This window comes from Ooceraea biroi, chromosome 10, assembly GCF_003672135.1.
Source record: "Ooceraea biroi isolate clonal line C1 chromosome 10, Obir_v5.4, whole genome shotgun sequence".
In the NCBI taxonomy this organism is placed as follows: Eukaryota; Metazoa; Arthropoda; class Insecta; order Hymenoptera; family Formicidae; genus Ooceraea; species Ooceraea biroi.
In genome coordinates, this window is record NC_039515.1 from 10,328,455 (window position 1) to 11,481,887 (window position 1,153,433).

General features: G+C 42.5%; 45 protein-coding genes, 7 long non-coding RNA genes and 3 pseudogenes across 128 annotated transcripts; 29 read left to right on the forward strand and 26 right to left on the reverse strand.

Moving 5' to 3' along the window:
- The first annotated feature begins 23,584 nt into the window (after positions 1-23,584).
- LOC113562715 (trafficking protein particle complex subunit 10-like) lies at positions 23,585-24,462 on the forward strand. Its single transcript, XM_026972888.1, has 3 exons — positions 23,585-23,784; positions 23,973-24,167; positions 24,275-24,462. Exons 1-3 carry the CDS (start codon positions 23,675-23,677, stop codon positions 24,282-24,284), a joined length of 315 nt encoding a protein of 104 aa, XP_026828689.1. The 5' UTR covers positions 23,585-23,674; the 3' UTR covers positions 24,285-24,462.
- Positions 24,463-31,028: 6,566 nt separating this feature from the next.
- LOC105287288 (hexosaminidase D) lies at positions 31,029-34,521 on the forward strand. The gene is made up of 2 exons (XM_011352845.3): positions 31,029-31,704; positions 31,789-34,521. The coding sequence occupies exons 1-2, from the start codon at positions 31,515-31,517 to the stop codon at positions 33,246-33,248; spliced, it is 1,650 nt and encodes a 549-aa protein (XP_011351147.1). The 5' UTR covers positions 31,029-31,514; the 3' UTR covers positions 33,249-34,521.
- A 15-nt stretch (positions 34,522-34,536) lies between these two features.
- On the reverse strand, positions 34,537-36,959 carry LOC105287289 (ras-related protein Rab-28). Its single transcript, XM_011352846.3, has 4 exons — positions 36,738-36,959; positions 35,588-35,773; positions 35,235-35,468; positions 34,537-35,130 (listed from the first exon to the last, which is right to left on the reverse strand). The coding sequence occupies exons 1-4, from the start codon at positions 36,810-36,812 to the stop codon at positions 34,906-34,908; spliced, it is 720 nt and encodes a 239-aa protein (XP_011351148.1). The 5' UTR covers positions 36,813-36,959; the 3' UTR covers positions 34,537-34,905.
- A 342-nt stretch (positions 36,960-37,301) lies between these two features.
- On the reverse strand, positions 37,302-44,307 carry LOC105287286 (uncharacterized F-box/LRR-repeat protein C02F5.7). 3 transcript variants are annotated; one of them, XM_020034294.2, is made up of 8 exons: positions 44,249-44,307; positions 43,572-43,671; positions 40,231-40,430; positions 39,611-39,885; positions 38,841-39,107; positions 38,245-38,614; positions 37,677-37,880; positions 37,302-37,613 (listed from the first exon to the last, which is right to left on the reverse strand). In XM_020034294.2, exons 1-8 carry the CDS (start codon positions 44,269-44,271, stop codon positions 37,478-37,480), a joined length of 1,575 nt encoding a protein of 524 aa, XP_019889853.1. In that variant the 5' UTR covers positions 44,272-44,307; the 3' UTR covers positions 37,302-37,477. The 3 variants fall into 3 exon arrangements, with proteins under 3 accessions (XP_019889853.1, XP_011351145.1, XP_011351144.1); XM_011352843.3 differs by lacking the exons at positions 43,572-43,671; positions 44,249-44,307 and adding an exon at positions 42,632-42,905; XM_011352842.3 differs by lacking the exons at positions 43,572-43,671; positions 44,249-44,307 and adding an exon at positions 40,844-42,242.
- Positions 44,308-49,479: 5,172 nt separating this feature from the next.
- On the forward strand, positions 49,480-64,746 carry LOC105287285 (zinc transporter ZIP13 homolog). Its single transcript, XM_011352839.3, has 5 exons — positions 49,480-50,524; positions 59,301-59,411; positions 60,436-60,683; positions 61,916-62,504; positions 62,736-64,746. The coding sequence occupies exons 1-5, from the start codon at positions 50,296-50,298 to the stop codon at positions 62,903-62,905; spliced, it is 1,347 nt and encodes a 448-aa protein (XP_011351141.1). The 5' UTR covers positions 49,480-50,295; the 3' UTR covers positions 62,906-64,746.
- On the forward strand, positions 59,418-60,174 carry LOC105287284. Its single transcript, XR_895435.2, has 2 exons — positions 59,418-59,605; positions 59,702-60,174. It is a non-coding gene; the product is annotated as an uncharacterized LOC105287284 (long non-coding RNA).
- Positions 64,747-64,838: 92 nt separating the features above from the next.
- On the reverse strand, positions 64,839-68,851 carry LOC105287282 (nucleotide exchange factor SIL1). 2 transcript variants are annotated; one of them, XM_011352834.3, is made up of 4 exons: positions 67,874-68,851; positions 66,933-67,270; positions 66,425-66,690; positions 64,839-66,341 (listed from the first exon to the last, which is right to left on the reverse strand). In XM_011352834.3, exons 1-4 carry the CDS (start codon positions 67,986-67,988, stop codon positions 65,588-65,590), a joined length of 1,473 nt encoding a protein of 490 aa, XP_011351136.1. In that variant the 5' UTR covers positions 67,989-68,851; the 3' UTR covers positions 64,839-65,587. The 2 variants fall into 2 exon arrangements, with proteins under 2 accessions (XP_011351136.1, XP_011351138.1); XM_011352836.2 differs by lacking the exon at positions 67,874-68,851 and adding an exon at positions 67,355-67,867.
- Positions 68,852-69,033: 182 nt separating this feature from the next.
- On the forward strand, positions 69,034-74,166 carry LOC105287283 (nucleoplasmin-like protein). Of its 2 annotated transcripts, none has more exons than XM_011352837.3 (5): positions 69,034-69,200; positions 69,472-69,590; positions 70,899-71,112; positions 71,778-71,857; positions 73,047-74,166. In XM_011352837.3, the coding sequence occupies exons 1-5, from the start codon at positions 69,179-69,181 to the stop codon at positions 73,146-73,148; spliced, it is 537 nt and encodes a 178-aa protein (XP_011351139.1). In that variant the 5' UTR covers positions 69,034-69,178; the 3' UTR covers positions 73,149-74,166. The 2 variants fall into 2 exon arrangements, with proteins under 2 accessions (XP_011351139.1, XP_011351140.1); XM_011352838.3 differs by lacking the exon at positions 73,047-74,166 and adding an exon at positions 72,230-72,383.
- Positions 74,167-74,299: 133 nt separating this feature from the next.
- Positions 74,300-77,342, forward strand: LOC113562850. Its single transcript, XM_026973485.1, has 4 exons — positions 74,300-74,818; positions 74,963-75,104; positions 75,323-75,998; positions 76,131-77,342. The coding sequence occupies exons 1-4, from the start codon at positions 74,708-74,710 to the stop codon at positions 76,357-76,359; spliced, it is 1,158 nt and encodes a 385-aa protein (XP_026829286.1). The 5' UTR covers positions 74,300-74,707; the 3' UTR covers positions 76,360-77,342.
- A 3,357-nt stretch (positions 77,343-80,699) lies between these two features.
- On the forward strand, positions 80,700-97,606 carry LOC105287280. Of its 2 annotated transcripts, none has more exons than XM_011352832.2 (3): positions 80,700-81,176; positions 96,197-96,349; positions 96,589-97,606. In XM_011352832.2, exons 1-3 carry the CDS (start codon positions 81,039-81,041, stop codon positions 96,670-96,672), a joined length of 375 nt encoding a protein of 124 aa, XP_011351134.1. In that variant the 5' UTR covers positions 80,700-81,038; the 3' UTR covers positions 96,673-97,606. The 2 variants fall into 2 exon arrangements, with proteins under 2 accessions (XP_011351134.1, XP_011351133.1); XM_011352831.3 differs by having other exon boundaries at positions 80,704-81,176; positions 96,586-97,606.
- Positions 97,607-97,878: 272 nt separating this feature from the next.
- LOC105287278 (tRNA (uracil-5-)-methyltransferase homolog A) lies at positions 97,879-100,589 on the reverse strand. Of its 2 annotated transcripts, XM_011352829.3 has the most exons (9): positions 100,451-100,589; positions 99,886-100,314; positions 99,647-99,805; positions 99,393-99,585; positions 99,189-99,316; positions 98,859-99,109; positions 98,556-98,793; positions 98,271-98,463; positions 97,879-98,182 (listed from the first exon to the last, which is right to left on the reverse strand). In XM_011352829.3, exons 2-9 carry the CDS (start codon positions 100,201-100,203, stop codon positions 97,902-97,904), a joined length of 1,761 nt encoding a protein of 586 aa, XP_011351131.2. In that variant the 5' UTR covers positions 100,204-100,314; positions 100,451-100,589; the 3' UTR covers positions 97,879-97,901. The 2 variants fall into 2 exon arrangements, with proteins under 2 accessions (XP_011351131.2, XP_011351132.2); XM_011352830.3 differs by lacking the exon at positions 100,451-100,589 and having other exon boundaries at positions 99,903-100,069.
- Positions 100,590-108,874: 8,285 nt separating this feature from the next.
- On the forward strand, positions 108,875-110,051 carry LOC105285005. The gene is made up of 2 exons (XR_894977.3): positions 108,875-109,674; positions 109,735-110,051. It is a non-coding gene; the product is annotated as an uncharacterized LOC105285005 (long non-coding RNA).
- Positions 110,052-110,447: 396 nt separating this feature from the next.
- Positions 110,448-112,550, reverse strand: LOC105285002. Its single transcript, XM_026972858.1, has 6 exons — positions 112,413-112,550; positions 112,198-112,327; positions 111,533-111,805; positions 111,268-111,454; positions 111,019-111,185; positions 110,448-110,948 (listed from the first exon to the last, which is right to left on the reverse strand). Exons 1-6 carry the CDS (start codon positions 112,452-112,454, stop codon positions 110,740-110,742), a joined length of 1,008 nt encoding a protein of 335 aa, XP_026828659.1. The 5' UTR covers positions 112,455-112,550; the 3' UTR covers positions 110,448-110,739.
- Positions 112,551-112,916: 366 nt separating this feature from the next.
- LOC105285003 lies at positions 112,917-119,450 on the forward strand. 5 transcript variants are annotated; one of them, XM_011348914.3, is made up of 20 exons: positions 112,917-113,402; positions 113,599-113,708; positions 113,780-113,905; positions 114,018-114,172; positions 114,241-114,560; positions 114,661-114,836; positions 114,909-115,418; positions 115,602-115,790; positions 115,870-116,081; positions 116,164-116,427; positions 116,518-116,641; positions 116,732-117,101; positions 117,169-117,333; positions 117,417-117,630; positions 117,701-117,871; positions 117,959-118,145; positions 118,218-118,416; positions 118,512-118,650; positions 118,724-118,905; positions 119,023-119,450. In XM_011348914.3, the coding sequence occupies exons 1-20, from the start codon at positions 113,305-113,307 to the stop codon at positions 119,357-119,359; spliced, it is 4,248 nt and encodes a 1,415-aa protein (XP_011347216.1). In that variant the 5' UTR covers positions 112,917-113,304; the 3' UTR covers positions 119,360-119,450. The 5 variants fall into 5 exon arrangements, with proteins under 5 accessions (XP_011347216.1, XP_011347218.1, XP_011347219.1 ...); XM_011348916.3 differs by having other exon boundaries at positions 114,915-115,418; XM_011348917.3 differs by having other exon boundaries at positions 114,927-115,418.
- On the reverse strand, positions 119,433-120,766 carry LOC105285004 (ERI1 exoribonuclease 3). 2 transcript variants are annotated; one of them, XM_011348919.3, is made up of 2 exons: positions 120,646-120,766; positions 119,433-120,193 (listed from the first exon to the last, which is right to left on the reverse strand). In XM_011348919.3, exons 1-2 carry the CDS (start codon positions 120,731-120,733, stop codon positions 119,469-119,471), a joined length of 813 nt encoding a protein of 270 aa, XP_011347221.1. In that variant the 5' UTR covers positions 120,734-120,766; the 3' UTR covers positions 119,433-119,468. The 2 variants fall into 2 exon arrangements, with proteins under 2 accessions (XP_011347221.1, XP_011347223.1); XM_011348921.2 differs by lacking the exon at positions 120,646-120,766 and adding an exon at positions 120,281-120,639.
- An 8-nt stretch (positions 120,767-120,774) lies between these two features.
- LOC105285001 lies at positions 120,775-123,165 on the forward strand. Of its 3 annotated transcripts, XM_011348909.3 has the most exons (5): positions 120,777-121,469; positions 121,596-121,784; positions 122,143-122,267; positions 122,360-122,558; positions 122,974-123,085. In XM_011348909.3, the coding sequence occupies exons 2-5, from the start codon at positions 121,614-121,616 to the stop codon at positions 123,061-123,063; spliced, it is 585 nt and encodes a 194-aa protein (XP_011347211.1). In that variant the 5' UTR covers positions 120,777-121,469; positions 121,596-121,613; the 3' UTR covers positions 123,064-123,085. The 3 variants fall into 3 exon arrangements, with proteins under 3 accessions (XP_011347210.1, XP_011347211.1, XP_011347209.1); XM_011348908.3 differs by having other exon boundaries at positions 120,775-121,784; positions 122,432-122,558; XM_011348907.3 differs by having other exon boundaries at positions 120,778-121,784; positions 122,974-123,165.
- A 5,025-nt stretch (positions 123,166-128,190) lies between these two features.
- LOC105284999 (replication factor C subunit 5) lies at positions 128,191-130,022 on the forward strand. The gene is made up of 8 exons (XM_011348906.3): positions 128,191-128,371; positions 128,454-128,518; positions 128,588-128,715; positions 128,795-128,957; positions 129,027-129,186; positions 129,257-129,468; positions 129,552-129,629; positions 129,709-130,022. The coding sequence occupies exons 1-8, from the start codon at positions 128,334-128,336 to the stop codon at positions 129,849-129,851; spliced, it is 987 nt and encodes a 328-aa protein (XP_011347208.1). The 5' UTR covers positions 128,191-128,333; the 3' UTR covers positions 129,852-130,022.
- A 112-nt stretch (positions 130,023-130,134) lies between these two features.
- On the reverse strand, positions 130,135-133,314 carry LOC105285000. The gene is made up of 2 exons (XR_894976.3): positions 130,487-133,314; positions 130,135-130,397 (listed from the first exon to the last, which is right to left on the reverse strand). It is a non-coding gene; the product is annotated as an uncharacterized LOC105285000 (long non-coding RNA).
- Positions 133,315-138,440: 5,126 nt separating this feature from the next.
- LOC105284998 lies at positions 138,441-143,989 on the forward strand. The gene is made up of 3 exons (XR_894975.3): positions 138,441-142,311; positions 142,516-142,741; positions 142,819-143,989. It is a non-coding gene; the product is annotated as an uncharacterized LOC105284998 (long non-coding RNA).
- A 3,194-nt stretch (positions 143,990-147,183) lies between these two features.
- On the forward strand, positions 147,184-203,574 carry LOC105284997. Its single transcript, XM_011348905.3, has 10 exons — positions 147,184-148,212; positions 194,398-194,748; positions 196,614-196,750; positions 197,510-197,710; positions 198,133-198,476; positions 198,774-198,993; positions 199,151-199,456; positions 199,775-200,344; positions 200,467-201,200; positions 201,317-203,574. Exons 2-10 carry the CDS (start codon positions 194,409-194,411, stop codon positions 201,690-201,692), a joined length of 3,228 nt encoding a protein of 1,075 aa, XP_011347207.1. The 5' UTR covers positions 147,184-148,212; positions 194,398-194,408; the 3' UTR covers positions 201,693-203,574.
- Positions 203,575-208,024: 4,450 nt separating this feature from the next.
- LOC105285009 lies at positions 208,025-218,961 on the forward strand. Its single transcript, XM_026972781.1, is given in 11 exon segments — positions 208,025-208,135; positions 208,208-208,356; positions 208,492-208,648; positions 208,852-208,990; positions 209,224-209,399; positions 209,611-209,752; positions 210,041-210,066; positions 217,168-217,388; positions 217,841-217,924; positions 217,991-218,253; positions 218,374-218,961. Coding segments are annotated over 11 exon segments (1,530 nt in total). The 5' UTR covers positions 208,025-208,029; the 3' UTR covers positions 218,441-218,961.
- Positions 209,782-215,098, reverse strand: LOC105284996 (protein singed wings 2). 2 transcript variants are annotated; one of them, XM_020033475.2, is made up of 10 exons: positions 214,705-215,098; positions 212,675-212,842; positions 212,229-212,391; positions 211,845-212,001; positions 211,529-211,674; positions 211,231-211,419; positions 210,898-211,056; positions 210,579-210,689; positions 210,204-210,293; positions 209,782-210,103 (listed from the first exon to the last, which is right to left on the reverse strand). In XM_020033475.2, the coding sequence occupies exons 1-10, from the start codon at positions 214,743-214,745 to the stop codon at positions 209,918-209,920; spliced, it is 1,410 nt and encodes a 469-aa protein (XP_019889034.1). In that variant the 5' UTR covers positions 214,746-215,098; the 3' UTR covers positions 209,782-209,917. The 2 variants fall into 2 exon arrangements, with proteins under 2 accessions (XP_019889034.1, XP_011347205.1); XM_011348903.3 differs by having other exon boundaries at positions 211,526-211,674; positions 214,705-215,094.
- Positions 218,962-219,130: 169 nt separating the features above from the next.
- LOC105284994 (vitamin K epoxide reductase complex subunit 1) lies at positions 219,131-223,281 on the forward strand. Its single transcript, XM_011348900.3, has 3 exons — positions 219,131-219,735; positions 222,738-222,838; positions 222,932-223,281. Exons 1-3 carry the CDS (start codon positions 219,548-219,550, stop codon positions 223,147-223,149), a joined length of 507 nt encoding a protein of 168 aa, XP_011347202.1. The 5' UTR covers positions 219,131-219,547; the 3' UTR covers positions 223,150-223,281.
- A 235-nt stretch (positions 223,282-223,516) lies between these two features.
- On the reverse strand, positions 223,517-242,278 carry LOC105284992. 4 transcript variants are annotated; one of them, XM_011348897.3, is made up of 13 exons: positions 241,497-242,277; positions 240,347-240,436; positions 235,826-235,998; positions 235,249-235,285; positions 234,469-234,638; positions 233,976-234,161; positions 231,427-231,642; positions 230,954-231,191; positions 230,410-230,748; positions 230,039-230,238; positions 226,212-226,443; positions 225,519-225,987; positions 223,517-224,897 (listed from the first exon to the last, which is right to left on the reverse strand). In XM_011348897.3, exons 3-13 carry the CDS (start codon positions 235,892-235,894, stop codon positions 224,363-224,365), a joined length of 2,691 nt encoding a protein of 896 aa, XP_011347199.1. In that variant the 5' UTR covers positions 235,895-235,998; positions 240,347-240,436; positions 241,497-242,277; the 3' UTR covers positions 223,517-224,362. The 4 variants fall into 4 exon arrangements, with proteins under 4 accessions (XP_011347199.1, XP_011347198.1, XP_011347200.1 ...); XM_020033481.2 differs by having other exon boundaries at positions 224,771-225,147; positions 241,497-242,278; XM_011348896.3 differs by lacking the exon at positions 240,347-240,436.
- Positions 242,279-246,774: 4,496 nt separating this feature from the next.
- LOC105284991 (autism susceptibility gene 2 protein-like) lies at positions 246,775-285,874 on the forward strand. 8 transcript variants are annotated; one of them, XR_003407059.1, is made up of 17 exons: positions 246,779-249,687; positions 278,611-278,796; positions 278,894-279,007; positions 279,299-279,334; positions 279,457-279,483; positions 279,564-279,624; positions 279,775-279,971; positions 280,080-280,454; positions 281,132-281,373; positions 281,483-281,596; positions 281,694-281,911; positions 281,992-282,212; positions 282,338-282,502; positions 282,595-282,883; positions 283,005-283,143; positions 283,247-284,381; positions 284,450-285,874. XR_003407059.1 is itself a non-coding variant. In XM_011348891.3 (16 exons), exons 1-16 carry the CDS (start codon positions 249,277-249,279, stop codon positions 284,247-284,249), a joined length of 3,795 nt encoding a protein of 1,264 aa, XP_011347193.1. In that variant the 5' UTR covers positions 246,777-249,276; the 3' UTR covers positions 284,250-285,874. The 8 variants fall into 8 exon arrangements, 7 of the variants coding, with proteins under 7 accessions (XP_011347197.1, XP_011347193.1, XP_011347196.1 ...); XM_011348891.3 differs by having other exon boundaries at positions 246,777-249,687; positions 281,486-281,596; positions 283,247-285,874; XM_011348894.3 differs by having other exon boundaries at positions 246,778-249,687; positions 282,013-282,212; positions 283,247-285,874.
- Positions 270,776-275,404, forward strand: LOC109611330. The gene is made up of 2 exons (XR_002193708.2): positions 270,776-275,290; positions 275,375-275,404. It is a non-coding gene; the product is annotated as an uncharacterized LOC109611330 (long non-coding RNA).
- A 429-nt stretch (positions 285,875-286,303) lies between the features above and the next one.
- On the reverse strand, positions 286,304-288,717 carry LOC105284989 (RNA-binding protein with serine-rich domain 1-B). The gene is made up of 5 exons (XM_011348887.3): positions 288,578-288,717; positions 288,346-288,474; positions 287,833-288,141; positions 286,893-287,140; positions 286,304-286,814 (listed from the first exon to the last, which is right to left on the reverse strand). Coding segments are annotated over exons 1-5 (978 nt in total). The 5' UTR covers positions 288,580-288,717; the 3' UTR covers positions 286,304-286,524.
- Positions 288,718-290,757: 2,040 nt separating this feature from the next.
- LOC105284988 (DNA primase large subunit) lies at positions 290,758-294,486 on the forward strand. 3 transcript variants are annotated; one of them, XM_011348885.2, is made up of 8 exons: positions 290,758-290,779; positions 292,173-292,313; positions 292,403-292,740; positions 292,820-293,047; positions 293,119-293,268; positions 293,400-293,778; positions 293,848-294,009; positions 294,096-294,486. In XM_011348885.2, exons 1-8 carry the CDS (start codon positions 290,773-290,775, stop codon positions 294,119-294,121), a joined length of 1,431 nt encoding a protein of 476 aa, XP_011347187.2. In that variant the 5' UTR covers positions 290,758-290,772; the 3' UTR covers positions 294,122-294,486. The 3 variants fall into 3 exon arrangements, with proteins under 3 accessions (XP_011347187.2, XP_019889032.1, XP_011347188.1); XM_011348886.3 differs by lacking the exon at positions 290,758-290,779 and adding an exon at positions 291,249-291,413; XM_020033473.2 differs by lacking the exon at positions 290,758-290,779 and having other exon boundaries at positions 291,248-292,313.
- An 848-nt stretch (positions 294,487-295,334) lies between these two features.
- Positions 295,335-301,720, reverse strand: LOC105284987 (palmitoyltransferase ZDHHC5). Of its 2 annotated transcripts, none has more exons than XM_011348883.3 (9): positions 301,252-301,720; positions 300,993-301,117; positions 300,761-300,918; positions 300,196-300,368; positions 299,867-300,079; positions 299,654-299,798; positions 298,878-299,092; positions 298,599-298,775; positions 295,335-297,505 (listed from the first exon to the last, which is right to left on the reverse strand). In XM_011348883.3, exons 1-9 carry the CDS (start codon positions 301,341-301,343, stop codon positions 296,797-296,799), a joined length of 2,007 nt encoding a protein of 668 aa, XP_011347185.1. In that variant the 5' UTR covers positions 301,344-301,720; the 3' UTR covers positions 295,335-296,796. The 2 variants fall into 2 exon arrangements, with proteins under 2 accessions (XP_011347185.1, XP_011347186.1); XM_011348884.3 differs by having other exon boundaries at positions 299,885-300,079; positions 301,252-301,717.
- A 1,998-nt stretch (positions 301,721-303,718) lies between these two features.
- Positions 303,719-308,040, forward strand: LOC105284986 (ribonucleoside-diphosphate reductase large subunit). 2 transcript variants are annotated; one of them, XM_011348881.3, is made up of 11 exons: positions 303,719-303,893; positions 303,981-304,069; positions 304,450-304,627; positions 304,725-305,088; positions 305,371-305,672; positions 306,013-306,175; positions 306,266-306,651; positions 306,775-306,962; positions 307,039-307,347; positions 307,436-307,621; positions 307,717-308,040. In XM_011348881.3, exons 1-11 carry the CDS (start codon positions 303,878-303,880, stop codon positions 307,768-307,770), a joined length of 2,235 nt encoding a protein of 744 aa, XP_011347183.1. In that variant the 5' UTR covers positions 303,719-303,877; the 3' UTR covers positions 307,771-308,040. The 2 variants fall into 2 exon arrangements, with proteins under 2 accessions (XP_011347183.1, XP_011347182.1); XM_011348880.3 differs by having other exon boundaries at positions 303,878-303,896.
- Positions 308,041-309,213: 1,173 nt separating this feature from the next.
- Positions 309,214-311,584, forward strand: LOC105284985 (putative uncharacterized protein DDB_G0271606). The gene is made up of 3 exons (XM_011348878.2): positions 309,214-309,513; positions 310,787-311,344; positions 311,436-311,584. Exons 1-3 carry the CDS (start codon positions 309,489-309,491, stop codon positions 311,537-311,539), a joined length of 687 nt encoding a protein of 228 aa, XP_011347180.1. The 5' UTR covers positions 309,214-309,488; the 3' UTR covers positions 311,540-311,584.
- Positions 311,585-315,255: 3,671 nt separating this feature from the next.
- On the forward strand, positions 315,256-316,767 carry LOC105284983 (rRNA-processing protein UTP23 homolog). The gene is made up of 4 exons (XM_011348877.3): positions 315,256-315,414; positions 315,559-315,818; positions 315,908-316,140; positions 316,252-316,767. Exons 2-4 carry the CDS (start codon positions 315,699-315,701, stop codon positions 316,676-316,678), a joined length of 780 nt encoding a protein of 259 aa, XP_011347179.1. The 5' UTR covers positions 315,256-315,414; positions 315,559-315,698; the 3' UTR covers positions 316,679-316,767.
- A 490-nt stretch (positions 316,768-317,257) lies between these two features.
- Positions 317,258-326,079, reverse strand: LOC105284982 (enhancer of mRNA-decapping protein 4). The gene is made up of 10 exons (XM_026973077.1): positions 325,854-326,079; positions 323,350-323,578; positions 323,129-323,197; positions 322,492-322,697; positions 321,991-322,370; positions 321,277-321,545; positions 319,531-321,191; positions 319,241-319,448; positions 318,868-319,158; positions 317,258-318,761 (listed from the first exon to the last, which is right to left on the reverse strand). Exons 2-10 carry the CDS (start codon positions 323,460-323,462, stop codon positions 318,572-318,574), a joined length of 3,387 nt encoding a protein of 1,128 aa, XP_026828878.1. The 5' UTR covers positions 323,463-323,578; positions 325,854-326,079; the 3' UTR covers positions 317,258-318,571.
- A 2,305-nt stretch (positions 326,080-328,384) lies between these two features.
- LOC113562767 lies at positions 328,385-329,691 on the reverse strand (annotated as a pseudogene).
- A 2,072-nt stretch (positions 329,692-331,763) lies between these two features.
- LOC105285007 lies at positions 331,764-342,995 on the reverse strand. Its single transcript, XM_026972846.1, has 6 exons — positions 342,966-342,995; positions 342,784-342,870; positions 339,081-339,201; positions 338,663-338,827; positions 336,367-336,509; positions 331,764-336,259 (listed from the first exon to the last, which is right to left on the reverse strand). The coding sequence occupies exons 1-6, from the start codon at positions 342,993-342,995 to the stop codon at positions 336,173-336,175; spliced, it is 633 nt and encodes a 210-aa protein (XP_026828647.1). The 3' UTR covers positions 331,764-336,172.
- A 4,249-nt stretch (positions 342,996-347,244) lies between these two features.
- Positions 347,245-353,061, forward strand: LOC105285006 (caspase-2). Of its 3 annotated transcripts, none has more exons than XR_003407169.1 (8): positions 347,245-347,693; positions 350,782-350,945; positions 351,160-351,222; positions 351,417-351,708; positions 351,949-352,202; positions 352,336-352,582; positions 352,652-352,850; positions 352,970-353,058. XR_003407169.1 is itself a non-coding variant. In XM_026973211.1 (8 exons), the coding sequence occupies exons 1-7, from the start codon at positions 347,556-347,558 to the stop codon at positions 352,778-352,780; spliced, it is 1,287 nt and encodes a 428-aa protein (XP_026829012.1). In that variant the 5' UTR covers positions 347,245-347,555; the 3' UTR covers positions 352,781-352,828; positions 352,970-353,061. The 3 variants fall into 3 exon arrangements, 2 of the variants coding, with proteins under 2 accessions (XP_026829012.1, XP_026829011.1); XM_026973211.1 differs by having other exon boundaries at positions 352,652-352,828; positions 352,970-353,061; XM_026973210.1 differs by having other exon boundaries at positions 352,652-352,989.
- Positions 348,669-349,685, reverse strand: LOC113562778 (annotated as a pseudogene).
- A 5,196-nt stretch (positions 353,062-358,257) lies between the features above and the next one.
- LOC113562769 lies at positions 358,258-361,248 on the forward strand. Its single transcript, XR_003407167.1, has 4 exons — positions 358,258-358,926; positions 359,512-359,712; positions 359,913-360,067; positions 360,355-361,248. It is a non-coding gene; the product is annotated as an uncharacterized LOC113562769 (long non-coding RNA).
- A 10,931-nt stretch (positions 361,249-372,179) lies between these two features.
- On the reverse strand, positions 372,180-478,628 carry LOC105278591 (diacylglycerol kinase 1). Of its 3 annotated transcripts, none has more exons than XM_011337799.3 (18): positions 478,495-478,628; positions 428,881-429,009; positions 425,449-425,537; positions 392,694-392,828; positions 392,157-392,370; positions 390,558-390,719; positions 382,135-382,257; positions 381,282-381,331; positions 378,950-379,024; positions 378,519-378,756; positions 378,128-378,333; positions 377,819-377,992; positions 377,141-377,432; positions 376,688-376,812; positions 376,223-376,510; positions 375,775-375,976; positions 375,296-375,477; positions 372,180-374,937 (listed from the first exon to the last, which is right to left on the reverse strand). In XM_011337799.3, exons 2-18 carry the CDS (start codon positions 428,942-428,944, stop codon positions 374,848-374,850), a joined length of 2,709 nt encoding a protein of 902 aa, XP_011336101.1. In that variant the 5' UTR covers positions 428,945-429,009; positions 478,495-478,628; the 3' UTR covers positions 372,180-374,847. The 3 variants fall into 3 exon arrangements, with proteins under 3 accessions (XP_011336101.1, XP_026829272.1, XP_026829273.1); XM_026973471.1 differs by having other exon boundaries at positions 377,819-378,013; XM_026973472.1 differs by lacking the exons at positions 376,688-376,812; positions 377,141-377,432 and having other exon boundaries at positions 377,819-378,013.
- Positions 478,629-481,405: 2,777 nt separating this feature from the next.
- LOC105278589 (steroidogenic acute regulatory protein-like) lies at positions 481,406-493,105 on the reverse strand. 2 transcript variants are annotated; one of them, XM_011337797.3, is made up of 12 exons: positions 492,887-493,105; positions 492,673-492,784; positions 491,847-492,132; positions 491,561-491,641; positions 491,081-491,158; positions 490,901-490,954; positions 490,685-490,817; positions 489,599-489,816; positions 485,712-485,864; positions 485,515-485,619; positions 485,230-485,405; positions 481,406-484,823 (listed from the first exon to the last, which is right to left on the reverse strand). In XM_011337797.3, exons 3-12 carry the CDS (start codon positions 492,087-492,089, stop codon positions 484,622-484,624), a joined length of 1,443 nt encoding a protein of 480 aa, XP_011336099.2. In that variant the 5' UTR covers positions 492,090-492,132; positions 492,673-492,784; positions 492,887-493,105; the 3' UTR covers positions 481,406-484,621. The 2 variants fall into 2 exon arrangements, with proteins under 2 accessions (XP_011336099.2, XP_011336100.2); XM_011337798.3 differs by lacking the exon at positions 492,673-492,784.
- Positions 493,106-494,724: 1,619 nt separating this feature from the next.
- LOC105278588 (NAD kinase 2, mitochondrial) lies at positions 494,725-499,138 on the reverse strand. The gene is made up of 6 exons (XM_011337796.3): positions 498,922-499,138; positions 496,716-497,013; positions 496,244-496,567; positions 496,001-496,085; positions 495,635-495,899; positions 494,725-495,562 (listed from the first exon to the last, which is right to left on the reverse strand). Exons 1-6 carry the CDS (start codon positions 498,953-498,955, stop codon positions 495,336-495,338), a joined length of 1,233 nt encoding a protein of 410 aa, XP_011336098.1. The 5' UTR covers positions 498,956-499,138; the 3' UTR covers positions 494,725-495,335.
- An 855-nt stretch (positions 499,139-499,993) lies between these two features.
- Positions 499,994-690,433, reverse strand: LOC105278586 (bromodomain adjacent to zinc finger domain protein 2B). 15 transcript variants are annotated; one of them, XM_026973355.1, is made up of 32 exons: positions 689,234-690,433; positions 623,231-623,322; positions 563,159-563,216; positions 552,088-552,241; positions 528,350-528,574; positions 527,439-527,615; positions 526,623-526,788; positions 526,500-526,517; positions 526,060-526,306; positions 524,659-524,950; positions 523,810-524,198; positions 523,579-523,653; positions 523,207-523,509; positions 522,673-522,947; positions 522,074-522,155; positions 519,017-519,628; positions 514,732-514,797; positions 514,546-514,590; positions 513,120-513,173; positions 511,584-511,782; positions 511,333-511,452; positions 510,683-511,256; positions 509,485-509,704; positions 508,642-509,395; positions 508,301-508,582; positions 507,655-508,153; positions 507,037-507,382; positions 505,883-506,004; positions 505,663-505,804; positions 505,437-505,567; positions 504,304-504,588; positions 499,994-504,067 (listed from the first exon to the last, which is right to left on the reverse strand). In XM_026973355.1, exons 4-32 carry the CDS (start codon positions 552,230-552,232, stop codon positions 503,887-503,889), a joined length of 7,026 nt encoding a protein of 2,341 aa, XP_026829156.1. In that variant the 5' UTR covers positions 552,233-552,241; positions 563,159-563,216; positions 623,231-623,322; positions 689,234-690,433; the 3' UTR covers positions 499,994-503,886. The 15 variants fall into 15 exon arrangements, with proteins under 15 accessions (XP_026829156.1, XP_026829158.1, XP_026829155.1 ...); XM_026973357.1 differs by having other exon boundaries at positions 508,301-508,564; positions 527,433-527,615; XM_026973354.1 differs by having other exon boundaries at positions 527,433-527,615.
- An 18,728-nt stretch (positions 690,434-709,161) lies between these two features.
- LOC105278585 lies at positions 709,162-718,299 on the reverse strand. The gene is made up of 8 exons (XM_026973151.1): positions 718,020-718,299; positions 714,819-714,945; positions 713,726-713,819; positions 712,372-712,487; positions 711,877-712,110; positions 711,495-711,700; positions 709,774-709,842; positions 709,162-709,654 (listed from the first exon to the last, which is right to left on the reverse strand). Exons 1-8 carry the CDS (start codon positions 718,060-718,062, stop codon positions 709,503-709,505), a joined length of 1,041 nt encoding a protein of 346 aa, XP_026828952.1. The 5' UTR covers positions 718,063-718,299; the 3' UTR covers positions 709,162-709,502.
- A 4,416-nt stretch (positions 718,300-722,715) lies between these two features.
- On the reverse strand, positions 722,716-725,535 carry LOC105278583. The gene is made up of 8 exons (XM_026973113.1): positions 725,362-725,535; positions 724,895-725,021; positions 724,425-724,518; positions 724,100-724,215; positions 723,644-723,877; positions 723,211-723,413; positions 722,974-723,042; positions 722,716-722,885 (listed from the first exon to the last, which is right to left on the reverse strand). The coding sequence occupies exons 1-8, from the start codon at positions 725,384-725,386 to the stop codon at positions 722,737-722,739; spliced, it is 1,017 nt and encodes a 338-aa protein (XP_026828914.1). The 5' UTR covers positions 725,387-725,535; the 3' UTR covers positions 722,716-722,736.
- A 2,996-nt stretch (positions 725,536-728,531) lies between these two features.
- Positions 728,532-734,758, reverse strand: LOC105278584. Its single transcript, XM_020031378.2, has 12 exons — positions 733,824-734,758; positions 733,545-733,689; positions 733,277-733,459; positions 732,978-733,132; positions 732,719-732,815; positions 732,580-732,646; positions 732,140-732,380; positions 731,572-731,755; positions 731,312-731,402; positions 731,066-731,221; positions 730,369-730,452; positions 728,532-729,977 (listed from the first exon to the last, which is right to left on the reverse strand). Exons 1-12 carry the CDS (start codon positions 733,993-733,995, stop codon positions 729,525-729,527), a joined length of 2,028 nt encoding a protein of 675 aa, XP_019886937.1. The 5' UTR covers positions 733,996-734,758; the 3' UTR covers positions 728,532-729,524.
- A 1,186-nt stretch (positions 734,759-735,944) lies between these two features.
- Positions 735,945-740,343, forward strand: LOC105278581 (3-hydroxyisobutyrate dehydrogenase, mitochondrial). Its single transcript, XM_026972887.1, has 7 exons — positions 735,945-736,231; positions 736,685-736,764; positions 736,940-737,118; positions 738,553-738,674; positions 739,118-739,328; positions 739,403-739,529; positions 739,988-740,343. The coding sequence occupies exons 1-7, from the start codon at positions 736,183-736,185 to the stop codon at positions 740,168-740,170; spliced, it is 951 nt and encodes a 316-aa protein (XP_026828688.1). The 5' UTR covers positions 735,945-736,182; the 3' UTR covers positions 740,171-740,343.
- Positions 740,344-741,107: 764 nt separating this feature from the next.
- On the forward strand, positions 741,108-777,373 carry LOC105278579 (LIM and SH3 domain protein Lasp). Of its 2 annotated transcripts, XM_011337777.3 has the most exons (6): positions 741,113-741,790; positions 757,351-757,445; positions 771,003-771,274; positions 772,793-772,996; positions 774,041-774,288; positions 775,051-777,373. In XM_011337777.3, the coding sequence occupies exons 1-6, from the start codon at positions 741,722-741,724 to the stop codon at positions 775,228-775,230; spliced, it is 1,068 nt and encodes a 355-aa protein (XP_011336079.1). In that variant the 5' UTR covers positions 741,113-741,721; the 3' UTR covers positions 775,231-777,373. The 2 variants fall into 2 exon arrangements, with proteins under 2 accessions (XP_011336080.1, XP_011336079.1); XM_011337778.3 differs by lacking the exon at positions 772,793-772,996 and having other exon boundaries at positions 741,108-741,790.
- On the forward strand, positions 755,065-755,671 carry LOC109610919. Its single transcript, XR_002193229.2, has 2 exons — positions 755,065-755,451; positions 755,559-755,671. It is a non-coding gene; the product is annotated as an uncharacterized LOC109610919 (long non-coding RNA).
- On the reverse strand, positions 763,197-768,462 carry LOC113562714 (annotated as a pseudogene).
- Positions 777,374-779,084: 1,711 nt separating the features above from the next.
- On the reverse strand, positions 779,085-825,319 carry LOC105278576 (tropomyosin). Of its 17 annotated transcripts, none has more exons than XM_026973381.1 (11): positions 825,178-825,319; positions 819,478-819,632; positions 819,008-819,133; positions 797,258-797,391; positions 794,484-794,601; positions 791,277-791,347; positions 789,888-789,963; positions 789,171-789,233; positions 787,178-787,247; positions 782,314-786,496; positions 781,379-782,039 (listed from the first exon to the last, which is right to left on the reverse strand). In XM_026973381.1, exons 2-10 carry the CDS (start codon positions 819,589-819,591, stop codon positions 786,414-786,416), a joined length of 855 nt encoding a protein of 284 aa, XP_026829182.1. In that variant the 5' UTR covers positions 819,592-819,632; positions 825,178-825,319; the 3' UTR covers positions 781,379-782,039; positions 782,314-786,413. The 17 variants fall into 17 exon arrangements, with proteins under 17 accessions (XP_026829183.1, XP_011336067.1, XP_011336056.1 ...); XM_011337770.3 differs by lacking the exons at positions 791,277-791,347; positions 794,484-794,601 and adding exons at positions 790,365-790,435; positions 795,048-795,165; XM_011337768.3 differs by lacking the exons at positions 789,171-789,233; positions 791,277-791,347; positions 794,484-794,601 and adding exons at positions 789,447-789,509; positions 790,365-790,435; positions 795,048-795,165.
- Positions 825,320-832,666: 7,347 nt separating this feature from the next.
- Positions 832,667-868,935, reverse strand: LOC105286595 (phosphatidylinositol 4-phosphate 5-kinase type-1 alpha). 12 transcript variants are annotated; one of them, XM_026973481.1, is made up of 19 exons: positions 868,336-868,934; positions 864,132-864,166; positions 862,984-863,115; positions 862,325-862,573; positions 862,049-862,201; positions 861,790-861,954; positions 861,495-861,707; positions 861,193-861,419; positions 860,962-861,094; positions 860,715-860,802; positions 857,343-857,405; positions 855,348-855,425; positions 852,399-852,452; positions 851,281-851,658; positions 846,353-846,560; positions 845,941-845,961; positions 845,647-845,858; positions 843,761-843,861; positions 832,667-833,082 (listed from the first exon to the last, which is right to left on the reverse strand). In XM_026973481.1, the coding sequence occupies exons 1-19, from the start codon at positions 868,451-868,453 to the stop codon at positions 833,071-833,073; spliced, it is 2,640 nt and encodes an 879-aa protein (XP_026829282.1). In that variant the 5' UTR covers positions 868,454-868,934; the 3' UTR covers positions 832,667-833,070. The 12 variants fall into 12 exon arrangements, with proteins under 12 accessions (XP_026829282.1, XP_026829281.1, XP_026829278.1 ...); XM_026973480.1 differs by lacking the exon at positions 832,667-833,082 and adding an exon at positions 841,272-841,864 and having other exon boundaries at positions 868,336-868,935; XM_026973477.1 differs by lacking the exon at positions 832,667-833,082 and adding an exon at positions 841,876-841,941 and having other exon boundaries at positions 868,336-868,935.
- Positions 868,936-877,184: 8,249 nt separating this feature from the next.
- LOC105286594 (synaptic vesicle glycoprotein 2B) lies at positions 877,185-883,711 on the forward strand. The gene is made up of 11 exons (XM_011351640.2): positions 877,185-877,389; positions 877,638-877,862; positions 877,974-878,136; positions 878,336-878,457; positions 878,572-878,816; positions 879,030-879,211; positions 880,427-880,595; positions 880,712-880,826; positions 880,929-881,088; positions 881,221-881,348; positions 882,355-883,711. Exons 1-11 carry the CDS (start codon positions 877,320-877,322, stop codon positions 882,405-882,407), a joined length of 1,632 nt encoding a protein of 543 aa, XP_011349942.1. The 5' UTR covers positions 877,185-877,319; the 3' UTR covers positions 882,408-883,711.
- Positions 883,712-922,112: 38,401 nt separating this feature from the next.
- LOC105286592 lies at positions 922,113-1,004,189 on the forward strand. Its single transcript, XM_011351637.3, has 11 exons — positions 922,113-922,729; positions 987,325-987,370; positions 987,449-987,616; positions 991,875-992,094; positions 998,088-998,171; positions 999,236-999,369; positions 999,698-999,834; positions 1,000,195-1,000,349; positions 1,002,217-1,002,458; positions 1,002,917-1,003,106; positions 1,003,509-1,004,189. The coding sequence occupies exons 1-11, from the start codon at positions 922,710-922,712 to the stop codon at positions 1,003,703-1,003,705; spliced, it is 1,593 nt and encodes a 530-aa protein (XP_011349939.2). The 5' UTR covers positions 922,113-922,709; the 3' UTR covers positions 1,003,706-1,004,189.
- Positions 1,004,190-1,012,794: 8,605 nt separating this feature from the next.
- LOC105286591 (muscle segmentation homeobox) lies at positions 1,012,795-1,103,688 on the forward strand. 2 transcript variants are annotated; one of them, XM_026973145.1, is made up of 3 exons: positions 1,012,795-1,015,179; positions 1,092,038-1,092,043; positions 1,101,773-1,103,688. In XM_026973145.1, exons 1-3 carry the CDS (start codon positions 1,013,763-1,013,765, stop codon positions 1,102,138-1,102,140), a joined length of 1,791 nt encoding a protein of 596 aa, XP_026828946.1. In that variant the 5' UTR covers positions 1,012,795-1,013,762; the 3' UTR covers positions 1,102,141-1,103,688. The 2 variants fall into 2 exon arrangements, with proteins under 2 accessions (XP_026828946.1, XP_026828947.1); XM_026973146.1 differs by having other exon boundaries at positions 1,101,791-1,103,688.
- A 39,492-nt stretch (positions 1,103,689-1,143,180) lies between these two features.
- Positions 1,143,181-1,150,861, reverse strand: LOC105282187 (homeobox protein engrailed-2b). The gene is made up of 2 exons (XM_011343963.3): positions 1,147,530-1,150,861; positions 1,143,181-1,144,690 (listed from the first exon to the last, which is right to left on the reverse strand). The coding sequence occupies exons 1-2, from the start codon at positions 1,148,200-1,148,202 to the stop codon at positions 1,144,344-1,144,346; spliced, it is 1,020 nt and encodes a 339-aa protein (XP_011342265.1). The 5' UTR covers positions 1,148,203-1,150,861; the 3' UTR covers positions 1,143,181-1,144,343.
- Positions 1,150,862-1,153,433: the final 2,572 nt, after the last annotated feature.

Here is a 1,153,433-nt window from a genome sequence, read left to right on the forward strand (position 1 = left end):
AACCACCTGAATTAAATGCGTTGTATGGTATGTTTATATACATAAAACAAAGATTGCTCAAATTGAATAAAAAAAACACAGAATACACTTTTATTAAAATTTCTACAAGAGATTGCTAAGGAAGAACAACACGAGGATGAATAATTTGTTATTAGTTTTGCGTGACATATATTGGCAATTGTTTAGTTCCTATGTTTTTATTTTCCTTTTTTCATTCTTGCCTTAAGTAGATATATAGGGCCGGTTTTGACCCATGGGACAACGAGGCGGGGGGTGAGGGGGGCTGAGTCAGCAGGGGGAGGGGGATGAGTCTGCAGGGGGTGAGTCAGCAGGGGGAGGGGGCATGTTCAAGGTCACGGGGGGATGAGTCAGCAGGGGGAAAGGGGTGCTGACTCAGCAGGGGTATCATGTTCACATCGGAGAGATGAATCAGCAGGGGGGGTCGTATATTGTTACATGTGTAGACCGAACATGTTCAAGGTCACGGGGGGGCTGACTCAGCAGGGGTATCATGTTCACATCGGAGAGATGAATCAGCAGGGGGGGTCGTATATTGTTACAATTGTTACATGTGGTACAGCGCTATTGTTACCTATTGCATCATCAGCGCAATTTTATATACGCTTGGACCTGCACGAACATGTTCAAGGTCAGATGACGTGTCATCGTTTTTTTTCGGAACGTGCCCCGAAACTGCGCAGTAGCGCAAATGGCGGCTGCACTATTGTGTTACATAGTGCAACATCAGCACTGCTTTTATATACGCTTGGACCTGCACGATCATGTTCAAGGCCAGGTGATACCATCGCTAATTTTGCGGACGTGTGCGAAACTGTGCAGTAAGTAATGCATATATAAAACGGAGAAGTGTGTCCGATCGAGCAAAACGCTAGGATGTTCCTGTTGCTGCCGGACGATAGTGAGATTCTCGGTCTGACCAGCGAGCAGTTGCAGTACGTTCCGAAGATCATTCTCCTGGAACGATACGGCGACTACGTGGAAGGGTTGTGGAACAGGTTACCGGAACACCTGAGACGCGATCCTGAGGTGCGACGGTACCGCAAGTGCTACGCGCACCACAACCAGCCCTAGCAGCGTATACACATAGACAGATTTGCGCCGCGGATCATAGAATGTTCTACGTGTCGAGCGATCGAGGCGCGAGGGTCGCGCGGATCGGTTTGTGACAAGGCTACGCAGACCTAGGCGCATGATCGCTGGCGATGGAAGAGCAGGATTCCTATCGGTATTAGAAATTCCACGTTAAGAGCAGTTTAGAGTTAGATGTCGAAGACGTTCTCGCGGACGATCGCGCACAAGAAACAGTATTCAGGGACGTTCAACGAGTCTCGATAGCGAAGTTTTTGCGCGATCGCGAGGCCGGTATACATCGAACCTGTGAACGTTCCGTGAAACAAAATGTTGTAAATCAGAAGAAGACTATCGATAAGACGCCTTATCACGTAAGATGGACAGTGTACAGGCAGGTGTTGGAAGAATGTAAGATCGAAGACAAAGATAGTTATTCATGCACGGATGACTACCGTATTCACGTGAGGGATATAGTTAGCAAGATAAAATTCCACGTGAGGGATATACGGGGTAGCAAGGTCAAGGTCCACCGTGACGTGTTGTACGCGTCGATTCCCGCAGGCAACGGGCGGTACTGCGAACTGATAGTGATGGAGGGGTTTTACTATAATATATGTGACCCTCCACCATTACCAACCACGGACTATAAGGAGGAGAGTAAAAATTACGAGGGTATACCGCTCAACTATTGTGCGTTGAAGTCGAATTACTACAATGTTCTAGATATAGTAGGACATTGCAAACTGTGTTATCGGGTTACATGCAAGTGCAGCGAATTGTAAGACAAAGTCTACTTGGAGCGTGAGTACGATGGACGAACGCGAGCTCGCCGGGCGCGTCGAGACGCTATGCGCATACTTCGAGTGGGAACTTAAGTGCGACGAGTACCTGCGAACATTGCGGGAAGAGTGTTGTCGGGTAGGAAGCGCGCGGTCGGTAACCGGTCGGAGGTTCGCTGTGGTCGCGAGGATTGCGCGCCTGGAGGGTGTAAGGAACCGTCTGAGACGGCGATTCGAGTACGTGGGTGCGGGACTCGGCGAGCAGAGTGGACTCTCCTGGACGGAGGTGGAGACGGCGTTCAGGAACCGCGTACTAACCGGTGCGGTGGTCAACGACAGCCACGTCGAGCCGCGCTGATTTCTCGAGGATGCCAGAGACGTGGTGATTGAGCGCGTGCGCGGTAGCCTCGTTACGTTGAACGGTGTGAAGGTGAACACCGCGTTCAACGCCGAGTTTGTAGCGGGCGAGAAGACGGCGGTAAAGACGATCACCACGCGAAACCATGGAGTGTTACCCACCTCCGACCTTCGCGAGTGGTACGACAAGCACGTGACGGAGAGTACTCTGGCGTCTCTCGACGAATTCCAAGAGCGGGACAGTGGGTGGGCGTTGTCCAGGATACTGAACCTAACGGTCAACGTGAACAGGTACAACCCCATGCGTGCGGGGTGTGTCATCGATATACCGCGCGCGATCCAAGTGAAATATGCGGTGGTCAACGTGAGATCGACGAACAATGAGTGCTTCGCCCGGGCGGTGGTCGCCGCTCTTTATCCCTGCGCCAAACATGCGGAAAGGGTGGCGCAATATCCCGATTACGCTGCTGTGTTAGATGTGACTGGTAGAGACTTTCCCATGACCCTCGACCAGATGGTCAGGTTCGAGCGCAATAACGGAATATCAATAAACGTATTCGCCGAGGATGACTATAACAGGCGAGGGGCCATCGTTCCGCTGAGGTTAACCGACCACAAGCGGAACAAACACGTCAACCTGCTGTACGTGCCCGACAGCCGCGCGTAGCAGCCGGGACACTTCGCGTGGATCAAGGATCTATCGCGCCTGGTTAGCGCCCAATGCAGCAGGAAGCAGCACCGAAAGTACATCTGCGATCGGTGAGTTTTCGTAGAAACAATAGCCTACAGCATATCACAAAAGAATCATAATGTTCACGCAGGTGCCTACACTACTTCCCAACCGAGGAGAGGCTGTCCGCTCACACCATCGACTGCGAGACTATCAACGACTGCGCGATAGTCCTGCCCAGCGAGGACGATAAGCTGCTAGCCTTCCGAAACTACAAGAGGAAGGAGCGTGCACCGTTCGTCGTGTAAGCGGATCTCGAGTGCACGTTGGAGAAGAATGAGCAGGAGAAGGGTACGGCAAACACCAGCGCGTATCAACGGCACAGAGCGTTCAGCGTGGGATACTACGTGCGTTGCGCGTACGAGTCGTTGTCCGCGTACAGAACGCATCGCGGGGAGGACTGCGTGTCGTGGTTCGTCGGAGAGCTCGGCGAACTGGCGCGGCGCGTCAAGACGATCCTCGCGTTCAACGTGCCCATGAGGGACCTCACCCCGGAGCAGTGCGAGGAACTTCGCGATGCAGCGCGGTGCCACGTGTGCGGTAAACCGATCGCGGCGGGTGACACCCGGGTGCGTGATCACTGTCACCTAACCGGTCGCTACAGAGGCCCAGCGCACTCGACGTGCAATCTAAACTATAAGGACTCGCACGTTATCCCCGTGATATTCCACAATCTCTTCGGCTACGACGCGCACTTCATCATCGAGGACGTGGTGAACGCCTTCGAGGGCAGTGTGGAGTTACTGCCGCTGACGAAGGAGCGGTACATCGCGTTCACGAAGAACGTCGCGAACACCGCGGACAGGTACGGAGCCAGAGCGTGCGTGAAACTGCGGTTCATAGACTCGTACAAGTTTCTCAGCACAAGTCTCGACAAACTAGCGTCCTATCTCGACCCGAGCCACATGCGCATTCTACGTGCGGAGTTTCGACATCTCTCCGAGGAGGATTTCCAGCTCCTCACGCGGAAAGGCGTATTTCCATACGAGTACGTCGATAGCGTCGAGAAACTGCATGAGGCCCGTTTACCGCCGCGCGAGTCCTTCCACAGTTCGCTGACCGGCGATACGGTGTCAGATGACGACTACGCGCACGCGACAACCGTGTGGAACAGATTCGCTATCGAGAACCTCGGACAGTACAGCGACATGTACCTAAAAACGGACGTTCTCCTCCTGGCGGATGTGTTTGAGAATTTTCGCGACACGTGCATACGGAGTTACGGCCTGGACCCGGCGCACTACTACACACTACCGGGCTACACGTGGGACGCGATGCTGCTGCACACGAGCATCGTGTTCGAGCTGCTGACGGACGTGGATATGGGGCTGTTCGTGGAACGCGGCGTGCGCGGTGGGCTGAGTCAATGCTCGCACAGATACGCACGAGCCAACAACAGATACGCGCCATCATACGATCCGTCCGAGCCGTCGTCGTATCTCATGTACTACGACGTGAATAACCTGTACGAGTGGGCCATGTGTCAGCCGTTGCCTCGTGGGGAGTTTCGCTGGGTCGAGGACGTCTCGACACTCGACGTGCACGCGATCCCCCCGGACTCGCCTACAGGGTACATCCTCGAGGTCGACCTGAAGTATCCGCGACTTCTACACGACGCGTACGCGGACCTACCGTTTTGTCCGACGTGCGAAGCACCGCCAGACAAGCGGCAGGAAAAGCTCCTCGCGACTCTGTGCGATAAGCAGCAGTACGTCATACACTACCGCACGCTGCAGCAGTGCACGAGCCACGGCCTTCGCGTCGCGAGGATTCACCGCGCGCTGGAGTTCGCGCATCCGCTTGGCTCCGGGACTACATCGAGCTGAACACGGCGTTTAGGACGCGCGCGACGAACGATTTCGAGACAAACCTGTACAAGCTTATGAACAACGCCGTCTTCGGTAAGACGATGGAGAACGTTCGCAATCGCGTCGACGTGAAACTCGTGACGCGCTGGGAGGGGAGATACGGTGCCGAGGCTCTTATGTCGCGTTCGAACTTCCACAGCCGAGCCGTTTTCGGGGAGAATCTCCTCGCCGTGGAGCTGTGGAGGCTGAAGGCCACGTTCAACCGGCCGATATACGTGGGCATGTGTATTCTGGACATCTCGAAGACGCGCCTCTACGAGTTCCACTACGATTACATGGCCTCGCTGTACGGTGACAAGTGTCGGATCATGTACACGGACACGGACAGTCTGATATACTGCATCGAGTGCGAGGACGCGTACGCGGACATGAGGCGCGACATCGCGCGCTTCGATACGAGCGACTATCCGGCGGACAACGCGTACGACATGCCACAGCGGAACAAGAAGGTACCGGGGCTCATGAAGGATGAGAACAACGGCGCCGTCATGACCGAATTCATCGGGCTGAGGGCGAAGATGTACGCGTTGAGGGTGTGCGGAAAGAAGGATACGAAGAAGATCAAGGATGTGTGCAGGAGCGTCGTGGGGCGAACGATAACGTTTGACAACTACGCGCGCTGTTTGAGCGAATCAGTGGAGATGACCCGCCAACAGTCGCGCATTCAGTCGAAGCTCCATCGGGTCTACACCATAGCGGAGACGAAGCTCGCCCTCAGCCCGCACGACGACAAGCGGTACATCGTACCCGACCGCACCAGCACCCTTCCGTGGGGGCATTACGCCATTCCACAGTGACATGCACGAGGGGAAAGCGAGAGAACAAATCGTGTGTATGATACTGTATTCATTCATCGTAATAAACATAATACACAGTAGTACATGGTCTTATATCTTTGCCTATAAAAGTATATAAATATATAGGTAGGAGTGTCTGCCATGAGGCGGGGACAGTAAGCGTAACAAACGGTGAGCCGCTCACGCGACGCGATAACGGTCAGTTTCTGATTACAGCGGTAGGCGCGAACATATCTCGACGATACGCCTACTGTCCCCGCCTCATGTCAGACATCCTGTACATAAGCACATGGAGGTCTATACGCGTACAATCACAATACATTGTCCCTACTGATCCAAGAATTGTGCGACGCGTCCATTCCGAGCCACTTGACGTACACATCGTTTCCTCTTCGCCGCAGCACCTTTTCCACGAGATAAACGTCCGGATGCCGTGCTCTGAGTAACTCGTGCTCGTAGAAGCCGCCGGAGATCGGATTACCGCGATAGTCTTGCAACAGGTACGTCGCGGGATTGGTCCGTTGCACCTTCGCCACCGTGAACACCTCCGTGGTCCAATTCGGTGTATAGCCCTTCGCGAAGACGGTTTTATGCTTGCTCACGCGCACCGTATCACCCGCGCGGAATTTTGCTGGCGCGGCGATCTTCACGCGCTTGTAAACAGTGGACAGCAGTCGAGAAGCTGTGGCCGGCGTGACGTCGACCGGCCGCATGGCGATAGTGCGGTGCCGGCGAGCGTTGTACTCTCGCACGAGGCGCGATAACGCGTCTGTCCACTCGTACGATCCATTGAGCGTAAACCTTCCACATTTCATTCTTCAGCGTACGATTGAAGCGTTCCACTATCGAGGCCTTCATTACCGAGTGCGTGGAATAGTGATTTATACCGTTCGTACGCGCTAGTTCTCGCACCTGCGCGTTGTAGAATTCCTTGTCCTCGTCGGTCTGCAGGTTCCGCGGACACCTGCGGTCGTCGCGGAATATCTGAGCGAGCGCCTCGGCCACCTCGCTTCCGGACTTACGCTTGAGAGGTACCGCCCACGCGTACTTGCTCAGTGCGTCGATGATCGTTAATATATAGCGGTAGCCTCTGTTCTGCCGCGCGTAGGATTGCACGTCGATCAGATCTGCCTGCCACAGGTCGTCGTATCCGCGTACGATCACGCGACGACGAGGAAAGTTTCTGCGCGCTGGCGCGTGTAACTCACGCACCAGTTGCAACCTCTCCGAACTAACGTTGCCGCACGCCTTGACCCTCATCGTGGCGCGATTCGGCGGGCCGATCCTGTCTCCTTAGTACGGACTCGATCTACCGTTACGATCGGTCCGTTGATCGCCCCCGTTCGTCCGTCGAATGGTCCGTCGATCGGTCGTTCGACGGTCGGTCCGTTGATCGACCCGTTGATCGGTCCGTTGATCGGTCCCGTTGATCGACCCGTTGATCGGTCCGTCGATCGGTCGGTCGGTCGGTCGGTCGGTGCGTTCGTCCGCTCGCTTCACTCTCCCGTAAAGGGCGGTCTGTCGATGCTCACGTAGGTTAGCGCTGCTTCGTCGGTTTTCGAGAGCCCGGCCAGGTCGCTGCGTAGCCTCGATACCGTTGCCTCGAGATCGTTCGCCCGTTCCTCGCACGACTGTGCGGTCCTCGTCACCCTGTCCAATCGGTTCGTGTTGGATCTAGCGTCCGTGCGCGCCTTCGCCACATTTTCCGTGAGGTACTTGATCCTCCCGTCGTGCGCCTGCAATTGCGTCGTGAGGGAGGTCGCGTCGGACTGGAGCCGCAACAGCGACGCAGTAATTCGCTCCTCCTGAGCGTTGATCCGCAGCCCCGTTTCCTCGATGACCCTGCGCAACTCAGCCACCCCGCCGTTCGTACCGTCGACGTGCGCTTGTAGCGCGGCGACCGCCTCCCGCAGCTCACGATAGTCCCTCCGCTGGGCCTCGGATAACGACCCGATCCGCTGGTCCACGTGGTATCGGTTTACCGCATCATACTCCTCCCGCGGTATGGCCACGTGCCGTATTCGTCGCCTCTTAGCGTCGTACTCGTCGCCGTCCGGGACCCGGCAGAGAGCGTTGTCACGCACGTAACCGCGAACGTCGCATGTTCGAAACCCCGTCTCGTGGTCGCCGCTCCGCGCGAGGGTAGCGCCGAACTTGTTCACCGGCATCGATGCGTCGTGAACGGTGCTTCAGATCGTAATGATACCCGCCTCTCGGAGCTCCTCGATTATAGACAGGAACTCGGCGTCGTGCGAATCGTTGCCTGCGTTGCGAGACGCCTCGATCAGCCTGAGACGATCCACCAGCTCGTTCGGATCGTCCCAGTGCACGTAGTCGATCGCGTTGTCGGTTACCCGCATGGTTGGAAGCGACTGCGGTGGTGGTGGTGGTGGTGGTGGCGGTGGCTGCGGTTCCACACCGGCTCCACCGTGACCCGCGGCCGAGTCAATGCACATCAACGGTGCGATAATCTGCTTGTACTTAACGCCCTTGTTAATCTGTATCGGTCTGTGCGCCTGATACCGCTGCCTGTGCGCGTTCGTCGCCGACAGAATCCGGCGGTACATCGTCGTGTCCTGTACGGTGTACACGCGCTCGTCGGGCTTGCGCATGAAGATCAGCTCGTACAGACCGGGCGCACCCTCGTACCGCGTACCGTTCACGAATATGGTGTCGTCCGAGCCGACGTCGAAGTACTTGTCGCCGAGCATCGTGCCGGTCTCACCGATGTACACCCCGTACACGGTGTCGATGGTGCTCGTCCTGCTGGCTGGCCCGCGACCACTATTCGTGAACAGAGCGCCCACGTACTTCCGGCCCAACGGCCCCAGCGTGGCGAGCAGCGCATCCCTGCTATCGTCCATTCGCATGACCTCGGCGACGGATCGCTCCAGCGGGCTCATCGGCACCGCCGCGTCGGACCCGAGCGTCGCGCTTATCAACGGTGATGACGTGGCGCTCAGTCTCTGCTGACCTATCTTTAGCCTCTGCGGCGTAATCATCCGCCGCTTCTGCGGTGTCACTATCGCGGATGACAAGGCGTCAGCGTCCTCGTACTCACACTTCATCTTCACGCGATACACGTCGTCGCCGACGGTGTGCTCGACCAGTCGTTTCAACGGCTCGACGATGGACTTGAAGTGGGTCTCCAGGGCCCGCTCGTCGTCCATTCTGTCAGTCCTCAGACTCCGGTGTTTCCTGCGGATGGATTCGCGCTCCTGCAACGTACGCGCGACTGCACCACTCGACATGCCCGCGAAGACTGCCCGCTCCCCGGCTCCCCCGCCTACGGCACGGCGAACTCGTTGAATCCGCGCCTGTACCGACCGTTCCGAAGTGCGCTGTCCTTGTCTATCACGAGGAATCCGTGCCGTAGGCGCCAACAGTCGCGACACAGCGTGGCGACTTCCTCGAAGGTCATGTCAGCGTTCACGTGATCGTTGTACACGTGCCGCAGATTCGTGCTGTCCTGTCGAAAGAGGATCAGCAGATTCGCGTTATCGCGCAGCAGGTGTTTCGGTATCTGAGTGTACGTCTGACACAGATAGAAGCAGTCGACAAGCGAGTGCCGCCCCATCGAGAAGTGCTCCCTCATGGCGTCCTGCCTGTCGCACGCGACGTCGTCGAACACGAATATCGAGTGCGGCGGGGCCTTGTGCGGCGGTACGACGTCACCGCTATCGTGGAACGCGTGATAACCGATCCCGTCCATCGACCCGAGTAGGCGCTCCAGATAGCGGTACTTCGGCTGTTGCAGCGACTTCGAATACACGTATACGTTCTCGAAGCGCACGCCGTGCGGACTCTCGAGCAGGCTGTTCACGACGTTCGTCTTGCCACATCCCGACGGTCCGCACACCAGGGCGCGTATGGTAGTCGGTAGCAGAGGCCCGTGCTTGCTCGCTCTCGTCGCTCCACTCCCGATCCTGTCGTCCACGTTCGACACTCGTATCCGCACGGGCTGCCTGACGTAACGCATGTCGCGCGTCGAGGCGCCCCCCGCTATTTATACGCGGAACGAACCCACCTGTTCGATCAGTCGCGACCTCGAGGCTGCTGCTGCTGCTGCGCGCGTCTACGGCTACTCCGGTGTGCGACGAATGCGTCTAACCGCTCACCGCGCGGGGCTGCTCAATCGCGCCATAGACGCGCTACCCTTCGAGCTGCACATTCCCGGCTACCAGTACTGCGCACACGGTACGAGACTCGCGAAACGACTCGCGCGAGGCGATCGAGGCGTGAACCCGTTGGACGCCGCCTGTCGCGAACACGACATCGCCTACTTGCGGAGTCGGGAGTTGGTCGAACGGCACGCGGCAGACCGGGTGCTCGCGGACAGGGCGCGCGAGCGCATCTCGGCGAGCGACTTGAGCCTAGGTGAGAGGGCCACCGCGGCGGCCGTATGGGCGGCCATGAAGGCGAAGACGAAACTCGGAATGGGTCTGAGGAGCAAGAGGCGATCGGCGCCTGGTATAAAGGGGACGAGCAGGAAGAAGAGGGCAACCACTGCGACCAAGAGACCGGCGAGGACGCTCCCGATAGCGAAACGCGGCGGCTTCCTGCCGCTCCTGCCGGTCCTGGGCGCGCTCGGGTCGCTGATCGGTGGTGCGGCCGGCGTCGCGAAGACGGTGAACGACAGCAAGGCTAAGCGTCGCCAGCTGGAGGAACTGCAGCGTCACAATCGTGCGATGGAAGGGCGTGGTCTTTATCTCGCGCCGCACGCGCGCGGTCGCGGTACGAAGAAGAAGAAAAAAAAACGTCTCCGTCAGCGCTAGGATTGCCACCCGGCGCGACGACGGGCGCGCAGCTAGCGGCGGCGGCCGCGCGTCTTTGCGTGCCGTTCTTTAGAGGGGTGTTTATGCGCGACGCGTTACCCGCGCGTGCGCGTCGCAACGAGTGCGGCATCGTGAACCTCGACGCCTCCGCGGGTCCGGGGACCCATTGGGTCGCGTACGCTAAGAGGGGCGAGAGGATCGTCTACTTTGACGGTTTCAGCAACCTGCGCCCACCGCGCGCACTCGAGCGCTATTTGGGTGGCGCCGCGTCGATCGCGTACAATCGCCACCGATATCAGACGTGCGACGAGCAGATCTGCGGGCAGTTGTGTCTGCGTTTTCTCCGCGACATCGAGTGGTAGGGGGCGGCGATCCGTCATGTCGCTGACGCTCACGCTGACCAGTAGAAGCACGTTCTCACGGTGTATTATTTCCCGTCCATCGATCTGAGCGACGGTTCCTACGAGCTCGGTCTCGTGGATTTCGAGACCTACAACTCGATATCTAACGTCGACGCGACCAACAACCGATTCTACTTCGGCGAGAGGGACGCGTTGATAACGATTCCTGAAGGATCCTACGAGCTCCGTGCCATAAGCCGGTTCCTGAGGAACGCCGTGCTCCGTTGACGTGACGCCGTGGGTGACGACGACGACGACGACGACTCCGTCGGAACGTACGACATGTACGACGGTGAGGAGAGCACGGGGGAGGACGTGCTTGCTCTACGCGCCAACGACAACACCATGCGCAGCGAGATGAAGTGCGCCTATAGGGTGTACTTCGCCAAGCCCGGCACCATCGGGCCGCTCCTGGGGTTCTCGCCGCGCGTACTACGGCCCAACAGGTGGTACGCGTCGGACGAACCGGTGAACATCATGGGCGTGAACGTCATCCACGTGGAGTGCAACGTCACAGCGGGGGCGTACAGCAACAACAGGCCCGTGCACACGATACACGAGTTCGCGCCCAACGTGCCACCGGGATATAAACTGTCGGAGAGGTCCGGGCAGATCATTTAGCTCCCGGTCATCGCGCGGAGCGTCACCGACATCACGGTGCGCGTCGTGGATCAGAACGGTCGGCCGATCGACTTTCGCGGCGAGGAGATAACGGTTGTAACGACCTTCCGTACGCGGGGCACTCGGTATAGCTCGTTGCGGATGCGGTTCGTGACGGAGGGTCCGGGGTAGGTGCAGGACGAGAAATGAGAGCTGGTTCGTCCTTTATTAACTAGCTTATATTTATTAAGATCGGATAAAGTGCGTCTATGTACAGGCTATTTACAAGTAGTCGCGATGCGTAGGTTTGTCGACCCGAGGCCCGCGTGTCGTGGCGGTTCGCAACTCGGCGCGCGCGGCGGTGACGTGCGGCCGGAGGTCTGGCTTCCCGCGGGACCCGGTGATCGGTGCGGTCGCGGTAGGCCTGGTGCGGGAAGCGGAGGTGGGTGCCCGGGGCACTCTGGACGTCCGGATGCCGAGAAGCCTCGGCCGAGGCGGAGTACGCTCGACCCCGTGGGTTGGTCCGTCGTAGAGGCCGGGGGGGGCAGGCGACCGGGCGGATGTCGAGATGCACTCGACAGAGGCGGAGCACTCTCCACCCCTGGTATCCGTGACCACCGGGGAGACGGGAACGGGAGGAAGGATCCGTTCAGAGTGACGGTGCCGAGATGCATTCGGCGGAGACCAGGAACTCCTGACCCCCGGTTTCGTCCGTGACTCGTAGCGGGTAAGGTTTCGGGTGCGTCGATCCGAGCGGTTCGGTTGACGGGACAGGATTCGGTCCTGAGCGCTTCTCGGCCCGCTATTTATTCGAGATACGAGTTGTTTGTCGCGCGTTTCGGGTCGACGGAAAGGGCTTGTGAAGACGCGCGAGTGCCTGTCCACGGAACGGCTGGTACGGAAAGCGACGGACGCGACGCTACGGCCTCGCTCGGTTTTCTCCGCCCGTGTTCGGAGATTCGACTGTTTATTCGGGCTCGAGGCCCGTTGTCCTCGCCCGCCGATGGTCGGGCGGGCGGCATCCGGCCGGTGTTTGCCGGGGAGACGGACGATGCATGTGGTTGCATCGTTACACGGTGCGTCTGCACGTGCGACGACGACGACGCGCTGCGTAGAGCCGTAGGGAATGCTCGTACTGTGGGGTGGTGGAGGACGCAGAAGAAGAAGAGGTACTACTACTCAGACGCGAGAGCGTTCCGCGGAGGAGGGGGAGGTGCGCGGGAGCGGTAACAGTACGACGCTGAACACGGAGAACGCGGCCTTCTTTCGTTCGTTGGGATACACCGTCCTGCGGAACGGCTACGATGGTCGACGTACTCGACATCGGCGATGAACCGGTCTTCGACGAGCGCATCGTTGGACTCGAAACCCACTCGTACAACCCGTACGCCAACACCACGTTCGGGCACAGCGATGAGATACGGATTCCCATACAACAGCAGGATCTGTACACGTTGCCCTGTGAGAGCTATCTCTACATCGAGAGTACGTTCTCGGTCGATGGGGCGGCAGCTGAGGAGGATGCTCAAGCGGCGCTCGTTGAACCTGGTGAACCCCAGACGCACCTGGTGAACAACTGCGCGGCCTTCCTGTTCGACGAGCTTCGTTACGAACTCAACGGCGTGGAGATAGACAGGAGCCGAAACGTCGGCGTGACGAGCACGCTCAAGAACTACGTTTCCCTGACCCACGTGCGCAGTAATATCCTACTGAGCGCTGGATGGAGTCTGACAGGCACGTTCGGGCCGGGTGATTTCAACCCTGCGTCCCTCTCGGGATGCTGTTGGGATTCTGCGAGGACTACAGACGCGTGGTGATCAACGCGCGGCACGAGCTCGTTCTGATTCGTGCGCGCAACGACAACAATTGCGTCGTGCTGTCGGGCGACCGACACGGGGCGCGGATAGACCTACACAAGGTGCAGTGGCGCATGTCGCACGTCTACCTAAACGAGATCAACAAACTACGGTTGCTGCGCACCCTGGAGAGCGGTCGATTTCTCAGTATGGCGTTCCACTCGTGGGATCTGTACGAGTTCCCCCTTCTGTAGAGCACGACCGCGCACTCCTGGGCCGTCAAAGCGGCCACGCAGCTGGAGAAACCGCGCTGTCATCTTCGCGCTGCAAACCGGTCGAAGGAACGCCGCGACGAGGGACGCCACTGTTCGACGCCTGCGACCTCTCCAACGTAAAGCTGTTTCTCAATTCGACGTTCTATCCCTACGACGACATGCATCTGGACTTTGCGAAGAATCGCTACGCGATACTGTACGACATGTATGCCAGATTTCGCAGAGCGTACTACGCGGTCGATCGGGACGACAATGGAGCGGTGCTCACGATGAACAAGTTCCTGCACTGTGGACCGCTCGTGGTGCTGTACTGTTCGAGGCAGAACGAGACCGTGAAGAGCGCCACCGTCGACGTCCGCATAGAGTTCGACTGCAGGCGTAATGTCCTGCCCGAGACCACGGCGTACTGTCTAATACTCCACGATCGCGTAGTCGAGTACAACCCGCTGACGAGCGTGGTACGTCGCGTCGTCTGATAGCACCCATGGCTGCCGAGCCGATATTCGCCGACCTGCAGGGCTTCATCGTCCAGGGCGGCTTCGCGGTGAAGGAGGTTGCCGTACTGCGTACGAGGGACCGAGTGCTGACGCATCATGTCTTCCGCCCACCAGTGGCATGGAGTCGCCTGACGAGGAACGAGAGGTCTCAGGCTGCCTGGTTAACGGCCAACCACCATAGACTCCGCTGGACGGACGGTAGCGTGCCCTACGGACACGCCGGCGCTCTTATCCGTAGAGTGGTATCCGTCGTGGGAGGAGGAGGTGACGACAAGCTCGTCTACGTAAAGGGCGCGGAGAAGAGGCAGTGGTTGGAGGGTATCCTCGGCGATCTCGTGGGCGAACGCAGTGTCACCGTCAGGTCCATCGACGACGACTTCGAGGACATCGCGCGTCTAAGCGAGTTGGTGGGCCCCGATCGCGGAACGTACCGCTGCAGCGTGCACAGCGGGGTCTGCGCGTTGGAGAACGTGCTGACGCTGCACGCGTGGTGGATGGGTGGACCGTCGCGCGCGGGATTTGGAATAAATAAGTAGTGGTTTTTTATAAAACACTATATGTATTTCTATATTTATATGTATTATACACTAATGATGCACAATAAACAAATATATGTTTATAGTATATAAAACATTAATACCGTATACACTTATAGTATTATATATATATATATCTATTTACACAGTGTGTGTGTGCGTGCGTGCGTGCGTGCGTTGCTCCTCTTCCTGCTCTGCGGGGGGTCTGCCACAGAAGAGAGTACACATATGTTAACACCGGTATCGGTGTAGCGTGTGTGTAGACGCCGCAGAAACGTATGGTGTAGCACTACTTACTCACGTGGCGGCGTGTTGGCGCGCACATACTGCAGTCCGATGCCTCTGCAGACGATCGGGTGGACCGCATCAAAAAATTCCACCCTGTGCTGCAACACCACGTCGATGTTCTGCAGACACGTTCTCACATCGCGCCTGGCAGATCATGTACACTTAGTTACATAAGTCGGGTCATTAGGTTTACGTAGGTTTGTGTGTACTTACAAGACCTGCAGCATCTCGGCAACATGTGCCTCGTCCACTTCCGCGGCGAGACGGTTGAGGTACCCTGTCGTCTCGCGCGTCTTCGCTGTCAGTACAGCGGCGTTGTGTGCCACCATCACTGCCGCTGCGTAGATTCCCTTGGTGGCGTCAAGTACGGTCTCCATAGTTTAATTACCAGTTGTCGCAACACAAGTAACAGATGTCGGGTTGTCGGTTACAATAGGAATGACAGTGTGTCGCATGATGTGTTGTCTTTAGAGCGCATGATATGAAGGGTTTGCTCTTTTCGCGCGGTGTCAGCGAGATGAAGCGCGTCTTCACAATTGCGCTATGGATAGCCGGCTCACTTTATCTCGCTCCGTATATGCGAAAAAGGGAATTGAATCCCGAAGAAGGATTATGGGAAACTCCCCGTACGATAGACGGGCTGCGGGACGCGTGCCATAGTCAACAGGTACTCTGGCCTGTGGCGAGCTGACAGCGATGTTTCGACCGTACTCGCGTTTCACTATCAGGGGTAACTGCGGAAGCGTGGGACAGCTGACTCGTGTGCCGTGATAACATACGAAAAAGGGAATTGAATCCCGCAGAAGGTTGGTACGGGATACAACTACTGTACAATAGACGGGCTGCGAGACGCGTGCCATAGTCAGCGAGTACACTGGTCTGTGGGACGCTGACACAGCGAAGATGCGACCGACTCGCGTTACACTATATGCTGCAATTACATACTCACCCCTTATCGGTCCGCTGGACACGTATGCATGTGCCGTACCGCTCAGGGGTAAATGCGGAAGCTGGACAGCTGACTCGTGTGCAGAGATATTTCGAACGGTCGGAAGATGTTCGACCATTTGAGGAACCGCGTTCGAATAGTTGACCCCTAGCACGATCACGCATTCCCCTCTACGTAACGTGCTTATACATGGGAGCAGGCGGGTATATAAACTGCGTCCCGCTGAGGATACGTCAGTCAGGCGTTCATATTCTGAGTGTAGAGGACCTGCCCACTGCGCAATGTACCACGTCACGTTACCTCTCAACCAGATGGGGACCGCAGCTCCGCGACCTGTGGAGGACGGGGGTGCGCTGAAGAAGCGTCGTCGCGAGTAAGTTACGCGCGCGCTGGCCGCTGGGCCACGATTCGTCATCATCATCATCGTTTTCTCGCCTCACAGGTGGAGAGACGTCGCCGCGACGCCCAACGTAGACATGCGACGCATGCGGATACTGAGCCGCAGATACAACTTGACCAGGACCGGCTACAAGTTTCTGGAGATTGGAATAGGCATCCCTCCGACCGCGGATGCGGTGGCCGTGCACATTGTGCTGGGGGACACTGCCGGCAAGGAGATACTGCTGACTCCCGAAATGTGGAAGGGACTGGTGGACAGCAGAGCCATAATCTGCGACAACCTCGCGCGGGCTAACGGCGAGCATGGTCCGCCTCCGCCCATGCAGCTGGGTGACCTGACGGTGCGCTTCGCTACCATCAACAGCCAGCCAACGATACGTCTGGACACTCCGTCCGGACGGTTGACCCTGTCCGCATCAACGGTGCGCTTTCTATACGGATTGCGGCACTGCGTCCAGCGCGTGATCGCCACGATGACCGGCGTCGTCGGACGCGCCGAGGCTAAACTTCGCGTCTTCAGGCACATCGCCGCGGGTGTGGAGGATCCTTCCAGCGCTCTCAGGGCCATAAGCGGCAGCGCGGACTTCGACCGGAACGATCTGCTCGATTGCGAACTGCTGGTTATGGTTTTTGGTAATTTTTGAGTTACACGCCGCATACCAGCAGTCTCCACGCGCACATTATCTATTATATTATGTTATACATTTTATATATATATATATATACAGGGTGTCCCGGGTTTTAACCGACAAACTGCGGGAGCATATTCTATTAGTGGAAATAAGAAAAAATTCTTATATCGAGTTTGCTTAGAAATGCTTTATTACAAAGTTATAAACCAATATTGAAAAGAAATATGAGATAAGTAACAACGAAACATAGTGTAGAATTTGGAAGGTCGAAGATGTTTACGTTATGTGTATTCACATGTATTCATGTTCACTATGTTGAAACGATTCAGTATGATTGTTACTTTCACAACAGTAGCTGTTAGATTTCAATCGTCGTGTCAACTAGCAATTACTATCAGAATGCCAAAAGTGTTTTCAAATGAGGAATACACTGATATTCATTTCGTGTACGGATTCTGTGACGGAAATGCACGAGCTGCCGTACGAGAGTATCAACGTAGATTTCCTAACAGGAGAGTACCAGATAGTTCTGTGTTTAGTAATACCCATTTGCAATTACGTAATTTGGGTTCATTTCGACCTATGAATGAATATGATGATGTTTGTTCAGCTCTAAGACACCGACGACGCTCGGAAAGAATCTTAAATCTTTTTGATAATACTCCTACACAAAGTGTTCGACGTGCTTCAGCTCAACTGCAGATATCACGAAACACTATTTGGAGAACATTGCGTGCTGATGACAGATTCGCATATCATTACACACCTGTACAAGAATTACTTCCAATCTATTATCAGAAACGAGTCGAATTTTGTAACTGGTATGTGAATGCAGTAGAAAGGGACAATCTTTTCTCATCAATGATATTATAGACAGATGAAGCGACCTTTACAAGACGAGGCATATTCAATTCTCATAATAGCCATGTATGGGCTCATAATAATCCACATACTACCAGACAAAGAAACTTTCAACACGAATTTCGATGTAATGTTTGGATGGGTATGCTTCATGACCGGCTTATTGGTCCGTTCTTTTTACCTGACCGATTGAACGGAGAATCTTTTCGAAGATTCTTATCAAACGATTTACCAATTTTGATGGAAAATGTGCCACTGCAGTTTCGCCAAAACAGCTGGATACAGTTAGACGGTTGTCCATCTCACTATGCTAGACAAGTTAGAAACTGGTTAGATGAACATGCTCATAGGTGGATTGGTCGAGGAGGACCGGTTTTCTGGCCTCCAAGATCGCCCGATTTAACGCCTCTTGATTTTTATTTATGGGGAACTTTAAAAAATAAAGTTTACAGTACAGAAGTAATCTCGCTTGAAGATTTAAAGCAACGAATTACTAATTCAGTTACTGAGATGCAACAAAATTTTCAGGAATGTCGTACTGTAACAAATTCTGTACTACGTCGATGTCTAGCTTGTATCGATGTGCAAGGACAACATTTTGAAATGCGTCACTAAATCATTGCGTAGATAATTTTTATTTTTGTGAAAAAATCCGTTGTTACTTATCTCATATTTCTTTTCAATATTGGTTTATAACTTTGTAATAAAGCATTTCTAAGCAAACTTGATATAAGAATTTTTTCTTATTTCCACTAGTAGAATATGCTCCCGCAGTTTGTCGGTTAAAACCCGGGACACCCTGTATATATATGTGTTCTGTATGTAAACACATTTTTCACGTTAATTAAAGTATTTTTTCCGATCAGATTGCGTCTTTTTATCGCGTTGAACCTTCTCACCTCCCCTACCTGTACCAATCTGTATAACATCTATGTAGTATTAGTGGCTAGCATTATAGAGAGTAATACGTTAGACGTCGCGTCCATACGACATTGCACAGGACATGCAACCGTGAACGCGTCCGTGCAGGTCCACAAAACACGATCACCTAACCTTGCACATGTTCGTGCAGGTCCAAGCGTATATAAACATAGGGATGATGCAATATGTAACAATAGCGCAGCCGCCATTTGCGCTACTGCGCAGTTCGGGGCGCGTTCCGAGAAAACATTATAATAATAGTGATGATGCAATAGGTAACAATAGCGCTGTACTACATGTAACAATTGTAACAATATACGACCCCCCCATACTGATTCAGCCCTCCGATGTGAACATGATACCCCTGCTGAGTCAGCCCCCCCCTTCTGACTCCATCCCCCGTGTCCTTGAACATGTTCGTGCAGGTCCAAGCGTATATGAAATTGTGCTGATGTTGCACTATGTAACAATAAGAGATTCTCGGTCTAACGAGCGGATACCATCGCTAATTTTGCTGACGTGTGCGAAACTGCGCAGTACGTGATGCATATATAAAACGGGAAGTGTGTCCGATCGAGCAAACGCGACGATGTTCCTGTTGCTGCCGGAAGACAGAGAGATCTGCCGTTTGACGAGCAAGCAGTTGCAGTACGTTCTGAAGATCATTCTCCTGGAACGATACGGCGACTACGTGGAAGGATTGTGGAACAGGTTACCGGAACATCTGAGACGCGATCCCGAGGTGCAACGGTATCGCAACTGCTACGCGCACTACAACCAGCCCGGTCAGCGTACGCACATAGACGGACCGCCACCGCGGATCATCGAATGTCACAAGTGTCGAGCGATCGAGGCGTGAGGGTTGCACGGATCGGTCTGTGACAAGGCTACGGACGTAGACGCGTGACCGGCGATCTCCGCTGTTCCGACGCGCGAAGATGCGAGATTTGGTCTTCAACGAACGCATGAGCCCTCTCGAGGAGGACGTCAACGAAGTTCTCGGGGACGGTACTCCAGAAGAGACCGGGCCGGGAGCGTTCAGCGAATCCCGGTAGCGCGTTTTCTGCGCGACCGCGAGATCGGTGTACGTCGAACCGGTGAACGTTCCACGAGGCAGGGAGTCGTGATTCAAAAGAGGAGCGTCGTGGACTGGCCGTATCACGTGCGAAGGGCACTGTACACGCGGATGCTGAGAGAGTGCAAGGACGCGGCAACAGGGACGCGAAGATCATGGGACTGGCAGTACTACACGGAGGACATTGCCTACAACGTCAAGGACAGGGAGGTAGCGCTGTGCGTCACGATTCCCGCCGGTCTCGGGCGTTTGTGCGAACTGACGGTGATGGACGGCCTATACCGAACGACCTATACCTACATAATCGATGGCGAGGAGTGAATCATGAAATGTCGATAGCGGAAAGACAACATTATAACGAACGGGCAAAGTGGGAGGAGGAACGGACACAGTTACAAAGTGAACTGGCGAAGTACGAGGGCGTCCCGTTCTATGCAGAGCGGTTGAAGGCGATGAACGAGGACGTTAACGACGTAGAACGTCATTGCTCGACGTGCGAGCGACGGACGTGCGCGTGCTCCGAGGTGTAAGAACGCTCTTCGTCGCGCGAGGACGATGTCTCCATGTGCACGCACACATTATCTATTATATTATGTTATACATTTTATATATATATATATATATATATATATATGTGTGTGTGTTCTCTATGTAAACACATTAATCACGTTAATTAAAGTATTTTTTCCGATCAAATCGCGTCTTTTTATCATGTTGAACCTCCTCACCTCCCCTCCCTGTACCTATCTGTATAACATCTATGTAGTATCAGTGGCTAACATTATAGAGAGTAATACGTTAGACGCCGCGTCCGCAAAATTAGCGATGGTATTACCTGACCTTGCACGTGTTCGTGCAGGCCCAAGCGTATATAAGAGTAGTGCTGATGTTGCACTATGTAATGTGCTGCTGTTGCACTATGAGTTTCGGGCTGCGTTCCGAGACAAAACGATGACACGACACCTGACCTTGAACATGTTCGTGCAAGTCCAAGCGTATATAAAATTGTGCTGATGATGCAATAGGTAACAATAGCGCTGTACCACATGTAACAATATACGACCCCCCCCCCTGCTGATTCATCCCTGCGATGTAAACATGATATCCCTGAGTTAGCACCCCCTCTCCTGTGACCTTGAACATGTTCGGTCTACACATGTAACAATATACGACACCCCCCCCCTGCTGATTCATCTCTCCAATATAAACATGATACCCCTGAGTCAGCACCCCCTTCCCTGTGACCTTTAACATGTTCGTGCAGATCTACGCCGACCCCCCCCCTGCTGATTCATCTCTCCGATGTGAACATGATACTCCTGCTGAGTCAGCACCCTCTCCCCCCTGCTGACTCACCCCCCCTGTGACCTTGAACATGCCCCTCCCCCTGCTGACTCAGCCCCAACCCGCTGACTCAGCCCCCCCCTGCTGACTCAGCCCCCCCCTGCTGACTTAGCCCCCTCCCCCTCCCCCATGCTGACTCAGCCCCCTCCCCTTCACCCCCCTCGTTGCCCCTGGGTTAGAACCGGCCCTCCATATCTACTTTAGTGCTTATCGTTTTCGGCCAGTTTGGACGGATCAATCCTCTGTGATCCACCGGATTGGGCGGCATTACAGTGTAACTGTAAAATTCGTGTAAATTCGTGTAACAAGAAGTATTGTTTGAGAAAGTTGTTCTTGGATGGTGCAGAGCTGCAAAAATAAAAAACAAGAAAATCAAATCAGGGTAAGTTAACAAATAGGTTAGTTTCACATAAAATTATATTGATGATATATTGTATTAACAGACACGTGCACGCTAATCAGTACATTAATTAACTGCAAACTGGGTGTACTCCACGTTCGAGGAACTAGTTTCCGTACAGTAAATGCGGATTCTTTATACAGAGTGTGAAATCATTTCCGGCGCAGCCAGTTAGCATGGGAAAACAATTCCGGCGACTTTCCGTCAAATCTCCAATGAGAGATGACATAGCTGATGTGGCGTTTTAGATTAAAGAATCGTTTCCTACTCTCTCCAGTCTCTGGGTTGAAGAAATGGCAACGCAAAGAAGGCGAATGTAAGGTACGGACGCATGTTCTTGCGCGAGTCGAGTGCACCACCACGATTGTATATGTTCCGTACTTTTTTATATATCGCTTTTTTTTATTATGATTTCGTTTGGGTATTTCGCGGCGTCGTACGTCACTGGGCTATTGTCGCCGTTTCGTTGTTTTTCCCGAGTCGCGCGGCGCGAACGCGAGCTCGTAGAGCCAGAACGAGTCCGTACGGGCATGCGAACAGAAGCAGAAGCAGCCCAAGTATATTTCTATATAGTGCGATTAGTGGACTGTAAAAAGTAAAATCGTTTGTGCTCTAAATATAATAAGTAAAACGAAGCTCAAAATATTTTCTCGCCCCACCTGGAAATACGTGGAGACGAGGGCGTCATTACAGACGCGGCGGATCGACACGACACAGGGTCGTGGCTCGATTGCATCGAAAGGTGCGACACCGCGCACGAGGCACGGAAGCTTCACAAAACAGTATATTTATATTGTACATTTACACTGAAATAAAGTTATTGGTGTAAACACATCAAATTAGAAGTATTGGGTCGTCCGGAAAGTTCGTGTCGATTTTTAATAGATGGCGTTGGAACATGTCTGAATATATCAATGTTATTGAAAACATACGATTTATATACATATGCTTAAAGGTGACATTTCAACGCATCTTTAGGAAAAAAGGTGTTTGAGATAAATAGATTCGTGTCAGTTTTGTACTCTTTTAAAGATGGAAGAAAACAAAGAACATTTTAGACACTTGATACTTTTCTATTACCGGAAAGGCAAAATTGCCTCACAAGCAACAAATTCGATATGTTCTGTTTACGGAGAAGGCGCTTTAGCTGAAAGAACCGTACGTAAGTGGTTCGCTAAGTTTAGAGCTGGTGATTTTAACCTTAAAGACCAAGAACGCTCGGGCAGACCCTCTACTACTGATGATGACCAACTCAAGACACTGATCGAGAATAACCCGCGCTACACGACACGTGAATTAGCAGAGATACTGAAAATATCAAAAACCACTGTCCACGATCATGTAGTGAAGCTTGGTTACGTAAGTCGCTATGATGTATGGGTTCCGCATAATTTGGCCGAAAAAATTTAATGGATCGCATTTCCATCTGCGACTCGCTGTACAAGCGCAATGAAAACATACCATTTTTTAAGCAATTAGTGACGGATGACGAAAAATGGATCATTTACAACAATGTAGAACGAAAAAGATCCTGGGGTAAGCGAAATGAACCAGCATTAACCACTCCGAAAGCTGGCCTTCATCCAAAAAAAGTCATGCTCTGTGTCTGGTGGGATTGGAAAGGAATCCTATATTATGAGCTCCTACCACACAACCAAACGATAAATGCAGATAAGTACTGCTCGCAACTGGACGAATTAAAGACAGCGATTCAGGAAAAACGTCCAGAATTAGTTAATAGGAAGGGCGTCGTGTTCCATCAGGACAATGCCAGACCTCATGTTTCTTTGACTACCCGACAAAAATTGTTGGAGTTTGGCTGGGATGTGCTACCTCACCCACCGTATTCACCAGACATTGCACCTTCAGACTTTCACTTATTTAGGTCTTTGCAAAATTCTCTTAGCGGCAAGAACTTCAACTCTTTGATCGACATAAAAAACCACCTTGAGGAGTTTTTCGCCGAGAAACCTAAGAAGTTCTGGGAGAATGAAATCTTCCAGTTGCGTGAAAGATGGACAAAGGTTGTGAAACAAAACGGTGCATACATAAGACAATAAATATTTATCGACATAAAAAAATGTTGCCTTTGAATTTTCCTTCAAAATCGGCACGAACTTTTCGGACGACCCAATATATGTGACAATATAAAAGTATTAAACTATAAATACACATGTCTTTAATAACTTAACAGCAGTAAATTTCTGTATTGTTGCAGAATATTAATACCTACAAAACTAGTGTTGGAGACGATATTGATGCCTGGTTAAAAATATTACATTTATACCACATCCAAGACTGGATGATCATTCTAGTAGAAACATATGATGTGAAAAAGGCCAATAAGCTATTATCTAGAACTACTGTTTTGAACAAAATACGAAGTGATTTTGCTGCCAAGACTGCTGATAGGTAAAAATGTTTAGACTTGTTTGATAATCAATATAATTATCATATTTCTCATGTAGGCAAAACAATAATAGAAATTGCATAACATCTATAGAAATATAGTATTTTTGTATTTGAAAATTGTGTCTTAGGCGCCTTATTCTTTTTCTTATTATTATTATTATTATTATTAGTATTATTATTATTATTAGATGCTTTGCTGTAATTAATCCGATCAAGTCTGAATCGCGTTCTGCTGAATCATGGAGAGGCTTGATTACGCGCATTCGTCATTTAATGTTGACTACATATGATAGAACTCTTTGCGCTTTGAAGATATTATACGCGAGCAGAGAGAAAGACGAAACAATCCTAACTGGAATTTTTGCTATTATTTTCTCTTGCAGGTAGTTTCCTTTTGCAATATTTATTCCAAACTGTTGTCGAATTATCTAATATTGATTAATCTTTCTGAACGTATTCCTTCTATTGTAAAATTATATTTGTGTTTCAGGAAGAATTAGTATTTGAACTAAATCATCATCTAAGATTTCTTTTGGTCGAGTGTAAGGCGTCCTTGTTAGATCTTAGAAGTTACTTGAATAATAATAATGATAATTTAGAATAATGGTCTGTACATTTATTAGTAAAGTATGATGAGTATATTTATTCATCAATAAAGAAAAAATTTAACAAAATACGAGATGCAGATATTTGTTTCCAACATTTTTATTACTACCTTCAACTAATAAATTATTAATTTTTTATAACGTTGGCATTAGTAATAATATAATATAATACGAATATAATACGAATATCTTTTAGAATAGTCTACCGATATCACTTTTTATGTATCCTGAAGAAAGTACAAGACATATCACATACATTCCGCTTCACGCACACTCGTAGACACAGTACCGAATCCCCACGACGCGTCGCGACGCGTACTTTTCGAGACGCGTAAAGTACAAAACCAATCACAAATTCATGTAGCATTTCTGTTCAGAGTATACAACAGAAACTCTAAACAGCGATTGGTTGTGTTACGTTACGCATTGCGCACAATTCGAAAAAGTACGCCCCACTGGTATGGCGAATTTCAGAATAGCGTAACTTTTATGCTAATGTTTAGTAAGTTACTAGAATACGCAGGTTACGCTTACGCAAATTACGCTGTGTGGGGAGGCACCCTTATAAACAACTGCCATCTTTCTTAATTACTGTCAGGCAATTAAGAAAGAGAGCAATTGTTTATAACAATTATTGGACATATTTTATTTACTCATATTTATGTGTTTGTAAGTGATCGGTTTGAATATGAGAAATATGTTTCTTGTATTTAAAACCAATCATTTATACACATAAAATGAGTAAATAAAATATGTGTGACAAGTATGAATAATTAATCAATTTCTTAATATTTGTAAGTAAAGTTAAATTTCTAAAGAAGCTACAAAACATCCAGTTAACGTCTATTACAAATTTTAAATAATTTAGAAAATTTCATTATTAATTTTTTTGGGTATATTTACAAATCCATTATATATCTATAATAAATGTATATTAGACGTCCATGATGGATGTGTAGTGGATATCCACTATGGAGGGAATATGGATCTCTATTAGAGATCCACCTAACATCCATCGTGGAGATAGATGTCGTATGGAGCGGTGGAGGTTATATGGACGTCTAATGGACGTCATGTTCCGTGTGGGGTTGCTACAAGTGTGCTGGAATTTTGCGGATATATATCTCTGCAATGTCTTTGTACTGTTGCATTGCAATTTGCAACGTTGCAACGTTGCTGTAATGTTGGTGCAAGCTTCTGTGCTGTATGGGAAGTAAACGCACTTAACGGATTAAATGCACTTTAAGAAATTGTACATTGTTAAGTTTTTCAACTTAAATATTCAACTTAACTAACTTAAATATTTGCATTTAATGGTAATACATTTATTTATAAATATTTAAGTTTAAAATATATATAATTTTTACAATTTCTTAAAGTGCATTAAATCAATTATTTTTTTATAATTTTAAAACTATGACTTGGATCATTTTCATTCTGATCCTCTCATATATAGTATCCCATACAGCACAGAAGCTTCCAACAACATTGCAGTAATATTGCAAATGTTGCTGCAATGTTTCCAATATTACTGCAATGTTGTTGCAAGCTTCTGTGCTGTATGGGTATAATATAGTCTCATACTGAATTTCAATACATTCTACTGAATAACTCTTCATAAAATTCATTGCGTATATTGATTTTCATTTTGAAGTTTACTGAATAATTTTTAATCTTAGTATCTTGTATTGAATTGTTACTGAACTTTTAATGAAACGATACTGAAAGTGGGTCAATTGATATAGATTTCAGAATGAAATTCAGTAATATTTTAATGTAATTTATTAAGATTTCAGTAGAAAATTTCCATCAGGGCAGCCGCAGCAGCAGCCGCAGCCCCAGCAGCCAAAGACTAAAGGTATATTACTCAAATGATAAACAAATTTGTGCTTGTTGTACGATAATACCGTACAATCAAAATCGAAGAGCATAAAAGGTCGATTCACACATATCCGTGCCGTATCCGTGACGTATCCGTTCTGTGCACGTCCGTGCACTGATGATAATACCGTCTCCATAGTTTTATATGAGAGTATTCTTACATTTCAGTATCCGTATCAGTGTGCGGCCGTCCGTATCAGTGTTAGTGATATACGCCGATAATTTTCATAATCAATTCAGACATATCCGTATCCGTGACGTACCACGTCCGTGCACTGATGAAAATATTGTCTTATTTAAAATTATGCAAATTATGGATAATTTTATATGAGAATATTCTTACACTTCAGTATCCGTATCAATATCCTGTATCAGTATCAGTGTGTAGACATTGACCTATGCAGATATTGTTAGTGAACGGCCGGTATGGAATATGATGGTATATTGTAGCATCGGAACAATTTCAAACAAAATACTGATTGTTCAGATTGAGATTGACTGTATGTGAATTCTAGTTTTTTAGGCGCATTTTATTCAAGAGATAATAGAGCTAACCATTTTCAGAACAAACACCTGAGATTAGTTTGTCATTTCTAACGTGTAGCAAATAATTTAGCGTGCCGTCGTGTGATTGGCAATTTGCGAAAAGCACCGTTTGCCTCATGACCGATATAAACACGACAAGCGACAAACAAGGACATACAGAAAGATACGGGACGTGACAGAGATGAATACAAAATCGGCACAAAGAACAGTCTGCAATCTCCGACACGTACATAAATCTTGTGGAATTGAATTATACAGTTTTGTTCACATTATATTCAACAAATTATTCAGTTAAAAAGTGTTTTTCGTTATTCTTACCGGTATCGGCATATACCTATTTAGAAATGGATGATGAAAAATTAATAGGATATGTTCGTTATTATGAAGAGCTTTATAATTTAGCTCATTCGCAATATCTGATCGTCAATTCATCTTTCTCTCTTGATGTTTTGAGGCGTACTGAACGAAAATTCACAGATACTGAACTGAAATATGTGAATACTTTGCACTGATGGATACGGATACTGCACTGATACGTCGCGGATACGGCACGGCACGGCACGGCACGGATATGTGTGAATCGACCGAATGTAATAAGTAAAGTTCAAACATTCATTATCCATATTTCTTATGCAACTTATACTTATTTTTATAAATATTTTCAAATAATTTTTTAAATATATGTTATTATGAAAATGTTACATCCTTATTGCTCAAGCTTGGCATTCTGATACATATTATATAAGTTTTATTACTACATTACAAATTAATACATTTCATTTTATTAATTATGTATATGTATATTTATTTTTTAGGTAGAAAGAACAGAGGAGCCGGCCGATAGCGAGCCCGGTGGTACCGCCAGCGGGGCTTCTTCGGCGGAGAAGGCCGAGGTGGCCGAGATGGCCGAGGAGGCTGAGGTGGCCTAGGTGGCCGAGGTGGCCAAAGTGGCCAAGGCGAGAATTCGCGTTTACTGTACATAAATTTTATGTAAGTTTATATGTATGAAGTAAAATAAATATACATATACATAATTAATAAAATGAAATGTATTAATTTGTAATTGTTCGCAAATCAACGTGCGAGTATACATTCGAAAATATCGAACGTTCGCGATCTACGAAAGCCGAGAGCTCCGCGTTACACATATAGCGCTGATAAATTATTTAAAGCATTTAAAGATGAAATGTGGAAATTACAAATTCCATTTCTAAATATTGTCACATATGTGTTAAGAATCTGTCGGACACTGAGTGTGCTGGACATCACATCTCTAAATAAGAGATGTGGTAAAAATCTGTCGGACACTGACCACTTTAAAATTAATAATTAATTTCAGGTATTAATTTTTAGTATAATTATAATTATTTATAATTAATTATAATTATACTAAAAATATAATTATTAATTATATTTTATAATTACAGGTAAAATAAATAAAATTAGCAATAACAATTTGTCTGAAAACATTTATTTGTAAATGTGTGTGTGTGTGTGTGTGTGTGTGTGTAAAGTTTATAGTTTTATAAAGACTATAAAATAAATTAATAATAATATTAATATTAATTAATTAATATTAATATTACAACACGCAACAAGAAGCGCGTTGTGGCTCACTTCATGGAATGAAGTCTGTCCTTTAATGTCCGAAGCAGAGCCGAGCTCAGCCGAGTCGCCGCCGAGCTCAGCCGAGCCGCCGCCGAGCGCGGAGCGCACACGGATACAGATTCGCGCTTGTTGCGTGAGCACCGTGGTGTAACACCGATGGTGCTAGGGGTACGAAGTTTGCATCGCTAACCGTATAGCTTATCTGGAATTCATATCATTTGACAGGTCACATAAACTTATGATTAAAATATTTCAGGAACTAAAGCCGTTATCAAAAATCTAACGGCACTTTTATTATATAATATTATTATATAAGCTTTCGATTGCGACCAATTTGATCAAGATTGATGCAGTCAGTCTTGAGACATTGTAATCGTATATTATAATTGTGACGTTTCATTTTCCTTTTCCATGCAATTCAGGTTCAGACTCACGTACATATGTTCGCACATACACATGCAAAGCGATTTTGTCCGTCAAGCTGCCGTTCACACATGCATGATGTAATTTATTATAAATTAAAACTGATTTTAATACTTTTGGATAATGTTTTATTTTAAGATAAATATATAAATCGCAAAAACTATAACAAATTTAAATTTACTTGTTTAAATGAAATCATCGTGATAGCGTCGCAATGATAAGTAAATAATTCTTCTAATTTTGAACGATATATTATGACAATTTAAGATATAATTTGGAACATTTTATACTCATAGAACGTAACCGAGGAAGAAAGAAAGGGAGTGAGAGAGAAAATTTTAAATTGTCACAATTTATATTTGACAATTAGAAGAATTAAGGAGATTTGCACGATTAGATAAATCTTTATTATCCAACATTTTTATGTTGGATGAGATCTCACAGCAGAAATAAAATGGCATATTATTACGGCAATACAAAAATACATAAAAACATTAAAAATTAATGAAATATAAAAAATGTTTACAAAAAGTAATGAGATCCCTCTAAAAAACCTTACAAAGGTAAAAAAATACGCCGAGTACATTAAAAAGCAAAACTAAATATGATGAAATTCATAGTTAACTAGCCAAGTACCTAGAAGCAATTCAGTTTGAGGATTTGTAATTTGAAATAATACTTGGCGTGCCCGAGTCGCATTAAAACGTACGTCTTACCTATAATTTGTATAAACTCTATGTGTAAAGTATTTGTATTGAGTGAGTAATGAAAAGGGATATTTATAATCACTCCGCTAATGTGCAAAACTGTAAACGTATTTGTTTTAATACCAAATACAAAGATTTACGAGTCATTAGTGAAAATACTCAAGGCAGTACAAATTTAGAAGAATGCATATCCAATGCGACCCGGGCACGCCAAGTATTATTTCAAATTACAATTAAATCCTCAAACTGAATTGCTTCTAGGTACTTGGCTAGTTAACTATTACTACGTTTACACGAGCGCTACTTCTGTAGTAACTTACTCGAATTATAGTAACTTACCCCGTTTACACGCAGTGAATTATCGGTTTACCCTGTTTACACGCAGAGAATTATCGTAAGTTACCATAATTCGAGTAAGTTACTACAGAAGTAGCGCTCGTGTAAACGTAGTATATGAATTTCATCATATTTAGTTTTGCTTTTTAATGTACTTGGCGTACTTTTTTTACCTTTAGGTTTTTTTACCTGTAAGGTTTTTTAGAGGGATTAGTAATTCCAAAGGTAAATTACCGAATAAAATTTATAATAGCAAAACTATGGCAATGCATGCAATAGTACGATAGCTATCATATTGCAATGTTTATTAAATGTTATGTTTATTAAATGGTATGTTTATTAAATGATATGTTTATTAAATGGTATGTTTATTAAATAATTTGTATATTAAATGGTATATTTATTAAATGGCATGTTTATTAAATGTTATATTTATTAAATGTTCTTGTAATGTGTCAATGTGCTTATATGTGTATAAATAAAAATAAAACTAATTTCCAGTCTAAGTTTTTCGATATTGTATGATTTGTGATTATTATATTTATTCTCTGTTATATTATATGTAATCTTTATCTATCTTATATATATATATATATATATATATATAAGCCAAATACCACTCACTGACTCATCAACGTGCAGCCCGAACCACTGCACCTATCGACTTGAAATTTTAAGGGTATATTCTTACTATCACGTAGGTGCTCACTAAGGGTGGGTTTTCCGAAATTCCACCCCTAACGGGTGAGAAGGGGTAAAATGTGTTTTTATTTAATTCTACATATAATATCGCGGGCGAAGCCCGCGTGACGGGGGATGCTAGTATTATACATATTATTATATATATTATTATATATGATATTATTTTACTTACGATACATTTTTCAGAAAATATACTTATACATTATTACTTCACATATACATTACTATTTATACACCATTAATTCAGCGATAATCATTGTAATTGTTAAGTGCGAAAGTATTTCAATTCAAATTGTATGCCAGTTCAGCTCAGTGAGCAGGATTCCTTATTGGTGCTGCCATTTTCGGGGCACAAATCATGTACACCAATCACGCGGCATCCCCTAATGGCCAGTCTCAACAGAGGGTCTTTATTTCCGACTCGCCTCTCTCGTCATCTCGCGTCTCTCAGCAGTGCCAACAGACCGCGCGCATAGTGTGCGCACTACGTCTGTTCGACCAATCCGATTACGAGTCCACTTTCTGCCTCGCCGCGAAAAGAATTTACTGATCACTGACAGATTCCAACAGAAACTGGATTGCGGAAAGCGTCTCTCGACTTTCTTCGCGCTCGAGTGATCGTGTCAGTGCATCCAAACGCACAACGGCAGTTCTTCGTCCCTCTCCTGTTTTAATCGGTTCTCTCGAGGCGGGAATGCGAGCCGTGTACGACCCGACAGCGACAGAGAACGTCAAACGCGTTCTTCACGTTGTTCGATAATCTCTGTTTCTCGCTCTTACTTCCTCACTCTCACACTTGATCTCTGTGGTGTGACGATGCTCGCGAGATCATACGAGTTGCGAATAATGTCGGCACGATAAGTTTTTTGTAATCCTTGGTCCTTGGGGAGTCGAGCAGCGCGCTCGACGGATACTCAACGTCATGACGCGTCTACGGGGTCGCGCCTCGCTGATGGCCGTCGTGTCGGTCAGCTTCATCCTGCTTGTCGTCATTTACCATATCCTGAGCAATGAGATCGACGAGATGTCGTCGGGTAAGATCGGTGCACGAGTGAGGACAGACGACGCGTATCCCCCGGATGAACTCGCGGACGGCTCTCAGGGCGCTGCCGGTAGGCAGCAGCTGGAAGGACAGATAATTGAGAACGGTAGGAGTAGACTGTTTAACAAGTTACCTCATGATAAATCATTTGCAGACGGCACTCCGCTGTTCAAAGGCCACAAGATCGTCCACCTCGATCTCAAGGGTGCCCCACCGAAGGTGAGCTATTACAGCTACCTGTTCCCGCTGCTGCGTAAGCTAGGTGCTACCGGTGTACTTATGGAGTATGAAGACATGTTTCCATTTACTGAGGACATCCATGCTGGTAATGCATACTCTAAGAAGGATATCGCACAAATACAAAATATAGCTAAGAATAATCAGCTGACTGTTATACCACTGGTGCAAACCTTTGGTCATATGGAATTCGTCCTCAAGTTGGACAAGTATAAGGATTTCAGGGAAGTTCCACGTTATCCACAAGTTCTGTGTCCCACTTACAACAAAACGCTTCCGTTAATATACGAGATGATCAACCAAATTGTATCTGTTCATCCAGCATCAAAATACTTGCACATAGGCGCGGACGAAGTTTATCAGATAGGAGAATGCTCAAGATGCCTGGACGTCATGACTAAGAAGCAGTGGGGCAAACGACAATTGTTCCTAGATCACGTTTCCTCGGTGGTAAAATATATCAAAGACAAATATCCAGAATTGACTGTGCTTATGTGGGACGATGAATTTCGTGATATATCGTCGCAAGAGATCATTGACAGGGGTTTGCACTTGACAATCGAGCCAGTTGTGTGGAAGTATACTACCGATCCCGGTACAACGTTGACGGATCAATTGTGGGAGAGTTATGCTGCGGTGTGGAAGCAGATTTGGGTAGCGACGGCGTTCAAAGGTGCGACGTCACCAGACAGATATTATACGGACATTTCGTATCATGTGGAGAACCATCAACGTTGGTTGGAAATCATCCAAAGATATTCGAGTCAAATCACGTTCAAAGGTGTCATGTTAACCGGCTGGCAGAGGTACGATCACTTCAGTGTCCTTTGCGAATTGCTGCCGGTGGGATTGCCATCTCTTGCTATCAATTTAGCCGTGCTACAAGCGTCGGATCTAAATAGCTTTCCCATGGAATTGCCTGCTCATATATCCGAGGCTTTACAATGCGACGGTATTATCTCATTGAGCATACCGGAACCGCAGTATGGCTGGACCAAGTGCAGCTTCCACGGAGTATCAGTATACGCTGCTATTTTGCGACTTTATAGCTTGACGCAGGAGGTGATGAAGATGGAACAAGATAATACCTACAAAGGATGGTTAAAACCATACAATATTAAGTATTCCTTCGCGAGTCCTAGTTATGTCGAACGTGCGGTAACCGACCTGGACAGACATAAAATGGAGATAATGTATATCGAGAAAGAGATGCGTACAGCTATGGAAGATATTTATGATAATTATACGATAGAAGAGTGGCTTGAGACATATATCGCACCTCTAAACGATAAGCTTAACCAACTGTGGGAGACTAAGGAGAAGCTTTTAGAGAAAAATACATGGTCAAGGAGACCTCTCATAAAAATTGATTTATAATGGAAAACGCTATTTTCTACAGAGTAGAGACGAAAGATATTAATCATATTCTTTGTGGTATAGTAAGAGACTGAGAATTCCATCAAGACGCTAAGAGAAAAGGACAATTATTCTTCAAAAATGGCGTGGATAATCAATGAAACGTAAAAGTTTTCAACTCATAATTTTACATCTTGAACAATCGTTACATGTACATAATATGTGATAACTTGTAATTTAATAAGGAAGTATCAAATCCATATTGCACCGTCCGTAAATATTTTTAGCTATCTCGTTCATCTTAGTGAAAATAATTATCTGATAGAATTAATAATTAAGATTTCGGACTTAGATTACGAGTTTCTTAATGCCCTAGAACGTTAATTACGTTCATATAATAAATATCGACATATCGATGATAATACTTCCTTTGAATTCCTAAAATTTTCAATAAATGCCTGTTCTCAGTGATAATTTATAATGATACATAGCGTAAAGATACCAATTTACTCGTAAATGAAACAAATATATGTTGTGACAAATAATTTATTAAGAACTTTTTACAATATAAGAAAAAGATTTATACTTTATGATTTTTTAGATTTAAATTATTTTATTTGTATTATACCTACTATATGCACTATTATATTAGACAAAGTTCTTCTTTCCAATCATGTGTGTACAGATTACCCTTCCATTCTTCGTGTTACGTCTTCTAATTCTAATTCTAATTATAAATTGCCTGTTCGCGACAGAACATGATCTATAACTAGATTTTATTGATGCGTTCTTCAAAAACATATATTTACAGTAAATTTAAATAGTTACATATTTATCAATATATTGACGTAATATCTGCAGTTTTAGTAAGAATGTCGTGCCATAAGCAGATAATTATGATTTATTTGTTAATTACCTGAGGCTGTACAAAAATGAGAAAGAATATATATTCTCTGAAATATATTCTTATGAAAATCGCTATACGCCATTTTTGTTTTTGCGCAGTTTTTCTATATTAAGTCTTCTGTTCCATTTTATTATACGAGTTTTCGAGGAACGCATCTTACATAGCATAATATTTAATCAATCTTTCTATCAATTTTGGATTCTTCTGTAAATTTATAATGTATACACCAATCGCGTTTTGTGCATAACATTATGGGCTCTGTTATTATTATTTGATCATAATTATCAATGTATAAAAGTATTTTTAATCTTGTTATATAGATTTATATTGTATGTAATTATTACCACAATTAACGAGATACGATTAATAAATCTGTTTTTAAATCTATAGTAGAAACTTTATGATCATGTTTGTTTATTGGCCCCACACTACATAAATATAACTTTTTTTTATCCACAGATATTTGACTTGGAAATGCAATATTGAATATACTGACATAAGACAATCACACAAAATACAATATATTCTTGATGTTACACATGCTACTTCCTTGTTATAAATGCGCATTTATATAGATAAACTTTTTTTTATCACAATGTATGCAGACTTCAAATATTGTCTAATCACGTAAAGTATAGTAATTAACTATAATCATACAACTACACTACACTACAATACAATCGTGACTCACAATTTTTATCTTACATTTAACAAAATATATTGCACATATGCGCAAGAAAGCATGTCTTAAATTAAAATGTATGATAATCATCATTGCAATGCACATATCGCGGATTTTGAGCCGGGGAAATGAGGATTGAATGCAATTGGATGTTGTTTTTTGTTGGGAATCCTCTTTACGACTTTTTGTATTGAGTTCATGTCGACTGTGTCTCCGATTTCAGCTATAATTATGGGTTTGTGAAAATCTTGATCCGTTCTGGTTAATCGAACGCCCAACACTTGTGCTGCTAAATTTGCTATGCACAAAGATACCTGAAAATAAAAATTGTGTAACAGTTATATTAATTGAGCATGAAAAATGTTTTTCGAGCATGGCTGTTTTTTAGAAAATTTTTTCATAAAAAGAAAAGAACTACCGATTCTCCAGTTCTTGCGGACATATCGTGATAAGGGAACCCATTCTCCGCGGCGAATCGATGCGATCTGTCCCTTTTAACTGTCCTTTGGTGCTCCATGTCGCATTTGTTACCCACCAACGCTATCAAAGGTGGCTCATCGTAAGCGTCAATGAAACTTTTGATCTGACTGAGCCATTCATCTAGAATTTCGAAGCTCGAACTATTCGTGACGTCGTACACCAGAAGAATAATCTGATTCGTAATGAAAATGATGAAAAAGTACGGTAAATACAGAAAATTATTAAAAGTCATGCGTAATGAGTAATATAATATTGATTTGGAGTAAATTCTATAGCGCACATCGACCTTACATGTGCCGCGAAAACGTATTTGTCCAACATGTTGCCGTGCAAAGCGAGTCCACCGACATCCCATAGATGCAGATTGACATTCTTGTAACAGCCGATGGAGATATTTTTCAGAAAGAAGTCAATACCCGCGGTAGGTACGTACTGCCTAGTGAAATCGTTGTTGCAAAACTTCTGGACGATGCTGGTCTAAACAAGTATTCCTGACTCTCAATTATCAAACTATATTGTAGTAGGAAAATAACAGGTATCATGCTAAAAGATTGACCATCGATAAAACTAGTAATAATAATTGTGCAAGAATTGCTGAAAGTGAACGAGGGAGTGAAGCCATAACGTACAACTTAAACGGAAAGTTTTAACTCTTCAAAGAATAAACAAAAGAAATTTTCTTCGAATATGAATTTATTCCAGACTTGAGAATAATATCTATTGATTTTTCTTCCTTGTGACACGCATTCATCATTCAGCAATATGAAAATATAAAAGAAAATGAGTTGGAAGTTTAATAAATTCATGCTTGACCTAGTTAACTTCATTGCGAAAACCATCGATTAGAAAATTTAGGTCTGCCGATTGGCCTGTCATTGGTAAAACAAAGAATACGGAATAACCGCGAACGTCGCGTGCGAACGTTGAAAGAGATCCGCATGCTTTAGATTCAAAGCACGAAGTTACATCCGCAGACTTCATCGATCCAAATTCGCCTATTACATTCACTGTTAATCCATAAACTTTAAACGTGAAAACGTATAAACTTACTTTATCATTAGAAAAAAGAAATTGTCTCTAATATTTATAAATAAAGCCACATCATGGATAATATTCACAACCGCGATACAACTAATTACATCAAAATTCATCGGGCATCCCTTCTGCCTGCACAGTTTACAAAAAACGAAAGACATTCTCTTCAAAGAGTACTCTTCAACAATAAACTGTCACCTGTTGAAGTGTTCTCTCAGTATACATTTCACCATGGTAAACGGCAAACAAGTTCAAACGGATTCTGCATGCGCTAATATAAATTTCGTTTCGCGAAGTTTGCAAGCACCAAAATAACAACGGAGGGATCAACCATCCCGGCGCACGCGTTTACGTTTGACTATCATTGTGCTCTAGATCTAGCGAACGTGATGCCGAAGAAACTCACTTTGCCGGCACCGGAGTCACCTACGAACACGATTTTCAGCCGCTTCTCGGCTGAATCCTCTTCGGCGTCTGACATGAAGGCACACGACGAACGGCTCCCGAGAAATCGAGTATCATGCAAGTGGCATAGCTCCGACGACGACCGCCAAGACGGCCCTTGACTGACTATAGCGCGGCATATAACGTCGCAGCTCGCGCGTGTGGCCGACGAACGAAGTCCGAATCGACCGACGATGGTGGCCAGTGCGGCGTCGTCGTCGTCGTCATCTATTCGCAGGAATGAATAAATTAGCGAATAATCGATAGTTGGCGAGCTGCCATCGCCACCATGCGTGCATTGCGGCTAGTGTCGGGACCGGACGCGAAAGGTGCTTTGATGACGACAATTAATGACGATCATAATGACACGCGTACTGTGTCTCGTAACAACTTTGACAAGATGCGCTTTTGTGTCTGCAAAACGCCGTTTTGCAGAAGAAAATATTTAGTTTCTTTAATTTTTCTGAAAAAAAAGAAAATGAAAGTTCTTCGTGGAGAAAATGGGATATAAGAATAAAGCGCTATATTTAGCACTTGCGATAATAAATTATATTTTGTCGTTATACAACATGAATTCTATTTGATCCTTTTATCACGGTTGTTTACATTAATACTGTCATAAAGATCGAAGACATTCGTCTAATTGATCGATAAGCTCGCAATAACACTTGTAAAAGAATCTGAAGAATCTATGAATTTTTCTTAATTGAAAATTAGATCCTTGTAGTTTTGTAGAAGGTAGTAATTTGACACTCTGCAACAAGTGGTTGTTCTAACGACTGTCAGTCTATCGGCTCGCTCAAAATTGGCTTTGACGATTTCATAGTATCTCCCATCGCTAAAAAACAAAGAGATATTTTATGTGCATTTCGTATACGATTTAAGTTTATTTTACTTTTACCTTAAACTTAAACATCTTAGTTTGATGCATTTTACACGGAGGATATCTATAGCCTTTTGGCTTTTGTCAGAAAATCGTAAATTTTCTGGATCCCATCGCAATTCCAAACGTTCTAAATGCGGACAATTATTAGCAATTCCGTCCATCAGCTGATCTACATGAATGTTGACGCCAAGTCTCTCTTGAGTACCCATTATAAGTATTCTAAAGCATTATTAATATGTGATTTTATAATTAAAGTTTAATATAATAATAAAATAAAAGAAAGATAGACTTTTATAAAATTAATTAATTTTCTAATATGTGATGAGTGATATGTGATATATATATGTGTGTGTGTGTGTGTGTGTGTGTGTGTGTGTGTGTGTGTGTAAATTTAAACAGAAAAGTATATAATCGAAAATATTGAATTATAAAAATGTAATTCATAATTGTCATTGTGTATTTAAATTGCACCATTCACATAATATTTCCGCGTTTAGACAGAACATTGTTGTATCGGACTCAACTGGATGTACTTACACCACAGACTAGACTAGGCTAGATTAAACAAATCATAAATGCTCACTTCGCATTGGTGAGAATTGGTAGAACACTCTGCCACAGTTGATCCGTGATATGTGGCATGCCTGACAATGCAAGACCGTACAACTGATGACCATGCCTCGAAAGGAACTTGTGCAATGCATCGTCAGTTAGATTATCAGAGCTATCCAGATCCAGTGCTATCAAGTTTCGCGGATTTCCGACCTCTGTCCAGGCCTTTATTACACTGTCATTGAAGCCGTTTAGTTGGCCGGCGCTTAGAAAACGAAGCCCGGGGATTCTAGTCAGCATGTCGATAAGGCACTCCGTTGACAAATCGGTAGCAGTAACGTCGAGCTCCAGAACGCTGGATTTCTCCCATTCAACTTCCTTTACGTATTCGCTCTGCAGATCTAAAATAATAATATCACATTAGTTCGAGATAGACACATGCTAATGATTTCTCCAAACATTCTGTATAATTATATGCATTGCACGAAGATTTTAAGAATTTAAACAAAGTAGTATTGTTTGAAAATTTACAAAAGGTTTATCGCCCAAACGAAATTCTTGAATTTATTGAGCAAATAATGCAATATTTTGTTTGTCATCGTAAAAATAATATGATTAATAGCTCACTTGTCCCTTGCATAAGAAGACATCTCAGTCTTCTGCTTCTTTGGAAAAGAGTCTTCATGGTCGAACCGGTTACTTTGGCGCAGAAATTCACGGCTAAACACTCCAGTTGAATGCAATTGGAGGAGAAGGCATCGATATGCGAATCATCCACAAAGTTGATTCCATACAAATTAATCACTCTTAAATTCGGCGTAGCTGATTTGAGTTTGTGCACATTGATCACCTCGTAGATCTCCTCTTCTTCTTCCTCAACTTTTTCATATGTTCCTAGAGATTAATAGAATTTATATTAAAATACATTGTGATTAATATTGCAATAAATTATAATGCGTAATTGATAATTTTACCATTTATGAATCTATAATAAACATCTCTCTCTTTCATATATTAGGTGTGCAAATTAATTCGGTGCTTTTAGTTTTGAAGAAATTGAGCCTTATTTACTTTCTTTTCTTTCGAGAGGGAATCTATCAGCTGCCCGATAGATGGAGCAAAGTATTAGAACATGATGGAAAATATTTCGAAGACATATTTATTATACTTTTTTTAATAAAGGCTCAATTTCTTTTTAAAAAGCAGTAAATTAATTTGTACACCTACTATTATTATATATTATTATATTTAATTAATATATTTAATTAATAATATATTCATATTTTAGAAAATATGTCGGTGGTTATTACTATTCAGCAGTAAAACGTATATAATTCATTTCATATATGATATTATACGCATAAAAAATTAAAATAAAGTTTTAACTAATCACTAACCGATTAAATGAAGGATCTCAAGTCCGTTAATGAAATTGTAAATTTTTCGCATAAATCCTTCCATGAAAATGACTTCCGATAAGCAAATACACATATACTTCAGCTTCGTGGGAAACGCTTGCATCTCCGAGAAGTCGTGTAGTTGCATGGCAGTTGAAAAATCCAATAACATGTGTGTCAAATTGGGACACTTGTTAGCTAATTCGTGCAATACGGTATGTGTAATCAATTCGATCGGTAATTCAATGTATCGTAAGGAAGCTCCAAAACGTACGCTGCAAATATTAAATTGTCATCATTTAAAATACGCAAAATGAGCTTTATCTTTCTCGCTTTAGTTAAGTGTTGACATAAACAAAAGAATAAAGAGAGCATCACCAGTAATTCTTTAGATCAATATTTTCTAAATTTTAATCTCAATTCTAGTAACAAGATGTAAAATAAATATCAGTATGATTTCCTTAAGCCTGCGTGAAGTTTCAAGTCTTGTAACTGAAACTGACCGCTTTCGAAATTGTTCATCTTGCCCATGTAAACCTTTCTCCTTAAAAGTCTTGTATAAAAAAAATCAAACTCTAGCCTCGAAAAGTATGCAAGAATTATGTATTAACTCGCGTTACCTGATTAAGTGCAGTAGATTCTCCAAAGAGCTCACATGAAGCCCGCTTATTTCTGGCCTTAGAGACACATGCTTCCAAAGACGCGTATCATACGCGATTTGTCGCCAGCGTTTGCAAACGCGAGCAACCCTGCATATCTCGCGATGAGAGAGATAGCTGAAGATATTCAAGAGGACCTTGTCCGGTAGCTTTTCTATTGTCTGTACAGAAATATAATTATGTTATAATCTTGTCAGACACAGAAAAAAATGCTTAAAACTATTTTCATGGAATATCGTGATGCTATTGATATTTTTAAAATATAATTAAACTGTGATTATCAGTTGTTAAATAAAGATATAACTATCCATTTAGTAGTTTATTTCAAAGAATTAATAGAGCTGTATTTATCGGTTTCAGGTATGATATTTGGCTTCGAGGGATCTCTGTACGAATAACTAAGTTTTTATAACTTGAGGATATTATTCGGCTTATCAGAGAGAGCAATTAATTCTGTGAAATCTAACGTGATGTAAACAGAAATGTAATGTTTTGTTGTACGGATTGTCACACCAGAAGTAAATCAACGATTGTATCACCGTTTGACGATGCACTTAATAAACCAACAACTCACAGTACGGCTCTTTGCAGCAGCACCCTCGGAAACGTACATCTGAGACGTTTCCAGGGCGATCTGACCCCAAACATCCACACCACCGAGATCCATGATGCTGCTCCTCTTTCAATGTTAGATCAGAAGAAGAGAGCGTTCGACCGTTTCGCTCTGGCTTCCGCAGATTTCTTTCACGCGTGCGAATTATGCCGACTTAGCTATTTACTTTTCCACAGTTTGTTACTATTTTAATTCGGGGTCACCTTCATTTCCTGCTCTTTGATTAATCGTCACCGTATCATATCGGAATTTATTTTGGCGTATAATGTTTCACGAACTTTTTTTGGACGCTGGATCAGAATTTTCGAGTCATGCACTTTGACGTTTTCTAACGTGGACGAGAATTTCACGCTGATGAAAACAAGAGAAATTACTATATGCAGAAATTACACACGCGGTCTGCTAGAATCGCAGCACGAGGCAGAATTCGGTAAAGCTCAAACTACAAGTCTTCAGAGCTTTTAATCGGATCGCGCTTGCGCGCCGCCCTAAATATACGACTTGGAAGGCTTGCTTGCACTTTATTTTAAACCCCACCGTCCGCATTCACGGAATATCCGTCCGGGATATGAGTTTTATATTTTTCATGAAATTTACTTCCTGATGAAACCGAATTAGGTCCGTCTACCCATTTTATATTCTTCCTTGCAAGCATTGCACGATACGTCAGTTTTTAAATGTACTTCGCAGTTGTCAATGGAGAAGGCATACTTGCAACCCTCTTGGCGTACATATAATTGATTTGTTCTCTAATTGTTTCATCGATATAATATGTACAACTATTATTCTCTACATGTATAATAACGCGTATAGAATACGTAATACATGTATGTATCATTTGTAATACCTTATCATATGATTTCGCATATTGGAATGGCTTCTTTAATATAATATCTCACGCTGCAACTGACGTCAAAACGAAACTATATAATGCCGTGTAATGCCAGGAGCTTTGGATTGTTGATTATACTTTTACATCTGCTCATTTTGCATATATGTATAATGTTTAAAATTTTATATAAAAAAACATACCAGAAAATATGTGTACGCAAAATATAATATACGCAATAAGTTCTTTTCGGGAGAGAATTTGCTGCTGCTTTAATGAATGTGTACAAATAAGATTTTGTGTGTGTGTGTGTGTGTGTGTGTGTGTGTGTGGTTCAATGTGAGATTATATAGATCAGTTAGGAGGGGTAGCCTTTATAATGTCTTTCGTGTCTTTTTGGCGTAATAATTGGCACGATTTCAATTTCAATGATACTCGTAATGATCTACCAGCAACAGGTTACAATATATATCACATACTAATTAAAGTGTGTAAATCTTGTGTCAAGCAGCGCAGTTAATGACCGGAAATTACATATCTAAGTTGTGACAGATATTTTAATGTACAAAATACAATAAATAAAAAAAATAGTCTCACTAAAACAAATATATTAATTCTTTCAAATTTTTTCACTTTTATTTTAATCTGTTTCATTTTAGTAGCGTTTATAAAATTACGATATTCATATAAATGTTACTAATTGTTTCTTTTTAAATCTCCAATTATATATGTGATAGAAAGAATTTCCAATGTATCGTTTTCTTCCTTGTCTAGAGAAACATTGTGCAACATTTTATGCAGCAAACTATCGTGTTATAACAAAACCAGGAAGAAACATCATATCTGTCCTTTAAATTGTTACAAGTATCGAATAAATTTTGTGAATTATCTTATAAATTAATACGAGTGCTAAGAATCACCGTTGATTTTCCTCGATGGGTCGTACTAAATTCCTCCTTGGATATCGCGTTGACGTGCTCCACGGCTAATTGCGTCCAAGTAGTCATTGTTACAGCTCAAAAATACGTTTACGGACGAAGAACGAAGTGAAGAACTGCACGAGGTACGACTGTGAATTACAAAGTTTTGCTAGCAAACCATCACGTTTGCATTTTTTGAGCAAATCTACCGCTAATTCGCGCTGGAGAACTGGATATCAGCCCCGATTTAACGTGCGGATTGGGGTTTGACCGCTCTACAAGAGTCAGTACTTGCGACTGAGTCTACTTTAATTGGTTATAAATAAAGACAAGCAGAGACAGGCAGGGGCAGGCATCAGGCCAGAATGGGAGAAGACCTATTGACATTCCCCGGCGAATTGACGTGACACTTGTTACATGAAAAGAAACAAACGCCGACTGCACCGTGTCCCGAAATTCGTTTCGTTCGGTTTGGCCAAACCACTTTTGCCGAGCAATGGATTGTGGAATGATCTGTCATTCACGACATATTATAAAAGTTATAAAATCCAATATCGATCCTTAAGGCACTCGGAGATGCGAAGATATTGGATACGTAGTTTTGAAAATAGTTGTGACATTCGATGCTTGATCATTTGGTGTATACGCAGAAAATTTGTATTTTTAAATATTTTAATGTAAAATGGAAAGTTTTAAGTACACTATTTATAAATAATAAATATCTGAAATTTTCATGTATTTAGAACTGAGCTTGAAATAAGCTTTTAGAAAGGAACTTATTGTTAGACAACATTTTTGTAACTTTGATGTCGCATTCGACAAGAACGCGACATATGGCGTGGTGTGTATTAGATTCACTTTTACTATCCTCTTTTTTTCTTTTAGCGAAAAAGTATCGATTACTAATAAAGTAATAAAATACAAAGATAAGTTTGCTCACTGTGTTAGGACGCCTGATTATCTTCTCCGGATCATCTCCTTCGAAGGCGTTGAGTTGTTGCAGCGCAGCTTCCACGCTCAGGACATTCCAATTTGACATTCTTCGCATGTCCATGACGATAATATCGATTAGAAAAATATCCCGCAAGGATATCCGTTACAAGGCAGAGGCGGAGGAACAAAAGAGAAGCAAAAATTTTACGCTGTTATTTTATAAGCCATTCAGCAATGACGAGTGCAGCAAGTTTTACCGATGCTTTATTAATTACGCAATCAGCAAAAGGACAAACACAATCTGCACGTATCACTTTAGAAGGGATCACAAGGTGATATCGTAATCCTTTCGCACTTTGCTAGTGGTCCACGTCACTTCACAGAAAGGAACGAACAGGTATAAATGGAGAATCGGAACAAGTGGCATTACTGATGAAATTGTACGACCTAGGAGACGCGCGTTCTCGATTCTCGCATCACTATATGATTGCACAGTAAGCTATTCGGCACATTTTCACAATCGGGATGCCGATCGGTTGCCCGATCTTCTAATCACCGTCGCGACATTTCGGCAGATTCGGATAATCTCTAGCTAATCTCGAGACTCGATAGACTTTTCCGCGTATTCGGCTTATTTAGTTGAGAACGGGCGCGACCGTCGTCGATAGGCGAAAAGTAGCGTACTCAGTCATCTTCGTGATGTTCATGTAGACGTCCGGCTGCGTTCTGCGGTCCGAGGAGAAAAATTGTAACTAAAATAATCGTATGTTTCTCTCGCAGCTTTCCCGAAATAGACTCGCTGGAGTGCTCCGCGAGCGCAAGCACCTCGTACAGGCGAATCATTCGAGCGAGAAGAGAAGCCGGTATATTTTTTACGCAGTTTGAAAAGACGTACTTTTATATGATGGAAGATATAGACTACTCGCATTCCCTCCTTCTGTTTGCCAGTATGCAGCTTTACTCATAACTTTTGCCAAAAGCGTTTTCTCATGTGCATATAACATAAATATATTATAATTATGATATTATATTTATCTTTGATAAATACGTTTTGTAGCATATATTTTCATTGGTTCTATTAAAGAATTTTTAAGATAGATTTTAATTAAATGGATACATGGATACGTATCATATTGTGGAAAGAGAAAGAGATGAAACTGTCTCTGTTCTGAGTAAAAGCTTACTCCTTAAACTTGATTTGTTCTTAAGTTCTTTGTCATAGTAACACAAAAATTAAATGAATCAGGCGACGCGGTAGCGTCGCGACGCCAAGTACATAAAAATAAAAAATAAGGCTCCGAACAATAAGAATTACTGCATAAACATCGTTATGCGTTACCAAGTTCAGTGCATAGACGTCGAGCGCTACCGTATAGCTTATCTGGAATTCATATCATTTGACAGGTCACATAAACTTATGATTAAAATATTTCAGGAACTAAAGCCGTTATCAAAAATCTAACGGCACTTTTATTATATAATATTATTATATAAGCTTTCGATTGCGACCAATTTGATCAAGATTGATGCAGTCAGTCTTGAGACATTGTAATCGTATATTATAATTGTGACGTTTCATTTTCCTTTTCCATGCAATTCAGGTTCAGACTCACGTACATATGTTCGCACATACACATGCAAAGCGATTTTGTCCGTCAAGCTGCCGTTCACACATGCATGATGTAATTTATTATAAATTAAAACTGATTTTAATACTTTTGGATAATGTTTTATTTTAAGATAAATATATAAATCGCAAAAACTATAACAAATTTAAATTTACTTGTTTAAATGAAATCATCGTGATAGCGTCGCAATGATAAGTAAATAATTCTTCTAATTTTGAACGATATATTATGACAATTTAAGATATAATTTGGAACATTTTATACTCATAGAACGTAACCGAGGAAGAAAGAAAGGGAGTGAGAGAGAAAATTTTAAATTGTCACAATTTATATTTGACAATTAGAAGAATTAAGGAGATTTGCACGATTAGATAAATCTTTATTATCCAACATTTTTATGTTGGATGAGATCTCACAGCAGAAATAAAATGGCATATTATTACGGCAATACAAAAATACATAAAAACATTAAAAATTAATGAAATATAAAAAATGTTTACAAAAAGTAATGAGATCCCTCTAAAAAACCTTACAAAGGTAAAAAAATACGCCGAGTACATTAAAAAGCAAAACTAAATATGATGAAATTCATAGTTAACTAGCCAAGTACCTAGAAGCAATTCAGTTTGAGGATTTGTAATTTGAAATAATACTTGGCGTGCCCGGGTCGCATTAAAACGTACGTCTTACCTATAATTTGTATAAACTCTATGTGTAAAGTATTTGTATTGAGTGAGTAATGAAAAGGGATATTTATAATCACTCCGCTAATGTGCAAAACTGTAAACGTATTTGTTTTAATACCAAATACAAAGATTTACGAGTCATTAGTGAAAATACTCAAGGCAGTACAAATTTAGAAGAATGCATATCCAATGCGACCCGGGCACGCCAAGTATTATTTCAAATTACAATTAAATCCTCAAACTGAATTGCTTCTAGGTACTTGGCTAGTTAACTATGAATTTCATCATATTTAGTTTTGCTTTTTAATGTACTTGGCGTATTTTTTTTACCTTTGTAAGGTTTTTTAGAGGGATATGATTAATATCGAAACTCATTGGAATTTTTAAATACTTTAGAAAATGCCTTATTTCTTCTTGTATTATATATATAAATTGCCAACAGATTTAACTGACAATGAGAGAGACTCATATTTATTACTCATAGTGCGCGAGTTATTTCGCGACATAGAACATGTTCTTGTCTCCCTTGTGTAGCTGTAATTTATCATTAAGAAAACTCTGCATTATTTTCTTTTATTTATATTTCTAATCTTCGTGACCTCTTTCTTACTCTTCGTAAGTTTTCTGGTATTTTCCGATTTCTACATGTATGTTTCTGCTCAAATTGGAGAAGATTTTCCTAGAAAAATATTTTCTAGAATATTTCGAAAGTTGTGAGAATCGTGCGTATCCAGTACAAGTATTATCAATGGTTTCGCGTTCAAGGTCTAAACGAAAACTTTTGGCATCCTGCCATCTGCGTCTTGATTAATTAAGATCACGTCTATTGCAAGTGCGACGATCGCACGAGGTATGTAACCTTTATATAAATATTATCATTTACGGAATATCACAGAGAACATTGATAGTTTCTGTTATCAGCGACAATCTAGAATATAAACATACCAAATGTTCCAAACATTCCAAACATTAATGTTTGGAATTCCAACATAGGGAAAAAAAGATCTGTATGACGTATGTATACATATGTCAACAAGTAGAAGATATTGCGATCTCCTAATATAGAAAAGTGAGTCTTATATATCTCACCTCGTCTCGTTATACATTTTAGGATTTTCTGATATGTTATTAATAAAGATTTTTCGTATCTTTTATTTAACTGTCTTTAAATATTTTTAAAAATATTTAAATATTTGGTGCAAATATTGACATGAAGTTGACCGGAATATCCGTACAAATTCTTTTTAGCAAAATTCAAACGCAAACCTTTGTATTAATTATTTTGCGTTTAAATTTGGGTAAAAATATCCACACACGAACTTTTTGGTCAACTCAACAGTAAACATTTTTGCAAGATTTTGCTATTGCTTATTAGCAATTATTTCAAAAGTGCAGTTGCATGAAAATGATGTATTGAATTATCGATTGCGTAGGCACTCGGTGCCTCGATTATCTTTGCTGTGAGATATATTCCGAGGAAGTTTTTATGTCACATACTTAGACAATAAAGTGTTACGTAAATCTCAGGTGTTTTTGAACTGACTCTGCTTTGAATTGAAACGCCGCGATGTTGTACCGAATGTAAATTTATACCGCTCAGTCCGTGATGTTTGTTCACGCTACTTGGTGATCGTCCAAGTAATAATGTCTAATTATTGAAGTACTCTTGATTGCGTTTGATTTAATATGCATGCTCTGCAACAAACTGCACGTCTTACTTTGCCCTTTGCAACACATAGTCGACGCGAAATTGATAAGATTAGCAAATTGCAGTAAAGCAGTAATTCGCGCAAGAAGAAAATATAATTAAGTGATAAAATCACTAATAACTTAATATATTTTCAATTGAAAAGAATCAATTAATTATTATTTAGATAGTGCACATGTCAATATGTTCAATAAAACAGAAAATATTAAATACGGGACGTTTATATTTTATGTTAGTATAAATTGGATATATTTTATATATATAAACATATATTTATAAACAGAATCTTTACTACTTAATAAAATTTCGATTAAAAAATGTCATAAATTGAGATTTAAATCGGAATTTTAAAGCAATTTGTAAAATTTCTATGTTTGATCTAAACGTCGTTTGTTATTTCTCTATTACCATTTATATTAATTCAGCAGAGATTATGTGAAAATAAATTATGATATGTATAATATAATCGGAAAAATTTAATACTTTAGCACGATATGCAAACGAATATGTTCCTCTCATGTGGAATTAATAAAAAATATCGTTCCATCTACAGTTTATTGATAAGACGACTTGTAATTCATGTAGAGATCAGATAGAGATAATTATATATATCCAGTGGTTCTCAAAATATTTCTTAAAAAAGAATATTGTCCAATAATAAAATTACATTAATTTTACAAAATTAACCGGCAAAGATTTTCGAAATATTTCGAAGCATTTTACACAAAATTAGAAATAACATTATCATAATTAACATCTTAGATGCTCAAATCATGAATTTCATCAATGATCTGAAACATTCTTATTTATCCTGAAGGTAGGAAAAAGAATTGATAGCCATGCTGCAGCAAAAATTTCTGTCAAATGGATACGTTTATACAATGCATTCTATTTTGCTGTCCTATATTATTTTCGAAACTATAATAATAATAATGTTATAATGATCAACTCAAGCTGTACAAAATGCTCGCATTTGTTGCAAGGAAAATCTACTGCGACGCATGCTTTGCTTCAATGATTGCCCAACAGGCGGCACTGTATTGTCGCGTAGGTTCCGCGCTTTTAAATTGTTGCCAATACTCATCTTGTTGAAGTATCATCTGATTCTCGTGCGCGATACATGCGACACAATGTTCCGTCAATCTATTTTTACGATCATCACGCAAACAAAATCTACAAAGCGTTCGCGTAATCCAATCACATCCCTACATGATGATCATCCTTCGAATATAAAGTGCGCACAGATAACACAAAATGTTCACGTTGAAATCGCACGTCGTGCGTTATCAATGATCAGCAGCTATCGGGTAAACTTATCTGGCGGGTAATGCCATCGATTGCGATAAAATCATAGTATAAAGGAACAAGCTTCAAGGAGAGACGTTTATAGAAGGGTTAATAATCCAATCTGAGGCATACGCGATCGTCGTGCTGTCGAAATTCGAGTGCTCCACATGGAGCCACAATTTCTTCGATTTTGACTTTGACTTGTTTTTAAACTATCATTTAATCCCTCTACATTCAAGATCTAGAGAAATTGCAATTACATTTGGTCGACATTGGAGTAAATCGTTCTCGAATGACGAGGAAAAAACATGTTCCTAGAAATGCAGCTCGTTTATCGATCAACCACGAACAAACGCTTCATGAGATTCATATCCGCCGTTCGTCTTCTCTCGATTCCATGATTCTCCGTTTCCCTTCGTCTCTTCGTTTCTTCCTTCGCGATTCGATCTCTTCTTACCGTTGCTCTCGCAACTAACCCTCGTCACGCTGATGCTCTGACTTTTAATTCCCCACCCGTGTCTGTCTTCGTTCAGCGCGCGTCGATTGCTCGCTCTCTCTCGCTCCGCTCGTGGGTGCAGCGCGGCGGTAACGTGGTCACGGCTATAAAAGGGACCGCTTACGGCGCGGCGCAAATCAGTCGTTGCGCAGTTGCGGTGGGTGATGGTCGTGTTCGCTGCGGAGCAGTCGAGTCAAAACGGGCGTTCCACGAGCTAATCGAGTGCGGAAGCAGAAAGAGAGATAAAGAGAGGGAGAGACAGGACGAACGCGCACATTGTGCGTCCCCGAGATCGCGATCACACGTTGATCAACACGGCTGCGGCGGTGCCTTTGTCCGCGCATCGACACGTCGGCATGAAATAACGACGGGCAGCCACCGAACGCATCAACGAGGCGGCAGGCAGCGGCGACGTCCTGATTCCAAGCGTCCGTACTCAGTCCTCAGTGTAGGCTAGTCGGTCGCTCGGCGGTCGTTGTCTCGACGAATCTACGACGAATATCCGATTAACTGACGCAAGTTGACGCCGCAAGCACGTCGAGGCTCCATGCAATCGACATCAAATCTCCAACGATAATCTTCCTCCGCCGTCGTATATAACTTAAGCCTCAAAACGCAATACCGAATTATTCGATCACGTTGCACCGCGTTGATAACATCGTCTTTCATCGTCGTACTTCTTGATGAGGTATCTTGTTATATCTTGTTCCTGCATCGTCTCTCGCAGTGAGGTTATCTCCCAAAAGAGCGGGAATACGTTCCGATCGCCAGCTTGACGACGCTCGTGCACGCGTTATTTCCATCACGAGGAGCGAGATTCTTGCCAGGTCCGCGCGTTGACATCTCGCCATCAGCCTCGTCATCCGTACGCGCGTTAACTCGCCAAAGGACGCCAAGAATTTTGACAGAAGAGCGCGACAACAAATATGGCGGCCACGGTGGCGAACGCGTGCATCCGCAACATTACGGACACGGGATATCTGTGCGATATCCTTGATCGGATGGATGCGTGGTTGTCATGGCACGATGTTGTGGGATATTTCTCCTACAATCCATGGATATTCTCCCTGCTAGGTAGCACCATGGTTGGCCTAACCGGTATCTTCCCCTTATGGCTCATCCCCATTCAGGATGGCGTGGATTTAAAAACCGGCGGTGAGTATTCTACTCGCTTTGTGATTCTAGTCGTCGACAGGAAATCGAGAATATTTGCATTTGCGCAATCACTATTTCGTGAAAACAATGTACTTGAGTTTTTATGCGTGATATTATAATCTATGGCCTATGTAAGGGACTGATGTTTCGTAACTCGCGTTAATACTACGCTTATTACTATATCTCGCCGCTTTAGATTAGATGTCGATAAACACAAATTAATATTCGTTATTTTTTTTTTTAATACGCTGATACAATTCGAACTGTCTTTATTTGGCCTTGAAAATGCACTCGAATAAATGTGAATTTAGATAAAACGGCAAATCAAATTCGAATTATCAGTTTCGTTCGCATCAACTAACTACAGTTCAAAATTTTACTTGAAATTCTTCAGAATTCCAGAACAATTCGGTTACATACTTGTGTTCGAATCTTTTTCGGAAGAATTTGGGTTTTAATATAAATTGAAAACGGACTTTGATAATGACCACGTTTCAACAACACAACGACAACAATAATGATAATCATGACAATAATATGATGATGATGTTAAATAGCTGAAGATTGATAAATGCAGACAGTCGGTATGTTTCTCTATACTATTTTCCTGAAATAAACATTCTTAACGGACAGTCACGATTGTGTCGTGACAAAGGTCGGACATGTCGCAAAGGCTGCATTACGTATGCATGACAAAATGTCGTATTCGCATGCGCACTGACAGCCAATCGGCATGCGAAAAATTCGTCGTAATAGGCGTAAAGTCTCGGGGATCTAACATCGTTATTTTACTAATGTTGTACGCAAAAAGTTGTAACAAATTTCGACAATGGAAGATTGTCCTATGCTACAATAATTATAGTCATTTGCATTTTTGGAAATTGCACTGTAGAAAACTGCTATGTGGACAGCAAAATGCTTAGAACAAAGTAATACTGTACACTGTATACAGAATCGCATGAAAAGTTGCAAAAGACTTTTGCGTTATCGTTTTAATTACCATGTATTTACATATCCACACGGCGAACAATGAATTGACATATTACTTGTACTTTTTGCAAAACTGTTTAGGTGCGATTTTCGTTTGATAAAAGTGTTGCATGACAACTCGTAGGAAGATTGTCGTAAATTTACTCGTCCACGTGTAAATGAAATCGCAACTCTCCTATACTCATAGGTAAAATTACAGAGCTCAATTACTTTGGCATTGAGGATCTCACACAGCAGAGGTTCTCAATCTCTCCACGTTCACTCCTGATATAGTTTCACTATAAACGATGATTAAAGGATTAGAGAGTGAATCGAATTTTAGATTAAATATTCCGATTGAGGTTCATTGATATTTTTTTCAACTTTGCAGTAGTCAGACGTCCATTTGCGTAATGAAGTTTATTCTTGCAAGTTTACTCTGCTTCAGGTATTTTCCAAATGGTATATTGACGTTTGATTATATAATAAACGCATCATTAGATTATACCGTGTTTGCGTCTCCTGCTGTGGAAGTCGATTGATATGACTGTTCCATTGTCGTAATAAAAACGAATCATTGTGTTTAACATCAACAATAAGAGACTGTCTAGAATGATCATCGAAGTTTTTCCCACACTAAAGAATCAACTTTATAGATGTAGTAAGAATAGTTTGAAATACCTATATATCTTATTTTTATAGATATATCCAAGTAAATATCCAAGTTCTACTTCGCAAACGTTATCGTGTTATTGTTAGTTGCATAAAAAACGTATCCAAATGTGTTTTAAACACTATTGATTTTTAATTACATATAAAAATAGAGGAGCCACATTCTACGTGCTGTATAGTTAAAAATAACAAACAAAAACGTCATTCAATAATATGCTCGTGATTGAAACGAAATGCTAGACACAAAAAGCTGCATAATTGTGAATCACAGATCTATGTGGCAGCATTAGTCATGTTAATAACAGTTTAGTACAGTTTCAGTTCGATTATGAAGTTTTTAAGTGTTTTTACTTTAGAAAAATAGTTATCTCACCCAAGTGAGATGTAAGCAGAATATAAAAATTCTTTTTTCAACTATATATTATTATTTGTAATTAAGGATCACCCGATATATAGACAAATACATATGCGCTTGTTTAAAAACATATTGCACAGTGTCACGCGTGCAGTTATCTAACTGCGCACGAAGAAATTGGAAGTCTGTTGTCGGTGACGGTTGCCAATGCAAACTAATACATACAGTTTTCTTTTACTGAGAATTACAGAATAAATATACTGCAAGAAAATGGCGGAAAGTGTGATGTACGATACAATTTGATTATATTTGTCATTTTGGCAAATGACGAACCACATTGGAGCTCTGTTCGCAGTTTCTTGCACGCCCAGTAGACGGGATTGAAAGGTCATGGAACTTGCTCAGCGCAACGTCGAATACCAAATGAAAAATCCGTTCATGAAGTATATTCCAATTCACAGATCCGCCAAGGAACATACCGATTCCTTCAGATTTCTTTTCATCGCCGAGTCCATTGTTTACTGTCTGCTTTCTATCAATTGACTGGAGCGAATGAATATTCAATGAAGCCACAAATGTTTCGAATGACCTTATCGAGCATTAATTAATGCGTAATGTAATCACCATTCAAGATCTGAAATGCATTTATCCGCATCCTTCGATTTAATAACTTTCATATCATTTTATAATCATGAACGAAAACCTTCACTGATGTTGACAATTAATTTCTTCGGATCTTTCCTATTACCTGCCCGCCACCTATTTGGGTATTTTAAACCTAAGCTAACCTGGCCTTTCCTGTTATCTATTTGTCGCTATTTGCTAGATTCTGATTGATATATAAAATGTCAACTGAATTAGTAAACAGTGACTGGCAGGTAACTGGAAAGATCCATTTCTTCTTCTGTTCTTTGTTCAGTTCGTTTCGATGTTTCAAACGCGGGATCGCGTATGATAATATATTATGTACACAATATTTCATATGTATGAAAATTTATGAATCAAGAAAATTTATTATAAAGAGAGTTTTATGAACATTAATTTAATTAGATATCTTCTACATCATAATCGATTAAGAATGTGCCAAACTTTTTTGTTAAAGCCATTCCGCATACAGTTTTCTAAATAGTTTGTACGCATCCTACGTTTAGAAACTTGGCCCATGCCAAAGTTGACGGTTTCGATCGAAAAGTTTCCTCAGTGTCATACATTTGGCTAAAGGCGGTCATAAGCTCTTGAAAGCAGCTGTCGCATTGGATTTTTGTATGTTTACAACCACAACTGGAAGCAAAGTAGGAAAGCTTCATAAAGCCCATTTTAGACTATGCAATATATTGCACATGATTTGACGCAAAAAATAAAAGATTTAAAGCAAGAAATATTGCAGAATATCATACACAAATTACAAGCAAATTACATGTGTTTCGTAAATTGCGCAAGATGTTGAAAACGTGCTTCATTCCTGAATAATCTCTTGTCTGCTGGCATGCGTCAGCATACGTTTGAGATCTGTTCTTTTTAGCTGAATTGTCTGCACTAATACAAAAAGTATATACATCTGTTCGTTTTAGCTGCCTGCACTAGTGCAAAAGGTGCAGAAAAAACCTCGAAAAAAAACAACAACTTTTGTTACTTGTTTGTTTATGATTAGTGCAAGGTTACGATAATCGCCTCTTTTATTATTTGTTATACATGTTCCTATTAATAAGCACGCTATTCCTATATAACTGATACGTTCCTCCATGTTTTCAGTTTGTATTACATATTACGTATACAAGTGCATATTGTACAAATCTTGCGTAAAATAAAATGTAAAACACAATACAATTCAACGACAAGCAATTCTTGCAGCAAAACATTGCTCAAGAAATTGCGTCAAATCTAGTGCAATATATTGTATAGTCTAAAACGGGCTTAAGACATATGTCCGCGTCACATACCACTCTTAACAGTGACTTTAAAAAAGGTCTGAAAGGACTAAATCGATTAATTACAATGGAGTTTTCAGTTTCGTTATGAGCGAGACTTTGGTAAACGTTGTCCTCAATGTCATGAACTTAATTAATAATCCATCCGTCACGCGATAGTGGTCGCACTTGCAAGAGTATACATATATCGTGTTCGATGGTTCGTGAAATATCTGTTGATGCCGATAATCGCTTCGCGAATTTGCGGGCGTGAACCTGTAATAGCAATGATTAGAATCAATAGCATATTTTCAATCGTCACTGATTTAATTAATTTTCGCATAAAATTACATAGATACGCCGATGCGCCGCGCTCTTGTTATATCTACTTGTTTTCCCAATGCATCCGCTCTTTGCTCTTGTGCGTAGCGATAAATATGTGTCTCGCATTCATTTTCCGTAATCAAGAAGGCGTTAGAAGGCTCTCGTTATTTGCTGAGTTGTCAAGACGACATTTAACGTAATGTTGTAAAGAAATCCATTCAGTAATTAATCAGCAGCAGTCGGGTTTTAATTGAAAGCTGCAGCAGAAATGTGTTCTTGTTGCGGATAAAATTAACAGATTGCGATTAGATCCGTTCTTTTTTTGTTCGAATTTCATTATGATTTCATTTCTTTTTTACTGTATTATATTTTGTAAATAATAACGTCACAGTGTCCGCCTGTTAGAGAGAACATAATTTTACTATCTTGTATTTTTTGATCAAATGATGCGAGACGATAAATTGTACAAGTGAGATTAACGGTGGGCGTTAAATCGCCTAATTTTAACGGTATAAAGTTTGTACAAATGTAGAAAGTTACGAGAACTTACCCGTTCCCGAGAGAACACAAAAACCCGTATTACGACACTAACTTTTTCCATTGACTAAATCGCGTTCTGGCGGCAAGATCTATTCACGTGCCGATCTGGAACATTGTTGACTTTTTTTTAAGATTACACAAGATATTTCGCACAATAGCATCGAACTTTTAGCATTTAAAAGCGCAATTTCAAACCTAGTTTCAAACAGATTTAAAATTGAATCTTTTCTTGCAATCAACCTACTTTAATGCTAATCAAGCCAGCACTTAAGGCAAACAGTTTTTAATTTAACAAAAATTGATTTAAATTTTATAATACGTTATTCTTGTATATTGTATATTGTTCTATATTAATTTCTCAAAACCAGTTTTTTATCAACCAAAGAAAAAGTCTGTCACGTAACGACTGCACGATTACCGAAGCTGACACCGAATAAAACTGATTACCTTAATCATTATCTGCATTGAATTTTTCTCGTTTTTATCTAGCAGATGATAGAGATTCTTCGTGTGATACCAATTCAATGGAAAAATAAGAAAATTCATATGTACTTGATATTCGTCTCTTTCGATACTAGTATCTAGAGTTATCTTCGTTATCAATATTGAAGATAATTAAAAGTCTGCTGACGGAAAGTCAATTAGTTTTTTATACTATGATATAAGTTTTCACTTTATTTCGTCAATTTCTTTCAGATAATTATTTTTTAGCTAAATGGCTACAGTGTATACTGACACGAAGTGCTTAATCAAAAATTTGCTAATCATGATTTATTAATTGTTGTTGCCCGTTAGAAATCACAATTACAGAATCAGTTGAATATGTTTCCCAGATCAAATCACATCGGCTTAAATGGTGATAGATCTTGCCATGAACTTTGCTCGTCAACTTATCTCTGTGTCGTTAGTGCCACATATATCACATTACTATTACTTTAGGACTTTGACTGATCGATAAATAAATACTTAATGATATTTAACAACGTTCTATCAATTTTATTATTATCGCACAATTATATATTATGCGGATTATTTCCCATCAGTAAAATGTTTAACTTTAGATTGATTTCTTTTCACAATGAGTCCATGTTTTTATCTTTAGTCCAATGCAACTAATACTTTTTAGAAGCTTTAATTGCTCGATGCCGCAATCATTTTGATAATCTCAGTTTTTTTCAAATTGCTATCAGATATGTAGTTATTGTCATATCTGATGATAAATCTATTATCTAAGCTTATCAGTTGTTATATATAATTGTATATAAAAACGCAATTTTCTAAACGTGTCATAAGTAGTTACGTACTTTTCTAATCTTAAACACAAACATTATGCTTTAATGTAAGTACACGATAGCGATAGAAGTAAGCAATTACTCACGAAAATGCAAAAGATAAAATATCTGCCACTGTTGCCCGATACATGTGGCATGCACACTGTATCTTCATGCAGAATTTCAAATGAAACATGCCCCGTCAAGCGAAGTTTCTCTTGGGAAGAATTTACAAAGTTTGCTAGTAAATCGGCCTTCAGTCTTACTTTAGTCAGGAAATTTTAGTTTTCTTCTTTACTACTTTACAAAAATAAAAAGATTCAGTGAGAGAATAAATAAACTAAAATCTTTATCCCGAATCATGACATAATACAAATACTTGCTTTCTATTGTTCTGTATCTGTAGTTTCTATGAATTTCTAAGGAAAATGTTATTCGGTCAACAGTTAACTAATTAAAATATTGCTACAATGTCACAATAATCTGTGTAGAGTATACCTACGTCTTTTAATTAAAAATCCTCCAATTATATATCCATTACTTGAATTTTAATCTTTTCAGGAAATATATTCGATGGCAAAAGAATATATTATAATGCAATGTTTAGAGAAGGTACTCGCTTCTGTATTTCATCATTCAAATATCTTATCTGTTTGCATAATTAACGTCATGCATATGTTTTTTTTGTCAATACCGCGTTTTTTTATCTTAGGTATCAAGCAGATCGATCGAGTCTATTTTATTGCAACTGACGCAATCCGTGGCAACAGATCGTAATAATAATAAAGCTATGTCAGAAGTAAACCATGGTATCGAGTAACTCGTCAATCTATCAATTACATTTGTAATTGACTAATAACACGCTGAATCTCGGGAACCGGTGGTATTCCTTTTGTCTTTCTCCGATCCTACACAACTGATTCATGTTGACACGTCGTAATTACAATACTATTCCCTAGGCGAGTCAATCTTGTCAAGAATAACAGTAACGTGTTGTTCAGCAAGCGTAAATTATATGCAGTATTATAGGAAGTTATATATTATTAAATTATTATTGAATATTTATTCAACGAGAATGCAATTTGATGTGAAAACATCATTAAAAGTTTTTCTAAAGTTAAAACATCAATATATATTTACATCTTTTTGTAATTCATAATATGTTACAGTTTTATTATGCCACTTTTAAAATAAGCCATCATAATGAACTATAGAATAAGATATACTTTTATGAGGTATTGATTTGGCAATTATATTAATTTTTTAAAGTCAATTCTTGATTTTGCATGGATAATCTGAAATTCTACAATAGTATGGAAAAAATGTTATTATATTCATGGCGATTCTTATTAACAAGCTCTGCAACTTGGAGTTGCAATTGACGAGTTTGCCCGTTAAGCGCGCTGATGTAACCGTAGTCGTGTCAAAACTAGATCAAGGCCCACAACACATTATTTATACTTTTTTCCCTTTCTTTTTTCTATGAATCATTGACACGATAGTAGTTATCATACAGTAGTCTCTTCTGGAAACTGGCAATTACACAAATGTGTCAATCTTTTATTGCCGATTAACTGCGTGAAATGTTGCATCAGTGCACATACGATTTCGCAACTACGGGTTTTCCCATTTATTATCACGAAAAGCTAGCTGCGTTCTTCAATGCGTAATATCACACTGCATCTTCATAATTGTGTATTATACTGTTTCTGTCAAATTACGAATATTGACTACTTGATTGAATTTTTTTGCTTTAACAGTATTATTATATTTTCTTTTTAGTAATGTAAATTATTTTATTTGAATTATACTTACATCCTACATTAAAGAATAAAATTGGTCCCAAAATTAGAAATTGCGATTCGTACGCATAGATGTAAATTTATATGGAGAAAGTTTTTGAGAGGAAGCGTTGCAGATCTTTCACGTGTTGCCTGTACAATCTAGATACGAAATAAATGTGTGTGGGTAATATCGGAGCAGGCCAATTCTATCCACATGCACGAGTTTCGTGACCCGCGCGTGGAGAAGCATCCATAGTTCATTTTGTCGCATGAGCTCACTCCGGAGTTATCGGCGTATACCACGCGCGTCTCTAACGATAAAACGATGAGTGATTCGATATATGGGTTTTACTGTAAACTGCAATTTTACGCATTATATATATCCTGTTACATTATTTTTTCTTGGCTGCAATATTTTATTCTTTATGTGAAAAATAATGGCCATGTATGATTTAACATTTACATTAATAACATGCAGATAACTTACACATTTATTAGTTAAATATCGAGCTGTAAATCATGCGGTAAATTTGAAATTAATTCGTCGATTGATTTCTTAAAATCAACATTTTGGAGCATAATTCGCGGTCTGCAAATAATTAAATATGACAAATAGAACATTTTTATGAAGAATTTTTAAAAACTTCTTATTGCTTACTTAAAGTCAGGTGACTTTATCTTTTCTCAATTTAATCCAGATTTCATTATCACGATATTAAAGAAGTTGAATATGAAGAACAGATAGTGTGACAAAAATTATTCAAGAATTACTTTAAAACTTTCAAGTCGATAAATAATCTATTTAGTAACAAAGGATATGCAAGTAAATACTCGATGACTAAGTTGTTATAAATATTTCTTAGTAATACACATAAAATAAGTACAATTTAAGCTAAAGCTTTAACAATTTATTCTAAAGTACATATGAATAAATACTGATTTTACTTATTACAGAAAATGGTGGCACCCTGAAGATCCTCTTGAGCTTTGCCGTAGGCGCACTGTTGGGTGATGTTTTCCTACATCTCTTGCCGGAAGCATATGAAAGCGAGCTTCAAAGAAAAGGCAATATTCTCATACTTTGTTACGCAATTTATAGCTATTCTGAAATCAAAGCTTTGTCAGAAAATTTCTTAATCTTAATGCATCACAAGTTACCTGTGTGTTACGAGATGTTGATATCGTAAGGAAAATAATGAAAGTATCGATTATAATGTCTTGGGCAAATATAATCACAGAGTAACGAATAACTGGCAGCAGTAAGTTGAAATTTATTATCTAAACGAATTTTATATTACGTACAAAATTTATATTTCTTCGCGCTATTTAATGGGCGACACTTATATATTATGCAGGACTGACAGTGTTATCAGGAGGAAATGTCAGCGAAAAATACCAGTAGTCTAGATTGCCCGCACTAGTAAAGCTTATTGCAAAGTCTGATACAAAGATGTTATTATACATCATTGTATATAACATGTCTGGATTCCTGAATTATTCTATGTAACATGCATATATTACATATATTATATGTTACGAATACGTTTTACGACGCCCTGCACGTTATAGAATACATCTCAGTCTTTAGACACCGTCTGAGAGCTTTATGAACGATTTAAATGACGGCTTCGAACTCCATTGTGCGTCAGTTGCAGATTTCAATTGCCAGCTGCGTCCACGTAAATTAAATGTTCTCCCGACCGAACCACGTTAGGAATTCGAGGTGATCGGCAGACCAGTAATATCCGTGTAAATTGATCAATTTGAATCACAGATTTCCTTTATTGCTCGTCATTTATTGTTGACGTAAAAAGAACAGTCAGAAAAAGAATAGTCAAATAATATACTACATTACGTAATTTACAATAAATGGAGGTTTCAATATTGACGAACCGCTACGAGACATTAAAGACTGAATTTTATTCATTGATATATCTTGGGTGAATCTTATCAAGAATGACCTTTGATTGCAATTCACTTGATTTAATTGCGAATGTTTAATTTTATTACTCTTATTTCATTATTCTTTATACATTTCGTTTTTCCCCACTTATAGGCGTTACATATTAACGTATACTTTTATTTACAGCCGAGGATGATGACGCGTCCACGCCTGCAGGCCTGTGGGTGTTGTCCGCCTTTTTGTTCTTCGTAATTGTTGAGAAACTCGTCGCCGCTGTGAACGAGGAAGCATCAATCATTCCAGAGCAGCAGACCGATGAAATCTCGATCAAGGATGCAAATAAGGAGAAAGAAGCAGATAACAATAATTGCATCACTGTGATGAACACTGAGAAAAACGGCTTTGCAAAAGAATGCCTGAAAGATACAAACAAGGTAACGTAATTAAAAATATTAGTAGATAAAAAATCATGGTAAAACTCCTGTTTAGGGGAGCCTGCTCCAATGACCTTGACCTTGACATATGTTGTCAAGGTTACCCTCCTGAATAATGTAAAAAAGATTTTAACCGTCGCTCGTTGTTTATTAAAAAGTTATTAATAAAAGAAGTTTAATGATTTTGCACGAATTTTCAGTTGTCCATGCGAAGCAAGTACTTGACTTAGACATATATTACAAAGATCATCCTCCTGAGTAATCTGCAGAAGGGTTTAGTCATCGCTCGTTGTTTATTAAAAAGTTATAAACAAAAAATGTTTAATGATTTTACACGAATTATACATTTCTGTACTACGCTCGTTTTCAGGCCGCTTCGCGGGAGGGCGGGGGGGAGGGGCGAAACACTGATCCATGCATGTACTTTGCAAAATAAAAAAACAGGGGATGGTTAGGTTAGGTTAGGTTAGGTTAAAGCAGAGAATACTTTGTATTTAACTGTTTCAAAGTGTACCGAAGTGTATGACATACTACCTATGTGATCACGGTCACGGTGATGAGATCACGGTCGAAGAAACCAAAACAAAACAATATGCTCAGGTGTATGGTGGATATTTGAGTATAAGGCCGGAGACACAATGGTAGGCAACAGGAACAGGGAATAACCAATCGCGTTGCTCGATTTGGTCATCCGTACTCAAATCGTGTAACCTAACCTGGTTAGGTTATATTTTCCGAAACTGGAGCCTCGGACACATACGCTCGTTTTCAGACCGTTTCGCGGGAGGGCAGGGGCAGGGGCAGGGGCTTCGCCCCCCCCCCCCGCCGTAATCCGTGCCGTGTACCAGGTAATCAAAATCTGTACGGTAAAATTTGTTACACTGGTTCTGGCGGGGGGGGGGGGAAGCCCCGGCCCCCCGCCCTCCCGCGAAGCGAGCTGAAACCGAGCGTATGTGTCCGGGGCTCCAGTTTCGGAAAATATAACCTTTTCCTTGTCGTGGACGGCTGAAAACTCGTGCAAAATTATTAAACTTCTTTTGTTAATAACTTTTTAGTAAACAACGAGCGACGGCTGAAACCTTCTGAAGGTCACTCAGGACACTGACCTTGACAACATATTTCAAGGTCAAGGTCATCGGAGGTGGATCCCCTAAACAGGAGTTTTACCAAAATCATAATTAGTATATGGTTTCCTATAATAATCTATAATAATTAAGCGTGTTCTTTAACAGATACAATGTTTCCTGGAGAAACAATCTGGCAAGAACGGATTCATCCCAAACGGTATTAAAGAACCACGGAAGAATGGTTTTAAAGAGGTCGAGATCATAAAATCTGCTTTAGCAAGTGAATGTCCTAATGACGGTCCTCTGGTCGACGAGGCAAAGAGCTGCTTGAAGAAATTAGCAAAGACCAACGGTTTTACGTCGGCGATTTCACGTGCTGCTGATCCTTCGTGCATAATCCCACCCAACACTATCATTAACCGTTTGGCCGCATGGACAAAGAAATTCACGTTCAACTTGTTCCGCAAATGTTTCAATCCTAAGGCCTTCCCCGGATATCTTAATCTTTTGATGAACTTTCTCGACAATTTTACGCATGGTTTGTCCGTGGGTGGGTCGTTCCTCATTTCCTTTCGAGTAGGTCTCCTCAGTACGTTCACTATTTTGGTGCATGAAATACCTCACGAAGTCGGCGATTTTGCTATTCTGTTACGAAGCGGATTTAGCAGATGGGACGCTGCGCGAGCGCAGTTAATCACAGCTAGCGGTGGCATCGTAGGTGCATTGGCTGCTGTCTCGTTTTCTGGTAGTCTAGGCAAGTAATTTTCTTAAAAATTTCATTTTTTTAAATAATTTAGCTTTTAATATTTGATAAATAGTACACAACAAAGATATTTGTTGTTGGAAACTGAAATAATAATTGCTTCTCTTTTATCTTGTTTATAATCATTGTGCTGATAAACGTTACAATAATATTTTTCGTTTCAGCTGTTACGCATGAAAATGTAACCGATCGAATATATTTTCTTCTTTTTCTTTTTCTCAGAGGAGAGAACCAGTTGGATATTGCCATTAACCGCCGGAGGATTCATACACATTGGCCTCGTAACCATCTTACCTGATCTACTGAAAGAAACAAACACAAAAGAGTCTTTAAAACAGTTTGGTGCTTTACTTCTCGGTATTGTTATAATGGCTGCGTTAATGTTCGTTTAAATTAATATATATTTCAGAAAAATATTAATTTTTGAGAGGAGTTATGTTAGTGTACACTAAGAGTACAATTTCACCAGATCTATTTATATGTTTCGATGCGCGTTAAGTGCAGTACTCCGAAGTTGCCATACAATAGTTGTTGCTCAATGGAATTTGGTCGAGCGCGACTAATAGCGACGAAGTAAACGACTGGCCAAACTCCTCGCGTGTACACGGTGTATAATATATACAATTGGACTTAGCCTTAGTTTAGGATTTGTGATGCTTTATATTGGAAATCTTCTCCAGTATTGGAATATGTTTGATCAAGTCTGAAATTGTGTTAGTTTTCTACTCTTCTCTGAAACGATGAGATTACTTTGCATTTGCGGGAATGAGACTTTCATAGTTTAAAATCATCTTCTCAAGTCCCCGTAGTATAACGATAACAACAAAGTGAAACGCGTCTTTCGATGGATGATGTACAGAAAGAGAAAATATAATTTGCCAATTATTTTGAGAATTAGGTTACTTGTATTATCGCGTTATCAGTGATCACATAGTTTGACAAATGCTGTTATGAACCTCGTATAGTTTATGTACAAATACCGCGTGTTCCATCATGTATAGCTGCGGCGGTATTAATACCTTCCAGTGTGTCACACGGTATGAGTATGACTTTGGTAATGGAACACTGGAATTAAAAATTCAATTTAAAGTCAAAGTATATTAACGTATGACCATTATGTTGTAAAGAAATCTAAAAGATAATATACATCGCATCTCCTATTTGTTTAATACATAAAGATATATGAGAGTGGCGTAATGAAAACTTCCACAATAAAAGATCCTACATGGGCATGTTATATCCGTGTATTCATGATGCACGTACGAATACATAAGTACATCCTAGTAAATATATACATTAAGTTCCTAAGATTAATTACATACATAAGCTCCTCCTAAGAAATAATCGCACGATAAAAAGAACAAATATTCGATGCGTTGTACAAACAATTGAATTGTCATACGTTACTGTGTTTATGATGGAAGAGATTGCAACTTCAGATAACAGGAAAATTTTCATATTTTTGCAAAATCCGAATTTTAACGAATTTAATTGTATAAATGGAGCGATTCTTTTTTTATATATCTGCTAAAACTTATAAGATCCTGGATATTAGATTATATTTCTTTTATCTGCAATTTTCACACGAGATTAGTTAATATAATTTAATTAAAGTATATATTTTTATATGTATTGTTGCAAATTCGATGCGTTCATGGTTAATAAAACATAAAATAAAAGAAGAAGAAATTTAGGAATATATTTATGTTATAATATCATAATTGTAAATTGAATAATACGATATAAATTTTTGCAAATATCATGAGGCAGGAAATATTTATGCGCCAAATACAACATGTCTGCAAAAGATACTATTATGTATCTTCTCCGAATATGTTCTATTATGTTTTATAATAATTCAGTAATGTATCATATTACATACAGATTCAGCTATGCTTGGCAGTTTATGCGGACAAGAGGAACTTTCAAAAAACACTCAATATTAATTTTCCCTCGATAGCCTCGTGTATCATGCTCAATGTCAATATTTCACGAATTGCATAAAATAACGCAATCCTTGTACTTAACAAGTAAAAATGAAATGTTATTTCAATCCGATGCATGATACAAGAGTGCCTTTTTGTACTTGTAAATAAAAAGACCCTACTTTATAGGGTTAAAATTAATATCTTTTACAAGAATATTTTCTATGAATTATAAATAACATAAATAAAACTGTTCATATGTAATCTCTAATTCGCTATAATTTGTAAATAAAATGTACTATTCTGCGATGTTCATGTTTTACTCTTTTTTATATTATATATAATATACAATGTGTATCTATAGACAGAGAAATGTTAGGATAATAAGATGCTATGTACAGTCAGTACAAAATAATTTTATTAATTATTCTAACATAACATAGGAATTGTACATACTCACTAACTGACAGACAACTAAAACTTCACATATTATAGATATATATACTATATACATTTTTCTTTTACTTTAAATAATATTTCTTGGTTGTCCTACAAAAATGTAACTTGTATGTACATACAGAACATTGATTGAATTCGATGACTGATCAGGTCTCAGAAGTTTTCGTCTCTTGTGCCTGAGGCATTTTTATCCAAGTATTTGCCTTCTTCCTAGGCCAGTAAAAAGAAATGCCTCTTACAACAGCAAAAGTGCCGTAACAAGATAATGCCTAACATTTATAATATTTAAACGCTGAATTAAAATTTAACAAATACCTAATGACTAGCAACTCATACTTCAGGTACTAGAGACGAGAGCCTGCGCTTTTATCATGCATGTATGATAAGTTATTTACATAGTGAAGATACAATGTTACATTCAGAATAATAAAATATTTTTTTATCATTAGAGGGACTTTCTTTAAGATCTGCAAATTTTAGCTGTCGTTTGTCCGCAGATAATACCCATTTCTTTTTTCAAAACTATTGTGACAATTTTCTTCTTTTTCGCGAGATTGTTATATCAAGTTTAAACGAGAATGACGGTTTCCTACACTATTACAAATGCTATTTTACACAATTGTAATTTTACATCGATCAAAATGGAATTCATAGTCTTTGATATTATCGTATCTCTTAGATTTTAACTATTCATAGTTCATCGTGAGGTGTTTCAAAAATATTACTCTTTAACCTTTCGATCAACGATATCAAACTATTTACGACGTCGGTTTCGTCCAAGGTAAGTCTAACGTTTGGATGTTTATAAAAATGTAAGAGATTATTTATGACAGGTAAGAGCAGAGGTTTAATATCCTTGAATTCAGTTCTGCAAATGGGGCTTGCTGTAATCATGCTATCAGCAACTACTTCGAGAAAATCGTTATTTTCTATACTGATTTTGCTAGCTAGCTTCTCTTTGAAGCATTTCACTACCAAGTTGCTCAGGAGTTTACAATAATCGTGTCCGCGCAATTTCTGTTCAAAATCCGTGATCGTGTATTCTTTCATCTTCTGCTGACGTTGTTCAGCATCGTATATCTCTTGCAGATTTTGCCTCTCGATTATTAGGTCGTTAATTAATTTCATTGCTTTCATTTGAATTTGCAGTTGATCGTTAGACAGAATCTTGTCGAGTATCTGCAAGCCACCGTGATCGATCCAAGCTTTCTGAGCAGCGGGGAACTGGCGTATTAAGGCACTTAGAGCAAAAAGACACCTGGATCTCACTTCGGTTTTACTATTTGTTGACAAGACACGCAGTATTTTTTGGATAAAATCGTTTTCCAGTGCTTTAGCTTGCACTTTTGGATTTGATTGGGCTGCTGCTCCTAGAAGGCGTAACGCTTCTGACTTTATTTCATTGTTACTCCCATTCAGGCATGGCGATATAATTTTAGTTAATCTGCGATCAAAATCAGCAAGAATATTAATCAACTACTTTCTTCTCTCCAAGATACATCACGCTTGTTGCTTGTTAAGACTTACCCATCCATGTCTGAGAATACTTTAGCGTTGTCAATTTGATGAAGAAGATACTCTAAATTATTTAAGGTGTCCAAGACCTCTTCAATCTCTGCACTGGTTAATGTACCTGTTGTAACACCGTTCTTGTAAGATTGGAATTTCTGGAAAAATCTCTTTAATAGCTCTGAATCGCTTGTAATATTGACTTTGAGCGCATTCAGCTCGTCCTTCAAAGTTTCATAGAAACGTTTGAAGTGTTTTTCAGTTTTCGGATGGATTTCTTCATCCTAAAAACAAATGAAAAAGAAACAATTTTAACAAGTATATTATGAAGTTTTTATATGAAAGTTATTTGAAACTTTTTATAGTTTTCGCATGCATCGCGAAATAATGCAATAGATGATGCAATAGATTAGTAGCGATTCTCGCAAGTGTTATAAAAAGTACGTATGCAAACAATGATCTATCTTATCTGCAGTAATCCTAAATTTATTTATCAAATAACACGTATTAATGAAAGGATAATTACATTTATATTTGATATATCTACTTTCTCTTTCTTAAGCTTCTTTAATCTTGCTTTCAGTTCTTTTATGTGAAATTTCATAGTTTCTTTTTCCTTTCTTCTTATTGCTTCGTCATCTTCAGACTCTTCCTTTATATTTGCGGAATCTGTTTCTTCATTTTCTTGAACCGCTTTATCGGGATGTAATGTCATCGACTTGGAGTTTGAACGGTTTGTATTTTCATCAACATTTTCTTTTGCTTCTTCTTTGGTTTCTTTTGCATCGTCATCCATTAATTTAGCTTCCGTAACACCAGTTGCAAAATTGTGTCTCACATGAAGTCCTTTGGGAATTGGAGTGCCTAGTAAATTAACCTTTCATTAGATCTTCATTTATAATTAGCATACATTTTTACACACAATGTCTACTGTATACAAACATATACATGTTATAATTCTGCGTTTAATCCTTGTCTTGAAATCTGTTTATGCCATGAAATGGATTTTACTCATAAAATTATAAATAATTTACAATTTCATGACTATTAATTATATGTCTTTAAAAAAAAGGCTTTCACGTAGTCTCTCGAAAAAAAGCTTCACGTTTCGTAGATAACAATTATTTTTGACACAGGCTTTTCTCAAAGCAATTTCGATTGCTCTCGAGATTGTTGACATTTGCACCTCGCAATCGCATTCAGTTGTACGTCACTGCGAGCACTTGATCCGCAACTACCGAGTTTGCACTATTGCCCATTTAAAAGCAATCGTAACCCGAGTAATTTCCGAAAAGCTCACAATACGCGAGACGTGTCCTCAAAAACGACATTGGCGAACGCATTTCCGTGGAATTTGTAGAGTAAATACCGTGCGACGGATTTGACTGACGTGGTGTTACACGAAAGGCATTCGGCTGACGTAAAGTAGTCCCACATTGCACGTTCAATCCGATCGGCAAAACTCACCTTTTTTCACCGTCTGCCACTCGTGCGTTGCCACGAAGGCACTGTCGTTTTTTTCGGCGCTGCCGAAAATTGCGAGCGATAAGTAAATCAGCAGGATATACGTGTCGGCACGCATTCTGGCAAGCGATACGTCGTTGCACCGGAGCAGACGTGCGGCTGCGATTTTTCTCGAAGGCACGGACAGCTGTTTACGGAAGCGCACAGACCCAATGGTCGACTGTCATCAGGCGAAAATGCGACGCGAGATTCTCAGAACGCTGCTCCGCATGACATTCCACACGGGACTCGAATTATATTCACGTGTTGCGTCCGTTATTTATTGCGTCAATGTGGCCCAATGTGCCAGCGATGGTTCTCGCGTTCGCCACCAGGCGATGACTCCGACCAATAGCAGCACGCGACGTTGCCGCGTCTTCTCGATTCGAATTCTTCGCTCAAGAATGAAATTCTTTTATCGGAAGTTAGTTTTGATTATCATGATTACCCATGCAGGATTCGCTTATCACGATGTGTTATGAAAATATACGCGCGTAGTGATACACGGATAGAAATAATATTGGTTAGATGAAAACAGTTCGCGACGATTGCAAAGTATCAAGAATTTTGCATGCAATTGTATGTATTGAAAAGAGATATTATTTTCAGATCTTTTTGTCAACAATAGAGATATTTCCACATTACGCAAATTGTTTGCATCATGTAATACGGTAACTTAATATTTCTCAATATTTGCTTCAGTAGTATAGTACAATGTACAATACATGGAAACTTCATAATTATAATTTACAATTATTATTATAATTATATTTTCTATTCGCTCCTAGTTACACTTAAATGAAATACGTACTCTCAGTTATTTTAGAGTCGATAAAGCGTTTCTCGTTTATTAATTTACTACTAATCATTTTATACTCAGTACTGACACGATTATCCTCGATCAAATGCAAATGCGCAGAATAATTATATTTTCGATATATTTTCGGGGGTTCAATGCACCTTTTTTGATGCCTTCGGTGGCAATGGCCCGGTACGACCGGCAACACCGCGCATCACGATCGCCACCAATCAGCGCACGGAACGTACACTGGGCGCGCAAGGCCAACTACGCTAAACTCATTTACTACGCGCTTGTCCGGCTCGTCGGCACGTGTGACGACCGTTCCCCGAGTTCCCTCGCGCAGTAACCCACAGTAACCGTTGCGGCGTCTCTTCTGGTTTCTCCATCATCGCACTTGGCGCGCACACGTCCATCGATCCTCGAGTACATCACGTCGACGAGAATCCGTTAAAATCAGACCGATCGCCATGGCAGAGGAGTACTTGTACGGTAAATATAAACGGGCGCGATTCCGCGATCGCTATACACGCGTTATTTAACGGCGCACACGGATACTTGCGTGTCGTCGGCCATTTAAGAGGAACAAGGGGTGCACTAGGGCCGAGACGCCGACTGAGCCTTCGGCCATTGCGACGATCCTCATTGTCTCTCGAGCCGGCATGCACACGACGAATAATGTCGCGCCTCGCGATCGCACCGTTTTAGCCGTCGGCATCGGCGACACCCGTCATTACGTGAACCCGGTGATTTGTGTGTTTAGGAATTACCCTCGAGGGACCGAAAGCCAGCAAGGTATGGGACCCGGAGCACAAGAACGAGGATTCCGACAGCAACGCGGCACAGCATATTGGCGCTGATCAGAAACTCATCATAAAAATGGTAAGTACGCGATTGAAGCCGTCGTCGTCGGCCCTCCCCGCTCCGTCGATATTTTTTTTCTTTCTTTTCATTAGCGAGATCGAGGCATAATGAGCGTACGGCCTACTCGGCGCCGCTTCCTTCGCGCAGTTTCCTACTCCCGGCAACCGGCGGGCGGCGATGGCCCGGCTTTGCCATGGCGCGTTTTCATACTTGCACGCCCGTGCAAGTACCGCTCGACCAGTCGAAATTTCGTTCTCGAATACTCGGACTCCTTTTCGTCGTTCGCGCGCGAAACTTGGATTCGATGCGACAATCCTGCTGTGACATCCTGACGCTGAAGGATTATCTCGCGAAGTAAAAACCAGATGACGTCCCTCGTGACGTACCGGCACGTTACGTTTTTCAAATTCGTACGATCCAGCAATCGTGAGTCATTGAATGTTGCTTATTTTTAGCCGCGTTCTCCGTACCGATCAAATTCGAGTATTTTTCTCCGCTGAAATTGACGTACTTTCCGTTCATAACGAGTACGAGTCGGATTGTCTTCCGTTTGTCATCGCGTGACACGAACGCGCTAATTTCGTAAGTCTCCGAGAGGCATCGCGAAGGTTTGATGCTTGGCGCCATTTTTCACAACGGCTTCGCCCTTCCCCCACTTTGCCTTAAATAGGGTTCTATTGTATCCGAGTAAAAAAATATCGTAACGGAAATTTCGCTAGACTGAGAGACGCAGGGAACTGTGATTCACGCGATGGATCGCGATGTATAGGTTAATTGGAGATTGCATACCGGTCTCAAGTTATGATGCAATATCGTTGTACTGAAAGTTATAACTGAAATGTTTATCATTTTTTTCCAAGAGAATTGATGTACTTGTGTTACTTGATTTCAAGTTACATGTTGATACGTAGAAAAAGATGATATATGAATTTTATTAAATTTAATACTTTGTACAATAGTTTTCGTTGTGACGTTAATTCAGAGATCGTGAAAGCATTTTTCTATTTGTAGTCTTTCATTTCTATGGATAATTATTTACTTATCCGTACAATTTTTATTTTGTGAATCAGTTATTTTTCTAACCTTAAAAAAGCATCTCAAATTAATTATCAGAGGAACTATCTGAACATACAAATAAGAGCATTAGAGAAAGAGAGAGAGAGAGAGAGAATGCATTTTAATATAGAGTTATAAACAGTTATATAATTTCCTTGTCTTTTCCATTTGCATAAATAAATTAAATCAATGTTATGATGAATATTGATATCGCTGTATCTAATTCCTCTATATCTAATTTCTGATTTTTAGTTATCATTAATTTTACAGGCTCTTCTGGGACCAGAAGCCAAACCTGGTGAGCTCAATGTATTGCAGGTTGAAGCAATGGGATTGAAGGGACCCATTAAAACCCCAATTGCTCTGTTGGAAATGGGGAAAACTGCACAGATCATTCTGGATCTCAGTTTCCCAGATCCTCCAGTTACGTTTACATTGGCCCAGGGTAGTGGGCCTGTTCACATAGTAGGACATAATCTCCTTGGTACGTATAATCGTTTCATAGATACATTCATACTTTAGAAATAATATGTCAAGTTTTATCAATAAACAGCAACAAATTTATTACAAGTGTTCTACCTTGCTTTATATGTTACTTGGATATAATTTATGTAAATAAATAATATACTTTAGATCAGCGTTAATTTTAAAGATATATATGCATTTTACATTTGCTAGGTTGGATAGACGAAATATTCTGACAAAAAATTAGTATTTTTAATTTAATAATATTTATATATTAATAATATGTTAAATATAAAGGCGAGATGAATGAAATTGGGACGCCTTGGACACACGTTTAAAAAGATATTTGTTTCAATGTGATGTACCGTTATCGGAAATTTGTTATTTATATAATTTATTTTTTATACATATATAGTGCATGTCATCTATCTTGTTATGTACACGAATATTGTTTTTTAATATTAAACCTGAAATAAATTTTATATATATATGTTTATATATTTTATAAATATATAAAAGATACTTTCAAATGTTAAAGGTGCTAATTAAATAATTATATAATTAGACATTTGGATTAATTATCATTAATATAGCATTGTATCACTATGTGGCCATAGATTTTCTTCCAAATAATTATGTTTCTTACGTTTTCGTTTTCTGATTGCCATTACGTTATTATTCTAGGTGCGCACATTGAGGAATTTGATGATATAGTAGATGATGATATGGAAGAAGAAAACATTGATGAGGAGGATGACGAAAAGGTATCTATTATTGTAAATTATGTATGTATCTTTATGCATTATTATTATTATATTATTTATGAAATTTCGGAAAGTATTTGTACTACGTATTTGTGTATAATAACCTGAATGCAAAAGTGCATGTGCATGTAAATAATATTTGCAAAAGACTATGCGTTAGGATGTAGAAATTCTAATAAATTAGATACTAACGGAAGTTTGACAGAATATATCCGGAAAGCTAAAAATTCTTTAGTGCAAGATGTGTCTAAATATATAACGATATTCAATCATAATTTATTGTAGGGAATTAATAATAGATCTTTAGCTTGTGTGTATTGCTAGAAATCAATGGCAATTTCAAATTATACATATTAAAAATATCAATTTCAGGCACCGCAAAAGAAGCGAAAGCCTTTAGCAGAGGATAAAAAAAACGGCATTAAACGGACGAAGATAGAGAAATAGAATGCTAAGATAAAAAAATATACACACTGTGTGATATTTAATGTGTCCTTTAAAAAATATGACAATTTTGCACTAAGAACATTTTCAATTTTATTTGACACCTTATCTTATTTTTTAAGAACAATTACAATTTCAAGAAGACAAAAAGTGCAAATGCTTTACGTAACCAAGAAATCGTAAATGTAATTTCAATACTTGTGTTTTCATTCCATGTTCGTTGTTTTATTTTTGTATAATAAATATCCTATTTTGCAAAAGATTGCTTTGATTCCTTGCTAATGTGTCCTCTTTTTCCACATTTTTGCATTTTAATTGTAATTTCTACATAATCCCAAGAAATAAAAAGAGTTGTCAGATATTGATATTTTTATTAAATCGTACAAGCGAAGCGTGGTGTTGAAAGTTCAAAATTACTAATCACAAATTCTCAAATGTCAAATGATTTTAACGATAATATATGAACTCTGAATTTCGATCTACAGTCGATTAACGGTTAATTTAATGAATATATATATATATATACACATATATTTCGCTCTTATTTGTTGCAACGAGGTTGTAATGAGTAAATGCATGAATTATATCTAAAGGGCTTCCTCATACTTGTTTTAACGATTTAATCAATTGTTTCGTAATGTGCATTCTTTGGGTGTTACTAAATACGAAATTTTATCGATATCTTTTTTTCGTATGCTGCTTACGTAGAAATTTACTGCATGATTGTATTCTGTATTTTTTGTAGGATTCGGAAGATGAAGACGACGAAGATGATGAACCTAAGAAGAAAAATGCCAAACTAACTGGGAAATACAAAAATCAGGCTAACAAGAACAAGAAAAAATAAACATGAGCCTTAACGTTATGGAAATAAAATAAACTTTTAAGTTAGGCTAATAATAAGTCCACCATTATCATCCGCGTTTCTTCCGCGAATTTAGTATCATTTCATTAGACTATCACACGCGATAAAAAAGCTGCCTTCCACCTTTCTCAAACACAACTGGACCAACGAAATGTCGATAAGATATTATATTGACTCTGACATGATTGAGTCACATTTTATTAGATTGCTTGCGAAAAAAGTATTATTCGTTTCATCTTGAGATATAACTGAAACATATCCTTTGTTGAATAATTGAACAATTTTTGATGAAATTTTATACAGATGTAACAATATATGCAGAGAACAAAGTTCTTAAGACTAAATCTTGCTATGATTGATTATTGAAAATGGTATTTATTATTATATCGCACTTAATACAAAAGTGTACTACTTTAATACGGCAAAACGATGTTTCATTTTTGGCCCAGTTACTGTAAAATTTGTGGAAAGCATGAACGGATCTACTGCGAAATGTTTTGTATCTTCATTTTACCTTCTCGAAGATCGTGTTCATACCGATGCACTTCCAGAAATGCAAAAATATATTATTCTAAAAAGTAGTGGTTCTTAAAGATAATTTTTTAAAAATTGCGTCCTTGTGAGAAATTGTGAAAATAAGGTTTCAGTGTAATTTATTATTTTCGTGTGTACAAGATGGGGAAACGATTATACAGCGTCATACAGAGATCCTAATTCCAAAACTTTATTTATATCAGTAAACAATATCAGCATTAATGGAAATATTAAGGAGAACGTAAACATATGTCATCTCTCAACATTCATTCCATTTGATGAAACGTAATAGAAATGGGAATCGCAGGTGTACCGGGTAAAGGGATGCTTTTACATCAGTATCATGTACGATCTTGGCATATACGGTGCGTGTATAAAAAAAACACGTATGTGCGGTTGATAAGTAGTCTGTACACCTATTTTGTACATATACGATACAATAAAAAATTTCACAACTTTTAAAGTCCGGATTGCTTGGGTAAATGTTTATTCGCGAGCTCACCTGTCATTCCGTGATCGGCAGTACTTTCAACGTCATTTGTAATGCATATCTGCATACAGCGTTGCTCAGTTTATTGTAAAATTGTTGCGTCGAGATCAGTTTCTTATATCTGTAAATTTATTATTACGAAGCGATATTTGGAAAATTTTCACGAAAAGTGACATTTTAATGTTTCTCATTTGCCTCTAATTTCATGTACTATTTCATCTTGTCGACTATGTATTTGACAAATAACTTTTGTAAAGAATTAGCTTGCAATCTGTCAAATTGCTATACTTTGCTTTACCGGAGGAACATCGTAAATCTTTTGGCATTTATCATTATCTGACGCTACAAGAATTTTAAGCGGGTTTACTTACGAGGCAACAACAAAAAATTTAGGAATTATAATTTTTAGATTTGAAGCATAAAGATTAGACACACGCGTATAATAAAATATAACCAATAACACAACACAAATAGAAAATTAGGTAATTTAGAAAGAAATATTGCAGATTGGTACGTAATGGAGAGTATTAATCCAAGTAAATGTTCTGCTAATGTTGTAGAGAGCAAAGTCTCTCAAGATGCAGAATGTGGCACAGTTGATCACGAAGTAATAACTTTACAACAAGTTGTTACTGTTAGTATTTTACTTGGCTGTCAGTAATTGATGATTTGCAAATTATGATAATATCCAGAATCTAAATTACTTTTTATGTTATAGCTTGGCAACAATAATTGTTATCAACAATTGTAATTTTTAATTTTACGTATCAAGGTTGCAAGATTGAATGAAATTATTGTAAATCTAGAAGATACCGTACGAATAAAAAATGCGCAATTAGAAAACACGCATCGGGAAAAGAGTAGATTGCTGGCAGATTTAAAGAAGCAACGAAGATGCAACGGAAATCTTAAACGTAAGATTCGGTCATTTTGAATTAATACATAAAATATACGTACATTAATTTAAGGCATCATTATTGCCGGTTTAAATTTATTCATAAGCATAATATAAATAAAATAATCACACATGTCCAATGAAATATGTAAAAGAGAATTTACACTACTGACCCTGTTGATGCTGCTATTGATGATGACAGTAGGTATGTATCTTTATTGTATACCTTTATTGTAGAACAGTTAGATGATGACAGATCTTTCCATCAGCGCGAGAAAGATTATTACATCAAAGAAATGCAACGATACCAGGGTAGGTACGTCGGTAATAATACATCAAAGTTTCACCAACAACGACTTAAGGAACTGGAACAAGTGCAAGATACTCTGGAAACAGAGAATGAGCAACTTAAGAAGGAATTGATGGATAAAAATGAAATTACGTACAACTTGTGTATAAAGTTTCTTCGTATGAAACATGCCAAAGACACATTGAGATACAAATTGGACCAATTGCTGCACGAGCATTTGCTAGTAATGGCAGAAATGATGGAGAAGTTAGACGAGGCGAGAAAGGAGCTTAACTTGATCGTGTCGGAAAAATTTCAAGAACCGTTGCCCCTTAATAAAGCCAAATTTTTACAAGTAAGCGATCTTTCATCATTTGAAAATTTACGCTCGCGATGCAGACGTTCTGCTCGGTTTGATAGCTTTTCTCTTTTTAAAACGTGGTATGGATCGCTACAGGTTGTACAGAGAAATAATAGACTGATGTATGAAAACGCGACGTTAAAGGTACAGGTTCATCAACTTGCACAAAACGTAGAAAAATTGAAAAGTCACGTACAAAGACCGAAAAAGATCAATGTAGACGCCAAGATCATTGAGAAATTATCAGCGCAAAGCAGTACGAGGTATATTAAGAGATGCATAAAAATCATGTCAAAATATTTTTATTATTATACAACTTGAATATTAAGTCAAACATTTATTGGATATTTCCGTTTGTTATTGATATAGACATACAATAATGATGCTCCTTTTAGATCAACTATGAATAGAATCGAAAAAATCTCTTTGCTCTCGAAATTATCCTCATCTATCAACTATTCCGGAGGAGAAACGATCTCGGAAGTGGGTTCGAGAAATATAAATAATTACACGCTTAATGATGCGAGAGACATTAAAAATGACTCTAAAGACTCTTACACCGAGCGTGCTCAAAGTGCACCAGGAATTGTAGAATCAACAATTTCTCGGCAGCTAGAAGAGTAGTTTCCTAAAGTGCAGTACGTGTATGTGAGACCGATCATTAATTCGTATGTTTTCATTGATCCGTCGAAATCAACACGAGATAAAATATAGATTGACAATGAGACGTCTCTGCTTATCATCGGTATTGCCGATTGCTGATATCAAAAGCTTTTCCCTATCTTCGATTGATATTCGACGCAATAATTATACGTCAAACGAAACTACAGTTGGATGAAACAGAATCCTTTTCTTGTTAGATGATATCGTTTATTAAGAAATTGATTACAGCTATCATTTACCATCTACTATAATACATATATATATATATATTTCAAGCAAGCACGAATCTTAACATATATGTTGAAAAATGTTTTATCGCTAAAAACTTGCTCATTTAATCTTTTAGAAACTGATGGCAATAAAAGTAAATAGCATTCGAGTCATACATCTGAATCGCATCGCATCGATGAACTACTTTTCGCATTCACGCGAGGCGCACAATGTTATTAGCGGTTCTGCCTCATAATCATCTCATAATTATGAAAGCGATTATACGTATGGAGAAGGTAGAAAAGCGAGTGATGGCCGATACTATTTCATAAGCCGATCTGTGTGCCCCTTTTCCTTCTGCTCCAATAAAAGGTATCGACAAAATGAAATGAATGAATCGAAAGAATGATGAGTTCATGGGCGTTGAACTATCCTATATTGGACCGCGACGGCGATTAATGCGATTAAAACGAGGGATAAAAAAAAGGCACCGCTGCATCACTGAAGCATATATGTTTCTGTCGATCCTGGAATACTTTATGAGCGTTCTGAGCGCGGCTGTACTTGCCGTACGTACAATCTCGACCTTTTATTCTTAGAAATTCTAACGTGTCTACCAACGCGACGATTGAAGAATAAAAATCAAATACTTGTCACGCATTTTCCAGTACTTGTTTGCCTTAACTATTTGCTTTGCTTTTAGCACTTAATATTTAGCACTGTGGCTCAGATCGGCCGTTAATCGGCATCGAGAAATTATACAAAACCGAAAAATGTACCTGAGACGGATTTGATAATTCCGTCGGAAATCGAGCGAAGTGAGAACGAGTGCTCAGCGCCTACGCTGCTGTGGTTGTCGGGAAACGCCGCTTACCCGCCGCTATGACAGGAAGGGAAAAGAAATGCGGGTCAGCAGGTGGTTAAGTGCTACCAGGGAAACCTTTAGGACGGTTTATCGCTTAAGCCCACGAGCCCTGGTCGTTTCCAAGTCTCCATTAAGTACGACGTTGCGAGTCGAACACCCATCGACTCCCGGCGATGTCCCGACGTCACAGAGTATTTCCACGGTTGCTGGAACGCAACTGTATGGTTTGCGTTCCTCTTCTAGAAGCGAGGAACGTGTATGTTGAAATGAAAATACGTCGATCCACCTCGCGTCCAGCCAAATTGCTAAGTTCCGCCGATATTCTCGTCACATATGTAGCGTTAAATATGCGGCGATGCCATCCAATATCGAGTTTTATTTGTCGCATGTCGACGTCGCGTTCATTCACGATGCTAAATATGCACCGTGGAGAATAACGATCTCTCTAGCTTCCACCTTTCCTACGCTATGTGTGCTATGCACGGAAATGTATGTACAATTAACAGAGACAATTCCATCATAATGCTGCCGCGAATAACGCTTCAGCCAAAATTTTATAAACACGTCTTGATGTAAAAATTCTTTTAAATTTAGATGCACTTATTCGATCATCCAATTTAGGCAAATCACTTTTCGCGAGATAACTATACGTATACCATTCAGCGACGTGATATAGCAGATGTTTTAATTTGTTAATTGCTCGTGAAATATCACATAATCGCGAATCTGAGCGAAGCGCCGGAATATTTTATAAAAATATAATTCTATCGATACAAAATACTGTATTGCCTCAAGATTTGTACGATTGATATCTCTTTACTACAAGCATATCTTTGTACTATATATTTTTGCGTAACATGATTATAGGTATTATATTAATCTTACGAATTATGATTAATTTGCAGTTTATTTCATCATAATGATTCGTCACACGCGAAATGAGCAACGGTCTCAAAGCGTAAATCGCCTACACGTAGGTGAACTAAATTGAGATTTCGCGCCGGCATAATTAGCTAATTAAACGTGCATCCGCTAATCACGTAATGAATCGTTTATGTTCGTAGTTGGATAGTGTCGTTTTCCTCTAACGGAATATCTCGAAAGAGATGCTTTTGACATTTCGTGAGAATCGATGTAAGGCAGAAAGCGTCCTGAATACAGTGCTCTTACGCGTTTTAACGTGTAACTTGAACAGAATAATGTTTCTAAGAATGTTTGAACGAGCGACCGTTCATCACGTGGGAGGCAGCCAGCCGAAAGTTATTAGTCGTTAATTATCGGCTGTACGTGACACTGGCAGTCCTTTAATTAAATCGATTTTTTTTCGTCGAAACACCTGTCGCATCCGCGATTTTTCAATGCTGGTAACTTCCGTAAATGGTAAACGTCGTTGCTCCTTGAAGAAGATTTCGCTTCGACAGATGTAGATCTTGAATTTCGAAAGCACCATTTAACATATGTAGCATTAAAATAATTACACGTAAATTCTAACACTATTATTGTAATGATAATACTATTTGAGAATTTTATTTAGGTGTAAATGCGAGCACAAACGCGCATATGGGATTTAAATAATATAAAATCTCCACGTTTACGAACATTGTATTTTTGCAGGAAAATAATGACTTTGACTTTTCTCTTGTGGAGGGATGTGCGTACATCCGCTAACTAACAGATCCGGCGAAAATCGCCGATTCGGACAATTTCGGTGAGGAGCGAGAGCAGCGGAATGTCTGCGAGGGCGGAAAAGCGACAGGAGGACGTAGCCGCGCGCGGTACGGTCTGAAAAATGATTAGGCTTTAACCCCTTTAAGGGGTTCCACTCTCACGCTTTCGAATTCTCACTCACGTCTACAGGCAATAACTCCCACTCGCAGTTATAACTCGGCTGAAAGACGAACAGCGCTCGATAAAACTCGGGCATTTTGCGGATAATTGCGAACTACGCGTCGCGTCGCGTCGCCACGTCCGTCTCGTTAACGAGAGACGGTTACGCACCGGGAAGCTTGCCACGACGGCAGCGAACCTTCGTCACCTCCTACGGGAAATCGCATTCACTGATTTCGCGATGCATATGAGATATCGCTCTTTATAACTGGAATAGTTTCAACAGCAGACCTGCGATTGATTGAAAACTTCATCACTTCATTTTGGTCATTCAATTAATTGAATATTATCTGTTAAAATACCTTTTACAAGTTAATTAAACGCAGCTAATCGAACCTGTGGGTGTTCTGTTCTTTATCTTTTAAATTCCGATGTGACAACTGACAGTTACACTTCATCAATTACAAGCAGCGATCGATAGTTGTGCGAAAAATGAAGAGTTGTAACGTTACAGATAGAAATGAACTTTTATCTCTCACTCTGGAGTTATCCGTCTCGCTCGATCATCGACTTTGTCGCCGCTATTCCCAACTGAACTTGTTAAACCGTCAGGAATCCGTACGTACATGTTGAAACCGTAAATTACAGCGAATCGCGCGAAGCGTCAACCCGGACGCGGTAACGGAAAACGAAAGTGATAGGTAGCCTTCTCGATTAATTTCTTTCGTCCAAATAATTAAAACATTCATCTAACAAAAGAATTATGTTTTAGCGAGGATATTTATTTAAAAGTATGAAACACGAGAAAAGAAAGATTTTATTTGCGCCATGAAATTTCCCATTCTCTCCAAAGCACTAAGGTTTTACTCCGGAGACGGTGTACAACTTGTTTATCTTTCTGCAATGAAGGTAATCAAATAACTCGCTGCTTGACTCTTTTCCCGAGCAGTTCCAACTGCGCACTTAATTTTGCATGCATTGTTCTTAAGACAAGAACTTTCATCATCTTTTGTCAAATTAATTAAATTATGAAAAAGTAATTTCCACTAGTCAATTTGCTCCCCTGGTTTCATCAGGTCTCTCCTCTATGTTTCATCTAGCGCCACTGATTTCTCAACACTTGGAACGACCGAAGGTCACGGGATCCTGAGCGAGGGGCTTCGCGCTCTTAAGAGATCTGCATCCTTTATTAAAGGAGGTGAGCAGGTAACTAATCGGTCAATCTGCCGTCTTATCTAACTTCGCGTACTCGCGCTTATTCGGCTGAAGAGCGCAATAGGACGCGCTTCGCAGCTGCCAGCGGGTACGCGGACAGCACCTTTTCCTCGCGCGCGTCAAGTTCCGGCGCCTGCGTAATGTCGACCACGCGTGCAGGCCAAAGTATATAGGAGCGTGGTCGCTCACCGCGAACCTCACATTGCCCAAGTTCTGAGACTTCAGTGGCGGTCGGTGCTCCCAGTTTCAAGCCGAAGAATCGGCGCTTCCCCGAAGACGCCACGTCGCGCCTGATCGAGGATCAATCGGGATCGAGCACTCCCCGTCGGCGGTCCTCGCATCCCCGTCGCCTGACTTTCCTCGTCTACGGACGACGCTGGCGGACATCGTCGCATAAGAACAACCGAGCAACGATTTTCCTCTCGGAAACGCATTCCCGCATGTCATAAGTCACCGAGGCTTGTAGTCGGTGTAGTAGAACGTACATCCGGCCATAGGAATTCGGATTACGCGCGCGATTAATATGGGTATCAGCATTATCCCGTTGATCGTGGTGGCGATGGTACCGATAATCGTTGGCGATTTCGGGCAGCGTGTCATCGGTCAGAGAAGCGACTATCCCTTCGATGATTGTCTCGATTACTGCGCCGACGAGCATCCGGTAAGTAAACTAACGTTTCACATTCATTCGATTACACCATTTTTTTCGATACAGGCTCGAGATGAGAATTTTATTGATTCTCTCATTTTAAAACGCGATAAACGCGGTAAGCTGTGTTCATTGTCATAAAATCGGGAAAATGTTACGTTTAACTCGCTTGTTTCGTATAATATCGGTTAATAATTGCGCTCCGTTAAAAGTTTGCACGAGTTCGTTTGTGGCCAAAATGATTGTCAAAAGTTGGGAAACCACGCGAAATGCAAAATAACCATCACGAGGAGAGGATTTAAATTAGGAACTCACCTTGCCAATCTATTTTGTATGGGCAAAGTGGAATAATCTATGATACCTATAATACGGAATCCATGTTATTAATCACTGGTGTCTCACTAAACTGTTTCTTGTAAAATACGTAACGAACAGTAGGAACAAGAAAATGAACAGTCAAATGAAAGAGAAATGAAATTCAGCAAAAAGCTGCTACGATTAAGCTTTCACGAGTAAAACGTGAAGGAAAACAGAATCACCGCAATATAGCACGGGTATCGATATAACGTTATTTACACACTCCGTTCATATAAGAGCGCTCAGACAAACCGTGCAGAACTTGCAACGTTTTACAAATTCTAATTCAAAAGTTCTTTTAAAAAATGCAGAAATGCATGGAACCCAAAGAATCCGATAAAAACATTTAATTACCCGCCGACGATCTTTTTCTTTTCTTTGTTCGCATTCGGAACGGAAACCGACGTTTCCTTCTATTGGCAATAGTAAGATGTTCTGCCGTGCCTGGCTATCCGATGACCTTTATTTTCATCTAGGTCGCCGCGCTTCTCGGATTTCCTTATTACGATATCTTTCATTTACGCACCTGAAATCGCCGATAGTTCACACAGAATGTCAGAATGGCATTAGAGGATTACGCCGTGTTGCACTTTGACACATAGAATCCTCAATTCATAAATTTGATGGTCATCCTGCGCGGCCATAGACTGCATTATGGGCCACTTCGGTCAACACTTTGTCGGCCACTGAAATTAATAGACATCCTGGTGGACTGGAAACTATACAAACACCGTTCACGATAGAATACATCGTAATACTGTGTTGCGAATTGCATACTCTGGCTAGGAAAAACATTATTTGCAACACTTAATTGACTGCTTTTGGAGTATATCCACCATTTCTATCGCTTTCTAATGGTACTTGAAATTGAATACGAAATATAAGCTTACATTTGTTATATAGTCGTATTTTTATATCCGTTACATCTATACTCATCGAGTATCAGATGTCTGCAGTTTTGCGGAAAGAAAAAACAAACTAGAATGCTCTAATGATGAAATAAAAAAATAGCCGGTCGAGAATCTTTAAACTTTCAGCTGTACAATTGTATCACGATTCGATTCGTTGATTCCTCGCTCCGTTAATAATGTTATTAAAAGTTTCTTCCTTTTTTTTTGTAGGAGCATTATCTTTAATTCAGCAGTATGTAACATTATGCAAATGAAACAGGATAATGCGTTTTGTAACACTGAGAATACAATGAGTAACGTCGAATTTTACTGTGTTGCGAAAAGTAATTTATCTTCTAAGAAATGTGATTTCAAGAATCATAAAATTTGCAATATTTAACAGCTCATTTTTTACTTGCTCTATTTTCGTATTCAATGTCCAGGATCCTTTTCTTGCTTTCGTGTATCTTAATACCACCAAGAGATCCTAGTGAAGTAACGACAAACACTTAAGGACAGTAAACACCACTTGGTTCGCAATTACGAACACAATAATACATCCAATTTAGAGCAAACTGCAATTATCTTCTTAACTATCTCGCGTACGTCTCTCACGTTAATTAATCGCGGATCTGTCACGCTCGATCGACCAAGATGTCTAATCACAGTTTGCTCACGAGTTCATGAATTCTGCAGCTACGCTCGCTGCGAAAACAGTTGGAGCAAGAATCGAAGGATCGAGATTCTGGAGGAGTTCACTGCGAGTGTATTGTTTTAACGGCGAACTACAAACTCGTCTCACTTACCGTGAAATTATTAACTTCTTGGACGACGCGGACGTTTCCATTACCTGCTAATAATCGCGCTTCGTTAATTCAATCGGCTACGACTTACGATCCTCTGTTTAGACGGAGACACATTGTCGCGCAACTTTGTCGGCGAGTCATTTCCGTGATCGCCCTTCAATTAACTCTCATTTCGATTAGCGCGTCAACGAATTCTCCATGGATATATATTAATTCGCTCGTCCAGTCGTGTGCTTCAATAATCCTCATCAATAATGTTGTTACAGATTCGAATTAATAAAATGTACAAATAAAATGTATTTCTCATGTTTCGCAGCTTCAAGCTACATATATAACGAAAAATTTATTGTTAAAGAAATCACGAAAATGAGAGTATTTGGACGAATGAACGCGGGTAATGTTTCAGAAACATAAACCTACATAATTTTTTAAATTAAATCTTGATTTTCAAGAGGCTTTCAAAACGGAGAACGAAATTTCTGTCAGTTGCACAAAGTTTTCCACATTTTCATCATTTATGTAGAGAAGTTGTACCGACTTTGCTCATAAAACTTAAAACGAATGTTAATAAGATTAGACGTCGAATTATTTATTATCTGCATGGTAGAGATATAATTCAATCGCGCGTGACTTATTGAAACATATTCAACCAGCGTCACGACATAAATACGACGTAAAACTCAAAACTGGTCGCATGGCGTATTTTCGCAGCAGATTTATTTGTCATGAAACATTATAATGCAAATATTGCGTATTTATGTTACCGAGAACGCCCAACGGAAATATCGCGAACTCGCACGGATATCTACGAATATAAAATGCTTTTTGCGCAGTTATATGAGGATTTATTACACGAGACCTTTCGGCATGTGTCAATTGTGGTATGTACCATGCTGTGGCCCGTGTATTTTGTATGTTTCATAAAATATTTATGTGAGGATCAGTTTGATGGTAGCGAATAGCGATTGAAAGTTGACATAATTTTTGAGAAGAGAAGCAAGCAATATATTATACAATATATTTATACGCGATAACGATTATTCCGAGCAAATCAAGTAGCATTATTTGTAACGAAAGGCTGGCGCGCATGAGAAGGGTGCGTATACTCTTGTTAGTTGCAGCGAGCTCGATAGTGTCAGGAGTCGCGAGCCCCGTTGTTCCGCTATTTCTGCTCAAGTTCCTCTGCATTGTCTCCGAGTTGCATCGCGAAGCAACGGCGGTATAACCCTTAGTCTCGCTTTGAGTCGTACACTTATCACTTATCAGTATCCGAAGGAGCGACAATAACGAAGGGGCAACAGAAACGTACGATTCCAAATAGACGAATGAGTGCGACTGAAGACGCCTGCTTATATTTCAGGCATTGAAGTCTCTCACACAACGTTGCGCGCGTCTGAAAAATGAATATGTATTTTTGCATTTCTCCCCCATTCCTCTGATCAAATCTTTGCATCGTCGCGTCTCGAAGAGACCGACCAACTGCAAAATCTCCTAAATCTCCTGATGATGGCCCCGTTGCGCTCCCTTGACGTAACTTTGCGAAGTCTGATAATGATTAATTCATTAGTTCTGAGCTTAACGTGTCGTTTCAGAAATTAAACTTGTTGCTTGTGCGATGCCTCGCGAAATAAACATCAGGATAATCGCGAGGAAATGAATAAAGAAATCGCGTCCACGCGATTTATGCAAATTTCATTTATCCGACAGCCGCAGCAATGCTTTTTTTCATTGAACTACATTCTTCGTATCTTTCGTCTCAACTGAAAAAGTTTCCTGGAAACGAGCGACGCGACGTGGAGATCTATCAGATAGAACTGACACGGATGGTATTCTAATTCGTGGTGGATCGGACGTGAGATTAAATTTGTTTCGGATGTGTGCGTCGAATGCACAAGTACGCGGCACACGTGCAACGCAAGTTGTAACGTCCTGATGTGTGATGCTGCTTCGAATCCATTGCTGTATATCGCAATTAATTCCCGTCTCGCCTTTATCGGTTGAAGGATATGTGATGACGCCGATGAGCCGGGCGTCACTGCGGTAATAAATTTCATCCCTATGCGCCACTAATCGTTCCTGTGGTCCAGGATTTTGTCGGGATTAATAATACGTCGACTTAGGACAGTTACAAATTGTCCAGAAATCGACCGGCTCTCTTCGTCGTTTTCTCAGACCGCCGCGTATTTGATTATGACGCAGAACGTCATAACGTTACTAACACGATTCTAATCATCATCAGGTCTATCTCGGTCGCGCGAATTGCCGCGAGATCGCAGGAGAGTGTTTGCGAAGATATCGATAAAATATTATTTTGCGATAGTCACGTTATTGCATCAGTAATGTCATCGATTCGATCTGGAATTGCCGACTTAGAGACGATCATAAACATTTATGGCTATTTCGTCGGAGATTCGGAGATACGTGATTCTCCGACTCTGCTCGTAAAAGCAAACTTTTTTTCAGCAAGTCGCTTTCTTTACACGGCTGTATGATCTCCCTCTTCTCGCGTAGTCTATTTTAAAATAAACGTGTTCGATTTTTATGTAGAAACATGTGGAAAATGCGTAAGCTATATAAGTGGTAAAGATAAAGATATACCTTTATGTATACATTAGAATACATACATTAGAAAATCACAAAGGTGTACCTTTATCGATACATTTCGGATTCGAATGAAACCTTAAAATGTATAAAGGAAACACATGGGACACATATACATATATATCGTCTTTATATCGCTTGGGATTGGATCGTTTCTACCGATCCTTAAAAGGATCAACAGATTCTGCCTTAAAAGGATCAACAATCCTAAAAATCATCTGCCTGATTTTTAAGCGTAATTTCCAGGTATCGCGATTTATTACGAGGCATTTCATTACAGCGGCTGGCGCATTTTTTAATGGCGCATTTTTTAATGGAGCATTTTTTAATACCATTTATTTTCCGACATTGGAGAAGTTGATAAACAACTATTCATCGATCAACAGCAGGAAAGTTGAGAACTTTGACTAGTGTTCGTAATGTAATACATGCGGTTACAAGCAAGGCACGTGTATTTTAGCAGATTACAGATTCACTCGATACTTCTACTTGCGCTTCTCTCTCCGAAGCACGACCGATATACTTATTGCCCAAGGTAAAAATAGATCCATTAATGTATATTATTTTTCTTATGACGTCATAACGCAAATTGATGAATAATTATAATATTACGTAAAAACTGAATATTATACTTAATAGGTATGTATTAACATAAAATAATACTATGCCAAATTACAAAAACGCACGCTTTATATATACATGTATTCGAATTTTCCATAAATTTAATGATGCTGTTGTTATTTTCTTGTAGAACATGTAACGTAAAACCGTACCTCGCAATATGCACGTTTAACTCAGTTTATTACGTTAGACAACCTCTATTAACACGATACTTTATTCTCCTCGATGCGTTTACGACACGATTTCTAAAAGAAAACTTCCTAGTCTTCCTTCCTAATTTTATTGCAATTTTCACCGTTCTTGCGTAAAGCTTCCTTGGCGATACTCTATTTTCTAAAGTATATAAGTAATATAGTATATAGCATAAATTATTAACAAGAAATAAATAATAAATAATCATTATTTTTTATTATTGTACGTCAAAAATTGCACAAAAAGAAATAAATGTCACACATCTCGATTTATTGTATTATAAACATTTTATGTATACCAATTATGTAAATACGTTCCAATTTGCCTCATTTTTAACGATACGTCGGCAAAGATCATAGGATGAAGTGGATTTAAGCAACTCTTCCTCATTTCAGCATCTCACGCTGTTCTAATATCCGAGGTGTTTACTATTTACATAGGAAGGAAATTTAAAGCGCCACTCTGTTTTACTATTGCCTCAATTTTTTTTCTCAAAGGGATATATATGAATCCATCTCGAAATATCTTCCTGTAAGTTGTAAAATTTCGCAATACTCGCAAGGTAAATAAGTAGGTTTAAGTCAAACGATCCAAATAATTTTTATCCTTAAGACGTTCTTTTAATAATATCCTGAGAATTGTTACTAGCAGAATTTGCTAAATTATTGCTATATTATCATACTTTTTTTTATACGTGATATTCTGGTATAATTTGTTAATAGAAGGCAGATAATGTTAATACCTTATCATTGCACAGCACGTTATAGTATTTTGTTTCTGAATTCATCTAACGAAAGTATCCCCATTTTCGCAGTAACACAACATGAATTCTTAATTTTTAAATCGGACTTGTTTCTTTTCCTTAAAGCTAATGTGGCGTTATATTAGCGTATGTATATCTATGGAAGAATTTTTTATTTGCGCTGTTTTTTTTGCGCATTATATTTATCCTACAAAGTCAGAGACGTTCTTTCCCTTCAATTTCCATCTCTTACTCAAGAAATTATTTCATCTCAACATTTGTCCCGCGACGCGTTGAGTCTGCGAAATAAAAATCGGCCGCTTAACTCTGGGGCGTCTATTTCCGGTGACTCTATCGCCGGCGGTTTAATCTTTCTATTCTCTTTTTTCCCCCATGATGATTGAAATGCCTTCAAGCAAGTTCATGGCAGAAATGTATAGAAACGCACGAAATTAAATCGGATTACATTTGCAGGTATCGCAAGTTTGTCAGAAAGCAGATTTGTCAAGAATTCATTCGATATCAACTCGATACTGGCATAGTTGCTGAATAATTCCATTATTGAAATCTTTTGAAAAACATTTCTTGCGATAAAAGCTCCTTTTATTTTATTATTTTATATTTAAGAATAGATGAATATGAAATGAAGAGAATATATGAAAAACAATATACTTCGAATACTTTATCGATCTATACAAAAATTAAACAAAAGACATTACACTACCTTTTTTCCATCTTAGATTATATTTTCCATGTAAAAATAATATTCAATAATATAATGAAATCTCTTACACGTGAAATAATATTTTTTTTTAATTCTCACACTGTGATTTATATGCAGATATTTATATTTTTTATCTTTTTAAAATTAATTACTTATCCACAGAACATCGTCCTCATCAAGCAATTATCACGCTTCAGTATTTAATGAATCCTATTAACGACGCGATTCCCATTTTGTTTACTAAAACAATTAAATACGCACGAGTACTATAAACGGCGTAATCGGCGCAATTTTGTAATTACGACTGTAACTATCGTTTCTTTGAGCCAAAACGTAAACGCGATTGTGGCAGATGAGAAACTAATTTGACGAAATGGTGTAAAATAACACAGCATTCACGATTAAAGCAACTGCGTTATCGCAAATTGGAGAAATTAATATATTTACTAAAGAATTTACAAATCTTCCAAGCAGAAATTCTTTGATATTTGATTATTATTATTTATTATCTTGTGCAATACAAAAAGATTTATTTTACCGTGTTTTAGCAATACCTTCATAAATTATGTTTTAAATCAAAACCATAGAAGCATTCATACTGATTATTTCCTTTATATTATACTCTTTGTATTATACAGGGTGGCCCATTTTAATTTATACAGTCGATTTTTTAAAAAACTAAAAGAGATACGAAAAAATGTTTCAGACAGACATGTCACGATTTCGAGGGGGACATAAGATGATACCATTGGTTTGACCTTGAATAGTCGTTTAAAGGTCACGCGAAGATCACCTTCAATTTCTTAAATTGAAACCCCAACTTTTTATTGCAGATTCTTATTCTCCATCGAAAAGTAAGTAACTTTTGTCTGAAACATTTTTCCGAAAAATGTCATCTTATGTCCTTAAAATGTCCTCAAAACTCATCTTGAAGATCATTTTAAGGACATAAGATGACATTTTTCGGAAAAATGTTTCAGACAAAAGTTACTTACTTTTCGATGGAGAATAAGAATCTGCAATAAAAAGTTGGGGTTTCAATTTAAGAAATTGAAGGTGATCTTCGCGTGACCTTCAAACGACTATTCAAGGTCAAACCAATGGTATCATCTTATGTCCCCCTCGAAATCGTGACATGTCTGTCTGAAACATTTTTTGTATCTCTTTTAGTTTTTTAAAAAATCGACTGTATAAATTAAAAGGGGCCACCCTGTATATTTTATATAATCAAAATTTTATGATCAAATTTATTCATAATAAAAAACCAAAGGTTACCTTTTTAACATTTATATTTTATCAATTATTTCCAAGTGATCTTTAAAATATCACATAAACAAACTAAAAAAGGGCAAATTTTACAAGATTAATCTAATTTAGGTAATTAATATTCTCAAACTTAATAAAGAAGTGCTTGTTATCTATTGTATTAACACGCTGTAATAAACGTGCAAATTGGCGCTCAGATTGGCTAAAGCTAAATTGTTATTGTGTCAATGCAAAATTGCAAAACAGGATTGCGTAAATACGCAATTCTACAATCGTGCATTGAACTAATTACGGCGTAACACGTAAGCTTTACTGGAAAAACTCATTTGTAATTCAATCACATGACGATTAAATCCGCAACCTCATACCAAAAATATGTAATCAGAGCCCAGCAAACATTTTGGTTGTGGGATGTTGCCACATGAGAAACAAATGTCAGCGGAACTATAATGCCAAAGCCAGAGCCTACTGTGTCCTCAGTTGGTCTCCAATGTGAACCAAATCTGACGAACATATTCCACAGTCAAATTGACGACAACATTAGAGCAGATCTGACAATAGAACGGTGAAAATGTTGCATATTGACGGAAGTGTGCTAACAGAATTGCAACAAAGTATGTTAACAAAGTATGTTTTCCATTTGCGACCTTCCGGCAAACATAATTTGTTGCCATATTTGCAATTGCAGAAAATGTTATAGGGGAGATTATGTGACGTTATATTTTCAACATTATGCGTAACGAACACAAAAACCGATTGCTATAATTATCGTTGCGACGTCATCAAGTGACTTATATTCTGGTATCGACCATATTTATAATGTGTGTGTGTGTGTGTGTGTGTGTGTGTGTGTGTGTGTGTGTGTGTGATTATATTTATCTACATGTGTCACAAATGCTTTTAAAAGCTATTTGCATTATAAAAACTACTCTGAATATGATAGAGAGATGAATTTATAAAAATTAACAAGCTATAATGTTCGATAGTCTTTATTAAAAAACTAATTAAAGAGTGAACAACAAGAAGTTGCGCACTTTATAATTTTACGAAGGATAGTATATATTATATGGAAAATTGGAAAAACTTGTGTATATATGAAAGTATTGCTGTAAGTCTCTACAGAATTTGCTGCGTGCTATTTTTAGTATTTCTTCACTAGAAATGTCGCGCCACGATCGATGACATGTAATTATTTGAGAGTTGCAATTGAGTCACTCGAAAGATCTCGTTATACATTAAATACGTATCGAGTTGTGTGTATGTGTATAAATTCATATAGCAGAATTACAAACTTCTAAATATGTTGATGAATGCTATCTTCTGTAGTAATTGTAACCATTTACGTACCAATATCTAATTAATTCTTCTTTACGAATCCAATCATGCGTATTTCAATTACTTGATAACAGTTTTCTTCTGTATACACAAGGAGATGCTCGTAGAATCACAATCGGAGATAGTATCATCAATTTTCGTATCATATCACATGCTTAATTAATTAATTAAATTGAACAACTGAATACTAGAACATAATTGCCACGAGCTGGTAGTTGACACAACCTGATTTGTAATTTTCTGCTTTTACTACAAATAAAGAAAACGTGGATTTATTCCAAGCATAGTTATGAACTAAATATTACACATTCTAAATATTAGAAATGATGGATTAAATATTTATAAGATTTTTAGTCACTTGAAAATAGTCTGTCTAGTTATTTTAGGATTATATGACATTTTAAAAGTTTTCAATAACAAGCAACGTATATGTGCGACCACAAATTAATTTCATAGATTCTTCTAATGCATGTCGTACTGAAATAGTCAACCTATCGATCCACTTAATCATAATCACAAAGATATTTTCGAATCGGACAATCGGATATCGGATTAACTCTCAAAATTTAGAGATTACTATTTATATAAAACTATGGATTCACTATCTTTAAAAGACTATCTTTGCACACTTTTTTAAATACTAGATATATTATATTTGATAGCATTGTATATCGAGAGTACGTCGAAAAGAAATATTGTATATTAAAATTATAGCTGAAAACAACTAAGATAAATATATGGTAATAACATTTTAGATTTCAAGAATGTTTCTTTAAAGACTGATGAAACTATGATTTCGTATAGACATCTCAAGACTTTTATGACCTAATTTGTCATTGAAGGAATTGTCAGTAGATACAAAGGGTACAATTAGAGAATTCGTTGTAAAGACTATTTTGTAGGACGGTATTGTTTCTACAGAATGAACAAATCAACTTGTTTGCTGATCCTTTGCTGGCAGTTGTATGACATATTCAAATACCAAGCGCATCTGTGCAAGCTCCGCCACGCGTGTTCCGTTTCCGTAGATGAATGGCAAACACTTCACGGAAAGTTGAAAACGGGGGTGTATTTCTGTTTCTATCCCCTGCCGTCGTTCTTCCCCGCACTTCTCATCAATCCCACATTCGTGCGGTGGGCACGACAATAATAAGCTCCGCGTCGCCGACAATGCTTTTAAGTGTCTATGAATGTCGCAATTAAACATTGATTGCCCGTGTTCTGACACTGCAACCGCGACCGATCGTTTCCGCACACTTTTACAAATTATTTGAATGCAGTTGCCCGCGTCATTGTTGATGCTCGATTGTGCTACATGACAGTTTTTAAACTCTACGAGTTGAATAGCATAGAATTTACAATCGCACACCATTCATGTGGATCATACAATTACAAATATCGTCCTTTTACAAACGGAGAAACAGAAATTTATTCTTATACAAATATTTTTATACAAATTTTCAGTAATTAATGGGATAAAATATTAGGATCTGTCTGAAAAAATATTCTCTAACGAAATTATTATCCGAGTGTTCTGTAAATATATGTATACAGGGTGTCCGGTAACTCACGACTCAACGCTCGTGAGTGGATAAAGCGGACTGAACTGAGTGGAAAAGTCCTATACCATTTTGCAATTTTCACAATAGTTAACAAGTTATTAATTATTAAAAATCGTGCTATTAGTCCGGCCTACCACCGAATGCAAGCGCGCGGCGAGATGCGACCGCCTAGCGATCGAGTGCCTAGCGATCGCAGTGGCAATGGCTAGGCATGCCATTTGTATTATTACATTGTTGTTTATACAACTTCTCGCGCCTAGCAACTTTGATCGCTAGGCGGTCGCATCTCGCCGCGCACTTGCATTCGGCGGTAGGCCGGACTAATATAGCGATTTTTAATAATTAATAACTCGTTAACTATTGTGAAAATTGCAAAATGGTATAGGACTTTTCCACTCAGTTCAGTCCCTCTTTATCCACTCACGAGCGTTGAGTCGTGAGTTACCGGACACCCTGTATATTGATTAATCTGACAAAATTCATTCAAGTATGTAATAAAACTGCTTACTCTTGCGACAAAAAGCTTAGTTTCTTTATAAATTCGCTTCATACATGTATTACTACTATTGCACTTGTTGTGCAATCCGCTTCAGCATGTGAAGAAGAAGTAACAAATGTGAATCCTTATTTTTGAAGATAGCATGCTATTAAATGCTATTAAATTGATGCAATGATTGATGAATATTAATATTGCATAACAACTTTTCTTATGTTGTAGAATGCACGTGATTGCGACATCGTTATAAGGAAATTGGCATTTGCTGAATATCAGGATCCTAACTAAATCTACTGACGCTACCTTACATAGTCAGGAAATAAATCCTATAAATCCATTCAAGCATTATTTATGAAATTGCAAATAGGTTTAGCCTCTCCAATAGCTTCCCCTTCATTCAATGTCCGAGCTCATTATCACGATCATTAAACATTAATTCACTCTTTCCTGTGAATGGAACTAAACCGCTTAGAGAGCTTTTACCTATGACATATTCGTAGGATTCATAGTTAAAGAACGGTGAGCCGCACTGTTTGAATGCTTTCTCGCGAGTAGTTGAGGCGGAGTGTATTTTACATCGGGTAAGCGATTTATGTTTCTTACGTCCTCTCAAAGAACCGTTCTCACGACTCTAATCTTTATTGGGCTAAATCCCAGTTGCGTGGGTTCCGATTTCCACAAAACGCTACGGACGTAATGAAAGGAAAGAAAAGTGTCCGTCGCAGATCCTTTGGGAAATTGACCAAATGAATAAACTAGAAAGAGTAACGAGTATAGAATGCAATAGAACATATATTACATGACGGTGATTGTTGACTTCAATAAACCGTGCTACGTTATATATTACAGGGCACAGAACAAAGATTCTTGTGCAGCAATCTCGCAGTGTGTTTGATTGTTTTTTATAACGCAGCAAAAATGCAAAGAAAACTGAATGTTGAATGTGCATGATACGAGGCAGTTCTCAAACAACTCGTGTTCTTTTCACTTGCGGATTCTGTGATTCAATCTGAAATTGATCCGATGCATTCTGCATGTGAAAATATGCGATACTGTAAATGCCATAAGCCACTGCTGAATGAAATACGTTAATTCTTCTCCAGCTTGAAATTTTTATAACGGGCACAATTAGCTTGTGAATATCATGAAATGGGAAACGAGAACGCGAATGCAGAGATAACGGATTTCCAAAATTGCCCGATTAATAAACGATCTACGCACGTAATGAACGAGTTAACTAGATCCATTCACCACAAGTTTCGGAGGCCCTGAAGCAATAATATGGATGATCGGGTAGACTCTTCTCCTAAATGCTTCATTACGATAATCGGAAAATGATGAGCTTATTACAAAAACGTGAAATTTGAATAGTATATACGAATTGAAGAATCGGATTACATTTAATCCGATTTTTCACATACTATTCAATCGCAGAACACGAAAATCAAACAGACTCAATTAACTTTTAGTCATGTGTAATTAATATAAATAAATGCTGATTTGAACGATAATACAATTATGAAGAAAATACGAATGCATCCATAATGCAATCTAAAATGCAATGTTAGTTTCTAGCGTGACATCGATCAGTAGGTGGCACGAGAAGAGAACGCGCGAAGGAAAAGAAACTTACAAAACTGCAGAGATTCACGAGCAAAGGAAAAATAGGATTCTTAAAATAAGAGAGAAATCTGTAAAAAGGAAAGTAAAGTAAACGAAAAGTTATTATTAGTAGCAATGCTCGTTAAAAGAACGCTAATGATAGAGAAAAACAAGTCGTTCGACAAGAACGACAAAATTTGCAAGAAAACAAGCAAGAATATCGCGGATAATATTGGACATGCCAATCAGATACGCCTTCGTCCGCGAAAAGAAAAAAAGTAGACGAGAGCATGATCTCGGATCAAGCTAGAGACGGAAATCAGCGAAAAGTACCGCCGAGAGGCACAGTCTGTGAAAATGCAAAGGCGCAAAAAAAGATATTAAAATTGTCGATATTTTTCATTAACGCGCCAAGATTCGATTTTACTCACTGTTTATTACTTTCTTTTTTATTTCTTTTCTGTATTATTTATATATAAGAAATATTCGAATACGTCAACTTTCAATTATATGTTACAAATAAAATCACGTGAGATATGTTATATTAAATTGCATTATTGATCTCAAGAAGAATTTTGACACGTGCACACATGCACACATGCACACATCTTGCGTTAAAAGATAATGATCTGTTATAAGATTAACTAACGTAATTCTCCTTTTGTTCTTGGCGATATCAGTATCTGGAAAATGAAGTAATTTTGATAATGCTTTCCTGCTTTATATCTCGAAGATACATAGTCAAATTTCTAATTGACTCCTCGTTTTGATTATTCTCTTACCTTATTATATCTGAAAAAACAAAGTGCATTGGGACGTATCTCCGATCTTGCTTGGATTCTCTTGAGCGCTCATTATTTTTATCTTCGATTCATCTTCCGTCCTGCTGTTAAATTCCAGGACAGAGAAACTACCTCTTTCGTTCGTCGAACAGACACAACGTTCGATTCCCATATTTTCTCTTTTCTGCCTTCGAGAACGTCGCGCTGCCTGCCTGACTAGCTCACTAAAACTCCGATATCTCCTAATTAACTCTGCGGTGCACGTATCCGGATAATGATGAAAAACTTGCATTATTTAAAATAGAATTTATTACAGTTAGGTATGTAAGTAAGAAAAACATGCATCTTGAACAAATGCTGCAAAGAGATGTACGGGAAATTTATATTCATTAATAGTTTGTTTGTCTTCGTTTTTTAAAAATAAAAACGGAGGGAGAGAGAGTATGCACGCCATGAGACGAAATTACTATGTCTCTTGAGGGGTGACTGTGCCCCATGCTTTCGAGTTTGCAAATTTTTCAAATTATAAATTGTATCCAGCTAGAGTCGACAGTCGTTTTTGATAAAAAAAAAAGCAATTACAGTAAGATTTTTGTATTTAAACTGCAATTTAAAGGTTTTATTTCAATTGACAATTAATTCACGTTCACGCACACGTATCTGTCATTTGGACAAATGTGGTGTTAAAGAAGTTTACTAAGTCTACGGTCTATCGATCACTTGCCATTTTCACGGTTTCTTCGTCACCCTGGACATTTTATTAGCATGTTTGTCGGAAACTGGGGTCAGCACGTACGCGGAAAGTGGTAACACGCTGAATGTACAAGAGGGAGAAACAAGATGAGAAAGAGAAGACATGATGAAAGATTCTTTTCATCATTTCCTTCTTTCGAGCAAAACTTTTCTCTTTACTATGTTAAACGTAAAATATACATTTTTTACAAAGTAAACGATAATGACAATCATCTGTAAATTAAAAGAAACTTTTACAAAGCATACTTGAAATAAAATGAAGAGTTTTTATTTGTTAATTTTCTTGTCTCGCTTTTTTTGTAGACAGTAAAGAAAAAATCGACTCTACTGGTCGACCAGCTGTTGTTGGCTCTACAGAGGGCTGCCCAAAAAGACGTAATTAGAGGTAAAGGCATCGACAGATCGGCGAGTGTTTTATCTGCCAGATCGCGAATGGGTCCCGACGATGACCAACTGGTAAGCAACTCGATATTAATTTCTAAACAATATTTTATTTGAAAAAAAAAAACTTGAACACTCTCTAATGTAGGAAGAAATGGAAGATGGAGAAAAAGTAGGCAAAAATAAAGGAAAGTTGGAAAAAAAGTCTCATTAAGGAAAATGTGCACGTATCATCCTATAATCGAATCACACAACTGGAACTGAATACTGCATCAATGACACTTAAGTTCCTCAATCCGTTTTATTTTCAGAAGGGCATGCAACGACGAGGACAAACTAAAGGTCAAATTTATTGGCGCTGTTACTTCAACCCGGTCGCGTGTTTCAAGAGGAAGTGATAATGGCCCTGCCGTCGTCAGTTCTCCTCATCCCCGAAGACTAAAGCAGAGTTGTGTGTGCGCCGTTTCGTATAATTTCTTCGACTTAGCTGCAGAAGCACGACGAGATCGTAGCGACGCTTTCCCGGCTGAAGTGTCAAGAGAACAAGCGAAGCAAGAAACCGCAAGAACGTATACAGTAGCACATATTCACGCCGTTGCTCATATTCGGAACGTCGGATCAACGGATCAATTTTCCTTCCTTCCTTCGGCGTCTCGAGGAATACCTTTGCTCTTCTTCTCAGCAACTGTCGCCGTCCCGCCTTCCCTATTGCAGATCACAAAACGACACGTCGGGAAAGAATTACCTATACTCTTACTCCTCTGGCTTATATAAATGAATCAAGTCCTGTCCATTAAATGACTCTTCAAGCATATCAACTAAAACGGTGTATAATTCGGTATAAACTTAAATCACGCAGGCTTCAATTAATTTCTCTATCTTGCGGTTCAGTTGTAGATATATTCTCACTTTTCCTGCTGTTTTCTGTATTTCATGTGTTACTTGATATATACGAGCGCACGTAAAACAATATACAGTTTTCATATCGTTATGACGATTAAAATAGAAATTTTCGTACCGTTCTTTTTTTCGTAGAACATTGTGCAACACGATGAAACAGACGCAGTGCGTAACATATTATTTGTCATGCTAAAAACAGTGTAAAACAAAATCGTAACGTAAAGCCCATAAAACTCGAAATGTGTTACAAATACGCAAAGAGTAATATCAGCATATTAATTTCTTTTTATTTTCGAGTATATTATTATATAATCTCGACGCTTATATTTCTATTTAAATGCTATATCTTTTTTTTCTCTTTCTCTAGTCTGCGAAAAACTAGTCATTTAAGCGAAATTTATTCAAATATATGACATAATACGCATATGAAAATATTTAGAGGTTTATTTAAAAACTACTTCATATACATTATTATATTATCATTATTATAATAATAAAATAATTATTCGGACACAGAACATAATTTACTGAAGAAAAAATATTTTATTGATGGTTTTGGCAATTTTTTAAATTCTTGAAATATTTTTTATTTGTTACAAATGTAAAGTTAATCTTATTCAAAACTTTACTCTCTAAGAAAACTCTAAATATGCAATAATCGATATAGAAGCGGACGTACAATTGAAAAATAAGAGAAACAAACATTGATAAAACATTTGAGTGTTCTTTATTCTTTATCTGGTAGCACGTTCTGTGAGACAGTACATTTATTTAATTTCACCGCTGTCGATAGCCTTTCAAGGCACAGTATCAATTCACAATGCTTCGTGTGGGGAAACATATCCACTGGAATGGCCTTTACCGGTACCAAAGGTTCACCGAAATATTGCTTCGAACTAGGTCGTGCGAAATCAATCAGATTTCTCATGGCGGCACGGGGATCACACGATATGTACACCAATTTGCTCAGGTTTTTTGCATTACGCAGTGTCAATAAAGCCTTTTGATCTGGAAAAGGTAAGCGATGGATAGGTAAGCCGACATTTGTACGTGATACCGGTACCGTATATAATTCTTATTTGTGATGATAACTCACGTAAACCAGCTCGTGGCGGATCCACGATAGCAGTAATATTCGATTTTGTTGTTCTTCGAATTACGGGCCACAGAATGTCCTCCGCCTTGCCAACGAAGAAGTCACAGTTGGTGATACCGTTCTTGATAGCATTCTCTTTTGCATCCTTTATAGCATCGGGGATAACTTCGATTCCTAACACCTCACCGCAATGCTGCAATAACGAACATTGTTAACAATAACAACATTATAAGCACGATGTGCGATACGTCTGACTTTCCAACAATCAGTAACAATCGAGCATACCTTTGAAAAGCAAAGGCCAATGGTACCAGTACCGCAACACACGTCGAGCAGCGCTGTATCTGTCGTGAGTTCGGCAAGATCGATCGCTGCTTCGTAGAGAACCTCTGCTCCCAGAGTGTTAACCTGAAAGAACGCTTGTGGCGAAATCCGAAACTTCATTCCAAGTAACGTTTCCTCTATGTATTCCGTTCCGCTGATATGATACAACTTGTTGCCGCTTTCATCATCACCTATACTTCTGCAAGTTTAAATATCGCCCAAGTAAACATCTGTCACTCGTATTTCTTCACATGGTGCACTCACTTTTTCTCTATTGTCTGAAAATACAACGAAGTGACTTGCGCTTCGGCGCCCTTCCCCGTTTCCAAGTATGTCCGCAGTTCTGATTTGATCTTCTCCAATTCGTCGCTAGTCAGATTTTGAGGATGCATTCCTACTATCAGCATCAAGTGTTTAGCACGAGTGGTTCGCACGGTGACTTGTCTCCAGTATCCGCTATGATCGACTGGGTCGAAAGGCTCCAAGTTGGATTCACGTATAAATGTTTCTAGTACCTGAAATATAACATGTCACATTTCAGAGTTCAACTCGATGACTTCCAACTTGTGAAGAAATCGGTGAATCAAAATTCACCTTTACAGCAACTTTCATGTTTTCAGGGATGTGGCAAAGATCGTCGATAGGTCCAACTGCCGTAGAACCTGAGGCGTAACTTGATAATCTAAAGCCAATTATAACTTTCTCCTGCTCGCTGTCTTTACCTGCGTGAGGGAAGAGAGCATTAATAAAGAGTTCAATCAAGTTCAACATCCATATCTAAAGAAGAACAATCATTACCAATTGTAAATTTGCATTTATTTCTATACGCCTGGGTAACGTCAGCTGAAAGTATGTTCTGTAGTTCACACGGCAAACCATTGTGCAATTTCTTCTGCGAATTCAACCAGTCTGCCAGCGCTTTGCTTTCCTTGAGCATTTGCTGGCCAATTTTCATCAGAATTGATCTCATTTCCTTCTGCTTGAGTTCTAGCTGAAAATATATGACAGCTCGCAATGCTATCCAACAGAATAAACGTATTAAAGTTTCTTACTTGATCTGCATAAGGTACATTCCACAAAGGAGTTGTAATAAATTTAATTCTATCCATGGCGGAGCAATTTGAATCCTCGGCATCGCTCTTAAAACGTTTACTGGTGGACTGCTCTTCTAATTTTCTTTTTACAAAAGGATCTGGTGCTGGTTTAGCCACCTCCAAGAGAAAGATGATAATTAGAAGAAAAGAATAATTTTACAGGAAATCCTATAATATAATATAATAATAGAAAATACCTGTGCAGTGAGCTTACTGTTTTTCCATAAAATTCCATTTATGGTACTTATCGCTCGCTGACGACATTCCTCGCTTCTGAAACATACGTATAACCAACTGCTGCCCTTCCTGGGTGGTTTCACTTTGCACGACTGCAATTCCAGCTTCTCATTTAGCAGCTTCTTGAATTCGCCTATTCCGTAATATTTTGGTAACCCGCGTACTTCGATCTTGTATTTCTCAGATGTGAAGTCATCTCTCTCGAGATATGCGTACGGATTTTTCTCGTTCTTCACAATATCGGTTGTTAATGTCTCCTCAATATTTGTGTTAGCCATTATATCAGATTTTTCCAATTACATTCTCACTTTTTATGTCAAAATTTTATTTCTTTTGTCTAAAATCTTGGAATAAATCGTACTTTCAGACTTGTCTATTTTACAGTTTAACTGTAATATAAATGGTATGGATAAAATGTAAGAATGTATTATCCTCAATTACTTAATTGATTAAATATAGTTGACAAGTGGATAATTAATTAAACAATTACAATAAAGATAAAAAACAGTGAAATTGAAGATTTACCATGTCACATGCACCAAGTACTCCAACCCCCGTCCTAACCACGGTCCAGCTATTAATATATCGTGTAACCAGAAATAATATAGTGACTAGACGTTCACATTTGTATTTGATCCATAGATAACTTGAGACATAGGGATCCTCAAGTGAGGGATGGGACAAAGCCGCCATTAATGGGATAGCGGAAGTGATGACATACGCGCCATATTAAATCAAGGATACCCATGGACGTAGGAATATATGGACGGAGCCTATGCCGCGGGGGTGAAGCAAGAGGGGTGAGGGGACTGAAAGGCTATTGCGACCTTTCGTTGTAACGCTTTCGAAAGAATATTAATTCTTTTATAGTCCAATATATACAATATTAAACTAAATGTGATATAATATTATTAAACTAATGTAGTAGTATTGTTAAAATAAAGTATACAAAACACAAATTACAATGTCGAACCAATAATTAAGCAATTTTATTTATTTTAGAATATTCTAACAGAATTATAAGTATATTATAATTACATTAAAAAGAAGGGTTTATAAACCTTTGCATATGAAAATGCAACATTAACAAAAAATAAATTTTATAAACTCTTATACATGTAACAGTATAATTTATACATAACAGTTTTTTGTAAAATAGATATTTTTTACTGTCCCTTAAATAAAACTATTTTGTTAAATGACTGTCTCAAACTTATTATGTTATTATGAGGCGTATTACAATCTATAAAATATAATCGAATTTTAATATATTTAAATGCAATCGCTCTCATAAGATGAAAACTATGATTATTCAAGGCAGTTTGATCGTGAGAATGTTCTCTTAAGTTTAAAAATATATGTTCATTTCCAATAAAATGTTGTAAAACTTGATTTACAAGATACGTTTCTGTGAATTTTCGTAATAAATATTTGTCGCCGCTTTCGCGTAAAGCCAAACGAAGTACCATTTCCACTTTCTTACAAACTACAATTACATCATGTGAAGGCAATGTTAAGCCTCCTCGATTTTTCATATTAATCAAAGAACACTCGATATGCGTTTCTTTGCCAGTAAGAGCGTCAATACAAGTTTCACAATGCAAAACTTTTTCTAAATGTCGGACAACAAAACCTGCAATATAAGCTATAACTCGCGTTGCAAATTCGGAAAGCGTTACTATATCGGGCAAAGGAAACAAGTCTTCATCTTTGTCTTTATCTTCATGATAGCTATCATCGAGTACACGCGATTTTGGAGTTGATCGATTTATTATAGCTTCTGAATTTGCAGAAACATGTAATATTGAAACTGTTTCTAGTGGAATGTAATTACCCGTTGCTGTCTCTGCGATATCGGTATGAATAAGAATTTTCTTATAAGCAGCTTTAAATTGCCGAGCTGTCGGATTATTATTACAATCTCCATGAGATCGTATAGAGCTGAATAACAATTCGATATGATCCTGACTGATTTTATAACATGGTATATATTGGAGCAAGTCTCGTTTAATAACTATATCGTCGTAAAGTATTGTTAAGCTTTTTATACATATCATGAAACCGAGTACTGCTTTACTTTTAGAGTACATCAACAATTGATTATTCTTTGTATTTCACAATTGTGAAAGATAAGTGTAGCCTTCTCTTAATCTTTCCAAAACGATAGAGCTATTGTGTTTGTGCAACGGTTTTTTGAATCCCATTTGTTTCATGCTCATCGAATTTAAAGTATCAAAGAGATCATTTATTATTCGTATGAATCTTATCGTTGCAGCTGATTCTGCAAATGCAGGAAACTGTAAATCACTTTTACAAATATCTAATGCATCAGCTACGGAAGCACTGAAGACTTGTACCGCGAGTTTTACTTTCATTTTTTGTTTGTTATATTGTATATGTTGTACTCTTAATTTATTACCCGAGTGCAAACCTTCCTTAACTTGTATGTCATGAAGCTGTGAGAAATATTCCCATCGGATGATATCATTGTATCATCAATTATTGATTTGTGCTCTCCAAGATAATTACGTAGTAGTTTCAGAGAATGACACGGGTCCAGAAATACCATTACTTTTTCATTTGTTGTTGGATAGCAGAAATACGTCTGCAAAGATTTAGTTTTTAAATTACATCCTAGAAGTGTACACATACTTAAATTAGCCGGAGCTCCGTCAAAAGTTACAGATACTATATTTATTTTATGTTCATCCAGTGCTATTAATGCTTATTGAACCAAATTAGATTTTTGTTCTGCATTAACACCGGCAATTAAGAAATATCCAATGGGAATTTTCCATGACGCATTAATGCAATTTACAAGAAACATTAGTGCTTCTTTTGCTATTGTACCATAATCGCAATTAATATCAGGTCCTAAATCAATGTATCCACTATACTTTTCACCATCATATTCTACGTGCTGTCTAATAGCCATTTCATCGAAAATAAGAGCGCCGAAAAGGGGATAATTGACTAGTTCAGCACGTTTCTTGATAGATTGTAATGCTTCTTCATTAAAACCAGGTTCACCATTAACTGATTTGTACCATTTGCAAATTGTTTTCGGATGGGGCAAACAAGTATTAAATTTTTTCCGGACGAATGCATACGCTCGTGGTGAATAAAAATGTAAAGTTAAAGCAAATGCCCTTAATTCCGCTGTATACTTTCTAGGTATTGGAATGTTATTAAGCTTGTTGACTTGATGCTTTAATAATTGTTGATTAAAATTACCTAAGGATTTTAACATGTCTAACTGTTCCCTGTGAAGAAGATTGTTATCCTTTAATGATGTCAATATATCTTTTAACCGCGCAACGCGCTTCATAGTCTTTCGTTGTTTTTGTTGCAGAACTTTTATTTTCTTTCCCTATTGTAGTCTTGTATTTTTTAGCGTAGTCCTCAAGAATTGTTTCCGTGGCGTATTTTCCGATAGTCTTGGAGAAACAGTAATTTCCTTCTCACTAAATTTAGAGCTACGTGGTGTACTACAACTGCTGTGCTGAAAATCTGTATCATTTGCAATGTAACAGAACAAAATAAATGGAATTTTTTGTTTTTCTATTAATTAAGCAAGATTAATTTTTCTTTTAATATTATAAAATCTTTATTAAATATTAATAAAGTACCTTGAGTAAAGAGAGCAGTACTAATAGTACTTTCTGTTCCAACTGCTTCACACATATCTATACATTGTACGTCAAGAATTATCATTCTTTGCAAATATAATAGTTAATAACATTATTATTTATTTCACTATCACAAAACAGTATTCTGTTTTGAAAGTTCAACTATTAAAACGTATTAACTTACCGTTTTCTGCATCATCATGTATGTTTGGCGTTCTTATGGAATCAAGATTTTCCACTTCTTCTGTTAAGTATTCATCTAACATTTTTTGACGTTTTGTAGGAGGCTCGTTATTTATCATACTTACACGCACACACACACACACACACACACACACACACACACACACACACACACACATATACACACAAAATAGGTGTAAATCCGACCGTGCAACCTCCACGCGGTACACCTTGGGTAATTCTAATGCCGGCGGTATTGTGTAACCTTCAAGCCTTACAAGTCAAAAAGTACGTAAAAGAAAAAAATTTATTATAGCGTTTCGAAAAGCTCTCGAGCTAAGCTACAAGGATATGTAATAAAAAATAGGGGTCCATTTAAGATTTTTATGTTGACCATGACTGGGCTTTCCAAGGTCATACCAAGGTCAAATATATTTATATATCATCATTTAATAGATTTTTTAAAGCCCTATACTTTGTGTTTGAAACATTTTTCCACTAAATCATTATTTTCCAAGATTTTTAACCGTTCCGGAACTTTTTGCCAGCACTGTATATGCTATAACTTGAACAACTAAGATGGCCGCTATAGGATTTCCCTTCACCTCCCAAACTTCATACCCCTCGCCCAAAAGTGCATCTTGCGCTCCGTCCATATATTCCTACGTCCATGAGGATACCCATTGCCTTCAGTCCGTACATTAACAAGAATATTAAAAACTTGAATCAGGGCTTATTCACGAAGTTTTTGATTTTCTAAGAATAAAAATATCTCACTTTGAAAAGGATACCGATAAAGACTGCATTGTAGTATTAGATGAAATGTCTATAACACCTGGTATTTTTTATAATAACTCAAGTAAAACATTTATCGGTAAAGTCCTAAGTCCTAAGTCGGTGTATTATTTTTAAAATAATACACTTAATGTAAAACACTTAATACACACTACTCAATCAACTCTTAATATAATGATAATTCTACCCTTGCAAAAACATAAATTGACATATATGTATAAATTGACATATTTGAATATATTCAAAGCGGAAATATCCCATTAATGGCGGACGACCAATCCGCATCCTGCCGCTCGATGTCCCATCCCTCACTTGAGGATCCCTATTGAGATTCATCGCGCCACTTGTGAGCAAATAAAGAAATTATGACATTTTTGCATGCATAGGCCAGTATTCATAGGCCGGTATTCATAGTCGGATCTTATATTTAAGACCGTCTTAAGTGTATCTTCAGATACTCCGTAGCCAATGAAATGACCGCCGTATAGTTAGCAGACAAATATGATAAATCTTTTTTTTATTGCAATCGTTTGGGAATCGTTTGGGAAAGTTTAGGAAACCACTTTTAGAGTTTGGGAAATAATAGTTTTTTAATAATTAATGAAAATTAGTTGAGCGTATAGTTAGCAGACATAATTCCAAATAATTTTCTTTTTCGCTTCCTTCAACGCCAAATCATTTGGGAAATACGCCTATAATGTTTTCAGAGTTTGGGAAATAATGATTTCCCCTCAAAATCGAGTTGAAAGTCATCACCCAGCGTGCAGTATAATCTAGGGACTTTTTGACTATAGGCTATATAATGGAAAAACGTTTATAATCTTTGATATTTCTCATTGTTTTCCATTTCAATAATTTGGGAATCGTTTGGGAAAGTTTAGGAAACCACTTTTAGAGTTTGGGAAGTAATGGTTGTTTAATAATTAATGAAAATTAGTTGAGCGTATAGTTAGCAGACATCATTCCAAATAATGTTCTTTTTCGCTTCTTTCAACGCCAAATCATTTGGGTAATACGCCTGTAATGTTTTTAGAGTTTGGGAAATAATAATTGCATCTCAAAATAAAGTTTCATATCATCAACCAGGGCATCTATCACGTAACTTTTCCCCTAGGATGGAAAATGAAAAATGAAAATTTCTTCATCTCAGCAGCAAATCATAACGTAAAAGTTCACGCGAAATTTTCATTTTCCATCCTAGGGGAAAAGTTACGTGATAGATGTCCAGACGTGAAGCCAAAAATCTAGGGATTTTTTGAGCATAGCCTATATAATGGAAAATGTTTATAATCTTCGATATATCTCATTGTTTTCTAATGTTTTCTATTGCAATCATTTGGGAATCGTTTGGGCAAGTTTAGGAAGGAACTTTCACAGTTCGGGAAGCAATAATTTTTATAATTAAGGGGATCCTGGAGTGACTAGTGAAACAGTGTTGCCATTGCACTCATACACATACAAAAATTACAGTTGAAATGCTTTTTATAAAAATTTCGCAATTTGTACACACAAAAATTGCGGCGGCCACCACTCGGGATAAAATAAAGGAATATAATGAAGCTTTTCGAAGTGACTTTGGAAGCATAATAAAAAAGAAAGGTGTATTCTTCTTTACGGAATACAGAATACATATAAACTGTCTTACTTTAATATTATTAATTTTTTATACTGGGAAAGTATATGCTTGGGTGGAAGAGCACGAGGAGACGGGCTTCGCCCGTCACCTAGTACTCTTCCACATAAAAAAAATAACAAAATTTTCAGATGACCAAAAGTACTGCGTGGAAGTTACAATATAGAACCTTGCTTTACGTGGAACCTTGCTTCACATGAATTGAAAACATGTATTTGGAATCGTACTAATTTGCATTGCAAGTACAATTAGTACGATTTTTATAAAAAGCATTTCAACTGTAATTTTTGTATGTGTATGAGTGCAATGGCAACACTGTTTCACTAGTCACTCCAGGATCCCCTTAATTATAAAAATTATTGCTTCCCGAACTGTGAAAGTTCCTTCCTAAACTTGCCCAAACGATTCCCAAATGATTGCAATAGAAAACATTAGAAAACAATGAGATATATCGAAGATTATAAACATTTTCCATTATATAGGCTATGCTCAAAAAATCCCTAGATTTTTGGCTTCACGTCTGGACATCTATCACGTAACTTTTCCCCTAGGATGGAAAATGAAAATTTCGCGTGAACTTTTACGTTATGATTTGCTGCTGAGATGAAGAAATTTTCATTTTTCATTTTCCATCCTAGGGGAAAAGTTACGTGATAGATGCCCTGGTTGATGATATGAAACTTTATTTTGAGATGCAATTATTATTTCCCAAACTCTAAAAACATTACAGGCGTATTACCCAAATGATTTGGCGTTGAAAGAAGCGAAAAAGAACATTATTTGGAATGATGTCTGCTAACTATACGCTCAACTAATTTTCATTAATTATTAAACAACCATTACTTCCCAAACTCTAAAAGTGGTTTCCTAAACTTTCCCAAACGATTCCCAAATTATTGAAATGGAAAACAATGAGAAATATCAAAGATTATAAACGTTTTTCCATTATATAGCCTATAGTCAAAAAGTCCCTAGATTATACTGCACGCTGGGTGATGACTTTCAACTCGATTTTGAGGGGAAATCATTATTTCCCAAACTCTGAAAACATTATAGGCGTATTTCCCAAATGATTTGGCGTTGAAGGAAGCGAAAAAGAAAATTATTTGGAATTATGTCTGCTAACTATACGCTCAACTAATTTTCATTAATTATTAAAAAACTATTATTTCCCAAACTCTAAAAGTGGTTTCCTAAACTTTCCCAAACGATTCCCAAACGATTGCAATAAAAAAAAGATTTATCATATTTGTCTGCTAACTATACGGCGGTCATTTCATTGGCTACGGAGTATCTGAAGATACACTTAAGACGGTCTTAAATATAAGATCCGACTATGAATACCGGCCATAGTAAATATTTAATAATATGTTCTAACTAATATAAATAAATCAATAAAAGTTATATTGTATTATACCCACAGTATAACGTAACAATATCACATTAATAATACAATAACTTTTAAATGTTCAACATTTTAGAAATTTACTGGACTTGTATGTATAATAATTATGCGCCGAAATTAGTAAAAAATCGATATTTTAAATAAATTATATTTACTCTAGATAAGCTAGATATGATTTCATAATACAGTATTCATAATTCATTCTTATAACGAGATAATCTTAAGTATATCTTTTAGATACTAATATAACTATTTCATTATGGCTAATAAATATCTTAATATCATATTTAAAACGACCATAATATAATATAATGGATTATAAATAGTAGCCTATGCCAGCCTATTGAAAGTATAATACAATAAAAAACGGTACACATATAAGTATCACTCGAGTGAGAGGGAAATACTGCGAAAGAATGCTCAAATTAGTTTACACTTTCTTCCTCTTTCCTCCTCAGGTTAGGATATATTTTACTCCATTTGATTCTTTTGCCATCGTTCTCAGAAATGTAGTACGTCTCTTCTAATTTCTTATTTTTCTTTTTCAGTATTAGTAAAATCTGTTGCTAACTCGCATAAAATTACTTAAGCTATATTAATAAAAAACTAAAAATATTATTTTAAACTACAAGCTTTTTTATTCCACTATTGAGCCGTACTACTTGAAAATAAACAGTGTAACTGATATACTTTTTCAGTTCCTAAAACTTCCACTATAAGGGTGCCGTCACATGGCACGTATTTTCTGCGTAACGCGTAACCGCGTAACCAATCACATTGTTTCATTTGGATATCAGCTTCTGCAGGCAAAGATTTGATTGGTTACGCGGTTACGCGTTACGCAGAAAATACGTGTCATGTGACGGCACCCTTAAGTCTCTACTGTTTTCAATCGAAAAGGTAATAGTACGACCACGAAGTAATTGTAAGGAGATCTAACCAGGGGTGCGTTCCAAAATCCTACCTGGGTAACCTCGTTCCGTTGGAGTGAGAAAGATACAAGAGTGAAAGGCTGAAATCACATGGTACGAAATAGAGCGTGCGGAATAGTGCGTCATAAAACAGCCAATCAGCGTTATTCCGCATTACGCTTGCTTTGGTGTGTTCTGTTCACATGGTACGTAAAAATGACATGAAAGACTGAAAAATATTTGAAATCTAAAATTAAAAATTGAAAAATTGAAAAAATTGATTGAATGCATAAAGTATTGTAACGAAAATAACCTTTTATACAATTTGAGACACAATGTCATAAAGATGAGCAATCTTCCAAAATAAAAATTTATTTTCTAAATTATTGGATACGTTAATAAACCTTCTATGACGCACCATGTGAACAGAGCACACCAAAGCAAGCGTAATGCGTAATGCGGAATAGCTACTGAAATCGTGCATGATGTGGAATGCGTATTTGTGTATGTCTGCTAACGAATGTCGACGGAGCATCTGTTTCATTTTGTATTTTGAATTACAAACCTTCAACAAAATAATGGATAAGATGTTTATAGTGAGTGAAGCGATGAAGTATTTAATGAAAATATATCTCAGAAATCCGATGCTGCATCATCGTAAAGAAAAAATAAGACAAACATTAATAAAACTATTAGCAGTATACATGAGTCTCTCAAAACAGAAATCGAAAAGAAAATGTCTGGGTGAGGCTAATTTTTACTGTGGAACAACGGTTTCGTCAAGGTGACAGTGAAAATTTGATTCCTATGTTAAAGATAACAGATAAACCTCTACATTTCAATTACTTAAGAATGGATTCAACGATATTTAAAGAACTGTTTTTGTTGGTGGGCCCTCATCTTGAAAAAAAAGTAAATATTCGAGAACCAATTGCATCTCATACAAGGCTACAAATTTGCTTGAGGTATTTGGCTAGTGGAGACAGCATGAGATATGCATTTTGAGTTTCTCCAAATACTGTTTCAATGATTATTCATGAAACTTGTTATGTAATTTGGGAGAAATTAAAAGCTATTGTTTTGCCAATTCCAAGTAATAAGACGCATGGATCAAAGTTGCTACAGATTTCGAGTCAATTTGGAATTTTCCACATTGCCTTGGTGCTATTGATGGCAAATACATTGCTATAGAGGTAATTATTTGAATGTTTTATTTATTAGTGAAAAATATTAATTCTAAATTAATATTTCAGGCTCCTCTTCATAGTGGGTTAGTGTACTACAATTACAAAAAATTCCACAGCTTTAATTTGACTGAAATTGCAGATGCACACTACCGATTCATATTAATTGATGTTGGATCAGAAGGTCGTCGTAGTGATGCTGGTGTGTTTGCTGCTAGTTCCATAAAAGCTAGATTAGAAGCTGATTCTTTAAATGTACCTGCACCTTCTACAATCGGCCAAAGTGTATTGCCATATGTTTTTGTTGGGGATGAAGCATACCCATTGACTGCATATTTAATGCGACCATACTCAAGAAAAAGTGACTTGGATTTGAAAAAAAAAAAGTATACAACTATTGACACAGCAGAGCAAGACAAGTATAATAGAAAGTGCCTTTGGAATTTTTGTTGCAAAGTGGTGAATTTTTCGAAGGCCAATTAACACATATGTCTCCAAAGCTACAAAAATGGTTTTGGCAACAGTTTGTTTGCATAACTATATTATTAGTAACGAACTGCAAAAACGCTCTCAAGAAAGGAGGTATTTATTTTATAATGAAAGTGACAATCAGCTGACATCACTTGACATACCAAATATTGATAATGAGATAATAGAAGATGTAAGTTCTCGCAATTTGCCTAGTACGTATCGAGAAAGATTTGCTGAATATTTTTGTACGGAAGGTACTGTGCAGTGGCAGTGGAAGAAAGCTGCAAATAATGAATTTTAAACTATATTGACTTTAATGTTTTCCGTGATCGTTTGTCGTGACTTATTACCAATTTAATGTTTTCATTTATTACATTAATAAATATAAATTAGTATTAAGTATTAGTATATAAATAAAGTATTAGTATATAAATAAGTATTAAGTAAGTACATTTTGTTCTCAATACTTTGATTTACTTAGAATAATGTAAAAAAACCTGTCTCTTAATACATAAATTAATACATAATATAAATAATTTTATAATTATTTTGAATGAAACAAATATGGTGAGTACTTTAAATAAAAACGAGACTTCTGTGACATTATAAAAGTCCAGCTTCTTGTTCTGCTTCTAATACGTCATTCATAATTTTATGTTGAAGCAATCTTCTATTTTTATATGGAAGCTTCCTTAAAATCTCTTCTATGTGAAGTAAAAATCCATCGATGCCGTCTGAAGGTTTATTTGTTTCTGATAAGATGTGTAAAATATCATTTTTAAATTCAGTATCAGCAGACTGTCGTCTTTGCTCTAAAACATAATATTATAATTTATAAAAACTATTTTTATTTTATGTAAATGTTAAATAATAAATATTTACTTTTGGTATGCTCTATAAAATTGTTGTCTTCAGATACACTGGTGAATATGCCCGAGGTACCATCATTCATTTCTTCGCTCACCATCTCACTATCTACATTGCTAGTTGCATCTAAACCGATGGTTGAAACTAAATCTGATGTATCTCTTGAAATGTTACTATGACAGCTAAAAAATATTTATTTCAAAATTATCCTTGTTTATTTTATAAATATTTTCAAGAATTGATAGATTTAGAATTTATATTTACGGCCTTGTAATCATTGTATCATTTAAAAATTCCATCTGTTCATAATAACGAAACCCATCTTTATTTTGATCAGTTGATGGAGCTGTTGAACCACTTGGTGTATACGCAGTGACTTTATTCCTGGCCTTTTTATAACTATCACGAAGGTTTCTCCAGCGCTTTTTGATCACTTCTATTTCAAATTTGCCTATAAAATAATAAACAATAATAATATACAATATTTAGCAGAACATATTTTATTTAAAAAAGATATTAAGGTTATTACCATTTAATTCACTGGCAATTTCAATCCAAGCTTCTTTGATAACTAAAGGACCCCTTCGTTTCACTGGAATAGTATGGTTCCATAGACAAGGTCTATTCATCACAGCATTTATTAGCAATTCATCATAGTCAACCCACTGTTTGTCTTCCTTGTTACGGCTTTTTTTTTTATCAGAAACTGAGGAAGATTGTTCCTGATCTTCTGTGCCATGTCCATTGACATTGTTTTGTACCTGTTCAATATTAGTTGCTGTCCCTGTAGTTCCTATAGTTCCTATAGTTATAATTATATTTATGATATAACAAATCTAATCATTTTATATTGATTGCAGTAAAAATTAATTAATAAAATTAATTAATAAAATTAATTAATAAAATTAATTAACTTTATTAAATTAAAAAATGACATAGAGCTTGCATAAAGTAATTCAACTGCATATATTTTTTGTAATACTACATTATATATGTATATAATATAGTAAATTATTTTATGCAAGCTGTATGTCATTGTTTTAACTTATATGCTCACATTTATGTAAACATTTCTGTATGTACGAAATTGTGTAAAATGAGATAAAATTAAATCATTATTATTATATTTATAATAATATTTAAAAAGTCTGATAGATCTTCAATAATGTATACAAGTAAATAATGTAAACTAACCTCTACATAGACGGTTTGTTTCAACAAGATAAACAGCTTCTGAATCATTCAAATTAGCAAAACATGAATGTTGTACCACATTAAAATTCTTTTTCGGTAACTTGAAATTACAGTGCATGCACTGATAATACTGTAACATAGCATACAACAAATGTTATTAAATTTACAAAAATTTGCATTTTTTGAAAAATACTGAACATTTTTTATTTACTTACACAAGATTGTGTTTCACTCATATTATTCACAACACTATTCATGTCTATTATTTTAATAATAACAAACTTTTCGGTTTAAGTTTAAAAGTTAACGGTGCAAACTCACGACGTGCTCGACGACGACTCAAAAAGTACAGAAACATGTGGAATAGTGCTGATTGGCTGTTCTATTACGCACTCTCTATTCCGCACGCTCTATTCCGTACCATGTGATTTCAGCCTTACTTCGTGAGTACGACTCAATGTTAGGTCAGCCATGTTCAATTTTCATGTAATATAACTCGGTCGCATAAATGATAAAAGTTTTATTATAAAGTAATATGTATCTTAAAGATGACTTAAACAAAAAGTTTTTAAGTTTTTATTTTCAAGTACTGAAATCGCCTCGTCCTTTTTATTAGATGATACTCTTTTCCACCAACAAACCACTCGACACTTCTCTCACTTCTTATGTCATGGTTTTGCCAAATACGATAAACTACGTCGCGAGCGCGACGCTTGAGGATTCCGAAGGGGACAGTCGTCAGGTGCACAACGGTTGTTCCGAGTTTTCTTTTTTTCAACTTTTTATTTCGTATTTCGTATTTCACTCATTTTTGCAATTGGCCGTATCGAACCTGAAAGGGATCGGGTGCCATTAAACACTAAGAAGAAGAAGTCGCGACGCTTGAGTCACTTGAGTCAGCGTCCAATCGTCGGTGACCTGTGAGACTTTTCAAATTTAAATCGCAAAATCGATCAACTGTCATCGTCCAATCCTAAAAACGGTTCTATGCGACCGGGTCACGAAAGCTCGATACACGCGGGAAAGCAGTGAAAATCTGGCAAATCATTTTCGTATCTTGTTTTCTTGCTACTCGTTGTGCTCCAACAAAGAACAAAGGATCGCACGATGTTTACACCAATCAAGACCGCGGTCAATGTACTGAATGATACGATTTTAAACACACCGCTACCGCAAGCGACATCGACTGTACGGAGAAAAAGCACGTACGTTTTCAAGCCTTTTTGTGAACCTTACAAAGCATTTGAGGCTGATTTCTCTAAATGTTAGTCGAAATAAAAATTGACGTTCGCATGATTCTTTATCCTTTGCTGTTTACAAGGAGAGAATCATTCAAATGTCAAATGTCAGTTCAAATATGAGTGTACTTTAAGTTTAATAATAAAGGATGTTTCACTTTAGATTAGAGAGTAAATTTAGCAATAAAGACTCCAACAAGGACTTGTCATTTGAGAATGAGTTGACGTGCAGAGAAGTAGATTCCTCGTTAGGGCTTCTTGACACCATGTCAGGTATGTGTGTATTTGAATTCTTCCTGTCAGCAAGTTTAATAGGTCTTAGTAACATGTAATATTGATGATAGTTCTCACAAGTATTAGTACAACGGAGGACGAACAAAAATCAAATTACCCCAATACGGATGCAAATCTCGAGTATGCTAGAAAACTTTTATGGAAATGCAGCGATTTAAAGAATACTTCCCCTATAGGTAATGTGTGCAATGAAAATTGCAAGTAGATGGAAGATGGAAAACAACAGTAGCTATAAAGAACTTAAGAACTTTATTATTATCATGATAATTATAGACAATATTATTTCAGAGATGAATAAAGAAAACAATACCAATGTACAAAATGTAACTGAGAATTTGTTAGCTTCCAATTTTACTTTGCCGAGTCAAACTTGTGTATCTGGACTGGATAAGGATGAAGAGTACAACATTAATCGCTTAATGAGCAAAGCCAGCATGGCCAGTGTAAGTAGCATGATCTCTTATTTAGGATTACTATTTTCAGAGTAAAATTTCTTAAAAGCATATTCCAGCTCACTTTTGAGCCTAATGAGATAACGGCACGTTCATCCGGCATAAGCAGTACGACAATACATTCGCCCTTGAACAAATCTTCCAATGGTATGAACTTCAGTGCAACCGAGGTAATGGCACAACAAAACAACAAGATAATGGCACAGCTCAATGACGAAGAGTTTTTATCGAATTCAAAAATGGCTGAACAATTATCGGCCGACGAAGTTCGTTGGCAACAAGATCGCACATTTTTTATGCCAGTTATGACTACGGAAAAACAAAAATTAGATCTCAGTTCTTTTTCTGGTATCATCGGACAGCTGGACTTGTCAGTAGAGTACGTTCCCCAAATCTCTATTATTTAATTTAAAGAGTATACAATGAACTAACGTGTAAATTATAATGTGAGTAACATAAATGTAAATAAATTTGTTTAGGTCCTGTGCTGGACGGAAAGTATCTGTTGGCAACTATTTCGCACGTAAATCCGGCAATGTCGGTAATTTGTTGGAGAATGTTGAAAAGATGAGGCCAGATCTCGGATTTCCTATGGAAACACCCATAAAGACTGCTCCCTTACAACCATTGGTCGAGTCGACCATCGTGGCCGATGGTAAGCACAATTTAAAATTAACATGTACTTAATTTCTTCGCAAGAAAATAAGAATAAAAGAAAATATTTTAGCAACAGTACCATCAACAGAATCAAAAGAGTACACGCCTGTTCCAACGAGGGACATAGATCAAAATAGCGTTATAAGTTTAAGCACCATTGTCAATACCTTACAAGACGCTAACAGCGAGACGCCACGGCGATTGGTCGACGAGCTTCTAATGGCACAGAAAAAGAAAAAACAGCCACCAGTGACAACGCAAGTACAGGACAACGCAAGGAAAGACACTTACACCCTAAATTCTGACAGAAAATCCATGTTTGCGACGTCCAGTGGAAACTACAATAAATTTCATGACAATATTACTTCAGATCTTGCGACAAAATTATCATTGGATAGTAGAATTAGGGGTGAAACTAAAAATGAAATTGCTGATTTGAAACAAGAATATTCAGCACTATCATCGTTTCATTCAAATAGAGATATCAAGGAGACTGAATCGTTTATGAATGTATGCAAAGAAAAAGTATCAAAAGAGGAGATAAGTGATAGGAATATGACTTCGTTTAATCAAGATGCAGGTAAATTGAATTTTATTTGTCCACGTATTTATTTAATCTACTTTTAAAGCGTTTTTTTTAACTTTATTTGTATGTATATTACGATATTTTAATTTCGATACATTCATCTAATATATCCACAAGCATTACACCTTGTCTGTATATGTAAAGAAGCCTGACACGATACATCTTTTTAACAAATAGGAATACGCAATAACAGAGTAACAGATTTATCTTATATACCATCTAAACAGAGCAGAAGTAACAGCGAGGATAGCTATACTTTCTTAAATATAAAGAGAGAAGAGACGATAAGAAAGAATATTTCTGATAACACTATAGACCTAACACTCTCAGTGAACACAAATGCAGAAATGCAGTCTGATTTAAATCGTAACATCAGTATAATTCGTTCAGTCATTTATCACTCTCTTCTGGAAAATATGTGATTTACATTGTTCCAATTTTTCAGATAATGTCGTTATCGGTAAGAATACTGAACAATCATGCAATTGCATCGTTGGCATGACGTGTGACGCTAACATTGAACTTGTAAACAACGGAGACAGATGGATCACATATTCCTTAAAACTGGTGGAAGTATTAGGAGATAGACAAAGCATTGAATTAAATATGCAGCAAGATGCAGTTTTAATAAAGCCTAACGGAGCACAATCTACGAAGGTACATTTATGAATATCTGGAAAGTAAGATTTTTATATTATCTGATATTATTAAACATCTTTCAACTTTGTATATTTTCTAGATCGAAGTAAAAATCATCAAAATGTGCAAACCAATCTTCGTAGAGTTATACATAATTTTATCCGATATGGTAGCGAAGTCAAAGTGGTTCATGAAGCACATGATCTTCGTCAATCCAGAGCAACTCGAACTCGAAATCATGTGCGACTCTCACAAAGAAGAATTGGATTTTCAGTATATCGGAGAAAATTCAACAAAAACGCTGCCTATAACATTTCATAACAAGAACAGTATTGCTGTACCTGTCAAACTTTTTATATTACATGTAAGATCTTTTTATGAATATACTCAAGTCAAATTAGAACATACAATATGTACATAATTGAAAACTGATTAATACTTTTCATTATCATAGGATGGACCAAAAATATTCAGTATTGAAAGTGGATCTCAAGACGAACTGACACAACTAGTACTTAAGCCTTATGAAAAATGTACTGTTAATGTAAAGTGTGATAAATTACAACTTACATCAATGGGTAAATATCTACCTTTCTCAAGAAATATACGCTTTTATATGTAACTTTTTATTATAGAAAAATTACATGAAAGTTTTGCATTTTGAACAGAGACACAGAGACAGCCACAGTATTGGAAGGGCAAATTGATTGTACACGTTCAATGTGACGATGATACTGTACTATTCAAGAAAGACGTGCCTCTTTATGCACAAACAGGTACTTGTAAAATTCAGGTAATCGACACGGAGATACCTATAGTTGTGCCAAGGCAACAAGCCAAAGTGTTGAATATCGTTAATTCGGGAAACGTGACGACGCATGTATCCGCTACTATCGTGCCAATCGAGGGCTATTCAGACGCGGCACAAGATTTCTCCGTAAAGCCAGATAATATATTTCTGCAAGCTGGAGAGAACGGTTCATTTCTAATTGTATATAAGTCACAGTGTTCGGATGCGAAAGCTGTAGATAATGAAAGGTAACGGTCAATCTGTCAGTATCAGAGATACGTCTTTTGTCTACTTATGCTGTCATTATCTCTGCAGAAACGCAAGGATTAAATTGGTTGCTGGTAACAACGTTTACCATTACATCATATGTGCCGAACAAAAATGGGAATCTGAGAAGGAAAATTATTTACGTTGCTATACACCTAATAATATAATATCTTTGAGCCCTGCAACGTCGCCACAGAGTGTAACTTCTAGTAGGTAGGTTTGCATTTTCGTGCATTTAATTTGCGATCGTTTCACAGTTACGCAGTAATCCGTAACTGATTTGAATTTTTACGTAGGTCTGGACCTTTGGATCGGAATTCACCAATCAGCATGGTGTCTAGCGTAGCCGTTGCGGGAAACACAATTCCAATCAGAGCAACGCACGCTGCTCTAGTATGGAATAGCGTGAAAACGGGAAAGAGTGAAATTAAAGAATTCACAATTCGCAATACAAGCAATAACAAGATCAAGATTCAGATAGATATGTGGGATGCGAAAAAGAGCTTTAAGGTAATCGCATTGCTTGGAAGAAACAAACTTATGCGTCTCGAGTTTATTAACATAAATATTTAATCTACAGTTTCTCGGCGACAGACAAACTGTTACTACAAGCATGGTGTTGGCGATGCAACGTCAAGAGATCAAAACGCTCGCAGTTGTGTTTAGCCCATATCATATAGGTCCAGCAGTTGGAAAAATTACCATCAAACATTACACGAAGGACAGCAGCGATTCTCAGCAACACAAAAAGGTACGCGTGTTTTTTACTAAAATGTTTTATCGTATCTTCTAGCAAACTTGAAGAGGAAAATAGAATATTCACAACTGAAATTGACAGATACCTTTGTACGGATACGGCGGCTGTGGCAAAGTAAAAGTCTCGGACACATTTAAAGACGCGGGTGGAAAGATGTGGTTGTCGCTTGGTACTTTATCCTCCGAGACTACGGCTTTGACCGCAAACATCACGTTGCAAAATGTCGGCGACTTGAGTTCATTTGCCAAGATCAAAGTTGTACCAAAAGGTTTGGCTAAATCTAATTTTTTATTATTACATATGCGTCTCAATTGTAGAGATGAATATATTTGTATTTTAGTTATATCTCCGACAATGGACTCCAGTTGGCACATAAGTCAAAAAGAACTGATACTCAATCCCAGAGAGAATCGGCGAGTGGCGATAGAATTCTATCCCAAGAAAGAAGACTTTGCGATATTACAGCGTTCGGAAGTCTCACATGTCGCGACGATAAACGTCACTTACGGAGATGAATCGACCCGCTTGCGAATACGCAGGTGAAAGATTTGTCACACATTATTCAGATTCAGATTGTTCAAATTGACATTTATTACCATTAAATTTTGTTGCAAAAAGCACGCTCTTTTTACAGATTGTACAATAAGATAGAAGAGACAGGTGGATCGACCGAAAACGAGAATGAAGCATTCAAGAATATTGTGCATCCCATATGCAAAGCTTTTCCTGGAGAGCAAATAATTCCTGGTTTAACATCAATTCGTGATACCATTGTACGTATTTATTTTACACAATTATTTCATACTTATAAAATTATATTGTATATTTATTACAATTTTTAACCAGCAAAACTTGAGTGATCTGTGCACCGGGGTTCACCAGTACGAAATAACGCTCACAGTAGAAGCGTGCGCGGATGATACTTTGCCTGTTCATTATGACACTGACGAATCACAGATGTATTACTCCCTTATAAGTGACACTACTCACATAGATGAAGCAGCTGGAGCAAGTTTTTTCACTTCTTCGTAAGTTCCTTCCTATTCACTTATATCTATTAATTTCTTTAACATTATTTTACTTCTCTCCATGATTTCTGATGAAACTTGGTTGGAATTTGCTTTTAAAATGTTTTCATCATGTAGGATGACGGTAGAATGCGAAGCTCAGTATTCTGAATTAGGAGAGGAACAATTCACCGTGACTCCATCCACTGTCGTTCTCAATCCTCCAATCCGAAATGAGGCAACTGTGACTGTTCTCGGTTCTTTCAAAGCAGCCCAGCCATTTCAAACCAACCTGTCGAACTCGAGTTATTTTAGTGTCGTTCCCGCGGAAGGAATGCTGCCGAGCAGAAGAGGTTTTCCTTTAAAAGTAAAATGCTCGCAGAGAATAGAACGTAACACCCAGGCTGTACTTGAGATTTATACGGAGAACAGTAAACAGGATGTACTGATTAATGTTATTGTAAAGCGACAGTGATCAGATGTATTTACAATATGATTGAAATATTTATTTATAGTTACTGTAAGTGATAAATTTTACAAAACCGCTATTTTTACTTAATGCAAAACAATTTTTTAATTAATTCTCACGTGTTCTTTCTTTCATGTTCCCTGGCCTGCTTGGTGCCCAAATTTAATGTGGAAGTCATTAACGATGAAGTAATTTTAAATTGTGTATTATACGTATTTCTCAAAGCTTGTATTATGGAAACCATATTCTTCACATCGTCGATGCCCGAGTGTAGACGTCCTTGCAGTGGAAGGTTCAATCGTGCGAGCATATCTTTCAAGCTCCGTGGGAAATAGTCGGTAGATTCGCAGAATGTATGCTTCAAGTCTATCCACTGTTTGAATTCATCCGATAACGTGATGCCATCTAAATCACACTGGGCTGGTAGCATGATCTTCAGGTCCCAACTGCCGCATGTCACGAACGAGCTCTTGTCAGGCCTGTCAAAGTATCCTCCCTTCGTCAGCCACTTCCGGAACGCCGTGAATACATCTGCGAAACAAGGCTGATTGTCCACAGTCTCCTGCATGATCCCCGTCAAATCCGTACAAAACGGTGTGAGCACGGGGTGAATCCTCGGTCTGACATATGTGTGAAACGTGTCCTTCAACTCCCAGTCGTATGTGGACACCGCTGCGCACGGTAGTTCTATGATCTCCTGCGGTTTGAGCACTGCGTTTTTGTCGCACGTAGCCTCAAAGTCCATCACGAGCAGGTACTCGAACCTTTGCACCACTTTCTGCGAACGATGTACCATCGTTCTGGGATATCGACTGAGAACTCGATGAGCCATACTTGTTCCTTGAATGATACAATGAATGGGTGATTCCTGCGCGATTTTAAAATGAATAACAAAATAAATATTTAGATGAGGTTATGTGGCCGTACAAGTCGAGAAATCCTAGTCACTCTTTTAGCAATCTCATTACTTGTTTAATCGATTGATCGACTGTAAACGAGTTTACCAAACACAAGAGTAAATTCGGTGTGAAGTGTACAGCGTTTATTTGCAATACATTAGAATTTGATAAGCATTTGTATCAACATGATCATAGTGGAAATATACAAGGTGAAACCACAGTATACACGGGGTGCTTTCCATGACTTGTGTCGACACCAGTGTTACTATTCGGGCCGCTTTTTTTCGCGCATGCGCGGCGCGCAGCTGTGAAGCTACCCAGATAGCATAAAAATCCAAAAGACATCGCAAACACGTCCTTTAGATATCTTTTATTAAAAGCCGGTATTCATACCAGGGCTGCGTTCCAAAACTCTACTCTGAGCAGCGGAGTTAACTCTGGGAGCTTTCCAACAACGACACAGTGCGACACAGAGTATCATTCTATCTTTGTTGTTCACTGGTATTGAAAGAAGATAGAATGATACTCTGTGTCGCACTGTGTCGTTGATGGAAAGCACCCTCTATCGACGTTCGAAAACGTGAAATAACTGACTATATATAGGCGGAGCTTAATCGTTCCAAAAGTTTGTGTTCAATATTCAGTAAACAACAAAGCCAAATTGGCACTCACTTCGATGCGATCGCCAAATGAAACATACGTTTCTTTTAATATTCTAAAATTTCTAATACAAACTTTTCAATCAAGCATTTCCAAATATTCATCGTATTTACTTATTAAAACTAGTTTAGTTTGAAATAATTAATAACAATTCATCTTTTTAAGAGTATTAAGTGTAAATAGTCAAATTAAAACAAGAAAATATATAAGATAATTATTAAAATATTTACTAAAATATTGGAAGAACATATAAGCAAGTGAAAATTTTTAAATTTATTTCTGTAACATTATGTCATTACTGAAAATGTCATTATTTAAATTAAGAGGTCAGAAGCAAATGCTCTGATTTAGAATATTTATCTTTCCCTTCAAAATAAGTTGACAACACGACTGGCTGTGATATTTACAAACAGTCTCTCCAAGGAGCAAGCACATGTCGCGCACGCTAACTTAGTCCAGTCTCTCTAAAACTTGCTTCTATAACTTTTCTATAATTCTTATATATAATCCTAGGATTCTGTCTTAAAATAGAAAGATTTAGAAGAAATCCATAAAAAGTATGACGTATGCTGTATATTCTTATAATACATTTTGTATTTGTTTTCGAATCTAATACTATTATTAATACACGTTTTGAATCATATCTGAAACATATTTTCAATTATCTTGTAATACTGTTACAGTCATCGAGTGATAGTGAAATGGGTGAAGTAAATACGTACCCATATACAGATCTCATAACCGATCTCAATAATCGGCCACTTCCTGAACGTTGGTGTTGCAAACTTTTTCCAAATCGAATTGTGTTATATTATATTGATGAGAATAATGTAACTACAACTGTAATTATCGATAAAGACTATTTTGTGATAGTATGTATAAGTTCTTCAGCAAAAGACACGTATTTTGTTTAGAGAAATCATAGGCATAGCAAGAATAGACTGAGCGTGTTCTCTACTTGGCAGTGAACATCAGATAGAAAAAGATAGCATGTGTGCAACCTTCTCTCTCTAACAAAAAAAGACTACGCAGAAAAAGAAAATATATAGCACCTATTTTCCGTCTCTTTCTACCTCTGAGCCTCAGGTTTCGCGCCTCACGCTCGGTCTATTATTATATCTATGAGAGAAACATATAATTAAACATTAACGAATGCACTAACAATACTGTTACGCATAATTCACTGATGAATACATTAATGCGATGTCAATTCTCCATTGTGTTTTGTAGATTCATAAAGAGGATTGCATTGGAGATTTTTACATAGATCCAGAATCTTTCAGCGCTTTTTGTATTACTATTATAAATTTACAAAAGATGATAATATGCAGAGGCATTTATCCTTTAAACCGAAGGTATTGTTCATTATTAGCATTATTTAATAGCATTATTATGATTTTTGTTTTTTTGTAAATTGATGCTATTAAGAAATAATAATTCTTATTAGAAGACATTCACGTTGCTGTCGTCTGCATTTTAATAACATGCCTGATGGTGCTTCATTTACGCAATGTGACAGGTGCTTTGATTGGCAACAAAATGAACTAGCGCGCACAAATGAAATTGATCAACGTAAAAACTTTAGTTTCCAAATGAAACGTGATATGACAAGAGTAAGGCCGTTATTAAAATCCATTCAAAGAAAGGTTAGTAATCATAATAATAGTACACTTTTATATTTTAATGTTGATACACGTGCATGTTTACCCAATGAGTGTTCATTTAACGACTGTAAAATCTATTTGAATGTGATTAATCATCGTACATAATAATAGCGCTTTGAATGGATCAAGCATGAGCATCATCATTAAAGAAATTAGGAATTCCGCAAAATTATACGTGAAAGAGGTGCATAAGATCCTGTGATGCATAAATAACTGAACAGGAATAGCATGTGCTGTGTTTTTTTTTATGCCTATCGATCCTTTTTGTTTTCTATGTCGCACTTCATACTGCAGCTATAGGTTCATTATACCTGTTATATGCAAAAGTAGGACACGTATTAATCATGGCCTTGTAAAATTTTATTGACTCAAATATTCAGCAAAAACTATTTTTCAGATTCTCAAGATGCAGAATGTTTATCAGATGTTATTACAAGATCATACTTTTGCAGCAGCAGCAACAAACAACAACAAAATAAAAACCTGATAAAAGCAGCTGGTATTAAAAAACTGTCATTTTATCATTTTCATATTTTCGGTTTTTAGGTTATGGAAAAATAACGAATATATTACGATAATAATGTTTATTTTTATAATATTATAATGTTTATTAAATAATGTTTATAATTTATAATATAATATTCATAATATAATTGTAATTTATTATTTATAAAGATAAAAGAAGAAAGTATAAATAATATAATTGGAAGAAGCAAAGGAGTGAGATCGAGTTTGTACTTGTCGCTATTGCAGCGTTACATTTGTAAAATTACCTGCATACTCGTCCTCCCTATTGTATGTATTTATATGTATGTCCTATCATACATCGGTTTTGAAAATATTCCCGTAAACGTAGTTACGCGACACAATGTATCACGCAGGTATCTCAGGCGATTGCGCCGTCGGAAACATGTCCATTTGTCTGATTCACAGGGTTGGGTTCCTTAAAAATTAACTAGTTAAAGTTAAAAGTTAATAACTTTTTAACTTAACTTTTTAACTGTTTAACCTAGTTTAAACTAGTTACTACCCAATCCTGCTGATTCATTAGCATTTCATTGAATCGTATTTTACATAAAATTATATATTATACGAGGGTGGTTTGAAAAGTCCGTGCAAAAATGAAAACTACTTAATTTTTCGAGATAAACCTTTTTTATTTTTCAGCATAGTCTCCTTTTAGGCTTATACACTTCGTCCAACGCTGCTCCAGTTTGTTGATCCCTTCCGAATAATAGGATTGGTCCAACTCTGCAAAATAGGCATTCGTTTCCGCAATCACCTCGTTTGAATAAAATCTCCTACCAGCTAGCCATTTCTTCATATTGAGGAACAAGTAGTAGTCCGAGGGAGCCAAATCTGGAGAATAGGGGGGGATGCGGAACGAGTTGGAACCTTAACTCCATCAATTTTGCACGAAATTCTCTTTCATCCGTTTTTTGGAAATCACTCGACTTCCTCGATTCAAACGAACGCCAAACACAGAAAAATAGACCGATCTGGCTGAAACTTGGTGTGTGTTCTTCCAAGAGATGCTACTAACTGAAAATAACCTCGATACGCACCAGTGGTGCTATCTCTCTGACTTTGCACGGACTTTTCAAACCACCCTCGTATGTAAAACTCATAATTCAGAAACGAGAAGGGGAACACAACTTGTTTTTTCCAATATTCTATCATAATTTCAGCCAATCAGATGTCGGTTTTTAATCACGTGGTACAGGAAATGACAATTGCGTGGTAAATACAAAGAAAACACAAAAATTAGATTATATCGGTTTGTAGTGTGTATCAATCTGTAGCTTGCACGCGTAACGCAAGTGGAAAGTGCAGTGTTTTGATATAAAAGGACAACTTGCAGCCAATATCTATCTTTTTCTATTCAGAACTTTGACAATTATGTTCGATTGATCGATTATAAACGGGTGTATCCCGTTTGCACACGGAACGATTGCACACGTAATATTGCACACGGAACGATTAGACACCGCACGATTGGACACTGCACGATTGGACACCAATTTACAACCGATGATAAGACGCTACGACGCTGCGATGCTACCATGCTTACTTTGCGCATACGTGCGATATTTAATAAATTTAGAACGCATATGCTGAGAGTATATGAAGCGAGGTTCCACGCAAAGCAAAGTTCTACATTGTAACTTCCACACAGTACTTTTGGTCACCCCAAAGTTTTGTTAGTTTTTTTATGTGGAAGAGTACTAGGTGACGGGCGAAGCCCGTCTCCTCGTGCTCTTCCACCCAAGCATATACTTTCCCAGTATAAAAAATTAATAATATTAAAGTAAGAAAGTTTATACTGAGAAAATATCCACACTGTATCCACGCATGTACTTTGCAAGACAAAGCATCGTTTACTCTACATCTAATTTTCTCTCTCTTACTTATAGAACTTATAGACTCTTACTTATTAGAATGAACTTTGCTAATATATTGCAGACTTAGAGCTAGCGCACATACATTGTCGTAGCGTCTTATCATCGGTTGTAAATTGGTGTCCAATTGTGCAGTGTCTAATAGTGTGGTTGGTGCGGTGTCCAATCGTTCCGTGTCCAATATTACGTGTCCAATCGTGTGGTGTCCAATCGTTACGTGTCCAAATGGAGGCCACCCATTATAAACCAATTAAATTCACAGATAGAGATAGAAGAATCCGCGATCATTTGTTATCTCACATTTTTGAGGACCTTGTTTCATTTCATATATCAGTAAAGACGCGTAATCGGTTGATGATAGTGAATCTATATTGCGTTTATGTTACATTAATAATTAATTTGACAAATATCGTACTGTCTCAAACATAGAGATGTGGATAAAAAAGAAAGAGAATGCTTTGATATTTAAAATGGGAAGGTGACCAATTATTATAGGACGTAAGTAATGAAACATATAAAAACTGTTAGCCTGAAACATAACCAATAGCAGTAAACAGCTGAAATTCTAGATGCGTTTTTCAATTATAAATGTATTTTCACGATATTCTACAAATGAACAAAAGAGAAAGTATTTGATTAAGTTATTCAGATTAAGAAAGTGATTGATTGATTGATTTGTATTACTTTATTAGTATGATTGAGTAATCTTCAATCTTCAATCTTAATGTCCAATGCGTTGTTTAATACAAGCTTTAGGGTTATAGTAGAATATACAAGAAATTATTAAACATGTATGAAAATATTTTACGAGATAAATCTGTATAAGCAACTAAAATAAATAATGTTATTGAAATTGTATACAGGGTGTCCCAGACATACCGTATCACCGGTTCAGGGGGTCTATTACGTATCTCTTCACGGAGTGAAAATGCGAAAAGTGAGGAAATTCACTAGGTGTTGACCAATCAAATTATAAATATTCTAGTAAATTTGCTCATGTTTCACATTTTCACTCCGTGAAGAGATATAATAGACCCCATGGTCATATTAGTCATATATGAGATCAGTGCGACACTTTCAAATTTTTAAAAAGGTTTGTCCTTTTTCGCTGCATTTCTGAACTAGTGCAATAAATTAAGGCCGCAACACAGACTTTTGCATAACGCATAACGCATATGCATAAGGAATTTAATTGGTCCATTTTCTTATGCACGTGGTTATGTGTGCTTATGGACCAATCAAATTCCTTATGCATATGCGTTATGCGTTATGCAAAAGTCTGTGTCGCGGCCTTTAGAGTGAAATAAAGTATATTTGTTTCACTCTTAGGCCGGTATTCATAGTCGAATCTTATATTTAAGACCGTCTTAAGTTTATCTGCAGATGCTGTATAGATCATTTCATTGGCTACTGAGTATCTGAAGATACACTTAAGACGGTCTTAAATATAAGATTTGACTATGAATACCGGCCTTACTACGTTTACACGAGCGCTACTTCTGTAGTAACTACTCGAATTATAGTAACTTACCCCGTTTACACGCAGCCATAGATCTTATATACCTGGATAGGCCTTGTTGATGAAAATCGGGGACCGGATGCCAGAGCGAGAGAGCAATATATTTTCTGTCCTTCTATTGGAAAAGGAAAGACTGCGCAAGCGCGGAGGCGCAGGGACGTAATATCTGATGAAGCATTAGAAATATAATCAAATTATATATTAAAGAATATAAATAAACAAGTATAATAAAAAATCAAGCGGCAAGGGCTTTTACGGCTATTAAACAAACAGATAATTATAAAGCTTCAGAATTAAGGAAATTGAAAGTGGAATACCTGGAGATATTTTATAGGGATGTAAGAAGGAAGGAATTATTTTTCCGGGAAAAGAAAACAAGAGAAGATATAAAAATTAATGTATGATTGAGAAAAGAAATAATAGCAAATATCATTAGCATGTTATTTAGTAGTATAATATAAACAATATTAATATAATATAAATACTATTTCTAACTTATAGTATCTATAAACTTATAGTAGTACTTTTACATCAAACTTTGTGGGATGATTTTACAAGGAATCAGTCATGAGAAAATAAAATTAATTTAGTTAATTTTTTACGTATTTTATTTGGCTTTTCGTTATTTTCACGTGCTATGTGATGAAATCTTATGTCTATGTAAGTAGAAACAATAAGATTTATGAGCTGATTTCTGTGATTACAATAAAAATCTTGGTCCTGAGAGTGACCTGTAATAATTTCAGTAAAAACAACTTTATTAACTGAATTTTTTACGTTATTTATTCTAAATCCGACTGTAGCACAAAGCAGATACATATCCTTTATATGCGTCTGAATATTTTCAATTACTTTTATCACATTTTTAACCAATATCTGCCGCATACTTTACATCTTATCGTCATTTTATCGATAAATGAATAAATCACTGTTATAGGTTACATTCATGACACATACGTGAAACCGAACTGTTGGCCATTTTTAATACATCATTTCGCGCATGCGTTTCGTATACTGTAAAGTGAAGGATGGACGATGAATGGATATGTTCTCACTCTTTCTCTCTACAGGGAAAGGCTTATCCAGGTATATAAGATTTATGCACACAGAGAATTATCGTAAGTTACTATAATTCGAGTAAGTTACTACAGAAGTAGTGCTCGTGTAAATGTAGTATCAGAGAGAAGCCTGAGAGCAGTCACGCTCGCGTTTTAACTGTAACGCCTCAAACGTGGACATTGAAGTGATTGAAGTGATTCTGTCTTTATTGCTCACTGAATATTGAATAAAGATAGAATGACGCCGCGAGCGTTGAGAGCGTCAAGTGGAACGCATATGTCCACGTTTGAGGCGTTAAGTTAAAACGCGAGCGTGACCGCTCTCAGGCTTCTCTCTGCTATTACGTATCTCTTCACGGAGTGAAAATGCGAAAAGTGAGCAAATTCACTAGGTGTTGACCAATCAAATTATAAATATTCTAGTAAATTTGCTCATTTTTCACATTTTTACTTCGTGAAGAGATACGTAAGGTCGGATCTACAATAGGTGTAGTAAGCTTTAAGCCGTAAGAAATTAACCAATCTCAGTGTAACATGAGGAGAAAGATCGACTATGATTGGTCAATTTCTTACGGCTTGAGGCTTACTACATCTGTTGTAGATCCGGACTAATAGACCCCCAGAAGTGCAGCAAAAAAGAACAAACCTATAGTCAATTTATTAGTTATGTGCTGTGGGGATCGGCGAATGAACGGTGAAACGCGCGGCAAAAGTATAACCTTCGAATTGCTCAACTGACAGGTCACTACGCGCTAGCGATTCTGTACTGACATTATTTATTATGACGTCCAGTGACGAACAACTTGTAAATTTACCATGGTGAGACGCTTTGTTAATGTGCTTTGAAAATTGCTTTGACATATCAATGAAGCTGATAACTGAGAACTTGCTGTGTTTTCAGGGTCGAGAAATATCGTCCGAAGAGTTTGGATGAGCTTATCTCCCACGAGACAATAATAAAGACAAGTAAACAAATACATGTGAATGTATAAATTCTTATAATTTATGTGAGATAAGACTCCATGTTTTTTACAGTAAACAAATTCATTGATGAGAATCAGTTGCCACACCTTCTTCTTTATGGACCACCTGGAACAGGAAAGACCAGCACTATATTGGCGTGTGCTCGTAAACTTTACTCTCCAGCTCAATTCAATTCGATGGTTGCATATATGTCAATCAATATTAATCAATCAGTCTTGTGTCTTATATTTTGTGTAATGATTATTTATTATGAAACAGGTGCTTGAATTGAATGCTTCTGATGACAGAGGTATAGGTATCGTACGAGGTAAAATCTTGAGTTTTGCCAGTACAGGCACCATGTATAAGTCAGCATTCAAATTAATCATTTTGGATGAAGCAGATGCCATGACACTTGATGCCCAAAATGCGCTTAGAAGAAGTAATGATAATCTCGTATCATACATAATATATAATGTAAACTTCAATTTTTATCATATACTATTTTCAGTTATTGAGAAGTACACAGATAATGTACGCTTTTGCATTATATGCAACTATCTCAGCAAGATCATCCCAGCATTGCAGTCGCGTTGTACGAGATTTAGATTCTTGCCTCTTGCAGCGGAGCAAATAATGCCGAGGTTAAATCATGTCATTGAAGCAGAAAAGTGAGCAAGAATTACCTAATTCTTATTTTTCTAAAGTCTCTCTTACTTTACTAATAGAGAAATGTTACAGTTTAAAAGTTACGGATGATGGGAAGGAAGCATTAATGACATTGAGCGGTGGTGACATGAGGAAAGTAATAAGTGTACTTCAGAGTACATGGTTTGCTTACGGTGTGGTAAATGGAGAGAATGTGTATAATTGTGTTGGCCATCCGTTACCGAGTGACATACACAATATTGTAAACTGGCTGCTAAATGAACCTTACGACATATGCTACAAGAGTATCCTTTTATAATGACAGAAGCCATATGTGGCAGCTTTTTATAATATAAGAATTATCTATTCCTTAATATATATTATGCAGAAATTCAAGAACTAAAACTGAACAAAGGACTTGCGTTGCAAGATATATTGACAGAAATTCATTTGTGCATTATCAAAAGTACATATTGTGCTTTAATTCACATATGCTATGTATATATGCTAGGTCTATACAATTATTAATAGACATATTGTTTCAGTCGATTTTCCCAACTCGATACTCATCAATTTACTATGTAAGATGGCAGACATAGAGAAAAGACTGGCTTCTGGATGTCGTGACGCTATCCAAGTAAATTCACTTATATCTGCATTTTACAAAGTCCGTGATATTGAAACGTGATATCTTTTGTGCTGCATTAGGTACGTGTAAATAGAAACTAAATTCTTAAAAACGTTATTCTGTACATGCTTATTAAGATAGTGAGTATTATTTTTTTGAAATATACTGAACAATTCTTTGTCAAGTGCTTATACGTTGTATCAATATAAATAAAGCAAAAAACATGTTAAATGAAAAATATATTATTTTTTTTACTTATTTTAAACGAATGGATTATAAGCATGACTGCCATGTTTTACAATACTTATATATCTAACTTAATATATATATGTAATACTTATTCTTTTAGAAATCCAATAAGGTTTATTTGAAAACTTGAACGTTTCAGATATATCATGTAACAATCATGCCATTACATAGGAATTACATAGGAATTAATCATGAAAATACACAGATTCGACACAACTGTCCTTTTATCCGAAAATAATAGAGAACTATAAAAGCAATATATATCTTTGATATAAGTTATAATACCAGATCGTTATCATTGCTCAGCTCCTCCGCTTAATTACGTTCTGCCGTGCACCTTATCGGTGACGCAACGATCTAAAAATAGCCCGTCAAAGTGTAAGTCGCAAATCAGTCGAGTCACCGTCGATTCCTCCCATCATAAATTACAACCCCCACATGCTTACCATCCCCAAGCTTCCTTTTTATTTAATCTTTTTTTCTTTTCTTACTCTCAGAATCGTGATGATCTTTTTACGTGCGCGGAAAAGTGCAAACTTCATTCGAGCGATGATAACTTTCACGAACAGACGACACAAGCACGGGCCGGGAGAGAACTCCAACGCGCCGAGCTACAAGCCTGCAATCAGTGTATTCCGTACTCTTGATCTCACAAGTGGGAGCGGTCCGACAGTAGCCCGGCAAATGCCGCCCAATCAGCACGCGATCGTTCGAGCATCACGTCGACGAAAACACATCGAAACTTCAAGCATGCGAGAGTGCACTCGCCGTGTACCACCGTGGAAATTCATGGAGGCCGGCCGCACGTACACGTTGTGCCCCGTGTCACGCACGGAGCCGCGTATACGACAGCCGAAACGTTCTACGACGTCGCAATTTAAAATCAGAGAATCATGTCGCGAACGTAAAAAAAAACACCCATCCGCCAGTCATACGAAGACGACGTTGCCTTCAAGTAACAATTCAATCCCTCGTCACCTTGTCCAGAGAACGGATGTTTCTCGGTGCGAGTCATCGCTGGTTGCGTGTTGCATGAGTCGCATCTGCAGGTTGCATGAAAAATGAATGAATGCTAATGGAGGGTAAGGATATCGCAACGGTGGACATAATCAGGAAGACTCGCCGATTAATTATGCGTGCGTTTTTACATCGGCAGTTCACGAGATCGGTGGGAGATCGATAAAGCGTCGAGAGGGGGATATCCGCTTTAATTCACGAGTTGGCCTCCTATCTGTCCGCCGGCACTAACATCACGCGACAACGTTACAGCTGTAGATGGGACAGGAGAACATAAAGCGGCTTATATCTCCCGTAGCATGGCAAGACCACGCTGGTATCTCGCGGTACTACTGTAAACCTATATGCAATCCGTGCAAGTGGAATGACCCAACACTAGTCCTGGCATGCCATTAGCTCCTTCTACACGCGATTCGCCATACAATCCGTCGTATTTTCCGAATGCTACAAATATCTTGTTAAACGCGGATCTTACGTTAATACGCTATTTCCCGCGGATGCAGCGTTCCGTTCTCACCGCATCTGACACTAAAGCCAGATTTTTCCTCCGCGAGCAAGCTTTTTCTCGTAAGCCGATGTTCTCTTGCTATATAGATATATAGGTGAGAGCTTAATCGCAATTATTTGTCATTAAAATCGTGCTACCGAAAAACATATTGTTTCTATCAAATATTGAAAAATGCAGTTTGCTGCATTTGATCGTTAAACATCTATCCACATCTTTTATTTAGAAGAAAAAGTCGACTTGTAATGCATCAAGGAACTTACCGTTAAAAACTTTATTTTAATTATTGCTAGAGGAAAGTGTTTTGTATACATCAAGTATTTTAATTGTACACTGATCGTGCCGTGCATGCATTTACGGTAAAAGGAGGAGAATAAGTGCACTCTTCCAGAGTGGGAGATTGAAAAGCTTCGAGTAGGGGATTTTACTTGCGATAAAATAAATTAATTCCCCTAATTTTGACGATGCGAATATTATCGTGCACAAATTAGATCTCGATAAGTACGCGCCTACGGCTAATGCGAGATTATAATTATTCATCCTCTCGTTTTAAGCGGCATTTCACGAGACAACAACAGCATCCACCGAGTAATTGTTGAAAGGCGAGGGTGCGCGGGCGTTCGTAAAATAAAAACTAAAAAACGGGACAAAAAGAGGAGAAAAAAATGGAAATAAATGAATAAATAAATAAAACGCGGAAAAATTGATGGGGGCGATTGCGGTAATTAAAACAGACAGTCTTTCACAGGGGCGGACAGCGGGTGGATCCCGCAGAAATTACGACCCCTGCACATCGCGCATTCCGGTATCTGTTATTAATAATCAATGCCGGCCCTCGGGGCGTCGAAATTAATCGGGGGAAAGTTCTCCCTCCGTCCCTCATAAAAGCGCGCGGAGCCACATATTCTTCGAATTAGTAATTAAATAACACTCAGGCGCGATACCGAACGAAACTTCCGGGTTAATAAGAACTTTCGAACTCGGCGTGCTAGCACGTCGATTCTGCCAGCTATTTCATGTTGAAAACTTGGCGCAGACGTGCCCTTAACTTTCTGCTTCGAAATAACTAATTCAATTAGTATATCAGTGCTAGCGTGGGGTTAACTACGTCTTCGTGAGTATACGTAATCCATGTTCCAGACTTAACTTTGACATAGCGTATCCTCTCTTGAACTTTCGTTTTAGGCCGGTCGTCCGTCTCTAAATTGCCCGAAGAATGATTGCAGAGCATCTTCCGGTGTACCCGCTCTCCCTTAATATGCAACGTATCTGCACGACTATCAGCGGATGCTCTAGCTCGCATGCTTGCCCAAGGATTGTCACACACTTACTTTGATCTCAAAATTTATTAATTAATTAGACCACACACGCGGCATTGTGCACATATCGAATGGACACGCGTTTATATCTCTGTGGCACAATTTCCACGTTTAATCATCTACGAGACCGTAATCTGTTTTCATTTTCTTGGTTTTATTGATCCAGCTACCTCTAAATCGTTTACGTACTTGCAGGAAATCAATTTTATCTCGCGTGAATCTTTTTATGACAAGATGTGACATAGGTAAGCTTGTTTAATTACGCGGACGTGTAGAGCGAAACGTTAACACGACTCGTGTTACTCGTAGGGTCAGAAAGTAACATTCCTTTTTTAAACGACCGATTCAATTTGTGATTTCACTTGTCCACATGTTTATATGGATGCGGCTGTAAATTAAAGGGCTGCGATGAACGACGGCCCTCCGTCGACGAGCTTCCGCCGCGGAAAACCCGATACCAGTCTCGCCGAAGGGATGCGCGGCTGAGGGGGTGTCCGGTCGGCCGAGTGGCTTGTAATATACAGATTTAACGAGCGTAAAGTAACCGGCGACACCCCCGTTTATGCGTGATGCAGCCGCGGCGTCCTCTCGCGCGGCGGTACACGGGGTGGCGAGTAGCCATTACGAAACAATAAGATCACGCGCCTCCTCCCTCCTTCCCCGCCACGAGGGTGGTTACCTCCGTCCACCGGTGCCGTGGCGAGAGATTGAAATTCAATTTCACACGGGTGTAGCTCTCGGAGGCAAAACCGTACAAAGTCGCGCGCGATGCCGGGCGCGAATAAAAGGGGTGCGGGGAGCCATCGCGGCAGGTAGACTCGCATTTCCGTTTAATCTCAATCGCATCCTCGACGGTGCCTGGGACGATATCCCCTCGCACCACCCCCTCAGCCACCCCCTTGGTTCTTCACCCTTCTGCCACCCTGCCGGTGACTCCCGCGGTAAATATCCGATAATCTATATCCCGCGGATACAACGAACGCTTATATCCGCGGGAAATCGCGAATCGCGTAACCGAAAAACTAATCGAAAACTTGAGAACTAACCGGAAAGCTTATCGAAAGCGTTCAGATTTCTCTCCGTCTTTCTCTCCCTCTCTCTCGCGCGCGCGCGCGCGCTCGGTCGATGGAAGGTTGCATTTCCCAGCGGCGCTTATGCGACGCTTATCTCGCAGGTGCCATAGGTGAAGTTCTGAGAATCTTGATAAAATGGATACGTCTATAGGAAAGCCGTTGGATCCCGTATTCTCGCCTTGCTTTTATGGCGCTCGATATGGCTGTTTAAAGTTGCAAAGGCATCGCGGTCGATTTAATCTGTTATGCATGTCAGAAAGGTCGCGGTAACGCATAGAATTAATTTTTAATTAATCAATCGGATTTCGGATTAATGCAGCTCGATCGATTACTCGATGCGCTTTGCCCATTGTTTTCCCCTATAGCTTCTTCCCTCTCAACGCCAATCCAACAACTGTTTCGACATTCCTCGTGCGCCAGTCCTCCTGCCAGTACTCCTGCTATGTGGACGATCTCCCCGTTGCGATTAATTAAAATCGCATCGACGTTCCGCTGTTTTTTTGCTCTTTTAGATTCGCACATTCGTCTGCCACGTGCACGCAGCTAACACGGAAATAAGAACGTTCCGAGATTCGGATTACTGACGGACGGATCCGCGATGTCGATATCGCCGATGATACACGCCACGGCCGTTGCATCATTTAGCAACGGCGAACAAAAGACATATCGTCAGACCTGGCAAGAGATCGCGCGCGTCGGTGGCCCGAAACGCACGCATCCTCACAAAGGACGGGATCGAATATCGCCAGGGTGTGCTCGTTCGCTCGTTCGCTGGCGCCCAGCGAACGGGCACGGGCATGGAAGCTTACGGCCGATTAGCTATATCTCACTTTTCGACAGTTGGCGATTGAAATGCCGACACACAGTACGGTCAGAGAGAAAGAGAGAGGAGGAGAAGGGGAGAGAGAAAGAGAGGGAGGGAATGAGGAGGTGCGGGCGAAGCGAAGATCAACCCGGCTCTCATGGCGTGCATGTATGTATGTGCGAGCGTTTCTACCGTGGCTCTCGGAGAGATTCGCATTCGCATCGATCTCGTTAACTACGGCAACAATATTTCGCCGCGATAGGATCGTTCATATGCGCGCGGCCCGGATCCGGTCGATCCGAAAGTAGCCGGGCTCGCGAGTACCTACTCTCGTAGGAATGCTTTCCCAATTCACGATTCTGTGTCGGTACCTTCAATGCGAAACAATGATGTCAACGTGATCACCGGAATAAATCCTTCAACGTATCTCGATCTTTCATTGATCTCATCCAGAGATTGGAAATCAACGTTACGTCGCTGTAATTCTTTCGTTTCCAATGCGAATCCAATGGAACTTACAATTAGTTGCGGCAACGTAGGGAACTAAACTTTTGCAACAACATGCAGCTAGAACTGATTAAGATTGAAATCATTGTAATGTACTTGATGCGCCTTTAGTACGATGTAATTTACATACTCGTGAAGCTAAATTTGTTAAAATCGTGGGATTTCAATGCGAGGCTAATGCGGGTCACTGCGAGAACATTACATTTTATGGATTCTAGCAAATAACAGCGAAACATGGTCATTCACTTAGAATCCGGTAATCCGAGCGCCTCGCATAATCCGAGTACGCCCTTGCATTAATCAGTTCGGCTTTATAGAGATGTAGCGCTGTGTATGTATATACATATATCGCGCCGTGTGCGAGGAATCGGGGGTTCCCATCTCATGCGAATGAGGCATTAGACGCGTCTGCGATTTACATCTGAGCGGGCGATTTTACGACGCTCAAGATCGGAAGATATAGGAGACGGGGAAGGCTGCAAATAAGCGCACGCGAGAAACGTAAAAGAGACGGTTAATTGGCGAACGACAAAAACCAGATCTTCTCCCATGGGATAAAAAAGTCTCGGGGTGCATCTGGGGATTGGTGGATGAGCGCACATCCTCTAGCCGAAAGATGGGGAATACAGCTACCGTGATACCGGTGGAATAAGAGAGATCTCATAAAGTCGCATCGTGTCCTGGGTGCCGGTTTAGTTTCAATTTCGCGAGACCGGGGCTACTCGTATGTTAGTATGATAGTAGTATGCCAGATCAAACGCGCACGCAGCATGCATGAAGAAGATCCGGAAGATACAATCGTGCAGCTTCGATCAGCCACATACTCGTCTCATCAGCAAACTGCTCCCGGTTATCTCTGTAATTTTCAGCATTCACACGCGCGTGTTCTCCTCGCCGGATTCAATTGAGCTCCCCCGTAAAAGGTTTTCGGTAGTAAAAAGATTGAACACTTGTTAGAGAAGGAACTCCAAAGAATGTTCCTATGCGAAACGGAATGAGTCTGCCGACATATCGCGCTCAACGCGTAACAAAGCGATTGCAATTGCGAGGATCTCTAATGAAGGTTCCTTGAACCAGCATCTTCGATATCCGAGCGATTCCGATATAAAAATCTCAGTTCCATTGCCGCTTCTTGCCCAGTAAATCCCCGTCGGATGTTAATTCGGCCCGTAGAAAATGCGCGTACCGCGCGCAATTTGTATCACGTCGGGGAAACCGAGTCGACGGTAATCGAGCTCGAGGAATCGATTGATTGGAAAAGAATTAAGGAGATTCTTTTTACTTCCACTTTCGCGTTCGCGTTGGAGACAGCACCAGTAGCTTCCGCGCTGCACAATAAGGACGGGAGGAAGCCCCGCTTCCGTCCAGCAGATTCGCTCGGCTGGCTGCATCGGATGAACACGTGTCATCTCGATGGGGAAGTTAAGGGAATCGCCGCTGTTTACATCGACCTTACGTATCATGCTTTACGTTTTCTACCGATTAATATGACGTGCACATCCGACAATACAGTAGCGCTGAATCCGGGAAAACGTTATAAAGATCCAAAGACAAAGCTTTCTTTCTTCAAAGACATTTCAAAAGACCTTTTAAAGATCTCCCTCCGAAAAATTGTTTTACCTTATTTAGAAAATAAATATATAAATTAAGCTTGCGCTACTTAGAATTTTGCAAGACGAAAAATTTGATAGAAATTCGAAGTATCCGTTGACGTCATCTCATTGTCAGATAAGAGCAATTTGTCATTGTTCACAGGTTGAATAGAAAAATGTATCCATGATTTTTTATCTTCGGTTCACTCTGCTTGGCCGCTTGACATATTAGCACACTGAAGATCTTTTGGATTTCTGCACGAAACGATGATCCAAAAGGATTTTCGATTAATATCTCAGACTGTCGAAACTCGGCCATCGTATTTGCGATAATTATAAGTTATCATTATGAATGTTATAATTATTATCCTATGTTATTTGTAAAAACACAAGCTTTGACACACAAATATCTCACGTATTCGTATGTTGGATCGTGCGCGAAATATTTTCCGTGAATTATTCAGCGACGAACAGAAAGGAAACCAATCCCAAGATGACAAATGGCGAGCCTTCGAAGAATGCGGGAAATTATAATATTTCCAAGAAGCTAATCAAACACTGATCCTCTCGTGAGATGAATATTGCCCGGAGAAACTAAAGAATCCAAGAGACATTCTGTTATTCCTGTAGAAGATATTCGACGAAGGAACTGATTCTTTCTATCTTTGCTACAGTCCTGCTACGTTCTTAAGAGAGTTATTAATTTTTTTAATTAATAGGGCTGACGAGATTAATTGCATCATCAATGATGATACTGTTTTGATGAGGACTATTTGTAAGTATTTACGGCCACTTTAATTCTAAATCTGGCTTTACAGCGCAAGGGATAGTCACGCAAACTGTGCATTAACGCCAACGACGGATTTAAGGTAGGTCTGAAATCTTTAAGACATCGGCGTTAAATCCGGCAGATTACGAGTAACCCCTCATTACGCTCACCATATATTTTTGTTTACATCTACTTTCTTGTCCGTTTTACGGTAAAAAAGCGACGTTCAAAGTTTTTAGACTTAATTTCGCACTGCCATCGAAACTGACAAGTGTATCGTAAAAATGTTTTAGAGGGTACCGTTCTTGAAATAGATTAAAATAATAAAGGGAAAAACGTATATGTTTAAAGTAACCATCTAAAAAGAAAAACTATATGTTTCTTAGTGCTGTTCAATCAGTTAACTGCGAATCATATCTTTTCTTGGCTCTCGGGCGTAATGTACAAAATGCTAATAACATTTTAGCAATTTTAATTTCTTAGAGTCGCAGTGAACCATAATAAGCTCTATGCACTTTTCTCGTAGAACACGCAACTTGCGAAAATTTCAGAAAAACTGATGGAAATATTATAAAAAAGAAAAAAAAGGAAGTAAAGAAGCTAGCTACCATTTCTGATGTAAAAACGTGAAAGCCTCCTCTTATCGCTTATGAACGTTGGCCTTAATTTTAACGATGGATTATTTGACCAACTGTAATCAATTATTCCTTATTGTAATTAGTCGTAAAAGCTTTCGCGAGCCACGCTTCTAGGATATCATTAATTAAAAACCTCAAAACCTTATTGTCCATTAAAATTCTAATAAAATTTTGTTCTTTAAAAATTTTAATTCAATGTTCATTATCGTTATATTTAATACGGAATATTAAAAAATTGCAACACATGGCGAATTTCCTCGAAATTTTTCCACAGCAGAAGTTGACTCCAGTTTCATCACAGAATTTAAAATTAAAATGAACGTTGGGAGAGAGCTGTGGGACACTCTATATTTACTTCCGACCAATCTTCTCGTAAGAAAAATGTTGTGTCTTGTCTCACATTACGGATGATTTCTGATATAGATTGCTGTAGGTATTCGCTGCGTAATTCGACGGAAAAATATCGAGCAACGCTTTCTATACGACGCTTATCCTCGCGACGATCGAAAACCAGAAAGGAAACTCGCGAACTACCCGTTCAACATATTTGCACGTATCGTGCGAGTTAGACGTCATCGTCGTCGTCGTCGTCGTCGTCGTCGTCTATTCGGAATGTATATTGCAAACGGTATTCGTCAACGTTCCTTCTAAGAACGTTAAACCGCGAGGAAGTTCGCTCACGAATCGCGAGACCGGCTTGGAAACGTTTCCCGTTTCTGCACTGTGCTTTTGATGTGAGCGATCGATGCGCGAACGGTTTGCGTACTTCGACCGAATGCCGCGGTTTGGCATCAAAGCCCGCCGCCGGAAAAACTAGTTGATCAAACAAACAAAATTCGAAGAAATAGTTAAGAACGTTGCGAACTGGGAAGCAACTTTGCGTCGCCGTTGCCAGAGACCCCGTAACGTTATAGTTCATCTTTCACATAAGCGAGTATTGATTTTCCGCGGCAAGTGCGACACGCTTTTCGACAGTCACGTCGCTCGAATAAGACGACTCTTCCGGCAGGATCATCAGATCGAGAAGACACCGCTCGACAATTGACAATCCGCTCGCGAAATTTCGCTCCTAAACACATGACGGACAAACAAAGTGGACGCGTGAACTATCGACAAAAATTCGAGTCCCCGCTTTGTGTCGTCCGTGTGTTCTCTTTTTTTCTCCCCGTTGGAACATTCGTTAGGACACAATACGTGTGTGTTTTGTCGGAATTTTAAATACGAGAAAGACACGTACGTGCGAACGCAAAATATTTTTCTTGCCTCACGCGGCCGCAATGTAAAAAATTGAAGTGTAGCTAATTGTCCCCGCGCTCAGGCAGATTAACAATGAACGAACGAACGAACGAAACTAACGCCAGCGCGAATATTTGATGGGTTATCCGTTTTTGGCAGCTCTGCGCGGACATTGCCCAAGATAGTTTTCATGCGCGGTAAGTCCGCGAGCGAAATCCGCGAGTATTCCAAGTTTTATAATTACGTAAATTATTAGCAACGAGTGCACATTCAATTATAGCTGGCATCATTAAGTATTTAGCGTCACTCGCGGACACGTAATGTTGCATCGTGTCGCTATATCGAATGATTAAAAAAACATTCCGATAACTCGGCTACACACACACGCGCGCGCGCGCGCGCGCGTGCAACCGTGATTATGTCGTGATAATAACGCAGTTACATGCATTTTAAATTAACGTATCTTCCGAAATAATAAAATAATAAAGACACGAGATATAATGTGATACTATTACATCCGCGGTGTGTAACGGGTTTAGAGGAAGTGCGTTAATTATTTCCGCCGACGTTGAAATTACCTTCACGTGGCTTCAAATGCGCACGCGCTCTTCTAAATTACTATTAAGCGTGCATAAATGTTTTTGTGTGCGATCACGTTGAGCAATCTTCATTTTAATAATTTGCTGCGGCATTGTGACAGCGCGCGCAGCGATAACGCGTTAAAAACGTTGCCGCGGGATCGCTGCAACAGATGCTGCAACAGGGATGTAACGGCTGTAACAGCGCGCGGAGGAAGACAGAGGAGGAGAAAGGAGGAGAATCCATTTTTACGCTGTCCCGGTGTAACTCGCCATTTATCTTCCAGCTGCGCCCATCACGTACTTGTCCGGCGAGTTCGAGAGTTCGTAGCGGAGACGGATGTCTCTCGTGGAAATCAGACTCGAAAGATCGATCGAACGGCGAAAGAGCTAGCCGCGCTCTGTCTTTACATCTTTCTCTTACCTGGCACTTCCTTCCGGATTCCTCGCATCGCTGATCTGCTTATTGGCGCTCCGCGGTCGACTAATCTTCCTTAACGCGCGCCACCCCCGGCAACCGATTCCCTTTCGGATACTTTGTTCGACGGTTTTCCGAGCACTTTCCATACGCCGATCCCGCTGCATCTGTAATCCGTGCCAATTAATGCAAGAGTGTTCGTGGATGATCGAGCTGTTTGGTTACCGCGTTCTAAATAAACCTGCTTTTATCCCGCGGGAACTGACGGCGATGTCACGGAGTTCCTTTATGTTTGTTCGAGAGATGTAGGTAGAGATTTCCCTCCAGCGAGGAATTATTCAGGATTTTCAGGAATTAAATCACAGACAGGCAATTTGATTATGATTATCGAAAAATTGCCTTCAAGAATGGATCATCTCGGGAAGGAATAGTTTTGCAGGAGTGGATGCTGTAATCAAGCGTATCGGTTCATTGAGAGTCAACGAGAATCGGATATCATTCTGCGCGTCTTCGTCACCGATAAACACGTTTTTTTCAGGGGCATTACACCCCCGTGCTCTCGTGAAGGCACTAACGTGACAGACAAACGACGTCGCGACGTCTGGAATGCCGGAATGGACTCATCGAGCGACCGCACGGAAGACGGATGCTCCTCGCAGAAATCAGACTCGATGGATCGATCGAACGGGGGAAAAAAACCTGCCCCTCATTTCTTATTGTCCCCAAGCTGTTTCTGTCTTTCTCCCTTCTCAGCCGATGCTCCATCTCCCTCTCTCTCTTTCTTCCTGATATTCTCCGATGCTCGCGCGATCTTCACACGAACGTCAGAAGGGCCGGGCACCTTCTTGTCGTATTTGGTATGTTCGGGCAAACTCGTCCATTGAGCTTGTCGCACCAGGGAGACACCCTCTCAAAGGAGACAAACGCCCCTCGCGAAAATCAAACTCGAGGCATCGATCAAATGCGAATGGACCTTTCTACCTCTTCCCGATGTCGAAGTTTTCGAAGCTTTTTCTCTCTGTGGTGATTCGTTGTTCGCTTTGAGTAAGATTAGTAAGTGATCAGTAACGCATGCAGTACTTTTATATTCCGTTTATTTATGCTGTATATAGTGAGAACTTATAAGAAAATCTTATATGAAATTTATTATATTGTAGTTATTTTTAAACAAAAGGATATTATTATGCTGCATTTTTCTCCTCTGGTTTACTTATTTTTCACAGGTTGTTTATTGTTTCAATCATACCTTTAATGAAATTCTTCAAAATATTGAATCATTGCTTGACAATTATTTGCCAAATAACTATTAAACGATCGGTAACTCTTGGTTAACAAATAATTTATCTTACTTCCTTAAATTCATGGAACTTCTTGTTCTAATCAACGGCGCGTTGTTAATGGCACTTTCGATAAAAACCCTGTAACGTGTTTGTTTCTCGTATTTGTTTCTTACTTACTGCGACTTGATGCATCCCTTCCGCAAGATACTACCGTGGTGGTAGCATTCGGTATCTCGACACAGAGGGGTTGCCTTATCTGTCCGAGGAATTTCAATTTAGAACCGCTGCTAACAAGGTCTCAAGGCCCGTTCTACGAAACCTATACAATTGCATTTTGTCCTGGCAAGAAGGCTTTTGTTGCCACGACTCTGCGCATTTTAGAATTTGGTTTCCGGTTGACATATGAGATTCCGATAAGACATTTATTTTTCAGCTGCGTCCGCATACTTATCTGCAGGGTTGCATCATTTCGATCACGCTGACATTCCTGCTGCTTATGTCAGTATCTAGTATTGTCGAAATTGTTACAACGACGTACGTAAAATTACAATTATCGTAACTAACCCAGCAATCAATTCAGTTATGTCTAATCTCAGAAAAAAATGGCGAAATAACATTTTATTATTTACTAATAGACAGTATGTAAAGTATTTTTTCATAAACTAACGGCCCAATTAAAAATGGAAAAAGAAATTTGCGGTGTTGGACGAGGAATTAAAACACCTGCAATTTTTTCAGGCTCTCTGGGATTAAAGTCAGCTCACACAATCGACGGCGGCTTCGGAGTTAAACGCTCATCCCGAAAATCAAACCTGAAAGATCGATCAAACGGAAAAAAGCGGCTCTTTGCCTTTCCGACCCCGTATTCCTTTGTCCTCGATCGCATCTCCGCACCATACAGAGTGATATGTAATATGAAACACAAGATATAGAGTATAAAAAAAACGAAACAACAAATTTATACGTACGTTATACGTCAGACGAAATTTATTTTTCTTGCGGGAGCTAGACAAACGTCAACACTAAACCATCTAATTCCAGATTTTATCTGCACCAGGCGAGAATGGCGCGTGTACCCTTATCTCGGGCTGAGATAAACTCAAACGGCCGCATTTAGCGCTCGACGCGGGATATGGATGCGGACACCGTCGGATTTGTTTCCCCCGCTTTCCTCAAATCCATTTTAGAAGTACTTTTCTCGCGACACTCTGTACATGTGTATACATATATACATACATACATACATACATACATACATATGTATACATATATATAGATATATATACTATATATACGGGAGCGTACACGTTTCATCCCCCTGTGTGGTCCACCATGCCGTAAACGGCGATTCCCTTGACGCTTCTCCCTCGTCCTTGAGAGAAAAGACGAGCGGCCGGTTCCTCTCGTTGCGTCATAAGGTATTCGTTCGAGTGGACTCCATCGTGTGTGTGCAAGGAGCTCGCTAGCTGCAAGCACTAGGTACCGGCATGGCACTCGATGCTGATCGCACGGAGCTTGAGGGGAAGAGAATGCGAAACAGAGAGAAACGGACAGGCAGAGAGGAAGAGGAAAAGGGTGGAGGAACCCGTGTCCCTTGCTGCAGAGAACAGGAACGAACGGACCAGGAAAGGGCGAAAGAACGAGATCGGCGTCGCTGGCGTAGTGCCGTAAGGCGGTCCTCGAGAACCTCGGACTTCCATCCTTTAAATGACTGGCGACTGTCAAGCCCACGAGGCTCGAATTTAATACGCGAGGGGTTTTGGCTCGTGACGCGCGCGTTTATCCCCCTCCGTGTGTGTGTGTGCATGCCCGCGCACGTTTACGCAACGACGTGGGACAAGCGTAGACGTTTACACGCAGGCTGGCGCGTTTATGATCGTCACGCGTATACACGTGTACATGTGTATGCGTTAGGTGCACTGCGTAACGCGTACGTATGCATACGTATGCAGCGACGACGCGCCTTCAAGCGTGTCCCACGAGCGTTTTTAGCGGAGCGTGAGCTTTAAAAATGGTACCGCCGCTATCACGGAGTGGCCGCCTCGTTTGTCACGAGAAATTTAGTGTCATTATGTTCTCCTCTCTTCGCCGACGACGGGCGACGCGCATTAGAGAACGATCTCGCGTTCATAGTCGCTGACTGCCGAAAACAGCGACACGCTTGTGCGGATGTTACGAGAAAGAAATCTTGATAGGATATCGTAGTGACTTTTAAGCTGTTCATACGTTAATCGGTGATAATTAAAAGATAAACGTTTCCGCGGATACACGTCCCTTCAGAGTTACCTTTGCGTTTCTATTGTACAGCAAGTAAAAGGAAATTTCTTTAATTAATTTTATTTAATTTAAATCTTATATTTAGTTAGCCTGCGCAAAGGATACAATGTAAATCTAGTTTCCACGCGGTGTCGTTTGTAGATTAAACTGACACTTTATAATTCCTCCGGGGGGAGAGTGTGATGCGAATAACAAAATTAAATAAATGTTTTCAAAGATTGCTTTTATAAAGTATCTCTTATATCTCTCGTATGATCAATTATTTTTTATATCGATATGTCAATTTATTTACGATATTCAAGTATTAGACACTCTTAATGCGCCACGATAGATAACAAGTGTGTCACGTCGCTCTCGCTAATGTTATCACACGCGAGGTAAATTCATATCACCGCTGTTCGCGACAGTCTCTTCCTTTTTCTATTTTTTAGAAGTACGCTTCGTCTTTCGACGGGCGCCACGTTGTCGGCGCAAATCGATCCGCGAGGCGCGATTATTTATTCAAACGGAATATTTAACGCTCACATGGTTACGCCAAAAGCGATCGGATCGCGATGCTCCGAGAAAAACAATCGTCGTAGCTCAATAGCCTGTCATCGGCCAATTAAAGTGTTTTGCTTTCTCTTTCTCTCTCTTTTCCATCTATCTCTGTATAGGTCGTGCTACGTCGTTTGCTGTCAAAGAGCGTAACTCTTTCAATGCCACCATAAAGGGAAGCGTTGAAACGTTGCAAAATGAAGTACTATATTGGCCAGCTGTTTCTGTCCCCCCCCTCTCTCTCTCTCTCTCTCTCTAGAGATATTGTTGCCACTCCTTAACGCTTCCTTGTTAATTCTGCGAATCTTCCGTACACAAGGCCTCAATTTAAGGAACCTTTTCCGCACCGCGCACTAATTATTCAATATCCGGGAGTAAGTCCACCTTTGTGACTCGTTACCTGCTTAATTCAAGTGGCAAATTCCCGGTTCGAATCGATAACTTCTGTTCGGATAGTTAAACCGTTCTTTCACGGTATGACCGTCTCGTTTCGCGTGGATAATTATTATTGGCTATCCTCTCTCTCTCTCTCTTGAATAAATTGAAGCACGTTAATAGCTTCCGAAGAAGAGAAATCAGGAAAGAAGTGCTCTCTCTCCCTTTGTCGATCGAGCGAAGAAGAACGGACACAGCCGTGACACGTGTGTGACGCACCGAATCACCGGAAACGCTGTAAACGCGCGTGTTCGATTCGTGGGCGTTACAATTCTTCTACACGATCGCATAACCAAGTGCCACTTTGCAGGCGCGGGTACGATCGCCCGTTCCTCATAAAACCCCTCGTCCGGAGACGCGGAGATGGTCCATTTATACGTATGCATTTGATTGCCGGGCCGTTTTAAGAGTGGACCATTTACGTAGAAGCACGAAACAAGCGCGACTACCAAGGGGGAAGAAACTGGGTCAAGTAATGTCTCCGACGTTTCCCTTCCTTTTCCGTTCCCGTACCTATTTTTTTCTCTCCCTATAAGCCTCCTCCCCCTCTCCTCTCCTCCGCCCATTTCTGTTTCTCTCTTTTCCTCCTAAAACGTTCTGGACTGCTCGCGCGCACAGTGCTACGCTCTCTTAGCGTATAATAACCGGGCCGTGGCGCGCGCCCGCGCCCGCGCGCATCCCGAACACGAAAGTTCGCTAATGCAGTCGGAATTTCCAATTCGAGGCGAACTTTTTACCGCGTCGCTCGTTAAAAAATTCCTCGCCACAAACGTGCGAGCTGAATTTTTCATAAAAATATCTCCGCCGCGTCCGCTGCCGCCGCGCGGTCTCCGCGGAGTTCATCGGCGTCGTCGGATCCGCCTGGGCTCACAGCCCGCCGGGGCTTCGCCCACACCCCCTGTCGCCGAAAAATTCCATACAGGAACTTATGGTATCGGGCGAAATCCGCATGGATCCAAATATATTTCGATGGGATTTCCATCCGACCTTATCCGCTCTTATCCAGTTACGCTCTCGATACTATCCAGTTTAATACGGGATCATTCCCGGGGACGCGGCACGCTTCCCCCGAAATCAGCCGCCTCCCAGCCGTCCTTTCTTCGAAAGTTGTATAGCTTTGCTTACTCGAGACCAGTAACGTGTCCGAAAAGGGTGGAACGAAAGGGATTAACGCGCGTCTCAATCTTCGACCCTTAATTCGTCAATATGTTCGACTTCTGGACGACACGCTTTCTACACCCCCGAGCTTAACCCGCACTCGGCTCATTCCTACAGAAATCACTTCATTTATCATCGTATCCGAGATTAAGAGGCATCCGGAAAGGTGTGCGAGATCCTAAGACCCGAGAATAAAAAAGAGCGTACGCCTCGATCTTCGGCCGGCGCCCCTTGATTCGTCAATATCCTCGACCAGCAGCGCGTGGCTACCGAATGCTCCCTGTCCGAGAGGGGAAACCGCGGGGAACGTCGCCGGTCCCTACGACGCCGATCCGTCCGTCCGTCGCGAACGCAGCCGGCAATTAAGCGGCGGCACTTCCGCCTCTCTCGCCGGATCCTCGACGTCGTTGTGCGTCGCGCTCGTACGCGACGCGACCGTCGTCGTCCCACCCATCATCGACGGTCCGCGCGCTCATTACCGGATCAATTCGTCGATTCACGCGCCCGAGAGTCGCGGTGCCGTCGCATGTACGTACGGCACTGGGAACCGGAAGGGGATGCTCGCGCGGATGGTGGGAGACGAGCAGCTGGGGCGGCCTGGAGCTCGGAGTCGCGAGCCCGTGGTACCTACGCCGCGCCGGGTCTGGGTTTGGCCGGGTCGCGGCGGCGGGTGGCGGCGGCAGCGACGACGACGGAGGCGGCGGTGGTGATGGCGGTGGTGGCGATGGTGGTGGTGGTGGCGGCGGTAGTGGGGGTGGTGGCGGCAGGTTTGCTGCGCAAGCAGGAACGACGACGGCGGCGGCGGCAGCGGCAGCGGCGGCGACAGAGATGAACGAAAACAAGCCGATCGAGTAGCGAGCGAGCGAGCGAGCGAGTAAGCGCGAGACCACCGGGCTTGGCGAGCCACCCCCGATTGCCTTCAACCCCCGTCGTCCCCACTCCCAAACGATTACGTCGCTCTCCACTCCGCGTCGCCCCTTCGCTCGCCGCCACCACCTTCTCCGCCTCCACCTCCTCCTACCATTCTCCGCCGTCGCATCCGACTCCTCTGCCCGCTCCTACTCCTTCCCCGACGCGTTTTGGCCGTCCCGTTCGGTCCGCTCTACTACTGCGTTCGTTCGTTCGTTCGTACGTACGTTCGTGTATCCCCGGCCGAGAGAGCTCGTGCAGAGTGCTCGCTACTATCCGCGAGGTACCCGTGTCGCAGGTCGCGCACCATCCCACACGACGAAATACACGAGCGGCTCATTGCCGTGAGCGCAGCCCTCACCCTCGAAAATCGCACCCTGAGGGCTCTCGCAAAACAGGCCTCCCTGAGGCCTCCAACCTGCCCTCGCCCTTCCTCACCCTTCAGCCCTTTTCCGGCTCAGTAACCAGTCGGCCGGCCGAGGGAAAAAAAAAGGGGATACCCGGTTGTCCGGGTGACAGCGGCGAGCAGGAAGGGCTCGTTCACACCGCGACACCCCGGACGCATTACGCTCGCTCGCACGCTCGCGTCGTGCCGTGTCCAGTCGCGCGCGGCGTGCACAACCCTCGGCGCGAGGGGCACGTTTCGCGTGGTCGCTCAGCGCGTTTCATCCGGCGAGAGGACATCGTGTTGTGACAATCGTGTCGCTGGACCAGTGCCTCAGCGACGACAGGACGATAACAACCATGTCCACGCAGTCGACAACGATCAGGACGACGGTGTCCGAGCAGTGCGGAGCGAGGAGCAACAACGGTGACGAGGAATTGTGTGCGCAGTGACTCGCGAGCGAACGACTAAACGAAACGCCGACGACGAGACCGCGTCGTGCGTGTGGATGCGCGCGTACGTGCATGCGTGCGTGCATGCGTGCGTGCGTGCGTGCATGCGTGCGTTCGTTCGTTCGTCCGTCGTCCGTCCGTTCGTTCCTTCACCGCAATCTGGACGTCGTCTCGTCACACGCGTATTCGACGACCGACCCGTCGATTCCTCGCGAAGCGACCACCACCCCTCCCTCTTGGTACACCTAAGTGAGGCGTTCAACGTGGCCGATCCTTGGACATGTAAGTAGCATGCTGTAACACGACTCTGGCGGTCACCGACGGCCAAAACGACGGCAGAGGTGAGAGAGCGACCCCCTTTTCATCCCCCGAGCGCGCAGCTGGCCGCGCGCGCGAGCGTGCTCGCCGACGTGCTCGCCTTTGTTTGCCCTTCCGCGCGTTGCCCTTTTGGGAGAGTAGCACCGGAAATGCAGCACGACGTATTACATGATCGCAAATAGCTAAGTGCGTAATCGAGTCGGGGGATTTGGAATCTCGGTGCGATAATGGAGCGTGTTGGTGCTGCAGCAGAGCTCCGGAAACCGATACACTTTGCTTTGACGCAATTACTATAGGGGTTGGATCAGGAGAGGGAGGTCTATTAAGGTCCATTTATACATTTATACAGTTTCGTGTGACACGGGCTTGTTCCGTTAGGATCGTAATGAATATAAAATGATTGTTCGTTGGCGGATAATGTGGAATTTACGCGCGCGCGGCTCGCGTCCGGCCGAACCTGATACACAAATAAATTTCTGCGTCGATCACATCCTGCCTGCCGAATGTGCAAACATGAAACTCGGAGCCTCGAGCCTCTGCAGAAGCCGCGTACGGCTGGAGATCGAGCCTCCGCCTAGGCGCTCTCACATCGCACTCTCGTACGATCGGAATTGCAATTGCGGTCCGACGCGGAGCTCTCGGACCTCCCCGGCTCGCTCGCGCGCTGCAACTCGCAGCTGCAGTCGCATTCGGTTTCATGCGCGAATCGCGATCTCTTTGCAGGCAAACCCGGGGAGGAAAATCGGTCAAGCGGCGAGATGCCGTGTCGTGCCGTGCACACGCTCCAAAACTCCGTTCTGTGCACGCGAACGTCCAAGAGGATGGTGGAGGAGGGGGAGGGGGAGGGGGATCGATTTGTTTGGCGGACGGCGTGTGATACTGACAGAACTCGAGCACGCGAGTAAACACTCGAACGGGGCTGCGTGTGTCGTGAGGCCGGGAGGGTGCCGGATGGCGGGGGACAGGGAGGAGGGGGCTGCTTGACGGCGGAGAGAAGGGTGCGCGACGAGATAGGGCGACCGATAGGGCGAGCGGGCGGTCTGCTCCGGGGAAAAGAATTCGATGTAATCGTCCTGAGCTTTCCTCGAGAGCTCGGCTCGGCTCGGCCCGAGGCGGGGTGGCTGACTCGGGTTACCAGAGACGGTCTCCTCGTCTCCGAATCTCCCCCGCCGCGAGGGATATGCGCGCACCCCGTCGCGAAAGATTGAAGGAATCCGAGGAGATTTGTCAGAGAGTTCGTCCACGCAATGGAGGTTTCGATTTCGCGTTAGAAGCTCGTTATCCGAAAGCGAATCTCTCTTTTTGGGAACCTTCGGCGATACGTGCTTGACGGTATCGATCAGTGTCTCACAATCAGACAGATCGGTGATCAGAATGCGTCGCGCGGGACGAGTCGCAACGCAATGTCGCGTGAAAATCGCAGTGTCTGTCCGACAAGTCGTAAAATCTTCTTAATGCACGTGAATGAAAGCTCGTTTGTTTACGTTCGTTTTATGATAGCACTGTAGAAAATGAATTGCACCGCTCTTTAGCGTGCTGAAGAGCGCTTGCACATCAAGGCCAATTTACTCTGGAGATTTTGTTCATTCATCGAAAATATAAACGACGGGGGCTCTGCACAAATGTGCGTCCGAGAAGGCCTCTTTCCGAGATTAAAAGAGTGCCTTTTGCATTGTTGAAACAAATTTTCGTTGGAAAAACCGGGCACCCTGGACTCGTCTATTTTCAAAGGTATTCTTAAATTCATTTGGTTTTATGTAAGGGCCGTCCACTTAGTGCCGACGTACAGAATAAAACACTGTTACCGTAATGGCAGGAACCCGACTTTCCATGGTTCGTAAAACAGTGAAACGTTCCGGAGGTGCTAAAGTGCGTTTTTATCAAAGAATCCCTTCGGCCATTTTTGTAGTAGAAATTTCCTGGGTTATTTAGGTCTTTCATCGCTCGTGTGTGTCGATTTTACTGAACGCTCGTGTGTGTCGATTTTACTGAACGCTCGTGCGTGATGCACGTCATTTCCAGTTCAATCATAATGTCCTGATATGATATCCATCATCGACCTTCGATTATCTTTAAATCGAATATTTCTTAGAATATGCAGCATAATTTGGTAGACCGAGTCAAACGCTATCGCACAATTTGTCCGTGCGATTTTCCCTGAGCGAAAAGAAATCCTATTAAATATAACGACGAGCAGTATACCTTCATCATTTTGTACGTCTCTTGCGGTCATGCTCGGAGCCGGATGGCGTTGGCAGCAAACCAACATTGGTCGCTATAAATTCGGATAGAATTTGTTCTCGGGTGTATCTCTTTTAACGTGGCCTGTCAATTCTCCGTCAGTTTCGGCTAAAGCTGTAGAAGAGATTTACTTGGAGTCGGTTTTAGTATCCTTCCTCTTTTCTGTTGGCCATATAAACTTTCGCTCTCGACACCACAAAATAACTAATTCCATCAAGAGGGCGTTAGATGAGAATTGGTATTCCCGAGTCTCTTTCGATCCTGACTATTTCGTATCCTTTCCTGTTGATACAATTCCGAAAACAATGTTATCGATCCTTGACGATCCTCATTAATTGCAAGACTTGTCTAATCGTACGTAAGAAATCGTTTGTTGGATAGAAGAGAGACATTTATGTGCTGGATTACTGCATTGCCATTACACGTACTTGCACGGAGTGAGTGTAACTCGAAAGTGACTAATGCCATTCATTCTGTATGCCGCACACACGGGAGGTTACTACCTAAGTTACGCGCTCATAATAGTCAGTTCTTGCCGCGAGCGAAGCGCGGTGCTTAACTTCCATTACGCATGCTTACTTTTACTAAATACATAATCCAATTAAATCTGCCCGCGCATGATATTGCATTCGCAATCCATTATCGCGAAATTAATACAGTATTGTATTCTATTATTGTCGCCACCTATTACATCTATTAATTCGTGCCTATTATCGTAAACGAACGGCCGTGGGAGAAGGAAGGGGGGAGCGTCAAATTGCCTCGCAATTAATCGTTAATGCAATCATTGACTCGGTTTTTCCGGCGTGTCCGTCCGTTCGTCCGTGCGTGCGCGCGCGAGCCCCCGAAAAGAACCCCGGCAACCCGAAAAAGGGTAACCGGATTATCTCCATGCACGTCCACGATTAGTTTGGAACGTAATCCACTCGGGACCGTCTTCGTGAACTTTGCTCTCAATCGCGATAATAAACGCAACGTGCGCTGCTCGCTTGCTCGGGGAGCGTTCAACGTGCGCGTTTAACTCCGCGTTTAGATAGCGCGCAGTTTCCATTCATCAAACTGCGAATCCGACAAATATGTGCGGTCGTTAGTAAGCACTCCTGCAAAGTGCCGTCGTCTTTCGTATCGGTCCAGCAAACGAGATCGGCCGGCACGTTCCCGATCGATCAGACACATCTCACCCCGGCACGATCACGCGCATCGTCGATCATCGCCGGTAAGAAGTTAACTTTGAGATCTGCTAAGTGACTTTAAATATCTCCGCTGGAACTTTGGTCGAAACTTGCAATTTTCTACGCCACCGCCGCCGCCGCTGTTGCTTTTCGTCGATGAGAAAGCTTTTTTTCTCTCTCTCTCTCTCTCTCTAACGGCACTTAATGGGAATCCGTGTGGACTGCAAGTTTGCCCGAACGCGGTTACAAATATATATAAATAACTTTCTTGAAACATATTGAACAACGAGTGAAACAAGTCGGCTTTATACAGACTCGACGCCATGTACCGAGCGACGATGTAATCCGACGATCCGTCCCGCGATTGTCTTCGATTTTCGCGGGATCAACGTCTCAGATCGCAAGGAATGTATCGTGCACCGCGCATAAGAACGAGGATATCCGCGAGATGTGTCTTCCGGGAGCAGGATGTACAAGGAAACGAGCGATTCTGGTAACCGTGACGCGAGATCGATCGTCTGCTTCCGAGATGTGCTGCGGGCTGCGGCCGCCCAGATCTAACGTATTCGGCTTCCCGTGTGCGAGGGATTCAAGTACCTATATTTTTAACGCGAAGTGAAATGTATTCTTAAACGGGGGTGACTATCAGGGTGTGCATCAAGACGGGGATTATAGTAATTAACAACGTAGCTGCATGCGATAACAGTCACTTAACTGCTCGAGTTTGCTGACATGTTTACGTAACGTGCACGTGACGCGTAATAATTTCTGACCGATTATTATCTTTGCACATTAACAAAATGATTAAAAATTACTTTGCAAACTACTGTGATTGCCCCACGTTACACGCGAGTATTAATTGTTCGCGCACGCACTAATCTCTCTGGATTTATGTCGCATTGTTAGCACAAAACATCTCTTTGATGATCCGCAATCATTGATCTAAAGATATCTCATTTTTTAATTTGTTACGTCAAAAGTTCGTCTTGCTGAAATTGAGAATTGTGGAGAAGGTTTCAGAACTCTGTGTGGGATTCGAGTGTTTTAATTTCAACTTGATTTGACTCATTGTGGACTTGTTATGGGCACTATCGTCGTATTGTATCGTAATATCACGTTACGTAACTCGTGACAAATCCAGGTGCGCTAAAACTGGCAAGTTCTGCGCGTGAATTCGCCTTAATGGAGAACGGCTCGTTGCTCTCGATATGCGCACAATCGAATAATCTGACGAGCGGAAGGAGCGTTACCGGCTTGCGTTGTTACTTGCAAGTTCCTGATCTTATGCCAGTCTGATAGTTAACTTCGACCTGGAGGTAACTAGTTAGTGTGCTACGTAATACGGGGGCGGTTTAACGTTCGTCGATCTTATGCCGTAGCGCCATCAGACGCCAGTTAGCCTACGTCGAGGGTGTAACACAATGCATTAATGAAGTTGCACTGACGTGTTCGGAACGGCTTCATTGAAAAAGCCGAGCTTTCGAAGCTGCATAATTAAATTTCCCCAATTTCGCAGACATTTATGCGTCATTTGCACTTGATTGATCGATTATTGGTGTTACAGCCAATCAAGGCACGCAAGGCGTCTGAAAGGCGCGGAATTGCTTGGCAGAAGGAAAGTAAGCGATAAAAGCAATCGATACCGACGTAAGTATAACAATAAATTGAAAAAGTATGCGAACACGGCAGACTACAATTAGAGCGTAATGATTCTTGTTGCCTTGTCATTTGTAACATTTGTAACAATATTGAATTTCGCTTCCTTGAGACAAATGGTCAGGTTTATTGGATAGTCACTAATGACTTTTACGCGGAATAGGTGATCATCGATGTCTAGCAATGTGCGGCAGCATTTAGGAAGCAGAACTTTGATCGATTTGTCCCATTTCGGGCGCTGCCCCAATCAAGGAACAGACTGCACACCTGAATGGTAGTCGTGCAACTTGCAGAATCGAATGCCCACTCTATATCCATTAACTCACACCAGCGCGCGACGCGAGTAATGCAAATTTTGATTCGTCGGTATCCGGCGCATTTGTAATGTAAATTAATACGGGACGGGAGACGCGAGGCGTATAAAACCGATGACGTTTATCTCGTATTGTTTCAACACCTTTTTTTTCCACAGCGACCCGCAAATAGCTGCGTCGGCGCACCGGTTTATCCACGTTTTTCCTAATGGAAAGGTCGAATTTATTTGCTCGTAAAAAAGGAAGAAATTCGCGATCGCTCTACGCAGTGCAGCTCTGAAATAACGTTCAGTTAACTCCGCACACAGAGGCGTTCTTTGAATACGTTAAATAAATATGATTTATTCAACTTTCAACGACGACTTCGGTAACCAGTTTCCAACTCTGGCCTCGTTTCTCGCAGCGAACGCTGGCGTATTGTTGGAAGGCCAAAATTATGAAGGGTGTATTAAATATAAAAATCAGAAAGAAACGCAGAAGAAATAGAACGAATGTGGACAAATATAATTCGCGAGAGGAATAACTCTCCGCCAAATTCTTTTCTTCTCTCTTTTTCCGGTGGCCGTTCTTAATGTGCCCCGTGGCACGTTACACATAATTTCCATTTACGTAGTGTCGCACAGACGGCAGCACACACTCGGCGCTGATTATTTCCGTATTTCCGGCGCAGCCACGGAGGAAAAGATTGAGAATTAATCCCGACGTCACGTTTCGCCCGGGACCGAGCGGCGCGTTTCGAGGCGACATAACGTAAATCGCGGCAGATTTCTCCGGGCGGGTTTATGCCCGACTCGGGGCGACGTGGCCGTCGTCGTCGTTTCCGAGCTCTGTTTTTCAAATCCGAGGGCAGTCGGTTTAACGGCAATCCGGTAGTGTAAGCCCTCGCCAAAGGCGGGCGGCGGCGGCAGCGAGAGGGTGCAAGCTGGAAGGTTGAGAGGAGCAAAAAGGAGAGGAGGGTGTACGATTTTGTCGAAATCGATTCGTGTTGCGAAGCGGTGAGCCCGGCGAATCGCTACTTCTAAACGTGGCAATCTGGCCAATTACGGGAACGCGCGGGCCGACACTATTCGCCGCGTTGGTACCAGGCTAATGCAAATTTCGGTTTGTCGAAAGCTGCGAGCAAAGCCGTAATGCAAATCGGTGCAAATTAATGCAGATCGTAGGTGAAACCGACAGGCCGATAAAGTTTTTCACCGTGCCGTCGATGGAGCGCGGACGAGCGAGCTTGCCGCGTCGCTTTGTGCTCTCTTTCGCGTGTAACGCCTGACCAAACAGCACGCTAATACCACTTATATTGCACGAGATCTCGTATCGCGTACATTCTTGCAAGTAATTACACGAGTGCCCGGCGTGCGTACGCTTCCATTACGAGAGCGATTCAAAAAAGTGTCGAGTTGCCGGGGCCGTAACTTCTTGCGCGAACGAGTTCGTCGAGCGAGACGTTTTAAGCCCGTATACTGCACCCTTGACAGCCATTTTTCGCGTTTATACAGAGTGTCCCGGGAGGAACCGCTCGGAATTTTGAGAATGCAGTATTCAAGCGACTTTAACGAGGAAAACTTCGTCGACCGAGACTGAACGTTTCGACAGGGATTTCCAGAGAGAACAGGGCTTGCCCGAAATTTTACATTTTTAGGTCTCAATACGATAAAAATATACAAAACGGTGACAATGTACCAAAATTTAAGTAAAGGACGTGTACAAGGAATATTAATTGTACAATAACATTATCTCTTTTTCTCTCGAAACACTTATTACTTTTATCCTCACTACTTTTAAGCGACAATATTTGCGAAAAAATGGCGAATCTTTTCTGAAGTAGTCTGTAGAATTCGTGTTTAACCATGTTCCGTCGAGTATACAGTATAGTGCGTAACAGCGGGTAGCTTCCTCTATCGCGTTACTGCAAAGAAGGGCAGTGTGCGGTAATTTGATTTTTACACACTGTGATAGCATCTTGGATGAACATTGGCACAATGGAGGAGTTATTTCATTGTCCGAAATGGTAGTAAATGAGTTAATCGGGCTTTGCAAATGGATAAACTCAGTTCCACGAGCTCAACTTTGTCCCGCGGAGCAATCGTCTCCAGAAACGCATGTAATTCACTTCACGAACGATTCCTGCAGGATTGACGGACATTAAAAGGAAAGCGATTGTGCGATGCATTGTTTGCGCGTACTTTTTGTGCTTTAAGACAGCAGACGGGAGAGCAGAAAGTTTGTCTCCACCTTCTGATTTGCTTGTCGTGTCTCATGAAGGCGGATTTACGAAAACCCCGCGCGTTCTATTGATTTCACGGGGATGGAACGAGGGGGGACAGCATGATCGAATCTCGACGATTTGCTTTTAAACATTGAAGAAGTACTCACAGTTAAAGGGTCAAAGCGAGAATGGCGGCTGCGTTTCTTTACGATCGGTGATTCGCAGAGTCGTAAAGTGTAACGATTTGATTAGTTCCTTTTGGGATTTACATTTTACGTGCGGCGCAGCAGAGAGAGAGAGAGAGAGTGCGGAATACACCTATCGTGCGATCTGGATAATAAATCATCGTGGCTTAAGTCGTTCGTCAGTATCGCGCGATCTTCGGTAGCGCGGGGAAAATGTTTAGTGGGGTAAATTTAGATTAAACACTTTGCGATATATGTGCTATCACTAATGGCCGTCATCGCCGAAATCGTTAATCAATGTTCACCCGACACCCCGTCACTCTGATCAGTCTTTCCGGACACCTTCCGCATAATTGCACGCGTTGCGGATGGGACCGCGGAATTAACATGTACAGATGACCTAACGGTAGTGGAACGAACACCGATCATCCCTTTGGCGCCTCCACAGTTCGGAAACGCGCGTGAATGAGAAAACCTTTTTCTTCTCTAATGGCGGACTACAAGTGTGCCTGAACAATGATACAAATATATGTAAATAACTTAATAAAAGAGGCGCCGCTCGCATCCGCGCGCGCGTATTATAAATAATCTCACCAATGCGCCGTGCAGCAGTGCGGTGTCGTCGGCGCAGACTTGTCACGCGGATCTTTCCGGATGTGCGAGTAATTCGAAGAATACGACGGAAGAATACACGTATCCTCCCTCTCGTCGACCCTCCTTACAAGGAGCGTGCCGGCGCGATGGAGTCCTCGCGTTCGCTCGTTTTCGTACAACGCGTGGTGTTTCGCCCCGGAAATCCGGAATTCCACGCGAAGCGAGGCGTAGCCGGCGGCCGAGATCGGTGCAGGACATCTTCTCTCGCCTACGTCCGCGTCTCGTGCAGCCACGTCGCCAATCTGTCCGCCGCACAACGGATCCTCCTGAGCGAATGGCAGTCCATTACGGCGCGCGTAATCGGCCGCTCGAGCACGCGCGATTGTCAAGGCTGACAGCCGGCTCGAATCGAATCATCTCAACCGTATAAGGCGATTGAGAACGGTTTTGCGCGCGGATTCCGCGCGCGAGCAAGTCGCGAACACCACGCTCGGGGGTGGCATCTCGTATTCCTATCTTCGTTTCGCGATGCGGGGACAATGCGGGGTTCCACCTGCCCGACCAATGTAAAGCTTGAGCTACCTGTTAGTGTCACTTGATTATCCAGTATTATCGTAAATTTAATTTTTCCGATGAATCCCCGCTCTTTGTTAACTCTCCTTGCGGGTGGAAAATTGAAAAGGGAGAAAAATATTTATATAACATGTTTATTTCATTATTATCATTATTGTCCAATTATTATCATCAAAGCAAAAACTTTTGGTAAATATATTTGATAAATGTTGCAATTATGATTAGGGGTGATCTCATTAGGGCCGACGATATCATTGATCTTGATATACATATGTTATCAAGAATGGCTCTGAAGATAATTCTCAAGAATTATCAAGAAGATGGCTCTGATTAATTTGCAAAAACTTTTAGTCGTCGCTCGTTGTTTATTATAAAGTGATATAAACAAATAAAGATGATGATGTCACCTTATTCTTAACATCTATCGAAATTTCGATTTCTGCAATGTTATGGACAGGCAGTAGGTTGAAACCACGATCGTCAACACCATCGGGGAGGGTTTCAGATACAGACTACAGTCTTTTAGCGACGTGCGAGCGTCGCCCGCATGTCACTGGAGTTTTATGAAATGAAACGCGCGTGACATATTTCTGCGAGTTTTTTCGCGAGTCTATCGTAAACGAGAGCAATTCGGCCAGCCGTTCTTCAGCCATTCGCACGCCATAGGCGGGGAAACGCGCGTCGCGCGGTCCTTCATGCGGCGCTATTATGCAAATGAGATTTATCTAAAAATAGGGAAAAACGCATAGGTGGAAGAGAACGCGATCTCAATTTTACGCGGCGCGCCGGTGTCCGCGCGAAAACGAGGTCGACGTAATTTTAGCGGAGCGCTTTCGTGTGTTTCGGGTAAGCGCTCGCGCGCCACGAGATAAACCGCGTTGCCGCGATGCTAATTAAAAAAACGCCACGGTTATTACGCGTCATTGTTGCAGACGCGGTGCAGCACGCGCGCGTCGGCCGCGCGCTCGCATTTGCACGAGCGATTCGTTGAGAACAATTGACCGAATCGCGATTGACGTTGGGGAGGACAATCGGGTTACGGGTGAAATATAAATAAAATATGGACCGCGGCCAGATTCCCATGATGGAGCGATTGACAGAACCTGGAAACGTGATGAAAAATAATTCATCGTTTTGATAAATAATTGCTCGTCGGAGCTTCCTGCGTTTTTGCACCGAGAGAAGAGAGGACGAGAGAGAGAGAGAGAGAGGAAGAGAATAGAGAGAGAGAGAGAGGGAGAGAATAGAGAGAGAGAGTGAGAGATTTCGCTATCACGGAACATTGGATTTTTCTACGGTCGAATTATTTGGAATAATCCACGAGTTTTGTACGCTCTCGCGGTTTTGCCGCGATAACGAAGTCTTCGTAGAATTTTGTGCGGAATTTGAATCGCCAATTACCATAATGCCGCAGATAGGACGTCAGTCTATCGACGATCAGTCAGTCGAGCAGATTTTAAATGCACGTTAGCGATAATGCGGTGGCTTTGGTAGCGTCGAAAGGGGGAGAATATCACATTTCTCTTTTTTCGAGTCTCATTCGTAATTATACATCAAATATAATACATCAAATATTGGAGATGGTAAGAGAATTCTGATAATTATATCAATATTTGCCATGAATTTTGTAAACTGAAAGTATCATTTTCGCGTATATTGGGTTGGCCAAAAAGTAATTGCGTTTTTTTCCAATAGATGGACATACATGTCTTCAAATGTAACTAACTTCATTCTAAACCGCAAATTCATTATGTAGGTTAACAACTCACAGTTCAAGCTTCTTTTACAAAAAGAAAGTACACGATTTCGTTAACAATTGTTTCTTTGCCGTCGATTTTAAAATGGAAAATCAAAAAGAACATTTTCCTCATATTTTGTTTTATTACTTCCGAAAAGGGAAAAACGCTGTGCAAGCTCATAAAAAGTTATGTCATGTATATGGCGAAGATGCTTTAAAACTGCGGCAGTGTCAAAATTAGTTTACTAAATTTCGATCTGCAGATTTTAATGTGAAAGATGCACCACGCTCAGGAAGGCCAATCGAAATTAATGATGACAAAATAAAGGCACTGATCGATTCCAATCGGCGTTTAACGACCCGAGAGATTGCTGAGAATCTTAACATATCGAAATCGAGTGTTGAAAACCATTTAAAACGACTTGGATACATTAGTAAGCTCGATATTTCGGTACCACATGAGCTGAAAGAAATTCATCTCACTAAGCGTATTGACATCTGCGATTCTCTTTTGAAACGTGAGGAAAATGATCGATTTTTGAAACGTATGATAACAGGCGACGAAAAATGGATCGTCTACAACAACGTCGAACGAAAAAGATCGTGGAGCAAGCGTGATGAACCTGCTCAAAGCACTTCAAAAGCAGATATTCACCAAAGAAAGATTATGCTGTCAGTCTGGTGGGACTTTAAAGGTATTGTGTATTTTGAGCTGCTTGCAAGGAATCAAACCATTAATTCGGACGTATACTGTCGTCAACTGGATAAATTAAATGATGCCATCAAACAGAAACGTCGAGAATTGGTGAATCGCAAAGGTGTTGTGTTTCACCATGATAACGCTAGACCACGTACAAGTTTGGTCACTCGTGAAAAATTGTTGCAGCTTGGATGGGATGTTACCACATCCACCATATTCGCCAGATCTGGCACCATCAGATTACCATTCGTTTCGTTCTTTGCAAAACACCTTGAATGGTAAAACCTTTACTGCTGATGAGGATATCAAATCGTTGTTGGAATTGTTTTTTACTGAAAAAGATAAGAACTTTTTTGAGCGCGGAATCATGAAGTTGCCTGAAAAATGGCAAAAGATAATCAAACAAAATGGACAATATATTGTTTAATAAAGTTTTTGTTTCCCATGAAAAATTCGCCTTTTATTTATATAAAAAAAACGCAATTACTTTTTGGTCAACCCAATAGTAGTGACATCGCTCAAAAATATTGCTCAAAAATATCTTGCGTGCGATTAAATAAACGTGCAACGTAAAATTACAATTTGCACGCACGCGCGCTGAGATACGAAAAAGATACGAAAGATATACAAACATGTGTGAGAGAGAGAGAGAGAATTTTAAAACTTGCAAAAATGCACCGCTTTGGTATAAATTTGCTTGGCAGGAGTCTGCCTTCAGCAAGGACGGGCAACGAGAAATTCAACCGAATCACCAACTCGTATCGCATTTTGAGTCGGGAAATATGGTCACCCTTTGTATATCGCCTGCTTGTACGCGAACAACGCTCGTCGCTCAAACAGCTCCAAACCCTCCGCGAGATAGACGCTCCGTTTGAATTAGATTCAGAGCTGCGAATCCCTGGCGCATCCCCCTCGAAGACACCGGCAGCTACTTTAGCGACAACTAATGCCACTTCGACAGTTGGAGATCGATGGGAATGTAAAAGTATCGTCGGTCCACGTTTCGGGAAAAGAATAATTTCGCCGGTCGGCACGTAGCCCCGTGCACCCCGCGCGAGGAACGGTGATAAATCATTGCGCCGCACGATCCCCCGCTGAAGAATGGGGAGAGCCACGCCGCTGCCATCGACGATCCCGTCCTCGTCCCGCGAATTTTTCGCACAGCCGGGCACAGACAGCGGGGGTCTCGTCTCCACCCTCCTCCCCTTCCGCCGCCCGTCATTGTAATTAGATATCCGAGCGCGATGAATAACGATACTGAAATATCCATATTTTCCCTCACCCTCTCTGCCTGGTTCTTCCCTCTCGTTCCGTTCTTCTTTTTCTTTTCTTCCTGTTCCATCCGTCTCAACCCCCGGTTCTCTCTCCCTCGTTTCCTTTTTCCTTTTTACCTTTCGCGCGCCACTTTCCTGCCGGTGCGGCTCCCGATACGCTCGGTAAACCGAGATACAAAGTCCACTCACGTTTCTCGGGGAAACCGGGAGAGGCGCCGAGGAGAGGCGGGACTTCTCGAAAGGAACCCGAGAAAGTATCCCGTATTAAATTACAGACGAGAGGCGTAAATCTTTACGGAGTGAAAACTCCGACTCTCCCTCCCGCGCGGTCCAAGTTTGAGTTTTTTAACTTCGGCGCGAGCCGGCCTTGTATAATGAACCGCCGGCGCATCGGCGCAAAGATATATTGTGTCCCGAGCGTACTGGGACGCGTGCGGATTTAAAAGACCGAGGGATCTTCCGCTAGACGAACTGCTTTCGCGACGCGTTTCCTGTACGCCCGCCGCGTACGTAGATGTGGCTGCTGCTTCCCTTTGCGTTTTCAGAGAGGGTAGACGATGCGAGAGCCGGCCACGAGCATGTGTCGCTTAATAGGTCTGCAATGTTAGAAGAAAAAAAATCCACCCAGGACGAATGTCTGATTTTCTTCCTTTTCTCTTGTCTCTCTTTCTTGCTTCTCTCCCGATGTAGTTGCTTTGGTCATTCATTTACTCGCTTTCTCTTGCGCTCACGAAAAGTAAATTATCGTATCTCTGCTGTGCAAACGATTAAATTCGAGCCTTGAAGAGATCGTGTTTCAAAAATTTCAGAATTTTTATATGATATTCTTTTTCATGTGGATAATATATGATAATTTTACATTTCACTTATTTTTGCAAAATCGGCAGGAAAGTTAGAGATAATAACGAGCAGTTCTTTCGGCAAGATTCGCCTCTCGTGACGCAAAGTGGCTCAGTAGTATTTATAATTTTCATTGTAACCATCACAGCTTCATAGCCACGTGTTTGTGTGTGTTGAAAAGCCAGAGACGAAAAGTTCGAGACGTTTGTTGGAATGTGAGGTACAAGATCGCTCCGCCTACGAGCTCGCCTCAGTAATTCAAAATGGCCGATATAAGTATCGGGAGTGCTTAGCATTCTATATCGCGCACAGAGCGTAAAGTTCTCCGCAATCTCTCCGTACGAAATGTAAATCATTAGCGGCTCGAAACGCGAGCTCTTTCAGCGAAATAATGCGGACCCGCGGCTGACGAGTATACTCGCGCGTATCACTCGGCGATATTCGCAGAAGTGGGTAAATCAAGCCGGTATCGGGAAATCCGCTTTGAGTCTCCTTAATAAAATCGCAATCCCGGAAACGGTTTTCTCTCATTAATCTTTTTATCCGATCTTACCTCTTGCCAAAGCGTTTATTTCCTGTTCAACCCTGAGAAATGCGCATTCACCGTCATGGCAGCTCTCAGCAGTATTAGGATTTCAAAAAGCTCCCTGGAACGCAGCAGCGTTCGATTATTAATTTCTTTTCCACCTCTCCCTCCCCCCTCTCTCTTTCTCTCTCTCTCTTTCTCTTCCTTCCATCTTCCATCGAAAGATTCGTATTTTCTTATACAGGGTGTCCCGGGTTTTAACCGACAAACTGCGGGAGCATATTCTACTAGTGGAAATAAGAAAAAATTCTTATATCGAGTTTGCTTAGAAATGCTTTATTACAAAGTTATAAACCAATATTGAAAAGAAATATCAGATAAGTAACAACGGATTACGTAATTGCAAATGGGTATTACTAAACACAGAACTATCTGGTACTCTCCTGTTAGGAAATCTACGTTGATACTCTCGTACGGCAGCTCGTGCATTTCCGTCACAGAATCCGTATACGAAATGAATATCGGTGTATTCCTCATTTGAAAACACTTTTGGCATTCTGATAGTAATTGCTAGTTGACACGACGATTGAAATCTAACAGCTACTGTTGTGAAAGTAACAATCATACTGAATCGTTTCAACATAGTGAACATGAATACATGTGAATACACATAACGTAAACATCTTCGACCTTCCAAATTCTACACTATGTTCCGTTGTTACTTATCTGATATTTCTTTTCAATATTGGTTTATAACTTTGTAATAAAGCATTTCTAAGCAAACTCGATATAAGAATTTTTTCTTATTTCCACTAGTAGAATATGCTCCCGCAGTTTGTCGGTTAAAACCCAGGACACCCGTATACCTTTCCTCGGTTTCGTGCCGTCTCCTTCACCGCCGTGTCGCTCACTTCATTTTCTTCTCCATTCTCTCTCTCTCTCTCTCTCTATCTTACCTCTCTTTCTCCTTTTCTTTTGTTTCTACGTGTTCGGTAGCGATTTACCGCTCATCTTTATTCATCGTGTACCAGGCGAGTCGGTACACATTGTATATTACTGGCACGGCTATTAATTCTCGTTTGACACTTCAAGACCGATGGGGGTAGACACGTCCCGAGAGTTTTTACGGGATTTCCATGATCGATTACCCCGTAGATTATGCGAGAACATATGTACTCCCTCTCGTAGTGTTTTGCCTTACGTAACCAAATAAAGAGTCGCAGCAGCGCTGTGGTATTTCCTTCGTTCACGATGAAAGGAAATGATGCTGCAAATGATGTATCAATGCGGATCTATCATACGAGGCCAGACCCGCTTGTCTCGGCTTATTTAAATGGCTGAAAGCATCGTTCAGCTCGAACGGGGTTAAAAAACGGGTTAATAATTAATCAACAGGCCGCCAGACACTTTTTATCCCTACGCCAGGTCACCGTCTAACAAAATGGGCAAATAGCTCACGAGAATAAAGACGCGAGTTCTCCTTTTGCCAACGATACACTTCCGTCCGCTCTTCCAGTGAGACTTTTTACCGGCCTCGAAGCCTTTGAGAATGTGCGACGAGATAAAATACCTCGTTACGTTTAATTGGCATTAAGTCATCATGTATATATATATATATATGTACATAATTGGCATGTAAAGTACACGCAACAGCCGGAGACAACGGTTCAAATAGTGTAGACAGCGCCAAAGAATGGGAAGGGAAGATCAACCTCAAAGGTTCAGGAGACAGGAGGTTAAGAGTTCAGCAAGCAGGACCCATATTGTTTCTTGCGTTAGGTCGTGTTTATCGTATTAATCAAGTACGCTTGATGATGCGGTGCCGAGATCCTCATCGAACGCGAACTCGTACTCGTATGAAGAATCATCTCGCAATACGACGCGTTTATTGAATTCAGCCAAAAAGGACAACGCGAGTTCCAGAGAGATTCTTATTGTCGAGATCGCCCGACGATAATAAGCGCGAAAGTTTGCCGCGTCAGGATCCTCCGAGAAGAAGCTCGAGTTGGAACTTAATATCGAATAACTCTATTAAGATCGCTCCGAGAAGAGTGCACGCGCCTGTTTGTCAACGTGTATTTAATCAGCGAGCTCGAAAATGCAATTAATTATCGTGTACCATATACCGCGCGGGTATATACTGAAGCTACGCGTAAGATCGTTAATGCACATCAGAATAAGTTCACGCGTCCGAGCGCGTTGTTATTACGTGGCTGCATTAGCCTCCGCTTTCTCTCTCGTTCCACCACCCCATCCAACCCCGTGAGAAATTTTACGGTATTTACGTAACTTCACGATATCGCCGGGATCGAAATTTTTCTCTAAGGGACGCGTCGTAACGCTCGCAATCTCCGTATATCCTTGAGGCATTTACGAGGCAGCTGGGATAGGCAGGCAAATCACCAGATAGCACGTGCACACGTGCACACGCGCGTACGTATCAGCCCGGACAGAGGATTCGAACGCGTCCTCGAGGGTGTCACCAGGGTGGTAACACAACGCGCGCGCGCGCCCAACGGGGGTGGGGAAATTATTAGGATTACAATTTCGAACGGGGTCGCGGATGGAATTAGAACGTAAAAGCAAAACGAGAAACGGCCCCGGCCGTATATCAGGTCGCAGTTCACTAATCCGCTAATCTAATTCCGTGGCTCTCGAGAGCGGTCGCTCTCCTGGTACTGGAAATTACCCAATTATGTCTCTCGACCTTTTGAGTAATGGCGCACCGCGCTTCGGTAGCTATCCGGTAAATAAGAAGTATCCACACAGAACGGATAGTTGCCAGTCGGACAGTCCGATTTTCCGTGGAACTGGATTTCGCTGTCCATCCGACCCGATCGTTGCAGTGTCGTTTCGCGCGGTGTTAAATGTTCACGTTGCGATTGACGGCAAGAGGCTCTCTGCCAATTAAAAATTATTAATTTGACATCCGCGAGAAAGCAAATTGCCCACACCGAATGATATACGGAGTCAATGATTCTCGTGAATAACCGGATGTGCCATAATTATCCAGTTATGCTTTTGCTAGTAAACGCTCGGGAGGGAGAAACGGATCGTCGAATTTCATTAAATTACGTGGTGCATTATTTGAAATGAAGTTCGTGCCTGTTGCATACATCGTTGAGATTCAACGGCAGCAAGAGCGGGCTTTTCAGGAAATTTAGGGACGTATAAGATGGCGAAGCTCGTGATGAAAACGATCTCGCGATATAAGATAAGTAATTAAGCTGCGTTCTGTGGCTTCGCGTGAAGACTCTCACTCGTTTATTAAAGGAGAGTCACGTAAAACGTGGCAGCAATATCATACATGCGTTATTTTATCATATAAAAATTTTTTGGCAGATCTGTGAAAAAATTTCTAACTTGGGAACATGCATTTTTATGGGGCAGGAGGGCATAAAAACAGAGGCGGAAAAAGGCGAGTGTTTACTCTCAACATTCCGCGCGTCCATATTGTTTACTGGAACAAAAATTTTTAATGAAACTATTCTTGTAGTTATAAGCAAAGATTATAAATCTGTGCACATAAAAAAGAGACAACATTTTTCTTCTCTTTTTCTTCTTCTTCTTCTTCTTTTACTTCCTCTTCTTCTTCTTTTACTTCCTCTTCTTCTTCTTCTTCTCCTTCTTCTTCAAAGTATGAAACTTACATCTCAAAAATATTTTTAGATGATTCATCTAGATCGATTGGAATAATCTTTTTGCAAGGGGATTTTTTTTATTAAAGCCGTAATCCTCTATGAATAATCAAGATTTTTATAACACTTCGCGATTTTACGTTATCAAAGTGATGCGCGTATGAGGGTTAATATTAATATTATCACATTACACGGCACTGTGTCATTAACTTCATTTATTTGAACTTATCTAAAATGTTGCAGCGTGAGCTAAAAGAGAAAAGACGTTAAATGTTCATAAACTCAACGTTTATTAAGTTTATGGTGCACGCAGCCATTTACATAACACTCTTTGACAGTGCGTAACTTTAATAAAACAATTTGCCACGATGTCGTACGCAGCGGGCGAATGAAAAACAAAATGTTAAATGAAATGTGAAATAAACTTCGGGAGGAATCAAGTCGACGGGTGCTTTTTACCAGCGGCGGAGCGATCGTGACGAACAAATACCGGCTTTAGTTCCTTCATCGGGGTGAAGTTGATGGAATAAAGTTACGTCGGTCACCCTTGGGGGTGAACTCGGGCCTCACTGGCGATTTACGCGGTGCAATTGGCAGTCAACCGACGACGATCAAATCTCTCTCGCTCACCGATGCAAACCGTCCGCCGAAATTCTCAATCCCGTATCCTGCACCCGCATATGTGTATGTGTACGTCTGTGTACGTGTGTATAGATGTTCGCGTTCGACGTTTTTACGGCACGTTTGGGAAACGGGAAATTATTACGATTAGCAAGCAAACTGGATCGCGCGAATTACGTCAGCGTTGTAACGAATGGGGCGCGAAACAAAATGCAGGCCACCCCGTTAATCTGCCAATTTAACGACGTTACTAGCGGATCGGCATGCATGCGGGGGCATGCGTGACAGATGCATTAAATCGTGGAATTAATTTGTCGAGGAATCGAGCCGTTGATTAAACGTGGCCGTGCGCCTCGGAGCGTGCTCGATGAAGGAGGGAAAAAAGGCGGAATATGCAAAGATTCGCCGGATCTCGCCGCTGATCTCGATTGTTCGAGTGACCCCTTTCTCTTTCAAGTACACGCGATTTTTAATTCCGTTTTGGAGTGGCGGTGCGGATGACATTTCGACGGAACTATTTATGCAAACGAGTCATGATTTCGTGATCTTTCTGTTCGACCGAACCTCTGCTCTCCTGTATGTGCGAATCCGCTTTCTTTGCCAGTCAGAACGGTATTTCTAGGCCGAATAAAATTGATTTATTATATTATTGTGGTAACGTTATCCCGATTCTTCATTGTGTATAAATATGTATAAACTATTGACGCAAGTGGAATATAAAGTTTGTAATAGAAGGAAAATGAATTGGGTTGCATTGCGCTCTAATCTAAAAAATTAAAACTGTAAACATCTGTTTTAAGTTATCCAGCGTAATGGCAGTAATGGAAAATTACATTTTTTACAACATTAATGTTTAGGGCCAAGAATTACAATTACACATACTCTATGACTTATATTTAGAGCGCACTTATAACGATAAAAGCGTTTTAATGTGGCTTCTTAGCCAATCAGGGTTTTAAACCACTTTTAGAGGTGCTTTTATCATTGCAAGCGCGTTCTGAATATGAGCCTATGTAAATCGCGCGTAATCTCGTGAATTGCCAATTTTCAAAAGTCGTCATCTCGATGTTACTACGTGTGATATCGAAAGAGAACTCTCGCACTTTAAAACAGTAGCCATTAAAAGTTGTTGGAAAATATGACACCTTTAGTCGATAACACAGTGCGTTTGACGCTAAATAAGATTATATAAACATCGTTCTTGTGCAACGTGAATATGCAACGATTATTATTTGGTTTCGTGCTTTTACGCTCATTCCGCTTTCAAAACATATCGTGATTGCCTTTTTGGCGACAATTAAAAATTCACTGCGACTACATTCATGAACGCGCGTTCACGCAGTTGCGAAATAATTTTAAAACTTTATCGGAAATTAAATTCCCCCGTATTTGCAGAGTGTATGCCAGTGCATATAATCTATCGATATTATGCAATTTCGGTGACCGTTACAGTCTTCGCTGCTACGTGATATCGCACATTTTCCGTCGATATTGTAAAACGTTTGTTTTCGTGCGTCGTACGTGCGATATGAAAAATATCGTTTGTCTGTACGCGTATTCAAATATTGGGACACAGCTTTATTTTTTTGGTAGCCACATACCACAGTGTTAGGTACAACACTTTAACCGATATTCTAGTATACGCGACATTTACGAGGCATGCATATATATTATACATATACGTATGTACATATTTCTGCGATATTAAAAATATATCATTACTTTCATGAATTATATACAGTCGGGGATAATATGGCGCAGAATTCTGTCTCGTGAAATTCAAGCTCATTGCAAGTGTCAGATTTAATCTCACAGTTTGACAAAACTTTAATCGTGAGTTTCTACATCTCGTACCTTTTCTGTGTCAGTATACGTCAAAAAATGTATGTCAAAAGAAAAATCTTGGTTGGTATATTTTGTATAATCGTGTATAAAGGAGAATAATCAATATGTAATTTTATTTTTATTCCAGTAGTATTTTACATGATAAATGTAGATTTATAATTGACCATTCGCTCTCACAAAAATAAATAATCATTAACTCGTTCACCGTTATGATTTTTATAAAGTTTCTGTTGCAGTAGATATTAACGATCGGATGACAACATTAATAATACATGAATTTATTGAAATTGTATATTTCAGTTTATAATTTGAGACATTTTTCGAACTCTCCCACTACGTAATTACGTAATTACGTAATCTTCCATTACGTAATTTATAAGACATGTGCATCATTATCGTAATTCCAATTTCGATACCAACAATTTCATCGAAATTCCATAACGATGGCTAACAAACATAATGAAAACGAAAAATCCAAATGATCATCATTTCGAATATAGAAACGGTGTTCTTCGATCGTTCACAATTCTACATAAGTTAACAATATTTTTCCGGCGACGCATAGATTGAAAAAAAGGGAGCAGCGAAGCCGGAGGTCGTATCGATCGGCGAATAAAACAGATATAGACACGGAACGCGAAAAATAATCTCCGCAAAAGTCGTGCCCCGGGAAATGATTTCTTCGTTTCGCGAACCGCGAGCGAGTGACTTCTTTCGCCGACGTTTTTCCGGTCCCATCAAAATACTCGTCCGATACGTCCACGTTCCCATTTTGGTGCGTGCCCTCCTATGACGAACATATATATATTTTTTTCTTTTTTACGTCGCATCTCTCTCGTAACTCGTCATCACGATAGATGCCACGTATCGATATTTTTGGCCCTATCTAGCCGAGAATTGATCCCGACACCGTGCCGCGCGCGACGACTGATTCAGCAATAACTTATCGCGCGCTGATACACACCGCGACCACGCTATTAAACGCGATACCTTTTTTCTAGCCTGTCGACGTTTCCCGATATGCAACGGCCGCTAAAAATGCCGCACATCGAGCGATATTTCTCTCTGCCCGCGAGCACGCATTATTTGTTACACATACAGCGAGCCGCGCCGCTATTTATTCGTCAGACGCGAACGCTCGATTCTCCGACTGCTGAAACTAATGCTTTTATGGCGTACTTCGATCTGGAGTGTAATCGAGCAAACAAATGTCTAAGGTAAAAACTACTCCTTATGCGTAATCGCGTAACTATCCCGCATCAATGCTCAATCGTGTACTCCGATTAATTCGGCATCGATTTTCTCCCTCAACGAAGAATATCCAGACGTCGTCCTGAGAAATATTCCACGATTTTCTTCCTTCAACAAGTGGAAACTGGAAAACAAATTTCACGATTTTCAGGACCCATCAACCATCAGTTTTCCCTTATGGAGGGTACATCGAAAACCCGATGTTGCTTTCACAACGTGTTGATGGTATAAAAAATGGTTTTATCAACAAAGCTCTCGGAGCTCGTTTTTGCGAGGGATTACGGGGTCTTTTAAATCGGCGCTGTTCTGCATCGCGCAAAAGTCACCGCATCCGCTTGAGCGCAGTTTGTTGCAGCGCGCGATCGTTTGTGCATTTTTCCCGTACGAACGTGCGCGCGCGAAAGAAGAGCCGCGAACAGAAGCGAGAATCAGAATGCGTTCATTATTCTTTTACGGGGTGCTAGCTTTCACGCGCGCGCCCCCTCTCGCGTCCCTCTCTCGCGATAGTTGCCCGCGGTATTATCAGTCGGATTCCCGTGCCGGCGATATTATATTTATCAAATCGTTACGCCTTTCACCAGCAACGAGCTCCCCCTTTAACACGTCTCTTCACATTTAACACCACGTCGGGATCGTTAATTACTTCCTCGTGCCGACTCTTATCTCTGATGCTCCTCTGGCAGAAAACAGGTTTCTCCCCCTCCCCTCGCTCGGGAAACTTTTTTAATTATGGATTTTATTACCGCTTTCTCTCTCTTTCTCTCTTTCTCTTTCTCGCGCACGGTATTGTCGTTAATAGGTACGCGTTTTAAGAAACACACAAGACGGAAGCGCCATTAGTAGGATCAACACCGTTACACCTATAATGATAAGCAGTTGGCAACAGATGACACGGCCACCGAAGGCCGGTGCCTCCCCCAGCAAATACGTGCGCCAAATAAATTGTGGAACTAATCTGGAGCGAATTAAAACCTCCACCTACCCTTCCGCTGTCTCGCCCGCGCTTTATTTAATTGAGAATGCTCGCCGGGTGTACACCGATGGTGCAAAGATGCTATCAACACGAAGGAGCGTGATGGTAGCTCTCGCAACACTCTTATCGCCCCTGACTCATTATGGTATAATTGATCGAATTTGTAAAACGAAGTGAAACACGTGTACAGTCGCGCAAGCCACACTTCTCTCAGAATACATTAACAGTGTATTCTGCTCCAAAGGAACTGCGCAAATAACGGATTCCGTGAAGTTTCCATTATAATCGCGTCTTCACCTCATCTTGCCAAGGTCGCACGATAAAGTCAGCGCCCCAACGGTGATTTATTAACGGGCGATATCGAGCCGACGAGTCGACATCGCCGCTTCGCACCTCGGCATCGCATGTTCGCCAGTAAAACCAGCGTAAAGCCGGATAATCATCCCCCGGCCGCAGGCAGACGCGCCGCCGAATTCTCGGCGGTGGAGGGTGAGGATGCAGGTGCCCGAACGTTCAAATAAACTAACGAGCTGGCACTCTTCATCGCAACTGTTATTAACGTCGATTCGACGGGGTCCCACGCGCGCGCACAGGAAACCTGGGGGAATAATTACAACACGCGCCGCGGGCGGAGGGAAGGAGGGGCGGACATTTGCACGCGTTTGAAAATTCCTCGTTGTGCACCGTTACCTCGATAGCTTGCACTCATGCAAACAAATTACACTCACTCGTGCACCGACCATGCCAAAGGTCGCGCAAATATTGTTAACCGTCGCCTGGTGGTTAAAAAAAAGTGACAACTCGCTCGCTCGGTGAACGGAAAAATTAAAACCCAAACCGCCGCGTCTCGGCCGGCCTGATCCGCCATACTTTCTCGTCACGATAGAATTTCGCCGGGATAAATTCGCCCTTTAAGGGGGGAGCCTGCTTTAGAACGTTGAAAATAAGGTATAATTTTACGAATTTTTTTGGAGAAACTATACAGCGGATCATTATAAAACTTTGATGCATTTATTAGTACATGTTTAAAGACAAAAAAAATTATTTTTTGATTTGAATATATCGCCTGTAGAGGTCGTCCTGGAGGCATCTTAGTGCAGCCGGTATTGTAAATTGGTGAGCATTCTCCTGCCTCCAACTTTCATCCAAACTGAAAAATTGAAATATTTTCTCGTTATTTATGAATTCCCATCGTCGATGAACCTTTAATATTCATAAAAACATTAAGTTAAACAATTATTTTTGCATGAAAAAGTTCAAAAACTTTGCCTAAAAATCGTACTTTTGTGTTCTAAGCTCCACCATTTTGGCACTTTTCAACTTTTTTCTTCTCTCTTTGATTCATCGACGATGGGAATTCATAAATAACGAGAACATATTTCAATTTTTCAGTTTAGACGAAATTTGGAGGCAGGAGAATGCTCACCAATTTGCAATGCCGGCGACGCGGCTGCACTAAGATTTCTCCAGGACGACCTCTACAAGCGATATATTCAAATCAAAAAATAATTTTTTTTATCTTTAAACATGTACTAATAAATGCATAAAAGTTTTATAATGATCCGCTGTATAGTTTCTCCAAAAACAATTCATAAAATATACCTTATTTTCAGCGTTCTAAAGCAGGCTCCCCCCTTAAGAGGATCCTGGAGTGGCCAGTGAACTCCATCGCGGCGTCTGAATTACCGGCGGAATTGATGATTTCCCTGTATTTTCTTTTTATTGAATTCACAGAATGAAAAATCCTTTTCCACGATGAAAGTACACACAATAATGTAATGTGAAAAGCAGGACTTAACTTTCCAAACGGAAAAAAATCACAATTTTTTATTCAGCCACGATTTCACAGGCATACATAGGCACGAAATGATCACGAATCTTTCTGCACTAATTACTTTTACACTAGGCTTCTAAACTCATTTCTAAAAGCTTCCCCATATTCTTTCATTTTGTTCCGTCCTTGCGATTATCGAATTTTAGCCACACAAACTGCAAAACATTTATATTAAGAACATTAATGTACGAGGTGACGTCACAATAAGCCAATAATAAAACTGTAAATTGTTTTTGTCGTTTTTAACATAAAGTCGAGTTTCGCTCGGTATATTTCTTTGTATACTTTAATCGTGGAGAGGGATTTTTCATTCTATACAATCATTAAAGAGTAATTAGTACAGTAAGATCGACCAATTCCGCCGGTAATACAGACGACTCCAGGATCCCCTTAATTCCAGGCACACAAAATCGCCGATATCCCGCTCTTTTCTTCTCAATCCTCTTTCTGTCGTGGTTACCACTCTGAAGAAATGTTACGCGGAGCTCTCTCTGGTCTCTCTCTCTCTGGTCTCTCTCTCTCTCTCTCTCTCTCTCTGATCTCTCTCTTTCTCTGGTCTCTCTCTCTCTGGTGTCTCTCTCTCTGGTCTCTCTCTCTCTGGTCTCTCTCTCTCTCTCTCTCTCTCTCTCTCTCTCCCCTCCCTCTCTCTCTGGGACGAGACCTGTATGTCCCGACGGAAGCTCGTTCTGCACGATAGAACAGTTACTAGTGGTACAGATAGCAGAACAGTCGTTATTCTTCGTCAGGTTTACATACGGGGTGTCCCGGGACTACCCGGACACTCCTTTCAGACGTGGCGAATCCTCTGACCAATTTAACGTCAGTCTAGTTCTCCATGAAAATTCGATTCAACGTTCCTCCAATTTTCCATCGCTCCAGTTTTTGGCGTTTCGCGCGTTATGTACATCTGCAAAAATAATTATAATTCCCAAGAGATAACATCTCTCTGCAGAAATAAAATTTCCTCGGAATTAAACGAAGGAGCAAGATAATCTTTTGCACTTACTTAGATCCTCCAGATTAATAATGCTTCCTGAAATCTCCGTGTCCTTAATTACTGAATCGAGAATCATTAGCGACCTGAGCCGGAGCGAGACCACGTTTACTTTAATTTTTCGGTCCACCTCCGGTTTCCGGTGGTGGACGCGATAACTCTGGGACGTCCAATATGTAGCGTTACAACGCACACGTATGTACACGTATACGCGGTGTACGTATGGAGATATCCGGAAACACACTATGCACTGGCACACGGCGCGATGTCCTGTCAGGATCAAAATTGGTGCCGGGTCGGCGATAACTTTCGTCCGGTATAAGCTCGCTCGTATTTCGGTATGTGCGCACACAGCTGTCAAATTATTGTCACTTAGCCGCCGCCCACGGGGATGAAGATGACCGTGTACAAGGAGCGACGATGGCGCCGGCGGTTGCTGGTGCACCGCTGCCTGGATTGTGGTGAATTTTTAATGCCACGCCGGCCGAGCTTAACCCTAGAATGAATGAGACACTTTATATACATTTCGCATACGTTTACTTTTCGTCTTCTCTTCTGATTTTCTCGAGTAAACGGTGTACTGGAGGATATGGGATGAACGTCGAATATCCACGTTTAACCCTCGGTTAATAAACTTGGGTTAGATTAAATTTGGGTTACGGTAATCAGCGGGGTCAGTTTAATCTCCCGATAAAGCTACAGCGTACACATTAATCTCTATTAACGGATTGGAAAGTCAACATCCCCTGATACAGGCTTCCCGCTTCTTCTGAATTTTAGAAAATACCTTTCGACGGTGATTCCCTCCACCGTGTCGTAACGGTCGGGGCTTAAAATGTGTGTGGGCGAATAAATTGAAATACCAGCTCGGAAACGTGCGCGTTGATTCTCGATATTGTAAAATCCTATCGTGAGAAATCTTCAAGAGCAGTATCGCAATGGGGCAACCTGCTGTCGAGCACGCTTGCAGTCGTGAGTTTCCTTCTTATTTCAGCATCCGTTTGAACACGAGACGAATTTGCGGTAAATCGGACGGTCTCGGCTGCTGCATCGCGACTCATCGTTAGACACGACATCGCGTTTTGCTCGAGTGTTTTTCGACGGCACCGCACTAATTTCCTCGGGGAACGACCGTTCTGGAATCTCGTGTTTCACGGGTTTCCCGTTCCTTCGAGCAGGTGACTGGATGTATGCGCGACGAATCGTAATTCGCGTTCAGCTTCACGCTGCAGTTTGTCATTCCTGCTCCCGCTATTTTCGTTCAATCGATCGAGACGGTGATCTCGCCTGTTTAATATAACTTCTGTTATAAATAAAATTTAAGTAATATAACTATTATGTCATATTAAGCGCGTGTACATATGCACCTCACGAGATGTCTTATTGCGGTTCTTAAAAATACAATTGCATGAAAAGTTTACTTGCTCGATCTTTCTTTTCATCAATGTAAATTTCATGAATCACTTTCATACAATTAACCGCTCGATAAGATTTGTACGCTATAAATGTTACGCCAATAGGATCGATATATCCGCGGATTATTTACGAAAGTGTGTGTAAATAAGCGGATTTGTAAGCATATTGGTTTCCATCAAAAGTTTATTACCAAACACTGACTCCTCTCGAGATCGAATGGATTACATTCGAATCAGACTTGAAGAAATTATTTATCGCGCGTACTTGTTACATATAGGTATACACGCCTTCTGTTAAAAATTAAAAAATTTCTAAGAGAGAGGCAGTGCTGCAATGAGCATTAATATTCTGCAAATGTCTCTTCGAGGTCCGCAAAGAAATCTGATAATGAAGGGTTGCCGCATCGCTCGTCGTACCGCGTAAGCATTTGCAACGTCAGAATCAAACGCGCAAATTACAATGGCCGATAGAAATGCAAAAGGTATTATAAAATCGCAGCGGGGCGAAAAGGAAGGAAAAGTCGGCGTCGAGAGGGTTTCCTCGGGGGTGCGGAGTCTCACTGTCGACAGTCGCTCTTTCGGTGGCAGCCGGTGCATTATCATGCAACGTGTCCTTATTACACGCTGCGAGGGAAGTTGGGGAGGATAGGGAGGGCACGGACGAGGGATCAGTGGTGGAGAGAGTGTCGGTCGCGGTAGATTCTCTCGCAGTCGGCGGGAGGGTGAACAATGCAGCGCGAAGGGATGCGCCCGCTACGGAGGCTTCGTCGCTCTCCATTGCTGCTACCAGCTCCATCGTCGTCGTCGTCGTCGGCGCACCACGCTCGTCCGCTCGTGTACATCGCGGCCTGGTAAAAGCTAGCGGTGACCTAAATGTCGCCTTTATGCCAGGGGCGTATCCGTCATGCGCGCAGCTGCGTCGTGTCCCACGGCCGTCGCCGGAATATTAGCGGCGACGACGACGACCGGGCTCGCCCTCTCGACGATTTCTTCTGTCCTCATCGCCGCGGTCTGCCTTCAGCCAGGCCCGGCTTGGCCCTCCGCGCTTGGTCTCCTCCTGGTCCTCCGCCCGGTTCCCTCCCCGCCGCTCTTCAGCCCCACTTCTCACCATATGAAATCCTCATGAAGAATTTACGGCGTGATAAATTATTGTTTGCTCGGCTGGGGGACACGTGAGGAGAAGCGCCGGAGGTGCGAGTGTAAAATAAGAGGGAATTAGATTACTCGAGGACTGCTCTTTCCACTCGCACTGACGTCACGCCGCTCACAAAGAGATCCTCCGCGAATCCTTCGTGATGGCCGATTTTATAGTATCCTATGATATCCTATGGTATGGCTTTTCTCAATAGAAAGTTTATGGGAAGATATCGCATCTCAGGATGTAAGAAACAACAAGTTGAGCATGATCTTTTAGTGTCTTTTTGGGGGTACGTAAGTAACGCAACTTATCTGGCGGTATACATTATTACAATATAGTGTTGCATCAAGTTCCCATCGCAATTGTCAATCGCGCAGGTTCTTCTCGCTTTAATTCGTGCGGCATAAATTTGTTTAAAGAATTTTTGTCACGCTGTCCAGAAATCTCCCACGCGAAGGGCAGATAACATACGAATGCCCGAAAATGTACACGTGCAATTTTTCGTTCCGCAAGATGATGATCCAAGCTTCCTCTGTTCGCTTTCATCGTAATGGGATGTGGACGCGTGCCTCTTTTTTTCTTTTCACTTTTTTCGCACGGCGGAGTATGATGTAAAGGAAATCGTAAATGGCAAAGAGCTGCGGATAACGAAACACGCATGAGCAATCATAGACAATGAAAGAGTCGTTTCAAAGAGGAAGCGTTTCCCCGCATAGAGAATGATTTTGCTATTTCTCGCGCGCTCTTTATCAAGTCCTTAACCGCATGTAGCCGAACGTAAGAATGAACCTTAAAGGTACGGCTTGTTTTCGGTGTCCACGTGGTAGATGATGAGAGAAGAACAATGAGAAAAATTCAGTGACGATTCCAAATAGCGTATTTGATTGGTTTCATTAATTCACTTTTATTTCCGAAATCTAATATCTACTTCTGAGTATTCCATTTTTTTGTTTCCATGATAAAAGCGTCGACACCGCTTCGACCGCTACGTCGAGAAAGAGCAAGGGATCATAATAGCTGAGAGTTGCATCCGGGACGGTTCATAACTCTGTTAGTCGTTAATATTATTGCTCCATAACGTCTAGCTGCTCGGACACATCCGGATTGTTCGCTATCAAATATTGACTGTTTAATGAGGTACCATTTTAGACTTCTATATCTCGAGGCACTTGGTATTTTACTTTCCGGTATCTGTGCATATAGAATATTCCAGCAATTGCGCACTTCCTCTGGAGTTTCTCTCAGTAACAAATTCTTGGATATACATTTGGAGTCGATGCCCTTCTCGGTGATATTTAATGTTAATGCCATCTTTGTGAAGCATGTTCAAAATTGAAAACATTTCAAGATAAAAATTGTATAAAATTACAGAGATTAAGTAAGTGTTGCAGCTGTTTATATTTTTATAATCTCACTTCTTTACACTTTCAGACACTTCAAGAATTGTTATATGTTGATTTTTATATTAAGAAAATTCAATTCAGCTGAATTCAGATTCAAGAATTATTATATATGGATTTTCATATTCAATTCAACTGATTCAGACAATTCAAGAATTATACGTTGGTTTTTATATTAAAAAAATTCATTGCAGCCGAATTCAGACAATTCAAGAATTATTATACATTGATTTTTATATTAAGAAAGAATTAATTGCATGTGGATAAAAAGTAGTTTATATAAATTATCTTTGAAGCACATCGTACAATTGATAATCCTTCCTCCATCGTTCTCCGCTATTAGGTAAGTCCGGACGTTTACGTACCTATATGTATGTACCGAAAATCGGAGCAACGGAAAATCAACACGATTCTCAATCAATGGGAATCCTGCCAACAATCGAGCCACTGTCATATTCCAACACCGTCGGTCTTGGCTGTAATCGTCAATTGGTCATTTGCATTCCGCTGCCGGACATTAACGAGTGTTAAGCCTCTTTCCGTATGCAAATTTCAACTAATTGAAATTTCTACAGTCGCATTCGAATTAAGAAATCAGAAGTCCCCGTAATTATACAACGTTATTTAACCACCGAACTGTTTTCCATTTCGTCATAGCGTTTGTCAAAGTGATGGAATATGCAGCAAATCGATGCATTGCAAAACGACATCGTTAAACCAGAGAGAGAGAGAGAGAGAGAGAGAGAAAGCTTCCAACAAAAATGATGGTGCGAATCATTGACGCGCGTCGGAAGAAATGAATCGATTCGGTTGATTAACGCGGGGCGTACAGGTCCTTTAATCGCGGGACGCGAGTTACAAAATGGATCGAATAATTACATTCCCCGAAACAACGCTCCCTTTGTTCCTTTGGAAACTAGTCGTGAACTGGCGTAGCCGACGCGGCGCGAACACGCATATACACGGCGTCTCGTGCAAACACAGACGCACGACGGGTCCTTAAAACAAAACAATTGTAATCCAACAACGGCATTTCGCAGCATTATTTCGTACTTCGGAGTTATCTCGTGCGCGCGCGTGCACGCTCGGATTAACAGCTATGTAGACGAGATGCGATGCGACGCGGAGTCGGCGAGGCGAGACGGAGCGAGGCGGAGCGGAGCGGTGCGATGCATTGACGCGGCAGTGCCAGGTTGCAGCAACGCGATGCGTTGCTCAAAACTTTGCCTTCTTTTTGCCGTGTAGTTTTCCCGTAAAGAGATAGCCGGCGCAATGCGCGTTTACGCGCCTCGCGAAATCCAGACGCGGACCAATTACTCGGCGCGCTATCGCGATGTCACGCTCCCACCCACTTTTATTATACAAGAAATAATAATAATAGAACGAATAATAATTGGCCCCATTGGCTCTCGCCGTTTACTTTGTGCGCGCGTGTGTACGTATCACATACAGTATATCCGGCACGTATCTCACAATTAATCAGAGAAATCTGCGAATGCCTGACCAATACGGATAAACATTAAATACGACAAAAGCAACGAGCGCCGGGAATTAATTACCTTGCTCATCTCGTTTCGAGTACGCTTGAAAATTTGAATATAGCCTTGGGAGTATTACTACGACTCTGCGGTATTTTTGCGACTTTTCAGGAGTGCTCCGAAATAACTTGGCACCGCGCGCATGACGTTTATGCATTTATAATGTCGCATATCAGGAAAGTGATGCAAATAGTTGGACCGAAATACAACAGGTCCGATTAGATCGATACCTACCAGAATATTACGCGGCGCAAAAAGGGAATTTCGGGCACGCTTCGAATCGGATTAAATTAATGTTTGAGCCGGCTCGGGGAGCGCTTCGACATTTCCGCTCCACGCGGATCCCTGCAAGGCCACCGCGAGCATATCAACAAATAACACTATATATACATAAATTCGCGATCTCGACGTGAGCGAGCGCTTGAATATTTCACATTGTTCTAACCGACCTAAAGGGGTGGATCGCGTTAATTGCTCGTTAACGGGATCCGCATGCGACGTGTGCACGCGCCGCATGCGAAGGAATAACTGACGATGCGAGAGAATCCTGCACGCTGTACCCCGACACGCAGGGTTGACGCGACACGTACGCGGATCATCGTGAATGTTTCATGCATTAATGGATTGTGCGCGGGGGAGGGTAAGCACGTGTTTCTTCATATTTCTCAATTTATTACTCGCGTTAATCGGACGCGATCGCGAGCAACGGGATCATCTGCCAATTCGCATTACGATTAGCGGGAATTAGTGGAGAATTTCATTATTTATCGGAAGATTTGCTCGTTTGCGGGGTGAGTTTTAACCGCTCATTAGGTGATCGTGGTAGAGAGATAAATCTAGCGAGCCACGACGATGGACGAACGTCCAGCATCTGATCGTCTCCCGCTGCCGTGTAATTCGTAAGATTGATAGAATTTAATTTATTTAAATTTAGATTGACAGAATTGCAGAGATCAGCGAGATACCCGTTAATGCATACGACTTGTATTTCGTTAACGGCGCCTGTGGAGGGGTGGAGGCGTTCATATTTCAGCGCCGCTGCGAAGGTATCAATTAACTATTATACCCTTTTGTCATCAGAGTTCCCGTCATGTTCTCCCGAATAGACACGATACCGTTATGAATAATTAAATTTTATCACTTTGCTGGGAAAAGGGCGCGCGCCGTCGCGGCTGCCACTGAAAATTCGTATTCTCGGCCGGTCGGCGGCACTTTCCTCGTTTTTCTTACTTGCCAACTACGTGACGAACCCAGGGTGATATTAAGCCGGCGATCGTCACGGTGGAAACCGCGGTTTCGCCGCGCACATTTTAATTATTCTCCACGGCGGCGGCGGAAATAAATGTCGCGGATCCGCCCAGCGGGAAGTCTCTGACCTCCGTGAATATTCGCAAGAACGCTGCTCCGGTATCGTATTCCCAAAATAACGAGTGCTATCGATTGCTCCACACATACACGCGCACATACATACGGAAAGAAGAAGCTTCGCGCCTCGGAGGCACGCATGCATCGTGTGCACTTTGGTAACGCCGTGATCGGGACACCAGTCGCGGAACAGCGATACCTTATGCCGGAAAAATGCAATGTATTCTTTTTTTCTATTCGATCGTGATGCACGCATGTATATTTCATGGCGTGGCGTTCATGTTTAAACATCGGCAGAGCGAAAGCGACGCCTCCTCCGAATCCGCGGAAAAAGAGTCGTGTCCCAGATTAGATTTTTAAACGTTCCGTTCGGGGGGATAAATGGCGGGATCATTTAATGAATTCGCGGCGCGGCCGGGTAAAAGTCGCGCAGCGCTTTGGCTCGCCATCCCGGCGAGCCCTCGTGGTCGATAACGAATGACTCCATTTGCGAAAGTTTCTTCTAGTTTTACGTGACGCAATTACAGAGAGCTGAGACCGCGAAGTAGAAACGACCGGTTCCCGTCGTGGGAGCGTTCGCGCGGATGTATAACAGGCAAACTTCGGCAAAAAGCGAGCCATAAATTGCGTTGTTCCATAAAAGATCAAAGCGCGCGCACGAGCGGCGGAAAAATTGAAGCACGCATTCCGAGAGGGAAAAACGCGTCGGCGATTTTTACGTGCAACGAACGCACTCCCGCGTACATCCGTGTAACGCAGATATCCGACAACAGCACGGGGATATCTGGCATCGGGTATCTCTCGGGTATACGAGCGCAACGCATCATTCGAGTTAGTCCGTACGAAAAAATGTTCGGATAAATAGACGAATAAATAGACTCTGCCGAGAACGATGACAAATATCGGAGAATAATTTAACTCGAACAGAAAAACGGGTCATTTAAAAGAGTACCCGATAATTTGACTGAATGTGCCATTTGCCTATTTCCAGATCATTAAATCTCACGTGATTGCTCCGTTCGTGCGAATACCCATAAAAGAGACTATGTTATTACGTCCTAGATTTCACGTCTATCTGCGTAACATAAAAATACAAATTACGCAAATTACGCATATCGACAATCTGCATAGTCCTCTCAGGAATCAGGCATCCGGAGATGCCGGAGACCTCTGAAAAGTTCCTATTTCCTGCCACCTCTGTCTCTTCCTTCGTACATTTTCCTAAATGCATCTTAACCGACCGGACGGTCAGAAACTCGCATTGTTTGTCCATCCGCTGAAACGTTCCGGTGCCGGACGCGTCGAGGGCCTCAAGCGCGCCCCGAGAAAGTTCAGCGACGCGAATCGATCATACTCCCACGATCCGCAAACACGAGGTCCACCTAAGTCACCGGTCATTACTGGTAATCATGCGACGTCTATTGCCCCAGAACCCTTCGCTCCACGCTGGCAAATATTATGAAAGACAATACGGCGCGTCAACGCGCCCGCGACAGCCGGCGGATGCACAGGGTGCGCCGGTTTGCATGCGGCCGCTCGCCCGCCGCCGCTTGCCGCGCACCCCCTGGACCGGCCAAGCCACCCCCGGGATCGCGTCTCTCCAGCGCGATCGTCGCATCGATCTCTCACCCCGGAATGGTTTTGTTCCAAGGGCTCCAGACCTAGATCGGCAGTAAATTTTGATCCCGATCGCCCCCCCCCCCGCGGCCCCCGCCACCGTCGCGTCGCTGCCTCCACCTCCGCTGCCGTCGACGCCCCGTTCATTTGACTGCGGACGAAACAACAAACGCCACGTTGAATAAATGCACCGCGAGCGTATTAATCCTCCGGACGTGACGACTGCATTATGGCCCGAGGGAATTTAGTGAGACACGCCGCTGACCCGCGGGAGTTTAATGGCGAACGGTTATGGCAGATATTCGCCATTATCGATCTCCTAGCGCGTCAACTCTCTCTCCCCCGTGCCCTTTTCTTTACCCTCCGTTTACCTCCTACCCTCGCTCCCTCCTCCTCCTCCTCCCGACTACCATCGCCACCCCATCGTTACGGCGCGAGTATAAGACATTTATGAAACTCTTTATCGAGTTTCGCGATCGCCCGATGATGGAGGTGGATCGAAAGGCCGCCGGGAGGGTGTAGCGAGGGGATCTCGATAATTTTCCACCGAGCCAGAGATCGTCAGGACGGCTTGATCTTTTGCATGAGAAAGGATATTCTTTGTATATTCTGTTGGAGATGTTGAAGCTACCGGGAATACCTTATCGATCTTCTCTCCGGCTATCATATTCTAATATCCGGAATATATTATTTTTTACTGGCGATATGTAATACGCTAAAAGAAGTACATTATCTACCTTTTGCTGAAATTTTTGTGCTATATGTAGCTCGCGTACAATACAGGATATTTGTTATTATCAGTTTCGTCGCACTTAATTTTATCACATTCTTGTTTTTATTAACGATTAAATTTCATAAAACTATTTGACAAGCCTTTTACTGGCTTTAATACAATATATTACATCTTACAATAGAATCCGTACATTCGCCGTGTTATTTAATCTTAATTACCGTTGACGAGACTTCACGATCGGGGTTGTGCAACGAGTTCATCCCCCTAGCAATTCTTTTCGTTCCAGCTCGCGTGCCTTTATCACTTATTGCGCATTACATTAAGCGAAAGGAATGACGTTCCGGCAAAAGAAGCTTCATTATCATCGTTCATCTTTATCCGCGCGGTTCGTCCCACCCGTATCCGCCGCTTCTCCTGATAACTCCTTACATTTTTCAAAGGGGATTCCACGCTGTGCTTTGATTACCGTTCGAGAGAGTGAGAAGGGTGAAGTCAGCCGACGTGACTATCTTGATCATGGCCGCGCGATGTATGTAACAAACACACGCCGGCGAATTCCATTTTCCGGCTTTATTCGGAAGCGCTTTTAACCCTCGCGCGACGTTAACGAAAGCACCACGCGACGACGGCATAATTAATTAATTAACACTTTTCCTCGTAAACTTCTTCGCCCGGGGGATTACGTCTCGCAACCCCCTGATTGCGTTGCTCGCGGGAAGAAAGGGAGCGGGGGCGCACGATACCGCCTACATCGATGACGCTCTTCATCCGCTCCAGGGTGACGAGGTGTGTATTTTGCGCGCGCGTGTCCTCGCAATCGCGTCGACGACGAGTATCGCAATCGCGATGAGGGCGAATGACCCGGGCAAGAGGGAAGTGCGGGGAGGGGGAGGAAGTGCGCGGATTAATCGGGAGAGACGCTCAACAATCGCACGGCCATTATACCGCCACGCCGGACGGGATTCTTTTCTGCGGACGCGGATAAGAGAAAGGCAGGCGCGTTACCACGCGACGATCGGATTGAAAGGAACGCTATGGAGGGTGGAGATGGGGGAAATCGGTGGAGAGACAGCGAGAAAAATATAATGGGCCGCCGCGCCCCGCGGCCGCTGTCCAGGCACGCGGCATATCGAGAATAAATAAGGGGAGGGAGAAAAAGACAAAAAGGGCAGAAATAAGGCAAAAAAAGGGGAAGAATCCAGGAATGTCTCTCTCGTGCGCCGGGAATACACATATAAGGGCGCACGCGTCTGTGAGGCGTCCCGGATAGTCGGTGATGTATACGACGGCGACGTAGGTGGCAACGAACGGAAGAGATCGCCGGACGTGGATAAGATATTCTGACGATGCTAGATTGCGCCGGCAAGTGCTTCCAGACAGAAGCCCAGGAGCTTGTAGTTTATACGGGAGTTACGAGTTTCTATCTTATGGTCGCTTATCAGTACGCAGCCGCGCACGAGGGGTGGCCCCGAAGCCTGAAATTTAAACCTTTATCGAACGCGGTCCTCGCGAGAGATTCCGCCGAGAGATGCCTTCTTCCCGATCCTGTTTCACCTGCGATATAACACGAAGAAAGCTTGCTGAATAAGATGAGAATAAGATGAATAAGTTTTTATGGAGATTTCATAATGGCCTTTTCTCTCGCATTGTAACTACTTGTTAACGCGTAACTACTTGTTAAGAAAGAATGCTTGCGTAATTGTTATTGGGACGATAAAGGATTTTTTATCTCTTACTTAATTATGACGTAATCCATAAGCCATGAGCCGTGTTGTTTCCTTCGTTGTTAAATCTTTATACGGATTGATACGCAAATGCTCGAAACGAAAAATTGCCATTGTGTCAAAAAGTCATTAACCCGACACGTTTTTTTACTGTTACTTTCTGTATCTTCGTTTTATGCATCTTGCAGAACTTCAGCAATGAACTTTAACTTGTGTCTCTTTACATAATTAAATGTTTTTATTGAATCGTTTGTGTGCAGCGCAGTTAATTTACTCGTTCTCAATACAAATTGAAAAAGTCAAACTTTTATAAGTGTAGTGGTGTAAAAAGAGAAACTCATTTGCTATTCAATACTAAACAGACGTGGTAGTTGCGAAATTACTTGTTTATAAATTTCTAGCTTTTCATGCTTGGTGGAGCGTATTGATTCGTATGTCAAGAATTTTTATTATTTATTAGTATGTCAAGAATTACTTGTGAAAACTTTGCATCAAAATAATGACGTGACCATAATCATTGTATAAAGCAGCAGCTCAAGAGAATATCAAAATGAGACTCTCTTGTAGACTCTCAAGGGATTTTCTTGGTTCTTGCAATTAGCAATCATTGTTCGAATAGTAACCGTTCAACATTCATTATCGTGATGGATAAGCTAGCTCGTGCAATTACTCCTTCAAATCGACTCCTACCTTCCAGAGAGAGAGAGAGAGAGAGAGAGATTTTCTTTATCTTTTTTTAGAATACAATTTAATCTTTCCATTGCGACATGATAAATCTCTTTACGTTATTCTCAATCTTTCCATGTTTGAGATGTGATTAATACGACGAGTCGCATATGCACGTGTCATATAATCGAATGTAGGTCACCTTATAAGCGCGTTTTTATTCCGCGCTTTGGTATTACACTCGGCACGGAGTGAAGAGTGCTAGAGAGAGAAATTATAGAACGTAGAGATAAAAATCCTGATGATACCAAGTCGCACTGGCTCTCGTCGTTTACTTACTCAGCTCACGCTACACCAAGAAGAGAACTGCCGTTATTTGTTCCCCCGGGATTGCTTGTATTTGTTCTTCTAGCTGGTCGATCGGTTAGTAATTCGATAATAAACTTTACTAGTGGAAAGTCTTTATTCTCCCCCCCCCTCTCTCTCTCTCTCTCTGTAGAATATATATAATAAAAAATTATATATATTTTATATTTTATAAATATATAATTTTTTTATTTTATGTATATATATCTCCCTCTTTTTTATAATATTGCATTTGCCACAACAAATAATGGTTGGATGAGAACTGAATTGCAGGAAATCGCGAGCCACGTGGACGCCGGCAATTCGAGATCTAAATAATAGCTTTGTCCATGTTCACGCAGTTTCATATTAAAGTTCTTTGAGCGGCGGCATTAGTAACAATTGGTTTCGTGGGAATTGGTTATCAGGAAATTTAATCGTATGGCGAAACACGTAAATGACATGAAATTTGCGGCGCCACTGTGTTTCGGCAAAAGTAAAACTTGTTATGTCACATAATCGTTCTGCACTTCGTGTCACATTGCGCGATAACGCGTTACGGAATTACGCAACCGCAAAAAAATATTCCATTTAACAGATATATTGTCATCGTCGACGGGAGGGGTGAGAAGGAAGGGGAGAGCGAGGAGAATTTAATGACGTAAACGAGACAATCGTGGCGTACGTACCGCGTAACCCGGATGAATTTTTCTATGGGAATTGGAAACACGAGCGACGCGACAGACGAGCGCGCTCGAAAATTTAAATTACGAATGCGATTATAACAGAATTACTGGACAAAATCAAGATTCTATAAAATGCAATTTTAGCGCCGGATATTGAATGTACGTTTTCATTTTCTCTGCAGTAATATCAACGCAGTAATCTGTTTTCGAGTTTTTTATTCAACTCTGTAAAGTGTCGAATTTATTAATTAAACGATCGACTGTTCGTCTACGCGCTGGCAATTTTTCGCGGACGAAATTTAACGTCGACGTTAAACGATAATCGAGATTACTCCGTATGCCACGCCGCATAAAATGACGAAAATAATATTAGCGCATTCGTACCGCGCGCACGGAAAGGCTTTCGCTCATAAATATCTCGTGGCACTTTTTATAAACGTGCACTTTTGCTTCGAGATGCAAGGATGAGGAAACTTGAGATTTTTGGCAACGCTTAGCAGCGCGCTACGGCACGATACTTGCTTTTCCACTTTTCGCTGGCACGATTCCCTGATCATCCAACTTCTAACAGTCACATATCGCGCACGAACGCGAAAACTCGTGTTTCTTGAAAAAAGTAGCCGCGTTACATACGCGACGCGCGTGTACATAATCCCGAAAACGAGATTACGAGCGATACTCTCGAAGCTGCAAAAATGAAACTGTCGCGCGTCGGCTCGTAATAAATAAATACAAAACATCATTTTGTTCATAACGCGGAAAACACACAGAAAAAATCCAATATTCCACTTGAATCTCATCAACATTCCGCATGCAGAATTTGATCCACTCTGTAAATCGCAGTCACGCGATTTACGTCGCATTAGCAAAATTTTCAAATGCGTTCCAAGTTTCCGTATTATCCCCGTTACGTCCATTCGAATTCGCTTCACGACTAATCCTAAGTGTCATTAGCATAACATGACATTCCAGCTCCGTTCGAAAATCGAACGAGCCGCCGCCGCCGCCGCCGCGAAAGTACGTGAAATACGCGCCGCTGTAATCACGGGACGACAACGGCAGAGAGAGAAATGCGGGAGACGGAAACATTTAAAAACAGAAAAACAAATCGCTGCGCCTCTCTTTTTCCCCCGTGCGCTCGAAGGATCTCCGGGGCTCGCCGAGATTTATACGTGTCTCACGAATCAATGGGATCCTGCCGTCGCGCGGATACGCGGTAACAATGAGGTATCGTCGCATGCGAGGGAAATTCTGGCGACGCGAGCGTTTTTACGGAAATTAGACGGTCTGGCCCTCGGCCTGGAACCGGAACTTTTGTTCGTTCAGCGCTTTTCCGCGGCGGCAGCGATTTTGGACGCGCATTTGGGGGTGGGAGTCGGGTGGCATGCTCACCCACGAATACATGTATTATATGTGTGTGTACGTATCCGTGGTCCTGTATCTCCGCAGCATCCATCGGCTACTGTGATCGCGGATCACAGCTCTGCGCAACAAAGTAGTAGAACCAGATACGTGGTCGGGGCTTCGTTGCGTCCGTCCGAGCGGACAGGCGGCTCTGAATGCCGACTATTCCGGATCGAATGGGTCTGGCCGCGACCGTATCGGCCTACCGCCAGGTATGAGCCTCAATTGGAACTATCGGACCGAAGGGCCGATTTTCGGTGACCGCGGTGATCAGCGCGGCGCAGATGTCCAATGGATATTCTTGGATGTCCCTTGGGCATTCAAATGTGGCCCTAATACCCGGATCTCTGGGTATTTGTTCCCGCGCAACGTTATTTGATATTTGCCCAACGCAACGCGAAGTCGCGTTTCGTACGCGGACGTATTGCGGGGGTGAATTGTAATTTAAATTTATAAGTGAAAAGCGTACACAAACGTCGACGGATTATATTACTCTTTGTCCACAGGCGAAAGAATTCTCTGCATAACATTATACTCCGCATAATATAATTCTCTAATGTTATACGTCCAACGTATGTATAATATATGTATATGTATATGTACATATGTCGAGCAGTTTTATTGCACTCGCTCCCTGTGGTCAAACCAAACATTATTCTTATTCTTATTGTAGATTCTTATTGGATAAACTAAAAGAAATCTAGGAATAAATATTCCCTCCCCCCAGGAATATTCAGATAATCGTATGCGACAGTCAATAGGGAAACTTCAGAATCGACATTTTATAAGAGTATCTACTACGTCGTACGCAGTAAAACATTGTGCGTCCATATGTTAACATTTTCTTGTGTTGTGTTTTGATTACTACTTCAATGTAAAATTCAACAGATACGTTATTATTTTTATGTTACATTTATGTCAACTTTATAACTTAACGCTGTGTATATATCTCTAGAAATGGAATATTATTTTGAGTGCTTTTAATTATTTTAAACAATCAACATGTCTCAAAGTCAAATGTTCTATCAACATTTCTGACGAGTTATTATAATTACTCTTCCATGTAGTTGTTAATTAATTTGTACGTTATCTTTACATCACACTTAAAGTCACAATAACAAAAATAAAAGTAAAGTATTGTGTTAATTACTTAACATTTCTAGTTTGTTAATAAGTAACACACGACGAATGAGTTTTAACTTAAAATTCAGAGTGAACTTTCTGGGACATGCAAAAAATGTTAAACCTACCATTTTATTACCATTTTTACCATTTTATTTTTTATCGTATCTACTATGAAATATAAATTAATTAAATCAACAGAAAGGGAAATATTACATTCTCATATAACGAACATTTAATGGACATTTCGAAACGCGCGTATTGCCGGATGCGCTGATACCCGAGGTGCGCATCGAAGAATAACCGGCGGATGCGTACGCTGTAAGGGGAGGCGACCCTCAACGACCGGCGTCGTCTACCCTTCGAAAGTGGAAGCAGACGGGCGACGATGCTGGAGAACTGTCGGCCGGAAGACACCGCGATATGGCCGGTGTGATGTTTCGAATGGAAATGGATATTGATTTTCGTGGCTCGCGCGCGGCGCAAGCCGTGCCGGAAACGAGCCGCGCTCTCCGGGAAGAGGCAGCAGGCGTTGTCTTCGCGAGCTCTTTGCTCGGGGCGGCACGGAGCGGATCGAACGATAAGGGCGTGTTAAAGCAACAGGCTGCTCGCGAGTGCACCATCGCCCGTCAAGTTCCGAGCAAGAGGATCTTCGGAACTCGGTTAAGGAGATTTTTCGGTCGCAACTTAAGCGGACGCGCACTTTTGTTCTTCCGCGGCGGAAAGGGTCGCGCGCGCGGAAGCTCCCTCTTTACCCGCATCCCCGCGCGGGGTTTACTCTTTTTTCGTCTTCCGCAACAAAACGGTTGCGCAAGTTGCTACGTGAGGGTAGATACGTTCCGACGATTACGTTCACGTAGTTTAAAATGTTATTTTTAAGGAAGACTGTGCAGTTTTCTCCGGTGACTTTTTCCTTTATCTGAGGAAAAAGAAGAAGAGCTGCGGTTTTGTAAATTGTTGGATTGTCGATGATGTATGTCGGGCACGCGAGAAATATTTTTGCAACTTTTCTTGATAAAGTGACAAAAAGAATACTGACTTTGATTTTTCGGAAATTATACTTTAATCATTGTGCATATTGTGGATAGTGGTGGAAATATATATACCTGAATAACATTCTTACGGTACATTAGTCTTTTTTGCAAATTTCTGTCTCTTCGTAGAGTAATAAAGAAGGTTATAATAAAGCTTGGATTTTAAATTAACTTTATTACTTAGAAACTTGTTTTCTCGAAATGAGGGAGACACTTATATCGGCGCTTCGCCTGAGGGGTCAATTATTTCATTCCCGTATGAAAAATATTGGAACGAGACGCATGCTACACCAATATCTCCGTTTTTTAATTAATAAAGTAAAGTGAGTTAATTGAGACCATCAGATAAATGAAACGACGCAACGGCGAGCAATGTATTTTTCTATAATGAGAAATTAATAGTTATTACATGATTATTAAAAACAATTACTTACTTTATTTATTTTTTGTTATTAAAAAGCAATTAAACTGTTTTACATCAGCAGATTGTTTTACGCAGCCAAAAAACTCGATTATTTATTTTAACTTACACGCTTAGTGAACATATCGAGACAAATTTTCGGGACAAGAACTGCACGACTGTCACGGCTCGACTCGACTTTGTATGCAGCCTCCGAACATTTACGTCTATTCAATGACGATTTGCGTAATTTAAGTTTCCACGTAAGCGCACGCTTCCCTCCTGCCAATTCGACCGTCGCCCAACTACCTTCTGGCCGCAATTCAGTTTGTCCTCGTACGAATAAAAAGAACGAGCTGCATTTTACGTAGAATTCCCCTCCCTACAATCCCCGAACGCGCATCTTAAACTGATTTCGAAGCTCGAGAGATAACAGAAAACCGCATCTTGCAGTGGACTAATAAACGTTCTCGAATGACGATCTAATACTGCAACTCGAATAAACGAATCAAATGAACATTACGCTTGCAGGATGATTCTCCCTCTCACCGATCCATCCCCCTCAGCGATGATCGACAGTTAATCTCGCTGGTTGCACCCGTTGCAACATTTATTATGCATTTATTCCCCACATCGGTGGAATCGACCGGAGGGGGCGCCACGGGAGAGGCATCCTGCATCCGCCGAAATTCGAGGGCGTGAGAAAAATCCCGGACGAGGAGGCAGAGATACTCGCGGGAGCGTGATGTGCACGCTTAGGCGAAAACTTAAATTACGCGAGTCGTTATTGAATGGATGCGCGCGCGTCCGGTAACGGCGAATAAGGCCGAATCGGAGCATAAAGACTGTTACTGCTACTTGGCTGTTACACTGAAATCGCTCGTCCTCGATCCACGCCAATTTCTTCGACTTTAAACACCGAGCGTAACGATCGCGGGAGGGAGGGGCTGGAGGGACCAGCCATCGAAACGCAGTCAGTTTGATGGACGAAAATTCGAACGATCGCGAAAATCGCCGATCCTTGGCATCCCGCCCTTTTCGTTCGATCGACTTTAGCTTCTCTCTCTCTTCCTCTTTCTCCTTCTGCCTCCCCTTCCCTCCGCTTGTCTCTCCGTGTGCTTGCTCGAATCCCTTTCGGCTTCTTGCACCACGATTTCCAGCTCCAATTTCGCATCGATGGAAGCGCGTCCGATCCTCGATGCTTGGAAGCTCGTCTCTCCCTCCTCCCCTCTCTCTCTCTCTCTCTCTCGCTCAATCTGCAGTCGATTTTCTCGTGCATCGACCCAATTTCCCAGACCAGTACGGGCAATTTAACACGGGTCTTCCCTCCACTTCGCCATGCCAGATTGGCGGAAGACCACTTTTTCAGTGCCTATCGTGGGATAAGGGTCAGAACCGATTTTTAAGAGGGCCGCAGAACGCCGGTCCTGCGGACCGTTACCGTAATCGAGGGGGCAGCTAAACGAGACCTCGAGACAAAATTCTTTTTCGGCTAGGCTAGGCTAGTTGGAACAAGTACGGCGGTGGCTTGCAACGTGAGGGCAATACATATAACTCCAAGTCCCAATCTTGCTCCGTGAATATCATTCTTCGGACGCGAAACGAATGTAAAAGGATATACGGTTCTCCGCATGTTTCCTCTGGAAAAACCAAAAGTATTCCCGGGAAATTGATATCTTTAAATTTTTATTCTCGACACGCATGTAACTCGTTCTTCCTCCGACAAAACTGTCAATTAATTCAATACACGTCGCGAGGCGCATAAAATCAAGTGTCTTTCCTGTTCAATCAGCACGCTGCCGAAAAACGGGTATTTCTATTGATATTGCGTACCCTTCGATACATCTGTCGCACATGAGAACATTTTTGTAGTCTACCGCGTGACATAATTTCAAGTAACCGATCTGACTGGTTGCTCCAGCAACGCGAGCGCGCCGCTGGTGTGAGCTTCACGCGCGTGCAATTTCAGTGACACTCGTATGGCGCGTGTATATTTGCGAACTGAGGCAGCAGCCCTCCATCCCTCTCTCTCTCTCCTTTCCCCTCCCTCCCACCCTACCAGATGCCCGTTCCGTTGGTCGAATTACCATATTCCGTTGCCTGCCGGTGCGCTACCACGTTCTCTCTCTCGTGGGTTTGGCCCAGATTCCGCTCCTCGCTACTTAATAAACAGGGCCTTTACTGTCGCGCGCGTGCAACGCAGTCGCCGCACTTGAATCCAGTTATCTTTTATTGCAGATTCCACCCCCGCGCTCAATTCCCAACCCTCCGTCGGTCGTTCACCAGCCCTACAGCCCGCGATAGTCACCGGTAGTAGTCGCTCAACGTTCGGGTCTACTTTTACCCCGTTGTTGGGGATGAAATCAGATTTCATCCCGCGCGTTCTTTTTCTCGCGCGCGCGCACACTGCTGGCGTTCGTTAACGCGGAGCTGACGTTCGCGACGACGTTACATCAGCATCGACATTATTCATGCGGTAATCGGGTGGATATTGCGAGAGTGCCGTGGCACACAGGGGTTTAAGAGGACACAGCGTAACAGGGGACGCATTCGCTTCCTGAGCGCGGTGCGTCGTGCCCGTTATCAGGTTTCGCGGATAAGGCTGGTGAACTTTGTTGCGAGCACTCGCGCGGTATCGATCCCGGCGAGTTCCCGTACACGAATTAATAGATCCGCGGTATTTGTTCAGCGGAACCGGCGAGCCCATTCACGTAAGAGAAGTTAGTTTTCTGAATAGAATTAGCATAATCCGCTCCTCTCTAAACACTCGGCGAGGATCCCCCGAGCGAGTCGTGTTTGGTGTCTTAACGAGTTACGGCCGATATTCATTTTGTGTTTTGGAACTTTGTCGTGAGCGACGTGTCACATGCTGGGGAACACGCGCGAATGAAATTTGCTCTTACGTTAATCAAAGAGCAAGTAGCGCAAATAGCTTTCGCCGACGACGGCGTCGTCGGGGATGGTAGCGTCTGATTGTTACTTATCCCCCATCAGCCTGCCTCCGCTGCAACTTATTAAAGAGCGCGTGTTACATTTATAACGAGGGGGGAAAAAAAGGCTGTCGGATTGTACATGAGTGATGGTACACGACTCGGAGAATAGGAAGTCTCGGGCGTAATGGATAAAGCTTCAGGAAGTGAAGGGTCCGGCGGTAAGGGAGACGGAGCGCCGGGAGAGAAGATTTTTAAATCGAGCGAACCAATGTTGTTGATGATGCACGTCCCGCGCCAACATCCTCTGTGACAGCGGCATAGAGAGTGGGTCGAGGTAAAGCGAAGAACGTTTTATCCTCCATGCAATTGGACGACTCGTGGATCGTCGGGCCGAATGAATAGGAAATCAGAGGAATGCCGGAGAAGCGTCGGGTATATACATGTTTTCATGTGCTCGCGAGGCATCCAGGATGCAGGAAATTTTAAAACAGCTGACAGACTCCAATTTCGTAAAGGGATTTAAAGGATTGGAACGTATTTAATATTTACGAGCAACGAGATACATATTGATGCCACTTGCTAAAGTAATCATCTCACTAGAAACTAGACGCGAGATTGGAGCAACGAGACGCACGCGAAAGAAAAATGTAACCGCGAAAGAGAGGGGCTTTGCCGTGTAAAAGAGCCGTCTTCTAAAAAGCGTCACGAAGAATGGGTCGAAGCAACACCTGCAGGCTGTGAAATATTACGGCTATTTATTCGGTTCTTTTTAAGAATATCCTCAACCGATGAATACTCGGCAAGACCTCTCTTTCTCAGATCTTTCCGCGATATCAATTTACTTCTTCAGTATCTTGGCATACCGTGCCATGCCGTGCCTTCGTCTTGCACTCTTTCTGGCAAGAGGGAGTATCAATGCAACAAAACATTCCGCGGAAGATTAGAAATATATTGTTTCTCTCTTATGCGTGAGTTGGTTTCCTTGCTAGAATAAAGACCAAGCAAGAAACTTTCTCTTTCTTGATAGAACTTGATAGTTCCTGCCATTTATCGACAAATTGTGGAGCCCTTAGGACTCTGCTGTCGGTGGACTCCGTGCAGATAAGAACTTATAGAACTGCCGTCACTATCGGCAACTCTGTAGATATCTGGCACAAACCGATATTATACGGAGTTAGCAACACATATTGCGAATCCGCTCCACCTTACCTGAACGCAATCATTTTTTAACAAAATTTCTTCCTTCATATATAAAAGTTTGAAATGATGCGCGAAAGTAATTTAACGTATTCTCCTCCTCCGAGGGCCACTTTACAATAACGAATCAAAGAGGAAAATGTAGAGCACCGCGCGCCTGACGCGCAGCCGTATATATAATAAACTAATTCCGACATAATTTAAAGAACTTTTTATACACTTTACTCAGGCTTCACGTTTCGAATTTGATTTGCTTCCAGGGTGAGGGGGCATGTTGGTGTGTCGGCGGTTGCTGCTGATCGCAGCCGCGATCGCGGCCTCGATCGAGGCTGGCTCGGCTAGTTACCACTCCGGCATCCCGTCGTCGGATTACTCCGGACACCCGGGTGGATACGCGGTTTACTCCGGCGCGACGTCACCCGAGTCCTCGCCGTCGTCGAGCCCGTCGACGACTGGTCCAATACCGGTGCTCGTCGCCAGGAATACCGAGCCGCTCTGCCGACCGTCCGAGTTCCAATGCGGTGCCACCGGACATTGCGTCGCGCAGGACAAATATTGCGACGGCGAGAATGACTGCGACGACAAGTCCGACGAGCCGAGATATTGCACCCGTGAGTACGAAGGGATGCGGAGACGTCGAATGAAGCGAAGCGATGCGACGCGTCGTGACGCACCGTGCCGAATCGATACGTCGACGTCTCTCGGAGGCGGCTTTTATTGGCGCTTAACCAGAAAATCATCAATCAATTACTTCCCGCGAGCGATCATTCCCTCGAGGAGGGATATGCTACTGTATCGCATATCAAATGTCAGATCCCTGCACGTATGCGTGATTGCTGAATGACGCAGTAGAGATCCACGCAAGGAGTAATTATCGTTCTCTCGCGTCTATTTGAAAATTCAAGAGTAAATGGTAAATTGTTAATTCTTCGTACTTCGGAATGTCTCTCCGTGAGACGCCGATGTGAAAAATAACGGGAGAGTGATTATGAACATTTCTGCAAAAGCGCAATCACACATCCACTTCACGTATATCCACGACAATAACAACGAATTACTGGGTACACATTAAACTAGAAGCGCAAAGTTTTCGCTCATTTGAGCGGATAATGCTTCGGGCCAATAATTATTTAGCTGTGTATTATCATTTTAGCCCGATTCACGTCAAAACCAAAACTGTACCGCATCAGTTACTAAAACTTATCTGCGCCATATATGTATATACGTACATATTATTAATCCCCCATGCTTTCGACATGTGGCTCGCGTCAGTAAAACATTAAGCTATTTTTACATTAAACGTTAAATAATCATCACGGGCTATATAAGTTATTTATGTTTATTATTGATATAATACTAATTATCACTGCAAACGCGAAATTTAATCAATTTATGTTGCTCAAATACAATTATACCGTATAAATATTGTATGTATTTTGGTGTCTCTGAATTTTTAATTTACACTAATATACACGATACGTTCTGATAAAATCGTGACATATGTAATAGTGAGAATTCGTTATAACATTCATGATTCAATTTCTTTATGAAATTTCAGAATGCATATGAAAATACGTGGAGATCTAAATGAGCTAATTATGTAAAGTTATTATTTGCTCTCTGTGCTGAGAAATATAGATATTACAAAATACGAGAGGCATTGCAAAATCCTTATTAGACCACATTATTAATTTCTAAATGCTCGTGCTGATGCGCTCTCGTGAAGTATATTAAGCTATCTAAGCCACATTATCAGAATACAATAAATATTATATAAAAATTATTTGCTAATTGTTTGCTTTGAAAATTAATTTTTTGCTCGAATTTTCATATAACATTTATTGTGTTCTGATAATGTGGCTTAGATAGCTTAATACCTTAATATATCTGCTCCCGTGTGCCAGTGTTAGTTTCTTCAAACGACGGCTGTTGCCTAAAAAGAAAAATGTACGAATGAATAACAAAGATGTGCAAATATAACAAAATGAGATCGACAAGCTCAGCGTGAGTACGAATGCTCATAAATGTCTGAACGTGTAGATTACACGAGCCGCGTGCTCTAGTTAGGTCCGTATTTTATAAAATGATATTTTATCACGCCGTGTTATAATCCGGAATAATTTTATCCACATCCGAGGATTTATCTGCCGTGCATAATAATTGCGCAATAAAAACACTCCGGTCTGCTGGCGGATCTTCTGCGGCTTAACGCACGAAACGCGCGTCCGAAAATAGTTCACGAGTTCACATTTTGCTTGAAATAGCAGTTTATCTCGTCACCGCATATAAATCCATCCCGGGTATTGATATACCCCGAAAGTTATTTTTCACACGCGGTCGTAACGCGATGGAGGCATTTCAGTGCAATCAGACGCGCTTAGACGCGGAAACTTTCTTGGCCCAGCGCTGTCCCATCGTTTCGCATTATACACCTTGCCCCCACGCGATAAATGATTGCACGATAAAAACATTTCAGCTTGCAACCGGACGTTGTACGGTGACGTCGGTCGGACCTACAGAGTGGAGATCCGCCGGCCAAGGGAGGATCGACTGCCATTCTTGTGTCACCTCAACTTCACTGCCGCCGGGGCCGATCTCGGGGATCTAGTTCAGGTTGGACGTAGGAATGATGTAGTTGTAGAAAATAATGCTGACTGGTGCCCAGCCAGCGTGGGAGTCTGTCACGGAGCAGACAGCGCCCCACCGGATAATAATTTATATCCCCGGCTTTTATGATTCTTATCACGTTTATTGGCGAAATTAAACCAGCCTCCGCGTGCTGAGTAAACATCGCCGTCGCGGAATACGCTTACTCCGCGAAACCTTGATCGCGAGTTTCCGTTTCAGGTTTTTTTCGTCAAACGTGTTCTTCATCTCGCGTGTGATATTGACATATCGATTGTTGTGGTCTTCCGTTGTGCGGTAGCAAGATAATGCAGTCTCGCATTAATAAATCACGTAACAATGTGAATAACGAAGACGTGTGCAATATGGCGCAAAAATATTTATCTGGGCATCGTAACTCTTTTGAAAATCGATATTGCAAATTATTTCAGAATCCAAAGGCGTTTCTCGAGCTTAATTTATGGAGGATAACAATATTTCTTTATGTTATAATATTTATTATACAATAATTCTTCACTCACAAAACTTTCTGCTGTCGTGATTTATTTTGTTTACAAGTCGAAGTACAATGTTGTACGGCATAATTAACGACGTTATAATAGAAATATTTGCTTTTATCGCGAAAGTCAGTAATAACTCTGGCCCAACTTTTATCTTCAGTTTTATTTCCAACAAAAACGTTAGCCGGTTGAGCACGCGGATATTCGCTGGCTCATAACTTTTAGAATAATGCCCCTGGTGTTACAGCTAACTTTTGATACCTTCACGGTCGGCCGCTTTCTATCCTTTACGTCGGAAGGATGTCCAGATGGTTTCATGACTATTCGCGAGGAAGGTCGCCCTGCGACGGGAGGACAATGGTGTGGCAGCGCGTGGGGCTACACCGTTTATTACAGCGAAACTCCTTCCATCAATCTGACTTTATATTTACTACGTTTATCAGAGCAGGTAAGAAATTGCGTTAGCTCGGGAGAATACGCGTTCTGATTCCCCGCAATTTCGTCGCGGCGATATGGAATTCGCGCATTTATACTTTTATGGAAGTTGTTCCAGAACGGGATTTTCACTCGAGTGAAGCCAGCAAGCGGTTGAAGCTATTTCCTTCTTTGAGAAATTTTTCAGACAGGCGTCTTTGTTCAATCCCTCAAAATTAAAGAAAATCAAAGATATAATTTATCGTTGATTTGCGGAAAGAAATTATCATTATATAACAAACAGATAAAGAAAGAGTTGCCTGCCATAGCAATTCGCTATGGCGACGATGAGCGACGATTCCGAGGAAAGTTCTACCAGCGAAAGTACGGTTGATGGGGAACAAAGCGGCGCGTTACAGGCTCACGGCACGATCCTCGACAATTTTTCTGTCTCAGGGTATCGGCTACAACTTCGACTTCAAACTGTCGTACAAGTTCCTGAGGCGGAGCGAGGCGCATCTCAGATACGGCAACAGCAGCATGTCCACCTGGCGCGGCGAGCTGGTGAACGGCACGTATTGCGATCGCGTCCTCACCAAATGCGATACTAGAGCTTGCCGGCTGCAGTCGCCGAATTATCCCGGAGTTTACCCCAGGAATGTCACTTGCTACTATCGGGTGGAGCAAAACCGCGCGCCAGTGGGTCATCGGGCTCTACTTGCCGTTAGTCAACGGAACAGTCACAAGATACACATTAAGGACCAGGTCGTGAAGTACGACAGAAGCCAGCGTGTGCTCAGGTGAAAATTTATCGTTGACATTAAAAGGAATTTGTAATAAACGTTCCCGTTTATTATAACATATAATACGTATTGAATATTGGATTATCGCTTCATCGATATTGATTTCACTGTATTTAATGCATACGATTGCAATAGAAACTGTTGACGCTGGTATTACGGGATATTACTTCTTTACAATAGTAGAGTAAGATCCCGAAAATACGGTCGGACATGTAGCGTAACAAATGCGGATAACAGATGTAAATGTAAATAACAGGGAATGCATCTCCAAGTAAAATTTGCGTGTTTCTCAAGGGTGTGGGATCAGTGCAACGTCGTACAAGATTATTTGACGGTATACGACGGAGGTTCAACCTCAGACCGAGTGCTCGTAAGGCTGTGCGGTGGAGATGCGGTGCCAGACATCGTCAGTAGTCACAATACGATGTTGTTGGAGTTTCATACATCCCCGTATGACAATCCATTTCATCCAGTCCCGCTGTCTTTCTTACCAGGATTTGAACTTGAAGTTCAGGTATAACTCTTTTAAATATTGTTAACATATCTTTTGCAGAATCATTACACGTACGTTGTCACACATTTGTCATAAATAAAATAAAATTTGCAAGAAAATCGCAAATTCGAAAATAATATTTTTCTTCATTACGCGTTATGTATTTGTGTGTGTACAGGTGATTTTTGTCGATGAGAAGTCACGGAGTTTTGTAAAGGAAAATGACAACTGCGATTTTTATATATCCGGTGACGAGAATTCATCGGGCATACTGGAAAACCCGAAGCACTCGTTACCGCCAAACACCACCTGCCGTTATCACTTCCAAGGAAAGCTCAATGAAATCGTTTGGTTATCGTTTATTAAATATTACGCCGCCAGCGTGGAAGCTGCTGCGAATATTGACACTGCCGCTGACTGCAACGCGAAACTTCTGATATGGGACGGCGACATCACGGTGGATAAACTCACCGCTAGCCGAAAAGTACGTGCTGAACCGTGTCTCGCGCAAAACCTATTATTTTAACAGCGTAACACAAACTCAATAAATTAAGAGAGAGTACCTTGTTTCTACAAACAAACCGCGCGTGATGCAGTTTGTAATAATCAGTTGAAAAGTCTTTCCTAAATACAATATGCAAAGAGATATATACAACTATCCCGATAACAAACCCATCATAGATGCTTTAAATTAACGTTTACGTTACGCGATACAAAGCCATATCAGAATTATTGTCTCAAGTTACGTCGAGATAGCACAATATTTTCTGCTTGAATACCAACCGGTGCTATAATTTTGCAGAATGTTACGCTGATGGGACAGTTCTGCAAGGACGATATACCGCGACTCTGCGACCACAGTCTGCTGCGCAACAGCAGCCGTCACACGCGGCCGTGCAGCCTCGCAGAGAGCTACGTGTCGACCGGTCGCGATCTCACCCTGGAGCACATACTACGTCAGGGTAGCGCGCTCTACCCCATAAGCTTCGTGTTGCGTTACGAGTTCGTGCACGAGGCGATTTCGTGTAACCACGTGTTCGCGTCATCATCGTCGGTCTCATCCACGTCTTCCACGTCGTCCCTGTCGTCGTCCTCTTCCTCCAACGCCGGCCGATTTGCCTCACCAAAGAGCGTGTTCCTCTACGGGCGCGGCGGGGCGCAGAATCTCAGCTGCGTGTACAGATTCGAGGCTGAGCCCGAGCATAGGATAGAACTGTCCTTCATCCGGGCCTCCTTCGGTCGCAAGATCTGCACGTCTTACGTTGACCCATTGGTGAATCGATGGACGTGCGATCGGCGTATGGCGGATGTGAAAAAGTTCGGCATGGCAGACCTGATTGTCGCTGAATATCCTTGGCAAGGGGTCGAACTTGTACGTATGACAAAATCTTTCTTTCTTTTGTCATCAAGAAAAGATGAATATAGGTAGATCAACAGTTTGCTTTTCAAATATTGCAGATATTTTCGAAAAACATTATAATTTTCTATTTCTAGACTCGCGACTGCCTGTGCTCAAACGTGAGCGAGAGAATCGTCGTGCGGACTCTGACGTCGAACGTAGTGGAGGTCCGGTTCAATGTCGTGCTCATGAACGTCACTCAGGATTACCGGGATTTCTTCTTCGAGGGCGAATACCGTTTCGTGCCGGTGAGCGCGGAGTCGAACGAGCACGGATGCTCGACGAGGCTGGAGGAGCGTCGGCTGCGTGGTACCAGCGGCGAGATCTCCCTCAGAAGTCCTCAGTTGCCACAAGTGATACCCGGCGTGGCCGCAGTGGAGGAGATCCTGACGAACATGGAAGACATGACGGCTACGCAGTGCGTGAACGAGCCGTGGCTGATCGAGCCCGAGGACGCTCGCATCAACTTCCTGTACTTGAGAACCGCCGGCTACAGCATCACCCTGGACAACGTTGAGGAATGCACGACTCGGAACCGAATCGTCGTCTACTCGGCCGCGAACACGAAGGAACGCAGCGTCATCTGTCCGGAGGGTGGCGTCGACACGGCCAGAACTGTCGACTTCTTCTCCGGTGGCTGGAACTATAGCGCCGTGAACGCGAGCGTGGCGATGGCGCAACACTCCCGCAGCTTCGTCGTGGAGTTCCTGCAGAGAGAACCCGGCTTCTACGCCGTCACGTGGATCGCGATCTCCAAGCGCTCGCCAACCCCGACGAACGTGGGCACCAATGCGTTCGCCATATTGCCCACGGAGGATTGCCCCTACAGGTTTGTATCTCATATACAATTTTCCTCTCTTTGAACAGTTTAATTACTCGAAAAGTGACGTGAAGAATTGTCCTTCCGTCGAATGAAATCGATGAATTTTATTTCTTTCTTATCAGATGCCCAGAGATCCAGGCGTGCATCAGTTCAGTTCTGTGGTGCGACGGGGTGCGCCACTGTCCCTCGGGCTTCGACGAGGAGGAGGCCAATTGCTCGTACCGCTTCGGCGTGACATTGCTCTACGTTGCTGTGGGCGCCGGTGCTCTGGGTATATTCCTGATTCTCCTGCTGGCTACCGGCTGCCTCAAGTACTGCCTGTACCGGCACAAGGCGCGCAAGAAGAAAAAGAACGTCGCCCTGAACGTAAATCATCTCCACGTGAATCACACCCATCACAACAACGGCTTGACCGGTAGCCGACTGAGCGGCCGCTACAACCTAGCCACTCCGCAGGAGATGTACCTGGAGAATTACGGGAAGGACAGTATTTGTTGACAATACGCCATTGCCAATATCGAGACCACCGTGTGAATAGTCATTTTTAAATGCCTACCTCGCTCTGGCCATCCCCTCACTGTTCCCACTCTCAACCCTTCTCAAGTAATGGACCGGAGTGTACGGCAGCCCAGACGCTCCCATACCGGGACATACACGCACTAACATCGACACGCGCACTTCACACACACCCACATACCACATACCACGTACACATATACTCTCGCAATAATCGTACGAAATCCCGTAGAATGTACCCAAGACACATAGAGGCGAGCGCACGAGGGAGACGTGTCGCAGGTGATGCGCTTACACGCGTCATCCTATAATCGAGTTCCGTTCCTTTAATTGGGTCGTGACGATCGGCTTGCTATGAATAACCGAATCACGCTTCAGCCCATCAGACATACCAAGATGGACGGTAAGCCGACCAGACTGATCGCGCAAGGGCGGGATTGCAGGACGCCTGTGTGTACCCCCTGGCAAGCCGATAAGAGGGAGATGCGGAAGCATCTCGTGCGCTCGTGCATATGGCATTTACGATAACGCCGCAGTATCATGGTAGGTTTAGGTACACACGATTTAGGAGTAAAGAGATACGCGCGAGTGGACGAAGAGCGGCGAAATTGGTGTTTCACGCGTATGTGATGCTTCTAAAGAGACGTAGGATACGCTGTTTCCGTTGAGTGCACCTTCTGCCAACCATCGAACGAACGTCGTAAACGATGCGAGCACGACGATAAACGTAACGAGATCAAGGGAATAAAGGAACGAAGCTGAAGCAGGAGAAGCGTTTCGAATCGGTTTACGCGTGAACGAGAGCGCGGTCGATGAGGGAGGGTACGCGAGGGTGCGAAGAGTTATGAATGCGCGATGCTGCGCTGGAGGAAAAGCTTGCCGCTCGCTCTTCCGATCGTTCGCACTCTACCGATCCTCCGATCTGGACTGCGCGCGATCAGGTGATTCGTGTGATTCGCTTGTCGGTAACAGTATTATCGTTCTGGCGAACAAAATCGGTAGATAATTGAACGCGACTAAAGTGCGTCATTGGCGTTCGCAAATGATGACGTATCTTGACAGCTGTCACCAGATTCTGCGCTTCATATCTGTGCGTCTTGATCCTGCCTTTCCATCAGTTCATTGGCCTGCGATCATGAGCTTCTTGGACTGTGTGGCGATGTTGCGCGTTGTTTTCAGTTTGGGCGCTACTCTTTATGATTAAACCAATACTGATTGTTGAGACTGTCGTAGAATCAATTGCGCTTAATTATTACAATTCAGATGATTGAATCGAGGATCAAGATCGTGTATTTACAACCCGCCCACGCGGTGATCAACAAGTTTATTACTTTTTGATTACTTTTTGTGATTTAATCGTTACTATCTAATGCGACGACCTAATTTAGCCACTTTGTTGTATCATATTGTTATATTGCTGCACATTAGTGCTCATTCAGCTATTTGCGTGTTATAACACGACTGTCCGATCTCGCCGGTCTCACCGCAATTGTATTCCATCGTCGATCCTACAATCATTTTTTTACATTATTGATACAGCGCGGATTTCGGAAACTACATAAACCTTATAGCTGATTTACGGCATGATACGTAGATGATTCACTCGCATTATCTAGGTTTTGGTATCGATACGTGTGTGAGCTTGAATGAGACGTAGGTAGCCATGTGTTTAACTAATTGGATGCCGGAAGTGGGTGTGCATCGTAATCCTGTTGCGAGTATGTTAAGCAAACGCCACGGACGCGATCTCCACGCGTTAGCCTATTATAGACACTGTATGGTAAAGCGCGTCTAACGTACGTCTGTATGCTGTGATAGAAGTAAGCGTATCAACAATCGGAAATAAATCTCTCGCGTGAACGAACTCACGTTCGCATATGCGCATCCTCAAAATCTCATCACCGAAGATCACCGAAGAATCACGACCTCTCAATGCAATCTTCCTTGGTGACGTGGATATCTTAACGCGATTCAGCAGTTAAGTCCCGTTTCTTGATCAACGATCATTCAAGTACGCGACGCGGTCCAAACCTGAAATGCACAGACATGTCTATTTCGATAAAAAGCCCGACGAAAGTGAGACGAATTTCTTATTGAGCCGTTGAGCAAACCAGTAGTACGAGTCAATAAAAATATGTGCTTTCACATTATAATAAAATTTTAAGGCAATTATTGAAATTTTAGATCCTTTTGAGAAAACGAAAGCCGCAATAAGGTCACTTGATCTTGCATTATATGGCACAAGTTTTCTCGTTTTTTCTTAAATAAAGACAAATTACTCGTACCATTGTTTTGACCAATGGCTTACATGTTGCGCACAATTTTATACGGAAATGACCATTCGGATTCATTGCTATTGTGGTTTTCTCAAATTCATACACATGCCCGGAGTCCGCGAATTCCTGCGGAGGCCACGTTAAGATATCTTCTACCAGTTTCATGAATTGCCCCGTGAATAATTCACTACCTAAGACACCGTCTACCTACACTGCCGGAATTATTATTTATTCAGAAAGTTTTATAAGTCTTTTTTGACTCGAACGTGGGAAACTGTTCGAGTAAATGACTATACTCTATAAGGCGCGGAATTCGATGCGAACAACGTACCAGCGGATATCATAGCGTGCATCAGAAGCGAAACGCCGGACTCCCCCGATGGCGTTAACCGCGCGCGATTGCATTAAAAACGTGTTGAACTTTACTCTGACATATCGCGAACGTTTCGAATTAATTTAAGCACGTCTCTGTCGCTCAGCGAGACCACATTAGCGATCGTTCTCATGTCCCGTCAGAAATGAAAGGGAGCACGTTTCAGCGGAAAATTTTCGTACGTCCTTGAGTCAGTGGTTCTTGCAGCTCTCTTTCTCCTTCTTTCTCTCTTCCGCGCGCGATAAATCTGTCTATAAATAAATAAACGGATAAAACGGTCCTCTCGACAACGGAAACCGACGTAACAAACGCCGCGGGCGTCGTTTCTATTCGCGGGGGACGGTGCGATCTGTATCAGCAGCATCTCTCTTCAGCGGCACGAAATGTCGCTGTGTGACCCGGCCACTAAAAAGCGCACGCAGAAGGTCGTTCCTCCTGCCGTTGCCGTAGAAAATAGCAGCGAATCAGCGCACCCAGTTTAATTTCTACGACGGATAAAAATCTAAATCGTGGAGCGCGCCGTCGCGCCGGGATTTATATAACGGCAACGGCCCCCCTCGGCTCCACGTCGCGCGCTCAATCGAAGAATGCGTCCTACGATTACGAGGAATATAGTAATATGCATGTATGTAAGTACGTACACGAAAAAAATGCCGTAGCACACAACTGGCTCGCACGCACGTAGCTAAAGAGAAAAAGAAAAAAAAAAAGAAAAACCAACAGTGGATGGTAAGAGTTTTGAATCAAAGAGGCCTTGATTCAACGACGTTTCTAAGCAAGTATTACGCGTTACACGATGTATTGTAACCCCGTGTTTATAATTTTAATAAAATACCATCGCGTTAAAGAAACCCTGCAGATCAGCCGTCGAAGTTGCGTCATTAATTCATCATCGTTTCGCTCTCTGGAGCGACCTGCGACACGCCTCGAGCATCTTTTTTTACTTTTTCCTGGACAGTCGTATAGGTAAACGTGATCCAATGAGTGAAGCTGTGTTCTGCGCAAGTCTGTGATAATGATGCCAGCCAAAAGGACTATTCGTCGTTGGAACCCAAGGTTTTCCAATTATCTCCTTTATTTTGATCTTATTAAGCGAATATCGTGGTTAACATTTAACAGAATTGCACATATATAATTGCATAATTTTGAAAAATAGTTATACGAACATATAGAGTAAAACGTGATTATACTTTTGTTAGAAGGTACTTTTTTTATATCGTGTCCCTTGATATCACGCATTTTGTGAAAAAATATAAACAAATACTTCTTGAAAATTCTCTTATGATGATTGTTTTATGATGTATGATTATAGTTGTAATTTTTTAAGTTTGTAAATCTACATCATCAGAAACAAAGAACACCACATTGAGGATAATAGCTAATGATATTAATTAGGAAGAAGAAAATGGAAGAGATTCTTTGGCAGACACATTATAATTTATGATATATTTATTTTCGTTTCTTGAAATTTTTCAGAAAATATGAATAAAGATATCGCGATACCCGCTTTTGCAAATAAAAATTTGCGAAGCGAATATTCTCTACAGGAATACATGAATAAACAAGAATATTTATTATTTGCAATAGTAAACACGTATGTGCTTTGATGGAAACATACTTGCTAATTTTTAACGTATGCAGCATATGACGCATATTCTTTAAAAGAATTATGCTCCATGTATATTTCACAAAATCATCATAATAATTATACGTAATACATAATTCCATAAATATAACTATTGATATCCGCAGTAATAAAACTTATTTAAAACGAAGCGAATGTTTTTTCATAAAAGTATTGAGTTCTGGATGAGAGAAACTTCGAATATAGGTCATCTGTCTTAAAAATAATTGCTTTTGCCTCTAGTCTCGCAACACGAACAGCATCCGCTTTTTTGTTATTCATACAACATAAATTTATGTTGCGCAAAATGGGCAAATCGTCGCAGTGTCACGACGATGTCGCACGCAACAAGCAGCATCGGCGCTCCTACGTTGTTTGCCTGCCGACATCCGTCAATTTTCCGCAGCGGAATAATGCAAAACCGCTCGCTTATAACCTGACAGATTTATCGCGGCGATCCTGATGAAATATTCATCGCGTCGCCGACAGATCCACGAGAAGAACGGAATCTGGGATGTCCAGTGGGAGCGACGAGTCGTTCGCCGACACGACGATGCATGGCAAGCTGAAAGCACCGAGATCCCTGCAAGGCGTCGAGGATGCCGAGGTCATTTGGGACGCGATCACCCAGCGATTTCCGAACGCGGCACCGCTCCTCTGCGAGATGGAGACGGTGATCGAGCGGGCGGAAGATCTGCTGCAGCAGCTGAAGATACCGTGCACTGAAGAAAACGGTACGCGATGTTCTCCCTCGTGCACACGCCGCAATTACCGAACCGAACCGAAGCTTCCGAAGGAGACCAAAGGTCCACCGATGAGGAGACGTCCCGTGCACAGGTGTCGTGTACGACTTGTGTACGTGGCAGTCCCTCGGGGCTTTCAGATAATTCACAGTTTACCGTGCTTCGCAATCGGACGTGTTCAAAATATCGAGATTATGCCTGATTACAGCAACTCGAATTATGCAAATAGCCTGCGCTCATCCGCGCACTCGGCTGACTCCATTGTAATTATCGCATTATTGAATTAAACGGTACGTATGATAGAGCGGGAAATAATTTATAATTTATTCATGAGGAAAATTTATCTTTCATAGAGGCGCGATGCGCGTATACGTGCGCGACCCACATCCATTTGTCTTTTTAATTATACCGCGGTCGCGTATCGATCGAATTGTCCGCGAGCGCGACAATCCGTCCGTTTAACATTGCAAACTTGGTTTCATAATTTAACAGTTTTTTACATGCGTGCTTTATACGCGCGCGTTAACAATGTTGCCTAAGTTAATTTTATTAAAACCGCTGCACCCCACCCCACTTATCCCTCCAATTATTGCGCGGGTTTATCAAGTTATCGCGCGTGATAACACGTGATAAGCATTTCCCGTGTAGGCACGTCTGATTTTCACGTTTTTCAACATATTGGAGAATCTTTGACAGTGCTAAGTCGAAAACTTACAACGTGGCGGTATCGCCCAATTTCTGGCTGGTTCGGCTGGTACGACATTCGCTTGATATTGCAGACACGTCCAGCTCGTTTCACACTCCGGATTCCCGGGAATCTAACGCGACGATTTCGATAGGGTCCGATATAGAATCGTTCGCCGAGGAAACGGACGTACGTAAAATCGCACAATCTCACGTTTATTGTTGCACATTGCTATTGCTTGGTACTTTAAATGAAGGGACACCTTCTCCAAGGTAAAGGAACATCCCGAGGCCACCGAGAATGTCGAGACGAGCCACATCCCGCACGATGTTCACGAGGTACAAGTAGATTTCGAGTGTGAACATCGTAGCGAACAATCCATCCAGGGCTATCACTTGAATCCATCTCCGAGAGTCGACGAAGTCGTTGAAGATTTCAAAACGGATTCGGAGAACAAATGTCGCGATACCCAAGGGGAATCAGATACCAACGCAACGGAAGAGAATAGTGCTGATAAAGGGCTCAATGCTAGTTCGGAAGAAAGTGAGTATGATATTTTGCAAAAATACTGCTCGACATTTGAAAGCAAGTTAGACGCATGCATGTAATTTAGGATTGATGGCGATGATAAGAGAACAAAGTAGTTTAGAAGGATGGGCAAAAGTTGCTGACGATGCATTGCGAGAATGGCACGAGGATGTAGAAGCTATTGATGTATCGACGAGTATGTATGAAGCACGTTTTGCAATTAATGACGTAAATAATTAAAAATAACGCTTCGCTCTTCTCATTTTAGATGAGAACGATTCAGAAGCCGAGATCAATATCAGCAAAAATATAGATGATTGCTTGTTAATGATCAATAACGACAGCAAATGTGACGAAACTGATATACATACATCAGACAAGTCCGATGACACGAAAGTCGTAGCGAAAAGCATACAAGTATTGATATTTATATATGTGAACATTTGTTTTATCTATTCTCTTATTTTTTAATGTGATTATGTTGACGTTATGTTTCTTGATTTACATGAAGTTGCTTATATCGCTTTTTAATGATAAAAATGAAAACTGTAGAACAGTATTTCGAGAAGTTCTGTGACAATTAGAGATCATCGTTCGCCATTGACTATCCTTGAGGAGTACGCAAAGCGATGTAAAGTGCCGATCAAATACGAGTACAAATCAAAGCCAAATTTGTACGTGATAAACGGCGACCTGTGTGGGTTTCGTGGTAATGCTTTATATATTTACAGAAAACTTTATTATCTGCTATGATAAATGTTAAACGTTATAATTCCTTTATTTAAAAACTCGAGACTACTCTCGATATTTATCATTCCTTTGATTTTCGATAATTCGTTCATAAATCTTGCATGCAAAATGTTGCAAGTGCTTCTTCACGCATTATTAAACATAGTTTGGATAATGTGCCAGCAATGTCTTGTGCCGAGACGCAAGATCAAGCAAAAAATGAATTGGCGACAAAGATATTGTGGATGGTAGCCGAACATCAAATGGATGGCTCAAAACTTTCGTCGTCTATCTGCGGATTATTGGATCTCTCGAGAGAGGAGTAAGTTCAATAAAAGTAATGCCAACCATAAATTAAAGGATACGAATTTTGACATTGCAAGGATTCCTCGAATAACGCTCCGGCAAAGAATCTATTTTATTTCACGTAAAATAAGCTGAATAAGACAAGAACTCGAGTGTAATAAAAATTCCGTTGTAATGAATAGTAAAGCTATTTTCTTTAAAAGAAATTATTATAGGTATTTTCTAATTAATTTTATCTCATACACATAGAATGTTGGAGATAATCGCATTTAATAAAGACGAGTTGAAGAACGCATCGCAAAAGCTCTATAAATTTTGTCTCGAGAGAGGAGTACCTACTCCAGAGTATTCCATTCGCAATATAAAAACAACTCAAGGCTTTATGTATGTAGCTGAATGCGCGGCTTTAGCGCATGTCGGAGTTGGTATGTTATTATCCATTTATTATCTTTTTTGTACCGAGTCATCATAGAATACAGTCTGCAATCGAGTACAAAAAGTTAATTTATACTTATTACTTGAATTCAGTGAGAAAATGTTTTGCACCCTTAATTTATGACATGTTTCTTCCTGATACAATCGATACGCAAATACATGCTGTGTGTGAGATAACTCAGTATCCATTCTAATTTCTAGGACAAGGCCTAAGAAAAGATAGTGCAAAGATTGCAGCTGCTGAAAATTTGTATCCAAAATGCACTCATGAAGTGGAACAACAAATATAAAAATATCGTATTTGTCAAAAAGTCAAAACTCGATAAATTCAAACTCAAGCTCTGTTAGATTAAAAATAAACATGCCAGAAGATTTAAATAAAAATATATATTTAAATATGGATACATATAAGTTTTTTAGTACAATCTTCAACATTATCCTAGTGACTTACACTCAATATACTTGATTCACATTTCCACAAGAGATAAAGGATGTACTTGTATCCCTATCATGGTATTTTGGAGACGATCCAAGGTAGCCTTCCACTTTTCTTAAAAGACCAATAATCGTACAAAAGCTTGCCAAGCACGAGGAATATTAATGACGCCAATACGATGTTCAAAACGTCAAGAGGATGGAGCCAAGGATCTTCGTCCGGTGAAATGCAGATCTCCGTTCGCGTAAGATGGCGAATCTGAAAGCCATTAAAACACAATGCAATTGATCTCACTTGCATTATTCATACATCTGTCTCTCTATAACTTGAATTGACAGGAAGATATGCAACTTATTACCTGCTTATTTGAATTATCATTGTCATTTGTAAATGCACATCTTATGTCATTGATATCTTTCATCAAATTTGAGTGTCTGATCAGGAGATCCTATAAAAATAAAGACATACGACTATTTGACAAAAATTAATAAAAATAAAAATAGGATGTACAATTCTCACATTAACTATTTTAAATAAAACACAAATATTTATTAAAGTGCATACTATAAGTGATAATAAAAATTAGAAATTGAGTTTGTCATCGTTCAATTTTTAATCTTCTCTATTCCTATTTCTCTCTTTATTTTTGTAATTTATAGTAATTAAATGCTTTGAAGATTCATATAGTATATACATGTGGTACGTGCGGATTACATTTTCAAACAATTCGTACTTGAAAGCCCGGTGTAAAGTGGCAGTCGCATGTCCACGAATTATTGCCGAGATACAGGCCGGCTACATTGACGTTGTGCAGCAATGCGTTTTCCAGAGCGTAGGTAGGCAACTAAAAGACGCAAAACAAAGAACCATAAACTATATCTACAATCGGCTTGTTAAATAACGACGAGCTTTGCTGATACGAAGCAACACGTCATACTCTACATATAATCTTCTTAAGTCGCGCATCTCTCGCTTCTTAATCGTCTACCGCGTACCGAATCAATACAGTTAATCTTTCTCTACTCTAGCGTTCGATCACGCGTCCAACTAACGTCAATAAGTTTATTCCCTCGAAGATTAAGGAGTCGGAAACGGTCTAGCCAGTCTGATCCTTCCAATCGAACGATAGATTCCACCAGATTATCGTCCATGTAAAGATCCAGTACCCATTTGTAGGCGAGATTCGTTGTGAGCGGACTTAGATCCGTGATCTGCAGCAAACAAGGACTGATTAGATTAAAGCTATTTTAATCACCACAAATATACACACGTGCACTACCCAGCTGTATATAAATCTAAAAGAAATATGGTTGTTCAGAGTGAGAGTGTCGTTAGTTGAACTTGTAGCATTTAATAAAAGGACCCTAATTATTTAATAGAAGGACCTTGTTTCCAGTTAAACGAAGAGTCGTTGTATTTGCGGGTAAGAAGCTGGGCATTTCGGTTAAGCCGCGGTGGCTACAGTTAACCGAAGTAAAAGGTATAACTTGCTTCTGCGTAAGTTTATCCACGCGTACAACCACGTAAACCAGTTCGCAGTCGCAGACTGTGCGCTTGCACTCCTCCCTTAAGGTCTGGAAATCAAAAGTTGCTTTTGCAAAACGCGGGATTTCCGGTACAACGAGCCATTTCTACGTTCAGTCATCAATTACTGAAAGAAAGGATGTATTTCCTGGTTACCACGATTATCTCGACGACCGGGACAAGCGGTCTTCCATCATATGGCGTGGCACAAAGTAATTTGTCTTTGTCGACGACTTTGCTCGCGGCTGATCCTTCGCTGAAGTCCAAAATCCACGCTGTATCCTCCGTACATCTCAATGGATTACCTTCGTCAGTACATCGTCATTAATTATCGGCGACGTGCGTATTAATCGAACATAATTTTGATGGAACGATTCATCGATCGTTTCAAAGACTATCAGAAAATCTCTGTATTACGGAAGCGTTATAGCATTCATCGAGAGAGCTTATTCTTATTTCAACTCGCGATCCTTACCAGTTAAGTGGATATGCTTTAACGTAGGCACGTTAAAGATCGTAATGTCGATCTCTTCGAGAGCATTGTTCCTTAAGTCGAGGCATCTCAAAGCCCGTAGATTAGAGAACGCATCTTTCGGAAGGGTGCGTAGCTTGGTGCCGGTCACATTGATTTTCTATCGATACAAACACTTCCCTCCAAGTTCCCGCAGATATTCCCAAACATGCGTAAAGCGTATGTGTGAATTTTCATGACCAATCTCTTTCAATACGGACTATTTTTTTACAATGGATAATGAAATAACTTTACAATGCCGGTCGTGAAAATTCGAACAAGCGAGCTTAGTAGTAGTTTGTACAAAGCACTCGATTGCTTCTCAAGTAATTGACAAGTATCCTCTACCTCGAGAAATTCCACCTCTTTCGGGAATGCGGTTGACAATCGAGTCAAGTTACTGTTCGCGATCATTAACTTTCTCAGGAACGTAAATCCCTGTAGAACCACTTGCGGGTCGAACGTTGCTTTCGGCCATTCGCAAAGAATAAGTACTTGCACACTGTCAGCCCTAAAGAAATTCAACGTTATTCTGTTCGCTTAAAAACGTTGCTTCAAGCAGATACTAGTAACTTAAAATTAAAAAGTCGAACAAATTGACTATAAAATGTGACCTTGCTTAAAAATGTTTTTTTTTTTCAAACAGATACTAGCAAATTCGAAACTCGAACAAATTAACTGTGAAATTAATATGAAAAAGGTGTTACTTTAATTCTGCATCAAGAAATCAATAACTCCGTGATAAAATCGTATGATTTATATTTTTAGATTCCAGCCTCAGTGTGAGCACATACCGCGCCTTCCATTCATCTTTCAGACCGTTGAAACAAACGAGTCGTTGCCGACTCTTCACAAAGCCGCATTCGGGATGGTCGTTGACATGTGGATGATGCCAGTAACAAATGTCGTCCTCCCTCGTGAAACCATACGAAAAATGCGCGTGTACGCAAAACAATACGATTCTGTGAACGAAACGCGAATTTGATAACCACCGGAAGACTTAGAAGCGCCGGATTTATCGCAATGGCATGCTTCTCGAAATTCAGATTAGTAGTTGGACGGTTTCGATTGTGTTGAAACATCTGCGTGTAATCACGCGGAATAGAATGCTCAGAATTAATATTCGCCAAATATAGACTTATTTGACGTTGACGCGGCGCTTTACCTAACGACATTACATAATTCATTCTTTCTCTCTCTCTCTCTCCCTCTTTCTTGCACGCGCGAAAGCGTGTGACGGAAGCGGGCGAGTTTGCGTGAGAGATTTATAATCTTTATTACTTGGCAGCTTCATTATTTGCGCAAGGCACGATAAACAGGACCAATGCACCGTATCTCGTTACGTTCCTTGGTATTAACTTACATATACAAATTGACGGCTCGTATTTATTATACGGATTCTCCCCATTATCCTTGACGTGTCACGTTTGTCTCGGCTTATCGATGCTCAAAACACGATCACGACCCAGTTGCTTCCATTTTCCGTTTCATGCTTAAGTATGTTTAATACACTGAGATAAATTTTCATCGATAAACCGATTAAATAGTTTTCCTATTGTTAATTTTGTTTTCCGATTAAATGATGGATATGTCCGATCATTTTCTTTGTTGTTTATATAATTTAATCGGAGATATCTGTTTGTTACTATGAAATTGGATTATCCGATTACATTTAATCGGATATTTTTCTCAGTGTAGACGCGAATAAATTTGATAAGGTACAAAAAAAGACGCCAAGTGCACGCGCTTTATGGAAAAAGTATAATATTGCTTTAACACAAAAAGGTGTGATATCGACATATTGTTTTGATTATGGATAAGGTATAACATAATTATTAATGTTCTTATCAAAAATAGTTTCTACAAAAATAATGATATCATAAAATGCTGCCAGCCGTAAATATAAATTTTCAAAACCTTTAGAGAAAATTTACAAAACATCTGACGAAATTAGTTATCTTGAAATCAGTTATCTTTTTAATATGTATAAATAAGTATAAAATTTTTTAATGCAAAAATCTTGGCGCTGCTGCTGGATTTCAAAATATGAGACAGCAATGTCAACTTATAAATTATATGATTTGTATGAATTTATATAACAATTAATCCAGCAGCGCCAAGTTTTTTGCATTAAAAACTTTTGTAATAAAATATAATTATGTTATACCTTATCCATAATCGAAACAATATGTTGTATCACACCTTTTTGTGTTAAAGCGATATTATATTATACTTTTTCGATAAAAGCAATTAGCGCGTGCACTTGGCGTCTTTTTTTGTACCTTATCCATAATCGAAACAATTTAATATATATGTTGATTTGATAGACCCGAACAAATCACGCGACGTGAATGTTTACGCGCTCATCTTCCTCTGATTATTTATTATTGCACTGATAACAAAATACTGTGCAAACACTGTTTCTGTTTTCTCTGTCATTTCGCAATGGTCCATCCGTCGATAGCAATCTTTTCCATTCATATTTTCAATTTAACTATAATATTGTTTGACGATAATTTATTGTGTCTTTCCTACTTGCAGCGCGCATGAATATATACTATGACACATGTTCCTCTAAATTAACGAGAGTAATAAGAGCTTCCAGGGATGATTCTGAAATTTCATACCATTGTACCAATTCCTAAATGAATATTCGTGAACGCTTTGTGATTATTGATTTCAAACCATCATTTCAAATCACGAATCAGCTTGCAATCAGTGCATATAACGAATTGCAGAGACTTTTATATAATTTTGAAGAGGCTACTGATAACTATCAGCATACAACTTATTATACTTAAATAGAACAATATTAGATACTTACAACAGACGTTGTCGCGCTGTTATTCCTGTTGCGGGAAACATGATGATGCCAAAAACAGATATCGGCGTTGATGATTGTTAAAAAATTAGTAAAAACAAGTAGTTCAATAAAAATATATTTTTAGATATATAATGTAATTTACACTTTATTAATTTATAAAAAACATGAAAAATTGTTAAGTGTCACCAGACACTTTTTTAATACGGCTTCGGTTTAGCAACGCATTCGCATCATGTTCACGATCGCGGCGGGTGTCGTGCGAAGAATGGCAGTGATGCTAATGAGAAAATAGGAGCTGTATTCGGTGTGTCAGCAGGTGGATAACTAAAGCGGCCCGATGGCTTAACATGTAATGAACATATTGCGCGATAACAAGCGCAGTCGCGGTATACGATCCACTTTGCAGCGATGCATATTACGATAATGCATTTTTCAAACAGTGGAACCCACAGCGTCAGCTGGTGTGTTGCACGACTGTTTAAAGTATTAATTGTAATGGGTGTAAGTTTGACATAATAGCTCACCGACTTTATAATTAAATTATTAAATGTGTTTTATATTATACTTGTTGTTTACTTTATAAACATATCTGAAAAATGTGAAAAAGTAAAATTGAATTAATCGCAAATATATTTTGAAATAAGCGCAATTACACAAAATAAGAAATTTAAGAAATGAGAAATTTAATTAATCCGAAAAGGATGTCGATACACCGATACACGTAAAGCTCAAAGAATAGTATACATATGTGTATAAATATACAGGGTGTCCCAGACCTACCGTATCACCGGTTAATGGTAGATTCCTGAGGTGATTCTGAGACGAATGTTCCTCTTGCAAAATGTCGAGGGTGGCGTAGTTTCGGCGCTACGAAGGGTGTAGTCATCCTATCCTTGTGTAGAATTTTCTCGCGTTCAGTGACGGTGGGTCGAAGGGGTTCCGCGCATCGCGCACACTTCAATTTGATCTTAATTTTTCGCGGCTGTTCAAATTGAAGTGTGCGCGATGCGCGGGACCCCTTCGACCCACCGTCACTGAACGCGGGAAAATTCTACACAAGGATAGGATAACTACACCCTTCGTAGCGCCGAAACTACGCCACCCTCGACATTTTGCAAGAGGAACATTCGTCTCAGAATTACCTCAGAAATCTACCATTAACCGGTGATACGGTAGGTCTGGGACACCCTGTATATAAGCACATTTATATTGCGCTTGGAAAAGTTTGTAAGATCATGAATAAATGACTGTAGCAACGACTTAATAATTTTCTTCAAGTTACTTTTTAGTTTTTAAGTATTGGCCATACTCGATTAGAATTGATTAGAGTTGACGATTCATAGGCCAGTATTCATAATCGAATCTTATATTTAAAACCGTCTTAAGTTTATCTACAGATGCTGTATAGATCATTTCATTGGTTATGGAGTATTGACACTTAAGAAGCTACACTTAAGAAGATTTTAAATATAAGACTTGACCATAGTATAACTATAGTATGGGCATTCTGTCATTTGTTTGACTTTGCGTCGATCCTTTCTACGCATCGCCATTTTTTTGAAAGCAACCAATGAGACAATTGTTGTATGTGTAGTAGTGTAAAATCAGTGAGTGCGTGACACACTTTGACGAATCAAACGTTGGATTTTACTCCAAAAATATGACGGAATACCACGTGATCGAGAACGAAAAGATCAAAGGGCCAACAGAGAGTTAACTATACCGTGACTTGACTATGAATACCGGCCATAATTCCGAATAAAATGTCACATTTAGGCCGGTATTCATAGTCGAATCTTATATTTAAGACGGTCTTAAATATAAGATTCGACTATGAATACCGGCCTTAAAGGAAAATTTACTAAATTGCTGCTACAGCCATCTACATGTGACTTTAAGAATTTTTGGAAGCACCTAATATAAAACAAAATACGATTAAGGGCTCCTGCACAATGATAAAAATAAATATACTTATCAGAAAAGCAAGACGGTGATTGGCCACTGCGTTGCCGCTTTGCCGCGTCCTGTGTATGCCCTAATACCTAATTAATACAATAGCCTTTAGAATTTTCCTATTTCTCTCTATTGTTCCTTAAAATTACCTTCAAATTTCAATTACATTTATATATATAATATATACAGATATATCTTCCTTCAGCATTTAATTTATATAAATAGTATTTCAAATTGTACGCCATCTGTTGAACGAGTCAATCAACGAGTTGGACAAATTGCTAAGTTATTCTATTGGCGCTTGCCTGCATATTTAGTCCACGAAAGCCATCTGCCGTACCGACCGAGCCAGTTTTGTCCAGAAAAAATTCTCTACGATTCTAACCGTGAGTGCAGGCGCGAACGAATCCGCAACGCTTTTACGAACACGACACGTGTAAACCCCTAGCTAGCCATCCTCACGACTGCACCCTCTCGTCGTGGAGACAGCATTTCATCGCTTGCTACGAGCAACAAGCCAACGTTCCGGCACATTCAAATCTAGTGGCAGAATCGTGTTTATCGCATAGGCACGGCGTGAGTGTTTAGAACGAGTGGGGTGCTGTTTCGCATCGTCCGGCCGTGAGTGTTTCCCGTGCGAAGATTGCTGCATCGTCGCGAACCTAATGTCAGGCATAGCGATCGCCAGGCTCGCCGAGGAGCGAAAAGCATGGAGGAAGGATCACCCGTTCGTGAGTTTCCTAACAGCACTTAACGGCACCGCGTTCCCGCGGGAACCGGACCGCCGCCCGGTGTCACGCGCGCGAAATGCACCGATTACAGTTCCACGTTATTTCTTCCGATTGTAAACAACGATCAGCGTCACATGTGACATCAGACGTCGATTGAGACTGTTTTTTTTTATATAAAATTTTCTCTTCTTGATTGATGAATTTTGATCGATCGAAATTTATGATTCTTTGAAATACAGTGTGCTTCGGTGCCACTCGTGGAGTTGACCGTGCGCAAAGTCGAATATTTGTATAAACAAATTTGTGCAAAACTGTGAAGTTGTTCAAAATTTAATAAATCCAATTTAAAATTTTCACAAATATCAGCTCTTTTGTTTTTGTATACACGTTTCTGAAGTTTTGCCAAGTGGAGTGGTGTTCCGTCTTCAACCAATAACAGTTGTTGATTGCAGGGCTTTGTCGCCAGACCAACAAAGAATCCAGATGGTACTCTTAACTTGATGAGTTGGGAATGTGCAATACCAGGGAAAAAATCTGTGAGTTAATTTTTAAAGTCATTCATAAGATGATGTGCACGTATAAATGAGCTTGTGGTTCTGCAGACTCCCTGGGAAGGTGGATTGTACAAGCTGCGCATGATCTTCAAAGACGACTATCCATCGAGTCCACCAAAATGTAAGTTCGAACCTCCTCTGTTCCACCCAAATGTTTATCCTTCTGGTACCGTCTGCTTGTCGCTTTTGGACGAAGAAAAGGATTGGCGACCAGCTATCACGATCAAGCAGATCCTCCTTGGCATACAGGACTTGTTAAACGAGCCAAATGTAAAAGATCCTGCCCAAGCCGAAGCATACACAATATATTGGTATTACTTTTACATCTGTTATATCATTATTTTTACGCTGATGTTGATCACTAAACACAATTTTCGATATTTATAAAAATGTTTATGTTTGCAAAATAATTATATGTTACTCTTTTCTAGCCAAAATCGTTTGGAATACGAGAAGCGTGTTAAAGCTCAAGCCAGAGCGATGGCTCCGCAAGAATAAACATTGAACATCAAACCGAAACTTGAAACGTGAAAAGATGTATGTGGATTTCTTTATCCGAGCTGATTAATTGTTTTTACAATTAATGTTTTTTTTACGAGTCAAATTAACATGTGACGAATTAGTTTATACTTTTATGGCTTCTCCACGAGATATTCCTTTTATAACATGTACTTCATATATATTTCTCCAAACTTCAAAATAGAATACATCGTACTAACAAGAACTATCACGTATAAATTCTTTCATGCGTTCTCTTATTAGATATCACGTTGCATAAACTATGAAATATGTACTTTAAGGCAGAATTATTTTTCGATCTAAACTTTAATTTGTAAACCGTAATTAATAATGTTACTTATAATAACTATAAAGTGGAGATAAAGGAGGTAATACTATAGAAGCAACTATATGTTAAGTAAGTGTCTTTCTTCAAGTTCTCTTCTATCCTTAAATACAACAGTACGTGTAGGTAGACTTATTTAAAAATCTGCTATGTATACATATAAGTAATGTACAAATCTTCAAGAAAATAAAAGACTCAATTCGGAGACTGCATGACGAGTACAGCTTTTGAAGTCCTTCCAGTAAACCGTACGCAGATTTATTTCGGTGCGATAATGCGATACGGGTTTTCGCATCATCGAGCAATACTCTTCAAACTTGATTCGACGCGACGGGGCAAACTAAATATAGCGAGTGACATTTTCACTTTACCCCATCGAATATCGATCGTCGTTATAAGCGAGAACTTTAATGCTGAATTTCAGACGCGAACGGTTCGTCGTCGAACATTAACCATCAGCCACCGATTAGAATGTACATCAGTGTATGTGCGATCACACGTGATTAATAAGCGCAGGACAAAGGCGTGAAATATATATACGACGTATACGCAGCACACGCGTACAGTAGCAACATCAGTGGTCGATAGTCCTTGTTCGTGATATTAAGTTGTTCGTATTGCATCAACTTTTCGTGTTGTTCGTTCTGCCCTCTACCAACTTCTTTTTCTTTCTGATACCCGATCCATATCCTCTTCACTTTACGAAAAGTGCAAGTGGTGCAACTGCAAAAGATAGACCTACCTACTGTTTCCGCGACACGATGCCGGCAGCTACAAATTCTAAGTTACTGCGAAAATGCAACGTCAGATTAGTATCCGCGTGCATGATCGGTATTGCGTTATCGTATTATGCATATGTGGTAGAAACGAGGAAGGAACAGGATGATTCCTACGAGGCGATGTGTGATATCTCGGAAAACATCAGTTGCACCAAAGTGTTCATGTCTGAGTAAGTAAATACGTGTTATTACGCTTCGTATAATCCGCAACACGTGTCAGTGATGGAGGTTTGTGTTGTGCTTAGTTTTTTGAAGGTCAGGCAAACGGTATTTTTCCAAGATACAAATATTTTTTGTCATCAATATTTGTTTTGCAATAGATGACGACATCGATAGTAATTTAGAATATGACTTAGCATTTTTATCATAAATCGTTTACGTCATAAGTAATAATTAATCATGATAATTTCGATATGGAGAAATATAAAATTGCGAAAATGCTTCATGAAAATGCTGGTTTAATATGTGGAAAAAAGCTCACTTCTTATTGGCTACTACATAGTACATATTTTCAATAGAGACCCTATAATAAGAGTCTCGTCATACGATATCCAGTTTTGATTGGTCCTTCAGATCTGGGTAATTCCCGCTCATATTTGAATCATAGGTCGGTTCATAGTCGGATCTTATATTTAAGACCGTCTTAAGTTTATCTGCAGATGTTGTATAGATCATTTCATTGGCTACGGAGTATCTGAAGATACACTCAAGACGGTCTTAAATATAAAATCCGACTATGAATACCGGCCATAATGCGAACTTACATTCCGTTTAACATGCGTGTGATCTTTTTTCTTTGTATATTATTATGAAAATATTAAGTAAGTTCGCATTCGGTGCTGTATTTCTCAATGCGAAAATTATGGGCGCAGCACGGACACGCACCAAGTGGAGACTTTATCATCACAGTGTCAGAAAATGGGTGTTACGAAATAGTTCAAAAAATCGAAAATGGGCGTAAAGCGCTGCAATCAGTCTGGTAAAACGGTATCAAGTAAAACAGCGGTCTGGCCGCTCTCAGGTTCCTCTCTGATTATACAAACCTCATCATTAATATGAACATTATATTTCAGCAACACAAATAAAAAATTAATTAAATTAATTAAAAATAATGTTTTAGAAGAATTAAATATTATGATCATTTTATGTAACACATCAAAATAATATATTATTATAAGCAATTCCTTGCACTTAATCTTCATTGAGTAATTGTATATAATGGCTGTTGTTCCGAAAACGGCCATGCTCCGATTTCGATCAAATTTTGTAAATAGGTGTTGTTTAGATAGAAAGAAAGTATACTAAGAGAATTTTTGGCGACTCAAATGTTAAGCAATTTTTTTTAACATTTTTTCAAATTTTATATTTAGGGAGAAATATCCTTTGTTTTATACTTACTTTTATAAATAATTATAATAAATTGACTTTCACTACCAGTTATGTATGTTATTTACGTCCGTTGTCAGTTGCTAGAGTCAACAAAGCGTCTTTCTGTCTGTTGCGTGTCCGGACTCGATCAGTATCGGATTAGACTCGCTCGCTATTAGATCATAAACAGGTGTATTTTGTAGTTGTCGGAAATGTCGGAACGCTTAAATTTATTTTCTCTTTTTAAAAAATTAAATAATCGCCAAACAACAATAGAGTGGCTTAGAGAAATACAGTTAGTTCCAAGTGAAAAATGGTGGAACACACTGTATCCACGCATGTACTTTGCAAGACGAAGCAAAGTTCATTCTAATAAGTAAGTCAAAATTAGATGTAGAGTAAACATTGCTTTGTAAAAAAGCACCCCGGTTTGTGAGAGGCGAGGGGACTCACGGTAAAAAAGCACCCCGGTTTGTGTTTTACGGGTCACAATACACTATTCCGTGCAGTTTCAAGAAAAACAGTGAGGAAGAGACTTTCCTTAGTATTATTCTCTTTATACTCGATTTCCTCGAAAACTATTATTCGTACGGTGAAAATGTATAGAACCTAAAATATTTATCTCTGTGAGATCTAAAACTTTTGTCTAAAACATTTATCATGATTTTCCGTATTTACTGAGATAAGCATAAAAAACTATAATTTTTATGGGGTTTTTCATGGTTTTCACCATGAAAATCAAATAGTCACCAATTTTCACTATGATATTCGTAATTAGCGCGTCAAAATACGAAGGAATACTGAGTTTCGAAAAAATCGGGGCATGGCCGTTTTCGGAAGATTAGCCAAATAAATTAATATACTTTATATATCAGACACTGTATTACATAAATAATTCCTTGTCAGTGTCCAATTATCACTTGGAACATTTTTTACCCATAACGCTCGATGTACGGGATCTTTAGGAAATATCTTCATGATATATCCTTTGGCTGACGAATTGTTACACAATGGTGCTGTACATCTACCCATTTTTTTTTATTTTTACAATATAGTTTCGAGCATGTTACAGCGTAAACTATCTCACAGGTGGTAGACTGTAAAGCCCCGAACACAATGGTAGGCAACAGGCAACAGGAATAGGAAATAACCAATCGCGTTGCTCGATTTGGTCATCCGTACTCAAATCGTGTAACGCGATTGGTTATTCCCTGTTCCTGTTGCCTGTTCCTTTGCATTGTGTAATAGGCTTTATGAGCATGCGTAAGCACGTCAGAAGAGATTAAGTTAAAGAGAGAGAGATGCTAAATGTATATCCTTCTCTCTCGCAGGATTTTGCCCAGATCGCCTTATGGCAAGACTCTTATTATAGGGTCTCTAATTTTCAATATGCTTCTTTTAAATATGAACAAAACTTTAAATGTAGTAGAATGTAACTCGTTATACTTTCTCTCATGTATCTAAAAGAAAATAAAATGGAAATTTATAAATATACAATAACAAATAAACACAATGTTTTATATAACGAAAGTAGGGACAATAGTCTATATTCAGAACATACTTTACGATAAAAGCGCTTTTAAGACCGGTTTATAGTCGAATCTTATATTTAAGATCGTCTTAAGTGTATCTTCAGATACTCCATAGCCAATGAAGTGATCCATACAGTATCTGTAGATAAACTTAAGACGGTCTTAAATATAAGATCCGACTATGAATATCAGCCTATATGTATCATGTCTACATATTCGTGCATCATGATTATGAATTCAAAGGGTATATAATAGGGATTTGTATATTTCAGATACGGCAAAGGATTTGGATTAATCCCTAAAAATTATTGGATAATTTATCAACCAAATTCCATATATGGTTTGATATTCTATGCTCTACTTGCAATTTTAAGTACGTTACAATTACGTTACGTTTTTTATCATCTGGAAGTTTTATGTATATTACATATGTATCAATATACAATAACTAAATGATTTTTTTTAGGTACAAGTAATAATTACAACTATTCCGCAATTGTTGTTGTTCTAGGAATAGTTTCTAATATTCTCTCAGTATACTTGGCTTACATATTGTATAAATTTAATGACGTCTGCATAGTATGCGTTAGCACGTACATCGTTAACGCGGCAATTATGTTTTTTGCTATTAAAAAGATCCGCAAATTATCTACCAGTGATACACGAGAAAAGAAAAGAAAATAAATTTTAAAAACTTATTTTCTAATTCTACGAATAATCAAGAAAATAACGTGATAATATTTATGTATTATTCTTTTGAAAAATTTATGTTAGTATAAATGTATATGCAGAATATATTCTCGAATTCGTCATAGATTAATGAAATATTCAAATATTTTTACCACGATCAAAGTGTAAATAATTTTATTTATATAAACAATTTGTATATATATTGTAATTTACATACTGATTTCTGTAAATTTTATCTGTATATTCATTTTAATATTTAAGCTTAAAATATTTTACAAGAATATTTTAAAAATCCACAATACATATTATAATAGTAAAATTTACAAGGCTTTGTTATATATTTATATTATTGTAAATCAACAGAATAAACAATATAAATAATATATTCATATAAAACTTGTGAGTTGTTATAAAAAATTATGTATTATATTACATATAGAAGGGGTCTCATATTCGATATCTTTTTACTATTTTTGTTTAATCAATTTAATATCTAATCGTTAATAAAAAATATACCGTAAATTGTTTTAAAAACATATCAAAATACAGTAAAAATACGGGTATGAGGCACCCTGTACATGATATTAAAATTAATAAATGACGTAGTTAATGGTCTTCACACATTCCTTTTCTAAAAATATCAATGATTTAATTTTATTCAAAAATACGTGGCACGTAAATCTTAAAAATATATAAAATACTTTTGAATATTCAAAGATATTCAATAATTATCATCAGTTCTATTTCATTTCCTACATGATCGATTCTGAACGTATTTGATCTGATACAAATAAATAACTCCACATTAGAACACATAATGTAGCATGAGTAATAATGTGGGAACAACGTCAACTGTTTTATAAGGAAAAGAGTTTGCATTTTATTAGGTATATTTATAACTAAACAACCATCAGTGGCCATCAATGACGCAGTTGAAGAAAAATTAGAAAAAGTAGACAATCATTGAATAGTATAAAGCTAAACTCAAGATACAAGTTTACCGGAAGCGCGTTAGATCATCTGTACTAATATACGTAAAATGTATGCAATTTATTGATTTACTGCACTTGCAACTTTCTTCGCTCATACTAAATGTATACTGTTTGCGTTTTGAGAAGAATCTTTACGTGTACGTATCAGGGAAGAAACAACAGTGCATTTCAGCGTCTGAATTGTAGTCACAATGCTGCGTCAATTGATAACCACCTCAATATTTATCATCTCTTAGCAGATCCCTATTACTACGACTGATGCTGGCAAGGATCCCGGGGCTTTTCAGCGGCGGTGTCTCGTTCAACCGATTTAAGTGTAAGTTCGAGGTGTAAGGCGGTTGTGCTGGTGCATCCACGCCGTTCTTATCGGCTTCAACGTTAAAGCTTTTACTACGCGACAATGACGACTTGTACGTCCGTTCCGGTTTCGGTGGTGGCTGGAGCGTGCTGTATGCCGGCGTCGCGTTCACTTTGGGTGATGTGTTCACTGTGTTCTTGATCGATATGTTGATCATGCTGCTGTGCTGCTGACCTAACTTGCTGGGCGCACCGTATTTATTGACGTTCGTGTGAACGGCGTGGTGTCGTCTGATTTGCGATGCCGCCTGCGAGCGAGTCGATTGTCCGCTGCTGCCAGAGTGCAGATTCCGCGGTAACGTCTGGGTGGACCGGAAATGCTCCTCTCTCTCGTGATCGCCGACCAATCTGCTAGTGGACTTACTAAATCTGCCGAGGGAGCTGGAGGCAACGCTGAAACGCGGTCGTTTCCGAGAGATGATTTCCAAATCGCGTGGACTTTCTCTCGTCGGTTACGGCGACGATCGAATGAGCCTAGCGAGCCATGTACATATTGTATGCGTTTGGTTCATGCGACTCCCTTCATGCAGCCTTCACCCGAGATCGAAGCATGTATTCGACGAGACTTGCGACTTAAGGATACCCAAGCTGACCAATTTAGGCGTTCGCACTTTGGCTCTTGAAGCTTGTATAACTACTTCGTCTTTGGCGGCCATGAGCGATATGAGATAGCGAATGTGTCACTTATTCGTCTATTCATAGCTTAACACTTTCTAATGTATACGGAGAGACAAATTTTCACTGACGATACACGAAAGCGTGAAATATTCTCCAGACGCTGCGTCATTTCTAGCGAACACCTTGTGGACTTTATCGATATATGAGTGTATATATATATATATATATATATATGTAAGTGGTCCAGATCAAGCACATTTTCACCTATTAATTGTTTAAATAAACGCGAGGGATATCAGTTGCAAAGTGATTTAAACGTGACTGGAGACGTGACTTATCAGCCAAAATTTGTCTCTTTTTTCAATAATTATGTCATATATCGAATATTTCGATTACCTGTACTCGGAATCTACGGCAATTTTACCGCGCGGTCTTCCGTGTCGGTGCCGCTCTCTGCCATCTTCGTACCCTTTTTCACGCCCGTAAATACTGCCGCCAAAGGGATCCTCGCCCAGGTAGTACCTCTGCAGGGGTGGAGGAGTAGATTCGCTGCGTTGCCATTGTTCCTGAATAACATGATCGGATGCTCTTGACGCATTCGTTTTGATGACTTTGTTCGATGCGTTTCGCGGCGACCGCGGCGGCCTTTCCGGCGGTTTGTCCTCCGTCGCGTTTTTTTCACTAACAAAGGGAATGTTTCTATCGATCACGTTGTATTGCAGATAAGTCGGACCGTTGTCGTCAGTCTGCGTCAATTGTGAGGTTGAACCAGCTCCTCGCTTGTTCTTCCGTTCCGTGCTAGCTGAACGTAATTTGCCCACCAACTTCCGAAAAGATTCGCCAATCTTGTATTTAGAGCCGGTACCTGTAAGCATGTTTCATAATAGTATTTAATGTGCAAACAATGATAATGTTCATGTTAACTTAATCAATTTTTTAATATAATTAATGTTACAATTTTCTATCTTTATTGTTAGTTTTATTGTTCTTCAGTTTGGCGATAATGTCTGGAGCGACTTTTACCATCTTGATGTAATTATAATTCATTTTCTTCGCTTCTTTGTTGATTAATCTTGAAGAAAAACTTACTTTTCGACGCTCGTGGCGTGTCAGATTTTTTCTCCTCGCGATTACTTATCGGCGATCTTGGTGAAATTGATCGTGATCGTGGCAAACTGTTCTTGTAATTATCGCGTTCAGGAGTCTGTCTTTGAGTATCGCGATTACGACTTTCCCAGGTTCTTTGCACCACGTGTATAGGACTTGAAGTGCGCCCTGACGACGGTTCATTTAAATTGATCTTTTCTTCAGATTTTGTCCACTATACAAGAAATCAATAATTATCAATTATCTTATTTTTGTAATTATGCGAATCAGCTGATCATGCAATATCTTTAATAATTAAATAGATTAAATTTGCAGCCTATAGATTAAAAACCTTTGTATAATTTATACATATGTAAGATCTGGAAAGATAGTCGAGACTGACAGGTCGTATAGAGGAGCGGAATGAAAACAAGTTGATCACAACAGTAGGAGTATTGGCCGTACAGCCTAAGACCTAAGCGTGTGAACCAGGGATTCCGGAGAGTTCGAGTTCAAATCTAAGGCAGTCTCCTAGTTATTTTTCGCCTCTTACAATTCAGAAGTGGGATAAAATCCGCTACCCCTCGAAGACAGTTGAGATTCATCCGCTACCCCTCGGAGAGGAGGGAGTTGAGAAGCAGCTGGCCGGTAGTGAAGCCTGAACATGGAGGTCGGGATGGACTCAGAGGAGTGAACCAACATGGAGATTGGAAAGGACTCAGAGGAGTGAACCAAAAATGGAGGTTGGGAGGGACTCAGAAGAGTGAACCAAAAATGGAGGTTGGGAGGGACTCAAGTGGAGTGAACCGACGATTTGGAGACATTCGGGGACGAATGTAATGTCAGGCTGGCCGAGCTGTAAGATCTGGAAAGATAGTCGAGACCGACAGGTCGTATAGAGGATCGGAATGAAAACAAGTTGATCACAACAGTAGGAGTATGGGCCGTACAGCCTAAGACCTAGGCGTGTGAACCAGGGATCCCGGAGAGTTCGAGTTCAAATCTAAGGCAGTCTCCTAGTTATTTTTCGCCTCTTACAATTCAGAAGTGGGATAAAATCCGCTACCCCTCGAAGACGGTTGAGATTCATCCGCTACCCCTCGGAGAGGAGGGAGTTGAGAAGCAGCTGGCCGGTAGTGAAGCCTGAACATGGAGGTCGGGACGGACTCAGAGGAGTGAACCAACATGGAGATTGGGAAGGACTCAGAGGAGTGAACCAACATGGAGATTGGGAAGGACTCAGAGGAGTGAACCAAAAATGGATGTTGGGAGGGACTCGGAAGAGTGAACCAAAAATGGAGGTTGGGAGGGACTCGGAAGAGTGAACCAAAAATGGAGGTTGGGAGGGACTCAAGTGGAGTGAACCGACGATTTGGAGACATTCGGGGACGAATGTAATGTCAGGCTGGCCGAGCTGTAAGATCTGGAAAGATAGTCGAGACTGACAGGTCGTATAGAGGATCGGAATGAAAACAAGTTGATCACAACAGTAGGAGTATGGGCCGTACAGCCTAAGACCTAAGCGTGTGAACCAGGGATCCCGGAGAGTTCGAGTTCAAATCTAAGGCAGTCTCCTAGTTATTTTTCGCCTCTTACAATTCAGAAGTGGGATAAAATCCGCTACCCCTCGAAGACGGTTGAGATTCATCCGCTACCCCTCGGAGAGGAGGGAGTTGAGAAGCAGCTGGCCGGTAGTGAAGCCTGAACATGGAGGTCGGGACGGACTCAGAGGAGTGAACCAACATGGAGATTGGGAAGGACTCAGAGGAGTGAACCAACATGGAGATTGGGAAGGACTCAGAGGAGTGAACCAAAAATGGATGTTGGGAGGGACTCGGAAGAGTGAACCAAAAATGGAGGTTGGGAGGGACTCAAGTGGAGTGAACCGACGATTTGGAGACATTCGGGGACGAATGTAATGTCAGGCTGGCCGAGCTGTAAGATCTGGAAAGATAGTCGAGACTGACAGGTCGTATAGAGGATCGGAATGAAAACAAGTTGATCACAACAGTAGGAGTATGGGCCGTACAGCCTAAGACCTAAGCGTGTGAACCAGGGATCCCGGAGAGTTCGAGTTCAAATCTAAGGCAGTCTCCTAGTTATTTTTCGCCTCTTACAATTCAGAAGTGGGATAAAATCCGCTACCCCTCGAAGACGGTTGAGATTCATCCGCTACCCCTCGGAGAGGAGGGAGTTGAGAAGCAGCTGGCCGGTAGTGAAGCCTGAACATGGAGGTCGGGACGGACTCAGAGGAGTGAACCAACATGGAGATTGGGAAGGACTCAGAGGAGTGAACCAACATGGAGATTGGGAAGGACTCAGAGGAGTGAACCAAAAATGGATGTTGGGAGGGACTCGGAAGAGTGAACCAAAAATGGAGGTTGGGAGGGACTCAAGTGGAGTGAACCGACGATTTGGAGACATTCGGGGACGAATGTAATGTCAGGCTGGCCGAGCTGTAAGATCTGGAAAGATAGTCGAGACTGACAGGTCGTATAGAGGATCGGAATGAAAACAAGTTGATCACAACAGTAGGAGTATGGGCCGTACAGCCTAAGACCTAAGCGTGTAAACCAGGGATCCCGGAGAGTTCGAGTTCAAATCTAAGGCAGTCTCCTAGTTATTTTTCGCCTATTAAAATTCAGAAGTGGGATAAAATCCGCTACCCCTCGAAGACAGTTGAGATTCATCCGCTACCCCTCGGAGAGGAGGGAGTTGAGAAGCAGCTGGCCGGTAGTGAAGCCTGAACATGGAGGTCGGGACGGACTCAGAGGAGTGAACCAACATGGAGATTGGGAAGGACTCAGAGGAGTGAACCAACATGGAGATTGGGAAGGACTCAGAGGAGTGAACCAAAAATGGATGTTGGGAGGGACTCGGAAGAGTGAACCAAAAATGGAGGTTGGGAGGGACTCGGAAGAGTGAACCAAAAATGGAGGTTGGGAGGGACTCAAGTGGAGTGAACCGACGATTTGGAGACATTCGGGGACGAATGTAATGTCAGGCTGGCCGAGCTGTAAGATCTGGAAAGATAGTCGAGACTGACAGGTCGTATAGAGGATCGGAATGAAAACAAGTTGATCACAACAGTAGGAGTATGGGCCGTACAGCCTAAGACCTAAGCGTGTGAACCAGGGATCCCGGAGAGTTCGAGTTCAAATCTAAGGCAGTCTCCTAGTTATTTTTCGCCTCTTACAATTCAGAAGTGGGATAAAATCCGCTACCCCTCGAAGACGGTTGAGATTCATCCGCTACCCCTCGGAGAGGAGGGAGTTGAGAAGCAGCTGGCCGGTAGTGAAGCCTGAACATGGAGGTCGGGACGGACTCAGAGGAGTGAACCAACATGGAGATTGGGAAGGACTCAGAGGAGTGAACCAACATGGAGATTGGGAAGGACTCAGAGGAGTGAACCAAAAATGGATGTTGGGAGGGACTCGGAAGAGTGAACCAAAAATGGAGGTTGGGAGGGACTCGGAAGAGTGAACCAAAAATGGAGGTTGGGAGGGACTCAAGTGGAGTGAACCGACGATTTGGAGACATTCGGGGACGAATGTAATGTCAGGCTGGCCGAGCTGTAAGATCTGGAAAGATAGTCGAGACCGACAGGTCGTATAGAGGATCGGAATGAAAACAAGTTGATCACAACAGTAGGAGTATTGGCCGTACAGCCTAAGACCTAGGCGTGTGAACCAGGGATCCCGGAGAGTTCGAGTTCAAATCTAAGGCAGTCTCCTAGTTATTTTTCGCCTCTTACACATATATTATTTATTCACGAACTACTCATAGTATGATAAATGCCATCAACAAAGAAATCTTCAACGAAATCTTACTTGTTCTTTTGATCTTCGGCGAATTGGCGGCGAAGGTGTTCGCTGTCGTTCCTCAATGGAATCTTGATATTCACGGCGAAACGATTCGTAAGTCTTGGTATATGATGATTCAACTTGATTTCTCTTATGCCCATGGGCATGTCCATTAGCACGAGGAGATTCCACATATCGAACTGGTGAACCCGATCGTGCATGTTTCTCTACACAGAATATATCATGTTCGTATCTTATTTAAAAAGCGCATAATCTAATACTTGTTAAAAGAAAGTTACGATAGATATAAACAAAAAATATAAAGCTGAAAATACAAACTTCTTATAGTAATATATCCATTATTAATTATTATTACTATAAAATTATCTTCTCCATACCTTTTCCTTGATATCGTTCCGACCACTCGCTGATTCCGTGAAAATATCCTGAAGGCGAGTCCGAGTCTCGAGTACGTCGTTGATAGCGGCTGGAGCTTACGTTCTGATGTTCCCGTTCTTTCGGCGTATAAGATTTCATAGTAACATTGATATAGCTCGTGTTCGTGCCGGTTGGAAGAGGAGACTCGTCAGCGTCGAGAGATCCGTGGGAGGAACGCGAGTCACTGCCAAAGTGGCTTTCCAGCCACTTCGATGTCTCGAATTTTCTCGCCTCGTCCTCTTCCTCCAGGTCCAATGGCTTCTTCGTCAGAGCATCTTTCCGAGCGGCATCCGGGAAACCTGTAATAATTTGCAGTGTTTCTTTTTAATAGAGAGTTGGATGCACAGAAGAATATCTCGATCCATTCTCTAAACTTTTATTTCTTAAAATTAAATTAATAATGTCTCGTCAGTCAATATTATGCAAAATCGCGGATTGATATGGTCAGTCATTCGTGAAGACTTGAACACAATGATAATAAATTAATGAAGAAAAGCAACGTACCGGAATGTTTGTGAAGACGAGTCGTCCGCATACCCGTTGGTGATGGTGACCAGTCGCCTATTCGTTCTCCTTCAGTTGTCTCGGCGACGTAGCGCATCTCTCGGCCGACTCTCTCGCCGGCCGAGATGTAGTCCACAACGTCCTCTTCTCTCTTCTTGATGTACTTTTGTGAGCTTTCCTTCTTAGTTTCGGAAGGGTCGTCGTTCTTCCCGTCGTCTGGAACTTCGTCGTCGTTAATCTGAAACAAAAACAATTGCAATATTTACCATTTTTCCTCCATCGTATAATTTATTCTTCTTTTAATGATGTTATATAAGTATAAAAATAATTATATCACGTAGCAATATGTTTTGTATATCTGACTTGATCAGATTTGCAAATATTTTGCAGAGATAAATCCAAATAAGGAAGAAAAAAAGCGAATATATAAAAGTCCGCGGAGGTCTAAGTCAGTTTTTGCTGTAGCGACTCACCTCCTCGTGCTCGACCGTTTGCTTCTTCTCAGTAACGATTAATCCATCAGCCTTCAGTTCTTTTCTTTCTAAGGTTTTCTCGGTGTCGATGACCTTGTTTGACCTAGTCGTGTGCTGAATGACCCGTGGACCGGACTGCGGCGCCAACTGTTTTGAAGATTCGGCGAGAGCGACTCGCAAGTCACCTCTATTGCTACGCACCGCCTTCTGGTATGCCTGAAAACCGGACGCGCACACATTAACCCCGTCGCATGCTCGCGCCAGACACCAGACACTATCGCCAAAAATCTCTCTCCCCATGATGTATACATATATTCCGAAATCTCGTCGTGATAAACCGGCTGGTCCGGCTTTGCCTCTTTCCTTCTCTCTTCCGCAAAAATGTACCGCATTTAGGGAGGGGTGCAACGTTCAAGAACAGTTGTAATGGAGCAAGTGCACGCAATCGCACACTGGTAGATGCACACGAACTGATCAGAGGCACGATAAGCCAGAAACTTATGACGGTCTATGAAATGAATTTTAATAAATGAGCATATATGTACGTAGATAGCATCTAGATTACTTTGACTTGATAACGAGAGAGAGAGATAGAGGAGTAATGATAATTACTGGTTATCCCTTCTGACAAATAACTACCTCATGTCTCATGTATAATAAAATTCTCTGCGATGAATAATTGGTCCGGATAAAACAGCTCGTATTTTAATGCCATAATTTCAAAAAAATTGTTGGTTCGCGTTTTAATGAAATCAGGATGTTTGACTTCTTTCAATTTCAATGAAAGCTGTTACAGTCATTTTTATTGTATATACATTTACGTCTCTTCTCTAAAACGCTGTATCTAATAAGTTTGATGCTGGCAACCTTTCCAGTGACCTTGTCAATTTTCCTGAAACAAGATTAATGTTTCGTAACCCGAGCGTGCGTGAGCCTTGCTAAACCATTAAACCGAGAAATAAATTAAAAATTATGCAAAGCGCCGGTTACGATGATGACGCGACACGATTCTCCGACCTTCGTTAAGAGAACGTCTTGGTGTCCATGCACATCGAGGACGATGACGAGCATGACGAATCGTTAGCGATACACAGTCAGGAAAGCTGTTCACCGTGTGACATTTGCCTTCAATCGTACCCTGGTAATTCTGGTCTACTTGCAGCAACGCATCATGCACTCCAGGACCAGTTCGCGATCAACCGATCCAACTTCAACGCGACTGTTGAACACGATTATTAATACCTTTCGTTTCGCTAGAAAAAGGAACGACACGTCCCGACGTCGAATGATACGTCGTGTCCGATTAAGCGAAGCGTGCTTTGCGAGCGGTTATCCCGGCATCTCTCAAGCGAGGACGACTGGTCCAGTGGGACGACGATGACCAAGGAATCCCGAGGTTGCGGATTGCGAGAGGCCAGGCGGGCCGGCAGGAGGACCGCATGAAGAAGAGGTAGACGTATCGCGTCGACGTCGCACGGGTGACGCGATTCCACCGATTTCGCCGACGAGAACGAACGCGGGACGGACACTCAATCCGCGGATGAACTCGCGGCTGATGGCACTCGGGCGAGACGAAACAGCTGCTGAGAGACTGTGAGGCTGTGGCATCTCGCGGCTCCTTCATCGCCATTGGGTGAAGGGAGAGCAAAATCGAGAGATCATCGACTTCCACTTCTTGAGATCCCTTTCCCTCTCTTTCTTTCTCTCTCTTTCTCGCGCTCTCCGTCGTTCTCCTTCTCCTATTCGCTTTCTCTCTCTTTCTCTCTTCGCCAACCGCGTTCGCCGTTTAACTCCGTCCTACCTTCGTCTTCTTCATCCAGAACGATTCGACCTCTTCTATTCTGAATCGTTCACGCACGCGAGAACGTCTTTCGCGTACATACCCGTTGCCCTGTCTTTCGCAATCTGGGTATGTCCGCGAGGTTTGTGAAATCTCTTTGCGACTGTCGTGGGTGCGATTGCATGTTGCATAGATCGATGTCGGGGGTGGCGGGGAACCTTTTTTTCTCTATGCTTTTTATACTATTCTTCAATTGATTCATACATGCAAACACGCACGTAAATGTACGTGACGTATCATTATCATTATCATTATCTCATTCGAGACGAAATACAAATTATACGTTGCTCTTAGCATGACGGACATAAACATAAACATCAAAGTAATATACTTAATTTACGCCGAAATATACTTATTATCTCTTTTGCGCTCTTTAGCATCCATAAAACCCATTGTATTTTTTCTCTTTGCTGAAATTGACAGAAATTTTCCAAAGAAAGCTCCTCCTTTCTTATCCTATCTCCTGAAATCATTTCGTAACGACATGAGCATCCAGTGCCGTGCTGACCAAATCTCGTCGAGAGCTAAGACGCGTCTCTACCAGCGCAACAACACGCGCGAGCTATCAGATGGGACGGGTCCTTAAAGAACAAACAACGCGACCTTTTCGCGTTGCGCCCGATGCCAGGAAAGAGAATGTGCATGGCATTCCCTGCGGCACGCGCAGGTGGAATTCAGGGTGTGGGTGTGTCGCGTGTGCAATATATACCTCGTCCGAGATATCTCCCAACTGTTGACGATCCTCCGTCTCGAGTCTCTCCTCGATCTCCTCACGGCTCCTCACCACCGTCTCGTTGAGCTCCTTTTGCACGATGTTGCCGCCATTTCCGGTTACAATACCACCTGCCGCCGGCCGCCAGTCGACCTCCTGCGGCTGATCCCCGGTCGTGCGTCTCTAAACACCGGTCGCACACGTTAAAAGCACGTTCGGTAAGCGCGCGTGATACTACAAAGGATGCCGAGTACCATTCTGATACGCAAATGTATGCAGAATCAATGGACAATAGACACGTGTCGCAAAAGTAGTGAAAAGAAGCTGTCGCAATTGCTTCTCATTAAATCTATCGTTCCATGAATATATTCCTATAACCAGAAATAGAAATCGGCATCCCTTTTCGCACTATGTGCAAAAGCAGATGAAAATATAACGTAAAACAAGAAACAAATTGGAAAAAGTTTGATCCGATATTTTCAATGCAAACCTCCTGAGTTGTATGCTCCTGTTGTTCGACGTCCTCGGTTGTGTTCGTTGTAACTAGGGGTCCGGAGTCGACGACAACCTCGCCATCTTCGAGGACAACTTGCCGTTTCACCCTGGTCTCTATTTGCCGCGTGGTGGTGATCTCCTTTTTCTTGCGGGTCTCCCATTCCTCTGAAAGCCGGAAGCGATTGTTCTTTCTCAGCGAGCATTCCAGTTCGCGATATCGGGCACCGTTGCGCAAAACCAATTTCTCGGTCTCGAACAAGCGGGCGTAAAACGCGGCTGATGAGTTGACAAGGGGGTGATGCGGGAAACGCGGAGGAGAAGTCTCCTTTGTGCCTCGTGTCGTAGTAACGTTGTTGTCGCGCCTTCACGGGCACTTCGAACTACGCCGAACGAGCGAAACAATAGCTATGCGCCAAGCGAACAGTTACCTCTGCAATCGCGATGTTTGCCAAAGAAAGCAAACGGAAACGGCCAGAGAAGATGCTTACGTTGCTTTGCGCTTCCAGGAAGTTTCAGCTCGCGATATCTAATCTTTTATTTGAACAATAAAAATAAAGGTTTGACACAGATACGATTTTGGACTGCACCAAATACTAAAAGCTTTTAGAGTGAATGTCATTTAGTCTGTCATTCAACGTCATCAACACATCCAGATCTTTTCTTTGCGGATTGTCAGTTATGTCGATGTGAATAGCTTCGCATTTATCTTCAGTTTACAGCGACGTCGAGTTACTATTACTGTTCGTAGATTAACATTTCTGTTAAAGGAATTTACCTTCTTTGATTAATGCCACAGAGTTCTCAGGGTCAACCTGAAAAAGGAAACAATACGTATGTAAATCCGCTTACGAGCGAGAGCGTCGGAGGAGCGAAGAAGCAATTCCTTTCGGCTAAGGACATTCCGGAGAAGTTACGTATCGCGAGAAGTACGTCTACCGCAAATAACTTCGCCGTAACCACTTTCTTACTCCATGTTACACGCGACTAAACTCCTGACCGACACTTGGCAGATTCCGACCCGGCTGGGACGTTAACATGAAATAAGATCAACCTTAACGAATGCATGAATGAACAATCAACAGAAAATGGATCAACACAACTAAGCAAATTGCAATCGAACAACTAATCGAATATAAACTCGACTGAACAGAAAGTTTGTAAGGAATTGCAGTTGAATTAACGTAAGCGGAAAAAGCTATCAAGTAGAACTATCTCACACGGCAAGTTAACGGCAACAAATCTATCTAGAATAGAAAATTGTGCCAAGCATGATAATTGCTGCGATATGCGATCCTGAAGGAGAAACGCATCTGAGAAAATGCGCTCACGGGGTCAGAGAAAATGTTACTCACGAGAATAGAGGAGTGGGTGTTTGCCGGTGGACGGGCCTCGTATCGGCGTGTCGAAATCACCTCCATCATTCAATCATGTCTACTACGAAATCCTGTTGTTTTTCCCAGGCCACTTGATCAGCATCATTGCGAGCGGGAATCCAACTGACGAACCACCATCGGTGATGACATTCCTGTGCAACAATAATTAATTGCAGACGATAGACAGTATTTCTATAATTATTAGGAGTGTGATTTAGTTTTGAGGGTTTTGCAACAGATGGCTGTAGTGTCAGTTTGTTCCAATAGCTGTTTCCGATAACTGTTCTTTCTTACAGTGTTCACATTATCCATCACATTTAGTAGCATTATAGCAATAGATGCAATAACAGTCGTGTTTATATCATCGTAAAAATCCGAAAGAGCATTTTCGACATGCGTTGCTTTTGTTTTTTAATCACAACAAAACTGCGGCTGACGGTTATAGAATTCTTGTGGAAACTTATGGTGATTCTGCCCCATCAATTAAGACGTGTGAATACTGGTTTAGACGCTTTAAAAGTGCTGATACTGATGTGAAGGACAAAGAACGCTCGGGACAACCAAGAAAGCTTGAAAATGCAGATTTCCAAGCATTATTGCACGAAAATCCAACACGATCCACTTCAGAACTTGCCAGAGCATTAAATGTTGATCGTACAACAGTTACCAAACATTTACATGAAATGGGAAAAATTCAGAAAGAAGGGAAATGGGTTCGACATCAATTATCGGAAAGTGCCATTTGAACATTTGCATTTCGTTGATCGCCAGGCAAAAAAAGAAGTCTTTTGTCTCGGATTGTTACTGGGGATGAAAAGTGGATCTATTTTGATAATCCGAAACGCAGAAAATCATGGGTGGATCCAGGCGAACCATCAACATCCACTCCGAGACGCAATATTCACGGTTCAAAAGTAATGCTCTGTATTTGGTGGGATAGTGTACTATGAGCTGTTAAATCCGCATGAGACTGTCACGGCTGATCGTTATCGACACCAATTGTACAAGTCGAAGCAAGCATTGGACCAAAAACGACCACCAATTGCGAGTAAACGACGGAAAGTGATTCTTCTTCATGACAACGCTCGACCTGACGTTGCGTTATCAGTGAAAGAAACACTATTAGAGCTTGAATGGCAAGTCTTACCGCACCCCGCGTATTCTCCGGACATTGCTCCATGCGATTATTATTTGTTCCGGTCGATGCAAGACGCTTTAGAGGATACACACTTTCATAATTTGGAAGAAGTGCGAAAATTCGTCGACGAATGGATCAACTGAAAAGAAGAGTGATTTTATCGTGGTGGAATCCATCTCTTGCCAGAAAGATGGGAAAAAGTTATAGAAAACGAAGGAAAATATTTTGATTAAGGTATTCATTCATTATCATATTTAAATACATGCGTTTTTGAGCAAAAAAAACCCTTAAAACTAAATCACACCCCTAATATATTAATCAAATTAAAATCTGCAGGATTCTATATATCTTGATTGAATATTCATTTCTGATTAACATAGAGCTTTTCTTATTAACTATAGGAAAAGCTGATGGAAGGCACAGTTTGTGCAATATTCGATGAAAACATTTGAAAGCATTTGATGGTCAACACGAGGCAGATTGAAGATGCAATAAAAGAGAAAACTTTGATCGGCGAAGGTGTTCGCCGTGTGGTTTCGGTGAAATAACGTTTTCTCGCAAACAGCAAGACGAATGAATATTCTGCGAGTCGTGATCGATCAAGAAGAAAAGCTTTTAGAGAATTGCGTTTGATTTGGTATTAATGACGACTCATTTGAATTCCAAACATTAGTCTTGCGGTCGCAGACGCAGAGGTATCTCCCTTCTCATTCTTCCGTTGTGCCGACTCCTATGTGAGGAACACGAGGGTCCGCGCGTAGACGAGGAGCGGCAATAATTCATCGGGAAGCTCTCTCCGCGTGGAAGCTGAAGGCCGCGGTGGCACGCGGGCCTGTGGTCGGGACCACCTCGATATGGTCCGCGCGATACGATATCGCGCGCGCAAGATGGCTAAAGACACGCGTGTACCACGCACGGCCGGTTGCCCTATATCAATGGCGTAACTGGCGTGAGCCAGCCACACTTTTCCAAGTCATCGTTTCCGAGTCCTTGAACGGAGTCCAATCGCGATGGTCCGTTCGTCTGAAAGGATAATCGACGCGCGATTGAAGTACGATTGCTGTTTGAAGTTCGAGTGATAGCTCTACAAACTGGAAAGAGTAATTATCTTTGACGATAATCAGCCATTAAATTATATCTTGATGGAAAATAATAATTTTGTTCCTCATTCGCGTATGTACTTATGTGTGCTCAGATTATTAGCTCAGTCAATCCTGCTAAGTGTTCGTTTCTTTTTTCTCTACAAGGATGGAGATAAAGATGATTAAAATGATTATAGAGTTCTTTATATATAAATTTCGATATGAATATCTCTTTCACTGCACGCTTTTCTCATAATTTCACGGAACGTTAGGAACAAAACTAGCATGCTGGGTAATGGAAGTAGGGGAGTATCAGTACGAGAAACAGCCTGGTGCAGTAATAACAGTATAGACCGGCGTAATAAAAAAAGATTTCACAATTAAATCTTCTAATCACGGTGAGAGTTAATACTAATGAGGGTATCAGTGCGATGTATCACTTTCTTAACGTTTCGTTGCGTTAACAGCAATTATGCCAGGCATCTCGTGCGCCTAACCCGATCATCTTAAGGGGGTATTCTAGTGTAAAAGTAAAATTTGTATGCTATTTTGGTGAATTTTTTTTGAAAAAAGTATAAGGTTTTTTGAGGCAGGGTTTTCCCTGCTTATTCATACATATTTGGTGTATGTTTCCAAATTTTTGTAGTAGACAATAACTATAAATAAGCGCTGCACATGATATTAAATAAGAACATGAAAAAAAAGTTGGTCCATGGTTCCCATGATTTCAGCTGTTCTGCTCATCTGAAACAAAAAAACCAAAGAGATTCTTAATTAGTATGAGTGTGGCTATAGCAGGTACCAGAATGAAAAACAAATGTTGAAAATTTAAAACATGACTTCATTGAGAAAATTAAGTTTCGATTTGTGCCATTTTTTTCACCATTGAAGGGCTGTAGAAATTCCAAAAAACAATATTTCGATTTGATTGTGGTAGGGGCTATAGCCACGCATATACTGAAGATGTGTGCAAAAGCCTGAGTCAATTGATTAACTGGTTTTTGAGATATCATGGGAACCAATTTGAAAAACATGGTTTCGAGAAAAACACGTTTAAAGTTTTTCATACTGATTACATAGAGATAATGTTACTTACGATCAATCGGCTAGTCCAGGGCCATACAGGGGACATTCCTCTTGTTCGTAGAAGTCCTGCAGAGCTGATCTCTCTTCCCTGCGATTCATTCTCTGATCTCGAGAGAAGTTAGTGGAGCGCCGCTCCGAGCGGGTGATGCGAGCTTCGTTCCGGGAGTTTGCGTACATCACCGCTTGCTGACCAATACTAACTCCCATCACGTTCATAAGTTTGAAAATTGGCATAAATCCTTTATTGAAAATTATAACTGCCAAGAATGTTGCTATTTCAACAACTTTCACACCAGCATGGAGATGTTTTGGAGCAAAAGTCCAAATCAATGAATTTAGAGATTCATTGTACCATATAACCTGTACTATACAAAGGCTCCAATTCAAACGTACGACCTTCAAAGAATAACGATCTTCCGATCCTACCTAAAATACTAACACAATGCTCTGTTGTGTGCCGCGCGGTCCAACCGCCGAGCGCGCGCCAGAGGTTATTTTCTATTAGGTGCTATTACTTTGTTAATTTTGCGAATCGGGCTAAATCTTCTCGCAGACATATTTTCCATACCATATACTTGCAAAATATGCCAAAAAAAAATTCGATTTTTCTGACATGCTACACTAGAATACCCCCTTAATCGCCGCCGCTCCGCCGTGATGGATCCATCGAGCGGAGTAATTTAATCTGCTTTAAAAAGAGCTTTGCCTACGCCTCTGAACACTTGCGTCCTTGCGGTTGGAATTACGCACGCGTTCTCCCCACCTCGCACCGTGGACAGGTAAGTATTTAGTAATGAGTATTTAGATTTTTTTCTACCCGTAGGATCTATGATCCTAAGGTGAATAAAGTGCGGTTTTCGAACGGATACACGCGTTACTATGAAATACCGGTCAATATGTTTCTAAGCGCTTCATGAAAGTCCGCAATGAACAAAGTAGATTTACCACATGATGTCTGTTAGCGAGGATTAATTTATTTGATATTGTTAATTGTAAATCTTTGCAGTTGTGTGACGTAACAATTAGTGGTGGCTGTACCATACAATTAGACAACAAAAGAATTGAAAGGCTGTGTTAAGTATATCTCATGAATGTAATGCTGCAGTTGATGAACAGATCTAAGAGGAGAAGCATGTAATCTGCATTGGCAGCACACTCCTTTGGTAAACCGTGGTACAACCATGTTAGTCTCACCTTATTGGATATGCATGTGACGTCAGGGATGCGTCAGCGCGTAAAAGCGAACAGCTTGAAATACCGTCCGTGACATTTTGCGTACTTTGTCTAAAATAGGATGAATTCACAAAAATTATGGTAATGCAAAGAAGAATTAGCTTAATCAATTTTGTCTCTTCTACGAAGATATTGTAAATTAAAATGAACAACATAGCGAAGTTCTTTATGTCTTTTACATTTCTTTCATAATTTCGCGATACTGCTATTATATATAAGAGTGCTTAACATATAATTTCCAAGAGAGAAAAGTCGCGAACGCGCACTTATACTTCTTCGGAGGATTATAACTCTAATAAAGTTTCACCGATCTCGCGCGCGATTAATTTCATCAGATTTTCACCGGTTTGACAAAAATTCTAAAATGGAAGATTAAATCGGCACAGGTCCTTAGGCGAAACGGATCCTTAAGTAAATAGATGGAGATAAAACGCGCGGCGCGCGCGCGCTGATGTTTGAATCGCCGGCCGCCGGCGCATTCGCGGTGATTTCAACGCGCGAAAAGCGCCGCGAGCAAATGGAATAACGACTCGGCAAGCGGCATGGATACTACACGGTGGACACGTGACCTCGCCAAGGACGTCGCCATTTTGGTTGACAGTGCGAAGCGGGCTCGTTCGAGAGAGAAATCGCACGCTCGAGGATCCATTTTAGGACCGCGCGACACTGAAGATCTATCAGTGACGGTATCTCAGCTTTCACGCCAAATACAGAGTTTGGACACTACATTCACAGCGGATCCGTGCCGTCGATCGTTATCAGATCGGGCGACGTCGCGCGAAAAATCACGCCGCGGATCAAAAGTCGCGATTTATCGCGGATGAAAATGCACCTTCTACACTCACGCTGCACTGGGAAGATTCTCATCGCTCCTGCTGCAGCACGGCAGCGCGGCAACACGTTATGTAAGAGGCTGACAATGCCACTCGCGTAATATCCTCGAGGAAAAGCCATTCGCCACGATGCGTCGGCCGATCCTTTCTTGGAAACGCGAAATGCACGTACGCATTGGTAAAAGAGTCCGGGGCATCAAAAGGACGGAGGGAAATTAAAATTAAGAGCTAAAGAGACCAAAAAAAGAGAGAAAAAGCGCGATGATATTTGCACTCACCTACACTCTTCGTAATTCGCGCAATTGCGCTTATCCTCAAAACGGTCGATCTGCAAATTTTCGAATGAGTTAACACAATGTCCGGAGATTCGAGATTGTCGTTTCCTCTTCGTGAATTAATCGAATTAACCGAGTAAGGCGACTTGATGACGATGAACGATGCACCGCGAGCGCGAGCGAGCGAGCGTTGCTCACGACGCGACGCGCGAAACGAAAGTACTCAACGAGACTTACTCGCGCCGCGTGCTCTCGCGCCAGCGCTCGCGATACTGTCCGGCCGTCGAGTACTTTCTGACGGATCCACCGGGCATGATCAGGATCGAGTCTAGCAGGTGCGGCGCCCCGAAGCGCGCGATTCGTTGACCGTCACCTATGTGGAACACTTCCTTAACAGTCGTCTTCAGATTTTGACGCAACTTTATTAGTTCGTCAAGATCAAATATTGTGTTTGCACATACATAAACCGTTTTTTTTATAGATTAAGCAATTTTACTGTCGTCTTGCATCGAAGCGAAATATGTCGGAGCGAAATATCGAATAGTAGAAGAATCGACTGGGCGAAGTCACTGTAAATACGTACGTACAGCGCGTACACGAGACAGAGTACATACACACCCAAATCGGCAAACATTGTGTATCTCTGCCAACTATGGCGTTCGTCCAATCAGAGATATCGACACGAGAGACGGAGATTAACGTCCCATTGACCTGCTAAACCTCGCAACCGCCTTGAAACTCTTTTGTATACTTCGATCTACAAACCGCATTTTGTTATACTTGGATACTTGGAGAATTGAAATAGACAAAAAAGATAAAAAAACAATATAATTAGAAGAAACTAATCATATCGCATAATCTTCGCAGAATATGATAAAATAATAAAATACACTAGAAAAAAGTGGGGTAGGCTGTATCGGGACACGGCCGCAAGTTTTTAACGTGAATACGTCATGTTAATCATCAGAATAAATAAATTAATATTAATTTATCGTGTAAAATTTTTAGAATCACAAAACAAGTTTTTCGGGTTGGTCAATTAAAACCGGACACCCTATATATTCAAATCAAAAGTCGAGACCTTGTATATTATAATAAGATAAAGTGAGATACCCTATATATTATAATTATAATTAAAATGAGACTGTATATTAAAATTGAATGAAAGAAATTTCGTCACGCGTCTCGCTCAACTTTTCAAATTGGCATCCATCGAGTTATAAGACGTATTCACGTCAAAATAATAAAATTATAACATCAAGTAATGTATTTTACGAATTATCTAATTTGCTAAAAGTAGCCAGTGACACGAACAAATAAAATGTGTCCTAAAAACTTGCCAGATTTAAGTACGCGACTCTGAATCTCGAACGCGCGCGCAGTTTTAGCGAGGCGTTCCCAAATGGAGCCATCGCGATAAAGTAGGTACATTCCGGCCTCGCTCAATCGCGTCCGCGGATGTGTTTTCAGAGGCCCATTCTTAGCGCGTCCGCGCGAGGCCGTTAATATGCAAACGCGCGCGCGTCTCGGCCGAATGCCTTATATCGCGCGCGGATTCGGCACGCGAATGATTCAGCCGTGCTCATAATCGGGATACATCACCTTCATGTCCCACTAGCGTCCAATCGCGTCCTCGCCGTTCACGCGTGGAGAACGACATCGCGCAATTGTGCAAGGTTGATCTCAGCAGACGACGTACGTATCATCGCTATTGTGATTAATCTGCGGTGCATCAATATAAACTATCAACATCGATAAACTATCCTTGATTACCGCAGATCGATCGAGATCCGCATGACTCTGCGCACAATTACCGAGCAACGTTCGCAGCGAGTCGATAGTATGTCGATCTGCTCTATTTGTCGTCAACAGTGACTCGCAATGAGGATTATTGCCGTCATTAGGCCGCTGAATGGCGGCTCTGTGCGTACTTGCCATTATCTCCGGTTTATACCTCGTGCTGTCATATATTACGTGACGCGTAACGGCGCCGCGTTTCGATTAATTGCGCGCAAGTCACTTGGCTACCGCAAATATTGGGTCGTCCGGAAAGTTCGTGCCGATTTTTAATAGATGGCGTTGGAACATGTCTGAACATATCAATGTTATTGAAAACATACGATTTATATACATATGCTTAAAGGTGACATTTCAGCGCATCTTTAGGAAAAAAGTTGTTTCAGATTAATTGATTCGTGTCAGTTTTGTACTCTTTTGAAGATGGAAGAAAACAAAGAACATTTTAGACGCTTTTCTATTACCGGAAAGGCAAAAATGCCTCACAAGCAACAAATTCGATATGTTCTGTTTACGAAGAAGGCGCTTTAGCTGAAAGAACCGTACGTAAGTGGTTCGCTAAGTTTAGAGCTGATGATTTTAACCTTAAAGACCAAGAACGCTCGGGCAAACCCTCTACTACTGATGATGACCAACTCAAGACACTGATCGAGAATAACCCGCGCTACACGACACGTGAATTAGCAGAGATACTGAAAATATCGAAAACCACTGTCCACGATCATGTAGTGAAGCTTGGTTACGTAAGTCGCTATGATGTATGGGTTCCGCATAACTTGGCCGAAAAAATTTAATGGATCGCATTTCCATCTGCGACTCGCTGTACAAGCGCAACGAAACGTACCATTTTTGAAGCAATTAGTGACGGGTGACGAAAAATGGATCATTTACAACAATGTAGAACGAAAAAGATCCTGGGGTAAGCGAAATGAACCAGCATTAACCACTCCGAAAGCCGGCCTTCATCCAAAAAAAGTCATGCTCTGTGTCTGGTGGGATTGGAAAGGAATCCTATATTATGAGCTCCTACCACACAACCAAACGATAAATGCAGATAAGTACTGCTCGCAACTGGACGAATTAAAGACAGCGATTCAGGAAAAACGTCCAGAATTAGCTAATAGGAAGGGCGTCGTGTTCCATCAGGACAATGCCAGACCTCATGTTTCTTTGACTACCCGACAAAAATTGTTGGAGTTTGGCTGGGATGTGCTACCTCACCCACCGTATTCACCAGACATTGCACCTTCAGACTTTCACTTATTTAGGTCTGTGCAAAATTCCCTTAGCGGCAAGAACTTCAACTCTTTGATCGACATAAAAAATCACCTTGAGGAGTTTTTCGCCGAGAAACCTAAGAAGTTCTGGGAGAATGGAATCTTCCAGTTGCGTGAAAGATGGACAAAAGTTGTGAAACAAAACGGTGCATACATAAGTCAATAAATATTTATCGACATAAAAAAATGTTGCCTTTGAATTTTCCTTCAAAATCGGCACGAACTTTCCGGACGACCCAATAGATTCATCTCACAAAACCGAGCTAGCCAGACGATGTGGTCTACACGCTTAAAAAGTTCGATCAACGCTGATCATCAATTAAAATATCATGTAAACATTCATCGATCTTAATTCATTCATGGCAAGTGGCGTATCTAACAATCAGTGCCAGCGCATGCAAATTGCGCGATAACATCGAAATGTGGTTTGCGTCGACACGCGAATCGTAAGTCAACAACGAGCGGCCAGACACAATGAAACGAAATACATCTACTGTGCCTTGCCGCTCTCCCCGCATCTACGATCACAATTCTCTGGCTTTCCTTGATGGCAATCCGATTTCTGCGGCGCGAATTGTGCAAGTAGATCGAATAAGTTACCGAAGGAACCTTGAAATGGAAACACGCGCATTAATCTCGATGCTAATGCGCATAATGAAGTTGATATATCGGAGAAACGATGTCAATGTCAATAGCAAATGTTGCGAGTACGCTAATGACGGTGCAGCGAAAAGATTTTCGCGCCATTCGCGTTGATTCCCGCGAAAAGTCGCCAAGGTGAATGAATCTCGACTGTTGACTTGCAGCTATATTCGCGGCATAATATTTGACACGTGTAAGTGTTGAGTTGTAGCTCAAGCGAGTTCTACAATGAGAATTTAAGGTACAAAACTTAAGCTTCAAACTTTAACCCATAATAAATTGACCAATCACTGTCGATTTCTTCTTTCACATTTAACTGCGATTGGTCAATTTCTTATTAACTTAAACCTTAAAGATTAAATTTTTATGCCTTAAACTCTCATTGCGGAACCTGCTTAGTGATAAAATGTACCGAGACAGGAAAGATATGAAATTGTGGCGTGATTTAATTAATGTCTCGAGAGTAAGAAGATATCACACAACCAATTTTGCGTCTGCAGACAATTATATAATATTATTTTCGTGGACGTTTTTTATGCACTTTATACATGCACGTGGGTAGTTCTAGCAGGTTTAGAAGTCACGACTGGTTTACCTATATGGATTTGAAAACATGTGGATTTCCAAAACCGGCCGCGAGAAATGAACGCGCGATTCGCGGAATACGGCGAGACACGCTCTCGCGCAAAAGCGGGCGTAATTGCTCCCGCGAACTGGTTCAAAGGAGGCGCACCTTTCCAGGTGCGGTTTAACCGACGATGCGGGAAAGAGACATGTAGGTGATGTCACCGACTGCGAACGTTGGGTGTTGAAGTGATAATTGAAGTCTACAATGAGAATTTAAGGTATGAAACTTAAGCTTAAGCTTTAAACCATAAGAAATCGATTAATCACAGTTGCTTTCTTTTTTCACATTCAATTGTGATTGGTCAAAAATTGGTCTTACAGTTTAAAACTTAAAGCTTAAATTTATGCCTTAAATTCTCATTGTAGAACTCGGTTTAGAGAAGTTTTCATTCAGTAGTAGTTTAATGATAAAACGTAGATCTACGTTCAACGTTTGTAAAATTATCATGTATCAATAGAATAAACATCGATACTCGTTGCAAAAATACATCATGGTAACACACAAAAGAAACATCATATTTGTTGTTTCTTGTCATGTTTGTAAAAAAAGAAACTATAAATAATATATGTCTTTTATAATATACGCTGTCACAACTAAATAACAATTTCTTATAGTTTTTGAATAAAATTATGTTCACTAATAAGTTATTTACCACAGTATATCTGTGTATGCAATTACACTCTATTAAAAATACCGCTATAAAGTATGTATCGAAAAACGATATGACTGCCGCGGGCAAGTTCCGCCATCTGGCGTAATAAATTTATATCAAGAATGATGCTAGAGGGCAACACTCGTCGTTGCGGGCTGTTACAAGTCGGGACGCGCGTTCCATTACCTAGGGGGAAAATGTAAAGTGCCTAGAAATCTCTAAAGTGAAATGCCAAATCGGAGCAATTGGAGAAGGGGGAGCGGATACTGGGGAGGAAAAGAAGAGGAGAGATAGGGCAAAGCAGCGCCCCGTGTCGTGGCGAGAGCCACGGACGAGAGGATATATACGGTAGTGCGACTTTCCGTTCTGGTCGTGCGTATGCTCCGTCCGTGGAACCGAGTAAGACAGTACGCCATATTCCCACGGTGGTCGGTGGCGTGACAGAGACAACGATAGGCGGCCGGACGGATGACAGAAATGCACGACCGGGTAAACGCGAACGTCATCGACAGACGCGGCCAGCATCAGCGGTGGCGAAATCGCGTGGTTCGCGCGTAATTTGGGGCGTGTGCCATTCGCCGTGGATCGCGGCTCTCGCTTCGTCTGTCCCAACATTCCTCTCTCTCTCTTCCCCTCCCCCCCTCCTTGAGTGATACTGTTCTCGGTAGGCCCGTGTACACTAGCAACGTGTAATGTACTCGTGTACCGTGAAAATTGCGGATGAGGGCGACGATGCGCCAGCGACGGCGCGCATCACCGTCCCGTGACACGGCGACGTCGTGCGCTGCCTGTGTGTACGCCCGCGTCCGCGGCTGCTGAAACGGTCTGTCGGGAGCCAAAGGCAGAGAGGGACGGATGGACAGCCAATCAGTCGGTTAGTCAGCCGGTCGATCGGTCCGTCATCTAGCTAGGTAGACGAGAGCAAGGCAGAAACGAGCAGGTAGACAGGTCGGTGCGGCCATTTTTACACCGCAAGATGCGGCAACCGTGCGTGCCCGTTCGATCCGCCATTCCAAACAATCGGTGCGCTACGTGCCCTCCTCGCGGGATGCGTCCGACGGCGGCGAGTCGCGGTGCTGGCACCGCCGTGCTGCGACGACAACGATAAAGGCGCCGCGGCCGCGCTGCGCCAACCAACCAACCAGCCAGCCAATCGGTCAGTCAGTCAGTCAGTCGGACGGACGGACGGACGGACGGACGCACGAGGAGACACGCTGCTGTTGCCCGCAGACGTAAGGCGGTGCGCGAGACGTGACGTCGCGAGGACGGGAGGACGACGGCCAGCGGCCGCCGGTAGTAGTAGTGGTGGCAGTAGGTGTGCTGAACGGCGGTGGACGACGACGTCGTCGTCTCGCGGACGAACGACGACGGTGGCGAGGAGGAAACGGTGGAGGCGACGCGGCGGGGCAGGAGGAGACGGCGGAGAAGAAGAGGAGGAAGAAGAGGGAAGAAGAGAAACGTGATCGCGGTGGCGCGATAACGCGACGAGGAGGAGATGATAACGGCGCGTAGTCCCGCGGCTACGAGGAGGGCGAGAACGGAAAGTGGAAACGGCAGCCCCGCTGCGGTGTGATCGAGTTGCACCGCTCACATCAGCCGTGCGTGCTTCTCGTGCGGGAGGCTCTGCGGTTCGCAGTGATTCAAAACGAGGATAGGCTAGGCCGTGGTGCGTAAATCCGCGGGTGCTGGTGCGCCCGTGCGGATGATAATAACCGTTGGTGTGTCGAGCGCATCTGGTCTCTACTCTCCGGGAGTTGGCACCAGAGAGTAGCTCCTCCGATTTCTACGTACGCGCTCTCGGTGTGCTAAAGTGTGCTCGCTCAACGCGGCGCGTTCCGTTCTCAGTGTGTGCATTTGTGTACGTGCTCTCTCTCTCTCTCTCTCTCTCTCTCTCTCGCTCGCTCGCTCGCTCGCTCTTGCCCGCTTGACTCGCGCGCGGTCTCTCCGTCTCCCTCCCTGCCTGTCTGCCTCTTCATCTCTCTCTCGTATCTGTCCGCCCTGCGTGCGTGTTTCTCGCGTGCCTCCTCGCCACACGCACCCGGACTACTCTCTCCTCATCCTCGACCACCGCGCGATCGATGTGACATCGTGCCGTGCCGCGTCGTGAGCAGTGTGCTCGGCTCTTGTGTGCTCGCCTCGCGGTATCGCGGATACGCATCGCACCGCGAGCGACAGGACTCGTTTGACGAGCCGCCGCGCCAAGGGACACCGAGGCTCCCGGCGTTTACGCGCGTACAAGCGAGTACGCGGCGACGGTGCGTGCGTGCATGCGTTGCCGACGGCAACGTCTCTCTCGTGAGTGCGCGTATCCCGAGGCAGTTGTGTGGCGCGCTCCTCTCTCTTTCTCTCCTCCCTGCCCTGTCCCTTCTACCTCGTCTCTCCCTACCATCGTCCTCTCTCCCCGCCAGTGCCCTGCGCCCCTTCGCCCATCGTCTTCCTTTCTTTCCCTCCGTCCTTTTCCCGGTTCTCTCTCTCGCGCCCTCCCTTTCCCTTCCTCACTTTTCTTTCTCTCGTTCCTCCCTCCTCCGTCCCGCTTCCCATCGGTCGAGACGACCGTAGAATGCACGACGAGGCTGCCACAGTCGTCGTCGCTGTCATCTGTTCCCGCATTCCCTCCATCATTGTCGTGCTCGTCGGCTCCGTCGTCGCTCTCGTCCGTGCCAACGTACGTCTACGTTGACCGGCTTGTTGAAGAGGACATCGCGCGCCGCGGGTGATAACGCGCTGCTAGCCTATCTAGTGGACCTCTTTTAGTGAGTTCAGTGCCGTGGTGATCGCGCGAACGTCATGGAGATCGAAGCGAAGCAGCGTAGCCAGAAGACTCGCCGACGGGAGCGGGCGCAGCGCATGCTGGCGCAGAGGGAGAGCCTGGCCACCGCGAAGCAGCAGCAACAGCAGCAGCAGCAGCAACAGTCGCAGCAATCGCGGCAACGGCCGCCGAACGACGAGGAGGACAGTCACAGCGGCGAGGACGAGGACCCCGCCGGCGGCGGCGGCGGTCTCGGCCTCGGACTCGGACTCGGTGCCAAGACCGGTCATCCGCGGGACGGCCACTCGCGGCCGCCCAGGCCGCCACGACCCTCCAGGCACCGCAAGAAGTCTTCTCTCGCGGCCGCTAACCAGAAGGAGCCACCCTTCGAGGAGGACATTATCGATGGATTCGCCATCCTCGCCTTCCGCACGTACGACGACCTCGAGGTGAGCGGCACCGCGCGAATCCGCGCGTCCCCTTGGCGCGGCGACTCGCGTCGCTCGCACCTACTTAACCTAAAAACGCTTTACACGCTTCTTGCGTACACCTCATCGGTGTATGTTCTTTCTCACGGCTCTTCTCGATTCGGAGATTACGTTCGGGCATGCACGAACCGCGCGTCTATGAATTGCGAGCTGGAAATGTTTGTTTTGAACTCGAAGAGGTCGACTTGAAAGGCGTTGATAGTCCAGCCGTCTCGATTCGGATTGTTTAGGTTTCGGGTTGTACGGAGGGAAGATAGTCGGACCAAACGGTCTGCCGAATAAATGCCCGACGTTATGAACAAAAGTAAATGTCATTTTGTTTATGACATCTTTAAGTGGGCTTTCCTGAATTCAGTGACATGCAGAATGTCTATAATTGAATAATTTCTGGCTTTTAGTTGACAAAATACGAGCTGTTTCCTTGAATTATTCTTCAAACATTTACATTTCGTAAACATCGCCTCTGAATGAGAATCCTGTCAATCGTTTCGGCTTTATTCACATATTTGCTCTGTGCAGTAACACGAATTGCCCATCAACAACAATACAAGGTTACATCAATTTTTAAAAATATCTTTAATATGGCAGTTTAGATATCGGGCGCAAAGTATCTATCGAGAAACTCCTTGAGAAAGTGAAATACTTTTAGCGTTTCTGTCCAAAGTTACGTAGCAAATGTAAATAAAAATTTTACTGGTCTTAAGCTTTCCGCGTTTCCGAACATGACAACGCATTTTGAAGAAAAAGTAGAGAGAGTCCATCTTTTTTGATCACGGAATGATAGATGGCACGGTCCAAAAGAGCAGTTCCATTGTTTTCGACTGCGCCGTGTGTCACAATAACAGTCTGGTCAATGACACAGTTGTCAATTGGGAATGAAAGCGGCATTCCTTTTTTCGTACAAAAGATCGACCACTATTTTCTCTTAATCCACAAATTCACAGTAGATTATCATTCAATTCTATGTTTTCGAGGAAAGCTTATTAGTGTGGTAAGACACTTTTCATTGTTGGCATTCTAAAGACATTTTAAAGACATTTAAATGATTGTAGAACTTATTGGCAATTTTTTAACTGGATCAAACGTTTGATGCTTGAAAATAGCTGAATCAATTTCTCACCCTTCAAATTTCCAACTTTCCAAATTTTATTTGACGAACTTTATAGCAGGCAAATATCGTGATTTAAATTACATTTTGTATGCAGCGTATTCTAATGAAGAAAATATGCCATACGCCAGTAACTTGCACGGAATGCAACGTATACCATTCTTTACCCAACGACGTAACGTCAGATCAGAAAAATTGAGAATTGCAGGCTCCGAGAGTATTAACAAACAAGCGTGGGCTAATGTGTGTGTACGCAAAAGTGGTACATTAAACAGAACGGAATAGATTTCTCGTTCGTGATAAACGTATCCGAACGGATTAAGTTGATTGCTGCGCGCAGCGAGATCGGATGATCTCCATTCAGAGAATTACAACGAATTACGGAAACACGTTGGTTCTCACCAAGTCCCCGACCTCGGTCACGGCTTAATCGCGGTTAAAGTCGAACCGATGTTGCAGCAACCGGCCTTTGGAACGCACCGCAACGATATCAGCGACTGATAACGCACGATCGTCGTCTCCTCTCGCGGATCGCATCGCGCTGACCATTTCTTTGCAGTGCGTAACGGTATCGAAACGCATACACGCATGTACGGTAGAGAACTCTCACGTGCACGAGCAGCGAGGAGAGGATCGATTCGTCGTGTTCGTGCGAGGCTGCGAATCCCCCTTGGGGGGGAGAAAGCCCCGTGTTTCGATCATTTAATCCCGTGCGTTATCAGATATGACTTGTTATTACAATATTTTTTTCTTCCATCCAGCTTTTGTTATTTCTGGAAGGTTTCTCTGATCTTTTTGAACTTGTGCGTACGCGTTTTGCCAAACTACGAAGATGTCTGAATGAATCTTATGAGTAATTGATTATACTGTCGAGCCTCTTTTAGTTCGGAGAGTTTTGTATATGTTACTTTGCACGATATAGAAGTAGCTGTTAAAACACAATGGGAGATACAATTAAAGGAAATTAAAGGAAATTAAAGGAAGATTTCAACTAGCAAGGATAGAACACTCAACCTGAGTTGAATTGGAGATTGCGCGAATACGTCCTGGCCGTTGCGAGGGCAGATAAGTTGCTCCGCGAGAACTTGTCGATAACAGACAACATAAATTGTTCGCGGACGCTTGTGTTTTCGCTGTTGACATAAATTTACATCGTAAGAAATTGCGACCTTGCAACGCGAGCGCTTTAATACTCATTACGTGTCGTTCTTTATTCATAGAGCGAAAAACAATGTTTCTTTACAACAGTTTTCAAGTTTTCCTGGTTTCCCAAAGTTGGAAAAGATCAATTTATGATGTCACGCTCAGCATTGAAAGGACACTTGTCAAATTAATTAGTGTAGAAATGAAGGCACATATATAGGCTTCGCTTTTCTTGCTTCTGCTTGGTTTTCCTTCTTTCTTGGAAACAGTCTAATTGTGGCGAACGACCGACGGTAGTAAAATTCATCGGTGCATACGTTGGGAGGGGCTCTTGAGAGTTTTTATTCCCGACAAGAGTAATCCTCGACAATAAAATTCCCGCCATACATTGAGAGTGACACTTAATAAGTGGCCAATTGAAAATTTTATTCTTTGAGAGCGATCTCCAATAATAAAACCTTCGAGTGTGCGCTTCGTCTAGCCTTAGATATATCACGGGACATTTGATTCTCCTCCTTCGCTCTAAATTTATTAACATCCAGCTAGATCATTCTGCACATCATCATTCATGCACTGTTTTGATCGGGCAGATCTGATTAGCGATTTTCCACACTTTTCTACGTTGCATCAACTATTGGGTTGGCCAAAAAGTAATTGCGTTTTTTCCAATAGATGGACATACATATCTTGAAATGTAACTAACTTCATTCTAAACCGCAAATTCATTATGTAGGTTAACAACTCACAGTTCAAGCTTCTTTTACAAAAAGAAAGTACACGATTTCGTTAACAATTGTTTGTTTGCCGTCGATTTCAAAATGGAAAATCAAAAAGAACATTTTCGTCATAGTTTGTTTTATTACTTCCGAAAAGGGAAAAACGCTGTGCAAGCTCATAAAAAGTTATGTCATGTATATGGCGAAGATGCTTTAAAACTGCGGCAGTGTCAAAATTGGTTTACTAAATTTCGATCTGCAGATTTTAATGTGAAAGATGCACCACGCTCAGGAAGGCCAATCGAAATTGATGATGACAAAAGAAAGGCACTGATCGATTCCAATCGGCGTTTAACGACCCGAGAGATTGCTGAGAATCTTAGCATATCGAAATCGAGTGTTGAAAACCATTTAAAACGACTTGGATACATTAGTAAGCTCGATATTTCGGTACCACATGAGCTGAAAGAAATTCATCTCACTAAGCGTATTGACATCTGCGATTCTCTTTTGAAACGTGAGGAAAATGATCGATTTTTGAAACGCATGATAACAGGCGACGAAAAATGGATCGTCTACAACAACGTCGAACGAAAAAGATCGTGGAGCAAGCGTGATGAACCTGCTGAAACACTTGAAAAGCAGATATTCACCGAAGAAAGATTATGCTGTCAGTCTGGTGGGACTGTGTATTTTGAGCTGCTTGCAAGGAATCAAACCATTAATTCGGACGTATACTGTCGTCAACTGGATAAATTAAATGATGCCATCAAACAGAAACGTCGAGAATTGGTGAATCGCAAAGGTGTTGTGTTTCACCATGATAACGCTAGACCACGTACAAGTTTGGTCACTCGTGAAAAATTGTTGCAGCTTGGATGGGATGTTACCACATCCACCATATTCGCCAGACCTGGCACCATCAGATTACCATTTGTTTCGTTCTTTGCAAAACGCCTTGAATGGTAAAACCTTTACTGCTGATGAGGATATGAAATCGTTGTTGGAATTGTTTTTTGCTGAAAAAGATAAGAACTTTTTTGAGCGCGGAATCTTGAAGTTGCCTGAAAAATGACAAAAGATAATCAAACAAAATGGACAATATATTGTTTAATAAAGTTTTTGTTTCCCATGAAAAATTCGCCTTTTATTTATATAAAAAAAACGCAATTACTTTTTGGCCAACCCAATATGTATCGGCTACAAGTCTCTGTCAGCACAGTCAATATTAATTTAATAAACGGTTCATATTTCTGGCAGGCAATATGCCTTTACAAAATGCCAGTAACGACGATTATCCTCATTTATCTTTTCGCCGGGTTAAAACGGCTTTCAAACAGGAAAGTAATCAAAGACGAGATTGCGGCCACTTCTAGAAAAGTTGCAGGCGATTGCCGTTATCGTCGGGGGAAACGAAAACGCTATATCCGATACATTTTTACGGCGTCGGCCTCGCGCGAGCTTATCTTCTCGCAGTCGGTGCGCTTTTTATTTGCGGATCGATCATAAAGACCGGTGGAAAGAACGCTTGACACTTTTGTGCGCGAATTTCCACTTCTGTGATATTGCAGGACAGCCGATTCGAGGCACAAGGTATTTGGTTGATTGCGCGTCAGGTCTCGTGTCGCGATTTATCGGTGCGTGCACGCTCCAGATTATTACTTCTCGCTAGAAAACTTGGCGGGACGCGGCACGCTTTAAATCCGCAAATTAACTCGAAGGCACGCCGCGTAATTGCAGCTTCCTTTATCGTGATTTATCGTGGCCGCAAAGTTAATCGTTATCTTTCATTGTTCGCTTGCGCGCGCGCGCACAATTGCGTTGAATATGGTATCGTTGTTCGTCTCTTGATCACTGATAATTCCGTTAAATTCAATTCCCGATGTCGTAGATGCGGCAAAACGACGAAGATATATCACGCTGCACATTGCGTCGTCATGAATAAATATAGAATCCCGCGAATCCCGTTCGTGTACGCCTACATCATCGAGAGAGGATTTTCTCGTTCAAATTTGATAACTTGAAACTTCACGTTGAAACTATTTTCAACGTGATATCACCTGGACGTATAATATCAAATTTGATATAATGTATTTGATTTAACTGTGATAGAAATCTGTGCAGTTTTTCTAAACACCCAATCAGTTACTGTGTAGTATTACTGCATTCTCATTAGATGATCGATATTATGTAGGACATGGACAAGAACTTGATAGAGTTTTGCTCAGTAGCTGAAGCAGTTTTCCTGATAAAAATATGTATAGTTTGCCTAGGCAACTGCAGGTGTTATTGTATTACTGTATTTCATAGCTGTATCAAAACTGCGCAGAAACTGGACTAACATAGTGTCAGTTACTGGGACAGAATATAACATAACTGTTAAATAACTGCTTAAAACCTGCACGAAATTTCTACCAGGGAAGATATTGCGTAATTATATTATTCTATCCTCCAAGGAAGATTTGGAATAAAATTATTATAATATTATTATTTAAATATAAAAGAATTAAATAATCCATGTCTCTCTCTCTCTCTCTCTCTCTCTCTCTCTCTGCATTATGTTTCACAGTTATTCTATTTTCGCGCTATTAGTCACCTATAAAATAGAAATCAGCTTTGCATAATTTTCTTCGGTATTGAGTTAAAATTTATTTTATAAGTTAATAATCAGTCGTGCTTAGCAAAGTCATCGGCACATGCTTATTTTTATCATCAACACATTATTCAATCGTTTTTAATACGAACGCGATGAAATTTTGATTGATTTCGAGTATTCCATAACACAGATATTTTCTTATATATCTTATCTATCTATCTATCTATCTATATATATATATATATATATATATATATATATATATATATATATATAAAAGCCAATACCACTCACTCACTCACTCATTGACTCATCAACGTGCAGCCCGAACCACTGCACCTATCGACTTGAAATTTTAAGGGTATATTCCTACTATCACGTAGGTGCTCAGTAAGGGAGGGTTTTCCGAAATTCCACCCCTAATGGGTGAGAAGGGGTAAAATGTGTTTTTATTTAATTTTACACATAAATATCGCGGGCGAAGCCGGGACGGGGGATGCTAGTATATTTATAGAATTATATTTATAATTAGTATCAAAGTTGCCTCGCGTTCATGACGACGATGAACCACGCAGCCGGCTCGATTTTGCAGGTGGCTCGCCTGTTGCAGCCCTTTCGCGATCATATATGGCTGTAGCGATAAAAATATAGCCCGCATTTATACATCGGTTTTCTAAATAACATATGGTGTCAGCATGCCAGGTTTTCCAATAATTCGGAATCCAAATCCACGAAACGTGTAGAGCGATGCGAAAGTTTCTGTCAAAAACGTTTTTAAGGATACAAAACATGCTTTCATTTACATCAATATTTAATCAACTTGGTCGATAGAAAAAAATATCAAATGGAAACCGATAGAAACCGCGTTTCATCATTTTCATCACGGAATCATATGGAATTCTCAGGGGGTCTACCACACTTCAAAAAAGTGTACACCTATTGCCGAAAACGGTAATAAGTTCCGCATTTCTGCAGTTATTACCTTTGTTTCCTATATTGCCCAAATATTGCTTTTATTACCATTATTAATTAAGTATTACCGTTACATTGCCGTTATTGCCAAATATTGTGCATATATTTCCTTATTTCTGAAGCTATTGCTTTCTATTTTCAAGAAAAAGAGAGTTAGAAAAGTATGAAAATTTGCATTTTAAATATGAAAGAATCAAAATTAAAAAATTGATTAGTCCTTAGAATGGAGCAAACACAAAATAAAATAAAATATTATAATAACATATATAATAACATAACATATTTTATGTTATTATATTTTATTTTATGTTATGTGTTTTACATTAAATATTGATATTTCCGAATATTAATATTTAATGTAAAAAATTTTGGTTTGTTATTATAAAAGAAATAATATTTCTTTAACATAAAATATGTTGTTATTATATATGTATGTTATTATAATATTTTATTTTATTTTGTGTTTGCTCCATTCTAAGGACTAATCAATTTTTTAATTTTGATTCTTTCATATTTAAAATGCAAATTTTCATACTCTTCTAACTCTCTTTTTCTTGAAAATAGAAAGCAATAGCTTCAGAAATAAGGAAATATATGCACAATATTTGGCAATAACGGCGCAATGTAACGGTAATACTTAATTAATAACGGTAATAAAAGCAATATTTGGGCAATACAGGAAACAAAGGTAATAACTGCAGAAATGTGCCAGTCGCGACAGAATGTGTCGTAGAATCCTGAATCTTTTGTAGGAATTAAGTTTTATGTATACATTCATGGAGATCACCTTTTTTACTGTGACAGTTATACTATATAAGTAAAATATTGTTAAATATTAAATATTAAAATAATATCTGATTATTTACCCATTTTGACAAGAGAGAACACCAAACTCTTACTAGAACTGAACTCAACTCACTTATTTGAACTCAATTTATCAAGAAATTATTAAGCACAGTTGCGAACTGTAGTAAGCACAGAAATGATAGTGAGGATATTTGCGCGCCGGCTCGTGCTTGTTTAACTATTTCTGTTGTATTGCTTATTTATTTCCTGTTTATTTCCTCTATTGCTGCTTTATTATACACTATTATTTTTTTATTTCCGTCTATTGCCTACTATTGCTTTTTTGCCCAATATTGCCGCTTATTTCCCAATATTGTGTAGTTATTTCCTTGTTATTGTTATGTATTGCTCAAAATTTGTACACCTATTGCCGAGTGCGGTAGACCCCTTGGGAATTCTAGATCCATGCATGTCGTCAATCAAGGTCGTTTTAACAGTGATTGACAATGTTCCTATGAAAATACTGAAATCTCATAATGTTTTCGTGATCGCGGTAACTCGCATTATCAGTTTGCGTTGCAAACTCGCTCACTATCAATATATTCGAGACGGACGTCGCGCAGCGCGAATACTAGTCTCACTGATATTTCTTACTCTCTGTTTTCATTTCGCAAAAAGCGAAGTTTATCTTCGGGCGACCGTTTCACCGAGGCGGCCGCAAAATACATATGACCATAGGTAATCGTTCATTATCATAATCATTACGCTCGCTGTGCTTGTTTATGCAACCGGCTTCGCTTCGTAAATTTATCGCCTCATGGCTTCTTTTATTTCATTACTGTTGCCTGCTTACGTGTCACAATCGAAGGACGAGAGTGACGAAATCGAAACAGAAGCGCAGTGTGTCTTGCAGCTGATCCGTTTTTCAACGTTGCAATAATTGTAGCGCGTTGAAATTAGCGTATTGAACGATTAGTTCGATCAGTCAGAATAATTGAGACGCTCTTTTCATTTGGTATGAATAATTTCTCTATGTATTTAGTTCTGCATATAAACTTAACAGTATAGAAATAATAATTATTAAAATGATTAATATAAATCAGGTATACTAATATATTCGCTGAATTACGATGCATATTAATGCTTTATTAGCAATAATGTTTTAATTATAATAAATATATGCTAAATATATATTAATACATCCTCTAAATGCGTTACATAATTATATTACGTTAACGTATCAAAGCGCATTAACTGTTTCGTGCCATCGTATTAACATTTTAATATCTATATCATTATTATTATTATTTTGTTAATGTCAACTTTACATTTAACGGCAACGCTCCATCATTCCTCATTTTCGTTTCGATTCTTAATTCAGAAATCATCTATCTATATTTTCGAACTTTATTCTGAAAAAAACATTTTACGCGCTCACCAGCTGCCATGAATTGTGGGATATCTTGTATAAGCGAATAAAGTGCACTTCCTCTTACCGCTAAAAACAACTGGCACCTTTTAACAGCGTTCAAGTGCAAAACGCGCCGTTATTGTTATCGCGTGTGCGAACGATGGAATTGAGCACGATCTAAAGTGTCGAAACGGGGCCTGTCCATCAATTCTCTATAGGTATTCTGGCATGAAAGTGGAGCCCTGAAAATTGTCGAATATTCGAAAGGAAAAGCGGAAAATCCGCTCCTATACCCGCGCGACGATTTTTTTTTTCTTAGCTAAGTACCGCCAAGTTCTCTCTCGAGTGGCGCGCTGTAATCTGTTGCTAATTAAATAGAATAGCAACACTCGCAAGGGTGGTGGATAGGGGGAGACGCCTACATATTGAGGCAGCGTGGAATCGCGGTCCGTGAATTATCGATACCACTTCTCGAGAGATTATTAGACTCCCCCTGCGTTATCGCAAATGATGCTGCAAATGGAACGTTTCGGAAAGTTCATCTCACCGATGAGGCGATGGTTGGTTCTCGGCGTTCTCGGACAAGAAGATGCGCACGCGTGAGAGAAAGAGAGAAGAAAAGCGAGGGAGAGAAAGAGAGAGAATTCAATCCTGTTAAAAATGACGTTCTCGCCGCCGTCGGTCGACCTTGGCTCGCTTATTTGGAAATGCACGCGAGCGAGGAGCGACCTGCTGCTGCTGCGGCAGCAGCACGCGGACGGCCTTGCGAGCGAATGAAATCGCTCGCCGCTAAACGCTCGGCTCCGATTTGCGAAATGTTTCGGCAAGAGCGTCGTGTGGATTGCGTACGGCGCGTCCGATGTCAAAGGCGCATTTCGCTTCTACCGTGTCCTTTTGCAATCGCCGACGGCGCGCGGCGATGACGGGGGCAGGAGGAGGCGGGAGAGCGATCCTTTTGATATCACCGATCCCGTCGGAATACGTAAACCCCAACCCAGCTCCCAGGTGCCGATTCTCACGGCGGGTGTCTTTCGCCGTTTATTTGTTTGCCGTCCGCCCTCGGGACAAGATCGTTTCGTTTTCCGAAAAATACCGTACGCGCGCTAAAATCACCGTGAAATATATGTGCATGCGTAATTATGCCGTAACGACGCGCGCACGCAGCGAGTTTAACGCGTACCGACACGGCTGCGATTTTCAATCTCTCTCTCTCTCTCCTCCCTCCCTCCCTCTCCCTCTCCCTCTCCCTATCTCCTCTTTTGACTAATTAAATGTCCGCCGATTAATAACATGCAATTTAACGCTTAATATAGCTGCATAAACATTTTGCAACATTTTTTTAGACACATAATCAAATTACAGCTTTTGTCGGTCATTATCTCGACAGATTGTATCCATGGGATATGAGTACTATGATACAGACCTGCTGCTAACCGTAGCGGAAACAGACTTGCACAGCAAGCTATTTTTTTTTTTCCCCGTCAATAAATTCCAATTATTATTATGTACACAGGATACGGTCAGTATACAGCTTTTTTTTCTGCACTTGTATGTAATACACGGTTTTGCATGGTCTGCAATAATTTAATAGATATCCGAGTCGCACCGATTTGTGTATTTCATCAAAATCTCGAACGGCAAATCGCGCGGTGTTGTGCAGAGGCTCTAAAAAAAACCCAGTTGCCAGCAACGTTGGCTAAATTAAATTGCATTTTTAACGCCATTTTTTACCCGGAGACAAAGCTTCGCGTGCGAAAAAATTTATTTTACACTTTCCACGGAATTTTTTGGTCGGAAAATTCTGCGCCATTGTGCCACGAGTTCGTTGCATCTTGCACGACACGTATGAAAAAAGTGGTAAATGCGAAAATCAATAAAAATTATTGATATCACTTTGGAGTGGAATATTTATTTATAGTATCAATTTACGGCTAAAAGTGCTTCGATCGTCCACACGGAGCGTTACACTGATAATCACGATAAACTGCACGCTCTATGAATAGAATATCGCGGAAAACGTGCTTATCATTATCCATTAAATTGTCAGCAAGCTGCGTTACATCCGAGCGCACTCTTGTAATGGACGATGGACATGCACATTGATTGAAATATCGATCTCGTTGACCGACAATCTCAACTCCAAACTCTATTCCAAAGAGGGTCTATTAAAAAAAAGTCAAAGATGTCAGGCGATCGATAATCGTCGAGACGTACACTCGTAAAGCCGAGATGAGCTTAGAGTTGGATGATACAGATGAACCAGCGTTACATTATAAGAAATACGCCGATACGATCGCTGCGATGTCGTTAATATCGGTGATTGAATCGTACGAATAAATTATTTGCTTCGTAAACTTTGAACGAGATCGTTATCGGAGAGAGACGAGTTTAAAAATTAACGAGTAAGTGACGCGAGGTGTCTTGATTAATTATGAGAAATCCCGATTGTCCCCCACTTCTCTCTCCTCTTCATTATTGTACAGGATATCAAATTAGGGATAACGTTCGCCGTTACGGCTACTGATATTTGCAGAAATGTGGAAAACAGACGTATTCATAGGATCCGTCGCGGCACAAAGAGATTGCTTTAATTGACACATAATTATACTCCTCGAGACAGAGAGTAAGATTTAGAACGTAAACATCGGATCTACGTGTGTATGCGTATCACACATCACGTATAACTGTCACATTACGAGCTGTTGTACACCCTCAGAAAGGATTTCTGATAACGAGACGAAAAATATTCTTGACTAATTTAATCGTATCACAAGTATAAAAAATATGAAAATAAAACAATTTTTAATTTAAATCAGTAATTTCTATTCTTCTCTCTCGAATTAAATAACATTGTCTTACTGTCTTGAGACAAGAGTAACATGTGCAAATTTATGCTTATATATTCTTGTATGTAGACTAATTTGATATTAGCGCCACTTTATAGTAGGCTTTGTCCATGTCGACGCATCATTTTCTCACAGTCGCTCGTCGACTCGGCGCTTCTGCGTCCTTTATTCCGATAAAACGGCCAATATTTATGTGTTGCAATCGAAAATCGGGAAAGTGTTTCTGTTATTTACAATGCAAGAAATATTAAAAGATATGGAAATGTAAGTAAGTATATACAATATACTTACTTGAGAAGTAAGATTCGAGATAAGACATTTCCATATCTTTTAATATTTCTTGTATTTAATATTGCAACACATAAATATTGGCCGTTTTGTGCAGATTCTACAAATTCTCTTAGAAGAATAGAATAAGATGTCTTTTAGATCTCACAATATTCTTAAATGAAGAATATTTTGAACTTGCTAGAAATTTGTATCTAAATCCTTCTGAGAAAATGAATGAGATAGCACCAAGATTATTTAAATGTAGATTTTCGAATTTTCTATTCAAGATTAAAACATGCTTCTTTTCAATAATAAATATGATTGTCGCTATAGCGATCTTATTTTATGATAGATTAAAGAGTAATAGCATTAAGTCCAGAAATCTTTTCTGTGGGTTTAGGAAACAGTGATTCATGCCTCGCGTTTTCCGTATTTTCAGGCAGAGCGAAATTCATATCGGAGATATTTCACGTTAAATGCTACTTGTCTCTACGCTAATGACTAAATGCTGCTGTTAGTTTTTAATACGTTGAATAAATTTTTTATCGTTCCGTCTTTTATTACGTCCCAATGAGAAAAAGGAGACTCGATGGCAGAGCGACACGTACACAAGAAATAAAGTAAAAAAAACAGATATAGATTTAAATTGCAAATTGAATAGGCGATGTACGTGCATCGGGGTGCAAGCGAGGTATCTTATATGCACAATAAACATTGAATCTCGTGTGCATGCGTGTGCGTGCGCGTGCGCTGATAAGATCCGGCGATAAGCAGCGACATGCCACGAAGCCTCGGATTACTCGTTTCGGCGAGATGGCGAGCGATGTCCAGCGACTTTCTCAAGAACGACCGAATGTCTCGAAACTTTCGTACCGTTCGAACGAGTCGAGTTCCTCTCGTATTGCGAGCGGAGAGATAGAGAAAGAAAACGAGAGAGAGGGAGAGAGAGAGAAGGGAACCTTCGGGTTCGTCGGCCGAGAAACGTAATTTCGCGTCGGCCGAAACCGCCGGCGTTCGGCAGATTACCGAGGGCTCGCTGGCGGTGTCGTTAGCCGTGCCGAGAGAGTGAGGTCAGCAGCGCCGCGCGCCACTCAATAAATCAGTGCTGCATCGCGCAGCCGACGGCGGCCGCCGAGAAACGACGAGGACGCTCGAATTTTGCCACGTGACCCGTCAGCGGAGAGATCACTCAGTTGAAATACGCGCGTACGTCGTACATGTGCAGCCGTGACGCCCGGGAGCTCGCCGCCGCGAGTCCCGCGCGGGGATCAGGACTCCCTAGGAGGGCGTCCTGCGGAAAAAGCGGGAAATATCCCGATGGCTCGGGACGTTGATCGATGTAACTGTGACTTTTGCTCGTAGGAAGGCTTCGAACGAGAGCGATGGCCTGGTCATGTGTGCACCCTCAGAAAGGATTTCTGATAACGAGACGAAAAATATTCTTGACTAATTTAATCGTATCACAAGTATAAAAAATATGAAAATAAAACAATTTTTAATTTAAATCAGTAATTTCTATTCTTCTCTCTCAAATTAAATAACATTGTCTTACTGTCTTGGGACAAGAGTAACATGTACAAATTTATGCTTATATATTCTTGTATGTAGACTAGTTTGATATTAGCGCCACTTTATAGTAGGCTTTGTCCATGTCGACGCATCATTTTCTCACAGTCGCTCGTCGACTCGGCGCTTCTGCGTCCTTTATTCCGATAAAACGGCCAACATTTATGTGTTGCAATCGAAAATCGGGAAAGTGTTTCTGTTATTTACAATGCAAGAAATATTAAAAGATATGGAAATGTAAGTATATACAATATACTTACTTGAGAAATAAGATTCGAGATAAGACATTTCCATATCTTTTAACATTTCTTGTAGAGTATTGCACTTATTCATTGTAAATAACAGAAACACAGAAACACTTTCCCGATTGCAACACATAAATATTGGCCGTTTTGTGCAGATTCTACAAATTCTCTTAGAAGAATAGAATAAGATGTCTTTTAGATCTGACAATATTCTGAAATCAAGAATATTTTGAACTTGCTAGAAATTTGTATCTAAATCCTTCTGAGAAAATGAATGAGATAGCACCAAGATTATTTTAATGTAGATTTTCGAATTTTCTATTCAAGATTAAAACATGCTTCTTTTCAATAATAAATATGATTGTCGCTATAGCGATCTTATTTTATGATAGATTAAAGATTAATAGCATTAAGTCCAGAAATCTTTTCTGTGGGTGTGATTACGCTAGAATGCACGTATAATTATTGGTTATCTTTCGTATTTTTAATTTGTACGTGTGACATCGACGTACGATGTTGACTGTGTCACGCTACTATCTTACGGCTTTGATAAGCGTGTTTACGATATGTGTCAGTCAGTTTTGAAGCGATTAGTTGATCGCAATTTAATTTCCAGCTTGCTCTGCTTAAACGGCTGTCAAAGGCTTTGTCACGTGATACGCGGTATAATTTCATCGTTGCCCGAAATAACACTGAATACTTTTATATAGGACAAGTTTATTACGGCACGGAAAATCTGATGCTCTTATATTTCCGCGCTTTATTCGGCTGCGCCGCCGGTGAAATAATGCGAGGGCTCATCCCGCTGCGTTATTCACAGTTCGTTAAAAAATAATAAACTCGACTAATCGGCAGCCCACTAATTGCCATGCGAGGCAACAATTGGATGTGCGCGTTGCAACCTAATATCTCGCATAATTAAGCGTGCGCTTTGAATTATTTTACAGCGAGCAATTTATAAAAATCGGTGAACCACTCAAAGGCAATATTGTAATTGGCTATCGTCGACGAATAATTCTATTACCCCGCGAAATTACGCGATACAACGATGAATGCATAACGAGACAGCATATTTTAATAATAAATCAAAATGTACTCGATTGGGCTTCGTTCGCGCGCCCGCGCACTTCTACATCATTATCCTTTAAATCCCTATGGTATTAATAAAAACTACATTACATTTACCGCTTTTAGTTAATTATACAAAAGCTCTTACTAATACCGATAAATAAATGAGATTCAACGGTACCGACAGCAAATATGCGAGATCCGTTGATAATTACCGGCGATTAATTATCAACGGAATCATATCCATGTACGTACACGCGCGCGCGCGATGAATAAACGCGTTTCATAAATAAACATTTTCATTCATTTGACGGAAATACGGCGGGTTACCTCGCTCCAAGTGCATTTTGCAGACGGAAAATGGCGTGGCGGTAACGCATATATATATATATATTTTTTTTTTTATTTTTTTTAAAGGATAGGAAACATTTTAATCGCGCGCGGATGGGATCAATATACGAGAAAATCACATCGGTGTCCGACAACAAAGTAGTCGGTTGCACCTGCATGAAAAGTGACCCACTTCTCTTCATAATTCCCCCTAGATACGGAAGAAAGTCCCCCGCGTCTCTTTTACTTTCGCATCTTTCTTTGCGTCGCGGTCATTGCGGTCGCTTTCGCAAAAAAAGGTAGTTCGTCTAACAAGAAACGACTGAAGTGTGCTTCTCCGATCTCAATGAGCCTCTCGGATGCGTCGTGCGGTACTTTAAGAGACGCGTATTCTTTTATACGTGCCTGTTTATAGGAATTGAAACGACTCTTTGAAGATAAATCGATATCTCCAACGTATTCCGCGGGAATACCGCTGAAACCCATAAAACGTACGGAAAAATATTTCAAACTTATGTTTTACTAGAGACAGTAACTACCATTTAATTCTTTCGAGACAGATTTAAGAAACATAACAGATCGGCTCGTGGAATATTTTTAATGTTGACAAGGCATTCTTGACATTGCTTCTTTACAATTGAAAAACCGTTGACAGTAGGAATAAATCTGATAATGACAACAGACTATTGTATAATTTTACATGTTATACTTTTTTACTTAAAACTTCTTTGTGCTTGTTACGGTAGATGATCTACAAACGAGTACTTCAGTGATTTCAGTAGACTGACAAGGGAAGGTTTTTAGGTGTTACACTCGGATTTCAAAAATGTTTTGCATGCAGGTAGGGAGGTCCCCAAATAGAAGAAAAAAAATAAAAGTAGCGGCCCAAATGCATATTTGCGCGCTACGTGCGCAATTTTCGACGTTAGGTTAATTACTCACAAATGCTACTTCCAATCGAATTCTTTATATTTTTTATTTCACCTAATGCACATTTATATTGCTTTGAATAATTTTGTGTGTGTGTATGTGCGCGCGCGTATGTGCTTCTGTGTGCGTGTGTTTAGAAAATACGAGCGTCTAATGTAATCTCGTGTCACGCGAGCACAGTGCGTATAAAAGGCCCATTGCTCAAAAATGGTATTTGCATCGTAACTTTTTTAATTTTTTACTGCAACTGCCACTGCACACAATTTGGAATAATTGTACATTGCGCAAATCGTAGTTTGGTCTTTCTGCGTGATTTATTGTATGCGACTTTAAATAGATTTGATCAGAATCCATAACGAGGACATAAAAGATCTGGTCAAGGGAGGTTTTTAATTCTTTCAGTTTTAATTTTGGTTTTGATTTCTTTTTAAAGCGTTGTGCATTAGGTGAAATAAAAAATGTAAAGAATTCGATTGGAAATAGCATTTGTGAGTAATTAACCTAACGTCGAAAATTGCGCACGTAGCGCGCAAATATGCATTTGGGCCGCTACTTTGGTAATTTTTCTTCTATTTGGGGACCTCCCTACCTGCATGCAAACAATTTTTGAAATCCGAGTGTAACACCTAAAAACCTTTCCTTGTGAGTCTTAACGTACTCAACGGAAAAGCTTATGACTTCATTACTATTCATTGCCGAGCGTTACATGGCTAATGGCTAACTTTACATATGAATAATCAGCAATTTCTGATCTAAAATTCTCACGGCTAGAGAGAGATCGAAGGGGATCGGTGCATTTTTTCTGGAAAAGCGGCACATGCGCTCAAGCGCTGATTGCACGCGGAAGCGATCATATGATAATATTATCCACGATAAACATTAAGGGAACACGTCGTGCGAGTAGCGCGTGGAAGTATGACGGGGCACTTATATTCAAATCATCATCCTGCGATTATACGCGCAACGACGAAAGACTACAGAAACTTGTAAAATACGTAAGTCATACGTAAAAACACAGTAATATCGGTCGGTCAAATTACCGGTCCGCGGCTTATACGTATGTAGATCAGCGAAAGATTTTCACGCGGCGCGCCTGGAACTTTATGGCCGCATTTACACTGCGCTAAATCTCTTTATTACCACCGATTTGTCGACCCGTTATTTTTTCCTCCCTCCCTCTCTCTCTCTCCTCCTTTTATATGCTCCTCTTTTTTCATTAATGTCGCTTTTTGCTCACTGATCTGATTGCGATCTGTGACGTAAAACAATATGCACGCAAGTTAGATCTGTTAACTCCACTCCGTTATCGCAACTACAAAAGTACAAACAAGATATTCTAGAATTAGTTTCTGTTATCAGTATCTTTGTATAACCACGATAAATTTAGTACATTCTGTTTGCTGTTCATAATAGCGCAATTATTCGTATACATATAATAATGCATTAATAGTTTAAAAATATCTGCTGTCATTTTCTGGATGATAACGTGCATCTCTTTAGGTCTAATAATTTTTTTCTTTAGGTCTAATACACAGTAAAGCGGGGTTAAAACTCGATTGTGCCGCTCGTAATCGGATTCTTCTCTCTCTCTCTCTCTCTTTCTCTTTCTCTGTTGATTTCATTTTAAGCGCAAGAACGCATTGGTACGCGATAAGATTTTTTCCCGTTCACGGATTGCGAAGAGCGAGTCATATCATCACGACGGTGTCTCCTCGGCGCATATCTTGACAATATTTTTAAACACGCCGCCGTGTTCTGCCGTTTAAACCAAACAGCCCAGTCGTCTTCTGTTTATTATCCCGTGCGTAGGCGAATGCACATTCTCGAGTCGGATAAACACTTCGCGTAACATCGTTCCCTTTCGCTGAGTAACATTGCGAATAGCTATAATATAATATATATAATGCAGTCAAACTCTTTCGATTAATTCAATGCTGCGCCTTCTAGCGAAATACATTTTTAGGTATTTTTAACATTGAACGATGGCATTCTGATGTCACTAGATCAGAAATATTAATCTCACTGGATGAAGCATACTCGCAAGTTTGCAATTATTAGGGCCCAGACACAATGAGAGGAATAAGGAACACAGAATAGAACATAAGGAATAAACAAAATAGGAAATTAAATTTCGACCAATGAAAAGCCATGCATGCGTGAACTGGTGATGCATGCATGGTTTTCTATTGGTCGAAATTTGATTCCCTATTTTGTTTATTCCTTATGTTCTATTCCGTGTTCCTTATTCTTCTCATTGTGTCCCATTATGTCTGGGTCCTTATTCAACTAATATCAGGCGTAAAGAATAACGATATTTGAGCCTGTGACTCGCTATAACTTAGACACACGATACGCTAGTCTGCGAGGTGATAGCGAATCAGTAGTGTAAGATCTGGAAAGATAGTCGAGACTGACAGGTCGTATAGAGGATCGGAATGAAAAACAAGTTGATCACAACAGTAGGAGTATTGGCCGTACAGCCTAAGACCTAGGCGTGTGAACCAGGGATCCCGGAGAGTTCGAGTTCAAATCTAAGGCAGTCTCCTAGTTATTTTTCGCCTCTTACAATTCAGAAGTGGGATAAAATCCGCTACCCCTCGAAGACAGTTGAGATTCATCCGCTACCCCTCGGAGAGGAGGGAGTTGAGAAGCAGCTGGCCGGTAGTGAAGCCTGAACATGGAGGTCGGGATGGACTCAGAGGAGTGAACCAACATGGAGATTGGAAAGGACTCAGAGGAGTGAACCAAAAATGGAGGTTGGGAGGGACTCAGAAGAGTGAACCAAAAATGGAGGTTGGGAGGGACTCAGAAGAGTGAACCAAAAATGGAGGTTGGGAGGGACTCAAGTGGAGTGAACCGACGATTTGGAGACATTCGGGGACGAATGTAATGTCAGGCTGGCCGAGCTGTAAGATCTGGAAAGATAGTCGAGACCGACAGGTTGTATAGAGGATCGGAATGAAAACAAGTTGATCACAACAGTAGGAGTATGGGCCGTACAGCCTAAGACCTAGGCGTGTGAACCAGGGATCCCGGAGAGTTCGAGTTCAAATCTAAGGCAGTCTCCTAGTTATTTTTCGCCTCTTACAATTCAGAAGTGGGATAAAATCCGCTACCCCTCGAAGACAGTTGAGATTCATCCGCTACCCCTCGGAGAGGAGGGAGTTGAGAAGCAGCTGGCCGGTAGTGAAGCCTGAACATGGAGGTCGGGACGAACTCAGAGGAGTGAACCAACATGGAGATTGGGAAGGACTCAGAGGAGTGAACCAACATGGAGGTTGGGAGGGACTCAGAAGAGTGAACCAAAAATGGATGTTGGGAGGGGCTCAGAAGAGTGAACCAAAAATGGAGGTTGGGAGGGACTCAAGTGGAGTGAACCGACGATTTGGAGACATTCGGGGACGAATGTAATGTCAGGCTGGCCGAGCTGTAAGATCTGGAAAGATAGTCGAGACTGACAGGTCGTATAGAGGATCGGAATGAAAAACAAGTTGATTATAACAGTAGGAGTATTGGCCGTACAGCCTAAGACCTAGGCGTGTGAACCAGGGATCCCGGAGAGTTCGAGTTCAAATCTAAGGCAGTCTCCTAGTTATTTTTCGCCTCTTACAGTTCAGAAGTGGGATAAAATCCGCTACCCCTCGAAGACAGTTGAGATTCATCCGCTACCCCTCGGAGAGGAGGGAGTTGAGAAGCAGCTGGCCGGTAGTGAAGCCTGAACATGGAGGTCGGGACGGACTCAGAGGAGTGAACCAACATGGAGATTGGAAAGGACTCAGAGGAGTGAACCAAAAATGGAGGTTGGGAGGGACTCAGAAGAGTGAACCAAAAATGGAGGTTGGGAGGGACTCAAGTGGAGTGAACCGACGATTTGGAGACATTCGGGGACGAATGTAATGTCAGGCTGGCCGAGCTGTAAGATCTGGAAAGATAGTCGAGACCGACAGGTCGTATAGAGGATCGGAATGAAAACAAGTTGATCACAACAGTAAGAGTATTGGCCGTACAGCCTAAGACCTAGGCGTGTGAACCAGAGATCCCGGAGAGTTCGAGTTCAAATCTAAGGCAGTCTCCTAGTTATTTTTCGCCTCTTACAGTAGTCTGGTTAATTTTCTCATCGGAGGTCTCACACTTCGTAACCGTCAGATTTTCGCGGTGCGTTCGGTGACGTATGTCACTAACGAACGAATTACGCGCGCGTACGTGAATAAACGCGCGGAAAATATAGCACGATGACCGCGGTAACTCCGCTGGTGCAAACAATAACTCCCCCGATGATACGTGTTTACTTTCGTATCATTTTTGGGCGGCCGCCAAGCGCCGGCCGCGTTTCGCCACCAGTCAATTCGCTCAACTGGCAAACGGCCGAAATCTTCGTCAAATCGTATGTCGGCGAACGCGCGTTATATTAGCCACTCGTCGTGAAAAGCGAACGTGCATGTGCGAACGTTATGCAGTATCTTTCACGCTGAACGAGAAACACGAATTATATGGCACGGAGGCAGAAACGAGAACGTTGTTGTCAAATTTAACGCGTGGTATAAGCTACGCGTTATCGAGTGATTTATCTTGTTCTCGCTGTTCTTCCGGAAAATCCTCCTCACCGAGGCGTGCAGTTTCTAGTTTCTGTCGATACGAGTGAACGTGTAATTCAGCTTGTTCATGCATGTCGAAGATACGATAATAAGGTGATTGAGAATAGTAACTGTTTAAATTATTACATTTTCTGTAAATGTGTGTAGGTGAAATATAGTTTTAGTTTCTACGTCAGAGTAGCTTTATATGAACGGCATCTCAATTTTTACAGAAACGAGAATGTATACTAGAGACTGTCTCTCATTAGACGGTATTATATTTTTTATAATATCGTTTCTAATAGTTTTGAAGAAAATAACGTTTTTCTACGACACACGAAAACTGAGCTCTAAGAAATTGGGCGTCAAAACTGACATATCTATTAAAAATTATGAAATATGTTAAAAATATGATAATATATTTAAATAAATGGTCAAAAAAACACATTAAATAGTTATATAATATAAATTGATTAAAAATTTAATATTTCAATAGTATTTATAATAGTATTTATGTAATAATATACAAAGCACATGTGTAATACTAAAAATAAAAATTCATGTAAAATATCATGTATTCTGTCAAGGATCGAAATTAAGTTATGTTGATCGCAAAGTGGCGCACGTATCGCATAGAATATATCGGTTTACGGCAAACTCTCAAATTTAAATTCTAAATCTTCGAAATCGTACCGTAAAAAAAGTAATAAAGATAAAAATAAAATATTTTTAGAAAGTTACAAGTATGTAGAAAAACTTGATATTATAAAAAAAGATAACTACTGTTGTTTAAACTACGTAATTTGTCAAAGAACTTATAGAACTTCAAGAACTCGTTATAAGCTCATTTAGCATACAAACAAACAAGAAATATATAAGAATTACGTATGTTGTTCCGCCAGAATAATCAATAACAAAATCGTTTAAACAACCAAACTGGCAATTTATTCGTAAAATCACGACGTTTCGACCACAAATTTGGTCCTTCTCAAGTGTTTATGATACGGTTCTAAATACGTAGCAATCTGCTATTTATCTTCTATTATATTACTTGTTTGCTGACCTCTGCCTCTTACGGACGTGTCTTACCTTCGCTCTCACTCGTGCTATGTTCTTTGTTAAAGTCTTTTTCTGGAAGTAAGTAGTTTTAGTAATTTTACAGTTGTACCTGAGCTAATGATTTCTTACCTTTTTTGTTATTTTTTTTTATATACAGAAAAGGACTTTCATTTTTATTATTGTCATTCACTCGAGAAGGACCAAATTTGTGGTCGAAACGTCGTGATTTTACGAATAAATTGCCAGTTTGGTTGTTTAAACGATTTTGTTAAGAAATATATAAACTATGAGTTCGTAATACGTTAACTAACTAATAGATCGCGTTTATATTAGTTTTGATAAAGTGTAACATTTACTTTCTGAGAAATAGGGGAAAAATTATGTCTCTTTAGAAGGTCTGTGTCAGTTTCGGCGCCTTTCCTCTAACAAGAAAAGGCTTATATAGTTATCTCATTCTTGGTTTTATCCCGATGCAGAAGAAAAGAAATTTAACATCTATGAATAACCAGAGGATTAAAGCTGGATATTATTCTTTCGTGTATTTATGAAATATTTAGAGCGCGCATGCTGTAATCTGTCAAAGTATGCGCTCAATTTTTATCCTATTTACGGCTGTTGCTTTCATGCGATTATTAACGGTAATGATTCCATTAACGCTTAATTGGAAAGGCAGGTAAAAAGCTGACTGCCGAAAAAACATCTTTGTGTGAGCAACATCTAAAGACCTAAATCTGGAGAGAAAAATGCTTACATCCCATTTCGCAAGAAGAAAAATACGGATATAAATACAATTTAAACATTATACATAATAATCCCGTAATTGTTTCGTGCATAAACACCATTATTTCAGACGAAACTAAAGTTTTTGCTCGTGGAGCTCAACAACGCCAGGCATTCCGCTTAATCCAGCAATGGGTGAATAACCCCTCATAAGCCCACGTTACAAAAATACTTATACAGCCATGTTTTCGCCATGTATCGTTCGCTCGCGCAAAGAGGAGATTGGGTTTTGTTACTATATCGCGTCGTCCAGTAACATTCAGAGGATTCCATGAACATAACGATATCTAGATACATAAGCGTCTCCGCGAAAGGTGCCGTTTCTGTCCGCCGCGAATCCGCGGCGACGAATTAACGATACGATCGATTCTTATCATCCAATCGTCGCGCGCTCGACGAGATCGCGTTTGCTCGTCCCGGAGCAAGGCCCGCGACTGCATTAAGGGCGCTTCGCAAGTAAACGCACGACGATCTGTCGAGCGTGCTGTTACACCCGCCACCGTGTATACGGGCAAGAGAGCGTTATTAATGTCGCGGCGAGTGTGTGCCGACTGCACGGAGCGGCCGACGGCTGATTAGAGCCCCCGGTCGTGTCAACACGCGAAACGAGCAACGGAAACGTGGCAACGCTGCGGCCGTGCATGCGCGCGCGCGGACGGACGGACGGACGGACGGACAAGCGGACGACTTTAGTAGCCGGCCGGTCGGTCCCGAGCGCGACGCGCGTACACGCCCGCCTTCGGCTCGGTGGAACGTCCGCATGTCCGAGAACGACCTTCCCTCCGCACGGTTCGCACACCCGTGTCGAGCAACTTGGTCTGCCGCGCCACGCCGCATCGTGAAACGTTTCTATTTCGCGTCTCTCGCGTGTGTGCGCGCGCGCGCGCGCGTCATCATCATCGTCCCGTGATTCCCTGCGCGGGTATAGCAGTAGTCGAGATCAGGTTGACTGAGCGTGTCCAAACTCTTGAGGACGTGTCCTCCTTTCTTTCTTCCTGATTAATTTTCAATGTTTCCCGATTTTTTTGTACCTTGCGCAGTCGATCGAGATGAGATTAAGGTTTGTGGGTAAGTTTATGAAGTGTGTCCCGTTACTTTGTAAACGTCCGTCGCAACGGAGTCATAAATCACATTCCTCAGTTATGAGTAGAGTCGAATGCAGCCTGCGCAGTACGCAACAAGATAGAAAGACTGAACCTTGATAGTGAGGAAAACTTCGACATTTTTTACGCTGCCATTTGTTTTTCTTGCGTTTATGTCCTGTGTTTACAGTAGTAATGTTTACAACACTACACGCGTAGGTCAGAATTGATAACTCTTTTTTCGTTTTGTCTAGAATACTTGCTTTTACTGGATCAATGTAGTACCTACGCATATCTTGCTATTTTTAAACGTGTGTGATCTTTAAACCAATCAGTGACTCGTTTTTCGCTTGAATGCTAGATGGTAAATTTAACAAAGATTATTTTGTTAAGATAACAAAGACTGTTAGACTAAATAGCTTGCTAAACTGTAGTGCATCCAGCTTCAATTTTAATATTTAATTTTTGTTACTTTGTTAGTAGCTTTAGTGTTTCTTACATTGCAGTGTATTTCGGTCTTGTCGTGTCGTTACGCGGTTCTGCGACAAAACTTTACTGAAGTGAATACAAAAGATACATTTTTATTGATAATCTACTCTATTTTTTATCGCGTTCACGGACAACAGATATCTTTTACGTTCACATTTAGAGATCTAGATTTATTACACTATTTGTACGTAATCGTGCAGTACGAATGAAACGCAGGCAAGTTGGGGGCGGGCATAAATTATATGTGTAATAAAATGCAACGTTGCGTATCGCGATATATAAAGATACTCTTCGTTACGCCGAAGTCCACGCAACGCAAGAACGCGTTATCGCATCGCATTACCTTGAGTAACACAAGACGTGACTTGCAAGAAAAGGAAAGAAAAAAAAATAACTGCACGACAGTGTTTAAAGACAATATTTTTTTACATCTCACCTGAGTAGTCCCGGATTGATATACCACGTGGCTTCTCCTTTTTTTACCGTGCAAGTGATTAATTGTAATTAAATTCTTGTATCGTCGTCGTAACGAGATAGTCGAACGAGAAAAGTGAAGAAAGCGGACAAAGTGGCAGCGGCGGACCCGTTATCGTATCAACAAGTTTTGTATCGTATCGCAATTCACCCGGCTAGACTATGCGCGTATAATTGCTACTTCTAGCGTCTCACTCGCGGCCCATTCGACGATTTTCGCTAGCGTGCTGGGTCCTTACGAACAAAGAGTAATAAAGGCAACTGCAGGATGCATAATCACACGTTGCGCGGTTATAGATATTATATATTTCGCTGGACGCGCCGTGTGATAGTCGTAGTGTACTTCGATTATGTGCGGCCGTAATGAATTATTGCGCGCGCGCGCGTGTTCGTTGCGAAAGAAACATTGTGACATACCTACGGGAGTAAGGGAGCCCAGGGGTTGCGGAATTAAACCCATACATTCTTTGCATGCGACGCAAGCGAGTAAACAGGAGAAAGGATTTAATCACTGTGGATATACGTGATGATAGTGTACGCTCTTGTACAACGCGATATTAACGTCAATCACAGCGTACTTATATCAGATTTTTCTGGACAGGGTTTCATTACGCACAGTTTGAGTCACGCAACTTTTTTATACAACTATTCGCCTGCAATCTTTCTGTATTTTTTTCTCGTAATATGCGCGTATAAATAGCTGACGCGTGCGTTTTGATGGTTTAATAATGTGTGTTACATATTATGTGAATAGATGTCATAAGACGCGGGTAACGATTATTACAGCGCGTTGTACCGCGCATTTCATCTTGCTGTAAAAATAACTCGGGGGAACCCATGTGCGGCGAATAATCAATACTCGCAATATCTTGTCGAGCTATTTTTGAGATAACATTTCATCTCGTAGTACAAGATTCCCGTTAATCCCGGTCTGACAGAACGCCGTGTCGCACGGACGAACGAAATGTGCGACCGTCTCCAAGAATAATGCGGCGTCAGCTGACTCAGTCCGGCCGTATGAATGAACGAGCGGCTTGCCAACCGTGATAGCTCTCATCAATTATGCCTTGGCATCTTGGCCCGAAGAAAAAAAAAACGAAATATTGGGTTGGCCAAAAAGTAATTGCGTTTTTTTCCAATAGATGGACATACATATCTTGAAATGTAACTAACTTCATTCTAAACCGCAAATTCATTATGTAGGTTAACAACTCACAGTTCAAGCTTCTTTTACAAAAAGAAAGTACACGATTTCGTTAACAATTGTTTATTTGCCGTCGATTTCAAAATGGAAAATCAAAAAGAACATTTTCCTCATATTTTGTTTTATTACTTCCGAAAAGGGAAAAACGCTGTGCAAGCTCATAAAAAGTTATGTCATGTATATGGCGAAGATGCTTTAAAACTGCGGCAGTGTCAAAATTGGTTTACTAAATTTCGATCTGCAGATTTTAATGTGAAAGATGCACCACGCTCAGGAAGGCCAATCGAAATTGATGATGACAAAAGAAAGGCACTGATCGATTCCAATCGGCGTTTAACGACCCGAGAGATTGCTGAGAATCTTAGCATATCGAAATCGAGTGTTGAAAACCATTTAAAACGACTTGGATACATTAGTAAGCTCGATATTTCGGTACCACATGAGCTGAAAGAAATTCATCTTACTAAGCGTATTGACATCTGCGATTCTCTTTTGAAACGTGAGGAAAATGATCGATTTTTGAAACGCATGATAACAGGCAACGAAAAATGGATCGTCTACAACAACGTCGAACGAAAAAGATCGTGGAGCAAGCGTGATGAACCTGCTGAAACACTTGAAAAGCAGATATTCACCAAAGAAAGATTATGCTGTCAGTCTGGTGGGACTGTGTATTTTGAGCTGCTTGCAAGGAATCAAACCATTAATTCGGACGTATACTGTCGTCAACTGGATAAATTAAATGATGCCATCAAACAGAAACGTCGAGAATTGGTGAATCGCAAAGGTGTTGTGTTTCACCATGATAACGCTAGACCACGTACAAGTTTGGTCACTCGTGAAAAATTGTTGCAGCTTGGATGGGATGTTACCACATCCACCATATTCGCCAGACCTGGCACCATCAGATTGCCATTTGTTTCGTTCTTTGCAAAACGCCTTGAATGGTAAAACCTTGACTGCTGATGAGGATATGAAATCGTTGTTGGAATTGTTTTTTGCTGAAAAAGATAAGAACTTTTTTGAGCGCGGAATCATGAAGTTGCCTGAAAAATGGCAAAAGATAATCAAACAAAATGGACAATATATTGTTTAATAAAGTTTTTGTTTCCCATGAAAAATTCGCCTTTTATTTATATAAAAAAAAACGCAATTGCTTTCTGGCCAACCCAATAGATACCGCGTTACATGCAGACGCGCTGTTACGAGTGCGATTGAGGACATTGTCCACCGACCACGAGAACGCGTCGTTGTCACGTCGATAATTCGATCTGCTTTTTGCATGTAACGCGCGCTCTCACGGGTACTCCTCTCCGCGGATCAACTTACGTTCAACGGTACGTGTGTACGGGGGTTTTGTTCGATTAATTCGCGACACCGCGAAGAACACGCGATACGACCGCAACGCGTACGTAACGCGTCCTAGGGGGTTTCAGAACGCAGTTGGCACACGTGCGCAGGTAGAGTGCGGTTTTTGCCGGGCAGCGGCGACGATGGTGGTGGCAGTGGCGGCGGTGGTGGTTTTTTGCGCCAACCGCGAGGTCTCTAGTGGCTTTTTCCCTTCTTTTCTTTGGTACCCGCCCGTGGCACGGGAGGGCGGACAGAGCGAGCCAGGGAGGGGAGAAACGCCAGGCGGGAGGAGAGGAACATGGCACCCCATAACCGTGTGCTGAAAGAGGAGAGCGTTGAGAAAGGAAGAAAGGGAAACAGAAACGAAAGAGGGAAGAGAGAGAGAGAGCAATCGGATCGCAGTTTGCTCCTTCCAGCTGGCTCGCACGGCGAAGAAGGCCTTGTCGCGCGGCTGCTCGTTCGGTCAATGTCTTCTCTTTCTTCCTCACTCTCTCCCTCCTCTCGCTTACTCTCTTTCTCCCTCTCTCCCTCATCGCCGTCTTCTCCCCCTCGTCTCTTCGCGTTCTCTCTATTTCGCTCTTTCTCGCGCTTCCTCTCGCTCCCCGCTCTCTTTCATCGCTCTCCCCCCACCAGCCAGCACTCCCGTGCTGCATCGCGCACACGAGACACGGGTGCCTGCGAAATCCCTCTGTCATCTTGCGAACGCCCGTCCGCGGCCAGAAGGATTATCCCGCGCCGTGCGCGTTCGCGAGGGATCAGTCCGTCGCGCCCCGAGAGCTCGTCTCAGCGCAAAGAATCGCACAGAGGCGAGATCCGATATCGGCGGTAACGTTATTCGCTCGTCCGTCCGGAGAAAGAAGGAGGGAAGAACGATAGAAGGAGAGAAAGAGCGAGCGCAGTGCGTTCGGAAATGTGTACTGGTATCGCGGTTTGAAGGCGCGTTCCGGCGGAGAGAAGGAGGCGTTCTCTCTCGCCCAACCACATCGAGCTTTTTCCACCGACAGCCGCGCGCAACAGCGTGAAAGTTCCTCGCTCGCTCCTCGCAGCTACTCCGGGCTCTCCGGGTCGTTGTCGTCGTCGTCGTTGTCTATGCCTGCGTCCACGTCTCCGTCTCCCTCGTCGCTCCAGTCGAGCTATTTTTGTGGAATCGTTCCCTCGGCGGCTCGCCTGGCGGCTGTTTACAACATACGTGTCAAGTGCGTGCGCGATAGTGCGAAACCCCGATCGTGCAATTCGGGAGCACGGCTCTCGGCGATGTCGTCGTCGGTATCGTCGCCGTGCGCCAGAGAGTAGCATCGCGCGGGCGCGAAGAATGAAACTCGACACCGCGAACCCGCGAGCGAGATACTGAACGGTGATACGGAATTCGATAGCGGCGACGCTTCGCACTTGTCGCGAGCGCCCAGGTAGGCATCTCGCGTATTCGTCAGCTAATCGAGTGGGGTTTGATGAACGTTGGATCAATGCTCGTTAAACTTTGCTTCACATTGATAAAAAACAATTCATTCCTCGAATCCTGTACAACTTAGTATTTTTGTTTTTTACATATATATATATATATGTGACATATATATGTAATATATGTACTATATGGCAGCAGCATTACAATAAAGTTCCTCATGAAATATATAAAATTAAAGCTAATAACGAAATAATTATATTAATTTTATATTGATAATTGTATCATAATTTATATTCATATAATTGTTTAATATCATTTTAGCTTACATATTCTACATAATACGAATTAAATGTAATAATAAAATTAAACATTGCATAAAACATATTTTCATATATATACATACATATGTATATGTATGTATGTATTTTCATACGTATATAGCTGTGCTGTATTGTTATATCGCATTTTTTTTTCTGCTTTCAGAGTGCAATAAAATTAGCTGGTAAAAATAATGTCAAGAAACTGCACACGTTGCTGTCAATAGTGGAGGAGAAGCCAAAAGTGGACACAGGGCAGAATAACAGGCACAACGAGCATCACATCAAAAACAATTTCAAGCACAACCATTACACACATAATTCCATACTGACACCCTCGACGCTAAACCAGGTAATTGAATAATTGACTAGGTGGATTGCATAAACAGTTAATCCAGCGTACCTGGAAAAGTAGAACAATCCGGTGAATCTTAAAATTCCTCTTGCAGGGCCTAGATGCAGGTACAAGTGACGATAGTGGTAGAGCGTCTGAACAATTACACGGCCCTGGTATACCTAGGGATTGCCAGGACGCAGACAGTTCCAGGGACCATCTCAGCGATGTAAGATGTTGTGCTTTGTAATTAATACAATTTCAAACTAATGTCATCAGAGTGTTGAATGTCATAAATGAGCCAAGTCTCCTTAGATTATATAATTATTATACATTAGATAGATCGTATAATGTTTTCTTGAGAATTTTACCATTTTCCTTCAGATTCTAGCTATAAAATTTGTTACATGAGCATTTCTTTATCGTGTATAGACACGTGTGTACCTTTTTGTCGTTGAATGAGCAATGAAGAGTTATGAAAGAGTCACTACTTATAAATCTTTTTTTTTCTATGATACAGGCTAGCAGTCATTGCAGTTCGGGTAAAGGTTATATCGTAAGTATCATGATTTAATCATTGCAATCACAGAATCTCAGACCGTTTTTGTACTATAGCAATAAGCTATAAGTGTATGACATTAATAGATTATTTATTTACAAATTGTTTCTTTGTTTCAGTGTGATAGTGAAGGAGAAGACGATAAGGTACGCATATCTTCCGTGTATCATTATCTAAAAAGACAATTATTGGAAAATCCTCTCAATAATAATCTTTTATGTCACAGGGCTCGGATGCCGAATCGATACTCTTTGAATCTTCTACCCCACCACCTCTTACACGTAAATGTAAGTATAACGTCATCAAAACTGGAAAATAAAATTGAAAACCGAATCACAATTCGGTTCGTATGCAAGAGAGCAAGTATGTTCATCTGTGGACTACAAGTACTTTATATAACAAGTAGTTTGATCTATATAAATGTTTGCTTTCTTCAGACGAGTTGCCGTCTTCTTCGCCACACGTTTTGCCACCCGCAAACGGAGCAGGCGGATCTCCACCGGACACGGGTGGGCAAATTTCTAATCCAGCAACGGATGCTCCGGCACCTATACCGCCTCCTGTGTCTGCATCTGCACCAACAGCGCCGAGTCCTCCCAGCCCCACGTTGCCCCCACACATATCCCAGCCTCCTGTGAGTAGTTTTTTATCTGTTTAACTTGTAAAAAGTCTCATCTCTTTCGAACACGGAGAAGAGACGCGACAATGTTCATTAATGATGCATTGCACTGCCTTTTTTCAGATGACTAGTCCTCTGGCAGCGAATCCACGTGCAATAGCTCCGCAACAGCGGCCAGCTTCCCCCGCTCTGCCACCACCCTCCCTTTCCCAGCAGCCGCACACCACAATACCTGCATTGCATCCACCTAACGTACCCCTCGTCTCGTCGAGCCACACAACTAGTCCAGCGGTAGCCAGCTTGGGTGTCACCCCGGCGGCACCATCGAACGGAGCGGCTACCACGAGCTATCCGCCACCCATTCCCATCGCCGCGTATCCACAGACACAGCCGTCGTATCCGCCGCTTTACACCCCGTACACCGCTTTAAATCACAGCCCGTACCTCCCGCCTGCAGTACCATCTCCTTCTCACTCGGCTTCATCGCGCGCGGACGTGGTAAGTTATACGCGTTACGTTACATTGTAGATAAGTTTAATTCATTACTGGAAAACGCGTTACCGACTCGTGTTGAATTGTAAATTTCTCTGTGTTTATTAAATCGTCGAGTAAAACTTATACTGGCTTATAGATTAAGTTTTTTGCGCTAAAGATTATCATCTAGTTTTCAACTCATTTTGATATATATATATATATATATATACACACATATATATATATATATACATATCTATTTATTATTCATGTAACGCTTTTTTTCCTTAAATATTCATTTGAAATTAACAACTGAGAGAATACGAATCTTTACGCGATTTAAAGGTGGCTTTACACGGCGCGTGGTTCGACGAGTCTTGCGCGGCTCGTAGAAGCTCTCCAAGTTAGGCTATTAAATGCCTATATATTACATTTACACGGCGCGTCCAGGATCGGCACGGCGCGTCTTTCCCGCCGATCGTCGGAAAATAGCACGAGTCAAAGGAAATGCGAGCAGCGCGTGCCGCTTTCCGAAAATCGGCGGGATAAAACGTAGGAAGACGCGCCGCTACATATACATGGCGTGTGGCTCGGCGATTCGCGCTCCAGACTCGCCGAACCACGCGCCGTGTAAAGCCACCTTTATGTTTTTTACTTCAAGCGAGTGATTATAACGAGATGCAATAATATTATTGTTTTAGAGAGGGAGTAGAGCTTCCCCTTGCACCAATATAAACAAACAGACGATAAGCAGTAATCTTACAAGTCACAACACTAATACCCCGCTGAGCGCCGCTACCACGACATGCGTGTCCACCATAACTAATACAGTTACCACGGCGAATTCTATCGCTCATAGAGACATGGTGGCCTGCAGTCTGTCTGGACGAAACAATAACTCACCGCGTGGACACAGCCCTAGTCGAGAAAGGGATAGTTACAGGTACAAAACCTTTTTTCTAACCGCATTGTTGTGGGCGCGTGGGTCGGAAGCTCTCTTCACGGTACTTTACGGAAAGTCCTAATGTTTCCGGTCATAATATTCGTTACAGCAGCAACGTGAGTAGTCTAAGCCGAGGCAGCATAACGCCCGTTAGTGTGCCAAACACCTCCTCTCCAGCCAATTCTAGTCTACCTGTGTATACCAAGCCACAAGGTTGGATCAGGTAAGCTGGCGAGTTTCACGGTAAACTCAATAAAGTCATTCAAGGGAATAATGTGGGAAATAAGGTGATAATTATCTTCATTCTTCTGAAAAAATAGCAACACAGCTTCCCAGTTATCTCCGGCGACAGCTACGTCCGTACCGAGGCCGACTCCACCACCGGTACCGCTCGGTATACACACGTTCCCACCACCGATGTTCGCGGCGCCGTTACCACCGCCCGTATCCAGCTCGAGCCCGCACACTTCATTGCCTTCGTTGCCTCCACCAACGACCAATCCCAATCCGTTTTCAGCGGAGTCTCTGTTCCAAACAAGTAAGTTTATAATCTAATTTTCTCAGTGAGTTACGATTTGCATACGGATCGGGACAGATAATAAATGCGCTAACCAAAAGAAGGGGTGACGCATGTTGCAGGTCAGGCAGATCTCCTGAGAAGAGAGCTCGATAGTAGGTTCTTAGCGTCTCAAGACAGAAATGTTGGGGTTGGAGTGGGTCCACCGGCGTATCTTCGTACGGAAATGCATCATCACCAACATCAGCACACGCATGTACATCAGCATACGACGCCGTTATTGCCACCTGCCGCGGCGACAACGCTCTTTCCACCTCCAATTGTGAGTAACCTATTCATTAGATAATTAAAACCATCTCAAGTTATCATTCAAATGGACATGACAAGTATTACATGGTGATCTCGTTTATAGATGTGAAGCAATATTAAAGTTATCGTTTTTAATAGTTTAAGGACATCCCGAAATTGGGTGGTGTCGAATCGCCATTTTTTCGTGGAAACTTAAATCTTTCTGGTTATTCCGGCTTTAACACTGGTCTTCTTCATCCCGGAATTGGTCCGCCTTCGACACCCTTTGTGCCACCTAATCATCTACCTTCGTTTGCGCCAAAGGTACGTTTAAAGGAACTGCTAAAATATTCCGAGACTTTTCAAGACGCATTGTATCGCGCATCTCTATAAATGATTAATCTATCGTTTCACAGAAAAGTGGAAAATGGAATGCGATGCATGTGCGCATTGCGTGGGAAATATATCATCATCAGCAGAAGCAGCAGGCTGAAGCTAAAGCGGGAAGTGTCGTCAGTACCAAAACTGAGTTACTAAGACCACCAGGCCATCTTTATCCAGGGGGACCAGGCAGTGGTCTTGGACTTGGTGCACCATCAATGGCACCTCCGTTTCCCACTAATATGCCACCTGCCCATCCTGCACCACCTCCACCTCATCCTGTCGGTTTTCTATCTACACCAGCTTCACATTTAGGTAATAGAGGTAACAACGATCATCATATTTATTTCATACACGTAAAATATACATTGGACATACATTAAGTCATCATACATATTTTAATATAATTAAGGGACATGGTGGTAATCTGGTTTTACGTTAACAGGAACTGGCATGTCTCCTTTCGGAAGGTATCCTTCAACATTCGGCGCGCCGAATCCCAATTTTCCGGGTCTTTCAACTTTTCCGCCAAGAGAGATGCCACCTCTTGGCGGCCTCGGATCAGTGCATGATCCGTGGCGAGGGTATGTTACGGGAACCTATCATTGCGTCCCTTTCTATTATAAGCATGCTTTCCTCTAACTTGTTTATCGAATAACATATTCGAGAGTATATGTACAATTTTAGGTTGCAACGCGCCACCACTGGATTTCCACCGACCACTGTTTCATGGGGTTTGAAACCGGAACCTCCCGCGATAGACAGACGTGCTGAATTGGAGGAACGGGAGCGCGAGCGTGAACGTGAAAGAGAACGCGAACAGGCACGCGAACGCGAACGTGAACGCGAGCGCGTCAGACGCGAAAAGGAGAGGGAGAGGGAGGAGCAACGTGAGAGAGAAAGGCGAGAGCGCGAGAAGGAAGAGAAAAGGAAACAGCAGGAGGCGGCCGAACGAGAGCGAGAAAGACGGGACAAGGAGCGTCGCGAGATGGAGAGACGCGAAATGGAGCGCGAGAGGATGCTTCATCAGAATCGACAGCACGTGGTTGTTCCCCGGGATCGCTCGCCGCTCAGGAATGGTTCGGCGCCTTTGGACATCGGCGAGGTGCGCGTGAAGGAGGAACCGCGCAGCAAGGACGACGAGGTTGTAATGCTTCCGCGGCCGCCAGTACCTGGTCCTGGAACAACTGGCTCTGCAGCAGGACCCGGAGCGAATCCACTGCCTGATCCGAGATACCACCATCCGCATCCGCACACCTATCTTACGAGGCATCCGCATGGTATGCCAGCTTCGCATTCCATGCCGCGCAGCATGCTTCCCAGTTTGAGCGCACACCCGATGCAGCATTTCCCACCGCCATCCGCACCCGCCGGCCAACCGGGAGCACCCTGGTCGAGTGATCCCTTCCGGGATTATCGGTACGACCCGTTGCAGCAGTTGCGATATAACCCGCTGATGGCGGCTGCGGCGTTCCGAGCGGAGGAAGAGGAACGGGCGAAACTGTACGCCGGTTACCCTCCTCCACCGGTAAACAGCCTCAGGAGTAAGGATCCTAGTCCAGGCCCGCTCAGCAACTTGCATATGCATCATAGAGCAGGACCTGGACCGGGAGTATCCGCACGTCCGCTCGAGAATGCCCTTATGCATGCGGATATTCACAAGAAGGAAGATGGGTCGCAGTCCCGATGATACATCGTCCCCGCGTCCTCGGTTTCTGCGAGCGAACGCAATGATAAACCGACGTTCTGAGTAGCCAATAATACTCGGAATACGGTGCTGATATTTTGCTAACAAAGAAGAAGCGATATTTAAAGAAAGAAAGTGTGTGTGTGTATGTATATATATATATGTAATATATATATATATATAGATATATATAATATTTATAGTTATCGAAAAATGAAGAATATGAGAAAACGCATAGGACTCCTACAAGAGAACGTAACGAAGATGCCTTGATATTGACGTCGGTTTCTACTGATATTGACGGCTGCTAACGATGATTTCACGAGATAACTACGGAGGCATCGCTGATGTGTCACAAATGATAACGCTGACATTATGTGATTTCTGCAGTTTCGGTGATCTGACTGTCTTTAGTAGTAACAAACCCTAACTATTACGACGATAACTATGCGTACAGTTTAAAAAGTATCGTGTGTAATATTAATAGTTATAGAATGCGAGGCGATGGCTACGTAACAAGGAAAAAAAAAACGAATCCAAGTTAGGAGAAAGCGTTCAGCGGATCTCTATTATTATTCAAAAATTATTTAATTATTTATTTATTGCGACGTGTAAACGAAAATGAATCTCTACATACTGGCGTATGTGAATGCGGACGAAATATTTGCCCTAATTTAATTGATGTAATATAAAAAAAGAAGATGTGTAAATTTTACTTCTTAGATTTTTATTTGTGTGTATATTTTAGAGACGATAGAACAAAAAGAGAGGGCATACGAAAACAGTGTTCTTTGGCTTTCGGCAGCACGTGCTTCTTTCATTTGCATACTGGCTACGGTAATACTCTGGTGCTTTCCTGTGATATACAAAAAAAAAAAGAAAAAAAGGTTCAGAAGTAATAAATTATTAATTTCACATCGTAATTCGCGACAACCAGAGTTGACAGATGCAAATAAAGAAATCAAACTATTCCCGAGGAAATTATATCGATCAGATATTTCGTTTCGGAAGGTACAGAATGACGTTTAATGTAATGGCAGTTTGTCCGTGCCAAAGTGCTTCAATCAAAGAATATTCAAAGCCTCTTTACGCGTTTACAAAATACCGAAAATTTTTATTCTTCTCTTTTAATTACGCTGTTGATTTTTATGATATTTTTATGCTTCGTTCTTTTATCCTTCAATTTTTAACTCGGGTTAGATTAAATTATTATTCAAGTCGAATTATTATCTCGCTTTTTCTTTCGAGCCATGTACGTCGTGTTACCAGAGAGCCAATTTGAGATCTCTTAAAAGTTCTGTGCCATGGACCAGGATAAATTCGAATATTCCTGGTGCCTCAAATCGGAAAAAAAAAATATGGACTTCTCTAAATAATCGGAATAATTCTCAGACTCTGTTTCGTTTATACTGTAAAACCATAAAACTGTATATTATATCATACAATTAACGACTATACACGCAGTTTAAAAATTGTAGATATTTTTCATCGATGCAAAGTTACAATGTGATGCAATGATTTTTTTGTTCATGTAGATATCGCGGAACATAAAAGAGGATTTTGTGTGAATAGGTTTTTTCTAAAATTGATTCTTTGTAAAAGGATCTAATAATCATAGTTTCTATCAATCTTGTAGTTTTCAGTACTTTTAACCCTGCAATAACCTATCATGTATATACGACAGAAACCTTATTTACGTAAACGTATAAAACAAGTGTTGCAAAATAATGATACAAAATAGTTTTCTTAGATTTTCTATTTATCATTGTTCGTAGCGTTACTAAAAATATGTTACTCTTTAAAAGTTCATAATTTTCTATCAGTCGTCCAGAAAATACGCGATCAGTTGTATCTCATAATTCGTTCCTCTCTTAATACCAGCTATAAAAACAACTCATTAAAAAGAATTACTAGATATTTTAATATTTTTAAAAATAATTATATATAAATATCTGCCAAGTATTTTTGACGTATCTCAGGCAGTGTCAACGACAATTTAAACGCCACAAGTCGTGCATAGAAACTTAAGGTATCAAGTAACTTGCAAAACGCCATTATTATATGTCAAGATTGATATATTTCAAAAATGTGTTAGAAGAAAAAATTTGACGAAACATGAAAATATTACGATATTTATACGAATTATCAATCGCTAATTAATGGACATCATGACATTAATCAGATATACTTCATTAGACAATTATGACATGACAAAGTGAAAAAAATTTGTCACATTGAATCAGTATTTCGTTTATGTACAATGTGCGGTGAAGTACTATTATCGCGAGCTACTTGTGCTTGATCTTGTATAACGGCGGTGCCGGTGTCGCGGATTTCCTGGTGGACTCCGCGATCGGGTCCTTATTCTGCGCCGTGGCGGTCGTGGACTCCTACGGCGATTCATGGGCGGCGTACGTCTACGATAACGTGGCGGTGTGTTTCTACCACCGCCTCCCCATCGTGGCGGTGCGCGTCTGCCCATGCCAGGAGACATGCGTCGCATCGGCAATGGTCGAGGTTTCGGCAACAATACTGGAGCGGCTGTAATCTCCTGACCATCTATCTGCCCTGCAAACGAAGCGAGAGCGTGAGACGCGCGTCTCACAGGGTAGTGTTGCAGATTAAGTGAATGTAAATCGTACTTACCTCCATCCATGTGCTTCATGGCGTTCTCGGCTTCATCCGCGGTATCAAATTCCACATACGCGAATCCTCTTCCTTGATTAGGGTGAAGCTTGTCCATTGCGAAGTCAACCATTTTTATCTGACCGTATACTGAAAATATTTCCACGATATGGTCTTTGCTAACGTTTCGCGTTAGGTGCCCAATGTGTATCTTCGTCGGTCTGGGGATTGGGGAACGTTCTCTGCGCTTCCTGCGTGGAGAAGGAGACCTGCAAAGTCAGTGATCAATAACTCGCTGCTTATGGCTGCTGTAGTCTCGCCACGGTCATCTTTGATAACGTCAAAGGCGAGAAAATCATGCACATTTACGTTGCGATATTTATAGAAATAAGAACGCATATGCACAAGGTGACACTCGTGATGAATTCAGCACACTCGTAAAAATTTCCGGACGATAAGCCTGAAACTCGACAATCAATACGTAGCTTCAAAATCAGCCTGAAAATTGAGCTGATTTTGACAGAAAAGGTGCAAACTGACAACTGGCGCATGCAGTGAATGTGAAGTCTCGCATATAATGTCACGCTCTAATCGTATCGCTCGGAAATTTTTGTGATATTGCTGCACACACCACGTGTCACTGTAACGCACAACAATGAATATTAACGGAATAAAGCGCAGCGTACAATTAACGTGCTGCACTGACATTTTCTACGCCTATTCGCTTTCCGCCGTGAGACACTGCACTAGTATGGGTTCTGTTCTGTGCTAAGTAAGATTGTTCGTCTTTGTCTAATCTACGGATTCAGTATGGAACAGAATCGGTCGATCAAGCACGGAACAGAACCGCTAATCGCCAACAAACTACCATAGCAGCACGTTTAATTCGGAGTACTCGGCTCCAGGCCCAGCAGCCTTAATAATTCACCAAAAGATGAAACATTTCTGAGATATATTGTACCTTGAGCGTCCCTTAGGTTTCGGCTTGTCAGCAACGGAATTGCTTCCCTTCTTTTTCTCCTTTTCTCGTTCTCTGTCTCTGTCGCGGTCCCTATCTCTTTCTCTTTCTCGTTCCTTATCTCTCTCCTTCTCCTTATTGTCATGCCTTCGTGAAGCGTCGACGCTTTTGCTACGACTGCGCTTTCTTCCACGGTCTCGAGAACTGCCTGAAGAGCTTGGCGAGCTGCTGGACGAGCTAGAGGAACTCGAACTAGATCTGGAACTACTGCCACTACTCGAGCTTGAAGATCCAGAGCTACTATCTGAAGAGCTATCGGAGGAGCAAAGTACCATTGCATGTTAAGATGATTATAAAGGCTGCGTTCCAATATTCACTGAACCAGTATTGAAACTATAGTTTATGTGACATAAACTATAGATTTGCAGTACTGGTTCAATGAATCTTGGAACGCAGCCTAATATATGAAAACTTATATTTACATATTTGTATCTTCAAGATTTTCATTTCATTTACCTGCTGCCGCTGCTAGAAGACGACGCCGCTCGCTTCTTCCTCTCCCTCTCCCTGCCTCTCTCCTTCTTGTTCTCTTTATCCGTAGCTTCAGAATCGCTCTTACCGGTACTATCTTTCCGGCTACGAGCCCTAAACAAAAACGGCAGCCATGGAAAGGTTAAAGCCGAACCGAGCACACAATCCGAGCAAAAGTATTAACCTGCCATTGATATTGTGCAACAAAATTACTTACATGATTGCTGGTGCCCGTATTTTCTAAATCCGTTCTTAACCAACTGTTAATTATCGTGAGAAAAAAGTCAGCACTATATCGCTTTACACCACACAAGAAGTAACAATGGCCGCCCGACCAGTCTCACAAACTGATGGCGAATTCGATTGGATGCACTAGTGGCTAGATACCCTAGAAGAGACTGGCCAAGGTTTTCAATTTCTGATTGGCTGGATACATAATGGCGGAACCAATCAATGACGAGCAAATGTAAGCTTACTACAAAAGTATCGTTCGTGTAAACGTAATGATAGTTTTGAATACTATTGAAAAATAGAAATATGAAAAATAACAGTTAAAATACATTCAATTGTTATGAAATAATTATAAAAATGCTTGTGAAGATAAGTTGTGACAATTTGTTAAAGTCTCACATTCAATATCTTCCATTTTGTTCACGAAAAAATTAACAATATTACAACTTACGTTTTTAACATAAGGCAAATATTTTTTAAAAAAAATATTCATTTTAATAAAAAAATGGAAGGTACTTTTGTTTACAAAAAATAAAGTATTTTTGCGATAACTGACAGTAGCGAGTAGCTATATATCCCATACAGCACAAAATGTTGAAATAACGTTGCGAAGATGTTACAATGTTGAATAGTAAAATATAAATATTGTTTCAACGTTGAATCTATGTTGATTCTTCTACATTGATTCTGTATGTTGCTACAACATTGAAACAACATATAGATTTTATTAATTAACAAATAGATTTTATTAATTAATGGTCAATTTAAAGTTGTCATTCTTCTTATATGTAACAAATAATTCTATTATATTTAGTAATAATTAATTAATAATGTTAAATCAATAGGTTTGTTCTTTTTCGCTGTACTTCTGAACTAGTGCAATAAGTTAGAATGAAAGAAAGTATATTTGTTTCGCTCCAACTTATTGCACTAGTTCAGAAGTGCAGCGAAAAAGAACAATCCTAAGATCTAACAAAGGTTTCTAATTGAATTGCAATGTCTTGTAAACGTTGAATGCAATATCTACAAGACATTGCAATTCAACGGACATTAGACATTTATGCAATATCTTTTCTACGTCGAATCTACATTTTGCGATATTGATGGAACATTGCAATGTTGCTATGCAACGTTTCTGAGATGCTGATTTAACGTTTGTGTGCTGTACGGGTATAATACCATTTTCTGCCATTTTCTATCCAACTAGAACCTTGGCCAGTCGCCAGTCTCTTACTTCTAGGGTCTCTAGTGAACGCACTACAACGACGCCCTCCGACGGAGCTAGAGGCTAGGAACATGTGGGTTCAGGAACACTCACTCATTCCCTCACTTATTTAGTTGTTCAAGTATGTTCGCTCGTTACCAAAGATATAGTATAATCGTAGCCGTAAAAACCTTTTTGTAAGAATATATATTTATATCGTTGAGTTAATTCAGTCGTGTGTTATTGGTCCGTATTCATAGTCGGATCTTATATTTAAGACCGTCTTAAGTTTATCTGCAGATGCTGTATGAATCATTTCATTGGCTATGGAGTATCTGCAGATAAACTTAAGACGGTTTTAAATATAAGATCCGACTATGAATACGGGCCATTGAATTATCACCAAGTCAGCGTAGCGTGCGGATAATAAGGAAAAAGGGAAGAACATCCCCAAAGTAAGGGTGCCGTCCCATGGAGCGTAACTTGCGTAAGCGTAACTTGCGTTGTCCAATCACATTGTTTCATTTAGATATCAGCTCTGCAGGCAAAGATTTGATTGGTCGACGCAAGTTAAGCCTATTACACAATGCAAAGGAACAGGGAATAACCAATCGCGTTACACGATTTGAGTACGGATGACCAAATCGAGCAACGCGATTGGCTATTCCCTGTTCCTGTTGCCTGTTCCTTTGCATTGTGTAATAGCAGAGAGAAGCCTGAGGGCCGTCACGCTCGCGTTTTAACTGTAACGCCTCAAACGTGGACATATGCGTTCCACTTGACGCTCCCAACGCTCGCGGTGTCATTCTATCTTTATTCAATATTCAGTGAGCAATAAAGACAGAATCACTTCAATCACTTCAATGTCCACGTTTGAGGCGTTAGAGTTAAAACGCGAGCGTGACCGCTCTCAGGCTTCTCTCTGGTAATAGGCTTTACGCTTACGCAAGTTACGCTCCATGGGACGGCACCCTAAAATGCAAGGTAAAAATTCCGTCATAGACGTATAAAGATAAAGATGTGCTACATACGGCTGCGCATCTGATCTGCGCAGATGAGAAACACGACGCCACCGCTTCATGGAGTGTATACAATTTTTTTTTTTTCAAGACAGATAAACCAACAAACGTTTTAATTAGTTTATCTGTGACCAACAAACGATTTCGCATCGATTGAGCCGCAAATGGTAAAAAACTAATTTTCATCCGGCTAACTTCCCACACAATTTTCTTCTATTTAAAAAAAAAAGTATTAGCCAACAAAACTTTTAATTAGGTCAATAATGACCAACAAACGATTAACAAACGATTCGTAAAATCAAAAATTTTTTAAATAAAAGTTACCCGGCTAACTTCCCGGAGGTAGCATAACTTTTGAGTATTTACAGTCCTCAAAGGGATCAATAAAAAGCAATGTAAAAATTACATCATAGACGTATAAAGATAAAAATGTGCTACATACGGCTGCGCATCTGATCTGCGCAGATGACGCCATCGTTTCATTGAGTCGGGAGTGCATATAAGTTTTTTATTTTTTTTCAAGACAGATAAACCAACAAACGTTTTAATTAGTTTATCTGTGACCAACAAACGATTGCGCATCGATTAAGCCGCAAATGGTAAAAAAATAAGTTTCGTCCGGCTAACTTTCCACACAATTTTCTTTTATTTAAAAAAAAAGTATTAGCCAACAAACCTTTTAATTAGGCCAACAATGACCAACAAACGATTCGTAAAGTCAAAAATTAAAAAAGTAAAAGTTGCCCGGCTAACTTCTCGGAGGTCTTTTTCTTCTTTTAAATAAAAAGAATAGAAAGTTTTGTAGCATTCGCAGTGCTAACTGGACTACAGCCAGAGGCTTACTTTCTTTAATTTCTTCAAAAAATGTATCGAAGTAATTTGCACACTTAATAAAAACTAATGTTTTATCTAGTCTTGCATTTTTCTTTTTTCAATAATTTAATAATTATTATATTATAAATATTACAAGTCATTTTTTCTTCTTTTTCAAATATGTCTTTTGTTTATGAAAACTAATCCATTATTTTTATAAAACACGAACAGATATATATATTTTTTCTTTTTGTAAAGTCTCTAAACTTCGTAAATAAGCGAAAGAGGAAACGAACAACTAACTTCCGGCTTAGCGGTCACATGATTGGGCGAGATTCAATTGTTACAACCGCCTTTGAACATTTATGCTGTTCTCAGCCTCTCAGTGATACTCCAGTCTATAAATTGATAATATAAACAAATTATTTTTCAGTTGATATGAAGAAATAATTAATTTATATAATACCTAATTTATAATCTTATTCTGCTTGTTCTGCTTTTGAATTCTATAAACATTTTTTATTTGAGAAATATGGCATCCACAGCGAGATTTCATGTGTGTGTCGAGGAATCTTCAAAACATCTTAGTGATACGTATCTCCATGATTTGCAAATGTATCAAAATGTTCCGTTTGGTGACGTAATGCTTGAAGAACTACAAGAAATGAGCGAGACACGGCTTAAAGGTTAATTTAATACATTTCATAACTTGGTATTGCACCTTTTTTATGTCATTTGCATGATTATGATTTGATGTTGGTCTTACGTATTGCAGTTCTCGCCTTGGTGGAACGTATACACCTGCGGAAATCAACGATGTCTATATCACAACGCAGAGCCGCCTTGGTCGAAGAATTGCGCAAGGAAGAAATGAATGAATTTGCGAGATTGATCAGTAGTCCTGGATGTAAATCGCATACAAGTACAGACATACGTACCAGAAAAAGGGATCACGTATCTCACTTTGTATTGAGATCCGCAGTCGCCTTCAACAAACGGAAAAAGCAGTGGTTTTTTAAGCAAGAAGCGAGGTTGTTTAAGTGGAGGTTTTCTTCGCTAGATAATGAAGGAATTTGGCAGTTTATGCGCATTAATAATTTTCGTTTCACGCCTGTTGGTTGTTGCCTGTTTTAACACTCTGGTCTGACACCGCTCGGCTCTTGAATGAGAAAATTCTCCGTTGCACTTTCAGATCAGTCAAGATGAGAAAATGGACATCAAGGGGTATCTTAAAACGTGTTCTCCACAGATTAGCGACATTGATAGCACACAGTTCTACAAAGTACCGTTCTCCAACGTGATCAGTCTCGTCAAGAAGCGTAAAGTTTTCATTATGCACGGTGAAGCGTTTGTACCTGCAGAAGAAATGGTGTACTTATTTGTGTCGTACTTTAGGAGAATTCTAATATCAGGTTTCGAAGTAAGCACGAAATTGATTGTCAGTAAATTTGTGAACAGCCATCATCGTTCTGTTCTATTACTATTCTCTAGTTTGCTCGTGAAGCTCGGGCCAAATTATACAATGACGAAAGATTCACTCACATCTTTGCTAATTTAGAAAATAGCATTCATATGGAAAATACTGTATTGGTACACGAACGAGACATACAAGAGTATATTTCCCTTAATCGATTGGACGAGGTGAGTACACATCATTTAAAATTTAAAAAATTTTATCTTTATTTTATTAAAATTCAAAATTTTATCTCATAAATTGGACCCATTGACCCAATATCTTCTCCGTAGTTTTCTCCTGACAAATAACATCGCAGCTTTCAGAAACCTCTTATCCTCTCTGTATGCAAGTGCTTCACAAGGCACTGAGAAAGACTCATCACCTCACTCATGGTGGTAGAATTCAGTATGGTTTGTTCCTGAAGGGCATAGGGATTCCCTTATCCGATGCAATGGACTTCTGGAAAAACGAATTTACAAAGATAATGGACGAAGCTGCATTTAACAAAGAGCACAGCTATCAAATCAGATTTGCCTTTGGATGGGAAGGCAGTCGGCGAGATTATCAGCCATATGCGTGCGTGAAAATTGTGCAGTCAATTGTTGGACCCAGGGATTATCACGGATGTCCCTTTAAACACATGCTGCATAATGTACTTGAAGAGGAACTTGTTGATTGCGGCTTCAATGCATTAGGCAAGTAAAGATATCGATTTACATAGTCGCCAAGGTTTTATGTTTGCTAACTAATTCATGACAAACCAGAGAGATCAGCTATAATGGATCTGTCGAAGAGTGGGCAATACAATGCAGCATGTAACAAGTACTATGAACTTAAACATGGTTGTTTTAACGACACCCTGTTCAAACATCCAAACATATATTTTAATGAGAGCATGAAACGTCGTATTACGGATACTTATCATGGTAAGATTTATTTTATTATTTATTAATTAAACAATTTATTATCTTGTCTTTATCTCTATAAATTTAACGTTATTTTAAAAATGCAGATCCAGAAATAGAAGATGGATATTAAATATTATACAAAACTTGGACGCAACATCTGGAAAACAATAAATTGCTTAGATTATTGCAAGTTATGTTTAAAATGATTAGCAGAATGCGAATAACATTTTTTATTATCGATTTCTGTAAATAATGTATGAACGATAATTTATTATATCATTTATATTGCACAAAAAGGTAAAAAGTTACTTTTAACTTTACAATTTATTTAATCATAGTAATTTTAGTTTATTTAATTATAGTAATTTTAGTTTCCATGTTTAAATTAAATCCGCGAAGCAATGTAAGATATTACGAGATAATGTATATCGCGCGCGATGTTAGATGTATGTTACAATACTTTTGTTACCTGAAATATATTTTAATTTCATTTACACCTTCCGTAGTTAGACGATTGATTTAAAGAACACATGTCGAACAATAACGTAAGTTTTCCCTTTTTCAACGCAGTAACGGGCTTGTACGTACAACGCAAAAACGAAAAATATTACATAAAAAGATATTGCCACGATTACAACACAGTACAATTTACTATGTTTCATGATTTTTATTCTGTAGATTGCTGCGGCGATACGTAAGTACCGAATGGCATATGTATGTACATTTAAGTGATAGAAGTAACGAGCAGTATTTTTATGTACAAGTACACCGAGTTATAAACACTTAACACTCGCCACACCTTACACATTATTACCTTAGTCAATTCGTAACGTTGTACCGTTGTCTCGTTAAATGCTATTTTAAGCAAAGCTACATGATTGAAGGATACGAGGAGTTTTTTGGCACAGTCTGTTATCTTAATAAAAAAACAACAAAGGGATCCATTAAATGATTCTAAACGTAAGCTTATCAAGAGCATCGATATGGAAGAAATGCTTGTGTCATAAGTAATATCGTTTCTGCAGTCGAGTAGTCATCAATTGCCAAATGCAAATTTCTTCAACGTGAAATATTCGATGTTTGGCGTTGTCAAAATGATATGTACTGTGTAACGCTAAATAGATTTCACTCGATGCGTTCATCAATCAAGTGCGTACGCAAAGTCAACTGATACCGCGTTGCAGCCTGTGTCGGTTTAAGTTTATAAGTCGATTAGTTCCTATACATAATAGAGAAACCGTCATGCAATTTCAAAAGCGAGGTGTGTTACAAATTCAACAGCGGCGGTAGACGCAGCAATGGATGCAGCAATGGATTTTATGCAATGCGTATATTACAATTCATTTTTTTTTTAACAAAATCAAAATAGTTTTTATTTTATGTTCGCGCGTATGAACAGCCACCCCTGTATACATTTGAGAAACTAGGGCTATACTTCTCACTCTTCTGAAAATACATTCCTCATTCACACATTGCTTCTATACACTCATACTTTCTGTTCCTATTTCTCTCTCTTTCTCTCTCTCTGCGAACTTTATATAGAAATAAAATATGTTAGTGGGCACATCGATAAAATCATCATATATAACAAACAAGTCAAAAAAACTTATAAAGTCTTGTATTTTACTCGTTTACGTATAAATATTGTTAAATATGTATATTAAAAATTTACTACATATTTCACGATTATTTTACACAGAATTTGTTATTCTATTCTGGTAATGACTTAAGTTGGTTAAGTAACTCCTTTTTTTTTCCCTCTTTAATGGACACGGATTTCCCTGTTGTCTGAAGAGCCAAGGAGCATTAATTAATAAAGAGTAATTTCTAGAGTGCTCTTCTCATTTCTCATCAAATCATGCACCTTATTGGCGACAGAGATATGGACAAAAGAAAAGAAAACGGAAGGGATGACGTTGGATTAATATCGTATTCTATACGGGGGTGAGTCACGGTGTCATTGTATAAAAATCTAAACTGACCTTAACGTGTACTAAAAAATAGAATTGTTTCTGTCAAGCGAGAGGGCCGATTATCGGTGACGATTCCAATAAAAGTCAACCTCTGTGCGCTCGGGATATACTTTCGTTGACGCCTCCGTGACTCGTTAATTCGGATCGTCAGTTGGACCGAACGCTGTTATTCTCGACATAACGAACATATTTCACTGCTACGCACGTTGAAATCTATTATTCTCCCGTTAAGGATGACTAAATCAATGATATTACTGGTGATACGACAGGACAGGACGTCTGCATGCCGTAGATGCATCTTGCATGAAATGCAAGGTCTCTCTACTGCCATACGGTAAGATTGCAATGCCAAAGGAAGAATAAGAGAAAGAAATGTTTATCACATGTGTACCGCTTCGTACGAATTCACAATGGATTAAATTCGGATCGCTCCTCAGTGGATACGTCGATGGGCTCACTAGAAGAGCGAATGCTATCAATCACGATATGAATCACGCACACACATCACTGGTGGTTTATCGAATGTACACGTTAAGCATATGCTGATCGTTGATGGCGAGCAATGATCGTATTTCAAGAATAACGGCGGTCCCGTGTGAACGGCGACAAAGGAAATTAAGAAACCGACCGTGGCTTGCATCTTTAAAAGTGTGCTGCGCGACGTGAAACATGCGACGTAAACTGCCATCGATCGCGGAAGAATTCAAACGGATATCTCGTAAATGGCGTACATCCTTTCCTCGTTGGAGCGTGAGACGCGTAGACTGCTCGTAGGCGGCTCTTGTAGAATCTCCGTCCAGCCGCAGGATGGTGCGGAGACCGGAAAACTGGGCTATACGGATATCTCGTAGTTCATATCGTACACGCTTGCCCGGTCCGGCGTCGGCGTCGTTGGTCGTTGCGACCTCGAGTCGTTAGGCGCCGAGACCATTTCCATCGAGTCGGTCATCTCCAAGGCTCGGACGAAGGACATCGGGCGACGCCGCGCGTCTCCCGAGGTCGGTGTGGTAGGCGTCGCCATCGTAGCTGCTTTCCGCTTGACCTGCGGCGACTGGAGCGGCTGCGGCGGGAAGACTGGTACTCCACCCCTGATGGCTGGATGATACGCTGCTCTGGGAGCGTTCGCCGCGTACGACTGCTGGGTCGGGCTTGTCGGATTCGAGCGATAGTAATCGTACGGCGGGTGCGGTCGCTGCGAGGGCGATTGATGCGGCGCGCCGCTCACCACTGTTCCAGCGGGTGGACCTGGATAGCTGCCGGGAGAGTTATCTTTCCACATGTAGACACCACGTTGCGGCGAGCCCGCTAGTTCGCGTATGTTGTCGACCGTGTTGTTGGTTCTCGAGTACGGATGATCGGTGCCCTGTCGCACGAGTTCGCTCTCCGACAGGAAACGCCGCTGCGGACTGTAGCCAGTAACGACCGACCCGGTGACACCGACTACGGCACTGTTTCCCTGCTGTACGTCGTAGTAGGTCGGCGCCTCGTTCACGCCGATGAAATCCGGCCGACGGACCTGCGTCGGTGTGCCCGGGTTTGATCTGCAACAGACACGGCGGATCTTAGGTCACTCCGAGGTCTGCCGCGACCGCAAGAGGCTTTCGATAACCGACAAATGCACAGTACAGTGAACCAAGATGAATATGCGAGTGCTGAGCATTGTAGCCATACAAATACGGCTCTGGCGAGACATACAGGAGAGAGAGCAGCGCATCATTCCTGTTAAGAAATTAGCGTCTATTCAAGAAACGTAAAAAAGTAGCGAACCTAAGAAATATGTATGTGTAGTGTGGCTGTGTCGTGTACGTGTACGTGTATGCGTGTACGTGGCCGTGTGTGGAACAATATATTCTGATAACCATATATTTCTCTATGTATACAAAGATATATAGATATATGCAAGAAAGCATAATTGTAACTACGGTATGTCCTCGTAGGATGAAGTTCGTGTTTACCTGCAGTAGGTTGCAACATGATGGTAGAAAGCAGCTCCTTGCAGTTACCACCCCCTGCAGTGGGACACAAACTTATCTATATACCATATATCTCGTAATATGTACATGCAGACAGACTAATCCTCTACGATATTATCGTGAGCTACGTTGCGCAATTTTCCGTTTTGACACGTTCCTTCGTCATCCGGTCAGGTGAAAATCACAGTGGTGACAGAAGAGGAGAGAAAAAAAAGAGCAAGAGTGAGGTGTTCAACAGTGAGGGAGAGGAGATGTTGACAAAACAGGCCGACATCGTATCGAAGGACAGCAAAAGAGGATATCGATAAGAGGAATAATATTCGTTCACTTTGTATCGACAGCGTGCTCAAGAGATGCAATGTAACTATTGCTAGTGTGGCGCTTCCCTCTTGCTCTCTACATCGAGATAATTTTGTGCAAATGTGGAAACCGCGAGATATGTAATTACGTATGTAATTAGAAAGTAATACATATGAAATTGTATCCGCATATATCCCAAGAGCCGATCAACTTGTATATAAGCACTCGATCGAGTTCATTATCTCTGTGTCACACGTAAGTGTTCACATTACGATCGGAAGACAGATTTCTCCAGATATACCGAGCTATATACGTATATGTACTTTCTTTTCTTCCGACAGCGTTTGCGAGTCTGACGTACCTTCGTATAGGACTGGATATGGCAAGCGGAGTAGGCACTCCAATAGCTTTGATGCGCTGCTGCATCGTTGGACTGGCGCCACCCTGACCCGGACCACGTTGAGGAACCGTCGCGGCCGAACCGCTCGTCTCTGGTGACAACGGGTCGGGTGTGTGACTTCGAGATCCGTTCATCCCTCTGCGGACAAGAGGAAAGGCGAGAGCTTATCGTGAAAGAGCTTTCCGCGCGTTCAGCATCATTGCTACATGCGAGAATTGCCGTTTTCGTTGGCACACGCACCTTGGCCTTGGATGTGGACTTCCTCTGGGATAATGTATTGGATGGCGATGCTGTGATGACGGAGGATGCCTGGGAGACTCGTTGTTCTCCACAGGTGGCAGGAAGAAATTGCTTTTGGAACCGTGTCTTTGCAACGGTGGTGTAGGCTCGCAGTCTGCAGATTGAGACGCTGTCGGTTCCATGTCCGTGTCGGATCCGTCTCGGCCGGGTGATAACTGCAAAGAGAAACCGACCGTGTTACCGTAATCCTAAGAAAGAACGTTAAACAGTGTTAAAATATTCATCGTACGTTGTACTTATTTCCTATGAATGTTAGGCTCAGTTTTATCATATGAAAATCAGATGTGAATGGGATGTGCACAAACCGTTAAAAATCAATAAAGACATCTTAGGATTCTGGATTGGATGGTACTGATGGACGAGGTATCATCGCTGTAGGTCATACTCTACAGATATCGTATAAAGGGGAAAGACAGTTACATTTTCTATATTAATTTTCACAATAAAATGTACTCGAATACTACAAAACTAATACTAGGGAACAACATACGAGGCTACTTGCGAACAGATTTCTGACAATAGTAACACAATACTACCAGTCGTGCTGTACGTGCTTAAAAGTTGCAGTTAAGCGGAAAAGGGTGCTCAGAAAGGTAGGCTTACAATTTGTCTACGTGTAATTGTGCTAATAACAATGTAGAAGTTCAAGCGTTAGGCCCTGGAGTTAGAGTCATCTCGTGTACAAAGAAGAGAAGCGAAACTGTATTAGCTCTTACCTTATTGTAAGCATTTGAACTGGCATTTCTAACACCATTGCTGCTATCCATGTAGGTCTTTACCTGGTTCTCACTGCCTATAGTAGATATCTCTGACGCGCAAGCTCCACGTCGTTTTCCTGAATATTTATCAGGCTTAAGTAAACTGCAAAACACAGAGAAGGCGAATTTATAACGGAGTAATCCCTATGCAAACGGTCGCTTCTACAATACCTTGGCTCCTTGCAATACCTTGGGTATTGTGGTCCAAACTGTGTGTAACAGCAATTGCGTAGACAACCACGAGAAAATGGGTTGTAGCCTCCATTAAATTTGCCTGTTACCTGTTCGTTAGTGGTTCGTCCTCTGGAAACGAGGACCATGTGAAAGCCAGTCAGTCCAAAGATTGGAATGACCAAGAGCATTGCTAATCCCATGAGTACGAGCCTGTTCTAAAGTTAAGGACGCGATAAAAGAATCAACATTAAATTCCACAGTCCTCGTATGCCAGTCGCAACTGGCTTTACGAGCGAACCATGCATATTTCTGTATGAAAAGGATACGAAATAATAGAAGTAGCTTCACTCAGCTTCTCTTTATGTTGCAGTACGTAGTACAGACAAAGTCCAAATATACAGATCATGTGAATACTGAGTGATACAAGAAAGAAGAAGAAATATCTGTAATTCCTCCTACCAATGCAGTTGTTTACCCATGGGCAGTGATGATCGAATGTCTAGAAACGTACACACGTTGCTTCATAAAATCATCCTTCGATTACCTTAATTAATGTACATTAAACGTCATTAATGCATTGTATTTGCAAGTTGGGCGATTTTAGATTCCACGCGTCTCATCTAGATAATTCCTCATCATGATTCTCAGACAGTTTAAAGCTACGTTTCCATTGGTCGATTTAACATAGTATAACCTGTCAGTAACTTATGTTTAATCTTTTGTGCTTATCACACAAACACTCGACACGTTTAATTATTAGATACAACTCTGACACATGATGAGCAAGCATCTAGATATGAGTGGTATCCAGCTCAAAAGTCTCTGATCAAAAAAAAAAAAGCTTGAGGCATTAATGACGCATCGGTTTGTCGTAACTAGAGAACGATGTACCTCGATACAATGATTGCAGACACTGCAATGTGAGCAACGTGGAGGTCGATAGAACTTACAGGTGACGCACCACTTCATACGCACAGTGATGCCGTTGATCTCGACGCTCTTGTACAACGGAGCTCGAAAGTCATCCTCTCGGTCTTCGTCAGGAGGCGCTTGAACGGAAAGCATTACTCTGATTACTCCGCATCGATACGTTATCGACGTGAAGCTACTGGATGAAGCGTACCTTTCGGTATGACACCAGGATCCATGAACGTCGCCAACGAGAAGTTGACCACTACGAAGAAGGTGACGACTCCTTCGAGAGCCGGTACCCACAAACCCCACCGACTGACATAGTAGTTGGAGCACCTGCGGGAACGATCATCGGGCGTGTACAAGTCGCGAGTCGCGATGATACTCGGAAGGTAGAAAGGGGAGAACCGCGGCGAGGAACCGTGTCGGCGCTCTCGGCCGAGACGTGCTCGCGCGGACGGGCAACTTACGGGAAGATGAAGAAGAGCGCCGTGGTGACGAGCAGCATTAGCCACGCGAGTGTAGCTGGCAGATACCTCGTCTTCACATCGCATTTCGGCATTCTGCACGCCCCGCTTCGTGGTCCGACGATCGAGCGAATTATTAACAGTCGAGATTTCTGCTAGCAGGAAACATGGCCGCGTCCATCGGGCGCTCGGCTTATTTGCAATTCGTACGATCCGCGCCGAGCGCGGCCGCGCATTCTAGCTGCCGTCCGGGCGTCCGCGACACCACCGCCGATCGGGCCCCGGTCCGTCACTCGCGCGTCATTCCGGCGAAAGCGTCCACGGCGTTATTAATATTTAACAGTTCCCGCATATACGGACCAACAGCGACCACCGACACACCACCTCGCTGACATACATATATAGCGTGAAATGTATATCTCTCGCTCCTTCGCTGAATCTCGCGACTCGCGCGGCAGCGCGCGTGCCTCCTCTACCCTTCCTCCTTGCCTCTGCCACCCCCTGCACCCCCCGCGAGTACTCCAGATATCAGATTGACTGGAACTTCACGACGTGTCCGCATGTAACCGCGCGATATACCGCTCCTCTCGATGCCACGAACGCTGCCGACGATTAACCTCTTGTTTAAGGGGGGAGCCTGCTTTAGAACGTTGAAAATAAGGTATAATTTTACGAATTTTTTTGGAGAAACTATACAGCGGATCATTATAAAACTTTGATGCATTTATTAGTACATGTTTAAAGATAAAAAAATTATTTTTTGATTTGAATATATCGCCTGTAGAGGTCGTCCTGGAGGCATCTTAGTGCAGCCGGCATTGTAAATTGGTGAGCATTCTCCTGCCTCCAAATTTCATCCAAACTGAAAAATTGAAATATTTTCTTGTTATTTACGAATTCCCATCGTCGATGAACCTTTAATATTCATAAAAACATTAAGTTAAACAATTATTTTTTCATGAAAAAGTTCAAAAACTTTGCCTAAAAATCGTACTTTTGTGTTCTAAGCTCCACCATTTTGGCACTTTTCAACTTTTTTCTTCTTTCTTTGGTTCATTGACGATAGGAATTCATAAATAACGAGAACATATTTCAATTTTTCAGTTTAGACGAAATTTGGAGGCAGGAGAATGCTCACCAATTTGCAATGCCGGCGACGCGGCTGCACTAAGATTTCTCCAGGACGACCTCTACAAGCGATATATTCAAATCAAAAAATAATTTTTTTTATCTTTAAACATGTACTAATAAATGCATCAAAGTTTTATAATGATCCGCTGTATAGTTTCTCCAAAAACAATTCGTAAAATATACCTTATTTTCAGCGTTCTAAAGCAGGCTCCCCCCTTAAGGGGATGCTGGAGTTGCTAGTGAACTATTTTTTCACTATAGCGATGGTAATTGCAGTTTCGAAAATTCTCTTTATTGCTTGTGCAGAATAAAAAATCCTTTTCCACAAATGAAATATAGATAGAAAGAAAGCCCGCTCTACAGGACTTTATATTCAAAATGGAAAAAAGTTAAAAACTTGCATTTGCTTTTCTAACTCTTTTCCATTTTGAATATAAAGTCCTGTAGAGCGGGCTTTCTTTCTATCTATACTTCATTTGTGGAAAAGGATTTTTTATTCTGCTACTATTTTTCCACTATAGCGATGGCAATTGCAGTTTCGAAAATTCTCTTTATTGCTTGTGCAGAATAAAAAATCCTTTTCCACAAATGAAGTATAGATAGAAAGAAAGCCCGCTCTACAGGACTTTATATTCAAAATGGAAAAGAGTTAGAAAAGACAAATGCAAGTTTTTAACTTTTTTCCATTTTGAATATAAAGTCCTGTAGAGCGGGCTTTCTTTCTATCTATACTTTATTTGTGGAAAAGGATTTTTTATTCTGCACAAGCAATAAAGAGAATTTTCGAAACTGCAATTACCATCGCTATAGTGAAAAAATAGTTCACTAGCAACTCCAGCATCCCCTTAATCGAACTTTTTTCTTTCTATATAGGTTACAAGATAAGATTATCTTGTATCTATTAAGAAGAGAAGAAAATCAAAAAGAAAACGGCGGTACATATTGCATGTATGTACATTTTGCGAATCGATCTTATTTAAATGTAGAGTTTAATTGTTAAAACTACGAATATATCGATACCAGGTATACTCGAGGATTGATAAATTTCAGAATCACGTATTCTCGCTGAAATTGTGAAATAAGGATCGCATTTGCATCACGTAATCTGAATAAAAAAAATTACTTTTTATTTTGACTGAGCGCGGAAACAGTAAGGTATAGTTTCGGAAGTATTGTTCACGTAATTCTACGATTGGTCGAAGTGCATGTGACGATTACACTCTTCACCAGTGACAAGCAAGCGAGAACCGCGTATGTTGTACGTGTGCGCTCAGCGCTTCGCTGATTGGTTCATCGCTTGTGTGCGTCATCCCCTCCACTACGGTGAGCCGTGAGCCGCGGCGCTCTCTTCGCTTCCGTTTCGCGCGCAAATTACTAAGCAACCAGTTGCACCCGGCGCCGGTTCCTTGGCACGAAATTCAGCTAAATTGAACGAGAGTACGGATAAAAGTCGTCGATGAAAATTGTAATGTCTCAATAGTGACATTGAAACACAAAGATGCATGTAGTAAAGCGTGGTAATTTGAAAATATACTATTTCATGATTTAGTGATTACAACACGTGAGTCATTTGTTTTCAACAATATTTTTATTTGTTGTAGATGGACGCAAGGAACCCGTTCATTTCGATAAAATCACCGCGAGAATTGAAACACTATGCTACGGTTTGGACATGAATTATGTGGATCCAGTAAGTGTTTACAAATCTAGTTTTGTAAACTCTAAGCTGAGAATAACCTTGGTGATGGTCGTCATGATCTTATAATCATAACAGTAGGGACCATCATCAAGGATCATTACTGTCAGTTACGAAGTAGGATTTAAAGTTTGATATTTCGCACAATCACAATAATAATAAGTCGTGAAAGCACGCACGAAAATTGTGTAAATCAAGATTCTAACATGCTTATTTATGAATTGAAATGAACAAAATTGTATTAGGAATCATGTTTCTATCTATTTTTATAATATAATGTTCTCTTAATGATTCACGGGATGGGTAAATTTTTTATACGCATAATTATATGTTAATATGTCGTAGAGGAAAATATATTTTTATGTCATTTACAGTCCGCCATTGCGCTCCGTGTCATAACGGACTTCTATTCTGGCGCAACAACGGTTGAATTGGATAATCTGGCAGCTGAAACTGCCGCTAGTATGATCAATCAACATGCGGATTATGCAACTTTGGCAGCCAGAATTGCTATATCCAATCTACATAAAGAAACAAAGAAGATTTTTAGCGGTAAGACATTTCACAGATTGATATTACATTGTTTTGTTAACGTACAATTTATTATTGATACTATGTCTTGTAATATATTTTGTTATATGGTTTGCAGAGGTGATAGCTCATTTGTATAATGCCAAGAGCTCTGTTACAAAGGAACGCTTGCCTATTATCAGCGAGAAGTGCTACAAAATTATTCAAACACATGCAGACAGATTGAACTCTGCGATAATCTATGACAGAGATTTCAATTATAGTTATACTGCATTTAAAAATCTCGAAAGTAATCATTTGTTAAAACTGAAGGGAAAGGTCGTCGAAAGACCGCAGCACATGTTGATGCGAGTTGCCGTAGCCATTCATGGTGAAGACATCGATAAGGCTATCAAAACGTACAACTTCTTGTCAAAACAGTATTTTATGCATACTGCGCAGACACTGCATGCCGCGTGCACTGTCAAGCAACAAATGGCCAGGTGATTACTCTTATAATAGTGAACAACTTTATTAGCATTTCAAATGACTCCTTTGTGTCGCCAGTATATTCATTAATTAATAAATCCTTTTTATTATTGATCAACACTATACAATTCATGATCACTTGAGTTATTCACACTTGAAAAGGCCCAAAACCAATGGTCGAATCGTGTGTACGATCATTAATTGTATAACCAGTTTTGGTCAATAAAAAAAGGATTTATTAATTTATTAGCATTTATTCGCTTCAGCATCTTCTGAAAGTAAATATACCCTTGCAGCTCGTACTTATTGACAATGTCTGAAGATAGCATAGATGGAATAATGGACACGCTGGAACGATTCGCTCTTCTTTGTTGCTACAAGGGAGAAGTAGGATTCAATGTGCACTGCATTCGAGCGAAGGGTACACCTATAAGAGGCACAGGAGGCGTCTCGAACGGACTGGTGCCCATGTTAAAAGTGTACAATACATCTATGGCCACTGTTTCCAAAACCGGCAAGAGTGATGGAAGGATTACCGTGTACTTGGAACCATGGCACGCTGATATCTTTGAGTGGCTGGAACTCAAAAAGGGCATCGGTTATTATCTTTGATTTTTCCAAATATTCAACTGCAGACAAATGTCGAATGTTGTTTGCCATGGCCGCCCGCAGAAAAAAATTCAGGGGGGAGGGGCAAAACTTTAAGGTTCCTCTAAAGACAGGAGACTTGAGTAAAAAACGGAAAATTTTCATTTCGAAGCTTACTATATCAGATATATGATGTATTATTCGTTTGTTGTTCTCTTTTCTTTTCGTTTTTTTGCTTGTGATTTGGAATTTTAACATTGCAATTTTTCAATTCTAGGGGGCAACGGCTCCTTGCCTCCTGCCCCTCTGGGCGCCCATGTTCGCGCGTTTTAAACAATTGTACGTTACAGGCGAAGAGCAGTTGAGGGCAAGGGACATGTTTTATGCGCTGTGGACTCCAGATTTATTTATGAAGCGTGTTTACGATGACGATATGTGGAGTTTAATGTGTCCGCATGAGTGTCCCGGGCTATTCGAAGCTTGCGGCGACGAGTTTGAAGCTTTGTATACCAAGTAATCACAATCTTATTGTAATATTCCGAGTTTAACTCGAAACGAAATTTCAGTTTTAATTTTACTGGAGAAACGTGCGTTCTTCTTCAGGTATGAAACGGAAGGGCGTTCTCGAAAACAAGTTAAAGCCAGGGACCTGTGGCTCTTCATCACTCAACTACAAGTTGAAACGGGGACGCCGTACATAGTTTACAAAGACCATTGTAATCGCAAATCGAATCACCGGAATCTAGGCACAATCAAGTGCAGTGGTTTCTCCACTGATGTCGTTCAGTACTCAAGTTCTGACGAGGTTGCCGTCTGTAACACAGCGTCGATTGCAGTCAATATGTTCGTGAATTCCTCCAAGAAAATCTTTGACTTTGAAAAACTGAAGGAAGTGACGAAAGTCATCACCTACAACTTGGATAAGATGTTTGATGTTAACTTTTATCCTGTCCCAGAGGCAGAATCGTCTTCTAGACACAGATCTATTGGTATGCTTTTGCATCATTGTTTTGTGCATTATGCAGCTTTTCTAAAATTTGATAATTTTATAAATTTTATAAATTAAATATTTTTAAATATATTTTATAAGTTTTTACCAACAAAATTCACAGGTATTGGCGTACAAGGATTAGCAGATGCATTCATCTTAATGAGGTATCCATTTGAGAGCAAAGATGCTAAGGAACTCAATATTCAAATCTTCGAAACCCTGTATTATGGTGCTCTAGAGGCTAGTTGCGAATTAGCTGCTGAGAAAGGTACTTATGAGTCTTACGAAGGCAGTCCAATCAGCAAAGGCGTAAGTATTCAAACAAGAAACTATTTTCTCTTAAATCGTAAATGCTAATTAAGTAGAGATGACTTTTCTCTTACAGATCTTGCAGTACGACATGTGGAATGTGAAACCAACAGACTTGTGGGATTGGGACGCTTTGAAGGCAAAGATCGCCCGACACGGAGTGCGCAATTCTCTGTTGATAGCACAAATGTCTGATGCGTTTATGGCGCAAATGTTGGAAAGTAATAAATCAGTTGAGCCGTGTGTGAGCAATATATGCACGATGCACGCGTTGTCTCGACAGTTTTCGGTTGTCCAGCCACGTTTATTACGTGATCTGATTGAAAGAAATCTTTGGGACGAGGATATGCATAATAAGATCGTTACGAATGGCGGTTCTATACAAGTAAGTATCATTTCATTTAATTATCTTGTTAAATTATTACTAAATGTTTCAAAGATAGATGTACTGAAGTAAACTTTTCCATCTGCAGAACATTGAAGGGATACCTGACGACTTGAAGTTGCTCTACAAAACTGTTTGGGAAATTCCACAACGAGCTGTCTTCGAAATGGCAGCTGCTCGCGGACCGTTCATCGACCATTCACAATGTTTAAATGTTTATATGAGCAATCCATTGGAGAAGCTTACATCTATGCACTTTTATGCTTGGAAAATTGTAAGTAGAGTGAAACGCAAGTAAACAAAATACATGTATAGTTATTTGAATTTCATATTTCGTTAATGTTATATTATGTATCTTTAAATTTACAGGGCTTAAAATCCAGTATGTATCACCTCAAAACTGATGGATCTGTAGTTGAATAAAATAATGGAGAACAATGAGACGGAAAGGGTGGAATAGAAAAATGTAAACCAAAGGCTGAAATGAAGCGTCATGCAGAAATTTGTTTCTTATTTTTAATTCATGTGTATTTCTGCTTGCTTGCGCGCTGCTTCATTTATCTTTTGATTTACATCTATTTACGTCTATTTTAAAATGCAATTTACAAAATTGTACAAAAACAAACGATCACTTGATATTTGTTTGATATATTGTTATGTATGAAGAAATTAATTAAATCATTTTTAATAAAATTTTATAAAATACGTTTATTTTCCGATTTATCCCAATCCTAAAGAGATTATTGTTTAAAGGAAATGTGAAACAAGTGACCAATTATAATCGAGAAGTCTTGGAAAGTCGAGTCGACTCGGGGACAATGAAGACAAATATGTGACTTCGTCTCTTACTCTCACTGAGATATATATTAGAATAAAAATGAATTGTTGATATATTTTATTAATTATGTCTGCATTCAGATTTATATATTTGATTGCAACATATATATGTTCCAATCTATATTATTAAAAATATACAAATATATGTTATTATATAATTCATAGTGGCATATTTGTTATTACATAGGATGTCTCAGATCTATCGTATAATTCGTTAATAATTCCTGAGTTCATTTGGAGACGAAAATGCTAATACTAAAATACCGAAGCTACTATAATTTTTTTCAATGGGAAAGATTTAAAGTTCACCAATCAGCTTGTCACAATTTCGCGCGCTCAGGGACATCGCATATCAAAAGGGCCCTTCCACGATCCTTCACTCGATTCGATAGGAACAATAACAAAAAAATCTATTATCATCTCGATATTTGTCAGTTTTGCGAAAAGTGTACAAAAAAATAAAGTGAATAATAATTTCAAGCGTTATTGGTTCTACCGAATTGAGTGAACTGTTGTGGAAGGGTCTTTTTGATATGCGAATGTCCCTGGCGCGCGAAATTTTGACAAGCTGATTGGTCAACTTTAAATCTTTCCCCGTTTAAAAAGTATAGCAGCCTCGACATTTTGGTATTAGGATTTTCGTCTCCAAATGAATTCAGGAATCTACCATTAACGGATTATACGGTCTGGAATATCCTGTATATTATTCCAAACAATTTATGAAACGCTTTTATCTCATTAACAAATATCATACTTTTAATTGTTTTAATTTATACAAAAAATAATAGAAATATTTAAGAACAGCATTTTAACGACACAATCTCGCAACAAATACAGATTATAGCAATTAGATAATATAGAAATAACATATAATATAACAAATGTTATACCCCATTTATATAGGGTACATAACATTTTGATTGCATATAATTATGCTAATTTTTATATATGTTATTTTTAATATATGTTATTCTTTTCATTCTCTGTATACAGAAATGATTCTGCTACGAAATGTATGCGCATATAGTTTTACTTTCTATCGTCTGTGTTACACGGGACGTTGTAAACAGTATAGAGTCGCAGAAAAACAATTGGGGATTCCGAAGGGGACAGTCGTCAGGTGCATAACGGTTGTTCCGAGTTTTTTTTTTTCAACTTGTTATTTCGTATTTTGTATTTCACTCATTTTTGCAATTGGCCGTATCGAACCTGAAAGGGATCGGGTGCCATTCAACACTAAGAAGAAGAAGAAGAAGAAGAAGCAGAAAAACAATTGAAGGTAACTTCATTCTGTTGGAAAGCACATGCTTAGCAACATCGGCAATATGCGTAAGTATCAGAAAAGCCCATTTTAAACTATATAATATATTGCGCTAGATTTGACGCGATTTTTTGAGCAATGTTTTACTTCAAGAATTGTTTACCGTTGAATTGTATTGTATTTTATACTGTACATCTTATTTGACGCAAGATTTGCGCAATGTACACTTGTACGCAATATGAACAAATTGAAAACATGGAGAACGTATCAGTTATATAGGAATAGCGTGCTTATTAATATATTAGGAACATGTATGTATAACAAAACGAATAATACAGAGGCGAGTAGCGAGTAGCGAGGCGATTATCATAACCTTGCACTAATTATAAATCAACAAGTAACAAAAGTTTCTTCTTTTTCGAGGTTCTTTTTGCACTAGTGCATGCAACTAAAACGAACGAAGATATATACTATCTTGTATTAATGCACAGACAGTTCAGCTAAAAACAACTTGATGTTGAAACGTACAAATCATGGCGCATACCAGCAAACAACAAATTGCTTAAGAATAGAGCACGTTTTCAATATCTTGCGCAATTTATGAAACACGTGCAATTTGCTTGCAATTTGTGTATGATGTTCTGCAATTCCATTTCTATTTCTTGCTTTAAAAATTGTGTCAAATCTTGCGCAATGTATATTGCATAGTCTAAAACGGGCTAAATATTATATCATATTATTTATGTATGTCAGAGAGGAACCTGAGAGTGGCCAGGCCGCCGTTTTGTCCGTGCTACGCCCATATTTTTGCATTGAGAAATACAACACCGAATGTGAACTTACATTCCATTTAACATGCACATGATATTTTTTCATTATGTATGTATACAGGTCTGTTTTTTATTGCTGCACTGCTGAACTGGTGCAATACGTTAAAGTGAGACAAGTATATGTTTTCTCACTCTAACTCATTGCACCAGTTCAGCAGTGCAGCAATAAAAAACAGACCTATACATGTATTATAGGGTGTTTTCCAGCAACGACACAGTGTGACACAGTGTATCATTCTATCTTCTTTCAATACCAGCGAACAACAAAGATAGAATGATACACTGTGTCGTTGCTGGAAAACACCCATATATGTTATATTATATTGGCTGCATTCTGATATTCACTGCCAGTACTTAAAATCTATAGTTTATGTCACATACGCTATAGATTTTTAGTACTAGCAGTAAGTATCGGAACATAACCATTGTATATTACATATTATTGTATCACTATTATTGTATTATTATTATTATTTGTTATTACATATTATTGTATTATTACTATTTGCAGAAAAAGAGCAAGACGAAGCGAAAGCTACCGAAAAGTCAAGGCTGGCAGGGTGGCCACAGGCTATAATGCAGATGCAAGAGAAAAATTTGCAGCTATTGCAACAAGTGCAAACGCTGTTGCAGCAGCAGCAAAAGCAGCAGCAAAGCCTGTTTCAGCTGCTGCAGCAACAGCAGCAGCAGCAGCATGGTATGGTGCAGCTGCTACAACAGCAATCGCAGAAGCTGCAACAAGAGCAGGAGGCACAGCAGCAGCAACAGCAGCAGCAAATCCTGTTAGAGCTGCTGCAACAACAGCAACAGCAGCAGCAAAGTATGTTGCAGCTGCTACAACAGCAACAACAGGAGCCGCAACCAGAGCAGGAGGCACAGCAGCAAGGCCTAATGCAGCTGTTGCAGCAACAGCAACAGCAGCAGCAAAGCATGTTGCAACTGCTACAACAGCAGAAACAAGAACCGCAACAGCAACAACAGGAGCCGCGGCAACAGCAGGTGGCGCAGGGACAACAAAAGCCACAGCAGGAGCAACAGGAGCAGCAACTGCAGCGGCGACTGGAATATAGTATGTACAACTATTTTGTGATCTTCTATTTTTTGTTTTATGTTGTGTTAATTTTATTTCATTTATTTATTTATTGATTTATTTATTTTAGACTATAGAAGAGGTGCTGGCCGTTCTCGTGCCCGTTGGTACGCCAGACGAGCTTTCCTAAACGCAACCTTACCACGCAACCTAAGAAAATACTATTCTTTATAATTTAATAACATTCTGATGACATAATAATAAAAATATGATAATATATTAAACACTGCATTAATTATTTAGGCAATGCAAACTTTAATAATGTTCACATTGTTCAAATGTACAATAAGTATGTATAGTAGTTCAATAATGTAATAGTTATCTTAAAAATTGTGCCATTTTTTGATAAACGAAACATTAAAATTGAAAGACGATATTGGAAAAAATTTAGCTTTTCCTGTAGTTACAATGCGTTTCGCGAAAAACATTTTTTAAGCACAGAATGTGTAAAAAGTATTTAGAAATGATCATTCTTTAGGAGTCAATTCTTTAAGTAATAAGGTACAGTTTTATGGAAAAAAAAGGTTCTAATCATTTGTAAGTTTTTTTTATACACGCATATAGATAACTACCTGTAAACATAAAAAATTATAATGTAAAGAAAATATTACAAATTTCCTCATAATTACATTAAAGTAGACCAAAAAGTTTTATTCGGTATAATTAAAGAAATAAATTTATTACATGCTTTTGGAAATTAATTATTTTTATGTTTTTAGATACAAATACAAATATGTAGTTGCTAAATACAAAACTTTATAAAAAGACTTTATGTATTCATAACAAGGATATTAAAGTATACATCATTTTCTAACATCAATGAGATATAAAACAAATTATTAAAATTTATATAATCAATATTATACAGGGTGTCCCGGGTTTTAACCGACAAACTGCGGGAGCATATTCTACTAGTGGAAATAAAAAAAAATTCTTATATCGAGTTTGCTTAGAAATGCTTTATTACAAAGTTATAAACCAATATTGAAAAGAAATATGAGATAAGTAACAACGGATTTTAACACAAAAATAAAAATTATCTACGCAATGATTTAGTGACGCATTTCAAAATGTTGTCCTTGCACATCGATACAAGCTAGACATCGACGTAGTACAGAATTTGTTACAGTACGACATTCCTGAAAATTTTGTTGCATCTCAGTAACTGAATTAGTAATTCGTTGCTTTAAATCTATCTGGTACTCTCCTGTTAGGAAATCTACGTTGATACTCTCGTACGGCAGCTCGTGCATTTCCGTCACAGAATCCGTACACGAAATGAATATCGGTGTATTCCTCATTTGAAAACACTTTTGGCATTCTGATAGTAATTGCTAGTTGACACGACGATTGAAATCTAACAGCTACTGTTGTGAAAGTAACAATCATACTGAATCGTTTCAACATAGTGAACATGAACACATGTGAATACACATAACGTAAACATCTTCGACCTTCCAAATTCTACACTATGTTCCGTTGTTACTTATCTGATATTTCTTTTCAATATTGGTTTATAACTTTGTAATAAAGCATTTCTAAGCAAACTCGATATAAGAATTTTTTCTTATTTCCACTAGTAGAATATGCTCCCGCAGTTTGTCGGTTAAAACCCGGGACACCCTGTATACAGGGTGGTCCACTTAAATCGATCATCTTAGATATTTCACTTGTTGTTGATGATACAAAAAAATGTCTAAGGGAAAAGTTGCACCGTTCGAAGGGGCTATCATGATGACAGAACAAAAATTGTTTTAAGGCTATTTTTTCGGAGATTCAAAGGTCAAGATAATTTTTTTAAATGGAACTACATATTTTTGTTTGCGCAATTTTATAGCCAACATCGAAAGGAGTTCAGCGACCTATGACAACATGACCTTTAAATGATCTTGAACGTGGGAAACAGAAAAATCAAACTTTATGCTCTTCAACACAAAAATTTATTTAAGGAGGTGTTAGAAATGATGTCCTCCGATTTCAATACATTTCCTAATACGATGCACAAATGATACTCTTACCCTTTCTATCATTTCTGAATTTATATTAGCACATGCATTCAAAATGCGCTCTCTCATGTTCTCTTGTGTAGTTGGTACATCATTGTAAACAGTGTTCTTTAACATTCCCCACAAAAAAAGTCTAAAGGATTCAAATCAGGAGAACGTGCTGGCCAACTGATATGTCCTCTTCCTATCCAGCGTTCCGGAAACATTTCGTGTAAAACTGTACGTGCAACACGTGCGTTATGAGCCGGACAACCATCAGGCTGATACCACATTTGTAAACGAGTTTCTAACGGCACCTCTTCCAATAAGTTTGGTAATTGTTGGGACAAAAAATCAGCATATTTTTAACCATTTAATGTACCATCAATAAAGAAAGGGCCAATGATTCGATTGTGTAAAACACCATACCATACATTAAAACTCCATGGACGTTGACGTTCTACTTGTCGAAGCCACCTTGGATTTTCAACGGACCAATAGTGCATATTTCTTCTATTTACTTGTCCATGGTTAGTGAAAGTTGATTCATCAGTAAACAATATTCTGTTGAAAAAGAATTCATTAACCTCCAACTGTTGTAGCGCCCATTGACAAAATTCTATTCGATTGATAAAATCATTTCCATGAAGTTCTTGATGCAATGCAATGTGATATGGATGAAATGAGTGGCATTTAGGAATGCGTAAAACACTTGTCTTGGAAATACCAGTATTTCTTTGTATTTGTTGAGAACTGATATGTGGATTATTTGCCACTGCAGCCAAAACAGTAACTTCTGCTGGTTCATTAGTTTGCAAACGAGGTCGAATTTTCTTACGTGAACAAACACTTCCAGTTTCACGAAATGTTTTAATAAGACGGTCAAAAGCAGCGCGAGACGGTAAACGCTTTTCAGGGTATCTTTGGCCGTACATTCTCTGCGCCTCTGTAGAGCTTCTTCCGCTTTCACCGTAAATAAAAAGCATTTCTATTCTTTCCTCTTTCGTATAATCAGTCATATTTAAACTCTGATATCGAGAAGCTCAGGAAATGAACTGAACTGCGAAAGCATTTCACGATCATAAATATTTACATACACATACACACACGCACACGATACATGTATGGAATTATTTCAATCTTACATTCCATTGAATTCCAGAACATGAGAGTGTTTACCGATGAATCAATGTTCACTAACCATGGACAAGTAAATAAAAGAAATATGAACTATTGGACCGTCGAAAATCTAAGGTGGCTTCGATAAGTAGAACGTCCATGGAGCCTTAGAAAATGTATTGAAATCGGAGGACATCATTTCTAACACCTCCTTAAATAAATTTTTGTGTTGAAGAGCATAAAGTTTGATTTTTCTGTTTCCCACGTTCAAGATCATTTAAAGGTCATGTTGTCATAGGTCGCTGAACTCCTTTCGATGTTGGCTATAAAATTGCGCAAACAAAAATATGTAGTTCCATTTAAAAAAATTATCTTGACCTTTGAATCTCCGAAAAAATAGCCTTAAAACAATTTTTGTTCTGTCATCATGATAGCCCCTTCGAACGGTGCAACTTTTCCCTTAGACATTTTTTTGTATCATCAACAACAAGTGAAATATCTAAGATGATCGATTTAAGTGGACCACCCTGTATATATGTACATGTACATATATCAGAATAAAGACAAATTATTGACTACATGATACATCTGTATTCAAATTTGAGCAGTGTACCGCCAAAGATGCAAAGTCTCTGACAATGAGCAAGAGTGAGATAGAAAGATATGTTTATCTCCTTCTACTGGCCGAAGTTGCCCAATGTCCCGAACGCACATCGACATGATAGGTAGCTTGATTCGTCATGAACCAATCCCTTCACGTCCACGTGCTATCGTATGCTACCGGTGCTCACAATATGGCAGCACTGCTGTACGACCGGTTTAGTGATTTTCTGTTAGTATATCGTGCGTGCAATTGTCTGACTTGAAAGCAAGTTTTTAATTCGAAAAATTTATTATTTTTACATGTATCTTTATTAAATTCTTATATATTATTATAAGAATTGTGTAAGTGAATAAGCCTTTTTTGTGTATAGAATATTTAAGCTTTATTTAATGAGGTTAACCTAGTAACAAGGTTAACCTAATTAATTTAGGTTATAGAATATATGATAGATATGCTCAATGTTAAGATTAACCTTTTCACTTCAGATTTCGATGGAAGAAGGTTCATTTGGCAGTTTTTTTCGTCCATTGAACAAGGTTTGAAAAATTAAAAACGTCTGCGAAGTTCTGTGAGAATTGCTGAAACTGAAAACTACACAGTTAGATTTTAACTTACGCTCTACAACATGAAAACTTCACGACATAAAAAAGTTCGGAAAAACCTTGGATTTTATATAAACAACTACAAGTTTCGTCAACCATTTCAAGTTCTTATTGACGGTACATTTGCATTTGCTGCATTGCAGGTTAGTATTTATATCTGTGTACAGTTTCCAAGGTTAATTAATTCTGTTTATTTATTATATTTACATTTATGCATTATTACTTTTCACAGAACAAGTTCAACATACAAGAACAGCTTACAAAGTATTTCAAATGTGAAGTAAAGCTGCTGACAACACCATGCATCATTTCTGAGACTGAGAAACTTGGTATATTTTCTTCAGCAGTGAGTGGAGCCATGCAAATAGTAAAGCAGTATGCTGTACACAGGTGTGAACATACAAGGAAACCAATAAGTGGTTCAAAGTGTTTACGATCAATGATCGGGGAAAATAATAATTCCAGGTACACGAGGAATCACCGTCTTCTTACATGCATCTGATATTATAAAAAATAATATTCAAATTATAAAATAATTTGCAGGGCTATTTGTAACTGTACTCCTTTATATTACAGATACATTGTTGCCACGCAAGATCGAGAGCTTCAAGAAGAGTTAAGAATAATTCCAGGAGTTCCTGTACTTTATCTGCATGGAAAAGTACCTACACTGGAATCTCCTTCAGAGGCAAGCCGCAGACACGCCGAGACTTTGCAGAAACAATTGGGTATGACTACATGGGAAAAGGAAACTGTAAAGGAATTGCGGAAGCATGCAGGTATGACGGAAGAGAATGTTCAATTGAAAAAGAGGAAGAAAAAGGGAGGCCCGAATCCGTTGAGTTGCTTGAAGAAGAAGAAACCACAAGCGACAGCGTCGAATCAGACCGCTACGAAATCTGGTAAAGTCAGAAAAAAGAAAAAGATTAAGATAGCGTCGCATGTCAAAGAAGCTTTGATAACGGAACTGAAGAATAAACGCGAGGCATCGAGCAACGCATGAATCGCGCGCATTTTGTGGAAATGCGATACCTTTTGTACATAGGGTACAGTACTTTTTGTTGATTAAGAAGAATAAAGTATTTATTTAAATTTTTGTCTATTTCAAGATAAGACATATCCTATTTCCTTTCATTCATACAGAAGGTGTGTTCGAGTTAATAAATGTTTTAACTTAATTGTCTGTGTGCATGAATCTAAAAGATTTAAATGCGTACAATGTTTCTAATATACAGTAAAATAGTCAATTTTTCTTGTGGATAAATGAAGTGTAACACTTATTTAATAAAGATAGTTTACAATGTTTGATTTCATTGAGAAAGAAATGACGGCACAGGCATTATTTCAGATACAAGATCTTAACATTACTTGAATATTATGAAAATACGACTATATGAGAAAAATTAATGAAGAGAATGATCAATCCAGAGAAAAATGTACAATATTCTCTTTTTTGGTACAATATTGTACAATATCGAATATCGAATACGTGCTATTTCCTTAAGGAATAATATTTATCTAAACATATAGTTGAATATGTCAATCTGGAATTAGGAACTTCCACACGTAGAAAGTACAGAAATGTTGCAAAATAATCTTTTTAATATAGGTGGCACCGTATTATTTACAGCCTTTGCTTAAGAACTTTCAGACAGTATTTAATACTACATTGTCACATTGCATTTATGTAAGATAATATCGTGGCAGATTACATTTTCAGAAACTAATAACCCTGTAAAACCTCTCAAGAAAATTAACATAAAAGCTACTTATATAAATTCAATTATTTATATACATGTATATGTACATGAAAAGATTAGATATAGATTGTAAATCAGTTAACTTTAATTAAATAAATATAAATCAAATGTAATAAAACAGTTGACATAAATTTTAAAATTGCGGAGAGAATTGAAAATGTTACAAAATGTCTTGGCACGTGTCAGGGTTTCAACATTCAAATCTCGTGAGTTTCTATCCAGCAGTAAATCTGCCACTATAATTATAAACAATACATAGTATCTTTTTATATTATAAATATATGTTAACTCAATTATACAAGTAAATGGGTCTAATTTTTTTAATTAGTTGAATATAATTATCATGGCGTTATTTATTGCAATGTAGACTTTTCCTAGTTCAGAAATTACTATCCACAAAAATATAGTCTCTTCAGTCAAAAAATCGTTTCTAAAAGATTATTAAACAAAAAATTTTTCAAGTTTTGTTTTAATTAAAAGTGTTTACAGCTACAGTCTCATGTGCAAATATGAGTCGTTAAATATAATATTATGAAATTATAATCATTATAAAAAATCATGAAATTTATGTATTATCTGTACTCGGACAAACAACGGGATCTATGAGATTTGACGGGATATCGTATCTCGCTGTGAAAGTTCATCTTCTATAATTGTCGTCAAAAATATAAACATAACACTGAGCCAAATTTAATGTAAAACAGAAAAATATCGCTCGTCAGTATTGAATGTTCTCTAGCATTAATCTATCGTTCAATCAAGAAAACTTGAAGTTCGTCCTTTCTCCATTTTCGCTTGTGATCTTAGACCGCTTATGTAAAAACCGTCACACACATTCGCATTAGAACGTCTCTAAAGGCATAAAAACAAATGATCTATCGCATAATCGAACATATATATCTTATAAATAAAATTAAAGCAAATCTGAATGTGAGTTTAAAGTAAAGTAGCGTGAATGCTAATGAATCCACATTTGTTCTACCTTTTATATGAATTATATATATATATTTATATATATATAACGCGAGTTCCTTAAACATGACTCTTTCGAATATTGCTTTTAGATAAAAGTAGTCTTTAAACAGAACGTATAAAATCTTATACAATATATCCGAGTAAACTCATAAACGTGGCGGTCAAGGATGCTGGTTTAATAATGCACGTGCAGCCATGGCAAGCATTTTCATCCGGCGCGTCGACCGATGCGCCGGATTGCTCGCTACGAACGCAGCTAATTGAGTTTGTAGAGTCATTAGCACTGTGCCCATGTGTTCACGTGTCACAGGATCATTCGGATCTAGATTCAATATTGCTTCTTCCAACCACCTGTTTGCAGAAACAAAAGGATTCATTTTGATTTATAACGTTGACTGAGATAAGAATAAGATTTGTTTCTTATAACAGTAAAATCTGAATCGAAGTCTTATAATACCTGTGCTTCAATTCCGTACGGTGTCCTAAATCGGCGGACAGCTGCTGCACGAGTGAGAGAATCACGGGTTGTTGTAATATGGATCTCGAACCTTGGCCCTGCACGCCTGAACACGAAAATACTCTCGAAGGCTCCGTTTTCTCGCACACTAATACTACCAATCCCAAGTCACTTGCACTCAGAGCTTGTTGGAAAGCGGCATTCAGTTGTCCTCTGTGAAGGAGGGACATGACACGTGCCTGAGCATCGGCTACCGCAGTGACCGGTATGGCGGGTGTTGTTGCTCTTGAGCTGAGGAATTTTGAAAGGAATTAGTAGAACCTGGTTGCAAGTCTGGCAAGTTAAACTCTGAATTTGTGAGCAAGTCTCTTACCGCGCACTAGAAATCTCTGTAAGCTGCTGACTCAGATTCTCCCGTACGGAATCACGAACTGCTCGAATGGTGCCGTCTTGAATTGTTGTCATAATTCTATTTAATTCAGTCTGTAATTCCTCGCGTACTAACGTTGATAGCGTCTCTCTTAATTGCTCATTACGCCGTTGACACTGTTTATCGATGGTAACGTCGACGTGTTGCAGATCTATAAAGAAAAATAATATTGATGTAGCAAGCTCTTTTCGGAGGTCTGTCTCAAATTATCCTGATTAAAACAAGCCACTTACATTCGCGAGTACCTTTAATAAAAGTCTCCTGGATCTGTCTAAACATGGCTTGACAAACCTTCTCCATGCCAGGTAAAACGAAAGTCGCAAACGCATCTCTGAATGCAACATCCAGGGCTGATTTAGCTGCGTTCGCAGCTGCCAGGGCTAAGGCGTCCTTTACACGCGCGCTATTTACCAGTTCAGTCACATTCTTTTGGAAGAGTTCGTCCATTTGATTTGCGTCCAATCTCATCTGACGCTTCAAAGGCTCTATGGTTTTCTCGACTGCGTGCGGTAAGGTATTCTCGATCTTCTCCTTTACCGTCGTCTCGAACGTGTTTAGGAATTCATGCTGGCGAGCCATTTGCCCGTACAAGGTTTGCTCCAGAGTCGCATTCTGCTGCTGCGACATTCTTGCCAACGCGGATTCTACTCGCGTAAACGCCGGTGACTCTTGCTGCAACCTAGCCACCTCCGCGCGCAATTCCTTTAGCTCTTGACACTGATCTTGGATTACCTCTAAAATAGATTTCAATTTGCCGTTCAATTCGAGGAAATTGGCGTCATTATTCACGCGCCATGACGCGCCGGTATCGTCGGTCGGAAGGGACGTCGTCTTCGGCTCGTCCTTCGTCTTCTGCCTCGATACGTTATTATCGGTGTCATCGGGAAACTCCTTTGGCTCTTGCATCGCGTGCACGCTGACATCTTTGAGCAAAACCATCGGAATATTCGACCAGTTCTCGTTGGCGTTCACTTTCGCTTCCGGCTTGTCGTCAATCTCAGCTTCCTCGTCCGCCTTAAGTGACATGATTTCTCTCACTTCTCTCGACGGACTGCTGCCACAGCTGGCGGGAGCTTGCTCTTCCAGCTCGGCTTTTGCCAGTGGCGTATCAGACGCGTTCAGAGCTTGTACCGCTTGTGCGAGAGAGGGACTGCTGGACAAAACGTTTCTGGAACCCAATTCCGGACTGCCGGGATTAGATTCCAATTCATTGTTTTCCTTTTTCGCGGGAGAACTAAACGCATCGGGAGTCATGAGGTTTAAACCGCTGGTATTGTGATTCATGGTCGACTCGATTGTGGCAGACAGACGTTCCTCTTCGCAATTCTCACTGGAAATACCGTTATGATTGACGTTTCCCAGGTCTGGTAAATCCTCCGAATAATCCAGCAAATCGTGAGTAAGCGTGTCCATGAGACAATTATCACCCGCTTGCAATGCCGGTTTGAAAGCAATGTGGCATTCCTGCAACGACTTCGGTTGGACTAGATACATGGAGATGACGAGACCCTCGTCGCTCTCCTCGATCTCCTCGCACGAGCAGAGATCTTCCAGAGATTCGCCGGTCGAGCGTATCTTTCGTTGTTCAGCGTCGACGATACCGAAACTCAAAATTGGATATGGCAGAAGAAATTCTGACACCGTGCTTACACATGCCAATGCCTCGCCCTTGTCTTTCGACAGGCTCAGTATGTATAAAATTTTGTTGTATATGTCCGATAGGAAGAGATACCCAGCACTGAGATCCAGGCCTGCTTTCAACACTGGCATCTTGCCCGTCGAAGGATTCGGGGCAAACTTGATCGTTTGTAAACAGGTCCATAATTCACATGACCATACCTTCAATTCCGAATTATTGTCACACCCGGTCACAGCGAATCTCCAAAACTGGACACTGCAGAAAAGTATTTCCTTCGCTTAGCTGTCCAATTAATATGCAGGTACATACCGACTTGATACATTTTTTTTTAAACACTCACTCGGGTTGGTAGTTTTTATGATCATCCAAGAAAAACAGACAAGAGATAGGTCGACCACCATGAGGCCTCCACTGGTGTAAGCAACGAGGTTGCGGTTGTCCGTTGTGAGAATTACCGTGTAGGAAAACCTGAAAGAATTTTACTTCCCCATCTGTACTAGCTGTTGCCAGTGCCGTACCATCTGGGCTGAGCATCGCTTCGATGATCGTTCCCGAATGCTGATCAATTTCCATCATACCTCCGCTTTCTTTAACAGCCGGATCTCTTGCCTGATTTGAAAAAAACAAGGAATATTTTCTCGAAAGGAAAGAAGCGCGCGCTTGGCATTATCAATGAATCTGGCAACGGTTTTTGCAAGTAAAAATATCGAAGCACGTGATATAGTTAATATTATACTTAAAGCTAACTGACTTCGAATATTAAACACATTTTGACGTCTTTTCGAAAATATTTAAATAACAAAATAATGTAATTATAAGATTGAATGTTATTAAGATCACGATGAACAATTTTCCATTGCAAATAAATTGCATTTTTGTAAGGTGAATGTTAAGACATTATTTTCCATTTCAAATATCAACGATGTGTTCCAAACATAGTTAAATAATACAAAACAATACATAATAGCAAATGGAAAATTTCGTAGTTTAATAATTTTTAAATCCTTTTAAATTCGTAATTCTTCTTAGGAAATATAAAAATATACGCTCTTACCTCTATTGATCTAAATCTCGATGCAACCGTTGCAACTGACCACAATTCGACCTTGGAACCACGTGTTAGAACTAATAATTTTGATACTTCGTCTCCATCTGAAGAGTCATCCTCTGGTATGTAAGGGCACCAGATTACTCTGTGACTAGTTGGAGAAGCATCTTCGGCATCTACTTGCAGTACCAAGCTACACAATAATTCAGACGGAGTTGACTCGATCGTGTGTATAAAAAGTGATCCTGAATAGTCGATACATGCGAGAATTGCGTTTGAAACATGGGCAAACGCAAGATCTTGAATAGCACCACGCATTCCTCGCAGGAGTGCTCTGTGTTCCAATTCTTTGTAGACGACGCGAACTACTCCACCACCGGTACCAACTACAAGATGAAGAAGATAGCTTGAGTTCCATAATCGCTTGTAAACGTATCAAGTTTGGAATTCAAAGAATCAACCTCGTGTACGAAGCAAGTAGATTATCTCAATTATACTAATAATTACCTTTAATACCATAGGCTAAATATTTGCCGGATACATGCACAGCTAACAGCTGACCAGTATAAAGATGATGATCCCATGTAAAGTCAACAATATTTTTTAGTTTCACCTTTGAACTGCCGTGATCATGATCGCCAGGGGAGGGAACAATGGTCACATTTTTGCTACATAATTCTACTGAATACTGATCCTCGTGGCCGTTGAATTCCCTGTGGAGACGAAACATTATACTTGAATATCTGTATAAACTGATTCTTTCTTGGCTAGAATCACTCGTTAGCTAATATAAAGGAAAGTATTAAAACTGTTACAAGATACGTTGCTAAACCTGTATTTCACACAAAAGTTTAAGGCAGTTGAAACACAATGCTAGACAGGTACGAATCATGGAACCAAGTAACTCAATTGTAACGTTTGCTCAGATCAGTATCAGTTAATAATCCCATGCTCAGTATGGCAAACCACAAGTCTCCAGATTTTTTATCACTTTTTCACATCTTCCGCGTGAATGTAAAAATTTTATGTGGAAGCCACAGAGTAGCCACGAGACTGATCTTGCCGCTTGCTGGCATGACATAACAGAATAGCTCGCACATCGCGAGAACTCGGAAACTCATGTTTGGTCTTCTGGGAAACTTACACTGTCTGCTGATAGTGGAGGTGCCTCAGGTTGCCCTCCCCGGTCTTAATCATGTCGCTGGCCGCGTCTCTGCAAAAATGACAGCATAATTACAAGCGTAACGTAACGCGTTGCGCGCCCGGGTCCCGTCCAGGCGATTCCTAACCCTAGCCGGTAGCCAACATGCCGTCGCGCTCATTGGCACCTCCGGGATTCTTGTGTACTCGGCCGCCCCCCCTCACCTCTCAGGCATAAATGCCGTTGTTCGTCGTGTCGCTCGAAACGAATAGATCAATTGAAGATCACCCGTGCGCTCATCACCGTTGTAGCTACGACGTCGAGGCGATATCAGCATGCAAGCAGGTCGACTCGGCAATCCCCAACGAAAGTGAAACGTCAGGCGACCATCACCCACTTGTCAGCGAGCGGAGAAGAAGTCGCAGTGCTGCCAATGCGTGCGGCGGGTTTCTCCTACGGCGCGAATGGATACCGTGGATAGTGAATTCGAGCGCTCGCGCGCACACACGCCGCGATGCACACTCGCGAGTTGTATTTATTTTATACAGAAACGACGGAATTATCTAGCTACGCGTCGTGAAATTGATTTCCGCGTGACTTTGAAATGCAAATGAAATGGAAATGTAAACCATGTTGTATATGCACCGAGTGCAATTTCGAAATCTTTTTTATTCAAGTATTCGAAGATTTATATATTCTAAAATTGAAAGATTAAGGCCTGATTGCACAAGTTATTTCTACAACCGGAGAATTTAATTATTTTAATGAAGAATTTACGGATGTCCGATATTACGACGTCCAAATCTAGTGGGAAAATTCATTTTCTAGAGATTCTATTACCCCTATAACATTTTCTGCAATTGCAAATGTGGCAACAAATTATATATATGTTTGCCGGAAGGTCGCAAATGGAAAACATACTTTGTTAACATACTTTGTTGCAATTCTGTTAGCACACTTCCGTCAATATGCAACATTTTCACCGTTCTATTGTCAGATTTGCTCTAATGTTGTCGTCAATTTGACTGTGGAATATGTTCGTCAGATTTGGTTCACATTGGAGACCAACTGAGGACACAGTAGGCTCTGGCTTTGGCATTATAGTTCCGCTGACATTTGTTTCTCATTTGGCAAATCCCACAACCAAAAGGTCTGTTCTTTTTAGCTGCACTGCTGAACTAGTGCAATACGTTAAAGTGAGACAAGTATATTTTTTTCTCACTCTAACTTAAGGGGAAGCTGGAGTTGCTAGTGAACTATTTTTTCACTATAGCGATGGTAATTGCAGTTTCGAAAATTCTCTTTATTGCTTGTGCAGAATAAAAAATCCTTTTCCACAAATGAAATATAGATAGAAAGAAAGCCCGCTCTACAGGACTTTATATTCAAAATGGAAAAAAGTTAAAAACTTGCATTTGCTTTTCTAACTCTTTTCCATTTTGAATATAAAGTCCTGTAGAGCGGGCTTTCTTTCTATCTATACTTCATTTGTGGAAAAGGATTTTTTATTCTGCACAAGCAATAAAGAGAATTTTCGAAACTGCAATTACCATCGCTATAGTGAAAAAATAGTTCACTAGCAACTCCAGCATCCCCTTAATGCACCAGTTTAGAGGTGCAGCTAAAAAGAACAGACCTATTATGTTTGCTGGGTAATTATGTGAATTATCTCCGATAAGATAAGTTAAATTCCGGTTAAAATAAGTTGTGGAATCGGGATGTAATTTTGTCTCTGCGCAATTTTGCATTAGTACAAGTTGATTACATGCATAGAACACTCATCTAATCTCCCTATAGCAATTTTGAAAACCTACATCTACATATATGTATCCCAGGCAGCACATGTTAGCCTAATATATGTTTCTTAGACGTATCTAATGTCTAAGAAACATAAAGTACCATTTAAGAAACGGTTTAAATAGAAACCGTTTTTAGACTTAAATTTTAAAAACGTATTTTTCACGTTTCCACAGAAACGAAAAATGTGTTTTATTAAATTGATTCGAAATTTATAATTATAATATAGAAAAAATAGTAATTTCTACTTAATTTGCGAGTATTAATTATTTTTACACCATACGTTTCAATGTACATACTCGATTATGGATGTTGGAGCGGAAAGGGCGAGGTAACCGGAGAAATCGGAGCACTTTGGTTTTAACACACAGAGTTTATTCTAACAAGTAATAAGTAACCAAAGAAGTTCATACAATGAGAAATAATTAAGAGAAATAATTAAGAGAAATAATTAAGAGAAAAGAAACTCAGTCTCTACTCTACAGAGCTGTACTGTACGGAAGCCGGAACTCGACAGAGGTAGAGCACGAACGCGTGTACTGGTTTTATTAAGAAGACGTGCCCGCATCAGCGCCATCGCTCGCATCGATTAGCTATCGATTAATCTATCGATATCTCCGTTTATCGAGATTTATCATTACGAGAAATTATCCTCTAACAATGGAACAAGAGATAAAAATCAACATAAGTGTGTGTGTGTGAGATTCCCGCCTCTGATTCACCAAGCGACCGATACATGGCCAGGCCAGGCGTGACGTTCTCGCAAGAAACATTTGCGTTATCACCTTATAAATACCCATCCGGAAAACCGATCCAGTACTCAAAGAAACGTTTCAATAAAATGGTTATGAAACGGCTTTGAAACCATAATGTGTGCTGCCTGGGATATCTAATTCAGAATAATACAATTTATTTAATATTTCGTTTATACCTTCGGGGACACAATATGTCTTCTTGTTTTTGCAAAGGATTGTGTAGTGTAAAGTTGATCCCTTGGCTCTCAAGGTCTCAAGTTCCTTTTTATCCTCTCCCATTTGATGATTTTGATGATCGCGCCCGTCTTGTTCGAAGTGATAATTCGCACGATCATTCCAACAGTCCAACTGCGAATTTCATTCTAGCAGTTCTCTTCTTTGGTTTGAGTTTGTACTCTTCGTTTTCACATATCTAAAAAGTGGAACATATAATTAATGATAATAAATAATAATAATTATTATTATATCAGACAGATTATTATTATATCAGATAGGCTTCGCGACGACCATGAATTTGACTGGCCTAATGCGATGGTGGTTCATCAAGAACCGCATAATAAAAAAAGAGAAATTGCAGTAATGATATATACAGGGTGGACCAATAACTCTGTCCACCTGGAATATCTCCATTATTTTTAGAGATACAAAAATTTTGTACTTATAAAAGTTGTACGGTACCGAGAGGGCCATAATATCCTATCAAATTTTTTTCTAGGTGGAGGCGCTTCAGAGATTTCAAGGTCATCTCAATTTTTTTAAATGGCATACTATACTTTTTTATTATTAGTGTAATAGCGGGTGTTTAGATGATTTCAACGACCTATAATACAAGGTCATTCGGCATTAAATAAAAGTGTAAAACGATGATTCTTACCTTGCTTATAAGAGATGCTCGAAGTGATGTCCGTTTGCATCGATGCAGTACTGAAATCTTTGAATTGCTGAAGCACGTACATTTCTTAATGTTTCTGGACTAATTACCATAATGCACATGCTGCAATACTTCGTTGGTATGGTATGGACGAATTATTCTTGATATCTGAGATTAATTCATTGTTTCATATTTTCCGCTTTTCGGTAATGTAATATTTACATTTCTTACTATAATAAATTCCAGAGGTCTAGATAAACTAACAATAAGATGTCTTAGACTTTAGTACTAGTAGAGCTTTCAGAAAGTGATCAGTCTATTTAGTTTAGTTTTCCTGTGATTTTGGTGATTCAGTCTATGTGAAAATGTTTTTGTTTAATGAGCAAGTAGATTAATCTCAGATATAATGAATATAAAGATCATGTGCATGTTAAATGGAATGTAAGTTCACATTCGGTGTTGTATTTCTCAAATTTCTCAATGCAAAAATATGGGCGTAAACGGCTGGCCGCTCTCAGGTTCCTCTCTGCTACTATATTGCTAGCACCGTAGGATGAGCGGGCAACAACATTAAGGGGATCCTGGAGTGGCCAGTGAACTCCTTCGCGGCGTCTGTATTACCGGCGGAATCGGTAATTTTCCTGCATTTTCTTTTTATTGAATTCACAGAATGAAAATTCCTTTTCCACGATGAAAGTACACACAATAATGTAGTGTGAAAAGCAGGACTTAACTTTCCAAACGGAAAAAAATCACAATTTTTTATTCAGCCACGATTTCACAGGCATACGTAGGCACGAAATGATCACGAATCTTTCTGCACTAATTACTTTTACACTAAGCTTCTAAACTCATTTCTAAAAGCTTTCTCATATTCTTTCATTTTGTTCCGTCCTTGCGATTATTGAATTTTGGCCACACAAACTGCAAAACATTTATATTAAGAACATTAATGTACGAGGTGACGTCACAATAAGCCGATAATAAAACTGTAAATTTTTTTATCGTTTTTAACATAAAGTCGAGTTTCGCTCGGTATATTTCTTTGTATACTTTAATCGTGGAGAAGGATTTTTCATTCTATACAATCATTAAAGAGTAATTAGTACAGTAAGATCGACCAATTCCGCCGGTAATACAGACTACTCCAGGATCCCCTTAACGGGAGAGATAGTGCACCTCAGCCCGTTTGCGCATGCGTTGGAAATTGCCCGTCTAACCTAAATATGCATACGGATTACTATTCATGTCGATCACGTCGGTTGATTTTATTCTTCTTTTTGAAGACATTTATGAAAAATGGATCGAAGGTGCTACTTGTGCAGTAATTATAAGGAAAGTGATAAAATTGTTTTGCATCGGTAAGTATTAAATTCATTATAAAAGTATGTTTAATATTATTGTATGAGGTTTGCGCGGTGAAAAGACGCAGGTTTGCAGTTAGCACTTTATATATACAGGGTGTTTCACACAAGGGTAAAAACCTTTCGCCCACAGGTAGATAACGTCAGATCGAATTAAAATGTCCTAAACCATTTTGCGATCTGCGCAATAGTTAACGAGTTATTAAGTATTAAAAATCGCGGTATTAGTCCGGCCTACTGGCGAGTCAGTGCGCGCGAGCCAGAGCGGGGCGGGGTAGGCGGGAATAATAGGATGAGCCGCTCGCGCGAGTCGCGGCGCGACGCGATAGCGGGTATCGGATTACAGCAGCAAGCGAGACAACGCGCGGAAAATAATTGTTACATATTTCTTTTTGTGATGTACACGCAAGTTTTCTTTATTAATATTAATAATGTTAATTAATATGGTTATTAATTAATATTATTCACCATAGTATTATTTAATATTTTCGTGCTATCTTTTCCACACCACTTTGCAGTAGATAGCATGGCGCGTTTTTTTTAAGTGGTTTCCCCAATAGGCCTAATCCACTCTAACTAATTAATGTAAGAATTGTTCGAAGTGCCGTCCTCCTTCTCGTACACAGATTTCGGCTCTTCGAGTAATATTGCGCGTCGCACGGTGCGCCATGTCCGGCGTGATGGTATCGAAGGCCGCAACAATAGCTTCACGAACTTCTTGTTCCGTACCATCACGCCGGTCCTCTATCGCAGTTTTAATGTACCCCCATACAAAATAATCGAGTACATTTAAATCAGGCGACCGTGCCGTCCAGATGATTGGGCCACCTCGATCCATCCACCTGTCCGGAAAACGCGCGTCTAAAAGATTCCGTACTTATCTGCTAAAATGTGCAGGAGCTCCATCGTGTTGAAAAATCAACTCCGCCCGTACGTCGAGAGGGACATCTCCAAGAAGAGCCGGAAGTTGATTTGCGAGGAACTCTGCGTATAATTGCCCGGTTAGCCTGGGCGGAAGGAAGTACGGACCGATCTGAGAATTATCAAGAAACGTTAGTAGATAAGTGCGGAAGAAAATTAGCTGAAATACAAGGTGCACTCACCACTTGATCTCCAATCATGCCGGCCCAAACATTTATGGCCCAACGGCGCTGAAATGCGCCTTGTCGAACAGCGTGCGGATTTTCTTCTTCCCAACGTACGAAGTTGTGAGAGTTAAACACCCCGTTCGGTGTGAAGGTGGCCTCGTCCGTCCACAGGATGCGGTCGGGGAAAGAAATATTCCGCCGACACTGCGCGAGGAACCCTACATGCATTTTATTGAGAATTAACACGAATGCACAACAAATACTGTAAATGTTAAATAAGAGTAATGAAAATACCTTCACAGAAGAAGATGCGCGGTTGTGCATCTCCGGGAAGAAGTTGCTGCACACGTTGATAGTGGTAAGGTCTTAGACCACTACGCCGTAATGTACGATGCACCAAACTGTTGGAAATTCCAAGTGCACCAGCAACGCGACGCACGCTGTTTCTGGGATTTCGTTCGAATTCCCGTAAAATCCGTTCTTCTGTACGAACGTCGTGACGCATTACTGCACCGGGTCGTACGCGATTTGGAACGACGGATCCGGTTTCCCGTAATCGCTGGATACAGCGCGTAAGTGTTACGTACGACGGATGTACACGGTCAGGAAATCTTTCCGCGTAAAGACGTACCGCGGTATTTCCGTTTTCACCCGCCATCCCATACGTTATCACCATATCGGTGTATTCTCTCGCGGAGAACTGGGCCATCATGCAATAATCGTTAAACATTTTTCGATGTATCAATAGAAAAGTTTGTTGTAGTTAAAAAATTGAACCGCAGGTACGGAATGTCTTTCTTCCTGCACTGGCGGCTTTTGTCGACTGTTTGCGATCGTCAATTGTTTATGTCGCCGTTCTCGTCTTCGACGCTTACACTGTAGTGCACGATTTGATTCCGTACGAGACAAATCGAGCTATTGTTGCATGATGGCCCAGTTCTCCGCGAGAGAATACACCGATATGGTGATAACGTATGGGATGGCGGGTGAAAACGGAAATACCGCGGTACGTCTTTACGCGGAAAGATTTCCTGACCGTGTACATCCGTCGTACGTAACACTTACGCGCTGTATCCAGCGATTACGGGAAACCGGATCCGTCGTTCCAAATCGCGTACGACCCGGTGCAGTAATGCGTCACGACGTTCGTACAGAAGAACGGATTTTACGGGAATTCGAACGAAATCCCAGAAACAGCGTGCGTCGCGTTGCTGGTGCACTTGGAATTTCCAACAGTTTGGTGCATCGTACATTACGGCGTAGTGGTCTAAGACCTTACCACTATCAACGTGTGCAGCAACTTCTTCCCGGAGATGCACAACCGCGCATCTTCTTCTGTGAAGGTATTTTCATTACTCTTATTTAACATTTACAGTATTTGTTGTGCATTCGTGTTAATTCTCAATAAAATGCATGTAGGGTTCCTCGCGCAGTGTCGGCGGAATATTTCTTTCCCCGACCGCATCCTGTGGACGGACGAGGCCACCTTCACACCGAACGGGGTGTTTAACTCTCACAACTTCGTACGTTGGGAAGAAGAAAATCCGCACGCTGTTCGACAAGGCGCATTTCAGCGCCGTTGGGCCATAAATGTTTGGGCCGGCATGATTGGAGATCAAGTGGTGAGTGCACCTTGTATTTCAGCTAATTTTCTTCCGCACTTATCTACTAACGTTTCTTGATAATTCTCAGATCGGTTCGTACTTCCTTCCGCCCAGGCTAACCGGGCAATTATACGCAGAGTTCCTCGCAAATCAACTTCCGGCTCTTCTTGGAGATGTCCCTCTCGACGTACGGGCGGAGTTGATTTTTCAACACGATGGAGCTCCTGCACATTTTAGCAGATAAGTACGGAATCTTTTAGACGCGCGTTTTCCGGACAGGTGGATGGATCGAGGTGGCCCAATCATCTGGACGGCACGGTCGCCTGATTTAAATGTACTCGATTATTTTGTATGGGGGTACATTAAAACTGCGATAGAGGACCGGCGTGATGGTACGGAACAAGAAGTTCGTGAAGCTATTGTTGCGGCCTTCGATACCATCACGCCGGACATGGCGCACCGTGCGACGCGCAATATTACTCGAAGAGCCGAAATCTGTGTACGAGAAGGAGGACGGCACTTCGAACAATTCTTACATTAATTAGTTAGAGTGGATTAGGCCTATTGGGGAAACCACTTAAAAAAAAAATTTGTAACGTTGCAACGTTGCTGCAATATTGGTGCAAGCTTCTGTGCTGTATGGGTCCTGACAACTTCTTAGAGTATTCATTTCGAAGTACTCCTCATCAACAGATGTATATACTTTATGAATTCAAAAGGAACAGTGTTTGAGAACAGAAAAAGAACTTACTCAGATAACACAAACACTTTCTATGAACATTCAATGAATATGCGTCGAGAATATTAAGAATATTCTAAAAATGTACTAGAAAACATTCTATAAATTTACATAAAATGTTGAAATGAGACCAATTTAAATATTCTAGATAGATCCAAAGAATATTCTTTAGCATATTTCAAGAATATTCATAGAAGCTGTTTAGTACAATCTAAAGAACATTTACAGAATATTCTACAATTGAATTATATTCAAGCTGCGTTCTTCCAAAATTCACTGTCAGTACTGAAAATCTATAGTGTATGTCACATATACTTATATAATATAATAGTATACGTATAGTATACGTGACATAAACTATAGATTTCCAGTACTGACAGTGAATTTTGGGACGCAGCCTTAATGAAAACAACAAAATATGTTTTATCATATACATATAATAAACATAGTTATGATATAGGATAGATTGCAATTGATTATTTATAATATATGTATATATAAATTCACAACTAAATTAGTATATTACAACTTATGTATAGGATGACTTATATATACATGATGAAACATATTTTGATGTTATTTTTTATCTTTTTTTATCAACATATGTATTTGTATCTAACTGATCAATGATGGAAAAATAAATATAATTTATATACATAGTATATATTTCAAACATGAACACTTGAACACTTGCAAAATGAACACTATATATGAAGACGTAAAATAATTTGTCGCCAATTTGCGTATGGTAATCCGGAAGTGCTCCACGTGAAAGTGAAACGAAAAAGAGATTAGGTTATGAGTTGGTATTTCCCATAGACATAGGAATACAGGGACAGAGCATATCATTGCGGGGGTGAAGCCACTGCGGGACGGTGCGACGTGGTAAAGTGTGCCTAAATTTGATTGGCTGTAGTTTGCGCATGCGCATTAGTACATATATAAAAATTATTCATATATTTCGTTGCAAAAAATTTATATTGTGACAACCAACAAAATAATAATAGTAAAATAGCATTTATAATATTTACAGTGTTTATAGTGTTTATAGTGTTAGTGAAGTGTTATTAAATTTTTTTAAATGGTGTTATGTTGTGTGCCAAACTGTAAAATAGATCAGATTATCAAAATTGGAAAAAAACATTGATAAACAAAAAGTGACATTTCATAGGTTAATATTAATTGTGTTAATTTATTTTATTAAATAAAAGTTTAAATATTAATATTAAATATTACTTTATTTTCATAATAGTTTAAAATATTATTTTTAGTTTTCCAAAGAATAGTACCATTCGCAATTTGTGGATTGATATTTTGCATCTTGAAAAATTATCAATTTCATCCAGTGCCCGCATTTGTAATAAATTATTTTATTTATTATTATTAATTTATGTCATTCCAATGTCCATGATTTATGTATTATTAATTTATTATTAATTGTACATTCACGTTGTCACGCGTCATAGTGCGTCAGATCATCTCAGATGACATGAAATCTGTCAATCATTCGAAAAAAGTAGTACTGAGCATGCGCACAGCTATAGCCAACAAAAATTAGGCACAGTTACTCCCCGCGTTTTGGCTTCACTCCCCTCACCTATGTTATGAGTTTATGCTCTGTCCCTGTATTCCTATGTCCATGGTATTTCCTGTGCTTTCTGAACGCCATCTACATTTTCAATACATTTGAATATTCTGTGAACATTTATAGAATATGTAAAGGATATATTCGTATTGCTGATATTTTAAATGTTGTGGGCAGATTTATAGACTATTCTTTATAAATAAGGACCCAGCAAACATTTTGGTTATGGGATGTTGCCAAATGAGAAACAAATACCAGCGGAACTATAATGCCAAAGCCAAGGCCTACTGTGTCCTCAGTTGGTCTCCAATGTGAACCAAATCTGAAGAACATATTCCGCAGTCAAATTGACGACAACAAGATCTGACAATAGCAATGCGACGACAGATTGACACAACAAACATAGGACAGATCTGTTTACTGCAAAGAGGCAGCCGATTGGCAACAAACGTAGACCAAATCTGTCCCAACAAATGACGAAACATTTACGCCATACAAGAAGCAAATTTGTCATCAAACATATCGAGATTTGTACCAAACGTAGACTGAATCTGTTACCAGATATGTCAACAAAGTGGCGTCTAATGCAGACAAGATCTGTTTTCAAAAGTGACGGCAGATTGGCAACAAACAGAAACCAAATCTGTCGCTAGAAACGACAAGAGATTGACGACAGATCTGATATTCCTAAAGCCCGTATTCACAGTCGATATTCCATTAGAGAATCTGTTATAACTATTTATATTTTAGCCAATTTTAACGTTAAAATAATTATTTTAATTGGCTAAAATCTAAATAGTTATAACAGATTCTCTAATGGAATATCGACTGTGAATGCGGGCTTTAGGAATATCAGATCTGTCGTCAATCTCTACCTGATGTGAAATGAAAAGAAATGTGATTGGACTTATTATTTACAATTACATAAAGTTTTATATTTAATAACATTAACAGATATGTATTATATTTGATTACATTATTAGAAAAAGTACAACAATCTTACAATCTTAAAGTATTATAAAAACGAATGTAAGTACAATTTTGTATCATTAATACTAATTTAAAGCGTTTGCTGGATCAAAATTATTACAATTACAAACTATAGTTACATTGAAATATGATAACACACGTAAAATTCCACGCCGGTCCTTACAGATCGGCGCTGGACTTTCGGTTTACGTCACGCCGGTCCGTAAGAATCAGCGTTGCATTCGGCTCTATTTTATGTTTACGCTATGCTTATTATCTATTGTTTATATTATCGACGGTATCTCTCCACTTGACGGTATTACGTAAACGGAAAGTTGAAGAAAAGAAACTTGGCGTTTAAAAAGTAAATCACCGGTTTGTAGAAACCGACGCGTCGCGTTTAATAAAGGAGAAAATATTAGATAATCTAACATTACAGATGTAATGTAATTTCTGACAGTGGCGTGCCTAGCGAGCGTGCAATGCGTGCATGGCACGCAGGCGGCCAAAATTAGGGACGGCCAAATTCGAAATTCATTGAATTGTGCTATGACCTATTTCATTATAAATGAGATGAAATGGCAGCTAAATAGCAACTTTCTAAATGTTGGCGAGGCTTTAAATATTTTAAAAGAAAAATTTCAGTACTAACTATGTATATACACTTTTGGGGCGACGAAATTATTTTTGCACGCGGGCGGCCACCTCTCTCTGCACGCTTCTGATTTCTGTAATTGAATTTTCTTTTCAAGGCTTCTGCAAAACGCGTTTTTTTTGCAGAAGAAGAATCGAAAAAAACAAATAGTTGTATGTATTATGTATTGCAGAAGCATCGAAAAAAACAAAGATAGATACGACTGTAATAGCCATATCTATTACAGATATAATAAATACAATTGTAACAAATATTATTTGACATCTATAAAAACATTTATAAAAAAACACGCATTACGTTTTGCAGAAAAGCCATCGAAAACGAACAAAAATACAGATTGCTCTTCGGGCGATTAACAATTCTAATTACAATGCTTCATTATGCATTATAGCAACTACAATATATTGCGGTGGATACAAAGCATTATCTGCCGTACTATCATCACTACTCTCATCTGTTGTGCTATCCCAATACGGCATTCTGTAACCTTTTGCACTGACTTCATGAATATTAATATGTGATATACCTCATCTGCTAAGGCCCGCTACACACTTGCGGTCCGCTCACGGTCCGCTCACGGTCCGATCAAATTTTTCTATTGTTATAATGGAGCGGAGCGGGACTTGAGCGTTACCCGTAATGTGAATACGTCCATTATAACCAATAGAAGAATATTTGATCGGACCGTGAGCGGACCGCTAGTGTGTATCGGGCCTAACGCTGCACATGTGTATACCTGAAGATCTGATGATGATATACCAATATCATAAAAATTAGTAACTTGTGAAGGACTTCGTCCTTGATTCATGTTCATTACTATCGTTGCTAATAGAATTACTGTCAAACATACACGAAGGAGACAAACTATCAATTCTTTGTGCATTTACTATATTTGCACTGCAAGTCTCATCGTTTAAAATATTATTGAAATTAATAGTGTCTTGAGATGTAATGGAGGAATCAGATAAATGCATATCATTAGTAGTATGGACAGTCCGACTGGTTGAACTTAATAAATAAGCATTGTTTTTGTATTCCATTCTAATCCTTCTTTTTTGTCTGTCAGATAGTGTGTAGCGTCTTTCGACAGATTGAGGTTTTTAGACTTTGCCCTTCCATATTTATATTATAGAACTTGCAAAAGGGTACAGGAACAGGTTTCTTGTATCGTATTGTATGAGAAAACGCAAATGAAACATAATTATTCACACCAGCAAGTGGAACATAAATATTCACTTTTACCAGTAACAACGATCGAATTGATAATAAGTATAACGGTAGTTTTAAGTATTATTATATATGTAGAAACGTTAAAACGATTCCACTTCCGTGATTGTATATACATTTCCATACAACAAAGCAAATATGTATTTTCTTGAACCACTTGCTTTGGCGAACTAGGGAATAATTATGTAACACCAGACTCTGTATTATCTATAATTGCGCAATATTTCACTGTATTACCGCTAATTGCGCAAGAACAAGTCGCAGATACAACAGATAATATATTGACGTTGAAGGATAAATACCACAGAACATATCAGTAACTGTTGCACGTACGAGATCGTCTTCTTTCCTCGTGGAAACACAGATTAAAATTGAAGAGCGTGTCTTCTTTGTTCAGTCACAATGATTGAAGTCCGAATAATAACGAACAGTACCTTTGGCACCGATAATTCGTAGAACGCACGACTTCGCGAGTAAAAGCTGTAATACAAATCGAAATACAGCTTATTGCTCTGTTTTCACGTACAGCGTCGCAGTAATCGAGCTCCGAATAACAGCGGCACTGTCAACATTAACGCTGTACTTACCGGAACGTAACCTCTTGCATGCACCAATGTACGATCTTCTCTCACGGAAACTGAGATTAAAATTACACAAAGAATGGATTTGTCTTCCAAGTCGCAATGGTCGAAGGTTGACCCATACAGCACAAAAGTTTGCAGCAACATTGCTGCAATATTGCAATATTGCACATTGCAGTGTAATGTTGCAGAAATATTGTATAGTCATGAATTTGCAATATAGTTTAAACACGTTACAGCAACATTGTAAAATATTGTGAAAATAACATGTACTTTTATTGTGTGTTTGCGTGTCACTTACAATTAGAGTAAGTATTCAAAAATTTTTATTATAATAATTTTAATACACATAGGATTGAAAGCATTTTTATATTAATTATATATGTATATAAATTTGTCTATTACCTCCAAACCCTAAGATTAAAATAAAATAAACTTATGCGTTATTATACATACAAGTTGGCATGTTAATCTTAATACATTAAGTGGTTTTTAAACTTTTCATAAAAGATCCATGTTCTATTGGGTTGTTCGGAAAGTAATTTCGTTTTTCACAAAGAGATGTCGTTAGTCGCGTTCCTCGATACTTAACCTTACTCTAAGCGACAAATTCGTTTTATATTTTGACAACTGACATTTCAGACGTCATTTAGTATCTTATTGTGTTGCGATCTGTCAAGTAATTTTTGTTTGGCATCACATCAAACATGGAAAAGCAAAGTGAGCATTTTCGTAATATTTTGCTTTTTTACTACCGAAAGGGTAAAAATGCAGTGCAAGCGAGAAAAAAATTGTGTGCCGTGTACGGAGAAGATGTATTGAGTGAACGTCAGTGTCAGAATTGGTTTTCGAAATTTCGTACTGGAAATTTCGATTTGAAAGATGCACCACGTTCAGGTCGGCCAATTAAAGCTGACGACGAGAAAATAAAGGCTCTGGTGGATGCAAACCGTCGCATAATAACACGCGAAATTGCTGAAAAGTTAAATTTATCGAATTCGATCGTTTACGATCATTTGAAACGTCTTGGATTCGTTTCAAAGCTCGATATTTGGGTTCCACACAATTTAAAGGAAATTGACTTGATTCGACGCATTACCATCTGCGATTCATCGTTGAAACGTGAAGAAAATGAACTATTTTTGAAGCGAATCATAACTGGAGATGAAAAATTGATTGTTTACAACAATGTTAAGCGAAAACGATCATGGTCCAGGCAAGATGAACCTGCTCAATCGACATCCAAGGCAGATATTCATCAAAAGAAGATCATGCTTTCTGTATGGTGGGATTGGAAGGGAATCGTATTTTTCGAGCTACTACCAAGCAACCAGACGATTGATTCGAAAGTGTATTGTCGTCAGCTGGATGAATTGGATGCTGCCATCAAGCAGAAGCGACCAGAATTGGCGAATAGGAAAGGTGTCGTATTCCATCACGACAATGCCAGACCACACACAAGTTTGGTCACTCGCCAGAAGCTTTTACAGCTTGGATGGGATGTGCTACCACACCCACCATACTCTCCTGATCTGGCACCATCCGATTACCATTTGTTCCGGTCTCTACAAAATTCTTTGAACAATGTAAACTTCGATTCAAATGAAGGCGTCAAAAATCACTTGCTTCAATTTTTTGTCAATAAGGAGAAGGACTTCTATGAGCGTGGAATCTTAAAGTTGCCAGAAAGATGGCGAAAGGTAGTGGAACAAAATGGCCAATACATCACTGAATAAAATTTATTCTAAATATGAAAAAACCGCCTTTCATTTTTCCTTGAAAAAACGAAATAACTTTCCGAACAACCCAATAGAATGGTTTTACTTCGTGTTAAAGCTATTATGCCAACTTGTGTATAATCTAAAATAACGTAAAATAATGTGTGTATTTATATTAATGTTAGTCATGATTATTATAACAATCAAGTAAATGTGCCAATATATCGTTGGACTGGATCTTTTGTGCCTAATAATATTTTTTACATGAATTTATGTACAGTCTTCGCTTAGACTTCGCTTAAACTACGATTCAACTTGAGACTGCGTTTTAAAACCGTTTACTATCGGTCTTGAAACGCAGTCTCAAGTTGAAGCTAGAAGAAATCACATAATTAAATTTAATTACGTGATTGCATAGTTTGTTAAGCGAAAAATATACATACATTAACGCGAAATATATTATTAGGCATAAAAGATCCAGCTCAACCATATATTGGCACATTTCCACAGTAGTTTGCATGTATATTTTACTGCAATATTGCTACAACGTTTTGTAGCAATATTTCTGAAAGCGGACATTTTACCGTTGCTGCAATCTTGCAGTACTCTTGCAACAATATTTCGCAATGGTTCTGCAATATTGCAATCTTGCCGAAAAATGTTGCTGCAATATTGCGGCAATCTTGCCGTGCTGTATGGGGGAGTAACGGCACTAATGATGTGAAGAACGTACGACCTTGCAAGGATAGCTGTAACAATAATAGAAAACGCATAATAGAAAACACATTTTCTTCCCCTTTTTTCACGGACAGCGTTGTTTGCAATGACTATACTCGAAATAGTAATAGCACTTGTTCGTGATAAACTACGCATATGTCGAATTCTTCTAAGAACTCAAACACGATGCTTCTTGTACATGAAAAGTCGCATTGGCTCAACTCATGAGAAATAACGGCACGTTCATTATCTTGGAAAAAAAGGAAAGAGAACTTTCTTTCTTACCGTGAACCCGATGATAAACACACGAAGTCTCAGGAAGCGCTTTACACCGCGTGCACGCCTGTTCGTACCGGAATGTTCTCGCAACACCAATACCAGTGTTGTCCGCGGGGCAGCGTCGCGTCTTCGGTCATGCGCAGTGGACATGATTGTTAATCAATATCACAATCACTGTTGGCTACCAATTTGTCGTGTATTTTTACTAACAGATGCTGTTACATTCTTGTGTGACGAATGCTAACACCTTCGTAATAGCAAATCTGCTTGATATTTGTCGTGAATATGTTATCAATGCATTTAACAGATTTGCTCGCTTATCCGAGCAATCTGTCGTCTACATACATTGTTGCATTTTTGTGCAATGTTTGGTGACACTGTTTGCAGTAGCAAAACTGCTTAGCATTTGCCATCAATCTGCAATCAAGATGTTCGGTATCTGCTTGCTATTAGTTGCCATTCTGTCATATATGTTGCCGACAAAGATTGTTGCATATTGACGGAAGTGTGCTAACAGAATTGCAATAACAAAGTATGTTTTCCATTTGCGGCCTTTCGGCAAACATAGCTTGTTGCCAACATTTGTGATTGCAGAAAATGTTATAGGGAGATATTCTACAAATGTGTATGGATGATTTCTTTGAGAATATTCTCAAAGAAGTATATTCGAAGCTATATAGAATATTCATAGAATATTGTGTGTTATCTGGGTAAAAACATGCACTAAAAACAATGATTACGTTTACACATCACCTTTAATCAGGTCTAATAACATCCGTACTTCTACAGCCACCTTCTGAAGAATGGAATGGCTGTATTTGGCCAGCTTTAGAACTACGAATGTATTAAACCTGATTAAAAGTGACGTGTAAACGTGTAAACGTGTACAACAACATATAATTTCACTAATGTTGTATATAATAATTACGTCTATTTTTTTGCCATCTCGATAATTCATTGAATGGTTTTACTCGACGTTTCATTTTTGCAAACTACAGTTTCAATGCAAATAATGTAAAACGTTAGATTAAATAGGTTAGAAGTAGCAGAAATTTGTATAAATATATTTAATTACGTCCAATCATATATACTCATAATTTATAACTGTGGATTTGGTTTCTCGTTGCGAATATCTCGTCAATATATGACAAATAATGCACACACGTAAATATAACGTAACACTTCACTACGACTTCGCGGATGCCGTATCATTATAATCAGAATTACTTCTACGATTTTCAACGACATGTTTTCAAAATCATGTAATTCTCCATTTAGGATATTCCTCATGAATTCTTAGAGTATTCGCGTACTGAATCGTGAAGTATTTATTATCATGAACTTATAATGAATACTTATGTATACTTCTAGATGAATTTGATTGTGAGCAATTCTTAAAGAATTCTCCAGATATTTATCTCTCTATTTCTGTAGGTATACTCTTTAAAATGTATTCATTATGAACTTCTATTCACCTTTGTGCTATCTGGGATACTTGCAGTTTGTATATTTTTATGTAATTTTATGCTAATATATGAATTTTAATTCCTTTTTTATTTTTACAGGCAACATACAAACAAAAACGAAGAAGATTCAATTATTTAATTAAAGGAAAAATAATATCTCAAGAAAAGGTTTTTTAAGTTTTTTTTATAAAGAACAGTTACTTTTTTTATAACAAAAATAGAGAAAATGTTTATTTCATTTCTTATTACTATTAGTATATTACATATAATTGTCTATTTATGTTAATAAATAAAAATATTGAAGTTATATAAATAAAAATATTTAAAGTATATAATAATGAATAATTATAATTATTGCAAATTCATTACAGTGCAATATTATTATGACGTTTCGTTGCAATGTTCCGAAAAGCGGACATTTTCACATTCCTGCAATCCCATAGCAATGCTGCAGAAACATTTCGCAATGAATTTGCAATGTTGCTACGTTGCGGTGGAAGATTCCTGCAATATATATGCAATCTTTGCGTGCTGTATGGGTGGTCGTCCAAGAACAACACGTACGATAACGTTCGAAGAAGAAGTCTTAAACCGCGTAGAAGTAGAGACCCTCTAATAAGAGTCGCGCAACGACGTTCTGACTTGTAATTGGTGCCGCCATATTCTGTCGGATACTAATAGATATAGTATGTCTGTATACGGCTACCGCAATTGTGTTGTGCATAAATATAGCACTCTATTTTGGGTCAGGTTAGATTCCGACAAAACATGGCGTCCTTGACCTAACTTATAAGACGTCGTTGCGCGACTCTTATTAGAGGGTCCCTACGTAGAAGAAGAATGTTTCACTATCTCTCTATCCATCCGTGTATAATATTTAGCGATAGCGTTAGAGAGAGTAATAAGTTAGACGCCGTGAACGTGTTCGTGCATGTTCGAACAGGTCCGCACAAGCCCCAACGCATATCTCAGAATTGCGATGACGTTATATGGCCCTGAACATATTCGTGCATGTCCGAACACGTCCATACAGGTTCGAACGCGTTCCAAGAAAAACGATGATGTCATCAAAAATGGCGGTTGCATCATCCGCACTACTGCGCAGTTTCGAACGCGTTCCAAGAATGGCGATGAGCGCATGTCTAAATATAGAGATTACATCATACCCCCCCCCCCCCTCTAGCGATAACGTCATCTGATCTTGAACATGTCCGTGCAGGTCCAAGAAGCCCCCCCAGCGATGACGTCATCTGACCTTGAACATGTCCGTGCAGGTCCACGACCCCCCCCCCCTGCTGACTCAGCCCCTCCCCTCCCCCTTCCCAGCACCCCCCTCGTTGCCCCTGAGTTAGAACCCCCATACTATGGTTGCATTCCGATATTCACTGCCAGTACTGAAAATCTATAGTATATGTCATGTGAACTATAGATTTTCAGTACTGGCAGTAAATATCGGAACGCAGCCTTTATCTACTGATAGGATATCTTCAACCTTTTTATAGCGCCGAAACTACGCCACCTTCGACATTTTGCCAGAGGAACTTTCGGCTCAGAATGACGTAGGGGTCTACCCTGAAGTGGTGATATGGTACGTCTGGAACCCTGTATATATATGTATATATGTATATGTATATATATATATATATATGTTAATTACATTAAAAAACTTTTCTGAAGTCCTCTTACTTTTAAATATATTAATTTACAGTATATATTTCATATTTTTATATAAGAAAAATAAAATTAATATTTGAGGAATTTATACACAATATCACTTATATGTATATATATGTATATAGTAATATTCAAACAGCATATAGTTAAATTAAACTCACATAAATAATAAAAAGTGCAAGGAATGGAAGGACTTATACTTACTTTCAATCCGTACTATTTACTATTAACTATATTTCCTTATCCAGCAATTTGTAGGTTCTCGTTACGTTACACGTATAATACAATATACGTATGCATACCTTCTATACACCACCATACCGACTCACACCGATTATCGTTAAGAGTTTAGCGAAACCTCCAGTATCCATCGGAAACACATCGACACGGCTTCGATACTTTTCGAAATTTAACGATTTAAGGTACAATTTCATGCTGTCGCTCGTCGCTCATTTTCAGCGACAAAACAGGTCACGTGATCAAAATTAACGCTGGATATTGGTCAATTTTGATCACGTGACCTGTTTTGTCGCTGAAAATGAGCGACGAGCGACAGCATGAAATTGTACCTTTAACTTATCGAGGGCCGATTTTTCCAACTTCTTGGTAAGTTTTACCCGACAGGTAGAGTATCTTTGTCTCTTTTCAGATAAGTCCTAAAAAAAGAGATAAAGATATAGTACCTGTCAGGTAAAACTTACCAAGAAGTTGGAACAATCGGCCCCGAGAGTTGTCGATAACTGTTACTTACAGAATAACCTTTATCGATAATCGTCGACATCGATAACACAGGCCTGCGAGGATCAGTTACAAAAAGCAGAGTAGGAGAATCTGATAGATTTTTTGACGCTGAAAACGAATCTGGCCGCAGAATTTTCCCAGCACGTCAGGTTTTTGAGTAATTTGTGGTTAAATGGTCCAAAAATGGCTATTTCGGTCAATTTCATGAATTTATTATGGGAGCCCTGGCGAAAATAAGAAGTTTCATGAACATTCGTTAAGCGTTTACGTGAGCGTTTGCAGGAGTTCGTTGAGAGTTTAGAAACGGCCAGTAGAGAGTTAATAAAGCGGAAATTGCAACGTTGCAGCGTTTAGAAGGCGTTTATATACAGCATTTTTTGAAAGGTTTGAGAGCGTTTACTTGATGTATGACGTTAAGCGTTTATTGAAAATCTTTGAAACGTATTATAGATCCTGTATTAAGCGTTTGCTCTCATCATTGGAAACTGCATGTAGCCTTTCCCTAGTAGCACAACTTTATTGGAGCAATATGGTTAACAATATAAATCCAAGTTTTTATATTCATGGACATAGATTAATTTCCTATATTGGTCCAACCCAGATAGCACAAAGGTGAATAGAAGTTCATAATGAATTAATTTTAAAGAGTATACCTACAGAAATAGAGAGATAAATATCTGGAGAATTCTTTAAGAATTGCTCACAATCAAATTCATCTAGAAGTATACATAAGTATTCATTATAAGTTCATGATAATAAATACTTCACGATTCAGTACGCGAATACTCTAAGAATTCATGAGGAATATCCTAAATGGAGAATTACATGATTTTGAAAACATGTCGTTGAAAATCGTAGAAGTAATTCTGATTATAATGATACGGCATCCGCGAAGTCGTAGTGAAGTGTTACGTTATATTTACGTGTGTGCATTATTTGTCATATATTGACGAGATATTCGCAACGAGAAACCAAATCCACAGTTATAAATTATGAGTATATATGATTGGACGTAATTAAATATATTTATACAAATTTCTGCTACTTCTAACCTATTTAATCTAACGTTTTACATTATTTGCATTGAAACTGTAGTTTGCAAAAATGAAACGTCGAGTAAAACCATTCAATGAATTATCGAGATGGCAAAAAAATAGACGTAATTATTATATACAACATTAGTGAAATTATATGTTGTTGTACACGTTTACACGTTTACACGTCACTTTTAATCAGGTTTAATACATTCGTAGTTCTAAAGCTGGCCAAATACAGCCATTCCATTCTTCAGAAGGTGGCTGTAGAAGTACGGATGTTATTAGACCTGATTAAAGGTGATGTGTAAACGTAATCATTGTTTTTAGTGCATATTTTTAAGTTCTTTCTCTGTTCTCAAACACTGTTCCTTTTGAATTCATAAAGTATACATCTGTTGATGAGGAGTACTTCGAAATGAATACTTTAAGAAGTTGTCAGGAAGTCCAATTATGGTGCATGTAACTTCCTGATTCATTCTTAAAGTATACTCCTATGTATTCTTAAGGAAGTACAATTCAAAAAACGAAAACTTCTGGAATACGTTAGGAATCCATTGTGCTATCTGGGAATATTGTAAAGTAATCTGTTTTTTAGCCAATACTTAATTTGATTAAATGGGCAAATTTAATGACTTCAGATTGCTTACGGCGTGCATGGACGTTGTCCATGGGAACCTTTGTGCCACAAGTGCAAAAATTCTCAGAAAAATTAATATTATCATGCCAAGGCGCGTATATTATTAACTTATATAACTGTCAGGCTAAATCTTAACGTCGAGTAAGAACTCGACATGTGCACCACCTAGCGGGCATTTGATTTTATCGTTAGAAACGGCGTAAAGAACGTTTGCTGTGGATTTGGAAGCGCTTGTGAGCGTTCAGGGGCTCGATTGTGGAAATTATTCGAAAGAGAAGTGTATGCGAAAATTCCACATTAGAAGTACGTTTGGTGAAAGAAAGGAAAACGTTTGTGTTACGGAATGAGGAAAAGCGTTTCTTGGGTGTCTCCAAGCCGTTTGTGTTAACGTCCTACAAAACGTTCACTGCGCCTTTACAATTTGCTATTGATAAAGCTTTTGTTGAACGAAGGGAAAACGCTTGTTTTACGGCGCGGCGTTGGAAAAAGCGTTTGTTAAACGTTTGAACAGTCTGACAGCAAACTCTCTGCATGAAGGTGTATCAGCATTTACTGAGCGTTCTCTCAAAAGCGTTGCCTTAGCATTATAGAACTTTCATGAAACGTTATATACAGCATTTTATAAGCGTTTTGAAAGCGTTCAACTCCAATGGCGTTATATAAGCATTCTTATAGTTTGAAAGCGTATAAACTCTCAAAACAACTCTCATCCAACGGTTGTTTACGCTTTAAAAAGCTTCTTATTTTCATCAAGGAGAACACATTTTTTGACACATTTCTGCCAATGGCATCGTATAGTACTAGTCTTTACTAGGGCTCTGAGTTTATTTTGTTTATTGAATATACGTGTAAACGTTAAACGTTTATCCGTTTACACTTATTTCGAGAAAAACGTTTACTTATGGGTAAACATTTAAACGTTTAAACGTTTATTATACGATTATTATACATTTATTATACGAATTAAGGATCGAAGCTTCGAAGATGTGAAGTAGTCTTCGAAGGTCAATAACTTGAAATTATGCGGTAATCGACTACATGCAATCAATTTCAGCTTGTGTTATCCTCGTGGTGTAACGTCGTCGTCGTCCTCGTCGTCTTCGTCGTCGACGTGGTGCAACATCGTCGTCGTCGAGGTGGTGCAACATCGTCGTCGTCGACGTGGTGTAACGTCGTCGTCGTCGACGTGGTGTAACGTCATCATCGTCGTCGACGTGGTGCAACGTTGTCGCCGTCGTCGTCGTCGACGTGGTACAACGTCGTCACCGTCGTCGTCGTCGACGTGGTGTACTGTCGTCGTCGATGTGGTGCAACGTCGTCGTCGACGTGGTGCAACGTCGTCGTCGTCGTGGTGCAACGTCGTCGTCGTCGTCGTCGTCGTCGTCGTCGACATGGTGTAACGTCAATGACAAGCCAATGACGAGCCAATGAAATTAAAAATAAGAGGTGGAGAAAAATGTTTATACGTAAGGCGCGATTATAAACAGATAAACGTTTAATATACGTGTAAACGTTTTCTGTTTATACGTATAATACCTTAAAACACGTATATTCGGGAAAACGTTTCTAATGAACGGATATGCTAATTATACGTGTAAACGTGTTTCCGTTTTCTTTACCTTTCAAATCCATTTTCGATTGCCATTTTCGGACGATTTTTTTCGCTAAGATATACAAGTATGAAGTTATAAGGCTGGTCATCGGGCATAAGAGTCCAAGAAGCCATTCCAAGTCAATCATGCCACTCTTCTATCTCTGTCTCATCACGAATTCAAATTTGGGTAAAAACATAACTTTTTGAACACCGCCTGTCATTTTTTGATATAAAAAATGGTGGATCCAATATGGCAAACAGAATCACAATAAAAAAGGTATAAAATTTAAAAAAAAGTGTTTACAAAACTATAAAAAAGCACCAATGAGAAAATTTGAAAGATATATCTTTAACTGCAAGCTCCATAGCCACTTATATTTAAGGATGCAATGTTGCAACTTCTCTCATCAGAGCGGCGTTGACCATGACCAGCCTTATAACTTCATACTTGTATATTTTAGAAAAAAAATTGTCCGAATGGCAATCGAAAATGGATTTGAAAGGTGAAGACTAAGTACTATACGACGTCATTGCCAGAAATATTTCAAAAACTTTGGTTCTTCCATAATAAATTCATGAAATTGACCGAAATAACCATTTTTGGATCACTTAACCACAAATTACTCAAAAACCTGACGTGCTGGCGAAATTCTGCGGCCAGATTCGTTTTCAGCGTCAAAAAACCTATCAGATTCTCCTACTCTGCTTTTTGTAATTAACAAAACCTAAAATTTCGCAGGCCTGTGTAATTAATAATATTCGTCGTTAAGGAGTTACAGAATCCCGGCCCTGTTCATGGAGCTCACTATCGCTATCGCGAGAGATGCCAGAATGCAGACGCGGTCCGCGGTTCGAGTAGTGGAGGGGGTAACACACACAAGCGAGAGCCGCGTACGTATTCAACACCGCGTCTGCATTCTGGCATCTCATCGCGCTATTGGCTCCACGAACAGCCATTGGTAGCGTCGCGTTGGTGGCGTGATAGTGTGCTCCCCGAACACATCCTATGTCGATGTTCGAAATCACTCTGGAACACTTCGACTATACAAAGCGCCGTCCCTGACTAAAACAGTACAGTCGACAGTCAGCCTCGCCGTCATAAACAGTGGAAATCGAAGTCACGTAAGAGTGGTCAGGCTCCAGGTATCTCGTTGCTCGCGGGCGCGACTTCATTACGTTCTTAGTGCTTTTTCAAAGGCGCGTAATCGCTCACACTACGATCACCTGCGGTGGAGTCAACCGCGTGAGGACCTTAAACTAAATAATTACCAACATAACAATAGATATTCTAAAGGCTCGTGGAAACGAATATTTTATTTCGTTTTACTCAAAATGCATCGACGAGATCGCAAACGAATCGATTATTACTGCGAAAGCGTTGTACCCAAAATTGATATAACAACATTGTTCCCAAAGCTCCTAGAAAATAAGGTTTACAACAGAGATGATGTAAACATCTCAACATGGACAGTGAGTATTCTATTATATCGTAACGCATGTAACTGTAAATGTAACGTATGTACGCATGAAACAACTTTTATCGTACGAATGCATGTATGAAACAAACAGAAAACTTGTAATTTTAGCAATCATTATCATCATGATTTTTTCTCTAATTTTGGCTATTGTTCCAAAAACGGTCATGCTCCGATTTAGATTAGATTTTGTAAACAGGTGTTTTTTTGATAGAAAAAAAGGATACTAAGAGGATTTTTGGCGACTTAAACGTTAAGCAACTTTTTTTAAAATTTTGTCAAATTTTATATTTAGGGAGAAATATCCTTTGTAAGTTTAAAAAATCGATTAGTTTTATACTATTACTTTTATAAATAAGTATAATAAACTGCCTTTCACTACCAGTTATGTACGTTATTCATATCTGTTGTCAGTTTGCTTAGAGTCATCAAAGAGTCTTTATGTATGTTGCGTGTCCGGATTCGATCAGTATCAGATTAGACTCGATCGATAGTAGATCATACACAGGTGTATTAATATTTTGCAATTGTCGGAACGTTTAAATTTATTGTCTCTTTAAAAAATTAAATAGTCGGCAAACAACAATAGAGTGACTTAAAGAAATACAGTTAATTTCAAGAATGAAAAATCCTTTTGTACGATGAAAGAAATCCTCTTGCACGATATCAAGAACCTATTCTTGTGCTCTGTTTTACTCTTTCACGCAAATCATATGTACCAAAAGTTTTGCAGAAACGTATCTTTTTTATTACGCGTGAAAACTTACTTTTAAAAGCGCCCTAATAATATATATACGTTTTTAAAATTTAGGTCTAAAAACGGTTTCTATTTAAACCGTTTCTTAAATGGTACTTTATGTTTCTTAGACATTATAGATACGTCTAAGAAACATATTGGCTCATTAAGTATGAAACTTTACAAATAGAACATAAACTTTTGCATTTTTTGGCACATGGACATGATTTATTTTCAATCGAAGTATGCGCCCATGTTATCTACACACTTCTGCCATTTTAGTGGTAGTTGGTCTATGCCTCTATTATAGAAGCCAGGAGTACGGGAATTGATGAAGTCGCGGAAGGCTGTTTCGACTGCCTTTTGAGAATTGAAGAATTTTCCCACCAAGTTGTCCAAATTCCGGAAGAAGTGATAGTCGGTAGGTGATAGATCTGGTGAATATGGTGGATGACGAAGAGTTTCCAATTCCAACTCCTGTAGCTTTGCCACGGTCAGTCGTGCAGTGTGCGGTCGAGCATTATCATGCAACAGGATTGGCATTGACCGATTGACCAATTTCGGTTGTTTAATAGCAAGTTATTGCATCATTTCGTCCAGTTGCTTGCAATATACTTCAGCCGTTATCGATGTACCAGGTTTCATAAAGTTGTAGTAGATAACACCTGACCTGGACCACCAAACAGTCACCATAAGCTTCTTCTGTGTAATGTTGGGTTTCGCGTGATGTCTCGGTGGTTCATCAGCGTTCAACCACTGATGTGAGCGTTTACGATTGTCGTAGAGTATCCACTTTTCATCGCAGGTCACAATTCGATTCAAAAAAGATTCATTTTTGTGACGGGAAAGCAAAGAAAGGGAAGCCTCTAAACGTTGCGCCTGCTGCGCATCGGTCAATTCGTGCGGGACCCATTTGTCCAACTTCTTTATCTTACCAATTGCAGCTAAATGAACCAATATGGTGGGTATGGAAACATTGAATATCGATGCCAATTCACGTGTACTTTGAGATGGATCGGACTCTACTACGGCTCTCAAGTGATCATTATCCACCTTCGTCTTTGGTCTTCCACGTGGCTCATTAGCGAGGCTGAAATCTCCATCTCTGAAGTTTATGAACCAATTGCCCACCGTTGCTTTAGTAGTTGAACCTTCACCAAATACAGCGTTGATATTACGAGCTGTCTCCGACACTGTGGTTCCACGGCGGAACTCATATTCATAAATCACACGAATTTTGGACTTTTCCATAGTTCTATAAAAAAGAATCCACCAATAAAACTAATGAAGATATTTGAACAAACAAATATGACATTTGAAGAGCGAACATAAATCTATCACGCTAACCTAACCTGATACTGACGTCTGGCGCCAAATTTGAGATAACAAATGTTAAAGATGGCGCTTTTACATTTGTAAAGTTTCATACTTAATGACCCAATATTATATTAGGTTAACATGTGCTGCCTGGGTATAAATACTACAATATTTCAGCTATTCATCATCATGTATTAGAAGTGTTTCTAAATCATTGCATTTGCAATATTTCTCCTGCAATATTGCAAATATTCACTACTGCATAATTCAATGTTTGATTACGTACGCAATCCTTTGGAAATTTTTTAGAAATATTTCAAATGCTATGTTACATTTGATGTGTCAGACATATTACTGAAGTAGTGCATCTGCTATATTTCTTTTTCAATATTACAGAAACATACAAATGTGAAAACAAACTTTTTCATCTTTCAGAATGATTTCAGAAACATTGCAAATACAATGTTATAAAAAAACATGATGCAAGTACATTTCTGAAATTTTCAGATGCGAAGTTACAATTGAATTGTTAATGAAATATTTCTACCATTTCTGTACCATTTCCGAACATTACACTATTTCAGCAATATTACGTGCCGAGTGAGTATTGTTCTAAGAATACAAGGGATGCAACGCTATAATTCATAAACTACAGTTAAATAAAACATCGTTTATCTATTAAATGTATTCAAACCTATTTTTTTATTTTTTATTTTTTTATTAATATTACCTTAAAGATAGATAATCTACATCAAGGAAAAGATTATTTAGGAAACATAATTTACTCTAATCCTTTTACTCCACCATAACCCAAGTAACAAAGACATCAGAAGATGATGTAATGACGTCATTATCTCGTCTTCTGACGTCATTTTACTACTAAAAAAAGTAAATTGTTCTGTAAGGTCAGCATAGTATGCATATTACACTACAATTAAAATATGCTACACCAAACTTGATGTACTGTATTATAATTGAAAAATATGAATATAAATTAATATATTATAGAAAATATAATTTATAATTGCAGAAAAGCCTTGGAGACCAAGATACAGTCAAAGATATATTTCTTACTATAAAAACTCGAGGACCAAACGCCTGTAAAAATTTGCTTCTTAGTTTAAGACAATCCAATCATGGAAATATAGCTGATATATTAGAAGGGAAAAGTATTTCAAGCAACAATATTGTAAGGTATTTTATTATTTTTTAATAACATTTTGTAATAATATTTGTAATAATATTAAATTATCTATAATATATTCAGTGTTAAAAATGTATTAATAGTATCAATTGCAGTGTCTTATTGTATAAAGAGTTTTAAATTCAAGTTTTAAATTTACGGCTGTGTTTTATAAGTGTCTAGGTAGACTATCTCTTAAAATAAATGCAAAAATTTTCTCTTTAGTTTAAGCAACTCCATTAACAACATTACCATCAGTCAACTAAAGGAACACAACAATAATGCGAGGTATTTTATTTTATAATTTGTCTCATTAATTATTGCATCAATACATTATTATACAAAGGTTGCACAAAAAGGTGAATACATTGTTTATTCATATATAATTTAATTAATATTATATTATTATCATATATAATTTAATTAATAATATTATTTTTTTTTCTTTCCCAATAAATAAAGCGCTATTTGCTTTATTTAAGTTCTAGCAACGAGCGACAAGAGGAGTCTATGGACAATATTGTTTGGGCCAACAAACCTCTAAAAATCGAAGTATCCAAAGCTACAAGGTTTCTAGATAGTGAATCTTGTACTATTCTGCAGCGATATCCCATGCGAAGTAAGCCTCGTGGATTGGTTTTGGTAATTTCGAATATATATTTCGATTCAACGGAGAAACCTAGATTGGCGGCAGAACACGACGAAGCTAATTTGAAGGAGCTGTTTAAACAAATGGGCTTTGAAGTCGTTACGCACCAAAACCTAACGGGTCAAGTACGTATTGCGATTAATTAGCATTAATTCAACAATATTGACTCGTTTAAAAATCATATGTGGTTCTTATATAGAGCGAGATACAATATAACTTATTCTTAGACGGCATATTTTCATGCAAATTCTTTTATGCACTTTTCCGTGAAATTTTCGTCTGTTTATTTTTTGTCAGTGTACAATAAAGGGGATGAGTGCGAGCAATTTGTATTATGTTGTACTATTAAATTGTTCTCTTAATAGCAAATAAAGGAGGTGGTAAGAACGTTCTCAAAGCGAAAGGACCTGGAGAAGGTTGACTCCTGCTTCGTGTTCATTACGAGTCACGGTACGGAGGATAAGATGAACAATTCAGAGATCCAGGGAACGGATTATCAGAAAGACGCACCAGCGAATTATGAAAAGGTTTTGTGTTCGGATATCTACGATTACTTCACGGTGGAAGCTTGTCCACAGCTCGCTGAAAAACCAAAGATATTCGTGTTTCAGATTTGCAGGTACGTAATTACAACTTTGTATTCCCATGTACAGATCAGATTTTGTTAACTTTATCACCATTTTTTATCTCAGTGAATGTAAAATCAATGAATTTACTTATTGAATATTCATTATCTGTCATATTCTTTTTAGAGGAGAGAAGGTGCAGAAATCAGTAGCTCAATCTAGAGTCAGCATTGATTCTTTGGCAAATAAGGCGGATGAATATGTTCGTGGCTTAACAACGAGAAATTACTCGGATATGCTCATTGTTCAGGCAACTCTGCCTGGACACGTTGCTTACCGAGACGAGATAACTGGCAGTTGGTTCATACAGATTCTCTGCAAAGTATTCATGACCTACGCTTGCACGGAGCACATTCAAGACTTATTCAGCATGGTAAATTTTGTAGAACACGAAATGTAAAAATAATGACATTATTTATATGAAAATATTACAATTTTCTAGATCGACGCACACTTGAAGTACCTCAGAATGCCAGATAACAAGTGCCAAACATCGACCGTAGAATCAAGGGAATTCAATAAACATTGTTATCTGCATCCTGGTCTTTATGAAGAAGACTTGATTGACTGACGAAGAAGGAAAAGCAGGATTTCTTATTCCATGAGACAATAGCATACAGTATTTTCGTATTCCTAATTATGTATAAGTATCCTGTTGTATTTATACTTTTAAGAATTTTTATACTCTAAACGACAGTAAAACTTTTAACACGTTTTTTAAAATATGTTATATTTATATGAAAATATTACAATTTTCTAGATCGACGCACACTTGAAGTACCTCAGAATGTCAGATAACAAGTGCCAAACATCGACCGTAGAATCAAGGGGATTCAATAAACATTGTTATTTGCATCCTGGTCTTTATGAAGAAGACTTGATTGACTGACGAAGAAGGAAAAGCAGGATTTCTTATTCCATGAGACAATAGCATACAGTATTTTCGTATTCCTAATTATGTATAAGTATCCTGTTGCATTTATACTTTTAAGAATTGTTATACTCTAAACGACAGTAAAACTTTTAACATATGTTTTTTAAAATATGTTATATTTATATGCCATTTCTACTTTTTTATTTTTCCACTCGATATGTACGATTATCTTGTTAGACAAGATGATCCGTTTAAGTTCCATTTATACATGTATTTAATAGAATAAATCTTTGTCAAGATAAAAAAATATTGTTAATATATTTATTCCTGTGCCCTACAAGTCTAGAGATTTATTTCAGGCATCGAGTAACGATTACGTGCATAGAACACTCGTCTAATCTCATCCCTATAGCAATTTTGAAAACCTACATCTACATGTGTAGATGTAGGTTTTCAAAATTGCTATAGGGATGAGATTAGACGAGTGTTCTATGCACCTTGGATAAAGAGAACGTTTCCATAACACGCAACAACACGCTGTGTATATTTTATATGTATGTGTTTAGAGTGCAAAATATAATAATTAAATATTTATATTTTTCCCTTTCCTCTGGAAAAACTGCGTCATTATGATAACTATAGCGTGATTGTTATTGTGTATGTTACTGTATTAACTTATATATTTTATACATACTAATTCCAGGAAAGGTCTTTGAATTAATTTCGAGCGAAAGCAAATGAAATAGTTTGTTCTCGCTTAGAATTAATTTAAAGACCTTTTCTGGGATTAGCATGTATAAAATATATATTTTCATTCTACAGTTACTATTCAGTTACAAAAAATATAACAGTAATATAACAATTACATAATTTACATCACGATTATATATATATATATATATATATATATATATATATATATTATATAATTATTCGCTAACTTTGTTAAGAGTATATAACATGTTACATACGTATTATATTCACGTTATAATACTTACAATAGCGGTTAGTCATGCGTGCAAATGAGGCATCAATAGTTACATCAACTGTATGAAACAGGGAAATCTCTGGTCAAGGCACTAAGCATCAAAATTGTTAATAGTACCTAATGTGCTCTGATTGAAACATATATATATCTCTTTCCGCAACAAAAACCGCGTTAACTCTCGTCCAAATCACGTATATAATGACACATTATCCGCGCGCGTCATTATAGCGAAACTGATGATTCGGATTTCGAAAGTTTGAATGCGAGAATTGTCGAGATATATATATACTATTTTATACATGCTAATCCCAGAAAAGGTCTTTGAATTAATTCTAAGCGAGAACAAACTATTTCATTTGCTTTCGCTCGAAATTAATTCAAAGACCTTTCCTGGAATTAGTATGTATAAAATATATAAGTTAATACAGTAACATATACAATAACAATCACGCTATAGTTATTATAATGACGCAGTTTTTCCAGAGGAAAGGGAAAAATATAAATATTTAATTATTATATTTTGCACTCTAAACACATACATATAAAATATACACAGCGTGTTGTTGCGTGTTATGGAAACGTTCTCTTTATCCAAGGTAATCTTTTCTAACAGTAACATATTAATATTAAAAGTATTCAAAATAAGTATTATATTATAAAGAACACTAAATATTTGTACATATAATTTTACCAGTATTCTTTAACTTATTGCAGTTAATCTATGCATATGTAAAATGGTAGTAGATGCAAAAGTCGCATTGCAAGAATGCAACACCGAGTCATTTCCACTTCTACGGAGTATTTAGGAATACTTAACTTCATTATCAATCTTTAGAGTTTTGTACATTTGATAATGATAAGCATTTCTAAATGTTCTGTAGAAGCGAAGACGACTCGGTATTGTATTCTTCAACGTGACTTTTGCATATATGCAAAATGTCATTTCCACTTCTACAAAGCATTTAGAAATACTTAATTTCATTATCAATCTTTAGAGTTTTGTACATTTGATAATGATAAGCATTTCTAAATGCATTCTAAATGTTCCGTAGAAGTGAAGACGACCCGGTATTGTATTCTTGCAATGTGACTTTTGCATACATAACCTACTACACCATTTTACATATGCATAGGTTAACTGCAATAAGTTAAAGAATACTAGTAAAAATATATGCACAAATATTTAGTCTTTATAATAATACTTATTTTTAATCAATGTTAAGGATTACCTTGGATAAAGAGAGCACTTCCATACCACGCAACAACACGCTGAAAGAACCAGCAAGAACTGAAAAGAACGCAAGGATGCCAACGAAAAGAGGAAACATTTTAAATATATATGTTATATTCATGTTATAATATATATAATATAAAATGAATATAACATCTCTATATAACACGTTGTATAACATCAAAGTAATAATAATATAGCATTTGTAATATCACGTGTTATGTTCAATTTATATTGCTGTTATATTATTATTATTTAAGACCATCTTAAGTACATTCATAAGATATTTGAATTGATACGAATAAATATTTTAATACACATATACATATATAAATATGTCAATACAAATGTGGTTTTTGAAAATACTTGGCGCTGCTAAATCGAATAAAAAATTCTCAACAAATCGAACCAATATGTTAATTGCCTTATTCTCTTTCTTCCTCTCTTGTGAATGTGTGTGTGTGTATTTCGGCGATTGTGTTATGTAAGTTAGGTGTGTGTGTGTGTGCCCCTCTCTCGTGCGCGCGCGCGTGTGTGTGAGACATTAGAGTTAAGTATAGAATAAGTGTAATTAACTACATTTGTACATATATTTTATGTATTTCGGCAAGTTGTGTAAATTAGAGTCTAAGCAAATTATTGTAATGGTTAGATTATTTAAATACTAAGAGAATTTTTTATTCGGTTTAACAGCGCCAAGTATTTTCAAAAAACACATTTGTATTGATATATTTATATATGTATATGTATTAAAATATTTATTCGTATCAATTCAAATATCTTATAAATGTACTTAAAATGGTCTTAAATAAGAATCAACAATGAATATCGGCTAAAGAGTAATAATAAAAAGTAATAGATTTTCTGGTTTGCATAAATACCCATTGTAGTTGGCGCAATTTGTTGATATCATTAGTTTTGTAGAGTTCTTTTTTGAAAGAACTTCGGGCGCGTAGAGTTCTTTTTTGAAAGAACTTCGGGTGTGTAGAATTCTTTTTTGAAAGAATTTCGGGCGCGTATACTTGGCGCTTTTTTTTAAAAAGGTAATTTTGTTGTGATTTCACACATTTTGTAGTGTGAAGTATTCTTTTTTATACTATATGAGGAGATGAATGCCATAAACAGATGTATGTAAAAATGGTGAAAGTATTTAATTATTACATGATCAAATGTCAGTCAAAATTTTATTAAAATTCCTTAATTCATACCCAGTAAGCAAACTATCAGCAGTATGTCGACAGATTGGCAGCAGATTCAATCAGAATAATGCAATAGATCCGGTACCATCTGTGTCCGCATTAAGATTGTGTTCTGCCAGCAGATCCTGCTAACATGATCTGACAGCAGATTGGCGACAGAAACCGAGCAGAGCCTGCCGACATAACCTGGCGGCAGATTGGCGGCAGAAATAGAGCAGGATCTGCGCAGTGTAGTTGGCAGCAGATTGGGAGCAGAAATCGAGCAGGCTCTGCGAGAAAGTGCCGTAGTAGTACAAATTTATTGGAGCAATATTGGTTAACAATATAAATCTAATTTTTTATGTGGGGTATGAATTAATTTCTTATATTGGTCCACTATTGTAAAGTAATCTGTTTTTTAATCAATATTTAATTTGATTAAATGGGCAAATTTAATGCCTTCAGATTGCTTGCGGCGTGTGTGGACGTTGTCCATGAGAACCTCTGTGCCGCAAGTGCAAAAATTCTTAGAAAAATTAATATTATTATGTCAAGACACGTATATTAACTTATATAACTGTCAGGCTAAATCTTAACGTCGAATAAGAACTCGACATGTTCACTACCTAGCGGTGCGGAGCGAAAACGTATATTCCTAGCCGTGTAAATTTGAATAGTGTCAAAAGCTGCAGATCCTGTTCGGTTTCTGCCGCCAACCTGGCGCCAAGTTATGTCGGCAGGCTCTGTTCGGTTTCTGTTGCCAATCTGCTGCCAACTACACTGCGCAGATCCTGCTCTATTTCTGCCGCCAATCTGCCGCCAGGTTATGTCGGCAGGCTCTGTTCAGTTTCTGCCGCCAATCTGCTGTCAGATCATGTTATAAGCAGGATCTGCTGGCAGAACACAAGCTTAATGCGGACACAGATGGTACCGGATCTGCTGCATTATTCTGCTTCATATCTGCTGCCAATCTGTCGGCATACTGCTGACAGTGTGCTTACTGGGTGGATTTTGTACCCAATCTGTGGCCTCTCTGCTCACATATTTTGTCGAACAGACTTTGCCAATGTCTGTTCTTCGCAGGTTTGGCTGACTGGGTAATCACTTATACATATGTCTATATTATGCACAATACGTTAAATATATTTATTTATTATCAAATTTTTGTAAGAATAGTATATAAACATCTTTAGCACCTCTAGGCCATTGTCTTTTTTTAATTTGTGCATCATCACCTTCAATCCAATTACTAGACATTCCTTCTCTACATATACTCGTGTAATGACCATCCTCAATACATAAACTGATAAACCACTATGAAATATAGCATTCATAAGCTTATACATTTGTCCAACTATTAAAACTTTAGTTGTAGGAATAGTTCATATATTAAATTTACGTATTGCCCAGGCAGCACATGTTAGCCTAATATATGTTTCTTAACGTATCTAATGTCTAAGAAACATAAAGTACCATTCGAGAAACGGTTTAAATAGAAACCGTTTCTAGACCTAAATTTCAAAAACGTATTTTTCACGTTTCCACAGAAACGAAAAATTTATTTTATTAAATTGATCCGAAATTATATAATTAATATAAAAAGAATAATAATTTCTTAAGTTCTTCTTAATTTGTGAGTATTAATTATTTCTTTTTAATTTGTGAGTATTAATTAGTTTACATCGTTTCAATGTACTCGATTATGGAACAAGAGACAAAAATCAACACAAGTGTGTGTGTGTGTGTGTGTGTGCTTAAGTATACATAATTTTACACTTTTGAAATGCAGAGATTAATTTCAATAATTATATGAATTTTATCTTGGCAAATTTCAAAAAGTGTGGGATATATGGAGATTTTGTTTGTTATAATTACGTAAAAGCTATTTAAAAAATTTTTTCATTGAAAATGATTTATGTATCATACGTCCTTTTATGTGATTATTATATGTCATGTCCATTTATGTGATGTGATGATTCTTTTGTAAGTGAAACAAAAAAAGTTGTACCTATTTTATTTTTAAATTTATGTTTTTATTTATACATTTACATTTCGCGGAAAAATAACATAATTATTGCGCGCGCCGGTATCGAGCGCACGTTCGCATGATCGGTAGCAAGAGATAGAAAAGGCTATATATTGTTTTCTTCTACGCTAAACATTCGAACATCGAAGCATCGGCCTGTTGATTGTCGAGCGCAGTGGAACGCACATGTTTGTACACGTTTGTGTATTATGCAGTCGGGTTTTCTTTTGTGTGTGCCTAGGCTATCTTGCGAGTATCGGCGCTTTGGTTAATTGAATTATTAACCTTATTTCCCATTATTGCCTTGAACGGAAAGCTGTTCTGTTCTGCAAAAAGAAGAAGAGTTAGGCTCGGGCTCGATTTCATCATCATCTCTCTCTCTCTCTCTCTACAGAAGGTGGGAAAAGCTAGTTTATTAAGGTAAGCATTGTGTACTGATTTATTAATATATTCTAATTACATGATTGAGAATTTATTACCTAATTAAGAAATTTATTTATTGAAACAAGTTATCTCGACATGAATATTCTTAACCTATAAATATTGTTACGTGTTCGGGCAGACTTCAGACATAACAATATCATATGATATTGTAAAGAAAGCAAGACAAATTAAATAAAGCAGATAAATTGTTTCAATAAATAAAATTCTTAATAGATAATAAATATGCACTATATCAAAATATAAGACGTGTACACCTTCGTCAAAAACAATTTCTTCTCCATCATGTTTATTTCCAAGACGTTCATCTCCAAAACGTTCACCTTGTAATATTGTACTAAGTTCGAAAAGTTCCTCATCAAGAGGAACTGAGTCTTCACAGCGCTTACATGACATTCCATTAAATACTTCACTTAGGTACCTATCAGGTACGGTTTTGACAGGATTTTTTTATATTTACAAAATCATAATAGCACCGATTAGCATCGATTGCGAACAAACTAAGTTAGATTTTGTTATTTTTTCAATACTTTTATTTGTCTAAACGTTACATGTTTTTTTCAGATTTGTTTCGTGTTATTATTACAAAATTAGGAGCATTAGAAAACTATGAATATACTTCTTCCAATGGTGAAGCAACTTATAGTACACTTCCGACTATCGAAAGTATCTCATATGGAAGGTGTTCCCAAACTTCCAGTTGACAGTGATGAAAATTTGGAATTCGAAAGGTTTTTAGATACTAATACAAATTTTGAGTACATGGTAATTGTTATTTCTGTTGTCCTCTTTATTTGATCTATTCATCAGTGTCAAATAGTGTTAAAGTTAAACTTTATGTTTCGAATACTGAAATTCTAACACTACAATTTGAAATTCTTTCTTTTGTATTGTGATTATCTTTTTTTATTGCTTTATGTTTTTCATATAAAACTAACACATTAATTATCATCGTTGTTTGATAGGTTAATACTTTAAGCATATCAGGTGGCACAACTGTTTCTCAGATCAGTAGGACTCTGGAAAGAATAATTACAAATAATTATGCTTGAAATTTTAACGGCAGGAAGAACACCGAAGAAATCTTTCAAGATTCTTAAAATAAAGGACTTAGTCATAGGTTTGTCTTGTTTTTTTCTTCTTTTATAACAAATTTTATATAAATACTAATCATGATAGACAATACATACGATATTACATATGTTAATTTCTTATTGATGTTTACATATAAGTTTTGCGCTGAAAAATTATTTTCTGATTAAATTTTCTTCCAAAAACTTCATTATTGTTGAATCATAATTTCACATGTTTATTGTTGTATCGTCTTAATTTTTAGTATTGATCAACATTTATCACATTTAATATATGGCATTTGATCATATGTAAATTTATCTCTTTTGTTTTTAGCTATTGTCAAGGCTATTGAACCAAATGCTGCAATATATGATGTAGAAAAGCCCATAAAAGATTGACTCAAATTAGCACCTCTTCGTGTAACCTTAGCCGATTCCAGGGCATTGAAGACAAATTCAAGAAAAGTATAATTTCTCATCGTTTCAGTTTCGATATTAATGTTTATTTTGTATTTACATATTTCTATCCATTCCATTTCAAGAATTTGAGATTTATTATTTAGTAATTTGCAGGACAATTAGGAATATGTATTATCATAGTATTCTGCAATGTACTCGCACTCGCCACTGAAACGTGTTCTCATTGAAGCATTAAAATAAGTATATATCTCTTTACCACCTAATAATGTATCGCAAAGATGACCGATAATATAAAAGCACTGTTAGTTGTTTTGTTATAATGTTATGCGTAATACAATTATGTAATTAAAAATTAAAACCAAAATTGATAAAAACTTTTAGTTTAAAAACTTACATTTAAAACTTAAATTTAAAACTTAGTACATATATGTATACGCAATGTGCAATATTATATACTTTTACACATTTTTAGTTGGCGATGTTCCTGATACTTTGACGGTGGTAAAAAGATATAACAAAAATTATATACTTTAATACCATAAAAATATCAGTAACAGTTTAGCATTTTATTTTATAATGTTTCAGTTTTATATTATGTATTAGTTTAATATTACATTAACATTTAGTTTATTTTGTAGCTTGTGTGTGTAATGCTTTTACAACTTTTATATGCGTTAATTAATTTTATTTTAACGTTGTTATTTACTCCTTAAACATTAAGTATCACATTTATTCTCATTTATAATACTAAAAACATCGTACTTTTAAGTTGTACCGACATTTTCCTTATAAAACATATACAAAAAAACCTGAAGTTTTAGTACAAATGTACAATTCTAAATTGTGTTGTATTTCTAAAATATATTATTTATAATTATGTTCTGCAAATGTTATCAAAAACAGAATATGAAGTTCACATATATATACAGGGTGGTCCTGAAATTTTACATATATGTATATATATGTAAATATAAAAATATAACTTTTAATAAAAAGTGTAGTTGAATGTTTAATCTCTACATGCGCGCGTTCGGAGGGAAACCTCTTTGGTCGCTTTTATTTTATCGTCATTGTGTGTGTGTGTGTGTTTGTGCACGCGTGCGTGTGTGTGTAGAATGATTATAAAGGAAAATCTCAAAGAAAGCGTCTTCTTCGATATAGTATATAAGGTGTAATTTTCTATATTACCAATACCAATTTCAGAAATCGTTTAAAATACTTTTATATATCAAAGTTTTATTTATATGATAAAGCATAAAAAGATATACGTTCAGCTTTCCAAATGATTTTTGTACACTAAAAAACAAAGTGACAAATGTTGTTTCTTAATTTGCCAAAGAAATTTTATATGAAGCATCATTGATAAATTTTCAAGCAATATTTGTCATTATTATTAATTGCACAAAGAGTATATTTAGAAAGCATAATATATCAGTATCTCAGAGGTAGGCAGTGTTAAGTCACAGTTTTTGCAAAAACAAAATTTTTATATTTTATGAATGAGGTTGTTAAGGAAATGTTAAGTTAATTCATAAAATATAAAAGTCTAGTTTTTTTACAAAAATGTGACTTGACACTGATCTATCTTTGAGGCATTGATATATAGAATTGATATTTTTCTGACGGTTTCTGAAACGTTTATTTTCCCGAAAAAGAAACGTTTCTCCTAACGTTTTTTTGGTGGACATTTTTCTCCTAAATAAACGTTTCAATAAAATGGTTATGAAACGTTACGGCAAAACGTTTATGAAACGGTTTTGAAACCAATGTGTGCTGCCTGGGTGCTTTCACCATTTTATCATCTTGGGATAAAAATAATACTAAATGAATAATAACTATATCTTTCGTTACTGTTAATTCGTTCTTAAACAAAATATCATTTCCTGTACACTGTTCGCATGACGCATTATCTGATTGACACCAATGTGAAAATGTAACATTTAATAAATCATTAAGATAATAGCTTTTTTCCCAAATTGTTAATATAGGTATTGAAATAACTACATCCTTATAAGTAAATTCCTTTGTATAATCACAAGATTTACATCGACTAGTAGAAGTTACTTGATGCTCTACCAGTTGTCTTATACAATCATATTTTGTGCACAGGATTGTAAGAAACTCGAACATATCACGTTTTACATTTATTGAAAACGGTTCTCCTAAATATTGCCGTACTGTATATGTATTCAAATCCCATACAGCACAAAATATTCGGAGAATATTCTAACATGATTTCCATATATTCTGAGAATATTCGAAAAGAATATTCATAAACAGTTCCACGAATGTTCTAAATGTTATTGGTATGTTATTTGGTAAGTACTCAGAATATTCTAATGATATTTCAATGAATATTCTTATAATATTTTATTTCTTATAATATTTCCCACAATATTCCTAGAATTCCTATACACTCTAAAAATGGCTTCATCGTAAGTGTTTGAATTATACACATTTAAGCAGAAATAATGTTTGACTTATCAAACGCAAGTGGAAAAGCGTTTGAGTTTCAAACACTTTTGTATCAAACATTGCTATATATATATATATTAAAATTGTTTTGCTAAAATCAAACATGAGTTAAATTAAACAGATATATACGTTTGATTTTTAAACGGGAACAAAATAAAACACAATTTGTGTTTGATTATTAGAAAGTCAAACATATTTATATTTCAAACACTTTCTAATTACACACTTATGAAACAAACACTTACAAACTTAAGCACTGAATTCTTACAAAATTTCAACAAACTAGATGGCGCTCGCGGCGCAGTTTCTCGCGAGCAAGAGTTGACTAACAAGGTATTTATTAAATCGCGATACACTGGGAATATCTGATAATCTGATGGTCGGACTAAGATGCAGTAATCTCTCGCTCTAGGAACCAATTCATCCACTACGCGCCAACAAATTCGTTAGACTTAAAACATATAAACATTTGATTTGCAGGAAATTTCAATTAAGTAGAAAATCAAACACCTTACGCGTGTAATATAATTAAACACCAACCACAAACCCAACACTTATAAATGTTTGAAATGTCAAACATTATAATAAGCATCTTGAAAACGGCGACAACGAAAGTGTTTGAAATTTCAAACACTTATTATTTAGAGTGTATATATAGAAACAGTCCATAAACATACGCAAAATGTTCATAGAATATGCTACAGAATATTTATAGAACATTCAGAGAATGTGAGTTTTTGTCTACTTCAAATGTTCCATGGAAGGTTCACAAAAACTCTGAAGCATTATATGAGAATATTCTAAACATTCTCCGATATTATTCTATGAATGATCATAGAACGATCTTGTGCTGTATGGGATTGCACATTCCATTTTCATATCGATGCGTCAACATTCTTAAAACATCTGATTTATTACAATTAAACAGTTGTTTTCTAATGCCGGGATTTAAATGCATTAGACATTGCAATGCTGCATTTGCATAACACGAAACATTATCTGTATTTTGTAAACCATGTAAATCCCAAGCAATATTTTGCCGTGATATTTGATTTTGACAATTCTCTTGAAGCAATTACTTTTGACAATGCCCATGGAACATCTTTCACTTTGCGATAGCGTTCTTTTGTAACAATAATTTACAATGAGATTTTAAGGCATAAAACTTAAAATTTAGGCTCGATTGCACCTTTGTGTTTTTATAAAGGGCACATTAAAAAGAGACGAAGGGTGAATTAAGAGTGAATATTCTCAATTATAAGCTTTATAATAAATATTCTAAATATTTTACTATTTTAATTTTTTAATTATATCGATATCTTAACAAATGGCAAGGTTAGCTATTTTTTATTTAAACAAATGTTAATAACTTTTAAAAGTTCAACTATAAACCAAACAACTAGAAACGATCCCGAAAAAGACAGCGCAAGCGGATTCGCGATATCTTAACAAATGGCAAAGTTAGCTATTTTTTATTTAAACAAATGGTAATAACTTTTAAAAGTTTAACTACAAACGAAACAACTAGAAACGATTCTGAAAATGATAGCGCAAGCGGATTCACGATATCTTAACAAATGGCAAATTAGCTATTTTTTATTTAAACAAATGTTAATAACTTTTGACAATTCAACTACAAACGAAACAACTAGAAACGATTTTGAAAAAGACAGCGCAAGCGGATTCGCGATATCTTAACAAATAGCAAAAGTAGCTATTTTTCATTTAAACAAATGTTAATTAATACCTTTTGAACAGTTCAACTACAAACAAAACGAAACTACAAACGATTATCAAAAAGTCAGCGCAATCAGATTCGCGATATCTCAATCACACAGATATACCAACAGCATGAGATCGCTGCTGCCACCTATCGGAGCAAAACTGTACTGTACAAACGACGATGACAATGATGACGACGACGTTTCTTAATCGAAAATTTACCAATTTCAGACTTTGCATCGCAATATCTCCGCTCGTAGGGCACGTAGGAGAAAAATGAAAACACTTTTATTACATAATTCGACCGCAAGCTATCCATTGAGCCTACTTAGAAGTTGATCGGATCAGCCGTTACTGAGATCCGATAATCTAAGCGTCTCTGAAAACGTCGCGTCGCGTAATAGTACACGGTCGGTCTCGCTGCGCGTATACTTGGCGCGAGACACTACCGTGTCTCTTGATCTAAAGACCTGGTTTCGTTTTGAGCTCTATCTTAAAGAACTGATTAAAGATACCTGAAAATAAAGGAGTAGTAAAGAACAATGCAACCAATAAGACACATAAAACAATAGTTTGATCCACAAATGGCGAACAAACGTAATGATATAACAAATCGTAATTCAATCAGAATAAACAGAAATTATTATAGTTAAAACATTTTAGGATTGAATAGGAGCAATTGATCGTATACAATACAATATATAGACAATCTCGTATAAATAGAAGTTAAATATATACCCAATCTCGTATAAATATAAGTTCACTAAATTTGAGATTAAAGAGTAAGAGTCGGGTAAAACTCAGTCACCTTTCGGCAGTCACAGATTAGGAGTAAGAGCCGGATAAAGACTCAGTCACCTCGTAGAGGCAGTCACAATGTAAGAAAAGAGAGTCGGCTAAAGACTCATTCACCTCGTAGAGGCAGTCACAATGTTAGAATAAAAGTCAGATAAAGACTCAGTCACCTCATAGAGGCATTCGCTTGATCAGAGCCGAACAAAGAAGTATTTTCACCTACTTACATAAATCTTCGTGAGTGAAGACGAATCAGATGGTGGACAGAACGATGCAACAACGGCGGAAATTGCGCTATGGCTTGCATCGGCCTTTCGTCTCAAATAAAGGAAGTTTTTCCCCGGACCTTCCAGATAATTGATACTAGCCGTCTCTTCGTCACAAAATAGCCTTTCGCCGTTGCAATTTCCAATTTGACTCGTTAAGAGCTCCAAATATCCTCCAGGAAAAGATCGCTCGAACCCAATCGTTACGAGAAAAAAATGTAAGAAGAAGAAAGGACCCACCCGAACAAAGACGAACCAAAAACAGGCGCGTCGCTCCGCGCCACCCACGTCGCCGCGCGCTCGCTCACTCTATCGATTCTTTATCGATTCCCCTTTGCGCTCTCGGCGTCGGTAAAGTCGCCTGTTTCCGCAACAGGAAACATACTTTGTTAACATACTTTGTTGCAATTCTGTTAGCACACTTCCGTCAATATGCAACATTTTCACCGTTCTATTGTCAGATCTGCTCTAATGTTGTCGTCAATTTGACTGTGGAATATGTTCGTCAGATTTGGTTCACATTGGAGACCAACTGAGGACACAGCAGGCTCTGGCTTTGGCATGTTCCGTTGACATTTGTTTCTCATTTGGCAACATCCCACAACCAAAATGTTTGCTGGGAGCTGAATGAGGACGCAGTTGGTGTCAGTCTGCTAACATGTTCTGATTAAATCTGTTACCAATCTGCCGACAGACTGCTACCATTTTGCTTACTGGGTCGCATCCACCGAGACTAACCGGATGCGTCGAACGTCATACGCGCCAGTGATTGCTTCAACGGCAATCACCTTATAGATTGCGAGCTGTTGGCTCTGGTTTTTGGTAAACCATTGTACAAAATAATAAAAATACTGTTCCAGGCATAAAGCGTACTATTCTTTTCCTAACACTCATTTCCCGCGTAACTAGATTTTTTTAATCTGTAAAACAATCCGACGTCTTTGTCGCTTTGATAGCAGCCGGCGCTAGAAAATATATTATTACACGTATCGCTTCTCTAAAACATTCTTATGGTTCCTAGAAATATGTTTAAATAAACATCTCTTTGACTGCAGCCAGCGCTCGAAGACTCACGTGCCCCCCCCCCCCCCCCATAGGTAACGCTATACCCTCGCACTCCGGAGATACCCCCCGCCCCGCACCCCCCCTCGGAGCTTCGGAATAGAATTGGTATGTTATTCCTACTTATATGTTCTATCGCATCGTGAATTTGTACGTTACAATTTTGAGCATATCCTGATTACAAAAAGAAATATATACAATCCGCTCAATGCGAAAGATAATTGTGCAAATCTAATGAATTGTATTATATTCTTGAAAATATTATATATACAGGGTGTCCCGGGTTTTAACCGACAAACTGCGGGAGCATATTCTACTAGTGGAAATAAGAAAAAATTCTTATATCGAGTTTGCTTAGAAATGCTTTATTACAAAGTTATAAACCAATATTGAAAAGAAATATGAGATAAGTAACAACGGAACATAGTGTAGAATTTGGAAGGTCAAAGATGTTTACGTTATGTGTATTCACATGTATTCATGTTCACTATGTTGAAACGATTCAGTATAATTGTTACTTTCACAACAGTAGCCGTTAGATTTCAATCGTCGTGTCAACTAGCAATTACTATCAGAATGCCAAAAGTGTTTTCAAATGAGGAATACACCGATATTCATTTCGTGTACGGATTCTGTGACGGAAATGCACGAGCTGCCGTACGAGAGTATCAACGTAGATTTCCTAACAGGAGAGTACCAGATAGATTTAAAGCAACGAATTACTAATTCAGTTACTGAGACGCAACAAAATTTTCAGGAATGTCGTACTGTAACAAATTCTGTACTACGTCGATGTCTAGCTTGTATCGATGTGCAAGGACAACATTTTGAAATGCGTCACTAAATCATTGCTTAGATAATTTATATTTTTGTGAAAAAATCCGTTGTTACTTATCTGATATTTCTTTTCAATATTGGTTTATAACTTTGTAATAAAGCATTTCTAAGCAAACTCGATATAAGAATTTTTTCTTATTTCCACTAGTAGAATATGCTCCCGCAGTTTGTCGGTTAAAACCCGGGACACCCTGTATACTTCTTGAAAACATACATACAAAGTGTGTTTGAAACTTTCCAGATTAATTTCAATAAGCTGCATATGCATTGAGTTTTGAACATGAACTTTCTAGGTCTCGTTAATTGGGATGATGCCTTTGCTAATAACTCTATTGATGATGCAGTCAATTTTTTTTATTCTCAGCTTAACCACGTGATTTCTGCCTTCGTCCCTGTTCAGACTGTTGTTAAATTCTCGTATCCTAATTGGTTTTCCAAGGAGCTGATCTCTCTCATAAAGGCCAAAAAACTTGCTCATTGTACTTTCAAGCGGACTAATGCTTATGCGGATTATTTGGTTTTTTCTCATCTAAGGGAAAACTGTAAAGCCTTGTCTGCTCAGTGTTGGTCAGCATATGTGAGCAAAACCGAAGCAGCTCTATCATCGGATGCTAGAATTTTCTGGAGCATTGTCAAGAATGCTCGTACATCTGAGCATCGCTCGGCGCGCATTTGCCACGATGATGTGTTCTTGGAAAGTGATGCAGCAATTGCAAATTGTTTTGCCGATCACTTTGAGTCTGTATACTCACGGATTACTGATTATGATAATCACTTTTCGATTCAGAAGTGTCTAGATATCTCCGGATTTGACATTTCTGAAGTTGAAGTTTTTAACTCTGTTAACTCGCTATCCTTAAATTGTGGTGCTGGTTTAGACGGGATTCCTCCATCATTTATTAAGTCATGCGCTTTTATTATGCCGCATATACTGTGTTTACTGTTTAATAAATCTATAAATGATGGAATTTTCCCTACTGTGTGGAAGCAGTGTCTGGTCACGCCCACATTTAAGGGTGGTGATCAATCGCGGGTTACTAATTATAGGCATCTGTAAACAGAGTGTTATCCCTAAAATTTTTGATTGAATAGTTGCGCGCAAATTAAGTTCTTTATGCAAAAATGTGATAGTTGAGGAGCAACATGGCTTTGTGTCGGGGCGGTCTACTGTGACTAATCTTTTGATTTACAGTGATTTTTTAACATCATCTATCGAACTTGGGTATCAGGTGGATGCAGTTTATACCGATTTCAGTAAAGTCTTTGATACGGTTGATCACCTAATTCTGATAAGGAAGTTGGAACTCCTTGGTATCGGTGGAGTTTTTCTGCGCTGGCTTCTAAGTTTTTTATCGGACAGGACGCCGATTGTTAAGTTTGATAACAGTTTATCAAGACCTATTGCTGTTACGTCTGGGGTCCCGCAGGGCTCTCATCTAGGTCCCATTCTCTTCATTTTATTTATTAATGACATTGTGCGATCTTTTTTACATAGTAAGTTTTTATTATATGCTGACGATTTGAAGATCTTTCGCCGTGTTGAGGGTCCTGGGGATGCGACTCTGTTGCAGGATGACTTAGTGAGGCTTGAAGCCTGGTGCAGGAAAACCATATGCATCTATGATAAATGTGAATAAATGCCATGTTGTTCATTTCGGTCGTAGGCTTGACCCGATCCATTGCGGTTGCACTCTCGGTGCGGAACCTCTACGCGTAGTTTCTGTTGTTAGGGATCTGGGTGTAACATTTAGTCATGATTTAACATTTAAAACTCACATTCAAACAGTTGTATCTCTTTCTTTGAAGAACCTTGGCTTTATTATCCGCTGGGGTAAGCAGTTTAATAATGTCAATACAATTAGATTATTGTTTTGTGCCTTCGTTCGCTCAAAGTTGGAATACTGTTTTCTTGTATGGAATCCGTATCATGGGTATTTAATTGATTTGATCGAGCGTGTACAGCACAAGTTTTTGCGTTTTGCGAGCTTTCATGTGGGTTTGCCTATGCCTGTCGATTACCATGACTATTAGTCGATTCTAACTAGGCTTAATATGTTGTCTTTGCAAAATAGAAGAGTGCTTAATGACTTACTTTTTATTTTTAAGCTATTGAACTGTAAAATTGACTGCCCAGCCATTCTGACATCTATACGATTGAATGTTCCGCTGGCAAATCTGAGGCACCCTACTATATTTTATGTAGACCATCATCGAACTTTATATGCTCAAAATTCATTTAATTCTAGAGTATGTACTGCTGGAAATTCCGTTTCGTCTTTTGTTGATTTTTTTAGCGGTAATGTAAATGCGTTTAAGTCTGCGATTGTCCGACACTTATCATAATTCTTTATTTATTATACTCTTTTGTGTCTGTTTATTTGTAATTTCTTTTCCTCTTTTTTTATGTTATTCTGCGCTATGTATTTCCATGTATACTAAAGGGCGATGCCCGTTAATAAAGTTTATTATTATTATTATTATTATTATTATCATCATGAATTTCTTATGAAATCGTAAAATCGTTTGCATTGCAAATGTTTGATCTTTATTTGACTATTCAAAGCGACGAAGGCGCAGTCGACTGGTAATCCTGAAAAGATAAAAACTCATTGACAGACAGGAAGGACGTACGCGATAAATTTACACTTTATTTCTTATATATTATATTACACTATAGACAGGCTTTTTCACTCGCGTACGTGTCTATCCTTTGGAAAATGGCAGTAGTGCTCAAACGTACGTAGACCCAAAAAAGATGGCAGTAAATTCAGCAAATGTCGCGCGCGCGCACACCGATACTCGCAAGTAGCGCTTAACGATATTATAACATTTCTTCTCAGACATCGTTACGGATCACATATATCCATCGAAAGCGAGAGGAGACAAGTGAATCGAACTGTAATCGTACCTAACACGCTTTAAAGAACGCTCAACTCTTGTGTAATTAGCAAGATAAAATTATATGTAAAAGCCTTTATAATACGTATCGTAATATAATCTAAATCGTATAAAAAGATTGGATTACTCAATCGTATTGGATAAACTAAAGGCCGTGGCACACGAAAAAACTTAAGCAGTAAGACTTAAAACTTAAGAGATGCGATCAATCACAAGTTTTAAGTTTCAAAATGGCTGCTTACGTTCTCGAAGTGATTGGTCGCATCTCTTAAGTTGTAAGTCTTACTGCTTAAGTTTTTTCGTGTGCCACGGCCTTAAGTCGCGCAAGACGGAACGAAATAATGCAGAAAACAGATTGCTATGTATTATTATATGTATATCAGTATATTGTATATACAGGGTGTCCCGGGTTTTAACCGACAAACTGCGGGAGCATATTCTACTAGTGGAAATAAGAAAAAATTCTTATATCGAGTTTGCTTAGAAATGCTTTATTACAAAGTTATAAACCAATATTGAAAAGAAATATCAGATAAGTAACAACGGATTTTTTCACAAAAATAAAAATTATCTAAGCAATGATTTAGTGACGCATTTCAAAATGTTGTCCTTGCACATCGATACAAGCTAGACATCGACGCAGTACAGAATTTGTTACAGTACGACATTCCTGAAAATTTTCTTGCATCTCAGTAACTGAATTAGTAATTCGTTGCTTTAAATCTATCTGGTACTCTCCTGTTAGGAAATCTACGTTGATACTCTCGTACGGCAGCTCGTGCATTTCCGTCACAGAATCCGTACACGAAATGAATATCGGTGTATTCCTCATTTGAAAACACTTTTGGCATTCTGATAGTAATTGCTAGTTGACACGACGATTGAAATCTAACGGCTACTGTTGTGAAAGTAACAATCATACTGAATCGTTTCAACATAGTGAACATGAATACATGTGAATACACATAACGTAAACATCTTTGACCTTCCAAATTCTACACTATGTTCCGTTGTTACTTATCTGATATTTCTTTTCAATATTGGTTTATAACTTTGTAATAAAGCATTTCTAAGCAAACTCGATATAAGAATTTTTTCTTATTTCCACTAGTAGAATATGCTCCCGCAGTTTGTCGGTTAAAACCCGGGACACCCTGTATATTAGGTTGGTGCATAAGTTCTTGCCGATTTTGCAATTTTTCTTTATTGAAATGAAACAACCCAAACAGCACACGTACGTCCACAGGATTTATTTTGGACATACTTTGGAAGTAAAGACGTCCTTAAAATGTTTTTAGGACATCCTTTGGATGGCTGTGCTGTCTGGGAATCGATACAACATAAATCAAAGTATTTTCCATCGTTTTCTACGATCTTCTCCTGTCTTTCCGGCATGCAAATATCACGTCGAAAGAAGGAGTCATCTTTTGAGGCGATCCATTCACCGACTCGTTGGCAAAACTTTATGCACTGATCTAATATGTATCATAATAGAGATCGTTAATGATCCTGTAATGGAATTTTGATTTTATAATCTTTCACGTCCGACTCACGTTTCGCAACTGCGCGTGTTTCCTTTACAGCAGAACTACTTTTTACAACAGAATTAAATAGTCTCGAGACTAAATGCTTGCAAATGTTCTTCTTGAAATATTGTCGGCATACCGTGTGGCTCTGCTTTGTCTTTTTTTTTTTTTCTCGGAAATCAGTGATCGTCGCAGTTACGCTCGCACGTTACCACGAAGCTGAAAGTGTGCGAAAAGTCCTCATCGCTTGCCTCGCATATTCCTTCTGTCTGCGTACTGCCGCATGACGAGTATTTTTTTGGGTCTTTCCGCATCACATAATGTTATACAATGACAAAGCACACTGAGACACTGCGCCAATCCAATAGAAAAACGATATCGTCGTTATTGTGCCATTTAGTATTCACAGATTGAAGGGACGCAGGATCACAAGGATAGACGCCCGCCCACGCGTCCAACTTTTCACACCCTCGTCGTTTCTCGTTCCTCTAGAACTCGAGCGCTAGTAAACGACTGTGACGACTCGAAAATTAAGACTCTTTGTCAAGAGGTTACAAGTTTTATTTGTAAGCGTAGTACTTTGATTTCTCTAGTGACTATATCGACCGCGTTAATCGTTATGGAAGTCATACGCAATTGCAATTGGTAAAAAAACAATGACGATCGGTAAACGATCGGTGCATGAAGAGAAGCTAAACCATCTACCTTGCGGAGGTAACGTTGTACTTTGAAGTAAATCGTAAATCTGGACTGTGCTATTTTTCCGTTTGGTACTTTGTCTTGAAATCAATCGCGCGACGCGTATTGTTCCTGAATCTATTTGACCTATCGATTCGCGCATTAGACGCAATGAAATCTAAACAGTGACGTTGGAGGATGCTGTGAAAATGACAGATATTATTACAAACGATTAAAATCTCAATCTGCACGAAGATATGAAAATTTAAAGAGCATCTTTATCATTACATGCGTTTATATCGAGATGGTCCCTGCGGGATTTTAAATTGTATTCGTATATATTATTCCTTTGGTTGCATATATATATATATATAATTATACAAAAGCATAAAGTATTCGGTTTCGCTACGTTTAGATTGAAAAAATTGATACCTCAAGTTTCATATTAACGAAACGTGTCGAACAAGTAAATGGAAATAGAATTTATATGATTATAAATAGACGATACACTTATAACGGCTACATTAGCTATGGCCCTTTCTTACGCATTTACGGAAATCTTAAGAAATTATGTAGAATCGATCGTCATTGGCAATACAAAGCTTCAACCGGAGTAACGACAGCCAGAAAGAGAGAAAGCGTTTCGAAGCACCCGTTAATCAAATCATCGTAGGGCTACCGATAAAATACGGCGTGTAGAATACAAGCGCTCATATATATATATCTATATACACGTAAGAGAATATATATTAACGAATTTATAAGAAATTTAATAACAACTCTGTCCGCGAGCACGAAATGCAGAGATAGTCGAGATACGTAATAACGATTATTACGCATGTTGTACGTAAAAAGTAACAATTACAATAATAAACGTAACAATTATGTCGTAAAGACGCAAGTTACATATATTTATATCGACGATTATAATCCGCGTAGGATAAAATAGTCATTGATTGATTGCAGATATAATTCGTGATTTTAACAATTAAATGTATTACAACGTGCTGTATACGCAATCGTACTCGCTCGTTGATATGCTTACGATATATTGCTCCGACTCATAAAGATATACAAAAGATAAATAAATAAATAATAAATAAACGAGTCACAATTTATGTCTAAGCGTTTACGACTAAGCTTTGGTACAAAAAATCTAGAGTTAATGGAGGAAAGTATGTATGTAAGAGACTCGTGATTAACGGACGGATTCGTGCAAAGGAGAATCAGAATTAGGAATATATCACGTATCACAAGCGAAAGTGTCGACCAGTCCAGTCCCATCTGTTTGCTCAACGCGTTTCTACGCTAAGGAGTTCGCTAAGTGTTCGGCGATAGATCTTGGAAGAACCACATCCACATCCACATCCACATCCGTGCTAAGTTATTGAAGCGGTTATTACAACTCCACTCTCGTTTGCACGACGCCGCACACGACTCGCCGTGTGTCGCATATGCTGCCTATTTGCCGTGTAAATACATGCGCTAATCGATCTGCACATGTGCGAGAAGCGGTAGACTCAGAACTCGGAACACGGAAGCTCTCCGCTGAGCGATTGGTGCCTGCGCGAAGTATAATAGCTTGATATCCTTGATGATTGGACAGACGACATTTTCGCAAACGAGCCCGCCCCGAAGCTAGTCATCCGGAGGATGACTTTAATCGTGAATCCGCAAATGAAATCTTATGGACTCTGAGGCGCAACTGAGAGGCATTACGTTACAATTTAAGCGGCAGAGTTGCCGTGACATATCGCACGGCGAGACTTGATATAGGTACATTCCCGCTCGGTATTCTTAGTTTATCAGTTGAAGGTAGAAAAACGATCGAGAATTTCTCTAGCGTAAAGAGGCTTAAAGACGGTCGAGCCTACCGCTTGGCGTATCTCTAAGGCTAGGACATGAAGTTCCGCTTACTTTGAAAAATACTGTACAGAAGAATACCTAGAAGGCGCGCTTTTCTCACGTTCTCGCATTCTTCGCGTTTAGACGAATACCGAAGCTGCGACTACGTACGATGGAATCGATATATTTCCGCCAATAAAGAGGAATAAACGTGCCGGATGACGGATGACGAGACTGGGTAGAATTTGTTCACACGATAATATCCACATCCTCCTTCGGGGGAAAAGCGTAAAGCTGCTGTGTTCACCTCTTCAGGAACCGGAAGAAGCCTTTGCTCTTATCCGGCGGCGGTGCCATTAGCATTGGTACTTGATTCTTATGCGTGATGCGAATCTGCGAATCCAAGGAATATTTTTACTGCTTTTATTCAGCTTGAAATATATTAAATACGAATATGCGTAAAGTGTTATGTTATATATAACTGCATCACACAATGTCATCACCGAATAAACACCAACAGAGATGTACCATAAATAATGTTGGCACGCGCAATCACGTTTTGCACAGCGCGAGCTACAACGACATTCACCATGAAACTATAAACTTGAAATTAAAAATTAGAAAGTGAAAAAACATATTTTCCTCAAATTAAAATAATGGTTTCAATGAAATTTGAGTGAAGAAAAAATTTCGTTAACGTCCCGTGTATCGTTGTTAAACCTGTACATTTAATTATCTCGTTTTAGCTCACCGTACAAGGACCTTGCATCCAAGGCTCCCCGTCGATTTGCATAGGGAATCGTTTGCTCGTGATGATGATGACGCTGCTGCATTGGGCCAATCTTCTACCGGAATGTCGAAGCCCGGTCTTCACCTGTCCCATGTGCAGGCAATTCTCCAAGCCAATCACTTCGATGAGATTGTCCCCGATGTCTGCGGATATTGGGTAAGTATAAGAAATTATAATAAAAACTTTCCTTTGATCGATCGATCTGACAATTTATTAGTTGATAATGAAACATAACGTTCTGGTCCTTATCAAGTTTTAATTTTTTTATCAAGTTTTCATTATTGAATTATCCTGGCGTAACAAAACTAATTATTCTTGTAAGAAATTATTTCGGAACACAATTTCTAACATTCTGCTCGCATTCATGGCATCGCGCGGACTTGATGCTAAAATATTTCTTGTCCGCATAATTGATTTTCACGGGTTCAGAGAATACTCACCCTGAATCGCGGCTGTGAGATCCACGGAATTGAAGCTACTGGTACTAAGCTCTTTGTCGGGCCGCTTTTTTCGTTTGCCGAGACGATGCCGCGTATGATGCTCACCCCAAAGATTCGAGCCTCCGTGAGTGAAAGGAATGTTCAGCAGTGCGACTCCTTGCAGAGATGGCCCGTGCGCCAAATCCAGAGGTGTACCGTCGCACTGCAATCGATGAAATGTATGCAACGTTACGAATTCCATGAATTGATTCCGTTAGGCTTGATCGATTGACGGAATTGCCTATACGTAGTCAGCGTATTTTAACGAAGCTAGAATAGACTCGGTCTGATTGATGATTCCTTGAAGCGCGTGATATCTTAATACCAACTCAATTTCGATATGAATTGTCTTAACTAAATAAAAAAATTTAATTAAATAAAACAATTTAAAAGTTTAATTTAAACTTACAATTATTTCGAGATCCTCGTGAAGATTTTTACAACTGGCAGCAAACTGCTCCGTGGTTGCATACTCAAAGTACCACAGTTTATTCTTCATTCTGCTGTTAAACTTCTCGGGATTTTTTTCTCTCTCCATGTGGAATTTCACGCAAATGGCGGCGTCGACGCCCACCGAAAAATAATTATTAATGATATTGTACGGTATACTGTCTTGGTTCGTCTTCTTCTCCTCCTTTTGATCTAAAACCTCGATTTGCCAACGATCCATCATCACCTGCGTCGCCTTCTCTATTTTCTGGAAATCATTTCAACTTTACGTAGTAAGCTCGCGCGATAATTTGACGTGGTATGAATAGATGCAAGCTCGAGTGCTTTTATCCTTGCGTAACAAACATTTTGCTGAGGTGTAAAAATAATGAGTGGTAATTTTCGTTTTCAATTCAAATATATCAAGTCTACTTAACTTCTTTACCTTAAGCACTTTGTGTACTGCTTCTCCTTCGTAACCACCACCCCACCGTAAGCACCTGGCAAGATCATTGCCCGTACCGAGAGGTATAACGCCAACGGCAGGATGTTTTTCAAAGTGCACACGATCTGAATGAAATAATTAGCAGAGGATTATATGAATATGGCCGCCATCGGAGATTAAACTATTAGCAATCTAAACGAGCATCGAAACGATCAGTTCGTACGTAATTGATTAATGACGTTTAATGACTGTTAAAATTCAGGTCACACATTTGCAATTTACATGGTGGACAGTGTTCAACGAATTCACTGACATTTCAGCATGTTTAACGCATGCAATTAACAGCTACCACATAACGTCGCTTTTATGTGCTGCCGTTATGTAATCGTTACAATTCGTTTTATTATCGTTATTACCGGATTTAATTAAACGTGATTAAGCCGCGATGCGTACCCATAGTCTCTAAAACCCAGCCGACTGTTCCATCGCCGCCGCAACAAATCACTTTAAAATTCTCCACGTCCTTGAACATTTGCAAGCCCTGCATGGGTCCGCCGATCGCTAGATTATGTACCTGACGAGGGTTCAGAATGTATTGAAATTTCCGTAACATTCGCTCCCCTTGTCGGCCTCCCGATTTTGGATTTATGAATACCAAGAGCGGCGTCGTGCCTTCCGGTGGCGTAATTTGAAAGGACATGGCTGGTTGCTGATTCGACGAAGTGCCAGAGCTCAGGAAACCACCCTGGTTTAGGTCCATTGCATTTATTCATACATTATAGAGCATGCAATATTTTATGGTATTATTGTCCCATTGAATGCGATTTCGTCATTTTCACATTTCGCCAACTTCTCAATTGTCTTCTTCAATTGGTGCGTTTAATTAATTAGAAATTTCTTCTATTACATCACAATTATTATGATAATAAATTTTTATAAATTTATATATTTTATATTTATATATTTATGATAATAAATTATTACGATAATATTTTATATATTTAATATGTAAGAAAATCGTTGTTTATCCGAATGATTAAATACACAAATAGTTAAATCTCTTATTTTCTTCCTCCGTAAGACGAGCATTCGATGAGACAATCAGAGACCATATTACTATATTCCACTTACGGAACTGGACGATGAGATATCTTGACCGTGCTTGCTACCTCGTTTGCTGTCTCTCGACAATGATCTTTGTCTGTCCAGCACAACGGGGCAAATCGCCGTAGGTGGAAGGATGTGTGTCGCGTGTTCACCGAACGTACATTCCGTTCGTACTTGCGACGCGCATCTATTATGCAACTGCAACAATCCAAGAAAGTACTAAGCCTGAAAGTCACTCTGCTACTATTGCCTCAATTAAAAAATGTCTATATTGCATGAAGAGAAAGAACGATGTCAGACTATTTTATTTTATTTGTCGCTTCGATTACTCACTGTTATTTGGCACCATCTGCAATGCAAGCCGGTGATGCCGTTGTAACTCTTGATCGTCTTTCTGCACTTGGAACATTTTCCGTGACAATTACCTTCGACCCAATGATGAGCCATTGTCTGGGACGTTTTTTTACTCTTTACATAAGTGGCTATACAGGAAGCTGGCGCTCTTTGCACACATCTCTCGTGCACCGTGTATTTGCAAACTGAAAGGGGCGCGATTACTGATCAGCCATTTAACGATGATTTGAATGCAACAAGCATCTGTCTCTACCTTGAGAGATATTAGGTGCGTTTTTGATGCGATTCCGTTTTTGCAATCTCTACATCGATTTACTTCGTCTAGCATCTAGCGAAGCAGAGATAGGAATATCAAATATTTCTTACTCACAGACACAACAGAGACCTTTCTTGCCGAGACCAACCAGCATATTTAAACAGAGATTACAGTACGCGGGTTTGCTGAAATGCTTCAGCCTCCACAGATGGTTCCCATCTTCTTTCACATTGGAGTCTAGACCCAGAAGAACCAACAGAGGGATTGTCGTAAGGCCGCCTCTCTTCCATTCTTCCAGCGATACCGTACCATCTGCGTCATAGTCAATCTCTATCATCATATCCTGCAGGATCTACAATCAAATTTTATTTCCCATATTAATTTCGTATTCCTGCTTCGGTAATTTCTCTCAAAGTTTCTAAAACTTTTTGTTATCTTTTGGCATTAGTTTTTTTTATGTTAATTCGGAAACGAATTATAAATATAATGGAGAAGTCGTTCTCTGAAACGAAAATTCGTAAAGTGCGATTTTCCCTTGTACCTACCGGTTTCAGTTCTGAGACGTCCCAGCCGAGATACTCCGCGACATTCATCATCTGATTTACAATGCAGTCCATTTCCTAGATACACGCGATAATGATATTAGTAACAATGATGAGAACCGTTGCATTGATCGCATTGACATTTCCAACGATCTTATCTCACACGTAGATATCTCACGTGTGTAATTTGGTCCCATTGAACTACTACTATTATGTCGCCCCTATCGAAATACGCGCCATACATATTAAAATATCAATCAGTTTTATCATACATTTTTAAAAGGATGTTTAAATACACACACGCTACACATACGCGGTTCTAATACATAGTTTTCATTAAAAAAAATCATATCATCCTCAGACATTTATTTGCTATGGCTAAACGAGTCCGAATGAAAACACGGCGAAACCGCTGTTTTCATTTCCACCCGATTTCTCATGCAGTCTCTCGCTATCGATACCGTGAATATTTATCGATACGCGGCGCACAATTTGTACACCGCGATATATCAATGATTCATCCAACGTGGAACTCATTACGCGGCCGTCATTTCCCCGATATCCTTCTCAGCTATGCGTGTAAATCCCATGCGAACACATAAATCGTCCCCGTTACACATATCTGCATCAATATGCGCACTTATCTGACCCCTTGCGCCTGAATAACGGATGCATTGAATAAGCATCGGATGAACTCTCGACCTCATGGGTAATCTCGCGTGTAAAATGCTTATTTTAACCCTTCCAAGTTGCATGTAGGTAATTTTGGAATTAGTGCTCCCCAACGGGACGATGTAATCGTGCGAATGTTCCGCAAGTGTCCGAGATCTTGGATATCTTTATACAACTCTAATCAGTTAAATTAAATTAAAGGAGAACAGATAGTGATTATTGCTACCCCTGCAATTATAGGCGCCGCAGAAAAATGCATCGCTCGATCGATCCGTTTTCTGGCCTCTCAATTGCCTGGAGGTCGATGATGCGCGTCGTCCAGGCAGCGGAAATTACCCTCGTTTCACATAATTCGCGTTGCAACGGATCGCAGAGGGTACATATCAATTGATGTGCTTATTACGGCCAACAACACGGGACAAGTATCCCGAGTTTTTCTATTAATACGGAGCTATTCTGCACTACTGTCGTTACTTAAGCAGCAAAGGTCAATCTATTTCCGTTGGGAGAAAGTCGGAAAGAGTTTTACCGATATAAATCGCAATTGGAATTATTTTATAAGTACACCCACAGAAAAGATTTCTGGACTTAATGCTATTACTCTTTAATCTATCATAAAATAACATCGCTATAGCGACAATCATATTTATTATTGAAAAGAAGCATATTTTAATCTTGAATAGAAAATTCGAAAATCTAGATTTCAATAATCTTGGTGCTATCTCATTCATTTTCTCAGAAGGATTTAGATACAAATTTCTAGCAAGTTCAAAATATTCTTGATTTAACAATATTGTCAGATCTAAAAGACATCTTATTCTATTCTTCTAAGAGAATTTGTAGAATCTGCACAAAACGGCCAATATTTATGTGTTGCAATCGAAAATCGGGAAAGTGTTTCTGTTATTTACAATGAATAAGTGCAATACTTTACAAGAAATGTTAAAAGATATGGAAATGTCTGATCTCGAATCTTATTTCTCAAGTAAGTATATTGTATATACTTACTTACATTTCTATATCTTTTAATATTTCTTGTAGAGTATTGCACTTATTCATTGTAAATAACAGAAACACTCCCGATTTTCGACTGCAACACATAAATATTGGCCGTTTTATCCGAATGAAGGACGCAGAAGCGCCGAGTCGACGAGCGACTGTGAGAAAATGATGCGTCGACATCGACGAAGCCTACTATAAAGTGGCGCTAATATCAAATTATTCTACGTACAAGAATATATAAGCATAAATTTGTACATGTTACTCTTGTCTCAAGACAGTAAGACAATGTTATTTAATTGGAGAGAGAAGAATAGAAATTACTGATTTAAATTAAAAATTGTTTTATTTTCATATTTTTTATACTTGTAATACGATTAAATTAGTCAAGAATATTTTTTGTCTTGTTATCAAAAATCCTTTCTGAGGGTGTAGGCGATATTTTCGTCGTCCGTCTGTCGTTCATGAATACTTTAGCGTGGCGTTCAGGGACTTTTCTGAGACTCTTGAGACAGGACGACGACATCACTCGTATGGCGACAATTAATAAAATTTTAACTAGCCGAGACGCATTGCAAAATACCGCATCACTCGCGCACGTGCGTCGTACCGTGACGCGTGCGTGCTCGTTTGCGTTCGCTGATAACGATCGTTCTTTACTCACGTTTGTATCAAGGACGCCGTTCCCGTCAGTATCGTACAGCCGAAACATAACTGCAAAAAAAGGAAAGGATTATCGAGTTAACGCAAGTCGAAACTGCCGCGCAACAAGTTGCAGCTGCGACTACAAGTTCGGGCGCGATAAACTTGTAACAAGTGCGGCAGAAAATTGAGAATGACATGCGGTCCCCCTCCCCCCCGTGAATTCTACGTGTCACCATTGTCTTCCTCTCGCCTGAATTTTCCTCGAAAGGCAAACATGCATTTTTCGAAAATTTCTCACGCATCAGGAACGTCTGCGTATTCACAAAGAGATTCCATTCCTCGTTACTCTGATATGCTGTTATTTTATTATATTATATAATATGACGAGTAATAAAAAGTGAGCTATTTTAATCTCTCCTTATCTGTGCCGAAATATTTTGCATCTTTCCCTTGAACAGATATGTATGGGAGAAAAGCTGATAAATTCCACGCAAGCAAGGAGACGTGCAATTTTCGTGAGAAGCTTAGGCATCGCAAGTTTCTAAGCGTGCTGATATTCACGATATTGCATACCTCGCAAAACAATTTTTCGCTATCTAGCGTGCGCATGCACGTAAAATATCGTTCTGACAACATTCTAAAGACGGACGGGATTCCGCTGTGATCCACGTGCAGGCCATGTGTTTTTGATTATTCAAGAAAGACTCGTTTAATTATTATTATTTTGCAAGTATTGATTTCGTCTGTAAAAAATAACACGAATCTCTTTCGAGGAATCGTTGTTCTGCCGCTCTAACGAATTGTCTGAGACGAAGAACCTGACGGGATTTCGCGCATCCCAAGATAATCGTTGCTTCGTGGCAATTACGTACATTCCAGTTTATCCTCCGGTCTGCCGGCTTCCAGAAGGGAGAGATAACAAACGATATCTTTGAGGCTGACTTTAACGGACTGGACATCTATTGTGCTCTGCTTCCTGACTAGGTGCCTCATCTCTGAAAAATAAGAAATGCGTTTTCGAGTTAATCGGATGTTAAATCAGCAGTCGATCCGTAAGATACGAGTCGATTTGTGCAGTGCAGGGAGTAATTAAAATTTATCTGGGTAAATTAATTGAATACTCATAAATTTATAGAATGTCAATGTAATACACAAGCTTCAATTATGCTACAACATTAATTTGCAGCGAAGTTCTAATTAGATTCTTGTAATTTTCTTGTAATTAAATCTTTTCACGGAGATTACTCATAATCTCATTTTTAATAATAAATCACTTTTAGGAATTATCCTATAAAGTACTTTTTATTCGATGTTGAATGTAGCTTTAACCGAGATTTCTTTGACGTCGCGTTTCGTGGAAGAGACGCTGTATTTTTGAACGAAAGAGCACCTAGACGTCGGACAAAGTGGAAATCGCCAGACTTATGATATGATGGGTCTGTCCCGTATTTCGCGGAAAATTCACGATGCATTCGGACGATGATTCGCGAATGGAAAATTCCGAGCGATTGCAACAGCACGATTCTGCTGTATTTTTAGAGAACTGCTCGCATAAACTTGTCTAATTGTACCTAAAAGTCTAGAGAACCTGTTGCTTCGACCGAGGCAGCGCCAGCTGTCAATACATATAAGCGGCGAGAGAAAGAGAGAGAGAGTGTCGGATTTATTATAATTGTTAAAATATAGTTGCCGCCCGAGACAGGTCGACGACGCCTAGTTCGTATTTCTGGATCGCCTATTTATATCCGCAAACCGCCGTGTAGTTTTACGCGAATCAACACAGCGTTATATCGATTGGATTGGATTGGATTGCCCCTGACAAAATTTATTCTGCCGCGACCATCTCCAAATTCGAGCTGTCCAGAAACTAAAACTAACGTCGACGAATTTGGATCTCGCGCAAAAAGATTTGCCGGAATAATTTCTGCGCGTAACAGTGGAAACAGAATAAACATGCAAGACACGTATTTCTGGAAGAGTAAACTCACTGAAATTGTACTCGTAATTTCTGCTCGTTATTTCATCGGTATCCTTGTGCATCTGGACATATATGCACAACAACCAATTTGGTATTTCTCTTCAAAGCAGAATTGTTGCAGCGATTTCGATTAACGTCTAGTTTGAACGTGTAACTTCTATGCGAATGTGTCCGACGCACGTGATGTATTCTCCATTAACAGGAACATTATCATGTAGTCACGATATCTCTCTCAGCTCTTATTTTTGGGCGATCGCATAGCCGCATCTCGCACAAGTCATTTTGCGCGACGATGGCCAATCTAAAAATAAACCTTCGCGCGCGAGACGGGACGACGCGTCGCGCGAGCTAACGCGGCCATTTCATCCATGCGGGACATTTTTTTTATTCTCGAACGATCCAATTTGTTCGGAGCGAGAGAGCTCCGGAGCTACGGTGCGTAATGACACCTCGAAAAAGAAAATGTATGAATCATTCACTGCGGCGAGAAAGCACGCGGCGCATTGATCGATCGGCTGATCAACGCGGACAGTGATGATTAATCATCGTGACGTGTAACCATCGAAACCTTCAACGAGCCTCTGTGCTGGAGTATTTTTTATTCTACTAACGAATGTAATCTGCGCAGTACCAATATTTTTGTTTTTATCAACAATTTTTCTGTTCATACAGCTAACTTGTCTTTTTTTAATGCTATTTGTTGAAAGTAATTTTGTATTACGATAGTTATTAGTTGTATACAGTTACAATAGTTACTACTAGAGATAGTATACCAAGCTTTGCCGCCTGTTAACGAAAGTCCGTAACAATTACGAATAACGAGCGGATTCAGTGAGTTGAACTAATTATCATTTGCGGGTGGTAGCGTTGATTATTCAGTTTAGTTGATTTCGCGTGATAGAGGTTGACGTGTTCACCGCATAATACACGGAAGATAGAGAGGTCTAAGACTGCAAATTATATCGCAAATCGGATTATTTAAAACTGCTGGTCCAATTTCTTCACGATTCTATGATAAATCGTTAAATTGTTTGAATTATGTAAAGCTTTCCCTCAAATTTGTTATAGCCTCCTCCACTTGAATCAATCGTTTCACGTGATGCCGCACGTTTAGCGCGCCCGAGATCTCCAAAGATCGTGCAAAATTGAACAATTATCTCACCTTCCTTCAGCTTCATTCCGGACACGTTTGGTAACTGGACCATCTTGCCCTTCACCATCATCAAGAGCAGCGAAAGAGGGAAATCGCTCTCGATCACCGAACTGAATTGTTCGATCGCTCTGCGTCACGGTGTTTAAAGCGAAACGAGCGTATGATGATTTAACGACCATTGAGTCGATCGCGGAGCGACGTCAATCTGCGATTAGTTATTTAGCCCGGAAGTACTTGTTGCTCCTCCTGCGACTCGAGAGTCACTGAGAGCGTGACGGAACCACCGTCAAGAGGCTGGTATCATTCTCTCACACGCTCGTGACGTCATTTATACCGGATGATACTGGTGGTACAGCTATTTCGGTGGCACCCGCGCGCGTACTCAACTACTCACGCGCACGAAACCCGCGTGGATGTCGCGGGCGATCCAAAGCGCGCGTTTCCTCTCTCTCGCTCTCTCGTTATGCGCGATCGATCCGGTGATACTTACAAGTAAACCTACGGAAGTGTCATTCTCCGATTTTTCTGAAATTTGGATATGTTATAATACATGAAAAACTAAGGGACACGTATTTTTTTTTAGCGGCGGAAAAACATATTTAGGGGGTGAAACGACCCCCCAAAATGGGGGGTAAAATGGAAAAATTGCGATATCTTTGAGACCAGTGAAGTGATTTTAACGATTTTTGGTATGAAAGTATCTTTCGATAGAAGACGAAAATCGGCCTAGGTATGTTGGAAGGGGAGTGAAAATTCAAAATCTTATTAAATACGCATGGTATAAAAGTGGGTATATAAAAGAAAAACCGTTGGAATTTGATAATCCTGTTGATTTCTGTTTTAAAAATTGTGAGACATCTTGCGGGTTCTGCAATGTGTGTGCAGTAATAAGATGTGCTTGGTGCAAAAAATCTTTGTACATAATACATTTTTTTAACGAATATCATGTATGCAAAACTTTCAAAAAATGATTTAATTGTCAAATCAGCCATTTATAAAATAAAAGTAATAATAAAAAAATTAATGAAATAAAAACACAAAAAAAATTAAAACGACAAAAAAAATAATAAAATTGAAATAACAAAAAAATCTTTCGTTACGTGTACATAAGCGTTCTAACAATGAATCGTGTTCTGACACACTTACAGAAAATAGTGAGAGGCAAGGGGACTCACTCTAATCATTTTTCATTTAATTTTTTAGCTACATTGTTTAAACAATTTTGTTATAAACGATTAATATTTTTAACATGTTTAATTCACTTCACATAACTAACAATAAATGTCAAAAGTTGATTTTATTGTATTTTGAAAGTCGCATGTCGAGTTACTGTCTATTCAAGTAATTTTTGAAGTTTTCGTCCGCCATATTGGATCCGCCATATTGAATTTTGAAAATCTGATTTCAGATTCGGATTCAGCGACTTAAAAAACCAATATATTAAAAAGATCGAACAGTTAAAAAATATAGTTTCACAAGGTGTTTCATGCGCAATGCCAAACGAACGCGGCAATTTAGGGATTGTTTACCCCCCAAATATTTATATAAAACAAAACAAAAAAATACGTGTTCCTTAATTAGCTTTCCTCTTGAAGTTTTAATAGATTTTACTTCGATCAGATCAAAACTGATTTTTTGCAGCAAGAAATTGGTCACTTTAGGGGTAGTTCACCCCCTAATTTTCACTCCCCTTCCAACATACCTAGGCCGATTTTCGTCTTCTATCGAAAGATACTTTCATATCAAAAATCATTAAAATCGCTTCACTGGTCTCAAAGATATCGCAATTTTTCCATTTTACCCCCCATTTTGGGGGGTCGTTTCACCCCCTAAATATGTTTTTCCGCCGCTAAAAAAAAATACGTGTCCCTTAGTTTTTCATGTATTATAACATATCCAAATTTCAGAAAAATCGGAGAGTGACACTTCCGTAGGTTTACTTGTTAGTTCATTAGCAGCACTTTATTAACTCGAAGGAGCGCGAAATTCGTCGGCCTACTCCTTTGCGAGAGTAAAGCGAGAGTAAAGCGAGAGGCGAGCGTCCGATCTAGCAGACGCAGAGAGCACGATCAAAAGCGAAAGCGGAAACGTAAAAATGTAATAAAAATACGGAAACCGCCGAGTTTGATTGCCGGGCGAAAATGAGATTTTCGCACGTGCCGCGCTCGAAATAGTTTTCCTATTTTCTTTTTCTCGAATATCCCCGCGAATATTCTTGCCTTCTTGTGTCTCTCGCGCAACGCGTTTTACGGCCCTTTTACTGCGAACCGAGCACCTGGAGGCGACTATTCATCTTCTGATTCATCAGAGACGAGAGACCGAGCCCCAGCCCGGCAACAGCTTTAAAACGCGGCTCGGGGATGGACCAGGGGGGAGGCAAGGCACTGTAGCCGCTATACTGCGCTATACATACAACGTATAGCGGTAATACGCAACTTTGATTCGTCATAATCCTCTATTTTCAGATCATATTTGATGTTTCCCTTTCATTTTTCACGAGTCACGTATACCAAAAGGCGCGACGGGGCAGGCTTGAACTCGCGATTTCATCACCTCCGACGATGTATTTGACGCGGAAGCGCACGTGTTTCACGAGCAGCAGCCGATAAGATCAGGCTGGTTCTTCAAACAGACGCGGAAATAGAATCGAATCGAGTTTTCTCGATCGTGTACACAGGCTTCATGACATTTCGCGAAGATCAACTCGCCTCTGGGTTTCTCTCTTTTTCCCTCTCTTTCCTCCCCCCCTCTCTCTCTCTTTCTCTCTCACTCTCGCTCTCTTCCTCATTCTTTCTCGGCGTACGTAGATTGTCGTGTAAAATCAGAATTTAAAATAGGAATATCCATTTCCTATATTCCCCTCTGGAAAGGGCCGAGCTTATGCGCGCGATCGATGGCACGATCTCGCCGCAGACGTGAATAAACATTTCCCGTAAATCCGTAATGTAAGCACGATTATTTCCGTCACTTGCCGGCTCGTCTTCATTTAAGACAGACATAAACATCGTCGTGTTGATGTCTCGCGCAAGTAATCCGGATCTACCGCTTTTTACAGACACGCGTCGGAAAATTGACGGATGCATCATCTCTCGCTCGTGCGCTCTGTGCGCCAGCAAAGAACCACCGCGAAAAGAGTGCAAAAAATGCCCGTTTTTCCGTCCTCGATTTTTCAAATGAATTTTATGCCAAATGATAGCTCATGATGAGACATTAATCACAGAAAAATTTTACGATGAGCATATGATTGGTTTCAGAGATATTCAGAGGGTCAAAGTGGTTACCACCTACTGAGAAAGTATGACACTATCGACACTGTATAGCATGAATTTTGGTTGACTTTTTTCGAAACGTAGTACCCATGAGTTCTTTGAGTTGCTGATTACGAATCTGATGTCAGATTTCAAAAATTCAAGATGGCGGATCCAATATGGCGGATATAAAATATAAAAAAAATTAATTTCTCCAAAAATGGTTATCTAATCGTGTTCAGGATCGCGCTCTCCTGTGCGACTCGCTTGCGATCCTGAACCCGCTTAGATAACCATTTTTGGAGAAATTAATTTTTTTTATATTTTATATCCGCCATATTGGATCCGCCATCTTGAATTTTTGAAATCTGACATCAGATTCGTAATCAGCAACTCAAAGAACACATGGGTACTACGTTTCGAAAAAAGTCAACCAAAATTCATGCTATACAGTGTCGATAGTGTCATACTTTCTCAGTAGGTGGTAACCACTTTGACCCTCTGAATATCTCTGAAACCAATCATATGCTCATCGCAAAATTTTTCTGTGATTAATGTCTCATTATGAGCTATCATTTGTCATAAAATTCATTTGAAAAATCGAGGGCGGAAAAACGGGCATTTTTTGCGGTGGTTCTTTCTCGAATTTCACGTGGATCTCGGATTGCAGACAAATTACCGTACGGTAATTTTTCCATCGGCATAAATAACACGGAATAAAAATATATTTTTAATATATTCTAAATATATAATTTTTTAAAAGTCATTTCTCAAATACCGGATGTATATATACATATATTCACGGAGCGTGACGTTCACCTATACGTAAAAGAATGACGCAGAGTGCTGTCGCAAAATTCACGGAGGCGCGTAATGAAACGAAGAGATGGCTGCGACGATATCGTAAAAGCGATATAAAGAACGGCACAGCTCGGCGGGGCATTGTGGTCGTATTTTTTCGATTACGTTCACCGTCGTCCCGATACGATGAGGTATATTTCTGAAAGAGATGTCACGTTCCCCCGAGCAGTAATTCACCCGGCATTTACGATCGCAGAGTTTGTTTGAGAGTAACGCGCGCCAACGTAAGATCGATGGCGACCGGAATGGACCCTTTGTCATGTCACCGCAACGCGATCTCGCCGCGACAAAAATGAATTCTGCATCGCATGAATTTTGCGGATACGTTGCGTTCGCACGCACTGGAAGAGAAATCTCTTAAGCGGCCCGGGCACATTCTTCTATTCGCTATACAGGGTGTCCCGGGTTTTAACCGACAAACTGCGGGAGCATATTCTACTAGTGGAAATAAGAAAAAATTCTTATATCGAGTTTGCTTGGAAATGCTTTATTACAAAGTTATAAACCAATATTGAAAAGAAATATGAGATAAGTAACAACGGAACATAGTGTAGAATTTGGAAGGTCGAAGATGTTTACGTTATGTGTATTCACATGTATTCATGTTCACTATGTTGAAACGATTCAGTATAATTGTTACTTTCACAACAGTAGCTGTTAGATTTCAATCGTCGTGTCAACTAGCAATTACTATCAGAATGCCAAAAGTGTTTTCAAATGAGGAATACACCGATATTCATTTCGTGTACGGATTCTGTGACGGAAATGCACGAGCTGCCGTACGAGAGTATCAACGTAGATTTCCTAACAGGAGAGTACCAGATAGATTTAAAGCAACGAATTACTAATTCAGTTACTGAGACGCAACAAAATTTTCAGGAATGTCGTACTGTAACAAATTCTGTACTGCGTCGATGTCTAGCTTGTATCGATGTGCAAGGACAACATTTTGAAATGCGTCACTAAATCATTGCGTAGATAATTTATATTTTTGTGAAAAAATCCGTTGTTACTTATCTGATATTTCTTTTCAATATTGGTTTATAACTTTGTAATAAAGCATTTCTAAGCAAACTCGATATAAGAATTTTTTCTTATTTCCACTAGTAGAATATGCTCCCGCAGTTTGTCGGTTAAAACCCGGGACACCCTGTATGTAAATTTATTCATGTAAAGCCGCAACTCGCCCGAGGAAATTAATGTCTGACATTCGGCAGGTTCTTCGATCATGAGGAAGCGATTCTTTATCGAATGTTTGGGAATGTAAAGTTTCCGAGATAACTAGAATAAGAAGGGATGGTAGAATGGATGGATTATGCTCAAAGGAAGTTAGCGAAAGCTCGTTAGAAGGGAATCATGCTCGGATTAATTCTTGATGACAAGATGAACATCCGGGATTAACGAAAAAGTTTTAGCACGTATTCGTTTTAGGTGCATAATATATGCAGTACAATTCAGTCATCAAAATATTTGCTCTCGTTTTTTACAATTGTTTGCCATCTCTTGGCAAATTTCAAATCACTTTGCGAAAACAGGTTTTCGTATCTCAGCCGCATCTCGTTCCGTCCAGTTAAAAAGTACTGCATCGATTGGAATAAGCGGTAATCCGAAGGCGCCAAGTTGAGCGAATAAAAAACGCCGCGTGTGAAAAAACTTTCCAGCCCAAGTCCAAAAAGGATTTGCTGAGTACGAAAAGCATATATAGCTTTTCATCGCGTTCATTATTCGATTATTCTTATATTTCGAAATTATTTTTATCGTTAAACCATGACACATGACGTTTTACAAATTTCAATGCAATACAAATGCTCTTGAAAAACGTGAAAAAGCGAGAATTTATTTGCAGTTTAAATAGTAATACCAGAACGCTGAAAAAGACTAAAACTTTTGCATCTAATATATCGCGGAAAAAGTATTGACATTCACCACTCGAACGATTAGTAAGATCGAGCAGAAAAATCGACATTTGCGGTACTCTGAACGGTTTCACGTTTGCGAGCAAATATTGCTCAATGTACCGTTCATATTGGAGAGATTCAGCGATTTTGACCGTACCTTCCAATTTCCCGTTGTTGACGAGGAGGGAATTGTTCGACTTCCTGGACGAATTTCGCGACATTTGGCTGTGACTTGGGCTGCTGTCCGCGCTCTTCTTCTCTAGCACATCGTGACAGCTGTACGACGTATGGGTGATCGTTAACATCGGGTGCACGCTTCCTGAATCGTCCACGTGATTGCGTGAAACACAGAGGAAACAAACAACATGATCGATCGACTTCGCCAGTTGATCTTGCTTCTATAATATATGCGTGGACACACACGGTATGAGCCTCGCGTAAGATGTATTGCCGTAAATATCCGTCACTCAACTAATTCTGGTATGTCTGGAGGCCGTGTTTGTCTTTTGTTGATAAATATGTCTATAAGAAATATCCTACACTCTTTTCGTATTTTTATCCATTCAAAAAACTAAATTGCAACAGTAAGTTTCCTTTCTGATAAACAACTTTCTGTCTATACATACATGTTTAATGTTTAATGTTATATTTAGGAATTAACAATATTTTGTTTTCTGATTTACTGAAATATTTCTTAAAATATATTTGGAATACTTGTTGAAATATATTTGGAATACTTGTTGAAATATATTTGGAATGCAACTCTACAAATACTTTAAAATCGATTGAAAAATCAGAGGTGAATATTTAAAATCAGGGTAAATTAATTTTAACGAACGATGCCATCAACGCTTACGGGGTATTTTCTACATCTTCATTCAAAGCTCTTTTGAGTTGGATCGATTGTTATCCGTCTGCCATTTCGGAGAGGACAATAGTATTTTCCGATATGTGATGCAAGGTAAAAAAATTCAAGCTATCAGAGTTCTCATTTCCTTTTTGCCTTTTTGCTGCTGACCTATTTTACTCGATCGCAAGAATACTCGTTTACCGTAAAAATACAGAGACGGAAGCCTCGAGCACTGCGAGCACTGCGATTGAAGGAGAGAAATTCGTATTAATCCTTTCGTCCCTGAATATAAATATATATTTATGGTGCCTATGTGTACCACTCGGGACGAAAGGGTTAAAAGCGGCATTAATATCGCGTGATCAATGATTCCGTATCATTCGACTTTTTGACAGCGTGCTGTTGCACAATTCTTAATCTTACTGATAGCAAACAGATTCTCCTGACGGATAAATAATGCTGAGAATTTATTTTACTTCTTCATCAAAGAATTCCTCGAAGAACGCCAAGATTGCACATTTATACGTAGCACTATTACACAATTATTATTCAATGAAATAATAATTCAACTGTGATAGGAAATAATAAAGTGTCCGCAAAATGTTACCGGAAAAAATATGTCCTATATAAATAATTAGACCATTAACTAACTGTAAGTAATCCGGATCGCGTCTAGATGACGATAGATCAAACTAAACACATACTTATGAATAAGCATGATATAAGCTTATTATATATTAATTATATATTAATTTTAATTAATTTTAATAATAATTTTATATATTAATTTTATACATGGCAACCTTTAAAAACCAAACAACAAGATTCTCCAAAACGTCGCTACATTGAGTTGTCTCACAGTCTAGACGTGAGACAGATTAAAGACCTAATATATGTGTACTTTACCTGTTCGCGTTTTGGAGATCTCGCTCTCGGTTCTGTGATGACCCAGCGCTTGCAATTTTTCCGTGATACCGTGAATTTTGTCAGCTAGCGAGGATCCGCCGTGGCTGTCCGCAGAGGTGCCGCCGGGTACGCCGGTGCTATTAACGTTACTGCTGGAAGTCGTGTGCGACGTAATTGCAGCGCAGGCGGTTGTCGAGGAGAGCACGGCCATCTCCTGGGAACCAACAAACGCGGATAATACGCGGCTTTTAATTCTTGGGGCACTCGTTTATGGCTGCCTTTAATTGTTGCTTTTTACGTCAAAAGCGTGCTCGCACCACGCAACACGCTTCCTTTTCCGTTTTTTTCCCCCATTCCTTTCACCTCGACGTTGTCGCGACTGTGCCCCTTCGCGCGCACGAGAGCAAGAATTCTCTTCTTTTCGTCGTGACCACCGATTTGTCCTCACGACTACTTATCGTTAGTCACGCTAATGAACGCGGTATCCCGCTCTCGTAGCAATAACAATTCGTATTAATCTCAAAATGCGATACGTACCTTGAAAGCCTTGCCGTCCACCCCGCGCGAGTCCTTCTTGACGAACGAAAGGAAAAGATGTCGACACAGTTCATCGGGTGTATCGATCTCCAGATACGAATTTAGGAATTTGCGGAAACCCTCGTAATCGATGTCCTGAAACAACAGGCGAAAGAAAGGAACGCCGTTTATTGAATTCCTCCAGCAGCGTGATACAATTCTTGCGGAAATTTTACACTCGTCATACGTTTATGTATGTAAGCATATTGAATTCCACGTTTTACTGCCCCCACTTGGTAAATTTCAATTTCACAAATGTAGCATAGAGATCTCTGATCAAAGTGGTGCGGAAGATTTACGATCTAAGGCGGAAACTCGCTTGGGTGTACCTCAAACCGAGATTTTCATCAAATTTTTGTGCATTTTGGCAAAAACGCGGACCCGTCGATTTGAGAATTAAGATCAGAATTTTGGTGTCACGCTCTGTCACTGTTTTAGAGTCGATGCAGGAATTGAGGTAGGAATGGAAAGTAATTCCGCCGCGGAAACTGCCGTCGAAGAAAAGCCGCCGTTAATTAATCGGGTATACGTAAGCCGCCGTCTCTCGTGTCCGTTTCGATTCTGTCCGATCCAAATGAATTTCATTCAGCGGAAGATTGAAGCCCGACGAAACGTGCCGCTTCCGCCGATACAATGAGGGATCCGCAAGGTGCACATTTCGCAAATTGACTGATTACAGGTACGTCCGGTGACGCGCGTTTTCGCCGATGCGGACCCGGGGGAATCGATCGTATTTAATGCAATTAAGCGTGCCTCGTTGATCGCTATTCATGGAATTCGTTTCGTTTCGAGATTGCCTGTGTCTCCTGGGCAACAAATTCTTCCGCGGAAACTATACCTGAAGTTCTTAAATGACAGCGGCCTTCGCGTTGCAAATGATTCCCCGGGCAGAAACGAAACTTCAGGAGGACAATTGCTACAATTGCGCGATAATGAAAATTGATGGCATATAAATCGCGAGTAATGTAAAATTGATTATTCTATTCATCGGCTATTTTCTTCGGAGAAGAAATGCGCATAGTGGTCGCCTCGTTAAAAAAAAGTGATATTAAAATATTGAATTTGGATCACGTCCAATTTGGCTAAGCAAGAACTCCATCGATACGCAAACGCATATTTATTGGGTACAATGCAAATCAATTATATTTATATAACTATCGCTGCTATCTATATGAAATTGATTGCGTTCGAATAAACATAACTGACAGACGCAGCTGTTCAACGGCACGGCAATCCATGCACGAAAGCTGCAAGATACATAAAGGTGAGAATTGCCACAGTTACGCGGATTTTACGTCATTACGTTCATCGTGGATATATCGCAACTGGATTTACAAATATTTGTTATTGTATAAATATGTACAAAGTAGCAAACGTCACAGCAACTACCAAACGATGTTATAAATAATTATGTTATAAATAATCATAAAATTAAATAACATTGCGATTAATAAGCGGTCACACATGCGAGGTGTCACGAACGTCGGAGTGCTCGCGCGATATTTTCGCACAGCCGGGTTTTTGGCTCTAATTAAAGCTGGAAACAATTAAAGTGGATGCTGTTCGCTCACCAGGTGGAAAATTAGACGGGAAAGCCACCGGTACCTCGCACGTGACACCTACGGCGACACCTAATGTGCACGAAAGCCAAAGTTCACGCGCGTCTTTGCTTCTCGAGGCTGGCAAAAAGTTGGCCAATTCCGCAGGGACGAGCCGCGCTCTACCGCTCGACCGCATCTGCATAGATATTGGGTCTATCAACCGCGAACAAACGTGCAACCGCCTGCTAACGAAAATTCATTTGGCACTGGAATTCATGGCGCATCTTGTAGAACCCGGCCGAGACAAGAATAGTGGAAGCGCGACGTGTGGTAAGCTGCAGCTTATTCCGCGGTTTACGTGGTTTAATCAACCATTTTCCGCTTGATTAATAATCACGCAGCGTCACAGTGCTGTGGGATTATCCACATGGTGATCTGTTGTTAATTGCCTGCCAATCCTCGGGGAGCGATGCTCCTGTTTAAGCGATAGTATATCTAGATAGTTTCTAGATATCCTAAAATCAGGAATATTTCAATAAATATTCGAGATAAAAATTGCAATGGAGCAAGGATGTCGAAATCCGGCAAAAAGTTTTTGACACAATGAGAGAAATGGATCGTTCGATTAAAATTCTGATCGTTTTTTCAGGATTTTCACACGATCATCGCAAGATATTTTTGATCAGTTTTATGATTTTTCGATTTTTCGTATAATATTTACGCGGACCTAGAAAATGTTATCAGAGAGTTAGTAACAAATAATAGTAGCATAACGCAAAAATATAATGTTTTATGATTTTTATTTAATAAAACAACTCATCGACCTATTGAAGAGATAAAGAGTTAATCAATCAGTTACATTAATACGGTTTATGTCTTACACTCCGCAATGTACATTCCACAAAACTTTTTAATTAGAAAACTAAATGAGCAATTTCATGCAAGATGAGCTCCGTGGATGGATGACTAACTCAGTTTCGAGTTTTATTCGAGTAGGTTTAAGAGAGCTACTGTGACATTTATCGATACTCCTAACCAAGGACGCAGGGCGTCGCCTTTTGCCTTTTTTGCTCCGTTAAACCTGCGCTATGAGCAATAAAGTCGCAAGCAGAGAATGATTGCAAAGGGCGCGGTTCGTATTGCGTCACCGAAAACAAATTTGCAATTATGAACGTCGAATAAAATAAAACACATATCGATTATTAAATCTGTATTATTTTACTTTATTCTCTTTATTTTCTTTATTTAGTGGAATAATAAAATACCTACTTCATAATTGTGAGATCTATTCCTCGCGTTATCTCTTTGATTAATAAGTCAACGTTAATTAAAAAAGCCTGCTGTTATCATTAGACCGTTGTTATTATTAAAAACATCTTGTTCTGCTCAATAACTCATTTTCCCGGTCTAATTTGCAAGAGCGCAGTTTTACAAGTATCGTCGAGTAATTTCAAAAACACTTGGATTTTTTAATAACCAGGTTACACCACAATTTATGTACAAGGCATTATAAGGCACAATAAATAAGCTTCAAGAAAAAGATAGCTCTACCTTATTCGTCAGAAAGCATTTCTAAACAAGAACGCATCTATTCAGTCCAATATAAGTTTCATTGATCGTAATCACACTGATGATTATTATTCCAATCGTAATTGAATATTTCCTTCTCGTACTCTTTTCATTGCGGCAAACTCTATTCTCTCCAACGATGTACGTTTGAAAAGTTCCAAATAATTTATTTCCTTCCTACGATTTCAAAGGATACCTCTTTATCGGGAGAGGCGAAACCATAGATTTTTGTCTGTTCTCTCCATCGAACGCGGAATTTTCCTACGTCGGTGGAATATCTGGATTTACTACTGAGCCGTTAACGTCCGTGCGTCTGTTCGCCGTAATCCTATTTCGTGCTTCAATCCCACAGCTATAGCGGCTGCATTCGAATGTATTCAATTATTGACGTTCTGCAAGTGAAATGATCGTTTTAACCCACGGTATTTCTGACTACTCAATCGGCATCATACTTTCGTATTTGCGGCTTAACCACACGTGAGTTTGTTAAAGGCATTTCACTCGAAAACGCCTGGTGATTCTCCGCTGTAGCTGGTAGGGCAGCGTGTACCCTTGAAACAGCACACATTTGCACACAGTGGTACTTTTTTACATTTGGTGCTTTTGAAACTGCAGCGTCCAAAGTGAACCTGCGGACTTTGAAATCATAATCCGTTGTAAAAATTCGGTACGCTGACGCAACGCCAACGTCCGACCAGTAAAAAATTTATATAGACTGCATGCGCTGCAAAAATTTCGAATAAAACTCGCAATTTAATTTATTATACACACATTATTTGATTATTAATACTCCGGAGCGTATTGTCGTGTTTCGGAAAACGAATATTATTTAATATTATTTCGATATAATAAAAAGTACGCTACTCGATCCGCAGTGTATAAAAAATACGGAATAAACGCGCGTTGCTCCCTCCATCAGAGAAACTGTATCGATGATTGTGACAGTTTTGCCGATACAATCTTCTTACGTAAGCGCAGATGATACGATAACAACATCATCATCGTGCGACGGCACGCTGACAGGATTTTTATTGCTCGTGAGGAAACCACGGCGTATCGGGGGCGTCACATTTAGACGAACACATGAGGAACCATTCTCGTGAAATAGCACGTCCGTTAAGCGAAGGGATATATTCACAATATTCACATGAATGGCGCGGGAGGTGGCCATTAAGCTTTAGGGACTGAGCGCGAGAGGGCGGGAATTGGAGGGGGTGAAATTCGAAGGGAGAGAAACGAGGTCATTCTGAATGGTCACGTAAGGGAGCGGTGGTGACGTCAGTGCATCGGTGACGTCACCGTGAAGGTGTCATAACTTCGACGGAAAAATAGGTCGCAGACAAGCGCGGGAGATCACGGCGAGAAAGAGACGACCGAACGCATCCTCCGGTGAGGTTCGATTATCAGGTTGACGAATGTGCGTTTCCAATTAAATGAAAACTCGTGTGGCTCGGGAAAAATATCCCTTGGGATTCCAACGGCAGGCTCCTATAAAATTTGTTTGGAAAACTTTTTCAACAGAAAACAGAGTGTATCAGAAAAAGAAAGCAAAAACTCTCTCAATAAAATTGAAACTACTATATATTACTTTTATTCGTCCCGTTTTCTAAGTTTTTAATAATATGGGGGTTGTAATATATATTCGTTATTAAAAATCACTAAAGCGGGACGAATATATTATATCTTACAACTCGATATTCTCAAAATCATTCTCTTCTCTAGAAAAAAGATACAGCTTTAATTACGGTACATTTTGCACTTTGATCGCACATCAATTTCATGATTTCAATGAAATTTGTCAGAGCAAAGAGTACAAATAGAGTAATACTTGATATCGAGAATTGTGGGATAGAAGAGGATTTCTTGCGAAATGTCCGCTGAGATATTTACCTCGCGTCCATTCAATACATGACCGCTGGAAAATACAGTAGCAGCGGCACGCTCTGCATAGCAAGTGTGCGCTTATAAAACAGGTATCGGCGCACTTATTGGCGTAACAGCAACTTTTCGAATCCGTGGCACCGCGCGGCATTGATCGACTTGTATGAATAATTCATTAAGCGTTTACGTCTACTTTGATCGCGTTTAGCGTTTACGACGGGTATCGACGGATTTACGTGCGTCGGATTGACTGTGCAATAAAAATAAGCACCTAGCTAACGAAGGCGGCAGGCAAAAATCTCACGTCCAAAATAGCGACTGACCCCGATCGCGATCAAGTCCATGTCATGTCGCGCGAAAGCCACTACGTCATCTATGGCCCGTCATCGCTTGCATCATCGTCGTTCACATCAGCCCGGATAAGCAATTCGCAATCAATTAAATGAATGGGCTTCATTCTGAAAGCGACAGCCGCGCGTTAATCCGCGCGTTTCACGCGAGCAGCATCAACGCGGAGATTCGGAGCGTCCCTACTGACAAGCAACACTACCCAAGTGCCACACGCCGATTTTGATAAGCTTTGAATATGTTGTTGTCTAGGTCAAAATATGAGACACGTATTTTTTTATACGGGCCCGTATCGCTATTAAGGGGGTGAAACACCCTCTTGAAAAAAATCGGTTTTTATATTTCTTAGCGAATACCGTGGAAACAATAAAAAATATAAAAAAAAGTTTCAAGTAAAAGTTTTGGCTTCTAATGTACTTCATAACAGTGCAATTAGATTTTTCGAAAATGTCATATTTTTCGAAATCCCTCCCCCCCCTCAATTTTTCAAAAATTTTTAAATTTATCTTTCAATAAAACTTAAAGCATATTTAATGTCAAATTCAACCATACATGATAAAGTCATATTCTGAAAACGCATTTTTCAAAAAAAAGCTAAAAGTACCTCTATATCGCTATATACGCGCCCCACCTGTATTTGCGTTTTTAATACGCTAGTTACTTTTGGCGACAGTTTTTTCGCAATCTCACAGAGATAACAATGAAGTCGGGAGATTACTTTTAATAAACAAAATAAGTTAGGTTCTCACTCTCTGCCGGACCCAGAAATGGTCAACGTGAAACTGGCAAGAAATTTTCACTTTTTTAAAAACTTTCAATATTTTTAAATATGGTTTTATCCGTAACTCCTGACTCCTGCAACGCCGCCAGCTGCTTTCTCACCTCCCGCATACGGGTCCTCTGCTTTACCTAAAAAATTTAAAAATATTGAAAAAGAAACTTTTTTTTATATTTTTTATTGTTTCCACGGTATTCGCTAAGAAATATAAAAACCGATTTTTTTCAAGAGGGTGTTTCACCCCCTTAATAGCGATACGGGCCCGTATAAAAAAATACGTGTCTCATATTTTGACCTAGACAACAACATATTCAAAGCTTATCAAAATCGGCGTGTGGCACTTGGGTAGTGTTGCTTGTGAGTTGGACACGATTGCTCAAATAATGACGTCAAATAATGACATACAATAAGGGAGGATCTAGAGCAGTCGAGCTCGTAAACGCACGAGAACGCTTAAGTGCGATCCTCCTTCGAGATATCGGAATTTTACAAGCAAAGTAACCTTCGAGCCTTCGTGATACGAGGGAGTTACGATTATTCTTTATGCTCTTTATTGCTGGCGCGAATAAAGTTTCCCATCATCGTCGCGTGTCTCTCGATACGTTCGGTTAAAGTGAAATTGTGCCAATAACGTGTCCAATCCGTTGCGCTCAAGATAGAACGAGCTTTTCGCGTGACACGTGTGAACGGTACTTAAGGGCGATGTAACACACCGAACCCCCGTGACCGCGATCGTTCGATAGGGGGTGGGTCGCAGGGTAAACAATTTAGGCATCAAGAATAGCTCGATTGTCCACATACCTGGTTATAAGAAGACCCTAAAGGTTGCTCTCGAAGCGGGGTGGCTTCAATTAAAAGCTCTTACGCGGTCCCACACCCTGCTCAAACATAATAAACTTCTCACCCTCACCTGTACAATCCCCGCGACCAGGATATATCGCGTTACACACATTTTCTACGCGCTTCGCGTACGTGGCGTCTTTTACGCGTTTGCGAATAATCGTTTGTGCAAGTCATAAAGCACAGCTTCTCTCTCTCTCTCTTGCTGCGAGTTTAGCTATCTTGCGAGATTGCATCGAGTCAGGTAACTGTAAGGGAAAAGTAACAACGATAATGATGCAGTAGCACGCGAATATTGGTCTTATGAGAATACTTTGCCGTTGCAAAGTTAACGTATGTAAGTTACCCAGCGCGATCATTGCTCGCACAACGCCTCCCTTGCGGAGTTAAGAGCGAGCTTGAAACTACCCCGAGCCTGTCTCCCGTTTCGCGCTCGCTCGCGATGATGTATTTCCGCGTTCTTTTTCGACCTCTTCCAATTCAGTTTGGTATAGTTCGCGCGCGCAACAGCATCTTACGCCTCACCAGCCGGCTGCTTCACGCCGCTTCCCGGTCAGATTTATATCGCTCGCGCTCCACTTCGGAAACTGGGAAGTTTCATCGCGGTCCCGTACATGTACCTGTGTGAATGGGCACACGTATACCTATATACCTATCTACGTGTGTACGGGTGTGCACGCAAGGCAAGCTTCTTTGGGTCATTGTCTTGCGTCAGCTCGTAAAGCCAAAGTGTCGTTGAAGCTTCGCAGTCCGCGGAATGCATCCCCGCCGAAGCAGAGAATATCGAGAGGGTGGAAGGGGAGGGCCATTCCACTAATTCAATTCGATATGACGGCGACGCACGGTCGATCCTTTATGGCGACTTCGGCCCGTTTCTGCCTCCGGTCGCCGGCAATCGAAGTTTCCTCAAAGTAAAGTAGTTACCGCGGACTGCGCCTTGCCGTGGAGACCGTTTATTTGCTGCACTGCCGCGCCGGGGAAGATAACGCGCTCATCGGCAGCAATTTTGTATCTGTCACGCTCTCCATTATCCACTTTCATTGCGTAATTCGAATAAGCTTTGTGTGTTTAACGTCGTGTAACGCCGTGCCCGCCATACCGCTGTATTATGTAACGAAATATTAATCTACGTACATTCGATTAAGCAGCATTCGTCGAGGGTACTGAGCGAACCGGTACTTCGATCCCGGATACGAGTTTAATTCCGACTTCCTCAAGGATCCACGGCTGATTAGATTTATTAACGTGTACTGTCCCTTTGACGTTGCGCACAATTCAATTTCTCCAGCTTCATATTCTCCGTTGTGTTTTCCATAGACTTCTATGGTACGAATGATTGGTAAAAACATCAGTGAGAGTCCGGCGCTTGGCACGTTTTGTTAGAAATAAATAAAAAATATTAACATAAGACATTAATTAACTTAATTTCTGTCACGTTTCGAGAATACCGTCGTAATTACAGTTGCTTCGGTTTAAAAAGCGTGTTTTCTTGTTGACTCGCCAGAAATATAAAAATATTCATTGAAATTAAATGTACGCAGCAGATGAACCCCGTCGAAGTAATTTCAAGTTTTTAACACTTTAGTAGCGGATATCGCGCTGAAATTGCGCGGAAATGCAGAGTGCTTTTGACCCGGTTCTTAGTTTATCTGGTCCTACCACGTTCTTCTACCGGGAAATTACATAGAATATTTATGTTGAAAGGCGCGTTAAGCTTCTCCTGCAGCCACATTTAATCTCAAATTTCTTCCTGTACGTTTCCATAAAACAAAACCTTGAAATAATACGTTGCATTCTTCACGCTACGACGCATGTAACACACCACGTCACTCTTTCAAAAGACTATTGTCCGAGATAGAGAAAGGCTAAATTTTCTGTTGCCAAATTTAATAGCTCCGCCAATGCCGCACAAAACGGTTGAAAAGCGAAGCATGAAACTGGAGAGAAGGTCGCGGAATTCTTCATTGTTATTTGTTCGAACGATCGGTAAAAAACGAGAGATAGGTACGTTTAAATCGGCAATTTAATCTTGTAAAGCTGTATCGCACTGAAAAATTTATGTTCCGATACACCATTAAATTTTCATTTTTCCTCCTGACTTGCCAGTTTATCTACATCGGTTATATATATAGCGCTATTTAAAACATCCAAACGTGACATATATGACTCACGCTGCTAAATAAATATAAACCAAAGTACTATTGTTGCTACTTCCATCTTAGAACCGCTTAAACGGCAAGACGATTATATAGAAGCACAAGCACGTCCTAAAATCATAAACAAATAATAAACAATTCATTTCTATTATTTCATCGGAAAAGTAGTAAACTAAAGCTTTCTTATATTCGACCAAACTGGTAGATTTCTTATTTAACAAATACACGACGTTTTGACCTTTCAGGTCCTTATCAAGTGTAAATAGTATCAAAAAGTCATTTTCTAACATTATAAAATAAAAAGAAAATCATAAATAAAAATAATTAGATTTCCTATATATAAAAGTATATTACTCATTGACCGAAAATAACTGAAATTGTAGCAAAGAGCATCACAAGTGTTTAGTTTGTACCAGGAAACAATCAACTGATTATTTATCAAAGAGACAAATCACTAAGTGTTTTTCAAAATAATGTCGTAAACACCAGGCAAGTTATCTTTTTGTATTAATTAATATAATTAATTTGTATTGTATTAATTAAATTTATATTAATTAATAATAGATAATAGAGTTAGAATGTCTCTTAATAAAAAACATCTCCACAATTTCTCGTTTCTGTACTGTACTGATTTTCGTGATGTAATATGCAAACAATGAAATTTTAATCACTCTCAATTTTTGTTGCTACAGATACATAATGCCTTTTCATAAAAACCATCACGTTTGCCTTACCGTCTCCCATCTCCATTACAACGTACATAATACGTACTCAGTTGTCGCAAGAAGCTACATTATGAGGTACTTACTGAATGAACAAAACATATTAAAACTTGTTTTAAAACTACATTACAACGTACATTAATTAACATACATTACCTACGCAACAGAGATATGATATTCCAATTATCCGACTCGCACGAGAATGCTTTACACTTTAGCCATTCATGCTTGCGTGACACTGTGTTCAGCGCAACGTAACGAACTGTACAACACTACGCGCGAATGGGTCCATCGAGCGTAACAATTCGATAAATCATCCCTCTTGCATCACTCGCAGTAGTTTATTGGGCAGGTCAGCGACACTCTTATCGAAATGCGTAACACAGGTGGGGGAGGGTGCCGCCATACGCGTGCATACGCGTCCGATTCGGTGGGCATGGCGCGGGTATGGCATGGATGTATATCATCTAAATATACAGCACGCCGGCTGGCCGATGCTCCCAAAATAGCCGGCCGCGGTGTTTGTTTTCGCGATGGCGACTATGCCGGCGTACAATTCCGTACGCACTTGGTGCGTTGTTTGTTTGAGCGTAAGAGCCCGCCGGTCGTCCTCGCTCGCACGCCCGTATGCGGATGCACGTGCGCGTGCATAAGCTTACAAAGGGATCGCGTCCTTGGGCACGTCCCTCCCGACAAAAAGTAGCCGAGCAAATTCTGATCGCACAAAGCGGTCACCGGGCGCGGGAAAGGCCAGCGCGTAGCGCGCACCGCGAGCTTATTGGGGTGGCAGAAGATATTGGGAGAAGGGAGAAAGCTGCTGTGCTTTTAACACTTGATGGCTTGACTAACACCGATGGCGAAACACGAAACTACATATACTATTACAAGCACTTGGGTCTTGAACAGTAAGCGAGTCGACCAGGCACGTTCAAGATTTAGTGTCAAGTGTGAAAATAGCGGTTTGATATCTCAGAGTAAAAAATTGTGCGTCCATATGTTAAAATTTTCTTGTGTTGCTATGTTTTGATTACTATTTCAATAAATAAATATAACTGATGTTATTATTTTTATAACGCTTGTATATGTCATGGTGTAAATATACAAGGTGAAGCATTGCGCATAACAGAGCAGAACAGAGAACCAATCAGAAATGGCCCAAAATAAAAGCGAGAATTCGCAATAAAATGGTTTTAATAAAATAAAACAGTTTTTTGGCAGATGAAAATAATTGTATTAATAAATGGATATATCAGGGACAACAAAATACAATTGAAAATAATAAACTGTTAATAAAATATAAACAGCTTCATTTTGATAGTTCGGGCTTCGGCAGTTTGGACCACTTCTGATTGGTTGACACTGCGCATCCACGAGATTACTTCACCTTGTATATTTACACCATAGTATATGTTACCTTTATGTCAACTTCATAACTAAACATTCTGTGTATGTCTCTTAGAAATGGAATATTATTTTGAGTGCTTTTGATTATTTTAAACACAATTATTTTAAACAATCGACATGTCTCAAAGTTAAATGATCTATATCAACATTTCTAACGAGTTATTGTAACTGCTCTTCCATGTAATTTTTACTTAATTTGTATGTTATTTTTACATCACACTTAAAGTCACAATAACAAAAATAAATGTAAAGTATTGTGTTAATTACTTGACATTTCTAGTTTGTCAATAAGTAACATACGACGAATGAGTTACTTTAACTTAAAATTTAGACTTTCTGGGACATGCAAAAAATGTTAAAACTAACATTTTATTTTTTACTGTGCTCGAGCGCAAGACTTAACTTATTGCTCATGAGTTTTTTGTGCCAGCGGCCTTTGACAGACTTTGTCACTCATGTATGGATAACGGTTTTAACAATTTTAGTATATTAAAGGACGATATATATTTTGTTAATTATTTATGGGGATACTGAATAAACATAAAATAAAGTGTAGCTTGTGTATAATGTAACGGATATTAATATAAAATATAAAATTAACGTTATCACGGGCTCGCGCTCGAAATTAGCCGGGCAATCCAGTGTTAATGCAATTCGATCGAAAATCCGCGGACCTTCAAATGTTTCCGCGCGACCGTTGATCATTCAGCCATCGCGCGCGCGCGCGCGTAAATTCCTTTTCCGATAAAAATAACATTTTTATGGGACGGCAAACAAATCCACGTTGCTCCGCCGCGCCGCGGAGAAGCTGTTCGACTGATATATTTCCGAGCGGGAATATTTCAGGATACCCGCGAAGCGCGGAAAAATCGCGCGGATCAAGTTTGTCGGCTCATCTAAATGTTGCACGCGTTAGTGACGTCGTACCACAGATGCACAGTAGATGCAATTGCGGGTGCACCGACCCCGGGTGCTCCAACACCACCCTGAGCGAGCACCGAACTGCAGATAGTGACGTCATCGACGAACTCGCCCCCTGGTTTCTATGGAAACAATGACGTCATACTTTTCGCGCGAGATATACGGCATAGCAGATTTTACACGAATACTATAGGTCGATACTCCGCGCGGGCGATGTTGCAAGAAGAGGAAAAGGGCAACACAGGAATATTCAACGATTATAGTTCCTCGTTTCCTTCAAGACTACTATGCGGGAGCAAACGAAGGCAAACTTCCTCGTCGAACGCTTCAAAGTGTTCGTGATGCGCGTGGGTTCAGTGCAAGGGATCTTCTCGATGGGAGCGTTTATCTTCCCTTGAGGATGAAAAACATCGCGTGTCGCGATACAGGGAGGTGATTAGGTCGGCGCTGATTACACAGGCCGACATTTTTAGACTTTTTGTCTGCTGTTTGAATATAAAATATCATTTTCGATGTATTTTTTCACGCTGAACACGAATCCGGCCGCGAAATTGCTCTATAACGTCAGGTTTTTGAGAAAAATGAGGTTAAAAGTGTCAAAAGTGACGTTTTTTGCCATTTTTATGAATTTTTCGCTGGTAAAATAAATTTTATTTTTTACTTTCGTTTTCGCCATCTTAAAGTGCCAACTTTTATCTTTAAACTCGATTTTTCGAAACTCCGTAGGATTTTTTTTTGCCGAGTTAACCACTCCGCTGTCAGACGAACATTTCGGCCTCCGTAGCACTCGATTTTAAGTATTTATGATATTAAGTTATTAAGTTTATATGTGCCTATGTACTTATATAATTTTTTTAATGATTTAAAAATAAAAAAATGAAATTATAAAAAATGATTAAAAAAATGAAAATTAAAATGATAAAAAATGATAAAACAATTTAAAAACAACAAAGCTAAAAACATTTTTAAAAAATCAAAAGAGTGTGATGTAGGCTGCCTCCACGTGGTACACTCTGGTAAACGTAGATGGTTTGTAAAATCGCTCCTACTGCGGCTAAACGGTCTACGAACAAAGAACATGGTGCAGGATACTGTGTTTGCATCAGTAAGGTATAGTTAATTTTTGCTCGTGTAAAGTACATTATACACAGAAGATTAAAAATGCCAGAATCTCATTTGGGGAAGCGAAATGTAACCTACCCAGAAGTAAAAAAACAGTATATACCAAATTTTATTGAAATTCTAATAGTTTTACAAATTTTGGTCCGCCATATTGGATCGGCCATTTTGAATTTTTAAAATCTTATTTCAGAATTGGATTCAGCGACCTCAAAAACCTTCATATTAAAATCATTATTATCCAGTTATGAAGTTTTGTTCTCCAAGTACATTTTTGGCACGAAATGTTCGTCTGACAGCGGAGTGGTTAACTCGGCAAAAAAAAATCCTACGGAGTTTCGAAAAATCGAGTTTAAAGATAAAAGTTGGCACTTTAAGATGGCGAAAACGAAAGTAAAAGATAAAATTTATTTTACCAGCGAAAAAATCATAAAAATGGCAAAAAACGTCACTTTTGACACTTTTAACCTCATTTTTCTCAAAAACCTTACGTCATAGAGCAATTTCGTGGCCGGATTCGTGTTCAGCGTGAAAAAATACATCGAAAATGATATCTTATATTCAAACAGCAAAAACCATGTCGGCGCTGATTATCGGCGAGGTCTCGAGGGTGCGTCTCCTCAGCATCGTCTCCCCTTGCTCTCCCTACTGCCCCACCTGTGTCCAAGCCACTCTCCGTCCGGCCCTGCTTATGCCAATGGTCGCTTTGTAAACGCGAACTTTCCATTATGCGGAACTTTAATCCGAACAATTGAAAGCTTGGCCCACTTAAATCTACTCGTGACAGCTACCAACACCGTGCACCGTGCCGCGGTACTCGCGACTTGCCCTCGGCTATGTAACTTGCATGGGATATTCATCTTATTGAGCGATCCGGGGGATGATTTAACGAAGGATATTCAGATATCGCACGATTTTTTTGATAAATGATGCTTCGCAGGCAGCATCGCGCTACTTGACGCGATGCTCTTTAAAAGCTCTTCCCGCGCGGCGAGCAAAAATTGCGGCACGTCCCCCCCCCCCCCTCCGCCCGGAATTTCATTAATTCCGGGGGTGCCGTGCCGATTCCGCCGTAGCGAATACCTCGAATTGATATTTATTCAGCCAGTAAATAACTTCGCTATGTCGGCATGTTGCGGCCGAAATCGCGCGCGCGTACGGAACGCCGCGCTAGATGCCGAGTGAAAAGGGACAGACGACTCCATTCTCTTGGTTCTCGTTTAATACCGATAAAGCCGAATCGATCACGCCGGGGTCCTTTACAATCTCCTCTTTCGTCCGGCAATAAGTGGAAACGATGGATCGCCCGGAATGTAATGAAGAAAAGGGATTAGATTGGCGCGGATCAAGTTCGCGAGCGCCGCTTTAATTTCGCGTTTCTTCCCTCGCCGCTCGGATAAAAACGCGCCCGCGCTCGACTAGCTTCAGCAGACGGCAAATATTTTCTTGCGATGGTCGCCGGGCGAGGCAGCGGGGTGTTTTATCACGCACGAGGACGAACAACGAGTGCAGCCTCCGGCTCTTTTGCGCGCCTTTCCTTTTTCTCGCTTTCCTGCTTCCGCCCATCTCTCTCTCTCTCTCTCTCTCTCTCTCTCTCCCCCTCTCTCTCTGTTATAACCCCTTCGCACCGTTTCCCCTTTACTGAGCTTTTCGCTAGCTTTGAGGTGGCGGCACCATCCCCGCCGGGTTCGGCAAGCGAGAAATGCGCTTTCCTTGCCGGCAGCACGAGAAATTTCACCCCTGATTAGAGCGATACAAGTTTCTCCCCATTGCTCCGACACTGCGCACCATCTCGCCGACGATGATTGCTGCGTCAAGCTTTCAAGGGCTTACCGTCGGTTTGTCGACGGCATCAGATGACGGTTTGCTCCGCCAAACGTGATGGGGTGCTTGCATGTTTCCACGTACTTACTTTCAGCTGGCTGCGCCAGTGTTATCCGCGATGTAACGCAAGAACCGTTATGGTTTTACACCGCATGACGACTGCATTCAATTCAGGTGATTTATGGTCCCTGACATGCCGTGTCACGCTGCGTCGTAACGGAGTTCCTCGCTTCAGAGGAGCTTCGTTTAATTAAGGGTCGAATTCGCGTATTGCGGTGTATTTTTCAAACTTTGTCTCCTCTGGATTTCTCCCTTTCGCGTTTTTCTCGGAGATTCTTCCTCGAAAAGATCGTGTAAAACATCTTTGAATTTTTGACCTATTTTATAATTACGAGCTACTAGGTAAAATAATTCGTTGATGATCAAGAGGATCGTAAGGAATGTAATAACTTTGCAAATCAAATTCTCAAGAACAATACTAATATATTTATTTTAATACTATTATATTAAGAGTTTTAATTAACCAAAAGTAATAATTAAACAAGGCGAATCCAGACCACAAGTCCACGTAATGATAGCGAAAGGGGAACGATACTCTAGTCTGATTAGCCAAAAGTCAAAGCTTGTTCATCGACTACAAAGTCAATCAACGCTTATCACGACAACGTGTTAACACTCGAATGCTCTAAATCTAGTGCTCTCTGCGGCAATCGCCAAGCTTCTCAATTCAAGTCCGTTATCGGAAAATAGAGCGGGCAGTCATGCTAACATTATATTCTATAACTATTCTATTCTATTCTAATTCTATTCTATGAGGTGTCTCAACGAAGCGCTCCTTTTCTTATCAATTATAATCCTTACAGTATGACTTCGTGGTAATGTTATACATAGAAATCATCTCGTGGAATACCAAAATAAGGTATCTGACAGGAAATGCGCATCCTGTAATATCTGATATATCCGAGCTCTCTCTCTCTCTCTCTCTTTTTTCTCTCTTTCTCTTTCTCCATTTCTCGAACTCCAGAAAAATACAAATCACAGGAATGCGAGGAGAGCAGTTCTTATTGGTAAAAAGATTCGCTATTCGCATTAAATTATCTATCACTATCTTGATTGGGAAAATTCTGCGTGTACTCTTCTCGAGTATCACTGCGCTTCTCCGGGGATAATATTCGGTAAATGTTAATCTCGTTGAATAACAAAACGTGGGCGAGGCGAGGTTTTCTTTGCAAGCTCAGCAATTGCCCTTTCGCGAGCGTTTCTCGTGTAACAGATACATTTACCGAGGAAGAGTTGTGAATTATACAGCTTTTCTTTCCTCTCTCTCTCTCTCTTTCTCTGTGTGTGTGTGTGAGAGAAACCTTATTCGAGCATCCAACGATACTAGTTTTTCTTTATCGTCCGTGTGCTTTATTGCTGCGATGTTTACGAGTACCGGTTTGCCTCTCGACATCTTCATCGCTTACCGTTTATCCCTTTGACGTTACAATATATCCTGCGGCACTCGACACTGTCACCGAATGGATAGCCGTATCGATACGCCTGCGACTAATAGTGACGCTGCAATGTCAATCGATTTTTCGTCTCGGTAAAGTAACGTAATCCTGCTGAGCTTACTCGACAAGATCACTAGGCGCGGGGTTTAGCATAACCAGACGCAATTATGCAAGGAGGAGCTAATCACTTATGCAAAATAGAAACGATGTTTGCTTTTAATCCTTGTAGCTGTATGGAACGCTGTTTAGTGGCAGCTCGTTACCGCGCTGCTTTGAAATTATGTGCGTCTCGTAACAATTGCGAAGTGCATGTAATTAGAAACAAGTCTGAAACGAGTCTCTATAGTGTTCTTGGCGTAACACATATTTATTGTTAATCTTAGTCAAATGTAAACTTTGGTTTACGTAAACCTGAGTTTGGCAAGTTTTTATCATCATGCTGATGATGTTCCTCCTGTCTGAAATTCACTGAAACCGAAGTAGCTTGAATTAACTAGAATTTCAGTCAAGGTTTATAATGTGTGTGTATGTTTGTGTATGTTTCTGTTTGTATTACGCTGCACATTTCTTCGAAGTGATGTAATTTCCGAAAACTTGTTCAATTACTTTAGACAAAAAAATATTCTTCTTTAACTAAAATTTCAATCGGGGTTTATAATGTGTATGTATACATTGTATAGAGGAGAATCCCCTATTGTGAGATATGCTCCTAACATGAGATACTGGAGTTTCTGCTAAACTAGTGAGTACCAATCTGTTAATTCCACCATAAACTTATTACTCTTGGTGTAAAATATATTTAGTGAAAAATTCATTGTTCGTTATTGCGTTTAGCTTTTGCAAGAAAAGGTTTGTGAAATTGTGAACATGTCAAAGGAACTTAAGATAGTCTTTAAACCTTGTTTATTACATAATAAAGAAATGGTTGGCAATAAATTCAGTATGCAATGATAGAGTAGAATCGTAGTAACAGGAAAATACGCGATTTGTTGAATTGCTTAATTGTAGAGGTTAGATTTCATGATCGCGGAACCGCTAGGCGCGTGGCTCGTATAATGAGATATTCAGGGTACTCTTAATATGAGATAATTATTGCTCGAATATGAAGAGTATGTAGTGTAATAAAAAGAAAGAAAATACTACGTTAAGGTTAAAGAAAAGTTAATACGAATTTATATTACGAATTTTTGTGTATTTAATTTTTATAGAATTTGACTACGGAGGTTAGAGAAACGAGGAAGCGTTGACAGTGGAATCGTGAAGATTTGGCGAAGGCTGTGGCAGCAGTATTTTTATAAAAATATCTAATAAAGTTTTTTACTTACAATACTGATGTATTTTGCACTTTTAACACCGATTTCTCAAGGTATCTTATATTAGGAGCACACTTTCGCGATCTTGCGTAAAGCTCTTTTTTCAAATTTTTTTTAATTTTCAGAAAAAATAATATTTAAATTAGATTTTTCATTTCACCAACCTAAAGCTTATTAAATTCTCTTCAAGAGAACGTATTACATTTTTAAATTCTGCCTATAGATTTCCTTACATTCGGCAAAATCGATATGGTATCTCATAATCGGGGACTTTCCTCTATACATTATAAACCCTGATTATATATATACAGGGTGGCCCATTTTAATTTATACAGTCGATTTTTTAAAAAACTAAAAGAGATACGAAAAAATGTTTCAGACAGACATGTCACGATTTCGAGGGGGACATAAGATGATACCATTGGTTTGACCTTGAATAGTCGTTTGAAGGTCACGCGAAGATCACCTTCAATTTCTTAAATTGAAACCCCAACGTTTTATTGCAGATTCTTATTCTCCATCGAAAAGTAAGTAACTTTTGTCTGAAACATTTTTCCGAAAAATGTCATCTTATGTCCTTAAAATGTCCTCAAAACTCATCTTGAAGATCATTTTAAGGACATAAGATGACATTTTTCGGAAAAATGTTTCAGACAAAAGTTACTTACTTTTCGATGGAGAATAAGAATCTGCAATAAAAAGTTGGGGTTTCAATTTAAGAAATTGAAGGTGATCTTCGCGTGACCTTCAAACGACTATTCAAGGTCAAACCAATGGTATCATCTTATGTCCCCCTCGAAATCGTGACATGTCTGTCTGAAACATTTTTTCGTATCTCTTAGTTTTTTAAAAAATCGACTGTATAAATTAAAATGGGCCACCCTGTATATTACGCTGCAGTTTCTTCAAAGTGATGTAATTTCCGGAAACTCGTTCGATTACTTTACCCAAAAAAAATGTTCTTCTTTTCGAAGCGCCAGGGATAACACGTGTTTCAAATTAGAGAAATAGTCTGTGGTCCAGGCGTGAGAAAAGAAGCGTCATTTTCGCCGGTCGAGTGACCACTCGGTGTACTCTTTTAGCAAAGCATTCTTGCAGCAGATACTACACAAAGTAAGAAAGTAGACAATGTACACTGCCAAGTGCGCTGCACAGTCGTATGTAAACTCAACGTGACCTGTTTTTTGCAACATGCGAAAGAATATTTCTGCATCTGCATGCTCTTCTGCGATGCTTGGTTTGTTTGCTAAAGTTTGACTAACCCGTTTAATCACATTCGAAACACTTTTGACACGATTTGGTCAGCGTTGACTGTTATTTTTCTACTATTTTGTTTCACTCCTTTTTCACAGCGTCAAAAAAATATGGAAGTGAATTTTACACGTGTCATATCTTGCGATGTGAAAACATACAATATTGTACATGTAGTAGTAGTTGATACATGGAGAAAATTTTATATTAATGTATAATACAATTTTAAATCATATTTTACTATGTTTTGTATTATCGATGGACCATCGTGACTTTATAGAATAAATTATAGTGCAACATAGTACAATTTCAAACTAACATTCACCGTAACATGTTTTATCGTTTGCCATAGTAAAACTTCGTATATGTAAAGTTGTAATCTTTATTGTGTATTATTATAAAATGTTATAATGCTAAACTTTAATTTACTTTTATACATAAAAACTCTTATAGTCAATTAATTTCATAACAACTCAGATATTAATTATGAATAGATGAGATATAATGAGATATAACAATCGGAAGATAACAAGTTATATAGGAGAGTATAAATAAATAATAGGTAACATTGAAAAAGAGGGAATCTCTTCATGATAAAGATTGAACTGAGTACTTGCATCTTTACTTTATTCCTAGTTATTTTTACTTTTCTTTCCACTTTTCACACACCACATTTATGAATATCACAAACGTGTGTCGAATAACGCATCGTCAAACAAGTCGCGACAAGATCTGCGATGATCTGCGGTCTGCGCGTTGCGGTTAACTGTTGCAAACAATCGCCTATCGTTTTTTCCTTTCTCTCGAGTCCTTAACAACGAGTTGAATGTTTACATGATTTCGATGTAACGTTTACTATGGCAGTATTACTCTTTATCACGTATGTAAAATAATTTTTCTGAAACCGATGCTCAAGCCATATTCTAAAATGAAAACAGTTTATTTTTACTATGGTATGTAGTACAAATTTCCTACGTACATTTCTTTTACTTTTCTTTGCAATGTCAACTTTTATCTAACAAATTTTTGCTTTGTAACATAATAATTTTGACTATAAGGAAGTGTAAAAATTGCACTGCTTTATTGTTTTTAAAATAATGGGCATAGTATTTAAACTTATAATTTCCTGATGGTCCGCAGCTACTGTCACATTATAGTAATTTTTGATATAAAATTTTCTCCGTGTAGTACATTGATAGATGGAATAATTAAGAAGAGAAGAGAATAATTAATTATTTGGATGTATGTAAATACATCTAAATAAATTCAGGTTTGCTTTTAGTTAAACGAGGAGAGCGACGAAAGGCATTGCGCGATTAACAATCGTTCATACTTGGAAGACTTCAATGTAGTCTTTATTGTTCCATCTGGAAAGTGAAAAAGTTCTTTTCGCATTACGTTCGTTGTTTCTTTTCACACCTTGATTCGACAATGAAGGGATGTTTGACGGTCCGCCTTTGCTAAGGGTAGAAAATAGAGTAGCGTAAGAGCAGCGGGAGAGGAAAATCTGCTTATACATTTTCGAGTTCGCAGCTACGTAAGCAGTACGGAAAGGGGAAGAAAAAACTTCGGCCGTGGTGTTTGCAATACAAAGAAAGGTACAAAGGACGAAATCTAATTTCTCGTCGCTGCCGAGTAACGTAACGGAACTTTATCGCGTTTTCGCGACTTCGATAATTTAATATGGAAATGTTGGGGCGCGACACTTACGGTAACACGGGGACGTACCCGTTTTACATTCGAGACCTTGCACAAGTTGCAAGTATGCCCGGCGACAGGCGAAGCTTTTGCGTTTTGAGGTGCTTTATTGGAGCATGTCGCGCTTCACCGAGCGTGAACAGCTTGGCATCGGCGCTTCTAATCGTAGCAAGGTAACGTGAAACGACCCGAGGAAAATGTAATATCCGTCCATTATCACTAGTTCTTTACTATGATCCCGCGGGGAGCGATTATCGTAGACGATCGGTCTGAACGACCGCGCTTGGATCTTTAATCACATTCGTGTGAAAAACCGTAACCGATCACGATGCCATTGACTTTACGACGTCAATGTGGCGATTGCATATAACGCTCGTATGTCTGTTCTTTCATTTTTGTCGCATTCGGGATTAATGGGATGAACGTGTGATTTTTATGTGATATATTTTTTCTCATGGGAAATGCCTCGCAGTGAAATTGCATATGTGCTTTCTCATCCGTCACTGATGATCAAATAAAGGATAACAATTCTTATTTCGATATGGGATACATCAAAACAAATTGTTTCTGGATGTTATGTTTTATTTTTTTGAGAAAATAGAATGGAGCACTTCAAAAGTAATACCTGAGAAAATCGATCGGACGAATGAGAGTTTGCTCAAAAAACAAATCCAGTTGAAAGAAATTTAATAAGAAACAATTCTTGATATCTCTTGCCGGTTGGTGCCGCAGATGGATTGGCTTGGTTACACGGAAAAGTTATCACGTGCAATAGATTTGATCTGATGGCGGGAAAAAAAATCTGTGCAGAAACATTTTACGAGGTAGGACTTCGGAGACGAGTGTCGTAAAGTGACGGTGCGAACTTGACGGCGCAAAAATTTCGCTTTAACGATAAATAGCTTTCTTCAAGAGACAGTACAGCATATTTCATCGCAGCTGACGTTGCGAGTTTGAAAAATTGCAGGAAATTGATAAAATTTTATACGAAGAACATTGTACATGAGCCAGATTTTTAAATATACAATAATCTTCTCAGTTAAAGTTAACTATTGTATTAAAAATGAGTATTTAATATATTGTATACATAAAATACCGACTTTAATTATTAAATTATTTTTAATAGGTATAATTGAATTTTCTTTAGATCTTTGCAGAAATTATTAAATCATAAATCAATATACACTACTGTCAAAAAGTTTAGGACCAAAGAAATTAATAGATTTAATTATATAATTTCATCCCCAAAAGATAATGTTATCTCACTTTACTTTTATAATATTAAATATGATCATATAGCTATTTATCAAAGAAGAAACAGTCAGGAGAAATGTCATGTCATTTCTATCTTAATCTCTATTTGTTACTTTGGTCTTAACTTTTTGACGGTAGTGTACATATTAAAGCATTTTCAAGTTCAATGCAAATTGTATCGAATTATATCGAAAATATAAAATAACATCGCGAACCTTCATTGAGATTCTATTTAATTACCATTGAAAGAACGAGTCGATCCGTCATTCAAGCGGTAGTGGCTTCTTTCCGTCCTGAATGAATCGACGGATACAACTTCTTTAGGTGGAAGCTCTCCTCGTACGCGAGTTGGCTCAGTCGAAACTGCAATTTACGAGTGGTCCGAGCATTAATGAATTTAGGTAGCCGTCACAACGGTCCCCTTCCACCGCGCAAATATTAGGGGTGTGATTTAGTTTTGAGGGTTTTTTTGCCCAAAAACGCATGTATTTAAATATGATAATGAATGAATATCTTAATCAAAATATTTTCCTTCGTTTTCTATAACTTTTTCCCATCTTTCTGGCAAGAGATGGATTCCACCACGATAAAATCACTCTTCTTTTCAGTTGATCCATTCGTCGACGAATTTTCGCACTTCTTCGCAATTATGAAAGTGTGTATCCTCTAAAGCGTGTTGCATCGACCGGAACAAATAATAATCGCATGGAGCAATGTCCGGAGAATACGCGGGGTGCGGTAAGACTTCCCATTCAAGCTCTAATAGTGTTTGTTTCACTGATAACGCAACGTGAGGTCGAGCGTCGTCACGAAGAAGAATCACTTTCCGTCGTTTACTCGCAATTGGTGGTCGTTTTTGGTCCAATGCTTGCTTCGACTTGTACAATTGGTGTCGATAACGATCAGCCGTGACAGTCTCATGCGGATTTAACAGCTCATAGTACACTATCCCACCAAATACGGAGCATTACTTTTGAACCGTGAATATTGCGTCTCGGAGTGGATGTTGATGGTTCGCCTGGATCCACCCATGATTTTTTGCGTTTCGGATTATCAAAATAGATCCACTTTTCATCCCCAGTAACAATCCGAGACAAAAGACTCTTCTTTTTTTACCTGGCGATCAACGAAATGCAAATGTTCAACCGGTTCGCAATGGCACTTTCCGATAATTCATGTCGAACCCATTTCCCTTCTTTCTGAATTTTTCCCATTTCATGTAAATGTTTCGTAACTGTTGTACGATCAACATTTAATGCTCTGGCAAGTTCTGAAGTGGATTCTGTTGGATTTTCGTGCAATAATGCTTGGAAATCTGCGTTTTCAAGCTTTCTTGGTTGTCCCGAGCGTTCTTTGTCCTTCACATCAGTATCAGCACTTTTAAAGCGTCTAAACCAGTATTCACACGTCTTAATTGATGGGGCAGAATCACCATAAGTTTCCACAAGAATTCTATAACCGTCAGCCGCAGTTTTCTTTTGATTAAAAAACAGAAGCAACGCATGTCGAAAATGCTGTTTCGGAAGTTGGATTTTTACGATGATATAAACACGACTGTGATTGCATCTATTGCTATAATGCTACTAAATGTGATGGATAATGTCAACACTGTAAGAAAGAACAGTTATCGGAAACAGCTATTGGAACAAACTGACACTACAGCCATCTGTTGCAAAACCCTCAAAACTAAATCACACTCCTAATAGAACTAACGGAACAGTGGATTTTCCTTGGATCTATTAGATCCCCGCGAATCAAGACCAGGAGAGAGCCTGGAGAGCCTCTGCTAAGACCAATCCGTCCTAGTTTCTGTTCGCGTTGCAGTCGAACCGGCACTCGATCCAGAGAGGATAGAGGGTTCCTCCCCCTCGATCTTCCGCAGGACACTCGTCTAATCCGGCTCCCTCCGGAACTCTCGCATGCGGATGATCCGTGTGTGCGTTTGCTTGATGATGACGCAGTGACCTCGGCGTGTGTGGCAGTCGGCTCTTTGTCGCACCCCCGTAGCGGCATGCTTCTCTTTAAGTGCGTCAGAGATGACGTCACGTAGCTAGGCAACCGCACCCTTGCGGCCCATGAAGACCGCTTTTTCCATGCCTTACGTTCTCAGCAGCCGTTTCTCATTGTCCTTCGTACTTACAAGGGACGGAGGACAGGCCGAAGGGGCGAGCGTGTGCATATACCGGCGGCTCGATAAGAAGTTACGTGCGCGAGAACGGTTCCTGGGACACTCATCACACGGCCCAGAAGAGGTCCATAAGTCGTCTCGCGATAATCGCTTAAATACGTCAGCCGGAGAACACCGCGGTAATATAATTACCGCGACGTGTCCCGTTCGATCTCGTTACGGAGTTTGTTTCGGAACTTCGTGTGGTGTTGCGATAACGACGTTGCAGCTTGCCGCTGCATAAACTCTTGGATACGTCCTTCATCAGGGAGTTTATTCATTTTTTAAGTCGTGTTATTTTTCGACCGTGTTGACATCACTATTTATCACTACTTATATTGTTTAGCGTTTATAAATATATTGCCTTTCGCAAATTTAATTATTATAAATGTACGATTCTAGCTCTCGTGTGAATAACGTATTGATTGCTGCTTGTCTCAATTAGCCCGAGTCATTAATCGTTCTCGCGTTAAAATTCGACATTACTGACTACATACAACACTTTCTGGCCCGTCGTTATTTTATTGATCAGACGTAATCGACTCGCCGCGAGATGCAGCAAGCTGCATTTACTGGCAGTGACATCGATAGTGTGATCCCAGGCGACGCGTCAGAGCATTGATGTATGTCCTTGTCCGTTGGCGACCCTCGTAAGGGATTCTTCGCTGAGAATATCTCGTTCACGAAGCTTAATATAGAAAGTGCGGCTCTCTCCTCTTACGTTCCGTCTTGTCGTGTTGTTCGTTGCTGTTTATCCGTGTCTGCACTTCACGTAGCTGCACACACGTGTACACTCACTCATACACGTAAGGAGGAATACTCAAGCATGAATACTACCCGAGCGATGTGTTAGCCCGTACGTTATTACACATACACGTGCGTACGCATGTATAGCGAGCGCACAGAAATAGCAGCGCGTGATTTTTCGCTTTAAAGCTGTACAGAAACGCTCGCGAGAGCGCACGATGATAATCGCAATAAAATCAAAGCGAATTTAATATCCTTCATACGCTCCACATACGCGTGATACTCGTGGCTTTACTCGTTTATGGAGCGCATTATTCGCGCACTTGCTCTCTCCCATGGATTAATCGAAAGTACCGGGAAGAACTTCACAAAGGCGCGCGCGCGTGTGTGTGGTGTGCGTGCGCGTACTCGCATGAATATAGAATAAAGAGCGAAGATAAAGAGAACGCGATATCTTTAACTTGTAACCCTGAACCGCCCCATTCCCGCACCCCTGCGCTCATAGGAGGTCACGCTCAATTAGTAACACGAATTAATCGGGATCGTTGAATGAAATTCTGCCGCTGTAACGGCTCTTAATTAACGCCATGGAAAATGAAGCACCGGCCAGACAGGCAAAGCACTTCTCTCCTCAAGATCGTGAGTTACGTATTGCACCCTCCGCGCGGAACTTTTCCGAAAGTTTATCATCCTTCTCGTTTTGCGAGTTATACAAACATTCCTGAATCCGTCCGAGTACCGGCAATAAAATTTCGTTCCGCCGTCTCTGAATCCTCTACCTTGATATTTCGTGGCTGAAGGAACAAAGGATTCAAAGAAAATTAAGGAAAACTTCAACGAGCAAGAGGAAAGAAAGAAGTGGAATGGATAGAATGCTGCGTTTTATGGGCTCCGTAACGGCGCTGTTCTCTGCGCAACGAGATAGTCAGCGAATCGACCTGAGCGCGGAAAGCTGTATTAGGATTGCGACTCCTCGTAATGACCGGTCCCGTCTATTTCGCATCAGATTTCAATTAAGAGAATGGTCCTGCCAAACGTATTTAGTTAATACGCCGGCTGAAATGCGCGACGATGCGCTCGATTTAAACGATCCAGCTTTAATACGTGGCGACCGAGCTAATTCCGACCGCGGACTTTGCACAATCAGTGAAGTATCATGATCGAAATATTCCTGTCGGAAAACAAACAATCTCTGTTGAATTAGGTTCGCGGACAGAACAAATAAATGAGCTTTCACATTCGATTCGATAATAATCCCCGGCGCACTAACGAATAATTTTATTTTGCCGTTCCTCGACCATTGCATGAATGCCGAAATTTCCAGGCGTGCGTTATTTTCAATTATATTTTTTAATCGCAATACGTATTTCGCTTAAAATCCAGGTGGGAATTATCCTCTGTTGTCTTTTTTATTCCATACGAATGTTTTAAATATCCCTTCATTTTGTACGCGTTGCCATCACGTTTATCAATCTATGATGTAAATGTTTTTCAATGACTGAAATTGTGTACGAGGAATTCCGTTTCACGCAACGGTGAAACAGAATGAACGATCGGTATAATTTCCTGCTTACAGATCCAGTTACACGTTCCTCGATAAAAGATCTTTGTCTTAGATGGATGTAGGTAGCCGACTCTGTCTGCTTCTATCCTCTTATCGCGATCTAACTCGTTTGATCACTTCTCTCGACTCGAGAATTCTGTGTTCGTCGATAGCGGATGGATGGATGAGTGGAGCCTCTCGAATTTCTGACTTCGCAGTCTCATTCGACTCGATCCGATCGATGAATTTGTCTAGATTTTTGTCAGACTTGTATGATATCCCCTTGGCAACGACCGTTCGTTACATAAAATTGCTGCTGTTGGCAGTCAATTATTTTTCATCAGTTAAATCACGATTGGTGTAGCTAGATATTAAATGTATCATAATAAAATAATAAAAAAAATATATATAAGAAAAAATAACTGACCTGTCTGTAGACTAAGCTTGGAGAGTTGATTTTCGATGGATTGGATGGATATTTGCTAGACACTTTGAGTGCAGTCATTTCTGGAAGCGATAAATTTTGTAAGATTGATGATACGGCATTTCCGATACGTTACAGTTGATATGTGAGATTAGCGCTTCCGTTTGATCGTTGAAATGGTTGCCGCAACAGCTGAATTCTCCCTTCAATTACGGGATCTCGACGGTGTTTCGTACACTAACGAGTAAACGCAAGCAACGCTCCTCTCATCTATTGCAATTTTATTGATTTAATGCCGCGCTGTTTGGTCCCGCTTCTGTACACACGACATTTTGTCGACTATCAGTGTCGGGCAGAAATATTTCTGCCGCCAGTACGCGTGGTGATTCAATTAAACTCGCAATGGAGTTAAATTCCGACGTCACTGTTTGGTGATCATGTCATTCGCATCAATCGCAGCGATACGATTCCTCGTAATGAATAAACTTTTTAATGAGAAATGCATTGAATTTTATGGGATCGCAGATACACATTTAAATCTCTGTGTCGAATTCCTCGCGGGTAGTCTTCACAAGTCCGACCACCAAGTTTTCTCCCCTAAAAAAACTCCATTCTATGTGAGGCAGACAGATCTTGATTAGGTATTTGTACAGAGCTCGCCTCTTAATATGGTGAAAGAACTTGCGTTATGATGAAACTCTTCTACGGCGATCCGATTAACGGATAAATAGATTACAGCCATGGCGATTTCATTTAGCATAATTGCAGGACTAAAGTCGCGATTTTCAGGCAACTCGATTAACTTGCACCGGGAGACCAACTTCATTCCGGCGAATCGCGGGCTCGGCTAACTAATCGAGGGAGCGGGGTGCCGCAGCACGTGTTCCGTGTGACGGACTTGCGGTCTGCGAATCTGACCTCTCATTCCGCTGTGGACGCACAGTTGTCCCTTGATGGAATCTCCAATTATGAGTTCTTGACATCGGCTACGCTTCACGGCGAAAGACGCTATCCGCGGGGGAGTTTGCAAACCTCTTGATCTCGTAACCGGCACAGCCTCTTAGCGTTCAACGTCGATTGTCGTGCTCCCCGGGGCTTACCAACTTTGCTCCCGTCCTCGTGGACAAAGGATCTCTGGTCGTAGATGTTGACGCAGTACCGTCGGTCCTGATTTCAATGACTTTGCCAACTCGCGTATCTCACTGTCACGTTGATAGCGCGGGGATAAAAGTAACAGACTGGGATTTCAAATAGTTGTCTTCTCCTTTGCCTTCGTACGTGGAGGTATATCAAATTTTACGGTAAATATACCATTATGCTCGTCAATATATTTCTCTGCACTTCTCTCTCTTTCTCTTTTTCTCTCTAGATCTCTCGTTTCTTCTTTTATGCTTTTATACTCGCGGTACTCATAAAATACTAAAAGCAAAAAGTGGGCTACAAAAAAAAGAAACAGAAGTTAAAGAAAATTCATGTATATGTGCCGAAGAAACTGAAAGGAAATTCAAATTAGCGGAAGCTAATCTAGAGTTCTATTTCTGTGCAATTCTCGACGAACGAGTGTTGTTTCGTGTAATTGTGCACTGAAGCCGGCAATGCTTTCGTTAACTGCCACTCTCTCTCCGTGCGCGTGTATTTACGATAAATCGGTGTCGAGTAGGGCTCGACTCCGAGCGAATAAGCGCCGCTGACTGAGTGGAGTTTACGGAATCTTTTTCGCGACAATTACTCGCCGTTAATGGAATTTATCTGTTACCATGTACACAGTAAAATGAGCAAGCGCCGTGATACTCTTAGCGAGAATAATGCGATTTCTGTGCTCCCAACGAACAAGTTTCGCTGTTAACTTGCGAATTTCCACGATACATGCCACGTTACGGTAAACGACCAACAACCTGATGCATTGTATTACACGTTACGAGTGACACGCAAAAGCTTACGTCTCGTTCTGCGAGCCGCGAAAAGAGCTTACGAGCACACGTGAATGATATTAAAAAGAAAAAGAAAAGGAAAAGAAAGACACGCGCCAGTTTTTCTGCGGTCGTAAAAAGGATCTAAACTTTAACGCCACACTGAAAAAGACTAATGTACCGTAAAAGCTTATAGCTACTGCGCCATTATTACGTCTGGTCGCTCATACGAGAATGTCATGCGGAAACGGTGGATTATGTCGCCGTCGATGGCACAAGGCAAGTAAATTTATTACCGTCTGAAAGCGTCGCTCGTGCGCGCTCGCGCACGCTCCCGGAATTTGCGGAAAGACGCCGCCGACATAGAAGAAAGTAATTTAGATCGCTCCCCTCAAAGGGACCAAGTTGAAACACGCCGCGGAATTACTGCCGTGGCGGCGGGTCGTGAGTCAGACTTCTCGTTGTAACTCAAGCAGAGGCATTTTATTGGAGTTCGGGAATTTCGTCGGAAATAAACGTTTATGGACCGCGCATTCCCATGCAGATGCGTTTTGTCGCTCGTTGCAGTAACGTAATAATAACTATCGCATCGCCAAAGGCACCTGGTGATTCTTTTTGCGTTTGCCAATAAATCTAAAAAAAAGAAAAGAAGTATTAGAAAAAGAATATGTAACTCCCGCTGTTTCTCAAACTGTCGACGCGTGCGAGTAAAACCGCACGGGATGAGATTAATGAAACACCGTGGATAATATTGCGACAGTCCCTGAATTCTCATGCATTTCATTAGCCCTCGCTTTGTCTATTATCGGTCATTTGCATATTTATGATAAAGCTCGTGCCACCTCGTGCGTCGCTTGGTGTGCACAATTTCGGCAAAAATTTATTCCATCGTTCACAAGGAAGATATGCATGCGCGAGAGGTACCTGATCGATATCAACGCATGTAATGACGAATTGCCTCGCCCGGCAGTTTGTGCAAAAAAACGTCGTTGCAACTTCGACAATCTGTTCTAGTTTCGGAGTTAATATTCCTCGGAGGAGAAGGACGCGAAGGGGAGGATTAAATGCCCTCGCGTGCTTGCATCCGCATTGTAGGACCGGCAACATCACGGTCAGAATGCCGATGTAAAAGTAAGACGACGGTTAAGAGACGGCACGATAGCGCGGAGTTGAAAAATGGTTTTATTACGGATTCGCGCGGTCATAACCCGGTTTGCGTCGAGGAGCAATGAATACCAGCGAAATTGCAAATTCGAGATAACGTCACGAGACATCTCCGGCTTGCAAATTTTCCGCGTCGTTGAAAAAATATCGTTATTGCATTTGCCGCAACGCGGATTTACAGATAAACGGCTGGGCTTAACGCTCGCTTAGGACGCGGATTCTCGGAATGCCGTTTTCGTTGCTGGAATTCTCTAGCGCGATTTCATTAAGCACCAGTGTTAAGTTATTTATAATAATTATTAACCATGATAGCATTAATTATTATTAAAGATGAATTTATAAACAAGATTTTCGTCGAGATTTTATAATAGTTACATCAATCGTTTTGTATGCATATTCCGTATGCTGCAGTAATAAATTACATAATTGTTGAGTTGTAACATATATTCGTCTCAGTTTTTAGTATTTTATATATATAAATATAATAATATATTTAAAAATTTTTAAATATAATAATATATTTGAAATCACTAAAAAAAGAGACGAGACGAACATAATGTTTATACAACGCAATACTTATAATGGTAATTATTTACACTAAGGAGCCACTCCCGATTTCAGTACTTTTTTAATGTCATCAAAGTCATCACCATGAGTGACCTTCAGAAGGTTTTAACTCGTTATTTATTAAAAAGTTATTAACAAAAGAAATTTAATAGTTTTGCACGAATTTTGAGTTGTCCACGCGAAGCAAGAACTTAAGCTTGACATATTATGTTATAGAGATCACCTTCCCTAATCTGTAGAAGGTTTTAGCCATCGCTCTTTGTTTATTAAAAAGTTATTAACAAAAGAAGTTTAATGGGTTTGCACGAATTTTCAGCTATTCACGCTAGAGGAAGGGTTACGGGTGGAGTCCCTTCTTCCTGGGTTGAGTTAGGTTAGGTTAGATTAGGTTTTTGTTTTGTTAATAACTTTTGAATAAACAATGAGCGTAGTGGAAGTAGACGGAGAGGGACTCCACACAGCATAAAACACTGGAATCTATAAATCTATAAAGGATTTATGGATATGAATAATGTGGGCGCTCCCCGCAAAAACCTAACCTAACCTAACTCAACCCTCAACGTAACTCCTCCTTTCGCGTGGACAGTTGAAAATTCATGCAAAGTCGTTAAACGGTTTTGTTAATAACCGTTTAATAAACAACGAGTTACGGCTAAAACCTCCTGCAAATTACTCAAAAGACCTCTATAATATATGTCAAGGTCAAGTCCTCATTGCACGTGGACAATCGAAAACGCACGCGAAACTATTACACTTCTTTTGTTAATAACTTTTTAATAAACAACGAATAAACGAGCGCCGACTAAAACCTTCACAATTCAGGTTGATGACCTTGATGACATATTAAACAATTATTGAAATCAGGAGTGGCTTCCTTAATGTAAATAATTACTCTTATAATTATGATAGTATCTATATTTTTAATGTAAACCAGAACGGTTTGCGATGCACTAAAAGCAAACCTTTGCACGCGAGGAATACGATCGCGCCGGCAATATTTCCGCAACCCTTCGTCGAAGTACATAATTTGAATTGCCGAATAGGACGCAAGTGCGGTGTTTTCGCAGCGAGCGATCCCAGTTCGCGCGACAATAAGAGACAATTGCGCATGCGGTGGGTAATACCGTCAGGAATTCGAGTCGATCATTAATGCGTCGTCGAACAGAATTCTCTTGCGCGACCGCCCTCCTCGTATAACGCAAGCGCGCAATAATTTCCACCTGTCCGCAGACCATACGTGTTCCGGGTGTCGTAGTTCCGCGTCGGCGAGTAGTTCGCGATTTCATGGAACAAATGCTTTCACGCTGACTGCGAATGCATTACGGTGTCAGCGTGTCGTTTGCTGCACCTTTCATCCGAGACATAAATTGTGCGCTCGTACGGTCTCGCTGAAGTCTGCGGAATTCCGACTGCTAAAAAGCAGGCTCTTGCTCTGAAAAGCGATTTTTCTTGCTTAGACTCTTGATGATGCATGACGAGATGCGATACACATTGTCGCAGCAAGGGTTACTCAATTCTCGTGGACTCGTCTTCGACCAAAATGTGTTTATTGTTCACGTAAATCGCTTCAGTGCATTTCTCGCTATCTCCTGCAAAATATCGCGTATCCTGAAAACTCGCTTAAACAGCTTACGTATAGCTTAAGTAGATATTCGTCGCTCGAGTGCACTCCCGGGCGCATTGGTCGTCCAATTCCATTTTGGAGAAAGGCCGAGGCGCACCTGAGACGACAGACGACAACGAAATCGTTTTCGCGCGGTGAAATCCTCCACATCTATCGATTTGCACAGTAAACTTGCGGAAACTTCTGCGGAACGTGTAGATTTCGCGAAGAATAAAGTTTACTTAAGCGAACGTCACGGTACAAAAGATTATCTGTTGCGGCTTGGAACAATTATAGTTTCCGTAATAAATATTATTTGTTACGCATTTATACATGCGCATCAAGAATCTTGTGTTAATTTTTTATTATGCCATGTCTTTAAAGAGATGTAACTTTCTTCGAAGGGAGAACAGTCTTTGAGGTTTCAGATGCGTACATTATCGGCTATGACTAAATCGTAGATCTTTATGACTCACCCCATCCGGATGATATTTCGGCACGCCGCTCGGCGTTGTGTTGCTTCCGCAAAACTCAGTCAGAACATCCTGCAGTTTCCGCGTGGAATCTAAGAAAAAGAAGAGAAACTGTTGAGAACTGCACAACTTGTCACGATCAATCAACTCTCGCCGTAAAATATTGGAACGAAGCGACAATCAAATACCAAGGAGTCATCGAAAACGTATCAGATAACACAAGTCAAAAATCTTGCGAAAAATGTTAAATCTTGTAAATTAGAATTTTGTTGCAAAAAGCATACACACTGATACAAATACGTTGCAGTCGTTAATAAATTAATCTCTCGCGACATTTTCATTATCACACATACACGTACATACACGTCGCGAGCGAACGCAGTACGAATAAGTTCTTCATTTTTTCTGATGGATTAGACCGCGAGGAAAGAGCGGGGGCGGACGATTGATCGACCATTTGGGATTCACTGTTTACAGAAGAAACAACGATAAATTGACTAATAATAGGAGGCCATTGGCCTAATCTACCGCACCGACGTCATAATGCACTTAACGTACTGGGATATTTTCGTACGACCACTATTTTCGGCCACGATTGACGGCCACGACGATGGATCGCGTTCGGACGGTAAATGATTAACGCACCTAGCCGCAATTCGAGTTTCCGGTCCGACATCGGTCCACTGCCGACGATTATTGAACGCTCGGTTTAATAATAGGAAAACGTACGCAGAGACAGGTCAGGTATTAATTTTGACTGGATGTTTCACCGAGAGCCAATTGTAAAATCCTAATAAAAAATAACATATCGTTGTGCTGCTATATATCATCGTAAGCGTAGACACACCCATAGAAAAGATTTCTGGACTTAATGCTATTACTCTTTAATCTATCATAAAATAAGATCGCTATAGCGACAATCATATTTATTATTGAAAAGAAGCATATTTTAATCTTGAATAGAAAATTCGAAAATCTACATTTAAATAATCTTGGTGCTATCTCATTCATTTTCTCAGAAGGATTTAGATACAAATTTCTAGCAAGTTCAAAATATTCTTGATTTAACAATATTGTCAGATCTAAAAGACATCTTATTCTATTCTTCTAAGAGAATTTGTAGAATCTGCACAAAACGGCCAATATTTATGTGTTGCAATCGGGAAAGTGTTTCTGTGTTTCTGTTATTTACAATGAATAAGTGCAATACTCTACAAGAAATATTAAAAGATATGGAAATGTCTTATCTCGAATCTTATTTCTCAAGTAAGTATATTGTATATACTTGCTTACATTTCCATATCTTTTAATATTTCTTGCATTGTAAATAACAGAAACACTCCCGATTTTCGATTGCAACACATAAATATTGGCCGTTTTATCGGAATAAAGGACGCAGAAGCGCCGAGTCGACGAGCGACTGTGAGAAAATGATGCGTCGACATCGACGAAGCCTACTATAAAGTGGCGCTAATATCAAATTATTCTACATACAAGAATATATAAGCATAAATTTGTATATGTTACTCTTGTCTCAAGACAGTAAGACAATGTTATTTAATTGGAGAGAGAAGAATAGAAATTACTGATTTAAATTAAAAATTGTTTTATTTTCATATTTTTTATACTTGTAATACGATTAAATTAGTCAAGAATATTTTTCGTCTTGTTATCAGAAATCCTTTCTGAGGGTGCAGGCTCGTGTAGTGATTTAATAGACCGCTACGTTACTTCCATGCTTCAAAATCTCGCTGTTCCTACAGCGAAGCTGCGAGCTCTCTCCCGAGATGTTTCACGCAACGTTGCTCCATTGTGTATCACAAAGTGAAAGATCGCCGGGATGATCGTCGCATTATGATAATGTCAGCGAATTTGTCGACCAACGGCGCCGATTTATCCCGCCTGTGGGACGAAGCGCAGCGTTCGCACGATGAATTAGTGCCTCGGCTCGCGTGAGGAAGATATTAAACGTTGTGCATGTTGCTCCTTCTCGAGAGACGTGTTGGCTCTCGCATCCAACGTTAACCAGATGTAAAATACTAGAGGAGACAACCTGCACGTTGTCAAGTCCGCGTCCGAGGAAAACTCGAGGCGCCCGAGGCGTTTTATGCGGAAAACTCGAAGCGCCCGTCATCGGCGGGTAAATCACGCGGAATTACACAGTGCTCGATAACACGATACGAATAATCTCGCCGCTCGAATCTGTTACGTCAGCAAGATTATACATATATCGGACGATTTTATACGCGGTGTTTGTTTTAATTCTTCATTTTGCGAGGAAGCCTGCAGTCGTCTCCTCGCTCAAAGAAATATTCGCGGATGTATGTCTATGGGGTTTTACCGCAAGATCATCTCGCGCATTGCATACTTTCAATTAAATTTATGCAGATTGCTCGCTGAATCTATTCTATTCTATTTATTCGATCAATATGCACGATGTTTCATAAGCAGAAGGAAACGGTGCGTATCTGGAGAAATGCAGGCTGCTTCCAGTTAACATTTTTTGACGCATCCATCGTCATGTATTTTAATAATTCTACACTATCCGACAAATTTGCACACACACACACACACGGGTGAGTGTCCCATTCTGTGTAATTAAGCAGAGCGAACTGCCACTTTATTCTAGTAAAATTTAATTGAGTTGAGTGCTATTTGTAGTTAAAGAAAGTGCTTTCTGGTACTGGTGTAACTTGAGAGCACTCGTTACAGCAAGCATACGAGAATAGTACATAACTTACAGCAATTAGGTAGTAAGTGCGTTTATCCACTTTAAAAATTACGTTTCAAAACGTTTCGGCAAATTGCCAGAACTTCTTATTGCGACCACGTACAGTTCGATTGTCACGGATATGGCAATTTGTACGTAACCCGTGTGCGTTTAATTATTAGGTACTCTGCAATGATCAATCAAAACTATCATTATGCTACATTACGTGTCGCCGTAATTCGATTTGCAACTAACATAACGATCGTTTCGGAGACATGCCGCCACTTCCATCGGTAGAATGTTTAAAGAACGCAATGGGCACTGCAAAAAGGTCATCTGTATTCATGGATGACTTTGTATGCGCGGAAAGTCTGTAAAGCTATTGTTGCGATTCGAAATGAACAAAATTAGGCCATGCAATTCGATTCACTCGCGCGACACTAGACGCGAATGATTGCCTGATTAAGTGGAGACTCGGGAACGTGTTTTGACAATATACCAGCAGATTGCAAATGTAGCGACAAGAAATTAAGCAACGAACGAGGAAATGAAATCGTAATGTGCTTCCTCTTGTTCAAGAAAAATTCTAGACCATGCACGTGTATGGACGTGTGTGTGTGAGATCGAATTTTCTCTAAGTGCCCACAAAAATAAATGACAGCATTGAATCAAACGTGCCAAGTACTGCCGGTGCTCCTTCCATTCTTTTGTTTTTTGCTACTTACAAGCTGCCAAATCTTGGAGCTGTTGGAATTCTGCTGGCGAGAGCTTATCCCAATGAAAGGCCATCCTTACTTCTGGTCTATGTGTCCCTGAGGACGAGCGGCCAGATGTTCGATACTGAAATTCGTCACCTGTAAATCAAAAGATATGGCTACCTGTAACATACGATCGCGTACTTTTTCGCGTACGGTCATATTTCATTATTTCCATATAAAACTTTCCATATAATATCTTATCGAATATCGCGCTTGGAGTTATTGGAGTTACTCGAATAATCGAAAAATGATACACCAATGTCCGATAAGCTTCAGTTTCATGAATAATTATACGATAAACCGTTAATATCGAATCAAGTTCACACACGCATACCTTGTCAAATTAGTTTATTGTCAAATTTATCGTTAAAAAGTGTTATTAGTATCTCGTAACATAGTTGTATTCTGTAATATAATATTCTTGCCCAGTCACGTAGCTTTTTACTTTAAATCAATTATCTGAAAACCAGGATAATTAAAAGCGATCGGAATGAAGATGTGGCAAAGCACGCATACGCGGTTTGCCTGGGTAAAATACCTGTTAAATCAACCTACACACCAGTAATAGTATTTACTGTTGATTTACTATCCGCTAGTGGTTCATGTTAATGTAGTCTCGTGCGATCTTCCACGTAGATTCGTTACGCATCAGTCGCGCTCGTGCTAAAATTACAGATTTACGGTCGCTGTGGCCGCTTTTCTCCCGCTGTAAACGCTCCTGCATGCAAGAGAGGGAATTCGAACGATCGAACGTATTTCTCCCGCAAACATGTGGCGGCGAATGGACATATGTTCTGCAAGCGGAATCCGCAACGTTCAATGAAACTCATTCGCCATTCGCTTCGAACGTATCTCCCTTTTCGTTGTACTTGTCTTTCACCAAGTAGTTTTAATTCGCAGAGAAAATACTGCGACATCCACATCTGACGTAAACCGGATTTTCCTTCGAAAATTTTCTTACGATTTGTGTTGTCCACGTCAGCCGTTAATCTGCGAATAATCTCAAGAAATAAAGTTCTTGGTAAACAATTTACCAATTTACGCATTACCCGTGATATTAAACGTTAAATCATTCTTTTTCTTTAAATAAAATTGTAATATCGAGTAAAGTTTGATGAATAGGAAATCTATTCATCTATTCACGAACATTTGTTTCTTTTTTAAAATTGCATTAATTATTCCTTTTTCTCGTAAATAACATATGCTCGGTATTATGAATAATGAAAATCCACTGTGCACGAGTGCACATGTATGTTTTCGCGAATATATTAATTTGTATAATGTATTTATGTTCAAAGTGGATATTTTGTGCACATTACGGTTTGAAACTGATATAAAAATTCGCTCTTACAAAGTGTTAATTAACGTTAATTCCTTTCAATATTATGAAGAATAATGATACAAAGCGAGAATTGGAGTATTATATTACATTATGACTTTTTTTAAATTGCTTCAGATATTTAACGATAACATTTCCGAAGAATGTTTGTTGCCCTTCTAATTTTCTTAATCCTTAAATATTACTAACATTTCTAAAATGTAACAATCGCAAGGAGAATCAAACTATTTCGCCAAGCAAATCATTTTGCTGTTCACCAACCACCATTGCTACACAATAACCTGCACGTAAATCGAGCGTGAGATACGCGAGAGCGGCAGCAATGTGAAAAAATGCCTGTTTCAGGTAACCGAGGATGAAGTATTTAAAAAGACTTATCGGCGAATTATCTTCGTCATTTCGTACGAGACCCTTAATCCGTAGCGTGCCGTTGATAACGAGCTTAATCGACGAACGCGACCTAACGCATGATCGCGTTAATCCCGCCGTGGTCGCTCGTCCACGCGATGTCACCCTGCAAAAGGTTCAATCGCCTCCCCCGCAGATGCAGAGCGATACATCGATAATTTCGCCGTATTACACATAATCCTCCACCCGATCGCGCAGCTCGCTCGCCCGCCCGTGTTTCGCGTTTAGCTCCGCAAGCAAGTAATGCAATTTTGTTGGTCCGCTGGCTTCTTCTCTGATTTACCATGCCGTCCATAGTCCCATGATACTTCCGCGTGCGAATAAAATGTCACCAATTGACGGTGCAGCGCTGTTGTTGTACAATAATTAGCCCCACATGCGAGTGAGCTCCGATGAAGGACAACCCCATGTTGCGGGTCTGGCGCATTGTCCGGAGAATAAATCTCGCGCACACACGGGGTACGGCGGGGTTGTTTTGCGCGGGAGACCCCTACTGACACTCTTGGCCGAAGTGTCACAGCGGCGCGAGGAATCACATGCGCGAACTCGTTTGAGAGATGTATGGGCGGGCGTGTCTCGGAAATCCCGGTGACTCGTAAATGATTTTAGAGACTTTGGATTTTATTTAGATAGTATGTAGAGGTGCATATTGTATGCAAAATGTGAGTTGTATGCATAACGTGTACATAATAATTTTTTGTTGCATCTATATCTTGAGGCTTGCGGAGCGTGTGCAGCGTAACGCGGCGCGAGGGAACGAGGAAAAAGTTTATTTTCCACGGATTTTCCCGATACCCCGCTGCAATTGTAAAGCCTTCCAGCGAGGAAAACATTTTTTTTTCACGACCTATGAAATACTGCGCTGTTGCGCATGTTTGTATAGTTCCTCGTCCTCTTTTTTTCAGTTGACAAATTGCTGCTTCCCGCCTATGGCGTATCACGACCGAGGGAATTGAATTTCACAGTTTTTCCTGCGGATTCTCGGTTTTACTTTTGTCACGCCGGACATATTTCTACGTAATTATGCACCCGTCCGCATACCTTGTCATTATCTGTCTCTTTTTGCAAAAAGCAATTTTAAATTAATCCACAAAGATGTGTATTTACGAGTTTGAAGATAAATCACGAAGACGTTCATTTCGCCGGTAATTTAATGCGTTATCCATTGCCTAAATTAGCGAATAACGCGGCATCCCCACCGACACCGTAAATCCCGAGGAGATCCGTGCGTCGTCGTCGTTCGCGGTTTAATTTCGACTATGTTTACAATGTAACCGGAATTGCGTTCCTTGCTCGGTATAAGAAGGCGCCGTCGTCCAATGTCTCGTGTTACAACGCGGGCATCTCGCTTACAACGACCGATGGAACCGCTGACGGAAGGTAGTTAAGTAAATTTATTATCCCGCCCCAACAGCCAAGTGAAATATATATACGCCATCGTCAGTTAGCCATGATAGGAACCCCGTACGTTTACGAAGACAAGCGTGACACATGGTATATCAGTCGTTCGTGTACAATGTACACATGTGCCGGGTGTAGCGTATATCGCACATTAACAGTTACTTGAAAGTTTATGTTTTTTTTCTGGCAGTACCTGCTGAACGTATTTTATTGCAACATATATCTCGGTTGCGCTGGCAAACTCTTCTTTACGGCCGAATCTTATTTTTAGATGATTGAGGTCGTGCATCTGCGCGTCCGTATCTAATTTTGTTATTAATAATATTTATGAGGAAGTTGACCATTTTGATAAATGTTTTTCTGCCTGAGCTTATAGGAGTCATCTATGTATTGTGTTGGCATTTGCGCGGACCTTTTTAGCAAAATGTAAACGACATTAATTCTTAAATACAAAGCCTTACGTTTAAATTTTGCTAAAAAAATTCGCACGAATTTGCCGGCTAAACCAATATTTTCTACGCGAGCATCATTATAAAATAATAGAACGAGCAGCAGATTTCCATATCGGATGTCTGTCGCACATCAGCAATTTCTACTTGCCCTCCGGGCATCATCTGGTAGTACTCATTTTCACTTTACCGAGATCGAATATATCACACTTAGCATTTCCACGATTTTTTAATTACAGAAAGTTCCGGGTCGCCGTCAATCGTAATACTGACGAAATAAAATTTAAGAGGCCGATCAATGGAGCAAGTAAAAACTTCCCCGTCGTTCGTTTGCGCTGATACGATGGTAATTGATTTACGATAATGCCACGGTGAATGTGCGTCGCTGAAAGCTCAGAGGATTTACGGGAAGGTACGTAAAGTCCAACAAAGTCCAGCCTATCTTTCTCTCTAATAGAATAATTCGCGCTATGTGCTGGGAACCACGTACTCGCAATTAAAACCGCGTAGGGCGGAGAGGCCTTGTGAAGATGTCCCTGTGTGGGTGCGTGTCCGTTGGATGAAAAATGCGATTGCTGGAAAAGGCACGGGATCATGGGAAATCGCGCGGTTATTAGTAATTATCTCGAACGAAAGAAACGTTTTGGTTTTGAGGAATCTTAGCAATGAATATTACGTCGCCAGACGCAATGCTGTAACTGTGTCACGATTACATGTGTACGTGTGTTGCGTAGCATGATTTATAATGTGAATTGAAATTGTGCAGCGTAGCTCAAAATGAAAAGCGAGGAAAATATCTTTCGAGGTTCCGTAAAAGATTTGTTAAATATTTGCTTTTCCGAGAAGCTAATGAACTCGACTGTGGCACTTAATGTTTCTGCATTGGCGGCAATTAGTTGGATTAGGAGAATAATTGGGACATCCCTGAGGCGCACCTTGTTATGTTGCATATATCTGTAGTCTATGCATATATCTAATTTACGCAGTACGTCATGATAATGCACTCGTATAGAAGCTTAAAATTAGTCGCATTGCGCGTTTGCCCGCGTATCATGCCCAGAACAATGCCAAGAATACACCACGAGTATAATTATCAGCGTTGCAGCGAGAGTAATTTTTTAATAGATATCGCGTCGGTCATCGCGTTTCGCGCTAACGAGATAATTGCATCAAGTGTTCCCTTTTAAAGTAAGCGTGATATGTATGTGCATACCAGCGTTATTCTCAGGAAGTTGCACGTGTCCGATTTTATGCATTGATAAAGCTCAAGCAAGCACAAGCCACTCTATAATTAGTCGATAAAAATACACGCATTAGAGAAAGCGCAACGCGAGCTCTCTCGAAAAGTCGGCTTCAAAAGCGGAACGGCTCTCTCTCTCTCTCTCTCTCTCTCTCTCGCACACAATCATCGCTGTAGTCTTACAGAATATTACGTCACGAAACATAACTCCATCATGAAACCTGATATAATTTCGAAAAATCTTGCTTCGTAAAAAAGCTCTGGCAGATGGACGCAGGCGGTCTTCCTCTTTCGGAGCAACTCCAAGATTGCGCCTACTTATTCACGCTTAATCGCGCGACTCAGATCGTGAGCGATCGTACGAACGATACTCGTTATATACGTATAATATTGGGTTGTAACAAATGTCCGTAAAGTTGTTTAATTTTTTTTTAATGGAAAAAAGATGATAAGAGAGAGTGTTCTAGAAAGATGGAATCATGAAGCTACTGCAAAGATGGCAAATATTAGTAGAATAAGACGGCGAATATGTAGTTGAATAAATATTTATATACAGGGTGGCCCATTTTAATTTATACAGTCGATTTTTTAAAAAACTAAAAGAGATACGAAAAAATGTTTCAGACAGACATGTCACGATTTCGAGGGGGACATAAGATGATACCATTGGTTTGACCTTGAATAGTCGTTTGAAGGTCACGCGAAGATCACCTTCAATTTCTTAAATTGAAACCCCAACTTTTTATTGCAGATTCTTATTCTCCATCGAAAAGTAAGTAACTTTTGTCTGAAACATTTTTCCGAAAAATGTCATCTTATGTCCTTAAAATGTTCTCAAACTCATCTTGAAGATCATTTTAAGGACATAAGATGACATTTTTCGGAAAAATGTTTCAGACAAAAGTTACTTACTTTTCGATGGAGAATAAGAATCTGCAATAAAAAGTTGGGGTTTCAATTTAAGAAATTGAAGGTGATCTTCGCGTGACCTTCAAACGACTATTCGAGGTCAAACCAATGGTATCATCTTATGTCCCCCTCGAAATCGTGACATGTTTGTCTGAAACATTTTTTCGTATCTCTTTTAGTGTTTTAAAAAATCGACTGTATAAATTAAAATGAGCCACCCTGTATATACAGGATGGCTCACGTAAAGTGTACAACTCAAAAACTCTAAAAACATTTGTCGTATCAAAAAGTTGTTCATGAGAAAGTTTCATTATAGAGATAGATAAATTTTATTGCTACTTCAGAAACACCAAGAAGTAGGGACTTGGTTTGCAAAAGAAAAGATCCTTATCCTCACTCATACCTTGCATTCCACACACACCCCAATAACAATAACATTAATAACACTATAACTACTATATATACTATACATTAAACCTACCTATAATCTATACCTAACTATTGCACGTACCTAACTTGCACATACCGTATCAGAATCTCCCCCTATGATCCTCCCTCTGTGGTGCTTGAATTCTCTGTACCCAGACTATTCCTAGATCTATCATTTATCAGAAAGTTTCATTATACAGGGTGTTTCCTCTAACTGTAACACTTAGAATATCTCTGCTTCCTTTGATGATATGAAAAAAGTCAAAGGACGAAAATTGTTCGATTCAAAGAGACTAGTACTCTGGTAAGAAAATTATTTTTTTGAATGTGACCTTTCACAAGATATCAAGGTCATGAACATTTTTTTAAATGAGATGGTATATTTTCCTTAACGAAATGATGTAGCTTGTAAAAAAAACAAATTCAACCATACAGAATATGTTGACCTTCAAATGACTTTGAACCACAAAAATCACGTTTAGGAAAAGAAACTCTATTTATTGTACGTATAACTACAAAGATATACCATTTTTACAGATGTTCGAAATGATTACCGTTTACTTCGATACACTTTCGAATTCGATGAATAAACGATTGTTTTACGTTTTTGAGAGATTCCGGAGTAATTGCGGTGCACGCACGCTGAATTCTTTTTCGCATATCTTCAGGTGTTGTCGGAATATCGCGATAAACTTCATTTTTTAGGTGTCCCCAAAGAAAAAAATCAAGAGGCGTAAGATCTGGTGATCGAGCCGGCCAAGAAATTCTTCCACCACGTCCAATCCAGCGATCAGGAAATGATTCGTTGAGTATGTTCCGTGCAAATGAAGTCTATGGTTGAATTTGTTTTTTTTACAAGCTACATCATTTCGTTAAGGAAAATATACCATCTCATTTAAAAAAATGTTCATGACCTTGATATCTTGTGAAAGGTCACATTCAAAAAAATAATTTTCTTACCAGAGTACTAGTCTCTTTGAATCGAACAATTTTCGTCCTTTGACTTTTTTCATATCATCAAAGGAAGCAGAGATATTCTAAGTGCTACAGTTAGAGGAAACACCCCGTATATACATACATATAGATAATAATTTGTCCTGGAATTTCATTAAAATAACGCTACGAACTTTTGTTACAACAAACTCGATATAATCATGGATGTTATTTTGGAAACGTCTCGCGCGATCCAGACATAATTCAGTTGATCCAGTAATTGCGTCCTCGCCGGTAATGAGCGACGTGCACTGAGCGTATTCCGAAGGCGTCGGCTAGCCATTTTTCTTCGCGGGAGCGTTTCGCCGCGCTTCCTGCCGCTATCAAAGACCGTTAATTAACGGCAATTACTCCATTAATTAACGGAGGGATTATACGGCTATCTAAGGAATTGACTTTGGGTCCGGCTGGAGATCCAGACGCGCCAACACGCGCGCACGTCGGAATAATGCACGTCGTAATTACGTAGCGTGCTGATAATCAATCCTCACCATAATAGCGGGGACCGTTCGATAACGACAACGCGAATAGCGGTGGCGTTGTATAATCGAACATATCTGATGGTTGTAATTCAGCGGGTAACAACTATGTTCAACTACGCGCGTGAACTTTCAACTTGTGTTTGCTCAACATCGTCGCGAGTGATTACTATACATGCAGAGTATTTGCAACGTGCAATTTTGCTGCAGTAACAAGCGCTCGGTACAGTCTACCTGTTAATAGCGGTAATGCGGAAAGTACTTTTTCGAACTTCAATTCTGTCACACGAAGTCATCAATATTCTCATCTTGTGTTCATAATTTCCACACGGTTATTGTAGTAAAAAAAATCAGAGTTATTGTATTCATCTTCTTTCTTTTGTTTTGGACAAATAAAGCGTATGATCAAATATATGTTACGTAATAATAACCACGATATACTATTCAACAATATTAACGTAACATGCACATATAAAAATGTGTGTATAACGGTATTTTGTTATACTGCACGAATATAAATAATTGACGTTCTCATGAAAGATAATGGAACATGCTCGCTGTGATATCGCAACAGTAGCAAAAAGAAAAAATACTTCGCATCAGATTTCGAACTTGAAAACGTCAAAGCCAGTTTGCGTGTATTTGATACGCAATATCTCGTTTGAAAAAATTTGAGATCCTGCACCTGGCAGTGGGACACACGAGAAGCGTTTAATACCGCGTTGGTCGTTTGCATCCAATGTCGTAAACCGTGTACAATGAGAGCTGATCGGGTATATCAAAGCGATATGAAATATGAATTGTGATACATCGAATGTGTCATAACGTGCACATATGTACATGTACACGGAAATATTAATCCTACGTTAGGATATGCATACATACAGTTGGTTATTATATTTATCCACACGAACGTTGTGCGTGTAAAATCATTACGCAGTCAAACCGGTATTTTGATTTCCGCTTTATGTAGATTATTTCGTCAAGCGTTTCGTCATTGATATTATTATTGATAAAAACGCAGTTGCATGATCGGGAACGCGATTGGAAGAGCTGCGGAAAGCTTTGTAACGTCATTTCCATTTTTTTCGAAAAAAAAAATGAATTTTTCAAACTACATGGAAATGCGATTGCCGATTGATTACAAGTTTTCCTCTACGAGTGTTCGAGGATTTAGGAGAATTCGATTTCCAAACGCTCGACTTCTGAATTTTTGCGGCGTCACTGACAATGCCGGACGATCGATGCTTGTAAAAACAGGAAAGCTTGCGTGGCGGAACAGCAAACGTGCTTACCTACATGAGAATAGGCAAGAAAGATGCGTCATGGGACGCGACGAGCATTTAATTAAAAACAGAGGCTTGGTCTCTCCGCTCTTTCTCTCGTCGCGGTCGTCTCGTCGAAAGAGCGAATGAATTACGCATAGCAAAGTTTATTTGATGCTGTAAAAACCGCAATAAACCGCTCACGATTTCTGGGTCGCCGTAAATAAAATCTGAACTGAATCGAGCAGCCCGTACAAGTAGAACAAATAATAAATGGCATGTTTGTTCCGTTTATGAACCGAAAAGTGAAGTAAATGGAGAAGCGAATGGTGTCGCTGTTAGTACATATAGATATACACATATATTTTTTCGTACAACATGGAAATCCAATTAGAGTCTACAGCATTAATGTACTTTTAACGTAATGAATGCTTTTTTAGCCTCAGATGTTATTTTTCCTTTCCAAGCTATTATTTCAAGGTATGCTACGTTAATCCGCACTGATCTAGGATACTTTACTTTATGCTATGTTATATTGTTCTTGCGGAATAATCTATTTATCCAGAATATTGCTCCATGTTGCTCCATGCTGTTCTCCACATTATTAACTATTAACTGACTAACTGCGTACTCGTTAAAATACATTTAAGGATTCAAAATTGAATCTTGCGCTACTACGAGGAGTACGTTCTCACGTAATTGCATGGAGAGAAACAGGTATACCAAATTACACTGCAATATCAAAGTATTCGTGAGCAGCACGTGTGAAGATTAATGACGTGACGTCTTCATGTGCATTTATAAGAAATCTAAAGATGGGTCCAGACATGTGTCGTATCACCGTATCGTATCATGATCGCGTATCACGATTAGCTTAGTGTGGACGGTGCGCCGTATCGCATCTGCGTATCGTATCTGTGTATCAAAATAATACGCAGATACGGTACGACCATGATCCATTCGAAGTCGGTATTTCGCCGAAACATCAAAGAAATGATGCGAGATACGGATACAGTCAGTGTGGACGCTTACCGATCCTGAGATCCTGACTCGATTCAGTCGCGTTGCTTCGTCTAGCGATCGCAAAGTTATGGCTAATCTTTTTTGAACAGGTATTACTTTCCTATATGTGGTGTCTATTTTGGAAATCTGTTTCCCCACCAAATTTATCAGGTACTCAAACTCAATGGGTGACATTCTTGTGAAGTTTTTGTACTGTCCACTAACAGATTGAAACTTTAAGTCGCGCAATAATTTTGGGCCACTGTATACTCCGCGATTCGCAAAAATTCTTTTTATCCACCACCGTCGTGATTTCCTCGGTTTCTTCAATAAATAATGAAGAAAAATGTAATTAACAGCAGCTAACTGTACAGACATTGTCTCCACAGCAGGTTAACGTGGAACGATACGTTAGATGGAAAATTAATAAAGAGATACAGATAAATGATACGGATACGGATTGAAAGCAAGGCCTTGGCGTATCATTATAACTAACGTATCCATATCATGCATGATACGCGATTATGATACGATACGATGATACGACACATATCTGGACCCACCTTAAGCGCTCGCACTTTTCCACCCCCGTGTCAGGAAATCTGATTAGCCGTAAGGGTTTCATTATGCGTCGAGACAGACAAGATCAAAAGTGTTCTTTCTCCCTCTCCCTCTCTTTCTTTTGGAAAAGCCGCCAGTGGCAGAGCCAAGGAACATCCGAGGACGGAGGGTGGTTTTCTGCCGATGGAGTGTTGGGGATAGTACTGTGGCTGTGGGGAAAGGGTGGAAAGTGCCACACGAAGGAATCAATACGTACTAACCGTCCGGAACACGTTTGAGCCGTTATCTCCGCAAAGTGACAAGACCGGCAACGACACGGAGGAGGTTGAAAAAAATTTTGATTCTCTCGAACGCGAACGTCTCCACCCTCGTGTCGTCATTGGTAGAAAGTAATCTCGGCTCTCCGTAGCCCGCAGGGCGTCGAGAAGCAGGGATGAATGAGCGCGCTCGGTGGTTGCTCGGTGATTTTCTCGTATTTTTCTCCCCAGCTCGGATTAAGAGCCCCCCCCCCCTCTATCCTTCTTTCTTGCTCTTGCAGGATCGTCCATGTAAGTAATGTGACATGCACTTTCCTCATATTACGGAGTAATTATTTCCCGCGAAGATGCGTGTAATATCAGACGCTAGAGTGATGCGTACGAGTTATTTCAGCGAATATCGATGAATCGTTTCCCTGTGGATCACTTTTTCGACACGAGCGAAGCTAAAGTTCAACTTGAATCAACTCGGTCATTTTTTGTGCTTCTTTCTTGTGCCGATATTATAATTCGAAATGTATTTCTTAAATTGCGACAAGTTTCAGATCAAGATCTCAAAGTTTGGCAATGAGTGCCCTGTAAGGGCACGGATATCCCGGGTCACCGCGTAAACCCGTGTTTTCATTTCGGGGATTTCAACAACGCTTAGAAACTTTTCGCGAAGAATGCAGACCGTGATGTCTCAAAGTTCGCGCACACACGTACACGCGAAAAGCTTTAAAATTCAGCGTCCCATCTGCGCGCTAGCACTGACGACGAGGTGTGCATAAACCCGCGACACTGGATATCGAGTACCGATACTTTTAGCCGCGTTGCAGATCCAAAGAGGCAAAAGCGTCAGTCCCATTTTGTTGGTGTGCTTCGAGCAAGACTGTTTTCGTTGCTCGAAGAATGTTGAGTAGGAATTGGTAGCGCTCTCCCCAGTCCACCCCCTGTCATTCACGATGCGATCGAAAGCGATGCCATCGACTGGCAGATGCAAGCAAATATTCAGTAACTCGTGGCAAACGGTCTCCAGGAGAACATTGTCGAGATATGAGGGAGGTGCAAGGACTTAAAATCCTTAAGTTTAATTAACTTCCTGCTTCGTGTAGCAAACGCTTGCGCGTTCGCGCTACGCGGATACGATTCCTCCCCGTAAGAATAAATGAAGATTCCATTCCCGCCGTCTCTGCGTTTTGCTATTTTAAAGTTTACCGTCCCGGGATGGAAATTACTTTTACTCGGAAAACTTGCGCCCTTTGCGAAACTTTAGTCCACTCTAATGCCGGTAATTCCAATTTAATATCTACCTATTGCAGTCGTTGCGAGAGCAGCGAAGACGAGCCGACGCACGCACGTGAGACATCTCGTCGATTCGTTAAATTCGGGACCATTGCCAATATTTTCCTCATCACGGCGGAATATTAGGGAAGGGTAGTTTTGCGCTTACCGAGGACGTGAGCGTCGAAAAATTGATGGAATCGCAATCATCGCGGCCGCGATTGAGAAACGCGCCAAGAAACTTTCGCGCTTCCGTTAGAGCTTCCGAAATATCGGGGTGATCGGAAGGCAAGTTTCCTATAATTAGGACGATAAATTGCGGGATATTCGACGGGAACGGAATCGCGATCCCGGGCGCGTGCTCATCAGTTGGTGGGAACCATTGGCAGGTCCGAGCGAGCGAACGGGCGAATCAGCAGCAGGAAATTTACGAGCTCGTCCGTAAAGCGGTTTAAGACCGTCGCGGACGATGCACTTTTTTGCTGGGAGAAGGTCAAAGGTGATACAGTCGCAACCTCCGCGCTGATTTATACGATGAGGTATAAATAAGATTCCTTCTTGACGCTGACTGGACATGATGAAATAATCGAACAATGATTTTTATTGATATTTCCACAACGATAAAACAATCCGTCAATTTTGTTGAATTTTTTATTGTTCAGTGTTAATTGGCGACAGAAATCTATATCTGCTGAATTAATATTTCACTTTGTGTATCATTTTATCTTCTTCGGCTCAGGCTTCCCTTCAGTTGGGAGCGACGATAATTCTGTGCGTTACTTTTCTACGAACGAAAAAGTCAAACATTCGGCATCTGTTTGATCTCACGTGAAACCGTCTCGAAACATCGATTATCCCTCGTCCAATTATAAATTCGACAAATACCGAGGAAGTCTGATGATGTATCGATAATCTCTGGTAGGTATTCTCGGAATAGGTGCCAATAAAACGCTCTCGCAGTGTAACTCCGGAATAAAGCGCACTGCCAAGCTGCCGCTCGAGTGAATAAAAGTCCACGTGAATGGAGGCCGGTGTGTAATTCCAACATATAAAACCCGTAACGCGGTATCTGGAATTAACATCGCTTCCCAAAAACAGTTCGGAACATCGCAGATATCCAGTACGAATTCCACAGTTATCAAAAAACGATACTTGATCAGTGCATTGATACTTGATCAATGCACGTGTCGACGCGCGTTCGCAATATTTTTTCTTTCACGTTTTAGTTTCGCAACCAGGCAAACGATCCTGCGCGATGAGTGCCGCTGCGTGATTTGTGACGATCGTTTCGGAAATCCGTGGAACGGATATAAAATTATACAAAGCCAGCGGAGTGGGGGGCCGAGACGAGAGAGGAGATGAGGAGGCGAGTTTAAAAGATTCGCCGCGTTTGAGACCAGACTGGTTTTTTCTGGGAAAAAGCACTGGAGAAGAAGCTCTGTCGACTGATAAAGGGCAAAAGTACCCTCTGCCGAGAGGGAGACCGTCCCGTGTATGTGCACCTATACACGCACGCGCGCGCACACACCGACTGGGTGTATCATGACGAGGAAACTTCTTCCGCTCTCGTGTTCGACTTTTTCTCGCCGTTAGCATCGCGTAAAGGAGTTCCGGATTTTCTCTCCTCTTCGCCTTTTTCCTTTCCCCAGCTCCCGATGCTTCCGCAACTGACGACATGCCCGCTCGCTCGCTCGGTACGCTCGAGGGTGAAAAAGAAAGGGATAATGACGAAGGAAGAGCTAATTTGCGGTATTCATGCGGCGACGGCTGCGACGCCTCAAAGGAAATTCTGATCTCCGTGTGCTCGCGCGATCGGTGGGAGAGCCATTTACAATTAGCGCGCTATGTTCGCGCCGTTCGATCTCTGTCGCGAACTCGGCAGGTCACCCACACGGGAAGTCATCTCTCAGCGGACAGGTGTCATCGGCCCCTTTGACCGGAAGCTCCGGAGTGACGAGCATCGCTCGTGTTTCAATTGGCAATCCCGGATCTTGCGCCGCACTCGAGAGAGACTCGAGAACCTCGGATGCTGCTGAGCGCTGGTGGAAAACAGATAGATTTCCTGCGGCAGTCCGTGTTGTTTTAACACGTTGACTGTCACGCGAAATGTTAAAAAAATCCATCAAGCCACACCTGTCAAGACGAAGCGGCTTCTAAAATGAAATAAGACTCGACACGTGTAAAAACTTATTACTTATTGTCCAAATTGCCCTAACCAATCTCAATTGTGTATATCATGTTTCAATAAGTTTTTATTCAAAGTAGAAGAAAGACGTCAATATCGACATACCATTTTGTTTTTGGGAGATTATCTCTTAACTTAAAGCTCGAAATAAAAATTTGCGTACTATATAAGGTAAAAGTCCCAATAACTGGCCACTTTAGAAATACAAAGACAATATATCTAAAATTTAACGAAATATTAGGATTTTTATTAAAAATAGCTTGCATATACAACAAGATATTACTATTTTGTATCATATAGAAACAAAGAACTTTCATAATTTTTGCAGTATTGAATTAAAATTTAATTAAAATGTGAGTAGACTTGATGTACCAATACATGGCCATCAAAAAGCAATATGTCCTAGCGTCCAATTATTTAAGTCCCAATAACTAGCCATAATATTTGTAGCATATTCAAAATAATTTTATTGTAAAACAATTTATTCTGAGAAGGCGAAATAAGAAAAAAGTTAATAAAAATGCAAATAATAAGTTTATACTTATAATTATACTTATAGTTTATACTTATAATGCAAAGAATAAGTTGACTACTTCAAAATTTATACTATACTTATACTACATATCATACCAAATGAAGTAAAAACTTGCATGAAACTGAAAAAGTTTATGTAAAGTAATAAGACAATGCTATAATGTAAAAAATAAACTGAAAAGCAATTAAAAGTTTTGGGTTATATAAACTGCTTGACAGTTGCTTGCAGAAAATGAACTAAAAATCTTGCATAAAACGTAAAGAAACCTATACAATCTTATATAATATTGATACAAGTAACATTTAAGATTAAATATACTTATAAGTTTCCACAGAAAATGTTAAAATGGAGCATGAAAATTCACGTGTCAGTGGTTAGGTATTAGGACATACCATATGGACATAGGAATTGTTTTGTACCGATATATAGCCACGTAAATATTTATTTGAAAAATAATTTAAATATCAAATTTTTCCTTTTCTACTTACTAATTATAATTTTAAGATTCTATAACTATTTTATTTACGCAGATTAACCTAATATTATAATAATTATCATCTTAACAAGTACTACATTTTTCTTAATAAAATTGTAAGGAATCTAACAACATTCGCGGTGCACTCGTTTGCGATAATTTAAACTATTTGTCTTATATTTTAAACAAAACGTTTTTACCCACAATTTTTTATATAAGATACTTAATAATCAAATAAGATAAATCAGTAAAAATATCTTCGTAATATTGTATATACAGTTTAATAAAAAATATAATTCCCATCAATGGCTAGGTAATGGGACGTGGTTAGTCATTGGGACTTTTACCTTACTAGAGACTGTCTCCTATTAGATGATATTATATTTTTTATAATATCGTTTCTAGGTTTTAAGAAAATAACGTTTTTCTAAGACACACGAAAACTGAGCTCTGAGAAATTGGGCGTTAAAACCGACATATCTATTAAAAATAATGAAACATGTTAAAAATATGATAATATATTTAAATAAATGGTCCAAATAATATATTAAACGGTTCTATAATATAAATTTATTAAAAATGTAATGTTTCAATAATATTTATAACAGTATTTATGTAATAATATACAAAACACATATGCAATAAAAATAAAAATTCATGTCAAACATCATGTGTTCTGTCAAGGGTCGAAATAAAATTATGTTGATCGCAGAGTGGCGCACGTATCGTATAGAATGTGTCGGATTACGGCAAACTCTCAAATTTAAGTTCTAAATTTTTGAAATCGTATCGTAAAAAAAGTAATAAAGATAAAAATAAAAATAAAATATTTTTAGAAAGCTAAAAGCATGTAAAAGAACTTGATATTATAAAAAAAGATAATTACTGTTGTTTAAATTACGTAAGTTATCAAAGAAAAGTTATAGGAAAAAACTTTCGAACTTCAAGAACTCCATATAAGCTTATTTAGCATATAAACAATACGTTAACTAACTAAATAGATTTATGTTAGTTTTATATTAGTTTTGATAAAGTGTAACATTTACTTTCTGAGAAATAGAGATATGTCTCTTTAGAAGGTCTATGTCGGCGCTTTTCCTCTAAGTTTTTAAATTAAACTGTATTTATAGTAATATATTATTATATTGTTTTTATAATTTTATAATTTATTAGTCCTGTTATATCCTGTTGACTATCCTTCCAAATGCCTACTTAGATCATTCGTGATCAGGCAACTGTCACCCGTAGGATACGGGTGACGCGGCCCATTGGAAACTTTACGCGCCACCCGAGTGCGGATGACATGACAGTCAACGTTTTAATGGAAACTATAAGTTGTTGACTATAAGTTTCGGACGCAACGTGGAATTATCTTCTTCTCGTGAGACGCGCGCGTGGAATGATTTGACGTGGACTGATGTTTACTGACTGAAATGATAATGATTTGGAATAGTTGGGACGATTGGTTTCAACGAGAAATTGCACAATAACGTGCGCAATCATGTTAGAAAGTTACATGTACGTGTATTGCGAAATCTTTCTCTCGTATTACATCTGAAGGTATTCTCGGGATTGCAATGCGCATCGGGAATGGTAACAACTTTCCTTTGACGCGCCGCGACGTGTTAAAGTTCAAAGAAGCCAACCTGGCTCCAAAATGTTTCACCGGACTCGACACACGTATAGGTAATTCGATTTCGCGTATTGGACTCTCTGGTTGGTCGACGTATGTCAAGAACGCAACGCGGCTTTGTGTACGGTTTCATCCAGACGCAAATTAGAATCGCAAATTAAAGAATCGTACACTGGAAAAAAAATCTGGTTGCATTAATTAGAAATCTGGTAGGTTCAACCAGTTTGTCTGTTGGAAAATGGACGAATCAGAATTCCTTTAGGAATTACCAGATGAGCATGATTAATTCCTTCCTGTTAAATTTACCAGATTTTCTTGATAATAATACTAAATGTATTTAGTTAAATTAACATGACTGTTTAGTGAAAAGAAACGTTTTTCTGTTTCGTTACCGTGAGTTTTCTTGGATTGCTGTAAATGAAATATCATGTTGATATTTATACAGGATGTCCCGTAATAATCGCCTAACCTCTCGCATGCCAATAGAGCAGATCGAGATGAACAGAAAAGCCCCATATCATTTTGCGATATTCGCAATAATAATCGAAATATTGCATATTAAAGTCAAGCGAATCCAGAGCGCGCGGAGGCAAGTGCCGAGCCGCTCGAGGTATAGGATTATTATTGCCAATATCGCAAAATCGTATGGGACTTTTCTCTTCATCTCGATCTGCTCTATTGGCATACGAGAGGTTAGGCGATTATTACGGGACACCCTGTATAAAAAAATATAAGAAGAGAACGCGTTTTTTCATCCGCCATCACTTCACAGCCATTCCACTAACTAATTTCATTTCACTACAGGAGGAAAACGTGCCGTCCGTGCCGATCCGTTTCCCGAACATGCATCAACACGCACGACACGAAACAATAGAATGCTGCTGGAGTGCCCTGCGATTAACCAGAATTCTGATTGCATCTTCGTTTGTTCTTATGTCTAGTGTAATATAACTAGAAGTTTTATAGATCCAACTGGAAAATAATAACCAAATTCTTACAGTACAGTCCATCAAACGTTCTAGTTATAAAATATCCAGTGCTATCGTGATAACTAGAAATTCTTGGTTAGTTTAACCAAAATGCATTCTATCAGATACGTCTTGTTGATACGATCAAATCATTTTTCTCAGTGTACAATTGAGCATTATTTCGAACTGTTTTTCGATCAAGTTCATCGCGCGCGATCATCGGTTTGATCGATTGCAGATGAAAGATAGTCATCTGGATTGAAAAATTCTGCGACACGTGTACCCGTGTTTACGCAAGAGAATGATGCAAGAGAACTTTCTACGCGTTCCGCTGCAAGGCAGAAGGCTGCCAAATGTGCATAGAGAGCGATGCATCCAACTGACAAACTATTTACCGTGAGACATGTAAAGCTCTATCGCAATTAAACTCTCGATAAACAAGCAAGCGGTGCGATCGTTCCTTTTTGCAAATGTTTTTTTTCATTTAGCCGACGTAAACATACGTGGAAAATTAAATTTATAACTCAGTCACCGAAAGGAGCCCTCCCACACGTCAAACTTTTATTATACGAGCAAAAATAATTTTCAGAAAGGAACAAATGGATTTCGTCAGGAAAGAAATCCTCGTTGATATATTATCAACGCGTTTCGGATGTCTCTCATTATCGTTCTCTGAATTGCCGCAAATATCTGAAATTGTTGTTCTTTATATACAGGGTGTCCCGGGTTTTAACCGACAAACTGCGGGAGCATATTCTACTAGTGGAAATAAGAAAAAATTCTTATATCGAGTTTGCTTAGAAATGCTTTATTACAAAGTTATAAACCAATATTGAAAAGAAATATGAGATAAGTAACAACGGAACATAGTGTAGAATTTGGAAGGTCGAAGATGTTTACGTTATGTGTATTCACATGTATTCATGTTCACTATGTTGAAACGATTCAGTATGATTGTTACTTTCACAACAGTAGCTGTTAGATTTCAATCGTCGTGTCAACTAGCAATTACTATCAGAATGCCAAAAGTGTTTTCAAATGAGGAATACACTGATGTTCATTTCGTGTACGGATTCTGTGACGGAAATGCACGAGCTGCCGTACGAGAGTATCAACGTAGATTTCCTAACAGGAGAGTACCAGATAGATTTAAAGCAACGAATTACTAATTCAGTTACTGAGACGCAACAAAATTTTCAGGAATGTCGTACTGTAACAAATTCTGTACTACGTCGATGTCTAGCTTGTATCGATGTGCAAGGCCAACATTTTGAAATGCGTCACTAAATCATTGCGTAGATAATTTATATTTTTGTGAAAAAATCCGTTGTTACTTATCTGATATTTCTTTTGAATATTGGTTTATAACTTTGTAATAAAGCATTTCTAAGCAAACTCGATATAAGAATTTTTTCTTATTTCCACTAGTAGAATATGCTCCCGCAGTTTGTCGGTTAAAACCCTGGACACCCTGTATAATCTGGCACTCGCGAACAAAATATGCGAACAAGCGGAATGATTCGTGCGCGTATGTACGCCTGTCCGCGAAACGCATGAATTTTGCGTAGCTTCGTAATCGACGACGATGACGATGACGGCGACGGCAGCACGACGCGACGCCCGGCTCCGTCGCGCGTGCAGAAATGAATTTATGTGAACGCCGTGTGTAACCCACCTACGCCGGCATATATACCCGAGTTCCGCGAACTCGACCCGAAGCCTCGTCCATAAATTTCCCCGCCGAATGGCCGCTTTTTGCAGCGCGAAGACGTGCGCGCGTTACACGAACGGTTACATGCCGTTGTGTAATATCGCCGGCATCGGAAGAAATATTGGATTGACCGGAAAGTACATGCCGATCCGCTCAGCAAAATGCAAATGCAAAACTCTGTTGTATTAAAAATCAATACACACTTTTGCATTTGAATCCTGCAAAACAAATCAGCACGGATCTTCCGGTAGCGCAAAACTTTGCATTAATTTTTAATATTTTTAAATTTGAATCTCGTTAAGGGAGTCGGCATGAACCGTTCCCGGTGAACTCGATATATGTTTCATCCTTTCCGATAATGCTGACTTTTCGAAATTGGTCCGCAGAAAAAAGTGCTGAGTAGAGAAAAGCTTCTCACGTCGCTATTGATATCATTGTCATTATTGCGTTCAGATATTAACAATGTCAGTAACAAGCATCATTCGATTTGACAAAACGAGCAATGCTAGTTTTGATTTAAGAAAATATACTCTTGATCTTTTAACATTCCACGTCCACTTACTTCTGGCTTTTGTTTGTTGGATTCTGACAAGAAATTTCTTGGAACGAGATAATAAAGTATAAAATTTCTGCGAGCAAGACGAGTTTCCAAGCAGAAGATAAAGTCATGTAAAAATCAAAATGACAGCCAAATGACATAAAAAATAATTAAAAACTTGAGTTTAGCCAGTCGACATCATATTGACGTCATCGTGACGTCCTGCTTATGTAACATAAATTGTGTACCAACGCGCGTTGCAACGCAAATACTCGTGTGCAACACTTGCCAGTAGAAAAGTACTATACTGCTCAGCCGCAAGTATTGCAAATATGTACATATATTTTCACAGCTAAGCTTGTCCGTTCATTGAAAGGCAGATATACAATTTCGAGTTTCCGAACGGAACACCTACGGAAATATCCTGTCCCGCGACGCTATCTTCAATCCGTGCATCTCCCGCGCGATTGTTAAGTCGTCATGAATACACGCGCGCGGAACGCGAACATAATGCTCCGCGCGCAAATTACAGAAGCGCGAACGGGCGTTAGGCAAGTTTTACGCTTGCGGTATTTACGGTTCGCGCACACCGTCGCATTGTGTGTACCACCCTCGCTTTACGTAAATTATATCGCCATATGTTTCCGAGCAAGCGTAATTTAATTCGCGTTCTCTGCGCCCGCGCGCGCCGCCTACGATCCGTCATTAAAATCGCGAATGAAATCGTCGCGGCGCGCGCGATTGTTTATTTGCTCGAAGCTGCGGATTGTTTCGCTCTCATCGTCGGTCCTTGCGGTCCATAATTATGCTGGCACGGGCGCAACTCGGCGTCGCATCGCGCGCGATTAAAGATTCGCGCGGATTCATGGGAATCTTAAAATATAACGGGCACGTAAATATAGCGGCGCGCGGGTTCCGCGGATGCGATTTATGGGACAACGTGATACGAATATCGAGATTCGAGATATTGTTCCACGTGCGCTAGGTACATATATACGTATACGTACATACCGATACACGTGCGAGCGTATATTGGAATGAGCTCGCGCAAAAGTGGCCGGCCGCGTATTATAAACCGCGTGTCTCAACGGCAATTTGCAGGCGACATGACGTGACCGCGCGATTTAACGCACCACACACGCACCAAACACCGTTTATTTATGTAAATGTCAGTGCGGATGCATTTATGTGCCGCGTGATACATGCGCGCACGTTCCCGCGCGTACGCGCTTTTTGCGTCGAATCTGTCGAAACTTGCGGCGAAGTAGAATGTACCGTCTTTTGTACTTCGCGGCAGGCACTTTTCACTTACACGCCGCCGATCATGCAATCAATTACGTGCAACTAAGTGTAAATGACATTATTATTATTAGGTAATTAATTAAATAATCCGAGTCGCGTCTAGATTCGAAACAGCTCAATGTAGCGATGTTTTGGACAATCTTATTTTTTGTTTTTTAAAGATTGTTTATCCTGCTTTAAAATTAATATACGACAAGCTACATTGTGCTGTCTTAAATATTCGATTGTAACGAAAGTCTATAACGTTGTTTAATTTTGTTTTAATAAAGAAAAGATGACAAGTTCTGGAAAGATGGAATCATGAAGCTACCACAAAGATGGCAAGTGTTAGTAGAATAAGACAGCGCATATGTAGTTGAATAAATATATATGTTTGTGTGTATGCGTGTACATAACTATTTATTCAACTACATATACGCTGTCTTGTTCTACTATATATAATTATGATTATATAATTTAGTAATTTATTAATTATATATAATTACTATATATAATTATATTTCATTATATAATTTTGTGTTATGTATCTATCTATCTATCTATATATAATCTATATAATTTGATTAAAATAACGCTACGAACTTTTGTTCCAACCCAATATGTGTTTAGTTTGATTCATCGCCGTGTAGACATGACCTGGATTACTTATTAATGATTTAATATTTCGATTCCGCCTGCGCCGGATGATCGCCAGTCGCATTTGCCTTCAGATTTCGCATTCAGATTTCATCTCGTCGATTCTGACTCTTGCTCTTTCTCGCAAAAAACAGCTCATGAAATCCGGAAGCGCAGCGATAGACATGAGATCGCAGGACCAGAAGCAGCTATGGAAAAAAGCGAGACATGCAAATGCAGCTGTACAATGCGCCTCACAATGAATAACTAGCCAGCCAATTTCCGGCGGCCGTAAAATATCCCCGCGAAATGCCGCGAAATGATCGCGGAATATCGATGCGCAATCAATGGATGGAATCACGTGGAAACCGTGTCGCTCGATCGAGGTCTGCGTTCATTCCGAGGTATTCCACGGAACAGGTACTGCCCGTCCGTGGTCTCATGACGGCACGAAGACCGCCGAGTCAGGAGCAGAAGACAGCGCAGGGAGAATAGCTCGAAGACAAAGGGCGACAAGAGGCGGATCCGTTGCCGAGCACAACGAGCGCAGCTCGTTACCATTGTGCAACACGGAAGTTTTCCATCCGAACAGAGTTCCCGAGAGAGAGAGCTTCCGCGCACGGGCGGAATTCGTTCCTCCTTCCTTTCTTTTTTTTTCTCCCGCCGTTCCTCCCGCGTTCTCCATTCGCGTCTCACTTAATTAGCTGCTGATTATCGAGCTCCTTTCCGCTCTCCCTCGTTTGTCTGTAATTAAGCAGCTGACACGATCACGCCGCGCAGTGAAGCTCTCGTCGCCGCTTCTTCCCTCGAATCGCTCGATTCTCGTTTTTTCCTCGTCGACCACCGTTAAAAGTCGCTGGTTATTTCGGCTACGTGTCCCAATGTTCGCACCGCAACTTTATGCCGCGTCGTTACCCGCGACTCGCGCGAAATTGGTCTCATCTTAGTTTTTGGTTCTCGTGATTCTGTCGGAAAACGTTTTCCGGGAAGAGGTCGTGTTATTTGGAAAATATCTGAAATTGAGTCTCTTTATGTGTCAATTTTACTTCGTCGTTTACGTTTTCCATTATTATTATATCACGTTGAGAGTAGCACTTCCTGCTTTCCTCGTAACGTTGATTTTCGATAAGCTGTTGCGTTTAACTCGCAGGAAGATCGCGATAGGGGTACCGCTTCTTCCGCGTAATTTATTCTTCAGCGAGCGAAGATGAAACTTTTTGTTTACCAGCCGATTTGGCAATTTTGCGGAATAGGCTTAAAGTAGATATTAAAACAACTGATGGAATGTCATCATCGCGGACAACTTTTGTGCACGAACTATAATCATGCGACGCCTCTCCAGCATTTTCAGTTTCGCATCTTGCGCACGTCGCGCAAACTTTGCCAACGAGGAGGCCGGCGTGCTCCGCAAAGTTTCATAAACTTCCGAAGAATTTCCGTGAATTGTTGCAGAGCGTTCTCACGATGAAGACCACTTCGTTTTCGTATTAATCGAACCTATCAAACGCGCAGGTTCTAGCAGGAGGACCTTGCCGAAGAATATTTCCAAAGAGAAAGGGAGAGAGAGAGAGAGAGGGAGATAATTATGCAATCAATCTGCGTGATGGCAGTGCAACTTGAAACTTGTTTGCTACCGCAACACCCTTTGAAGCCGTTTCAAGATCTCGATCGCTTTCGAGGATATTTGCTGAGGAAGCATCGTCGCTAAGCGGTGAAGCTAACATTTTATTACCAAGGAAAGAGTTAGAAGAGAGAAAGAAAAGCGCCTCGGAAGCTCGTGCGCTTTTACGGCCTCACGTTCAGATATTTTCCCTGCACAGTTGCTCTTGCGTAACAGATCTCCGTAAACTTCCAGCACGTCGATCCGATTCGCGCGGGCATAGCGTGTCCCAAAGCGCGGAGTCGCTTTATGGAGTCGCGGGAGATCAATGGGAACGAGAGTGCGAGAGTGCGTTTCGGAGAGCACGGCATCGTGATGCGCGCTGCTGCTCGAGGGACTGACTCTCGAGATTCTAAAGCAGGCACGAAGCGATACCAAACGTGACACCGATTCGCGTCATTACCGCGGCTATGTCTAGTTATATGCGCTATCTAAATCCCCATGGAAGTCTCGTTAGCCGACGCCGAGAGATCTCGTTAAAGCGACCCAATCTATTCCCGGCTCCCGTGTATACCCTCGCGGAAAGTCCCTCGCGATCCTTTCACACGGCAAAAAATTTGTTATTTTTCACACGTCCCACACGGCCCACTCAAATTTTTGTGTTAAGCTAACGTAATATACGGATACGTCAAACAATGGCTCAATGCTATATAAATAATTTAACATGAAAATCGTAGGAAAATTGCAATGTAAGGGAGCAAAACTTTTCTGTAAAATAAACGTATTCACAACACTGGGGAACACGAATTGGTAATTATGTACTTTAACGGACCCGGCCCCGATGACCTTGACCTTGACATATGTTGTCAAGGTCACCCTCCTGAGTGACCTTGAAGAGGTTTTAGCCGTCGCTCGTTGTTTGTTAAAAAGTTATTAACAAAAGAAGTTTAATAATTTTGCACGAATTTTCAGCTATCCACGCGAAGCAAGGACTTGAGTTTGACATATATTACAAAGGTCACCTTCCTGAATAACCCGCACTAGGTTTCACCCTTCGCTCGTTGTTTGTTAAAAAGTTATTAACAAAAATGTTTAATGAATAAAGCATAATTTTACGATACCATATACGTTTACGAAAGAGTATATTTGATGGAATTTTAGCTTTAAATCAGAAATAGGTTTGGGTTAGGTTATATTTTCCGAAACTGGAGCCCCGGACACATACGCTCGTTTTCAGCCCGCTTCGCGGGAGGGCGGGGGGGGGGAGGGGCTTTGCTCCTCCCCCCGCTGGAATCCGTGGCGTGTACCAGGTGATCAAAATCTGCACGGTGAAATCTGTTACACTGGCCCCGGCGGGGGGAGGGGCTTTGCCCCACCCCCCCCCCCCCCCCCGAAGCGGGCTGAAAACGAGCGTATGTGTCCGGGGCTCCAGTTTCGGAAAATATAACCTAACCAGGTTAGGTTAGGTTAGGTTAAGTTAAAGCAGAGAATACTTTGTATTTAACTGTTTGTGCTTTTGGTTAAAGTGAAGAATACTTTGTACTTATATTAAAAGAAACTATTCTATATATTAACAATTCACTGCTTTAAATGACTTTCCATTCTTCGTTCATATACATATTCGTCGTTTATATCTTTCAATATTCAATATTCTTTCAAAATAACTATTATATTTTCAAAATTTCTTTTGTTAATAACTTTTTCATAAACAACGATCGACGACTAAAACCTAGTGCGGGTTATTCAGGAAGGTGACCTTTGTAATATATGTCAAACTCAAGTCCTTGCTTCGCGTGGACAGCTGAAAATTCGTGCAAAATTATTAAACTTCTTCTGTTAATAACTTTTTAATAAACAACGAGCGACGGCTAAAACCTCTTCAAGATCACTCAGGAGGGTGACCTTGACAACATATGACAAGGTCAAGGTCATCGGGGTTGGGTCAGTTAAAGTACATAATTACCCACGAATTTTTTGTCGGGCCAATGGCAACTCATTCTGATAGGTTTTTTCCCGTATAATCCAAATGTGGAAATGAAAATAGTGAATTGGCTCTAGTGTTTAAACAAAACGGAGTCAAATGTGCAAAAACCGTGGGTTTGGCACCTCGTTTTTCAATCTATAGCCTAAAAGGGCAAGGTTTAGGCTTTCATTTCATCCTAATTACAAAGTTCTAGGAGCTCCTGTAGTTTTTCTACAGGTGTTCAAAAATGACCAAAAACACGGTTTTTTGCACTTTTGATCCCATTTATTTAAAAAACCAGAGGCAATTTAGTATTTTAAAGGCCAGATTCATGTTTAGCGCACCCAAATTAGTAAAGAATACCCATTCCCTTAAAAACAATCTAAAAATGATAAAATTTTGTTGACCAGTGTAATTTTCAATTTTATTCAAGGAAAATGTTATTTGTTACACAGCTCGCACAATATCGCACTGCGCTTCGTTTATCGCCGTCGTGTTAATCTTTGAAAAAGCTTGATTTAATATACAACCGTTGTGGAGAGAGGTTCTTACTATTACATACAAAACATGTTACATTAACATTTGGATTGGTTGATTATAAATGTAACACATAAAGTTCAATTAATACAAGGACAATTTGCTAAACTTACATGAATACGTCGCGCTTTTAACATAAAACTTATCACGAGGAACGTTCTTAGCAAAAGTAAAAATATATAACAAAATGTTTTTTGTACACGCACTTCTCTTGCCATTCATATTTCTCTTACTTTCTGGGCAACGCCTTAGCCTATTTATCGGGTCGAATCATATTGTTACACTTCGATTGCCTTCCACCGTTTCCGCCGATCGCTCACGACAATCTTCTTACGCGCGTTACGCTCGCGTCTGCGTCCTTCGGAGAACCGTTCGACGGCATCGATTGCCGCTAACTCTGCCTAACGAAATATTCGCTCTCCTTTCTCTCGTTCTTTCCGTCGGAAAGTTCTCTCCACACATTCAACCCAGGCTGCAACGACGGATCCCACGCGACAGGTACAAAAGACCTTTCCAGCCGAATTAATTCAGCTGATTGTATAACATTACCGCCGCTCGAAGCGTTTGCTCCGTCACGCGTACAAATTGATTTGCGAAAAATATTCGCAATTAAATATTCGCGATACAAGCTGCACCGTGGATAATTATACCGCGACGGCGGGCTCGACGCAAATAGAGATGCCACCTTGAATTCATTGCTCGAATTGACGTTGCTATCTTCATTTGTGAGTACCATGCCGGAAATTTTTCGGCGTCGCTGCTCGTCGGAGAACTTCAAGGCTCGATTAAGGTGGCTTTAATGAACGTTTAATCAGCGCCACACATGCCGCCATCGCTTCCTCAAGCGCAGCGGAAGCCGCACGTGTTAATTATTGATGTACCGTGCGTTTCCGTAAATTCCCTAACGCGTTTGCAGCTGAGCATCCAGGGAGATCAGCTCGGCGGAAACGCGGCGCTGCAACGCGAGTCTCCCTTCGTGTATCCGTAAATGCCAACAAATCCCATCAATGGTACGGTGCTGCTCAAGTATACCGCTTTTATGCGAGGCTTTCGATTTGATAGAGCCGTCTTTCCGTGGCGACGCGTACGGAATAAATGATACGAGCGATACCGCGCTACGTACGCGCGTATTGTGCATGCATGACGATGTTATTTATATCATTCGACCGAAATACCGCGAGATATATTATTAATAATATATAATTATGTTGCCGGAGGGGGGGGGGGGAAATGAGAAGAGGCGCGCAGCCGAAGTTGGAAACGCGCTAGGGAATTTGCGGGGACGCAAAGCGATGTGTGTGTCAATTATTTAACAGGTACATAATAATAAATGCATTATACATACATCGTGATAAATCATTAAATTATTCCGAAATAAAATGCCAACTTATTATCATGCTTAATTAATCTCTCCGTGAATATTTCTCTAGTAGAGCAAATAATATGCACGCGGACGCGAGTAAATATCTTGCGATACCAAATTTAGTGAAATCTTTAATGATGACCGACACGGTAGAGTAATTCACCAATAATCCGGCAAACCGATATAGAGTATCGGTGATTAATTGAGTTGGATACAGTCGTCAAGGCAACGTCGTTTAGTGTCACTTAACAGGTGACGGAGAACTTATTCAGCAACGTGACGTGTCGAACAACATTTCGCCCTGCTCCGCCGAGAAGACATTTTGCGGTTTCTACATGAGAAACTGGAATGTGCTTTGACACTGATTGGACACTGACATCGATTAGATTAGACATTGCGGTTATCGTGAGGGGAAAACCGTAAGGGATATCAAGAAAAACTTGTTTGTGCATTAGTTGCAATAAGATTACAAAGGGTTGCACACGTTAACGCTTTCCCATCTTTTTTTCTTTCGATCCACTTTGTTTCCTTTTCATGTCTGATAAATATATCGATCAGGGGAGGGAGAGGCGTCGTGCTATAAAAATGCTTTATATTCAAGCGAAACCTGCTAACTCGAACTTTGATCGATCATTACTTCATTTAACGCGCAACCTTCTACGAAAAGTGTAGATTACTCTCTTCACGTATAATTTGAAGGAATAATTTGTCGAGTAGACATCCGGATGTTAGAAAGCAACGTGAAACATGAGGAGCACACCAGCGTGAGACATGATGGCACAGTTACGTTACGTTTGCGGTTGTCCAATTACGTGAAGAATACTTCAGCACGACCGAGAGACAGTTCCATCGAAATTTCTCAGCCAGTTTGAATCCAGGAAAGTTGAGAGATATTCCAGTTGACAATGAGACGTAGATTCGCTCCGACACCCACGTGCCGAAGTCTGCGAGCGAAAGATATTTGAATAGCGCCCGTCGTCGTAAAGATTCGACATACGGTCGGGGGAGCAGAGCTTAAAAGGGGAAGACAAGCGGAAGGGAAAAAAAGCACTTCGATGCTCGAAGGTGTCCCGGCAGAAAAGAAATCTTTGACTCCTCATTCGTTCCGGGAACCGGAAGATAAGTTCCTTTGAGACCGCTTCGCCCTTATGAAGCTCCTTGGGGACAGCGGCTCCGGATTTATTATCCGTCGTCGTTGTGGGCCACGGAACACTCCGCAAGATTGAGCAAAGTTCGTGCGAAATGAATTTGACGGATGTGCCGCATCCAGGCCGCATCCGCGGGGCAAAATATCGCGAACCGTAAAAACCAGAGATGCATATATCAGATATGCACGAAAATCGGCCACGAAGTAATGAATGAGCGGGTAATTAGGCAATAACGAGCGCCCGCAGAGCTCTAATGACCAATAAATCTAAATCAATATCAATCGCGCGCACCGATAAGCAAAACTCTGCGGGTATCGCGTGAAAACGTAATTGATTTCATATCGTATAATGCTGACCCGGAAAAAAAAGAAAAGGGAACGCTAAAACTGCGGCGTTGTTGCCGAAAGCCCAGCCCGAGCGCCCAATATATCGACGTTTATTTATAAATCCACGTCGGGTGTGGATCGATGCGTTAAACGATCCCGGAAAGATTAATCTGCCGGCACGGCTGATGCCACGGGAAATACGTTTGCCAAATTTCCGAGTCGGCCTCTCCCCGAGGAGAGGGGAAGGATTTTCTCCCTCGAAATCCGAAAGAATTTTGGAATTTCTATATAGAATTCCCGGCGTTAAAGACGACGCGCGACTGAATCTCGAATTAAAATTCCTGCAATTCCGTTGGAATATATCTCTCAATTTTTTCCGAGTTACGTAACGCGCCGGATGAAAGGAGATACGGCCCCTTTAACGCCCCCTCGCTCGATTATACCCCGTCGGCCGCCCCCGAGAATTATTAGGCTCGGGAATAATCCCGTTCGGATTACGCTATTCGAGTTGCGGCGCAGCTGCGTAAAAGGCGCGCGAGGCCGCGCAAGCAATCCGCGCTAAAACGTCGGGAGTTTAAAGGGGGTTGGTTCACGAGAGAGTTAAAACCTCCCTCGCTCAGTGGACAGTATTCGTCGTTTCCGTAAACTGGACGACGATGCTCTCACAATCCGGCTATAATTGCGGGCGTTTTCGCGTGAAACAGGGTCATCCGCGAGCGTAACGCGGTTATCGCAACGATCGCTCGTGCGACGTCACCTACTGAAATTTATCACGCTATAATATCGCTACGATCAATAGCCATCTCGGGATTTCTACAAACGGCGGAGATTTGAAGCCGCGTAATCGCCTCTTGTGATTGGCACCCGATCCTCGCCGCGAGCGATCTCGATGTTAATAAATTAACTTTTCAACTAGCCGCGAGTTTAATTATTTTTACGGTGATTAATATATCGGTCCGCGCGCCGTTAATCTTGCAAAACTACTGTGCGCACTTGCATTTTGTCAGAGTGAAAGTAAAGTTATTGTGCTCCGGCGAGACTAATTTTACGCTACGCAAGGAGAAGCTTTAATCATGTAGTTGATGCGCGCACAAAGTTTACACGCGAAAGATTCGTAAAAAGATATGTAAAAAGATAAAAGACGTTGTTTTTCTAAAAACGTTCGATTAACTTGGGGAAAGCGCGGTGGATGCCAAGCCCGACGGATTTAGTTTCGATGCTGGTTAATGCATGATCAGAACCCGTGTACTGCTAGAGCGTGAATTCTGTAAAAAGCCGTTGGCCGTAAAATAAATGTTGCCTCGGGGCTGTAAATAAGCTGGGATGACCGTGAACAAACTAATGAACCAGTAAGTAGCCGATGCTATTGGCATTGAAACTAGAGGAGCGTGTTGATCGTTTTCTTCGACACTTGTGTGACATTAAATACTTTTTCACGCGCCATCAGCTTGGAACTTCGCAGCCCAGCGAGCGACGGCGACGCATCGGTCAAGGATTTTCATGATTTTTCATCCGCCGCTACTTGAAAATCGCCAATTTTCCAGGCTCGCGGGAAACATACTCTCTTAAACGGATTATTCCGGCGGGCGGAAATTTATTAACGGTGGAATAAGCGGAAAATTCTCGCCTGAGGTATCGCCTAATCCCTCGTAGTGCACCGAAACGGTGTAGGGAAGCGGACATGCTTCGTTCGAATTAATGTCCGGCCGTGTCTTGGAACGCGCTACGCGCGCAAATAATTCAGCTCGGGCACGCGGAGAGGTGAGTTATTTCAAGAACCCGTACGATACGGTGCAGCCAAGGTCTGATCCTGAAGGAGACGTGACTGCGGGGTGTTAATGTCGACGGCCGATTTGCTATTGTCACAGCTCGGTGTAGGCGTCACGCCGCGCCATCGAAAGCAGAATTTTTCCGAGTCACCGGCAGCTTTCTCACGAGTCGGCTCGTAAAGTGCAACGCGCACCTCGGGGGAGCGGCATCGCTTTCCACCCCCTCGGAAGATAAATTATCACCGATAACATCTGTCGCGATACCTGCGCGCCGCGCGATAAGCGGGCCCTGAAATATCCAACGTGTCCCATCGCTGACGAATAATTAAAATGCGATTAATATCGTCAAGAGAATAAATGATGAACGTATAATGAGAATCATCCTCACGATCCGTCTTAGTCAGCCTGAAGAAAAATGTTGGTTCAGCCGCGTGATGATTCGCGCGCAGTCACGTTGACATGACAGAAACGAAAATCGTCCACAGGTGATTCGAACGTACTTGAATGATACATGAAAACATGCATTGACGATATTTTTTAATATATTGTATACATATACAGGATGTTTCAGAAATAGGTGGACAAACTTTAAGAATATATTCTATTCACTGTAAGGATGAAAAAAAGTCATACCAACATGGATCTGGAAATGTTTCCTTTCCAAGTTATAAACACTTTTTTTTACAACAAACTTTGGTAAAAGAACATTAATATTTTATTAAAGAAATTGCTGGAAATACTTCAGATTGACGTTCCATAGATTGTTGAAGACGTTCAAAAATTCCTGCAATATTTCGTATTTTGTCACACGAAGCGATAATATGATTTAGTACGTCCACAGTAGCAGCAAGAGTATCATAAATGAGAATCTTAAAATGTGCCTAGGAATTTTTTAACGTCTTTGACAATCTATGAGACTTCGATATGGCTTACATTGATACGGAAAAAAATTATTTCCAGCAATTTCTTTAATGTGAAACATTTTTTTATCAAGGATTGTTGTAAATAAAGTGTTTATAACTTGGTAAGGAAGCATTTCCGGATCAATATTAATATGACTTTTTTTTCATCCTTACAGTGAGTAGAATGTGATCTTAAAGTCTGTCCACCTATTTCTGAAACACCCTGTATATATATATATATATATATATATATATATATATCGTAGAATTATCGTAACGAGAGCGTCTTAAACGGTATCGCGACGTGCGATACTTCATTTTACTTTACGGTCGCCGTTCGCGTTCGATGACGGAAATTGCGAGCGCGGTGTTGCGTGCGAGATGTATTAAATTCCAGCAGCCATATCGATACGTCATCGATACGTGTTTTCGTCGTTCTCGCACGTGATCGTGCGAGAGCAGACCGTAACCGACGTGATCGCCGACATGGACGCGTTTTCCGGGCGGATTTTCCGAGTCACCGAGGAATCACCCTGACAGGGCGGGTCGGAAGTGAGGCGATTTACGTTGTGCGTCGCCAGGAGGGGTGCCGCATCGCTTCCCCTCTCGCGCAAATAAATTGCGGCTGATAACATCTACTTTTTCGCGATACATTGAGCAAACGGCCGTGATAAGGCGGCGGTCTTGGGCGACGACACGGAGAAAAATACGAGCGAGGATTCGTGGGCGCGTCGACCTGAAAGTTCAGTAATTATTTACGCAGCTACTTTAGTCCCCTTTTACTTGCCGGGTATCTAGAAATATCCGTGTGTAAGAGGCGAAAAATAACTAGAAGACTGCCTTAGATTTGAACTCGAACTCTCCGGGATCCCTGGTTCACACGCCTAGGTCTTAGGCTGTACGGCCAATACTCCTACTGTTGTGATCAACTTGTTTTCATTCCGATCCTCTATACGACCTGTCAGTCTCGACTATCTTTCCAGATCTTACAGCTCGGCCAGCCTAACATTACATTCGTCCCCGAATGTCTCCAAATCGTCGGTTCACTCCACTTGAGTCCCTCCCAACCTCCATTTTTGGTTCACTCTTCTGAGCCCTCCCAACCTCCATGTTGGTTCACTCTTCTGAGTCCCTCCCAACCTCCATGTTGGTTCACTCCTCTGAGTCCGTCCCGACCTCCATGTTCAGGCTTCACTACCGGCCAGCTGCTTCTCAACTCCCTCCTCTCCGAGGGGTAGCGGATGAATCTCAACTGTCTTCGAGGGGTAGCGGATTTTATCCCACTTCTGAACTGTAAGAGGCGAAAAATAACTAGAAGACTGCCATAGATTTGAACTCGAACTTTCCGAGATCCCTGGTTCACACGCCTAGGTCTTAGGCTGTACGGCCAATACTCCTACTGTTGTGATCAACTTGTTTTCATTCCGATCCTCTATACGACCTGTCAGTCTCGACTATCTTTCCAGATCTTACAGCTCGGCCAGCCTAACATTACATTCGTCCCCGAATGTCTCCAAATCGTCGGTTCACTCCACTTGAGTCCCTCCCAACCTCCATTTTTGATTCACTCTTCTGAGTCCCTCCCAACCTCCATGTTGGTTCACTCCTCTGAGTCCTTCCCAATCTCCATGTTGGTTCACTCCTCTGAGTCCGTCCCGACCTCCATGTTCAGGCTTCACTACCGGCCAGCTGCTTCTCAACTCCCTCCTCTCCGAGGGGTAGCGGATGAATCTCAACTGTCTTCGAGGGGTAGCGGATTTTATCCCACTTCTGAACTGTAAGAGGCGAAAAATAACTAGAAGACTGCCTTAGATTTGAACTCGAACTCTCCGAGATCCCTGGTTCACACGCCTAGGTCTTAGGCTGTACGGCCAATACTCCTACTGTTGTGATCAACTTGTTTTCATTCCGATCCTCTTTATGACCTGTCGGTCTCGACTATCTTTCCAGATCTTACAGCTCGGCCAGCCTAACATTACATTCGTCCCCGAATGTCTCCAAATCGTCGGTTCACTCCACTTGAGTCCCTCCCAACCTCCATTTTTGGTTCACTCTTCTGAGTCCCTCCCAACCTCCATGTTGGTTCACTCTTCTGAGTCCCTCCCAACCTCCATGTTGGTTCACTCTTCTGAGTCCCTCCCAACCTCCATGTTGGTTCACTCCTCTGAGTCCTTCCCAATCTCCATGTTTGTTCACTCCTCTGAGTCTGTCCCGACCTCCATGTTGATTCACTCCTCTGAGTCCGTCCCGACCTCCATGTTCAGGCTTCACTACCGGCCAGCTGCTTCTCAACTCCCTCCTCTCCGAGGGGTAGCGGATGTTATCCCACTTCTGAATTGTAAGAGGCGAAAAATAACTAGGAGACTGCCTTAGATTTGAACTCGAACTCTCCGGGATCCCTGGTTCACACGCCTAGGTCTTAGGCTGTACGGCCAATACTCCTACTGTTGTGATCAACTTGTTTTCATTCCGATCCTCTATACGACCTGTCAGTCTCGACTATCTTTCCAGATCTTACACGTGGTACCGGTAACGCGCTTTCAAACAGATAGCGTCGCATCTATACCTTGTAAAACGACACTAGACTTGTTTTATCTGATTACGTAGCTACCACGTGTGCACGCGCACGTGTATGTGTGTGTGTGTGTGAGAGAGAATCGTTTTCCTGATGTATTTTTAATGTATCAAGTTTTTCTTTCTTTAATGCGTCTGCAAGAATTCAATTGCTCTACTTATTATCTTCATTATTTTATATTAAATTCTTTATTTCTCACTTACGAATATGCGTTGAATTTATTATCTTTTGTTACGTTCTGTACTGCTTGAAGAAGCTCGCGTTGTCCGTACAACGAGCACGCTGTCTACGTTGAAGTAACTGAAGCATCAAGCAATAACGAAGCTATTATTGCGAGTCTATCAAAGCTACAGCATTCAGCTTCTTGGACAGATCCACCGTTGAGCGTGGAATTTCGAATGTCGTAAATTATTTATTTATCGTAAATTATTCCAAGCTCAATCGGTCTTCAACGGGCGTGGTGGCGATGATATCGCGAAGAATTTAGCTGAAGTAGCTTTATTTAGAGAACTCGATTGCACTGCGCTCGACTTGGACACGGCTGAGAGACATGTGTAAATGACTGAAAATTTTGGCAATCAGTCTAGACGTGCCTGTCGCGTGCAGACCATGTGCATCGAATGGCATGCATTCAACGCGGCGTGACGGACGGAGATAGAATCGCGAACGTTGACGTTCAGAATTGACAGCGCAAGACGCTGAAATCCGAGCACCATCATTCATCAATATTCGCGAATGCGCAATAAGCAGCGCTCGTTAATACCGCAATCGGCATCAACGCTTAATTAACTGCAAGTATTTACGACATTTTCACAAACAGTGACGGTTTGTTGAGGAAAAGCCGAGATTGATTGATCGTGGAGCCTGCAATTTCCCAATCAGACAGTCTGAAATCTCAGATACCTTACAAATCGGGTGTCTTCAGTTTAACGAAAAGTTGATCTTTGAAATCCTCGTAATCCTGCTACAACTCAAAATAAATACTTAATAAATCGAGAATACTCACACATTTTTTTAACGGAACGGCCGCAGGCCGCTGCAGTAGGAGAGAACGAATAAATCTCGTTGGCGGAATGTACCGAGTATCACTCCAAGCCGAGAGAGAGAGAGAGAGAGAGAGAGAGAGAGAGCATTTCTTCCAGATTCCGATGGGATGATAGAGCAAACGTCGCAATTCTTTCCAAGAGATCCAAGAGGAGAAATAAGCAGGAGAGGAGCAAGCCAGCTGAAGAATAGCCGGCGTGAGCTCGCGCCTGACCCATAAGTGGTATATACCACTGCACGGTTAATCAGAATGTATGGCGTGGCGAACAAGAGGGCGGTATCGCGCGCTGTCGTGAATGCGAGCGAGTCCCACGTGGATTCGCAAATGCCTGCGCTATCGCACGGACGGCCGTAAGAAACATATAATGCCGGCTATATCGGCTAGACTGGCCTCCATATGGGAGAACGATTGAACGGGATCCATCGCGTTGCCCGCGGCAGCTTATATAATCGTGCCGCGGAGCCCGCACAATACACCGACAATTGCCTGTCAATCGAATCGGTACGCGCTGTAATAACGGCGTCCCGCTTTACAAAAGCCGCGCGAGATTAAAAAGCCGTCAGCGTCATCGAAGGAAAGCGACGTGGAGCGCGAGAGGACCGCGAGCGCGAAAGATTCACCCCAGTGCTTCGTCGTAGAACAAAACGTATTTTTGTATTTCTGTATTAAAAACGTTCCTCGTGAACATTTTTATGTTAAAAGCGCGGCACATTCATGTCTTGAAATTATCCTTGTGTTAATTGGATTTTACGTGTTCAGTCAACTAATTCAAATGTCTTACTACTACGTACAAATATATTTTACATATAATATAGTGTAAGAGGCGAAAAATAACTAGGAGACTGCCTTAGATTTGAACTCGAACTCTCCGAGATACCTGGTTCACACACCTAGGTCTTAGGCTGTACGGCCAATACTCCTACTGTTGTGATCAACTTGTTTTCATTCCGATCCTCTTTATGACCTGTCGGTCTCGACTATCTTTCCAGATCTTACAGCTCGGCCAGCCTAACATTACATTCGTCCCCGAATGTCTCCAAATCGTCGGTTCACTCCACTTGAGTCCCTCCCAACCTCCATTTTTGGTTCACTCTTCTGAGCCCCTCCCAACATCCATTTTTGGTTCACTCTTCTGAGTCCCTCCCAACCTCCATGTTGGTTCACTCCTCTGAGTCCTTCCCAATCTCCATGTTGGTTCACTCCTCTGAGTCCTTCCCAATCTCCATGTTGGTTCACTCCTCTGAGTCCGTCCCGACCTCCATGTTCAGGCTTCACTACCGGCCAGCTGCTTCTCAACTCCCTCCTCTCCGAGGGGTAGCGGATGAATCTCAACTGTCTTCGAGGGGTAGCGGATTTTATCCCACTTCTGAACTGTAAGAGGCGAAAAATAACTAGAAGACTGCCTTAGATTTGAACTCGAACTCTCCGGGATCCCTGGTTCACACGCCTAGGTCTTAGGCTGTACGGCCAATACTCCTACTGTTGTGATCAACTTGTTTTCATTCCGATCCTCTATACGACCTGTCAGTCTCGACTATCTTTCCAGATCTTACAGCTCGGCCAGCCTAACATTACATTCGTCCCCGAATGTCTCCAAATCGTCGGTTCACTCCACTTGAGTCCCTCCCAACCTCCATTTTTGATTCACTCTTCTGAGTCCCTCCCAACCTCCATGTTGGTTCACTCCTCTGAGTCCTTCCCAATCTCCATGTTGGTTCACTCCTCTGAGTCCGTCCCGACCTCCATGTTCAGGCTTCACTACCGGCCAGCTGCTTCTCAACTCCCTCCTCTCCGAGGGGTAGCGGATGAATCTCAACTGTCTTCGAGGGGTAGCGGATTTTATCCCACTTCTGAACTGTAAGAGGCGAAAAATAACTAGAAGACTGCCTTAGATTTGAACTCGAACTCTCCGAGATCCCTGGTTCACACGCCTAGGTCTTAGGCTGTACGGCCAATACTCCTACTGTTGTGATCAACTTGTTTTCATTCCGATCCTCTTTATGACCTGTCGGTCTCGACTATCTTTCCAGATCTTACAGCTCGGCCAGCCTAACATTACATTCGTCCCCGAATGTCTCCAAATCGTCGGTTCACTCCACTTGAGTCCCTCCCAACCTCCATTTTTGGTTCACTCTTCTGAGTCCCTCCCAACCTCCATGTTGGTTCACTCCTCTGAGTCCTTCCCAATCTCCATGTTGGTTCACTCCTCTGAGTCCGTCCCGACCTCCATGTTCAGGCTTCACTACCGGCCAGCTGCTTCTCAACTCCCTCCTCTCCGAGGGGTAGCGGATGAATCTCAACTGTCTTCGAGGGGTAGCGGATTTTATCCCACTTCTGAACTGTAAGAGGCGAAAAATAACTAGAAGACTGCCTTAGATTTGAACTCGAACTCTCCGGGATCCCTGGTTCACACGCCTAGGTCTTAGGCTGTACGGCCAATACTCCTACTGTTGTGATCAACTTGTTTTCATTCCGATCCTCTATACGACCTGTCAGTCTCGACTATCTTTCCAGATCTTACAGCTCGGCCAGCCTAACATTACATTCGTCCCCGAATGTCTCCAAATCGTCGGTTCACTCCACTTGAGTCCCTCCCAACCTCCATTTTTGGTTCACTCTTCTGAGTCCCTCCCAACATCCATTTTTGGTTCACTCTTCTGAGTCCCTCCCAACCTCCATGTTGGTTCACTCCTCTGAGTCCTTCCCAATCTCCATGTTGGTTCACTCCTCTGAGTCCTTCCCAATCTCCATGTTGGTTCACTCCTCTGAGTTCGTCCCGACTTCCATGTTCAGGCTTCACTACCGGCCAGCTGCTTCTCAACTCCCTCCTCTCCGAGGGGTAGCGGATGAATCTCAACTGTCTTCGAGGGGTAGCGGATTTTATCCCACTTCTGAACTGTAAGAGGCGAAAAATAACTAGAAGACTGCCTTAGATTTGAACTTGAACTCTCCGGGATCCCTGGTTCACGCGCCTAGGTCTTAGGCTGTACGGCCAATACTCCTACTGTTGTGATCAACTTGTTTTTCATTCCGATCCTCTATACGACCTGTCAGTCTCAACTATCTTTCCAGATCTTACAATAGTAAGAATTTCATTCTACAACACAGTCACCATATGTTGAATCAATCTTTTTAAAAATTAACGAGGAGTGCATTTTACAGAAAATGTTTGCTTTCAAACATAATTTTCGTACGAATTTTATGTTAAATTATCCACATAATATTGATATTGATGTCATTTTTTGACGTATCCACGTTGTGTCACATTAACGCAAAAATTTGAGTGGATCGTGCGAGACATGTGAAATGTATTGAGTTTAACACAAATTTTTTTGCTGTACATGCTCGTCGCCAGCTCGATCGACGGAGCTGGAGTTCGGGTTTCACGGGGGTTGCATGTGGCAGGGGAAATATCGCTCTGTTCGTTTTCTCCCGTCGCATCTGTTTCTTTCTCTGCAATATATCGAATTTTCCATTTGCCGTTCCGCGAGTACGGGAGCTTTCGGTATAAATGTGAGACACCTACGGCGCGCCACGTTTCTTTAAAATTTTTCTTTCGCTTTGGCACTCCACGCGTGACCTTTCCGCAATTTCCACGAATTTCCGCGTACATTTTCACGAGTGCATCAAATTTCGGTATTTATACAGAGATACGGACTACCTCCCGATTTCAATAATTTTTTAATATGCCATCAAGGTCAATCACTCTGAGTGATAATCAGAAAGTTTTAGCCGGCGCTCGTTGTTTATTAAAAAGTTATCAACAAAAGAAGTTTAATGATTTTGCACGAATTTTCAGCTATCCACGCGAAGGGAAGGATTATGGATGGAGCCCCTCCTCCCTGGGTTAAGTTAGGTTACGTTAAGTTAGGTTAAGTTTTTTGTTTCGTTTTGTTAATAACTTTTTAGTAAACAATGACCGCAGTGGAAGTGTGGACAGGGGAGAGGCTCCACATAACATAAAACACTGGAATCTGCAAATCTATGAAGGATCTATGAATATGAATAGTGGAAGTGGGAGAGGGGCGGAACCTTTCCCCTTGCACTCCCTCCTCGCAAAGACCTAACCTAACCTAACTCAATCCTCAACGTAACTCCTCCTTTCGCGTGGACAGCTGAAAATTCGTGCAAAATCATTAAACTTCTGTTGTTAATAACTTTTTAATAAACAACGAGCGCCGGCTCAAACCTTCACAACGTCACCTAGGGTGATGACCTTGATGACAGATTAAAAAATTATTGAAATCGGGAGGTAGTCCATATCTCTACATAATTACCCAAATTTCCTGTAACAATATTCGACTTATCCTCGTTTAACGCCTGTCATTTCAGATCTGCGAGGTAGCAGAGAGACCGAGAGAGGGACAGAGAAGTTACAGACTCATCAACACATATGCATATCACAATTGGTAAATGATTGTGCGTACCGCTTGCAACGACAGTCACTTTAACGATGGTTTCTACAGGTGGTCGGTTCGCATTCTCGATGTCAATGGCACCCGTCTAACGTGGTTACCTCGATGTGTCGCCGAGTTACGAAACTGCTGGCAACAACATACGGAATAACAGGGACATAATCTAGATTCAATGACGACAAGAGAATGGTCGGGTCGATTCCAGGAGGAATTTTCTGCGCAGGAACACTCTGAGAAAATCGAGCCTCCGTTATGGTACGATGAAATTTCGACTTAAGGCCGCGCCACATAGAAAAACTTGAGCAGTGAAACTTAAAACCTAAGAGATGCGACCAATCACAAGTTTTGAGTTTTAAAATGGCTACTTACGTCCTCGACTGTGATTGGTCGCATCTCTTAAGTTTTAAGCCTCACTGCTTAAGTTTTTCTACGTGCCGCGGCCTTTACCAGTCGTGCACCAATTAATCCCACTGCTAAGCCGCGTCATACGAAAACTTCATTCCACACGCATTTCTTCGCGAGGTATTTAATATAAATACACGGGGCTAGTAATTACGTATGCTTTACGGGGACTTAAATTGTGAAGCCGCGGAAAGATGCAGACGGTGTCGCGTTTCGCGTAAATCCGTAATTTATACCGGCGAGAGTTAATTTATTACCGGAATCCGTGCCGTGGAAATTAATTCGTTGGCGGAACCGTCGGTTCGGTGCACGTTACCGAATATTTCCTTAAAATCTCCTCCGGTTTTCTAGCGACAGCTGCGGGGACAATCAAACGGCAGCGGCTGGCAACGTTCCTCGCTGGAACCAGTTCAAATGCCGAACGGGGGATGCAGATGGGCTTTTGTATTACAATACAATTCAGCATTCCGATCGGTCGGCGCGGCGGTGCGGTCGACGGTGCGTGCCGCGTTAAATGCAGTTTTGTTGGTAGTTACGTCAGCAGCGCGTTTACGCGACGCGACGTAACAATGCGCGCCAGTCGATGCATTGTCTCGCGGTAATTAAGATCACCCCCGCGCGCGCACGGACGTTCCCCGATTCTCATCGTCGGTTCCAAGTTAGTTCGCTGAGAGAACGAGCACACGAGCGGACTTAATCTCCAACTTTGCCGAACTGCGCCGCGCCGTCCTCTTTCGGACGTCCTCGTCCTCATCGTCGTCCTCATCCGACGTGGCGACGTGTTCGCCGACGCATTGTCAAAATTATGCGACATCCCGCACTTCGCCTTCGGGGATGTTCCCGTCCCGGCGACATACGACGTGTGGGCACGTGCACACGGTACGTACACGGAAAAGGGATGGAAATGGGCGGCACGTCACGCTGAGCTCGTGCGTCGTCATGGTAACGCATCCTCCGTTGGTTGACCTTGAGTGGGATAGGGTGAGGGTCTCGGGAAGGGTGAGAAGGACACGAGGAAATAAGAGGGACAAGCGAACGAACGAGTCGGCGAAGAGAAGAAGAAAAGCGAGAGAAGAAAGGGAGGCTTTTCTCTCTTGTGGTCGCGCGATAAAAGTTTTTCCCTTCTCTCTCTCTCTTTTGATAAGCGCCGTAAAAAAATCGAGAGGCATAAAGTTAAAAGAGCCAATTTTATGAACCGTAAAGGGATTTCGTTTGCCTGTTTATTGAATAAATCAACCAAATGCACGAGCTCGTGCGCGCGTTCGGGCAGCAGATGAAGCGCGTTAATTAGGCCGACCAGCTTCCGCTGCGCGCAGCTCATTGTCTTTAACGTGGTTAAGCAGTCCTGAATGCGGAATGTTGAATGCGAAATACGGCAGGTCGATATTCGGCATAGAAAGGGATTTATTTCGCTTCGCCTGTTCTCACATTCAGCGACGGGCAGGTGTCTACTGCTGTGAATATTGTTTGCGCAATGCCGAGCACGATAATCTAGCCGGCGGTAGGGTCTACCGTTTTGGCCCCGGATATCCGCGCGACAGTGAGTGATTCTCAAGTGATTCCGCTCGCACGGCGCGCGACGGCGTAGGAGCGTGCAGTAATGGCAGTCGCACGATGACATTTTGCGCTAAATGCCTCCTTGAGTGAACCCTTGAATTTTGAGCGGGTGTAACGATCGGTCTATTTGCAATTCCGGCCCGCCTCCCGTGGAAGAAAATCGCTTACAAACGCGCCGGGCGGAGAATATAATTAAGCGATGCATATTCATACAGAGCCGTACGACCGTAAAAGTCACATTTGCTTCTACGTCACGTAGAAAACAGGATCCCCCATGCAACTGCGGGTTCTGACAGGATCCCGGATTACGCGTTACAACAGCGTGCTGAGCGTCTTCCTGTCTTCGGGATGCCGGAGGCAACGATCCTCCAGATGTGTACAATTCGATACCGAGTTAATTCAGCGTTAACGCTTACGACAGACGTTCCGCGCAGACGTTCCCGCGTCCCGGAACGGTTGCACAATTAAATCCGGATTTCTGACAAACGTGTCGTTGACGGAAGGAATTTACACAAACGTGCTCTCTGGAAAGTACGCTTCAACAGGTTGTTGATTCGCCGCCTCCATTTTTGGCGCTTTAAATCATCGTGAAAGGACAGCGATATGAATATGAACATGGCGCAACAAATTTCACCGCGCGATATTCTATTTACGCGACTCATATCGCTGATGAGATGCCGGATTCATTCACGAGAGTCGCGCATTACGTATTTTTCCACGCGCTGTTTGCAGTGCTCATTGAAATCTTCATTGATGTAGGCGCACAAACAGCTACATAAAGCTTTGTATTAGAGGAAAGGCGCCGACGTAGACCTTCTAAAGAGACATATCCCTATTTCTCAGGAAGTAAATGTTACACTTTATTAAAACTAATATATAAACGCGATCTATTTAGTTAGTTAACGTATTAAGAACTCATAGTTTCTATGTTTCTTGTTTGTTTTTATGCTAAATGAGCTTATATCGAGTCCTTGAAGTTCAAAAGTTTTTTTCCTATAAAATTTCTTTGACAAATTACGTTGTTTAAACAACAGTAATTATCTTTTTTTTATAATATCAAGTTCTTCTACATGCTTGTAACTTTCTCAGAAAATATTTTATTTTTATTTTTATCTTTATTACTTTTTTTTACTGTACGATTTCAAAATTTAGAATTTTAATTTGAGAGTTTGCCATGCTCCGACATACTCTATGCGATACGTGCGCCACTCTGCAATCAACATAACTTAATTTCGATTCTTGACGAAATACATGATGTTTGACATGAATTTTTATTTTTGTTATTGCATATGTATTTTGTATATTATTACATAAATATACTGTTATAAATACTAGTGAAATATTAAATTTTTAATAAATTTATATTATATAACCGTTTAATGTGTCACTTGGATTTATTCAAATATATTATCATATTTCTAACATGTTTCATAATTTTTAATAGATATGCCCAATTTCTCAAAGCTCAGTTTTCGTGTGTCTTAGAAAAACGTTATTTTCTTAAAAACTAGAAACTATTATAAAAAATATAATACCATCTAACAGAAGGTAGTCTCTAGTATACATGTGCAAATTTTTATTTTGAGCTTTACGTTAAGAGATAATCTCCAAAAACAAAATTGTATATTGGTATTGGCGTCTTTCCTCTACCTGCACTGAGAAAAATATCTAATCGAATAATCAATTACATAGTAATAACAAACGGATATATCCGATTAAATTGTATTAAAACAAAGAAGATGATCGGACATATCCGATGAAGGTAATCGGATATAATCCATAATTTAATCGGTTTAATCATTTAAATAAAACTTTACAATCGGAAATAATATTTAATCGGTTTATCCGATGGAAATTTTTCTCAGTGTGATAATTTAAGATTCACAAAACTGAAACACGCACGACCTGAGACGGGTTTCTAATGACAAAAGTAAAAGGTACAGTGAGAAATATAGAATTATTTTATTCATCAGAATGTCCGATGTAAGCATCCGATTTGAATGTCGATATACCTGCGTACGAGACGGATCGAAGCGTGGTAATACTACGACTAAATACCGCAAAACTGTAACAGTGTATCGCGCAACTTTCGCACGCAATCAACTCACGGTATATCGCATCGGAAGCCGATTATTGTTTCGCCCAGCGACGCTGCGAAAACCTGCACTGGGCATCTTAATTCCCTCGACGAAATATTTTCGCGAAAAATAACGGTGTATGTACATACACACGTATTCCCGTGCTTCTCCCACGCATACTACTTTTTAAAAAAATGTAGATTTCCCGTTTTTAACGTGACGTTTCTGCGACACGTCGATGTGTGTGACGCGGTCGGGATTTTATACGAATAAAACGTGGCTGTAACAAAATGAGTAAAATGGAGCAAAAGCAAAAGAATATACTCGCGCTGTAAAGTTTTGCGCCTCGTGGCGCGCAGACCGAGCATCAAAGAGCATACCCGGAAATAGAATCGAATTTTTGAAATCACGAAACAGTGCTTGCGCAAGGGAGGCCTGCGCTCCGCTTCTCTCTCTCTCTCTTTTGATGATTTGAAACGGAAATAATAGACAGCTGAATCAACAACCTGTTGGAACGTACTTTGCAAGCGCGTAAAAAAGACTTCCACCAAGAACGGAACCTTTCATTCACCATGGCCACCACGTGTGCCCACAACGCTCCGGTTCCGGGTACACAACTCGCGAAAATAACTGTACAAAATTGATGCGATGTCTGCAGCGAGAGTGAAGGAGAGTAGTGTCTGTGTATATGTATTGGGTTGGCCAAAAAGTAATTGCGTTTTTTTCCAATAGATGGACATACATGTCTTGAAATGTAACTAACTTCATTCTAAACCGCAAATTCATTATGTAGGTTAACAACTCACAGTTCAAGCTTGTTTTACAAAAAGAAAGTACACGATTTCGTTAACAATTGTTTCTTTGCCGTCGATTTCAAAATGGAAAATCAAAAAGAACATTTTCCTCATATTTTCTTTTATTACTTCCGAAAAGGGAAAAACGCTGTGCAAGCTCATAAAAAGTTACGTCATGTATATGGCGAAGATGCTTTAAAACTGCGGCAGTGTCAAAATTGGTTTACTAAATTTCGATCTGCAGATTTTAATGTGAAAGATGCACCACGCTCAGGAAGGCCAATCGAAATTAATGATGACAAAATAAAGGCACTGATCGATTCCAATCGGCGTTTAACGACACGAGAGATTGCTGAGAATCTTAACATATCGAAATCGAGTGTTGAAAACCATTTAAAACGACTTGGATACATTAGTAAGCTCGATATTTCGGTACCACATGAGCTCAACGAAATTCATCTCACTAAGCGCATTGACATCTGCGATTCTCTTTTGAAACGTGAGGAAAATGATCCATTTTTGAAACGTATGTAACAGGCGACGAAAAATGGATCGTCTACAACAACGTCAAACGAAAAAGATCGTGGAGCAAGCGTGATGAACCTGCTCAAAGCACTTGAAAAGCAGATATTCACCAAAGAAAGATTATGCTGTCAGTTTGGTGGGACTTTAAAGGTATTGTGTATTTCGAGCTGCTTGCAAGGAATCAAACCATTAATTCAGACGTATACTGTCGTCAACTGGATAAATTAAATGATGCCATCAAACAGAAACGTCGAGAATTGGTGAATCGCAAAGGTGTTGTGTTTCACCATGATAACGCTAGACCACGTACAAGTTTGGTCACTCGTGAAAAATTGTTGCAGCTTGGATGGGATGTGTTACCATGATGTCACCACATCCACCATATTCGCCAGACCTGGCACCATCAGATTACCATTTGTTTCGTTCTTTGCAAAACGCCTTGAATGGCAAAACCTTTACTGCTGATGAGGATATGAAATCGTTGTTGGAATTGTTTTTTGCTGAAAAAGATAAGAACTTTTTTGAGCGCGGAATCATGAAGTTGCCTGAAAAATGGCAAAAGATAATCAAACAAAATGGACAATATATTGTTTAATAAAGTTTTTGTTTCCCATGAAAAATTCGCCTTTTATTTATATAAAAAAAAACGCAATTACTTTTTGGCCAACCCAATAGTAGTACGTGGGTCCTATATACGCGAAATTCTTGAGACTGCGATCGTTACGCGAAGGAGCGGCACTCGGATGGATGAATTGCAAATGACTCGTGTGCGCGAATAATCTGCAAATAAATCAAGACGCAGTGAACGGAGTGAAGAGATGAACAGATGAGAAAGCCCGCGTGGCAGGATTTAATTATCACGTTTAAACTTTCGCAATTTGTTAATAACACATATGTAACGATCCAGAGTATACTAGATCTGCAAAAAGTATAAGAAAAAGTTAACAATACTGTACAATACGTTGAAGATGATCCCTAGTATACATGTTTTGTATTGTCATCATTTTTTTATATTTATATTTATATATTTTTTATATTTATATACGCTGCATGCATTTATTGCTGACTGCGAGTGAATTTGTTAAACGAGCAATAACGTTTAAATATGAAACTATTCGGTTCTTAATCGTAGTTTATACCGCTCGTAAAAACACTCTCCCACCCGCGGGTATCCCCCGACCATGACGTTATCTCTCGCGTCCCATGACAAATGATATTTCCCATGAGGAGGAGGGAAAGGGGCACGGAAATTTTGAGTACGCGTTTCCGCGAGTTCATCTGCAAAGCCCGGAGAGATTAGTCTTGAATTAAAGCCAACTTGAAATTAATAGTCCGTTCGTCGGAAAAACAACCCCAAGGGCGTTTCATAAACTATTACCATACGCCTGATGGACGCATGGACTATTACTCTTCAAAATGGACTCCCCGCACTCGTCCGATTGCACAAACTTGCGTAGAATTCCCGAGTCATGGTTTATGTTTAGACTCGCGAAGAAGGAAGATTCGAGACGATGCGCCTAGTATTCGGCTTGAAATATTTCCGCACTTGCTTCTGTACAGGCGTGACGTGTAAATGGCATTCTCTGCCTTTTAAATGGACGCCAGCGGAATCAGTCGTTTTCTCGTCAGTCGTTAATTCAATTTCTGAATTCCATGATAGTGATACTGGATGGTGTAATCGAAGAACTTAACTCTACTCGTGTGCATGTGCGTTTGTGTGCGTGTATATATTTTATAATACGTATACTATGGCATCTGTCGACGTTAAAATCACGTTAGTAGAGTTCCGGAGTTTAAATATGCGAGCTTCCGCCACTCGGCGTTAAACGGCGAGAATAGCAAAAGTTAAGCAGGAATTAAATGCTGGAATTATTATAATTCTTCGTATCGCCGTCGTCCAGGGTTTCACCTAGGTTTTAATGTCGCAATAGTTTTTAATGCTCAGCTGTTTGACGTGACGCGAAAGTCAAATGAAACGTTACAGAAATTTGACGCTTGCCCCGCACTAGATACACGGTGGTGCACCGGGCATTACATCGCGTCGCATTCAACCCGCACCGGCGGAAAATCGTAACGTCGACAATGAGGGTGAGTTACATGACGGACATAGCGAGACCCGGATCCTTTTGTAAGTCAGTATTATAGCGAAGTAGTTTTAAACTAAGTTATATTATCGGGCTGCGGAAACGCGCGGCTGCGATGCGGGGACGTTGCTTTTTCAGGCTCACTCCAATGTTAATGCATTCGAAACCACCGGATCCTGCCTTTCCGCGGCGGAACGAGGACATCGCGCTGCAAGTCGCGCGCGAATATGTATATACATGTACGTGTGTGTCTGTGTGTATGTATATTACACATGCATATACATATAACACCGCAGTGAAGGTCAAAGGTTAAAAGGAACTCCTGACAAAGGGCATGGAATTGGCTCTGTTTTGTATGACCGCGAGTCGAATTTCGAATGTGCACCAATTAAGCGTCCAACAAGGGGAGATATTCGATTAAAAACGCACGGCCGGATGTTAATTGTTTAGATTGGAGCCGAATGGTGATCGAACGTCATATCAATTTCGTGTCAAGAACGCCGTGCCACGTTAATCTCGGTACTATTTCAAGAGACAGACTAGTTTTCACACAGATTAGCTTCAAGTGCGCGAGCCTCTCAATAGCGACGTGCGTGTTCTATCGTATTATATTTCATATAAAATCTTGTTTACAGAGGAAAAGTTTCGGTTGAAATATATATAAATTCATCGTGCGTTCGAATAATTAAAGATTGAAAATATGACACTTTACGTACGTCGAGTCTCAGCGCGATGAATGAAAGTTGCATTTCCCGGTTAATTCCAAATAATTGCTCTTCATACAATTTGCTACGTCTCGCTTGGGAGTTGAGTTACAAAAGTGTACGATGTTAAACATCGGAAAAGTGTAATGAACGGCGATCTCTTGCGACGCGCTCTGTATGAAGGCAAAAACTTTTAATACATTAAAACTTTATTACAGCCAGGGGTGGCTGATAGAAATCGGCTGCTACCGATAGCCTAAAGCAGTTATCCCCGAATTGAAGATATTTCCTGCATTAAGTGCTTCTCTCTGGACTATATATTGTCTAAAATGTCATGAAAGAGATTGATCGAGGCCAGACTTCTCGCAAACGTAGGTACAAGCATTGATACTAACTACTCCGGAAGTGATTCACCAGAGAATTACGATGTATACGGTCGGGATATTAATAGAAACTTTGTGATGAAACATCTAAATGCGATACTAGAGAGTACTATTAATCTCTTTTAAGCAACGCCCGCTTAATTTATCATTCCACGCTTCGTTCTATCCTGCACCCACAGAAAAGATTTCTGGACTTAACGCTATTACTCTTTAATCTATCATAAAATAAGATCGCTATAGCGACAATCATATTTATTATTGAAAAGAAGCATATTTTAATCTTCAATAGAAAATTCGAAAATCTACAATTAAATAATCTTGTTGCTATCTCATTCATTTTCTCAGAAGGATTTACATACAAATTTCTAGCAAGTTCAAAATATTCTTGATTTCACAATATTGTCAGATCTGAAAGACATCTTATTCTATTCTTCTAAGAGAATTTGTAGAATCTGCACAAAACGGCCAATATTTATGTGTTGCAATCGAAAATCGGGAAAGTGTTTCTGTTATTTACAATGAATAAGTGCAATACTCTACAAGAAATATTAAAAGATATGGAAATGTCTTATCTCGAATCTTATTTCTCAAGTATATTGTATATACTTACTTACATTTCCATATCTTTTAATATTTCTTGCATTGTAAATAACAGAAACACTTTCCCGATTTTCGATTGCAACACATAAATATTGGCCGTTTTATCGGAATAAAGGACGCGGAAGCGCCGAGTCGACGAGCGACTGTGAGAAAATGATGCGTCGACATGGACAAAGCCTACTATAAAGTGGCGCTAATATCAAATTATTCTACATACAAGGATATATAAGCATAAATTTGTACATGTTACTCTTGTCTCAAGACAGTAAGACAATCTTTTTTAATTCGAGAGAGAAGAATAGAAATTACTGATTTAAATTAAAAATTGTTTTATTTTCATATTTTTTATACTTGTAATACGACTAAATTAGTCAAGAATATTTTTCGTCTTGTTATCAGAAATCCTTTCTGAGGGTGTGATCCCTGCAAACAAGGACAATTGTTGCCGCAAGATAACATTTTTACTTTCCGTAAGAGATATCTTTACACGCATCGCCATTCCTGTGGATATCCTTATCGTAATACAGAGATTACCATGATTACGATTACGATCGTACGGAGCGCTGCGTGCTCCAAAACAGACCATATCATCCAGTTTTACATGCTCGCACGTGCAATAAAACGTGCCAGTCGATCGCGGAGCAAGTAAATCGAGTACTTCCGCGGGCGATAGAAGAGGAATGAGGGAGGCGGCGTAAAACCGGCAAACGTAACGCACGCGTGTCGCAGGGATGCTCGCGATAAGGTGGGCGATAAAACGATCTCACGGGCGCGTAAAAAATGGGCAGAGCGAAGGGATCGCACGACCCTTCCGAAAAAGTACGAATACGGGTAACGTGCGGCGTTGTATTTACCATTTCTGCGCCATCGCACCGCGGATCGGACGCTCCAGGTGCGCCGCTCTCACATTGTCGGCATCGTCCTCGGCCGGCGCCCTCGGTCGAGCGGGGGAACGCGCGAAGGGAAAAGAAATGCGAATGTCGATCGATTTTAATTTCCGATCTTCGAGGAGCGGCGCGCGATCGGTGCGCGCGACCGGTAGATCGCCGATAGATCGCGATACGGCGCCGAGAGAAGTGCGAGGGCTTCGTGGATTCTCTCGCGCGCGTGGATTGCTCTCTGGAGTCTCGGCGGACACCGCGAGCGACGGCACGGCGAGAGCGCTGCACGAGATGCGCACACGCGTGAGGCGCGGGACCGACTGGCTCGGCTCGCCCGCCGCGATCTCCGGCCCCTGCGTCAGCGCCACCTGCCCCGCACGGATGCTGCCCCTGCAGTCGTCCGCCCGCATCGTCGTTCATCTGTCATTGCGCTTCGCGCGACACGCAGAGCGGGTTGCGTACGTGCGGGCGTGCATGCGTGCGCGAGGGCTGGCGATGCGAGTGAATGCGGAGGAGCTCTTTCTCGAATCCTCAAACGGATGAGGAGCCTCGGGCGAATTGCTCCGTATTGGGCATTAATTAAGCTCGGATCAGTTTTTTTTTTACAGTTTTTCCATCTGTGTGTAATAGAATTTGAGACGAGTAATTTATTATTGAGAAGCATAGTAGTGTACCTCGCGCCAAGTGCACGCGTGAAGCGACACACGAGCGGCGAAATCGATCCTACACTGAGAAAAATTTCCATCGGATAAACCGATTAAATGATGGACATATCCGATTACCTTCATCGGATATGTCCGATCATCTTCTTTGTCTTACAATAATACAATTTAATCGGATATATCCGTTTGTTACTATGTAATTGATTATCCGATTAGATATTTTTTTCAGTGTACATACATATATATATAAGGTTGATATATAGAGCTGATATATTGTATATATACTGGAGTTTGCACTGTAGACAATAATTTTACAATAATTTTTATGAAAAAATATAGGGAAAAGTTGCCGAATTTGGACCACTACTGTAACTTGTTATCTGCTGAGAGTGCACTGAGAGTCATTAAAGACATGCCTGTTCACAGGTCAAATGCCAGAGGCGCGGAAAGCACTCTCAACGATTCCTACAGTTGCTGCAGATAACAAGTTACAGTAGTCCAACCTAAGCGGTGGTCCAAATTCGGCAAATTTCCCCTCTATGTATGTATGGTATGTATGTGTATATATACAGGGTGTCCCGGGTTTTAACCGACAAACCGCGGGAGCATATTCTACTAGTGGAAATAAGAAAAAATTCTTATATCGAGTTTGCTTAGAAATGCCTTATTACAAAGTTATAAACCAATATTGAAAAGAAATATGAGATAAGTAACAACGGAACATAGTGTAGAATTTGGAAGGTCGAGGATGTTTATGTTATGTGTATTCACATGTATTCATGTTCACTATGTTGAAACGATTCAGTATGATTGTTACTTTCACAACAGTAGCTGTTAGATTTCAATCGTCGTGTCAACTAGCAATTACTATCAGAATGCCAAAAGTGTTTTCAAATGAGGAATACACCGATATTCATTTCGTGTACGGATTCTGTGACGGAAATGCACGAGCTGCCGTACGAGAGTATCAACGTAGATTTCCTAACAGGAGAGTACCAGATAGATTTAAAGCAACGAATTACTAATTCAATTACTGAGATGCAACAAAATTTTCAGGAATGTCGTACTGTAACAAATTCTGTACTGCGTCGATGTCTAGCTTGTATCGATGTGCAAGGACAACATTTTGAAATGCGTCATTAAATCATTGCGTAGATAATTTATATTTTTGTGAAAAAATCCGTTGTTACTTATCTGATATTTCTTTTCAATATTGGTTTATAACTTTGTAATAAAGCATTTCTAAGCAAACTCGATATAAGAATTTTTTCTTATTTCCACTAGTAGAATATGCTCCCGCAGTTTGTCGGTTAAAACCCGGGACACCCTGTATAATATATATACATATTCATTAAATATACATGTACATATATATGTTCATTAAAAAATTATTCTAACGTACAATAAAAATTCCAAAAATGTTGTCTCATAATCGAAGCCTCTCAACTCACTTTTCTACTGATTATCCAAATATACATGCATATTTTTCTTTTTTATCGGTGGATAATAGGGTTGAGAGCACCTTTGATTACAAACAAAATTTTTGAAGTTTCCCCTGTAGATTAGAATAATTTTTTTAATGAAAAATGCGATAGCTCTAGTTATCACGTAAGTATACCTTCAAATAAAGCAGGTGGCTATTACGAGGGGTAATTGAGCGCAAACGGCAAACTGATTACGCACGCAAATTGCGCAAACTGCCAATTCACATTAGTTACAGACCGGGCAAAATGCGTGCAACGAATTGCGGATGTTGATTCGGGGAACGCAACAATTTACCAGACCGACTGCGTCTATGTGCGGCCCGTGGCGTGCGCCTATCGAGCGCATGCATGTCGCGCTCGCAATAATTGGAGTACACGTTGCAATCTCGGCTACAATGTCTCCGCTAACCATGAATTGCCACCTAGCAATGTTACTCGGTCAATACATCCTCGCGTCTCCACGCTAACGCTAATTTTCGCATCAATCAATCGTGCGGCTAATGGTGTCAAAGCTTAGTGCACAGTCAAAGACACGTAACGCAAGTACTTGCGACGCACGCGGTTGTTTGGTTGTAAAACTCGTGTAAAATTAAAAATTCGAGTAACTCGTGCGCTAAATTTCATAAACGGCACTAATTAATAATTTACTTAGCGGGGGAAGGCTTGGTTCCACGCGACTGTCGTCATCTCGAATCGACGAGCAGGACGGAAGAGTTTGCGGCTAGGAAAGTAACAAGATACAATCTTACTTCGCGTTTATTTATCTAACAGGCTAGAATATATCTTTACATCCGAAGCCAGGGGTCGGATTTATAAAATCACCTTTGATTATTCTAAGATCCTTATTGTATCCTACCTAAACGTCATCATTAATCTAATTAACACAGTATAGAATCACGCAGGCGTCTCCCGAATGGAATTGCAGCAGTGTATTGCGCAACACGTAAACGACGATAAACGACGGATGATGTAGACTTCTATTTCGATGTTTACAGTATTACAAACATATAAAACGAAGTAGTATTTATACTTGTTGTTTTTACAGAATGTTTATTATAATATATGTGCGTAGCATACAACGGGATTTCGCCCAGTTTTCTTTCTCGCTTTGCGACACAGTCATACCTTTGACTATGATACAGTCAAGGAGTCATACGTATTAAAAACTGATAGTCATTTGCCAATTATAATACAATGCATGCATCCAAATTCACGGAAATGCAGAAACGGGGAAACGTTATTTTATCATACAGACGTGTATACGGAAACCGAAAAAAGTATGTCATGTATATTTTCATACCGAGTAGCTTAAAAATAATATTATCGTAATGTTATGGATTTCATAACGGCTCATTAATACTTCATGTGGCTATATTTTATATATACATGTGCGATATTTAAAATTAATTTGCTAACCGCACTGATAATTCGAAATAATGCAACGAATCGTTTAAACTGCTAATTAAACTTTCGATCTTTACATTTTTACTCGTACCGATTTATCATTAAATATATAATAATTCTCCGATTTCCAAGTTTTATTTGCACGTAAGGTCACGTGCAGTGTTATCTCAGATTTTTGCAACACATTTTTAATTAACACCAAAAGTGCAACTCGGGGCATTGATATCTCGTGTACATGTTTATGACAAAATAGGCCAAGTTCTCTTATTTATTATCTGCTTTCACAACGCGAATACGACGATGCGTAAATGTCGATAAACATCAGCACCCTATGATCTGTCGCATTATCCTCTCCCTACCAACACACACGTGCTCACACTTGAAAACACTCGTCATGTTGTCATGCTCCGGTGCAGTTGCATAATGTCGGTCGTACGCGTTAAAAGATTAAATTTGCTTAAAAGTATACGGTGATAGCGCGAACAGCGCCGACAGTTTCTTGAACTTGGAAGCGCGCGCATAAACATTTACCGCTTCGTCTCGGGAGTCTTGGTACGAATGCACCGAGAAGAGAGAGAGCGCGCGTCGCCGATAATAAAATTGCACAATCACGGAGAGTCCAATGCCGTGCAGATATTCTAGTGTATCAATGCTGCCGGCCGATACACCCCACACATAATGTCAATCAACACGAGAAGAGTCCTTGTTGGCAATAAACGTGCGCAATTATGTACACTTATCGTCTCGAGAGGGCGAAGCACACTTGATACCGATACATGCGGAACAACAATGTACGCACTGTTATTAGTTACACGAATATGTTGATACACGGAATCGATTGGGTGCACACGTAAAGGTGGGTCCAGACATGTGTCGTATCATCGTATCGCATCATAATCGCGTATCATGCATGATATGGATACGTTAGTTATAATGATACGCCGAGGCCTTGCTTTCAATCCGTATCCGTATCATTTATCTGTATCTCTTTATTAGTTTTCCATCTAACGTATCGTTCCACGTTAACCTGCTGTGGAGACAATGTCTGTACAGTTAGCTGCTGTTAATTACATTTTTCTTCATTATTTATTGAAGAAACCGAGGAAATCACGACGGTGGTGGATAAAAAGAATTTTTGCGAATCGCGGAGTATACAGTGGCCCAAAATTATTGCGCGACTTAAAGTTTCAATCTGTTAGTGGACAGTACAAAAACTTCACAAGAATGTCACCCATTGAGTTTGAGTACCTGATAAATTTGGTGGGGAAACAGATTTCCAAAATAGACACCACATATAGGAAAGTAATACCTGTTCAAAAAAGATTAGCCATAACTTTGCGATCGCTAGACGAAGCAACGCGACTGAATCGAGTCAGGATCTCAGGATCGGTGAGCGTTCACACTGACTGTATCCGTATCTCGCATCATTTCTTTGATGTTTCGGCGAAATACCGACTTCGAATGGATCATGGTCGTATCGTATCTGCGTATTATTTTGATACACAGATACGATACGCAGATGTGATACGGCGCACCGTCCACACTAAGCTAATCGTGATACGCGATCATGATACGATACGGTGATACGACACATGTCTGGACCCATCTTTAGACATCTACTCGACATTCATCACTCCGCATGCCTCATTTAATTCAAATATATTAAACAGTATCGAGTCGATGTTAGGCTTTTTTATGCGAGTCGCGCGATCGAAGAGAGCGGGGACAAGTGCTTGAATAAATCATCAATGATGTAATACATAATAAAAAATTAATATATATATATATTTTTTTCATGTTTAAATATATTACGTCTTGTTTTTTCGCGTGCTCAGGCTCGCGCGTGCCAAGCGCACGCGTACGTCATAATATATATTTCAGATACACTATGTACACGTCGAAGGATGCGCTCAACCGAACGTTCGTAGGCACTTACAAAAAGCACGTAATACATAGCTCGTAACTGTCGCTACACGCGCGATTTTTAAAACAACAAATGTAATATATTCTGTCCGTGTGTGATGTGTGATTGCGAATAAAACTATGAGGAAGAGCGGCTTATCTTTTCCCATTCCTAAAGTAGAAAAATAAGATGAATAATGTGGCATCTACATCAGTGACATCGGCGGTTATCGATAACATTTTTACTAAGCTCATCTGACGGAAATGACAATTCGCTCACACAGATGCAGCTGGAATACACGCGAGTTGATACAGATCGTAAAATTGTATGTGTGTGTGTGTGTAAGCTATCTTACGTACGTCATCATTTCAACCGCGTTTTTTTTTTCGTAAGAAAATTCTCGGACGATTTCACTAGAGAACCGCGAACTGCGATATTGCACCACATTTCATACGTTCGTCACGCAAACTGAAGTTCCAACGCAATCCGCGTAAAAAGACTGTTGGCTTTCCAAGCCGTTGAAACACAATGCTCATTCCCCCCCCGTAAACCATCACGATAACGATGAGAATCTTGGTATTACTCACTCTGACGTAGCAAAGTCAAGAGAAGATGATAGACAATGGCTCATCGGAGACTTTACGAGACTAATCTAACGATTTCTGCATATCATTTATATGTTTCCTTAAATACGACATGAACTCTATTAGACTAGAGGCCATGGACCTTTCTACGAGTGTTTGTGGTAACCAGCCTTTCAAGTTCGTGTTCGAGATGCAGGTGAAGCGGCACTTGTCAGCTTCCTCGTGCAACACCTCCGCTGCAAAACAGCTTACGCCATTTTCACCCCTTAAAAAAAAGATATATTCAAAATGATAATTATTTTTTCTCACGCATCATCTATCGTAAATTTATTTATCCGTTTGAGAGTGCCACAGGTCAAAAATCTTATCAAAAAGTGTCGATCAAGCGGCGCGATCGCGCTTGCTTCATTTCACGATCGCATGAAAAATACGATCGCGCTTGTGAAACGCGGTGAGAAGTATCAAGCAGCGCGACTCGCACTTTGTTCATCTTATATCGAAAATTTCCAGTCGGAAAATGCTTAGTAGGGTCGACGACGCGCTATGATAGGATCCGTCAATTGCACATCGCGGTGCCCGATGCAGTGGCACTCGACATGAACTTTGAGCAGCGCGATCGTGCTCCGCGCGGCACTCAAACGGTGGAAGAATGTAGTCTCTGTGTATCTCACCTAGTCACGTTCGGGCGAACCTGAATCGATGCCATAGGAATTGATATACCGCCGCTGATATAAAAATCACCGCACTTCTCGCGGTGCCTCAAGATAATAAAATCCCGCGCCGTGATCAGCCCGCCGCCGTACGAGCTTGTCATTTGGTAAACGATATCCGTGTCGTCGTCGATATTCTGGAAACAAAATTACTGCCGATATGACATACGATATTTATTTTATTAAGTTATATTTATTTTATTTAAATTACGACAGAGGAAGGCGAAGATTCGCAAGAACCTGTACCTGTAGCTTCATGGCTTCCGTCACGAGATTGTTCCACTGAGGCGAGTGCTCGAAATCGTCAAACAATGAGTCTATCAGTGTGCCGGCAGGTGCGTCGAGGACAGCCTAAAAAAAAACGATGATTAGGGATTTTAATTATTTAGGAAAAAGCAAAAAATTAGCAAGAAACTTTGTTTTCTTCAGTTTACACAACCTACCGTAACTTTCATGATCTTTCCCTCTTTGGGAAGCTGCATGTAGGACACCTCGTCACCGTGTTCCGATCTGGTTTCGATCTTCCATTCTTTCGACGTCAATAAATCGTGACAGCTTTGCAATACCGTGGACGCCTTCGTCTTGTATTCATCGATCTAAAAGAAAAGTCGGCCGTGCAAGTTCTTGATGTTTGATCAACATCCTACTTGATGATTCAATTGTGTTACCTTTTAAAAAATATATCTGAGTGGAAATATAGCGATTTACATAATTTTGCGACTTCTAGCGTTACAAACATGGGAAAATGTAAACGGCATTTATGAACTTTTTTGCATAACGGCACGCGTTTGATCTTTGAAATTTGATCTATTATCGCGTTACCATAAAGACTCCTACTGATATGCTTGCACTTGCGAAAGTATGTTGAGTACATTGTACGATTACAGTTCGGTACGTATGCACTCGTAAGGTCATAAAGTACTATTGTGCAGTACGAATGTAGGTTGCGCTAATCAACAGCTTAGGGGACTTATCAATAAAACTTGCTATCCTTTGTCAAATTTGTGCTACTTACTTAAATTCGAAGCGCGCGATTTCTTTATCCAACGAAAGAATTTTTCAAAAACAATATACTCTGAGAAATGCAAAAAGAAGAAAGATCTCTCGTATATAAATAGAAATCAATTGCATGTTAAAGAATTGTATTAAGGGGTTAAAGAAAAAATAATATTATTAAAGTATATTGTATTCTCTAAGCATTGACCGAGGATTTTTGCAATATCATTGTTGGTTTGCAAAATATTACTAAATGAATTAACAAGTTTGGTGCAAAAACACGAACCAAAAATTCAAAAATTGTTTTCCAGTCAAATTTCAAACATTTTTGAAAAAATCTCGGTCAATGCTTAGAGAATATAATATACTTTAATAATATTATTTTTTCCTTTATTCCAGACCATCCAATATGGCAGAATCGTCGACACCAATTACTTATGTTTTAAAAAATCAACTTTTCTTAATATGTTAATAAACAATATTCCAACTAATATTTTTTTTTATTTTGCACATTTCATACCTTTATGATGTACTTAAGTAAAGTGCCAAACCGCAAGTTTCTAACTTTTCTATTTCTCCGACAATTCACGTTTAAATATTACCTATTTTTTTCGGTCGATCACACTGGTCTAACCCCTTAAACGTGAATCTTAAAATAGGGTCACGTAATACCAAAAAAAATCCGGCGTTAAGCAAGAGGTCATCCAATCGAGATATACAGATTATCAACAAGCTGGAAATAAGTCAGTTGGCTAAATTAACCAAATTCGAGATAAATCCGTGTACAATATAAATACAATTTTATCAGCACATACATATTTAAACATACATATCACACTACATACCGAAATTTACGATTTATGTTTACAATTACAAAAACATTTCCAATTTACATTTACCGTTTCTATCAAGCATCTTTCATTATTTATTCTCGTAATCCATTATTATTATATTATAATAATTATTTAATAATTGAAATTTTTTTATTAATAACAATTTTATTTAATAATTAAAAGAAAACTGTAAATTTATACAATTTACATATTTGGACATTCGATTTGTCGGAATGACAAGGACATTTAGTCATGGTGTACAGGTGCACTATGATTCATTATCTCTGAATCACGTTTTATACATTGTAGAAATCTGTAGGATTAATATACAACAACGTTAAAAATAATCATACTAATATAATAAAGAGGTAAAGTTTGTTCCATTGTTCGGGGTAATCTCAGAAACTACTAAACCGATTTGAAAAATTCTTTCACTGGTGGATAGCTTAGATCTTCCTGAGTAACATAGACTATGTGCAATCGTCTTGCAACTTCTAAAAATGTGCGCGTCGCAAAAAAATACGTTCTTTATGCTTTATATTTTCCAAATATACCGAGCGCCAGCTAGTAATATATAATACAATAACAAGAGAAAGTTATTAGTAATTAAATAATAATTTACTTGTAAGGTCTTGAAAACTTTTGTACAATCTCTTTACAATTTATAAACTTTACTTTTTTTATTTATAATTTATTTATAATTTTTTAATTTATACTATGTTAATAAAGATGTATATCACGATTAAAATGGAATGGTCAATGTATAAAATAGTCAGTATATATATATATATATATATATATATATGCAATATATAAAATTTCACACTACAAGAATACAGAATTTCTGTTGCAATCAAGGACACATATGTTTTCGCAATCAGATTTCTCACTTGCTTCTCTTTTTGCCGAGTTTACGTAAAAGTTCGAGCAAAAGATAAATTCATTTGAATCTACGCAAAAGTTATATAAGGATGTAAGAACATAGATGATTTGAAAAGTTAAATGAGAACGATGAATTAATAATAACGATGAATAGATATAAAACTTTTTGAATTGAATTGAACAGGCAACTGGTAAGGAAAAGGTAACTTACAGGCAATACTTCATTAGCTGAGATTTCTCTCCATTTTTCCTTTGAACGTCGATTACCCTCTAAGGGTTTAGGCAAATACTTTATCGTGTCACCCAAGAAGAAAGGACGCATGACTGTGTGCACAAAGGTACGCACCTCGAGCGTCGGTATTAAATCGAACATCGGAATTAAATAAATTAAATTCTGCTGAACAATTAATTGAGATGAAATTCGTATGCAGAGCAAAATTTAATGTCGCAAATTGGGCGAGAGAGAGATGCTGGACACGAATCGCACGTCTAGCTATTCGCACAAACAAGTTACGCGATCAACTAAAGTGACAAGTCGTTCGGTCATGCCTCTACACTTTAATACCACCGTAGAGTATCCATCCCCTCCCACTAGCTTGATTCCTATCGACCAACATATCCTACATATTTATTTATAATCTATTATTGAGAAATGGGAATGCATTAGCATTTATGTAAGATCTCCAAAGCTTTGGAAAAATTAACCATTTAAGAAAATTAATAGCTGTATAGAGATAAGGTTCGTATCTATTTGGTATTCCCAATCCATTAGTAATCCCGTAAACAAAGGAGAACAGAAGCGAGATTTCTTTCCGAACGATTGCGTATCTATGTGACTCGTATGAGAAAAGGAAATAAAATAATTAATATTTTCGTTGATTTTTAATACTTTTGCACTATCTTTTATATGAGATACGTCCTATAATTGGCGATTTTATTTTATTTTTTAACGTGACAAATGCCACAAAAGCATTTGCTATTGATCTTGGTAAAGTGCAACTGTTGCTCCACATAAAATTTCCATTATATTTTCATTTTGAATGTTTAATCAACACTGAAGTAAACACTTTTATTATTATGTATATAGCTCGAAACGTGCCTTTCCCTTTTATCATTGTACTCTACAATGGTTATGTATATATATTATCATTTTACATATATTTATTAATTTATTTGAATTTTATATTTTTATTAGAATAAATTACAACACTATTACAGATGAAAGAAATTATTATACTTAGTTTACGTATTACAATGATTACAAGGCCAAAATAGTAACTATAAAAATGGAAAATGGTGTCGAGACGGATTTGTGATTAGCAATTAGGTGAAAAAAGGGAATCCCGATTCAACGCTGAATCATATTAAGCAATCAAAAAGAAGGATTCAGATCAATGAGAATAAGATAAATAGAAATCTCGTTCGATTTCATTCGCTTTTAATAAGCTTCTGAGTAAATTTCTTTTTCTAAGTAACAATGCATGCTACGCCCTGTATATTTTTAACTTCGCGATTAAAATTCATGATGATGTTTGAGAAGGCTTGCGTGACTTCCATCTTCATATCTCGTCTCAAAGCGATAATAAATAAGCGCAGGAAGGAAAATCAATTTTACCAACCTGTTCAGGTGAGAGTTTCGTCAGAGACAAAAACAATTCGCTAGACTTTGAGAGCCTTCTCGGACCTTCTTGCTTCCTGGAGGTGTCTTCGTCATCGGAATGATTCGGGGAGTCCATAGGCGTGAAGAAGGTACTTATGTGATCGGCGGCTGATGCGTATTGCCGCGACTCGGTAGCGATAGCTTGTAGTAATGGGGATCTTTCTGTATCTGGGAAGTCTGTAAATTTCACAAAGCTGTGATCGCGACACACATTCTTCTCCCATTCTTTCAAATTAATTTCAAATTAACGAAAATTTAAAGGAAATATTCGCGATTTAAAGATGAAATTATAATTTCGACTTTATTTATTACTATTCATGTATTATTGTCGATTTGAATTAATTTTCTTGCGTAAATATTTGCGCAAGTATTGTATATAAATGTCGATTTTCGCTACGTTATATTTTATACATTATTATTTATCGGTAAATTATTAAATCATTAAGGGGATCCTGGAGTGGCCAGTGAACTCCGTCGCGGCGTCTGAATTACCGGCGAATCGATGATTTTCCTGCATTTTCTTTTTATTGAATTCACAGAATGAAAAATCCTTTTCCACGATGAAAGTACACACAATAATGTAATGTGAAAAGCAGGACGTAACTTTCCAAACGGAAAAAAATCACAATTTTTGATTCAGCCACGATTTCACAGGCATATACGTAGGCACGAAATGATCACGAATCTTTCTGCACTAATTACTTTTACACTAGGCTTCTAAACTCATTTCTAAAAGCTTCCCCATATTCTTTCATTTTGTTCCGTCCTTGCGATTATCGAATTTTGGCCACACAAACTGCAAAACATTTATATTAAGAACATTAATGTACGAGGTGACGTTACAATAAGCCGATAATAAAACTGTAATTTTTTTTTGTCGTTTTTAACATAAAGTCGAGTTTCGCTCGGTATATTTCTTTGTATACTTTAATCGTGGAGAAGGATTTTTCATTCTATACAATCATTAAAGAGTAATTAGTACAGTAAGATCGACCAATTCCGCCGGTAATACAGACGACTCCAGGATCCCCTTAAGGCGGCTTACTTCGAATCCAATTTCTCGCTTGTGTTTCCTGAGGTATCACGCGAAAGTCGAAGAACCAAGCTTCTGCCCATGATAACACAAAGGACGTCACGATCAATAAAACTTGGAATACTGGTTGGTTAGCTGATGTCCACTGAAAAATACAACATAAAAAAAAAATTAAAAATCGATAAAACGGACGGTGAAGGTAATGCCAAATATTTCGAAAACACTTACCTCAAAAAGGAAAACTTTGGCGATTAAAAAGGCACATGTTACCGCAGTCGATATCTGAAACATAAAGCCGAAATTATTGTGCAGACATTACACGTTTAATTCAAAATATCATTATAACTAATTAAATCGCGAAAATGTATTTTGCCGCGAATAAATGCTCCGTTAGTAAGTAATACTCACAGCTACAATGATCCAGTGATTGAGATACAGCAGCGCATAAAAGAGCAACAAGACCGTGAACCTGCAAATCGCTGCCATCTGAGAAGATGAAATCCGTAAAATCTCTGTTCCCAATGAATAATGAAAGATTATGACGAACTGAATGCCACTGTCGTCATTTCGTTATTAAATCCACTATTAACCCTTAACCGGGCAGAAAACATTATTAATTACGTAATCGAGCAGTCCGGGCCTCAGAGGCTTCCATTATGTTTCAGAGAAATTTTGAAATAAAATGCAAATTTTAATAAACGGAAAACGCAAAAGGAAAAACAATTTATTCAGAATCTGAAGAATTAATGCGACGCGCACAGAACGTTTAAAAGTAACGGAAAGGAATTATCGTAGAAAATAATCGTTCTCTGGGCCTCTAAGACCCCCCCCCTCCCCTTGCCCTTGTTAAGGGTTAATTATTAATTAATAACGACAAGGTATACTCACCACAATGTCAAACAGAGACGTCTTTATATGATAGTGTATGACCTGATCTACAAAAGCTGTGCTCAGACTCTCGCCAGCAATCTGCAAACAACATACCGTTGTATTTACAACATACAATCATTATATATTCAGATTCTTTCTCGAAAATATTAAAGTAAGTGGAATACGCGTTTACACAAAATAAAAACACGGAATTAAATTGTCTTTATGTTATTAAGATAAATCGTCTGATTCGCGTTGTTTGGATAAGCGAGATAACGCCTTGGACACGGCCGTGTCAACGTACCATTGTACAAATGAGCCACATCAGAATTGTGAGAAGGAGATCAAACGTGACGAAGAGGCAGAAGAAACGTCGGACATTCGACATTCTGCCGCTCTGCCTCGCCCCTGCGATCAGGTCTTCGCTGAGGACGATATCCGGGGTCCTCGTTATGCTATGCTGGGTGACCGAACTCCTCTGAGAATTGATCGAGCCACTTAGTATGGCCTCAGCGGCCATCCTAATTTGCCTCTCATCTTCCGTCATCCTTATGTTTGTTTACTGACGTCGTCGTTGTCGTAACGTCGACCTTCGATGCAATGAAAGAAAAAAATATATATATATATAGCGTGACAAATTTTGAAATTAATTAATGAGGAAAATATTGATGCGAGACATGGATGCCAATCTATTTCTTGAATCATAAGATTCTAAGTTTAATATCATAATTACAGCTGAAATTATAATTACACTTAATTAATTATATTATATTAATTACATTATAGATTATAACTACACTTTGGCATAATCATCTCTCCAGTAATTTATTTAAAACAAGAGAGCTCTTGGGCTGTTGTCCAGCTAGCATTGCAAATGCTACAAAATACTTTTCATCCTTCTTTTTTCTTCTTGAAAGAAGAAAAAGGATAGAAAGTGTTTTTATGGCATTTGCAGTGCTAACTCGATTCCACCTTTTCAGAAAACGCAATTTTCCAGCTCCTTTGCCCTATCTTCTTACTTATTCCTCGTAATCTCCTTACTATTGCACGTATCATCGGAAAAACGACATTTGAACAGAGAAAAAGATTTCCACGCGACACAATCACAAAAGTTAATTAGACATTCTAACCTTCAAATTCACCATGTAATTGTCTACTTCGTCTGCCAACAGGGGCGATGGGGACTTCGGGGAAAACGAACGAGCAAACTTCACACGTGTCTGCCATCGATCGAAATGTATGCTGCGTAAAGTCGAGGATGCAAAGATAAAAACGTTATCGTGCGTTATCTCCGTCGCGGCCGATCGTTTCCGCTCGACTTTTTTCTCTCGTTTTATTCCTTACCGTTCGGAAGCTGGCAGCTCTCATAGATCCGTTCACATAGCAGCTGCTCCACGAGATGATGTCACGCACACGCATCGATTCGTACGCTTCCCCATGGTGCGAGATACGTGCCCTTCGATCGCACGATCGTATCGTATCGCGACCGAATATAAACAAGTGAAAACAAATGACGTTTCCCGGCGTCCCGTACCGTTCCGTTCCCCCTGAAGTTGTGCATACTCGAGGTGCAGTGACAGTATCGACTGTGTTCGGCGATATAACCGCGTGAAGTTGCAGTCGATACTAGGCACACTCGACCGTTGCGCGTCGCGTCTACATATTCAAGTTTCATGACTATTTCATTCGTGATTTTCGAATTTTAAATATTTCGAGTATTAATATAAATAAAATAAAATCGAATACTAAATATATTGGGTTGGCCAAAAAGTAATTGCGTTTTTTTTTATATAAATAAAAGGCGAATTTTTCATGGGAAACAAAAACTTTATTAAACAATATATTGTCCATTTTGTTTGATTATCTTTTGCCATTTTTCAGGCAACTTCATGATTCCGCGCTCAAAAAAGTTCTTATCTTTTTCAGCAAAAAACAATTCCAACAACGATTTGATATCCTCATCAGCAGTAAAGGTTTTACCATTCAAGGCGTTTTGCAAAGAACGAAACAAATGGTAATCTGATGGTGCCAGGTCTGGCGAATATGGTGGATGTGGTAACATCATGGTAACACATCCCATCCAAGCTGCAACAATTTTTCACGAGTGACCAAACTTGTACGTGGTCTAGCGTTATCATGGTGAAACACAACACCTTTGCGATTCACCAATTCTCGACGTTTCTGTTTGATGACATCATTTAATTTATCCGGTTGACAACAGTATACGTCTGAATTAATGGTTTGATTCCTTGCAAGCAGCTCAAAATACACAATACCTTTAAAGTCCCACCAGACTGACAGCATAATCTTTCTTTGGTGAATATCTGCTTTTCAAGTGCTTTCAGCAGGTTCATCACGCTTGCTCCACGATCTTTTTCGTTTGACGTTGTTGTAGACGATCCATTTTTCGTCGCCTGTTATCATACGTTTCAAAAATCGATCATTTTCCTCACGTTTCAAAAGAGAATCGCAGATGTCAATGCGCTTAGTGAGATGAATTTCTTTCAGCTCATGTGGTACCGAAATATCGAGCTTACTAATGTATCCAAGTCGTTTTAAATGGTTTTCAACACTCGATTTCGATATGTTAAGATTCTCAGCAATCTCTCGTGTCGTTAAACGCCGATTGGAATCGATCAGTGCCTTTATTTTGTCATCATCAATTTCGATTGGCCTTCCTGAGCGTGGTGCATCTTTCACATTAAAATCTCCAGATCGAAATTTAATAAACCAATTTTGACACTGCCGCAGTTTTAAAGCATCTTCGCCATATACATGACGTAACTTTTTATGAGCTTGCACAGCGTTTTTCCCTTTTCGGAAGTAATAAAACAAAATATGAGGAAAATGTTCTTTTTGATTTTCCATTTTGAAATCGACGGCAAACAAACAATTGTTAACGAAATCGTGTACTTTCTTTTTGTAAAACAAGCTTGAACTGTGAGTTATTAACCTACATAATGAATTTGCGGTTTAGAATGAAGTTAGTTACATTTCAAGACATGTATGTCCATCTATTGGAAAAAAACGCAATTACTTTTTGGCCAACCCAATATTATTAATAAAGTAAATAGTATAAATAAAAAATTCTAAAAGTAAACATTTTTTGATACATCTTACGTTTGCATAATGGAAATACGTAAACAATATAAACACACAGAATTGAAGATACAGAGGAAAGATTGAAACTTAAAAAATAGTGATTTTATTTAATTGGAGCGAAGAGTAATACATCGATATATATATATAAAACTTTTTTATCTATTCGTGTATTAAAATCAGCTGTAAAAATTGCTAGAAAACAGTAACAGCCTAATTTTATTTATATTAATAGGAATGGCACTATCACTGACGAAAGCACAATTTGCGAAATTAAAACTACAACAGCAGTTCGGACATACTTTTAAACGATACTTTGGTATTCGATATTTGGTAAGACGTAAGTTTTTTTTTCTATTTAAATCAAATAATTTGCGGCATCTTCCAGACATTCCGAACAATTGATAGCCTAAAGCAACAAAAATAATAATTACATCAGATTGTTTGTATTATTCCTGTATGTGTGCATGTAAACTGTCCGCACTTGAACGTTACCAAATGCATTCCTTTTAAATCCAAGTTCCTTCGCGTTTAGAAATTGCTGTCTTTTAGAGAAAAACAAAACGTGGAAATATATCACAAACTTAGTAAATTTTTTTTAACAAGATAAATCAATATCTTAATATTATGACGTAAGGCTACTTTGCACTGTTCTATTCTTGTTCCAGAAAGTTCAAGAAAGCCATCAGCCAGTTCAATCCGGTAGATTGATAGTCCGCAGGGAGTCCTCGGGGAAGGTTTCGATTTTCGCGGTGGTGCCGAAGTTAAACGGCACCGCTATTCCGCCGTCGAGGACCAAGCCGGCGTCGAAGCACTGCGACTTCACGAGGACTTTCTTGCAGAAGCCACGCGGCGGCACTAGGGCGGGCACCGCGTCGGTCGTTATTATGTCTCTTATGGAATAGCACAATTTGGAATCCTCTGTAAAGAGAGACACGTTCACCGTGAGCGATTTTTATCTGCGACACATCCTTCCGTTTCTCACGCACGTACCGGCGTTGTACTGCAAGCTGTTGTTGAACGTCGAGCAGATCCTCTCGATCTCGCCGTTGGCGACCTGCTGCTTGCCGTCCACCAGACGCAATATCTCCCGCACAGTTTGCTGGCTCAGGCTGTGTATGGATTTGTACCACGACGTTGACCCGGTCCCGGTGCTCACGCACAGACCGGAGCTCTTCACCCTGCGGTACCTTTCCTCCTCATCCAGCTTCATGAGCAAGGAGCTCGTGCGTGCCGACAGCGTCTCGCCCATGAAAACCTAGCGACGAGAACCAACTGGGGACTGAGATTACGCGTAAAAGGACAGGTCGCGTTGTTCGACGTCCGCTGTGCGCCCGTGTACCGAGGGGCATTACTCACCTCGTTGAGCGCCAGCCACGGCAGCCGTCTCTCCGTCGGCAGCTTGGTAGGCTTGTGACTCTCAAATTCCAAGTTCACGTAAAACCTGTAAGTGTACAAATACATGCTGACTGAGATCACGCCGAGGCGAGAAGCGGCGAAGGTAAGTTCCGGAAATAATATTCGGAGCAATAAAATTTCAGAGTAAATAGAAGCTAGCAAGTTCGCGGAATATGACTCGGTTGCGACGTTAACGCGACGTGCCTCTCACTACCAGCGACTCGTCCCTTCTCATGCATGTGAAAAGCAGCCTCCCATATTCCCTCGCCCTTCAATGTCGTGCGAATCCTCCTTCGCATGAGCACGTTGTAGTGTCCCGCCTTCAGCTTCTCAAAAATCTCCGGTATGCTCCTCGTGTATTTCTCCGACAGGAGGAGATAGCCCTCCGATTTCTCGGGATACGAGTTGATGCCCATTATGGGCTTCTTGTCGTCGAATATCAAATTCGAAGCCAGGAGGAACGTCCCGTCACCGCCGATCGGCAGGATCAAATCCGCCCACGTAAAGTGCGACTGATCCAAGGTCGTTCTGAAATCAAACGATACGTGTCTCTTGCGATAAGTACAAGTATGATTCTCTCTTCAATGTTGCTATAAATTATAGAAAATATTATCGTACAGGTGGGAAACGTCATGCAATGCAATATGAGACTCTCGCGAAAGTTACCTGAGCCTACCTGTTTATTATTCTATATTGCACATTCATTTTCCGTAACACCTGAGTTACTTGCTCTTCCACAGCTTTGGTTGCCAAGTGGCTGGCGAGCATAATCTCATAGTCGGAGCCCCTTTCTATCAGTTTCGCTCTCAGCTGGGCTTCGTTGAGCTCGGGTTCCCGTAATCTTTCAAAATGGTACCGCGATAATTTCGCCACGACGAGTACCCGTTGCGGCACGAAACTTGATTCATTTCGGACGAAAGTGCGCAAATCTTTGCGTGCATGCGTGGAATGAGACTGTAAAAGCTGCAGCGTTCCTGCAAAAAAGAAAACAAAATCGTAAGCGGGTGTCGTTAAATTAGACTAGTTTATAAAAGCATATTTTTTTTATTATTTGGAATCAGGCAAGGTGTCTCTTATAGATTTTTGGATGCTGAAAACGATATCGCAAGCCAATTTTCCACCAGCATGTCGGGTTGCCGAAGTAATTGAGGTTTATAAAAACAATGGCTTTTTGGCGATATTTAAAATTTTTTTGTAAAAAGGTATTAACCTTGTTTACAAAAAAAATTTCAAATCACAAAAAAGCCATTTTTTACACATTAAATTGTCAGTTATTTTGCAAACCTGACGTGCTGGTGAAAATTGGCTTGCGGTATCGTTTTCAGCATCCAAAAATCTATACGAAACACCTTGTCTGGTTTAAAATGATTTTTGGCTGTAAACTAGCGTTATTATATTTGCTTTCAATCGCATGCACGTAATTGAGGAAATATTCGGAGATGCGTGGACTTTGAACCCTAGTCTCTCGTAATACTGACAATGAATCATAGGAATCGAACAAAGCATTCGAAGGGTATAATCGAACTATTCGAGCATTTCAATCAAATAAAGTGATTAAACTTTGTACCCGAAATTGTTTCATTGTTCTATTTTGTTCAAGTTTGTTGTTTGCTCTTTTAAATAGATTCCAGACAAGATTTCCGGCATTCAGAAATTCATTTCATTTCCAAATTCGTAAATTCTTAAAACAATCTGTATAATTTAGCACTCAAGCTTGAGGAATTTTCCGAAATTTCTCTCAAATTACTCAAATTCTGTTGGAAAATTCCAAACATTAAACTTAATGATAAACATTAGCACTATTATTATTATTATCATAATTCGGTATTTTGATAGTGAAATATTCCCATTAGCATAAAACTTTCCACGTTTTACCGTTATTGATTTAACAATTCTTCCTGAGAAGATAAAAATGGAACATTAATGTTACTTATAAAATTTAAATAAACATTTCACGTACATGCAGCATATCTTAAATCAACATGAACGAACCTAATTACACTAATCTCGTATTGTTTTATATTGATATAATTAATTCAATTAATTAAATAATTAAATAATCGTTGAGTATTAATTAGTATTAATCTGTTAAAACTGATTAATTCCGTTTTAATTTTTCGAGCAACAGAATGTTAATTGCGTGAAATCGTGCAGAAGCTGTGTAATGAATAAATATATCTCAACGTTTACGCAACGTTTTCATATCTAAATAAAACACATGTAGAATATGCAGTGTCCAAGATGAAACGTTTTATCAACTGCTTTACCCTTGACACAATATCTCTGTGATGGAAAAGTTATCGCTTAATCCCGGGACGATTATAAGCGATTACAGTCGGCGGCTTATCAATCGACCGCTAAAACGTCATTAGGAGAGCGTCGTGCACGTCATAGAGCAAATATTTAAATACGTAAATTAAGTTAGCGAGATAGCATCAAGCCCCACTTCCTGTTTACAGTAATGCCTTCAAGGTTTCTCTCGAAGGTTATGTTAACATTACGCGTTACCATGAGTGTGCAAATTGCCGTTGCTTGTTGTGCATCACAACGCGATATCCATCTCGTAGCTCCCATTTTTTTCGGTGTTTAGAACGAGACGGATCGGGCGCGTGCTCGGGCTCCGGTGCGAGCGAGAGGGAAGGAAGAAGGTGCGGAAAGCGCAAGAGGCTATCTCGCGAGGCGCGTGAAGCAACGTCCACTTTCGCTTCTCTTCTACAGCCGTTGCAACTGACTCGCGCGCGCGCGAGTTTCGCAATCGCGCGTAACTGCAAGCCGCGCGAAGCGTAAAGCGGCGACAGCAGCACGAGATAGCAGGGATTTCAGGAAACTGGGGCAACTGCTGATAAACAATCGCTCGCGCATCAAATTGTCGTCGTACTTACTGGCAGTCCTAGAGAGATAGCTGTAAACCGTCATCGCATGATGGTAGACGGAGATTCCTGCGCGTGAAAATCCCACCGAAGCATTAAATCGACGAGCACGTTCGATCGGGTCTCCGTTCGCCGGTGAAGGTGTACCGTAACTGTACCGAATCGCACGTGCACACCTGCTCTCTAGTGTAGCTTCACTGTCACTGGACGGAGACGGAGACGCATGCAGGCGTCTATCTTCGTTGCCACCACGCGCCGCGGGCTCTGAAGTTAGGCTCGCGTCGCTGACTCGCCGCGCACGCGCGTTGGCAGCGAGTTCGAATCTTTTGCGCACTCCGAGTGACAAAAGTTAATTTTTATTATGAGAGTTAATTTGTACCTTCTCGAATTTCTGTATTTACTGTGAGTTTGTTGAGTGAGTATAAAATATAAAGTAGTTAAAAGTAAAATAAAGACACTAATTTTAGTGATGTTTCTCGAGAAAAATTAATTTTACTTTTAACAAGTTTCATTTAGATTAGAGAGCAAAGTTATTAATTGCGCAAATTAATTCAGTGCTTTTCTGAAGAAATTCAGGCTTTATATATTATAGTGAATCTTACGAAAAAGTAAACATAAACATGTCAATCTTCGAAATATTCGCTATTAGTTTCTAATACTTTTCTCTATCTATCGGACAGCTGATGAATTCCTTGGAAAAAGAGAATAAAATCAATTTCTAAAAAACACACCGAATTAATTTGCGCATATAATGCGTAATAATTAGTTACTTTTATGATTAAGCTCTTCTAGCGCAGAAAATTAGAAATAAGTTATTAAAAAAATTAAATTTTTTTATGCGTAATTTCATGATTAAGCTCATCTAGCGCAGAAAATTATTTAAAAAATTAAAATGTTTTTGTTAGGATCAATTTATGTTATCGAAATGATCAAAAAGTATGCCTGCAAAATATGTGAAAGCATTTCAGTGCTCGTTAACTTAAAAGAACGTTTCGGAATTATGCTACGCAGTTAGACTTGGAAAGTTTTTAATTGTTCGTCAAGAATTATTTATTATAGTTGCCGAAAGAAAAAAATCTCACTATACAGATACACGCTTCGCTTACACTTTATTAATTCATTTGCAATACATTAATTAAGTCTGTTTAAATAGCGTCGAGGCTACCTAACGTATGCCTTCGTATATACTATAGACAAACAATCATCTAACTTAAACATCTCTCTCTCTCTCTCTCTCACTCTTCTTCCCATTCGCGCGCACGCATTCTCATGTCTTTCTCTCTGCTGCTTTCATTCTCGTTTCGCTCGCTTTCTCTCGCGCTCTCTCTCTCCTTCCATGCACTTCCTTCGTTTTTCTTTATCCATTCCATTAATCGATATCAGTTATTATTACTATTACCATTGTCTCTCATTATTATCATATACTATATATATTGTATATATACATATAGTATACATATACATACATACATATATATATATATATATATATATGTACTACACGTATACTATGTGCATATATATCGGTAAGATCGACGTTTAAAAACTAAAATTCGTATAAAAAGCGTCGTTATTCGTACTAACAATGTAACACTGTACTATTTAAATAATAATTGAATTTTAAAAAATTATTTGTTTCTGTTGTTGTATCGGTTTGTCGTTTGAATGTATATGGGGATGTCTAAACGCATCGGCTACTGTATGACGGTGCGAGGCGCGGTGCTTTAAAGGGCACGGCGTGTCTCTTTTCTCTCTAAAAAGAACAATCGGTAAGATCGACAAAATGCCCCACAATCTGCGCTTATTTTACATCGATATATATGCATATATATTGTATATAAATATCGATATATGCATGAAACGAAAATCGGCTGTCATGTTGTGTCTCCCCGTTACGGGAGCTAACAATTCCCATTCATATACGACGAAATTACACAGGACAAACTTTATGTCATGTTTAAATTAATGGAAATTGAAAGAAAAATATGAAAATGGAATCGCTCTTCCGCCACTTCCGTGTACTGATAATTCGCTGAATGCCCACACTGATGGCCCACAAAATTTAATGCGACATAATGTCAATAGTTCTAGCTTGTAACTTGCACAACATACACGTATTAATTACTAAATTAAATTAACGAATTCCTAAAATTCGAGAGAGATTATCTCTCGCACAAGCATCCTTCGTTTTTCACGGGATGCATGGAGATGAAAAATTGTTCTCAATATCGAGAAGAAGTTTCTCATACGATGCTATTTGACGCATTTTGTTATGACAGCGTGGAAAAAAAAATGTAAACGGTCAACAACGCGCGCGCGCGCAGTCTCGTCAGCGATCTTACCGGTTGTCCGTCCCTAAATTACGCTGCACTTCAGTCGCGCATCCTGAACGATATTAATTACTTTTTACTTCGTAGTCACTCGCCCGCGCTGGCATTTATACTCTAGCTAATACTTTTACACGCTACGAATGTTTTTTTTTTCTCTTTTATCTCTTTAAACCGTAATCATATATTTAGCACATCACACTACGACTGAACTCCCTCTTCCCCAGTTTACTCTATCTCTATCTCTCTCCCTCTTTCGCTCGCTCTCTTTCTCCCTTGCGTTATTACCAACTAATTGCTATTACGAGCAGTAATGTACATCAATTACATACAAAACAAGATACAGCGTTGACACTCTCGTTACATCGTCGTTACACCGTCTCGCGTAAAACGGTCGCATGAGAGGGGGGAGGGCAGGGGGGGCGGGCGGGGGATGGTACCACGGCTGATTACAGTTGAAAAACTCGCTACCATCCGACATCGATCGTTCGCAGCGCAACATACTATAATCTCTTGCTCGCGTACGTTCTGCGACGACTGCGTCGTCGAGAAGCTACGACGACGCGTCTGATTCGAGAGATCTCCAGACGACCGACGCCGATCAGGAGTGCCGATCGTCGCTCTCGGGGAGTTCCGCGCCAGCGGGAGGGAATGAATCGGTTTCCGTCGTCGCAACCTGGCGCGGTCGAACTCGCGATATAGATCCTTACATCGTAATAATACTACGCGCCGTGGCAAACAAAAACGTAGCGTGTTCCTCGAGGACGATTCGAACAACTGAAAACACGCAATCGCGCTCGTTACTTTCCGAACAATTCATTTTCCCCGGAGAGCGCTCGCCGCGCGCTCTCCAACGACGGTCCGATCTCTTAAACGGCGTTACTCGGACGCACCAAACAATCAGACGGCAATACTGCCGGCAACGCCGTCCCTCAGGGTCGAACTTTTGCAAGTACGTGTATCGATGCGGAACCTTTGCGACGCTCGACTTGCAACGCAAAATGGGAATGGCCGGGCGCGCTTGTCCGTGGCGAATCGATGAACGATCTGCATCCTTACATCTTAAGTATTTCGACCTGCAGATTTTAACGCGATGCGGCGACTCTCGTGAGCTCTAACGGCAGTGAATAATTTTGGATTTATTTGTAACGCACATCGCTCAGAACGATATAATATTCTTGTTGCGTCGCGTTGCGCAAAATCGAGCGGACGAGAAAACGACTGCGGAGGGTCTTCTTCGCACTTTTATCCACGACAACGTGCAACGTGCAGAGCGCACGCAAGAGGTCCGGCACGCTACGTTACGTTAAAAGTAGTAATTTTCCTCGCTTTTAGAAAAGTTTACAACAGACAATTCTCCGTCAATTAATTTCGCCAGATTCAACGTAACAATTACAACAGAGACACACATTGTCATCCGATATACTCTATCGCTGTGTTTGTACTGATACAGAATATACTCTTCCTCCTCTCTCTCTCTCTCTCTCGTCTAGCCTTGTCCTGCCTATTTCGTGCGTCCTTTTTTTCGTATACTCACGAGTCAACAAATTTCGATATGAAAGATAAAGTGACCGAGAGACCAAAGTGGTCTCTGCGAAACGGTGTGTTGGGATCTTCTCCTCGGTTAAAATGTCTCAGCTTCGTCGATCGCTTCGCCTCTGTCTCTACTCTACTTCTCTACGGCGAATAATACCCTTATCGTGCTCATCCGTGGGCAAAGATGCATATGTGAGTGTATGTCGTGTGACGTGTACAATATATATGTATATACATATATTCTGTATACATATACATTATATATTCTCATTATCCATATTTATATTTATTTATATAACTCTTCTCTCTGTTTTTTTTTTCACATTTATTACTTTGCAAAATATTTCTTTCGCCGACGCCGACGCGCCGGCATTAAGCCTGTATGATACAATCGCAAATTACACTTTTTTTTTACTCGCTTAGGCAAACAGTTCGCGTGTTTATCGATAAGTACAATGACCATACGCAGCACTGCCCCGTCCCGATCGGCGGGGATGCGAAACAGTGCGCGCGTGCTCCTTATATCCCGGATTTAATCACGATGTCGATGCCGAGAAGCGTCCCGTTACCGCGGACCGGAGTCATCCCCGGAGGGTGATGAAGAGGCTTCTCGCACCTTTTACCGAGAGCTTCGTCTTTACCGGAATTCGAATTCGTCCGACCGGTTCAGAGGAACGTTTCCCTCGGCACTAATACTTTTACAGTGAGTGAGTTTCACGAGACCCGCGCCGTGGGTGCTAACGGAGGGGGTGGGGGGAGAACAAAAGTACGAGACACTCGTGTCGCAGCACCCAAGTATACCCGGAGCATCTTGTGAAACGGTGAGGGGGGGAGAGACGCACCCGCGCATTACGATTACGGCTGAGGATGAGTGATACGATAGGCGAGCGTACCCGTGGTGGTATCGTGGCGATTATTATTACAATGGAAAGTCCGACCGGCCGCTAGAACGAGGCCGACTGTATTATCATGATGCTCGGAAGCGAGTGGAGGTGTGCGGTGGATCAGTCCCTTTCGACGACTGTCGGTTTACGACGTGGCGGTTGACGTGGCGCGTATCCTAGTAGTAGAAGTGGGCAAAGCTGTTGCAGGTGTTGCGCGAACGTACCGAGCCTCAGCTATGCGTTTGCGGATGCGGGGGCGGCGCGGCGCCGGTGATCTCGGTCCAGCGCATTTCGAAGAAACTGCGCATCCCGTGGCCGGCCTTGCCCACGGGACTGTCGTCCTCGTTGAATGTCTCGCAGTTGTTGAATATCTGCCTGACATCGGCGCAAAACTCATCGCGAGACTTGTACCTGCATCGAGAAGCACTCGTTGTGAAAAACTTCAGCCTTCCATTGTCGACCGAGGAGTTGAGACGATCGGTTAAGATTGTTTTTTTTTTGCGATATCAGTCTGTGTGTGTTAGGTCTACTGGGTCTGTCTTAAAGACCAGGAGATTGTTTTTTTTTTTTTTTTTTTTTGAGAGGAAAGGCAGTTAAAGATAGTACGTTCACTTAACTAATCGCTGGCGCGTGTTGGGCAAACTTACGCGGAGTCCTGCAACTTCTTCTTAATTGTACTGAAATCCATGGGGGATTTTATGATTTTCTTGTAGGTCGGGAACTGTTTGGTGTTCACCGGCAGGAGGAACGGCCAGGCCTCGTCCTGCTGCTCCAACTGTTCGAGGAGTATCTTACAAGGCGCCAGCTCTCGTTGTTGCTTCTTTGTGAGCGTCCGATTGTTACCCTCCTTCCGTGGCGAGGCAGTAGGAGTTGCCGGTTCCGACGAACTGACGTCCTCTACGTGCGTGTTCGATGCCGTTGACGGCGTTGGACTGCGGCGCAAAACAACAGAGAAATTATTTGCACGATTAGCTTCCGTTCTGCAGGAGGTTCCCGTCATAAAAGCCTCTGGATGAATGCGCAAGGACGAATTGCATTAGATTTCAATCGTGTGTCCGGCTGAGACGGGTACGTTGCTCTCGATGGAACGTTTGCGTTCTCTCCGATTCTCTGTCTCTCGTTCGCTCTCTATTACATTTTCCGTTACTCGTTTTTTTCGGCCTCTTTCGCTCTCTCTTTTTTTTATTTTATTTTATCCGACTCGTCATATACGATCTGAAGGCGGCTCTACCGACCGTTACGACGAATTTTTCTGAGAAAATACCCATCCCACAGTCGGCGATTCGCAAGTAAGTACACTAGGCAACAACGCTGCACGATTGTACAGGGTGTCCCGACGGAGAAACCTGCGACGAGACAAATCACAGAGAGAACCACCGCTCGGAAGTGGAAAAAAAAGCTAACAACGCCGGACGCATGTACGTGTTACCAAAGGAAACGAGCGAGATTCGATTCAGATTCTCGTGAAACACCCTGCATGAAACGGAAAGACAAGAACTCTCGGCGGTAACGCGACACTCGCCGAGGACTGAGTCAGTAATCGCATGAGTACAATATGTATGCAGATAGTTCGTTTGGTTTGAAATTGCTTTATTCAATCGGGAATAATACTTGTTCGCCATTTGCGCCATTTCGTTGGATATTATCAACCATGAGTCTCGTCATAATCTACCATTATCGTATTACTATCAATCATAATAATCTCGTTATAATCTGTTTCTAATGTACGTCGCTCTAAGCCAGGGACTTGACAATGTTTGTTTGTTTTTAACGTAATCACCTAGCTGGCGGATGATCAGAACTTTCACTTTCTCTGGTGCCTCCCCCTTTGGTATGACTCCTTCGACTACTATTTCTCTTCTTTGGTTGTTTACTGTGGCAATTCGAGCAATACCATTTTCCTCGCGGCATCTGCAAACGAAGCGTGCACGATAAGATTTACGATTAGGCACACCTGACTTTCTCGAGTACCGTGACAATGCGAGATACCATACTTCGTTACTTACTTTTGGCATGACGGGATTATGGCAGTCGGTGTGATAAGCCCTGGGACATAATTCGCACAGCACCAGGTTTTTACCCGCCCGCTTCCCGCACACTAAACAATTGCGTTCACCCGTTGCCTTGTTCATACACTCGTGACAGTACCTGAAACGATAACGGGTATTGTGAACTCTCTTGCTCGGTACACATGACAATTCTACGAATGTGAGAACCGCTACTCACCAGTCGCCTTCAGGAATGTTTTCCATTTTTGGACGGAAACAGTAAGTATGGTAGCCACGGTCACAGCCATCACAGAGCAGTAGCTTATCTTCGTTGTCCCCGCTATGACAAAACTGGCAATTCTGCAACCAAAAGGAACTCCTAATTTAACAAGAACAGAGGGCTCCTCGAATTTGACTAAAATAGCATGAAGATTTCAGCACTGTTTGTTAATCAAGCAACTCGTAATTAAAAGCAACAATGAATATCTATAATTTGTATATCCAATTATAACGAAATGCAAGACAACGAATTCGGAATGTCGCGTGAAAACAATCATGAAAGCTCAATTAAATAAAATTTAACACACAACGTAATGAATGCAACGTATTGATAAATTCCGACTATAATGTACTGTTGCAAAACAAAAATATGATTTATGCAATAACAAAGAATTTAACTCGAGTCGTGCGATATGAACGTGAGCCACAGCAAACGTATGACAATTACAAAAATAGCAATGGGATTTTCTGGAATGCATCGGGATGTGAAAAAATGGAATTAAAGCGATGCAAACAGAAAAAGTTCAAAAAAAGGCACTGAATAATGAGAAGAAAAATGAGTAAACAATAAGCGGCAGTTTTGCATGCAACCGTTACGTTAGACTCTGACCACCATCGAATGTACATTTTGACGCTTATTTTGCGATTTGTTTCGTTACGCGACTCGTGTAGAGATGCACATACATTTATTTGCTCCGATATCCAATAATTTCTGAACGGGGCTCGCGTCAAGAGACGCGCGCGTCTCTCTTTATAATCACGATTTAATCAATTGCGTTCAGAAATAGGTAGAAACCGAAATAAGCGTGTCGCACGAACAGAGCGAGATGGAACGGATGTATGCAAATTTCATCATCATTGCCATATCCTTCGCACACGTGACAATATAACACCAGAATTTTCGTACTCGGCACTCGTACTGTGTGTAAGAAATACTGTCGCGTGAGAAGCATATCGTTTAGGCTCGGTCGTTTAGGGTCGAGTAGACACCTGTCGATATCGATTGGAAGCGACACGTGCTCTCTGTGAGCCAACAGGGGACAGGGGAGGGTGGTATCCAGGAGCGGGAGCAGCAAAGGACAATTCGGTTAGTAAGTTAGTGCGAATACCCACAGAGGTCTGAGAAGTAGTCAATAGCTGTTTGTACTGATTGGTAGCTTTGAGTGAGACGCAGCGGTTTCGTAGCTTGGCGCAGACCGAGTTTCTAGCTGTTGTTAGACTCACAGCCTTCATGATGCTCTTATCCCATGCGATGCTGGACTCCAGCATGTAGAGCGCCATGGCGAGCTGTGCGGACGTGTGCGCTCGCGCGGTCGCCTCCCGCCAGGTGTTCAGACCCCGTGGTGTTGTTTCCTCTGGCGGCGCGGGCGCCTGGCTATTCTGCTCGGAGTTGTTCGAGTTTGCGTTAGCGGCCGCCGCCTGTTCCGCCTTGAGGGCTGCCAGGTTCGGATCTCCCGTGCTACGCGAGACGAGAAATGCAATTAGCTTAGCTGTTTAGAGAATACCTCGCTGAATATATTTGAATCTCGACGAGCGAATTTATAATTGATTGCTTTAATCACGTGCTAATTATGCATCATGTAACAAAAACAAGACTTATCTCTATTTTATTCATGAGCAACTCTACATCAGCTCTTTGCACTGATTTTTCTTCTTTTATTTAATATCATAGAGATTTCGGAATATTGTTTTCGGCACGATAGGAATAACAAATTGAGGAAATCATCTTACCAAACGCCCAAGGGTGGTTTCAAGTATCTCCTTTCTATAGCTGCTTCCAAAGAAAGTAGCCTTTGCCGTGCTTGCTCGACCGCGCTAATCTTCTCCATTTCGTTCAACTTCTCAATCTCCTCGGCCTCCTCGGTTCCCGCTCGCGGCGGAAGCTTCCAGCCCTTCACCTGCATGCTAGCGTTAGCCACTTTGTCTTCAAGCGCTTCCACCTGCTCCAAGAGCTGAGCGTCTACGCGTAGCGCCACCGACTCGCTCCAATCGCTCGGATTATCTGGTTTCGGAATTGGCGTGTTCGGATCGTCCGGTTCCGCTTGAAGCTCCGTGGCAGTGACGTTGCCAGAATCGACGTTAATCCTACCGGTTACAGCCAGGAAAGACTCCATTGTTGCCCACGTCGTGCGTTTCAATTCCTTCTCGCGGACTCCGCGCGAGTGTAAATGCTCGAGGAGCTCTTGGAACGTGTCAATGTCCGTTATTCTCCACCAACCATGCCTCAGATCTGTGAAATCATGGCGATTAGAAAGTTTTCAGTAATTAAAATATTCACATACATTTTTATCTACTTAATAAATATAACTTTATTTATTTTATTAATTTATTTTATAAATATAACTGAATTAATCCGTTCATGAAGTAAATTATTCACCTTTTGGTACCGGTTTGGCCTCGCCAGGAGGTGGTAAACCGTGCACCTTCAAGTATTCCAATTGCGCCGCTTCGTCCTGAGTCAAAATCAGAGGCGCTGGACTGTCGCATCTATCGTAACTCGGACTAGCTGGCGGCGGGAACACGGGTATTCTGAGCTCCGTCGGCTCGGCTATGCCGAAGATCTGCTTAGTGCTCGGTCCCGGCATGTCGCAAGTCTCGCGCGGCAAAATGGAAAACCAATTGGGTTCGGCGTTACTGCCGTCTGAAATGATCGACATGACTAATTTTAATTAATAATATTGAGAGGTCCGTCCTTGGCAGGAATTCATAGGGACTCACTAGAAATGAAGGATCCGTTGAGCTCTTTCCCGTTGTGCAGATTGTTGATGTGATTGAACTTGTCGCCGTTCGGGATCGTTTCGACGATCTTGTCCTCCATCGTCTTCACCAGAGGTTTCGGCGTATCCTCGTCTATCTCCTCGTTCTTCATGTCCTCGGGCTTAATGTCAACGTCCATCACCTCGGTCTCCTGCTTTATCTCCTCAGAAGTGACGTTCGTCTTCGCATCCGTCATCGTGCTGTCGACGTCGTTGTTCCTCTTCTCCTCCTTCACGATCTCGGAGTTGTCCGAGCCGCAGTTCTGCACGTGCTCCTTCTTGCAATTGATCTCCTCTACCTCGGACTTCACCCTATCCCCATGAGACTTCATGTCTTCGTCCTGCTCGCTCGAATTGTGCTTCTTCTCATCCCTCACCTCGTTCGGCGCCTCGTTCTCACGGTTCTCATGGTTGCTCTTGCTCTCGCCGTCTTGCTTCACGTCGGACTTCTCCTCCACTGGCATGTTTTTGTACTTTTCGTCTAGCTCGGCCTGTAGCTCGAGTACCTCCGGTTCGGCGCTCTCCATGGCTTCTACGAAGATGCCGCCGGAGCAGGCTAGCTCCCAATACCTCCTCCAATTCCTGTCCTGGCCGAAGATGTGCGCTCGCAATTGCTTCGAGGAGCTGTTCAGCTTTTGCAGTTGCTCCTCCGATTGTTTCAACAGCTTGTCCAACTTCTTGCCCAATTCCTCACCAGACAAATTTTTATCTTCCTCCTAAATAGATTTCAATCATGTTCATCAGTGACATCAAATAAGGTACTCCCAACTTTGCTCGAGTATAACATTCTGATGGCAAGACATACCTCTTCTGGTTGAGTGCCTTCGCTCTCGTTCTCGGACATGTCTTCTATTTCGTCCTCGTGATGAATCTCGTCCGGCGTGGGTGTCGTGCCTACGGCGGTGGACGTGGTGTTGCTTTCCTCCTCGCCCTCCTTCTTTTCGATAGTGATTGTGTCACCGATCTTGTTCACGATGACGCCCACAGCTTCCATCCGGACCTTTCGACCATGCAGTTGTCGGAGCCTGTGTGCAGAAAAGAAAATTAGGCAATAGATCTTTTAAAAAATATCACGGTCGTAACGCAAGTTTATTATTTCCATTGAATTGATTTGCTGAATTGCTATTTCCTGCACCCACAGAAAAGATTTCTGGACTTAATGCTATTACTCTTTAATCTATCATAAAATAACATCGCTATAGCGACAATCATATTTATTATTGAAAAGAAGCATATTTTAATCTTGAATAGAAAACTCTAAAATCTAGATTTAAATAATCTTGGTGCTATCTCATTCATTTTCTCAGAAGGATTTACATACAAATTTCTAGCAAGTTCAAAATATTCTTGATTTAACAATATTGTCAGATCTAAAAGACATCTTATTCTATTCTTCTAAGAGAATTTGTAGAATCTGCACAAAACGGCCAATATTTATGTGTTGCAATCGGGAAAGTGTTTCTGTGTTTCTGTTATTTACAATGAATAAGTGCAATACTCTACAAGAAATATTAAAAGATATGGAAATGTCTTATCTCGAATCTTATTTCTCAAGTAAGTATATTGTATATACTTACTTACATTTCCATATCTTTTAATATTTCTTGCATTGTAAATAACAGAAACACTTTCCCGATTTTCGATTGCAACACATAAATATTGGCCGTTTTATCCGAATAAAGGACGCGGAAGCGCCGAGTCGACGAGCGACTGTGAGAAAATGATGCGTCGACATGGACAAAGCCTACTATAAAGTGGCGCTAATATCAAATTATTCTACATACAAGAATATATAAGCATAAATTTGTACATGTTACTCTTGTCTCAAGACAGTAAGACAATGTTATTTAATTCGAGAGAGAAGAATAGAAATTACTGATTTTAATTAAAAATTGTTTTATTTTCATATTTTTTATACTTGTAATACGATTAAATTAGTCAAGAATATTTTTCGTCTTGTTATCAGAAATCCTTTCTGAGGGTGTGATATCGCGCAAACTTACTTCCTGATCTTGGTGTCCAACACGAATCTCTCCTTCCTCAGTTGAGCCACTGTCTCGAGGCTACCCTCTATCTGTCTGATCACAGCCTTGTTTTGCAGCAGCTCGTTGCAGAGGAAAGCGAGCATCTGCGCTTTGTGCGTTGGATTCAACGCCAGGAAAGGCTTATCTCGCAATCTTTCCGACATCTTCCACGTTTCGTTGTTATGCAGATGCTCGTAGAACTGGGCGTTCTTCCCCGAGCAGGTCGACGCGTAATCGCCGCCGTTCTGATGGTGATCGGCAAACTTTTTGTCGCGCTCACGCTCGAGACACACGCCCGTGAGCGCCTTCACCTCACCGGTCGCGTTCGCGTACAGATAGATTCGCAGAACCTCGCTGATATTTGCATGAGTGATGTCGGCCTGACGTAGACTTTGACCCAGGCCTGTAGTGTGCCTAGCCGGTTGCGGAATACCTGGATCCTCAATGGCGCACACCAACAAGTGCGTCATCACCGACAACATCTCCTCCTCCGCCTCCTCGTCGTTGAGAAGAGCGAGCTGAAGACTCTTGAGGCTTGGTAGCGATTCCATGTCTAAAAAAAAGAAATAATGATGATCGATCGCGTACAAAATGATGAATCATCTTTAGTTTGACAGATATGCCCTCACCGAATCCTAGAGTCTCCCCGAAATTGTGCAGAAATTCGAAGACCATGACGATATCCGCGAACGCTTGCCCGGAGAGCTTGAGTCCACGTATTCTCTTGAGTTCTGGCAGTGGTCGGTGATCTGAAAAATCAAACTCTCGTTAGTCGGGAACGCGCGAACGAGGTACTTGTTTGGGGGCTTGACCCTTCAGTTCACGACGTGACGTAACAGTCCTTATTGCCCCGATATCGATCGTTCTTTTGTTCCCGCACCTGTCAGCTCCATGTCCTCTACGGGCTTGCGAATTTGTTCGATCAGCTCCATCTCGACTCTTCTCTGCTCCGCCCGCTTTTCTTTCGTTGCGATTCTCTCGGCCCTGGCTTCCAGGCGTTTCTTCTCTTTCTCCTCCATTTTTCGACGGTTCTCTAATGCTCGCACCAGGGTCATGTGGTGTCTCCTTCTCTCCCGCTCCTATGATCATCACGTTCACCGTTACGGTAAGACGCAGGCGAGACCAACCGGCGCGCTCATGCAGATAATGCGCCAAATTAAAAATCGCGAAGAGGACGAGCGTAATGTGCAATCGGGTCGCATCGATGCTGTCCAGAACTCTTTGGTTCTTTTATGGAGCATGAAGTAGTTGGAGCCATACAATCAATTACGTAAATGAAAAAAAAGTATTCCTGAATGTCTGGCTCTTGAACATAAGCGCGCAGGATCAATGCACCCGATTGTACTTGGGCCTTCCGTCATGTATTGCCAAAAAAGCGCAATGTATGTGGAGTGAAAAATCACAAGAAGCTATTATTACGTTTCCAGACTATTACTGTGCGCGCGTGTGAACTCGAGGAATATTTATGAGCTTGCTTAAACAAATCACACTTTTAAAAATTATCAAATTCCTTGCAAGCGCACATCTTCCTTGCCCGCATCGTTTCTTAGCATCACTTACTCTTAATCGGAGGAACCGTTTAGAGGAACCAACGGTTCGTCATTCGGCAGTTACGCGAAAACAGATTAATTTCGACAGCTCTTTCATGATTTTCCATTCTCGGCGTTTCGTCGCACGCCACGGGCAACGTGGTGCAAACTCTACAACCGTCTTCCAAATACTCTATCACGCACTACACATTACGAACATTACTGTCAAACGGATGCAGTGATAGTCATGGGAGAGCAAATCGACGCGTCGTCACGAGAACCGCAATTTTTCAACTACAGTATAGTGCGAGGAAAACTCGTGCAGTTTCTAAGCAAACCAGATGTAGTGTCGCGCGCGTACTACCTCCTGATCGTCCTCCCTCGGCCAGGTCAAGCTTGACGCTCGCAGAACGTGTTTCCCGGAACAAAAAATCCCGTTCTTTGAAAGGAAGAAAACTTCGATCATGTAAAATAACGTAAAACAAGCAAAACATTTTCGCCTCCCTGTCATTGAGCTGACAATGAGATAACGTGTGTCTTTACAGGATGGAAGCTTGTGAGCTTGTGCTGATGATCGTGAAAGCTGAAGCGGACGTCGGCCCAAGGGTGAGTCGACTGATTGCGTTACAAAATGAAAATGACGATGCGTTAACGGTGCACAAATCCGAACAGCCCCGGTCACGTTGGATCTTGCGGAGTTGGAAAACTCGAGGTAACTCAAAGTAAGCCAGAATGATCTTGGATGCACGCCGTCGTTTGTGATGTAACAACGCGCAGCCGAAGGCAATCGTGCGAGTTAGTCGCGCGAGAGAGAAAGAGAGAGAGAGAACAGTTACTAGTTCGTTAATGCCGTTCGGTTAGGTGCTAGACTTGGGTATGTGACATACCAGCTCGACGGTGTAGTACATCTCGCGCTGCTTGGTGAGCTCCTGCATGAACATCTGCGGCACAAAACACATCCACAGTCCACTAGTGTTCAAAACCGCTACATTCTAGCAATCTAACAATCCTCCTCACGTGTACGCGTTCTCTACTATTTCTGTATCGACTATTTCTCTGCCACAGAGTTGAATCGTGTCGCGAGATCAGCAAGCTGATCGATCCGTTCGCGACAAGATTGCTGATTTTGTTTTAAACGGGAATGTTATGTTGGATTGACTTTCCCCGATTTTAAAATGAAGCGAACGCGCCCAGTGATAACGTGGGATGTCTCATCTTCATCTTCGTAAATTTAAATTTTTATGACGCAAATTTCATGGAATCATTTCAAATCATTTCATCGACCTCCCTCAATGGGAATTTGATGGATTGCTATGCGTAGAAACTTTTTTTCCAACGAAATGTATAATGTTAATCGTATTTGATATAGTTTCCAGCAATTACTTCTAGCATGTAATATTTCAATAAAATTGTAAACCAAGTCGCCACTTCTTGATATATCTGAAGTAGTAATAAATGTTATCTATCTATTTCAATAAAATTCTATTGAAAGTTTGAAAAAGTTGAAAAAGTTCAGAAATCTGAGGAATTAAAAAAATAAAATTGACTTTTCATCTATTTATAGATCTTAATTTTTTTTAATATAAAATGGTATACTAAGGAAATATAAATATTTCATCGCGTTCAGTATTCTATAGAAGCTGTCACTAGGGACTTCATTCATCAAATAATATATTAATACGAGGGATGAAGATTAAACATCCTGCACATGATATGAGATGAATTACACTCCCCCGAAAATGATACCATTAATCGCATTAGCAATTTGACTTTTTCATGTTGGTGAATATTGGGTAATTTAGATAATGAGTTAGAGCTATCGTTTTGATCTGATATAGATACAGTGTATTGTTAGGCATATCAAAGTGAATATTCTGCAGTACAATGGATTCATTAACAATCATCTCAATTTCCTAAATGCGAACAGGACCAAATCCATAATTTACGATAATCTGTGTCAATGGCGATCGATAACAAATCCGCAATCCAACAAGACTAAAATAATCCAGATTTCACGTAATCGTGATACTTCAAGTATCTATCTTGTGCATATCCCTCGACACACAAATAGAACTCCCCATTTCTGGTCATTCCATCTCTAAATAGGATAGAAAATCAATTCGCCCGTAGTTTGGTCTTGCGACACCGCAAAAGAGACGAGAAACGACGAATGAAGGCGATTTACACAAGTAAAACAGAGCACGTCTACATCTACGAGAGACACACTCACGCACACGCACACACGCACACGCTAGTCTACAATAACGACGATACGATCGGCGGGGAAGGATTCGTTCTAGTTCAAAGACTCACCTGCTCCTTCAGCATGACCGCTTGCTGTCTCTTCAGCTCCCGTTCCTGAGGAATTAAAGAAACTTTTAGTTCAATCTTGCACAATTGACGTCCGTTCAGGCTCGCGTTTGGTTGGTCGGGGTGGCTCGACAAGACAGAAAGAGCGAACGGGACAGGCATTAACATTAGTGACGATTGTTGAATTACCTGTTGCTTCCTTTGTTGTTCCTCCAGTCGGATCTTCTCCACCTCTTCCTGCCGTTTTTTCCGCGCCTGCGCACATGCCATACACACGTAACTTGCATCCGTAAATAAAATGTTTATCGGGAGGAGACTTAGACAATTTTGTTCTCGTTCGCAGGTTCGCTCGACATTCACGGCAAGAGACAAAGAAACAGAGAAAGAGAGAGAGAGACACGTTCCGTCGTTCCAATGAACAACGGAAGCTATCCTGTTGTACTATTGATTTTGCTCATTTAATTAGCTGACTAACTGCACCTGAAGTTCATGTCTACCTCTACCGCTTTGTTGCAGCGATGATCGAGAAAGTCGCAAGAATGAAAACGTCGAATTGTATTGCTATGAAGCATTTCAGTGCAGAAATTGTCGCGTGCAACCTTTAACGAACTGACGCTTTATTTTGTAGAATAATCTTTGTCCAGAAATATTAGACGACTTTTAAAAATTATATCTAAAGCAGCGATGCAAGATGTAAGGTACGTTATAATTTTGAAGAATCCGTCACTGCTTGACGCGTGAATTTCTCATCATTATTGAAGTGAACATTTTCCTCATGAGAAGAAAACAGAGTTGAGCAAATCAGCACGAATGACTTCTCGCGAAGCGACCGCCTCGATCTTCACTTTACCTTCCCGACTGTCTGGATGAATGGAAATTAGAGTCTCGTTGACGGGCAAGCGGACGAATATTAGTCAGTCAATGTTCGACAACAAGTTGTCCATTCGCGGAAAATGAGTTCTCTTCTACGGATTTTGATTTCGTAGTCGTGTAATCGTGATTCGAAGGCTACGTGTGGGAAGCAATATCTATGTAGCACAGATCACAGGGATTAAGCACTACTCTAAAGTTCGGGGATGTAGCCGGAAATTAACGTGGGGTGCATTCGTGTCGCCGGGACAAATTATTCATATCCGAAGCCAATCTTTCCCCAACGCAAGTTTCGCGAGATGCCGTGAGTGATCGCAGCTCGTTAATCCTCAACGATAAATATTTAAACTGAACCAGCCGGATCGATCGAGGTAACTTAAATAAGGAATCAACTTGTTTCACGAGGCGCTGCGCGCAGCATATCGCTAACATTTCAGTTGGCGAAGGGAAAGCGTAAAGTTACCGAGGCTTCGGGCTTGCAAATTGCATCCTTGCATCCTTCCCGGCTACGCTCATGCCAAAAATCGAGGTCTATATTTCCGTTTCGAGAGAATGCCCGCACGCGTAGAGCTGACTTTCATTCCTGTCGACTGTGCAATCTGATCATCGCGCTCTCGTGGACTCTTTATCATCGGATAGCGGATAGCTCACCGAAATGTCACAGCCGCGATGCAACGCGCACACGCTCAGTTTCTACATACCGGTAATTATTGCATGATTGATTGATTAGCGCAATCGATCCTTCCAAAAACCTCGTACAAAGAGAGAGAAAAGAGAGAGAGAGAGAGAGAAAGAGTAGCAAAGCATGCGATTTTTAATAAAAAACCCCACCATGAAAGCGGCGTGTACGTACGCCGAGACAGTAGCCAAGCATAACACGAAGAACTCGCTCGTGAAAGATCCAGGAATGAACTTTCGACAGCAAAGATGCGGAATTGAAATAATTAGAGTTATATAAATACGTGTGAGAGAAGAAGAAGTATATGAAAGGTAACGAGAAAGTGTCTGTAACTGTTTCATATAAACCAACACCATTATATTAAAAGATGAACAGAGATCGAAGAGAAGATGTGTGGAAGATAACGTGGTAAAGTGAAAAAACTTGAGCGGGCATGCAAGGAGCCAAGCAATACTCGCCTATGTATGCACATATTATGTGGATGGCACGTGTGATGCACCATCGCGCTTAAAGCTGACAAAATGTTAGGCCAGTGGATGTCTCGTGTCACTCATGAATACACAAAGTGTAACAATGGACAATACATAGTATAATAAAGATATATATATATAATATGTATAAATATATGTAAGATATAATATTTACGTATATATATATAAATATATATGTTTTAATAAAAATATCAAGTATAGTTATCGGATCGAATAAACACCACGTGTTTGCTCACGCGAGGTCACGTGTCGCTTTTTATTCGCAACGAGAATACGTAAAGGAAAGCTTTCTTGTATATACTCGTGTGTAGCGAATACCCGAACACTCGTGGTGGTGGACAAGTGTCCGAGAAGATATGGCATGCTGGATAATATCATGTAGCTAGCTGTTATTTTGTATAGTGACAGGAGAAGCTAGGCACAGGAGATAGCATTGCGACAGTCTCGGTTCATTATATCGTAATGTATACTTAATATATCGTGCCTACGTATATCGTCAGCTTTTTAACGTGCCTCGTGATCGCAGTGTCGATCTAGCATCCTCGCTGGATCGCGCTTTTCCCGTTGTCGGTATCGGGAAACGCGCTGATCAGCGAAAACGCGGGCCCGACATCGATTTCGCTTTTACAATTTTCCGGCGGATTTCGGATTTTTCTCTTGCCAGAGTTATTCCTCGCTGTTGCGTGTTCACGGGACAAAACTCAAATTCCGAAATGTGTATTGAACCAAACTGAAAATGAGCAAATTCTAAGTTGCATGAGATTATATGTTATTTATTAAGGAGATCTTTAATCACAGCAAAGTTCATTTTGCTAGTAAAATACTCTAAAGTAAAAAGGCAAAAAAGACAAATGTTTTTTACTTACTTTATAGTTTCATATTTTCAAACAAGAAACGTTAAATTTATACCACACCCACTATTCAAGCAACAAACTCGTATACCTATTGAAGCATCTGCTTTAATCTTTAAGTAGGCGCACTGGCAAAATCACACAAGGGCGCATGGCGTCATCAGTGACCCCATTTTCTTTTTTGAAATTTAAGTAAACCAAGAGGTATGCAAAAACAATGCAGTTTGAAAATTAAAGTTTATTACTTTAACAAAAAACAAAACAAAATAAACATTTTCCTATACATACTGAGGAACTACTTAAAGTCAATCTTGCGCCTATTTAAGGATTAAAATAAAATTTTAGACATTTTTTTATTCCTAATAAATTCGTGATCGATCACAATTTATTATTGTTAGTAATATGCTAGTAGGATAAGAATAATTTAAGAAATCTCATTTTCGGAGAAAGCAAACGACGCCAATTTGTTGGTAGCAAAACTGAAATTCCGAAATCCGCTTGGCCGGACGAAGGAATCGGCCATTTGACGTTCAATCCTATGGAAGCACGGTGGTGAGCATTTATATGCATGTAAGTGTGTGTACGTGTCTTATATTTTCCCGTTTTATCACTACGTGATGTAAGATAGCAGGCGAGAGGTGCTCCGGTATTCACGACGTCGGTCGCAAGACTCGTCTCTTCGTTTCGACGATGCTGCGTGTCGTCGCAGTCAAAACTTTCGGATGTTATAATCAGCAGAGTTTAAGGAATCGTGAAATGCTACGTCTCAAAACATGTCGCAAAACTTTTGATTGCAGACTAATGGGAATTTAAGATACTCTGAAAAATATAAAATTTTATAATGCACACGTGTGATTCTTATTTTCATCTTGCAAGCTCTTTAAACGAATAATATCATTCGCGAAATGGTTTTGCAAAACTTTAATACTTGATAAGTAATTGTTCTTCGTGCAGCAAACGGCAAGCAAGGAATTCAAGAACAACTACGAATTACAAGTTGCTCATAAAGAGAAGGCGAAGCAAATTCCGTCGATTCTGCTCGTTAATGCTAACATTTCACAAACGTATTGCCTCCAATCGAAGAACGAAGAGGAGGCGATGGAGTCTGCCGTAAACCAGCGCTGAGGAAGTCAAACGACATTCGTCCGTGGGAGTACCGGAAGCACCGTATATATATATGTATATATCGTTCCATCCTACGCGACACACGTGGAATCGCAGACCGCGAGCGGGTCGCAGTTCCGCGGTAACTCTTACCTCCGAAGAGAGAGAAAGAGAGAGAGAGAGAGGGATCTATCTCTTCGACCTTCTCACAAATCGTATCCGGCTCGCGGGAGAAATCAAAGCCAACGGGAAGGGAGACAGGGACATCCGGAAGTAATAACGATTCACAAGACAATGTGACAACAATCATTAGTGAATATGAATGTGATTGATGATGGGTCCAAGTGGCGTATATGTCGGGATGTCGAGCTTCAGGGCATCACGTGAGGAAGGAGGTCGACACCAGGTGACAGAGAAAGAGGGAAGAGAGATCGGGGACACGTGGACGAGGATCCGGGATGCGTCATACGACATCTTACCTCCAGAAGTTCCTGGCTCTGCGTCTGGGTCTGAGCCTGCTGCGTATTGTCCGGCGGCACGGTCGTGGTCGTCGTGCCGGTCGACGTGGTGGTCGACGACGGGTTCGACGGGGAGGAGATCGGCGCGGTCGGCTGCGAGGACGGCGGCGGCAGGGTCAGGGTGGAATAGGGCGGAGGCGGCGGCGGGGGGGGTGGCGGCGGCGGCGGTGGTGGCGGCGGCGGCGGCAGAACCGGCGGTACCACCTGCACCTGCGGTGGTGCCACGACCACGCCGGACACCGACGGCGGCGTCGTCGTGATCGAGCACGTCGTCGTCGTCGTCATCGCCGCCGGCGTGCAGAGCGCCGCCGTCGTCGAGGACGCGGCGGACGACAGGGACGACATCGGCGGCGGCGGCGGCTTCTTCGACGGCACGTCCTCGACGTCCGTCTGCTGCATCATGTCCCGGTTGCGCCAGCTCTCGGCGATGCTCTCGCGGTTCTTCCAGATGGTGGCGACCGTGCTGCTCGCCAGACCCAGTTCGCGAGCCACGTCGCTCTTGCTCTTGCCGCGCTCGATCTCTTGGATGATCTTCATTTTCTGCTTGATCGTGAACGCGAGCCGCTTTCGACCCTGCGTTGGTGATGGGTTTCAGGGATGCCCAATATATAATCGATCGCGTTAATCGGGAGGACTGTTCTAAGCGCGACCGGTCGCTTCGTCATCGAAGCAGGCAGGGTCCGAATCGGGACGATACGCGGAGATCACGCGAGTGTCGGTCATCGCACGCGCTGGTGCTTGGTAAATTTGAGTTGCAAATGAACCATACAATGTGCGAGAATTAAATTACATAAAAGTGAAATTCCCCTTTTTGCATACGAGATACGTGACGGACGAGATATAATTTGCGCGAATGTAGAAAAATATCGTCGGCAAATTAATTTCGCAGTCACGTTATTTTTATTATTATTATTATTATTAACATCGCTTTTAGAGTGCTCGGGATGATTCTGTGAACTCCGCGTACCGCCTTTAGAGATACTAAAATGCGTATAATTCCGATAAAGCCAATTTCAGATACTATAAGCACATAAAAGCCACTTGAAAAAGAAAAAGAGAACCACGCGACAAATTAAATTAATGTAAAATAATTTTCCGACTAAAAAAAAGGGAAAGGAATCTCTGTTAATGTTCAACGCAATGTATAAATAATAGCAACACAACGACACACATAACAAAATGATCACGTTCTCTCAATTACATCGATATCGCACTAAGTTGCGTCACAATCTTAATCAGTCTTCGTCTAAACGAAGTATGCATCGATAATGGTAATGCACATCCGTCGCCGTGTTCTCTCTACGTTTCAGAAAAGGACATCGATTAGGGATCGGTTATACACGATCTGGGCATCCCTATTTCGCGTATTCCACTACATGTGAATCCACGTGTAGCTACAGTGTACTACACACTATTGTGTCGTCTGACGTTTCCTTCTATTCCTTCAAATTGCACGGGTTGTGTGTGTGATGTTCGGGCTAGTGATGTGCAGTGCGTGTGGATGTGGATGTGGAATGCGTGTGTGAATGCGGGGAAACAGATGAACGAACGAGTGACAGTGATTGAGGAGGATAAGGGTGGTAATCTGGCTTGCGTGAAGGATTCCGATGGGGTAGTTTGGAGGACTATCACAATGGATGGACTTTTGAAATTTCTACAATCGCGCGCCTCTACTTCGCCGAAGTTTTTCCCTTGCGCAGAAAAATTCCCAAAATAACGTCAATCAAGTTCCACATGGAGCAAAGACTCTAATACGAGTGTGCGTCACTTTTAAGTACGTTGAAAATTAAAATCGAATCACTTCTCCTGAAATCGATTACCACTCTCGATTACGTCGTGCGGGAAATATTTCTGGGCAAAGATATTTTTCATTTTTCCATTAACAAGTTCACCTTCTTTTCGGATGAAGAAAAATCATAATTTCTGGCCGAAAGACGAAATATTCGGATGTTGCACTTTGAACGCTAAATGCCTTTTTGTACGTCACGTAAACTTTCCGTGATGTTTCCGTCAGGAACGATTTTTAGCGAAATGCAATTACTTATCGTGATTATTCGCAATGGAGAGCAGATAAAAGTGATAGCAAGCAAAACACATCAATGGCGTTTCTGTTTACAACGCACATAAAAGCATCAGTAGTAGCATCGATCGAGAATATACGGAATTTCTGTTTCAAAACAGAGATCTCGGTATATATAAAATAACGAATATCGCACGAAGAATTTTGCAATACAGACTAATATTGGCGCCCATATTAATTTATTCGCGATTCTCGCGTCCATGTTCAAACAATAATTAAAAATTCTGTTTGTATGTATTTTTAGCGTACGCTAAAACAAAATATAGCCCCGACCATAAAAGAAATAAAATTTCTCCTCCTCTTATCGAACAATGATGGCGAATATTCAGATTGAAACAATTATTTTGTATTTTACTCCTTTTCTTTTTATGACGCAGCTGCGTTCGTTTAATTATTACAAAAAAAAGAAGAAACGTAGCCGAAACAACCACGCTCAGTTCCAAAAGCAACTCTGTTACCACTGTCGAAACGTTTTCACTAAACGGAGCTAACAATAATTTGGTAAAAATAAAAAGGGGGTACAAATCAAATAGAGAGTAGAGGGGAGGACATGCTGGGTTCTCTCCTGTCACTATCGCTAGCGGTTGTTGGTTGGCTATGGGTGTTTTGTGTGTCCTGGGACATTGGGGTTGTAAGAGGATCGTTGGACGTATATATAGTATATAAGAGAGTTTCTCTATACAAGAATATTCATTAAAAAAGGTCATATAATATGTATATATATATAGACAGATGTATATATATACGGAGATAATATATATATGTATATATATATAAATACGGCACACACAGAGAGCATGCGACACGCACGACAGGTGGACAAAATACAAAAAAACGTAGGTATCCCAAGTAGAATAAGAGAACAGTTTTTTGTGTGAATGAAACAACGAGATCGAGACAAACGTGAAGGAAACTCGGCATGGTAAGGCTCGACTTACCTCGAGCAGCTGTTGGTTCCTGATCTCCCGTTCCCGTCTCACGGCTTCCTGCCGCTCCGTTTTCTCCTGCTCCTTAATAAGCCTACAATGAACGTATCATTAGCCTCGCGCCATCTCATTAATCGTTAATCAAAAGGCCGTTTATAAATTCCGCGAGCGGACCTCGAGTTCTGAATCAACGCAGTAAGCTACTCCGGCGACGTCCGCCGATTCGACAGTTTACCGTTACGCGCACGCAATGATCTTACGCGGAGATAAATGCACGTTAATCAAACACCGATGTGTTGCAACCAACCGGGACACCGGATTAAGTAATAAAACCCACATGTTTTATCATAGCGAGCGAATGAATAACTGCGCTCGTAACGGCGAGATTAGCGCTTCAATGAGCTCCATGATTTATTTGACTATTATCGACAGTCATTAACTTGCTATTTCGCGAAGTGATCGATACCGCGCGATAACTTAGGCGCATTGATCGGCACTTTCTCTATCCGTTGAACCGGCATCGGTAATCGCTACTTCCCAGCGACACTTGGGCTCGGGTACTTGGCTCCGCGCGGTAACAATAAACCGATATGAATAATCGAGCGCCTCACCTAGCTTGTTCCTTGTGCCGCTGCGCCTCCTCCTTCGCGAGTTTCTTCGCGTAAGCCAATTTGTCCCTTTCATACTGATTGTTCGTGCGCGCGTCCCTGAAGCCACTGGCCGCTCGGAGCTCCTCCAGCCTTCTCGCCACCTCGTGGGCGGGCAGTCTGACGAAGTCGGTCTCCGCCAGGCCCATCGTCGGCTGCAAGAATTCTCCGACCAGCGGCCGCGACGAGAACGAGAAGTTGGCGGTCGTTAACTCGGCCGGATTCTGATGTTCCAGAAACTGAAATCGAGAAGCGAACACGTCGCGCTGCCGTGAGAAAAAGCCTCGCTCCGAGGGGGGATCTGACCTACTCTAGACTCTCGTTATCGCGATTCCAGGGTAAATTACGCTAATTCCTTATGACGACATCAGATACCGCGCGAGAGCAACGACGGACAGTTTGATAAAGTAGTTGGAAACTTTCAGCGCGACTTGACGCGAATCACTTTTGATAACGCGCTCGTCTAACCGTCACCGGTTGTAATAGGTTACAACGAACCTTCACTAGATCAGGACTGCTCCTAAAAGTTTTCCCGCAGGGGCTGTAATACGACACCTCGCCTTTTATCACTCCCGTCTTTCCGAGTCCCTTGATAACCGTTTCACGTTTCCAGCCACGCTCCAGCGGCATCTGGAGGTCTCTCTCGCTGGGCCTGAGCTTTCTCCTCTTCGCGCTGGGTATGCCCTCGGCGTTGTCGTCGTCGGTGTCGCTGACGACGTCGGTGTTGCTGCCGCTCTCGCTGGTCACGTCCATATTGCTCTCCTCGCCCGAGGCCTCCAGTAATTTGTTCTTCATTTTCTCCTGCAAAGATCTCTATATAGGGAGAATGGTTTTAGTGCGAAATCATAAGTAAAAAAAAGAAAAACGAACATGGCTCCTCGCCCACGAAGCACGAATTGGTCGAGGTCGCTTCTTCTTCTGTATCTTCGTTAGCAAGTGATAGTACTTCAACAAAAGATAATCGTGAAAATATATAGAAATTAGACGAAGTCAGAATAAAGGAAACAATAGTCCATTAAATGTGAGGACACAAGTAACTCTGAAACTGCGACGTCGTGTGAAAACGCTTTGAGCCCCGGATCTGGGTCATCCAGTCCTTACCTGATTCTTGTCGTCAGCCTGGCCGGTAGCAGCGGAAGCGTGCAACTGAGCCGCAAGTATATTTGACCTCAGCAACGACACTTGGTGAGACAATGGCACACTTGGATCCAAGGTCGGGGTCGGTTTAATCCCCAGAGCTCTGCTCTGAGCCAGCAGCGAGGCTACCGTGTTCTTCTTGGGCTTCGACACGCCGCGACCGAGATTCCGCGGCCTACCGTCCTTATGGTGAGTGGCGGTGCTCGCGCTCTCGCTTTCCTCGCTTCCGCTGCTCGGCCGCTGCGGCGAATCCGCCGCGGCGAACAGCTGCGCCAACGAGGGACTAGGCGACGCCGGCACCGGCACCGAGTTCTGCGGCACTCTTCTCGGCTTGGGTCCTGGCTTTCGCCTCGCTGCGACGAAACCACAAAGTTCTTTTATTAAGTCGCGGAAGCGAGTTCCGATTTTTCCGTAAAAAAAAATTTAACTCGAAGAAATATATTTCTTTCGGCCAAAATCGAGATTTTTCGAGTCTGTGATGAACGCTTTGACATTCACGGCTTCCTACAAGCGATATGAATAAAACCGCGGAATGGAGAACGGCGGTTACCGATCCCATGTAATCCGCGGTAATTGGTATTTCAGGTCTTTTGAAAGATCGGCTTTAAAAGACGTAAAGATCTCCTTCTGAACGGCGAGCAATTGCACGTCTGCGAAAATACCGTTCGACTCTCTACCTTTCTATTTCTCGAGCAATTTCCCCGTTTGGCAAAAACACGCCGCGCTTTTATGCCACAACGGTAACTTAAAGCGGTAACGACCGGAAACAAGCGCGCCGTGCCGCGCCGCACTGCGCACAGTTGTTATACTTACACGTTCGATCGGAGGCAAGTAACGATTGGCTTAAATTACTGAGCTGACTGAGCGGCTGACTACCAGAAATCGGCGAGCTACTACTCGTCGTGGCGGGCTTCAGGGAAAGGTTCAGAGGTGCGTCCGAGTCGTTGACATTGTTGCTGACGTTGCTGCTGGTGCCACTGCCGCTGCCGCTGCCGCTAGTGTACGCCGGCGGCGCCGACAGAACGGAACCGTTGGTCGAATGAGCCGGAAGCTTGATCACCTCCACGCGATCCACCGCGTCTCGATACTCGCTTTGCGAGTCGGTCTGCGGAGAATATCAGACGCGCGTGATTAATAAAAGAAGAAGTAACAATCTCAAGCTACAGAGTGCCTCTAACGGTCGTTTTACATCGCGTATCTCACGCGCTGCTTAAGGTACTTAACCTCTTCAGCGGCAAACAGAATATCACTGTGCCCCTGGTGGCACCCAAAAAAAAGTAATCGGATTTTAAAGACACCTTGTATTCAGGGATTGTTTGGCTCGCGAAATATGAATTCGAGGTACAAAATTTCATAATTCAAAATGGCCGATCCAATATGGCGGTCAAAAAACCAAAATCTATCTATTTGTTATGAAAACTGGTATCTAAAGGGGTTTGAGCCGCTGAATACGAATTTGAGATACAAAATTTCATAATTCAAAATGGCGGATCCAATATGGTGGTCAAAACACCAAATCTATCTAAGAACAATTGAAAAACTGACAAGTATTTGTATCTTAGAATTGGGAACCCAAACTATCTTTGGAAAGATGCATCCAAAAACTTAGTCAGTGAAAAAAGTTTTTATTTATTTTGTGCCACTTCATTGGGTTCGACATTTTGAATTTTGCAATTTTGTACCTCAAATTCAGCGACTGAAAAAATTCTTGGATACCAGTTTTCATAACACTCAGATAGATTTTGCTTTTTTGACCGCAATATTGGGTCCGCCATTTTGAATTTTGGAATTGTGATCTGAAATTCGTATTCGTCAGTCCCAAAAACCCTTAGATATCAGATTTAATAACATTCCGAACAAATTTTGATTTTATGAATATATTTGATCGCCATATTGGATCTGTCATTTTGAATTTTGAAATTTTGACTATGGATTCGTATTCAGCGACCCAAAAAGCTTCTGGGTACTAAGTTTTATGAAGATCGGCCCAATCAATCGAAAAAAATACAAGGACGCCATATGGCGTCAATGCCGCCGAAGAGGTTAAGGTACCTCCGAAGCTCGAGATTGTTACATTTTCTTTTATCAATCTTTTTCTTGCTCAGGCATTTCCGACAGCAATGAACATCAGTCAAAAATAAAAGATGATAAATGTGACTATTGCCTTTGCAATTTTGCTTAAGCGAATCACGCGAGCAGAGACTGTGAACGTACCCCCGTGCGATTGTACTTCCTCGGTTCCATCATCAGCGACGCGGATGATGTCGTGTTCGTCTGATGCGCGCTGAGGGCGGAGACGGGCGGCGGGTGCACGCTGACGCTGGGAGTGTCCAAGGATATTGTCTTCTTCCTGCCACGGTTCGTCGTCCCGGGAACCTTCGGACCGACTATACTCGACGTGTACTTGATGATCTCCGTGTCGGGAGGTAGACGCACGCCTCCCAATATACTACTAGGATCACTGGAGAAGACAGCACGGTCAAATCACTGACTCTTTGCAGCAGTCGAGATAATAGAAAAATAACGTAATAAAAATAATAAAAAGACGTCAAGTTTCGAAATTTTGAGTTGAGGCCTATGCTCTCTCTCTCTTCTAAATATCCTAATTGAGTTACAAAAACGCTATAGAGATCCCGCTACGCTAACATATTCACCTTCCTTCCTTCGCAGAACTGTTGCGACAAGCGACACAGCGTGAAAGCACAATTTGATCGGGGATTAAACGGTCTGCGAGATCCCGCGTTGAAATATTTATTATAAAATGAACGATCCCTCACCTGACGACGTTCGTTTGCGAATTTGGCGTATTGCTGACCGAGGTGCTGTGATGAGAGGACGTCACCGGTGCCTGGGTGGATACCGCTGGCAAACTGCTGCTCGTCATACTCGGCGTCGTCGAGCTACTACTGCTAGCTGGCGTCTTGTGACTCTTGCTTGACTTAGCTGCTCGATCGTGAAAATGCAGGTAATTGTAAACGCGCGTACTCAATTTGCCTAATCCAAGTTATCGCCGGAAAGGTCCGCGTTCGTCTTAATTCAGGATGAAGTGTGACTGTCGATTGTTACCGAAGTAGGTGCATAAACTCAAAACAGTTTCAAGTTCCCACCTCATTAACGAGTAACTTTGTTTAACTTCGAGTAGGAAGAAACTTGAAAATTATATTACGAGTTCGAACGTAGAAATGGAAAAGAAAATAGAAAAAAAGGAAGCTGAAGCTCGCAAATAAATAAACCGTCGACGAAATGGAAAATAAGTGTGGCAATAAATTAAAAAAAAGAAAAAGAAGAAAACATAAACCTAACTCAGATTCAAGATTCAACTCGGATAAATTTAGCAATAGTTTTTAATCGTGAAAAATGTACGATACAAGGGAGTGTAGACCGTGAAACTCGCGGGGTATTTCGTCAAGCTGTCGCTTGATCGGAAAAGAGAAGAGAAGACAGTTGAAAAGCTGTCGTCCGGCCGTTTCGAGGGGAAAAACAGCGACGTTGTTATCTCGAAAGGGCTTGGCGAAGGGATTAAGCGTACGAAGGCGGACGTTTCTCGAGCATCGTACCATGCGATATTGTCGATCGTTGTTACTTACACTTACTGGACTTGTGGGACGAGAGGGGGGGATTAAGTAGAGAGGCGGGATAGGGTGGCAGGAGGCTCTCGGCACCGGGCGGAAATCCGGGGAGTCCTGCCGCTCCTTGTAGCCTCGCGAGGTAGTCCTGCGCCGCCAGATGAGAGGCCATTGTCCACCATGCTGCGCTGGCTGGAGTAATGCCTGCAATACGAACAGTGTCTCTGTAAATCCACTCGGTCCGCGAAATTCGGTCTTAAAACGCCGACTCAACTCGATTCGACTCGACTCGATCGCCTGATTCCCGACGAGACGCAAAAAGATGGAAGTGATCAGTCGTGGATAAACGAGCTGCATGTTTCTGATAGATAGTCGAGATATGCATTGCACGAGGTATCGAAACTGGCGTTTCTTCTGCGACGATTTATTCAGGAAGATTAGAGCGTTACGTATCAATGCGACGCAAAACCTTGTATGAAATGTAATTTTCAATAATATTTATTTGATTGATCAGCGTTCGATAATGTTCGACACTTCACACGTTGTTTCCTATATCGATTATACGATAAAATTTTCAAATACTTTCTAGATGATAATGTTGAAACTACACATGTTACATGTTAAACATATTACATGTTAGACAATACTGCAAGATCAAGCTTGATTGCTGCACGGGAGCAACGGTATTCCGCAACACGTTTGCTACACATGTCGTGCCCGACGTTAGCCAAGTGACGACCCTGAATAATCGCGAAAGCAGCCTTGCGAGAAGCAGGCAAGCACGTTACTCCCGATGACGTGTACGGCCATGATAATCGATGGGACTTGAGCAGCAGGTCGCGGATTAGAGTCACGAGGACGACAAGGATAGAACGCGAGAGAGCGGAAAGTAAGAAGAAGGGGATGAAGACCGTGGTTGACGGGGGAAATTTACTTACCCAGACTCGCAGCTTGACTGGCAGCCACGCTGAGTGTACCGAGACTGCTGTGGGGGTAAGGGGACGGGGGTGGCGCCGAGGCTGGTGTGTGACCCCCAAAGCCGGGCGCTGAGCCCCCTCGGCCCAGAATAGCGTATGCTGATGGCAAATGGTGGCCCAAGCCGTAACCACCCGGCATCCCGCCGAAGAGGGACGACGCTGCGCTGTCGCCCCGGGGCCAGTATGCTGCAATTAAATTCAGGAAGACCGTGAATCGGTGAATTCGGCGTGCCCTCTTATTACGTGAGCGTCGATCAACAACATTCGAGCTACACGCGGTGCGGTTCCGCATAGGGAAAATGTACGTCTCGCGAACAAACGCGTGGGAACGCGTAGATCGATCAGAATAACCGCGTTGCGTGGATTCTGCGTAAAGCAGAATTGGTTTAATGCGTTGGATTAATAATTAAGTCGATTCGGAAAATTTCAAAATCCATTTCCGCGGAAATCCAACCGCGAATCATTCAAACAGTATTGTAATCTCTCTACGTGCCACCGCACGCACGGTCATTCTCGCTTTGCAGAATTTAATTTTACATCATGGTACTGAGCCCTTCAATTTTGCCATGTCGTGTGGCAATTTTGTCATAGTGCGCGATAGTTGTTCAGCAACGGATTGATGCCCGCGCGTTGATCCTAGCGCGCTATCATCGCGTCCTGTCCAGTGACGATTGGAGTTAATTGATTAATTAACTGGGAGCAATGTGTGTCATTTGTTTACGCGATAATGTCGCGCATTAGGACAACATAATGTTAATTTATTATGTTCTATCGTGTAACGGAATATACATTTACATATTCGCGGAAAAATCATTACTCGCGGCGATCGAAGCGAGTACACACGTAAATCACGCACGCGATGAATAAATACATTGCTCGTCGGAAAATAATTTCGTTGCAAATGCAACGTGAACGTTCGCAGAGTGAGAGAGAGAGAGAGAGAGAGAGAACTCGAAATTGTTAAATACGTCGCGACAATTTCGCGAAATATTATTTCGATTAACACGGAATGTTTGGTATATTCGGAATAAAGCGAAAGTATTTGCAATAAGCGCGAGTGCGTGCTTTATCTAATTAGGAATTTTTACTTAAAAATTAAACTTGAACAGAAGCACCGAAAATGAGGTGGTTTTCATTCTCCGTAACAATCGCGTGATTGAAATACTTGCCGAATCGTATCATCATGTTAACGGTTACGCGCGAGAATAATAACGAAGCGCTCCGTAACGCAAGAGCGGATAAGTGATGTAATTGAGTAAATCGTGCATGCATGTTATAATTTTAGAAATTAAGTGCACGTGTCTAGTACAGACACGGCGAAAATAATTCACGGATGCCAAGAACACGTTATGATAATATCAATCGTACAGACATTAACAAAAGCTAACGAAGTACCGCTAAAACACGTTGTAAATTATAAAATTACTTACACTTAAATAACAAATGTAAACATCAATTTTAATTTCCTTACAAGTTTTTTTTCGTGTAGAGATTGCACATAAAAGTTCACGAGTCAGATGGCGAAAACATTTGTTTTAGAAAGATTATTAAAACATACAGTTCAAGATATAAATTTACGAATGTTCAGAATGCGCGCAATGCTGCTGTGCCAAATTGTTTCCGTAGTCGAGTCCGTAGTACTACTACATAAATTATCCATAAAAAGCGTAAAAACTTTCTTGTAAAAAGAAAAACCCAAAAGTCATTTGCGTTATTGGCAATGTCTGTACGCTACCTTTCCACTCGCGTTCCATATTACATGTTTGCATATCTAAGTGCACTTAACTCATTCATCGAACATACATAATATACAGTCTATACAGTACAGCAAGAAAGTTAGTGAATCCAAATACCAAATAAGTGGAATTTGAAAAGTATCGTTTCGCGACTTTCCCAGCAAGGATGTTCCCCCCATAACGTGACGTACAACAAATCTCATAAAACGTTAGACGCAAGCTTGCCGCTCTCGATATTTGTCGGCATTACATTTTTAGAAATTTTCCGAAATATCTTCGAAGCATCTCTAAAACACAGGAGATTGAAGAGACTTGCTCAGCATCGTCTGACAAACGACGTATCCCATGGACGCGAGTTTTGCGGGCGATTTCCCTCGGGGAAATCCGGATTTAACGACCCATAAGCTAGCAAGTCTGTCGCTCGATCTTACGTCGCGCTGGTTTTGCGGATGGTGGTACTCGATCATACGCGCGCATTCGTACAATTTATTGTTACGAATGCCGGGGCAAATGTACCGTTGATTTTCTACGAGTGCGGCGGCCTTGAGCAAGGCCGTGGCATTGAAATCCGCGAGCGCCGCTTTAATTTATACCGGTTGTTGAACCCCGGCACTACGGCTTATACGATTGCTTCACCACTCGGCGAACAGCCACCGCCGCAGCCGCATAATGGTTTATGTGCATACGCACGTGTTTACAATGCACCGCCGTGAATACGGTTGAATGAGACACGCAGGATCGAGGCTTCATTCACCATCGATTTTCCGCGCTCTTCGCGAAAGTCGCGAAAGTCGCGCGAGCGAGCCTTCCACGTTGCTGCGAAACGCAGAAAGAGATTTGTCCTCCTTCTCCCTCTCATTTTTATTATTCCCCTAATTTGTCATTTTCTTGACACGGAGCGGGCGGCAGTTGTGCAAATCGATCGCGGAATCAGATCGGCGCGTATCCACAAAAAAAAACAAGAGTGGTGTTAAAGTTCTGAAGCATTTGATCGTCACACGAGCAAAGCGATGAACAACTCTTCGGAAGCGTTTAATCGGCAATCATACTACGCGAGTTTCGGTTCACGGGGTTCCGTAATTTCATCCACCATCAATTTTCCCCCAACGCGAGTCGCGTATTGTTACTCGCGCACACGGTCCGTGACCTCGATTGTCGGGCCGACATGTAGCGCTCACGCAATTTTCTTTTCTTAATGACCCGACGACGGAAAGTCGCGAATCGCGCTTTCCTCTTTAATCTATTGGGTTGGCCAAAAAGTAATTGCGTTTTTTTCCAATAGATGGACATACATGTCTTGAAATGTAACTAACTTCATTCTAAACCGCAAATTCATTATGTAGGTTAACAACTCACAGTTCAAGCTTCTTTTACAAAAAGAAAGTACACGATTTCGTTAACAATTGTTTCTTTGCCGTCGATTTCAAAATGGAAAATCAAAAAGAACATTTTCCTCATATTTTGTTTTATTACTTCCGAAAAGGGAAAAACGCTGTGCAAGCTCATAAAAAGTTATGTCATGTATATGGCGAAGATGCTTTAAAACTGCGGCAGTGTCAAAATTGGTTTACTAAATTTCGATCTGCAGATTTTAATGTGAAAGATGCACCACGCTCGGGAAGGCCAATCGAAATTGATGATGACAAAATAAAGGCACTGATCGATTCCAATCGGCGTTTAACGACACGAGAGATTGCTGAGAATCTTAACATATCGAAATCGAGTGTTGAAAACCATTTAAAACGACTTGGATACATTAGTAAGCTCGATATTTCGGTACCGCATGAGCTCAAAGAAATTCATCTCACTAAGCGTATTGACATCTGCGATTCTCTTTTGAAACGTGAGGAAAATGATCCATTTTTGAAACGTATGTAACAGGCGACGAAAAATGGATCGTCTACAACAACGTCAAACGAAAAAGATCGTGGAGCAAGCGTGATGAACCTGCTCAAAGCACTTGAAAAGCAGATATTCACCAAAGAAAGATTATGCTGTCAGTCTGGTAGGACTTTAAAGGTATTGTGTATTTCGAGCTGCTTGCAAGGAATCAAACCATTAATTCAGACGTATACTGTCGTCAACTGGATAAATTAAATGATGCCATCAAACAGAAACGTCGAGAATTGGTGAATCGCAAAGGTGTTGTGTTTCACCATGATAACGCTAGACCACGTACAAGTTTGGTCACTCGTGAAAAATTGTTGCAGCTTGGATGGGATGTGTTACCATGATGTTACCACATCCACCATATTCGCCAGACCTGGCACCATCAGATTACCATTTGTTTCGTTCTTTGCAAAACGCCTTTAATGGTAAAACCTTTACTGCTGATGAGGATATGAAATCGTTGTTGGAATTGTTTTTTGCTGAAAAAGATAAGAACTTTTTTGAGCGCGGAATCATGAAGTTGCCTGAAAAATGGCAAAAGATAATCAAACAAAATGGACAATATATTGTTTAATAAAGTTTTTGTTTCCCATGAAAAATTCGCCTTTTATTTATATAAAAAAAACGCAATTACTTTTTGGCCAACCCAACAGATTAGCTTTAAGCTTTAACGGCAATCCATTATTCGAACGACCGGGGCATCCCTGCCATTTTCGGGTACCGTGTATTGTTTGATGTAATTTGCCCAGGCTCGTTAAGACGACCGATAAAATACGCTCGTCGTCCTCCTCCTCCTCCTCGGAAGCGGAAGAGTATCGCGGTTGTGCGTATCACATCGTTGCGTTCCCATTTTGATGGAGGACGGCGTTAACACGTATTCATGAGCGACGCAAGTTACACCGTTCGATGGGAATTACATCCAGTACAACGCGGCGCTTCGGCGCAGCATGGTGCATGCGAACGAAACCGTGTTTACATTATCGTAATACGGTGCGTGCGGCGCGGCGTATCGTGGAAAAAGAGAAAAAGAGAGAACCGCGAAGACGTACGTGATATAATTAGATCAGCGAGCTATCGATCAATCAAGTTCAAGAGATACTTCGCTCGCTCGTGTTGAACTTGCTGCTTGGATTGTAGACCCACCAGTCGCACTCGTCCAGTTTGAATTTGCAAGTCTCGTGTACGCGCTTCCAGACAGCGGGTATTCCGGTCTCGCTGAGTGCGCGACTATTTATAGATTAAATTGCAATAATATGCATAATACGGCCGGTAAATCTCCATAATGGAATCTCATTATGCCGCATTATGCGCGGCTGTAAATATTATTATATGTCTATCGCGCCGGCTCCGTGCTTAATTATTGTACGAGCAAGTCTACGCGCGCGCGTCTTAAATCACATCGCCGTTATCGCGGTATCAGAATATATAAGTGCAAATCGTTTGATTAGGACATTACGACAATGCTCTCTCTCCCTCCCTCCCTCTCCCTTTCTTTCTTTCTCTCTATCTCTTTTTACATAACTTGAAGCCATATCGTTCGGGATCGCGCGGGATCCATTTCTTGGATACTAATCCTCGTAACGTGCTTTACGTCGTGCCATAATCGATCGATATCCAGAGCGACATGTGCGACCACACGTGAGGCTAATTAGAATTAATTGTATACGGCCACTTTCCTAATCAGTCACGCTTGATAATAACGTCTCGTGTCCCCGCGTATCTGATAGAAAGTGCGCTGCTGCGCATTATCCATGGGCTCTATACATGGGTCACAAAAGGAGGTCTGCTAATCCCATGATTGACGCAACATTTAAACGACCTCGATGCATCTGACAGTGGTAACTGCATCGTGAGATAAACTCGATCGGGGATACGCAGTAAATTGTATCCTAAGACATTTCATGATGAATTCTAAAGCACACTTAACTTTCGATCCCGAATATACAGGGTGTCCCATAACTCTTCATTAATATTTCAGAGAGTGAAAGAGGGTTGAATATTGAACAAAAAGTTCCTTTTCCGATTTTGGCTCAGATCATTATTTACCGAGTTATTAACAGTTAAAGTTGTCTAATCAGACGGCGGACGGTCGGAGTACGCAGAGACGTAGCATGCTATGGGATAAATAAGAATAAAACGAATCAGAAATTGGATACATTTCTGTATTTATTTTTATTAATTTTTTATATATTCATTTATTTATTTGTCTATCGATTTATTGATTTATTTGTTATAAGAATAAAAAAAATTAAAATAGAATTTTAACCGAGGAAAGGTACGGTAAGCGCGAGGGATCCCATAGCATGCTATGCCTCTGCGTACTCCGACCGCGCGCCGTCTGATTAGACAAATTTAACTGTTAATACCTCGGTAAATAATGGTCTGAGCCAAAATCAAAAAAGGAACTTTTTGTTCAATATTCAACCCTCTTTCACTCTCTGAAATATTAATGAAGAATTATGAGACACCCTGTATATATCTACGGAAGTATTAGGGGTGTGATTTAATTTTGAGGGTTTTTTTTCCTCAAAAACGCATGTATTTAAATATGATAATGAATGAATACCTTAATCAAACTATTTTCCTTCGTTTTCTATAACTTTTTCCCATCTTTCTGGCAAGAGATGGATTCCACCACGATAAAATCACTCTTCTTTTCAGTTCATCCATTCGTCGACGAATTTTCACACTTCTTCGAAATTATGAAAGTGTGTATCCTCTAAAGCGTGTTGCATCGACCGGAACAAATAATAATCGCATGGAGCAATGTCCGGAGAATACGCGGGGTGCGGTAAGACTTGCCATTCAAGCTCTAAGTGTTTGTTTCACTGATAACGCAACGTGAGGTCGAGCGTTGTCGCGAAGAAGAATCACTTTCCGTCGTTTACTCGCAATTGGTGGTCGTTTTTGGTCCAATGCTTGCTTCGACTTGTACAATTGGTGTCGATAACGATCAGCCGTGACAGTCTCATGCGGATTTAACAGCTCATAGTACACTATCCCACCAAATACGGAGCATTACTTTTGAACCGTGAATATTGCGTCTCGGAGTGGATGTTGATGGTTCGCCTGGATCCACCCATGATTTTCTGCGTTTCGGATTATCAAAATAGATCCACTTTTCATCCCCAGTAACAATCCGAGACAAAAGACTCTTCCTTTTTTGCCTGGCGATCAACGAAATGCAAATGTTCAACCGGTTCGCAATGGCACTTTCCGATAATTCATGTCGAACCCATTTCCCTTCTTTCTGAATTTTTCCCATTTCATGTAAATGTTTCGTAACTGTTGTACGATCAACATTTAATGCTCTGGCAAGTTCTGAAGTGGATTCTGTTGGATTTTCGTGCAATAATGCTTGGAAATCTGCGTTTTCAAGCTTTCTTGGTTGTCCCGAGCGTTCTTTGTCCTTCACATCAGTATCACCACTTTTAAAGCGTCTAAAGCAGTATTCACACGTCTTAATTGATGGGGCAGAATCACCATAAGTTTCCACAAGAATTCTATAACCCTCAGCCGCAGTTTTCTTTTGATCAAAAAACAAAAGCAACGCATGTCGAAAATGCTCTTTCGGATTTTTACGATGATATAAACACGACTGTGATTGCATCTATTGCTATAATGCTACTAAATGTGATGGATAATGTCAACACTGTAAGAAAGAACAGTTATCGGAAACAGCTATTGGAACAAACTGACACTACAGCCATCTGTTGCAAAACCCTCAAAACTAAATCACACTCCTAATATTTCTGAAAAATTCTTTTTGAAAAAAATTCAGGGTACAAGTTTTTTATTATTCTTCACGAATTTACTCTACTTTTTTGTGAGTTTCACTGCTTCATTGTTTGTGTGTATGTGAGAGAGATGCGATAACATTCGGAAGTGACTTGTAAAAAGTCGGAAAGTGCAAATCCATTGCGTTGCAAGTCCATTCTCCCACGACCCGTCTCGATCGAGTCGTAGATAGTTATCGCGGGAGCAATTGTTAACGGAGACAAAAATTGCAAACTGCCGAAAACTTTTTAAAAGCATTGCTTGTGGGACTTTTGTGCCGCTCTGAGACGAGCAACATGTTCAGCCAAAAAGAACGTTCCACCGGAATACCTCCGGAGCCTCGAAATTTAAGACAATTTCCCCGGAGAGTTGAACGCAGACCGCAAAGCAGTAACTAGAGTATACCAAGGCGGAGATCGCATTGAACGTTAACAGTACACGCGGAATACGAACCATTATCCGCGCACGTAATTGCACTGCACTTGATTCGCGCGCAATTCCTCCCGGCCATTACGGGGTCGCCGTAACACTGCCGGGTAACATCCAACACGACGGAGTGTCTCACGACGACGGGGTGCGCCGAAGTAGTCGTCGAAATTATGCGTTACGCTACCTCCTAGAGCCTCGCTAAAAGAGCTCCTCCTCCTCCTCTTCTCCGTACAATCGCGTCAGATTATCATGACTCGCTCGGTGAAAGATCAAATGTATCAAAATGCGCTTTCCAGAGAGAGAGAGAGAGAGAGACGGAGAGATAAAGAGAAAGACAGAGGGGGATGGAGCGCGTAATCCCTAATCCGCTCGGCAGCCACGCGCGGCCGGCGCTCGAACGCTCGGAAATGCAGATATGCCGAAGCGGCGGCAAGTCGACGTATCTCAGGCCGCGGCGATGCGTCACATCTATCGATTTGTGATTAAGCATTCGTATGCGAGAGCGATGGAGGGGGATGACGGAGGGCACCGGAGGGCTTGCAGACGACGTCGGCGGCGGCGGAAGCGCGGCGATGGTGGTGGATCGTGTGGTGGGGTCATCGTCGTCCATCCGGTTGGCACACGTCATCATCGTCGTCGTCGTCGTCGTCGTCGTTGTGCTCACTCGTTCGGACGCGCGTCGCGTCGCGACGCTAATTTCCTGTTTTTCGTGCCGCGCTAATAAAGGACTCCCTCCCTCTCTCCCTTTCTCCTCTTTCGCGTTGTTTCTCTCCTCCGCTAATCGACGGACTCGAGGAGCCACCCGGCTTTTCAGTCCGATCAGCGCACGCAAATCGGTTTTGCTCGCGCAAAAAACCGAAACCGGCTTCGACCTTTCGCAACCGCCGCCGTCGCCGCACCCTCTCCCCTTGAAACTGATATTTCTGGGAACGCGTAATGTCATTACGCGTCTCTTGGAACCCTTACTAAAGGCTTACGACATACCCATAAATTAATACGAAACGTGGGAGTACTTGGCGACTGAAGAAAATGTTTCTTTCTTTGCAATCTGTTTAGTAGAGCTGCGTTTTGTACATCCGTATCTGTTTCGTAAGATTACGTGTAAAGCACAAATTAATGTAACATAATATTGACAGATTTGTTCCGTCATCAAATCACACGTCAAAATTCGAGTCGCCTTGCATCTCGAAGCGAGAGACACACGGTACCTCCGCGAAGACGCGAAGGCGAAAGCCCATCTGTAAAACTCTAAAGGAATGCGTTACTCGGACTGCGTTAGAAAACTCCCCCCCCCCCCCCCCCGAGTCCCGACGACTTTTGTGCACTTTGCCCTGTCGACACTTCGGCCGTGAGTTTCAAGGTAACGCCGCCAGCGAAAACGCTATATCCTTTGTTTCCTTTCATCGCCGCTCAGCAATCATAAATTGAAACGAAAGAAAAAGAGAGAGAGTCAAGTTGAAATTCATGATGAACAATTAAAACGGCAATCGGTACATGAAAATTGTTCGCTCGCATCGCTCTTCCGAAAAATTACCCCGAAAATTATCCCGACATCGTATCCCTGATTACGTAATAATGAATACGTTTCACGTAATGAATTCGGCATCGCATCCGCATCGATCGGTTCGCAGGCAAGTTCGGAAGCAAGGTGGGAAGGACCATCGCGGACGGTTAATCCGTCGTCGATGTAATTTAAACGTATGGTCCTGGCAGTACGTTCATCCGTGGATATATCGGACGCCATAGTAAATTTAGCTCCTGCCAATCCAAGCCCGAGCGAGAATGCCCGACCGTTGGAGATCGTTGACATCCCGCGGCTTAAATCGGAATTGCTCGTCCTCAAAACGTCCGCGTCCCAACCGATCCTAATAAAACCGCAGCGATGGCTCACAGCGTCCTCGCGCGATGTCCACGACGAGCGCGCCCAAGCCGGGGGAACACCCCGTGTTTTCATCCCCCTTCCTCGGCACCCCGTAGCAGATCTCGCAACGAAATCTCGCACACCAAGCGCGATTAGCGCGCTGATCTAGCTCGAGACTCGATGACGGAAGCGAGACGTCCCGAGCGAGATGGAAAATAATAATAATAATAACAATAATAACTTTATTGCTGCGAGGCGCAGAGTTTGCAGACGCAACGATCGAACCAGCACGCGTAATACGAGAAGAAGACGCGAGCGGATCCTCCCTGGGTACACCCAGAAGGCCTCGACGATTTGCACCGACTGCGCCATTGCTAATCGCGCGGGGACGAAGCGGAGCTGGCAAGACGACGAAAACCGCCCGCGAGGAACACGTCGCAACGCGCGGTGGAGTGTGCACAACGGCACGCACAGCGGCTTTCTCCCTTCTGCTCGCCTCCCTCTCCCCGCCCGCCCCTAACTGACAAGAAGACCGACCGGCAGCGGAACACGCTCCGCGCGCCGCAAGGCTTAAGCGAGATGAAACGAGATGAGAGCAGGACCGCGCTGCCGCTGCAGCAGCATCTCGGTCGCTCGGGAGAGGAGCGTGTTCGTTCGTTCGGTCCGTGAGCCAGGAAAACGGCTGTGTTATTAAATCGATCGGCGCTCCGGCCAGTGGGGAGGGCTCGGGAGCAGTGCCTGGGGTTTAGGGCGAAGTGAAGAAGACGGGGCGACCGGAGTGCGTATTATGGATATATATATGTGTGCGAGGTTGATGAGCGAGCGCGGACCAACCGACCAACCGACCGAGAGAGCGACCAGTGGAAAGGGACGAGTCCTTTCACGAGAGTGACCCTTGCTCGCAGAGTCGTTAGAGGACCACACGTGTCTATCAATCGCTCGAAACCTCGGTCGACGCTGGTTCCACGAAGAAAAGATGGAGACGAGCGAGGCGAGAGAAACGCGAAGAAATGTGAAAGAATCTGGACGTTGCTTTAACGATCCTTGGATTTTGTTCCGTTAATGGAGGCCCCGTTGACCCCCCATTGAGCGTAACGCTAAGGTAACACGTGTGCGAGGTTGCTTTCGGGATTGACTCTGGCAATTGGCGTGCAATTATGCGTTTTCGGAGGAGTGCACCTCTCTGCAGAGATTTCAACGATGTAAATGGCTCCGAGAGAATTTTGTTGAATTTGCAACGTTAATGTTACTTTCAATAATATCGAAAGTAATTAAATGAAACTTTATTTCTCGGCAAGATTTCCCGCACGGAGCGCCAAGAGGAAAAAGGCAATCGCGTCGCATCGGTTTTTCGACATTATCGAGATTTTCCCCGCGATCGTTCCACCGCGTTAATTTCTCTGATTGATGTCAACGACCCCGCGATTCTTCCGCAACGAGCACGCACATTTACTTGCCCGTAATTTCCCCCCCCCGCGGCGCGGCGCGGCGGACGCGTCGTCAGAATTGAAAATGCCAAGCGGCTCAACTCGGACCATTACGGAACAGCGTAACGTAACTTCTCGCCGCTATTTTAGGGACGCAGAATATACGGCTGGAATTTTTTGTGCACGGGCCGGACGACAGGAACGTGCCAGGAAGAAAATAGCCCGGACCAACGGCGCGGATCTTGCGGCCTGGAAAGGCGACACGACACGGTGGGCCACTTCTACGAAAATCAATGTGCCCTTGCTGATGCAAACACGTGTGCGTTATGACTAATAAAATATGTCGGGTGGCGCTGAGAGAAACACGAGACATTTCTCTCAGCACTTTTGCTGCAGTTACGTCGGTGATTCAATCGTTTGATCAAGCAACTTGACGTTAAATAGCAAAAAAATACGCCAAAAAACTGAATTTTAAATTCTTAAAGGGGAAATCTCGTTGTTTCTCAATTAAACTCGCCATCGCTCGCACTGTATCAAATCGAATTTTGCGGATACTTTGCAGAAAATCGAGCGATTTGTCGACCGTAAATCTTTCCGCGAGCTGAATGTTAGAGCCGTGTACGTGTAATTCACGACCGGAGGACCAAAGGGTTGCGACTCGCGCGAAAGTGTTGGCCTTATGAAATAAACTGTTGCCAGCATCTGTGCGCGAGAGGAATAAATTCACCCGGAATCTCACCGGTTGTCTCGTATTCTCCCCTCCTCGATACACCGTACATGCAAAATTCACAACGCACTTATAGCGCAGGTAAATTATTCGCTCGCGCGTATTTCATTGGCGAGAGGCGGGCGGCAGGAATGTGAAAACTAAACTACTCCGGAATAATAAACAACGAAAAAAAAGTTCCGCTTGTATAAAGTCGATATAAAGTTGCTCGGCACGGGACATACAACTCCACTTTTTGCTGTCTAAATAGAAAAAGGAACAGACAGAGTAGTTCCTCGAGGAGTTGCCATTGACAAAATGGACACGTCGCGGCAATAAAACTGACAAAATACATGCAATTGGTTCGATGGCGCCGCATCGGGCGGGAGTGTGGGGATGCTATTGGATTCAATATTCGTTAGCTCGTTCATTAAGCAAGGCGCGGCATAATTTACCAATTCCGAGGGCGTAACGAGTTTCTACCCGCAAACGCGCCGCGCAAAATATCGCGCCCCAGCAGTAGCGCATTATTTCGCGCGTCAAGAGCAAAATCCGCTTCGGCGAAGCGAACGAAGGTCTTAATAAACCGTTCCCGTCCCCAATTACGGCTGCGAAACAACCGCTCGGACACGCGGCGTTTCCGGAATTAATAAAAAAATATTTAACGAGACCGCCGCGCGGTCCGTCATCGCGCGTTACGATAATCGCGTCCTCGACCAGCGTCCGGGGGCGAGAATTCGTGAGAGCGCGATTTTGCAACTTTCCTACGGCGAGTTATTAATTCCGAAGTCACCCGGGATCTCCAACTGCTCCGCATTAAATTCCTCGCGTTTGCCACCGCTGCGCGCCCGCAACGCACAAGTTTGCGCGTTTTATGTACACTCATACGTACACGCGCATGTACATATTTGCCGCCCCGTGTTTATAACTATCACGTAACTGTAACTCGTGTAACATAATTCACAGCAAAGCGGGAACGTGTTTCACGTCCATCGGTCGCTGGTAACAACTTGCGACATCAGGTCGGGCGACACGAAACACGCGAAATCCGCGAACCTCCCCCGAGCCCTCGCCATCCGTCGAGCTCGAGGAGAGGAGGTGCTTTGACGTCAGTAAAAAGCCGCAATTACTCGCGCTCGACCTAATACAAAGTCGATACGAGAAAATCCGGAGCCGAGCCCCGCGTTTCCTCCCTCCCTCCCTTCCACGTCGCTTCGCCCCCGCGCGGCACGGCCTCGTCATTATCTCGGATCATAAACCGTTGGATCCCGAAGGGTAGGAAGGGACGACGCGAGCGATTCTATCTCCGGGGTCCCTCGTCACGGGGAGCGCACGGCCAGAGGATCGATCGAGAGATCGGAATGTCCGGAAGGGAAGAGTAGACGACGATGACGACGCCGATGGCTGGCTCGCCTCCAAATCCGTTTAATTTCGTTTACGGGACGCGAAAAGCAGCGGCAATCCTGCCGGTCACAATCGTCGCTTGTCGGGATTACCGTATTCGCGTAGAATTGAAGAACTTCGCGATTGGCGTTCATGGAATGAACATCTGATCGCGCGAGAGAGACGCTCGGTGTTCCACAAAAATCTTATGGCAAATGATCGCGCGTAGAATCAATCCAATATCTCGAAAATTGTCGATTACTCGACCGAAGCGCAATGTTCTCCGAGAAACGTCAGGGAACTCTCAGAAAACGCCGCGTGGATCGCCTCGTTTGCGGAAAACAGTGCTTACGCTTCTACGCGTCGTGGATGGGGCGAGATCGGTGTTTAGGGTGGCCCCGGGGGTTAACTCGTTTCTGTGCCGCTCTAATCGCGTTACCCTCGTAGCTCGCGAGTTTCCTTCTTCGGGTATAACGCGTAAGTTTATTAGCCGCAACGCAAACTTGACGAAATTGCAGTTAGGAGGCCCGCGGAGTCATCGTTCCATCGACGCACAGTGGTGGAAAAAACTCAAATTTTCGAAAATAATATTTTTATGTATCGAGTGCTATTTTAAAACACCTAATGGATAGTAATATCTTGTTATGTACAGCTGAATATATTTTATTCATTTAATTTAAAGAGAAAACCTCAAATCATAGTGATAGACCTTTATATTCTATGTAAATAATTATTATTTTAAAGGATATTTAGAATTATATATCTCATATATTTCAAGTTTGTATAGTCTTACGTTACATATGACTTAATTATTTTCTAAAATCCTTAATAAAAACCCTATTACAATAACGATACTTAAAATTTTAAGTTTTTATTTATTTCATTATGCCTATAAAAAATACTCCACTTTCCCCCAAATTTTACATTATATTTTTCGACAGTAGGCATTATTACTAAACTCTTGTATGAAAATTATGTGCTATTTCTTGCAACTTTAGCTGTAATTGTGATAAAAAGGTGAAAGAAAGCGGCCGCTACGAATGCTAATATGTGGAAAGGCACACTACCGTGTGTCTCAGAAATGCCAATAAATAAAGGGAACAAAAGAAAAACGTTGCTAAGACGCAATAAAATATCTCGTGATTTGCTCTAAAACGCATTTCTAGTTCTGAATTAAAAGATTATTAGGAATACAAGATCAGTATATCTTATATAAGATTTCAAGATGAGACAACGTGAAAAATAATGTATTAATTATTAAAGGCATTATACTAAGAAATTTTTTAATTATTAGATTTTTTCCGCACTTCTTATATACAATACACCACTGTGCGACGGGTCGTCGGAAGGGTTGGGAGGTCGTACGATCCTGCGAAAACGGCAGGTGCGGACAGACCCGAAGAGATTGGAAAAGGAACGGACACTCTACATCGCACAGAGATGCAGTGCCAGAGATTGCGTAAGCTTTGATTGCAAAAAGCTCAATTCTCGCCGTGATTTACTCGGTTACTTACAGATCGAATGACTTATTGCCTTTCGTTACGCTCAATTACCGCGTGTTCAAATCTGTCACGGTGTAATTATCCGACACCCGATAGAATAAACCACGTGTGTAAGCCTCGGCGAGTAACGACACACGGTGCGCAAACGGGGCGCGTATATACGTATGTCGCGTTACGTAAATAGATTAATGATTAATAAGGTGAAAGGTCATTGCGTGTGCGATCAAGATAGACCATCGGTGATGAATCCTCCCCTGCCTTTCGCTAAGGATATCCACAATTTGTCCAGCAACAGGCTGGACTTCGGGAGGCGAATCTCGGCGAGAGCGAAACGCGCACGAAGAGAGATTTCGAAATCGATTAGTCGACAACGCACCGCAGCTTCCGTTTCTTTAGTCATCCTCGTCCGCTCCGCGGTGAGACTTTATTCCGAGCAGCTGTTGCACTAATTGAATCCTCCGCGTTAATAGCACTTATGCCGAGTTTGACGATCCGAGTGCAGCGCTTGTGATCGACGAACGACACCCTCTGACTCAACTTACCGATTCAATAAATCAAGAAAATTGGATGCTACACCCTCAGAAAGGATTTCTGATAACAAGACGAAAAATATTCTTGACTAATTTAATCGTAATACAAGTATAAAAAATATGAAAATAAAACAATTTTTAATTTAAATCAGTAATTTCTATTCTTCTCTCTCGAATTAAATAAGATTGTCTTACTGTCTTGAGACAAGAGTAACATGTACAAATTTATGCTTATATATTCTTGTATGTAGAATAATTTGATATTAGCGCCACTTTATAGTAGGCTTTGTCCATGTCGACGCATCATTTTCTCACAGTCGCTCGTCGACTCGGCGCTTCTGCGTCCTTTATTCCGATAAAACGGCCAATATTTATGTGTTGCAATCGAAAATCGAGAAAGTGTTTCTGTTATTTACAATGCAAGAAATATTAAAAGATATGGAAATGTAAGTAAGTATATACAATATACTTACTTGAGAAATAAGATTCGAGATAAGACATTTCCATATCTTTTAACATTTCTTGTAGAGTATTGCACTTATTCATTGTAAATAACAGAAACACTTTCCCGATTTTCGATTGCAACACATAAATATTGGCCGTTTGGTGCAGATTCTACAAATTCTCTTAGAAGAATAGAATAAGATGTCTTTTAGATCTGACAATATTCTGAAATCAAGAATATTTTGAACTTGCTAGAAATTTGTATGTAAATCCTTCTGAGAAAATGAATGAGATAGCACCAAGATTATTTAAATGTAGATTTTCGAATTTTCTATTGAAGATTAAAATATGCTTCTTTTCAATAATAAATATGATTGTCGCTATAGCGATGTTATTTTATGATAGATTAAAGAGTAATAGCATTAAGTCCAGAAATCTTTTCTGTGGGTGTAATGACAGATCGGATCCGAGATGGAGCACAGTCTGCCTCGATGTCTGTCGTGTTATCTTGAACTGCGGCTACGGGGCCGCAAACATTTGGATAAATATTTACAGTCGATGCGAAATCTCTTATTTTCCCGCGGATTTCAAAAGTTACCGCACGCAATAAAGCTACCGCGCTAATGTCCCGCGAATATTTTCGCCCCTAGCACAATATTCCTCTCAATATAAGAGAGACGATGTCTCTCTCACCTTCTCTCGTTCGGCGAGACCGCACAATAAAAGAGACCAGATATACCAGGGAGAATATTCGAACGGGGCCCGAACGGGTCCAGCTGCAGCTGCAACGTGCATTATGCAGCACGTTGCAAGGCAGGCAAAGCGTGCGGGGGTATGCGGAGGGCACGCGGGAGGTTCTTACCTAACGCGACCCCTTGCGCGCGCGCGCGCCAAAGAAATTTCTCTCAGCTACATAATTCAGTGGTTTAATGTTTCAAAGGGGTGGAATGGTAGGGTGGTGGTGCGCGTATATTCCTGAAAGTCGATTGATATTTTTGTATTTCTCGGCTGGATGCGTCTCACGGCGCACGGCTGCGATAATACACACGTCGCACGTGGTTGTGTGTGTGTCCCCACTCGCTCCCTCTATCTCTCTCTGCCTCGCTCTCGTTCTCTCTCTCTTCCCCTGCGGTCGTTTTTTTCATCGCCTCGAGAGCCGCTTGTATATACCGAATTCGAAGCACGGTAAACGCATTTATCAAGCCGTATGCGAGCGTTACGCGAGTGGAAACGAGAGAGCGATGGGCGCGCGTGTGTTCGTGCCAGTGGCGTAGCCACATTTTTTCGCGCCGTTATTCGCGCGCGGTCGGTGGTGGTTTCTCCTCCCTGATTTTTATTAACCCGGAGACTAAAATAAAAACGTGCCAAGAAAGCGTGGAGATACAATGCCGCCGTCAGCATACGGAACGAGTGACGTTTGCGCAAATATGCATTTTATCTGAAGAAACGGTCTCACACACACAGACACACGCACAGGCGCGTATTTCTCAATTAATACGGACGAATAAAATTGAAATTCGAGATTTCGCTCTCTCTCGCGTTTCTCGTTGCGTTTTCCCTCGCGTTGAGGGAAAAGACACGTGTGTCACCTGCGTCCGAGGCTTTTCTTTTTCTTTCCACGTGGCAGCTACGCTTCTGGCTGCGTATGTGGCCGGCGGCCACGTGTGGGACCGACACGCAAACGCCCTAATGCACGTATACAACCAACGAGAGAGAGTGACGTCGTAGTTGAAGTATGTACTCGCATTTACGCACCAGCCACGTGTACGCGTAAACGACAACGGTGTACGCGCGCGCATCGACTGTGTAAATTATCTTTCTAAGCGTAACCTATGCAGATAGCGCATAATGTATGTGGACACGCGGACAAATGACCGCAAGTGCCCGGGTATTTCGCGTAAGGCAATTATTCAAAATAAAAGCGGCTTGTTTCTACATTAAGCTGCAGTCCAACCTTACCAAGCTGATAATAAAACCATTTTTCACTTTCTCTTTTTTGATCTATCGTGAAAACTAATTTCGTGGCGGAGTACTAACTTTTAAATAAATTTTTTATGACTTATATATATACGGTACGGATTATCGTGAATTATTGTAACGTTTAACGTGCCAAATCAGTTATTCAGCATCGAGTGAGCGATGATAAAAATACAAATTCGCAGCCCGTATTTTCACGGTGTATTTAGCGCTAAAAGTGATCGCTCGATCCATTGTATTTGTCTCGTTTGGCTAAATATACGATCGTATTCACGTACTACCGTTATGATATGATTATCTGATTCTCAGCCCGAGATAACGTTACACGATTTTCACAAGCGTGTAAAACCCAATCGGATCGGGCTATATCCGGCCGCGGGAATAATCCTTAGCGTGACATAAACGCGCGTAGAGAATACCGAAAAAAAACATTTCTTGCCGAGGACCCGTGACGGGCGACTCGCGTTTTAATCGCGTTTCCGCTCGCGTCTTCGATCGCGGGCTCGCCGACGCGCATGGCGGCACGATGAGCTCGACAACAAACGAGCTTTAAGAGGAAACCATGGCTCGCCTGGCGGTGTTCGTGCCGGGTGTGGGTGGTAAAACCGTCAGGTCGCGAAGGGTCACAGAGCAATGGAATCGCAAACGAGAGGCGAGAAAGAGCGAGAGGGGGACGGAGAACGTAGCGGCGGCGCGACGAATGAACGAGGCAGAAAGGGAGAGAGAAAGAGAGAGAGAGGAGATAGCATTTTTCCCAGCACTCGATTCCTCGCCTTTTATTTCCTACGAATGACAGCGTTTTATTTGCCACATACAACGCGAACTAACGATGACGCATGGCGCGGGAGGGGGCAAACGGGTACGATAAAAGCACCGATAAGCGAAACGTCAAAGTGTGTCCGCCGATGAAGAAGCGCGAGAACAATAGCCTCTGAAGGAACGGTCATCGTGCCGCATCATCGTTATCATCGCGTTAATGCAGGACGCCTGATGTAGTTCCGGTCTCCCAAAGTTCTTTACGACACTTGTTCGCTCGTCAATCCGTTCCAAAGACGTTGTCGTCGTCGTCCGTACGGCGGAACTCGCGTTATCACGACTAATTGCATTCGACGGATAACGACGTGGGTTCCTCGCTCGCTACTGCCGTCGAAAGGAAGCCAACTCAGGGGGGGGGGGGGAGAGATAACGAAGACGGGGAGAGAGACTGCAGCACAGCGGAGAAGTATCGTTTACCCGCATAGATCTTTCCGTTTCCCTACTTTGCCTAAATGACGGCGTCTTCTCATCTGGGGCGCACTCTCTCGCAGCGGCAGTGCTGGCACCGCGAGAGTCATCCGCCGTCGAGATATAACGACCGCCGAGAGGTCGACGTCGACGTCAAGACGAGGAAGCGGCGGTAACGGTGGATGGGTGTGGGTATATATCGCAAGCCCCCGGATGGTAGCTTCAAACGAAAACTCTGCCGCGTCCAACGAGTTTGTATCGAGCGTAGGAGGTAAAAGCACCGCGGAACCGCGGGGAGCAAGAGAGAGAGAGAAAGAGAAGATGGGAAGGGGAGGGAAAGGGCAGGACAGCGTGAGAGAGAAGACGCAGCTTCGAATGAAGCAGGACGTAGAGTGGGTCGACGGGCCAACGAGAGAGAGAGACGGTCGAAAGAAAGAGCAAGAGGAAAGGGCGGGCAGCGTGATAGCGCGGAAAGAGAGCAAGAAAGAGCGACAGAGGCTCCTCGTAGTGCGCGATGCTGCCGCTGCTGCTGCTGCAGAATGAGGCTGGGACGAGGGAAACGAGGAACGCGAGAGGGGTGGGGAAACTGCCGCAGACCGAGGTCTGCCGTGGTAGGCGAGGTGAGGTGGCAATCAATAAATATACAGAACCGACGAAGAGCGAGGGAGATGGAGAGGGTGGCCGAGCGAGCGGGCGAGTGAGCGAACGAACGGACGGACGAACGAACGAACGAACGAACGAATGAACAGAGTGGCGACCGCCCGAGAGCGAGAAGACGATAGAGAGAGAGAGAGAAGCGTCTCGATGGTTGCGTTCATTCGTCCGTTAGCTCGCTCGCTCGTTCGTTTCCTGCGTCTCCAAAGCCCTACGGGCCTAAACCCGAGAGCGAGGACGAAGAAAAACCGGCGCGGCAGCAGAAGAGCGAGCGAGCGAGAAAGAGAGAGAGAGAGACAGCGCGGGCGAAAGAAGTCGCCGGCGAAGACGGGGACGGATGACGGCGATGGACAGGAAGCCCGGATCGGAGGGACGAGGAGGAGAAGGGGAAGAGGAGAGGAAGAGACAGAAAGCGCGCCGGAGGATGTTCCGCCCGTGGGAGGCGAGGGGAGGATCGCGACCCGATGGCGAGTCCAGGAAACACGAAGAGGGACGGCGGGTCGAAGGTGAGGCGACGAAATAAACGGCGAGGTCCCGTCTTCGTCGGGAACGGTCGAGTTCCTTCCCTGCGAGGGGAAGGGTAGCGAAGGGAGAGGCAGCAGCCAGTACCGGCTTTCGGGGTGTAATCGAGACGAGGAACCGAGGAACAAGGGGCGTAAGAATGTATCCTCGACTGCATAACGGCCGCTCGTTCCATCTTTGCGAGATGGCGCGATTCACCGAACGAATAAATACTGCACGTACCGATTTGTCGGCTGCGAATTACGCGAATTACGCGGATGTGGGCGATAAATTAATTATTCCTACGCTATTAGAAAGAGGGAGGAAGGGGAGCGGGAGGGCCGGTCTCGCTTATTATTACACTTACTATTCCTCAAGTTGGAAAAACCGGTTCCAGTTTGATTCACGACTCGCGACACTAATACCGCCTTCCCTTCGCTGATCTGTATCTTTCACGCGGAAAGTGCGAGGATCCGGCGATACGATCGATCGAGGAGATGGCATCTTACGGGATTAGGAGGAACGTCTCAGAGAAATAGGTAAATCTTGAAACGTAGCGGCTCGACAATGGGAACATCAGGCAGGAATATAGCCGATCGTCATGCAGGTCGACATGCGATTATCCACCGTGGCTACGCATCCTTTCCGCAGCGCTATTGATCTCGCATCACCAACCTCTGATGACGTACTTGAATGCAAGCTTTACTTGAGCTGCAGGGACCCGGTGTGAGAAAGAATTTAGAACGCCGGTCTCTCTCTCTCTCTCTCTCTCTAGCTACAGCTAACGCTGGGAACGCGCAGGTTTATTCGGAGAGTGCGAGTTCTCTCCTTTGTCGCGAGGAAGCGGCGAGAATCGACGGAAGGAGCCTTGATAACCTTGGAAGGAGAGAAAGGCTGGATGCGATGTGCGTGCGCGAGACTAATTGATTTCGGGACGAAGCAGGAGAGATAGGGAGAGCAAAAGAGAGACAGAGAGAGAGAGAGAGAGAGAGAGAGAGAGAGGAGAGGAGAGGAGAGGAGAGGAAGGGCCTCCGCTCGTTAAGGCGGCGCTGATATATTGCGTTGACGCGCGAGAGCGCATTGGGCCCACTTTGTATCAGGCGTTTGCTTTCGAACGACCATGTAAATCTACATGCAAGTGCAATAGCGAGTAACAGTGCGGTATGTAGGAAAGAACGATCTGATACGATCTGACCGTGAAATCAACATATTTTATTGATATCCGGTGGTTTCGCTAAACACCGGGAGTTTACTCATAGAATAAATCTTGCTGATCGCTCTCTTTGTTGGCTAAGAAAAAGTACAAAGTAAATAAATTTGATTATATATATATATATATGTAACTAAAGTCTTGGAAAAGAAAACGGTAGAAAATTATTTCTCTCTCTCTCTCTTTCTCTCTCACAACGGAAACAAACTTTTATATACTTTCTCCTACGGAAAAGTAATCAAATGTGTTTTACTATAGATAAAAAAAATAAAAAGCTCACTTTTTGCACTTTAAGTAAAAGAGCCTTTTCTTATTTCATGTGATTTCTACGCGGATAGCATACATTTCAGTGATATATCGCGATTTCACTATTTGCGAAAGAATATCTGAAAGGCTTGCGCTTATCTACTCTGGTTGAGACGTGGGAAAAGATTCGCTTTCTTCACTTTTGGGACTCCCCGTTGCACTAAACCTACCAATTTGTCAGCTTATGTACTCACAGCCGGATCATACGAAGCGGACTCGTTGCCTGTCGCGGAAACGTGCTCCGACGATCAAAATCGGAGTAGCCAGGAGCAAACTTCCTCCTGGACAAGCATCATAACTCACTCCGGCAAATATTGCGCCGCAGGAACTCGCGCGCACCCTCCCCCTCTCCCCTCGAAAGCACCCAGCGCGCAAACGCATCCAAACGTTCGTTACACGGGAAATATTTGCCTGTTTCGTCTAAACAATACTGTGCATGATCACGCGGACCAAATAAAGCCTGATACTTCCGGCTGTTCGTGGTCTGTAGGTAAAATAAAAAAAAGAAAAGAGGCACGAGGAGAGAAAGAAAAAATTGAATTTGTACAAAAGGTACGATACAAATTCAATTTAAACTGGAGCGAAAGGAATCGCTGCGAGATCATTACACCCACAGAAAAGATTTCTGGACTTAATGCTATTACTCTTTAATCTATCATAAAATAACATCGCTATAGCGACAATCATATTTATTATTGAAAAGAAGCATATTTTAATCTTCAATAGAAAATTCGAAAATCTACATTTAAATAATCTTGGTGCTATCTCATTCATTTTCTCAGAAGGATTTAGATACAAATTTCTAGCAAGTTCAAAATATTCTTGATTTAACAATATTGTCAGATCTAAAAGACATCTTATTCTATTCTTCTAAGAGAATTTGTAGAATCTGCACAAAACGGCCAATATTTATGTGTTGCAATCGAAAATCGGGAAAGTGTTTCTGTTATTTACAATGAATAAGTGCAATACTCTACAAGAAATGTTAAAAGATATGGAAATGTCTTATCTCGAATCTTATTTCTCAAGTAAGTATATTGTATATACTTACTTACATTTCCATATCTTTTAATATTTCTTGCATTGTAAATAACAGAAACACTTTCCCGATTTTCGATTGCAACACATAAATATTGATCGTTTTATCGGAATAAAGGACGCAGAAGCGCCGAGTCGACGAACGACTGTGAGAAAATGATGCGTCGACATGGACAAAGCCTACTATAAAGTGGCGCTAATATCAAATTATTCTACATACAAGAATATATAAGCATAAATTTGTACATGTTACTCTTGTCTCAAGACAGTAAGACAATGTTATTTAATTGGAGAGAGAAGAATAGAAATTACTGATTTAAATTAAAAATTGTTTTATTTTCATATTTTTTATACTTGTATTACGATTAAATTAGTCAAGAATATTTTTCGTCTTGTTATCAGAAATCCTTTCTGAGGGTGTAGTTGATCTCACGCTATTGTCGCTACCAATAAAAAATTTACATTACTACACTGAAAAAAAATCTGGTTGCGTTAATTAGAAATCTGGTAGGTTCAACCAGTCTGTCTGTTGGAAAATGAACGAATCAGAATTATCAGATTATAGTACGGTCTATCAAACGTTCTAGTTATAAAATATCCAGTCCTATCGTGATAATTAGAAATTTTGCCTGGTTTAACCAAAATGCACTCTATCATATACAATTTGTTGGTACAATCAAATCATTTTTCTCAGTGTAGTCTGCGCGCAAAGTCGTGCCTTGCAAAACTGCGATCGCCAGTTAATTCCTAATTAACTCTTGAAACCCCTGTGGCAGGTAAAGCTATCCGAAAATGTGTTTTCTCAGTCTCTCGCCTCCACCTGCTCGAGGCATAGACGTTGGCTTCCATTCTATACAGATAGAACTGACCCCAATATTGAGAGAAGCGTACATTACAGTGCAAAGAGCGCGCGCCCCTATTATCGAACCTCTTTCTACCACCCATTCACCACCCACCCACCTACGCCGCTTCGCATAACGACGTCGCTTATCGCGGAGCGGCGTCCGCGCGAGCAGCGCGCGTTACGGGTGGGTGGGAGGAGGAAGAGGTGATATAAAAGTACAGAGGGGCAAAAAGGGAGCAAAACGAGCGAAAATGACTTACCGCCGAAGAGTGCAGCAGGATCGAGCAACGGATTGGCCTGGTCCGCCTGGAGTTTCTCGGAGGTGGAGGTGGCGCCCGGAGTCGCCGCCGCTTCAGCCCCGCCACCCCCGCCGCCTCCGCCCGATGCGGAGTTCTCCTTCTCCATGCCAGTCCCCTGGAACATCGTACATCCACCATGGTTTCGTTTTACTCGACGTTAGCTCTCTCGCGCGAGCGACGCCGCATCGCCAAGGCCTCCTCTCCACACTCGGCCGTTCTTTATCTCAAACCCTCCCCCCTTTCCCCCGACGGGGGATGCAGGAGCGAGAGGGAGGGAGGGAGAGAGAGCAGAAGTGCGGAACAGGTTTCGCGAGAAATTCGCCGAGCGCGATATTTACGACGGAGAAGCTGCACCCGCACGGCCGGTGCCTCGAAATTTCGGTACCGCGCCGCCCGCACGCCACTTTTCCCCCGGAGTATGCGACCTTCGGCGGCACGTTTATTATCGAATGAGAAGAGAGATGGGAGGACGCTCTCTCCCCCCCACCCCTCTCTCTCTATGGTCGATTGGGTATTGTATCTCGAGTAATAATGAATGTCATTTTACATGGGTAGGGGTGGCTAATTAAATTCTTGCACCACTTCGAATTATGAATATCGCAAAATGAATAAAACAATATCCGCAATCCACTCGGCCAATAAATTAATAGAGTCATCGAGCCCTTTTTAAATTACTCGCGTCGAAAGAGAACATTCGAAACGTTGGAACGTTATTTTCTACGTACAACAACCGGTACCGTGAAACCGCATCGTCACCCGGATCTGAAAGACGTCTCTCTTTCTCTTTCTCTCTCTGTCTCTCTTTCTCCCATCTAATTGCCCGCGCAATTAACCGGGTCGTCGTTGAGGAACGTTCGCGTTTCCCGCGGAATTTTTCGACGAGAAGAGCCGCATGCATGCATTCTCTCCCTCTCTCTCCCTCCCCCCTATCTCTCTCTCTCTCTCGGTTTCTCTCACGCGCACACGTGCACGCACGCACACGCTCGCGCCCACATTTGCATTCGACGACTGTTTACCAGTTGAAGAAAGGCTTCCTCCGGCGGCGCTTTAAATAAAGGTCGTTCTCCCCTCCACCGTTTCCCCTCCAGCGCTTCAATCAGCTGACTGGCGCACCCCCTCCCTCCGCCGGCCAGCTGTTGTATAAATATATATCGTTACAACGTTGAGTCAGGTTAGGCCGATGCTAGGCTAGACGCAGCGCGAGCGACCGACGACGACGTCGACGATATTATCGCGTAGCCAATAACGCGGTTATCGTGCACGCGTCAATGAGATTACTCGTCGTCCCGATCGCGTTAATTAATCCACGATCAAGGTGATTTTTCGCCGAGTGTGCCTCTTGATTTACGTAAACATTGACGTTTCACCCCGCGACGTTTTGATGACGTGCGCGTGCGCACGCGTGTCGCGCATCAAATATTTCGTATATCGCGCCGAGCGCTTGCGCAACGTCAAGGGTGCTGAATTGCGCGCGCCAACCCGTAAAAGGCGATAAAAAGCGCCGAGTGTATCGTTTGGCGATAAACGGATTCTCTATGCTCGCGAAACTCCCTGCTGAAAAGCACATTTAGTTCGTTATTAAGGGGGGAGCCTGCTTTAGAACGTTGAAAATAAGGTATAATTTTACGAATTTTTTTGGAGAAACTATACAGCGGATCATTATAAAACTTTGATGCATTTATTAGTACATGTTTAAAGATAAAAAAAATTATTTTTTTATTTGAATATATCGCCTGTAGAGGTCGTCCTGGAGGCATCTTAGTGCAGCCGGCATTGTAAATTGGTGAGCATTCTCCTGCCTCCAAATTTCATCCAAACTGAAAAATTGAAATATTTTCTTGTTATTTATGAATTCCCATCGTCAATGAACCTTTAATACTCATAAAAACATTAAGTTAAACAATTATTTTTGCATGAAAAAGTTCAACAACTTTGCCTAAAAATCGTACTTTTGTGTTCTAAGCTCCACCATTTTGGCACTTTTCAACTTTTTTCTTCTCTTTTTGGTTCATCGACGATGGGAATTCATAAATAACGAGAACATATTTCAATTTTTCAGTTTAGACGAAATTTGGAGGCAGGAGAATGCTGACCAATTTGCAATGCCGGCGACGCGGCTGCACTAAGATTTCTCCAGGACGACCTCTACAAGCGATATATTCAAATAAAAAAATAATTTTTTTTATCTTTAAACATGTACTAATAAATGCATCAAAGTTTTATAATGATCCGCTGTATAGTTTCTCCAAAAACAATTCGTAAAATATACCTTATTTTCAGCGTTCTAAAGCAGGCTCCCCCCTTAACTCGTTAGCCCTTAAACGCGCGCGCGGTGCTTGAATGCGTCTTCCGTGGCTATTCACGCGGGTGGAATGCCTTTCCCCAACGAAAGGGTCCGTGCTCGACGAATTAATCGCGGCTCTTGCGGAAACAGGATTCTCGCAGCGGAGAAAGGTATACCTGCTCGCGACGAAGAACGATTCGAAGGACGCGCGTCAAGTCGACGGGAGCATTTGCATCTCGTTACTCGCACTCGCGCGCAAAACGGCCAATCTTCCGGAATAATTATTATTAATAATATTATTCCGCGGTTCAATGCATTGTTCATCGCAATGACAGAAATGCGTAGCGAACTTAATTTATCTTGTAACTTATTGAATATGCAGCAATAAAGATTATTATTATTATTAGAGGAGAATCCCCTATTATGAGATATGCTCCTAATATGAGACAATGGAGTTTCTGCTAAACTAGTGAGCACCATCTGTTAATTCCACCATGAACTTATTACTCTTGGTGTAAAATGTATTTAGTGAAAAATTCATTGTTCGTTATTGCGTTTAGCCTTTGCAAGAAAAGGTTTGTGGAATTGTGAGCATGTCAAAGGAACTTAAGGTAAGTCTTTAAACCTTGTTTATTACATAATAAAGAAATGGTTGGCAATAAATTCAGTATGCAATGATAGAGTAGAATCGTAGTAACAGGAAAATACGCGATTTGTTGAATTGCTTAATTGTAGAGGTTAGATTTCACAATCGCGGAACCGCTAGGCGTGTGGCTCGTATAATGAGATATTCAGGGTACTCTTAATATGAGATAATTATTGCTCGAATATGAAGATTATGTAGTGTAATAAAAAGAAAGAAAATACTACGTTAAGGTTAAAGAAAAGTTAATACGAATTTATATTACGAAGCTTTGTGTATTTAATTTTTATAGAATCTGACTATGGAGGTTAGAGAAACGAGGAAGCGTTGACAGTGGAATCGTGAAGATTTGGCGAAGGCTGTGGCAGCAGTATTTTTATAAAAATATCTAATAAAGTTTTTACTTGCAATACTGATGTATTTTGCACTTTTAACACCGATTTCTCAAGGTATCTTATATTAGGAGCACACTTTCGCGATCTTGCGTAAAGCTTTTTTTTCAAATTTTTTTAATTTTCAGAAAAAATAATATTTAAATTAGATTTTTCATTTCACCAACCTAACGCTTATTAAATTCTCTTCAAGATAACATATTACATTCTTAAATTCTGCCTATAGATTTCCTTACATTCGGCAAAATCGATATGGTATCTCATAATCGGGGACTTTCCTCTATTATTATTAAAACGAACGAAAAAATTTTGATGTCTCATTCTGTTCGTTAATGATATCGCATCATTGAAGGATAAATCGGATAAAAAAAATTGACATAGGCGATATCACGTAGTCGCGAGGCGATCGTTGTCGGCAAACGAATCGATTCGCAAATTGGTCCGGTTTTTTATTATTTTCCTCGTCGAGAAGCATTCAGGAGTTCCAGGCCCGCGCGATCGATCGTTGCTGAACGATGGCGAAAGTAGCGTATAAATAATTTCGACGTCCTTATTCTCGTTAATCTAACGGAGATGAAGATGGGTAATAAGAGCGTATAACATTAAGGCGACGTAGCGCGGAGAAGAGAGAGAAGAAGCGCGGTAATCCAATTTAAATATTTCAGTGATGTTTCCTATTGATGCGTGCGTCAACGTTTTTCACGCATGTTCCCTCGTGACTTTCCTTTACGGCATAAGCTGCCGCCTAAGAGGATTATCGCAAAATAAAACGGCTCGTCTATATTTAAACGTAAGCCATTACGATATGCGAATACTTAACGGGCTGAGAACGGATCAGCGCGTTAATTAAATATTTGCAGTCCTAAACATTCACTGCGGCCCTATCGATCTGGTATTTCTGCAGTAATAAAATCACCGCGACGCGCGATCCTTTTTTGTTTCTATTTAATATTTTATTCGATATAAAAAGGTAAATTCGTTCATTCATCATTGATACGTAAATACATTATACTGCACGGACTTTCAATTTTCATTCGGCAACTGTTGTAACCTCGATGAGGGACAATTATTCGGCAAATTGATTCTAAATTTCCATCCGCGTGAAAATATCGATAAAATTATTCACGATAATCATCCGCATAATTATTAACTCCCGGAATTTAATCTTTATGCACGCCACAAGCGATTATCGCAATAATATCGGAAAATATCTCATATTCCGTGAAATGTTTAGGATTATTTTGCATCGGGGGGCAAGGGCTAGTTGGCAGGAAAAACTCATTTACCGCGCTTTCGGACACGTGAAAGACAATGTCGCCGCGAAGCCTCTCGTGCTGTTTAATTGACAGAAGAAACCGCGCGGGCGGCTTTCGCCTCCGGAAATTACTCTCCGAGTGAATGTGACAGGAGCACCCTTTCAACCTCATGCCATCGCTGGTGCCTTTGCCTTCTGATATGGGAAACGGCGCAGGATCCAAGCAATTCCGAAAACTCTTGGCAATAATATTTCTAACTGTCTCAAATGTGAAAAAGCGATGCCTTGGATCGCCCATTTTTACTAGGAACTTGTAAATTAATATAAATTTGCGGCTGCGTCATCGATCGCTTTAAATCGCCGAGGAAGAATTCGATCTTGTCAACGCGGAAGAATAAATATTTAATCGCATCTTTCAGCGAAATATCCGACGAGAGGAAATTACTGCGAGATCACTCAATTAACCGGATCAAACACGCCGCGAATTTTCGCGAATACATTTTTTTCTTCAGACCGGCTTCGACGCTCTTCCGTCGTTTCCGCTCAACTCTCGCTGAGCGCGCGCACGCGCATCACGCTGAAATATCAGAATCCACGCTCGAAATTATCATCCCCATCCGACGAGCGTATAATTAGACGTGTCTCCCGGGCACGCCGAATAACACGGCTCGACCGAGCTCGCGATTATTGCCGCAGCAGCGACTCATCTATCTCCACGAGAGTCCCTTTTTACGTTAAATCACGAATAACACGCGACGCTCGCGACTCTGTGGTATCGTTATTCCTTCATCAAAGAATATCATAAGGCGTAATCGGGACCCTTCGTGATTATCAGCACGACTCTTGCCTTGATAACAAATCGATGAGCAATCAGTCTGTGATATTAACAAGCATCGCAATGAAACTGGAAATAAAAATCGATTACACGATTCTTTCTGAAGGGCACTTTAGTATTTAGTGTAACAGCTAATGTTAGGTATCGATAGTCGAGCTATGAGTAAAGAGCCACTTAAAACCCAGTTAACCACCATTAGCTAAGCGTCATTAACGTCATTACCGAGCTAACGTCGCGGCTGGATTACCGTCCGAAATGATACCCACGTACTGAAAATAACGCGCCGACTGTCCGGGGTAATATCGCGCGGAATCCTATTCGTGGCACGACGTTATCGTCGTCCGGAGTATCCGGGCGAGCCCGCGACGCCGCCACCCGGTTTTCAGCTAGGCGAGCGCACCTCGAGATGCTCGTAAATTGGCGAGGAAGCGAAGGGCGAGAAGAGCGAGGGGGGGACTGCAGAAAGACGGGAGGGACGCCTTGGGGGACGGGGGAAAGCGGCGGGGGTGGCGAGCCCGGAGAGCAAAAGGAAGACACGGTCGACCATCGATTTCTCGACCGGTATTACGTTCCTTTTCTTCGTCCGGGAAAAACTCGCTGCCTGCTCCGAGCACCGTCGCGTCGTCTTCCCCGGCACGGGGATGAAAAGAACCCGCGAGAACGAGAAGAAACGACGCGCCGAGACGCGATGCGATCCTCCTCGCGCTGAATGCGTATCACTTTATCGCGCGTCCATCCCCCGTAGTCTCGCCCTTATTAATCCGCGACAACACGCGCGAGCGTGTTTCGAGCGGTGTATAAATCGGCTATCACGAGATTACTCGAAAACTCTGTAATCTTTCGGGAAACATTTGGAGGCGCGTTAACGCGGCCGCGTGTAACGGCACTCCATTGTCATCTCGCATCATCGCAGTCTAATAATAACACATTCACGTGCCCGTTCCGGAGTTGGAGTGGCGCGCCGTTATATCATAAAATGCGAGCTCCGATATTTTCACTTTAGCGCAGACAGTAGGAGAGAAAGAGGGAGAGAGAAGCAGAGAGAAAGAGAAAGAGGGAGAGGTGATTACATAGGATGATATTCCTGTTCAAACTAAAACTAAATGCAATCACTGTGCCGTCCATCTTTCTCCGAGCATCAGTCGTATACGCTGGAAAAATTTGGTTCAGCATTCTTATGTAAACCCATTTATGGCAACGCGCGGGAGAGACATAATTACGCGCACTCGCGAACACTGCATCGATGTCACTGTGCCGCATCAGATAGTAGCTACTTCCATATACGTTAATTATACCCGATTCCATTCCCCCGGCGCGTTTGAAAGAAAAACACACAGTGCACGTAGACTGTAACACAAATGTTTCAACGTGACGACGCGAGCGTATCGTTATGCTGTAACAGTAATTAGCGAATTTAAATATAACGCCAATTTGCAGCGAGCTCATCGCCACCCCCGCTAATTACCGTAATGAAACCCGCGGTGTACGTAAATATAATATTTGACGAACCGAAATTTCGTTTCGATAGCTCGTCAGCTCGCCGGAGGAGGAGTACGTGAAACAACGAGATCGCGGAATCGCGTAAACCAACGTAACATTTCTGTGATCTTAACTTATCTATCGCTTATCGCTCGGAAGGCCGAACGACGTTGTGATTACGGTAAATGAGGGGATTCCTTAGACCGTGATGCGATGATTCATACGTTTGACAAAAGCAAGGTTTGATTAGTAAGTCGAAATAAGTCGATACCTGAGAATTATACCATCGTTAACTGAATTATGACACTCGAGAGAGTCGAATGAAAACATTGTTCACGTAAGTTTTTCATCGCCACTACAAAATTCTCTTCAATAATTATCTTTATGAACTCGTCAATCGCCTGACAACTACAACTCAATTCTCATTTTATCTGATAGCGCGATAGTATTGTTACAATATACGCACCCACAGAAAAGATTTCTGGACTTAATGCTATTACTCTTTAATCTATCATAAAATAACATCGCTGTAGCGACAATCATATTTATTATTGAAAAGAAGCATATTTTAATCTTGAATAGAAAACTCTAAAATCTAGATTTAAATAATCTTGGTGCTATCTCATTCATTTTCTCAGAAGGATTTACATACAAATTTCTAGCAAGTTCAAAATATTCTTGATTTAACAATATTGTCAGATCTAAAAGACATCTTATTCTATTCTTCTAAGAGAATTTGTAGAATCTGCACAAAACGGCCAATATTTATGTGTTGCAATATTAAATACAAGAAATATTAAAAGATATGGAAATGTCTTATCTCGAATCTTATTTCTCAAGTAAGTATATTGTATATACTTACTTACATTTCCCTATCTTTTAATATTTCTTGTAGAGTATTGCACTTATTCATTGTAAATAACAGAAACACTTTCCCGATTTTCGATTGCAACACATAAATATTGGCCGTTTTATCGGAATAAAGGACGCAGAAGCGCCGAGTCGACGAGCGACTGTGAGAAAATGATGCGTCGACATCGACGAAGCCTACTATAAAGTGGCGCTAATATCAAATTATTCTACATACGAGAATATATAAGCATAAATTTGTACATGTTACTCTTGTCTCAAGACAGTAAGACAATGTTATTTAATTGGAGAGAGAAGAATAGAAATTACTGATTTAAATTAAAAATTGTTTTATTTTCATATTTTTTATACTTGTGATACGATTAAATTAGTCAAGAATATTTTTCGTCTTGTTATCAGAAATCCTTTCTGAGGGTGCGATCTCGTCATAATCATCTATCATTGCGCGACAGCGAATCCGCGCACCGCTCGTGCAGCGTAATCTAACGACGCTATAATTGTAAAGTAAACTTTTCGATATAAATCATTATCTCGGGGATTACGTGTACCACAAACGAGCTGCGGAAAGCACACGAATTCGCTCGCATCTCAAATATACCGTGTTCAAGAAACACGGTCGCGTGGGTCGCGTGTAAAGCTTATAGCGCCAGACTATTCGCCATTCGTAATTCGTATATTTGTGAACAGTGTGGAGGGAAAATTCGTCGATTCGCCATTCGCACTGATTATTCGCTAGCCGAGCGGTTTTTTGACGAAATTCAAAGGACGCGAATTGTTACGAATTAATCCATTCGAATTATGAATGACGTACTGCGAATCGCGAATAGTGTGGAAGGTTTACACTGACGAATAATGAAGTTTCCCGAAAGTCCAATGAATCTCTAATCACGAATCGCGAATTACGAATCGCGCATAGTCTGGTGTTGGTGGTCTGGTGGTCATAGCTTGATGCAGCGGACGCGTTTGGAGTTGGCTGGCGCGACTCGCGGGACCGACGCTCGTTTGCGTTTCCGCATTTTCGGGCTAATCGACATTAAATGCATCGCGCGGATTCGCTGGCCGGGCGGATTCAAGTGTCTCGTGGAAAAATCGCGACACGGCGATTCGATTCGAGGCGCAGGAGCACGCGAGGGAGCCTCGCGACGACGACGTCGCGAAGAGCGGCCGCTCGCGTGGTCGAGCCTCGTTTCCCATTCAATGAATCCTTACGTGGAACACGTCGCCGAGGACGGCATTACGCGCGTTCTCCCCTGCCCCCGTCCCGTCCCGCCGTGTTCCGTCGCAGCAGATGGCACTCCTATCTGCGTCAATTACAGGCGGACTCTTCAGCCGTCGGGGCGTTTCGAGGGAAGAGATACGTTGCGCAACGAGGACCTCGGATCTTGATGGTTTCGCAGAGAGCGAGCCGACATTACGGGCGGCCGCGTTGGTGTGCGGCGGGAGGGACAGGGACAGGAGCGAGTAGCGAGAGAGAGAGAGAGAGAGACGGAGAGGATAGATAAAGATAGATGGAGAGAGAGAGAGAGAGAGCGAGATCGTCGCAAGAGATGGTGGAGGTGGAGGAGCAGCAGAGCAATCAATACAGAGCCGGCAGAGCAAAACCATCCCTCGACTACTCGGTCTCTCTCTCTCCAACGACCGCCGATATTTCTCCTCTCTCTGTTGGACACACCGGTCCCTCTCTCTCTGTCTCTCGGTCTGCTCCTCTCCCTCTAACCAGCGCGAATACGACGGTTGCACGAACGCTACAGCGCCGTTAACGGGGACTTCCCCACACGCGCGCCCCGAACACAGGTACAAATGTGCACATGCACATCCGTGGCACATTCGACGCGGGTACACGCGCGCGCGGATACGCAACGCACGGGAGGACGGCGCGGCCGGGCGTCATGCTAACGTACATGCATACGTCGCATCGGCTGCAATTATAGCGCGGCGATGGTCGCGCGCAGCAGGAGAAGCGAGAAGCGTGCGTGCGTGCGTGCGAGCGCACGGATGCACGAGCGGGCGAGTAGGAGGTTGCTCGCCGACGCGCGGTACCCTTTTTTTCCCCCCCGAGAAGCCGGGAATGCCGTGGGGAAAACGCGGAGATACGCGGAAGCTGTAATAAGCGAATTATGTGGGAGTATTTCGTGGCGGCGATCGATACGAAGAAATGCGCCGAGCGAGCGCCGTAATCTCTTTCGAGAATATCGACGCCTATAGCGAGCCGCCACCCCCGCTCGCTCACTCGCGACGGAATCGAATCGAATCGAATCCGAAGCGATTGCGGAATCAAGCGATGTTAACGCTTAAATAGCACTTTATTTAGCAATAAAGGCGAATTTGATTTTACTCTGCTGCTCGGGGATGCTCGCCCGACACAAATAAGCCGACGGGGCATTTAAAATTGCGCGACAGAAAGGTCAAGAGTGCACGCTTGATGACGATGAAGTCACTGATGACAATCTTCCGTGAAATATGGCGGTTTAATGTGGGCCGCGCAAGGTAATCATTTTTGCGAAACGTTACGGGCGTCTGAGAACTCTCGAGCCGTTTCTGATAATTCCCCGATGAAAAAGTCGTCCAGCGTTGAAATTTCACGTGATCGCGTTCCTCGTAGTGATACGTGTTTCATCCATTTTGCATGTGCTCTATAGACGATGCGGAAAATTAAAAGAGCGCCATTCCACGAGACGTTTAAAAATAGTTGTACATGACACGGATATACGTGCAAAGTTCTCGTATAAAACGCGTGTGCGACGTAAAAATAGAGAACCCGAGAAGTAAGATATTAATGCGACGCGTATTTTTGACGCGCACCTCCTACACCTCTCGTTCTCTCCCTCTCTGTCTCTCTTGCACTCGCCACGCGAAGGAGAGGATCATCAACGATAGGATATCGAGATGTTCGTGCGTAAGCTTGCGAAAACCGCCGCGGGCCACTCGACTTTCTACTGGCCGGTAGTTGAATTAAAAAACAAAAAAGAAAGAACGGCGCGATTAAAACAAGTCGCGAGAGCGCGCGCGATTAATATGAAACCATACGTCGAACGCGAGTTACGAAAGAGACAGAGAAAGGAAGCGCTCGCGCGCGATAAAATTCGCGATATTAAATTCGCAATTTAGAGGATATTACGTATGTACGATATCCGCGGCGTATGCGCATCGCTTAACGATTTCGCGGCTCTCTCTCTCTCTCTCTTGCTCGTTATGACGCGCGGCGGCACGTACACGCGCATACTTGCACATACACACACACACGCGCACAGAGGAGAGGTACTCGTGTACTCACGATTAATTACGAAGCCTCAACTCATAGTCGAAGCCAGCTCCACGAGGCTCCATCGCACCTGAAACACAGAAATACGTTACGTCATTAATAGCAACACCAAGCGACCCAGGATGTTCTTATTATTATTAGCCGATCAGCGAGATTATCAAGATGCGAACACGCGACCATTAGCGGGTGCCCCTCGCGCGCCGAATTTGCGAATCGTTTATCGCTTCGTTATCCGTATATACACCTACACGCGAGATACTCCAATAATGATGCAACGCGCACCTCGTATCTGAAATTTGTATTATCCGGCTTCATTATCCTTTCTCGGAACACTTTTATCGAAACGAGACGCGATAAATTCGAGATTTGTTATTACGTGACTGCACCCACAGAAAAGATTTCTGGACTTAATGCTATTACTCTTTAATCTATCATAAAATAACATCGCTATAGCGACAATCATATTTATTATTGAAAAGAAGCATATTTTAATCTTGAATAGAAAATTCGAAAATCTACATTTAAATAATCTTGGTGCTATCTCATTCATTTTCTCAGAAGGATTTAGATACAAATTTCTAGCAAGTTCAAAATATTCTTGATTTCAGAATATTGTCAGATCTAAAAGACATCTTATTCTATTCTTCTAAGAGAATTTGTAGAATCTGCACAAAACGGCCAATATTTATGTGTTGCAATATTAAATACAAGAAATATTAAAAGATATGGAAATGTCTTATCTCGAATCTTATTTCTCAAGTAAGTATATTGTATATACTTACTTACATTTCCATATTTTTTAATATTTCTTGCATTGTAAATAACAGAAACACTTTCCCGATTTTCGATTGCAACGCATAAATATTGGCCGTTTTATCGGAATAAAGGACGCAGAAGCGCCGAGTCGACGAGCGACTGTGAGAATATGATGCGTCGACATCGACGAAGCCTACTATAAAGTGGCGCTAATATCAAATTATTCTACATACAAGAATATATAAGCATAAATTTGTACATGTTACTCTTGTCTCAAGACAGTAAGACAATGTTATTTAATTGGAGAGAGAAGAATAGAAATTACTGATTTAAATTAAAAATTGTTTTATTTTCATATTTTTTATACTTGTGATACGATTAAATTAGTCAAGAATATTTTTCGTCTTGTTATCAGAAATCCTTTCTGAGGGTGTGTCATTACGAATAGGGAACTTTGAATTGGATCCGATAATCAGACCTGACAGTTCGAGCCGCGACTACTCGATGAAAGCAATACTGTAGGAGTGTAAGTTACACGCTTCTAATTATATCTTCAGCCGAATGAAAATGGCACCGAGAGTGAGTTGTATTCCAATTCAATGAAAGTTTATACAATCGGATGACTAATTTAATTTCCGGAAAAATGCAGAGAGCGACACTTGCAAAAGTGTCCGCAGCGCAACCGCGTTATTATTGCATCGAAGATGCAAGATCGGTTCGCTTCAATTACGGATCGCGAAATGGCGTATCAACGCACCAGCGCCAAATAAAAAAAAATATCCCTCGCGCCGCGCCCGCGAGTTATCATAACTCGGAGTAGTCCGGAATCGAGACTAATTCCGAGTGATTCATCACCATTATACATATCATAACGGTTATAACTGGTCGAAGGGTTCGTTGAGAGAGATAAGTGGCTGAATCTGGTATCCCGGTAACTACGCGTGCGCTAGTCGATGCACGAAAGCGCATCGTGCATACAAACCGTGGAATCACATCCGCATCGGCATTTGCTCCCCTATCTCCCCCACCCTTCTCTCTCTCTCTCTCTCTGTCTGTCTATCTAACTCTGTCTGTCGGTCCCGTTTCTCACTCGCACTCTCGACTTTTCCCTACCGGCGCGGCAAAGTGATACCACAAACAAGTAAATAGACTGCCGGCTGAAATTGACCAAAGTAATATTTGCCATCGATCGCGTTCGCCGCGGGAAAGGAAACACATGAATGTAGCAGAGCGTTTACATTGGCGCAAGCTAATGCATGAATGCCGAGTCAATGTTAGCGTTGCTTGCCTCGCGCTGTTGCAAAGTCGCGGGCTGCTCCGCAGCGCGTCTACCTGCTCTCGTTCTCCGTCTGCCCGGGCTCCGTTTCCGACGTTGAAATTGCGCGCGATCGACGCGCGGCTGACCGAAGCGATCGCTCCATTTCATCCGTTCGCGTTCCGCGTTGCGCTACCGTACGGCAAAACGCGGAGAAGAACGATACAGCTATATCCCCTTAAAACGCTCGGCACTTAAAATTTTTACGAGCCACTTGCGAGGCACGACCGACGCGCGATCCCCGTTTTAGTCCGCGTCTACGCTCTCGCAGCAGCGAATCTTTTTTTCCCCCGAGGGGTAAAACGACGGTCGTTAGTGCGAGCAAGTACGTTGATAAGTAAGTCATTACGTCTCGTCCCTGTATTTTCGTGTGTATTGCACGAGTATCCCGATACGCCGCCACGTATCGTGAACACGAACGCGACCAACCGCGTTGATCTTTTCCCGCAAAAAGATCGATCGACGGAGGAAAAAAGCGACGTTAGAAATTTGCTACCTTCTTACGTCGCCGGCGTAAGCTTCTCTACTTTCCGGACACGTTCGCAAATAATCAATAATCGGTTGTGCAATTAATTACGTGCACTCTGACACGACCTATAGCGTTTTTCATGGCGGGCGATTTGCCCTCCCGGTGACGGGGATTAAAGACTCGGGGCTCTCAATGGCTTGCTCGACCTCGGCCGATTTTATCTGCCGGGGTATTAATCCATTAATTAACGAGGAAGGCTCTCTCTCTCTTATCTGCCGGCGTTGATAACGGCCAAGAGCCTCGACCTAGTACAATCGCGCGCAGAAAGGCGAACCGCGCGCGTATGAACGCGAAAAAGCCGCCACGGCGATATCAAGCGCTTCAATAGTATCAATAATTCATGAATAACGCGGCGCTCGTCACACCCGAACGTCAATCGCGCACACACGCACGCACACGTGCATGCATACACACGTGCGCTCGCAAATATTTAAATTCGCGGCATCGTTCGCGATAACAATAACTTTTATTGGCAATACCGCGCGACGCAAAAGCGTCAGCGTATTAATCTTTTACCGCCCACTTTTGTTTCACGGAACCGAATTACAAAGTATAAATTATGCATTACAGTGACTTCATTAGTCGCTGTCATTACACACGCGCGCGCGCGCGCGCGGTAATTCGTTTCATTTTGCTATCGTTAAACGGAAAAGTCCGGCAAGACGCAAACGACCGCATCGCGCGCGATTGCGCAGTAAAAAAAGATATACATGTATATATTACACAATTCTATCAGCTTTTTGTAATTAAGAACACGCCTTTACGCGCCTCGTCGGTGTTCATCAAAGCGGAACACAATTACGTGACCCGCGTATCGAATTCTGGAGCGTAAGTATGGAATAATAATTATCTTCGGCTATCGATCATTTCGAGCGTTGCATTTTGTTAAATTACAGATCGACACGCAACGACGAACGGGAAACACGAAATGGCCATTTTGCCGTCGTTAACCATTGATACGGACAATGGAATACCATCAACCACAACTGTTGATTATCATTGACCATCGTGGTGTATCTTGCTCATCGTTCATCTATTAATATACATGTACAGAATAGTCGAATTGTGGGGAAAGTTAAAAAACGAATGCTGAAATCTACACCGAACTACACGACGCAATTATCCCAATCCCCATAATTTGGCCCGAAGCCACACGCCGGGATTACTGTATTCTGACCAGTTAAGCATTTTCAAAAAGAGAGAGATAAATATTTAATAAATATTGTTTCTCAGCGATTATTATTTATTCAACTGATCTATCGTTTAGATTATTTGCTGTGTTTTAAAAAGTCTAACAAATCCCGTTAGCGCACAGCTCTATAAAAATTATATAAGTTTCATGTCCGAACAGCGACATCTGCCGGTTTGATCGACTAAAAATATTTTCAAATAAATATTTAATATTCATGCCGTATAATATGTAATACAAATAAAACAATAAATGCTCCGCTGAGTGCATTGTGCTTCTCTGTTATAAATTTTTTCTATTACCCGTGCGCTTTATATTACCGCGCAACGTGCAATTAATCTCCACGTCGATCACTCAATTTAACGATGATTTCGACTGACTGACGAAAACCTCGGGGGAAAAAGACGGTGCTCGGAGGTCGATGATCCCCTGAGAAAGCGCCTGTAAATTGTACGAGTTGTAACGAGAGTCCGACTGAGTCATCGATATAACTACGTGTACTCGCCACTACTACAGCTTCATTCATGAGCATTGCGTTCTTACACGCTGACGCACCACGTGCTCGCGCGCATACAGGGTGTGCTAACTGCTTACCTCGCGGAAGGAGGCGGCACGATGTAACGCAACTTCAATAATTCCCGTCATGACGAGCGCGATACTCGCCGATGCACGCGCGTTTCAACCCAACTGCCGAATTGAATTTCGTCGCCGTTCCCGGCGCTCTTAATCGCGCGGTTAATCAACGCGGCAAACGTTGCGCGAGGCATCCTGTGCACACCACACGTGGTGCACGTGCAATGCAAGCGCAAACCCTCGCAAGTGCGAGACCGAGGAGAAAATACGTAGCCCTTTATTTTATGCGCCACCCGTGGCAGCGCGCGCGTGTGTGCATGCCGCGTGCACGCGCCGGTCCGAGTATTATTCACTCGAGAGCACATAGGTGCATACACATACGTATATATTTATATGTACGGCATATACGTCGACGTGTACACGTATACGACCTTCCCCATGTACATCGGTATCTGGGTCAGTGTCTTCCCCGAGAGCGGCAATTTCGACCCGCGATTTGACGTGCCGGCGTGATTTCTTCGGTTTCGCGCGTTTCGCATTCTCGTTACCGTACGGGAATCCCGGCACTCTGACTTTGACGTGTTCCCGGCAAATCTATCTCTCCCTCCGTTGCGTACGGAACGGTGACGCCAGGTCACCGTCCCGCGAAATTTTCATGACGAACCGCAACGGCAGATGGAGCCGATTTTTAATTGGAACATTGAGATGGCTATAAATTTTTGTGCAATGGACCGCAGGCGAGTAATGGCTTTTTTTGCAAGCTAATACGTTAAGCGCCGAGCCGAGTATTTTATTTATCTTTTTGTTTACGCAATACCGTCAGCTTGAGCGACACAAAGTCGCATGCAACCGTGAGCTGCATTATTGTATCATATTTATTAATATTAATAAAAATATATTAATAAAATTCAAATATTAATAAATTCTTCTATGAAGTTTAGCTACATTTTTCCTTTTTCATAATCTTAAAATTTTAATTTTTAATATCTATTATTTCTTACGTTTTCTGTCGTCAGTGACCGACACGGCGCTTAATGTGAAAACTGCAATTTGACCGTGCCAGCGTGCTATCGAAAGTGCTTTTTAAATATTCTTGAAATCGACTGACGAGACGGTAGTGAGAAAGGGAAGAAAAGAGCAAGAGACGATCAGTGCATGTTGTTAAACGTGCAGGATCGATGCAGCACGAAAACGAGAAGGATCCTACACAGTAAAAAATTGTGCGTCCATGTGTTAAAATTTTAACTGATGTGTTATTATTTTTTTTAACGTTTTTATATGTTACATTTATGTCAACTTCATAATTTAACACTTTGTGTATGTCTTAAAAATGGAATATTTGAATATTATTTTGAGTGCTTTTAACACAATTAAAATCATTTTAAACAATCAACATATCTCAAAGTCAAATGTTCTATCAACATTTTCTGACGAGTTATTGTAGCTACTCTTCCATTAATTTTAATTAATTTATATGTTATTTTTACATCACACTTCAAGTCACAATAATAAAAATAAATATAAGTCAGTTGTGTTAATTACTTAACAGTTCTAGTTTGTCAATAAGTAACATACGACGAATGAGTTACTTTAACTTAAAATTTAGAGTGGGCTTTCTGGGACATGCAAAAAATGTTAGAACTTAATTTTATTTTTTACCGTGTAATACATTATACATTTTACATAAAAATTTTACATTTTACATTAAGATTCTACATTAAAATTGGAAATGATTCCGAGATGAGCTGTCGACATGATACGTCCAAAACATCGAGTTATCGGCACAGTCAACAGTCGAGTGTAATTCGTAGCAGCGAGTAAGGATTAACGCGGCGAAAGGTATCGTTATTCGGCAGGATTGTTCCGGTCTGAAGGGGAATATGGAATTGCGCGATAACACCAATTACGTGATCCGCGACTGCTAATTGCTCCTGTAAGTCCCCGACGCAATACCGCATACGTTTTCCACGAAATACTTGGTTCATTTAATTATGCCACGACCAATGCTCCCCGTTTTTCTCTTTGTCGCCAGTGGCCGTCATTACGGATGTAGTTAAACAGTCATGATAATGCACATGAATTTATTCCGCACGAAACAGCTCTAATGCATCGTCCGGTAGCAGTTACGCGTCTCTCTTCTCGATGCATTAATGTAATATCGGATCATCAGTATCTTTGGGACTTCATTAAAAAGCTTTTCGCTGTTGCCTACGGAATTATGCAAAAAGTATTACGGGCAGCTTCTCCATCTTGCGTAATATTCCATTTTGGCTCGTCGTGTTACAGCGGAAATGTTGTAACATTACAGTCATTGCCGCCGTTATCGTCTCGCCGCATGTTAATACGAAAAATGCGCACCTGCATATTGTCCGCCCATCCAGGTAAAGAAGAAATGAATTAATATAATAAACAATAACAGAAGTTCTCTCTGCAGTGAGAAACAGCGAGGAGTAACGCTGCTTTCGAGAAAGATTATCACTCTCTTCAAACGCGGCTGCCGGCTTCGTTCGGCGACGAACAAATCAGATCGCGCTCACTTTTTTGTTGGACTGTTCGTGACTTTTATCGTCCATTTCATCCATCTTTTGTATCTTTTATTGTCTCTTTTGTCGGACAATCCGCGCGTGCTGGAAGGGCGCAACCGGCGACGGAAACGTCGTCTGGGAATGTAGTTCACGCGGTACAATCGCACGGAATAATATATGCCTCGACTATGATGAATCGGACAGCAACGGGGTTAAGTACCCATGACAATTAATGCGCGAATTAATTCCGTCGGCAACACCTTCGATGCATCATGCAGTCGCGACGAGCCGAGCGGAGAACGGTCGGCGCAATCGCGCGCAATGGCTGCGATTGAGCAATGTGGGTGAAGGCTAATGGCCGACCTCAAAGTTTTAATCGACAATTTTCGCGAAACACCACGACACACACACGCGTATATACACACATACACAGATACACCGTTCGTACCGTACCGCTGCAGCGTATAATTGATGCACCGTTTCGTCCCGAGGAACTTCGTTACAATGAAAGGAAAATTAATCCGCGTCCGCAATAAAAAATAATTGACTCTCAAAAAAGTCCTACTCATTTTCACCTCACCTCAAATTGATCCATGTTTCCCCCCTTTATGCTGATAAAAAAGCACGTGCGAGACGGCTAACGCGTCCATTAATGTCCGTTCCCCCTACCGGGGAAATAGCAACGCTCGTTAATTAATCAATTAACGACGTAACAATGATAAAAGCAATTAACGATAAGCGCGCGAGTCTTCGCGTTCCATAAATTACGTAAATCGGATTACCAGGATTAATGGGACAAACCGTTACACTTTTACGATTGTAAGCGCAGTGAACGACGCGATTCGATGCTGAGAAATCTGCCTTCTTGCTCGCCCTATTAAAAATAGCGATCGAAATGAAGTGCTCGCGGTGAAAAATCGCCGCGCGCGAGTGGAGGTCGTTACGTTCTAATTTAATACATTGCCGACTGTTCGGGGAGAGCCCTCCGTTTCTCGACACATCGCTGAACGGGCAGATTTATCTTCTTATATCACGCCGCAATAAGAGCGTTTAATAGAGCATTGTAATAGAACGACAATAAAGAGGCAATCAAAATCTCAGTGGAAAAATATTGCGCGCGGCTCGCAAGAAATGTGCACTTTACGCACAAGTATTAGGCATGACTCGAGCAGTTGGCGGAGCGTTAAGTTCGGATTCAGTCCAGGTGTAACGAGCTCAGGTTTAAGAAGGAAAATGTACGCGCCACGAGGCTTCGCACCTGCATGCACGTCCCAGTTCTCAGAGTCGCACGGCCCAGATCTTGCCACCGTTACGATCGTTCCTGCGGTAAATCCTTCCCCGTTCCCCTCCCCGGCGCGCTTGATTCGCCGTTCGATTCATTGGCGGGCCAACAATCGCGCTTGTCGACGAACAATCGTGGTACAATGGGGATTTTTCAAGTATCAAAGAGGATTCGAGGATAAAAAAATCGTCTGACGAACAAAAGATCAGCGCGAGTCGATTACAGGCGGAGGCGTGATATACAAAAAAAATATCAATAACAATGGGGGATGATTGAAAGCGTTTGTTTCCTTTTGTTTCCTTTCTTCTTTTTTTTTGATTGCGAAGTTATTCAAAAAATTGAATATTACTCGGTCCCTTAGCCGCGGTGGCGGCATTGTGGAGGAATTTAATTCTCCCCGCTTGCCCGCGGAAAATCGCGCGGTTTATAAACAATTAAATTTGCAGCAATCAGTTGTCATTTGATTTCAAGTTGTTTCAAGCGCTTAATAAAATATGTACGACGAAAGCGGAGAAATGTCGTCGATATATGTTATCTGACATCTTTTTCTCCCTCGCGCAAGTTTAATTATTAAATCTTTCAATGACAAATATATAGACAACGTCGCACGCTTTTACAAACAGTAAAACCTCTCGTAGAATCGATGCCGATCTCGTTGGGAAACTGATAACAGGATGTATCCCGATATCGAACCCGCGTCTCGGCGTATTTCGCAAGGAAACGTTAGCAACATCGCAACACCGGGGCAATAACGGCGCGGCGACTCTGTTCGGTTGGAAACCGGAAACCGAGCTCCCCCGCCGAGGCAAGACGAAACGAAATTGGCGGAAGTTACGCAGCGAAAACGCCTCACGGTGCCGACACCCATAAATCAGCCCCTCCCCCCGCTTCTTCTGTCCCTCTTGGTTCCCTGCCAACCGCGTTCTCTCTCTCTCTTTTTCGTCCTCGGTGTCATTCTCTCTTTTTCTCCATAAAACCGTGGAAACGTATCCACTTATTCGACGGGACGATCGATCACCGGGCGATCGCGCGAGCAGAGAAAGGCAGACCGTTGCGAGCGCAAACGCGAAAGAACGACGAGTATCACGAAAACGCGACCCTTGATATGCGCGAATTCTTAGTATTCATAAACCAATACTGATGACTATTCAGCGGATGCAAATGCTGTTTGCGTTGCGCGTTGCACGCGTGCAAAGAACGCTCGCGCGCTTCCGATGTTAATAACCACGGTGCGGCGCGGCGGCGCGCTGTGCACTCGATAAACGCCGATAATAATAGCGACGGGAAAGAGAGAAAAAAAGCGAGTCGAGGATTTTCAGAGATGACAATAACAACGGTCTTAATAAACCTGAGCGACTGCAGGGAAAAAGCGCAGGCGCAGTATGGAGAACGGAATAATATATGGAATAAATACGCGGAAGAGCGAGTTCCCAGAAGGAACCCTCGCGCGTTACATCATTTACGGGATAATGAATCACATTAATATGCATTGCTGTCTGCAAAAACGCGGCAAAGAGTTGCCGCGAGAAAATAGTCACGTCGATCTGAATAAAAAGCGAACGATCATGCGCGAGTCGCTCCGTCACTTTCGCGCTTTCAGCGATCAACACCGATCGCGACGATCGATCGGATCTGAACTCCGCTTCATGGCTTCAGAACCGAGATCTCTCGCTCTGAACGCGTTCCCCGTGATGGCCTGAAAATTATCGTGTGGATTACATTAAACGAATCTCGGAAAGACCCGCTCCGCTCTCGGCGACGCGCCCGCGGGATCCAGTCGGCGAGGGTTAAAGGGTTGGACCTCGCGGAACGTTTGCGCTCGATCGCACGTCGCCAGGTAACCGATTGCGTCATCGCGTCTGAGATATGTTCGGCCGATTACGCGGAGCAGCACGGAATCCTCTTCCCTGGCGGGGACAAGACAAAGGGAGCCGCTCGCGAGCGATCATCTCCTGGAACACGTGTTCAAGGCCTGCCCCCGTAATGGGTCCATAAAGATCGACGAGACTCCGCGAGACGATTCGTTATCCCGCGCCGGGGAGAGGAGATCCTCTCGACGATCGCGTCTCGCATGGACGAGGATCAAAGTCGCGTCGCACACACGTGCACGGGACGATAAAAATGGATTTCCTCTTTTTTTTTTTTAGCATAAAAATGGATTTTCTTTTTGTTTTGAAGGGTTGAAAGGCGGCAGAGAGCGTCGCGTGCGACGATACGCGATTCCGATGCCGGAGCGCGCGTGTTTCGGGAGCCTTTTGAAACTTTCGCCATCTAATTAAGGCGGAAATTTCGGTTTGCTGCAATTTCGCTTCTGTTCGCTGATGTAATGACATCGCGGACCCTTTCGCGGGTAAAACGGGAAAGGATGAAGCTATGTACGCGCGCTACGATGCGATTCCACGCGGGAACATGACGGTCGCGTGTTTTTTTGATGAAAATTTGTGCTTCCATTGCTTTAGCAGAGATAACAGCTATTGCTGTGAAGAGCAAATATGAAAAAGCTGCATTTCATATCAGACTTTTCTTACGAGCGAAATGGGATATTAAAAAATGGGACGTTTCAAAGTATAAATGCGTTGTTTAATAAATGAGACTCGCTTCCAACTGGGCAACGATATTTCATGCCGGACACAACGTAACTTCTCGTACGGGCGTGCTGAAACAACAAAGAGCGCGCTTTTTGTGCGGAAAAATTGCATCTAATGGGCAAATATCGACAGCATCGGGAAAATAATTGATTACTATATCAAGTTATTGCGACTTGTATCATTCACTCGCGGAAAGAGCGCGGTACAGATTTCAACGTCGACGCGCGTTCGCGCACGTCGATGCGTTACGCGCGTGTAGCTTCGATCGGTTGCAAGAATCGGGCCATCACGCACATGCGGAGCGTGCTATTGAACGTATCACACACGTGGCTTATCGGTGTTCTCTTGCAACATGCCAATTAATATGAAACGCGAACGAGAGGGAAAGAGAGAGAGAGACGCATCTGTTAAAAAAAAGATATTTTTTATCTCTGAGCGTGATGATGGTCCTTTAAAATTACTTGCGTCGTTGACGGCGTTCTTCCTGAAACGGATGCCACGCGCGGATGGCACTTAATAATTATATAGCGGTGCAATTACGTGCTCTACGTACGCGCGCTAATGCACGTACACACATGAACAGTCCGAGCGCCTCGCTCGTCGCTGTCTCGTTACTCGTTTTCCCTAACGTCGACGCGACCGCCTCGTTTAATTAAGGAATGTGTTAACTGATAAGTGCAGATGAGCGAGAGCAATGTACATCAGCGCGTGCGCGTCTATATTGCCTTTACGAGCATGTCGAGCAGCGACGCGCCGCGCCGCTTCGTTAAAATGATGAAATACTGAAAATTGCGGAGATCCACGGCGGAGAGCTCATTTAATCGCAGAAATTATCAATTACTTTAAAGTGCAAATTATTAATTATATGATAATTATGACGCATCAATTATGCCATCCCGTTATGCTTCGGTATTTTTAAGTTGCTTCAATTGTATAACCGGAACGTAGAAAATAATAACAAATGATAATTAAGTTCTACTTTTTACGTTAGATGAGTTTGCTACGCAGGGCAAAAGAGTAAAAAACTTTACTATTATATATTCAATTTTTCAAAAACCGATCTTGATATTTTGCTTCCTCTCTCTCTCTCTCTCTCTCTCGAACTCTGATATTGATTGCAAATTATGGAAATTGAAATAACTCGGTCATCTAAGAACGAACATGTTCTTTGAAAGAGCACTCTTCTTGGAATTTGATGTGTCAGATGGCGAGAATGGTCACCTCCACACACGTAGACTATAACGTGTTGCATCCACGAGCGCAGCCGAGGCGAGAAGCGAGTTTGACACGTACGAGCGCGTGATTGCTGAGATCGATGATGTCAATGTTTGCAGCATCATCAATCCTGCATCGTCTTGCAATTTCGCGTGACGGCTGACATTTTCCCGATCTTCCCGTTATTCATTTCTCTTTAATAAGTCATTATGTAATAACCAATGCGACACGTCGTTGCCGGCACGACACGTCACACGTGCCTCTGCTCTTTCGCATTCCGTGATTTGTCAAACATATGCAGCAAACTTCGCCGGAAGCCAGCGGCACCCGGCACACCCTACATGTCCGACCTATTTTTACCGCGATGGCAGTTGGTTAATAAACCAGCAGTGACGGTGACGGTGACAGTGCTCATTTCCTTCTTTTCGCGTAGTACCTCGGATCGCATCTCGGCGTTCTTGAAACACCCCGTACGATCGACCCACTTTTACGCGCGGCGGTGGGCGTTGATACACTGCCGGCGTTTGTTTTACTTTTTCGCATGCTTAACGCGACCGCGTTGCAGCAACGTGCGCGACGGTGAAATTGCGAGCGGCTTGTTCACCCGCCGAGCAAATGAGAGAGAGAGAGAGAGAGAGAGAGAGAGAGAGAAAGAGACTTTTCCGTGCGATTTTTCATGCACACGTGCGAGAGGACGTCGCATTACGCACGGCCGCGACGCGACACGCACGTGACCGGGAGTGGGCGCGCGCTCGCTCACGCGCGTGCAGATGCGTGCGCGGCGCGCACGCACATGCATCGGCGCGGTCGTGATTTCACTGGCGTTCCTCGGCCTGCGTCGTACCTGCCGCTCCAGGAGAACGCGCTCACTCGCAGCTGTCGGCATCGCTCGCCGCCCGCCTCTCGCAGCCGGCTGAGATCGCGTTTCAAATGCTTTCCCGATGCTCCCCGAGGCTTTCGAACGGCGCGAGCGCGATGGCGAGAGCTCCGCTCTCCGATCCACTCTGCGAATTATCGTCGGCGCGCAACTACGAAAATCGTCGGTCCACTCGAGCGCCACAGCGCGATTTTGCGAGCTGCATGTGCACCCCTGTATGACGCACTTTTCAGCTTCACGATGTGGAGGATGCTTCTGTTATCGCGCTCTCACGTCAAGCGATAAAGCTGTGTATCAACTGCGCGCACGGGTCGAGTACCGAGAAATCGATAGATTGAGATAATTATTGTAAGAGGCGAAAAATAACTAGGAGACTGCCTTAGATTTGAACTCGAACTCTCCGGGATCCCTGGTTCACACGCCTAGGTCTTAGGCTGTACGGCCAATACTCCTACTGTTCTGATCAACTTGTTTTCATTCCGATCCTCTATACGACCTGTCAGTCTCGACTATCTTTCCAGATCTTACAGCTCGGCCAGCCTGACATTACATTCGTCCCCGAATGTCTCCAAATCGTCGGTTCACTCCACTTGAGTCCCTCCCAACCTCCATTTTTGGTTCACTCTTCCGAGTCCCTCCCAACCTCCATGTTGGTTCACTCCTCTGAGTCCTTCCCAATCTCCATGTTGGTTCACTCCTCTGAGTCCTTCCCAATCTCCATGTTGGTTCACTCCTCTGAGTCCGTCCCGACCTCCATGTTCAGGCTTCACTACTGGCCAGCTGCTTCTCAACTCCCTCCTCTCCGAGGGGTAGCGGATTTTATCCCACTTCTGAATTGTAATAGGCGAAAAATAACTAGGAGACTGCCTTAGATTTGAACTCGAACTCTCCGGGATCCCTGGTTCACACGCCTAGGTCTTAGGCTGTACGGCCAATACTCCTACTGTTGTGATCAACTTGTTTTCATTCCGATCCTCTATACGACCTGTCAGTCTCGACTATCTTTCCAGATCTTACAGCTCGGCCAGCCTGACATTACATTCGTCCCCGAATGTCTCCAAATCGTCGGTTCACTCCACTTGAGTCCCTCCCAACCTCCATTTTTGGTTCACTCTTCTGAGTCCCTCCCAACATCCATTTTTGGTTCACTCTTCTGAGTCCCTCCCAACATCCATTTTTGGTTCACTCCTCTGAGTCCTTCCCGACCTCCATGTTGGTTTACTCCTCTGAGTCCTTCCCGACCTCCATGTTCAGGCTTCACTACCGGCCAGCTGCTTCTCAACTCCCTCCTCTCCGAGGGGTAGCGGATTTTATCCCACTTCTGAATTGTAATAGGCGAAAAATAACTAGGAGACTGCCTTAGATTTGAACTCGAACTCTCCGGGATCCCTGGTTCACACGCCTAGGTCTTAGGCTGTACGGCCAATACTCCTACTGTTGTGATCAACTTGTTTTCATTCCGATCCTCTTTACGACCTGTCAGTCTCGACTATCTTTCCAGATCTTACAGCTCGGCCAGCCTGACATTACATTCGTCCCCGAATGTCTCCAAATCGTCGGTTCACTCCACTTGAGTCCCTCCCAACCTCCATTTTTGGTTCACTCTTCTGAGTCCCTCCCAACATCCATTTTTGGTTCACTCTTCTGAGTCCCTCCCAACCTCCATGTTGGTTCACTCCTCTGAGTCCTTCCCGACCTCCATGTTCAGGCTTCACTACCGGCCAGCTGCTTCTCAACTCCCTCCTCTCCGAGGGGTAGCGGATTTTATCCCACTTCTGAATTGTAATAGGCGAAAAATAACTAGGAGACTGCCTTAGATTTGAACTCGAACTCTCCGGGATCCCTGGTTCACACGCCTAGGTCTTAGGCTGTACGGCCAATACTCCTACTGTTGTGATCAACTTGTTTTCATTCCGATCCTCTTTACGACCTGTCAGTCTCGACTATCTTTCCAGATCTTACAGCTCGGCCAGCCTGACATTACATTCGTCCCCGAATGTCTCCAAATCGTCGGTTCACTCCACTTGAGTCCCTCCCAACCTCCATTTTTGGTTCACTCTTCGGAGTCCCTCCCAACATCCATTTTTGGTTCACTCTTCTGAGTCCCTCCCAACCTCCATGTTGGTTCACTCCTCTGAGTCCTTCCCGACCTCCATGTTCAGGCTTCACTACCGGCCAGCTGCTTCTCAACTCCCTCCTCTCCGAGGGGTAGCGGATTTTATCCCACTTCTGAATTGTAATAGGCGAAAAATAACTAGGAGACTGCCTTAGATTTGAACTCGAACTCTCTGGAATCCCTGGTTCACACGCCTAGGTCTTAGGCTGTACGGCCAATACTCCTACTGTTGTGATCAACTTGTTTTCATTCCGATCTTCTATACGACCTGTCAGTCTCGACTATCTTTCCAGATCTTACAGCTCGGCCAGCCTGACATTACATTCGTCCCCAAATGTCTCCAAATCGTCGGTTCACTCCACTTGAGTCCCTCCCAACCTCCATTTTTGGTTCACTCTTCTGAGTCCCTCCCAACATCCATTTTTGGTTCACTCTTCTGAGTCCCTCCCAACATCCATTTTTGGTTCACTCTTCTGAGTCCCTCCCAACCTCCATGTTGGTTCACTCCTCTGAGTCCTTCCCAATCTCCATGTTGGTTCACTCCCCTGAGTCCGTCCCGACCTCCATGTTCAGGCTTCACTACCGGCCAGCTGCTTCTCAACTCCCTCCTCTCCGAGGGGTAGCGGATGAATCTCAACTGTCTTCGAGGGGTAGCGGATTTTATCCCACTTCTGAATTGTAAGAGGCGAAAAATAACTAGGAGACTGCCTTAGATTTGAACTCGAACTCTCCGGGATCCCTGGTTCACACGCCTATGTCTTAGGCTGTACGGCCAATACTCCTACTGTTGTGATCAACTTGTTTTCATTCCGATCCTCTATACGACCTGTCAGTCTCGACTATCTTTCCAGATCTTACATTATGTTGGTACCGGTTCCATCCGCGTCATCTGAATCGCTACCACCGAATCCGCGGATTGGCGACGTAACGCCAATAACCGAAGCGGAAAACGTTTTGTCGAAATCATTTTCGACGCGCGCGAGCAAGTTTTCCGAGTGCGATTTAATTTGCGCGAGCAAAGTCCCTCGATGCGGGGATCGAATGTCCATCTCCACACTCATACACGTGCAGGTCGACACGCGTTACGTAGCATCCTGCTTACGCCAGTGCACGCCTTTGGCGATTTATTTTTCTGCGCGATCTCGTCTACGTTATTGCACGCGCGGCGGCCCCGCACTTGGAACGCTCGCCGAGTGTCCTCGTAACGGCGTTTCCTTTCGAACTAACGCTACCGTCCGTCCCTCCTCTTTCACGCTCTTCCTACAGACGACGACGTCGAGACGACACGGCGGCTCGGATTCGGTCCTCATCGGCGGAAATAATTCTCCGCTCACGGCTCAGCTCGGCTCGGCTTGGCTTGGCTCAGCCGGCAGCACCGAGAGAGCAACGGGCAACCGACATTTTCGAGACAAAAGTCGTTCAGCGAGAGCCGGGTTGGCCTTCGCCGAGTCAGGTAGCAGCTGGAAGGACCCGCAGCGCGCCGCACACGCGGCCAAATTACGCGCGCGAAGGGATACGTCTATAGACGTGCTGCGTGTATATGTGTGTGTATATATATCGAGCCAATATAATTCGGACTTATCCGTCCGGCTGATACTTCCAACGCCGGTATCTCTACTTTCGTTGCGGCAGATCGATACCAGAAACCGGGGTGGGGCATTGTCGTGTTTCCCCCCTCCCCCCGTTTGCTCCTCGCCATCCTTTCTGCTGCCTCCGTCCCGCCCGCTGCTGTTGGTTGACGGCCGCGACGAGGGTCCTGACGCCGGGAGACGTAGGATCGTCGACGCTTAAGGCGAATTTACACGGCACGCTCGCAAGGCGTCGAGCTGCAGCAGTCGGGGAAGGAAAAATCGAGAATCGCCAAGTCGAGCCTCAGGAACGAGCGAATAATTTCCATAATCGCTCGTAAGTCGTAACGCGCTGCTTACGTTTTCACCTGGCTTAAATAATCCTCTCCGGATAATTTCTCCTCGTTCCGTGAAAAATGTATCGTTCCTCTGAGACAACTCTATGCTTACGTTATATTCACACCGGCAGCGATTTAACGTCAATCTCATTTCCGACTTACGGAGCTAAGTGTCTCGAAGAAAAATTTTACCTTGAAAAGAATCGTAAAGTTTCCATCTGCTATACACTTGTCGTTGACATCGTGACTTCAAGTTCACTTCCCTGGCGAGTTCAGAATCGCGAGGAACCAAGGACGAGACCGCCCGCGTGTATCGATCACATCGTTTGTCGCTGATGGTGCACACACATTTAAACAAAAACTCTCTCGCGCGCGCGTTGCGGATGATTCACCCGGTATGTCACCGTGAACGAGCGAGCCGTGTAAATTCGCCTTTACTTGCCGGTGCCCGTGCATATGTGCGTGCGTGCGTGACCGGAGGCCGTGCGCGCGCCACGTGAACAAAAACAAGCGGCGCTCTCTGCAACGAACGCGATCGAGGCGGAGCGCGTTGAACGTTTGAGGCTCCTACTAAACGTCGTTCCGAACGCGTCCTGGAAGACTGGATTCTCCACGGTCCTCTCTCGACGCTCTTCCCTCGTCCTTCGGCCCGAGGAAAGCGCCATCGTTTCATATCCCATTCTTCGTTCTAACTGGCGACTGAGGGAGCTCGACGTACGTCGGATGCGAGCCGATTAACACTCGCAGAGGCGCGTTTCCGTACAAGCGAGCGATCTGTGGCACGGATCGACATCACGTTCGTGCCAAATGTCGAAAAATAAGCGCAGTCGCGAAAACGAGAAATACTCGATATTTCCTGTGATACATTGCATTGCAATAAAATATTATTACAATTGGATATTGTTGAATCTTTGCTCCTGTAATCGTTGAAGAACTGCTCGGAGGAAGTTTCGACAAATCAACTGGAAATATCAATAAACGTCAATCGCGCGGAAATGTCTATCTAAATGGCGCACGGAAACGCAATGAAAATCAACTTTCGACGGTTATTAAGGAAAATTATGCAATAAAATTATTCGTAAAGTGAATAATTCCACTGTTCAATGTGATTTATGTTCAACTTGCGATTTAATTATTATTAGTATTGAGCGCGATTGCGCTGTTCTCTCGTCCGCATAAACAAACTTTCCGCGGAAAGAGTAATAATGCTAACAATAGAAGTCACATTGTGAAAATGCATCGATTTCCAATTTGCATATGCATGCGGCATCATTGCAATTAAAACCGATCGTAAGCCAGCTCTTAGACGTTTACATATGTATTACACACAGTTAAGAGTGCCGTAAATCGAGCCGCTCATTATGAGAAATATTATACATGCATCCGGTCTCGTTAAATTATTCAAACTGCAGCAACATTACGTATCAATCATTGATTATGAAAAGCTCAACGCGCATTCATCGCGCATTATTTGGACATCCGCCAAGTCGACGGATGACCAGCATTGACACACAGGTGATTCGATCGAAAGCCTGCACCCACAGAAAAGATTTCTGGACTTAATGCTATTACTCTTTAATCTATCATAAAATAACATCGCTATAGCGACAATCATATTTATTATTGAAAAGAAGCATATTTTAATCTTGAATAGAAAATTCGAAAATCTATATTTAAATAATCTTGGTGCTATCCCATTAATTTTCTCAGAAGGATTTAGATACAAATTTCTAGCAAGTTCAAAATATTCTTGATTTAACAATATTGTCAGATCTAAAAGACATCTTATTCTATTCTTCTAAGAGAATTTGTAGAATCTGCACAAAACGGCCAATATTTATGTGTTGCAATCGGGAAAGTGTTTCTGTGTTTCTGTTATTTATAATGAATAAGTGCAATACTCTACAAGAAATGTTAAAAAATATGGAAATGTCTTATCTCGAATCTTATTTCTCAAGTAAGTATATTGTATATACTTACTTACATTGCACTTATTCATTGTAAATAACAGAAACACTTTCCCGATTTTCGATTGCAACACATAAATATTGGCCGTTTTATCGGAATAAAGGACGCAGAAGCGCCGAGTCGACGAGCGACTGTGAGAAAATGATGCGTCGACATGGACAAAGCCTACTATAAAGTGGCGCTAATATCAAATTATTCTACATACAAGAATATATAAGCATAAATTGTATATGTTACTCTTGCCTCAAGACAGTAAGACAATGTTATTTAATTGGAGAGAGAAGAATAGAAATTACTGATTTAAATTAAAAATTGTTTTATTTTCATATTTTTTATACTTGTGATACGATTAAATTAGTCAAGAATATTTTTCGTCTTGTTATCAGAAATCCTTTCTGAGGGTGTGTCTTTCCTGAAATATCTATAATTTCTTTTTCTTTTACTGTAATCAATTAAATATCAATTAAGATCCCGGTCAACGGAAGGCAAATAGGGAACTGGCTAATTCTCGAGAGGTGCAAAGCCCGACATTTTAGATCGTAACGGAAGATAACGTAAGCTCTGCCAGCTGAATCTGGTTTAATGGCGTATTAGCATGAGGTAACGTCGTTCGCGCGGCGATTAAGAGATTGTTACGGGGCCGGCAATTAACAACGGTAGACAAAGTGTTGAAGAATCCCAAGAAACGAGAGCGGCAAATTTAATCAAACTTTTCGGCCGTGTCTACCCCGAAAACGCAATTAATGTGAGTTAGCACTTTCTCTCTCCGTCCGGAGGATTACCTTTTCCCCACCCCTTCTCCTCTCCTTCTCCCCCGCTGTTAAGCGATGTGTCGCGGATCACGCGAGCACGCGAAAGCCAGCGTCGCGTCGCCCGTATTGCAAAAACGCGAAACCGTCACACCGGCGTCGGCGCACGGCGGCACCGAGCTCGCCACGCGATGCCGAGCAACGACAAAATGTGGAAATAAAATATAAGAATGAGAAAGAAAAGGCGGCGCGGAGATCGACGTAACGAATTTCGAGTAACGGCCGCGCAACGAACACGCATTTGTGTCGCGTCGTCGCAAATATCTGATTTTATTGCAAAAAAAAAGAAAGAAAGCAACATCATGTTTTACATCATCAAACGTGTCTTCAAAATTGTAATTTTCGTCTTAACGTTCAACGTCGTCGCTTTGGTCTACGGACTCGGCAGAGTTCTTTACGAAACGCTAACCGGTTTTTCGCGACGCGATGACCCATCGCGGATTTTGTCCGCTCGTCGGAAACCGCTCTCGCGGCCATCGCGAATTTCGAGGCGTGCAAACGGTCGTTCGCGCGGGCCTCGTGAGGCCGCGGAAATGATTGTCATCCTAATTTATGCGTGGCGAGCCATAAACGCGATCGGAACGGAGCCGATCCGGCCGGCGAGGCGATCGTAATATCGACAGCGCGCGCGAGACTACTCGCATCACCCCGGGCGATTACGCGTGCGAGCCACCACCGGCGGCGGCAACTTTCGTGCCGCATTTATGCCGTTTATGAGAGAAGTTCGTCGAACGCAGAATACGCGCGCGCGAGCTACGTTTTGCGCCATTCCCCGCGTGTTTCCCTCGCGACGCGCGCACGCGAGGTATGCTGCGAACGCCCGTTAAATCATAACCGTAATGGAGGGCGCATTGCATTACGGCCGAAATACACTTCGACGGAGGGGCGCGCGGCGGTGGCGGCAGCGGCTTTTTATTCGCGTACGGCCGTTTCCGAAGCCGGGTATACGCGTCTGCAGTTTACGGAATTCTCGGCGCAGATCCGCCATTCTCCCACCGCGCGATAACGATTCTGTGCATTTTTATTTTTCTTCCCTTCTTTCTTTTTTTTTCTTTTATTCCGAGCGCGCCTAATTATCCAAAAAATTACGAACGGGGACCAGCGAGCTCTGTCGCGCCGCGAATATTGCCGAATCATTTTTGCGGCACGTTCGACAAGCGAGTTCTCGCCCAAAAGTATCGAAATAAATAGCACGTTCGTTTCTCGAACCGCGCACCGATTTGGAAACGTAGTCGCGTCGTGGGCTTCTGAATTGCGCCGGGCAGGAGGTCAAAGACCGCGGCAGATGTTGCCGCCGTCGACGTATAGTGCGCGCGACGTGCTCCTCCAGGTGCACCGCCGCGCGGGTATTCTCGTCGCGAAATTACCCGCGACAAGTCACGGCCCCATCGTTTCGATTTTACGGCACCGTCGATCCTCCCGACGAACGTGTGTCGCGTAAGTCCGCTCGCTCGCTCGCGCGACATGCACTCCACGCGGGCGAGCGGTCTGTGTCGCGTCTACAGCGCGAAATCCTCGCGACAATGCAGGGATGATATCCGATTCGGTGGCGGCCGTTAATCCCTTTTTCCACGCTTTTCGTAACGCGTTCACAACCTGCGAGAAGCCTCGGGGAAAATCCTCGGCGAATGATACCCGATTCGATATACCGCGCGCGGCCGTTAATCTGTTTTTAATATTAAACGCGAAGCTGCGCTCGCGGGGTAATAAAGAAACCGCGACCGGAATCCGCGACACCTCCCCGAGTGTAATATCCGTCGAGATTACCACGTATACTATACGAGGCGACGTATTAGCACGTTCCCATTATAAATTATAAAACCCGCGACGCGCGCGCGCGAGCTTTTACCTCCGAAATACAAATTTCGTGATTTTTGATGCCGCGCGTGTTTTTAAAGCCGATATAGCAAACGTACATTTATTACGTGTACGTGGCCGCGGAACGTCGTACTCGTGCGAATTATTCACGCTGGAATAAATCCACGCGAGGAGCATCAATGGAACGCACGGTTATCAGACGTCGACCGAGAAAATGTTCCTCAAGCGCGCGCGTGTGTGTTTCTCTCTCTCTCTTGATACACGTGTATCGATGAACGATGAACGTGACAGGCGGAAAAACGTGCGACGTTCCTCCGAGTCGTGATGAAGCACGTGAAAATGGAAAAGAGGAACTCGAGAGATACTTACTAATGTGCATTGATTAAATCGGCACTAAAGTAAAGCTGCTTCGGCTGGTAAAGTGCAACAGGTAGCGTTAATGTTCCTCGGCGCGTATAATGCAGTTGGAGAACGATTAATGTCCGCGATTGGCATAAGTCAGCATTGTGATGCGCTACCCGTTTGTATACTTGTATCAAACACAAACTGCAATTCGTCCTGTTTGCCGACGTGATTTAAAATTACGCGTCGCGCCGAACGCACAATGACGCGCGCGTTTCGGGCTTTCGCGCGATCGAGCCACGTGTGGAGGAAGCTCCACCAGGAACCCTGATTGGTACGTTGTCATGTACATTCATTCACGTAATTAACGCCGACCTGCTCACAAAACGCAACGTGTAATCTCTTTCCGATTTCCCTCGGCGCAACTCGAGTTGCGCGGCACGCGCCGCGAGTAGTCTCGCAACTTCCTAGTTTTTAAAACAAAACGGCCGTTGAGCAAACGTATGGAAACGGAAGCGTGCACTAAGAACACGCACACACACACACTGGTGCACACACAGGAAACTGCACAGCGGAGAGGCAGCGCGAGCAGTTTGCTTTCTGTCACCGCAGCGCTCGCAAACTTTTCGCACTCGGAAACAATCCCGATCCACCCGCGGAATCGCGTTTCGTCGACGAAACCATCGCGGCTTTCATCGTCAGCTTAGCAGCGTGTCGCAGCTCGAGAAATCGCGAGCAACGACCGCGCGAATCACCCGCGCAATAATAGCCGCCGGTATTAACGCGTTGATCGCCCAAATCTGGGCGACAGCGATGTTTCCTCAAAACGCTCCGCCACCCACAATTGGGCGACGCTTTCAGACGCAGAATGAAACTGCGGAGCAGAGCGCGGGCGAGTGAAAATGATATTCCAGGTAATTATTTATCAGTGACGTTTTACAAATCGGACCAAATATCACCGTCGGGCCGACGAGTATCAAAGCAACGCCGCAGCGTCCCAACTTATTGCGCTCCGCGAGGATAAAACATTCGATTTACGATGGACGATCAACGTCCCACGTAGAAATTTCAAAACGGTCCAATACTGGGACTGTACCGTTTGCCATCGTGGCAGTACTGGCCGCCAGTATTGTGCCAGTACAGATTCGACACAGGAGTGTAACGCCATGCCGTACTTAAGGGGGGAGCCTGCTTCAGAACGCTGAAAATAAGGTATATTTTACGAATTGTTTTTGGAGAAACTATACAGCGGATCATTATAAAACTTTGATGTATTTATTAGTACATGTTTAAAGATAAAAAAAATTATTTGTTGATTTGAATATATCGCTTGTAGAGGTCGTCCTGGAGAAATCTTAGTGCAGCCGCGTCGCCGGCATTGCAAATTGGTCAGCATTCTCCTGCCTCCAAATTTCGTCTAAACTGAAAAATTGAAATATGTTCTCGTTATTTATGAATTCCCATCGTCGATGAACCAAAGAGAGAAGAAAAAAGTTGAAAAGTGCCAAAATGGTGGAGCTTAGAACACAAAAGTACGATTTTTAGGCAAAGTTGTTGAACTTTTTCATGCAAAAATAATTGTTTAACTTAATGTTTTTATGAATATTAAAGGTTCATCGACGATGGGAATTCATAAATAACAAGAAAATATTTCAATTTTTCAGTTTGGATGAAATTTGGAGGCAGAAGAATGCTCACCAATTTACAATGCCGACTGCACTAAGATGCCTCCAGGACGACCTCTACAGGCGATATATTCAAATCAAAAAATAATTTTTATCTTTAAACATGTACTAATAAATGCATCAAAGTTTTATAATGATCCGCTGTATAGTTTCTCCAAAAACAATTCGTAAAATTATACCTTATTTTCAACGTTCTAAAGCAGGTTTCCCCCTTAATTGCCAGTACTGATCCGACACTGGCAATAATATATGGACGAGTATTGGGTAAATAACTGCACCAGCATTGGGCATAGAAGTGGACCAATTAATGTATTAATGTATAAATGTATTTTATATATATATATATATATATATATATATATATACACATATAATATGTATTTTGTACTATTTGTATTTGTCACTTAAATATTATAAACAAAGACTAATACAAACAACATTAGTAAAATCATTTTGTAAATGTCGCGTGAATTAATATCGCGTTCAAAAGAAAAAAGATGTTAAATCGGTTTTCCGGATGGTTATTTATACGTGATAACGCAAATGTCTCTAGCGAGAACGTCACGCCTGATCTGGCCATCTATCGGTCGCTGGTGAATCAATATATTGTTATAATCCTATTCTAAAAAAGGCATGTTAACTTCGTGAAGTTCTTTTTTATCGAATATTGAGGCCTCTTTTCCGCGACGAATTTCGTGTGACTTGAACTTCGTGTTGCGAATGTCAGAATGTCATAGTGGCTGTCAGTGCGGTTATATTGACAATTGTATTTATTATATTATTTTTATTTTATTTTTTTTTATTTCTTATTTTATTTATAGCGCGCGTCTGTGTTGCTAGTTATACATTATCGGCAATGTATGTAGTCCAATGACTGTTATGTTAAGTTATTCTAAATCAGTTTTTTGTTACGAATTTTGTTATTACCGAGTCCTCAGATAATCTGCCCTAGGCTATGCTCCTCGAAAAGAATCCTCCAACATCATCTTTAAAAAAATGCACACTTCGCCATTCAGTGAATATTGAAAAATAAACTAGCGCGCGCCTGTGTTGCTAGTTACATATTATCGGCAATGTATGCAGTCCAATGCTGGGTCTGTGTCGGTTGCCGAAGCATGGCCTGTCTCGCAACCAGTACTGGTCCATGTCTGTATTTTATAATGGCCCGTCACATGGCCCGGTTTTTAATAAGTACTGGGACAAGACTGTCTGCCAACCCTTTGCAGTACTGGCCGCCAGTATTGTGCCAGTACAGATCCGACACTGGAGTGTAACGCCGCTGCCGTACTCTGGGCTACCAATACTGGGCCAATGTTGGGCCAGTTAAACAACCTCGGCAATTTCTACGTGGGGTGTTACAGGATTCCAGTAGTCATTACGTCGCACCGATCATTGATAACACTCGCGCACGAGACATCCGGAGCGCTTGATCGAAGTGGAATCTCGTCGAAACTAATTCGCCGGCATCACCTTCCGCTCGCTCGTGCGCGCTCTCGAGAGCAGCTTCCGTTTCACCCCTCTCTCTCTGTATCTCTCGGCGCCGCTCGTCATCGCCGATCGCGCGTAACGCGGAAACGCATTCACGCCTCGGCGCGTTCGACGCCCGGGAAAGATGCACTCCAATTTGCCGGAGGAATCCGCGGCGATGACGAGGAAGAGGAAGCACCACACGTACGCACTCGAATGGCGCGAGCGCGGCACTGCCGGTCGCCCGGCAGTTAGCGTACGTATTACCGGTTGGCAGCCGGCAAACAGCGGCCCGACGCAGTCGTACAAAGAAACTCCGCCGACTGAAAACGAACCGGCACGACGGCGCGACGCGACGCGACGCGGTTAATCGTGTGCGCCGTGCGTGTCCACTCCTTTTTTTTTTCTTTTCCCGCATCGTTCTTTCTCCCTTTCCGTGCCTTTCGTGCCTCTCGCCTGTCTCCTTGTGCACGACGCCGAGCGAGCACACATACAGGGTGTCTCAGAGTCGCGGCCGAGAAACCAAATCTAGCGCGTTTTCAGCGAATCCAGAATTGTGGAAAGGAGTGCGTGCTGCCCTACTTTTTCGCGACCACCGTTTCAGCCTTGCCTGAGGCAGAACTCACCTAAGACCTCTTAAAGAAAACAGCAACACGTGCGAGACCCAGTCGAGAGCGCCGGAAATCTCGGCGCGATGCTGCGCCGTCGAATCTTCCGTAAGAGCCCGCTCCGAGGTCGGCTTGATCGACGCGAAGAAAGCAGCAACTGCTGGAAACAGCCGGTATGCACGCATACACACACGTGCTCACGATCACACACACGCATATACGTATCACCGTCGCACGCGCGCACAACTCACACTCCCGCACCGAAGGCAGCAAAATAAAAGCCTGGAGACGTATGCAGGCGTACACGTGCGCGCACGAGGGACAGAAAGCGAGAGAGAGAGAGAGAGAGAGAGGAGCACGAGCGAATACGTCTCTCTCGAGCCAAGCCCAGCGCCCAAGGTGCGTCACGCTCGGAAATATGCGTGCGATGCCTTCCGCCTCACCCTTACGACGAGCACTGTGCACGACGCTGTGCACGCGCGTGCAGCGCAGTTGCGCACGCCACCGAGCGGTCGGACCGGAGCACGGACTCGGAATTAAGGGACACCGCACCGAGGGCTGTAAGGGCGCGCTCGCGGGGCGGGAAGGCCCGTGGGACAGAGGAGGGGGAGCAACGTTAGGGCGGCCGATCTGGAGCCTACCGGCGGGACCTGCGGATTATTTCGTGAGCGAGAAGTTCGATCGAGCCCGCCCGCTCGCCCTTCACCTCCTCCTCCTCCTTCTCCTCTCCTCTCCTCTCTCCTCCACGCGTTCCCCCCCCACTCCCGTGTTCGGACTTTACGATGTACTACGACGGGGTGTAACCGCTAAATCTCCGGGCCAACGATGCCGTAAAAAGGGGTATTAAGTCTACGCGCCCCGTTTCTTTCTTTCGCTCTCTCTCCCTCTCTCGATCTTCGTCCTCTTTGGCTGACCGCACTATTAATTGTTGTAACGCGCGGTGGGGCGACATGTCGAGATCCTTTTCACGTGATTAAGGAAATGGACGGTGGGTGGGAGAGGAGTCATTTTCGGACACGAGTGGTACAAATGCGGGTGACGCAAATACACGTAGCTACAAATATTCGCGTCTGTCACAAATTGTTTTTGTTAGGTGCGCATTTCTCACGCTCCGACGTTAACCCTTTGTAGAGACAATTAACAAGACGTTGATACGTCCAATTAAAGAAGAAAAATAAATAAATAAAAGTGCAAACTGCGCGCTATTAGCACGGACAACCAGAAAATAAGGCGCGAGGAATGAGGAATGCAACCGATTCGCGAGGTTGTCCGGCCGCAGAACGTGTTCCGCGAACGAGGTACTCTAACGATAAAACGAGTTGCCTCTTCCGCCGTCGGCCTTTTCACCGGGGGCGTCTCGACGCGGAGGATATGTCGATGATCTCGATGTGGATTCAACGCGCAGCGCCCGACCGCGGCTGCGAGAAGCGATATAAGCGAGAGAACGGACGTGCATTAGCGGATAAAAGCCGCGCGGGCTCCTCTTTGTGCGAATTAACAGCTAAATTTTTTAATAAAATTCCGCGTTCATCTTTTTATCGAACGTATCCCGAAAAGTCCGAAAGTCACTTTTAATCGCCAACGGATTATATCTGTGGCATCGGCTTTTATATCGAATTTCAATGGGAAAAGCAGATTTAGAGCGACTTTCGAGCGCGGTTGCCGCGTGCGCGTACGAAAGAACAAAGGCTTCAACGTCAACTCCACTCACTGAAAACAGCTTGCGTCGGTTCTGGATGCCGGACTGGCCAGACTCTGTGACTCGAGTGTCTCCAGAACTGCAGCCGACGCGCGTTGCAAGCGGCGGAGAATACGAATTAGCGCGAGGGGTCGAAAGAGAAGGGGAGGCAGGAGATCGATTCGGCTCCGTCGGGGCACGTTTATTCGACGCTTCGTCCCGTGGTCCCCGTCGTCGCGGATTTATTATCCGGGCTTGACGCGCGACATCCCCTCCAGAAAGGTGCACTCTTTACGCCTGTCTGATTACCGTTCGATCCGCGGTAGCGGTTCAAGTGCTTATTAATAATGATCGCCATGCAAGGTAGAATCTCGAAAAGACTCGAAAGGCGGTTCGATTCCAATTTCGTGCAGCGGTACAGTTCGTTTTGGAAATTTTATCCCTTCGCGAAACGTGTTTCGACTCGCGCAAAAATACCGTAACCGCGTGTAAAAATACAACGCGCTGTTACATCGCCAATGTTTCGGTTCGGTTTCTCGAAATAGGACGAAAAAATCGGCACACCGCTCAAAATCCATTAAATTCCGGTAACGTCAAATTGGACAAAACACGACGTCTTGAAATTGTTATATCGTCGTGTCACCTATTTCTGCGCTTCGAGTGCCCGAGTGCGATTTCAGCGATCGTGTTCTCCGCGCCATTAATTGCGAAATCGGTCCACCAGGATCCGCGTTTTTTCGTTGCGTGTCGTCCGGCGATTACGCCCGGGCGATTCCCCTATAATTACGTGCCGGCTAAATATTCATGAATCTCGTTACAATGTACCTACGACACCGGCAAAGAGGAATGTCGATTTAACAGCGCGCGTATTTCCGCGCGATACCGTAAAAAGGTGCGCTTGTAGTATCAGCGCAAACAAATTTCTCGGTGACACGATTTGATTCGAACATATTACGTTCTGAGATGTGACTGTTGCGTTGTTAATTTTAATTTTACTTGATGTCGAGCATTAACAAAAATCTACATCAAGTACGATAATTACATTATTATAATTACCTTTTAATTCTCCTTAATTAATGTACTTAATTACTCGCATTCTTTTCGGTGCTACTGATCAAACAGATATCATCAGCGGAGAACAGCTATTTCGCAGTTACTTTTTCACTTTTCGGACAATTTGAAGGATGTATCGCTTGTTATCACGTCACGAAGTTTTTTCATAATTAAGACACCGACAAACGTCGTTAGCACAGCACGGAATACTGGCGCACTGCTAGGAAACAATGGGAACGAGCGCGAACAATCGAGTTCGTTCGCTTTCAATCACCGTTCACGCTACAACGAATCCATTCGTACGCGTTCTCCCATCCTTCCTCTCCCTCCTCCTCCTCCTCCTCTCTCTCTTTCTTTCTCTATCTCTCTCTGACTCGTATAGCATAAATGCACCTTAAAAGGCTGACATCCGAGGCCGATCGCGCATACCTATGACAGGTGCGCGATAGAGGTAGAGGCAACGGATTAATTAATGGGCAGGACAACCGTAATTAAGCTTAATTAGCTCGGCCGTTAGTCACTGCGTTTATACAGTGTGCCTGGGACATTGGTCGCCGCGGCCGCGCCGCCGCCGCGTCGGGAGTTATCATTATCGATGAGCGGGTCGGCCGCGAGATGATAAAAATTCGTACCGATTCCGGTGCGCGCGGCGATGTTGCGGAATTTTATTAAACCGCGCTGAAATCACGCGGCTGCCAACCCTTCCCGAGTGTAACGTATCAACTGCTGAAGGATTTTTCTCCGTGACGCGTATTTATTTGCGCATGGGCTTTTCCGTGAAAAAACATATATGGATACGCACACATACACACAGGGGGATGTAGCTTGACACGTGACGCGCAACGGTACAACTAATTGGAGCGCAATCTCTTTAAATCCGGAATTACAATGTTAAGATACGTAAACTGTAATTATTGAAAAAACTGTGCAATTATATATTTTGCTACTCTGTCGATACACCCTCAGAAAGGATTTCTGATAACAAGACGAAAAATATTCTTGACTAATTTAATCGTATCACAAGTATAAAAAATATGAAAATAAAACAATTTTTAATTTAAATCAGTAATTTCTATTCTTCTCTCTCCAATTAAATAACATTGTCTTACTGTCTTGAGACAAGAGTAACATGTACAAATTTATGCTTATATATTCTTGTATGTAGAATAATTTGATATTAGCGCCACTTTATAGTAGGCTTCGTCGATGTCGACGCATCATATTCTCACAGTCGCTCGTCGACTCGGCGCTTCTGCGTCCTTTATTCCGATAAAACGGCCAATATTTATGCGTTGCAATCGAAAATCGGGAAAGTGTTTCTGTTATTTACAATGCAAGAAATATTAAAAAATATGGAAATGTAAGTAAGTATATACAATATACTTACTTGAGAAATAAGATTCGAGATAAGACATTTCCATATCTTTTAATATTTCTTGTAGAGTATTGCACTTATTCATTGTAAATAACAGAAACACCGATTTCCGATTGCAACACATAAATATTGGCCGTTTTGTGCAGATTCTACAAATTCTCTTAAAAGAATAGAATAAGATGTCTTTTAGATCTGACAATATTGTTAAATCAAGAATATTTTGAACTTGCTAGAAATTTGTATGTAAATCCTTCTGAGAAAATTAATGAGATAGCACCAAGATTATTTAAATGTAGATTTTCGAATTTTCTATTCAAGATTAAAATATGCTCCTTTTCAATAATAAATATGATTGTCGCTATAGCGATCTTATTTTATGATAGATTAAAGAGTAATAGCATTAAGTCCAGAAATCTTTTCTGCGGGTGTACTTTCGCGAGAGCGTGATCCTGTTTCGCTTGTGAGATCCGCAATTAAATGTGCATATACACGAACGGCGAATCTCGATTATTTATTTACACAGCGAGCAAACTCGCGGCCAACACCTTCGAGAACATATCCCTCGCCCACGATCTGATAGAGATACTAATCATATTCCGATGCGGTATCGCGAGGTAAGATTACACAGAGGCACGGGGCACAATTACAGAGCGCAGAGCACAACATCTAGTAATCTAGCGCTAAACTCAAAAGCTCGTTTCCGGCGATCCACGCGTTCCACGGGGGTGGTCAGAGGAGTACCCACGTGCGGGAAGAAAGTACATGAATATTTATTACGGATAAGGATTATTAATTACTCGACCGCCCCGATTGCTCGTGGTGCACCTCACGAGTAATATGTTCGTCCTGATTCTCGAATACACACACTCTGCGTATATCTTTTACATATCTCTCCTAACGTGTGTGCCTCTACGTTGCCACTTCCGTCGACAGTCACGACGAACGAATGCAGACACGAGATGCGCGAGATTGTTTTTTGCCACAAGTAGCATTCATATTACAACTAATCTTTACAGATTATCTAGTAACTTATTTTTACTATTAGTAAATTGCGAGAAGATTGATGCAATTTTATCTGACGCACGTATACACAGGAACATAGAAAGCCGTATGCGGCCGCTGCGAGCGAAAGGATTACGTCGCAGCCTGACGTATTAAGCGAATGATCAAGTAGTTCGGAATTTGGCTTACTCAACGTTGACCGACGTAAACCGCTACGCTCTTCTTCCCAAAATAATTCGCAGCGGTCCCGCGCGCGCGAAAGTAGAGTCTCCCCTACTTCCGTTCTTACGCAATTACCGCCGCCTTTGAGTAATTGAATCGCGAATCTAGGCCCGGCATTAACGCCTCGGCGGGGGGGGAGGAAGAAGGGCGGAAGTTATCCCGCTATGCGAGATATCGACCGATTGTTCTCCGCTAATTGTACAGTTAATTATGCCCGCTGTCGCGTTTGCGCTTAATGAGGTTTTAATGAAACCATCTCGATGATATTGAGTACAAATCGGAAACCGCCTCGTCGGTGTTTGCGCGTCGGAACGGTTGACCAGTCGTACCTCGTGTTGCCTCAGAGGCCGAAATTAGAGGCGAATTTCGAGTCTCGGTATTTTCTTCCCTCGTTCGGCGCGAGTATATATTATCGAAGAGTCCCGTCTCTCTGCCTGTTCTTTCCGTCGAGCAGAGTGCGACCGCGGCATTCTCGCAGCGTGGCTTCGCCTCGTCGCACAGTGGGCTAGAATCGAAAAAAGTTGGCCAAAAGTCGAATTTTTTCAACTCTTGGAAATCTGTGCATTTCGACCTTTTTTGATTCATGGATATCAGTATTTTCACAAATGTGAATGGAGTTTCGTAGGAAAACTTTCCTTCCCATTAATCAATAATTAATAGGAGGCAACGCGTTAATGTTCCGAAAAACGAATTATGAATGAGTATAGGCTATATCTTACATTCTTGTATAGGCTATAGCTTACATTCTTGTATACGGATGCAAGTAATTTTGCTTTTTACTCTATAAATAGAATTGAAACTCTTTTCCCAAACAGTTATAACCATTAAAAATGTTTGTTCATCAATTTGTGTTAATCTAAGTTTTTGGTTTCTTAAAATATAAGAAAGAAGTAAAGTTCAATATCATTTTTTTTAAATAGCTGTAAAAGGCTGTTTGGGATTCTTGTTTTATCATCTTGTGTAGGATTCAAACTAAGTATTTCCGTTTGAATTGTGCACACCAACGCACACCTTTGCGTTATATACAGGATGTTTCATTTTCATTTTCATATCGTAATAACTCGAAAATTTGGCGTTTTGGTAAAAAATGTTTGAAATGAAAGTTGTAGGTTTTTAAGTGAAGCATTACATAGCAATACCAGTATGACCTTGATAGTGTTGTCAAGATCATATACAGATCACCGTGAAATTTTTAAATGCCGCGAAACGTACGACGCGGCGCGGTAGCGACTGTAACTTTCAAGCTTCATAACTTCGAAGTATTTAACGGATAAATACTTTGTTATAGTGTTCTGAAAAGCTCTTGAGGTAAGCTACAAAAATATCTAATGAAAACTGGAGGTTCCCATTAAAAAAATTCAAGGTGACCTTTGCGTGACCTTGGCAACGCTATTCAAGGTCATACTAGTATTATTATCTAATACCTGATTTAAAACCCTATAACTTTTATTTGAAACAATTTTTTCTAAAACGTCGTTTTCCAGTTATTACTTTTGGCCAGCTTTTTTCGAGTTTAGCCCACTGTGCGTCGTCGTAAATAAAATGGACGCGGGGACCGGCGGTGCTGATCGCGCGGTACCTTGAATAAGTCAGAAGGGCTCGCGTCCGCGCGCGTTCGATCGATACCCTCGCGGACTCGAAAGCCCGAAACGTCGTCGTCGTCGCCAACGCGCGTCGCGTCGCGTCGCATCGGCCGCTCGCTCGCTCGGCGAAAACAACTCTTCGAATGGAACGGACGGATGGGTCCGGTCTTAAAAGCACGAAACGCTCCCTGGGAGCCACTCAGCGTGATTTCTCTGGGCAAACCAGTTTCGCGCAGGCTGCTGCGCGATGCGTCGCAGTCTCCCTCGGATTCCGGAGTCGCCTCGGCCCGGCAGGGAAAAAAGAAGCGTTTTGGCAGGCGAACGAGCGGTCAGCCTCGTCCCAAATATCGGGCGACGCGGCGCGGCGCGACGGGTCGATAACGCGAGACGCTCCGCTCCCGCTTCGTTGTTGCCAATGCGATCGTTCGTTCTCGCTGCACGATATTTAATACAGGCGGCGTATACCCGGAGTATACCCCCGGTGGTGGCGGTCGCCATCGGAGAATATATTTCCACGCCCGCGTCCGCGTCCGGGGAACGCGGCGGGCAGATTCAGGCGTGCGGCCGTTAAGTAGGGATCAAAATGAAATTCGAGTGTCCCAAGAGCGGACAGACACGGCGAAACAGACAGTTGCACACGTCGATTCCGTAGGCTGATTCCTCTGTCGGCTAGCGTCATCAATAAATACTAGCAATAAAATATTATACAATTGCTTGTGACACTTTTGACAGGTTTAGATGACGTAGACATGAAATATTGAACAAGTGCGTGGATGAAACGGTTCTCCAAGTTTTTCGCGCGTCGCTCGAAGGGAGGTTGAAAAGCGCAGCGCGAATGTAACGGTCCATTGTAGCACTTTAGTCGAATACTAAACGAGATAAAGCTGAGAAGACGACGCTGTATAAAGCGCGATACGCCTTATAAACAACACCGTGCTACTTGTACACCGTAAACACATGATTACGATATCGTACTGTGGCGCTATTATGACATAGTTATACCATAATAAATGCGAGTACGACCGGTTTTTGCCGCGATAAGTAAAGCAATATTCGGCCGTTGAATGCAAATTGCTCGCCGACTAAGTGCAATTTAATAATAACGCGAACCATAACGAACAGCGCGCGCGGATAAATTTGTGACAACGATCGTGACTTCCTCTGCCATAAACACATTGGTTTATCGGGTTCATATACGTACCACCACAATCTGAATCAAAAATTAATGGAAAAATTTTATGCACAATGTACTCAAAGTTTCATTCGCTCCAGTTTGCGAACATAAATTACGCAAATAACATCAGCATTGATAATTTACGACCTATTATGTACTAAGAAAACATCAACTAGCGAGTCTGATGAAAATAATCGAGGCAACGTCTCATCGAGTGTCAGTCAAAAAATTGAATTCCACTTTTGCGTGAAATTTTACTTCATTGCATTCAACAGAAACATTATTCATCAACCAAGTAATCAGTTATAGACAACGATTATCTAGTTTATGAATCATTGTTTCTCCTGAATGCATTAAAGCGGAATTTGACAAAAAGTCGAATCTTCTGACTGATCCAAAATTAAATGTGTGTCCCGCATCTAGACAAGCATCCTTCAATTCTCATTAAACGACAATCTCGCTCTCTTTTAGCGCACTGTTGTTGCAGCCTTCTTGCTGCCGACACGTGACGCGTACGAAAATCGCGGTGATTCGATCGCGAAGCCCTCGGGGCTGGAAAGCCGCTAACGAGGAACAGGGTGCTCGCAGCAAGAAAACGAGCGAGAACGAGCGGCAAGGGAGCGAGCTAGGGATACCATACGGCGTGACAGGGGCTTTACGTGCGCCGTTGCTGATTATGGGCACGATCGGGTCCGGCGTATCTGACAGCGCGCGGCGCATCTCGTAATCGCGATGCTGCGCCAGTTTTTGCGGCGCGTCTGAACGCGCGAGCGGAGTGGAAGCGGCACGATTTCACACGCGCGTGCAAGAACGTAGCCGGGATGCATGCGTGGTAGTCATTATGCGCGCATAAGAGGCGTTACCGGAGAAGCCTCGCGGACGACATCGGGAGATATCTCGTGAATGGAAATGTAAATAAAATGGCAATAAAGTCTATTGTAACGGGCGATCGCACATGATCGAACATGACTCTCTTGGAGTTCGTAGTCTCACATTGCTCCAATATAGTTTTGGAATCTTAAGATTAGGAGCGACCTTATGAACTTCTTTTGTTAATTTTACTTTTTAATAAACAGTAAACGATGGCTTTAAAACATTTTGCGGTAATTATGTACTTTAACGGACCCAGCCCCGATGACCTTGACCTTGACATATGTTGTCAAGGTCACCCTCCTGAGCGACCTTGAAGAAGTTTTAGCCGTCGCTCGTTGTTTGTTAAAAAGTTATAAACAAAAAAAGTTTAATGATTTCGCACGAATTTTTAGCTGTCCACGTGAAGCAAGAACATGATACTGACATATATTATAAAGGTCACCTTCCCGAATAACCCGCACTAGATTTTAGTCGTCGATCGTTGTTTATGAAAAAGTTATTAACAAAAGAAATTTTGAAAATATAGTAGTTATTTTGAAAGAATATTGAATATTGAAAAATATAAACGACGAATATGTATATGAACGAAGGAAAGTCATTTAAAGCAGTGAATTGTTAATATATAGAATAGTTTCTTTTAATATAAGTACAAAATATTCTTCACTTTAACCAAAAGCACAAACAGTTAAATACAAAGTATTCTCTGCTTTAACTTAACCTAACCTAACCTAACCTAAGCTAAAATTCCATCAAATATACTCTTTCATAAACGTATATGGTATCGTAAAATTATGCTTTATTCATTAAACATTTTTGTTAATAACTTTTTAACAACCAACGAGCGAAGGGTGAAACCTAGTGCGGGTTATTCGGGAAGGTGACCTTTGTAATATATGTCAAACTCAAATCCTTGCTTCGCGTGGACAGCTGAAAATTCGTGCAAAATTATTAAACTTCTTTTGTTAATAACTTTTTAATAAACAACGAGCGACGGCTAAAACCTCTTCAAGGTCACTCAGGAGGGTGACCTTGACAACATATGTCAAGGTCAAGGTCATCGGGGCTGGGTCCGTTAAAGTACATAATTACCCTAATTTTATTTTAATAATTTAATAAGAATTTTAATTTAACATTTATCATGATTTTAATATGATAATGATAATTTGAATGACGTAATCGTGCTCGTCGAAGGATCTTTGAATGGAATACATCGAACGGCTTGCATGCGGATATGTCACTCTAGCGGCCTCTCGAGGCGTCTTTCACGCGGAAGTATCCGCGCTCAGAAGATTTTGCGCCGCTCTCTCGCGATATATTACGCCGAAACGCACGTACCAAACCGACCACGTAAAAGTTTCGCGCCGCTGCTCGCCGCCTTATTGCTCGTACGCTGCAACGCTCTCATCTGCGGATGCCACTTTCAATTCTGATAACAGGGGAACGGCGCTTACATCCGACGCGAGTAACACGCGCGTGCTACTTCCACGTTGCGCGATACTCCTCGGTCATTCTTGCGCGGTAAAAAATTATTACGCCGTAGGAGATATGTACTGAATGTTATTCAAACTAGTTACTCGGCAGCGAGCCGAGCGCAAAAGCAGAGTGCGTTAATTGGATTTATCGGTACGTCAACATCTCCGTCTATCTGCAAGGGTATGATGTCTCCGATATAAATATTCGTTTCGATTTTATTGAGGCGAAACTCGATTTTATTGCCGCGAATGATTCTTACGGTGCGGACGCGTAATTCACGGGGACTCGTCGTGCCGAGAGATGCTCGCGTAGCGTAACGAGAAGTCGTCGGAGCGAGTCGCCCTGTCTTCTTGAAAGAAAAAGAAGAAAGGAAAAGATGGAGATCCGCCACTTCCGTCCAATCGTATCGTTACGAGCTCTTGCGTTCGCGAACGGTGAAACTCCTCGTTACCCAATCAGTATGCGAGGAGCGTTTAGCGAAGAAGAAGCGCGCCGATTTTCGCGTCACGCCGGACAGACACTTCTCAGTTACGGGAAACCGATCCGTTGCGAAACGGAGCGTCCGATGATGAGTCCCGATAACGGGATGCCGACGGCAAACGCGCCGTGAATTTTGTCCAAATCGCCGTATAAATTCTAATAAATCTAAATTCTCTCGCGCGCTCGCCGAGCAACATTCGCGAGCAGGCCGACTTCTCGTCTCAGCGCGCGCGTGTACCGCTTTTCGGCAGCACGACGGATACCTGCAAAATTGATTTACCGCGTGTCGTTACTTCTATTATTAACCGTTATTATTAAAAAAGCGCTCGCGCTCGCAGGACGAGAGCCGGCCGAAGAGACCGCTCATTTATCGCGAGGAGCTGCCGCATTTTAGATTTTATCGCCGTAATTACAGATCCTCCTTCGGCCGGTATTTACCGCGCTTTTTAGGACCAGTAGTAAACGAGTAAATAAAACTTTTACGACCATATCTGGCGGCACCTGCATACGCGGCGGGCCTCGCGAGAGCGAAGATCATGCGTGCATGCGTGCCGGAGTGCGTGCGTGCGATGACGCTCATACGTGTCTCGCACCGCGAACGAATCGAATCGCGTAAAACCCGATTCCGTTACCCACCTATCCTCTCTCTTTCCGATCCGCCGTCCCTCCCTCCGCGTGCGGGTCCCGCCGCCTTTCGCGACGAACGTACGCACGCACGCACACGCAGATGATGCTTCGTAGAAATACCGCCATGCACGACGACCGCGTCCACTTGCATCACGGAAAGTCCGAAGCGATCTTTGTGAATCCATCTTGGCCGATGAGCGCGTTGTAACATTCCTTATTCTCGTAATTGTAACGTTGTAATTGAGTACGTTGTATTGTACCTCAAAGTTTCGGAATGCCTGGATTCAGTGCGTTCGCGGGATATTTAGTGCTCTTCTTAAGGGGGTATTCTAGTGTAGCATGTCAGAAAAATCGAATTTTTTTGGCATATTTTGCAAGTATATGGTATGGAAAATATGTCTGCGAGAAGATTTAGCCCGATTCGCAAACTTAACAAAGTAATAGCACCTAATAGAAAATAACCTCTGGCGCGCGCTCGGCGGTTGGACCGCGCGGCACACAACAGAGCATTGTGTTAGTATTTTAGGTAGGATCGGAAGATCGTTATTCTTTGAAGGTCGTACATTTGAATTGGAGCCTTTGTATAGTACAGGTTATATGGTACAATGAATCTCTAAATTCATTGATTTGGACTTTTGCTCCAAAACATCTCCATGCTGGCGTGAAAGTTGTTGAAATAGCAACATTCTTGGCAGTTATAATTTTCAATAAAGGATTTATGCCAATTTTCAAACTTATGAACGTGATGGGAGTTAGTATTGGTCAGCAAGCGGTGATGTACGCAAACTCCCGGAACGAAGCTCGCATCACCCGCTCGGAGCGGCGCTCCACTAACTTCTCTCGAGATCAGAGAATGAATCGCAGGGAAGAGAGATCAGCTCTGCAGGACCTACGAACAAGAGGAATGTCCCCTGTATGGCCCTGGACTAGCCGATTGATCGTAAGTAACATTATCTCTATGTAATCAGTATGAAAAACTTTAAACGTGTTTTTCTCGAAACCATGTTTTTCAAATTGGTTCCCATGATATCTCAAAAACCAGTTAATCAATTGACTCAGGCTTTTGCACACATCTTCAGTATATGTGTGGCTATAGCCCCTACCACAATCAAGTCGAAATATTGTATTTTGGAATTTCTACAGCCCTTCAATGGTGAAAAAAAATGGCACAAATCGAAACTTAATTTTCTCAATGAAGTCATGTTTTAAATTTTCAACATTTTTTTTCATTCTGGTACCTGCTATAGCCACATTCATATTAATTAAGAATCTCTTTGGTTTTTTTGTTTCAGATGAGCAGAACAGCTGAAATCATGGGAACCATGGACCAACCTTTTTTTCATGTTCTTATTTAATATCATGTGCAGCGCTTATTTATAGTTATTGTCTAATACAAAAATTTGGAAACATACACCAAATATGTATGAATAAGCAGGGAAAACCCTGCCTCAAAAAACCTTATACTTTTTTCAAAAAAATTCACCAAAATAGCATACAAATTCCGCTTTTACACTAGAATACCCCCTTAAGCACAATATTATTTCACTGAACCTCGCAATTGCAGATGAATCTCGCACATTTCTCTATTTAGAGAAATAATAAGAACTTTAAATCCAAATTACGTATTCGCAGAATCATGAAGTATCAAATGCAGTCGAAATTGAAATTTTAATATTTGATAAAAATATTTGGAAATAAATAAATAAATATTTTTATCAAATACTAAAATATTATTTCGATTCGTAATGCAGGGTGAAAGAAAGCACTGCGATCGCGATAAATCTTCTAGTTTTCCGTCAAAACCATTACGTCGACATAATCGCCGGTTGAGCGAACAGTTTACGCTGAACTTGATCTAATTCGCGTAAGACATTGATGCGTGCGCCCAACACGTTTTGATACCAGCGAATGCGATCGCATATAACGGATGGTTTGACAACCGCTGTAAGTTCATTATCCTCCTGTCATCCGGTGATCTGACCGAGATAACGAAATTGTGTTGGGGAACGTGGCAGTCGATCCTAATGATCGATTATGCGCGACTAACAGAGCGATTTAACGTCGTTATCATAGATATAAATCGGCGTGGCAGCATATTTTTACGCGCTCAAGTCATCTCCGCGAGTCGTATCGCCGACATCCCGCTGCGATCATTTGTGATAACGAAAATTAAAAGACGCTCTCTTCTTTGGCAATTATGCGCGTTTACCTCGCGCCTTTCTCAGATCGATCATCGACAGTCTGCCGGCACGTTTCGCCGGCGTTTAACTAGATTTGACTCGACTCGACTATCGGATTTACAAGAACCGCGCGCGCAAAAATCGCTCCTCAGTGTGACGTCCGCTTTAACGAGCTGCGCTTTAATGAGGCGCATTTGTGTGTAATTCCTCTGAAATGTTTTCGCATCACGGAAACTCGATCTCGATCGCGAGTCACGGCGATTTGCACGGCTCGCCTGTGCAGAGATAACCGGGCGCTATGTACAACGCGAGCACGGCTACCTATTTCAATCTGTTACGCACGGACATATCTGCATAACGAGGTATAAAAATCAGTATTATTCTTGACACTGATTGCTGCAAATAGGAGAGATACGACGACGTTGTATGTAGTGATTCCCATCCAATTATATTGAATACTCGGTAATCCCGAGTAAAAATATTATATATTTAATTTATCATTATCAGCGTTTATCGTACGTAATATTTTCGCTGCAGGGTATCACCGATAACGGGACGATATTTATATACCGAAAATATTTATACTGAATTTATTTATACCGCAAAATATATTTGTATTCTATATATAGAGATCATATGTATAAGAGACATAAATTCATATGGTTGCAAAATATCTTTCAAGTTCGCAAGTCTCGCAGAAAGAAATGATCGCGTATAATAAGTCCAGATGCATAGAACCGAGGGGTAAATCGAGACCAAAGTTAAAAACTCGATCGCTGACTCACTTTCACTCGCTTCAGAACTTACTTCTCAACTCTAACTGGTCTCCAATCCCCATACTTTCTCTAGAGCGTGGGTTTTTTTTACCTTCAGTCCGATTGAAGGGTACACGCAATGCGAGATTAATAAATATACGGGGCCCTCCCGCTTTTTCCCCAGCGCGAAGCGGATCTCTGAAAACGCGAGCTTTTCACGCGCGGTGCCAAGTCAGATCCCGCGGCGCTCGTGAGCACACACAGAGAGATAACTCTCTCCCGTGCACGCTTGCGGTATCTATTACAAGTGTCGTACGTATATGCATAATTTTTCTGAAACGCACCGGCGTCACGGAAACTCGGAATTAACCTGGATAACGGCGAGCGAGTTCACGAGCGAGCGTCGACGCCGGACGCACCGATGCCAGCCTGACGCCGACGCCGACGCAGACGCCGCTTGTCCAATCCGGATAATGAAACCGCGTACGTGCGGGATATCACGCACGGCTCTTCGATTATTACATCGGGCGAATTCCAAATTTCTCGTACATCTCTCCCCGTCCGGCGCACACCGAAAACTCACCCCCAGCATCTGGCATTCGCCACCGAACGTATCGACCGGTCGGCCGCGCGCCCGACAGTATCCGATGCACACATACATACACACACGTATCACCAGCGTCATCGCACCGTCATCGAAATAGTTGCGAGGCGACCCTCCGTCCTGCATTAAAATCAAAAGCGCGCGATCAAGCTGTAAGACGCAAATGACGTGAATCGTTCTCTGGAAAGCCGAAAGATGTGCTCGGATCGCGAATGTAAGATCGAGTGATGATTGTGGTCGATCATTCGTGGATTCCATATTTCAGAATGCACCGCGAGAACTCTATTTAAAAATGTCTTTCTTATTATCGCCGGGAATACACGTTCTGATTTGAAGAGCGGCACGAGGAAAAATCACTGACGTATAATGCACGGTGCATGACTCGATTATTACGTAATGCTCGATGTATACACCACTGGTACGTATACAGAGTGTCCTATCGCACAATTCCGCTGTCCTCCCAGTTGCTCGCGCAAAAGGCCAAACTGAGAAATGTCGAGGTGCCAACACCCTCAGAAAGGATTTCTGATAACAAGACGAAAAATATTCTTGACTAATTTAATCGTATCACAAGTATAAAAAATGTGAAAATAAAACAATTTTTAATTTAAATCAGTAATTTCTATTCTTCTCTCTCGAATTAAATAACATTGTCTTACTGTCTTGAGACAAGAGTAACATGTACAAATTTATGCTTATATATTCTTCTATGTAGAATAATTTGATATTAGCGCCACTTTATAGTAGGCTTCGTCGATGTCGACGCATCATTTTCTCACAGTCGCTCGTCGACTCGGCGCTTCTGCGTCCTTTATTCCGATAAAACGGCCAATATTTATGTGTTGCAATCGAAAATCGGGAAAGTGTTTCTGTTATTTACAATGCAAGAAATATTAAAAGATATGGAAATGTAAGTAAGTATATGCAATATACTTACTTGAGAAATAAGATTCGAGATAAGACATTTCCATATCTTTTAATATTTCTTGTATTTAATATTGCAACACATAAATATTGGCCGTTTTGTGCAGATTCTACAAATTCTCTTAGAAGAATAGAATAAGATGTCTTTTAGATCTGACAATATTGTTAAATCAAGAATATTTTGAACTTGCTAGAAATTTGTATCTAAATCCTTCTGAGAAAATGAATAAGATAGCACCAAGATTATTTAAATGTAGATTTTCGAATTTTCTATTGAAGATTAAAATATGCTTCTTTTCAATAATAAATATGATTGTCGCTATAGCGATGTTATTTTATGATAGATTAAAGAGTAATAGCATTAAGTCCAGAAATCTTTTTTGTGGGTGTAATAGTTGCTTGCGCACAATGCACTGTTACACTACGAAGCTTACGCTATTCGCGTAAGCGGTCGATCAAGCGATGAATTTTCAGCAGTTATCTTCCAGTGCGCGTCTCGATATTCGTTGGGATTGATAAATCGCGACGAGCGACGAGGCCATCGAAATTCGAGAAAAGCGCGACCCGGCCGACGCGACGCCATGGGAATTAATACCGGGACACTCTGTATGCATTTACAACGGCTGCGCGTTTTCGAGCGGGCATGCAATATTCGGCAGAGGTAAATAGCGGGGCAGCGCGATGAATTATGAAAGTGATTAGTTATGCTCGTCACAGATGCTACCTCGTCGGTAGATAAAGAGCGGTCTCGCCGCTCCCGCCTCCGTTCGCAAACACGGTTCGATTCTCCGCGCGATCGCTGCGATCAATAATGATGAGTTACAGCCGAGATTTCTTACTTGCATAAACAACGAGCGGCATCGCGGAGGCAACTTCGAGGCGCCGCGCCGTTCGCTCTTCGGGAACGATATTTTTCCGCCATGAAACCCGACCGCTTGTGATCGCGAGTGATACTTCTCGCTTTTGGCGAGAATTATCGCGAGCGAGTATTTATTTAACTTTTTAATATTTTTTTTTTTATTTAATATTTAATTAACTTGACTCTTTAGGCGTGGACTTGACGAGATTAAGTACCGTTAAGACTCGTTGCAAAAGAGAGTAGGTAATCAATGTGCACGTTGCACTACGACGAAGACTGGCATGCTATAGGACAGTAGCTTGAGAAGTCGACGCATGATTGAGTGGACTTTCCCAGTGTGTCGCGTGTGTATATGTGTGCATCTGCTGTGTGAGCGTGTAGGCATAAAGGCGAAGCCCACATGTACTTGCAAAGTGTTTTCCAGGAAAATTATTCCAATTTATCTCCTAGGTACGCTACAATAACGAGTTTCCGTCTAACAGGTTGTCGAGAATGGACGGTTCGCCGAGAATTATTAGCTAGAGTCCTTTCGATCAGTCGGAACAGTCTTATAATCCAATAAAGTCATGATAATATTCCGTCTTTCTCCTCGTTTACGTACTAAATCTGTCATTTCGATAACGATAGACGATGGCTTCTATCTGAAAACGTGTGGCGGGAACTACAATAGATTTTCTCCGCTGTCGGACGGTATAAATAATTTTAATCGCGCCGTGTATGCGGTATGTAGCGAGTTGAGTGACACTTGGTAGAATTTTCGTGCAATCACCCGCTGCTGTTTTATCTCACGTGGTTCCAATTTTCGCGCCACTGCTCTGCGCTCAAATACACGTTACTTCTGTACTGCATACGTGTGTGGTCGGGAAAGAATTCTCATCAATAATTCGTATTTTCTCGGGCGTTTTATCCGAGTATTTTGTCATTTTTATTTTTATAAATTGAAGTAACATTACATAAGTCGGTCGTTTCTGTCTTTCCATCTCGTAGTCGCCATCGCGGCTAAAAAGAAGCGAAAGAGTGTCATCGTTGCTGCGACGCGTTCGAAGGCAACAGACGACAGTTGCATCCGAATGCGGTGCGTTACGAGTGCGTTGCGAGTGCGTCGCGTTCGCTAGACAGCTGCTCCCCCTCGGAGGGAATCGTAACGCGAGGAGACACGGGGCAGGCCGGGACGAAACTGCGGCAGATGTAAACGAGAGGAGCTTTTACCTTTAATGGATTCGCCCGGGGGCAAGCGGGATCTTCGGGGGGGTTGAAAATACCTCGGTGGTAACGAAGTTTCGTAACGAGCGGCAGCGGCGTACAGCTCGCGAGCGAGCGCACGGGTCACCCTCCCGGCACCCCAATTTAAATTCCAATTGCAAGCGCGATCGGACTAAAATTAAGTGCCGCTTTTCCGGGACAACCTGGCGGTGGAGTTTTCGCGAACTTCGCGACCGAGATCTTGCCCACCGAAAATATTTGCCGTCTTGATCCGGTCGACCTGAATTGCCGAGAAGGAAAATAATCGAGCTAAAAGGATCACCAGGCTAACAAGAGTAGTATACGTACGTAACAAGTTAGATGAAATTGAGTGGTTCGTTTTTGGGATCATATTTTTTTCGCTATTTATGATCAATGTTCTAAAAGACAATGCTCTACAAAATGTTCCTTGGGTAAGGACGAGTATTGATACATTGACACAATTGGTACAAATGGTTTTGTTTGCCTGTACATTTTTAACGTAGCACTGAACTCTCTGCAAATTTCGTCGTTTCACATCTTGCGAGTTAATTCCTCACGGAAGATCACGAGAAGACACGCTTTATTAATCCGGAAGATTGGACAAGTTTCAAAATCGCGCTTGTCAATTGTAATTATCATTATTGTTATGGGGAATCCGCGGGAAGGATCAGGCGATTACAATGATAATTTTTATTCCGCCAAAAGACATCTAAACTTCTTTACGCACTTATCGTGATAATAAGAGGCGCTCAAAACAAATATCGGCGGAATATCGTTCCAAGCACGTGACGCGATATTTGAGGAGCACCATTTCGGCTTCCAATGACCCACTTTACGGAATTGGCTGAGGTTATATTGAACAATTCACGAAAAACAGTACCGATTACCAATTCCTCGATCGACAAATCGTCAAAGTAATTTAGAGCAAAGATATCTAGTTAGTTCTACTTTTATTAATATCGTGACATATTCATCCCGTCTGTTTAAGTGTTTTTAATAACGACTATATATTACTCATATATTATTAAATTAATATCAATAAAATAAAATAAATATTAAATCATAATATTAAAAACACTGAAAACAACTGGACGAATATATGTTATAACCCAATAGTTTCCGCGTCAGAGAGCCGAAGAGTCCCAGAATTAAATACAATACGATACGAGAGATTACACGAGAGACCATACGAGAGAGCTACACACGGACATGAAGAACTTTTTCACGCAGTTTGCGCAAAAAGCCGAAAAAGTTGCTTGATATTAGCAATGCGTTTCCCTGTATCCCTGTTATCCGTAGTATCCGCGCTATTCGCGATAGCCGCTCGCAACGTGCCCGTATCCGCTCCCGCTGATTATTCGAATATTCGAGGCACCCAAAGCGTCAAATATTTCCGACCGGGCACGCTCGACACACACAGATAGCTACCCTATCAAAAGTATTTTAATGACGGATTCCTTGATACATCTCGATCCTCCGGCGGGGAGTTTAACGAGAATTTCTCCTTTCATTTTGCTAAACCGAAGCTTGATATTCAAGTATCGCGTTTTTTCGAAAGCGTATTCGAAATTAATTGTGAGGGAAAGAAAATGTCACTCGCGTCGCGTCGTGGCTTATCGATTCGGCAAGATTTTACTTTCAACTGTCATGCTTTTAATCTCGAATAATTGTCGCACTAAATTAAATGTCCCATGACATTGTTTTTCGCCGAAAGTCAACTCGAAATTCATCGTTCGGTTATCAAAGCATACGCCAGTGGTGCGGCACCCTATATACGGCGCACGTGATCGCGACGCGGCGTCCACTGCAGCAGTCGATATGTCGGAAAACGCAAACGCGCATTGCAAGAATAACATGTAACGTATCTGTGTCCGCGTCGGCCTGCACTGCGTCACTTTGCCCGCTCTCCAATTTGAAATAACGAAGGCACGTAATTCCGCGCCACGCTCGTTGCATTCCGATACGCGCTCGTAGCCAAAATGCAATGTGGCGGCAAACGAAGACCGCGATGATTAAAAATGTTTGTCGATGATGCTTCAAAAGAGAGGACGACAGAGATGGTGCGAAATTCGAATCTTTACCATCTCCGTCATGCGCAAAATATTAAACGAACATATGCAATACCTGTGGCACAAAGATTTGACGTTGAAAGTGTAATTATGATTGTGTTCTTAAATCTCGTAAAGACAGAACCAATTCTGTAAATGCAAATTAACTGTCGATGTAATTAATACTTATATTAGGGGTGTGATTTAGTTTTGAGGGTTTTTTTGCTCAAAAAATGTATTTAAATATGATAATGAATGAATACCTTAATCAAACTATTTTCCTTCGTTTTCTATAACTTTTTCCCATCTTTCTGGCAAGAGATGGATTCCACCACGATAAAATCACTCTTCTTTTCAGTTGATCCATTCGTCGACGAATTTTCGCACTTCTTCCAAATTATCAAAGTGTGTATCCTCTAAAGCGTCTTGCATCGACCGGAACAAATAATAATCGCATGGAGCAATGTCCGGAGAATACGCGGGGTGCGGTAAGACCTCCCATTCAAGCTCTAATAGTGTTTCTTTCACTGATAACGCAACGTGAGGTCGAGCGTTGTCACGAAGAAGAATCACTTTTCCTCGTTTACTCGCAATTGGTGGTCGTTTTTGGTCCAATGCTTGCTTCAACTTGTACAATTCGTGTCGATAACGATCAGCCGTGACAGTCTCGTGCGGATTTAACAGCTCATAGTACACTATCCCACCAAATACGGAGCATTACTTTTGAACCGTGAATATTGCGTCTCGGGGTGGATGTTGATGGTTCGCCTGGATCCACCCATGATTTTCTGCGTTTCGGATTATCAAAATAGATCCACTTTTCATCCCCAGTAACGATCCGAGACAAAAGACTCTTCCTTTTTTGCCTGGCGATCAACGAAATGCAAATGTTCAAATGGCACTTTCCGATAATTCATGTCGAACCCATTTCCCTTCTTTCTGAATTTTTCCCATTTCATGTAAATCTTTGGTAACTGTTGTACGATCAACATTTAATGCTCTGGCAAGTTCTGAAGTGGATCCTGTTGGATTTTCGTGCAATAATGCTTGGAAATCTGCATTTTCAAGCTTTCTTGGTTGTCCCGAGCGTTCTTTGTCCTTCACATCAGTATCAGCACTCTTAAAGCGTCTAAACCAGTATTCACACGTCTTAATTGATGGGGCAGAATCACCATAAGTTTCCACAAGAATTCTATAACCGTCAGCCGCAGTTTTCTTTTGATCAAAAAACAAAAGCAACGCATGTCGAAAATGCTGTTTCGGAAGTTGCATTTTTACGATGATATAAACACGACTGTGATTGCATCTATTGCTATAATGCTACTAAATGTTATGGATAATATCAACACTGTAAGAAAGAACAGTTATCGGAAACAGCTATTGGAACAAACTGACAGTACAGCCATCTGTTGCAAAACCCTCAAAACTAAATCACACTCCTAATAGTTTCTATAGACGGTAATCATCTTTTGCGTACCCAGTAATGAACAACTTGATTATTATTACACCGTAATGCTGACAGAAGCCTCCTAAAAACCGTTCTCCAACCTGCCTAGGGGTCTATTCGAATCCACGCGCTGCGGGAATCGTAATTTTAATCCAATTTTACGCCACGAGCACCGCCACGCGTGAAGTGGAAAATGTAAAGCATTTTTGCAGCGTTTATAAAAATGTTTTCTCAGAGATTTTATTCTCCAATAAAATCGTATCGCACAATCGTGTTCTCTCGATGACTCGTACAACCCCCAGTGGTGTTTAAAAATGAACGAAATGGAATTTCGTCAGAAGCGATCGTGTTGGACCGGGACAGTGATGAGAAGGGTACGGTGGGCCCCCGAGGTACGTCGGGTGTGTCACCTGTATCTCGGATCACGGTACCCACCTAATGGTACCGTCTTCGAGAGTAACGCGAGACGAGCGGGGACGAGAGCGTAATAAATGCGCGAACGGTTTCTCGTTCGTTCCTCCTCTCCCTCCACGTCCACCCGACGTTCCCATCTGTGTATCGTGTGCGCGCGCGCGAGCACCCATGACGCACACGCGCGCGCTGACACGCACCGTCTCCCATACATTAAAAGACGAGAAATCGCTTGCAACTGGATTCCTCGAGCCTGCCGGCAGGCCACGAAACTTGGCCGAGGCTCAAAAGAATCGCGTCTTCTCTCTCTCTCTCTGATTCTCTTTCTCGCTTCGTGTACCCTCCATTTCCCTCCTTCGCTCGTGACTCCCGGTCGCAGCACCGCTGTGTGGTTTTGCGTTCTACGCATCGCCGAATTACGACTCGAAACCTGCTCCTCGGACAAACACGAGAATAAAGAGGAGGAAAATGGAAAAAGCATTAAATCATTGATGCTCTGCCTTTCTCTCTCTATTTTTCTGGTATCGAACACGATGATATCGCGCAAAGCCAAGAGCAGTCTGGCAATAACTGAGCCGCACACACGCTGACTCTACGAGATTCCCGGAGGTGTTCTCTCGCCCGATCTTACCAGCGTATTTACGTTTGTTCCAGTTGCGCGTCAGTAGATTGAAATGAACGTAATTACTCTCACGTTTGTGCTCTTTGCGCGTCAAATAAATCACGTAATAAAAATCTCGCGCGGCAGAGTTTCCACCCACACGCGCGCTCGCCACGAATTCGCGTTAACGTAATTAATTAACGCGGGTCCTTTAATTTCTCGCGCGCGCGGCGCTCCGGTTGTCAGCGCTAAAACTCACCGCGTTCATTGCGCAGAACACGTTATTAAATGCGCTGGTGGTTGCACTTGATAACGAGAATCGCGCGCGAGTGCTCGCCGTCGATTTTATTCTTGGGAGTGCGCGCACTCTCGACACGTAACGGCCGCGTCGGCGAGCTACACGTCAGCAGCGTCGAAACATTTCGAAATCCACATGTATCCGCCGGATTTGGGATCCCGTTGCGAAAAGGCTCTTCAATATGGAGAATTAATCCTTTTGTGATACGCGCGATACGCGTGAGAGTTACGTGCGTAAATTAAACCCCCGCACGCTGATGCACGTTGCGTAACGGAACGTAAGTCATCGTCACGATCCTTAATTCGATTCGCTTAATTCTACGCATTTTGCGGAAATGAAAGAAAATTAGGAGTTCCCTGCCAGGTCGAATCTCGTCGACCGGATGCTTGATATTGCGCCGAGTAAGATTTGATGAGCAAATACAGAACGTAACGTAACGTAATACGAGCCCAGGAAGGTGCAGCTGAACGCGCGGCTAAATATACAAAATCGGGAGAAAGGAGGAACGCGAGGCTAAGCACGTAAGCGTTTTGATTAAGATAAACGCTGAGGTATCCCGTAGGAGCGCGGTTTTGCTTCCTCGCGTGCACCTTTCGAGCCGCGCCGCGTTTGAATGCGTTTTGACCTTAAAAGGATAAGAAGAGAGGATAGTGGAGCAGCGTAGGCCAGATAATAGAAGGACGGATAATAAAGCGAGGGAGCGAGGGAGCGAGGTAGTAAGCGGCATAATATGTATGTAAATTTATACGTTAATACGTATATAAATGCGTGCGCGCACAGCTTCGGCTGCTGCGAAATCCTCGGGCCGGAAACGGATTCCGCGCGCGCGTGGATCTCGATATCGCGACTCGCAATCGGCGATATCGGCGACGTTCTCATGACGATCATCGACGATTAGCATCATCAAACGCGCGAGCCTCACTCATATATCGTATTTTAGCGTTTTATAATGCATAAAATGTATTGTAAGATCTGGAAAGATAGTCGAGACTGACAGGTCGTATAGAGGATCGGAATGAAAACAAGTTGATCACAACAGTAGGAGTATTAGCCGTACAGCCTAAGACCTAGGCGTGTGAACCAGGGATCCCGGAGAGTTCGAGTTCAAATCTAAGGCAGTCTCCTAGTTATTTTTCACCTATTAAAATTCAGAAGTGGGATAAAATCCGCTACCCCTCGAAGACAGTTGAGATTCATCCGCTACCCCTCTGAGAGGAGGGAGTTGAGAAGCAGCTGGCCGGTAGTGAAGCCTGAACATGGAGGTCGGGACGGACTCAGAGGAGTGAACCAACATGGAGATTGGGAAGGACTCAGAGGAGTGAACCAACATGGAGGTTGGGAGGGACTCGGAAGAGTGAACCAAAAATGGATGTTGGGAGGGACTCGGAAGAGTGAACCAAAAATGGAGGTTGGGAGGGACTCAAGTGGAGTGAACCGACGATTTGGAGACATTCGGGGACGAATGTAATGTCAGGCTGGCCGAGCTGTAAGATCTGGAAAAGATAGTCGAGACTGACAGGTCGTATAGAGGATTGGAATGAAAACAAGTTGATCACAACAGTAGGAGTATTAGCCGTACAGCCTAAGACCTAGGCGTGTGAACCAGGGATCCCGGAGAGTTCGAGTTCAAATCTAAGGCAGTCTCCTAGTTATTTTTCACCTATTAAAATTCAGAAGTGGGATAAAATCCGCTACCCCTCGAAGACAGTTGAGATTCATCCGCTACCCCTCTGAGAGGAGGGAGTTGAGAAGCAGCTGGCCGGTAGTGAAGCCTGAACATGGAGGTCGGGACGGACTCAGAGGAGTGAACCAACATGGAGATTGGGAAGGACTCAGAGGAGTGAACCGACATGGAGGTTGGGAGAGACTCGGAAGAGTGAACCAACATGGAGGTTGGGAGGGACTCGGAAGAGTGAACCAAAAATGGAGGTTGGGAGGGACTCAAGTGGAGTGAACCGACGATTTGGAGACATTCGGGGACGAATGTAATGTCAGGCTGGCCGAGCTGTAAAATCTGGAAAGATAGTCGAGACTGACAGGTCGTTTAGAGGATCGGAATGAAAACAAGTTGATCACAACAGTAGGAGTATTGGCCGTACAGCCTAAGACCTAGGCGTGTGAACCAGGGATCCCGGAGAGTTCGAGTTCAAATCTAAGGCAGTCTCCTAGTTATTTTTCGCCTCTTACAATTCAGAAGTGGGATAAATCCGCTACCCCTCGAAGACAGTTGAGATTCATCCGCTACCCCTCTGAGAGGAGGGAGTTGAGAAGCAGCTGGCCGGTAGTGAAGCCTGAACATGGAGGTCGGGACGGACTCAGAGGAGTGAACCAACATGGAGATTGGGAAGGACTCAGAGGAGTGAATCAACATGGAGATTGGAAGGACTCAGAGGAGTGAACCAACATGGAGGTTGGGAGGGACTCGGAAGAGTGAACCAAAAATGGAGGTTGGGAGGGACTCGGAAGAGTGAACCAAAAATGGAGGTTGGGAGGGACTCAAGTGGAGTGAACCGACGATTTGGAGACATTCGGGGACGAATGTAATGTCAGGCTGGCCGAGCTGTAAGATCTGGAAAGATAGTCGAGACTGACAGGTCGTATAGAGGATCGGAATGAAAACAAGTTGATCAGAACAGTAGGAGTATTGGCCGTACAGCCTAAGACCTAGGCGTGTGAATCAGGGATCCCGGAGAGTTCGAGTTCAAATCTAAGACAGTCTCCTAGTTATTTTTCGCCTCTTACAGTATAGAATATGTATACACAACATATGTGTTGATCGCGTTTAAACGATTACATTTGCGCGATTACCGATGAAGAAATGATTAAACGGCGTAACGAATGCACGTATTCACGAGTACGAGTCAACTATGGTACATCTGAGGTGTATGGTACACGATACGATCCTCAGATTCTCGTAAAGTTAATCAAAATTCATGTGGCGCGCGTGTTAAAGGTCAAAGGTTAATCTCCGCGCGCGCCGCGATGACTCGCGTCGTGGCGACGTTTCCAGGTCGCTTCAAGCCCGTGTATAGCACTCGTTGCGTCGTAACGCGATGCGACGCGACGTGGCTCCGCTCGGCTCGGCTCGACACGGTCGGATCCAGAATTCGTCTACGCCAGCCACACGGGGCCGGAAGGCAGAAAATTATCCCTCGAAACCTCTCGATCGTTCTTGCTCCACGTCCCACCTCTCTCCCTCCGTCCCTCGCGCTGTCTCTCTCTTCGCGTTGGTATCCTCCCTTCACTTCGTCCTCTTTCGCCTCTATCTGTCCCGCGCTCTCTTCCTCACTCTCTCTCTTTCTCTCTCGCTCTCGCTCTCCGTCTCCTTCTCGCGCGCGCTCTTTCTACCTCCGCCGCCTCTTCCCCCCCGGCGCGTCCCCCCCTCGCCGCGCGCTCACGCTCTTTCTCGACCGTCGTCCGGGTTCCATCGTTTTCGCGTGTGTACGTGGGCAAGGCGCTCGATATTTCAGGCCGTCGCCCACGAGAAACGCAGTTCCTGGGGGCGTGTTCCGCCACACCGCTATGGACGACGGCAGCGGTGGCGGCGGCGGTGGCGGACCAAGCCCGGCGTTACCTCGCTGTTCGTTTACACGGAGAACGCGAGAGCTCGCTGGCATAATTTCCACCGGAGACGCCGGCGCGGGCAAGCACTTACGCGCCTTCTGCTCTCGCGCTGTCCGAGAGCGGTTCGAGATCCGCTTGAACACGCGCGAGTACGACTCTCGCGAAGGAGCAGGTTCCCGTGTTCGTATTATCGAATCGATTATAATGACGTTGACGAGTTGAATCGACTGTGATACGAGACAACTGCACCGACTTGCGCCTCGCTCATTGTTGCTTCTTTCGCCAATCGGTTTGATCGTTGCAAGAGAGAGCTAATGTAATTGCCATACACGTAATATAAAATATTTATAGAGTATAATAGAAGAATAGAATTTGTTTGGACTGAGAGATCAAGATATGCATTATTTTCGAGCATGCATTATTTTCTAGAATTTCCTGCTGCGCGACGAAACCGCATGCGATGTCAAAGTGACCGTTTGAAATGGACAGAAATTAACGCGACATGTGAAGCATTCTAGCACAAACAGTGTCTAAAAAAAAACGATAAATGTATCCATGTTATAAAAAGAAACTATATCTGCTTTACAAATACTACTCATATCTAAGTTATTTCGGTTCCATAGAGATGACAAAGTAATATGACATTCACAAGAAACGAATGCGATCGCTCGTGTATTTAATAAAGACGTGAAAGCATTATTGCGAATCTGTTCTATTTGTGATAACACCGTGTCCCAAAAAGAATGACATGTGTTTATTGAACGCTTGAACTTTCTAAAAAAAATGCGAAACGAAGCAAAATAACATTAAGAATGTGCTTAAAGCGCCGCACAGACCTCGAATGATCAAGCGCAAACGGATGATATGCCAGGAAAATTGAATTACATCGTAATAGATAAACGACGTTAATGCTTGGATGCACGAGCAGCCAAGATTTGTGGCCGAGTACTCGGGATGCCTCGAAGTAAATCGGCAAAGTACTTGAACGAGATTAAACGATTCAATACAAACGATGCAACGCTCAATCGAGCGGAACCAACTGCTCTGTTGTACACATTTTAACAAGCACACTGTTGATACTATGATTTTACATTTATCACTCTCCAAGCATCGAGGATTCTCACGTGATCCCTGGTGGAATTGAAAAGTTCAGTTATTAAATTAATTCTCCAACTTCCAAGTTCTTTCATCCCCTTCATCAAATGTAAGCAAAAATAGATAATCCATTCGTGACGGCATTCTTGTATCCGCGCGCTTTAAATACAAAAAATTAAACCCCGACGTGTATCACGGCATTTATGAAGTTATAAGCGTTCTACCCCGAGATTAATGTCATTATCATTGTTTCAATTTACCCTCTCTGCTCTTTCCTGCCAAGGCAGGAATTTCCAATTCCATCGTCCCCGAGTAGGAGAACGTAGCTATCAGGGCCGATGCGCGAGTTATTCGCGATTGAGAAACTTCAAACTCAATTCACCCCTGTCATTATGGGGTACTTGTCCACCTCCGACGCCAGGGGTGCAAAGGGGATTAACGCTGGACGCCGCGGAGAATGCATCCCTATGCGGTGGCACGTGGTAAACGCGCCGCGCCACGGTGTGCCACCAATTAACCCTTTATGGCCGAAATTTCTGCAGCGCGTTGTCGCGCCATGGTCAGACACAAGCACGATTTTGCGCGATTAGCGGCGTTAGATTTTCTTCGAGTTTGCGCGCGCGTTTCAAGAGGCTTTCCATCGGCGAGACATTGCGAAAGCTTCATCCGACATGGTTTTCAAATTAATCGCCTCAATTACGCGATTCGCGTTAAATCCTGATATCGTACCGAGATCGCAATGCAATACGGAAGACCGTCCGAGAATTCTGTGAAGTTAAGTGTATCGTGGAATCTTATTGTTAACATGCGCTTTAAGGGGGGAGCCTGCTTTAGAACGTTGAAAATAAGGTATAATTTTACGAATTTTTTTGGAGAAACTATACAGCGGATCATTATAAAATTTTGATGCATTTATTAGTACATGTTTAAAGATAAAAAAATTATTTTTTTATTTGAATATATCGCCTGTAGAGGTCGTCCTGGAGGCATCTTAGTGCAGCCGGCATTGTAAATTGGTGAGCATTCTCCTGCCTCCAAATTTCATCCAAACTGAAAAATTGAAATATTTTCTTGTTATTTATGAATTCCCATCGTCGATGAACCTTTAATACTCATAAAAACATTAAGTTAAACAATTACTTTTGCATGAAAAAGTTCAACAACTTTGCCTAAAAATCGTACTTTTGTGTTCTAAGCTCCACCATTTTGGCACTTTTCAACTTTTTTCTTCTCTCTTTGGTTCATCGACGATGGGAATTCATAAATAACGAGAACATATTTCAATTTTTCAGTTTAGACGAAATTTGGAGGCAGGAGAATGCTGACCAATTTGCAATGCCGGCGACGCGGCTGCACTAAGATTTCTCCAGGACGACCTCTACAAGCGATATATTCAAATCAAAAAATAATTTTTTTTATCTTTAAACATGTACTAATAAATGCATCAAAGTTTTATAATGATCCGCTGTATAGTTTCTCCAAAAACAATTCGTAAAATATACCTTATTTTCAGCGTTCTGAAGCAGGCTCCCCCCTTAACGCACGGGATAATGAACCTTATGAATTAACTGCGCTTTTTTTATGAAGCTTCCGCGCGGTAAAAGTATATTTTCGATTAACATCGGATTAAGCCGCGCGAAAGTGAACTTTTCATCGTTTCGTCTCATGCACGCGTATAATATTTCCGTATTATACGTCGCATTAGCTGGCACGTGCTTCGACGGATTCTGCGAGTGTCGTGTAGTTGAAAGTTAATGTTATTTCACTCCGCGAGAGAGAGAGAGAGAGGACATCCGTTTTAATCGGCTCAACTTACTGCCGCCTTTTTCTCAATTACGGTAAAACGAGATATTTAATTACGACGAGAGGAAGACAGGTATTTCACCCACCCGTGTCGGTTCGGCAGTGTGCAAATTGCAGCAGCGTTAAGTTCATGTTTTAGAATCGTGTTACGAGAAAGTGCCGAAAGCGGAGGGAAGAAAAACGCTACGTACGATCGGTATTCATCTGTAGCCGTTCTTATTCGCCCGTGCGAAACATTCCAGCTCACTGCTTTCCAGTGTCGTGACAATTAATCGATCAGCAACGCGTCCAGACGCGAAATGGCCGCAGAATCTTAGCTTCAAGATTAAATTCATGCGGTTATATATCGAGTGCGTTGTCCAACACGTTTCAATTAGATTCAAACCAATAAATACCAAAGATCAATGACAGAAAGCCCCACTGAAAAGACACTGATAGGAGCGACGGTCTTTACTCGTTTGTACCTAAAAACAATTACCTAAAGAAAAATAATTATCTAAAAAAAACTAACAAATTATTAAATTATCTAACAAAATTATCTAAAAAAACTCCAATAAATACTAATAAACCCCTAGACACTACGATAGAAAATATCACGCTACTCTCTATCGAAAATCTCACGACGGATTGCGATCGCACGACATTCCTCGTGAGTCATCGCGTTGACGTGGCGTTGCTCATTGCCGGGTATTCCAAAAAGCACGCGGTTCGATACATTCCGTTCTTTGGCCTTATGGACGGTGCCAGGCTTGCCGTCTGAGGGGCCATTTTAACAAAATAATAGAAAAGAAAAAAGGAATACATTCCGCTCGCGCGATATCCGGCGGGGATGCGAGGCGCGAATTTCGGGCGCTATTCAGCAGCGCGAGCAAAGAGCTTGCAAAGAGCAAGAACAATAACATTTACATAGAATATAAATAACGATGTGCCGAATGCAGGGTTGTAAATCAAACACGTCCAACGTCGAGCGAGACGCGCGCGTATTCCGCCTGTATCGTCTATTATCGGGATAAATCTATCCTCGGCCGCACTGACGCGATTCTGGCGACGCCAAGAATTTTATCATTCTCTTAAATTAACGGCGCGTCACGCTATTGTTGCGTCGATATCGACTACGGAGCGGTCGCTCTCGCTGGAACGATCGGCTCGTCGGTTCCAGAATAATCGGAATCAAGATAACGGTATCGACGCATCTGTATCATTCGTGTATCAATATTTACATAATGCGCGCTAATATTGACGCGGGGAATGTGCAAAGATGAAAAAAAAGAAATTTATCCGTTTCGCTCACAGTCGCAAATTTGCTTTAACGGGAAACGGAATGTGCAATTACACTCGAGCTTTAATACAACATAAGGAGCGCAAATGCGAGAAAATTAAATGTGCTCAACAAGAGAACGGTATACCTGGGCACACATCGCCAAAGACCAAAGCCCTCACGTCTGCTTTTCTCGTTTCGGAATCACCAAAGTTATCGAGCGCAGCTCGAGTCTCGCGTTACCTCAAACGCAAATTGCGCCCCGGCGCACGTTTCTCAAAATGAGAAAACGCCGTTTACCCCGCCGTTTCCCAGCGAGACTCCGCGAGACATCAAGATCACCGTATCAAGCACTCGACTTGCGTCTTGCGACGAGATTGAGGCAGGCAAATGTGCGACGAGGTCGTCGCTCACGTGAGAAAATTCACGTCTCTCTCTCTCTGTTCACCTGGCAGGGATAAAACGTTCGTGGAACGTAGTCAGACGCGGCGCAACAACGGCGTCGTGGCCTAGATATCATGCGCGCGCGAGCACGAGTTTTGTAATATGCGATTTGACGCGACACACCGCCGCGGGGACAAGGAAAACGCCGAGGCGAGCAGAAGGCGTGGGTGGCTTCGATCATCGTCGAGGAAACGTTGACTCATACTCGGGTTCTCATGGTGTGTGCCGACAAAATGCAAGGTGCAACGTCAACGCGAGCACGTATCCGCGCATGCAGTAAGAGACAGAATTGTCCGTTGACGTCATCGTCGGCGATTTGTTCGACCCGCACACCGAGTTCGACGCGCCCGTCACCGGGTATACCCATGTGAAATCTTCCTTTCAATATTATATTTGTGTTACGTCGTATATAATCAATTAATATATAAATTTTATATAAATAATATATAATCAATTTGGAGTACACGGTAAAATTGTTTTGTGTAGTGTAACTTTTTTAACATTTCACTCAATTTATAGTATCTGTTTGTTCATGTGTAGTGTTGTTCCTGGGCGCTTGAGAGGTCTTGGGTCCAGAGCACGGAATAAATGCATCTATCTCGTCGGCTGATCGTTTTGATTACTTTTACGAAATTGCGAGATCACGCACCCTCAGAAAGGATTTCTGATAACAAGACGAAAAATATTCTTGACTAATTTAATCGTATCACAAGTATAAAAAATATGAAAATAAAACAATTTTTAATTTAAATCAGTAATTTCTATTCTTCTCTCTCCAATTAAATAAGATCGTCTTACTGTCTTGAGACAAGAGTAACATGTACAAATTTATGCTTATATATTCTTGTATGTAGAATAATTTGATATTAGCGCCACTTTATAGTAGGCTTCGTCGATGTCGACGCATCATTTTCTCACAGTCGTTCGTCGACTCGGCGCTTCTGCGTCCTTTATTCCGATAAAACGGCCAATATTTATGTGTTGCAATCGAAAATCGGGAAAGTGTTTCTGTTATTTACAATGCAAGAAATATTAAAAGATATGGAGATGTAAGTAAGTATATACAATATACTTACTTGAGAAATAAGATTCGAGATAAGACATTTCCATATCTTTTAACATTTCTTGTAGAGTATTGCACTTATTCATTGTAAATAACAGAAACACAGAAACACTTTCCCGATTGCAACACATAAATATTGGCCGTTTTGTGCAGATTCTACAAATTCTCTTAGAAGAATAGAATAAGATGTCTTTTAGATCTGACAATATTCTGAAATCAAGAATATTTTGAACTTGCTAGAAATTTGTATCTAAATCCTTTTGAGAAAATGAATGAGATAGCACCAAGATTATTTAAATGTAGATTTTCGAATTTTCTATTCAAGATTAAAATATGCTTCTTTTCAATAATAAATATGATTGTCGCTATAGCGATCTTATTTTATGATAGATTAAAGAGTAATAGCATTAAGTCCAGAAATCTCTTCTGTGGGTGCGCGACACCGCGGTAAATTCGGCGATGGGATAATTAGAATGTTAATGTTAAAAACGCTCTCGGCGCTCTGCCTGGTGCTAAATACATCAGACGCACTAAATCCGTAGCGAAAATATTGCATAAGTAATCAGGAATAAATGTTTGTATAAAACTTGCTGCGTGCAAGCTTTTATCGGAAGGCGATTTAGAGTCTAATGTTTGCGATATTTTTACGTGTCGCGATTTCAGCTGTTCTCAGGTAAACCGGATATAAAGGATCGAGGGTTTAACACCTGACGCGTATTCCACATCAGTTACTTTCGAGATGATCAAGATGCATTGTATGAATATATCGATGCGAAAACTCGAGATACAGAAATACATAGTAGTTGCTAGAGAACTTTTTTGTCGAAAACTTTAAACTCTGTGCATTTCAGGTATATTTTCTAACACCGGCATGAAACGTGAAATTTTATTTGTCGCAAGAAACTTGTAACTTTTTGGAAACTAATTTGAATTAATTTATATTACATTGTGTTGACTGTAAATACTGCGAATGATTTATATCTGAACAATTAAGCATATTAATAAAACGCTTGCTCTATATATTACGTAATTTATGGCATCAAGTTGTTTTAATAAAATGAAACGAACCTCCCGTGTACGTAACGGATAACGGCATTAATTACACTTTTATAATGTTTGCAAACATTTGCCACGCATCGAACAAACTGCATTTTCAACCGCGCGTCAGACGAAATTTGACTGTGCTATCGCGATGTGAATTTTACGTCACGCTGGATGCCACTCGTTTCATAGAAAACACTACAGCGATACTCCAACATCCACGTTATCAGCCTGAAAACCGTTGTATCGATAACAAGCGAGCTCTATCGAATATTGTTTAACTGTTAATCCAAAAAAAAAAGAAAAAAAAATCCGAAATTTTTGCGACGTGATTGAAACAAAACTTGATCCAGTCAGAATGACCAAGTAACAATCCATAGCGCACACACACTCACACACACACATATATATATATATCGCGAATGTTAATTGCAACAAATGTACCGATAAAGCCAAAATTACCGTTGGAATATTCAATTTTAATTTTTTCCTCGCAGCGAGAGAAATTAGCCGCTCAACGTGCAGCGATTTGCGTAATCCCGCGGGACTTCTGTCGAGATAAGTTTTCGCCGAGGTTTCATTTAATTAAAACAATCATCCCGCGACCTGTGCAAATATTAAGCGTGCCATCAGGACGCTATCAGTTTTCGTTGCTCCCGTCCAGTTTCTCCCGTCATGCAGATCGTTGGCGGAATAAAACAGCGCCGCGGCAACTATATAGTTCCGATTCGATTGAATACACCGTCAGCTCGAAAGCCACTACCGATAACGTGTCCGCCGTAACCCCCATCCCCAAAGTCCACAAAATTCCGGAATCCGGTCTGCCACGCGCAGGATACACCGCCGAGAGAAGAACGAGGATAATAAAAAGCCCTCCCACCCCCACCCGTTCCGCAACTCTGGCACAGCCATCGCATGGAAAAATCGGTACCGAGACTTTTATAACGGTCAAATTCTGCTTGCACGGTAAAATACGGCCACCGAGCGAAGTAAACGTAATCCGACGATGCTGCAGGTACGCCGCGTGATAACTATACGTTTTATTCATTATTTGTACCGTTCAACAACTCGCCATTTAAGCAGATCAGGTTTCTGCGTTCCTCGTATTTCTGTCCGGCGACGCTACATATTTCACGAGGACAACAATTACGTTTCACGTATTATTTATGTCGGTCCGATCAGAGCCGGGCGACTGCAAGATTTACAACGTTTCAACTCGATGATCCTCGCGCGTTTCCAGAATTTCCTTGCCTGCGCGGCAGTCGCGAAACGGCAAACGCTGAATTATGCATCGTCGCAATCGCGACTGCGATTGCACGTCATTTGCGAGAGACGCGGATGACTTTTTTGTACATACCGATCTTCTATCTTGAGCCCCATCGCGACATAGCCGATGACTGCAGCGAGATCGATGGCAGCTCCAACACCTGACCCGTCACTCGATTTCACCTGCGCAAAAAAAGATGATACCCAGGTGAAAAACTGAAAGACACGAAGACACGTGTAATCGTCGCGGTATAATTACCGCTATCGTTGGCTGGCTAATGACGACACGCATCGCGCGGATAACGCACCCACAGAAAAGATTTCTGGACTTAATGCTATTACTCTTTAATCTATCATAAAATAAGATCGCTATAGCGACAATCATATTTATTATTGAAAAGAAGCATATTTTAATCTTCAATAGAAAATTCGAAAATCTAGATTTCAATAATCTTGGTGCTATCTCATTCATTTTCTCAGAAGGATTTAGATACAAATTTCTAGCAAGTTCAAAATATTCTTGGTTTCAGAATATTGTCAGATCTAAAAGACATCTTATTCTATTCTTCTAAGAGAATTTGTAGAATCTGCACAAAACGGCCAATATTTATGTGTTGCAATATTAAATACAAGAAATATTAAAAGATATGGAAATGTCTGATCTCGAATCTTATTTCTCAAGTAAGTATATTGTATATACTTACTTACATTTCCATATCTTTTAATATTTCTTGCATTGTAAATAACAGAAACACTTTCCCGATTTTCGATTGCAACACATAAATATTGGCCGTTTTATCGGAATAAAGGACGCAGAAGCGCCGAGTCGACGAGCGACTGTGAGAAAATGATGCGTCGACATGGACAAAGCCTACTATAAAGTGGCGCTAATATCAAATTATTCTACATAGAAGAATATATAAGCATAAATTTGTACATGTTACTCTTGTCTCAAGACAGTAAGACAATGTTATTTAATTCGAGAGAGAAGAATAGAAATTACTGATTTAAATTAAAAATTGTTTTATTTTCACATTTTTTATACTTGTGATACGATTAAATTAGTCAAGCATATTTTTCGTCTTGTTATCAGAAATCCTTTCTGAGGGTGCGCGGATGCGTTACGTCAAACGGAGCATGTGTCATTCGTTTAATCATTCATCGCGTAAAAGAGTTTAGGGGAGAAGATCAGAGATGATAACGCGATCTTGAAGCTCGCGCAAGGTACTTTCCAGCCGCGATACAATAACGGTCTAACGCTATTCGGCATTTAATTGCTCGCGCGACGTGAGAGGCGCGATGCACATCTCGTTTCGCTCGTCCGTTCGCTTCCGCGTTGGCAGTACAGAAACATTCGATTCACGTCCCACTTTCCGAAATTCAAATTATATGCACATCCGTATAGTTGGATGCTAAATTAAGGTATGTACAACTGCTTTCGCGGCGGCGCGAGGACTTACGTTAGTTTGTTTCGCGCCAGCGGTTAAAGGTGTATTTCCTCGCACATATACGAGCAGGTAAATTGCGCTTGACGTTATTCACATACTATGCAAATTAGTACGCAAATATTTCAAGAAAATCAGTATAAGATCTTCGTTTAAGAGAGGAAAAACACCCTCGTAATTTTCAAAGTGTTCTATTAGTACACGTTCCATGCTCACTGCAGCGATTGATTGCAAAACTAAGTTTCTTTTGTATACACTCTAATGCGAAACTGCACACTTGTTTCTCGTATTTCATATTTTTATAGATACTCCTAGCGACTTTTAGATTTTGTATTTTTTATATATTATTTTATCTCTCATTTTATCTTTTAGTTACTCACTTGGTATTTTAATATTTTTGTATTTTATCTTTTATTTAATCACGTTATAAAATGATCAAAATTTACACAATTAAACCTGCATCAAATATACTAATTAATGGCGCTAGAGGGAACTCAGTTCCACAGCGCAGAAATAAATAACGCTTCTCTCTCTCCCCTCCCCTCCCCCTCCCTTTCACGAGAGTTCCTCATAAAAACATATCAAGTTTTTAAAAACGGAGTGTCAAATCAAGCTCACAAAGTCGTAATGAATGATCCAACACGTGAACGAAATATGCAATATTAATACCATTAATGTACCTGGCGTCGCGACGCTGCCGCGTCGCTTGATAGATCGAGATGAGGCAATAACGCTCTACCGAAATTCTCGTACGATCGGGGCGAGCCACGTGCCGATAAAATTGGATCGGCTGGCGAATCGCGGCGATTCCGCATTTCGACCGGGCCGTAACTCGAGCATCGCGTTATCGCGCGATCAATCGCGCACCCTCCTCGGCCGCCATTTCATAAAATCTCCCGGAAGATATAAGGAGCGGAGCGATCGATCCGAAATCAAACCGGCGTTGCAAAGCGCAGGGAACCTCGCCCTAGCCGTGGGGCGTTCTCGGGAGTGTGGCACAGACAAAGCGACTGTGCGCGCACACACGCACACAATCCCTTCTTCGCGCGTGTATCCACGCACTTTCCTCTCTGGAAACCGCTCTCCCCTTCCCTCTCCACGATGAGAACGCGTAAAAAATTCTGTGCTCTCCGCACCCTCAGAAAGGATTTCTGATAACAAGACGAAAAATATTCTTGACTAATTTAATCGTATCACAAGTATAAAAAATGTGAAAATAAAACAATTTTTAATTTAAATCAGTAATTTCTATTCTTCTCTCTCCAATTAAATAACATTGTCTTACTGTCTTGAGACAAGAGTAACATGTACAAATTTATGCTTATATATTCTTCTATGTAGAATAATTTGATATTAGCGCCACTTTATAGTAGGCTTTGTCCATGTCGACGCATCATTTTCTCACAGTCGCTCGTCGACTCGGTGCTTCTGCGTCCTTTATTCCGATAAAACGGCCAATAATTATGTGTTGCAATCGAAAATCGGGAAAGTGTTTCTGTTATTTACAATGCAAGAAATATTAAAAGATATGGAAATGTAAGTAAGTATATACAATATACTTACTTGAGAAATAAGATTCGAGATAAGACATTTCCATATCTTTTAATATTTCTTGTATTTAATATTGCAACACATAAATATTGGCCGTTTTGTGCAGATTCTACAAATTCTCTTAGAAGAATAGAATAAGATGTCTTTTAGATCTGACAATATTGTTAAATCAAGAATATTTTGAACTTGCTAGAAATTTGTATGTAAATCCTTCTGAGAAAATGAATGAGATAGCACCAAGATTATTTAAATCTAGATTTTCGAATTTTCTATTCAAGATTAAAATATGCTTCTTTTCAATAATAAATATGATTGTCGCTATAGCGATGTTATTTTATGATAGATTAAAGAGTAATAGCATTAAGTCCAGAAATCATTTCTGTGGGTGCGTCCAATGCGTCACGAAGTGCGCCGCATCGCAGAGAATCGCAAAATAACGCATATGTACGCGCTCGTAATCGTCGAGAGCGATCAAGAAGCGTGCGGGAAGGAAACCACCCAGCTTCCGGATCATTCGTTATCGTTATCAGCATCGGCAATCGGCCGGGTCCTCGATCATCCGCTAACAAATCTGCTAATAAATCACGAAACATCCGGCTTCCTCTTTTCTCCGAGGATCTCAAGGAGGATCGAGACGCGAAGCTTATTTGAACTTTTCAATATTTATCATCGTCCTTCTGCGAGTTCCTGTGTTACGACAAATTTGCGCGCACATGACAGATCGGCGACGAGAACGTGTTTCGGCTGGATGCAACCGCGCGCCTCGATCGTTTCCCTCTCTTTATCTCGTATAATACGTTTGGCGATCATCGAGAGCGGTTTCTCTTCTATATTGTTTCGTTGCTATTGCCTCCAAATGACCGTCGTTCTCTGTGCGTCCTTTCGTCGTTCTCTCATTCCCATTGCATACCCTCGCACACGCATGCACGCGCGCGCTGACGTACGATCGGACAAAAGATAATCGCCGTGGCTTGCCTGTCGTGTTCCACAGCGCAGCGCACGGCTTTCGGGTGTGCTGGTTGCCCGAAGGGGGTGACGCCGGGCGTCGCGAGGCAGCGGCAGGCCAGGAAATGCGAAGCGGCGGAGGGGGGAGGGCCGAGGGAACGGAGGAGAGAAGAGACCGAGAGAGTCGGAGTCGCGCAAAGCGAAGAGGAGTCGGCCGGCTGGCAGGCAGGCAGGCAGGAGGGTCGCGGCGAGGGTGAGGAGGGAGAGGATTGGAGGCGGCCGAGTAATGGGGGAGTCGGTACGTGGGGTGGCTCGGTGGTACGGCAACGAGCGGTTTCGCGGGCTGTGGGTGGACAGGCGGGGCAAGCGGGGGGGAAGGGGATCGGCAGGGGGTAGCACGGTGTTAGTGGCAGTAGCGGGCGGGAGGGCGAGGGAAGATCGAGCGAGCGAGTGAACGAGCGAGCGAACGGCGAGGGGATGGGTGTGGGGTTGGTTAGGCGGACATCACAGAGGGCGACGTAGCGAAGGGCGGAAGGGTGGGCGAGGGCCGGCGGGGGATGCGGGAGGATGGGTAGAGGTAGAGAGGCAGCGATGACGACGCGAGGCGCTGGTTTGAGTTTGTGAGCACGCGCTACCACTCTTCGGGTTCTATCTGGCCGCGTCGTCCCCCGCGCGTTCCGCGTATCGTCGTCTCTCTCTCTCTCTCGTCCGCTCTTGCTCGCGTCGTTCGCTCTCTCTCTCTCTCTCCCTTTCTCTCTCCGTTGCACTCGTTATCTCGATTCGCCCGCTTCTTTCTCCGTCCGCTCTATGCCGCAGCCGCTTCTTCCCCGTCCCTCCGTTCCTGACACTCGGAAAGCGGGTCCTCTCCGCCTCTCCCCCCCTGCCGTCCTTCCCCCTTTCCCCGCGCCTCATCCTCGCGCGACAGCCGCATCGGTTCACGTTCTGCGTCCCTCCGGCTGTTCCCTCGACCTCGCCGGCTCTCGCTCGCTCACTCATTCTCTCTTTCTCTTTCTCGTTCAATCTACCTTTCTCCACCGCACGCGCGCGCCGCGTATCAATCCGTCTCCGTCCCCCGCGTTCCGTATCTGCTTTCTCGCACCGGTTCTCTCTTTCTCTTTCTCTCGCGTTCTCCACCGTGCGCGCCTCTCTCGCTCAGTCTCGCTCTTCCGTCGTGGCACCGCTAGCCGGTCCTCTCGCTATGCGCGAGACAGGCCTGGGCACGAGGGAGGAAGGGGGGAGGGGGACTGAAGCAAGCGGAGAACGGCGAGGAGGTGGAGGAGAAGGAGGCGAGTTCACGTTCCATCGCGAAGCACTGGGCGGAATTGGTATATCGGAGGATAGAGGGTGAGAGCGAGCGGGTAGGCGAAGGGGAGGGAGGAGGAGGAGGAGGAGGAGGAAGAGGAGACGTGCGGAGACGCGGCGCTCGTAACGTAGCGACGCGCTCGAGACGCGGACGTCGTTTGAAGACGAGTTCTGCCGTGCTGGGAGGCATTCCGGGTTGTTGCACCGGAAGGACAGGCGGCCTGGGAGCCCCGATGCGTCGCCGAAGTAAGTTCTGCCGGAGCTTTAATGGAGGACTCGGATAATTAGCGCGAGTGCAGGGTCCCGCTGCTGCTTGGGAGTCGAGAGTCGACGGAGCGACGAAGAATGCAAAGAACTCGTCTCGTAATGCAACGACCGATGCAGCTTTACGGCGGAAACGATGCGCCCCGGCTGCTCGACGTGTCGCTCTGATTTAATTCAGACCGAGCGCGGCCTGAATCCGTCTTCTCGAACTCTCGATCGTGTACCCAAAAATGCAAACTGCGGTACGTCTTCGAACGATCCCGAAGAGATTCGAGAAACAATCTTGACGCAAGGGATCTTTCCGCGCGAGCTGCTGCGTATTTACGATACTTACGACGAAACCGATCGGTATTTACGCGGAAAGATGCATGTCGGGCGACATAAATTGCTGCGAAAATATGAAAACTGGACAATGATAAATAATGCCAGGAATTCGTATTACCCACGAGACATTTCGTTTCTGCTGCTGTCGCTGCTGCTGCTGTAACGTGCCTTATGAATGAGTATGGAGTTATAGACGATCGATATGGAACAGTTACATATCGCTCGCACAGGCTTCATATATGTATACATCGAGCAGGCCGTTATTTACTCATAATAATGGTCGGTTTTACATGCACACACCCACAGATCTAGCTGCGCGTCAGTTTCGCGTGTACGCGCCTGGGTACAGATCCAACCGTCGATTCCGAAGCATCGAGATAGCGTAACGCACTAATACACGCGGTAATATTTACGATAAAGAAATGCTAATGCAAGACAAACGGCGGTCGGACAAATAGATATCCCGGCAAGTCCAGCTGCCAGTAGATTTGTAAAATCCGGCGTTAAATCACCTGGAAGCTTCTCATTCATTGACACGCACATACACACATGCCGCCGCCACTTTTCTCGCGCGAATTAGAAACTTTTCATTAACTCGACCGGCCTACGGTTACTCGGCGGAAAAATGCACGTAATAAAAAAAAAATCGTTCTATTTTCCTTTTCGTTACGATCGCGCATAAAGCGCGACGTTTGTTTGCCGTGTATACTTGCCGCATGTAGTTTCCACGTCAAACCAATTGCCGTCCATCCAATTTATTCGGTCGCGCGAGATCACATTTTGCAATTGTACGAATAATAAAGGAAAATTTAATTGAAAACATTTCCCAGGGTCCACGGGCTACGATGGGAATGAAAAATCAATCTTTATTGTTGTTTTTACATCCGCCGGTTTAACAATTAATCTTTAATTGGCGCCGGCCAATTTAATTGACATTTAATTGCCGGGCTCTGGCTTATCTCGCTCCCGCTCATTACATACGCGGTGCCCCGATAATTCCCTTCCTCCGAGCGAGTCGCCGAGCAAGTATCCCAGCAAGTATCCGGCCGTCCAGTTTCGAAGCGCATATTTCGTCGCTCGACGCGTGACACCACTTCGCTCTGCTCAAACGGACCTGACGAGGCCTGATGTCTTTGACCCTCCGAGGCTTTGACCGTGACACGGAGTGAACAAGCGGATGGGTCAGTCTGCATTATCGCGCTGCCATGCCATCGCGCCATGCCATGTCGTCGCAAATGGCGAATGGTATCATTGAGACGTTTTAATCGTTCGGTTCGATGCAACGCCGCGTTGCGTTTATGTTAAGTACACGAAACGGCTGTGTAGCCGTTTCGTCAGTAAGCTCGCGGAACTTGTTAGCGTTAAACCCCCTTATTTGAATGAGGCATTATTTAGCCGCTAATACCGCGCCTTCCTTCTAAGTACTCGCGTAAAGTAACGTTGTATCCATGAATAATATCAACCGGCGAAAACGTAACTTTATTACGTATTTACGCGTGCGTTGTAAAATGAATGCGTTCCACGCTTCTTTCCGGAGGATCCAGATACCGCACTGCGTGCCTCACTCTAGGCTTATGAACGTCAAACCGCACCCACAGAAAAGATTTCTGGGCTTAATGCTATTACTCTTTAATCTATCATAAAATAACATCGCTATAGCGACAATCATATTTATTATTGAAAGAAGCATATTTTAATCTTCAATAGAAAATTCGAAAATCTACATTTAAATAATCTTGGTGCTATCTCATTCATTTTCTCAGAAGGATTTAGATACAAATTTCTAGCAAGTTCAAAATATTCTTGATTTAACAATATTGTCAGATCTAAAAGACATCTTATTCTATTCTTCTAAGAGAATTTGTAGAATCTGCACAAAACGGCCAATATTTATGTGTTGCAATCGAAAATCGGGAAAGTGTTTCTGTTATTTACAATGAATAAGTGCAATACTCTACAAGAAATATTAAAAGATATGGAAATGTCTGATCTCGAATCTTATTTCTCAAGTAAGTATATTGTATATACTTACTTACATTTCCATATTTTTTAATATTTCTTGCATTGTAAATAACAGAAACACTTTCCCGATTTTCGATTGCAACGCATAAATATTGGCCGTTTTATCGGAATAAAGGACGCAGAAGCGCCGAGTCGACGAATGACTGTGAGAAAATGATGCGTCGACATGGACAAAGCCTACTATAAAGTGGCGCTAATATCAAATTATTCTACATACAAGAATATATAAGCATAAATTTGTACATGTTACTCTTGTCTCAAGACAGTAAGACAATGTTATTTAATTGGAGAGAGAAGAATAGAAATTACTGATTTAAATTAAAAATTGTTTAATTTTCATATTTTTTATACTTGTGATACGATTAAATTAGTCAAGAATATTTTTCGTCTTGTTATCAGAAATCCTTTCTGAGGGTGCGTAACGTTACGGTAAAGCCAATGGCAATACTCATCTGTCGCGAATCATTAACCCGATACGCGGACGGATTATCGTGCCGGGACTGTATGTATGCGGTATCTCCGTTAAAAAATGAGAAAAATGTGTGATATGCGCAATGAAGCACCGCTATACGTCGGTTATACGTCACATCGAATATTTTTGGTTTAAATAGCGTGCGCGCGGTCATAAGATATCGTCGGAATCCACGCTATCAGCGGGGAGATATCGACAGTTTCACGATGATATATACCACAAATATCTGCTGCTTCAGAATACGAGCAACAAAGTGCAGTATTGACACTCCGATGCAGTTGAATCAAGTTCCATGCCTCGTATATGGAACTCCGTTTGCCACGCAGAAATACGAGTAGGGTGACTAAACGAGAGAAACTGGCAAGCTTGCTGGCAAGTAAAACAACACAAGGTAACTAATATCGCAGTAACATATTTATCGATGTTACGAGACGTCGCCAAGGCGGAAGATCTATTTTTCGCTGTTTCCGAACTGTTAATCGAGCATTAACAATCAAAAGGCTTTCTCGACGATTCGTTAACCGTCGACTTTCCGCGCGAGATTATTCACCCTCCGCTCGGCAGCGATATCTGGAGACTGGAAGTCACGTCGCCCGGCTTCTGGAAAGCCCGATCGCGCAGATTACAAGAGGTGCAGCAAGCTGGCGACACTCGGCCATGCATCGTTCCAAGACGTAGTTAAGATCGGCCTTAACTGCGAGCGCGCCTTTTGCCGCACCGTCGCGCGCCTCTAATGGCAGATCTCGAGTAATCAAGCAAAAATTACTGGAATTCCGCGACCCTGGCTCGTCTTGGACTCGCGCTTCTCTTGGACGTCAAGTCTGTCGTTCCGATATTCCTCGAGAGTCGCTGCTCTATCGTCCAGCCTCGCCTTTAATACACTTGCGCAGGCGGATCGTTCGTTGTATTACGTCAGGACCGTTTCATTAAAATTATATAATCACAATCATACTAGACCCTTATGTAATTATGTCATCAACGTATCGTGCAACAGATTTCGTGTGACTCGTTCCGCTATTTTTCAACGTAAAGTTCCAGTGTGCAGTCAACGACGCTTTCTAAAAGTTACGCGGAGGAAATTTGTGCGAGGGAATATTAAACTTTTACAAGAAACTCCCAGAATACTGTCTCTCCCTTCTATGTCCCGCAAATTTGGCGTGACGTGATAAAAACATCGAGATACGGCTCGGGACAAATAGCGGCGAGGTAACGGCTGTTTCAATATTTTAATGAGCGGGTTAACACGCGCGGGGACACCAGGCGGTTTCTAAAAGATTCGGAAATTTGGACGTGACAAATATATCCGTCGCGGATACCGCGAAGCCACGACTTTGACGTTAGAGCACGTTCTCGCCATAACGGCTGCGCTATCTCGCCCGTGACTCACGAACAATCTCGCGCAACGCTCGCGTACATACACGCTCGCCGTCGACGTGGCGCGCTCCTCGCGCTCGTCTCGAGGCGGAATTCGCGAGGCGATTTTATCCGAGGCGTTTTATCGGGCCGTCCGATCAAAAGTCCCGTCTTTCTCTTTACCGTCCGTCTCCCTTCGGCGCTTATTGGCCACGAGAGAGGGCCGCTGCTGCCCACCCGACATTCTGATTGCGCTCGCTCGCTGACCCGAAAGCAAATCCTCGCCGTGCTGCAAAGTGCGTACACATCCTGCGTACGCTGGCGACGGAGGCCTGTGCTGCGAACGCGAAACGCACGCGCGACGCTATCGTGCAGGGTACGTGCGAAATTCGACACAACCGCGGAATAGCGCTCGAAATAGAAATACGATCCACCACCGCGCACCATTGTTGAGAAGATAGCTGGAGAGTCGGGTAGAATTGAAATAGGGCGGAAGAGAGACAGAAAGAGGGATATACGGAGAGAGGGAGGGGGTGGAGAGAACGACACAGCGAAGATGACTTTATTTTTATGCAAGTACCTGCGCAAAATTGCACGTGGCGAATAAAAGAATCAAAACCCGGCACACTACATAACGCTACATAATTTAAAGGCTTATTAAAAAATACTAAGGGCTCATGTGTAAAGCATTGTATTACTAAATAAACCAATAAACGCGTTACAGCATCGACAGAACTTCACTATTTCGGAGGAGAAAAGAATAAATGAATCCTTTGCCACTTCCCTCGATCGTTCAATCAATGATCAATCTCGCGGCGGTATCCCCGCGTTTCCGAGGCTAAACTCGACCTCATATGGGAACTGTGCACGCGCGAGGTTTGTGAACGCTTAACACGCCGGGAAGGAGAGCCTTTCCCCTCTTTATCCGAAGACCCGAACGACTGTTACAGTATTACTCGGCGACTATATCGGTATCCTAGCGCGCGCTCGAACTGCGAGATCAATAAAGCAGTCCTTTATAGACTTCGCTACACGCGCCGTACAAGCTTGGTCGGTTCCCTCCGCCGTTACTCTGTCACTTTCTTTCCCTATCTACGTCCCTCTCGCGCTCCCACCCTCGGCCCGCTACACGGCTCCGTTTCGCCCTCGCCCTCCCTCGCAACCGCTTGGCCTGTACGTACGAGTAAAAGAGAGCCGGTTGTCCGCCACCTCCCTGAAAACGCCACCCTCTTACTTCGCCGCAAGCGAGCCCTCCTCCTCCGCGCCCCCGGCTCTGCAGCGGGTACGGGGCCATAAATAACCGAATGACCTACCACGGTAGGGAGGAAGTGGGTGCGCCGCGAGCGCCAGGTTGCTATCGGGACACCCGTTAGACGCGTGCACGTACCGACACCAGGGATCATGCGACCAGGGCGATGCGCACGTTTAACCCGCTTCACGTCAGTTCTCCACCAATTGAAAATTAACGACCGAGGGCGAGTCGCGGGGAAACGCCCGCAACTGCAGCAAGTCCAGATCGGTACATTCGCGAGAGCTATTGTATTGTAAGGGGCTAAGGAACGATGAAATGAAAAATATCCCCAGCTAGTGAGAATCAGGCTCCACACCCTCGGAAAGGATTTCTGATAACAAGACGAAAAATATTCTTGACTAATTTAATCGTATTACAAGTATAAAAAATATGAAAATAAAACAATTTTTAATTAAAATCAGTAATTTCTATTCTTCTCTCTCCAATTAAATAACATTGTCTTACTGTCTTGAGACAAGAGTAACATGTACAAATTTATGCTTATATATTCTTGTATGTAGAATAATTTGATATTAGCGCCACTTTATAGTAGGCTTTGTCCATGTCGACGCATCATTTTCTCACAGTCGCTCGTCGACTCGGCGCTTCTGCGTCCTTTATTCCGATAAACGGCCAATATTTATGTGTTGCAATCGAAAATCGGGAAAGTGTTTCTGTTATTTACAATGCAAGAAATATTAAAAGATATGGAAATGTAAGTAAGTATATACAATATACTTACTTGAGAAATAAGATTCGAGATAAGACATTTCCATATCTTTTAATATTTCTTGTATTTAATATTGCAACACATAAATATTGGCCGTTTTGTGCAGATTCTACAAATTCTCTTAGAAGAATAGAATAAGATGTCTTTTAGATCTGACAATATTGTTAAATCAAGAATATTTTGAACTTGCTAGAAATTTGTATGTAAATCCTTCTGAGAAAATGAATGAGATAGCACCAAGATTATTTAAATGTAGATTTTCGAATTTTCTATTCAAGATTAAAATATGCTTCTTTTCAATAATAAATATGATTGTCGCTATAGCGATCTTATTTTATGATAGATTAAAAAGTAATAGCATTAAGTCCAGAAATCTTTTCTGTGGGTGCACTGCTAACAGGCACTAATAATATAAATATACCACAAACAGAGTGTGGAGTTAGTTATTTGACCAGGCGAGTAGGTGAGATAGCGTGTCAAATCGGATTCAAGTCGGAATCGCGGGCGAAAGCGAGTCTTTGTTCAATTCCGTTTCTTTTTTTTTTGTTAATTGTGCTCGGATCTCTTTTATAAATACATCAGTCATATACTATCTATAACGAGTATCATCACTCCTTTTAAAATCAATATTATAATATGAATATTTGAACCAAAACGATACGTTACGATAGCTGGGCGAATTGTTGAGCGATTGATCGAATTAAGATGAGCGATCAGGCGATAGTCGACCGGATATTACGTATTTAACGGCGAGTTTATTTGTTAAATACCCCGTGGAGGGAATGGAGGACGGTGGAACCGCGACAGGGGCTGCGCGTTGACGTTTGGTCGGCCGTAAAGCAGGCAATACCTTCGAGATGCCCTACGTGCTCCGTTCTCCTGCACTAACCCTTCACCTTCCACCGTTCGCCAGTCACGAGTAACGGCGAGAAGTGCGTGGCCATAAATAATCGAACGAGCCGCCGTAGATTGCACGTTTCAACGACTTGCCACCACCAGGATCGTTCCAGCGTACTACACACTACTTTACGAACGACACGTGTTGTCGGCTCGAGTATTCAATGAATAAGAAAAGCTCTTTGCGACGTCCATTAGGGCTCTTTTACCGAGCTGCTATCGACATGAAAAAAAATATTGCTCTCACATCGTACGAGTGGAAAATTGAAAAGATCCCGTATATCCGTGCGAGTAGGCGTAAACATTATCTTACGACGTATCTGAAGCGAATCGCTCTGCGAGTGGTATATCCCAGAGTGCACCTTTAAATTTGCGCACTTGCGCCTTGCGGCTCGTAGCTGCGCTGCGGTAGATAATCTAGCTCGTAGCGTGATAAAGTTACCGCGGTCTTTGTATCAGTGACCTTGTTCTCTCTTAGGCGGCAAAGTACTGACAATCGCTGAGTCAGATGATAAATGCAAAAGTAAACTCGGGCCGAATAACGTGAAACCGTTACGCGCGCACGAGTTCAGCGACACTGTGGACGGGGCCTGGTTGCAGGTGGCAAATATCGCTGAGAAATGATTCGTTGGTTAAAACAGCTGTCGCTAACGCACGAAATATCTGTTGCTACGTGGCCATTAATCATTACGCCGAAATAAGTGTTACGTTATACGGCGGTTTAAATACGCGAGCAGAATTACGCTCGATAAAGTGCTCAATCCACGTATACCCGCTCGCGATTATCGTGTAATTGTGCTGGTAGATTGTCAAGTTACGAATTAATGAAGGTAATGGGTCAAAGTAACGGATAAAATCGCGTAAAAGTTGTACTTTAGCACTAGAACTACCGGCGATATACCTATTTCTAGCCGGAGGGATCAAACTGACTTGGTTTTAAAAAGAACAAGTTAGTTAAAAAAAACAAACGTGTGTATATATTTTTGTTATACTTGCACAAATGGAAAATAAGATGTAATAAAAATGACTAATCATTGTAACAAAATGTCAAGTCATTTTGACCCTCTTGGTAAATCTAGTGTTAAAATCCCATCTCAAATTATTCTACACGCAAAACTATGGTGCTTATTTCAGAATATGTTTTAGTGCATGATGCAATTATCCTCTTGCACGATAATTACGCCTGATTCTTTGAAATTCACCCGAATTGAAACGCGTTATCTTTCGTGTCAGCGACAACTAAGCGAACAAAGGCTCTCCCGCAAGAATTCTTCATAGACCAAAGTTGTTTTCATCGTTCGAATGACGTTGCGAGCGGCGCAAGCGAACGATCGACACCCTGTGCATCCGCAACGACGACGGGTTGCTATCGACACACCCGTTACACGCGTAACCGTTGGTGTATAACTGAATTGCTGAGCGAGGTTTGGGGTCGCGAATTATGTACGGCGTATCCAATCGACGCTCGGTGGCTACATAATGGCGGAATGTGTCAGGATATCGATCACGCGTTACAAAGATAAAACTCGGGAAATGAACTCGGCTTTGCACGCAGGTGGGAACACCGCGTGAAATACCGCGTGAAAAATCCGCTCCGGCATCAACAATTATATTCCGTTCGATGTACCGTTGATTCGCAGATCGTTTATTCGTATTATTTCGCTGGGTATCGATAAATCCTAATCCTCGTATCATATCATTTGTAAAAATATACGGCTCGCACCGCGAGCGAGACAGAGAGAGAGGGAGGGAGATGTATTAGGAGTGTGATTTAGTTTTGAGGGTTTTGCAACAGATGGCTGTACTGTCAGTTTGTTCCAATAGCTGTTTCCGATAACTGTTCTTTCTTACAGTGTTCACATTATCCATGACATTTAGTAGATTTATAGCAATAGATGCAATCACAGTCGTGTTTATATCATCGTAAAAATGCAACTTCCGAAACAGCATTTTCGACATGCGTTGCTTTTGTTTTTTGATCAAAAGAAAACTGCGGCTGACGGTTATAGAATTCTTGTGGAAACTTATGGTGATTCTGCCCCATCAATTAAGACGTGTGAATACTGGTTTAGACGCTTTAAGAGTGCTGATACTGATGTGAAGGACAAAGAACGCTCGGGACAACCAAGAAAGCTTGAAAATGCAGATTTCCAAGCATTATTGCACGAAAATCCAACAGAATCCACTTCAGAACTTGCCAGAGCATTAAATGTTGATCGTACAACAGTTACGAAACATTTACATGAAATGGGAAAAATTCAGAAAGAAGGGAAATGGGTTCGACATGAATTATCGGAAAGTGCCATTTGAACATTTGCATTTCGTTGATCGCCAGGCAAAAAAGGAAGAGTCTTTTGTCTCGGATTGTTACTGGGGATGAAAAGTGGATCTATTTTGATAATCCGAAACGCAGAAAATCATGGGTGGATCCAGGCGAACCATCAACATCCACTCCGAGACGCAATATTCACGGTTCAAAAGTAATGCTCCGTATTTGGTGGGATAGTGTACTATGAGCTGTTAAATCCGCATGAGACTGTCACGGCTGATCGTTATCGACACCAATTGTACAAGTTGAAGCAAGCATTGGACGAAAAACGATCACCAATTGCGAGTAAACGACGGAAAGTGATTCTTCTTCATGACAATGCTCGACCTGACGTTGCGTTATCAGTGAAAGAAACACTATTAGAGCTTGAATGGGAGGTCTTACCGCACCCCGCGTATTCTCCGGACATTGCTCCATGCGATTATTATTTGTTCCGGTCGATGCAAGACGCTTTAGAGGATACACACTTTGATAATTTGGAAGAAGTGCGAAAATTCGTCGACGAATGGATCAACTGAAAAGAAGAGTGATTTTATCGTGGTGGAATCCATCTCTTGCCAGAAAGATGGGAAAAAGTTATAGAAAACGAAGGAAAATATTTTGATTAAGGTATTCATTCATTGTCATATTTAAATACATGCGTTTTTGAGCAAAAAAACCCTCAAAACTAAATCACACCCCTAATAAATCAACCTTTTCGCATTACATCTTTTTGCGAGAGTGGATTAAGGTAGCATCCCCGTATCCATAATATCGCATACAAATAAATCCACCGGAAGGCTATCCACAGTCGTTTATCGCGCGCGTATCGCGCCTGACAAAAGTCGATACCGTACGCGCGCGCGCGGTTTCGATGGGGAATCGAGAGATTATCGCGCGCGCTATCACAATGCGCTATTAATCATGTCTTGCGCGAGGAGGAGGAAGCGAAACCTCATCGGACGTAAAACCGGATCCCTCGCGGAATACGGGACGGAACAATTAGACATGCCGCACAAAAAAAAGATTACGTAGCGTGTTAAGAACCCGGGATTATTAATCGTCCGCGTTTTAGAGTGCTTTAAAGAGAAACGCTGTACGCACACGTCGCCGTTACATGTGATGCAATTACCTACCAACCAGGTTTTCCATAATTCGATTCACGAAGGAAGCCCGCTCGACAGTTGCCGTATATAACGCGCCCCAGAAGATGCGCAGAATTCTGCGAAGCACGTAAGCAATAAGCCGATTTGAGGGAAATCGATCGATCGTTTCAATATCGGGATATCCACGGTGCGGCGTTTAAATCGCGCGTAACGAAAACGAAACAAGTTTCGACATCATTAGCCCTCGCGATTAATTTCAACCGGTTTTATCCACGATACGTGTTTTCTGCGATACGTTGCCGTTTAAAAAAATATAAAAATACAAAAAAAGAAACACAATTCGAGTATAATTTATTTAGTATGTCTGTGGCGCGAATTTTGCGGTTGTACGAAGTTTATGGCCCGTCATAGCCGTCGCATATTTCGAAAAATTGCTGCCGCGCACGGGGCGTATAATTTTTTCCTAAAATTCGCTGCATTTTACGGCCTACTCGCTTATACATCTCCGCTTTGCGGTGATGTTCCGGCAATTCCGATAGCTACGGTATTTCATGACTATCTGGGACTGAATCGTTCTATTATTTATTCAGCGCGTTAACATGTGCACTCGACATGTTTCACTTATTTACCGATTACGTGGATTTATGTTTTTCGCACCGCAATCGAAAACGCGTGTACTTTGCGTTTTGCTCCGAAACGCATTGCCGTTTCTAAAATATTTGTTATATCGTGGACGCGCGGGCACGTGCTCGTATTAATACACCGGCTTGCAGCTATAATGGACGTGTATTATAAAATATCGAGACCAGAGTACGTTAGTTAAATGACTCTCAGTCATTAGAAAATATTCATGTCGCAATTTGCTACGGTACTCCGCGTTAAAAATACGATATAATATTAACAGCGATAACGAAGTTTACGTCTTCCGAAAACATCAATAAACAAAATTCAAGCGGCGCTTCCACGAATCATCGCATTTTGTTTTACTTGTAATTTAATCTACCTTGTTTCGAGTCATTACGAAAAATTCATCTAATAACGACAGCATTCTCATAATGAGCGTTAAATAAAGAATAAAGAGCGCAAAGACAAGGGAGCATAGTTTAAAGGAAGACGATAAAACGCGCCGTAAAATTTCCGATGTCGGCAAACGGGGGTGTTATGTCGGTGTGTAAACATTTATTACAGATACCTAGGAGTGCCCAGCAATTTTTAAAAATACGTCGACGACGTGGTCGCGTCTCACGACGGCCATCGACGAGCGAGAGGCAGTTGCACCGTATATATACGCACATAGTTGGCAGTCGCACACGCACTATTATAGCACGCGAGAGGTCAGCGTGTCGAGTTTAATCCCTCTGTAGTAGCTTATGTTTTGCGCTAATGATCGCCACGATAAATAATAAACTCTGTAATATCCACGTGCCTCGACCATTGTCCCCACACATTTATGGGGACGGGAGTGCTCAAACTGTTATCAAACACATGGTTCGATAGTGCTATTCGACGGACGTCCATTTCTGCAAATGGCGAAACGATCATTGCCCAAAGTTGCTGCTTTTATTCAATAAACGCAACGTTTCGGTAATTACTGCGTGTGCGTGTGTCTGTGATAATAATTTGATTTACATGTATTTACATTAATGTAAACTATTCAATGTTTATTAATATTGATATTATTAATGTCAACGTGACTAGTTAAGAGTATACGCATGTATACATGTAAATATGAATTTTGCAATTCAGATCGCGAGAGGCTGAAAGATTCGATCCTGGAACGAAATGTTGCGACGATTAAAGAATCGTCGATATTACCTGATAAATTTAATCAATTTGCTCGGGCAGAGACGCGATTGCAGCTTGCGGATAAATCACTGACGTGCGCTCACAATGAGGATAAATGTTTGTTGTGCGCTATCTCTCAGCTTGACGCGTGTCGCAAAGGTGACAATGACGCTGACGCATTTTCTTTTTCTCGCATTAACAGATAAGCTTGCATTGTCGGCGAGCAAGGATTTCTCGCACTCGTGTTCGCTACGAAGGCCCGACCCGTTTGATCGTTCCTCGCGAACGACGAGCGGAGAAGGGCCGCGCGAGAGCGAGCGAGCGAGCGAGCGAACCGCCTCGTATCAGAGTTCTTGGGTCCACGAGCAACGACACCATCATCGTCGTCGTCGTCGTCGTCGTCTCCGCGCTTACGTTTTTGCCCGGAGCGCCCCGTCCCTCGCCGCCGCCTTCTCCCTGGTCTTCCTTCCTCTCACCCGCCTCTCTCCGCGCGCGCAGCGTCATTCTCGTCGTGCCGTTCTCAGCGGGAGCGCGCGCAAAAGCGGGACCGCGGGAACGAGCGAGAGAGAAGGAGAAAAAGAGAGACGACAATCGACGACGACGAGTAAGATAAAGAGAGATCCGCAGACACCTGCAGTTCGCCGGCGAGAAAGACGGACAAAGGACGGGCTCTCGCGCGGCCAACGCTGCTGCTGCTGCCGCGCGCGAACACGAGGGAGGGAATCGTGCTGCGGGGAGGAGCGGGGAAGGCCGGCGAAGGGGGGTGGGGGACGGGGAGAGGGCGAGGGACGCCAAAGGCGATGCCAAAGAGACGACGAAACGAAGCAACGCGAAAATGGCTCCCGAACGAGATACGGCAGCCAGGAACTCTCGCCAGTTTCGAGCGAAATTACTGGGAGCCGCCGCGCGCGCACGTTAGCGCCCCGCCGCGCACCGCCCCGCTTATTTAATGTAATTTCGCTGCCGTTGCTCGCTTCCACGCGGCGCGGCGTCGCACAGCCACCCCCTCCCCGTATCAAGATTCCATTAACCTTTGTTTCGACCAATTAACCGACTCGCAAAAATTATCATTGAATTATGACACGCCGGACAGTGGCGGGCGTGCACGCGGAATGCCGCGCGCGTTGCAACGACGACGGGTGTGGTTGTCGCTAAAAATGTCCGGCCGAGAGGCGAGAAGCGCTCGCAGGCAAAGAGAACAGAGGAGCGAGACGATTGCGTTGGTCCGCCGCACGCACAAACGAACGAACGAGCCGGAACGAGCTCGTTTGGGGACCGACACGAGCCCCTTGGAGTGAGGAAGATGAATATTTCGAACGTAATCCGCACGTGACGTCGTCCTCGTCTGCATGCACCCTCAGAAAGGATTTCTGATAACAAGACGAAAAATATTCTTGACTAATTTAATCGTATCACAAGTATAAAAAATATGAAAATTAAACAATTTTTAATTTAAATCAGTAATTTCTATTCTTCTCTCTCGAATTAAATAACATTGTCTTACTGTCTTGAGACAAGAGTAACATGTACAAATTTATGCTTATATATTCTTGTATGTAGAATAATTTGATATTAGCGCCACTTTATAGTAGGCTTTGTCCATGTCGACGCATCATTTTCTCACAGTCGCTCGTCGACTCGGCGCTTCTGCGTCCTTTATTCCGATAAAACGGCCAATATTTATGTGTTGCAATCGAAAATCGGGAAAGTGTTTCTGTTATTTACAATGCAAGAAATATTAAAAGATATGGAAATGTAAGTAAGTATATACAATATACTTACTTGAGAAATAAGATTCGAGATAAGACATTTCCATATCTTTTAATATTTCTTGTATTTAATATTGCAACACATAAATATTGGCCGTTTTGTGCAGATTCTACAAATTCTCTTAGAAGAATAGAATAAGATGTCTTTTAGATCTGACAATATTGTGAAATCAAGAATATTTTGAACTTGCTAGAAATTTGTATCTAAATCATTCTGAGAAAATGAATGAGATAGCACCAAGATTATTGAAATGTAGATTTTCGAATTTTCTATTCAAGATTAAAATATGCTTCTTTTCAATAATAAATATGATTGTCGCTATAGCGATGTTATTTTATGATAGATTAAAGAGTAATAGCATTAAGCCCAGAAATCTTTTCTGTGGGTGTGTACTCGCGCAGCGAGTTCTTGTTTTGGCAAAGGTATTTTTTTGTGCGCAACGAAGGGAACATCAAAGCTTCAGATTTTGAAGTGTCTGATGTCCTCCTCTGATCACAACGATAAAAAATCTTTCCACCATGCACTCGTCTAATTTTTATGAACGATGCGTGCGCGCGTTTCTTACGTGACGCTTAACGATGTGTTTCTCGAATGAACGCAAAGTGCTATAATTATGATGATAATAACCGCGGTAATGGTTAGCCGTGATAATCGGCGCGAGAATATCGCAGCTCGCGCGAATCTACCCTTTCCTAGCGCATAGTTGCGCCTGAACGTGCCAATCGGTTTCCCAAATTGGACAGGTTCACTCGCAGGTGCGTGGATACACGTTAATAAATTGACAATGTCGGGTTTACAATGTGGCGCTTTCCCTCATCCTCGCTCCTTTTTTTTCGCGTGTTTAGCCCTCACGCCGGCATTATCGCGGCTCCGAAGGCTCATTAATATTTATACGAATTTATTGCGCCGAGAAATTATGTCTTAGTATCGAATTACACGTTATTATCCCCCGAGTTACACTGCAGCATAATTCGTTTCGCGGTGGAATTAAAGCGATAGGCGAGGAGGTGAAATTAAGAAGGTTCAAATTATGCACGCGCGAGCGTGCGATTTAATATATGGCTACAGATACGCGCCCTCGTAATGTACGCGATTCCGCGGGAAGGACATTTGCCTACCCCCCCGCGGGAGCTCCCACGAGGCAGATATTTCTGCGGCTCGGTACAAAAGAGGACGCAGCAAGTCGCAAGACTTCTCGCGTTGCCGTCATATTGTCATACGTATAATACACAATGCATGATGCAATTATGAAGATAATGTAATTCGGATAACAATAATTTGCGTGCGACGATGCATCGTAATAATACGAATATCGGGATGCATGTGAATGTATCCATGATGGAACAGCGCAGATTGGAGTTTGGAGGTTTGAATTCTGGCAGCGACGACGCAGCAAGAGCGACTTCCGGTCCGATATCAAGTCAAAAATTTTTGCGTCCATCGATTATTCAGTCTCACACGCATTCGGTCTGTATTCGATACAGATGGCGGCGCAAAGTGAACGCTCGACGGACCTGTCCATTTTAGTCGCTATCGGATTTCACTTAACGGAATAATCAGCGATTAATCGCTCTGCCGCTGGCTATCGATTATTATAAATTCCTTCGAGGGAATCAGTCGCGCCGCGCGATTCGCCCGTCGAAGCGAAAATTTGCGATCAAAATAGGTAGCGCGCTAACGTCAGCCCGCTTTTAATTAATCCAGTCATCTCTCCTTGCATCACGATCGCGATTACAATCTAGGCAGAAGCGGAGTATCATTAACCAACGAAGAATACTTAATGATCCATTTGCAGTATATAAAAATTCGCCGAAATTAAGTCTGCGGCACGTGGTACGATTTTTTGTACTGGTTTTATTAATTGACTCGTTGCGTGCTGTTTAGCGAAGTACTCCGTTTCAATCATAAAAGTGCTACTAGTTTTGGCTTCACACGTGCAGATTATCTTATGTTTTGGATTAATATTTAAGTCGTAAAATGTCTAGAGAAGCTTAATAAAACAATATATATTCACTTGGTTACAATTAAAATTTAATTAAAATCACTGGTTATTTATTATGGAAGAATTAATAAACTTTTAAGTTTTTTAAGGGAATTCTTTTTAATTAATTATACATACTCAATTAATATCATCAAGTATAAATAAAATACATTACTTATATATACAATATAACTTTTGTCTTTATATTTATCTTATTACTTTTATTTTTTGCGTTTTTGTCGTAGCTAGTAACAAACCACGTAGTGTGAAATAACACCGAATCTATTAGCAAAAACGAGCATGTTAGCACGCACAGCGGCACGCAGCACGCAATATTTCACATTGCACATTGCCAGTATGACTGCTAGCAAAGTGTGCCTCGCATGCGATTTAGTACGAAAAATCGTACTGCAAAATCGTGCCGCAGGTTTTAATCACCAGCATTTTCTGGAGACGAACATTGGTTAACATTTATCATTATTATGATTATCATTACATGAATGATGTTACTCCGTGCGAAAACCGTAAATACGATGATGTGAACCATCATAACGGGCTCTCAACGATCAACTTGACTGACGAAACTTATTCTCAACGATGCGAAGAAGCGGAAAGATGCGACGCGCGTGATTTTCCCGCGACATTCCGCGCGATCGTGGAAATGAATTATACATCGATACCCGAGGGATTTGATCGTCGCCTGCATGTAAAAATTGGGCAAACTTACCGCGGGCTAAGTGGCTCGAGCCTTCGAGCCGAAGCGTCGATAAAACCAAGCTGCTGTGTAAGGCGCGTGCCTCCGCCGCGATAAAAATAGGAAACGCTCGCTCGTGGAAAGTGCAAGTAATAGTACGTAACAGCGCGAGCGAAACGCCGAGATTTCACGCGTACAACGTACGGAAGGCGTGAGTATCGATCGCGCATAAAAAGAAGAACGTGTCCGCGCGAAGAGGGCATCGCGAATGGCATCTTGCGACAAAGCGTGCCACCGCCAGCGCCTAATGAAGGATACGGACGCGTCCACTTGGGGGGATTCGCAATTGAAATGAATGGATGACCCGAAGCCGCGAAATATTTATTGTGCAGTTTATTATGCAATTGCCGCGAAAAAATTTCAAGAACGCGGATATGTGTATTCATTCATCGTTAACGATGCAGATGCAACGATGCTGGATATTTAGTGCTACCCTCGATGTAACACTAAATCGTGGAGCTACAATGTGCAGGTGTATGTGTGTACCCTTGTTACAGCGAGGTTCTTTATACGTCTTTTCGCGCTGCGAAAGCAAGCAAACGTGAAAATCACGGGGTACAGAAAACCAAAAAGACAAATTGTGTCGAGTAACGAAGGGGGAGAGTACTCATTTGAAACTCGAGCAGACCACTTCGGCCCTCTTGTAACCGCTAAGCCTTAAAGTCTTTAAACGATCTCGCCGCGTTTTAATTTTCGTCGAAGCCTCGAAAAACGGTATTTTTCAAGCGCTTTTCGCGCAAAACGGTAAATGGAAAAATTACCACAAATTACCGTAATTCATCTGACAAATATTTACTTTAGCGTTATTAACTCGATAATTAAATTCCTCGAGGGAAGCAATACGCTTCCGCAAACGCGGAGTGGAACATTGGGCGGAAAAAGCGAGACCTTCCGGGTGAAATGGCGACCGAAGGAGCGAGGAACAGTGTGCGCCAAGGAGTTACCGCTCGACCGGATTTCGGTGGAGATCGATGCGAATGCGACAGCGTGTGGCCCGGCGCGGGCGTCGCGTTTCTGCGCGTCGAACGAGGAAACGTCGCGGGGCCGTGAATCATCGCCGGCGGTCGTGAATCACGTCGCCCTTCGCCAAAGCGGCGAGGTTTAAGGCAGCGTTCACATCGAGAGAGACACGCATCGCGGGCACGATCCGAGAGCCGGCGCTGATACGCTCCCATGGGCGCGGCTCGTGGAACGAAGGCTCCCGCACGGGATGAAATATCTGCCCTCCCCCTCCCCCGTCGTCTCGTCTCGTCCCGTCCCGTTCTCCTCCCCCGCGCTCCGGCGGCGGTATAATTAACCCTGGACGTTCGGGTTAACCCGCGCAGGTAAGAGCAGATACGTGGTAAACTTGGAGGGAATACCTCGTATTTCGTGCCGCCCGGCAACAAAGTATTAAATTAGCACCAGGAAGAGAGAGACGCGATGCAACCCTTTTCCCGAGGTGCATCGAGAGAGGAGGATTTATCGCCGATGCGGTTCGGAACGCACACACACACGCATATACGTATACTCGTCAGTCCGCCGCGCGCGTGGAAATTCTCCGATAATCGTGCTGGCTCGCGGGTAGACGAGAGAGAGAGCCGTGCACGTCCCGGCTCTTTAACCCTTCGCGCACCGAAATATTTCCGCGCATTTTTGCGTTCTCTCTCTCTTTCTATCGATGGTGATGCGCCTCCTTCCCCCCGCGATCGCTACATCCACCTGCATCTTACTCGTTAACGACGCTACCGGCCGCGAGACGGGATCAGTTTTATCGCGATAATCAAATTTATCGCGATAGCGGGGCGATAAATTTTTATCCAGTTTTTAATGCCGGCCGTAACACTCGCGCGGAACTCGCCCGACGGACGATCTCTGCCGTCTCGCCGACGCGGACGGTCCACCTTCGAACGATCCGTTCTACGGCGCGCCGCGGCGTTATCTCGGGTATTCGTGTGTCGCCGGTATCGCGTTTATGGTGGACCAACCCCGAGCGTCTGCTTCGTAAATAAGAACGACGCCGGAAGCGGACGAGAGCGAAGCGACGACTCGCCGGTATCAGAAATTTTTTTTATCAAATTGGAAGGCACTCCGAGCACAAGATAACCGTCCAAAATTCGAGATGTGGCAGCAGTTTCTTTTTTTTTATTTGTAGTTACAAATCTGATTAATGCGTCTGTAACGGCATTTCTCGCGATCGCACTTTGCTCGGCTGTAATACACCTGCGGCGATAATACACCGGGATAAAGGTCCGATAACGGCGCATCCACATTTGGGACCTGGCGCGTTATCACCGCCGGACGTGTTTCTCGCGATCATGCGAATTGTAAGCCGGAGCGCGCGCGATAAGCGATGACAAGTCGACGATACATACCCGGAGGCTTTCGGCAAGAACTGCACTGCGCGCTCGCTCTTGCTAGCTCGCTCATTCGCGGTAGGCGTGTTGCCCGCCGCGCGTTAGCGGACCCGCAAGAAATGAGACACGGTCGAATGCATACGCTTGTACGCGGCGATGATGACGCATGATCCTCGCAGCGTCGTTAGGAGAGCTTGGGATACACGTCGAGAGAGAGAAGCATCTCGACTGCGAGCCTTCTGACGATTCCTTTGAACACGTTACGTAATGCGCGAAAAGGAACGGCTTGCCCACGTTTGTAGACGATAGCGCGTTACGTTGCTCGTCATCTCATTGATTATACTTGATAAAGTATTAAAAAAACACATCGGAGCCGTAAAGCGAAGATTAGCGCGCGAGATAACAATACAGGACCGCGCGACAAAGAGCTCTTGCCACCCACAGAAAAGATTTCTGGACTTAATGCTATTACTCTTTAATCTATCATAAAATAACATCGCTATAGCGACAATCATATTTATTATTGAAAAGAAGCATATTTTAATCTTCAATAGAAAATTCGAAAATCTAGATTTCAATAATCTTGGTGCTATCTCATTCATTTTCTCAGAAGGATTTACATACAAATTTCTAGCAAGTTCAAAATATTCTTGATTTCACAATATTGTCAGATCTAAAAGACATCTTATTCTATTCTTCTAAGAGAATTTGTAGAATCTGCACAAAACGGCCAATATTTATGTGTTGCAATATTAAATACAAGAAATAGTAAAAGATATGGAAATGTCTTATCTCGAATCTTATTTCTCAAGTAAGTATATTGTATATACTTACTTACATTTCCATATCTTTTAATATTTTTTGTATTGTAAATAACAGAAACACTTTCCCGATTTTCGATTGCAACACATAAATATTGGCCGTTTTATCGGAATAAAGGACGCAGAAGCGCCGAGTCGACGAGCGACTGTGAGAAAATGATGCGTCGACATCGACGAAGCCTACTATAAAGTGGCGCTAATATCAAATTATTCTACATACAAGAATATATAAGCATAAATTTGTACATGTTACTCTTGTCTCAAGACAGTAAGACAATGTTATTTAATTGGAGAGAGAAGAATAGAAATTACTGATTTAAATTAAAAATTGTTTTATTTTCACATTTTTTATACTTGTGATACGATTAAATTAGTCAAGAATATTTTTCGTCTTGTTATCAGAAATCCTTTCTGAGGGTGTGGCTTTAATGCGTCAGGCTTTGCTTTGATTTAGGTATATTAATCTTGCCGTGCTTTGTTTTGCGGGAGCACGCGCGCCGTTATTAAAGAATCGATCGACCGCCCGTGCCCGGCCTTAATATCGCATTATTGTCCCCACGCATCGCTCGAAATGCCGGCTTGAAAATCATCCTCGATTAAGTGAACGGTGAACGCATCCACGATACCCGTGCGGCGAGGAAGGAGCGAGGCGGCTCACGAATTTCCATTAATCTCTGTCCCACGCGTGCTATCATCGAGAAGCCTCCATCGATCACCGATCACCTTGCCCAAGGTCAATAACTGCCGCCGCATCCGGCAGTTATTTTTCCCTCGGGAGCTCCGCGAATTATCCGCGATGTATCTCTGGAAAATCGAGACACGAAAATCGGCTGCCGTTTAATTACTCGCGACGGTCGAAGCGGTCGACTGTCGCGGCTAACAATTTCTGACGTTTCGGGTAAATTTCTCCGGCCTGGCAAGGCAATGTTTCTTGTTCAGATAAGGAATGATTTGCCAGGCAGCCATGGTAGTTGGGGCGAAAGGATGATGCATCGGGCGTGCGACCTTTTTGTCACGAAACACGGTCAATCTGAGATATGTGCAGACGCGTGGGTCAAAATATTGCGGATGACGTTACACGGCTTGCCTGTCTGCGAACGACTTTGAAATATGGATAACGCGCTGTAAACGTTGCGTCATGGAGTCCGTCTTTATCTACGTACGACAAACACGTCCTAAAATGACATAAAGATATATTCTTACGCATGTATCTCCCCGTATTCATATCAAGATACAAGATTTTATCGATGCTGGCGGACATGTACGTCCGTACAAATACGCTATAATAAATTAATATTTTTGACGTGAACGTGCGCCGACGTGTTTGCCAATAAAGCTGTTCTCGGATTGTCCACGCTGTCAAATAACGTGCGACGTTATTCCTGGATGCGCTAGATTACATTACGATCTTACCCGAACATTTAATTTTATAGAACAAGAAAATAGAAAGCATACATAATAAATAAATAAATAAAAAACCGAGTACACGTCTGGCGTGTGAGGCCAACTGCGTAGTCTCCATCTTCATTAAATCTCGCTGTATTAAGACAGAACGCCTGTCAGATCTAATATTATTCAGCGTAAAATTGATTCCCGTCACCGGGCAGCGTGCGGCCGTCGTTTCACGCATATCCCCGCGTGTTACATCGATACCCGGGAGACCGTAAAATCGCACGTCGAGCTATCGCGGAAAAATCGAAGGGCCGACGTTAATTTCCGGAGTCAACAGCTACGAGACCGAAACCGCGTCTCCGTGCGGTGCGGTGCGGTCTCGTATCCACGCACGTATGCATCCGCACGCACACGCGCGCAACATCTCTTGGCTGGTTATCTCTGGCGGAGCGTGTGCGTTTACTATCGCGCGTCCGTTGGTACGCGCTCCGTTCCGTCGTGCACGCACGCTCGTGTGCGTACGTGTGACGTGAATTCGCGCGCGTCGCGCTGTCGTTCGGCGGTACCAGCGCGCGATTCTCAACGTGTGTTCGCACGTGTCCGTGTCCGCGCGCGCGCGATCGGGTATTAAAGTCGCAGCGGGAGCAGAAGCGGCGGCAGCTACGACGAGCACACACGCGACGCGGAGAGAAGAGTTGGACGGCGGCGGAGGAGGAGGGTAGGGGAGGGGAGGGAGGAGGGGTGAAGGAAGAGGAGGAGGGGAGAGGGGGGGAGAACCAGTGACGACGATGCAGTCCTTCTCTCTCGCCTGCACGCCACGCATACCTAACTTGGGTCATACCGACACGAACGCGATAAGTGTCCCCGTCCGAGCGAACCGGCGAGGGGGGGGGGGGGGGGAACGAGTCGCGGAATTCGAGCCGGGGTGGTCCGAAAGTTACGAATCTGCGGACTGCCACGGGAGATGCGCGAGTGCGAACTCGCCGAATCCGGGCGTTTGCAATTATGCCGGATTTTCTGCTCGCCGAGCGAGCGATTGCGCGAGCGCGACGGAGCATTCTTGCGTAATTTTTCGCGCGAAACACGCTCGCTCGGCCTGATGGATTAACACGAGAGAGAGAGAGAGAGAGAGGGATTAGTTTTTTGGTTCTAAGCGCGCGACGTGAAAGACGCCGATTACGAATTGAAAGCTGATTGCGAGGCGGTCGACTTGTACGTTACGACGTAGGGATCGCTGATGGATCGATATTGAGAAGAGTTATCGCGGCCTGTGATGTGAGAGTGCCACGCGATTATCTAAACAAGATGTCGGGGCTCTTTGAGTTCACTCCAGGTTAATAAATATTAAAAATAAACGTCTTACAGGGATGAAGCGTGTGCGCACACAAGTGCACGTTCTATAATTACATACAACAGTATGTACGTCGAAAATAAGTATCCCGAGAAGAGAGCTATTTCCATCAAAATACACCCTCAGAAAGGATTTCTGATAACAAGACGAAAAATATTCTTGACTAATTTAATCGTATCACAAGTATAAAAAATATGAAAATTAAACAATTTTTAATTTAAATCAGTAATTTCTATTCTTCTCTCTCCAATTAAATAACATTGTCTTACTGTCTTGAGGCAAGAGTAACATGTACAATTTATGCTTATATATTCTTCTATGTAGAATAATTTGATATTAGCGCCACTTTATAGTAGGCTTCGTCGATGTCGACGCATCATTTTCTCACAGTCGTTCGTCGACTCGGCGCTTCTGCGTCCTTTATTCCGATAAAACGATCAATATTTATGTGTTGCAATCGAAAATCGGGAAAGTGTTTCTGTTATTTACAATGCAAGAAATATTAAAAGATATGGAAATGTAAGTAAGTATATACAATATACTTACTTGAGAAATAAGATTCGAGATAAGACATTTCCATATCTTTTAATATTTCTTGTATTTAATATTGCAACACATAAATATTGGCCGTTTTGTGCAGATTCTACAAATTCTCTTAGAAGAATAGAATAAGATGTCTTTTAGATCTGACAATATTGTTAAATCAAGAATATTTTGAACTTGCTAGAAATTTGTATGTAAATCCTTCTGAGAAAATGAATGAGATAGCACCAAGATTATTTAAATGTAGATTTTCGAATTTTCTATTGAAGATTAAAATATGCTTCTTTTTAATAATAAATATGATTGTCGCTATAGCGATTTTATTTTATGATAGATTAGAGAGTAATAGCATTAAGTCCAGAAATCTTTTCTGTAGGTGTACCTTCTTCAAACTGGAAGCTCGTTCTTCCACCTTCCGTGTCGCCTTCCGCTGTTTTGTATGACAGCACATTTCGAGAACGCACTATCAACGGATTCGAAAAATGGATTAGATAAACGTCGCTCAGATAACGTTCAACTTTATGTTTAAAAACATTTCGTACCGTCGTAGACACGGTTCACAATGCGAAAAATTTCCGCATCTCCGCCTCGAATCGCCCACCGGATCGGCTGACGTAAGGAAAGCAGGAAACGCGCAGGAGCATTCGCAACAGCAGCGAGCGGATCGCCTCTCCAATATCGCAGCGTCCGCTTCTAATAGCGAGACGAGCAGCGAGCGGCTCGTGGTGATTACATCACCTTGCCCGCTCGCGACGATGGATCAAAAATTACAAGCTGGCCGTAACGAGCCAGCCGCGGCGTTATATCCGAGACGAAGACGTGGCTGCTGTTGCGACATTTCCACGGCCGGGAAACGAGCGCGCGTTTTATCGGAGCGAAAGGTCGCCCGGCGTCTGTTTGCCGCACGAAATTAAATTAAACACTCACGAATATTCACACCGTGTCCCCTCCCCCCTCCTCGCCTAGTCAGGCTATTTATCGCACGCTTTGACACGCACGTTCGTCTCCCTCGCGCCTGTTAATCGTTTGAGGGACCGATCGTTCGGTAATCAGCTGATCGCGTCGACCAAGTGTTCTCGAAAAATGAGTCGCATCGTGAATTTTGATTCACTCCGCTGCCAGTTTCGGATTCAGTTTTGAAGATATCGATTCATTCGAAGTACTTGATAATTCTTGCACACCTTGGATAATTTGTACATTTTTTTAAATTATCATTTTACGTACAAATTTGATAATTTGTTGCCCTTTTGTCGTTCCCTAATTATATCATTGCTGCGATAACGACAATACCGCTGCGTTCAAGGAAGGAACAATCGATATCCCATTTCGTTGAAGCGGCCCTAAAGCGTACGCTCGCTCGCGTTACCGATTTATCTCCGGGCTTGTTAACGCGATCGTTATCGAAAATCTTGTGCGCCCGTATCTCCCTCCTTATGAATCGCCGCACACAAATCACCCGGACAGACGGACGGACACGTTGCGAGCGGCGGGCGCGATGCGATGTATCGATCCGACGTCCGCGCTCTCGCTATCTCGCAATATAAAAGTGTTGGGAGCGCGCGGCCGACGCGACGCGACGCGACTAATTATCGTTTTCGTACGGAGATAAATTACATCAAGCTGGACATTTACCGATGGCGCGTTCGTTGTTCGGGCTGATTTACAGCGCGCGATATTGTATAAAGCGGTGGCCAGCTCGCGCTCGGTTCAGCTCGGCTCGGCGTGTATACCTTCGCGCGCGCGGATATTGCCCCGTCGCCGTTTCGGCGCGATATCGCGAGGATCAAATTTCGCCGGTGCACACTTCGCGGCGCAGTAAATCCACAAAGGGGTCCCCCCGCCTTATTCATCATCGCGATTGCGTCGCGCGGATTCGCGGATGAACGATGACATTCCTCTCGCCGCGCGCAAGACTGAGGGCGATCAGGCGCGCGAAAATCTCGGATCGATCGTGTATTAAGGGGGTATTCTAGTGTAGCATGTCAGAAAAATCGAATTTTTTTTTGGCATATTTTGCAAGTATATGGTATGGAAAATATGTCTGCGAGAAGATTTAGCCCGATTCGCAAAATTAACAAAGTAATAGCACCTAATAGAAAATAACCTCTGGCGCGCGCTCGGCGGTTGGACCGCGCGGCGCACAACAGAGCATTGTGTTAGTATTTTAGGTAGGGTCGGAAAATCGTTATTCTTTGAAGGTCGTACATTTGAATTGGAGCCTTTGTATAGTACAGGTTATATGGTACAATGAATCTCTAAATTCATTGATTTGGACTTTTGCTCCAAAACATCTCCATGCTGGCGTGAAAGTTGTTGAAATAGCAACATTCTTGGCAGTTATAATTTTCAATAAAGGATTTATGCCAATTTTCAAACTTATGAACGTGATGGGAGTTAGTATTGGTCAGCAAGCGGTGATGTACGCAAACTCCCGGAACGAAGCTCGCATCACCCGCTCGGAGCGGCGCTCCACTAACTTCTCTCGAGATCAGAGAATGAATCGCAGGGAAGAGAGATCAGCTCTGCAGGACTTCTACGAACAAGAGGAATGTCCCCTGTATGGCCCTGGACTAGCCGATTGATCGTAAGTAACATTATCTCTATGTAATCAGTATGAAAAACTTTAAACGTGTTTTTCTCGAAACCATGTTTTTCAAATTGGTTCCCATGATATCTCAAAAACCAGTTAATCAATTGACTCAGGCTTTTGCACACATCTTCAGTATATGTGTGGCTATAGCCCCTACCACAATCAAGTCGAAATGTTGTTTTTTGGAATTTCTACAGCCCTTCAATGGTGAAAAAAATGGCACAAATCGAAACTTAATTTTCTCAATGAAGTCATGTTTTAAATTTTCAACATTTTTTTCATTCTGGTACCTGCTATAGCCACACTCATACTAATTAAGAATCTCTTTGGTTTTTTTGTTTCAGATGAGCAGAACAGCTGAAATCATGGGAACCATGGACCAACTTTTTTTTCATGTTCTTATTTAATATCATGTGCAGCGCTTATTTATAGTTATTGTCTAATACAAAAATTTGGAAACATACACCAAATATGTATGAATAAGCAGGGAAAACCCTGCCTCAAAAAACCTTATACTTTTTTCAAAAAAAATTCACCAAAATAGCATACAAATTCCGCTTTTACACTAGAATACCCCCTTAAAGAATCGAAGCAAGGACGGGGAACGATGGGAGAATGATCACTACTCTTCGTCTTCGTTCGCTCGTTTGCTGACTTTGCTTGGCGGTTAAACGTATGTAAGGCACCGGGAGCGACAAACAGCAGAGATGCAACCGGCTTTCTTGCTCCGTAACGACATACGTGACACGATGACGCGAGCGGTGACGAATGCCCGCAAATGGCGATCGCGAGTGTCCAATAAAAAACTTGAGTCACTTGAAAAGTACTTGGACGTGATGGCAAAACAGCCATCTCACGGTCGGTTACAGCCACCGGCGGAGTCGCGCGAGGTGTTTACATAAATTTTTGCGGGCGACGCGGGCAACGCGGCCGAATGGCGATTGCAATTTAACGGTTATTTAGAAATCGACGGCTACCGTCGCCGAGATGATTTACGGCGCTACTTTTATAATCGGCGGCCGTTTCCCGATGCCGATTTACGATGCGGGAAGAAGCGCAATCGCGTCCCTCTCTCTCGAGTAGGCGAACGCAGCGAGCGGCCGCTTCTTTTCGTCGTTGATGCGTTTCGCCGTGGAAATCGCGATTCAACGCTCGCTCCGAGCGATCCATCGCGATCGCGTAACCATAAGGAACAGGAACATCGTAACGGTGTCGGCCGCCTACGCGCCCGCTCCGTCTGCGACGCACGCAGCGCGCACTTCTAAACTGTCTCTCGATATGTGATTCACGTAGATAATAAAGATGCGACAGCTTACTTTAGCCCCTTATCAGGCGTCTTCCTGGGTAAAGATAAACTTATAAACTGCTGGAACGAGGAACGTATTCGGTAATGTCGCGGCATTAACAGCTTTTCAAGTGACAGCTGAAAATACACGTAAATACCTGAATCTGCATTGCATAATTGGATTACGACGGCGGAATCGAATCAAACGGTGAACCTGAATTTGTGACTAAAAGCGTGACGACTCGATGTGTCGATGAGGTCAATTTTTTAATAACAGGAGAGCACACAAGTTGAGCATTTTTCCAAAAATAAAACACGCTTTCGGTTAATATCTTAATTACTCGGCGCGCTAATTGCACATGCTTCCTCCTGTATTGCACAATTAAGCTGGCTTTCCTTAATGATATCGATCACATCGGCAAATTATTTTTTCACCCTCGCGTGACGAAATTGTCTCGAGCACGCGAGCCCCGGAGAAATTCATATCTTTGCCGAAAATTCAGTGAGGGGCAGCATTATTTTGCACGGCAATGGGCGCAACGATGCGAATCTTATTAAACTCCGACTCGCACGTGGCACCTGCGCGTATACACTCGACGGTTTGTGTTACCACAATACGCGGTAATAGACTGCGATGTTTGCTCGCGAAAGCATGGACAATCTGAATCTTGCTGTAATAAAGAGTTACCGCCTAATACTTCATAAACATCGCATACTTAAATATTTTCACGTAATTGTAGGTAATCAAAGTAACAAATGCTCTCGTTATTCACACGAACGTTTGCGTGTGTATCATTATCCAAGGCGTTATTAATGATCGTTTCCTTGTCACCGCAACAGCGTAAATTGCGTCACAAGTCGGGAAGGTAGTTGCAAGTAAATTAATAAACGTGGGTGCAACGTGGCAAATATTATTATTTCCATTTGGCACGATTTTTCATCACACTTTAGTGCCTTAATGCGGAATACGGGCACTTTTGCGACGATACATTTCAGTTTCACACACGACGAGCGAGCGAGCGAGCAAAAGCGCCCAGCGCTCCGACTTATCGTTTTGCTTCATCTTTCATATCGCGATAAACGCCGCGCGGTTCGAAGCCCAGAACGGTGTGTACGTGCTCTTACGAACGCCGTTCGCTTCCGGATGGCGCTTCTCTCTTTTCCCGTATCTGCCCCTTTCTAGACTTTCTCGCAGCATCGCGCGCTTCGCCACGTCGCTCCTTCAATGTCGAGGTAGTACGTGATTGTCTTTACAAGACGTTTAATATCTTGCGTGATATCCTTCATTGCGGATTCTTTCACGAACTCAAAGTCAATCTTTTCGGAGAAAAGAGTATCGATTGAGAGAGAGAGAAAGAAATATTTTGTTTTTTATGGAAATTGTTGAACATTCTCAGATTATTTGAAATTAAATAATGCAATAAATAATGTAATATGCGTAATAAAGCTGTAATAAATTTATATCACCTCCTTGCATCTAAAAAAGGTTTAATTCCCAATTCTATTATCGTTTATATGTCATTAATATTTAGATATGTATTCTATTATTCAATAATAATTTCGATCGCTTCGAAACGTTGGAAAAGCGTGACACTGGCACGCTTGAAACAAACTGTGTATAACACGCTGCTTTCGAGCGCAATATCGGCTGACCCGATTCTTCATCGTTCCTATTTTACGCGTAGCTGCATAATCAACAATGTCCGCAATAAATTCGCAACGCCACGCTGTGAATCGCCAGTTTATCCCAAGTTCTCGCAGCTCGGTCGTCGGGTCTTAATAATGCACTTTTTATAAGCGTATCTCGGCAATGGCAATATTGTCAGCTACTGGCCTGCATTTATTACATAACTGACACAATTATAGTTATCTTTCTCGAAAAAACATGTCAGTCAATTATTTCACTTTACACGTTTTTCCGTTCGAACATTCCAAGTAAGAAATGGATCACCGAAGCGCTGACTAGAACGCCGAATCGATTGCGCATGATATATCCCGTCATTTAGGGTCTACTGGGGAACATTCGTATCGTTATTACGCGAATTACGCACTGCCAATGTAATAAATATAACGATTAATATTAATGCGCGCAGTGAAAGTTCGATAGCGGCTCCGTAGGAAATCAAGAATAAACGACGTGCAGTGATAACGTTGCGCACCTGAAAGCACCGCGAGATAACACCACGTTCACGTCGCGGGCCAATCTGTTCGCGACAGCGAAACGTGATACATTGCAGCTAATAATAATGGTTTACACACGCGCGGTAAATATTAGGAGTGTGATTTAGTTTTGAGGGTTTTGCAACAGATGACTGTAGTGTCAGTTTGTTCCAATAGCTGTTTCCGACAACTGTTCTTTCTTACAGTGTTGACATTATCCATGACATTTAGTAGCATTATAGCAATAGATGCAATAACAGTCGCGTTTATATCATCGTAAAAATCCGAAAGAGCATTTTCGACATGCGTTGCTTTTGTTTTTTAATCAAAACAAAACTGCGGCTGACGGTTATAGAATTCTTGTGGAAACTTATGGTGATTCTGCCCCATCAATTAAGACGTGTGAATACTGGTTTAGACGCTTTAAGAGTGCTGATACTGATGTGAAGGACAAAGAACGCTCGGGACAACCAAGAAAGCTTGAAAATGCAGATTTCCAAGCATTATTGCACGAAAATCCAACACAATCCACTTCAGAACTTGCCAGAGCATTAAATGTTGATCGTACAACAGTTACGAAACATTTACATGAAATGGGAAAAATTCAGAAAGAAGGGAAATGGGTTCGACATGAATTATCGGAAAGTGCCATTTGAACATTTGCATTTCGTTGATCGCCAGGCAAAAAAAGAAGAGTCTTTTGTCTCGGATTGTTACTGGGGATGAAAAGTGGATCTATTTTGATAATCCGAAACGCAGAAAATCATGGGTGGATCCAGGCGAACCATCAACATCCACCCCGAGACGCAATATTCACGGTTCAAAAGTGATGCTCTGTATTTGGTGGGATAGTGTACTATGAGCTGTTAAATCCGCATGAGACTGTCACGGCTGATCGTTATCGACACGAATTGTACAAGTTGAAGCAAGCATTGGACCAAAAACGACCACCAATTGCGAGTAAACGACGGAAAGTGATTCTTCTTCGTGACAACGCTCGACCTCACGTTGCGTTATCAGTGAAAGAAACACTATTAGAGCTCGAATGGCAAGTCTTCTCCGGACATTGCTCCATGCGATTATTATTTGTTCCGGTCGATGCAACACGCTTTAGAGGATACACACTTTGATAATTTGGAAGAAGTGCGAAAATTCGTCGACGAATGGATCAACTGAAAAGAAGAGTGATTTTATCGCGGTGGAATCCATCTCTTGCCAGAAAGATGGGAAAAAGTTATAGAAAACGAAGGAAAATATTTTGATTAAGGTATTCATTCATTATCATATTTAAATACATGCGTTTTTGAGCAAAAAAACCCTCAAAACTAAATCACACCCCTAATATAACAAATGTGCATCCATGTTGTTCGATGACTACGGAGATAAGCAGATATCACAGCCGTAAAAACATCTCGCTAAGCAACTCGCTTGGTTAATTCGCGGAAAGATGCGTTAATGAATATAAATAAGTCGGCAAGTCCGGAATAAAGTGTCCCTCTATTCCCTTCGATCGGACTCGATCGCTATCTTAATCTCGGCTAAGTAAGCGAGTATGCGGAATTTATCGAGTATCGATTTAATGCTCCAGATAAATATGAAAGGTGTCAGGCCACGCGACACTCCAAAGTCTCTCTCGCGCTAATGCAGCCGATATCATTTCGATCTCCATTTCTCTGCAAGAACATGACTCGATGATCGAGTGCAAGCAAGCAATTAACTACCAGGTCTTAAGTGGTCACTATACGGTGTACCGAGAGGAGGAGGCGGACTCTTGCCGAATAGCCTCTCGCGCTGAATTCGAGTTGATTCGAGAGAAACCGATTTCCATCGACGATCGCGATAGCTCGCTACAAAGGAGTCGCCTCCTTTTTGCCGTACCGAGTCACGCGAATTTGCGTAATCGACCATACGAAACATTGCGCGGGCCGGGGGGGGGGGAGGATGGGCGGACGATATAAAAATGGCCACGTGTGAATCCCTCGGCAGTCCCGGCCGAAGGTCGGAACCGAAAGGGGCACTCGTGCAGAACGGAGGCGCGAGTTCCCTCGGTTCTTCTCGGAGAGTATCCGAGAAGCTATACTAGCGCCGTATAAATGCGTCGTCGCAAGGTCTTCGTCATCGTCATCGTCGTCGCGCGGCGATCGGCACCGACGCGGTGCGTCGACCATAAATCCGGACAAGGTGCACGCGCATTCAAGCGTGGATTAATTATCGGTGCCGCGTATGAGAATATCGCGCGCGACACCCCCGTCGCGCCCCCACCGCGAATGAGAAACGCTAATGAATGATAATTATCGTGCCTGTATCGCGCAACCGGAAATTGGAATAATTTCGCGATTAATTTCGCGTATCCCCAGCTCCGTAAACTTTTGTGCGCGAGCACGTCAACGTCAGAGATGTAATTTCCACCCGTCTCGCGTTGACCGTTGTGTACTCTACTTAATATTCCGTTTATAAATGCGGGAGTAAGAGATGTAACGACAATCAGCTCGTTTGCAAAATCTTCAGCCACACCCGCGAACGCGTAGCAGCAAAGTAGCGACCGCGGTCGCGATACCGTAAGGGGGAATTGGCAGAAATTAGCCGGAAGCGTTACGCGCTCCGGTGATATATCTCTCGCGGCGCAACCTCGAAGGCAAACACATACACGCGCGTAGTGCAAATAACCTTCGTGTACTTATCAAGCAGATTTTGTCGCGTGAGGCACGGGCGAACGGATTGACCACTCTCCTACGTGAATATATTGCCGAAATCTTCGCGGCCAATAATTACACGCAAATTGCGCTCTGCAAATTATGTCAAAAAAATTCAATTTTAATCAATTAAGGCGATCCTGGAGTGGCTAGGGAACTAATACATACATCCAAATTTTCGCATAAACTTATCTTTTTATTGATTGCATAGAATGAAAAATCCTTTTCCACGAATAAAGTAGAAACAATAACGCAGTGGTGGCCACTCGACTTAATGCCAAAAACGGAAAAAAGTTAAAAATTACAGTTTTGTTATCGGCTTCTATAGCCTCACCTCGTACAATAATTTGCTTAATATAAAAGTTATGCACTTTGTACGTACAAAATATGCATGACCACCACTCGGGATAGAATGAAATATTATTAGGGTGCTTTTAAAAGTAAGTTTTGAAGCGTAGTAAAAAAGAAACGTTTTTGCAAAAATTTTGATGCATACGAGCATACGAGCATACAAAGCTAGTGAACAAATAGTTCACTAGCAACTCCAGGATCGCCTTAAGAGGCATGTTGAATATATCAACTTGATTGTCATTCGGAGACCAGATATTTATCGGACACTACGAGACCTCTGTGAAGTTAGCACCCGAATTGCAAAATTTTGATATAATTAATAGAGTTCTGGCTCTTCCCCAAAGAGTTCTAGAGTTCCTGATACGTTTTGAAAAGAGTTCCGGCGATTAAATATAAAAAATCAGGATTTGAAGATATGGGGTGCCAACTTCACGTTTTTGCGAAAGGAAAATTGGTCATAACTTTTTTATTTCAAGCCGGAGCCAAAAAAGTTCGAATTTCGATGAAACTCTTGTAGCGCTATTCAGAACCCTCAAGAAAATATTAAAAAGTTTTCTTCGTTTGGAAGAAATTAGAAAATTTCTCTTCTGGAAATGAAAAATCGCGCGCTTGCGCGCACGCAAACTATGTCCAAAAGTACTGCGTGGAAGTTACAATATATCCCAACCCCGAAACTGTCATTTTTCAGTAGATGATAATTTTCTTTCTAGTTGAGAGCGACGATTTTCCTTCTCGCAATCGTATTTTTTTATCAAAATAAACGATATTGCAAAGTTAGAAGGAAATCGGTGAGGAGGCCCGTCTCCTTAAGTATTACCGAGTCGAAGCGCTAAAATCAAAACTGAAAGAGTTCTCGTCAATTTTAGTTTCTCGACCTGAAAATTTCTAAGTCCTTCGGGTTGAAAAATTTTTTTAACAAATTCGGAGTTCTGATTAGAGTTCTGGATAGCTCTTCAAGAGTTCTAACGATTATTATTAAGACTCGAAGCGCACAAACCAAAACTAAAAGAGTTCTAGCGATTTTTCATTTCCAGAAGAGAAATTTTCTAATTTCTTCTAAACGAAGAAAACTTTTTAATATTTTCTTGAGGGTTCTGAATAGCGCTACAAGAGTTTCATCGAAAAGTATTAGAACTTTTTTGGCTCCGGCTTGAAATAAAAAAGTTATGACCAATTTTCCTTTCGCAAAAACGTGAAGTTGGCACCCCATATCTTCAAATCCTGATTTTTTATATTTAATCGCCGGAACTCTTTTCAAAACGTATCAGGAACTCTAGAACTCTTTGGGGAAGAGCCAGAACTCTATTAATTATATCAAAACTTTGCAATTCGGGTGCTAACTTCACAGAGGTCACTACGAGAGTATCGCTAATTCCTCTCTCGTTTGAGGATGTGCAGCGTGAGCAACATTTTCGGCAACACGGATATCCAGAGCATCCCTTCCCGCTCGACACTTGCGAGCTAATGGCGGAATCGAGAGGCAACCGAAGAGAAACGCGTCTTCCAGGAGCGGATTCGCGTACATCCCGCGGGCGGGAGAGGCAGGCGGCCGTTAAGAACGGCGGAATACCTGAGGAACGGGTCGGAAAAAAACGTGCACCGGCGAGCCGGCGAAGGTGAAGGAACGAGTGCGGATGAGTGCCGCGAGAGGAAGAGAGAGAGAAGGCGCGCGTGATCAAGAGGAGCGACAGAACGAGGAGAAAGGGGGATAAGAAGAGAGGGACGGGAAGAGGGAACGGAAGAGGCCGAGTTCTCCGATCGAGCCAGCTGAATTTTATCCGAAACTCGGTGCGACCTCTTCTCCCTCCTCCTCCTCCTCCTCCTTCTCCGCCTCGACATCCGCAACCTTTCATTTTATATCTCTCCCTCGTGCCTTCCGCTCTCATCGTCCCGTTCTGTTTTCCCGTCTTCTTCTCTCTCTCTCTCTCTTTCGCCGCGGTATAACTCACCGCTACCACGAGATTATAGAGAGAAGAGGTCGACAAAGAAAGCAGGCGAGCGAGACCGAAAGAGAGGGGGATGATGCTGCGAGAAAAAGGAAGATGGAAAGAGACGACAGTCGACGAATCTCCATGCTAACGACGAGGCCGTCCTAATTATTCGTCGAGTGTCGGTAGGAAGATCGTCACCGCTGCCACGGCGAGGAAGCGAGACGCCATCTCACTCTCGCGGGAGCGAAAAGGAGGCGAAGAAGATGGATGGGGAGGTGGGCGAGGGGGTTTTGGTGGACGGACGAGAGAGAGAAAGAGAGAGAGGGAGAGAAGAGTCGTTCCACCTCGTGGCAAATGAGCGGCACTCCGTATCGATCACCGGAGGTCACGACACCGCCGGTTTGGCAAATGTGTGAATATATACGTGCGTGTACACATCAGTACGTGGGTGTACACGCAGGGGTTTACAACGATTGCGGACGACCGCGCGTAGAAGCGGCAGCGGAGAGAAGAGAACGACGCGAGAGAGATGGAAGGAGCGACAGAAGGGAAAAAGAAGGAGAGACAGAGAGCCAGGGAGGATCAGGAAAAGAGAAGAAAAAAACCGTGAGAGACGAGAGCGAGGAGGATGCGCGACGAATCAGCGGCTTTTGACGCGGCGCGGAACGAAGTGGTGACTTGAACTCGCTCGCTCGCTCGCTCGTGCACACGGAAGCGCGGAGCACTTCCGCGTATAAACACGGACGAGTGCTCCTCGTTCGCCGACAGCGGGATCGTCGGGAACGGCTCGCGGCGCGCAACTGTCGAGGCCTGCTTAAACGGAACGACTCTCGACTCGCGATAGCGCACCGATACCGGCGTGTGTTATCCTCCGCGCGTTATCGCCACGGCGATCGGGAGTGGAGCCCGACGTCCTCCCCTGCTGCCGCGCTACTACGTCTTGCGTGCCTCGGAGGAATCGGGTTTAATCGAGGGCAAAAGTGTTAACAGGATATTGAGATGAATAAACAGCCGATATCGTGTAATTCCGCGAGTGCGTGATTCCATTCGCCGTAATTTCATATGCATGCTAAAGATTAACGGAAATCGCCGTCGCTTATGCATCAACGGTGTAGGCTGCTATATGGGGTTTGTTGAACTGCAATTCGCACATACGTATCCGTATCTTTCGAATGAATTCTACGAACGGTAAAATGGAGTATAATTTTTTATTACTTCTAGATAGACTCGCGTTGCGAGTAGTACGTATTACTTATCGTCAATGAAGTGTGGAATATTCAATTGAAGAAACTAGAGAGAGAGGCGAGGGATGGAGCGTCAGAGATACTCTGAACCTGCAGTGATGTATTAGGGGTGTGATTTAGTTTTGAGGGTTTTTTTTGCTCAAAAACGCATGTATTTAAATATGATAATGAATGAATACCTCAATCAAAATATTTTCCTTCGTTTTCTATAACTTTTTCCCATCTTTCTGGCAAGAGATGGATTCCACCGCGATAAAATCACTCTTCTTTTCAGTTGATCCATTCGTCGACGAATTTTCGCACTTCTTCCAAATTATCAAAGTGTGTATCCTCTAAAGCGTGTTGCATCGACCGGAACAAATAATAATCGCATGGAGCAATGTCCGGAGAATACGCGGGGTGCGGTAAGACTTCCCATTCAAGCTCTAAGTGTTTGTTTCACTGATAACGCAACGTGAGGTCGAGCGTTGTCACGAAGAAGAATCACTTTCCGTCGTTTACTCGCAATTGGTGGTCGTTTTTGGTCCAATGCTTGCTTCAACTTGTACAATTCGTGTCGATAACGATCAGCCGTGACAGTCTCATGCGGATTTAACAGCTCATAGTACACTATTCCACCAAATACAGAGCATCACTTTTGAACCGTGAATATTGCGTCTCGGAGTGGATGTTGATGGTTCGCCTGGATCCACCCATGATTTTCTGCGTTTCGGATTATCAAAATAGATCCACTTTTCATCCCCAGTAACAATCCGAGACAAAAGACTCTTCTTTTTTTGCCTGGCGATCAACGAAATGCAAATGTTCAAATGGCACTTTCCGATAATTCATGTCGAACCCATTTCCCTTCTTTCTGAATTTTTCCCATTTCATGTAAATGTTTCGTAACTGTTGTACGATCAACATTTAATGCTCTGGCAAGTTCTGAAGTGGATTCTGTTGGATTTTCGTGCAATAATGCTTGGAAATCTGCATTTTCAAGCTTTCTTGGTTGTCCCGAGCGTTCTTTGTCCTTCACATCAGTATCAGCACTTTTAAAGCGTCTAAACCAGTATTCACACGTCTTAATTGATGGGGCAGAATCACCATAAGTTTCCACAAGAATTCTATAACCGTCAGCCGCAGTTTTCTTTTGATCAAAAAACAAAAGCAACGCATGTCGAAAATGCTAAAGAGTTTTCGGAAGTTGCATTTTTACGATGATATAAACACGACTGTGATTGCATCTATTGCTATAAATCTACTAAATGTCATGGATAATGTGAACACTGTAAGAAACAACAGTTATCGGAAACAGCTATTGGAACAAACTGACACTACAGCCATCTGTTGCAAAACCCTCAAAACTAAATCACACCCCTAATACATACGTATAATAATATACGATGACACACGTGACAAATGAATATGGATATTCCAGGATTAATGTGTTGATTAATTCTGTTGATTACATTATGTCGCGATTCCGTTCATCAGTGGCCGAGAGTAGTCGTCATCGTTCATTATCCGTTTCGGATTCACCCCTGACACCTACTTTCGAATCTACGCATGCACCTCCAGGGATTTTTTTCCTCGAAATTATCCAATAAATAACCGATGGATGGTGCAGCGTGCAAGTCAGCATCGCGTTTCGCCGGTTCGATCCGGAAACCATATTATTAGCCAGCCGTAAACGAGCTCGTCAACTATTCAGAAACGACGCGATGTCCGATTCGCCGCCTCTCGCAGATGCACGCGCGCTCGTCTCGGCTCGATCGCGCGGCGGTTTCATTCCGCATTAGCGCGATGGGGCGCCCGGGGTCTTCCCGCTGCTCTCCCTCGGCTCTCCTTCGTCCGGGCTGGTTTCGATCGTGCGAACGAACCATCCGTAGCCCACCAACCAACGATGGAATCGTGTTCCGTGAGTCCGTTGGGTTTGCGCGCGCGAGAGAACCGCCGCCGCTTCTCTCCCCCTGGCCTCTGCCGCCCGTCCCCCGCTTTCAGCCACCCGCCCCTACCTCTCTCTCTCACAGAGTATTGAACGAACGAGCGCGGGCAGAGAGGAACCAGGAGACCAGAGGCAGCGTAGCGGCGACCGAGAGCGAGAACGAACGAGTGCCACGCGGCGAGCGAACGAAGAGAGAGGAAGAGAGAGAGATGGAGACGAGCGGAGAAACGAGCTGGGTCGCGTCGATGAGAGAAAGAGGGAGCGAGAGAGTCATACGGAGCCGATGTGAAGCAGGGTAGCCTGGCGGCGTACAGCATAGCCAGAGAGACGTGTCGGCTCTGTGGATCCCCTTCCCCCCGCGCTGCCTCACCCCTTTCTCTCTCTCTACGTCCCACGTTCTGTCGTCTACGTCTCTCTGTCCCCCACTGTCTCTTTCCGACATCACCGTCGCCCGCCACGCTCTCTCCCTCGTTCCCCTCGTCGAGCACCGCTTCTCTCGCTCTCGCGGCTGGCCTACCTCCGTTCGTAACGCGCTAAAGTTCTCTCTGAAATGCGACGGTAACACCCTCCCTCCCACCCCCCCGCGTCGGTCGGCCCCGCCGCCCGCGGTCCCTTCCTGGCTCGTTCGTCGTCTCCCTCGCACCCGCGCTGTTCCTTTCCGACGATCCCTTCCGCGGTCCAATCGCGGCCCGCCGTGCCGTACAGATTACGGAACGAGCGAAGAGCCGAAAAGCGAGAGAAAGAGCCAACGAAAGAGCGAAAGAGAAAGAAAATGGGAAAGAGAGAAAGAGAGAGTGCGGAGATCAAGAGCTCTGCGTGTCGTCATCAGCGTTGTCATCGTCATTTTCGCGCAGAGTCAAGATAGGGCGACTCCGAGCTACGTCCATCCTCTTGAATTTCCTCGCGCGAACGGAGAAAATGAACGAAACCACCACGTTGGTGATTTTTGACGGCAGCCACCGAATCGCGACTGCGTCTCGCGCGCGTCCGAACCCCGAGATGGCCGGCGTCCAAATGAGCGGTTTAGCTGGCGACGTCGAGAAGCGTCCTCGCGGGAGAGGAACTGCCAGGGCGGAGGAGCAGGGAGAGGGAGAGGAGCTTTGAATGTCTTCCCCGGCGGACGGAGGGTCGGCCGACAGGAATGCAAATTGGGGGCCGCATGCAGCAACGTCCGTCGAAATCGGTTATGGGGGAGCGACGATTAAACGCTTCCATGCGGCTTCGCCCGTTCGGATTGTCCCGGCAGATTGGCATTGCGCTATCGATCCGAGACGTCGAAACGTGCGTGGGAGATCGCGTGCGAGATGATTAGTCCGACATAATTACCGCGCTCGGGATCGCGAAAGCAGAAATTGGTCGCATTCGTTGTCCCGGAGATGTACAAGCGACTTGCCAATTGCGCAATAGTTCCGGTAGTTTGAAACTTGCTAAAGTTTCCCCGTTGCACTTGTGCATCATCGCCACGTCAATTGCAAGCGACTTTTATAGGATACTTGTCCGCGTATATACTGTTTCCACAGAAAATTCCGTCTCTCGTGCGTTAAAAAAACAGAAAAATTTCACGGACCACGTGCAGTACTTCATTTATTACCATATTAAACAGTGACTCGACGAAAGATCGACGTGATAGTGCGACGTGATATGTAGCCGAGCATATAAAACCGAGGCACGGCAATTCACTTATATCACTTGTATTCGGTGCACGCGTATCAGAGAATCATAGTCCGCGATCATGCAGTGGAAAGCGGTGTAGAAATTAATGCGAGGTGACGTAACGCCGGAGAGATAGCGGACAATTAAAATCGAATATAGGTAATCGATAAGATTGGGTGGACGGGGAAGAGGAGGGGGGGTGGGAGACGCGAGCGAAAGGCGGCGAGAGGGGGAGGAGGAAGTCGGCGACGGCGTCGATCGGGAATATCGAATACATTAATCAATAACGCGCGAGAGGGCCGGCTCGACTCGTCCCTCGGTTAAAACGGAGAACGAACGTTGCAGGAGAGTGCAGGAGAGCGATATATCAATAGAAAACGCGGCCGGCGACTCGTATAATGCAGAAAACCTGAATACCGGTATTAGTCAGCCCTCGTCCTCGTCGAGCTGCTCAATGGCCGATATGTCACAATTAATGTCGGCCCTAGCTGGTGGCCCTACTCGGGCCAATGTCTTCCAAGTTGCACTCCACTGGCTGCACTTGCAATGGTTCGCGAAACACTCGCGGTGAGTTGTTATTATTGAACACAGAGAGAGAGAGAGAGAGAAGAAACAGGTGGCAATTTATATCACGAGTATCTTTGTTACGGGAAATAAAAGTTTGGAAGAATTTGTAGCGGCAGCGCGGCTTACGAACGATGGACTTGAGATGGACTGCGGATGCTGTTAATTTTGAGTGATAGGATGTTTTTTTATTTGTTGTCTATTCCGTAGGTAGCGGACTATTACGGAAAATTGCTCCCCTTTGGCCTCCTCCTTTGCAGCTCTCTTTGTTTTCGGTTGCGCTTCAGATAGAAAAGGTAAAATTCGCGGAATAAAGAATCTGATACTTTAAGTATCTTATGCCCGAGATTTTAATAAATCTCGTTTGCCTCGCTCGCTCTTTAGAGACGTTAAAAAAGTAACTTATACAAGCAGGTAGTATATTCATCCGAGAAAAGTACGCAAAAGAGGATTACATCACGCGCACGCGTCCCATTCACCGTACTTTTCAAAGTTCTTTATGGGCATAAAATTCATCCCGCCCGCGAGTTTAATGTTTAACTCTTGCGCGTAGCACGAAGAGAACCGAAAAAAAACGAAAGGAAAAAAGTTATCGCCACATTAATTAACGATAATGAACATGGAATAATGCATGTACTTTTATCCGTTTTCAAATGATGTACTCAGATTCTTCAATTTCCAGACAAAAGAGAGAGATTATAGCTCATAACTCCTTAATATATCGCGATATAACGTTGGCAATCGGCAACTAAGCGTTTTTACGCGTACTTAACGCGTAACAGCTGACGTGCCGATCGAACTTTGCGTATAAAGGTCGCGCCCGATCTCTCTCCCTCTCTCTTTCTCTTTGAACGAGGGAATTCTCCGGCGTCCCTCAGTGACGAAAAAAAAAGCGTAAAGTTTTTTGGCTCTGTTCGTCTGCACGGGGCGGAGTCTAGGCGGGAGCATCGGCTTTTTATACCGGGAGACCATTCTCCATTTTTTTTAAGACAGCTGCGCGAACGAGGCGGAATTATTGTGCACTCTCCTACCGTGCGCGCTCGATACGCGTGTGTGCACGCGCGTGTGGTGCAAATCTGTGCCACGCATACACGCTTATCGAGTTTCAAGAGGCACGTTGCGCGTAACGTCGGCCTTCTTACATATATGGAATCGCGTGCGGGAAGGTACGGCTTGAGAAACGAGCGAAATAACGTGCGTCAGGTGCGTACGAGCCCGCGTATATGTATGTACGTGTCGCGAGACGAATCACTGCAGCCTCGATCGTTCGCTTGTTAGTCGCGTTAAAGGTAGCGCCGCTTTAGTGTTATTACGTAAATCTTTCATCCCGCGATTCATCACGTTAGATGCGAAATAATAATTCCAATGAAGCTATCGTATGAGTTTACGTGCGAATTCTTTATTATATTCCTGCCGATTCATTCCCACGCTTTCTATCTCGCTTGCTCGCTATTTTTATCCGTCGGTCATCCTCGCTATTATCGCGCCGAATACATTGTGTAAACTATTGCACGCAATGATGCACATGTAAGTTATCGTGGAAGGAGCACACCCTCAGAAAGGATTTCTGATAACAAGACGAAAAATATTCTTGACTAATTTAATCGTATCACAAGTATAAAAAATGTGAAAATAAAACAATTTTTAATTTAAATCAGTAATTTCTATTCTTCTCTCTCCAATTAAATAACATTGTCTTACTGTCTTGAGACAAGAGTAACATGTACAAATTTATGCTTATATATTCTTCTATGTAGAATAATTTGATATTAGCGCCACTTTATAGTAGGCTTCGTCGATGTCGACGCATCATTTTCTCACAGTCGCTCGTCGACTCGGCGCTTCTGCGTCCTTTATTCCGATAAAACGGCCAATATTTATGTGTTGCAATCGAAAATCGGGAAAGTGTTTCTGTTATTTACAATGCAAGAAATATTAAAAGATATGGAAATGTAAGTAAGTATATACAATATACTTACTTGAGAAATAAGATTCGAGATAAGACATTTCCATATCTTTTAATATTTCTTGTAGAGTATTGCACTTATTCATTGTAAATAACAGAAACACAGAAACACTTTCCCGATTGCAACACATAAATATTGGCCGTTTTGTGCAGATTCTACAAATTCTCTTAGAAGAATAGAATAAGATGTCTTTTAGATCTGACAATATTGTTAAATCAAGAATATTTTGAACTTGCTAGAAATTTGTATCTAAATCCTTCTGAGAAAATGAATGAGATAGCACCAAGATTATTTAAATGTAGATTTTCGAATTTTCTATTCAAGATTAAAATATGCTTCTTTCAATAATAAATATGATTGTCGCTATAGCGATCTTATTTTATGATAGATTAAAGAGTAATAGCATTAAGTCCAGAAATCTTTTCTGTGGGTGCAAGAGTCGACAATATCGAAATTTGTTATAAGTTTTCTGTGTGATTAAAATTAGGCGATTAAGAATGTGATTACGAACAAAGACTTCCAAGACGCGATTAACGTGTGCGTGAAACTGCTGCCGATTCATTCCAACGCGAGGCGAGCACGAAAAACGTGCCGCTGGCGAGGCGATTGTAAAACACGAGATCTGCATAAATGCAGTAATCACTCGTTTATTTTCCGCGTACAATGTCACGTGTATCCTCTTTATTTCCTGTATGCACAAGTTTCGCGATTGCGCCAAGAAAGAAATTCGTCACGTCAACAAGGTATATTTCGCAAGTGCGTCAAAACGTATCCGCGCACCGTCGCGAATCGGAATCGCGACGCGTCGCGAAATGTCAGCGACGCGAAAAATACTCTCTCCTCCGCCAGCGGTACAAAACATACAAAACCCAACAACGCGATACCGTATAAATTTTCCAAACAAAAATCCCGTATCTCGTTTCCGGTTATATGAAGAAACAATACAGATTTGCAGCCTTTGATAGCCGTAAATATTATAAATCTTCTCAATAGTATAAGTCCACAACGCTCCACGATTCGAGTCGAATCGAAACGTAAACTCGCGCGCGGCCAATATTTTACGCGCGCTAATTATTTAATGAATTGCACGGCGCTCCATCTTATTACGAGCAGTGCGAGCAATCGGACGGGATCTCCATGTCGCCGATCCATTGTTCGAGCGTATTGTGCAACATCTGTCATTGATCTCTCTCACGAGTCCGCGCAGAAAGACGAGGTCTATATTAAACGAGACAAATAATCGCCGTGAATGGAATCGCGGCAACAATGAGCCCCCTCGCAACCGTCGATTGCATAAACGGCACACGAGCATCCGCGATAAATTATTTTTCATTATGCGCCAGTTTTGCGTCTGTTCGTTAATGCACCGAAAGCGCGGCGCGTCTCTTCTTCTCCATCCCGCGTTACATTAACTCGCCGCCGATCGTACGTTAAATCGATTATTCCGACGAATCATTCATCGGGCAGATTAACAGTTGTCTGAGTTAACCGAGTCATTTATCCGATTCAATTCTCACATTAGATTACGCCGGTGCTCGTCGATATCGCGTCCAATAGCGTCCCCATAAAGAAATCCGAATGTGTGTGTGTGTGTGTGTGTGTGTGTGTTGTGTGGTACTGATGTGTGTATATGCCCAATTAACACGACCAATAGATTAATAGATTATAAAACAGTTTATCGGCGATGCGGGGAGAGAGCTCGTGAGAAAAGCGATAGAACACAAACGTAAACACAAATCCAACAACGATCCGCTGTTCTGCTTCAATTTCATTTCACGTGCGCCGCAGCTCTCTCTCTCTCTCTCTCTCTCGCTCTCTCTCACACACACACACACACACGAATGTGCCAGTCAACTCGTATCGATCACGCGGTGGCCCTCGTGTAACCGTGTCTCCCCTGCACTGTAATGGGCAACACCTAATGTCCTAATGAGTCGATAGACATCGTTAAACGTTACGGGAATTCGATTATCACCGAACGCATCGTCGAACGTGTGGCGCGATACTCGCACGCGCTCATTTTTCCTCGGGCGTGAATATACACGCATTGTGTACTCTCTATGCAATATTCGCGTCGACGTACATCCGCCGTTCGATGCATGCCGTTTGACTAATATTCGACGATGCGGTGTGCGCGATGCTGAGACATTTGGGCACGCTAGCGATTGTTCAACGCCGCGATCGTAATCCGTAATCTCGAAGAGCTTCAAGCCTTGCATTCTTATTTACTTTGATTACTTATTTTATTTTCTTATTTATTGTGATATGAAAACCTCAAAAATCAAATTTCAAGTCTGCGTTTGCGTTTTCAATTTATAAATCACTTCGTGTGTGATTATCATGCCATGGGTGCTTTTATGTTTTGATAACGTAATTTTCTCTTAAAGATCGGACAGGCAGGCGGATTCTTGGGACACTTTAAATTCTGAGCGAGTAAGTAAACAAAGGCGGGATTAGTATCCAGCTAACATGTGATCGTTACCGACAACAATACGTCTTATTAGCATAATGGTGAGAGAAAGGGAGGGAGAGAGAGAGCCGATCGAGTAGCCGAGCACAGTGTCCAGAACTAACTCCACTTGACACGGTCATTGTCATTTAAATCATCCAGCGTCAAAGAGTGAAAGAGTGCGTCGTATAATAGACGTTCATTGTTCTAGCGCCAACGGGAAAAAGGATAAATAAAAATGAGCGTCGAGCGCGGCGCAAATTCGCGTCGTAAAGAATATTAATGTAGGAATTTTCGTGAAAAGGATCAACAAGACCTAATAAATGGAGAGATAAATGAATTTTAATAAGCTGCATATCCGCTCATATTGCAACACAACATCCCTTTACGCGAATAATCAATATTCTCTCGTTGTTTAATAACAATGAGCGAAAAACCCTGCCGAGTACCAATATTGCACGCATTTATCGCCCCTTTCATCAATTTATATCTCAAAATATTTCAAACATCCGACAAACTTTTATCAATGATAAGTGCATCTCTCGATAAAACCCGACGAAAATTCAGCGAGAACTTCGCCTTCCGACCACTAATAAACAAGTGTAAGATCTGGAAAGATAGTCGAGACTGACAGGTCGTATAGAGGATCGGAATGAAAACAAGTTGATCACAACAGTAGGAGTATTGGCCGTACAGCCTAAGACCTAGGCGTGTGAACCAGGGATCCCGGAGAGTTCCAGTTCAAATCTAAGGCAGTCTCCTAGTTATTTTTCGTCTCTTACAATTCAGAAGTGGGATAAAATCCGCTACCCCTCGAAGACAGTTGAGATTCATCCGCTACCCCTCGGAGAGGAGGGAGTTGAGAAGCAGCTGGCCGGTAGTGAAGCCTGAACATGGAGGTCGGGACGGACTCAGAGGAGTGAACCAACATGGAGATTGGGAAGGACTCAGAGGAGTGAACCAACATGGAGGTTGGGAGGGACTCAGAAGAATGAACCAAAAATGGATGTTGGGAGAGACTCAAAAGAGTGAACCAAAAATGGATGTTGGGAGGGACTCAGAAGATTGAACCAAAAATGGAGGTTGGGAGGGACTCAAGTGGAGTGAACCGACGATTTGGAGACATTCGGGGACGAATGTAATGTCAGGCTGACCGAGCTGTAAGATCTGGAAAGATAGTCGAGACTGACAGGTCGTATAGAGGATCGGAATGAAAACAAGTTGATCACAACAGTAGGAGTATTGGCCGTACAGCCTAAGACCTAGGCGTGTGAACCAGGGATCCCAGAGAGTTCGAGTTCAAATCTAAGGCAGTCTCCTAGTTATTTTTCGCCTCTTACAATTCAGAAGTGGGATAAAATCCGCTACCCCTCGAAGACAGTTGAGATTCATCCGCTACCCCTCGGAGAGGAGGGAGTTGAGAAGCAGCTGGCCGGTAGTGAAGCCTAAACATGGAGGTCCGGACGGACTCAGAGGAGTGAACCAACATGGAGATTGGGAAGGACTCAGAGGAGTGAACCAACATGGAGGTTGGGAGGGACTCAGAAGAATGAACCAAAAATGGATGTTGGGAGGGACTCAGAAAAGTGAACCAAAAATGGAGGTTGGGAGGGACTCAAGTGGAGTGAACCGACGATTTGGAGACATTCGGGGACGAATGTAATGTCAGGCTGGCCGAGCTGTAAGATCTGGAAAGATAGTCGAGACTGACAGGTCGTATAGAGGATCGGAATGAAAACAAGTTGATCACAACAGTAGGAGTATTGGCCGTACAGCCTAAGACCTAGGCGTGTGAACCAGGGATCCCGGAGAGTTCCAGTTCAAATCTAAGGCAGTCTCCTAGTTATTTTTCGTCTCTTACAATTCAGAAGTGGGATAAAATCCGCTACCCCTCGAAGACAGTTGAGATTCATCCGCTACCCCTCGGAGAGGAGGGAGTTGAGAAGCAGCTGGCCGGTAGTGAAGCCTAAACATGGAGGTCCGGACGGACTCAGAGGAGTGAACCAACATGGAGATTGGGAAGGACTCAGAGGAGTGAACCAACATGGAGGTTGGGAAGGACTCAGAGGAGTGAACCAACATGGAGGTTGGGAGGGACTCAGAAGAATGAACCAAAAATGGATGTTGGGAGGGACTCAGAAGAGTGAACCAAAAATGGAGGTTGGGAGGGACTCAAGTGGAGTGAACCGACGATTTGGAGACATTCGGGGACGAATGTAATGTCAGGCTGGCCGAGCTGTAAGATCTGGAAAGATAGTCGAGACTGACAGGTCGTATAGAGGATCGGAATGAAAACAAGTTGATCACAACAGTAGGAGTATTGGCCGTACAGCCTAAGACCTAGGCGTGTGAACCAGGGATTCCGGAGAGTTCGAGTTCAAATCTAAGGCAGTCTCCTAGTTATTTTTCGCCTCTTACACAAGGAAACGATGAAACCGGACGGAGCGACTTGGACGAACAGATTGTTCTAATGTACGTACGTACGTACGTACGTATGTAGTAAAACGGCCTACGATCGGTCACTCGATGTAGAACGACCCCAACAGGGGCGGTCCGGGGTCGACATCGCTAACGGTAAAGGGAAAACTTCAGGGTCCCCTCGTAATCTCACACACGTGACTATCGTCCGCCCCGGCCGATTTTACGGTCGCAGTTTGCCAGCGCGGAGCCGTTTTCGCGCGATACGAATTCTATATTTACATGGACGTAATTAATTATCAACCGGCAGGAACGGCCGTCAGAAGCTGCGTGCTGTTACGTGGAGGAAGTTGCAGTAGTCGGGATACTACTATGCGCACGCACGCACACACGCACCCCGTATCGTAAACATAGATAAAACGGTCGAAGTGCAAGCTTATAACGCCGCGCGCGCATTCGTTTTCGCATTCATAAAAATTGCGAGCGCGTTCGCGTACGTACAAATTTGTTTTTACGTTTACGTCACTGAACGTGGATATCCAAAATAAATGCGAGGGTAACGAACGTAACTCGTGGAATTAAACGTTTCATACGTTTCGCTCGGAAGTACGATACAAACCGGGTGGCTGTCACGTGTCCCTCGTTGCGTCCGTTCATATATATCCTTCCGCGCTGATTCGGATCGTAATCGTAATAATAATTGACGACAATCGTTTTCGAACGCCGCGTTACAATTTATCGCGCGCACGACGCGACGTTTCGTCGCGACACACGCAATTGTGCGCAATGCCGTTCCCGCAACGTCTCCCCGCGCTCCGAAAAGAGAAGCACAGCGCTCTCTCTCTCTGTCTCTCTCACCTCTGCCACCTTTTCTTCCTCTTCTCCCCTCCCCACTCATCCCATCCCCTCGTCCGTCCGGCTTTTCCAGCTCCCAGACCCTCCTCTCTTTCGACTCTCGGCCACGTAGCGAACAACGAGGCCCACGTTCGATCACCGGCGAGAACCCGAGCGCATCCTTTCTCTCGCCCGTCCTCTCTCTCTCTTTCTCTTTCTCTCTTACACCCTTCGCCTTTTGTCCTATCCTCTTGTACACAAGTACGCGCGCGCACACGCTCAAGCGCGCTCGGACACGCTCAAAGGCGCGGCCTTTCTACTCTCCTCGCTCGGTTCCGCTGCTACAGGACGTGTATGTGTGTCTGTATATGTTCGCCGCTTTCTTCTTGATTTCACTCGTTTGCACAGAAATCGAATTTCCACGACGACCGTGGGGACGCTGGACGACGATGCTGATAGCAAGGGAAGAAAGAGAAAAGTACGACTGCAGCGAAATTGATTAACACGGGAGGGGAGGGGTGTCGACACACTTTCATCCAAAAGTGCTCGGTGCGCACCGCGAGCCGCGGTATTATTATATTAATGCTACACGAGACTATATATTCTTAACACCTTCAGGACCTTCCATTGACTGCACTGAAAAAAATCTGGTTGCATTAATTAGAAATCTGGTAGGTCCAACCAGTTTGTCTGTTGGAAAATGGACGAATCAGAATTCCTTTAGGAATTACCAGATGAGCATGATTAATTCCTTCCTGTTAAATTTACCAGATTTTCTTGATAATAATACTAAATGTATTTAGTTAAATTAACATGACTGTTTAGTGAAAAGAAACGTTTTTCTGTTTCGTTACCGTGAGTTTTCTTGGATTGCTGTAAATGAAATATCATGTTGATATTTATACAGGATGTCCCGTAATAATCGCCTAACCTCTCGCATGCCAATAGAGCAGATCGAGATGAACAGAAAAGCCCCATATCATTTTGCGATATTCGCAATAATAATCGAAATATTGCATATTAAAGTCAAGCGAATCCAGAGCGCGCGGAGGCAAGTGCCGAGCCGCTCGAGGTATAGGATTATTATTGCCAATATCGCAAAATCGTATGGGACTTTTCTCTTCATCTCGATCTGCTCTATTGGCATACGAGAGATTAGGCGATTATTACGGGACACCCTGTATAAAAAAATATAAGAAGAGAACGCGTTTTTTCATCCGCCATCACTTCACAGCCATTCCACTAACTAATTTCATTTCACTACAGGAGGAAAACGTGCCGTCCGTGCCGATCCGTTTCCCGAACATGCATCAACACGCACGACACGAAACAATAGAATGCTGCTGGAGTGCCCTGCGATTAACCAGAATTCTGATTGCATCTTCGTTTGTTCTTATGTCTAGTGTAATATAACTAGAAGTTTTATAGATCCAACTGGAAAATACTAACCAAATTCTTACAGTACAGTCCATCAAACGTTCTAGTTATAAAATATTCAGTCCTATCGTGATAACTAGAAATTCTTGGTTAGTTTAACCAAAATGCATTCTATCAGATACGTCTTGTTGATACGATCAAATCATTTTTCTCAGTGTGAGAATCGATGATCACATTGTGCCACAGAAACTCACGGATTTCGGGTGACCGATCCCACAAGCAGGTAGAAGCTAAAGACCCGGATTCCGCTTGGGACTTCTCTCTCTCTCTCTCTCTCTTTCTTCAGAAATCTCCGTCTGCAACGGCGATAAATAACGGATAATCGGTCAACCTAATCGTGAATTCGTTCCCCGGGACTCCGTCTGCGTGCCGCGGAGATAGAGTCATCGTACCCGCAAGTGCACGATTTCAACGGTCGGCGAGGTCTTACCTCGCCTATTCTCTGCTTCTCAGAGGCTTCTCTCGCGCGCGCGCGATCGTCGATGCCTCTCGACGCTCTCAGCTTACTTCTCCGCCCGTCTTGCCCGAACAACGAATACGACACGACGTGACTTCTGGACGAAATGCGTGTGTCGGTCGGTCGTTGTGTGAAAAGGAACGCTGCGAGAGATCCGCCTCGCCGCGCCGCGAGGATGAAGCTAAAACGAGTTTCGTGCGCCCGTTTCGGGGGAAGGTCTCTCTCTCTATCTGTCTCTACCTGTCTCTCTTTCTCTCTCTCGCGCGCGCGCGCGCGCGCGATGAGTCTACTCGCTCCGAACGCTCGCACGAACCGCCGCTCGCTCATGCTGGATCTTGGGTTACATTTTAGCTCGGACTTGCTCGTGGAGCTACCTTAGAATTAAGAAAGGTTGCAGCGTATCGTCCAAAGTACCGCTTTGCGATCGGAATGCGACGCGCACACTTTGCTAAAACGAAGTTTTTACCTGACGAGTGATTCTGCTCTTTTCGCAATTCCGAACCGTCGCGACGGTTCGAACGATTGTCCCAGACCGGACGTATAGATAAATCAAAGCGGAAGGATAATTAAATACACGTTCACGTCTTTATCGTAACGACGATTTTTAGAAAACGTTATTTATTTAATTGATTATTTGTCGAGATAACACGAGAGCGATAAGTACGAAATCAAATGCTGCGGCTGAGTGAATGTTAGTTTGAATTTCGTCAGAATTGCTTGATCCTTCAGCTCATTAAAAATTGGAATAAAATTTAAACCAGGACGTAATCTGCAAATATGTAGATTTACCTCACTCGCGAAAAATAATGTTTAATTTTGTCGTAATTACGAGCGCGCGGAGAGAGAAACGCAAATGAATAATAAAAAGCGACTTCTCGTATTAATAAACACATTTCAATAAACGTCGGAATTTCAGAAATGATTGTAAAATAGTAGCGAGAACGAGTGCAACTTCGGAGTACCTTTTGTCTTTCTCGAGGGAAAGAGAAAGAGATAATTTCACGCCTGGTTGACCACTGTTTGTATATTCGGAATCCTGCTTGCACAGCCTTGACTTTGCGAATGCCGTCAATACCTGCCGTCTCATACAATCGTTAACATTTATCTGTTTAATTAATGTTAAACGGACATTTATCTCTTTAAATTAATTGGAGTTGTTACGAGCGTATTTGAAACACGTTTATGACTAATCCTAAGCGACTTGTCATGCCATCAAAATTAAGAGCAGTTATCTACATTCAATTACATTAACTATTAATATTCTAAGAAATTCAAATTGCTTTATATGTCGCATAAATGTGTTTATCATAATTAATGCACATTTAATTACAAGTCTCGACTGCATAAATTTTCTGAAATTGTAAATCAAGATGTACAACGAACCCCCCGTCCTCTCTCTCTCTCTCGTTCTTTCCCCTTTCCCCGCATTCTCGTTCTATCATAAAACGCGTGACACAGTGCACGACAAAATATCAGATTATATTCATTCTCAAATTCATAACTGTTCCCGTTTGAAAACTGTTTATTCATAATAAAACATAAACGATCCATTTTACAAAATCCAGCACAGGTTCTTTAAATGTGGGATCCTTCTTCTCCCACTCAGGAAAAAGAGATTTTTATAAAATAATAATTTTTTGCGGGTGATAAATTAAAAAAAAAAGCAGATTACTGAGCGAAAGATGAGTTTAGAGTAACGATATTCGTGAGATGTACACGCGAATATATTTTCTGCTAAATCAACGGGACGACCTTCTCTCAGTCCGTCTTCTGCCCCTTCTCCCTGCGAACAATGAATACAATACGACACGACATCTCGACAAAACGCGCGCGCGAAACAATGAGCTCCAGGGAAAAAAAGGAAGCTGAATTTGGTGGAGCAAGAGAGCAGCAAAACCAGCGCTAAAAGCACGAAAAGTTTCTCCAGCGTCGCCAAACGAATCATCAAGTCTCTCGGATACTCATTTTTGCGATTTTCAATCCATCCCTCTTTTCCTCCCACGCTTTCTCTCTTTCTTTCACTCTTTCCCTTTTTTCTCGGTAAATAAAAGGTGTGCATACATAGCGCGCTCTTTCTTCGCGTTTTATCTTTAACCTGATGTACAAAACACCATTTACATATCTTTAAAAATAAGGAAGAAGGAAAAGAATACTTCTCGATTTGCGAGATGTAAAAGGCATCTCAGAATCTCAATGAAAGCTTCTTTGTCGTCACTTTTCAGTTTTCTTTTGCTGCAGGTATCTCGACAATTTATCTCATGTACAAATTAATAATCAATATTATAGGTAATGTGTATTTTGTATCAATTTCTATTTGCGCAACAAACTAGGCGATCCTGAACTTACGATTGAAGCTTTAAACGGCATTCCATGACAAGAATAAATGAAAATGATTGGCAATTCGATCGCACACCAAAGGTGATTCCTGCGCGGTTAATTTCGACGCAATTGACGCAGGAAAATTCCGCAGGCTCGCAACCATGATAGTCATGCGGAAATGGTTGCTACTCGAGATTTTCATGCGTCACTCGAGACATTTGCGCAATAAGGCTCGCGATTCTATATCTGAAGTATCGCAACAATTCTATTGTATCCCGGAAGCCGTCTCTCGCGTGAAGAAACTTGCCGTTAAAAGAAACTCACTGCTGTTGGACTTGCAATATCTCTCGCGTGAACTCTCATTTCCGAACAATTTTAAATATTTTTAATACGCGCATATACGCGGAAAACTTTCATACGATGAGAGCGAGAGAGAGGGAGAGAGTCAACGACGAGCGTTGATTGGCTTAAAAAATAAGAGATTGTCGATATCCCGCCAGCTTAATCCGTACCGCTCAATGTTCGTTAGCATCCTATCGACGTTATTGAGAGTTCTCGAATCGCGCTTACGCGTTCCGTTTCCGCTGGAGCGTGGAAAAACGCAGCCCCGAGAACGGCATGGCCGTACAGAACGCGATGGCCCTCGTTTCGAACGCGGCGCGATTAAGTAACGAAGCACGCTCGCTCCGTTCCTCCCTCCCATCATCCCCCTAACCCTCTCGCTTTCTCTCTCCCCACATCACCGTTCACCCCGTGCACGAGAATAAATTCACCCTGTACGGGTCGCGCGGGGATCGATACGCACGATTATTTCGGGAACTCGCCCCGTCGTCGTCGTCCCTCGAGAACGACAACGAGCGGCAAAGAGGAGGCGGGAGGAGGAGGAGGGGGCGGGCGGGCAGGCGAGCGAGAGAAAGAGAGAGCGCGATAGAGGAAGGACGAGCGAAGGAGAGTGCCCTTCTCGCTCTTCCCTTCTCCCCTTCCCCTGAAACGACCGAAGGCTGCGCGAAGGCGAGATAGTGCGGGAGAAAGCAACGCTGCTCTCGGGGCAAGATGGAGAGCGAGCACGTAGCCATCGTCCTCGCGCGACGACGCGCGCGGCGGCTACGTTTCCCGGATCGATTTCCGTCGAAAACGCGCCGCGGACCACCGCCGCGGCGACACGATCTCCTCTCCCTCCCTCTTCCGTTTCCCTCGCCTCCCCCGTCCCTCTTGACCGTCTCCTCGTCGCGCGAACGAGTCTCCGGGACTCCCACGATACGAACGGCGTTGCGTGACCGAGCGAGCGGAGCCTCGTAATAAGGGACTAAAAATCATTCGAAGGCGCACCGACGAGCAGTGCGTTCTCCATGCCGCGCACATTGTAACCTCGACCAATTTACCGATCACGCCGGAGAGAGACGAAACGTAGAGAGAGAGGGATACGCTGCCCGACGCTGTTACGGTTACTCGCGATGCCGGTGCGTAGCGGTCGTAAAAGTTTCTTGTTACGGCAGCACCAGGCAACGTGCGTTGCCGAGCGTTTCTCGACCGAAAGTGATTCGGTAAATGTGCTTGTTTTGTCTCGTTTACGCGAGCTTTCGCATGACTCCACCGCGGATCGCGCTCGATTTTCTAAGAGAAATAACGGGATATCGATTATGCACATGTTGATTTATGTTACATGTCGGAGTTGATTATTGAAACAAGATGAAAGAAGCCTCGAGTTGATAAAAAGCGCACGAGATTCGTCGGCGATCGCGCCCTCATCTCCGCTCGCTGCGCAACCGCTTGAGATCCCGTCGTAATTAGCTGAACCCACACGGAGCGAAATCGCACCGCGCATTCATGCTCAGCGACTATCGGGTTCGTGTTTCTCGCTTTCCGCCATGATCGATGTAATTTTAGACGAGCAGTCGACTACCGATCGACGACCCGCACGAAATTACTGCGCTTCGCAAATTGTGTACGTACGAATTCCGTGGAACGCCGCCTCGTTGAGCTTTCACGATTCAACAAAGACGAGACGCAGAGCCGAGAATTTTATTTCGCGAAAACATCACCGCAAAATCATTATCCAATCATAATAATAAATCAGGATTGTACATACTGCGCGTCTACATCGAGCGCGAATATTTCGCGTTAATTTCGCGCGCTGATTATCGTAAATTCACATTTTCGCAGCGAGGTATTACGTCTGATAAGAGCGATAAGTTTAGTGTTTACATTCTCCCGTAATCTCGCTGTGCATGTCCATATATTTCGAGATTAATACGCGGACTCTCGTCAACGTTAAACGAAGTTAGACACGACACTGCGCGTCGTTCATTAAACTTGCCCGAATGCTGCTGTTGTGTGATATAATAATAGATTGCTAGAAGATATTTCAAAGTGAGTGTATTTACGGAAATACATAATACAATCTGCAACGAATCTGAGAGCCATTCTCCGTAGAACAAGTGGTTTGCATTCGCAATATTCTACACGTCAGGATGTTTTTCAAGGTACGACGCGCTTGCACTTGAAAATCATTATTGGCCACGAAGAAAATTGCATCGTTTCGAAATATTCTAGCAACGAGTGAGAGTGTAGAAATAAAGTAGTTAAAAAGCATTATAATTACCAGCTATAATATTTTTATATTCTCATAATGCCAATCGACGATTGGGATTGATTAGTTGATTTCAGCTGTCAGAACTCTACAAGTGAGCCAATGATCTCGAAAACGTAATTCGGAAACGTGAACACACCGTCGTCCATAGGTCATTCAGATGACGAGAGTTAATAAAATGTGTGGAGTCATAAATACGTATTCATTCGCGACGTGCTGGCTAGTGGACTCGGCGGATTCATGGTTTCTTTATTCATGTATGCTAATTGCGGTGTACAGATTACGCCGACCGGTCACGGGATTCGGTGGGTATCGCGCGCCCGCGCGCGATCGATTAATCGAGTGCAACCAAGTCGATATCGATCGCGCGAAATGCCAACACGAGCGCATATATCACTAAAGTAGCCCGCGCGCGCGCGCGCCTTTTCGGCCATATTTATAGTCGCATAGTTAAATAATGATGGAGATCATTTATTGATAATCACGGAAATGCTAATATCCGCAAAGAGAAACGTTCTTTCTTTAAATAAAATTTAAATGAAATTTAACCCCCGCTTTCGCCCCGCGAGCGCTCACTTCCGTAAATCGAAAATAACACGATTCATTTAGATTATTAATTCAATCTTTGATCCTATAAATACGCGGGGAAACGCCGCGTTTTTATCCTCGCGGGCGAGTTTGAAGACCGTTCCCTCGCTTTTGCAGTTTCGACAGTTTACGCAATCAATAACTAATTAATTTTCGGCCATCAATTGACGTTATAAGGAAATCTGGGTAGTTAATAAACGACCGGTCGCAAGACAAATATATTAAATCGCGCGCAGTCGATCGATCAAGCGATCAGTGCTCGATCGATTCGACCGTGTACACAACGTCTCTTTGTCGTCGTGATCGTGAATGCCACGCGCACGTTATATACGCGTGTGTTACGTCGCTGGTTTTCACAATGCCGATATCAGTCGCGTCGTACGTGCCGTCCGCCATGGCGTTCCTCGTCTTCGACGATTACAGTCACGTTCCGATTTCGTAGGATGATCGACCACCGCACGAAATGGGCCGACCGTGGCTGCGCGATCAGCTGCGCATAAATTTGCCAATAAATTGTGTCATTCCGACTTTCCTTCGGACGATCTCGTTCTTCGACGATTACCGAAATTAGCAAAATCGGACGCTTTGCATCCCTTCGACCGTTCCACGCTGGAACGCTCACTCGCGCGATCCTTCATTCGATTCTGGATTTTCTCGATAACGTCACATCAGACGGATAACATCGGTCGAATCGATCAACAGCTGCAGCGGATGATTTGCGGAGCGAGTAATATCGGTAACGATAACACGTACGCTGCGCGCGTATCTAAAGCAAATGCATTATCAGTCGGTCAGCTGTCAAGCGAGCGCCTAATCGTCGTGTCGTCGCGCAATTGTGTATACAATTTTGCAATCGCGATCGCGAGGCACCAGGCGTGTTTTCCGAGCGTACTTCCCGAAATTTGACGACAAATCCGCCGTGGGGAAGCATCATCGACATACAAAGGGTCACCGATCACCGAACGCTGCGACTCCTCCCCCCCCCCCTCCCCTTTCCCCCTGATCGTTATCAGCCTCGATCATCGGGTGTAACGCAAATCGGTCCCGCGCGAGATTACGACGTGAACGCAATTTCGCTAAAACGGAACTCCGACTGAATGAGAGATTATAACCGCGCGCGGCCTTCTGTCGCGTTATCGACCGCTTAATCACCACCAAGGCGCACCTATCACCGATAAAAACCTGTGTGGCCTGTGTGTGCGCGTGTGTACGCGCGCGCGAGCGCTTCCACACACGCGCATGTGGGATATACGTTCCTCTGACGCGATAAAACACGACCTCCCCGCGCGCCGATGAAAAACAAAAAGGAGATCGAATTTAATAGCCGAAAGGCGGTCGCAAACGACGCGTTCGCTTAGCAAACACTCGCCGTTCCAAACAAGCGTCGCGTTGTGTGCGAATTATCTGCGCTCGCCGGGTGCCTAATGAGCGGGGCCGAGCGTTTTTCCTCCCCGTTATGCGCGCGCCTCCATTTTCCATCGCAATTAAAATCTCGTCGTCCGTGCCCCGATCCGCGTTCACTTTCGTCGGGCCCGAAACGAGCTCGATTTAATGGTTGTCGACAATCGTCACGATCGTCCCGCAGCATCATCGCGTCATCGTGCGGCCTACAAGAAAGAACTCGCAGGCGAGCGAGGCGAGCGATGTCGATTACGATCAAGACGAACGTCAATCGAACGACGCATCGGGACGCGCATAACATCGATCAAACTGCAGAATAGTGTGCCGCACCCGCGTTAAGCTAGGCTGCACAACTGAGCAGAAGTGTGCACGGCTCACGCACGGTCCATGGATTATGCATCGTCTGCGCGGATCATGCGGTAATTCACGCAGACGTAAACTATTGTTACTCATGTTGAATACCCGATGCGGCGATAACAAACAGATCGCGCTTATGGAGCTGCTCGCGAATCCCGGTACCGCGTTATACGGTACTTCATTTCCGGCCGGAAGGGGGTAGCGCTATTGTTCTTTCCGAGTCGTGCCGAATGCGTAATGTGAGTCTTCTTTTCGAAATTTATCTTCATTCCGAGCTCCCATTTGTGGTGCCGTAAGGAAAATCGCTTGCTTCGTATTGTCGGCAGCTGACCGCTAGCACGCGAATGGTCGCGAGAACACCGAGCTGTCGATTCTGGATTTTCTTTTCGAATGTCGAACGAACGCATCGCCGCGTTAATCGCTCGCCGGGAACATCGCCCGCAGGTGAAACGAGAAAGAGCCGGCCGCAACTTCTCGAGACCGTCGCAAGAAGTGCCCTCGCGAAACGCCGCGCATCTCTCGATTCTGCCCGCCGCCGCTCGATTTAGGTCGTTAACGGTAAAACGCCGCGAGGAGGCCGCCGCTCGCGAAACCGAGGCAGATCCGTTACCGATGGCGGCTCTCGATTTTGCCGGCTTAACTCGCTCCGAGAACGCCGGGACGAGAGAGCCGGTGCATCCATTGCGCGAGAATTGCCCGCTTTTTTGTCGGCGATCCGCTCCACGGGCGGATCTAGAGGGAAACGGATGAAACTAGATTTTAGAGCGTGGCTATTAAAACATCGCGCAAAACGTCTCGGAGCCTTTCTTACATCTTCGTCTCTGAAAGCCGTGAATCGCAATCGTAATCGCAACCGCGCGAATTATTTTGACGAGAGAAGCGACTCGTGCTCGTGAAAATTAATCCGCAATACTGCAGTGTTATAAATCATGTTAGAATCAAGCGGGAACCCTTTGTCCTCCAGATTAGCTGCGATCCGTGCTGTAGCAGCAGCACACATGCACAATAATTCAGTAACGTCAGGCTTCCGTAAAGCACTTTGCTGCACGTAACGCTGGCGCGTTATGTAATCGCGGAAAAGCGCTAATCGGAGTTGATATTCCAGCGATGGGCAGTTATCCGATTTATGCATCGCCATGTCGATCGCGCGGATTGCTTCCCTCGCGAGGAGTGCTCCCCGAGATTTCCTCGTCGTCGTCATCGTCGTAGTTGACTCGTGGTTGATCGTGGCGCGCACGACGAAAAGAAGCAGAAGAGAATTCCGAGCGCGGCGAAACTCGATCGCGATCGCTAACGAACGTGTTTCTCGCGCGACACGTCTAAATGCTCCGCTTCGCTTCGCTTCTACGCGCGCTGCCCGCTCGAGGACGCAGTCCTCGAAGGACACGTGATTACGATCCGTTGCGAAATTACGAATTGCATCGCAAAGCGGCAACTGTGACCACGAATTTCCCGGATCGATGACGCCAAGTATCACTTAACGCGCTAATCATGTTTAACTAGCAAATCTCTCTCGGTCTCTCTTGTTCTTTTATGCAGATTACAACTTTAATTAAAGGCACGAAGTATGTATAGCAAATCGACCTATGTTAGCCAACAAATGACGAGGCACCGTGTTTGCACGTTACTATAACGGATGCTTGACAAAACGTTCGAGATTTCCAGCGAAATCAGCAAAGTTTTTGAAGCTAGCGCCAAATTATGCGCGATTCGTAATTCGCATATTTGTGAATAGTGGAGGGAAAAAATTCGTCGATTAGTCATGTGCGATTCGCCATTCACTAATTCGCTAGCCGAGCGGTGTTTTGACGAAACTCAAAGGACGCGAATCATTACGAATCACCCCATTCGAATTATGAATGATGTACTACGAATCGCGAGTAGTGTGGAAGGTTTACACCGACGAATGACGAATTTTCCCGAATGAATCCCCACAAATCACGAATCGCTCTTATGTTACACCCTCAGAAAGGATTTCTGATAACAAGACGAAAAATATTCTTGACTAATTTAATCGTATCACAAGTATAAAAAATATGAAAATAAAACAATTTTTAATTTAAATCAGTAATTTCTATTCTTCTCTCTCCAATTAAATAACATTGTCTTACTGTCTTGAGACAAGAGTAACATGTACAAATTTATGCTTATATATTCTTCTATGTAGAATAATTTGATATTAGCGCCACTTTATAGTAGGCTTTGTCCATGTCGACGCATCATTTTCTCACAGTCGCTCGTCGACTCGGCGCTTCTGCGTCCTTTATTCCGATAAAACGGCCAATATTTATGTGTTGCAATCGAAAATCGGGAAAGTGTTTCTGTTATTTACAATGCAAGAAATATTAAAAGATATGGAAATGTAAGTAAGTATATACAATATACTTACTTGAGAAATAAGATTCGAGATAAGACATTTCCATATCTTTTAATATTTCTTGTATTTAATATTGCAACACATAAATATTGGCCGTTTTGTGCAGATTCTACAAATTCTCTTAGAAGAATAGAATAAGATGTCTTTTAGATCTGACAATATTGTGAAATCAAGAATATTTTGAACTTGCTAGAAATTTGTATCCAAATCCTTCTGAGAAAATGAATGAGATAGCACCAAGATTATTGAAATTTAGATTTTCGAATTTTCTATTCAAGATTAAAATATGCTTCTTTTCAATAATAAATATGATTGTCGCTATAGCGATGTTATTTTATGATAGATTAAAGAGTAATAGCATTAAGTCCAGAAATCTTTTCTGTGGGTGTAGTCTGACGCTAGCTTGTGAGATGATTGTACCGTTTGCTCTTGAAGCGTCGATTATTTTTAAGTCCTTATCGCACTTTACGCGTGCTGCATCACACCTTTGTTCGAGGCTGCTCACGAACACGATCGTCAGTGTTTTGATTTCGAAAGAGACGGAGGATCGGACCGGTAAACGGCGTCGGTCGAAATTTAGAACGTTCCGCGAAAGACGGAGACGGCAGATCCGCTTCTCTTTTCCCGGAGAGCAGCACACGGATACTACTCCGCGTTCACGTGCACTACTACCGTATGAATGCGTAATGGAACGACCGAATGCACGCGCATAAGGGAAATGTACAAACGTGCATATTTCACTCGCGCAGTGCGTGCGTGCGTTCTTTCACGTCTTCATACGGGATAATGCGACACTCATCTGTTCCGTGAGAAGGAAAAACGGAGACAATACGGTTTGCAGAGCTCTCCGTTCCCTTATTTTTTAAACGTCTCTCATTCACAATGCAGAGATGGACTCTTTAATGCTGAAGTTCAAATTACGATCGCGATATTGTTTCACGTGGAAATTCCGATCTTTCGTTTCCGTGATTCGCTTTGCCCTTAATGGAGTTTGTAATCAGTAATTTTATTCTACCAAGTTTTCTACTGTTACCGGTGGTCAGCCGGTTGCGCTGGTCAATGTCAATGCGCTTTTACGAATCCGTAATTTCGATTAATTTACGAGCGCACGGAACGTTCATGTCTATTAAATTAAATTAGCGTTCATGTTTACGAAATAAGCGTAAAAGAAATTTCGTATCGTGCAATAAACTCGCGTAGAAGGGCGTAGTAAATCAATTTTACGCAATGTTTGCGAATCTTAACGCGATCACTGACATACACGGGCGGTTTCGGAGCAATCTTTGAAATTCGTCGTGCTAGCAGACTGGCTTACAAGCTGGCTTCCTATACGAGCCGCGAAAGTTCGCATTGCTCCGTCAATCGGTTGTTCCGAAGTTTTGATTCAATAAGACAATAAGATAAATCGAGACGGAGTTTAGCGGAACTATAGAGTTCCAATGTCTACTTGCGATGTATCGAGCGAGAACGCAGGATACACGCGCGCAATAATAACGGTGTATAAACATCGTCATGAATCTCCCATCGCGACGAATCGTAAAAGGGAGCCGCGATCGTCGTTATCGCCGTTACGGACGTAACGTTCACTGATACCGCCTCGTTGACGGGACATCGTGTACCACTCGGTGTACGTACGTACATCTCAATTAATAACGTCGATCACCAAAGTCGCGCGGTGACGGAACGTCACGAGACGCACGATGTCCGCCGTCAGGAGTGGCAAACGAGAGAAACGAGGAATCACTTTGTGCAGACTCACGGGATGGAACTTCCTTTAGCAGCACTTCTCCTCGCCGGCTCGGTCTCGTCCCACTCTCGTTGCTGGCGCGAGGTCGCCGGGCCGTTTACTCCTGCAACGCACAAACGCGCCGTGTCACCTTCCGCGATATATACGGGAGCTCGTCGTCGGGCATCACCGGCGGACCCCGTTCTCTCGCTCTCCTCTCGCGAGGGCTCTCCGCGCCGACCGCGCCGCGACGAAAACCGAAAAGGTAAGGTAAGGTCCGGTCACGCGGCGGCGGCGGCGGCGTCGTCTCGCGAGCGAGCGAACAAGTCTCTCTCTCTTTCTCCCTCTCTTTCTTCCTATTCCCGGACGCCGCTATTCCGCGAACGATTCCATGGCACGTTCGCGTCACTCGTCACACCGAGACACCCGTTACGCCTGCGGTCGAGCGCGTAGCTGCGTTTCACCCAACGTGTTCTCCTTCTCGATCTTCGACGCTATACGCTGCGTGGTAAATGCGGCTCCCGAGGAGCGTCCAGGAGCGTCGGTGACGAGGCGAGGCGACGTTGCGACCGAGCGTAGTACAGGCCTTGTTGGGAGATAGGTCTACGCACCGCCGAACAGGGAAGAGATGGAAGGAGATTCTTAAGCTCCCCGCACGGGGGAAACTCTTACGGGCTCAGGTAACACGCGCCGCAACCGATGGATATCAACGACCAGCGAGGGAGAGAACGAGAGAGCCCCCTCGGCACACCGTCTTCACTCTTCTGCTCCTTCTCCTCTCACTCTCTCTCTTTCTCTCACCGCTGCGTCCTCTCGTTCCCTTTGCGTGGTCTCGCTCGGTGCTGCGGTGCACGACACGTCGCTACGCGGCCAAGTTTCGACGAACGAACGCGGACGCGGATGGGGATGAATCACACAAAGGACACCGACGCGCGTTACCGTCTCTATCTCTCTGTCTTCGCGCGTCAAACTCTCTCTCTCTCTCTCTCTTTCTCTCTCACGCGCGCACTTTCGACGCACTGCAGTGGACGAATGTCACACGACACACCCGGTTCGACTGCACGTCCTACCGCGTACCGCGGCGACGTGCGGCGCAATTTTACCGTAACCCGACCGACCGCCGCGCTGCGTACTCGTCGCGCTCGTGTTGTCCGCCCGAGAAAGCACCGGAGGAGGCCGTGCGCGGTCACACGTCTCTCGCGCGACACGTCCGTACGTCGCGAGCGCCGATGGCAGAGTGAACCGGTGGCGCCGCGAGCACCGGCGCCCTCGCGTACTAACGACCGCCCACCGATGCACGAGCGCGCACGACCGTTCTTCGGAGACCGGAATACCACGGAACCGGAATACACGCACCAGTCGTGCACACCGACGCGCAGACGTGCACGTGCACGCACGGGTACTCGCGCCCGCGCGGGTAGTAGGATCGTACGACAGCTACACTCCGCCGAATCTATAATGGATATTCGCACCGACGGACCACCTGGCCCACCATTCCTCCCCTTACTACACCATCTAACGGGTGTCCACTTATACACACCGACGTCATCAGCGCGCCGTAGTGTAAGATCTGGAAAGATAGTCGAGACTGACAGGTCGTATAGAGGATCGGAATGAAAACAAGTTGATCACAACAGTAAGAGTATTGGCTGTACAGCCTAAGACCTAGGCGTGTGAACCAGAGATCCCGGAGAGTTCGAGTTCAAATCTAAGGCAGTCTCCTAGTTATTTTTCGCCTATTACAATTCAGAAGTGGGATAAAATCCGCTACCCCTCGAAGACAGTTGAGATTCATCCGCTACCCCTCGGAGAGGAGGGAGTTGAGAAGCAGCTGGCCGGTAGTGAAGCCTGAACATGGAGGTCGGGACGTACTCAGAGGAGTGAACCAACATGGAGATTGGGAAGGACTCAGAGGAGTGAACCAACATGGAGGTTGGGAGGGACTCGGAAGAGTGAACCAAAAATGGAGGTTGGGAGGGACTCAAGTGGAGTGAACCGACGATTTGGAGACATTCGGGGACGAATGTAATGTCAGGCTGGCCGAGCTGTAAGATCTAGAAAGATAGTCGAGACTGACAGGTCGTATAGAGGATCGAAATGAAAACAAGTTGATCACAACAGTAGGAGTATTGGCCGTACAGCCTAAGACCTAGGCGTGTGAACCAGAGATCCCGGAGAGTTCGAGTTCAAATCTAAGGCAGTCTCCTAGTTATTTTTCGCCTATTACAATTCAGAAGTGGGATAAAATCCGCTACCCCTCGAAGACAGTTGAGATTCATCCGCTACCCCTCGGAGAGGAGGGAGTTGAGAAGCAGCTGGCCGGTAGTGAAGCCTGAACATGGAGGTCGGGACGTACTCAGAGGAGTGAACCAACATGGAGATTGGGAAGGACTCAGAGGAGTGAACCAACATGGAGGTTGGGAGGGACTCGGAAGAGTGAACCAAAAATGGAGGTTGGGAGGGACTCAAGTGGAGTGAACCGACGATTTGGAGACATTCGGGGACGAATGTAATGTCAGGCTGGCCGAGCTGTAAGATCTAGAAAGATAGTCGAGACTGACAGGTCGTATAGAGGATCGAAATGAAAACAAGTTGATCACAACAGTAGGAGTATTGGCCGTACAGCCTAAGACCTAGGCGTGTGAACCAGGGATCCCGGAGAGTTCGAGTTCAAATCTAAGGCAGTCTCCTAGTTATTGTTCGCCTCTTACAGTAGCGACGCGTTGCACGTCTCTCGATCTCGACGTCGCGTTACGACTCACGAGTGAAGGGGGTGAGAGATGGGAGACCGAAGGGCAGGGTCGGATTAAAGCAAATTGCCGCTGTGGGCCTAATGTTATTTCTACCCCTTCATAATTATTAATTAATTCATGGCACTCCTTAATAATTCATGAAGTTTCCTCGGTGATCCACCCAATTTGCTCCTATCTTCCCTTTGGTTTCGTATCAAAGACGGTGATGCCAGATCCCGTGCATTTGATAGCATTTTGCCTCACTCCTGCTCGGGCGAGCAGGAGTGAGGTAGAATGCTACCAAATGCACGGAAACTGGCATCACCGATCAAAGGTTCCTTTCTATACAGTTTCCACGACACTCTCCTCCAAGTTACTCTTGATGCTGGCTCTAACTTCTCTCCCTCTCGTTTATCACGCGCTCAACGCTCGCGACGCTCACTACCGCGCTACGCGCCGTTTATCGCCTATTGGTCTTCAAATTTTATCACTGTGGGCCAACTCTGGCCCCTTATATTAATCCTACACTGCCGAAGGGAGTCGCCCCCGGTGGTGCATCGCTGCCACGTCGCGTCGTCGTCGTCGTTGTCGTCGCGCAGTAATATTCCGATCGGTTTTGACTCGCGTATAACTCGTACTATAACTCGTGGCCGCGCTCGCGATCGCGGAAATGGAGTACGCTCGAAAAAAAATTGCCTCGCCGAGGAGCGCGCATCGAGTTATTTACGTTTCGCATCGAAAACGCGCGGCCCGGTGCGGCACGGCGCGTACATCAAGCGCGAGCGCGCGTCGCCCGTCCGATGAAATGGATCCGTATTAAAAGCGGAGACCGATTCTTTACTCGAGTGTTTCGAGCAAACGCCGGCGATTTCGATTAATTAAATGTGTATGCTGTGTATTTACGATTACATTGAATTTCGTCGAAGTCTAGTAATCTGCATAATTACGTATTCAGCCTCGAACGCTGCACTTCGAGGTTCTAGTCACCTTAAGCACCGATGAAAATTAAGCTTCCTGTCGAGTGTACGCGTATTGTGCGTATTATATGCGTTTATATGACTATAATATTCTTATTTATATTAATCATTAATAATAAATTAATAATTAATATATTATATTATTTTTTTAATTTATCAAGTTGGTCGGAAAGTCTTTTCGTATTTTATGCAAAAAAGAAAAAATTTTTCACGAAAAGCGCTTTTATTTTAACCCTAGCTTCCCACACAGGGCTGCCTAAAACCCCAAGTAAAATAAAGTAATTCACGACCTTTCTTCACAAGCGAATATTTTACAAACTACTTTCTTCTTCAAAGTTTCCTATGCATAGGCATGTTCCTTGATGTGTGGCGTATCGGTGGAAAAAAAGTTACTTAAAATCAGTTGATTTTTCTTATAGTTTTAATTACATATTCGACGTGCGGTAGCCTGTACCCCAGTGTGGGAAACCCGTGAAAATTGAAAGTATGGGAAGCCAGGGTTAATCATCAATATAATTTCCTGGTCTAATGACTTCCTCCCATCGATCTACAAGCTTGAAAATTCCGTCCTTGAAAAAGGCACTGGAATTAAAGTCCTAGAATAGATTAAAGAAAAGATCCAACTCCAAGCAGAGCGACTCAAAATACGAAAAGACTTTCTGACCAACCTAATATTAATATAATTAATAAATAATTAATCTATTCTTAATATTGCATTCAAATATTGCATCTAATTATAAGCAATAATGAACATGAATGTACCTGGCGATGAGCGTGATCAATCACGCTGCACTTGAACGAGAAGAAAATGGCGTCCAACGCACATACGTACGAAACGTGGTCACTTCCCGTAGGCTCACAGCAACATTGTCGGTATCGAAATCACGACGTTCGAGGACAGGCGAGGTCGAGTGCGTTACGACAATTAGGGAGACGGTCGCGGATAGTCCTTCCTGCGCGAATAGATTCGGTTAGACGGTAACGATCGGGAAAAGCACGCGGAGCGGATTGAACACGATCCACGGCTCGTTATGGGGGCATTTAAAAACTGATTCAAAATCTATCAAGGTCACAGATTGCAATTCTCGAAATATCGAAGCAGCGCGACGGACCAATCGCGTCTAGTGTCCCTATAATAAGAGTCTGGACACCGCACGATTTGGCCGCCATATTCAGTCAAATACCGGAAACGCTTATTCGCGGTTGCTTTAAAAATAGCACGGGCAACTGCTCAGTTTCTTTGAGTTTCTCAGTTTCTTTTATATATTAAAATAGATTAATTATTTTTCAAGTATTACGGTGTCCAAATATTAATTTATTATGCCAACTACTGTATCTAAATTGCTTATACTAATTTACTTATATTTTTTTTGTAATTGGTCCCGGTTGGAACCCTAAACGCCTTCAACCTTCCTTAGGGTTATGTAGCGCAATTTACTCATATTAAAATTTAATAGGTTATTTTGCATGAATTTTAAATTATGTAAAACTGAGCATGATTTATTTACTGTAAAATTTTTATATCAATATTATTATGAAATACAATATTTGCAATTCGATTGTAATTACAACGTTTATTTCCAAATTAGCCAAACTAGCGTTACATTTTCTATTTTTAAATAAATATAATATTATTTTTTATTATGCAGTAATTGCAGAGTATACTTGCGTCAATTTTGAATGTCAGGAATTACGAGCAATTGTCTTTTTATTTTACTACTTTTATTATTTTCTTATTTCGAGTAGTGATAAATTTATATACGAAGTTAAATCTCCAAAGAGATTCGATTATTATATATCTTCGTTCGCGAATTAAACGGTTTTGTACGCACGCGTGAGCAAGATACTAATGGATATCGCAATTACGGCCTTACGATCACTAAAACTTTTTGACGAGCAACGGCCTTAAGCGCGAGGAGCGCATTATTCACTCGACCGGAACAGAGTTCTTGACGCAAAATTCAACTTCCGAGTGGTCAAATTAGACACGAAAGCCGCGAAGTGAATTACGCGATGGTGTCCGAAAAATCCACGTTTGCGTGCTCGCGGTGCTCGCGTACGATATTCATCGCGCGTTATCTTTCTCGTTGCGAGCGTTACGAATTTTGCAATATCGCGTCGCGCCGCGCTCGATATCATATTTCACTTTGAATCTGTCTGATTCTTGCAGCCTGTAAATTATGCAGTACTGCGGATGTTGCGATGAAAATCTCGGCGTCGAAGCTTGCGTGGTTATCTTCAACATGCAAAAGACGTTTCGGATCGTAGAGAAAACGGCGCGGATAGCTTCAGCTTAATTTCGAATTTCCGTTTTTTTTCTGATTAACGTCACTGTTTGTCGCGTGAGATTTTCCACGAGATATTCGCTGTGCGATTAAACGGATCTCGGTGCAGCACGTGGACACCCGCGAAGGAGGCAAAACCGTTCTGGAAAGTTGGACCGATTGTGTGTACCGCCGTCGAGCACATACACACACACATATATTACAACTTGCGTTATTGCCGATTTCGCTTTCGTCTCGACCTTTCCGCAGCGCTGGAGGAATCGTCGTCGTTACGTCTGCAACGTACGGTGTCATCCCCGGTGCTTCGTTTTATTTTATTTCCCCCTTTTCCCGACTTACGTAACGCAGCTAATCTGTTTGCGATTGAACGCGCGCCACTCGTGGCAGTTGTAGCACCTTTCTCGCGTGCACGTGACGTCGTTTTGTCGCAAGGCAATTAGCAGCAAAATTAATAAATTTTCAATTCAAAATTAGAGAAATTGGAGTCTCATTTGAATTTGGCGTATCTAAATAAATAAAATAAAATTGCGGCCAACTGTAAATTGTGGAATGCAGCAAAAGGAGTTTGGAATGTCCACGTATGTGTGAAGAATTTAACACACACACACAACGTGCGAGGGCAACTACATATGTGTAAGGTTGCGAGAAAGACAGCCACAATTTAATTCGATTTCGCATCAATGTTACACACAATTTAGTAATGATCGCAGACGAGTTAAATAACGAACTAAATATTAGTTTGCGCGATCGCCACATTTGAACGTCGCGAATTGCACGTGACTTCGAATAAACAGCCGGACGTAATAAGCTCGCGAATTAATATCATCCGTCCATCCTCCCGCGGCCGCTATTGGCACTGGTGCAATGTTTATTTATGTTGTTACATATCGTAACTATATTTTGACGTTCAATTTCGACGGCGTCTGCCGGCTGAACTGCCGTTACGGTTCGAAGCTATACGATGGAGTTTCTTGAACACGCGTTGGGCTCCATCGCGCTCATCATCCGACGTGCAGGAGAACCTCAGGCGGAACCGAGCGGATCTTGTTATAATTTTCTGGACCCAACACCCTGTAACCATTAGAGGCGCCTTTGCGCGTTTCCTCGTTAGCAGGTACTCGTCTCTCCCCGGCGCGGCGATCAGCCGGGAAGATGACGAGCGCGAGAGAAGCTTCTTCAACGTATTTTAAGATCTGGAAAGATAGTCGAGACTGACAGGTCGTAAAGAGGATCGGAATGAAAACAAGTTGATCACAACAGTAGGAGTATTGGCCGTACAGCCTAAGACCTAGGCGTGTGAACCAGGGATCCCGGAGAGTTCGAGTTCAAATCTAAGGCAGTCTACTAGTTATTTTTCGCCTCTTACAATTCAGAAGTGGGATAAAATCCGCTACCCCTCGAAGACAGTTGAGATTCATCCGCTACCCCTCGGAGAGGAGGGAGTTGAGAAGCAGCTGGCCGATAGTGAAGCCTGAACATGGAGGTCGGGACGGACTCAGAGGAGTGAACCAACATGGAGATTGGGAAGGACTCAGAGGAGTGAACCAACATGGAGATTGGGAAGGACTTAGAGGAGTGAACCAAAAATGGATGTTGGGAGGGACTCAGAAGAGTGAACCAAAAATGGAGGTTGGGAGGGACTCAAGTGGAGTGAACCGACGATTTGGAGACATTCGGGGACAAATGTAATGTCAGGCTGGCCGAACTGTAAGATCTGGAAAGATAGTCGAGACTGACAGGTCGTATAGAGGATCGGAATGAAAACAAGTTGATCACAACAGTAGGAGTATTGGCCGTACAGCCTAAGACCTAGGCGTGTGAACCAGGGATCCCGGAGAGTTCGAGTTCAAATCTAAGGCAGTCTCCTAGTTATTTTTCACCTCTTACAATTCAGAAGTGGGATAAAATCCGCTACCCCTCGAAGACAGTTGAAATTCATCCACTACCCCTCGGAGAGGAGGGAGTTGAGAAGCAGCTGGCCGGTAGTGAAGCCTGAACATGGAGGTCGGGACGGACTCAGAGGAGTGAACCAACATGGAGATTGGGAAGGACTCAAAGGAGTGAACCAACATGGAGGTTGGGAGGGACTCAGAAGAGGAACCAAAAATGGAGATTGGGAAGGACTCAGAGAAGTGAACCAACATGGAGGTTGGGAGGGACTCAAGTGGAGTGAACCGACGATTTGGAGACATTCGGGGACAAATGTAATGTCAGGCTGGCCGAACTGTAAGATCTGGAAAGATAGTCGAGACTGACAGGTCGTATAGAGAATCGGAATGAAAACAAGTTGATCACAACAGTAGGAATATTGGCCGTACAGCCTAAGACCTAGGCGTGTGAACCAGGGATCCCGGAGAGTTCGAGTTCAAATCTAAGGCAGTCTCCTAGTTATTTTTCGCCTCTTACAATTCAGAAGTGGGATAAAATCCGCTACCCCTCGAAGACAGTTGAGATTCATCCGCTACCCCTCGGAGAGGAGGGAGTTGAGAAGCAGCTGGCCGGTAGTGAAGCCTGAACATGGAGGTCGGGACGGACTCAGAGGAGTGAACCAACATGGAGATTGGGAAGGACTCAGAGGAGTGAACCAAAAATGGATGTTGGGAGGGACTCAGAAGAGTGAACCAAAAATGGAGGTTGGGAGGGACTCAAGTGGAGTGAACCGACGATTTGGAGACATTCGGGGACGAATGTAATGTCAGGCTGGCCGAGCTGTAAGATCTGGAAAGATAGTCGAGACTGACAGGTCGTATAGAGGATCGGAATGAAAACAAGTTGATCACAACAGTAGGAGTATTGGCCGTACAGCCTAAGATCTAGGCGTGTGAAACAAGGATCCCGGAGAGTTCGAGTTCAAATCTAAGGCAGTCTCCTAGTTATTTTTCGCCTCTTACAATTCAGAAGTGGGATAAAATCTGCTACCCCTCGAAGACAGTTGAGATTCATCCGCTACCCCTCGGAGAGGAGGGAGTTGAGAAGCAGCTGGCCGGTAGTGAAGCCTGAACATGGAGGTCGGGACGGACTCAGAGAAGTGAACCAACATGGAGATTGGGAAGGACTCAAAGAGTGAACCAACATGGAGATTGGGAAGGACTCAGAGGAGTGAACCAACATATGGAGATTGGGAAGGACTCAGAGAGTGAACAATATGAGATGGAAGGACTCAGAGGAGTGAACCAACATGGAGGTTGGGAGGGACTCAGAGAGTGAACCAAAATGGATGTTGGGAGGGACTCAAGTGGAGTGAACCGACGATTTGGAGACATTCGGGGACGAATGTAATGTCAGGCTGGCCGAGCTGTAAGATCTGGAAAGATAGTCGAGACTGACAGGTCGTATAGAGGATCGGAATGAAAACAAGTTGATCACAACAGTAGGAGTATTGCCGTACAGCCTAAGATCTAGGCGTGTGAAACAAGGATCCCGGAGAGTTCGAGTTCAAATCTAAGGCAGTCTCCTAGTTATTTTTCGCCTCTTACAATTCAGAAGTGGGATAAAATCTGCTACCCCTCGAAGACAGTTGAGATTCATCCGCTACCCCTCGGAGAGGAGGGAGTTGAGAAGCAGCTGGCCGGTAGTGAAGCCTGAACATGGAGGTCGGGACGGACTCAGAGGAGTGAACCAACATGGAGATTGGGAAGGACTCAGAGGAGTGAACCAAAAATGGATGTTGGGAGGGACTCAGAAGAGTGAACCAAAAATGGAGGTTGGGAGGGACTCAAGTGGAGTGAACCGACGATTTGGAGACATTCGGGGACGAATGTAATGTCAGGCTGGCCGAGCTGTAAGATCTGGAAAGATAGTCGAGACTGACAGGTCGTATAGAGGATCGGAATGAAAACAAGTTGATCACAACAGTAGGAGTATTGGCCGTACAGCCTAAGACCTAGGCGTGTGAACCAGGGATCCCGGAGAGTTCGAGTTCAAATCTAAGGCAGTTTCCTAGTTATTTTTCGCCTCTTACAATTCAGAAGTGGGATAAAATCCGCTACCCCTCGAAGACAGTTGAGATTCATCCGCTACCCCTCGGAGAGGAGGGAGTTGAGAAGCAGCTGGCCGGTAGTGAAGCCTGAACATGGAGGTCGGGACGGACTCAGAGAAGTGAACCAACATGGAGATTGGGAAGGACTCAGAAGAGTGAACCAAAAATGGAGGTTGGGAAGGACTCAAGTGGAGTGAACCGACGATTTGGAGACATTTGTGGACGAATGTAATGTCAGGCTGGCCGAGCTGTAAGATCTGGAAAGATAGTCGAGACTGACAGGTCGTATAGAGGATCGGAATGAAAACAAGTTGATCACAACAGTAGGAGTATTGGCCGTACAGCCTAAGACCTAGGCGCGTGAACCAGGGATCCCGGAGAGTTCGAGTTCAAATCTAAGGCAGTCTCATAGTTATTTTTCGCCTCTTACAGTATTTCGGTGACCCGTAAAGAGCGAGTGGACTGTTTCTGTGAACGCGGTTCTCGGATGCTCTCGGATAAGGTCGATACGGCTACCTCGTTACTTTCCCGTGGTAATCGTAATAAAACCTCCTCCTCGCCGCTGGTGAACTCTGCTCCCCTGTAACTACGTTAATTGGCCTACGAATAGCTCGCGCGGGCCGCCTGACCCGACCACCTACCTAACGGGTGTCTCCTCTACTATCTGGCGCGAGATAGTTGAGTGAATAGCGGCTTCCGTGATAGATTCTTGTTAAATATCTGCGAGCTATTAATTACGCGAGCGCACGCAGCGCGCCGTAACCAGGCGAGGGAGCACTCGGGCCGCATTCGGCACTCGAGCGCAATCTTCCACCCGTTTCTGTGCACGTGCAGGCGCATGCTCCACATCGTCAGGTCTGATGGCACAAGTAAATGGTCTACGATACTCGGTGAACTCGTTATCGAAATTATTACATGAAGCCTACACATTACCTTTCGATTTCTCGAACTCGCACTTGATATATTTATATAAAAAGCTGAGCAAGAAACTAGAAAGTTCATAAATATAAAATATATCGATATCGGGGGCAGATCGACAAAGAGAGCGACGTGATTCATCCTCGAGCAAGGATCGGGACGGACTTGACGTGGGGGAAAGTGGAAAAGTTCATCGTCGTTTTCACGGGACGTCACTGTGGCACGTAGATGACGTGAATGCCATCGTCGGCCGCGTTAAGTCCGGCCCTTCCATTGGTGGGTTTTTGTCAAGCGCGCCCTTCGATCCGTTCTGGATGGCGGTTGGAACGACGCCGACTCCCATCGTCGAATGTCGTGCGGCGTCGCTGAACCGGCGATTGCACAAACCGTGTAGGAAATGTCCCGAATCTTACGGAATACTTAGCATCACTTGGGATCGATATCGGAATTGCATTCACATCGAGAACATCGTACAACTCGACTTGCTCAAGAGACAAGAGAAGAACGAGAGAGATTGAAATCTCTTTTATTTAAGATGCGATCCGTTTGAGATTTATTACAAACATCAAGAAGCTCAAGATCAAGTTCAGAATACCAAAAGACGGTACCCGTCCGCTTGATTCCCGGCAGAATTATTTCTCTGGACTGAAGAATCTCGCGAAGGTGAATTATACATCGTACACTTTCGGCCGCTTTTCTCTTGATACGAGAATACGAGAATAGGGAAATTCGAATTGGAGTTTTCCGCGAGAGAGCTCGAGAAGCGACCGCGACGTGAGAAAGGCGAGAGAACCAAAGGCGACATGCAAAACCCATGGAATCGGAGGGAACTCATTACTCTGCGCTTACGGCCGAGCGCCTCCTCGTCCCCTCGCACTTTGTCGTGCGCGTCGACTCGAGTAAGAGCATCGGCCCGTTTCCCATCCGGAGAAGGAGAACCGCAGAGAGTTCTCGTTCGGTCGCGTAGCGTGGCTCGCGAACCGCACGGCCGCGCAAAGAAAGAAGAGAAGACCCGGGCAGGGAGAGCGGCGCGGTACAGGGGCACGCGAGAGAAAGAGAAGAGGCGAGGGACGCTTTACGAGAGAGGGTTGGGACGCGGGAGCAACCGACCGGGCTGGGGGGGACCCGGAGGGAAAGGGGGAAGGTGGAGGAGCGCAGGCAGAAAGGAAGCGGAGGAGAAGGAAAAAAGGACGCGTCGGTCGTCGTTGTCGTCGTCGCCCGAGTGGATGCGATACGCGCCGGAGATCGGAGTACGCAATGCCCGCGGTGTTGTTGGCAGCTATCTAGCTTAACTCGTGAAAGTCTAACGAACGTCCGTCCTCTCTCTCTCTCCCTCTCTTAGGCTGGCTTTCTGCCTCTCCCTTCCTCTCCATCTCTCCATCTCTCTCCGTTCTTCTGCCGGTCGCGCAAATTTTTTTACGGCAGTCGCACGATGTCTCGGGTGAAGCACCTGCTGCGAGCAACGACGACCGACCGACAGAAGTACTGGCTGCGGTCCGTCGTTTTTCCGCGCCGAGCGCATGGTTTCGCAGCATTTCGACGCGACCCAATTGGCAGTGTGAAAAATACGCGGCGAATCGTACGGCTTAAATAACGAAAAAAAAGGACAGCGGCACTGAACTTTCTTCCCACGGCCGGGAAACTCGTTCGCTACATCGTTCACCGTTCGCGCGTAACAAGCTGGAGCGAACAACGATCTTGATTTATTTATTTATCTTTATTTTATTTACCGATCGTTATTTTATTAACTTGCTGTATCGTAACGCGTAAATTAATTGGAATAATAATAATTATGATGAGGATACTGATACGAGAACGTCAGATTTAGTCGTTTGTTGACGCCGAATATTTTGCTGCCGAAACAATGACGATTTCACATTTCTCGCACTTGACACTTGCAGTAGGATTTCTCGTGGAAAAATTTCTTACCCACCTGTACAGGTCGGCTTTCTTCTCACCGGGTACGTGAATTTCCTGTGTCGCGTGATCGCCGCAGAAACATCTGCGAGATGTCTGCCAGAATGTTGCGCGGGACGCTCGCTATAACTCACGTCCTTTGTCAGAAATCCTACTACCTAGCTCAAGCGGCGGATATCCGTAGTTAATTCACTACATTTGCGCAAGATTACGTTAGATATTTCATAAGCGGAGGAGGATGGGAGTAATAACGATTTGTCTGTAACAAACAATGAAAAAATTCAGTCAACATCCTCGGAGAAATTCGATAATCTCTGAACAAACTTTTCAGATTTCGATTGTAGATGCGGCTTTCTCGAATGTTGCAAATGTTTGTAAACCACGATTGCAATACTCTTTATTTCTCTTCTTTATATTAATTTAATTTATTTAATTATCCTCTTTAACCGATAATACGTAAAATGTCCAATTTTTTATAATTATTACGTCTAAATAAATCAATCTGAATACATTCATGCAACGCTGTTATTCTTTCAAACAATTTGTTCAATTTGCAGAGAAACGGTGCATGTTGGAGCATTCGCAGTCATTCTACATCTTCAAATAAAGACAAGGACCTCGTCGCAAAGGTGAGGATGCAGATGGATCATTTGCGTAATTCATTCATCCTATAGAAGACTGCTAATCTGTTCATTAGCCGGCAACGTCGAGAGTAAGCTGCTGCGAGAAAGCGATAGGCCGAAAGACGGTTCTCCTACATCGATCACGATCGCGATATCGGCAGCACGATGGCATTTCCTCGTCCTCTTACCGGCTATGCAAAGTGCCTCCTTTGCTTTGATCGCCGCGAGAGCTAAATAGCTAAGTCAGACTCGTCTACCAATAAAACGACTCGTAAGGTAAGGATCGTCTGATAAATCAGGACGGTGCTCACTCGCGATTTCTGTAATTAGCGGTGCTAACGATATCGTTATATCGTTCAATTGTACCGATAGCATCGTGTCGCCGCGTTTAGATATTTATTCCAATCGTAATTTCCCTCAACTTTTCATCGCGCATGCATTTGTAAAGTCCGTTTTGCATTTATAAAGCCCGCTTTAAATATTATCAAGTTTCAGAATGAAAATCTTATGAATTTTATTTGGCCCGATTCGGTAGATTCCCTACGTCGCATGCCACTTCGTCCACGTTCGAGCGTGCCGTTATCAATACTTTCGGTTTTCAATACTTTCCTGCCGTCGTGAAATATAGCGTCCGTACTTCCCTCCGGTATATATCGCAACAAACAATGTCGATACTTATCGTCGATATCGCAATCCTATTCCCTTGCAACCCTCGCAACGCGGGGGGAGGCGAGGGCTGACGCGAGGCGCGTCATGCGAGAGCAGAAATATATAATCCGCGCATTTCCGGAACTGTGCCGGCGCGCTTAATCGTGAATAATCTGTTTCGCGAAAATAGAAACGTCTACGTTTTCCGCCTCGGCTCTACCGCGCGCCCGGCGAAGTGAATTTTCTTCCCTCGGCTGCCACAACAGCAGCAACGCGGAGGTAACATCCACTTTATCCACGCGACGCGCAGGCAGCTCCGCGATTTTTTCGCGACGTTTTCTAATATAAACGCGACCGCCCTCCGTATAGGTCGCGATGAAAATTGGAGGCTGCCGTTGCCAGCGGGCGAGATGGATTCGCATCGGCCACGCTGGCACGATCGCGATATTGTCAAGCACATTGTCGCGGGGATCATACGTCGTAGATTGCAGCAGGGCTCGTGCGCCCTGCGCGGATTTCGCGAGGAACGTTGAACACGCGAGTTGAATACTCCAAGGTACAGCGCAAGAGGATTAATCATTTCCTCGCATATTTTCCATCAAGGTGGAAACATCGCACGTGTCTGACGTCGCGTTTCACGTGCCTCGCCAGTCGGCTGAGTTGGCGCGCTGAGAAAGCCGACGTTCACGAGAGGCGCAGCGACTAATTCTCGCGTATCATCCACCCATGGTGGATTTCTGCTGCTGCACTCGTCCATTTTCCGTCGCTCGGCACCCCGAAATAGTCCCCTTCGTTCCCTCGAGGAAACACGTATCAACGTGTACGTACGCTCGTAGGGCGTCCTGACGCACACGCTGCCGCCCCTTGCCCCCTTTCCCACCGCGCGGTCCCGGTCCCCAACGGAAGCGTGCGTAAGGGCGCGACGTTCCCGATTTACAACGGCGCGGAGGAACGCCGTCGTCGTCGTCGGCGACGTATGGATCGCGCTTTAGTAGAGGCGGCCGCGCGCGCGGATCTCCTTTGTGCTACGCGAGGGCCGGAGGGCCGTCTTCTTCCTTCTCCTGCGGACGGCCTCTGATACCCTCGACCCCTCCCGACCGCCCCCTCATCGCCGCCGACCCTTCCTTCCCCCTTCGTCCTTCGCTCCGCCGTAGCGCGCCGTCCTGTCCTCACGGCGAGTCATCTCGTTTAGGTCGTGCTGGCGGCGGCGGCGGCGAGGAGGGCCGCGAAAAGGGGCTGGGTGATGCGTCGGACGGGGGGAAAGGGCCGGCGAGGCAAGGAACGGGAAGAGGCGACAGGGTCGAGGGAGAGTAGCTGCGGGACAGAAGGATATATGGCTGTGTATTATGTACTTGGACCCGCGCGCGTTACATACGCCTTCGTCGTCGTTCACATAGAGAGCAAGCCAGAGAAAGAGAGAGAACAGCGCGCGCGGGATGCGCGTTGCACGAACGAGGAGTCTCCTTCTCTCTTCCTCCATCAGTTCTCTCTCTTTCTCTCACTCTATCTCTCTCCGTGCGTGTGTACGCGAAGGCTCACTTCGCACGCAAGCGAGGCTCTAACCAGCTCGAATCGAAGACGCGGCGGAGCCGCGTAAAAATCATCATCTCCGCGGTCGTCGTACACGATCGCGCGCTCCGCCCGAGATCGCCGCGGATGGACGGACGGACGGGCGAGGAGAAATTCCGCTCGCGGGGCATCCTCCTGGATGATGAACGTTGCGCTTTACGGTGTTGCGTAATACGCGGCGCGGAGGAGTCGTCGTCCGCGCGCACGATCCACGCAGCGCGAATCGAGAGCGGATGTAGCGATCTGGACCAGGAAGATCGGCATTTCGGAGATCGGTGGGACTCTTCGAGACTTCTTCGAAGCGATCGGCGAGTAACGCGCGCGTCAGCTATCGTCCGTCGCGATTCCATCCGGCGGAGCAATCGGTGCGTCGCTTCTCGAGTCGACTCCTTACGTCACGCTTGAGCACAAGCGTGGTAGGAAGAACCGTGTAATTACATCTACGAGTAGTGTGTTGTCGCGATGCGATTACAAATCTGCCGGAGTTTCCGCGAAAAATACAAAAATACTTGCAACGCACGCGGCGAGTAACATGTTGGACATGTGTCGCACGTACAGGGTGTCCCATGGGAAGTTGCTGAAAGTAAACGATTGGTTCTCCCCTCCATGACTTCAGAAAGGGTCTTACGGTTAACGGTCGTTCATCTGAGTGTCCGCAGTTTTATTCTGGTTGTGGTAGATGCAAGTCCGTGCGCGTCAAAATGAGTAATCTGACGACGGAAGAAAAGATTTATCTTGTCGAGTGCTTCTTTTCCAGAGGAAAAGTTTATAGCAATGCTTACAGGGGGTTTCGTACTAAATACGGAACACATAAAGTTAAGAGCGAAAACACGCTGAAAAGGTTAGAATTTATTATTTCTTTAAACGTATGCGTTACGTCACTCCAGTTTTTGGCAATAAATCTGCATTAAAATAATGTTTTGTGTTATTTTTATCAGAATTATCGATAATTTTATGCAGTATGGAACTATCCAAGACCGTAGACATGATCTGCCAGGTCCTTCTGTGTCTGTAGCTGCAGAAGAAAACATTGAAGATATTAAGAAGTATTTTGAAGAGAATCCAAATTCTTCCATTCGGAAAGCTGCCCAAGCTCTTGAAATATCCAAAACAACGTTACACAGGATATTAAAACATTTCCTGAAAATGCATCTCTATAAAATAACATCACATCAATTACTAACCAAACGCGCTATGACGAAACGTGTGGAATTCTGCAAGACGATAAATGGAATGTTTGAAGATGGAGAACTTGATGCAAAATTGATAATTTACACGGACGAAGCACATTTCTGGCTAAATGGTTATGTTAATAAACAAAATTATAGATTTTGGGGATCGGAAAATCCCAACGTTTCTCTGGCTAAACCTTTACATCCACAAAAAATAACAGCATGGGCTGCGATCTCGGTAAAAGGAATTTATCTGCAATTCTTCGAATCAACAGTCACTGGTGAAAGTTACAAGCAGCTTCTCGAAACACAATTCTTCCCTCATGCAAAAAAAGAGACCTGGTCAGAGGATTTCATTTCATGCAGGATGGAGCGACACCACATCGAACCCAGGAGGTCTTCGAAACAATCCATAAAGTTTATGGCAATCGAGTCATCGGTCTGGGATACCCCAAATTTGCCCAGGGGGGGCTAGAATGGCCACCGTACTCGCCGGATTTAAATCCATGTGACTTCTTTCTTTGGGGATACATTAAGGACCATTGTTATGCCGGAAATGCAGAAACAGTGTCAGATTTAGTAGTAGCTATTAAAAAGGTCGTCAGCAACATTAAAGACGACATGTTAGAAAAAGTTTTCACAAGTTTTCGTAAAAGAATTGATTTTTGTACAAATTCAAATGGTGCACACTTTGAAAATATTTATCATTAGCTTACTTGATTATTAGCATATTTTTCATTAATAAAATAAACTGATATACAAACATTTTGCTAAATTGTATTTATACCCATTAAAAACTGCAGACTTTCCTCTTTCCAACGCAATTTTTGTTTTTTCAATAACTGCATACGTTTAAAAATGACAGCTGATTAGTTTCAGCAACTTCCCATGGGACACCCTGTATATGTATAAATACGTATGCGTGTGCAACGTGCACCAACATGCTAACCGTAAAGCTAGCGCCGGACTACGCGCGATTCGTAATTCGTATATTTGTGAATAGTGTGGAGGGAAAATTCGTCGATTCGCCATTCGCGCACTGATTCGCTAGCCGAGCGATTGTTTGGCGAAACTCAAAGGACGCGAATCATTACGAATCAACCCATTCGAATTATGAATGATTTACTGCGAATCGCGAATAGTGTGGAAGGTTTACACTGACGAATGACGAATTTTCCCGAATGTCCAATGAATCTCTACAAATCACGAATCGCGCATAGTCTGGCGCCAGCTTAATAATAAGAATCGTTCTCTCGCTGTTCGCGATCCGGAATTATTCCGGAAACTGTGGTCTATCTCGATAAGGTTCCCTCTCGCCGATAGCTACTCGTAGAATATCGTCAACGGGTATTAAATGACCAGTCGTTGCTTCTTGCTTGCAACATTAAAATTAAGGGACATCCTCGTGACGTCGCGCGAAATTCATCGTTCATAAGAAGTGTAAAACAGGAAGCGAGATGTGATAACATTATGCTCTAATCATGAGTCCGTGAAAACTCAATTTTTTAATTTAATTGAGAAATACTCTCTTTTTCAAGAAAAATATTTTATGTCGCGATTAATTGCACAGATTATCTCATATTTATTAATGATTTCCTCGCAACGTGGGAAAATATTTGAAATTACAATTGTGTTGTGCAAAAAAATAATGCACGTGAGGATAGGAGATTATTTAAATCTAGCTGCGTGAAACTGAATGTAACGCTCTCTGATGGCGAATAATATGTCTTTTCTGCTTTGCTCCTACCAATACAAGATAATAAAGCAATCAAAGAACCCAAGTCGGTATCTGACTCTCTTGATAAGTGAGAAGTCTTGAAAATTGATCGAATTAAATTTAATATAAATTTAAATAGCAATTATGCGTTATGTAAAGGAATGTGTACTCTATCACTGTAAATTATTACATTATTATCAGATAACAAATATTTTGCAAAATAATTTTTAGTGTGCCTCCTCTACCGACGCCGAGTAACTTGGCTAAACTGTTTGTTTAGTATTATCATTATATATTATATTTATATCTTTATTAGACTTTATTATTAGTATTATTATTATTAATTTCATAGGCTAAACAGCAAATTTCTTGTATTGGATAAATTTAATTAATTTTCTTTATAAGTTTTATTTATTACATTTGCAAATATTCGTAAGGTCATAAATAAGTGGAGAATAATGAATTGGAAGCATTGCTCAACGAAAACTCGTCCCAAATTTTAAAAGAACTTGAAGGGCAGTTTGGCCCTTTTAATGAATCAACAGTATCCGGCCATTTGAAAGCAATGAGAAAAATTCAAAAGAAAGAAAGATTTCTTTAATGTGATATAAACTTTTTCAAGCACACACATCTTTTGTATTATAATTTATTATATATATATATATATTAATGCGTTTTATGTATGTTACCATTTGTAGGCAATAGCTGCTGCTGTATCGCATCGGAAATGTTGGGATCACCTCCGGTAAGCAAATATTTTTAAAACCAGAATGAATTCTTGAAAAACTCAATATTTGGTTATTGATGATAAGACCAATTTAAGTAGAGCTTTAAGTAGAATAAACTAGTACAATCCTGCTTTATATGTATCCGATTCGTAAATATGCCGATATGATATATTATATTATATTTATTATATTGAGTTGTAACAAAAGTTATAGCGTTGTTTAATTCTTTTTATGAAAAAGAGATGAGAAGTTCCGGAAGGAATCGTGAAGCTACCTCAAGAATGGCAAATGATAGTGGAACAAAACAGCACATACATACATATAGGTGAATAAATATTTCTACATTGTATATGTAATAATTGGAATTTCATTTTTAAAAAAGCGAACTTTGGTTACAACCCAATATATGTGTTTAGTTTTGAACAAAACCTATATATTTTTGAACAATATAATTTTATTATTTGATTTTTTAAATTAATTTACGAAACATCTTTTTTCTCAGTTGTTTATAATATAAAAATTATTGATGAGTCTTGATATTTTAAGAAAAACTTAAGGGAAAAGAAAAAATTCAGTAAAGATTTATTGTGAATTGGCTAAAGAAAGATTATATCATAAAAAAATAATTTGAAGAACTGGATACTTATTATATAAGTGAAGGCTGAACAATGAACACATGGATTTATACTATTTATATAAAGCAATTAATACAAGTTTATTATTTTATACATTATTCTATATTTACAAATTGCGAAATATGTACACTTATTTCACACAATCTATTTTGTACAATAATGTATAGTAACAATTTAATTATATCAAATAATAAAATATAATATTGAGAAGTTTTTAACAACCCTTCTTAGTAAATAATTCTAAACTTTGGAAGAATATTTTCCTGAAAACAAGATCATATAATAAAAATATTAATAACAATAAATACTACAATTACAAAAAGAATGACTTTTGCTTTTACAGAATACTGCAAAAAACTTTTATAGCTTTTACAACACTATGGATTTCCAAAAAGATATAAGTTATTCAAATTTAGGATATAACTTCAACTGAATAGTTTTGCTTGGAAATTTTAGCCATGCATACATGGCTCCGTAGTTTTCCGTATACCATAATATGAACTTTAGTAGATTGTTAAAGTATGTTCTTATTACTATTCCGATATATGGCGCAACTGCAATATATGAAAAACAATTTATCACACTAATAATAATAATAATAATTATTATTATAATTATATATATATATATAATACATCAATAAATAGTAAAAATTTGCAGATAGAATACTTACAGGACAAACTGATCAAGGCATCACGATATTTCATATTTATCCAACTGTACCATCCAATAGGCTTGTTATCTAAAATGTTAATAATTGTTAATGAAATTAACCATACTTATTGAATTATCTGTTAAAAGTTTAAAACATCTACAAAACTGCACGATAGAGTAATAGTTTCAATAGCAAAATAATATAATTAACATACAGGATGCTCCCGGGGTAAATGACCAAACTTGAAATATGAATTTAGAACCTCAAAATAAAACAATTCCTTTGAAAGTATGTTCGCAAGCACTTTGTTCAAGAGATATTGACTTGTGAAATTACAGGATACAAGAACTATTAGGAATGAATAATTTTCGAAATAACGTAGGTTTATCCTCTTTACTGCTTTACAATAATCAAAATTTAATTATTGAATTATTTATTCATTTTCATGTGATTATGATTATTTCTTGGATTGAAAATAGCTCGTCAGGTGGTATGGATAATGTTCATAGGCTGAGACTGTGTTCTATATGACTGTGGATGAAATTCCTAACTCAGAACCAGATACTTGCTGATGGGTTTCGGTTGAAATGTTGCAATATGCTGTTCTTGTTTAATTTTGCAGCGATACAAAAACTTCATCAGCCCAGGGAACCATATTAAATGATCCAGTTTCCCCCAGTCATTGAAATGTTAAAGAAAATACTACCTTATTCGGCAATCTTCTGTTCGGAAATCGCACGGCGAGTAGCCTTGTAGTTTTGTGACGGAAACATTAGTAGTTTGCATTTCCGTCACAAACCACATATATAATAAACTAGCATTCCCCATCGCGGCTTCGCTCGCTCTATAAAATAAGTTTATAGAAAATAAGTTTATAGAAAATGATATAGCCTATGACATTCCAGGGACCCTCAGGATATTCATACTAAAATTTCAAGTCGATTGGTTCAGTAGTTTTAAAGATCCTAGGTAACAAAATGTGACTTCTCTTTATATAATAGTAAGATATGCCATATCGGTATATTCACGAATCGGATACGTATGAAGCATGATTGTACTAATTTGTTGCACGAAAGCATCAATTCAACGAACTAACAATTATTTTGTACGAATGGATGGAACTTTGTTTACAGTGCAAACACTGTAATATATGTCTATCAATGATTTATGATTTTCCAAACCAAAAAAACAAATATTAAAGTAAATCAACAAAATTTCATTTTTCTCCTCTTTACAAGAATGATGGGCAATATGTACATATTTCAGAAAAATTTCAACTGACTAATATAAACCAGTTTAATTTCAAATTTTTAAAGTTTACATTTTTGATTTTCTTAAAATAATCTAATAAATAAATTATAGCACCTTTAAACTTAAATATTCTACACTTTGATTTAAACTATTATTTTTTCATGAACAAAAATATTCATATCTTCGAAATATTTCGACATTATCCATTCCTATACTTCTGTAACTTCAGAAGTCAATATCTCTTGAACGAAGCGCATGCGAGCAGATTTCTAGAGAAAATCGTTTTTTATTTTAAAGTCCTAAATTCATATTTTAAGTCATTTTACCCCGGAGCACTCCGTATAATATTACGTACTATGCATATGTCAAAAAATATCTCTACTTTTTTCTCACTAATTTCTCTTTTTAAGCGAATATTTGAGAAAAGCAGAATTTCTCGCTAGAGATAATAAAGTAAATGTATAATTTAAATAAAAATTCAGACTTACACTTGACATTATGTACTTTGTAAACTAATGCCATAGTAGCCTCTCTGTCTATGCTGACATCAACGTACCATATTCCATCCAATGAAGCTGCCGCTAGTTTATGGAATTCAGGTGGAGCATCAATGAAATAATTCTTGTACACATTATCTATTAGCTTCTGACACAACTGGCGAGTTTCTGCTGCAGATTTGCGACATATGTTCAACCTGTGAATGATGAGAAATAAATTTTAAAAAAATTAGTGCAGTTACAAATGTAATGTATGTTATCAGTTTGATAAAATATATCAGCAGCTACGTAAAATAAAATATTACACACATATATGGCGCGCGCGCGTGAGCTCGCATATTATTATATATATATATATTTATTTATTTATTACCGATCAGGAATCCCTAACATGTTGCCCGTAACACGCCAGAAATGAACAAACGCTTTTTCTTCTTCCCGTGTCATCGTTATACCAATGGCTTTAGGCATGGTGAGAGCGTACGCTATGAAAGCAAACTGAGTAAGTACCATATCTCTCTGATAAATTCCTCCTATTCCAGCCTTGCAGCACTTCTTGCTGCTCGTCTTGTGTTTCCAGCGGACTACATTCATTGACTTGTACCAGCTATTTAAATCAAGAAATTGAAGAGTTTACATAAATTTCATACATTTTCTTAGACAATTGAAATTATTAATGAAAGCACATTTAATCACAACTGAAATTTAATCCAAGAAATTTTTAATCGGAAAGTGAATTAAAAAGAATGTGCAATTATATTAGCATCTAAATTATTATCTGATATTAAATTACATGATATCTGACATTAAATTTTTAACAAAATTTTTACACGAAGAAAAAAACCATATAATCTGAAAAAATATTTACTTAGAATCTGCATCATCCGGATCGCAAACATAGAACTTATGTATATGTAACATCGTTTGAACGTATCTTTTGAAAGCCGTGCAAACTGTACTGCTCTGTTTCGTATATGTAAGTACCTATGTGGAGAAATGCAAGTTTTATATCAAAATTCAATTAATTAATATTTTACTATGCGAAGAAGATGAAAATGTCTCGCTAATTTTTTTATGTATTTTTATAGTGATAGAGATATATTACCTAACAATAATATGTTATTGAAACTGTTGCAACGTAATTTTATTTTTACATTCAGATTAATTTTATCAAAATGCGAAAATAAAAGATGTTTGGGCCATCATATTTACATCATAATAGTTTGTTGTCAGTTTTATATTGGCCATATTCAGAACACACTTACGACGATAAAAGTGCCTCTAAAAGTGGCTTAAAAACGTGATTGGCTGAGAAGTCACTTCGAAGGCGCTTTTATCGTTGTAAACATGTTGTGAATATGGGTTATTATATATTTCTTATCTAGTTCATTATATATTTATCTTCGATGAGTAATAAATTATTATTAAATTTGTTCTTGAATTGCGCTGCTAGATAACATGTAACATGTATCTAAGCATATTATCTAGCAGCGCAATTCAACAAATCTAATAATAATTCAACGCAGTTCAAAATCAAATCTAATATACAATATATATATTAATATATTTATAATATATTTACAATATATTTATTAATCAACATTAGCCCCTATAATTCTCTAAAATATTGTAGTAACCCTTTTATTTAACGCGAATGACAGAAAAGGAGTTAATTTTATGACGTTCACAATAATTGATTTAATATAATAACAATTTATTTAAAATATAATGTATAAAAATATATAGATAACACAAGGATATAGCAGCGATATAGTCAGTCGAGCGCAGTCTTTCACTCGACGAACGTCTTAACTCGGCGGACGTGTCTTTCTCTGTCTTTCGTAGTTTTTATCCTTATTTGTTCGTTTATACTGATTTGCAATTTAACCGATTGCCATCATACGTTAACACGTTGAGTAGCGTGTGGGTCATTGTTGACTCACGTGACGTTTTTAATTCTCTAAGTTTATATCTTACAAATATACATAGTGAATTTAATAACGTGATCATCAGTAAGCCACGGATGTCCGCGGCCTAAATAAACGGGAAGTCACGTGAAATGGCGTGTCACTCCCTCGCGTAAACAATAATAACATAATCTTATTTGCTAGACAGATTCTAATGAATATATGTAGAAAATCGTTTTCGCTTATTCATGCATTCATGAAACACAGTAAAATTCGCGTTCCTACAATATGTACCAAATTATAAAATTCTGGTACCTTCATTATTTGCGGAACTGCAAATACTGCAATGAGTCCTATCAGGTTGTTTAGTACTATTGCTGCTAAATACCGCGTGTAGTACTCTTGACCTCTGAAATGAAAAGTATGCTGTCTTTATAAATGTAGATAACTAAACATACATTGACTATAACTTTATTGTCTATATGAATGTTATATCCATTTAATGTTATATTCATTTAATACTCTTGCAGTTTCAGCTGCATTTTTTCCACATTCACCAAAAGTTATCAAAATGTCTACAATTTGTGAATTATTGTAATTAGCCATTACGTTCAGTGCTACGACTAATCTCATACTAAGGCTGCGTTCGCTTTGGCACTCGCAACGTTTGTAAGCATCACTTGTCCTTACAATCTTCGTAATAATAACATTATGATAGCAGTTTCCAAAGAAAACACAGCTCATAAACATAGACCTAGACATACTGAGAGCCAAAGCGAACGACAGACGGATATACAGATCATACATTTGAATTTTATTTTATCATGTATTTTTGGCCTTGATTGACCTTGAATGTTTTTATGTAATGTATCATTGAATTTATATTAAAAAGGGCTACTATCCTATAAAATAAAAAATACAGCATCCCATTAAAAAAAAGAAGTTGACTTTGAAATGTCCTCAACGCCTCCGCTCATAAAATAATCGTATCCGTTATATGGTGTCCCTCTTTGTACTGAACATATCGGTATAAACTCTTTTTTCATATGTCTTCAAATTTCACTAATAATTAAATCGGTCACTTTATACGAATCACCCTGTATACATATAATTTATATAATGTTCACATCTTAAAATGTTATACGTATCTCCATTTTATCTATTGTTACGTTTTTTATAACAAATATTATCAAAATTAAATATGTTCTTGTTTCTGTATTTTCAGTTTTGCTAACTAGTTATTTTTACTCATGTTTTTTGTGTATGATTTATATATTTTTTATATAAAACATTTTTGTCTATAAGGAATCTTTTCTATTCTGCCATGTATACAAATAAAATTATATTCTAAGTAATTGAAATTTTTTATCATTGTTTTATCGAATTACCAATATATATGAGGACTTACTGTTTATACATTTCGCTATCGTACCAATCTGGAAGATCATCACGTGTTACACTAGGTAAATCCGAGTCGAGTAGAGTTTTATCGTTCATGATTATTTCAAAATGTTCATCTACCGTCGCTGGTTGGACTGTAATATATTATAAATTATCTTTCATAAGAAAAATTTTCTTCACGTTTCTCTATAGTTGTACAAAAGTATATATAACTTATATTGTACAAAAGTATATTATAACTTATATTTATATAAAAAATAGTTTCGCGCCAAAAAATTTTAAGTGACATTGTTCTAATCAGGTGCGTCATATAAGCTTAATAGTTTTAGCAATCTAAATTCTATTTTGAATTAAATAATCGAATTTCTTAGGACACGTCTGATCGTTTCAAGAGCAGTATCTATGAAATTATAGTCCAGCTAATCTTCCAAAAAGTATAATTTTATTTTCAACATTTCTATATGTATCTTCATTCACTTCAGGGTTGTCGTCATTTGATGTTACGTTTCCAACAAATGCATAAAACATGCTGCGAGCACATTAGCATTCTAAGTACATATCTAAGAAAATGTTTAACACATGTTCTTCAAAAGACTGTTTTATATGGGTATATAATTTATGTATAATAGTTATCGGATTGACCGAAAAGTCTTTGAGGAGCTTAGATTTTGATGAATTTATACAGTTATATGACTTGTAGAGAGACAGTTATATATATAAGTTCTAAAGAATTATATTACTATTGGGTTGGCCAAAAAGTAATTGCGTTTTTTTCCAATAGATGGACATACATGTCTTGAAATGTAACTAACTTCATTCTAAACCGCAAATTCATTATGTAGGTTAACAACTCACAGTTCAAGCTTGTTTTACGAAAAGAAAGTACACGATTTCGTTAACAATTGTTTCTTTGCCGTCGATTTCAAAATGGAAAATCAAAAAGAACATTTTCCTCATATTTTGTTTTATTACTTCCGAAAAGGGAAAAACGCTGTGCGAGCTCATAAAAAGTTATCTGATGTATATGGCGAAGATGCTTAAAACTGCGGCAGTGTCAAAATTGGTTTACTAAATTTCGATCTGCAGATTTTAATGTGAAAGATGCACCACGCTCGGGAAGGCCAATCGAAATTGATGATGACAAAATAAAGGCACTGATCGATTCCAATCGGCGTTTAACGACACGAGAGATTGCTGAGAATCTTAACATATCGAAATCGAGTGTTGAAAACCATTTAAAACGACTTGAATACATTAGTAAGCTCGATATTTCGGTACCACATGAGCTCAAAGAAATTCATCTCACTAAGCGTATTGACATCTGCGATTCTCTTTTGAAACGTGAGGAAAATGATCGATTTTTGAAACGTATGATAACAGGCGACGAAAAATCGATCGTCTACAACAACGTCGAACGAAAAAGATCGTGGAGCAAGCGTGATGAACCTGCTGAAAGCACTTGAAAAGCAGATATTCACCAAAGAAAGATTATGCTGTCAGTCTGGTGGGACTTTAAAGGTATTGTGTATTTTGAGCTGCTTGCAAGGAATCAAACCATTAATTCAGACGTATACTGTCGTCAACTGGATAAATTAAATGATGCCATCGAACAGAAACGTCGAGAATTGGTGAATCGCAAAGGTGTTGTGTTTCACCATGATAACGCTAGACCACGTACAAGTTTGGTCACTCGTGAAAAATTGTTGCAGCTTGGATGGGATGTGTTACCATGATGTTACCACATCCACCATATTCGCCAGACCTGGCACCATCAGATTACCATTTGTTTGGTTCTTTGCAAAACGCCTTGAATGGTAAAACCTTTACTGCTGATGAGGATATGAAATCGTTGTTGGAATTGTTTTTTGCTGAAAAAGATAAGAACTGTTTTGAGCGCGGAATCATGAAGTTGCCTGAAAAATGGCAAAAGATAATCAAACAAAATGGACAATATATTGTTTAATAAAGTTTTTGTTTCCCATGAAAAATTCGCCTTTTATTTATATAAAAAAAAACGCAATTACTTTTTGGCCAACCCAATACATATAATTATACATATATAATACATTTTTTCCCTTTATTTAACACGTTCTCTGCCCCGTGTATCATTTTCGGTACAAACTGAAACTCATTTTCAAGTGTTTTATTTGCATGCATTAGTAGATACAGTGCAAGAAAATAATTGTTGGAAAATTACATGCTCTATAATGAAGGTTGTCAAGTTGCATGAAGTTTCATTATTTACTCTACTAAGCAATAAATTTCCAACTCACAAAAAGCGAAAAAATAAATAATTTTTACATATTTATTCAACCATAACGTGTTTTTGGTATACATAGCCTGAAAATGACACCTACTCATGACGTGGCAGAGAACGTGTAAACAATAATATTGAATACTCGCTTTTTGAGCTTAAGCAATCAATTTTATTGTTATATAAAACTCGAGGAGTTTATATTAACCTTTTCAATGGAAAAATTTTATTACTTAAGAAACATTGTTACTTAGTAGAAAAAATTTAAAAGATATTGTTACTTAATGAAAAAGTGTGCAGCTGTTATTTGCATGCTTTAAAATGCTCGTTTTGTGTACGAAATAGTTTTGTATATCTCTATTAGTTCTTTTTCTTATCTTATTTTATCTTATTTTACATGTTTTATCGTATTTTACAGAAAATATATCATGTATATTACATATATCGTGTGATATTACACTATTTTTTACACATACACAAACTTATATTCACAAAGATTTATAAAGTTCTGAGAAAATATTAAATTCATATTTTATAAATAATGCTATACAAAGCTCTCTCTCTCTTTTTGATGGAATAAAAAATATTCTTTTTTTAATTTAGCGGCTGAAATTATTTTCTTTCTCGCAAATGTTTATGCGAGTCTTTATTATTATTTGTTCTATGAATCTATGAGATATAATGTATCGGTGATAAGCTCGCGTTTATCACCGATTGGAATTATATCTCATAGAACAAACATAATAATAGCATGAAATTTTAACTTTATGTCAATTGATATCGATTGATAATTGACATCGAATTTATATTTATAAGACCTATTATATTATTTCAATCGACGTATTCAAATATCGAGCCTTTCTAAACTGCTGAGTAAAGTGACTGACGTGCAGAATTGAAACATATTTCATGCGCTATCTATAATAGATATGCAATAGTTAAAAAAAAGCTTACCGTCATTGATGTGTTGCTTTTTTAACTTGCCGTTTTCCTTCATCTTTCTAACGAGATGATACGATAATTCGTCGAAAGATTCACAACGAAAGGTACTTACAGAAACCGATCATATGCACTTTGCTAAACTAGTTCGTAGCACTACACTGCGCGTGTTACAATCGACTGTTGCACGGAAAGTAAAAAATGTGTGTGCAGCGACCCTGAATGTTTTACTGTTGGATCGTGCTGATTTTCTGTTGTGAAAAGATACGAGACTAGCCTCATACTAGCCTAGCGTAAGGATACTGTCTGCCTTAAATACGCGAGGCTTCTTAAGGAATATCCCCTCTCCAAGTATGACTTAGTAGTGTGCAGATATGCAGAAAAACGAATTGGATTTCTACAAATGATAATGAGGTGATGAAATAGAACATATAATTGATTTTATTTTCTCAATGTTACGCAAGATTCCAAATACATTTACGAAGTAGTAAAATGAGAATTTTTTATGATTAATATTTTGGACTGATTTCACATAATATAATCGCAACATTGCACTTTAAGCAAAAGCTTAAAAGACGGAAGTTGAATGCCATCAGTGTTCCGCATTCAAATGAAATAGGATGTACCGCTCATTGTCTTCTCGGTTCTCGCTTTATTTTATCAGTCGAAGAATTATTTAAATTCATTGAATAGTTATCGAACTCGGACACTTCCAAGCTTTCATCTGATAATGTTGCGCAGACTCTTCGGTTTTTCTTCATTGTTGTAAGCAAACTGTTTCCTGAGACAGTCAAATAGTATCTCTCTATCTCTCGGGACACATATATAATAATTACACAGGCCTGCGAGGGTCAGTTACAAAAAGCAGAGTAGGAGAATCTGATAGATTTTTTGACGCTGAAAACGAATCTGGCCGCAGAATTTCCGCAGCACGTCAGGTTTTTGAGTAATTTGTGGTTAAATGATTCAAAAATGGCTATTTCGGCCAATTTCATGAATTTATTATGAGAGAATCAAATTTTGTGAAACATTTCTGCCAATGGCATTGTATAGTACTAGTCTTTAACTTTCAAATCCATTTTAGATTGCCATTCGGACAATTTTTTTTCTAAAATATACAAGTATGAAGTTATAAGGCTGGTCATGGTCAACGCCGCTCTGATGAGAGAAGTTGCAACATTGCATCCTTAAATATAAGTGGCTATGGAGCTTGCAGTTAAAGATATATCTTTCAAATTTTCTCATTGGTGCTTTTTTATAGTTTTGTAAACACTTTTTTTTTTAAATTTTATACCTTTTTTATTGTGATTCTGTTTGCCATATTGGATCCACCATTTTTTATATCAAAAAATGACAGGCGGTGTTCAAAAAGTTATGTTTTTACCCAAATTTGAATTCGTGATGAGACAGAGATAGAAGAGTGGCACGATTGACTTGGAATGGACTCTTATACATGACCAGCCAGTATAACTTCATACTTCATACTTCATACGTATATTTGAGGATGCAGAGTCACAACTTCTCTCTTCAGAGCGGCGTTGACCATGACTAGCCTTATAATTTCATACTTATATATCTCAGCGAAAACAAATCGTCCGACGGCAATCGAAAATGGATTTGAAAGGCAAAGACTAGTACTATACGATACCATTGGCAGAAATGTTTCAAAAAATTTGGTTCTCCCATAATAAATTTATGAAATTGGCCGAAATAGCCATTTTTGGATCATTTAACCACAAATTACTCAAAAACCTGCCGTGCTGGGGAAATTCTGCTGCCAGATTCGTTTTCAGCGTCAAAAAATCTATCAGATTCTCCTACTCTGCTTTTTGTAACTAACAAAACCTAAAATTTCGCAGGCCTGTGTTATCATCTTCATTCATGCACTGAGAAAAATTTTTATCGGATAAACCGATTAATTAATAATTATTAAATAGTTTTCCGATTAAATGATGGATATTGTCCGATTACCTTCATCGAATGTGTCCGATCATTTTCTTTGTCTTTCATACAATATATCCGTTTGTTACTATGAAATTGGATTATCCGATTATATCTAATCGGATATTTTTTTCAGTGTGAAAAATAAAACCGAATCTTTTAATCGAAATCTTAAGAAGATTCGCCTATTACTATTGCATATCTATTAAAGATAGCGCACGTGAAATACGGAAAAAAGCTTATGCTAAAGACTCGCATAAGAATTTGCGAGAAAGAAAATAATTTCAGCCGCAAAATTAAAGGAAGAATATTTTTTATTTCAGCAAGCTTTGTATATCATTACTATAATTAATAATACACAGACTTTTGTTCCACGTGGTCAACATCGCGTTTTCTTTATAACTTGATTTATCTCATTCTTAACATTTCGTGACATTTCGAGTGATAATTCAGCACAACTAGCTACAAATTACACATTTCTCAACAGTTGTTTTTGTTATCGCAAAATGTCTGGTCATTGTTTTTAATTTCATGTCACTAATTATTAGCTGCAGTTTTATGATTTCTCATCATTTGCCACAAACAACATCACAAAAACATTTAATAAAATCTAGTACTTTGTATCTTTTTCAACGCGTCATGTCATTTTAAATAGATTGTGATCCTATTGTAACTCTTTGTTGTATAATGATTAATATTGAGATGAAAATAATAATTATTATTGTTATCATTATAATGTTGTCTTGCTAGAACAATTTTGTGTCCAAGGCTAAGGTTCTAATTATAAGAATGTTGTTTCCAATCATTTTGATTGGAGCAGCGACAAGTGTGGACGCGTCTAATTTAAGTAGTTATGCAATTGTCCAAGTAACAATGCAACATCATGATTCCATTATTTACACGCCTGTTGTATCCTGTACATAAAACAGTATGTAAACATATCAAGTATAAAGAAATTAATTTAATTTAATTTAATTTATACTTCTTCTGTAACTATTGTTTTTCATTATTACATATTCTCGACTTCCTCGAACCCTTTCGCTACGAACGTTCTCTCCGCCAGAATGCTCCCGCTGAACGAGACCCGCGCCAAAAGTGTACACATTGCGCGCGGACAATTATCAGGATTCGAGCGAGACTCGAGACTGATTCGCAAATTTTTGTTTCTTTGTTACTTTTGAGTTGTCTCGCCTGTGCGAAACAAATGGAAACATCAGGAAAAAAGGAATTTAAACATCGAAACAAGTCCGGAGTAAGTGTACGGAGTGTGCGAAGTAGCGAGCGGGTCGTAGCGAACGGGTCAATTACATGAATAATGAATATGAATGAATAAATATGAATTAATTTTTTTATATGAACATGTTGTTGACATGGAAGATGATTAGACACCGCCAATTTGCACTTCCACGTGCAGCTTTATACGTTTCAAAGTAGCAAAGTGATGTCAAAGAATGATATAAAACGCTATTTTATCGCTATTATGTCTTCTGATATGATTGTGATTGTGCTATACATAGCAAATCATGCTAAAGCATGACTAAACATAATACAAAATACAAAAAATATACAAATAAATATAAAATATAATATGAACTCAACTAGATATATTTATACATAAGAATGGATCGTGTATACTTACAAAATACACTTGCAAAACTTGATGTCATTGAACGGAAAAGGAGAATAGAATAGGCATCTGAATCATCGATGTCATAATTCCGCGAACACAAATTATAGCAGTTTCGTGACATGGAAGTAACATAACATGCAATATAACGAACGTCATATCCTATTGCGAGATTATTACATAACATTGATTATATAATCGTGCTTTATAACGCATTAATGAAATGTGATTTTGCGAGCGTTAATTAATGCTCGCATTAATAATAATGACGTTTCATTTTGCATTGCTTTAAATCCAATGTTTTAACATCTAGCTTCACTAGCGAACGGTGACCATGGAAGCGCTTTATTTGAACGCATGCTGTAACGTTAGCGTCAAATTATTAAAAAGAAATTCCCCCAGAAGAAGAATAATTTTGTATTAAAGAAACAAAACGCAACGTCGCCATAGTAAAAATACAGAAAGGGAATAAGCGTAACATTGCAGATTTTCACGAGCTTGCTATATTGATATTGATATTGTGATATCTAAAGAGGGGATTTTCATTTTCGATCGAGTACTCTCGGTGTCTATAACTACTTTGTTCAACATATTAAAGTTTTTCATTAAACCAGGAACGTTTTTCGAAATATTTTATCTACTCTGAGACTTTCTGTTGCGTCCATCTGACGATTTAAGATCTTAGAATCCTTGCACCGCTCGGGAACCCCTCGATCCTGTTTAGTTTGCACGTGAATGTTGCAAACGCATCATTCTGCGACGACACGCGCCATTGTAGACAAAATGAGATATTATAAGTAACAATCTTTGTTATACCTGTTATATTTCATTTTATTGCGACACTTACATAATTGTATTTGCTAGTCATTCATTTATATTAATGTAGTGCAATGCCGTGAAATGAGAGAAAAAACATGATTGAATTTTCAACATATGTATATTACATATATATACGTACATATCTGAATATTAATTTGAGAGTGCTGTTATATATGATATAAATACATAAATTCACTAATTTTTCAAATAGATATATGAAAACCTGAAAATGTACCCTAAACTAAAATGTTCGAACATAACAAAAAGGCAAAATTTAAAGAATGTGAGTCAGGCATTTTATAACGACTTAATCAAGCATGTTAGTTTTACTAAACAAAATAGACTTTATTTATATTTTGGATACATAATGAGTTGGGAATGCTTTTTTCCGTACACTAATCGTGCGTAAAGGGGCATTTTCTGCACTAGCCATATTCCAAATATAAGCATATAGTTAGTGTAAATTCTTACTACTTCTCCAATATATGGTACAACTGAAACAGACGGAGTGCAAGTCAGAGCATAATAATATCTAATAAAAAATAACACAAATTTCTACGATATTTATTCTACAATACTTACGAAACAGATAAAATGTGACGTCATAATACGTCACGATTAACCGACTGTACCATCCAAGCGGCTGCTTATCTGAAAAGTAAATTATTTATATTTTTTTATTGAATGATAAACCCCGTATTCGCTGTAATTGCTAAAATTTTCATTATACATTATTAATTCGATATTTAATGGAGCAGATGAATGAAGACGTTAGATGAAAGTGAGGAATTGTAATATAAATAATATTTGGATACTTACATTCACTGCCATGTACCCTATAGGTAAATGCCATTACAGCATCTTTATTCAAAGACACATTAAGGTTCCACAATGCCTCTAACAGAGTCGACGCTATTTGATAAAAGGAGGATGGAGCTTCAGTCAAGTGATGCGCGAAAATGTTAATAATTTTTAGACAGAGCTCACGAGTATCTCCTGCAGTCTTACGACATATGTTTAATCTGTGTGGATAAATATAAATAATGGAAAATAATATCAATTAAGGAAGAACTGCAAAAGAATATCTTTATGAGAACTACAAGATTTTGTGTGTGCTGTGTGTGTCTCAATCAGTTTTATAAAATATATCAGGAACTAATTAAACGATTGAGTGTGCTTTAATCTGTCTCAATAAAGTTTATCTCTTGACATTGCCTTCTGATATTATCTGATATTGTATTATTATCATTACCGATCAGGAATCCCTAGCATGTAGCCTATCACACGCCACATGTGAACAAATGCTTCTTCCTCTTCTGGTGTACTGCGTATCCCGAAAGTTTCAGCCATGGTGAGGATATATCCTATGAAAGAGAACTGCGTGAATGCCATATCTTTCTGATAAATTCCTCCAATTTTGGCATTCTGCGCTCTCTTGCTGCTCGAGTTGTGTTTCCAGCGAATCACGTTTATCGTCTTGTACCAGCTAGTAGAGAAAATTCAGCAATCATTTCTTCAACGATTCGTGTAAATGCCATTTATTCTCTATTATAGTTATATATAGTATAGTTTCAATATTTAATCGATGAAATGATGAAGAGTTTACTCGAAAGATTGGACTCATTGTTCATCGTGCGACTATAATACGACAGGAAAAGAAAAAGAGAGAAGAGAACGGAGAAAAAACGTATGATTTAATGAAACTTACTTCGAATCTGGGTCACTTGGATCGCATGTGTGCAAGTTGTATATGTGTAGCACAGTCTGAATGTATCTGCTGAAAGCCACGCAAGGATTACTGCTTTTATTTGTGTACACGAGGATCTGTCAAAAGAAACATTTAATTCATTTTTAATTTTCCTTATTTTACAAAATGTACGATTTTTTTGCCATTTTTCTTACAACTCTAAATTTTATTTAATTTAATACTATGTAGTAATAAATTATTAAACGTGGCGTAGTCTTTAGTTACTTTTTAACAAGTTTATATTTATATTGCATATTGTTGATATGAAGATGCAAAATTTGGATACCTTTAATGTTTGTGGGAGCGATATTGATGCAAGAACTCCCACGAAGCTAGCCATCGTTATTGCCATAAAGTTTCGCCTGTAGTAATTTTGTCCTCTGAAATTAAGTTTAACATATAGCTTTTACGAATCCAACATGAACAATACTTCGTACGTAACATATTAATAATATTAATAATAATATTAATAGACCGTTTAAATTAAGGAAGAATTTTTCATGCTTAAAAATACACTTTTGAAAATACCATAAATTTTACCATTTTTTTTCTATTTCCGAGACATTTAGACCTGTCACGAAAGTAGTATTAAGACTTATTAGTTGTATAATTTGTATCCTTAATTTAATTAATTAATTAATTCATGTTTTAGCATATTCTTCATAATCAACATTAGAGAATATTCTTCAGTATAAATCGTATTACGATGAATATATCGAATTTTCAATAAGTTACATATCATGCAAAAATACGTACTCTCTGAAGAAGTTTTCATTATACCAATCTGGAAGATCATCTGGGGTCATATCCTTCATTTCATAATCTAATATAGTCTTATCTTCAAGCAGTAACTTGAAATGCTCATCGACAGTCCGTGGTTGAACTGCAATATAAAGATAAAATTGAGTCTCTCTCTCTTTCTCTCGCTACATAACTTACTTATTATTAATTTATTAATAACACACGCATCATTATCTACATATAATTTTATAATTCATTTATTTGTTTAATGCTTGCAGAAAACATTATTCTCTGTGCATATTAACGAAAAAAAATCAATTGAAAGCTCAACACATTACTAAGACGTATTGTTAATATAATAATGATCAAGGCGGTAACAGGAAAGCAACTGAATATGCATCAGAAGTCGGCTCTGCATCGTCAAACAATAACAATTCTTCTCCGACAGAGAAAGACATTCTTTCTACAAGATATTATCTTACCGTCGTCGATGTGTTCCTTTTTCATCTTGCCGCTTTGCTTGTAATATCGTCTGTATATAATCACGGACACCTAGATTCACACGGGACAAGTGAAACTTTCTTTCCAAGACGCGATCCGGAGCAGTGCGCGTCCTACGCAATAATATGAAATAATGCGATATTCCTCCTATTCTAAAAAAGGCGTGTTAACTTCGTGAAGTTCTTTTTTATCGAATATTGAGGCCTCTTTTCCGCGACGCTGATTGGTTCTCTCGCTTGGCTCGAACTTCGTGTTGCGAATGTCAGAATGTCATAGTGGCTGTCAGTGCGGTTATATTGACAATTTTATTTATTATATTATTTTTATTTTATTTTTTTATGTCTTATTTTATTTATAGCGCGCGTAGCGCGCGCCTGTGTTGCTAGTAAGAATAAATAAGGCAATTGGTCTTATATAAGCAAAAAAACATTAATGCGATCATACACGCAATTCAGTCTTTATAAACATGATAACAATATAGATTCGTGATGAGACTGAGACAGAGGCACGATTGACTTGGAATGACTCCTTGGACCCTTATGCATGACCAGCCTTATAACTTCATACTTATATATCTCAGCGAAAAAAAATCGTCCGACGGCAATCGAAAATGGATTTGAAAGGTAAAGTACTAGTACTATACGATACCATTGGCAGAAATGTTTCAAAAAATTTGGTTCTCCCATAATAAATTCATGAAATTGGCCGAAATAGCCATTTTTGCATCATTTAATCACAAATTACTCAAAAACCTGACGCTGACGTTGGCTGGGGAAATTCTGCGGCCAGATTCGTTTTCAGCGACAAAAAATCTATCAGATTCTCCTACTCTGCTTTTTGTAACTAACAAAACCTAAAATTTCGCAGGCCTGTATAATTTATGAATAGTGACATGAGTTAAGCAGAATTATCTCCTTATCGATTTCGCGAACAAGATCCATTTCGTTCATCGTGAATCAAGTTAAACATACAGTACGCTAAGTCAGAAGTTATTATCACCATGCAAAGTATTGTATGTTTCTGCATAACGAAGTCGCGGCAATATCTTTTCGATAAAAACAAACGAGATTAGTGAAATTGAACACTCGTACGCCGTGCGCTGGTGGAGTACATAAGAAAGTCCAGATAAGGAGCGGTGCGAGGGTATCTCAGAGGTGAGAGGGTATTATGAAGGAGAGGGAGGAAAGGTCGTTTTGGACAATGTTAAAATCGCTGATTAAACAAAATTTGATGCTGTTCATAGTTACAGTCAGCGCTCTGGAATTTTGGGGCGAAGAAGGTATTTGCTACATTGTCAAAAATAAAATAGTTTTATCATAATATTTATCGTACATATGTATATTGCCATATGCTCCGCGCTTAAAATGATTAAAATGATTGATTGCAAAAGGGAGTCGCAATATTAAATGACGAATGTGATAAAATTTTACGCAGCATTTCTGCTTTCAAATGAACTAAAATGAAAATGCAACATTACGTAATAAAAAATCGGACAATTTGTTGTGTCTTCGAAACTAAAGAGGAACTGCACTTCTGCTCTCTAATATTTCTTATATTAATTACTAGCATCCCCCGTCACGGCTTCGCCCGCGATATTTATGTGTAGAATTAAATAAAAATACATTTTACCCCTTCTCACCCGTTAGGGGTGGAATTTCGGAAAACTCTCCCTTAGTGACCACCTACGTGATAGTAAGAATATATTGGGTTGACCAAAAAGTAATTGCGTTTTTTCCAATAGATGGACATACATGTCTTGAAATGTAACTAACTTCATTCTAAACCGCAAATTCATTATGTAGGTTAACAACTCACAGTTCAAGCTTCTTTTACAAAAAGAAAGTACACGATTTCGTTAACAATTGTTTCTTTGCCGTCGATTTCAAAATGGAAAATCAAAAAGAACATTTTCCTCATATTTTGTTTTATTACTTCCGAAAAGGGAAAAACGTTGTGCAAGCTCATAAAAAGTTACGTCATGTATATGGCGAAGATGCTTTAAAACTGCGGCAGTGTCAAAATTGGTTTACTAAATTTCGATCTGCAGATTTTAATGTGAAAGATGCACCACGCTCAGGAAGGCCAATCGAAATTGATGATGACAAAATAAAGGCACTGATCGATTCCACTCGGCGTTTAACGACACGAGAGATTGCTGAGAATCTTAACATATCGAAATCGAGTGTTGAAAACCATTTAAAACGACTTGGATACATTAATAAGCTCGATATTTGGGTACCACATGAGCTCAAAGAAATTCATCTCACTAAGCGTATTGACATCTGCGATTCTCCTTTGAAACGTGAGGAAAATGATCGATTTTTGAAACGTATGATAACAGGCGACGAAAAATGGATCGTCTACAACAACGTCGAACGAAAAAGATCGTGGAGCAAGCGTGATGAACCTGCTGAAAGCACTTGAAAAGCAGATATTCACCAAAGAAAGATTATGCTGTCAGTCTGGTGGGACTTTAAAGGTATTGTGTATTTTGAGCTGCTTGCAAGGAATCAAACCATTCATTCAGACGTATACTGTCGTCAACTGGATAAATTAAATGATGCCATCGAACAGAAACGTCGAGAATTGGTGAATCGCAAAGGTGTTGTGTTTCACCATGATAACGCTAGACCACGTACAAGTTTGGTCACTCGTGAAAAATTGTTGCAGCTTGGATGGGATGTGTTACCATGATGTTACCACATCCACCATATTCGCCAGACCTGGCACCATCAGATTACCATTTGTTTGGTTCTTTGCAAAACGCCTTGAATGGTAAAACCTTTACTGCTGATGAGGATATGAGATCGTTGTTGGAATTGTTTTTTGCTGAAAAAGATAAGAACTTTTTTAAGCGCGGAATCATGAAGTTGCCTGAAAAATGGCAAAAGACAATCAAACAAAATGGACAATATATTGTTTAATAAAGTTTTTGTTTCCCATGAAAAATTCGCCTTTTATTTATATAAAAAAAAACGCAATTACTTTTTGGCCAACCCAATAGATACCCTTAAAATTTCAAGTCGATAGGTGCAATGGTTCGGGCTGCACGTTGATGAGTCAGTGAGTGAGTGAGTGGCATTTGGCTTATATATATATGTAGATTTACAAAATTTGCATGGTTAAAAATGCATGGAAAAACTAAGACACATTATATGTCTTGCGATCATATAATTTCTATCTACATATCTCATTATATTACATTTTATATTTATCACATTTACAACATTTACAAGAAATCCAAAATAAAATATCTGTATAAATGAATGCATATTACATTATTATTTGTTGTTCAAATATCATTAGAAATATGATAGATAGATAGATAGATTTAATTAGAATTAAAGATTCTAAGACAATGTGAAGAATATAACAATGTTTTAGTAATGAAAATGAGTTATCAACGTTGATACGTGTATATAGATACATGCGTATAATATATCTAAATGGATATTGAGGTTTTCGTAACGCAACTAATAAAAATTACCGCTTAAGTAATTGTTTACTATCTGATTTGTTTTCAAACCTGAGCAAGTTTCATATGATTTTAATATTGTCGGATGGTTTATCGCCGGAATAGCACACGCGACCAACACACCGAAAGAATGATTCAGATTCACTTTTCAATTAACATATATTTAACAACAACGATACACTTTTAATACACCTTTCACGGCGGAGTTTATGACGGTAAATTAACGTCGAATTCGCGATTTGGATCATACCGTTTCGGGTTACGAAGAACGGATTCGTACGCTTTCGACGGCGACCGCGGCGAAATTACTTCTGTTTTTTTAAAGACGATCAGGTTACTACAACGTCTATCTTTTTCATCGATTTAACATTGACGTTTGTCTTTATTGTTCGAGCGCAATCAGCTGACCCGAGGACAGCTGACACAACCGCGGCGCGATAAACAAGAGCGCGCGATTTACTCCGCGCGCTTCGATTATAAAGGCGCGCGTCGCCGATTCATAACAATATAATTCGCTGGTTTCAATTCTCTATAACATTATAGAAATAAAAAAAGTGATTCTCACGATATCTTCACGTTTAGGAAATTTTTAATTCTGTATATAATTAATCCGCAAAATGTGATTCAATATCTCGTAACATAAATAAATATGTTGAATATTTTATACATTCAATTACTATGTGAACCATAATTAGTGGAAAAAGCATTATTCCTAATATCTAAAGCACTCACTGAACGTCTGGCAGATCTAATTATCAGTAAATCAATATTCATATTGCTCGAATTGAGATCTACGAATTCAGCTTCTCTCTGACATTTTTTCTTGTACGCCGACAGCTTCCACTCTTCCCGTCTCTTTTGAATGTCTCGAAAAACCTCGCGAATTGATCGCGAATCGGCGGCTTGTTTCAGTTCGTAGAAAAATACTACTGTAGATATTAAGAGACCCACGATGAGCATCATGAAACCTGCTCCTAACGGCGTCAGCTTGAGACTTTTAGCATTTCCATCGCTTCCTTCGTACTCTTCGAGAACCTCGAAAAGATTGAAGTTGGTTCTTCGGCGGAGCACGTCCGTGAGATGATAGTGAGTTATGCCTGATTCCTTTAGCCATAATATTATCTAAACGATAAGAAACAATGTTAATGGGTTATTCAGCAGTTGTCTAAATATCGAAATGATCATACGAATTTTTAATGATTTTTATAAATATCGTGATGCCCAAATATATGATGCACTGTTTATATAATAATATTTTTATAAAAAAAATTTGTATACATATAATAATATTCATGATAATATTGTGACAAATTTATATTATAAATAGCATATTTAAGGGAATTTTAACTAAAAAGCAGATTCTGTTTTTTCTGAGTAAAACAACATGATCTAAGAAAATTTATTAATTTTCTAATCTATTTTTAATAGCAAGAAGTATTGCGACTGTGAAAGCTTACAATGAATATTGATGATAGTAATCGATAATGCACTACAAGTGTGATTGTCATATTACCGTAGTAAAAGGTCGTAACAACCAAGGCTGAACAGCAAAGGATGAGTAAAATCTGCCCAATGACTGCTTCATGAGTCTATAGTCCTTAACACGATTCATGATTATTTTCAGTTACTTACTTCAGTATGTTAACACTTTTTATATGCGTGCAACGGAAACTTCCGTGTTTACTTTGTCCGTGCGTTTTCTGGGAGTCAGGGCAAACATGCAACGTCTCTTCCGGATGGATATAAGTGTAGTGCGCAGAGGAGCGCACTACACTTATATCCATCCGGGCGAGACAGCATAATTACAGTCGAACTTTACTTCAGGGAAGTTCGTTCAACTTCTTTATTTTATGTGCATAAAATTAGCTAAGTTATGCGTGCAACGCATTCCTTTAAACAGTTATTTATTTTGTTATTGACATTGAGATTTTATTTAAATGAGGTTTTTGTAATGAATATTTCTTGTGGTGTCTAGTGCCCAGGGGGTCTATTACGTATCTCTTCACGGAGTGAAAATGCGAAAAGTGAGCAAATTCACTAGGTGTTGACCAATCAAATTATAAATATTCTAGTAAGTTTGCTCATTTTTCACATTTTCACTCCGTGAAGAGATACGTAATAGACCCCCTGACTTTACGAAATCGTCAAAACTAGCCCGCATATAAGGTAAATAATATATACGATAACTGGACAAACAACTTGTATCTTACTTCGAGATCCTCGTCCTTAATGTCGTCCTCGGGAAAGAAGATCAAGTCTATGGTTTTGCCGAGGATCGCGAATTTACCTCTTTCGATTAATCTGTGAGTCTCATCGTCATCTTTCACGGGGACGTATCTCGACGGCAACTGACTCGCGTAAGGATCCTGAAGAAGAAGAAGGAAAAAGAAGACTAATTGTCGCAGCGGTGTAAAATAAAAAATGACGTCATCTGTGCCGACATAAGTTTTACTTACGTCCATGTCGAAATAATCGTAAGAATAGGGCTGCGCCCCCTTCCGACCCCATGTTAAGTTAGCTTCGAGAAATTGAGGTATAGTATCAATTCTATAGACAGCATTAAAACATGTTAAAACATTTTTACTTGTGTGAGTGAAGATACGTTTAATGATAATTGGGCAATTTTTTATTTTAGGAAGCACAATCCGTAGCAGCCAAATATGACTTTTTATTGGAGTTAACATATAAAAAGGTAATGCAAAATGATTATTGCCACCTATCCTCATATTCCCAGTTCGCGAGTCTCACTGCAAGACTGCTACTGTATGCGGTCACCAGCACGACTCCTATAGATTGCCACAAATGCAACTCGAATCTGGCATTGATAATATTTCTTGGCACCCAAGTCCCCAATAAACGGCCAATTAATTCAGTAATTGTGATGAAGAAGCTCCGAAAGCCTAAAAGAAGAGACTTTATGTGACATTTAGTTTGAATAGTGATCTCGTCGTGAGATATTATTTATCTCACGTGTCATATAATATAACACAATCACACGGACAAGAATGTGACAATTAAAAATTGGATCTGATATAAAAATTAAGAAATTATAAAAGAAAAAGTATATACGTTAAAAACTGTGTATCGCGAAATTTTTAGTGTATTGAACGATTATATTAAATGTTTATCAGTCGATGTTTACAGAATAGCATTTGAAACCTACATCAGTAATTTCATTTGTTCAGCTAAATTTGCAGACCACAAATAATAAAGTCTAGTAATAAATAATATCTTGAAGTGCATAGCAGTCTACATTCTACGTTGAATACAAAGCATCAACTTACGTTTCGGAAATTTCGGATCGAGCCTGGCACGTATGCATAAAAAGGTGCTATTAGCAAACAACATGATTAATAGAAGTAACCAAACTCCTACCGAGAAAGGTCGCGTGAGCGCCCAGAAATTCGTGATCGGTTGTGGCCGGGGTACCAGAAAATGTAAAGACAATTGATACCACGGTTCCGACATGTTCACGAATTCGTTATGATTTTGCGTCAGCCAAATGTTCCCAAACGCTAAATCAATCTGCGAGAATGATAAATTATCTTAAATTGCCTTATATAAAATAAATCTATCAGCGAGTCTAGCGATTTTTAACAGTAATTACTACATTTAATAATATATTTATTATAATTACCATATAGTATAATTATAATAAAATAATAGTAATTAATAGTAATATTCTTAATAGTAATTACCACAAAATTCCTGCTTATTATCATACCTTCTTCTCGCGTAAAAGTTGGATCATGCCACCGTTCCACAGTGTTGCGTTTACGCGTCGACCATATCTAAACATTGGCTTTACAAAATTAGTGCTTGTGTGTTAGACGTGGAGAAAAATGTATGACATGTACAACTACCTATAGGTTCCTTTCGGTTTTCGCATTGTCCAAGTAAAATTTAGTTTCTCCGCCAGGAGCAAAAATATTTTGATTTCCATTCCGTCCTTTTCTGCATCTAAACAATATATGATAAAGAATGCGTCAATTATTTTGTTTTATTTAATTGTTCAATTTTCAGTTCTCTTATTAACCTCTCCAAATTGCTAGCAATTATTAATGCTTGAGGTAATAATATTAAACTTGCAATTAATCTTGATAATTAAATAATTTAACTTACCATTATCTGCTAAATAAATGTCTTCTTCTTCACCGTCGATTATTCTCTTTACCGTTTTGTTCAGATAGCAAACGGGTGGTCGATAAACAGTAGATACTTGCAGTTCTCTACCTCGGAGATTAATCATGTCGAAGTCATACATCAAATCCTCGTAGCTATATATAATAACTATATTCATAATCTAATCATGTTTTCTATTAAAAATTCTATTTAGAAATTATTTATAATGTAACAAAAATTAAAAATTTTTATTCAACAAGAGAGTAAAAATAAAAAAAGAAAATTATAGTCTACTATACCTGTCTACTTTTACAAAAAATCTAGGCTTTAAATAATTTTCCGATAGGGTCCAGATTCCAGATTTTGATACAATATTTGCATTAGAATTCCCATATAAGGAGACATCAAAGAGTTCGGAGTTATTTTTCAATTCACCATTGATAATAATAAGAATTTCTGTCGTTGAGATGGACGATGGTACTCTACCGAAAAGACCAGTTTACTTACGTGAATTTCAGAATAATAGAATTAATTAACGGTTTAAGAGTAAAGATGTTTGCCCTTTACCCTTCCATAGCTTTCGCTATTTCTTTATCCGTCGGTCCCAGTAAGAAATATCCTTGGCAATCGTAAATTCTTACGCCTAACAGATACTCGTTCGGATAACTACTTATAAATCGATGGAATAACGTTTCTGCATCATAAATCGGTTCTGGAAAAGAAACGTGCTCTATATAGTTTAGGTCGAATATGATTTTTAAAGGGACGTAAAATTTGCCTAACATAAAAAACATTATAAAATCTATTTACATTTTATGCAGATGTAATAATCTAGATCATACCAACCACTCAAATAGATATTGAGGCACCTGGCGTATAAAAACGATTTTGCGATCATCGTCGTAAAATTTTCTTCTGTAATCCAGGTCCCACTCTCGAGGAGCATCATGTTTTCCCTCCCTGCTGATGCCGAGATTACGATAAGTGACAAAATACCAAATATCGACTCCGTTCTCATTATGTTGGGTCATTATATGTACATTAAGATGCATTAATGAATTAACATGTACAGTTCCTATGAGCGACGTCAATCCGTGAACGAAAAAATATTGTTTCGAACAAAACGCGAGTATCTTTATAGCTACTACAAAATGCTATACGTTGCACGTGCGATACGCGTTTTTCTCACATTGATTTGCAAGCACATAAATTATTTAATATTTGTGTCAGATTTAATCTCGATTATTATCAGCCATTTATACGTGTAATATGTTCGATCGATAACAAGTGTCATCATTTCCATTCATTAATCATCATGAAGTGACGAACTTCGAACTGTTATCAGAATAAATTCCTTCGGCGTCAGGGTCGCGAGACTGTTAAGTTTTTTTCCAGCTTTTGTCGTTGCACTCAACTGGGACTGGACTTGCGAATGTGACGCGAGTGAGGTCTGACGTGAGAATGAGCCCCTCGACAAGGTTGCTTCGAGTGGAATTGCACCTACGTACATACGCATGCGAGTCGTCGGCGCGGCGGGTGGCTTCGCGCGCACTGGGACACTCGGGGTGCAGTTTGACGGCAGATAATCACCCCCGATAGCGAAGAGAGCGCGAGTCCAGAATAAACATGGAGTTACGACGAACGGTGGTTGACACAGGACGTAATTGCGCGGCCGGTAGGAAACATAGACGTAATTATGCTTCGCGTTACGTCGCCGGACACTTAATTGACGATGGCCCTTGAAAAATTAACCGCGCGCGTTCGCAATACGCAAGATGCCAGTAACGAGACCGGACGCTCGCGTGGCGTACTCAACATCGTTATCACGAACGGTAGTCATCAAATTGCCCCTTTGTGCTACTTTTATCGTCCTATCGTCCTTGCTATCGACGTGCTATCGTCCTTGATGTTACTGATCTACACGGAGATACGTCAAGTAATGTCCAGCCTTTCCGTGTCAATGCGCCGCGCAATGCGAAGTGTGATCTTCGCTAAACGTGCTCTTGGAGTCATAAAGATCTGCGATAATGTGCGATTAACGCGCGGATTTTGTTGCTCTTTGACAATCTAAACAAACATCAGTTCATGTAGATGCAAATAATTGATATCTTTAAGTAGAATCTCATGAATAATTGTCGATGTTTTTTGTTTCTCGCACAAACGCGCATGTTTAATTCAATGCCAATTCAACATATTGACAAGGAAGTTTTTCAAATATATGCGTGTTTACTTGATGTTAGAATTTTTAGCAGTCACGCTTTATTCTCGCAGTTTTATTTCGAATCGAAAGGCACGATGCCTTTGCGGCCAGTTGTCATTCGCGAGAGAAAAGGAATAATGCACACGATAATAGTCTCTTAAAATAGATCATAAATCAATCGCATGCATCGTGCAGCGGTGGATAACTATCACGTTTATTATTACATTTATCACATTTCCAAGAAAGTTCTATAAACGAAGATGACGCGGAAGGAACAACAGCGGCGTCGCAATATGTCTTCATAAAATAAAACTGATGTAGGATAGTTATTAACATATTATATGTCACGCTTACGTACGCCTTTAATCGTTTTAATCGTTGTAGTTTTTACTGAGTAATGATCTTCATTAATGTTGCAAAGAGACGGACAATGCCGCAAGGTCAGCTCGATAGAACGGGTTTCATGTACGCGCTAAGTTTTTGCGATTACCTATTAAATTTTTCAACGTGCTGATTGCAACCGGCGTAATCGTAAAATTGTGATTGATGTCTGTAGCAAAAGGTTGAATCGATTCTCAGCAGTTGTCCGCAAGTTAATGCTGTTAATGTTGTTGCGCGTTGCGCAGATCGCCAACAAGCGAACGCGAAATCTGTTTCGAATCGCCCGCCATCGGTATCATTCCTTATCAAGTCATGACATAATTATTCCAATGCGTTTGCGGGGTCATTTACTGATGAGATGTCGCTGCTATCGCCTTTTTTGCGTGTCATCATCAGTCCACTTCTATAACTTGCCAGACAACGTTGTTATTTCTCTTTTCAAGTACTCGTTTGTAGAAATTAATCTTTATCGTTTATGCATATATTATATACAATAGGAAATACGTCGAATTGTTGTGTAATATTCAAGTTGAAACGCTATTTCTAAATTTACAAGTCACAGGTGGACGAACATATTTGCATTGGGGACAATTTCACAACTCATTTCCATAAAATATATTTGAAATGAGTGTTTTTGTAACTCTAACGAGATTGCCTAACAGCTTCGTAACAGGTACCAGTAGCATAGTTCGTCAGTTTAACTTTTTGCATAAACATTGATACATTATTTATTTTAAACTCGCCTAACTCGTATAACTTATAATATATAATAAAAATTTACACAACTTTAATCCAATTATTCCGATTGTTGAATGTCTATATGTTACCAATGAAATTTGTATTTTTTAACTAAATTTTATAAATTCCATAACAAACAGGTTTATGAATAAAAGAAAAAATCTCCCGTTCATTAAGTATAATTTATATTTTAATTTTTATTTTTATATCGTGTATTTATCACTTTTAGTATGTTTAGCATTAATTATTTAAATCACGTAGGCCTAACACATTATAATTTATATATTAAACGTAAAAACTTAATTATCATTTCACATTTTCAAGTATCCATCTAAAATATACATGTTTTGATACATTTTTGTTGGCTCTTTTGATGTCAATGACATAGGAGCAAGATGTTATTCAAAAATCGGGTTTGTCGGATTGGGCAACATGGGCGGTCATATGGCGAGGAATCTGTTGAAAAAGGTATGTGACAAACAATGTTCAAAAGCGCAAAGTATCGTAAAGCCTTTTAACGGCTGTTTTTACAAGTTCTACTCACACTGAGTGTAACTGAGTACTAATAAACTTTGCCAGATTGGTCGAGGAAAAGGGAAGTCTTCATTGTTTTTTTTACAAGTCATTAATTTCGAATTCTCAGGGCTACGCTCTTACGGTGTACGACGTAAATAAATTGGCGATGACGAATCTAGCAGAGGCAGGTGCAAAATGTGCGGCAAGCGTCGCAGAAATGTCTAGCAACGTCGAAGTTGTTATCTCGATGTTGCCTTCGAATCAACACGTTCTCGACGTGTACACTGGCAAGGACGGTGTACTCAGGTGATATCAATTTCGATAATGATAAAATCATTTCGCATTTTTTTCTCAGGCCGTCAGACTCGCTGGAGCACTCTGTTTCTCACATAATACGTATACTATTGGGTTGGCCGAAAAGTAATTGCGTTTTTTTATATAAATAAAAGGCGAATTTTTCATGGGAAACAAAAACTTTATTAAACAATATATTGTCCATTTTGTTTGATTGTCTTTTGCCATTTTTCAGGCAACTTCATGATTCCGCGCTCAAAAAAGTTCTTATCTTTTTCAGCAAAAAACAATTACAAGAACGATTTGATATCCTCATCAGCAGTAAAGGTTTTACCATTCGAGGCGTTTTGCAAAGAACCAAACAAATGGTAATCTGATGGTGCCAGGTCTGGCGAATATGGTGGATGTGGTAACATCATGGTAACACATCCCATCCAAGCTGCAACAATTTTTCACGAGTGACCAAACTTGTACGTGGTCTAGCGTTATCATGGTGAAACACAACACCTTTGCGATTCACCAATTCTCGACGTTTCTGTTCGATGGCATCATTTAATTTATCCAGTTGACGACAGTATACGTCTGAATGAATGGTTTGATTCCTTGCAAGCAGCTCAAAATACACAATACCTTTAAAGTCCCACCAGACTGACAGCATAATCTTTCTTTGGTGAATATCTGCTTTTCAAGTGCTTTCAGCAGGTTCATCACGCTTGCTCCACGATCTTTTTCGTTCGACGTTGTTGTAGACGATCGATTTTTCGTCGCCTGTTATCATACGTTTCAAAAATCGATCATTTTCCTCACGTTTCAAAAGAGAATCGCAGATGTCAATACGCTTAGTGAGATGAATTTCTTTGAGCTCATGTGGTACCGAAATATCGAGCTTACTAATGTATCCAAGTCGTTTTAAATGGTTTTCAACACTCGATTTCGATATGTTAAGATTCTCAGCAATCTCTCGTGTCGTTAAACGCCGATTGGAATCGATCAGTGCCTTTATTTTGTCATCATCAATTTCGATTGGCCTTCCCGAGCGTGGTGCATCTTTCACATTAAAATCTGCAGATCGAAATTTAGTAAACCAATTTTGACACTGCCGCAGTTTTAAAGCATCTTCGCCATATACATGACATAACTTTTTATGAGCTTGCACAGCGTTTTTCCCTTTTCGGAAGTAATAAAACAAAATATGAGGAAAATGTTCTTTTTGATTTTCCATTTTGAAATCGACGGCAAAGAAACAATTGTTAACGAAATCGTGTACTTTCTTTTTGTAAAAGAAGCTTGAACTGTGAGTTGTTAACCTACATAATGAATTTGCGGTTTAGAATGAAGTTAGTTACATTTCAAGACATGTATGTCCATCTATTGGAAAAAAACGCAATTACTTTTTGGCCAACCCAATAAATGATATTTTCAATTAAATTACCGATTTGTTATCAGTGCGGCAAAGGAGAACGCTTTACTGATCGACAGCAGCACTGTGGATCCATCGGTGGATCAATCGATTGCGTCGCAGGCTCGGGAACGGAATTTAAGATTTATTGATAGCCCGGTGTCGGGAGGTATATATTATGCATTATATATTTCTAGAATATTATAATAAAATCAATATAATATAGCCGAATATTAAAAGGTAGAGCGACACAAATGCACAAGCACAGACGTCAATTATCGAAAAGTTTTACAAAATCTTCATATTTGTTGACTATTCTTCATGATATAAACTTCATTTGCAATGTAAAACAACTTTGAAAATTTCCTGTTTCTTCCTATCCTTTCCTAGAGCTCAGTTCCTGTTTCTAAAGCTTTTCTAAAGCTAATTCTTTAAAAACATGGGTGATTCGGATGCATACCTGTCTGTTTACCGTCGTTTTTCGAACTGGCAAGAAATGTATGCAAAAAATGTGAATAAGTCATAAGTATAAGCCAATTGGATTCTGAAGGATACGGGATGATGCAAACGAGAGGATATGAGAATTGTTACAGCTCTCACGATGTGTTACAGGTGTGAATGCTGCCGAGAATGGCACCTTGACATACATGGTAGGGGGCTCGAAAACGGATTTCGACCACGCGAAATCCATCCTGGAAGCCACGGGATCTAGGATAGTACATTGCGGTGACGTGGGCATGGGTCAGGCCGCCAAGCTCTGCAATAACATGCTGCTGGCCATTAGTATGATTGGCACTGCGGAGGCGTTCAACCTCGGGCAAAGGTGAGATACGAAACGGAATGAATTGACTGCTCGCTTAATACGGCGGCGATTTGATTGCGTGTTGTCTGCTTCAGGCTTGGTCTGGACGCAAAGGTGTTGGTGGACATCGTGAATTCCAGCTCGGGCAGGTGCTGGTCCTCCGAGCTTTACAATCCAGTTCCAGGAATCCTACCGAATGTTCCGAGTTCGAAGAATTATGAGGTAATCGGCTGGAGATCTCTCCGTAGTCTGCCTCTCCTTTTGCTCCTTTACGGTTTGCTTAGGCAGGATTAATAATTAGAATAATGACAGATTAAACATGGTATTGCAAATTTCTTCTTCTTTTAGTTATGGCGTTAACAGCTCTTATAATTGATTAGAAAATGCATCACTTTACTGCAAGAAGTAATCACTTCGTCGCATTTATTTGAATATTATGATGTTCATATTTTTTTATTTATTAATTTTTATTTATTAAATGGCAGATTAAACATGGTATTGCGTTATGGAGTTAACAGCTCTTATAATTAATTAAAAAATGCATCATTTTACTATAAGAAGTAATCACTTCGTCGCATTTATGTGAATATTATGTTCACATTTCTTTAATTATTAATTTTTATTTATCAAACAGAAAGGATGTACGATTACAAGGTATTTAATTAAATTCGCGTGTGCAGGGTGGTTTCGGCACAACGCTAATGGCGAAGGACTTGGGATTAGCGCAATCCGCTGCCACCAGAACGCAAACGCCAATTCCTCTTGGCTCTCTGGCACATCAAGTTTACAGGGCAGTTATTGCTCAGGGATACCCGAATAAAGATTTCAGTGTGGTTTATCAGTTCCTGAAAGGTAAAGAATAAAAAGACTTAAATCTCCCTATGTTAAACTTTCATAATAAGCATAAGTTTAATTGAGCTTATTGCACTTACGCTTATTAAATAAGAGCAAAATGCATGCTCTTTGTAAACGAAAAAAAATTATTTTATTATTAATAAAAATTTTAATTTTGATAAAAAAACTTTACAAAAACTAATATTTTTTGTTTTCTATTAATCCTCTGATAACTATCCTAAACAATCATATTTTATTATTAATAAAAATTTTTATTTTGTATTTAATATCCCTTTATAAAACTAATAGTTTTTGTTTTTTTTTAAATCCTCTGATAACTATCCTGCATTACTCAGAAAGCTGTGTGCATCCAGCTTATGTAAAAGACGACCTGTAGAGGGCGACAATTGATAGATCGTAGCAAAATGGCTTTTACAAACTGTTGATAAAAGCACGCACGCGATATGTGGTGAAACTTTGATACAATACATTTTTCGAAAAAACTCTCTTCGGAATCGTTTTTTAATAAGATCTTGAAATGTTGAGAGATAAAATTTGATTTTTTTCCTTGACTAAACTTTCGTACATTTTTTCATCTTTAGTTAGAAAAATTAATTTAAAAAGACCGTACATAAATCAACTGTATTATCGACAGAGTTCTAGGAACAGGAAAAAGTAGGAAATCTTTAGACATTCGTTTCGCACTGCAAATGGAGTTCACGTTACGAAAAATAGTCAAAAAACCGGAAAGATTGTTTTTATTTTTTAAAACTTAGACAATTTTGTGAAACGTTAGGTTTTCTCCGCGCATCTGTCGAGCGAAGTTAGTCCCAGGTGCCGGACACGTATCTACCAGGCCTGAGGGCGCTCCGCGAATCGCGCGCGTCAGAGCGGGTCACGTGACACGCGCGCCGATGCGCGACGAGTCGTCGCGTTGACTAGCGCAGTGCGGCCCACCATCGCTGTCACTCGGCGGCTTTTTTGTGGCTGGACGGAGGCGAGAGGGTAGTGCGGTTCGGTGCGGCTGGCGTTCGAGAGTGGTTCGAGAGTTCTCTCCGCTGCGTTTTCCGTGTTTCCCTGCGCGAGAAGAGATCCGGGAAAGGGCGCAAGAGAAAGAGAGAGAGAGAACGAAAAACCGTTCGACGAGCAAGACGGACGCGGTGCGGCCAGCGGTCGGTCGGAAAATCCGGTCCCGTCTCCCGTGGCGTCGCGGCGTTTTTCCCCTCGGCGGGTTGGTCGGGCATCGGGCGGCAGCGTCGTCGAGAAGCAGCGGCGGCAGCCGGCTCGGATGCAGTGTCGCTAGCGTACACATCACGCACGTGCGGGACGCACCGACGCCTCCCCGTCGCTCCGCTGGCGCGCAGTGCATACGCCGCGTTCGTACATACGTGTGTGCGCGCGCGCGTAGCGCTCAGTGTCTCGGGAGTGAACCGAGGAGCCGGAGTACACGGTTCTCGCTCGCGCACGTACTCGAGCGTAGGAGAGCAAGCCCGGGAGAGTGAGTAGTAGTAGTAGTGGTGGTGGTGGTGGATACGCGAGGGAGGAGACGCAGCGACGCGACGAAAGGAGAGGCGAGGAAGATGAGCAAGACGTGCGCCCGCTGCGAGAAGACGGTCTACCCGATCGAGGAGCTCAAGTGTCTCGACAAGGTACGTGCGTGTATGTATATGTTGCGGACTTCGCGCCGATCATCTTTGTTCCGTCGCGCTCGCGAGCGAAGAACTCGGGGAGAGCTCGCGTCCTCTTCTGGAGGAGCCCGGCGGATCCCCCGACCGACTGCCGACGGTAGCTCGCTTTTCTCGGGGAGCAAGACGCGAGTGCGAGAGAGCCGCTGGCCGTCGCGGTCGTGCCGCACCGAGAGAGACGTACCGTTCCCGTTCGGCTCCATTGAGTAGGGCTCGGCTCAGCGGCGGCCTTCGCGCTGGCCGACGGCCTCCCCCCGCGCGCGTACGGCGCGCGCGTGAGCAACGTCGCGGAGCGCTCCGCACGCGCGCGCACCGAAGGGAGTCGTCTACTTGTTGCGTCGCGACGACGCGAGCGAAACGCCGACCCGAAGTTGCGGAGAACCCTATTGCAGCTCGGTTTGCCGAGTTACGCCCGGGGTCGACGAGACGAATAAAATGAAGCTGCAAGGGGGAGGAGGAGGAGGGGACGGCGGCTGTGTCTGCGTGTCGCGGCGACGCGAGCGAGAACGAGGCGCTTGACGTACGCGCGAGGTAAAAGTCATAATCGAGCGTGTCACGAGGATGCGAATATACTCGAGGCGTGGTGCGAGTGCATACGCTCACGAGTCGATTCGATTGGACGCTCTCCAATGAGGGTAGGAGGGCGAGGGGGGAAGGGGGTGCTGGTTTTTTACAATGAAAGCTAGTCGGATTGAAGAGCGTAGTTAAATTGGCTGTTATCTTTGGCCAGCGTCAAAATTTACGATCAGAATTGGATGAATGTGGGAATCGAATTGCGTGCAATAGGCGAGAATGTTAGGCTGCGTGACCGATGCCGAAGTGTGGCTGGCTCGGAATCCCTTATTTCTCTTGCTGCTCGTGAGATGTAAAATTGTCAAGATAGCCGTACTTTGCATTACGTGCGCGTGATTTATTAATGATGGTTATTTATGATTGTACAGGGGTTGCGTTGTAATCTTCGAGTAACTGCGAGTTATTTTTAGACGCAACAAGTAAAGAGGATTTAAAGAGAGAGAGAGAAAGTGGGAAAATAACGTAGAACGAACGTCCCGTTCGATTGCATGCACATCGGCCGTCTCGAGAGTGGTTCGAGATCTCTCTTCGTGACATTCATCTGGCTCATTGGTCTACACGGTCTGTAGAGTGTCCCAGATAAACATGATAATAGCACGATTGTCTGCGAGAATTTGTCACTCACTTTCTATAGTCGACGTTACACCGTTAAAAATTGTGCGTCCATATGTTAAAATTTTCTTGTGTTGCCATGTTTTGATTACTACTTCAATGTAAAATTAACATACAACTGATATGTTATTATTTTTATAACAATTTTATATGTTACATTAATGTTAACTTCATAACTTAACATTTTGTGTATGTCTCTTAGAAATGGAATATTATTTCAAATGCTTTTAACACAATAATTTTAAACAATCAACATGTCACAAAGTCAGTTTAACATTCTAAAAGAAGTTAAAGTAAATCTTCAAATAATCATGAACTTTGACATATAAAATAATCAAATTTACTAAAATTAAATGTTTCTATCAAAAATAATTTAAGTTGAAATAATTACTATCATGTGTTAATATAACATAAAAAGTAAATGTTCATATTGTACGAACGAAAATGTTCTATCAACTTTTCTAATGAGTTATTGTAACTTCTCTTCCATGTAGTTTTCAATTACTTTGTACGTTATTTTTACATCACACTTAAAGTTACAATAACAAAAATAAATGTAAAGTATTGTGTTAATTACTTAACATTTCTAGTTTGTCAAGAAGTAACATATGACGAATGAGTTACTTCAACTTAAAATTTAGAGTGGACTTTCTGGGCATGCAAAAAATGTTAAAATTAACATTTTATTTTTTACTGTGTAAGTTTCTCGGGATTCGCCGGATAGCTTGTTCGAAAAAGAGCCTTCGAGTTTGCGAACCGGATAATTTTCAGATTTAATAATTCCAAAGTTGCATTCTCACCTTTTAATCTATGATAAGCGTACTACCATTATTAATTTATCATGGAAATTCTCTCTTCAAATCATATTGTGGCTCGAAGGTAATCCTATTCATCGTGTGTGAAACGGTTACGAGCACTTTTTCGAGAGACGGTGAAACGGAGGGGGAGAGCGTGCAAGATGTACCGTTTGCGTATACCGATTGCATTGCTTCGGCTGCAAGTGCATTGCTGCACACGGAGTGGCTTTTACGTGCCGATTCAGTCAACTACGATCAATGTTGCAAAAATGTAGAAACCCTTGCAAGTTCACTCGATAATAATTCTCGTTGAGATTTATCGCGATCTAATCGCCATTCAGGCGGAATGTGGCGAACATTCTTCCACTTCGTTCGCCAACCGTTTACGTGCCAACTTCCGCTTTGGTCGAGGAAGGGGAAACCTTGAAACGCCGGATTTATGACTCGCGTTTTGCTCGAAACTGTGAACGGAGCGGAGTTCTGCGCGCGGATCCTTGCCGGATCGTGTCAAGTGTTTTTATCGCGAAAGACCACGGCCTGCTGCAATTCGCATTCCCTTCCATTCGCTCTGCTAATTCAGCCGACTTTGTTCGTGTAGTGTTGCAGGCTCCGTCCAAGTCTTAAAATGCTCGTCCGATCGTAAACGTTTTTGCAGAATATTGAAACTTCCCTCACTCTGTGATTATCGTTTACGTGCAGCTTATGCAGGCTTGTGCGCGATGAATTGACGTAACGTTGTTGTTCAAACATAGTCTGCAAGAAAAGCATGATTTTGTAGCAACCGAGAGAAGGCTAGAGTCAGCGAATGATCGTTTCAGCCGGACCGCACGACAAGACTCGATCTATTTAAATCATGTCGAGGGGAAAGAGTCATTACTTATTCAAAATTAGTTTGTCGTTAGTGTGCGGTACCTGATCTTATTTCTTGCGGTCATTTCCCTGATGCTGAGACGGTTAAGCGCATTATAGCGGACCAAAACTTTTTCCACGATAGATTGCAGAATGTACCGTTCTCGTTTAGTTCCGCTCACCGAGCCGTCCTCGGTTCGCCGTGATATTCCTCGTCTCGTTTATCCTTACGCGAATGACCGATACCGCGTGGTCTCTCTGATGCATGTCGACCGAGAAAGACGGCGAGAGAAGAGAGGCAGAGAGACTCTCTCCTCTCGAGTCATTTTACGCCGAATCTTTCCTCTAAACACTGCAGGCGATATGCGACTTTGCACTACAAGTTTATTTCTCTCGCTCTCGGAAGTATCTCTAAGGCCGAGTCGCATGAATTTTCGACTTTTGCGTCAACGTGTTTTCGCGCGGAACAGTCCGCGTACTATATTTCTTTCGTTCCAATCTGCAGTTGGATATTCTATTTTTATAACGAACTTGTTATTGAATCTAATCGGCTTTCATTGCGATTTCACTGCGAGAGTGGACTTGAATAGAGACTAACTTTGTGCTAACCGCTGTTATCTAGTCATACTGTTATCTCGTCGCGCTCACGCTCGCAAATATTCATTATCTAGTGTTTAATTAATTTTTGAACTAACTGGAGTCTCGCAGTCCTCAATAACATTTTCGCTGTCCATAAAAGAAACGGTTTACTCGACGAACGGATTCATGGATTTTTGTTATCTCGTTCTGCAGCTAGGACTCTGATGGAACAGAGTACTTGCGCGAGATCAAAGTGAACGTAGGCGATATTTGAAACGTGTCTCTCTCTCGTTTATTCAGCTCGATAATAGAGGGTTAATATAAAACTCGCTGGACGAGTTAACGGGGTTTAAATCACGTGGGCGGCACTCCGCGCCGGGAAACGGGCTCCAGGCGGTTCGGCAGGAGATAGAGGAAGTCGGGATCCTAAATTTGGATGTATCGGGTCCGCGCGATCGCCACGTTGCTTTTCTAAGTCCTCTCGTGCACGTCTACACGCACGTCCATCGCAGTATGCGTCCATTTTTGGTGCCTCCCACGAAGAAGATAAAAGAAAACCTAACGTGGGGCATCACATAACACGGCCAGACTTCGTAGAAAAGTACCTCGACAGATACTATCGAACTTCAGTCGCAGTTAATTTATTTTAATGTTCACCGTCGTTCACTTTCGTGGAAAATTATTTATTCTGGAAAACAATTTATTCTGGAAACAAAGCATTTGATTATATTTACATAGATTATATTTACGTACACAGCGATATCTGTTACCGAGCGACTATATTAATTCGAACATAATACATTTTCATTCGCATTAACCCTTAGAGGGCCGGGATTTGTCCATTGAAATTTGACATTTTTTAACGTAAAATTTATGCATATATGCAACCTATAGGTTCCGTAAAGTTCCCAAGTTCGTACCTGGCTCATATATGGGCCAGTCCGGCCTCGAACGGTTTGGCAAATATTCAAAATTTTCAAATTTTAAATCTTGGTGTTTCTAAGGGTTTTTGATATCGCTAATCACGATTTTAAGATCAGATTATCGAAATTTTACATAGGAACAGTGTTGCCAACTTAAATAAGCCTAAATGAATAATAACAGTTACATGCATGTATAAAACTTTCTTTGGCGTTATCCAAAGCTAATTGCATGGACATAGAAAGTTTTGTAGCTCCTTTTTAATTTTTTTATTTTATAGTTTTATATTAGGGGTGTGATTTAGTTTTGAGGGTTTTTTTGCTCAAAAACGCATGTATTTAAATATGATAATGAATGAATACCTTAATCAAAATATTTTCCTTCATTTTCTATAACTTTTTCCCATCTTTCTGGCAAGAGATGGATTCCACCACGATAAAATCACTCTTCTTTTCAGTTGATCCATTCGTCGACGAATTTTCGCACTTCTTCCAAATTATCAAAGTGTGTATCCTCTAAAGCGTCTTGCATCGACCGGAACAAATAATAATCGCATGGAGCAATGTCCGGAGAATACGCGGGGTGCGGTAAGACTTCCTATTCAAGCTCTAATAGTGTTTCTTTCACTGATAACGCAACGTCAGGTCGAGCGTTGTCACGAAGAAGAATCACTTTCCGTCGTTTACTCGCAATTGGTGGTCGTTTTTGGTCCAATGCTTGCTTCAACTTGTACAATTCGTGTCGATAACGATCAGCCGTGACAGTCTCATGCGGATTTAACAACTCATAGTACACTATCCCACCAAATACGGAGCATTACTTTTGAACCGTGAATATTGCGTCTCGGAGTGGATGTTGATGGTTCGCCTGGATCCACCCATGATTTTCTGCGTTTCGGATTATCAAAATAGATCCACTTTTCATCCCCAGTAACAATCCGAGACAAAAGACTCTTCTTTTTTTGCCTGGCGATCAACGAAATGCAAATGTTCAAATGGCACTTTCCGATAATTCATGTCGAACCCATTTCCCTTCTTTCTGAATTTTTCCCATTTCATGTAAATGTTTCGTAACTGTTGTACGATCAACATTTAATGCTCTGGCAAGTTCTGAAGTGGATTCTGTTGGATTTTCGTGCAATAATGCTTGGAAATCTGCATTTTCAAGCTTTCTTGGTTGTCCCGAGCGTTCTTTGTCCTTCACATCAGTATCAGCACTCTTAAAGCGTCTAAACCAGTATTCACACGTCTTAATTAATGGGGCAGAATCACCATAAGTTTCCACAAGAATTCTATAACCGTCAGCCGCAGTTTTGTTTTGATTAAAAAACAAAAGCAACGCATGTCGAAAATGCTAAAGAGCTTTCGGAAGTTGCATTTTTACGATGATATAAACGCGACTGTTATTGCATCTATTGCTATAATGCTACTAAATGTGATGGATAATGTCAAGACTGTAAGAAAGAACAGTTATCGGAAACAGCTATTGGAACAAACTGACACTACAGCCATCTGTTGCAAAACCCTCAAAACTAAATCACACTCCTAATATATACCTATATATGCACATTAAACAGTTATTTATCTTATAGCCACTATAGTGGCCCATATAGGGGCCACCCCGGCCCTCTAAGGGTTAATATAAAATACCGAAATTGCATTCCGTATATGATCTACGTCACGGCGTATAAGGAAAGTAGATTATCTTTTTCATGCCCACTCATCGTTGGGTCATTTGTAAAGCGGTTTATGTACTTTGCGTGCGGACGGTTGTTTAACTCGAACTTACGCCTGTTCCCACCGCGTGTTGTCGATGTCTCGTGAAATTGCGGTTGCAAGTTACAACCGCATCTCTATCTCTCTCTCTCTCTTTGTCTTTCTCTTTCCTTCTCTTTTTCTCGGAGGAACACGAGAGAAATGGAAGAGCGGAGCGATATTAGGAGGAATTGAGGCGGGACGTATAACGTTACGCGGTCAACAGGCCGAAGACGAATTACAGCACGAGGGATAATTAAGGCGAAGGGTTTAATGGAAGAAACTACTCGCACTTGGCCGGTCTCTTCCTCGGCGGCGTGCTCTTTCGTGAAAACTCGCGGTACAAGCCGGCGGCGCTGCCTTTCTGGTTTGTTTCTCTTTCTTTGCGTGCGTTACTTTCTAACGTTCGAGCGCCTGCCTGTCGTGGTCAAAATGACCTTTCCGACCAAACGGTTATTTCTATTCTTGGATGAAAAGTACGCGTTTCAGCGCCGCGCCTCTGGTATCTCTTAGACAGGCATTCATTCAAAACGGATTTTATGCCTTCTGTTGTACGGGTGACAATTGAGATATCACACAGACAATAATTGTCTTAATTTACTCGTGTCTTAAATTACTCGCGCGACGCTTGCCCGATTATTACGGGCGACAGCAAGACTGCAAGACATTTTTGTAAAAGACGGTTTAAAGAGGCTGTTCGATACCAAGTTGCTGAAGGTATTGGTACTTGCGAACGCTGACTTATTTATTTTGAGGTATTCATATCATTTTGATTTGTGATCCACGTTGCGCAACCCGCATTCTATGCGAGCGCGCGCGTTCCATGTTACATGGACCAGTGGCGATTAATCTACGTCCTATTAGTGAAGAGCAGCTACTTGTCTGTTTCCCATCCTCCCCTCATCCCTCGCATGCCTCTAATAGAACATGTTTTTTAATCACAGCTGTTATTATTTTGGGCGTGGTCTCGAAGCAGTGCCTTGACGCATAAACGTTGCTCGCGCGTTTTGTTACTTTATTAAAACATTTATTAAAACATCTCCCCCTCCCCCCCCTCTCTCTCTCTCTCGAAAGATGATTGGAATCGCAGTGATTCTACTATCTTTCAATGTATCTGCTTTCATTATTACAAGCCACGTTTTTCTCTGTGGTATTACTATACTGTAATTGTTGCAAAAGATCTACCATGCTGGAGACGTTAATTATTTTCTGGGAATGTTAATTGTATAATTACGAGCCGATTTGTAAACGACGCGTCGTTCATATACATAGCAATAAGAATAGATTTATATAAGCGAGTCGATTATTTATCAAATCATTTTTGATAGTGGATTCTAAAGCCCGTTTTAGACTATGCAATATATTGCGCAAGATTTGACGCGATTTTTAAAGCAATAAATATTGCAGAATATCACACCCAAATTGCAAGCAAATTGCATGTGTTTCGTAATTAAATTACGCAAGATATTGAAAACGTGTTCTATTCTTGAGCAATTCTTTGTCTGCTGGCATGCGCCATGGTTTGTACGTTTCGAGATCTGTTCTTTTTAGTTGAACTGTATGCACTAATACAAGAAGTATATACATCTGTTCGGTTTAGCTACCTGCACTGGTGCAGAAAGAATCTCGAAACAGAACAAACTTTTGTTACTTGTTTATTTATGATTAATGCAAGGTTATGATAATCGTCTCGCTACTCGCCTCTGTATTATTCATTTTGTTATACGTGTTCCTCTTAATAAGCACGCTATTCCTATGTACCTGATACGTTCCTCCATGTTTTCAGGTTGTACATATTGCGTATACAAGTGCATATTGCGCAAATCTTGCGTCAAATAAAATACAAAACACAATACAATTCAACGGCAAGCAATTCTTGCAGCAAAAAATTGCCTCAAGTCTAGCGCAATATATTGCATAGTCTAAGATGGTCTTTAGAGTCGAATCACATTTACTATATCGTTCCCGACCTACGAGTACCTATGTGCATATGTGTAGCGACCGACCGACCGACCTGTAGCGAAACTGCAAACGAATTCCAAGCTGAGACTACCCGTTGCGTGGGTTTCGCATGCACGGTTCACAACAGGTGGGAGCCAATCCTAACCTGTTGCTCTTCTCTATCATTCGAGAGATTCACCGTTCCGAAGACTTCGCCATAGAATATCTTCTCGCAAACGAAGCGTTTGCGCGTGTCCTTGTGAAACTGGTCTTTATCGTTTACGTATAACTTATAAGTACAGGCTTATACACTGTGAATTGACGTAGCGTCAAGCCTGTTATTTTTCAGACATAATGTGTAGAACAAGCATGATTTTGTTGCGAATGAGAGAAACCTCGTCGACGAGTGATCATTTTAACCTTTAGGCACGTGGGCTCAGAGCAAGACTGACTTTAAATAGTTCCTCGGTATATAGGAAAATGTTTATTTTTTTGTTAACTTAAAGAGAATTTATTTGTTTTTTGTTAACGTAATAAATTTTAATTATCACTAAACTTTAATTAACCTGCATTATTCTTTGAATACCTCTTGCTTTACTTAAATTTCAAAAAAGGAAATGGAGTCATTGATGACCCATGCGCTCACTTGTGTGATTTTGCCAGTGCGCCTATTTAAGGATTAATAAGATAACGTGGAAAATTGATCATGTCGGAAAGAAGAAAAAAAAGGAAAGAATTATTACTTATTCACTATTATGTTCGCGCGTTTGCACAGTGTACGTGATGTATAATTTTATATGATTTTTTAAATAATTTCTCCACAGGCGAACGAGAACTATCGTTTATAAATCGGTTCAGTAATTCTCGAGATGAAAATACTTTATCGCACGTATACGGATGTTGTTTAGGAAAATTGTCACCAGCAACGTGAGCTCTCCTGATACTCGGCTCATTCATGGCGCCGTTCGCGTTCAATTAATCGCGGTTAAGCGATCAGACCTCTCACTTTTCTGGATCCGCTGGTTTTCAGTCATTAGATATTCCTGCTATGCCAGCGATGCGGCGCGGCATCCGGTTGTTTCCCACCGTCGATTGCGAAGGCGCGAATAGGCTGATTACGTGTGTAGTACACATACCATACGCGTGATTCTTTAAACGCGCGGGAAAAATGGGATCGTTCTTACGTTTAATGACTCTCTTCTTTTTGCGACCGATATCAATTCGCGCTGCACATAAATCGGTTTTAATCCGCGTCACAACGTTGTGTTCGGTCGAGAATGGTACACCCTCAGAAAGGATTTCTGATAACAAGACGAAAAATATTCTTGACTAATTTAATCGTATTACAAGTATAAAAAATATGAAAATAAAATAATTTTTAATTTAAATCAGTAATTTCTATTTTTCTCTCTCGAATTAAATAAGATTGTCTTACTGTCTTGAGACAAGAGTAACATGTACAAAATTATGCTTATATATTCTCGTATGTAGAATAATTTGATATTAGCGCCACTTTATAGTAGGCTTTGTCGATGTCGACGCATCATTTTCTCACAGTCGCTCGTCGACTCGGCGCTTCTGCGTCCTTTATTCCGATAAAACGGCCACTATTTATGTGTTGCAATCGAAAATCGGGAAAGTGTTTCTGTTATTTACAATGAATAAGTGCAATACTCTACAAGAGATATTAAAAGATATGGAAATGTAAGTATATACAATATACTTACTTGAGAAATAAGATTCGAGATAAGACATTTCCATATCTTTTAATATTTCTTGTAGAGTATTGCACTTATTCATTGTAAATAACAGAAACACAGAAACACTTTCCCGATTGCAACACATAAATATTGGCCGTTTTGTGCAGATTCTACAAATTCTCTTAGAAGAATAGAATAAGATGTCTTTTAGATCTGACAATATTCTGAAATCAAGAATATTTTGAACTTGCTAGAAATTTGTATCTAAATCCTTCTGAGAAAATTAATGTGATAGCACCAAGATTATTTAAATGTAGATTTTCGAATTTTCTATTGAAGATTAAAATATGCTTCTTTTCAATAATAAATATGATTGTCGCTATAGCGATGTTATTTTATGATAGATTAAAGAGTAATAGCATTAAGTCCAGAAATCTTTTCTGTGGGTGTACTAATAAGCGACGAACATGAGACGTTTCAACACTGGTCTGATTTCGTTAGTGCGATAATTTTACGGTGTTGCGAATTCTAATCAGATAAAGAGATAAGATACAAATACACACGAGGTCGTGTCTAATGCGATTTGATATGTCGCTTGATATCTTTGCGTTAGGGATTGCGCAACGTGACAGATGCCTGACTTTTGATTTTCTTCATACACAGTGATTTTTCTTTATTTATCATGATAGATCGAACGCAGGCTTCGATTCGTGTTTTTAAATTTGAATTTGAATATAAAAAATACTACAAGACGTGTCTCTCTTTCATTGAATAATTGATCATGAATTTTGTACTTGTTGAAACAAGATACTTATCTTTCTGTTTACGTTGCATTTATCGCAATTGTCGCCACTTAGTGAATAATTTATATTCGTATCTTTGCTTTACATTGTTTGATGTTTAACTTGTTAGAGTGGTTACTCAAGATCAGTTACTTGGTTGTCATTATTCCACTGACTGCCACTTACTCGACAATTCACTGCATAAACTTTCACTTTCAACAACGTCGATATAACGCCATTCTTCCGCGATTTTTAAGCGAAAATGTATTTTTCACGTCGTTGATACATGATTTACCCTTTTTAAGAAATGATAACATTTTCTATTGATAACTCGTGCCTCACCTAAGCGCATAATTAAGGTGTCTACCTCAAAGTTCCGTCAAGCGCACTTTTAAAATGCACGGCCCGTATTTTACCGTATGCCGACCGTTCTCTTCTTAATCCAGGACACCGTATATATATATACGACACGTATAAATAAGATAACTTACGAAACAAGAGCCTTGTACGGGCGAAAAACACACCAAAATCGGTGAAAGTATTCGGTCAAGAATGCCGCATTACGATGTTACTTCCCTTATGCAGATCTCTTATCTTATCTCTGAGAGATTTATCATCGCGTTGTTTACTTCACACAATTAATTTCTGCGTGCACGTTTTTTCCCCGGACGGCCGTCACGTAATTAATTGCCGCGAATCAAGCACCAACGCGGCGAGGTCGTTTTCCAGCTCTCGAATAATCTAAAGCGACGTTTCTCGCAGCTGCATATCCTGCCGATCAAGAGAACAAGTGTCGTTCGAGCAATGTGATGAGCAATGGTCGCACGATACGAATAAATTATTATATCATTGCACTCGTCACCGGCTGCATTCTGGCGTCGTCTCGCGAATTGACATCGACGACCTGCGCCGTCTAGAAATCGAAACGTGCCGCGCTTCGAAAAAGAAATTTCACAGGCGCCGTTTTATTCGACGCAGCTGCTCGCCGATATTTTACCGATTTAACGACGACCGTTTCACTGTTCGGTGAAAACTCTTTGTGCCTCGGCCTCGCGATCTCGCGATGCACTTGACCAAAGTTGATCTCTTGCCTGGATTCATGATTCATTCTTTTTCTTTGAATAAAGCGAATGTTGCAATTGATGGCCGGATAATTATCAAGTTAATTAAAATATCTTAAAATTAAATAAAAATATCTTAATAGGAGTAATGAAATTCTGTGTTTAATGAGAAAAGATATCTGTTCTCTCATTTACGATTATTTTTCTCGCGTGAATGGAGAATAAACGTATTTCTGTTCCCGGTGTAAAGTCAGCTCCGCTGCAGATTTGCAAAACCGCTTTACGAGTCCGCTCCGTTAATTTGTCCGCGCGATTGTTTTCCGGCATAAACCGCTTTCGAAAGGATCGTTAAAGCACACGTTGCGGTGTGCCTGGCAGCTTCCTGTCTGCGACGGTATTTTGCAACAAGGGAAGTCCCATGAGAGAACTGCGAACTGGTAATGCAATTGTAGAATGCAAAGTATTAGGAGTGTGATTTAGTTTTGAGGGTTTTGCAACAGATGGCTGTAGTGTCAGTTTGTTCCAATAGCTGTTTCCGATAACTGTTCTTTCTTACAGTGTTCACATTATCCATCACATTTAGTAGCATTATAGCAATAGATGCAATAACAGTCGTGTTTGTATCATCGTAAAAATCCGAAAGAGCATTTTCGACATGCGTTGCTTTTGTTTTTTAATCAAAAGAAAACTGCGGCTGACGGTTATAGAATTCTTGTGGAAACTTATGGTGATTCTGCCCCATCAATTAAGACGTGTGAATACTGGTTTAGACGCTTTAAGAGTGCTGATACTGATGTGAAGGACAAAGAACGCTCGGGACAACCAAGAAAGCTTGAAAATGCAGATTTCCAAGCATTATTGCACGAAAATCCAACAGAATCCACTTCAGAACTTGCCAGAGCATTAAATGTTGATCGTACAACAGTTACGAAACATTTACATGAAATGGGAAAAATTCAGAAAGAAGGGAAATGGGTTCGACATGAATTATCGGAAAGTGCCATTTGAACATTTGCATTTCGTTGATCGCCAGGCAAAAAAAGAAGAGTCTTTTGTCTCGGATTGTTACTGGGGATGAAAAGTGGATCTATTTTGATAATCCGAAACGCAGAAAATCATGGGTGGATCCAGGCGAACCATCAACATCCACTCCGAGACGCAATATTCACGGTTCAAAAGTAATGCTCCGTATTTGGTAGGATAGTGTACTACGAGCTGTTAAATCCGCATGAGACTGTCACGGCTGATCGTTATCGACACCAATTGTACAAGTTGAAGCAAGCATTGGACCAAAAACGACCACCAATTGCGAGTAAACGACGGAAAGTGATTCTTCTTCGTGACAACGCTCGACCTCACGTTGCGTTATCAGTGAAAGAAACACTATTAGAGCTTGAATGGGAAGTCTTACCGCACCCCGCGTATTCTCCATGCGATTATTATTTGTTCCGGTCGATGCAACACGCTTTAGAGGATACACACTTTGATAATTTCGAAGAAGTGCGAAAATTCGTCGACGAATGGATGAAAAGAAGAGTGATTTTATCGTGGTGAAATCCATCTGTTGCCAGAAAGATGGGAAAAAGTTATAGAAAACGAAGGAAAATATTTTGATTAAGGTATTCATTCATTATCATATTTAAATACATGCGTTTTTGAGCAAACAAAACCCTCAAAACTAAATCACACCCCTAATAGTAGCGTATTTCTTTTTAATTGTACGTGACACGCGTATTTTTATCACATTAAACACTAATCAATACCGTTGTTGTACTTGCTTATCGCAGGAAGACATTCCATTTGCTTTCGGAGGCTTGTTAATTTCCTGCGCGTTCTCCAACTTGGAAAGTAACGAGATGGTAGTTGCAAAGTAGACTCATTTCACAGTAGCATGAATCATCCTATGTCTTGGGATTATTACGATTGCGTTCTCTCACGATCTATAACCTTTGCCGATTCCTGAGAGCGGCCTTGCCGAGGACCTCGATACGACTACGATGGCCTTCGATTGTCCAGATTAGCTTAATATATAGCCGTTGATGCGGCAAGTAAAGCTGTACGTGTGCTCCGTCCACGGTTTATCACCGTGGAAAATCGCTGTGTTTACAATAATAGCTTTAATTTTATCTCATTATAACAATAGCTTTTTATATTTAATTTTAGCACGGTGAAAAGAACGTGGGTATATTAAATTACATGACATTGTGACAAAAGACACTGCGAAGCGATGTTGCGAACGTTGTACGGCAGCGCGAATCATAAATAACGATAAGAAATTAAAAAGGAATTAAAAGGTGAAGTATAATTATGGTGATAAATGATTTTCCATTTAGGCCATTTTTAAATTTAATTTTATACATGTTTATTCTCTGACGTACAGAAGAAACAAGGAGCAAAAGCATGAACGAGTGGTGTCTGCAATTTTTTCTTCCTTCAGAGTTAGAATTATGCCGGTATTTTTGTTATAAGCCTGCTATTAATGATGGCTTGTACATCATTATTTCTCATTTGAAACATCTTAATGCAATCTTTTGCTAGTTGCCAGGAGGATTACGGTTGATTATTCGCGGCTGCTAGAGATTGCGGCAGACATATTTGGTTCTTGCAAATGCCACATACGCTATTTATCAACGACATGAGCACGATTGAGCATAACGTGGCAAGGCATTTCGAGATCTAACTAAATGTTAGCTCGGTCGGCCTTTTCGTCCTTGGTCCTCGAGGGAAGAAAGGAGGAAAATTTTTAATAATTGCATTTTTAATCCCATTAACCTTCTGGAGAATTTTATCTCGGCTATTAAACTATCGTATTTCTTATCCTTATCAAGCCATAACTCGGCGAATCGGCTCAAAGTACATTATTGTTAGCACGTGATTATTTCTCGACGCAAAATATAAGTGTGATCGTTAATAGTGATTTATGGGATCATCAGTGGCTCTTAATCGGACAAAGGTTACCAAGATTATGCTTTCTCTGCATGTGAGACAGAAAATTTGTCGTCTCTGCTTTGTGTGCAGCGAAATAATTTCCGTTTGCTTTTCTCTATTTCTTTATTTTCAATTATTTTATTTCAGTTATTTTATTCTCAGTTATTTTATTTCAGCTGAGAAATAATTTTACATACATGCCTTATCATGTTTTTACACAGTTATCGATAATTTATTGATGACCGTTATGCAATCGTCAATGTCAATTTGAAAATCAATCACGGTTGGCGAACAATTTGGTCAAGCGTTCCTCTTGGCGTACTGTGCGCTGATTAACAATAGGCGAGAACTTTCAACATGCTCGATCATCATTTCTTAACACCTAAGCTTCTGATTCAACGGCATTATGATGATTTCACTTCTTAATAGAGCACGAAAGTTGCACTTAATTTCGACGTTTAAACACCGAGGAATATCTCATTAGCAGATTACGACCTGCAAAACGGTGATAATTACCAGATTGCTACCATACGCATTACTCACGTCGATATCGTTATCACATATTAACGCATTGACAACAGATTAATTAAGGATAAAAATGCGAGATAGTGCTACTATCGTTGCGAATAACGTCAATCATTACTCATTGATGTTTATTTGCTGTGTAGTAAAACATCAGTGCCAAAGTTACTCTTGCGGAAGTTACAATGAAAACTTTGCTGTAATGAAAATTTATAAAAATTTAAAGAAATTAAATTTATAAATTTATAAATAAAATTTATAGAAATGGCAGGCTTTCGATTTCAATTTGACTAGGCCTGTTAATTTTTATCGAAGTTCGATAACTTCGAAGCTTCGAAAAAGTAACAGTCCTAATTATGACTCGCGCCACATGCAGCCTTATTGAAAATTCAAGTATAACTGCGTCGCATGCTTTGTTCTTTCCGATCGTTTCGCTGTCCGTTTCGCAAATGTTGGGACTGACAAATCGACGTGGAATGTTAATAGCAACGTTTCCTTGTTACAGATATGGCACAAGCAATGCTTCAAGTGTCAGGGCTGCGGTATGACCCTGAACATGCGAACGTACAAGGGTTTCAACAAACAGCCGTACTGCGAGGCGTAAGTAAAATGTTACATATCCCTGTATTACGTGGTGGCTGTCGTTTCTGTCTTTTTTTCCTCTCTTTTTCTCTGTCTCTCTCTCTCTCTTTCTTTCTCTCTCTCTCCCTCTGTCGAAATCCGCGTTCCACTTTATTGCAGAAAGTTGATCCACGAGAATCGCTGTCGGCGTTGCGAACCGAGCTGTTCGGCCGTGTTTATTCTTTTTCTCTTTGTTTTTTTTTCGTCGTATAATAAACTCCTTTACGTAACCAAATTAGTCGCGGTGACTTGACACCTCCATGACGATACTTATTATCTGACAAAAACTGTAACGTAAACGAGTTCGTTTTTTTTCGCGCGCCATTGTTGCATCGTGGTATACGGATGATCTCAGACCTGACAGTGACTTGAAAGGACATTTATGTTCTCGCGGGTTTTGTTACATTTCATAGCAGAGCCTTCATAGTGTTCTGAAAAAAATAAAGTTGACTTCTGTATAGTTGGCGCCTCATCAGGATACTATACTATTAGGGGTGTGATTTAGTTTTGAGGGTTTTGTTTGCTCAAAAACGCATGTATTTAAATATGATAATGAATGAATACCTTAATCAAAATATTTTCCTTCGTTTTCTATAACTTTTTCCCATCTTTCTGGCAAGAGATGGATTCCACCACGATAAAATCACTCTTCTTTTCAGTTGATCCATTCGTCGACGAATTTTCGCACTTCTTCCAAATTATGAAAGTGTGTATCCTCTAAAGCGTCTTGCATCGACCGGAACAAATAATAATCGCATGGAGCAATGTCCGGAGAATACGCGGGGTGCGGTAAGACTTCCATTCAAGCTCTAATAGTGTTTCTTTCACTGATAACGCAACGTGAGGTCGAGCGTCGTCACGAAGAAGAATCACTTTCCGTCGTTTACTCGCAATTGGTGGTCGTTTTTGGTCCAATGCTTGCTTCAACTTGTACAATTGGTGTCGATAACGATCAGCCGTGACAGTCTCATGCGGATTTAACAGCTCGTAGTACACTATCCCACCAAATACGGAGCATTACTTTTGAACCGTGAATATTGCGTCTCGGAGTGGATGTTGATGGTTCGCCTGGATCCACCCATGATTTTCTGCGTTTCGGATTATCAAAATAGATCCACTTTTCATCCCCAGTAACAATCCGAGACAAAAGACTCTTCTTTTTTTGCCTGGCGATCAACGAAATGCAAATGTTCAAATGGCACTTTCCGATAATTCATGTCGAACCCATTTCCCTTCTTTCTGAATTTTTCCCATTTCATGTAAATGTTTCGTAACTGTTGTACGATCAACATTTAATGCTCTGGCAAGTTCTGAAGTGGATTCTGTTGGATTTTCGTGCAATAATGCTTGCAAATCTGCATTTTCAAGCTTTCTTGGTTGTCCCGAGCGTTCTTTGTCCTTCACATCAGTATCAGCACTCTTAAAGCGTCTAAACCAGTATTCACACGTCTTAATTGATGGGGCAGAATCACCATAAGTTTCCACAAGAATTCTATAACCGTCAGCCGCAGTTTTCTTTTGATTAAAAAACAAAAGCAACGCATGTCGAAAATGCTCTTTCGGATTTTTACGATGATATAAACACGACTGTGATTGCATCTATTGCTATAATGCTACTAAATGTGATGGATAATGTGAACACTGTAAGAAAGAACAGTTATCGGAAACAGCTATTGGAACAAACTGACACTACAGCCATCTGTTGCAAAACCCTCAAAACTAAATCACACTCCTAATATAAATTACAGCATCCTATTGGGACATTTTTCATTATTGCGTAGCATTATTTAATGGCACATGATGCACAAGAGTGCAGCTGGACGTTGGCCAGGACGTGCGCCTGACACTCGCGGGAGAAGGAAAGCGCGACATTGATTCTAGTGATGCTAATAACCGAGTTCGGACGCATCCACGTGCACGCGAGAAGTAATAACGCGACGTTTAATATCCGGTAAACAACGGGCGCGGAGAGGAGACTCGTGCACGCGAGAAGAGTGTGAAAGCGGAATAGCGAGCGAGCGTTCGCTCGCTCGCTCGAGATTGCGATTCTCTGATGGTTAAACGCATGCCAGGCGTGTCGACGCAGCGAAAGCGAGCGAGCAAAGCGAGTCCTGCGGTCTCGGGATAATGCAACGATTGTCGCGTTTCCTCCCTCCGAGGTTGCGAGGAACGCGCCGAGGACTGTTGACTCTTCCGACGAGACTGAAACGGGCTTGATGGGAAAACTATAAAGATAATGCTCATCATTACGTTTATCTTAATTAGGATCAGAATACACGCGTCACGATGTCGTGTCGAACATGAATCACTCGTCGACACGATTTGGAAGTAATTAGGACCGTCGGGCGGCAGAACGAAATTAACTCGGAGTTGCGGTTAATTTCGTGTCCCCCGACGGAAATTAATTGCTCTCTTCTTTTTCTCTGCAATGGAGAGCCGAGGGGGAAGCGCGTTGAGTTTTCTAACGCTTTCCTGTGATGATCTCCTGACATTCCGTATTTTTTTTATTACTGTTCTTTTAATAGCAGTAAAATATGTAGTTGAATATGGTACCGTTGATGGAGTAATTTCTCATTGCGTTTTAAAAGTAGGAAACTTTCCAAGCCGGAATTTAGGTGCTCGGACGCTTTCAAAGAAAATTACAAAAAAAAGAAGAAAAAGAAAAAAAATAGAGGAAACGGGAAAAATGTTCGCAGTAACGGATCACCCAGTTCTCTTGATCGGAATCCTCGCAATTCGATTTACCGTGGACGATCAGACGTCCTGCGGCTTGTCGCTGTCCGTCTTCGTTTCTTCGTATCGGTATGCCACGTTGCACCGAGAGACACGTCCGTGACTCGTACGGTATTCCGTTGTGCATCGCGATGACGAAATCTCCGAGTCGCGATTCGAATCTGCATTTCTCTCCTCTTACGTACGAACCTCTCCTCTGCGCGCTCGCACCGCGCGATAATGTGCTGCGTAACGACGAATAATTCGCTCGGGACGCCTCGATCCTTTCCCGGCGAGAAAGCGCGCCGCTCGGCACATTCGAAAGGAAAACGCAATCCGCAAGTGCGGAAAAATATTTGATCCCTGTAGGATGTAGGATACGTTAAAAGTATACGTTGTAATTGAAAAGAACGCGAGTTCTTCCGGATAATTTAATACCTTTGTATCTTCTTTCAAGCAACCCGCGTGCACGGATTTCATATTTTATTGCTTAGTTAGAAAGTTAGTAGTTATCCAATGTGGCGGCGTTTATTATCTGTCCGAGATATTCGTTTCTCTGGAAATTAATCAAGGAGGAAATGGGCACACAAAGCGTGCGGAGTCGACGACGCGGATGCGATTAAATGTCTCATCGCAGGAATTTCGTATTCCGCGATAGTGACGGGGTATGTGTCAGCGATGCGTGTTGAATCAGACGAACACTGAATAAGCAAAGCGGAACACGTGTGAGTCGTGATATTCATTCAGTCTGGGTTGGTTATCCCTCTTATGTTTCCCTTACGCTATCATTTTATCTCTCTTGCTCATTATCTTGCTGCTGTATGCATCAGTCTCGATTATCTCATCATTTTAGCCGTTTGTACACGCAATTTAGCCATTATTTGCAATATTCTACGGATTGAATAATAATGAAACATTGCTCGGCTTAAGATGACATTTTACACAATCCGTTTTTTTATTTCAATAAAATTTGTTATTTTATAAAATATGGAACATTTAAAAGTACATCTTCGCCTATAAAATCTTTTATAATTTCTCACATCACGCTTCGTATTTATTTTATTTATTACAATTATTGAAACACGATGTTTCGGAGAATTATTTTAGCAGGTGTAATTATTTTTACGGTAATATAGTTTAACAATATTCTCTCTGGAGCATTTTACGATGGTAATCCCGTTAATTCTTACGTATCTCACAATTTCTCTTCCACGTTTTGTCTCGACTCGAAGCGGTCTGTTACGAGTGCAGCCAAGCACCGTTTGACGCCAACTCAAAGCGCCGTTGCCACAGCTCTCGCTCGCCTATCCGAGATTATCGACCCGAAAAGGGAATATCGCGAGTTAAGTAAAGTGGTTCTTTACGGATATAACGTTACGATTAAATGAACACATGTTTCGAGTTCTCTGATCTCTTGATACGTACGTACACACGCACATTATTGTGCGTACACGTCGAATTTAAGCGCTCTACCGGAGAGCAAACGGGAACACGTGTGAGTTTATGCTTTTTCCAGTTCGCTTTTTCTTGCTTCAACATTTGCGCTCCCTCGTCGTGTGACTCCAGTTTTCGAGACCGATTTGCTCAGTTGGACGCGAATGTGGAAAGTACTTTTTTAAATATTTTATTTCAAGCTGTGTATGCATGCGTGTGTGTATTTGTAAGTTGAATTTGTATTGAAAGCTTAATTTTCAAGATATCTGACACCAAAGTTACAAGTTTACGAACAGACAGAATTGCTTCAATCAATAGCTCATTAAAAATAAATAAATAATAAATTATGTATTTATATAATAATAATAAAATATTGGAATTTAATAAACTATTTATAATAAAATATTGGAATTTATTAAAACAGTTGTATGAGATAAAGAGCGCGATTTTTTGAAGATTCTACCAATCGCACTCTTTTAGACTTTCCTCATTTTTGTTTAGTCGCGTGCTATCTTTACATGTCGACATACCTTCCTGCCAAATTTTAACAAAATTGTGCGAGTGATATCATCTGTGATCGTCATCGGTTCAACGCGCGGCTGACTCATTTTTCTCAACGGTTATTTTTTTAGCTATTTAGAGACCGTCATCTCGCTTGCGTTTAAACATTGAAAACATTTTTTTGTATTTAGAGGAGAATCCCCTATTATGAGATATGCTCCTAATATGAGATAATGGGGTTTCTGCTAAACTAGTGAGCACCATCTGTTAGTTCCACCATGAACTTATTACTCTTGGTGTAAAATGTATTTAGTGAAAAATTCATTGTTCGTTATTGCGTTTAGCCTTTGCAAGAAAAGGTTTGTGAAATTGTGAACATGTCAAAGGAACTTGAGGTAAGTCTTTAAACCTTGTTTATTATATAATAAAGAAATGGTTGGCAATAAATTCAGTATGCAATGATAGAGTAGAATCGTAGTAACAGGAAAATACGCAATTTGTTGAATTGCTTAATTGTAGATGTTAGATTTCATGATCGCGGAACCGCTAGGCGTGTGGCTTGTATAATGAGACATTCAGGGTACTCTTAATATGAGATCATTATTGCTCGAATATGAGGATTATGTAGTGTAATAAAAAGAAAGAAAATACTACTTAAGGTTAAAGAAAAGTTAATACGAATTTATATTACGCAGTTTTGTGTATTTAATTTTTATAGAATCTGACTATGGAGGTTAGAGATACGAGGAAGCGTTGACAGTGGAATCGTGAAGATTTGGCGGAGGCTGTGGTAGCAGTATTTTTATAAAACTATCTAATAAAGTTTTTTAATTGCAATACTGATGTATTTTGCACTTTTAACACCGATTTCTCGAGGTATCTTATATTAGGAGCACACTTTCTGGATCCTGCGTAAAGCTCTTTTTTCAAATTTTTTTAATTTTCAGAAAAAATAATATTTAAATTAGATTTTTCATTTCACCAACCTAAAGCTTATTAAATTCTCTTCAAGATAACGTATTACATTTTACAATTCTGCCTATAGATTTCCTTACATTCGGCAAAATCGATATGGTATCTCATAATTGGGGACTTTCCTCTACATAAATTTGGTTAAAATATTTATGATGCAATTTTAGTGAAACAATTATAAAAACGTGCTATGGATTTATGTAGAAGTAAATTTATAATAATTTTTGAGATTTACCATGACTTAGATGCAAAAGCATTTGCATGACTGTTGTGCGATTTTGTGTCGACGGTATGTAATTTTGCTAACTTGGCAATTTGCGATAAAAATTGCTTCTCGCGGATCTCATCGTCTTCGTCAGCTTAATTCGGGTCCGCGTGACATCGTACGATATTTAAGTACCCTCGATTATTACGAAAAGGAAATGTAATTATCGCTGCTTTGTTGCATATTTGATACCACGAACGATTACGTTCCTTCGAAGAAGAAAATTATGATTACACATTACTTATCAGTTTTGCATTTTGATGAAAGTGACTTTTAAAATGACACTGGAATATAAAAACTTGGCCAAACTAAAAAAGTAATTCGAAATGGAAAAGCAACGTGATGCACAAATGCATCAACGCCAAATTGCGTTTGGTAACCGTTCGTCCCGACGACATGCAGATGGAACAGGAAACGCCGCCGCCCCTCTCTCCCTCTCTTTCTCCTTCTTTTTCTTTTTCTCTGTCTCTGTCATGCCGCGCTTTTAGCTCCGAACAATTTAACAGCTAGTCGTAAAGGGGTGCCCAGCCTAGCGTGGCCTGTCTGCGTGGCTACGGTGAACCGACCTTGTCCTACAATGCACCCACTTCTGGGCCCCACCATCGCCCGAGAAGTGCGGGCACATGAAATTTTATCGGTCCATATTCATGCAGATACGGATTTGTATTATAAAATAAAGCATGCTATTTCTCTCCCTCCACTCTCTCTCTCTCTCTCTGTCTCTCTCTTTACTTTTCTGTTTTTCTCTGCCTTGATACGGTGCAACGTACGTACTTCACGGATCACGACCGTTCGTGCTAAAAATCTATCGTGATTAAAATCACTGGCGTTTTGCGTATCCGGTATTTATCTCTCCTGCTGCGTAACACAATTTATGCGTATTGCACAAAGCAAGTCGGAACAAGCGAACGATGCATGCTAGTTTCCAACGCAGTATCGAAAGCGAGCGCATGGTACTCTGCACAAGTTGCTTCTACGAGATTACTATTATATTTTATCGGAGGGAGAGTCGTCTTTGGATTTTAAATTTGACATACGGGTAGCTTTCTCGTTGCTGAAAGATGTAGAAAATATCGGGCACATCGATATTTCAATGATTTCTCATGAGAGCGATTAGATATATGCAAACGTTTTTTAGTCTTTTTTTTAATTAATAATACCCAATACATTTTCGCTTTTTTACGTGTTTCAAGAGTTTGTAAAAGGTCCTATGTCATGATTTAACGATAAATATAACTTTGAAAAACAATAGAGAATGCGATGAGCAATAAAAAGTTGCTTTACTTTTCGTATTCAGCAAATCATTTTAGACTTGGGCTAGAAAGTTTCTTCGCATGCGTATCCACCCAACTTGGCGCCGGATTACCACTTATTCCAATCGATGCAGTACTTTTTAATTGGATAGTACTTTCGAGATGTGGCTGAGATACGAAAATCTTTTTTCGCAAAGAAATTCGGAATTTACCCGAGACATGGCAGAAAATTGCAGAAAACGGGGATAATAAATATTTGGACTGAATTATATTGCATATATTATGCATCTTAAAAGCGAAAACTTACAAAAAAATGATTAAAACTTTTGCATACACTTAATACTTCCGAAAGCAAATATTTATGGCAAGCGAGTAACTGTTCTCCTCCTCTTCTTTGTACGTATTTCAGGATAATTTCTCAGTAAACAGTTTCATTGTTTTACGCGGAGAATAAAGTTCTGGAAAGTATGCTGAACTTTCGTGAGGCAATTTGCCGTTGAGAAAATAATGTCTCCCATGAAAAGCTAACATTTCCAAGCAGACGGCTGGCTAGCTCAAACGCTGAAAATTAGTATGCCCACCTGCGAAGGAGCGTATAATTTTCTACAATTAATTAAATCATAGAGTGTAATTACTAATTACGATTTACGTGATATTTAATCGAACGGGCACGAGCGTAAATTGCGAATAACGGGTGCCCAGTTTCATCGGCGTCGTCAATTCTAATTTTAGCTTAATTCATTTCTCCATCTCTCTCTCTCTTTCTTTCTCCTGGATTTATATTGATTATGATTACAGAGTGTTGTATAATGCTTTATTTCAACTTCTTTCGCGCGCGTGCGTGTATAAATTGCATTTGTATTGAAAGTTTAATTTCCAAAATATTTAATATCAAAGTTACAAAGAGACAAACAGGCCATAAACTTAAATCATTCACATCACATTCGGATTGCACACCTCTAAAAGAATCTTCATAGAACACGTTTGCAATATTTTTATGCGATAATATTACAGTGATGTGAGCAACCAGACGAGATCAGAAAAATCATTTTTTTTCGTAACTGTGTTTTGTGCTTTCCCAGTGATTTTTATTCTCCCTCGTTTCTCGGCCTTCGTGAGAATTTCTAGAATGCGGACAGAGGTACGGCTTCGCTTTGTCGTCACGATGGACGAGCGCCACGATTCCCGAAGCCATCCGAGACTCAACCGCGGTAACGGAATCCAATAGACCCGCCCCGAGAAATTTCTCCCGTGGCGAATCATTACGCGGTGCTTTACGAACATCGTGCGCATCGGTTGCAATGTTGTACGTAATCGGCCTCACGAGAAATGCGCACTGCGGTTTTGAGCCCCCTAACATTATGCTGCTCATTTATCTCACTCCCGTTCGCGTGATGAAAAGCTAAATGTTACGTTATGGCAAGCTTGCAAGTAAACGCCAGGAAAATTCGACTCGTCGGGAATCTTATGTAAATCTTATGTAAATAGCTTTGCACGAGTCATGAATGCCTTTTTAACACATAACTTTCTCGCCAGAGATCAGTAGATCGTTATCACGTGCTGTCTGTGTAAATGGCTAGCGTGTACAATTATTCACTCATCAAGCGTTATGATTCTTGCCGGTAATCTGTCGTACCTAGTGTCTTATTGCCGTTTTAGTGACGTGATAAACAGGTGCGATAGATGTTATCTAGTTTTGATGAATTGATGCATTCATGTAGTGGTATTTAATAAATCACGTTATACGACGTAACAGAGTAATATAAATAGAGAAACGTTGTTGAATAATGAAACTTGTCTTATCGCGAGGAATTAATATTATTGCTCCGACATGTGCGCGAAAAATTCTTGTCGATGTCGATGAACAATAATCGGAGTAAATTTACTCGTGAGTTACGTTGAGACCAGTCACGTCCATAAACAAACTCGAAATTTTCTATTACCTAGATAAAACAGTTTGCATAAGATATCTCGATTGTTCTGCGATTTCGCAAAAGGCTCGGTACTTGTTTCAGATTTATGGCACGGATGTGAGATGTTTTATATTATTTTATTCGAATGGTGTCATGCTCCCACCTCTCCTTCGCTAAAGTGCATTTTCTGCACTTGAAGGCATAAGTAAATTTCAATAAAGGAGATATTATTATGGGTGTATATCATAGTAGGCAGACAAGCATCTATTAAGAGATTAGTCATCGTCGTATGTGCGTATGTGCCCATGTAGTTAAATGAGTCGATGAATCACTTCATTGCACGTTACATCGCGGTCGATATACATATATATAGTCCTGGATCAGTTTCCGGGAAAAATTAAGTATGAACTGATCGACCGTGGAATTTTTCGTCGAGAATCATTAATGCAATTCCACAGCAACAAAGTGAAAATTAATTAATTTTTATCTCGATTAATTTTCTTCTCGATGTTCTTGTTGGCAACAAGATCTCGCGATTTCGACGACAATGTGACTACGCATGTTTCACATGTAATTCTCAGGAAAATCTTTCTCATCAGGCGTTGACGTAAGAATGTTTTACGCTCAGACGCGCGTTACTTGAGCATCACGTTTTTTTTTATCCCAAGCTGTAATCTGACATCGCAACTCCTTTACATCATGTTTGCAGGATGGAAGATTCAATGCGCGATTGGTACATGATTTTCATCTCTTATCTCATGTTATCTCTGTTACATTATTTTCTGCCATATCTCGTCTCTCTCGTGACGTGCATCTCCCGTAAAACAATTAGAAACACGCAACGCCGCAGCAATCACATGGGAAAACGCGGAATACGTTGCGTTTCCTCGTTCGCGAGCATTGTCAACGTTATTTTTAGCGGTTCCGCTCTTTCCCTTCGGTGAATTCGACGAACACACGCTCGGATCGCACAACTCCATTCGACGGACTAATCTTTCCTCGTCGGGTGTGCAACAATGACTATATCCCGCGATCCGTCCGCTGACAAAGAGAGTCAGAGTGCACGCCTATTATTCGTACACGGTGCACCGGCGTATTACGTAATCGCGTGGCACAATTACCGGGGTGAGACAACGCGCAGGCACCGTATATGGGAAACGAAGTCGTGACACAAATCTCGATTACCGTGCTGCGTGTGTGCGCGGGACCCGATCGTTGCTTGCCTTACGCTCTCCTCGCATGCTGCGTGCGTTCAAGCCAATTTGTACGATTTACTTTCCAGGATATGACCGATTAGCATCGTAGAAAAAATTGCCACCGCGCGCTAAGAGGACAGATTAATCGGCGCAGCGATCCACTTTAACGATCCAAATTATTAAACAGCGCTATAAACTGTTTAATAATTTGGATATACATAATTCCAACAGCATAATCTCTATATTAATTCTAACAGCACTATAATGTTGGAACGTGCGTGCGTGTGTTTTATTTAATTCCCCGCGGAATTGTAAAATGCACTTGCTGGCACACGTGGAGCACGATAGAAAGCGGCAACAGGCTCGTTGAACGAGAATATCTATTAATACAATGCAAAGTACTTCCTTGATTGCGCCATAACAAGATTTTTAACGCGGATCGCGACACGCGATACTACCAGCCGGACGTATTCACGCGTGCCACCGAAATGCATTCTCACGCGTGTCATTTACTGCAAGCGCGTGCATATGATTGCGCGATTTCTATCTAGATAAGCCGGCACGGGATAGCCGGCCGTGCCGTGATTAAATCGCTCGGGTTGCCGACCAGAACGTTTCTATCGAATTTCACTCGGCTCGCCCGGTTATCCCGGTCGATTAATAATTTCCCCATTCTAATTCCGTTAGCGGCGCGCGCCCGCGCCGGCGAACAGCAGCGTTTTATTGGGTTGGCCAAAAAGTAATTGCGTTTTTTTTATATAAATAAAAGGCGAATTTTTCATGGGAAACAAAAACTTTATTAAACAATATATTGTCCATTTTGTTTGATTATCTTTTGCCATTTTTCAGGCAACTTCATGATTCCGCGCTCAAAAAAGTTCTTATCTTTTTCAGCAAAAAACAATTCCACCAACGATTTGATATCCTCATCAGCAGTAAAGGTTTTACCATTCGAGGCGTTTTGCAAAGAACGAAACAAATGGTAATCTGATGGTGCCAGGTCTGGCGAATATGGTGGATGTGGTAACATCATGGTAACACATCCCATCCAAGCTGCAACAATTTTTCACGAGTGACCAAACTTGTACGTGGTCTAGCGTTATCATGGTGAAACACAACACCTTTGCGATTCACCAATTCTCGACGTTTCTGTTTGATGGCATCGTTTAATTTATCCAGTTGACGACAGTATACGTCTGAATTAATGATTTGATTCCTTGCAAGCAGCTCAAAATACACAATACCTTTAAAGTCCCACCAGACTGACAGCATAATCTTTCTTTGGTGAATATCTGCTTTTCAAGTGCTTTCAGCAGGTTCATCACGCTTGCTCCACGATCTTTTTCGTTTGACGTTGTTGTAGACGATCGATTTTTCGTCGCCTGTTATCATACGTTTCAAAAATCGATCATTTTCCTCACGTTTCAAAGAGAATCGCAGATGTCAATACGCTTAGTGAGATGAATTTCTTTGAGCTCATGTGGTACCCAAATATCGAGCTTACTAATGTATCCAAGTCGTTTTGAATGGTTTTCAACACTCGATTTCGATATGTTAAGATTCTCAGCAATCTCTCGTGTCGTTAAACGCCGATTCGAATCGATCAGTGTCTTTATTTTGTCATCATCAATTTCGATTGGTCTTCCTGAGCGTGGTGCATCTTTCACATTAAAATCTGCAGATCGAAATTTAGTAAACCAATTTTGACACTGCCGCAGTTTTAAAGCATCTTCGCCATATACATGACATAACTTTTTATGAGCTTGCACAGCGTTTTTCCCTTTTCGGAAGTAATAAAACAAAATATGAGGAAAATGTTCTTTTTGATTTTCCATTTTGAAATCGACGGCAAAGAAACAATTGTTAACGAAATCGTGTACTTTCTTTTTGTAAAACAAGCTTGAACTGTGAGTTGTTAACCTACATAATGAATTTGCGGTTTAGAATGAAGTTAGTTACATTTCAAGACATGTATGTCCATCTATTGGAAAAAAACGCAATTACTTTTTGGCCAACCCAATACTTGCGCGAATTACCCGCTCGGATTATTCATTGTGCGCGTTCGCGCCGGCTTAAAATAGCTTGTTTATGCACGTCTCATTCGTCGGGGTATGTTAATCGCGCAGCGGCACGCATCACCTTTTACCCACCTAATTAAGAAGCTAAAGTAATTGCGCTGCAGATACAGATACAGATAGTATTCCTTAAGTATCGAGTCAATCGAAGATTTCGGTTTGATTTCCAATTTCTCAAATCGATTTACGAATACAGCAATATTAATGATAATGTTTATATCATACGCGATAATGTTTAATTATAGGCAACGATGGTGATTACTTGGTTGATGAATAATTGGTTCTACTGAATGCAATAAATTAAAATTTTACGCAAACATCGAATCGAACTTTTCAACTAATCTTCAATACTTCGGAGTGATAAAATCAGTCGAGCAATCGCTATTTATAATTTATAATTTATTTATAACGAAAATTATGAAACTATATAATAATCTTGTTATCGTGATGATATTACACGTACACGTGAATGTTATCACTGTTGTAGTTAATGGAGTATTAGCTTATATATTATAACGCTGAATGACTGTATCAAGAAACTCTTATGAAACTCATAAATTAGTTCCATCGTTCGCATTTAGTTCCGCGCATGTGATTTCCTGATTTGAAATAGACACGATAGTTTCTAGTGTACGCAGTTGTAGATAACGAAGGAGAATTGCATTGCGGAGCAACGATGATAGCAAATATCGACGAATGCAAATATCGTTATCACGCGCTGACTGGCTGTCAAACACACGACTCTAGGAAACTCGGATTTTTTTTCTTCCAACTCACTCTCGATTTTAAGTCGAGAAATACAAGTTCGCGTTACACTGTCTTCTCCACGCCTGTTATAATCGACACAGTACTGCACAAAGGATGTTCACGATAAGAGTGACGTCGTTGACCGCTTGTCGTTCTTGTCACTTGGAACTTGCATTTGCTCAGCAGAACTGTCGTATCCCCTTTGTGCGGGAGGTCGCCCGGGGGAATTTATGTAAAATAATGTGAGAAATATCCTCGCCGAGGAGAGAAAAATGCAAGGCTGAAAAACCTTTTGAAATACGTACGTAAACACGAGGGGAACGGCACTTCCGAGCTACCTCGAACACGTTTCTCGTTGGCGGAAATTAATTCTGTAAATCAAATTTCGTGCTCCAGCTCTAGCTGAGAAATCTCGTGTAAAAGTAATCTTACGTGTGAATAACTTTCTTACGTTTGTTTCGCCTGCAGACACATACCAAAAGCCAAAGCCACCACGATGGCGGAGACACCCGAGCTGAAGCGTATCGCGGAGAACACGAAGATACAGAGTAACGTGAAGTATCATGCCGAGTTCGAGAAGGCGAAGGGGAAGTTTACGCAGGTGGCGGACGATCCGGAAACCCTCAGAATCAAGCAGAACAGTAAGATCATCTCTAATGTCGCTTACCACGGCGAGCTCGAGAAGAAGGCGATCATGGAGCAAAAGAGGACAATGACCGGAGAGAACGGCGAACAAATAGGTAAGCGTTGGATTCTTTGATGATGCGTTTCCGTTCCTACAATACAATATTTTTTGATCAATTTTTATCTGGTGAAGTAATGGAAAACGAGTCTGGTAAAATAACGGCAAGGGAACATCTCACATCCAAATTTAACTTTTTTTTCATTTTTATATGTACGTACATCAATGTTTCACGACTTGTGTATTAATTATCTAACTTCATACAAATAATTTTCTTAATAATCGTACATGTGTGTGGGGATTGATAATCTGTGATGTGGGCAGGTACACCCTCAGAAAGGATTTCTGATAACAAGACGAAAAATATTCTTGACTAATTTAATCGTATCACAAGTATAAAAAATATGAAAATAAAACAATTTTTAATTTAAATCAGTAATTTCTATTCTTCTCTCTCCAATTAAATAAGATCGTCTTACTGTCTTGAGACAAGAGTAACATGTACAAATTTATGCTTATATATTCTTGTATGTAGAATAATTTGATATTAGCGCCACTTTATAGTAGGCTTTGTCCATGTCGACGCATCATTTTCTCACAGTCGCTCGTCGACTCGGCGCTTCTGCGTCCTTTATTCCGATAAAACGGCCACTATTTATGTGTTGCAATCGAAAATCGGGAAAGTGTTTCTGTTATTTACAATGCAAGAAATATTAAAAGATATGGAAATGTAAGTATATACAATATACTTACTTGAGAAATAAGATTCGAGATAAGACATTTCCATATCTTTTAATATTTCTTGTAGAGTATTGCACTTATTTATTGTAAATAACAGAAACACTTTCCCGATTTTCGATTGCAACACATAAATATTGGCCGTTTTGTGCAGATTCTACAAATTCTCGTACAAGAATAGAATAAAATGTCTTTTAGATCTGACAATATTCTGAAATCAAGAATATTTTGAATTTGCTAGAAATTTATATCTAAATCCTTCTGAAAAAATGAATGAGATAGCACCAAGATTATTTAAATCTAGATTTTAGAATTTTCTATTTAAGATTAAAATATGCTTCTTTTCAATAATAAATATGATTGTCGCTATAGCGATCTTATTTTATGATAGATTAAAGAGTAATAGCATTAAGTCTAGAAATCTTTTCTGTGGGTGTAATCCTTTTGATTTTTAATTGTGATGAATTTTTATGGTCCATTATATTCACTTGTTCATCAAAAAAGATGGACGGAGAATCGACATCTTTGCGTTATTTTGTGTAACACTCATATACATTAGAGGAAAGACGCCAAAACCGACATATCTATTAAAAATTATGAAATATGTGAAAAATATGATAATATATTTAAATAAATGGTCCAAATACATGAGTTCTTAATACGCTAACTAACTAAATAGGTCGCGTTTATATTAGTTTTGATAAAGTATATAAAGGGGTATGTCTATCTGTTTCGACGCCTTTCCTCGATGTATTCGCCGTACCATTTCATGGTGGGCAGATCGCGTCGCTTCTCGTTGAACGTATCGCTAGAGCTTGTTTGTGCATTGTTGATATAGAGTACGTAGAGTACACAGACGGCACGATCGCCCCTGCATCAAGTATAAACGCCAATCCGCCACCTGCAAGGACGGCGAACTCGCCGGTGCAGAGGACACCAGGTAGGATCGCCGATTACGATCCCCTTAGCGAAGCGAGGCCGAGTCCTTATTCCGCAAGGCAAGCTGCCACCACTGTCATTTACACGAGCGACAAGGGACCAGGTGCGTTTACCTTTCGCGACCGCAATCGCTGCAACTGTTCACTACATAACCGTTGGATGACTATAATGCATTGCATTATAATAGAATCATTATTTTTAAATTAATACTTGAACATGATATACCGTTTACGTCACAAGTGTCTCAATCGTACCAGCGTTTATTTAATAAGATTCATTTAATCGAAATAACGATTTTACGTAATTAATGTAACATTTATATTCTAATTTTGATATAATCAGTGACGTGTAATTGTTGACATTTTTATAATATATATACTTGAATATTTATAACATATATATAATTGAATATATGCGCGAAGAAATTTATAATACGTTTATTAGCTGTGTTAGCCAATAATTAAGATCGGCGAAAGATCGAAGGTAGGATCAAGCAGGATGATAAATTATAACGATATATTTTCTATTGTGACGCAAGACCTTCTGCATTGATCGCATTCTACGGCTATCATACGATCATGTGGGATAGCCGTGTCCCGTGCACACTTGGTTTCGATAGATCGCAGCTTTAATTGGATTACTCTTTACGGTCAGACAACGCTTAGGCGCTCCTATTGTATCGCCAGAGTTATTACAGTCTTGGATTGTAATGTCGCCTAAAGCTTTATTGCCGCTTGTCGGACTTAAACGCTCTCTCATGCATTTCGTACTCGCATCATTATGCCTGCATCGTCATCCCGCGCGATTCATCAACAAAGACGAATCGTCGATCGCAATTTGCACCGGAATTAATCGTTACGACATCGCTGCGTTCGCCTTGTTGGGCGAATGGAAAGTGTAATCACTCTTGTTTAACGTTCTTCGTTCTGTGGTTCCTCGTCTACTCGTTGCTGAAGCTTTCTAAAGGAGTTTGCTGAGCAATTTACGTGATAGAAAAGAGACCCGTGTCGATTGAATAATGATTGTTATTAATCGAGGATAAACGCGTATACTTACAGTAATCAAGCATTTACAACAGCAGCATGTATAAAAAATTTATTCGCCAGTTATTTGTCATATGTGAAAGTACAATTGCGTTGCATTGCAGTGACGAACCCACCGACACGAAAAATCGGCTCAGTCGCTGACATCGATCCGGTGAACGAATATTATGGATCGTTAACGCCAGCCACGAACAATAATCATGTGTCTCAGCATCAACCTCAGCATCAGCCTCAACATCAGCATCAGCATCAGCATCAGCATCAGCATCAGCATCAGCCGCTGCATCAGCCTCAGCATCAACATCAGCATCAGCATCAGCATCAGCCGCCGCCACCTCCCTCTAATGTTGGGGTAAATATTCTTTTCATTTATTATATGTATATATATCGTATGTAATATTGTTTTCTTACGTTATAATTTATTTAAGTAAAATATACACAGTAAAAAATTAAATATAAAATGTTCGTTTTAATAGTTTTTGCATATCGCAATATTGCATGTCCAGAAAGTCCACTCTAAAATTTAAGTTTAAGTAACTCACTCGTCGTGTGCTACTTATTGACAAAACTAGAAATGTTAAGTAAGTAACACGATACTTTACATTTATTTTTGTTATTGTGACTTTAAGTGTGATGTAAAAATAACATAAAAATTAATTAAACACTACATGGAAGAGTAGTTACACTAACTCGCACAGAAATGTTGATAGAACATTTGACTTTGAGACATGTTGATTGTTTAAAATAATTGTGTTTAAAATAACTAAAAGCACTCAAAATAATATTCCATTTCTAAGAGACACACACGAAGCGTTAAGTTATGAAAGTGACATAAATGTAACATATAAAAACGTTATAAAAATTTTAACATATGGACGCACAAGTTTTTACTGTAAATATCATGAACAAATAAGTAAATATAAAATTTTATAAAAAGAATTTGACGCGCTAGAAAATAAGTCTCTAAACCAAACTCTATGCGATTAAAATTAGAAGGAGAGATTATAAATATAAATTAATATTAAAATACGTGTAACGTAAACGTGTAACATGTAATATGTAGCACGCAATTTTACTTGTTTCCGCTTCTTACAACAAATATGTGCTTTTGCAGAGAGTGTACAGAGCAATGTACGATTACGAGGCGCAGGATCACGACGAGGTGAGCTTCTGCGACGGCGATCTGATTGTCAACTGCACAGCCGTCGACGAGGGGTGGATGACCGGAATGGTGCAGCGTACGGGACGACACGGCATGCTACCTGCTAATTACGTCGAGCCGGCGCAGATTTAAACATCTTCCATATCGAGCTTCCATTCGCTAATCATCGCCGCGGCCGTCGCTTCGATCACGAGAACGTTCTGCTGGAAGGAAGGGACGGTGTAAAGGAAAAAGGAAAAGAAAGGCACAATACTCGAGATAGCTCCACTCGGCTCTGGTTACTCGCGAGGCCGACCGGCGAAGTCGATTCTCCTGATCGAAACGGCCAAGCGCCTCCATTAGATAGAAAATCAGATACTTTTTACCTACCGTTTTCGGAAAATTTTCGATTCTTCGAGTGCGACGTGAATTCGATCCTTTTCTTCTTTTTTTTTATATCTCGATATCATCGGGACACTCGATTTTTCGATGAAATTCGAATGTTTCGCTCCTGGAATCTATATGGAGTATTGAAGGCAAGTTTAAGAATCGTGAATTTCCAAGTCTAATGTTCGAGGATGCGCTTGACGAGTATTCAAGTTCGACGACATCACGAGAACCCTCGCGATGTATTTGAAGGACCATTCATATATTTTGCATGTTAGAATTCCACGTGATGGGACCAAACTTTAGTTGCGTAACCGCGACGAATCACGCCGATGAAAGCTTGTGCGGAGCGACACAAGTACCGACAAGCAATTACGACGCGAGTCAAGGGAGTAAGAAACATGGTTTTTGCTATGCAATTTTCTATAAAGCATCACTTTAATTTTTTTCTTCTTTCTAGTGAATTATATTAAAAATCGCTCGAACATCATTCCTTCGTTTCGCTATTTTCTTTTTTTTCGGAGATTAATAGATTATTATTATTATTATATTAATAGATTGAAGCGTATGAAAGATTATGCTAACTTTGGTTTCAATAGAACGTTCTCTATGGGTTTTTTTAATTCATTCTTTCAGCGTAGGAAATTTTATGTTACTTGTTATTCTGACATGCCAGGTAGACTTTTATATTTCCGATCGTTTTGCGATTTATAGAAGATACTATTTTGTTTTCTTACCTTCCGCGGATATTTATAAAAAATTCTATTTTAATGTACGTTTCCTCCTCGTAATCGTAACGAAACGTAGAAACAAATTCATCTTTCATTGCATTTGTAATCGAAAGGGAACAACGTAACGTGCCTTATATATACAAGCTATCAATTAACAGCGATACAGATCTTCCATCGTAACGTAGCCATACGTGAAAATGTGTCAAACTAGCGTCAATCAGAGAGATATAAATTTTTATCGCGCTATTATAATCCGATGTGAATTTTACTTGATAATATTAATTAATATTGCGACGAAGCGAGTTAACATAATGGAGTATTAGATATCGTTGACGCAAAAGATGCTGACACCTGCCTCTCTTTCTTAATCACAAAGCACGGAAATAATGCTCGTTGAACACCGTTGTTCGCCATCAGAAATAATTAACGACAATTAACCGATTATTTACTTCATAGCTCTTAAGTTTTACTTGTACGCTTCCGCATTACGTTCCAAAATTGCATTTACATGTATTGTTGAAATAACTTATTTATCGTTTGCCGACTCTGAGGTAAACCAAGTGACCTTGACAATCCTTGATCGCGCAAGTACAATATTTTACATGTACATTATGCTGATGTCGAGCACCTTTTGCTAAATTCGTGTCTCAAAAGCGCCAGGACCAATCGCGTCGGTCAGCACGACAATTCCCGGAAGCAGCTTCTTAGCCGATTTATTCGTAACGGTCGCGAAACGGCTGTATCGTGTTGCCATCGCGAGGTGCTTCACCCTTAGTGCCTTACCGCGAGCTTCCCCACTGCGTTTCTAAATTCGAGAAATGTAACACGAAACTGGTATCCTCGGAAACACGTATCTTTTACCTGACTAGGCAGATCACGCTGCGTGGAACGACGTCCGCGACGTCCCGGAGATCAACGGGAACGTGCAGGGGCAGACAATGTCGGTCGTTCGTTGCGAGCGCGGCGCGTGACGTCGTTCGACCTCGTTTATAAGCGAAGAGAATGATATTTTTTGGTAACACGTTACTCAGCACTTTTGTAATTACTAGATCGCTGATAAGACTTGAAATTTTAATTGCAACTTACAGAAGTATATATGTTAGCGTTGTGTTTAGAGACAGATAATATTATATTGTCATATCGAATCATAAATAATGAATATGTATGTTATGTAAAAATTCTTTGTCATTCATCTGGCGCACCTCCACTCTTCCTTCCTATTCTGGGTCTCGTGCGAGGAGAAACGAATCACGAAGCTGCGAAGCGTTCGTCATTACACTTTATCACAGAGTACGTCATTTATTTTCACTCATTGCTATTTAGAGTCACAAGTTCGATATTCGCATTTATATGTACAATACATTTCTTTCTGGTGAAGAACGAGGATTGATTTTATCATTTTTTCTATTATATTTCTAGACGAAATGTCTCTAGTTTGATGTTACATGGTAGTGAAGGACGAATTTCAACTTTTAATACAATCCAATATTCCGTTCGCGAAGAGACTGCAAATTTCACTGACGCCACCGGCATTCAGCGCAAAGTATTAGGAGTGTGATTTAGTTTTGAGGGTTTTGCAACAGATGGCTGTAGTGTCAGTTTGTTCCAATAGCTGTTTCCGATAACTGTTCTTTCTTACGGTGTTGACATTATCCATGACATTTAGTAGCATTATAGCAATAGATGCAATAACAGTCGTGTTTATATCATCGTAAAAATGCAACTTCCGAAAGCTCTTTAGCATTTTCGACATGCGTTGCTTTTGTTTTTTAATCAAAAGAAAACTGCGGCTGACGGTTATAGAATTCTTGTGGAAACTTATGGTGATTCTGCCCCATCAATTAAGACGTGTGAATACTGGTTTAGACGCTTTAAGAGTGCTGATACTGATGTGAAGGACAAAGAACGCTCGGGACAACCAAGAAAGCTTGAAAATGCAGATTTCCAAGCATTATTGCACGAAAATCCAACAGAATCCACTTCAGAACTTGCCAGAGCATTAAATGTTGATCGTACAACAGTTACGAAACATTTACATGAAATGGGAAAAATTCAGAAAGAAGGGAAATGGGTTCGACATGAATTATCGGAAAGTGCCATTTGAACATTTGCATTTCGTTGATCGCCAGGCAAAAAAAGAAGAGTCTTTTGTCTCGGATTGTTACTGGGGATGAAAAGTGGATCTATTTTGATAATCCGAAACGCAGAAAATCATGGGTGGATCCAGGCGAACCATCAACATCCACTCCGAGACGCAATATTCACGGTTCAAAAGTAATGCTCCGTATTTGGTGGGATAGTGTACTACGAGCTGTTAAATCCGCATGAGACTGTCACGGCTGATCGTTATCGACACGAATTGTACAAGTTGAAGCAAGCATTGGACGAAAAACGACCACCAATTGCGAGTAAACGACGGAAAGTGATTCTTCTTCGCGACAACGCTCGACCTCACGTTGCGTTATCAGTGAAAGAAACACTATTAGAGCTAGAATGGGAAGTCTTACCGCACCCCGCGTATTCTCCATGCGATTATTATTTGTTCCGGTCGATGCAACACGCTTTAGAGGATACACACTTTGATAATTTGGAAGAAGTGCGAAAATTCGTCGACGAATGGATCAACTGAAAAGAAGAGTGATTTTATCGTGGTGGAATCCATCTCTTGCCAGAAAGATGGGAAAAAGTTATAGAAAACGAAGGAAAATAGTTTGATTAAGGTATTCATTCATTATCATATTTAAATACATGCGTTTTTGAGCAAAAAAAACCCTCAAAACTAAATCACACCCCTAATAATTAATAAATATTCAGACGCTCGCGAGATATCGTTCAATCAATGTGACAATGAGCCGGCAGACTCCGAGCAAGGCATTCAGTATGCAGAGATATAAAATATGCATATTTATTGAAAGTAATGTAAATACAATAAAATGAGATGATTATCACATAAGATAGATAGTCAAAAGATCGCCATCGCATCAGGTGCATGTTCGAGAGTCTCTGAGCTTGGTCCACCTCAAGATTGATTCGTCGGTCCCGGTAGCCTGCGTGATTGTGCACGAACCTTCAATAAATTAGCGAGAATGATTAACGACTAAGGTACAAAACTTTCAGCATTTAAGCCACGCGCTGCCGAGAGCCGTGATTTATCGAACTTGATCGACTTCCCGTTTCGTTTCGTTTCGGTCGTTTCAAGCGAGTAAATTTTTATACTATTCTCGTTTGCGCGTCCAGCCCAGTCGCTTTGCAAATCTCTCTCTATCGTAGAAGCAGTTTATTTATTTATTTACGCTACAATGAACACTGTATCTCGCTCGCGTTGAACGAGACGCCTTATTTTAGCAATTCGGTCGGCAATTCATCGATAATTTGACACAGTATGCTGCACGATACAACGTAGAAGCGTGACGCGAGTAAAGTATCAACGCGGTACATGGTACTCCTTAATGTAATGGAAAAGAACTTAACGTTAGTACTGGCTAATATTAGACCGCACTGCCTGATGGTACGGTGGAATGAAGAAAAAAATCACGCGGCTGATGGTGAACGTTAACGCTGCCTCTGCTGAGACGACAGAACGGAGTCGCTAAGCAGGAATTCTTCTCGTGTGCTCGTTCGTTGGACTCCAACGCCTTTTATTATCAACAATTTCCTCTCTTGTCTTTGACAATCGTGATGATCTTTAGGTAGAAACCGGTATGCTCGTCCCGAAAGAGAATTTATCAGCAGCTTCGCTTCAGTTTCCCTACGTTTACGGATGTGGCTCGAACACGTTCTCGTCGTAGTGACAATGGCAACTGGAATGCGGTTGTACATTTAAGGCCGTAACACCGTTGTGTCCTGATGCAGGTTTCGAGTGAGCGAAAACGTCGTCCCCGGCTCGTAACGCGCAACGCGCTCTTGTTAATGAAGCAGCGTAGTATTCCGATACGGAGTAACGTTCGGTAGAAATTGTGCAGTCCGCGAGCGAAAGAAAGATAACTTATCCTGTTAAAGGTCTCCCTCTTAATAGCTAATACCGTTATGTATAAAGAGCCTAGGCGGAACTTACGGGATAATACAAATCGTGGGGCATCCTGACGGAAATGTAATGAAGATTATTGCATGTGGGGGGGGGGGGGTCAGATAAAATTAATGCGCGAGCATAGGCGCAGGTAGCAGAACCGGCGCTCGGTAAATCGTCATCGTCATTGAGCCGAGTGATTTTCGCGCCGGATATCGGCACGATATCGTCGTGCATCCCCAGGTGTGTTGCGTGTATCGGTAATTGTACCGAGGTTCTTCCTGTCCGGGGGTAAATTGCGTGTAAAAACCTTTACGAAATGTTGGCCGAGCCTGTTGAACGGAAATCGAGTGGAGAAACGTAGAATGCGCGAGACAACGATTTTACGATTAAATGATCGAACGTTCCGGGCCGTTCGCGCCAAATATCGCCGCGTTCCGCGCTGCGTTAACGCTGAATGTCGGCGGTGCCGTCCTCCTCCTCGTTCTCTCGACTTTGTCGGCGGGTGCTACGATGCTAAATGTATTTGGACGACGTGTAGCGAGGGGTCCGCGTGCTGGCAGTGTCATTTTTTTATTGTAGCCTGAACGATCTGTGTTTTAATCATTTCTCTCTCTCGCTTCTGCCGTACGACGCATTTGGCCTGCCTGCTAATATCCGGCGAGGTCGGCGAACGTCTGATCCATCTCGTCGGCGATCGCTTTGTATTTACAGCGCTCGTTTACCAGCACGTCTGCAACGAGAAGGGAGGGAACGCGATATTAGTGGATGGTACAACGTGTTAGTCCAGGTGTACATTTTAATATTTTTTAATCGGAAAGAGAAAGAGAGACAGAGAGACACAGACACATACACCTCTCAGAATGTTCACGGTTCACGGTGGATTGTATCAATGATATCTGGGATTAGACAGTATTATTAGTTGTAAAGCGGTTTCTAGGGAAAGTAGAAGGAATTAAGGGATTAACACGCTTGGACACAGTGATTTGGTCTTGTATTTTATTTTTCTAGGCTTAGAATTTTGGCTCGGAGAGGATCGGATAGAAGGTACACAAGGCTTAAGTTCACAGCACGTTTTATAGAGGTTTGTGGAGATTTCCAGGAGGATCATCGCAACTTACTGCTACAGTTTCGTGGAGGAACGGAAACGTAAAGTGCGGAAGAAGAAAACACCGTGTTAAATACTATCCGATATTTTATTTAATCTCTTCTCTGGAGTACTCGAAACAAAAGTGGTCTTGTACAATGCGCAAGTATCAAGTCGCATCACTTATGTATGTTATGACGCAGAATCATCGAGATAAATTTCAGAAGCCAATGATGTTTTATTGATGACACGTACAGGTGTCGGACCGTTACTTTTCTCTTTTTTGCTCTACTTACCGCGCGTGCGTAGTCGCCAAAGCAGCGTAATGCAGCTTACTACGCTCGGGAGAAATTGCGTATATCTGTAATTTCAATTTATCAAGCGGCGTTTTCGAAAGGAAGAAATAAATAAATAAATAATCGCGGCTGCTGAGAAAGCCGAAAGCGCAGAAAGTGGAATCTCGCTGGTAAATAGAAAAACCGAGAGAGAGCACGTTGATCACGCGGAACGTATTTTATAATACACTGAGTTTAATTACGATAACAAAAGTGTACGCATCGGATGGCCGTTGTCGCAGGTCGACCGCGACCGGATCGCACGCGGGATGCTGGTGCACGGTGACAGAATTCGACAGCGGGTGCGGACGTTCGATGGCCGATACAGCCATTGGTTTAACCAACCAATTCGGTGAAGGTGAGGTCCAGGTCGTCGCAGATGTATTTGTACTTCTCCTTCTCGTGGACGAGTTCGTCTGCAAGAAAGCACAGCGCGTTAGGAGACGTTCTTCAACTCTTATCGATTATTACTCATTGCGTTATAACTTAAATGAGCTTGAAGAGATGAAAGAATTCGGAGACAATGAGAACCGAGGGATAAACAACGCGATTTGATCCTTTGTGAAACGTAGCAAGCATCGATTTTAAATATAAAGGTGATACTTGAGGCTTAGAAGATTTCTATTAGGCGTTCGATTAGAAAGCTGCGGTTGTTAGGAGCGAGTGGATTAAAAAGCATGAGCAACTTACGGCATACGTGTTAAAGTGCAAGCTAGATTTGTAAGAAGGGTTCGTTTGTTTGCTTTTTATTTTGTCGTAGCGATTTAGGAGGATGGTTAGTACGCCGCGTTAAACGCCGTAGAGTTCAAAGAACGCATTATCCAGGCCGTCCCCGACCTCCTTGAATTTCTCCTTTTCGGTCACCATCTCATCTGCAAGCATTCGCAACGTTAGCCGCTACGCAGTTACGCGTCACCTGCGGTATAATGGTGTAGTGCGAAAGTGTGCAGTACCGAAATAATGAAGAACGGTGCCGAGGAAAGAAACGTGAGAAATGTTGTGTTAAAATTGTGTAAATCGCTGAGCAAGCACTCGGTGTGGCGGACTGGCCAAGCAGGATGGCAGTGAAAGTAATGAAGCCTGAGAGTCGACAGTCTGGGTAAATTATGAATCTTAACGTGCGACTTATAATTGTTATTCCAATAATTCTGTACCATTTTTCCTAAATCTCTTAGCTATCATATATACCTTCAACTTACACCCTTAATCCTTAACATTGTTTTTTCAACTTGAAATAAATTTCGCATGTTTTTAAAAAATTATGTTACTCGATTATAAATTGCAATCTTCAATTTTAGCTTCTTGCCACGATGCGAGAAGAATCGATACTGCAATCGATAACACGTGTTCTATCTACGATAGATATTGATAACGCAAGGATGTTATCAGTATCGATAAAAGACTGCGCAAATGATCGGAAAGGCACATCTGTGAAATAGTAATTGCCCTACAACAGAGATGAGAGACAATCGTCAAGTTTATAGGGATATTACACGTGAGATTTCTGTCATGCGTTTAAGTAGCGAAATCGGATTAAGCAGTTTTTACTCACCGTAAAAATTATATGGCATACGTACCACACTTGTCCTCGCTTGTCATGCTTGTTACTGTAACTCTAACAACAACAAGGCGGCCACAGTGTTACGTCGCGTGGACAGTAATTATGTTAACGGTGGAGGATTAACATCAGCGCAGGTGAAATAAATAAAAAAGAAATGAAAACACAACGAAAACAAACACACTCTTTTTCAAAATTAAAATATATATTATAAACAGTTTTATAATAATAGTAATATATAATAATCATTATTATTACAATGATATTAGTGTTATTATCATTCCATTCATTAATATTAAGTAAATTAATAAACTAAAACTCTCTCTCTCTCTCTCACTCTCTCTCTTTCTCTCTCATAAACTCAAGTATATATCTGCGTTTCCATAATTTCGGTATTACTATTCAAAAAAGAAAAAAAACGGGGCTAACAAAACTCAACGATGGGACGTGTAGTCTCGTGTAGTTGTGCTTTTCGCGATTACTTTCTTGCTTTTTCGGTGAACGCTCGCTCGTGGCGGCGCCAACTTGGAGAACAAACGCGGTCGCGCTGGGTCTCTTTGGGTGGCCTTTCGATGACGCACATGTGTCACTGTATTGCATGGTCCATCATCATCTTCACACAAACTGAGCTCTAATTCCATTTCGCGGATAATATACAAGCCGAGAGAGTCCAAACTTCTGAACCGGAATACCATTCTGATCGACAATGCGGTGTTAATGTAACGTGATCGCGTTACGAGATCATGCGATTAACGCGCAATAATATTACAATTGTAGCAAGATGTACCGATATGTACATGTAAGTGAATTTTAATGAAGAGAGACTAATCGATAAGAACTTTGACGGAGAAGGCAAAATATTCCCGTCATTTCATCGTCGTGGGGAATCACTTTCGAGCGTACGCGACTCATCCCATCATCAGGTAGCTCCGTACCTTCACGACCGCTCAATGACCCCACGACGATAAAATGTACAGGCGTTTACACATCGAAACGGGAAGAGGACGATGCACATTCCTACATCAAAAGGCCATCCAAGAATATGCTGCAGGAAAAGTGCTACAAGAATAACCATGAACGGCGTTACGACACCGGGGTAGGTAGGTAGTAGATACACGGCGTAGACGTGTTTCTATTAAAAAAACAAAAGAAGGAGGAAAGGAAAGGATTTGAAGAGAAAATTTCTGCGCGGTTGCTCGATGGCGGGCGTGAAGTAGCAGTAATATTAATGGGATATAACTCTCTCTGCATTAATTAATAATAATAATTAATTAAAGACGACCTATGCGCCGCAAGGTGAAAGTAAGTAATTAATTAATCAATTAATTCCGAATATATTCGTCGTCTTGACGATCGTTATCGATCCCTTCGATCTCTTTGATTTGCTGTCACGATCGAAACGAAGCACGTTCCCTGCATCGAGGTTCGATATATTGGCCGTGGTTAATATTTATATAGTAAATATATACAGGCACGATCGGTAAATCTCGAAAATGGCTCAGCTGGCACGGGAAGCTGCTCTGCAGCGTCACAAAAGAGTCTGTTGTTTGCCCGCTCGTATCTTAAATATTGTGCATTGATTGATTGATTGTTTTTTAGGCTCGACGTTAAATCGTCCTGCACGCACATTGCACACACGTATGTTACATAGGCCAGACGACTCGCGATTGCACCCTGATTGTGCGAAAAAAAGACCGCATTGATATATAATAAATGGCAATGTATCGCGTTGGCGCGCGCTCGATTTTGCCTGGATGACTCTGAATATTGCACAACGAAGAGACAAAGACGCGCTACGAAAGGTGTACATGTGTAAAAAAACATTGTTGGCAGTTTGGCAGTGGCTTTCTCTTAAATGCGCGGTTATTATTGCTCGCTGTCGTCTTTGCTTTCATCGGCGGCAATGAGAAGATGATCGACGCGACACGACGACCGACGAAAAACTCCGACGAACAAAAGAAACCAACGAAAACGCGCCTTCTCGCGCGAGCTGAGCCGCGTGGAATGCGGAATGCGATGCGAAAAGTATAATAATGAGCACTTGAGGTTTACCCCCCCCGTCTCAAGCGGGAGCCCGCGACGCGACGTATTTTTTCTTTTTCCACCGAGAGAAGCAAATTCGATGAGACGCTCGACCGGTGAGGATAAAAAAGAATTTTCGCAAAAGTCACTTGTAAAAGACCTTTCGGTCGGCAGTCTCGTTTAATAATTTAGTAATGGGGATTTCAGGCTGATTTCACGTTAGACGAGTCCGAGCACAGTTTACTATATAATTATATAGTAAGTACAATATCATATACATATAATTATATAATAGATCACATTTAAACGTCGTCTTTGGCGGATAAAAAACAAAATGATAATTGGCACACGCTCGGGAAAGCTGGTCTCAAACTTGTCTCATCGAATTTCCTCTTTTCCTCTCGGCACGAGCAATCCGGATCGTCCCGTCCGCTTCCCTCCGACTCTGCGTCTCTCTCTTACTTCGAAATCCCACTCACGTATTCCTCCCACGGCCAGTTTCGTAACGGATTTAAATCGCGGGAGCGAGAGCTCGGAGACGCCTCAAACCGGTCGCAGCCATGCCTCGATTTGTGTATTGCCCTCGAATTAAAATTTAAAGGCAGACTAAGCTAAAATCTAAAGCTAAAAATCCGATTTAGATTACAAGTACCTCATATTATTTATTTACGGAACCATCCTGTCGTTTGTCCTCTTGTATTACTTATTCTTCCTCATTCAATCCCTTTTACGTCCTCTCTCTCTCTCTCGTTCTCTCTTTTTCTGCCGTACTAATCCTCTCGTGCTGCATCTTCCTTCCTCTTCCTCACGCATACACGCTCATATTCTCCGCTCTTTCATTTTCCCCTCTTTTACTCTCATGCTACATCAGTCTCTATCTTACGTCACGCGCATACAAATAGATACACGCAACGTACGCGACGGATCGCGTACACTCAGGCACGCACAACACATACACGCACTGCGGATGGACGTAATGGAGGGTGTAAGGCTAGCCTAAAGACTGCATTTTTATCCGTTAATATTAAGGTGTGCACCACACACGAAGCGCTCGCGCCGTAACGGCGGCGTTTCGTTTCTCGTTCACTTCTCGTTGCCGCCGTTCTGCTAATTCTCTCTCTCTCTCTCTCTCTTTCTCTTTCTCGGATGTTTCTCGCTCCCTAAACGTTTTCGCGTTATGTGTTTTTGTCCACCGCGAAAGACACACGATCTACATGTTCTGGATGTCATGCAGGGTGGCCTCCATCTCCTCCTGTAGCAATTTGTTTTTCTCTCTCTCGGCCGTGAGGTCGTCTGCAAAGATCACTGGTTAAAGGGAAGTAACACACGGCAAGCCACACGCGAGCGTAACACACTGCGTTTCGGCGGTTAGGTGGGCAGTTTAATGCGCTAATTAAACACGGTATACGCACACACACACACACACACACGGCGGAAAATGGGGGCTGCTTTACGATTGTCGAATCGCCACGTTCCTGGCGATATATTGTATAATTGAGAAAAATTGATTGGCATAAATTTAAAAAAAGTATACTTGAGGTTTCATTATGCTCCGATTGAAGTTTTCGTTTGAAAATTCTCTCTGTCATTTTATAAAGAAAAAAAACCTCTGACACTTGTAATTAGCTACTTCTTTGTCGAGAATACGATTGCAAACCTTTTAACGTGCGCGCGACATTAATTCCTAAAAAAGAATCTAGCCACTTGGGAAATGTTTTTTACCAGCCTCTTCCGTAAACTTCTTCCCTATCGTTCTCTCTTTCTCTTTCCACTTGATAAACAATTCAATTTATATCACAGAATCCATGTCCGAGTACATAATAAGAGTTAACGCAATTATCTCGAGAAATCAAATTAAAGTCTACGATACGTGATATCAAAGAGAGAACCGAAATGATAAATAGATATCGAAAGATATAACGATGTCATTGTTATTATTATTATAAATATATTCTTTTCTTATTGCATACGCACCTTCGAGCCTGTCAACCTCCTTCTGGAGTTTCTGCACGGATCTCTCCGCGAACTCAGCGCGTGCCTCAGCCTGCACAAACGCAACACTTTGTCAGTCAGAGAGTCACGGTTCCAATGTAATCACTCATCGATTTCAAAAGAGAACGAGAATCGTGAGGAAGCATAATTCCTTCGTCGAGATTTACGACCGTTCTGCATGTTTGAAATCGTTGAGGTTGTTAATTAATAATCGCTCGAGATTAATACTTCACGCCATGCAAGTAAAACGAATTTCACTTCACACACGACTGCGACTGCAGTAATGAGTCTCGTAACCAAGGCTGCGAAAGATTTAGTTATGGCACACTACGATTTGCATGATTAATACACTATTATCGAGAACAATGTCTCGTTTGTCCGGTACAACACTACTTTAATGCATTCACGTTCGTCATACCTTGTGATGTGGTCTACGAGACAGATTTAGTTGTTCGCAAAGGGCTCAAAAGTCCCCGCGTGAATAATTTTACACCTCGTTCGCAACAAGTATACGATTGAAAGCGCTTTTTCATCATGTATTACATTTCTCACTAATTTCACTGATTGTATAATATTATTTTACCAGAGATATTAATTTTTATGTATTAGGAGTGTGATTTAGTTTTGAGGGTTTTGCAACAGATGGCTGTAGTGTCAGTTTGTTCCAATAGCTGTTTCCGATAACTGTTGTTTCTTACGGTGTTGACATTATCCATGACATTTAGTAGCATTATAGCAATAGATGCAATAACAGTCGTGTTTATATCATCGTAAAAATGCAACTTCCGAAAGCTCTTTAGCATTTTCGACATGCGTTGCTTTTGTTTTTTAATCAAAACAAAACTGCGGCTGACGGTTATAGAATTCTTGTGGAAACTTATGGTGATTCTGCCCCATCAATTAAGACGTGTGAATACTGGTTTAGACGCTTTAAGAGTGCTGATACTGATGTGAAGGACAAAGAACGCTCGGGACAACCAAGAAAGCTTGAAAATGCAGATTTCCAAGCATTATTGCACGAAAATCCAACAGAATCCACTTCAGAACTTGCCAGAGCATTAAATGTTGATCGTACAACAGTTACGAAACATTTACATGAAATGGGAAAAATTCAGAAAGAAGGGAAATGGGTTCGACATGAATTATCGGAAAGTGCCATTTGAACATTTGCATTTCGTTGATCGCCAGGCAAAAAAAGAAGAGCTTTTGTCTCGGATTGTTACTGGGGATGAAAAGTGGATCTATTTTGATAATCCGAAACGCAGAAAATCATGGGTGGATCCAGGCCCAACCATCAACATCCACTCCGAGACGCAATATTCACGGTTCAAAAGTAATGCTCCGTATTTGGTGGGATAGTGTACTACGAGCTGTTAAATCCGCATGAGACTGTCACGGCTGATCGTTATCGACACCAATTGTACAAGTTGAAGCAAGCATTGGGCCAAAAACGACCAGCAATTGCGAGTAAACGACGGAAAGTGATTCTTCTTCGTGACAACGCTCGACCTGACGTTGCGTTATCAGTGAAACAAACACTATTAGAGCTAGAATGGGAAGTCTTACCGCACCCCGCGTATTCTCCATGCGATTATTATTTGTTCCGGTCGATGCAACACGCTTTAGAGGATACACACTTTCATAATTTGGAAGAAGTGCGAAAATTCGTCGACGAATGGATCAACTCAAAAGAAGTCATTTTATCGTGGTGGAATCCATCTCTTGCCAGAAAGATGGGAAAAAGTTATAGAAAACGAAGGAAAATATTCTGATTAAGGTATTCATTCATTATCATATTTAAATACATGCGTTTTTGAGCAAAAAAAACCCTCAAAACTAAATCACACCCCTAATATATTCTCTATATTCTAATATTCTAATAGTGATGAATCGAGACTTAATTTTACAATTATCACAATTCGGCGGAAATTGTTCGATTCGAGGTATTTTAAATTCTGTTTGCACCTTTACTTACCTCTTTCAGTTGACTATCCAGGATCTTCACCTGGCCCTCGAACGTCTCCTCTCTCTGCGTCGCCTATGTTTTAATCAAGCAACAACAAAAGACAGAACAAACTCTCGTTAGTACACTGCAGCAACGCGCAACGCTGGTTCAGTTATTTCTAAAGTAGGATCAGGTGCGAAGAACAACAGGGACACGCGAGTTAATATTTTAGTGGCAAGATCTACGACGCGAGGATGGATCACACATTACAAAGTGCAAAGCAAGACACTCCCAAAGGACGTGTACCTCCTTTAGACGGGTAGTGAGGGTCTTAATTTGGTTCTTGTATTCCTCCTCGCGCTGGTTGGCCTACGTATAATAACGTGTGTTATTTCTCTCGCTTGTAACAGTGATTTGTTTCTTTCCGGAACGTTTGCGCTAGCTCGTGATAAGCCACTTTATGATGTTCAATGTGGGACTTAATTTGCGATTAATGCCAACGCGATTCAATTACAGACGCCGGCTTTCGATCCAATTCACGACACGTGTTAGGCGCCATAAAAACGGTAATTGACTTTCTATCCATAACATTTTCCGGCACGAGGTATGGGCTTTACGTGTAATTGGTAAGAGTAAGAAAATTATTGTGATACAAAATGAGAGCCGAGAGACGATATTTAATTCACGGGATTGTGTTCCGGTCTGATTGATGCTGTACATACATCGCGTGTAAAATGAATTATTTACCTTCTCCTCGGAGACCTCGAGGGACTTCAAATTATTGCCGACGACACGCAGCTCTTCTTCAAGCTCGACGATCTTGCTGTAAAATTAATTAATCGTTTAATTAATCCGGCCAGATGAGATATATGTTGAAGTTTGTAAATCGCAATAGCGCACGACAAAAAAAGAATCAACTATCAACACTGCAGACAAACATTTTCAATATATTATAACAGTTTTGTATGTCTTATATATAATTAATAAATAGCCCGAGGAAAAATTTTATCGCAATATTGAATTTCTACTTTATCAAGTTTCATCAATTCGTAATGTAAAATTAATTTAAAAAAATATCGTGCGTATCATAAAATTTTATATTGAAAAGTTCGTCGTTGATTTGAGGCTTTTAAACGATGTATAAGCGAGCGCGCGACAGCAAGAAGAAAGTTGCATTGTGTCGTACACAGAGAAAAAGAGGCGCATGCATGTGATCGTACTTACGATTCGGAAAGCTCGGCCTTCTCCTCGGCGCGTTCGAGATCCTGTTCCATCATGACTAGTTTTCTGGCGACCTGTGATCAACAGCCACACGTATCATGCGCAAAAGCAAAGGTGATGGGGGTGAAAGTATATAAAATAATACAGAAAAATTAGACATGGCATGCAGAGCTGCATGAAAATCTCCTCGTCTTCCACGGGCTTCCAGGACTTCCCCCAACTGCTGAAGAATTAGTGCGTGAGTGCCACACGTTAATCAGAATCGCGCATGAGGTCACATCTGCGTCCACGAGTAGTTCTCTGGCATTGAGTTGTTGAGTTAAATCAGCCAATCAGGTAATAAAGTAAATCTTGCATATATTTGACACCGCAATCGCCATAAAGAATTGAAGTTGATGCTACATCAACCGAGACTCGATACAACCAATGCGTTTCTCGCTCGTTTCCTGGACACAGAGGGTGTCGTAGAAAAGCCCCAGCATTACTAGCAAGACGTTACTTTATGGAAGACCTTTACGAGAAGTATCAAAAAAGAGATAGAAAGAGAGAGGCGATGCCTCTTCGCGACTCGACGTGACCGTAATCTTGGCTTTTCACGACATTGCTGGCAACAGATATTAATTTGTACACTGCACAACAGCTTTAATGACACAATGCGACCGGGGCTATCGTTATCGTGCAAAAATTGGCACGGGTCAAGGGGGATGATATCGTCGGCGTCGTCGACGACGCGGTTGCGGGCGCTCTAACGGTGCTGTCTGAAATTATGGGGGAAGCAAGGCGCGCTGTCGACGACGCGTGACGACGGAAGAAAAGGGCGATCGGGAGAGAGAGATACGGCAGGATGGAAAAAAATCAGATCGCTCGGGCAAAAAGTGTTCGGGGCGAAAAGCGCCTATTAAAAACGATGCTTACGACTCTCCGGCCTCGGCACGCTCCTCGGCGCGTTCTAGATCGGCCTCAACCATGGCCAATTTACGGGCGACCTGTGTAAACGACACATACATACACGGCTTCTCTAACATGTGTCCCCCTGCCTCCATATCGGCGACCTCGCCGCCTCTGAGAACTCCGGAGGCGGCGAGACGACTAGACCAGCGTCTCGCCGTCGACGTAACCGCGATTGGAAGAGTTATGGTTCTCATGGTGGTCCCGTCCTCGTCTCCCGTGCTCAAAGTCTCTGCTCGACGAGCTCGAACGGAATTTACGGTGCGTGCGGCGATGTTTGCGTTAGCCCAGGAATGCGTAAAGACCATTTTGCGAGAAGAAAAAAAAACTTTCGACGGGAAGCACGAAATACCTCCAATGGTTAAACTACTCACGAGTATTCAATGTAAGAACATAAAATTGTTGTACGCTGTCTCAGTGATTACTGCGTACGCAATCGGGGATTCGGAAAAATGTTTCCATGTCAAGTGCATCCCTGCGTGCTTCGCAGGTCGCTTTTCTCGTGCTTCAACCACCGGGGACGCGTAATTAAAGCACGCATTATTGTAGAGACTGAACTGTTAACGTCAATCTTCCCTGAATGGTCAGTCCCTTCCTGGGCGGTGATGAAAGGGCAACCTCTTCCAATCGGGCACGCTGTCGAAAAACCGAACGATCAGGAGTGCAGCACGCAAGTCGCGCGTCACGCAAGTTGCGGCTCAGTCCTGATCGATTCGTAAGCGCACGTGAGGGAGCAATGTGCGGTTACTGTACGCCGAGAAAAAAATCGTCGTAGGATTTTTCGCGGCTCTCGGGAATAGTCTGTTGTAGCTGTATATAACTACACGTTGCTGCGCCCATAACGACGTCCTACGACGATCTCTCGCTCATGCGGCACAACTTCCGCGCAATCGTGACGCAACCAGTCGTAAAATGGCTTTCCCATAAAAGCTTAATTGAGAGATTCGCCACCCGCGCGATTCGATCGTCGACTCCGCAATTTCTTTTTCTTCCTTTTTCCTTTTCTTTTCATTTTCTTATCTCGGACTATCGTAGTTACGAACGTCGAGGCGTTCTCGTTCGTGATTCACGTCATCCGACTTGACAATCGCGCTTCATAATCGCGAATGACTCGCGCGATGACTCGACGAAAGGTAATAACAGTGATTCCAAGGCGATGAAAAAGATTTCATTCAACTCGATGAGAAAATGCAAATTCGCTGTAAGCGTCGCGATAATTTCATAATTATGCCAGATGCGTTTTTTGCGCTACTTAGCATTGCAGATTATGATGGAATGCGGGAAATATTATACGGTATAAATTCACGTTACGTTAATTACTTTTGACTTGGCAAAGCTCTCGATCGAATCACTTCACGATGAAGTTGCGTCACGTTTCACGCGAGCGAACAATATATCAAGTCTTATACATGTATGCGTAAAAAAATTGACAAGGATAATCGACACACTCGGTTGCTGTTAGAACTTGTCGTCATCTCTGTAAGCTTCTGTAACGGTTGGACAGTTAGATCGTTAATTAAAGAGGCAAAACAAGCGATGGAGGAGGCAATTATCTACTGAAATAAACTGGACGATGCGAATAGTATCGCGTTAAGGTCAATTCTTACACACCGCGATTAGTTCTTGCTTCTCTTCTCTAATACTGTTAATTAACGACGTTCTAACAAATCGGATGAAGAAAATATGGTGGCCGAAATTACGGTGAATTCAAGAATATAAAATCCCAAAATGAATCCTCTGACAAGTTTATTCAAGATTTTTAAAATTTGTCTGTATAAAAATTGAAAAACGAGCAAATATGATTGAGATAAGATAAAGAAAATTAATGTCACAAAGGGAAATTATTATTAAAAACTGATTTAAAGAAACGGAAAATACATTATACAAGATGTATTTTGTCGCAGATAAATTTGTATACTCTGCAATTTTTCTATTCAACCATGAATAGTGACCGCAAGTGCTCCGTCATACTAAACAACTTATGCATACGATCGAAAAATGTTTCAGCTATCTGCGATATCTTATCTCAACGAGATAATACCGAGTAATCCTTGAAAGACAGACAGCCAACCACCGGTAAAGTATAATATATCACCGTAATTTCAACGCTATCGCGGCCAACACCTACCATCACAACTCTCATTATTTCGGCGCACGTCCCGAATTCCAGCAATGCGAAACGAGGGTCTTTGGGCAAAAGCCAGCACCATTATATTCGTCGGCGTGAAGCCGCGATCTCACGTCTCGCGGCCTCTCGCCCTGATCACAACACAATACTTCGACGATACTCTTTTATTGAACTAGCTCGACCGGTCTCGCGGGAGCGAACAACGAACCGAGCACGCGGTCCGATCTTATCCCGGAGGAAATCGAATTAGGAATAGACACGCGTTTAGGCTACGAACATCATCGAACCTGCTCATCTGCGACCTCTCCTGATTATCTAACAGTATAATTAATATCTAGTAACAAGAGTAACAATAACAGGATCGCATCCTATTTATCGAAACTGGCACTTGGAACTTTGCTTTGCTTTTAGCTTTAACCGAGAGGCCGAAAAAACACTTTGGAAATCACAGATATCGGATTTTTGCGTGAAATCGCGCTCGAAACACGTGAGCCACTGCATTTATCATGTATCACCACTCTCTCTCTCTCTCTTGCTGCGTTTCTTCTCGCGTGACTCTCACGGATCTCTAGATCTCCTCCCTACGAGCATCGAGCGTCGAGCAATCAAAAAGAACGCTCCTTCGAACACTGCACTGTCGCGGGAACACGTATAACTCTTGTAAAAAAAAGAACTTTTTCACTTTCATCCGCAGCTCGACGCAATCACAGAGATCGGTTTGCCATTCACGGGTTGCCCTTGCTCCACCGAGATTTCACTGCGAGACGAGTCTCGCCGCCTCGATTCTCTTCCACGAGGCGGCAAGATCGCTTGCTTTTCCTAGACGCGATCGATTCGTGACGAATCATTCAACGAGCGATTTTTAACGGACGCGCGTATTGCCTTTCGCGTAAACCACGGTGTTTTTTTCGAGCACACAAAGAGAGAAGACAGAGAGTTACGGGGTTAGGCACTATTTTGACTATCGACTAGGAACCATCATCGTCATGATTATCATCGTCACTGCAGTCAACACGCTCGACAGTAGCAGTCGCGGGCACGCGAACCTCATCGTATTTCTTGTCGGCTTCTTCGGCGAGGAACCTGGCCTCCTTCAGCTGATTCTCAAGGGCGTCCATGCGCTCTTCGTCCGCCAAGCTGCGGTTCTCGAGAATCTTGCGGGCGCTTTAAGGTGGACACATGTCGAACGAAAGAGATTCACGATTAAAAATCGATTACACAAACGGTGCAAATTAAAAGATACATGTCTGTCGATTCATCATCATCATCATCATCATCGTGGCTGACCGTCTGCTCCGCTCGCCTACAGCACCGCATTCACCTGTGAAATTTACCTGAAAGAAAGCTTCCTGGAGGGGAGACTACCGATCGACCTGGGCGACACTTTGCATTTATATTAATGTATTATTGTCGGTCCTTAATAATCTTTTTCTGTTTTATGCTCGAGCGACCAACAGATGCAAATTTGCGCATTTATTGAGACAATGAATCGTGAGATGAAATCAGAATAGCTGAATGTCGCAACGATCGGTAGTCTGCCTCCAACGAGGGAGATAAAGGGCTCATGGGCGCTTTTCTTATCGCTCTTTGTTCGCTGGTACATGACCCACCTCCTCATACTTCTTATCCGCTTCCTCCGCGATCAGTTTAGCCTGTGCTAGCTGCTGCTCCAACAAGGATACTCGGTCGTCCTCCATATTGGTGCGGTTTTCGAGGGCCTTGCGTATCCTAGCGATCGATTGTTCGTCGATTTTTAGAAACAATTTAATCGCCATTGAAAGAATGATCGTAGTAGCTTCGAACGAAATGATTTGCTCCTTCGTCAAGCGTAATTGAGAAAAACACCGATACAAATACGGAGAGTTTTATTTTTCTAGTTTCTTTGTAGTTTTCGCCTTATTTTCTGTTATTTTTTATTTATTGTTAATTTTTATTATTACGTTTGCGCGTCGATCAATTTTATTAGCTCGAGATGGTAATACGTGCGTTTCTTGTGACATATTTATGTGATAATTTATCGCACAAATGGAAAAAAAAAAACTAGAAACGAGATACATCCAACAGTTTTTCTTTCTTGTACCTGAGAAGGCGTACACCGTAGCAAAAAGTGCGGAGCGCGCACGCGTCACTCGTTATCACGACGATAAGTGAGCATGGCGTTATTTTAAGCATTTACGTACTGCCGCTATGTTATCATGATCGGCGATTAGGCCTTTGAAATTACTGATGTGCCTATTGACTACCTTTTGGTATTCCACACGTTTTACGAGTCTTGTATTATACAATATTATATTTGTTACCGCAAATAGCTCGATTTAAGAAAACTACATTTCGCGATAAATTTTCTTCATTAACTAAATTTTCTACTAGTTTTATTATATTTATATTTTTTCTTTATTATTATTATTAACTAAATTAACCGAAATTCAAGCAATAAATAATCCGCATAAAACACGCAAAGATTATTTTTGATCATGAAGTAACATCAGGAAACGTCTTGTGTAATGAAAAGCACATTATCGTTGTGACGGATATGACATGTGCGTTATCGCAAATAGTGGCCAGGATGTGGCGTTTAATATCCGTAAATGGAGAGGCTTTGGAGAAATCTTCATGTAAAAGAATGAATATATCGCGAAGAGTACTCTTCTTTACTTATACGTCCGTTTTCTTTCGATTAAACGCAGTTTCTGATCTGCGACGGTTTATGACGGTTCTACTTTTGTGGGATGATTAAGCGTCTACTTTTGCACACGTATCTATTATGAAAATAAGGGAACGGATTTGGTATAACGATCGCAGAACCATGAATTTGTGCGTTTATCATAATTATATACGTAACCGGGATATTAAAGAGCGATTATCCACTTTGAATCTACGTTCTGCAAGATATTAGTCATGCATTAGTGCAAGACTGAAACGTTCTGCATCTACAGTTGTATAATTCTACAGTTCCGAGATTTTATAATTATGCCATGGAAACGCGAGTCAAGGGAATTTCCATTCTTTCAATGTAAGGCGATACAATATTCGTCATTGTAAGAAATAATATTTTAAGAAAAAACTGTTGAAGAGTTATTAAGTCTATATTAATATTTATATAAAATATGTTTCTAACAAAAGTGGCATAAATTACAGGTAATAACGTTTGAGATATTCTGATTTTTACAGATTAGCTAATGTGGATAAAATGATTGAATTCTAACAAAATGTTTTCATGTTTTAATATATTGAAATACGTTAATATATTGCATATAAATGCTCTATAAAAGTACAGTGCTGTTCTGATTCTGATAAACTAATAAAATAAACTGGAAATAGTAAAATATTTTATAATCAACAAAATAGTTAATTTACACCACTTTTGTACGGTATTTTATTTGTGATCATTTTTCCATTCCGACATAAACTTATTGTATCGGAATGATGAAGAGTATACATTTTGTAAAAATCACGCTTTCCGTAAATGTTTCAGCTAAGGATTAAGTAACAATGTCGATCATCAGCGACTAACCGACGACAAACAGATCAATAAATTATATCAACATCTAATCTAATCGTACAATATATGATATCTATGTCACTCTTAATCATTCTCGAGATAAGAGGCCAAACAACAATGCAACAATGAGCAACGTTCCAGTAATATAAAATACTTGTATTATTATAAATTGCGTCAATCATGAAGTACGCGTTGAAATAAAATATTTATTTTTGTGTTCTATTAATAAACTAATAATAATGTAACTGCTCATTGTAGCTAATGTATAAAACGATCACTGGCACTGTTTCTTCTGCCTATACAGAGACGGATGCTTACCGTTCGCTCTCATCGGCAGCTTGCGATGCCTCTGCCAATTTGGCAGTGGCAGTGGCAAGACGCTCCTCAGATCTCTCGAGGTCCTCCTCCAGCAATTGGATACGACGGTTCAAGGCGGCAACTTCGGACTCGGCCTGCAACGCAAGAAAGAATTCACATAAGCTAAGAGCGTTGAAAGCTTACAATTATTTCTAATATTCTAAATATTCTCATTTATCTAATAAAATTATGTTTAAATTATTAAACGAGTAACGCAAGTTTTTGAATGCATAATAGAAGAGACACGGTAGTCTGCTAGGTTCGGAACAATCAAAGTGGCTTGACAACGCAACACAAGATGAATGGCTGACCCGATACATTCAACGATCTACCGGCACGACAATGTAATTAGGCGCACGTCGATGCCAGTTTAGGAACGATCCGAATCCCAATCTGATGCCGTAACGTGCTGAGCGTGATCAAAGCTAGTCGTAACAAAGCGCTCAGCTGGAGATCGTTGAGATCTGTGCATGCATATCAATGACCCGAAGGTGGCCCCGCGTGTTGCATTAAGAAGTTCAATCGAGCGGATCATCATTGAGATTCCGACGAAACTTCGTCTGTAGACACAAGCCGCCTCAGCGCCCGTCGAACGGTACATCGGAGTCTCGCGATTAACGTCATGGAATGCAGATCGGTTTTCCATGTAACCGAGAATGTTTGTAAAACGTTTGTTAATAAAAGACATTCTTTAATCAGATTTTTCTTCATTCTCTTAGCCCTAGCTTCCTATACAGGGGTGTCTGAAACTCCAAGTAAAATAAAGTAATTCATAAAACATTGAAATTTTTAAATTAAAAGAAAATTATTTTTCAATGTAACCTTTTTTCACAAGCGAATATTTTACAACTACTTTCTTTTTCAAATTGCATAGGCACATTCCTTGATGTGTGGCGTATCGATGGAAAAAGAGTGACTTAAAATCAGTTGATTTTTTCTTATATTTTTAACTAAATGTTCGACGTGGGGTAGCCTGTATCCCAGTGGGGGAAGCCCGGAAAAATTGACAATGTGGGAAGCTAGAGTTAAAATAGTTATAAAATAGTTATGGAAAATCGAGTAAACTGTACAGACAACTTCCGCAGGTGACAGATGATCAGTTTTGGTCGCGAGTATTTCCGGAGACACAAATTTCTCTCCGTTGGCAGAATCAAACGGAGCGTATAATTTTCACGGATGCAAATCGCTCAATGGTCGATCACACCGTGTATCCGCACACGCTATTCGAGGCCCTTGTCCCCGTTGGCTGCACCTGTTTACGATTGTGCGTCTAATAAGTGGCCCTAATTCATTCCGCGCGTCCAGGGAACGCGTCCTTTTACAACGTTACGTTATTAACCGTACGTGTACTTTGTATTCATGGATTTCGGCGCACCTACGTACATTTTATGGGGGTGATGTCAGCGGAGGGACCAACGGGAGCGGTTACGTAAGCAGTTTAAACGTAAATACGTGTTGCGAGCGGCGCTACTCGGTTACGCTCTCGACATTGTCAATCATCGCAATCATCGCAACTTCCAATTTTTCTATTAAGCGAGATAAAAAAATTTGACGACATTCACATGGCCAGAGCAGCTGTTGACGAGCGCGAAAGGCGTGCATGGTTGTATCACGAAATAAGTTTCTTCGAAACGAATTTCTTTGTTGATAGTTTAGCTCATCGTAATAACAATTACCTTATGAAACCGCGGCGTACACTACTCGTAAAGTTACGAAAAAAATGCTTTTGTATTCCAGCGAATTCGATATATCGATTGCTACCGTTCAACTTCCGCCACGAGTTTAACGCGCGAGTTGAGCGATCGTAAAACCTGGCTCGGCGTCGCTCTCACCGGCGCGCGGCGCGGCGTACGCACGCAGTTCCACGCTCGATCGTGCGTGCACGCAACGTTACGCACGCTTTTGTGCTGCGTTACCTTACCGGCGTGATGCGAGCTTTGCGTTCGGAGGAAACCGGCACGCCCACTCGCACTTGTTCACCGAGCGAACAGGTCATCGCAGTGATCATGCCCGCGGCAACGCTGATAAGTGTGCCAAACTTCCGCCTCGCATCCGACCCTTTCCCATAGCAATTTGATCCTTCTATCCCCAACTGGATCGGCATCGAGCGCGATCGGAATTATTAACGTGGCGAGTCTTTAAATTGCACGATAATCGCGAGGCCAAACTTGATCGCTCGCCGCCTGCGAAAGCTAAGAAAATTGTCTTTTCCGCAACTAATCCTGAAAGTGAACATTGCGAGACAAGTCCGGGTAAGAGTTTGTCTTTTGGTTTTCCAATAAATTTTATTGGAGTTATGCTTGTCTTTTCCGGGGCGTGTGCAATCAAAGTGACTCCTCGAGCTCGAAGGAATCGCGTAACATTTCTCTAGCGTTCAGGACACCGGCCAAACGACTGACATTCATTCGTAAATAAATTCACCCAGGCCAGGCATATCGAAGGAAAGACGTCGACGTGCTCTGTTATGTAAACTTCTCGACACGACTCGATACTCGCTGCCATTCTGGATCTGCGAGCGGTATCGCCTTCGCATCGCGTCGATGCGCGAGCAAATCAATAAAACTCGCGTTATCGCGCCTTCCCATCCCGTCTGGCCAGCGATAAAAACCCGCGTAACTGAATCAATTGATGACGAGCGATACGGCGCGCATCATCATCGCGCTCTGCTAGAATTCAAGAAAAAAGAAAAAAAAAGGAAAAATTACGACGGCACGCGAGGGTGCACTTCGTCGCGCAGTGACAAAAGCTCATTAGTGCGGCCTCAGCAAGTCTGCCCGCTGGCCTTTAAAATGCATCCCGCCGCATTAACGAGCGCACTCCGTCCCGAGTGCACGTTGCATTTTTGCGATGGCTTTTTCACCGCCATGCCGGAAAATGGACCCTCGCTTCGTGCGTTACGTAATATCGTTTAGGGGCCGTGAAGCTTCACAGTCTAGCTCGGAAATTTAATTGCAAGAGTCACTGGATTCATCAGGTCAATTACTGTATTACTTAGGTATATTACGTTAACTTAATGTAGCTCCAAAAAATAATCGTGGTTAAAAAAATAATAACCAAATCGTACGAGTTACATTATAGGTCGAACCGATGCGATAGATGTTCAATACGCAGAAAAAAAATGTCAAATCAAAACTTATATAAAATTAAGATGTTCATTGCTCGGTACATACGCAACAATAATCTATAATTTTCTTAGAAGGATTTAATAATCTTAAATTTCAATTTTTATATTTATAGTCTTATTTCAATATTATAATTGCCACCTCAAGAATACAATATAATTATAACATTATAATCTTTGATTTGATGTGAAATGTTATTTTCTATCTAACATTGTTTCCTTTTTATAGAAGAAAATTATTTTTAAATAATAGGAATATATTGTTCTTGCTTGAACTATAATAAAATGGCTTTATTCAAGCAAGTTTTCTTCGTTTAATATAATTACGCAATATAATTTTAATATAATTAATGCAGTATAATTTTATTTCAAGATTACCACGTTGAAACTAAAGATATTTTCAAAACAAGAATATTCTTTTTTTCTGTGTATGAAAGTGGAAAAATACATTTTCTTTAATGTTAACGTAACGTTGATGCGATGCATTGAACAAGGAATAGATTGAAAGGTGAGATCATGTTAACTTGTTATTATTGCGCGTATGCATGTCTGATTACATGCGTTATGCATATTAAATAATATGCGTAAAGAGCCAATTATAATCTGCCACGTTCAATGATATAGTAAACAATCCATAGACTTGAGTTAAGTTTTCAATTAGGATACGGAAGCCTGTCATTTCGTGCGACAGGATATTGAAACGGTCGACGGGCTTCTTTCGATACGGTCTAACGGCGGAATAAATGTATCCACATTCTACACGACACGCACGATATACCTATGTGGCGTTCTATGCGAGATTTTCTTTCGAAACACAAACCTGAATAATATTTCAACCTGAAGTAAATGTGAAATGCAATTAATGGGAAAGGTATAATGAATACCTCTGTATTATCTCTTTTAAATTAACGTTAAGTGTCTGTAAAATTTTTTATATCAATTAGTGGCGGACAAGATCAATACATTTAGTTCTGTAAGAGGCGAAAAATAACTAGGAGACTGCCTTAGATTTGAACTCGAACTCTCCGGGATCCCTGGTTCACACGCCTAGGTCTTAGGCTGTACGGCCAATACTCCTACTGTTGTGATCAACTTGTTTTCATTCCGATCATCTATACGACCTGTCAGTCTCGACTATCTTTCCAGATCTTACAGCTCGGCCAGCCTGACATTACATTCGTCCCCGAATGTCTCCAAATCGTCGGTTCACTCCACTTGAGTCCCTCCCAACCTCCATTTTTGGTTCACTCTTCTGAGTCCCTCCCAACATCCATTTTTGGTTCACTCTTCCGAGTCCCTCCCAACCTCCATGTTGGTTCACTCCTCTGAGTCCGTCCCGACCTCCATGTTCAGGCTTCACTACCGGCCAGCTGCTTCTCAACTCCCTCCTCTCCGAGGGGTAGCGGATGAATCTCAACTGTCTTCGAGGGGTAGCGGATTTTATCCCACTTCTGAATTGTAAGAGGCGAAAAATAACTAGGAGACTGCCTTAGATTTGAACTCGAACTCTCCGGGATCCCTGGTTCACGCGCCTAGGTCTTAGGCTGTACGGCCAATACCCCTACTGTTGTGATCAACTTGTTTTCATTCCGATCCTCTATACGACCTGTCAGTCTCGACTATCTTTCCAGATCTTACAGCTCGGCCAGCCTGACATTACATTCGTCCCCGAATGTCTCCAAATCGTCGGTTCACTCCACTTGAGTCCCTCCCAACCTCCATTTTTGGTTCACTCTTCTGAGTCCCTCCCAACATCCATGTTGGTTCACTCCTCTGAGTCCTTCCCAATCTCGATATTGGTTCACTCCTCTGAGTCCTTCCCAATCTCCATATGTTGGTTCACTCCTCTGAGTCCTTCCCAATCTCCATGTTGGTTCACTCCTCTGAGTCCGTCCCAATCTCCATGTTGGTTCACTCCTCTGAGTCTTTCCCAATCTCCATGTTGGTTCACTCCTCTGAGTTCGTCCCGACCTCCATGTTCAGGCTTCACTACCGGCCAGCTGCTTCTCAACTCCCTCCTCTCCGAGGGGTAGCGGATGAATCTCAACTGTCTTCGAGGGGTAGCGGATTTTATCCCACTTCTGAATTGTAAGAGGCGAAAAATAACTAGGAGACTGCCTTAGATTTGAACTCGAACTCTCCGGGATCCCTGGTTCACGCGCCTAGGTCTTAGGCTGTACGGCCAATACCCCTACTGTTGTGATCAACTTGTTTTCATTCCGATCCTCTATACGACCTGTCAGTCTCGACTATCTTTCCAGATCTTACAGCTCGGCCAGCCTGACATTACATTCGTCCCCGAATGTCTCCAAATCGTCGGTTCACTCCACTTGAGTCCCTCCCAACCTCCATTTTTGGTTCACTCTTCTGAGTCCCTCCCAACATCCATTTTTGGTTCACTCTTCCGAGTCCCTCCCAACCTCCATGTTGGTTCACTCCTCTGAGTCCTTCCCAATCTCCATGTTGGTTCACTCCTCTGAGTCTTTCCCAATCTCCATGTTGGTTCACTCCTCTGAGTCCGTCCCGACCTCCATGTTCAGGCTTCACTACCGGCCAGCTGCTTCTCAACTCCCTCCTCTCCGAGGGGTAGCGGATGAATCTCAACTGTCTTCGAGGGGTAGCAGATTTTATCCCACTTCTGAATTGTAAGAGGCGAAAAATAACTAGGAGACTGCCTTAGATTTGAACTCGAACTCTCCGGGATCCCTGGTTCACACGCCTAGGTCTTAGGCTGTACGGCCAATACCCCTACTGTTGTGATCAACTTGTTTTCATTCCGATCCTCTATACGACCTGTCAGTCTCGACTATCTTTCCAGATCTTACAGTTCCTTCACGAATATAAAACCATGGTAATTGATAAATGTTATTAGTGTGTGAAACGATGAAATATTCTCAACTGATAGTCTAAATGATACTTCCCCAGAGAAAACTACCTTGTCTCGTTATAGAAAATATCTAAATAGTGTTGAAATTAAATAACGGTATTTCTACGTCTTCGTGCGAGACACACGCGTCTACGCATTTCGAGCGTTTCAGAAATTCCGAAAATGAATGATCATCACTTTGGAACGCTCTTCCTTTCACTCTCATTCCGCATGGATCGCACGTGCCTTAATATTTCACAAGTTTGGCTCGGCAGGTCGCACTACTTGTTGTCGAGGGCAATTTTGCGGATCAGCCGATCGTGACTTTGACACTCGGCGACCGTGTTCCCGCACCTTGGCGAGGCACGCACGTTGTGCCGCTGCTTGCGAGCAAAAAAGAAGCGCGAATCGGCCAAGATTGTGGTGTAAATCCGTTAAATCGAGGCTGATGAACGCTCACCGGGAGGCTCCGGCTCCGGCTCGGCTCGGCTCGGCTCGCTTGTGCACGCTGCGCCACGTAGCCGAGTGCTTTACGAGTGCTGGCAAAGTGACTCAATATGCTGTAACTCCCAAGTCCTCCCCATAATGATGTCATCTCGTCGTGAAAAACTCTCGACGCATTGGGAACGGTAATATCGATGGCACGGTAATCTCGTGCATCGTTCAATTTTACAGTTTAAAATATCTGAAAAAAAAGTTGCGCGGATAAGGGAATATCTTAATGCCCACGAGCTGAATTTTCATGTTCGCGTAAAGAGAATGCCGCGAAAAATATGCACGAGGAACTTCCTGAAATAGATAGCAGGCTGTACAACTAACGATTGTTGTACTGCAAATACAGCAGTCCCACAGTAACAGAGGCTAACGGATCGCGACGTAACGGAGCCCGTAATCCTGTTAATTTCGAATCACTGTCTAAAGATTTAGTGCTCAATTACATTATGTACACTTGAATGCACTTTAACTCGTAGTTAGTTAATTTTATAATAAACAGATAAATGATACGTTTCAAATTCTATCTCGCAATGCTCGCGACGAATGAATCATGAGCTATACGAAGGTATCAATCATAGTAGCTCGAGAAGCAAAGGTCTCGCAGAAAATGTGATATAATTATATGCAGTTTAGCAGACGTTTAGATAATAGTTTTTTTACGCGGTTACTTGATGATTAAATTATAGCCGCGACGCGCGTGCAGCCTCAGGAAAATATGAATCGCGCGTTCACCTTTCTCTCTCGCACGTTCATTGAGAACGCGTTAAACTCGAACCTAAGAAACGAATTATTAATGCGTGCGCAGCAGAACAGAGTTAATGGAATTCAAATAGAATTCATGCGCAGAGATGCGCGGAGTTTCTTTGGAATGTGCGGCAACTTTGTTTACCAGCCGCCTCGTCGGCGTGCTTATCTGTTATCACGTAGTTTCGCTCGGTTCGGTGCGATTGCTCCGTGCAACAACCGTGCCAAAAAGTAAAACTTCTGAGAAGAATGTTATCGGAGGTCTATTAATAATTACTACAAGAGTGAGCGCAGTGAGTGAAACCAACTCTGGATCGCCGAGGCGACTCTCGATCGTCGTGCACCGTGATAACGCGAATCTCACGCGGACTGATAAGGTGCACCGAGCTTAAGGGGGTATTCTAGTGTAGCATGTCAGAAAAATCGAATTTTTTTGGCATATTTTGCAAGTATATGGTATGGAAAATATGTCTGCGAGAAGATTTAGCCCGATTCGCAAAATTAACAAAGTAATAGCACCTAATAGAAAATAACCTCTGGCGCGCGCTCGGCGGTTGGACCGCGCGGCACACAACAGAGCATTGTGTTAGTATTTTAGGTAGGATCGGAAGATCGTTATTCTTTGAAGGTCGTACATTTGAATTGGAGCCTCTGTATAGTACAGGTTATATGGTACAATTAATCTCTAAATTCATTGATTTGGACTTTTGCTCCAAAACATCTCCATGCTGGCGTGAAAGTTGTTGAAATAGCAACATTCTTGGCAGTTATAATTTTCAATAAAGGATTTATGCCAATTTTCAAACTTATGAACGTGATGGGAGTTAGTATTGGTCAGCAAGCGGTGATGTACGCAAACTCCCGGAACGAAGCTCGCATCACCCGCTCGGAGCGGTGCTCCACTAACTTCTCTCGAGATCAGAGAATGAATCGCAGGGAAGAGAGATCAGCTCTGCAGGACTTCTACGAACAAGAGGAATGTCCCCTGTATGGCCCTGGACTAGCCGATTGATCGTAAGTAACATTATCTCTATGTAATCAGTATGAAAAACTTTAAACGTGTTTTTCTCGAAACCATGTTTTTCAAATTGGTTCCCATGATATCTCAAAAACCAGTTAATCAATTGACTCAGGCTTTTGCACACATCTTCAGTATATGTGTGGCTATAGCCCCTACCACAATCAAGTCGAAATATTGTTTTTTGGAATTTCTACAGCCCTTCAATGGTGAAAAAAAATGGCACAAATCGAAACTTAATTTTCTCAATGAAGTCATGTTTTAAATTTTCAACATTTTTTTTTAATTCTGGTACCTGCTATAGCCACACTCATACTAATTAAGAATCTCTTTGGTTTTTTTGTTTCAGATGAGCAGAACAGCTGAAATCATGGGAACCATGGACCAACTTTTGTTTTCATGTTCTTATTTAATATCATGTGCAGCGCTTATTTATAGTTATTGTCTACTACAAAAATTTGGAAACATACACCAAATATGTATGAATAAGCAGGGAAAACCCTGCCTCAAAAAACCTTATACTTTTTTCAAAAAAAATTCACCAAAATAGCATACAAATTCCGCTTTTACACTAGAATACCCCCTTAAGAAGGCCGGCATTTTTCCATTGGAAAATTGAAGTTTTTTATTAAAAATATATATAACCTATATATGTTCCGTAGAGTCTCCAAGCTTGTTCGGCGCCAATATAATGGCGTTGCCAGCCCTCTAAAAGTTAAGATCAATCAAATCTCGGATGAGTGTAGGTAAGAAATATAATGTAAACCGAGTCCTTTCTTGGCGAAAGCTGAAATAAAATTTGATAGACTGATCAATGAGAATTAATCTTGTCGTTGCAAAGAGAAGCAACCTTCAGTGAAACGAATTCAGAGTTTTAAAGACGTATGAACGTTTTAAAGAAAGATAAAATATCTCCCAATGAAACGATATCTCATTGCAAAAATTCGTATGTGATAGAAGCTATCTTAATTTATTAATAACAACGAGATGATACATAATATTTTAATCAAACTATCAGTCATTTTGTTATCAATAATCTTGTGCCATCTTTCGGGATAGTTTGATCTCGCTGATCGATCACTCGACTCATACCTCGCGGCAATTCATTCACGTGACCCTTGTGTGACCTTACGAACTTTTGAGCAAGCGCCCAACAATAAACCTACAACGTCGCCGTCTCGCGAGGCGAGGAAGATCTCCACGCGCGCAATAAAATAACGGGCGTCCAGATGGGCCCCGGGGACCGTTCGCACGGATATCCGTTCCCTCGGCTCGGTCAGGTCGACTGTGACGAGCGGCTCGGCCGACGGTGATCGATTCCGTCGCGCCGCGCGATCGCCAGGCCGCTCCGGCTGGCTTGCAGTTGCATTTGCAATCGCACACGCAGGATTCCCCGCGTCCTCCGAGGGAAGGGTGAGCGCTCGCGAGCCGGTCCTCGCCGGTGTACGAAGAATGTCTCGAGTCGGCGTGCGCTCTCGAGATTCTCCTCCTCCCCGCCCCTAACCCGCCCGCGCTAGGCGGCTTGACGATGACGACGACGACGACGTGCCCGACACTCGGCCGATCGATGCCACGCTCGTCGCCGACGCCGGCGTCCCGCACTTGCCCGCGTTCCTGCTAGCTGAAGGGCGAATTTGAGAACGCGAACGGGGATCGCAAGCGTGGGCGGAAATCGGCGACGAACGCCCTCGGAGGGGTTGCGCGCGTCGATCACCTCCGGAGTATCAACGTCCGGATCGAATATTCGACGATCGCCGAAACCGAAACCGATTGCCGACGTTCGCGATATTGCCAGGGGGGACCGCGGAGCGGGCGATGAGAGAGAGGGAGAACGGCGGAGAGCGAGAGAGAGAGAAAGAGAGCCCGCCTACGAGGAAGCTTCTCCCGACGGGCGTTCGCGAAGCGAAGAGGACACGTCGAGAGCGGGCGTGAAATCGCGGTTCACTCACTTCCTCGCGGCGCATCACTTCCACCTGCAGCCGCCTCTGGTACTCCTCGCACTCGTCCTTGTACTTTTCCATCTCCTCCTTCGTCTGCCGCATCTTCTTCTTGAGCACGTCGAGGAGGGTGCCCTGCACTTGCGCCGACATGCTGCTGGCCAGGCTGGAGGACCCCGCGCGATACTTGGCGTGTGTGTCACGTTCTCACGGAGAGTCGCCGGCGAATCGGGCCTCGCGAGGAGAACACCACCGACGTTCGCGGACGGCGAGCGAGCCGGCCTCTGCTGGACGTACGTGCTCCGACCGACCGATCTTTCCGCTGGGAAAGACGCTCGAGTTGCGCGCGTAACTGCCCGGCGAGGTACGCGAGGACGCGACTCTGTCGTCTGTGCGTGCGACGGGTGCGGGGAACGACCGGCGCGCGTGCAAGACAGAGGAAGAGAGGACTTCGTAGGAGCACCCGGAGAGCCGTCGTGCACTGGCGACCACTGGCTGCCGCTGCTGGTTGCGGCCGCCGCTGTTGACTGGAGCGCAAGATGGCCGCGACCGGTCGCGGCGCGCGTGCGCGCCGCGTCCTTCCGCGCGTCAAGTAGTCCCTGCGGCGGCCCTTGCCGAGGCTCGAACTTTTCCCTCTCGCCCGTCGCGTCGCCACGCACCGGCAGCCACCGCGGGAGCGGCGACGGCAGCAACGAGACGAACGACCACGCCTGCACGAAGCGCGAACCGCAGGCACCGCGTCGCCGGTGCCCGTCGCGACCGCCGCACGAATTGCGCGCGCGCCCGAGTATCGCTACGCCGATCGACGTGTCGCCGCGCGCAAAGCCCCGGAAATACCGCGCCCAACCGTTCGAATCGCCGGGCCGACAATTCGAACATCGTGTCGAACGGGCCGTTTCACTGCCTCTCGGGGCCTCTTTGGGTCTCACATTTTTTATTCGATGTCTAGCGGTGCTCCGAACGGTCACACGAGGACACGCGGAGCCGATAACTATGATTAATTAGGAATAATTCTGGCGATCGGGTTATTTTACGTGGAGTCTTTAATACGTTGCTCGGCCATTGTATAACCTCGTTCTGTGAAAATAAGATGATTCCGAATTTATACAGATGTGCGCACGTACGATGACTATACGTGAAAAATTGTAAAATGTTATTGCCTCGTTATATATTTTTAATAATTATGCGATACAACATGCGACTTTGTAGATTGGCTTCTTCGGAATAATAATAATAATAATATTATTCTATATTTTTATAAATTTATAAATCATATTTGTTATATAAATTTCTTATATTGGCAATTATTTGCGATATCGATCTCAATGCCTCTTCTGGCCAATCTGAGAAGCATACGAGTCAATTGACCACTCCGGCCTTGAAAGCGGGAAATTCAAACACTCAATTCCGCACACTTCGGGTTAACTGCAGTCTCATTTGATTTTCAGAGCGAGGAATTCATTTTTGTTACCTCCATATGGGACAAAAATAAAGCTTATAGTCGATATTTTTGTAGTACTTCAAGTCTCAGGCTGCAAAAGCGCATTCTAAAGAGATTGCGTGCGTGAACCAACGCGTCGTTGAAGATATTGACACGTTGTAGCATTCTGTACTGAATGTCTTTTATAAAGTGGCACTCGGGACTATTTGTGTGCCTTTAGAAATTACAACGTGATAGTGCCGTCCCTCTAGCAACACAATTGTAGTTTATAGGTTGCGTTGCGACCTCGCGCAAATGCGTGTGACATTTTTGACACGTGGCGGTGCACGATGACGTCTGAATTACATTCCTCCACTTCAGCGTGCAAGCGATACATTTTTATTGGACGTTATTCTTTTGGACATATTTTCATCCACTTAGCGTCAACAATTTGTACTCAAACAAGAAACGAATGTTGATACATTATAAATTATTAGATGCAATTTCATAATTTCCAAGTTTAATTTTGCACGCTTCGATTGCGTGTCCCACAGTATTGCGAGATGGAATATAACTGGATGACGCACAATTGCATTAAGCTACTCAAGATCGCTGAAAAGCAGATTCAGATCGGTTAAAGGCACTGTTTAATACTTCAACAATTAATATTCTTTTTATAATTTTTCCATTTATTTAAGAGTAGATTTAAATTATTTTTACGAGAACTCGATTAATAATTTAGAATGAGAAAATAAAACAATTTGTTAAAAGTATAATTTAATTTTATATATATATAAATTGTTAAAGAATATGCACTTTGACTTCCAGAGATAACACAAGTGCAAACAAATCATGCAAAAAAATTACACTTTGAATTTCAATAATACACATCGGGCAGATAAGATGCCTGACTTGATATTGCTTCGAAGTAATACGGTGCACTCGGTACCACACTCAATTATCAGGATGTATCTCACGTTGAGAGACCCAATGTGACGCAAATCTTTCGTCATAGTAGAAATATGCTAACGGCGCGATAAGCACTCGTATCCATAACACATTGAAACTAAGCGCAAACAAGGCTAAACGTGTCGCTGGAATTCGAATCACGATCGCATTCGTTACGACTGCACGTTTTCACAATACGCATCCAACGGGTGAGCGAGCAACGTGTCATTACACATTACATTTCATTTTGGCACGGTTCGCTCCGTGTGCAGCTGCTCACAACGCGCTCAAAATACAGGTCGTGACGTACCGTTGCCCCTAATTAATGTCGCAACGCGTAGGCGGCAATTAAATGTACGAGTCCGTTATCGTAATTCGCGTAATTCCGATGGAAAAAATCGCGCGGTAATTGCTCCGATAATTTGAAGCAACGATTTAATTTAATTTAGAAACGTTTTAAGAAGTATAAAATTCCCGCGCTCGCGTGATGCGTGCTAATGATCGTTCCTAGCGGTTCGTGTGCCACGAACTTATTTTCTTCCATCAAGAGCCTCAACCTGTTAACTTCACGCTAAACAATTCCGTTATCACGGCGCTAATATCTCGCACAACGCTTCGTAATTAGTGAACCATTATTTTCACCGTGCAATAACAATTTCTTTCTTGCTTAAGCACGTAACGTGCGATCGCCTCGCGCGACGATATTCGAAATCGAATTAATTTGATCGACGATACTCGAGATCGAATTAATTTGATCAGCGCCAGCTCGCAACTTTACATCAAGTGTTTCATCGTTTTAACGAAGTGTATTAATCTCCGGCAACGGCCGGGCAATTTAAAGTGAAAAATGTTCGCATCTGCTACGTGTGCCTCCAATGACATCCGCCTTGGCATTGATCCAAGCACATTGAGAAACAGTCCGTTCCCTCTAGCCGTACCCGTTCTTAGCCGATTTCCGTCTTCTTTCATCTCCCAAGGCGAAAAAGAAGTGTACATAAAAGGCGCAGCTGAAAAGAATGGAGCTACGGCTAGATACCGCGATCGCGAACGTCATCCTGGCTTTCACCTCGGCCGAGGAAGACCGTTCGTCGACCGTGAATCGCGCGGCCGATCGCAGATGGTAGCGCGTCGAAACAGCGAGAAATCGCGGAATGCGGCGTGCAAACATCGGCCGATAAAAGGGGGGAAGAAACGGACGGCGGCGGGAAGGAGAGCAGAGCGCGAAAGGTGGTCGCGCGGCGAACTCGAAGACGACCGGAATTAGCACGCGTTCGAATTGCCCGCGCCAGGCGTGGGCGTTTCGCAATGGTGCCGCGCGGCGAATCATGGCGCGTTCTCAACCCGCGTGAACGCGTGAATCTGTGGTCGCCGACACTTTTTCGTCCTGGCTTCCATTCCCTGCGATATCGTTAGCCGAACTGTAAACCGGGTCGACAAGTTTTTTCAAGGGACTCGCGTTCGTTGATGCTTAAGGGGATCCTGGAGTCTGTTTTACCATCAACTTTATTCCAATGAAACTTTTTTTTGGTTGCATAAACCAACAAATCCTTCTCCACGATTACAATACACAGAAAAATGCGTGTCAGTAACCTTGACTTTATGTTAAAAACGGAAAAAATTTTCGAAAATTACAGTTTTATTACTGACTTATGGCTTGCCTCGTATGATAATATGCTTGTAATATGTATTGTGCAGTTTGTACGTACAAAATGAGTAGCTATTACAAGTACAAAGAAGCAGAAGGAAAGAGTATAAGGGAGTTTTTAAAAGAGACTTCAGAAGTGTATTAAAAAAGATTGATTGGAATAAAAAGTTTGAGCATATGTGCATCTCTGAAATCGTGAACAAGAGTAAAACAGAGCACAAGATTAGTTCCTTAATATCGTGCAAAAGAATTTTTCATTCTGCGCAACCAATGAAAAGATCTATTAAAAAAATTAATCGTCGCACTGACAAGTAAACCTACGGAAGTGTCACTCTCCGATTTTTCTGAAATTTGGATATGTTATAATACATGAAAAACTAAGGGACACGTATTTTTTTTTAGCAGCGGAAAAACATATTTAGGGGGTGAAACGACCCCCCAAAATGGGGGGTAAAATGGAAAAATTGCGATATCTTTGAGACCAGTGAAGCGATTTTAATGATTTTTGGTATGAAAGTATCTTTCGATAGAAGACGAAAATCGGCCTAGGTATGAATCATTTTTTGAAAGTTTTGCATACATGATATTCGTTAAAAAAATGTATTATGCACAAAAAATGATTTAATTGTCAAATCAGCCATTTATAAAATAAAAGTAATAATAAAAAAATTAATGAAATAAAAACACAAAGAAAATTAAAACGACAAAAAAAAATAATAAAATTGAAATAACAAAAAAAATCTTTCGTTACCTGACATAAGCGTTCTAACAATGAATCGTGTTCTGACACACTTACAGAAAATAGTGAGAGGCAAGGGAACTCACTCTAATCATTTTTCATTTCATTTTTTAGCTACATTATTTAAACAATTTTGTTATAAACGATTAATATTTTTAACATGTTTAATTCACTTCACATAACTAACAATAAATGTCAAAAGTTGATTTTATTGTATTTTGAAAGTCGCATGTCGAGTTACTGTCTATTCAAGTAATTTTTCGAGTTTTCGTCCGCCATATTGGATCCGCCATATTGAATTTTGAAAATCTGATTTCAGATTCGGATTCAGCGACTTAAAAAACCAATATATTAAAAAGATCGAACAGTTAAAAAATATAGTTTCACAAGGTGTTTCATGCGCAATGCCAAACGAACGCGGCAATTTAGGGATTGTTTACCCCCCAAATATTTATATAAAACAAAACAAAAAAATACGTGTTCCTTAATTAGCTTTCCTCTTGAAGTTTTAATAGATTTTACTTCGATCAGATCAAAACTAATTTTTTGCAGCAAGAAATTGGTCACTTTAGGGGTAGTTCACCCCCTAATTTTCACTCCCCTTCCAACATACCTAGGCCGATTTTCGTCTTCTATCGAAAGATACTTTCATACCAAAAATCATTAAAATCGCTTCACTGGTCTCAAAGATATCGCAATTTTTCCATTTTACCCCCCATTTTGGGGGGTCGTTTCACCCCCTAAATATGTTTTTCCGCCGCTAAAAAAAAATACGTGTCCCTTAGTTTTTCATGTATTATAATATATCCAAATTTCAGAAAAATCGGAGAGTGACACTTCCGTAGGTTTACTTGTGAGAAAAATATCCGATTAGATATAATCGGATGATCCAATTTCATAGTAACAAACGGATATATTCGATTAAAAATCTTTGTATCAAAGATAAAGAAAATGATCGTACATATCCATCATCACAAAACGTATTCATTTTGTTTTAATCGGAAAACTATTTAATCGATTTATCCGATGAAAATTTTTCTCAGTGCGGTAATACAGACGACTCTAGGATCTCCTTAAAAAAAAAAGCTAAAAAACATTGTCAGTAACCTCGATGCTTGGTAATTCTTGACTCAAAAAAAGGATCATAAAAGCCGATGCACAATGGAATCTCGGGGGATCCCCGCTCGCAAAGTGCGAGATAGCGCGTGTTCGAAATTCGCCAAGTGGCGCGTGGGCGTTTGCACTCGGCCGCCGCGGATCTCGGCGGCGCTGCGCGTCGCCGAGGCGCATAACGCGCCGGATTTATTCCGGCGCAGGCTCCGGCAGCGCGAGGAGGATTCGGCTTACGCAATCTGGTCTCGCATTCCCGAATAAAAGTCTCGCTGGATCACGGTCGTCACGTATTTTTAGAATGTTGACGAGTCGGATCGTCGGGCAGCTCGAGCAGAGCTGAGCTAAGCTCTGTATGCAAAAGGGCGGGGCACCGAAAAAGAAACGTCCCAGCATCGCCGAGGGCAGCATTTCATAAGGGGGAGAAGGGGGAAGGGTCCATTGTCCGACAACCAACGAGTGAGAGGCGTCGATCACTGTCACGAAACTTAATTGAGCATTACCGGCAAGAGAATAAAGATAGATGGACACGAACTTAATCATCGCGATGAAAAGGAAGGTGCGCCAATGGGACTCGGGGATTGTTGAACACGTTGTTAAACTGTTAAACGGCCGCTTTAACAGCATCTGCCAAACACGAAGGCAAATTACGCAAGCGTCGTGCGCGCCTTGTAAATCAAGGAGGTTTTCTAATTTCCTTCCTATTTTTTTGTTTTCCTTTCTTTTCGAGACTGGTTTCACGCGCGAGAAGTGGAGCACGTGTCGTAGTTCCGGATGGCGCATCGCGTAATTTTATCTTAATATTTTCAATAATTCGATGTACGTTTACATTTCGTTACGCGCGGTTGGTGCATGTTCTCCGATGTAACGCTTACGTCGTTGACGCAAGCGAGAGAGAGATATTTTTGCTCCGGTTTATTTTCAATTTCAGCTATTATTACTCCGCACCGGTATTAGCACTGTGCATTATATTTTTCTAGGAACAAAGATAGACGAGATCGGTATATTTTTAAAACTTCGACAATAGGGTGAACAATTAATGAAGCTTAATAGAATTACGCACGTAGTGTTACGCACGAGATCGCAAAAAAAGGAATAGGCGTTGTCTCCTCGATTAATTATTCCTACGTGTCCTTTAATGAAAATCATAAATTTTTCATAAATGACGATCAGCAAGGTATGGACTGCACCCTGACGTCACGCATCAGTTTCGACTCCAAAAGGGGAACCGCGCAAACAAGCCGCAACGGACTGACTTTCCGTTCAAGTTAAGAATCATAACGCGTGATGCACACGATGATACAAAGCTCCAATAAAACGTCCGCAATACGAAATGGCAATCGACACAGGCCGCAATGCGACGTGCCAACTTCCGTTCGGCGACAAAAATCCAAAAGGGGCAAACGACGTTCGCTTCACGCGGAGTTGATGGAAAATTTACGCGCGATGCGTTACGTGTCTGAGAAAAACTGATGAACTTGGAACTCTAATTGAAGCACATTGATAAAAAGGAAGACGATATAACATCGGCGCATCGACTTAACATTCCACTTTGGGAGAGCAATAGCGACATTCGCGAGTTAAGATGGACATGTGTGATGCATTATTTAATGACCAGCTTTCTACTGGCGTATTATTCGGCAAGAGGCCGTGCGGGTAACCCATTGTCCTCGTTCAGTAACCCTAATAATAAGTGCCGCTCATCGACAGCAGGATCTCGCGTTAACGCATCGTTAACCGTCCTGCAAATTCTCTCTTTCTCTGCGGCGTTCCGAGACGACCCTCGTAATGAGACTTTAATTATCGTCACTAGTGCTATCGAAATTCGGGAATTTCTGGGATGCTATCTGGGCGTGAGATCTCGCGCATTATCTCGGGCAATAAACACCTGAGATAATATATAATAAATAACCGTAAATCAAATCGGATTCAGAAATAAGTCGCTTTACGATCGATACGATAATTTATAATAAAGCATGTAATAATGAACCGGAGAATACTCGTGAATTTGAATAACGGATGGGTTATTCGAGTGTTCGAATGTGGAGATAATCCAGTTTCACGCTGGTACTAATTAAATAATTATAACAAATGGCGATGTAAACACACTTTCTTCGAGTTGAGTAAAAGAAGTGATGCACTTGTTGCATCACCGTTGTAAAATATTTAAATGCGTTACAAGAAATAATTATTGCTTTCTCACGAAACTCTTCGGACATTGTCGTTTCCGTGACGATATAAATAAAATATCGCTTCGATTCAAATTGTTAATCGCGTCGATTAATATTCGCGACTTTCGCTCATAAACATTCTACACGCAACCGATCCGGGAAGATAAAAGAGTGTTTTATAGTGCTTTTACGACAATTTCGAAGGTAAATCTCTCGTGAGATTGTGAAAGAGAACAATCATGAGAGCGGTGTAGTACGAAACGCAACGTAAATCTTACGCAGCACGTAAAGATAATTGATTACCTATCAATTTGCGGACTTTCGAAAGTGCACGAACGCTGAATAATTATTCAACGCGTAATTATTCAAGCACGAACTCGCGTTCATCAATCATACAGGTTTTGAGACGGTTTCACGAACTTACTCTTGAATTTATACTTCATACATTCGCGACTTCCACAAATGGAAAACGTGGCCGCGACAGTTTCAATATGATTTTAATTGCAAATGACAAATTACTACGTGCGCGCTGGTAATGCAACGGCAGAGTACGAAGTCCACCCGCTTCTTTACTTCGTGTCATTCAATTGCAGCATCGACTTATTGCCCTCGAGAAAAACTGCGTGCATGAAAGGATGTTGGCTACTTCAACGTTTATCGGCGTTGATTGGAATTAAGTGCTCTTCTTTTCCGTCTACTATAATTCTTACAACCATAAAGAGAGAAGTACTTCAAAATTAATTTCTTTCATTGCAAAACTACTTATAATCCTGTCCTGCGATATTTAAAATTTAACGATTGCGAAAATTATTTGCATGCGATGAACGTGAAAGTCGTTCTGCATCTTCGAAAGGCGCGGTGATTTCCAAATATGTACGTAGCATGATGGAAAACGAGAATGCGATGAAAATGCGAGAATCACGTTTAACCGGCGTGTACCGCACGTGGATCTTTAGAGTTGCAATTCGTGATGAGTTTCATGAGGAGGAGCGTTTACGTAATCCATGTATGCAATTTTTTTATCGTGACAACAGAATATTCCCAAGAGACGCGCGTATTGCAAGTGAAAAAAATTGCAAAGTGAATGACGAAAGAATTCTCCAGTATTTCGTAACTACATTGATAAAGAAATTTTCGAGCAGAAGCGATAAATAAATATATAATATATAAAAATATAAATAAATATGTAATAAAGGTATAGATACGTAAATAAATCAATCAAAGATTAATATAAAACCGTTGAGCCGTAGCAATCGAATAAATGATTTCCCATTTCATCGTACAGCTTTTAAGCTCGCTTTTAAGTTAAGCTTTGAGTTTCGTAGCGAACGGTTCAATGCAATGGCAATCAGGCAATGTTCCCGGGACGTTACCGTTAGAAACGGAAGTTTCTGGCATCGGATCGGATCGGTTTTACTTTGAAGACGACGTCCTAAAACATTCGCCTTCGTCCTTTGTTGCTTCGCCGTTTTGTCGAGTGATCCTTGCGCGCGACCACGTGGCAAAAAAAATATTACAAGATCGATCTCGACGAGGATCCTTTTCGGAGGAAACAATACTTTCGTCATTAAGCGATCCGTTAATTATCCCCGAGGACCTCTCGACCTATCAAGGTCCGCCACGCGATGACCTTGCACCCGGTCGCGTTTACCTAGACTGCCGCCGCTTATCGGCGAGGCGTCTGATTGGTCACTGTACGGCGCGCGCGATACTGACCCGCTTCAGCTGATTGCCCATGATATTCTGCAGTTCGTTCTTAATCAGACTGAACTTCATCATCGTGTCGCTGGAGAATATGGAGCAACCGAAGGCGAGACCGGGATAGTCGGCGCATCTCTTCCGCCTGCGGGCCTCGCGCTCGGCCTGGACCTCGGTGCGTTCGCTGGGACAGCGCAGCTTCGCCAGCTCCGCCAGTTCCGGGTCCTCCTCGACGTTCGCCGACTCGTCGTCGGAGTTCCCGTCGCCGCGAGCCCTCGCGACCGCGTGCTCAGGCTCGGGCGAGTCGCCGCTCTTGCTCGGCGCGTCGCCCTCGGCGTTCCTCCCACGTGGCGACCGCTTCTCCTTGGTCGTCGGCGCTCCTTTGCCGCGCGCGGCACCCTTGCTGGCGCCGGGCGCGGGATCGTCCGGGCTACACTGCGCGAGCCTCTGTCGGACGTCGTCGTCGTCGTCGTCGTCCTGACGGACGTCGATCTGCGTTCTCGAGTTCGTCTCGGCGTCGTTGATCCTCATCGGCCACCTCGTGCCGAGCGTGGCGCGCGGCACGGATGGACTCGCCTCCGTCGCTCCGAGACGGTCGTCAACGGCGAGCGACGTCTCGTCGCCGACGGTGGACGTGGTGGCGTCCTTGGCGGCACCAGCAGGGCCACACTGCGCGGGTCCTCTGCTGGAGGCGTCGAGACGTCGTCGCGTGGTGTGTCGCGGGTGATGCTGGTGGCCGCGACGTCGCGTCGTCGCCGCGAGTGCCTGCTCCATCCCCGCTGCTCGTTCCGCACTCAACTGCCGCACTCGCTGTTCCTAACCCCGTTGCTGCACACGTTGGCGCGGTACGTGCGTGCACCGTTGCGCTACCACTGCACCACCAGGCACTCCGCCATCTTGTCTGTCACTGACTAGCGCCGCACGTTTCCTCCGCGCGAACCTAGTGCAAATCTTCCGCCGGCGGCCGCTGTGTGTGTGTGGCACGACACGCACGCATAGGAACGAGACACACCGAGCCGCGCCGTGCACTGGACGCGCTACGTCTGTCTCGCTCGCGCGTACGGCGAGCGAGAGAATCGCCCCCTCCACGCGGCCCAGCGGCGTAGGTGGGGGGAGCCGAAGATCCCCGAGTACACGAAACGAGAGGCTCGCGCACCACGAGCGGACTGTTCGTTCAGTGGACGCGCCGTTTCTCGGTGAAGGTCGCGCTTGCGCGAGCATGTGGCGCCAGCGGCCGGCATGAGCGTGTACCGCGCGCACGCTGTCGGTAATACGAATCAGTCGACTCTGCGTTCGCTTGGAAAACGTGATCGAGAGGTCCTCGGTTGTCAAGTTTTTTAATAAACATAAAAGATCCTCGTCTAAGATCCTCTGTAATTATGATGCGCTAATGCACACCAAATTGTTCTCTAGAAAAGAATTGTAATTTTTGGGCACTGTTTGAGGGAGATTTCAATAAAAGTCGAATCGTTACGCGGATAAATGCGAAATGCGAAAAGCAAATATTTCTTTTCGCAGTTCTTAAGTTTGTTTAAGGCTCTCTCCGAAAACATTCCGTTCGTGGAATCATTTTGTCGAGCAAATAATCTAATGGAAACCGACTGAAGTCGAGTTGCAAAACCGACAATTTCAGAAACGAAAATATAAGGAAGAATGGTCTAGTGTAAAATATTATGCAAATATCTAATCTTCGTAAATAAACGCGGGTGCGAAATGCGATTTATTTATTCTCGCTTCACTGAATCGGACAACTATACTACTTTTATTTGCCTAGTAATAATAATATTTGTCCGACTCACGTTCTGCAGGGCCTTGTCCTTCTCTTCCAGCTTCGCGTTGACCTGCATAAGAGCTTCCTGAGTTTGGTCGAGCTCATTCTCAATGGTCTGGATCTTCTTCTGAAGGGCGCGAGCCTCTTCCTCAGCCTGGACGAGTCAAGACATTTTATTTTTTTTAAACATTATCACTTAAATTAATTTTTAATTACAAAATTCCATTATTAATTTTTTTAACATTGTCACGATTACTTAAATTAAGTTTTAATTACAAAATTCCATTATTATTTTTTTAACATTGTCACGATTACTTAAATTAATTTTTAATTACAAAATTCCATTATTTTTTTAACATTGTCACGATTACTTAAATTAATTTTAATTACAAAATTCCATTATTATTATTCGTACGTTACTGTACACATAAATGCTTGACGTAATCAATTTTCAAGCAGCGAGTTTCGTAAACAATTATTTCTTAATTTCGTGCTTACCTTCTCGGCTCGCGCGTTCGCGTCGCGAGCTTGCTGCTCGCAGAGCAACGCGCGATCCATCGCGTTGTCCTTCTCCAGCTTCATCCCCTGCATCTTCTTCTTGATCGCGTCCATGGTGGTGCTTGTGTCTCCTCACTCGTTCAGTAGAAGAAAATCTGCAGCATCAAGGAAGAATTTAATTACAAAGAAACAATGCAAATAATTCGCGGTCGTCGAGTAAAGTGCATCTTAAATACCTCTGCCTTCTTTTACGAAAAAGGCTTCAACAATAATTGTTGTAACAATTTTTTGCCATACTATCTATTGGGTTGGCCAAAAAGTAATTGCGTTTTTTTTATATAAATAAAAGGCGAATTTTTCATGGGAAACAAAAACTTTATTAAACAATATATTGTCCATTTTGTTTGATTATCTTTTGCCATTTTTCAGGCAACTTCATGATTCCGCGCTCAAAAAAGTTCTTATCTTTTTCAGCAAAAAACAATTACAAGAACGATTTCATATCCTCATCAGCAGTAAAGGTTTTACCATTCGAGGCGTTTTGCAAAGAACGAAACAAATGGTAATCTGATGGTGCCAGGTCTGGCGAATATGGTGGATGTGGTAACATCATGGTAACACATCCCATCCAAGCTGCAACAATTTTTCACGAGTGACCAAACTTGTACGTGGTCTAGCGTTATCATGGTGAAACACAACACCTTTGCGATTCACCAATTCTCGACGTTTCTGTTTGATGGCATCATTTAATTTATCCAGTTGACGACAGTATACGTCTGAATTAATGGTTTGATTCCTTGCAAGCAGCTCAAAATACACAATACCTTTAAAGTCCCACCAGACTGACAGCATAATCTTTCTTTGGTGAATATCTGCTTTTCAAGTGCTTTCAGCAGGTTCATCACGCTTGCTCCACGATCTTTTTCGTTCGACGTTGTTGTAGACGATCGATTTTTCGTCGCCTGTTATCATACGTTTCAAAAATCGATCATTTTCCTCACGTTTCAAAAGAGAATCGCAGATGTCAATACGCTTAGTGAGATGAATTTCTTTGAGCTCATGTGGTACCGAAATATCGAGCTTACTAATGTATCCAAGTCGTTTAAAATGGTTTTCAACACTCGATTTTGATATGTTAAGATTCTCAGCAATCTCTCAGGTCGTTAAACGCCGATTGGAATCGATCAGTGCCTTTATTTTGTCATCATCAATTTCGATTGGCCTTCCTGAGCGTGGTGCATCTTTCACATAAAAATCTGCAGATCGAAATTTAGTAAACCAATTTTGACACTGCCACAGTTTTAAAGCATCTTCGCCATATACATGACATAACTTTTTATGAGCTTGCACAGCGTTTTTCCCTTTTCGGAAGTAATAAAACAAAATATGAGGAAAATGTTCTTTTTGATTTTCCATTTTGAAATCGACGGCAAACAAACAATTGTTAACGAAATCGTGTACTTTCTTTTTGTAAAAGAAGCTTGAACTGTGAGTTGTTAACCTACATAATGAATTTGCGGTTTAGAATGAAGTTAGTTACATTTGAAGACATGTATGTCCATCTATTGGAAAAAAACGCAATTACTTTTTGGCCAACCCAATACTTCTGACGATAAATTCTGATGATTAATTCGATCATTCGACTTGCCAACAATTTCTCGCTATTTGAAAAAAGTTCTCGTTCATTTAGCGCGGCCGTAGAGCCGTCTAATTAGCGTCGAGATCGCTTTTCTCTTTGCTTATAGTCCCGTTTATATTTTACGCCGCGCTAAGCGAATCCTAGATTGCTCCGACGAGCAAATGAATTATGCTCTGCTTTTTTTGCGGGCAACGATTCTCTCCGTACGAGGCGAGGAATGCGGCGGCCTGCTCGCATATTGGCGGGCGCGAGTGTTCGCCGAACGCGCTCCCGCGATCCGTTATCCTGCTGCAGTAACTTAGGTACGACACGGCGTCTCAAGGACGCGGGGGAGGAACCGCGATGGCGGAAATGGCGGATTCCGCTGCCGCGAAATCGAGAAAATTCGAAGGCGCGTCTTCCCTCGCGCGGATTCGCCACTCGGGCGAACGGGCGTGCATAGGTGTATAATTAGCGAGCGACCGGATATCCTATTTATAGAGCCCGGCCTCTCGCTGCGGAGGGCCCGGCGAGCGTGAAGGAAGGTTCGCGCGCGATATCAAACGCGCGCGAGCGGCTGACGTCACGTTGCTCAGGTATGCGATTCCCGTGAGCACGCGGGAGAAGAAAAATCCGTCGGACGCAACCGCGTCCGCGGTTTGTACGGCGTTCCTGAACGGCGAGAGACGTTTCTACGGCGCCGTTCAAAAGGACGAAGACGCGCCAGGGACGCATGCGCGCATTCGCATTCGCCCGCACCATCGATGAAATCACTTTACGAGTTGCCACGAATAACTTTCAGGGGGATTTTGTTTCGCGGCATGGTATTCGCCGTCGGAATTCGAATGACGGTGGCCGCGTATGCGGCGATGCATTTGAATATAAGCGCGGCGTAGATCCTGAGACGCAGAAGATGCGAATGTTCGACTGATTCTCCTCATTCCTCCTTCTTCCTCCATAAAATCGTCGATTTTTAATTTGATCCTTATCTATATATATAAAATCCCTATTCTGTCGTTGAATTGATCGGGTACTTCCCGACATGCTAGAAACACCAAATTTCGCATGGTGATAGGGGTTCACCCCCAGGTAATGGGAAAATTCTCGAAATCTTTAATTTCGGTCCAGGGACTACCTGGCGTAGACAGGCTATTTTACTAGTTATAATTATAAAATTGATTCCTATTCCGCCGGAAGAGGGATGCCAGGCGGAGCAAACGTAAAATCAAACGGAGCATCAAGTCCGCCATTTTTATTCGCCATTACCATTAGGTATCCGTTAAAGGACATGAGGAATCTAATGCCTGCGCCACTGCGATTGCACGGTGGAACCGCGTATCTCCGTTGTATCGTTGTGCTAGCTTGCACCCGAACAGATACGCGCACGGGATTCCAGGCCCGTCCGGTAATCAGAGACGCCGGGTAAGCAGGGTACGAAAGGGAAATGGAGTTCGTACAATGTTCGAAAAAGCGGAAACACTAACCGAAAGATTGCGCGAAGTTGTGCGAGGCATGCCGCGCCGCGTACAATTATCGGTTTCCGCAAATATTTGCACAACCCGCATATTTCGCGAGATGCTTCCATGCACGTGAGCATGCCCTCCCCCTCCTTCTGCTCGCCGATCGAATGACCCAGAATTGACGAGGACGAGGAGGCGAAGGAGAAAAAAGTGGCGCGCTCGGTGACTCGCTTTGCTGAAAATCGAAAGTGCGGAATCGCCATAAGGTCCATTCCGGAAATTCGATTAGTCGGCGCGCGTGTTTCTCTCGCGCATCCAAAAAGCGCGTATCGCGAGCGGGGGCTATTTTTACGCATCGCGGGGCAGGGAGGGCGGCAGGAATCGTTGCCGCCTGCCGAGCCATTTCGGGTTACGCATAGCGGACATCGCCGACTCCCAAACGTACCGATCGAGCGACTCGGCTCGGCGGTGTCCTGTTACACTCGGAGGAAAAATGACTGCACGCCCGCCGGATCATCGATTACATTTTTTTCCTGTTCTGTAATTCAGATTGTTTACTCTCGATCGGAACTCGACCAGGCGTGGAAGAACGACTCGTCATTAGATTTATGTCGCGTCATTAGTCATCAGAAATGATCTCCTCGAGCTATTCCTTGTAGCATGCGCGAGAAGTCTTTCCCACTTTCTTTCAAAAAGTTCCTTTCAAAAGGAATCGTTATTGTATCATTAATGGGAAAATGATTGATGAAATTCTTTTCTGATCGCTTCCTCGGTTCTTCAATGATCGATGATCGAAAACTCGGAGTGCCTCGTAAATTACGCACGTCTTTTTATATCGGATCGCGTGGAATCGGGAAACTATTTTTTTGTCGTCCATCCAAAGCCGTTACGTAAGGATCTCAACTATATTTAGGGAGGCTCTACATGGCTGATGAACAGCGTAATATGATTCGTATTTAATCGAGACAGCATAATATACTCTCTTCTCTGCGAGATAGCGTGTCTTGTAAATCGTTAGTAACGCTAGCTTATTTTTCAGGTAAACCGCGTTTAACGTTACTCGGTGCCTGGAATGCGCAAAAGAAATTCGCCTCTATTCGTGCCACGCCACGGAGAAATAGGATCGGAAGTTTCGAATGTTGTCACAGTGGTTACGCGCGAACGTAAAAACATTCTTATGAGTCACTGTACCTCGGATGATATCGCTCGCGATGATTCGCTATCACGATGCATTCCTGCGAAATTTTATCCATTTCTGATAATTATCGAACATGGGGAATTACGTGAAATCATATTTGAAGTTAATTAAATATTAAACGAAATTAAATATAACGTAAGTTATAGCAAACCGGGGCGACTTTAAAGACATTAAATAGTCGTTTAGTTTGTAATACTATTTTTTACACTATTTTCAAGCATATATGATGTAGTTCATATATCATGTTTATATAATGCAGTTTAAGAATATTTTAATACACGAGTTATGTCTCTCATGTCTTTCAAGAAACTTGAAACTGGTCGCGAGTCGCGTTTCATGTGGCTTTGTTTCACGCGTTTAATTGATACACGCCAGTAATTATGTTCCATCAAGTTCCGAAATAAAAACACAGGTTCTATTCGACATTGATGCGTCGATTACCTTACTTTTTTGTTCATAGACACACGTCAACTTATTGTTCAATGATGATTAACTCATCCTCCTGGATGACGGCACGTAATCGTTTGTCTTCCACGCGCTATCTATATCAAGTCAAGCTTGGACGATATCAATTCTTCAAACAGCGACGTAGTTAAGAATCTTTAATGTTCCGTCTCAGCTAAAAGAATTTATGTAAAATTCTAAAATCTTTTTCATATCTTTCGTTAAGAAAAAAAGCCTACAATTTATAAAATAAAACTACGACGTTTTTGTTGCGTTAGAATCACTTTTGGCCGCTCCAAGAGTTTTAAATTCTACAAAATATTAAACTCGCTTAACTTAATCAGAGTCGTTTGATGGGCTCAAAGATCGCTCTATCAATAGCAATACTATCGATTTAACATCATTTAATAGACACGATTTATCGCGGCCGTAAAAGGCAGCTTTTTTTCTCTCCTGAAGAAAGAAATGGACGGTATCTAGTCCCAGAAATGATTCACTCGCGAGTTCCACACGAACTCGAAGACGCTCCTCTCCTCTAAAATCAGATCCGCCGAGGACTCACGGTCGTTCTTCACAGGTAACCAGTCTCGTTGTACCTCCTCCTATGGGGAACAGTAGCACCCCCATACTTACAGAGTCCCACATCTGATATCCCTTCGTGACGATCGCGAGGATTTCGGCGAACTCGTCCCTCGTCCTTCGCATATTTACGCAGACTTACTGGAACTCGCGAGGAACTCGGCCGTGAACGAGGCAGTGCCGTTTACGTGAAGAACCGGCGGGTACCATGGCAAACGTAGATTTTCACGGGGATACCGCGGTCACAGTTTTTTTTTCCGTGCAAAAACCACACTAGTTCTCCTTCGGGAGAAAGACCTCGGTTTGCTACCTATGGAGTGCGGGAGTTCCTCCTCGCGTTAGAGACATCGCGCTCCGGAATGTACCGCATGGAGTGCTCGCGCACTCACGCAAGTACTCACTCAGTTCGATCCGTCGATCCGGGATGCGTCCGACCTGCGGGCCAAGTCACGACTGGGCGACGGAGAGGCGCTCCGGGGCTTGCTTCGCCGTGGCTCCCACCTTCCTCGCGGTGTTCCTCGCGATCGCCCGTGGACGACGACGTAGGCCGCCCTACCACCCGTCAGCGTCGCCCCCTCCGTCGCTCCGGATCTTCTACGTACGGATCTGTGAAAACGTACACCGGCCGCCGCCCGCGGATTATCTTTAGACCGCGAACGACGAGGAGAGTGCGCGAGTGCGAGCGGAGAGCGCTCCAATTCGAAGACGGGGGAGGACTCCGGGGCTGTTGCGGAATACTCCACGCAGCGGAAAAAGCCACGAAGCTGAGGCTTCCCGCGCGGCTTCTCGCCCGTCTGTGTGCTGTGGCCGCGAAACTCGCGCAAAGTCAAAGTCACGACGCGCGTTCTCCGGAGGAACTCGCGAAGCGACTTGCGGACTTACAGGGAAGCCGCCCGCGAGTGCTTCTCCGTCCTGGCAGATGCGCTGGGAGACGGCAGAAGAAACGGTGATGGCTCTTCTAGCGAGGATACGATGCGTGTATTTTTTTAAGCAGCACCAGATGCCCCTCTGGCTGTGTGCTCTATGAAAAATTTGGGAAATCAATCTTTCTCTAATAAAAAGATTTAATTGAAAAAAGATGGGAGATATTATTGTATCTCATACTTTGAATCCTTAACATTATATAGGTATAGAGGAAAGTCCCCGATTATGAGATACCATATCGATTTTGCCGAATGTAAGGAAATCTATAGGCAGAATTTAAAAATTTAATACGTTATCTTGAAGAGAATTTAATAAGCTTTAGGTTGGTGAAATGAAAAATCTAATATAAATATGATTTTTTCTGAAAATTAAAAAAATTTGAAAAAAGAGCTTTACGCAGGATCGAGAAAGTGTGCTCCTAATATAAGATACCTCGAGAAATCGGTGTTAAAAGTGCAAAATACATCAGTATTGCAATTAAAAAACTTTATTAGATAGTTTTATAAAAATACTGCTACCACAGCCTCCGCCAAATCTTCACGATTCCACTGTCAACGCTTCCTCGTATCTCTAACCTCCATAGTCAGATTCTATAAAAATTAAATACACAAAACTGCGTAATATAAATTCGTATTAACTTTTCTTTAACCTTAAGTAGTATTTTCTTTCTTTTTATTACACTACATAATCCTCATATTCGAGCAATAATGATCTCATATTAAGAGTACCCTGAATGTCTCATTATACAAGCCACACGCCTAGCGGTTCCGCGATCATGAAATCTAACATCTACAATTAAGCAATTCAACAAATTGCGTATTTTCCTGTTACTACGATTCTACTCTATCATTGCATACTGAATTTATTGCCAACCATTTCTTTATTATATAATAAACAAGGTTTAAAGACTTACCTCAAGTTCCTTTGACATGTTCACAATTTCACAAACCTTTTCTTGCAAAAGCTAAACGCAATAACGAACAATGAATTTTTCACTAAATACATTTTACACCAAGAGTAATAAGTTCATGGTGGAACTAACAGATGGTGCTCACTAGTTTAGCAGAAACCCCATTATCTCATATTAGGAGCATATCTCATAATAGGGGATTCTCCTCTATAGATAATTAAACATCAAGACATGAATCAAATTTAACCCTAGCTTCCCACACAGGGGTGCCTGAAACCCCAAGTAAAATAAAGTAATTCACGATTTTTGAGTGTAATCTTTTTTCACAAGCGAATATTTTACAAAATACTTTCTTCTTCAAATTTTCCTATGCATAGGCATGTTCCTTGAAGTGTGGCGTATCGATGGAAAAAAAGTTACTTAAAATCAGTTGATTTTTTCTTATATTTCTAACTAAATGTTCGACGTGGGGTAGCCTGTACCCCAGTGTGGAAAGCCTATGAAAATTGAAAGTGTAGGAAGCTAGGGTTGATTAAACTTGCCGAAACAAAATCTAATCGAAATTTGGTGGAAAAAAGCGATTTTTCTTTATTCCTCCAGAATGCATGTTGGTCGTACATTTCACGAGATAAATAATTCACTTATTTCACGTAGTCGTCAAAGGTATAGGTAGTTTTTGACGGTGCACCACGTGAGTCACCCGTTTAACGGAGATTATCGCGGCCGAGACATTTAAACGATTGATCCAGGATTTGCCTATAAACGGAGTGAGAGCGCAATGCCGAGGCAAGGTTGACGTAGACCGTCGAAAAACGACACCTCCGTTTTCAATAAGAAGCCGGCTAGGAACCAGCCGCGCTGGTAATTTTGGGATCGGGGTCAACGTATAGTTACCTCCACCCGATCTCCTTGAGTCAACTCGTGTCATGGTCAATCCGCAACGGCTCCTCCGTAGGCTCTCAGCTTTTTCCCTCGTTCTTCTTCTTTCCTATCGGGTAATATAATAACTCGATCTGCCTAGGACCAACAGCTATTTGATCCACCTCGAGATCGACTGATCTCGTGCAAGGTGACGTCGCTCCTCCGTTATCACGACACGTTGGCGATATATCGCAAAGCAATAAATTATCGCAATAAATGCCGAAGTTCTCGAGTGCAATTTGCGCAAAGTTCCGCGCGAAATCGGCAGGCGCGGCGCGCTCTTTGCGTAAGGATTGGGGCCGTTATATCTCATCAGCTACAGTCATCGGTTCGGTTCAGTACCATATAAGGAAAAAGTAGGTAAGGGTCCCCCGGCAGCCTTGACTCATATACGGTCGGGCCTCTCGAAGCACTTGCTCGAGTGCGCTCGCGTCCGAGCACGCTTTTTAAACACCGATCATCCGAGGAGGTCGATGATTGTGACGCGTGCAGGCGTCTGCTTGTCGCGATCTAAACGGTGCGTCGGAATATATTTTTACACTATATTTAAACTATGTATATATAAATATAAGCTCCCTCGCGTGCTGTTAAACGTTTCATCATGTAAAAATAAACAAGTCCCCTTTCCCTCTTGCCAGTCTAATAACTTTATTTATCGGTGTAATTCGTGAAATGGCACGTTAACAACGCGATGGTACAAAACTCGACGATTGATGTTATAGCTTTCAGGTCAATATTTATGTTTATTGAAATGATAAAAAGAAATAAAGAAAAATGCACTATCGATAATGATGCATCTGTTGTCTCTTAGCATTCTCGCAGCAAACTTTAATTCACCTTCTTGCGTCTCGCCAGATTTTTTCGAGCTTGCCGTGCATCAGGAGCGAGGTACGAGCGAAACTAGCGCAAGCGGTTTGAGAAAGTGCGCGATTACGGCCCGTTACAAATTAGGAAAACGCGATCATAGTCTCACTCGACGTGCGAGAAGAGATCGCTTACTTATTGGGATCCTGCGATCATTATGATACTAATGGAGAAAAATTATTCTCCGACAAAACTACTTGCTTTTGCGTTTCCCAGATGCACCCGAGACCCGAAAAGTAGGTCTCCCTCGAATCGAGAGAGCACGTCTAACGGAATCGGAAATGTTACGTAATTGAGGAGGGGTCCTACCTAAGAGAGCTTCGTACCCGAAATATCCCGAGTGAAAGTAAATTGCCGGGCATAAGCGTTTTCAGCACTTTGACGATCGATTAATCTTCCCTCGTAAATCAACGGCCTCATTGAGGTCTTGTTTATCGATCGGCGTGCAGTAGACGATGTGAAATAATACTTACCTTATGCAGAATACGTTGCAGCCAGCTTGAAACTTCGTCCTAATTCTATCTTCTGGTCGACGTGAGCCGTTATAGGTAAGTTGAGTCACCGTCTCGTTAGCCCCTGCCTGATCGCTCCTCGTTAATTTCCGAGAGCGGAGAGCTTCTTCTTTCTCCTCGACGCGCATCGAACGTTATTATGCACAGGATCATCATCGGTTTAATTTAAATAATGACGGTGATGACAGCGCAGAGATGACTTGAGGTTCTTCTCGGGGCTCAACATGGGGATATAATTATTTACTGATATAAATATACATGTACAGTACATATGCATTATTCTCTTGAATAGATGAATTTTTCGAAAAGTGTGCCAGTGTGCATCACAATGTGGATAACACGACATAAATCACTTATTTATTTTTACGAATCTCTTCACGTTGCATACTCACCTTTCACGTGGCGACATGTTGCGATTCGGTCTCTCTCGGTGATTTATTATTACTAATAGAAATCATCCGCTGCGCTGAAGATATCGGATTTTGTGACGGGATACATTTGGGAATTGTTTCTTTTTGTTTCGGAGAACTGGGCGAACAAAAAAGATAAAAATCGTTTCCGTTATAAATAAATAGGGCGCAACAATAATTTATTCTTCGTTATCGTACATCAGTGGGCTGGACTAATGTATCCGCCTATGAGGTATCGAGACGTCGCAAAGAAAAGTAAAGAAAAAAAAAGAGGAAATGCAAGACACCACGCATGATCGCGTGCATACAGAGGATGTTCGATAATAAGCGTACTTCGGATGAACAGAGCGATACTTGATCGCGAACTAAAATTATTGATTAAAATCATCAGAAGCCTCGTGTTTTCACGTTTGAATTAAAATTAAACGATCTTAAGTATACTGATGTTTCTTTGTTGAGATACAATTGATGTTTCTCGATTGGTCTGTTCACAAAATGCGCTTGTTGCCGAATATCCGAATATACTTATATTCCTAGATGTGTGCTATTCGTATTTTTATACATACACATATATAAATATATTTTTTTATACATGCAGATAATAATATCCTTCTGTAAATATGTACAGAACGAACATCGGCCGCGACACTTGAATGCGGTTTCAAGCGTGCCGAGTCCTCGCATAAATATCACCCACATTAGAGATTAATTGTTTCGATTTGCACAAGTTACATTTGCACAAGTGATACGCGAATCCTTGATACTGAGATTCTTCGGTATTCTCTATATGTTATTAAATTCGCTACAACGCGCACGGTGTGTTATTGGCCTCTCATACGTTTCTAATCGCGCACTATGCTAATTAGACAATTACGATTGAATAATATATATAATACATAAAGATCTTTCTCTGACGAAGAATTCTTAGGCACTGTGAGCCTCATTTTTGTAACGATTCTTTTCATCCTTACTGTACATTAAACATTCCAATATAATACGATGCAAAAGTAATTAACGTTGTTAAAAATAACTTAAGTTTCTATTAAAAACAAATCGATTAGAATTATGCGAATTACGAGATTCGTATTATTTCTTAATCAAGTTGCAGAACTAGGTCAAAGAATACTTTGAATGAAATCAGACTAAGACAGACAAAGGAAGGTAACGGAGAAATCAACGTGATGGGGGAATCACATTGTCGAGAGGTCAGTAACCATATTCCGTTCGCCCTTTTCAATTACTGCATTATCATACTTATATGCTAGCTGTGTATCCATTTTTTTCCCTACGACTTGTAGCCACTTTTCGATTCCCAAATTACTTTTGGACCATCATTTTTGGAGTGCAATCGGTAGCCTGCCGCTGTCGTGAGATCGCATTCACGCGACCGTCGCTTCTTATACCTCGGGAAACAATTCAATTTTAATACTGCGTAAACGGGAAATACAAAAGAAACCAGTGTCCGCTTACAACGATGCAAGGAAGAAGACTCGAACCGGATAATTTGAGAAAGGAGATCGTAAGTGCGAGAAGAAGGAATGCTTTTCAATTAAATCGTACAAGTAGCGTACAAAGGGAGAATGTAGCTCAGCTCTGTAGCCGTTCAGCTCTGTAGGCGACGTGACACGCTAAATGATGATTTAAGGGGGGAGCCTGCTTTAGAACATTGAAAATAAGGCATAATTTTACGAATTGTTTTTGGAGAAACTATACAGCGGATCATTATAAAACTTTGATGCATTTATTAGTACATGTTTAAAGATAAAAAAAATTATTTTTTTATTTGAATGTATCGCCTGTAGAGGTCGTCCTGGAGGCATCTTAGTGCAGCCGGCATTGTAAATTGGTGAGCATTCTCCTGCCTCCAAATTTCATCCAAACTGAAAAATTGAAATATTTTCTTGTTATTTCTGAATTCCCATCGTCGATGAACCTTTAATATTCATAAAAACATTAAGTTAAACAATTACTTTTGCATGAAAAAGTTCAACAACTTTGCCTAAAAATCGTACTTTTGTGTTCTAAGCTCCACCATTTTGGCACTTTTCAACTTTTTTCTTCTCTCTTTGGTTCATCGACGATGGGAATTCATAAATAACGAGAACATATTTCAATTTTTCAGTTTAGACGAAATTCGGAGGCAGGAGAATGCTCAGCAATTTGCAATGCCGGCGACGCGGCTGCACTAAGATTTCTCCAGGACGACCTCTACAAGCGATACATTCAAATAAAAAAATAATTTTTTTTATCTTTAAACATGTACTAATAAATGCATCAAAGTTTTATAATGATCCGCTGTATAGTTTCTCCAAAAACAATCCGTAAAATATACCTTATTTTCAGCGTTCTAAAGCAGGCTCCCCCCTTAAGTAAGGTCGAGGGAGTGCTCAGATTTACGCGGAGAATATCGAGCATAAATGCGCGAGCGCGTGCGGAATGACGATGCGATTACCATGACGAATTCGATGACAAAGATATGCAACAGGAACTTGTGCCTGTTGTGACAATTAGCTCGCGGCAATTGAGGCAAGTCTCGCATTAGAATATCTATGCCAGGACCAATTGAGGTAATCACTGCTCGCCGCTGACACCTTCCAGCGCACTTTACGTCTCTCGTCACTTGCGATCTCCGGCTCTCGTCCACGTTTCGCGGATTTATTTCCCGGAGGACGCATCAAACGCGCACGCTATCGAGTGCGGCAAGCTGTTTGTTGTGCGAGTAAGATGACACGCGTCTCGATCATTGGATGATTCGCGTAAGTAAAACACCGCTACTCGGACAATTTATTCGCGTGTAAACCATTTCGAGGATAAAAGAGAGAGATTCGGGCGGAGGATCGCTAAGCAGATCCACTAAGCAGGAAACAGAGATGTGAAAGTCGCGAATTAACTTAACGGAAGTAATGCTCGTTGCGTGCACTCGATAGCCACGAAGGAATACCTTAAATGGATAAGTAAGGCAGTACATACGATAGCAAAAAAAAAGAATAAATAACTTAAACGAATAGTATGTGTACCCGTTGCCGAAGGTAGATCAAGAGGTGCAATTTCCAATTTCTACCAATTGACGACGATACAAGTCTGCCGAAACGATTGTCTCATCAGAAAACCAACGTTATTGCTTTTAATATTATTATATAGATCGCTTATGCATTATTATGAGACAATATATTTCCAGGACATCTCTTCTAGAATGTCTCTGGAAAAATTCTAAAACTTGTACTAGATCGAACATTCACAATCCATGAAATCATTGCTAAGGAATTATGCTCAGATCAGATAAATATCAACAAATAATAAATTTCTCACGAATAAACAATAAAAATAACAAAACACCGAGAGGAAAATATTTTTTCTCATGGCAGAGCAGAGAATCGTAATTCGTTCCTGCACAAGTCTAAATGATTCTCATTTTATCCTTAGTATTGCATTTACAACATTTTACCTTTCAGCTGTTCTTGTAAAAATTCTAACGGAATCTATATCTCGAAGGAAATTTTTCTCTCAGTGTGATATGTCGACGGCACCTCGAACAGTTCCGAGCACACGTGCTTATACCTATGTTTGCACTTACATCGATAATTCTAATGCCATTTTCATACTAATACCACACACAGAGATTTCTAAATGCACCAACTGCCCAGTCAGGCCAGTCATATTCGTGTTCCGCAATCGTTTCTGTCTCGCTCTCTCTCTCTCTTTCTCTCTCTTTTCGCTCTTTTTTTACGCAACTATCTCCGTGTTCGTGTTTGCCTACAGGTGGGTCTGTAAGGGAGCAAATAAAAAAATCAGGATAAGAAACTCGTTAAAATAAAGCAAAAATAAATCGTACCGATTAAGGGGGGGGGGGATTAAGAGGAGCGTAAAGTACTCTAGACAATCGTTCTCAAGATGATCAATTTAATATTTTATAACGATAAACGTGTTTTAACAGTTCAAACGTCGATCTTCGATAAGGCATCCGCATGTTTTAGCAGAGGGTGCCGTTTTCGAGATAATCGTATCTTTCTTTTTGCTGATTCAATGCCGAAAAATACATGAGTGCAACAAGAGGAGGAGAAAAATGTCGGTGAAAAATGTGATGATGTGCGACATACGAGGGCCAAATACTATAAATCACTCGACGACGATAACAGCAGTAATCTTAAGAATAATAATAATAATAATAATTACTTTATTTAAATAATATCAGTAAATAATATATGTATATTTATATATTGCCGAACATCTCTTGGTTAAAGTGTGACAATTCATTCGTGACAACACAATTGAACGATCGCTCTATTTTACTGAAATTAACTAACATTATTATGCGGTAATTTCACGGTCGGAGAGAGAGATGGACCAGCTGTCGCGAACTCGGCTGGCAATATTTCCTTCTACTAACACTGACGTCGAGGATCGTAGTTTAACAATTAAGAGGAAGAAGCGTGTCGAGTAAATTCTCGCTTAAAGTCTAACGCGCGTATCTCAAGCGTTTGTATTTAAAATCGACGCAGCTGGTCCATCGCCATCCGATCCGCCATATTGACGTATGACTTCTCAACCCAACTTCCATCCCCCAAAATTCTCCAAATATAATACAATACATGCTGTGCACACAACTACATCTGAGTATCCAAGAATCATTTTAGTCGCAAAGCGGACCGGAGACGGGTAATGTATATAAAAAAAAGAGTCGGAGAAAATGCAAGAATTATTAAGAAAATGTAGCTCCTACGACACCTTGCGCAAAGACATTGGAGACCCAGAAGTGTGGATTGTTATATTACACAATAATACATCACTTGTTTCATAATGCGTGAGCTTTGTAATAATGAAGATCCACTGGCCGCTTTACAAACAACAGTTTAGCCTCGGAAAGAGTGAATGCGTCAGCTGGTCGCAAAGAAAGGGATTAAATTATTTCAAAATGCTTCTCCGTTAACCGTTACAAAATACTTCCATCGTCAATTAAATTCAAGCGCACCAATACAGCTCTCCACAATATTATTAGCGTTTCAATGGAATTCAAGGAAAACAATGGTAGTATAATTAATTAACAGATTAAGTTGTACTGATACATTAATTGAGCATACGAATTACCGTTCTCATTCAATTACAGTTCAAGTAACATTAAAAAAGAATCTCATTGAGATGACGTGATAAACGCGCGGATGCGGAAACGGAAGATACACGTGGATTAGTAGACCACGATAAGCACGTGTCTACGTTTGCCTTGTCAAATCCTTGGCACAGTTTCGCACGTTTCAAAAAACACGTTTCTAAAAACATGATAAAAGTATTTCTTTAATTTCGATTCTCAGCGATTATTGTTCCTGCATCGTCAAAGTAGGAATGAATGCTGCGCGCAAGCATCGCGCAGGGTGATGCGAGTAACACGTGCTTGTATACTGGAAAAGCGTTAGCTACTTCTTTCTTTCGAAGCTGAGTATCCCCGTTATCACTTGAACAACATTATTACAACCGAAATTACGAAGTACGCCAAACGTTAAAAATAAAAAAAACAAGCGAGAATCATGAAGATATCTTAAGTACAGTGATCTCTAGTTTGTTCCTTGCTTCCAATCCTGCCTCGCGCGGATTACAAATGCATTTTAATCGCATTAATGCCTATACACGATAAATACACAACAGTTATACAACGAGAGTAATTGTAAATTCGCCGATTAGCGTAATGATTGTCTGAAGATGTCACTTCATCATCAATCTCGCATTAAATCGACACTAATAATTCGCTTCTCGATGCGACTCGATTCCAATCCAACCACCTTTCAGATCTTCAAGCTTCAGACTTGCTTGATTTCCAATGCTGCGATTTCAAGATCGCGAACAATAATTTACATTTCCGATGGACCCTGCGTGCGTCACGGTGCCCGTCGTACGTTTAACGCCCTTTGCATGTTCCTCACGATCGCATAGCGGTTCGAGCCATTGCGCTTCAGACTCGTCCTGATATGACGATAAAACGAAAAGGACGTGTTTTGCTCCAATTGATGCCGCCCGTCTTGGCTGGTTCGGCTCTGAATGATTCGAACACAGAAACAAGAGTACTGAATCATTTTCATCTCTCACTTACATCACTGTAAATTCTCGAGATTCTATGAAAAATAAAACGCGAACATGGAATGACATTTCGATCGTTACTGAAAATTACTTCCATCGAAACGATTTCAAACTCTGCGATATTCGAACGATATTTGTATCAAATACTAATGCGTAATCGCGCAAAAAGATAATGACGGAGTCTTGCTGGGCGAATTAAGAGACAAGCCATGACTCGTGAATTACATGTTGTCAACAGTTGAAAGTATCGATTGGCGTCCTCGATGTAGAAATAAAATTATCCTTAAGTACTTTTACTGCGATCGTAAATTATTACGAGAAACGGCTGGTATTAAAACGCGGCACGATCGGATCGGAACGTAAAGAGAACATCTTGCTTATATGGCATGTTAAATGGCACGTTCTCGACGGAAAATGATGCAACAGCAAACAAAAGAACAAGACTTGCTAAACCTTGTACCTTGGCGAAGCACATTGACCTGATTTAATTAATCACACGTTACAAACGGGCTGATAATTGAAAACTTATAAAACAAATGTTATATTTCACAGGTCGGCATCAACAGGTCAGTTTCGTGCAAGCGCACACGGAGCACACAGGGAAACATCTGCGTGTGTCACACGCTCTGGAAGCAAGGAAGATTTACGTTAATCGAAGAAGGAACGTGCACGCGAGCATCTGAGCACGAACAATCGCTGAAAATCACGTGAAAACAAAATTGCATAAAGCGGCAGACGATTTTCTCCATTGCTTGCACAAGAAACGGACACACATCACGTTAGGACAATCCCAATGGAATTTATTACCAAGCAACACAGCACCTTCCTCTCGCGCACGCACATTCTCATTACTATTACGATTTCAATCGTCCCTGAATTTCACGTGCGGATTAATAAAGGTTTCACTTGCCGGCCGATTTGACAGCGTCAATCCGGATTCCAATATTCAATTCGCGGGGATATGTTAAAAAAATATCACACTTTCGAGGTTGCTAACGCTGTTAGTACGTTCTCGCGGGGTCGAGACCCTAACAATTATGATAATAGTACAACACCCGCGAAGGAGGTATCGAGTTAACAAAGCTACTGTGTCACGAAGCTATCCCGGCAGTAAAATCTGCATCCACGGTAAGAGACTCGAGTGATTCTCGTGGATTGCGTCGACCTCGTTCACGAGGTACCAGTCGGCCCATAAAAATATCATCTGCGCCATCATCACCGTCAACTCTCGCACTCGTCGTTGTACGTGTTCCGCTAAAAAATACAAACGAAATCTCTCGTACTGGAATGTATCAGGATCGACAGGGTCCGCTCTCGAGCATTTGCTTGATCGGCGACATCGGTCGTCCGTTCGATCGTCCCGTGCGAGGACACGGAAGAAGCGATACGGGACGCGAGGAAATTGCGAGATGAAGCAAGAGGTGTACGGTCTAAGAAAAATTTCGCGACGGCTCGATTCCTCCGTTAATACCGAGATGCGGCGAGATTTTACCGCCAATATTCACCGTAAAATGTTTACACCGACTTTGTTTCAGAGAAGCGCATTACGATAATTAATACGTATAGTTGAACAACATTTTGGCCTTTCAAAACGGTCGCGATAACTCTCACGTGTACTATTATAGCAACGCGATTATACATCTCACACAATGCTCTGCCACTACGGAGTATTGCATGTACGTACACGGCACTATTCTATAAGTCCCTTTCTTCCCTCGCCGGTCTTTCTAATCGCGTCGTATTATCGCGTATAACACAGCACCGGCAATCTAACGCATCCGAGTGTACCCTAATTTTGATGAGCCTCGGATGAGCCGAGGAATGGTTTAAGCTAACAATAAGTCTGCCTTGCCTCTCGCAGACTTATTTAATCACGTATGCCGCGAATTTCCGCTATACACTGCCGCTGAGCTACGCTATCGCCAAAGGTTTTCTCTATTTAACAATCTATTTAACTATCGGGATGCATCGCCGCAAATAACGCATCTTATGCCATCATCGTCATGTTTTAACATGTCGCGAGGCCAATGATTTCAGCTTTTTATCATTTTCAATGGTATCTAACAGCTTTATCTCTTCTCGGAAGAAAGTTCTGCTTGGCGAAAAGATTATTGCGCTATACAAGCAGCTATCCATATCGCACGGAAGCTCGCAGCAATGTTGCAGCAACGTTGCAATGTTCGCTGCAAGCTTCCGTACAATTAAAAATATTGAAAATAGAAATTCGTTCAGATGCGAGATTTTGCAAGACGCGGGACGTTCCTTCGTCCTGGCAATCCTCTGATATGTCTGTTTGCTGCGATCGCCGAATATTACGCCGGGGTTCTTCGTCGAATTCGTGGCAAAATTTATATGTATAAAAAATACATGTCTCTTGTTCGTTCTCGGGGGTGGCTTTGCGATCCGAGGCTCATCAGAATGCGGGAGGAGCAAGTCGGGACGATTCCTTCGCGAGTACACGCACGTCGTATTTGTATTATCGTGGTGTACACGGTGCACGCGCGTTTTATGCGTGCGTACGTGTGTGTATGTATAGATACATACAGAGCCAGAGACAAAACGTGAGACACATATATATGTATATATGTATACAGGGTGGCCCATTTTAATTTATACAGTCGATTTTTTAAAAAACTAAAAGAGATACGAAAAAATGTTTCAGACAGACATGTCACGATTTCGAGGGGGACATAAGATGATACCATTGGTTTGACCTTGAATAGTCGTTTGAAGGTCACGCGAAGATCACCTTCAATTTCTTAAATTGAAACCCCAACTTTTTATTGCAGATTCTTATTCTCCATCGAAAAGTAAGTAAGTTTTGTCTGAAACATTTTTCCGAAAAATGTCATCTTATGTCCTTAAAATGTCCTCAAAACTCATCTTGAAGATCATTTTAAGGACATAAGATGACATTTTTCGGAAAAATGTTTCAGACAAAAGTTACTTACTTTTCGATGGAGAATAAGAATCTGCAATAAAAAGTTGGGGTTTCAATTTAAGAAATTGAAGGTGATCTTCGCGTGACCTTCAAACGACTATTCAAGGTCAAACCAATGGTATCATCTTATGTCCCCCTCGAAATCGTGACATGTCTGTCTGAAATATTTTTTCGTATCTCTTTTAGTTTTTTAAAAAATCGACTGTATAAATTAAAATGGGCCACCCTGTATATACATATATATATATATACATATATATATATATAGATACATGTACATAACTATGTACCAACTAAACCGCAATAAAAAGGAATCGCGCGCGGGGCCCTCTGCTAGCCGAACTATGCGCAAGCATTACTTTATTTACAACCGCATTATTTCGCCGCGCATCAATTATTATCGGCGCTTATATACGCGTATTCCGTATTGCGTGGCGTCACACACATCCCACACGTGTGTTAGTAGTGAGCCTACGATAACGGTTCATCGACGGCGAGGACTCGATTAGAGGAAAAATACGCATGAGTTATGTGCGAACAGTGGATACGCGTGAAAAACGGCTGGAAATGAATGGAATGCCACGTCGCGATTGTTTCTTTCTTTAGGTATGCGTGTACCTTGCTGACCTGCTTTACAATCCTCTATTTTTTTAGTATTCGATTATCTGAATTTTTCATTTTTTTGTCAAACAAGATTCATCGCATTCATGCTGTCCATTCAAGTAGACTGTTCGATATTCGATATTCGATACTCTTGTCTTATGCTATTTTTCCATGTCGTATTTTAATCCTTTCGACATATTATATTTTGCAGATGTTAAAGAAAAGAACGCAGAAAAAGCCCGTTTTAGACTGTGCGATATATTGTGCTATTATGCAATAGATTTGACACAATTTCGTGAGCAAATTTTTTTCAATTGCTTGCCATTAAATTGTATTGTTTTATACTGTACATTTTATTTGATGCAAGATTTGCACTTGTATACGCAATATGTACAAACATGGAGGAACGTTATATAGCGTGCTTATTAATAGGAACATGTATAACAAAATGAATAAATAGAGGGGAGTAGTGAAGCGATTATCATAACTTGCACTAATCATAAACAAACAATTAACAATTAAAGTTTATTCTTTTTCGAGGCTCTTTCTGCACTAGTACAGGCAGCTAAAACGAACAGTTCAGCTAAAAAGAACAGCTCTCGAAACGTACAAACTGGCGCATGCCAGCAGGCACAAAATTGCTCGGAATAGAGCACGTTTTCAATATCTTGCGCAATTTATGAAACACATGCAATTTGGATATGATATTCTGCTATATTTCTTGCTTTAAAAATTGCATCAAATCTTGTGCAATATATTATACAGTCTAAAACGGGCTTAAGAAAGATTGCTTTCTAAATGTCCCAGTAATCGACAATATAACATCGAAAGACTGAAAGCCGCATTCTCAGTTCTGGCAAGTCGATGCGCGACGCTTCTCGAAGAAGACTTTCAAACTGGAGACACGTGGCATTGCAGTCACTACCCAGGCCGATTTCGAACAATGTCAAAAGCGTTATCGAGTACTGTAGGCCGATTATCACTTTCTTGTTAGATACGTAACCATATAGTGATATTGACTCTTCTATACCCAGGAAGATTTAAGGATGCCCATAAGGATATCGAAGTGTTCCCTTATCATAACGGGAAGCACATCCGAGTGAGATAATCGCCCATGTTTTATGTATACAGGTATACATGTCGAGATTACAGATTAATACTAAAAGTCGCGGATCGAGACGAACGTCTTACACTCATCAGTGCACGTTAGATGCCCGAGACTCGCGTTAAGTACAGGTGTCTCATAGTGACTGAAACGCGTGGTCGAAATGGAATGATCGGTAGCTACCGCTTAGATCTTGACTCCGGATGGAGTCACGTCTTCGCCTCGATCCTCGATAAAGCTATTCGCACTGCCCTCCGTTTTTAACCCTTAAGTAGTCGTGCGATCAAGTGAGTTCTACGATCAAATGAAACAATGACAATGACGAATTGAGATACAGGCTCTCGGGTGGCAAAGAAAAACTTGAAGGCCACATTTTTGCCCATATGATATTATTAAATTTCAAATCGAACAAATTTTGGCAGAATTGAAAGTTGGCAGAATTTTGGGTAATTATGTACTTTAACGGACCCAGCCCCGATGACCTTGACCTTGACATATGTTGTCAAGGTCACCCTTCTGAGTGACCTTGAAGAGGTTTTAGCCGTCGCTCGTTGTTTGTTAAAAAGTTATTAACAAAAGAAGTTTAATAATTTTGCACGAATTTTCAGCTGTCCACGCGAAGCAAGGACTTGAGTTTGACATATATTACAAAGGTCACCTTCCTGAACAACCCGCACTAGGTTTCACCCTTCGCTCGTTGTTTGTTAAAAAGTTATTAACAAAAATGTTTAATGAATAAAGCATAATTTTACGATACCATATACGTTTACGAAAGAGTATATTTGATGGAATTTTAGCTTAGGTTAGGTTAGGTTAAGTTAAAGCAGAGAATACTTTGTATTTAACTGTTTGTGCTTTTGGTTAAAGTGAAGAATACTTTGTACTTATATTAAAAGAAACTATTCTATATATTAACAATTCACTGCTTTAAATGACTTTCCTTTCTTCGTTCATATACATATTCGTCGTTTATATCTTTCAATATTCAATATTCTTTCAAAATAACCACTATATTTTCGAAATTTCTTTTGTTAATAACTTTTTCATAAACAACGATCGACGACTAAAACCTAGTGCGGGTTATTCGGGAAGGTAACCTTTGTAATATATGTCAGTATCATGTTCTTGCTTCACGTGGACAGCTAAAAATTCGTGCGAAATCATTAAACTTTCTTTGTTTATAACTTTTTAACAAACAACGAGCGACGGCTAAAACTTCTTTAAGGTCACTTAGGAGGGTGACCTTGACAACATATGTCAAGGTCAAGGTCATCGGGGCTGGGTCCGTTAAAGTACATAATTACCGAATTTTGTATCGAATAAGCTTTGAACATTATATTATTGCCTCGTGGCAATTGGCCAAATTTTTAGTAACAAAAATCTCGCGTATTTTGTTTCCAAGTGCAACCGTCCGCCATTGCGTGAACATGCCTTCAGTTAATCGTAAAACAGGAGATTAAAATGATGGGGAAAGTAAGAGGAGCTGTGACAGAACAGGAATCCGTAACGAGTACCAATACAGATACCAATATCAGCAAAAAGTTAGACAAGGTTGCTACTGTCAGGTAGCTTGAAAAGCAAATTACACCGGGCATAGTTAGCAACCTGCTCTAGAGCGACCAATCAAGGGTTAATCCGTACTTGGGTAATCGTTCTGTGTCTCCTTCGCATTCATTCACTCGCACATTCTCTCCTTCCACCTCTCTCTCTCTTTCGCTCTCGAAGATTCGTCGCTACGACGGTGCAGATTATCCACAGCATGTTGCACGCGAAGTAACGGAGATTAATGGAGGAGGACGAGAGTGGCGCGTTCACTCGCGCTGCAGTATCTCCTGATTCAGGGAAATAGACAAAGCGTTCAGACAGTCTGACTCTCTCGCATGGAGCGTTCCAAAGCGGCCGTTCGTTTCTGTCAGAATGAATTTCATCAGCTAAGAAAGGCTTGTTCTCTCCTTCGAGAGTACCGAAAGTGGTAGCTCTCATCTCCAAAACTGCTCAATAATACAACGAGTACTTCCGAGCTGTTTCGAGCCTCTAGTCCAAGTTTTAAATAATAACTGGATAATATTGAACAATAATCATGTTCTCCTTTAATAAAAAAAACTATGCCAGAATTGCACATTAAACAGATCCGGCGTGCTCGACGCAATTTTCGAGAAGCGAGAAGCGATTCGTGCAGCGTAAATCATGCTGACGCGTAAACTTTACGCGCATATTTTCGCGTTTCGTCAGTCATCGGGCTTGCGATAAAACGTTTATTTACCTACTTTTCAATAAAATGCGTGTCGCAGCGTAATGGGGAATACCGTCGACGCGTTCGTCACGATTGTTTGAGCGGTCTCAGCATGAACGCGAGGCATCTCGAGAATGTATCGACAGTGGCATCATTTTTGTTTCTTTTTTTTTCGAGCGTGTTTGTTTCTTCATTGCAATTTTCATACTTTTGGCTTGGGACGCTCCATGCGGATCGCGATTAGTCGGTTTCTGACACTTAAACTCACAGGAGAAAATTCAGGAAAATTCTGAAGCACTCGGGAGAACGTTCACGGGGATTAAAAACGCAGTTAGCGACGACGACGACGACGCAATTACCGTTCACTAGGTGTTTACACGTCGCCGTCCGTCTTTTACGGTAATCCTCGGTCACTCGGAAGGGGAACACGTTTAAATAGTCCGATCAATCGGCCACTGACGACAGCGAACTTACCATCTCGTATAAATCGTCTGTTCGTGAAAGTATACAGCGGCGGCGCTGGACAGTCATGACACCATTGCATTTATGTGAAAACATTTGTGTAAAATGTTGCATGTACACCGTTAAAAATTGTGCGTCCATATGTTAAAATTTTCTTGTGTTGCCATGTTTTGATTACTACTTCAATGTAAAATTAACATACAACTGATATGTTATTATTTTTATAACAATTTTATATGTTACATTAATGTTAACTTCATAACTTAACATTTTGTGTATGTCTCTTAGAAATGGAATATTATTTCAAATGCTTTTAACACAATAATTTTAAACAATCAACATGTCACAAAGTCAGTTTAACATTCTAAAAGAAGTTAAAGTAAATCTTCAAATAATTATGAACTTTGACATATAAAATAATCAAATTTACTAAAATTAAATGTTTCTATCAAAAATAATTTAAGTTGAAATAATTACTATCATGTGTTAATATAACATAAAAAGTAAATGTTCATATTGTATGAACGAAAATGTTCTATCAACATTTCTGATGAGTTATTGTAACTTCTCTTCTATGTAGTTTTCAATTACTTTGTACGTTATTTTTACATCACACTTAAAGTTACAATAACAAAAATAAATGTAAAGTATTGTGTTAATTACTTAACATTTCTAGTTTGTCAAGAAGTAACATATGACGAATGAGTTACTTTAACTTAAAATTTAGAGTGGACTTTCTGGGACATGCAAAAAATGTTAAAATTAACATTTTATTTTTTACTGTGTATATGAGAGACGGATATACTCGGCGATAAATCGATAAAATCGTAAATGAAAATTAACAAATTATATCTTTGTGAATATTAATAAATATTATAATCTTATATAGATGTGCATCGCAAGATACACGTTTAATTTAATTCTCATTTTAATTTTAACACGTTTAATTTTGTAATGACGTTATCATGATTCTCCACTGCTTCGGCTGTACCTTCTCGTGTCCGATCGGTCAGTAAAACAAGCGAGGACTTACCATCTCGGTCGTGAGACTCGCCAATGCCTCCTCCACAGTGGCCGCGATCCTTCCACCATCGTCCTGACGCTGGTTACCCTTGATCGGCGTCGTCGGGCAACCTAAAATTATCGTCAATCGTCATGGTGCAAAAGAGATATCGTTCGACCTCGTAGGCTGCCTTAACGAAAGGCGACAGGTATCCCGGAGCGATAGCGCGATTCTCCAAGCTAGCTCTATATTCTATGTACGAAGAAGCTAGAGAGATTGCGAAAAGCTTGAGCTAGATCGGGAAATCTCGAAACGTTTTATCGCATTACAGGGTGTCACGTGAGACCACGTGCGTGCAATCTGTATTAACGTTCCCTGTATAAATGATCGCATGCAACTCCTGCGTGTCCCTCTATCTCTCTCGAGGTTTCGCAATCTGCGGATCGCATCACGAAACGTGGAAACATCGTGCAAATCTAAAAGTCGTGTCGCCTATGCAGAATGGGAAGAAGCGTGTGAACTAGTTGCTTGCGTATGTGAGCCAACGGTAGAAAAAGAATGAGAGATCGGAACTTATCTCGTAGCCCAGCGGTCCCAAGCAACTGCCGAAGCTCGGAAAAACATAGAGATGGAAATATAGAAAAATAATGTCAGAGCGTGTCAGAGACGGGGTTCAATGAAGAGTGACGAGAGAGTGAGGTTCTCAGTGTTTTCTCCTTTATTGTCTCTCTCAGTGTCGCAAAGTTATCAGGCGTATATTAACAAGGCTTCCTTCGAATCAGCTAGACAGAACTAGGTAGAATAATGTTGATTATAGCTCTCTTTTCCAGCACGACCGACTTCGCAGTCTTCGTTATAATTGGTCTTGCCGCAATCGATACGCGAGATGGAACACGCAAAGCGACGGAAATTGCAATTTAACGCAAAGTGCGCTACGCTGTATTTCATCGTTCCTTTATGGCAGTCACCTTCGTGTAAGTAATAGATGCTCTATTTTCGTTCACGTAGAATAAAACGAGTTTCCTCAATAAAATAGTTATCTCACATTCTTTGTAATCATTCTAATGCGTAATCTACTACACATAGATAACTAACAATTACTAAGTACGGACATTAGATCTTTAGTTTTGATCTCACCGCAGTCGGATCACGTCGCGTTTTGATCTTAAAAAATCTGTTTTACTTTCAAAACAATATTATGACAGTAAATAAGAATTATGTGTACGGTAAAAAATTAATAAGAATATTATATAGATGATTTTCAATTTATATTTTAAACTAGTCCTAATCCGTTATTTTTGACGCAGATTTTATATTTATTTCGCCGGTTTGGCGGTGATATTTGCTTGCATCATGATACATGAATTTGCAAACTTGATGATAGCAATGTACGCTACGTTGTACGGTGTACATTTTGTAGCACATTCCGAACTGTCCAATGTGTTCTGAATGACCAAATCTTCTCATGAACTAGACATTCAAACTGTCCAATTCGCAGGTATTGTATTCCGCATGATGGTTACATTAAAAAGATCTAAAGATTCGTAACGTGTATTCGTCAACATTATACTATTCCAGCCAACCAATATCACTATGAGAAACAATATTATATAAAAAAGAGCTTCAAATGTATTGTAATACAAAATACAATATGAAGTCAGCGTGAATCAAATTCTACAAAAGTGGCTCAATCTCCTGAAATTATTCGAAAAACAAAATATCAGCTAAACAACAGTTACAAAACGGACCGCGAGTCAGCGTCCACGTATTTGCTCTCGTGGATGCCCCCGTTACCGCGTTCGAGGGAGGCAGAAAAGAGGGAAAGTAGCGGCAAGAAGTAGACTGAAGCTGAGGTCCCCGAGGTGGCGATGCCCTTCAGGAGCCATAGTAGATGTTGAGCGCGTACAGTAACTTACCTATGTCGCCGCTGCTGGAGCTCTCGGTGTAGGACGGCGTGCCCTCGGTCCACGTGGGGGTCGAGCCCTCGGCGCTGCCCGCCGGCGGGGTCCACGTGAGACCGCCGCCACCGCGGCTGCTGCCGCCGCTCTCGACGCTCAGCGACGACTTGGTCTCCCTGCCGCCGCTTCCGCTTCCGCTGCCGCTACTCTCCAAATGTACGTCCGATATGCTGAGGACAAATTCACTTGAGATTCAACAGCGCAACAACCGAGCGAGCGCGCGTGTGTATAAGTGAGAAATCAAATACTAACATTTTCCTTTTCCTGAAGTTGCTGTGACAAAGCAAACAAAAGAAGATCATCGTTTAGATGCGTGCGAAGTGCGGAAGACAAGCGTAAAATTAAATGTACCCATCTCAGGATAGGTAAGATGTTGAAAAGAAGGTTTGCAAAACGGTGTAAAGATTCAATACGTGTCTTATCGATATCAGGCGATCAATTGAACCGTCAACCGTTATTTTATTATCATAATATCTATTTCTAGAAATTGTTTTACATATTCTGATTGCTAAGAATTTTCTTACTCGAATTAATTTCTTTGATCAATTTTTTATTTCAATTCTAATAAATCAAATAAGTACATAAAATCTTAGTTTCGTGGACTGGTTGACGGTTAAAAGGTATCTTAAAATTATCAACGAGATTAACACAGAAGACTACTCACCTTACAGTATCGTGATACGTCTTGGTGAGAGTAACGTGATGAACAACCTTATTTTGCTTGGAATGAGTCGAGCTCAGACTGCTCGCGAGGATGGTGGTCGGGCCGCTTTGATGAAGGTGACCACCGGAAGCCAGGGTTTGGTCGTTCGAGCGGACTGCGTCGTCAAAGGGCGGAGGCGGGGTGGAGCAGGTGGAAGGAAGGGTGCCACCTACAAAAAGCGCAACTACAATTAGCCCTAATTAATAACGCCCTAGCCGAAGGCTAAGATAGGCAAGGGTGGAGAAATGAGCGGGATAAGGAGCTTGTTTAACGCAGAATCACACTTATAGGCTGAAGACAACACATGTTTGGCAGAAAATTACGGTAGAGAAAACGGTTTGCTTCGAACAGCGTTTTCGGGATCGGTCAATCTTTTTATCAAAACCTTTCGAAACATCGATGTGTCTTCTTGTCTCTACAATTTGCAAAAACAGACTTAAACATATTTTTCGATTCTATGCAAAGTTGCAGAAATCGATTTTGTCGTTTTTATATTTAGTTATAAAAACAAAAGAGAGACTCGCTTTTGTTGAGATATAAAAGGTTCAAAGTTAACGTACAAATTCCAAAATTGAATAGGAAATTGTGAATTATTTTGCATGTGTATCTAATCAATTGGTGCCAACTTTCCTTACATTTAAAAGACAGTAATGACATCTCTTCTAATTCTACAAAGATTTAATTCTTCATCTACGTGTACATATATAATACTATAAATATGTATATGGACAAAATAACATTTCCAACATTCCTTAAGGTAGCAAGCAAGCTAACAATGCTAAGAACAATTAAAATTTTGTCTCACAATTGTCACACAGTTCTGCGACAGTTACACATAATTATCGCGAAATTTCCTAAGGAACGTTGGATATGTAAAATTTTCTGTAAATAAAACTGTTGTTAAAACAAAGTGTTCGGTATGCAGAAATAACGGGAACAATCTCAAGCGTATAAGTCACTGTAAAACCCTCTACCCACACAAATCTAGAGAACACAATAGCAAGCGAACTATGTATAACTTGAGGAATACAGGCACTAATGAGGCTGAATTTTACGCAATAAGATTACGCAAAAGAACTAATGTAATTAGTGGTTACATCATCGTTACGAACGTACTTGTGTGTAAATGTCCTCTTGTGTTGCGCAGATTGTGTCGATGCAGACATACGTCACGCAAGCACCGGAGATAAATCGTTTAACGGACAATTTGCAAACAAAAATCTCAGAACATGTTGACGTGTACGTACACAATACCACTACTTAATAAAGAAACGCAGTTTAGCTGAACAGACAAACAATCCGAGATCGATAACGGCATAAGCGAGATCTCATTTCCTGTTGCGAACGTCGCGTCGCGTTCATTTATCGTCGTCGATGCCAATGGGAATCTACGCATGCAATTTGTTTTCCAACTCGAATGACAATTAAGCCGTTAGGGAGACATCGATTAATCGCAAATCACACCACGTAAAATTGCCACACCACAATAACGAAAATCTCGCACAATGAGCAGAATTCGAGAACGATTTATACTGTACATAAACGATACCTCGTCGATTTCGTCTGAAAATCGACTGACAGTGAGACGTGGTGGGAAAATCAGATCAGGAAAATTAGTCTATTAGTCAACACAGTTACTAATAAACTAGTTGCATCCTCATCGGTATCTATCCGACAGAGTAACTGTGGAACGTTCAACAATAAAGACACAGTTCAGTATTTCCAATGACTATCGACGGCTACCGGAAACATTCTTATCTCAATCTGATACATGAGACCGGATGATACGCAGGAAATAATAATTGCAAATGCGTGCTTGTGTTGCCATGCAGCAGTGACAGAAGAAGGGAAAATTGTTTCGAGTGGCTAATGTCCAGTGCAGGAAGATGAAAGCTGTGACTCTTCCTTATAAGGCTGGAAGTTACAGTTATCCCTTATAAGGCAGCTTTGGAATACAGCCGTTGCTCGCAATCGAGAATCGTTATCGATTTGATATTATCGACATTCGGTAAATCTACCGATTAGCGAACCCACCTTCTATCACCTTGTCCTTGACATATATTATAGAGGTCACCCTCCTGAGTAACATTGTGCAAGTTTTAACCGTCGGTCGTTGTTTACTAAAAAGTTATTAACAAAAGAAGTTTAATGATTTTGCACGAATTTTCAGCTGTCTACGCGAACCAAGAACATAATATTGACATATATTACAAAGGTCACCTTCCCGAATAACCCGCACTAGGTTTTAGTCGTCGATCGTTGTTTATGAATAAGTTATTAACAAAAGAAATTTTGCAAATATTTGAATATTGAAAGATATAAACGACGAATATGTATATGAACGAAGAAAGGAAAGTCATTTAAAGCAGTGAATTGTTAATATATAGAATAGTTTCTTTTAATATAAGTACAAAGTATTCTTCACTTTAACCAAAAGCATAAACAGTTAAATACAAAGTATTCTCTGCTTTAACCTAACCTAAACTAACCTAATCTAACCTGGTTAGGTTATATTTTCCGAAACTGGAGCCTCGGACAGCTCGTTTTCAGCCCGCTTCGCGGGAGAGCGGGGGCAGGGGTTTCGCCTCCCCCCCCCCCGCCGGAATCCGTGCCGTGTACCAGGTGATCAAAATCTGTACGGTAAAATCTGTTACACTGGTTCTGGCGGGGGGCGGGGGCGAAGCCCCTGCCCCCCGCCCTCCCGCGAAGCGGGCTGAAACCGAGCGTATGTGTCCGGGGCTCCAGTTTCGGAAAATATAACCTTTTGCTTGTTGTGGACGGCTGAAAATTCGTGCAAAATCATTAAACTTCTTTTGTTAATAACTTTTTAGTAAACAACGACCGACGGCTAAAACCTTTTGAAGGTCACTCAGGAGGGTGACCTCTATAATATATGTCAAGGACAAGATGATAGGAGGTGGGTTCGCTAATCGGTAGATTTACCCGACATTCTTTAAAATCGTATCAGTATCTGTTGTGAAAACACAATTTTTTCTTTTTTGCTATTATTCAGTCTCGTGAAAATCTAAAATACGTGTTAATGTTAAAATGAAGTAATTAATGGCCGGGAGATATTTTTACGTGAATGATCGTCTTTTGATAAGTATGCAAAAATGAGACGTTTGGTAGTCTTCCAAATTCTCGTGGATTTAGTGACGGATCGTTGCAATGGCCGCTTGAAAACGACCTGAATATTTGTTGTTCGCGTTCAGTACATAGCATTCTCGCTTTCGAGCTGATTTTTTCTTCTCTTTGGTTCAATCGGGTTTGATCGGCAGGTAGTGCAAATTTTTGTTTGACGGCTCCAAGTTCATTTTTCCGTTTGTGATCAAAGTTGTACAAATGTATGTCTCCTCGTCGAGCTTCGTCTCTCACATTCCGTTTGATCTTCTCGGAGCTCTTCACCTTCTCGGAAACGGAAAATTTCACGACGTCACTGCTCCCGTTTCTAATATTGTCGAGACTGGAAGACGCAAATACTTCCCTGCTGGTTGTGCTTCGCGGTGGCTCTCGATTTATACTTGTCGAATGATCTTTTTTAGTATCTTTGTTGTAGCTTCCACCTGCGCTACAATCGAGCTTCGAAGAATCTTGATTGTCTTTACATTCAGGAATTCTCTTTAATTTCTTTAAATTAGTCTGATCAGTTTGATCAAACTTGCTGATTTGTTCACGAACTACTTTACTCTGCTTACTTCGAGCCTCAACGCGGTAATCTTTCGGGAAGATTCCCTTGAATCCGCCTCTCTTATTTTCTTGCTCACGATTTAAATCAGAAATATTTATCTTCTCGGTAAAAGAAGTCTTGTCGCATCTCATTGCTGGTTTCCTCTTCTCACCTTCAAGATTTGCTTTATTTTTTTCGTAAAAAGTTTGATAATCATCATTCTTGCGTCTCTCTCTCGAATCAGTATTGGAACACAATCTCTTGTTTTCCGTCTTCGTTTTCTCTTCTGTGCACGAATTCCCATTGAAAGCTCCAGGAGTTTGTGTTTTCGATGGTGTTTTCGGTGCAAGTCGCTTCTTTCTCCTAGACTTCTTGCGGATCTTTTGCAGCAACGTGCTGTTCTTCTTAATCGACGCGTATCTCGATATCCTACGCTTAGTCGATTCATCAGCGGATTGACTCTTGGCGTGAGATTTCGTGTCTATGGCCTTCGCACCTTCCACTGACTTACGACGTGATATTGTCGTGATGGTCGTGATAGATGCTTCGAGGTCCTTCTGCCTCCTCTTCATTCTTTCGTAATATGTCTCGGAGTGTTTCTTGTCCTTTCGCGACATCTTGTAGTTGATCAGATCAGCTTGGCAACCTGGATTCAAAGGGTACGTGAATTTTGCTACATGATCCATCTTAGTGCTCTTCCTCTCTTCAGCATTCCTCGAGGCTCTATAATCTCCAGTTTTCGTAGCCTCTTTGGAACCACCCCAGCGATCTGATCGGTAAATTCCTCTCTGCGGTCTGAAGGGGTGCGGGCTGGTCTTAATGAAGTAAGCGCCTTCGACTTTCTCTACGCTGACAAACTCCTCGTCCTCGTCAGGTATTCGGATACCCCTATTCTTAGTAGGATTCATCAGCCGATCACGTTCAACCTCTCGGCCAGAGCGGTCGCGATGTGTGACGCGATATGTGTCGAACGTCTTTGTACGGGCATGCAACGCGAGGTTTGAGATCGCTTTAGTAGAAGAAGAAGAAGAAGAAGCAGCAGCAGCAGCAGCAGCGGCAGCGGCAGTAGTAGAAGTAGTATCAGCAGTGACAGTGGAGGTCACGGTTTTAGCGGTGGTGATAGAAGTAGAGGCGGTGGAACAGTCGGGTGATAGGGGCAGGTGGTGCAGGTTGCTCGGGTTGTCATGCAAGCGGTATCTCGTGATTATGGCTGCTTCATCACCTCGGCTGGAAGTCACCGACGACGATGTCGAAGTGGCGGTGCCGGCTGCCCGGTGCTCCTCGGAGGACCTGCTGGTCCTCGAGGCGCCCGTGCCTCGCGGTGGCACCGGGGGTGGGATCTTGCCGGACGGCACCAGGTTCGGGTTCGGCGGACTGGCCGCGCTTCTACCCTTCAGCACGGCTGGGTAACTCGTGACCTTGGCCGTGGGGGCGGCCCCGGGCGGATGCTCGTGATGGGTACCCTGGCCGGCGGCTAGGGTCAACGGGGGCGGGCTGAGCGGACCGGCAGCAAGACTAACCGGGGTCGAGGTGGCGATCGGCACTGATCCGCTCGTGACCGCGGCGTTCGTCGCGCTGATCGCAGGATCGGGCGGGCTAACTGCTGGCGTCGTTCGAGGTTGTTCAAGGTCAGTCGAGGTCGTCCGAGGGTTCGACGGGGGAGTCGCGGGTGCAGCGTCGTGGTGGCGCGGGATGGGGAGAGACAGAGACAGATAGGCGGGCGAAAAAGAGAGAAACAGAGAAGCCGGATGAGAGAAGTTGAATGAGTGGGGAACCGTGCAACGTCGATTCTTTCCTGATTGGATTGATTTACGAGAGTGATATCGGAGTGCGATTCAAATTATAATACACGGGAGATATTCGTGAGTTTGGAGAGATTCGTGACCGGTGCAAGATGCATGAATCTAGTTTTAGTTACCATCATCATACGATGCAGTTATGCGAAATAGACTCTTTTGGTAACATTCTCGGTTTACGTCGAATTTACGTTGCACAGCCCATTTTCGAAAAATTATTAATTTGCGCGGGTTTAATTAAGCGACGAATGACACATGACTGACGATTCATTATCGTAATACGGAATCTGCTGAAATTATCTTCAATTAATTGTCAATTAATTTCATATAGACAATGTTAATGCAATAAACCATTAGTATATACGGCACTTAAAATTCTTCTCATATAGTCCGCAATCTTTAATCTCCGAGTATTACATCTCTCGACAGAAGGTAGCGATAGATTCTCGCGAAATCGCGCACGCAATTTTGAATTATGGTTCCACATGGCAATGAACGATATTGTACAATACAATACAAGAATAAGTGATCGTATGAGACTCACCGGCCTTCGTGGGTGATGTAGCATGCATTGTCGAACCTCCAGTTGCCGCCACCGCTAAACCACCATATAACACCATGTACCATTACCGTACTGTCATGTGTCCAGCTCTTAGGTCGACAGAGAAACTCACCACGGATCGCGGGGGTGTCCAAACGCGAAAGCCATACAGTGCCAGAAGCGCGTTCCAAGCGCAAGACTTGGCGATTTCGCGAGATCGCCTTACCGCGACGCTTTCGAACCGGTGCAACGGCGTAAAGAAGAGTTCGGTACTGCGGACGTGCGTACGTGGAAATTTGATACACGCCCAGAGTCATCGTGCAGCTCGATACCTCAAACGTAGGAATCGTTCTCGCGTGTCGGCAGCATCGAAGTCGCAATCGACAATCCGAACGAACCCTGCTTTAGTCCCTTGGCGTTCGCTACGTCGCCTCAAGCGTTTCGTTTGATGCAGCGTGGGCGAAGCAAGATAAAAGCGAAACCCTGCTGGAATCGCGCGGCGCGAGTTTCTCTGTCGCGTCGTTGACCAAAAGAGTCCCGGAGGCAGAACCAGGATTCGAGCAAGGGACGTTCGAGTGACGTGAGGAGACAGAACATTTGATCGACATTCACGATGTGAAGCTGTATACAAAGGACAATTACCGCGACTGGACTGATTGTGGGAGGGTGGGGGGGCACACACATAATTGGTGGAAGGGACGGGTCAAGTGACGAGGTCGAGGTGCGGATACTCGTGAATCGGTGCAATCATTTTGCCAAGTGGAAGTTTTGACACTTTCAACAAGTCATAGCTATCCCTCCCCCTCTATTATGTACAATATAAAATTCTGCATTAAATTATATACAATTTTACAATGCTCATTGTGATTTGAATCCACACGTCGAGATATGTGCAAATCTCTTTGACAGTATATGTGTTACTTGAAACTCTCGGTTCACTTTCTTTTTGAAGAGAACTTTCTTTTTAGAAAGAGAATGTTGCTTTACGATACGGGCGTCTTTCTCTTACGGTACAGATTAAAATCTACTAAAGATTAGAGAGACCATAATATTAGGTTGGTGCAAATGAAATGGCCGTTTTTCTTATTTTAAACTTCTCACCTTTGTAGTTTACCTTTCTTCCGCGCCGACAGCGCTGTATGTATACTATATCAAAAGTACATTTCCCGCGCGTGAATTTATATACATAATCTGACTTTTTTAGTAGGATAGTGGTTGTTGAAATTCATGTTTATGTCAAGATGGAAAATAAGGAAATTCGAATAATTTCTTTGTACGAGTTCAAACTCGGTCATAGTGCGGCCCTGGCAACGCGAAATATTAATGCGGCTTTCGGCGAAGGTTCCGCGAATGAAAGAAGAACGAGGCGTTGGTTTGAAAAGTCTCGATCTGGAGACACAAACCTTGACAATTTGCCTCGTGGACATGCACCTTTCGTCATTGATGACACTATTTTAAAGGACATGATCGAAGTGGATCCGACATTAACAGTTCGAGAGGTTGCAGAAAGGCTCAATGTTCATCACTCAACTGTCGTCAGACATTTACGAAGGCTGGGAAAAGTGAAGAAGCTGGATAAATGGGTTCCCCATGAATTGACGGAGAGAGACAAAATAAGACGTTTAGAAACCTGCATTTCTTTGCTTTCCCGGCATAATAATGATGGAATATTGCACAGAATTGTGACGTGCGATGAAAAATGGATATTATATGATAACCGTCGACGATCTGCACAGTGGCTGAATGTGAATGAGTCTCCAAAACGTATGCCAAAGCCGAACCTTCATCCCAAAAAGATTATGGTTTCAGTATGGTGGTCAAGTAAGGGAATCGTGCATTATTCATTTAACAAACAAGGTGAGGCTATAAACGCTGATAAATACTGTCAGGAAATTGTATGCAAACCTGTGCGCTCAACAGCCGGCATTGGTCAATAGACATGGTGTATTGTTACTTCACGATAATGCTAGGCCACACGTTGCAAAAAAGACCATAAAAAATTATCCGAGTTAAACATCGAAGTTCTCCCTCATCCTCCTTATTCTCCAGATATTTCACCGACTGATTATCATTTGTTCAAACATTTGGATGGGTTTCTAACTGGAAAAGTTTTCCAAGAAGAAAAGCGTGTAAAAGATGCATTCCATGAGTTCATCGGCTCTCGTTCTTCAGATTTTTTTAAACATGGTATTGATACACTTGTATCGCGTTGGAACAAATGCATTGAAATAGATGGAGACTATTTTGATTAATATAGTAAGTGTTAAGTTTGTCAAATAAAGCTTTAAAGTTCAAATTAAAAAATGGCCATTTCATTTGCACCAACCTAATAGTTGTACGTACATATGTATACATACGGTATTCACAGGCTACTTGGGACAAAGGATGCGGAAGTCGGATGGGATCGGATTGGGCGGGACTTCACCTAGAATTCTTGATGTCTTCGCATATCGGTACCGTCGTGAATGCTTTAGAAGCGGGTAACATGGGAATGCCGCAACTAAATTTACTGCACTGATCGCTGTGCCTGGCTACACATGTGAAATCCAGCGCAAAGCCAATAATAGAACCGTGAGAAAAAACATTTTGTCGAAACCTTCGGCACGATTTTCGGAATTCACGTCCTCTGTGTGTGTGTACGGTAGCGCCTACATCTCCAATTGTGATGCTAATGAGTGTCGCGTTTCGGAATCGACTTTCTTCGATACAATTTTCTCGTGCGTGCACGATGTACATTTTTAAACGCGACGAAATGGAATGCGGAATTTCCTCTACATTTTTCTGTGCATTTAAATACATGATGTATTCGCGCGCGCGATTTATATTGTCAGCGACGTTCCGAAAACCGATTTCAATATCACGCGTGAGTATATAGTATAAAGAAGCGTATAAAGAACTTTCGAATAACAGGGAACTCGGAAATTGTTTCGAATCGAAACGCATCTGACTCACCGGTTGAATCGAAGTCACCCTCCAACGGCCTCAGCGGTCTGGTTATGCTCTTCCTCTTCGACGGGGAATGTTTCAAGGCTGTAACATAAAGTGCGCAATGCCGTAATTCCTTGGCCGAGCTGAACGTACAAGCTGAACAACATCAAGTTATTTTGAAAAGTCGCTTGGACAATTGCATATGTTAAATACGCTTATCAAAAAACGGTACAAATACATTATGCAAAAGCTGACGTCAGTACCGTAGCAAGGATCGAAGGGAATGTTGGCTTCGTCTTTTTTTTCACACTGTTCCAATATGTGAAAGTCATCCGACGAGTCTGATTGTTGATAAAGCAATATTAATTGCCCTAGATCGTTTAATTTTAATAATAATAATATGTCTCGCTACAGCACTGTCTGCCATGGCTAAGTATTTTCCTTTCTTCGAGCTAGGATTACTATTCTACTGCCTGTTAATAAATGCTAAATTTCTTTACTAGGTGTGTGTGTGTGTGTGTGTGTGTGTGTGTGTGAATTCTTATATTGTAATATTATGCTAATAAATCGTAGGTAGAAAATATCTAACACATATTATACGTATAGATAAGTGAAGACGTAATCAAACCGGCAAGATAACTATGGGCCTCGCTTGCTCTTGAGTGAGAGCTACCTTTATGGCTAACTATTGTCATCTGCATATCATAATACGTTTCTTAATTCATGCCTAAATAGTCACATAAAAATATACGTACATAAGAATTGTGCTGGTGTCTGTAGAAATATATATATAATATATATGTATATATTTCACGTATAGATAAATAAATATCTCATTAATTGCATAAATATTCATCTAGTAATCTATCGGTCCGTGCCGTGTGATTGTAGAGAGGGTATGTCAAGGCTAAACTAATTGCTGTACGATATCGAATGTGAAAGGGAAATTTTTGGAATTGTAGATGAGAGTTGTAGGTCGAAAATTCAGTGAGAACGGGGAGCAAACGTGAATATCGAAATCCTTTTTGGTTGATAGGTAATACGCATATGCAAAAATATTTAATATCGGAATAGAGAGTTAAAGAATATTTTATCATCCACGACTATAGTAGTAGGTGTGTTGGCTGTCGCTCTTTTGAGCATCAGAAAAAATAATCTAAATTTATAAAAAAAAGAAGAGGAAGAACCTTTGGGCTGTGCGTTGCGACATACACGTCCGGGAAAACTACGTGTCGGAGAACGGAGAAGTCTAAAGAGAGAGAGAGAGAGAGAGAGAGAAAGAAAGAGTGAGAGAGAAAAATAGAGAAAGAGTAGTACGAAATAAAAAGACACGTATATCAGGCGCACAACTCTCACAAGCAATGGTTGCAGAAGCGACAAAAATAGAAACGAGAAGCACACTTACAAAGATGTTCGAAAAACTCATTCGCATAATCTCACTGTTTAAATTCGTCTCCCACTCATTACGAATACAATTAAAAAGAGAGATCCGCTTGATAGAAAAATGTTTGAGTGTACAATATTCATACACATAGAAATGTTAATAAGTAAACACTGCGTTTAAAGCTTTATCGCGTGAAAAACAAGTTGACATTGTGAGGTGTTAATAAGCTAAAAGTGTGCAATTGATCTTTCTAAATAGACTAATCTGTTTCTTTGAATCTGCACTATGCAAATAAAAAAAAAAAGTATATATATTCTAATATATTTAGTAGCTTGACTTTTCGTTTGCATGCAAACAGATCTAACGTCAATTAATAAATCGTTCCAGTAAATAACTATTTAAAAAAATTTATAGAACGATCATTTCAATCTTAGATTGTTCCAACAGATTATAGACTGTGTAAACATTTTTAATTTTCCACTGGATGCGAAAATTGCATGAGACCAAAAAAAAGAGCATGAGATACAGATCATTCGCAAGAAGATGCGCGTACAGGCAGAGGATTATATGAAAAACAAACATACATACATTCGTACGTAAAATGGACAGACGGACGCACACATAGACAAAGTTACCTATATAGCTGGTGACGAGGTTACGGAATTTGCGGTGATTCCCCTTAATCTCAGGCAGGTCCACTTTTGGTATTCGATTTTCGAGTTTCGATCGGTAGCAGGTCAGATCAGGTCATTGGGGGTCGACACGGAAAGAAGTGCACGGGACACAGAAACATCAACATTTTTAACTAACTCTCCGCATATAATATTATTATATATACCGGATTATTGAGAAAAACGATCAACTTATAACGTAGGGACTGCCGAGAATAGATAGAAACATTAAAGAAAGCCAGGGTACACCTAGTTTCCAAACGTGTCAAGTTGAAACACAAAGCAACTTTAAGCTTCCGTTCCCTTCCTGTATTCGGCTTAGGGAAGACTCGTATTGTCGTCGCGAATTATTTTATTCAGACATTAATTGACCGCTCGTTGCGGTCAGTGGTTTATGCGACTCCAGCTGACGCTGCATTTAACATTGGTAATTTAAGAAAAACCAAAAAGTTAGATTAATGATATCTCCCTTGGGTGTTTTTTTGGGTTGGTCAATTGTAATCTGCTTATTGGAATTACATGATAAAATATAAGTGATATAGGTGACTCAATAAAACGCAAACGTACGTAACACAAACACAACAAACACACCGCACGGTAACATAGATTAAGACAATATACAAAGTGTAACGCGATGATGGTGCAAGAAACTTAATTCATATGAATAATGTCTACGAGGAAATATAAATTATAGTAAATGGAATCTTGTTAATAATGATGATAATATGTAATGGTAGTAGTAATAGTAATGAAAATAGTAGTAGTAGTAGTAGTAATAATAGTAGTAGCAATAACAGTAGTAATAGTAGTAGTAGTGTAGTAGTAGCAGTAGTAATAGTAGTAGTAATAGAAGTAGTAGTACTAGTAATGATAGTAATGTAATAGTAGTGGTAGTAATATGGTACTAGTATAGTGACAGTAACAGTATATTAATAGTAGTAGTAGTAGTAGTAGTAGTATGATAGTATAGTATCAGTAGGTTATAAGAATGTATGGGTGGGCTTATAAATGAAATGAAGTTGTAAACAGCGAAAATGTTTATTGCAAAATATATAAATATGTACAATGGTGCCCACGTTCAGTCAATAGCTGAATATTTTCACAAGAAAAAAAAAGATCTACTTCTACCGATTATTCTCGCTCTCACACTCTTTCTCGCACTCTCTTTCTCGAACTAATCGTGCACTCACGCGAACCTACAGTTGCTGTGATGCCAAAAATATACGTTTTATAAGTTTATTTGTATATATCGCAAAGATTCTTCTACAGGTATACATATAGATCGCACAAAATCAACTACCGTTCCTGTAAAAGAGTTCCCCACAAAAAAATCTACGTTTGGCACTTCTCTCTCAAGTTTGTTTCTTAATCGAGTCTGAAAACGCGAAGTGTATTTCGTGCGTTCTACTATACCTTTTCTACTAATACGATGGACGAAAAGATCAATAATAATTGTCTCAGCGCGTTGATATTAAATAGAAATGTTTATTATTTATTAAAAATTTTCTATTCTCTACGTCAGACACAGGAAATAAAACCTGGCACATAATATCACTGATCAAAGATCCAATTGACGAAAGATTAATTATATAATGAAGTGTATATTAACAGTTCCAGATATGTTAACTACATTATGAACTAGATAAAAGATTGTTTTGACAAGGGATGCTCAATCTTTAATTTTAATTTCTGCGTACGCAATAGCGAAAAAAATCTTGATATATGGACGATCGATCTTTTCAAACATGATTTGCAGCGTAAAGTCTATAATGTACAAGTAAAAATGTCGATAGAAAAAAGTCAACATTAACAATATTAATGCATAAAAAATACTCAGCTATACCTGTGGACACCAGTGATTCGTTTATTTCTTCATTCTGTTTTAAATAAATTGTTCATCGAAACGAAATTGTGCATCGTAGGAAAATATGAAATGTACAATAAGGCTGAATTCGTAAAATAAAGATATTAAAAAAAAAATAATAAATGGAAGAAATTATATATGATAAAATATACACATACGTGTATTGTGTTAGCAATTAGTTACACCAATACAAAACCCAAAAAATGATCAATTGACACTCATAAACCCAAGATATATCTTATTCAGCATTGCATTATTGGTATTAAACAAATGCAGGTATCCGAAAAATTCTATTCTCCGCATCGGATTAGATTCTGCCAATTAAGTGTCGCAGCAGTTGTCGAATAAATAGAGCGCCGTCACTCTTACTTTACGATACATAACAAACGGTTCGGACTTCAATGATATTTCGTTAATCTACGCAAGGCACTAGAGCAGGTCAAGGAAATTTCAATGCAATGATACCATCGATGCAAACGATCGCGTCTAGACAATTTTCGGATATCCGCATGGTATTCGTCGCATTCTCTGCAGTCACTCAAAAATATCTTATAACGTTATCGTAATCGTTAGGCTATTATTATTCTGGACGGCTAAATCTGTCTGTCTGTGATAAAAATCTGTCAAGACGAAATCGAGTCGCTGGCCTCTGGGTATGCGCTTTCGACACTCTTAAAAATATAAATAACTCGATAAAGACTTCGATTAGAATAGGAATCGCTTGCATCAGTTTCCTGAATAGTGAATACCGCTGCGGTATCCTTGTGGAAGATAACATTTCGTTAGACCCCGTCCAATGTGTTTCGGCTCGTTAACAGGCTCGTTGCGCGCCACGAGAAAAAAAGTACGTTTTTCAATTAAGCGGACGAGTCCGAAGTTTTTCCCAGAATTGTAACGAGAAGAAAAATATGTCTCTAGCTTACGGCTTACTGCTCTATGAAAATTGGAATATGTGACTCTTAAGTAACGATGTATAAGTACCTTACTAAAGTTATACAATGATAACACTATGTACGTATTCTAAGTATCAGTTTGAGCCTCGCTTAATAGTAAGCTAAATTCTCCTCTACTCCCGTTTCTCCCTTTTGCTTGATAAATATGTTCAAAATATGTCTCAAAAGCGTCAAGTAAAATGTACAATTCGATAGCACTGCGTGTATGGTTGAGTCATGATACTGTTAACGCTGGTATATCCGAACGAAGAAACTCATTGCTCTCGTTACATCGAAATGCTTCACGTCGACTAGTTAAAGCTGATATTATTTCTTTTTTGTTTTTTTCGCCCTTATACTTTCCGGCGGAAGTCGATTGTAGTATACTCGTGCGCGACAATATGATCAACCAGAGAGCAATGGCTACCGGGTAGTAGTAGTAGGTAAGTAAGCGTGAATTCACTCACGAGGTGGTGAGCTTTGCCGAGTGTAACCTTGTGGTCAAACTTGTTAGGACAGGTTGATTCGGATGGTACTTACGTGACGGTATTTTCTTGAATACTGTTTTGGCCATGAAATCTTGAAAGCGCTGCGCGTAGAATCCCGGCCGATGGACCGACACGGTGTCCTGGGGAGACACAAGAGACGTTTTTCTTTTCTCTTTTTTTTGCATCAACGATAATACATCTCTCGAGTCCGACGAGGGGGATTGGAAATTGGATGAAAACTGGATCACGCGAGAGAGAAATATGTCTATTGGTATACATGTGCGCGTGCACACACTTACTCCATCGTGTATCATCGACTTCCACGTGTGCTCCAGCTTCTTCTTCAGCCTGTAGCTCTGCAAGATGTCGATGACGCCAAGGAACAGTAAGAGACGTTCGCCGCGCGCGTTTCTGGCAGGGATGCCGCCCGATCTGTTGCGAATATAACAGATTGCAAGGATTTAAACACCAAGGAAGGCAATCAATGATTCAATGATGTTTAGCGGCGCCAATACTCGTGCAACACTTACGGGACGCCGGCCTCCTCATCGATCGGCTCGCTCTCAGCCTGAATGCTCTCCATCGCCGTGCTATGAGCGACGATCTTCTGGCGATTTATGCTGCGCGATCGGTTCAACGCAGCGGCGCCTATTCTGTCTTCCCTCTCCTTGTCCCGTTCGTTTTGAAGAAATTCGTCACTCTCGCCACCCATGTCTCCAGTGTCTTCATCGGCGCTCGCCGATAATCTTTGCGTTTGCTGCAACACGATAGATGTTAAGTCGATGTTTCAGTATTTTAATGCGAAGATTTCGATCGTGAGACGAGAATTTACTTTTTCCTTCGCAGCCTGGTCGAGATTGTGGATCCCAACGAGCAACGAATAATCCATGATCTTGAAGCTTTCCAGTACGCGGCAGTCCCGTTGGATAGTTTTCACTAGTGCGCTGTACGTATCAGCTTCTAGAAAGATGCCCTCTGGATGGTGCTCTATAAAATCCAGGTCTTTGTACGTCGGAGAAGACTTCGAACGTTCGAGCTTCGATGCCTAGGGATTTCAATGCAGTCGTGAGATTACGTATATACGTTCACGTGTATTCGGATATTTAACAATGGGCAAAATTACGAACTTTTCTCTTGTACGTGGATCCCTTCAGGTCGTACTTTTGATGCATTTTTATGATCGAAGGTAAAAGATTATTCATAGCCACTAGCCTAATGTTTTTACTATTACACCGATAGCAGTACAATCCGAAAAACTTTGGCAACAGCGTTCGTGGATTCTGATTTAGGTTCTGCGGAAGAACGATCAGCGTTAAAGAATTATTTGTATGAAATAAAAACAGTTTTTGAAACCACCGAGTTTTTAAAAGCACTTTTAGAGTGTACCATGTAATATCCCGGAAGTAAAGTTTGCAAGAACTCTCCCTCTTTATGTTGTACGGTCTTTACGATGAATTCATCGTCAGACGTCAGATAAAAGATACTCCCACTAGCGCCAGGGTTTGATAATTCACGCAGCGACGCGTGACACATTGACATCTGAATTGCAGAGAAAGTTTGCCGTTAGTATAAATAACACTGGCTTTTACAATTATTATAATTATTATAATTATTACAATCTTTGGAAAGAGAGAAAAATTGTTTTCGCGTGTTGCTCCTCACCAAAAAGTCCTGCGGTTCAATGCCAAAGAGATCCCTAAAGTAACGAAATGCAATGGGCGCATAATTCTTAAATTTAAACTCCGAGAAATGATGGGCCGGAGTGTGATTCGATCCCTCGCTGGGAAAGTTCGTTGTCTCCACCGTCATAAAGTCCTGCATCAATAAATCGCGCTCGGGTTTGCTCGCGAGGCTACCAACCGCGTGCTGTATACCCAGCTGGATAGATCCCATGATTTGGCTGGTTTGGATCTGCATGAGAGAAATAAGAGGTGTATTCAATTTTCATTTCAATTAGTCGTCATTGTATTCTGTACGCGATCATTATTATCTTCAGTTTCGCACAACGCTACTATCTCGCTTGAGATGGTACACGAGCGGCAACAATGCAGCGATATTAATAAGTTATACGAAAGAGAAAACTCGTTTCATGTTACAGGCTCATTGGTAATGGCAAGATTAACAAGGATACGTGCGGATAATGAACGTTTTCATTGATAATGAGATTGGCGGAATAATAAACTGGCATGTTCCGTGAGGTATAGCCTTATTAATCGTCTCCCTTTCACTTAATAACGCCCCCAACTTTGATCACGAGGCGGAGAATTCAATCTGAGGAAACCGTCTGCAAGAGTAACGTTACACCGGCATTCTCTACGTACCTTCTTGTACGTGATTTCACCATCCGCTCCGACTCTTCGGTGCCCAATCTTTCTCTCCCTTTCCGATATATTCCTCGACACCCCCGCGGGTGTCTTGAGATCCGTAGTACCACCATGTTGTACTACTGAGCTCTGCAAAGATACACATGTAATTTATAGTATACAGTACACGCTCTCGCTTACTCGTTCAACGAGGCGCACACGCTCGAGGAAAATTGTGCCGCAGTCACATTATGGCTGTTGAATGCAACGGGGAAAACTTCTAGCGATATGTTCCAGCCGGCGTGGCCGCGTTACGCAAGACCTGACAACACATACCGCGGCGCGTCTTCTTTGGCATTTAACGCCGGCTCGGTATAAAAAGAAAATACGGAGGTGTCCGCGATCGCGCGCTTACTCGAATAAACGAAGAAGAAGAAGTTTCTTCTTCTCCTCGCGCGTGATCATCGAACCGCGATATCCGCGATGATCGTTATTCCTGCGCAACGGTGATTCGCGATGGTTTCTCTGTTTCCCTTCCTCTCTGCGCGCGGCAAGCAAGAGCAAATCGCAATTTCGAGAACCCGTTTTGTGTGCGCAATTTGCACTCCCTCTGTGCGAACTTCGCAAACGCAAACGCTGGAATCGGTCTCGGCCGTACGAGTGTAAATTGCCGATGACGGGCAGATATCGCTCGCGTCGCGCAAAAATAGAAATGATTTCGCGAGTAAGCGCAAGCTACACCTGGCACAACAGGCTATAAATAGAAAATTGAAGAACGAAGACACGATCTGTATTGATTTATTTATTTCCAATTAATACGACACGTGCGCGATACGCGCGATCCGCGCCTCTCTCTCTGATTTAGGAGATTTGTTTACGTGCAACTTTTTATTTCGTTGTTATTTAATATCATTTTATTTAGAAACTGTTGCATGTGTCCATATTGTATACCGAATTACCGAATAAGAATCGCACGGAGCTATAATTAATTCGCTACTAGCGATAAACAATGCGAGGATGAATTACTTCAAGAAGCGCTATTTGTCCGCTTGATTAAATATTTGATAATAAACAAAAACTAAGCTGCGTTCGTTAACGGAATATATGTAGCTTCATGAGAAAATATTTTCGTGGTAACGAAGTTTAGCTAAAAACAGACTACTTACGTCAAGTGCTGTTGTTTTTTCTCCGATCGACTTATCTGCAAAAGAAATGGAACGCATTAATTATATCGCATGATGCATGTACGGCGACAACAAACAATGCATACGTTAGATAAGGTGACAGGACTTTGTAGAATACAGTAATCAACTGTGAGAGAAATTCGAGGAATATTTTTCGTGGAATAATCAAGCGTGATTTATCAAAATAGATAATTATAAATGAGGAAATCCATTGAATCTTGCAACGACTGCATATAATATATCACCTATGTCTCTCTCTCTTTTTATTATAAATTATTCCACGTTATACAACTCGCTATCTAACGCCTGTAAACAAGTCAGGTATAGTATGTACAAGAATATGCCAATATGAACCTTTTATTAGAATTATTTTATGAAAAAAGGAGAGACGCGTATAACACAGTGAAGTTGAATCCTATAGCCTGTCCTATGCCTGCGGATCGAATAATCATGATAAATGCATGCCGGATGAATCTTTGATTGGCAAATCGCTAATCGAATTAACGCTAACCTCGATGCACGATGATGGAAAGAGCGGCACGTGCACGTGTAAGGAAAAAAGCGGCATTGAATAAAAAAAGGCCGGCAGAATGACAGTCTGCGTGGAATAAGGGTGCCAGCGAGTGAAGATGTCCTTACTTGGCCCTCTATTTTTAACTCTCGTCTTCCGTTGCGAGCGGCTCGGCTGAGACGCGTGCGATGGTCTCGATCTCTGTCCGGCCGAGAGACATTTTCCCAACAACAAAAACACAATGCGGCGCCAATAACAACATCATCGCCGTCGAAACACCGTCAAGCAATGACAGACAGCTGACAATTCACCGACGCGTAAATAAGTTTTTTGGACGCTGCGTGCGCATGCAGCGCAACGAGAAGAGCTCCGCAAACAATCGTGTTTCGCGCAACGCGAAAAACGCGTGAAACAATATTTCCCTTCTGGCCGAGCGGAATGAATCGCGTTACGTAAATACCATTAGCGCCTCGGCTCTTATCCTTGAATTAAGAAACGCGTTTTCGCGCGAGATAATAAAAGTTTCCCTCGTCAACAACTCCTCGGCTCCTCGGGAAGCACAGCTAGGCTTCGATCAAAGTTCACTTTGATCGATTCAAAAAATGATACTCGTCATTATCAGAGATGCTGTATTATTATACAGCATTCTCGGCGGCTGCATTGTTATACGTTCTCGAGAATACGAAGACAAGGAAGGCTGAGCACGCGTATGCGATCCGCCGTCCGTGAAACGTCAAGGCGAAAAGAGGAGAAATTAAGCAATTCAAGGATAAAGGCGAGGCAGCTGCAATCTTCTCCGTTCGCGCGGATAAAAAGGTCGAAACTTGGGCAAGATTCCGCGGGAAGAGGCGGAACCTTGCCCAAGTGCAAGATTTCCTTGTGCGAGCGCAAGCGGCTTCGCTCGATACAGGAGGAAGCTGCCGAACAAAGGAGGCCGCCCGGTGCACCGGGTGCGCCTCCCAACGCGCGTTCCACTTTTCCATATTTCCCATCCGAGGAAATCCATTTCTACGACACTACGTCGCGATAACGCGCCGGTTATCTGCGGAGACCGCGATATCATTCACGGCGGGACACCACGTGAATCCCTCGGATTGGCGTTCTCCACGTGCTATCTCGCATCGGGCTGCCGGCCCGATGCCTATCACCTGTCAAACTGGAATCGCGGAAAACAAATGAATCGGCAGTGAGTTGAGTCATCGCCGAAGTCACGCTTGCTGATTAATTAATTAAATGCGTCGGCTGAGGCGAGAATCAACATTCGCGTCGTCGCGACGCGAATGCCACAGATGTGAGTGCTCGAGTGCTCGGTCGATGACTCCGAAACTTGTTCTTAATCCACTCCCGACATCGACTCATTCAAATTTCATGAACACACGGGAATTCCGTGAGCCTCGCGTAGAGGAAGTTTTAGCACGTATTTCTCAAGAAACCTCGAGAAGATAAGCTGACGTCCGAAAAAAAGATTCTATTCATGCATCCATTTCTCGGAGCTACTCAATATTAACCTTAGCTTCCCACACTGGGGGTACAGGTGGCTATGGCTACCCCACGTCGAACATTAAAAAATATAAGAGAAAATCAACTGATTTTTTAAGTAACTTTTTTTCCACCGATACGCCACGCATCAAGGAACACGCCTGTGCATAGGAAAATTTGGAAAAGAAAGTAGTTTCTAAAATATTCGCTTGTGAAAAAAGGTTACATTCAAAAATCGTGAATTACTTTATTTTATTTGGGGTTTCAGGCACCCCTGTATGAGAAGCTACACCCTCAGAAAGGATTTCTGATAACAAGACGAAAAATATTCTTGACTAATTTAATCGTATCACAAGTATAAAAAATATGAAAATAAAACAATTTTTAATTTAAATCAGTAATTTCTATTCTTCTCTCTCCAATTAAATAACATTGTCTTACTGTCTTGAGACAAGAGTAACATGTACAAATTTATGCTTATATATTCTTCTATGTAGAATAATTTGATATTAGCGCCACTTTATAGTAGGCTTTGTCCATGTCGACGCATCATTTTCTCATAGTCGCTCGTCGACTCGGCGCTTCTGCGTCCTTTATTCCGATAAAACGGCCAATATTTATGTGTTGCAATCGAAAATCGGGAAAGTGTTTCTGTTATTTACAATGCAAGAAATATTAAAAGATATGGAAATGTAAGTAAGTATATACTTACTTGAGAAATAAGATTCGAGATAAGACATTTCCATATCTTTTAATATTTCTTGTATTTAATATTGCAACACATAAATATTGGCCGTTTTGTGCAGATTCTACAAATTCTCTTAGAAGAATAGAATAAGATGTCTTTTAGATCTGACAATATTCTGAAACCAAGAATATTTTGAACTTGCTAGAAATTTGTATCTAAATCCTTCTGAGAAAATGAATGAGATAGCACCAAGATTATTTAAATGTAGATTTTCGAATTTTCTATTCAAGATTAAAATATGCTCCTTTTCAATAATAAATATGATTGTCGCTATAGCGATCTTATTTTATGATAGATTAAAGAGTAATAGCATTAAGTCCAGAAATCTTTTCTGTGGGTGTAGGATTAAAAGTTGATGACGGACGCATCATCGAGCCTCGAAATCCTCTGAAACTCCGAGGTCCGTCAAGAATAAATCTGGAGAAACAAAGATGCGTCGCACGCGTCTGCGCTCGCTCGAAGTCGCTGGAAGAACTCTCGTTAGTTTTCAATGTTAAATACCTTCGCAATTACGTAATGCAGGACAGGACGGAAGGAAAGTATGTCACGCGCGTGGAATGCATTGCATATCTCGAGCCTTATCGCGCATTTTCCGGGCGCGGAAAAATGAAGGTTGTGCATGCGCGACGTGCGTGAGATTTGATCGCGTTACGAGCCGACTTCCATCTCGATGCCGAATCCAAGCGTGGCGCGCGAGTTCCTCGCAAAAGCCAGATTCATTTTTGTGTCATCGCCGCACTTTCAACGGTGACGCGCTTCAGCGCAATACACGCGGAATTGGACAGCGGCAGCAGCAGCGGCCTTAAGATTTCTCGGAGGCGAAAGCCGCGACATTCCGTCGAGCATTGCTGCGCTGCGGTCAACACGGCACGAGGCGATCAGCTGTCAAATCGCGGCCGGTCAGTTAAACGAGAAATGTCGTGAGCGTGATCTTTCATTTAATCTGCGTGGCGACCGCCCGAATTTCTCGCGTCACGTGACAAAAGCGAGATCAATGTCCCACTTAAAGGCAGCTCGGATCACATGAGCGTGATGACGGATAGGCGTGCAGGTGCACCGCGAAATTTGGTCAATCGATCGGTCGATCGGCCCGCGAATCGGAGCGCGGGCGCGCGTGCGTTCCTCAACGCGGATTCCCACGCACGCACGCTTTGTAGGTCGGGTGACACCCATTAAACTGTCAAACGGCGCGAGACGGCGATTCGATCGGCCGTGACGGATCCGATCGCGAACGCGCGATCGATCGAACGCCATGAATGCTCGAGTTCCTCGTTCAGTGACGACCGGGCGTCGTCGGCTCTCGAACGACGCGACAGACGCTCGATGGAGCATCCTAGCGGTTATAGGTTAGGTCGGCGTTTTCGCGGAGCGGACAGATCGGGATAGGCCGACTGAGGGGGGAAGGGGGAGGAGGGGTGCACGATGTGGGACACGACACGGGCACTCACAGTCTTCCTCGGCGGTGGACTGCTCCAGCCTGTGACCCGCCGAGGTGCGCTGCGTCGGGCCGATGAAGTTGGTCGTCTCGACCACCTCGATCACGTCCACATTGTCGCCCGAAGCCATTTTGCGTGCGTCGCCTCCGTCCGATCCCGCACTGACTCACGCGTGATCACGGCGATGGTGGCGGCGTCGGCGGCGATGGTGGTGGTGGCGACGGTCCCTCTGGCAGTTCCTCGAAGGAGCCTCCTCGGTTGTCGCACGGTTCCCGTCGCCCCGCAGCGGACGCATGTTTCGGGACGTGTCGCGGGCGCCGACGGCGGTCGCCTCCCCCCGTCGACGTGCGACGCGCGCGCGATTGATTTTACGCGGCTCGTCGTCGCATCGTCCCGCACAGCATCGTCGTGGTTATCGGCACTCGCGTCCCGTATTTATCGCGCGTACACGCACGCCGTCGCCGCTTCGTGACGAAACCAACTGATTCGCGTCACCCGTCACGAATTCTCGGCTCCGACGTCCCGACGGCACTCGCGCGGCCGAACGCACACGACCGAAAAAGCGCCTCCTCGCCGCCCGAAGCGCCTCGCTTATCGACCGGACGCCTCGCCGTCGCGACACTGCCGCCGCGCCGCGGCCGCTCCGCGACTCTCGGACTGCCTGCGTCGCGCTGTGTCCGTTTGAAATCGCCGCGCGCGCGCCGGTGCGCGTCGGGTGGAGGAATGGGGGTTATCTTTCGACCGGAGAAAAGATAACCTTTTGTGCTTGGAATATATGACTGGGAAATTAGGGTCGGGTTATCGGAAAATTTATCTCGCACGAAATTATTGATCTGGAATATTGAATATTGCGCGACGGCTCTCCGTAGTCTTGAATATGACTTGATGACCGCTTCCGGTACGAGAATACTTTCCCTCCGGCGAGGTGGCGCTAATTAATACGAATATAAAGGGGTCGGCGGATGTGCTGAAGATTAGGAAGCCTTTTATGTTGAAATATTTGTTAATTAGCGCAACGCGAGGAAAAATTATAGTCTCCGTATTATACTTTTAAAATGACAATTATGTTTGTACATGTCTACATATTTTATACGATAATATTATTAAGTAAGTTTCCTTACATAATAATATTTCAAGGAAGAAAACAATTCTTACCGATTAATTTCTTAGAATTAGTAATACTCTTTTAGGGATCTTGATACTTCCCAGACAGCACAAGGATGTCCTAAGGACATCCGAAGAACATCCAGGACGTACATGTGTGATATCCTGAGGATATCCCATTTTAATCCTCGGATCTCCTCTGGATGTCCCGAGGAAGAGGAAATGATAGCCGTATATGATCCTCTGGAATATCGAGGGAAATCCTATGAAATATCCTAAGGATTTCTACAGGATATGTTTGGGATATTATTCGTACGTTTCAAGGACGAAACCCATACAGCACAGAAGCTCCAGGGGACGTCGCAGGGACGTCCACAGGATATATGTCCTAATTGATTTCTGTGCTGTATGGGTATTTATCAATTCTATTAGGTTGGTGCAAATGAAATGGCCGTTTTTTAATTTGAACTTTAACGCTTTATTTGACAAACTTAACACTTACTATATTAATCAAAATAGTCTCCATCTATTTCAATGCATTTGTTCCAACGCGATACAAGTGTATCAATACCATGTTTAAAAAAATCTGAAGAACGAGAGCCGATGAACTCATGGAATGCATCTTTTACACGCTTTTCTTCTTGGAAAACTTTTCCAGTTAGAAACCCATCCAAATGTTTGAACAAATGATAATCAGTCGGTGAAATATCTGGAGAATAAGGAGGATGAGGGAGAACTTCGATGTTTAACTCGGATCATTTTTTTATGGTCTTTTTTGCAACGTGTGGCCTAGCATTATCGTGAAGTAACACTACACCATGTCTATTGACCAATGCCGGCTGTTGAGCGCACAGGTTTACATACAATTTCCTGACAGTATTTATCAGCGTTTATAGCCTCACCTTGTTTGTTAAATGAATAATGCACGATTCCCTTACTTGACCACCATACTGAAACCATAATCTTTTTGGGATGAAGGTTCGGCTTTGGCATACGTTTTGGAGGCTCATTCACATTCAGCCACTGTGCAGATCGTCGACGGTTATCATATAATATCCATTTTTCATCGCACGTCACAATTCTGTGCAATATTCCATCATTATTATGCCGGGAAAGCAAAGAAATGCAGGTTTCTAAACGTCTTATTTTGTCTCTCTCCATCAATTCATGGGGAACCCATTTATCCAACTTCTTCACTTTTCCCAGCCTTCGTAAATGTCTGACGACAGTTGAGTGATGAACATTGAGCCTTTCTGCAACCTCTCGAACTGTTAATGTCGGATCCACTTCGATCATGTCCTTTAAAATAGTGTCATCAATGACGAAAGGTGCATGTCCACGAGGCAAATTGTCAAGGTTTGTGTCTCCAGATCGAGACTTTTCAAACCAACGCCTCGTTCTTCTTTCATTCGCGGAACCTTCGCCGAAAGCCGTATTAATATTTCGCGTTGCCAGGGCCGCACTATGACCGAGTTTGAACTCGTACAAAGAAATTATTCGAATTTCCTTATTTTCCATCTTGACATAAACATGAATTTCAACAACCACTATCCTACTAAAAAAGTCAGATTATGTATACAAATTCACGCGCGGGAAATGTACTTTTGATATAGTATACATACAGCGCTGTCGGCGCGGAAGAAAGGTGAACTACAAAGGTGAGAAGTTTAAAATAAGAAAAACGGCCATTTCATTTGCACCAACCTAATATATATCAGTGCCTCAAAGATAGACAGAGTTAAGTCACATTTTTGTAAAAAAATAGAGTTTTATATTTTATGAATTACTCTCTAAATTTCGTGTAGTGGAATCTCACTCTTTTGGAATGAGATATCACTTCAAGCAATAATGATTTCAAAAGAAAAGAAGAAGAAGAGTACTGGATCGGTTTTCCGGATGGTTAATTATAAGGTGATAACGCAAATGTTTCTTGCGAGAACGTCACGCCTGGCCTGGCCATCTATCGGTCGCTTGGTGAATTAGAGGCGGGAATCTCAGGATATCCTGGATGTGTTTAGGATAATTTTAGGACTTTATAAGCTATCTGACATAACATAGACAGGCCATATATTTTACAAACATCCTGTGGTTATCCAGTGGATATTTATGGGATATTTATATTTTATTACAATATTAAAAACTTTTAATTATGTTAAATATTCTACATAATTGAAAATAATTATAAATGCATACTAAATTTTCATAAAACAAATTTAGAATCATATCTTAAAACATCCTCGAAATATCCTGAATCGTCCTGGACATATTCAGGATGATCCTGAGGACATTTTGTGCTGTCTGGGTTATGATACAAACACGCTTATAATTAAAATATATTGTCCAATAAAATAATTAATTGTCACGCTGCAAACTTCGTTGAGTACAAAAGTGTGCTAACCAATTTTCGTATAATCTCGTGATTACGTTTCAGCCTGAATCATTTCGTCATGGTGAAATTTAAGTGGCTGCTGAGCAAAATTTTATTACAAAGGATATTGCTTCTAAGCGTCAGCGGTGTCATTGCACGCGAGATCTTAATAGGCTACCTCGCTTACAACAATCAGGTTACACATCTTAAATTTTGCGAGAGCATTTGCGAAAGTTAGGAAAGGTGAAATTATTTTTGGAAAGTGTAAACTAGTTACGCTCTCTTTGTACAGTCGGATTCGAGCGAATTGTGATCATCGAACTGAATCTAGTGTCTAAGTTTTATTTGCCAGACAACGAAGCATGCTCAATGATCAGTCACACATAACACGCTGGTATTGTGTATCGTTAATTCATTACGTCGGCCGCGCGCGCTCATTACGGAGCGCATTGATCGCGCAAAACGCTCCATACAAAACGCTTCGCTCAATGTACACCTGGACAGAGGAGATTTATACCGCGGAACGTATAATTAATTGTCGAACTGCTCCGCAAAACTTCCGCGACTTCATCCGCAGTTTCTTCCCGATCTCCCGTACTTCCGCGTGCAAAATTGATCGTACTTACGTTCGATCCTTGATATTGATCTTGTTTCGCCTTTACCTACTACTGTGTTTCATGTTGACAATATTGTTATAAATTATAATTTATATGTAAACTCGCTTTTATCCTGCTACATTTTATTTTGTCGATTTAATTGTGAAATTATCTAATTAATTAGCTAGCTTTATTAACACCTTATATGCGGGCTATTTTTGGCGATTTGGTAAAATATACTAGACACCACGAAAAGTATTCATTTAAAAAAAGAATCAAATAAATTAAATAAAAGGAAATAAATTAAATAAAATTTCAATTTCAATAACGAAGTAAATAACTGTTTAACGGAATGCGCCGCACATAAAATTAAGCTATTTTTATGCATGTGAAATTGATTTCCAGACGAAGTAAAAATGTATTTTACGTTGCCCGGATACAGCGTGTTAAATATCTATATATACTGCACAGAAATGTTACAAAGTTGCGTGCTCACTTGGATCAGATAACTTGCGCGATCAGTCGAGTTGGTTTTTATTTAGCCACGTTCATTGTTAACGATTTCCATCGGCCGTAAACATCCTTAGCGCGACCTTCGACACGGCAGGCACCGGACCATGCTCTTCGCACGACGTGCTGACCCTAATATTCATTTAGTAAACGGACGCCGATTTTCATTTCTCCTCGTTCGACAAAAGTAGCATCGGCCGAAAAGCAGGCCACTTGCCACGCAACGTCGATTCCGCGGCTCACAAATGCAGGAAACTTTAATTACTCCGGTGAAACGAACTTTGCCTTCTTGCGATACCTTGCTGACCTTGTACTCTTTTTTTCTCCTTCTTCCTTTCTACGAAGGTGGAGGAATATATGCAGTCGTACCGACGAGCCCGGAGGGATGAGTCCGGTGGGATGCAGGGCAACCAGGGTTTCCTCTGTCGGGATCAAGCTGAGTCATCCGCGAAGTATCAAGACGCAGCTGCTACGGAGAATCTCACGAGTGAATAGCTCTCCGCGGTTCTTCCGCAATGAAACGCTTGAATTAAATCACATCTATCGGCACAAATCAGCAATGAACTTAGTACTGAAAAAGAGATTTTAGATTACTCTTTTTATTTATAATATATATAGTACATATTGACACATATGTATAAAACGCTTAAGAAAATGCTATTCATGTATTTTAATATTGTACTCGTATATGTATAAACAAAATATAAATAATTTTTATTTGAAATATTCAACAGCTCTTATGAAATCCGTCGTGGCTCTTATAACCACTTATGAAATTTATAATAAAAAAATCAGCTAAGATAATGTTAGAAAAAAATAATAAAATATAAAACAATAAAACTTTATAATACAAAAAGTCAGCTAAAATAATGTTAGACAATAGAGGCCGGACAATGATACCAGAACGGCCTGTGCAAAAGACTTTTCACGCTGTATTGTCATGCAAACCCGCTCAATTATCACCATTAACTTGTCATCATTACCCTGTCGAACGCTACGAACTATCAGACTAGATTATGTTATATGAATGGACTATATTATGTGGCTATGTAACGTGACACTCTCCAGAAACAATCTCCTGACTGAAAACAATTATCTGTACATCATGCTGACGCGTTAATCACGCATGCACATGTCGTACAATGCAACTGGTCACATGGCCAGTCACACGTGATTAGCATGTGCTTGAAGAACGTTTAAATATCTTATATGCAACTCTCTTCCCAGCGAGCGTCTCTAAACTCACGGGTGTAAGGTCAGAAAGAACACAGCATCACGCGCAACAAAGGAACAAAAGCTACCGATGACCGGCATTTAACGTGCACCACGATGAAATCTCGAGGAAAGTTATGAGCTGGCATCAATCTTCCGTGCAGACCTGACGTCGAACTGACCGCGCGAGAAGTTCTCAGACGAACAATGGCTAGGGACGAACTTGCCTATCTACCAAAAATTTTGCAACAATTTCTCGCGGAGCCTTCACAATTTTCACAATTTGAGAAAAATATGATTTTAATATTAATATTGGGTTGGCCAAAAAGTAATTGCGTTTTTTTCCAATAGATGGACATACATGTCTTCAAATGTAACTAACTTCATTCTAAACCGCAAATTCATTATGTAAGTTAACAACTCACAGTTCAAGCTTGTTTTACAAAAAGAAAGTACACGATTTCGTTAACAATTGTTTCTTTGCCGTCGATTTTAAAATGGAAAATCAAAAAGAACATTTTCCTCATATTTTGTTTTATTACTTCCGAAAAGGGAAAAACGCTGTGCAAGCTCATAAACAGTTATGTCATGTATATGGCGAAGATGCTTTAAAACTGCGGCAGTGTCAAAATTGGTTTACTAAATTTCGATCTGCAGATTTTTATGTGAAAGATGCACCACGCTCAGGAAGGCCAATCGAAATTGATGATGACAAAATAAAGGCACTGATCGATTCCAATCGGCGTTTAACGACACGAGAGATTGCTGAGAATCTTAACATATCGAAATCGAGTGTTGAAAACCATTTGAAACGACTTGGATACATTAGTAAGCTCGATATTTCGGTACCACATGAGCTCAAAGAAATTCATCTCACTAAGCGTATTGACATCTGCGATTCTCTTTTGAAACGTGAGGAAAATGATCGATTTTTGAAACGCATGATAACAGGCGACGAAAAATGGATCGTCTACAACAACGTCGAACGAAAAAGATCGTGGAGCAAGCGTGATGAACCTGCTGAAAGCACTTGAAAGCAGATATTCACCAAAGAAAGATTATGCTGTCAGTCTGGTGGGACTTTAAAGGTATTGTGTATTTTGAGCTGCTTGCAAGCAATCAAACCATTCATTCAGACGTATACTGTCGTCAACTGGATAAATTAAATGATGCCATCAAACAGAAACGTCGAGAATTGGTGAATCGCAAAGGTGTTGTGTTTCACCATGATAACGCTAGACCACGTACAAGTTTGGTCACTCGTGAAAAATTGTTGCAGCTTGGATGGGATGTGTTACCATGATGTCACCACATCCACCATATTCGCCAGACCTGGCACCATCAGATTACCATTTGTTTCGTTCTTTGCAAAAGGCCTTGAATGGTAAAACCTTTACTGCTGATGAGGATATGAAATCGTTGTTGGAATTGTTTTATGCTGAAAAAGATAAGAACTTTTTTGAGCGCGGAATCATGAAGTTGTCTGAAAAATGGCAAAAGATAATCAAACAAAATGGACAATATATTGTTTAATAAAGTTTTTGTTTCCCATGAAAAATTCGCCTTTTATTTATATAAAAAAAACGCAATTACTTTTTGGCCAACCCAATATAATTTTCGGGAAAAATATGATTTTAATATTAATATAACTCGACGTAATTGACATTTGTTCCTACAGATTTGTTGGACGTTCTAAGATTCATGGTACGTTTAGTGGATTTGGTAGAGTACCTAGTTTGATATCAACTGCGTGCATTTTTATTACTTTGCGGTCGAAATGATTTATGCAGATAAGAAAAACTCGTATTTAACGGTAAAACGGTTTGTTTCGCAGTCAGATGTACCGGCGAGTTTTTGTACTTCAATAAGCAAGTGAGTCAAAAATGTCATTGCCAAGGATTTTCAACTTGCAAAATTCAACTTTACTTCACTACAAACACTCTATTTGATCAAGGATTACGGGAGTTTTCAACAAGATTTTAGTTTTATGTATTGCGAAATACGTTACATTCTTTATTACGGACTTATAGAGTGCCCCTTATTTGTTTATAATACTTTGTTAAAACAATTTCTTATCTTTGCTGTAGATCGTGTAAGATGATAACTTATATAATGTTTAATACATGATATTTGTATATTAGTTAACTAAAATCTAAACTTTAAATTTTCCAGTTTTAAGATTAATATTCGTTAAGCCTGATCTACACCGTATATCTCTTTGCTTCTTGTTTCTTGCTCTTTTCGGCTTGCTTTTCGGCTTCTTGACACACTATTTTAAGATAAAAGTTGACGAACTTTAAAATAGACGAGAAACACGCGACAAGAGACACTATTGTCATCAAAACAGGTACGCCGAGAAAGCATGAGATAAGAGAAAAGGTTCAAGAAACAAGATGCAAAGAGCACATCATTGTACACAACATTGTAGATCAGGCTTTAATCACTGTAGAAACATGATTTAAATAAACAAAGACAGAAAATAGAGATCAGGTTTATCGATAAAACTTCAAAAATGAGATATTTTACATCTCTTTGTTAGCTTAAAAAATATAATTATAAATTATTATATTATATTATTAAAATATATAAATAATGTTATTAAAATAATATAATATAATAGTCATAAGAAATTTTATTTGACACATAATATGCATATGTTTATTGACTCGTCGTGCTACAAGTTCTTCATCATTAGATTTCAATTAAAATCGTATCTTCTGGTAAAAATCAACGCATAGTTTAGTAGGCTGAAAGAAAAACAAATATACGAATATCTTTAATTGCAATGTTAATCGATTCTCGTTGGCAAACATCAAAATCGTCAGCGATGCGGATAGTAAATCAGCGATTCGAGAATACGCAAGAGTTTACGCAAGTGATAAAAGAGATTGTTTGCGACAAGTCAAACGGTAAGCCCGAAAGGTGACAGGGAGAGGAAATGTCTTTGAAAATGGAGTGGCTTCATCAGCTCGCGTCAGAGATCCTATAGAATCTATGCGTGCTGCATATAATCACTGTTATCGAATACTCCGCTCACGACGGAAGCTTAAACGGGACATCACTTTGACGCGTGCGTGTCGAAAATTAAGAAGATTGCATCCCTCGATCGCATCTCTCTTTGAACCGGCTTGCGGATTATGTGCTGCATGATCATCCTGTAATATTTATTTGAATAAACGAGCTTTTCTCTGTCTCTCTTTCACATTATGTCGTACGACAACAAGCCTGACATGATCGGCATGCCCGAAAAGAAGAAAGTCGAACAACGAGATTCAAGTAAGTACGCGATTCGAACATTTACAAAAGTCATTGACAAATAATAGTCTAGGAATTGCATGATATATTCTTTATATAAATAATTTTATAATGATATATTTATAATTTTATGATAAAAAATAATATTTACCCCCAAGATTTTTACTTGATATAAAATTTTTCGATTTTTTCGTTTCGTAATTTGGAATTTCGGTTGGGACACGAATACGCAATAATTCTTTAAAATTATTTACTATTTTCTCGTACAGTCGTAATCGAAGATGTGCCAAGTACGAAAATCGCGGATTTCGAAACGGCGATCTCCGCCGCTGGAACCGGAAAGTTTCAGCATCTCCTCATTTTTGCGATTATCCCGGCTTCCTGGGCATCGAGTATGGACACGGCTAACATGTCGATGATACTTGCGTCAGCGGAGTGTGATTTGGGATTGTCATTGTTTGACAAAGGAATTTTGAATGCAATTACCTATGTAGGTGAGTAAAACAGTCTACTTCATATTCTCTTGCATTTTATTCTTGAAAAATGATTTTATACAAAATAGTGTAAAATTCGTCGTACTTTACTCATGCATGAAATGATGTTAGGTATGGTGCTGAGTGGCTTTATATGGGGATACCTCGCTGATGTTAAAGGAAGAAAAAAAGTTATCTTATATGGCTATCTGGCAGACGGTATCTGCAACGTTCTCGCAGGTTTCTCGCAAAATTTCGAGACGCTTGTCTTCTTCAAATTTCTCAGTGGAATTATGTAAGAAAGAAATTATATATTATATTAATTTAATAATAATCTATAGAGAAATATCACACATAAGTTCAATCATCGTCTTAATTTTTCATCTTAATTTATTTCTTTTTTATTTCATTGAACTCTATTTAAATTATTTCCCGTGTCGCGTTGTACTCATTATTTAAAAGTTTATTGCTAAGATATGAATTTATTATTTCAGTGTAAGCGGACCACATGCCACTCTTATGGCGTATTGCGCGGAATTCTATGGAGCTGAAGGGAGAGCAAAAATTCCTATTCTTGTCGGTTTCTCCGTGCAGTTCGGATGTGTAGTTAATGCAGGTAAAACAATTTTATAATCGATTGTAGATGATAAATTGTTATATTATTGTTCAACAGTTTTCATATAAATCGAATTTTCTGTAAAACTAATATATAAATTGCTGTTATGACTAGCATTGGCTTGGCTAGTGGTTCCTCAGCCATGGTCATTTTCCATTTGGGACGGTGCTTTTGTGTACAACTCCTGGAGGATTTTCTTGTCTCTCTGTGGAGTACCAACGTTGATAGGCGTTGTTTGTCTCTGCTTCTTCCCGGAGAGTCCCAAGTTTCTGATGACACAAGATCGCAATGAAGAAGCGCTTGAGGTCTTTAAGAGAATCTTCAGCGTAAACACTGGTCTTCCCAAAGATAACTATCCTGTGAGTGAATATTATAATAATCGTAATAATAGCACATATAAAACATTATTTTCAGATAACAATGAAATTATTATAATATAATATACCTATAATATAATATTAATATAATATAATATTATATTATACTATATAATACTATTATATAATATATAATATTATATATATATATATATATATATAATAATAATATTTTTATACGTTTTTTATTGTCAGGTGCATGCCTTGGGCGATGTAAATTCAAACAATACAAATACGAAACAATATGCACCGGAATCTCAAAGCGATACAAAGTCATGCTTGAAGAATGGAATTCAGCAGATGAAGCCTATTTTCCAGAAGCCATATTTGTCACGCATTTTGTTGCTTATTACTACACAATTCTGTGAAATGCTATGGTGAGTACTCGATATGTCACACATGCATACAAGTACGTGTATAAAACATATAAAACATGTACCAAAATCGAACATGATTTTATTCTTGTGTACGTATTGTCAAATTTTCAAATTTCCGTGCAAATTCAGTAAAAGTTAACAATTCGAGGTTTTCAACTCATTTACTTACGTGATAAAATATAATATATTGATGATAATTAGAAATTATGTCATAAAAAAGCGATATCGATTTTTCTTGATATTATTATAATTGCACGATATTTGCAAATCCCCGTGAGGTGATCGTCGCGATGGTCGTAAATCAGAGTTATCAGAGTGGCGAGTAACATGGTAACGATGTTAATGCTCAAGTATCCGCATAATACATAGAATCGCGCCGAAGCTTTTTACGAGATACAATAAGACGGATGACTCGTCGTAAAAATTTAAGCCTCTGCTTGGTCGTATAAATGCCGCGTTGATGCTTGAATGACAGACCGGAGAATTTACGATCTTATCAGCACACGCGATACCGCACATCTGCTTCTCCATGTTTAGCTGTTAACTGAGATATATCTCCATTATCTGGATACACACCGCCCCGGATTCCGTGTATCACGTGTTCTACTAAATTCTTCTACTAAATTAAGGGTGTCAGCCGCGCAGACGAAAATAAAGCTGAATACACATCATCCGCGGTACTGAAGTCTACTAAAATCTTCTACTAAATTATAAAGAATGTCAGGCCAGTCGCAAAGCGGTAGCAAAAATAAAACGGCGCCGTTTGCCGAGTTAATTACGCAATTTGCGCTTAAATTAATCACCCTTTTTACTCTTGACGGCATTATCGAACTCGGTTAAAATTTTCCACTTACGTAGGTGACGTTGATAACGACGAAAATAAGCAAAGTGGATGTCAGACTAAACAATACGATTTCCAATAGCATACTTATTACAAGCTTCGCTTCAGTGCGGTTCAGTGTTTCGCGAAAAACACATGTATGGAAATTTTTTATCTTTTCATTTGAATGGCCACATAAAGATAAATTACAATGGCATAGCCAACGCGATTGAAATTAGGAAAGACAAATATTTTTGTGCTAACTATTTGAAACCTTTCATGGCTATGTCGTGCACAATACGCTCTGATGATACGCTTAAATATTTATTAAACGACTTATTTAGTTCGCCTGTGACATATCGATATATCGTCTCTTTTATTCATTGTGCTTGCAGTTTAAACACCCTTCGTCTTTGGCAACCGCAGCTCTTCACGACGATAGAGAACTTTGACAATCTCGATACCAATATAACAAATCCTACCTTCTGCGAGATAATAGATATTTCAACGGCTGCCGATGCAAGTAAAAATGTCACATTGCAAGGAGCGTCAGGCTGTGAGAGTGTAAGGCATAAGAAAATTATTCGAGACTTACATAATTCATTGTTGCAATATTTTATTAATAGAGAGACCGCTCCGTTACGTTTTCGTGTTTATAATTAATCAGGTGAACTTTTCAGGTTGTCGTGTCTGATTCGACGTATCTCGACACTGTGATTGTATCGGCGACTGCTAGCGTTTTTATCTTCTTTGCCAGCATCTTTGTCAACTATCTTCAACACAAGTATCTCGCGCGTAAGTTCTCTTTAATATTTTACTTTTACTTATGTAGAGTAGGAAATATACCGGCAAAGAGTAGAAGGCATTGATGTGTCGTAATTTTTTTTTCGGATGCAGTCGTCAGCTATGGAAGTGCGCTTCTGTGCCTGATAGCTTTAATCTGGTCTACAAATGCGTTAATCACTCTTGTACTTACGTGTTTGTACCTTGGATTATTGTGTAAGAACTTTAACGTCATGGTTGGCGCAACCGTTTTGCTCTTCCCCACGTCTCTGAGGTACGTTACTTGAATTTATTCTCATCCAATTACCGTGCGACTTGGACAACATTATTCTCCAATAGTGATACTTAATAATAAATCCTAAAAATATTAATAATGCTAAAAAGTATATTAAATTTCATTTCTTAGGGCCATGGCGGTGAGCATGGAGATGATAGTAGGAAGAATAGGATCCATGATCGGCAATCTCATCTTCCCTATCTTACTTCAATACGGCTGTATAGCACCAATTATCAATCTGGCGTGCTTCACCTTGCGTAAGTGTTCTCTTTCACTTTTCCTTGCGGAATAAGATCTTAAGCTTGTTATTAGTACAGTATAATTAAATAATTAGTATAATTAAATAATATATTAATATTAATATTAATATAATAGTAAAATAATAGTATAATTAAAGGACTCGCGATCTCTACATATCTACCTCAACGGTACATTATCTTATCGCATCTAACATATATATATATATATATATATATACAGGGTGTCCCGGGTTTTAACCGACAAACTGCGGGAGCATATTCTACTAGTGGAAATAAGAAAAAATTCTTATATCAAGTTTGCTTAGAAATGCTTTATTACAAAGTTATAAACCAATATTGAAAAGAAATATGAGATAAATAACAACGGATTTTTTCACAAAAATAAAAATTATCTACGCAATGATTTAGTGACGCGTTTCAAAATGTTGTCCTTGCACATCGATACAAGCTAGACATCGACGTAGTACAGAATTTGTTACAGTACGACATTCCTGAAAATTTTGTTGCATCTTAGTAACTGAATTAGTAATTCGTTGCTTTAAATCTATCTGGTACTCTCCTGTTAGGAAATCTACGTTGATACTCTCGTACGGCAGCTCGTGCATTTCCGTCACAGAATCCGTACACGAAATGAATATCGGTGTATTCCTCATTTGAAAACACTTTTGGCATTCTGATAGTAATTGCTAGTTGACACGACGATTGAAATCTAACAGCTACTCTTGTGAAAGTAACAATCATACTGAATCGTTTCAACATAGTGAACATGAATACATGTGAATACACATAACATAAACATATTCGACCTTCCAAATTCTACACTATGTTCCGTTGTTACTTATCTCATATTTCTTTTCAATATTGGTTTATAACTTTGTAATAAAGCATTTCTAAGCAAACTCGATATAAGAATTTTTTCTTATTTCCACTAGTAAAATATGCTCCCGCAGTTTGTCGGTTAAAGCCCGGGACACCCTGTATATATAAATAATTCAATTTTCAGTGTGCATACTGTTCACGTGTTTCCTTCCGAGCACACGCAAGCCCGCGGAGTAAGGAACGCTTCGCTTCTCCCTTCGTTGCTTTCAATATCGAGGGAATAAAGCGGGATCGTGGCAGACCTTCGGATCTTCTAGAGAAGATCGCCGCTCTAATCAATTCGCTCAATTTTTGGCAACCAGCAAAGTTACATTTCCACGCGACCGTGATAAATTGGCGTTCGCTTGCGAGGATTCACCTAGCAAAGCCGAACCGAAGGCTTCAACAAGGACCTGGATCGAAGCTTATCGCGGACTATCATCGAGCCCGTACGAGGGCGGACAATGGTCATGCATATACATGCACCACACAGCGAATGAAGACCGCACGAGCGGGGAGCCTTGAGTTTCACTTTCGACACATCCTGGAGAGCCCTCCAGCCTTCACCCACATGCTCGTTCTTCTCTATCCCGCGGCTCTCCTCGTGTGGACGCAGCTTTATCGTGGATCTCAGGACCTCGCCAACGCCGTCGTCGATCGCGGCAGTAAAATGTTTCGACGTACGTGGATCGGCACGCACGTGAAAACGGCCCACCCACTCGGGAAAATCAGGAGAAACGTGCGAGCAGAGCGCGCGCCGTCCTCAAATGCGTCGTTATCGTGCCGTGTATTTCCGGTTCTTAATGACTAATTCCTTTATGGCAGAGATATTTCGAATGCTTTCGGGTAACAAGTATAGATACGTGAATTGCGAGGCGCAATTCGTGTAATCTATTTCACGGTATTTAACACGTTTCCTCCCGCGTGTACCATTTTCGGTACACACTGATTGTGAAACTCATTTTCCAAGTGATATTTTTATCATTGATAGACGAAGTGCAAGTGCAATAATTGTTGGTATCAAGTTTCATTATTTACTTTAAAAAATAAATTTCCAAAAAGCGAAAGAATTGATAATTTTTATCAAACTCTATAACGAATATTTTTCAAATTTACTCTTCTAACAAATAAATTTCAAAAACTGAAAAAATTGATACTTTTTATCAAATTCTATAACGTGTATCATTTTTGGTGAACACATGACCTGAAAATGACAGCTATTCAAAAACGGCTGGGCAGGGAACGTGTTAATGTAAAGCTGTGCTCTAAGGTGATCAAGCGGATGATACTTGCGAAACCTAACAGCAATTTAGCGATTGCAGAATTGATAAACCGCTTACACAGTCTCCATTTATGGCCACGCACGCAAACTGTGATACAACTTGTAAAAAGCTATGTATATTTCAAAATCGTACATTTTGCGGCTGTGTATTTTGTGACGCATCGTTTATCTATTATTTTATCGCGAATGATATATTTATGTATATAATAACTGTTTTAAAAAATACATAACTGTTTTAAAAAAAAGTCCTCTGCCTTATAATCGTAGACCGCAATTTCGACGGTTAGCATGCGCAAATTGCATAGCGAACAATTGCGTTTATTACACATTATGTTTGCGCGAGGCAGTTAGACGGAATGCGCGCGCGCGCGTTATGTACATACAATTAAATCGCACGAGCATTTAACTGTTAATGAAATCACGTTTCATTGTTTCATCAACAGGTAAACGCGCGCGAGATACAGTTTAAAATGCCCCCGCATGACTTCCTATATGGTGTTTCATTGTACAAGGGCTCCGTGGCGCCTGGGACTGCATTCCGCATAAATTGCGGAAGGGAACTGTGCGCCGCACACATGTAACCCGCCGGTGGAAAAACGTGTCTGCCGTTTCTTCTATCCGCCGCATCCACGTAACGTCCATTGGCGACTCAATGTCTACATTAAAAGCCGGCGCGTACCTGCAACCCGTAAGCATGCGTTGTATCCCAACAACGATCTGCGCCGCAACAACTTCATTTAACGCGTACACACCGTCTCTAACTGCGTCCCGATTGCGTGACTGGAAGGTGTTGCGGAGAATGCTCGGCCTGACGCGCGTATACTTTCGCACGAAATACAAATACAATGCGATCTGCTGGCATTAATCAGTTAATCTCGCGTAATATGTAAGGAAAAGCGCGAGAAAGAGAGAGAGAGAGAGAAAGACTTTTCTATCAGCAAGGTAATTACCCTATTCACCCTAGCGGACTGGCGTAGCGAGATCTCAACTGCGCTCAGCTGATTTTCAGCCACTCTGTCGGTCCCCATTGTTTCAAAAACTGTCCATCAACTCGCAAGAATAACAGTCCGCACACCCACAGAAAAGATTTCTGGACTTAAGGGGGAAGCCTGCTTTAGAACGTTGAAAATAAGGTATAATTTTACGAATTGTTTTTGGAGAAACTATACAGCGGATCATTATAAAACTTTGATGCATTTATTAGTACATGTTTAAAGATAAAAAAATTATTTTTTGATTTGAATATATCGCCTGTAGAGGTCGTCCTGGAGGCATCTTAGTGCAGTCGGCATTGTAAATTGGTGAGCATTCTCCTGCCTCCAAATTTCATCCAAACTGAAAAATTGAAATATTTTCTCGTTATTTATGAATTCTCATCGTCGATGAACCTTTAATATTTATAAAAACATTAAGTTAAACAATTATTTTTGCATGAAAAAGTTCAAAAACTTTGCCTAAAAATCGTACTTTTGTGTTCTAAGCTCCACCATTTTGGCACTTTTCAACTTTTTTCTTCTCTCTTTGGTTCATCGACGATGGGAATTCATAAATAACGAGAACATATTTCAATTTTTCAGTTTAGACGAAATTTGGAGGCAGGAGAATGCTCACCAATTTGCAATGCCGGCGACGCGGCTGCACTAAGATTTCTCCAGGACGACCTCTACAAGCGATACATTCAAATCAACAAATAATTTTTTTATCTTTAAACATGTACTAATAAATGCATCAAAGTTTTATAATGATCCGCTGTATAGTTTCTCCAAAAACAATTCGTAAAATATACCTTATTTTCAGCGTTCTAAAGCAGGCTCCCCCCTTAATGCTATTACTCTTTAATCTATCATAAAATAACATCGCTATAGCGACAATCATATTTATTATTGAAAAGAAGCATATTTTAATCTTGAATAGAAAATTCGAAAATCTACATTTAAATAATCTTGGTGCTATCTCATTCATTTTCTCAGAAGGATTTAGATACAAATTTCTAGCAAGTTCAAAATATTCTTGATTTAACAATATTGTGAGATCTAAAAGACATCTTATTCTATTCTTCTAAGAGAATTTGTAGAATCTGCACAAAACGGCCAATATTTATGTGTTGCAATCGGGAAAGTGTTTCTGTGTTTCTGTTATTTACAATGAATAAGTGCAATACTCTACAAGAAATATTAAAAGATATGGAAATGTCTTATCTCGAATCTTATTTCTCAAGTAAGTATATTGTATATACTTACTTACATTTCCATATCTTTTAATATTTCTTGCATTGTAAATAACAGAAACACTTTCCCGATTTTCGATTGCAACACATAAATATTGGCCGTTTTATCGGAATAAAGGACGCAGAAGCGCCGAGTCGACGAGCGACTGTGAAAAAATGATGCGTCGACATGGACAAAGCCTACTATAAAGTGGCGCTAATATCAAATTATTCTACATACAAGAATATATAAGCATAAATTTGTACATGTTACTCTTGTCTCAAGACAGTAAGACAATCTTATTTAATTCGAGAGAAAAGAATAGAAATTACTGATTTAAATTAAAAATTGTTTTATTTTCATATTTTTTATACTTGTGATACGATTAAATTAGTCAAGAATATTTTTCGTCTTGTTATCAGAAATCCTTTCTGAGGGTGGCACGTTTCCAGGACTTTGGAATTTTTTGGAATTTTTCGAATCTGATTCGAAAAATTCCAAACGTCCATCTCGCTTTGATGACACATCATCGTTCGTTACACTGCGTTAAATTAAGATCATGTCACCCTGTGGTGGTACGTCTACTCTGCGAGACCGAGCAAAGAGAAATGTCAAGAGCTGTCCGTCGTTGGTCAGGCGGGACGCGTGAGAATCATTTCTCTTCGTTCTCTAATCATCCCGTGCGGACGCGAAGTGTCTCTCGTCGTATCGCGATTTCACGGCCGCTATTTGCTCGATCGTTCTTCCGCGGCGTGGGTACCGCCTCAACAAGACAGTCGCATCGGGGATCGCATTGGTATGATACTGTTAGCTCTTAGAGTGAATGCTGCCGGGATATCCGCAGCGGTTTCCGTTGCATCTCAATCGTTCCTCGCGAGTTTACAGCCGTGAGAGAGAGAGAGAGAGAGAGAGAGAGAGAGAGAGAGAGAAGCTATTCGCCGCGCTCTAAGTTATTCGTCTATTATTTATTATCATATTATTTATCGTAGCGTTTCGATTCGGCGGCGCGCGACTGAATAAATAAAGTTCTCCGTTTCTCCGTTCGCCGATATTGATGTCCTTGTGACCGTTATGTCTTCATTGGTTTCCTTCGAGCGGAGGAAACGCACGGAGCTCTATCGCCGATACTCGCGGATATTAAAATTATTATTGTTTATTACTATTGTTTATTGCTATTAAGACCCTCGATGGAGGTTCCGCTAAGGGAGACCGCCGTTGGTTCCGATCGGAAATGTCAGAAAGCTCACGGCGATCTCTCGAGGCGCACGAATGACGACGAAATTACAAGGTACCCGCGGCATTCGCCGCAGCCTGCGTTGCGGAAAGGTTTAATTGAACCGGCACTAAAAGTTGAGAGAGCGAGAATCGAGGAGGAGGACGCGGTTGAACGTGTCGACGGCGAGGGAGCATCTGGAACAGACCCGGCAGGGTTGAGGAATCATCGCCAATCTGCGGTCACTTCTTTTCCCACCGGCAGTGGACACATACACACTGTACACACACATACATAAAATTCGCATGGAATTAATTAACCGACTACCGGCGCGTTGTAATTATAGACGTTCTTCTAGCTAGGTTTCTTCTTCCTCCCTTCCCCTCCCCCTTTTTTTCTCTTTAATTGCAGACGCGTTTTTGTCTAATGACATGCTGCCCGAGGTCGGCGACAAGTTAGTCGAGTGGCGCGGACGCACGGTTCCGCCGGCGTCGAAGTCGATTGGCTCCAGGGCGGCGACTTGGAGCAAAATAGATGAGTCACTTTCGGCGATGTGGTTTATTGCGTGTCTCCTCCATTGTACGGTGCAATAACCGGATGCCGATCGCCATTCCCGAGCAGGTGAGCTTGAAAGTGAACCGAGTTCTATCAATCTCTATAGGAATTCGCTTGTCAGTGGCGAATCATTGCGAGTTAGTTACACAAGGGTAAGAAATTCTCAAGTTTCCTCGGAGTCACTGGCAACGAATAGAGTTTACTCTCGTGATGCACGTTAAAATAAAATACGTTAAATTTTTTATTTAGATATTTTAAGATTAAGCCCGTTTTAGACTAGGCAATATATTGCGCTAGGTTTGACACAATTTCTTGAGCTTTTTTGCTGCAAGAATTGCTAGCCGTTAAATTGTATTGTTTTATACTGTACATTTTATTTGACGCAAGATTTGTGCAATGCAATTTGCTTGCAATTTGTGCATGATATTCTGCGATATTTCGTGCTTTAAAAATTGCGTCAAATCTTGTGCAATATACAGGGTGTTTCCTCTAACTGTAGCGCTTAGAATATCTCTGCTTCCTTTGATGATATGAAAAAAGTCAAAGGACGAAAATTGTTCGATTCAAAGAGACTAGTACTCTGGTAAGAAAATTATTTTTTTTAATGTGACCTTTCACAAGATATCAAGGTCATGAACATTTTTTTAAATGAGATGGTATATTTTCCTTAACGAAATGATGTAACTTGTAAAAAACAAATTCAACCATACAGAATATGTTGACCTTCAAATGACTTTGAACCACAAAAATCACGTTTAGGAAAAGAAACTCTATTTATTGTATGTATAACTACAAAGATATACCTTTTTTTACAGATGTTCGAAATGGTCACCGTTTACTTCCATACACTTTCGAATTCGATGAATAAACGATTGTTTTACGTTTTTGAGAGATTCCGGAGTAATTGCGGTGCACGCACGCTGAATTCTTTCTCGCATATCTTCAGGTGTTGTCGGAATATCGCGATAAACTTCATTTTTTAGGTGTCCCCAAAGAAAAAAATCAAGAGGCGTAAGATCTGGTGATCGAGCCGGCCAAGAAACTCTTTCACCACGTCCAATCCAGCGATCAGGAAATGATTCGTTGAGTATGTTCCGTGCAAATGAAGTTTATCGCGATATTCCGACAACACCTGAAGATATGCGAGAAAGAATTCAGCGTGCGTGCACCGCAATTTCGTTAAGGAAAATATACCATCTCATTTAAAAAAATGTTCATGACCTTGATATCTTGTGAAAGGTCACATTAAAAAAAATAATTTTCTTACCAGAGTACTAGTCTCTTTGAATCGAACAATTTTCGTCCTTTGACTTTTTTCATATCATCAAAGGAAGCAGAGATATTCTAAGTGCTACAGTTAGAGGAAACACCCTGTATAATACAATATTGCATAGTCTAAAACGGGCTTAAGAGATATTTTATAAGAGCGACGGGAGCTGCTATCACGATGCATCACATCGTTAGCTGGGTGGTCTCAGTAAGTGGACTTTTATTTCCTAAATCTCAAAGGGAAGATAAACCGTAATAAATGTAATTCAGACTTAATGGTGGGAACTTCATTGTTTCGCGGTACGTGTTCGTTTGTGAATCGCTTTATCTAATATTGTTTCAATCGCGTCGTTTTGCTACTGGGTAACGGCAACAAATACAATCGCGTAGCGTGACGCTCGTTAATTTCGCTCGTCTTCCACGGATCTTCTCGCGATTGCTAACGAGCAGTCCCACGACCCCCGTTATCGGCATTCCGCCGAGCTGATAAAACAATGGCAGGCCACTTGTCCCATTTTCTCCATCTGCACGGCATCTGCTTGCTCGCACGAGTATTGAGTGCCTGATCAGCCACATCGGATAAACCGAAGTGTACTCGAACCGATAATCGCTGAACAAACTTGCTCACTCTATCCTGTCAAGTATTAATAATCAATGAAAACATAGTTGTTGAACATAAATTGAAACAGATACCACATTGCTCCGTAAGAAATTGCCAACACAATTATTTCTTATATCAAACAACAAAGAGGAGGCATCGCGCATTCTCATAAAATTCGAATTAATCTTATTATTAAAATTAATTAATTATCATTAAATTATTATTAAAAAGGTTGCTCTGAAAAATGCACTTTAGCGAAATTCACATAATTGTGACTCGCATTTCTCGCGTTTCATTATTCGTTACGTCACGCTCCACATCATGCAAATTCAACGTTACCCTTAACACACCAGATTTATAGTACCTACGTTATCTGAAAGCGAAAAAATTTATTTTAATAATTTTAATTATCTGTACGAATTCGGCATTACCTTTCAGCGAAACCTCGGCACTTCCGGGCGGAAATGGATCGACGCGCCGTGCGCACTCTCGCATTTGTTTACCTAAATGTTGTTACACGGGGGAGGCGCGCATCGCCGAGAAGCATCGCTTCCCATTTATGCGCCAGCCTATGCAAACGAGCGCGTTATCTGCGGGGTATCTACCGCTAGGACCGCTATGCCCATGGTGCACCGTGCGACTCCTCGCTCCTTACTGTTCTTGCGTTGATTCTTCCGCTCGCCTCGCGAGGCGCGTAGCTTCGTTACTCTTCCGTCTCGCAACAGCCTCGCCCGCTCTCGTTCGCCACGGCGAACCCGCTGTTTTCTCACGCGCTGCCCGTCCGCGTGCGCCCCTTTCCGCAAAATCCCGGGATACCGGGCGAGCGGGAAAACTCCCTTAATTTCATGCAACGATTCGCCACGCGCGCGAACCCGCGAGCGGGGTGGCCGCGCCCCCGCCGCGCCGCGCCGTCACTTCCGCATCTTTGGGGCGAACATCGCCCGAGCCGGAGATTAAATAACCTAGATATCTGACGTAAACGGGGAATGCAGTCTTGAATTGTTGCGGGTCGTGTGCACGGGTTCTTGCAGGCGTTTACTGACTGCCTCAGGTGATCTCGCGCTGTCGTTTTACAATCTGGACATTTTTTTTCAAGTATACGATGCGTCCGGGTTGTCTTCAGGCGTATAGAGAAAGAGGAGAGCCCGTTTTAGACTATGCAATATATTGCGCAAGATTTGACGCACTTTTTAAAGCAAGAAATATTGCAGAATTATTATTAATTATTTAATTATTTTCTGGGAATCTTAATTATGTAATTACCAGCCGATTTGTAAACGACGCGTCGTTCATGTACACAGCGATAAGAATAGATTTCTATAAGCGAGTCGGTTTATTTATCAATTCATCTTTGGTAGTGGATTCTTAGGCACTGTTTGTGCACTGATAATAAAATCGATGATAAAATTGATATAATTGTATGGTAAAAAAATTATAGTCGGGATATTCATTTTTATAGTAAATTTTATTATAATACTAGTAATATAAACCATTATACTATTCCATTATACTATTAGCATTATTCTACATGCCTCAGGATACTATAAATTATAGTAACATTATAGTTAACTTCAACTACATTTTGTTATCAGTGTGGGTTTGCAAAATGTGTATTGCAAATTAAATATATTGGGTTGTTCGGAAAGTAATTTCGTTTTTCACAAAGCGATGTCGTTAGTCGCGTTCCTCGATACTTAACCTTACTCTAAGCGGCAAATTCGTTTTATATTTTGACAACTGACATTTCAGACGTCATTTAGTATCTTATTGTGTTGCGATCTGTCAAGTAATTGTTTTTTGGCATCACATCAAACATGGAAAATCAAAGTGAGCATTTTCATAATATTTTACTTTTTTACTACCGAAAGGGTAAAAATGCAGTGCAAGCGAGAAAAAAATTGTCTGCCGTGTACGGAGAAGATGTATTGAGTGAACGTCAGTATCAGAATTGGTTTTCGAAATTTCGTACTGGAAATTTCGATTTGAAAGATACACCACGTTCAGGTCGGCCAATTAAAGCTAATGACGAGAAAATAAAGGCTCTGGTGGATGCAAACCGTCGCATAACAACACGCGAAATTGCTGAAAAGTTAAATTTATCGAATTCGACCGTTTACGATTATTTGAAACGCCTTGGATTCGTTTCAAAGCTCGATATTTGGGTTCCACACAATTTAAAGGAAATTGACTTGATTCGACGCATTACCATCTGCGATTCATTGTTGAAACGTGAAGAAAATGAACCATTTTTGAAGCGAATCATAACTGGAGATGAAAAATGGATTGTTTACAACAATGTTAAGCGAAAACGATCATGGTCCAGGCAAGATGAACCTGCTCAATCGACATCCAAGGCAGATATTCATCAAAAGAAGACCATGCTTTCTGTATGGTGGGATTGGAAGGGAATCGTATTTTTCGAGCTACTACCAAGCAACCAGACGATTGATTCGAAAGTGTATTGTCGTCAGCTGGATGAATTGGATGCTGCCATCAAGCAGAAGCGACCAGAATTGGCGAATAGGAAAGGTGTCGTATTCCATCACGACAATGCCAGACCACACACAAGTTTGGTCACTCGCCAGAAGCTTTTACAGCTTGGATGGGATGTGCTACCACACCCACCATACTCTCCTGATCTGGCACCATCCGATTACCATTTGTTCCGGTCTCTACAAAATTCTTTGAACAATGTAAACTTTGATTCAAATGAAGGCGTTAAAAATCACTTGCTTCAATTTTTTGTCAATAAGGAGAAGGACTTCTATGAGCATGGAATCTTAAAGTTGCCAGAAAGATGGCGAAAGGTAGTGGAACAAAATGGCCAATACATCACTGAATAAAATTTTTTCTAAATATGAAAAAACCGCCTTTCACTTTTCCTTGAAAAAACGAAATAACTTTCCGAACAACCCAATAATTATGACGTGAAAGTCATGTCAATTCACCACACTTAATTGACGCGGAATACGAAATCTGTAATTGCAGATGAGATCGCAACAAGAGCTGTCCGAGGATTATCAAGATTGACAGATGGATGTCGGCCGGGGTTAAGCGAGAGCAGCGAGAGGATTCAAGCTGACAGCTATCCGGGGACAGCTATCCGTTCCAACATCCTACGGTGTTTCTAACGTGTCCAATGCGAGCAGCTGTCCATGTCAAATCCGGCGGTGCCAAGTGCCCCGTGACTCGTAGCGACGCGGACGCGACGCGACGTCTCAATTCCGCCACGGAGGTGGGAAAGCTACTTCCGTGCGAGTCAGCGAAATTGAAAATTGTCCGCTACGTAGAGTTACGGCGCCATTAAGCTCGTTCTTGTTCCTGTCGCTGCCGTTGTTCACCCCCTACTTTTTCTCGCGATTCAGCAACTCCGCGCTCAAAGGACGCGGATCGGAAAAACGTGGGTTCCTTCGTACCCCTCAAGTTGATGTGCGTAACATAAGGTGGAAGAAAGTTGAGAGAGGGAGGGTTTGTCAATTAATAGTGGCACAGCTATGGGTGAGTCTGGTTGATTAACATTTATTATTATTATGCATGATGCTTTCAGCGTGATGGAAACGATCTTTTTATATATTTTATATTTTTTGGTTTAGAGCACTACTTAAATAATTAAATACTTTATGTTAAATGTCGAATGCACAATTATTAAAATATTTTCTGGATAATATCGAGTTTCTGAATTTTACAGTGTTACGTCGTAAAACATGTATACACACATGTACATCTTTTTATTAGTACTTATATCTACGTATGAAAGATAAATGCGAAATTTAGATGCTGACAAGCGCATCAAAACCGGAATCGGAAACGTGCGCATCAGCGAGAAGAATATCGAGGAAGCTCGCAGTTTGTCGCCAATCGAGGAGGAATTTGAATCGATGCCGTTTTTCAGAGAGCTGCCCAGCAATTTTACATTTAGCGAATCGGAAGAAAGCGGCTGCGGTAATGTGACAAGACCTCTTCACAAAGAATGTCAAAGGATATTTAGAAAAATGGAAGGTAATAGAGACGTATATCGAATCGCGGGAAAAATCAGATTCCATCAGATTCGACATACGAACCTGCCGAGTACATGAAGAGTGATTCGACAGAGGATAGCAGTTCTGGAGACGAACGAGTGGAACGCCGGCTTAGGAGAGTCCAAGGGAGCTATTGCTGTTTCAAACCAGGTATTTTTATTAAATATAAATTTAGTCGAAAAAGTTCACGAGAAAAAAGTGATTGCGATTTTAAACACAAAATATAATCGAAGGCGAAGTGTCAAGAGAAAGAAAGAATAATTTAGAGATAACTGGAAGCCTCGTGAAACATCAAAGCGTTTGGAATTTCTCGCTTTTCAACATTCCGTGTTATTCCTCTGCGTTATCCCTGTACAAACGGCATATCTGTCACACAAGAATGCGTGTTCCAGAGGCGGAAGCTTCCGGCGACAATGACGAGGCGGAAATTGGTCTCCGTGACAAGTCCTTGAAGACCACCGTGGAACAGCTTAAGCGCAGATTGTCCCAGGCCGAGAGGGAGATCGTCGCCCTGAAGAGGTACCAGAGTCCGCAGAAATGCCAGAGTCACGAGCGCTGCGAAATTCTGCGGAGGGATCTGCTGACTTGGCGAGACGATCACGAAAAGAGGATCAATTCTCAGGTAGTCAGCTGGCAATTGACAGAGCAGAAACGGATACGCGACGAGATGGGGGGCATGAGGAAGGTGTACGACACCATTCAGCGACAGCTGGAGGCCTTGGAGAGACAGAGCACGAGGTCGTACGCTGACTTTCGACGACAAATCGACGTGTGGGAGAAGCGATTTAAAGAGGACGTTGTTAGTTTGCATGACAGTGATTTGATGGAGCTCCGCGAGCAACTCAAAGCATGGTGACTATGATATTTCCTTCTTCTTTCCCATAATAGCAATGTTATTTGTTATTTTTTATCTTCGTCCCATGTTATCTTGTACTATTTACGATATCTTAGCGACGTATCCTTTGACTATATACCTATGGACTGCTAACGTTGCCACTTAGGCAATGTAAAAGACGCGATCCAAGATCTCAGCGCACCCACGTCCCAACGGCCAAGCCAAGCACTAATAGTCGTACATATACCTTTGACTGAAGCATTTGTTCTGTGGTTTCATCACGCATGTGAGGTGTTATAAGTGACAAATTCTAAGTGAAAACAAAATGGTTCGTTATTGTTATATCAAATCATGTACAATCGCACGATCCAAAGCCAAAACAGGAATACAAAAATCGTCTCGAAATAAAGAATTCACACTTGGTTCCTTAAATTCTCTGCGATTATCGGTCCGCAATTCCGATGGTTGATGATGCACGGATCCTTGAATCTGAAAGGTTTCTCCTTACTTACTTACGAACGGACGTCGATTAATCATTGAGGTCATACCTCATACAATAACGAGCACTACAGAAAAAATATTTAATATTTATAGAATAGAAAATAAAACACGCATTTCAAAGAATGACTTTGCACGTAATAAGAAATATAAATGTCCAAAATCTTTTTACCAATTTTGACGCGCACGTATTAGATGATTTATTAGAAAATCACAAACACACAAAGTTATATTGGTTTGGCAAAGAATTGACACGTAACTTACATGTAAAATATGTCCGTAAAGATTTTACAAAACTAATTTTGTTCAAAGGGCAGTAAGTGTAATCTATATATACAGGGTGTCCCGGGTTTTAACCGACAAACTGCGGAAGCATATTCTACTAGTGGAAATAAGAAAAGTTTGCTTAGAAATGCTTTATTACAAAGTTATAAACCAATATTGAAAAGAAATATGAGATACGTAACAACGGATTTTTTCACAAAAATAAAAATTATCTACGCAATGATTTAGTGACGCATTTCAAAATGTTGTCCTTGCACATCGATACAAGCTAGACATCGACGTAGTACAGAATTTGTTACAGTATGACATTCCTGAAAATTTTGTTGCATCTCAGTAACTGAATTAGTAATTCGTTGCTTTAAATCTATCTGGTACTCTCCTGTTAGGAAATCTACGTTGATACTCTCGTACGGCAGCTCGTGCATTTCCGTCACAGAATCCGTACACGAAATGAATATCGGTGTATTCCTCATTTGAAAACACTTTTGGCATTCTGATAGTAATTGCTAGTTGACACGACGATTGAAATCTAACAGCTACTGTTGTGAAAGTAACAATCATACTGAATCGTTTCAACATAGTGAACATGAATACATGTGAATACACATAACGTAAACATCTTCGACCTTGCAAATTCTACACTATGTTCCGTTGTTACTTGTCTCATATTTCTTTTCAATATTGGTTTATAACTTTGTAATAAAGCATTTCTAAGCAAACTCGATATAAGAATTTTTTCTTATTTCCACTAGTAGAATATGCTCCCGCAGTTTGTCGGTTAAAGCCCGGGACACCCTGTATATATAAGCCAAATACCACTCACTGACTCATCAACGTGCAGCCCGAACCACTGCATCTATCGACTTGAAATTTTAAGGGTATATTCCTACTAGTACGTAGGTGCTCACTAAGGGTGGGTTTTCCGAAATTCCACCCCTAACGGGTGAGAAGGGGTAAAATGTGTTTTTATTTAATTCTACACGTAATATCGCGGGCGAAGCCCGCGTGACGGGGGATGCTAGTGTGTAATAAAACTGATTTCTAGTCTCTTAAGATTACGTTTTTATTTTCTTAATTTTTTCCTTTCAAGTATACTTTATTGTACTACATTCTCATGTACCTAATGCTTTATTGTAAGTAAGAAAAGAATTTGAAGTTATTTTGTAATTTAACATGAAAAGTGCAACAATTTTACTGTTCAAAAAGCATTTAAAAAATCATATTAATACAATGACCATGAATATTTTGTTTTATATTGCAGTATAAGAGAATGTGAATATTATATTCTTAAAACACTGTTCACGAAATATATGATTATTAGTTTTTGGTTTGGCCGTTGGTACCTGGTGGCGCTGAGATCTTGGATCGCACAATGGCTGCCCATTAGCAGTCCATAGGTATATAGTCAAAGGATGTATCTGTCAAGTTACTTAATTCCAGGTGTCAGATGCAAAATGCTATTAACTTGTCGCGAAAAGAGAAATGCAAAGCGTGTGAATTGCGGGACGATACTGCGGAAATGCAAGATGACTCTTCAAAATCAAGAGAATCTGGAATGGCAATGTTATCTGAGGACAATGCCAAGTTTCTCCGCAGGATAGAACACGTTATTAAGTTTGAGGTGCAGCAGCAGCGTGATGAGTTGGTAAAACGGATGGATCAGAAGATCGCGCAGCTCTGGTCGGCTTTCGAAGACTTCAAACACAACTTGCGGTTGGATCGCGATTATCATCGACACGATTGCGTCGACACGGACAACGATGACGCGGATTCGGTCAAGACGGGAAGTTTGAGTGACGCTAGCAGTCGAGAAACGGTGAAATCCGATTTAAATACGAATGCTGAGCAGGAATTTACACCATGAAGCCGTAACGTGCGATTTATCGGATTCTGGAAACCACGCACGCACTCGAAGATGAAAAGTCGGAGAACAATATTTTTATTTTATTACTATAATTTTCCTACCTTTTTAAGTTGCATCACATTTTATATGTCTATAGACAGAAAAATACAAAACGCCTTTTTCACAGAAAATATATATTTACAGAACTGATGCACAAATAATAATTATACGAGAACGCATTGTAAAATCTGGCTCTTTGCAAGCAAAAGAAAATATCGTAAAACTCGTTTTATGTACTTTACGATATATTTACGTGACGTAATCTGGCAAATTAGGGAGAATGGTATCATTACGGCGTCTTCCGGCCTAGCAAAAGGTTAACGATGGAAGGCCATAAATCCCACAAACGTTCTTGCTCAAAGTAATTCACGTAGTTATCTCACCGGCCCAGATCACAGAGTTTAGATCGCGGAGATCACAGAGCGACACCCCCCTCCCCTCCCCTTCTCGTTACTCAGGACGGTTGCATCATCGGTTATTATATTTCCTTAACAGTCGTAGATCATGCAACATTGCAATGATCCGCGCTTCTTTTGTGCCGCGGCGGCCTCGAGGGTAGCGCCGGTATCACGGAAATGTGTACCGGCCGATCTCCATCATTAAGATCGGGGGACGGAGGGCACGGGCCTCTTGCCTCCCCCTGCCGTAATGCACATGGCCGCGAGCGTGACCTACGGTACATGCGCGCCGGGATAATTCGCGAATCTGCGATTCAGATGCCGGGCTTTACATAATCACTTTCATGAATCATCCGCGGTCTCAGGGGGATATTAGCCCCGCAGGTGGGTCAACGACGGACGACGACGCGACGTCGTCGTCGTCGTCGTCGTGCCCTTATGCACGATTTACGGGGGGGCCCCCGGCGGCGCGGGCGTGTCCGATCGGTTTCTTCGTGGGAAGGAAGAGCCGGCGGTCGCTATCGGTGGCACAATGCCACGAGGGGGAATCTCTCTTGCATGCTCTCGCTGTGCACGCCGACAAATCTATATCACTACGGGTAAATTCAGGGCCAATTATCGTCCGTCCGCATGCTCGTGAGGCGGTAGGTCGACGCGGTTCCGCGGTTCAATGCTCGCCTTTCTTCGGCCGGTCAGATAGGAAGTCTTCTCTTGATCTGTCTTTTCCTCTCTCTCTCTCTCTCTCTCTCCCTTTCTCTCTCTAGCTCTGATTTTTCTGCTCGCTAGGTCGTAGATCTGTGTCCTCTGGAAGCATCAGTGGCTGCGCCGTGACGTACGCGGTTTCCGCTTTGTGGATGCGTGCGCAGATACGTCGTCCTCGTGGAAGAATCCGATCTCGCGAGTTATCGGATGCCGCGGGCATCTGAGGAGTGAATGACAGAGTGGCAAAATTGCTAAAATGTTGTGTAAAAATTGCGTCTCTCGATCTTTGCCATACATTTAAGGGGGTATTCTAGTGTAAAAGCGGAATTTGTATGCTATTTTGGTGAATTTTTTTTGAAAAAAGTATAAGGTTTTTTGAGGCAGGGTTTTCCCTGCTTATTCATACATATTTGGTGTATGTTTCCAAATTTTTGTATTAGACAATAACTATAAATAAGCGCTGCACATGATATTAAATAAGAACATGAAAAAAAAGTTGGTCCATGGTTCCCATGATTTCAGCTGTTCTGCTCATCTGAAACAAAAAAACCAAAGAGATTCTTAATTACTATGAGTGTGGCTATAGCAGTTACCAAAATGAAAAAAAAATGTTGAAAATTTAAAACATGACTTCATTGAGAAAATTAAGTTTCGATTTGTGCCATTTTTTTCACCATTGAAGGGCTGTAGAAATTCCAAAAAACAATATTTCGACTTGATTGTGGTAGGGGCTATAGCCACACATATACTGAAGATGTGTGCAAAAGCCTGAGTCAATTGATTAACTGGTTTTTGAGATATCATGGGAACCAATTTGAAAAACATGGTTTCGAGAAAAACACGTTTAAAGTTTTTCATACTGATTACATAGAGATAATGTTACTTACGATCAATCGGCTAGTCCAGGGCCATACAGGGGACATTCCTCTTGTTCGTAGAAGTCCTGCAGAGCTGATCTCTCTTCCCTGCGATTCATTCTCTGATCTCGAGAGAAGTTAGTGGAGCGCCGCTCCGAGCGGGTGATACGAGCTTCGTTCCGGGAGTTTGCGTACATCACCGCTTGCTGACCAATACTAACTCCCATCACGTTCATAAGTTTGAAAATTGGCATAAATCCTTTATTGAAAATTATAACTGCCAAGAATGTTGCTATTTCAACAACTTTCACGCCAGCATGGAGATGTTTTGGAGCAAAAGTCCAAATCAATGAATTTAGAGATTAATTGTACCATATAACCTGTACTATACAGAGGCTCCAATTCAAATGTACGACCTTCAAAGAATAACGATCTTCCGATCCTACCTAAAATACTAACACAATGCTCTGTTGTGTGCCGCGCGGTCCAACCGCCGAGCGCGCGCCAGAGGTTATTTTCTATTAGGTGCTATTACTTTGTTAATTTTGCGAATCGGGTTAAATCTTCTCGCAGACATATTTTCCATACCATATACTTGCAAAATATGCCCACGAAAATTCGATTTTTCTGACATGCTACACTAGAATACCCCCTTAAAATCAAAGGAATTTTGTTCAATTAAAACTAAGATTAAAAATTAAAAATAAATTACTGTCGCAGCTGTTTTTTATTACGTCCAATTTTATATCTGTAATTATGTCATTCATTCAATAGCCTTGAAGAGTACAGTTCTAAAATAGGATAAGTACATATGTAGTGGCTGGCGTTTAACAACGCTATATTTATTATTAAACGTATTGTATTACGTGCGAATTCATTTGTGCAATTAGGTTCGCGATGATTCTGTCGCGACACGCAGCACCAATTTACCTTCATGCCGCGATATGAATTAAGAAATTGAAGCCGTTATGCGAGACAAGTTGAGAGTATCTACGCGAAAATCAGACCTCCAGAGTGCTAATGTCTCGTGGAGAGCAATTGTGCTGCTGACGAATTATGTCGTTCAACTAGGTTGGCAAGTTCATTCGGAGCGGGCAATGAGCATGAGACTTCCTTACAAATTAACGTACATATATGTAGAATTGTTTAAATATGTCATTTCTGCGCCACCTAATTTTGTTTGAATAATATTAAAAATGATGTTTTTGCATACAATGTTACTATACGTTTCAAGGAAAGTGCGCATTTATTAACAAGAATTTAAGAAACTTGCAAGAACGTTTGTGGGATCTTCCATCGTTAACCTTTTGCTAAGCCGGAAGACGTCGTGATGATACCATTCTTCCTACTTTGCCAGATTACGTCACGTGAATATCGTAGAGCAAAACATAAAACGTATTTTACGATGTTTTTGTTTGTAAAGAGCTAGATTTTACAATGAGTTTTATAATTATTTGTGTATCAGTTCTGCAAACGTATATTTTCTGTGAAAAAGCAGGCGTTTTGTATTTTTCTGCCTGTACACATATAAAATGTGATGCAACTTGAAAGTTAAAAAGATAAGGAAAGTTATAGTAATCGTTTCGCTCCTTCAATTTACAATTATATATTTCAGATATTATCCCTTCTCTCTATCTCTCTCTCTCTATCTCTCTCTCTCTCTCTCTCTGTGTTTTATATTTATTATTCTATCGCACTATTACCAATTATTTTTCATTAGTTATCGCAACGATGTTATACACTCGCGGCCAATTACAACGACTCGATAATAAGATGGAGCATCCTAACTGTACCTACGCGCTTTACTTACGTAGGCGCATTCCCGAACGGGAATTGATCAATTTCCAATTATAATTACGCAATTAGAGGCGTCCCCGTCCCGATACTCGTGCGTTGCAAATCCGCTAATACGCTACGGGGGGAATCGAGGAAGTCCACGCCGCGGGAAAAAAGTGTTCGGCAAGCTCGCCGGTAATTAATCCGTTCAACCGTCTCGGCGCGGCATCTAAATCCTCAGTCAGTGTACCCCGTGTATTAGGGTACCCCATGGAGAGCATAAGGCGCTTCTTCTCACGCTTATTCCGTATTACCCGCCGATGCTCCGACAGGTAACAAGGATGGATCGAGTGGGAGGGATTCTCGGGAGCACATCTCCAAGAGAGAGGAAGAGGAAGAGACACGTACGCAGAGATGGAATGCAAAGAGGATAAAGAGAGGAAAAAAGAGGAGCCTGAACGTCATCCTGAACTTTCTTCTCCGCCGCGGCGGCCGGCAGCCCGCCGGCGGTTTAAAGGGTAATTGTCATGTACGAGCAAGTAAGCCGAGCCATAAAAGTACGCGTACACGCGCGTATTTACGCGCTCGTGGCACAGTGCGCGACGGACACGCAAAGCCGGTGAGAGGTAGACTTAATTGCGGGAGACACCGTTAACGTCGAAGTACCGCTCGGCAACTTTCAATGTCCACCGATCGGCCCGGGAAAGGCGATCGAGAATTTACCGATTTATTATGGGGAGACGCTCCTTTCCGCGAGGGATGCAGCCAGCATCCGGCGCGCTCTTTATCCGGGCAGGATCGTGCGAGAGTTGAGTTCGCACACGAACACGCACGCGGAACTCCTTGCGAGACGTCCTTTTGTTAGAGGAGCTAACGGGCGCGTAGATCAAGCTGGCAAGGCTAGACAGAGACGGCGAGAGATCCCGAGGATGCAAATAGCGATATGCATCTGATTAAATTCCTGAGCTGAGTGGTGACGCTAGCCCACGGATTGCACGCATGGTCACAACGATATGTATCCAGCATGTTGTTTGATATATTGTTTCATTAGCAACAATGCAACGCGCAGCGATGTGCTAGTTAGCGCAAAGTAGAACGCGCGAATTTAATAAATTATTTGTGTACACTGATAAACAACTATAGTTGAGGTTACTATAATTTTACTATAATTTATAGTATCCTCAGGCGCCAAGCATATAGAATAGTGCTAATAGTATAATGGAATAGTATAATGGTTTGTATTACTAATATTATAATATTAGGGGTGTGATTTAGTTTTGAGGGTTTTTTTTGCTCAAAAACGCATGTATTTAAATATGATAATGAATGAATACCTTAATCAAAATATTTTCCTTCCTTTTCTATAACTTTTTCCCATCTTTCTGGCAAGAGATGGATTCCACCACGATAAAATGACTCTTCTTTTCAGTTGATCCATTCGTCGACGAATTTTCGCACTTCTTCCAAATTATCAAAGTGTGTATCCTCTAAAGCGCGTTGCATCGACCGGAACAAATAATAATCGCATGGAGCAATGTCCGGAGAATACGCGGGGTGCGGTAAGACTTCCCATTCAGGCTCTAATAGTGTTTCTTTCACTGATAACGCAACGTGAGGTCGAGCGTTGTCGCGAAGAAGAATCACTTTCCGTCGTTTACTCGCAATTGGTGGTCGTTTTTGGTCCAATGCTTGCTTCAACTTGTACAATTCGTGTCGATAACGATCAGCCGTGACAGTCTCATGCGGATTTAACAGCTCATAGTACACTATCCCACCAAATACGGAGCATTACTTTTGAACCGTGAATATTGCGTCTCGGAGTGGATGTTGATGGTTCGCCTGGATCCACCCATGATTTTCTGCGTTTCGGATTATCAAAATAGATCCACTTTTCATCCCCAGTAACAATCCGAGACAAAAGACTCTTCCTTTTTTGCCTGGCGATCAACGAAATGCAAATGTTCAAATGGCACTTTCCGATAATTCATGTCGAACCCATTTCCCTTCTTTCTGAATTATTCCCATTTCATGTAAATCTTTGGTAACTGTTGTACGATCAACATTTAATGCTCTGGCATGTTCTGAAGTGGATTCTGTTGGATTTTCGTGCAATAATGCTTACAAATCTGCATTTTCAAGCTTTCTTGGTTGTCCCGAGCGTTCTTTGTCCTTCACATCAGTATCAGCACTCTTAAAGCGTCTAAACCAGTATTCACACGTCTTAATTGATGGGGCAGAATCACCATAAGTTTCCACAAGAATTCTATAACCGTCAGCCGCAGTTTTGTTTTGATTAAAAAACAAAAGCAACGCATGTCGAAAATGCTCTTTCGGATTTTTACGATGATATAAACACGACTGTTATTGCATCTATTGCTATAATGCTACTAAATGTGATGGATAATGTGAACACTGTAAGAAAGAACAGTTATCGGAAACAGCTATTGGAACAAACTGACACTACAGCCATCTGTTGCAAAACCCTCAAAACTAAATCACACTCCTAATAGAATTTGTTATAAAAATGAATATCCCGACTATAATTTTTTTATTATGCAATTATAGTCAATTTTATCATCGAATTTAGTATCAGTGTATTGCAACAATTAATAATAGAATAATATACAAATATAAAACAATATAAAATATAATGTAAAGAATGTTAACGGTTGAAGGTTTCCTTATTTGAAGAAAATTAGAGATTAACAGATTGGATTATATTTATCTTGCATTGCTTAATGCTATTTTATGCATTATAATTCTCTTCATAAAGTATCAGTGCAAAGGCGTGTTAAATTTACGTGAGAACTGTTGTTTCGTAAGGCTGTTTACCGGCTATGAAATTGCACGCTATCTTACGTAATAATTTTACGTAAGAATGAAGAGCAGCTGGGGCCGCTCGACCGCTCGTATCGCAGATTTGTTAACTCGGCAGGCAGTGATCCACGTGGATAATTACGCCGCTTACCACGTCATCATTTACGAGGCATCGTACGGTTAAGCGTAGCAAGAGCGTAGAATTCTTCAGCCAGTGACCTCGTCGAAATGCAAAACGGCCGGTTTGCGAAATAATTAGTATACGTAATTGGTTCAAGGTTACCAAGCACCGTTGCTTCCACTCGTCGACGTAACGAGGCTCCACGTACACACACACCTATATCACGTAACATTAGTATGTTTTTTCGTCCGCGTATACATCACGAATGAGCGGCCGTAGTAATCTTAATTAGCGAAAAGCGTCTTGATGGTTTTATTAAGAGAGGCTTGACAGGAGGCTCCTCCGTCTACTTAAGGAACCCGGTCGCGAGGACCGCGATTTATAGACGCAGGACGGACTGTATACGACGTCGTTAGCGCGTTAGGCTGAGAAAAATCCTCGCGGATACCGCAAAGCGACCGAAAAATGCGGCTAGACAAACGAATGGCGAGGTGTCGCCGATTAAGATCAGCGATTCCGCAGCGATAATCCCGTTAAAACAGTCCGTACGTCTTGTAACGAACGGGATCTGCCTATCTGACGACGCGGTAATGCTCGAAATTGCTCGTCGCCGTGTGCATTAAACTTCGTTAGCAGCCCCCCCTCCTTTTGCAAGTCTTTTTGCAATTTTATGTCGCGACGACGTGAAGCGGAGCTGGCTTTAATCAACCAGCATGTAATAGCGTGTAGCTGCCATCGCACGTGAGATCGTTAACGTTAACGTTTTCGTGCGCAAGCGGCATTTATCATGCCACGGCACAATAATAACATTATCCTCCTTATCGAAGTATCATATCGTTAGAAAATCACAGGCTGAAAGATGAAAGATGGAGAGAAGTTTTGTTCAACCGCTCGTTCTCCCGTGCCTTCGTCGACCCCATGGGGGCTAGGCCTCGTGCAATATTAATACTAAAGTGTCCCTCAGTCCGCGTCTTACAATGTTGCGGATCACAATAGCGCAGTTATTATGCTCCGCAACGTGATGAGACAACTGGAGTACAACCGGCGGGGTATTGTCACCGGGGGAAGAAGCCTGATGCGCTCGCGCTGTATTCATGAAAAAGCTCCTCCTCGCTGAATCGCGCGTGATTGTCATGAAGCTACGTCGAATCATGCTACGTCGGCAGCACGACGAAAATACGGTCGCGATTGTCCGGGGCACTCGCGCGGATCTGATCGCGAATCTATCGGTACGATGAAGAGTTAATTGGGATGCACGCACGCTGCACACCGCTCCGACTCGCCCTGATGACACCACGAATAAGTGGGATACCGATGAAAGCGAGAGTGCAAGTGCTTCTGCGGCGAGAAAGTGTTCCCCGTTTTGCGCGAAAGCGGAAAGATCAAATTTATCAGCAGGTGTAAAATTTATTAGTCACTTACACATTGAAGACACTAGGCTGACTGTGATATCCAAAGTTTCTTGACACTTCTTTTTCTCAATTTGTCAACTCGTTGATGTCCCTCATCGCAATCACGAAGATATGTTTGTTACGTATTACAGTAAATGTGTTTATTGCATTGAAAGCTCTTGATGTTTTTGCGTGCGCGATATTCCAAATAAAGTACAAAGTACACGAAATGTAATATAAAATCAGGATCGTGACGGGCAATTTTCAAGGCGCTCGAATTACTCATCGCTCGAGCTGTCAATCAGCACGTACACACGATCTTCGATCGCGGCGCGGTACGGGATTCTTTATTAGCGGCGGCAAAATACGGAATAAAGCGTGAAAATAATAGCTCGCAAAAGTAATGATTATTAGAATTAACATCTCGAGCACGCCACACACGCCCGTGCACGGCGCGATGAGCGACTTCGAATCATAACGGCTGACGATAATTAGTCGCAATCATTGCGGTACTATTTCGAGCATCCTCATTATAGCGGCAGACATATAATGTATATAATATGCAAAACAGATAGGTCCGGTACATCGAGTCATCGCGCGTCAACGTTTATCTCGTCTTGGAACTCCGATCATCGCGGCGATCGGCGAGTTCTCGGATTTTTCTGCGGGGTGGTCTTAGAATATCATCCCATCACGTTAATTAACGCAACCTTATGCAGCGCCGCGCCGGCGCGCAATTTTTCGCGCGACTGGACACGGAAGATTGATCCGACGACGACACTGAAGCGCGACATTCTGATCCGCCGCTATTGTGAGGATCGTGTCTTTTTTGCGCGCTTCGGCAATTATTTACTTTCGCGTTGATTGAATGCACGGAGAGCGATGGAGATACGCCGGGGCGTTTCCCACAATTAACAGTGGTGGACGGCGCGAGACACTTTTGTGACTTATTTGGCAGAAACGCAAAAAGAGGGAAAAAACGCGGAAGAAAAGAAGAAATCGGGTCGTTAAGCGGAGGACTGCTCCGTTGGCGGCGAGGGCCGATCTGGCTGCGTACAGCCTCTCGTGGATCGTGACGATTGACTGACCGCAGAGTGTCGGAGCGTGAGATGACATCGACGTAGATCGACGAAGAGGACGAGTAGGAACAAAGGTACGTGCACGCTCGGGCGACCTGTGCCCAGTGGGACTTCAAACTTATTATTGCGTCGCGGTGACCCTGATCATCAGGGTTAGGATCTCTTCTCGGATCAGTGAACCTCGCAGTAAACCTCGCAGTCTTTGAACATCTACAAATCAAGTGACACCGCCGCGGTGGCACGAACATGAAGAAGATGAAGAACAGCACATCGAAAACTGAAAGTTTAGCATTTTCAATTTTTAATTAAATTAAAAGGGATTTTATTTGTGTGTAATAATAGGACAGAGCAAGACTTTCAGATTCCTGAATGCGTCGCGAGAAAATGTTTTATTTCTCTCTGTCTTTATTCATTTTTATTCAGTTTTGGTCGCGATTTTGGCGAGATGTTACGTTACGAGTACATGCGCACGCGTCGCTTGGAATTTAGCTAGATTAGCTTCATTAGATCAATCGGTGCGTGGTGTAATTAGCGATTTATCAGAGATTGCGCGAGGTGAGTTATCGTTCCATGAAACGAGCGCCGTGATCGGCAGGCGTCCGCCAACTTACAAGTGCGAAGATTAGTGCAACGATAATTTTAATACGTTCCCCATCTGTCGATTCTTATTGGTCTTCTCCCGGTTAAAATACCGTTCCGTAACGGTGTCTTAATTTTAATCATCTTACCGTAAGACGCGCGACAGAAAAACATACACGCGTACGTACGGTTCAGCCGCGATTTTCGAATGCATCTCATTGTTGCGTTTTAATGCCATAAGCATACCTAAATAATCGGCAACATTTCTGCTTTCGAATTGTAGCGATCTTTAATCTGCCAGTTGATAAAGCAACGATTAATACCCATAAAATAGCTGTAATTCCTGCGTCATTCATAGGTTTTCTAGTAGATGTTGGATTCCAAAGACCGCCGTGCGTACATGAGCACTCCGATAATCATCATCAGGCCGATCGCTTTGAATAAGCCGCAGTTATAGCTGTGATTGGATCGGATCTACGCTATCCATGGTATGGGAAGAGAGTCCATTATTCGAGACTATTTATCAATGATGCGTTCGCATCCGCTATAAGAATAATTCCAGTTATGCGATACGAAGACACGAAGATCACCGCCGATATTGCGTAACAACGTAGCTATGCGTGCGAGCACGCAACAGCTTCAACATCGCCCCGTGTACCTCTCTTTAATTATATCGGCATTAGCTATTACGAAGCGCACTGAAAATAGCAAATGCTTATCTTCTTCTTTACGCTGTAATTAAGAATCACGTCTTGCATATTGAGTGGAAAACTCGCTAATAAATCCGAGATTCTTCGTTTTGCAAAACGAATTGGCAAACGAGCAAGAGCAACAAAATTCCACGTATCATTATCCGCAATTATTTCATCATTTTGCTATCAATTAAATTTTATAAGGGATAGAGAGGAGCGATTATTTGTACGCGAGAGGAAAGAAAGGGAGAGAAGATCGCAGCACATCGTAGCATAGATTGTTACTTTCGCTATATCATTGTTCAATTATATTCATATTCATGTATGAATATAATTGTTACGTGCCCTTTGCCGGCCGTCGGACTGCGCTCTTTAGATCGGTATCGAGAAGCTACAATTACATTTGCAGTGTGCCTCATTCATCGAATCCGGAAGCAAAAGGAAGAGTTCCACGTGTCTTATCCGCGGATAATACCAATCTACGTCGTCACGATTGGTAATCTATGAAAACGGATGTTGTTGCAGGGATACTCTGATAATATACAAAGAGATACAATCGAGAAACCGTCAAAACGCTCAAAGCGGCAATATTAGACGTATGTGTGTCGAAAAAGTGCAGCGCGATCTGCCCAGGTCCGTGTGATCTCATCCAGATTTGATCATCTGAGACCATTATCTTGATCCAGGAAGATCAGTGGTCCAGTAAAAGTTGGCGAGGTGCAGCGAGGTCTTGTGAGGTCTGGCGAATTCAGACAGGATAGGTCCGATGAGGTTCAGTGATGACAGGGAAGTTCAGACAAGTTGCCGGCCTTTGTGTCAGTAATGAAATTAGCGGCTTACGGAAAATAAAGAGAACGAGAGATGGGACTGATGGGAGTCCATCGAACCGTGACAGTAAATGACCATGAAAACGTCAAATGCTCCCACGAAGCCTCGATCTTCGAAGAACAATATCGGCTCTCAGGTTTTTTGATTTTTATTTGGTATTATCGTGTTCAAACTGTGCACGCCAAAATATATTTTTCTCGTACTTTGTTATTTATTTATAATTATATTCTAGATATCATGAGAAATAAGCTGATAAACATGTTAAAAGTATTATCGGGAACTTTTGTTAGATAAATGATTGATTGATTAGAACGCTGCTCTATAAGAGATGCCACCACTATAAAAGTACGAGGATACCAAGCTGCTTCGAGTTACCTACTCTCGAATCGCTGCTGGCGAAAACTTCTTCGGAAGCGCATCCGGTGAATGTCGGCTATCGACGAGTACAGAGATGATGAGGATGGAAGGAAGATTGTGGGCGTGTCCTGTGATTTAATTACAGGTTACTGACCAGCGAGTCACGGTCGTCTTTGGTTTTACCCGGCGCGAATGCAATCCACTAAAAAGAACATTGTACGGCGGGGGATGCTAGGCTGGATAATTAATTTTATTTTGAGATAATATATCTGATACGCATCTGACGTGGATTCAGCCAGGCCTGATAGTGTTATCGATTGCTGTCGAAATTTATTTTTAATTACAGTGCCGCGATAAAACGTTCCATCTGTAGACATGCAAATGAGTTATCGATACACCCACAGAAAAGATTTCTGGACTTAATGCTATTACTCTTTAATCTATCATAAAATAACATCGCTATAGCGACAATCATATTTATTATTGAAAAGAAGCATATTTTAATCTTGAATAGAAAATTCGAAAATCTACATTTAAATAATCTTGGTGCTATCTCATTCATTTTCTCAGAAGGATTTACATACAAATTTCTAGCAAGTTCAAAATATTCTTGATTTCACAATATTGTCAGATCTAAAAGACATCTTATTCTATTCTTCTAAGAGAATTTGTAGAATCTGCACAAAACGGCCAATATTTATGTGTTGCAATCGGGAAAGTGTTTCTGTGTTTCTGTTATTTACAATGAATAAGTGCAATACTCTACAAGAAATATTAAAAGATATGGAAATGTCTTATCTCGAATCTTATTTCTCAAGTAAGTATATTATATACTTACTTACATTTCTATATCTTTTAATATTTCTTGCATTGTAAATAACAGAAACACTTTCCCGATTTTCGATTGCAACACATAAATATTGGCCGTTTTATCGGAATAAAGGACGCAGAAGCGCCGAGTCGACGAGCGACTGTGAGAAAATGATGCGTCGACATCGACAAAGCCTACTATAAAGTGGCGCTAATATCAAATTATTCTACATACAAGAATATATAAGCATAAATTTGTACATGTTACTCTTGTCTCAAGACAGTAAGACAATCTTATTTAATTCGAGAGAAAAGAATAGAAATTACTGATTTAAATTAAAAATTGTTTTATTTTCATATTTTTTATACTTGTGATACGATTAAATTAGTCAAGAATATGTTTCGTCTTGTTATCAGAAATCCTTTCTGAGGGTGTACTTGTCTGTTAGACTTTCTCTGGACGGACAAGCTTTACTTTCAATACAATTTAATAACTAATTCCGTTGAATTAGTTTTCTTTTGCTATATATAACAGTACAATTAAGGGAAGAAATTTACGTAGATTTCAATTGAGCTGTCTAACGATTTTAACAAAGCTTTGTTTGGTTTCCGCTTCGTTATCGACATCGTGAATCGAGACAGCTCTATATTGTTCTCAATGCGCTGTTTTTCTTGCACGCGCATTATGGGTAAAATTTTTTTCAATGATGTAACGGTGCCGAATTCACGCGAAGGACTCGGAATTTTCCTGCTGAAAGTACTCCCCGCATCTACTTTCCTCAACAATTCCATTACACGTGCTGCAGATATTATCTGACTGAGAATTTTTCACGGCCTCATAGAAAAAAAGGAGAGAAATAGGTAATTCGATCATTAAGAGACACGCGCATTGTATTTGACACGTAATAGTTTTAATTACTATTAAATTATATGCGCATTAAGCAAGTAATAATTCATCCATCCTACAATTGTTCCTGGATGGAGCGCCGTATCCGTATACAGGAAACGAATTCAACGGCTTAATAACTGGCTTTTATGCGTCTGAGATTTCCGTCGTTGCCTCTCAAAGGGCGGCCAAGCGCCTTACAACGCCGCTTATCCGAAGAATCTGCGGAGGTCGAGGACTCTGCCTGACTCGAGGGCAAGCGCAGTTTATGCATAGTGAGGTCGACCGAGGCTGAACGTGGTTAATGAGCTGTTAAGAGACAGGAGAGGAGCAAGGGCGGGCCTCCTCGCCGCAGGTGGATCGGACTTTTTAAGAGGCTGCCTGCTCGCCGGCCAAGCTGATCCTCCATCCAACGCGCATGGTCCGAGCTGCAACGGAAGCAACCCGATCCTCCTGGTTCCAGTGAGTTCCCGTGGGTTTCTCAACCTCCGATGTGCTCCCATCGATTATCTCTGGCGACGTATGTGCGTTCCCCTGCACGCCGCGCAAGGATCCTCCTCATTGCTCGCGAGAGTATCCCGGAATCGTCGTTGCGGGAAAAGAACCGGTTTCACGTAAGACTCAGAGATTTTTCCAGCCGGATGTTGGCGCGGAATGAACCGGACGAGCCGCGGATCGCGCAACCGCTAGATACGTCCGCTAACGTATTCGGGATACCATGTAATGCCGCGCTCGGCTCGTTTGAATGCGGCCTCTGAAATGCTCGACTAATTCTCGTGAGAGAAGAGCCAAGGTGAGCCGATAAACCCCGTGAATCTTTAGTTGTAAGTCAAATGGCTGTATATACGTGGCCGAACTAATGGGATCCCCGCAGCCCCGCGAGGATAGCGCGAGGTTTTCGAATAGTGAATTGCAAGTCAAGTGGAAAATCGCAGTTGGTGTTCTCCGGTTGCATAATTGCGCGCCGTGCAACGCGATGGAAGGTCATTAACAATTCGCGTCACCCAGGATCTGCTCGGACTAAGGTTTCCCACCGCGACAAAATGAAATTTTATTAATGCTCAAGATTTATTTGTCCTTTTTTTCAATCTGTGTGTATTTCATGCAGCTCGAAAGGTGAAATCAGAAATTTGTATTTTTCCCTTCAAGTTTTCTCGTATTGAGACGAAAATCGATCGATTGTGCGAGAAGGAATTGTCCGACTTATACCTTGTTTCTTAAAGTATATGCGATATTAATTTTCGCGGTAACGAAACGTATAAAACACGGGAGAAAATCCGCTTCCGAAGGGAAGCGCATTCAGCCTTCAACCTCGAGACCTTCTTTCAAAGATTAAGCCTACGAGTCGATATATACGAGCGCGCGTTAAGGATCCTCTTCAAAGTTCCCGAGAGGAGCTCTTCGCAGTCGCCGAACAGGAAAATCTCGCTCTACTTTGTACAGCAGGATCGACTTTTACGAGTGAACGACGTGGCACGAAGAAAGGCACCACGCTTTCTCACGGATTATTCCGAGAAAACTCATTGCTCATATATTACGAACGGAGCAGCGCTAAACAGAGCATTCTTCAGCACCAAGCGGATTCTTCAGATCGAAATAGTTCGCAATCCTGAGAGCTACACCGTCGAACGAAAAATATCAATTCCAAGTAGCAATGATACCTACATGTGCAGCTTAACATGTCGACTTAACCAGGACTTGCGGTGCCATGCAAGTCCGCGCAACAATAAACAAAGGCGTATCACGTCATTACATATAATATGTTATATTATAAATATTAGGAGTGTGATTTAGTTTTTAGGGTTTTGCAACAGATGACTGTAGTGTCAGTTTGTTCCAATAGCTGTTTCCGATAACTGTTGCTTCTTACAGTGTTGACATTATCCATGACATTTAGTAGCATTATAGCAATAGATGCAATAACAGTCGTGTTTATATCATCGTAAAAATCCAACTTCCGAAAGCTCTTTAGCATTTTCGACATGCGTTGCTTTTGTTTTTTAATCAAAACAAAACTGCGGCTGACGGTTATAGAATTCTTGTGGAAACTTATGGTGATTCTGCCCCATCAATTAAGACGTGTGAATACTGCTTTAGACGCTTTAAAAGTGCTGATACTGATGTGAAGGACAAAGAACGCTCGGGACAACCAAGAAAGCTTGAAAATGCAGATTTCCAAGCATTATTGCACGAAAATCCAACAGAATCCACTTCAGAACTTGCCAGAGCATTAAATGTTGATCGTACAACAGTTACGAAACATTTACATGAAATGGGAAAAATTCAGAAAGAAGGGAAATGGGTTCGACATGAATTATCGGAAAGTGCCATTTGAACATTTGCATTTCGTTGATCGCCAGGCAAAAAAAGAAGAGTCTTTTGTCTCGGATTGTTACTGGGGATGAAAAGTGGATCTATTTTGATAATCCGAAACGCAGAAAATCATGGGTGGATCCAGGCGAACCACCAACATCCACTCCGAGACGCAATATTCACGGTTCAAAAGTAATGCTCCGTATTTGGTGGGATAGTGTACTATGAGCTGTTAAATCCGCATGAGACTGTCACGGCTGATCGTTATCGACACGAATTGTACAAGTTGAAGCAAGCATTGGACCAAAAACGACCACCAATTGCGAGTAAACGACGGAAAGTGATTCTTCTTCGTGACAACGCTCGACCTGACGTTGCGTTATCAGTGAAAGAAACACTATTAGAGCCTGAATGGGAAGTCTTACCGCACCCCGCGTATTCTCCGGACATTGCTCCATGCGATTATTATTTATTCCGGTCGATGCAAGACGCTTTAGAGGATACACACTTTGATAATTTGGAAGAAGTGCGAAAATTCGTCGACGAATGGATCAACTGAAAAGAAGAGTCATTTTATCGTGGTGGAATCCATCTCTTGCCAGAGCATTAAATGTTGATCGTACAACAGTTACCAAAGATTTACATGAAATGGGAAAAATTCAGAAAGAAGGGAAATGGGTTCGACATGAATTATCGGAAAGTGCCATTGCGAACCGGTTGAACATTTGCATTTCGTTGATCGCCAGGCAAAAAAGGAAGAGTCTTTTGTCTCGGATTGTTACTGGGGATGAAAAGTGGATCTATTTTGATAATCCGAAACGCAGAAAATCATGGGTGGATCCAGGCGAACCACCAACATCCACTCCGAGACGCAATATTCACGGTTCAAAAGTAATGCTCCGTATTTGGTGGGATAGTGTACTATGAGCTGTTAAATCCGCATGAGACTGTCACGGCTGATCGTTATCGACACCAATTGTACAAGTTGAAGCAAGCATTGGACCAAAAACGACCACCAATTGCGAGTAAACGACGGAAAGTGATTCTTCTTCGCGACAACGCTCGACCTCACGTTGCGTTATCAATGAAAGAAACACTATTAGAGCTTGAATGGGAAGTCTTACCGCACCCCGCGTATTCTCCGGACATTGCTCCATGCGATTATTATTTGTTCCGGTCGATGCAACGCGCTTTAGAGGATACACACTTTGATAATTTGGAAGAAGTGCGAAAATTCGTCGACGAATGGATCAACTGAAAAGAAGAGTGATTTTATCGTGGTGGAACCCATCTCTTGCCAGAAAGATGGGAAAAAGTGATAGAAAACGAAGGAAAATATTTTGATTAAGGTATTCATTCATTATCATATTTAAATACATGCGTTTTTGAGCAAAAAAACCCTCAAAACTAAATCACACCCCTAATACATTTCCCGGCCGGCACAATTATGACAATCATGCTGATTAAGATCCAGAGACGTCGCCCGACTGATAGTCAAGCTAAAGGAGTACTTTTCAATGAAACTCGCTCACGGAATGGGAAAGGTGCGAGTCTCAGATCCTCCTAAACAGGATCGCTTGCCCGCGATTATGCGTCGACCTCGGCCGTGCGCACCTCTCAAGGTTCCGCGATGAGCCGCGCTCATAACTGTGCCCGACGTGTGTGCTCGTACGTGCTCGTAAACCCTGCTCTGCTCTGGGTGCTCCTGCACCCGGTACTGTTCCGAAAGTTCACACAAACTCGAACAATGGGCCGTAAGGAGCATAGTACGGCAGCGCGCAGCACGCTTCACCAAATTGCAGCGTCACTGCGTCGGCTATCGTGGGTTCCGATCGACCCGCATGCATATTACGGGGCATAATAGCCACAGGGCAAGGCTGCTGTCCCGTTTAGCCCTGATTTGACGGGAAACAACGCGGAGCGTAGCCGCGCAAGGGCGGAAACTGGGTCTCTTCGCAAGCGATCATTGCCACCTCGGCGAGGCGAGGCGAGGCTCCTCTGACTGAGTTTTCGCGTTTTCCGCGATGACGAGGACACCGACGCGATAATATCGTCGACGCGTAAGACGCTCGCGAAGAGCTAAAGGAAAAGAAGGGAAAAAACAGAGGTCGCGATGGCGATTTTGATTATCGCCGGTTGAATCGCGACGATGTCGGAAGAACCGTTTAACCGGCGCGTTTGTTCCCTCTCTTCGCGTTTCGCACGGTAATACGCCTTTTAATAACGCATTTGTCGCGCTTAGAATCTGTCACTAGAGACCTAGATTAAAGAATAATGGAAAGCGGGAATTGCCTGTAAATCACTAACGGCGAATGTAACGGACGTGGATCGGTTCCCAGGAGTAGCAGGACTTCACTGGCATCGCGATGTTTACGCGGTTTAACGCGTGTGGCGAATTCCCGCGGCCGAGCGGACCGGAAAATCGCGTGGCCTGTTCATCGAAATCAGCTGAAATCGCGATTGTCAAATCGACTGATGTCCGACTAATGTATCTTCTTGATTGAGATTGTCTCGCGCGCTGCGTCTCGAACCGCATTGTGCGATTTACTGCGCGGATGCGCAGAGATTTCGACAATTTCTCAGGTAATCAGCGATTCAGCGGCGGCCATGCTCCGAGGTCAAAGCTTAAATCAATCTGCAGCTTCCGAAATGCCGTTTTCAAGCAATGTAATTACGGAACAATGTAGCATTTATTATTATCTAAGCGCAACGTTTATTATCTCGCCTGATTTACGGCCGTTCACGCACGTTATCCGACTCATTTCACGCAACAGATTAGCGTTCATTCTGCGAATGAACTTCCAGTCTCACAGGGAAGTCGGCGCGGTTCTCTATCGTGACCGGATCGTAGTCCGCGGCAAGAATGCGCGATCGTGGAAAGGAGATTCGAGATTGCGATTTTCTGGAACGCGGCGAGCTCCGAAGTGCATATCCGCGACGCATTGCTCAATTTTTACGCGAATGTAATTGTTTTGTTTGGGATGCCTCTCAAAGCTGTTATTGACTTTCCGAATGGAATGTTAACGAGCGTTGAATACCTATTATTTACCGACAACGAGATTAAAAAGCACCATGCGACCTAAATGTTTGCCGGCTATCATGAGATGAAATTACTCGTACTTGTATTACGATTAATTTATATATAATGGCTTTAACTAATCACGGTCGTGAACGTGGAAAATGGCGATTGGATTGCGTCGGAGCATTCGGCCATGGGTACCATGGGCTCGCGCATCTCTTTAGAAGTTTCTCACGGGCAAATTTTTTTTATATGGCCGCGTTTACCGTTTCCCTCTGTTTGTTACGACCCTTTGAACGTTTGATTGAAACAATATCTGCTCCGTGCTTGGGAATAGCGGTTCTGACAATTGTTTCATAAAAAAAGTCCAAACATGTCATACAATTTAATCAAATATAGATGAACACAGAAAATCCTTAATTTCGACCAAACTGGCAATTTATTTGATGGCAAAAGCACAATGTTTCGATCTTGAATTCAGGTCCTTCTCAAGTGATTAATTAACTCAAGTGATTAGCTCGAGTTGTTGTTTGGTCGAGAACGTATGACGTCATGTATCTCTCTCGGATAAAAATTTTTCGGTTATTTTCAACGAAAAATGACTGATTGTTAATTAATCACTTGAGAAGGATCTGAATTCAAGGTCGAAACGTTGTGCTTTTGCCATCAAATAAATTGCCAGTTTGGTCGAGTTAAGGATTTTCTGTGTTCATTGAACTCCTGGCGACTCTAATTAAATATTAAATGCTAAATATATCAGATATTTTCAGCGAATGGTCTGCAGTGGTAGTTCTCAAAGAGCAATTTCAGAAAAATATCACTAGATATATTAAATATACATTTTATTCAAGATTCTTCTATACTTGCGACTGAGCTCGATCATCCACGATCGAGAGCGTATTTTCTGACGCGCAATTCTGCGTGAACGCAGTTGCGAGCTATTCTTTCGGCTCGTTATCTTGTAATTATCTTCCATTGTAGCGTGCCCCTGTATTATGCTAGACTCGAGACGAGATCCCGATCGCTCGCTCCTTAATATAGTTTCAGTTCCGAGCAAGGATGTAACGCGGCGTTTACGTCTTGCTCGATCCTCGCGGCGCGCCGTATTCGGCCGGTTTTGACCCCTGCCCTCGCGAAATCATCCGTACTGCAATAATTTATCGCCAGCTCGAGTTCTCGGCCGGTAGGAGCTCCGAGTCCCTCGATCTAGATCGCCCAGCGAACGAGAGGCGCGCATTTCATCGCGGGGCAGCAGTCCTGGGAATCCAACCCGGAACCACCGACGGCTTCCTCTTCTTCTTCCGCGCCTGCAGCTGCGTCTTCCTCCGGAGAACTGCCACCGCGCGAGCGAGCAAGCTCCTCTCCCTGCCGTCAATTTCGTCAATATCGCTGGATACGTTTCCCGTTACGTGAACGCGCAAACGGGTCTCTCTCCCCTTCGCGAAACAACGCCACTTACGTATTCAATATTCAATACCGTTTGCGCACCTTGCGCTTCCTTGCGTGCTCTTATTGTTTTCGTCATCATCACTTGGTGTAATATGGAATTACATGAGGAAGCGAAATTCTGCGCGCATGCAAAGAAAATATTTTACTTATTGGGTTGGCCAAAAAGTAATTGCGTTTTTTTCCAATAGATGGACATACATGTCTTCAAATGTAACTAACTTCATTCTAAACCGCAAATTCATTATGTAGGTTAACAACTCACAGTTCAAGCTTGGTTTAGAAAAAGAAAGTACACGATTTCGTTAACAATTGTTTGTTTGCCGTCGATTTCAAACTGGAAAATCAAAAAGAACATTTTCCTCATATTTTGTTTTATTACTTCCGAAAAGGGAAAAACGCTGTGCAAGCTCATAAAAAGTTATCTGATGTATATGGCGAAGATGCTTTAAAACTGCGGCAGTGTCAAAATTGGTTTACTAAATTTCGATCTGGAGATTTTAATGTGAAAGGTGCACCACGCTCAGGAAGGCCAATCGAAATTGATGATGACAAAATAAAGGCACTGATCGATTCCAATCGGCGTTTAACGACACGAGAGATTGCTGAGAATCTTAACATATCGAAATCGAGTGTTGAAAACCATTTGAAACGACTTGGATACATTAGTAAGCTCGATATTTCGGTACCACATGAGCTCAAAGAAATTCATCTCACTAAGCGTATTGACATCTGCGATTCTCTTTTGAAACGTGAGGAAAATGATCGATTTTTGAAACGCATGATAACAGGCGACGAAAAATGGATCGTCTACAACAACGTCGAACGAAAAAGATCGTGGAGCAAGCGCGATGAACCTGCTGAAAGCACTTGAAAAGCAGATATTCACCAAAGAAAGATTATGCTGTCAGTCTGGTGGGACTTTAAAGGTATTGTGTATTTTGAGCTGCTTGCAAGGAATCAAACCATTCATTCAGACGTATACTGTCGTCAACTGGATAAATTAAATGATGCCATCAAACAGAAACGTCGAGAATTGGTGAATCGCAAAGGTGTTGTGTTTCACCATGATAACGACAGACCACGTACAAGTTTGGTCACTCGTGAAAAATTGTTGCAGCTTGGATGGGATGTGTTACCATGATGTTACCACATCCACCATATTCGCCAAACCTGGCACCATCAGATTACCATTTGTTTCGTTCTTTGCAAAACGCCTTGAATGGCAAAACCTTTACTGCTGATGAGGATATGAAATCGTTGTTGGAATTGTTTTTTGCTGAAAAAGATAAGAACTTTTTTGAGCGCGGAATCATGAAGTTGCCTGAAAAATGGCAAAAGATAATCAAACAAAATGGACAATATATTGTTTAATAAAGTTTTTGTTTCCCATGAAAAATTCGCCTTTTATTTATATAAAAAAAACGCAATTACTTTTTGGCCAACCCAATATAATATGTCTACATACTCCTCCTCCCCCTTCTTCTCTTCCTTTATCCGAGTTATGACACTACAATTTGTTTCGTAATTTCAGATAAATCTCAGTGTGTCTGGCTACTAAGCTGTGCTATGTGAAAATTGTCCACGTCGCAGGAAGCATCCAGAAGTACAACTCGCTGATCACGTTCTTCTTCGCCGCCTGTGTCATCGTCGACAGGTTTCCTCGCTCTGCGAAACTACCCCGCGCAAGAAGCTCGTTCGTCTTCATGTGCACTGTCGACAATTTCGCAAATTTCGCCGTGCGCGTTTCCCGTTAGACGAGCACCCAGCGTCCGCCGAGGCGTTTCTGGAAATTCGTACGAAATTCCTTCGCGCCGAGCACGAGAGCAAGCGATCGCATTGCTCATAGATTTCGTGCAATTCCATTGCAGAAACTCGTACGTTTCTCACGCATTTGCCTCTTCGAGAGGTTCGTCGATCCAACTATTCGCATAACTAATACATATTGCGAAAGTTCATACGATATTAAAGTCATTTTCTTCTTTTCTGAATCTTTCCCATTGCTTTCAAATGGCGGGATACCGTTGATTCATTAACTCCAAGCTGCCCTGCGAGCTCTTTTAACGTTTGGGATGAGTTTTCGTTCATTTCAATGCTTCCAATTCTTCAATTTGTTGTAATCTTACAACATTTTTGCAAGTATCAAATAATTAAAATGCATCTGATGCATCTTCGCAGCTGTAGCGCAAGAGAGAAGCACACGCAACCGACACGAGCACACGGAATCCATTACGAATCCGTTTATTACTAAAGACGCGCTTAAGCGCTCGGAGCGGCGAATCCTGGAAAAGCATCCTTTCTTGCTATAGCTGCGGCCGCGGAAACCGCCTATCGCGGAATGCCTGCCGGTGCCTGCCACTTTGGCAATTTCCCTGCGGACGATGCGCGGGATGCCGTTAGCCGAGTGCGAAGCGGAATCTTCGCGGAAACGCTTCGCGAAGCGACAGTAGTTCCTGCTGAACAATAGCCCTTTTTACTGCGAGCGGAGGAGAGAGGGAGCTCGAGAATTCTTACTCTGCTTACTCCCATCTGCCGCTTTCCTCCTTTCTCCCGTTCTCGAGCCGCTCTTCCGCTCTCTCTTCCACCTTTTCTTTCCGCGCGCTTCAGATTTCTGCGCTCCGTTGCCCGCTGCTGATACGAGACACGGCGAAGGAAAAAGGAAAAAGGAGGCGGAATATGATAAACCTCCTTCGATGCTTAGCTCCTGCAAAGATTTGCACGGCGCGTCCCGCGTTTATCGTCCGTAGTAAATTAATGACGCTTGTAACTGTAACCGGCCGTGGAGAAGGCCGCCGATGAGCGATTCCGACGTCCAGCTCTTTTTTACGGCGTGCAGCCCGCTCTCTTCCGCGAGGAGAGGACAATTACACTCGCGAGGACGCTTCGTAATTCCTCGCGCGTGATTTGCGCTAATTAGGCGAAGTACGTAAACTCGGGCTGCGATTGCGCGCGATTAACTCGCGGGACGGCCGCGGGAAATAATAATCCCGAGCCGGAACGGGAACCGACAAGTAGCACAGCTTTGCGATCCCCTTTGCGTATATATGTACAGCACAATGCGCCTGGCGTGTAACGCACATGCAACGCGCATTAACATAATAATGCAGTCGAAGGGCATATATCGATTGCGTCTTGTAACCGAATCGCTTAATAATCGCCCGATAATAGCGTTGCGCTCACGATAACGCCGCGGTCCCGACGCGGTCGGTTATGCCGCGCGTTTGCACTTAATTGGCAATCAGTGCAAGTGTGATGGAAACGTTGCGAGGCGAACGGTAAAATCGGTCTCGACCCGCAGCTCCATCGACAGCTGTAAACCGTATCCCATACCCTGGACACATACCTGTCCCGATGCACGACGACGCGATGCAATAAGAGGGAGACGCGGCGCATCCTCGCCGCGTTTTAAGAAATACGTTACTGTTATGCAATAAAGAACGACTTATCGCGGTGCGTATTGATGCGTGCAACATATGTTGCAACGCGTCGTGAGTCGCGGCATTTCCATATCAATATCGAGCGCCGCGTCTCTCCCGACAATTATCATGCCGGAGTGAGACGTCGGCGCATACATTATCGCGATGATACTGCTACCTCCTTAACTGTACCGCCCATTACGATTAAATTTAAATCGCGCGCCGCAGGGAGACGGACGGGAGTGATGAGATGGACATCGCGCTGGACCGTAATGCAGCGGAGGATCGGATATATCGGGACCCGTTTTCCCCGGCGTCGTCATCCTTCGCGTTCGCGTGTGTCGCTCAATTTCCATCAACATACGCAACGACGTGTGTCCCTTTACGCGGGTAATTCCGCGGAGAAAGTGATTATCCGCGCTAGCGCTAATTTCGCGGAGCGACAAACCGAGCGCCGCACTCACGAGTGTCAATTATCTCATTCGATTGCCGTTGAATCGAATTAAGTACACTCTTTTTTTTATCTGGTTCTTTTTCTTTATGCGATTTTTGCGCGCATCTGTCTCGCATTATTGTTTAGCAAAGGAACGGTTTCCCTCGAAAACTTCCGTTACGCATGACGCGCGTGCGATCGAACGATAAGAGAACCGGAGATTCGCCGAGTATTTGAATATATTATAACTGATTATTGCTTGTCTTGTTAGCGGGACGTATTGAAATATGATCGGGCTGCGTCGTCTAATTAAAATCGCGCAGAAACCGCAAGGTTTCCAGCGATCATTGAAGAAATATCTAACGTGACAAACCCGGCAAGCGCAGATCGATTTATTACGAGTCGGTGTTTAACACGAAGGTCGTTGCAGCCAGTAGTTGTTGGTCCGTATTGAGAGAGAAAGAGAGGTCGCGCGAGAACTAATTACTCTACTAATTGAAGAAGCAAGTAAGTTTCCCCGCTAACTAATATAATATCCAGCCGGGATTACGATGGCGCACGCGCACGTATCTTAATCTGAGCTCTTTAACGCTTTAAGCAACAGTCGTGAGGTGCACGCAATGCTGCACTCTTATATTATATTCCGCTCTCTATACAGTACTCATGGTGGTACGTCAACAACTTCCGTTTAATGCACACTTAGGGCACTTAGGTAATGACTAATGATTGCAGATTATTCAATCTCCACCACGTCCGCGGAACATCACAAAGACTTTCGCCCAAAGCCAGGTAGACCTTCGGGCTACCCCGGCGGGGTCCCAGGGGGAGGCGCAGGGCGAGGATGTGTCATGAAAGCGCCCGGAGAGCAACGCGAGGATGACGATGACCACGCCGACGCCGACGTCGGCGACGAGGAAGAAGAATAATTCGCATCCTGGAATGTCGTGCTCCGATTGGTCGCCGGTGGTGGGCAGCGTGCCCTCGGATTGGCCTTAGGCGCGTTTCCCCACCCTGGTGGAAATTCACTTTTTACCGGCGTTATTACAAAACTGACTGGCATCTCCTAGACCATGTCATTACGGTGCAGTGCTCCATACAGCGAGCATCCTCTCACGACGAGCAGTACCCACCACCGCCGCCTCCACCAGCAGTACCCACCACCGTCACCACTCACCTTACCACTACCACCACCAGTACGTCACCGCCACCTCCAGCGTGTAGTAGTCATCACCGTCACCGCGGTCACCTCTACTCCACGTCCTCCTCCTCCTCCTCCTCCTCCTCCTCCTCCTCCTTCTATCCTCCTGATCTTCCCACCTTCCGCGACCGTGGAAGAAGAGCGCGGCGGCCACCGGTGCGGCGTTTATCTCGGCCGAGTGTTACGGACGGAGAACAGAGTGCGCAGACGTTGCTCTATTTCGGCTCTAGGCGGTCTGCACTCTCTCTACAGCCGGCGCCGCCGTGGTACCGAGGTACCGCGTGAACCTCCGCGGCTCGTAGCGTCCGTTCTCGATCTACACCGGTGAACCCGCTGCTGCGAGTACGAGAACCGCGCGCGATCGCCAAGAGAATCGTCAGGCTCGCCCGCTCTTCTGCACGCCCCAAGGGGAGCCGTCGCGCGCGCGGGATGTCCCATTGACTTCCGTCAGTGGAAGTGAACAGGCGCGTCAGACGCGCGCGAGTGGCGGGGGACCGTTCTCCTTCTTGCGTAGGAGCGACGACGTGTGGTGAACCCGCGGAAACCGCGGCCGCGTGCGTATCCGCATCGCCTTTCGCTTTCTACGAGTGATTTCTGTGATTCGTGACCCGGCGGACCCTTCGGGCGGTCCTGAAGCACTGATTCCCCACCGGACGACGAGGGCGCGAGGGCTCCAGGGAGAACATCGGCCGCGCACTATCTCTCATCGGCTAGGATGGACCGGAAGATCACGCTGTAAGTGAACATCCTTGAGGACCAAGCGTTGATTGACCTCGCGGATCGGGATGAATTCATTTAGTTTAAGTTACGTTAGTTGATCGTCGCGCAACGCGATTTCAGGGAATTGCGGCGTACATTTACGTTGTCGCGAACGTTTTCTCGCACACACGATGATTTTCTTGATTTAAGGCCGGTTTGATTTTGTAGTAAAATTCAGGCTGCAGTATCTCTCGCGAAAAATGCTTAACGTAATTACAGAACCAGTCATCGTCAGAACCGGTCATTAATTGCATCCCCGGGTCAGTAGATTAAAGTAATGCGCTTACGAATCCGTGTAATTTCACGCGCGATACCGAATCGTCGGCTCGATGAGCTCCGTAGCGGCGGTTCCGCAGCATTTAAGACAATTCCGCAGCATCGTATTAAGCGCCGACTAATTTACGCAAAGATCGGGAGTATCGCCCCGCGCGCATTTTTCGCGGCTTGGCCGCGATTCGCCGCGCTGATACGAAAAACGCGCATGGGGCTCCCTCAGAAATACCTAATCGACCATTTCGATGCGGAACGGCGCAATATGTACCCGGTTAATTTGTTCTTCGGCTACTCGGTATCCGATCTTCCGAGAAGAAGGCGCGCACCGCCTCCTCGTAGCGGTCTAAATAATTGGCATTTTCTTTCGGAACGCGGCGAAAATACCGTCTTCCCGTTACGAATCTCAATCGACTGCTGCCGCGCTTTTACGACGACCAGCCAGTAGTAGAAACCGTTGTCATTCTGGCGCGCGCGAATTTCCTTTTTGCGCAAACCGCACCGGACCTCATTGCGTGCGGTATGTATAATGACGGGCGCGTAATCTTCTTGTGAAACAGAAATTCGTAGATATGAATCAATAGCGAAATCTGGAAACGCACGGATACGCTGAGATATTTTCTATTATTATTATTATTATTATTATGCTTGTGTGTAATAGGAATTTTTTTGGCTCGTAACACCTGAGTAAAATGATGTAGTAATCTCGAAAACGTAATGTTATTAATGCAAAACCTGTTTTCGAGTATTATATCGCATGGAGGCATGTGCCACAATTACCGCGCGCCGTATATTACTACTTATCGGATGCCTCGAGAATTATTAATTATCGGTTATCTTATATACTGCAATCTCTTATCTCACTCTAATTTCTGCAAGCCTGTTCTTCACCATTTTTGCTATAGTTCTGCACTGGTATCAATAAGTGATGATATTAATGGAGCTTATCTCGATATCTCCGATGGAATTTATCGGTCTGCTCTATCTATACCTAAACCGTTTCCCGCCCTGCTCTTCTTTCGGATGACAAATTGCAATCGCGATTCGAGATCGGCCAGCTTCATTCGCCAAGCTTCAACATTTCACACGTGACGCAAATTACATAAAATATATATAAAAATACATATAAAATATCTATAAAATACTGAACGACAGATAAAAATTCGAGAGAGAGAAACAGATGTCTTGGAAATTTTTCCAAGATACGTATCCCTAAACGTGAGACTTGGCGCTCCTCATTCAGCTAGAACGAACAATATCCACGTACCGTTTCCTCCGCAACATTGGCGAGATTGTTTCAAAGATCTCGCGATACCTACGGCAAATTCAAGCACGAGCATGAGCGCTCATCATTGCGAAGATTAGCGAAAAAGGATGAACTCCTCTCTCGCGGAGACGAGGTTGTTCTCGATCTCGCGATCGATCGTCTCCGATGGATCGTTCACCGCGATCGCGTACATTGGAGCGCCGACCAATCAAACGGGACATTAACCACAGTGCTTGGAAGGATCGTGCACTGGTTTGCATGCGCCGAGAAAGGAAGCGATCACGGACGATCTAGCTACTCCGACAGCTGCTGAGATGCGTGCATGTGCGTGCATTTACTCGCGCACACACGTGTGCCGTGCGTGGTGTCTGGGTGCAACGGAATCGTTGCATTTACACCCGTAGCGCCTCCAATTGTCCAGAGATTTTCCAAAGTGTATCGTCTTTGGATCTCCACCGCAATTTTCCTTCTGCACTTTTACGATATTAGCAACGCCCGGCTCATCCATTCTCACATCTCGCGTATTTCTTTGTTAAATCTTTTATTTGATTTGCATAGAAGATGTTAACGATACCAGGAATGCGAACGATTAATAATATCGATGACTATAACGGTAATGGAAATTATGATAATTTCACCTGCCGATTTTAATAATTTTTTAAACAACGAGCGCTGGCTAAAATCTTCACGCAACGTCACTCAGTCTAATGATCTTGATGACATATTAAAAAATTATTGAAATCGAAGGTGGCTTCCTTATTGTAAATAATTAGAAAATTATTCGGTAAATATTCACTTATGGTCAGCACCCGCAAATGTCAATGACCTTGACATATGTTATAGAGGTAACCTTTCTGAGTAACAGGCAACAAGTTTTAGCCGTCGCTCACCGTTCATTAAAAAGTTATTAACAAAATAAATCTTACAAATTATACGTAATTATTGGACACCATGTACATGGTAAGGATTTTCATTAAATTTATATTGTCAAGGACATACCCTTTGACTACAATTATTGGCAGAACACACGGTATCGGGTATAAACTACTAATGTGTATGTAAAATAGTACATGTATGAACAAAGGAAAATCATTTAAAGCAGTGAATCATTAATATATTTTTTTTATTAAAGCAGAGAATAGTTGGTATAGGAGAGTTGTAAATGAGGAACAGTCGTGTTTATCTATGACGTAGTAATCTATTCGACATTCCAAGTTTTTATTTATCGTAGTTCAAAGATTTTCTCTAAAGGACCTTACTTAAAAACTTAGGTTAGGTTAGGTTAGGTTAGGTTAAAGCAGAGAATACTTTGTACTTATATTAAAACAAACTATTCTAAATATTAACGATTCACTGCTTTAAATGACTTTCCTTCCTTCGTTCATATACATATTCGTCGTTTATGCTTTGAATATTCAAAATAACTACTACATTTTCGAAACTTCTTTTGTTAATAACTGTTTAATAAACAACGATCGACGACTAAAACCTAGTGCGGGTTATTCGAGAAAGTGACCTTTGTAATATATATCAATATCATGTTCTTGCTTCGCGTGGACAGCTGAAAAGTCGTGCGAAATCATTAAACTTTTTTTTAATAACTTTTTAATAAACAACGAGCGACGGCTAAAACTTGCAGAAGGTTACTTAGAATGATGACCTCTATAACATATGTCACGGTCATTGAAATTTGCGGGTGCTGACCATAAGTGAATATTTACCAATTATTCTCTTCGTTTTTATCGGCGACATGTTCCGGTGTCTGTGGATCGTCAAACGTAATGACGCGAAGTGAGATGTAACAAGGCTCTCTGATATACCAATGATACGCACGCTAATACACACGTTACTACGATATAAAGTATAAAGTACATACATATGTGCAGCGTGACATATATACACGAGCGGGAACGTGTACATGGAGGAATACCGGATCGCGGTGTGTGGTTAATTTACAGCTAGTTCTAGAGCTTGTATTCCTCCCGGCCTCTCAGATCTTCCGTGACGTCGTTGTCAATACGCCCTGGATCGTAATCCCGGAAACGCTCCAGTTTCCTCGATCGCCGGCTTAAATCAATGCAATCTTCCACATGACCGAGTTTGTTTAACTTTTCCGATGGCGTGCCTGCCTTTCTCTCGATACGATAATCGGTATCATAATCTCGGACGGCCAGCAGGAATAATTTAGAGTTTACCGAGATAAACGCCGCAGCCGGCGCAATCGCAAAGATTCGATTCTGCTTCATCACGGTCCCGTTTGCGGAGCGCGATGCGCGCGTTTATCATTATGAAGATTAAAACCAGCGAGACATCGATCAAGTAACGTACGGTAGAAAAATATCTCCATTACGGTGCATCGAATAGACGAACACACGGAGGACGGAGGAAAGTGGAGAATCGTTCGCTACACGTTCCTCCACGCTGTCGTTTCGAGCGGCGAATTAATGGTCTCGTTCGGTCGCGCGATTAAATCCCGCTGATGCATCCCAATCTCGGTTTTACGAGCGCGTGCCTGAGATGCGCGCCGATTTTTCGGCTCGTCCGCCGAGCGGAATGATGGAAGCGCCCAACGCGGAAGCTTTTTCACGGGTGACTCGACAGGAATGTCGTCCTCGCGCTTTACGATCCACCACGTCGCCGCGTATACGCCGCGCGAGTTTCCGATTTCTTCGCGCAGCGGTAATCGACGCCCACGGATCCCGCGATCTAAATCCTTAATGAAGCGATCGCGGAAGAGAGATTCCGCGCGCGTAGCGGTCGATGCGGGATTTTACGAGCGTCGCCGTCGCCCCGCGTTTCGCCGCGAGGGAAAACCCTGGCCCGTGACCGGCGCGGCCGGTGCGAGATAGCCGTCCGTCCTCGCTTGGAAGCACCGAATTAAAATGACTGTTCACGCCGCTGCCACGCCCGGCTCATTATCCATCGGCGGCGTAATGAATGGGCTTATCCGGCTAATCGCGACGTTAACGTAGTCGCCGCGTGTCTCCGCTCGCAGTGGCCACCTCATTGATTACCCGCCGGGATGATTACGGCGAGGCTGATGATGACACGCGTAATGACACGCGTGTGCGAACGATTTCCCCGTTTTTCCGGCGGCGAGCATCAATCTACGCCGCGTTTGGCGCCGTATCTTAATATCGTTACCGTTACGGGAGGAATGGTCGCCTCGCGTGCGCGCCGCGCGGCCCCACGTGTCGGCTCCTCGGTAATCCCGCGGATACCGCCGTAAATTGCGCATCTGCATTTTCATCACTCACGTGGGTCGATCCGGGTAAATCTCATGTCCCGGGCATCTGCGAGCCCGCACATGCACGTTCGCCACGCGAATAATCGCGCGAGGATTATCCCACGTATCTTATATCGCGGCGATATATCGCTTGGCTAAAAAGTGAAATTACGGATAATAATTACGTGGGCGCGCGGGGGAGGAGGGGGAGGAATATCCTCGTCCTTGGGATATAATCGATCACGGGATGCGCTGGCCGACCGCAAGCGACGTTAATAACGCAGCTGAGCAAACGGTGAATATTATATATCGATATACATCGACGAGGGACGAGGCCGCCGACCGGCTCTCGCCGCATAATACATATTTTATACATCTTTTATTCATCGCGCGAATCGCGGCACGTAGCCGCGCCCCGCCCCGCCCCGCCCCGCCCCGCGCTGCTGCGGCTGCTTCGTGATGCGTAAAATTCAGAGAAAAATCCCCGATCTTCCGTGACACCGCTTTCGTCCGTCTCTTTTTCTGCCTTTCCCTTCGCTTCTCTTCTCGGTTGCGGTCTGATTCTCGCGTTCCAGGCGATTAGCCCGTGGCCCATCAAGGGCGCGGGCAGCCGTTCCCCGCGGCGGGCTGCTTAGGTGAAAAACCTTCCTGTAAGTTACCAGCCAACCAGCCTCGATCGATCCTCAAGACCGCAGAAATATATCAGCGGTTTTCTTACCTCTCCCTGAGAGAATCTCGCGTCGCGTGATCGACAAGATCGGGATAGCGTAATGCGAACGTTCCCATTGGACGCAACTGTTGTTCGATAAATGTGTGTATAGACACACGTGCGGAACTGCGGAACGCATCGCGTGCGATTGTTCGTTTGTTCGTCTTCTGGATGCGATCTAATTATCGGAAAGATATTCTGAAGAATGCACTCTCGTGCGGGAAGCGCGCACGTTCGGAGTTATGCGTTCTGCTTCTATTTGCAGCCCGGTATTAGTAATCACGTAATTCCGAAGCTCTCATGCTGCCATGAGTTCCTTCCTTGTTACGCTTCATTCCCGGATCGCCCCCTGGAATATCCTTTATTTTAATCTTTTTAGTCGGCGCGGATATTCGTTCGAACGCGCCGCTTCTGCGTTCCATTGTTCCCGCAGAACAATTTCCCCGCTCTTCCTATTCTTCTCTCTCCCGATTTGTTGTACTGTAAAAATCAGAGCAAAAGAGAGAAAGCAACAAGTGGCATCTTAAGTGGCAGCTGAGACGTATATTTATAGGTATAGGTTTCGCCTCGCTATTTCACCGGTAAATGTGCAAATTTTAGCCGATCGCCGGTCGTTTCCGTCGACAGCACGTGCTCCAATATCGCTCGGATTTTTCCCGATGCGCGTTGCGAGACGCAGTCAATATCGCGTACACGTAATCTTTATAGTAAAACGCAATATTGTATAAAATAATCCAATTGTTAATCCAATTGTGTCTCAAAGCTGCGCACGAGTTTACTGCAGTTAAAACAGACGGCTGTGTGCCGTTTAAATAAGCTCGGCGCAGCAAGCGCGAATATAATAAATCGGATGCCATGAATCTTGAGTAGTCGCAGGTGGACGTAAATTATTCATAACCGGCGCAGCAGCGATTACCGAACGTGACCGATCGAAAGCGTATTGCGCGCTCTTATGACCGCGGCCGAGGCAGGCGGTCCAGAAAACTGATCGCCTAACTCGATTTCTGACTGACCACTGAGCCAAGATAAATTTATTGGTCATTTAAACGGTAGTTTAACCATCGCTGCTATTCAGTCACGAATAGCGTGGTTATCACGGTCGATGCTTATCAGTTGATGAATCAGTGACCTTTCTCTGTCGATCCTCTATATAGACTCATCCCGCAATAAGATGTTTTCATTAAGAGATTCATACATAAAATTGCAAAACGACAGAAAAACAAGTAATAAGTAATAATTACTTTCGCTCGTCTGTTTTACTCGTTTACTGTTCTAATAATTAGAGTATTAATAATTAGAAATTACTTAATAACGTAGAGTAGTACTGATAAACATTTTAACATCATCTTACTGAAAATCGGTGGTCATTTTTAACCTTCGATATGCGCTGTTAAAAGAGCGACAGAGCGATTTGTAATTTTACTTCAAAACGTTCAAATTGCCATTCCAATGGAATCAAGTTTCCGTTAAATATTTTTTCAGTTTACTGTCTGATGGTAAAAGTACGTGACTTATTACGGACTTAACTTATGAATCACTGTAAGCGCCTTCTTCTTTTGTTTCGTGGCACCCGATCCTCTAATGTGGATCCGATACGGCCATACTTTGCTGAAATACTGTGATATCACGATACTGAGAATAAAATCCCACGCCAGATCGTAAGTTTTTCATAATATTCTTGTATTTTCAATTAAACCAAGAGAAAAAATGCATATTTTTAAATAAAATAAATTTACCAAGAAACAGATAAATGTAAATTTGCTCTGCTTTTTATCAGTGAGTATCGCGAATTTCAAGTTTTCTGGCAGTCACCGGGTCTCAAATTCAAAGTCACAGCCTTCCCCGTAAGTCAATTACGGTGTTCAACTAGCCGAGGTACCGGATGTTCCGTTAAATCGTACGCAGGTGACAAAAGTCACACCGGTTATGCTAGCGAGGAACCGTAGCATCGATACCGTATACTTTTAACGTATATTTTCCATATATTTTCAACGTATAATAATTATACGTGACGAACGCGCATAGATGAGACCAAATTCATCGCAGGCGCAGACTTTGTAAAGATTTATTCAATTTCTATGAGCAATCAAGATGTACGCCGTTACGATTACCTTTTGATGGAGGCAAAACACAAGAGAGAAGCGGTACTTAGTTTATTATTTAGCGCATCTTTGCAAAAAGCAAGGAAAGCTTGCTTAATTAAATTATGCTCGCCTCTGTGCACAGGTAATGAAGACTCCTCTCTCGCAAAACGTCGTCCTGTTTTATCGCGAAGACAGACAGGCCGCGACAAAACATGCTCGATTATGTCACGCTAACGTAACAGGCAAATCCACCGTAAACGGACGCAGCTTTATAATTAACCGTGTTACCACTTCCGAGGGAGTTACACGTGCACCCTCCCGTAAAGTGATGATAATGACGGCGATTTTCTGTAATCTGATAAACGTTTTAATTGCGCTACACGGCCGCGGCCGATCTACGATCGAGCGCGTCGCGTCGACGAATCCGATGATTTCCATCGCGTTTTCTGCGGCACGTACACACGTGTAAACGTACGGGGACGCCGATGGAATGACTTAAAGGATAATCATCGAGACGTGTTATTTAGCTAGCTGTACTCGCGAATCGCGCAAAGATTATCTCGTAATTACGCCGGGATAATTCCATAACCGGGTCGACTGTCGACTTCTGTCGAGAGATTAAGTTTTTGCACTTTGTCACGCGAGTGGAGCGGTTATTACTGCGCAACAGGTGCTGGATTTGATCCATGTACCATCCAATGGGTCTGTCATGCGATATACTTTGCATTACGTGGCCTGTGTTTTATGCAATGTACCAGTTAGCTCGGCAAATAAGCGATGCACCGCAAATCCGGTTAATATAAGAGCACTGTGGAACAAATTTATTTCTTCTGGCTACTACAAAGCATAATTGCTTGATATTTTACGAAAATATTCAATGTTTAAATACATAAGATATTTCAATTTAATTTTCTATATAATTTTACATATAAAATAATTCAATTTAATAAAAATAATCTAGTACTTTTAGATCCTTGCTTCCGTTCCCCTAAATTCTCGAGATTGTCGCGGGGCTGATGACTCGGGGGCCACGATGACGTCGAGAATCACGAAATCCCGTGACGAACGCGCGATCGATCAGTGACGAAAGTGAGCGAGACACGTAACCCGAGGAGGTGATTTACGTCACGACCTTTCTCCCGGCCGGATCGCACGGATAAATTCCGACTTTCTTCACTTTCGTGACGGGGCAAGGATACTCCGAGCGCGGAGTGAGGCAGCGGCGCAGCCGAGGGAGAGGACAACGACATTGACTGTCGTCGTGACCATGACTCGACGCCGTTGCAATTACGATCGAGCCTTCAGTCAGCCGGCCAGTCACCCAGTCCTTCTTTCCTTCTCCGTTTTCTCCCTTTTCCTCCTCTCTTTTCGTTCTTTTTTTTTTTACGTCGTATCCGCGGCGTGACCACGAGGAGCACGAAGATATGACGATGAGGAGCACGAAGATGACGGGCGGGACGGACAGAGGGCGGGCGAGATTGACCTTCGTGGCGGGACTGACCTTCAGCAATGATGGTATCAGGCGAGTCAATCGGGAACATGAAATGTCAGTACGTATCGGGATGATATTCGCGAACGATCATAACGGTTATCTGGATTTTTCCCCCGGACGATTTATGGCAGATCCTTATCTCACGGCGGTTCACTGTGGGGGAATATTTCATTAGTCATATTATGCAACATCGGTAGTCCCCCTCGCTCTCTCTGTCTTTCTCTGTCTCTCTCTCTCTCTCTCTCTCTCTCTCTCTCTCTGATTGCGGAAATCTGAAAAACATGAGATAACACGGAGCACTTTATAGAAGAGAACGAGTTACCACACGCGCGCAGAATAGACAGTGAAATCATTTCTCAGGTATTTAATTTAATCTCTTAATCTAAGTGTATCTGTGTGTGTCCTCAGATTTTTGCTGGTAATTTCTTTTTCGAAAAAGAGAGACTGCTATCCTCAAGGTAATCAGCTGTGCTGCAACTACAATATAATCAGCAGTCAATGATCGTAATGATCGCAACGGAGTAAACCTTTTCCTAACAATGTAGTGCTTCGGGCTGAGGAATAAGGAAGTAGAAGCTTAAACTTTCCATTTATTGACTCGGCGTAATCATCGATCATCCTATGAAGTAATAGTGCTGTAAAAGGGAACATGACACGTAAAACGTAGGCTAGTAAGGATTTATTATTTAAAAAAATTAATAAACGTTAAAAATTAATAAAATAATATATACAGAAAAATTGCATTTATCAAATAAGATTTGATAAAAATTTGATTAACAAAATAAAACGAAATTTACAATTTTTCCCGAGAGAGAGAGAGAGAGAGAGCCTTGCACAGGGGAGTTTGACGCAGAAATAGCTTGCTACGTTAAATTATTCACGCAGTCGTGTTAGAAACTGGCTATTCAGAAATCCTCCGTAGATGGAAGCAACGATCGCAACGACACGGCCTCCCAACGTATCGTTCCGATCTCCGCTTTCGCCTTCGCGGTTTCTCGCAACGGGTGATATTCATCCGACCGACGATCGACCCTTAAGGTTCATACTCGATACGAGGATGCAGCCGAAGCAGCCGAGTCATCCGCGAACGGATTCCGCGCGCCTGTAATCAGTCGAGAGTATCCACCAGCGGCGTAATTTCGAAATACCTACGAGGCGAAGTGCAGAAAGAAGAAGAGAAAAAAGAGGGGAAAAAGACAAGACAGAGAGGGAGGGAGAAATATGACGGCACAGAAGCGATGTAGGCGCGCGTGCGCGCGCGAAAAAGGAGCAACAAAGTCGCTGTGAGGGCTGCTTCCTAAACCTCACCGCGGTAGTCCGGCTTACCTGGAAATCGGCGGTGGCCTGGTAATAGGGAAACAGTTTCTCCCCCTTGCAACTTGCCCCCTTCGCTCTTGCACGCAGAAACACATCCGGAGCGGAGCGCACGAGGCGCGTCGACACATAAAACGCCGCGCGTAAACCTTTTGAAAGATCCCGAGAGTCCTGCCAGCGAAGACCACGATCGGCTTCCGCTTCCGCCGCCGCCGCCATAGCCGTCGCCGCGGCTTTGGTTTTCTTCAAGATCGCATCTCCGCTGAATGATCGGCGTAAATCGGTAACTGCGACCAGGCTTTTGAAATACATCCAGGTAGTACTGGGAAATTTGTGCTACAACTTGAAAGAAGAAATTAACGTGAACATTCTGATCTGTTTGTGCAAGCCGATTTTGTTAATTAATTTTGCGTTAGAGAGGGACTTTTTATCAAGTATATAATATAATAAATAAATAAATAAATAAATTTATTTATTTATTCCACTCTTAAAAAAGCCGTGTTAAATCAAATCGAAATCATTGTTGCCTCTTTTCCGCGACGCTGATTGGTTATCTCGATTCGTGTTGTGCGTTATGTTCAGTTTAGATTACCATCGCGTGGCTGTCTCGCGTGGAGGATAACAATTTGGTAGAGTGTGATAATTGTGCATATAATAAATAATAGATATAAGATACTATTAACCAAATTCCTTTATTCTTGACCAAAACTGGCTTGTTAAATAGCACAGTACTCCTTGGAAAAAGAAAAAAATTTTAATGGCTAGAACTTTTTCATTTATTGTTTTAACGAATTTTAAATCATCGAGAACTCTAGGCAATATGCCAAATAACAATATAAATAGCACAGAACTCCTCGGAAAAGAAAAAAATTTTAATGGCTAGAACTTTTTCATTTATTCTGGCGATCTAAAGGATTATTTAAGATATTATTATTCGAAAACATTATTAATATTGAAAAATAAAATAGCGCGCGCCTGTGTTCTACTCGTTATAATAAAAGATTTGTTGTGGTACGCGCGTTGGAGACAATTGAAACTACAAGCGCGACTAAGGGGGAGTCATTGAAAACGGTAAATGTGATTAATATTTCTAATTGCAGCAAATGTTGCCCCCTTATGATTTCCTCAATTACCCAAGCGAGTCACGCAGAGAGCGCTCATAAAACTGTTATTAAATCGACATTTTAAGTAACCTCATCACGCTAGAATATCCATAACGCATCCCGGTGATGAGATCGGTAGACTCGTAAGGCTGCATTTTTCTCGCGGGGAGCATTTTTCCTCTCTTAACGTGCCAGTACGAGCGGCCGTAACAGACGCATCGCGGAACGGCAATAAATACCTCTTGCCACTCGTCGAGCGTGATTTACAGACTCCTCTAAATGATTTCTAATTAAGATCATATCCCGCGACCCCGTGGGGTTCCGCCATTTCCAGCGAGCGCAGGGGAACGAGGTCTGTCCCACCCCCGGTGGAACAATGAAATATCGCGCGATTCGAGCGAGTTACCGCGTCTTTTCCGCGGCCGCGGAACCGGCCGCCCTCTCGCGAGGGGTGTGAGCGCGATCGTTAAATCGGCCAGGCTGACTTTTATGATGGCGGCGCGGTTTCTCTGCAACACCGGAAGACGCTCCCTTTTCCTTCTCGTGGCACGTTGCGCGTCCATTTCTCGCGCCAGGCTCCTCTTCTTTATCCGCTCGGCGTATCTACGTGCGGCCGGAGCCGATACGCTCCCTTTTACGAGGCCGCCTCTCGCGGGTTCCATTGCGGCGGGCGCCCACCTCGTCTTCTTGTTCGTCTTCTGCGTTTTAAGTGCACCGCCGGAACGTTCCGGGCGGACCGATGGAAAGCCCGATCGTTAAAGACACGAACGATCGATGATCGTTCCTGCCGTTACATTTTCTGCCGAGTAATTTTACGCGCCGCACGCAGTGCCGGGGCGCTCGCAAATAAATCGCTTTATCTGCCTGCGCCGTCACGAAGGTCCTCTCGAAGGATAAATTAAGCAGGCATCAAGAAAGCCGGAGTACTCATCGTTAAATTAATCGCCGCTCCCCCGAAGACGCATACGAATAAAAAGATGAGCAATGTGCCGCTGAAAGGGTTCGCCAGAAAAATTCTCCAGGAATGGGGAATTTTTGTGTGATTAAAGTCAGACGGATCTTATCATTCATGCATACCTAATACTAGCCCTAGGATTTTTCGAATTTCATGATAAAGCGTCTAAGCGCGTGTTCCAGCCTCCCGAGCCCGAGCCGGCCGCGCGCGAGATGCGAGTGCTGCGAACGCGGATACTGCACGTCGCAGCAGGAAGAGAGACAAGATACGCGGCCGACAATGACGTCAACGTATTACGCAACATTATTATATTGTACACCACTATATGCCGTGCCGTATATGCCTTTGTGGTGGTACGGAAGCGCGTGAACACGCCAACATGCCCCGCGGCCGGCGCAGCAGAGCATCAAATCCCTCTTCCGCGTAAAGAAGCACGAACAAATTGCATTAACACAAAACGTCCCGCCCGTCCCCCGTTCCCCGGGATTGGCCTCCGCCACGTCCTCTCCCGCGCCTCGCCCCGGCTCTTAAATGTTGATCGGGCGCAAGGTTTTTAGCGTTAATCGTGGTAGACGGCCGGGAACGATTATCGGTGCTCCAGCCGTTGTTCGGTCGTTGCATCTTCATCCGCGGATATAATTCCGCGTATCGTTCGCCCCGGGACACTTCAATCTTCCTCCGGAGCGGCGCAGCACGAGTAACCATAGATTCCGCCGGTGAATTGATCGCCATGCCTCGTGCACGACTTACATGACTCGCGCCAGTCGCAAGCACGAGCGACTCCTGCGATTATTACTGCGAGGATTCTTACCGTCAGGAAAACGGGGCTTGCATGCTAAAAAGAGGAAAGGGGTTGCCTCGTAAAAGCCACTCTTGAGTTCCATGGTGTGATAAAATTAATTGTAATTGTAAAAATTCGTATTCAAAGTCGTGATCATGATTGTATCTCACAAAGTACTAATACTTTGCACAATAAAGTGAAACGCTTTTCTTTTTCTAGTTTTTTAAATTCTTCTTTATTTTTTTCCGACAACAATTAATTTTATCGTTATGTAATAATGCATTAAAATGTGCATTAATAATGTCAGTGTTCAATAGCGTTAAGACATCAAGTCCGCACAATCAATTGATAATATTACTCTCTGCGAAGGGAGGAATTAATAAGTGAAATACAGAGATAAGAGAGACAGAGAGAGCTCATCAGCGAGGCGCTTCCGCGCTCAAGGACCGTAGTGGGAAGTACCTTCCACCATCGCGTAGGTCGTTGTTGTGTTTGTACGTTGACCTTAACGGTGCAGGACAGGCCTCGCCACCCACCGTTTCTCCCGACGAGGTGCACACCAAGAAACACTCTCGCCGGCTCGTTTTATGCAGGTCGGAACCCTCTCACTTTCGTATTTGCATGCCAAACAAATTTTTGCGCCGACACGCACGCCGATGGATGCGCCGTCCGTGATCTCTCTGCGTATTATGATGCTCCGCGCGAATGCGAGTTAATGCCTTCCATGCCTTGACAAGGTGCAATTTCGCGGCGTGCTATTATCCGAATATCAGAATGCGTCGTGGAAATGATCGACCCTGCGGCGCACGATCGTAGCAGGAAAGAATGTTAAAAGCGTGCGAGAGGATCGTGATACGACTGCGCGAGACTATAATAAGAATGATGTCGGAGCGATCGCAGCAAAAGTACCGATCGGAAAAAGTGCAAGTGCCTGCTGTGGATGCTCGAACGGGTGAATTTTGGGGTCGCGAGATACCCCCAACGTTAGACCGAAGCGATATCATAATTACGTAAAAGAGACGTCATGCATATGCGGTTTTACGTCGTTATACAGCATCCAGGTAGAAGTAAAGCCCGTTTTAGACTATGCAATATTGCGCTAGATTTGACACGATTTCTTAAGCAAGTTTTTGCTGCGTTGAATTGTATTGTGTTTTGTACTGTACATTTTATTTGACGCAAGATTTGCGCAATGTGTGCAAACTGAAAACATGGGGGAAGGTATCAGTTATGTAGGAACAGCGTGCTCATTAATAGGAACATGCATAACAAAACGAATAATACAGAGGCGAATAGCGAGACGATTGTTATAATCTCGCACTAATCACAAACAAACAAGTAACAAAAGTTTGTTCTTTTTCGAGGTTCTTTCTGCACTAGTGCAGGCAGCTAAAACGAACAGATGTACATACTTCTTGCATTAGTGCAGACAATTTAGCTAAAAGGAACAGATCTCGAAACGTAGAAACCGTGGCGCATGCCAGCAGACAAAAAATCGCTCAGGAACAGAGCACGTTTTCAATATCTTGCGCAATTTACGAAGCACGTGCAATTTGCTTGCAATTTGTGTACGATATTCTGCAATATCTCTCGCTTTCGAAATTGCGTCGAATCTTGCGCAATATATTGCACAGTCGAAAACGGGCTTAACAAGCTTGCAGCGTAGAGAGCAAACAGTACCATAAATTTGTCTCTCTTATTTATTCATCTGTTGCGACAACGTAAACCCTCGGATGTGTTTAGATAGGTGCGCGGTGAGTGTTCAATCTCGAAGGAACATACCCACTCCTCGTGCACCTCGTATACACGATTACAAGAGAGACGACCGGTACCGCACCGTGTGCAAAAAGACACAATGAATCGTCGCGGTGCCGAGGCGGCTCGCGGCGACGTTTGCCTTGCAAGCGCTCGTCAAGATCGGCGAGGAAGACAGCGACCGTTCGCTCCGATCCTGCCTGTCGACCAACCGGCGGAACAGGACGGAGGAACAGCTGTTAGCCGGCCGATGAAGCGCAAGGTCGCGCCGTTACCTCGAGATTTCGAGGTCGGCCACGTCCTCGCGCCGGAAACGGGGATGCACGGGGGATCGGCGTTTATCTCCGATGGAATGAACCTAACTCTCCTCCGTCGCGCCTCGTAACAGTATATCTCGCATAGCATCGCTGCAGTTAATTTCGCGGATCAGCGTGTAACTCGCGCGCGGGCGAGCGAGTGGACGAGCGGTTTGGTCAGCCGGACGAGGCAGACCTACTTACGCTCCTTCCTCGACGGAGGAGATGCATTACAAAGAGCGTACGCTGCGAGAGCGGGAAACCGCGAAAGGCGCAGATGACGGTCTCTCACCGGGATCGGGTCCGGGTGAGCGGAATCGACGTTGCGGCCACCGCGCCGCTCATCGTCCTGTTGCGCGGGCTCGGCCGGTTGATTGGAGCAGCAGTTAATTTCGCCGACCGCAACACGCTACGTGGGAGTTGTCTAGCCGAGACGAGCAAAACGACCGGCGGACAGTTAGCTTCAATTTGCAACCGACTTCGATTCGACGCTCCCATCTTCGAAAATTGCGATCCCGCGCCGGGGAACGCGCGGCGCGGCGGTTTGGCGCACCGTTCCTCTGATCTCTTTGACAATCCAGGAATGCGGGAGCTTGTTGCGCGACTGCGCTCGATGGGAATTTCATTATCCCGGGGAAATGAGCTGCACTTATTTATTGCGGTCGCGTTTTACAGTTGGATCACCATCACGACGACTGGTGTCTTCTCGGTCGTCCTCGGGGGGAAGTTCAATGGCATCGTCGAGACGCGCAAATCTTCCGTCAAGTGAACGCGCCGTTAAAATAAATGACTCGAGCCTTCCCTCGTCGAGTCGTTCATTTTCGGACTGAGCGACTCGCTCGCTCGCGCTCGTGCTCGAATCGCCGATTCGTATCGCGATTCCGGTAACGTCAAGCGAGCGAGCGAGCGATTTCAGCATTCTCCCTCCGAAAGCAGCCGCCGGCCACGACGTACAGATGATTCACCGTATACTTTACACTACCGGCTCGCGCGTTATCTCGCATCGTCGGTAAACCTTAAGGGCGTTCCTCTCGCGGCGCTCACGACCCCGTCACGCCGGCAGAACGAAATGTTCACGCAGCACGCATCCGTTAGTGTACCCCCGGGGACATCCTGCATTCGCCGCGTGCCCGACGAGAGAGAAAGAGAGACGAAGCGGCAAGGCCATTCCGTTACCACTCGCGGCCGCCAAGGTCAGTCCGCGAGGGAAGAAATCGAGGGTGATGACGGGCGCGATCGTCCTTTGCGCCGAGCGAGGCAGCCGTTAATGCATCTCCCGTCATATCGTATCATCCGCTTCCACGGAGACGGCTAATTTCACGGGCGGTCGAGATGGAGAGCAGCGGGCGCGGGGGGACGGGGGCGAAGAAGAGAAGAAGGAAGATTCAGGCAAACCCTGTCTCTCCTTCTGTCGGTAGTCCCGGGGCGGGCAAGGCCGACCTACTCGCGATAAATAATACATAGAACGCGAGCGCGCAAGGCATACCCTGTGAAATTGTTTTACCCGGGCGAACCGGGCCGTGGGCGATGCGCATTCATTAGGTCGTTTTACGGACCAATAACAGAGAGCGGAGCCACGTCGAGCAGACGTCGCGGTAACAACGTGTCAGTCGTCCTAACGGGGCTTCCTCTCCGGCTCCTTTTCCTACCTCCGTCTCTTCCTTTTACCTCGCTCTACGCGAGCGTAGCCCCCTCCCGACAACAGCAACGGTCCAGCAACCGACATTTTCGCTATTTCGCCACGTTAGGCGTCCGGGAAGCAGCCGATCCGTCCCGGATAAAGCATCCCGGTGACCCCGCGCGCCGCCGCGGCCGCGGCCGGGGAGCGAGCGCGAAGGAAGAGACAGATTAGTTATCTTTTGTATCGCACGCTTTTGTGTGCGTCCGAGGGGCCGGAAGCCAATTACGAAAATTACACGCGTGTTATGCAAATTGCAATGTAAACTGTCCGCGCGGACAGGATCGTGAGATAAAAACTGGAATAACGACCTGCCTGAACCCCGCGCTCGCCAAGAAACACGCGCTCGCTCCTTTTCACGTCTGTAAGATCTGGAAAGATAGTCGAGACTGACAGGTCGTATAGAGAATCAGAATGAAAACAAGTTGATCACAACAGTAGGAGTATTGGCCGTACAGCCTAAGACCTAGGCGTGTGAACCAGGGATCCCGGAGAGTTCGAGTTCAAATCTAAGGCAGTCTCCTAGTTATTTTTCGCCTCTTACAATTCAGAAGTGGGATAAAATCCGCTACCCCTCGAAGACAGTTGAGATTCATCCGCTACCCCTCGGAGAGGAGGGAGTTGAAAAGCATCTGGCCGGTAGTGAAGCCTGAACATGGAGGTCGGGACGGACTCAGAGGAGTGAACCAACATGGAGATTGGGAAGGACTCAGAGGAGTGGACCAACATAGAGGTTGGGAGGGACTCGGAAGAGTGAACCAAAAATGGATGTTGGGAGGGGCTCAGAAGAGTGAACCAAAAATGGAGGTTGGGAGGGACTCAAGTGGAGTGAACCGACGATTTGGAGACATTCGGGGACGAATGTAATGTCAGGCTGGCCGAGTTGTAAGATTTGGAAAGATAGTCGAGACTGACAGGTCGTATAGAGGATCGGAATGAAAACAAGTTGATCAGAACAGTAGGAGTATTGGCCGTACAGCCTAAACCTAGGCGTGTGAACCAGGGATCCCGGAGAGTTCGAGTTCAAATCTAAGGCAGTCTCCTAGTTATTTTTCGCCTCTTACAATTCAGAAGTGGGATAAAATCCGCTACCCCTCGAAGACAGTTGAGATTCATCCTCTACCCCTCGGAGAGGAGGGAGTTGAGAAGCAGCTGGCCGGTAGTGAAGCCTGAACATGGAGGTCGGGACGGACTCAGAGGAGTGAACCAACATGGAGATTGGGAAGGACTCAGAGGAGTGGACCAACATAGAGGTTGGGAGGGACTCGGAAGAGTGAACCAAAAATGGATGTTGGGAGGGGCTCAGAAGAGTGAACCAAAAATGGAGGTTGGGAGGGACTCAAGTGGAGTGAACCGACGATTTGGAGACATTCGGGGACGAATGTAATGTCAGGCTGGCCGAGTTGTAAGATTTGGAAAGATAGTCGAGACTGACAGGTCGGATAGAGGATCGGAATGAAAACAAGTTGATCAGAACAGTAGGAGTATTGGCCGTACAGCCTAAGACCTAGGCGTGTGAACCAGGGATCCCGGAGAGTTCGAGTTCAAATCTAAGGCAGTCTCCTTAGTTATTTTTCGCCTCTTACACGTCTATCCAGGTCTCACATGTGGGTATCCGTCGCGGAAGATTGAATATTGTTGCGCCGCAAGACTGCAAAGTATTATATTATTCAATACATCCGTAATGGCATTCAGAGCTGGGCGCGTGCGCGCTTCTCGGTCTTGCATATTTATTAACGTCCAAGTGGAGCGTATCCGGGAAACGTTAATCGTCCGGCTTATCGATGCTCACGGCTGGACAATCGTCGGCGACTGGGTGTCGAAGTCACGACTCGAGCGCGCTATTATTGACCGTGATTAATGATACGTCGTGCGTTAATGAGATCCTCTCCTCGCCGATGACGCGGCGCATCTCTTTGATGGCCGGCCGGAATCGCGTATCGAGGCTCGCGGGGATACAAATTTCCTTGCGCATCGTACATGGCAATCGCACGAGGTATCGCATTGATAAGCAACCGATCCTGAGACGATCTAGCATTATCGACTGAAGAAAATGATATAACCGGTTTCGCACCCCCCCCCCCCCGCAACGGGAATCCGGATGCTGCTCTCCGCGAGGTGCCAAGTGCTACGAATTTCGCTGCGGGGGAGGCGGGAGCACGATTTTCTTTTCCGATGAAGGTGTCCATCATTTAATCATTTAAAAAATTAACCATCGGAGACGCTATTTAATCGGTTTGTCCGATGGAAATTTTTCTCAGTGCTTGAATTCGAAGTTTTATCTCGGAAAAAGACGTTTCTGTAAAGAGCAGGGTGATGCGATTGTGCAATACCTTTTGAGCATGTTTTGTTGGGATTTCAATTAATCTCTCGCGCTGCTTCGACTGCGAGCGTGCCATTATATTCGCATCAATCTTGCTCCTCTCAGGAGCGGGCTTCCTGATTCGCACAATGTTAGCCGTTCTCCGTTTCTTTCCCCTGCTGCGTCCTCAATTGTTCAAACGCTACACAATGTACAGGCCTCTGCTGAAACTCCGTCGTCTCCTGCTTGCTCGCTTGCTTCGTTGCGGCTAGAGCCTGCAATTTTCACGTGCACCGCCTCCTTGATCAAGAGCTAATTGCCTTCTGCAGGAATATCCAGAAGAATAACCTGGAAATCAGGTCATATTTCTCATATAAAACGTTCACACGCGTCGTTAAGTCACAATAAGAGATATCAAAAGATGATAAAGCAGCCGGTCGTCCTTAATGATTACGTAATTGGGGCGCGAGCCACGGAGAATCTGCTCAGGCACGAGTAACCAGATCCAATATTTGCACGGCCAATTATTGCGTATTATTGGTCGGCGTAGCATCATTTGTGCTGGCGATCTCGCAAGAAAGAGGTTTCCGGTGGTAATGATCGCGTGTAAGAACAGTAGCTGCCGGTAATAAAAGCGTAAATCATTATTTGACGCGGCGCGCCGAAGCGTAACGTCATGGGACGCCGGAATGTTAATGTTCGAGGGCCGATGACAGGAAATACGAGAGAAATTCTGCGGGAAGCGCCCTGCTATGTGGTGCAGTTACTCCTCACACTGAGAAAACGGCCGTCTCTCACGAATAATGATCTCGGACGTATTTCGTAATTAGGCCTAAGTATCGGTTGCCGATGCCAACTAACAGCTATCCGCGTGGCATTAAGAATAATCTGCTGCAAAATAGATCGTAAAAATATAACGCACGACGCACGGTCAGATTCGCTCGGAAAGAAGGACAAGCTGCTTCTTGTGCCAAAAAAAGAGAGAGAGAGAGAAAGAAAGAAGGAAACATTCAGTCGCGAGTGACATGGTGAAACGCGAGAACAAGAAATCGGAAATACGTAGCAATTAGAATTAGATAAACGGTACATGTCGCCAAAGGGAGTCTGGAATAACGACGATTTATATCGGCTGCTTCCGAACGAAACAAAAGTAAAATTACGACCGGATAGAATTATTGCAGTTTCGTCTTCGTGTTTTCTCCGTATGTTTAATGCTTTACGGTAACTCGTTTTCTCCGGAGCGAACGAAACTGGGCACGTTCGTACTGCTCGTGCCTCTCTCTCTGTCTCACATCGTCGGTCTACGATTATTTGAGAGGAAGAGGAACGTGCGGTACGCCCACAGGCGCGGAAATAATTTTCCGCACTGGCGGTGGTAACACCATGAAATTAAGTGATGCATAAAGCATGATTGATTAGGTTCAGCGGAATAGCCGTTCGCGAAATATGAAATCCTCGCGCGACTCGACAATTTCAGTTTGTCCTGTTGGTTGTAGACCCGAAGACGGAGGCAGCTCTCTCTTCAAAGAATCGCTGCGATCAAGGAAGTGCGCCAATCCTCTTGCTCAGGCAGTAAAACAAGATGCTTCGTATCATTCCGAGAAACGATTCGTGGATAGCGAGCAAGAAGCAGGTGGAATCGCTGAAAGAAACGTCATACCTGCCAATGAAACTTCATTGGAATCGTTTCGCGAATTCTGGAATCCTTTTCAATCACATCTCGCGGGCGTATTAAAATCAGATCGACCTTCAATCCATTTTTACAGTTCGTAATAGTGGATCTTAGGTGACCCGTAACATCTCAGTAGCGTGCACGATAAATTAGGCCACGTTATTTTCACTTCAGATTTAAAAGGAGATTAAATTGTAAAATATCAGCAGCGCAGTTTCAAGCAAACAGTTACTGATCGCGAATGTTTCACGTCAGAGCTTGAAGATTGAGACTGCAATCTGTAAATTCGAATTTCATCAGTCAGGAAGCAATTTCCGAATTGCAATCGCGGTCTTTAATGCGTAGACTGTAATATAACATAAACTTAATTATGAGCGATAATTCTCAAAGCCTGCCGCCCTTGTGCATCTGCGTCTTGCACGCGAGAGCAAGCGTCTTCAGAAACAGGATGGCGCCATTCGCGTGACGCTAATTGTCAAATAAAAGCTCCGCGTACGCGATTAATCGGCCGCGTGAGCAGGATCGCCGTGCCGTCAGGTCTCCCTTGCGGGAGCTGTAAAGTGAGATTAAACGATGTAACGTGCTTATCATTATCTCTGCCGAGATTACGCCGCTCCGAGTTACGCGATCAGATCACGTCCGTTCGGCCGACGACGTAATAAGTAGCGTAAAAAGGAACGCGAGAGTCAGCTGGTGTAGCCACCGATAGTGAGTCCATAACGGTCACCGACAATTAAACAGCTTCAAGTATCCGAGCGAACATCCGGCAACAGGAAAGTATCTGCGTGCGCCGCAGGACGACGTGGAGAAGGCGCTGTAGGTCCCCCTACACACGAGAAAGGGTCCCTGAACTTGAAGAACACGTGTCCTCTGTAGCGAGACAGCGTCACGTCGTCAACGCGTTGCACTACGCGATAGCTGCAAGGAATAAGAGACACTTATCTTAACAATACTTGAATGAGCAAGACAAATCTTGGATCAGCAAGACAAATTATTGGCTTGTAACGTATATTTGTCTCGTTTTTTTACTGGTTTTAATAATATGCGTTGTAACATGTATAGAGGAAAGACGCCAAAACCGACATACCATTTTCTTTTTGGAGATTATCTCTTAACTTAAAGCTCGAAATAAAAATTTCCGTATAACACATATATATACTAGAGACTGCCTCTTATTAGATGGTATTATATTTTTTATAATATCGTTTCTAGGTTTTTAAGAAAATAACTAATTAAATAAATTAATTTGCTAGTTTTTAATAAATAATTTTTCTAAGACACACGAAAACTGAGCTTTGAGAAATTATATATATATATGTTAAAAATATGATAATATTTTTGAAATAGTAACCGTAAAAGAAAGTAATAAAGGTAAAAATAAAAATATACTATTTTTAGAAAGTTACAAGCATGTAGAAGAACTTGATATTATAAAAAAAGATAATTACCGTGGTTTAAACTACGTAATTTGTCAAAGAACTTATAGAACTTATAGAAAACTTAGAAAAAAATTTTCAAACTTCAAAAAGTCGATATAAGCTCATTTAGCATATAAACAACCAAAAAATATATAAACCATGAGTTCTTAATACGTTAACTAACTAAATAGATCGCGTTTATATTAGTTTTAATAAAGTGTAACATTTACTTTCTGAGAAATAGGGATATGTCTCTTTAAGAGGTCTATGTCAATTTCGGCTTTCCTTTCCTCTATTCGTTATTACAAAGACTAAAAGGGCGAGACGAATATATGTTAAAACGCAATATTTTATTTTATAAAATTTTAGAGATATTTTATTTTTACGTCTTTAACTATCTAACTCAAGAGAGAATCCGAAGCAAGATATATTGTACACGAAATATTGCACTAGTACTGATTGAGCGATTGACATGTGCGCACCGACCACCGCGTTTTAGGTTCCATATTTTCCTGCCTATTTGATCAATTTGATTAAATACAACAGAGCCTTTAATGTTTCACGTTTATTTCGAAAGGAACAGAAGCAGTGGAGGCACTTAACCCGCTCAAGATAAAGCGCAACGATGAGATCTCTCGCGCATCCTCCGAGCATTCCTCCTGAGATTGCCGCTTCTGAAATTGCGGCATAAACATATGCTTCCTAAATAACTCCATCGTGACTCGGATAACTCGAAACAGTTGCTTTAACTGCCGCAATAAGTTGCCCGTAATTACGCATTTAAGTCAAATCGTACTGTTAGGCACGTCAACGTTAAGTACCATACTTTGGAGCGGCGGCGGTTCAATACTTGAACCGCATGAGGCAGTCTGAGCGCGATGATAACTGTAAAATAATCGTGTGTATACGTATGAACACCATTATCATTACGTCTCGTCTCGCCCGCACTACGCGGACGCGCCGAAATAATCGTGCCATTCGAGAGGATACTCTGCTGGACCGCATACTTACATCCGAGGCCATCGAGAGGGATGTCGCGTGAGATATCGCGTCAGCCTCGTTGCTTATGGCGATAATTGCGGCGTCGCGCGACACGAAACTGCTGGAAAACTCGGCTCTCCAGTGCCGGAGAACAGTTTTGCGAAAGGAAAAGAGAGGCCCGACGAGGAGCGACTTTCTGTGCTCTACGAAACCGAGGTAACGGTCCGTTCCGTTTGACGCCTCGAGTAAATGTCCCCGGTGTTCTCTCCTCTGGTTCCACCGAGCAGAATGTTGCCGCATGCTACATCAATTCACATTGACGGCGTTCGCCGGGGATCACCCCGTAAACAGGAAATCATGTTGCACCGACCGACGTCAATCTGCACGACGGGAAGTCTTTTTGCATACCGGGAGCACCGCCAAGATGGATGGATGTTCACACATCGCCGGGCGGAAGTGAGGCGGCGCGGGCGCGGCGTGAGCGGAGGTTCCCCTCACACGTCCACAGTTGGGAAAGGCCTGGGAAAGTTACCCAGTGGGTAGAGGTACCGGAAAACCCAGCCGCGTCCCTCTCGTGAACGAGGCATTCCGTAGAAAAAAAATTACAACAAGATACGCGTATAATTTCGCAGACAACTACGCAGAGCCTGATCTTCGCACTGCGATCGATCCTAGCTCGATGTGCATTCGAGTACTTGAACTCTTGAGCCTCTGTCTGAGGCAGAAGCGACTGGTTCGGGAACAAAAGGGAGGGAAAGGGAGGGAGAGATACGAATGGCTTTACATAGAGTATCCGCTAACAAGTAATTTCGCTTCGCAGCTTCGCTTTTTCCGTCTCATCGTCACTCGTTCGCTTTACGCAGCTGCCTTTCCCCTTGATGTCGGGATCATCAAGCGTAAATTCGCTCGGCCGCGCGCAATCGTTCACCCCCCCTCGTAGGGGCTTTTTCCGCGCGCGGCGAGAGCCGCGGAGAGAGTTAACGAGCGATCTAAGTCACCCGGCTTTGAGGGACGTTGGTTAATGGGCACCCGCTGTTGTTGACACGGACGGCAGCTGATTTACGAACGCACCGGGTACATAACGCGGATCGTGCAAGCGGTAATCGTTCGGCGTTGAGCCCTCGATGAAAGAACGCTCGTCGGCTGTCGCCATTACACCCCATTACGGGTCGAACAAGTAAATGTACAAATAATAATAACGAAGTAATAAATAACGGGCGCGATACGAGCGTGAGAGAGCGGCGGGCATTGTTGTATCCCTTGCGGAGCGCGTTACACCTGCGGTTAAAAAGCACCGAAGGGCGATCGTCCTGGAAGAGCGAAGCCGCAGGAAGAAAACGGCCGTAAGGAGGAATCGCGCTTTGTCACGGCCACCCTTCTTGCCGCGTCCGCTCGTTTTCTTGTAGGGCGAAATGATTTCTATCTCCCTCCCGCCTTTTTTCTCGTTCTTCGATTCCGCCGACCCGACCGATTCCGGGCATCGGCGGACGCGGCCGTGCTTGACGGTGCTCCGGTCCTTCGTTGCGCGTTACTGCCGCTTTTACGTTACGCGGCGGCAGCAGCGGTAATTATCGGTCGCCCCGGCGATTACGATGATCCACGGAAAACCCATTACGCCGACGGATGTTGCAACCGGCGAAATTTATCCGCCTGCAGAGACGCGGTTCGCCATCGCCATCGCCATCGCCGCATGGTCGAAGCTGGACAAACAAGAGCGACGAGCGGATATCACGCGTGCGTCGACTTTTTGGAGCGAGCAGCGGGCGAAGATATCGATCAATAAGAGAGAAAGTAAAAATAATTAATAAGATACGGCAACGGATAGCGGATGCCGGCGGGCCCGTTCGTTCCGCGGGGTAACGGCCGTTTACGCGTTGCGTTGTGCAAATAACAGATTCGCGATCGACGATTTTACTGCGTGTGATACGCGCATCACCGCGGGCGCCGTCGTTAACGAAAGCAAAAAAGGACTCTAATACGTTCCGCGCTCTCTTGATGCCTGCTCTTCATGCTCGCTCTCTTCAGACCGTTCTCCCCTTACACGCGATGAAGGATCCGAAACTCACACGCGTGTGGCCGCGTGCGCAACGATGTCACTTGGTTGACAGCAGGCGCATTGTTCTTCCGCGTTGCCTCGCTTCCTCGTTATTGCGGTCGATCGCTCGGGATTAAATTTCTCGGCTCTCGCGCTCTCAAATCTGATACGCGTTTCCCCCCGCGCCCCGCGCGCCCTCGTACCCATCATACCGCTTGTCCATCGCTAATCAGCGCTCAGAGCGTCCGGCGAGCGAGAGCAAGGCCGGCAGAGGCTGGAAACAAAGCGCGCATTATTAGTATCGGGAATGCTGGTTCCGTCGACTTCCGACTATTTTGTAATTTAACACCACGACGGGATTCAATGACGAGTTTCTTTTTTCTTCTACCTATCGGCCCATTTAGAGCTAATGGCGATCAGTCTCACGCAGGCTTCGATTTTCCGCAGGTGCGCGTTGCGAACGCACGGGAAAACACAGAGGAACGTTAGCGTGCTCATGACGCTAACAGTACTCACGAAAGCGCAAATTACAGCAGCTGTAGAAAAAAGCAATGTCCGTACCGTGCTTCTTCCCCTAAATCACGGCGGATGCTCGCAAGGGGCTCACGGGGATACGGTACAAGAAGGAAACGAAGATTGACTCAACTGCGTGGCACCAATGACGCGATCCTCCTCGAGCGAACGTACGCACTTCCCCGTGTCGTTCATCTCTCGTAATGTTCCCCCCCTCCCTCTCTCCCTCCTTCTCTCTCTCTCTTTCTCTTCTCGCACCGGTTTTACCGATGGAAACGGATTATATGCACGTGAACGGAGAAATGGAATCAATTTCAGCGCGCGGCGCATTACGCCTGCTAACTTCGCCGCTCGCATTGCTCGATTAAATTGTTTCGCCTTGCGCGATTTCCTGTTGCTGTTGGCTCGCCTTTTTGCCAGCGCGGGAGATTTACGCCCGATAATTTCCATACGTCGTGCGAATATATCTGTCATGCCTTCCGCGTTGCGGATTCTTTTCGCCTCGTTGCATGCGCGATTTCGACCGAGCCGAGAGAGAGAGAACACGTTCGCCAGGCGATTACTCGAGTGCTTTAGCTATCGGACGCGCGCTCTGCCGTGACATTTAACACTTTCGTGTTAACGCGGAATGTTAATGGAACCTCGCGCCGCTCTGCGTCCCGTCGCCGTCGCGCTCGTTGCTCGATTTTTAATTATTAGTCGCGCGCTCGCGCGATAACGAGCGGTACTCCTCCAGATAAGCCCGCGCGATCCGCACGCTCGAGCGCGTGCCGCGTAACAGATGAGGCATCGCCACGCGCGCAAATTAATTCATTAATTACCAAGCTGACTGCGCTTGACAAATACGCCGACGATCGTTCTTTAACGAGAGAAATCCCGCGGAGACTCGCGTTCGGGCGAGCGCGAGAGATCCATCAGCTGTACATCGGATTGACCGGTAAGTCCGCGCGGATTTTTTTAGCAAAATTCAACCGCAAAACTTTACATTATAATTCTTCCATCAAAGTTTGCGTTTAACCTTTGTTGAAAAAATCCGCTCGTTTTACGGGACTCTTCGATCAATCCGCTACGTGGCCGTGAGATTTTTAGCCACCGTCAACGTCACTTTACGCGTTTCGCGAGGCGGAAGAGGCTTCTATGAGCTCCCGGGTACTCCACAATGGGATATGGACTGCGTAGATCCTCGGAAGGACTTTAGGTATGCGCTTTACGGTATGGCGATTGTAGCGCAAACCGCTGACAGGTGCGCTGCGTGCCGTCACGCGAATATTGGAACCTAAGGACCTTTTCTTGCTTCGCTGAATGCAATTCTGCTCTGCCCGTTACGCTTCTCTTCTCCTTGCGATTGCGCTCGCGCTGCTTTGCTTCCCGTCAGATAATTCTCTGGCTCTTTTATTGGTTCATATCTTAATAAGGAGCACGGGGAGAAGGCAGCGGCCGCGCTACTCCGTTCCATTATTCCGAGAGAAAATATAATGCTTCCGTTCCTCAAACGGTCCGGCACATTCGACGGATGTAAATGCGCGCGTCCGCGCACCGGAAAATAAAAACTGAACTCCAGCTGCTTTCTGGAAAACGGGACGTCTGTCGCAAGTTCCGCTATAGCGCAAGCGTGATAAAATTCAAGCAGCTGCTACACCAGGTAGATTTGATGTTAGGGTCGATGTTTGGTAGAAATTCTCGCAGAAAACTAACGAAATGATCGATGATCGAAGCTCGGATTATCGTTAGCAAATTGTTCACCATCGCAGTCACGCGATCGATATATCAATGAGCCGCTAATGCAGCAATTGCGGCTGTGATTGCGATTCGTACTCGGGGATATCGCAACTTGTGTTTGACGAGTTGACAACGTTTCTACAATATTGTCAGCAACGGAAGCCTCGGCCCTGCTGGGCATTCAAAGCGCGAGACGCGTATCGATACACGAGTAACACGAGTAGCTGCACCGGGTATTACATCAGGTTTCAGCTGATGAAGTTATCTTATCTCGCAGTTTATGGCGTTGTACAATAGAAGCAAAACGCATACTACCGTCGCGCGCGCCGTATGCTGATACGGGAATAAGATGTTCACTCCGGATCGAGACGGCCATGGGATCCTGTCATAACGAGTGCAGCGTCCGTTGAATTGATCAGCGCACCTGAAAGTAGATGAGATCAATATCATCCACTCTGCGTTGACGGCGGAATGGCAATGCGTAACTAATTAAACTATAAATCTGATTAAGCCCGCGCGAGTCGAGGCTAACGAACAAAAAGACTAGAATGTGACACTTTTGTACGTGCCGGATTCCGCGCATAGCGAGATCAACCAGCGTAATGATAAACGGACAGGATCTTTGCAACAGGAAGATCTCAACTGATGCGATATAGAAAATTTATTAATAAACTGCCAGTTTGGTCGATTAACCCTTCAGCGGCAAACAGAATATCACTGTTTGTGCCCCTGGTGGCACCCAAAAAAAGTAATCGGATTTTAAAGACACCTTGTATTTAGGGATTTTTTGGCTTGCGAAATATGAATTTGAGGTACAAAATTTAATAATTCAAAATGGCCGATCCAATATGGCGGTCAAAAAACCAAAATCTATCTATTTGTTATGAAAACTGGTATCTAAAGGATTTTTGAGCCGCTGAATACGAATTTGAGATACAAAATTTCATAATTCAAAATGGCGGATCCAATATGGTGGTCAAAACACCAAATCTATCTAAGAACAATTGAAAAACTGACAAGTATTTGTATCTTAGAATTGAGAACCCAAACTATCTTTGGAAAGATGCATCCAAAAACTTAGTCAGTGAAAAAAGTTTTTATTTATTTTGTGCCACTTCATTGGGTTCGACATTTTGAATTTTGCAATTTTGTACCTCAAATTCAGCGACTGAAAAAATTCTTGGATACCAGTTTTCATAACACTCAAATAGATTTTGCTTTTTTGACCGCAATATTGGGTCCGCCATTTTGAATTTTGGAATTGTGATCTGAAATTCGTATTCATCAGTCCCAAAAACCCTTAGATATCAGATTTAATAACATTCCGAACAAATTTTGATTTTATGATTATATTTGATCGCCATATTGGATCCGTCATTTTGAATTTTGAAATTTTGACTATGGATTCGTATTCAGCGACCCAAAAAGCTTTTGGGTACTAAGTTTTATGAAGATCGGCCCAATCAATCGAAAAAAATACAAGGACGTCATATGGCGTCAATGCCGACATGGACACATACATTTTTCGCGCCATATGGCGTGAATGCCGCCGAAGGGGTTAAAGAAGTCTATATTTCTTGAGTTCCCTGGCGTTACAAAATTATATTTGCGGATAGAAAATTTAATTTATCTCTTTGAGATTCGACATTTGCGACATGACCTAGACAACAATTCCGAATTTGAAAGAAGATCGTGAAAATGATCGATCCAACAATATACGTTGCAAGTAACGTGTATCTAAAAAGTGATTAACTTTTTAATAATCATTAGAATATGCACAAGGTCTTAGGTCAATATTTATTGTCGGATCTTATATTTAAGACTGTTTTAAGGTATCTTCAGATACTCCATAGCCAATGAAATGATCCATGCAGCATCTGCAGGTGAACTTAAGACGGCCTTAGTCATGTTTTTGTTAAAATTATGCAAGTTGCATGAAGCTGAAAAATTATTCCCGAGGAAGATTAAGACGCAAACGTTGTCGCGTCGACGATCTTACAACTTGAGCACTTATCAAGTTCGACGTCCGGCTTAAGCTAATGTACTTGGCGTAACACGCACGTCCTCTCCGCGACGTCTCTCGAGCAGTCATTCGGCGCACCCTCGCGCGATTATTCGAGTAATTTACGTGCTACGTCTACGCTTGGACAATTTGCCGCGTAGATACACCCGGTAAGAATGCAGATGCACCTACATTGCCGTGAGATGCACACCCGGCCGCGATAACGGTTCGTTAGGTAGGAGCGTGTTAACACGACGTGATCTCTCTCTCTCTCTCTCTTCCTGTCGTCTCATCGATATATCCTCGTAATCCTCCGAGTACCTGTCGGGGGCTGAGAGAGTCCCCCGCCAGGACCGGCGCGACTCTTCCTTGGTACGCTTCTTCTTGCGAGGCTGCTCCTTCTTTCTCACACCCCGTCGTATTAAGTGCTCCCTCCCCTCCTCCTCCCCAGGGATCCATTTATGCGCGCGACATGCCCAATAAACTTGGACGCGGCCACCTGCGAGGCCGCCGAGTACCATATCGTTGATAAAACTACACTACGCTACGGGGGTAGTAATCGCGGCGGAGACAGAGGCGAGCTCGTTTCGAGTAACGAGCGAACGCGAGCGGATTGCGTGTGTATGCGTAGCGGGTGAAAAATGTGCGCGCCTTTCTCAATCCCTTTCTTTCTCTCTCTCTCTTCTTGCGTCTCTCTAAATAGGGTGGAATGATTGAAGAGCGCCACGGCGATTCCCGACTTTTTATTCGATCAGCCAACTGGGAAAACCCACTTGGCGCGGATTGTTTGAGGGAGCCGTCTCGACTTCTCGTCATTCGTCATAGCTCGTTATGCGCCTCCTGCACCGCGACGCGCATTAAGATGTGGAAGACGGATTCGGACGTAAAACAAGCGAGGCGAAAGGGCCGGCTTATTGATGTGATAAGGTTCCTCGATTTTCTTTCCTCGATCGCACGAAGCGTGGAAACGTGACGAATGATCCACGCGCGCGAGGATAACGCGTGCGAACGAACGTTGTGTCAGGCGCATGCGAGATGATTACTGGCCGATCGGAGCCAGATACTATGGCGAGAGATAATCCGAACGAGTTGAGCCCGCAAGAGAATGTCTGAAATTTATCGCCGGATTTTCTTTACCGAACGAGCCTCGTCGGCTCGGCGATTCCGAGCGCGCGTGCTGAACGTTTCGCGCGAATATACGAGCATCTTGAACACTCGGTGAAGGATCCAGGATGCCGCGTATAGAAGGACTGAGTTTAGTGCCTTGCTACCCGTTACCCAGTTATCCTAGCCCGCGGTTATGAGGATCGCATTACGACCAGTTCGCGTATCACTAGACATCCTGTTGCTCTCGAAACTGACCGCTATAATAAAATAGCTCTGCCTGTGGACGGTCTCTTGAAAATACATTAACGCGGACTCGTTCGCGCCTTCCTTCAACCGTTCGCTCTTCTTTGTTCTCTTTAGCAGCGGGATACAAATTACGGCAGATGATTATTAGCAATTTCGAAGTTACCGAGATTAAACTTGTAATCTTTGTTCGCGATTTAACTGCTGATTATTACCACTGCAAATTATATATCTTACTAAAATTTTTGTATTAAGTATATCATTACTACAAATATATTGTTTCAAAGTCTTGTTTTTCGTATCTAGCGTTTACGATTTTACGGTATTATATTTATTTGCGTACTGAATTCGAAGATTTAAATCGTACATTTAAGGAGAAATAAATTTTATTCATATTATTGTATGTTCGAGCAGAGGCAGTATAAACATTTGTCACTCTGCTTGTAATAATAAAAAATAAGGATTATCTTTTTTTAAGCTTTAACCGAAATAGTTCAGTTTGGTCGATTATTATTGAGCGAAGAGCTCGTAGCTTGCTCCGAGTTTGCTAAAGTGTTGGATTGTAAAGCAGTAAATAAATTAAATTTGTGCTTCGCAACACAAAGTGTGAATCAATATTTTCTACTCCCTTTCCGATCGCTACGATCACAAGCATCGTTGCAGTTGGCAGGCTTTTCGACAGTGCAAAGATATTGACAAAATTAACAAAATTAGCAATCAATTATTATATGTAGTTTTACGGTAGAAGATGACTCTCTTTTCGCTGTACAAGGAAACCCCGTTGTCATCCCTTGCGGACAGAGATCCCCAGATGGAACTCGCGCGAGGGCGATGCGCAGATTTGGGAAACGCGGGCAAAAGTGCTCGTTACCGCTTAATGCGGAACTATCGATCGTATGGTATCCTATTCCGTGGCGTGGAATCGCCGACAATCTCAATCGGCCGTGACGTTAACGCAGCCGGGGACGATCCATTAATGACGGACATTGATTAAGAGATATACGTCGCGATCATCAGGACTCGTGACTTCAGGAGCGGCCGGTAACTAATTGCAACAAGAATCAAATGGGTTTCGTGCTGGCAGTCTCGATCCCGGTCTGGCCTTGAACCTTCACGACACCTCTGAGAATTCTCCATGATCGATCTACTGGAACCCTCGCGTATCCTGTCGTAATTGAGTCTCAGCAGGATCGGCGCAACTCCTGCGGCGTTCGCCTCGCGTGCGCTTAATGCGCCGTTCAAGAAATTATCGGAATGTGAAACGCGGTATTAACGTGTGCCGGGGTTCGTCATGTTAACTAGAAAGCTTCACGACGGCGATTATATTCCTACTTCCAGGCCGGCCAACTGTGTGTGTGTGTGTGTGTGCCGCGTTATTACTTCATCTCGCAAGGTGCTGCGGCATAATCCGGCAGATATTGCTGCGCCGCCGCTGCCAAGAATTAAGCCCGGCGTTTACCGCGTAAACGCGTGAATTCTTCGGTCGATCGGCGTGGATTCTCGTTGCGCGCCTGGTATTTAGGACAATCGCTCGATATAATTCGCGAAAAAAGCGCGGAAACGACGGCTAGTCAGCGAGAAGTCATCGGAATTCAGGACGATCATCGGCGGACCATTTAATCGAGCGACGTCGAGCCGGCCGTTCGCATTTCTCTTATCAGAAATTCGCATCGCATCGCGTTCACGTCGCGATTTGCGCGTGTCCGAAAGTTCGGGCTCGCGGCCGGGAATCAGCCGAGCATGCAGTGTGATAGCCGGCCGGCTCTAACGATCGCCCGTGAAATGTAACAGATTACACGATTCCCGGGAATCGCATTGGCCTTGGAGCTTCTTACGCTCAGGGAGTCGTCCAGTTTCCTGGTATCGGTACTCGACGCCTCGCCTCGATTCATGGGAATCGCATAATTGCGCCTCCACGACCGATCCGAACGGTTGACCGTCTCTCTTTCTCGATCGCGCCGTGCCAAACTCAAGAGAGAGAGAGAGAGAGAGGGGAAATGGTTAGATTCGATTAATCGCACCGCTCGACGGCTTTCGCTCGGGGGAGCATGAGACGTCCGGCGAATGCAAGACAGCCTGGCAGGGCATGTACTTCGAAGGAGAAACGATTGGACGAGGTCAGTAACGGACAATAATTTGCCAATTGATCAGCTGCGTGTCCCACGCCACCCTTATTCCCCCTCGTCACCCCTTTCTGTTTACCGCGAATGTCAATCGCGGCTTTTCGCCGCAGATGCGTTTCTCGCTTCCCACGCTACACTTTTCGGCAGCCTCTCTGCGATGGAAACTGTGCAGCGGCAGTGAATAAGATTCCAGAGATCGAACGGATCAAAAGTGATTCCAGTCCGCGGGGATATCGCGATCATCCGCCATGACCAACTAAACTGACCTTTCTAATTTCGCGCCAGTCGTCGGCGAAATATTGAAAAGTGCATATCATTCTATCTTGATAACGTTTTTAAATGTGAGTGTCTTTAGTTATTCTATTGGGTTGGCCAAAAAGTAATTGCGTTTTTTTCCAATAGATGGACATACATGTCTTGAAATGTAACTAACTTCATTCTAAACCGCAAATTCATTATGTAGGTTAACAACTCACAGTTCAAGCTTGTTTTACAAAAAGAAAGTACACGATTTCGTTAACAATTGTTTCTTTGCCGTCGATTTCAAAATGGAAAATCAAAAAGAACATTTTCCTCATATTTTGTTTTATTACTTCCGAAAAGGGAAAAACGCTGTGCAAGCTCATAAAAAGTTATCTGATGTATATGGCGAAGATGCTTTAAAACTGCGGCAGTGTCAAAATTGGTTTACTAAATTTCGATCTGGAGATTTTTATGTGAAAGATGCACCACGCTCAGGAAGGCCAATCGAAATTGATGATGACAAAATAAAGGCACTGATCGATTCGAATCGGCGTTTAACGACACGAGAGATTGCTCAGAATCTTAACATATCGAAATCGAGTGTTGAAAACCATTTAAAACGACTTGGATACATTAGTAAGCTCGATATTTCGGTACCACATGAGCTGAAAGAAATTCATCTCACTAAGCGTATTGACATTTGCGATTCTCTTTTGAAACGTGAGGAAAATGATCGATTTTTGAAACGCATGATAACAGGCGACGAAAAATGGATCGTCTACAACAACGTCGAACGAAAAAGATCGTGGAGCAAGCGTGATGAACCTGCTGAAAGCACTTGAAAAGCAGATATTCACCAAAGAAAGATTATGCTGTCAGTCTGGTGGGACTTTAAAGGTATTGTGTATTTTGAGCTGCTTGCAAGGAATCAAACCATTAATTCGGACGTATACTGTCGTCAACTGGATAAATTAAATGATGCCATCAAACAGAAACGTCGAGAATTGGTGAATCGCAAAGGTGTTGTGTTTCACCATGATAACGCTAGACCACGTACAAGTTTGGTCACTCGTGAAAAATTGTTGCAGCTTGGATGGGATGTGTTACCATGATGTCACCACATCCACCATATTCGCCAGACCTGGCACCATCAGATTACCATTTGTTTCGTTCTTTGCAAAACGCCTTGAATGGCAAAACCTTTACTGCTGATGAGGATATGAAATCGTTGTTGGATTGTTTTTTGCTGAAAAAGATAAGAACTGTTTTGAGCGCGGAATCATGAAGTTGCCTGAAAAATGGCAAAAGATAATCAAACAAAATGGACAATATATTGTTTAATAAAGTTTTTGTTTCCCATGAAAAATTCGCCTTTTATTTATATTAAAAAAAACGCAATTACTTTTTGGCCAACCCAATATATCGTTAGCTAAACAATTGTCTGTCCACCTGTCTGGTAATTCCACATGCATATCCTTGAGAGAAGTGCTCCAAGATAGAAAGTTGATTTGAGCATCGAGCAGCGTGTAATTAGGCGTCCATTAATCGAGCGCACTTGCGTTTTCGTCTGAAATCGCGTCGTAACGAGCTCTCGTTAAACCGAAGAAGAGGAAAGTAACAATAAGAATGAATGACTCGTTATTAGTAGCTCGTTCTCGGTCATACTCGGTCATACAGTGACTGAGTGTTCGCGCGTACGCACGCAAGTTCATATCCGCAACGTGTCATTTCCCGTTGCCTTTCAGTTACGCCCGCCGAATGTGGATTACGGTAACACTTCCGGTAACGCCGGGTTGCGTACCAGCCAGGCCGCGCGTACTCCACAAAGGACACCCATTCATTACCGCAAAAGACTGATGATGAAGCGCAAAAAGCTTCCCTCGCTGCTGATGAGAGCCCACTCGAGGCGCCGCTAAAACCATAACGAGCCGTCTCAAAGAAACGTCTTACGGCACGCGCCACGCGCATGATTTATATCCGCGCGATAAATCACGGAACATCGAAGCTCTCCCGGGCCTTTCGCGAATCTGACACTTGGCACTTGGCTTCCACCGTTACCGCCATAAATTCACGCTAAGCCGTCCCTCACATCCGTGTCCCATTATGTCCCTTTCAAATTGCCGCGTGTTGTCTTCGATTAGTTCATTCGTACGAGCATCGTGCCGAGCTCCTCGAGCTCGCTCGTAGAGCAAGTGTAAAGCTGCGTCCCCACTCGAGCAACAACGAGCAACTTTTTGTTTCTTATTGCTGCGCAATATTTGATAATAAAACAATTCGACATATTAACCGTCAACCATCGGCAATATTTTGTCTATACTGAAGCAACATAATCACAGGAATATTTGGGGGTTGTTCCTATTTCCGTCTCCCAATTTGTTGCCAGTAACAAGTTGTCCGCACTCGAGAAACAAATCAGTTTCGTTGCAAACAGTGTAGAGAGAATAATAACAGAACAAGACGTGCTACTTGCAGCTGCAGCATATGTCGTTATTAATGGCAATAGAAAGAAAAAACGAAAAGTATGGGTGCGACCTGCATTTATATTTCTTATCGCAAGGTGCCCATAAACACTTGTATTTCCTATATTCTTCTATTAATTTGTTAATTAATTCATTATTCCATTTTCACTGTCTGAGACATTTTTGAGACCGTGTAACCGCGACTGTGTAACAACTGAATGTCCACACTGAAGGAACATTTGTTTCTGTTGCGACTTGCTGACGCGTGTTACTATTTTTCCTTTCATCTTTACCGCTTCGAATGGAAACACGTAACAAGCGGCAATTTTGTCGCTGGCAACAGCAAGGAACTCCAAGAAATTTTTAACAACGAGCAACTTTTTTAAGAAACATGGAACATCGAGAAAAAGTTGCTCGTTGTTGCTTCAGTGGGGACATAGCTTAAGCCTGCTGAGGTTGCTCCAGTTTTCGTGCTGAAATCATGGTGCAAGAGATGCTTTAATTTATGCGCATGGAATCATTGATTTCAGAGCAAGCATCGCAACGTCTCGAGATCACGCGAAAAATAACACATCCCGATGTACACGTACACGGAGAGCTATATTTAGCGGCGCGGTCTCAGCTTCGTGCTAGATGCTGAAGGATCTCCAGCACACCTGAACACAGCGGAGTACAACGTTCGATCGAAACCGCTGCGCCGCGAATGCAATTTATTGGGTTGTTCGGAAAGTAATTTCGTTTTTCACAAAGCGATGTCGTTAGTCGCGTTCCCGATACTTAACGGGGCAAATTCGTTTTATATTTTGACAACTGACATTTCAGACGTCATTTAGTATCTTATTGTGTTGCGATCTGTCAAGTAATTTTTGTTTGGCATCACATCAAACATGGAAAATCAAAGTGAGCATTTTCGTAATATTTTGCTTTTTTACTACCGAAAGGGTAAAAATGCAGTGCAAGCGAGAAAAAAATTGTGTGCCGTGTACGGAGAAGATGTATTGAGTGAACGTCAGTGTCAGAATTGGTTTTCGAAATTTCGTACTGGAAATTTCGATTTGAAAGATGCACCACGTTCAGGTCGGCCAATTAAAGCTGATGACGAGAAAATAAAGGCTCTGGTGGATGCAAACCGTCGCATAACAACACGCGAAATTGCTGAAAAGTTAAATTTATCGAATTCGACCGTTTACGATCATTTGAAACGCCTTGGATTCGTTTCAAAGCTCGATATTTGGGTTCCACACAATTTAAAGGAAATTGACTTGATTCGACGCATTACCATCTGCGATTCATCGTTGAAACGTGAAGAAAATGAACCATTTTTGAAGCGAATCATAACTGGAGATGAAAAATGGATTGTTTACAACAATGTTAAGCGAAAACGATCATGGTCCAGGCAAGATGAACCTGCTCAATCGACATTCAAGGCAGATATTCATCAAAAGAAGATCATGCTTTCTGTATGGTGGGATTGGAAGGGAATCGTATTTTTCGAGCTACTACCAAGCAACCAGACGATTGATTCGAAAGTGTATTGTCGTCAGCTGGATGAATTGGATGCTGCCATCAAGCAGAAGCGACCAGAATTGGCGAATAGGAAAGGTGTCGTATTCCATCACGACAATGCCAGACCACACACAAGTTTGGTCACTCGCCAGAAGCTTTTACAGCTTGGATGGGATGTGCTACCACACTCACCATACTCTCCTGATCTGGCACCATCCGACTACCATTTGTTCCGGTCTCTACAAAATTCTTTGAACAATGTAAACTTCGATTCAAATGAAGGCGTCAAAAATCACTTGCTTCAATTTTTTGTCAATAAGGAGAAGGACTTCTATGAGCGTGGAATCTTAAAGTTGCCAGAAAGATGGCGAAAGGTAGTGGAACAAAATGGCCAACACATCACTGAATAAAATTTATTCTAAATATGAAAAAACCGCCTTTCATTTTTCCTTGAAAAAACGAAATAACTTTCCGAACAACCCAATACATTCGGCCTCGGACCGTAAATTACGCATCGCGTTACTCTATTTACCCGCCGTGTATTAAGCAACTAGAAATAAAATAATAATGAAATAAAAAAATAATAAATCCTGGCCCCCCCGAGAGCCTAGGGGGACCATGGGCGGGCCCGCGGTCATTCTCCCGGCGCGCCTCTCCGTCGAACGCGCGCCGATCTCGGAATCGGGGATCCGAGCGTTAGCGATTTCGCGTCTAACGATCTCGCGAGTGCAGGTGCACGAGCGAGCGAATATGCACTCCTAACGGTAAGGCGACGCCTCATCGGTTCGCCGGGATCGGTGGCGGGCATGGGGCCCCATGATGCGGGGGCCCAGCTCTAGCGCCCGTAACCTCGCGCTCTTCTCTCCCTGCGGACGCGATCGCGCGGACGATTCTTTTGCTCCTCGCTTCCCCCTTGATCCGCGCGCGTGCCATCTCAGCCGTGACGGGGACGCGTCTGCCACAAGGAGCGCCTTCTTCGAAGGCACTGCAGTTGCCTTCTGCGCCCGATCCCCCCCATTGCGGTCGCCGCCGATCACCGGGGCGGGTCAGACGCGGCTTGGCGTAATAGCGCTGATTTCATTGTATTATTTTTCCGTGTACGAAGGTGGTGTCGGTGGTACAGATGAGTAGCTCTCCCGCGTGATACTTGCACCGCACACGTGCGCCAGCGGAACGCGGATAATGGCGCAATCAGCTAAACGGCCGGCGATTCAGGTTTGCCTGGATTCGCACGCGCCATTTAATCCCCCGACTCGACTATCGAATTAGTAATACTTTGCTCGTGGCTTCGATCGAAAAAAGGGCTTCGTTTGTTTTCCCTTTACGATCCCGTCTCATCTTCCTCCGCGTCTAGATCGCAGGACCTCCGTGCATGTATGAAGTATATGTGCATGTGTGTGTGTGTGTGTATTATACAATACTCTGGGGGATCGTTGAAATAAAGCTTAAACAATTTTTTTATTATTATATTAAGCTGCACTCTCGATCGAAGTGATATCTGCGTCGTCCCATTAATTTAATTCCAAGTGAAAAAATTGTCAATCTTGATAGACGCAAAAATATAATATTTTCCAAAGTATGCCTTCGCAGCAAACGTGCCAAAGCAGATCCCTACCGTGGATGAATACGTGGACACGCATACTTTCCGCAGTGTCAAGAATAATTTGCTACAAAGCTCATTTCAACGACGATTATCGCGTTGATAAGCGTCTCGCGGTGTCGGCAGACCGGCGATACTTAGCGAGCGAAATAGCCGTAGTGATTCCATGTGAGCGGAGAGTTAAGATAGATAAATTCGATAAATATCGCTGACAGTTGAATAAAGCGCGGCGCAGGGCACGCAACGGTATCCAAGAGTTGCTCATCTGGCATGCTCGATGATCGCCCGCGAGACGCGTTAATCGCCGGTAGAGTGAAACCGTACCGCAAAATACGTTATTAACGCTTATCTCGGCCGCGATTCTTTTCGATTTGCCGATTGTGCGGGAGATTACGCAGGTGGCGGCGGCTATTGTTCGAGCGGATCGGCCGCGCGCGTAACGAGGTGTACGCGCCGGCGCGGGGCGGCGAAATTGCACGCTCGCGTGCAAGAGAGGAAGCGCGAGATGGGCGTCTACCGTCGCGCGATTTATCGGCGCGTGCAGGATACCGATCACGGTAGATTAGAATAAACAGTTACCGGGGGCGGGAGGGAGGGAGGGAGCGCGTGCCGACCCATTTTCGCCCTGGGATTAGCGAACCGCGAAACGTTCCATTATCTGCAAATTCGTAAGAACGGCGTAAAATATCAAATGGGGTTCGCCGCCCCCCGTTCGCGCGCTTGCGCGCGTTGATGTTCCCGTTCGGTCCGAGCCCGTCCAAGAGACTCCGGAGCGCGGAAGAGGATGCCGCGCTGTGGTCTAGATTTAATACCGGCCGTTCGAGAACTGTTACCGCCTCGGTGCAACATTATAAATCGCGGCCCCAGCTCCGACGTTGTCCGACTCTAATACCGGGCCCAACCGGGCCCCCTTTATTTCGTGTCGAACTGCTCTCCCGCTCGGCAATCTAATTCATCTTTACGAGCGGCTGTATTTATTGGGTTGGCCAAAAAGTAATTGCGTTTTTTTCCAATAGATGGACATACATGTCTTGAAATGTAACTAACTTCATTCTAAACCGCAAATTCATTATGTAGGTTAACAACTCACAGTTCAAGCTTGTTTTACAAAAAGAAAGTACACGATTTCGTTAACAATTGTTTCTTTGCCGTCGATTTCAAAATGGAAAATCAAAAAGAACATTTTCCTCATATTTTGTTTTATTACTTCCGAAAAGGGAAAAACGCTGTGCAAGCTCATAAAAAGTTATCTGATGTATATGGCGAAGATGCTTTAAAACTGCGGCAGTGTCAAAATTGGTTTACTAAATTTCGATCTGGAGATTTTTATGTGAAAGATGCACCACGCTCAGGAAGGCCAATCGAAATTGATGATGACAAAATAAAGGCACTGATCGATTCGAATCGGCGTTTAACGACACGAGAGATTGCTGAGAATCTTAACATATCGAAATCGAGTGTTGAAAACCATTTAAAACGACTTGGATACATTAGTAAGCTCGATATTTCGGTACCACATGAGCTGAAAGAAATTCATCTCACTAAGCGTATTGACATTTGCGATTCTCTTTTGAAACGTGAGGAAAATGATCGATTTTTGAAACGCATGATAACAGGCGACGAAAAATGGATCGTCTACAACAACGTCGAACGAAAAAGATCGTGGAGCAAGCGTGATGAACCTGCTGAAAGCACTTGAAAAGCAGATATTCACCAAAGAAAGATTATGCTGTCAGTCTGGTGGGACTTTAAAGGTATTGTGTATTTTGAGCTGCTTGCAAGCAATCAAACCATTAATTCAGACGTATACTGTCGTCAACTGGATAAATTAAATGATGCCATCAAACAGAAACGTCGAGAATTGGTGAATCGCAAAGGTGTTGTGTTTCACCATGATAACGCTAGACCACGTACAAGTTTGGTCACTCGTGAAAAATTGTTGTAGCTTGGATGGGATGTGTTACCATGATGTCACCACATCCACCATATTCGCCAGACCTGGCACCATCAGATTACCATTTGTTTCGTTCTTTGCAAAACGCCTTGAATGGTAAAACCTTTACTGCTGATAAGGATATGAAATCGTTGTTGGAATTGTTTTTTGCTGAAAAAGATAAGAACTGTTTTGAGCGCGGAATCATGAAGTTGCCTGAAAAATGGCAAAAGATAATCAAACAAAATGGACAATATATTGTTTAATAAAGTTTTTGTTTCCCATGAAAAATTCGCCTTTTATTTATATAAAAAAAACGCAATTACTTTTTGTCCAACCCAATAGCTTTTATGTATGCCCTTGTCGCTCTTGTCTCTCGTCTTGTCTTTCGACGATCTCTCTCGATCGAAACGGGATCGTTACGGATTGTTAAGCCGTGTCCCCACTGGAGCAACAACGAGCAACTTTTAAATTCGCGAAAGCACGGAAACTCGAGCGCGCGCGTGCCCCATGGTGGCGATGTTACTCTCTTGTCAAGCTCCGCGCACGTAATTCTGCGCCAGCCGCGTAACGTCGTTACCCCAACGTAACGTTACGGTAAACGGCAGCCGCGGCTGTGGGAAGTGGATCGTAACGCTATGGTAATGAGATTTGCAAGCCCTAAATCTTCGTGTCGTCGAAAACAATGGCGACCGGGGCATATCCTCCATAATTAACATTTCAAGTTAACTTCGGAGTCCTTCGTCGTCAGGTAGCGGGTCACGCTACCTTTGTCCGCGCGCGGAAGTCAATGAACCCGCGCGCGTCCATTAGGACGCGTTTCTTGATTACGACGTTTATTAAATCAGCGCGTTGCAAAGGGGGTCTCTCCTTCGATCACGTTACACGCGGAAACCTTAAGCGTCTCGCAGAACCCGGCGGTTTTACGGCCGGGTTTCCCGCGGTGCGATCGTCCCGATCCCGGATTCCAATTTCTCGAATTGGTATTAGAATCTGCTCGTCCTCCCCGCCACCCCTGTGCCCGCAAACCGCTCTTCTCCTCGGCCTCGAAAGAGGCTCCCATCGAGCAATCGGGGATCTTGATTCCGCGCGCAAAAAGAGGTTTTACGCTCCTGGTCGGCCGCCGGTAACTAATAACGTCGCCGGCGAAAGCAAATCATCTTTAATGACGCAATAATCGCCGTACGACCCGTGCGATGCGATCTATTGCTTCCTGAGGAGAACACGACTGTTCTCGCAGAAGCGATATATTAAATGAATTTCTGCGAAGCCATCGTGACGACGCATGCTTCGCTGCGCTGCGTAATGGCGTTGCACAGTTCTAACGCGAGCGCAGCCAATTTTTTACCCGAAACGCAAACAGTATTATACATCCGCGATACTTTTACGGTTAACCGCCGCGCTCGACAAATCGAATGTTTTCGCCAAGTTTTACGCTCGCTCCAGGACGAACGAAAGAACGGAGAGATAGATCGGAGATACTTTGCCGGCAATTTTCCTTCTCGTTCCCGTGGCAATTATCTTATTGTTGCTCGAGGCATATATTTGCGCAACGTACGAGACTCCTCCTGGATCCGTCGATCTGTAACAGTTCGCGGGTAACGTGATCGTGAAATAACGAGTTTATGAAAGAGAAAGAGAGAGAGGGACGGAAAAATTGCGCGCAACACGGAAATCGGCCGCGGCGCGCGTAGCGGTTTTACACGGGCCTTTTAAACAAGGTTAATAACAACGCCACGGTGGGATATAAACGTCTCCCTTCGTCCCGGGAGTTAACACCTTGTCCACCAGGCGGTAATTGATGCGGATCGTTGCGTTAGTCTTTACTACTAGCGGTTATTGCGATACGGCCGCGTGGATAACGACGTTGCGACCGTCGTTATCGGATCGTACATTTTACCGGATCGTACGTGTTACCGGATTATCCTACGACGTGGTGCACCGTCGTCGCCGAGCCACCCGATATCGCGGTGAGGACGAACGCGAGGAGCGAGGACACGACGACGAAGAAGACGTTCCACTCGAAACGAGTTAACGGGTCCGGACTATGCAAATCGCAAATCGGTGGATCCAGGTGGGGGAGAGAAGGGGGCCGATCGTTTATTCGCAACTGCTACCGTTTCAGCCGCCCGCAACCACGCGTGACCAAACATTCCCTTCCGCGCTCCGGCTCGTCTTCGAAAGCGGCAGAGAGAGAGAGAGACCGGCCGGTTTATAGTCCAGCAGGCCCGGAATTCCACGGGCGGAATCGGTCGTTAACGGCGAATTCTTCGGATATCCAGGCCATAGAGATTTAAAGTGTGGGCGATCGATCGCCCGGCGAGAACTTGCGGTACAGGTCGTCCGTCGTCGACGTCGTCGCCGGTCCAATTCCTGCGCTGCCGCGGAATTCCCCCCGCGAGCGTTCCTCGGCGCGAATCGCAAAAAGCGCAAACTGCAGTTGCGCGGGCAACTGCGGTAAGCGGACGGGAATGGTTCGCAATAATGCGTCGGGCAAGCCGGAACGGGCATCATCAGGGGGACCTTGATAATTAGTCGGAACAAATCGGCCGGCGTGACTTTTTGCCGGGTAAACGCGCGCGAAGCAGCAAGAAGAGAGACCTGGCGGCCGCACTAGCATATATAAAATCTCGCCGAACGAAAGCATTCGCAAGCGGCGAGAGCATTCGCCGTCCGACCGCTTGGAAAAATGTTGGAAATAAAGTGACGCGGCACAAACGGACGCGTTCGGTGCGTTGAAAATACGGCGGACGATTGACTATCGACGACTATCGGCAACGGTACGAGAGACGCCGGGAATATTTCTTGCACCTCCGTCGTCCTTGGAAGAAACGGCCGATGAAACTTCAGTTACGTCCGCCGCGACGACTTCCGGCTGCGATACGTTCCCCGTGACGCCGCCGTTCGTCACCGCGTTTGCACGCAGTCGCAGATTTCGCGGATAAGAACGGTTACTGTTAAACGACCAAGTCAATAACCGACGCGATGCGGCGTGGCGCGACGTCGCTCCGCCTGCATGCGTGAGGATGAAGCGATAAAGATAAGCATCGCCACGCTAAAATCCGACGGCCTCCTAAAACGGTCGAATTTGTCATACGCAGTGTTTCCCTTGTTATTTTTAGATTATATACACAGTAAAAATTATATAGTTACAAATATATATAGAATATATAATTATCATAAGAAATAGATTAGTCAAATGACACTCGCAAAAGTGACGCTATTTCTCGACGATGCGAAGAAGCATTTTCTGCTTAAAGTAATTAATTAACTTAATCAAACGTAGGAGATTGTAATGACGACCTCGCAACCTACGAGAACCCGCACTTCGATCAGGTGCGATCATTGACCTCTGTGAAGTTAGCACCCCAATTGCAAAATTTTGATATAATTAATAGAGTTCTGGCTCTTCCCCAAAGAGTTCTAGAGTTACTGATACGTTTTGAAAAGAGTTCCGGCGATTAAATATAAAAAATCAGGATTTGAAGATATGGGGTGCCAACTTCACGTTTTTGCGAAAGGAAAATTGGTCATAACTTTTTTATTTCAAGCCGGAGCCAAAAAATACTTTTCGATGGAACTCTTGTAGCGCTATTCAGAACCCTCAAGAAAATATTAAAAAGTTTTCTTCGTTTAGAAGAAATTAGAAAATTTCTCTTCTGGAAATGAAAAATCGCTAGAACTCTTTTAGTTTTGGTTTGTGCGCTTCGAGTCTTAATAATAATCATTAGAACTCTTGAAGAGCTATCCAGAACTCTCTCATCAGAACTCCGAATTTGTTAAAAAAATTTTTCAACTCGAAGGACTTAGAAATTTTCAGGTCGAGAAACTAAAATTGACGAGAACTCTTTCAGTTTTGGTTTTAGCGCTTCGACTCGGTAATACTTAAGGAGACGGGCCTCCCCACCAATTTCCTTCTAACTTTGCAATATCGTTTATTTTGATGAAAAAATACGATTGCGAGAAGGAAAATCGTCGCTCTCAACTAGAAAGAAAGTTATCACCTACTGAAAAATGACAGTTTCGGGGTTAGGATATATTGTAACTTCACGCAGTACTTTTGGACATAGTTTGTGCGCACGCGCGCGCGCGTGCGCGCAAACAAACTATGTCCAAAAGTCCTGCGTGGAACCTCGCTTCACATGAATTGAAGACCTATTTGGAATCGTTTTTTTATTTTTTAATAGAACATAACTTAATACATAGTGATAGAGTTCTTAATAGAGCATAAGTTAATACATAAGGAAATACAGTGTCCAAAGTGCAATAATAAATTAGAACTTAATACAAGTAATTTCTCATTTCGCTGCCGGAAAATATTTTACGAGAAAAATAAGCACAAAAAGTACGTCAAGAGACAATGTTCCTTCAAAGCTTCTGCAAAAGTTGATACATGGTTCGACATAATTTTTTAGTTTTAATTTTTTGAGTTCCTCGGGTCGAAAAAGGTTTTTAACTAATTCGGAGTTCTGTTGATAGTTCTGAGTAGCTCTTCAAGAGTTCTAACGATTATTATTAAGACTCGAAGCGCTAAAACCAAAACTGAAAGAGTTCTCGTCAATTTTAGTTTCTCGACCTGAAAATTTCTGTCATTCGGGTTGAAAAATTTTTTTAAAAAATTCGGAGTTCTGATGAGAGAGTTCTAGATAGCTCTTCAAGAGTTCTAATGATTATTATTAAGACTCGAAGCGCACAAACCAAAACTAAAAGAGTTCTAGCGATTTTTCATTTCCAAAAGAGAAATTTTCTAATTTCTTCTAAACGAAGAAAACTTTTTAATATTTTCTTGAGGGTTCTGAATAGCGCTACAAGAGTTCCATCGAAAAGTATTAGAGCTTTTTTGGCTTCGGCTTGAAATAAAAAAGTTATGACCAATTTTCCTTTCGCAAAAACGTGAAGTTGGCACCCCATATCTTCAAATCCTGATTTTTTATATTTAATCGCCGGAACTCTTTTCAAAACGTATCAGTAACTCTAGAACTCTTTGGGGAAGAGCCAGAACTCTATTAATTATATCAAAATTTTGCAATTGGGGTGCTAACTTCACAGAGGTCGATTATTGCACATCCCTTGCACGGGGCTTGCTCTGCTTCGATGGACCGCGCGAAGACATTCTCCCGTGCTCACGTGCGCGCTTCCTTTCTCCCTTCCTTCTGTTTTATTTTACCCCGATTCCCCGTTTCCGCGCGAGCCGTACGAGCGAGAAGAGGCTGAATTTGCCGGCAAGATCATTACGACCGGGAGTTCATTAGAGACGCGAATACAATAACTCGGGCAACTCCAACCATGACTTGTACTTCGTTTCCCTCTTCTTCTGCGATTTCCGCGGCTGGGAACAGTGATTATTATTACGAGCAGAGCGTTACTGCAGCCTCTCTCTCTTTCTCTTGGTATTGGGTTCACTTAGGCGCAACGGTAACTCGGCTCGTGGATCATTCCCGTCCCTCGTTCCCCCTTTCTTCTTTCACTTCGTCCCCCTTTATCTCGTTTGCTCCTCTCTGCTCGTCGTCGGACGTGTGCGATCGTATACGATCATTTACCTAAGCATCGCGACATCTCGTAACATCTCGTCAGGCTCGGCCGAAAAAATCGTGCACGTGGACTTCCGTGCAGCGTGAGCGTGGCGCATTTATAAAAGATAAATTATGCGCGATGTATATTTATCAGGCATGATTTATAGATTCTAACTATACCTGTGCGCGCGCGGCCTATAAGTCAAGGTGTCTATAAGCAGCGCCCGTTATGTCGCTCGCGTGATCATTTAATCAGTGTCCGCGACATATACTCGCAATTCAAATTGAAGTCAGGGCTCTGAAACATCGGTAACGATGTCCGGCCGGCTATTAACGCGATGGTAATTTCACCATGATTAACATCGATATAATCACTCCAATTACAGGTAAACAGAAACAGAAAAGAGAGAGAGAGAGGGAGGGAGAGACAGATCGCAGCTTAAGTAACGGATTTCGCGATTGACATCCTCCGCGAGGCTCGTATCTGAACGCGCGCACGCGCTAGGCCGATTTTGATAATAAATTCAACGTAAAACCGAGCACAAGACACGGCCAATAAATTCGCGCTTATCACCGCAAGCATCTCGGGAATTCGAATTACGCCGCTTTCGGGATGAATGACGCGCGTTATCCGAGCGCAACGTACGCGGCGCGGCGCGGCAGCTAGTTGTCATCCGGATGCCGCTGTTTGCGCTGAGGAACGCGCGTTTCCTCGTCATCCACGTATACACACGTACGTACGACGTGATGCATGTAAAGCCGAGGAATACAACGCATCACGTACATATTGTAAGAGGCGAAAAATAACTAGGAGACTGCCTTAGATTTGAACTCGAACTCTCCGGGATCCCTGGTTCACACGTCTAGGTCTTAGGCTATACGGCAAATACTCCTACTGTTGTGATCAACTTATTTTCATTCCGATCCTCTATACGACCTGTCGTCTCGACTATCTTTCCAGATCTTACAGCTCGGCCAGCCTGACATTACATTCGTCCCCGAATGTCTCCAAATCGTCGGTTCACTCCACTTGAGTCCCTCCCAACCTCCATTTTTGGTTCACTCTTCTGAGTCCCTCTCAACATCCATTTTTGGTTCACTCTTCTGAGTACCTCCCAACCTCCATGTTGGTTCACTCCTCTGAGTCCTTCCCAATCTCCATGTTGGTTCACTCCTCTGAGTCCGTCCCGACCTCCATGTTCAGGCTTCACTACCGGCCAGCTGCTTCTCAACTCCCTCCTCTCCGAGGGGTAGAGGATGAATCTCAACTGTCTTCGAGGGGTAGCGGATTTTATCCCACTTCTGAATTATAAGAGGCGAAAAATAACTAGGAGACTGCCTTAGATTTGAACTCGAACTCTCCGGGATCCCTGGTTCACACGCCTAGGTCTTAGGCTGTACGGCCAATACTCCTACTGTTGTGATCAACTTGTTTTCATTCCGATCCTCTATACGACCTGTCGTCTCGACTATCTTTCCAGATCTTACAGCTCGGCCAGCCTGACATTACATTCGTCCCCGAATGTCTCCAAACCGTCGGTTCACTCCACCTGAGTCCCTCCCAACCTCCAGGATGGTTCACTCCTCTGAGTCCTTCCCAATCTCTATGTTGGTTCACTCCTCTGAGTCCTTCCCAATCTCCATGTTGGTTCACTCCTCTGAGTCCGTCCCGACCTCCATGTTCAGGCTTCACTACCGGCCAGCTGCTTCTCAACTCCCTCCTCTCCGAGGGGTAGAGGATGAATCTCAACTGTCTTCGAGGGGTAGCGGATTTTATCCCACTTCTGAATTATAAGAGGCGAAAAATAACTAGGAGACTGCCTTAGATTTTAACTCGAACTCTCCGGGATCCCTGGTTCACACGCCTAGGTCTTAGGCTGTACGGCCAATACTCCTACTGTTGTGATCAACTTGTTTTCATTCCGATCCTCTATACGACTTGTCGTCTCGACTATCTTTCCAGATCTTACAGCTCGGCCAGCCTGACATTACATTCGTCCCCGAATGTCTCCAAACCGTCGGTTCACTCCACCTGAGTCCCTCCCAACCTCCAGGATGGTTCACTCCTCTGAGTCCTTCCCAATCTCCATGTTGGTTCACTCCTCTGAGTCCGTCCCGACCTCCATGTTCAGGCTTCACTACCGGCCAGCTGCTTCTCAACTCCCTCCTCTCCGAGGGGTAGAGGATGAATCTCAACTGTCTTCGAGGGGTAGCGGATTTTATCCCACTTCTGAATTATAAGAGGCGAAAAATAACTAGGAGACTGCCTTAGATTTTAACTCGAACTCTCCGGGATCCCTGGTTCACACGCCTAGGTCTTAGGCTGTACGGCCAATACTCCTACTGTTGTGATCAACTTGTTTTCATTCCGATCCTCTATACGACTTGTCGTCTCGACTATCTTTCCAGATCTTACAGCTCGGCCAGCCTGACATTACATTCGTCCCCGAATGTCTCCAAACCGTCGGTTCACTCCACCTGAGTCCCTCCCAACCTCCAGGATGGTTCACTCCTCTGAGTCCTTCCCAATCTCCATGTTGGTTCACTCCTCTGAGTCCGTCCCGACCTCCATGTTCAGGCTTCACTACCGGCCAGCTGCTTCTCAACTCCCTCCTCTCCGAGGGGTAGAGGATGAATCTCAACTGTCTTCGAGGGGTAGCGGATTTTATCCCACTTCTGAATTATAAGAGGCGAAAAATAACTAGGAGACTGCCTTAGATTTGAACTCGAACTCTCCGGGATCCCTGGTTCACACGCCTAGGTCTTAGGCTATACGGCCAATACTCCTACTGTTGTGATCAACTTATTTTCATTCCGATCCTCTATACGACCTGTCAGTCTCGACTATCTTTCCAGATCTTACAATATATACCGAATAACGCGCGCTGATCTCCTTCCTGCGGCTGTTCTTTCTTTCTTTCGCCGTTTCTCGGGGCGGGCTGCCGTTTCCTTGTCTCGTCCCGAGACGGTTCTTAATTGCAGCTGGATGCAAATTCACCGTATGCGATTGCGAGGCGAATGATCCGTGAGCGTGAGCGTGAAGTGGTGTAGGTGTGCACGCACCAACCTGCGCGCGATCATCGATGATTCACGCGTGCGGGAAACGCTTTTAATGAATGCATCGGCATGATCGGAGAGATCGTGATGAGGAGGAGGCGGAAGGGAATATTGGTCACACGGAAGTATCGCGTGGAACACGTTGTTGCGGAAGAACAACGTAACAGATTCCGTCAAGACTTTGCAGCCCTTCCAGTTGAATGCGTTATCCCAGCTTGAGACGCACACACGAGGCTGCGGGCCAAAGTCGCCGGCGGCGCACGCGGATTCCTGCGTGTAAAACGTGCGGCCGGTTACTTAAGTGTTAATATGAATGTAATAGCATTGAATAGAAGCGTATTACGTACCGGCAATTACATTACGCGGAAGTTATCAAACGTCACTTTCGTGAGTAGCATTATGAATAAATTTCGGCATTTTTACGGAAAATTATGCGTGCGAGGCATCGGCGGCGTTAAAAAGCAGCCGTAAAACCAGATGAACGTATTGAATAAGGCCATCAGTTTCCCAGCAATGTTGCTATTAACGCGCGTTATCGGTATTTTATTGCTCGCCCTCTCCCTCTCCCTCCCTCTTTCTCTCTTCTCCTCGTCCGTCGCCCTCGCCAGATAATCGGCCAGAAAAATTACGTCGGCGGACGTAAAATCTTGCGGATAAGAGATCGATGACACCGGCGCGGTGGCGCGGTGACGTTTAACGAGACGCGTTACAATGACGATAACGCGCGTCGGAAAATTGCGAGTACCGTTGATTTTTATCGGCAGTTTGCCAGAAAACGGGCGGGCATTCCGTTATATATTCTCGTTAGAAGCGATATATGCCGACGAGGTACATACGTCTACGCGTCGTCTGGAGAACCGCTACGCTCGCGCTCTCCTATGATTAACGATCATCGGAACGTGTTTTGATTCGATAGACAAACTAGCCTGATACGAATATATCGGGCCGACTTATAAGTTAATGATGGACTAACGTCACTCCGCACTCTTCTCTTCATCGCACCAGGCTGATCGTTCAAGGTCTTCCTCCGAACCGGATTAAAAGTGGACACACGCGTGCTCGCGAGGTGTCTTCGCGATCTGGTCAAACTGGTAATGCCGCTACTCGCAAAATGCATCGGTTTCCAGGCTTCCTTTGTGACGCGGCGACTGTTACGTCATAACAAACCGGCCGGTGCGGCGCACGCAACGCGCGCGATATCCGCATAGCGTCGCGTTATATACGATTACGTGTGTTAATGACGGGCTGGAGAATGCGGTGAACGCACCCGTTACGGATCCGGGATTGACCTTAATCGCGATCAGCCCTCGCGCGGTTTATCACGCCGGCGCGCGTGTAATTAAAATCCGCTCGATCCGCTTCATTAACGCGATGCGATCCCAGGGTGTTCTCGCGTCTCTCGTGCAGGCGAGGTGGTGACCCTCAGCTTTGACTGACGCCCCGGATCTCTCGTTGCGATCAGAATCGCTTGACGCGGTCCGAATTGGATTCGCGTCATCTTATAATCGAGGGAGAACAGGAAACACCTGTATACACCGTTAAAAATTGTGCGTCCATATGTTAAAATTATCTTGTGTTGCCATGTTTTGATTACTACTTCAATGTAAAATTAACATACAACTGATATGTTATTATTTTTATAACAATTTTATATGTTACATTAATGTTAACTTCATAACTTAACATTTTGTGTATGTCTCTTAGAAATGGAATATTATTTCAAATGCTTTTAACACAATAATTTTAAACAATCAACATGTCACAAAGTCAGTTTAACATTCTAAAAGAAGTTAAAGTAAATCTTCAAATAATCATGAACTTTGACATATAAAATAATCAAATTTACTAACATTAAATGTTTCTATCAAAAATAATTTAAGTTGAAATAATTACTATCATGTGTTAATATAACATAAAAAGTAAATGTTCATATTGTACGAACGAAAATGTTCTATCAACTTTTCTGATGACTTATTGTAACTTCTCTTCCATGTAGTTTTCAATTACTTTGTATGTTATTTTTACATCACACTTAAAGTTACAATAACAAAAATAAATGTAAAATATTGTATTAATTACTTAACATTTCTAGTTTGTCAAGAAGTAACATATGACGAATGAGTTACTTTAACTTAAAATTTAGAGTGGACTTTCTGGGACATGCAAAAAATGTTAAAATTAACATTTTATTTTTTACTGTGTAAGAAGCCTATTTTTCTCTTAACAAAATATAATATGGATATTTAAACGAAGTTCTAGTCTCTTACGATTACAACGTCGGTCGTAGCTCTCGCTTGCCCTACCGTCGCTCTGCTACCTTGTTCGTCTCACCTGTTTCCAATCTATCGGTTTCTATTTGTCTAATCTTATATTTCTATGCGATATTATTATATATATTACTCCATCTCGCTTGCACTCTCGATATTCTTACACCTGTCTATTGACGCCTCAATGGAGAGGATCCGCGAGAGGCGATCCGAGCGGTAGTACGCGGGAACACGCGTGGCTCGCGGCCATCCGGTTCAACGAAGAAGCGTGCATCTTGTAACACGACAATCTGAAGAGGAATACGCGTTATAATATCGGACGGGCAAGCGATAGCCTGCCGCGGTATCCAGTAACAACGTCGTATTTAACGCGAGATTGAAAATACCGCGTGAGCCGTATTATTTGCATCAGCTATAATTAGCGCCTGCTGCACGCGCTCGCATCAACATTGAGTCGCCTCACCGTCCGCCTCATCCCGTCCGCTCATTTAATCGCACCGCATCGTCCCTCGCATCGGACCATCCGGGAGAACACGTTACAAATAACGCGCGCCGGACTGCGTATCGGGATCCGCGCGGTCGACACGCGCGTTTCATAAGTCTCGGCGAAATATCGCCGAGCGGACCGTTAGGCGGTTTTTCCGTTCTCCGTTCTGCGCAGCGAGCGGAGTGCTCGTCGCCGGTTTAATGCAGCGCGAGCCTACCAGTCTCGAAGGGCTGACCGCAACTGCGCGCGCGCGCGCCGATCGCAGTGTCGTCGTCAGCTTGAAGAGTCCGCGTCCGACCGCGCCGGCCGGGGAAATTTGAGTCTAGGTCGAGAGGCTTCCTCTCGAGAGGCTCTCGGGTTCTCACACAGCCCAGGGTTCACTGGCTTTGCGCCGGCTGAGCGAGCAGCCGCTAATTGCCGACGATGCGCCTCGGCCTTACGCCGCGCGTAACCGAGCGGGCGAATAAACATTTCACCTCCATGGGGCCAGCGCAAATGAGATCCGTCCCGTTCCCGGGAGGGAATCAGATCCGCACTCGCGACCCGCGAAAGAAACCCGGTAATGCTCCGAGACTCCTCTCTCTGTCGGATATGAAAGATGATTAGCATAGCGCGGTCCTTTTATTACCCTCTGCTCTCGCCCCGTGGGAAATATCAGTAACGAGAACGTGAACGACCGGAAGCTATCGGTACGGGAGTTCGTCTGGCGTTACGACGCCGTAGCGAGCCTCATCAATTATCCCGGCTGCACTATCAACTTGCCGCACGATTAATCTCCATTATCGCGCCGCGATCAACTTATTTGCCAGAAATTTGTCGGAAATCTCGTTTCGCGCGATTTCGCGAGCTTCCGCGTGTGACGTTGAGCGTCTCCCGTCTCGTTCAGCTTCGTCGATGTAATTTTCCAACACCGGTAACACACTCGATGGAGACCGTCTTGATGGATCGTGTCTTCAAGTACTTGGATTCCTGTTGTACTCGCGATCGTATCTATATATATATATATATGTGCGTTCTCCTCGTCTTCGCGGATTGTTCTTTGTGTACGCGAAGCACCTCGTTACCCGAATACGATCCCTCTTGTTGCAGAAGACTGGAATATATGGCGGCATATAACGAGAAAATACCGCAGGCGCTTCTGTTTTACGGTGAATGGAGCGCTCCACTTCGTTTCTTATTTCCGACGCAAATCGCAAGCAATGTTTACCTTGCGAATCGATCACGGGCTACCGAAGAAGGCGATTACCTCCTTTTTTTCCCCCCTCACCGAATGATTACTCGGAAACATTTACCGGTACACTTAAATCAGCGCGGTAAGTAGAGCGTCGTCCTCTCTCTCTATCGTGATATCTCGATTCTCGATGGCGTGACAGTGCGTAGTACGACTGATCGAATGAGTCGCCGGCACCATCGGGCCAAGGTAAATACTATGTTGCTCCGTTTGATGATTTGCATACGGCGAGGCACACGACGTACGAGCGTACGAGATCACGCGATGAAAAGGGTGTCAGCGAACTTGATCGCGCGAATGACTCGGTCGCATGATGCATTTGCAAGGGAAGAATTTCTTCGTAAACGATGTCCACACAATGGTCCTGCTAATGATTTCTTTGCGCGTTGCATCTCTTTGTAGAACGGCCGGCATTGATTCGCGCTGTTGTGCCCGCAATTAACGCGCTTCACACGCGAGTGTGCATTTCCGCGGAGCGATTGAACGGCCTCGCGGTCGATGACAGCAGCGTAAACACGATGTTCTTGCGGCGAATTGCTCGTAAAGCCGAGCGCGCGATCGATGATGTACGATGATGTCGAAGAAGAACATTTAGATGCGGCTGGATAATCGGCGAGGCCGTTTTTTCGCCGGACGTTCTTTCCCGGGGAACGTTCGGTCGATTAAAAGTCGGCAAAACGCGCCGCGCTTCCCCCTCATTCCCGCCTCACAATCAGTGGCATGAAATCCGCGCGCGTCACACTAACAATGTCTATTCAATGTAATGTAACAATGCGGCTGCGGTTCTCACAGCGGCGATGGTGCCTGATCGCATCAACGACGGCGCGGTGCGTAACATCGATCGGTTATTACTTCAAATTCAGGCTGAATGATTCCTTTGGTCTTAAATGTGTTTTTACTCGAATTTGCCTAAGAATATTATTTATTTGATGTTGGATACATTTTTTTACGAATATCATACATAATATTAGGAGTGTGATTTAGTTTTGAGGTTTTGCAACAGATGACTGTAGTGTCAGTTTGTTGCAATAGCTGTTTCCGATAACTGTTGTTTCTTACAGTGTTCACATTATCCATGACATTTAGTAGCATTATAGCAATAGATGCAATAACAGTCGTGTTTATATCATCGTAAAAATCCAACTTCCGAAACAGCATTTTCGACATGCGTTGCTTTTGTTTTTTAATCAAAAGAAAACTGCGGCTGACGGTTATAGAATTCTTGTGGAAACTTATGGTGATTCTGCCCCATCAATTAAGACGTGTGAATACTGGTTTAGACGCTTTAAGAGTGCTGATACTGATGTGAAAGACAAAGAACGCTCGGGACAACCAACAAAGCTTGAAAATGCAGATTTGTAAGCATTATTGGACGACAATCCAACAGAATCCACTTCAGAACTTGCCAGAGCATTAAATGTTGATCGTACAACAGTTACCAAAGATTTACATGAAATGGGAAAAATTCAGAAAGAAGGGAAATGGGTTCGACATGAATTATCGGAAAGTGCCATTTGAACATTTGCATTTCGTTGATCGCCAGGCAAAAAAAGAAGAGTCTTTTGTCTCGGATTGTTACTGGGGATGAAAAGTGGATCTATTTTGATAATCCGAAACGCGGAAAATCATGGGTGGATCCAGGCGAACCATCAACATCCACTCCGAGACGCAATATTCACGGTTCAAAAGTAATGCTCCGTATTTGGTGGGATAGTGTACTATGAGCTGTTAAATCCGCACGAGACTGTCACGGCTGATCGTTATCGACACGAATTGTACAAGTTGAAGCAAGCATTGGACCAAAAACGACCACCAATTGCGAGTAAACGACGGAAAGTGATTCTTCTTCGCGACAACGCTCGACCTGACGTTGCGTTATCAGTGAAAGAAACACTATTAGAGCTTGAATGGGAAGTCTTACCGCACCCCGCGTATTCTCCGGACATTGCTCCATGCGATTATTATTTGTTCCGGTCGATGCAACACGCTTTAGAGGATACACACTTTCATAATTTCGAAGAAGTGCGAAAACTCGTCGACGAATGGATCAGCTGAAAAGAAGAGTGATTTTATCGTGGTGGAATCCATCTCTTGCCAGAAAGATGGGAAAAAGTTATAGAAAACGAAGGAAAATATTGTGATTAAGGTATTCATTCATTATCATATTTAAATGCATGCGTTTTTGAGCAAAAAAAAACCTCAAAACTAAATCACACCCCTAATATTATTACTTAAATTGGGACTGACTTAACGATTATGAAAACTTCTTAAATGTGTTTACGCTTGAACTTGCCTAAGAACATTAATCTTCATTATCGCGCCACGATCAACTTATTTGCCAGAAATTTGTCGGAAATCTCGTTTGGCACAATTTTGAACTTCCGCGTGTAACGTTAAACTTCTCGTCTCATTCGGCTGAGACTTTGTTGATGTAATTTTCCAATATTTCAATTTCTTTGTGATGCAATTTTCCAATTTCAATATATGCTGCCGGATACATTCTCTTTTACGAATATCATAAATATTATTTATTACCTCCTTGAGGCATTACGAGCTGTAGTTATCTCAAAATTGCGAGGCACGATTTTAACTTTGTTGCGCGTGTTACAAAATAAAAAGAGTCGTTTCTCTCATGAGTCAAGCGTCAGAGGAGAAGAAGCGTCAATTACGTCGTATGTATGTCGCGTCGAGGATTATTCCGACACGGCTGGCTTCTCCGGAAGATCGTGCCAGGCTTAGCAGTTAAGCCGCCATCAGCCAAATGCTCCAGTTTTAAAGGGTTAACCGCAGAGAGCCAGGGGTTGCCGCGAGTTTCGACGAGACCTCGCGCCTCCTTTTGTCGCGGCTGGTCGAGCGGCGGAAAGTCCGAGTCTCGCTCGACTGACTTCCGATTCTCACAGCCTGGTTCCCATAGACGCCCGCGATCATCTTGCCCGGCGATCGCTTAAACGGCGGCCTTAAAAGAAACGGCGCTAAAACTCGCACGCACGTATACGCACGTGGAGGCTCGAGCGAGATTGCGCCTACGTGCGCGCGATGAGTGATGACGGGCGATTTTCTAAAGTCCACGTTTTGCTTCAGCCACACGCTCCCTTCCACACCGTGCTACGGCAGCTAAGTACCGCAAGATGGGGTAAGATTGCACGGGGATGAAAGGGGTAATTTCCCGGGTGGCAAAAAGATTTTAGAACCGTTTAGCGTCGAAGAGCAGCTGCAGCACCGAGCTCCGGGTTCGCACGCGAGTTACACGCTGTTGATTATTTTTTCTGACACCTCACGCGCGCTCGTAAAATCTTTCTTTACTCTGCCCCCGCCGCCCCCTTTCCTGGGATTATCGTTGGACCCTGGCTGACCTCGTGCGATTACCTGGAGCGTGCAAGGTGCACAAGCGGCTTGTTTTGAGCAAGCTGTTCAAACGCGGGAATACCGATGCAAATGTTCTCCCTTATTCACACGGCAATCGTTATTATCGAACGAGTAAAGATGCAAATCAGCATGCTTATACGCAGGAAATTAGTATCTGAATTACAAGCTGGATCGAGCAGCTGGTAGCGATTGGGGAAGCTCGCTCTCTCCTCCGAACGTACTGTACGTGCGAGTTCGAGCGGAGTCCGAAGCGGGCACACCGGTACCCCGGGGTTAACGAAGCCGCTCGGCGGAGCGAAAATATCGCGCGAGTTCACCACTCGGCTGAACCGCGCGAGCGGGTAAACGCGGCCTCACCTCGACGGGTGCAACGTAATTACGCGCGTGGTGCAGCGGGAGCGAGAAAGACAGAGGGAGAGAGAGCGAGACTTGCGGCTCGCCTGCAGTTTTCCTCGCGCCTTCGCCCGGAGCTACGGAGGCGACCACGAAGAAGAAGGCAGAAGCGCAGCTCGGCGCAGCCACGCCGCGCCGGAATAAAAATGCTTCCTGCCTGTCGGTGGGTAACGGAATTGAAAGACGATGGGGCGATGTAGCGGGGAATCAGGTGGAGACCCTCGCGGGCATCTCGTGTTCGGTTCATTTCACTTCCCAACTGGACGTAATTCCCCGGCGGAGTGCAGCGCGAGTGCCGGCCACCACTCGTGGAACCGCGCAAAAGTAAAACGCTCGAGCGAGCGGGTATGCGCGGGGTCGCCCGCGAGAGAACCCCGTGGCCCGGTGATAATTAATAGACGATCGCCGGAGTAACGGGCGCGGGAGCGACTCGGGTGCCCTGCCTTTATGAGGATCGGCAACATGTTAATTAAACGGACGGCAGCCGGTTCACTCGGAAGCGAGAGCTTCGCTCGGAGCGAAGCGCCGCCGACACGGAAGCTCCGCTTCCAAGCTCGTTCCTCCCGGGAGGAGACTGCGGAGCGGAGCTCTTCGTTCTTCCTCGCAAATTGGCGTCGCTTGAGATTACTCGATCGATCGGGGATCGACGCGCGAGTTCGTCTCCGCGTGACTCGTGAAATTGCGAAACAATTCACATCGTGCATCCTTTATTTTCATCGGCGCGAGGTGAATCGTCGATGGCTCGTACCGAGCCGACACATGCACGCGGGAGATGCAATTTTCTTGAAAATCTATAAACATTTCCGTTTTACGTGCCAGACCAGAGGTGATCGCGCCGCCATTGGCCTCATCTCGCGATACCGTATTGCACGTGAGGCGGAATTGTGCTTCTCCCGTGTTTGATTGATGCGCGCGCGCTGCCGCGTTAGCTTTTTCTTCCGCGACGAACAAACACGTGCGCCGGATGAGTGTTGGCAAACATCCGCTCGGCGGATCCACATCCACGCTCTTCGTTTTTCCATCACGCGCCCATGTTACATGCTAAACCGCTCGCGAGTTCGCGGCAGGTAATGCCCTAACTGCACTCGATGCAGCGAGCGGAATATTATTCCGGGAATTCTCAGTATATTAATCGATATAATCGTGGAACCAGCATTGGGAAAAAGAAATCTCTTGAAAATCCCCAGGCATCTTAATTGTATTTATCGCGTGCGCTACGGGCAATTTACGCCTCGCTGCTCGCATATTCGCATAAAATGAATTATGCTTCCCGAGCGCTTTATTCGAGTTTACGATATCGTTCATGTACCGTTACCGTTTCATTCATGTCAAATAAAAATGCTGCAGAATTAGCCTTTAATCATGCATACTCTTATCATGTTCATTACGCTAATCAAGCTATACCCACCTTCGACCGTACACGTCCATTGAAGAAGACGCTTATCCCTCTTCGTCTCACATAACACAAAACATGAGAAGCAGAAATGCAACTTAATCACAATTTAACACTAACTTCCTTACCGCTTTAAAGCCCGTTTTAGACTGTGCATAATATATTGTAAGATCTGGAAAGATAGTCGAGACCGACAGGTCGTATAGAGGATCGGAATGAAAACAAGTTGATCACAACAGTAGGAGTATTGGCCGTACAGCCTAAGACCTAGGCGTGTGAACCAGGGATCCTGGAGAGTTCGAGTTCAAATCTAAGGCAGTCTCCTAGTTATTTTTCGCCTCTTACAATTCAGAAGTGGGATAAAATCCGCTACCCCTCGGAGAGGAGGGAGTTGAGAAGCAGCTGGCCGGTAGTGAAGCCTGAACATGGAGGTCGGGACGGACTCAGAGGAGTGAACCAACATGGAGATTGGGAAGGACTCAGAGGAGTGAACCAACATGGAGGTTGGGAGGGACTCGGAAGAGTGAACCAAAAATGGAGGTTGGGAGGGACTCAGAAGAGTGAACCAAAAATGGAGGTTGGGAGGGACTCAAGTGGAGTGAACCGACGATTTGGAAACATTCGGGGACGAATGTAATGTCAGGCTGGCCGAGCGGTAAGATCTGGAAAGATAGTCGAGACGACAGGTCGTATAGATGATCGGAATGAAAACAAGTTGATCACAACAGTAGGAGTATTGGCCGTACAGCCTAAGATCTAGGCGTGTGAACCAGGGATCCCGGAGAGTTCGAGTTCAAATCTAAGGCAGTCTCCTAGTTATTTTTCGCCTCTTACAATTCAGAAGTGGGATAAAATCCGCTACCCCTCGAAGACAGTTGAGATTCATCCTCTACCCCTCGGAGAGGAGGGAGTTGAGAAGCAGCTGGCCGGTAGTGAAGCCTGAACATGGAGGTCGGGACGGACTCAGAGGAGTGAACCAACATGGAGATTGGGAAGGATTCAGAGGAGTGAACCAACATGGAGGTTGGGAGGGACTCAGAAGAGTGAACCAAAAATGAAGGTTGGGAGGGACTCAAGTGGAGTGAACCGACGATTTGGAGACATTCGGGGACGAATGTAATGTCAGGCTGGCCGAGCTGTAAGATCTGGAAAGATAGTCGAGATTGACAGGTCGTATAGAAGATCGGAATGAAAACAAGTTGATCACAACAGTAGGAGTATTGGCCGTACAGCCTAAGATCTAGGCGTGTGAACCAGGGATCCCGGAGAGTTCGAGTTCAAATCTAAGGCAGTCTCCTAGTTATTTTTCGCCTCTTACAATTCAGAAGTGGGATAAAATCCGCTACCCCTCGAAGACAGTTAAGATTCATCCGCTATCCCTCGGAGAGAAGGGAGTTGAGAAGCAGCTGGCCGGTAGTGAAGCCTGAACATGGAGGTCGGGACGGACTCAGAGGAGTGAACCAACATGGAGATTGGGAAGGACTCAGAGGAGTGAACCAACATGGAGGTTGGGAGGGACTCGGAAGAGTGAACCAAAAATGGATGTTGGGAGGGACTCAGAAGAGTGAACCAAAAATGGAGGTTGGGAGGGACTCAAGTGGAGTGAACCGACGATTTGGAGACATTCGGGGACGAATGTAATGTCAGGCTGGCCGAGCTGTAAGATCTGGAAAAATAGTCGAGACTGACAGGTCGTATAGAGGATCGGAATGAAAACAATTTGATCACAACAGTAGGAGTATTGGCCGTACAGCCTAAGACCTAGGTGTGTGAACCAGGGATCCCGGAGAGTTCGAGTTCAAATCTAAGGCAGTCTCCTAGTTATTTTTCGCCTCTTACAATATTGCGCAAGATTTGACGCAATTTTTAAAGCAAGGAATATTACAGAATATCACACCCAAATTTACGGTCTATACGGTCAATGTGTATCTTCGAATAGCGGATCTTAAGTTAAATTATATCTTTATCAATATTTAGAAATAAGTCCAAATTGTGTTGTCTACTATCTAGTCTTAACGCTAGACGTAACTCTGTAACACACCACGTAAAGCGACAAACGCTGGTCTTGATAAATAAAAAAAAGGATTCCAAAGCGGATTCCTCGCGGCGAGACGTGTCGCCATCCGCGCGAGCCGGCGCCTGAAAAACCGGATGGGGTGGCTTAATTGCGCGCGGTCCCGCGTCGTTCGGTCGCGCGATCGCCGTTCCCGGTTCTCTCCGATCTACGTATTTATGTACCGGTGCGTGTAACGCGTGCGGTAATCTACGGCGGCGAACCGCACCGCCCACAAGGGCCCGTCGCCGCGCCGATCCGCGCACGCCAATCCCGACGTACGCATCTCGCGCAGCGGCGGCGGCGCCGCGTGATTAACGGCGATCATCGTCATGTATACGCATATATAGCGCGATCCGCTCGCATCTCGAGCCGCATCCCACGCCTAACACCTTCCGTTCCATTTAACGGCGGTGGCAGCGGGGGCGGCGACGGGGCGAATAATAATTACATCAAGCGCGCCGTGAGTGCCCCCCGCGGGATGTTTCGCGAAATTATCGATCGCTGCCAATGCGCTCGGCGGCGGTAATTAATTAAGTCGCGGGCGCGATGCGCGATCTGACAGCGAGCGGGGAGACAGGGCGGAGGGAGGGACACGGAACGGGACGGACGCGATCCTTCTTCGATCTTTCGACGAACAGGTGGACGACGTGGGAACGCAACGCGGAACGCGCCGAACGGTTCGCACACGCGGCCACCGTGGACGGGATTATTGATTGTTTCTGCAAAACGCGCGGCGCAAACATCGCGAACGAGGAACTGCGGCTCAGCTCGAGTAACTAAAGCCACTATTAAAGCGGGAAGCGGGGAACGAATCGCGTTTACGCGTCCGCATCGCGCGAGTAATCGATCGAGGCGGACTGTCCGCGTGGACTGATTCGCGGCGGCGGTCATTAAGCGAAAAGCTGAAGTATCGCAAGCGGAAGAATTATCTTCAATTTTCTACTTGATCTTTTACGCTCGTAATACATCATGTTTACGTTAGGCGAGCAACCTACTTTGAGTCAACTTGCAGTTAAGCGCTTGAACGCTTAACAACTGCAATTCAAGCGGTCCGAGCACCTGAAGACCGCGCAGGAGTGAATCGTAATCTCGTAAATCAAGCAGCGATGACGTCGCTTAGAGCGATGATACTCGGAAAGTGCGGGCAACCGGAATCCGCTAATTTCCCCGATCCCGAGGAATGCCGCGATGATGAGGGAACGAAAAGAGATAACTCGTTGCATCGCGCGCTCGCAATCGTCACTTAATAATAACTGACTCAGGAGTCCTCAGGAGGAGAAGGCACCGCGCGACTCGCGGCGGTGTGCCGCTTTTTCGTCTCCTCACCGTCATGGTAACGACATATTAATTATTGTAATTACGGCTATCCCGTCGTCCCGTTGACAACCGATATAATCGCGATGACTCGAATTCCGTTGCGCGCGCGATAAGATAAATTTAATCCTTTAATCCTGCGCGCGGTATTTATAATCATCGTATGCGTACGCGCAACGTTCTCCGCACGGCTATCAGCGCGCGTCATCCTCGTCATCGTCCGGCATATTGCAGAAGAAGACGAATCGGCGACGTAGACCGTTACGCAGTGATAATTATCGTTTAATCGTTCCGCCGATGCAGGCGTGTGTATTTCCACTTCCCCTTAATTCGCTCGTAAATGCGAAAATGATGGGATTACGTTACGCTCGTAACGCTAAAAGCTTTTATGGACATCATCGCCGCTCTTCTGCACCGCAAAAACGCGTGTCTGACAACAAATGGACCCTAAAATGAATACTTTTACTGGGTCGACCAGACACGCTTTTCTGAGTTGTTGATGCTTGTCGATACGAAGCTCGAAAATAAAACACGAAATTACAAATCGACGTGTCTTCATCATTAAGCTGGCGCCAAACTATGCGCGATTCGTAATTCGTATATTTGTGAATAGTGTGGAGGGAAAATTCGTCAATTCGTCATGTGCGATTCGCCTTTCGCACTGATTCGTTAGCGGTGTTTTGACGAAACTCGAAGGACGCGAATCATTACGAATCAATCCATTCCATGGACGCTCGGAGAGGGGGCAAGGAGGGGCAGTTGCTCCCCCCTGGAATTGAAAAATTGCAATGTTAAAATTCTAAATCATAAGCAAAAAAATATTAAAAATAAAACAACAAACAAATAATACACATAAATTATATATCTGATGTAATAAGTTTCGAAGTGAAAAGTTCCCTTGTTTTTTACTTGAGTTTCCTATCTTTAGAGGGATTTTGCCTCCCGTTGAATTCTTTTCTGCGGGCGCCCATGATCCATTCGAATTATGAATGACGTACTGCGAATCGCGAATAGCGTGGAAGGTTTACACTGACGAATGACGAATTTTCCCGAATGTCCGATGAATCTCTACAAATGACGAATCACGAATCGCGCATAGTCTGGCGCCAGCTTTACTGGTCTGGTATCACCCGGCAGTTTCGGTATAGTTCGGTATCTCGTGATTCACTATACTATTTAATACCGGCGTGCACACTGCGCTCCGACCTGATGTAGGTAATTTCCCCAGACGGCTACACACCATCTAGTATGCGGGAAGCATTTCACTTTTTTTTCAAACGACTGCTTAACCGTCGAGATGAAACGGCGACTGTCCGGTCGACCGCCTCGTAAGGCAAGTAATATGCGCTTAAAATTTCCAGCGATAACGTCTCGGAAAACTACGGTCAGCCGATTCCCGCGACCCTGGGAAAATTGCGAATGTGGAAGGACGATCCGGCCGCGCTGATAACGACGCCTCGCGTACTTGTCGTGCGGATTATTATTGTCCCGACATGACCGCGATGAGAGCAAACGATTTCCACCGGCCGAAAAGTGGCGGAACAATGCGATCCACGTGTCCGGGGCGATTCAGCGTTACACGTGAAAGATTCAGCGGCCGTGCCTGCGAATACTCGCTGCTCGGTATGCACCGAGCGTCACGGCAGTCTTAACGGACTCCCTGATCCTCGAGATGGGAACATCGCCAGAGATGGAGCGTGATCAGATAAACGGCACGACAGAATCACGGAGTCTGCGTTGATTAGATCGAAATTTCACGTTGCGGGTCTCCTCGAGACATCTGAAAAATTGGAGAAAGATTGCTCTTGGCCAATGCGAACATAAAACTACCACGAAATTCATCTTGATGAAAGCGCACCGCTAAAAGCTTTATTCACTTCGCGCGAAAAATCCACGCGAGGTGTCTGTACCTCGTCTCGGATATTCCAGCTCGGAGCTCTCGACGCATCAGCAGCGGCATGAGAAAAAGAGGAGCGAAAGCCTGGAAATGCCTGAAGACAGAAAATAATAGAAACCATCGGAAGCTGGAGTAATTAGATGACCCAGCAGAAGTAGAAGATGAGAGATTGATACGGGCGGCTGCTCCGGCACGGGGTCGCAGAGCGCGTGCGAATAGCGCCGAGGCTCGACGCGATTACACCGAAAAAGTCTATAAACGGCAAGTAAGTGCGGAGGCAAGAAACTCATTTGAGGTTCACGTGGCAGGAGTGCGAGGGCGCATTGGAAGCGGCAACAGCAGCACCACCGGTAACAAGAGATGAGTCACATGCTGGATCACAGTATAAGCCGCAGTATAAGAAGGAGGAAGTGAACGTGGAAACAAGAAGAGCGCGGCGTTACTGGTCATCCTCGCGATACTCTTATTACAGCGCCGAGCGTGTGTAATGCGTTGCGATCCATGTCACTTCGGTTCCCACAACGCGCGATGCATCGCCGGAGACCCCGAGGAACTCGGTCCCTCTCTTTCCGCCTTTCGCGCGATCTTCCTCATCCCTCGTTCCTCGCCCTGCATGTTCGCGGTGACTTCCGTTATCGTCGTAATGAAGCTCCTTGATCGCCGCACCTTCGAGCTTCTCTCCAAGTCGTGTCTCTCGACTAACGCCCCAATTAAGATAACTTTGAGGTACTTGTATGGGCGGCGATCATGTAGACTAGTCGCGCTGCTTCGATTCTGATCTTTAATTCAAGTTGTTGAACTTCTGTTACAGGTACATCACCATTTGGATGCTGACGGTGGTCACTCTGAGGTGTCAGGTAAATATGCTCGCTCTTGCTTGCGCTCGCTGTTGGCGAGTGATCAAAAGATTCATGTAAGACGGTTCCGTTTCGAAGGCGACCACTCACGAGAACACCGAGGCGGACGGGAATTCTGAGGATTCTGTTATCGACGACACGACCGAGGATTATTGGGCGGGCAGCGGATCGGGGCCTGATGAGGATGATACTTCTCATAACGAAACCAGGGAAGCGTTAACTCACGAGGCCAGCGATCATGATGCTGTAAGTCACGCATCGCCAATTTGCTTCGCATCGCGCATTTATTTATGAAAATTCACGGTACACGCGGAATTCAATGATTGACTTTCTCTCCGAGCAGCCTATTACTCTTTGTTCCGTTATCTTTATAGAAAAACATATATATATTTCGCAACGAGAAAAACGACGAAATTAGTATCACACCCACAGAAAAGATTTCTGGACTTAATGCTATTACTCTTTAATCTATCATAAAATAAGATCGCTATAGCGACAATCATATTTATTATTGAAAAGAAGCATATTTTAATCTTGAATAGAAAATTCGAAAATCTAGATTTCAATAATCTTGGTGCTATCTCATTCATTTTCTCAGAAGAATTTAGATACAAATTTGTAGCAAGTTCAAAATATTCTTGATTTCAGAATATTGTCAGATCTAAAAGACATCTTATTCTATTCTTCTAAGAGAATTTGTAGAATCTGCACAAAACGGCCAATATTTATGTGTTGCAATCGAAAATCGGGTTAGTGTTTCTGTTATTTACAATGAATAAGTTCAATACTCTACAAGAAATGTTAAAAGATATGGAAATGTCTTATCTCGAATCTTATTTCTCAAGTAAGTATATTGTATATACTTACTTACATTTCCATATCTTTTAATATTTCTTGCATTGTAAATAACAGAAACACTTTCCCGATTTTCGATTGCAACACATAAATATTGGCCGTTTTATCGGAATAAAGGACGCAGAAGCGCCGAGTCGACGAGCGACTGTGAGAAAATAATGCGTCGACATCGACAAAGCCTACTATAAAGTGGCGCTAATATCAAATTATTCTACATACAAGAATATATAAGCATAAATTTGTACATGTTACTCTTGTCTCAAGACAGTAAGACGATCTTATTTAATTGGAAAGAGAAGAATAGAAATTACTGATTTAAATTAAAAATTGTTTTATTTTCATAATTTTTATACTTGTGATACGATTAAATTAGTCAAGAATATTTTTCGTCTTGTTATCAGAAATCCTTTCTGAGGGTGCATCAATCTTGAATCATTCACCGATAACAAAGAAATAGTTAAATGTCACAAATAATTCAATAACGTGAAAGATTAGAAAAGATCAGCAAGCAAGGAAAAAGTCTCATCAGCAGCACTTTGCGGGATTCCTGATAATAAATATCCCAGCTGGGACAGTAGAGAGGAAAGTGAGAGAGTAAGAAGAAGAAAGGCGTGCATGCACGCTGTCACGCGATCGCGCGTCCGTCCAGTTATAGTTAATTGGCAAACGGTTTCCTCGAAAGTGGATTAAAAAAAATATCTAACGAGGGAATGGGAAAAAGGAGATGCAGGAATGATATTTGCCCATCTGTTCAGTTTTGCGTGATTCCTCGTTAACGAATGCTCGCGCGCGCGCGCAAGGCCGTACGGAGTCTCTCGATGCAGGTGTTCTGCATCCGCTATGATATTCAAGAAGATCGAGAAAAAAAAGGAAAGGAAAGAAAAACACCTACAGTTAACCGCGGCGAGGACGACGCCTCGATCGTCGGCGTGTCCTCGATCGGCCGGAAAAATCGTGCGGCCTGCCGAAGATCTATGGTGCTCCGTAAATCCGGTCGAGCACGTTCTGCTTCCTTTTGCGTGCGACTCTCCCGCTCCTCTCGCGATATATCATCAGCGAAGTCGCGGACAAAGATGCGTTCGCCGCAAAAATCGATCGTTACACCGATTGCACGGATCCTCCGTTGACCATTCTTCTTCTCACGTGGAAGAATTCTGGCATGTAGAAGATGCCGCTGGCCCTTTCCGGGCGAAGGGCAGAACGCTTGGTCGGCGCATCGATCGGGAAGCGGAATAAAAGACCATTCCTTTGATTAATCGCCGTTTATCGATGATCTTCGGATTGCCTTTCAACTAGCTCCAGGCGGACTCGATCTCCGATCGCGGAAAAATGTGAACCAGTTTCCAGCAGAATAGAGAGAAAGGGTATCGCGGCCACGTCCGTGCGCGACCTTCGTTATATCGCAAATTGCGAGCGGATGGATGGCTTCTTGCGCGAGCCTCCGCGGCGAAAGACCCCATTACTCGAGTACTCCGGAAGCAGTTTGTTTGGCCTAGGAGCGTTCCTTCGTCGCGGGACAGGAAACGAGATCAATTTCATCTGCGCTCGGCATTTCCGTTTCATTCCAATTAAGAAAGCAAATGCCCCGATCGGGAAGCGAGCCAGCGTTGTCGCGATTATTCTAAATTGATACGCAAAAGCAACAAGCAAGGCGGGAGTAATTTTCGCGAGATAGAAAAATACACACATTGACGATCATTAGCGGTCGCGTTATCGAGCTCGCGGGATTCATGGATGATCAGTTCCGCTACTGCGGAGACTTCTCGTTAAAACGACGAAAATGCAATCTTCATCGGACGTACATTTTTCAGACGCTTGTTGAGAAAGGAAGCTGTTGCTCTGAATAGGACAACTCGCTCCTATTTTACGGCAACCTCTGCAGCGAACGCTGACATTTACGAGAGAATTATTGAATTTAAGTCGCGGACTCGTTGAACGTCGAAATCACGAAATGAGTTCTCGGAAGGGAATCCGAAAGCGGAAGGCGTCGCGCCGCGCGCTCAACAGCGCGCCGATGAGAACGAATCGACGCCGAGGCGCATTCGGCATGAAGTAGCATCTCGCATTTTCCAGCATCCCGGCACGTAGTTAATGCCGAGGCAAGCGTGGTTAAGCATGGCGCGAGTCGGAGGTAATCGGCACTTATCGTCCGCGTTAGGTCTTCCTCTATAATGCATTCCGACGAGATACCACGGAGGATTCAAAGACCACCGCTCATATTCCCGCGGCTCGGACGAGCGGGGTTCGGGCGGGCCGTAAGAACGATCTCCTAACTACTCCACTGGCCCATAAACGCCGTGCACCACCGCCACCGTCGGGGTCCACTCTGTTTCCCGGGAGCATTGTACTTGAGTTCCTGAAATTCCTCAAAAGTGGAATCCGTGAAGAGGAGTAATCGCCCCGTATTTGCGCGCTCACAGCGAGCAAACAACCAGGCAACCCGACGCAAAAGTCGAACGCGACCGACACTCGAGATTAGTCCACGTTAGGGGCGAGAGGGAGAAAGAATAGCGAGGAAACGGGGAGAGAGGGAGCCAGAGGCACGAGAGGACGGCACCGGAGCGGCGCGGGCGCGGCGGTTTCCTCCTCGTCACCGGCACATGCGGGCTGTTCTCGACTGTTTTTCTTCTTTCCCTTCTCTCGTTTTTCCTTTTTTTTAATCTCCGCGTTCACCACTGTAACCACGTGCTCGTCCCCTTTCTTCCTCCAGCGAGCGATTCGCCCGAATAGGTGCCTACCTGGCGCACCAGCTCGCGTCGTGCTCGCTGACAAGCAAGCTCCGAGTAGCAATCCTCCCCTCATCCTCCCGGCCGGGGCTCCGTCATCTTGTTCGCTCTTCTTGCTCGTCTTCTTGCGCGCGCGGGGCGCCCGTACGCGAATGGGGGACCTCGGGTACCCACGCTTGCCGGGGAATGAGCTCGTAAAGCGTTAGTCACGCGCTACTCGTGCTGCCCGTTTTTCAGACTTCCTCGTCGGCTTCTCCACGTCCCTTTCCGCCTCCCTGGATTCTTCATCGACACCGCCGTCGCCGTCGCCTCCCTCTTCCGCGTTACTTCCCCTCCCCTCGTCGCGGTCTCGACCCCCGGCGCTTTTTCTCGCCCTTTCTCACCGTTCGGACGGTAGCGATCCCCAGGCGGATTGGGGGTTAAACCGGATCGTTAACGTAGGAGAGGTCAGGGCTCCCGCTCGACGGGATGGTTTTGCATAGCCGTGTCGGGCATGTACGCGAGGATATTTCGCGGGAAATACCCGCCGCTCCGTACGCCGTAGGTACGCCGACGCGCGGGCTAACGGCTTTGAACCCGCAAATCACTGCATGTAACTCGTTAGCGGATTCCTCGTGTTCATTTCCCGGGCCCGCGTATGAATATCATTAATAGCGCCGAGAGATTTGGCGCGGGTGGCTGATTATCGGCGCTACCTGATTCAATCCGAGTCCGCTCGCTCCTCGAACAACAGTTACAAACCTGCGGCAGCGATAATACAGTAGAATTCAAGACGACGATCGACGTATCGGTGACATTTAATTATTAAAACGCCAAAAAGAGTTCGTCAATTGTATCTACCCGCATGACACGCGATAATGATTTAATAATGATTTGTTTAAATTGTGCGTCGTTAATTAACACTACTGCTCTTTTGCTGAAAGGTCGTGTACATCGGCGAGGGCGGCACCTACGTGCCGGTCCCATCGTTGAAGAACCGGCCGTTAAGCCCGAACCTCCAGGCTCTTCAGACTCTTCAGGGCTTGCAAAGTCTCTCCACAGGCGGAGGCACGGGTGTAGCCAGCGACGAGGATTGGAGAAGGCATCCGGAAACCTGGGACCGCGAACACCGAAGATACAGGCCCAACACGACGAGAGTGCAGCGTGAGTGTCTTTTTGCGTTTTTGCTAAACCTGATTGTTATTGCAGGTGAAAGTCTGATGACCATATCAAAGTGGACCATCTGTCATAATCGACGGATGATCTCTCTTCCTCTCTCTCTCTTTCTTTCTCTGTCATCATGCTGTACACACAGAGTGTTCCGTATTTTTCCAATGAAACAAACTAAATGTAAATTAGATGGATACCGGGAGGAAATTACTCTTCAACGCGTACGCGGCCTCCCGAGCTAATAGAAATTTCCTGCTTTGTAAGTGGTTTAATAGCGGCCTGCCGCGAGACGCTAATTCAACGGAAATAACGTTACGGAAGGGTATTGATTACGTCGAGATCTAGAATCAACAGAAAATCCCCGTCTGCTCGATAATAGATCATCGATTCAGTTTAGCACGTAATTGCCCTATTACATTCTCGCGGGAAAGTAGGGCAAATTTCGTGGGAAACGCGTGCTTACGGGAAAAAGGCTCATCTATCTGGAGCAAAAACGAAAGACGTTCACGAATGATTGAGACCTGAGGGTGCGTGGGGCGTAAAATAAGGAAAGAGAGAGGAAGAGAGAAAGAGGACCGCTACTTCTCGCCCGAATAAGATCGTTGACAAAAAGCGCCTACGGTATCGGTCGGTGTGCCTCGGCGGAGAGACCGTGGCGTCGCTTTAGCATGTCGATCCGTTATTTTTCTGTTGCCCGTTGCCCGGTCGGCAAGAAGCCGAAAGAAGCGACAGGACCGAGAGCGGACGATCGCGGCGGACGGAATATAAGACGAGGCACTTCCGTTCCGGTGTCGCGGTCGATCGACTTGGAAGAATCGTAACAGCGCTCCGCGACGTGTATCTACGTCCATCCTCGTGGCTGGTCCCAGCTGGCGCGCCCGAGAATTCAGAGTGCGATGGCGAATGGCTACCGTTAGAGAGGAGGCAATTAAAACGGTGTCGGAAAGTCGTACGACGCTCCTGACATCGAGAGTACGTAAGCGGCGGCACACCATCACCTCGCTCGCGCACGGTGCGGCACCTCCGATGCCATCCTCCGATGGCATCCTCCCGATCGTCGTCATCATCGTCATTCCGCGCGCGATCGCCGTCGTCGAGTATCGAGCGGCGTCATCATCACCGTCATTATCCGCGTCTGGATCGCGAGTGGAAACTCGAGCAGCCCACCAGGCCGTGCAGATATTTTGACGCTTATATAATACGTTACGGCGCCGGTAATCGACGAGAGCTCGTTCCCCGGCTTCGTCGGTTCGGTTCTCTTCCTTCCTCTTCCTGAGAGAGAAAATTGCGACGCCGCCGTCGTCGTCATCGCGCGGGACGGAACGGGAGGTTTACGAGCGGCCGTTACGCTATTTTTCCGTGGCCGCGGGTACCGATGACGTGAAGCTATGTCGTTAAGTCCGCGCAGGTTGCCGAGCTGAATGATTTAATATCATCTCGCGCGGACGTGCACCTCTGATATCCGCACAACATATTTTCTGAATTTGTATACAGGGTGTCCCATTTTATATTTGTCAGTAAAATATTTCGATACGACGTCGTTTCAGAGAAAAATGTTTCAGACAAAAGTTATATGGCTTCGAGGGGGCAAGATGATGATATTCTCAATTTAATTGTAGATGGCGCCACTTTCGAGATTTCATCATGGCGGCCATTTTTTTAAATGGAAGTCGATTTTTCTCTCTAAGTAAAAGTTGTAGCTGACAATGAGGCGAATACAACGGTTTTTTGTTTTTTGAAATTGGACCATTTTTCAGTGAGTTACAGCGTTCCAAAGTATACTGTTTTATAATTTAAGTATACACATAAACCAAATCTTGAAAAAAAGCACCCCAATTGTAAGAGGCAAGGGAACTCACATTAAACAAGCACCCCAATTGTAAGAGGCAAGGGGACTCACATTAATAAAGCACCCCGAAGGGAACAGAAACCTACTACGTCCACGCCGTTATTCCTGGGTAGCGCTAAAAGTAGGGTAGTTGATAGAACGGTACACTTTGGGTAATGCAAATGCCGGCAGTATTGTAACTTGTAGTTCTCATAACTCGAATAATATTTAACGAAAAAATACTTTATTATAGTGTTTTGAAAAGCTCTCGAGGTAAGCTACAAGACTGTATAATGAGAAATAAAGAGATCCATTAAAAAACAAGTTAACCTTCACATAAACCTTGACAGGTGCACCCAAGGTCAAATCAGTGGCAGCATCTTATGTCCCCCTTGAAGTCATAAAACTTTTGTAAGAAACATTTTTCGATACAAGATTTGGTTTATGTGTATACTTAAATTATAAAACAGTATACTTTGGAACGCTGTAACTCACTGAAAAATGGTCCAATTTCAAAAAACAAAAAACCGTTGTATTCGCCTCATTGTCAGCTACAACTTTTACTTAGAGAGAAAAATCGACTTCCATTTAAAAAAATGGCCGCCATGATGAAATCTCGAAAGTGGCGCCATCTACAATTAAATTGAGAATATCATCATCTTGCCCCCTCGAAGCCATATAACTTTTGTCTGAAACATTTTTCTCTGAAACGACGTCGTATCGAAATATTTTACTGACAAATATAAAATGGGACACCCTGTATATATATGTATGCGTATATGTACGTACGTATACACATTTATTGGTCGGCAATTTTCTTCCACATTACCTTTCACAACGGCCAATTGCGCATCTAATTTGCATTGCGATGGAAGATATATGCCACCTCGTGAAGAAGCAGTAAATTTGCGCAATGGCAATTTGACTTTACGATTTGACGAAAGAGTCATTATCCAAATTAATTCTTCGCCCCGCTGACTGGCCAAGACAAAGTGCTCTTACAGTAGCAGTTTCATCGATAACGTCCCATTGAAGCTCTAAACTGATGCTTTAGTTTTAATCTCGTGTACCGGACGCGCGGCAGTAATTAATGCCAGTGGAACAAGACATTAATAGGACTGACACGGTGTGTGTGCATCCCGTTATAAAAGAATAATAGACACGCGTACAATGTCCTGTGAAAAGAAAATTAATCTCCTATATACGTGGCGTGCGCGTATTACGTTCATCCGCCGCGCGGACGTGTAACGTTAAACAAACATTATTTATTATGGGAAGAGATCGCATGTCGTAGCCGTGCTTTACGAACTCTTTTAATTGTGTTTTGCGGAAAATTACGATCGCTATTAGAAATACGCGAGTAAGAAAAATCTCTTAACGACGCGTCGTCCGTCCATTCAAGCAGAACGAAACGTCTATTAAACCACTTTTCAGCTTTCTTGCCGTTTGCAATTAATCGTTTCGTGCCCCCCGACTAAGTCATTATACGGTATTTTGCTTCGCCGATGCGTGCTATCCGGAGGATAAAGACATGATCGTCTACTCATAAATTTGACGTAGAGCTAAAATAAAAATCGTAAGACAGTCATTGAAAAAACCGTTAATCTTCCGTTAATCGTTACATAAATTTGTACAGGCTATTGTACGTTTTTTTTAGCGAGATATCGTGTCTGCATTGTTTAAACTTTAAACGTAAAGAAGTCGCAAACGACTGTTGTAGGTCTACTACTACTTTGCCCTAATAAATCAACTCGCGCGTGCGTTGCTTCGGAAAAATCGGCGGTAAGGTACCATTTTCGAAAAGATGGATCGACCGGAGCGCTCCAGCTCGACGGGACGATCGATGATCGCATCGCTACGGTAAATTTCCTAAAACATTCGGATGAGCTTGCCATTGGCAATGATGAATGTTACGCCGGGCGTATGGAGCTCGCTGGAGTTCAATGAAGTCGTAAAGTCGAGCCGCTTGCTCTCCGCGGGAACTTGAGGCCACCCGCGGTATCGTCAATTACGCGAAAGAGGGCCCATTAGGTTTAATATATCCTCCTCTCGGCAACGCTCGATTCTCGTACGTCCTCGGGGTTCGGAGAGCCCATTTCACTACTTTTTCCTCCTTTATCTCTCCCACACGCGGTTCACGTTTTCCGCGGCGCGCGCGTAATCACGAGGCTTTCCGCTCGAGCAGCCGATCTAATTCGACAAGTGCAAGAATCGAAGAGCAAAAATTAAAATTTGATTCGCGTTTGATTCTGAAAAAAATTTTATATCGAAAATTAAACACACCGTCGTAAGATTTGTGCGTTCCTGGAGAAGGCAAGCGCATAACGCCGGCCTTCGAAAGTCTTGTATATTTTAATTTTCTTAATAATCTTGAGGAAGTTTCATAAGTTTCTTTCTTGAGCGCGGCTTATAGCGAATCCCGAGGAAAGCCGCCCGAGTCTCTCCGTGACCGCGCTCTCGGCACGTTCGGGCGAATATCGACGTTGCTCAACTCGTCCCATTGTCTGCCCACTGACGTTTTGCCGGACGATGAACACAAAGCACGTATCCGCCATTCTAATAAGCGTGCGTATACGTACAGCGCTCGAAAATGCGCCCAGCACACTCGCACGTACGCAGAACGGCGCGAGGCGTAGGACGAGGGTGAAACGGAACGGTTGTATCATCGGCATGCGCCTCCGGTGTAACTATCTCTATCCTCCATCTCTATCTCATCTATCATTTTGTTATTTCCCCCGTGGATCTGTTCGCGTGCTGGTATTTCTATCGCGTCCTTCTAATCGCGCGTCCATTTCGATTTAATCGACTCGTTAATCCTCAAATAAGTAGGAATTAAATTAATTAAAAATTAGAAATTAATTCCTAGCTTGCAATGTTTGCTAATTTGCAATACTTTTTTCATTAGCGCAATGTCCTACGAGGACGCCTGATCAATTTTGTAACGTGCAATTTTCTATCGCGACGAACGACGGCCGGTCATGGGCGTCAATTAACATGGGAAGAGCGTCTGGAATATATTGAAGTGTCATGCGTGAGGATGTCGCGCGTCCTACGATGAGCGTGGGACGAGCGTGGGTGACGGAGCGAAAAGGTTGTATCATCGGTAGACACCTCGAGTGTAACTATCTTCATCCTCCATCAATCTCCATTCCGCTTTACAGCCGCGGCGGCGTTACGTTGTTACGGTGGAAACGACTTCTCACCACGAAGAGCGCCTATACGGGACCCCAACTTACTTTCACTCGTCATCGACGACCGGTTTTCCACTCGCGGCTATCCGCGAATCTACGATTTTCCGCGGCCGATTTCGACACGCCAGTGACGGCAGGATCTCTCTTGGCCGTGATCGCACGCCCACACCGCGATCGATCAATCGTTTCGCAGATTGATCCTCGACGCAGCCTGCCGGCGAGTCCTCAGATGGCAGTTACTCGGCGCTTTTGCAGCTTTCGATTTTTTCTCGAGAAAGTTTCAGATCGATCGACCGTCAGCTACGGAACCGGCCGTGACTAGCACGTTTAAGAATTATTTTTGAATGCTCGAAAGAGAAGGGGGGAGAGAATTATTTCATAAATTACTTGATTATATAGCTTACTATGACATAGCACACTTGCGCAATTCATATTCTTCCTTCGAGCGGTTGCATTTGCCATTCTGTGTGCATGCAGGTGCACGTTGATTCCTAATGAATGTAGATTTAGGGCAGGGGTTTTCCGCTGCTTCGTATTCCCAGTTTTCCATTTCTCTTTCGACATCTCGGACGTTCTACCTAGACCTTCCCTCGGTTTCGCAAATACGACACAGGCGGAGGATCCATCGCGCTGATGGATCAACAATGTGGCTGATATAGGTCTCCTCTTTAGATACCTTTCTCGATAACTTGTCGAAATGCTGGTGAACGAGCCGAGATATTTTTCTTGGCATCGCCTAGCTCGTGGAATTATTATATGTATGTACACGTACAATTATGCATTGTATACATGATTAGAAAATACTGAGCAGCGGAATGCGGAGGTTTAATTATGAAACATAAATTCGAGGGGAAAGCGCGCACGCGTTGCACGATTAAACAGTAAACAATCCCGTACATAAATTACAGATTTCCACACAATTCTTTCAGTTAATGCACCATTGCATAATTGTGCCATTTGTTTTGCAGATATCGAGGCGGAATGCCAAGACGACTACATGAAAATCAGAATTGGATTCAACGGATCGTTCGCCGGTCTCCTGTATTCAGCAGGTAAAATCTATTATTAATCGCACAATCGAACTGGCTTATTAAAAGATAGACAATACAGTTATTCCTCTTAATGCACTGCGCGCCGGCATTAAATTCCTGTCAACATAATTGTCGTGTCGATGTTCTCCGTTACATTTCACGGCGTCAGTTACATTGTACGCCGAGTTTGTAATGCCGATAACTAGGTGAACGCTCGTCTCGCGAGAGTCGTGCAAATATTGAGAGATAAATTCTGCAAGTAGCGCGCGGCGTAAAAACGAAGAAAAACCCGGCGGTTCTGGGAGTTTTGCGGCGGACCCTCCATTACGTCGGTCAACGGACATTCGACACAGTGCCTGAAATATGTGGCTGCATAACCGACTGCATTGCTGGCATCCGCAATTATCCCGGCAGACCAGTATACGTCCGCGCTAACGAGATAATGGCAGAAATTATCGTAAAGCGATCGGTCGTCCACCGCGCTGACCGCGCCAGAATTTTTCTCGTGCCCGTCGTAAGTCCATCCACTCGCGGTCCAGTAAGATACTTCCGTTATTGCGAAAGAAGTGCACCGCACCGTGCGCTACTCCCGGTAGCGCACGCAACGCGCTGGCAAAAACCGCCGCATCGCGCGCAGGCGGATTTCTTCGCGAAACGTTCGCCGAACAGTATTTTTGAGCCTCGATCCTTCCGCTGATTTGGTCGGGTCGCTGGTCCCCCACGATGATTGATAAGTCGTTAATCGATATTCTAACGATGAGCGCCGCGTCTTCGTGCTAATGCGGCCACGGCACCTTCGCCGAAGCTAATTGAATGTAGCAAAGCGACCAAAAGGTCAGATTAATCTCATCTTTCCGCCTCCCTATCACCGGCGCTGACGACTGGTTTCCTCATTTACGCTTCGCCGTTCATTTGCTCGCCAAGAAAGTACACCGACACCATCCTACGCGCGGCAAGGCTCGCAAGAGCCAGCGACGAGAAGCGTTGATCTTGCATATACGGCGAATTAATATGCGAGATATCGCGGAGTCGCGCGGACATTCGCGACCCCAGACACGATTAACAACAATCGCTTTTAATTGCAGGCTACTCGTACGACCCGGATTGCATGTACGTTAACGGGACGGGCCGCGACTACTACGAGTTCTACATTCAGCTGAATCGATGCGGCACCCTCGGCGAGAACACTCATCATCAGGACAGCAGGAAGAATCCGACGGTACGTAGAGGGAACGGGCACGAGCGGTGCACCTCGCGCGCTCGCACCGGCTCGACGAGGAATAATAATGATTAGCGTGGCTCAAGAGGGGGTGGGCAGGGGGCAAAATGTAACCCCGGCTGCTTTGAGAGCGCGGTTCAGTTTTTAATCTGGATAATCAGAGAAAATTAGATGTCACATTGTGAACCGGGGACCGCGCGGGAATGCTGGCACCGCTATTGTATAGTAGAACCGGCGGTACGTGCCGGGTTCACGTGAGAAATAAGGCTCGCACGATATTGCGTTATATTCAACGTTATGCACGCTCACACCCCGTGTGTTCTTGCAGAAAAATCTTATGTGGAACACGGTCACGGTGCAGTACAACCCGCTGATAGAGGAGGAGTTCGACGAGCACTTTAAGGTGACCTGCGAGTACGGCTACGATTTCTGGAAGACGGTCACGTTTCCCTTTCTCGACGTCGAGTAAGTGTCGATGTTTAGCCGATCTTCTCACACTCGTGCTTAAATTGGGAAAAAATTGTTTAAGCGCGTTGTTAAACTAATTTTAAAATGTTTGCGATAGACTCTTTCCTCACGCGGAAATTGTGCGGGAGAGGTCATATCGATCAGAGTGCCGAGACTTTTGCACAATGCCCGCGATATCGCCTAAAACCTTCGATTACGCGTAATCGATGGAACGAGTTTCGCGGCGAGGCCGTTTACGTAATATCTACAATAATGTCTAACATCTGCTATTGAATGGCGCGAAGTAGACCGTACTCCGCTCGCTCGAGATAACGGATACGCATTCTTCCTGCCTCTTACGCACCCACCTTCTTCCAGGGTCGCCACGGGAAATCCCGTAGTCTTCACCCTGCAGCCTCCAGAGTGCTACATGGAAATCAGATACGGTTACGGGACCACTGGAACTAGAGTGGCTGGACCAGTTCGCGTCGGCGATCCTCTGACTCTCATTATCTACATGCGCAGCAAATACGGTAAGCTTCTCTGCGCGACGCGTAACCGCAGCATCACGTAATCGCCAGGGCTGGTGAAGTGCCCATCGGGCTCGATAGGCACGATCCATTAGTTTCGCAAGTCCAAGGTAGGTGTCGAACAACAGTCTTCGTAAGACGATGGGAGACGCGAGGGACTATAAATATCGAATCGGCAACGTTCCTTGGTTGGACAACCAAGTTAGACGAGCAAATTAGACCGCATTTTATTTTCGTAACATCGATACGAGTTCCAACAAGTTAGTCTTTTTTATTGTCTCGAAAATTTGATCGTACGAGCCTTTAATGTTTACTCTTTTGCGACGCAAGAAGCGCGCGATTACAACGTAACGTTTTAAGGGGGGAGCCTGCTTTAGACCGCTGAAAATAAGGTATATTTTACGAATTGTTTTTGGAGAAACTATACAGCGGATCATTATAAAACTTTGATGCATTTATTAGTACATGTTTAAAGATAAAAAAAATTATTTTTTGATTTGAATGTATCGCTTGTAGAGGTCGTCCTGGAGAAATCTTAGTGCAGCCGCGTCGCCGGCATTGCAAATTGCTGAGCATTCTCCTGCCTCCAAATTTCGTCTAAACTGAAAAATTGAAATATGTTCTCGTTATTTATGAATTCCCATCGTCGATGAACCAAAGAGAGAAGAAAAAAGTTGAAAAGTGCCAAAATGGTGGAGCTTAGAACACAAAAGTACGATTTTTAGGCAAAGTTTTTGAACTTTTTCATGCAAAAATAATTGTTTAACTTAATGTTTTTATGAATATTAAAGGTTCATCGACGATGGGAATTCAGAAATAACAAGAAAATATTTCAATTTTTCAGTTTGGATGAAATTTGGAGGCAGGAGAATGCTCACCAATTTACAATGCCGGCTGCACTAAGATGCCTCCAGGACGACCTCTACAGGCGATATATTCAAATCAAAAAATAATTTTTTTATCTTTAAACATGTACTAATAAATGCATCAAAGTTTTATAATGATCCGCTGTATAGTTTCTCCAAAAAAATTCGTAAAATTATACCTTATTTTCAACGTTCTAAAGCAGGCTCCCCCCTTAACTGAAGCTCGCAAGTTTTTTGACTAATGGCGACGCGATGATGCAGTCAGGAGAATGAGCCGCCAGGGCAAATGACCGGTAATATTGAGACGTGCCGTTCCTGGAAATCACGCGCGGCATGCATTTTCGTCGTTTCGCATCTCTTTTCTTAGGCCGCTACCGAGCCTAATCACACGACGCTCGATTCCTCCGCGAAGGTATCATTCGACAGCGGTAACGGTATAAGATGAAGCAGACTTTGTCAGTCGAGCTCGGTAATTTGCGAAAGATGCGGAAGAAACGCTGGAGAGACGACGATGCGCTACGAAAATGTGCGCGCTTCGACGTAACGACAGATGTCTGTGCTTTAACGAGAGGGACTCTGCCTACTGCGTTTACGTCTACATCACTTATGTCGCGCGAATCTATGTCAGGGAATGGACGTCATGCGTTACCGTGCCATCTATCGTGGTTGACTAATCGGTTTCGCTATTAGCGCCATATTTCGCAGAGGCCAATCCTTCATCGCTTCTTACCTAATTGTAATAAATCTTCGGGAACGGTTCTCTCGCTGCATTACGTCCATCACGCTTTCAAGCCTCATTCATTTCTTCAAATTATTGACTCTAATTTACGAGGTGCTCCTTCGTAGACAAATCAAGCTTCAAGTGACAAGTGCTATTCGGTAGCCGCAAATCAGCGGTAATCTTATTAGAATGACTAATGTTTATTCGAATTAACTATTCTCGTTGGAATGAAATAAAATTATTTGCAGTGAATAATCTTTATCGAACTGATTTCTTGTTGCAGACGGCTTTGACATTGTCGTGAACGACTGCTACGCGCACAACGGCGGGAACAAGCGAATCCAACTGATCGATCAGTACGGATGTCCGGTGGACGACAAGCTAATCAGCCGGTTCCGGGGTTCCTGGTCGGAGAGCGGCTTGTTCGAGACGCAGGTCTTTGCTTACATGAAGACCTTCAGGTTCACGGGATCGCCGGCTCTGTATATCGAATGCGACGTTCGCATGTGCCACGGAAGATGCCCGGTAACTGGATACTTACCCGCACTCTTGCTGCACGCTATTCGATCGATTTTAATCTACTTAGTTTTAATCTATTTAAGCATCACACTGATTGAGTTGGATCCTAACTGCGCCAAGATTATTCGTCTTTAACGTATAATTTAGCTATTCATATTATTTTCATCTTTAACGTAAAAATTAGCTATTAATATTATTCTCACACTCGCATCACACACGTGGGTAATTATTACTTGATATTTCTTCCCAAGCTTGTACCATGTAACTCTTCCTAATAGCTTCTTTCGTAAAATTAAAGAAATATATTTTTAGAGAGATTTGACAGATTAAGAAAAATAATGAATTTCTAAATAGATATTTTTACGTGACGCCATTTAGGAGGCTTCTGTACGCAAGTTAAAAAAAGGCTTGGTGCTCCAGTTTCTCAGGTATTTTTAACTTGAATGCATCACCTATCATTTCAGAGCCAACCTTGCCATTGGAGAAACGCGAAGAACGTGGTGAAACGATCGGTGTCGGAAATGATCGGTGGACCATCGACACCGGCAACCAGTTTGTCGGAGAACGTGAATCTCTTCCAGTCTCTTCGCGTTCTTCAGGAAGGTGAGGCGGACACGGAACTGTTCCAGAATTCCACCAGCACCTCTCGCAGCGGTAAAACGGATATTTATGTTAAAAACCACTTTACTGTTAGAACAATTATGACAAATCATATATCTATCATAGTCTCGTTCGGAGGGAAGTGCGCCACTTTTGCATGATGCAATACGGCAGCTGATCCAGCATAAAACTCAGGGCAATATAAACTTTCTCAAATTCTGAATTTTGTAAAATTATATTATTTATTTACTTAAAATAATTGTTTTAGTAAAAACATTAGATTTGTCATAGCAGTTATTGGACAAAATTAAAACGCAAATTGCTTCAAGGAATTAAGAACTCATGGAACTCAGTAGCAGTTATTTACTATTTTTATTTATAATAAAAAGCCACGTTGTATAATTATTACACAACTGTAGTTTTCACAATCGCAACAATTTTTTCTTTTCTTTACAGGATTTCGCGAATCTACGGCTGACAGAGTGTGCTTGAAATCTTCGGTGGCTAGCACAGTAGTAGGGCTCGGCTGCGGCTTCTTCTGCATCATGGCCGGCACGATACTGGCCATGTGCTCGCGAATACGGCGACAAGCGCGGGAGAAGCTGCTGTCGGACAGCATAAGCTACATGACGCATAAAGGCCGAATCAACTAGAGGCAGCGTGGAAGCTTACTTCTTCCCTCATCTCTTCTCTTCCCGATCGATTGCGATCTCGCGTCTTTCGCGCGGAGTTGCCAAGAAAATGCTCCGCTGATAACAACGAGAACGCATACTCCCTGTTGTTAAGGTAGAAATCGGTCGATATACGAATGACTGAGCTATACTGATAAGCTAGATCGGCAGCCGATAGAAACAACGATGCAGGTGCGGCGATGATTTTTATTCATTTTGAGAAAATTTATTTTTGTCTTCTGTAAACTAAATGAGAACGTCAAATTTCGCGGTGCACTATTTTCGAAGAGTTCGCGTGCTATTGTGCTAATTTGTTAAGAGATGAGCGTCGAATTGACGCGGTGCAAAGTGCCTTACGTACATCACGATAGCCGCCGGTAATTCAGGAATTCCGTGAATATGACAGGAATCTTCCCATCGACCTGTGCGCGCGAATGCTTCTTTATATAAATGATACTCGCTGCTATACTCTCTCGCTTCTCTTACTTACCGAAACGTTCACCGATACTCATTCGTTAATTGATGTATATGTCGCGAGTGAGATATCTGTAGCGCGTTATCGATCGTCGATAAATAGACGTAGAGGGTTATCGACATTGCCACGATCTCGGTGCCGAATGTGCGATCGGTGAAATAAGACTTTGAGCGCTACCGCGTCGATCGATAACTTAATGCAACGATCGGCATGGGATTTCTTCTTTTTTTTTATTGCTTATTTCGATCTCGCAAGCGGCACAGTTTGAGATCAAATCGAACGTAACGACGTCAATAACGACGCTTAATTGCCGCTGATAAGGATTCAGTACTTACATGTCTATCTATAGCATTGCTCGCCATATTCAGGAACGTAAAAATTGAAATCTTTTATAATAAATTTCGGAATTAATTGTGTCACAGTAAAAGTCAATGATTTAATGATATAATTGACATTAATCATTTAATAATACAATTGACAGAGAAATATAATACAATAAATTAAAATATAACACATAAATGTTCGAAGTATATAAATAATACAGATAATGGACGAGTCATGAAAAATTTATAAAATTTATAAAATAGAAAGACTGTTTTATATATCAAAATATACATATAAGAATATTTATGAAGTTAAAGTCTCCAACAAGATTGAAAGATATATACTGTCCTCGAGACAGAGATTCGGGAACGAAAATTAGACCATTCGTTCAATTAGCTCTCTATTTGAATCTCGTCGTTCCTGAATGTTCGCGAATAATGTGTATTAAGGTTTAATTGAATATCATTATATAACAAACGAATATACTTAGGTTTATTACTTACATGTACTCGATATATACATAGCATCGGAAGTGCGAACCCTATAATACAATGGAAAAGAAAGGAACAAGAAAATTACACGGAACGCGCACCGGGTGTACGGCCAGCGAGGATTAAATAATATTTTACGAGACCACCCCGTATATGAATGGGGGCGAGCCAAAGAGTCGTAGCTCAGTTCTCGTCTTGATATTTATTCCGAAATTCGCCGACCTCGCGCGATCTTTCGCCACCGTGTGAAATATTAATTTCCCCTCCTGGTTGTTCCCCTCACACACACACACACACACGCACGCACGCACGCACGCGCGCGCGCGCGCACACACACACACATGTTCGTATAATAATTTAACAATTACGGCATCTCCGTTTTTCATCGCTCCATATCGATCCCGATCCGTGTGCCTCTCCCTTCCGTCCTTCGAGCGTCAAGCCGAGCATCAGGCCCAACCGCTCGATTAATTATCTGTAAATATAGCGTTGTATCATGACTCATATGATATTTATGATTAAGCTCGAGTGTATCAAGGTTTCCAATAAAAATACAATAGAATAGAATAGGACAATAAGATTGTAACGTATCCTATCTCTGATATTTGTATCTCACGTTCTTTTATAATTTCTTATTATTTTATTATAATGGCGAGATGACTTTGTGAAATTAATGACTATGTTAAAAACGACCCTGCGCTAATTTACATCTCAACTTGGTTTTATACACATATTTTATATATATATATATTCATGATATATTATACAACTTAATATATGAAGAACATTATACGTGTTCTTTCCACTGTATACGTTTATTTCATGTATTTCGTGCACTCGCGGGAGATCCGAAAATCAACGTGAAGGAGCGAGGCTCTACCTGATCCGATGTTGAAAAATTCGGGATATTACGGGGCACAATGGTCACGGAACGGAACAAATCGTGTTTCTCAAACAGCGCATTCATCTTGGACGGGACGGATCCGACCAAAAACCACCGGGCGATCGCCGCAAATGGGATGCCCGCGGTGAAAAGTGAAAACTCCACGCAATATCTCAACTGCAGAACGAACGGCGACCGTCATTTATCGCGCTCGATCCCTCGATAACGAAAGAAAAACGCGGCAATCGTCGACCGGCTCCCGATGCAACCGACCAAGGAGAAACAGTATTCGAGAACGGCTTCCGCTTTAATTATTTATAACAGATGCTGGTGATGGATGGTCGGGTATTAACGTGTGAATTTAGGGCACTCATCGTGCAAGATTGAGGACCCGCGATATCGGTTGACAGAAGAGAAGGATCGACATAATACACGAGCAATGATGATTCTGAGATGTGATACGGGTGGAAGATCTCGAGGCAGCGGAATAAATTATACAACATATTTCAATAAATAACGTTTACTTTCATTTTCTTTTTATGAGATCTTTACGTACATATTAAATAAACTTAATCATTAGCTAACTTTTATTAATTATTATAATGATTATAATGAGATATACTCGATGAAGGTACTGTAGTTGTATAATACGCGACATAAAGTATACTCGGTAGAATCTATGTCACCGAACGTTGCTGAAACAACGATGCAGAAGAGACAATGGACGTTATGACACCGCGCGAATTTCGATGTCTCTTGATTCTTTCTGAAAGAGAGGCGTTACCACTGTTGATCTTGTGGCGCAGCAAAAGGGCAATCAGCTGCAGTAACGAACTGTCTCGCCCGCCTACCATGCGGTAATTAATCAAGCCACAATAAATTAATTGCCGCTCCGGCAGGAATTAATTGCCATCCAGGCAATAATTATGGCTAACGCAGAAATAATTATCGTGCACCTCGGCAGAGCGTTGATCCTCGCCCGACGATAATCCGCTCGTAATTCGATACACAGGTATATCACGATCGATCGTACTTTGTACGAGGACCCTTGTGAATCCAATTTAATTTCAACAACGCGATAAATAAATCACTCGAAGACTTTGTGACGACGTCCGGATAGAATTGACATTTCTCTGTGAAAAAAACAGGGACGTATAAATTGTGTATCATAAATTATGCGTTGAATTATAATCTGCTACCATCGCGTTGGTGACCACAGAAAAGTACAATATTTTTATAATGTTTTTTTAATTGCAACGTGAAAATAAAAAAAACGAAAATTAAGATAAAAAGATAATTATTATTAATTTCGCTGTATCCAGTTTTATCATCACACGCAATTTCTGCTTAGGAAGCAAATGCAAACGGAAACCGATGTTTCCCAGGAATTCATCATTCGCTCGGAGAGATGCATACGTGCATGCGCGAACATGCAAGAACGAGAGGAGAGGAAATAGGCCAGAGAGAGAGAGAGAGAGAGAGAGAGAGAGAGAGAGCTAGATAGACAGGGAGCTAGAAAGAAACAGAGAACGAAAATCGAGAGACAGGTAGGACCGCGCGGAGGGGAAGGGGCGGAGGGCGGATATCAAAATGAAATCTCACAGGCTAATAAATACTCGGTTATCGCGGGTAATCGAGTTATCGCGCGATACGGAGCCCGGAGGGCGGAGTTTACCGGGTACGAACCACCAACACACCCTTGATCCGCGCCGCGCGCGCACTGCGCACGCTGCGGGGCCCGGTATCCCCTTACTTTAACCATGTGCCACCGTGTGTATCCCCCCGCGTGATATCCCGACACCATGCGCCTTGTATATACACACCCAATAAAGTAGAGGTGTGGACTGCCGAGATAGCGCCCGGCGGAAGTTACGTTCGGCTGCGATCGTTCTCCCGGGCCACGTCGTACCCAGTTTCTCGGATTATCTTGAAGCGGGTTCAGTTCCGAGTCAAGAGACCGGTGATGTATGACCGCGCGGCTGTAAATTGACGCGCCTCCCCATGTAAATGGCGATCAAACGAAATCCCCGTAAAATGAAGCAGATCGGACGGTCAGATGATTTTTTTTCCTGCTCCTTAACGAGTAATCGGCCGAGAGATTTTCACTTTGAATGCCACACGGGAAAAAAAGAATATGAGAGAATATATTATTGATTATCTCCGATGAAAGGAAAGGATAAGTGCGCGCGGCGATGAGACGTCTCCTCTCCTCTCTGGATTCTTCAAGGAACATAATTATTTTACTTGAAACTTCTTATTATTTATTATTGACTGTAGCAGTGCACATTGAACGATTCAATGGCGGCCTACTTAGCAGTCCTGTGTGCTTGCTATTTGAGCTCGGAGCCCGGCAAAAATGTCAGACTATCAGCCGCGAGCAATATCCCGCTATCTTCTATCTGAAAGAAACGCTTCACCTTTGCTAGACAATGCGATTGATTAAATGATATCGCTTCCAATCGAATCGCTTCGTTGACCGTAGCTGCCTGTTTCTCGTTGCGGGTCATAAATAAGATTGTCGGCCGTTCGCCAGACACCGCACAGATACTCCACCGTCAGATAAGTCTGATAGATGCACCTCGGTGATTTCCTTCGCCGGTATAACTCCCGGGCCTTCTCGCGTGATCCCACGAAATTTAGCGCCCGCGGCGCGGTGCGTTATTACGAACCGGGGCGATTTGCAACACCGCCTCATTTAACTGCGAATGACGATTCCGCCGGGCGATCCCTTCCGGACTTTTCTTAATAACGCACGACGCGCAGATTCCAAAGCGAATCTGATAAAGTCTCCATTGTCGATCTCCCGCCGTAATTCATTTGCTAGCACGGTCCCGCGACGGCCAATAATGTTCGTTATTATTGCGATGCGGCGCGACTCTGTGTATCCGCCTTATCAAACGACGGGCAATTTGTCCATCTCGCGGTTCTATCTAAACGTCCAATTAATAATAATTTAATTACATTATGCCGTCCCCTCCCCCCCCCCCGCCCCGCCAACTTTCCCGGAGCTCGACTGTCAGCCGAGTCGAATTAATGATTTGTAAGATTTAATTCGCCATAATTTATGTGCGAAGGGAAACTAATTAAGGAAGAATTCTATCTGTGGATCAGCAAAGCGCGCCTCAATTAATTGCATAAGCAGCAAATCTCTCATTACTTTGTTATTTATATGAATTTAATCGCGTCGAAGAAGGTAACACGTTCAGACGTGGAAAGGATCGTGAATTCTCTCTGAAGTGTAAATAGGTACGCTGATGTACCATTACCGTTCAATTGAAAAGCGTATTAAACATTGTAAGATGTAATGAAAGGTAAGGGGAAAGAGAAACGGTTTGAAAAACAACTGATAGTATAGTATCCTTTCCTGTTTCTCGCAGCAGGCCGCTTATCAGACTCAAATTGGCGCCTTCTTTGCCATGCTAATGCCGCCGAGTAGCCCGATACTCGAGAAATCGATACGTACGCACGGTAACAGGGACGCAGTCTGCCGTTCGAACCGCTCAATGTCTTTCCAACTACTTGATTCAGTCCAAGCGATAAAAAAAAGACGTTGAAATAATCATAGATATGATCTTTCTAAATCCGTACAGAAGAAATCCGACGAAGTTGTTTTATTAAAAATTTCGGTCACGTTATTCGCTTTTGAGATTGTTGCACCCAAGTGAATATATAGGAATACCGTAAATCAAAGTAAGCGGAAAATTATGAGACGTTCTATGGCTAAGTTAATCTTAGTTTACCACATATTATGCGTTTCACACAGACACGTCGTATATCATATTAAGGACAGTTTCTCAGCCTTAATATGCATCGCCAATTACGCGGAGCATAAATTATGGTTTCATTAAGCGGATCTGTATCTATACGAAATGCAAATAATACGCCTGCCACAATTAAAATAAAACTTGAGCTCGCGATAAAAATCGGCGGCGCGGAATTAGTCAACTAGGGCGTTAAGGTGCAAATTATGCAAATTGAACCGTTCTTGTGAAGGATGTGCTTACGTGTTACGCGATGCTGGACTGCACCGTTGCGGCAAGTATAATTCCTTATAATTATAGGAATAAAAATTCCGCACTTGTCAATTAATTAATATATTTTCATAAGATAGAATCGCCTCGTTATCGGAGTACCGTAATGTTGGGAAATGATTTTTGTTCTTGCAATAAATACACGATGGTTTACTAATTCTCGCCATGAATTGTTGCTTACTGCAAGATTATTATTATTTACTATTCCAATTTTCAATTAAAAAATTGTCGTTTAGTGACCATTTTACTTCCAACCAAGCAGTCGTAATTTTATAAAATTTTATATCGACAACACTAATATCTCAGTAAAAGAAGCAGAAATATTAAATTCAAATAAGAGTCGATAAATTTCTACCGTGTCGATCGACCCTCCTCGGCACAGTGAGTCCGCTCCTGGGAAGGGTGCATCAGCTCGTTCCACGAAAGCGAGTTGCATCCTCCCGACGAATGAGAGCAGCCGCTTACGAATTAGCGAGCGCAGCGAGTCCCGGCTAACTTACAGGGTGTATCTAAGCGGAGGCCTTAGGGATACTAACGAGCGCGTGGACGCTCGTTAAGGCGAGAATGCAGGGTAGCCCGCGTTAACGAAATTTACGAAGCCAACCGCCAGTAACGAGTTCGAGGCTGGAGTACATGTTGCAAGCGAGAGGATATCGCCGAGGCCGCTCGATCCTGCGATCGCGGCTGTTAACCGGCGCGATCCTCTTTTTTCCCCCCGTCATTACATGTTCTATACACCGCGATAAAGCTACATGTTTCGCGGTTCTTTCTCTTTTTTTTTAGTCTTGCTCGCGAATATCCTTCCCCGTCAATTTCATCGAAATTACGACGCGGTCTCTCAATCTTCGCTCAACGATGATACGTTTTTAACTGGTCGTACGTCCCCCGAGAAAGCGAAGACGGAAAAAATGAAATATTGCCGTGAAAGGGGTGGAATGAGAACAAAGTGGACACGCAAATACCGTGGTGTACATCACGCGTTGTACATGCGCGAAATAATTCGCGCAGAGAGAGAGAGAGAGAGAGAGAAGTTTATCTGGAATATTGAATTGGAAAACTAAGCAAGGCAAACACGTCTCCCTTGTTCTGTAACGAGAATAATTGCAATTTCATTTTAATAATTAACACAAATGGCCGGGATAATATATTGAGAACAAATGATTGAATGGAGAGGGTTTAGTCAAGACCACCCTCTTCTCATTCGTTTCTCGATAAACGTCGAGTTGGCAATAAAATTTATGAGGTGTCAACGCGCCGCCGACAATACGTATTATCACGGGTCTTTTTAATGCCGGTAGATTTTTATTTAAGCGCTGCTCGAGGGGTGCATGAAAACGCACAGCTGCGAATGGTAGTGTTGCCGAGGTAGTGGAATCAAAATTTCTTAGAGGATGTGTTATAGAATCTGCCGAAATGCGTAGAAAGGCAAAAAAAAGCATCCCAAAGACGCCTGTCTAAAGGCCACAAGCGATTTTCATCGAGCAAGATGATTTATACGAACCGATCTTACTCGTACAGCGTGTATTTACCATAACAACAAGTACCCTTCGACGTAAGCAGAAAATCTGCAAGATTGGAATTTATAATCTCATGGCTTTTTACTTTCAGTACATCCTTATTCGCATAAAGATCGACTTATAATGAGCTTCAACGATCGCCTCGGGATAATGTTGACGCGCGTCCGTGCTGCTTACTTAGCCGGGCGAAAAATGAATACATGATTCACGAGCAGTATGCACGCCACTCCTTCCCGAAGGAGAGAATAGGCATCCCAGGGAATCGATAGTCGAGTAATTCTATCGCTGCTTAGATGATTCGCGGTCTCTATCTACTTTGCATGCCTGTGTCACGCGAGTTGTACTCTTGACTTCTTTTCTAGGCCTTTTTTCGATAATCACGAAGACGGGGGATGTAATTATAGATACGATCAAACTGGAGTAGTTTCGATATTGCCTTTAAGTAAAAATATCCGGCTACCACATTTTTATTTTACATTCAATAGATGTTTGGTAAAGAATTAATAAGGGATAGTGTGCGTGCCGAGAAAGATGCAGATGCAAACCGAAAGAAGAGATCAGTAAAGTTGGAGCAAATTTAACAGGACTGAAGATATATGGGTTTACTCATTTAATCAAAAGAGATGCAACGAGGCTATCCGAGTTACCTGACGCTAAGCATTAGGTCACTTATGAACAGATAGAAGAATTAGAAAGAGCACACGGAACGTAGAAACAGACGGAATGGAACAAATAACGAGAGGAGCAAGCCGAGCGAGCCGAGCGTACAGGTCCAGCGGTGGTGGAAATAAAAGCGAGACAGACAGACACGGAGGGGGCAACAAAACGAGCCCCGACGGGAACGGAGTAGCGTGGACCGCGTGCTGGATCACCCATGGGCAGATACAGGACTCTCGGAAGAAACACGGAATACGTGCGCCGGAACACGCGGAATAAAGTCCATGCACAAGAGAAAGAGAGAGAGGGAGGCGACTGCAACTGCTCCAATGGACTCCGCAGTTGGCGATGTCAAAGCGGGAGGGGGTTCAGTCGTGCGAGGCTGGAACAACAGAGTGGGATAGCCTCCGTGTCGGAGCTGGATGGCAGGGGGGGGGGTGTGCGCGTCGCAAAGTAAAGGAGTGGTGGGAGCTGCCTATCAGACGAGTGCCTGAAACGTCGGCCGGTCGGAGTGGGGATCGATGGAGGCGGTCCAATGCGGCGAGTACGTACGTCAGCCGCCAGATGTCGAGCGATCACATCCCCTCACTCGCGTCCTCATCCCTTCAGAGTCACTTGATGGGCGTGCACGTTTATTGATACACGCCCAGAAACGCCCATCGCTGGCCCACCCGCCGCTTCCTCGCCGCAGACGTTTCGCGGCAAGCAACTGGACAACCAGGCCCGGTCCGGTTTCACGGCGTCGCACTACGGCTCCGTCGAAACCCGCGTCTACCAGCGCCGCGAAGGACTGCTTCACGTTTCCATCGGTTTCCACTCTGGGGCGACTCCGACCTTCTTATCTACGTCGCGGCCGTTATTTCCGTGCCGGTTGTGGACCGACTAGTATGGTGGAGGCGCGTCCGGTACACCGCCGTCGCGTTCAGGACGTCGTTGATCTTCGTACGGCTCTCAAGAGGCGTCCAACCGGTTCAAGATCCAACAGCATGTGAGAGTGCTTCGTGTTGGGACAGTATGACGAGGACTTGGCGTTCCGTACACTTTGTACGCGACAACGGAACATTTTCAAACAAAGTCTGGGACTACTTATAGAAGATTGTTTGTTTCGCAGATGAGTATATCAGATCTGCTCAAAGTAGTTTGTGGTGCAACACTGTCAAAAAGCCTATGGACAAGGACAAACCGAAGATGAAAGTGGGATGGAGTATAGATATTACTTGTGAGCGGTCCGCAAGACCGCCCGTCGGAATGAAGTCGAGTGAGATTACAGTTTAGTCAATTAAGCAACTCGCGAGAGGTTAAAGTGGTCGTCGGAAGTGAGATACCACGGAAAAAATTGATTGAGCCACAGGCTTGTCCTGGATCGTTACGTTACAGGCTCGCTACTTAATCATGTACGTAAAGAAGAAATAAGGAAGTTCTAATAAGTGATTAACCTACAAATCTGAAGATGACATCATTCATCACTACTGACGGAATGTTTCCGTAAGATAAATCGTGTAAAATGACATTAGATATAAAGAAAAGGTCACAGTAGGTTTAAGAAGACTCACTAGGGAGAGGAAGACATCATGGAAACACAGTCTACAAAAGTTCCATTGTGATCGCATTGAGAAAACTCAATTTATCACTGTGCGAGGTAGGTGTTTTCTGAGAAAAAGATGTCGAGTACGCTTCCGGAGGCGCCGATGGGTTTGGACTCGTCGGATCCGGAGGCCAGGTCAAACCACCTGATCTCGCAGCCGGATCAGGACTCGGAAGATGCGGATCAGACGCGAGTGGACAGCAACAACGCAGACAGCGACTGCGAGAGCGACACGAGCGAGGTGCTGAGTGTTGGTAGCGAACCAACACCAACCAGCGTAGCTGGAGTACGGGTGTGCGGCTCCATGAGGTACGAGCAGGAGTCTGCCAGCAGCCGGGGCGACTTCCGCGATGAAGAGAACACGAGGACATCGGCGACGCCGTCACCGTCTAGCTCCACTAGCTGCAACGACCTGTATTATCAACGCGCGTCCAGCAACCACGTTCAAGCACCGAGTCCACCCGGCTACAGCCAACCACCATCATCCCCTACAGCGTCTTCCGTCAGATCACCAGCTTCCTCCTCAGCTACCGCATCGTCGCCAGGTCGACCGGATGCTATCCAAGAGGCTATCGTACCCAGGTACCAGTCCAGTCACCAGCAACACCTTCTTTCACGGTACTCCACTAGGGAACCCGAGATACCCGACTATCCAGCACGGATCCAGCACGGTCTAGGCCACGAAATCGTTTATCCCACCGTGGAGAGGTTACACCGTACTCCGATAAGCGTTCCTCTAGTAACCAGACTCTCGTTGTCCCCGCCGTCGGCTATGACGGTCGCCGGACTTCAGGCGACGACGCCCGTTCTCCACTCGGCTGCATGTCGGGACCCGCGGGACACTACCTCGTTGATACCGCATCACAGCCAGCATCTGCATCACGCGAACGCCCACGCGCATCTGCATCAGGGCTCGCAGGTGCAGCACGTGCCGGCGAATCCCGTGCACCAGCATCGGCTCTCGGTCAGCAAGCTCCTGCAACGGGATCCCCCTAGCAGTCCGGCGTCGCCCGGCGCCCGAGAGGAGAACGGCCGCACCTTGCCGGCCGCGAATGGCGTGCAGAACACCATCAGCACCGGCAGCAACGGCAACCACCACCACCATCACCATCATAACAACCACAACAACAACAACAACAATAACAACAACAATCTGCAACATCAGGCGGGCCTGAAATTCAGTATAGACAATATCCTGAAGGCGGACTTTGGCAGGCGGATCACGGATCCCATTTCCCTGAAGAAGTCCCGGCCTAAGAAGGTGGCTGGCTCGAGACCGATCGACCTGACGAAAGACTTTCTCGAGTCGTCCTCCGACACCTCCGAGAGGAGCAGCTCGGAGACGACAACCACCACCACCAACGCTTCGCCAACCAGCGTTTCAGCTAGCAATCTAACGTCCAACTCGACCGGAACAGGTGGAACTGATCCTTCGAAGTTGATGTGGCCAGCGTGGGTCTACTGCACCAGATACTCGGACAGGCCATCCTCGGGTAAGCCGTCAAAATTGTTGTGTTATTATCATTAGGTGTGCGATTTTCGTACGCGACATTGTTGCTCGTTTCGCTAGTGGTCTAGTGGCAATGATTCATCGCGAGGTATTTTAGCTGATAAGATTTGGCTGATAAGAGAGAGTTGTTTAAAAAAGTTATACATCAAGGTATGCCATAATTGATGAAATCTTCGGTGACCGCCCGTGTAACGCGTCACGACGACGCAACTTCGATTTATCACAATGGTGACGATGATTTACGTCGTTGTTGAAATACGACGGGTTCGCGTGGTCTCATAAAAATGCCGTGTATCTTGTATGGGATTTCGTATTAATGAGAATATAACGGTGAACATGTATCGTATAATAATGCGATTAATCAAAAAATTTATTTTCGCGCAACAGCGCAAACGTTCACGTGATGCGAGCTGATTATTTATCTGCACAGAGGTCTCTTAAATGTGCTTTCCACGAAACGTGGCTTAACGGTCGGAAAAATATCACAGCACGAAACGAGTTTTACGCGTTCATTGTTGGACCGGAGGAGATTGCTCAATACTCGTGGATAGCACCTCTCATTAAGGAGCGTATAATGGTTTTAAATACCGAATGAATAAATTTCTCAGTCAGAGAAGAGATATTTAACTGGGAGCAAGCGTTCCTCGCCATTGTGCGAACCAGGGAACGTTTGTTAAACGGCTGCGATTTACTACTGCCATACTGATCGTTGGACGGTACGCTTATTCGCGGAATCGGTTACCACGTTTTTAAAATAATAATTAATTAGCGAAATGCGCGCGATGCGGGTTCGTAGACGCGCGCGCACACAAGCGCGCGACCTGCATTTCGACACACACGTATTTGTCACACACCTGCGTGCCCGAGTGAGCGAATGGTGCAACTGTATAAATACGTAAGCTTGCTTGAAAGCGCGAGAGCATAATCTCATAATTCATAGTAAAACTGTCTTTTTTTTAACGCGTCTTACGTGTCTTCGGGTTGTTCTTGCGAAATGTAATAAATGATACGCGACCTTATCAGGTTCATAATTTAACCAAGACGTGACATGTTATTATCAGGAAAGAGTAACTTATCACCGGAGATCTGTGGATACGCGATCACGCGTGTGCCTGGTGCGTGCGTGGATCACCCGATTGCGCATATACCTGCGTGTACGTGGGACTTATTCGTAACGAAATGTAATGTATTACGGCACCTTTTACATTATTGACCGGACAGTTAATTATCATCTGCTCCGCGAAAGAACTATGTCGGCATTATTGCCGCGTTTTTGCAGCGCCGTGCAGATAGATGATCCTTTCAAGTGACACAGGAAAACGTGTAATTACTTTACTTCCCGGCCGAGTGCCGGCTTGATGAATGATAGAAAACGTTTCTTCGTGTCATTCATATCTGATATACGCTTATTGTCAGGAAACAATAGTTAAGCAGTCGAAGAAATAGTCGCTCTCTGCCTCATAAATCAAGTACGGCCATTTCTCACCCGGTATACCGGAGCAACAATTTCCGCGCGGGGCTCGTGTCATTGCGCAAAAATTCGGCAAATAAATTTGCATTTAATGGGGCGCGCTACGCGTCCGGAAGTTTAGCGTTACGTAATGTCACACGCGCAATTTCTAAGTTACAAATTCTTATATATGTATATGCCTCTTTATTTCGTCGCGAACGTTTCGTTAAGGCCTGATACATCGTCGAATACATATACGTACGCTTTTTATCGAGCCGATTTTGCAGACGGTCCCGAGACGGCGCTCTTTTTAATTACGCAATGCCGTGGATCCTTATTTGCCGGGACGATAATTCGACAGACGCACGACGCCAGCGCAAGGTGCTCTCGTCCTCCATCGAGACGATCCAAAGAGGATTTTTATTGCCTTCTTGTTCGCGAGTAATCGACACGAGATAACCGTTTCGAGCCTCGTATTAAATACAATTACAGAAAATGGAAAGCGGGATATATATATATCCAAAATATGAAAATTTTACACCTCATTTCCGCGTTTCATGCTTGATACGCTTTACACGATAAAATCTCACTAGACGAAGACCGCATCGCGGTGACTCTTCGTCGCGCGAGCCTTATAATTGTATCGCGGTTACATCTCATTCATTACATCAAACACCATGACGAATGGATAAACACTTACCAAGACAGAGAGAGAGAGAGAGAAATAAAGAGATACATTATTGGATCACGTTTTCCTATTATGTCTTTACAAGGCGTAATTTCGCGACGGGCAGATAAGAGCAGGTGGTTAAAACAACAACGCAGTAGAACCTAATTACCGTAAATGCACATGCCATTCCCGCGCGGCACGAGTTCATTGATATCACGGTCAACGCATTCATGAGTATTCTTTTCACGCGCTAGCGTGCGTAATGTTCGACGAAGCAAGCGATTTCTAAAAGTATTGCATCGACGTGGCGTGGCGAGGAAAAAGATAAAGTGACGGTTTAATCGTAGACGTACCGCTGCTAATCGCACGCAATCTACGGCACTCACATCTGCGGTAATTGGATATGGTTGATGAAGCGAAGTTTCTCTTCCATTACCGGTCACTTATCACGAGCGCAAGTCCAAAGTATCGGGTCGTCTCGCTGTGAGCCTCTCGCGATATCAAGTGTCAAGCATATTAACGTAACGTAGCGCAAGTTTGTTGTACTCGTGCATGCAAAAATTGACGTGCATGCACTTGCACTTTCAGGAACTTCTTCTCGCGATGGGATCTAAATCGTTTGGAAAATCGAAAGTCTTGCGTCACGTCGAAGGCGACGCTGCTTATTACACGCTTCGAGATTGAAGACAGTCGTCATTGACATGCAGTCATTCCCCTCATTCTTCTCTCTTCAGTGATCAGTGACAATAATAGAAACGACATCGACAGCCGTCCTCGTAAAGACCGAAAGTAAGGGAAAGGGGGAAAATATGGGTGACATCGACCGCTCCAAGTTACAATTCTAGAGCGAAACGCAATTGTAACGTGGGAAACCGTGCGAGGAGGGCGATCGATCAAGCGGCGTATTTACGCTCATCGCTCGGCTCGTCAACGAACATCGAGAACGAAGCTCGTAACAGTAAAATACCACCGAAATATCGCATAATTAAGTCCATGACGCGCTGAAATGGTCGTCGCTGTCGCGACCGGATACGCCGATACGCGTACACGCCGACGCTCTCGCGAGGCGCAATAAAGCCGGCGCGCCGGCGGTAACGTGCGCTAAAATCCATTTACGGAAAATTATGGCTAATTAGTTTCCCCGGTCGGGGTATGTATGTAGCATGGTACACGGCACGATTTCCGGTTAACGAGGCTCGAATTGGTGCCGCAGAGCGCGTCGCGAGAGGACGAGCGCGTTCATCGCGCCACGAGCGCGGGGGTGAGAATCTGAAAAATCTGCGCGGGCGTTTTATCGGGCTGACGCGCTGCATTAATGAGCATTGTCGATGAGCGATCTTGTGCCGCTGACGGGTCGAGTTGACGAGCGATTGCAACACGCGCAGTGCGACAGGAACGCGATGGAAATTTGGCCGCGCAAATTGACATTTGGCGGGTGCCGAGTTTTCTATTTTCCATTTTCTGCAATTGTATTTAATACGAGGCTCGAAACGATTACCTCGTGTCGATTACTCGCAAACAAGGAGGCAATAATAATCTCTTTTGTCTCGCTGGAGGACGAGAGTGCCATGTTGCATTGTGTGTGTCTGTTGAATTATCGGCAAATAAGGATCCACGGCGTTGCATAATTAAAAGAGCGCCGTCTCGGGACCGTCTGCGAAATCGGCTCGATAAAAAGCGTACGTATATGGACGCGACGATGTATCAGGCCTTAACGAAACGTCCGCGGCGAAATAAAGAGGCATTTAATTCGCGGATCTGGTTCTCGTGCATTCGTCTCCTCTCCTCTCCCTCTCTCTGTCTCTCCTCCTCTTGCACGCTCTTTTTCTTACGGCGATCGATGGAGAACGGGAGGGCCCGATATACGTACAACGTACACACAATTGGCATACGCACATTGTGCAGAGTCCCCGTTTGCTCCGTATCGGGCGGTCCCGCGGGATCCATCGATCTTATTAAGGGGATCCTGGAGTGGCCAGTGAACTCCGTCGCGGCGTCTGAATTACCGGCGGAATCGATGATTTTCCTGCATTTTCTTTTTATTGAATTCACAGAATGAAAAATCCTTTTCCACGATGAAAGTACACACAATAATGTAATGTGAAAAGCAGGACTTAACTTTCCAAACGGAAAAAAATCACAATTTTTTATTCAGCCACGATTTCACAGGCATACGTAGGCACGAAATGATCACGAATCTTTCTGCACTAATTACTTTTACACTAGGCTTCTAAACTCATTTCTAAAAGCTTCCCCATATTCTTTCCTTTTGTTCCGTCCTTGCGATTATCGAATTTTGGCCACACAAACTGCAAAACATTTATATTAAGAACATTAATGTACGAGGCGACGTTACAATAAGCCGATAATAAAACTGTAAATTTTTTTGTCGTTTTTAACATAAAGTCGAGTTTCGCTCGGTATATTTCTTTGTATACTTTAATCGTGGAGAAGGATTTTTCATTCTATACAATCATTAAAGAGTAATTAGTACAGTAAGATCGATCAATTCCGCCGGTAATACAGACGACTCCAGGATCCCTTTAAAGCTAAATCTCGATGGTGCCCCTCGTTCTCCGCGGCTGAACACGATAACAAACCGCGTACGTGGCCCCGCAGGCGGTTACAAAACCTATGAATGGCTTCCGTTCGTTCCAGATATCGTAAAGTGTATTTCCAGATGGGCGACGGCGTCTCGTCTCGTTCTCCGCGGCGTTTATCGCCGCGTACAACAAACGAGACCTCGCGATTGTATTCATAGATCCTCGACGTCGCGACGCTCAAATCGGACGCGATTTGCAGAAATTTCGACTTGCAGATTGATAAATCCTGCGGCGCAGGAACGATCGCGTAGCGGAAGAAACGCATTTTTCTCGGCGCGCGGCGAACGAAGAGTTGCACTCGCGCCGACACGCTATCATTATGCGTGCATCGACATAATCGCCTGTCAATTCCCCGCGTCACGCTGTTAATTGCGTAACAACCGCAGGGCAGCTTCCGTTCGGCCAGGCAGCGTCGGCCTGCAGGACAGCGAAAAAGCGAGGTCTCAGAGTTCTTCTTGCGCTCGCTCGAAGAGGTTTCATCATCCGAATGAAATCCCGCCTAACGACCTATTAATGACTCCGGTAATTATCGTTCTTGTCGGCGATAGTATCGTCCGTGGTCCATCGCGCGGATCAAACTCTTTTTTCGGCCACGCGCACAAGCACAGAAAATTAGATCCCGGTTGAAAGGGGCGGACGATGGCAAACGCGCCTCGCCGATGTGTCCAAAAGTTGTTTAACGCGTCTAACGCAGTCCTAGGTTCCTCATGTAAAATTCCATCAATGAATACAGAGGACGATTCGTCAGGCGTAAATGGGAAGGATTAAAGTTGGCTGTCAGTAAAAAGTCTCGAGCGTAACTCCGTCCGATCGATTTCATCCCAATTATGTTACAATACAAAGGGATTACGTACACGCATACATTATTTAAAAAATGTAACATGTCTCTCTTGAATTTACGAGCGATGCGTGACGCGTTTCCTTTTATTGGACACGCCGTTTGACATCCGCTGCCTCGTTCGTTGTCCCGCCTCGTAACATTCGCGTATCATCGCTCGCGTCGCGTCGCCGCGCCGTGGAATTAATTAATAGCTGAGTCAATATTAGTCAGCTATCCCGCGAGACATCGTCGTGCCGGAGAATCCGTCTGACGCGTAAGTTGGTGTACGTGTAGCGCGATTAGCGGGGCCGCGCGGATGGTGGATGGCACCGCGGGGGATCCATTTGCTGGATCCGGAATGCCTCTCCCCCCCCTCCCCCGTGCCATTCAAATATCCACTGACTTATGGGCGTAACTTGGCACGAAGCGAGCTTTTACACGGCCGCCGCGGAGATAAGCACCTTCCTCGTTGTCCGCATCCCACCATCCTCGTTCGCGGATCCGAGAGATCGAGTACGATCTTCCTGTAGTACACGCGCATTTAAAAGAGCCCGCTTGAAAAACCGACACGGCAACGCTTCCCATAAATCTGGCAGGCAGTGTCGGCCTGCCGGGAAAAGACGCAAGATTGTAATGCCGCGATTATTCACGCGCGAAATATGAACTCCGCGCTGTCAACACGTTTGCTCGCGCGGCAATGCAACAATCTGCAGTTTCACGTAGCCGCAGTGGTGAACGTTTGGCATCTCGTTAACGTGAAAATCTGCGGAAACGTCCACGCGATCGAGAATAATTCCGCGGTAGCGGAGCTGACCAGGCGGAACGATATCAGCAAGCTCTCATGGACTTCAAGGCGCTTGTCCAACCGCGATTATCGATCTCCTAATCTTAACACATTAGTTAATAAATAAATAATTAAAAGGCGCGATGTTAATAGGGGTGAACGATGATCGCGCGATATCGCACGGCGATAACGGTGTCTAACGCATTATCAGGATGCATTGAATGGAACGGCCGCGGAGAGACGGTTGCGAGAGTGTGTCTTCAATTAGAAATTGTTTACGTATAGTGGCCTCGCGCTATATGTATAGCGCGGTTAATAAGCGACGGAAAGAATGAGTCCGCTAATGAGCCGGCGAACGAATTGACGGACAAGCGGTCCGTGGGTGTAACGCGAGGCACACGCGGCCGATTACGTGTTTAGAAATTGGGTCCGCCGCTAATCGGTATCCAGAGAGGCGTAAAGGATCTATCGGTGAAAGGAGATCGCAGCGCGGATCGATCTAACGCGCACGACGAAACGCGATGGTGCATAAATAAGCGCGATATAATGCTATCAGAATCGTGATCCAAGGAATGCCACGTTTAATTCTGATTTCGGAGAAGTTTATGGCTGTCGTGAATTTATGAAAATTTCTAAACCTTAGGAGAGATCGATTGTGTGCGTATATGCCGATAAGTGTAAAAACATTAATTAATTAACATCTTGAATTAAGGAGGAACGCATGAATCCCTAATCACACGTTGATTCTTGAACGCCGCACACAGAAATTTTCCAAGTGGTGCAGAGATCCTGATCAGAATGCCGAAATTTGTCCCAACATTGGTACATCGCGCCAGATACCAATCAGAATTCCATTTTTATCCCAATTTTGGTAAATCTACCGATTAGCGAACCCACCTCCTATCACCTTGTCCTTGACATATATTATAGAGGTCACCCTCCTGAGTGACCTTCAAAAGGTTTTAGCCGTCGGTCGTTGTTTACTAAAAAGTTATTAACAAAAGAAGTTTAATGATTTTGCACGAATTTTTAGCCGTCCACAACAAGCAAAAGGTTATATTTTCCGAAACTGGAACCCCGGACACATACGCTCGGTTTCAGCCCGCTTCGCGGGAGGGCGGGGGGCGGGGGCTTCGCCCCCCGCCCCCCGCCAGAACCAGTGTAACAGATTTTACCGTACATATTTTGATCACCTGGTACACGGCACGGATTCCGGCGGGGGGGGGGCGAAGCCCCTGCCCCCTGCCCTCCCGCGAAGCGGGCTGAAAACGAGCCGTCCGAGGCTCCAGTTTCGGAAAATATAACCTAACCAGGTTAGGTTAGTGTAGGTTAGGTTAAAGCAGAGAATACTTTGTATTTAACTGTTTATGCTTTTGGTTAAAGTGAAGAATACTTTGTACTTATATTAAAAGAAACTATTCTATATATTAACGATTCACTGCTTTAAATGACTTTCCTTCCTTCGTTCATATACATATTCGTCTTTTATATCTTTCAATATTCAAAATAACTACTATATTTGCAAAATTTCTTTTGTTAATAACTTATTCATAAACAACGATCGACGACTAAAACCTAGTGCGGGTTATTCGGGAAGGTGACCTTTGTAATATATGTCAATATTATGTTCTTGGTTCGCGTAGACAGCTGAAAATTCGTGCAAAATCATTAAACTTCTTTTGTTAATAACTTTTTAGTAAACAACGACCGACGGTTAAAACTTGCACAATGTTACTTAGAAGGGTGACCTCTATAATATATGTCAAGGACAAGGTGATAGGAGGTGGGTTCGCTAATCGGTAGATTTACCCCAATTTTTTATCGATAATGATTTTTATTCCAATTCAGCAATGAATTGCTACGTGTAATTAGGAAGTTACTCTTCCTCTGTAATTTTTCCAAATCTTGATCTTTCTTGCGCGTGCAATATATGCATCGAACCATAAAAATTCGTAGCAGAGCGCACGCTGGTGCTCGTCCGCGGGATTTACACGCGTGACGATAAGACCGCGCGGGCGTAGGTGTCTCGCGGGAGGAAGCTGTTTGTCGTTCGCCTTTATAGACGGAAATTATATACCCGCGTCTCTCATGACACCAATCACGGATTCTTATAACCGTTTCATACGCGCGGGGCTCCGATGCGTGACACGTGCAGTAAATTCGTGGAAGCTCTATTTGAGAGAATGGCTCGTTCAGAGAATCGTGTTCAATGATTGCCGTTACAACCGTAACGTTACGTCCAGTGCGAGATAAATTTAATCTGCGCCGTGTATTCTCGTATCTCAATCTTTTGTGTGTGTGCGCGTGTGTTTATGATTATTATTAGGTCCTATGTGTGTTGCTCTCAATAATCCGTGTCCATGTCGTCGGTAACGGTTGCATAAAATTATCTTTATATAGCCGACATCGCGAATTTTATGATTCGCCCGATGACGTATGCTGCGAGCCTTCTTCGGATGGCAAAATAAAAAAAACTACTCCTAGCTGTTACTAAAGTTTTTCGAAATACCCGCACGCGGAAGAGAGCGGCGTTTCCTTCCTCCTGATGAATCCCGCGCCTGGTAGATCGTGCCTTCTGGAGGACATCAATCACTTCTCCGGTCGCACACGGACACATCGAAGCGCTCGTAAATGCACGCGGCGGAATAATACGCGCGCTTTAACCGGCCGTTGTCGTCAACAACGGCGGCACAACAAATTCACGCGCAAACACAACAATAGCTCGGACGTGACGATGCCGAGTGACTCGAATAAAGATCATTAATCGAGAACTTTGCCTCCCGAGACGCTCTCAGAGCCCTCGGTCAGCTCCTATTCACTAATGTATCCTTAGGTAGGCTTTATGGGGAAACTTTGGTGGTTTGGTAGTCGCTCGAACAGAACACGTCGATCGCCTCGCAAATAATTCACGAGAGGAGAAAGCGCTTAGAACGCACGAAAGTGGACCTGCCGTCGCTCCGGGACGACCACGACGTACGGAATGATCGCGTCTTTACTTGGCCGCCTTGTATCTGGACGTGCGACTAATTTAGCTCGTGGTCACGTAAGTCCCGAGCGCGTCACGACGGCTCACATTATAATACCGCTCGCATCAGGCTCGGTAATGATTTTACACGTGCACGTTCCCTCATTTGCGCTCATTGTACAAAATGAAAATTGTCGATGGACGCAACCGCGCGTTTCGAATTACATATTAGGAGCCGCGAGAAACTTGACCGGTCCAAGTCAGCCGTCGTACGTAGCCTCGATGAGGCTGACCAGTCGATCTTCCTTCAGAGATTCATTAGACTCGACAGGCTCTGGAGAATTTTCGAAATGAATTTTTCTAATCAGAATAATTAGTTTTGTTCCGCCAGGATAAATCAATAACTTTCCTTTACTTGACGATCTGGCAATTTATTGGCATTTTATTTTTCTAAATTTATTTATTTTTTGTTGCACTTAAACCAAGAGCTTCGTTAGCTGGTCCCCGCAGCTTGCAAATTGATCTTTAATTACTCGTCATTAATGATTAATCATTATTGGATAATTCCATTGCACGTGCTATCACGCGTGTAAGACGCACGTGAGTAACGGCGCGGAGTGACATTCTTATCAACCTTGAAACAAAACCGACACCATTTGGCTTGGAGACGGTTGACCATTTAGAGCGTGTCAATCACGCCGCGACCCCTGCTCGCAGGAACTGCTCATGGACACGAGGAAGCGGTCGAGCGCACAAATGCGGGCCGGAAGTGGTCCTGTCGTCGACAACAACGACATGATGAACGTGTCTTCGCCTCTGCGTGCGGAGAACGTGTGCGCTCTTCCTCTCTCTCCCTCCCTCTCTTTTTCTCCCTCAATCCCGGGGTGTGGGTGCATTATGCGGTCCCGTTGCGTTGAAAAGAGGGACTTACACGCGTACGTGGGTGGGCCGTGGCCGCCGCCTCGTGTCATGGGACTCTTCGAGCGCGACACGTGGCACCGCTGAGAGATTCGGTAAATTATCGGCGAGCCTGCAGAAAATCCACGGCTTTCTCTTTCGCTCTCTCCCCTTCTTGCATCCGCGGTTTCTCTCTTCTCCGCCTCGTTGCCTTCCTTTGCGCGCGCGTAACGACTGTATTAAGGAGATACGCGGATAGCTGGATCGCTCGCGACACACGTATATACATGCGTATATGTACATATATGTAGGTGACGACCATTGTCGCACGTTGTCTCTAGCGAGATAATCGGATTTGTTAACGCCCACCTAAAATCGAGTACTCGTAAGCTGTCTGGTACACGCTGACGTTTATATACGCACGCTCGCGTAGGAACGTGCGGATCTCCACGTTGAATCGTGCGAAAGCATGGGAACGTCTCAATTCGAGTTCGTGAAACGGGCGATTTTCATTTCTTGAACAACCGGCCCGGATGTTCGAAAATTGTGTCATACGCCGAAACTTGCCGAAAAACAACCTGGCGTGACAGGAATAAGTTTTCTGTCGACGTCGTTAACAGCGCTCGAAAGAGGAAGCGAGGGAAACGATCGGGCATGCGAGACACCGCTCTTAATTGGACTTATCGTATTGGCTGCCGTTCGCTTTGAGATATCTATATTTCGTTCGTCGATAATTCCGGTGAGGAGAAGAAAAAGACAACCACCGTGGTGGTAATGGATGACATCATTACGACGAGGGGTAGAATATTTATGGAAGACGGAAGACGGAACCGGTCGGGCGGGTTCGCGCGCTGGACGGAGACGAGCGTAGTCAAAACCGCGCGACGCGATCGGCCGATCCATTCGCGTGCGCCGCGCCGATCACAAGTGTTTGCGTGTGCCCATTGTTAACGAGATTGAGGAAACTATTAGCAGCGGTGGCACAGATACGGCACAGAGAGACGTACGTACATACTGCATACCGTAGCTCGTGCATTTCGGCGCGCCCTCGCACGCGAGCGAGGCATCGCCGCGCGTAACGGTGGAGAAATGCACGTACATTTGCGCGTAACGACGGCGGCCCCCATTAACAAATACGATTGCGGGCGCAATCGCGCGTTTACGAGCGATTACAAGGACCCGGGCCCCGTCAATTATCGCAGTACCCCGCAATAAAAACCTCCTCGCCACTCCCGGTGCCTCCCATATTCGTACTACTTTACTGGTACGCGAGTACCCGTTTACCCGTAGCGTGACCGATTGCCTTCCAGCTCTCCCAGCCGTATCGCATGGTACGCGTCTACCTCAGGGTCTCGCTCGGAAGTAGCCACGGCGGGACCTAAGCGTGCAATATCCAACTGACAACGCACGACACGCGCAACATTCTGTACCGAGCGATCTCGCGAGAGGCATCCTCTCGATTTCTAGAGGTTCCCTGTTGTTCCGCACATGCATACGTGGGGGAGACCGCGGTTGGTTGTCACACTTTTCACCTATGAATTTTTTACATTTTATTTTTATGCGCAAAAACGATTTTGTTAATTGTGGGGTGATTGTCTCAAACACAGGGGTTGGTTGTCACAGTATTTTATACAAGAACTGAAGAATATATTAGGGGTGTGATTTAGTTTTGAGGGTTTTTTTGCTCAAAACCGCATGTATTTAAATATGATAATGAATGAATACCTTAATCAAACTATTTTCCTTCGTTTTCTATAACTTTTTCCCATCTTTCTGGCAAGAGATGGATTCCACCACGATAAAATCACTCTTCTTTTCAGTTGATCCATTCGTCGACGAGTTTTCGCACTTCTTCCAAATTATCAAAGTGTGTATCCTCTAAAGCGTGTTGCATCGACCGGAACAAATAATAATCGTATGGAGCAATGTCCGGAGAATACGCGGGGTGCAGTAAGACTTCCCATTCAAGCTCTAATAGTGTTTCTTTCACTGATAACGCAACGTCAGGTCGAGCGTTGTCGCGAAGAAGAATCACTTTCCGTCGTTTACTCGCAATTGGTGGTCGTTTTTCGTCCAATGCTTGCTTCAACTTGTACAATTCGTGTCGATAACGATCAGCCGTGACAGTCTCGTGCGGATTTAACAGCTCATAGTACACTATCCCACCAAATACGGAGCATTACTTTTGAACCGTGAATATTGCGTCTCGGAGTGGATGTTGATGGTTCGCCTGGATCCACCCATGATTTTCCGCGTTTCGGATTATCAAAATAGATCCACTTTTCATCCCCAGTAACAATCCGAGACAAAAGACTCTTCTTTTTTTGCCTGGCGATCAACGAAATGCAAATGTTCAACCGGTTCGCAATGGCACTTTCCGATAATTCATGTCGAACCCATTTCCCTTCTTTCTGAATTTTTCCCATTGCATGTAAATGTTTGGTAACTGTTGTACGATCAACATTTAATGCTCTGGCAAGAGATGGATTCCACCACGATAAAATGACTCTTCTTTTCAGTCGATCCATTCGTCGACGAATTTTCGCACTTCTTCGAAATTATGAAAGTGTGTATTCTCTAAAGCGTGTTGCATCGACCGGAACAAATAATAATCGCATGGAGAATACGCGGGGTGCGGTAAGACTTCCCATTCAAGCTCTAATAGTGTTTCTTTCACTGATAACGCAACGTCAGGTCGAGCGTTGTCGCGAAGAAGAATCACTTTCCGTCGTTTACTCGCAATTGGTGGTCGTTTTTGGTCCAATGCTTGCTTCAACTTGTACAATTCGTGTCGATAACGATCAGCCGTGACAGTCTCGTGCGGATTTAACAGCTCATAGTACACTATCCCACCAAATACGGAGCATTACTTTTGAACCGTGAATATTGCGTCTCGGAGTGGATGTTGATGGTTCGCCTGGATCCACCCATGATTTTCCGCGTTTCGGATTATCAAAATAGATCCACTTTTCATCCCCAGTAACAATCCGAGACAAAAGACTCTTCTTTTTTTGCCTGGCGATCAACGAAATGCAAATGTTCAACCGGTTCGCAATGGCACTTTCCGATAATTCATGTCGAACCCATTTCCCTTCTTTCTGAATTTTTCCCATTGCATGTAAATGTTTGGTAACTGTTGTACGATCAACATTTAATGCTCTGGCAAGAGATGGATTCCACCACGATAAAATCACTCTTCTTTTCAGTCGATCCATTCGTCGACGAATTTTCGCACTTCTTCGAAATTATGAAAGTGTGTATTCTCTAAAGCGTGTTGCATCGACCGGAACAAATAATAATCGCATGGAGAATACGCGGGGTGCGGTAAGACTTCCCATTCAAGCTCTAATAGTGTTTCTTTCACTGATAACGCAACGTCAGGTCGAGCGTTGTCGCGAAGAAGAATCACTTTCCGTCGTTTACTCGCAATTGGTGGTCGTTTTTCGTCCAATGCTTGCTTCAACTTGTACAATTCGTGTCGATAACGATCAGCCGTGACAGTCTCGTGCGGATTTAACAGCTCATAGTACACTATCCCACCAAATACGGAGCATTACTTTTGAACCGTGAATATTGCGTCTCGGAGTGGATGTTGATGGTTCGCCTGGATCCACCCATGATTTTCCGCGTTTCGGATTATCAAAATAGATCCACTTTTCATCCCCAGTAACAATCCGAGACAAAAGACTCTTCTTTTTTTGCCTGGCGAACAACGAAATGCAAATGTTCAACCGGTTCGCAATGGCACTTTCCGATAATTCATGTCGAACCCATTTCCCTTCTTTCTGAATTTTTCCCATTGCATGTAAATGTTTGGTAACTGTTGTACGATCAACATTTAATGCTCTGGCAAGTTCTGAAGTGGATTGTGTTGGATTTTCGTGCAATAATGCTCGCAAATCTGCATTTTCAAGCTTTCTTGATTGTCCCGAGCGTTCTTTGTCCTTCACATCAGTATCAGCACTTTTAAAGCGTCTAAAGCAGTATTCACACGTCTTAATTGATGGGGCAGAATCACCATAAGCTTCCACAAGAATTCTATAACCGTCAGCCGCAGTTTTGTTTTGATTAAAAAACAAAAGCAACGCATGTCGAAAATGCTGTTTCGGAAGTTGGATTTTTACGATGATATAAACACGACTGTTATTGCATCTATATCTATAATGCTACTAAATGTGATGGATAATGTGAACACTGTAAGAAAGAACAGTTATCGGAAACAGCTATTGGAACAAACTGACACTACAGCCATCTGTTGCAAAACCCTCAAAACTAAATCACACTCCTAATAGCATAAAAAGAATTAGTTTTAAGCGATTGACAAATGAAAGTCGTTGCCCTGGCGAACAATACCGGCGAACTCCTAGCAATTCTAGTAACCAAAAAATCAACACTGCGACAACCAACTCCGGTCTCCCTTACATCGTCGCTCGATAACTGGGAATACCTACTTGCGACGAGTATGACAAATATGAGACGCCTCGTGGATTCCCGGTGGCGACACATCGATGAAATTGATTGCCGGGTCTCCTCGAGTGGTCCCCGCGAATCGGTCGGATCTCACTTCACTTCGGTCGGCAAGTTTGCAGTGACGAGCCCGCACGTGGACAATTTTAATCGCAACATTTCTCGGTCTCCTCTCCCCCTCACCCTCTTCCGCGAACAGAGGGAGTGCGGGAAGAAACGGAAGATTCCGGAGCAGCGGGAATTCGGGAATTCGACGTCCACGCGCGGGGACACTTCCTCCCGACGATTATCGAGGGGTGGGTATACGGGCTATCCCTCCGCGCGAGATTGCAGCCGGTCGCGAAAAAACGCGGGGGCAAGAAGCAAGCGTGCCGCTCTCTCTCCCCCCCGGACGTCATCGACACCGAGCCGCGCGTATTTCAGCGCGTCGCGACTGATGCGCGGCGCGCACAATGACGGATGACGTATTACTGCGAAACCGGCGCGGGGAGGGAAACCTCACCTCAGGGAGGAAATTCGCAACCGGTCGGGCGGGTTCGCGGAAGCTGAAACAAAAAGCCGCTCTCCGGCTCGGGCGATCAAAAATATCGGATCGCGCGGCGATCGTTAGTTAGCCGGTAGTCAGGTGGAAATTTGTGCTCGGCAGAGAGTATCACGCAAGTCTACCGTACGCACGTACGCAAGTACGTTCCTCGTTACGAGTATGCGGGCGTGCGTGCGTGTATACGCGTGTACACGCGCACGGGAAGACACGACAGGCCCACCCACACTACCGAGCCCGAAAAACCGGCCGCTGTTCCTTCCGTACGGCTATAATTTATCCCGTGACTGACTGATCGTTAGAGCGAGAGAGCGCGATAGCGAGCACGTGAGAGGAAAGGAGAGAGGCAGGAGGAGACCGAGAAATCGTGAACGCGCGTACGTGTACGCACGCGTATGCGTTCGATCGACCCTTCCGTCGAGCGATTAGGATGGCATCCTCCTGCGTTTCTTTGTGGATCCTGCTTGCGTCGTTAGCGAGGTATCGTTACGTCATTTTGCTCGAGCTCGCGTCGATATCGCGGTGTTTTGCAGCAGAACGCGTCTTCCCGTAACCAGCCCTCTGACATCGCGCAGCGAGTTGAAAAGAAGTGTCTGCGAATAACGTAAATTTACGTCCCAACAAATGACTGCTTCCATAAATATTACCACGAATTTTTTTTGTTTGAGTAATTCCGCAGTCGCGGATAGATTTATTATCGATTGACGTTGTAAATTTATCACCAATCGGGAGGGAGGAGAGTGTAAACCTCTCACGGACGACGGCGTTTACGCAGTCCGGCGAAGTGAAAATTCTCGTGTCGTCGCGAAATTCATGATCGAAAAATGATGAGGAGACGGATGATGTCACGCGCGTGTACGTGCACGTCGTCCCGCGACCGCTTTCTTAGATTGAAACATTAATAATGCATCTGACAAGCGTGCCATTATCGTCGCTATAAAATGCGCTAAACGTTCCTCGGGAGCTCCTTAAAAAAAAGACTCTCGCGGGATTTATATTATTGCACTTATCGTGGCTGCGTGGCCAAGTGCACTCAACTCTACGTGCCGCGGTGCGTTATCTGATTAAAGTTTCTTTATGGTTAATTACTTTGTCATACTGTTAAGTACCTTTTAATTCCCGGCTCTCTCCCGACGCTTGCCTTTCAATCGGCAAGACCGTGTTTCAATTATGCCCGCCCGACGCGCATTGAGATATTAAATGAAATCCATAAATTCATGGACGCGTCTCGATTAATCACGCGAGCGTGCGGGCCCGTGGAAGTTAATTGCGCTGCAACTGGATACGCGCGGTATATACAAACGCACGATTATTCCGCCGATTATCTAATCTGAATTATCTAAACACGTTACCGTGCGATACCGGCTCTCGCATAATCGCGGAATTCATTGCAGCAGCCCGGCGGAAGCCCGGCGAATGGAGCTTCGCCTACCTAAGAAGAAGACCGTGTAGGAAAAGACGGACGTGGAGAAATTCGCGCGACTCTCTCGCCGAAATTAACGACCGTAGAGAGTCGCGTAAAAACGGAGAACCACCAAGTGCGGCCCGAACGATTCGTTGATCTTTGAGTGGGTGTTTAGTGCGAGAGCGTCATCCAAATCGAAACGGAGGAACGCCGCCGCGTGAGTGAGAGAGAGAGAGAGAGACTTTGCACCACCATGGCGACACCTCCGCTCTCGCAATCTCCATTGTGCCGGAGCAACGACTAATTTTACGAACCCACGAAAATAATCCGGAGCAATAAAGCTCGCCCGAGCGCACCACGTCATTTTACAAGCCCATTTCGCCAACCCGCGGCAGCCTCGATCCACCGGCGTTTACCATAAAATCCAATAAGCTTAAGTGTTCAGCGCGAAAATAAGATAAACTCCCCCTCGCGATCTACGCAGGCACCTCCTTGATATATCAAGGGCGGCGCCACCGGATGGACCCACCCTAGTAGGGCCATCCACTAAAGATCCCGGCAATCACCCCCCCGGCATCGTAAGCCCCCAATATTAATTACCGATTCGTCCTCATTGCCTACGAATATAACCGCGGTGGACCTACAAGTAATCACTCCATCACGAGAGAGAGAGAGAGAGAGAGAGAGTGGAGAGGACGAGAAGGAGGAGAGGGCCACACGATTAAGCTGGGAACGTTTAACGGATATCTGACGAGTTCATTAATAACCCTTGGTTGGTAGGTGGATGGGTATAGCTCTCCAGGTATTCGCGCACTTAATTGATTCTCTTACGTAATTACCGCAAAACTCTCTCTCTCTCTCTCTCTCTGTTTCTCTCTGTGCTATCCTGTTCGATCGCGTATCCTCCACCGACCATTGGACTCCACCGTTCGTGCCTCTCGTTGCCTCCTTCCAGCCGGCGCATCGCGAGAAACACGTTTACGACTTTGAACTCGATGCCTACACGCGAGATATGTGGGAGAGAGGCGGGGGAACATAAAGTATCGGAGATTATCTGACCGCTAAGAGATGTCTAGGTAGCATCTCGCGCGGACCGACCTTAAGGATCCAGCTGAAGTCGGTCGTTTGGACGCTGCAAGCGTGCGAAACGACATCCGCACGCGTTTCGTGTTATGAACAAAAATCCTGACATTTCGGATTATGGCGGAGAAAAAGTTCGATACGCCGCAATCACGATCGAGACGACGCGCGCATGTACGTACGACCGTCGATAGGAATTCGAGATAATCCAAAAACGCGTCTGCCACGGTGCTCTCGCGGAGGGAGGGATGGTTACAATATAAATCAACTGCAAACACCATGACGGGGTTAGTTACCGAACCCTGCGTAAACCCCGGGCGGGACACGTGGTGTGAAAAAAAAGGCTCTGTTCACCCTCGTGGCGGCTATGCCTGGAATTCGATCGACGTTGTGAAGCGCGACACTGTCGAAGGGTTGCTTTAATGAATTTATAGAGACTCGAAGGGGACTCACCCCCGGCTGAGAGACTCCCCTCCGAAAATGCTGTAAAGGCCTATAAAAGCGGTTTGTAGTCCCGGAAGAATCAATGTTGCGAGCGTAACGCGGTGGCGCGAATTATTGCCTTGCACTTACTTTCATCTCGCGAGATGCGTCGCGCAAAGTCGCATTAAGACGAATCACGTCGTAAGGGTTGAAAGGTATCGACAACGAGGCAATTACGATGCCGCAGGAGTCAAGCTTGACAATCTCGAAGAAAGCAAGTTATGCATTATTCTGGGCTCGCGTGTCTTCGACGTAGTACAAGTAAAGCAAACTTAAAAATTCATGTACGTAATAATAACAAGCGCTGCTAAAGTGTAACGTTGCTCGTAACGTTGTTAAGGGGGGAGCCTGCTTTAGAACGTTGAAAATAAGGTATAATTTTACGAATTTTTTTTGGAGAAACTATACAGCGGATCATTATAAAACTTTGATGCATTTATTAGTACATGTTTAAAGATAAAAAAAATTATTTTTTTATTTGAATATATCGCCTGTAGAGGTCGTCCTGGAGGCATCTTAGTGCAGCTGGCATTGTAAATTGGTGAGCATTCTCCTGCCTCCAAATTTCATCCAAACTGAAAAATTGAAATATTTTCTTGTTATTTATGAATTCCCATCGTCGATGAACCTTTAATATTCATAAAAACATTAAGTTAAACAATTATTTTTGCATGAAAAAGTTCAAAAACTTTGCCTAAAAATCGTACTTTTGTGTTCTAAGCTCCACCATTTTGGCACTTTTCAACTTTTTTCTTCTCTCTTTGGTTCATCGACGATGGGAACTCATAAATAACGAGAACATATTTCAATTTTTCAGTTTAGACGAAATTTGGAGGCAGGAGAATGCTCAGCAATTTGCAATGCCGGCGACGCGGCTGCACTAAGATTTCTCCAGGACGACCTCTACAAGCGATACATTCAAATAAAAAAATAATTTTTTTATCTTTAAACATGTACTAATAAATGCATCAAAGTTTTATAACGATCCGCTGTATAGTTTCTCCAAAAACAATTCGTAAAATATACCTTATTTTCAGCGTTCTAAAGCAGGCTCCCCCCTTAACACACTCGGCGGAACCCGGTCGGTCCCACGGTATATCTTGGAGCGCGCATTACTCGAAATGTGTAGGTAACGCGATAAATAAAGAATTTATCCGCGGTAACCCGGTTAGAGGCGAGCGAGAGTAGAGTGTAGGTCGATGATCGACCTTTCAGCGAAGTGGTTGTCGGGTATCGTCTAGCGCGCGATACTTGCTTACGGATATAAATATCTACTCGTCTTTACGTAATCACGGCGGTTCGGCTCGCGTGATTGCTCGAGAGCTCCGAAATTTACGAGCATTCGATAATAGTCGAGAGTCGAGGAAACAGGTACCTATACGTCACACGCTCGTGTCATTACGTTCATCCACGGTGGAAATAGCCACGTTGGCCGACAGTACCGTGACAGTGCTTTACGATGATCGCTCTCGCGGTCACAATAAAGCACGATCCGCCTTCACGTGGGAGTCGAATTCGCGCGATTTGCATCGCGCTGTTTCCCCTGGGAGTCTCGCGCGCGATGTTTCTCCCTTGTGTGCATATAAGTAATAACGCGTCATTAACCGAAACCGTTGAAAACAAAACCGGTTGTTCCGCCGGTGCGGTCTGCTTAATGGCTGTTATCGGAACAAAAGCGCTCACGAGCGAATCGATCGATCGAGAAGTATCGCGAGAACGTGCAATGAGCGCGAAATAATTCTGCGCTCTCTCGTATTCGCAGCGTTACGTAACTTTTCTGTAATTTCTGTCGCTCCGGCCTACCTTGTTCTCGGCGGGTGAGATGTTATATTATTACCAATTTCGTTGTTCAGGTATTACAGCTTTCTTCGCGCCGGTAATAACAGTCACGTGCCGTGTCCATTCAACTAAATTTTCCGCCGCTCGCTTGAACTTTTATCTCCCTGTAGAGCCAGATCCACGTCGGCGATTCCTTGGAGGCGCGTAAACCGCCGGTCAGAGGTCGGTTAATTATGTCATGCTCGAAACCTCGCATTACGTTCCCCGCTCGTGCACCACTACCACGTTACATTCGTTTCGTTTTTCCGAGGAGAATGAACGAAGCGGGACTCGGGTTAATTTGTCATGGGCAGCAACGATCTCCTCACTCGCACGATAAATTCACCATGATGAAGTCGGGAGCGACAACTGTCGTCTCAAGAACGCGCCTTTCCTCGTGTATATTCCGATGTGATGAATATCCTTTCCTCTTCTTCGGCATTTACGACTCTACATTCCCCGTGTTCTCCTCGAAGTAATTTACAGACTTTATAGCGGCATATGTTTCTTAATCGCCACTTTAAATGCCATTAGCCACGCTCCGGAAGACGCGAAAAAAGTGCGGGACCACTCGGGTTTCGGACCACTCGCGAGGATTCGTCACCGAAATCGCGATTATAATGCGAGAACTCGCGAATTTCAGTTGCTCGTCGGGTTGACCGGGGACGAGCAAATATCGGGGAACACGGCACGGGCATACCCCGGCCGGCGGAGTAGAGAGATTAGTAAATCCATATTATTAGCTTTAATGAGCCGAGACGCCGACCGCCTTCTTGCCTACGGCGAAATCCCGGCAAGGTGTGTGGCGAAAGTCGACTGCAGGGTGGCCCATGCCCGGGACTCTGAATACGTTCCTGGACGCTATTAATCGATTGACGACGAGCCGGACGGTATCCCGTGTGGTTTACCCATCGGCAGCAAGGTCAATAATGCTCACCCACGTTTTGCGGAAGTCAGTCTGGCCACGCCGGTTTTTACAACGCGCTACCGAAGGCAGGCGCGGCCTGCGAATCTTCAGGTCTTCATGATCTTTGTGGGTTTGGATCATTACGATATTACATCAAATTTAGTGTGACAATCGTGCGGATGTGACAAGCCATAAGACACTCGTTTGGATCGTCGGACGAGAAGGGATGAATGAATTGTCCGAGCTGGGATGAATTGAATTTTCAGCCGTCCATCATTCATCTCGCCTCGCATCGGCGGTTTTCCAAACGTACGTTCCGAGAACGCGTCAAGGCAATCGATAAATCACACGGTGTGTCTTGGATAATCTTGCCGTAAGTCTATTCCGGCGGAAAGAAGACAACGCCGGCGATTTTCTACTCCGAAAAGCAAGCCGAGTGCTCCGGGGAAGCAAGTCGCAATCGCAATCAATGATTCCGCACGGCTAAATTATATCGGAGACGCAAGCATTCCTCCTTTTATCGTTTCGTTTCCACGTCGAGCTCGCGTACAGATGACGGAGGCAGCATGGGTGGCAAAGTTACATTAATTGGTCCGTAAGAAAATTATACCATGTTTCTGTCGCCTTTCAATGCGGGAGGATGGATGTGTCGAAGCGAGGAGCGAGAAAGAGAGAGAGAGCGAGCGAGAGGGGAAGAAAGGGAGAAAGGGATGCGCAGGACGAAGAGTCCGCTTGATCGTAGTCTATGATTATGTTCTTGACTTCGCGGTCAAGCCTCTTCATCCATGCTTCCACGGTGCTCTCTATGGTGTGCCTTCCACGCCGCTTCGTGCCGCTATTTATAGAGGCTTATTACTTTATTGCAACCGGATTCTGAATGCATTCCACCCACGTAGCAGTCCGGCAGCGGCGAGGAGTTTTTCAGGTCGAAACCACCGTCGTGGCGGGTCAACGTTGCCCGGCGCGATCGTTGCAGCTGCGGCTGGTAAAATTGTCGCGCGACTGACTGCGCGCGGACACCGAGACGGAAGCGACGAAAGATTTCAGACACCAAGCGCGCTTGCAATCGTAAAATATTTCTGCGATGCAATCGCATTTTCGATCTTTAACTAGCGATACGTAGTTCAGGAGAATTTTCCACGAATGATTCCTGAATAAGGATTTTATTGTCATTTTCAAAGATGTACGCCGTCTATTAATTTTGTATCAATTTATTCATTCGTATGAATTTTACATTGGAAATGGATGTTATGTTTCAAGATTGCGAAAATATCAGACAATTTAGGATTCGAATGGCATCGAGTGGAACAATAATACGTCAATCACATGTCCCGCAGTTAGTTGCGATGGAGACAGGTGAGGCACGAAGTCACGCCCCTTCGATGTACACGTGAACGCGACTTAACATTATCTGTCGATCATCCTGCGTGCGGATCACGAATCTTCATCGACGTGAGGTGTCCGAGGTATCCGCTCGTTTGCAGGATTCTCTTCTTTTCTCATTAAAGCAAGCGAAATAAAATGTGTCAAGGAGTTCTCACATTTGATTCACGTTAATCACCTTACCAAACGAGAATCTTTAAAGCACCACATATGAAAGAATAAACGTGATACAATGGAATCATCAAATGCAATTTTACTGCACATACTGTGTGCAGCCGCCTCAGTTTCAATAATTAAAAGAAAGAAAATCCAAAAAACAAGTTACAAATATTAGGAGTGTGATTTAGTTTTGAGGGTTTTGCAACAGATGGCTGTAGTGTCAGTTTGTTCCAATAGCTGTTTCCGATAACTGTTCTTTCTTACAGTGTTCACATTATCCATCACATTTAGTAGCATTATAGCAATAGATGCAATAACAGTCGTGTTTATATCATCGTAAAAATCCAACTTCCGAAACAGCATTTTCGACATGCGTTGCTTTTGTTTTTTAATCAAAAGAAAACTGCGGCTGACGGTTATAGAATTCTTGTGGAAGCTTATGGTGATTCTGCCCCATCAATTAAGACGTGTGAATACTGCTTTAGACGCTTTAAAAGTGCTGATACTGATGTGAAGGACAAAGAACGCTCGGGACAATCAAGAAAGCTTGAAAATGCAGATTTGCGAGCATTATTGCACGAAAATCCAACACAATCCACTTCAGAACTTGCCAGAGCATTAAATGTTGATCGTACAACAGTTACCAAAGATTTACATGAAATGGGAAAAATTCAGAAAGAAGGGAAATGGGTTCGACATGAATTATCGGAAAGTGCCATTGCGAACCGGTTGAACATTTGCATTTCGTTGATCGCCAGGCAAAAAAAGAAGAGTCTTTTGTCTCGGATTGTTACTGGGGATGAAAAGTGGATCTATTTTGATAATCCGAAACGCGGAAAATCATGGGTGGATCCAGGCGAACCATCAACATCCACTCCGAGACGCAATATTCACGGTTCAAAAGTAATGCTCCGTATTTGGTGGGATAGTGTACTATGAGCTGTTAAATCCGCACGAGACTGTCACGGCTGATCGTTATCGACACGAATTGTACAAGTTGAAGCAAGCATTGGACGAAAAACGACCACCAATTGCGAGTAAACGACGGAAAGTGATTCTTCTTCGCGACAACGCTCGACCTCACGTTGCGTTATCAGTGAAAGAAACACTATTAGAGCTTGAATGGGAAGTCTTACCGCACCCCGCGTATTCTCCATGCGATTATTATTTGTTCCGGTCGATGCAACACGCTTTAGAGAATACACACTTTCATAATTTCGAAGAAGTGCGAAAATTCGTCGACGAATGGATCGACTGAAAAGAAGAGTCATTTTATCGTGGTGGAATCCATCTCTTGCCAGAGCATTAAATGTTGATCGTACAACAGTTACCAAACATTTACATGCAATGGGAAAAATTCAGAAAGAAGGGAAATGGGTTCGACATGAATTATCGGAAAGTGCCATTGCGAACCGGTTGAACATTTGCATTTCGTTGATCGCCAGGCAAAAAAAGAAGAGTCTTTTGTCTCGGATTGTTACTGGGGATGAAAAGTGGATCTATTTTGATAATCCGAAACGCAGAAAATCATGGGTGGATCCAGGCGAACCATCAACATCCACTCCGAGACGCAATATTCACGGTTCAAAAGTAATGCTCCGTATTTGGTGGGATAGTGTACTATGAGCTGTTAAATCCGCACGAGACTGTCACGGCTGATCGTTATCGACACGAATTGTACAAGTTGAAGCAAGCATTGGACGAAAAACGACCACCAATTGCGAGTAAACGACGGAAAGTGATTCTTCTTCGCGACAACGCTCGACCTCACGTTGCGTTATCAGTGAAACAAACACTATTAGAGCTTGAATGGGAAGTCTTACCGCACCCCGCGTATTCTCCATGCGATTATTATTTGTTCCGGTCGATGCAACACGCTTTAGAGAATACACACTTTCATAATTTCGAAGAAGTGCGAAAATTCGTCGACGAATGGATCGACTGAAAAGAAGAGTCATTTTATCGTGGTGGAATCCATCTCTTGCCAGAGCATTAAATGTTGATCGTACAACAGTTACCAAACATTTACATGCAATGGGAAAAATTCAGAAAGAAGGGAAATGGGTTCGACATGAATTATCGGAAAGTGCCATTGCGAACCGGTTGAACATTTGCATTTCGTTGATCGCCAGGCAAAAAAAGAAGAGTCTTTTGTCTCGGATTGTTACTGGGGATGAAAAGTGGATCTATTTTGATAATCCGAAACGCAGAAAATCATGGGTGGATCCAGGCGAACCATCAACATCCACTCCGAGACGCAATATTCACGGTTCAAAAGTAATGCTCCGTATTTGGTGGGATAGTGTACTATGAGCTGTTAAATCCGCACGAGACTGTCACGGCTGATCGTTATCGACACGAATTGTACAAGTTGAAGCAAGCATTGGACGAAAAACGACCACCAATTGCGAGTAAACGACGGAAAGTGATTCTTCTTCGCGACAACGCTCGACCTGACGTTGCGTTATCAGTGAAAGAAACACTATTAGAGCTTGAATGGGAGGTCTTACCGCACCCCGCGTATTCTCCGGACATTGCTCCATGCGATTATTATTTGTTCCGGTCGATGCAACACGCTTTAGAGGATACACACTTTGATAATTTGGAAGAAGTGCGAAAATTCGTCGACGAATGGATCAACTGAAAAGAAGAGTGATTTTATCGTGGTGGAATCCATCTCTTGCCAGAAAGATGGGAAAAAGTTATAGAAAAGGAAGGAAAATATTTTGATTAAGGTATTCATTCATTATCATATTTAAATACATGCGTTTTTGAGCAAAAAAAACCCTCAAAACTAAATCACACCCCTAATATAAGAGGAGAAAAAAGACCCGGATCGCATGTAACCCGCGGAGGAACACAAGCGTCTTGGCTCTCCGATCGCAATCACCGTCGATGAATCAGCCGAGCAAGAGAGTGTCTTCGCAGAAGGACCTGGTTTTCGCGCACGATACGTCCGATGGAAAGCGAAACTCTCTCGGCAATTACATCTCCCGTTTCTCGACGGCAATGAAACGAGGCGGTTTGCTCCAGTACGAGTCGTTAGCAATCACGCAACTCATCGCAGTGATTACCGTGCTGAAACGGTCGACTGAGACCTCGAAAAGCGAAGCGCCGTAGCTCACCGAGACAGAACATCAGCAGCGGCAGCGTTCAATGAACGCCAGAGAGATCCGCGAGACCAGTTTCAAGGAAGTCTCCAATGACAAAGGCCACTTTACGGTCCACTCGTCCACTCTGCAGCGTAACGAGTCTTCTTGGAGTGCGCTCCTCGTGCTCATCTTCGTGGCCGCGGACTGCTCTCCTCTAACGACCAGCCCCGGAGAGATACCGTGCCCGATAATGGATACTTGGGCCCCGACCTTATATAACCTGTTGTCCCAGGTGAGGGCCTCCGCCACGACACACGCGTACCAGCTCGTACGACAGCTCGTTTTTTATCCCTCCAAAACTCGGAACGCCGGTTCTGCGTCTGCGATCTCATTTGGCGACCGCGTCCGAAAGACCGAGAGGCCTGCGCCGAGAGGTTCTCTTCCGCCAGGGAACGATCACACAGGCACGAAGACGATCTGATGATACGACCGCGGTGGTCACTATCGTCGACACGATGAGGAATTGACGAACAAACGCGCGGATTAGTAGTGACGTGAATCTCACCAATGATCCTGCAGATTCACGAACTTACATTGAAAACGATTTCAAAAGTATTAAGAAAATAATGTTGAAGTAACATGTAGCTATATTAATTTGAATATGTTTTATTCTCTTCATTAGAGCGTACTTGGGTCGCTGGACAGGCGGAGCGATCAATCTCACGTGAATCTTGATTGTTCCTTCGCATCAGAGCGAAGGGAGATGCAGCAGCAGCACGCAATGGTCGCAGTGCAACGAGCCAGTTTTCCGCGCGATTCCCCGCGAGCGAGACTACTTGATTACCTAACTCGATTACACGAGCATTCGAGAAGCTACCTTGACGTAGGAATACCCTCGGTGATGCGAGCCATCGAACGCGAGTCCTTACGATTGACTTCTCTCTGAGGAGTGACTGCAGCAAGAAAGACCCCCCTGCGGGTATGGTACTCCACCTAATCGCCAGGTCCTTCATTGGTGGCAGTTACTTTGGTTAAGTACCGGGGTCATTGAGAAAATTGCGGGTCTGTTTGCACTGTCAGCCGGTGGGCTGGTTTTATTCGGTCAAGTCGACGGACAGCCTATACTTGAACGTGGCACCGGGCGAAATCGCTTTATCAAGCCCGGCCAAAGCGGGAATTGCGGATCCGAGTACGTACGCGATCCTTTCCATGAGCATTCACCGCGAGATCTAAAGAACAAGAAGATAATCGCGCTCCGACAACTCAGACGAAGCCCATTAAGAACGGGATTTCCGGCAATTGAGGGCAATTCCCATTCTGCATGGTAGCCACACTGTGAAAATCATTACCATCTGCATAATATTCCGAAAATTGGGTGTCATGATTGATGATTCGGTTGCGATCGGGGAGATCTAAGTGCGCCGATCTTGACGCGCATGATTTTATCGGTCCTGAAGGATCGACTCTACCGGGCTGAGTGACGCGAGATAATTGAGAGATTCGTCATTGGATCGACGTGCTGATCGTTCTACTGCAATTCACGCTATCTCGCCGTCTGATTAAAATAATCATCGATTACTGAGCTGAAGAGAGTGAGAGATAGAGAGAAAGAGAAAGAGCCCAGGTTTACAGCTCTCTGTAATCGCTGATGAATGACCGAGTCAGCCTTGCTCGCATTTGACGACATAATCATCGAGAGGAGCAAAACGATATCGGAACGTACCGGTGAGCGCAGAGTCCTCGCATGCCTCCGACTGCTCATTACGAGATTTGCTCGCGATATAAATAGCCGGAAAATTTGCATATCAAACGACCGGTTTATCACGCTTGACTTTCGACACGAGTGAAATGGTACGGCGCGGCGCGGCGGTGCGGACGACAAGGGCAACGCACGCGGAAAACAAGAGTAACGGCTTGCATTATTTTCCGTCCACGCCTGAGAATGTATTCTCTTCGCGCGTCCATTCACATCCATCTCCCTGGGCGACGCTTGATTATGATATAAATAGCGTTGATCGACGCGTGAGGCAATCGTACTTTGCGCGATCGGTAGCAGCTCGAGCTCTCGATCGTCGCGGAATGCCGATTAAAGTCCCTCGCGATGTCTTTGCGACAGATATATATCATCCGTCCGCTCACGGCGCGTTCATCTTTGAACTTTGAACAGCTGACGAAGGTGACAAGCGCGCACTTTGCCCGTAAATCTGGCCCGACAATGTGCCTTTAACAAAGAGCCCACTCCCACGTGCATTCCACGGGAGGAATTTGATAGAACGTACAAACGTTATCCGATGATCTCAATTCTTAGAGTGCGACGCGAGTACCCGGGCCGACCTAGTGTTACACAAGTACAGGTGATCATTATCGTTTGCATGAAGAAAAACGCAGTTCCTTCAGTTCCGTCTGGATACACCCACAGAAAAGATTTCTGGACTTAATGCTATTACTCTTTAATCTATCATAAAATAACATCGCTATAGCGACAATCATATTTATTATTGAAAAGAAGCATATTTTAATCTTGAATAGAAAATTCGAAAATCTACATTTCAATAATCTTGGTGCTATCTCATTCATTTTCTCAGAAGGATTTAGATACAAATTTCTAGCAAGTTCAAAATATTCTTGATTTAACAATATTGTCAGATCTAAAAGACATCTTATTCTATTCTTCTAAGAGAATTTGTAGAATCTGCACAAAACGGCCAATATTTATGTGTTGCAATCGGGAAAGTGTTTCTGTGTTTCTGTTATTTACAATGAATAAGTGCAATACTCTACAAGAAATGTTAAGATATGGAAATGTCTTATCTCGAATCTTATTTCTCAAGTAAGTATATTGTATATACTTACTTACATTTCCATATCTTTTAATATTTCTTGTAGAGTATTGCACTTATTCATTGTAAATAACAGAAACACTCCCGATTTTCGACTGCAACACATAAATATTGGCCGTTTATCGGAATAAAGGACGCAGAAGCGCCGAGTCGACGAGCGACTGTGAGAAAATGATGCGTCGACATGGACAAAGCCTACTATAAAGTTGCGCTAATATCAAATTATTCTACATACAAGAATATATAAGCATAAATTTGTACATGTTACTCTTGTCTCAAGACAGTAAGACAATGTTATTTAATTGGAGAGAGAAGAATAGAAATTACTGATTTAAATTAAAAATTGTTTTATTTTCATATTTTTTATACTTGTAATACGATTAAATTAGTCAAGAATATTTTTCGTCTTGTTATCAGAAATCCTTTCTGAGGGTGTATAATCAAAGATAAGCGGAGATAGTGGAAGCGAAAGAGAAAAAGAGAGGGGAAAAAATTAATTCTGCCCTCCGTGAGCGCGAATTCTCGGCCCTAGGATGTCCAACGGCGATGCACGGCTACGATCTAGCCCAGACGATAAGGCTATGCCATAAAGACAATGCGATAATTCGTGCCGCCATTCATCACGAAACTGAGTATTTAACGAGAGCGATCTGATAATAAAGGCAATTTTTAATCTGACTTTCCTCCGGGGTAGCCGGGGCGGGATCTCTCGGGTCGGGATCCACGACTTTGATCGAGAGGACGGGGTGGGCCCACGATCGCGCCGGCTGCGGTATCGTACCTTAATGCACCGATCGATCAATCGATCCCTTCCCCTCAAGGAAACGGACAGCGGCACGAACGTACGAACACGTAGTAAAACAGTCTCTCGTGCTTGTCCCGTCTGTGTGCGCGAACACGCGCGCACACGAGCGCGTAACGCTGCACGCGTATGCGTGTCTTTAAATGGATTAGGCAAATTCGCCAAACCCTCGATTAGTCATCTTTCGATTAAAAATTAAATAGACGCACACGTGAACGCGAACGGGAACGAGACGTCTTAATCACTCCGCGGCTCTTATTGCTCTCGATTAATCAAGCACGACAGGAGATTGCGTTCCGAATTTGCGAGACTGAACGGATCGAACTCGCGAATCGCGCAGAGTTCACCGAGTTCTCGCACTTCGCCGATTACGCGACGAGCGCGAGTCGCGGCGTATAAAGTCACACTCCGGCTTAATTAATTAATCTCCGAAGAAGCGGAGCCGGCAAGCGTGCGGGCGCGCACGGAGCATCGTCGCCGCGCCGTGCGTGCGTGCGTGCGTGCATACGTGCGTGCGTGCGCGTTTAGGAGACTAGTCCTTCCTCGGCGGTGAGTACCGGCCGGAATTCAGCCCGCTAGATTGAGAGATATTCCAGCCATCCGCGCGTGCGCGCGCGAGCTCACGCGCACACAGGGGTGGCGGTCAACGCATCCGTACGCGCCGCACTCGCGAGTGTGCGGGGCCCGTTTGAGCGTACCCGGGTGTGGAGGGAACGGCGTGGTTTTTCTGGTGGGGGCAGGCCGCTGCGTGCGGTCCCTTCTTCGACGGACCACCCAAGTAGACCGGCTTACGCCGCTCGTACACACGCTCGTCCGCGACACGTACGCGCACCCACACGCGGCCGCGCGTACACGGAGCGTTCTACACCTACACACCTGCCGCCGCCGCCGCCGTGCGCACTCGGCAGACGCGAGTGCGCACGCGCACTCCTCGCCGGCACTCTCGCGGGCACTCTCGACCGAGCGAGGGATCCGCGCAGAAACGAACCGCGGCCATTTATGAATGAATCGAACGATCCGACTGTCTGTCCGCGCGATTCTCCGCGCGGCAACCCGCTTGATTACACGCCGCTGAGAACCGCGCGCCGGACTTCTACTTTCGCGCTCGCACGAGCGTTATGCTCCGCGAGGCCCGACGCGAGCCGCGACCCGCTCGCTTGGATGGGCGATCCGTTTAACCCTGAAGGGCCCGACGTCGAGTGTCATGTGGTTTATCGCGAGCCGTGCGGTGCGGGGGGAAATTAATTGCTGTGCGTCGTTGGGTTCAATACATTGTGTTCTTTCCGTTATTCGCGTTGTAACATGGCGTGAAAGAAGTTATTTTTCCTGTGAAAAATCACTTTTTGCGATTAACAATTCTATATCCGTTCTCGGATCGTTAATACTATTTTACGTGGATAATATCAATATTATTTTATCGTATTTGTAATTTGTATTTCTCATAGCGTTTGAAGTTATTATCAATTCCGTATTCCCTCGTATCTGCTTTAACGAACACTCAGCATTGTACATTCCGCGCGTGTAAACGAAGAAATGACCTCGCTCGCTTTTCATTCTCACGTAAGACCGCTCTCCACGTAGTCTTTTATGGGGGAAAAAGGCGAACACGATCTTACTAATTCGAAACGTTTACCGTGTGGCATCGCCGAGTGCTCCTTCGTTCCTCCGGCACGTAAGAGGCAAATCATTCAGCAGGAAAACACATAATCAGACTCTTCCTAGCTCGCTGACTTGCCAGGAAGAAATTGAGCACTCGCTAGTAAATCAATCGGGCGCATTAGCACGCGAATGGAATTATGTCCCATCACGCAGGAGTGGCAGGCCTAACAGGTGTTACGCGACTTTATAACGTTCAGGGACCTACGTACCTTGCCGGTAGTAATGCACGCATTTTACACCGACGACCTCTCAACCCTCGACGCTGGAGGTCGATGGCAGACCTCTAACGCTCTGCACCGTTCGCTTGAAAAAAAAAAAACGGTTCCTCTCGCGACAAATAGCTTCTCGTTCCTTCGCAAGACGTGCTCTAATAATTAACTTTTAGGCTGCTAGAAAGAATGGAAGAAGTGATTCGCGGTAACGATAGATTAAATCGTTCTTTAAATGGTTGATTGCATATATTAAAATTTATTAATAAAAACTGGTAACATTACGTGCGGCTACTTGAGTGGTGAATTATCGGGGGGAGAGCAAGGTGTAATATTATCGAGGTCGTCAATTTCTCACGGCTCATCGACTCACGATTAATCACGCCGCTCGCTCTTATTCTGCGATCGGAGTAGTACTTCGAGCGCGGTTTCCATATTCGTGACGGGATACTCACGTTGAGAGCGATACGCGTGGCCAATCCGTGGAACTAATAAATACTGTCTACGCTTTAAATCTAATTACGCAAACTGGCAGTTGCAATCGCAGTTAAGCGCAAGTTGTTAATGTCGGAATTTCATCATTGCGCGATACATATACGCGGTATATTTATACATGGATTATATTACGCACAGTAGTATTATCTATATTATTGATAATCGATTTTTGGTAAATATTCACTTATGGTCAGCACCCGCAAATGTCAATGACCTTGATATATGTTATAGAGGTCATCATTCTAAGTAACCTTCTGCAAGTTTTAGCCGTCGCTCGTTGTTTATTAAAAAGTTATTAAAAATGTTTAATGATTTCGCACGACTTTTCAGCTGTCCACGCGAAGCAAGAGCATGATATTGACATATATTACAAAGGTCACTTTCTCGAATAACCCGCACTAGGTTTTAGTCGTCGATCGTTGTTTATTAAACAGTTATTAACAAAAGAAGTTTCGAAAATGTAGTAGTTATTTTGAATATTCAAAGACATAAACGACGAATATGTATATGAACGAAGAAAGGAAAGCCATTTAAAGCAGTGAATCGTTAATATTTAGAATAGTTTGTTTTAATATAAGTACAAAGTATTCTCTGCTTTAACCTAACCTAACCTAACCTAACCTAAGTTTTTAAGTAAGGTCCTTTAGAGAAAATCTTTGAACTACGATAAATAAAAACTTGGAATGTCGAATAGATTACTACGTCATAGATAAACACGACTGTTCCTCATTTACAACTTTCCTATACCAACTATTCTCTGCTTTAATAAAAAAAATATATTAATGATTCACTGCTTTAAATGATTTTCCTTTGATCATACATGTACTATTTTACATACACATTAGTAGTTTATGCCCGATACCGTGTGTTCTGCCAATAATTGTAGTCAAAGGGTATGTCCTTGACAATATAAATTTAATGAAAATCCTTACCATGTACATGGTGTCCAATAATTACGTATAATTTGTAAGATTTATTTTGTTAATAACTTTTTAATGAACAGTGAGCGACGGCTAAAACTTGTTGCCTGTTACTCAAAAAGGTTACCTCTATAACATATGTCAAGGTCATTGACATTTGCGGATGCTGACCATAAGTGAATATTTACCCGATTTTTTAGCAAATATCAATTTTCAAAACACACTCAAAAAGCAACGCCACTACATAACACTTTACTTATTTGATTCTTATGGAGGAAATTTGACTGAGGAAACGTTACTATCGACACAACGCAAACATCAAGCAAGGAAGAGAAATGTGGCAAACATTTACGTAGCGCTGATCCGTGTGTATCTAATTATAATTAAAGAGGTCAGAGTCGATGCAACGGCTTTTCGCGAGATTGCGATCGAAATCGAGTGCGGCGGTTGGACGGTGGCGGTGACGTATGGCGGTTGACTGGCGCAGATGAAAGAGTGCAACGGAGTTCTCGCACTGCGAGCCACGGCTCATTACTGCAATTAGCATGCTAATCCTACGATCGGTTAATGAATATGAAAATGAGCACCGGCGAATTTAAAGCAGTGTCGAGGCGTGGACGCGTGCATTTGTATACGTGAGAGGCTTCCGCGCGAAAATGGTACGCGTCACCAGAAAGAAAGACAGACAGAGGGAGAGAGAGAGGAAGAGAGGGAGAGGTGAGACTACGTGTTACGCATACGAATTTTATTGTACCTGGCAATGCGAGGAAACGGTCGAACGGAACCGTCATCATTAATAAATGCAATGTATGGTCACGCTCATCGCGAATTATTTATAAGAGAATTATCACGAAGGGCGAAACCACGTGCGAAACTTAAAGTGCAACTGGTCGCGAGCGATTGCATGCCTTGCTTGTGCTCGTAAGTCTTATCGCTTCGTTATATAGGCTCATTGAGGGTTTAAACAAAGTCAAGACCAAAAAGGCATTTTGTTAGTTTGGCGTTGAGCCTCCGAGCGAGCGAGATAAGCATCGGATCGTGCACCTGCTGCAGAGTTTATGACTTCATCCTGGACCAGCCGATCGCGTGAATCGCGAGTCATTAACGGTGCCTCGAGAAAGTATACTTTTCTTGCTTTCTCAGTGGAATTTTCGAGGCAAGTTTACGGCCGAACTTCAAACATGATCGTATTGTATGAATTATTCTCTCGTCGATATATTTCGAAATTACGAATTAGCATCACATTAAAGTAACAGAAAGCAATTGAAATTTAATTATTAAATATTGTTTGTATAAATCTGTCAGGTATAATGTTAGTAGGAAATGCATAAATTGGAATGTTAAACATAAAAGTAATGTAAAATTTCACAACATATATACAGGGTGGCCCATTTTAATTTATACAGTCGATTTTTTAAAAAACTAAAAGAGATACGAAAAAATGTTTCAGACAGACATGTCACGATTTCGAGGGGGACATAAGATGATACCATTGGTTTGACCTTGAATAGTCGTTTGAAGGTCACGCGAAGATCACCTTCAATTTCTTAAATTGAAACCCCAACTTTTTATTGCAGATTCTTATTCTCCATCGAAAAGTAAGTAACTTTTGTCTGAAACATTTTTCCGAAAAATGTCATCTTATGTCCTTAAAATGATCTCAAGATGATTTGAGACATTTTAAGGACATAAGATGACATTTTTCGGAAAAATGTTTCAGACAAAAGTTACTTACTTTTCGATGGAGAATAAGAATCTGCAATAAAAAGTTGGGGTTTCAATTTAAGAAATTGAAGGTGATCTTCGCGTGACCTTCAAACGACTATTCAAGGTCAAACCAATGGTATCATCTTATGTCCCCCTCGAAATCGTGACATGTCTGTCTGAAACATTTTTTCGTATCTCTTTTAGTTTTTTAAAAAATCGACTGTATAAATTAAAATGGGCCACCCTGTATATGCAAAAAGATTAGATATTATTGGGCAGTTTTCTCTCTCTCTCTCTCTTTCTTCAAAGTCTCGCAACTTTCCCACGAAATTTCAAGATACACGAAAGGTGAAACGATTCCGAATATTTGGCGGCCTCTCGAAGTCCCGGCTCTAGGGTTAATTACGCCGACGAAGAGTAATGTGACGCGACAGAATTTCTTTAAAGTAACTCGCTCCCCGCCGATGTTATCTCGAAAAGGTTTCAGCGAGACGGGTTAACGAATTCTCGCGTCCGAATTAATTATGTGAATTCGAACCTGGAAGAGAGAGAGAGAAAGAGAGAGAAAAAGAGCAATTCGCGAAAGGACCGCACAGAGAGGCGAGCGGGGAGAAACGAGAGAGTGTCGTCACGATAATGAGCCATTAAATAATTGTCGCGGCGGGAAACGGTTTTATTATCGTGCCGCGGTACGATAAGCCCTTGGCAAAGCTACCGTGAATTCCGGGAACGAACACTTCATTATAAACTTTTGATTGCCTGCAACCACCGTGAGCGCAATTAAAGCGGATCTTAAGTTTGCCCGGCGGAATAGACATTAGATCAATTAATAACAACGATCGATATAAATCACTCTCGAGTGAAATGACATCGAGAATTGATTATGGAAATCCATCAAAAAATGTAAGTTGACTTGGAAGAGAGGAGAAACTTCTCAAAGTAGTTTGTGAATCCGTGTTTTTTTTTTATAAAAATTTAACTCGTAGTTAAGTTGCTCAATAACTGGATAGTGTCAGGACTGTTTAGTACGTTTAAAATTCAGTGATATCGAAAATAATATATCATAATAACCGGTGTAACAACATTCTATGTAGCCGATAAATAAAGATGATTTAGAGGATCGTGAAAGGCATACATTACCTGTTTAACATATCTAATATTTTATTTCTTTTTTATTGTCAATTAAGTTTATTTCATTTATACAAATTACAAACAAAAATTAAAAAATATCTTTAGCATGCATTACATGCACAACTTTGAAACAAATATCTTCATACATTAATTCCATATTACTTGAAAAATAAGACTTTCGATAAAGAAGATTAACAGCAGACGTAAAGTGCGAGATAGCAAAAGCTGCAAGTAACAAAAAGAAAAATCATGAAAGATTCACAAAGTTATAAGAGAAGCTTGAATCGACAATATCGTAGATAAGTCATGTATATATCCCCAAGTCTCTCGTTCCATAACATCTCGTTACATGACCATGTAGAAATGTAGAATCCGAATGAAGGAGTGTAAAGTGTTTCATCGATGTCGCCGTAAACTTTGTAGGCAGCTATGAAAAATGCATCGTAAGAATACAGGGGAAAAAGCGACTCGCTCGCAACACTTATGGATGAAAGTAATAGCGGTGAAAATCCAGGACAACTATACGCGTGTGTATATATATTATTCATTTAAATTATTCTTGTAAAAGCTTCGAAATCCTGACATTACAGATCTATCTACCTTAATGTATCGCGATAAGTAGAAAGCTGAAGTAAAAGAACATTCAATTAATATTTTCCTGGCTTTTCACTGAATAATGACAAGACTCAAACGTCGCCGGAAGTCTGCGCGCTTGTTGCAGAAGTTTCTTCGTGTTGCGATATTGTGGCGTAAGTCGCGCATAAGCGATTTAATGAGAACCAGGGGGATACTTACGGGAGCAGCATTGAGGCGGATCCTGTCGGACTCTTTTGAGGTTGACTTCAGTGCGCGCTGGGGAGAAGAGGGAGCGGGAGGTTGGTGGTCCACGAAAGAGAGAAAGAGAGAGGGAGAGGGAGAAAGAGGCGTTTTAAAAATCGCGCTCGCCTCAGCATTCGTCCGATCGTCCCGTTAATATCGCGAAATTAAAAGCCCATAATTTATGGGCCGTTTGAGGACCTGGTGCTATCCCCTGAATTATGGCTCCCTTAACTAGACTTGAGTTACGACGAGCCGCTGCGGAACCCGTCCTCCTCCGACTCCTCCGTTCTTTGAGTCACTCTCCTCTTCTTTCTCCGCTCCCGTCCTCCCGCCCCCTCCCCCTCCCCCTTTCACCCGTTCACCACCCGCTCTTTTGAGTTCGAAGTGCGAGGTGGTATCGTGCTCCTCGATTTTCAGATACCTATTTCCGTCGTGGCACCTTCTCGCTCGAATATGAAGTACTGGTCGGCTTTAAATCTCTCTCTCCCTTCCCCCTCTCTCCCTGCTCCTCTTCCCGTCTGCCCTTTTTTTCGCGCACGCACATCCCTTTATTATTCGAGCCGCATAAACCAGAATGCGCCGCGCAACACAAACCGCCGGCGTTTCTTTGTTCCACCGGCACGAAATCGCCTTTGCGAGACGGAACGAGTACGTTCGAAATGTCGTTTCTATATAACGCGTTATGGGGTAGGTACTAAAATTTATTTATTGGCAAGTATATAATGTGTGTGTGTGTGTGTGTGTGTGCCTTTTCAGTTATCCAGATAATTAATGAACGCACATGCATCAAAATAAACAAAATAAAAATGGCAAAGTGATATTTTACAGAAACATTGAATCAGAAAATGCCCAAGATTCTTATTAATTTTATTGCTTTTTACGTCATTGCGTTATACCCTCGACTTTCAGCGTGCCCTTGGCACTCGTGCAATTAGCAGCCCTTAACCTTTATTCACCATCTGCTGCCGGATGGACGTAAACGTCCGCCATTCTTCCCAAAACCACCACCACAACCGGTGCGAAAGTGCATTGGTCGCGGTAGCCGGGTCCGACACAAACGAAGGACACGAAGGATAGCACATTTTCTAAGATTCCATCCATTCCGAATATCAAACTTGAAATCAAATATTAAGCGAATAAGAAATTAGACAGTGGCGGATTTTAATTTCGAATAAATGTTTAATTGTAATTTATGCCGATGGATGCTGAAGTTGAATTGAATCGTGGGACGTCCCTTAACTTCAATGGATCCCGTTCTTCTGTTCCGAGTACCATTAAAGCGCGGTATAAATACCCGTTTTGCTTCCTGAAGAGCTCTCGAGCCTCCTAGCGGAGCACCTGTTCCACAACGCGGTCTGTTAGGGGTTCCCAAGTAGGTAACAATTTTCCTTAAGTAGCATACCGTCTCGGCATGGTTGCTAATCGACGTTACTGGCTGCGTTCCCGCGTGCTTGGATCGCTCACGATCGAGCAAGGGCTAAATCGCGCAGATGACAGGACACGAGTCATCGCGTAACAGAAACCATCCGACCAGACGACTGGAAACAATTTCGGCCACGCCTCGTTTCTTACTCGTTATTAGAAAACGATCAGACGGTCTGCTTAAAGCCCGCGGTTTACGTTCGAAATCGTCATTCCCGGCGCTTCGTTTCCGTGTATCCTTAATCGATACGAGAATTCTCTGTTGCTTCTCGTATCATGTATCTACATTGTGCGGTTACATCGCGCAATAAAATTTACGATGAAACGGACGTACAAATTCCTTCGGTTTAAGTGCGCCTTTTTATTTTGATTTAACGGGAGTAACGAGATTTTCATGACTCGCCGTGCAAAGTTACACGTTTCTGATCGCCATGGCGTGCTTTCGTACGCCATAGCCCCATCTGGCCACAGTCCCATCTGGCCGAGCCCACTCGAGTGTTCATTTTATGCGCAGCCTGGATACAATCGTAAACACCATGTATACACACGCGCCGTGCACTCCGCTTCCCATAGACCTCCGAGAAGTAGGCTCAATTATATCCGTTTGAGAGACGGTCTCTCGCAGATAACTTTGTTAATACAGTTAGGAATCTGTCTGCTTCAGCAAACGTATTTGCTGTCTTTTCTTTCTACGTGCCGTCTACCCGCGCGTGCGTCAAAGTCTGCTCCGGCGAACAGTTCGTTCACAGCTCACGCTCCGGTGGTTGCCATTTAGCAACCTTCTTTACGATCGCCGATTGCACATTCGTTAGTCTGGATTTTTCACGCGCCCGGGGAAACCGAGGTGGACCGCACAGGCCGCTTTTCCTTGCGAAGACAAGATCAGACGAGTCATTGCCGCTCATTATGCCGCGAGTATGCGTACGCTGGAATTAATGAAACGCATTCGGCCGCGCCGCGAGTGACCGTTTCCCTTCTATACGATCCGGCCGGCGCGTAAATCGCTGATAGACGCTTCGTGGAAGCGTTGGTCGCTTTCCAAAAAGTGTCGAAGATCGCGCGTCTAATTACTTTATTAGGCGCGTATAATGGGATGTTTAACTGCACGCATGCACGCGTGATGAAGAGAAAGAGAGTGCTTCCTCCAGCGTTTCGCACGATTTCCTGTGCCTTGGGTAAGCGTATGTACCTTATTTTCCGAGAAAAGCGCTATACGTGGCGAGTGCGACCGCGTGCTTGTCGATAATCAGCGATGCGATCGGCTCCCAGGAGTCAAGCACGTGTTGCACAAAACCGTTTCTGCACCACGTACAACTGCAGACACGTGTGCGCTACGTGCACCTAGACGAAGAAAGAGGAAGAGAGAGAGGGAGGGAGAGAGAGGGAGATGAGATCTCGTTCCGTTCGTACGTGCTCACTGTCATACATTAGAGTTAATTAAGTGTGTTTAATTAAACTCGTTGTTCCCCTTTTAATGCACCCGCCCCCCCCCCCCTTCTCAAGGAGTTACTAACACTTGTCTGACAGTCGACGTTCGCCCTTCCCGCTTCCACCGGCGTCTCCGTTTCTCCCGTTTTCCCCGTTCCTCGCTGATGGACTTGGAAGTGCTAATGGCTCCAGCTTCGATTCCAAGTATGGCTGGAATTTCTCCTGACCGGTGGAGACGGCTCCCCACCGGACTCGCAGGCCGGATGCAACGGTGGAACGGCGCGATCCTTGGGATCTATGACTTTCTACTTCCAGTGAACGCCAATTGATTCTGGAAATTGGATATTATCCTCTTTGTTTTTTGCAAGTGAGGAAACATTCTTGAAATATGTCTCCCGTGTATAAAACAGAACTTGTATCGTCGTGCGAACCAAGACAGCTGCAACTCCTGACTAGACACTGATTTTTGATGCCCGAAGCGCTGCCAACATTCTTCGTATCAAGAACAGCGTTTCCATTATTAAACAAAGAACGATACGCGCCGTCGCGTTTAATATTAATCACTTACAAGAAAAGGTTTTTAGGTGTTACACTCGGATTTCAAAAATTTTTTGCACGCAGGTAGGGAGGTCCCCAAATAGAAGAAAAATTATAAAAGTAGCGGCCCAAATGGAATGGAGTCGTCAATAAACAAGAGCTCGTTACACCTGCCCCGGCGACACGCACTCGATTATCGTCCGTGGACTCTCGCGGCCGCGTGCAACGAATAAGATGCCGTTACGTGAAACGCGTAGCGGTACGGGATGCTGCGCGCGGATGTGCTGTTCGCAGAAGCAGGCAAGCAGCTCGCAGCCCTGCGAGTTCACGAGAGAGCATCGAGCATCGCCGAGAGCCGAGGTGATCTCATACGCCGCCGCCCATAACTTTCGCGTGCAGAGCACGAAAAATTAAGTACACCAGTTTTTCAGGCTCGCGGCTTCTTATCCGCGCCGAGACGTCGGCGTGCGCTATAGGTATCGCACCGTCCTCATCCTCGTCCTCATCGCCGTCGTGGTCGATCGATAGCCACGGCGACCGGGAGCGAGCAGCGTGCACATGCAACGCGCGCGCGTCAGGTGCGCCCGCGAGCGCGCACACGCTCCCGGGTAACAGGCGATTCTTAGGAGACGTAATGGCACCCGCCTCGCGGGGAGGGAAAAAATGGGAGCGAGGATGTGTAGAAGGCAATTGCCTCTCCTCGCTTATGGCCCGACGTAGCCGGCGACTCGCATAACTTCGCCTCTACGAGCGCGGCGCGTCGCGCACGTTAATGCCCCGCGTGTGCATCGTGCGTGGCGTTTGCGTGCGCGACCCCGCCGGCGGATGTGTTTACAAAACGGCAATTTCGCCGGGATAATTATGAAATATGCGAAAATACGGCGGCGAGACGCGTCCGCCGACTCTGTTCTCTTCTTCCCGCGCGTTCGGCCTATCTAATCGCAATTAAATTCGCGGTTTATCGCCGTCCGCAATCGGCGCGCCACTCGGCGCATGATGCATCGCGCGCCGCTCGATGTAGCGGCCCGTAGATATTTCACAACCGTTCACCCTGAGAATATGCGATTTTTCTTTAATTACGCGACGATAACGAGGCGCGCCGGACGAGCTCGTCCCGTCCGCCGTTTCGTCTTCCGGAATCTGGGACGGAGCGTCCGCACTCGTGCAGGACAACGAGCCGGCAATCTCCTCGCGATCGTAATCAGCACGCAATCAGACGAAACGTATTTTTCTCGTGAGATTGGACGCATCATCGCAACACAATTTTAATTTATTTCGTGTATCTCGATCACGTGATCCGCGAATTCAAAAACGAGGGAAGCTGGTTGCCTTCACGGCCGACTAGAAATTAATATTAGGGGTGTGATTTAGTTTTGAGGGTTTTTTTTTGTTCAAAAACGCATGTATTTAAATATGATAATGAATGAATACCTTAATCAAAATATTTTCCTTCCTTTTCTATAACTTTTTCCCATCTTTCTGGCAAGAGATGGATTCCACCACGATAAAATCACTCTTCTTTTCAGTTGATCCATTCGTCGACGAATTTTCGCACTTCTTCGAAATTATCAAAGTGTGTATCCTCTAAAGCGTGTTGCATCGACCGGAACAAATAATAATCGCATGGAGAATACGCGGGGTGCGGTAAGACTTCCCATTCGAGCTCTAATAGTGTTTCTTTCACTGATAACGCAACGTCAGGTCGAGCGTTGTCGCGAAGAAGAATCACTTTCCGTCGTTTACTCGCAATTGGTGGTCGTTTTTGGTCCAATGCTTGCTTCAACTTGTACAATTCGTGTCGATAACGATCAGCCGTGACAGTCTCGTGCGGATTTAACAGCTCATAGTACACTATCCCACCAAATACGGAGCATTACTTTTGAACCGTGAATATTGCGTCTCGGAGTGGATGTTGATGGTTCGCCTGGATCCACCCATGATTTTCTGCGTTTCGGATTATCAAAATAGATCCACTTTTCATCCCCAGTAACAATCCGAGACAAAAGACTCTTCCTTTTTTGCCTGGCGATCAACGAAATGCAAATGTTCAACCGGTTCGCAATGGCACTTTCCGATAATTCATGTCGAACCCATTTCCCTTCTTTCTGAATTTTTCCCATTTCATGTAAATGTTTGGTAACTGTTGTACGATCAACATTTAATGCTCTGGCAAGAGATGGATTCCACCACGATAAAATGACTCTTCTTTTCAGTCGATCCATTCGTCGACGAATTTTCGCACTTCTTCGAAATTATGAAAGTGTGTATTCTCTAAAGCGTGTTGCATCGACCGGAACAAATAATAATCGCATGGAGAATACGCGGGGTGCGGTAAGACTTCCCATTCAAGCTCTAATAGTGTTTCTTTCACTGATAACGCAACGTCAGGTCGAGCGTTGTCGCGAAGAAGAATCACTTTCCGTCGTTTACTCGCAATTGGTGGTCGTTTTTCGTCCAATGCTTGCTTCAACTTGTACAATTCGTGTCGATAACGATCAGCCGTGACAGTCTCATGCGGATTTAACAGCTCATAGTACACTATCCCACCAAATACGGAGCATTACTTTTGAACCGTGAATATTGCGTCTCGGAGTGGATGTTGATGGTTCGCCTGGATCCACCCATGATTTTCTGCGTTTCGGATTATCAAAATAGATCCACTTTTCATCCCCAGTAACAATCCGAGACAAAAGACTCTTCTTTTTTTGCCTGGTGATCAACGAAATGCAAATGTTCAACCGGTTCGCAATGGCACTTTCCGATAATTCATGTCGAACCCATTTCCCTTCTTTCTGAATTTTTCCCATTGCATGTAAATGTTTGGTAACTGTTGTACGATCAACATTTAATGCTCTGGCAAGAGATGGATTCCACCACGATAAAATCACTCTTCTTTTCAGTCGATCCATTCGTCGACGAATTTTCGCACTTCTTCGAAATTATGAAAGTGTGTATTCTCTAAAGCGTGTTGCATCGACCGGAACAAATAATAATCGCATGGAGAATACGCGGGGTGCGGTAAGACCTCCCATTCGAGCTCTAATAGTGTTTCTTTCACTGATAACGCAACGTCAGGTCGAGCGTTGTCGCGAAGAAGAATCACTTTCCGTTGTTTACTCGCAATTGGTGGTCGTTTTTGGTCCAATGCTTGCTTCAATTTGTACAATTGGTGTCGATAACGGTCAGCCGTGACAGTCTCATGCGGATTTAACAGCTCATAGTACACTATCCCACCAAATACGGAGCATTACTTTTGAACCGTGAATATTGCGTCTCGGAGTGGATGTTGATGGTTCGCCTGGATCCACCCATGATTTTCTGCGTTTCGGATTATCAAAATAGATCCACTTTTCATCCCCAGTAACAATCCGAGACAAAAGACTCTTCTTTTTTTGCCTGGCGATCAACGAAATGCAAATGTTCAACCGGTTCGCAATGGCACTCTCCGATAATTGATGTCGAACCCATTTCCCTACTTTCTGAATTTTTCCCATTTCATGTAAATCTTTGGTAACTGTTGTACGATCAACATTTAATGCTCTGGCAAGTTCTGAAGTGGATTGTGTTGGATTTTCGTGCAATAATGCTTGCAAATCTGCATTTTCAAGCTTTCTTGGTTGTCCCGAGCGTTCTTTGTCCTTCACATCAGTATCACCACTTTTAAAGCGTCTAAAACAGTATTCACACGTCTTAATTGATGGGGCAGAATCACCATAAGCTTCCACAAGAATTCTATAACCGTCAGCCGCAGTTTTCTTTTGATTAAAAAACAAAAGCAACGCATGTCGAAAATGCTGTTTCGGAAGTTGGATTTTTACGATGATATAAACACGACTGTGATTGCATCTATTGCTATAATGCTACTAAATGTGATGGATAATGTGAACACTGTAAGAAAGAACAGTTATCGGAACTAGCTATTGGAACAAACTGACACTACAGCCATCTGTTGCAAAACCCTCAAAACTAAATCACACTCCTAATATAAGACGGCAAATATCCGCTACGATCGAATGGCAGTCCCTCCGTCCCACGAATCGACACGGCTGATCTGTCCCTTCTTTTTTTTTCTATCGAAGGATCCGGTCGCGGATGGGCAGTCCTCTTAAATTCATTCCCATCTTGGGTCCGATACCCATTTAGCCGCGCTCTTCTACATAATAATGTTGCACGTCGTTAAGCCGGACGTCTGTATGCGGCCGCACATGCACGCGCATGCATGCATGCATGCATGCACGTCCGCCGAATAAACCGTACGTACGCTCTTAATTACGGCGGAAACATTACAAAGTCGTCCCGTGCGGTTGTCGGCCGTTAGTAAAGAGCAATATCTCTCCCCACGGAAGAAAAATATTGCACGGGCTAAGTTCCGATATCCGGTTCTATCGCATCGATGCAAATCGCGATTGGCGACGGATCCTTGATTAAGACGAGATCTATTCTTTTTTTATGCCTCTCGACGACGCGCTCTCTAACGAGAGGACGATCGCAGCTGAGATCAAACCGGATCTATCACTCGCGGATGAATCTCGCGAGCTATCGATTTAGAGAGCAGCATAGGTGTCGATCCGACTATCAGCGTTACTTTTATCAGCTTTAATTGTAATTTAGTACTAAGATAGGTAAGGGATGAAGGTGGTTAAGGAAAATTGTAAACCAAGTCCTTTCTTGGCGGAAGCTGAAATACATTATGATTACGCAACTATCAGTGTTACTCTTCACGTTGTATCATGAGAAATTTTTGAGATAAAAATATCCGTTATCGCGAAAAGCATTGCGCGCACCTGCAAGGGACGAGGGCGATGCTCCCGATTCCCGCGACGTGACAATCGCGCAGGTGGTATCCGGCGATCGCGGGAAACGCGTTGAAACGTTACCTCTGCATGCCTTCGGCACGCCGCGCGCCGGCACCGCGTAGATAATGGGCATGAACCTTGCCGCTCGTAAGGATAAAGTCGTAGAAGGGAGTCGCGCGCTTTTACTCGCCGGGGCCGCGTTTAAATTATCGGCGGTGGTGTACGGGCGAACGGAGTAAACGCCCCCGTAATTACGCTGGCCGGCAATTAAGCGTCGCCGTGAAATACAATATTCCCGATTAACAAGGGAACGGCTCGTTATGCGGTTCAAGGAACGAAGTATTTATCGCGGCGCGCAGGCGAGGCTTTGAGCGTGTGTCCTTGCCAAAAGCTGCTGGCGGCTGCTGCGGAACGCGACCGATGGCCAGCAGGTTAATCATCATTAAGGCGGAAACCCCCGAGGCTTCGGTCGCGGGGCCACCCCTGGAGGATCCTGAGTAACGATCGCGGGAGCACGCGTCGCATTAAGGTCCGCGTAAATTCACCAACTCGTCGAAACCGCCGCTTAATTTCGCGTCGCGAGTCGCGGCGCCTCGCGTTCATCGGCGAGCCTTAAATTGCATTTTTGCCGTTCCCCGAATAATGCGGGGAAATATACCGCGGCTACTCCCGGCGCGGTTCACCTCTCGGCTTGGCTCGGGTCGAGGCATAAATCGCCATTGCCGTGCGAAAATGCAAACGGTTATTCTACCTTCCCCCCCCGGACCGGGCTAAAGTACGCGATTTATTGTAAATCGCGTGCCCGCGAGTTTCGTTAACGGCGCAAAAGGGATTGCGTAAACTGGACTATAATTAAGCGACGTCGCGACGTGGATGGCGCGTATCCCTGCCGTAAGGGCCCACTAATTTGTCGCTAATCGCACGATTTGCAAGAATGAAAGCGAGAGTATCGGGCAGCGATAATCCGCGATAAAGACCCCGTGTTTATTCCTCACAATGAAAATATCTTTACGCCGCGGTAAGCGCGTATCTATACGTGGTGTCGCGAGGAAAGTATTATAATTTCGCGACGAGCCGCGTACAGCTGTATAATCGGCAGCCTCCTGTACTGCGCTCACGTTGTTGCCGGCAGAAATAAAGGAAATAGTATGGAAATTATCGCGGCGAGGGGAGCGGGTCAGTCATTAAAGGCAAAAAACCGGGGACCTTCACGCGACTACCCTGCGGATACCGACTGAGTTACGGTCGCACGAGAGAGAGAGCATCGCATTAAGGTACCCGTAAATTCGCAAGCTCCACAAAATCGTACACGATGTGTTCCACGTTACACCGTCGTCGCACGTTTATCCCGAAAATGATGCAGGTGGTCAAGAGAAATTTTTTGCCGCGTCATCCGTGCATCTGGAATAACGTGCAATTAATTCGAAATTTGATTTAAAGCCCGTTTTAGACTTTGCAATATGTTGCGCTAGATTTGCCGCGATTTCTTGAGCAATTGTTTGCTGCAAAAATTGCTTGCCGTTAATTGTGTTTTATACTGTATATTTTATTTGACGCAAGATTTGCGTCAAATGTGCACTTGTATACGCAATACGTTTTTTTACGTTTTCAATATCTTGCGCAATTTACGAAACACAAGCAATTTGCTTGCAATTTGTGTATGATTTTATATATATTTGTATTTTTTCGTATTTTCTAATTTTTCTATGTATACTAAAGGGTGGCTCCCGTAAATAAAGATTATTATTATTATTATTATTATTATTATTATTATTATTATTATGATATTCGGCAACATTTCTTGCTTTAAAAATTGCGACGAATCTTGCGCAATATATTGCATAGTCTAAAACGGGCTTAAGGGCAACTTTGGGATTTTAGCTGTTGTATCCTCGGCGATTAGGAGCGACGAATGAAACGTGCCGTTAAATTTTCGGCGCGAACGAATCCTCTCTCGTGACTAACATCCGGATGCAGCCCGGCCTGCAGTACGCGAGTCGGGATAGGAGGAGTAGCTGCGTTTTTGATGCCCAAAAAGGCAAGGGCAGGCAGAAAAAGACGTTCCGGCCGCAATTTATCACTGTTAGCCCACCCTCTAAGAGGAGCACACTGCGCCCCGGTGATTTCATCGGCACGAGTTAAAAAAGTGGCATCGACGCTGACGAGTCAATTCATCTCCCGCTCCACTGACCTGAAACGTGGATGACGTCACGCGCGAGGAGCCAGCGGGCTTGGAGAAGCTCCGCGTGTGCACGGAGAAGAGGATCGGCGGCCGTGAGTGAGTCACGTCCATCCGGGGTGGAAAAATTCCGCGGCGAGGCTTGCCGCGATTCGCTAACAATCCCTCCCGTGTCGGACATGCAACGCATCCCGCAAAAAGTTGCGGGAGGAAGACCCGGCGCTCAAAACTGTTCCCCGCCGAAGCCGATCCGGCTCGACACCGCTTCAGTGCTGAACCCGAGCGTTCCATCATCGCTTTGGAATCTCTTTCAGTTCACGAACGCACCGCGTACGCTTCTTTTCAGTTGTCACGTAGAGTCGAGCGTTCAGTTCTCTCTTCGCGCTTCGGGACTCCAGAAGAGCTCACGTTCTCGACGCCGATCCTCGGGAAACACGGAAATCAGTCGCGGAACGTGTCAGGGTCACGCCGGAGGGAGACAGAGAGAGAGAGAGAGAAGACGGAGACGGAGAGGAAGAGAGGAGGGAACGGAGAACGACTTCGCTCGCTTGCGGTGCGCGTTCGGCAGTTGGTCCCGCGGCGTCCGTATCGAATGCTAATTAAACGGGTGTCGACTGTATCAAAATACCTAACGGCCGCGGCAGCGCGACGAGGGGCGACTGTGGACCGATCGGGCGCGGGGCTGCGCGTGTACCGGGCCACGGTATAGTTTTCGGGGAGCCGTCGAGCCTAATGTATGCCAGTGGGCTAGCACGGTGGTCCCGCGGCACCGTGTGGGTGGTCCACGTCCTCCTGCCAAGGCACTCCCCTGTGCTACGGGCACTGCTATGTGCACTATATACTCTCCCGCTGTCCCTCTCTCTCTCTCCCTCGCTCCGCGGCGTCTCTCACTTCCTGCGTCTCGCTCTCTCCTCGCACCGTCTCTCCTCTTCGCGCGCGTCTAGCGCTGCATTTCGCCCTCTCGCTCGTCTCCCCGTCTCGCCCCGGTGCCCCGTTGCACGGGGTGATACGCACGCGAGAATGCTCTCCCCCCCTCTCTCTCTCTCCTTCTTTTTGGTTTTCCGTCTTTTTCTGTCCTTCTTTGTCTCTCTTTCTTTTTTTTCTCTTTTTCTCTCCTGCCTCTTCCCTCTTCCGTGCGTTTCTCGGTACGCAAGTTCGCGCATTTAGTTACGCGTTCAAACACACAGTCGCCGTGCGAGATCTCCGCGCGAGAGTCGGCCTCTTGATGCATCGTCGCGCTGTCATGAAGTCATGACCGATCTGTCAGTGCTCCCGTCTCGTCCCGGCGAGCAGCTCCGCTGCGCGCGATCGTGCGAATCGTTTTTCGACGGCCGCGAGGCAGCCAGAGGTTACGACGACTCTCAACCTTCCTCCCGGCGGCTCTCGGCGTGCATGGTGAACCATTCAATTTCGACATCATTTCTTTAATGAACATAATACGTCAATGAAGCCAGAAAAAAATATTTAACTTCTTCAGGGACACGTGTGTACGTTTAATTTTCTTGAAATTAAAACACGTACATATTTATGTGGACATTAATATTTTTTTGGTATATTTCTGTTGGTTTTTCAATTTTTTCTTGTCTTCTGAATTTCTGCCGATATAAAATGAATAAAGCGTAATCAAGCAAAAATTAAATCTTTTTTCTCACTTTAAAAAAGTCGTCCCTGAAGAAGTTAAACTCTCTTAACACACACTCTCTCTCTCTCTCTCTCCCTCTGCAGGAAAAGATAACGAGCGGTCCCATTGTTTATCGAGCGGCGAAGCAATATTGTCCGTAATGGCGGACAGCGTGTAACGGCCGGCGTTTATGCGCACTTTAAATCTCTCCCGCATTTCTCGCGTACGTGCACACGTGTGCCGCACATTAGCAGTATCTCTCCTACGCGAGAGGGACTAACGCGAGCCTCCAGGTGTGTCGGTTCATGCGTCCCACAAGTACACGAGCACCAACCCCGAAGAGCGTGCGCGCGGGCGGTCCCCTCAGCTGTTCACGAGTGAACAAATTTCATTCGATTAAGGGTAGGGGGAGGGAGAGGGAGGAGAACTTATTGCGTACCCCTTTCTTCTTTTCGCGTCTCGCTTCCAGTTAAAATCCCAAAATTCAATATAATTTCAACAACACGCGCCTACGCGCTTGCGTGTTGCGTGTCTGATGCGTGAGGATCGCGAGTGTCAAGTCTTCGTGCTCACCGGCTCCATATTGTTAGGCTTACTTACCCCTGCGACACATGACATACCCGCTTACCGCTTACCGATACCCTCGCCGGTCCCACGAGCGATCGGGGAGGGGGAGGCGACGCGACGGGGTGGGGAGAGGCGGAGACAAAGGTGGAGGCACTCGCGCGCACGTGTGGTCGGCGGTGTATCGCTCAATTGAGCGAACGTTGCGAAACCGGTCCGCAGGTTCGGACAACCGAAACGACAGCCGCGCGTCACGTTGTTGCCGCGACTTTGACTAATTCACCGGCATTCGGCATCGGCGTCGTCTCGTTCCGTGGCTGAATGCGAGAGGACGAGTCTCGCGGAGTTGAAGGTTCAAACGATCGCGCTGAGAGTAATCTTCATTTTCAAGCGAATCTCGATGGAAAAAAGCAAACAGATTTGCTAATAGAAGCTAATAATAATAAAAAAATAAGAAATAAGTAAGAGGAATGATTTAATTCCGGTGCGAAAAAGTTATTATAAATTGTTACGTCACGAATAACGTTTTTTTATTTTTATTTTATTTGTTAATCGAAACTAGTACAAGTACTTTAAGCTACAAACGGAATTTTAATGCGATTAGAGGGGATTTTTTTATTTAAAGCAATCTTTAACGGCTTGAATCACTCTGCAGTTTGATTTGTATTTGTTTGAATCGTCGGCGTACGTACAAGTATCGGAATTACCAGTCAGGCAGGTCTGGAATATGTAAAAACGAACGATTGACCTGTCGTAAACGTCGAGATCACCGATTTGGAGGCCGTTTCATAAAGCTCGTTTTAATCTTGACTAGATGGCCCATTGTGCCGACGGTCCCTGAATTTTCATCGAGGGCTCGCGTGGGAAGAAGATTGCCGGTTATTATCGCGCAGGAATGGAAGTAATTTAAATTTCGTTATTCATGATTCCGTTATTCACTTCGCTATCGGCTTCGCCTCGTCCACGCGGACCGCATTATAAATTATTAATACAATAATTCACCGTGTTCTGGGGAACCAATCCCCCGAATTTCCTGATCGGAATTATGCCGCGACGCGGTCGCGCGGTCGATCGATCGATTGTCTCAATCGACGCGCGGCGAAATGCCCGGCCGCGGTGCTCGCGTGCATTAATTACGTCATGAATAATGCATGTGCATACTTATTTACGTCGTTAAACGATCATCCGGAGCTATCGCGGACGCTGGCAACGGTCGTGCCGCGGCGAACGTTGATTTAGACATTTCGTGCTCGCGGAACCAATACCATCGTCGAGCTCAACTGATGCGTCTCGAGTGTCTGCCATTACCTACCAACATACATATACACATATACGTGTTTGCGACACGTACCCCGCGCAGCGTACCGTTAAATAGCTTGCTCGGCGTTTAATGAAAAATCCCGAAAATAGCCTGGAACTGAGAGAGCGCAGAATCGTAGGCGAAAAATTGACGGAGGCGCGAAACGGTAAGAATAGTCTCGCGTGCGTAGGCAGAGGCCTGCTCGCAGATGAGAAACAGAGAAAGACACTTGCGAGAAGAAGGAATGGAAGCGAGAGGTCAGGAGAAGAGAAAGAAACGAAAGAGAGAGAGGGGGGGGGAGAGAGCCCGGTGGGCCGGGTTTTATTAATACGCTTGAGGACAAATTAGCCAGTTGATTGCACGATTTAATTATAACCGTCTCCCCCTCTTCCGGACCCCGCGGCTCATCTCGCGCGCGGGAAAGAGAGCAACGGAAAGATAACCGAGAGATCGAGAGAGAAGAAGATTATCCATAACAGCGACAAAGAGAGAGAGAGAAACTGTGCCCGCCGAGACCCTGTCGTGCCGCAGTATTAAAACGTCGACTGCTTTATTAACGGAGAGCCTCTCGGACGCGCTCCTTCCTCTTTCCTCCCGTGCGAGTGGCCGCGTGAACGCGCAGCGCTGTGTTCTGCCACAAAGTGACAAAGCAGCCGGCGACGCCGACTCGGACCTCCGGAGTAGTCCGGAGGAGATCGTCTAATTTTTAGGAGCTGGAGCTGGCGCGCACCGTTTCGCAGAGAGAAAGGGAGAGCGGACGATTTACGTCGAATTGGAGCGTGAAGATTCGCGTTACTTTCTTTCGGCGGGATGTACGCCACGGGCGCGATTACTCCGAGACTCATTTTCCAACTTGTTCGCAAGCGCTCAGATATGTCGCGGTCAATTTAATAGATTGGTGGAATCGAAATCGGAGAGCCTTTTGCGGTAATTGATCACGGGATCGCGAGCCCGCGAGAGATCTCTGTGTGTCGAGCAATAATCGGAATCATTTTGAGGAGCATGAGAATTCTATTCTCGTCTAACAAAGTGGCGTTCACGTTGCTAATAGGATTTCCTGAAGACGCGAGAATGCCGTAGTCAAACGCACGGTAACGCATTCGGGGTTCGAGTGCTAATACGGACCACCATGTACTTAACGCGTAAACACTTGTTTTCACACGTGAGCACACCCCGAGGTGTTAATGCTAATAATTAAATTGTTTTACCAAGCTGTAAAAATTGTTGCACGATTGTACCGAGGAGCTCGAGACGGTCGAGCTTGTCTCACGGTTGAAGCAAGGTTCCGACCAAGCCTGACTTTCAGAATCCCAGTTTCTGATGGGGATACGATGCCAGTTGCTCCCCAAAAGATGTATGAAAAAAGTTTTAGTCATTTCTTGCACGTTTTCGCTTTTTAGGTGCAACATTATTCAGTCATCAAAATATTAGTCCTTATTTTTTACGATTTTCTACCATCTCGAAAGTACTATTCAGTTAAAAAATATTGCATCGTTTGGAATAAGTGGTGATCCAAATGCGCAAAGTTGAATGAATGCGCGCCGCGTGCGGAAAAACTTTCCAGTCCAAGTCCAAAATTATTTGCTAAATATGAAAAGCTAAATATATATAGCTTTTCATTGCACATTCACTATTGTTTTTCGGAGTCCGTCGTTAAACATAGCATACAACATTTTACAAACTTTGATGCCAACTCTTCAGAAACTCTTAAAAAGCGAGAATTTATTTGAAATTTAAATAATAATAACCGAGGGGACTGAAAAAAAGACTAAGACTCTTGCATACATCTAATATACATTCATACATACACGTATATATATTTACCCTGAAGATGACGAGTGAAGGAGTGAACCGTGTTGGAGTCGCTGTCCGCACCTCTCCGTCGTTCGTCGCGCACTTCGCGCCTGCTCCGAAATAGAACCCGCTGGTGTTCGCCGGTGTTTGGTCAGCCGAGAAAACATCGTGGAGGGCACTCGATACACAGGAAGGTCCCACACAGAAATCCTCTCGCGGGGAACAAGTCCGTCCGCCCGCCCTCGTCTTCATCCTTTTTCGGGACTGCACATAGTCGCTATTCATCGTTCGTATAACCCAGCCGACCTACCCGATGGGAGCCTACCCGAGCCTCGTAATGAAGACGTTTCTCTAGGTTAGGGGAAGTTTGACGTTTTTATGGGTCAGCCTTGACTCCTCTTTTTTTCGACTCTCCTTTCTCCTCTCCACGACCTCAGCCCGCCATCCACTCCGTCTTCTTCGTCGTCTCCGGTTCGCCTCTCGCGTTCCTCGAAGGACCGGCTAAGCCCCGGCGCGACCCGTTATTGACGGGTCTATCATCTCACTAATTCCATAATAGAAGATTTTCGGTTTTACGGGCGGATGTTAACGACCGTGCGAGGAGACTGCGGTGCGACGACCTCTCGCCGCGACGAATCTTCTTTCGATCACTCCTTCGGCGTATTTCCGAGTCTACAATGAAAGAGAATGATGAATGCAATGACGACCGGCAGCAATTACGTACTTACGAAATATTTTGATGTAGCATTATACGCAAAATTATGATGTAAGTACTACAGATATAATAATAAAATGATGATTAATTATAATTGGAATGACTGCTTCAGAAAAAGTTGTTATATAAAGTTGCAACGAAATGAAAACCGGTATTTTTGATGGATCTCTGGGATAATGGTGATTTGCAAAACGACAACGTCCTAACGTTCCTGTGTAAGGACGTCGTAACCGCGAAAATCGAGACGTCCTTCGCCCTCGAACAAAACGATCCACTTGGGCCGTTCGATGACGGTGGTCCTCGAGGTACAAAGCCTCGTCGCTTAAGCGACGTGCATTTTATTGACGTGGCGCGATCCGGCGGTCCCTGAAATACTTCACCTTTCGTGGACAGGAGTTGGACGTTCTCCTGCTTGCTAACGTGATCCTCGTAAAGTCAAGCGAGTGTGGGCCGTGTTACCACCATCGTGCCTGCGTGCGAGTTTAAGCGAGCTCATTTAAGCGAGTTTGCTTCGTGCACGCGCAACTTGCGTCCATCCAGCGTCCATCGACACGCGGAAAATCAACGACGAAGAAAGAAAGACCGCTTGAAGATAGGAGAACGAGAATTCAATAAAGTCGTCAGATTCGTATGCAAGTCACATGCGCCATCAACTCAAGTGTAACTCAAGTTATATACCCGCCGTGAAAAAATTCCGCGGCACACGATGTAACGTGTTGCGGATAATCTTCCGCAGGGATCTTGTTTGGATAATCTGTCGGGACTTCCGAGTCTCTCTGAGACTCGCCCGACAAGAGCCCGAGCTTCTCATTTACGTGCCGCTACACCCATCTGTGATTTGAATATACGGCCCATTGAATATTTATTAATACTAATTTCTACATGGTCGTCAAATCTACGAAGCGCAGGCAATTAACTCCGAGAGGAAGAGAGAGGTACGAGCGAGCGAGAGAGAGAACGCGCCGTTCATAATTCAAAGTCGGACGGGAGCAATTTCCCGACGAGCGAGCGAGCGCGTTCCCGCGAGCGGACGGCCGCCCGAGCGAGCGGACGGAGATGCATTTTCCAGGGCGCGAAATTCTCGAATTAAACTGCCGATGGGGCGGGTCGACTGGCGAAACTTTCCCGCGTTGCTGGCTCGATATCGTCGTAAAGTAAAGTCAAGCGAGCGCAGTGATGAGCGTGGAGAGCGCCGGGTTGGTTATCACCCATCGCGAGTATGCACTCTCGAGTACTACGCGTCCGAGGATGAAAGATAAATAGACAGAGGTGGGAGGACTTAACTCAAATTTTGCAAGTCGGTTGTGCACGCCTCGGAAGCGGTTTTATGGAGATTGCATTCCCGCCGCTGGAGGATATTATTAAGAGGCCTCGTGGCCCTCGTGGGTTCTCGTCCCCGTGAAGAGCGCGTCGTGCGGGGGCACGAATTCAAGGAGATGCAAGGGGGTCCGAGAGGATCCCGGGATCCTCTCGAAGCGGGACCGGGAACGATCCCGAAGAGTTATCCGTCTGGTGCCGCTGACCCGTCGCGCTTTCTTTCTCACTCTCTTTCTCTGTCTCTCTTCGACGACAGACTCTTCATTCTGTACCCCGTTCCTCGTGCTCGTGCCCCGCGTGAATTACTTTCGGAGTGCTTCCACCCGGAGGCAGGATCTACAGGGGCCCCCGCGACCCCGACGCATTCGGGTCACCGTCTGCCCGCGACTGGAAGAATTTATTTCGGCGAGGTCGCCGAGGCCTGTCACGCGATGACCCTGAGACGTCTTAACTTCGACACATTTGCGGACGACGTCGTATCATTGTGCTGCATCGTTCGTTACGTGCTCTCCCGTTTCGCCCAGTCTGCATCTTCTTTCATCGTGCGACACACGATACCGTGACATAGCACGGCGAAATTTGCTTCGGCGAACGAGCCCGTTAACACTTGAAAGACGGTGCGGGTCCGAGTGTCCTTTCCAGAATTTATTTCGGCGAGGTCGAGGCAGCCTGTTCCGAATGTGTGGTCCCGAGTCAACGTCTTAACTGCGGCTCGCGTCGTCTTGTTTAATTTCCCCGGTGCAATGTCGCTAGCAACATGCAGCGTATGCTGAAAGCATATCGAGAGAATTAATTTTACAAAGGCATTGAGAAAACAAATGTCTCGAAATACAAAATATTCACAAAATGTATCACCGTAACAAACCGGTTTCGGTAAGGAAATGAGATGGAAAATAATAATGAGACACAAAACATGATGAAATATATCATCGTAGAAGCGTTTATAAAACGATGAAACGTTGAAACGTAAACTTGTTTGACGAAGTAAGGAGATATCGCATTAACATCGAATTCAGGGCGATGAATCCCGCGCTGAGATAGAGCCAACGAATCTCCAAGGATTCTCGAGGATTATATGAACCAAATCACGAGCTACTAATGGCTCGACCGCGTCCCGCGACGTACCCATAAAAGTCTCGGATGCTTCACTGTAGCAAATTCTTCGAGGCGCCCTGCGCCGGCAGGAATCGTAGACCCTGAAATTCCACGAGAATTCCAAGCACAACTGGTCACATGATACTCCGCTAATCCCTCGGCATCGGAGTGTCATCGACGAGAGAAGATTAAAGCGTGATCACCCGCGTTTTCGTTCGATCCTTCGTTCGAAACTGTTTGTCGCGTAACTGAAAATAGAAAACACTGAAACTATAATAATATTCGAAAGCCGTGTGCTACATCGCAAAAGAATTCCCAAGCTTCTGTTCTCTGAGAATGCGCCGAGCGGTGTGTTCCAGTATCTCGGAATGCCTTTGAAAATTTGCGTTGCAATGTTAGTTTATGTCGAATTGTTAAATAATCTCAGGGCACGCAGCATCGAGAGAAGTCTTTACCGTTAATCATTATGCAAGCAACTTAATTTAGCCGCGGCGCTTGCACGAAACTAGTTTGACGAGTGCAACCGACGTGTACGTTTTTTTTTTTACGTGCACGGAGAAACCCAAATAGTAGTAAGGGACTATTAATAACAACATTCCGAGTCATTCCACGGCGTAATAGAGAGATTGATCAAGAAAGCGAATTTAATCTCGATCCTATCAATGTTTCGCTCGTCAACCGATTATTAATTCCCGGCCAGTGACATTTCCTTCGCGCAAATAATAATTTCGTCGATTCGAGCTGCAGAAGGGAGAAAGAGAGAGAGAGGGATAGAAAGAGAGGGATAGAATCGCTCGCCTGCGTGCAGCGTGCGTGTGGCGTCGTGCATTTGTGCGTTCATGCGTGTCTCTGCGTAACCGAGGCTGCTCGAAATTGAGCGTTGTGCCGCATACAATCCGGTTCCGTTGACACGTAATGTCACGTTATCGAGCGGGCAAAGTCGCCGGGTCGGGAATTATCGCGTTATCGCGATCCTCGCGGCTGCACATTTATTTCCCTCTCGATAGAATGTGCCATTATCCTCTCTTCTGTCTCGATTTGCCGTTACAATGTGCTACGTACCGGTACTACTCACGCCTAACTATCAGTAAGATTTGTAAGAGGCGAAAATAACTAGGAGACTGCCTTAGATTTGAACTCGAACTCTCCGGGATCCCTGGTTCACACGCCTAGGTCTTAGGCTGTACGGCCAATACTCCTACTGTTGTGATCAACTTGTTTTCATTCCGATCCTCTATACGACCTGTCAGTCTCGACTATCTTTCCAGATATTACAGCTCGGCCAGCCTGACATTACATTCGTCCCCGAATGTCTCCAAATCGTCGGTTCACTCCACTTGAGTCCCTCCCAACCTCCATTTTTGGTTCACTCTTCTGAGTCCTTCCCAACATCCATTTTTGGTTCACTCTTCTGAGTCCCTCCCAACCTCCATGTTGATTCACTCCTCTGAGTCCTTCCCAATCTCCATGTTGGTTCACTCCTCTGAGTCCTTCCCAATCTCCATGTTGGTTCACTACTCTGAGTCCGTCCCGACCTCCATGTTCAGGCTTCACTACCGGCCAGCTGCTTCTCAACTCCCTCCTCTCCGAGGGGTAGCGGATGTATCTCAACTGTCTTTGAGGGGTAGCGGATTTTATCCCACTTCTGAATTGTAAGAGGCGAAAAATAACTAGGAGACTGCCTTAGATTTGAACTCGAACTCTCCGAGATCCCTGGTTCACACGCCTAGGTCTTAGGCTGTACGGCCAATACTCCTACTGTTGTGATCAACTTGTTTTCATTCCGATCCTCTATACGACCTGTCAGTCTCGACTATCTTTCCAGATCTTACAGCTCGGCCAGCCTGACATTACATTCGTCCCCGAATGTCTCCAAATCGTCGGTTCACTCCACTTGAGTCCCTCCCAACCTCCATGTTGGTTCACTCCTCTGAGTCCTTCCCAATCTCCATGTTGGTTCACTCCTCTGAGTCCGTCCCGACCTCCATGTTCAGGCTTCACTACCGGCCAGCTGCTTCTCAACTCCCTCCTCTCCGAGGGGTAGCGGATGTATCTCAACTGTCTTTGAGGGGTAGCGGATTTTATCCCACTTCTGAATTGTAAGAGGCGAAAAATAACTAGGAGACTGCCTTAGATTTGAACTCGAACTCTCCGAGATCCCTGGTTCACACGCCTAGGTCTTAGGCTGTACGGCCAATACTCCTACTGTTGTGATCAACTTGTTTCATTCCGATCCTCTTTATGACCTGTCGGTCTCGACTATCTTTCCAAATCTTACAGATTTTCCCGCGTGACGTCACACGGATGTAGATTTCCCGCTGGCGTGGCCATCGCGGTTTAATATCCGCTTGTTTCAAATCCGTCTCGTGCGGGAGATCGCACATTGACGGGCGCTTTTATTGCTCCGGCGACGGATGTTTCCATGAACGTAAGAATCCGACGAACACGGACGAACGCACACACGACGAGCACGCCGACAGTAAATTTGCGCGCGCGCCGCATATCTGTCTTCATCCGGCTTTGAACGTCCCCCCGACATCCCGCCCTGGCTGGCTTTCGTCACGCCGCGTTCTCTTTCTCCGTCTCCGTTTCCCTCATCATTATCGTCAACCCGTCCGTGCGGGATCCTCCGTCGCGGAGATCCGCGTATATTAAATTCGCCGTGGCCTCATATGAGCCACAAAATTAAGCGATTTCGCGGGACCACACGGGGTGGCCCTGCGCCACACTTCAATTAAGCGCGAACGCGCCCCGCCCGGGTTATTAATCCTGAATTAATCCAGCGCGACAATGTGGAACATTTCTGTTTGATCAGGCGCAATTGCGCCGCGCCGGCAAGTCGTACGAGCAATCCGTCTCGTAGGTCTTCGTTGATCCAATCACGATCGTTTCAGCATGACGCTTTCGATGATTAACGCGGACATCAAGATCGTAACTCTTCCTTGTATCGCAAAAAATTTTTAATCTACCTGCGTCGACGCAACTCTCCGTGATGAGTGCAAAGGGAAATTGTTGTTTTTAGACTATGCAGATTTGACGCAATTTTGTGCTGCAAGAATTGCTTGCCGTTAAATTGTATTGTTTTATACTGTACATTTTATTTGACGCCAGATTTGTGCAATATGCAATTTGCTTGCAATTTGTGTATGATATTCTGCAATATTGTTGCTTTAAAAATTGCATCAAATTTCAATGCAATATATTGCATAGTCTAAAACGGGCTTAAAACGTGTGATTTCGCTTTGCCCTCAATGATTCGTACACTGTATTCGTTGATTTAATTTGATGAAGAATGATGGTCGAATTATCCTCCGCTTTCACGAGCACCGTCCGAGCTCTCGATTTACGCGCGTTCTACTCGCGCGAGGAAACAATCTCGGCGCAGCCTGGAGAGGAAGTCGGGATGATGTAGTAGAGGCCACCGTGGTTGGTTTCTTCTTATTCGAATAACCCACAGTAGCCGGATTGTCAGATGTTGTTGTGCACTTCGTTGCAGGGGACATCGCTTGATAGCGGTGGGCCCTCCGGCGCGGGGCAGGGAACGAACGCCGGATCGGTGTTGGTGGTCCACGGTGGCGACTCGAAACAATGAATTTACTTCATAAATCTCAATTCAAGCCGAGACCACCGCCCAATTAAACTTAATCTCACGACCACCGCCGTAGGGCCGTTTGCCTAAGCACATCCAAGTCGCGACGCTACGGGGACCCACATTTCGATGTGTTCATTAAGAATCCTCGTAACAGTTAAATTTAATAACCATCAGAATGTGCGCACATGCCGAGCACATTGCGAGATTGCCGTTGATGCATCACGCGTACCGGCATAATTTAAGCTTCATATTAAAACTTATTTTATTCAAGAAAATTGTTAATAGAAAACATAATTTGTTAAGAGAAATATTGGGTTGTTCGGAAAGTAATTTCGTTTTTCACAAAGAGATGTCGTTAGTCGCGTTCCTCGATACTTAACGGGGCAAATTCGTTTTATATTTTGACAACTGACATTTCAGACGTCATTTAGTATCTTATTGTGTTGCGATCTGTCAAGTAATTTTTGTTTGGCATCACATCAAACATGGAAAATCAAAGTGAGCATTTTCGTAATATTTTGCTTTTTTACTACCGAAAGGGTAAAAATGCAGTACAAGCGAGAAAAAAATTGTGTGCCGTGTACGGAGAAGATGTATTGAGTGAACGTCAGTGTCAGAATTGGTTTTCGAAATTTCGTACTGGAAATTTCGATTTGAAAGATGCACCACGTTCAGGTCGGCCAATTAAAGCTGATGACGAGAAAATAAAGGTTCTGGTGGATGCAAACCGTCGCATAACAACACGCGAAATTGCTGAAAGTTAAATTTATCGAATTCGACCGTTTACGATCATTTGAAACGCCTTGGATTCGTTTCAAAGCTCGATATTTGGGTTCCACACAATTTAAAGGAAATTGACTTGATTCGACGCATTACCATCTGCGATTCATTGTTGAAACGTGAAGAACATGAACCATTTTTGAAGCGAATCATAACTGGAGATGAAAAATGGATTGTTTACAACAATGTTAAGCGAAAACGATCATGGTCCAGGCAAGATGAACCTGCTCAATCGACATCCAAGGCAGATATTCATCAAAAGAAGACCATGCTTTCTGTATGGTGGGATTGGAAGGGAATCGTATTTTTCGAGCTACTACCAAGCAACCAGACGATTGATTCGAAAGTGTATTGTCGTCAGCTGGATGAATTGGATGCTGCCATCAAGCAGAAGCGACCAGAATTGGCGAATAGGAAAGGTGTCGTATTCCATCACGACAATGCCAAACTACACACAAGTTTGGTCACTCGCCAGAAGCTTTTACAGCTTGGATGGGATGTGCTACCACACCCACCATACTCTCCTGATCTGGCACCATCCGATTACCATTTGTTCCGGTCTCTACAAAATTCTTTGAACAATGTAAACTTCGATTCAAATGAAGGCGTCAAAAATCACTTGCTTCAATTTTTTGTCAATAAGGAGAAGGACTTCTATGAGCGTGAATCTTAAAGTTGCCAGAAATATGGCGAAAGGTAGTGGAACAAAATGGCCAATACATCACTGAATAAAATTTATTCTAAATATAATAAAACCGCCTTTCATTTTTCCTTGAAAAAACGAAATAACTTTTCGAACAACCCAATAGTTTTGTTTGGATCATCGTACGTCCGCAGCAGTCTCGATTAATCGAACGATCGTTGTTGGCAGCGCAGTTGTTGGAGATTTGAAAGAATGATGGTCGAAAAATGCCGGGTCACTTGCGCGGAGGAGTTTGTTCCTGGAAGCGAGATTCCCGGAGATTCTCTTGCGAATACCGCTCACGAATCGTGGGATTCGAGTCTCGCGCACTCATCGCTGCCTTTTATTTGGCCCGCAAATAAGAAACATACCGATAACACGTGTTCGCATACTCGTCCGGAACAAGTTGCGAAGTCTGAGCTCTCCCTAAACGCGTGCCAAGTTCGGCGAAGACTTCGTTACGCATAGACGTCGTCTTTGTCAAGAATGAGTTGCGCGTGAAGTTTCTATGTGAAGGAAACAAATTCCAATATTCCAAAAGGAGAGAAAATGCTTTTTAATATTTGCATTTTTGCCAGAAAACCTCGATCGCGCAGATTAAAGAGAGACGCACGAATCTTCTCTCTCGTTAACGTGTCGAAATCTTTCTGAAATCTGGCGCTTGGCACGAGCCGGTACTTTTGGCCGGCCAGGAAATTAAGATGTATCGTCGAAATCTGGTGTGGCCAATTTGCATCCGCCGCAACGCCTACGCCTTTCCGCCTCCGCAGCGGGGCCCGTCTGTCTGGGCCCGAGCACACACCCATTCCAAGTCCATTCGATTGTTCAACAAGTCCTTAAAAATCCAGACACCGTCTAACGAGTCTTAGCACACCGATGCACGTGTGTGTGTTCAGTGCGATGCAGAGAAACCGCATCTTGATACCGATAACGAGGTGTCTGCGCTGCAGCGGCACGACCAACGTACAACATGCATCATCATTTATAAACTTATCGATGTCACAATTGTCTCAATGCTTTTCACACACGTCTGGAGGATTTGCATGAGTAACATTGATTAACTATTATTGCAGTCGTATCTTGTCTCGATCGGAACGATTTAATCCTGAAATATCGCCTTAAAACGAGTTAATATGTAAATTTCGAATTACGTGCGTTTCTGCGGCGAGTTTATCGTTTGTCTCGTGGAGAAGCACGAGTCTGCCGTCCTTCTTGCGAGGAGTTTTACTGCGCTATAAAGAACGTCGCGTCTCGTTCGTGCCAGTCAGAAATCTCGACTCCTCCGTCTGTCTGAACGCGACCAGCGCGCTGCCAATTCAGAGTATGACTTTTTTTATGTCACATCGATGCAAGAACACACGTGCCTACACTGGGACACCAGGATACGCGCGATTAATAGGACGATCAGCGCAATGCGTCGTGACGGATTTAAGAGAGGACAAATTTCGGGGGACGCGTCCCACGTAATAGCAGGGCCCGATTTTTATTCTCATTCCTGTCCTCGGATCCCGTGACCAATCGTCGCGTGACCAACGGTGTCGTTCGTTCCCGTACGCCTACAAAAAACTATTTCATCGTAACGTAATGGCAGCGACCGCGAGTCGCGCTCCGATCGTAAAATCGTGAAAGCGCGTGCCACGAAAACCTCCGCCCGCGCGATCCACGATGAAGCGGATATTAAGAGCGAACGTGAGGCGGACTATTTTGCAAATGGTGTTCGCGGAATATGAGTAATGGGCGAGTTCACTCGTTTCAATCCTTAACAGATTAACGGATGAATATCTGTAGACTCATGGAATTTTCGTGTATCACGCTCTTACATTAAAAGACAAAATTTTTATTAATTTCTACCACCGATTTGCATTAGTAAAGATCGACGTGACGTAGCTGCGGCAAAAAATAATTAATGTATCCTGACTATCTCAAAATCGGTTACGTAAGCATGATATTTCTATTTAAAATGAAATTCTTGACGATCGGAGTTTGTCTGATTCTCAGCTAGAAATCGCGATCGTGAACGGGACGGTTCGTAGATCGGCGCACAGCGAACGCGGGCGGACGAGCAAACGTGCGACGCCGCAATTACCGCAAGACGAACGGCGATTAACCTTCATGAATACAATCTGGCGCAATTCGACGGTAGGATGGTGGCGAGTGGCGGGTGGGTCGGTTTTATGGCGTGGCACATACACGCGGCGACGGGTGTACGTGTCCCTTTGCGTAGGCCGGCGAGAGAGCGCCCCCCATACGTTATATTAACACATTAGCTCCGCTCGCGTGCCAGAACCCCGTAAGCCGTAAGTAACAATAAGTAAGGGGGTCGAGTCTCCCTCTCGACATTCGCGAGATGAGAATCGAGCGATGAGGGGAAGGGCTGGCTGGTCATACAAGAGGGGGACACCCTTCCTCGCGTGCCCTCCTTTTTACATTTGTCGTTCCATGTCTTACTTGGAGAAACGGCGGTCGTTGACGCAACGGATGCCTTCGGCTTTCGGGACCATTGAAATTAGCCTCTCCTTCTCCCTCCCTCCCCCCCCCCTCTCTCTCTCTCTGTCTGTCTGTCTGTCTTTCTTCTCCCTCGAGCGGTGCGTTAGCCACATGTGGCGAATCGCATCGATGACTCGTTCCCGGCGATCCCAAGGTTTACTTTGAGGATTCTCCGCATGGTAGCACGGTGAGGAGATGGGATGCGATCGCTCGCAGTCCACGCGTGTAACTGGATTCGTTTCATCTCCCGTCGCCGCTCGGTACGCATCCAGGCATCACGGCGCGCTTCGTAATCGCACTCTGCGAAAACTCGTACTGATAATCCCAAGGTTTACGCGGAAACGTAACCGCTTAGAGCCACGACGAGGTGACGAAACGACATTGCTCGCGTCGCGATTCTCGTCACGTTGCGAGCTAGCCTGGCGATTTTTCGAATTGCAGAAGCAGGCTTCTTCCATGACGTGTTGCAGAAAAGCGCATATTTGTGACGTCGTAAATTTCGCATAAATTTCGCCATTCCAGTTGAACCCGCTGTTGATTCTTTTGAAGCAACAATGACATTCTTGGCGCTCTTCCGGTTGAAGTTGCTCGTGCAGAACCGCGAGATGGTGAAGAATGGTCGCCGGCAGTTGCCGGGCACTCGTCTCGTCTCTTGTGACTCTGCCTCAATGTTGCTAACGATGGTGCCGTTCTTGCTGCAATCGAGACGCAAATGACCAGTATCATGTGGCACCAGACAAAAACTTGGCCGAGGGTGTCTCCGAGAGGTAGCAGTTCGTGGAGGATCATGTTCATCCGGGTGGAAGAGACCAGAAATCATCAGACGGGGAGTCAGAAATGCTCGCAATGTTTGCACGGCACACCCGGCACCCAGGCACCTGCTGCGAACCTGCTCGCGAACCATCTTCTTGCTACTTTCTCGCCAGCGTTGGTACTCAAATTCTCGTGCACGAAATTCTTCTTCTCGAATTCACCTCGCAGCAAGGAACGCACTTGTATACGTGAGAGAGATGCACATATTCTCTAATATTTTAATAAAAAGATGCCGAACAATCGTCGACACAGAAATCGTCTGTTTCACAAAACGGACGATTATAAATAAAAAATCATAAAGCAAAAAGAAAAAAATGATGGTTTTGCAACTTTTTTAGTTTTTGTGAAAAATATCGAAGGAAGGACAGTGTTGAACGCACTGATGTACGTATGAAGAGAGAATAATTTTTAAAATAAAATTATTCTGAACATTATTATTAATTAGTGAACAAATCTTTTACGCGCCGTATTTTCTATTTTACTGCGCATTAATTCGCTTTGCGATTCGAGTATCCGCCGAAGGAGCACTCGCACACGACGAACACTCTACTATACTTTGACGAACACACACACACACACACACACGTGTGACGCGGGCATCGAAAATTGCAAACCGATTATTGATATTCCGTTGAACGATCGCGACGCAGCGCGCGGGTTGAGAACCACTTAGGCCACACGCACACTCTTCGGTGGCTCCAATTAAGCGGGCAACATTAATTTCAACCACCCGGTCCGACCCCGCGGTTATCTCCTTCTCTCCCTCTCCCGTCGTTTCGTCAGTCCTCTCCTTGTCCCTTCGTTCCTGTCCCTGTCCTCCTCCCCTTCCCGTCCCTCCCCCTTTCTCCCGTGTTCCCTCGCATCGTCCGTTTCCACTCGCTCTTCCGCACACGCACGCAACGCGCGCGCGCCCCTTCGTGTGTGCGCTTCTCGCAAAGTGTGCGTACGCGCGCAGGTACGTAAATTACCGTTCGAGCGCACGCCTACACGCGCGATTCATTGTCAGATCGGCCGATCGTTCGCGGATCATCGCGCGTGTCACGTGGTACTCGCGATCGGTCTTTTCACGGAAGAGGCAAGAGGAAACGGGAGATGAAGACAGAAGATAGAGCAGGAAACAAAATCCATCGAAATTTCAGTATTCCAGTATTATTATAATTTCAGTTTTAAAAATGAGGCGTGTCCAATTTTTGTTTAACAATGGTACGGATGTTAAAACCGACGCGCTTTACGTGAATCGACTTTCGCTTCGATTTTCAGGAAGATCGCCGCGGATCGTGAATAACTCTCTCGTAAAATTAATAAATTACGAAGGCGATCGCCATGAAAGGAATCGCAAAATGGACGCAGTTCTTTGTCACTGTCTGACATCATTAGCGTCCTACCGGTCGGAAGACGCGAACTCGACGCGGCTTCGGACATCGCTCGATTGCGATTCGGCGCTCGATCGGCGTGTGCGCGCGATTCAAATCGGCTGATTCAATCTTGATGCCAGTTTTAGCGTGATTTCGTTATCGGTGAACAGCGAAAAAATAAGCCTTCGCCCTCCCGATGTGAGTTCTGTGCGCAAGCGACGCGTCCGAGACGAAAAGACCGCCACGAGGCCCCGTCAGGGGCAACATTCAGAAATACGTGCATAAATATGTAAATACACGCGCGGTATATCCTGTACACGCAGCATCATCGGATTTCATATATATGCTAATTACCACAAATCGCCTTTCTTCCGTAATTACTCTCCACTTCTTCTTCTTACGCATCAGCGTGGTACCCCGTGCCCCCCCCCCCCGTACGCGCGTTGCTGAAGCATCTCCACTGGAGCAACAAGGAGCAACTTTTTCTTGATGTTCCATGTTTCTTAAAAAAGTTGCTCGTTGTTACTCCAGTGAGGACGCAGCTTGACACAGTGCAAGAATTCTCCCAGCGGGAGAAATAATGGAGGCGCATCGCGCTCGCTCGTTCACGCGCTGCAAGCCGATCCTTCAGCGAGCGCCTCTACTTACACGCTCGCTTAACCGCGCGCTAATGCGCGGCCATCGTTCATTATTCGAACGTGCCCTCCTATATTTAACCAAGGCGAAACCAAGACCGCCGGTGTTTGTTTCCGCTCGCCGTCTCCATTTGCTGCATTTCGGTTTTTCAGTCAGCTCTCGACTCACCTCGCTGGGTCCCACCGTCGCCTCTCATCGCGCTCATCTTTCGTCATGTACCTTCGCGGCATCCAGCAAAGTCATATCCCGTATCGACTCGCCGCTTACAATCGTCGGGCACGCCCGCCGTCGGCCTCCCTTCCGCTTCGTCTGCTCTCGGGCTGCTCTAGCAAATGCGATGGTTTACATCAGCGAACGCCAACTTCCTGGCCACGTGGCTCGCGAACGGCGGAACTGCGAGAAGACAGTGACAAAGAGCTACGTCTATTCTTGCGATTCCCCTCGTGGCGATCGCCTCCGTAAGCATTACTAATTTTACGGCACAGTTATTCGCGATCCGCGGCGATCTTCCTGAAAATCGAAGCGAAAATCCATTCACGTAAAGCGCGTCGGTGTTTAAAATCCGTACCATTGTTAAACAAAAATTGGACACATCTCATTTTTTAAACTGAAATTATAATAATATTAGGAGTGTGATTTAGTTTTGAGGGTTTTGCAACAGATGGTTGTAGTGTCAGTTTGTTCCAATAGCTGTTTCCGATAACTGTTCTTTCTTACAGTGTTGACATTATCCATCACATTTAGTAGCATTATAAATATAGATGCAATCACAGTCGTGTTTATATCATCGTAAAAATGCAACTTCCGAAACAGCATTTTCGACATGCGTTGCTTTTGTTTTTTAATCAAAACAAAACTGCGGCTGACGGTTATAGAATTCTTGTGGAAACTTATGGTGATTCTGCCCCATCAATTAAGACGTGTGAATACTGCTTTAGACGCTTTAAAAGTGCTGATACTGATGTGAAGGACAAAGAACGCTCGGGACAACCAAGAAAGCTTGAAAATGCAGATTTGCAAGCATTATTGCACGAAAATCCAACACGATCCACTTCAGAACGTGCCAGAGCATTAAACGTTGATCGTACAACAGTTACCAAAGATTTACATGAAATGGGAAAAATTCAGAAAGAAGGGAAATGGGTTCGACATGAATTATCGGAAAGTGCCATTGTGAACCGGTTGAACATTTGCATTTCGTTGTTCGCCAGGCAAAAAAAGAAGAGTCTTTTGTCTCGGATTGTTACTGGGGATGAAAAGTGGATCTATTTTGATAATCCGAAACGCAGAAAATCATGGGTGGATCCAGGCGAACCATCAACATCCACTCCGAGACGCAATATTCACGGTTCAAAAGTAATGCTCCGTATTTGGTGGGATAGTGTACTATGAGCTGTTAAATCCGCACGAGACTGTCACGGCTGATCGTTATCGACACGAATTGTACAAGTTGAAGCAAGCATTGGACGAAAAATGACCACCAATTGCGAGTAAACGACGGAAAGTGATTCTTCTTCGCGACAACGCTCGACCTCACGTTGCGTTATCGGTGAAAGAAACACTATTAGAGCTTGAATGGGAAGTCTTACCGCACCCCGCGTATTCTCCATGCGATTATTATTTGTTCCGGTCGATGCAACACGCTTTAGAGAATACACACTTTCATAATTTCGAAGAAGTGCGAAAATTCGTCGACGAATGGATCGACTGAAAAGAAGAGTGATTTTATCGTGGTGGAATCCATCTCTTGCCAGAGCATTAAATGTTGATCGTACAACAGTTACCAAAGATTTACATGAAATGGGAAAAATTCAGAAAGTAGGGAAATGGGTTCGACATCAATTATCGGAGAGTGCCATTGCGAACCAGTTGAACATTTGCATTTCGTTGATCGCCAGGCAAAAAAAAAGAGTCTTTTGTCTCGGATTGTTACTGGGGATGAAAAGTGGATTTATTTTGATAATCCGAAACGCGGAAAATCATGGGTGGATCCAGGCGAACCATCAACATCCACTCCGAGACGCAATATTCACGGTTCAAAAGTAATGCTCCGTATTTGGTGGGATAGTGTACTATGAGCTGTTAAATCCGCACGAGACTGTCACGGCTGATCGTTATCGACACGAATTGTACAAGTTGAAGCAAGCATTGGACGAAAAATGACCACCAATTGCGAGTAAACGACGGAAAGTGATTCTTCTTCGCGACAACGCTCGACCTCACGTTGCGTTATCGGTGAAAGAAACACTATTAGAGCTTGAATGGGAAGTCTTACCGCACCCCGCGTATTCTCCATGCGATTATTATTTGTTCCGGTCGATGCAACACGCTTTAGAGAATACACACTTTCATAATTTCGAAGAAGTGCGAAAATTCGTCGACGAATGGATCGACTGAAAAGAAGAGTCATTTTATCGTGGTGGAATCCATCTCTTGCCAGAGCATTAAATGTTGATCGTACAACAGTTACCAAACATTTACATGAAATGGGAAAAATTCAGAAAGAAGGGAAATGGGTTCGACATCAATTATCGGAGAGTGCCATTGCGAACCGGTTGAACATTTGCATTTCGTTGATCGCCAGGCAAAAAAAGAGTCTTTTGTCTCGGATTGTTACTGGGGATGAAAAGTGGATTTATTTTGATAATCCGAAACGCGGAAAATCATGGGTGGATCCAGGCGAACCATCAACATCCACTCCGAGACGCAATATTCACGGTTCAAAAGTAATGCTCCGTATTTGGTGGGATAGTGTACTATGAGCTGTTAAATCCGCATGAGACTGTCACGGCTGACCGTTATCGACACCAATTGTACAAGTTGAAGCAAGCATTGGACCAAAAACGACCACCAATTGCGAGTAAACGATGGAAAGTGATTCTTCTTCGCGACAACGCTCGACCTGACGTTGCGTTATCAGTGAAACAAACACTATTAGAGCTCGAATGGGAAGTCTTACCGCACCCCGCGTATTCTCCATGCGATTATTATTTGTTCCGGTCGATGCAACACGCTTTAGAGAATACACACTTTCATAATTTCGAAGAAGTGCGAAAATTCGTCGACGAATGGATCGACTGAAAAGAAGAGTGATTTTATCGTGGTGGAATCCATCTCTTGCCAGAGCATTAAATGTTGATCGTACAACAGTTACCAAACATTTACATGAAATGGGAAAAATTCAGAAAGAAGGGAAATGGGTTCGACATCAATTATCGGAGAGTGCCATTGCGAACCGGTTGAACATTTGCATTTCGTTGATCGCCAGGCAAAAAAAGAGTCTTTTGTCTCGGATTGTTACTGGGGATGAAAAGTGGATTTATTTTGATAATCCGAAACGCGGAAAATCATGGGTGGATCCAGGCGAACCATCAACATCCACTCCGAGACGCAATATTCACGGTTCAAAAGTAATGCTCCGTATTTGGTGGGATAGTGTACTATGAGCTGTTAAATCCGCATGAGACTGTCACGGCTGACCGTTATCGACACCAATTGTACAAGTTGAAGCAAGCATTGGACCAAAAACGACCACCAATTGCGAGTAAACGATGGAAAGTGATTCTTCTTCGCGACAACGCTCGACCTGACGTTGCGTTATCAGTGAAACAAACACTATTAGAGCTCGAATGGGAAGTCTTACCGCACCCCGCGTACTCTCCGGACATTGCTCCATGCGATTATTATTTGTTCCGGTGGATGCAACACGCTTTAGAGGATACACACTTTGATAATTTGGAAGAAGTGCGAAAATTCGTCGACGAATGGATCAACTGAAAAGAAGAGTGATTTTATCGTGGTGGAATCCATCTCTTGCCAGAAAGATGGGAAAAAGTTATAGAAAAGGAAGGAAAATATTTTGATTAAGGTATTCATTCATTATCATATTTAAATACATGCGTTTTTGAGCAAAAAACCCTCAAAACTAAATCACACCCCTAATACTGGAATACTGAAATTTCGATGGACGTTTTTTTCTGCTCTACCTTCCGTCTTCATCTCGCGTTTCCTCCTGTCTCTCTTCCGTGAAAAGACCGATCGCGGAGTACGGATCCTTCGATAGCATTTCGGAGCGGTAGACACGCATAACTGCTCCGGTTCTCGGCTCGCGTCAATCACCATATAAGAGGAGAGGCAGCAGTTTGCTTTGGTGCGTAGCAAGTTCCTCGCCACATGCTTGGAGAAGTCGAAGGAACGCAATAGAGCGGAAGGGTGAGCGAGCGAGGAGCTGAAGAGCGGCACGAGGGAACGTCACGGGTTACGTTCCACGGCGGAGTGACGTTCCTAATGCGAAACTAAGGAATTAGAACAGTCGCGCTGTCTAATGAGATACTAATTGCGCCGCGTTCCCGCCGTATTGACTCTCGGCACGGGGATCAGATAAACAGAACTCCCGAGGCCGAGGGAAAGTGAAACACGCGCGTGAGATTTAATCAAACTGCTAAATTCGCGAACCAGGAAGCGGTCTCCTCCAACGGGGGGGGGGGGAGGAGAAGCGATTAAAGCGTTAAGAAACATGCATCCGCATTATAAAGTATCCGCGAAAATATTTATGAAGACGCGAGGAGACGAGGAGATCGCAATACATTTAATTGCGGTTTATCCCGACGACGGAAATAAACGGTTAGCAGAAATTTAGCTGGAGAAACTGGAGAAGATAAGAACGTCCGCGCGTCGCGTGTTGTTGGCCGCATACTGCTGGAGAGTATGCAGATATATCCCGAGCGAGTAAATAATTATATGACAATCACGGTGAGTTGCGCCGTTGCGTTGGCAGGTACGTCTACGTAAACGTGGCGTACAATGATCGTGAGAAACGCGAAAAGAGGGTGCATTAGAGAGCGGGAACGAAGCGGCGAGCGAAGCCGGTCTCTAAATTTAATTTCAGTTTCCGCAAGGCGGTCGATCTCCGCGGTGTTAGCGCTATCTGCTTTAAAATGACTGTCGAGGGTTAAATATCAAGCGTGCATCTCCGACACGGAATCGCCGGGAGGAATATAATTTATGGTAGCACAAGTAATCACAGTGCTCCTTACGCACGCTTATCCTGCCTTGCTCAACGAGCCGGGATAATGTCGTGCATTTGAAAATAAGGTGGAACGAACTGCACGCGCGCGCGTCGCGTATAAATAATACGGTGGAGAATGCGCGTGTAACGCTCGCGCGCGCGCATTAAAAGCGCGTTTCGAGAAGAAACCACGTGCGAGGCGAGTTAGAAAGGCTTTTCGGCTTTCAACTCTCCTCTCAGGGTGTCTCCTTTGCGCGAGTAATAACGCGGAGGCGTAATAAAATAAAAACACTTTTATTTAAAATTTTGACGGGGATGGACTACTTGCATATTTTTTAATGGTTTATCGGTTTTTGACTCACTTTGCCGCCCCTCAAATTTTGCCCCTTATATTAATCCTACACTGCTTATACTATTTTATTATTACGTCACATCAAGGTTCGAGGTATCAGAATATCAGAACAACGCTTGCACTCGTACGCTCGTGAAAATGCAATCAACGGTTTGTCCTTAGTCCGTGGCGAAGTGCGACGAGACTTTCGTAATCGCGAGTGATCGCGCATTAGCGCTGTATCCGATTACGAGATGCGTATCTTCGGAGACTAGGTGCTAACCGCTCGTTAAATCGCGATGCGTGCACGAACGCGGCGCGCTGGAACTCGCGCGGGTGCGTGAGTGCGTACTATCTCGCGCGAGACGCGCTCAACGCGCGCGCTCGAAAACGCTGAAGCGCTATCGTGGGAAAGACGATCAAATCGATCCGCCGAGGGACGGATAATTACACGCCGTTTACGGAGAGAGTCGTAATTGCCGTCTATGATTATTCAAAGTAAACGCCTCTCGAATATGCCTCGAATTCACTGATTAATGATATCGCGTTAGCGGCGCCGGCGTGGAACTCTCGCGCGCGCATTGCGCCAATCGCAAATTGGCGAGTGCTCGCGCGAATCGCGTGTGAATCAACGCGTCTCGCTCTTAATTCAATCGATTGTCATCGCTCGGAATACCTCCGCCAGAAATGGCACGGCGCCGTTACTCAGCGGGAAATTACGGTGCATGGTTTGCGGCGTCGCCGTGTGATGAAAACGTTAATAATTTTCCTCTGTGTATAACGATACCGATAAATCGATAATCACACGTGGTGGCCTCGAAGGCGAATCATCGCGCGTTGAAATAAATCTTGTTGCGCTCCTCTTCGCGGACGCTTAGCGGTTCCTCCGCATTTTGCAGTCGCCGTTCATCCATATTTATCGAGCCGCTTTACAACAATCTCGCGATCGAAATGCAGCTCTCCTTCGGCGAGCGTCCTTCTCATCGAATCTTGCACCAATCACCGGTAGGCAAAAACGTCGCAGCAGCTGCACTCGATCAGAGCTGCCAAGTCTCTCGCATATCGCGTGCATTTCTTCTGGTATTTCTGTCGGAAGGCAAGGTATTAGGAGTGTGATTTAGTTTTGAGGGTTTTGCAACAGATGGCTGTAGTGTCAGTTTGTTCCAATAGCTGTTTCCGATAACTGTTCTTTCTTACAGTGTTGACATTATCCATGACATTTAGTAGCATTATAGCAATAGATGCAATCACAGTCGTGTTTATATCATCGTAAAAATGCAACTTCCGAAACAGCATTTTCGACATGCGTTGCTTTTGTTTTTTAATCAAAACAAAACTGCGGCTGACGGTTATAGAATTCTTGTGGAAACTTATGGTGATTCTGCCCCATCAATTAAGACGTGTGAATACTGCTTTAGACGCTTTAAAAGTGCTGATACTGATGTGAAGGACAAAAAACGCTCGGGACAACCAAGAAAGCTTGAAAATGCAGATTTGCAAGCATTATTGCACGAAAATCCAACACGATCCACTTCAGAACTTGCCAGAGCATTAAATGTTGATCGTACAACAGTTACCAAAGATTTACATGAAATGGGAAAAATTCAGAAAGTAGGGAAATGGGTTCGACATGAATTATCGGAAAGTGCCATTGCGAACCAGTTGAACATTTGCATTTCGTTGATCGCCAGGCAAAAAAAGAAGAGTCTTTTGTCTCGGATTGTTACTGGGGATGAAAAGTGGATCTATTTTGATAATCCGAAACGCGGAAAATCATGGGTGGATCCAGGCGAACCATCAACATCCACTCCGAGACGCAATATTCACGGTTCAAAAGTAATGCTCCGTATTTGGTGGGATAGTGTACTATGAGCTGTTAAATCCGCATGAGACTGTCACGGCTGATCGTTATCGACACGAATTGTACAAGTTGAAGCAAGCATTGGACGAAAAACGACCACCAATTGCGAGTAAACGACGGAAAGTGATTCTTCTTCGCGACAACGCTCGACCTGACGTTGCGTTATCAGTGAAAGAAACACTATTAGAGCTTGAATGGGAAGTCTTACCGCACCCCGCGTATTCTCCATGCGATTATTATTTGTTCCGGTCGATGCAACACGCTTTAGAGAATACACACTTTCATAATTTCGAAGAAGTGCGAAAATTCGTCGACGAATGGATCGACTGAAAAGAAGAGTGATTTTATCGTGGTGGAATCCATCTCTTGCCAGAGCATTAAATGTTGATCGTACAACAGTTACCAAACATTTACATGAAATGGGAAAAATTCAGAAAGTAGGGAAATGGGTTCGACATGAATTATCGGAAAGTGCCATTGCGAACCAGTTGAACATTTGCATTTCGTTGATCGCCAGGCAAAAAAAGAAGAGTCTTTTGTCTCAGATTGTTACTGGGGATGAAAAGTGGATCTATTTCGATAATCCGAAACGCGGAAAATCATGGGTGGATCCAGGCGAACCATCAACATCCACTCCGAGACGCAATATTCACGGTTCAAAAGTAATGCTCCGTATTTGGTGGGATAGTGTACTATGAGCTGTTAAATCCGCATGAGACTGTCACGGCTGATCGTTATCGACACGAATTGTACAAGTTGAAGCAAGCATTGGACGAAAAACGACCACCAATTGCGAGTAAACGACGGAAAGTGATTCTTCTTCGCGACAACGCTCGACCTCACGTTGCGTTATCAGTGAAAGAAACACTATTAGAGCTCGAATGGGAAGTCTTACCGCACCCCGCGTATTCTCCATGCGATTATTATTTGTTCCGGTCGATGCAACACGCTTTAGAGGATACACGCTTTCATAATTTCGAAGAAGTGCGAAAATTCGTCGACGAATGGATCGACTGAAAAGAAGAGTGATTTTATCGTGGTGGAATCCATCTCTTGCCAGAGCATTAAATGTTGATCGTACAACAGTTACCAAAGATTTACATGAAATGGGAAAAATTCAGAAAGTAGGGAAATGGGTTCGACATGAATTATCGGAGAGTGCCATTGCGAACCGGTTGAACATTTGCATTTCGTTGATCGCCAGGCAAAAAAAGAATAGTCTTTTGTCTCAGATTGTTACTGGGGATGAAAAGTGGATCTATTTTGATAATCCGAAACGCGGAAAATCATGGGTGGATCCAGGCGAACCATCAACATCCACTCCGAGACGCAATATTCACGGTTCAAAAGTAATGCTCCGTATTTGGTGGGATAGTGTACTATGAGCTGTTAAATCCGCATGAGACTGTCACGGCTGATCGTTATCGACACGAATTGTACAAGTTGAAGCAAGCATTGAACCAAAAACGACCACCAATTGCGAGTAAACGACGGAAAGTGATTCTTCTTCGCGACAACGCTCGACCTGACGTTGCGTTATCAGTGAAAGAAACACTATTAGAGCTCGAATGGGAAGTCTTACCGCACCCCGCGTATTCTCCGGACATTGCTCCATGCGATTATTATTTGTTCCGGTCGATGCAACACGCTTTAGAGGATACACGCTTTCATAATTTCGAAGAAGTGCGAAAATTCGTCGACGAATGGATCAACTGAAAAGAAGAGTGATTTTATCGTGATGGAATCCATCTCTTGCCAGAAAGATGGGAAAAAGTTATAGAAAACGAAGGAAAATATTTTGATTAAGGTATTCATTCATTATCATATTTAAATACATGCGTTTTTGAGCAAAAAAACCCTCAAAACTAAATCACACCCCTAATAGATACAAAGCGATACGAGGCCCGCGTGACAATTGATGATTCGCGCGACAGCGCGGATAACGCGCAACATATTAATTAATAACGGTGCGCGGGAACAATTGATCGATCGTGCGAGCGTGAGCCGGAGTGATACTCGGCCGCGAGTGAGCAACGTTGCGGAATTCCACGGTTTTGCGCGGCGCTTATCTGCTTGATGCATATCGCCCGATACGGGGACCGGTGTAATCGCGATATATAACACGATAATAATGACGAATCGCGATAAGGATCTCAGAGTACCGGTCACGCCTACAACGTATATATCGCTAGACGACGGCGTGTAGCGATATAACGATCGTGACTGCGCATTGGTGCGTAGTGATCCCTGCGAAGTGACTTTCCTCGCGAGATAACATCGGGGTTACATGAAAACTAAATGGCAAAAGACGTTGAGAGATTATGTAGTTCCTGCTTAGCCACGTAGGCGCTGCATCGGAGATCCAGTACAAATCGATGCTTTCTAAAACCCCTCCGACGCGGAGCTTGGCGTTCCTCTTGCCGCGACGCGACATTATGTTTATAGGACGGCTCGGATAAACTATTAACCAGTCGGCCGCGCGTTTTCATGGGATTTTTTCCGCCGATCCGACGCGACGCGACGCGACGGCGATCCAGCTTGCAGATTCGTGAGGAATCACCGCGAGTCGCAATTAAGAATGGTGATGTGCACGAAAGTCGGCGTTCGCGTTGCTCAATATGCGTTCGATCGGTCTGAAGGCAAAGAGAATAGGTGACGAAGTCGGGGTGAGAGGGAGAGGCCGATCGAAAGCAAATATAAACGACGAGGAAGATAAGAAAGAGGCGGGCTCGTCGGCAGAACCGGTACCTCCGTGTCGAGAGCGTAGGACGATGCAATGAAGCCATTAATCGTCCGTTGCAGTTACGCGTTACTCGCAAATGTCTTTCGCTCGTAACTTTTCAGGCTTATTATCGTCAGTCGTCCGCCTTTCACGATGAAACTGACAAAAACTCTTCCACGTCCAGTTTCACGTAAATTTGAGGGCTCGGGAGAGATTCTGTGATGAGATGTGACATAATCTTACGTGACGTAATCTACTAAGCGAAAAATTAAATTTCTCAAAAATTTCTAAAAAATTCACTGATTCACTACTGTGATGATTATATCCATCACGAACTGTACGTGAGCATCATTAGAATGGTCTAACGACAGCGATTAGATAAACACTTGGGTAAAAAATTGGGTAAAAAAAATATGTATGTAGCATGTAATGAAGCGTACGAACCATGACACACGTTCATGTTCTACACCAAAGTTATTTATTATCGCAGTGTTACCACCGAACGATTCTTAAGGGGATCCTGGAGTCGTCTGTATTACCGGCGGAATTGGTCGATCTTACTGTACTAATTACTCTTTAATGATTGTATAGAATGAAAAATCCTTCTCCACGATTAAAGTATACAAAGAAATATACCGAGCGAAACTCGACTTTATGTTAAAAACGACAAAAAAAATTTACAGTTTTATTATCGGCTTATTGTAACGTCGCCTCGTACATTAATGTTCTTAATATAAATGTTTTGCAGTTTGTGTGGCCAAAATTCGATAATCGCAAGGACGGAACAAAATGAAAGAATATGGGGAAGCTTTTAGAAATGAGTTTAGAAGCCTAGTGTAAAAGTAATTAGTGCAGAAAGATTCGTGATCATTTCGTGCCTACGTATGCCTGTGAAATCGTGGCTGAATAAAAAATTGTGATTTTTTTCCGTTTGGAAAGTTAAGTCCTGCTTTTCACATTACATTATTGTGTGTACTTTCATCGTGGAAAAGGATTTTTCATTCTGTGAATTCAATAAAAAGAAAATGCAGGAAAATCATCGATTCCGCCGGTAATTCAGACGCCGCGACGGAGTTCACTGGCCACTCCAGGATCCCCTTAATCGCTCTGCTATAAAACATGTATACCGCCTAAAGTATACTGAAGAGAAAGGGACGTAAAGTAACGACAATGAGAGACCGCGCGCTCTTTAATGGAAACGAGTTAATGACCCGTGGAAGCGTAAACCCAATCACGTACATCGAGTAACGATGGACGAGTGACCGATCAGTGGCCATTATTTACGGTTATGGGTATGGCCGCGGATCCCATACGGTTGGTTTTCGTAGGACTCCACGAGTCAGCCGGGAACCGAAGCTCTAACGAAGATCTCGTCGGCGATCACCGGCGCAATCGCCGAGGGAAGCGACATTTAACGTTTTCAGGCAAGCGGAGAGATATCCCGGCATCGATACAAGTTGCATGCGCGATATGCTGACGGTGCGACCGAACGCGATCGCAGCTCTTGCTTACGTGTGAACGTATGCGAGCGGGCGTACCGCTCGCTTCTATAACAATGTACGCGATGTGTGTGGGATATTTTACTGACAATGGCCGATGTTGCGCAAAAGGCACGAATGAGATTAATGCGAAGTGTATTTAATGAAGCTGTTCGGCAGGACAAGAGTTTAATCGGCATGCTTTTTCTTTTTTGTTCCCAGGACGAAGTAAGTAACGACCCACGGCGCTTACGAGCCGCTAGCGTCTCGGGCTAGACGAGACTAATGACGAAACCGCATCGGGGAACGTGAGCTTTTCTGAACGAAGCCATTATTACGCTTATTGTGTAAGCTTGCCCCGTGCTCGATTACTGGCACGTCTGCGTTAAATCGATATCTCAATGACGTCCAGCGGGTTCGCAATCAGATTGATTCATCGATATGTGTAAGACGACATCAGCTTTCACCTTTCTGCGATTCGCCTCATGCTGTTATACGATGCAATTAGATTAAGATAGATTGATGACGCGTTTACAACTTTCAAAGTGCATCGCATACCTTTTGCAAAGTACTCGAGGAAATTCATTGTTCCTATCCTCAATTAATCTTCCAATTAACGTTCTAGACTTTCTCTTTCCACCTTTTTTGTACGATTTTACTCTTCTGCTTGATTTTGTTTCTGTTTGATTTTACTTTTTCTTTTCCTCACCGTTACACCGCCGTAATCTTTCTCTCTCGCCATGCTTCGTCCCATCTTCCAGCTGTCTACTTGCTTCTTGCAAAATGCCATCGACGCAGAACGCACGCGGAGCGGGAACGGGGACGCGAAAAAACCTTGCCACATAAATAATTGGAAAATGTGGGTTACAAGGTATATCGTTATTCCGCCCGTGATACCGTGCGTTCGCTCGCGGCGAGCGCGCGCAGGAGGAGACACATAAAGCGGCCTATGCGGAATTCGCGTCCTGGATAACGAGGGCCGATGCGAACGTCAACGTCGTCTGGTCTTAAAACTGTCAATCGGGAGCTGCGCGCATTGCGCGACTCGTCGGAGGAAGAGAGACAGGGAGAGTACTCGTAATTCTCGAGGGTCGAGAATGACTCGGGAGAATCGAGGAGACCTGCCTTGCTCGGCTCCGTGTCGACATGCTTAGCCTCGTTTGTCCCAAGTAATGGTCGCAGTCATAACTCAAGCGACACCGCTCGCGCTCGCTATACAGGCTCGTTCATGTATCTCGACACGTATCCGGACAGACGGGGATCGGAGGAGCCGGATCAGATTCACGGAAAAGACGGGCTCTCGATCAGGCTCTCTCGCGGTCCTCCAGAACGATCTCCAGCAACTATTTCCAGCCGATCGTTCGAGCGTCCGATTCCGGCGAAACACGCCGCTCGATCGACCTCCTCGTCGATCCAGTCCGTTTCGATACTCCGCTCGTCATTATGCTTCGCCGTGCTTTATGTTTATTTCGTGCCGCGCTGTTGAAATCGCCGTCATTTGCCGCCTCGGATAAATTGTCGACCGTTTCGAGCCGAATAAAGCTGAGAAAATGCAATATTTTTTAACGGGAATTTGTTAGCTGCATCGGAGAACGTTACGCAAAGGCCGTCATCGAATTTGCGCAGCTAATCGGTGAGAATTGACCGAAGTGCGTCTCTGTCAACGACATCGAGGCAATGGCCTTAACGAGTTAACGACGCGTCCTCTTGCTTTGTATTATCCCATTAACCCCGCTGTCTTTTAACGACGATGATAATTATTGGCGATGAATTTCGCGACGTTGATTTGATAGAACGCGCTCGTTATCGGTGCAACGAGTACTATAAACGAGACAGATGCTTCCTTTGACGATTCTTTTCTCTTGATTTTAATCTAACTTTACATAAGCAGCATTATCTGTTCCAGTAACAAAAAATGTCTAAAACGGGCTTAACAAACAAATGAAATCTTGCAATTACAAAAAGAATAATATACGATAAAATGTAGATCGACAGATTTATCATGAAAAATGACACAACCAAATATTAAATACGCGTATCTAAATTGCAAGCCGCGTAAAGAGTTGTACAATCACGGAAAAAACATGAGAAGCCGCTTTCGTAACAGATCTCGACTAAACGTAATTTATCAAGACACAATAGTCTCATTACGCGTCGGAAGCTCATTCAACGATCAACGCTAGCTTGCTCCTGCAACGATAAAAAAATGACGGCAGGCGACAGCGACTGAATCCAATCCTGACTGAATACTGAAACATCCAGTTGAAAGAGAGAACACACGTATGTAAGAGGCGAAAAATAACTAGGAGACTGCCTTAGATTTGAACTCGAACTCTCCGGGATCCCTGGTTCACACGCCTAGGTCTTAGGCTGTACGGCCAATACTCCTACTGTTGTGATCAATTTGTTTTCATTCCGATCCTCTATACGACCTGTCAGTCTCGACTATCTTTCCAGATCTTACAGCTCGGCCAGCCTGACATTACATTCGTCCCCGAATGTCTCCAAATCGTCGGTTCACTCCACTTGAGTCCCTTCCAACCTCCATTTTTGGTTCACTCTTCTGAGTCCCTCCCAACATCCATTTTTGGTTCACTCTTCTGAGTCCCTCCCAACCTCCATGTTGGTTCACTCCTCTGAGTCCTTCCCAATCTCCGTGATGGTTCACTCCTCTGAGTCCTTCCCAATCTCCATGTTGGTTCACTCCTCTGAGTCCGTCCCGACCTCCATGTTCAGGCTTCACTACCGGCCAGCTGCTTCTCAACTCCCTCCTCTCCGAGGGGTAGCGAATGAATCTCAACTGTCTTCGAGGGGTAGCGGATTTTATCCCACTTCTGAATTGTAAGAGGCGAAAAATAACTAGGAGACTGCCTTAGATTTGAACTCGAACTCTCCGGGATCCCTGGTTCACATGCCTAGGTCTTAGGCTGTACGGTCAATACTCCTACTGTTGTGATCAACTTGTTTTCATTCCGATCCTCTATACGACCTGTCAGTCTCGACTATCTTTCCAGATCTTACAGCTCGGCCAGCCTGACATTACATTCGTCCCCGAATGTCTCCAAATCGTCGGTTCACTCCACTTGAGTCCCTTCCACCCTCCATTTTTGGTTCACTCTTCTGAGTCCCTCCCAACATCCATTTTTGGTTCACTCTTCTGAGTCCCTCCCAACCTCCATGTTGGTTCACTCCTCTGAGTCCTTCCCAATTTCCGTGATGGTTCACTCCTCTGAGTCCTTCCCAATCTCCGTGTTGGTTCACTCCTCTGAGTCCTTCCCAATCTCCATGTTGGTTCACTCCTCTGAGCCGTCCCGACCTCCATGTTCAGGCTTCACTACCGGCCAGCTGCTTCTCAACTCCCTCCTCTCCGAAGGGTAGCGGATGAATCTCAACTGTCTTCGAGGGGTAGCGGATTTTATCCCACTTCTGAATTGTAAGAGGCGAAAAATAACTAGGAGACTGCCTTAGATTTGAACTCGAACTCTCCGGGATCCCTGGTTCACACGCCTAGGTCTTAGGCTGTACGGTCAATACTCCTACTGTTGTGATCAACTTGTTTTCATTCCGATCCTCTATACGACCTGTCAGTCTCGACTATCTTTCCAGATCTTACAGCTCGGCCAGCCTGACATTACATTCGTCCCCGAATGTCTCCAAATCGTCGGTTCACTCCACTTGAGTCCCTTCCAACCTCCATTTTTGGTTCACTCTTCTGAGTCCCTCCCAACATCCATTTTTGGTTCACTTTTCTGAGTCCCTCCCAACCTCCATGTTGGTTCACTCCTCTGAGTCCTTCCCAATCTCCGTGATGGTTCACTCCTCTGAGTCCTTCCCAATCTCCATGTTGGTTCACTCCTCTGAGTCCGTCCCGACCTCCATGTTCAGGCTTCACTACCGGCCAGCTGCTTCTCAACTCCCTCCTCTCCGAGGGGTAGCGAATGAATCTCAACTGTCTTCGAGGGGTAGCGGATTTTATCCCACTTCTGAATTGTAAGAGGCGAAAAATAACTAGGAGACTGCCTTAGATTTGAACTCGAACTCTCCGGGATCCCTGGTTCACACGCCTAGGTCTTAGGCTGTACGGCCAATACTCCTACTGTTGTGATCAACTTGTTTTCATTCCGATCCTCTATACGACCTGTCAGTCTCGACTATCTTTCCAGATCTTACAGCTCGGCCAGCCTGACATTACATTCGTCCCGAATGTCTCCAAATCGTCGGTTCACTCCACTTGAATCCCTTCCAACCTCCATTTTTGGTTCACTCTTCTGAGTCCCTCCCAACATCCATTTTTGGTTCACTCTTCTGAGTCCCTTCCAACCTCCATGTTGGTTCACTCCTCTGAGTCCTTCCCAATCTCCATGTTGGTTCACTCCTCTGAGTCCGTCCCGACCTCCATGTTCAGGCTTCACTACCGGCCAGCTGCTTCTCAACTCCCTCCTCTCCGAGGGGTAGCGAATGAATCTCAACTGTCTTCGAGGGGTAGCGGATTTTATCCCACTTCTGAATTGTAAGAGGCGAAAAATAACTAGGAAACTGCCTTAGATTTGAACTCGAACTCTCCGGGATCCCTGGTTCACACGCCTAGGTCTTAGGCTGTACGGCCAATACTCCTACTGTTGTGATCAACTTGTTTTCATTCCGATCCTCTATACGACCTGTCAGTCTCGACTATCTTTCCAGATCTTACACGTAGATGTCTATCGGGACAAGCTCGTGTACCATCACTCGCGACTCGTCGTCCTTTCGCGCGCGGATTGTCCTAGTTGAGCCCGCTGTAATTTTCATGCATTCCCGACTTTTCCGCCGTTGTCCTCGTTGCCGTTTCCCTCCTGGCGATGGCTTCGCGTCCGTCGATGCTGGCCGCGCGCAATTAAAAGCGACGTGACGAGCAAGTCGAATGGCACAGGCCGATCGTTACGGTCGTATGGAGGACGATGCAATTCGTACGTAGCAATACGACTTACTTCGCCTGCGGCCGCTTAATTGCACCGGCCGCATCTAGACCGTCTGAAAGCGAGACTAAAGCGCGCGACTAACCGGCACCGAGAGGCTCCCATTGCATCGCCTAGGTGCATCGTCTGCAGCCGATTGTCGGTGCTTATTGTGCTGTCGACGCGGCCTAACACGCGGAAAGCTTTGTTCGCGAGCACCATGATTATCGCGTCTCGCGAACGACGCTTTGGCACGTGAAAAAGAAATATCTGAGAGCGAGAACTGCCTCGAGGTTCATGATTGTTATTAATTTATGGGAAATTCTAAAGCATCTGTTATAGACTGTCTCACGCTTTCCAATTTGGCCAGTTTCCAGCTCGTAATTCGACTTCCTTCGGTTTCAGGTTTGTTCAACAATTTGATTCCACAAATTTCTTGATGATGAATTAAATTTACCAGTAGTATCGCTGCGATCGCTTCGAGCTGACTCTCGATAATCGTTCGCGATTACATTGCTCGTGATGATGCCATAGGGATCGTCCGATAAAATTGTCACTTGAAATACAAAACGCGACGTCACTCGCGCTCGGCCGTTCGCGGAATCCCACTAATTCAGGGATGATTTTTCACGTATTCCAGGTATAGCTCTCCCTTCTCATTCTTCGCCGTGCCGCCGCCTTCTCGTTTCTGCCGATACGAATGTAATTAAAGGCAACGTGACGAGCAACTCGAGCAGCCGACTGAAAAGACGATACGTGTAGCGCTGCCAATTCGTTACGCGAAAGTCGCTCGAAGGAGAAACCGGAGGCCGCTGTCTGACATCTATCTCAAGGGTGGAACGAAAAGATTAGCAATAATTTCCACAGTCGCTAGACAGGCCGCTGCAACTTTGTACTTCGTGCCGCGGAGAATTTTAACGATGCGTCTTTTCGATACGGAAACATCCCCATCACGCCTTCCGTTCCGCGATCGAGTTAATCTCCTCGATTCTCCCCCGTAACGATCGAGCCGATCAGCGAACACGTCTGTCGGTGGCGACATTGTTGCAGCGAAAAAATGCAATTAAACTGACGTGCCAGACTACGAGCTGACGTCTATCTCAGGAGTGCGACAAGGAAATTAGTGTTTCTCCGAGGCCGCACATCGCCGGGGTATTCGGGGTTGCGCTTGGCAGAGGCGGGGGCGTCTTAGCATTATTGGTTTTACCCTCGAGTCTTTGGAGAGGGATTACCGTAAGTGGGAAGGGTGAGAATGAGAAGAGAGTCTGGAGGGCGCGCGAGAGGAGCACTTCATGGCGCGCGTTTCCTACGCCTGACTGCAAGACTCCTTCGCTTAAGTAATTAGACTACCGGCTGTTCGTTATCTCGGTCATTCCTGGAGCAGGAGAAAACTGCCGAGGGTGGCGTACGCGCTGCAGCCAGTCGACACCTCGATACATCGAGCGGGCGGGCTTATCGATTTCCTGCTGGATGCTCTAGAAAAATGATCTCTCTCGCAGTCTCTCTCTCTCTCTCAGAGATATTTCTATTGCTGTGTCATTTTCGTCCTGAAAGCTACAGCTTGAATGCCGAAACCGCAGCTTCTCAATTGCGCAATGAAAGTGCAAGAAATTTCGTAGTTAATTGAAAAATACGGCACGTCTCTCTTGTCTCGTATCTTTTAATATTCATTTATGCAGATTTCTTCGCGTAAATATTTCTTCCGATTTATAGGTGTTTCTCTCTCTGTCTACGTATCGGCGAAACGCGCAAAAATAGCGGTGCAGTCAGAGCGACGTAAGATATGTTACAGGCGCCATCGAGTTCGACAAAGATGAATTTCTTAGGAGATTTTCATGACTGCACGTATAGAGATCGATCGACACCGCCGGTTGTAAGAGCCAATCAGAGCCGGGAAACTAACGACTTAAGCCTCGACGACGCCGATGCTTGATCGTGCGGAACAAACTGCTTTTCCGATAATATTGCTTAAAGCATGTGCTGTGATTTTCGTTTTGAGTGATTACGCGCGGTAAAACGATTTTCACTGTGAAATTCATACGTGCCGGACGACCCTCGTTGTCGACAGTAATTTACTACCGCACAGCAACATTCGATAATTATCATTTGCAATGCAACTCACACTCCGCGAGCCTGTAATTTCTGATCTCCCTTGGCTGATCGTTAAAACCTGGTTCACGGGCAAATTGTTTGACGGTAAATCGATCGTAATCAAGTAGTTTCCCGTCTTGTGGTGTTTATTGCCCCGTAACTACGACGATTCCCTCGAAAACTAACATCTAACTGAGCGTAGCAGCACGCTTGTCGATATATCCATCACGAGGAACGTAATTTTCGAACAACGTGGAGAAAAAGAGACGAAACAACACAAAATGCTTGCATTCTCCGAGTTCAAATGCGGACGGCCACAAAAACCGATGTTGCAGATATCGATAATCGCAAGTTATTCGAGAGCACGAATCACTTAAAAAGAAATACACGGTTCTAGGGAAAAAAAATTAAAATACGGATAAACTAATACAGAATAAAAAATATATAATCACACGCGTCGAAAACGCGTTGAAACAGCATCAACAGCAACAATGTTTATCTGCTCCGCGAAAGGTCTCTCTCGGCCGTTCCTCGTTCTTCTTTCCGCGCGGCATATTCAATTCCGACGGCCTCAAGAAGCCAGCGCGCGATATGATCGATAGCTCGAAGTCGTCTTACGTAAGGGCGCCCGTAAAATCAACGCGCGCCGCAAAAAGCCGTCAATTTATACGCTTTTTCCACGCGAGGCGTTGTACGATTTCTGACTCTGGTAACGATTGGGTGGTCGCGAAATTTCCACGGAATATTCAGCAGACCAGCTCGGCCGATAGCGCCAGCGTTGATCGTTATGATTTGATTTATACGCAATTATAGGGAGCCGCCGCGCCGGTGCGGCGTACATGAACGCGGTGCGTTCGTGCGGGCCGGTGTTTTATCTGAGGTGAATTATTATTCGCGTGCGGGAATCACACGCTAGAGGAGTAGTCACGCGGTAAAACCGCGAGAAAAGCGGAGTCGCGCGCGTTTAGAAGCGCGTAAATCGCGCGCCGAGCGCGAGCCGCTTTTACGCGCCGCGCGTTCTTCCTGTACGCGCGCGTGCGAGTGCAAGGTAATTTTCTTTGCACCTATCGGGATGCATGTGTCCTGGGAAAAGTTCTCTTAATCCTAAAAGTCTCTTGGGATATGTTTGCCTCGCTAAAATTGACAAAGATCTAGTTATTATTATTATATTATATATAATTGAATTGCAGAGAGTTACACGCTCTGCACCCCAAATTCTCTCTCCGAATAAAAGAATGCATTTTTAGTAAAAATGTTTTACATTCATTTAAGCCCGTTTTAGGCTATGCAATATATTGTGCAAGATTTGACGCAATTTTTAAAGCAAGAAAATTGCAGAATATCATACACAAATTGCAAGCAAATTGCATGTGTTTCGTAAATTGCGCAGGATGTTCAAAACGTGCTTTATTCCTGAGCAAGTTTTTGTCCGCTGGCATGCGCCATAGTTTGTACGTTTCGAGATCTGTTCTTTTTAGCTGAATTGTCTGCACTAATACAAAAAGTATGTACATCTGTTCGTTTTAGCTGCCTGCACTAGTGCAGAAAGAACCTCAAAAAGAACTTTTGTTACTTATTTGTTTATAATTAGTACAAGTTATGATAATCGCCTCGCTACTCGCCTCTGTATTATTCATTTTGTTATGCATGTTCCTATTAATAGGCACGCTATTCCTACATGACTGATACGTTCCTCCATGTTTTCAGTTCGTACGATGCATATAATCTTGCAAATCTTAAATAAAATGTACAGTATAAATCACAATACAATTTAACGGCAAGCAATTCTTGCAGCAAAAATTGCTCAAGCAATTGCGTCAAATCTAGCGCAATATATTGCATAGTCTAATACGGGCTTTACATTTGGAGATTACATTTTGTACATGTATTTATTCTGCTGGTGTCGGCGAGCTTAAAAATGTTAGTGCAACTGTTCTGGCAGCTTTCGCTCTTCGCTGGATACGTTCCGGCGAGTTTGCAAGACGCCCCGCGCCAGAAGAAATTGAAATTATGCGGCGCGCAAAAGTACGACTAATTACGTTCACCGCGCGATAGAGAGATTGTATTTAATTCAGTTAGCGTCTAGTTAATTATGTAATCTCCCGAGCGATCGATCTCGGCATTCCGCCATTGAGATTCCACGCGAAGTCGAGCAGGGGGATCGCGCGGACGCGGCTGGCGCGTTTTATACGCGCGTAAGATACGCAACGTAGCGGCAATAATAATGCGTTTGATTTACGATAAAAGCCAGCCGCGGCGATTCCGCGCGGACGCGTCCGCAGCACGATAAAGCAGGTAAGAATCGGGACGGAAGGATTTACTCCGTCGGCAGGACGATCCTTCGACTCGGACGTTTATTCCGTCGACGAACTTTCCGACCCCGGCTCCTCCCAAGCAACCGGCTTGTTATAGAAGACGCTCGCGCGCATAACCGGACTTAGAAAGACACGAACGCGCCGCGAGAGAGAGAAACACTTAAAACACAGTCTAGACAATAAAAGTTGCCGTAAAACTCGGCGGCCGATGGTTCGTTAATTTCTCAAATTTATCAGCGCGTAAACTCGCTGAATCAATGCCTGACCGAGGACGCGCGGCGGCATCGCGAAGTAGGTACTCCGCGGGACAACGTGGCATATTGTCTGCGCATATTGTCTCACTCGTGGGAGATGTCATCCGATCTTTATCGAGTAAAGGTGCAAATGAACCGACTTGCGCGAGAGAGGATAAGAGAGGAGATGCAGCTTGAAATATTAATTTCGAAAAAAAGAACAAAATTATATGCTTGTCTGTCTCCTCACCGCCAAACGGATATTCCTGATTTTCCCTGCGGAATTGCGCGAGCACGCTAACTTTATATTCCTCTGCGTGACATTTACACGCCTCGCACGACCGTTCTTCGATGAACATATTGACAGATATGAGTTAACGGTAGAACTGTCCGGTGTTTCAGGTCCGCGCACGAGGAGGGTGAAGAGGACGGACGTTCGCGGTGGCGGCACCCCGGAGGAGAAACGTCCCAGGACGGCGTTCAGTGGCGAGCAGTTGGCGAGACTAAAGAAGGAATTCGCGGAGAACCGATACCTGACGGAAAAGCGGCGGCAGCAGCTCTCGAGGGACCTGGGTCTGAACGAGGCGCAGATCAAGATCTGGTTCCAGAACAAGCGGGCGAAAATCAAGAAGGCCAGCGGCCAGAAGAATCCGCTGGCGCTTCAGCTGATGGCGCAGGGCCTCTACAATCACTCGACGGTGCCGCTCAGTAAGGAGGAAGAGGAACAGGCCGCGGAGCTTCAAGCGAAATGACCATTTTAAATTGGAACGTTCGACAATTTTGACGTAAAAGACTTCACGTCTGATCCCAAAGATGCTGTAAACGAAAATTATTAAATCACGTGTATTCGAGTTTATATTTTTCACACAAGAGGAAAATCGAAAAATAAGGTCTGGAAGTGTCAAAGATTAATTAGCGTATACAATTTTCTCAGCATGATCAGCAAAGTTTTGATGACATAGAGATGTGTCACAAGGTAATCTTTTCAAAGGCCAATAATTATTTTTCCTGGAAAGAAGTGTGGACATTACTTGTCGAAAAGTATTTCTCTTCTTTCGCTAATGTCCAGGTTTTGCAAACTAAATCGTAACTAACCAAAGCGGTGCAAACCTTCATGTTATTTAAGAAGAAGAGAAAGCAAGAAATGTATGATACATCGTATTGAAAAGACACACACTTGGCCAAAAGAACTAATGAAAAGAAGCTAGTGAAAGAAGCTTTCGCAAAGCGAGCCAGAGCGAACGATCTGCCATTTCCCTTCCTTTTCAAATGAAAGACTGGCGTATTTATTGATTTTGCTAGACGTACTAGTTAGGCAGCAGAATCAGCTCGAGGAACACCCTTGTTTCAATTAGAGCTTCCGATAGAACGACGTTTGGCGCACGCCCTCGTTCGACACAATTGCGAGAAGGAAATTAGTTACCGAGATGGCCATCGCGAGTAAGCCACCATTTTTTCGAAAGATGTTGAAAAGAAATCAAAACTTACGCGGCATTACGCATATTTTAATCAAATCTTGTGCGAGAACAGCAATCAGCAATACAAAGCGTCTCACAAAATTGGCGAATCTTTCGGATTCTACTCTGCAATTCATAGAAAAAAGAACAGTTAATTATAATCGTTAATAATAACGATATTATTGCGGAAAAAAGTTAATCTTTTTAAACAAAAATATTAACATTATTGCGCAATTTTCCTTCGCAGAATTTGATCCAGTCTGACGTAAAAGTAAAATGTGTTTGACTTGCGGTGGCAGTTAATTTGTCACGAAGGGGATTAACAAGTGCCATTTCTCTTGCAATTTTTCCGGCGGTATTGTTATTAATATTGTTTTTACCTGAAAACCTATAGAGTCGCCTCGCGATGAGGAGAGATCGATCGAGCAAGTGAGGGGAGGAAAGAGAGGAGCCTAGAGGTTTTTCGTTAATTTATTGTAAAAAATGTAAGATATTATATATCGCGTGAAGAGAGAGAGAGAGAGGAAGAGAGAAACCGGAGTGTGATTGCGACGTGCAATAGAATATTATACATATAGAGAAAAGAAGGATAAATAGAGGCGAGTTATGTATAGGTGTGTTGTATATGTAATCGGGGCGCAGAGCGAGAGACGTGTACATAATTTACCATTTAGCGGCGGCATTGTGGCCCCGATAGACTGTTTAAAATGTAACTTAGTTATTTATTTATGTATGGTATATGCAGCGTAGCGAGCGCATACGAAAACGAATCAACGCGACAACTCTCTCTGATACTTGTAAGATTATTTAAATTCGAATTAAATACTCCTATTATCAAGCCAGCGCCAGCATGATTTATTTTGTCAGCACCCATCTTCCTCTCCCGGTCTCTATTCACCCTCAATCCCAACCCCACCCAATTTCACGTGAGTGTTTGCTCGCGGCAAAGTGTAATCTACGGCAGCTGCGAAATCGGAAACCTGATTAATGAATTGCGCGTCACCCGCGTGATCACGTGTCACGACTGATGACTGTCACAGACTGTGCAACTCGCTGCATAACTGTTTTATTAACAAATAAAGAAAACGCTTGGAAATTTTAGACAAGCATCGACGACGATTCTTGAATAAAAATAATTTGCGAAGCGAGTTATCGCCACGATTGGGATTTAATTAATGGATCATCGTGTGGATGGTGATTCGGAAAGGAACAGTTTCTTTTTGCATATTTTCGGTTATCGGCGCGGTGTGAAGGAAAGCGGGGCAGCGGGGAAGATGGTCGAGACGATCTCCGCGGGGATAAAAGCGGCGGGGCGGGTCGATTCGCATTCAGCATTTGGCGCATGCTTCCACCCCCGACTCGTTTCAGGCATCGCCCGAACCCCATGAAAAGCCCCTCCTGCTGCCGAGATATCGATTGATTTACAGTCGAAAGGTGGCCATCGTTGATATGAAACCAGCCACGCCTACGCGGGTGTACCGTAAACGCGTTGCGTGTGCTGCGTTACGCCGTGATCGCGAGTGGTGTCGGTTAACGCATATCATACTTCATTTAACCCTAGCAGCTATCGCTGTCCACGCACAACCCCGTGCTCCGATCCATTACTTATCTCTTTATTACATCGCTTACGGGGAACATTGTACTTTTCCGTAAAACCGCAAAACGTGGTCTTACGAGTCCGTTGTGTAAAATATTCAACGAATTCGCGTGCAGTGTCGATTAAAAAAATAACATAATTACTCAATCTGAAAACATGCACGCGTAAAATTGTCCAATCATTTCAGCAGCAGTCCATATACTGTTTCTTCCACTAATTAGTCTGTGAATAAAACAAAGATCAATTAAGTTTTCAATTAAAATGCAACAAAAATGTCCTCGAGCCTCGATGAAGCGTCAAATGTTTCTGACCAATTGGAGGGATGGAAATCGAAGGTATCCGAGGAACATCGAAACTCAAGCGCTGCTGTCAGAAAGGATGGCTGGTAAGTAATAGGTAACATTAACGTACAAGCGACGGCGGAGTGGAAGGACTGACATGACGAATAATCGGCGATGCTCACTTTCGACTAGACTTCCGTTACACCCTCGTCCACGGAAAGAAATGGCTGTTTTTAGCCGTGACGATTTAGGCGTCCCGATATCGTTTTGACCCAGTAACGTTTCCTCAAGATAGGACGCGAGTGCCGAGTCATTATTAACTCCGTGAAACAAATGAATCGCTAAAGAGCCCTGACTATGGGGATGACTAATGGCCGGTACGGTTACGAAGTTGGCACGCTGAATCACAATTTATTGCTAACTGATAACCCGCCAGATGTGCAACGCTATGTAGCAATCTCATTACGACAGGGACCTCGTTTCTGCCCGCATCTTCCTCGCGCTCGCGTCGCCCGGGGAAGGCGTGCCGCGTTTAGTACCTCTTATCCAAGCAGCGCTCGGTAATCGGTAATCTCGGTAATCTCAGAGCGGGTGCGCCCGCCAAGCGATTCGGCGGCGATCGAACGCGCCGTGCCGATTCTCCTCGAGAATCGGGTCTCGGGTCTCGGGATGATCGAATGCCGAAATCGACCGCGTTTCGACGCGTCTTCGGGAATCTATGGAAATCCGCCGCGGCCGGGGTCTCGTTGACCGGGGTGACTAATAATGGCCAAAGTACGACGACCGATCATCGGCCCGGACCCCCGACGCCGGTCAGCGGGCCCAATACGTCCCTGTCAGATTAGAATCGCGGTACTTGACAGACTCGCGCTTCTGTCTGTCCGTACGGCTGTCCGGCGGGGCCTCCGGAGGGTCAAACACCACGGCAGATCCATAAAGACGACCGTGCCCGCTCCTTTGTCCCGGAATCTTTACAAATGAGATACAACCGAAGAGAGAAAAGCGGACGCATACGAGGTGGTACGCAGGCATTAACCCCGGCCGACCTGTTCGGCATTCTTGAAGAAACCGCGTATATTCCAGTCGACGTGAACCAGCCGGGGAACTCGAATTATGCATCCGTCTGGTTGGTGCCCCTCGCTCGTGATTCGTTGCGACATATTCTCGGATATTCGATGAGACGAGAGCCTCGGCTGCAGATAGGGATCTGCGCGATGTGGCCCCTCGGCTTGAGAATTAAGCGAGACTGAACGGCCGCGAGTGATAAGCCGATAAATGATGGACGCGGCCTCCTCTTGGATTATCAGATTATTTTGTGAATTTATGACCGCGACGAATCTCTCGGCAGCGTAATTGTATCGGCAAATGCACGGCCGCGAATCGCAAATTGTATAAAATCAATTCTCTTGATTGCGCTCCGCGAAATGATAATTTGTGCATCTCGCCGGATTCAGCCGTTCGTGTGCGTAATGGTGAAACGATCTCTCGGAATCGCTCCCCGTAAGGCCGCGGCAACGGTACTATTTTTTAACCCGGATGTCGGACTGATAAGAAAACGCTAGGATCGTTATCTAAATACCGCCGCACTTCCTGCTGCTCGTGTACGAAAGTAGCTGGCCTTCTTAGAATTGATGAACGAGAAATTGTAGGGAGGAGGGACGGGGAGGTATTAACGGGTTTATTTCTCTTACGGGCATAGTGAGCAAGTTTCGTTGCTCCTCAATAAGGCGACTGTGTAGAAGATGCGATAGATACCATCAACTATGTATATATTGGGTCGTCCGGAAAGTTCGTGCCGATTTTTAATAGATGGCGTTAGAACATGTCTGAATATATCAATGTTATTGAAAACATACGATTTATATACATATGCTTAAAGGTGACATTTCAACGCATCTTTAGGAAAAAAGTTGTTTCAGATAAATTGATTCGTGTCAGTTTTGTACTCTTTTGAAGATGGAAGAAAACAAAGAACATTTTAGACACTTGATGCTTTTCTATTACCGGAAAGGCAAAAATGCCTCACAAGCAACAAATTCGATATGTTCTGTTTACGGAGAAGGCGCTTTAGCTGAAAGAACCGTACGTAAGTGGTTCGCTAAGTTTAGAGCTGGTGATTTTAACCTTAAAGACCAAGAACGCTCGGGCAGACCCTCTACTACTGATGATGACCAAATCAAGACACTGATCGAGAATAACCCGCGCTACACGACACGTGAATTAGCAGAGATACTGAAAATATCGAAAACCGCTGTCCAGGATCATGTAGTGAAGCTTGGTTACGTAAGTCGCTATGATGTATGGGTTCCGCATAATTTGACCGAAAAAATTTAATGGATCGCATTTCCATCTGCGACTCGCTGTACAAGCGTAACGCAAACGTACCATTTTTTAAGCAATTAGTGACGGGTGACGAAAAATGGATCATTTACAACAATGTAGAACGAAAACGATCCTGGGGTAAGCGAAACGAACCAGCATTAACCACTCCGAAAGCCGGCCTTCATCCAAAAAAAGTCATGCTCTGTGTCTGGTGGGATTGGAAAGGAATCCTATATTATGAGCTCCTACCACACAACCAAACGATAAATGCAGATAAGTACTGCTCGCAACTGGACGAATTAAAGACAGCGATTCAGGAAAAACGTCCAGAATTAGCTAATAGGAAGGGCGTCGTGTTCCATCAGGACAATGCCAGACCTCATGTTTCTTCGACTACCCGACAAAAATTGTTGGAGTTTGGCTGGGATGTGCTACCTCACCCACCGTATTCACCAGACATTGCACCTTCAGACTTTCACTTATTTAGGTCTTTGCAAAATTCTCTTAGCAGCAAGAACTTCAACTCTTTGATCAACATAAAAAACCACCTTGAGGAGTTTTTCGCCGAGAAACCTAAGAAGTTCTGGGAGAATGGAATCTTCCAGTTGCGTGAAAGATGGACAAAGGTTGTGAAACAAAACGGTGCATACATAAGTCAATAAATATTTATCGACATAAAAAAATGTTGCCTTTGAATTTTCCTTCAAAATCGGCACGAACTTTCCGGACGACCCAATAAAATAATTAGAGACTAATCTATCAATTCATACGCACGTAATCGATCATTCCCCGAAATCTCGAGAGATCAGCACGCCCGAAAAGAATATAATTCACGCACGCGATATGCAATTCCGCGAGTGCGGTGTGCGAAATGTACGCGCAAATATCCCTCTCTCCCCCTCTTCCAGACTAATTACCATAATAGCTGATACTGATATGACCGTATACCTCCGCGGACACGCTGATAATCCTTATCCAAACAGTAAGAAGCGTATCGTAGCTGCGGCAAAGCGTAGCAGCAACGTCCAGCTCTCCGAGGGAGCGGCTGTAATGCGTAAAGCTGCGTCCTCACTGGAGAAATAACGAGCAAATTTTTGTTGCTAAATGTTTCATAATAATTCGACATATGTCAACCATCGGCAACATTTTGTCCACACTGAAGCAACATAATCACAGGAACATTTGGGGGTTGTTCCTATTTCCGTCTTCCCATTTGTTGCCAGTAACAAGTTGTCCACACTCGAGAAACAAATCAGTTTCATTGCAAATAGTGTAGAGTGAATAATGACAGAACAAGACGTGCTTCTTGCAGCTGCAGCATATACCGTTATTAATGGCAATAGAAAGAAAAAACGAAAAGTATGGGTGCGACCTGCATTTATATTTCTTATCGCAAGGTACCCATAAACACTTGTATTTCTTATATTCTTCTATTAATTTGATAATTAATTCATTATCCCATTTTCACTGTCTGGGACATTTTTGCGACCGTGTAACAACTGAATGAACACTTCCACACTGAAGGAACATTTGTTTCTGTTGCGACTTGTTACTGTTTTTCCTTTCATCTTTACCGCTTCGAACGGAAACATGCAACAAGCGGCAACTTTTGTCGCTGGCAACAGAAACAGTAAGGAACTCCAAGAAACTTTTAGCAACAACGAGCAACGAGAAACATGGAACATCAACAAAAAGTTGCTCGTTGTTGCTCCAGTGGGAACGTAGCTTAATGGTGGGCACGCCGATAAGAAAACGCGCTATCAATCGACACGCCGCGCTCGCTCGCGCGAGCATTCCTCTCGACGCGTTCCTCGCGCCGAGGAACCGACACGTCCGCGCGCGCCTGCCGGTCGGCCGCTGCAGCCTCGCAGCATCCGATCGTATCGCGGACCGCGGCGTGATCCTTTTTCTCGACGTTTATCCCTCACCTGGGCAGTCGGTCGCGGCGCGATGCCGGGATTAAGAGGAGGATAATAATTCGTGGCGGCCGTGAGAGATCGAGGCGAGATCCCCGGGGATGATTGTCGTTGGTGAACGGGGCATTAGTCGTACGGTAGCCGATGCCGATGGATACGCACGGATATCTCGGCGGACGAGCGGAGGGCGAGCGAACACGAGCGAGGGGGGTGAAGAGAGCGGGCGAGAGCTCTCCGACGTGGAAAGCGACCGTCGGAGGATCTCTGATGCTGACGGGTATTAAAATTAATGGTCAGTCGTGTACGCTGACGTGTCACCTTATACCTCCATGCGTCATTTTGATTGACCAATAAATTATCTCGGTGGAAGGTTTCGCGCGCATTCGCGCGAAGCTGCTTTGCCGCCGACCTTCTCGCGCCGCTCCTCCCCTTCTGTGGAAAATCTGCGCTTTCTGCGGTTCCCTGTTGGGCCTGGTGGTACACGGAAATAATTACTGATATAAATATTTCTGAAAATGGCCTGTTGAATAAAGATTGAGCTGGCAGGATTTAATGGTAACGCGCCGACAATTAAAGAAGCAAAGTCTGACAGTTATATGTGCATGAGATGGTCAAAAATAAGTATAAAGTATTATAGAGGAGCATAAATATTGCTGAGAAAAATAGATGTATAAAAGTACTGCTATTAAGTTTAACATGACACGATAAAAAGCATCTGTGCTCTTTCGTTCGAAAAATACCCGCGATTCCGCCTCGATACCGCCGGAGTCTAGACCATTTAACGCGCGATTCCAGACGCGCCGCGGCAATAATAACGAACTCTCTGTCTCGCGAATTTCCCCGAAAGAGGCCTGAACCAGGCTTTAATGGCTCAATCCGCATGTTCCGACAACTCGATGTGTGGGCCGACGATGTCGGGGCCCCCTCCGAAATTTTCTTCTGGCCCGAGTCCTCGTGGAGGAGACGCGTTACCCGGGCACGCACCGACGACGGGGCAAAACTTGCGCGTTGCCTTGTTTTTAGACGCACGAGAGGCCAAATGACTGGGACGCGCCGCTCTCATGCATGAATGCAACGTCAGCTGCCATCCCGAGGTATGGCGAACTCTTCATTAACCGTGCAGAACATTACGCGAGGGAACGGCGAGGGGGGCACGCGGGGGGCCCGCAAAACCCGTCGATGTAGAATCCATATTCCGTCTGTCGCAAAACGACGACACGAGAAGACTCGGCACTTGAAAAATTGAAGCTGTTTTCTTCGATTTTAAGGACGCGAAAGAAAAAAGGAAGACTCTTGATCGCGGCGATGCAAAGAATATTAAATATTAATTATTAATAATAATATTAATCGGGCAATATTTCATTACGCGTAGATGGTATGAATGCCGTGAAAATACTTTTGAAAAAAGCTCTTATCACACTCGCGATCATACGGATATTATTCGATCAACGGTTATTTGCATATTTCTGAAAAGACAAAATCCAATTTGCGAACTATTCAATTAGCAGCATTATTCATTTCGCTGGCATGCATATGCAGATGTATTAATATTGACTTTGAATCAACGATTGTTGGAAACGATTCATTCATCCACTATCGAATAATAATTATATTGGAGTTCATTAGACTCCCTCTTATCGGTACCACTTGTTTACGTCGCTATTCATTCACACAGACATAATATCCACATTCTATCTTGACATAATTACAGCATACACCCGCGCGCACGCAGGCATACGTCAATTACGCCGTTTACGTCAATTAGCACAATTTTATTATTAATTCGCGGTGAAGGGGTGGTCCAGGCAACGTGGAACACCGTTAACTTTATGGAGATCCACGTTACCGGTTTAATTGCAACCTAATGCAGTGAGTGCGTAGAAAAGAAAGCCCGTAAGACGATACCGTATCGCTATTGATCCGATCCGGATAAGATCGACCTCGAACGAGAATTAAGTGAGAGGGCCCCGCGACGTGGGATACTTTGTGACACTTTCCAAGTCGCGTAGAATCATGGGGCCCGACCGCCCGATGGGCCCGGCGAGATCCGTATTCGGTTTCACGGTATCATGTCTAGATTGCATCCGCGCCTCCGGACAAGTCCGAGCGCTCCAAACACACGTCTCCTTCCAAACTCACAGCTCTATCCAACGAGCGTGACGTCACGAGACCTACTTTGACAAATTGGGCAAACGCGCCGCTTCCAAATTTGACGCAAAGCGAGGCGAGACGAGGCGGGAATACCTCTGTTAACGGAAACGGTGACATTTTGCGGATCATGTGACTGTGTGTATATTCATGGACGAAAATGGATTTCATTGATCCTGGAGTAACACGAAAGCTTGGAATCTTTTCTTGGTAAAAGGTGAAGGACTACCACGAGCGAACAATCGTGTCTTGCGTTTGCCGCTTTTGTAAACTGTTCACTCCGTTTGGTAGGATGAAAAGGCTGACTTTTACCGTTGCATTGAACGGCTCAATTCCGTCGTATCGCACGTGCTGTTGGGTTTCTATCGACAAGTCTCCGCTACGGTCGCTTTCGAGAGATGCGAGTGACTTTATAAAGAATTTCTTATTAAAACCTGACGACGAAGGGCATCTCTATTCTTCGGTTCTCTCTTTCTCCGTCTGGAAATTCAGTTATGATAGTCGGGAACGATCGACGACGATGCGGAATTCCCGAACGATCGTAGTAGCCAATAGGTGGATGAGTCACCACCTTCGGATCGAGCGTGGAAGGTAAAGAGTCGCGGAGGGCAGGGGAGCAAGCAAAGGGAAAAGGGAGCAAAAAGGAGGAAACGACCAGCCGAAGGGAACCCCTAAGTGGAGGGGACACCGCCATGGAGTGGTGGTACCGTAGTGGAAAGAGTGGCAAGAGAGAGGTGGGACCGGGGAGCTCCGGGACCACACACGACGCTCCACGCGTCTGCGACTCGGTTACATTGCTTAATTGTAAACGGCTCAGTGGTTCTCATGAGCCACCCGTCCCCACAGGCCTGGCTAACCGGCCTGATCACCATCTCTCGCGTCGGTCTTCCGAATCAAACAGCGAATTTTGGTAATGCAAATTTGGGAACTGTCTACGCGTAATTTCCAGGCACTTCGGTACATCTAGAAATCGAATTTTATCTTTTGCCGAATGTTGACGTCATATTCACGTCAATCGAACGAAGAAGGAATTATTAAGATGGAATTAGAATGGTCAAAATTGTCAAATAGTATTTTTGGAAAATGTGGTTCTTTTAGTTTTAATTTGGAGTCTCTTAGGATTGAAAATTATGTACTACGCGGTTTTGCAAGAATTGCTGCAAGTAAACAATGTATCTACGCTATGGAGTAAGTCACTGTGTATAGAAGCGCGGTTTAGATTTGGGACCAAACAAGAATACAGGAAGCACTTTCTTATCTACGGCATCATTAATTCTGTCGATTTTTCGGCATGTCGATTTCAACTAATTAAAGCCAGGATCTCCTTCGAGCTCCTTCCTTCTTTCCTTTGCTGTTTAGCCACCGCCGCTGGTTGACCTCCCTGTTCTCCTCACTTTCGGCATTCCTCAAACGTTGCCTATACCCCTTTCACGAATATCTCGTGTCCCCCTAATAGGCTTACATAATGCCACCGAGGAAGAAATAATAAGTCTACTGGTTTTCTTGAATTTTAGCAGCGCGTGACGTCACGCTCCAACTCACTCCTCTAGAATTTTTACGTTGCCATAAACGAGTATAATAATTATCAGCATAATTTTATACAACATTGTTTTTCCTTTCTCTTTCAAGAGAAATATCAACTTTTAATTCAACAATTTGTTTCAAGACAAGATTACTATTATATCCTACAATTGTTATTGGAGAACGTAGAGATGCAGACTCGCCTTAGGTCCATCTTCATCGCACGAGCTGCAGATGATGGTATCAATTACACCGCGGACACACGTCCGAGCAGTGAAACGAAAGCGATGCGGGTCTGATACGGTCCCCATTCGTCGGACAAATCTCGACTCACGTAAAATAAGACGAGTCTGTCCGAATTCAATCGCGGTGCCACAATATTCCGCCTAATAATCCGTAATAGAACGGCGTAATTGCCTGGCCCGCGCTCGAAAGCGGTCTGAAAGCGGAATCGTAGGAAAGACCAGTCACTCGGGAATCGTTAGGAGGCGCTTGACCGTCGTATAGAATCCTAGGGCGATGTCGGTCACGATAATGATGCGACAAAGTCACGCCGTGGGCAGTCCATGGATTCCTCCTTGATACGCGTCCTTGCTCGCCCTCTGTCCTCTTGTATCACCTGAATTCGCGGGTGGCCCGCACGCCCCACACGTGGGGGAACGAAATAGACGAAACCGGCATCTCGTTTTGCGGGAGAGGAAAGGTCGGGGGCGGCAGGATCGGAAATTACAACGCACAATATCGCATCGCGCGGGGGCAGATTCGTCACAAATTGCAACAACAATGTGGCGACCACGTGCTGCCGACTGATGATGCCTGCGGCGATTACAGATATATTATATTTGTATATGACTACCCGTGTAAAAACATTTATAGGGTCCTAAGTAGGACCCGATTAATTTTCCTCAATATTAATATGGCCCTAGAATGGTATGTAACAAATATTTTTTCGGGACCTTATAAGGAAATAACAAAAAATATAATATCTAATCGGGCCACGATGTGGCAATGATAGGGCATCCCTTTTTAGGACATCCCTGTTTATTCCTTATAGGGGCCTTTACTTTCATATTAGGCCCTAACAATTTTCTGCACGGGTACATTATGAAATAATAATTATAACACGCAAATTTTGTATACCGTTATAGTAATCATAAAATATACATGTGAATTTATTTCTACAATCGTCCGTGGTGCTCTAAAATCACTTTGCATTATTGTACGACTAGCATCCCCCATCGCGGCTTCGCTCGCGATAAGTTTATAGAAAATGATACAGCCTATGACATTCCAGGGACCCTCAAGATACTCATACTAAAATTTCAAGTCGATTGGTTCAGTAGTTTTAAAGATCCTAGGTAACAAAGGAAAATGTGACTTCTCTTTATACAGGGTGTCCCGGGTTTTAACCGACAAACTGCGGGAGCATATTCTACTAGTGGAAATAAGAAAAAATTCTTATATCGAGTTTGCTTGGAAATGCTTTATTACAAAGTTATAAACCAATATTGAAAAGAAATATCAGATAAGTAACAACGGATTTTTTCACAAAAATAAAAATTATCTACGCAATGATTTAGTGACGCATTTCAAAATGTTGTCCTTGCACATCGATACAAGCTAGACATCGACGTAGTACAGAATTTGTTACAGTATGACATTCCTGAAAATTTTGTTGCATCTCAGTAACTGAATTAGTAATTCGTTGCTTTCAATCTATCTGGTACTCTCCTGTTAGGAAATCTACGTTGATACTCTCGTACGGCAGCTCGTGCATTTCCGTCACAGAATCCGTACACGAAATGAATATCGGTGTATTCCTCATTTGAAAACACTTTTGGCATTCTGATAGTAATTGCTAGTTCACATGACGATTGAAATCTAACAGCTACTGTTGTGAAAGTAACAATCATACTGAATCGTTTCAACATAGTGAACATGAATACATGTGAATACACATAACGTAAACATCTTCGACCTTGCAAATTCTACACTATGTTCCGTTGTTACTTATCTCATATTTCTTTTCAATATTGGTTTATAACTTTGTAATAAAGCATTTCTAAGCAAACTCGATATAAGAATTTGTTCTTATTTCCACTAGTAGAATATGCTCCCGCAGTTTGTCGGTTAAAACCCGGGACACCCTGTATAATAGTAAGATAGCATCGGGTTATCCTTATCGATGACCGTTCAAGTCGAGCGACGCATGGGACTCGAATAAAGGTGGAACATCATGCAATAATCAAACACAACGCGTGTTTCCAGTACGAGCGCTTTGAATGATACTCGCTATTACGAGGAAGAGAGAGAAAATAAGGACGGCACAAGTAAAACGCGTAACACTGTCGCATCAATGTTTCCATGTTACGCACAAATTAGTTAGCCAAGTGGACAACATTTAGAAACGCATGTACGCAACTTGTTATTTTACCGTCATTACCAACGCACTCGATACTTGCCTCAATCCGAGAAACGAGGACGAACGTCGCGAGTGATTGACAAGCGGCAAGCGAGCAAATGAAGCAATGATGACTCAAGGATGACTGGGACAAGCTGCAACGCGCACTCGGCACTTATGAAAATTATTTTAAGTAGGCAAGAGGCTCGCGGGGTAAAATTATCCGCGAGATTCGAGATCTGAAGGAAGTTTCTCGTTCAATGCTGTGGATTGTCCAATTACTTGGCGAACGATTAATTCACGATTTTACTCAGAAAACGCATAAAGAAACATCCTCGCAGAGGATTCTCTTCACAGATGACCGTATTCTCGCAAAATAAATTACGTTTGCCATCATTCCGGTACGTTGGACGCGCAAACAGCGTCGCTGCTGCTTAGACCGATAGATTCGTCGTGATAGATTCGATACGGTAACGGTAACAAGCGGATATTATGCATGGGAAAGTGGTAGTGCAACGAAATGACAGTTTATAAATTCGTTATAGAACGGCGCAGATGCGCGAGGCTTTACAGCCACCCATTTAACAGTTTACAATTTTCGCGGCGGCACGGCGGGGTTAAGTGTCTTCTCAAGCGGGCAATAAACGGAGGCGGTAATCGTAAACATAGCACGGCAGACATTTTCACGCGTTTCAAGTGCAGTTAGCGCGATACTTCGCTTTCGCGGCCGCCTCGCTGCCGTGGTCACGGTGTTTAAAGCGATACTCGGTGTTCGCGCTCGCACGGGCGCCATACTCGAATTCCCGGTAAACAGCGATTTCCGGCAGCATTAAATTTCACGCCTGCTGCCATGCGTCAACTCGTTCTCGCTCGTCGGCGCAAGAAAAATCCCTAACGGAATTAGAAAGCCAACGCCGGGAAAATCAACGGCGAAGATCAACAACTCATTACCGGGGGGAGCCGCGTATTTCCCATTAAATCGTCATCAAATCGGTGGAATCGTCACGCGAGTTCCCGACGCGCACGTGCCAGCACACGTGAAGAAAAAAGAAAGAAATTCAATTCAGTAACGATTAATTTACAATTATTCCCTCGATGGCTGTTTGATAAGTCAGTGACTTTGAAATGAAAGACTTTTCTTTTTATCGAAGTTCGATTTATTTTTCGACATAGTCTCCTTTTAGTTCGATACACTTTGCCCAACGATTTTCCAACTTCTTTAAGCCTTCCAAAAAATACGATTTCTCAAACTCTGCAAAATAGGTTCTTCATGTTTGCAAGAGAAAGAAGTCACAAAAAGCCATATCTGGAGAATAGGGTAGATGAGGGAGCAATCGTAGTGCAATTCGATCAATTTACAATTATTTTCAATTTTCAATTGATTTCAGAATACTTTTCGAGGTCGGCAAATTCTCGAAGTCTGATTTTGCAGACGACTCTCCACGTATCCTTTACACGAACCGATAAATTAATAACGCAATCAAACGCGAGAGGAGAGGGGTGCCGAGGAGGGTGCGGACTTGCTGACACCCTTCAGCTGCGCGGAACTCACAGGGCGAGGCGCCGGCGCTCTCGCGAGCGTCAACGACAGTGCACTCTCGGCGTATCAGACACCGCGCGAGTCTGATATCACCCAGCCACGGCGAATGTCTTCGGGGTGGCTAGTACGGCGCGTGTGACGGCGCGGGCCACCCATGTAGCCGTTGTTCGCTCGCATCTATCATGGAGCCACCTTCTTTTCCCGGCAGCTTAAGCCCCAATAAAAGCCCCCGGCTCGGCCTGTGTCTCCGGATCGGGCAAAAAATCGGCCATTACCTCGCGAGAGCGAGCCGGAGCTCGCTGAATCTAACTCTGTAACTCGAGGACCAGCGGGATCACGTCCGACAGATCCGTCGCCGGTCTTACGAGATCTCTCCTCGCTCCCTCCTCTTTTTCTCCCCCGAATCCTCCTGCCTTCCCCAACCCGATTACCGCGTCGCTCTTAACCCCCGTGGATCAGCTGTTGAGGCTTATAAGGCTATTGCGACTTCGCGTATGTTGCCGTAAAATAATTCAAACGCCGTTAACTTTGTCACCGAACTTATACTCGCCGCACCTGGATACACAGTCACCCGAGAGAAAAAAATGTGATCGTGACTGGAAATTGCGGAAATGACTGCGGAGATCTCTCAAACTTCTCATCAAGCAGTCGCGGAACTTTTAATCTCGTAACGAATTTCTGGAACGTGTTTTTGTTCGGTAACGAGCAACGAGATGAATCTCTCGATTTCTAATTTGTATCCGCCAGCCTGATTAACGACGTGAATTCATGTTCGATATTAGTAATCGGGGGACAATCGTCTGGGCCGGCTGTGCAATCGGCAGCTCCGATCGATCGCGCGCTGATCAGCCAGCCAATCTTCTCTTCATCGCTTAATTATTACGGGTGCACGCAGCGTACACGCAACGATACCGTAACCGCTGATTTGCGACGACGGAATTTATCACGCCGGTAATCGGCGATCGTTTACTCGCCGCCGCATCGGCGGATTATCGTCGCTCGATTATTATCGCGTGTCTAATTGCTAATTCGATCGTCATTTACATTTTCGGTTACGCCTATCAGCCGCATAATGGGACGGACGTGCGCAACGCTCTACCGCAACGCCGGCGCCGCGACGCATTGACGTGGAACCGCGGAAAGCGAAATTTCGTGATCCAGATCAGTTCGGGAAGCTCTAGAAAATGTCTGAAAGAACACATCAATGCGCCCCTCGCGCACAACATTCTCGCATAAATTTGACGGTTTGACGGATAGTCTCTCCGTCGCGTCGTTAATCGATCGTGCACGTCGCGGCGACGTGAGTTCGCAAGATCAACGCCTCCATCCGCCGCGTTCCGTCAGGCCTGACATCCTGGATGTCCCCCGAGACGAAACTGCTGCCGTGCAGCCGCGTATCGCACCGGGCGAGTTAATTTGTGGAAAAAGGCCGCCGCGCTCGGGATAATTCATGCGCGCGATAAAAATTTAATCGCGCGCACGAACGGTTTAAAGAGTATCACCGCGCCGGAGTAGAGTGCATCCTTCTTCCCACGGTGCATTTTACGACGGTCGATCTGACCGGTCGGTGTTCATGGGAATTTATTAACGTCCATTTTCTGTTTAATTACCGGCATGCGGCGGTGCGCGCTGCTCTCTCAAGAGCAGCCGACACTCTCCGCTCGGCGACTTCGGCGTCGTTAAAGTTATCGGCCCGAGATCACGTGCATTCGTCTCTGACGCGGTAATGTCTTACTCGTCGCACTATTGATACGTACTCGATTGCGAGCGCTAAATCGACCGGATGACGGCTCTGGATCCTCGTCGCGATCGCGATGCGTGCTCGGATCGCGATCGCGGATCGAATCGGGCCTTCGCTCGGGATTACAACTTTGGGCGACTCGGTAGATTACACGCGAATACCTCTTACGATGCAAATCCCGTGCAGCGTATCGCGAATTACGCAAAAGCGGAAATCGTTAGGGTGGAGCGAAACGCGCGGAATTGCAATTCAGCCGCGCGCGCTCGCAAGAAAGGGAGTAGAGAATGTCTGAAATCCGCGGCGTCGATCGACGTTAACTACTGTGGCAGGGTTTGAAAGCCAGCGAACACTAAATTCTCGATGAAGACGATACTTCCTGTCGCGACCGACGTAATAATCGATTCGCGATAAAGTTTCTTGCGATTAATCGCTAAATACCCCGCGCGCGATAAATATTCATCGAGGATTTATTCGACGTTATTTATTCATCCGATAAATTAGCCGTTACATAGCGATCACACTTCTCACGTCTAATCGCCACGTTGCGGAGATTAAGATTGAATAAGCGCGATTTGCAAGTCAAATAAAGAAGCCTACTCGCATTTTGCGGCGTATTTATAATCATCGTTAACGATCGCTGTAAACGTTTCCGAGGCGGTACATGAACGGCGAAATATGCCGACGGGACTTTCTCCAGCTTCCGTAAAATTCGACTTATGCAAATTCCCTGACGTACTGTTAACAACCATCCGCTGCAATTTCCACGGTACTAAAGTAGCATTAATTTTCCGCGTGCAGTATTTACACCGCAAAGTCAAGTATCGAGATTTATCCGCAACACGAGCAGTTGTTACCTCCAGTAACTGTTGGCGGGAAGCTGATGGACAAGAGGACAACTGATGAGAGAGACTCGTACGTCGTAATCGTCACGTGTCACTTTCCTCGCTGTGCAAAACCAGATTTCAAGAAATTTTAATAATAAAAACTTGTCCTTTCGCTTGCAATTCTAACCCACACTTGATACGCGAGAGCGCCGCGCATGTCGCCCCACAAAACGAACGAAAGCGCGAAAAGGGAACGGAGATGGACATCTCGATAAATCCCTTTCCGGCCGAGCCGCTCCGCATTCCGGGCTCTGTAGCCGGACACTTTCTTAATCGCGGCCCGTTCGTTTGCATGGAAACAATTCGGCTACCGACTTAGGTGACTTCAGTGACATTCCCCGGGCAGGCCGACCAGAACGAGCGGGAGGGAGAGAGAGAAAGAGGACACGGAGAGTGATCCATGGGACCCCATGGGTTCCACGGGTTACCACCGACCGGCTGTGTGTATGTACGCGCACGCGTGTATGCGGGCCTCTGGCACGGGGCCCAGTTGGGTGGTCCCATTCCGCTGACGCGTTCACAACACCCATCTCTCGCTATTATACCCCTCGGTGGCTCCCTCGCTAAGGACCTTATTAAATATTGCTACACGCGAAATCTCATTCCGTTACGTACCCTACCCCGCGCCCCGCAAAACCCCTTTCCTTCGCCCCTGCCTACCGCCCCTGCCCCCCCTGTCCCCGTCAGTCCGCCCGCCCGTCGTGCGAGACGCACCGCGTAGGAATGCGCGATCCATCGCGCCACCCGTTAGATCTTCGTGAGAACGCGTCGCATCCCGCGCCGAAAAGCCGCTGCCTGGCGACGATATCCGTCGAGGGAGAGAGAGAGAAAGCGAGCCCTTTATCTGCGAGGACGAGTGTCCTCGAGATTGCGCGGGTAGACATGAAAAATGTTTTCCCTCGACGCCACGTGAAGACGCGACTTTTGCGAAATGAACAGACACACGGGGTGTGTAACTCACCTCGCCGAGAGGCAGGCGCGCGAGTGTCGCGGAAAATCGCCGTAAAGTATTGTGCAACAAACTGATGTGATATTCTTCGCGAGAGCAAAGCCCGAAAAGCGAAAAATGAAGAAGAATCAAGAGCGATCTGCCGCCGAAACCCTTCGCGTAAAACGCGCGGAATCCGCTCGCGCCCCGTACAGCGGCGGCGACGCGATGGTGGAAAGCGCAATATTCCCGCTGATTAATGACAAAGTTCCCCGTGTGTACGACTGTTCTTCCTCTGATAAGGAGCAGCCCTCAGGAGCGCGTGTATTTGAGATCGTGTCCCGGCATCGGCGACTCTGTAATGGGGTTGAGCGCGGCGGGTCGCGGCGGTTACGTTTTGCGCTATCGTGGCCCGGCAACCATCGCGATAGATCATCCCGGTCGCACCCATAAACAATAACTTACGCTTCGCCGACCCGTATAAAGCCAGACCTCTCCGCCGCTCCGCGATTTCTCAACCGCGCGCGTACCGTGGCGTTTCCGCTTAGGTGGTTTCGCGCGCAACGGCCTCCTCCCTCCCGCGATTCTATTTTTCTCGCGTGGAAGAAAAACCCCTTGTTTTCGCCTGTTTTGCGTCTGCAGGCGCGCGCGCGCGGGTCGACGGCTTCCGCGGTAATTTGTCCGCGTGCGAAGTACGCTCGTACCTTTGCGCAGAAACGAACGCTTTGTTGCGTAACGCTATACCTTTCTTTCGCTGAGTAATTATCCGCGATTTCTCACGACTCGGCGCGAAGTACGGCGTGCGTGTCTCGGGTTACCTTCGATCTTCGTCTTCCGAGGCTCCCGAATGCCTTGACCGTGAAGTCAATGTTGGATTTCGAGAAATCGCGCCTGGCTTATCCGCTGGATCGCTTTATACAGAAAATTAATAACAACGCATCTCTAATTATTTGATATAACAAAATTATTTTACGTGATAACGACATGACTTATTCTCATATCTCGCTTTCACTCGAATTTTAAAAACTTGTACGCACAGCTTTTTAAAAACAATACAATGTATTAATGGCATGGAAAATTAAGATTATTTTATTTTATTGAATTGGAGAATTATAAATATTCCAAATAATAAAGCCTTATTCTTATAATGATCAACATAATGACAATTTGCACCAAGCACGTAAAATATGGTATGAAATATGCTAGATGTCACATGCAAACGACCGGTAATACTAGACTTAGCTTTTCTTAATCTTCCAGCAACACTTAGTTGTTACCTCCAGCCACATACTTCTCGGCTTCAATTACCTACTTGCAGGGAAGTATCCCTTGACAAAGTGATTGATCACTAATTCCTACGCCGAGATAAAGCTCTCCGTTTTCATGAACTTGTTCTCGTGGTAAAACGCGCGCGCACAATTATTAAATAATTAATTTAATTTAATATTAAATAATTAATTTAATTCCCTGATTCAAAACACCTCTCAAATCAGATATTTCAGGACACAATCGTTCCGCAAGGTCCCTACGAGGGAGTAAAGCTCACGTTTTATTAGTTGTCACATAGATCGTCCCTGTTTGCGTTATCCATGTGCACCGCTACGCGCGATCCGTTACTAATTATAAGCGCGACAGTGCAATCAGGAACAAAGAGCTTCTTGCCTCTGACGGGGATTCTCTGTCGCGCCGTTCGCCGTTCGCCGCGGTAAAGACGCGCACACACGTGTACACGCGTGTACACACGTCGGCGTGACTTACGAGCCTTGGACCAACTCGGTTCCTGCGCCGCCTCAGAACTCAGAAACCGGCAATAAATCTGAATCACCGGGGTCCTTTTTACCCCCGCGCGTGCGCGAAAATAATAATCGCCATAAATTATCGACGGAAATCGCGCTGGTTTTGCACGACCCCGAGAGGGTCTCGCGCGCGCAAGGGTAACGCCGATGGCTCTCGACGTATTCAAATGGTTTCGCCGGCAACACCCTTTGAGCACGCGTCAATTACATTATTCGCGCGCGCGATTCGGCCTGAATGCCTCCCGAGTCCGCCTTAGAAGCTCTTCGAAGCCGACCTTCGCCAATTCATCTCGCGACATGCGATACACTCGCGCTCATTCGGCCTTAAAGTCATTAAGGGGGGAGCCTGCTTTAGAACGCTGAAAATAAGGTATATTTTACGAATTGTTTTTGGAGAAACTATACAGCGGATCATTATAAAACTTTCATGCATTTATTAGTACATGTTTAAAGATAAAAAAATTATTTTTTTATTTGAATGTATCGCTTGTAGAGGTCGTCCTGGAGAAATCTTAGTGCGGCCGCGTCGCCGGCATTGCAAATTGCTGAGCATTCTCCTGCCTCCGAATTTCGTCTAAACTGAAAAATTGAAATATGTTCTCGTTATTTATGAGTTCCTATCGTCGATGAACCAAAGAGAGAAGAAAAAAGTTGAAAAGTGCCAAAATGGTGGAGCTTAGAACGCAAAAGTACGATTTTTAGGCAAAGTTTTTGAACTTTTTCATGCAAAAATAATTGTTTAACTTAATGTTTTTATGAATATTAAAGGTTCATCGACGATGCCAGCTGCACTAAGATGCCTCCAGGACGACCTCTACAGGCGATATATTCAAATAAAAAAATAATTTTTTTTATCTTTAAACATGTACTAATAAATGCATGAAAGTTTTATAATGATCCGCTGTATAGTTTCTCCAAAAACAATTCGTAAAATATACCTTATTTTCAACGTTCTAAAGCAGGCTCCCCCCTTAATCCTCCTTCCATCGCACTTAAATTCGGCTAATGTAATCGCGCCGAGTGATTACATCTGAGTCCCGATAAACGAGTCCCGCGATAAATCACGTCGAAAGTGTTATTGGCGTATTGTTTTGTGTATTCATCGTTATCAGTTGTTACTGACTTGCATCGCGACGATTTCACGCTCAGACAGATTTATTGCCAAAGGTCTTGAAGATACCAATATTATTTTATACAAAATCATGAAATAATATTAGGTGATACGCATGTCACTGCAAATATGATTAAACAAGCCGTGTGTCTTTTAACTACTAATCTTGAATATGAATATTGATGACTTTTGCGCCAAGCAATTACACCTCGCAAACGTAGGCGTATATAACCATAAACAGACTGAAGAAATTCTTGAGAGTACGCGCTATTTTTTGGCTATCTTACGGCATATAAAAATTCTTACAACATATAGTATACTGACGTTCTATAATATTTTTGAGGAAAGGAGGAGAGCATGTATACCACAAGTTATCCATGCAAAGATATTAATGTTTTATAAAAAAAGATTATTAATCTAGAAAGAAGTATTTTAATACTTATACATTTTACGAAAAACATTCGCAACAAATCTGTAAAAATTAAAAGAAATCATTTGAATAATTTTTGAAAAAACAAGACCCGGTTATCTTTTTCTGGCTCCGGTTTAGTAATATCTCCTCGTCGCTCATCAGCATTTCGATAGTTTGAATCACAGCTATAGATAAATACTTACAAGGGAAGGTTTTTAGGTGTTACACTCGGATTTCAAAAATGTTTTGCATGCAGGTAGGGAGGTCCCCAAATAGAAGAAAAAAATAACAGTAGCGGCCCAAATGCATATTTGCGCGCTACGTGCGCAATTTTCGATGTTAGGTTAATTACTCAAAAATCCTATTTCCAATCGAATTCTTTACATTTTTTATTTCACCTAATGCACATTTATATTGCTTTGAATAATTTTGTGTGTGTATGTGTGTATGTGTGTGCGTGCGCGTATGTGCTTCTGTGTGCGTGTGTGTACTTGTGTGTGTTAGAAAATACGAGCGTCTAATGTAATCTCGTGCCGCGCGAGCACAGTGCGTATAAAAGGCCCATTGCTCAAAAATGGTATTTGCATCGTAACTTTTTTAATTTTTTACTGCAACTGCCAATGCACACAATTTGGAATAATTGTACATTGCGCAAATGGTAGTTTGCTCTTTCTGCGTGATTTATTGTATGCGACTTTAAATAGATTTGATCAGAATCCATAACGAGGACATAAAAGATCTGGTCAAGGGAGGTTTTTAATTCTTTCAGTTTTAATTTTGGTTTTGATTTCTTTTTAAAGCGTTGTGCATTAGGTGAAATAAAAAATGTAAAGAATTCGATTGGAAATAGCATTTTTGAGTAATTAACCTAACATCGAAAATTGCGCACATAGCGCGCAAATATGCATTTGGGCCGCTACTTTTATAATTTTTCTTCTATTTGGGGACCTCCCTAACTGCATGCAAAAAATTTTTGAAATCCGAGTGTAACACCTAAAAACCTTTCCTTGTTAGTAAGAGAATTTCGTCATTCTTTGATTTATGTTTCTCTAAAATGTATGGAATTCCTGCATCATTCGATTTTTTCAGTTTAATTTCTTGAGAGTTTTTTGTTTTTTGTTTTAATTTCTTGAGAGTATGCGGCGTCTACCTTTTTCAGTCTGCTCCTACATAACTCATATCGCAAAGTATTCGCACGTAGGCAGCATCCGTACGCTACTCTGGATCTTTCGTGTTCCATAATATAGCCAGGTCGAACGTTTGACGGCTAACAGAATCATTACCCGCGCATTGATCTTATTAAGCCCGTAATCGTCATAATTCCGGGCCGCGAGAACGAGAGCGCGCGATTAATGCGATCGCTGATCACCGCGGTCCGATATTTATGTTCCGATCTACCATGAGAAATGACTGGCGTCTTCTTATTGATGCCTGTATACATTTATGAGCATAGCTAATGACTGGTAACGAACGATTCGACAAGCGAGGCCGACTTCCTGGTGGATGCTGACGCGAGTGCCGAGGTGGTCCGCGATCGTTAAAAGATCGCGCGATCCGCCTTCAAAGGCCCGTTGACAGGTACGCATTAAACTCTCACCTCGAGACACGACGCATTCCTCCGGCTGCGTTTCAAGCGGTCCGTTTCTCGCATTTGTCAACGTACGCGCGGACGACGTGAGAGGAGACCTGCCGAAATGTCGTTACGGACGAGCCGACGTCTCGCGGGTTGAGTGTCACGAAGAGACTCTCTCTCTCTCTCTCTTCACGACCACGTCCGGGATCTAAATACGGAACGGGGATGTAAACGCACGCGACGTTGCGGTGATCTTTCTCGCAAAGAAATAAAGCGCTGCATTAAGCAAAGAGCACGCTGTAATTCGAGGAGATCTTGAAACGTGAAACTCAGAATTCCGTCCTCCAAATTGCTTCCGAGGCGAGATGTGCTCGTAAGAAATAAAAATCACGAGGGATATGCATGGCGGGCGGCATGCGTTTGAATTAAATAATCTCTCGTGGAATTTTATATCGAAGGGCTGACATTTGTTTCCGACTTACGGCTCACCGATTATCTTGATCCTGCGAAAACAGTGGTCGCGCGGTAATGGACGCGTAAGCCGCTTTCATCGTTTCGCGCGAGGACGAGCGTCGTCGTCTGAACGAGGGATTTCACTTTGCGGCGTCGCGATGACTCCCGAAATACAAACGGGGCAAGCAGGCAACCCTCCCTGCGAGTGGATCGGCGGCATATTGTTTCGTGGCGCCGAGATGAATACACACGGGCACCCTTAAAGCAAATCCCGACAAATGGCCGGAAAAGTAAGTGCTGTATCGTGATCCGACGTTATCGGAGCGTTTTACCACCCTCGCCGTAGCGATGCGCGGGGGTGCGAAGTGCCGATAGCGCGCGAGGTCGGATTCTGCGGACGAAACGGTTTTCGTCCCCCTACCCGCGTCCGCCCGTTGCTCCGCTTGAAAAGGGTCGCACCCTCCGACGTTTAGCACCAGCGCCCGGGAGAGATGTTTGATTAAATAACCGCACCGATGAATTGAAACGGGCGATGAAGTGCATGACTTGTGTCTCGCGACGGGGGTGCATTACAATGAGAAACGTCGTGGAAACACGAGATACTGGACACTCGCTCCTCCTTTGGAATGCGATTCTCCCGCTTTTATTGGCACCGCGCGCGAGAAACAAAGTGCGAGTTGCCATATGTCGAAGAAATCACACTTTAAACTTCAGATACGTACAACATATACAGGGTGGCCCATTTAAATTTATACAGTCGATTTTTTAAAAAACTAAAAGAGATACGAAAAAATGTTTCAGACAGACATGTCACGATTTCGAGGGGGACATAAGATGATACCATTGGTTTGACCTTGAATAGTCGTTTGAAGGTCACGCGAAGATCACCTTCAATTTCTTAAATTGAAACCCCAACTTTTTATTGCAGATTCTTATTCTCCATCGAAAAGTAAGTAATTTTTGTCTGAAACATTTTTCCGAAAAATGTCATCTTATGTCCTTAAAATGTCCTCAAAACTCATCTTGAAGATCATTTTAAGGACATAAGATGACATTTTTCGGAAAAATGTTTCAGACAAAAGTTACTTACTTTTCGATGGAGAATAAGAATCTGCAATAAAAAGTTGGGGTTTCAATTTAAGAAATTGAAGGTGATCTTCGCGTGACCTTCAAACGACTATTCAAGGTCAAACCAATGGTATCATCTTATGTCCCCCTCGAAATCGTGACATGTCTGTCTGAAACATTTTTTCGTATCTCTTTTAGTTTTTTAAAAAATCGACTGTATAAATTAAAATGGGCCACCCTGTATATAGTGATGTAGAAATGGGGTGCGCGGACTATAGAAAATGTAAACGAACTCGAAATCATCAATCTGCAGGGGGATGTCCGTTTTAGACTATGCAATATATTGCGCAAGATTTGACGCAATTTTTAAAGCAAGAAATATTGCAGAATATCATACACAAATTGCAAACAAATTGCATATTGCGCAAATCTGGCGTCAAATAAAATGTACAGTAAAAAACACAATACAATTTAACGGCAAACAATTCTTGCAGCAAACAATTGCGTCAAATCTAACGCAATATATTAAATAGTGTAAAACAAGCTTTAAGGGGGGAGCCTGCTTTAGAACGCTGAAAATAAGGTATATTTTACGAATTGTTTTTGGAGAAACTATACAGCGGATCATTATAAAACTTTGATGCATTTATTAGTACATGTTTAAAGATAAAAAAAATTTTTTTTTTATTTGAATATATCGCTTGTAGAGGTCGTCCTGGAGAAATCTTAATGCGGCCGCGTCGCCGGCATTGCAAATTGCTGAGCATTCTCCTGCCTCCGAATTTCGTCTAAACTGAAAAATTGAAATATGTTCTCGTTATTTATGAATTCCCATCGTCGATGAACCAAAGAGAGAAGAAAAAAGTTGAAAAGTGCCAAAATGGTGGAGCTTAGAACACAAAAGTACGATTTTTAGGCAAAGGTTTTGAACTTTTTTATGCAAAAATAATTGTTTAACTTAATATTTTTATGAATATTAAAGGTTCATCGACGATGGGAATTCATAAATAACAAGAAAATATTTCAATTTTTCAGTTTGGATGAAATTTGGAGGCAGGAGAATGCTCACCAATTTACAATGCCGGCTGCACTAAGATGCCTCCAGGACGACCTCTACAGGCGATATATTCAAATAAAAAAATAATTTTTTTTATCTTTAAACATGTACTAATAAATGCATCAAAGTTTTATAATGATCCGCTGTATAGTTTCTCCAAAAAGAATTCGTAAAATTATACCTTATTTTCAACGTTCTAAAGCAGGCTCCGCCCTTAAGACAGCAGCGTGACTGTCGCATACGACTGTAAATTTCAAGTGAAACAAGTTCCGCGCGCGAAATCGATCACTTCATCCCCGTTAAGTTTTCGTTTTCGCGTCAGTCGTTTAATTAGAAGACGGACGCCCGGCCGATCGCCCCCGCGGACGGGCGACGTGATCTTTTTACCGAAACCGTAATACAAACTTCCGGTCTTACCGCGCTCGGTAATTAATGGGATCAGATGCCGAGCGAAAAGTCGTTTCGCTCCGTGAAAACGTTCCGAGCGATGATTAGTCACGATGAAGATTTTCGTATCATGGCGTTGATTGCGCGCCAAGTTTTTCCAACCCCCACCGTACAACTTTTCCCTTTTCCTTCCGCCTCGCGCGGAATAATTCGACTTCGTTGCTTTTTAATTAACTGCTCGCGAGCGCCAACCCTCGTCGTGCTCGAGGGTGGCTTATCTCCGCGTTCTCGCGAAGGACTTCTCTTCCCATCACCGGAGAATTCTTATTCTCCAGCAGACTTTCACCTTTATGAGGATGACGTGGCATATTCTCGGTGCTTCGCTTCTTATCCTCACTGCCAAGAAAATGTTTCCGAGAACGCAAAAGTCATTTTTCGTTACGTCGACCGTGAGTCACTCACAAGATTCGCACATTCGTTCGGAATTAACGAGCGAGTTGGTTATTCCGAGGGAGAGACCTATCGACGAGGATGGTTCAGCGATGCAGAAATAGCGAACCATCAAAATTTTCAAAGTTAACAAACGACGCGCGAGGATGTACGCTGCGCCCATACCGTGTTATGTTTATTAAGGAGCGCCCCGTAAAATTAATGGATACATATACTTTTATATGACGCTTCGCGCTTCCCGCCATGGGCGTTCTCGCTTTTAACTTTACGAACTTGCAAGAGCGCTTTTTACGACCCGTACGTGTCTATTAGCCTCATTACCGGTCGCCCCCGACAGGGTAGCCGGTGCGTATAACCCTCTTGGGGTGGAGAACGACATCACCCGTTATATTACCCGGTACTATGCTCCACCCCCGCCATCGAGCACGAATAAGTACGTCGGCGAAGAAACGCGGCCTCTTCCACGGCACTATCCTCTCGTCCGACCTCTCCTCGCCATTTTTTCTTCCTCCGTTTCCCCCGTTCGTTTCTCTTCGTGATACGAACCCCGCAGGAACTTTATTCTCGCAGGCCATTAGCCCCGCGATTAATTAAAGGATCCAAGGACGCGATCGTGCCGCCTCCGAAATTCAACTCGTGCGAGACGGCGCTTCGCTGCGAATTCTGTCTGCCTTCCGATCCCTTATCCGGGATGTTTCATTCTCCGTTGTACGAATTCATGAAACGACATCCAACAATTCAAATAATGCACAATGTACATCGCAGTTGCAGTTGCTTATTAATATTCTCTGCTTATCCATTCTGATGATTCAAAGTAGTCACAATTCTTTAATCGAATTACAAATATTTGGTGAAATCATTAAATATCATTATTGCGGACTCGCTATCGCAAATCAAAAATATTTCACCGCGTACAGATAGATAGTTGCTACCTACATAAATTAACAACGATCGCACGATCTCGAAGGAGAGATTTGTCAGACGTTTCAAATTGTTCTGACGGCTCGTCCGAACAAACGAACGCGTGGAATTTGCGCACAGGGGGGTTGTTGCCCGCCCTTTTCTGGCTTCGAAGGGAGAGAAGAGAGCCGGGCGCGCGCCAGCGCGCTGAATGTTTATTTAACTCGAAGTAATTTGATCAAAAATTTAATCAAGTCGGATTTTTGAGCGGCGCCTGAAAGCGTGCCGAATCAGCCACGCCGGGGGCAATAAAACTCGAAAGAATTCTCCGTCTCTGTCTCACCAGCCGCTCCCGCTCCTCGCCTCGTCCCGCCGTTTATGGCACCCCTCCGGCATAAACGTGTCTCGCGTTTCGAATCTCCCGTCGAATTTTTTTCCCGATACTTGTTTGCTCCGGCGCATCGACCGAGAGCCGATTTGAAATTGTAATGCGAACAGCGACGACGAATCGCGCGGGCACGCACGTCGGTGCTCAAATAAACTCGTCGCCGGTTATTATACGTCTCGCGTGTCGAAAGTATCCCGGCGTAGTATCGCAATAAAGATATACATCCAAAGTTATAACCGTACCCGAATCTAAAAATTAGCCGGACGTCGTTGGAGCGCCGTTTCAGATTATATCGACGGTCTCTCCCATTGCTCGCCCGGCGAACGAGACGTTCCTCTCGAGCGTTCTATTAAATCGATAAAACCGTTAAGTGCCATTACGATCCTCGTGTGGATAAGATTATCGAGTTTCATTTTACAGGCGAATGTCGATATCCAGGCAATCGTTATCCGGAGACTTATTCACACCTCGGCCATTAAAATCGCGAAAGCAAGAAATTTACGGCGCACACGAGATCGACTCGTCGGCGTAAAAAATATTATCGGAACTCGACCGATCGCATGAGAATGCGCTTCTTCCTCTCGCTCGCCCAAGGAAATGCGATCTTGCACGCGGCCGGGTACTTCCTCTCGCGCCATTGGTCAGGCGGCGGGGGAAGAGAAGAGAGACGACGACGAGCTGGGGACGTTTGATAAGGGTGTAACGCGGACGCGGACGGGGTCGTTCCCGCGTGATAATTGCCCGGAACTATTTCAATCGGGGGTGGTGCCGGCGGCTGCTCATAAAAACGTCACGCCTTTTAAAGCGAGGGCGGAAGATGGGGTGGCCGGTTAAGGATGGGGTGAAAAAGAATATTAGCATGCTGGCCGAGGGCACTCCGCCTACGTTTCTCTCGAGGAGGCGGCTCTTCGCAGTTCAAGAAGACGCCGAGGATGGAGAAGCAGGAAGAAGAGGAGCGAGAGTGAGAAAAGGGGGTGGACAAAGGGAAAGGCGAAAAGGACGGCGATGGGAAGAGGGAGAACGAGAGAGAGAGAGAGAGAGAGAGAAAGAAAAAAGGCGACCGAGAGGATTCGGGCTCGATTACGGGGGCCGTATTCTTTTAATTACCAGAGTCCTCCGGGGCCACGAAACGAAACGTTTCCCTTTTAATTGCGCGCCCCGGCCTGTACATTCCGCGATCGTTCTCTCAAAGAATTTAATTACCGGCGCGTATGGCAGGTATCCCGCGCCGCGCTTTCGACGGCGTCCTCCCGCCATTGGCGCTGCAATTACGCATGAAATGGATACGACATAAAGCTTTATTAGGACCCGATGCTAGACGCGTTACCATTTTTGCGCCTACCAGCCCTCTCCGTGTCAACTCTCCACATCCCCGCTAGATCTTATGATCGTTAAATTAGTATGAGCGACACGTCGCGCATATTAGCTTAGTCTTTGCTTCAATTTTGGTACGCCACGACTAGAGATGAAAACGACCCAAGCTGACGGTAATTTACTCGATAAATTACGGTATATTTACCCGGTAATTTTGGAAAGCCGGTAAAATGATAATTTTGGAAAAAATAACGAAATATTGATATAAAATTCAAAAGCTGTATTTAGCCTTTAAGATAAGCAAAAGAAAACACTTTATTTAACTCATATTTGCATTGTATAATATTTCAAACATTTTCGACAAGTGGCTGTCGTTACATTTTCTTCTTTCTTCTCGAGAACAAAATGTCTCCACAAATGTCACCTCTCTTCTCTCTTCCTATCTAATGTAAGAATGAAATATATCACGGATTTGCCAGCTGTTCGGCTTTGTTTCACTGCAGTTCAAATAATTTATTCAGAACGAGAAATCGTATTAAATACTATGAACATACTATGTAAAGAAATTTAAGAGAATATGAAATTTCAACATTACGAAATTTCAACTTTTTAAGTAGTTTATATTGGGTCGTCCGGAAAGTTCGTGCCGATTTTTAATAGATGGCGTTGGAACATGTCTGAATATATCAATGTTATTGAAAACACACGATTTATATACATATGCTTAAAGGTGACATTTCAACGCATCTTTAGGAAAAAAGTTGTTTCAGATAAATTGATTCGTGTCAGTTTTGTACTCTTTTGAAGATGGAAGAAAACAAAGAACATTTTAGACACTTGATGCTTTTCTATTACCGGAAAGGCAAAAATGCCTCACAAGCAACAAATTCGATATGTTCTGTTTACGGAGAAGGCGCTTTAGCTGAAAGAACCGTACGTAAGTGGTTCGCTAAGTTTAGAGCTGGTGATTTTAACCTTAAAGACCAAGAACGCTCGGCAGACCCTCTACTACTGATGATGACCAACTCAAGACACTGATCGAGAATAACCCGCGCTACACGACACGTGAATTAGCAGAGATACTAAAAATATCGAAAACCACTGTTCACGATCATGTAGTGAAGCTTGGTTACGTAAGTCGCTGTGATGTATGGGTTCCGCATAATTTGGCCGAAAAAATTTAATGGATCGCATTTCCATCTGCGACTCGCTGTACAAGCACAACGAAAACGTACCATTTTTGAAGCAATTAGTGACGGGTGACGAAAAATGGATCATTTACAACAATGTAGAACGAAAAAGATCCTGGGGTAAGCGAAATGAACCAGCATTAACCACTCCGAAAGCCGGCCTTCATCCAAAAAAAGTCATGCTCTGTGTCTGGTGGGATTGGAAAGGAATCCTATATTATGAGCTCCTACCACACAACCAAACGATAAATGCAGATAAGTACTGCTCGCAACTGGACGAATTAAAGACAGTGATTCAGGAAAAACGTCCAGAATTAGCTAATAGGAAGGGCGTCGTGTTCCATCAGGACAATGCCAGACCTCATGTTTCTTCGACTACCCGACAAAAATTGTTGGAGTTTGGCTGGGATGTGCTACCTCACCCACCGTATTCACCAGACATTGCACCTTCAGACTTTCACTTATTTAGGTCTTTGCAAAATTCTCTTAGCGGCAAGAACTTCAACTCTTTGATCGACATAAAAAACCACCTTGAGGAGTTTTTCGCCGAGAAACCTAAGAAGTTCTGGGAGAATGAAATCTTCCAGTTGCGTGAAAGATGGACAAAGGTTGTGAAACAAAACGGTGCATACATAAGACAATAAATATTTATCGACATAAAAAAATGTTGCCTTTGAATTTTCCTTCAAAATCGGCACGAACTTTCCGGACGACCCAATATATCAGGACGGTAGATCAGCAAAGTTTCAGATTTAAGAAATCAAAACTTTAATACTCTTGATACTCTCGAAGGATTCTGTAAATAGTTTCCTTTTTTTCATCTCAAAAATACTTCAGAAATTCTCAGATATCAAGCGACGCGGTAGCCAGGGTCGCATTATGTATGTACATGTATTCTTGTAAATTTGTACTGTCTTCAGGATTTTCAATAAATCGTTTTATTTGGAAATATTAAAACAAATATTAAAACACATTTACAGTGTTGCAGACTAGCAAAGTGATTATAAATATCTCTGTTCTTATATCTATTACTTGGTTGATACAAATGATTTATACGTAAAGTACGTTATAGGTAGGACGGTATGTTTTAATGCGGGCACGCCAAATACCCAATACTGTTTCAAGTTACATATCAGAATAAATCAAAATAAAAACGACTTGCTGGTTACGTCTGTGTTCAGATTTGAGCGGCGTATCGCCAATGATGCGAAGTTACCCGAGCGAGAGTGAGACAGAAACTTATATGTTTGTCTCCAAATGCTCGAAATTGCCTGACAACGCACACTGATAGCTTGTCACGAGACTATTCCTTTCATATGCTACCACATGCTATCGTGCACAGAATTTGGCATCTCTGATTAAACCTATATTATAACCGAATTTCTATTTTTCATGAATTATCCCTCCCTCCTGGGTTTTAAAACGCTCAAAAAATTAAATTAATGCGTCGTTAAACCTAAACAAAACCTAATAAAAGATTACGAATTATCACCGAAGAAATAGCAAGAACATGCTATAATATATTTCATGAGAATATAAAAAGAATATTTTTTAACTTATGCATTATGCAGTGCGGAAAACACGAAGAACGTTTATTTGATAATAAATGGGATTTGTGCATAAAACTATCAAAAAAACAAATTTTACCAAAATTCCCAATAAATTACCATTTTACCGTAATTTTATCGTCAGTAATTATCATTTGAATCTGACCGTAATTTTATATCTCTAGCACGACGGTGATTGATGACTACATGACGCACTATTCAACTGAGTGTCGTCAATAAATATACATTGGTTTTATATAACAAATATAACAAATCGTGTACCTCTTGGACAAAATTGAACCATTACTTTATTGCTCTGCTAAATAATAAATAATCGTGACTTATGATTTTTTAAATTTCACCTCATCACATCCTCTCTTATTTTCTCACGTTAAAATGACCTACTTAATTATACCAAGACATGACGATTCTTTTCTCTATCAGGCCTCCTTCTAAGAATCCAATCATTCGCGTACGCTCGTTTTCTCTCTCTCCCTCTCTCGACCCAATAAAAATTAGCCGATGCGTGAGTGCACCGGAACGAACATCATCACCGGCATCAAACATCGGACGAACTTTGTAGCCCGGGAGCGTCCTGACATCACGGATACACCAGCGGACCAGGCGATCCGGCGCGGTCCACTTTGCCGTTCCGCTGGCGGGAGCGAGAACAGGGGGAAGGACGCAGGGGGTGAGGGCAATCGGTCACTGATTTAGTCAGATCCATAAGGAGCGTGCATAGCAAGGCGCATTAATGACCCGACAAGCATTCCTTGCCCAGATGCCCGTACCTCCCTCCTCCCACCGCGCTCTGTCTCTCCCGCTTTTCGTCCCCCGGCAATCGCCCTCTCTCTCTCTCTCCCTATCTTCGTCATATTTGCTTCTGCTTCCCTCTCGTTTTCTCTCTTTCTCTCTATCTCTCCTCTGGTCCTCTCTCTCCACCCTCTCACCAGAAGTCTCGCGCGATCGCGTTGGGTGGTCTCTCTACTCTTACCGACTCCCCGGTCCCATATAGCCGAGAGACGTGCACACGTTCTACCGTGTTCGGGGCCCTCACGACGACAACGACGACGACGACGATGGGCAAACCGAAAGCAAACCTTTATGCCCTTATACACCGCGCGGCGGACTGCAGAGCGCGAACGCGCGAGGAAATGCGTGTCCACGCGTGGGAGACCGTACGCACCGTGTCTGCGTGTCTTTCGCGAACCGGAAAAGGAAAGAGGAAGCGAGGCGGTGCCTTGTCTGGCGCTCACCTCGGGATTTGCTCGGTCGGATAGCTCGAGCGATCCATATTGAAATGCCGCAGTGACGAGCAGTAATTCTTGCGAGTAGATCGAGTTTCACGTAGTGATCCATACGTGATCAGTAAATCGAAGAAGGCACAATGAATTCTTTGTGAACTAACAAAGAAAGAGTATAACAACATTATTTGACAACTATTCTTAATAATAAAAATAAAAACGAATAAAGAAATCAATTTGTATAATAATTATATATAATAATAAATTGTATAATAATGTATAATAATTACATAATATTACATATAAATTGTTTCATTTTACTCACAGCATTGTTTCCTTTAAATGCCTCTTACGTTGCTTAGCGATCTGAAGAGTTCTTTCAATTCTCTTACAGCTTTTTAATAGCTGTTTCTATGTTGCCAGGATGCTTCGTCTATCCATTGTTATTAACGTGGTAACGTCAGTCGTGCAGAGTCTCTCATTCCTCGCGCTGCACTCCACCTCTTTTCGATTCGCCTTCACCTCCTATGCTTATCCACACAGCGAATCGAATCATTTCGCCTTGCTGATCTTGAACGGTACATCACGACTTTTCCAGTATACATTGATCGACGTGTTGCACTGGCGATGTTGGACCCTTTGTATCTTAAACGTATCGAATCGCGTATTTGCATGCCTTAAGAGATTTCTTGCTTCCGAAATCAATCGTTCCACCTGATATCGCTTTACCATGATTTTACTCCTTTTCTCAAGGAGTATTTCCATCTTCAATTAAATTTTGGGCAAGAGACTTCATAGAAAAATTTGTGCAACTAGAGGTTCAGCGATTCGCAAAGGAAAATCGCAAAAGCGTCAGTACAAGATCGTTTCATTAACGTAAAGAGTATACGGTTGCACAGTGGGCCAGAAAGCATGCAAAAGCGGACAAAATTCAAGATTTCTTTAGACTTTTCTGAAATTCGAGGTACTTGAGGTTTTAAGGTTGCTGATAACGAATCTGACATGGAAAATTCAATATTCAAATTAGTGGATCCAATATGGCGGTCAATATCTATTAATTTTGATCGGATTTGTATGGAACTTGATATTTAATGGTTTTCAAGGTTGCTGATAACGAATCTGACATCAAAAATTCCTACTCCCTACTCGGAGCGTACAAGCGCCGCGAGAGACAGTGCCGGCACGGTAGAGCGGCCTATCAGCAGATGGGGCACCGTTGCGTAGGACAAAATATTTTCTATTTGTTACATTTAGAACAATGAGAAATAAACTAGTGAGATAAATTGTCGAACTTAAAACTTTGGTGTCTATCCGTCAAACTAGCTTTATATCGTGAAAAAATGCATTCTATATATTAACATATATATATATTAATATTATATATATACCTATATATTATACATATATATAATATTAATATATATATTAACATTAATAAATATATTACTATTAATAAATATTCGCTATCACGTGAATTAATGCACCTTATTGTACGTATCTAGTCGCGTAATCGTAGCAAATCTGGGCGATTTAAAACTCATGTACACATAGCAAATTACAGTATTCGCAAAATATCGACGAATAAGTTTAAAGTAGACATTATAATGAAGATCCTGACACCTTCAATTTTTGATTAGAAAGTGGAGTCTCGGGGAGCAGGAAAACAATAACCTGTACAAAAGCGAAATGAATAAAATTGATTTCACAAGAAGTCATGATACTCAAATCAGGTTAACGTCCACAGATCTTTACTAGCTTTTTCAAATTCAAATACCCGTAATACTGATATTACATAAAAGAAAAACCTTTAAAAGTGATAAGCTAAATTTTTCATATGAGAAAAAGAAATTATAAATACGTTAGGAAACAAATAACATTTTTCTTGTTCATGATGCCCCTATATGAACAAATATTGAATAACCTGTAAAAACATTTCGCTACGGCCACTTCAACTACTCTATTTTAAGATATCGTGATAATTGAGTAAAAATTTGAGTGTTGGTTTTTTGCCACTTTTGTGAGTTTTCTGGCCCACTGTGGGTTGCCACAACCGAGAATTCAGTGGACCGAGTTTCTATCGCCTTCGCTATCATCATCATCTTCATCGCCTCTTCAACGCATTCGTAACAATTCGTCGACAAATAATGCGCTCGCCTCGGCAACTCGTGGCGCGCGCCAACAGTCCGCGATAAATCCAGATTCCAACCGACAAATTCCCATTAAATATCTCAAAGTTGAAAACGCGTGTTGAGCTCACGCAGTCGCAGTTTCCCGTGCCACTCGCGAAAATAGAACAGCCACGTGTCGCAGCCTCCAAGCGCCGCTCCGAATCGCGAGCTGCGCGGATCCGCGTCGGACTTTTCCTCGAGCACAACTCGTGCACGCTATTTCAGCTCGTTGGGATAACGAGGATCTAATGTCGCGTTCGCGGCCTGGCCAATTACGCGTTTACGCACCGAAGCACGCATCTTTCGTCGCAATCGCGGCTACGATTCGAGAGCGGGCTCAAAGCGGCGCTTATTAGCCGGAATTTACATCTTGTCTGCATCTTTTTATTTTCGACGGAGTTTCCTGATAGCCCGAGTCGTCACGGCTCACGCGAGCATCAATCGTTTTGTCCTGGACGATTTACGCCGATTACGAAAACCGTCCTGGTGGCAACCGCAAGCCTGGCTTTCATTAAGTTTATGTTTCTGGTGTTGAAAAGTTTAGTACACCTCGAAAGTCACGGTTGAACAAATTGCTTGATTACATGGGTAGATTACATTAGCATACGAAAGGATACATTCAATATTTTTAATGATATAGGTACCTGCATTGATAAATGTCTTTCTATTGGGTTGGCCAAAAAGTAATTGCGTTTTTATCCAATAGATGGACATACATGTCTTGAAATGTAACTAACTTCATTCTAAACCGCAAATTCATTATGTAGGTTAACAACTCACAGTTCAAGCTTCTTTTAGAAAAAGAAAGTACACGATTTCGTTAACAATTGGTTGTTTGCCGTCGATTTCAAAATGGAAAATCAAAAAGAACATTTTCCTCATATTTTGTTTTATTACTTCCGAAAAGGGAAAAACGCTGTGCAAGCTCATAAAAAGTTATGTCATGTATATGGCGAAGATGCTTTAAAACTGCGGCAGTGTCAAAATTGGTTTACTAAATTTCGATCTGCAGATTTTAATGTGAAAGATGCACCACGCTCAGGAAGGCCAATCAAAATTGATGATGACAAAATAAAGGCACTGATCGATTCGAATCGACGTTTAACGACACGAGAGATTGCTGAGAATCTTAACATATCGAAATCGAGTGTTGAAAACCATTTGAAACGACTTGGATACATTAGTAAGCTCGATATTTCGGTACCACATGAGCTCAAAGAAATTCATCTCACTAAGCGTATTGACATCTGCGATTCTCTTTTGAAACGTGAGGAAAATGATCGATTTTTGAAACGCATGATAACAGGCGACGAAAAATCGATCGTCTACAACAACGTCAAACGAAAAAGATCGTGGAGCAAGCGTGATGAACCTGCTGAAAGCACTTGAAAAGCAGATATTCATCAAAGAAAGATTATGCTGTCAGTCTGGTGGGACTTTAAGGTATTGTGTATTTTGAGCTGTTTGCAAGGAATCAAACCATTAATTCAGACGTATACTGTCGTCAACTGGATAAATTAAACGATGCCATCAAACAGAAACGTCGAGAATTGGTGAATCGCAAAGGTGTTGTGTTTCACCATGATAACGCTAGACCACGTACACGTTTGGTCACTCGTGAAAAATTGTTGCAGCTTGGATGGGATGTGTTACCATGATGTTACCACATCCACCATATTCGCCAGACCTGGCACCATCAGATTACCATTTGTTTCGTTCTTTGCAAAACGCCTTGAATGGTAAAACCTTGACTGCTGATGAGGATATGAAATCGTTGTTGGAATTGTTTTTTGCTGAAAAAGATAAGAACTTTTTTGAGCGCGGAATCATGAAGTTGCCTGAAAAATGGCAAAAGATAATCAAACAAAATGGACAATATATTGTTTAATAAAGTTTTTGTTTCCCATGAAAAATTCGCCTTTTATTTATATAAAAACAAACGCAATTACTTTTTGGCCAACTCAATATTTTGTAATAGAGAGCTAAATGAGAATTAATTAGAAATAAAATACATTAACATATCTTTGATGTTTCATCAAGAAAATAAAAAAAATCTTACAAATTTCACTGTAGCGAAGCATTTCCCTCTTCTTCTCTAACGTGCCGATTTCGCGAGTTAAATCACGCAGTCCGCACGTCATTAACTACAAAAATAGGTAGTTACCTCGCTCGATAAATCGAGCGAAATATCTCTCGCGGAGAGATTCGTTCCAGCGCGCGGCGAGCGGGTAGTCTCGAATTTCTTGCGGCATCCCGAGAGCGTGGACCCTTAAGGGCCGCGAACCGGGCGGCGAGGAAGAGGACCGGATCGCTCGTTCCCCACGAGGTGATCTATTGGCGAACCATCTGGCCGCGCGTCGTCGTCGTAAGGACGACGCATTTACGGGCGGCTAAGTGGCCTTTACCCGACTTTGGTTCCCGAAAGCGCGACGATAAATTTCGGTTCGCCGCTCGCGCAGCGTCGTCCGCCTTTAATTTGACGGGCCGGAACCTCGTTACATTCGTTAGCGACAAACGCATGAGGACGAAACGCGCCGGAGGAAAGCGCGGCCGATCATGTTCCGCGCTCTTTTTTCGTCATGCCGAGAAAAGGTTTTCAGGGCTGCGCGATCGTTTCTCAGTCGGGCGTCGCGAGAACCGTCTTCCGTCGAGCGCAAGGGGTAGTTACTCGCGTGCTCGCGAGCGCAGCGTGTGCGAAATAAAATTGTGATTAACGCGATTAATATTATTATGAATAATAATTCCTCTTTGAAAGCAGAATGCCCATGCACGCATGAATCTCTCCAAAATCGCGGGTTCGCGTTCCGCCGATTAACAAGCCGCGCGTTCCTCCTTCCGAAAGCGCTCGGTGAAATATAATACGTGCCGCGGGGCGAAATGTAATTTTACCGCGGCGGAGCTAACGATCCATCGGAATTGTAAAGTCCGCGTGCATTTCCGTGGATGCAATTAGCGGTGGCGGACGGACGTACCGGAAACTAGTTCGTCGTAGTAGCGCGCGAATTCACGCGAAACTCCGAGCTCCGCCGCAGCGGCTGATATTGTAATAAACGGTGGACGAGGGCGCACGGCGCCATTAATTCACGTGGATCGCAAGGTGATGTCCGTGGCCGCATAAGAAGGCGAAATTTAGTGAGCCACTAGTGGGAACGTACAGACCCCTAATGGCCATTCCGATGACTATGGTTCTCGACCACAGCGGCAACCCCCTTCGCCTCCACCCTCCGTCCGTGTTCGGCCCCGTTCCGCAAGTCCCTCCTCGACGTCGTCCCTCGCACCATGGTCCCTTCCACGTTTTAGTTACGTTCCCCGTGCTGCCCTCCCCCGCCCATCCCTCGCCCTTTCTCATTTCCTATCTCGGCTGCGTCTGTCGGCCCTCTCAGTCGCGCGCGTGCAACGGCGTCCCAGCAATTACGCATCGCCGCAGTTAAATACAATGGCCAGGACAACGACTCTGTAATTTATCCCCGGTTTGGCCCGCGTCCGCGTGTGCGTTTGTTCCCGGCGATGGTGGAGGTTGCCGTTCCACGCGCGCTCCGCGACCGTTCGGCCCCATCCAGCGCGCGTTCGCCACGTTTAAATTAATGATAAGTAATAATGCCGGTGGACCACGCACGGAGGCAGCGGACATCCTTGGCTGGCCGTGAAATATGGGTCGACTGATTAAATTGTAAAAAAATACCGATAATTAAATGCCGGAAATGTGCGTAATTGCATAGTTATCATTTTGCTCTAAAAGCGAGATGAGATGTTCGCAACGCGAGACGCGAGGAATTATTGTCGAAAAATCAAAATGCGCAATGTGTCCGCAAGCAAACTTACCCTCCACATTATTCCTCGGTTAAAGTATGAAGTTACATAAACATGTTGAATCTATGCATGTAATTATCAATTGTGTGCGTCACCGTTATTACGGACGGTAATCAGAACGCCGATTCAGCAAATTATTGCGCCGTGGATGCGCGCATGAATCTCTAATGACGGTCGCCCCGTTGGTACCCTCGGCATTCAAATTTATGGTGATTAATAATATGGTATCGCACCAACGAAATGCGATTCGCCGACACAAAGGCGAGCGCATGTTCGAGACGCGAGTCTCGATAAAAGCGGCGAACAGCGCGAATTTACAAGTCCTGCGAGCGCGCGTGAGAGAATTACGCCGCGCGTATAATTCTCGCTCGCCATAATTAATCGACGTACGGATCATTAAGGGGTGAACCATGGGCAAACAAATGGCCGATGCTTAAGTCATTAAAGCTAATCACGCGCGATAACAGGACGGTCCTTTGAAGTAAAAAACTCGTGGCGCGATTCACGGCGCGCCGCTGCTTAATGATTATCATCGTATGCACTTTCATTCGGACCTGATAGTGATCCCCGCATAGCTCGAGAGCGTGGCTGCCCGAGCAGCCATGATTTTACGTTCTAATTGCTTTTATCACGACGTAAAACTTTTCTCGCTACCACTTGCCTGCGCATCATTGCCTTTAATGCTTCTCCAACGATGCGTTACGTGCTTCATAAATTTCTCAATATATTACTATACTTTTTTTCTATATTGTTGGACACATTGCAATTACTGCATGGCCATCTCAAATTTATAGTTTTGCGAAAATGTTGTTTCTGGAATATCTCGATGATATTCCTTACTTTCTTTTTGCATTGAAGAAGAAATCATTACAGGAGATATCATAAAAATCAAAAAATTGTTGAAAATGTTAAGACTCTTTCTGTGCTGTACAACTGTTACGCATTCTCCTTTTAAAGATATTCTCGTGAATTCCTTACTTCACACATATGCATTATCAGATAATAATAATATAACATAAATTTTTGCATGCTATTCCGGACATATCTCGGGATTAAGCAGTGCACGTGTGCGATATCTCTCTGCACTTTTGACAGCCGTAATGCTTCCCCGGGCGACTATGCAACTGCCGATAGCCTTGTTACATACGATGCCCGGGCAAAAAAAAATCGCGCTCGTAAATCCGATCGCGCGCGACTGGAACCACGTGTGCGAGGCGTATCACCTAACAGGTGCGCACCTACATATATCGCTTATCTCGCGTCGATCGCCACCGTAATCCGCGTGTGAACGCTCAAACTAGTCGCTCGCTGCTAGTCTCCATCACACGTTTCAATAAAATTGTCCGAATTAAAATTGTCCAGTTCTCCAACATTCCCGTCAATATAAAAGCCAACAAAAAACATCGTTTCTGCAATTCAAATGAAAGAGTGTGCAACACTACGGAGTAATGCGAATTTTCATTTTATTTCATTAATTTAATTTACTTCATGTCGAAGCCGCTGGACAGCGTGTCAATGGACTCTCGCATGCCGAAAGAAAATAAAGCTAATCTCGGTAACGGGGATCGCGTGTCACATTGGCCAGACTTCCACTTGACTGTCTCGACGTTACGTTCACCGGCCGCGCTCGAGATACCAGGCGGCTCGTTAGTTCGGGATCAATTAGCGCATCGTGACGCGCCACCGAAAACAGAAACTTCGGGGGTTTTCCCCGGTGAAATGGAGCGCCTTTCCGCGCGACTTTTGTCGCGCGCGTTTAAAGAGCAACGCAACGGTCTGCGACATTAACGGTGCTAATTAACGCGGGGTAATTTTAGTCGAGCGCATACGCCGCAGCATCCCGAGCGTCTCTCCACGGTATAATTGTTAAACGTTAATCGGCAATTGGGCTTTTACGTCGTCGTTGCGTTTCATTTGTATTTCATTTGTATTTCTGTTACCCGTACGTGCGGTGAACGATGCAGCAATATAAATGTGTTCCTTCCGAACGATCCTCTGCTCGTTCACATTGATTAGCCTCTTTATTTCTATACTTGTTGGAGTTGCATTTTGGAATTTACACTGCGAGCAATTTTTTTATACTACACGAACGAGCGGTAATATGTTAGTGCTGTTGGAATATTTTCCGTTAACGTAGACTAATACTAAAACCGGGAGGAATTAAGAGGGACGATGAAAATGCACATGGAGGAGATAAAATTGCCTTTTACTTCGATTTAATCGGCTACGCAATGCAAGCGGATTACATGGGATATTATGGTCATGCGCTTATTGCGCAACACTGGGATATATACGTTACACGTACTTTCCATGGCCATATACCTGTGTATAACATATGTACCTAGGTAAATAGTAGAATATGGAATATACATGTGAGATCGTTTCTATATGTATAATTAATCCGCATCTCTAGTCTATATTTTATATGGTACATATACACAAGTTATATTTACACGCTATGTACAACTAAATAATTGCAAATAAATAATTTAAACCAATAGGAAACTCTCGTATGAACCTTACACGCTAGTCGAATTGTGTCTACGTGAATACATAAATGTAGCGGCTCTCAATTAATGATTCCTAGTCAACGATATACTCGCTATGCGTGCGCGTATATTTTAATATTTTATATTATACTTTAGATCTTTTATGCTACGAACGATTTTATTCTCGACTTTGACTTGCATCATGCTTGACGATATTATATCGTGCGACATGTATAAAAAAAGGTTCCTTTCTAAGGTACTGGCAGTAGATAGATGAAAGTAACTCTCGCAAAGCTCATCGAAATAAAACATGGCGCGTACTTAGTTGCATACTATTAATAATAGTCGAGTCATCGACTTGTTTCTACAACCTTTGCATTTTCATTCTAGCTAAAATTAATTGTATAATATAATTTAATTTTTTATGTAGATCCTGATATCTGGATAATTTATTGCAAACGTGAACGTTTCTTTTATGCAATCTCATGCAAAACGGTCATAAAGATTTGTTTAAGGAGTTTTGAGAAATCTTTTAATCTTTCCACACCGACGTACGTTAAACATATTGTTAAACATATATTCGTTCTTCGGTAATTCTATATTGCACTATTATCATTATTCTCCGCCTATCATTCTCACGTGTCATCCTCTTTGTTTAATTTTCTCAGTCTTTATTTAACCGTTGACGACTGCGTGTCATTACGGAATTCCGTGATAAATAATACATCAGCGATTTTCTCGTTGTCGGCAGCGCTCAATGCCGACGACGGCTTCTACAAGAGAGATGACTACAGCAACACGTCGGTCCACTCTTTGGGACTCGTCACTACGTCTGAATTTCTCTCCGAACTTGTGCGAGTTCTTAATGATTCCTTCCGGTTACGATCTCCTCGCCGTTCTCGTCCACCGGCACGGTGGAATGGTTGTAGAGGCCTTGTGCCATCAGCTGGAGCGCCAACGGATTCTTCTGGCCGGTCGACTTCTTTATCTTCGCCCGCTTGTTCTGGAACCAGATCTTGATCTGCGCCTCATTCAGGCCGAGATCTCGTGAGAGCTGCTGCCTCCTCCGCTCCGTCAGATATCGATTCTCCGCGAATTCATGCTTCAGCCTGGCCAGTTGTTCGGCGCTGAAGGCCGTTCTGGGTCTCTTCTCTTCCGACGAGCTGCTCTTCTCCTCCTGCGAACGTTTCACTCGTCTCGTGCGCGGTCCTGGAACGACAAAAGAAACTCCGCATTAATCTTCGCCCGCCGACTTTTGTGACCTGAACGTCCGTGGCACCGGGGCACGGGGCATTATCGCGGAAGGGTGGGAAAGAGAGTGGGCGTTCTCATCAATTTGTCCACCGACGTGATTCAGCGTTTTTACGGCGACGAAGAGCACGAACCCGTTTACCCATTCTCTCTCTCTCTCTTTCTCGCGACTCTCAGGAATGACTATATCTGAACAACTGCTTTGGAATTTAGCGGAATATAGGTGCGCGCGAAACGCGTCAGGCGCTCGCGCAAGAGTTACGTTTCTGATAAAGGCCGCGTTTGCGGATAAAGAGAGCGATCGTTTACCGAAGGGCAGAAGAAGAGCACACGGTGATACCGTAAACCCGATGCGATCGGTAGCGTCTCGTCTCGTTTGCACGTATCGGTGTATACTGGCGCTTACGGTAACGGCATGAAGCTTTATCTTCGTTCTTTCAAAATACCCCTGTTTTCAGTAGAAATAGCGCGGAAATGCGGTGTCGCAGCGATCGGACGTGGAAAAGCATTCTTGCTTGCAGAACGTGTAAGCAGTCTTGCAACATCAGCATCAATCTTGAGCGTACTCGGGTGTTTCTTTTCCGCGCGTTATGTGTAAGTGATCGCGTCCACACGTTTTTGAAAAATATGATTTCTACTCTCTTGACCACCTGAATTAAAGTTCGAGAGGCTACGGTAAAGTCTACAATGTTATACGCAACCGATTGTATCCAGTTAATAAGAAGAAGTCTTGCAAAGTCTTGCGAAGCTTCACGAAGCGTGCTTTTGATCGCGATAACGAGCACTCCGATTATCTTGTAGCACGCTTATTCGAAAATAACACTCACCGGAGAGCTCTCGGCATTAGCATTACATCCTTCTAATTTTTGTTTAACTATATAGATAAGATAACTATGTAGAGTTGGAGCATATCCGCGTGCCGCACGTTGCAGTTATCGTCAATGTTATTATTATCTTCAGAGAAACCGTTAAGCTGATCGTTCCAGCTGTTCGTAGTTTAAAACATATCTCTCCATGATGCGGTATCTATTACCGATGTAAATAAAGTACATACAATTATCATCGTTATTTCGCTCCTGAGAAAAGTCGTGCATATATTCCGGCTCCTTGTAATTTAAGAGAGATGTGCCGTTTCGGCTGCTAATCGTTACAATGTCATTATCGCTCTAAAAACGTTGGACGCTTAACTTCAGTACCGCAGGAAATCCCAACGATAATCTTCTGTTTGCGAAAGCCTCAATTATAAACAAGTTGTACCCTATTACTGAATAACCATTAATTTCTCATCTATTGGTTCCCAGCCATTCGTTTTCTTGTTATTATTAACATCATGACACAGTTGGTCCCGCAGGAATCTCTTATTTGAACAAACTCTGATAATAAAACCCGTCATGAAACCTAAAGTCAAATTTGCAGAAGTTACATGTAAACTAATGCATGCGAAATTTCCAATTTTACTTATCTCTATGCCTGAATAGTACTGCGGGTCAAAAGTTTGGCGACAAAAAGACGCCAAAGGGACCTACGTGGACGATTCCCGGCAATTAGCAACTCGATTATCGGATCGAACCTTGTGGACCTCATTCGAACGTCGCAACGTAGGAAACCCCGGAGGATATTGACCCGATGAGGTCAACGAAGAAGACGGACGACTGTGGCAGCGTATGTGGGACACTGATTGTAGAGGGTAGCTGGCGAATGTAGGTTCTGCACAATTAAGTTCTGCGAACGGGTGCAGGTGGCATCGGACGGTACGTTAACCCCGCCCTAGGTACTCGATTAGATGCTATTAGATGCGACTCTTGCAGCTGGTGTAAGAGTCCTTCCGTACGTCGTTCGACCTTTTTGTACCTCGTGTGCGTTAATAACTCATCGCATCAACACCGAACGGCAGAACAGACATTAAGCATACATACATAATCCATTAGCGGACCGATCGATTGTCTAATGAATACGCGCGATTAAACTCGAGACGGAAATCGGCGCGTTATTTGCGTCGATAAAGCATCGCGGTGATCGTAGTTCAGCCATAAACGATTAATCATTAAAATAAGTTTATCGAACGTGCAAAGTGCAACGTGCGAGGATGTAATCATGATTTGTAGCGCTCGTTCGTTTCGTGCATTCGTATTGTCAGGTATCGTGTTTTCCGCGTGTTATATTCGTGCATGTCAGGACTGTTTTGTTCTTGCCTGTCGGGGTGCGCGAATAAAGTCACTAGGCTGTGAAAGTACGGCTCATTCGACAGAATTACGATTATATGTGCATAAAAATGGCGGTTTACTTGAGCCCTCTAGTCGCGCGAACAGCTTTTTCCTTGATTTGTGATCTCCGAGTACGAAACCCGTCCGTTAACGCCGGACGGAAGCTATGTATTGCCTGCGAAAGAACTTTGCTTATCTTTATGCGGCATAATTCCTCAAACGCATTGATGGGGAGTTTAATTAGTGGTCAATGGTGATTTTGTGACTGCATAGAACGCACGAACAAAACAATCTTGACAGACATTTCCGACGTCGCGACCACGCGAGTTCCCCGTGCATCGTGCAGAGCTAAACGCAAGTCACGTACTATGCGCACAAGGAATCTGATGAATTTCCGACTTGTTTGCTTTTTAACATACATTGTCAGACGCGTTGGTGTAATAGAAAGCACGAGATTGATATGTCCAGGTAGGAAATAACACGCGACAAGCAAATCGATCCACGTTTTCTGAACAATTATCCAAGAGAGTTGTCCGCGATAATTACATATCATTTTTCAACATTTGAAAAAAAGCAATATCTGTCTCACTTACCAGAGGACGGTCTGTCCGAGTATCTGGTGCAGTAGACCCACGCGGGCCACAGTGTCTGACCATTACTGCCGTTTTTTTGGTTCGCCGGCGTGCTGGTGGTGGTGCCAGACGTGTTGTCGTTGTTGAGAGAATCGCTGCCAATCGTGGATGATGCGGAGCATAGGGAAGGTGGGCTAGTGACCGAGCTGCTGGTGACCGAGCTTCTGCTGGACGCAAGACTCTCGAGACTGCCGCTTCTGCTGAGTCCGTTGTGCCTCTGCAAAGGTGACGTAAGTCCGCAATGTGACGAGAACGCGTCCCTCTCTTTGTGGACCGAGTAACTCGTCGACTGCGGAGACTGCGGTGACAGTCGCGTGGACGACAAGCTGAGGTCACGCGGCAACGGAAGCGGGCTGTGCCGCGGAAGTTGCACTGGAACAGCAGTGGTGGTAGATCCGCTGGACTTGGTGACCTTCGTGTTGAGGATGGCCTCTCGACCGAATTCCGGCCTGAGGATGTTGACAACGCTGAAGCGCAACGGCGTCTCGGTATCCTGCTGATGATCTGGCTGGTGATCCTGGTGCGGCACCAGGGCGCCACTCGGTGGCGACAATATGCGAGGATGATGAAAATGATGATGGTCAACCCCCAGTCGTATAGCGTACGAACCCATGGCCACGAGAGCTACACTCATCTCTTGTATCGAAGTGTCCTTGTTCGATCAGATGAGACAGAAAGTCGGCACTAGTCCCACGCGATCATGTCAAGAGAAGAACACATGCTTTCACTGCTCACTATTGTCAACGAGCCGCTTTTGCATGGGTTAAAGGTCCGTCGTAATGAATATGAATTTCCAAACCGTTCGATTCAACGAAAGTTTACTCGTAAACACTGTTCACGTGTCACCAATACTATGTCGAGCACATCATCCGTGCCCTTACATTCCTCGGAGCTCAGCACGAATCACTTCGTGAGTGCACGATCCCATCATCTGTTGCTGATTAACCCTTCGTAATCGTAGAATCCATCGTGATCGTAATGTATCGCAAAAGAATTACGTGGACGCTTTCAGAAATGCTCGTGCGCCCGGTATGGCTCGCCACGCGTTAATTATCAGCTCGCTCCTTTGGAGCCGGTCCAAACCGGAGACTCCTGCTATCGGCTTTTCCCGAGGTTTCCGAGTACTCCAGCGAGTGCTGTGACGGGTCTGACTGGCTGTCCATCCGTCGCTCAGTGATGTCTAAACTAGAGGACCCGGGGTCCCTACTTACCGCTTGTCCCTCCTCACCCCTGTCCTTCCACTCCTCCTACGCCGCAGTCCGGAGTGCAGTGCACTAGACACCCTCGATTGTATCTCTATTAACTCTTCGGTCAAAGGCTCCGCCCACTGGCGTAAGGTGTACAGTACTCCCTTCCGCCTGTCCCGTCATCCCCACTATCGCAGTGGTACGGGTAGAAGGGGGCTATGCGAATTTCCTGCGGATCAATGCTACGAGCGCCTTCCTTCGGATTCCCGTTTCGCGACGAGACCCGTCAATCTTTAATTCTTTCCCTTTTGCTGAATTTAATCTAATTCATCAACACGCTTCAACAAACTTATTTGCTATTTACGATTAGACGCACAAGATAATTATCGAGGAACTTCTTGCATCAATCATGTGTTGTTGGATCAACATCTTGTGTATTTTTGTGGTCGCACAACATATATGTATTAAACGAAAGAGAAAAGATATCTTGTTTATAATAATAGCAATATGATATTAGAACTACTTGCCGATTTGACACAAAGTCAAATTATTTACTATTAAATCTGGTCAGAAATATGTGAATAAAAATGCTTAATTGATACATTACAAATATTTTACGGAGATGTTTTAGAATAATTTGTAAATTTGTATAAACGATATTTTTAATAAATTCTTTTGCATGAAAACTGATAAAACTTCTTTATTACCTTCTACGAAATTTTGTTTACATAGATGCCCTCACGGTCCATTTGACACTGTGTACATTCCGAATACATGGATATCCGCGCCACTGTGAACAATAACGAGGATACCCACTTCTCTCCGCCCCATTTGAGTTTCCCCCACCACGTCTTCGACTGACAAGTCTCGCCCACGTCCTCGCCCCTCCCCTACTATGCCCCGCCTATCACACTACCCCTCCCACTGTGCTCTACCCACTACTCCATACTTTTGTTCCTCCCCACCGCGGCAATGTTGTCGACCCGATCGGTCTGAAGCCGGCTGGCTAATTCGTTTCTTCAAGCCAAAGAGCACTCTCCCTTCTTCTCCTAACCGTTCTCCTCTCGCCCCAGTGTGACGTAAATTTTATCGTCGCGCGTCGGAATCGCTTCATACAAAAATTTGCACGAACACCATCAGCATGACCCTCTTTTATTCTCCTTTTTTCATCCCGACGGCTTTGCGACGGTTAACGAACAAATGTATTACCCAGACCCTACGGCAGATGCTGTTCTCTTCTTTTTTTCCAACTTGCCATTCTTCTCTCTCTCTCTCGCTTCATACATTATTTACGTACGGCATATAATATCTAATTCTTTTTCTTCTTATATCCGTTTCAACATAACTTATTTCTAGACCACTCAATCGTATTGACGCTTCGAGGAAAATTGGAAAACAAATGGCAATATGCTCATGATTTTTGTTTGCACTTTTGAAACATTTTATGGGAAAGCATGTGAGATCTTGCAAATTAAGTGATGCATTCAAATAATTCTGTAAATATTAATATTTTGATTATGGAACATGCAGTATTCTTTAATACTTATGACTTTCGAAGATTGTGCCATCCCATTTATATACACATGTTATACTTATCTGAAATAAGATTTTTTACTTTTTTGGAAACAATCGCTTTCTGCTTGCAGCACGATCATCACGATGCACTCGTCTGTTAATTTACAAAAACAAAATTAACAGGCATTCTATTTTTTAACATCTAATTGCCTGAAATGTTCTTCCTCCATCGAAGCGGATCTTGACATGAAAGCAGCAGGACTACGCATTAGAAACACGCAAACTGGTATAAAGAGTTGTCGTTAAAACGGTTGCAATTAAAGTCCGTAACGAAATCTGCCGCGTGACGTAGAGGTCACACGCGATAAGTTAGAAGTGGTAATTGCTGGAGACATTCTATCCGTTTACGTCTAAGGAACGCGCCCCTCGTCGGCGCAATGGTGCAAAATACCATATTCCATGAAAGCTACGACAATAATTTAAATCATACATTAATTTCGATTCATCAAGGAACATGTTTATTTCCAAATTTGATTTTAATAAAACTGCCCACATGTCTAGAAGACACCAACAAATAATGAATCTTAAAATATCCAGTTACTTATCACAAAAGTTAAAAAATATAAAAATGGTTATAGGATTTAGTGTAAAATAAGAGATGACTATTTTAATAAAAATATTCTCGTTCAGACTACAAACGGTACATGCCTAACTTCAGTATAGAGTGTACGAAATAAAAAATGCCTCCTCTTGTAAAACGCCAAATTAGATACATGTTCTTACCATTTTTCTTTTTTTTTATTGAAAGATCACACTCCCATCGAAGGTGCACGATAATTTAGAAGATTATACATCATCCAAGACGTGTGAGGCGCCTGAGATATAATGGACTTTGACTGACTGTTTTGCCAAGTGCGTGCAGTTAATAAGCTCATTAACGCTATTTGATAGAATAATATACAGCGGGGAACGAGCGTGTAATTAACATGATGCACTGGAATCAGCTTTCAGATGAGAATTATGGCGTACTCGCACACGACACAAATCAACATTTTTATCAGCAATCAGTTGATCACGGTTCGTCCGGGCTTTGCCTTACGTAGAACGTCATAAATTATGGGAGACTCATTTTTTACGCCAGTTATTGTCGATATCGATGGCCTTCGTATCTCAAATAATATACCACCATTTACCAGCTACTGGTTCCGTTGGTGTTAACGATGTTGTTTATACCTCCCTTCATTAACATACCGCTCGTCTTACTTAATTACTTTTGCTGCTGATCGTCCGATAGTTTTGCAATAATTAAACCAGCCGGACAGTGAATGTAACACGGCAGTTGATTGTCTGACGTTGAATTAAAATAAGTGTAAGGCACGATCGTATATCACGAGAAGGAAATACGATTACGCTCGCGATTACGCAGACACGGAAATTATGTCCAATTATGTGGATAAATTAAAAAGCACAGGTATACGTATTATTTATTGCTTAATTTACTTTTGCAGCTTAAGCGGCTGTCCAGCTCAAATATATAATTATTTTTTCTGCGTCAAATTATTATCATGACACGTCTCGAACTTAGAAGAAGTGACAAATTCTTTTTCTAGATAAGAAACACGGAATTTAGTAAGAGATAAAATTCTTTTTCATCATAATACACAATCGCTACGACTAACGTGATTACTCCAAATGATATCCCTTCGAACAAACAGTTTTCACAACAAATCAGTTGCCACATTGTGGACGGTAATGTCGGTGAATTGCATCCGCCAACTTATTGTTCGTCCCTTCGTGAAGACCCAATTCTAGGAAAGAATATACGATTCCCTGTGATGGACGCGCGAGCGACTCTTCGACAGGCAGGCATTTTTTGCCGCGCGCCTCGTAGCCTCGTCGGCGACTGTCGTTGCTCGGTTTCTGTCGGCAGTCCTATCCAAGCAGAAGGTAATTCCTTTGTTCCCGTCGTCGTGAGCTACGTGAAGGGGTGCGCGGGTAAGATCGCGTTATGGTCAGCGGTTTTATTAATGGCCACACCTACAGGGACACCAGCTGCCACGTAAGTCGCAGGGTAATCATTATTGCTGCATCCAGGTTGCATCGTAAGGACAATAATAGAGATAGCGACCATAAATAACTGCAACGTATCCATCCATCAATAATCTAGCCAACCCGAGTCACGTTCAACGAGAATTTTCATGTGAAGTTATCAGGTTAAAGGGTGGATCGATTGTCACGACTGACTTACAGAAGGACGCCTTCTCTTCCGCTATTTCACAAAGGGCATATTATCATGTCATCACGTATATGTTAACAATACACAAGACATACACGCTCACATACATATTCATAATTTTATATATGCTTTTATAATATTTGTGCTATTTTTTTTACTGATAAGAACTTTCATATTTATCATATTTATAATTCCATTGTAGTCTTATGAATTATTAGATGTTTAAAAATATCTAATTAGCTCTCATCATCAAAATAGTTTACATCCTGTACTTTATTAACTAACATATTTTCATTAAGCGGATCTGACAGGTATAAATGTTCGAACTAGTAGCGTGACTACCAAGAAATCTTTAATCATCGTCGTACCATACGTCATTCAATCACAATTTACATTTCACAAAACTGTTAGCTGCGTCATCAGCAGTTCAAAGGCAGGTTATTATAAACGCGCCTATTTGGACCGCTGGTTCATCGCTCGTTATGTACATCGTGGCAGGGGCAAATCACCAAAATGCAAACCGCAGTAATCCCCTCGTTAGAACGCGAGGAACTGCGAGCGAGTCCGCGAAGTCTCTCGAGAAAGAAAACGCCTACGGCGAGACCAATCGCCGCTCCGGGACGTCAGGGATTGATTGGGTTTTTCGTCTCGCAAGTCCCCCCTTCGCCTCTCCAACCCTTTCTTTCACTCTTTTTCTCTGCAAAGCAAGCAAAGCGAAATGCGCGGATCCAGCGCACGGCGATCATTATTCCCCGAGCGCGATTTGTAAACGGGTTCTATTTATGGCACTGCAAACTCTATAATCAGCCGCCGCAGGGGCGACGACTTATTTAGAATAATTAATGCGGGTACGACCTCGTGAACCAGGTACAGCCTATCGGCGCGTCGCCCGCCCCACCACTGTCGCGGTGGAGGGGAAGCGATAGG

Excerpts from the sequence above, each read along its gene's own strand:
- LOC105285002 (XM_026972858.1), bottom strand. The coding sequence starts at position 112,454 with ATGAATAGTGTTGTGAATAATATGAGTGAAACACAATCTTGT. Across the intron at positions 112,328-112,412 it reads TGAGTGAAACACAATCTTGT|TATTATCAGTGCATGCACTG; the intron begins GTAAGTAAATAA and ends GCTATGTTACAG. Across the intron at positions 111,455-111,532 it reads AATTGCCAGTGAATTAAATG|GCAAATTTGAAATAGAAGTG; the intron begins GTAATAACCTTA and ends ATTATTTTATAG.
- LOC105284992 (XM_011348896.3), bottom strand. The coding sequence starts at position 235,894 with ATGATGGAGGTGATTTCGACACGCCGATACGAGGCCCGTCCACCGGCA. Across the intron at positions 235,286-235,825 it reads ACACCCACTCCTCTATTCTC|GTTGACCCTGAGAACTCTGT; the intron begins GTGAGTAACATT and ends TTCCTTTTTCAG. Across the intron at positions 234,162-234,468 it reads AGGAGCATACAACTCAGGAG|AGACGCACGACCGGGGATCA; the intron begins GTTTGCATTGAA and ends ACCGGTGTTTAG.
- LOC105282187 (XM_011343963.3), bottom strand. The coding sequence starts at position 1,148,202 with ATGAGTGTAGCTCTCGTGGCCATGGGTTCGTACGCTATACGACTGGGG. Across the intron at positions 1,144,691-1,147,529 it reads CTCGGACAGACCGTCCTCTG|GACCGCGCACGAGACGAGTG; the intron begins GTAAGTGAGACA and ends TTGTCGTTCCAG.
- LOC105284994 (XM_011348900.3), top strand. The coding sequence starts at position 219,548 with ATGCCGGCAGCTACAAATTCTAAGTTACTGCGAAAATGCAACGTCAGA. Across the intron at positions 219,736-222,737 it reads ACCAAAGTGTTCATGTCTGA|ATACGGCAAAGGATTTGGAT; the intron begins GTAAGTAAATAC and ends TGTATATTTCAG. Across the intron at positions 222,839-222,931 it reads TGCTCTACTTGCAATTTTAA|GTACAAGTAATAATTACAAC; the intron begins GTACGTTACAAT and ends GATTTTTTTTAG.
- LOC105284989 (XM_011348887.3), bottom strand. Across the intron at positions 288,142-288,345 it reads TCTTCTAGCAGCGGCAGCAG|CTCTTCAGATAGTAGCTCTG; the intron begins GTAAATGAAATG and ends CTCCTCCGATAG. Across the intron at positions 286,815-286,892 it reads CATGAAGCACATGGATGGAG|GGCAGATAGATGGTCAGGAG; the intron begins GTAAGTACGATT and ends CTTCGTTTGCAG.
- LOC105278579 (XM_011337777.3), top strand. The coding sequence starts at position 741,722 with ATGAGCAAGACGTGCGCCCGCTGCGAGAAGACGGTCTACCCGATCGAG. Across the intron at positions 771,275-772,792 it reads AGAGAACGGCGAACAAATAG|AGTACGTAGAGTACACAGAC; the intron begins GTAAGCGTTGGA and ends TTGTTGATATAG. Across the intron at positions 774,289-775,050 it reads CACCTCCCTCTAATGTTGGG|AGAGTGTACAGAGCAATGTA; the intron begins GTAAATATTCTT and ends GTGCTTTTGCAG.
- LOC105285007 (XM_026972846.1), bottom strand. The coding sequence starts at position 342,995 with ATGTCGACGATTATCGATAAAGGTTATTCT. Across the intron at positions 342,871-342,965 it reads TTATCGATAAAGGTTATTCT|GACTTATCTGAAAAGAGACA; the intron begins GTAAGTAACAGT and ends CTCTTTTTTTAG. Across the intron at positions 338,828-339,080 it reads TGTTTATCATCGGGTTCACG|CTATCCTTGCAAGGTCGTAC; the intron begins GTAAGAAAGAAA and ends TTATTGTTACAG.
- LOC105285006 (XM_026973211.1), top strand. The coding sequence starts at position 347,556 with ATGCATCGACGAGATCGCAAACGAATCGATTATTACTGCGAAAGCGTT. Across the intron at positions 347,694-350,781 it reads TAAACATCTCAACATGGACA|AAAAGCCTTGGAGACCAAGA; the intron begins GTGAGTATTCTA and ends TTATAATTGCAG. Across the intron at positions 351,223-351,416 it reads GAACACAACAATAATGCGAG|TTCTAGCAACGAGCGACAAG; the intron begins GTATTTTATTTT and ends GCTTTATTTAAG.
- LOC113562850 (XM_026973485.1), top strand. The coding sequence starts at position 74,708 with ATGGAGAGTATTAATCCAAGTAAATGTTCTGCTAATGTTGTAGAGAGC. Across the intron at positions 75,105-75,322 it reads ATGCAACGGAAATCTTAAAC|AACAGTTAGATGATGACAGA; the intron begins GTAAGATTCGGT and ends CCTTTATTGTAG. Across the intron at positions 75,999-76,130 it reads TCAGCGCAAAGCAGTACGAG|ATCAACTATGAATAGAATCG; the intron begins GTATATTAAGAG and ends TGCTCCTTTTAG.
- LOC113562715 (XM_026972888.1), top strand. The coding sequence starts at position 23,675 with ATGATCATTCTAGTAGAAACATATGATGTGAAAAAGGCCAATAAGCTA. Across the intron at positions 23,785-23,972 it reads GCTGCCAAGACTGCTGATAG|ATGCTTTGCTGTAATTAATC; the intron begins GTAAAAATGTTT and ends TATTATTATTAG.
- LOC105278586 (XM_026973354.1), bottom strand. The coding sequence starts at position 552,232 with ATGGAGAAGGAGAACTCCGCATCGGGCGGAGGCGGCGGGGGTGGCGGG. Across the intron at positions 524,199-524,658 it reads ACTTGCCTCCGATCGAACGT|CGAGGCGAAAGCCAGGACCC; the intron begins GTAAGTATAACA and ends GTTTCGTCGCAG. Across the intron at positions 509,705-510,682 it reads TTGGACACCAAGATCAGGAA|GCTCCGACAACTGCATGGTC; the intron begins GTAAGTTTGCGC and ends TTCTGCACACAG.
- LOC105285001 (XM_011348907.3), top strand. The coding sequence starts at position 121,479 with ATGCTGTATATTCTTATAATACATTTTGTATTTGTTTTCGAATCTAAT. Across the intron at positions 121,785-122,142 it reads ATAAAGACTATTTTGTGATA|ATTCATAAAGAGGATTGCAT; the intron begins GTATGTATAAGT and ends TGTGTTTTGTAG. Across the intron at positions 122,559-122,973 it reads TAAAATCCATTCAAAGAAAG|ATTCTCAAGATGCAGAATGT; the intron begins GTTAGTAATCAT and ends ACTATTTTTCAG.
- LOC105278589 (XM_011337798.3), bottom strand. The coding sequence starts at position 492,089 with ATGACGGAAGATGAGAGGCAAATTAGGATGGCCGCTGAGGCCATACTA. Across the intron at positions 490,818-490,900 it reads CCAAAGTTTTCCTTTTTGAG|TGGACATCAGCTAACCAACC; the intron begins GTAAGTGTTTTC and ends TGTATTTTTCAG. Across the intron at positions 485,406-485,514 it reads CGGAAGCCATGAAGCTACAG|AATATCGACGACGACACGGA; the intron begins GTACAGGTTCTT and ends TTTTGTTTCCAG.
- LOC105278584 (XM_020031378.2), bottom strand. The coding sequence starts at position 733,995 with ATGAGAACGGAGTCGATATTTGGTATTTTGTCACTTATCGTAATCTCG. Across the intron at positions 733,133-733,276 it reads TTTTTTGTAAAAGTAGACAG|CTACGAGGATTTGATGTATG; the intron begins GTATAGTAGACT and ends TATTATATATAG. Across the intron at positions 732,647-732,718 it reads AAACCGAAAGGAACCTATAG|ATATGGTCGACGCGTAAACG; the intron begins GTAGTTGTACAT and ends GCCAATGTTTAG.
- LOC105278576 (XM_011337754.2), bottom strand. The coding sequence starts at position 817,982 with ATGGAGCAGGCACTCGCGGCGACGACGCGACGTCGCGGCCACCAGCAT. Across the intron at positions 791,348-794,483 it reads CCGACAAGAAATACGATGAG|GTCGCCCGTAAATTGGCCAT; the intron begins GTTCGCGTGCCC and ends TCGTTTACACAG. Across the intron at positions 780,935-787,177 it reads GGAGGTTGACAGGCTCGAAG|ACGTGCTGGTAAACGAGCGC; the intron begins GTGCGTATGCAA and ends TTCTCGTTGCAG.
- LOC105284985 (XM_011348878.2), top strand. The coding sequence starts at position 309,489 with ATGCTTAGCAACATCGGCAATATGC. Across the intron at positions 309,514-310,786 it reads TAGCAACATCGGCAATATGC|AAAAAGAGCAAGACGAAGCG; the intron begins GTAAGTATCAGA and ends TACTATTTGCAG. Across the intron at positions 311,345-311,435 it reads GCAGCGGCGACTGGAATATA|ACTATAGAAGAGGTGCTGGC; the intron begins GTATGTACAACT and ends TATTTATTTTAG.
- LOC105287283 (XM_011352837.3), top strand. The coding sequence starts at position 69,179 with ATGGCAGAGGAGTACTTGTACG. Across the intron at positions 71,113-71,777 it reads AGTAGGACATAATCTCCTTG|GTGCGCACATTGAGGAATTT; the intron begins GTACGTATAATC and ends TTATTATTCTAG. Across the intron at positions 71,858-73,046 it reads ATGAGGAGGATGACGAAAAG|GATTCGGAAGATGAAGACGA; the intron begins GTATCTATTATT and ends TATTTTTTGTAG.
- LOC105284986 (XM_011348880.3), top strand. Across the intron at positions 305,089-305,370 it reads GTCAAGCAACAAATGGCCAG|CTCGTACTTATTGACAATGT; the intron begins GTGATTACTCTT and ends ATACCCTTGCAG. Across the intron at positions 306,963-307,038 it reads GCAGTCCAATCAGCAAAGGC|ATCTTGCAGTACGACATGTG; the intron begins GTAAGTATTCAA and ends TTTCTCTTACAG.
- LOC105284982 (XM_026973077.1), bottom strand. The coding sequence starts at position 323,462 with ATGCTGATATCGCCTCGACGTCGTAGCTACAACGGTGATGAGCGCACG. Across the intron at positions 321,192-321,276 it reads CATAAAAACTACCAACCCGA|TGTCCAGTTTTGGAGATTCG; the intron begins GTGAGTGTTTAA and ends ACTTTTCTGCAG. Across the intron at positions 319,449-319,530 it reads TATTAAAGGTACTCGCGAAT|ATCTGCAACACGTCGACGTT; the intron begins GTAAGTGGCTTG and ends TTTTCTTTATAG.
- LOC105286594 (XM_011351640.2), top strand. The coding sequence starts at position 877,320 with ATGTCGTACGACAACAAGCCTGACATGATCGGCATGCCCGAAAAGAAG. Across the intron at positions 878,137-878,335 it reads AAATTTCTCAGTGGAATTAT|TGTAAGCGGACCACATGCCA; the intron begins GTAAGAAAGAAA and ends TTATTATTTCAG. Across the intron at positions 880,827-880,928 it reads TCAACACAAGTATCTCGCGC|TCGTCAGCTATGGAAGTGCG; the intron begins GTAAGTTCTCTT and ends TTTCGGATGCAG.
- LOC105287286 (XM_020034294.2), bottom strand. The coding sequence starts at position 44,271 with ATGAACATCACGAAGATGACTGA. Across the intron at positions 37,881-38,244 it reads CCAATTCTCACCAATGCGAA|AATACTTATAATGGGTACTC; the intron begins GTGAGCATTTAT and ends ATAATGCTTTAG. Across the intron at positions 37,614-37,676 it reads CTAAGATGTTTAAGTTTAAG|CGATGGGAGATACTATGAAA; the intron begins GTAAAAGTAAAA and ends TTTGTTTTTTAG.
- LOC105284997 (XM_011348905.3), top strand. The coding sequence starts at position 194,409 with ATGTTGGTGTGTCGGCGGTTGCTGCTGATCGCAGCCGCGATCGCGGCC. Across the intron at positions 197,711-198,132 it reads TACTACGTTTATCAGAGCAG|GGTATCGGCTACAACTTCGA; the intron begins GTAAGAAATTGC and ends TTTCTGTCTCAG. Across the intron at positions 201,201-201,316 it reads ACGGAGGATTGCCCCTACAG|ATGCCCAGAGATCCAGGCGT; the intron begins GTTTGTATCTCA and ends CTTTCTTATCAG.
- LOC105278585 (XM_026973151.1), bottom strand. The coding sequence starts at position 718,062 with ATGAAGGAAAACGGCAAGTTAAAAAAGCAACACATCAATGACG. Across the intron at positions 713,820-714,818 it reads GATAGCGAAATGTATAAACA|AGGTCAAGAGTACTACACGC; the intron begins GTAAGTCCTCAT and ends TTTTCATTTCAG. Across the intron at positions 712,488-713,725 it reads CAGTTCCGCAAATAATGAAG|GTACTTACATATACGAAACA; the intron begins GTACCAGAATTT and ends TTCTCCACATAG.
- LOC105284991 (XM_026972864.1), top strand. The coding sequence starts at position 249,277 with ATGGAGATCGAAGCGAAGCAGCGTAGCCAGAAGACTCGCCGACGGGAG. Across the intron at positions 279,008-279,298 it reads CCAGGGACCATCTCAGCGAT|GCTAGCAGTCATTGCAGTTC; the intron begins GTAAGATGTTGT and ends TCTATGATACAG. Across the intron at positions 281,597-281,693 it reads AAGCCACAAGGTTGGATCAG|CAACACAGCTTCCCAGTTAT; the intron begins GTAAGCTGGCGA and ends CTGAAAAAATAG.
- LOC105278591 (XM_026973471.1), bottom strand. The coding sequence starts at position 428,944 with ATGGCCTTTCATTGGGATAAGCTCTCGCCAGCAGAATTCCAACAGCTC. Across the intron at positions 392,829-425,448 it reads CGAAATATCATCCGGATGGG|GACATCGATTACGAGGGTTT; the intron begins GTGAGTCATAAA and ends CTGTTGTTTCAG. Across the intron at positions 382,258-390,557 it reads CAACAACGGGAAATTGGAAG|AGATGAGGCACCTAGTCAGG; the intron begins GTACGGTCAAAA and ends CTTATTTTTCAG.
- LOC105278581 (XM_026972887.1), top strand. The coding sequence starts at position 736,183 with ATGAGTGTTTTTGTAACTCTAACGAGATTGCCTAACAGCTTCGTAACA. Across the intron at positions 737,119-738,552 it reads GGCAAGGACGGTGTACTCAG|TGCGGCAAAGGAGAACGCTT; the intron begins GTGATATCAATT and ends ATTTGTTATCAG. Across the intron at positions 739,530-739,987 it reads CGAGTTCGAAGAATTATGAG|GGTGGTTTCGGCACAACGCT; the intron begins GTAATCGGCTGG and ends TCGCGTGTGCAG.
- LOC105278588 (XM_011337796.3), bottom strand. The coding sequence starts at position 498,955 with ATGACGGTTTACAGCTATCTCTCTAGGACTGCCA. Across the intron at positions 497,014-498,921 it reads CTATCTCTCTAGGACTGCCA|GAACGCTGCAGCTTTTACAG; the intron begins GTAAGTACGACG and ends TCTTTTTTGCAG. Across the intron at positions 496,568-496,715 it reads CAATATAGAATAATAAACAG|AACGACCTTGGATCAGTCGC; the intron begins GTAGGCTCAGGT and ends GTTTGATTTCAG.
- LOC105284999 (XM_011348906.3), top strand. The coding sequence starts at position 128,334 with ATGACGTCCAGTGACGAACAACTTGTAAATTTACCATG. Across the intron at positions 128,372-128,453 it reads CAACTTGTAAATTTACCATG|GGTCGAGAAATATCGTCCGA; the intron begins GTGAGACGCTTT and ends CTGTGTTTTCAG. Across the intron at positions 128,519-128,587 it reads CGAGACAATAATAAAGACAA|TAAACAAATTCATTGATGAG; the intron begins GTAAACAAATAC and ends TGTTTTTTACAG.
- LOC105284987 (XM_011348883.3), bottom strand. The coding sequence starts at position 301,343 with ATGCCGAAATGCGATGTGAAGACGAGGTATCTGCCAGCTACACTCGCG. Across the intron at positions 299,799-299,866 it reads AGGTATTGCAAGGAGCCAAG|TTTACTTAAGCCTGATAAAT; the intron begins GTATTGTAGAAG and ends TGTGTTTTGCAG. Across the intron at positions 297,506-298,598 it reads ATATCCAGTCCTATACGAAG|ATCAAACCCGGGCACACCGA; the intron begins GTACGTCAGACT and ends TGTCTGTTGCAG.
- LOC105284996 (XM_011348903.3), bottom strand. The coding sequence starts at position 214,745 with ATGTTTCCCGCAACAGGAATAACAGCGCGACAACGTCTGTT. Across the intron at positions 211,675-211,844 it reads AAAGCATATCCACTTAACTG|GTAATCCATTGAGATGTACG; the intron begins GTAAGGATCGCG and ends GTACTGACGAAG. Across the intron at positions 211,420-211,525 it reads CGGTCGTCGAGATAATCGTG|ACCTTAAGGGAGGAGTGCAA; the intron begins GTAACCAGGAAA and ends TTTGATTTCCAG.
- LOC105284983 (XM_011348877.3), top strand. The coding sequence starts at position 315,699 with ATGAAAACTTCACGACATAAAAAAGTTCGGAAAAACCTTGGATTTTAT. Across the intron at positions 315,819-315,907 it reads TTGCATTTGCTGCATTGCAG|AACAAGTTCAACATACAAGA; the intron begins GTTAGTATTTAT and ends TACTTTTCACAG. Across the intron at positions 316,141-316,251 it reads GGGGAAAATAATAATTCCAG|ATACATTGTTGCCACGCAAG; the intron begins GTACACGAGGAA and ends TTTATATTACAG.
- LOC105287278 (XM_011352829.3), bottom strand. The coding sequence starts at position 100,203 with ATGGCTAACACAAATATTGAGGAGACATTAACAACCGATATTGTGAAG. Across the intron at positions 99,806-99,885 it reads ACAGTAAGCTCACTGCACAG|GTGGCTAAACCAGCACCAGA; the intron begins GTATTTTCTATT and ends TTTCTCTTGGAG. Across the intron at positions 99,586-99,646 it reads ATGTACCTTATGCAGATCAA|CTAGAACTCAAGCAGAAGGA; the intron begins GTAAGAAACTTT and ends ATATATTTTCAG.
- LOC105278583 (XM_026973113.1), bottom strand. The coding sequence starts at position 725,386 with ATGAAAAAGGAACACATCGACGACG. Across the intron at positions 723,414-723,643 it reads ATGCTAGGGATTCCTGATCG|ATTAAACATATGTCGTAAGA; the intron begins GTAATGATAATA and ends TTATCCACACAG. Across the intron at positions 722,886-722,973 it reads CGTCACATTTTATCTGTTTC|TTGTACCATATATTGGAGAA; the intron begins GTAAGTATTGTA and ends CGTCTGTTTCAG.
- LOC105286591 (XM_026973145.1), top strand. The coding sequence starts at position 1,013,763 with ATGTCGAGTACGCTTCCGGAGGCGCCGATGGGTTTGGACTCGTCGGAT.
- LOC105287285 (XM_011352839.3), top strand. The coding sequence starts at position 50,296 with ATGGCGGCCACGGTGGCGAACGCGTGCATCCGCAACATTACGGACACG. Across the intron at positions 59,412-60,435 it reads AAGCGAGCTTCAAAGAAAAG|CCGAGGATGATGACGCGTCC; the intron begins GCAATATTCTCA and ends TTTTATTTACAG. Across the intron at positions 60,684-61,915 it reads GCCTGAAAGATACAAACAAG|ATACAATGTTTCCTGGAGAA; the intron begins GTAACGTAATTA and ends GTTCTTTAACAG.
- LOC105286592 (XM_011351637.3), top strand. The coding sequence starts at position 922,710 with ATGGACCGGAAGATCACGCT. Across the intron at positions 998,172-999,235 it reads CGGTCTCCTGTATTCAGCAG|GCTACTCGTACGACCCGGAT; the intron begins GTAAAATCTATT and ends TTTTAATTGCAG. Across the intron at positions 999,370-999,697 it reads ACAGCAGGAAGAATCCGACG|AAAAATCTTATGTGGAACAC; the intron begins GTACGTAGAGGG and ends GTGTTCTTGCAG.
- LOC105287288 (XM_011352845.3), top strand. The coding sequence starts at position 31,515 with ATGACGCGTCTACGGGGTCGCGCCTCGCTGATGGCCGTCGTGTCGGTC. Across the intron at positions 31,705-31,788 it reads CGGCTCTCAGGGCGCTGCCG|ACGGCACTCCGCTGTTCAAA; the intron begins GTAGGCAGCAGC and ends AATCATTTGCAG.
- LOC105284988 (XM_020033473.2), top strand. The coding sequence starts at position 292,160 with ATGGCATCCACAGCGAGATTTCATGTGTGTGTCGAGGAATCTTCAAAA. Across the intron at positions 292,314-292,402 it reads GAGCGAGACACGGCTTAAAG|TTCTCGCCTTGGTGGAACGT; the intron begins GTTAATTTAATA and ends TACGTATTGCAG. Across the intron at positions 292,741-292,819 it reads ATAATTTTCGTTTCACGCCT|ATCAGTCAAGATGAGAAAAT; the intron begins GTTGGTTGTTGC and ends TTGCACTTTCAG.
- LOC105287289 (XM_011352846.3), bottom strand. The coding sequence starts at position 36,812 with ATGTCAGACGCCGAAGAGGATTCAGCCGAGAAGCGGCTGAAAATCGTG. Across the intron at positions 35,774-36,737 it reads GTGACTCCGGTGCCGGCAAA|ACCAGCATCGTCCAGAAGTT; the intron begins GTGAGTTTCTTC and ends ATACTTGTTTAG. Across the intron at positions 35,469-35,587 it reads AATACGTTTTCGCGGCACAT|ATTATTCTTCTGGTGTACGA; the intron begins GTAAGGTCGATG and ends ATTACGAATCAG.
- LOC105287280 (XM_011352831.3), top strand. The coding sequence starts at position 81,039 with ATGGGTATCAGCATTATCCCGTTGATCGTGGTGGCGATGGTACCGATA. Across the intron at positions 81,177-96,196 it reads ACTGCGCCGACGAGCATCCG|ACAGTAAAGAAAAAATCGAC; the intron begins GTAAGTAAACTA and ends CTTTTTTTGTAG. Across the intron at positions 96,350-96,585 it reads GTCCCGACGATGACCAACTG|AAGGGCATGCAACGACGAGG; the intron begins GTAAGCAACTCG and ends TTTTATTTTCAG.
- LOC105286595 (XM_011351645.3), bottom strand. The coding sequence starts at position 868,453 with ATGGCTTCGGGCGACAATGTGGACGTGATCGAGGTGGTCGAGACGACC. Across the intron at positions 861,420-861,494 it reads ACCAGGCTGCGAAGGAAAAA|CAAACGCAAAGATTATCGGC; the intron begins GTAAATTCTCGT and ends ATCGTGTTGCAG. Across the intron at positions 851,659-852,398 it reads TACATCACCCACGAAGGCCG|TTAGCCCGCCCGATCCTGCG; the intron begins GTGAGTCTCATA and ends CGACGCCAGCAG.
- LOC105287282 (XM_011352834.3), bottom strand. The coding sequence starts at position 67,988 with ATGCGTGCCGACACGTATATCCTGCTGATTTACTTATCGCTCGCAATT. Across the intron at positions 67,271-67,873 it reads GTGGCAGACGGTGAAAAAAG|GCACTCCAATTCCCAAAGGA; the intron begins GTGAGTTTTGCC and ends TTAATTTACTAG. Across the intron at positions 66,691-66,932 it reads TAGATATATCAAATATAAAT|GATGAAGAAATCCATCCGAA; the intron begins GTAATTATCCTT and ends ATTTGTTTTTAG.
- LOC105285004 (XM_011348919.3), bottom strand. The coding sequence starts at position 120,733 with ATGATACTCTGTGTCGCACTGTGTCGTTGTTGGAAAGCTCCCAGAGTT. Across the intron at positions 120,194-120,645 it reads AGTTTTGGAACGCAGCCCTG|GAACAAGTATGGCTCATCGA; the intron begins GTATGAATACCG and ends GTATCATTCAAG.
- LOC105285003 (XM_011348914.3), top strand. The coding sequence starts at position 113,305 with ATGTTTACACCAATCAAGACCGCGGTCAATGTACTGAATGATACGATT. Across the intron at positions 113,906-114,017 it reads AAAGAATACTTCCCCTATAG|AGATGAATAAAGAAAACAAT; the intron begins GTAATGTGTGCA and ends ATATTATTTCAG. Across the intron at positions 114,561-114,660 it reads CAGCTGGACTTGTCAGTAGA|GTCCTGTGCTGGACGGAAAG; the intron begins GTACGTTCCCCA and ends AAATTTGTTTAG.